We start from the raw sequence: 867,012 nt of genomic DNA, 5'->3' as shown, positions 1-867,012 counted from the left end.
TCTCTCAAATGATTTATCATAACACCAAGTCTATTACTTCATATCTGCTGTTTTTTTTTAACTGTCTATTCTGCAATCAAGTGTGAATTAAATAACTGAAATATTAAAATTACTTGACTTAAGGAACCAATTAACAACAGGTATCAAGGATACACTGTATAAATTCATTTATTCTGAGTGTTTTCTTTTGTTTGGAGCCTATCACCAGGGCCATATTTTCCACATTGGTTTACAATGGCTTTTACCAATATAAATTCTTATGCACAGCAAACAATCACAACTTATTATTTCAAAAGATTACGATTCACAACAATCATACTAAACTCAAATGGTAGTATAAAAAAACAATGCCGCGAAGAATCACTCAAAAGACAAAAGCCAGTGCATGACACTAAATATATATATACACAGTCGATTCCGGTTATTTGGGACACATCAGGACTAGTGCATTTTGGCCCGATTAAGCGGCTGCCCCAATTATTCAAAGTTTCACGTAAAAAGAGTTAAAAATACAATGGACCCCCGCTTTACAATTTGTTCACTGTACAATCAAATCACGTTACGATGGAGTCACCATAGTAAAGTACTGTTCACTATACGATGTGTAGTAAGCGCCGGTCACTGTGAGTACATTTATGAATTGAATTTTAATTCTATTAAACAGCAATTCTAATTAGCGAAAATAGGAGGAATATTATCCACAGGTTATAAAAGTAAAGATATAAATCTGCACAAAGGTATCCTTTATTACCTTATCAATTAAAAAATGAAATATGTGAAAATCTGAAGAATATACGTGATAATCAGAATAATTAATAGTACATACTAACTAGTTGACATTTCTGTTCACTGACATTTCTGGGTGAGGGTTAAAATTTAAAACAGTAAAAAGATAAGCAATCAATAACAAAGAACACGGCACACACAAATTACAAGTAACACAATACGCGCAAGTGAGAATGGAGTAACAAGTTACAAAGCTTTAAAAATAGGAATGAAGAGGAGATTCTGAAAATTAATTTTTTTTATATGATTGAAGTGTAAACACATTTCACCATAATAACCCACGGAATTCCAGCTATCGGTATTATTGCAAATTCAATAAGATCAAGTTTACTATCTGTATATAAGATTGCACTAACAGAAAAGCCCAATAAACAGGTGACTGCTAATTGTTTTTATTGTTTTATGGTTGCGACCTCCAGAAATCCGATTGAAACACGTGGTATGGTCGGAGACAATCGTAGGGTAATCTCCAGTGCTGCAGTCTCCTGCTACAAATAAACAGCACATTGTCCCAATTAAGCGAAGTAAACCCTGGATTATTTTCTTGATTGGGTTCTGCTTTTTAAGATTTGTCCCAAATAAACGGTTGCTCCAATTAACCGGAATCCCCTGTATTTGGAATTGCTGAAAATTTCTATTAATATGAAATAGACATGATTTCATTATTGCTGTTGTTATTTGGTTTTTAGGAGCATTAGCAACTAAGGCCATATTGCTCTGGGGATATGCAGTGGTCATTCCCTGACCTTTCTGCATCCTCTGTATTTGGTGGTCATGGACTCGAACCCCGGTCTAATCAAGAAGTGTGTGCTATGCACTGCTGCTCCTGTCCACCTGGCTATGGAGGCGCCTTTCATTATTGAAGTTGTTTATGTAATAATCTACTCTTTAAAATATATTAAGATTTTATTTCTTGAAAATATATATTTCTGTACAATTGCAAAACAATAATAATAACAATAACATTCCAAAATTATGTGCATTTTTAGAGATACATTTTGCTATATAACAGAAAGATTTTAACATGACTAAGTTCCCTGGCTGAGCCAATTTCATTAAAAAGATTTATAGTTATATAAAATTTCACCACACACACAAATTTATTAATAAAAATAAAACAAGTTAAATAATGAAAACATTATGTGAAACAAAAGTATCATATTTCATTTTTGTACAGTTTCAAAGAAATAAATATGCAAACATGTTGCATAAACACTGCATTAATACACACAGAGCAGCATGGTGTGGGTCTACTTATTTCTGATTTTTTACCCTGTGAAATGAAATCTCTCTCTAAAATTTAATTTTTTTCTCTAGAAAAAAAAAATTAACATAGAATAATTTAGATGGAAATAAATGTTAAAAGAATTATTTAATGTTTGTAACATTAAACAATTAATTAAATAATAATTAGTCATTACCACAAAGTACAAAATATTTACACTGCTTAATTCTGAAACATGATTGTTAATAACTTTACTTCTATAGTTGTTAATAACTCTTAACTGTACATTCAATTAGGCCCAACTAAACAATCTTTTTTGTAATCATAACGACACATTTTTCTCAATTAAGCTAGAATTTTTTTTTTTTTTTAAATGGTACAGTAACAATCACATGAATGCCTAGACACAGAACATACGTCTTAAGGCAAAACAACTTTTTTTTAACATGATAGTTAAAAATTTTACTCCTTATTTTCATACACCATACTACAGTATTAGTCTTGCATATAAATGTTTTCATAAATTAAATTAATCACAATCAGTGCTCTTGTTGAGGATGAGAATACCTCTCAGCACCAAAACACAGCACTTAAAATATGTAATCACATTAATATTCATTAATTAGACTTAAAAGACAAAAGGGATAAAGTAGTCGCACTGGATCCATTTGTGGATTAAAACATCCATAAATGGATGTTTAACAGTTGAACCTGGATTAAAACATTATTAGTCATCTAAATGTCCTCTCCTTATTTGAGAAGAGTCATTACCTTTTATTAAATATAATTTGGCAATACATATGCAAATAAGATGTTGGGCTAATCTATATAACATTTGAATTTGGTTCATTAATAAACTTCTCTTATCACTTGATCACGTGTCACTTCTGTGGTAAGTAGGCGATGTGGAGTCTTTATGCCTTTTAAAAATCCAATTAATAACAGTATTTTAACATTATCACTGGATTATTAACGATACAATAAGATAACAATCATATGAAAACTTTGAGAAAGAACATAAAACATCTTAAACAACCTATATATTTATACATTTTTCAGAAGGAATAACAGATCTGCATTAAACAATAATGAACTGCCATATTCATATTTAAAATCAGTAACATTCTTGTCAAGCGTCCACTTATTTAAGTAAAGCTCTCCAATTTTAACTCTGATATGACACACAATTATTAATATCTCTCTTTTTTTTTAATTTGAACTATATGATCATGCCTAAATATTGTAGAATTCAAACAGTGTGTGTGAATGTTTTGATGAAGCAAATGTACTTCTATTAGAGAAATAAATATTTTCTGAATATGCATTTTCTAATTAATAGTAAAAGTAAAGCGACCAAGAGGTATTTCATATTATATTACAAGAGTGGCAATGATTTAGTGAAAATTAGTAATGTGATTCATTATACAATTCTCTAGTATTACTTGATTACTTGTCACTTCTGTGACAAGTACATGGTTCCAGTGTGGCAATTCTTTTGCCTTTTTAAATCTAATTAATAATAGTATATTAATATTATTATTGGATTAATGATAAACTAAATATGTGCTATAGTGGATTTTAAGTACATACAAAGAAGAATGCTCTTGGTTACATTAGAGAAATGAAGTCGTATTTCATAAAAGGAGCATTTTTAATTTAACAGTTTAGTACTTATCATTATATGATGAGATAATGTCAAACAAAATTTAAATTTTTGCCCATTTCCTCAGAACAAGTAGTTTTATCCGGTTGCAAATAAAAACTCAGTTTTGATTTCAATATGTGACTTATGTCTTTACAAACCACTCCAGATTATGATTTTCACATTTTTTAAAGCTAAATTTTTGCAATAATTTTTTTAAATTGTTTGTTATGATTAGCAATTATACAATTTTGTTGACGAGCATAAACATTAGTATATTTTGCAAGTCAGTTGCACTTTTACATATTGTTGTTACCAGTCAAATTTGCTCTATTGGATTATGAGACCTTTTATGGGTTACTTTCGAAATATGGATAAGTTACCTAGCCTCTGGTAAGGTAAATTGTACTCTTAGTCTCTGGTCTAGTTTCCTCCATAAATTCAGTTTCTATCCCAAAAGTTCAGTTTTCCATCTGATTTTTTCAATTGTCCACAATCCATACAATTTTAAGGCAAAAGCACAAATTTACAAAATTTACAAGGGGTACAATAGGCCATCTACAGAGTGGCTAAGCTGTCATGTCTTCCCACTTACTTCAATCAAGCTTCCAAAGTATGATGCCCTTATAATTTGCACAGTAGTTGTGACTACAAATCCTCAGAATTGTGAGGAAGAGACCTGAGTTTGATCCAGGATGGAGGAAGCTACGGCTGTTTTTCATACTCTGATAGGATAAATTGGTCTTGGATGGTGGATACACAGTTTTTCCAACAGTAAATTAGAATTTTTTCTGCCTAAAACACAGACAAACTGATCATCCTGAAACCAGGTGTGCTAAAACTGAAAGGTAGTTGGAGTAAGGGGTCCCAAATTGCCAAGGCACACACACTTAAATGGCACTGTAATAGATTAGAATTGTAGGCAACTCTCCAGGTAGCTAATCCTCACTACTATTCCGGAACTGTCCACAGAAAGTAAGCAATTTACACCTTGTAGTTTTAGCTGCTTTGGCACACATTCTAAATGATCCAACCCAGAGAAAAACTGTGTACAAAGTAGTTCTGTATTACCTATATCCATTTGATTAGAGCTTATTTAAAAAAAAAAAATGTAAGATCAATAAAACTTAAAGATTTATGACTTATACACTGGGTATAAATCAGAGTTAACCAAAATTACATAGCTTAAATGAAGTCTATTTCATTACATTTATAAAAATTTTAAATAATAAAAATTTAAAAACTTAAGTGCATATTATCATTTTAATGGTTTCAACTGAATAAACATAAAAAAAAAAAAAAAAAAAAAACTTTTTTTCTTCAGGCAGAAAGTACCAGGTTCTCAGATGGATTATAAGAATATGGAATAAAAAAGAATAAAATTGTATTAAATATTTCAAAGATAAAGTGTGATTTCGGTATGTATTACAATCATGGTTATGTGGGATGGTATTACTGCTGGAAAGGCAAGTAAAAATGAACAAAATGGAAACAGAACTGTTAGAAAGCAACAAGAAACACTAAGTGAAAATTAAGCACAGGTATACCTTGTTATATGCGATCTCTCACTTTACACGTTTTTGCTATAACATGATAAAAAAAAAAAAAAAAAAAAAAAATTAAACTGGTCTCAATTACTGTGCGCAAACATTTACAAATCAATCATCACGTGTCATAAGCAAGCAGTGTTGTAATGACAGTATGCTGCTGCAACAGGATATAGAAAAGTTGGGTAGATGGGCTGAGAAGTGGCAACTGAAATTTAACATTCACAAATGCAAAGTACTGCATATGGGTGGCAGTAACCCAAGAGAAATGTACCAACTATGTGGTGTTACACTCAGGGTAGTGGAAAATGAAAGAGACCTGGGGGTAACTGTGCAATCAGATATGAAGTTTTCTGAGCAGTGCAGACAGGCTGCAAGAGTATGTCATGGGGTCTTGTCAATGATATACAGGAATTTTGCAAGCAGGGATAAGGAGGTGATTATCCCCTTGTATAAGGCAATGGTCAGGCCACACCTTGAGTACTGCATACAGGTCTGAAAGAGTCATTTTAGGAAGATTTAGATATAGCTACTATATTAATGTAGCTTTTAAAAAATTTCATAATCAGTTGTGTGATTTGAAGAATTGAATGTGCTTTACAATTAATGATAACAGAGAACCTATAATTCAACTGGAAACCTCTGAAATGCACAGGAAAGTAGTGCTAACCTAATTGCAAATAACATATTATACTCTGAAAGGCTATATATACTGTAGTGTCAAAGCAATAATATATTCAAAATTTTTTTTGTTTAACATCAGAGCATAATTCACTCGAGATGTTCAAACAGACTAGGCAACCAAAAGAGCTAGCACTGCAGCGTAGGAAATTTGCATGCTCATTTTGTATCTAGTAGCTATTACTAAGAAATACAAAACAACTAATCAGACAGTCACAACAGAATACATTTCCACAACCCTTTGTGTCAAGTTCTAAGTTTGCCATGGACAGTCTCCAGCAATTTGTATCACAGCATGGTAGTATAACACGTGCATTTTAAGTAATCTAATGTTTTAATTAGTTTTCCAGCACATAACAGGCCAAATTACCTGGGACTGGAGTGTCACAGAACATCTGGCTATATCATTTTAACTATTTTCAAAATTTACATAAAACTTTTCATAGCTGTAGAGTAGTGGTATGTCAAATTAAATAAATATAATAAAGCAAGGTATTATAGATGAGCATTAATACAAGAATACAATGATTGTAAATAAGATAAATAAGGGAACATAATTTAATCATTATTTTACATCACTTTGCTTAATTATTACAAATAAGTGCAACAAGTTACAGTGCGATGGGGTATGGAAAGGAATCTTACTGTCTATTTCAGGAAATCTGACAAGAAGTTTCTTGCTGTGAGCCCTGAATATGAGTATGGAAACGACACAAATCTCTAGTTCTGCAATTAAATAGGAATGTGGTTCTATTATTTCTGCTGCTGCTGCCAGAAGCAATCAAGAATTCGTCACATACTTTTTTTCAGTAAGGTAATATTTGTCTGCATTAGTTTTAAAATCTTGCGATATAAATCCTGAAGTGCTTTCAAAGGACCAGCTTCAAAGAGCATTACAAGCAGGGATTCTCTACCTCCACTTCACAGGACTGATTATATGACCAGAAGAAAAGTGCTGAAAGTGTTATGAACAGGAGTTTATTGTATTTCACTTCTTTTTTTTTTTTTTTTTACAGCTTGCCACACAACTCTAAATCAATACGATTATGGACACTCTATAAAAAACAAGTCTGAAGCTGCATCTTGGCAATCTGGTAATAAGATATCGAAATACTAAATGCTCACTAATGCCAAGGGTAAAGATGCCATGGCAGCTGGCCAAAAGTTATCCATAAACTGTTATGAACTTAGATTCTAAATTGTGATCACCAAAGAACAAAATTCAAATAAAAAAGACTGAAGGATTTTTCCAAGGCCCTTTTATATTTGAGGGCAGAGTGATCGGGTTTCTTTTTTTTCTTTTTTAAGTGGAGCAGTTAAAATTATCACTTTTAAAATTATTTCTAACCCTAAAAGTTGTTTCCTAAAACCAAAATAGTGATGGAAACATTTATTGATAGAAAATTTTATTTTTATGAAATAAATGGTATGACTGTAACATTCAAATGTAGGATAATAACTAAATTCTACTACTAAATGTCTCGCATAACCTATGATGTATTTCCCTCTAACTATAATGGAACTTTTGTTCAATAAATATTTGGAATCAGATAATAATTCAGATATTTAAAATGCAAAAAAATTGAGCCAGACCTAAGTAGCTCAGTTTATTGTCTTTAAATAAGTAATTTGATTAGTCTTTACAGTTACTTGAATGCTTGTACTGTTTCTACAATATATAACTCAAAAAATTAGGTTTTATATATACCTAAATTATATACCTAATATAATTCAGAAGTAATTCAGATATTTAAAATGCAAACAAATTGAGCCAGACCTAGGTAGCTCAGTTTATTGTCTTTAAATATATAACTCAATATATATTGTTATATATATAACTCAAAAAATTAGGTATTTACATATTCAGAATGCTGTATTTCTCACAAATGAAGTCTACACCGTATACTGAACCTTCATTTTAGAGCATCCCCCCCCCAAATAAAAATAAAACTTATAAACCATTATATTATAATACCCGTTTTAAAATAATAATTCAAATTTAAGTGAAATAAGCTGACATTCACAAATTAATTCTTAAATCATCAGTACATAGTCATCAGTTCCAATGAGTCTGGATTAGAATGTAGTGAAGAATATCAGTTTTTTTTTCCATTGAAGTTCTGTGCTCATGCTGCTTTCCAGAATTTTATCACAAAGATATTAGGACAATTAAAGCTACTATTATCTCACAGAGGATGGTGCAGTCAAGCAAACAGTATAAAGGCATCATTAAGAAAATAAAATATTGTAGAGAAAAGAGCTAGAAAGTCAAAAGAAATTCCAGGAAACCTTTCAATTTTTCCCCTTCAAATAGAAGGAGGGTGTCAAAAAAGAATAATAAATTATAAAATAATTGCTTTGTAACTGCTAAATGTATGCTGAAAATGGCAAATTTGTTCAATTTGGCATACAAATGAAATTAATGAAATATTCAGAAATTAATGATAATATGCATCCCAGATTCAATTAAACAGGATAAAGTAGACAAAATTTTGCAAAGTGATACACCTTAAACAATTAAATGCACTTTCTAAAAATCATTTTATAAAATTTTATCAAGGAAAGGGGATAAATAATGAAGAGCCCTTTGGGAAGGAATATAATGACTTTTAAGGATTATGAGGGTAGTAATAATACATTAAGAAAAGGCTCAAAAATTTTGACTATTGAGATCAAGTAACCAAAAAACTGAGAGGATGGAGTTCGGGAGATATAAGATGAACCTGCCTGTAGCAATCAAGTTCATTCTATAGAGGAAGTAGCTTTTTCAGAAATGTGTCATTGCTATAATTTTAAAAGATGAAAAGAGGCACTTAAAGATTTTAGCAAAATATCTGATAAATAAACTTTAGGATTTGAACTACCTAAAAACATATAATACCAACACTGAGAATACTTCAGTATATATTGCTATAATTTTAAAAGATGGTAGATAAAAGAGAGGCACTATTATTAAAGATTCTAGCAAAATATCTGATAAATAAACTTTAGGATTTGAAGTACCAAAAAATATATAATACCAATACAGTACTGAAAATATTTCTACCTAAGTGGAAGAACTGGGATGTATGAAAGACTAGTTTTTTTTTTTTTTATAACAAATATCTCAGATTGTATATAGTATGGCAAAAAATTTGAAACTGTATTGTTCAAAGCATAACATTTACAAATATATAACATTATTTGCTGTACAGTAAATGATGGCATATATGCATTATATCAATTGATTTTTAGATATGAGGAAAAAAAAACCCTCAGTAGGAAAATAAATATATTTCTTAGTCAAAAGACTGTATATATTGAAGAGGGTTTTTTTTAGGAGCATTAGCAACTAAGGCCATATTGCTCCGGGTATATGCGGTGGTCATTCCCTGACCTTTCCGAATCCTCTGTATTAGGTGGTCACGGGCTCGAACTCCGGTCTAATCAAGAAGCGTGTGCTACGCACTGCTGTGAAGAAGGGGCAAAAATTTTCACCATATAATAAAAATATATAAAAAAAAAAAAATTCTTTGCAACATGCTGCATCTAAGCTAATCAATAAATTAAAATGTTCTATAATTAAATGTTAACTGCTTAATTTAAGTACATCTTTTATCAAATTGTCCTTTTTTCATATAATCTGTTGACATTAAGTAAGAATTGTACAAATTTATTTTATCACAAAGTTGTTTTCTTTTAAAACTTGAGCAAATAGTTATCACATTTCAGAAGTATATGAAATAAAATTAAAAACACATACAATTTTGTTTTCATTGTAAGAGGTGAATGGGTACCTAGAGGTAATAATTACTGAGTTATAGTTTGTATAGTGTACAACATTCTATCATTACAATGAATCCATCTGTTATGGATATATTAAGATAATATAATACCAAACCATACAACATGATACTTAAGATGTATAATGTAATATTTTATTTTTAATTAATAAACTTATGGGTACTGCAGAACATGGTATGTATGTGTCTATTAAAGAAAAATAAACAAAGCAAATTAAAGAAAAATAACCTCATTTTTCTTAATAAAATTTAAGAAATACAAGAAAACTGCAACCTCTTCAAGTATGTTATTTTGAAATGATAAAAATGAATGAAATTAAAAGCAACAAAAAAAAAAGTAGTTTACAATATTTAATACAATAAAAATTAATAAATGTAGTACTCTGAAAATTTTACTAAAAAAAACACACCCTAGAAATTTCTCCAAAGTCCCACACTTCAATCAGTGCTGTTCATTTGATTACTGTTAACTATTTGGGAATCTACAGAAAAGTTTTCTTGGGGAACTTTTCCATACATTCTCAAAATAATATGTTTCACAATATGACTCAAACTTTAATGATTAAAATTGATGAAATGCTGTATTCTGGACCAATGGAAAATTATTAGAATTTGAAAAATTAAATAACCAGCAATACTTTATGGGACTTACTTCAGCCCCTGCTCAGTTGTTTTAGCGATCACAAACAATTAAACTGACACACTAAGGATTTAAAAAATGCTGTAAAATGGTTAAAGATGAATTGCCACATGTTACTTCCGACTGATGTGTGAAGCACAAAGGAACCACAAAGCCTTTCTAATTGTTTCACGAATAGTATGAAAAATTTAGCCTTAAACTTTGTTCAGCATTTTAGAACCCTCAGTACATTCATTTCATTGTTTTATCTATATACATATTGAAATCCCATAAGGTACAGCTGAGTATTTCATTTATCTTTTCCAAATTCTAAATAAACTTCTGCTATCCCAGAATGTATTGTTTCCATTACTCACAGCCAACTTCCTACAGTGTTAAATGCCCTTTGACATTTATATTTGAGCTGTGATGTGTTTATCATTGGTTGCTCCCAATTTCCTAATAGTTATCATTATTCAAACTGTATGTTACAAAGTTGGAAAGCAAGTCGAAACTCGCTTGTGAAACTCGAAATCATTGTTAATTTGTTATATGTTTATTTCTCAACCGAAAGCTTAGAAATTTAGTATATTGCTCACCTTAAGAAATAGCATGTTTCCTGAGGTGATCAATACTCTTATCCAAAAATACTTGTCAAGCATAATATTCTAAGACTTCAGTTAAAAGGAGTGGTGGTGGTGGGGGGTGGGGTTGTTGTTCACTTGAAAAGTTTATATGATATCTGGTAGCAGTAGCTATATCACCATTAGACAAGGAATGTGAGGCAAAGCACAGGGAAAATCTATTTATCAATAAACCAGTTGTTCAATCAATCAATCATATAAGCATGAAACTGATGCCATTGGAAACATGTTGATCCAGAAAACTATAAAGTTTGCCATAGTCGTATTTACACAATTTCCATTATTAAATGGAAGGAGGATATTTAAATAGGCTCAAATAGATCTTATGTTTAGGAAAGTTTTCCAAAGTAAGAAATAAGCTGTGACTGCTGTAGTTTATGACCTTTGAACTTTACTACCAGCACAGACACAGAGCATTAAGTTCAAAAAATTCAGCAAAAATTAATTCACAATTTTGCCAGATTTATGAGGTCCTACTATGCACATTTGTGCAAACACTCACAAAACTACACTAAAAAAGAACTCTAATGTACAAAAACTAATATCAAATGCATGAAAAAAATCTTGTCTTCAATAACTTGATTTCTATATAACAAGTTATTGTAACAACAACAACGTGTGTGTGTGTGTGTGTGTGTGTGTGTGTGTGTGTGTGTGTGTGTGTGTGTGTGTGTGTGTGTGTGTGTGTGTACGTGTGCGCACTTACATTTACTATTTGGGATAAAAAAGTAGTTACATAATGCATCAATCCATTCATGGGTGACTTTGCCAAATGTGGGTGGGTTCTTGTTCTGGAGGGCTCTAGAGAGACACTGCCTAGCAATCAGACAAATTATTGTCAAAGAACAAATCAGAGTTAAAAAAAATTATAAATAAAATCCATTGTTCCTTTTTTTTTTTAATGCAATAATATCCTCTACTTTATTTTTAAAGCATTGTTTTAATAGATATGATCAACTTCTGGATTTGAATTCCAAAGAAGTTCTTTGATTTTGGTATTTGTACTCTCAAACTGGATAACCAGCCAAGTACAATCTCCTCTTCCAATATTCAAAACTATTTTTCATGATGCCATCTCTTATAAGCTACAGCTACAATTAGTTGTAAACACAGTTAAGATATTGCAGCACATATTAGAAAAATTAAGACAATTCATACATTAATAGATACATTGCTTAAAGTTACCTTCAAAATGTAGCTTTACATACATATTCTACAGAAATCACACACACAAAAACAGAGCATGTTCCTATTAACGTAAGCATTTATATGCGTATCAAGTTATATTAGCAGCAACACAAATGGAAAGGGCTGGTATGTTGCAATTGAAATGTTTTGGATTGGCACTAAAATAGCTCAAAAATAACAAATTATAACATGGAAGAAGCAATCTATTCTCCTCAATAATTGAGGAGAGGGAGGAGAAGGAAAAGCAGGAATTAGATAGCAGAAAGTATGCTGAAGAAAATGAAAGCACTGCTTGGGTAAAGTGGGATTGTTAGTTTTGTCCCAACATCTAACCCTGGACAGAAGAAATCAGATAGTGTGCCATAGGGAAAACGTTATCAGCAGAGTTATTAATTTATTAATTATTAAACATTAATAATCTTTTATTTAAAAATATTATTAGCTACATTAAATATATACAGGTGGTCCCTGATTTATGTTGGGGATGTGTTTCTATGTGCAGTGATATACTTGTATATACAGTAGAACCACGTTAATCTGGACCCCAAGGATTTTCAGTCAGGGGAAAAATTTTAACTATTGAAAAAAAAAAAAAAATTTCTATTCAAAAGATTTCTCCTGCCCACCTAGCTACGGAGGCACCTGCGTACACCCTACCTCAGTCTTTAGTGTGTATGAATTTTCAGTTATTTAGTATGAATTTCATTTGTAAAAAATGCACCATGCAGGAAAGGGAAGCACTTTGGTTATAAGTAGTTTTCATTATGCTAGAAGTAGTGATTCTTGGTAATATCTGAAGCATAGTCTGGACAATGTACAAGGAAAGATATGTCTTCAGTGAAAATCTGGGCAGAAATTTTTTAAATGTAGAAAGCTCAAATAAATATAATTTAAAATGTATGGAAAGTATCCTTAATGAATTGTCAGGAAAGTAGAAATCATGGAATAATGAGAAAATGGCAGGAAAAGTTTGGTGATTTGAACATATTAGTATCAGCAAGCAAATGATGTAAGAAAACAAGCTTATAAAGCATCAGCAAAAAAAAAAAAAAAAACCCACTCACATCAATTATCCATCCCCTCCAATAGTTTATCTAGTTCTTTCTCGAATTTACTCAAACCATCCACTTTCACAACAACAGATGGAAATTTGTTCCAACAATCAACCACCCAATGGCTAGAGGCAAGTTTCCGCACATCTATTCTGCAACCATCCTTCAATTTGAATTTGTTCCCCTTCTTATATATAGTCTGGGCAGAAAGAAGAAAGCCATCAAGCATTGAGCTTTCTCAATCCATTCAAATCCTTAAACACCTCAACCAGAGCACCTTGCAGGTGCTAGTCTCCAGACACTGCAATTTGCAGAACTGAAGCTGCTAGAATGTTACAAAAGTGTGTTCGAAGAAAATGCTTGTCAGTGGGTCAAAACTGAAAGAGGCACTTGAAATTGCTTCACAAGTCAGCAAAGGAAGTTTACTTGCTAGCAACAGACAGCCCATGATGGCATTAACGAAGTGATTAGTGAAGACCAGAAAGGTTGCCTTCCTTCAATTATTCATAGGTTTTTACAACCCAGACATTTACAACACAGATGAGGCTGGATTTTTTTTTGCTCTCTGCATACAATCTCTCACTTAAGTCAGAGCAAGGTAAGGGAGAAAAAGTGAAAAGGTGGTAGACAATCTGTGATAACAGTGAAGGAGAAAAGTAGTCTTCATTGATCATCAGGAGGTCACTTCAATCAAGGAGTTTTATAAATGCTGGCTTGATTCAGCTTGGTAGTGTATCATGGTTTGAAATTTTTTTTAAGACAACTATTTTTACATATATGGTGATATTAACAATGCCTTAAAGATACAAATCAACTCTTTAATCAATAAATCTCATTAAAATGAAAAAGAAATTAAATTCTCATAAAACTATTTGCACTATAATATCTCATCTTTGCAAAAACAAATTTCACTTGTTTAGTATTTATAACAAATATAAAATTTATTTTATTTATATATCTATCTATGATAATAATAATATGAAAGAAATTTTAATGCCATAATATTAAAACTGTTAATTATACAGGATGCCAAACAGGAAGAACTAAGTAAAGTGGAAGTTTAAGAAAGAAAGATGCTAAAAGCTGAAAGAATATGAAAGATGCTAATGATTTCAATTATACGAAAAAATGAATAAGGTTACAAGTGCTGGCAAGGCACTTGTATAAAGTGCAATTTTCTAAGCATTTGCTATTCATTTTTTAGTCAGATTTATCACGGTATTATAAGGTTACTATAATTTCACTATTGATTTCAATTATATAATAATAATACATATTCAATGTGATAATGACTATAATATATAATACTAATTACTGGGAGGCACCTCTGTAGCAAGGTGGGCAGAAGCAGAAGTGCATAGCACACACTTCTTAATTAGACCGGGGTTCGAGCCCGTGAACACAAAATACGGAGGATGCGGAAAGGTCAGGGAATGACCACTGCATATCCACGGAGCAATATGGCCTTAGTTGCTAATGCTCCTAAAAACCAAACAACAACAACTAATTACTGGCATTGATGTTTAGATATCTATGTTGTCAATTTAGTGATTATGTGGGAAATAAGTAATTATTCTTATGAAAGGATTGGGAAGAACATCAATAAATTAAAATATCAATGATGGGAAGAAAGTTTCGGAACGTACAAATTTAGAATACGCATTGACAAAAATGGTGGTTCCAATACCATGAACTGCACATTAGTGGATATATATATCCATCTGTCGTATTTAGTATTACTGCTTCTATTCTTTGCCTCTTTTTTTTTTTACCATTTACTGGTGGTCATTTTCCCCCCTTTCCATACATTATACGTGTATACTGGTCCTTTGCACACCTCTTAAAAATTATACCTTTTAATTTTCTAAAAATTCCAAATTTACAATTTATTAAAAATTTCACCATAGTAATATTTTGGCCACACACTTTGCTACATCAAATGTAATTCATAATTAGTAATTTAATTAACAACATATATTTTAGTATTATACCTGTTAATTCATTAACACATGGTCCACACCACATCGGGACCAATATTTTTACCAATGCACACTCTAAATTCATAAGTTTTTTATATTCCTACTTTTCCATTTTGACCTGCTTGATTGATAGATGTAAAAACATTACAGCCTTAATGAATCATCATAGTTGTGGTCCGCTAATAAAGTTTGCTGTGATGTTCCACTATGCCTTACTTTCTTCCCAGCATTAATATTTTAATTCATTAATGTTCTCCTCAGGCCTTTCATAAGAGGAATTGTTTATTAATTGAATTTGAAAGTGTCTACAATTCTGCCCAGACACGATAGGAGGGAGTATATGATGAGAGTCTTTTCGATTGTGTAAGGCTCAAGGGGAAGAATTTTTCTCAGCCTATTCTGTGCTTGTTAACAGGAAAGACCACTTCTACAGGGATGGGATACACTTAATAGAAAGGGTGCAAGAATATTTGCTGATGCTATCGAGGCAGTGTAAGGTGGGTCTAAAAACTGTTAGCTTTGAGGGAGAATACACAGACTAATACCTCTGCCAGTAGCTGCTGGCATAGGTAAAAGCGATTCTTGCACTGCTTCTATTGGAATGAGCAGCAGCCTGTAAAATAAGATGCAGGGGGATTTCAAAGACTGTTGGGAATCACTGCATTACAAGTAAACATAAAGGCTGTGTTAGGGTAGCTAAGAATAGGGACAGGTGCATGAATACTTAGGTGTACACCAATGCTAACAGTTTGGTAAATAAATTTGATGAATTTGAAGTGTTGGCCAAAACATCAAAGGCAGATATTGTTGCAATATCGGAGATGGGGTGTCACCCAGATATAAGGAAGGCAGAACTGGAATTTGGGGAGTACAATGTGTACAGGAAGAATAGACAGGATAGGAAGAGAGGAGGGGGTTATGCTATTAGTTAAGAAACAAAATCCAAGGAAGTGCAGCCAGTCGACACTGTGGGACAGTGCAGTGTCAAGTCAGTTTGGTGTGACATAAACATTGGGAGATCAAAATTGAGAGTAGGAGTGTGTTATAGGCCTAATGACTGATGGGTATAATAAAAAAAAAAAAAAAAACCTGTACAGGGAAATAAAGAGTGGACCAGTAAATCAGAGAGTCTTATAATGGAGATTTTAATTTCCCAGATATTGATTGGAATTTGTGGGTTGGCTACTCACACAGTAGCAAAGCTTTTGTGGATTTATTGGATGACTGTTTTCTATATCAGCATGTTCGGGAGGCAACTAGAGGGAGCAATACTCTTGATCTGATTATCAGTAGTGATTCTTCGTGCATTAAGAATCTGCAGATAAAGGAACCACTAGCTGGCAGTGATCACACTGTGCTGAAGTGAGATTTACTCAAAGAGGTAACTACCATCAGGGGTAAAGGTAACGGTTTCTGTTTTCATAAAGGTGACTATGGTGGTCTGGGACAGTATTTAAATTCTATACTGTGGGACCAACTGATGATGTTACCAAAGCAAATTCAAAATTGGAAGCATTCAAAGGATTAACTTTTTTAAGCTACTAGCCTTTTCAGATTAACTAATGAGACGTGGCAGAGAAGAAAAAAGCGTGGGATAAATATAAATTAATGGGTGACACGGAAGCCTATGACAGATATAAGGTGGTCTGTAACCAAGTGACAAAGGAGGTTAGGCAGGTGAAGGCAGATTACGAGAAATCTTTGGCAAAGGATGCAAAGAATAACAGCAAAGAGTTCTTTACTTATGTAAACTGTAGAAGGAAGGAGATGAATGACATTGTTCCACTGGATATTGATGGTTCAACTATTGATGATCCTGATCAGGTAGCTAACAAACTAAATGAGTATTTTACATGTACATTTACACATGAGAAGTTATTCAGAGAGGGGAATGCAACTCTGGCAGTGAGCTAGATGATTTTATAATAACTGAGAGCAAAGTGGAGGAAAAATTGTTGAAGATAAACCTAAGAAAGGCACCTGGGGTGAATGGGATCTATCCAGTTATCTTAAAGGAGGCAGCAAAGGAAGTAAGCAAACCCTTAGCCATAATTATGAGTGCTTCCTTGGACTCAGGGGAGGTCATGGTCTGGAAATGTGCAAATGTGACCCGAAATCCACAAAGGAGGATCAAAGGGAGACACAGGTAATTACAGACCTGTTTGATTAATTTCTCTTCCAGGGAAATTAATGGGGGGCACTGGTTAAAGAGGCACTGCAGGATCATCTAGACAAGACTTCAGTTATAGCTCGGATACAGCATGGGTTTGTTAAGGGGAAGTCTTGTCTGAGCAATTTGATTGGTTACTATGATGTGGTCACAAAGGAACTGGATGCAGGTAATAACTTTGATATCATATATTTGGATCTTAGAAAGGCTTTTGATACTGTTGCACATGGAAGACTGCTGCACAAATTGGATAAAGGGTTGGTTGAATGGGAGAAGACAGAGTGGCAATCAATGGACACTGCTCTTCGTGCACTAATGTTATTACTGGAGTCCCTCAGGCTTCAGCGTTGGGTCCGTTGTTGTTTTCTTTATTTATTAATGATACTGATTATGGTATATCAGGCTTAATGTCCAAGTTTGCAGACGATACAAAGGTTGGCAGGGTTGTTAATGACAGCAAGTTGCTGCAATAGGATCTAGAAAAGTTGAGCAGATGGTTTGAGAGGTGGCAACTGAAGTTTAACATTGACAAACGTAAAGTTCTGCATATGGGAAGGAGTAACCCCAGAGTAACATATCAACCTGTGTGGTACTACACTGACAGTGGTAGAGAGTGAAAAGCACCTGGGGGTAATTGTGCAGGCAGATATGAAGTTTTCTGAGCAGTGCAGATGGTCTGCAAGAGTAGCTGATGGTGTCTTGCCAATGATATACAGGAATTTTTCTAGCAGGGATAAGGAGGTGATTATCCCTTTGTTTAAGGCAATGGTAAGGCACACCTTGAGTACTGGATACAGGTCTGGAGGCCTCATTTTAGAAAAGATGTAGAGCTGCTGGAGCAAGTGCAGAGAAGGGAAATAAGATTAGTGAATGGAACCAAGGGTTGTTCTTAAAAAGAAAGGCCTAAGTTTTCAAATTACAGTGTCTGGAAACTAGATACTTGCGAGGTGATCTGATTGAGATGTACAAAGCCTTGAATGGTCTGAGCATGCTCAATGCTTATGGGATTCTTCCTCTTGCTCAGAATAATGACCTGAGAGGGCATAAATTCAAATTAAGGAAAGACAGTTGTAGGATAGATGTGCGGAAGTTTGACTTTAGCTAGCGTGTGGTTGACTGCTGGAACGAACTTCCATCTGTCGTTGTAGAAGTTGATAGTTTAAACAGATTCAAGGCAGAACTAAAAAAACATTTAGAGCGAGTGGATGGGGTTAAATTAGATTTTTTTACTTTTTTTTTTTTTTTTTTTTGGCTGATGGTATATAAGCTTGCTTTCTTGCATCATGTGCCTTTACTAATGCTCATTATTTGCATATGATCAAAAACTTACACAAAATTTATAATTGATCAATCAACTTTAAGCATCAATGCTGGTCATTAGTATTATATATTGTGCTATATACATTGTCATTATCATATTGACTGTGCATATTGCAATTATTATATTAAATCGTTAGCGTTTTTCATATTCTTCAGCACCTTCCTTTCCTATAATTCTGCTTTCCTTTCCTTAGTTCTTCTAGGTTGGCGTCCAGCACAATGAACCCTTCAGCTTAATATTTATGAGATTAAAATAAGTTTTCACGAGTGACTTAGCACTTGAAGGTGTTGGTCCACATTCTACATTCACTTAATATACAATATATCCACCTTGACAGCAACCATTAATGTTAGCTATTTCTATCGATATTTACAAGTTGGTACAATACACATATATATATATATATATATATATATTTTTTTTTTTTTTTTTTTGAGCGATTTTTTTTTTTTTTTTTTTTTACAGTGCCTTAAAGACAAAAAGAAACTCTTTGGTGACTACCAACATTATCAGAGTTAAGACAAAGGACTAGAATTAACTTTCTGTAGAAAAAGATATACAAGTCCTTGCAAATTTAACAATTCTAGTTAAAGGTATTCCCTATCCCACGACAAAAATTTTGTATCTTTTTAGAAGAGCAAAGATCCTTTCCTATTTTGGATATGACTGTTGCAGTTTTCAAGTATTAGCAATTAATATTATTAAGCCTGTAGTACAATATATGAGGTGCAATCCAAAAGTAAATTCTGCCCACTTGCAAACAAATGAGAGAATGGTAGTTGATTAATATACCTTTTTCATTTTATCAGATTTGCAAGTTATGTTATCAACCATTAAATGCTGTTTGATAGTGGACGAGAAGGTTTATATTGTTGAGATTGATATAAAAAGGCTATTACTCATTGCACTTTTTTTTTTTTTTTTTTTGTTATTTGGTTTTTTAGGAGCATTAGCAGCTAAGGCCATATTGTTCCAGGATATGCGGTGATCATTCCCTGACCTTTCCGCATCCTCCGTATTTGGTGGTGACGGGCTCGAACCCGGTCTAATCAAGAAGTGTGTGCTATGCACTGCTGCTCCTTCCCACCTGGCTACGGAGGCGCTCACTCATTGCACTAGTTACCAAACTCCTGAACTGCTCTGAATTTCATTACTGAAGAACAGTAATGAAATTCAGAGTTCCATCATGAAATTTAAAGAATTTTTACACTACACTGTGCTGTTAGACTTTCGAATTTAGTAAGACTGACTGATATTTACATGACCAAATTTTTCAAATTGTTGCTCACTTCTTTTGTGGCAAAGGAAAATTATATAAATGAAAAATAATGACTAAAGTGTTGGCTGAACTGCGACTAAGTCTGTTTAAAGGTGCAAGTGTTTTGGTAGAGGAGAAGTCTGCTATAATACTGGACATCCCATTTACTCAAATCACTATCTTTCCTGAAAATATTTAATGGGGGGGGGGGGGACTGGAAGTTCTGTTGCAAGTTGAGCAAATTTGCTGTTTCTCATTGGAAGGAAAACTATATTGGTATGTTTCTGTTCAAACAGAAAACCAAACTTAAGGGATAATTCATATTTTCTCACTGGCCAAAAAATTAGAAACTTTTTCTAACTGGTGACAGCAGATAATAATAAGAATGGTGTGCAAATATAAGTTTCCAAATGGTATGGTCACAAGTACCTTGGCCGACCGGGCTAGCCGAGTGGGTAAAGTACCTGCCCGGCAACCCAAAGGTCGCGGGTTCGATTCCCGCCTCGGGCTTGGATCAAAGTACTGCAAAAACCTTGGGAGGTGCAATATGGCCACAGAAGCCGATGCGCCAACAACTACCAAATAAAAAAAAAAAAAAAAAAAAACAAGTACCTTGGTATCAGATAAATACTGTGTTTTTTCTTGAGCTTCTTAATTGATCCAGTCATGAGGAAAACAGATGATCTTCCCAATTTTCAGAAAGGTGTTATTGTTGGATCATGTTTAGAAAGAGCACAATTGAAAAAAACAAAGGAAATCACTGGTGTGTAAAAACAACCATTTCAAAAGTACACAATGAATGGAAGACAAAAGGAGAATGCAGCTCTAAAAGGAAGAACTGTGGGTAGAAAGTCTGTATTACAAGAATCAGACCACAGGAATTTAGAGCAAATCATACATCAAAATATTATTAGAAAATGATACAAACTTATACAGCATCAACACACACACACACACACACACACACACACACACACACACACACACCCCCCAACTGTGTGGTACTACACTTAAGGTGGTAGAAAATGAAAAAGACCTGGGAGTAATTGTGCAGGCAGATATGAAGTTTCCTGAGCAATGCAGACAGGCTGCCAGGGCAGGTCATGGGGTTTTGTCAATGATATATAGGAATTTTGCTAGCAGGGAGGAGGTGATTATCCCTCTGTATAAGGCAATGGTCAGGCCACGCCTTGAGTACTGCGTACAGGTCTGGAGGCCTCATTTTAGGAAGGATGTAGATTTACTTGAGCGTGTACAGAGAAGGGCAACAAGTTTGGTGAGGGGAATGAAGGGATCTTCTTATCAAGAGAGGCTTAAGTTCTGCAAATTGCAGTGGCTGGAGACTAGGCACCTGCACGGTGATCTGATTGAGGTGTATAAGGCCTTGAATGGGTTCAGCACGCTGAATTCTGATGGGATCCTTCCACTTGTTCAGATTACAAACCGAAGGGGGCATAAATTCAAATTAAGAAAGGACAGATGTAGAATAGATGTGTGGAAATTTGCCTTTAGCCAGTGGGTGGTTAATTTCTGGAACAAACTTCCATCTGTCGTTGTGGAAGTTGATAGGTTGAATAAATTTAAGGAGGAACTTGACAGGCATTTGGAGGGAATGGTGTGATTTTTTTTTTTTTTTTTTTTGGCTGATGCTGCATAAGCCAAACACGCCACTACTACTACTACACACACACCTCCTCTAATAATTTGTTTAACTCTTCCTTAAATTTATTCAATGTAGCCACTTCCATGAAAACAGATGGTTTGTTCCAATAATCAATTACTCTCTGGCTCAAAGAGAATTTGTACACATCTATTCTGCAACCATCTGTTTTCAAAAAAAAAAAAAAAAAAAATGTCCCCTGTGCATGCATTGACTGAGAAAAAGTAAAAATACTATAATCATTAAGATTACTAAATCCATTTAAAACCAATACTTCAATCAGGCTTCCTTGTAAATGCGCCATTTCCAAGTGCAATTTTAAGAGTTGGTCTTTTGTGGCAGAAGTACTCCTTTCTGTTTTTGATTAACATGGTCACTCCTCTGCACACATTCCAATAAATAATTTTTCTTAAAATGAGGCTTCCAGACCTGTAAGCAGCACTAAAGATGCAGCCCAACCATTGCCTAATCAATCAGATAGTCACCTCTTTGTCTTTGCTGGAAAAGTTCCTGTACAGTCGATTCCGGTTAATTGGGACACATCGGGACTAGTGCATTTTGGCCCGATTAAGTGGCTGCCCCAATTATCCGAAGTTTTATGTAAATAGTTAAAAATACAATGTACCCCCCCCCCCTTTACAATTGGTTCAGTGTACAATCAAATCACGTTACGATGGAGTCACCATAGTAAAGTACCGTTCCCTATACGATGTGCAGTAAGTGGCGGTCATTATGATCACGTTTGTGAATTGAATTTTAATTCTATTAAACAGCGATTCTAATTAGCGAAAATAGAAGGAGTATTATCCACAGGCTATAAAAGCAAAGATATATTAAGCACAAATTTACCCTTTGTTACCTTACCAATTAAATGATACCGTAAAATCGGAATAATTAATATGTACTGTAATATGTACATACCTAACTAGTTGACATTTCTGTTCACTGACATTTGTGGGTGGGGGTTAAAATTTAAAACAGTAACAAGATAAGCAATCAATAACAAGGGACACGGCACACACAAATTGCAAGTAACACGATACGCGCAAGTCAGAACGGAGTAATGAGTTACAAAGCTTTAAAAAGAAATGAAGAGAAGATCTGAAAATTAAATTTTTTATATGATTGAACATTACATGGAAGTGTAAACACATTTTACCATAATAACCCACAGAACTCCAGCTGTCGGTATTATCGCAAATTCACTAAGATTGAGTTTACTATCCGTTTATGATAGATTGCACTAACAGAAAAGCCCAATAAACAGGTGAACACTAATTGTTTTTATTGTTTTATGGTTGTGACCTCCAGACAATCGTAGCGTGATCTCCAGTGCTGTGGTCTCCTGCCTCGATTAAACGGCATTTTGTCCCAATTAAGCAAAGTAAACCCTGGCTATTTTCTCGATTGGGTTCTGTTTTTTAAGATTTGCCCCAAATAAATGGCTGCCCCGATTAACCGGTGGCCCAAATAACCAGAATCCACTGCATATCATTGACAGAAACCCCATAAGCAGTTCTAGCAGCCTGCAGACTCTGCTTAGAGAACTGCATGTTGGAATGTACAATTGCCCCTAGGATTCTTTTGTTCTCCACCACGATTAGTGTGGCACCACCTAATTGGTATGTTATTCTGGGATTACTTTTGCCCATATACTTGCATTTACCAATGTTAATCCTTAACTGTCACTTCTCAGCCCACCTGTCTAATTTATCTAGGTCTTGCTGCAGTAGATGCTTTGATTCCTGTCATTAACTAACCTTTGGTATCATCTACAAACTTAGACAATAATTTGATATGCCTTCATCAATATTGTTAATGAATATAGTAAAGAATACAGGACCTAGAAATGAACCTCAAGGGACTCCACTAATAACATTAGTCCAAGAAGAGCAGTTTATTTATAATGATCCTGTCTTCTGCCACTCAGCAATAACTTAATCGATAACAATAACTTGCCTCTAATGCCACACTGCTCCAACTTGTACAGAAGCTTTTCATGTGGAACAGTATCAAAAGCTTACTGAAATCTAAATATATACAAACCCATGCTGTGATTTCTGTATAATTCCATTCCTATTAAGATGATCCTGCAAACTTCTTTAACCACTGACTCCATTATTTTCCCTGGAACAGAAGTCAAGTTTACAAGTCTATAATTACTCAAGGCCCTTTTTGACCCCCCCCCCTTTGTATATAGGAGAAACATTTGCACACCACCAGTCTATAGGAAACTCCCGAGAATCCAAGGATGCTGTCATAATTAGGGTCAAGCATTTGCTTACCTCTTTTGATGCTTCCTTTAGTATAACTGGATAGAACCTTCAGCCCCTGGTGCCTTGTTTATTTTAGGCTTCAGCAAATTTCTCTTCCATTTTTTTCTCAGTTATAAAATCATTGGGAATCCCAATTATAACTTGGATTACCTCTGGTACTCCCATCCTTTTCACTTGGATTACCTCTGGTACTCTCATCCTTTTCACTGTGCAGCAAATGACTGAAAAATTCAATTTAGACAAAGAAAGACCCATTTCCAACTGAAAAGTTGTGGCATGAGCCTCATGAAGCCATACATTGAGGTCAACACATGTCCACCAATCAAGCTGCTGGAGGACAATATCATGGTATGGGGTAAGTTCTGTTAGTACAGACTGGGTCTACTAATACCATTAGAAAGTCATATTATCTCCAAATGAACATTTTTTTGTTGTGTGAGATGGCCTTCACTCTGAAATACTTTATTTTTACCATGAAAGCATCTGATTGATGCTTTCAAGAGGGCAATGCAACTATCTATCATGCAAAAATTGTATCTGAATTGTTTAAGGAACATTCCTAAGATTTACAACATCTATCCTGGCTGCCTGATTCTCCAGATCTGAATTCAAATGAGAATGTCTTTGATAGCTTGGAAAGAGCAGTTCGGTTTCACAATTCTCTTTCCAACCACAATACAGCAACTGTCAAATATTCTGATGGAAGAATGGTAAATTCTGGAGATATACTCTCAGACTCCTAGTGGAATCCATCCCACATGTATGGTTTGTAATTTGGAAAAAGGTTATCCCACTAGACACTGAATAAGGATTTCAGTAGTTTTTTGGCCAGTGAACATACAAGAGCAAGTTCACAGACTGCGTTTATCTAGCAAGTAAAGGATGTTGAGTTGGGGTCTCCCCAAATTTCAGGACTATTAAAAATTTCATTCAACCTTATTCTGCAGACTAAAATGTAGTTTAAAAATGTAAAGTAGGAGACATATCAGTGACTGATGTTCAGCCTACATAACTACTAACATACCACAATAATTTGAAGTCTTCACAAGACCAAGTTTATGATACTAACCAGAATTAAATAGGTTAATTTTTAATTACTAAATTATGGAATTTAATAATCACTTCTTCACTAAGTTGTGTATAATTACTAACATTCCTCATTATTAATCAGCAAAAATACACAACTTATTAGCAGAAATGATTATTAAATTACATAATTTTGTAATTAAAAATTAACCTATTTAATTCATTTAGTATCATAAACTTGATGTCTTGTGAAAACTTTTAAATTATATATGATACGTTGTTGTAGGTGCAAAATCATGGACAAATGTATATTTAAGAACAGATTTGATAATTTATAAGATATTCCTTTTGGTGAAAAATATAAAGACTGCTGGCATCTGCTGCAAATTGATATTTGTTTATTATTTTTTTAATATAATAAATTAAAATTATATTTTAATATAATATATGGAGCTAGATACTATTACCCGGAGATACACAAACTGCTAGAGCTGCTAGGAAATTCACCAATTCAAATATTGTAGCCAGCCAGTGAAAATGAAACAAAATGCCACTTCACTCATATCAGAAATGATAATGAATAATGAGGGAATATGCAGTGGGATGCCTATCTAGGGCTCATTGCACAATCAGTGACCAATCATGAATGACAAAATTGTTTGCAATGAGTGTTGCAGCTCTTGGTGTGTGTGTGTGGGGGGGGCTGGAATACCATTTTTTTCTCACTCACATAAGGCAGACAGTAGAATTTCTTGGATAAAATCATCAGCCAGCCTCATTAGCACTTTGATGAAACCTGGATTCCATTCTATAACTTACACACCAAAAAATAGAAACAAAGCTGATTCACAAATTACATAAAAAAACTGTAGTTATGTCTGCATAAAAAAAGAGAGTTCTGTGTACTTTTTTTTTTTTTTTTTGGGTGAAAAAGGTCTCAACACCCTAGTGCATTAATTTCTAAATAGCTGCTCCACATCATGGGGGCAGTACACAATTGTGACACAACTGCCTTACATCGGGATGATAAACCCTATCATCACAAATTGAGTGGTGATGGATTTTTTTTTTTTTTTTTAATTGTAAAGGGAACTGAGGTGTTTCCTCACCTACCATACTTACCCAGATACTCTGTTTTTAAATGTGAAAGATGGGCTTTGGAGGAACCAGCATCCATCAGAATCAGCTTTTGAAATAGTTTTCAAATGAGATAAAACATGCATACTCTACAATATCAGCATCAAGTCCACTGATGGAAATGTCTTGATACAGACAGAAATTATGCTGAAAATTCATTGACATTTGCACGCTCTGATTGATGTAAGTACCAACTGCTTTAAAATAAAATAGAACTTACTTTTGGACTGACCTTCTATATTGTTTCTATTTAAATTTGATACAAATTAAAAGTTTACCTAAGATGCACTTTATTAAAAAAAAAATGCACTTATTTAAAAAAAAAAAACTTTTAAGCTAAAATAAATACAAAAGCATATTCAAAAATAGTTAGACAAAAAAAAAATAAATAATAATAAAAAAAAAAATAATAACAAGGCCCAGGGAATGAATGTAACATTAATTATGTAGGTCAAAAAATCTTTATCCAAAATATGCATATTGTAGTTTTGTTCCTGTCTTCATTTTGGTTCACTGATTATTATTAGGGATTATGGTGCATAATAAACTACAGAACAATCCAATTATTATGCATTCAGAGAAGTGTTAATATTTTAAAAAGGAAAGATGTTATGTTTTAAATAAACAAAAATTCTCTAAGAGGAGCAAGTTTTCTGCTGATAGCAAGAAAGCAATAACTAACTTGCTATCTAAATAAAAAAAAAAAAAAAAAAAATCAAATCACAGGTGTTAATTAACAGAGTGGGATACTATGAAGCATTTAAAGAAATATTACTCTATCCATTACAATTATTTAAGAATAACTATAATAGTTTGTGCATCTTTTTTTCTCTTTTTTTTTTCTGTATTTACACATAATAAAAAGTTTATTTTATGAGTGTTAATCTGTCACATAAAATCCCATACCTCAATGGAATTTGTCCTGCATTTCCAAAGATAAAATTTATGTCCATATATAGCTAGGCATAAGAGATTCTTTAGTTCCTGTAGCAGGAGTAAGGTCTTCATCACTTAAAAATTGCAAAGGCATCAAAACAAGATTACCCTGTATTCTTTCCAGGTGACATTTAGCTTCTTTACGTCTAAGTTGTGCTAGACTCTTCTGACCAACATATTTCCTTAGCTCAGTAAATGTATGAACAATATCAGTGGGAACACAGTGGAACACCTAGATTAAAAGAGAATTCTTTTGCTAAAGATATTTTAAGATTAAATCTTTAAATTCATTACCTTAATAATTAGACATTTTAGTAATACAGTGAATTCTGTTAAGTTCACTATATTTTATTCAGAATCGTATATACAATCACACCCTGACTTACGTAAGTTGGAAAATCCCTAAATGCTTATGCAGCACTTGCAACTATGTGCACTGAATATGATTGAAGCAAGAAAGAAATGTTCGATGAACATGTAAATAGAATTATTTATTCAATTTTTTTTATCTCATGCGCAGGAAAAATTACAAAAAAGTGTACAAAATTACAAAAAGAGAGAAGAGACAGGCATAATGTCAGCAAGTTTTACCTTCTGAGTATTGCTGCCAGAATTAACTCTCCAGCTGATAAGCACGCCATTGCAGAAGTTCAGGGCTGTGGAGATTTAGAAGGGCTTTTTTTCCCAACACATCACAAAATTTCTCTGCAGCTGCAGAATCAGCACTGGAAACTTCACCGCATATTTTAATGTTTTGGAAACCAGCACGATGCTTGAACCTATAAAACCACTCGTTGCTTGCCACGAACTTGGCTTGGGATTCACCGTACTTATCTTTAATATCTTCATAAATACTTCTTGCTTTTGCTTGAATGGCCATTGGATTCAGAGGCACTTGCTTCTGAATCTGATTTTCTATCCATATTATTAATAGCTTTTCCATTTTCAATATAGCACCTGAATACTGTTTTGTGATCACTGTTGATCTTAAATGCATCGATCCTTTAACATGTTCTTTTCTACGTGCACCGTCCCTTAAAATAGTATTCACCGTTGAAGCAGTGAGACCTAATTCCATGCAATAGGTAACCAACTTTGTCCTGCTTCTTAATTAATTAATCTTCTTCATCTTCATACTTCTTAATTAATCATCTTTTGTTTTGTTTCTTAGCACTGCCAGCACTTGCACTTTCTGTTGGTCCCCTTTCCCTTCACCATTGTAATAAATAAATAGGAATGAAGAGAAGACTGAAAATTTATTTATTTTTTATATGATTGAAGATTTCAGTGAAGGGGAACTCATTTCACCATAATATCATAATGTAAAAATCCACACAATTCCAGTTATCAGTATTATCGCAAATGCAATAAGATAGAGTTTACTACTGTTTATAACTGATTGCTGTAAGAGAAAAGCTCAATAAACGGGAAAGTGCAAATTGTTTTTATTGTTTTATGGTAGACCTCCAGAAATGTGTTTTAGAAAAATATCACAAAAGCGTTCAAAAACTGATTCTTATAACGGAACATATGATAACTATGAAAGTGTAGTGTAATTTCCATTATAAAAATGACCTTTTAGAGAGATAAACAGCTTAGTTATATAGCAAAAATTTCAACTTCCACGTCTTGGAACGAATCCCCCCCCCCGTGTTATTGGGTTCACATTACGATATTTCCACGATACCTCCATTTATTCCTACAGGATGCAAAATATGTTTCCACGATTTTTTTAAGTTTTCACTGGCTGGCAAAACTTATGTAAAGTTCAATTTCTGTAAGTCGAGTATTATGTAAGCCGAGGAGTGCCTGTATTAGTTCATATATATATATATATGAATCATATATATCAGTTCTGTTAAACACTGATTTCCATAGACAAGTGCTCTCACTATTATCACAGTCATTCAAAGCTATTGTGTTTTGAGAGAGAGAGAGAGAGAGAGAGAGAGAGAGAGAGAGAGAGAGAGAGAGAGAGAGTGTAGTTCAAGCTCACGTGAATACTAAATATGGTAATGTTCTTTTATCTATTTTGACAAGTCCCCCTGACATTATATGGTCACCCTGGAGTATAAACAGAAAAATTACTTATATTGCCTTTCTCAATCATGCTAATCACATAACTGAAAGTTTCTTAAATGCAGCAGTGAGACATACGAATTAGCCTTGTTGTTGTTATTGGGTTTAACGACACAAGGGGTACTAAAGCCAAATTGTGTCTGTTCATTGTTTATTCACAAGAAGCATATCGTTAGAGATGTTAAATTATATGCTCCTGTACAAGCCAATATGTTTTAGATGCAATAAAAGCTCTTCAATATTTGCTTCATTTCCTAAGAAATGAGATAAATCAGGTGATATATTCAACATGGAGAGTGACTGAAAAGTGTTTTACAGGATGGTCGAATGTAAGGGACAATCAACCAGAAAATCACGGACCGTAAGTTGCAGCATACGGGATGTGCACTGAGGTGGGTTTTCTCCCAATAATAGGAAGAGATTTGTGCGTTCAATTCCGAGTCTTGCCATGCCAGTACCACTTCTTCTCGTCTGTTTTATCAGAAGGCAGAGAGCCACAGCTTTGGATCATCTTTTATCTGGTAAAGTTTATTGTTGGTGTTACTTTTGCAGATCTGTGACCATTTATCATAGCACGCTTTGCATACGAGACAGACTTATAGTAAGTGTAAGGAACTAGAGCATGTTGTGAGAGAGCGGGTTGAGGATGTTTAGCGGCAAAGTCAGCACTTTCATTTCCCAGAATGGCCAGGGATCCAGCAAAAACTGATTGGACACACTGCAGGAGAATAGCTGGGAATGAATTTGTTTCAATGTAGGATGAGAAGAGGAGAAATTCTTCCCTGTGGCAGAGACAGCACCGAGGGAGTCTGTGTAAATTATGGCAGGTGGAATTTAGCTATAAAGTTTACATCATACCAGATGGAGTGAGCCAATGAATAAATTGTCATCATTATTATAAACTGATAATTGCCAGCTCAACAGATTTCACTCTAATTTAAAAGATAAACCATATGTATTAATGAGGCTACAAAAGTTTTAAAAAATTTTGATTCAAAGTTAGGGCCAAACTAATTATCAAACAATGACAAGTTAAATTCCTAATTAGAGATCAATCCAGAGGCAGTACTTTTATTATTTCAATACAATTAGTGATTGACGAGGAATTGTTTGTTTTGTAGTATGATTTAATATGGTCTTTATTGTATGGTGCAAAAGTACATGCAGGTACCCAGACTTTACAATACCCTTCATGGCACTAAGCCAGGGGTTAAAATGCTCTTGTTTACACTCCGGCAAGGCCACCAGGTCAGTGGAGTTTATAATAAATCAATTAATACAAATGTTAATCATATTTAGCAGTCATGGGCTTGAACACTCCTGACCACTCGGCCATGTATCATAAGATGAAAATAGTTTATTTATATATTAATGCATTTTCTTTGGAAAAAAATAATATTTCCCCCACCCCCCCAAAAAAAATTCTGGGGATTTTATACATTCACACCATTTTCACCAAGTTCTAAGATGAATTTTGCTATAAAAAATGATTTAAGTGAAATAAAATGCCAAAACACTTTTTAAAATGTTAAGCTTTTTAAAATATATTTAAAAATAAAAATTTAGAAATTTTGGTGAATCATGCTTTTTATGTAAAGAGCTTTAAAAATGGCAGAACTATGGTTGGATATTAAATAACTTTTATATTTTTTATATTTGAAAATTCCATTAACAATTTCAGGTCCTGAAACCACTTTTCATTATAGTTTGTATGGCACTTGAATGATAATAGCATGCATACATGTAGAGTAGATATGCATATATGAGGCCTGTATTTTAAGTAACTACAGCCTGAAGAATTTTCTGAATTACTGCATCAATAAAAACTTAATACCGTAAAATCTCATTACAAAGTTTCACTGTTTTAATTAAAATTCCACTATAAGGAAAATATTCAAGTTTCAGAGAACTTGCCATTGTTATTAATGCTAAGTCTTGTTTAAACTATATTAATTCTGATTAAACATTCACTATAAATTATGAAGGAATAAATAATTAACAAGTAAACACTAGTTCAATTTTGGTACATTTTGGTAATGCCTGAAAATCATTACTTTGAACACTATGTTGGGTACACCCCATATTGTAAATATGACTAAAAAAGGAGTAAAGAAAAGTGATCAGATTTTCTTAAAGAAAAAAAAAATTATAAAGTTTTAAAAAATGTGGCAAAAGAATTCAGTATCATATCTAATATGTTTTACGCATTCCTGAATAATCAACACATAAATCCAGTGTTTGCTTTTTTATTTTATTATTTTTTCCTCCTCCAGTACATTATATTTTTTCATTTAAACAAACAAAAAAGCCTGAACTGAACAGAACATAAAACCAGATACAGGCCCATAATAGAACAGGCCTCAATTCTTTCAGTCTAGAAAAACTCCCATAAGTGGAAAAATACCCATTACTCATTAAAAAAACACACCCCTGACTTTAGTGCAATCTTGAACACATATTTTGTAATTTTATATATTTACTGTCAATTACTACTTCTGTGTGTTGGAAAAGTGCAAATGAACTTATTTGAACAAATAATGATTATTTCAAATAATTTTGAGCATTATTTATCAGAACAAAATTTTGGTACAACAAACTGATTCATATTCTCTCAAGAAGCTTGTTGTAATAGGATTTTATTGTATATTTAAATTCCCAAACAATATCATTAACCTGGATATCCTGGCTTGCTCCTATAATCACAAGGAAAAGGAATGATAGTCAGTAAAAATGAAAAAATCAAGGAATAACAAAAAATTAAAATGGAAGATGATAAATACAGAAACTGTGGTGCTTCAGAGATGCACATTTTGTGGATATTGGAAATTCTGTAGGAAGATTCTGGGGCATACACTTGGTAGGCATGGTCGCAGGTTTTGACCAATGGGACCAGCATTGCTTAGCATTATATTGAACTCAATGACAAATCACTGTCTAAAGCCTAACTGCCATTTAAAAGAATTACATAATCACATGTTCAGTGTGAGTTCTCTCCACATTCAAAGGTTGGTACACGACAATTTAGTGCAACCTATTGGTACATGACAGTGCTAGAAAAAAAATGCAAACTTGTGGTATGTGTTTTAAGCACTGTGAGTGGGTTAAGTAGTAGAAGTAGAAATAATGAAAAATAATACAAGAAAGCAAGCTTATATCAGCCCAAAAAAAAAAAAAAAAAAAAAACACCACTTTCTAGGTAAGAGCACCCTTTTGTTTCCTTCACCAATCTTGGTTATCCTTCTCTGAACTCAGCAGATCTACATACTTCCTAAAGTGAGGGCTGCAGACCTCAATACAGTACTCAAGGTGAGGCCTAACCATGGCTTTATACAATGAGATAGTCACCTACTTATTCCTGCTAGCAAAGTTTCTGTATATCATTGACAAAATCCCATGAGCTGTCCTGGCAGCACAATTACCTCCAGGTCTTTTTTATTCTCTACTACCCTGAGTGTAGTACCACATAGTTGATAAGTTACTCTGAGGTTACTGCTACCCATGTGCAGTATCTTGCATTTGTCAACATTAAACTTCAATTGCTAGTTCTCAGCCCATCTATCCAAATTTCTTAGACTTGTTGCAGTAGCTCACCCTGACGACTGTTGTCAACCGCCTTGCCAACCTTTGTAATCATCTGCAAGCTTAGATATTAAGCCTGATAAACCATCAATATCATTGATAAATATTGAAAACAATGGACCCGGCACTGAACTCTGGGGAACTCCACTAATAACATTAGTCCACGAAGAGCAGTGCCCACTGATAACCACTCTTTCTTCCACTTAACCATCCCTTTATTCATAGCAGCAACTTGTCCTTAATGCCACATTGCTCCAGTTTGTACAGCAGTCTTTTATGTGCAACAGTATCAAAAGCCTTCCTGAAATCCAAGTATATGATGTCAAAATTATTTTCTGCATCTATTTCCATGGTCACTGCATCATAATAACCTATCAGATTGGTTAGACAAAACCAGCCCTTGACAAATCCACGCTGTGATTGTAGTATAATTGCATGCCTGTACAAATGGTCCTGCATTACTTCTTTTATCTGCAATTCCATTATTTTCCCTAGACCAGACATTAAGCTAACAGGTTGGTAATTATTCATGTCGCTTTTTGATCCTCTTTATGAATAAAGGGAGATCAAAATTTGCACGTCTCCAGTCCATAGGGACTTTCCCTCAATCCAAGGATGCTCTCACAATTATGGCTAAGAGTTTGCTTACCTTCTTTGCTACCTTCCTTAATATAATCAAATAGATTCCATCTGCCCCATGTGCTTTTTTTTTTTTTTTTTTATATCCATTCTCAACAATTTCTACTTTCTTTTCAGTTATCACAAAGTCATTTAGCTCCTCGTTAGAGTTTGATAAACTTCTGGCATCCCCCTTCTCTAAAAAATTCCTCATGTGTGAATGTTAAAGCCTGGAAAATCAAAAGAAACTTGTTAACAATGGACTTGAATTTAAGTTGGTTGCATATTTTAGCATATTCATGATGAAAAAGCTTGTTCAAGACCACAGAAGTAGAGGGAATAATATAAGAATTGGATGTGCCGAATCCTACACGAGTCCATGCATTGTAATGCATTAAAAATATTTAAATGCCATACAATATAAGCTGGAAAGATAATCATGGTGAATTTTGATTAAGTTCAAAAGCCAACTGACTAACACAAGTTTTCTAATCAAGATGTTTTTCTGCAAGATTACTTTTTAACTTCCTCAGTGGGAATGTGGAAAAGGCTGAAATTAGAACAGTGAGTAGAAAAGAAAATATATGCAAGGTCTGTTTAGATTACAGATTACAGAAGGTCTGTTTAGTTGACAGAAGTGAGCATACTGTGAAAAAACATATTGTGTGCTTATGTCGTGATGGACAATGCCCTCTTCACTTGTCACAGCAGTGACAAGTGAAGAGGGCATTGTCCATCAATTTGTTATTGTCCACTGATAGCAAAGATGTGTTTTCACATAATCATATTTCAAAATCTTGGCATGCACTGAATGATGTGTAGGTGTTAAATTCTGATCATCTTAAAATAGAAGACTCTGCAATGGTCATAACCAAGTTTACTACTGGTACTGTTATTTCAAAGAAGGCAAGCAGTTTGTCGAAAGTGATCTGCAATCTGGACAGCCCTCAAAACTTGAACGCAGAAACCAATTATGACATCAATGTGGCTGTTTTGAACCATATTATTAGATTCCTATCAGTGTAGAGATAGATGAAACAGAAATACCGAAGGAACAGACCTTATGTTTGTTTTTTGGTCTTTCTGAATAATTACTCTCTGGGAACAAACCATTTCACCTCTAGGCAAAATGTATACTAAAATAAGTGGGTGTGTGTGTGTTGAGAATCAAATATAAAATTACTAAAAAACCAAAAAAAAAAAAAAAAAAAAAATTTATATACCAAACAAAACAAAACCAATCTTAGTTGACTTAAGTAAAGAAGGAAAAAAACAATAAATATGAAACTTCATCACAAAAGAAAAATAAACAATGAACCAAAAATCCGTGAAATTTTACGTTAGTAAAATTACATGGATTTTTGGATTACGTTAGCAGGTGTGCAGCAAAATGACAGACAAGTTGCTAGCATTTTTTTTGACTGTGAGGGCATTGTCCATCACGAATATGCTTCATTAAAGTTAATAAAGAGTTCTATATTAAAGTTCTGAAATGCCTTTTTCATGTGGAAAAAGATTCCAAAGGCTGGTTGCTTCACTTCCTCCCCAAACTACAATTGCTTATCACCAGCAATCTGGTGATAAGCAATTGATAATTCACCAAATATGGCTCCATTTGATTTATTTATTTATTTATTTTTTTGAAAGGATGTTGCAAAGAGTAACAAGATGGCTTCCATCGTGTTACACGGCCGCAAAGAGTAACAGATGTGCTTCCAGAGTGGGGGAAAATTGATGGACTAAGTGCACTGCCTCAAGAGGACAATATTTTGAAAGGGATAAAGCAGCCACGCCATAAGTATGCTTATTATCATTATAGTATAGAGCAATCCAGAAAGATACTTTCTGAACAGCCTTCATGAAAAATTGTAAATAAACATTGACTTCTTTCTACCTGCTGGGTTAATTTCCTGCTCTTTCATTCATACTGAGAAAATGTAATCTGGCAGAAGCATCTAGAGCAGATATTTTATATACTTCTACCTTTTCAAAAGAATACTTTGGAAGTGGCTGAGCACACAGCATGTTCATCATACAGCATCGGTTCAGTTTCATGAATCAACTTAAGTCAGTTCGATATACTTATCTACAGAGTGATCATGAAGTAACAATGTAAAAATATGTAAATATTTTTTATGCAACCATAAAAGTACATATACATAATGTACTTTAGGTGACTTTTTATTTTCAGTTTTAAATGAGAATGAAAACAGATTTATACAACAAATCTATATCCTTCCTAAAATGAGAACACCTTACCTGTATGCAGTATTCAAGATGCAACTTAACTCAGGGGTGTCCTGTCAGTTTGCTAACAGTGGGCTTGTTCAGGAAGAATTTCAGCAGACGGTCATCCCCAGATAAAACAGTCTGCAAAATTTTATCAGACAATTTTTTTTTTTAAAGAGGGGCTTGGATAATCCCCCAATGATTTAACAAGGGGTTTGTGTGCCCACCCCACAATACCCTCCAGCACACCCCTGGCCTAACCATTACCATATACATTGGTATAATCACCATTTCATCCCTGTCGGACAAGTTTCTGCATTTTGGAGAATAATGAACGTAAGTGTGGAAACTTCACTTTAAGAATGACACAGATCTTTTGGAAAGGGTGCAGAGAAGAGCAACAAGATTACTTGCACACAAAGATGTACTCTTATTAAGAAAGACTTGGGTTCTGTAAATTTTGGCATCTAGAAATTAGACATTTGCATGGGGATCTAATTGAAGTGCTTAAGGCTTTCAATGGGCTGATTAAACTAAAAGATGATAGCATCCTTACTCTTTCTATGATAGCATACACTGAGGGACATAAAATGTAAATCAGAATTTAATTGTGCCAGAATAGATGCGCAGAAATTTGCCTCAGCCAGATAACTGATTGTTACAATAAACTCCACTGCCGGTGTTGTGGAAGTAGGTAGTTTGAACAAATTTAAAGGAGTGTACCAATTATTAGAAGGAATAAGCAAACAAAGTGGGTAATTATTTATTTTTTTTTTGCTGTTAAGCTTGTTACCTTGTATTATTCTACTATTACTAATACTAAAATCATTTGCATATAATAATGATCCAATTTTTACAATCTTTTATTAAATGGTTAATAAAAATTATGAAAATAACTGGAATATGGAGAAGCCTTATCTCACAGCAAGTTTAATGTTAAATCATTTTTCAATTCTTGCTTCAATCTTCACAACAGATATGCCATTTTTACACAAAGTTTTTATTCACTTTCTCAAGATTAACAAACCCTACACACAATCTTGTTATTTTTCTACTCATGTAATACTGCACTGCATTAAGATTGAAAGAAATGATCCTTGAAATTATGTATGGAAGAATACAAAGCTTGCTGAGACATTGTCTCCTTTGTGGTGCATGTCAAGTCAGGTCATATTTAATAATTTTTTATGCAATTTGTACTTAAATGGACACATTATTCGAGATGATCTTGAGAAACATATACATACAGCATGTTCTCCTCAATGCACACATGGAAAACAATATATACTTTTGTACTCTCGAAAAGATTAATAACAGCAATCAGAGTATATTACACCAACAAGATCTGGATAAATTAGGCAGAAAGCTGAAAAAAATGGCAACTGAGGATTAACATTAATAAATGCAAAGTACTATAGTTGAGTAGCAGTAACATCAGAATAATACACTGAATTATGACCATCCTATGAAAACTGAATGTGACCTGTTAACCATGTGAGGTACGAGAGTGCAGAGTTAGTCGACCTACATAGCATAGATGAGGTGTCAGTGGTTCAGTAGGTAGTAAAATTCCGAGTGTGATGGTTAAAAGGAAGGATTCATTGGACTTTGATAAAGGACAAATAAAGTCATCAAGAACCCGCTTTGATAAAGTGGGTGCTCGATGAGCTGGTGCCTCGATTTCCCAAACGACTGAACTGGTGGGGTTTTTGAGAGCCACCTTTGTTAAAGTGTACCAGGACTGGCATCAAAATGGTCAAACAACGACCCAATGGCAAAACTGCAAAGGTCAGCAAAAGGTTGATGTTAGAGGTGAGTGCCAGGTCTGATGACTTGTACAGGCAAACAGGCACAGCACTGTTGAAGAGTTGACTACCCAATACAGCATGGGCCAACCCAGAACAATATCTGGCAATGACCATGTGTTGAACATATGGGCTATACCAGCAGACGACCTCTACAGCATCCTCTCCTAATCAAGGTTCACTGGCGTAAAAGACTTGCCTGAAGCAAAGAGCATGCAAGTTGGACATTAAAAGACTCGAAGAAGGTGTGCTGGTCGGATGACTCACGTTATTCACTCCATACTGTGGATGGTCACGTATGGATTTGGCGTCAACAATGTGAGGCTCTTGATCAATCATGCATGGTATCAAAAGTGCAGGCCAGTGGAAGCAGTTGTATGGTGGTGGGCATGTTTCACTGGCAGGAACTTGGACCCCTGGTGCATGTGGAACAACATATCAGTGGTTTCTGCTGTCAACTGCTTGCTGACTGTGTACGCCCTGCTATGTTACACTGTTTCCTGAATAGCGATGATGTCTTCCAAGATGACAATGCGCCGAGCCATCGGGCACTTGTTGTGCAGGAATGATTTGAGTAACAGTTTTGATTTCCAGCATATTGCCTCTGAACTCCACTGATATCAATTCTATAGAGCACTTGTGGGACATTATGGAAAGGCATATCAGGCATGTGTATACACCAATCACCTCCATGACCGCATTACACACAGCTTGCTTGGCCATACCTCCCAAATGCTTCAGACATCTTGTTGAATCAATGCCATGTCGGATAGCTGTTGTACTGAGGGCAAAAGGAGGATCTATGAAGTATTAGGTAGGTGGTCATAATTCAGTGATCACTCACTGTATATATACAATTTGGCTGGTACCAAACAAAAAGTAGTCAAGAACGAAAATAAAATGACATAGGAGCAATTGTTCAGCGTGATATGTTTTCTGTGCAAACAGGCTACAGCCTACTCTTAGTAACCTGTCAATATACACTGAAAGCAAAAAATTCGTGGGATACCTAGTTCCTGGGCAACATGACATTGTCACCCCTCTCTCTAGCTGACGAGCCCACAGCTTGGCAGGTACATATAATGCAGTGAATGCAATGATGCAGTGTACATATACACTATGTACCCTGCATCATTGCATTCATGTAGATGGTAATTCAATGTCAGTATGGATAAATGTCATGAGTTAAACAACTTTTGAAAGAGGGATGATACTGGGTGCCTGACACAAGGGTCAGGCACCCAGTATCTGTATTGCAGAGGTGGTACAAAAATTGCACTATCCCTGTTTGACAGTATCAAGAGTGTATCGGGAAAACACCATTTCTGGAATAACATCTCACTGTATACAGCACTGTGAGCAGAGAAAGGTGGTGGTGGTGGATGAATGTGGCCATTGTCTTGCACTGTTTCAGGCAACCAGAGAGCAGCAGTGGCACAAATCACCATAGACTTCAATGAGGGAGGTGCCATGAAACGTCTCCACCGAGACCATCAGGTGATCATTAGCCCCAATAGGTTATGGGAGCTGCCGACCCACCAGAGTCCCATTGCTAACACCACCACACAGTCTCTGCATCTTAACTAGGCAAAAGAACATTGGCACTGGACCTTGAATGATTGGAGAGGGGTCTCCTAGTCCAACAAGTTCCATTTCCAGTTACTTCGATGGACAGGAGGGTGCATATCTGGTGGAAACCGCACGAAGCTATGCACCCATCATGTCAACAAGGAACTGTTCAGGCAGGCGGACCATCGGTAACGGCCAGGGTCAGGTTCAACTGACACACATTGGGACCTCTGGTAAGTCTAGGTGTATCTCTGAATGGTCCAGGTTACGTGTCCATCCTTGCAGACCATCTGCATCCATTCATGGTCATCGTGCATCCACAAGGCAATGGCTTCCAGCAGGACAACACGCCTCCCCACAGAGCCGTGGTGATTAGAACATTCTGCAGATTTTATGACCATGGAATGGCCTCTTCGTTCACCGGACACAAACCCTGTGGATGCTATGGAAGGGTCCATTCGAGCTTTGGATCCTCCACTCAGGAATGCGATGGAATTATGGACAGCGGTGCAGCAAGCATGGATTGAAATACCTATGGAATGCTTTCGTGAACTAGTGGACTCAATGCCGCGACGTGTGATGCCCTTATCCTGGCGAAAGGTGGGCCTCCCCATTAATGGGTAGGTATCCCATGATTTCTGCCCACTCAGTGTATACAGAAATGTCACATCTTGAGTACTGTACTGTACTGTACTGTACTGTACTGTACAGTACAGTACAGTACAGTACAGTACAGTACACAGGTTTGGAAGCTAATTAGGACATAGATCTGTTGGGTCAGGTGCAGAGAAGAGCAGCAAGTTTAGATCGGGACAGAGAAGGCTTTTAGCATGAAATAATTCTCCAAACAGGCCTCTGCGGTTGGGTATATCCATACTGTTTTTTTGAGTCTTTTTCACCAACCTTGCGTAGAATTAAAAACACCAGGGAAACTAAACTTTTGATAACTGATTTATAATAAGTCAAAATACCCGCATCTACAACAAATTTAACTTTATAAAAACTCTACATATAAATTATTAAAATCTGCTACATTACAATCAATAAAATGCATAAAATATACTGATTAAAACGATAAAAACCGTAGCTTTCAAAGGCTCAGCCTTCTTCTTCAGCGGTAAACCTTGCTATGCAGTACAACTTTAAATATCAGCAGGCTAACGGTACTCCTCACGTGTTTCCATTCTCGTGTGCTTCGTTCTCTCGCGTTGTGGAACTGGTTGATTTTATTGATTGTAATGTAGCAGATTTTAATAATTTATATGTAGAGTTTTTATAAAGTTAAATTTGTTGTAGATGCGGGTATTTTGACTTATTATAAATCAGTTATCAAAAGTTTAGTTTCCCTGGTGTTTTTAATTCTACGCAAGGTTGGTGAAAAAGACTCAAAAAAACAGTATTTTAGCATGAAAGCCGAGTTTTGTAAATTGCAGCGTCTGGAAACTAGGTACTTTTTAAGAGACTTAATTGAAGCGTTTAAGGCTCAAAATGGGTTAAATAAATAAACTAAATGATGCCGCTTTCGAATGACATGCATACAAGGGGATAAATTTAAACCGAAAAGGCTGGTTACAGAAATTAGCTTTCAGTCAAACTACTTCTATCTGATGTTCTATGAGTGGGCAGTTTAAATAAATTTAAAGAATTGTACAAGTTATTAGAAGGAATGAGCAGGCAAATGAAGCGGGATTATTTTTTTAAAAATATTTTTGTGGTAAATGCTGGCTTCCTTGCATCATTTTTCTACCACTAATTAGCATCAAAGTTATCAGGATAAGAATCCAGATGCAAATGTAAAAAGTGTATTTGAAGAGATGTTTGATAACTCAAATTTTCATAATTATGTAACAGTTTTTCTTCTGTTTGGTTACCTAAAAACCTACTGGCATTAGTCATCCCTTGACAAGATTGTAAAGTTCTCTTAATTGACTATCCTACAAACAGAGGAAACTGTAATACTTGACAAATCCATTCAAGTGGTGACCTTAAATCATTACATAATTGCCAGTGATAGTCCTTATATTTAGCTGAATTCAATATTTGGGGCATACTCTCAAAAGTTTCTTCACTGTAACAAGATAGGCTACATATATTGAAGGCCATATTTTCATTATGGGATAAAGCTGCCTAAACTTCAGCAGAATCAATGAATACCTACCATCATGCAGCTTTGTGTTCAAATCCCACTACTTTCATTAATCTAATTAAAGATACATAAAGGACAATTTTTTTAAAGGAAATCTGCAAACTATAACATGTCAAAAACATTTTTTCCTCTTTCTAAATACAGATATTTTTGTACCATCAGCTAACAAAATTCATCCTCAGTTTTGATCCCAAAATTTCTGCCACACGCACACACACAAGGGTAGATATGTGGAAGGAAGATTTTTCCTCCCCTCCTGGTTGATGCTGTATAACAAAGTAAAACAAAGATAATAAAATACAAATTGACCCAAATGCACACAGATGGAAATTAACATGCATGAACCTATTATAACAGGTTCTCGTAATAAATTACTCATAACCCATCCTCCCGTTTCACAAGCATTCAGTAAATTATGCTCATTTTCTAATATTGTGTGAAAACCAGCTATTGCACCCTCTCCATTCTATACAATTCCTGCAACAAAATTAATTCAAATTCATGAATTAATTTTGAATTAATAAATTCAAAATTAATGCAAAATTAATTTAAAAACTTAGCTACCAAAACCAGTGTAATGAATTCTAATGTTACATGATTGTAATATAATATACCACTGCATTACACACTAAAGAGAAAATGAAGTTACCTTTTCAAATATACTTGTATTTAAGGCTGCAGTTCTGATCCATGTTTCTTTATAGAATAAATCAGAAACAGGATCTGTGACATCAATAGTTGGTCCATCTTTTATTAGTCCTAAATGTTCCCTGTAGTATTTAAAAAAAAAATTAACAACAAAAAATATATATGTGCATAAAATTTATAAATCAACTTTGCGCTAAAGGCATTGAAAATAAGAGTATGTTTGGTTAATTAGTTAATATTTTTGTATCATTAGGTGTATTATTAGGATTATCAGTATGTTATATTTATACAGGGTGTCTGAAAAATACACAGCATAACTTATGGAACGGTTCCTCATATGTAGACAATAAAAATATTTTATATAAACATAGTTCCGGAAATGCTTGGTTCCTGAGTTATTAACCAGAATGTCTTATCTCCCGCAGGTGATTTCCTTCATCACAAGGTACTGATAAAATCTGGTGGTTTTCCATCCGACCACGTACTCAAATGAGGGGCAAGTGGATATGCATTTTACGTACTTTGGCAGACAGCAATGCTCTGGAGGCTCGTCATTTGTACCATGAAAGGTTCCCAGAACGAAGATGTCCAGACAGGAAAACATTTGAAGGTATCCATCACCACCTTTGTGAACATGGGGCCTTTACACCTCGTGCTGCAGACAGAGGATGACCAAGATATATGACTCCTGAAGTAGAGGGGTGGACCAACTGCCTGGCCTCTATGCTCACCTGATTTAAACCCACTAGATTTCTTCTTCTGGGGCCATTTAAAGTCATTGGTGTATTTGACTCCGGTAGCTGATGTGGAAACAGTGGACTTCTTGAACAATTACTATAAGGTGACGTGAACAGTTAAGTGTCATAGACAGACCTTCAAAACTCGGAAACGAAGCATTTCTGGAACTACGTTGATATAAAATATTTTTATTGTCTACATATGAGGAACTCATTCCTGAAGTTATGCCATGTATTTTTGAGACACCCTGTATATTTTACAGAATATTTTGTTATTGTAACAAATGATTATGATGACTGTGTAACTAGCAGTTAAGAATTTACACATGTATATTCAAACAGAAGTTAAGAAAGTTACATGTTTACAAAAATATCATCATTTCTTGTCAAGACATTAATCAAATTATATAACCTATGAAACATTAAAAACACAATGAATGCGCATGTGAAAGCATGGGCATTCATTGTGTTTTTAACAGGTGCAGGTATACTTGCGTGTACACCAATGCTAGGAGTTTAGTAAATAAATTTGATGAATTTGAGGTATTGCTCAAAACATCAAAGGCAGATATTGTTGGGATAACAGAGACGTGGTGTCACACAGATATAAGGGATGCAGAACTGCAATTTGGGGAGTACGTCTACAGAAAGGATAGACAGGATAGGAAGGGGGGAGGGGTTATGCTATTAGTTAAGAAACACATAAAAACCAAGGAAGTGAAGCCAGTTGACATCGCTGGACAGTGCAGTGTTGAGTCAGTTTGGTGTGACATAAGCATTAGGAGATCAAAATTGAGAGGAGTGTGCTATAGGCCTAATGACTCTGATGAGTATAATAAGGAACTGTACAGGGAAATAGAGTGGGCCAGTAAATCAGAGAGTCTTATAATGGGAGATTTTAATTTCCCAGATATTGACTGGAATTTGGGGGCTGGTTACTCACACACTAGCAGGGCTTTTGTGGATTTATTGGATGATTGTTTTCTACATCAGCATGTTTGGGAGGCAACTAGAGGGAGTAATACTCTTGATTTGATTATCAGCAGTGATTCTTCATGCATTAAGAATCTGCAGATAAATGAACCACTAGGTGGCAGTGATCACAGTGTGCTGAAGTGGGAGTTACTGAAAGAGGTAACTACCATTAGGGGTAAAGGGAAGGGTTATTGCTTCCGTAAAGGCGACTACGATGGACTGAGACAGTATTTAAATTCTATACAGTGGGACCAACTGATGATGTTACCAACAGCAAATTCAAAATGGGAAGCATTCAAAGAACTTATCTTGGAAGCTACTAGGCTTTACATACCAACTAAGAAATATTGTTCAAGGTTTAGGCCAAAATGGATGTCAGATGAACTAATGAGGCATATGGCAGAGAAGAAAAATGCATGGGATACTTACAAATTAACACATGACACAGAAGCCTATGATAGATACAAGTTGATATGCAACCAAGTTACAAAGGAGGTTAGGCAGGCGAAGGCAGATTACGAGAAATCCTTGGCAAGGGATGCAAAGAAAAACAGCAAAGAGTTCTTTACTTATGTAAACTCTAGAAGGAAGGGGATGAATCAGATTGGTCCACTTGATATTGATGGGTCAACTGTTGATGATCCTGCTCAGGTAGCTAACAAACTAAATGAATATTTTGCATCGACATTCACACATGAGGAGTTATTCAGCAAGGGGAATGCCAGAGGTGTATTCAACTCTAGCAGTAAGCTACAGAATCTTGAAATAACTGGGAGTAAAGTGGAGGAGAAACTGTTGAAGATAAACACAAGAAAGGCACCCGGGGTGGATGGGATCTATCCAGTTATATTAAAGGAGGCAGCAAAGGAAGTAAGCAAACCCTTAGCCATAATTATGAGAGCTTCCTTGGACTCAGGGGAGGTACCCATAGAATGGAAATGTGCAAATGTGACCCCAATTCACAAAGGAGGATCAAAGGCTGACACAAGTAATTATAGACCTGTGAGCTTAAATTCTGTTCCAGGAAAATTAATGGAGGCACTGGTTAAAGAAGCACTGCAGGATCATTTAGACAAGACTTCAGCTATAGCTCAGACAGCATGGTTTTGTTAAGGGGAAGTCTTGCCTGACCAACTTGATTGGATACTATGATGAAGTCACAAAAGAACTGGATGCAGGGAATAACTTTGATATTATATACAAAGGGTACTAGGAAAGTTTTGCAATACAGCTTTGTTTATTTAATTTTTTCAAAGTAATTTCCTCTACATTCAATACACCTCTCCATCCTCCGAAACCAATCTTTAAACCAGTTCTGCCAAGTTTCACTAGGGAGTAAAGCACACTCGTTGTCCCAAGCCTGTAGAAGGTCCTCATCACTGGAAAACCGCCTCCCTTTTAGCTTCATTTTCACATGCGGGAACAGTGCAAAGTCGCAGGGAGCAAGGTCTGAACTGTAGGGAGGGTGCTCGAGAAGTTTCAGTCCTGTCGTGGTCAAATATTCGGTGCAGGCTTTGGCGCGGTCAGCTGGAGCATTATCGTGATGGAGGTACCAGGTGTCCATTCTTGACTTTGGTCGCAGGTTCTTCATAGATCCAATGACTTTAGGCAGGCATTTTTCAGTATACCACTTAGCTGTGACTGTCTTCTGCGTGTCCAAAACGACACGTTCCACAATTCCACTCGATTTGAAAAATACAGCTATCATTTTCTTCTTTACAGATCGGGATTTTCTGACAATTACTGGTGTATCGTCATCATCAAAGACCCAAACTTTGTTTTGAGCCTTGGTCGGCAGATCGTAATAGTACAGCCAAGTCTCGTCACCTGTCACGATGTTGTTCACATACCGAGATTGTCCCTTATCAAACTTTTTTAACATCTCCCGGCACCAAGTCACACGTCGTGTCATCTGCTCTTCAGTCAGTTGATGCAGCACCCAGAGAGAACAAAGTTTCTTCACGTGCAAATGATCTTGCAGAATCGAACGAATTGCTGGTGCATTTAGGCCCAAAGTATCCTCTATCTGTTGGTAGGTCACTAGCCTGTTTTCGTCAAGCATTTTCCTCACAGCAGTAACGTTTTCCTCCGTAACTGACGTTCGTGGCCTTCCCGGCCTCTCAGAATCCTCCAGAGTGAAATTTCCCCTTTGGAATTCTCTATACCACCTGAATATCGTGTACGATGTGGACAATCATCATCTAGTGCAAGAGTCATTTCTTCTAAGCACTGGTCTATGGTTAAACCACGCACGAAAGTATACCGCAAAACTGTCCTTATCTCATTTCGTGACCACGATGCCATCGCAAGCACTTTACACTCTCACTACTAATGAATAACTGAGCCCATCGACTTGGCGCGGCGGCTACTATGCACGTATGAACATGTCTCAACATGCAGCAACAAGCAGCTTCCTGTGATTCATTGTTGCGTCATATTGCAAAACTTTCCTAGTACCCTTTGTACTTGGATCTTAGAAAGGCTTTTGATACTGTTGCACATGGAAGACTGCTACACAAATTGGAGCAGTGTGACATTGGAGGCAAATTGCTGCTATGGATAAAGGGGTGGTTGAGGGGGAGAAGACAGAGTGGTAATCAATGGACACTGCTCATCGTGGACTAATGTTATTAGTGGAGTCCCTCAGGGCTCAGTGTTGGGTCCATTATTGTTTTCTGTATTTATAAATGATATTGATGATGGTATATCAAGCTTAATGTCCAAGTTTGCAGATGATACAAAGGTTGGCAGGGTTGTCAAGGACACTACTGACACTATGCTGCTGCAACAGGATCTGGAAAGGTTGAGCAGATGGGCTGAGAGGTGGCAAATGAAGTTTAACATTGACAAATGTAAAGTACTACACATGGGAAACAGCAACCCCAGAGCAACGTATCAACTCTGTGGTACTACACTGACAGTGGTAGAGAATGAAAGGGACTTGGGGGTGATTGTGCAGGCAGATATGAAGTTCTCTGAGCAGTGCAGACAGGCTGCAAGAGTAGCTCATGGAGTATTGTCAATGATATACAGGAATTTTTCCAGCAGGGATAAGGAGGTGATTATTCCATTGTATAAGGCAATGGTCAGGCCACACCTAGAGTACTGTATACAGGTCTGGAGGCCTCATTTCAAAAAGGATGTAGAGCTGCTGGAACGAGTACAGAGAAGGGCAACAAGATTAGTGAATGGAACAAAGGGGTGCTCTTACGAAGAAAGGCTTAAGTTTTGCAAATTACAGTGTCTGGAGACTAGGCACCAGCGAGGTGATCTGATAGAGGTGTATAAAGCCTTGAATGGGTTAAGCATGCTCAATGCTGATGGGATTCTTCCTCTAGCTCAGAAAAATCACCTGAGAGGGCATAAATTCAAATTGAGGAAAGATAGATGTAGGATAGACGCGCGGAAATTTGCCTTTGGCCAGCGGGTGGTTGGTTGGTGGAACAGACTGCCATCCCTTGTGGTGGAGGTTGATAGCCTAAATAAGTTTAAGGCTCAGCTGGACAGGTATTTTGAACGAACGGAGGGGTGAAGTGGAAGTGGGTTTTTTTTTTTTTTTTGGCTGATGCTGCATAAGCTTGCTTTCTTGCATCAAATGCCTCTACTAATGCTAATGCTAATGCATAATCATCAACTTATGAAAATTATACAAAATTCATGGCATGCTTAAGGATTATTAGAGCACTGACCCTCCATTAATCTTTATACTGAAAGCACAGTTCGAACTGTGTTTCCAGTCTAGTCTGCATTGCTTTCTACCCAGAGGTATCTCAGGGCAACACTAGGGTTTTGTGCAGTTACAATATCAACATTGTGCAAGGTATTGGTAAGAAACTACAAAATGTGTATCCCCTTTAAAAAATCCCTTATATCAGTTATGCAAGGAAGTATGTGGTTTACAGAATACCATGTACAGACCATAATGCAAGCTTATTGGTGAAGCCATCCATCATTTGGAGGACTGCTTGAAAGACCATGTTACGTTCACTGAGAATGCTGATTTTAACCAATCAGAAGTAGCCATGCACTACTGGCAGGAGGAACATGACCTCTGGCTAAATGATGTTCAGATTTCTGATAGTTCATGAGATAGATCAGTCGCTGGTCGGAATCCACCTGCATACACAGTATGCAGGTTGATACTGTGTATGAAAGTACTAGCCACACTTTGAACAGAAATAGTATGCAAATACATCCCATTTCTGAATCTGTAGTTTGAGTGGGTCATGAGTGACTAGAGATTATGAGACAGTCAGGAATTACTCTTTCCTTTTCTTCCAATCCCTCCCCCCCTACATACTTATTCTCACTGTTTCCTTGCAAATGTTACAGTTGATAAAGGCAACATACAATTGCTGAAAGTTCCTATGTTTCAGATTTTACTTCATTATATTTTTAAATATTTTAATTCAGTATATTTTAAACAATTTATAATAATATTGTATTGTACATTTTAATTGAAGTTATTTTATTTGTATTATTTATTTATTGTTAAAAAATTATCTGAAAGTTTGTTGGAGCAGTCAAAAATTACTGTTCAGATAGAAATGCGATTGCTTTTGACAAATGAACTGCTTTTTGATTTCCATTCATTCTTGCATGGCCTGGAATCTAGAAAACTATACATACCTACTTTCCATCTGTGAGGTGTATTACTACCTGACAGATTTGTTGAAGAACTGGATGGTTATAAGAGTTTGTGTCTAGTAGTGCTTGTAGCATGCTCAACAAATCAGAATATAACATTCCTTTCTGATGTTTTATGTTTGGGTACAGTCTGCTTCTAATTTACATCAGCATTTTGGCATACCTTTAGAGCTATAATCACAGAAACCATGATTGCATATATACTATTAAGAAAATACAGAAGGAATGCCAATATGTATAAATAATGAGCTGGCCAGGTTAATAGAACAGAAAACAGCGGGAAAGTTACAGATTGATAAAAAGTACTGAAGCACATAACATCTACGAGTTGATATGTAACAGCACAACAGAAAAGGTTACTCTGGTAAAAGAAGATTATGAGAAATTACTGGCTAAGACAGCAAAGAATCCAGACAAGGAATTTTTCACATATGTGAATACAAATGAGAAAAGAATAAATCAGATCAGAGCTTGTGTAATGGGCGGGAGAAAGTCTAAGGTAACCTAGTTGATGTTGCAGATGAATTTATGCTAATGCTAATTTAATAGGTATTTTGCTTTGATATTTACAGATGAAAAATTCTTCATGGTGAGGATAACTGTGAAAGTGAGGCTGGGAAGCACAAAATTAGCAATACTGAAATTTTGAAAGCTTACTTATTAGAAAAACTTCGGAGCCAAAAGTGAGCAGGATTCCTGGAGTTGACGGCACATACCAGTAATTTTAGGGAGGATGCAAGAGAATGCATTGAACCAGTAACATTAATTATGAGGGGATAAGAAGACTCAGGGGAGATGGCCTTGGACTGAAGAATGACAATGTATTTTCAATACATAAAGGCAGTTCTAAGATTGAAGTGGGTAACTACAAGCTGGTCTGACTAAAGTGGCAGGGAAATCAAGGAAGTGATCAAAGTGCACAGTAAAGGATTATTTAGAAATGGAATTCTGAAGGAAAGATGGTTTTATAAAAAGAAAATCATGTTTAAGTAACTTAGCTATTATTAGCATTAGTAGAGGCATTCAGCTTCCCATCAGCATTCAGTTTGCTCAACCCATTCAAGGCCTTATACACCTCAATCAAATCACCTCGCAGGTGCCTACTCTCCAGGCACTGCAATTTGCAGAACTTAGGCCTTTCATGGTAAGAGCACCCATTTGTTGCCACCACCAGTCTTGTTGCCCTTCTTTGTACACTCGTTCTAGCAACTCTACATCCTTCCAAAAATGACGCCTCCAGAACTATACACAGTACTCTAGGTGTGGCCTGACCATTGCCTTGTATAATGGGATAATTACCTCTCAGTCCCTGCTACCAAAATTCCTATATATCATTGATAAGACTCCATGACCTGCCCTGGCAGCCTGCCTGCACTCCTCAGCGAACTTCATATTTGACTAGACAATTACCCCCAGGTCTTTTTCGCTTTCCACTTCCCTGAGTGTAGTACCAAACAGTTGGTATGTTTTTCTTCGGTTATTGCTACCGATATGCAGTATTTTTCATTTGTCAATGTTAAACTTCAGTTGCCACTTCTCAGGCCATCTGCCCAACTTATCTAGACCCAGTTGGAGTAGCATACTGTTTTTACTGTCGTTAACAACCCTGCCAACCTTTGTATCATCTGCAAACTTGGACATTAAACCTGATATACCTTCATCAATATCACTAATAAATAGACAAATCAACAATGGGGCCAACATCGAACCCTGGGGAACTCCACTAATAACATTTGTCCACGAAGAGCAATGTTCTCGATTACCACTCTGTGTCGTCTCCCACACAACCATACCTATATTTACTGTAGCAACTTATCATTAATGGCATACCTCTCCAATTTGTATAGCAGTCTTCTATGTGCAACAGTATCAAAAGCTTTCCTGAAATCCAAGTATATGATATCAAAATAATTGTTGGCATTCAGTTCCTTTGTGACCACATCATAGTATCCAATAAAATTGGTTAGACAAGGGGCCCCCCTTTAACAAACCAATGCTGTGTCTTAACTATTACTGCAGTCCTGTCTAGATCCTGCAATGCTTCTTTAACCAGTAATTCCATTATTTTCCCTGGAATTTAAACTAACAGGTCTATAGTTAGTTGTGTCACCTTTTGAACCCACTTTGTGAATTGGTGACATTTGCACACCTCCAGTCCATGGGGACCTCCTCTGAGTCCAAAGAAGCTCTCATAATTATGGCTAAGGGTTTGCTTACTTCCTTTAATATAACTGGATAGATTGCATCCAACCCCGGGCACCTTTTTTATGTTTAATTTCAATAATTTCTCCTCCACTTTGCTCTTAGTTATTACAAAATTACTTAGCTCCCTGTTAGAGTTTGATAAATGTCTGGCACTACCCTCATTGAATAACTCCTCATGTGTGAATGTAGATGCAAAATACTCATTCAGTTTATCAGTTACCTTAGCACGATCATCAATAGTCAACCCATCTATGTTAAGTGGTCCAATCTGATTCATCCCTTTCCTTCTAGAGTTTACATAAGTAAAGAACTCTTTGCTGTTTTTTTTTTTTTTTTTTTTGCATCCTTTGCCAAAGATTTCTCGCAATCTGCCTTCTCCTGCCTAACCTCCTTTGTGATTTGATTAAGAATAGTTTATATCTGCCATAGGCTTCTGTGTCACCTGATACATTTCCCATACATTTTTCTTCTCTGCCACAAGCCTCATTATTTCATCTGACCTCCATTTAGGCCTAAACCTTGAACAATATTTCTTAGTTGGAATGAAAAGCCTAGTAGCCTCCAAAATTAAGTCCTTGAAGGCTTCCCATTTAGATTTCAACATTGGTAATATCGTCAGTTGATCCCACTGTACAGAATTTAAAAACTGTCTGAGACCCCTGTAGTCACCTTTACGAAAGCAAAAGCCCTTTCCTTTAGCCTTGATGGTAGTTATATCATTAAGTAATTCCAACATCAGCACATGTGATCACTGTCACCCAGTGATTCCTTTATCTTCAAATTCTTAATGCATGAATAATCACTGCTGATAAACAGATTAAGAGTATTACTCCCTCTGGTTGCTCTTGAACATGCTGCCGTAGAAAACAGTCATCCAATAAATCCAAAAAAGTCTTGCCAGTGTACGAGTGACCAACAAGTTCCAGTCAATATTTGGAAAGTTAAAATCTCCCATTAAAAGACATTCTGATTTACTGGCCCATTCTATTTCTGTGCACAATTGCTTATTATACTCATCAGATTCCTTAGGCCTATAACATACACTTACTCTCATTTTTCCTTTCCAATTTTTTTTTTTTTTTTTTTTTTTTTATGAAAACCCCAAACACGAAAGGTATCAAAACCTATAGTACTTAGTACCGTGCATGGGTTGAAGGAGAAGTATGGGGGGAGGGGGATGCCGGAAACTTTGCTCTAGAGACTAAACATGGGTTTCACCACTTCAAGCCTCCAATAAGCAAAGTGGTGGTATTTCACCGGTTGATGAAAGTCATCTACCACCTGAAAATTGCTTATGTCAACACCAAACAGACTCAACATTGCATTGTCCACCAACATCAATTGGATGCACTTCCTTAGGTTTTATGTATTTCTTAACCAACAGCATAACTCCTCCTCCGTTCCTGCCCATCCTTTCTGTTCACATTGTATTCTCCAAACTCCAATTCTGCACTGATTATGTCTGTGCGACACCACGTTTCTGATATACCAACAATATCTGCCTTTGAGATCTTGACTAGCACTTCAAGCTCATAAAATTTATCAACTATACTCCTTGCATTGGTGTACATACAAGTATACATGCACCTGTTTCTACTCTTAATTACCCTAACACAGCCCATTTATTTATTTGTTCCAGTATGACACACAACAGTCCTGGAAATCTCCACTGCCTTGCTTTACAGGCTGTTTCTCAATTGCATTTCAATAGAAGCAGTTGTTGTTATTTGGTTTTTAGGAGCATTAGCAACCAAGGCCATATTGCTCCAGGAATATGCGGTGGTCATTCTCTGACCTTTCTGCATCCTCCGTATTTGGTGGTGGGCTCGAACCCCGGTCTAATCAAGAAGCATGTGCTACGCACTGCTGCTCCTTCCCACCTGGCTACGGAGGTGCCCAATAGAAGCAGTGCAAGAATCGCTTTTGCCTCTGCCTGCGGCCACTGTTAACCTTTTAGTCTGTGTATCCCCCCCCCCCCCGCAAGCTAGCAATTTTTCGACCCACCTAACACTGCCTCGATTAGCATCAGCAAATATTCTTGCACCCTTTCTATTTAAGTGTACCCGATCCCTTTAGAAGCAGTCTCTCCTGTCAACAAGCACAGACAAGGCTGAAAAAAAAATTCTATCTCTTGAGCCTTGCACAATCTCTCCAGAGCCGAATTGATTGACAAGGCTCTCATCATATACTTCATCCTATCATGTCTGGGCAGAATTGCAGACACTTTCACATTCAATCCTAACTTGTGACTTTTTTTTTCAACATTGACCTGTACTTGTTAAGGAAATCTGCAGATCTCTTACTCTTAAGGTCATTAGTTCCAACGTGTACAACAATATCATCTTTTGTATCCTTAAAAGATGATATCTGCTCTATATCATTAACTTTTGTCCCTGGCAGACATATCCTGGTACTGTTCCACCTATCCTTCTTGCATAGTATATTCCCCATTTCCTTGACAATAGAGTCACAAACAATCACTAGTTCTTTGGTACCAGCACATTCTGCTTTGTAGATTGCTTGTGTTGCCTGATGCGCAGGAGTGAGCTCTACCATTGAGCTGGGCAGCTGAGAGCTTGATGGGCCCTCATTAATTTCTTTGAGGGGATTTACCCTATATCTCAAGCTCTCATATACGCCCATCAGAACACTGAGTTGGTGCCTAATTTCTTGACACTCTAGACACCTAGCACACAAAGGCATCCTCCTTGGCTAGATAGTTTTAGAAATGTCGGCAAACATTTCACATTTTTTGAAACTGTGATGCGTTGGAGAATTGCCCGCTTCGTTTCTCCCCCGAGTCACAGCACTCTCACTACTCTGTGACCTTTGCTTCACAGCTCTAGTCTGGGTCATGATTTCTGTTTAAATACAATTTAATTAACAATGAAATTTAATAAGATTAATAATATTCTTGATTAATTGATAATAAGCCAACAGATTTCTAATCTAGTGCTTCATGCTATGCTAATTTTACTTTATACCTTACACTATCAGTTTGAGATATATATATATATGTTATGCTATTTCTTATCGACTACAATATGGCGGCTAGTTCAACATTATTTGTGGCAATACTGGGAGTCGTAACTTCTAAAAATCGTTAGTTAAATTTCAAATAAGAAGCTAACGAACACTACTAAACCTATTTAATATCTCTGTAAAACACAATGTAGTATGTTAATTATCGAAGAATACGGTAAAAATTAAAAATACTTATCTCTTTACAGCAGCCAAAAATCCACCGACTGTTCACTTCTGCAATTACAGTGCCCTCGAGTGCAGAATTGGAGTTTGGGAGTACAATGTGTACAGAAAAGATAAACAGGACAGGAAGTGAGGAGGGGTTATGCTGTTGGTTAAGAAACACAAAATCTAAGAAAGTGCATCCAATTGATGTTGGTGGACAATGCAATGTTGAGTCTGTTTGGTGTGACATAAGCACTGGGAAAGGAAAATTGAGAGTAGGTGTGTGTTATAGGCCTAATGAATCTGATGAGTATAATGAGCAATTGTGTAGAGAAATAGAGTGGGCCAGTAATTTTAGGGAGGATGCAAGAGAGTGCACTAAACCATTAGCATTAATTATGAGGGGATAAGAAGACTCGGGGGAAGATAGTCTTGGACTGAAGAATCACAATGTATTTCCAATACATAAAGGCAGTTCTAAGATTGAAGTGGGTAACTACAAGCTGGTCAGTCTGACTAAAGTGGTAGGGAAATCAAGGAAGTGATCAAAGTGAGTAGAGAAAATCATGCTTAACTAACTTAGCTATTTTGACACAGTTACTCATTATATTGACAGTTTATTTTGATTTTAGTAAGGCATTTGACTTGGTCTCTCATTAGAAGTTATATAAGCTGAAATATGTTGGACCACAGTCAAGATTCTAAGATGGATTACAGGGTGGCTGCAGAACAGGAGGCAAGAGGGTTGTGATTAATGGATATTTTTCAGATTGGGCTAAGTTTTTTTTTTTTGTTAGTTGTTGGCACATCGGCTTCTGTGGTCATAATGCACCTCCCAAAGTTTTTGCATTTTACTCTGATCCAAGCCCGAGGTGGGATTCGAACCTGCAACCTTTGGGTTGCCAGGCAGGCACTTTACCCACCTGGCTAGCCCGGTCAGCTAAGTAAGTTGTAGGGTTCCCCTAGGATTGGTACTGGGGTCAATATTGTTTATGATTTCCTTAAATGACATCAATGAAGGGATATAGGGCACAATGTCAAAACTTTCAGATGATGTCAAGATTGATAGAGTAATCAATGATCAGAGCCAAGCAGTGCTTCTTCGGCATGATTAGGGAGGCATCTGTATTCACATAGCAAAATGAAAGGTCTTATTTGGAAAATAGCAACCCCAAAATAACTTAGTAAGTTGTCTCCATGGGTTGGTGCTAGGCCAACAGCTTGAAAAATTCAAAGGTTAGCGGATAGGTACCTATTTGAGGAGGGAGTCAAATTTATTTTATTTATTTATTATTATTATTATTTTTTTTTTTTGTTCACTGCACCAGACAAAGCTTCAGGCTTCCTTGCACCACATAATTTATACTAATTTGGCAAGACACAGTGTAAACACCGGTCTTTAACATTATCACCTCTGGAAATATAGCAGCTGCACCTATAGCAGTTTCTGATTTTAATCCATTTCTGTCTATTATTTGTGCATGACTTATTTCCAAGAAATAAGTGTAAACACCGGTCTTTAACATTATCACCTCTGGAAATATAGCAGCTGCACCTATAGCAGTTTCTGATTTTAATCCATTTCTGTCTATTATTTGTGCATGACTTATTTCTTGGAAATTAGCCTTGGGTAACATTATTTTACTCCATATTTGTAACAAAAGGTTATATATTCTGTGGTGGAAGTGTTTGTTGTGCTGGTGTACGTGCATTAGGGTTCTATCAGTTCTAGGAGTCTAATACCTAAAGGTTGTTTGATTCAACTGCAATTTTGCTTGACTGTTGCAAAGAAAGTTCCAAAGTAGTGTAACCAGATATCCAGTGCTCAAACAAGGAACTTGAAAAACATCTTAAAAACATAATTTAGTTCCATTCATTACCTGAAGTTTAGTGGCAGTTCATTGGTTTCATTATAAAGAATATTTCCAAGTGAGGAGCAAAACATGCCTGTTGCCATGCAAAGTACATTATGATGGACTGAATCTAATCATTTCATAGCCAATTTATAATTCACTAGACTGAATCTAGTGATTTATAAACTGGTGCTCCACAATACAATTTGGATTTAACTAGTGTAGTATACAGAATGTGTCTGATCCTCATGTTTTTGTTGTGAATAAATTACATGATGGTTTGCAATTTATTTAAAGTTGTCACTGTCATATGTTCTAGAAAACTCAGCTTTCTAGAACATAGAAACTTTCTATGTTCTTTCTAGTTCTTTGTTGAACTATGTTCTTTCTAGTATCTTTCTAGAAACTTCCAACTTGGTTTACAGGGAAAATTTAACTAGCCAATGTGAGCTAGGTGTTTTGAAGCAAATTTTGTTTTTGGCAGATATGCAAACATATTGTCTTTTGTACTGATATCATAAATCCATTTTTTCAGATCCATAAGTCTATGTTGCTTATTGCATAACTGGCTCCCTGTTGTTCTTATGTTCTGTAATACGCTGGATATACTGAAGTTGTCTATATAAACTGCAAGCAAATTGTATATAGGAGTTAGTATGTGATAGTAACAAAGTGTGGCACTCAGGCCTAAGCTCTGTCCTGATGTAATTGTAGTTTCATATGTATATATATATATATATATATATAATTATGAATAAAAAATTAAAATTAAGTAAAGAAAGAAAATGGATTTGAATTTGAATAGAGATAAAATGAAATATCAATAATATGAATTATGGATCAGGGACACTGCAAGAGCAAAGGTACCCTACATAAGTTAAATTATTAGCATAAGTTAAATTAAAGATTTGCACATAACATTAAAATAATTTTCTATATATATATATATATAAGTAAATGTCCTCATATATACTGCATTATGTTATATTTCCATGGAGTGCCATATGCTTTTCAGGTTTCGAAGTATACTGACACTAGATGTTCCGACTTGACAAAGGCATTTCTAACATTTACTTCAATTTAACTAGGTGGTTTAAGGTCAGTCTGCTATGTCTGAATCCATACTGATGGTTAAAGGGTGATGTGGACCTAGAAGTGAACTGCTGGTTCACCTCTAAGCAACTCCCCTTTGACTTTTAGCTTTTTGAACTGCAAACCAGGCAATTGTAACGAGAAAACGGTTTTTTTTTTTTTTTTTAACTTTGGAAAAAAAAAGCAGGGGGTTATCTCAAAATAGGAGGAAAACTTTTTTTTGGAATAAAATTGGAGATTTTGTGATGTCTACAAAATAATACAAACTACGCTGTACTACAAATTAAAGTTCACCTATAACATGTACAAAACACAGACACGGGATGGTTTAGCAGTACTGTATGCTTTTAAACTTTAGCTTACTTAGGATTTTCTGTCTATAAATTTCTGTTAGATGTCAATTGATTTGACTTCCTTAACAAAGATACTGTTACAGACATTTCCCTCTTCAGAAATGGGCAGCTAATGTTTTGCTTATAACAATGACCCTGCTTGTCTAGATGTGGCTGTCAGGAGCATATCCAAACATTTCCACAAGAGAAGATCTAAATTCAATTTTGTTTTTCTTACCTGGGTGAATATTCTTGCACACTCATATTGCTATGAGGACTTGCTTCATTTCTAGGATAATTTAATCATGGAATAATTCCTTATGTTTCAAGCTTCCTTGTGCACTTTTCTATTCCCAACCAAGGACCTGAAAATCAATTTTCTTTCATAATAACTTTGGCAGGTTCTTGTCAACCATGTAATCATATTTCCTTACTAAACAAAAGAACAGATCTCTTGTTTTAGACTCTTCACAACCCTGGCAGTAGAAATGTCTAAGTCAGAATCATCCTTCAGATTTAATCTGCTATGGTATTCATCAGCTTCCAAAATGGAAGTGAAAGATTTAAAAACCATTGATACAATAAATTTGCACATAGCATACAGCATTCTTTTACATATATAAGAGTAATGTATATGGATACAAGTTACACTGGACTGAAGAGCTATGTTTGAATTTATAAATGGCATAACATATAAAAGAAACAAGCAAACCACAAGAAAGGAACATGAACAGACTTTCCTCACGAGTGAGGAAAACATGCCTAGAATTATCAGCTATTTTAGAATTGCTTTCATCAGAAGTTTATGATTCAGAAGTTCTATTCCTTGGGGAGTTCATTAATGTCTTTTTATCAAAACTTTTTTGGATCATGAACTGGATTTAGATATGAGACAGTGGTACTCACTATTTATCGTTTGTTGTGATGTTAGCTTTTCAATTTGGTAACTCTGAAAAGTGCTTATATGGCTTTCCTCGCTGCTTCTAAATTCATCTTTAATTAGAGTTGTAAAAGCTTAGCACTGTTCTACCAATATAGTTACATATTTAACCAAAGACAGTCAACACATACTTGTGTACATGCTTCAAAATATATTTTTTTTTATTTCAGTGACAATGCAGTAGCTGAAATTGTTTAAAACCTATCAAACCTATCTTTCCTTTTAGCACCTCTCCACCAAATATTCTCCCCTTTCAGCATGTTCAGGTGGTAGATGACTTTCATCAACCGGTGAAATACCACCACTTTGCTTATTGGAGGCTTGAAGTGGTGAAACCCATGTTTAGTCTCTAGAGCAAAGTTTCCAGCATCCCCCCCCATACTTCTCCTTCAACCCATGCACGGTACTAAGTACTATAGGTTTTTATACCTTCGTGTTTGGGATTTTCATAAAAAAAAAAAAAAAAAATTAATAAGATGAGAAGGACAGTCTATAACCACCAAATTCTCAATATCCTATTTTAATACCTTTGCTACTCTAGAGTTTAGGTGTACTATAACAGGTGCATTATGAACACTAAGTTCTAGAAATTTTTTTGAACGAATCCCACAAGTTTTCAGGCTGTTTGGAAGAAGATAGCCAATCTTGTACCTTCTAGATTCACCATCCATTTTTTTTTTAAAATAAAACGTTACCACGCTTTCACTAACAATACTTATTTTCCTCTTCCCCAAGATTTCCCATAACCACATTGTTTTGCTATTTTTACTACTGGGATACATATTTCTAAATAAAGCACCTGCATTACCAGCAGAGGAAGATTATGTTCTATACAAAAGATGTAAATAAGTATATGGGTCATCATTATTATGAAATGCTGCATCTATTTTTGCATTATTTCAACACTGCACAATGTCCTTGTGCTCATTTGTTTGCAAATTTTGCTCTTATTTTTTTATTATTATTTTTTTTTTTTTTATCGCCAACTGAAGATGAAACTATTAAAAGTCCGTCGTTCTCGACTATTGGCCTTATTCCTGTTTTTAATTCTTAATTTTAATTTCAGATAATTTTATTTATACAGCTTTGCAATTCGACAACTAGAGGACGATATGGTGCACCTCTCCTCCTCTAGGATAAGTTTTTCAATTACTCTTAAATTATGCTTTCCTTATCGTGATCTTTAAACTCCGTTTTTAGTTTAACCAATGATTTCTCACACTACTGTTTCATGATTCATATAACCACAATGGATTATTGAGGTGAGTGCAGTCTCTTTATTAAGCTTTGACTAAATGCATATTTCTTGTCATGAACTTCGGCAAGTTAAGCTTTTGCTAACTCTTTTATAGTTATTATTATTAGCTACATGGTGCAAGGAAGCTTGAGGCTTATGCTACACCAGCCAAAAAAAAAAAAAAAAAAAAAACCATCACCAAGTTACCCTGAGAGAGAGAGAGAGAGAGAGAGAGAGAGAGAGAGAGAGAGAGAGAGTCAAAAGTAGAAGGGAATCACCAAGAAAGAGAAGAATGATGATATCCAGCTCAGGACCCTGGGTGTGCTAAGCCCATACTCACCAGATTTGAGTCCCTGGGGTTGTAAACTCTGTTATACTCTTAGGCATTTAGCCAAGAAATATCTTTTAGAGGTTAATAGTATGATGATAACTGGTATATGAAATCTATAAATGAGTATTATTACCTGAAAAGAGTTCTTCGTAAACTACCAGCAAACTTTCCTGCTTCATATGGTTGTTCATTCATTAGAGATCTATCGTATTCAGTGTCATGTACAATCATTGCCACTTCACTGTCCCGGCTGCCTAACATGCTTCTGTCATTAATATTAGCAGAACCAATAATCACAGTGCAATCATCCACAATTAATAATTTACTATGAACATAAATCAGTTCTGTCACCTGCAAAGGAAAGGGTATTTTGTATTGAGTAACACATGTTCAGATTTAAAGATGAACAATGTGATTCATAAATTCTATAATACAATATGAATAATATGATAGTAATAATGTGATAACAACAGATAAACATTAACAGAAATATCGCACGATTAAGAAAGGATGGGATTATTCAGCAGCACGGTGGCAGATAAGCAAATTAAGGTAGCCATATAATTTTCCCAAAAACCAGGATTAATCTGTAGTGTAATTAAAATAGAAATGCATCATTAATATTAACTTCTCCAACATACAGCAGTCCAAATTCATGCACCAATTAGTCAAGTGGTTTTTAAACAAATACAACAGCCTGAAAGCAGAAATGTTCTGGCTAGACCGGTGCACAAGATTACACTGATTATAAAGCTAAATGGTGTAACATACAAAATTTAACAGTTGCTAGTGTTTAATTGCTAGCTATATTTAGTAAAAATATTAGTACTTGAAGAATGCAGAAAACTACAGTTCCCACTTCAAATCCAGCTGCAAGAAATTAATTATTAAAACAGAAGGGCTCTGTAAATAAAAATCAACCCAAATGTTCCTTAGGATTTTAATATCAGTAGTGGTATATGATGCATCATATACCACTACTGATATGATGAAAGAAACCAAGCTTATAAATATCAACAGCAAAAAAAAAAAAAAACCGGTGGTTGACTGTTCCAAACAGTCAACCACTAGCTGGCTGAAGTCAAACCTCCAGGCGCCTCGATAGCCAGGTGGGCAGGAGCAGCAGTGCGCAGCACACGCTTCTTTGCAATTCGGGGTTCGAGCCCGTGACCACCAAATATGGAGGATGCGGAAAGGTCAGAGAATGACCACTGCATATCCCCGGAACAATATGGCCTTAGCTGCTAATGCTCCTAAAAAAGACCCAAATAACAATAACAGCAAATCTCCACACATATATCCTGCAACCATCCTTTCTCAAATTCAATTTACAGATCTTTGCCATGTGTGTGTGTGCCTAGTCTCAGCAAGAGGAAGAATGCCATCAGCATCGAGCTTGTTCAATCCATTCAAAGCTTTAAACAACTTGTTCAGATCACCTCACAGGTAGCTAGTCTGTAGATGGTGCAATATGCATAACTGCAGCCTTTCTTAGTAAGACCACCCTTTCATTTTGTTCACCAATCTCGTCTTTCTCTGCAGTTGTTCCAGAAACATCTACATACTTCCTACAATGAAGCCTCCAGAACTATATGCAATACTCAAGATGCAACTAACCATTGGCTTGTACAATTGAATAATCACCTCCTTATCAAACTTTCAAACGTTGCTAGCAAACTTTCTGTATAACTGACAAAATGCCACGAGCTGTGCAGGCAGCCTGTTTGCACTCCTCAAAGAACTTCGTAAATGACTTCACAATTACCCAAGTCTTTTGCCTTTTCCACTACACTGAGTTTAGTACCACACAGTTGACATATTAAATTTGGAATAACTACTACCCATATGTAGCACCTCACACTTAGTATCAGTAGTGGCAAATGATGCAAGAAAGTAAGCTTAGGAAACATCAGCCAAAAAAAAAAAAAACCTACACACTTCACACATCCTCCAAATCTGTATACAGTACTCAAGATGTGGCCAAACTATGGCCGTGTACAAAGGCCATGGTTTAAATATTAATTTCTCAACCCATCTTCCTAATTCTTATACATTTTGCTTGAGTAACTAAACCCTGATTACTGTTATTAACTACACTCCCAACCATTGAATCATCTGAAAACTTAGACATTAAGTTTGCATATAATACAAAGATATACCTTCATCAATAATCAATATCATTCATAAAGATAGAAAACAACAATGGACCCAACACTGAACCCTGGGGACTCCACTAATAACACTGGTCCATGAAGAGCAGTAGCCATATAAAAACCTCAGTCTTCTCTCATTTAACCACCCCTTTATCCACAGAAATAACTTGTCCACTCTGCTCCAATTTGTATGTCTAATGTGCAACAGCAACAAAAGATTTCCCGAATCCAAGTAGACGATATCAAAATTATTTTTTTGCATTCAGTATTTTTGTTACCGCATCATAGTATCCAATCACATTGGTCAAACAAGATCCTTCCCTCTAAACAAATCCATGCTGTGTATGCTTGCATTTCTGTCTAGATGGTCCTTCATTACCTCTTCAACAGTGACTCCATTATTTTCCCTGGATCAAAAGTTAAACTAACAGATATGTGATTTACTTGTGTCACCTTTTGATCCCCCTTGTTAATTGGGAATACAATTTGCACATGCAGTCCACAGGAATCACCCCTGAATCCAAGGATGCTCTCATAATAATGGCTTAGTGTTTGCTTACCTCCTTTGCTGCCTACCTTAATATAATTGGATAGAGTCCATCCATCCCAAGTGCCTTTTTTATGTTCAGCTTCAAGAATTTGTCTTCCACTTTCCTTTTAGTTATCACAAAATCATTTGTCTCCTTGTTAGATTTGAAAAACTTTTGGCATCCCTTTCCTTAAAGAATTCCTCATGCATGAATGTAGAAGCAAAATACCAATATATTATGTCAGCAACCCGAGCAGGATCATCAACAGTTAAGCCACCAACATCAAATGGATCAATGTGATCCAGTCCCTTCCTTCTACCTTTAATATAAGTAAATTTGGCATTCTCTGCCATAGACTTCTTGTAATCTGCCCTGGCTTGCCTAACCTCCATTGTGACTTGACTGCAGCCAAGTTTATATCTACTACAGGCTTCTGTATCATATGGTAATTTATACGCATCCTATGCATTTTTCTTCTCTGCCATGAGTCTCACATCAGTTCATCTGACATCAATTTAGGTCTAAGTCCTGAACAGTATTTCTTAGTTGGTATGAAAAGCCTAGTAGCCCCTACAATTACTTCCCTGAATGTTTCTCATTTAAATTTTGCTGTTGATAACGTCATCAATTGGTCCCACTGCATAGAATTTAATAACTGTCTGAGACCACCGTAGTCACCCTTAAAAAAAAAAAAAAAAACTGCAAAAGGCTCTTCCTTTACCCTTGAGAATAGTTGTCTTTAATTAAATTCTACATTGGTACAATGTGATCACTGCCACACAGTGGATCTTTTACTTGCAGATTTTTAATGCTTGAAGAGATCAAGAGTATTGCTTCCTCTTGTTGCCTCTTTAACATACTGCTGTGGCAAACAATCATCTAATAAATCAAAAGTCTTGCAAGTTTGTGTGGAGTGACCAACCAACAAGTTCCAGTCTATATCTGGAAAGTCAAAATTCCCCATTATAAGACATTCTGATTTATTGGTCCATTATTTCTCTGTATATATGTTTGGTATACTCATCAAGATCATTAGGCCTACAACACACTCTTACTCTCATTTTTGTTTTCTCAGTGCTTATGTTGCACCAAACTAACTCAACATTTCACTGTCCACTCATGTCAACTGGATGTACATAACTTGATCTTTTCTATCCTCTCACACTAAATAACCATGGCTTGAGAACTTATTTAATATGCCTTAGTTTGTTGTCTCTTTGGTCTGCTCAGCTAAGCTGCCACTGATGTCTGCAACTGTCAGATTATCTGTAAACAGTCTTCCTAAACAAAGGATTTTCTGTCTATTGTCAGGTTTAGCAGTGATTGATTTAACAAAATTCCCTGCCAATTAGTTGCCTGGAATTCCTATATGTTTTGGTATCTAACATATAGATATCCCAGGAACTTAAAATGCTGGCAAATTAAAGTCTTTGAATATTATACTTTTCAGGGTATTGGTGAACTCTGTGTGTTCTGTATCAATTTATACTCTTGAAAGTTCGGGGTGTGTGTGTGTGTGTGTGGGGTATTATATGACAAAATATTCCATTGTGTTCCGGTATATACAGAAAGTCAAGTGGGATAGCTGAAATTTATTTCAAAAATTTCACACTTGACTAGTACCTATTGAATGAATTCAGCAGTACACACATGCACGAGGTTTGGCAATAAAGTTCCTCCAAAATCTTCCTTGTTCATTTCACAAATATGTGGTCTCAGTTCAAATTTCCATGACGTTCACTTCCACTTAGTCTGCCAAGCCCCACTTACTTTTTCTGACAGAATCACAATTAATGGTTGATTCAACCACTGCTAATCTCAGTTGTCTGAATTATTCCCTGTATGCTTCTTTTAATTTCAAAGCTGGTACTTGCACATATATCCATTCTGATATTCCCTGACAGATATGACAGTAATCCGAATCTCCTATTTTCAATCTTCTTTGGCTTAAACTCTCTACCCTTTTTGTCAACTTCATCTGCCACCTCTGTTATTTTCCCAACTCCATTAATCACTTAGAACTCTTAATTCCTATCTTTGAAATTCTTTCTTTGGTCCAGTTTCCAGGTGAGGTAATTTCCTTTGGTGATTTTAACATTCACAACTCTAGTTCACTTTTGTTTTCTAGACACACAGAACTAGCTGTGTCAAGATGCATCCATATCTCTACTAGCCTAGCAAAAGTTCGATAAATAATCAACAGTACACCTTGCAACCTGTCTACAATTCTTGGAGAACTATAGGTCTGACTGTATCGTAACTCCCAAGTCCCTTACTTCCACTACCCCTTTAGTTCAACTCCACCAAGTGCATAAGTTATTTTGGGGTTGCTGTTCCCCAGGTGTATGGCCTTGAATCAAAGCATAGCTGTCACTTTTCTGACCATCCCTGAAGTCTATCTAGGTGATTCTAAAGAAGTTCTGCTCAGCGGTGATCATTACTACTCTACTGATGTTTACATCTGCAAATTTAGACATCACGCCCTCTATCCCTTCATTGATGTCATTTAAGAAAATCAAAAACAACAGTGGTCCCAATACTTATCCTTGGGGAACCCCCTTCTTACATTAACCCAATCTGAAGGATAACTGTCTATCACAACCCTCTGCCTCCTGCCCTGAAGCCATCCTGCTATCCATCTAAGGATTTTCCCTGTGATTCCAACCTTTTCCAGCTTATAAAGTAACCACTCACTCGGACTAAGTCAAATGCTTTGCTGAAATCTAAAACAATGTTGAAATTATTCCTTCAATTCAGCTCATGAGTGACCCTGTAAAAATAGCTAACCCAATTTGTTAAACATGATTTTCCCTTTACAAGCTGAATGTGAATGGCATTCTTCCTCTTGCTGAGACTACACACGAGGGGCATAGATTTAAGTTGAGGAAGGATGGTTGTAGGACAGATGTGCAGAAGTCTGACTTCAGCCAGTGGGTGATTGATTGTTGGAACAGGCTTCCATCTATTGCTGTGGAAGTGGACGGTTTGAATAAATTCAAGGAAGAACTAGACAAATTCTTGCAGGGTATGGATGGGTGACATATGTAGATTTTTTTTTTTTTGGCTGATGTTATGCAAAGCTTGCTTGCTTGTAACATTTGCTACTACTACTGTCCAAAATATATGTGCATCATACGAAGAGCATCATTGTGCAAAGACTTTATCCAGTCTTGTTAAGGCAATCCTAATTTCCTCAACTGCACTGTCACTGGAGATGTGTTGGGTGTGTCAGTATGACCCAGAGATGAAGAGTCAGAGCATGCAGTGGATTTCCAAATCATCATCGTAATCAAAGAAGCTTTGTTTACAGAAGTCTGAGGTCAAGACAACAATAATTTTTTTGACAAATGGTATGATTCACAAAAGGAATTTATAGTAATAGTAATTGTGGCATGTGATGTAAGAAAGCAAGCGTATGAGCTTATGCAACATCAGCCAAAAAAAAAAAAAAAAAAAATCACACCATTCCCTCCAAATGCCTGTCCAGTTCCTCCTTAAATTTATTTAACCTATCAACTTCCACAACAACAACAGATGGAAGTTTGTTCCAGCAATTAACCACCCGCTGGCTAAAGGCAAATTTCCGCACATGTATTCCACAGCTGTCTTTCCTCAATTTGAAGTTATGCCCCCTTAGGTTCGTACTCTGAACAAGTGGAAGAATCACATAAGAATTCAGCATGCTCAACCCATTCAAGGCCTTATACAGCTCAATCAGATCACCTCACAGGTGCCTAGTCTCCAGCTGCTGCAATTTGCAGAACTTAAGCATCTCTTGATAAGAGGTTTCCTTCATTCTCCTCACCAATCTTGTTGCCCTTCTCTACACGTTCAAGCAAATCTACATCCTTCCTAAAATGAGGCCTTCAGACCTGTATGCAGTACTCAAGATGTGGCCTGACCATTGCCTTATACAGAGGGACAATCACCTCCTTTTCCCTGCTAGCAAAATTCCTGTATATCATTGACAAAACCCCATGACCTGCCCTGGCAGCCTGTTTGCATTGCTTAGAAAACTTCATATCTAACATGCACAATTACTCCCAGGTCTTTTTCATTTTCTACCACCCTAAGTGTAGTAACACACAGTCGGTATGTTCCTCTGCAGTTACTTCTAGCCATATGCATTACTTTGCATTTGTCAATGTTAAACTTCAGTTGCCACTTCTCAGCCCATCTTCTCAAATTTTCTAGATCCTGTTGCAGTAGCACACTGCCATTACTAACCCTGCCAACCTTTGTATCATCTGCAAACTTTGACACTAAGCCTGATATACCTTCATCAATATCATTGATAAATATACAAAACAACAGAGGACCCAACACCAAACCCTGTGGGACTCCACTAATAACATTAGTCCAAGAAGAGCAGCGCCCATTGATTACCACCCTCTGTCTTCTTCCACTCAACCATCCTTTTATCCATTATAGCAATTTACCCTTAATATCATTCTGCTCTTCCATGTACGACAGTGTCAACTGTTGTAAGTGAAGGGGAGAGAGTCAATGCTACATTCTATGTACAGGTACTTTAAAGACTCAGAGTTATTTTCCAGGTGAGGCTACCATTTGCCATTTCAAGAAAAAGGAGGTTGGTTCTTGGTGCACAACAATGAAGACATTTTAGACGAAACATGCATTTTACAGATCAACAATCTCCCCCCTCCCCCATATAGGACCAACAGACTTTAAGATGTTGAGGACATGAAGAAAGTTTGGTTCAGTTCAGTTCAGTTTACCAACTGAACTGAACCAAACATCATCTCTTTCAATGCCTTCGCTGACTCTATTCAGAAACTTTTGGAACTGTGTAATAAATGCATTCAATCAGATGGTGATTACTTTGAATAAAAATAAACCCATTTTTGAGCTCTTTCACTTTGTTTTCCTTTACTGTACCAGTCCAGGAACTTTACTGCCATACTTTCTATATGTACATACAAAGTCCACTCTACCTGGATTTCCTAAAGAAACTGTATCACAGTTACCTATCCATCAAGTACCCAATTAGCTTGTAATTTAAGGAACTTTTAAACTTAACATTCTACAATAATTCAGTAATTGATGGGCTAACCTGATATTCAGAAAAACCGTAGCTATTCCCACCTGATTTTTTGTGTATACTGGAACTGGAACATTTAGCTTTAACATATAATAAATATATTAGATTCTTGTTTCACTTTTGAAGGTCATATTTTGGTGGATCAGAGATACAAGGTGGTGTAGAAAGCTTTAGAGTGGTTGCAGTGTTATCTAATGTGAAAATGTTCCTTGAACTGCATGCTAATTGGATAGTTGATGGATGACAATAACTGCTGTTATTGTGATAAGAGTACAAATTCCAAGGTTTATTTTATGCCACAGTAATGACAGCTGTACCACAGCTGCCATCACCTAATGAAGAGTGGTAACTTATGCAATTTGGCACATAAACTGTGAACTGGTGAAGATAAGCTCTTAATGTGATAGTGTATGGCCTAATTAGAGCTCAATATAACCAAAGCAAGGTGAGAGATAATCAGACCTCCCCCAGAGGTGCTGATTTTTATTTTTTGAGCAGTTCGTTCAACTGTTTTACATTCAAGGAAAGTCAGATCAAATATAAGCCCTAAGAGATGAAAGCTGGTTCAAATTGATATTGGCTGTCCATCTAATAGTAATTCTGGGTCACAATGAAGGTTACAGTACTTTTAAAAACATGTACTGACTGCTGATGGCCCACAAAACTGTCTCTATATGTCTGCATGTCCACTGTGTTATGCTAGTGCATTTATTGTAGCTATGAGTGGAGTGGTGATAAGTACTGATTCATAGGGACTCTCTCTTCCTGAGAAAGTACTTGGAGCACCACAGTTCTAATTCACTCTTAAAAATATGCAACATAACAGTAAGGTTTTGAATGAAAATAGGTGTGTTCATGGCAACCACAAACATGGTTCAATGCAGATGGCAACTTGGGTTCTGACCAGAGAAAACCAGTTCTATTTCTTTAACTTGACTATACTCAATGTTATACAGAAGATGTTATAATTTTTCAGATTCTATTCAAATCTGTGGTTGACCATTTCTTCAATAATTTACTGAGGCAGCCAGATATATCACCCTCTTACCTAATGTCATCCAAATTTACAAATTTGGATTATGTTCACATAAAAAAAAATTCTTTAACATGCATATGAAAACAACTGTTCATAATTTGAAAACTTTATTATAATCATTCTATTGTTTATGGATTAATTTCATACATAAAAATTGAAAAATAAATGTATAGTGGTACAAAAACAAATCAGTATTAAAAATAGCATAATGATGTAAGAAAGTTCACTTATTACATATTTGCCAATTAAAAAAAAAAAAAAAAAACACACCTCTACATTATTCCCATAAATTACCTATCCAGTTCTTCAATTCTGCAAAACTCTGTCACCATTGCAGACAATTTATTCTAACATTCCACAACATGCTATATTAAGGAAAACTTTCTAAAATCTAGTCTACTGTTTCTAAGATTTCATATTTGTGTCCTCTGGTTCTTGTCTCTCACACCAGCAAGAATATTATTCCTCCCTCTTTCTATTTACTAATCCTTTTCCCCTCAAGGCTTTCTACACTTGAACTGTTGCTAAGCTCTGCAGACTGCTTTGTGGGATACATATAAACACATCTGAATTAGAATCTAAATACACCGAAAGCAATTTATCTATCACATTCAATTGCTAAATAAAACATGAGAGAATTTAATTTAACCCGATTGGTAAAAGTGAGCAAGAATTAATTCACTCAAGTTTTGTGGTTAATTCCTACTCAAGACTTTTATTAAGTTAAGGCAACAGGATGAAGGTATATCAGGCTTAATGTACAAGTTCGCAGACAATACGAAGGTTGGCAGGATTGTTGACACTAATGACAGCATGTTATTGCAACAGGATCTATAAAAGTTGAGCAGATAGGCTGGCTGAGAGGTGGCAACTGAAATTTAACACTGACATATGTAAAGTACTGTATAGGGTAGCAGTAACCACGGAGTAACGTATCAATTGTGCAGCATTACACTCAGGATGGTAGAGAATGACTGCACAATTACCTGGGGGGGTAATTGTGCAGTCATTCTCTACCATCAGATATGAAATTTTCTAAGTCATTCTCTACCATCAGATATGAAATTTTCTGAGCAGTGCAGATACAAAAGTATTGCAGCAGATATGCTTCTATTTCATCAGACAGTAATTGCAAGGTATTGCATCAGCCGTTTCTATAAATAAGGCATTGGAAGGGTATACACGCTCATTAGTATCCTGTTTTGCAGAGGTGTAAACATGGCCCAGAGGGCTGAAATTAAAGCGTGAAACTGGGAAACTGGTGATGTGAAGAGAAGACCTGGATCAGGCCATAATAGAGTGACTATGTCTTCCTAAGATTGATATTTGAAACGGTTATGCCTTCATAATCGCCATGCTAGTGCTCCTGATCTAAAACTGGACTTTGAGATGGCCTCTGGTGTTGAAACAAGTGCATGAACTATCCAAAGATGGCTTTCAGAATGTGGTCTGAATGCCTATTGACCCAAGATATGAAATTTTCTGAGCAGTGCAAATGGTCTGCAAGAGTAGCTCATGGTGTCTTGTCAATGAAATACAGGAATTTTTCTAGCAGGGATAAGGAGGTGATTATTCCCTTGTATAAAGCAATGGTCTGGCCACACCTTGAGTACTGTATACAGGCCTGGAAGCCTCATTTTAGGAAAGATACAGAGCTGTTGGAACATGTACAGAGAAGGGCAATGAGATTGGTGAATGGAACAACAAAGGGTTGCTCTTACAATGCAAGGCTTAAGTTCTGCAAATTGCAGCATCTGGAGACTAGGCACCTGCGAGGTGATCTGATTGAGGTGTACAACGCATTTAATGGTTTGAGCAAGCTCAATGTTTATGGGATCCTTCCTCTTGCCCAGATTAGTTGCCCGAGGGAACATAAATACAAACTGAGGAAAGACAGTTGTAGAATAGATGTGCTGAAATTTGCCTTTAGTCAGAGGGTGGTTGATTGCAGGAACAAACTTCCATCTGTCCTTGTGGAAGTTGATGGCTTAAATAAATTCAAGAATTCAAGGCAAACATTTGGAGTGAATGGATGGGTGAAATTCGAAGGTGGAGTGTTTTTTTTTTTTTGCTGATGCTATGCTTGCTTTCTTGCATCATATGCCTCTACTAATGCTAAGTTTGTTTGGATGACTAAAGTATTAAGCAAAATGATTTACACAGCATTAATTGTTTTGCCGTTTGTTTGTGCTAACTAATATTTAGTCAATTTAAATGCCTGGCAGCCACTGAAGTGTGTGTGTGTATAGCAGTTAGTTTTAACATAAGGTTAAAAATGGAAATATCATTAGTAACAATGTGCTGAGTGTAGAGTACCTTTTTAATCACTTTGTACTGTATATATATATATATATATATATAATCATATAAATTGTACCCTCCTTTTTATTTTTATTATGTAATATTCCTTTTCTAACATTATTTAAATCTAATTATATATATATATATATATATATATATATATATATATATATATATAAAATAATATAATATATAAAAGATTGTATTAAAGAGTAAAAACAGATAAAACATCAGAGAGTTAAATAAACTGGGTATGGCAAATGCACCGAAGCGCGCAAAGCAGCAGCAACGGATGCAAATGTAAATATATGTATATTATAATTAATATGATAAATAAAAGTAAAGATGGCAGTTCAAAACATCCGGAAAGCTTAAAAAATTACAAAAGAAAGTTACGACAGCCCACATCAGATAAAGGCGGGAAAAATTTTGCTAAATACAGTATTCCGAAACGGGGAAAAAAGAAAATTAATAAATAATAGAATCTGATGTCAGCAAAATAAATATTGATGCTAAATCAGGTATTTCATCGGGGGACTACACCTGACATAGCATCAACGGACTGCGTTTCCATACTTGCCCATAGTTATGCAAGAGAAAATTTATAAAATTTATAAATGTAAAAAAAATGGAAAAGTATCTCTTACAAAGTATGGACAAGGTAGTCCCTACGCAGTATTATAATGAAAATATAATTAAGATAAAAAGGAGAAGATTAAAAATATTATACCTGAAAATGGCGACGCGAAACTACATGAGGTCAATACAATAGCTGTAAACAAAACAAAACAAATAAAACAGCTACTAACGTGACAAAAGCCACGTTAGTAGCTGTTTTATTTGTTTTGTTTACAGCTATTGTATTGTTTAGCACATACCAGGTAACAAAATGTGGTAATAGCATGTGTTGTTAATGCTCTTTTGTCTTATTTTGTGTGTAATTTTAAATTAAATTTATACTAGAATCATGTCTCAAAAAAAAAAAAAAAAAAAAAAAGTAGCAAATCAAAAAAAGCTCAATGGGATGCTTGAGGAATAGAGCTGATGCCCTTGAAGAAATTAAAAGGAGGAACCTTTCAGGCACTCATCTGGACACTGCACTCAGGCAACACGAGACCCTTCAACATCCGACAACAACTTCTTCCACAGAAAGAAGCTGTTGTCGGTCACTTTATTGACAGGGGATCAAAAAAATATGGAAAGAAAAAAGGATAGTTAAAAAGACCCGGGATATGTCTGCCTGGGGCAATCTTCTTTAAAAGGATCTGAGGATTTACTTAAAAAAAGAAAATCCTAAGATCAGTATATTTAATGCTGATGGAATACTTATTCTTGTTTAAGACCTACACATGAGGAAGGTATAAATTCAAATTCAGGAAGGATGGCTGCAAGATAGTGTGTGAAAGTTTGCCTTCATCCAGTGGGTAGGTTGTAGAAATAGAAAAACTCTTACAGGGGGATTGACAGGTGATATAGAAAGTTTTTTTTTTTTTTTTTTGGCCAATGCATCATAAGCATGCTTTCTTGCATCATTTGCCATTACTAAGGAGAGGATAAAATTTAGAAAAAACCACGTTATTATTAAAATTCCAGTGTCTCCAATTCTACTTGGAGAAAACAGGAGGAAGTACACGATGAGAGTCTTGTCAATCAATCTGGCCTTGGAGAGACTGTGTAAGGCTCATAAGGGAGAAGTATACTAATACATAATGATTAAGGTTAAGTAAGTAAAGTTATTGGAAATTAGAAACTAGAGTGGTTAGCCACTTAATCATAACATTTTATGGTTTGTGCTCTTTCTCTTTCACATTTATACTGCACTCTTTGGGCACCTCAACTTACTATTATTCTTCAGATGAGGTGCAGGCCCAGCTGCAACTATTTGCAGGCCTGGGGGAGAATGCAGTGGGTGTGTTTGTGTTGTTAGCATTAGAAATTTTTGTAATATTTTGTTAGTATATATAAACTGATGTGAGTTATCATTAAGTTTGTATTTATTCGGCCAATTAATGATATTTCCTCCTTCACTCATTCCCATTTACCATGACACTCATTCACTCTCTCTGTCACATCCTTTCATCAAAACTACCATTTATTCCCTTTTACATATTGCTCTCATACTCTTTCTATCACATCCATTCACCAAAACTACCATTTATTCCCTTTTATAATAATTCTTATTTCACTCAGTGCTCAGCCCATTCACTCTGTCTTTTATCCTCTTTCATTGTAATTGCATTCCCTTCTACTAGCTTATTAACATTTTTCAGCTAATCTGCTTTCCTGCCTGCCAGCACATCCCCCCCCTCTCCCAACAATGGTTATTATTTGGTGTCGAGCTGATGGTCCCTACACATACCAGGGTAGTTCTGGCGGTACTGTGGTCAATCTGGTTTAGTCTTATCAGGGTGCCAAATACAGCTATCCTGACAGTTTTTTAAAGTCTTCATCTGGGCATGGTAGGAGACATGGACATTCTTGGCTATTGATTACTGTTTTACATGGTATGTAAAAAGGATAGGTGGAACAGGACCAGGGTATGTCTGCCATGAGCAAAGTTTGATGATGTAGAGAAGATATCTTTTAAGGGCACAAAAGGTGATATTGTTGTACATGTTGGCACTAATGATATTAAAAGTAGGAGGCTGGCAGAATTACTTAACAAGTACAGATCACTGTTGAAAAAAAAGCAGTGAATTAGGGTTGAATTTGAAAGTGTCTGCAATTCTGCCCAGACACAACAGGAGTGAGTATATGATGAGAGCCTTGTCGATCATTTCGGCCCTGGAAAGGCTGTGCAAGGCTCAATGGGTAGAATTTTTTTCAGTCAGGTCTGTACTTGTTAACAGGAAAGACTGCTTCTACAGGGATGGGAAGCACTTAAATAGAAAGGGTGCAAGAATATTTGCTAATGCTATTGAGGCAGTGATAAGTGGGTCGGAAAACTGCTATACTGGAGGGGATACAAGGACTAATAGATTAACAGTAGCCACTGGCAGAGGTGAAAGTGATTCTTGCACTGCTTCAATTAGAATAAGCAGCAGCTTGGAAAACAAGATGCAGGGTATTTCAGACACTGCTGGGAGTCATTGCAGTACAATAAACACATGGCCATGTTAGGGTAGCTAGGAATAGGAACAGGTGCATATACAGCAATGCTAGGATTTCGGTAAATAAATTTGATGAATTTGAAGTGTTGGTAAAAACATAAAAGGCATATATTGTTGGGATATCAGAGACGTGGTGTTACACAGATATAAGGAAGGCAGAACTGGAATTTGGGGAGTATAATGTGTACAGGAAGAATAGACAGGATAGGAAGAGAGGAGGGGTTATGCTATTAGTTAAGAAACAAAATCCAAGGAAGTGCAGCCAGTCGACACTGTCGGACAGTGCAGTGTCAAGTCAGTTTGTTGTGACAAACATTGGGAGATCAAAATTGAGAGTAGGAGTGTGTTATAGGCCTAAAATGACTGATGGGTATAATAAAAAAAAAAAAAACTGTACAGGGAAACATAGTGGGCCAGTAAATCAGAGAGTCTTATAACGGGGATTTTAATTTCCCAGATATTGACTGGAATTTGTGGGTTGGTCACTCACACACTAGCAAGACTTTTGTGCATTTATTGGATGATTGTTTTCTACATCAGCATGTTCCGGAAGCAACTAGAGGGAGTAATACTCTTGATCTGATTATCAGTAGAGATTCTTCATGCATTAAGAATCTACAGTTAAGGCAACCACTAGGTGGCAGTGATCATATTGTGCTGAAGTGGGATTTACTGAAAGAGGCAACTACCATTAGGGGTAAAGGCAACGGTTTTTGCTTTCGTAAAGGCAACTATGGTGGATTGAGACAGTATTTAAATTCTATACGGTGGGACCAACCGATGATGTTACCAACAGCAAATTCAAAATGGGAAGCATTCAAACAATTAAACTTGGAAGCTACTAGGCTTTACATACCAACAAAGAAATATTGTTCAAGGTTTAGGCCTAAATGGATGTCAGATGAGCTAATAAGACATGTGGCAGAGAAGAAAAATGCATGGGATACATGTCACCCATTAAAAATTAATGGGTGATGGAAGCCTACAGATATAAGCTGGTCTGCATCCTAATATCACAAAGGAGATTAGACAGGCAAAGGCAGATTATGAGAAATCTTTGGCATAGGATGCAAAGAACAACAGCAAAGAGTTCTTTGCTAACACATTAGGAGTTATTTGTTATTTGGTTTTTAGGACCATTAGCAACTAAGGCCATATTTGCTCTGGGGTTATGCGGTGGTCATTCCCTGACTTTTCCACATCCTCCATATTTGTTGGGCACGGGCTCAAAACCCGGTCTAATCAAGAAGCTTGTTTGTTGTTATTTGGTTTTTAGGAGCATTAGCAACTAAGGCCATATTGCTCCGGGATATGCGGTGGTCATTCCCTGACCTTTCTGCATCCTCCATATTTGGTGGTGACGGGCTCGAACCCCAGTCTAATGAAGAAGCATGTGCTACGCACTGCTGCTCCTGCCCACCTGGCTACAGAGGTGCCGTGAGGAGTTATTCAGGGAGTCGAATGCCAGAGGTGAATTAAACTCTGGCAGTGAGCTAGATCATTTTGTAATAACTGAGAGGAAAATGGAGGAGAAATTGTTGAGGATAAACATAAAAAAAAGGCACCCGGGGTGAATGGGATCTATCCTGTTATGTTGAAGGAGGCAGCAAAGGAAGTAAGCAAACCTTTAACCCTAATTATGAGAGCTTCTTTGGACTCAGAGGAGGTACCCATGGACTGGAGATGTGCAAATCTGACCCCAATTCACAAAGGAGGAACAAAGGGCAAGAGAAGTAATTATAGACATGTTAGTTTAACTTCTGTTCCAGGAAAATTAATGGAGGCACTGATTAAAGAAGCACTACAGGATCATCAAGACAAGACTTCAGTTATAGCATGGACACAGCATGGGTTTGTTAAGGGAAAGTCTTGTCTGACCAGTTTGATTGGATACTATGAGGTGGTCACAAAGGAACTGGATGCAGGGAATAACTTTAATATCATATATTTAGATCTTAGAAAAGCTTTTGATACTATTGCTCAAATTGGAGCAACGTGGCATTAGAAGCAAATTGCTGCTATGGATTAAGAGATGGTTGAGTGGGAGAAGACAGAGTGGTAATCAATGGACACTGCTCTTCGTGTACTAATGTTATTACTGGATCCCCTCAGGGTTCAGTGTTGGGTCCATTGTTGTTTTCTGTATTTATAAATGATATTGATGATGGTATATCAGGCTTAATGTCTACGTTTGCAGATGATACACAGGTTTGCAGAGTTGTAAAGGACACTAATGACAGTATGCTGCTGCAACAGGATCTAGAAGAGTTCAGCAGATGGGCTGAGAGGTGGCAAATGAAGTTTAACATTGAGAAATATAAAGTACTACATATGGGAAGCAGTAACCCCGTATCAACTCTGTGGTACTACACTGACAGTGGTAGAGAATGAAAAGGACCTGGGAGTAATTGTGCAGATAGTCTGCAAGAGTAGCTCATGGTGTCTTGTCAATGATATACAGGAATTTTTCTAGCAGGGATAAGGAGGTGATTATCCCCTGGTATAAGGAAATGGTCAGACCACACTTTGAGTACTGTACTCAGGTCTGGAGGCCTCATTTTAAGATGGATGTAGAGCTGTTGGAACGAGTACAGAGAAGGGCAACAACATTAGTGAATGGAACAACGGGTTGCTCTTACAAAGAAAGGCTTAAGTTTTGCAGATTACAGTGTCTGGAGACCTAACTGAGGTGTATAAAGCCTTGAATGGTTTGAGCATGCTCAATGCTGATGAGATTCTTCCTCTTGCTCAGAATAGCATTAGTAGAGGCATATGATGCAAGAAAGCAAGCTTATGCAGCGTCAGCCAAAAAAACCCCTTCCACTTCACCCTTCCGTGATACCTGACCAGCTGAGCCTTAAATTTATTTAGGCTATCAACTTCCACAACAAGGGATAGAAGTCTGTTCTACCAACCAACTACCCGCTGGCTAAAGGCAAATTTCTGCACATCTATCTTTCCTCAATTTGAATTTATGTTCTCTCAGGTGATTATTTTGAGCAAGAGGCAGTATCCCATCAGCATTGAGCATGCTCAAACCATTCAAGGCTTTGTATACCTCTATCAAATCACCTCGCCGGTGCCTAGTCTCCAGACACTATAATTTTCAAAATTTAAGCCTTTCTTCGTAACAGCAACCCTTCATTCCGTTCAGTAACCTTGTTGCCCTTCTCTGTACTCATTCCAGCAGCTCTACATCCTTCTTGAAATGAGGCCTCCAGACCTGTATACAATACTCAAGGTTCGGGCCTGACCATTGCTCTGGCTGACGTTGGTCTGGGGTTGCTGTTTCCCATATGTAGTACTTTACATTTGTCAATGTTAAACTTCATTTGCCACCTCTCAGCCCATCTGCTCAACCTTTCCAGATCCTGTTGCAGTAGCATAGTGTCAATAGTGTCAAGTCAGTCATGTCTTAAATATAAGGTGATTGCATCCTGATTAATCATAATCAATATGCAAAGAAAAACAACAAAGACTTCTTTACTTATATAAACTCTAGAAGGAAGGGAATGAATCAGATTGGTCAACTTGATGTTGGTGGTATGACTGTTGGATGATCCTGCTCAGATAACTGACAAACTGAGTAAGTATTTTGCATCTACATTCACACTTGAGGAATTCTGTAAGGAAGGGGAGGACAGAAGTATACTAAACTCTAACAGGGAGCTAAATGATTTTGTAATAATGGAGAGCAAAATGGAAGAGAAACTGTTGAAGTTAAACATAAAAAATCATCTGGGGCAGATGGAATCTATCCAATTATATTGAAGGAGGCAGCAAGGGAGGTTAGCAAACCCTTAGCCATAATTATGAGAGCAGCCTTAGATTTAGGGGAGATCCCCATGGACTGGAGATGTGCAAATGTATCTCCAAATTCACAAGGGAGTTCAAAGAGTGACACAAATAATTACAGGTATTTTCTGACTTTATGAGTTAATTCGTTGCTAGCATGTGCTTGTAAAGCGGGAATTTATTTCCCATAGACAATGTTAAAAATAGGGGTTATGTTATCAACAATGAAATTAGTTAGCTAATTAGTTTATGTTTAAACAATGATTGATTTATCCAAAGAAATGAAAATGTAGCATGTAAAATCAAGAAAATTTACAACTTATAAATGTTAAAGAATGTTTATTCATTATCATCAACTACATGCACACTGCTTGGTTTGCTGCACAAGGAGTTCTCTTCTTCAGAAATGTTTCAAGAGGTGTTTGTTTCCAAGATAATGTCTTTTATTTATAAATTTTGCGATTGCATAAGCATTTTTTAACGGCATACACAAATTGCAACTGACACGATTCGCGCAGAGTAAAAAGTTTACGAAGCTTTAAAAAAAAAAAAAAAAAAAAATGAAGAGAAGAGAAGATTCTGAAAAACCACACAATTCCAGCTATCGGTATTTTCACAAATGCAATAACATTGAGTTTACTAGTCTTTATAACTGATTGCAACTCCGCTATGGACGGTCCCAAGCCCGGCTGCGAAAGGAGGAGGGTGGTCATCCTGACGAAGTGACCAGAACTGGGAAACTAGGCAAGAAACCGCATGAAATTCGGAACAAGCTCTTTCAACAATGTTACCGCATCCGGGGTAGCCTGGACCCGACCAAGAATGATTTTTACAACCAGCTCTAACATACACTGGATTCAATTCCACAGACAGAAGTGATCATCCTCGCAGGTGATTTTAACGCCCACATTGGCGTGGACAGATCTGGTTAGGAAACAACAATGGGCAAGTTTAGTGATGGGAAGATCAACGACAACGGACTATGTCTACTGTCCTTGCTGCATCTAACAACCTGATCATCGGAAACAGCCATTTCCAGCACACTCAAAAACGTCAACTTATATGGCAAAATCCATCTGGCAAGGACTTAGCAATCCTGGACTACATTTTGATCAACGCCCGATTTCGCTCATCACTCATGGACGTTCATGCCATGAGGGGATCTGATTGCGGATCTGATCACTACTTCATCCGGGCTAAGGTGCAGCTCAAACTACGACATGCAAAAAGGTCATCTCGGTCAGCCAAGCTGGACTGGAGGCAGCTAATGAATGCTGCCAACAAACAGGCATATTAGATCGCCCTATCCAACCGCTTTGAGACAATGGCTGCATCCGAGGATATAAATGAAGAAAAGCAGATCTTTGATGCCATCCTGGAATGTGCCAAGCCCCCATGCCTGACGCCAAACCCAACCATGGATATCAGACGAGTGCCTCGACCTCGTGGACAAACAGAAACAGGCAAAATCTGTCGACTTCGAACGGTACTGGCAGTTAAACTGAAAAGTCCAACAGAGGATGAAAGCGGAGAGAGAAGCATACTGGAACCAAGTGGTAGATGATCTTGAAGAGGCGGCATCCAAGCACGAGTACTGCACCCTCAGATGTCTGAGGGGAAAGACCAAATTGACTAGTGACAACATCAAGAACGCTGATGGGACCTTCGTGCGATCACCGTCTGAAAGGCTGCAACGGTGGAGTGAATTCTTTAAAGCATTGTATAATCACGACCCACCTCAGGGACCACCAGCAGCCGCACCACCAATCGATCCCCCTGAGGTCTCCATGGTCGAGGTCGAGCCTACAGTAGAAGTGAAAGCAGCCATACAATCCCTAAACCAGGAGTGGACCAAGTTACCACAGAAGCGATCAAAGCCTGGGAGATGTACTGCTTCGTCGACTACACTAACTCCTCAAAACCATCTGGTGCACTGAACAAATTCCGCTAACATGGAGGAAAGCCATTATCGTGCCAATCCACAAGAAAGGTGATAACCGGGATTGCAAGAACTATCGTGGCATCAGTCTCCTTTCCATCATCGGAAAGGTCCTTATGAAGATCATTCAAGTCAAGGTTGCAAAAACATCGCGAGCAAACCAGTCGCGAAGAACAAGCGGGATTTAGACCCGGGCGAGGATGCTGTGATCAAATCTTCGCCATCCGTCAGCTGATGGAAGAGAGGATCCGGTGTGGACAGCGAACGTCATTGTTTTTATTGACTTTAAATCTGCTTTCGACTGTGTCCACCAGCCCGCCTTATGGAAATTGCTAGAGGTCGAACATGTACCTCGAAAAGTCAGCACACTCCTCCAAACTGCATACGACGGTTTAACCAGCCAGATGAGCATCCAGAAATTTATCTGAGGAATTTACCATCCAAACTGGAGTCCGCCAAGGGGACATGGCCTCCCCGTTGCTTTTCAACATCGTGGTCGATGCCATTATGAGGCAACTATTCAGCAACAGACGGGGCATACAATATGGCAAGGATCACTGTGTGACTGACTTGATGTTTGCCGATGATAGTGCTATCTTTGCCAGAAATGACGCTGAAGCCACAGACATCCTCTATGATATTGCCCGGCCATACGGGTTGAAGATCAATGCTGATAAGACAAAAGCCCTGACAACAGATGGGTCGCAAGCCACCATCTATCTCGAAGGCGTCCAGATCGAGCAAATGCAGGACTTTAAATTCCTTGGGTCGCTGGTCCAGGAGAAGAAAGTTGCATCCACCGTGGAGATCCACGGCAGAATTGGACAGGCGGCCACTGCGTTTGCCTCGCTCAAATGATGTCTGTGGAAGAGGACCAACATTTCCTCAAGACTAAAATCAGACTCTTCCGGACTTTGATCCTGCCCATTCTCCTTTACGGATCAGAAACATGGATTTGTCTCAAAGCTAGATTTAAACAAACTTGAGGTATTCCAAATGCGATGACTGCGGCAGATCCTGGGCATCTCACTTCGCGACCGCATCACTAATGATACCATCCGCACCAGATGCCAAGAGCAACCAACCATCACCGACCAAATCCAGAAGCTAAGTGACCTACCCAATGGAGCATTCAACGGACCACGCCTAGGAAAACATGGGCCAAGCAAGTGGAAAATGACACGAAGAGCCGACGTCTCGACCTTAATCAGGCCAGGACTGACGCCATGGATCGTAAAGCATGGAAGAATATCACAGAGCAAGTCCGAAACCCTGCGGCACCTACAGCAGCGTACTGGTTGCGTGGCCAAATGCTTCCTGCAGCCGCCACTTAAGGACCGAAGAAGAAGAACTGATTGCACTAACAGAAAAGCCCAACAAACCAGAAAGTGCCAATTTTTTTTGTTTTATGGTCGTCACGACCATAAAACAATAAAAAAAATGTGTCTTAGAAAAATATCTCAAAGGTGTTTAAAATTGATTCTTATAACGGAACATATAATAACAATGAAAGTGTAGTGCATTTTAATGATTTGAATTGGTAACTAATACAATTTACAAACCACACTCGTGACCTTTTAGAGAGATAAATAGCTTAGTTATTCAGCAAAAATTTCAACTTCCGAGGTCTTGAAACGAATTACCAAAAAACAATGTGTTATTGGGTTCACATTACGATATTTTCACGATATTATGGTGTCTCTGGAACTGATTAATATCATTAAGTGGGGTACACTGTATTGTATAGCTACGCACATGGTTTGGAATGCAGTATTCACGAATGTTTAACGTTCATTTTTCGCAATTAACGTTCATATTTTTGATTTTGTTGATAGTTGATACTTGGAAAAAAAGAAACCTCGTAAACCTGGGAACTGCCTGTATAGATATGTTAGTTTAACTTCTCTTCCAGGGAAAATAATGAAGTCGCTGGTTAAAGAACTAATGCTAGAATGAGTACAGAGAAGGGCAACAAGATTGGTGAGAGGAACAAATGGGTGCTCTTACCAAGAGAGCCTTAAGTTCTGCAAGTTGCAGAACCTAGACATGACTGCAGTAATAGTTCAGACACAGGATGGGTTTGTTAAGGAGAAGCCTTGTCTGAACAATTTGATTGGATTCTACAATGTGGTCACAAAGGAACTGGATGAAAAAATAATTTTGATATCATACACTTGAATTTCAGGAAAGGTTTTGATACTGTGGCACACAGAAGACTACTGTACAAATTGGAGCAGTATGGTATTAAGGGCATGTTGCTACAATGGATAAAAAGATAGTTAGGTGGGAGAAGACAGACAGTAGTTATCAATTGATACTGCTCTTCATGGGCTAATGTTATTAGTGGAGTTCCCCAGGGTTCGATGCTGGGCCCATTGTTGTTTTGTGTATTTATCAATGATAACATTGAAGGTATATCACGCTTAATGTCCAAGTGTGCAGATGATACAAAGGTTGGCAGGGTTGTTAATGACAGCAAAGACAGTATGCTACTGCAACAGGATCTAGAAAAGTTAGGCAGATGGGCTGAGAAGTGGCAACTGAAGTTTAACACTGACAAATGTAAAGTACTGCATGTGGGTAGCAGTAACCAAAGATAAACGTACCAACTGTGTGGTAGAGTAGGTCATGGAGTTTTGTGAATGATATATAGTAATTCTGCTAGCAGAGACAAGGTGATTATCCCTTTGTATAAGGCAAAGTTCAGGCCATACCTCGAGTACTGCATACAGTACTCAAGGTGTGGCCTGAGTACTGCTTACAGGTCTGGAGGCCTCATTTTAGGAAGGATGTAGAGTTGCTAGAATGAGTACAGAGAAGGGCAACAAGATTAGTGAATGGAACAAAGGGTTGCTCTTACGAAGAAAGGCTTAAATTTTGCAAAATACAGTGTCTGGCGAGTTGATCTGCCAGTGCCTACTTCGATACTTATACATATAAGTATCGAATTTAACTAATGCTACTAATGAAAATACGGTGTACCCTGGGAGCGATATATGTGTTGAACAAAGGGTGGAAGAAAGGAAAAGAAAATAAGTGTAATGATATAAAATGAAAAGTACCAAAAAGCAAATTTTGAAAAAACAACGACCAAGGTAGTAACACATAATAGTTTTGCATAACTTGATTTTAATTATTTATTCAAAATTTATAAATATCAATAAACTTGTAAATCAGCATAATCATCTACTTCCAAATACCAGTCCTAGCTATATTAAAGTAAGATATAAGTATAATAAACCCTTTGGATTATTAGCTTGCAACTACAAATCTATAGCTACCAGTTTAACATCACATATTACAGACACCAATAACTGCATTTGTCAACAAAACAACAAGCAGCAATATATCGATCCAGACTATGGACACATCATTACAGGAAATCTAAACATAGTTACGGACCCAATGCTCAGACATGTACTATCACAAGGATTCAAATTCAGGCCGCCTACCAAAATAAACGTATCCAACTTCAATAAGCAGCTATATCAAGACCTGTTAAACTACTGCTTCCAACTAGCCTACAAAAATAACACGCCTATAGAAGCATACCATATGTGGATTAGCCATACATTCGCCCTATTCAAACATAAATATGCATTACATAGTTCAAATTTATATTATCAGGGCGCATACTACAACTTGACTACATTAAAACAAAAACTGCTAGAATTTCACAAAAACTTCGTAATCACACCGGTAGATAAAGCAGCTAATAATTTTGCATTCATTTGCAAATATTTCTATACATATACTTTAACTAATGAACTTAACTCAAGCAATACCTACAAACCGATTTCCAGTACATGTAATATCATTACAAAAAAACTAATGGCCTTCAACAAAAAACTAAAGCTCAACTTAAGCAATTACAGCTTACCTTATATCTACTTCATTCCTAAATTTCATAAAAAACCAATAGGCTTCAGATTCATAACCTCATGCAAAAATAGTTATGTACACAAATCTGGAAAAACACTTGAACTACTACTGCAACCACTGATGCAAAAGATACATAACAGCAAAATCATAGGCAACAACCAACCCGTATTAAAATTTTTGCAAAGTAATACAGTCAATAATATTCAAACCTTTGATTTCCATAGCCTATTTACCAGTATCAATCAAACCAACCTCAAATTGGTACTCAAAGATATCTATGATAAACATAAGAATTTTATTTCCTGCAACACCTATTACTGGAACAACATACTTAATTTATGTATTTCCAATAACTTCATATATGATGGTAATACAGTATATCAACAAACCAAAGGAACACCTATGGGCAGCCCAGCCTCATGCATTATAGCCAACCTATATCTATACTGGTCAGAAACCTCATTTCCTCAGGAACTATTACTATTCAGATATATAGATGACCTCATAGTAATTAACTGCCCGAATTTCATCCAGGATTATGGACATCTATACCCTAACGAACTTGTACTAGAAAGAACTAACAATTCTGATACAGCAGCCCATTTTTTGGATCTAGACATCAATATAAAAAATGGTATAGCCTCCATCAATTTGTACAACAAACGTGAAGCATTCAACTTTAGCATAGTAAACTTTACACAATGGAATTCCAATATTTCCAAACAGGTACATGCTAATGTTATCTTAGCACAATGCATCGGAATAGCAACAATATGTAGCGACAAAACAACAGTTATTGATAACATCAGAATATTATACAGTAAACTGACCAAAAATCTTTTTCCTATTAAATACCTGCGTCATCATATCAATAAAGCCCTTAACATATTAAGGCACAAGAACTTAATAGATATCAATATAAACAGCATTATTAGTTTATAACTAATAATTATTCCCATACGCATCAAGTTTGTATATAGTGTAAATACAATACACTAGGCCTCTTTGGTGTCTTACGGTCTGGAAAACTTGTACCCACCGATTGGCCAGACATAGTGTATTACATTGTAATTACCTTGTAATTAATTTTAATTATATCTTGATTTATTTATTTATTTAATTGTTAATTGTAACTTATATATATATGTTACACTTTTAACACAACTGACTTAAGTACATGATGCACCTACTCTCGGACATTCGTTCAGGGTCTTAACTATAGGAACGGGTTTGCAACCCCGAACTACCCTAGCCCAACTACATATCACTAATTTAATCATCTTTTTGCTTTACTAAATTCTACATTTTATGCTCTGTGAGCCATTAGTGTAACGAAAGCAATATCAGAGTACTATTTTTCTTACTATACCCAATCGATATTTTTTCGCCTTAACAAAGTTTAGCTAGCTTCTACTGCTACTTTGTAAGTTATTATTTCTTTGCTATCCCGGGGTTTGAGCATCATATACTTAACTTTAACCTAGTGTAGCTACACCGCTTACGTAAATTACATAATATACAGACACCAAAATTCGTCTAACGCTAGGAGCCGCTAGCGTTTCTTCGCATATATACACGGGTTAGCCTCCGGCGCTGTCTTTTCTGTCAACCTGTCCAGTAGCGGTAAGTTCTTGTCATTCGGACACTACCTTCCTTTGTCTTCACCTTTTTGGCATGCCACTTACTTCTGTAAGGTCATCCATGTTCTGCATGTTATACTTTTGGCATAATATTTTTGCTTAACTTGTATTTTATTCAAAATTTATATTCTAAATTATTTTAGTTTTTACCACGTGTCTTCGTACACGTGTTTTTTGACATACAGAACATGTCAGAAACAGAAGTAAGAGTATTGCTGTTCTTTTTCATAATTTGGGTGGATGACCTCTGAAGAAGACACAGAAATTATGAAAGATACTGCAATGCTATTTCCACCTTGGTCGTTCTTTTCAAAAATCTGCTATTTCTACCTTGGTCGTTCTTTTCAAAATTTACATTTTTTCAAAATTCGCACTTTGTTTATAACGTTACATTTTTTCTTTTCCGTTCTTCCCCCTTTAATCAACATATATCGCTCCCAGGGTACACGGTTTTTTCATTATTAGCATTAGTTATATTATAGATTTATACCTACTACATTCTACACATAACTTTAAAAATAATTTTATATATACATTATGGTTGTAGGGTACCTTTGCTCTTGCAGTGTCCCTGATCCATAATTCATATTATCGATAATTCATTTTATCGCTATTCAAATTCAAATCCATTTTCTCTACTTAATTTTAATTTTATTATTCATAATTATTATTATTTATATATATATATATATATATATATATAAACAATGTGAATTTTTTTACTGCTACATGATGATTAAAGCTAAATGATGCTGCTTCAGCCTCTCCCTTTAGAAAATCCTGGAATCATCCATGGAGAGACATATATACAGTCCATTCCGGTTATTTGAGGCACCTCGGTACTAGTGCATTTTGGCCCAATTAAGCGGCTGCCCCAATTATCCGAAGTTTCATGTAAATAGTTAAAAATACAATGTACCCTCCCCTTTACAATTGGTTCACTGTACAATCAAATCACGTTACGACGAACTCAATATAGTAAAGTACCGTTCACTATACGATGTGCAGTAAGCGCCGGTCATTGTGATCACGTTTGTGAATTGAATTTTAATTCTATTAGATAGCGATTCTAATTAGTGAAAATAGGAGGAATATTATCCACAGGCTATAAAAGGAAAGATATATTAAGCAGAAGTTTACCCTTTATTACCTTACCAATTAAAAAATTAAATGATACGTGAAAATTGGAAGAATATACATGATAATCGGAATAATTAATAAGCACTGTAATATGTGTATACGAACTAGTTGACATTTCTGTTCACTGACATTTGTGGGTGGTGGTGGGGGGGGGGGGTTAAAATTTAAAACGGTAAAAAGGTAAGCAATCAATAACAAAGAAAACGGCACACACCAATTGCAAGTAACATGGTACGCGCAAGTGAGAACGGAGAAACAAGTTACAAAGCTTTAAAAATAGGAATGAAGAGAAGATCTGAAAATTAATTTTTTATATGATTGAAGATTTCATGGAAGTATAAACACATTTCACCATAATAACCCACAGAATTCCAGGTGTCGGTATTATCGCAAATTCAATAAGATCAAGTTTACTGTCTGTTTATGATAGATTTCCCTAACAGAAAAGCCGAATAAACAGGTGACTGCTAATTGTTTTTATTGTTTTATGGTTGTGACTTCCAGAATTTCGACCGAACCACGTGGTACCATCAGAGACAATCGTAGGGTAATCTCCAGTGCTGCGGTCTCCTGCCCCAATTAAACAGCATGCTGTCCCAATTAAGCGAAGTAAACCCTGGCTATTTTCTCGATTGGTTTCTGTTTTTTAAGATTTGCCCCAAATTGAAAAGAGTTAATGCTCTACTGTAAAATGTCAGATTGGTTGGAATAGATACAGTATTTTCTTTCATAGAGCAACAACACTCAACAACCAAACAAAGTAAAATCACTAACTAGCCAGACGAGTTGGGATTCAAGAAAAAAAATCAGTTTACATAATCACTTCCACCACACATGCATAAACTGCAATAAAGCAAAAAAGTGACAACACAAACTGAAGCACTGATTACAATAAAACAACAGATGCGACTTGCTTTTTTTACATGAGTCTGATCGGGAGAATGACTTCATAAAAGTGATAACATTATGCAAACAATTACATTATCTGAGTTCGCAATAAGTTACACATTATTTCAAGTTTCCTCTTGCATTTTAATTCCCCAACCACAGTCCATTTTATATAATTTCTTGCTTATTTCATAATGGCTTCTGGTACATTCTTAGACTGAAACTGACAGAATTGATACTGCCAAATATCTATTCCTTTATGTTCAATGACAAAGAGAAATACTGGAAACTCCACAAAAAATTTCAAATTTGAAAATGACACACTGCCAGTTAAAATTTGCACTACACTGGCACTCAGAAAAACAATTTGCAGTGGGAAGTTGTGCACCATGTAGTCACATGCTATAATAAAGTACTTCTAATTGAATAAATTTACATAATCTTCTCATTGTGTTTTAGACTGTCCATGACATTGGCAGCAGAAGTACTTAAGTCAGAGTCATCCTAATTCTGTCCAGTTTGTTTAATTTTCTTCCCAAATGAAGTTGGAAGAAGGGGAGAAAAAAAAAAAAAGCAGCTGGCATAACAAATTCAATGCACCACATTCTACACACATGCTTCAAAATCTTTGTCAGTAACATGTATTAATTTAAAGTGTTTACATTATTTTTCCTTTTAGCACTTCTCTCTAGATAGTGGTAAATTTCCATCAAATATTCATCTATTACAGAAAAGCATACTGACCTCTTTTCAGCACAAAAATTAATAAGATGAAAAGGACAGCCTATTTCCACCAAGTGCTCAATCTCCTCTTTTAATACATTGCTTCTCCAGCCTTCTGTTATGTTTAAACCTAACATAATAGGTAGGCTGACCATAATTCCTTGAGGCCAAAACGGGATGGGAACGATGAAAATGGGACTATGAACGAGCTGACGCTTTGAATTCAAAGTTTTTTTCCCTCAGCACAGCACCCTTATTTTTCTGGCTACGTAGATGTTGGTTAATGTCACTCCTACCTCTATGACTCATGGATGACCATAATTCCTTGAGGCCAAAACGGAACAGGGAGAAGAAATGTTGTTCGGAAAGAGCAAAAAAAAATATTCAACAAAATGTTTTTAGGGCAACTGTACATCAAGTTCACACCAAGAATATTTTTCGGATGAATGTATTTCGTGTAACAAATTTTGATCTTTTAAGATCTTGTCATAAAAATTATCACACTCCATATTACAATTTTGCTTTATGGCTTTCAAGATTTCGCTTAACATGGCTTTCAAGATTTCAACACTTAATCAGAATTTCTCCTTCGACCACATGCTATTCATTATGGAAAATATTCTCTCCACAGAAGCTGTACTTCCAGGTAGGGAAAGAAAAAATTTCACATTACTAAAATCCTGGAAAGCTAGACATTTTTCATGCATTTCAGAAAATATTTGGATCCATCCATCAGATACAGAAATATTTTCTTCATTCCATGTGTCCAACTGCCTGACAACAATTGCTTTTATAAATGCCCACTGATCAAATATGTGAGTTTCGTCTGCTCTTGTTCATGTAACAAGCTCTTCAAAATTGTCCGGCATTTCTTTCCATTCAGGTACCTTTCTCAGTAATACCCATTGAAATTTTTCAGAATTTTCCAAGCTGAAATATCTTTTTCTAATATATGTTTGGAATGTTGAACCTTGATCTCTTGCAAATGCTTTTAGTTGAAATAATTTTTTCAACATAACAGGACATTTCTCTTGAGAAAGAAAATATGAATGAAGTCCATCAAACATGATTAACATTCTGTCAATTAATGAGCCTATGGACAAAAACCTTGTATTTCCAGTTCCAATATTTTTTCATAATTGTCTCCAGCAAATTCACAAAAGTTAAGTTCTTTGACTCTGACTTCGTATGTAAAAAAGTATTCGTATATTTTAACTGCAAAACAATGAATATCAATTTGTAGACAGTCGACAAAACACTGGAGACAACTGTGAAAAATGTGTACCACAACCAATAACCTCTCGCTCCAACTGATTTTCAATTTTTTTCCGTACATTATTTTTACCAACTGTTTTACAACCTCCAAAATCTGTGTTGGTATTATCAGCACACAGAGCAACGATTTTGTTTTGTAAGGAGAATTTATCTATTATTTTCTTCAACATAATACTTTGTAGTTTGGGTGTTTCACCAGGTAAAGAAGTAAAATCTATAATTTTAACTTTAACACCACAGTTCGGCAAAAATTACAGCACAACAATCGGAAACAATTTTTTTTTTTTAATCATTGTTTTATTCGGGTTTTTTTTTTGGCTGGTGCAGCATAAGCATAGGCTTTCTTGCACCATGTGGCCATTACTAATACTAAACAGCTGCCCCGATTAACCGGAATCCACTGTATATGTTTTGTTACTCACAGAGATGAATCAAAGGATGAAGTGAGCAACTGCAGACCCGTAAGTTTGATTTCTATTCCAGATAAAATAATGGAGTCAATGTTAAAACATGCAATGCATGATCATCTTAATAGAAATGCAGATATATTGCAATCATAGAACAGATCTGTTAAGGGAGAGAGATCTTGTCTGACCAATGAGAGCTATTATGATGGAGCAACGAAGAAACTGATTGTGAAAAAGTAATTTTGAAGTTATGCAATTTGATTTCAGTAAACCTTTTGATATTTCACATGACAGACTGCCGTACAAAATGTAGCAACCCACCATTAGGGGAAGTTAATGAAGTGCATAAAGGGACAGTTACGTGGCAGAAGCCAGAGGGTTATTAAAAATCATCGAAATCCCTTAAAATTCAGTGCTGGGCATCTTATTGTTTTCAATATTTATTAACAATTTTGATGAAACCATCAAGTATAATGCCGACATTTGTTGATGATACCAAGGCTGGTAGGGCGGTTAATGATAAGGAAACAGGGTATACTAGTGCAGTGAGATCTAGAGAAATTAGCCAGGTGGACTGAGAAATGGAAATTGAAGTTTAACATTGATACATTCAACATTAATGGCTATGGGTAGCAGTAATCCCAGAAGGCCATACCAACTGGATTGTACCATACTTGAGGTAGTGTGGAACTAAAGATCTAGGTGTAACAGTACAATTTAACATGAAGTTTTGTGAACAGTGAAAACTGGTTGTTTGGACAGGTTGTTTGTCAATGACACAGAGAAATTCTGCCAGCCAGGATGAGGAGGTGATTATTTGTATAAGGCAATGGTTAGATTGTACCTTGAGTACTGCATACAGGAATGAAAGCCTCACTTCAGGAAATGATATGAATCTGTTGTAATTGGTGCAGAGAGGAGCAACAAGGTAGCCAGGAACATTAAAGAGTACCCTGTTTGAGAAAGATGTCTGTTCTGCAAATTGCAGAAATTAAATTTTTCTTTTAGATACCTTTTTGTGCTCCCTGGCTAACCTGTGAGGAGACCTGATTTAAATGTTTAAGGCTTTAAGTGGATTGAGAAAAGCTGATGCTGATAACATTCTTACTCTTTCTCAGATGATGCACATCAAGGAACATAAATGCAAACTGAAAAAGAATAGTTGCAGGACAGATGTGTGAAAAATTGTTTTCAGCCATAGAGTAATTGATGGTTGGAATAAGCTTTCATCTGATGTTTTGGAAGTGAGTAGATCAATTTACTGAATAAATTTAAGGAAGGAATAGATGAATTATTAGAGGGGATAAAAGATGCATTTCGTTGTATTACACGCAACTAATACAGTATTTAAGTTAATATTTACCTGTTATCACAATGGGTGCAAATAATAATATTACAAAACCAAGATATTGCTACAAAACCAATTAATATATTAATAAAACACTTACAAGTTTATCATTTATTTCTCCATAAGTCCTCAAGCCACAGAAACAGATATAATTAGATGGATCGACTAATAGAAAAAAAAAAGGTAATAACTAATTACACTATATTATTATTATAAATTTAAGATTTATGGAATGTTATACAAGGTTAATGCTTAAGTATATTCCTTGAGGAAAGGTAAGTATAGTAACAAATCTGAACTGAAAGATTCTAATCCATTCACCAACTAAAGTAATGAGTCCTGTTATGAGATTTTAATCTTTTACAACCATAACCAAAAGCACAAAGCTACAATATAAATTAAAAGAAAAGGCTCAACTTCCTCCCTGCATAATGCCGATTACATAGGTCTGCTATGTGTCACTTCTGTTTCAAATAGTATTAATCAATCAATCCAAAATAATAATAATAAAAGGCAATTACTTCACTATATTCAGTATCACGATAGTTCAAAAAAAAAATAAATGAATAAAAATAAATAATAATCTCGTCACAAAATAAACAAGTTTATGCTCAGCTATACCTCAAAAATAATATAAGTAATACAAAAATAATACAAGAGTAAAATTCATATTATAATGAATAGATTTTATATATACAGGGTGTTTCTTAATATGTGGGCCATACTTTTAGGATCAATTCACAACCTGGAAACAATGAAAAAAAAAAGTTTACATAAATATATTCCCAAAATCACTTTATTTCAAACATATTTTGTTACAACATACAGTAGAACCCTGATAAGAAGTTTTTCAAGGGGCTGGAGGTTTAGAACTTCTTATGTGGGAAAACTTCTTAGAAGGGAAAATGACCTAAGGGTATGACATATTAACTACACAAATAAAAATGAAAAGATACACATACATAAGTTAAAGATCAATTTTAAGTACTATACCACCACCACCCCTGGGTGGTGGTGGTGGTGGTGGTGGTGGTGGTATGTGCCGAGAATAAGTAACATTAGTCTTCTCCATTGGCGAAGTGTTGCTTATTGGAGGTAGTGCAATATCGAGGCATTCACAATATGAGATATATCAAAAACGATGCCATTTCACCTATTTCAGTGGTTTACTAAGAACTAAAATGATGCTTGGCACTAACTTGTTCAATTACCAAATGTTTATATTGTTTAATATTAAAAATAAATAATTTCTATATTTAAAAATGTATTAAGTGGGAAAACATCATTATAATAATACAGTGTGTATTCTTTATCACAAACTTTTTATGCAGGAAAATAACACATTACAACACACAGAGTTGAAATTGGGGCTTAAGAAACCAAACCTAGTACAAGGGAAAACTTCTTATGCTGGAATTTCTTATCTGGGTTCTACTGCATATAAGTTATAGCATATTTTGTGGTTCAGAAATTTAATCACTTTACCTTTAAAGTAAGTGTTCAAAAGGAAGTGCCTTGCACTTGAAAATTTAAGATTGGACTGCAAGGTGTTGTGAATCCATTCACAAGATTCTATAACACATTGTAATAGATTCATTCAAAAATTCCAGTTGTTCTGATTTGCTGGCATCCCTTGTTCTACATGTTGCATAGCATTTCAATGTTGTCAATGGGTGCTGCACATAAATGGTGGATTTCAGATAGCTCCACATGGTACAAACCTGGGGAGTAAGCAGGTCATGGAAAGAGGGCTTCCTGGCCTATCCATCTGTCAGAAAATGCTCAACTAAATAGTCTGTGTCTACTCAACTAAAATAACACAGAGTTATTATTATTTGTTTTTTTTTTTTTTTTCAGAAGCATTAGCAACTAAGGTCATATTGCTCCGGGGATATGCGGTGGTCATTCCCTGACCTTTCCACATCCTCCATATTTGGTGGTCACGGGCTCGAATCCCGGTCTAATCAAGAAGCATGTGCTACGCACTGCTGCTCCTGCCCACCTGGCTACGGAGGTGGGCAGGAGCAGCAGTGCGTAGCACATTCCTTCAAAAAAACTGCAACTGGATTCTCTGAATGAAAAAAAAAAAAAAATCAACTACCTTGTATCACACTTGCGAATCACTATAATGTTTCTGGGAAATAAAGATTGGCAGTAATTCCTGCCCATACATTAATCAGATTGCTTGTTGTTTGTTATTTGGTTTTTAGGAGCATTAGCAACTAAAGCCATATTGCTCCGGGATATGCGGTGGTCATTCCCTGACCTTTCCGCATCCTCCGTATTTGGTGGTGATGGGCTCGAACCCCAGTCTAATCAAGAAGTGTGTGCTATGCACTGCTGCTCCTTCCCACCTGGCTACGGAGGCGCCTAATCAGATTGCCTTGCATAGGCTAGGCCAATGCAAGGCAATCTGACTGAGATGTTTAAAGGTTTGAATGGACCAAGCAAGTCAATGCTGATGGAATTCTTCATCAGAGGACTACACACATGGGGGGGATAAATTCAAATTGAGGAAGGATGGTTACAGAACAGGTATGTAGCAGTTTGCTTCTACCAATGGGTGGTTGATTGCTAGAACAAATTTCTGTCTGATGTTGTGGAAGTGGATAACTTGAATAAATTAAAGAAACTAGATAAACTGTTGGAAGGGATGGATAGATGAAATGGAAAGGTCCCCCCCCTACTTTTTTTCTTGCATCATTTGCCACTACTAAATTGTTGCTGGTGCCTTGACCAGATGTGGTATGCAGATTCTCTCCTTTGTCCAATCATGGGTGTTGTAAAAATTGATTATGTGATGTGATTTCTTGCGAAACCCCACTCATAAGAAAATAACACAGAGGGTAGAAAAAGAGGATTGAAGCACACTGCTGCCAGAACCAGCAGCCTTCCTGTGGTCAAAAAGCATCTTCAGTAAATTGACCATGCCAATTCTTGTGAAATGAGCCTCAAAAGAAAACAATACAGAGGGCAGAAAAAGAGGATCTGTCACTAAAAGCTACTCATGGTGAAAAATCAGGCTCAGTAAAGCATTTTAGTTTTGGAATGTGACATAGATAAAGCTGCTGTTTCCATAGCATTTCTCCATATAGTTGCATGTCCTATGCAACTCTGCTACTGCCATCTTTCAGGTGGTGGTTGGTTGGTTGTTGGGTTTTATTGGTGCATTAGCAACTAAGGCTATAATGCGCCATCTTTCAGGTACTCACCAGGATATTCCTCCAGTCAATTCAGGGTCTGTGTGTCAAACCTAACAGTTCTTTTGCTGATTAGTCTATTACGATCTGAAACTCACTTATTAAGAAATTCTGTATCTTCGTGACACTCATCTATTCTCTGAAAGGTTCTATCAGGCAGACAATGGTTCAGAAACTTTTCCACATGTACATGTTGCTATGGCTGTGTTACACTAAGCAAATTCATACAAGAGATGCATATCTGTAATTTTTTGGTTTCGATAAGCCATCATGGCCTCCGTAGCCGAGTGGTCAGGAGTGGGAGTGCAGTAGCACACGCTCCTTGAGTAGACCGGGGTTCAAGCCCCCTGACTGCTGAATACGGTCGATCTGCCAACCCGCACTGGACCAGCGTGGCAGATTATGGTCCATTTCCCTCAGCATGAATTGTTGAGGAGGCTTCCATCCTGCAGTGGGTTGATAATGGCTGCACGTTACCTTTTTTTTTTTTTTTTTTTTTTACCAAGCCTCCATTCTCACTTCAAACAGTATCACTTTATAGCATTACAACTTAAGTCACCACCCCCCTCACCTTCACTGAATTGCATTATTAGCTGATTTTACAATAAGAAGTTATGTTTGTTTGTTTGTTTTGGTTTTTAGGAGCATTAGCAACTAAGACCATATTGCTCCGGGAATATGCAGTAGCCATTCCCTGACCTTCCCGCATCCTCCGTATTTGGTGGTGACAGGCTCAAACCCCGGTCTAATCAAGAAGCGTGTGCTACGCACTGCTGCTCCTTCCCACCTGGCTATGGGGGCACCAAGAAGTTATGATTACGACAAGTAAAATACCATTTCAAAATAAATTCAGACTATGCACACCAGAATAGCAATTAACTTTTATACTTATTTACCTATGCTGTTGTAATGTTGTTTGTCTATCTAGAGACTAACAAACATTTTTAGTCGGTAATTTTTGGAACACGAATGGGCTGTAACTCAGAAATAAAGATAAACTTTTTTCATTGTTTACTAGTCCTAAATCGATTCTGAAAGTATAGCCCACATTATGAAATACCCTATATACTGGTAGAACTATACTTCAAACAGCTGTGATCACACTAGAAATGATTGCAAAAACCCAGTATTCATTAATGCTAGGTTCAACAAAAACAACAACAGCCTTAAGATGTCTTTCGCGGTTCAGGCAATTTACTTTCAGACACTGTATACTACAATACTTAAAACATGATTTAACTCTTATAAAAAATCATGAAAATCTTATGGAAACAAAATAAGATAAAACTTTAATTGAAAAATACCTTTTGCTGAGGTAATTATTACTTGGTTATTTAAAGACTTTTATGATAAAAAAAAAAGTATGGCAGAGAACCCAATTACTTGTAATTAATGGAAAAGTTACCCCTATCATTTACAACAAACAGCAACTGCTGTTTGTTGTAAATAATAGGGGTAACATAACAAACAGCAACTGCATACAAGGAATTTCAAAAAAAAGGCACTTTACCAAAAAAAAAATAAAAATAAATAAATGATACTAGCTTATCTAAATTTTCTGTGATAACTTCCTGATAATAAACTTATTTTGACAAAATGATGAGATTCCAAAAGAAGGACCTCCCAATGATTGAAGAAATGAAGAGGGTCTCAATTAATGAAGCCATGTCCAGGATTGGATAAAGTGTCTTTGCACATATTTCAGTAATCCAGAGCCTCCCCTCCCATACACTGCTTGGTTTCTAAATTGAATGGCCTGATGATTTCTTGAATTTCTGCAGGATCAGTGGTGTGTATTGATATATTGCAATATTGAATGAGCAACTGAATGGAAACTATGCATTTTATTGCTTACCATTTAATTTTTTCTTGCTTTTCAGGGTTAAGTTTCAGAGCAAGCAGCAATTTAGAAGAGTAAAATTAAATTTGTTTCTTTTTTTGTTTGGCATTCAATTAATAAAGAATAAGTATTTTTTCTAACAAATGCATTATCAAGTTAGGTGTACCTTTTAATAAAAAAAAAAGCTTACATCTGCAAAATTATAATTTATCTTTCAAAAATTTGCCCAATGCCTGAAGGGGGGGGGGATTTTTGATAGCCTGTTCTAATTGGCAGTGTGCAGTGAAAGCAACTTTATTTCCCCTTTTCCCAGGTATGTAATGATGGTATTTCTCCACTTGTTCTCAGAACCTGTGTTCCTGAACTAACTCCTGCTCTTTGCCGCCTTTTTTCACTTTCTTATTCCAATGGTGTTTTTCCTTCTGCTTGGAAATTTGCTCATATCCAGTTCCTAAAAAGAGTGACAAATCCCTCCCATCCAATTATTGTCCGATTGCAATTACTTCTACTCTTTCTAAAGTAATGGAGAAATCAATTAATCGCCAACTCTTAAACTACCTAGAAACCTTCTATCTGATCACGATCGCCAGTATGGATTCTGTTAGTATCGATCCACTGATGATATTCGGGCTTATGTTACCCATTTATGGACAAATTCAATGGAAACGTTTGGTGAAACACAAGTAGTTGCACTTGACATCTCAAAGGCTTTCGATCGTGTTTGGCATAAAGTTCACTGAGGGTGATGGTAGATGGCTCTCTGTCTTCTAACTTCTCCACTAATGCTGGTGTCCTACAAGGTTCAGTTATTTTCCCCCACTCTTTTCTTCTTGTATATTAATGACCTTCTTCCATTGACTGAAAATCCTATCCACAGTTTTGCCGATGATGGCACATTGCATTCCCCTTTCCATTTTGAGAAACCTTGCCCTGCTCAATCAGCTTCAACTTCTCGTATATCCGCTACAAATTCCTTAAATGCCAATCTCCAGATATTTCTCCAGTGAGGCAAAGACAACTTAGTTGATTTCAACCCTTCTAAAACTCAGTCTTGTCTTATATCTGGCGAAAAGGATTCTTCTGCTCCTATGCTTATCTTTGGTGACACTCCGATTTCTTGGAAAAATTATATCTCTTTTGGGGATTACCCTGGCTTCTAATCTCTCTTGGCACAGCACATTACAAATATTGCTTCCTCTGCATCTAAAAAACTTGGTTTTCTCTTTTGCTCTCGGCGTTACTTTTCTTCCAAACAGCTGTTCACTCTGTACAAATTGCAAAACCACCGTATCATGGAATATTGTTCCCACATCTGGGGCGGTGCCCACAAAACCTCTCAGGCTTCTAGATTCCATTCAGAAGGGGAAAGTTAGGTTAATTAATGACTTCTCTCTAACAGTGTCTGTCCACTCTCTGTCTCATAGATTTACTATTTCTGCTGTATGCCTTTTCTACAGGTACTTCCATGGGCACTTCTGAATTGGCTTCTACAATTCCCACTCTCACTTTCAAAACAGTCCGAACATGTGCCGCCTCCAGCCAACATCCATTTACTGTCCGTTTACAAACTCACAGAACCAGCTTTTCATCTTCCTTGTTTATGCATTCAACTGCAGTTTTCTGGAACAACCTTCCTTCATACGTATTTCCTGAAAATTACAGGAAATTACAGAAGTTCAAGTCCAATGTCAACAAATATCTTCTTTCATCTTCTCAACCTCCAACCCGTGCAAGGTTCTAATAACTCTTGTTTGGGGTGTTATCAAAAAAAAAAAAAAAAAAAAATATATCAGCCACCTTGCAGATGTCTAGCCCCCCCAGATGCTGAAATTTACAGAACTGAAGCCTTTCTTGGAATGAGCAACCCTTGATTCCTTCACCAATCTCATTGCCCTTCTCTGTAGTTGTTCCAGCAGTTCCACATCCTTCCTAAAATGAGGCAACCAGACCCGTATGCCGTACTCAAGATATGGCCTGACCATTGCCTCATACAACAGGATAATCACCCTCTTATCCCTACTAGCAAAATTAATGTATATCATTTACAAAACCCCATTAGCTGTCCTGGCAGCCTATCTGTATTGCTCAGAGAAATTCATAACTGACTGCACAACTACCCCCAGGTCTTTTTCATTTTCCACTATCCCAAGTGTACTAGCGCACAGTTGGTACATTTCTCTGGGGGTTACTGCTACCTATATGCAGTACTTTGCATTTATCAATGTTAAACATCAATTGCCATTTCTCAGCCCACCTCCCTAACCTTTCTAGATCCTGTTACAATAGCATACTCTTATTAATCACTCTGACAACCTTTGTATCATCTACAAACTTGGACATTAAGCCTAATATGCCTTCATCAATATCACTGATAAACATAGAAAACAACAATGTGCCACAACACTGTACCCTGGGGACTTCACTAATAACATTCATGCACGAAGAGCAATGTTTACTGATTTAACACTCTGTCTTCTCCCAATCAACCATCCCTTTATCCATAGCAGCAACTTTAGCATTAGCATTAGTAAAGGCATTACGCAGCATCAGCCCAAAAAACACCCCTTCCATTTCACCACTCCATTCGTTACAAATGTCTGTTCAAGCTCAGCCTTAAATTTATTTATGCTATCAATTTCCACCACAAAAGATGGAAGTCTGTTCCATCAATCAACCACCCGCTGGCTAAAGGCAAATTTCCAAACATCTATTCTACAACGTCTTTCCTCAATTTGAATCTATACCCCCCCCCTCAGGGTTCTTAATCGGAGCAAGAAGAAGATTCCGTCCTTGTGGTTGCATACTCTCCAGGCGCTGCAATTTGCAGAACTTTAGCCTTTCTTGGTAAGAGTACCCCTTTGTTCCCCTCACCAATCTTGTTGCCCTTCTTTGTACTCATTTTAGCACCTCTACATCCCTCCTAAAATGAGGCCTCCAGACCTGTACACAGTACTCTAGGTGTGGCCTGATCAATGGCGTGTACAACGGGATAGTCACCTCCCTGTCCCTGTTAGCAAAATTCCTATATATCATTGACTCCATGAACTGCCCTGACAGCCCTTCTGCACTGCTCAGCAAACTTCATATTTGACTGCACAATTACATCCAGGTCTTTTTCACTTTCCACTTCTATGAGTGTAGTAACACACAGTTTGTTCGTTTCTCTTGGGTTACTGCTATCCATAAGCAGCACTTTGTATTTGTCAATGTTAAACTTCTGCCACTTCTCAGCCCATTTGCTCAACTTACCTAGATACAGTTGAGTAGCATACTGTCTTTAATGTCATTAACAGTCGTGGCAATCTTTGTATCATCTGCAAACTTGGACATTAACCCTGATATACCTTCATCAATATCACTGATGAATACACAAAACAACAATAGGCCCAGCACCGAACCCTGGGGAACTCTACTAATAACATTTGTTCACGAAGAGCAGTGTCCATTGATTACCACTCTCTGTTGTCTCCCACTCAACCATCCCTTTATGCATTGTAGCAACTTACCCTTAATGGCATACCTCTCCAATTTGTACAGCAGTCTTCCATTTGCAACAGTATCAAAAGCTTTCCTGAAATCCAAGTACAGTGGCACCTTGGTATGCGAGCATAATTCGTTCCGGAAACGTGCTCGTAATCCAAAGCACTCGTATAACAAAGCGAATTTCCCCATAAGAAATAATGGAAACTCAGTTGATTTGTTCCAAAACTCAAAAATATTCACATACTGTAAAAATGATTAATACAAAATACATACATACCTTTTTATATTTTTAAAAGCAATCGAATTTATTAATTATTGGGTAGAACGACTTTCACTGTCACTAACGGAATCACTACTATCTGTTGACTTTTTCTTTTTGTGCGACTTTAACAAAGAACCTCTCCAATGACACTTGCTTTTGCCTCCTTTTGAGGATTTCGCGGAAATATGACATTGCATTGTCGTTAAACAGATTCATCGCTTGCACTGCCACAGCCTTATTCGGGTGGTGCTTTTCTACAAAATTTTGCACTGTTTCCCACATTTTACACACCTCCCTAATCTCATTTGAAGAGAGGGATGTCTCCATTTTTTTCTCCTCCTCCTCAGACGAGATCTCCTCCATCACCCCTTGCTGTTGCTCGCGATGCAGATCCATCAGTTCGTCGGTGGTAAACTCCTGGTCATATTCCTCCACCAGCTCTTGAATGTCGTCCTTATTCACCTCCAGTCCCATGGTCGTCCCCAAGTACACAATTTCATCGACAACTGGCAGCTCCTGTTCATGAGCAAACCCCTCAACGCAATCAGACCACAGTTTTTTCCAAGCAGAATTGAGGGTTCTCTTGGTGACCCCATCCCAGGCTTTATCGATGATTTTGAGGCAGTTTACGATGTGGAAATGATTTTTCCAAAACTCTCGGAGGGTAAGGTTAGTTCCTTCGGTCACCTCGAAGCATCACTGAAATAGTGCCTTGATGTAAAGCTTTTTAAAGTTCGAAATGACCTGCTGATCCATGGGCTGGTGTAATGGAGTGGTGTTGGGAGGAAGGAACTGTATCTTAATGAATTCGAATTCTTCCAGTAAGTCGTTCTCAAGGTCTGGAGGATGAGCAGGAGCATTATCCATAACCAGCAAGACTTTGAGTGGCAGTTTTTTTTCTAAAAGGTATTTCTTCACTGCAGGACCGAAGACCTCATTGATCCACTCAACGAACAAGATACGAGTGACCCAAGCCTTGCTGTTGGACCTCCACATAACATTTAACTGGCTCTTCTGCACCTTGCATTTCTTGAAGGCTCGTGGATTCTCATAATGATACACGAGCAGGGGCTTGACTTTGAAATCACCGCTTGCATTAGCGCACAGCAAGAGGGTGAGACGGTCTTTCATGGGCTTGTGACCGAGCATTACATTCTCTTCTGCTGTAATGTAGGTCCTCTTTGGCATCTTTTTCCAAAAAAGCCCCGTTTCATCGCAATTAAACACTTGCTGCGGCAGGTAACACTCGGAAACCATGAGCTTCTGGAACTCGGCAACGAATGCCTCAGCTGCCTTAGCGTCCGAACTCGCAGCCTCTCCGTGCCTCACAACACTATGGATGCCACTTCTCCTCTTAAAGTTATCAAACCATCCCCTGCTCGTCTTGAAGCCTTCTTCGTTTTCTGTAGACGTACCTGGCTGTTTACTGACGAGGTCGGCGTACAAGGCCTTTCCCTTCTCACAGATCAAGTTCTCAGTCACAGTACCACCTGCTAGTTGCTTCTCATTTATCCACACCAAAAGCAACTTTTCAACATCTTCCAGAATACGTGGCCGTTGCTTTGATATTCTCGTGACTCCTTTTGCTACGTCTAGTCCCCTTAGTTCTTCTTTCTTCTTTAATATTGTGCAAATTGTTGACGTAGACTTCTTATAAAATCTTGCGATGGCGGCCACTTTCATACCTTGTTCGTGCTTCTCGATGATTTCCTTCTTAATTTGTATCGTAATCATCTCCTTCTTACCGCCTTCCTTTTCAACCCTCTTCTTCATTGGGGCCATTTTCGTAGTGTACAGTTAATAAATAACAGTCACTAAATTTGAACACAAAAAAAAAAATTGCTTTACGCACATACACGTGGTCATAACGCTAGCACGAATGTTCACTACAATGTTGACTGTATACGAATGAGGTATGCCGACTGAGACCGAACATGCGAGACGATTAACCACAATCCCGAGCAGCACGTGATCACGTGACGCTCGGTAGGCAATTTTTAGGAAATAAAGCACAATTACAAAATGAGGAGGCACCCTTGATACACATAAACAAAGCTGCGCCCGTGTAGCAACTGAATAAACGACACCATAAAGGCAGAGATACACTATTAACACCTCACATTTTCCTAAAGCACTTTCAAGGGGTTACTACAATAAAACAATAAAAACAATTTCCAGTTGCGTTTCTGCTAGTGGAATCTGTTATAAACTGGTAGTAAACTCGGTCTAATTGCATTCGAGATTACTGTATACCGATAACTGGAATTGTGTTGGTTTTTACGTTATTATGGTGAAATGTGTTTCCCCTTCACTGATATAAAACACATAAATACATTTTCGGAATCTTCTCTTCATTCCCATCGTGTTGCGTTCATTTGGGGTGATTCTGCGTTCGACTGCCATTTCTTGTAAACACAAAGGCGAGTCGTGCATAAGCGAATTCGGTTCGTGTTATATAAGATATCGTTCCCCTATTTATAAATCGTGTATGATCGAATTCGTGTAATGCAAACACGTGTTATACGAGGACTGACTGTACTCGTATTGCAAGACCTCGCTCGTTTATCAAGTTAAAATTTATTAAAAATTTTTGCTCGTCTTGCAAAACACTCGCAGACCAAGTTACTCGTAATCCAAGGTACCACTGTATATGATATCAAAATATTTTTGACATTCAGTTCCTTTTTGACCACATCATAGTATCCAATCAAATTGGTCAGCCAAGACCCCCCCCCTCTTTAACAAACCCCTGCTGTGTCTTAACTATTACTGCAGTCTTCTCTAGATGATCCTGCAATGCTTCTTTAACCAGTGACTCCATTATTTTCACTGGAACACAAGTTAAACTAACTGGTCTATGGTTAGTTATGTCACCTTTTGAAACCCCCTTTGTGAATTGGTAATACATTTGCAAACCTCCAGTCCATGGGGACCTCCTCTGAGTCCAAGGAAGCTCTTATAATTATGGCTAAGGGTTTGCTTACTTTCTTTGCTGCCTCCTTTAATATAACTGGATAGATCCTGTTCACCCCAATTGCCTTCCTTATGTTTAACTTTCACATTCAACTTTAACTCCCGACTTTTTTTCAACACTGATGTGCTTGCTGAGTAAACTGCAGATCTCTTACTCTTAAGGTCATTAGTTCCAATGCGTACAACAATATCACCTTTCGTGTCCTTAAAAGATGATATCTGCTCTTCAATGTAGTAGTAGTAGTAGTAGTAGTGGCACATGATGCAAGAAAGCAAGTGTAGGAGCTTATGCAACATCAGCCAAAAAAAAAAAAAAAAAAATCACACCATTCCCTCCAAATGCCTGTCCAGTTCCTCCTTAAATTTATTTAACCTATCAACTTCCACAACGACAGATGGAAGTTTGTTCCAGCAATTAACCACCCGCTGGCTAAAGGCAAATTTCCGCACATCTATTCTACATCTGTCCTTTCTTAATTTGAACTTATGTCCCCGTAGGTTCGTAATCTGAACAAGTGGAAGGATCCCATCAGAATTCAGCGTGCTCAACCCATTCAAGGCCTTATAGACCTCAATCAGATCACCGCGCAGGTGCCTAGTGTCCAGCCACTGCAATTTACAGAACTTAAGCCTCTCTTGGTAAGAGGATCCCTTCATTCCCCTCACCAATCGTGTTGCTCTTCTCTGTACACGCTCAAGCAAATCTACATCCTTCCTAAAATGAGGCCTCCAGACCTATACGCAGTACTCAAGGCGTGGCCTGACCATTGCCTTATACAGAGGGACAATCACCTCCTTTTCCCTGCTAGCAAAATTCCTATATATCATTGACAAAACCCCATGACCTGCCCTAGCAGCCTGTCTGCATTGCTCAGAAAACTTCATATCTGACTGCACAATTACTCCCAGGTCTTTTTCATTTTCTACCACCTTAAGTGTAGTACCACACAGTTGGTACGTTTCTCTGGGGTTACTTCTACCCATATGCAGTACTTTGCATTTGTCAAGGTTAAACTTCAGTTGCCACTTCTTAGCCCATCTGCCCAAATTATCTAGATCCTGTTGCAGTAGCACACTGCCATTACTGTCATTAACAACCCTGCCAACCTTTGTGTCATCTGCAAACTTCGACATTAAGCCTGATATACCTTCATCAATATCATTGATAAATACACAAAACAACAGTGGACCCAACACCGAACCCTGTGGGACTCCACTAATAACATTAGTCCACGAAGAGCAGCACCCATTGATTACCACCCTCTGTCTTCTCCCACTTAACCATCTTTTTATCCATTGTAGCAACTTACCCTTAATACCATTCTGCTCCAATTTGTACAGTAGTCTTCCATGCGCAACAGTGTCAAAAGCTTTCCTGAAATCCAAATATATGATATCAAAATTATTTTTTGCATCCAGTTCCTTTGTGACCACATCATAATAACCAATCAAATTTGTCAGAGAAGACTTTCCCTTAACAAACCCATGCTGTGTCTGAATTATTGCTGCAGTCTTGTCTAGATGATCCTGCAATGCATCCTTAACCAGTCATCAACCTTTGCCCCCTGGCAGACACCATGGTCCTGCTCCACCTATCCTTCTTGCATAGTATATTCCCCATCTCCCTGACAATAGTCACAAACAATAACTATATAATAACCAATAATAGCTTGCCCTTAATGCCAGACTGCTCCCATTTATAGATTAGTCTTTTATATGCAACAGTATCAAAAGCTTTCATGAAATCCAATTATTTTTTGTATCCGGTTCCTTTGTGATCACATTGTAATATCCAATCAAAGTGGTGAAATATGATTTCCCCTTAACAAACCCATGCTGTGTCTGAAGTGTAACTGCAGCCTTGTTCTTACTTTAATTCTTTTACCAGTGACTCCATTATTTCCCCTGAAATAGAAGTTAAACTAACAGGTCTGTAATTACTCATGTTACCCTTTGTCCCCTTTGTGAATTTGGGATGCATTTGCACACTCCAGTCCGTTGGGACTGGAGATGCCTGATCCCTGAATCCAAGAATGCTCTCATAATTATGCCTAATGGGTTTTCTTAATCCCCATCACTGTCTCCCTTAATATAACTGTAGAGATCCCATCCACCCCAGGTGCCATTCTTATGTTTAACTTTCCTCTCAGTTACTCCCTGTTACTTGTTTTTTGTAAAGAATTCCTCACAGGAGAATGTAGATGCAAAATACTCATTCAGTTCATCTACAACCTGAGCAGGATCAACAATCAAACCATCAATACTGAGCAGGATCAACAATTAAACCATCAATACTGAGCAGGCCAATATGATTAATCCTTTTCCTTCTACTGTTTACACAAGCAAAGAAATATTTGCTGTTTTTCTTTCCATTCTTCACCACAGATTCCTTGTAATCTGCCTTCATTTGACTGTTCTCCTTTGTGAATCAATTACAGACTAGTTCATATCTACCATAGGCTTGTGCATTGACCAATAATTTATATGCATCCCATGCATTTTGCTTCTCTTCCACAAGTTTCATCAATTTATCTGACATCCATTTAGGACTTATATCTTGAAAAGTATTTCTTAGTTGGTATGAAAAGCCTAACAGCTTCTGTGTTTAATTCCTTGAATGATTCCCATTTAGAATTTCTGAGTTAATATCACAGTTGGTCCCACTGTATACAATTTAAAAACTGCTGTCTGCGACCACTGTCACCTTTATGAACGCAACCCCCCCCGTGCCTTACCCTTGATGGTAGCTACACCTTTAAGTAAATTCCGAATCATTACACTGATGATTTCATTTGTCAAGGTTAAACTTCAGTTGCCACTTCTTAGCCCATCTGCCCAAATTATCTAGATCCTGTTGCAGTAGCACACTGCCATTACTGTCATTAAGAAAATTCTTAATGCATGAATAATCACTTCTGATAATCAGATCAAGAATATTACTCTATCGTGAATCAGCGGTAGAAAACAGTAGATGAATCAGCGGTAGAAAACATGTCATCCAATAAATCCACAAAAGTATTTCTAATCTGTGAGTGACCAAACAACAAGTTCTAATCTATATCCAGAAAGTTAAAATCCTCCATTATAAGAGATCTCCATTATGTCGTTAGAAACGTAAGTGACATTTCTTGATTTATTTTATAAGATAAAGCAAGGAAACAGCAGTCTTTCAAAAAAAAAAAAAAAAAAAGGAGGGGGTACATATATATGGTAAATGCTGATTTGATTAACCAGCTGACAACTTAATGTAAGAAATAAATATAGCAGTTATTAAATTTTAATTTAATTTTAAGATGAATAATCAAGCAAAAAAAGTATAAAATTTCTCACCATATTTTAATAAACGTTGATATAAAGAATCATTTCCTCTGCATATAGAAGAATAATTCCAATGTGTGATAGCTTGGATAGCAGTACCAGAGCCTGTTCCAATTTCTCCCTCAAATGCTGGCAAAAGGGGCATCACAACATAAACTCTAAATACCTCATTTTGTCTGAAAAATATAAACATTTTTATGAAGTATGAAGAATTTTTTCATCATGGATGTAAAAATTATGTAGCATACAATATATAATCAAATCCAGACTTTCTGAAACTTTTGTGAATAGTGAAGATAAAGGAGCTGACTGTGTACTATACATATAAATAATATCTTTTTGTAGGAAAATTCTTCAACCCAACGCTCACATCCAAATTGATCCGGTTAATACATTATGTAAAAGGCCCAAGTTAAAAATGCAATATAATATAAACCATTAAAATACTATTAATTTAACATGATTTTCTAAAAAAACTAATCTTGTATTCAGATCCCATTATCCACTCACCGCAAAGAAGGAAGAGCAAAGAGCAGCTTATGCACACCAACCCACCCAAAACTAAACAGACTGGAAACCGAAGACAATTGTCAAATTCTACATTAAAATCTTTTTGACTAAACTTCTTTATAAGTGACCAGATTATCTGACTGCAATCGGCTGCAATCCATGCTCACAAGAGTAAAGTAACACACTTAACAAAATCCATTCTCTCTTAAAAAATTGAATTCAATTAAAATAAGGAACATATGAGGAGATTATTTTTGTTAACCAATGCAAATAGAGTTATTTACACATGCACATAAAGGTCTAAGAGTCCAAAACGGTGAATAGTCTATGTATGTTTATCAAATTTGAATTTAATTTCTAGCGTTTCGGCTATTAAGAGTTTTATGTATTCATTTTGTATATTAATTATACTCGCCTTGTTAAAAAGAAAAACATGGTTCTCCTGGAGGGCGTGACAGGAAAGTTTAGATGCACCTATCCTTTTTGCCCTCACAGATGCCTGGTGTTGCCGAAATTGCATAGAAAGATAACTCTGGGTAGAACTGATGTAAAAAGAGTTACATTCCCCCACACGCAATTTTATAGATCAGGGGTGGCCAAAAGGTTGATCGTGGCTTTAATTTTGGTCGATCACAATTAATTTTAAATATATATAAAAAATAGATTAGTCAAAATCTAAATGTTATTATTATTATGTGCCCCACTTCATACACTTAATACAAATCCCCCCCCCTTTTGGTTTTCTTGTTTGTTTGTTTTTTTTGTTTTCCTAATTTTTCGTTCAGTTTTTAGTTACTTTGATCATCACTTCAGTCAGATCTCCTTGCAAGTGCTCAGTTTCCAGACACACTTGCGATTTACAGAACAAGTCTTTCTGTAAGAGTGTTGATGTCTTGTTGCTCTTCTCCACAGCTACTCCAACAGTTCTACATCCTTCCAGACTTGTGTGAAGCACTCAAGGTGCAGCCTGACCGCTGCCCTATATAAAGGGATAATTAACCTCATTGTCCCTATTGGTTAAATTTATTTATCACTGACAAATCTCACGAGCTGTCCTAGCAGCCCCTACACCCAGAGATCTATTTTATTCTCCATAACCTTGAGTGTGGTACCATCCAACTAGTACCTTAATCTGAGATTACTAGCTACCCACATGCAGCCTCACATTTATCAATGTCAAACCTCAGGTGCCACTTCTCAGCCCATCTGCCTAATTTCTTTAGGTCTTGTTGCAGAAAATATCCCGATTCCTCTCATTAACCTAATATCCTTTGTACCATAAGCATTAAACCTGATAGCTTTTGTCAATATCACTAATAAATAATGAAAACAATAAAGGGCTTCAACACTGAATGCTGAGGGACACTGCTAATAAAATTAGTCTTAGAAGAGTGGTGCCCATTAATAATCACTCTGTCTTCTGCAACTCAACCATCCTTTAATCCACATCAGCAACTACCTGTTGCTGCAACTACCTAATGCCAGGTTGCTCCATGTACAGCAGCTTTTCAGGTGAAGAGTACAAAAATCTTTAAGGAGATCCAAGTATATGACATTAAAATTATTTTTTGCATCTAGTTCCTTTGTTACTGCCTCAAATTTGCTGGTCAAACAAGACCTCCCCTTTACAATATCATGTTGCGATTGCCACATAACTGTATTCCTGTCAAGATGATCCTGCATTACCTCCTCAACCACTGATTCCACATGGCCGACCAGGCTAGCCAGGTGGGCAAAATGCCTGCCTGGCAACCCAAAGGTTGTGGGTTCGAATCCCGCCTCGGGCTTGGATCAGAGTAGAAAATGCAAAAATCTTAGGGGGGGGGGGGTGAAATATGGCCACAGAAGCCGATGTGCCAACAACTAACAAAAAAAAAAAAAAAAAAAAAAAAAATTTCCACTGTTTTACTTGGGGCAGAAGTCAAGCTTGAAGGTATGTAATTACTCACTTGGCCCTTTGATCCCCTTTGTGAATGGGGGGGGGGGGGACATATTCACATTTTCAATAAGCCTTCCCTGAATCCAAGGGATGGCTCTCATAATGATGGCTAAAGGTTTGCTTACCACTTTTGCTGGTTCTTTTAATATAATTGGATAGCAGCTGAATTATTACAAAGTAAGAAATAAGGTTACATAAATCACACTATTCTTGTATTCTGGCTGAGATTTTTCTTAAATTGTAGTGATGGCTTTCTTCTTGGAGGTATGTTTCAGGTAGAACACAGTTACAGATTTCTAAGGTTGGAATAGCTGCACCTGGAGTTCTACTGTCATTGTTATGTCCTCTTTGCTTGGAAATAATCTTTTGTTTAAATGTCTAAGGTATTCTGGTCTTGTATGCACTCCTTTTGCAATTCTACAATGTCTTATAAAAAAGACTTCTTTGAAGATTCTTCTATCATAAGATGAATCTGCAGTATGGAAGTTGCAGTATCAAAATCCCATTCCAGCCCATATTCCAAAGCATGACTGTGTTCAGACTTTGATTCCTTTATGCTGTACTTTGTGTTCCCTTAGACCTTTATGGAGCTGTCTGTAAAATTCATCCACATAAACTTGTTGGTATCCACAAGTTGGAGCTTATCACCCAACCGATCAAAGTAGGGACGAGATGTAAGATACTATGTTTCCTAAGTCTCCAGGACACTGAGAATATAAGAGGAAAGTTTCAATAAGGAGGCAACATAACAATCATCATTGAAAATAAAAATGGCTATCCAGACAATATTTCAACAATTTAATGATGACAACCAGAGCCGTTACCAATAATTCTTTCAATCAGCCAGATCACAATGATAGTTAGAAATTTCAATTATCCCAAATACTATGAAGCAAGGTCATCCAACACAGCAGCCACAGGCACTATGGTACCCTAAATAAAGTCAAGTGACATCTGAGATTGTGTGTTTGTAGGAAATTCTAGGATGTAGGAATCAAAAAATTAATCATTTTTAAATAAAATTGATCTGTAATTTTAACCACAATTCCATTTTTAAGCATTTAAATCTCTTCTTTTCCTTGTCTGTATTACTAAAGTAATGTTCTATTATTGAAACTAATAAAATTCAAACTACTTAAAGTTGCCTAGGAATTTGCAAGAATAAATTTATTAAACAGGCAAGGGAAAGGAAGCTAAATTAAGTAAAGATTTTAAGACAGAAGTAGACAACTTTTGCTCACAAATATCCTAAATAGCTCAAGAGTTTTGGATAAATTTTCTAGATAAAATTAATATGTAGATAGGACATGTATGCCTTCATCATGCTCTATCTCTGCTGCACTGCACAAGATAGCTACTGAATCCAAACAACAAATTTAATTTAGCTGTACATATACATAATAAAAAGTAAGCACAAATTAATGTTATCATATTTGTAGATTGAATTTCGATTCTTACATAGCATTTCTAATAAGGAAGAATATTATCCTAGAATTCTAAAAAAGAAGAATATTACCTACAGGCTAGAAAAATAAGGATAAAAAGTACAAATTTACACTTCATTGCCTTAAAAATTGAAATTAAATGATACATGTAAATCAGAAGGATATCCACAGGTTAGCAAAATAAAAATAAATTTATGCTTATGTACATAGCTTAAATACAGTAATACTAAAAATACATAACACTTTGTAATATAATTATAATTTAAAATAGTCACTTATTTTAGATGGCTTTGAATTATCATTACAAAGTCTATCCATAAATTTTTAAAAATTGTATAATATTCTATATTCATCATCACTTGCACTAGTTTCATGCTCTAGTTTCACCTCTTCTCAGGATGGCATCATGAGTTTGCTGTTTTGCAACTGGAATTTGCAAAACAGTGGGCAATTTCTTCATCTGCTAAAGCTGCAGTAACTTGTAGATCACCATCAATGTCTACCCAACATTAAACTCCCATTCACTCATGTCTTCAGGCTTTTCAACATGATCCGTATCATGACTTGGTTGATTGTCATGAATAATAATCCAGATTCTTTGGAACAATTGCTAATGCAGGTTTCCAAAACTTCATTCCATTCATTGTCATATGAAGTGCATCTAAAACGGTTATCTGCTTTGTGATATTGGATGATGTTCCCAAACTATTTATAGATGGGATGATTCATATCCAATCAACATAAGGTTTTTCTTATTATTCCCTGGTTGACAGAATCAGTGATGTGGTATTTGAAAGTAGAAAAACTAATTCAATGTTTTTAAAAGTCAGCTTTGGATGAGCTGGGGAAAAAACCAGCGCAATTTTGTTGTACCCAATTGTGAATCTCATTTATTAAGATAATCTTCAAATAAAGGTCCTGTCATCCAAGCATTGGTATATTCAACAAGTAGCTGTTTACATCTTTAAAATACATAGGAAATTTACTCTTTCCTGTAAACAATGGCTTCATCTTGATTGTTCCTGTCATGTTGCATGTTAAAAGAACTGTAATCCCGCCTTTGATCTTCTTTCCTGCATATGCAGAAGAATTTTTAAAAATCATGCAGGGTTGTTTGTTTGTTTTTTTTTTTGGTTTTTAGGAGCATTAGCAACTAAGGCCATATTGCTCCGGGATATACGGTGGTCATTCCATGACCTTTCCGCATTCTCCATATTTGGTGGTGACGGGCTCGAACCCCGGTCTAATCAAGAAGCGTGTGCTACGCACTGCTGCTCCTTCCCTGCAGGGTTGTAACTACAGGGATAGCCCTGTAGTACAATCCTATTTTATCTGTGTTAAAAATGTCTTCAGGATTACAAGTGATTACACAGCTTGCCAAGAAATTAACTAGTTGTCAGCTGCAAAATCATTAAAATCCTGTTTTTCTCCATGATTTTTTTTTGTAAACAGTACCATGCCTCTCCTTCCGCTTTGTCAACAATCCATCTACTGCCCTAAACTCTTCACATAGTTTTTCAACAAAGCTTTTTAAAGAATGCTACGACCACTTGGTGCATCAAATGAACTGGCCTGTTTGAACTAAATGAACAGAGCATCTACTGTTTGGAATTTCCCTTTGTGCTTCCATTTTCTGGTTTTGCTTAATCAGATTAGTGTTTAATGTGTGATGTTACTTTATTAATTTTGATAGAAATGACTGAGGCAGTGTTAATTTTACTGCTGCTTTCCTTGAATTTATCATATGTTTTTATAAGTTGTAACTTATCTTTTACATTCAAATTCACTCTCCTTCTGTTCACTGACATATTTTTGGATTGTCAATTTTAAAACAGTAAAAAAGGTAAGCATCAATCAATAATAAAGAAGATGACACACACAAAATGCAACTAACACTACACACGCAAGTCAGACACTAAAAAGTAAAAAGTTCAAGATTAGATATAGGACTAGATATATGAAAATAAGATTCTGATAATTTCTTTGTGGCTTAGATACATGATTTGAGATTTCATAAAAGGGGGGGGGGGCATTTCACCATAATAACCTAAAATTCCACAGAATTCCAGGGTATTGGTATTATCGCAAATGCAATAAACTTAAGTTTACTACCAGATTATACCAACAAAAAAGCCGAAGAAACCAGAAAGTGAAAATTGTTTTTTTTATTACTGTTTCACAGATGTAGACTTTCTGTATCTGCAAAAAATAAATGAATAAATAAAAGCCAATCATTCATATTTACCTAACCTTTTTCCCAGACCACCATGGCAAGTAATTTATTTCAGTGAAATAAAACATGTTGCCTGAATGTAAACTTCATTACATCACCTTCTAAAGTTGTTCTTTATATGGACACTGAGCAGCATCTCTCACTAATCTGATTGGTTTCTCTTCTTAGATCTCACTTGAAGCCCTGTCTTTCTTCAGGTGTTCCCTCCATACCTGAACAAAATATTCTAAATGAAGTCTCAGCATTATCTCACACAGAGGGGCAATGACATCCTCCTCCTTACTTGCAAAGATCCTATAAATCACAGACATGACATGTGCTTTTCTGACAGCCTGTTTACACTTCATGGTAAAATTCATATTTGACTGTACTATAAAATGCCCAAGTCCTTTTCATCTCGAACCACTTTATCATTTCTTTTCCCTAAGTCATAAGGGACACTTGCATTTCTATTACCCATGTGCAAATACTTACATTTAGAAACATTAAATTTTAGTTTTTCAGATTACATCTACAATCTAAAGGTCCACTGTTGTTTTGTATATTTATCAATGATATTGATGAAGGTATATCAGGCTTAATGTCGAAGTTTGCAGATGATACAAAGGTTGGCAGGGTTGTTAATGACAATAATGGCAGTGTGCTACTGCAACAGGATCTAGATAATTTGGGCAGATGGACTAAGAAGTGGCAACTGAAGTTTAACTTTGACAAATGCAAAGTACTGCATATGGGTAGAAGTAACCACAGAAAAACGTACCAACTGTGTGGTACTACACTTAAGGTGGTAGAAAATGAAAAAGACCTGGGAGTAATTGTGCAGTCAGATATGAGGTTTTCTGAGCAATGCAGACTGGCTGCCAGGGCAGGTCATGGGGTTTTGTCAATGATATATAGGAATTTTGCTAGCAGGGAAAAGGAGGTGATTATCCCTCTGTATAAGGCAATGGTCAGGCCACGCCTTGAGTACTGCGTACAGGTCTGGAGGCCTCATTTTAGGAAGGATGTAGATTTACTTGAGCGTGTACAGAGAAGGGCAACAAGATTGGTGAGGGGAATGAAGGGATCCTCTTACCAAGAGAGGCTTAAGCTCTGCAAATTGCAGTGGCTGGAGACTAGGCACCTGCGCGGTAATCTGACTGGGGTATATAAGGCCTTGAATGGGTTGAGCACGCTGAATTCTGATGGGATCCTTCCACTTGTTCAGATTACGAACCTAAGGGGGCATAAATTCAAATTAAGAAAAGACAGATGTAGATTAGATGTGCGGAAATTTGCCTTTAGCCAGCGGGTGGTTAATTGCTGGAACAAACTTCCATCTGTCGTTGTGGAAGTTGATAGGGTGAATAAATTTAAGGAGGAACTGGACAGGCATTTGGAGGGAATGGTGTGATTTTTTTTTGGCTGATGCTGCATAAGCTCATACACTTGCTTTCTTGCATCAAATGCTGCTGCAACTACTACTACTACTACTAAGTCATTTTACGAGCAACATGGTCTGTGGTTTTTGTCATTAATTACTCTTCTATGTTTAAATCATCAGAAAACCGAAAAAATCCTCTGCAGTCGCTTGTCAGTGTCATTAAGAAATATTACAAACAGGAAGGGTTCCAGAACTGAAACCCAAGGGATTCCACTTGCAAAAGATAAGAACAGTCCATAAATGGGCATTCTGAGGAATGCCCATTTATGACTGTTCTTTTATTTAAGCTCTTTTATTTATGAATAAAAGAGGATAGGAGAGAAGCAAAGTGAAGAGGGAAGACAAATATTGTAATCAGATTGGTAAGTAATCATTAGAAAACATTTAGATCATTTTTAATTAGACATGGCTAATCTCTATTCAGTCAAATTTTAACTGACATAAAAAATATATTGTGTAAAGCTGTCAACGATCAGTTGCTAAACAATACAATGACAATTTACTTAATGATGCATATTTGTTTATGTCAGGATTAAAGTTTTATAACATCAACATAATAGTTAACTAGATTGGTCAAGGAAGATTTCCTCCTCATGAATCCAAGCTGTGGTACATTAAGGATACTATCCCCATCGAGATGGTGCTGTTTCATACTCTTAACTACAGACTCCATGAACTTACTTACCACTGAAGTCAAGCTTTATATAGTTACCCATCAACAAACTTATAAAAATTCTTCTGCAGTGCCTTGTCAGTGTAAAACTGTTTTCACAGCAAAGAAAACTCATATCTGTTGCACTTCCTATGTGGACTAGGGAGACATGTGTACTTCTCCAGTCCAGAGGGATCATCCCAGAATGTAATGCTGATCTCATTAACATCATCAGTGAGTTGACAGAATCATACGTGGCCTTTTTTTAGTATAACAGGCTTGTACCATCTAGTTGAAGTTACAATGGGGGAAGTTTTTTTTTTTATTGTTATAGGGGGTCACGGCAGTGTCGATGAAATTAGACCTGAAAAGGGAAGGGAAGATAGTGTCCCAGTGGCTACTTCATTATTCAGAGGTCAAGTTCCAGAGGATTGGATTAAGGCATTAATTTTACCAATATATAAAAAAGGAAAATAAATTGAATGTGGAAATTTGCAGATGATTTTTACTCCTTAGTGCATTAAGTAAAATCTATATGCATATCTTATAGAATATCAGAAGTATTGTTGAACATAATTATTAGTATTAGTAGTGGCAAATGATGCAAGAAAATAGCATCAGTCGAAAAAAAAAAAAAAATTCCCATTTTACCATCCATTCTCTATAATAGTTTTAGTTCTTTCTTGAATTTGTTCAACCTATCCACTTCCACAACAGCTGTAAACTTGTTCCAGCAATCAATCACTCATTGGCTGAAGGCAAACTTCTCATCTATTCTGCAACTATCCTTCCTCAATTTGAATTATATGCCTCCTTATATGCATAGTCTGAGAAATATAAGAATCCCATCAGTATTGGGTTTGCTCAAGCATTCAAAGCCTTAAACATCTCAATCAGATCACCTCACAGGTGCTTAGTCTCCAGAAGCTGAAATTTGCAAGGCCGAAGCCTTTCTTTATAAGAGCAACCCTTTGTTCCCTTTAATAAAACTCTTTGCCCTTCTCTGTAGCTGTTCCAGCAGCTCTATATCCTTCCTAAAACGAGGCCTCCAGACCTGAGAAGTCACGCTAGTCAACTGCATTCCATGTGTCTACAGCAATTGACAAAGATTAAGGCATATTCCCAACATGGACACTGGCTCTTGTCAACCTGTTTTTTACTGTTAGCACCCTATTAGAGAATTAAGAGAGTGATTTTCCTTTATCCCAGAAATTCATCTGTTGTTTTGCAGAAATAAGTCATCCACACTTTCACTAAATTTTACTTGTCTCTGGTAGGTAAGTGGTCCCTAAATCAGTTTTATTTTAGCTGCTGTGCAAGTAACCTTACAAAGTGTAAGGGAATATCCTTGAATGTAGTGGAAAAAGCGGAAGTGCTTAATAGTGTCGATCAGAGATTTAAAAAAAAACAAAATAAAATTGCTTTAAAATTTGGTATCCCTGCCAGTAGTGTGCCAACCATTCTGAAAAACCATAAATTTAAACATATACACCAACCGTTTATAACTGATTTAATAATAAAATAAAATAAAATGATACAAAAGACTGTAAAATATTTGCAAAAATTATGATTATTTACAAAAAACTAATTTACAACAAAAATAAAATAAAATAAAATAAGTAAATAAGTTAAAATGCATTAAAATATAAATTTAAAATTGATAAAAACACTATTAAAGCTTTCGGAGGTGTCTACTTCCTTCCTCAGCAATAATGAATATTTAAGCGACACATCCTTAAGTACCAGGTTCACGGCACACGTGGATGACCAGGCGCATACTCGGTATTCCTTTCACTTGTACTAGAACTGGAAGTGGTCTGGGGACGTGGAAAACTAAAACGTTTATCTCTGGCAAAAACCACCGCCTCAAAAAGGGGATGAAGCCTAACTCCCCTGTCTCTGTTCATGCTATTGTTGCCAGAGGATCCAATCCACAGACTTTCCAGCCACTTGCGGTCCCAGAATCTATGCGCCCGGTCATTCTGAAAAACCATGTTACTATTCTAAAACTGTTTGAGAACACGGACCCAGTCGGAAGTGTGCAAAATTATGTCTATATGAAGATGTAGACGAAGCAGTTTTTAAATGAGTGTAGTTGATTCGAGACTTAAGTATGCTGACATCAGGGCCTTTAATAAAAGAAAATGCTACAGAGACTCATCTTTTCTGGGGCATAAAACATTCTAAGTCAGTTCTAGTTGCCTGGACAAATTTAAAAAGCACCATGGCTTATTTGAAAAAGTTATTTCTGTAATCGAAGAAGACTGTACACATTGAGAAGAAACAGTTTTTAAAAAATTATGGAGGACTCAGAGCTCAAAGATATATTCAACATTGATGAAACGGATTTATTTTTTAAATGTTTGCCGAACAAGACACTGACTTTTAAAGGTGATAAATGTTTTGGTGGTAAAAATAGTAAGGAGAAAATTACAGTCTTGGTTGGTGCAAATATGGCTGGCAATGAGAACCTGAAGCATTTGGTAACAGGCAAAAGTAAACAACCCTGATGTTTTAAAGGAGTAAAGTCATTAGAGTTGGACTGCAACTACAACAAAAAAGCGTTGACAGCAAGTGAAATTTCTGAACAGTAGATTTTAAATTTCAATAGAAAGATGACAAAATAAAACAGAAAAATTGCATTGGTTGTTGATAACTGCCTTGGCCACCTTCAATTGGTAATTTTGAAACTTACAAAGAAAGTGTTTTCTTCACTTCAAATACCTCATCTAAATTGTAGCCAACACACCAAGGCATTACCAAGGATTTGAAAATGCAATACGGAAGGTGCATACTGGAAAAAATTATACTGAGAATATAAATCAACCAACCTGAAGATTCTGTTATAGATTTGCAGTTATGAATATCGGAGTTAGCGAAAGTGTGGAGTCAAGGTGTGACGGAAACAATGCTTAAGAATTGTTTCGCAAAAGCAGGTTTTGTTAAAATGCCAATTAACAGCAATTAGAGAGACGAACTACTACAAGATGTTGAGCAATCTTGGGAAGAACTTCAAGCGAGAGGTCTGGTCAGTGGAAAAACTGTTCTTGATAAATTTTTAGGAGTCGACAATGATATCACAGTAGCTGAATATCAGAGTGATTCCAACATTTTGGAGAGTATTCTAAGAACTGTTGGAGGCTTGAAGTGGTGGAACCCATATTTAGTCTCCAGAGCTAAGTTCCGGGCAACCCTTCCCCATCTCTTCCACATCATACAGTACGACTAATGACTTTTGAGGTTATGATGAACATCTTTAATCTTGACACTTCCTTTATTATCTCTGCCGTTTGTTTACCCCTGGCATGGTGCCGTGAAGGGTATTGTATGGTCGTGGTACCTGCGTGTACCAGTGAACTGTACAATAAAGATCTTATTTATCATGGAGAGATCCAATCTTCCTTACATTTCGAGGGTACAGCTCTAAAATTGTGTTCGCAGGCTGGCAGCTAGTTAGTACACCAGACCAAACCTATTGGTAACTCTTTAAGAGGCTTCCGGATCAGCTAGTGTATAATCTTGCTACCTCTATTCTGCCAGATAGTGATTGGAGGGAATCCGAGTAGTGTGTACGGGGGTGGAATTGATGAGGCAACGTTGTGTTACTGATCTGAGTATATTCTTACCATGTGTATGCCACATTCAAAAATTTCATTACTACATACAGCATGCTCCCCCACTTTTTCTTACTATTGAATACACCATGAATTGTCAAACTAATAGAGTAAGCTTATCTGCGAAAAGATATAAACCAACCAAACATTTCCCAGTTCATTTCACAAACATATGTGGTGTCAATTCTAATCTCAACAATGTCCATTTTCACTTGCAGTCTGCCAGACTCCATGTACTTTTTCTGACAGAATCTCAGTTATCGGTTGATTCAATTACTGCTCATCTCAGTTGCCCAAATTATTCGCTGTATGATACCTTTTGCCTCAAAGGTGATACTTGTGCATATGTCCGTTCTGATATTTCCTGTCAGAGACTTGTTAATTTGGAATCTTCTCTGGCTCAAAATCTCTCTATCTCATTGCGTCAAATTCATCTGTTGTCTCTACCGTTCTCCCAACCCCACTAATCACTTGGAGCTCTGACGTCCTCTCTTTGCAATTTGACTTTCACAGTCCAACTTTCCTTACAGTGAGATAATTTTCCTTAGTGATTTTAATGTTCACAACTTCAGCTGGCTTCCATTTTCTAGTTACACTGCCCCAGCTGGTCGAAATGCTGAGGTTTTTGCAATTACTAATGTTCTTGCTCAGAATGTTAATTTACCTACAAGAATACTGGGCAAACCTAACTATACATCCAACATGCCTGCTCTTTTTCTCACAAACAACCCTTCTAAGTACACGGTCAAAGTGAGTGGTCCTTTAGGCACCTCAGATCACAATTTGGTGATTGTCTCTTCTCCAATGGAGCCTTCATCTCATGGCTATTCCCAACCTTGTATTGTTTGGCATTACAAGAATGCAAAATGGGATGACCCGTGAGATTTCTTTTCTTTGGTTGGATTACTGTTTCAAAACTTCTGATGTCAACGTTTGCTCAGATCGTGTCAGTGAAATTCTTTTTGTAGGAATGGAATCCTTTATTCCACACTCCACTTTAAAATCTAGTCCTTTTATCTAAACCTCAGTTTTCCAATAAATGTGCTAAGGCTGTTCAAGAGAATAACATTGCATATCGTAATTGGCTTGTTTCCAATTCTTCAGTTTCATTTTCTGCATACACCAAAACTCACACCAATTGTCAATTGTAAAGCACTTATTAATCAGTCAAAACTAGATTTTGAACAGGCTAAGAGTAGAAAACTTGTTTCTGGTCCTAATGTAGCCAAGCATTCTGGTCTCTTGCCAAAGCTATTGGCCACAACTTTTGCCCATCTCTGCTCCCACCTCTGTCAAAACCAGGTGGTTCTGTTGTTACTTCAGCCAAGGATAAAGCTGACCTGCTAGCATCCCATTTTTCTTCCAACTCAGGTATTAATGATGTTGGTAAAACACCTCCCACTATTCCCAACACATATCCATTCAATGACTCCTGTGGCCTTCTGTCAAAAAGGATGTCAGAAGAATTTTGACGAATCTTGATGCTAAGGAAGCACCAGGTCCTGATGGTATTTCTCCACTTGTTCTCAGAACCTGTGTTCCTGAACTAACTCCTGCTCTTTGCCGCCTTTTTTTCACTTTCTTATTCCAATGGGGTTTTTCCTTCTGCTTGGACATTTGCTCATATCCAGCCAATTCCTAAAAAGGGTATTAAATCCCTCCCATTCAATTATTGTCCCATTGCAATTACTTCTACTCTTTCTAAAATAATGGAGAAATCAATTAACTGCCAACTTTTAAACTACCTAGAAACCTTCCATCTGATCAACAATCGCCAGTACCGATCAGTACCGATCCACTGGTGATATTCTGGCTTATGTTACCCATGACATCTCAAAGGCTTTCGATCGTGTTCAGCATAAAGGTCTTCTAAACAAGCTTCCATCTTATGGTTTGGCAACTGTTTTTTTGTAACTGGTTATTCAGTTCTCTCTCTCTCTCTCTCTCTCTCTCTCTCTCTCTCTCTCTCTCTGATCACTTACTGAGGGTGATGGTAGATGGCACATTGTCTTCTAACTTCTCCACTAATGCTGGACTGTGTGGTGTCCCCCACAGTCCAGTTCTTTCTCCCACTCTTTTCCTCTTGTATATTAATAACCTTCTTCCACTGACTGGAAATCCTATCCATAGTTTTGTCGATGATGGCACATTGCATTCCACTTTCCATTTTAAAACTTTGCCTTGCTCAATCAGCTTCAACTTCTCGAATATCCATTACCAATTCCTTAAATGCCGATCTCCAGGTAATTCTCAGTGGGGCAAAGACAACTTAGTTGATTTCAATCCTTCTTCTGCTCCTATGCTTATCTTTGGTGACACTCCGATTTCTTGGAAACATGATATTATCTCTTTTTTGGGATTACCCTGGCTTCTAATCTCTCTTGGCACAGCACATTACAAATATTGCTTCCTCTGCATCTAAAAAACTTGGTTTTCTCTTTTTCTCTCGGCGTTACTTTTCTTCCAAACAGCTGTTCACTCTGTACATATTGCAAATCCATCCTACCATGGGATATTGTTCCCACATCTGGGGCGGTGGCCCCAAAACCTCTCTCAGGCTTCTAGATTCCATTTAGAAGAGCGCAGTTAGGTTAATTAATGACTCATCTGTAACAGTCTCTCTACTGTCTCATAGACATACTGTTTCTTCTGAATGCCTTTTCTACAGGTACTTCCATGGGCACTATTCTTATGAATTGGCTTCTATAATTCCTGCTCTCTCTCTCTCTCTCTCTCAAAACAGTCTGAACACGTGCCACCACCAGCCAACATCCATTTACTGTTCAACTTCAAACTCACAGAATGAACTTTTCATCTTCCTCATTTATTCATTCAACTGCCATTTTCTGGAACAACCTTCCTTCATATGTATTTCCTGAAAATTACAATCTACAGAAGTTCAAGTATAATGTCAACAAATATCTTCTTTCGTCTTCTCAACCTCCAACCCAAGCACGGTACTAAGTACTATAGGTTCTAATACCTCTTGTGTTTGGGGTTTTCATAAAAAAAAAAAAAAAAAAAAAACTAGTGACAATATCAACTATGAGTTGGATGAAAATGAGGGCAGTATTAAACCTTCCAAACATGAAATGTTGGCAACATTTGAAACTTTGTGTTCAGGCCTTCAGTGTGACAAAAATATGACAGAAAATACATTTGAGTGTTTAAAAAATGCAAAAATTTCTAAATTGCAGAATACAACAAAAAACAAAAAGTATTTTATGAAATAATTCTTAAAAGTGTACTTTACATTAGCATTAGTTAAAGCAAGCTTATACAGCATTAGCAAAAAAAAAAAAAAAGAGTTCCCATTTCACCCACCCAGTCATTCCAAATGTTTTTCTAGTTCAGCCTTAAATTTATTTTAAGCTATCAACTTCCACAACAACAGATGCAAGTCTGCAACTGGCCAATCAACTACCTGCTGGGTAAAGGCAAACTTCCGCACATCTCTTCTACAACTGTCTTTCCTCAATTTGAATCTATGCCCCCTCAGGTTCTTGCTCTGAGCAAGTGGAAGTATCTCGTCACAACTGAGCCTGCTCAAACCATTTAAGGCCTTATACACCTCAATCAGATCACCTTGCATGTGCCTAGTCTCCAGATGCTGCAACTAGCAGAACATAAACCTTTCTTCATAAGCATACCCCTTTTCCCTCTCGGCAATCTTGTTGCCATTCTCTGTACTCATTCTAGAAACTCTACATCTTTCCTAAAATAAGGCTTCCAGACCTGTATATAGCACTCAAGGTGTGGCTTGACCATTGCCTTATACAAGAGGATAATCACCTCCTTTTTTTTGCTAGCAAAATTCCGATTTATCATTGACAAAACTCCATGACCTGCTCTGGCACACATCTGCACTGCTCAGAGAACTTCATATCTGACTGCACAATTATCCCCAGGTCTTTTTCATTCTCCACCTCCCTGAGTGTAGTACCACACAGTTGGTACATTTCTCTTGGATTACTGCTATCCATATGGAGTACTTTGCATTTGTCAATATTAAACTTCAGTTGCCACTTCTTAGCCCATCTGCCTAACTTTTCTACATCCTGTTGCAGTAGCATACTGTCTTTACTGTCGATAACAACGCTGCCAACCTTTGTATCATTTGCAAACTTGGACATTAAGCCTGATATACCTTCATCGATATTATTGATAAATACACAAAACAACACTGGGTCCAGCACTGAACTCTGGGGGACTCTGCTAATAACATTAGTCCACGAAGAGCAGTGTCCATTTATTACCACTCTCTGCTGTCTCCCATTCAACCATCCCTCTATCCATTGCAACTTGCCCTTAATGCCATACCGCTCCAATTTGTAATTTGTACTGCAGTATCAAAAGCTCTCCTGAAATCCAAGTATATGATATCAAATTTATTTTTTTGATATCAGTTCCAGTTCTGATACCATATCTGATTGCAGTTCCTTTGTGACCACATTGTAGTATCCAATCAAATTGGTCAGATAAGACTTTCCCTTAATCATGTACGCAGTCATTTCTTAATATGTATTTATTAATAAATTAATTGTTTTAAAATGTTAGAAAATTTTTATTCACTCTCGCTTATTACCGATTTATTTTCTATTTTTTTCTGTAATTCTGAATTACAGTATTTTTCATTGTTGAAAAGGTCATATTTCTTTATACCGAATTTTTTCAAGCACATGATCAATTTTATTACATAGAGGTTAGACTGTATATATATTTTTAATGATAAATCTGGAATAGAGGATTCTTAACACTTAACAGATTCTTCAGAGAAGGATCTGTTAAGTATCTGTTAACTTTGACTAGTGTATATTAATAGAGTCGGCATTTATACAGCATTTTAAGTTAGAATGCAATATTTTGACATATTTCTAAGCCATTAAATTATTGTAGATGGACCAAATCTCCAAAGTAGTTGCAGTAGAGTTTTAGGGGTATCAGTGACTAAGGCTATATTGCTCCATATATACTGTCTGTAAATTGTTAGTTCTGTGGTTGATTTTCTGTTTGCTGGACAAAAAACCCAAATATTTTTCAGTTAGAAAAACCATGCTATGCTTGCCTGATACTGCCTAACTCAGCAATGTTGTGATCAAGCCCATAAAAATTCCTCACATCATCAATGGGACTCCAACTCAGGTCTTTTCTACTGGGCGTGGGGAGGATGACGATTCTACTAACTGTGCTACCCATGAGGCCAGAATACCCAAAACTAACAGAACTAAATTACACTGGTTAATATCAAGATAAACATTTAACAAATTTATTATATTTATAAGAAATTTTGTAATTTCAGTAAATAATTTAATTATTAACTAATATCAATTACCTAGTCAGTAAAAGAAGAGAAATTTGAGCACATTTTCTTAAAAAAAAAAAATAAAAAAAATAAAAAAACCTTTTATTTTGCATTTTCTTTGACTAGTGTATTATTTGCATTGTTTTAGTGAGTTAAAAGAAAGAATGCCTCAATTGATATAACTATATAATCTTAAAAACCTACATATTATATATATATATATATATATATATACCTGTGTGCAGCAATTATGCGTCTGAAGAGGGCTTCTCCAATTTCATTAAAGACATTTTTGTTACCTTCGTTTAGAGTAATGAAGAACTGATTCTGAAGAGAGAGAGAGAGAGAGAGAGAGAAAGAAAGAAAAAAATGAAGCCAAGTTGCAAAATGTTTCAAATTTCACTTTAAGGGCAGTATAAGTTATTAGTTAAAAATTTATGCATCTTATAATTTACTAATTACAATCAAAAGAGCATTGATGCCCAATAAGTCGTATTATTATAATCTTAAATTATAAGAGGAAACCTCATACATTTTTAGTAGGACTGTAATTCTCTCAACACTCAATTGCAGATGAATGTATTATTATATGACCCCACCCCTACATATTGTCTTAAATAAATCAAATTAAAATAACTACTAATTAAAGTCATGATGCATTCAATTCTCATATCACACCAAGCGCATCGAGAACAGCCACGGAAAGTAGGCGGCCACCAACCTCCAAAAAACCCAACCAATATTGCATGCTACCATGAGAACTGAAAAACAATTGTCACAAAAAAATCTTAAAACCACGAAACAAATAAATATTCATCAATTCACAAACAATTTAAACTTTAAAACCGTTCACAACTTCTTTTAAGTGACCAACTTATTTGGATTGTTACAGTGTCACAAGAAGTACAAAAGCCATTCACAAATGATATCACTGCTATCCATATGGGGGGGATATCATAAATGTTTAATATAAAATTATCAAAACCCGACACAGGATTATTTATATAGACCAATGTATGAATTACTGTTCATACATGCGTGTTAGAGTCCACAAGTCTGAAATATTATAATGTCTGTGTATATTAATAGAGTTGGCATTTAATCTAATTTCTAATATTTCAGCAATTAATAATTTAAAATATTCCTTCTGTGTATTAAGGACTTTTAATTCATTAAAAAGGAACACATGCCCATCAGTGATCACATGAAACACAAGCTCAGAGACACCTGTCCTACCTGCCCTAACCGATGACGTATGCTGCTGTATCCTTATGGAAAGTAAATTTTGGGTCAAGCCAATATAAGCAGAATTGCACCCACCACAAGGAATATTGTAAACAATGTTATGAGCTTCCATGGTAGGAACTACACCAATCGCCCTATGTTTCAAGACTGCATGGAGTTTACTCATGGGTTATGCACCAATCTTAAATTCAGTGTTCTTTAAAATGTTAATGAATTGTCTATACCAGTGGTGTCCAACATGCAGGCTGGATCCAGCCCGCATGAAAAGAACTAAAACAGCATCGATCACCACTGCGTGTACAGGCATGGAAGCGTTCAGCACGACTGTATCGCACATGTGGTTCAGTGCAGTCATATGTATGCTAAATACAACTATGTATTTTGATATAGCTTGTTCATTGCATTGAATTATTAATTTGTATTGAATTAAAAAAAAAAATCATTCTTAAAAATGTTCCAAAAGGGGAAAATCAATTTGGAGTGTCATATTTTTGATCCAAGGTGGATTGAAGACTATTTCTTCATTGATTACCACGAAAAAGCATGTGTTTGGAGATTGTGTGAGTTTTTAAAGAACATAATTTAAAATGACACTGATTCCAATCATAAATCTTATAATCAACATAAAGGAGTGCTGCAAAAAGAAGTGTTCAAAGTTACAACACAAATTAAGAAAACAACAAAACATACTGAAAATGTATCAGTCAAGAAATTTATCTGCTGCAGTTATCAAGATTTTCTAGATCTTGTTGCACATTTGATCGCTTTTCAAAGTAAACCATTCAATGAGGGTGAATTTGTTAAGTGTTGTTTGTTAAAAGTTGTGGAAGAAATTTGTCTGGAGAAATGAACAATGATACAACACATTACGTTGTCTCAACAAACTATTATGCGAAGAGTAGATGATATTGGAAAGAATTTGTTCGAACTTTTGGAAACATAAAACAAACGAAATATTTTAGTTGTTTGTTTGTTTGTTATTTGGTTTTTTAAGGAGCATTAGCAACTAAGGCCATATTGCTCCGGGATATGCGGTGGTCATTCCCTGACCTTTCCACATCATCCGTATTTGGTGGTGACGGGCTCGAACCCCGGTCTAATCAAGAAGCGTGTGCTACGCACTGCTGCTCCTTCCCACCTGGCTACGGAGGCGCCTAAATATTTTAGTGTGGCACTGGATGACAATACTGATGTAAATGACATCAGTATTGTCATCCAGTAATCAGTAATATGTGGAATTAATGATAATTTTGTACCAGTTGAAGATTTAGCTGATCTACAGCATATGCACAGAACAACTACAGGTGAAAATTTTTGCCAATCTATCGAAAAGTTAGGATTAAATATTAAAAACCTGGTAGGAGTCACAACCGACAGTGCAAAAAACATGATTGGTAAAAACACTGGGCTTAGGGGTAGAATAACAAGAAAATGATAGATATCAGAGCTGAAACTCAGATTGGAATTCACTGCATTGTGCATCAAGAAGCTCTTTATGGGAAAGTATTGGATCTCCAACACGTTATGAATGTGGTTATTTCAACTGTAAATTTTACAAGATCAAATGGCCTTAATGTGGCTGTTAAAACATCACCGAATGTTTCAACACAGAAAAAGGGAAAAACAATAAAAACTATCAAATATGGAGTGGCTGTTTGATCTTGCAATTCATACATACATTTCTAGTCATTTAAATGCCCTTAATTTAAAACTACAAGGGAAAGAAAATTGGTCTGATTTGTTTGGTGACATCAAATCATTTCAGAATAAGTTATTATTTAAATCTCAGTTGAGCAAGACAATTCAGTTCACTTTTCACTTTGAATGTTGTACTGAGCTAAAGGAGACACACATTTCCAAAGAATCGTTGCCTTTCTTTATTACAATTACTTTTTGACAAGTTTGAAAGTAAATTTTCTGATATAAAATCCCATTAAAAAACATAAGCTTTTGTTTGAGAATCCATTTACTTCTATGGCCGAAAACTACAATCCCAGATTGCAACTCGAAATTATTGATCTTCAAGCCAAAATATGATTCAAAAATAAGTATATAGCCTGCAAAAATAAACTATTTGAATTCAACAAGGCTTTCTGATCTGAAGATTTTCTGCTAACAAAAGAAAATGCCATAAAAATGGCTACTTTGTTCGGATCAACGTATGTTTGCAAGCAGAATTTTTTCACTCGTAAAATCAAATAAATAATTAAAAAGAAACAGAATATCAGATGAGCATTTTTTTTTTTTTTAATGAAAACCCCAAACACGAGAGGACCTATAGTACTTAGTACCGTGCTTGGGTTGGAGGTTGAGAAGACGAAAGAAGATATTTGTTGACATTATACTTGAACTTCTGTAGATTGTAATTTTCAGGAAATGCATATGAAGGAAGGTTGTTCCAGAAAATGGCAGTTGAATGAATAAATGAGGAAGATGAAAAGTTGAACAGTAAATGGATTTTGGCTGGTGGTGGCATGTGTTCAGACTGTTTTGAGAGAGAGAGAGAGAGAGAGAGAGAGAGAGAGAGAGAGAGAGAGAGAGAGAGAGAGAGAGAGAGAGCAGGAATTATAGAAGCCAATTCATAAGAATAGTGCCCATGGAAGTACCTGTAGAAGTACCTGTTGATCTCCCTTTATGAAATGGAAATACATTTGCACATCTCCAATTCACAGGGACCTTCCCTGGAGCTAAGGGTGCTCACATAATCATGGCTAAAGGTTTATCTTTTTTGCTACCTCTTTTAAAATAATTATACAGATTCCAATCCAACCGGGTGTTTTTTTACATTTAGTTTCAGACATGGGGATTCAGGCTGACAAAGGCCAATTATCAGACAAACAAGGAGCTTTTCATCTATGTGAATAAAAAGAAAAAAAAAAAAAAAAATTAGAAGCAACCTAACTGTGACTTAAGCCTAGGCTTCAGCAGTTATGCATGCTAGTTTAAAACCTATGCAGTGAGTGATAGTTGGAAGAAAGATATAATAAAATTGGGTGTAACTTACAGAAAAGAAAATTGTGAGGATTATAATGACAGCTGCTGTGTGCAAATGGAATGGGCAGGTAAGTGTGAGTGTCTTATATTGGGTAAGCTTGGCAATCAAACACTCAATCAGGTTACCTTAGAGGTAACCTGATTGAGTGTTTTTTCCCTCTGAAAGGATTTAGTAAAATGAATAAAGGGGGAATTGTCACTGTTATTAGCATTAGTAGAGGCATATGATGCAAGAAAGCAAGCTTTCTTGCATCATATGCCGCATCACCCAAAATACATCATATACAGCATCACCCAAAAAAAAAAAAAAAAAAAAAACCCTTCCCATTTCACCCGTCCATTCACTCCAAATTGTTTGTCTAGTTCTGCCCTGAAATTATTTCCTGTCAACTTCCACAACAGATGGTTGTTCCAGCAATCAACCACTTGCTGGCTAAATGCAAATTTCTGCACATCTATTCTACAACTGTATTTCCTCAATTTTTATTTATGTCCCTTCAAGCAATTAATCTGGGCAAGAGGAAGAATCCCATCAGCATTGAGCTTGCTCAAACCTTTCCAAGGCCTTATACACCTCAATCAGATCACCTCACAGGTGCCTAGTCTCCAGATGCTGCAATTTGCAGAAATTAAGCCTCTCTTTGTAACAGCAATCCTTTGCTCCTCTCACCAATCCCACTGCCCTACTCTGTACTCATTCCAGCAGCTCTACATCCTTCCTAAAATGAGGCCTCCAGTCCTGTATACAGTACTCAAAGTGTGGCCTCACCATTGCTTTATATAAGGAGATAATCATCTCCTTATCCCTGCTAAAATAATTCCTGTATATCATTGACAAGACACCATGAGCTACTCTTGCAGACTGTCTGCACTGCTCAGAAAACTTCATATCCACTACACAATTATCCCCAGGTCTTTTTCATTCTCCACTATATTGAGTGTAGTACCACACAGTTGATATGTCACTCTAGGGTTATTGCTACCCACATGCCATGCTTTACATTTGTCAACATTAGACTTCAATTGCCACCTCTCAGCCTACATGCTTAATTTCTCTAGTTCCTGTTGCAGTAGCATACTGTCAACAGTGTCATTAACAATCCTGCCAACCTTCATATCATCTGCAAACTTGGACATTGAGCCTGATATACGTTCATCAATATCATTAATAAATGCAGAAAACAACAGTGGACCCAAAACTGAACTCTGGGGTACTTCACTAATAACATTAGTGCACACGATAGCAATGTCTATTTATTACCACTCTCTGTCTTCTCCCGCTCAACCAGCCCTTTATCCATAGCAGCAATTTGTCCTTAATGCTATACTGCTCCAATTTGTACAGCAGTCTTCCATGTGCAACAGTATATGATATCAAAATTATTTTTTGCATCCAGTTCCTTTGTGACCACATCATAGTATCCAATCAATTTGGTCAGACTAGACTTCACGTTAACAAACCCATGCTGTATCTTAACTATAACTGCAGTCTTGTCTATAGATGAACCTGCAGTGCTTCTTTAATCAGTGAGAATTACAGAATTCTGGGGTATAAATTCAAAGTTTCTCTTAGCCAGCGAGTCGTTGATTGCTGGAACAGGTTGCCTTCACAGGTATTTGAGGCCGACAGTTTGAATAATTCGAAGGTCAACTGGCCAGCAAGTTATAAATTACTGGAATAAGTTACCTACATGGATGATAGAAGCTGACAGTTTGGGGAAATTCGAAGGTCAGCTGGATAGTTGCCTACAGGAGAAGTGAAATGCATAAGTTGTTTATTTCCTTTTCTCTTATTATTATTGTTTTTTATTTTTATTTATTTATTTTATATTTTTGGCTGGTGCAGAATAAGCATTAGGCTTCCTTGCACCTTATGGCCATTACTAATAGTCTCTGGCTAAGGCAAATTTGTACCCATCTCCTGCAGTGATACTTTTTCAATTTAAGTTTGTCTCTTTGGTGTGTTGTCCAAGAATGAATAAAAATATCATAGTCTAAGTTTACAAAATCCATTTAAAGTCTGAATCATTTCAATGCCTAGCTTCCAAAAAATACATTTTGCAGAACCAAAGTTTTTTGTGGTAAGTGTACTCCTTTTGTGTTCTTCACTAATTGTTCCTAGAGTTCCATATTTTTCTTAAAATGAGGCTGCCAGAAGAGGAGAATTACATTCTATGATCTTCGGTCAAGGGCCTTGGCAAAAACTTTGCTCATACCCAATGCATCTCTAAACCTCTTGTTAAAATTATATGAATGAGCCAATGGTTATTCCTATCTCTTCTGCCAATTCTCTGATAGTTATTAAATGAATGATTTTCATGGTCAACTTCTTTTACTCACACAAAAGTTTAATTTTTGATATACCAATTGTTCATTTACAATTGGTATATCAAACAGCAACAAAACAAAAACATACAATTACAATAAACATTACACCATAATACTTGATGCATGCTACATGGAACAAACTCCTTACTTAACTTGTTTATCCTATAGGTTACCAGCCATCTCATATGCATCTAACTGCACATTAACGGTGGCATTTCACAAGGTCATTCTGGATACATTTTTAACAAGAAGTGTACATCACACTCAATTGATAAACAGGTAGACTCTGGTTATATTTTTGCTGGTGGTATTAAAATAAAAGGAGGGGAAACAAAGGATTTAATTTAGTCACTTAAAGAACTAATAAAAGATGAACAGTGAAATGTGAAAGAGACAGTACGTGCTCTCTCTTTTAAGGGTCACATGTTGGGAAAGTTAAAACAAAGAAAAACAGGGGAAAAAATAATGATAAAATAATATATTATTATTACTGACCTTTGCACCACTCAGAGGTATTCCACATGAATAGTGAACATGCGTGGGATGCTCTATAGATCAATTAATCTAGCCTTCAGGAAAACTAAAGTGTAGTAATCATTTATAGCACATGTGACCTATCAAAACTTAATTATGCAACCATCTATTTTATGCCATTTACGAAATGACAAGAAAAACAAAAACAAAAAATAAATTATTATTATAGCAGCGTATTTCTATATATTACCTCAATATACACATAATGTTTGGCACTCTGAATTGCATCTATATAGGCACTATGAATAGACTGTTCAATAATATTAATTCCACCAGACCACCTGCAGAGACTACGAAGCACCTACACAATGAAGAAAAAGTTGTCGATTTGATTGAATAATTCTAGAGAAATTATCATTCTCAAAATATATAAGCAAATAAAATATACAGATGATATAAAATAATAGAAATACTACCTAAAAGTCAATCAATACATTATTGGGTTATATGTTATTGTTATTTGGAGCATTAGCAACTAAGGCCATATTGCTCGGGGGATATGCGGTGGTTATTCCTTGACCTTTCTGTATTTAGTGGACACATTATTGGGTCGTCACCTTTGATCCTGTGAGGCTGACATCACCACTGAGACTGTGTGCAGCCAGGACAATATGACATTGAATTCACAAATCTCTAGAACCATCCTACAAGAATCTGGTACTGTTTGTCCACAAGGAAAGTCAATCTTTAAACCACTGCTCTGACTATACGGGATCTGTGAGGCAGTATAGCAAAGCAGCAGTAAGGCACTGGTCCAGGGACAGAAGTGCTGCAGTAATGGGAGATGGGGGGGGGGCAGACAACTGCACAGTCAGTGAGGCTGCTGTCTACTGGGATGAGGGAATCTGGGTCATACTAGGTGAATGTGCTCCATATCATTGTAGAGTCAATTGTCAGAACTGATGATTGTTGGACAAAAACTAGAAAAAGAACAGTAACTTTGGCTATCACTACTCACCTGTTTGCTGTGGAGTGAACCAGTCACACGTCTGTCACTGTTCATAGTCCATGATCCCAGCATCAATGCACGTGCAGACAGGTAACAACTGTTATGAGCAATTTGTGCACAGCAAACTAGCCAGAGTTTTCAGTTTTTTGCAACACCCTTCTGACTTTTTGAGGTTGACTGATTGATTTAAGAATTCTTGGCAAGAAAATGCAGCTAAAATGTGCCTGTAATATTTTATACGATGGTTTTGCTCTAATTCATATTTTGCTGCTAATAGTTTTCAAGAGTCACAGAGTGACTATAGCTTGCTTCAAAGATATTTGGTTTCATATTTGATTATAGTAATTCATTTTCTTGAGGAACTGAAAAACATCTGCTGTATTTTTTCTATCTTCCAGTATGGCTTTGAGAGTGAGGAAGTGAAGTTTAACTCTTTGAAGCAGTTACGGTGCTCATGTGCAAAAGCTGGACAAGTAATCAGTACATGTTCTACTGTTTGTTGTGTGTGACAGAGAGGACATGAGGGTGGGATCCTCTCCCTGCAAAAGATAAGAGTGGCTGAAATGCATGTGTCCTATTCTTAACCTTGCAAGTATCACTTTGTGTCTATTTTTCTGTATGCTGGATTTCCATAGTTGGAGTAATCTTTTAATCTGATGCAATTTGTTAGTGGTTAGTTCTTGCCATTGCTGTTGTTCATCACAGTGGGATACATCATCCCACTGTGATGAATAACTTGTTTGTGGTCTGAAAAAGGGATATATCCTGATGCAGAAATGCTGTTGGCTTCTTTAGCAGCTCTGTCTGCTTGCTCGCTACCATGTATTCCGACATGACTTGGGATCCAGCAAAATCTAATGTTACGATGTTGTTCAAGGAGTTTTGATATTCTGTACTGAATTTGCTGTTGTAGTGGATGTTTGTTAGAATTTGATATTTTGTATCGCCATCATGGAACTGCACGAGTCAGTGAAAATGATGCTGTTTGGGAAATTTGAATGGTCGATTTGGTTTAGTGCTAACATAATGGCTTGCAGTTCTGCAGTATAAATGCTGCAGTCTTTTGGGAGTTTTTGGGCCAATGTGATGTCAGAAAAGTAAACTGCTGCTCTCACATGAGAATTAGTTTTGGATCCATCTGTATATAGAAAGCAATGATCTGAAAATTGTGCCTTATAAGCAGCATGCAGCTGTTGATGGTTTATATGAGAAAGAGTTTTTGCTTCAAAGGTAGAAGACTTTTTGAGGAGCAATGTTGCTCACAACCAATATGGAATTCTGCATGCACATGACCTATCATTGCTTGTCTGTTGTGCTTCACAATCAGAATAATGATTGGCTATCTGTTGCTGAGTATGCACTGTTGGCTGTTATTACATTGTAATGCTGACCTTATCTGTGAGACAACTTCTCCTAACATGTTAATGAGTTCAACTATCACTGCCTGCTAAGCAGGCTCAAAAACTACTCATTAATGAGTGAATATGTTTGCATGCCCATGCAAATACATAATACAATACAGCCTCCTTTTGTATCTGTGCCCAGAAGACTTCAGGGAAGCAATTTAGGCCACAATATATCTTGGTCGTTAGTTGTATGGCTCTGTTACCCAAGTGTTTCCATTATTCTGTACACTGGCTCCAAAATATGGTTTGTAACCACAAGTTAAAGCAAAAAAATGGCAACCCTTCCATGAGGATCCCACAATTGCTGAAAATCTATGGGCCTTTGAGAGACTGACAATGATAACCAAATGTATATAAAAAAAAAAAAAAAAAAAATCAAATCACATTCTCATGAATATTCCCCAAATTAATGTGCACTGCTCAAAGGCTGATGTCACTGAATTCGGACACATGATCACAAACAAAAAAGACTTATGTTCTTGTGTTGCAAGGATGTATTAGAACATCCTTGCAACATAAGAATATGGTAGTCCAAATAAAGTACTATGTATGCCTTTCATATCAACTACTTTTGTATCCTGTTCTGTGAGTTGGTCAAATTTGCCTAATTTTTTGGATCTAACTTTTGTTATGTCTCTAACTAATATAAGGATAACTAACTTTTTATTCGTATAACAACTCTATTTTTAGAAATATGAAATTTGAATATGCCAGAGAATACATTGCTTAGATGTATGCTATGGCACATTCCTGTGATTCAATCTATCATTTAGTCCATATAGGTATAGTGACACTGTGTCATAAACATATCCTCCATAACTTCTCTTTAACACGTACCAGTTTCTACCACAAGACATAACAATACTTGTAAAAACGTCAGTCTCTTTTGAAAAGAGTTCAGTACTACAGTAGAGTTCCCGATTATCTGAGGTAATGTGTACTGAGGGAACCTTGGATAATACGGAAAGTTTGGTAAATTATTATTAAATAAACTGGATTTGAATACATTAACGTGATGATGTACACTATTTTTTCAGGTTAGACCTACTTAATGAACATAATGACTTTTGAATTATACAATAAAAAACAATTTTATTTACAAATGTCTGTTTTATAATAAAAATTTTTAAAAAATAGTACTTAGATAGTATGAATCAGAGTTGTACTACTCAATATGTTCTACGTTGATAATAATATTAGTAAAATAATAAGAGGAGATTACCTCAATATAGTGCGTAGAACACTTCTGTATGATACCCTCCAGAAATTTAAAACGGAAAAACCGAAAAAAATCGACAACTTACCGGTAACATTAGAGTAAAATATAAATAATTAAATAAACAATTTAACACAAATCAAATCAATTTAAAACAATTAAAAATCAAATTAACGCAATTAAAAGAATCTAACGAAAATATTCAAAACAATTTTCCTTCCTGAAGCTGACAATGCTTTTCGACCGTATGTCGTGATCACAGGAATGAAAATTACCGAATCGGGCTCAGTGATTTGTCCTGAATATTGTATCTTGTAACTTATACTATTGCATGTAATGGGGGAATTACAGTGTTTTAATTGTGGTAAATAGATAGCTTGAAAGTTCAAATCACGTAAGTTGACATTAATAGATAATTTTATTATCTATTATAATTAATTTATGCATTTATAAGGCATAAGGGTATAAGTGTAAACGATATGTAATACATATAACAAACTTGCTATCGTAATATATATACTATATATATATATATATATATATATATACACACACACACACACACACACACACACACACACACACACACACATATTACCAAGGTTTATTACCAATTTTTTGGTAATAAACCTTAATTATTAAAAATCGAAATATTCTTCCGATTTTATGTTCCAAACAAAATAAAAATAAATGTATCCACAGGTTAGCAAAATAAAAATATACTTACGTACATATCTTAATTAATATACATATTAATTAAACATAACACTTTGTAATATGATTATAATTTAAAATAGTCACTTATTTTAGATTGCTTTAAATTATCACTACAGAGTCTATTTATAGATTTTTCAATATTGTATAACAGTCTATATTCACGATCACTTGCACCAGTTTCTTCCAATGCTCTCCTAAGAACGGCTATAGCTTCATGAGTTTGCCATTTTGTAACTGGAATTCGTTCAGGTTCATCTTTATTTTCCTCTTCCTCAGCGAAATTATTAGTAACAGACTGGGAAATTTCTTCATGTTAAAACTGCAGTAACTTGTAGATCATCATCTATGTCCACCCAATCATTAAACTCCTGTTCACCCACATCTTTAGGCTTTTCAACATGATTAGTAGTGTGACTTATTTGCCAATCATGAATAATTAATCCACATTTCTTGAAATAGTTGCAAGTTTCGGAAACTTCATTCCAGGCATTCATTGTCATATGAAGTGCATCTGGTACAGTTATCTGCTTTGTGATATCGGATGATGTTCCCAAACCTTCATCTATAGACTGGATGATTCTTTGCCTCATATCTGATCTATAAAAGGTCTTAAAGGTTTTTATTATTCCCTGGTCGAGAGGTTGAATCAGTGATGTGGTATTTGAAGGTAGAAAAAATAATTCAATGTTTTTGAAAGTCAACTTTGGATGAGCTGGGCAGTTGTCCAAAACCAATGCAATTTTTTTTTTTTTTTTTGTTTTTCTTATCCAATTTCAAATTCCATTTACAAGATAATCTTCAAATAAAGAAGCTGTCATCCAAGCATTGGTATTATTGGCATATTCAACAGGCAGCTGTTTTAACTCCTTTAAAACATTTAGGTGATTTACTTTTGCCGATAACTAACAGCGTCATCTTGATTGTTCCAGTCATGTTGCATGTTAAAAGAACTGTAATCCTGTCCTTGATCTTCTTTCCTGCAGATGCAGAGGAATTTTTTAAAATCTTGCAGTGGTCTGGGGTAGCCCTGTAGTACAACTGTTTCATCTGTATTAAAAATGTCTTCAGGATTATAAGTGCTTAACACAGTTTGCCAAGAGGTTTTCAACCAGGTGTCAGCTGCAGAACTATCTGAATCCTGTTTTTCTCCATGAAGATTTTGTAACCAATATATCATGCCTCTCCTTCCATCTTGTCAGCCATCCGTCAGTCGCCTTAAACCCTTCATGTAGTTTTTCAGCAAAATCTTTAGCTTTTTGAAGAAGAAGAATGCTACGATTGATTGAATTGTATGAGCTGGCATTAAATGATCTGGCCTGTTTGAACCAAACAAACAGAGCTTCATCTACTGTTTGGCATTTTCCTTCCCGCTTCCTTTTTCTGGTTTCACTAATCACATTAGTGTTTAATGTGTGACATGATTTTTAACAATTTTGATAAAGATGACTGAGGCACTCTCAATTTTACTGCCGCTTCCTTTTGAGACATATTGCCTAAGTTTAATTTATCGTATGTTTCTATAATTTGTAACTTATATTTTAAACTCAAATTCACTCTCTTTCCGTTCACTGACATTTTTTTTTGGTAGTAAAATTCAAAACACAGTAAAAAAGATAAGCGTCAATCAATAAAAAGCACATGGCACACACAAATTGGAACTAACATGACGCACGCAAGTAAGACAAAGTTTAGATATAGAAATGAAGAGCAGATTTCAGCAAAGAGGAAACACATTTCACTATAATAATGTGAAAACACAGAATCCCAGCTATCGGTATTATCGCAAATGAATAAGATCGAACCGGAAACTGCAAATTGTTTTATGGTTGTGACCTCCAGAAATGTGCTTTAAAAAAATATCACAGAGGCATTCAAAATTGATTTTTATAACTGAAAATGTGGTTCTAGTAAACGATTAAAGTATAGTGCATTTTACTGATTTGTATCGGTTCTTTGAAATTTGATTCTATTGAGTGGCTGATTCTAATAACCAGTGATCACTATAACCGGCACTTACTATATTTAATAATATAAACTTGAAAGAATAAGTATTATCATTACTGCATGACCATAGTGTTATTATTGCATTTAAGTATATCACTTTAGTGTAGTATTCTCAACTAAATTGAATTTGAATGGATATTATGCCTCAGACCAGAGTAGCAAAGCAAAGGGTTCAAAAGTTGTGGGAGTGCCGTGGCTCATGAATGAACTGGTGGGGGAAGAGTTATACACCAAATCATTATATTATGAAATTTACTGCTTGTGTTTGATGTTTACAGATCACTCTGGAAATGGGACATGACAGCCAAGGTCTTTGTGCGCGCGCGCGTGTGTGTGCACGCATGCGACAAGTAAAGAGTGTGAGGATATTAGGTATCAATTCAGCATTCTGATGGGAATGCATGAGAGCTTGAAGAAAAGAACAAGGTAAGTGCTCTTGAAGGAATCAAAATTGGGGCTCCATCAAGCTCTCAGTTGCTCACTTCAATGATTTGATTTGATTTTTGGTTTTTATGGCACAAAAATGTTAAAGGTTACAATGCACCAAGAAGATGCTCACTTCAATGCCAGAGCTTGCAACTGTGCATCAGGCAAGTAACAACCCCCCAAGGCAGAATATATTGTTCCCACAGGAGGTAGTTATGGTCGATGACCATTGTCAGGGTAATGGGATATTGTGCAAAAAAAGCCAGGGGCAAAAGTTGATGTAGAGCAGATAACATCCATTAAGGGTACAAAAGGTGATATTGTTGTATATTTTGGCTAATTACATAGAATAGGAGATCCACGGACTTAACAAGTATAGGGCAATGCTGATAAAAAGTTGAGTTTGGATTAAATTTGAAAGTGCCTGCCATTCTGCCCAGACATGATAGGAGGGAGTACATGATGTGAGCCTTATCAATCAATTCAGCCTTGGAGAAATTGTGCACGACTCATGGAGATGGGATACACTTATATAGAAAGGGTGCAAAAATATTTGCTGATGCTATTGAGGCAGTGCTAGGTGGGTCAAAAAACTACTAGCTTGGTTGGGGGAAGGGAAGGACACCAACTAACAGATTAACAATAACTGCAGGCAGAAGTGAAACTGCTTGCACTGCTTTTTAGGCCTGCTGTGGGTAATCATGGAACAAGAATTTTAATATGAGGAGTGCAATGTGTATAGAAAGGACATTGTCACTGTGCACTTTGTTGCAGTTTCCAGTGTTATCCCACTTGAAGGTGGGTCTTCTGTACTGAAAATAAGTCATGTGCCAGCTATGTGAGTGTAGAGTATGGTGTATCAGCGTAATATATTGTTTTGTTGTGAGTGTTTAGCAACTAGGGGGTAACAAACATCAGGTTGGTCAACCCTGGCTCCTATCCAAAATCACAAGAAGGCATGCCATATTCTGCTGTCAGGGTATTGTAGTGGGTTTTCTGGACAAGTTCTAGAAGAACAAAGATTTGCAGAGGAAAGGAAGCGTAATAGCTGGGAACAGTGTATAGAAGGGCCAGGGATGAGTGGAAGGCATTCCAGAGGTAGGAAGCTATAAGATTTAAGAACTGCAAAGGTAGGAGAAGGGTGGACAGTGGAAAGCTGGAGACTGCACACATGCACGCACGCACACGTAAGAGTTTAAGCAGAAATGACAGGAGTGGAGGAGGGTTTATCCTCTTATTTCAGAAGAACATAAAATTAAGGCAGCGCATCCAGTTTTCATTAGTGGCCAGTGCAATATTGAGTCAGCCTAGTGTGACATAAGCACTGGGAAAATAAAAACAGTTGCATACTTATGCACATCAGCACATCAGCTTCAAAATATATTATAATTTGAAGTACTGATCAAATCATTAAATGTAGATATTGTAGGGATATCAGAGAAATAGTTACTCAGATAAAAGGAATGAATTTGATTATGGAGAGCACAATATTTACAGAAAGGACAGACAGGAAGTGGGGGGGGCATTATGCTCTTAGTTAAGAGGCACAAATTCTAAGGCATGCATCATGTGCATTAAGTACTGGGAAAACAAAAATAAGTGTAGGAATGTGTTATAGGCTTAATGACTGTGATGAGTATAGAAACAACTATATACAGGCATAGAGTGGGGTCAGTAAGACAATATCTTAGAATTTGGGAGTTTAACTTTCCAGATATTGAATGGACTTTGTGGTATGATCACTCACACAGTAGCATGTTAGAGAAGCAACAAGAGAGCGCAATACTCTTGATCTGATTATTAGCAGCGATTCTTCATGCATTCAGTATATGCACATAAAATAACCACTAGTTGGCAATGATCACAGTGAACTGATGTGGGATGTGATAAGGGCCTCCGTAGCCGAGTGGTCAGGAGCGGGAGTGCAGTAGCACACACTCCTTGAGCAGACCAGGCTTCAAGCCCCTGACTTCTAAATACGGTTGATCTGCCAACCCACACTGGACCAGCGTGGCAGATTATGGTCCATTTCCCTCAACATGAATTGTTAAGGAGGCTTCCATCCTGCAGTGGGTTGATAATGGCTGCAGTTTACTTTCTTTTCTTTTTTTTTCTCCTTAAAAATGTAACTACCATCAAGAGTAAAGGGAAAGATTTTGCTTTTGTAAAAGGGATAACAGTCATCTCGGATAGCTTTTAAATTCTATACAATGCGACCAACTAATATTGTTACCAACAAAAATTCTAAATGGAAAGCATTCAAGGAATTAATCATAGAAGCCACTAGCCTTTTCATCATCATCCATTTTCAATCCACTGCAGGATGAAGGCCTCTCCAGCAACTTTCCAGTTCCTTCAGTTTTGTGCAATGGCCATCCATTTACTACCCACAAACTCATGAATTTCATCTATCCATCTCTGCCGTTGTCTTCCAAGTTTTCTTCTAGCTCCTCTTGGGTACCATTCTGTTATTTTCTTAGTCCATCTGTCATCATATCTTCGAGCTATGTGTCCTGCCGAAGACCATTTTAGTTCTTTAGTTTTGATAAGAATTTCCTTTACTAGAGTTTGCTGCCTAATCCATGTGTTTATCTTCTTATCTAACAGCCTGATTCCCAATATAATTTGTTCCATTCTTTGCTGTGTAGTTCTCAGCTTCTCTTCTATTCTTTTGGTGAGTGCCCAAGTTTCACTTCCATAAGTCATGGTAAACATTGGTTCTTTATTTTATGTTTCAGACAAACTGGGATACTGGGATATTGCTCCTCAGTATGTGACTATATTTCCTGAATGCTATCCATCCAAAATAGCCTTTTCATATCAACTAAGAAATACTGTTCAAGGTTTAGGCCTAAATGGTTGTCAGATAAACAAATGAGACACATGGCAGAGAAGAAAAATGCACGTGGCACACAAATTATCAAGTGATAAAAAAGCCTATGGAAGATATAAACCAGTCTGAAATCACGCCACAGAGGAGGTTAGGTATGCCAAGGCAGATTATGCGAAATCATTGGCAAAGAAATATTTCTACAGTTTAATTATCAACTGACAAGTCCAATATGCATGCGCCACACAATTAGTAAAGTCATGCTAAAAAAAAAAAAAAAAAAAAAAAAATGGATGAAGCTGGTTGATATCAACTGTTTTAAAAAGATGGCAGCAATATATGAATTTAATACTAACAAGCAAGAAAAATAAGGTATTTTCATCACATCACGTGACTTGAGTTTACTGTTTAATGGCTGTTTCAAAAGATTCTTCTTCCCAACAAGCTGGTATCTCAGTTGGCAGTAGCAGATAAATCTTGAGAAGTTTGAAGTCTGACTACTGCCAAGGAAATTATTCAAATACTGCTATGGAAATGATTCAAAGAAAATGGAATGGGGAAATCTTATATTTAAAAATTATAATAAACAGTGTTGTTTAAATTATTAAAGGCATAACAATTATAAGAAAACTGTAATGATGTTACCTGACAGTCAGCTTTATGCAGGAAGGCTGAAGAAGGAGTTGGCAAAAGGGGAATCTCATCTATATCATAAGATTTAGGCAGCAGTAAAGGATAAAAATAATTAAATTTGGCTTTCTCAAGCTAGAATAAAAAAAGAGAAAAGATATTTAAAAATATGATAAACCAATTAAAAAATTCTGGATTATACTTTTGGACTGCCCCATCATTTTAAATGATTAATAACTTAATTATATATCTCAAAGGGCATCCTATGCAGGACTTCCAACTTCAAGAGTAACTGAGTGCTGAATAAATGAATTTTATTTGTTTAGAACAGACTACCTAAATTTACTTTAAATTAAATTCATATTAATTTCAAAATCATATATTATTGAGTCATTTATTCAGCACTATACCTGTAAGCAGTAATGGAAATCTTCTGGGAAACCCTTCAGTGCATCAGTTACTGCACTTTGGATGTTGTTGATTATCCCCAAATGATGTCCTTTCAGGCAATTCTTGCTGGAAAAAGAAAAAAGTCTTATGGCAAGAGATCCAGGGAATAAGGTGGCTACAGGGGCATTGTAATGTTTTTGGAGGACAAAAACTCCATAGCACACATTGCACAGTGTACTGTGATTACGCAAAATCCAGTTTTCATTCTTTACAGAACCCTTTTCCATAGCCATTCATGGGTTTCTCAGTAGAAAGTTTGGTAGATGGTTTCACCCTGAGGCACGAACATCTACACCACTCCATATTGATTAAAAAAAAAAAAAAAAAAAAAAAAAAACAACCAGATGAACATAGATTTCATTCTAGATTTGCTCATTCATGCTTTCTTCAGGATTGGCAAGGTTGCAATGTGCCATTCTTCACTTTGTCTTTCTGTTTTGTTACTGGATATTACTAAAAAAAATTGTTTTCACCTTCCTGAAGGAAGTCTGGCTCAGTTTCAACACAATCAAGAAGTTTGAGGCAGATGTTCTTATTTTATTCTGCTCTTCAGTGAGATTTTTTAGCATAAATTTTGTATAAATTTTGCACATGCCCAAATGCCCTGTTAAAACATCATGGACAGCTCAGTGACTCATGTTCGGCTCACCTGCTGCCAATCTCGCAGTCAACCATTAGTCAGACAGAGCCCTTACCCACTCCACATTCTCCCTCTGTTGCAGTGACAGGTCTCCTTGCACATGGTTCATCTACAGTGGCTTTACGTCCTTCCAAAAAGGCCTAGTGCCATTGGAAAACTGGGGCTTGATATAACTTGATCTCCCTAAGCTCTTGCTAACTTTTTGCATGTTTCCGCTACACTTTCATTAAGTTTGATACACAATTTGAATATATAATGCTGCTCGATATTCTTCTGCTCTATTTTTCATGGCACAGTTGATAAACATGATTGCCTACTTCACAATGACTCCACACACTGAACACAATGAGACGTGACTATTTCATCGTATGGGGAGGGGGGTTTCAACCTACATGCTTATATGCATGTAGGTTGAAAATGTGCAGTGCTGCCATCTTGCATTTTATAAAAATCAATCTCATTGATTTTGTGACATATCTCGCATGTCATATAATTAATGTAAATTAAATTTAGTTAAGTCTGTTAAACAGTAAAATTCAGCATGCAGAGTTATTAAAATAATTTCCAAGTCTATGATCAATAAATTTTATAAAATTAATTGCTAACAATTTTAATTAACACTAGAACCACTACCACACAATGGCCAATTTGACTGTTTGCCTACTATAAATTGTTAAAAGTTTTGCAGCCCTTTTAACTACAGAAATGCAAGTCCATGGTGTTTCCTAACTTTCCATTAAATTTGGCGAGTACAATGTGTACAGAAAGGATAGACAGGATAGAAAGGGAGGAGGTGTTATGCTCTTAATTAAAACAAGTAATATAAAAAAAATTTTTTTAAAGTCAATTCCTACTTAGGTCAACAAAGAAAAATTTTATTTTAGTTACTTTTTATTAAATAATTACAATTAATATAAATATGTATATACATATGACAGAATCACAATATTAAGTGGCAAAATAGAAAGCGAATTTCCTTGCAATTTTCCATTTTCCTTTCTATATATGGTGTTGGACGATTATTTTTATTCACATGTTTCATTTTCCATTTTGTTCCCTCCTTGACTCAGACCCAGAATGAAAAAAGAAATTTTTTTCCAGCAATCTACACGCTTCGCCACTGACAGTATTTATTCCTAAATTTATATCCTGCTAAATATCTTATATAAGAGAAATTTTTTTCTCCCATATAAAACTAAAATTAATTAATTAAATTTAATTAATGAATTAATATTTGAAAAAACTGTATTAACATCAAGTGTCATCCACTACAAGTTTAAAAAAGATGTATTTGAACTTGAGTGGATGAATAACAAAAATTTATCAAAAAATTACTGATTTTCGCAAGAATTGAACTCTCATTCTTCACCTTCACGTGAAAAATACTGAAATCCTTGCATTTTACTGATTGAGCTACTGCCTGTTGATTTCAATTTTATTCCTAAATTTATATCCTGCTAAATATCTTATATAAGAGAAACTTTTTCTCCCATATAAAACTAAAATTAATTAATTAAATTTAATTAATGAATTAATATTTGAAAAAAACTGTATTAACATCAAGTGTCATCCACCACAAGTTTAAAAAAATTTATTTGAACCTGAGTGGATGAATAAAGAGTATTTTATTAACGATTGAAAATTTGAACAAGATATATAAATATATATAGGGAGAGTGTGAACTAATAGTAGGAATTGAAAAAAACAAAATCAAAAGAAGTGCACCCAGATGATATAGATGAACAGTGCACTGTTGAGTCAGTTTGGTGTGACATAAGCACTGCGAAAACAAAAATAAGAGTAGGAGTGTCTTATAGGCCTAATGACTCGAATGAGTACAATGAACAATAGTACAGAGAAATAGAGTGGGCTAGTAAATCAGAATGTCTTATAATGGGGGATTTTAACTTCCCAGATATTGACTGGAACTTGTGGGTTGGTCACTCACACACTAGTCAGACTTTTGTGGATTTATTGGATGATTGTTTTCTGCAGCAGCATGTTTGAGAGGCAACCAGAGAGAGAGTAATACTCTTGATCTGGTTATCAGAAGTGATCATTCGTTTATTAAGAACTTGCAGATAAAGGAACCACTAAGTGGCAGTGATCACAGTGTACTGATGTGGGATTTACTTAAAGATTTAATTACCATCAGGGGTAAAGGAAAGGGTTTTTGCTTCCATAATGGTGAGTACAGTGGTCTCAGAAAGTTTTTAAATTCTGTACAGTGGGATCAACTGACAATGTTACCAACAGTAAATTCTAAGTGGGAAGCATTCAAGGAATTAATCGTGGATGCTACTAAAAGTTTAATACCTATTAAGAAATATTGTTCAAGGTTTAGGCCTAAATGGTTATCTAATGAACTAATGAGACTCATAACAGAGAAGAAAAATGCATGGAATGCATATAAATTATCAAGCGACTCAGAAGCCTATGGCAGATATAAGCTAGTCTGTAATCAGGTCACAAAGGAGGTTAGGTAGGCGAAGGCAGATTACGAGAAATCCTTGGCAAAAGATTCTAAGAAAAACAGCAAGGATTTCTTTACTTATATAAACGCTAAAAGGAAGATGAATCAGATTGGTCCACTTGATATCAATGGTTCGACCGTTGATGATCCTGCTCAGATAGCAAACAAACTGAATGAGTATTTTGCATCTACATTCACACATGAGGAATTATTAAGGTTTAAAAATGGCAGGTTATCAAATTGTAGCAGGATACTTCATGATTTTGTAATAACTGAGAGCAAAGTGGAGGAGAAATTGTTGAAGTTAAACATAAGAAAAGCACCTGGAGTGGATGGGATCTATCCAGTTATATTAAAGAAGGCGGCAAAGCAACTAAGCAAACCCTTAACCATAATTATGAGAGCATCCTTGGACTCGGGAGGTTCCCACGGACTGGAGATGGGCAAATGTATCCCCAATTCACAAAGGGGGATCGAAGGGTGACATGAGTAATTACAGACCAGTTAGTTTAACTTCTGTTCCGGGTAAAATAATGGAGTCACTGGTTAAAGATGCATTGCAGGATCATCTAGACAAGACTGCGGCAATAATTCAGACACAGCATGGGTTTGTTAAGGGAAAGTCTTGTCTGACAAATTTGATTGCTTATTATGATGTGGTTACAAAGGAACTGGATGCAAAAAATAATTTTGATATCATATATTTGGATTTCAGGAAAGCTTTTGACAGTGTTGCGCATGGAAGACTATTGTACAAATTGGAGCAGAATGGTATTAAGGGTAAGTTGCTACAATGGATAAAAGGATAGTTAAGTGGGAGAAGACAGAGGGTGGTAATCAATGGGTGCTGATCTTCGTGGGCTAATGTTATTAGTGGAGTCCCACAGGGTTCAGTGTTGGGTCCACTGCTGTTTTGTATATTTATCAATGATATTGATGAAGGTATATCAGGCTTAATGTTGAAGTTTGCAGATGATACAAAGGTTGGCAGGGTTGTTAATGACAGTAATGGCAGTGTGCTACTGCAACAGGATCTAGATAATTTGGGCAGATGGGCTAAGAAGTGGCAACTGAAGTTTACAAATGCAAAGTACTGCATATGGGTAGAAGTAACCCCAGAGAAACGAACCAACTGTGTGGTACTACACTTAAGGTGGTAGAAAATGACAAAGACCTGGGAGTAATTGTTCAGTCAGATATTAAGTTTTCTGAGCAATGCAGACAGGCTGCCAGGGTAGGTCATGGAGTTTTGTCAATGATATATAGGAATTTTGCTAGCAGGGAGAAGGAGGTGATTGTCCCTCTGTATAAGGCAATGGTCTGGCCACGCCTTGAGTACTGCATACAGGTCTGGAGGCCTCATTTTAGGAAGGCTGCAGATTTACTTGAGCGTGTACAGAGAAGGGAAACAAGATTGGTGAGGGGAATGAAAGGATCCTCTTACCAAGAGAGGCTTAAGTTCTGCAAATTGCAGTGGCTGGAGACTAGGCACCTATGCAGTGATCTGATTGAGGTGTATAAGGCGTTGAATGGGTTGGGCACGTTGAATTCTGATGGGATCCTTCCACTTGTTTAGATTATGAACCTAAGGGGGCACAAATTCAAATTAAGAAAGGATAGATGTCGAATAGATGTGCAGAAATTTGCCTTTAGCCAGGGGGTGGTTAATTGCTGGAACAAACTTCCATCTTTCGTTGTGGAGGTTGATAGGTTGAATAAATTTAAGAAGGAACTGGACAGGCATTTGGAGGGAATGGTGTGATTTTTTTTTTTTTTTTTGGCTGATGCTGCATAAGCTCATACACTTTCTTTCCAATATTTGCTATTTTCTTTCTCTTCCAATATTTACTATTTTATCAATAACAGTGTTGATATGTGTGAAACTACAGAAATCATTTACGCAATGTGGCAAAATATGCTTCCAAACTGCTCTCATATTGCTGGATGTTACTTGAGACCATGACTCATGAATACTGTCTATTGCTTTTCTGATGTTGCAATTTCTCCAAAATTCAACTAAAGATACTGCACCATCTCCAGTTGTTGCTTGAATTGCCTGCACAGATGTTCTGCATAAATAATAGGCCCTAAAAGTAGTGATTATGCCTTGATCCATAGGTTGTAAAAGACGTCGTATTTGGAGGTAAAAAAATAAACTTTCATGTTTTCACACAAATCAGAAAGTGCTGGTGGGTGGCCCGGGGCATTGTCTAAAATTAACAAAATTTTAAATGCAAGATTATTTTCTTCACAGTAGGCCTTAACTTTCGGACAAAAATAGCTAGTGAACCACTCTTCAAATAAAGCTTTCATGACCCAAGCTTTTCTAACAAACAACAATAGGTAGGCCTGCTTTATTAAAAGCTTCACTGAAAGATCTGAGAGTTTCATTTCTATAGACAACCATGAGTTTTCAAATCGCCTTCTGCATTGCCTCCCAATAAAAGTGTTATTCTATCTTTGGAAACTTTATAGCCTGGTTGAGGCTTTTCTTTTTTTGCTAGAAATGTTTTTTTTGGCATTCATTTCCAAAAAAGGCCTGTTTCATCAACATTAAATATTTGTTAATCTGCGTAGCTGCCATCATCAACAATTTTCTTTAAAATTTCGTAGCTGCATCTTTATCTGCACTTGCCACTTCTCCAGTCAATGCAACGTCATGCAGTCCTGTTCTTTTCTTAAAATGTTCAAACCAGCCTTTACTGGCAGTGAAATTTTCTTCCGTTTCCACTTCAATCACTTTTTCTTTTGAAGAACTTGCTTGAAAATTTTCTTTAGTTACCGCCCTACCCAAGTTTTCTATTGTTGACTTTGCCCTTAACATTGCAAAAATACTCAAGGCTTTTGTTTTTATGGTCATTGTGCAGATTGGAATTCATTTTGATTGCAGTCTTCTATTCAAATGGCTAAAAGATGTTCCCATCTCATCGTAACACTTCTATTTCTTGTGGTTTGTGTGTGTGCTGATGAAGAAGCAAGCTTACTTTTTTCCTTATATGCACTGGCTATACTTAAAATCGTCCGAACCATTGATTCGTACATTCCAAGATGTCGAGAAATTTGTATTTTACTATCACCATCTTCAAATCTTTTTATGACTTCAATTTTTTCATCTAATATTATCACTTTTCTTTTCTTTTTACCAGAGGCACTATCAGATACACTTTTCTTTTTATCCATAGTTAATAATTACATAATATATAAAAAATTTAATAGAATTAATGTAATGTATACACAGTAATTAATGGCAGGAGATACACAGGAGTCTGCACATTAACACGCAATGCAAGAACAACTGAAAGCAATTGATCTGCATGTATGTAATAAATGCGGTGCGGCTGGTGTTGTTCTTCAGAGTGCATAATGTTAGAAAATATTTCAATTGTTGTAATAATCCACGTTTAAAATAATCCATTTCCTTTTTATTTTCTTATGGTAGAAAAACAAACTAGCTTCCCATACTGTATCTTGCGTTCACTTTTGTTTATTTCTCAATAACGCTTCTCGATGAAGGAGGTATGACACGACACGAAATAAACAATAACTCCCGTTTGTGAACAGAGCTGCGCACTCACTAAGAAAACAAGTGATGTGTTTCTATAATGTTCTCTAATGTTATGCATACTTTAGCAGTGTATTTATATTCGTAGCTTAGTACCGACTTTCGTACCATCACCAGCTTCAGTTTCTTTAGGCCAAGCCAAAATACCGCGCTAATTTGAGTCTTGCACTAATCGAACCCGTGCTAATCGAGGAATTCCTGTATAGCGACTGTTAGGGTCCTTTGTAAGTTATGATTATTCAGCTCAAACTTATGCTATCTCAATTGAAATAAATAACATTGTGTGTGTGTGTGTGTGTGTAATAAAATAAAACAAATAAAAAATAATAATTGCTAGATTTCTATTTTGTCTGGTTTTAATGAAATCTGGGCTGGCTCGACAAATCTGTCTAAAAGACCCAAGTATACACAGATGGACAGATTGTGACAGCAATAGGGGCCTATGCATATGAGGCATGAAATTGAAATAAAATTCACTTAAAACAATTCTTGTTGTTTAATTAGTATTATTCATACTGCACATTAATACCAAAATTATTTTTTTGTGTAGTACTTAATCATCAGTAACTGTCTTGAAAATTATGATCAACATTTAGAGCATACAATTCACAATACTTAATTATTTTAGCATGTTCTTTATTTCCAATGATGGCAAATATTGCATTAAAAATTGTAAAAAGACCCATATAAAAGAAGAATATGAAAAATTGTTTCCTAAAATATATTTATCGATGAAAATTCCTTTTTCTATTTTAGTTAAACATTAACAGTATACTGGTACCTTAAAACAGAAACTGGTATTCTTAAAAATGGTCTACTATTCTCCAAGTTTTATTTATGAAATTAAAAAAAGTTTTTTATTTATAAACTGGTTACAAAAAAGCATCTTTAATGAGTTTTTTTTTTTTTTTAATATGAAACAGAGCTGCAGGACTCAATTTTTTCATTTCTCCCCCTTTCTGGAGTACTATGCTATTAAATTTTAAACTCCCCCCTCCACCCCACCTCGATTACGTGTTTTATTTATTATAATATAAATACTCACTTTAGTAAAATTCCACCTCTGAATGAAATGCCGGGCAACATCTCTAGCTGCAGTTCCCTGCACAAACATTGCAATATCATGCCATGGCATTCTAGGTGTTTTCTGGCGATCCACACTATCTTTATAAATGATAAAAATTGTTACATATATTTGTTAAAAAAAAAAAAAAAAAAAAAAATGTAGAGATTTAACTTATTTAAACTCGTTTCTCTAATCAATGATTAAATGATTTGAAAAAAAGAAAAAAAAAAATTTCCCACTATTAGCTACTATGCAATGGCCTATGAGAATAATAAAATCAAATAATAAATGAGAATATTTTCAAATGATTTAAAAGCAAAAATATCACTCCTAAGAAGTGAATACAGTAATACCCCGAAGTTACGCGATAGGTGGGTCCGACGAAAATCGCGTAAGTCGAATTCGCGTAAGTCGGGGTACAACTTTGCATATAAATACATATAAATTTTGCTTAATTGGGACCAAGGACTAACAAAAACACTAGTTTAGAAGAAAAATATTAATAAAATTGCAGTTCTTTATACATATTAATACAAAATATGTATTAAAAAACAAATGACTTACGTTAATCACAACATTTGTGCCTCATTTGGGTCAGAGTCCTCAACATTTTCTATGTTATCTTCTAATATCCTTAAGATCTTGCCCAGTTTTTTTTCAAGTCAATTTTTTATGGGAGGTAGGAGTGCTGTTAGAACCATTATTGGCTTGGTGTGATATTTGCACTTACAACACAATAAAATCATTGCAGCAAGGTCTCTGCATGTGACTCCAGCAACAACTAGTTTCAAGTTTTCAATCAAGTTTTCTTTGCATTAATAGAACTTCTTTAAGTTCTATCAATGGGAAGTTTGGAGTTTCTTCAAAACCTTCAATAACAGAAACAAACAGAGGAGAACAGGATTTTCTGCAAGCACCAGCCATAGTGAATTTCTTAGTTTCAGCTGAGCAGGAAGAAATTAAGAAACACATTGCAAGAATTGAAGCATTTCTTGGACCAGACTGCTAGTGGCAGCACTAACATCTAATCTAGAGTGTCACTAGACAGCATAATGAGGACACTGGTGTCCCATTCAAAAAAAAAGAGCACGCCCAGGATTAATAACATTCTAAAATCCATATTTTGTAATAATAATTTACCACTGAAGTAGTATTTAAATCATTTCAGTGGAAAAGATTGCTGCAAACTAGGTCCTAAGGTTTGGTTTCCATGTGAATATTAGCAAAGAACTCTTCGAAGTTCACTTAAAAGCCCTGGTATTTTTCACAATGGTACAGCAACAGAAGGTTGCCCTTTAAGCATACTTCTGCATTTCCACCTAGTAATAACAACAGATATCAGTCAACTGCAATATATGTACATACAGGCTTTTTTCCCAATACAAGGCAGCACTGAACACCTGCCAAATGCAGTAACCTCTACCTTCAATGATTGCCTAAAGGATTGCAAGAAACTCACTGCTGAATTAATATCTGCATTTTCCACTTTAGTGTCACTTTGATATTATGTAGCTTAGTGGATTTTAAATCTGTGAAACCACTTACAGTTGCATTATCTCATTTGGGCTAGAACTTCACTCGATACTATTTTTTAGATCTTCACGAAGTCACCTTTTTCCTGAATTAAGGAAAGACTCCGGTGATAGCGATATTGGATTTGGTTGCCCAGCCAAAGTTTCAAAAGTATTTACATTTTACCATAATATTGCAATGTGCACATGTCACAGCAATCTGCTGAATATTTATCCCACCTATAACATGGGTCAGAGTTGTCTTTGTTTTTCACTGAGTCTTTTCACAATTTCACGAAACCTCAATTTCATCCTACAACTTAAAAAAAAAATCAATTATTCTGCGACTGAAAGCTAATTTTCACATCTATCTTGCAGCCATATTTTTTCAATTTATGCCCCCTTGGGTGTGTGCTGTCTGAGAAAGCATTAGAATACCATCATCCTAAAATTTACTCAATCTATTTAAAGCTTAAACACTTCAATCAAGTCTTCACATGCTAAGTTTCCAAGCACTGAAATTTGCAGAACCAAAGTCTTTTGTAGCAGAGGTACCCTTTGTGTTCTTAACTAATCTGGTTGCTCTTCTCTGCACCCATTCCAAGAGATCTACATCTTTCTTAAGAAGAAACTTTCAGACCTGTATGCAGTACTCAAGATATACCCTAACCATTGCCTTACACAATGGGATAATCACATCCTTGTCCCTGCTGGCAAAATTCCTAAATATCACTGACAGAACCCTACGAACTGTTCCTAGCAGCCTGTCTACACTACTCAGCAAACTACATGTTGGTCTGTACAATTAGCCCTGTGTCTTTTTCATTCTCCACCAGCCTGAATGGGATACAAACTTAATTGGAATGTTATTCTGGGATTAACTGCTGCCCATGCAGTATCTTGCATTTACCAATGTTAAACCTCAACTGCCACTTCTCAGCCCATCTGCTTAATTTATCTAGGTCTTGATGCAGTAGCATGATTTCTGCCACTAACCAACCTGTCAAACTTTGTATTATCTGCAACATAGACAATAGTTTTTATTTCATCAATATCATTAATAAATGCTGCAAACAATTAGGGGTCCAGCACTAGAGGGACTCACACTAATCACATTAGTTCAAGAAGAGTAGCGCTCATTTATAATGAGCACTCTGTATTCTGCTATCAACCCATCCCTTTATTCATAACAGTACCTTTCCCCTAATGCCACACCATTCCAATTGTACAGCAGTCTTTCATATGGAACAGTGTCAAAAGCTTTACTGAAATCTAAATATATGATGCAAAAATTATCTACATCCAGTTCCTTTGTTAGTAGCTAATCAGATTGTCAGACAGGATCTCCTTAACAAATCAATGCAGTGGTTTCCATATAATTCCATTCTTGTTAAGATGATCTTGCAATGCTTCTTGCCGACCAGGCTAGCTACGTGGGTAAAGTGCCTGCCTGGCAACCCAAAGGTCGTGGGTTCGATTCCCACCTCGGGCTTGGATCAAAGTACTACAAAAACCTTGAGAGGTGCATTATGGCCACAGAAGCCTATGTGCCAACAACTACCAAAAAAAAAAAAAAAAAAAAAAAAGCAATGCTTCTTTAACCACTGATGAAAAATTCAAGCTATTCTCATAGACTTCTGTTCCAGGGAAAATTAATTTGCATGTTTCCTTTTTGTCCTTGATACATATACTGTATCCTGTTTAATGTTTGAATGTATTTAAATTATATAAACAGAGAGAGAGAGAGCTAAATAAGATGTAATATGTATCATAGATGGTAGTTACTATATTAATGTTGTTTACAGATGTGACAATCTAAAGCCATTTAGAGGGAAAGAATTTAGGAGCTAAGAAACTCTGAATTCTTCCTCTTGGGTAGCAACAGATAATTCCATATAATACTTTATAATAAACTACTGCCTCCATGCCATAAATAATTACACAATGCAATTATTTTTTGATTCTAAAAGAACTATATTATATGCTATTGCAGTCATTGGCCAATTCTTATCTGAACAAGAATGAAGCATGTATATATCAGCAGACAGCAAGTACAGATGTGCAGAATGATGAGTTAAATGTAGTGTAGATCAGCAAATGTTCGTTAAGCAGATTTGCATTAAGTAGAGATACTGCTTGTATTGTTCTCCTTACTTATCATTGTCAAACTTACTTTCAGCCATGCACTTCTTCGAATGCAAAAAGTTGGTGATCTAGCCACCAAGTCTGAGCTACATGATGACTAGTGATTGCCACCTCAGACTTGACAACTAGTGAATACCACCTGTTGCCAGTCTAAGCTACGTAGCAGGTGAGTGGTTAAAGATTTTCCAGAAAAATTACATTAACATTTCTTGCATGCCAGCCATAGAGAGGTTTTGCAATACAATGCAATATACAAATGCCCTTCAGAGATTAAACCACACTCTTATTCTGAATGGCTTACTGTAGTTTCCATAATGTTTTGCAGTATATATCCACATTCATGATTGTTCCTTGCAGCATAAATATAGCCAATAAAACATGTTTCCCCCCACAAAAAAAAAAAAAAAAAAAAAGTAGCTATAATTTTTTTGTTCAAGGTGAGAATGCATGATTCCATTGTAGTGATTGGTGTTTACTCTCTGGGAAGAGATGGTTTACTTAAATCTCTTCTAGTCACCGTCTAACAAAGAATCACCCTCCTCTCTATAATTCAGCAGAAATGTTAATATACTCACCATTCACTTCATTTATGAGCATCAGTTAACATTTTCAGTACCCATCTGGCACACAATTTTCAGTTTTATATGTGTGCCAGACTGAAGGTGCAGTTTCATAAATTTATAAAATAATAACTGGGATAGTGCAGGTTATGAATATCAGATACTGTTCATCTCCTGTTCTCTTGAATTCTATCATTAACTTTCTGAATCAGACTGTCATCGATATCCAATGGTTTTCTACTTTATTATTTTGTTTTAATGTTAACCTGAGTCCTCCCTTCAAGAAATGCACAGCACTGCATTCTGGAAATTTATATAATTTTCTGTAAAGGTCTCTACAAACAGCCACTGAATGTTAGCACGTCAAACATTCCTAGCATTTAAAAATCTGATAACAGAACAAATGGTATGAGTTTTTGATGGATGTACTTAACTGTTAACTTGTGCTGAGAAATTCAACAGATTCAAAGTAACTAAACTGGTATACACTGTTAGCTAACACTGCATGTAGTAGTACTGCTGTATGCACTGGAGCTTTGCTTTCTAGATTTATCAAGTATTTTATTTTTTGATGTTTTTAGCAATTTATATACATTTTTTATTTTTACATTTTTTCGGAATAAAGAAGGGCTTTACTTTTCTTATTAAATTGGTATCTCAGACAGTTTGACAGTTTATTCAGGTTATTAATTTACCTAATACTCAAATAAGTAGCATTTGGGTGTTAATTAATTTTAATGGTATTAGGACACAAATATGATGAGAAGAAACAGTCTATGAAAATATTCATATTTAAAACAAAAGAGAAAAACAATTCATACCAAATAGAACATAAGAGTTTTTAAACAATAAATTTCAATTGTGCTAAACATTAATAACTATAAATTTAATAAGATGATATGGTTCTTTCCCAGTCATATTGCCTTTTTAGAAGAAATCTGAAATGTTCTGGTGACTGAAGTCCTGTTGTACTGCCTTTTCATGACATCATTCATATTTCTTAATGCGTAGAAATTTGAATTGCTCATCAGAATCAGTAAATTTAATAAATTTTTTACTTGGTGTAATTTACTTTATTCTTCTTTTCTTTACCTCCCATTTTACCTACAGATTTTTTCTTTAACTGTCACTACTACTACATCTTCTAGCTATGTTCTTACATCACTTACATCACAAATTAATATCCTTTTTGTTACGATTGTGCAACATGTTTTGACATGCTTTATTCTTGATTCTGTCTAAGAACATTGCCATTTTTTAATAATGTTTCCATCCATTTACTGTTGTGCTCAACTATACTTCATTCCACCTTGGGGCCCAGCTGTAAATAGCAATTTTTATGTTGGTCAATGTCTGTTTCTCCTCACTGTCAGAACAGCAATAATAATAACAACAACATGGCCTACACAAACTACCACAAGGCCTTCAACTCTGTAACCAACAACCGGCTGACAGAGACACTGAAGATTAACAAAGTCAACCCAATACCGACATTTCCTAGAAGCAATCTGGCAAAGTGGAGGACCACCATCAAGGTCAAGAACATAACCAGACTGATCCCCTAGAAGATGAATCTTCTAGGGAGACGTCCTGAATCCACTATGGTTCTGTCTAGCACTCAACCCCACTGAACACCATGTTTAACAACAGTAAGTTCAGATATACCATTAACGAAGGGAGAAAGAACCTGTAGTACCTTCTCTCTCTCTCTCTCTCTCTCTCTCTCTCTCTCTCTCAATGTACACGAATGACAATCAAATTCTATGTGGTAACTGAGAATGAATTTCAAGAGCTACTCCGGTGCACGAAGTGTTCAGTACTCACATCAGGATGCAATATGGCTTAGACAAATGCAAGACCCATGGATTGCATTGTGGAAATCTAGTTGGCTGATACTATCAGCCAAAGACTGGTGAAGAGGTTGAAGCTATGACAGACAGCTTAGGAAGTATTTTGGGAGTGAGGCTTAACTAATCATCAAACACAAGGCACATTTGTACAACAAAGGGATAACCCACTGGCAACCTGCTATTGACAAAGTAATTAAAAGCACTTCTTGACTGACTGAATGAAGGAGGCTTTTAATAGTTAAGCCAGTATCTTATTTATTTTTACCTTTAATTTGTGTATATATAAAAAACTTAAAAGTAATAGATAATTGTATAAGTAATATTTTGTATAAAAACATACATAAAAACATAGTTACAATTTGTTTCTCTGTCCTCTAGTACAGCCAAGTATGGTTTGATTATGGGTTCTGGCAAGGTTCCCAAAATGTTATTCAATTGTATACTATATTTAGTCAATAGGCTGAATAAACCAACTTAAAAAAACTCATGTGGTATAATAGTGGTTATTTAGAGTGATAAATTTTAGCAAAGAGCAACACAAGGATCTTCACTATATTCATCACCGCTTCCTTTAAATTCATTATTTTGAGGAAACTGGTATCAGCAGGTCTTCATTATGTGGAACAGGCCTTAATGCAGATGACATGTTAAGATATTCAATGCTGTGTTTGTTTTTTCTGGAATTCTTGATATTTTTGTCATGAAGAAATAGCAGTCAATGTGAATTTTTGGTTCTCCTCACACTTATAAGAACAGCAAAAAAAAAAAATTAAAAAAAAAATACTTTTAATGTTACCAGTTAGCCACATTCCCAGATTTGTTGTGCAGGTAACATAGTAGACATGCAGAGCATAAGCTTTGTTCTAACAATCAATCTTGCAACCAAAGTACAAATAGCATCTACGTTTAGTAATATTGTAGATTTTCTTTCTGAGTTTTTGGTGTAAACATCCACACAGTTAGCAGAAATTTGGGGGTTTCAGACACTTTCTTTGCTTCTGCTTAAACATTTAACAATGCAATGCTAAACAAAACATGGAAGAAACAAACAATATCCAATAGATATGCAGATTTGTACCATACATTACAACTATCTTTCTGTTACTGAAAGACAGCCAATGCTGAACTAGTTAACCATTCTCAACATACAAACATCATTATTTCCAGGTAATAAAACAGATCCGTGTCATATCTACTTTCCTAAATTATACACTGGTGTGCAAAACTTAAGGACCAACACTATTTCTAAAGGTTACACAACCACAAAATCAAATGAAACAGCCTATGGCAATTAGCATAACTGTGGCTGTTCAGTAGAAAGCTGGTGCACATGCAAAAATCTGAATCGTGATGAGAGGGCTCACATAAACAGATAAAAGCAGCAGTTCAGCAGCTATGTGCAAATTACCAAATGTTGAGCATGATTGTTACAGATGTTCGATGTTCGGTTTCATACAGTGCTACAGACAACGAAAGTAGACAACATATGGATGACTTTACCCGGGGTTGAATAATTGGGAAGCACGAGGAAGGTTGAAGAGTGCAAGGAGTGTGGCTGCAGAGTTCGGTATCGCCCATAGCATCGTCTCACATGCATGGTCGGCCTTCAGAATAACAGGTATAACTATTCGAAGGACCAGTGGTGGTCATCCACGAAAAACAACGCCCAATGATGACCGCTATATAATCCTACAGGTGAAGAGGGACTGACACCAGACATCGGGATCCATTGCAAACCAGCTGCTCAGGACGCAATATATCGTGGTTTACTGTGGCCAGGCGACACCACAAAGGTGGACTGTTTGCCCGACGGCCAGTATGCTATGTTCCTTTAACAACTGCCCATCGGAGACAGTTTACAGTGTTGCATTGAGCACAAGGACTGGACAGCAGCGCAATGGGGTAAGATACTCTTTACTGATGAGATTAGATTCAGTCTCAGCAGCGATTCTGGACATCAGCTAATCTGGTGAAAGGTTGGCACACGGTATCACTCCGCAAACATCACTGAAAGGGATTGATATGGTGGTCAACGTGTTCTCATCTGGGAAGGCGTTATCTTGGATGGACATACACAACTCCAGATACTGGAAGGCAGTACTGTAATCAGTGCACGCTACTGTACTGAGGTAATCCTTCCCCATGTGCATCTGTTCTGAGGTGCCCCGAGTTCGTGTTTATGGATGATAACGCCACACCCCATTGCACTGCAGCTGTTGATATGCTTTTGGAAAGTGAGGAAATTGTTTGTATGGATTGGCCTGCCCATTCCACCGATCTAAATCCCACTGAACACATATGGGACACTCTGGGGAGACATCTAGCGGCACATCCACACCCACCAGAAAATATTCACCAGCTGAAGATGGTGCTGACAGAGGAATGGACGATGTTACCACAAGAACTTACCAACAACATTGTCTTAAGTATGGACAGGTGGTGCAAAGCCTGCATCGACATTAGGGATGGCCATATCTCCTACTGAAGACCACCTCTTCCCTTTGTTCCATCTTTGGCAGTGATGCATCTGTATCATGGCAGCCAGTGCTATGTTGCCATTTTTGAATGAAGTCCCTCTGTACCATTTTGTTTCTATTGTTTCCTTCATCATTTCTGTATCTCACGAGGTTCCTTTGGTATGCTTTTCCCATATCCAGGCCACTCCTATGAGAAGCTACAAGTGAAAATCTGACTAGTCCTTAAGTTTTGCACACCAGTGTAATAATATACAGTATTAGCTGTATGTTGCAAAGAAGCCTGGGCTTTTGCTGCACTGACAAAAAAAAAAGGGGGGAGGGGAGCTTTTAACTTTCTCTTCGTGTGTCTCCCCCAGCTGAGTTTTGAAGTTTCCTAAGCTGCCAAGCCTGAACCACCAATGAAAGCAGCAACCCATTTTAATAATTAAAAAAAAAAAAAACTCACTGGCTGAAAAAAAAAATTCTTGCAATCCAGTCTAAACTCGTCCCCCCAACTGCAGAATTTAATTATGGCTTCTAGCTCTGGAATCATAACAGTGAAAATTTCACCCTCATTCATTCATTTTACCTGCACCACTCAGAACCTTATAGATTTCAATTAAATCTCATCTAAGGTGTATCATGTAAGTTTCCAAGCTCTGCAGGTTATAGTTTCAAAGTCTTTCCTTATATGGGCATCCTTTTGCCAATCCTACCAGGAATGTTTCCCATCTTTGGACCCTTTCATATATGTGGTAAACACAAAACCTGCAAAGGTTGATGTTGTAGAGCAGATATCTTTTAAGGACACAAAAGGTGGTATTGCTGTACACAGTGGCACTAATGATATTAAGAGTAGACCAGTTGAATTACTTAACAAGAGGTCAATGTTAAAAAAAAGCAGCGACTTTATTTAAGGTTAAATTTGAAAGTGTCTGCAATTCTGCCCAGACATAATAGGAGAGAGAGTATATGATGAGAGCCTTGTCAATCAATTCGGCCCTGGAGTGACTGTGCAAGGCTCAAGGGACAGAATTTTTCTCAGCCTGCTCTGTGCTTGTTAACAAGGAAGACTGCTTCTACAGGAATGGGTACACTTAAATAGAAAGGATGCAAGAATATTTGCTGATGATATTGAGGTAGTGTTAGGTGGGTTGGAACTCTGCTAGCTTGGGGGGGGGGGAATACACAGAATAATAGATTAACAGTAGCCGCTGGCAGAGGTGAAGGTGATTCTTCTACTGGTTCTATTAGAATGAGCAGCAGGCTGGAAAGCAAGGTATGGGGATTTCAGAGACTGCTGGGAGTAATCGCAAAACAAGTAAATACGTGAGCTATGTTAGAGTAGCTAAGAATAACAACAGGTGTATGTATATTTGCGTGTACACCAATGCTAGGAGTTTGGTAAATAAATCTGATGAATTTGAGATGTTGGTCAGAACATAAAATGCAGATATTGTTGGAATATCACAGACGTGATATAAGAATTGCAGAATTGGAATTTGGAGAGTACAATGTGTACAGGAAGGATAGATAGGATAGGAAGGGAGAAGAGGTTGTACTATTAGTAAAGAAACAAAATCTGAGGAAGTGCAGCAATTGACATTCATGAACAGTGCAACGTTGAGTCAGTCTGATGTGACATAAGCACTGCGAAAGCAAAACTGAAAGTAGGAGTGTGTGTGTTACAGGCCAAATGACTCTGATGATAATGAACAACCAAACAGAGAAATAGAGTGGGTCAGTAAATCAGATTGTCTTATAATGGGGAATTTGATTTCCCATATATTGACTGGAACTTGTGGATTGGTCACTCACACACTAGCAAGGCTTTTGTGGATTAATTGGACAATTGTGTTTTCTACAATAGCATGTTCAGGAGGCAACTAGAGAGAGTAACACTCTTGATCTAATTATCAGTAGTGATTTTTCATGCATTAAGAATCTGCAGATAAAGGAACCACTAGGTGGCAGTGATCACAGTGTTCTGATGTGGGATTTACTCAAAAGGGAAAGGTTTTTGCTTTCGTAAAAGTGACTATGGTAGTCTGAGACAGTTCTTAAATTCTATACATTGGGATGAACTGATGATGTTACCAACAGCAAATTCTAAATGGGAAGCATTCAAAGAATTAATCTTGGAAATTACCTAGGCTTTTCATACCAACTAAGAAATATTGGTCAAGGTTTAGGCCTAAATTCATGTCAGATGAACTAATGAGACATGTGGCAGAGAAGAAAAATGCATGGGACACACAAATTAACAGGTGGTACAGAAGCCTATGGCAGATGGCTGGTCTGTAATCAAGTCACAAAGGAGGTTAGGCAGGCAAAAGTAGATGATGAGAAATCATTGGCAAAGGATGCAAAGAACAACAGCATGGAGTTCTTTACTTATGTAGCTAACAAACTGAATGAGTATTTTGCATCTACTTTTACACATGAGTTATTAAGGGAGTGGAATGCCAGAGGTGTAATAAACACTGGCAGTGAGCTGAATGATTTTGTAATAACTAAGAGCAAACTGGAGGAGAATTGTTGAAGATAAACATAAGAAAGGCACCTGGGGGTAGATGGGATCTATCCAGTTATATTAAAGAAGGCAACAAAAAAAGTAAGCAAACTCTTAGCCATAATTATGAGAGCTTCCTTGAACTTGGGGGGGGGGGATTACCAATGGATTGGATATGTGCAAATGTGACCTCAATTCATAAAGGAGGATCAAAGGGTAACAAGTAATTACAGACCTGTTAGATTAACTTCTGTTCCAGGGGAATTAATGGAGGCACTGGTGAAAGAAGCACTGCAGGATCATCTAGACAAGATTTCAGTTATAGTTCAGATACAGAATGGGTTTGTTAAAGGGAAGTTTTGTCTGACCAATTTGATTGGATACTATGATGTGGTCACAAAGGAACTGGATTCTATGGATAAAGGGGTGGTTGAGTGGGAGAGGACAGAGAATGGACACTGCTCTTGCATGGACTAAATGTTAGTGAAGTCCCCTAGGGTTCAGTGTCGGGCCCATTGTTTTTTCTATATTTTTTAATGATACTGATGATGGAATATCAGGCTTAATGTCTAAGTTTGCAGACGACACAAAGGTTGGCAGGGTTATTAATGCCACTAAGTTACTGCATCAGGACCTAGAAATGTTGAGCAGATGGGCTGAGAGGTGGCAACTGAAGTTTAATATTGACAAATGTATAGTGATTATGGGTAGCAGTAACTCCAGAGTAACATGGGCCTCTGTAGCCAGGTGGGCAGGAGCAGCAGTGCGTAGTACACACTTCTTGATTAGACTGGGGTTTGAGCCCGTGACCACCAAATACGGAGGATGCAGAAAGGTCAGGAATGAGCACCGCATATTCCGAGCAATATGGCCTTAGTTGCTAATGCTCCTAAAAACCAAAATAACAACAACAGAGTAACATATCCACTGTGGTATTTCATCTCTTACCACCCTTGGTAATAAACCAAGGGAGGTAAGAGATGAAAAGGACCTGGGGATAATTGTGCAGCCTGACATGAAATTTTCTGAGCAGTGCAGATAGTTTGGAAGAGTAGCTCATGGTGTCTTGTCAATGATATACAGGAATTTTTCTAGCAATGAAAAGGATGTGATTATCTCCTTGTATAAGGGGATGGTGAGTCCACACCTGGAGTACTGTATAAGATCTGGAGGCCACATTTTAGGAAGGATGTAGAGCTGCTGGAACAAGTACAGAGAAGGGTAACAAGATTAGTTAATGGAACAAAGGGTTGCTCTTATGAAGAAATTCTTAAGTTTTGCAAATTACAGTGTCTGGAGACTAGGCAACTGCGACGTGATCTGATTGAAGTGTATAAGGCCTTGAATTGTTCGAGCATGCTCAATGCTGATGGGATCCTTCCTCTCGCCCAGATTAATTGCCTGAGGGGACATAAATTCAAATTGAGGAAAGACAGTTGTAGAACAGATGTGCGGAAATTTGCCTTTAGCCAATGGGTGGTTGACTTCTGGAACAAACTTCCATCTGTCGTAGAAGTTGACAGCTTAAACAAATTCAAGGCAGAACTAGACAAACATTTGGTGCGAATGGATGGGTGAAATGGGAAGGTTTTTTTTTTTTTTTTTTCTTGGCTGATGCTGTATAAGCTTGCTTACTTGTATCATATGGCTCTGCTAATGTAAAAACTGTTATATGATTGGAAATTAAGAATTATTTTCCAAATTTATGCATAAAAATTGATTGCATTTTTATGCATAAATTACATTAATTACACTGGCCAACATATATTAATCATGCTGGCCACAGTGTAATTAATGAGAAAACAGCTATAGACCAAAGCGTGAATGCCAGCAGGTCTAACCCTTTAAAAATAGTTGCATACAGACTAATGGCATGGGGGAAACCAAAAATTATCACTTACAGTCCCTGAAGTCTTTTTCATCTCCAAAGGGATATTAATGTTTCATTGATGTATTTTTTATTGTATTTCTAAATGAGGGAGATAGGGAGAAACTGAATGTCTACAGTAATTACTTTTGTTTATATTAAATGGTTTAAATTGAGGAAATATACTGCAAAAATAAAACAGAGTAGCTAAGTGGTCTATACTTTGTAAATGAGTTGGCCATGTTTGTTTGATGCATCTGTCAAGCACACCCATTATAAACAGGAAATATTTGCACATAAATGCTCGTAACGTAATTAGAGATAGCCATGACCTCATTATGTTTGTGATCATTATAACCAAGTTCAACTGTATTTCCTAGGCATTTTTTTTTTTTTTTTTTTTTTTATGGTACGCAGAAATTTGTCTTCAACAGTGAGGTAGGTTAGTTATGGATTAAGGGATAGTAATGTGCTGAGGGTAGTTTGCATAGATGGGGTGGAAAGGGAAAGACGGCTGGGTCCACACTACAGTGGTGAAACTCCCTATGCCTGGTATGAGATATTTAAATTTGATAATCAAGCATTTTTTCAAAGTATGGAGCATGGTGAAAGGAACTGTTTTCTGTTATGAACTACAAACTGAGATGATATTAATTACTTAAGCACAAATTAAATAAACAAGACCCTTACCCATGAAAGGCTGATGTAAATCAACTATATCCTTAGCAATAAAGTTTGTATAATCTTTGCCATACCACAGTTTCCAAGATCCTGATAATCCCATTTCATTTAAAGCAATTTCACTTGCTGTATGCCTCATACCTTGCTGAATATCATGCCTGTAAAACAGGGAAGAGGATTTTTCTCATTTTCAAATGAGAAAAAAAAAAAAAAAATTACTACAACTAACAAGTAATTTTTATAAATTAAAGATATTTAGAAAACAAAACAAGTGATTTATTCATGTATAATCCATTTGCTACAATTATGCAAGAATACAAGATACAGTTAAAAATTACTCTAGCAGAAAACTCTGCATTAACTCTGTCTATATAAATGGTATTAGAGCAAAATTATAACCAGCATATGTCAAATATATTACAGAACAGCACAGTTCAAAAGAAAACCTTCGGTATCTGTAGAAAACATGCAGCAGAAACTAAATACCTGTGTCAGAGAGAATTAAAAAAAAAAAAAAAATAAAATAATAATTTAACCTTATAATTTTTACTGATCACCTAAACTATTTTTTTTTTAAATTGTAGTTAATAAAACAAAGTACATACTTACTTTTCTAATTCTTTTTGATTCAGAAAAGAAGAAACTTCTATGCTTCCTGAAGAAGTTCCTCGTGATTTTTTTTTCAGTGAATGTATAGTCTAGAAAAATCAATAAGAGACAGCAACTTTATATTTTTATTATATGAATTGTGAAGCAGTTGTATACCTATTAACTTTTATAAAGAATTAAAAAAGTTAATAGGTATACAACTGTACAACAAAAAATACTCTACTTCGAGTGAGAACAAAAGAAAATGGCTGTATTTGACTACAGACTTTTGTATTTGATAACCAACTTTCTGCAAAGTCTCATGAAAATCAGGTAATTTACCATAAAGTTGTCACACAAATTCTGATAATACTGCAGCAAATATGCAGCCTCCTAAGTCTTCACAAGACCCTAAAAGAAGTGTTATTATTCTTAAAGTAGCTGATGATATTTGTCTAAAAACCACTACTGCTGTTAAAAGTGGTTTCCAAGTCTTTGAAACAAAATGAAAACAGTGTTAAGTAAAGTAGATGACACTGATCTGCCATAATACGACCATTATTGTGGTTTTCTCTTGTGGCTCCACAGCAGAAACACCAAGAAAACCAGTTCCAAAAGTTATCATTTACGGGATAAAGTCTCACCCCCCCCCCCCCCCAAACAATTCTCTGAAGACCATTATTTCAAAAATTAAGATGAGTTTAGCATCACCTGAGAAGGCTCAAAAGGAAATTCAAATCAGGCAGCTCCCTAAACAAAAACAAAAATGAATACAGTCTCACCAAGAATGAAAAGGATGTCTTAAATATGGGCCTTTTCTGCCTTTTTCTGCAGAAAGGAAAAAAGTTCTGCCCATCTGCCTAACTTTTCTTGCTCTTCTTGTAATAGCAACAGGATCTAGAAAAGAGGTGGATGGGCTGAGAATTGGCAAATACAAAGTACTACATATGGGTAGCAGTAATCCCAGAGTAATGTACCAACTGTGGTACTATGCTCAGGATAGTTGAAAATGAAAAAGACATGGAGAAATTATCACATACAGGCTTTTGACAATGATATACAGGAATTTTGCTAGCAGGGATAAGGAGGCAATTAACCCATTGCATAAGGCAATGGTCAGGCCACATCTTGCATACAGGTCTGGAGTCCTCATTTTAGGAAGGATGTAGAGCTGCTGGAACAAGTGCAGAGAAGAGCAAAGAGATTGGTGAGGGGAACAGAGGGTTGCTCGTACTAAGAAAGGCTTCAGTTCTGCAAACTGCAGACTAGGCTGAGTTGTTGGCGACTTGACTGAGGTGTTTAAGGGTCTGAGAGGTAATAGCAAAATGAATGAGGATGAAATTTTCATGGTTATAAATGATTTTAGAACTAGGAGTCAGAAATTCAAGTTACGGGGAGAGAGAGAGATGTTTAGGCTGGATTGCAGGAAGTTTTATTTTAGACAGCGAGTTATAAATTACTGGAATAAGTTACCTACATGAGTGGTAGAGGCTGACAGTTTAGGGAATTTCAAAAGTCAGCTGGATAGTTACCTACAGGAGGAGGGAAATGCATAGGTTGTCTATTTCATTTTCTATTATTATTTTATTTTATTATTATTTATTGATTATTTTATTTAATTTTATTATTATTATTTTTTAAATTTATTTATTTATTTTTTTGGCTGGTGCAGCAATAAGTGTATTTTATGATAAAAGATAATCACGTGGTTAGTAACTCAGTTGCAAATTCAACAGCAGAAGAAAGCAGATCTCAGAGGAAAGTATGAATTTTTTTATATTCAGTCAACAATTGTGAATTTAGTATACAAAAACCTTCTGCTTTCTTACCTAAAGGGCTTCTCACATGTTAAGAAAATTAGTGAATTTTTTAAATACCAAAACTAAGATAATGGAAGGTGATCTCCATTAAAGGATATAGTATTGCCAAAAGGGTTAAATATCTGCAGAAAAGATCACAAAACACACTTATGGAAATAAAAAACAAATAATACTGAACTTAATTTCCACTCTGCATCCATCCATAATTTTAGTGAACAGAAGGTCTAAAGTTTGATTATCTTTAGTGGGAAAGCTAATAATTTGAGCCAGGTTAAGAGCCTTCAATTGATTATCAATTAATTTTCACAGTTCATTCATAAGAGACAAAAGATTAGCCTCCACAGACAACTGTAGAAAGTTTAAAATTACAGAAAGAAATAATCCACACTATAAACTCCTTATATACATCAAGACTTGTGGTGGGAAAGTATACAGTAATAAAATTGCAGCAAAACACCTCTCACTTTGCTTCAGTGCAAACTGCTTCAAAGCAATTAGAAGCAGTGCAGGCTTTATTACAAACTAAGCCAGCGAGGTTTAATCAAACAGCTACACCTCCAACACAAGATCTTCAATTGAAGACACTTGTAGCTATAAAAAGGAAGCACCAATAAGTCACATGTATCATCAAATAGCCAAGTTTCATTTAAACAGATTATGTCTAAGTGAGCACAGAAAGACAAATTGTCACAAGTGGAGAATTTTTTTTTAAACTTCATGTTTTTGCTGAAAAAGTTCAACTCATGAAAAGCATTATACTTAAAGTGCAAGTTCATTACTTGTCTCTTCAAGTTGATCACAATGTTGTTGGGCCAACTAACACATATCTGAAGAGAGATGACATCTGCTTAGAGATTTCAGATTGAGATATTAAACGATGAAAAAAATGGAACTTGCATTCAAGTTGGTGGAAAGGGTATGAAAAGGAAATTCATCAGTAATGCTTTCTTTTTTTCTTTAGTCTGGAAAGCATGCTTCAGTAACTATACAACACTGAATGACTATCTTGGGCAGCAATAAGCTTAACCACAATGGTGGTCAGTGGAGGACATCCTTGCTCTGTTGAAAGAGAGAGAAGCTGATCCTTATAATTAGAAATCATGTTGATGAGCAAGGAAAAAAAAGAAAAAAAAAGAAAGAAAAGTGCAACAGCAGAGAAGACACAGAATAACACACAAATATAACTATAACATCATGCTAATTAACTAAATAATGTAATTAAGCAAACAAAAATGGAGCTTCACATAACGCAGCCTATGTTATGACAAGAATGACCAGCACCAGTGATATGATACTGTTGCAATATTTCAAGTTTAATGTCTTAAAGCTTACTGATGATACAAAGGTAGTCACAAAGATAGTCAATATAAGGATATGCTACTTTAACAAGATTTATATAAACTAATTGGATGAGATGAAAAATGGAAAAATGAGGTATAATATTGATAAAATAAAGATTCATTTGGTTAGTAGTAATCTCAGAATAACACCATTTGGGTAGCACTGAACTCAAAGTAGTTGGTAATAAGAAAAACCAGGGAATAACTATATACAGGAACTTTGCCAGCAGGAACAAAAATGGTAATGGTCTTGTTGTAATAAAGAAATGGTTAGACCACATCTTGTATACTGCATTCACATTTAGAAACCTTGTTTTAGGAAGCTTGCAGATCTGTTGGTAAAGGCACAGAAAAGTGCAAGACTAATTTGGGGCAGATGAGTACAAACTACATGGAAACTACAAGGAGAGCCAACTGAGGTGTTAAATGGTTGAGGAAACCAAAAAACTTCCACACATTTGTTTTTCAGATGTGTAGACATTTTGCTTTCTGATTTTGGGACTTTGTACTTTACATATCATTTTAACAATTTTGATGTTCATAATATATAAGATGTAATGGTATCTTTATAACTGTGTTAAGAAAAATTATTAAATAATACGATAGGTTAAACTAACTTTAGGATACGATCTGGATACTTTTAAATATACACAGAGTGATCAACTGAATTATAACTACCTACCTAATATCACGTTTGGTCACCATTTGCATGGATAACGGCCGTTATTCACCTAGGCATTGACTCCACTAGATGTCTGAAGATGCCCGTGCAGATCTGTGGCCATGCTGCCTGTAAAGATTTCCACAGTGTTGGGATGGTTGATGGTTGTGTGTTCATATGTCTCACTTCCCATTCCAAAACATCCAACAGGTGTTCAATTGGATTGGGGTCAGTTGAATTTGGAAGCCAATCAAAGTGCGTAATATCTTCACTGTGTTCCTTGAACCACTTGTGCACAGTGTAGGCTCAATGACATTTGTCTGGAAAAAAATTAACATGGAAGGGTGCATATGGTCTCCTAAGAACTGTTAGTAGACCTCACCAGCAAAATGTGCCCCATCCTAAAGTAACCACTACCATTGTCTGGATAGTGGGCACCATGCATGATGGGTCCCACTGACTCTTGTTGCTCACGCCACACATGGTGTCCATTGGAGTATTGCACCAGGAATTTAGACTCATTCAAAAAGCATCCGTTTCCAATACTCCAGTGTCCGACCAGCATGTTGTTGACACCACAGCATTCAGCATCTACAATGATCAGTGGTGAAGAGAGGGTAGGGTGTCTCTTTGGTCATCTGCTGTGAAACCCCACGTCTGAGTGTGTGGCACATCGTCATTTGGGATACTGTTCTTGAATTACACAAGTTGTATTGCAATTTCAAGTGTCACACAGTGAACTGCCATTGAGCCCATATAATAACACTACACTCTCTGCTCACCACAAACATACACCTTGTGCAATTCTTTAAAATTCTGTCAGTGGGAGGTGGTCTGACCCATTAGACACCATTCTTTGTACACCTGAAGCACAGTGGGCTGTGAGCAACTGACAAGTAGTGCTGTTTCTGATATGGAAGCACCCAACCCAACCCATGGGCTCCCACAATCATACTCTTTTGAAACTGCATGGTATCTTTACTATGTCCCATAACTGCTACTTTATCACTCTGACGCATGATCAGACACAAATTACTACTGCTCTAGAACAGGAAGCTGTTCGACTTTTTACACTGAGTATGCAGCATAGTTAATTACAGATGGAGATGGTCATAATTCAGTGATCACTCAATGTATGCAGAATGATATGCTGCATATATTTTAAAAGGAACAAATCAGAAAAATCATTATGAGAATTACCAGATCACGGGAGTCTAGATTGAGGTACTTGACTGTAAAGAGGGCGCTCCAAAAGTATTTCATCTTTGTTTTATTCTATAACTTCAACACTGTTAACATGGATTTTCAAACAAATCATTTACAGAAAGGTTCCTCAAAGTAGAACCCCACCAGTGGTGTTGTGGTGGATGACTTCACCCCACAGCTAACCTATTTTTATCTTTATAATTTTAACTTATTCACATAATCAAAGGTTACTTATAACATATCATTCAATGTAACCTCTTGCTAATAAATGGCATTAATTTTATTAATTTTGTGTGTGTGTGTACACACACACATTTTAGGGCTTTTCTTTGTTTTAGGTCACAACATTCTTACCACTTCCCTATTGTTTAATTAACCAGTCTTTCTCTTTACTCCTACAGGTTTACTACTTGCTGGGCTCAAACAATTTCTATTTTATATAACTGTACACATTTACATTTCTCTCTTTATTCATTATTTTTAACTAGTTTGGTTCAATTATTGATTATATATATAAATAATGCAGTATAATATAAATATAGTATATCATGTTTTATGTCATGTTTGGGCTGATTTGTAAATACAAGAATTCTTAATTGCTTTTATTTCAATCTGGATATATAAAAAACATTGCCTGTACCAATGACCAATTAACACTTATGTTCATCTCTCTCTCTCTCTCAATACATGAATAAAGCGTCAAATGGATGCATAATTTCCAACAACATAACCCTCCTCTCTCTCTCTCTCTCTCTCTCTCTCTCTCTCTCTCTCTTCTCTCTCTCTCTCTTCCCCCCTATATGGTAATTACATGGACCAATTATTTAGGGTACAAATTATATTCCCCTAAATAACTGGCCCACATAATCCTCACTTGTATTGTAAATATGGTCTGAATTTCATTGTTAATGCCAAAGTTCTAATTGAATGCTTATAATTTGAGTGTTGGCATTTTGTTTCAATCTGGCAAATCAAGATAAAAATATCCACAAAGATAGTTTTGAACCACCCTCCCTCCATTTGTATCATAAATTCAGTTTGGATCAGCTTAATAATTTGAGTGTATTAATTGAGTTATGCTTAATAATTGAGCAAAACTGAATATTGTTTGCAGTAGTGTAGATATTATTTCTAGGGTGGCAGTGAGTTCAATAAACTTTATTTTCTCATATAATTAAAAAAGTGTTACTTTTTACTCTTTCTTATAAACTTAAAGCTGATGCATTCTTTGTTAATTCAAAGTTCAAGGAATAAAATTTTTACATTTTGATTTACCAGGATCCAAGAATCTGGACAAAATATGAACATTTAAGTTTATGAAATTATTAAGTTCCTGAAAATTTAGCATTACACATGCACACATTTCTGCTTGGAATATATCAAATATGTGCCCCATCCTAAAGATGCCAAAATAAATAAATAAATAAATAAATAAAAAAAACAAATGAGGCAAGAAACCAATTTATATATCAATTAAAAACATAAAACATCAGTATATAACTTTTTGTAGCTATAGAATCAATTATATAGTGAGAAACACTCATTCATACTGTAGAAAAATTCAATCAGTTACTCACATGCAAAAACAAATATTGCTAAGCTTTGTTTTAGCTACATTAATTAATCATGCATCATAATGCATGACAGAACTAGCATTGAAATAATTATGTTGTTAATTAACATACTTGCTAAAGAGAGGAGTATCCATATCTTGAGATTTTTTTATTTTATTATTATTAGCCATATGGTGCAAGGAAGCCTGAGGCTTATGCTGCAGCGGCCAAAAAAAAAAAAAAAAAAAAAAATCCCTAATACCCTGAGAGAGAGAAGTAGAAAGGATTTACCAAGAAAGAGAAGAATGATGATATCCAGCCCTGGGTGTGCCAAGCCCATACTCACCAGATGTGAGCCCCTGGGGGTTGTTTAATAATTGTAATCAATGAAAAAAATTACATTTCTCTCTTTAAGCAATACTGCTTATTTAATAAACTTTGTAACTTAGCATGAATCACATTTGCCTTTACAGTTACAAAAGTTGATTAAACAGCATTTGTAATGATCTGATGACCAATTAAATCACTTTTAGAAAAAAACTGAGAAAGAAAGAAAGAAAGAACACATATGAGGAAAAACCTAGTGTAAGTATGCTACTAGATTCACATTAAATAAAAAATGAATGGTTGATTGGGGAGTGGGAATAAAGTTTGCCTAGGCTGTTGAACTAAATTATTTTTTTTTTTTTTTGTGCATGGAAAAATCTATTTTTCCATGCTTAATAAGTCAGTATTCACAGAAGTAAATACTGACTTATTAAGCACTGAATCTGTTCGATAAGAGAATATTACAGGCAACTTCAAGGATAGTTTCGTTCCATATTGGCAGTCATATTTCTGAACAGGAGAATGTGTTTATTTAGTTGATACAAAAAAAAAAAAAAAAGGTAACTATATATTAATAAAAACAACTGCATGCTATATAATAAAGGAACCATGTTTATTTTTTAAATTTAAAACTTCTCCTCTAGTATGAAAGTATTTTTTTTTCTCTGAAGCACAATTGTCTTTCATTGAGTATGTACAGTGGTGTAAAGATGTGCAGTATCTGTGCTATGAAATCAAACATTTAATTTCCATTTGCTGAATACTTTTCGACAGCCTCAATTTTTCAGATGTAGAAAGCATTTACAGTTGAATCCTGTTACTCCCTAATTGTAAATTCATTATACTTCCTTTTCAATGCCACAGCAAATTATTACTAAATTATTACAAATTATTATTAGTATTACCATATTACTAAACACATTCACCAGAAATATACAACTCAGCTTATTTCAGAATACAGTACTGTATGCTGAATAAACAGCAGTGCAAGTTAGCAGTATATGAATTCTTTGTGATTTTGTCTCTATACGGTATACAATTTGATAGGTGGAACAGGACTAGGGTATGTCTGCCAGGGGCAAATGATGACATTGTAAGGCAGATATCATCTTTTAAGGGCACAAAAGGTGATATTGTTTTACACGTTGAAACTAATGACATTAAAGTAAGGGATCTGCATATTTATAAATTATAAATTTATAAAACTAAACACTACAGGTCAATGTTGAAAAAAAAGTCGCGAGTTAGGGTTGAATGTGAAAGTGTCTGCAATTCTGCCCAGACACGATCAGAGGGAGTATATGAACCTTGTCAATCAATTTGGTCCTGGTGAGATTGTGCAAGGCTCAAGGGGTAGAAGTTTTTTCAGCCTGGTCTGTGCTTGTTGACAGGATAGACTGCTTCTACAGAGATGGGGTATACTTAAATAAAAAGGGTGCAAGAATATTTGCTGATGCTATTGAGGCAGTGTTAGGTGGGTCGGAAAACTGATAGCTTGGTGGGATACACAGACTAAATGGATAACAGTGGCCACAAAAGAGGCAAAAGTGATTCTTGCACTGCTTCTATTAGAATGAGCAGCAGCCTGGAAAGTAAGGTAACGGAGATTTCCAGGACTTCTGAGATTCATAGAGGAACAAGTAAATACATGGGCTGTGTTAGAGTAACTAAGAATAGGAACAGGTACATGTATACTTGCATGTACACCAATGCTAGGAGTATAGTTAATAAATTTGATGAGCTTGAAGCGCTAGTCAAGACCTCAAAGGCAGATATCGTTGGGATATAAGAGATGTGGTGTCAACAGTGCAGATATAAACAGTGCAGAATTGGAATTTGGGTAGAAAGTCCTGTCTATCCTTTCTGTACACATTGTACAGAAAGGATAGACAGGACAAGAAGGGAGGAGGGGTTATGCTGTTAGTTAAGAAACAAATAAAAATCTAAGGAAGTGCATCCAATTGATATTGGTAGACAATGCAATGTTGAGTATGTTTGGTGTGACATAAGCACTGGGAAAGGAAAAATGAGTAGGTGTGTGTTTTAGGCCTAATGAATCTGATGAGTATAATGAGCAATTGTGCAGAGAAATAGTGTGCCAGTAAATCAGAATATCTTTATAATGGGGGATTTTAACTTTGCAATTACTGACTGAAAACTTTTGGATTGGTCACTCGCACACTGGCAAGACTTTTGTGGATTTATTGGATGACTGTTTTTTACAGAAACATATTCGAGAGGCAACCAGAGGGAGTAATACTCTTGATCTGATTATTAGTAATGATTCTTCATGCATTAAGAATCTGCAGATAAAGGAACCACTAGGTGGCAGTGATGACAGTGTGCTGAAGTGGGAGTTACTCAAAGAGGTAACTACCATTAGGGGTAAAGGGAAGGGGTATTGCTTTCGTAAAGGCGACTACAATGGATTGAGACAGTATTTAAATTCTATACAGTGGGATCAACTGATGATATTACCAACAGCAAATTCAAAATGGGAAGCATTCAAAGAACTTATCTTGGAAGCTACTAGGCTTTACATACCAACTAAGAAATATTGTTCAAGGTTTAGGCTTTGAACAATATTTGAACAATAAATTGATGTCAGATGAACTAATGAGACATATGGCAGAGAATAAAAATGCATGGGATACATATAAATTAACATGTGACACAGAACCCTATGATAGATATAAGCTGGTCTGTAACCAAGTTACAAAAGAGGTTAGGCAAGCGAAGGCAGATTACGAGAAATCTTTGGTAAAGGATGCAAAGAAAAACAGCAAGGAGTTCTTTACTTATGTAAACTCTAGAAGGAAGGGGATGAATCAGATTGATCCACTTGATATCGATGGTTCAACTGTTGATGATCCTGCTCAGGTAGCTAACAAACTAAATGAATATATTGCATCGACATTCACACATGAGTTATTCAGCGAGGGGAATGCCAGAGGTATTCAACTCTGGCAGTAAGCAAGATAATCTTGTAATAACTGAGAGTAAAGTGGAGGAGAAATTGTTGAAGATAAACACAAGAAAGACACCTGGGGTGGATGGGATCTATTCAGTTATATTAAAGGAGGCAGCAAAGGAAGTAAGCAAACCCTTAGCCATAATTATGAGAGCTTCTTTGGACTCAGGGGAGATACCCATAGACTGGAGACGTGCAAATGTGACCCCAATTCACAAAGGAGGATCAAAGGCTGACAAGTAATTATAGACCTGTGAGTTTAACTTCTGTTCCAGGAAAATTAATGGAGGCACTGATTAAAGAAGCACTGCAGGATCATCTAGACAAGACTTCAGTTATAGCTCAGACACAGCATGGTTTTGTTAAGGAAAAGTCTTGCCTGACCAATTTGATTGGATACTATGATGCAGTCACAAAAGAACTGGATGCAGGGAATAACTTTGATATTATATATTTGGATCTTAGAAAGGCTTTTGATACTGTTGCACATGGAAGACTGCTGCACAAATTGGAGCAGTGTGGCATTGGAGACAAATTGCTGCTATGGATAAAGGGATGGTGAGGAGGAGAAGACAGAGTGGTAATTAATGGACACTGCTCATCATGGACTAATGTTATTAGTGGAGTCCCCCAGGGTTCAGTGTTGGGTCCATTATTGTTTTCTGTATTTATAAATGATATTGATGGTGGTATATCCAGCTTAATGTCCAAGTTTGCAGATGATACAAAGGTTGGCAGGGTTGTTAGGGACACTACTGACGCTATGCTGCTGCAACAGGATCTGGAAAGGTTGAGTAGATGGGCTGAGAGTCGGCAAATGAAGTTTACCATTGACAAGTGTAAAGTACTTCATATGGGAAACAGCAACCCCAGAGCAACGTATCAAGTCTGTGGTACTACATTGACAGAAGTAGAGAATGAAAAGGACCTGGAGGTAAATGTGCAGGCAGATATGAAGTTCTCTGAGCAGTACAGACGGGCTGCAAGAGTAGCTCATGGTGTCTTGTCCATGATATACAGGAATTTTTCTAGCACGGATAAGCAGGTTTGTTTGTTTGTTTGTTATTTGGTTTTTAGGAGCATTAGCAACTAAGGCCATATTGCTCCTGGATATGCGGTGGTCATTGCAGGGATAAGGAGGTGATTATTCCCTTGTATAAAGCAATGGTCAGGCCACACCTTGAGTACTGTATACAGGTCTGGAGGGCTCATTTCAAGAAGGATGCAGAGCTGTTGGAACGAGTATAGAGAAGAGCAACAAGATTAGTGAATGGAACAAAGGATTGCTCTTACGAAGAAAGGCTTAAGTTTTGCAAATTAGTGTCGGAAGACTAGGCACGGGCGAGGTGATCTGATAGAGGTGTATAAAGCCTTGAATGGTTTGAGCATGCTCAATGGCGATGGGATTCTTCCTCTTGCTCAGAATAATCACCTGAGAGGGCATAAATTCAGATTGAGGAAAGACAGATGTGCAGAAATTTGCCTTTAGTCAGCGGGTAGTTGGTTAGTGGAACAGACTTCCATTCATTGTTGTGGAAGTTGATAGCCTAAATAAATTTAAGGCTCAGCTGGACAGGTATTTCGAATGAACGGAGGGGTGAAATGGAAGTGTTTTTTTTTTTTTTTTTTGGCTGATGCTGCACAAGCTTGCTTTCTTGCATCATGTGCCTCTAATGCTACTCCTAATGATTATCCCGTTATACAAGGCAATTTTCACACCACACCTAGAGTAATGTGTACAGGTATGGAGGCCTCATTTTAGGAAGGATGTAGAGTTGCTAGAACAAGTACAAAGAAGGGCAAGAAGATTGGTGAGGGGAACAAAGGGGTGCTCTTACCAAGAAAGGCTAAAGGTCTGTAAATTGCAGTGCCCTGGAGAGTAGGTACCTACGACCTGATCTGATTGAGGTGTATAAGGCCTTGAGTGGGTTGAGCAAAGTGAATGCTGATGGGATTCTTCCTCTTGCTCAGATTAAGAACCTGAGGAGGCACAGTTTCAAATCGAAAAAAAAAAAAAAAAAGACAGTTGTAGAATAGATGTGTGGAAATTTGCCTTTATCCAGCGGGTAGTCGATTGATGGAACAGACTTACATCTTTTGTTGTGGAAGTTGATAGCCTAAATAAATTTAAGACTGAGCTGGACAGGCATTTGGAATGAATTGAGGGGTGAAATGGGAGGGTTTTTTTTGCTGATGCTGCATAAGCTTGCTTTCTTGCATCGTATGCATCTGCTAATGCTAATTTTGATGAAGTGGACAATAATATATAATTTAAAGTGACATAAACCATATAATGTACTTTTTAATGATATTATATATGTATTCTGCATAAATTTTCATTATACTCCCTTCACTTTACAATGAAGGTAAAGTGATGTGTGACTTCAGTTGGTTTTGGCAATCCTTTTATCACAAACAAGGTATTTATAAGTTGGACCCAATTCATACATTTAAATAACCTGCACTAAAAGGTATATTACAACCCTGTATGTCATTAGTAAATGAAACACAAGTCTAAATATATCAGATTTCAAATAATCTAATATTGAATTAATGACGATTACTGTATAGGAATAACACTTAATTTTAGAATAATACTAAAGAACAAATAATCTGTATTAAAAAAGTATAGGAGGTATTAAAAATCTAATTGTGCAGATGAGGAATGACAAGGTTAAAATTATACAAAAATTTTTTTAATAATATTTGGAATATCATGGAAACTCACATAGGAGATGAAAAACACAGATAAAAGAAAAATACATGAAAAAACCAGCCTTTAAAAAAGTAACTTTAAAATAACAGGCAATGACTCTTTAATTAATTATTTCATTAGGAAGTTATACTAATGCAAGTTGCTTTATTCTGAATTTTCCTTACAGCCATACATAATTAAATTCCTAAAATAAATGGTTTATGCCACTTACCCTATTATACTTTAGAAAACTTGAAATGTAAGAAACAGTCATGTAATTTTTTTTTTTTTTTAAATTAAAGGTCAAGTTTACAATTAAAACTCCACGGCAGTACAAAACAAATATATGGAGGCTGCTGTTAAATTTCATACATAAAAGGCTCATAAGGGAGAAGAGAATGTAATGGAGTTTTAAGTCTATTAAATGAAATTTAATCATAACCCAAAAGATAAACTTCAAAGAATCTGCAAGCCACAGAACTTGAGAGTACGCATATGAATTTCATTTAATAAATTCATGCACACAATATAAATTTTCTTTTTAGATAATCATTTTAATGTTATGATTAAATTTCATTTTAACTACACTTAACATGCTCACTGATAAAAAGTAACATTTTGAAAATACAATGGAATAATCAGCTATAAAATGACAAGGAAAGTAGTGTTATCACAAAGATAAAAAAAATGTTGAATTTGTGTACTTTCATATAAAATTCTCATTAAGAGGTCTGTCTGAAAAGTAGCATAACAGATATTTTGGAGCAAAACTGCCTTTCTTAACTGTAAAACATCATATAAATAAAGATAGAATAATCGTTTGTAGGAATTTTTGGTATTTTTACAGAGCAAAACACAGTTTTTTATATTTCTGTAAGAATGGTAGAAACTGTGTACAAATTTTTCTTGGGAAATGGAAACTGTTATTAAAATCATACATATTTGTTGCTACTTGTGAGCTTTTTTTTTTTTTTTTTTTAAATTATATTTTTTTAAAAAATCATGTGGCTTATGAGCAAGTTTTTGGTCATATCTGTTATAGATCATATTTTAATATGGTTTAAGACTTCTTTATAGCAAGGCCTCAGTGGATATGCCTTTGTCTTAGACTGATGTGGACTCAGGGGGCTCTGAGCAGTAAATCTATTATGTTCTTATTCTACCAACAAGAGTTTGTGAGAGGAAGCACTGTCTGCTTGCAAAATGTAGGTATTGTGACAAAACTGCATTAGTGTTGGATAAAGGGCTTAACTAAAAAATGATCATCTTTTTGACACCAAACTAAAAAAAAAAAAAAAAAAACTGGCCCGAGCCATCAATCATGATTCACAATTAGGACAGAGTCCTTTCCAAAACATTCTCTTGATTGGAGCAATATCTACTGAAGTAAACAACATACATCAAGGTTGATTGCTCCAGATAATTCATTACCACTCCTCCAGAGGACAGTTCCTCCACATAATACCACTGCATGTATTGTTATGCATTAACTTTTGTTGTTAGCAGCTCATCTGAAAAATCCCTGTTGATCTAATGCTCTGCATATAGCATGTACATTGATAACTCAGTGCAGTGTTTCTGGATAACATGAACTGTTCAGAGATCTCATTGTCAAAATACAGTCTTCTTAGTTTATGTTTAGCTTCAGCATGGCCAACTGACTTTCCCTGTATATGATGTTAAGATGGAAGTCTTCAAAACAGTGAGATGCTGAAATCTGCTGAAAAACAGTCTTATCTTATAGCTTCCAAGTACCTTTACATTCAAATTTAGCTGAGCTGATTTCCACGTAACATGTCAATTGTAAACACATCTCTCATCTGAAGTTTTATTTATACTTGTGTCACTGCATTGTATTCTATAATATTTGCATAGCTAAAAATCTGCATAAAATGCACTTATTTGATAATAGTATATACGTACACAAACACAGGAGAAGGAAATTTTTTCAAACTCACAAGAGTTAGCTGGGAGTTAAAATTAATGCTGTTAACTAGTTCAAAGACTAGTTAAATCAATTATTTTAATCAGAGTACAAATTGAGTTCAACAACATTTTGATATTCAGAAGTGCTGATATTTTGAATTACTGTACATAAGAATGCACTTTCATGTGGAAGAATTTTAAGGTGTGTGACACTATGGTTCTACAGAATCTGGAAAGTCTGCATGAATTGAAGTAGTTAGGATTGCTTTTACATAAACTCGGGAAGATTTTTCTTTATTAAAGAAAGAGAATTAAAGATTCCTTCTGTGTTAAAGCTTTGTGAATATCACTGGGGTACAAAGTGATAAATGGTTATATGCATATGTTTAAAATCTTAAATGAGAATGAAAATATTCAAATTTTGTTATTAAATGTTTTCTTGAGTGGTTAAATGAAGGTTCTGGGCTGAAATTACTTTAATTCATAGTGATGGTTACAGGCATATTATACGGTTCAGTCTATAGGGTATTTAAGGACAAGAGCCTCAAGCTACATGTTAGAATGACTAATGTATAGGTTAGTGCAATTGCATCAGTTTAATTCGTAGCCATCTACCAAAGTAGTTAAATTGGTATCGTTTTAATTATATCTCATTTTGTGAATACCTTCACAACGAGTTGCCATGATATTGCACTACATCGGTTTCTAGTTTAATACTTTATAGTCTGGGACAATTGGAACAATCAAACTACATAAAATAAATTACCCATTACGGCCCATAATTTCATACAAGAAATCAGCTTTTGCCCACTTATCAACTTTTCTCGTAAAAATAATATCACCATTAATGAGATTCTCAGAATTTAGAATACACAATACTAATCAGGCATACAAGAAAATTAACTCCACTAATATATCAGACGGAGACATGCTAGCATCCTATGTTTTATCGCTTTATACTAACGTAAACGTCGATTACACACTACAAAAATTGTGGGAGTTATTGACCATAGACTACACTAAAAGATCGCATGTCCCTAAACATCAACAGTATCCTAGAATTAACCAGCCTTTTAGTTAGGGCAAAACATTTTCAGTTTGGGGGATGAAACATACGAACAAGTATACGGCCTTCCAATGGGTTTGGGAATCTTCCAGAAATTTGGGCCACTTTCAGAAATTTATCTTGACACCACTGAAAACCAAATACTTAAACCCTTTCCTTCTAAGATTAAATTATTCATGCAATATGCAGATGACATATTATATATAAGCAATAAAACCACCATCGATGAACTCCTACAAAAATTTAATTCCATCCACAACAGACTAAAATATACTTTGGAACTAGAAGATAATAGTATTAATTTTTTAAATCTGACCATATATAAATCCGATAAACTCAAAACGCGAACATACAGGAAAAAGACACATACAGGGAAATTCCTACATTTTCATTCCCATTACCCCTACAACACAAACAAATCAGTATTATACAACCAAATCTACAATGTGATATACAATCATTCACTGGAAGATTTGACTACAGAACTACTATACCTAAAAAAAACCTTTATAGCTAGAAAATACCCCAAACAATTAATTCTAGAAACCATATTAGCTGTAAAAGAAAAAATTAATAATCCTCGCATTAATAACATTAGTACTGATAACACAAAATACAATAGTCAAACTTTTGTATCATAGCCAACTTGCACCTCAGCTCTGGAATATTTTTAGAGGGACAAACATTACACTGATTTTTTCATAATATAATAAACTAAGTACTTTTTCAGCAAATACAGGGAAACATATAAATACAATATTCAAGGCAAACAATATAATATACCTTATAAAAAGCCAATCTGGATGTAATGCATGTTACATAGGTATCACCAAAACAAATTATGGAAGTTCCAGAACAGCCGACACGAGAGCACACTAATCATTATAATAGTTTCAAATCAGACCAACCAGGAACTTAATCATGATCCATTAATAGACAACGCAATTACATTAATTAAACTTAAATCAAATTATAAGCTATTCCAGTACGAAGCCCTAGTTATAAAATGGTTCTGCCAAAATAGATCATACAAAATTTTAAACACTAAATTATCCACGAATCTATCACCAATATGGCAGCTCACACGAATCAAATTTCCACATGTTTAACGTAATGCATCCTGGGTACTACGATACTATAAATCAACACTTACAACTCATGTCATTCACCAACTGATGAAGACGACATCGAAAGCTTTTCGTCCAGCTCTTGGTTTTTCAAACACACAAATCTTCATATAATTTTATAAATGACAACTAGGAAAAAGTGGTGCACTTCCTCTTCCTAGAGATGTTTTTAAGTTAATTAATCTATTAATATAATTGGAAACTTTTACTCTCTTTATTTTCCTTTAAGTAAATTTAACCCTAACCAATACGGATCTAGAGGTGAATACTAAGATAATAAATAAGCTTTACTAAGAATCTTAATACTTTATAGTCTGTACTATTGTACTCCATTAGGCATCTCTCACACAGAGAGAGAGAGAGAGAGAGAGAGAGAGAGAGAGAGAGAGAGAGAGAGAGAGAGAGAGAGAGTAAAAGAACATCTTTATTGCAACATTTGATTGTAACTGGTTACAAGGTTAAGTACTGCAACTTTCCCTTCACGGCCAAAAGGCCAGGGGTTTACAGATAAGGTGTTACAAAACAGTAAAAACTTTAAATAGTGTTGACATTCAAGAACAAAAATGATATAGGAATAAAACAAAAATGACAAATACATATACAATTTACAGTAGTGACTACTGTCCTCACAGTTCATGGGAGATTGCAACAAGAGCACTGTCAGGCTCATTTCCCGCTATGCTTGATAATTAATTCACAGGGGTCTCCAACCAGGGTAGTTTCACTGCCGTCTAGACGGTTGCAATGGATTGCAACACTTTGGTCACCATTCCCTGTATTAATTATGGGGTTTGGCGATTGTCAGATGCAGCTGAAAGTTGGCGGTCCATGTAGGGTGTTGGGCCGAGTATCCCATGTCTATATCGTCGGTTAACAGCAAATTTCTTAAGGTCGGCGTCAATGTCCTGGATTCGTCCAAGCATCTGGTATGGAATATTGTGTAGTTATACTTCATATTTACTCCCCGGGGACTCACATCTGGTGAATATGGGCTTGGCACACCCAGGATCCTGAGCTGGATATCATCATTCTTCTCTTTCTTGGTGATTCCCTTCTACTTCTCTCTCTCTCTCTCTCTCTCTCTCTCTCTCTCTCTCTCTCTCTCTCTCTCTCTCTCTCTCTCTCTCTCTCTCTCAGGGAATTATTTTTATTATTTTTTTTTTTGGCTGGTGCCGCATAAGCCTCAGGCATCCTTGCACCATATAGCTGCTAATAATAATAACAACTGAGTTTTCACTATTGCAACACCAGGGTACCTGCCCACCCACCAAAGAGAGACTAATAAGCCTCAAAACAGTGCTCTCTGGGTGGTGAGTGGTATCTGCTGAGAATAAGTGACATTAGTCTTTTCCACTGGTGAAGCATTACTTATTCAAGGTAGTGCAATATCATGGCAACTCATTGTGAAGGTATTCACAATATGAGATATAATTAATACAATTTAACTACTTTGGTAGACGGCTACAAATTAAACTGATGCAATTGCACCTATACGTTAGTATAAGGTTCAGTTTAATAAACTGAACTGATCATTTGAGTTTATATTTTATTTCTCAAGTTATATCAATAAGTCTGTCCAAGAGAAAACCTGTCAATGAATCTGTCAGTTATATTGTCCTGATTATAAAATTAGAATACTTGGGAGATTTGTGGAAGCATGAGAAAACCCATTAACCCTTTAAAGATTTAGACACTTGACTGTTGTAGTGGGATTTTAGTACATATGTAATATTAAGAGTTCTGCAATGAATTATCAGCTCTTACAAATACAATACAATATACTTACAATACAACAAAATACAAGAAATTATTAATTTTATCAAATTGCTACACATTGGTGTCTTAATTTTTATTTCTCAATTTAAAAAAGGATAAAAAAAAAAAAGAACAATAAAAACGTACCACAAGGGATTGCACAACTTTTTTGAGTTTAAATTTTTTTGCAATAGTACTTTGTGCACTTCCATCTACAGTAGTGAAACCCTTACTGGATCCTGGCCCTCGTAAATAATGCATTTTTGAACTTTTTTTCCCTTCAGAATCAAATTGTGCATTTTGAGATTCAGACTTAAAGTCTGTGCTTTCAACAAGTGATGGTAGATTTGACATTGATGAAGATGGAGTAGGCTGCTGAAGTGATATAACAATTCCATCTTGAATTCTGGATCCAGTTTGCTTCTCATTTAAATTCTGAAGAAAAAATAATCAAGGAACTTGACTATATACATAAACAAATAAAGAAGTTTAAAAATAGTATGTGCAAAGATATATTTATTTACAATCCAAGTAGCATGTTGAATCTTCCCCACACTGTTTTAATGTTAGAATAGCATTTCAGTGGCAAAGTAAAATCCCAATGATAAATATTGTTCCCATTGCATGCACACACTTGCAAATTCATCCTTGTCCTCTACATCTACAGATTCACATAAGTAAATTATGTTCTATAATGCTTAGCAAACTGCAAATTGAGGTCAAATATTTGCATTTTGATAAGTATTCTATTTTTTTTTTTTCTTTGTAGAGGATAGTGGAGGGGTTTTTGAAAAGTAATATTAGTCATATTACTTTTCAAATTAATCAATAAGACACATGCATTACACCACAGAATTGTAAAATATCAGTACTGATTCAATGTAACTTAAATGTGTATTTAAAAAATCCTTCAAGAGACATTTTAACCTTAATTGAGCTTTGGACTTTAAATGGAAATGTTTTCATCAGATGCTCTAATGAAAACACTAAACCAATATATTCATGTATAACCTTTTAGTATTTTAGATATTATAAATAAATATAGTTTGCCTATGAAATATTTTATTTAGCTGGAGTGTCACATTGTTCAAAACTGTTATAGTTTTATTGCCTCTAAGTGAAACATTGTATAAACTATCTTGCACACTTGATGCATATGTTTGTTATTACATTAAGTATGTTGTGAGTGACTAGAGAATGCTTAACAAAAAAAAAAAAAAAAAAAAGCTAGAAGTTCAAGTGTAACCAAACACTGGTTTTTGTGTGGTAATTCACGAATTCCAGATGTAGAATTTTAGCAGACCTGATTTTTTGTGAAAACATTCAATTCAATGCAACTAAATTAAAAGGAAAAGGTTTAAATGTAATATGCTGTTGGATAAAATGGAGCATTTTCATTCTGAAGTTTTTCCAGATGCAGAATAAAGTTAAATTTTTCTCTAGAAATAAAAAAAGGCATCTTAGCTATGAAGAAAAGCTAAGGTAGGACAAATGTTTTGTAGAAGTTTATCCTACTTTAGCTAAAAATAAAAACAAAATTATTTTCATTCTGAATAGAAAAACAAAATTATTTTCATTCTAAATAGAAAAACAAAAGCATTTGTCATATGTTGAATGAAACTCCCATGCTAAAAAACGAATGTAAGTTTTATGTGTTCAAAATCTGCTATTTAGTTAAGGCAATATTTGAAAAACATTATCTGTAATAAATTTTAAAAAAATGTCTGTTGAAGAATGTCTTGAACTTTACACTTATACAAATTGTACTAATATATGAATTGTTTGCTTGTTTGTTTGTTTGTTATTTGGTTTTTAGGAGCATTAGCAACTAAGGCCATATTGCTCCGGGATATGCGGTGGTCATTCCCTGACCTTTCCGCATCCTCCGTATTTGGTGGTGACGGGCTCGAACCCCGGTCTAATCAAGAAGCGTGTTCTACGCACTGCCGCTCCTTCCCACCTGGCTACGGAGGCGCCGAATTGTTTGCTAAAAGATATTCTACCATTTTACTTTTCTAAAAAGACTTGATTATTCACTTAAGACTATCACTGGAAAATTCAATTAAAGTTTAATTAGGTAATCTGAACCCATGTACATTAACACTAGAACTGCCAGCTAGGCAAAAATACCCGAAACTGCTGCTGCCAGTCATTTTTCCAGACTTTTAAGATGTGTTTTCAACATTTTATTATAAGCATTGATATAAAATAACTGGCAACAGTACACAATGTTGTGCTTATGGTAATATAATACACATAAAAGTAATATTTCTGATAGCAAAAAACTTTTTTTTGTTGAGGAAATAAACTGAAGTTTAAAAATTAATTTGCACAATTTAAACAAATGAGTTTTTTCAACAGTTCCTGTAAACTTTCTGCATACATACTTTTTATACACAATGCACATTTCTGTAGTTTTGTTTGCCGTGTATCACCTAATTTGGCAGCTACCTCTTGAGAGGTTTGACTCAACCGCAATTGTTACTGGCTGAAGCTGTTGCTTTCTGTGAATCTATACATTCCCCCCCCCCCCCCCCCCCCCGAGTTCTTCAGCTATATTCAGTATAAAATCTCTTCTCTTCATAACTTTCCCCATCAATTCTTTATAAATAATCCAAACATTGATTACTGCAAGATCTAATATATTATAAAAGATGTGATTCGGCCTTCTCTGTGAACCTGCTTTTGTTGAATATTTTTTAGCCACTTGATCTAAAACATCAACCCTGTACTTTCTTTCATTGTAATATAATACTGTGACATGCTTCTTCCTTGTACCATTACTTATTGCAACACATGTACACAGCGTATTCAATGATTTGCTTAGGCCTGATAATTCGTCAGAGTGCAATCATCAAGTTTGAAACTTGAAGCAGAATATAACTCAGCCTTTTTTTTTTTTTTATGAACATTGGAACTTGCTTACAAACATGATTCACAGTTCCTACTATAGTATTTTTTTGGACTAATTCCTTTGCCAATTCAAAACTGGTGAAGAAGATATCAGTGGTTACATTACTATCTTGATTCATCAAAGGTTCCACTAGTTTTAGGAAGACATATTCAGAAAGTGGTTGACTAACAAGGTGCACATCCTCTTTCCTCAAATAAGGAAAGAAATTCAGCAGATATTTTGAAGAAACTTTATACCAAATCTGCATGGTTTTTTTTTTTTTAGTAATTTACTGGGGGATTTGGCATCTAGCTTTAGTTGGAAATAGCTGGTCATCTACTGTAATGTTTGTTTCAGGTATATAGCAATCTTTGCAGTGGAAATAAATTTGCACCATATTTCTGAAGCTAAAGCAAATTTATCATTTCCTAGACAATCCTTCCTTGAAGAAGGTCAAATCTTACGAACCACTTAATTTAATGAAAGTTGTTACATGATGTATCATGAAAAAACTGAGGCCCCCATACAGTTGACCAAAAAATATTCAGTTCTAAATTTCTAGCACCCTATGCTCTGTAACCTAAACGTACAGTGATAAAGGCTCCAAGTTCTTGAATGGATGTAGACCAATAATTATCCTTCAATTGTCTTTGTGTTTCAATTTCAGTGTAGTTCTGTATGTGTTTTATCATTGAAGTGCGTGTCTACAAATAAACAAAACACACTTACCACAGAATCCATACACACTTTGTCTTGCATAAGAAGGTTGGCCCAGGGTTATCATGAATTATGTTCCTTTATAGTGCATGTCCAGCTGAAGGACCACCAGATTTTATAACTTCCCATATATGCCCAGATTTTGAAGTATGTTTGCTGCCCACTGATAGACAAGTAGTTTTTACAATTATGGTGCTGTGTGTTATCATCTACATGGACCAGAAGTATTATTTTCACTATTACTAGATTTCTTGTCCCTTTCATTAGGATTGATTAGTTTGTTTTTCTGGCGCAAAAGCAACTGAGGCTATAGTGCGCCATGGCCATTCTATAAAAGAGATAAAAAGGATTTTTGGAAACCTTTCAAAAAGGTTACCACGTAAAGATATATATACAAATGCAAAATAGAATAAATTATGGTATACTCAGACTGAAAATATATACATAAAATTATATAAATATTTGTAAAAATTTATTTGTAGATATTTAAAAACATCTAACACATGGTCATTTGATAAAATCTGACTGGGTGTATAAGGCCAAGTCAGATAAGCAAAAGCAGTAAAACATTGCGAGCACATAGGTAAAATTAATGAAATTGATTAAAATAGGTTTTATATATAAAATGGTGTTACAAGACTCGCACATAGGAGGGTCATCTGATGTCAGCAGGAATGAGTGTGTATGATGACTATGTCCTATGGGGAGTCGAGCAAGAAGAACTTCCTTGCTACAATTCCTGTGAAGCTAGATTGCCATGTTTCAGTTACAAGCTGTATCTGGTATAATTTATTTGTCTGTCTATGCCATAATTCTTGCCATTGGGAGTATATCTTGTTGTGTATTATTTGCCTGTAGTCTGTATAGGAGACTGACAGACAATGATTATTAGTGAGAGTTGATAATTTGACTGCAGTGTCAGCCCAAATAATTTTCCCTCAGTATAATGTGGCTAGCCATCCAGCAGAAGTGAATATCAAACTTGTGTTCATAAAGAGAATGAATCTTCTGTCAATACCAAGAGAAACTGGATGGGAATTGTCTCAAAAGATAATACAGCCTATAATATGCTTAAAGAATCTAAATATATTATAGACCTTTGGTATTGACAAGTTTTAATATGGTTCAAGGCTAACTCTATAGCGTGCAGCTCTGTCAGTGTACATGCTGGATTCAGGAAGAATCTGCTGAGATACAGTAGTGTCTGGAAAGACAGCAGCGCATGATTCCAACTTCATGCCATCTGTGTAAACTGGCAGGAAGTCTGAGTTTTCAGCTTGGTGTGCTGAATACAGCTGCAGGTAGAATGATGATAGAGTAAAGGCTTTACCCAGTTCTTAAGGGAAAAGTCGCATGATGGAATATAAGCATGCCAAAGTGGATGAGTTTGGGTAACCTTGTCTACCGTGATGTTAAACTAAGAGTACCTCTTGGATGTGAATACGGAAAGAGCGATTGGCAGTCTGACAGGCATTGTACGAATTTTTCCAACATGGCTCAAAAATGGATGTCCGCAGAGAATGGCCTGGCAAGGATTTCAGTTTTAAAGCGTACTTTGGAGACAACTACATACATTGAAGTGACAGAGGTTGTTCATAGGCTTCCATGTATAGGGTCCAGAAGGAGATGTTTCTAGCAATACAGAAGCCTTCGATGGCCCAGCCATCGAAGTACACCATCCCTAGCCGAAGTGTATACTTGGGGCCTATGATCTAGTTTGGATCGTACAAGTGCACAGTGGATGTGTAGCAAGGTATATTGGTCTGCACCCCAACATGGAGAGAGAGAGAGAAGAATATTTAGTCCTCTCGTGCACTTTGTACAGAGTTGATGGATATGTTTCAGATACAAGTCCCAAGAATTTTGTGTCTGCCACTACTGGCATAGTATTATGTTCCAGCCTTAATTCAGGTTTAGGATGAAGATTACACTCACAACAAAAGTGTATGCAAAAGGTCTTCTGTGGCAAGAACCTGAATCCACTAGCACGTACCCAGGAATTAAGGAGATCAATGACATTGCAGTTGTCTTTCAATAACCTTCATGTAGCATGACCAAGAAAATATACTAGTCATCAACGCAGAGGGCACTCCATACAGTTGAAGGAAGTTTTTCTGTAATGGAATTTACTTTGATGGCAAAAAATGTGACACAATACTGATCCATGTGATACTCCCTCGGTGCCTCCGTAGCCAGGAGCAGCAGTACGTAGCACACGCTTCTTGATTAGACCGGGGTTCGAGCTCGTGACCACCAAATACGGAGGATGCAGAAAGGTCAGGGAATGACCACCACATATCCCCGGAGCAATATGGCCTTAGTTGCTAATACTCCTAAAAACCAAATAAAAAACAAACAAACAATATTCCCTCCTCTTGGCAAAAGGGAGGGGAGGGCAAGGATCCCACATGAACTTGGAAAGACCACTTGGCTAAAAAGTTTTTAATAAAAACAGGGAGATGCCCTCTAAGAATCTCCAAGTTGTGTCATACCCTTTCTCCATATCAAAGAATGTGGACACAAGATGTTCCCATTTTAGGAAAGCATCCTGGATGGATGTTTCCAGTCTAATAAGATGGTCTAGAGTAAACTGGTTCCTTCAGAAGCCACATTCTAAATACAACATTAAATGAAAATGAACCACTCTCTCCAGGATTCTGCACAGAAAGGTAGTCACAGAGTGATAAGATATTAATTAGTATGGATTTTAGAATCCTTTCCTGGCTTTGCAAAGGCAAGAACAGTTGCCATGCACCAGACAACTGCTTTTCAATTTAGATGCTCTTATATAGAAGAATCAGATGATCCAGAGATGTTGGTGAAAGGTGTTTAATCATTTCACAATGGCTGCCATCTGGTCCAACAGCACTTGCCTTAGAAAGCAAGACAGCTCTTTTAGTTCCTGCATAGTGAATGACCTATTGTAGGGATAAAGGCCCTTTGATGTGTGAAATTGCCTGTATTTCACTTTTATGTTTGAGGAACAGAAATTCTAGGGAATGGGAAGATATCGCTGGGATGTTTGAAAATGTATCCCCAAGAAAATTGGCTATTGCAGTTGGCTCTGCAATAGTGCATCCATTACATTCTAGGAGCAATGAAGGGTGAGATGTACAATTTCCCTTCATTTTCCATGTTTTATCTCAGACCACCTTAGTGCTGGTGGACTCGGTAATAGATGACATAAAACTGCTCCATGATTCCCTTTGATTCTGATGGCGAATGTGCTGTGCTTTGGCTCATGCATGTTTAAAAGCTATTAGATTGGCCATGGTAGGATACTGTTGGAATAACCCCCAAGCTTTGTATTAAGCATTTTTTGCTGTGCATTCTGAATTCCACCATGATTTGGGAAAATGCAGAAACTGGGTAGATGTTTTTGGAATGGCATTCGCAGTTGCTTGGACAATATTTTCTGTACATGTACATAAAATATAATATATATGACTGCATCACTGATAGGCTTTTGACTGGCTGCAGTGATCCCAAACTCTGCCAGATAATGAAAGGCATTCCAGTCAACCTGATCAATCTTCCACTGCAGTAACCTAAATGAAAGACAGTCTCCCCGTTTATACGGGGCTGTCTTTCAAGGAAGGGATCACTTCCATAGTTCTCCATTTCCCAAGTGAGTGAAGGAAATAGAGAAGGGGAACAGATAGAAAAAAATAATGGCAAAAAACATACAGGTAGGCATATGGAAGAAGGTGTCAGTTCCCACATTTCAAAGGGAAAGATCATTGTCAGTGAGCAAATGCTCTACGACACATACCCTTCCATTAATATCAGCACTACCTCACAGGGTAGTATTTCTACTGAAATCCCCAAGAAGAGGGGCAGGGGATGGCAACTGCACTACGAGATCAAGGTCTGTCTGGGAGATGCTGGTCCCAGGTTAATAAAAACCCAACCAAACCCAACTTTAATAAAAATACCCAAATGGTCAGCCTCCTTGGCAGTTAATGCAGGTGGCTTTTGTGGATGAACATTATGAAGTTTCTTGGTCCAAGTTTCTTGTGCAGCACATGGAGCGCATGCAACAGATCCACAACAAGTGATTTGTGAGTGTCCATATTTCTGGCACTTAAAGCACCTTAATGGATAAAAGTGATATGAATGCACTGGACAATTTATATAGCTACTTTTGATCTCATTAGCAGTCTGGTCAGTAAATTAAAGGTCAAAATGATATTTCCAGTGGGAACAAGTTTCCCATCCCTACACTGAAGATTTGTTTTGCAGCTGTCACTCCTTGGGATTTTAATTCAGAACAGATTTCCCTTCTGATACTTCCATGAGATCCCATTTGGCGATGACACCATGGGATGAGTTAAGTGTCCTGTGGGGGAAGTAACTGTGATATGCATTCCCCCATATATATATATATATATATGGCTTGGAGGAGCTATACTGAATGTCTCAGAAGCCACATTCTAAATACCACATTAAATGAAAATGATTTAGAAGAGCTTGCTAACCATTCCAAACCCTTCTGGATAAAGAAGGGCAATATTTTTCCTATAGCTTTCTCATTTGTAGAGTGTATTATCATGCAATGGGGTGTTGGAGCTCGGCCCCCCTCAACCACCAGGATCCTCCTTTCTGAATTTCCATGGGTCACAGTGCACAGCAAATATGCTGGATTTCTATGGTGTTAGCCTGGAAAAGTAAGTTGTGGGCACTGGATCCCAGTGATGCTAATCTGGAAGACCAGCAGTATCACTGGGAAGTCACCACTTGCAGGTGCCCACTTCGAGGGGTCTTTTATTAGGAATCCATTTGTCTCTTCTTCTCTAAATTCATCTCCACTCTCCTTTCCAGGCTCATTTTCAGATAGCTTTTCTAATTCCACTAGACATTTTGAATCTGATCTTGGGTAAGATCACAAATTTAGTAATGCAATCGAACTATCACTGTAAAAACTGTTGAAATACCTTTCCACTTATAAAGTTTTACCCAGACTAAACCAAAATGGCGTAGTGCAGCAATACATAGTAGTGACTTCTACACACGCTCAGACCTGAAGTGGTATGTGCAATTACATGCATGGGCATGTAATTGCACATATCACAGGGTGAATCACAAATGTTTGTCACAAGGTAAATAAATGGTCCTTGAGGTTGTCATAGACATTCTCTCAGATATGCCAGACAAGATGTATTTGCTACCTGGGAGTCTAAAACGCTGATGGAACTGATATTTGGGTGACACTCAAGTCAAGTGGACCCAATTTCGGCAAAGTCCAGATGGTCTGTGACAGCCAAATCCAAAATCCTCTGCTTGCACCTTCACGAGGTAGGACTGTACTGTTAGTAATCCTGGGTATAACCTCCATGCACAAGTACATGGTGGGTGATCACCCAGGTATGAACCAACGTAAGCAGGGGTAGAGGTGTGGCGTCCACACCACATGGAGGAATGCCGCCCCTCTGTTACCAGGCAGTACTAGGTGGTAGATGACTCTCATCAACAGGTGCAATACCACCACTTTGCTTATTGGAGGCTTGAAGTGGGGGAACCCATGTTTAGTCTCTAGAGCTAAGTTCCGGTCAACACTTCCCTATTTCTTCCATCGTGCAGTATGATTGACGACTTTTGAGGTTATGATGAACATTGTGGCGAGATCCAATATTCCTTATATTTCGAGGGTATAGCTCTAAAACTGTGTTCGCAGGCCAGCCACTAGTTAGTACACCGGACCGGACTGAACCTATTGGTAACTCTCTAGGAGGCTTCCGGATCAGCTAGTGTATAATCTTGCTACCTCGACTTTGCCAGATAGTGACTGGAGGGAGTCCGAGTAGTGCGTATGCGGGGAGCATTGTCGAGGCCACGTTATGTCAAGGATCTGGGTATATTCTTACCATGTGTACGCCATATCCAAAAATTTCATTACTTCATACAGCATTCCCACCCACTTTTTCTCACTATTGAATACACCAGGAATTGTCAAACTAATAGAGCAAGCTTATCTGCATAAAGATCTAAACCTCCCAAGCACTTCCTAATTTATTTCACAAATATACATGGTCTCGATTCTAATCTTAACGATGTCCATTTTCACTTGCAGTCTGCCAAACCCCATGTACTTTTTCTGACAGAACCTCAGTTATCGGCTGATTCGACTACTGCTCATCTCAGATGACCAAATTATTCGCTGTATGATTCCTTTTGCCTCAAAGGTGGTATTTGTGCATATGTCCGTTCTGATATTCCCTGTCAGAGACTTGGCAATTTAGAATCTCCTCTCTTTGATCTTCTCTGGCTTAAAATCCCTCTACCCTCTATGTCAAATTCATCTGTTGTCTCTACCGTTCTCCCAACTCCACTAATCACTTGGAGCTCTTTGACTTCCCCTCTTTGCAACCTGACTTTCTCCAGTCAAACTTTCCTAACAGTGAGGTAATCTTCCTTGGTGATTTTAATGTTCATAACTCCAGCTGGCTTCCGTTTTCTAGTCACAATGACCCAGCTGGTCGAGATGCTGAGGCTTTTGCAATTACTAATGAACTTGCACAGATTGTTCATTTAAAAGAATACCGGACAATCCTAATTATACAACCAATACGCCTGATCTTTTTCTCACAAACAACCTTTCTAAGTATACAGTCAAAGTGAGAGGTCCTTTAGGCACTTCAGATCACAACTTGGTGATTGTCTCTTCTCCAATGGAATCTTTATCTCATGGCTATTCCCAACCTCGTGTTGTTTGGCATTACAAGAATGCAAAATGGGATGACCTGCGAGTCTTCTTTTCTTTGGTCGGATTACTGTTTCACAACTTCTGATGTCAACGTATGCTCAGATCGTGTCAGTGAAATTATTCTTGCAGGAATGGAATCCTTTATCCCACACTCCGCTTTAAAATCTCATTCTTTATCTAAACCTTGGTTTTCCAATAAATGTGCTAAGGCTGTTCAAGAGAATAACATTGCATATTGTAATTGGCTTGTTTCCAATTCTTCAGTTTCATTTTCTGCATACACCAAAACTCACACCAATTGTCAATTGTAAAGCACTTATTAATCAGCCAAAACTAGATTTTGAACAGGCTTTTCTGTTAGTGCAAGCAATTATAAATGGGCAGTAAACTCGATGTTACTGCATTTGCAAAAATACCGATAGCTAGAATTGTGTTTTTTTATGTTATTATGGTGAAATATGTTTCTCCTTTACTGAAATCTTCAATCATACAAAAACATAAATAAATTTTCAGAATCTTCTCTTCTCTTCTTTTTTCTTCTCTTCATTTCTTTTTTTTAAAGCTTCGTAAACTTGTTACTCTGTGTAAACCGTGTAAGTTGCAAGCTGACTTGCGTTTGTGTTAGTTAATTGCAATTTGTGCGTGCCATTAAAAAAAAATGCCTATGCATGCTATTGTGCAATTTATAAAGAAAAAATAATCTTGAAAATAAATGCCTCTTGAAACATTTCTTAAGTATACAACTCCTTGTGCAACAAACCAATGAGTGCCAAGCCAATAATGAGGGATCAACGAGTGTGCATTTAATCAATGATGATGAAGAATAAACATTCTTTAACATTTGTAAGTCATAAATAATTTCTTTATTATTATAATTTGCTTGATTTTACAGGGTACGTTTTCATTTCTTTGGATAAATCAATCATTGTTTAAACAAACTAATTGGCTAACTAATTTCATTGTTGAAAATGTAACTCCTGTTTTTAACATTATCTATGGGAAATAATTGTGTTTTCCTAGCACGACTGCTTTACGAGCATGTGCTAGGAACGAATTAACTCTTAAAGTCGGGAACTACCCGTATTGTGCAAAGTTCAAAATTCATTGCAAGAACAATTTATAAAAAAAATAATAAAAAGCCACAAACACACTTACATTTCTAATGAAACTAATTTTTCTTTAAGATATCTGCATATAGTATATCTGGAGGAGGAGGCACTTGTGGCCACAGGTGAAACACTAGTAAACACCCTGTGTGATTTCTGGACCTTTTTGATGCTTAAAGATGAGTTAACACAAAAATAAGCCACCTGTGTTACTCTATGCAAAAAATCTGAAAACTGCCTAATGCATGAGAATGAAAACTAAAAAAAAATGAGGAGGATAAAGAATTGTCAGCAGATTTACTCAATTCATTCCAAAAAGCCTTGCCTATAGGGTAAAATTTACTGATGTAGATGTCAATTATGCATAAACTTAGTTTATGCATAAACCAAGCTGACTACATACTTAGCATTTAGTAGTTATTTTCATTAGTATTACTAGTTTGATCCTTCTTGCAACTGACTGCATCTGATGACTACGAAGTGACTAATCTGCATTTTGTGTTATTTTGTTTTTGTGGTTGACCTTGACATGACCAGATGTTTCATAAACATTGGATAGCATCCTGAGGCTATCCCCAGTCCAGCCAAACTTAGCACATGTTCTCACCACAGGTACCAATTAATGGTACAGGTATACATTGGAGAAGAATGGTATTAAGGGTAAGTTGCTACAATGGATAAAAGGATGGTTAAGTGTGAGAAGACAGAGGATGGTAATCAATGGGTGCTGCTCTTCTTGGACTAATGTTATTAGTGGAGTCCCACAGGGTTCGGTGTTGGGTCCACTGTTGTTTTGTATATTTATCAATGATATTGATGAAGGTATATCGGGCTTAATGTCGAAGTTTGCAAATGATACAAAGGTTGGCAGGGTTGTTAATGACAATAATGGCAGTGTGCTACTGCAACAGGATCTAGATAATTTGGGCAGATGGACTAAGAAGTGGCAACTGAAGTTTAACTTTGACAAATGCCAAGTACTGCATATGGGTAGAAGTAACCACAGAAAAATGTACCAACTGTGTGGTACTACACTTAAGGTGGTAGAAAATGAAAAAGACCTGGGAGTAATTGTGCAGTCAGATATGAAGTTTTCTGAGCAATGCAGACTGGCTGCCAGGGCAGGTCATGGGGTTTTGTCAATGATATATAGGAATTTTTCTAGCAGGGAAAAGGAAGTGATTATCCCTCTGTATAAGGCAATGGTCAGACCACGCCTTCAGTACTGCGTACAGGTCTGGAGGCCTCATTTTAGGAAGGATGCAGATTTACTTGAGCGTGTACAGAGAAGGGCAACAAGATTGGTGAGGGGAATGAAGGGATCCTCCTACCAAGAGAGGCTTAAGTTCTGCAAATTGCAGTGGCTGGAGACTAGGCACCTGCGCGGTGATCTGATTGAGGTCTATAAGGCCTTGAATGGGTTGAGCACGCTGAATTCTGATGGGATCCTTCCACTTGTTCAGATTACGAACCTAAGGGGGCATAAATTCAAATTAAGAAAAGACAGTGTAGATTAGATGTGCGGAAATTTGCCTTTAGCCAGCGGGTGGTTAATTGCTGGAACAAACTTCCATCTGTCGTTGTGGAAGTTGATAGGTTGAATAAATTTAAGGAGGAACTGGACAGGCATTTGGAGGGAATGGTGTGATTTTTTTTTTTTTTTTGGCTGATGCTGCATAAGCTCATACATTTGCTTTCTTGCATCACATGCCACTACTACTACTACTACTACTACTACATGGTCCTCAGGATCAGGCTCCTGATACTATACTTTATATATAAGGTAGTTTGAATGATAATACAGGAAGTTCCCCCACCACATTTGGATTTTGTGGCAATTTTGGTGGTTGTGATTTCGAGTCACAACCCCTTAATGAAATCATTTATACTTCATCAACCCCCGACCATTTAATAAAAAAATAAAATAATATCTTAAGGACTGTTTCTGAGTTCATTCACAGTGAAGAGGATGTTTCTTAATTTATATTGAAAAATGTGGGAAACATTTAATAAAGCTCTAAATGGGGTCTGATTTGATGTATATATCATTTAAAATTAAAATACTTCAAATATTTTTTACTTATTTTAATTTAAAAATTTACTTGTGAAGTCTTTTTTTTTCTGAACTATTTTCGTTTTTTTGAAATTTTATTCCATTTTTTTCCTGAATTCTTCTGTAAAAATAAAACATTAAAAATAAATTAACATATTCTTTATTGAATTTTATATATCATATTAAATATTATATTTACTGAACATCATTAATGTGAAGGATGTAGTTGATGGGTTTTAATAAGCTCTTTAATATTGGGTTTGAGGTTTGTGAGTTTTAATGTTAATTCACCACACCCTTCCAAGTTTAGTCAGTTCCTCTCTTGTTAAAATGCCATTTATGTGACTAAAACCGACTTCTACTGTTTAAGTGCGCAGAAACACAAGGCTCAACAGCTGCAGAAAGTTTGGGATATTTTGTTGTAATGTTTGTATACTTCCAATAATCACTGATACTTTTATTATTAAATAAAGATTTAGCTTCTATGTTAAGTAAACTCCATTTTCGATATTTATATTAAATGGCGTAATGATCCAATCAGGTACATTCATTTTCTCCAGGTCCTTGAAATGTATTTTAAAATCTTCCTTTAATTTTTCAAGATGCTCTATGTATATCTCCAAATGATCATCTGAAAGTTTTTTTACCTCCTCCTTCCAATTGTTAAGTTTATATAGGCCTATAAACTAAGATCTATATAGGCCTATCTTGACTTGCAACCCTAATAGAATTGTGTGGGCTTGAATGATGGTAACATCTTTATCTTTATCAGTTCTGTACTTCATTAAATCGTGAATACAGGTCTGCCAGATAGAACAGATGGTTCTTAAACTTTTTCAACTCTTCACATAGTGATGGATCTATGTAAGGTACTCCACAGTTGAGTCATATAAATCGACAAGTCTTTGCAAACTAACACCTCTTGACAGCCATCTTACTTCGGTATGCAAAAGTTATTAGTTGAATGTTTCTTCATTTTTTTCACATAACATGGCAAACAGACGTGAATTAAGTGGATGCACTTTGATTTTATCAACTGATCTGATACACACTATTAGAGCATCATGCAGCTTATCACTCAATTTGTAACAAGATGGTGTGTCTGTGTAATGTACAATCATGCCGAAAGTATGCACGGTCATACTCCTGGAACCTTTTCTTTCAGAAGAGCAGCAAATCTGCCGTAACAGCCAACTATTGCTAAGGGAAACATTGTTTTCCTTAAGGTACTCTTCCAAATGTTGTAAAATTGTCTCATCTTTTCCATCAACTTTCACATACCTGGCAAATAAAAACTCGTTAACAATACATTTTTGGCTTTGGCCATAATATAGGCTATTAGAATATTTGAACTGCTGAAAGTTGACTCATCAAGTTGGATGGAGAATTTGCAATTCTGAAGCTCAGACACCAAGGTTTTCTCCACATCATCGGAAATCTCACCAATGTGTCATTGAATTGTATTTGCACTTTATGGCAGGCATTTTAAAACAGGATAGGAATCCTTCATAATCGTTTCAATCATCTCTTTAATTGCTAGTATTATTATCTCCTCACCAATAGTATACGCTTTTCCTTTCTTTGCTATAATAAGAAAGATACTGAATGATGCCTTCAGTCCTCCTTCATTATCAGCATGAGTAGATGGTTAAAAAAAATGTATTAGTAAAAAAATGTAAAAAAAAATAATAAAATAAAATTTAAAAAAAAAAATGTAAAAAAATCCAGATTTCTGAATTTTTTCTTCAGCACCTCAAAAAATTTAAGATCTTCATTTTTCTTATCAGGATGAACGTGTTCGATGTGTTCTTTCATCTTGAAGGTTTCATAGCATCATCACTAAAAGTCTTTTCATATAAGAGGTAGATAGGCATTGTTTCATGTTAATCAAGGGCACAAATCCAAATTTCACACATTCTTATGAATATTGTCGACATTTTTTCCTAGATACAGTGGCAGCTATTGTACTTATTTAGGTTGTAGCTCAATTTATATTTTAAAGTAAATGCAGATGTGAAATGTCCTGAAAAGGAAGTAATTGGGTTCAATTAAGATTATCTCAATTTAGTATTCATAGTATAAAAATATAATAGAAAACAAGGTAATGGTAAAGTTCTGGGGGAACTATATCAGATCAGTAAATAAATTTTAAAAATAATTTAAATATTAAAAAAAATAATAATTTTGGGTCGTTCAAAAATGACTAAAATTTCTCAACATAAGGGGTTTTTTTTTTTGGTAAACCACAAACACGAGAGGTATAAGAAACAATAGTACTTAGTACCATGCTTGGGTTGGAAGTTGAGAAGACGAAAGAAGATATTTGTTGACATTGGTCTTGAACTTTAATGTAATTTTCTGACTGTAATTTTCAGGAAATACGTATGAAAAGGAAGGTTGTTCAGAAAACGGCAGTTGAATGAATAAACGAGGAAGATGAAAAGTTGGTTCTGTGAGTTTGAAGTTGGACAGTAAATGGATGTTGGCTGGTGGTGGTGGCACGTGTTTGGACTGTTTTGAAAGACAGAGCGGGAATTACAGAAGCCAATTCAGAAGAACAGTGCCCATGGAAAGAGGCATGCAGCAGAAACAGTACGTCTATGAGACAGTGAGTGGAGAGACTCTGTTAGAGATGAATCATTAATTAATCTAACTGCCCTCTTCTGAATGGAATCAAGAAGCCCGAGAGAAGTTTTGGGGGCACCACCCCAGATGTGGGAACAATATTCCATGGCAGGGTGGATTTGCAATTTATACAGAGTGAGCAGCTGTTTGGAAGAAAAGTAACACTGAGGGCAAAAGAGAAAACCAAGTTTTTTAGATGCAGAGGAAGCAATATTTGTAATGTGCTTGTGCCAAGAGAGATTAGAAGTCAGGGTAATCCCCAAAACAGATATATATCCCTAGAAATCAGTGTCACAAAAGATAAGCATAGGAGCAGAAGAATCCTTTTTGCGAGATATAAGACAAGACTGAGTTTTAGAAGGATTGAAATCAACTAAGCTGTCTTTGCCCCACTAGAGAATTAGCTGGAGATCGGCATTTAAGGATTTGGTAGCAAATATTCGAGAAGTTGACACTGATTGAGCAGGGCAAGGTTTCTCAAAATGGAAAGTGGAATGCAATGTGTTATCATCGGCAAAACTATGGATAGGATTTCCAGTCAATGGAAGAAGGTCATTAATATACAAAAGGAAAAGAGTGGGGGAAAGAACTGAACCTTGGGGGACTCTAGCATTAGTGGAGAAGTTAGAAGACAGAGCCATCTACCATCACTTTCAGTGAGCAATCTGAGAGAAAACTGGATAACCAATTACAAAAAACAGTTGGCAAACCATAAGATTGAAGTTTGTTTAGAAGACCTTTATGCCAAAGACGATCGAAAGCCTTTGAGATGTCTAGAGCAACTGCTTGTGTTTCACCGAACTTTTCCATTGAATTAGTCCATAAATGGGTAACATAAGTTAGCATATCACCAGTGGATCGACACTGACGGAATCCATACTGGGGATCGTTAATCAGACGGAAGGTTTTTAGGTAGTTTAAGAGTTGGTGGTTAATTGATTTCTCCATTACTTTAGAAAGAGTAGAAGTAATTGCAATGGAACGGTAATGATTGGAGGGATTTGTCACCATTGGAAGGAAAAACACCTTTGGAATAAGAAAGTGAAAAAAGGCGGCAAAGAACAAAAAGAACAAAGAACAAAAAAGGCGGCTATAGATATTTCATACTTTGGTATTTTAGTAGTAAAATCTTGGCTTTCATCTATTTCTGGACTTCGCCTGAAATTTATTATTACGAGTAAAAATGCTTAATCCACCCCGTAGATTCTATTATCAACCCATGGGGGTAGATATTGACCACTTTGGGGACCCCTGATTTAGAGGGACACATTTTTATCTTAGCTTGGTTGTTCAAGAAACTGAGCAACCAAGATAAGAGAATGAAAAACAATGAAAAAACTGTTTATGGGTCTAAGCCACAAACTTTGTTTTTGGAAGGGAGGGCAGAATTGAGAATTTGAACAGAATCAGTTTCAAAATTGTATATGCACACTTATACTCTAGGCCTATTCTTTTGGAAGTATAGGGTAATTTATAAAATAACTGACCCAGTTTGAGACCCTTATATCTCTCAACATACTTGTCGGAAAGATTTAAAATTTTGAAATACAGTAAACCCCCGCTATTCACGGGGGTTACATTCCTGAGAAATGCCGCGAATACCGAAAATGCGAATACTGAGTTATGGCTCCCATAGTAATAAAGGGGTTCCGTTCCAAAGTATGAAATATATAAGAAAAACTAGTCTAAAATTTTGTCTATGTATTATATGTGCCTTCATAATATGACTACGTACACAGACAGTACAAAGTGAAATGCAAGCATATGGCATCGAAAAGAAAAGAAGAAACAATTTAATATTAAATATAATATTTATTAGAAATTTCAAACAAATCTTTCAAACCAGTGTATTTGCTAGCAAAAAAAACTTATCCCGCCAGTGCTATCACCAGTTTCGCTAAAGTATTGATAAAGGTGTTTTGCTTTTTCACGAATGATGAGTGAACTTAACGGAATTTTATTTTGAGTTCGGTCTTCTATCCACAGATTTAAAGCTTTTTCCATTTTTTCTAATTTAACATCACGAGTTACAGAGCAAATTTTTGAAACAATTAGTGTGTTTTCACGGACACTACGGCAAATTTTTTATTCTGATTTCTTGATTGATCGTACCGTTGACTCATTGATTTTATAATGTTTTGCCACCGAGAAGATGTCATCACCTTCTTTGATCTTTTCACATTTCCCTTGTTATTCATAGCCATATTTTTGTACGGGTTAGAAAGTACGGGTTATTGTCCACAATAAAGTCACTTTCTTCCATTAACACACTCGAAAAAGTCTGTTTTACACTGCAAAACGGTAGATTTATCAATTTTGTAAGCATATCAATTTATAAATTGATAAATTTATAAGCATATAAATTAAAAGCAAACAACAAAACCTTCACTGACAAGCGCATAACACAAACTGAACAAGGATTAGCGAGAAACATCCACGCTCGCGATTTTGCCACCCCTCTCCTCCCCACCCACTAAGCGCTGTTTTGACCTGGAAAGATAATTTTAGCCACGCCCATGTTTTTTATGGCGGAAAATGTTCACGGTGCTTTAAAATTCACATTTTTTAGGTTTCATTTTATATTAAATCAGCGACCGCGAATACAGATACTGCGAATAGTGGGGGTTTACTGTATTACTATATTAGGTATGCAACCAAAACATCCAGCGCTAGATTTGTATAACTGCACAGTTTGATTTGTATCACTATGTGCGGGATGGCTGTCTATTAAAACCTTCAAAGCAAAGCATTACTTTATTCATTATGACATTGCAGGAATACTGATCTCCTCTAAATGCATGGGTGCAACATATATTAAAAATACTGATGCGTACATAATCTTGTGTTGTAGTCTATTTTCCAGTAAAGTTGCAGGCAATTTTTAGAAGTAACTTTGAGGTCACGAGTTGCGCTTGCAACTCGTGGCCTCAAATCAATGCTTCCAAAACTGTGAAGTGAATATCACTCCAGTTTTGGAAGCAGTGATTCAAAAATATCGAATATCCAGATGGAAATTGACATCTCTACTGTAGTAGAGTAGAAAAGCAAAAATGCAGAGGGTGCCATTACTGCCTGTGTTATTTCTTGTCATATGGAAGTGTCTAAAATAAAGAAGTATAAAACGTTTCATAAGAATTTTTGCATGGCTCTGAATAAGGTCATCCAGGTTCAAGCTCATCAATGACTACAACATGCATCTTACTTTTCATTAAAACTTCTCGCCAAGTCAGATGAGAAGAAACAACCCAACAACATCCTGTAGATAGAAGAACCAAATTAACTTTGTTATGTGAAGAGAAGGCACTAGATGTGTAACGAAAAACAAATGCACTTATTAATAATATCAGAAAGAGACTAACTTACACATAAGTCATGTGTAAAACCACCTTACTTTAAATAAATCTCACATTAAGAAAGCTAAACGAAACCAAAGACAAATGTGAAAGTCAGTACAGACTTAAAAGTTCAAAAGTGACAGTTATCCCAAGTGAGTATGACCCTTAAAACCTTCCTATTATGCATATTAAAACGATAAATTTCAAAATTTAAATTCATGTTCATCACAAAAACAAAGTAACTCCATTTCAACATGCAAGTAAGCAGATGAGGAGCTGACCTAAAGTTAAACAACTATTTTCAGAAAATCTTTTTACAAAAATGGTATAGAAAAGTGCTAATATGTAATTTTATGTCCCAGGGGCAGTCCACTGGAGGGAAATGGAAACAGAAAGAGCATAGCACAGGATGACCAGATGTCTATTTTCCAATTTGTCCCATTGTCCCAAAGTATTTTATTCTCTCACACACACACTGCTGTTTTTATGAAATTTCAATACAATGGATGACATAGCAGTTTTTCATTTCTGTTTGCATAAATTTATTTTCCATCTATTTGGAGAATTTTGTTGTTCAGAAGATACAATATACAGTGACTTCTTAGTGTACGTGTGTTTAAATTATGCGAATTTAAAATAACGTGTGGTAACCATATTTACGGAAAGCACCACCAGAGGAGGGGGGGAGTACATATTCAAACAGATATTCAACCTCGATGAAACAGGTTTATATTTGGGGGGGGAAGGCCTGATTGCACTTATTTCCATTGTTGAAAAGACTGCACCTGACTTTAAGGCGGTGAAAGATCGGTTAGCACTTCTGTTTAGTGCTAATATGGAAAGTCATAAACTGAAACATGTTGCATTTGCCACTAACAAAACCCTTGTTCCACTGAAGGTTATGACAGATCGTACATGCCTTTGTACTGGTACTGAAACCCTAACGGGCAGATGACTGCTGTTATCTTGAAGTTTTCTTGGATCTCAGTTACCACCAGAATTGTAAGTCTATTGCAAGGCAGAAGGAATTCTGTTCAACATCTTACTTATTCTTGATAATGCCACAAGCCATCTTAACCCAGTATTGTTGATGTCTGTTCCAATATCAAGATTGGTTTTTTCCTGGAAACTACAACCTCCAATACTCCAGCCTACAGACAAACATGTGATTAAATATTTTAAGGCTCACTCACTATTTAAAGTGCATTTTGGCTGATATAATTGACAAGACTGACCATGAACAGATGAGTGTGAAGCAATATTGGTGAACCTTCAATATAAAAAGATGCTTTAAAATCTATTGATGCTGCATGCCATGAAGTACCACATAACTGTATTCAAAGGCATAAGTTATGTCCAGATCTCAGAAAATCTCCTTCAAAGGCTTTGATACTGATGAAGATTATGCGTGAAACTCACAAAAAAGATAGGGTTCTTCTCTGCTAATGCTAATCAGTTGGAGGCAACTGATTAGCATTAGCAGAGGCATACGATGCAAGAAAGCAAGCTTATGCAGCATCAGACAAAAAAAAAAAAAAAAAAAACACTCTGATTTCATCCCTCCATTCGTTCCAAATACCTGTTCAGCTCAGCCTTAAATTTATTTAGGCTATCAACTTTTACAACAAAAGATGGAAGTCTGTTTTTTTTTTTTTAAGTTAAAAGTTGGTTAAAAGTTTTTTTTAACCACCATTAAAAGAAACATACTTCCATGTTGGGTACAATGTGCTTGATACATTCAACTAAGGTTGTCCAGAGGTTTCAAAATATACAGATTTAAATAAATAAAAAAAAAAAAAAAAAAATTAATAATAACAAGCAAATACTAAACACTAAATATTCTGAAATGATATATTCCATGATGGAAAAGCAAGTGAACAAATAAAAATAACTGCTTGCAAAATTGTAACTGTTCACAAATATTCAGATTGAAGAAATGAAATAATTTACAAATAAATCTGATGTGTACAAAAGAACTTGTAAATACTTAGAAAAATGGGCTGAACTCTTCAATAAATTCAACTTTATTGGAATGGATGCTTTTAAGATGTATACCAATTTAGAGGAAGCATAATATAATACAATATTTTTACATAATATAGGTAAAAATATATGCAGTTTCAGATTGATAGACCTTTAGTCACTTTTCTTTGTTTAAAAATTTCATTTAAGAAGAGCTGAAAGGAAGGAAGGAAGGAATGACTAGTCAGCTGTTTATTATTATGATTTTTTTTTTTTTTAAGTTTGTATTCAAGAGAAGGCTTCCTAAATTGAAAATGTATAAAAAATATTTTCAGAATTAAATGTTGAATGGTCAGATGAATAAAACTTCAAGGATGTAAAAATAATTTCAGTGCTATATAATTTAACAGGTATATATTTTTTTCTTATAAAAAATGGTAAAAATATTACTCAGCATGAAGAAATTCAATACAATATTAAGCAAAGCCTTTAGCTCCTGATGAATTTTTCAGATTTATTTCTCTGCTATATTACTGTAACTATTTTATAATATATACATCAATTTTCTAAAGATTTTTTCATTTTTAAAGCATATATTACTGAAAAATATAAAATTCTCATTGTCTTAGTTTTTTAAATTTGTTCCAGTTTTTAGGCTTTAAAGCTCATTTCTGTCCTAGCTGTGGTCACAGCATCAGGATAGCAGAACTTTCCTCTGCTCTTGGTATCCTAATAGTGTGAGAGAAAAATAAAAATTGATGAAATTAAAGTTGTCACTCAGAAATCTGAGTGCATAACTACCTCACAGTCAAGATTCAAATTATTCGTGACTACAGTCTCAACTATGAGGCTGTGTAGTCATTCAATTTTTCTTTACTAAACTCTGAAGTGTTTTATCTACTCAAGCTGCTAGGAGCCTTACAGCAATAATGTTCTGCTATCCTTTTCCTACTTCAGCTCCTCCACTGTTCTCTTCCTACCTGTAGTGATATAATAGACTTCCAAGGGCAAAATTATTCATGGAGTGCTTCTTTGTAACCCTTTGAAGTTTTTCTGAAATTGCAAATGAACTCTTCATTGTTTTGTTTTACTTGCTTATTGTTGTTATGGGGTTTAACGGCACATAAGCCTTGAATGGTTTGAGCATGCTCAATGCTGATGGGATTCTTCCTCTTGCTCAGAATAATCGCCTGAGAGGGCATAAATTCAAATTGAGAAAAAACGATTGCTGGAACAAACTTCCATCTGTCATTGTAGAAGTTGATAGCTTAAACAGATTCAAGGTAGAACCTGACAAACATTTGGAGTGAGGGGATGGGTGAAATAAGGGTTTTTTTTTTTTTTTTTGGCTGATGCTATATAAGCTTGCTTTCTTGCATCACGTGCCCTTGCTAATGTTAATGCTAAGCTTGTTTTACTTGTTTATTGTTGTTATGGGGTTTTAATGGTGTATAAGCTTGTTTTACTGCTTATTGTTGTTATGGGGGTTTAATGGCGCATAAGCTTGTTTTACTTACTTCTTGTTGTTATGGGGGATTTAATGGCGCATAAGCTTGTTTTACTTGTTCTTGTTATTTGGTTTTTAGGAGCATTAGCAACTAAGGCCATATTGCTCCGGGGATATGTGGTGGTCATTCCCCGACCTTACCGCATCCTTCGTATTTGGTGGTCACAGGCTCAAACCCCGGTCTAATCAAGAAGCGTGTGCTATGCACTACCGCTCCTGCCCGCCTGGCTATGGAGGCGCCTGTTTTACTTGCCTTCCAAATAGTTTTCTACAGTTTTGTGATAAACACGAGGTTATATTTTGAAATTGATCATGTGTTCATTCCTATAGTTTTAATGCTAATAATTGTAAAGTTTTAAAGGTCCTATTTTCACACTTCGGATGGATACTACTTTTGAACTTTCAGGTACTTATTTAGTGTTCTCTTTAAATTTTTATTCAATAGAAATTATCCACAATTCAAATTTTTGTCATGTGATAAGAAAACAACAAAACTGTGCTCTTTGGTTTGAATAAAATGTTCATTCATTTCATCAAATTTCCCCAATTTAAGTGACATTCTGGTATGGATTCACTGCTCATTTCATCCTTCGTCTGTACTTTTTTTGAGGAATGATGCAACAGGAAAAAAAAAAGTGTACTAACCACGATGACATAGTACCACAAGCTGTCATCTTCATGTAAGATGTATTCCATCGTACGTGGAGCTGACAAGTCAAGGAGATCCACAAGTTATCTTCATGCAACAAGTACTCCACGACACAGTGTTAATCAGCCAAGAAGATTCTTAATGGACATTTTTTCCCTAGAAATAAAATTTCCTGTCACTTTCTGCATCCTATAACATTCGTCAGACTGTTGTATCCCATAACCTAATATAGATTCCCCTTTAGACATCCTATAAACAAAAATTTACAAGACCAATAGGATATCTAAACTCCTAAGTGTGTTTATAGTGGTTCTCACAACAGCACCAGACCTGAAAGCTATTTTAATTAAAGATGTTAAAAGTATGTCAAGTGAAATGCTTTTATCACAGCTTCATTGGCAATCAACTACATGAAGTATACTGTTGACATTAGTAGTTGTTACACTAAAGGAAAGTAGTGAAAGTTATAGCTATAATAAAGTTTCCTAATAATCATTTTTCTGCCATTTTTTGTTGTTGTTGTTATTATTTGATTTTTAGGAGCATTAGCAACTAAGGCCATACTGCTCAGGGGATATGCAGTGGTCATTCCCTGACCTTTCTGTATCTTCCGTATTTGGTGGTCATGGGCTTGAACCCTGGACTAATCATGAAGAGTGTGCTACACACTGCTGCTCCTGCCCACCTGGCTATGAAGGTGCCACCATTTTTTGTGTTAGTTTGTTTATTTGTACTAGTAATAATCATCTTGCACCTGGAAGCAGAAATCCAAAATATATATAAATATGACACATTTTGAGCACAAGTCTAATACAGGAATAGGTCTCAAAAAAAAAAAAAAAAACCCAAAAAGTATGGTATTTTATAATTATCTATACACCTTACTCTGAAATAGGAAGATGAATTGATTACTGTTAATTCTATATAATCTAGACTATCAGCTGAAAGAGGCCAGTATGTGCTTCAATGTAGGTTTTTTTTTTTTTTTTTTACTATGCTTGCTTATGCTTCTGTTCAGGACCATTCAAATTATTTATTAAATACAGGACCATGAGTTAGGACAAAGTATCTATGCTTACAACTGTGCCCAGGAAAAACAGGAGGATTAAATGCTAAAAGCCTTGTGGATTAATTTAAGACTTGAGGGGCTCTGCAAGGCTTTTGGAGGAAGAGATTTGTTCTATTTATTTTATCAGTTTGGTCCACCATTGTAGTAAAATGGTATCTATTTTGTAGAGATGGAATACACTTGAACAATGACAGTGAGTGCTGCAAGGATCTTCAGGGAAACTTAAGGCTAGCCAGGGATAAGACATGCATAACCCCTGATCACCAGTGAATCATATGGATAAAAATAATGTTGCACACATCAACTGTTCTTGTGAGACCTCAAAAGCCAAAGGGTTTTCACATAATGGGAACATGTGTGTGATGGGCAGTGATTTTTTTAAAATAAACTCAAATTTGGATATTGTTTATCTGGACTTCAGCAAATCACTTGACTTTGTCATGCACAGCACCCCTTCAGGTTGTTATTTTTGAAGTGTACACTTCAAAAATAACAACCTCAAAGTAACTTGTACTTTAAGAAGTTTACTTAAAGTCAGTAGAAGAACAAGATTCAAGGGTTGCAATCCAGGTACACATGAAATTCTCCACGCAGTTTAGATGGGTAGCTCAAGTGGTGTCCTACTGAGCATTACCCTGTTGTAGAGATAGAGGTCATAATCCCACTGCATAAGGCAATTGTGAGAACACAACTGCCTTGTGGAATACCATATCCAAGTAAGAATACTACACATAAAAAAGATAACTGTTGAAAGATGGTAATACACTCTTTGAAATTGGACAGAGAATGCCAAATGAAGAAAGATTAAATGCAGCTACAGAGCCTAGTAACTAGGTATTACAGGGGGTATACACTGAGTGTTCACTGAATTATGACCACCCCTATGAAAACTGAATGCGATCTGTTCACCACATGAGGTATGAGAGTGCAGAGTTGGTCGACCTAAGTAGCATAGACAAGGTGTCTATGCTTGTTTGTTTGTTATTTGGTTTTTAGGAACATTAGCAACTAAGGCCATATTGCTCCGGGATATGCGGTGGTCATTCCCTGACCTTTCTGCATCCTCCATATTTAGTGGTGACGGGCTCGAACCCCAGTCTAATCAAGAAGCGTGTGCTACGCACTCCTGCTCCTTCCCACCTGGCTACGGAGGTGCCTTCTATGCTACTTAGGTCGACCAATCTAAGTGGTTCAGTAGGTAGTAAAATTCTGAGCGTGATAGGTAAAGGGAAGGATTTATCGGATTTTGATAAAGGACAGATTGTGGGTGCTTGACGAGCTGGTGCCTTGATTTCCCAATGGCTGAACTGGTGGGGTGTTCGAGAGCCATCGTTGTTAAAGTGTACCAGGACTGGCATCAAAATGGTCAAACAATGACCTGACAGCAAAACTGCAAAGGTCAGCAAAAGGTTGATGTTAGAGGTGAGCGCCAGGTCCAATGACTCGTACAGGCGAACAGGCGCAGCACTGTTGAAGAGTTGACTACCCAATACAACATGGGTCAACCTGGAACAATATCTGGCATGACCAGGTGTCACATGCCCGCACATATGAGCTATACCAGCAGACCCCTACGTCATCCTCTCCCAACCAAGGTTCATTGGTGTAAAAGACTCGCCTGGTGCAAGGATCATGCAAGTTGGACGTTAGAAGACTGGAAGAAGGTGTGTTAGTCAGGTGAGTCACGTTGTTTACACCACACTGTGGATTGTCATGTACTGATTTTGCATCAACATGAGGATTTGGAATCAACAACATGGTATAAAAAGTGCAGGCTGGTGGAGGCGGTTGTATGGTGTGGAACATGTTTCACTGGCAGGAACTTGGACCCCTGGTGCATTTGGAACAACGCATCAGTGGTCTCTGCTATCATCAACTGCTGGCGGACTGTGTACACCATGCTATGTTACACTTCTTCCCAAATGGCGGTGGTGTCTTCCAAGATGACAATGCGCGAGCCATTGGGCACTTTTTGTGCAGAAATGGTTTGAGGAACACAGTTCTGCCTTCCAGCATATATCGATTGGCCTCTGAACTTGCCCGATACCAATCCCATAGAGCACTTGTGGGACACTATGGAAAGGCATTTCATGCATCTGGATATACCAATCACTTCCATACCTGCATTGCTGACCGCATTACACACAGCTTGGTTGGCCATACCTCCCAAACGCCTCCGACATCTTGTTGAATCAATGCCACATCGGATAGCTGCTGTACCAAGGACAAAAGGAGGACCTACGAAGTATTACGTAGGTGGTCATAATTCAGTGATCACTCATTGTACATAAAGACTCTGGAGGGGGAGATAGTAAAATGAATGGAGGTGAAATTTTCATAGCTATAAATAATACAAGAACATGGGCCATATATTCAATTATGGGAGGGAGAGATAAGAGGTATCAAGTGGATTGTAGGAAGTGAACAAACTGTTAATTACTGGAATAAGTTATCACCATGGGTAGAGGAGGCTGGCAGCTTGAGGAAATTCAAGTCAGCTGGCTTGGCACCTATGTGCAAGAAGTGAAACACAGAAGGGTTTTTTTTTTCTCCCCTGGAGATGTGCAATAAAGCCTAGGGAAGTAATAGCAAACTTTTTTTGCCCTGTGAGCCATAGAGAGATAGAAAAAAAAAAGATAGTAAGTAGTCTATTATTATAAAAAAGTAACAATACCTGAAATCTCTAAGGTGCTATGTATACTGTCACACAATTACATTTATCACTGCTAAATGTAACTAAAAGACCACAAAACAAATTTTTCTTAATATAAAAAATACCCTTTTTTAATAATATAAACTATTTATGATGGTTGCTTGTCTGTATATTTTCTTATAGGTGCCACTGATTCACCATCCCTGGTACCATGGCCAAGACTATTATCAAAACAAAAATTACAAAACACACTGTGTATTGTGCTTTTCAGCATCCAGATTGATAATTTTCTTTAAAGGTAAAGCACAGAACTGGTGCTTTTTGAGTAAGAGAATGTGTCTACGTACAATGAATATACAGAAAATGCAACTCACCTTAGATTTCTCATATAACTGTTGTAGTTCTAAGTCAATGTTCTCATTTTGTGGCAATTCCCCAACAGAATGAGATCTCCTGTGACTGGTAACAACTGGAGAGGAAGTGGTCTGTGATATATTTCTGCTATATAAAGGAGCATGAGACTTTGTACGGACCATGCCTCCTAAATCAGAGAGTCTAAAAAGAGGAAAAGGTTTTCCCTTCACAAGCAAATGAAAATGGGAAGGACAACAATTTCATAATACCACATCATTATTAAATCAGTATTTACAAATGTAGTTCAACCTTATATAGCAAGTCAACTAAGATAAGCAGCAAGATATTCTAGAAATAACATATTATAATAGGTAATAAACATAATACCTAAAAAACATAATACCTAAAAGTAATATACATAATAGGCAGGTTAATGGCAGGATACTTTTCTAACACTACATAGAAGTAGTGTTAGAAAAGTAGAGATGACACAATACAGTTCCATCACAGGATGTAACGTATACTGCTTTGATTAATCACTGTAGTTAATTGATGAATCCTTTCTAGAAAAGCACATTACTCTTACTGGAAGCATCAATATGCCACTAGGAAACAATAATAAAGATCATAATTTAGAGAAGCCTACAGGTCTTTCATTTGGTATGTTGTAGATGGATTTTGTTTGTCTGCAGTCTTCCCAGGAAGAGTTAAGTGGTTAAAACTTTGAATTTTTGAACCAAAATATTTCAAGTATGATTGCTATTATAATGATATGCATAGCATAGCTGCAAACCTTACTTTGAGAAAGCAAGATATTTTGTAATAAAAAAAAAAAGAAAAGAAGGAGAACATAATATTTTTTAAAATTCATATTTTAGACTTGAAACTAAGTTTCGCGAACAGCACAGATTTTATATTATGATACAACCTTAGGACAGTTTACCGATATGGTATGCTTTCAGAAATTACTGTAACCAGGACTTTTCTGTTAACCATTACTTTTCTTATGGGATTTCCTGAATTGACTGTGATACCACTTATAATTGTTTTAAGGAAGAGACTTTTGAAGACGTTGCCTCTTCACAAATGTTGAGTCTTTATAAGAATGCCCTATTATCTATACCTGGCTGTTGAGAGCATTTTCCAAGTTTCATCAGTAAGAGAAGATATGAACGGGTTTTTTTTTTTTTTTTCACCTAGCTGAACATCTCCCCACCACCCACCCACACACAGATATAATTGTGAAATTGTTAAAATGACAAGCATGACTTGGGATAATTTGTTATATTTAAAGTTTTCTTTCTCACTTGTTGGTTCCCCAATCAAGGACCACTATATATCCATTCTTTCTTCTTTCACATAACTCATGGTAGGTTCTTACGCTGAAAACTGACAGAACTGATATTGCAAAACATATTTTGCTTCATCTATCTCTTTACCTTCAATTACACTATGAAGTATTAGAAATTTGTCCACAAAAAAATATTTCAAATCTGAACATGTTGCATGACAACCAATAAATTTGTGCTACCTCCCGATACAACTAAAATCTGTGTTAACTCCTGATGACAACTCAAAATTTATGCTTCACTATTAATGCCCTTGCTACTCCAGTTTTTAGGCTTACCATAACAGGTGCATTACCAACACAAGTGCCAGCCAGTTTTCTAAAGGAATTCCACTTTCTTTCAGGTTGGTAAGAAGATGCTCAATATTGTAATGCTCTAGAGTCACCTTTGAACACCATCACCACAAGCAAGACTTGTCTGATTTGAAGATTATTTTTGATTACCATCTGTAACAACTGAAAATTCCAAGCTTTTCTGAGTCATCACAATCTCCTTCCTTCCTTCTCTGCCCAAATTTTACTAAAAAAAAAAAAAAAAACTGCTGTTTTGGTTCACTTTTTTTTTTTTATTTCACTACCAGAAAACATTTCTAATAATGAATCTGCATGATCAGCACAGCTCATTTTCATTTCTCTGTTTCATTTTCTCTTTTGATTTTAAGCCACAATCTTCCACAAAATATCCCACACAGTTAACAAGCCATAACCTGTCAACCCCAAAGGTATAATCTGGGATTTCTATATAATACAGCTCAGATGAAGTTATATTTTGCAATAAATGATGCAAATAAGCATTCAGCAAATTTCATAGTGAAGTTAACGCTCTTGTTCTCTTGTCCAGCATTACTAAATTTTTAACAGAAACAGAAGCAATATTATTTTTTTTATAAACTTTTCCACTCTCCATTTGTTGAACAGTAGGAAATTAGCAATACTGAAATTTATAGCAGATTGTTTATTAGAAAAACTTTTGAGCCTAAAGGCAAATAAGACTTCTGGAGATGGCATATAATTTTGATGGAGGTGACGAAAGTGCCCCGAACCATTAAGGTTAATTATGAGGCATCATTGGATATGGCAGATTTGGATTGGAAGAGTGTCACCAATACATAAAGAGCAAAGTGGGTAACCACAGAATAGTCACTCTGATTTCAGTAGTAGTGAATATCATGGAGGTAAAAATAAAGAGTATAATATAGAGACATTTACACAGAAAAGGAATCCTCAAGGATACACCACATGGACTTGTTAAGGGAAAATCATGTTTAACTAACCTGGTTAACTATAATGGCAGTTATGCATGAGCTGGATATAGGAATAAGTTTGACACTTTATTTGGATTTTAGCACTGCATTTGACTCAGTCCCCCAAGACAGACTGTTACTGTATATGCTAGAACATGTTGGGATCACAAGCAAGGTTCTAAGAAGGATTGCAGTGTGGCTGCAGGGCAGGAGACAGAGGGTTGCAATTAATGGTTATTCTTCAGACTGGTATAACATTAGAAGTAGGATCTAACAATTATCAATTCTGGGGCCACTGTTTTTATAATGTTCATAAATAACATGAAGGGATAGAAGATGTGATAGTTTGCAGATGTAAAGATTGGGAGAGCAGTTAATGCCAGGGCTAAGCAGCATGCCTTCAGGATGAATCAGGTTGGCTTTAAGGATGGTCAGATAGGTTTAACCCATCAGTGGTTGTACCCAGTTTGTAGCAAGCAAGGTTGTGCAGCACCTGGTAGGTAGTTTTTATTACTCGAAAAAGTTTTTTTTTTTTTTTTTAATTTGGCTTGAAGTACATGAATGTTTAAATCTTTTAATAATAATTTCAATACTTATTAAATGTGATTTTTTACTTAAAAACTTAAAATTTTAAAAATGTTTTACGTATTATTTTCAGTGGAACACAACTTTCATTATTTTTGCTGAAAATTAAAATAATCTTGGAGTCAGAAAATATAAACACAAAAGTAACTGTCACTTCCATTTTTCAATGCAGAAAACCATTAAGAGTGTAACAATCCAAACTTAACACATGCATTAATGCTTTGTCCAATAAAAAGAATAAACAGATCAAAATAAATTATAATAGAAACAAGAATCCATTTTGTATCGATAATAATTGACATACACATTTTGTACAACAATTAAACATAAAATAAAGAGTACCTAAATTCTATAGCAGATATGTCAGCTACCTAAGCAATCTTGCTAGTTTATTATCAGCAATGTCGGTCATCATGTTAGTTTCATAATCTGCAGTGTATTATTTACAAAATTGGAACATTGAAGCAGAAAGAAAAAAAAAAAAAAAAAAAAAAGTAGGCACTTGATGGAACTTGACAAGTGCTTTTCACATAAAATTCCAAGTAAACAAAAACTATCCATTTCCAAAATTGTGCAAATAGTAATCTGGTTATATAGAAAATTCTAATTTTCTATATTTAGGAATATAGAAAAAAAAATTCAGCCTTTTAATATTTAATAAATGGTTAATGCACAATACAATTACATTTATTGTAGTTAGGCAGTGCCAGATAATGTTTGACATCTCTGCCGGATGGGCAGTCAGGTTCAGCATGAAAAATGCTGGGTAAATTTGGCAAAATACAAGGTCTTAAACTCTGGGAGCAGCAATTAAATGCTTGGTAGGATTGATTTAAAAACAGTAGAAGAAAAGGGATTTGGGAGGTGTGACACAGGCACACATAGTTCTATAACTAGTGTAGAGAGGCAACAAGGAAGGTCTACAGTGTAGGACACTGTAGACCTTCCTTGTTGCCTGTCAACATTTTGCTAGCATGGGTGAAAGTAAGCATTTTTTGTTAACTTTTATGCAAGTGCTGATTACGAATATGACAGTAAAAAAAGTTTCTATCACATTACATTTTTTTAGAAAAATGCAAAAACAGTTTTTAAAAAACCTGTAAAATAGCTTCAAAATCAATGAAATCGTCCGACATCACACTATACCTTTGTAACAAAAGACACATATCTGTGTTGTTTATTGGTATACTAATACCTCTCTTTAGTTTTATGACCCTGAGGAGTGGCTGCTCTTGAGTTATATTGCTATAATCTATATTATGTGGTAGCACATTTGGACCCTACTATATTTCTGGCAGCCAAGCTTGTTATTTGGTTTTTAGGAGCATTAGCAACTAAGGCCATATTGCTCCGGGGATATGCGGTGGTCATTCCCTGACCATTCCGCATCCTTTGCATGTGGTGGTCAAGGGCTCGAACCCCGGTCTAATCAAGAAGCGTGTGCTACGCACTGCTGCTCCTGCCCACCTGGCTATGGAGGCGCCCGGCAGCCAAGCACCTTTGTGATAGACAACTTGTTTATCTTTAGCTGTCTTTAGCCCTTAAATGTACACGTTTGGGATTAGTTTTGATTTGTAAGATCTAGTGGTAGGTTGTGGGTGGAAATCCTTCAGAGCTGCTGTTTGTGGGTTTTTAGGGAATAAAAAAGTAGAAAACTCTAGAGAGTTGATAGAATTGTTGCATAATTATCTTGTGAAAACTTGTGGAATGGAGCAAAAACAGCATGCATGCGTTAATTCGCCAAACAGTTTTTGCTATGTTTGCACTGCAATTTACAGTGAAGTAGCAACGTCGATCAATCACAGACAAGGTGAAACAAACATTTTTATTTTGGTCATCGGGTGATCAGGATAAATAGAATATGTGCTGTATAATGTGCTATGTAAATCTGACTGAATGGATGAAGGAGAACAATTCTAAAATGCCTTTTGATGTTCCGATTATCTGGCGAGAACCAACAAGTCACCTCGAAGATTGTTATTCCTGTCTCACAAATACTAAGGGGTTTTCAAGGAAAAATAGAGTTAAAATAAAAAATACCCTAACCTTCCATCGGCAATAAGATTAGTGCCACACACTGGAACTCCCTATTCCTCAACCTAGCTGTAAAGAAATCACTATTCCAGAAGAAAAGCAAGAGTCAACAGAGCTCATACCTCCCCCTCAACATCTGCTGATCCTAGTTACAATCCTGAAAATGACAAGACCACACACTTAATTGAGCAAAGTGAACTTAATGATTTGGTTAGGGATTTAAATCTTTCAAAGCAACAGGCTGAGCTATTAGGATCTAGGTGGAATTTGCTGGCAAAAACCAGATTTCTGTGTTTAGAAACCGAAACAAAATGTGTGCAGGTTATTATCAAATGGAAGGTTCTCTTTGTGTCTGCAAAGATAAATGGATTGATGGATGAACTAGGGCTTGAACACAATCCTGAAGAATTGAGATTATTCACTGATTCTTCTAAACTCAGTTTAAAAGCAGTTTTGGTACACAATCCTATTATCAAACAGTCAGTCCTAGTGGCTCATTCAGTGGCTATGAAAGAAACCTATGACAGCATGTAATTGCTATTAAATGTCTTAAACTATAAGAAATATTGTTGGAAAATCTGTGGTGATTTAAAAGTAATCGCTTTGTTGCTTGGATTACAGGGTGGTTTTGCTATGTATTGTTGTTTCTGTGTTTATAGGATAGTTGAGCAGTAGAACATTATACTGTGAAGGAATCGGCCGTCAGAGAAGAACACGTTCCCGGGAAACTCAACATCAAATGCACGCCTTCAGTAAAACCTGAAATGGTACTTCTTTGGCCTTTACACATTAAGTTGGGTCTCATTTTGTAAAAGCTCTGGACAAAAATAGTGAAGGTTTCGATTAATTAAAAAGCTAGTTTCCAAAAATTAGTGATACAAAGTTGAAAGAGCGTATATATTCATAGGCCCACAAATTGGACAGCTTTTAAAGGATGAAATTTTTGAAACTAAACTTAACGCCACTGAATTAGCTGGGTAGAAATCCTTCAGAGCTGCTATTTGCGGGTTTTTAGGGAATAAAAAAATTAGAAAACTCTAAAGAGTTGATAGAAGAATTGTTGCATAACTATCAAAAGTTAGGATGCCGAATGTCCTACATTCACACCTGGACTTCTTCCCGGACAACTTGAGAACTGTCAGTGACGAGCTGGGGAACGATTCCAAGGTATCCACACTATAGAGCAGAGAGGTATCAAGGACAATGAGATCCAGCAATGATGGGTGACTATTGTTGGTTTCTGATAAGGGAGGACCATTCTGCTCATGAGGAAAAAATAACTAAGTAGTATGATTTCCTATTTTTGCCTCCACTTTTGTGGGTTAATTGCTTACTTAAATCCAAATAGGTGATTATAAAGTTTACATTTATATATGTTATTTTTTATCCATTTGGAATGTTTACTGATCATTTCTATTTCAATCAATTAGTTTACAAGAAAAGTAGTCAAATACATTTAGAACAGTAAAATTTCACAATTTTTGGAAAAAAAACAAGGAGCACGAAGCCATAACATGAAAATATGAGGTGATATGAACTTTCTCTGTCATTTTTGTTTTCAGTATATGCGATTTAGTCAAAATTAAATGATTTTGCTCATGTTATCGAAAAAAAGGTTTAAAATTGTTGGCTAGTGTTATTTATTGCTGGTAGAAGTAAGAATCCCCATACCACTGTATAGCGTAATTTTAAGATCACACTTGGAATACTGTGTCCAAAGGTGGGCAATCTTTGGACACAGTATTCCAAGCACCTTTTTCCAGATCTCACCTGCTTGGTGAGATCTGGAAAAGGGTGCTCATATGAGGAGACTAAATATGTGGATTTCAGAAATTAGCAACCAGGCACTTCAGAGGGGAGGGGGTCCTGATAGAGGTTTGGGTCTATAATGCCCTTAGAGGAAATAGTAAGATGAACGAAGGCAAAACTTTTACTGTTATAAATGATTCCAGAACTTCACAAATTCAAGCCATTTTTAAAATTTTACTAAAATATGTTATCTCTGTGGGCAGTGAGGCACACAGTTCGGGTAAATTTGGAGATCAACTAAACACCTACCTATGTGATGAGAGAAAACAAGGGTAATTTGTTTAAATTTTATTTATATATATTTTTTTTATTTTGATTTGTTTATGAGATCCCATACCATTAAAAAAAAAAAAATGAAAAGAATGGTTTAATCAAAGAATGAATCAGGAATTTGTACAGACAGAATAGTTTATATGGCCAATACATTTTTTTATTTACTAATATATATATATATATATATATATATATATCTCCATATATATATCTTATATGGACTTGTTAGATAAAGTTGTGGTGAGATCACCTAAGTTTATTCAACAATCTGTTTACCTATGCATGTAATCATCCCAACGTCCATAACAAAGGTCCAATCCTCCAACAAAGGCATAGGTCTGATCCACACATACAATCTTTTCATGATGTGCCCAAAGTAATATACCTGTTTGTACATGGTCCGGATGACGTAAAACCTGTATAATAATAGGGGGAAAGAAAAGACATTATATACACTGCAAATGACATTAGAACAAATTTCATTATAATGTTCTCAAGGAAAGATGTTGAATTTTATTAAATTTAAATGCCAGACTACTTATTCTTTCTTCCAGATTCATATTTCTTTGTATTAATGTTCCCCCCCCCCCAATCTTGGTCTTCTCTCTCCATTCATTTTCCTAACTAGTCTCCTCTTATATATATCCAAGCAACTTAAGTTTCCTTCTGTCCTGATGTTTCATTTATTATATTCTTGTCATCCAAATGTCTTTCTTTTTCTTGTTGTCAACAACATGAATTTTGTTGTATTGAAATTTCTTTACAATGAACATCACTTAAAATTATTCTTAAAGAGAGACTTTGCTCTCAAACTCTGCTGAAGATTTATAACTAATGTGCAAAAGTAGTAATTTCCACATTATTTTTCTTAATTATCAACTTTAAATGAATAATATAAAAGTAAAAATTATTACAAAAATTTATAAAAATTCATAAATCGTACGTACCTTTCTGTATTTCAGAAATGTATGTACCTTTCTGTATTTCAGAAAGGTACATACAATTTCTACTGATCATTCCCACAACACACATTGTTTCTGACTTCTTACATGCAACTATTCGCTCGTCGTACCCTCTAACTCAAGACAAAATTATACTATTGTCAAAGGGCTTGATTTATAATTTGCATTCACGCAACCTGCCTAAACAGTTAACTGTTGATGTTGAATACGGTCTTCAACATAAATTACAGAAGGATACTATTGTACAACAAATTAATCAAATCAAATTATTCTAAAATTCCACTTCTTCCATTACTGAGTAAATGTGAAAATTCTGTGATATATAGTCTCAAAAATAATCCCGACATTATATACAATGGGCAGACAAAGGTGATATGTGTGTACTTGATAGACAAGATATCAGTTAGTTAAACAATATAACTTTGGACCCTCCAATGTATAAAGAAATCACACCAGATTTATTTATAAACCTAGTGAATCCATACAATAAGTCCTTAACTTTATATAATGCAAGAATGATTATATTATTATTGCTCAACTGAAAGATTTGAAGGCCAAAACTTGCAACATTCCTACACTCTTCGGTCAAATCAAATTACACAAAGAGGGCCACCCTATCTATTCCATCATCTCCTATAAAAATTCAGCATTAGCTTCGTTAGTGTCATATCTATATAATATGATAAACCATTTAGACAATCAATTCTATTTGGTATAATAAAAAAATCATATATTTAATAATTTGAAAGATATGCAATTAAATAATAATGATATACTTTTTCATTTGATGTTTCTTTGTTATACACTAATGAACATGTTTAATAGACTTTAGATGTTGTACGGGACGTGTTAAACAATGACTGTAGATTAAAAATATTGAACTGGTTTCAGACAAAAACAATATTTGAATTAATTAACCTTTTAATTGAAGCCAATTATATTTCCTTTCAAAATAAAGTTTATAAGCAGATATTCAGTTTAGTTTGCCGATGGGATTAAACCTTAGTGGATTTATAGCTGAAATTTATCTGACAAAACCTGAACTACACTTAACACCATTTTTTTCCACGTATTAGATATTACGGGAGATATCTTGATGACGGTCATAGGTATTACGGATAATTTTTCCATACAAGATGTTACACATTTTAAACAACATTCATCTCAGATTAGAGTTCACCCTAGAAACAGAAGACGCCAATAAGAAATTGTTAAATTTTCAAAATTTAATGCTAACATGAATTGATCAGATAATTCATTTCAAAATATACAGTGGATCAGCACTGGGACATAAACTCTAAAAGGAAGGGGATGAATCTGATTGGTCCACTTGACATCGATGGTTTGACTGTTGATGATCCTGCTCAGATAGCAAACAAACTGAATGAGTATTTTGCATCTACATTCACACGAGGAATTATTAAGGTTTGAAAATGGCAGAATGTTATCAAATTGTAGCAGGATACTTAATGATTTTGTAATAACTGAAAGCAGAGTGGAGGAGAAATTGTTGAAGTTAAACATAAGAAAAGCACCTGGGGTGGATGGGATCTATCCAGTTATATTAAAGGAGGCGGCAAAGCAACTAAGCAAACCCTTAGCCATAATTATGAGAGCATCCTTGGACTCAGGGGAGGTTCCCACAGACTGGAGATCTGCAAATGTATCCCCAATTCACAAAGGGGGATCGAAGGGTGACACAAGTAATTACAGACCAGTTAGTTTAACTTCTGTTCTGGGTAAAATAATGGAGTCGCTGGTTAAAGATGCATTGCAGGATCATCTAGACAAGACTGCAGCAATAATTCAGACACAACATGGTTTGTTAAGGGAAAGTCTTGTCTGACAAATTTGATAGGATATTATGATGTTGTTACAAAGGAACTGGATGCAAAAAATAATTTTGATATCATATATTTGGATTTCAGGAAAGCTTTTGACACTGTTGCGCATGGAAGACTATTGTACAAATTGGAGCAGAATGGTATTAAGGGTAAGTTGCTACAATGGATAAAAGGATGGATAAGTGGGAGAAGACAGAGGGTGGTAATCAATGGGTGCTGCTCTTCGTGGACTAATGTTATTAGTGGAGTCCCACAGGGTTCGGTGTTAGGTCCACTGTTTTGCATATTTATCAATGATATTGATGAAGGTATATCAGGCTTAATGTCGAAGTTTGCAGATGATACAAAGGTTGGCAGGGTTGTTAATGACAGTAATGGCAGTGTGCTACTGCAACAGGATCTAGATAATTTGGGCAGATGGGCTAAGAAGTGGCAACTGAAGTTTACACAAATGCAATACCTTGACAAATGCAAAGTACTGCATATGGGTAGAAGTAACTCCAGAGAAACGTACTACACTTAAGGTGGTAGAAAATGAAAAAGACCTGGGAGTAATTGTGCAGTCAGATATAAAGTTTTCTGAGCAATGCAGACAGGCTGCCAGGGCAGGTCAAGGGGTTTTGTCAATGATATATAGGAATTTTGCTAGCAGGGAAAAGGAGGTGATTAACCCTCTGTATAAGGCAATGGTCAGGCCACGTCTTGAGTACTGCGTACAGGTCTGGAGGCCTCATTTTAGGAAGGATGTAGATTTACTTGAGCATGTACAGAGAAGGGCAACAAGATTGGTGAGGGGAATGAAGGGATCCTCTTACCAAGAGAGGCTTAAGTTCTGCAAATTGCAGTGGCTGGAGACTAGGCACCTGCGCGGTGATCTGATTGAGGTGTATAAGACCTTGAATGGGTTGAGCACGCTGAATTCTGATGGGATCCTTCCACTTGTTCAGATTACGAACCTAAGAGGGCATAAATTCAAATTAAGAAAAGACAGATGTAGATTAGATGTGCGGAAATTTTGCCTTTAGCCAGCGGGTGGTTAATTGCTGGAACAAACTTCCATCTGTTGTTGTGGAAGTTAATGTTGAATAAATTTAAGGAGGAACTGGACACGCCTTTGGAGGGAATGGTGTGATTTTTTTTTTTTTGGCTGGTGCTGCTTAAGCTCATACACTTGCTTTCTTGCATCAAATGCCACTGCTACTACATTCTTACACTATGATAGTTATGATCCCTTTACAGATAAAAGATCTGTGATTTTCAATCAGTTTCTCAATGCATAAAAATATTCTACTTCAATTAGATTTAAGTATTGAAATGCAAATATCAGTAAATAGGTTCTTAAACCGTGGCTGCCCTTTATTTATTAAAAATAAAATAAGGGACCAAAGCAACAGACAGTTTATGAAACAACACTTCTACAAATAATATTGTAAAAAACATTTTACAGTCGAATCACATTAGTACAAAGTAAAAGGGACCTAAATTTTAATGTTTCTTAATAACGAGATCCTCCGAAGTGTCAAACTTTTACCGCTTTTCTTTTTTTTTTTTGTACATACTGTATATTTAATAATAATAATAATAATAATACCAAAAATAAAATTAAATTAAAACAAAAGCTTTGTCTAACAATACAGAAATAGGAATAACATTTTTTAAAGATTTTATTTTATTTGTAAGACAAAATCAGAGTAAAGCAATATTAACAGAAGTGAAAATATTATACAGTATATATAGTATTTTGATATAAACAATATTTTAGTATCACAGTAAAAAGAATTACAATCTTAATATAAAAGGAGACATACAAACCATTAACTTTTTAATAAATTAATCTAATTTAAAGAAAAATTCCAATTTTGTTTGCACAGTTTTTGTCCTGTATGCATTTTTAACTACAGAACAGACATCATCAAATGCAACAGTTGTTTCTTTATCAAAGTTACTTCAGGCCAACACATTCTCTATTATGTTCAATGCATTTTGGGCATCTTCTTTAGATGGCAGTGTGCGCTTCTTTGCTTTCGCTGGTAACAAAAACATTATTTTGTTTGATGCTCAGTAGCTCTTCTGGTGTTGCAGTGGTAGTAATTTCATCATACATCTATATAAACTCTTCAAATTTGCCAACAAAATCCATATGCTCCTTCAAATTCCTCCATTCCTCAGTATTAGCTGCAGGCAGAGGTGAAAGCAATTCTTGCACGGCTTCTACTGTAATGAGCAGCAGCTTAGAGAGCAAGTTGCTGCTGCTGAGGATTTCAAGAGCTGCTGGGAGTCATCATGGAACAAGTTAACAAGAGTAAGAACAAGAGCATGTATACCTGCATGTACACCAATGCTAAAAGTATAGTAAATAAATTTGATGAATTTCAAGTGATGATCAAAGCCAGATATTGTTGGGATATCAGAGACATGGTGTCACACAGATATAAGAAGTGCAGAATTGGAATTTGGGGAGTACAATGAGTACAGAAAGGACAAGGGGGGGGGGGTTTATGCTGTTAGTTAAAAAACACAAAATCTAAGGAAGTGCATCAAGTTGACACGGGCGGATAGTGCAATTTTCAGTCTGTTTGGCATGATATGAAAACTCGGAAAAGGAAAATGGGAGTAGGGAGTATGTGGTAGGATATAATGGGAGTACTGTGGCTCAGGGGACAACTGAGGGGAAATGGGGGGGATTTATGCTGTTAGTTAAAAAACACAAAATCTAAGGAAGTGCATCAAGTTGACACGGGCGGATAGTGCAATTTTCAGTCTGTTTGGCGTGATATGAAAACTCGGAAAGGGAAAATGAGAGTAGGGAGTATGTGGTAGGATATAATGGGAGTACTATGGCTCAGGGGACAACTGAGGGGGAGATGGTTGTCCTCTGAATCACAGCCTTTTGAAATGCACTACTTGTTTGGTGTTTGTGGAGCAATCAGGAATGGGACATGATATTGTCAAGGAGAATGTCTGTCTGCATGATGTAAGGAAATCAGGCACTAACTTTGTTATGGGTGTGTATATGAGGACAGGGTGGATGTGCTCGAAGGATTTAAACTGAGGGGCCCATCAAGCCCTCAGCTGCCCACATCAATGCCAGAGCTTGCATTGAACATCACGCAACTCAGCGTGATGTTCAATGCACTGGTCCTAAAGGAACTAGTAGTTGTCAGTGACTATTGTCAGGGAAATGGGGAACATATTGTGCAAAAAGGATAGGTGGAACAGGACCAGAGTATGTCTGCCAGGGACAAAGGTTGATGATCATGTTGTTGAGCAGATATCTTTTAAGGGCACAAAGACTCATTGTTGTACACATTGGCACTAATGATATTAAGAGTAGGAGACCGGTGGAATTACTTAAGTACAGGTCAATGTTGAAAAAAAAGCCGTGAGTTAGGGTTGAATTTGAATGTGTCTGCAATTCTTCCCAGACACTACAGAATGGCGTATATGATGAGAGCCTTGTCAATCAATTCGGCCCCGGAAAGACTGAGCAAGACTCAAGGGATAGAATTTTTCTCAGCCTGGGCTGTGCTTGTTAACAGGAGACTGCTTCTACAGGGATGGGATACACTTAAATAGAAAGGGTGCAAGAATATTTGATGATGCTATTGAGGCAGAGTTAGTGGCTCAGAAAACTGCTAGCTTGGGGGGGGGGATACAGACTAATAGATTAACAGTAGCCATGGCAGAGGTGAAAGTGATTCTTGCACTGCTTCTACTGAAATGAGCAGCAGCCTGGAAAACAAGGTGCAGGGGATTCCAGTGACTTCTGGGATTCATTGCAGAACAAGTAAACACATGGGCTGTGTTAGGGTAGCTAAGAATAGAAACATGTGCACCTATACTTGGGTGTACACCAAAGTAAATCTGATGAATTTCAGGTGTTGATCAAAACTTCAAAGGCAAATATCATTACGAGACGCAGATTACGATAAATCTTTGGCAAAGGATGCAAAGAAAAACAGCAAAGAGTTCTTTACTTATGTAAATTCTAGAAGGAAGGGGATGAATCAGATTGGTCCACTTCAGGACTTTTTTGTGATGGTACGCAACGTTACGGCGTACCAGTACCTTTTTTACAGCGTGCCAGCACGGGTGACATGCCTGGCACGCAGTCTGTGTCAGCCGTGCCAGCTGCTTCCAACTATTAAGGATATCACGTGACAATGGGCGGAGTCAGCACCTGTCAATCATGGCCGTATCGGTAGCAGTCTGGAAGGGGTACCCGTTTCTGAATCTCGACCAAAACTTCATTATGAAATTATTTTTACTTATTTTTTTACTTGGTACTTACCGTATATTTTTACATTTTACTTATTATTTTTTATTTATTAAATAAGATTCACCTTTGACTTATTTTTAATATACTTGTATAATAAATTTATGCTTAATAAAATTTGTGTTAATAAAATTAATGGTCGAGATTCAGTATCGGATATAGGGTACCAACTGCTAGCGATACGGCCATGACTGACGGGTGCTGACCTGCATAATGTCACGTGATCCTTAACAGACGGAAGCAGCTGGCATGGCTGACACCCACTGCGTGCCAGCCGTGTCACTCGTGCCGGCACGGAATTTTTTTTGATAGCAAAGAATGAGTGCCGGCACCTATTTTTTTTACAAAAAATAAAAAAAAAAAAAAAAAAAATACTGGTCCACTTGATATCGACGATTCAACTGTAGAAGATTCTGCTCAGGTAGCTAACAAACTAAATGAATATTTTGCATCTACATTCACATGAGGAGTTATTAAGGGAGTGGAATGCCAGAGGTGTATTAAATTCTAGCAGTAAGCTAGATAATCTTGTAATAACTGAGAGTAAAGTGGAGGACAAATTGTTGAAGATAAACATAAGAAAGGCACCTGGGGTGGATGGAATCTATCCATTTATATTAAAGGAGGCAGCAAAGAAAGTAAGCAAACCCTTAGCCATAATTAAGAGAGCTTCCTTGGACTCATGGGAGGTACCCATGGACTGGAGATGTGCAAATATGACATCAATCCACAAAGGAGGACAAAGGGAGACACAGTTAATTACATACCTGTTAGTTTCGCTTCTTTTCCAGGGAAATTAATGGAGGCACTGGTTAAAGAAGCATTGCAGGATCATCTATACAAGTCTTTGTTACAGCTCGGACACAGCTTGAGTTTGTTAATGGGACGACTTGTCTGACCAATTTGATTGGATACTATTATGTGGTCACAAAGGAACTGGATGCAAAGAATAATTTTGATATCATATATTTCTATCTTAGAAGGGCTTTTGCACATGGAAGATTGTTGCACTAATTAGAACAGTGTGGCGCTGGAGGCAAATTGCTACTATGGATAAAGGGATGGTTGAGTGGGAAAAGACAGAGTGGTAATCAATGGACACTGCTCTTAGTGCACTAATGTTATTAGTGGAGTTCCCCCAGGGTTCAGTGTTGGGTCCATTGTTGTTTTCTATATTTATTAATGATATTGATGATGGTATGTCAGGCTTAATGTGCTATTAAGTTATGCTATTAGTTAAGAAACGCATAAAATCCAAGGAAGTGAAGCCAGTCGACATCGCTGGACAGTGCAGTGTGAGTCAGTTTGGTGTGACATAAGTATTGAGAGATCAAAATTGAGAGTAGGAGTGTGCTATAGGCCTAATGACCCTGATGAGTATAATAAGAAACTGCACAGGGAAATAGAGTGGGCCAGTACATCAGAGAGTCTTATAATGGGGGATTTTAATTTCCCAGATATTGAGGGGTGGTCACTCACAAACTAGCAAGGCTTTTGTGGATTTATTGGATGATTGTTTTCTACATCAGCATGTTCGGGAGGCAACTAGAGGGAGTAATACTCTTGATTTGATTATCAGTAGTGATTCTTCATGCATTAAGAATCTGCAGATAGAGGAGCCACTACGTGGCAGTGATCACAGTGTGCTGAAGTGGGATTTACTCAAAGAGGTAACTACCATTAGGGGTAAAGGGAAGGGTTTTTGCTTTCGTAAAGGCGACTATGATGGACTGAGACAGTATTTAAATTCTATACAGTGGGACCAACTGATGATGTTACCAACAGCAAATTCAAAATGGGAAGCGCATTCAAAGAACTTATCTTGGAAGCTACTAGGCTTTATATACCAACTAAGAAATATTGTTCAAGGTTTAGGCCTAAATGGATGTCAGATGAACTAATGAGATATATGGCAGAGAAGAAAAATGAATGGGATACATACAAATTAACACGTGACACAGAAGCCTATGATAGATACAAGTTGATCTGTAACCAAGTTACAAAAGGAGGTTAGGCAGGCGAAGGCCGATTACAAGAAATTTTTGGCAAGGGATGCAAAGAAAAACAGCAAAGAGTTCTTTACTTATGTAAACTCTAGAAGGAGGGTGATGAATCAGATTGGTCCACTTGACATCGATGGGTCAACTGTTGATGATCCTGCTCAGGTAGCTAACAAACTAAATGAATATTTTGCATCGACATTCACACATGAGGAGTTATTCAGCGAGGGGAATGCCAGAGGTGTATTCAACTCTGGCAGTAAGCTAGAGAATCTTGTAATAACTGAGAATAAAGTGGAGGAGAAATTGTTGAAGATAAACACAAGAAAGGCACCTGGGTGGATGGGATCTATCCAGTTATATTAAAGGAGGCAGCAAAGGACGCAAACAAACTCTTAGCCATAATTATGAGAACTTCTTTGGACTCAGGGGAGGTACCCATAGACTGGAGATGTGCAAATGTGATCCCAATTCACAAAGGAGGATCAAAGACTGACAAGTAATTATAGACCTGTGAGTTTAACTTCTGTTCCTGTAAAATTAATGGAGGCACTGGTTAAAGAAGCACTGCAGGATCATCTAGACAAGACTTCTGTTATAACTCTGACACAGCATGGTTTTGTTAAGGGGAAGTCTTGCCTGACCAATTTGATTGGATACTATGATGCAGTCACAAAAGAACTGGATAGAGAGTATCACTTTGATATTACATACTTGGATCTTAGAAAGGCTTTACATACTGTTGCACATGGAAGACTGCTGCACAAATTGGAGCAATGTGGAATTGGAGGCAAATTGCTGTTATGGATAAAGGGGTGGTCGAGGGAGAGACGACAGAGGGTGGTATTCAATGGACATTGCTTATTACGGACTAATGTTATTAGTGGAGTCCCTCAGGGTTCAATGTTGTGTCCATTATTGTTTTCTCTATTTATAAATGATATTGATGATGGTATAGCAAGCTTAATGTCGAACTTTGGAGACGATACGTAGATTGGCAGGGTTGTCAAGGACACTACTGACACTATGCTGCTGCAACAGGATCTGAAAGGTTGAGCAGATGGGCTGAGAGGTGGCAAATGAAGTTTAACATTGACAAATGTAAAGTACTACATATGGGAAACAGCAGCGTATCAACTTTGTGGTACTACACTGACAGTGGTAGAGAATGAAAGGGACCTGGGGTGCAGGCAGATATGAAGTTCTCTGGGCAGTGCAGACGGGCTGCAAGAGTAGCTCATGGTGTATTCTCAATGAAATACCGCGTGATTCAGTACCATTGCAAAAAACTTGCAGGAGGTGTAGGGGGCACAAAGACGAATTGGAATCACATAACATTGCAGGGTCCAAAATGCCTTCGTCATGCGGTAGAGGACGTTGAACGGGAGGTCACGTGAACAGCGATCCCGCTGGAAGTCAGCATTTGCTAACCGTTTCTGTTGAAGAAACCAAGTAGCAAAAGTCCTCCGGAGTGGATAATCTGCAGGCTCCAATGATTGGACGCATTGCAGATGGTATGAACTCATTTGGTTTGTTGACAGTATCCCCCATACAGTGGATTGGGAAATACCCAATCATTGGCCTATCGCTCGAGTACTCTTACTCGGATTGCCTTCTGCAAGACGTAGGACATCCTCCTCATTGTCTGGCATCCTCGTCGTTTGCTCTCGATTCATGGTACCACTCGTGAAACAACCAGTCTGACGTAACCTTCTGTGCACACGTGCGAAAATCGTATGATGAGGAGTACTACATATGTGAAACAGTAAGCCCAGAGTAACATATCAACTCTGTGGGATACACTGACGGTGGTAGAGAATGAAAAGGACCTGGGGGTAATTGTGCAGGCAGATATGAAGTTTTCTGACAGTGCAGACAGGCTGCAAGAGTAGCTCATGGTGTCTTGTCAATGATATACAGGAATTTTTCTAGCAGGGATAAGGAGGTGATTATCCCCTTGTATAAGGCAATGATCAGGCCACACCTTGAGAACTATACACTGGTCTGGAGAACTCATTTTAAGAAGGATGTAGAGCTGTTGGAATGAGAACAGCAACAAGATTAGTAAATGTAACAAAGTGGTGATCTTACGAAGAAAAGGATAAATTTTGCAAATTACAGTGTCTGGAGACTAGGCACCTACGAGGTTATCTGATTGAGGTGTATAAAGCCTTGAATGGGTTGAGCATGCTCAATGCTGATGGGATTCTTCCTCTTGCTCAGAATAATCGGCTGAGAGGGCATAAATTCAAATTGAGAAAAGAAAGTTGTAGGACAGAAGTGGGGAAGTTTGCCTTTAGCCAGCAGGTGGTTGATCGCCGGAAGAAACTTCCATCTGTTGTTTTAGAAGTTGACAGCTTAAATAGATTAAAGGCAGAACTGGATAAACATTTGGAGTGAGTGGATGGGCAAAATGAGAAGGGTGTGTGTGTTTTTTTTTTTTTGTGGTTGATTCTATATAAGCTTGCTTTCTTGCATCATGTGCCTTTGCTAATGCTAATAGGCCTAATGACTCTGATGAGTACAATGAACAGTTGTGCAGAGAAATAGAGTGGGCCAGTAATTCAGAATGTCCTGTAATGGTTGATTTTAACTTTCCAGATAGTGACTGAAACTTGTGGGTTGGTCAATCACACACAAGCAACACTTTTGGGGATTTATTGGTGGATTGTTTTGTACAGCAAAATGTTTGAGGGGCAACCACAAGCAGTAACACTCTTGATCTGATTATCAGCAGCGATTATTCATGCATTAAGAATTTGTAGATAAAGGAACCACTAGGTGACAGTGATCACAGCGTCCTGATGTGGGATTTATGTAAAGATGTAGCTGCCATCAAGGGTAAACTGAAGGGTTTTTTCTTTCATAAAGGACTACATTGGTCTCAGATAGTTTTTAAATTCTACTCACTGGGATCAAGTGATGAAGTTACCAACGGTGAATTCTAAATGGGATACCTTCAGGGACTTAATCTTGGAGACTACTAGGCTTTTCATACCAACTAAGAAATACTGTTCATGGTTCAGGCCTAAATGGATGTCGAATGAATTAATGAGGCTCGTAGCAGAAAAGAAAAATGCATGGGATGCATGTAAATTATCAGGCGACACAGAAGCCCACGGCAGATATAAGCTAGTCTGTAATAAAGTCACAAAGGAGGTTAGGTAGGCGAAGGCAGATTACAAGAAATCTTTGAGAAAGGATGAAAAGGAAAAACAGCAAAGAGTTCTTTACTTATGTAAACTCTAGAAGGAAGGGGATGAATAAGATTGGTCCACTTGATGTTGGTCTTTCGACTATTGATGATCCCGCTCAAGTAGCTGATAAACTGAATGAGTATTTTGCATCTACATTCACACATGAGGAGTCATTCAAGGAGGAGAAGGCGAGATGTTTATCAAACTCTAACAGGGAGTTAAATGATTTTGTAATAGCTGAGAGCAAAATTAAGGAGAAATTGTTGAAGTTAAACGTAAGAAAAGCACCTGGGATGGATGTGATATATCTAATTATATTAAAGGAGATGGCAAAGGAAGTAAGCAAACCCTTAGCCATAATTATGAGAGCATCCTTGGACTCATGGGAAGTCCCCATTGACTGAAGATGTGCAAATATATCTCCAAGTCACAGGGGGGGGGGTCAATGGGTGACAAGTAATTATGACTTATGTTCCAGGGAAAATAATGGAGTCACTGGTTAAAGAATCATTGAGGGATCATCTTGACAGCAGCAATAATTCAGACAGCATGGTTTGTTAAGGGGAAATATTGTCTGACCAATTTGGATAGTATGACATGGACACAAAGGAACCGTATGGAAAAAAAATAACTTTCATATCGCATACTTGGATTTCAGGAAAGGTTTTGATACTGTTGCTCATTAGAGCAACGTGGCATTAAGGGCAAGTTGCTGCAATGGATAAAGGGATGGTTGATTCGGAGATGGCAGAGAGTGGTAATAAATGCACACTACTCTACATGGACTAATGTTATTAGTAGAGTCCATTGTTGGGCCCATTGTTGTTTTGTATATTTATCAATGATATTGATAAATAATGGCTTAATGTCCAAGTTTGCAAATGATACAAAGTTTGGCAGGGTTGTTAATGACACTAAAGACAGTATGCTACTGCAAGAGGAACTAGAGAAATTGAGCAGATGAGCTGAGAGGTGGCAACTGAAGTCTAACATTGTGAAATGCAAAGTACTACATATGGGTAGCAGTAACCCAAGAGAAACGTACGAGCGGTTTCCGAAAAGTAAGGTAACACTTTTTTTCCCTTAATAGTGGTGAAAAGGAATTGAGATGGAAACACGGTGGACAGATAGACCTGTTAATAATGTTCAAAAAGACTGCCAGTGCAGTGTTGCGGTACTGTCGCCTCACAGCAGATTCCAGTTGCAAAATGGCAGCTACCATGCAAGTGTGGTCTAAAACAGGTGTTTGTGAAGTTATTCACTTTTTACAAGCAAAAGGGCCTTCACCAAGTGACATTCACCATGAACTGGTTGCATTGTATGGCAAAAAGGTGATGACAAAGAAGCAGGTGTGTTTTTGGTGCAATGAATTTAAAGCAGGCCGTGTTGGCATTGAAGATCGACATCGGGTGCGCAGGCCTTCATTGAGCAATACAGAAGACAAAATTTCGTGCATTAAGGGCATCTTTCTTGAAAACAGGCGAGTGAAACTGATTGAAATTGCACAAATAGTGAATGTGAGTAAGTAGACTGTTCACTGTGTCCTTGGCTTTCGAAATGTGTGCTGCTGCTGGGTGCCCCAACAATTGTCAGAGGAGGACAAAGCAAAATGCATGGGGATGTGTTTGGAGAAACTGTTGTGATACAGCAATGAAGGAGAGAATTTTCTTGCTCGCATAGTCACAGCAGACGAAACATGGGTTCATCACTTTACCCTGGAGAGCAAACAAGACTCCATGACCTGGAAACATCTACAATCTCCTGTGCATAAAAAATTCAAATCCGAAAAGTCATAGCCACAGTGTTCTGGGATTGCCAAGGCATTCTGCTGGTGGATTTCTTGCCGAAAGGAGGAACAATCAATGCATCAATGCAATGTTGGAAAAACTGAAAGTCAACACGACACAAACGACCAGGACTCCTGACAAGCGCTGTGATTTTGCTGCATGACAATGCAACTGCACACACTGCCCACACCACTCATGATGGTTGTGCAGTTAGCATTGAGAAACTCTGCAAAAAATCCTCTACAACCCAGACTTAGTGCCTTCAGACTTCCATTTGTTTGGCCTTCTGAAAAAACACTTTTCAGAAAAGAATTTCCTGAAAATTCTGATTGTTGATTACTGCGTGTTGGCACGGCCTTCTTCAGTACCAGTATTGATAAACTGATCCATCATTGGGATAAGTGCATCAATAAAACTGGAGACTGGAGAAGTGCATGTTCACTTATTTCTTGGTGTGTAATTTAAACTTCATATTATTAAACATAGAGAAAAAATTTGTTACCTTACTTTTCAGAAACCCCTAGTACCAACTGTGTGGTACTACACTCGGGAGGTGGAGAATGAAAGACCTGGGGGTAATTGTGGAGTCAGATATGAAGTCCTCTGAGCAGTGCAAATGGGCTGCCAGAGCAGGTCATGGAGTTTTGTCGATGATATATAGGAATTTTGCTAGTAGAGACAAGGTGATTATCCATCCCTTTGTATAAGGCAATGGTCAGACCACACCATGAGTACAGGCCTGGAAGCCTTATTTTAGGAAAGATTTAGAGTTGCTAGAACGAGTACAGAGAAGGGTAACGAGATTGGTGAGAGGAACACAGGGGTGTGCTTATGAAGAAAGGCTTAAGTTCTGCAAGTTGCAACATCTGGAGACCAGGCACCTGCGAGGTGATCTGATTGAGGTGTATAAGGCCTTGAATAGTTTGAGCAGGCTCAATGGTGATGGGATACTTGCTCACATTAAGAACCTGAGGGGGCAAAGATTCAAACTGAGGAAAGACAGTTGTATAATAGATGTGCAGAAGTTTGCCTTTAGCCAGCGGGTAGTTGATTGCTGGAAGAGACTTCCATCTGTTGTTGTGGAAGTTGATAGCATAAATAAATTTAAAGCTGAACTACACAAACATTTAAAGTAACTGGATGGGCAAAATGGGAAGTTTTTTTTTTTTCTTTCTTTTTTTTTGGATCATGCTGTATAAGCTTGCTTTCTTGCATCATATGCCTCAACTTAATTTTTTTTTTTAATCGCTGCTCCAGTGTCATGCACTTCATGACTTTTTCGGTCTTTCAGTATTATAGCTAAAATAGATAAAGGGACGCTGTATTCCTTTGCAATATCCGTTTTGCTTCTTTCCATTCTATCAGCCTCTTGTATAATTTTTAGTTTAATTTCCAGGCTTAATTCCGTCCGTTTACATTTTGTCCCATAACACTGCTAGTAAGATTTAATATAAACAAATTTTAAAATTAAATTAAAGACATAAGTTCCAAAAGAGACATCAGCTCAGATAAAGTGGCACAAAAATAGATTGCTGTATACAATAGCAAGGCTCTTTGAACTGGGGTAACAATTGCAACTGACCTTATTCCCATGGGGAGAGAGAGAGAGAGAGAGAGAGAGAGAGAGAGAGAGAGAGAGAGAGTGCAGGTAAAAACGTTTTACTCTTTTGTTAATTTAACAACTCATCCTTTAGAGCGCACTTGACATAGCTACCATAAACTGCTTTTGTTTAACAAAAGCAATTTCTAACAAGTCAGTGCCATCTTTCAGGAAGTAGGGAGCTAGAGGCAATAATAGGGGCAATAATTGACAGCTCTGCCAAGATTTGCATTAAACATACAAAATGACAATATTTCTCATGGAGTGAAAAAGAATTTTGTAATATATGTTAACTGATTTTTGTAATAAACAAATATATTTACATAGAAAAGCCTATCCTTTTGCAGGGAAATAGTATGTGCTTCATATAAACGAGTACTTTGTATAAAACAAGTTTGTATTAATGAGATTTTACTGTATTTCACTTCCATACCTAGAACAGTGGTATGTCCAGTTAAAGAAACTTTTTATAAACACAGAATACAGGATTGCCTTAAACCTTTTAAACACATGCAGTTTTAATCAAACGTTCTGGACATAATTCACTACAATTCTTCATATCAGGGCTCAACATACTATACTTTAGCGCAGAGGGTGAAGTAGCATTCTTCATTGGTTCGAGCTTTGCATGCTACCGCGTCCAAATTAGCAAATTGTGTGACCAGTGAAGGACATATCTTTCTTCTTAATAAAGCCAACATCCTCAGCATTCAACATAATTATACAAAATTACTGATGGCTGAAACTCTCGAAATGAAACTTCACAAAAAGTCAATTATTGTTTGCCGACCCTTTCTTGTTTGGGACTTCTGGTCATTTATACACATGCGCCAGAGAAGTAATTAATCTCTTCTCATTTTAAATACAGTGTACATTATGCTTTGTATTTCTATTTGTTCTGTATATTTTATTTTATGATGCTAATGTCTTTATTTTCACTCATTTGGAATGTTGCAGTTGGGGCCTTCAATTGTTGGTACCGGATGTTTTAGATCATCTGTTTCCTTTCGGGTGCTGACAAATTCATTAAAGTAATTTATATAATTTTAATTTAAGTAGTATAGTGAGAATCAAAATTGAAGGGTTTCATAAGAAAATATTGTATTTTATTACAAATAATTTGTACAGACATCTACCACCTTGTAAGTATATTTTAAGAAAATATATTTATGTCACTTAAATCAAGTAATCTTCATTTTAATCAGTGTCATGATAAAAATGGAAATGAAACCATTAGTAAACTTTAGGTACCCACTTTTATTCACCATGAGCCTATTTAATAGTACAGTAAATCCTCAACCTAAATAAGGCTGAGTTATGCAAATTCGGACTTAAGTAAATTTTTTTCACTCGTTTTTTTTTTTTTTTTTAGGATTGGAAAATTTAAAACAGTAAAAAAAAAGCAATCAATAATGAACATGGCATGCACAAATTACACAAGTGAGATACGGAGTAACAAGCTTAAAAAATAGGAATGAAGAGAACGTTCTCAAAATTTATTTATTTATGTTGTTTTATATAACTGAAGATTGCAGCGAAGGGCACACATTTCACCATAATAATGTAAAAACAAACAGAATTCTACCTATCAATATTATCAAATGCAAAAAGATAGAGTTTACTATCTGTTTATAATGAATTGCACTAACAGAAAAGCCCAATAAACCGGAAACTGCAACTTGTTTTTATGGTTTTATCATAGTGACCTCTAGAAATGTGCTTTAGTAAAATGTGAGCTTGCATGAGGTGATAATAATGTGTTTCTGCCTTAAACCTGTGAAGTTCTTTACAAAAAATTTCATTTTGACCATTATGGTGCCAACTAAGAGAATAAGTGACAGTGGTACATCTACCAAGAAAAGGAAAGCGATCAATTTGGATCAGAAAATTAAAATAATAAGGATGTATGAAAATGGTGAAACATAAAGGACAAAGACAGAATATGAAAAGCGATGAAGGGATCAGCACCAATGAAGTCAACTATAATAACTAAGGCTACAAAATACATATCAGTTTTTACAGTACAATAACATGCATTTTTTCTACCATTTATGTTTTCTTTTCTTATGCCACTGTGGCTACTTCACTACTCTCCCCAGATAAAGTTTTTAACTGAACTAATTAAAAATATATAACTAATATATATAAAAAATATAACTAATTAATTAAAAAATATATAACTATTTTTCTTCATTCTTCTGAGAAAATTATGTGGTTTCTGTAATTTTGGCATATCACGGATATAGCAGAGCAACATTTTATTAGTCATTCCAGAGTTACATAAATCTCGACTTATGTAAGGAGTCCTGGAACGTTTCTTACATATGTCGGGGACTTACTGTAATGGTATTTGCCCCAGTGAGATAAGGAAGCCACAGGCTTTTGTGCACTAGCAAAAAAGAAAAAAAAAAATTAAGAGAGAGAGAAGTATATAAGAAAATAAAAATTATGGTTTTTATTCAAATAAATTAAATAAAAAATAATTTAATGACAGCTTGAATTAAAAATAATTCAAGCTGTCAGCCTCAACTACCTGAAAGGCAACTTGTTCGAGCAATTGACACCTCATAGTTTAACAGAAAATTTCCTGCGATCTGATCTAAACCTCTCCACATGAAATTTGAATTTGTGGCCCCTACTTCTGGAATTATTTATAGCAGTCAAAATTCCACCTTCATTTTACTAATCCCTCTCAGAGCCATAATTGGAGTCTCCTCATGTGGTTTCCCTTTTGTCGATCTCATCATGCGAGTTGCTGTCATTGAACCTATTCCAGAAGCTCAATGTCTTTTTTCAGATGAGACTTAAATACCTGAACACAATATTGCAAATTGTCATTTTACAATTGCCTTACAGAGCAGGATTATGACCTCTACATCTCTACAGAATAATGTTCAATAAATCATCAATAGGACAAAATGGGCTTTCCTAGCTGCCTGTTTACATTGCTCAGAACACTTCGTATCTCCTGTATTGTAATTTGCAGATCCCTTTCTTCCTCTACTACTTTTAATTCAACCCCATCGAGTTTATAATTTATTCTGGGGTTGCTATTCCCCAAATGTAAGACCCTGCATTTTGCCACATTAAAACATAGCTGCCATTTTTCTGACCATTTCTGAAGTCTGTTCAAGTCATCCTGAAGGACACAATGCTTGGCACTGATCATTAATGATTCAACTAATCTTTATTTTGTCTGAAAATTTTGACATCATGCCTTCTATCCCTTTGTCAATGTCATTTATGAAAATCAGAACCAACAGTGGTCCAAGAATCAATCGTTGGGGGCCACCCCTGCTGCAGCCACCCAGCAATCCATCTTAGAATCTTTCCAGAAATCCCAATATGTTCCAGCATATACAGTAACTATTCATGAGGGATCGAGTCAAATGCTTTGCTAAAGACCAAATAAGCTATGTTTAATAATGTTCTCTATATTCAGCTCATGAATACTGTATCAAAATAGACTACTAAGTTAGTTAAACATGATTTTCCCTTAACAAAACCACCTTGTGTCCTTCAGAATGTCATATTTATTTAAATATCCCTGATTGCCTCTAAGGTTTTCCTTACCACTGAAGTCAGACTAGCTGGTCTGTAATTAATGGCTTAACTCTTAGAACCATCTTTATGCATTGGCAATAAGTTGGCACTTCTCTAGTCCAAGGAATCTCTCCCAAGTCCAAAGATCCCCTCACAAGTAACCTCAATGGTTCAATACAGTGAAGACAGATGCAAAGCACCTATTTAATTCATCTGCAACATCAACTGGGTTATCTAAAACTTTCCCACACCCAGTGCACAAGGGTCTGAGCTGATTAACATTCTTCTTTGCTGTATTCACATACATGAAACATTCCCTTTTCCACTTTTCTTTACTCTCTTAGCCGGTGTTTTCTCATACCCAACCTTGGCCTTCCTAACCTTATTTGTGATACTATTGCAGATCAACTTGTACCTGTTGTAGGCTTCAGTACCTTTTATTGCTCTGTACTACTCTATTTGACTGGCCAGCTCTACATTCATCCATTTTGGCATCTTAAACCTGCAGTAATTTCTTAATGGTATGCATGCAGTCATGGCTTCTGAATTTAATTTGTAAGTTATTTGCCCACCCTCGACAGTCCACCTAATTCATAAATACCATATAGTACCTTATACTGTCAAAGTCCCCTGTTCTGAATTTAAAACATGTGTGTTTGCCTTTAACTACTGTGAAATCTTTCTTCATCTTCCAACTGACTATTGAATAATCACTACATGACAATGGTTCCTGTTATTTTAAGCCCTGTGAAGTCATCTGATTTGTGAATAATGATTAGGTAGAGAATATTCTCACCCCTAGTATTTTCTTTAACATGCTGGTACAAATAATAATTTAGTACAAGGAATTAATTATAGAAGCTACTAGACTTCATACCAACTAAGAAATACTCATCAAGGTATAGATGGTCGTCAGATGAATTGATGAAACTCATAGCAGAAAAGAAAAATACATGGGATGCATATAAATTATCAGGCGACACAGAAGCCTATGTAGATATAAATTAGTCTGTATTCAAGTCACAAAGGAGTCAGGCAAGAGAAGGCAGATTATGAGAAATGTTTGGAAAAGGATACAAAGAAAAACAACAAAGACTTCTTTACTTGTGTAAAAACTAGAAGGAAGAGGATGAATCAAATTGGTCCACTTGATATTGATGGTTCGACTGTTGATGATTCTGCTCAGGTAGCTGACAAACAATGAGTATTTTGCATCTACATTCACACATGATAAATTCCTTGGAGAAGGAAATGCTAAAGTTTATCATACTCTAACACAGAGCTTTATGATTTTATAATAACTCAGAGGAAAGTGGAAGAGAAATTGAAGTTAACACAAGAAAGGCACCTGAGGTGGATGGGATCTATCCAATTATATTAAAGGAGGCAGTGAAGGAAGTAAGCAAACCTTTAGCTATAATTATGAGAGCATCCTTGGATTCAGGGGAGGTCCCCACAGACTGGAGATGTGTGAATGTATCCCCAATTCATAAAGGGGGGGGGATCAAAGGGTAACGTGTATTTACATACCTGTTAGTTTAACTTCTGTTCCAGGGAAAATGGAGTCGCTTTTAGGTAAAAGAAGTACTGCAGGATAATCAAGATAAGGCTGCAATTATACTTCTGGCACAGAATGAGTATGTTATGGGGAAATCTTGTCTGACCAATTTCAATGGATATTACCGATGTAGTCATGGAACAAAGAGTTAGGCAAATGGGTTCAAAAATGGCATTTGAAGTTTAACACTGATAAATGCAAAGTACTTCAAATGGGTAGCAGTAACCCCAGAGTAACAACCGTGTGTGGTGCTACAGTCAGGATAGTGGAAAATGAAAAAGACGGGGTAATAATTGTGCAGTCAGATATGAAGTTCTGTGAGCAATGCAGATAGACTGCCAGGACAGCTCATGGGGTTTTGTCATTGATATACAGGAATTTTGCTAGCAGGGATAAGGAGGGGATAATCCCATTGTATAAGGCAATGGTCAGACCACTGAGTGCTGCATATAGGTCTGGAGGCCCCATTTTAGGAAGGATGTAGAGCTTCTGGAACAATGAGATTGGCAAGGGAAACAAACAAATGGATGCATTTGTTTGTTTAGCAGCATCTGGAGACTAGGCACCTACGAGGAGGTCTGATTAAGGTGTTTAAGACTTTGAATGGATTGAGCAAGCTCAATGCTGATGGGATTCTTCTTCTTGCTCAGACCATACACAAAGGGGCACAAATTCAAATCGAGGAAGGACTGTTGCAGAATAGACGTACAGAGGTTTTCCTTTAGCCAGCAGGGTGGTTGATTGCTGGAACAAACTTTCATCAGTTGTAGAAGTTGATAGCTTAAATAAATTCAAGGAAGTACTAGACAAACTATTGGAGGAAATGTAATGGTGAAATGGGAGGCATCGTTTTTTTTTGGCTGATGTGATATAAGCTTAATTTTTTATGGCATTTGTCACTGCTAATGGTAATAATATTCCATAATTCAAATGTATTTGCTTTCACTCTGCAATCCACCCAATTAATAGATGCACTTAAACTGTTAAAGTCCCTTTTCTGAAATTAAAGCTTGTAGTGCAACATCTTCTAATTGACAATTGCATGTTCAGTACCTGACAATGGTACTGAACATGCAATATAATTCCTGTAGTTGTCCTGTGATGTCATCTGATTTGGGAGTAATGAAGAGGTTGAAAATAGTCTCACCCCTAGTATTTTCTCTAACGTGCTGGTACAAATAAATAATCATTAATTTATTTAAAAAAAAAAATTCCCAATGGAGAGTTTCCCCTCCCACTTATTTCAATCAATTTAGGGCAGATTGAAGTCACCCATAATAATAAGGCATTTGTGCTTGCTTGCCCAAACCATCTGCATGTAGAGACCCTCATCACACTCTATTCTATCGAGTACTCCCACTCTCATTATACCTTTGCTGCCAACTAACTCACACCACACAGATTCTATGCTGGCAAACATAACTTTAGACTCAGCAAGAGCTCTTTTTTGTGATAAGGCTGCTTTTGATAAGAAGCATGACCCATCACTCCCTTCCATCTTCCCTATCTTTACTAAATACAGAAGAACATCTTATCTGAAACCCCCTCCCCCCAAATTACAGTATCTACTTTTAGTGCACTGGTTTTTATGCTGAAAGGAATTAAGTGGCAGGAATATTACTCCTGCCACTTAATGCATTTGTTTCCAATTATTTATTCAAAGATCAGTATAGTATAGAATTAGTCTTATTTTTCATTACAGGAGTTAAAAATCAAATGTTGGCTTAGCTACTATGTGGACCCAGGACAGTCTCCAGTGACCTTGTTGCATCATTATCTGCTGTACCATTGTGAGTCTGATGGGAGGCAGTTAGCTTTCACTCAGTCTGCTGCGAGCCACTGCAGTGTGAGGTTATTGCAGGCATTTTGTTTCTAATTACTCAATGTTCAAGGCTATTTCAAAGTAAAATACTGTCATTTTGCTTTTAATTTTATTACTGCTGCCCTTTGTTAATAATGGCATCTACAGGCAAAAGAAACCACAATGTGTTTTCAATAGAAGACAAGGTAATTATTAACAGCATGGAAAAGGGCAAAACCGGTGTAACTCTTGCTAAGATTTTTAATGTTGGTAAAGAAACCATATCTGACACAAAAAAAACTATGAAAAAACTAATGATGACAAAAGAAAAGTCAAGGCAAACCTATTTCTGGACCTCTGTTATGCAAAAAAGCATTACAATTGAATCAAAAGTTTAAAAGCCCATCTGAATTTAAAGCCAATACAGGAGGATTGAAAATTTTCAAATTTTGCCACAGTATAAGGGAGCATGAAATTCAAAGAGAAGTTTAATCAAGTGATGTCCTGGGAGCAGAAGCTTTTAAAGAGTCTTTTCTGAAAATGACAGAGGAAGAAGGTTTTTTCCAAGTATGATGTTTCCAATGCAGATGAAACTGGTCTTAATTGGAAGTAACTCGTAAATCACTTACATTGTGATGTGAAATGGTTGCTCCTGGTTTCAAAGCTAACAAAAGCCAAACAGCATGTTACAGTTATGGTAGTGTTCAAATGTAAGTGGACAGCATGTTTTACCACTGTTGGTGATTAAAAATAAATGTAATATGCATTGTTTCTTCAAAATGTTTTGGTTATTATTTACAAACTATTTCCTACATCAATTATTTTTTTATAATACTTCATATTTCAAAATACCAGTGGTTATAAAATAAGTTTCCCTATTCACAAGACCCTAGTGTGAACATGGTTAGAGTTAGCACTGTAAAAATTGGTGGGTATGTCATTTAGGGTATGGGGAAGCAATCTTTAGAATAAAACAAAATAGTTCAAATTTTCACCACCAGGGGGAAATGGCGCTGCACATAATGTTTGTTTGTTATTTGGTTTTTAGGAGCATTAGCAACTAAGGCCATATTGCTCCGGTATATGCGGTGGTCATTCCCTGACCTTTCCGCATTCTCCGTATTTGGTGGTGACTGGCTCGAACCCCGGTCGAATCAAGAAGCGTGTGCTACGCACTGCTGCTCCTTCCCACCTGGCTACGGAGGCGCCCCGCTGCACATATGTAAAAGTTATCATTTACTTCGAGACATGCTGTCATTTGCATAAGGCATATGATGCAAAAAAGCAAGCTTATGCAGCATCAGAAAAAAAAAAAAAAAACTTCTCCCATTTCACCCCTCTGTTCGTTCCAAATACCTGTCAAACTCAGCCTTAAATTTACTTAGGCTATCAACTTCCACAACAAAGGATGGAAGTCTGTTCCACCAAACAACCACCCGCTGACTAAAGGCAAACTTCCACACATCTATCCTACATCTGTTTTTCCTCAATTTGAATTTATGCCCTCTCAGCTGATTATTCTGAGCAAGAGAAATAATTCTGTCAGCACTGAGCATGCTCAAACCATTCAAGGCTTTATACAATTCAATCAGATCACCTCGCAGGTGCCTAGTCTCCAGACAATGTAATTTGCAAAATTAAAGCCTTTCTTCGTAAGAGAAACCCTTCGTTCCATTCACTAATCTTGTTGGCCTTTCTGTACTCGCTCCAACAGCTCTACATCCTTCTTAAAATGAGGCTTCCAGACCTGTATACAGTATTCAAGGTGTGCCCTGACCATTGCCTTATACAAGGGGATAATCACCTCCTTATCCTTCTACTAGAAAAATTCCTGTATATCATTGACAAGACGACACTATGAGATACTCTTGCAGACCATCTGCACTGCTCAGAAAACTTCATATCTGCCTGCACAATTACTCCCAGGTCCTTTTCGTTCTGTACCACTGTCAGTGTAGTACCACAGAGTTGATATGTCACTCTGGGGTTGCTGCTTCCCATATATAGTACTTTACATTTGTCAATATTAAACTTCATTTGCCACCTCTCAGCCCATCTGCTCAACTTTTCCAGATCCTGTGCAAGCAGCATACTGTCATTAGTGTCCTTAACAACCCTGCCAACCTTTGTATCGTCTGCAAACTTGGACAATAAGCTTGATATACCATCACCAATATCATTTATAAATACAGAAAACAACAATGGACCCAATACAGAACCCTGAGGGACTCCACTAATAACATTAGTCCATGATGAGCAGTATCCATTGATTACCACTCTGTCTTCTCCCACTCAACCATCCCTTTATCCATAGCAGTAATTTGCCTCCAGTGCCACACTGCTCCAATTTGTGCAGTGGTCTTCCATGTGCAACAATATCAAAAGCCTTTCTAAGATCCACATCATAGTATCCAATAAAATTGGTCAGGCAAGACTATCCCTTAACAAAACTATGCTGTGTCTGAGCTATAACTGAGGTCTTGTCTAGATGATCATGCAGTGCTTCTTTAACCAGTGCCTCCAATAATTTTTCTGGAACAGAAGTTAAACTAACAGGTCTATAATTACTTGCATTGCCCTTTGATCCTCCTTTGTGAATTGGGGTCACATTTGCACATCTCCAGTCCATGGGTACCTCCTCCCCTGAGTCCAAGGAATCTCTCATAATTATAGCTAAGGGTTTGCTTACTTCCTTTGCTGCCTCCTTTAATATAACTGGATAGATCCCATCCACCCTAGGTGCCTTTATGTTTATCCTCAACAATTTCTCCTCCACTTTCCTCTCAGTTATTACAAAATCGTCTAGCTCACTGCCACCTCTGGCATTCCCCTCCCTGAATTCCCCTTGTAGGTGAATGTAGATGCAAAATACTCATTAGTTTGTTAGCCACCTGAGCAGGATCATCAACAGTTGATCCTTCAATATCCAGTGGACCAATCTGATTCATCCCTTTCCTTCTAGAGTTTACATAGATAAACGCTTTGTTCTTTTCTTTGCACCTTTGCCAAGGATTTCTCATAATCAGCCTTTGCCTGCCTAAGCTCCTTTGTGACTTGGTTACAGACCAGCTTATATCTATAATAGGCTTCCATGTCACCCATTAATTTATATGTATCCCATGCATTTTTGTTCTCAGCCAAATGCTCATTAGTTCATCTGACATCCATTTAGGTCTAAACCCTGAACAATATTTCTTATTTGGTATGTAAAGCCTAGTAGCTTCCAAGATAAATTCTTTGAATGCTTCCCATTTTGAATTTGCTGTTGGTAACATCATCAGTTGGTCCCACCATATAGAATTTAAATACTGTCTCAGACCTCTGTAGGTCACCTTTACGAAAGCAAAAACCTTTCTCTTTACCCCTGATGGTAGTTACCTCTGAGTAAATCCCACTTCAACACACTGTGATCACTACCACCTAGTGGTTCCTTTATCTGGAAGGGAAATGACATCCTTTTAGATAAAAGCAAAAAGGCCAAAACCACTGTCAATAATGTCTTACAAAAAAAGGAACGTGCTCTTTTAGTAAAACTGTTCTACCATAATAATAGTAATGCTAATGGAGCACCACACGAATATCGGAAACTTTAAGGTTTGCATAACCTTTGACGTCAGTGGGGCTTCGAAAACTAATAAATAAATTTGAAGGGACCGGGGAGTTATGTGTAATTCCAGGGAGGGGACGACCACATATCAGAACCGAGGTAGTGGATGAAGTGGCGGTTGCAATGGTGAGAATGCGAAACACTACCAGTCAGTAGTGCCTGCCAGAGGTGTGTAGAGAGACGTGAACCTTCCTTGATCTACTGTACATAAAATAGTATGGTGTGGATTCACAACAGAGTTTATAATTGGACCATTTTTCTTTGAGAGACTGCACTCTTCTAAGAGATCACGTTATTCCCACTCTGCAAGAAATGCAATGCTTGGAGACCATAGTGTTCATGCAGGATGGTTCCCCTTCCCATGTTGGTCGACAAGTGAAGGAACTGCTCCGTTCAGCATTCAGAAATGATCGCATCACATCTAGAGACTTTCCACAGTTCTGGCCAGCCAAATCACCAGATCTCAATCCCTGTGATTTCTGGCTATGGAGATACCTGAAAGACAGAGTTTACCGTGATGGCATGCAGGCACTTGTTGATTTGAAAGCAAGCATTAAACAGCATGTAGCCAACATCCCCAATGAAATGCTACGTGAAACTGTGTCACATGCAATCCTCCATTTTCAGAATGTCATCTCAAGTTAAGGAAAGCACATAGAATATCTATAGATTTCTTAGTTCTGATATTAAAATCTAATCCTAAGTTAAGTATTCCATTTCATGTTTACAGTGAGAATTTCTCCCCTGGTGGTGGAAATTTGAACTAATTTTTTCCCCCTTCTACAAATCAGTTCCCCATACTCTAAATGACATACCCACCAATTTTCACAGCACAATCTGTGTTTTGACACTAGGGTCTTCTGAATAGGGTTGGTTTTTTTTTTTTTTGGTTTTTTTTTAGGAGCATTAGCAACTAAGGCCATATTGCTCCGGGATATGCGGTGGTCATTCCCTGACCTTTCCGCATCCTCCGTATTTGGTGGTGACGGGCTCGAACCCCGGTCTAATCAAGAAGCGTGTGCTACGCACTGCTGCTCCTTCCCACCTGGCTACGGAGGCGCCTTCTGAATAGGGAAACTTATTTTATAACCACTAGGTATAGTAGTAATAATCTTGCGTACAATAATTTAATCGTAGGGCTAATTACACTTTGTTTCGTATAAACTGGATATTCTCATGTAATGTTGACTAACTGAACCCACCTTAGTCCCAAATTAGTTTGGATAATTGATGTTCTACTGTACATTATATACATACCATACTGGAACTCGTCCAAAATTTTCGAGTGGGTGGTACCACGTTTCTAGCCATATTATGTCAGCATTAATTGTCCTAACCAGGAGTTCAGATTCAACCATTTTATTGACAACATTCTTGACATTACCGTTAAGACTAAGTATTCTTCTATAGTTTACTACCTTGACACACCTCTTGAAGTTATTTAGGCTTGTTTCCCTAGCTTTATCTTCCCAACACTGGCTGTTCAACAACAAACAACTCTAGGTGAGTGCAAGCTTTATTTGGACCCATATCATCAGATAAATGTGGATCGATATTACTCTTCTCCTCTAACTAGCAGTTTCTCTGAACCTTTAAAATATCCTCAATGATATTGGCAAAACTCCTTGCACCACCTTTCTTCAAATGAATACCATCTCTCCAAAACAGATTCTTTCTACCTACGAAGTGCAAGCATTTTGATAAAACAGCCTTGAAGATTGCCTTCAAGTCTCGAGTTACTCTACAAGGCTTTCAGCATATAAGTTCTCCTATTGTGTCTGAGAACAATTGGAGAGACATACATTCTGACCAACTTGTGCCATTTTTTCAGCATGGTCCTGTTATTATCCAACAAATGTCACAATGTCCTTGGACTGAATACCTGTAAATGAACCTTGTAGAAATAATTTTTTTTTAGGTAAAATATGAACTTTAAAAGAGATTACAAAATTTAAATTCACAACATATTACAAAAGTTAACCTGTTGACAAAACTTAAGTCTTAAATGTTAACTTTACTTTTAAGTTAAGCTACGGAATGAAATTTAAAGTTCCTGCCAAAATATCAATAAGAAACTATCTAAATATTAAGCTATAGCTTTCCAAATACTTCAAAAAATTTAAACTTACAATTCACTACAGAATTTATATTAACAAAGCATTAAAGAAATTAAACTGCTGAAAAAGCTTTAACCACTAGTGAAATTAAATTTAAGCTAGAGAATGAAAGCCGTGAGGTACCCGCAAAATATCAATAACAAAGGCTATCTAAATATTAAGCTAGCTTTTCAAATACTTACCTAAATACAAAATAAACTAACCTATGTGACTAGGAATTCAAACTATATATTAACTACAGTTTAGTATATTAAATAAAAAAACTCTCAAAATTATTTTGAAAACTAAACTGTTATGAGGAGCTTCAGAAATATACAGCTACACAATATAGCCTCAATTCCAGATTGTGTCCACAAATAATATTTTCTTAAAAGATTTGCACATTGTTCCCAGAACATGTTACTATAGTTGCTTCAATAAATTATTTTTGTTTATTAACATAGAAAAACATGTATTTCTTGTTTTTCTATGATAATTACCATTTAATGACATTAGGAGGTGATTGTCCCCTTGTATAAGCAATGAGGTGATTATCCCTCTGTATAAAGCAATGGTCAGGCCACGCCTTGAGTACTGCATACAGGTCTGGAGGCCTCATTTTAGGAAGGATGTAGATTTACTTGAGCGTGTACAGAGAAGGGCAACAAGATTGGTGAGGGGAATGAAGGGATCCTCATATCAAGAGAGGCTTAAGTTCTGCAAATTGCAGTGGCTGGAGACTAGGCACCTGCGCGGTGATCTGATTGAGGTGTATAAGGCCTTGAATGGGTTCAGCACACTGAATTCTGATGGGATCCTTCCCCTTGCTCAGATTACGAACCTAAGGGGGCATAAATTCAAATTAAGAGAGGACAGATGTAGAATAGATGTGCGGAAATTTGCCTTTAGCCAGCGGGTGGTTAATTGCTGGAACAAACTTCCATCTGTCATTGTGGAAGTTGATAGGTTAAATAAATTTAAGGAGGAACTGGACAGGCATTTGGAGGCAATGGTGTGATTTTTTTTTTTTTTTTTTTTTGGCTGATGCTGCATGAACTCATACACTTGCTTTCTTGCATCACATGCCACTACTACTACATCTTGGGTACTGTACACAGGTCTGGAGGCCTCATTTTAAGGATGTAGAGCTGTTGGAACGAGTACTGAAAAGGGCAACAAGGTTAGTGAATGGAACTAAGGGTTGCTCTTACGAAGAAAGGCTTAAGTTTTGCAAATTACAGTGTCTGAAGACTAGGCACCTGCGAGGTGATCTGATTGAATTGTATAAAGCCTTGAATGGTTTGAGCATGCTCAATGCTGATGGGATTCTTCCTCTTGCTTAGAATGATCACCTGAGAGGGCATAAATTCAAACTGAGGAAAGACAGTTGTAGGATAGATGTGCGGAAGTTTGCCTTTAGCCAGCAGGTAGTTGGAAAAGACTTCCTTTGTTGTGGAAGTTGAGAGCCTAAGTAAATTTAAGGCTGAGTTTGACAGGTATTTGGAACGAACAGAGGGGTGAAATGGGAGAAGTTTTTTTTTTTTTTTTTTTTGGCTGATGCTGCATAAGCTTGGTTTCTTGCATTATATTCCTCTACTAATGCTAATGAATTTTTTTTTTTTATTCATTTTTAATGTTTTAAATGAGAACCCCAAACACAAGAGGTATTAAACCTATAGTACTTAGTACCGTGCTTGGGTTGGAGGTTGAGAAGACGAAAGAAGATATTTGTTGATATTGGACTTGAACTTCTGTAGATTGTAATTTTCAGGAAATACGTATGAAGGAAGGTTGTTTCAGAAAACGGCAGCTGAATGAATAAATGAGGAAGATGAAAAGTTGGTTCTGTGGGTTTGAAGTTGGACAGTAAATGGATGTTGGCTGGTGGCGGCACGTGTTCGGATTGTTTTGAAAGAGAGAGCGGGAATTATAGAAGCCAATTCAGAAGAACAGTGCCCATGGAAGTATCTGTAGAAGAGGCATGCAGCAGAAACAGTGCGTCTATGAGACAGCGAGTGGAGAGACTCTGTTAGAGATGAATCATTAATTAACCGAACTGCCCTCTTCTGAATGGAATCAAGAAGCCTGAGAGAGGTTTTGGGGGCACCACCCCAGATGTGGGAACAATATTCCATGGCAGGGCGGATTTGCGATTTATACAGAGTGAGCAGCTGTATGGGAGAAAAGTAACGCCGAGAGCGAAAGAGAAAACCAAGTTTTTTAGATGCAGAGGAAGCAATATTTGTAATGTGCTTGTGCCAAGAGAGATTAGAAGTCAGGGTAATCCCCAAAAGAGATATATCATTTTGCCAAGAAATCGGAGTGTCACTAAAGATAAGCATAGGAGCAGAAGAATCCTTTTTGCGAGATATAAGACAAGATTGAGTTTTAGAAGGGTTGAAATCAACTAAGTTGTCTTTGCCCCACTGGAGAATTACCTGAAGATCGGCATTTAAGGAATTGGCAGCAGATTTTCGAGAACTTAAAGCTGATTGAGCTGGACAAGGTTTCTCAAAATGGAAAGTTGAATGCAATGTGCTATCATCGGCAAAACTATGGATAGGATTTCCAGTCAATGGAAGAAGGTCATTGATATACAAGAGGAAAAGAGTGGGGGAAAGAACTGAACCTTGGGGGACACCGGCATTAGTGGAGAAGTTAGAAGACAGAGAGCCATCTACCATCACCCTCAGTGAGCGATCAGAGAGAAAACTGGATAACCAATTACTAAAAACAGTTGGCAAACCATAAGATGGAAGCTTGTTTAGAAGACCTTTATGCCAAACACGATCAAAAGCCTTTGAGATGTCAAGAGCAACTACTTGTGTTTCACCGAACCTTTCCATTGAATTAGTCCATAAATGGGTAACATAAGCCAGAACATCACCAGTGGATCGACACTGACGGAATCCATACTGGCGATCGTTGATCAGACGGAAAGTTTCTAGGTAGTTTAAGAGTTGGCGGTTAATTGATTTCTCCATTACTTTAGAAAGAGTAGAAGTAATTGCAATGGGACGATAATTGGATGGGAGGGATTTGTCACCCTTTTTAGGAACTGGCTGGATATGAGCAAATTTCCAAGCAGAAGGAAAAACACCTTTGGAATAAGAAAGTGAAAAAAGGCGGCAAAGAATAGGAGTAAGTTCAGGAGCACAGGTTTTGAAAACAAGTGGAGAAATACCATCAGGACCTGGAGCTTTCTTAGCATCAAGATTCATCAAAATCCTTCTGATATCCTTTTGACGGAAGACCACAGGAGGCATTGAATGGAGCGTGTTAGGAATGGTGGGAGGTGTTTTACCAAGATCATTAATACATGAGCTCAAAGAAAAATGGGATGCTAGCAGGTCAGCTTTATCCTTGGCTGAAGTGATAACAGAACCATCTGGTTGGGACAGAGGTGGGAGCAGAGATGGGCAAAAGTTGCGGCCAATAGCTTTGGCAAGAGACCAGAATGCTCGGCTACCATTAGGGCAAGAAGCAAGTTTTCTACTCTTAGCCTGTTCAAACTCTAGTTTGGACTGATTAATAACTGCTTTACAATTGTTGCGAGCTTTGGTGTAGGCAGAAAATGAAACTGAAGAATTAGAAACAAGCCAATTACGATATGCAACGTTCTTCTCTTGGACAGCCTTAGCACATTTATTGGAAAACCAAGGTTTAGATAAAGGACGAGATTTTATAGTGGAGTGTGGGATAAAGGATTCCATTCCTGCAAGAATAATTTCACTGACACGATCTGAGCAAACGTTGACATCAGAAGTTTTGAAACAGTAATCAGACCAAGGAAAAGAAGAAAAGAAGTCTCGCAGGTCATCCCATTTTGCATTCTTGTAATGCCAAACAATACGAGGTTGGGAATAGCCATGAGATAAAGGTTCCATTGGAGAAGAGGCAATCACCAAGTTGTGATCTGAAGTGCCTAAAGGACCTCTCACTTCAACCTTGTACTTAGAAGGGTTGTTTGTGAGAAAAAGATCAAGCGTATTGGCTGTATGATTAGGATTGTCCGGTATTCTTGTAGGTAAATGAACAATCTGTGCTAGGTCATTAGTAATTGCAAAAGCCTCAGCATCTCGACCTGCTGGGTCGGTGTGACTAGAAAACGGAAGCCAGCTGGAGTTGTGAACATTAAAATCACCAAGGAAAATGACCTCGCTGTTAGGAAAGTTGGACTGGAGAAAATCAAGATGCAAAGAGAGGAAGTCAAAGAGCTCCAAGTGATTAGTGGAGTTGGGAGAACGGTAGAGTCAACAGATGAATTTGACACAATGAGGTAGACAGATTTTAAGCCAGAGAAGATCAAAGAGAGGAGATTCCAAATTGCCAAGTCTCTGACAGGGAATATCAGAACGGACATATGCACAAGTACCACCTTTGAGGCGAAAGGAATCATACAGCAAATAATTTGGACATCTGAGATGAGCAGTAGTTGAATCAACTGATAACTGAGATTCAGTCAGAAAAAGTACATGGGGTTTGGAAGACTGCAAGTGGAAATGGACATCGTTGAGATTAGAATTGAGACCACGTATATTTGTGAAATGAATTAGGAAGTCCTTGGGAGGTTTAGATCTTTTCGCAGATAAGCTTGCTCTATTATTTTGACAATTCATGGTGTATTCAATAGTAAGAAAAAGTGGGTGGGACATGCTGTATGAAGTAATGAAATTTTTGGATATGGCGTACATGTGGTAAGAATATACCCAAATCCTTGACATAACGTGGCCTCGACAATGCTCCCCGCATACACACTACTCGGACTCCCTCCAGTCACTATCTGGCAGAGTAGAGGTAGCAAGATTATACACTAGCTGATCCGGAAGCTTCCTAGAGAGTTACCAATAGGTTCAGTCCGGTGTACTAACTAGCGGCCGGCCTGCGAACACCGTTTTAGAGCTGTACCCTCGAAATGTAAGGAATATTGGATCTCGCCACGACATTCATCATAACCTCAAAAATCATCAATCATACTGCATGATGGAAGAGATAGGGAAGGGTTGGCCGGAACTTAGCTCTAGAGACTAAACATGGGTTCCACCACTTCAAGCCTCCAATAAGCAAAGTGGTGGTATTTCACCAGTTGATGAGAGTCATCTACCACCTAGTACTGCCTGGTAACATAGAGGGGCGGCGTTCCTCCATGTGGTGTGGGCGCCACACCTCGACCTCTGCTTACGTTGGTTCACACCTGGGTGGTCACCCACCATGTACTTGTGCATGAAGGTTATACCCAGGATTACTAACAGTCCCACCATCGTGAAGGTGCAAGCAGAGGATTTGGCTATCATAGACCGTCCGGACTTCGCCGAAATCCACTTTGACTTGAGTGTCACCCGAATATCAGTTCCATCAGCGTTTTAGACTCACAGGTAGCAAGAACAGCTTGTCTGGCATATCTGAGAGAATGTCTGTGACAGCTTCAAGGACCAAATATGCCTTTGTCTGATTAAAATTGTTAATGATCAAGACAAGTCCAGAGAACTTGTCTTGTTTGTGTGTGAGTCTGCCACAGGGCAGACTCCCACACGGAGAATTTGCAATTTTTTTTTTCCATGAGAATCAATAAATGGATAATTATTTTATTTATTTAATATCAATAAAATTTTAAAATCACATTCTCAAAATTCTTAATTTTGATGCATTAATATGTTAACTTTTGATTTTAATGTTTAACATTGCATTTTTAACATTATAAAGCCAATTCAATTTTAGTGCAATCCACCATCTGATTTCAGATTGCACTAAAGTTGAATCTAATTACAATGATTTTTTTTTCCCAAATGAATGGAGTGAAAATACAAGGTTAGTTAGTTAGTTATTTGGTTTTTAGGGGCATTAGCAACTAAGGCCATATTGCCCCGGGAAATGCAGTGGTCATTCCCTGACCTTTCTGCATCCTCTGTATTTGGTGGTGACGGGTTCGAACCCGAAAATACAAGGACTTGTACTGTTATGATAAGGTCTCTCTCTCTCTCTCTCTCTCTCTCTCTCTCTCTCTCTCTCTCTCTCTCTCTCTCTCACACAGTGGTTTCATCAATGTTTTTCTTATGTTATCTTCAATATGACCACTAATTTTTTTTCTACAGAAAAAAATAAAAACTAGAATATATTTGATAGTAAAAAACTTGTCTCACAGAATGTATCATCACACCATTTCCCCCCCCCCCCATTTCTCCTCATCTTTCAAGGCTTTTGTGTTTTTTTTTTTTTTTTTCTCTCCCTAAGTTTGCCACAGATATTCTTTCAGTAAACTCTTAATATACAAATGTATATATCTTATGTTACTACCTAAGATCTACATAGCCAGCCTTGTATATTGTGTTGTATGGCTAGATACAACACAATAACCATAATTAGTAATAATATATAAATATATAATACAATAATGATTATGTAGCTAATTATCGATAAACGGATACATTGAAAGGTACTTTTTCAAGGGCTAACCCTTTCAATATATCCCACCAATAATTAACAGAGCTATCTGTTTCTGATTGCTATCTGCCTGTTTAACTAAGTCCAATTCTTAAACTTAAATGTATGATTAATTTGGTTATAAATTTAGCAGCAAACAGGCAAGATAACATTTAGCCAAACAGATAATTTTGACACGGATATATAGAAAATAGAAATTAGAAGGTCAACTATTCCTTACTAAAGGGTCGGGCAGTTACGCTCCCAGTATATATCCTAAGTACAATTATATACAGCTGTTTTCTTTACTTTTCACCTTTTACTATCTAACCTTAATTTTTCATACCTCAAGATCTATTAGAGCAATTCGAGGGAAATTGAGGTACTATAACTATACTTATCCCTACTTCCTTTCTCCTTATGTCAGCAGTAGCTTTCTTTTGCATAAATATAAATGAAATAAAATTACCACATGAGGAATTGAAAATTATAGTTGGCCTTCTAATTTTTCAATAAGTTTGTTGTTAGATAATTCCTTCTCTTCTTCTTCCTCTAACTTCTCCACATCTTTGGCATCAACCTCCAACTGAAGTAGCTCTGCAACCTTTACAATCTTATCTGTAACCTCTTCATACGAGGCGCCTCCGTAGCCAGGTGGGAAGGAGCAGCAGTGCATAGCACACGCTTCTTGATTAGACCGGGGTTCGAGCCCGTCACCACCAAATACGGAGAATGCGGAAAGGTCAGGGAATGACCACCGCATATCCCGGAGCAATATGGCCTTAGTTGCTAATGCTCCTAAAAAAAACCAAATAACAAATAACAATCTTCATACGATTTGTCTTTTTCAAATCCTTCGAAGCCTTTTATGTGCTGTGGGCATATTTTCTTCCATGTGCCATTTAACAACTTTTAGTAATTTCCGCGGAGGCCTTATTAATGTTTAAGATGTTGTAGTAAATAGTGTAAGATTTTTAAAAGTCTCTTAACGTAAAATTTTTCTCATCATCTACTGCAGACAATGCCTGAGCAAATGTTGTTTGTTTGTTATTTGGTTTTTAGGAGCATTAGCAACTAAGGCCATATTGCTCCGGGATATGCAGTGGTCATTCCCTGACCTTTCCGCATCCCGCGTATGTGGTGGTGATGGGCTCTAACCCCAGTCAAGAAGCGTGTGCTACGCACTGCTGCTCCTTCCCACCTGGCTACGGAGGCGCCCCGGGGATATGCAGTGGTCATTCCCTGACCTTTCCACATCCTCAGTATTTGGTGGATGCGGAAAGGCAGGCTCGAACCCCGGTCTAATCAAGAAGCACGTGCTATGCACTGCTGCTTCTGCCCACCTGGCTACGGAGGAGCTTAGTAAATGTTGTGCATAAATAGTATGCTTTTAAATTTGAAATAACACCCTGATCCATAGGTGGGATGAGTGAAGTCTTGTTTGGCGGTAGAAATATTACTCAAGTTTAAATTGAAATCATCTAGATGTGTAGGATGTCCAGGAGCATTATCTAATAGAAGCAAAATCTTGAAAGGAATGTTATTGTCTTTACAATATTTTTCAACCTCGGGAATGAAGCAGCATTTAAACCAATCCTCAAAGAGATATTGTTATCCATGCTCTCTGGTTCGATCGGAAATGCATGGGAAGGGTGGCTTTATTGATGCCCTTAAATGCACGAGGATTTCCAGAATGGTACACAAGCAGTGGTTTTAATCTGTAATCTCCAGCCGCATTAGCCCCAAGCAGGAGCATGGCCCAATCTTTTGATGCCTTGAAACCTGGCATTGTATTTTCCTCTTTGGCAATGTATGTTCGATCCGGCATTTTTTTCCAATACAGAGCAGTTTGTTTGTTTGTTATTTGATTTTTAGGAGCATTAGCAACTAAGGCCATATTGCTCCAGGGATATGTGGTGGTCATTCCCTGACCTTTCTGCATCCTCCATATTTGGTGGTCACAGGCTTGAACCCGGGTTCAATCAAGAAGCGTGTGCTATGCACTGCTGCTCCTGCCCACCCACACACAGAGCAGTCTCGTCAATGTTAAAAATTTGCTGCGGTTGAATATCCGCCTTCATCAATAATTTTTTCCAACACATCACAAAATTTCTCTGCAGATGCAGAATCGGCACTGGCAACTTCACCGCATACTTTAATGTTGTGGAAACCAGCACGATGCTTGAACCTATTAAACCATCCGTTGCTTGCCACAAACTTGGGTTGGGGTTTGCCGTACTTATCCTTAATATCTTTATAAATACTTGTTGCTTTTGCTTGAATGGTCATTAGATAGGGGCACTCACTTCTGAATTTGATTTTCCATCCATATTATTAACAGCTGTTCCATCTTCGAAATAGCACCTGAACGCTGTTTTATGATCACTGTTGATCTTAAGTGCATTGATCCTTTGACATGTTCTTTTATAAGTGCACTGTCCTTTAAAATAGTATTCACTGTTGAAGCACCGAGACCTAATTCCCTTGCAATAGATGACAAACTTTGTCCTACTTCATACTTCTTAATCATTTTCATCTTCATTTCTAAATCAATTTTGTTTTGTTTCCTGGCACTGCCAGCACTTTGCAGTTTTCGTTGGTTGCTTTCCCTTCATCATTGTAATAAGTAAATAGGAATGAAGAGAAATTTCTGAAAATGTTTTTTTATATGATTGAAGATTTCAGTGAAGGGGAACACATTTCACCATAATACTGTAACGTAAAAACCCACACAATTGCAGTTATCTATTGATATTATCACAAATGCAATAAGATAGAGTTTACTACCCATTTATAATTAGATGCATGAACAGAAAAGCCCAATAAACTGGAAATTGCAAATTGTTTTTTTGTGGTCGTGACCTCCAGAAATGTGCTTTAGAAAAATATCACAAAGGCATTCAAAATTGATTCTTATAATGGGAACATATGATAATGATGAAAGGGTAGTACAATTTCCATTATAAAAATTACCTTTTTAGAGAGATAAATAGCTTAGTAATACAGCAAAATTTTCAACTTCCAAGAACTTCCAATTCACAAAGGGAGATCGAAGGGTGACACAAGTAATTACAGACCAGTTAGTTTAATTTCTGTTCCAGGTAAAATAATGGTGTCACTGGTTAAAGATGCATTGCAGGATCACCTAGACAAGACTGCAGCAACAATTCAGACACAGCATAGGTTTGTTAAGAGAAAGTCTTGTCTGACAAATTTGATAGGATATTATGATGTGGTTAAGGAACTGGATGCAAAAAATAATTTTGATATCATATATTTGGATTTCAGGAAAGCTTTTGACACTGTTGCGCATGGAAGACTTTTGTACAAATTGGAGCAGAATGGTATTAAGGGTAAGTTCCTACAATGGATAAAAGGATGGTTGAGTGGGAGAAGACAGAGGGTGGTAATTAATGGGTGCTGCTCTTTGTGGACTAATGTTATTAGTGGAGTCCCACAGGGTCGGTGTTGGGTCCTCTGTTGTTTTGTATATTTATCAATGATATTGATGACGGTATATCAGGCTTAATGTCGAAGTTTGCAGATGATACAAAGGTTGGCAGGGTTGTTAATGACAGTAATGGCAGTGTGCTACTGCAACAGGACCTAGATCATTTGGGCAGATGGGCTAAGAAGTGGCAACTGAAGTTTAACCTTGACAAATGCAAAGTACTGCATATGGGTAGAAGTAACCAGAGAGAAAAGTGCCAACTGTGTGGTACTACACTAAAGGTAGTAGAAAATGAAAGACCTGGGAGTAATTGTACAGTCAGATATGAAGTTTTCTGAGCAATGCACACAGGCTGCCAGGGCAGGTCATGGATTTTGTCAATGATATATAGGAATTTTGCTAGCAGGGAAAAGAAGGTGATTGTCCCTCTGTATAAGGCAATGGTCGGGGCACGCCTTGAGTACTGCATGCAGGTCTGGAGACCTAATTTTAGGGAGGATGTAGATTTGCTTGAGCATGTACAGAGAAGGGCAACAAGATTGGTGAGGGGAATGAAGGGATCCTCTTATCAAGAGAGGCTTAAGTTATGCAAATTGCAGTGGCTGGAGACTAGGCACCTGCACGGTGATCTGATTGAGGTGTATAAGGCCTTGAATGGGTTGAGCACACTGAATTCTGATGGGATCCTTCCACTTGTTCAGATTACGAACTTAAGGGGGCATAAATTCAAATTTAGAAAAGACAGATGTAGAATAGGATGTGCGGAAATTTGCCTTAGCCAGCAGGTGGTTAATTGCTGGAACAAACTTCCATCTGTCGTTGTGGAAGTTGATAGGTTAAATAAATTTAAGGAGGAACTGGACAGGCATTTGGAGGGAATGGTGTAATTTTTTTTTTTTTTTTGGCTGATGCTGCATAAGCTCATAACACTTTCTTTCTTGCATCACATGCAATTGCTACTACTACTTGGAACGAATTAAAAAAACAAAAAAACAAAAAAGTGTTATTGGGATATTTTCATGAGGCCTCCGTAGCCGAGTGGGCAGGAGCGGGAGTGCAGTAGCACACGCTCTTTGAGTAGACCGGGGTTCAAGCCCCTGACTGCTGAATACGGTCGATCTGCCAACCCGCACTGGACCAGCGTGGCAGATTATGGTCCATTTCCCTCAGCATGAATTGTTGAGGAGGCTTCCATCCTGCAGTGGGTTGATAATGGCTGCACTTTACTTTTTTTTTTACCTCCATTTATTCTTAGAGGCCGGGGAAAACTTACATAAAGTTGAATTTCTGTAAGTCGAGTATTACGTAAGTCGGGGAGTTCCTGTATATCAATTTAGATATATCTAAATGTAATATCGGGTGTGGATTCACCGTGGAAAGAAAGAATAGTAAAAATGTATCCCAGGATAAAGAACCAGTTGCCAAATCCATTAGTAGTGTAGTAAAGAATCCAATTATAAAGAACCGGTTTATAAATCATTTGGAAGTGTAGTTAAGAATCCAATTATAAAAGAACAGGAAACAAGTTTATGGACGTGAAATAGTTAAGTGGTATAGACTGGAGTCGATATAATCAAAGTGTTGTTATATGATTTTAGTGTAAAAAACTAGAAATGGATATTCAGAGTAGTAGTACGTTAACATAAGCTTGAAAAATCCAAGATCCACAAGGTAAATTCTACATATGATATCAACCGTATCCTAAAACAAATCATTAGAAATCAGCCAAGACACAATATGGGCAGATAAATATAAGTATAAAATTGTTTTCCCCTATATCTGATGACAGCTATATCATTTTCATTTTATTTGCATTTTATTAATATTTTGTTGTACTAATTTTACTTTACAGTTCCCCTACTTTATATTGGTTTGGCTTCAGCTCATAATTTACTTAATTCATCATAACCTCTAGGATATTAACTTTCTTTCACCTTTCACTAATCTACTACTCTTCTTTTTCTACTTTCCTTGCCCTTATAGTTACTGGCACCTTGTGTAACTTTCACATCCATTATACTTACTTAATTTAATATTAATACAAATATATATATATATATATATATATATATAGAGAGAGAGAGAGAGAGATAAGTAGATTAGAGTATAAATGGAGGAATGCTGATCACATCAGATGTATTAACAATGGAAAAAATAAATCGGTACCTGTAAAATAAAAGGTAAATTAAAATAAAATTAAATAAAAATACATATAGTGCTTGACGTTATAGATCCAATAATTTTAACTATGTCCAGGGTCTTTCTAAAGGTATGGGTTTTGCAACCCCGGACTGCCTGAGCACCACTGTTTTCCCCTTCTTCCAATTCCTTTTTACTGTTCTTACACCCTTTATTTTTTTATTTTTTGTGAGCGATTAGGTTAACCAAAAGCAATATTTGAAATGCTATTTTTCTACTATCTCATTTTTTTGTCTACAAAAAAAAGTTTAGAGTTTTTTTTTTCCCCCTCTCTACTTTGTCAGTTTGATATTTCTCCCCTATACTGGGTTGTTTATGCTTCATTTGTTTAAATGCCTCCCTCCCTACTACATGGATAACTTTGACCTATTTACACCTCCTTTCTTTCCCACATTTCGGGGTTACTTCAACATGTTATAAATAGGCCAAGAACTAATTTGTTACTCTCTCTTCTTTGGTTCACTGATACAGACTGCTTGTCATTTGCTCCCCTCAGCTCATTTCACTGGCTCCTGCTTGACATGGCCTCAAGTTGCCCAACTTTGTTAATATCATATCGTCTGCATTTTATGTTACTTTTGTTTTAAATTTCTCTTGGTGGCTTGCTATTTAATTTTATTTCTTATTACTTAATCTTATCTTAATTTTTACTTTTATCTGAGTTTCACTCCTTTCCGGTCTTTGTGGGTTCAGCTATGAAATATACGTTAACCTAATTTTTTAAATCTTGCTATGTATATTTCAGAAGCAGAGGCCTTGCTTCATTTCCATTGGTTTTGGATGCTGACCTCTTGATGATGTAGTTAAAATCATTCAATCTATAGCATTAAGTATTGTGTATTTTTATTTTACAGGTACCTACTGTAAGACCCCTGTATCCACGGGGGGGGGGATGTTCCAAGACCTACCATGGATGGCAGAAACCATGAATATAAGCGAACACCTGCTGACCACATATACAGGGTGTCTCAAAAATATTGGTACACGTTTAGGGCAGGTAGGTAACATCTAAAGAAATGCGAATCGCATAGCAACTCATAACCAGAAATGTCACCGTAAGTCGGTAGACTGCGCTGTTCATCAGTTTGTGAGAGAGAAAATTTCTGGTTTACTCATTCAAGCAGTAGTCGCTGCACGAAGAGCATGCATCGATATACAAACTGTGAGCTGGCAGACATGCACCTAGTGTATGAATTAGCAGAGGACAATGGACTAGCCGCTCAACGAATTTATGGAGAACGCTTCCCAGACATGTACCAGACCATCGTTTGTTTACATGTGTGCATCAAAATTTGTGCGATTATGGGTCATTTAGAGGTAACAAAATTAGTGCAGACAGACCACGTTTGACGCGTACTCCAGCCATGAAATAAATTGTGTTGAATGCCGTCCAGAATCAGCACATGTGACGTTGCCTCTACCTTAGGAGTGTCTCGTTGCAGTGTACAGTGTGTCTAGCACGACGATTCCTTAAACCCCTTTCATCTCCAAAGGATTCAGTTACTGCTCCCCCAAGATCATCCTGCATGTGTGGCTTTTGCGCAGTGGTTTCTCTAAGAAAGTGTTCGACTTGAATTTTCCAGCCTATGTTTTGTTCATGGATGAGGCTTGTTTCACTCGGAAAGGCTTATTCAATCAGCACAATGCTCATGTGTGGGCAGGTATGGTCGGTGACTGTTCATGGATGAGGCTTGTTTCACTCGGAAAGGCTTATTCAATCAGCACAATGCTCATGTGTGGGCAGGTATGGTCGGTGACTGCTTATTCGGCCTATACCTGTTACAATCCCGCATGAACTCCGCTAAATATCGGATCTTTCTTGAACAAGTTCTACCAGGGTTACTTGATGATGTTCCAGCAAATGTGAGAGACAACATTTGGTTTCAACATGACGGGCCGCCTGTCCATTATAGAAGGTGTGTTCGTGACCATTTGAACAGGCATTTTGGGCATCGATGGATTGGCCATGGTGGACCCATTGCCTGGCCCCATGCTCACCTGATTTATCGAGCCTTGATTTCTTTCTGTGGGGGAAGGGGCCCTCAAATCTATTGTGTATGAATCGCCTGTGGAGATGGTAATGGATCTCGTGACAAGACTCGTCTGCGCTGCTGCTACTGTCAAAGAAACTCCAGGTGTGTTCGACCGTGTCCGCCAATCCATGCTGCGTCGGTGTCACGCATGCATCACGCATCTCATGGTGGAACCTTCGAGCATCTTTTGTAACATCGTGAAATGCATCCATCTCGTACTCCATTGTTAATATTATGTCAAATGTTTGCCACTAATTACTGTCTTGTGTCATTTCTGCTTCTTATGCCTCTGCTACTACTTTCCCGTAGCGTTTCTGGTTATGGGTTCCTATGCGATTCACGTTCCTTTAGATGTTACCTACCTCCCCTAAACGTTTGTACCAATATTTTTGAGACACCCTGTATAACGTGATTTTCTTCAACATACATACGTATAATAAAGTTTAATTGATAAATTGAACACACAGTAAAACATTACCAACATTAAATACAGTAATAATAAAGTATAGCAGACTCTGGATTTACCAGGATTGGATTAACTGGGACACTTCAAGAGTCCAAATTAAAAAAAAAAAAAAACACAACAACCAGAAATCATTAAATTCAAGTAATAACTAGAATAGGTATGAACAGATATTTTGCAAGTCGTAAATTATCCCCATGGGCTCACATCTGGTGAGCATGGGCTTGGCACACCCAGGGTCCTGAGCTGGATATCATCATTCTTCTCTTTCTTGGTGATTCCTTTCTACTTCTTTGTTCTCTCTCTCTCTCTCTCTCTCTCTCTCTCTCTCTCTCTCTCTCTCTCTCTTTTCAGGGTAACTCGGAAATTTTTTTTAGCTGGTGCCTCATAAGCCTCAGGCTTTCTTGCACTATATGGATAATAATAATAATAATAATAATAAGCAACAAGAACCAGTGTTATAAGTCGTAATTGGGAAATAAGTGTACCTATTATCTTGCAACCCCTACTGTTTTCACATCTAATGCTCAAAACAAAAAAAAAAAAAAAAAAAAGACCAAATGTTTAGCTTGATTTAGTGTGTTGATTGTCGTGCTCTGTTGCACTGCAAAACAACAAATTTTGTCTTGTTATTTATGTCAGGGATGACGGAATTTTTTTTTTTTTTTAAAACTATATATATATATATATATATTTTTTTTTTTTGTTTAGAAATCACAAAAATGATGGGCAAACGCAGGAGTTGTGCTTTCAAATTAACCAAAAACTTGAAATTATTCAAAAGTTTGAAAATGGTGCATCTGTTAAATCTCTAAAGAACCATTATAATGTTGGTGACGAAACCACACACGACATTGTAAAAAATAAAGGGAAGCATCGTATTGGACACGCAAGTAGCATGTGTTTAAGTTTTTTCGTTTTTTTTTTTAGTGGTTAACTGCGGGTAATGAATCAGCGGATACGGGGGCAGAACTATTTATTTTTTCCATTGTTAATACATCTGATGTGGTCAGCATTCCTCCATTTATACTCTAATCTACTTATCTATATTCCATTATGGTTGTTGGGTATTTCTGCTATTACTGGCAGTACCCCTTGTTCATAATCCATACCAGTTTTTAATTATCATTCTTTTCAAGCTGTTACTATTCACTACAACTACTTGTTATTAATACATATATATATCAAAAGTACACAAATTCATACACGTGGTGTGTCAATAAAATTCCCAAACTAGTTCAATAAATAGAACAAAGTGAAGGAGCTCAAAACTTGTTTTATTTTTATTCAAAGTAATCACCATCTGGCTGAATGCACTTATTACATTTTTCTAAAAGAGTCAAGAAGGTCTCCAAAGAGAATGTTCAGTTTGGCAGTTATGTTTTTTTTTATGCCCTCAACTACAGTGCTGCTTGTTGTATTTTCTCTTTCTTGTGAACAGAAAACTTACTTATTTTACTTATACTGTCTTTCCTCAAATGGGTGTCCTTTGGATTCTTGCAAGAGGCTCCATGTCTTTGTTTAGGTGCAATTTCCATTTAGACATTGTATTTCAAGTGTGACTTCACAATTGTCTTATAAGTGGGATTATGATCTCTATAAGCAAATGTTTGATAAATCATCAATAAGACCATGGCAAATGTTTGATAAATCATCAATAAGACCATGGGTCCTCACTGCACCCTGTTAAGTTTCACAGAAAAAACATGTCTGCTTGTATCAACTTCAAAATCCCTTTCTTTCTCTACCATTTTTAATTCAACCCCATTAAGCGTATATGTTATTTTAGGGTTGAAATTTCCCAAATGTCATACCGTGCATTTTGCTGTATTAAAACACAGAATTGCTTGGCAATGTTCATTAACACCATCTGCAAATTGACATCTTGCACTCATACTTTGTTGATGTCATTTAATAAGCTCAGAAACAACAGTAGTCACAGCACTAATCTTTAAGGGATCCCCTACTAATGTTAGCCAAATCTGAAGAGTAACCATCAATCAACTCTTTGCATTCTGCCTTACAATCCATCTAAGATTTTTCCTTGTGATTCAACATATTCCATCTTATACAATAATCTCTCATGCAAGGCTTAGTAATGTGCTTTGCTGAAATCTAATTAAACAATGTTTAAATTAATTTTTCACACCTAGCCACAAGGAACTGCCGATATAGCTAACCAGGTTGTTAAATATGATTTTCTCTTTACAAAATCGTGCCGTGCTTCCTTCACAATTCCATCTCTATTTAAATTTTCTTGTATTGAATTCTTGATAATTGTCTCCATGATTTTCACCAACACTGAAGTCAACTGACTGGTCTGCAGTTACCCACTTTATTATTGATCCAGGCAATATGTTGGCATTACTCCAATCCAAAGGAATCTCTCCTGAGCCCAATGAAGCTGTTATAATTAATTGTAATGGTTCAACATTCTCTCTCTCTCTCTCTCTCTCTCTCTCTCTCAGAATTAGTTGCAAATATGCAATCAACTCCAGGGGCCAATTTCCTTTATGTTTGAGAGTTTTCTAATAAACAATCTTCTGTATTTCTTCAATATTGCTAATTCCAAACTGTACAGCTGTACTCACACACAGTGTCTTCTCCCTGTAAAGGATCCTTTGTCCACAGAAATTGGTGAAAGTATCCATTCAATTTATCAGCAACATCAGCTAGGTTATCTAATGCTTTTCCACACCCAATACGCAAGGATCTGATCTAATTTTTTTTCTTATTTGCATTTAAATGTGAAAACTTCGCTGTTTATGCTTTTTGCTCTCTTAACCAGTATTTCTCACAATCTCCCTTTGTGTGATGGTATAACAGATAAACTTACAGCTGCTGTAGGTTTCAGCACTTTTCATTGATCTAAAACTTTCCCCGTGTTATTTTTTAAGCTATATTAAATTCATTATTATTTGTCCATATTCATTCATTCATCCATCCATCTTGGCATCCTTAATTGTATATATGAATTTGTGGCTTCTGTGGCTACTGCTTTAAAAAGGTATTCCACAATTTCCATAATTCTAATGTATTGTCCTCCTTGGCAGCTGATGATGAAGATCACATCATGGCATCAACTCTCATAGTATTCATTCCTGAAATTAAACTTGCTAAATGGTTCCTATAATGTCAGCCCTATATATAGTTCATGGGCAATGATCAGTCTAGAATATTCTTGCCTTTGGAAGTTTAACATTCTGACACAAATAACAATCATCTAACTCATAGGTTCCCAAAATGGGTGGTACCGCCCCCAGTGGGCGCTGAAGCCTTCTAGGGGGGGGGGGGGCGATAGTGGGGTCAGAAGCAATTGGGGGGCACTCAGGTGGTCTAGGGGTCGGTGGCTCCTTATCCGTATTTTTATCTCCTCAGGTCCAGTGGACCCAGTTCAAAAGTCAACTAATAAATTCTATAATTTTTACTCTATGGACACAGCTGAAATTTGCTATAGGTGAAGCCAGAACTGTTTTCTTCGATTTTCCCACTTCAATTTTCGAAACCTTCTATTGAATTTCACGCCAATGACAAAAATGTGACATCAAGTGTATTTTTTAGGCCTTTTTCTGTTATTTTTCTAAACCCACCCTAATTAGCCTAGGGCCTTTGAAACGGGACAACGCGAGCTACTGTGAGTTGACATAAGAAGCAATAAAGCGAAACAGTAGCAACAAACTGTTTTTGAAAGGAGAACAGATCGCATTTCCTTTCTTCAATGAGTATTGCTCCTACGAACATAAAATCAGGGAAATTCATCTTTTAGAAACGAGAAAAACTGATAACGCTGCAATGTGCATTTGATAAAAAAAAAAAAAAAAAAGAAAAAAAAGTTTGCTTTATTGTAATTGTTTTTAGTAAACAATATCGGAACAGCAGTTTCCTGGGTTTGATCTTCTAATGAAATTTCAAGAAAATATTTCCATTTGCAGCTGCATTATAAACTTTGAAAACTGGTGCATCAAAGGAAAGAAAAAAAAAAAAAAAAAAAAAATCATCCACTATGAATAACGGATTGTTTCTTGAAATGTGTATTCTTCACAAAACTACAATATTTTCTAACAGTACAAAGCTAACAGATTGCGACTAACAGCTGCTCAAAAAGTATTCTTAGAAGATATTTGTATTCTCTCTCTATTTCGGGATCTCTGACCGTGTGGTCATCCTGGAGTATAAACAGAAAATTTGTTAGTTGGAATGCTGCCCACCAATGGCACCAATTATCAACTCTTTTACTGTCCTAATTTTCAATATGTGCAGATAATCGTCTTGGGCAAGAGGGAGAATCTATATTTAATACCATGAATAGTTTTTTCAAGAGAAAGACATTCCTATTCGTAATATTTTGTCTGCTGCTACTGATAGTGCTCCAGCAATGACAGGGTGCCACAAGGGTTTCATAGCGCATTTGAAACAAGCAGTACCAAATGTACTCGCTATACATTGTGTTCTTCATCGTCAACATTTGGTTGCGAAGAAGTTAAGTGAACGCCTGCATACATCACTCCATTACATTATTAGAGCAGTCAACAAGATTAGAAGCAATTCATTGAGTGACAGATTGTTTAGCCAACTTTGAAGTGAAAATGATGAAGATTTCAGTCGTTTGCTGGTTCACACAGAAGTTCGTTGGCTTTCAAAAGGTATTTGTCTGAATCAATTTTTCAATTTGTTTGATTCAGTACTAGAGTTCCTAGAAAACAGAGATGACGGATTGTGGGCCAACCTGATTACATCTAAAAATGACATTGCTTATTTGACAGACTTCTATAAAATATTTAATGAGGTCAATCTACAATTACAAGGTGATGAATGGAATTTAATTAAAACAAAAAACGTTATTGCCGCTTTTGTGCTGAGGGGAATATAGCCACTTTTCAAATTTATCAGCAGTGTCTCTCAAAAAGGAAGATTTACTTACATACTGCCAACACTTGGAGGTTCTCCATGCTGATTTTAATGAGCAATTCAAGGATATTCTAAACGTGAATATATCAAATTGGGTTCTAGATCCTTTCTCACATGTAAACATAGCAGGATCATCAAATTTAGAAGAGGATCTCATAGAACTCACAACAAATGAAGAACTAAAAATAAAATTCAAAAGTGGATACCAAGAGTTCTGGCTTCAGAAATCAATACCAACACTGTACCCTGGATTATAGGAAATAGTGCAGAAATTTTTAATTGCATTTCTATCTTCTTATTTGGTTGAGCGTGGGTTTAGTGCATTTCTTAGACAGTAAATTCACTACTGTGAATTTACTGTCTAAGAAAAGGAACCGATTGCATATAACTGAGCGTAGCGATTTACGACTGTTTTTAACGAAAGTTGAACCCGATATTAACAAACTTTTAAAAATGCATCAGGCTCATCTTAATTTGTCATTTTTTCTTTGTATTTTCACTTTGTAACTTCGAAATAAACAATTTTCTAATACATTTGATGGTGTTTTTATTATTACAATAAGATTCTTACTAATGTAATACAATCTTCTAATATGTATTCTGAATTTTCATATTTAAACCATTGTATGAAACTGTGCATAATGTTATTATTCAAGCATACACTTTACATATGGGCTATGTTTCATCAAGATCTGAATAGCAATAACTGTATTCAAGATGAAGCACATATTGGCCACTACTTTTTCAATAATTTAACGGCATAAGCAGTAATGTATCATTAGTTGCTATTTATGTCGAAAATATCAAACGGCTTGAATGCGGAAAACTATTATAATGGGGGGCATTACAAAATTTATGTCTTGCAAAGTGGGTGGTGGCCTGAAAAAGTTTGGGAACCTATGATCTAACTGATTTAAAAATTTTGTTTTCCCCAAGGCAGAATTTCTCTTCCTTTTGCACCAATAAATATGGGACAAATTTAAAAATATATAAAATTTCTTTATGCCTGAGATGCAATCTTCATTGTTATTAACAATAATAAAGATTTCTATATGCTTTCTTCTTTTCTTAGCATTATATATATATGCTTTCTTTGTTCATCACAGCCTGTTGAGGTAACAACAAAAAAAGCAACCTTTAATGGTGTACGATTTGATTCAAAAGACACTTTCAAGTGTCTTTTGAATCAAATTTAAATATTTAAACTTGATTCCACGTTCAGTGCAAATTGTTGGGATGATTCCACGTTCAGTGCAAATCTTGAATAAGTATGCAAGAACTTCAAACAGCAAAGATTTAGCAATGTGCATTTATTATTAAAAAACAAGATTTGATAAATTGGCACAAGACCACTTTTCTCTACATTATGATAAACTGAAAAATTTGCAATTAAAGTAATAAGCAATGGTACAAAACTGTTTGCCCATGATAGGTCTCTGCTAAAGTATAAAGTTGTAATTTGACAAGGATAATAGCTGAAGTAGTATATGGATTTTATTTTATTCAAGCTTCTTATGTTCTGAAGGGGGAGGAGTATTAAACTCAGTTGCCTTGACATATGAATCTTGACCAAAATATTAAACTCTTTTATCCAAAGTGATTTTATAAACAAGGCATTTCCCACATTTTTTCTGAAGTAGTTGTAGATCTAATTTGTGATATACCACCAGGTATGTAAATGATGGACATCAACAGTGCAAATCTTGAATAAGTATGCATGATCAAAAACAACTAAATATTAAAACTATCACGAAAGTGAAACATAAACATAACTAGCAAGCACAGAATAGAGCAAGCAATCATCTCACATGGTGCAGAACTTAACAATGAAATCACAAAAAAAAAAAAAAAAAAAAAATCACCCATAAAGGCATTCACATTTGTTCATTCATTCCATCTGCACGTAGAGGCTCTTGTCATATTTTTCACAATCTTCTGGTCTGTATCATATCCCCACTCTCATTTTACTTTCGTTCCCAACTTTCTGACAGATTCTATGCTGGAAAGCATAAATTCTGAATACGGGAAAGTTTTTGTTGTGCTCAGGCTGCTTTTAATAAGAAGCATAACCTCGCAACACCTCCCACCTTGCCTATTCTATATATCAGGGGTGACTAACTTAATTTGTGATGTGATCTACTTTTTTTCTTCAAAATGTGCCACGATCTACCATCTCAAGAATTTCATTGCACATGGTTAAAAAAGTTAATCAACACATACTGAAAAACGTTTATAAATTTTAAAATTAAATACAATTCAGAATTCTTATTTTAAATTCACACATATTTAAATTTTTAATTTATGTGAAGTTAGTCTTCATATCATCTGCCAAGTTTTCAAAATTGGGGATATACTGTGATAAGAATCTTTTGTATGCAAGTCCATAAGGGTAGAGTGATTCTTCGTTTTTGTTTGTTTCAAATACGAAAAGGCCGATTCACATAGTTATGTGGAAACAAAACAGGAATTAAAAGTTCACTGCATTTTTTAATATTTGGGTACTTTTCTCGGCAAACATATTTCCAAAAGTCTTTTTCTGATGATCTGGCTTTTAAGAAGATATCGTTGCACAATGTAATAATTTCATTTTCAAGTAATATTTTCTGCATGTGAAAAATCTCAGATTTTTTTCTGCAATTTCTTTTGTATCTAAGTCGGCATTAAATGGATGAGAAATACAGTCAGTCCTCATATAGCACGATAGTTGTGTTCCTAGAAACCCTCGTGCAATATAAACAACAGGCCCTATGGGAAAAATAGGGTTAGGTGCCGACCACCCAAGATTGAACACAAATTTGTAACCAAAACATTACCAAACACAATAAATAATCGTAATACAATACTTACATATTTTATTATGACTATTACGTAATAAAATATTGCTAATGCTTTTGCTTCTATCGTAAGCAAGCTTGTTTTTCATTTGATTTTCTATCCAAACAGATGACAGCTGTTCCATCTCTTCCAATTCTTTGTGTCTTAATCTAATGGATATTAATTACACTTTGAGTTGTCCCTGCTATGAAAGTTGTTTTTATTTTCTCTGCATTCTTTGTAATTCTCGACGTTGCCTCATTTAGGTCTGAGCACGTGCAATATCACATGGTCTTTCATTTCGCTCAAAGCGTTTCACAATTTCATATTTTTTCTCTATCGACAGAGGCGGACTGGCCATAGTATGAGGCCACTATAAATTTTCCCAGGTAAGAATTTTTGACCCAGTCCGCCTCTGTTTATCGATATTGCTTTTCTTTTTCTCTCTGAATCTGCAGTGTCTTCACCAGGACGCTTCCTTTTCACACCTTTTAAGTATTTTACTCATTTTTAAGGAATAAAGCACAATTACAAAACGAGGAGGCACGCTTGATACACATAAACAAGCTGCACGCACGTAGCAACTGAATAAACAATACCGTAAAGGCAGAGATACACATAACACCTCACATTTTACTAAAGCACATTTCTAGGGGTTACTACCATAAAACAATTTCCAGTTGCGTTTCTGCTAGTGGAATTTGTTATAAACTGGTAGTAAACTTGATCTAATTGCATTTGCGATTATACCAATAGCTGGAATTGCGTGGGTTTTTATGTTATTATGGTGAAATGTGTTTCCCCTTCACTGATATAAAAAACATAAATACATTTTCAGAATCTTCTCTTCATTCCTATCATGTTGCATTCTGTTGGGATGATTCCACGTTCAACTGCCATTTTTTGTAAACACAAAGGCGAATCGTGCATAAGCGAATTCGGTTCGTGTTATATAAGATATCGTTCTCCTATTTATAAATCGTGTATGATCGAATTCATGTAGTGTAAACACGTGTTAAGTCTGGTTTCAAAATCATCCACAACTTTCTCAATTTCAGAAACACATTTCTCATTATTAAATTCAAAAACAGGATATTTTTGCAAATGATATTGCATATTTGCAAAAATCATCAAATTTTTTTTCTTTGAGATCCTTAGCCATTGCCAAAATTTGATATTTATATGCAGAAATACTACTAATCATGTCACCCACATTTTTATTTTTTCCTTGTAATTCCAAATTCAGATCACTTAATTTACTGGTGAAACCTGCCAGAAAAAACCAGATCACACAATCACTCCGTATCTTGCAGCTGCTGATAATAGTCTCCCCTTTGATCAACATTTTTTTAAAATTTCATTCAACAAATTTCGAAATCTCTGTGGAAACTTGCTCCGACTCAGCCACCTCGCATCTGTGTATAATTTCGGATCTGATTCATTTTCATCGAGTTGCATTTCGAAAAGTCTCCTTTGAAGAGATTGTGTCTTCTGATGGAATTCACGATATTTAAAGCTATGTCCATAACACTTTTAGTATTTAATATTTTGCTAGTTAACATTCAATGGTGGATGATACAGTGGTAATTCAAAATATCTGGGAACTCATTTGGCACACTGCAATGAATCCGTTAAGATGCCCCATCATTGCTTCAGCTCCATCTGTTGTTATAGATACGAGTTTAAATAGTGGCAATTTAAGTTGGTCAATAAAATTTTTGAATGCATTAAATATATCAAGACCACCAGTTCTTCTCTAGTGGCAGGATCATCAAACACCACATGAATAAAAATGAGCACTTGAGCTGTGTCACTGACGTTTGTAGATTCATCCAGTTGTAAAGAAAAGGACACACAATTAGCAATATGAGCATGTAACTGTTCCCTCACATTTTTACTAATTTTTTCGATGCGTCGCATAACAGTATTTCGAGATGATTGCAGATCTTGAAGGGCACTTTTAATTCCATTTTTGTTCTTGAAATTTTCAAATGAGAATCTGTTATTTCTAAAAATGCATCTTTGATGAATTGACCATCAGAAAATGGTTTGCTTTTTTTTTAAGATGGCTCACTTCAAATAATTCTGCAGTTACTGCTTTAGATTGTAAATGAAGAAATTGTTGTGCGAATAATCTGGATTTAAATTCTTTTAATTTATTTTTTTCTAAGGTCACTATTAGGTGGATAATCAGATTTGTATTTACCATGGAGTGCGTTGAAGTGCCTTTCTAAATTTCCTTTTTTGGGTATAGCCATGGAAGCATTACAAATCGAACAGCAAAATTACCAAAAAGTATTCTAGTTCCCACTCTTGATGAAAATGATAGGTTTTACTCTTTTTTTCGTAGTATTCATTTTAAATCAAAGCGTATTAAATTAACGTGCAAGTACTGTCCAGTTATTAATATTAAGTAAGCTAAATAAGAATCCAACACATACATGATGCTCTCCACAATGTAACTGCTTGAATTTCACTAGACAAGCCTAGCGGCTGTGTGGCGACAAGAGTAGTCATGTGGTTCAGTGGATTTGTAATAAGCTTATGCAGTGGGAAGCATAATAATAATATTTAGATTTTGACTAATCAATTTTTTATATATATATTTAAAATTCGTTGTGATTGACTGAAATTAAAGTCGCAATCGACTTGTTGGCCACCCCTACTATATATCATTACTGCAGCTACATTATTCAATATCTCAGCTGTCCTTTAAACTTCAACTATATAGCAAACTTCTAACTTAAATTCTCAAGCAATGCACTCATATGTACTGTTCACTTCACCTTGTTCAATAGCTATGAGTTGTGATTCAGTTTACCACTAAATTATGGAAGCAGCATTAAAGCATCTAATAGCATTGCAAAGATAATCTGATAGCAGAACGTTTACACAAAGAAAGAATCTATACAATATCGATGTAGATACACCATAAACAACTCTTAAAGATAAAACTACGATAGTGGTGTAAAGGGCATCATTTCATCTGTATCTCATATTGTGCTCATCCTTCACAACGAGTTACCACATATTGCACTACCTTGAATAAGTAATGCTTCACTAATAAAGAAGACTATTGTTACTTCTAGGTAGTGCAATACATGGTAACTCGTGAAGCATGAGCACAATATGAGATATGAAACAATGCCCTTTATACTACTATAGTAGTGTTTTCTTTAAGAGTTGTCTATGGTGTAGCTACACTGATATTATATAGATTATTTCTTTGTGTAAACATTCTGCTATCAGATTATCTTTGTCAGAAAGTTGGAAGCAAAAGTAAAATGAGAGTGGGGATATGACACAGACCAGAAGACTGAAAATATGACAAGAGCCTCTACATGCAGGTGGAATGAATGAACAAATGTGAATGTCTTATGGGTGATTTTTTTTTTTTTTTTTTTTTGTGATTTCACTGTTAGGTTCTGCACCATGTGAGATGGTTACTTGTCCACTACTCTGTGCTTGCTAGTTAGCTTCTTATGTTTCACTTGCATGATAGTTTTAGTTGTTTTTGATTATACATAGTTATTCTTATTGAGATACAGATGAAATGACTCCCTTTATACCACTATCATAGTTTTTTCTTTAATAGTTGTCTATGGTGCATCTACACCGATATTATATAGATATCTTAAACTCTTAAAATATTAAGCCTAGTAACATTTAGTTTCATTTTAATATTATCACAAAGAAATAATATATCAGACATCAAGAAGCTCAGTCAATTCCTCCTTGTATATTTGATATCAATAAACAAAGGTAAGTAATAACCTTTTTGCTATCTAAACAAAAAAATAATAATAAATTTAAAAAAATATAAAAAAACTTTCTGGCTAGGGTGCCTGTTCTATTTCAAAACCAAATATAATGAGCATAGTGATATTTCCAATATGTCTCTATGTTTAGAACCCAAATAAATTAAACTTTTAACTTTCTAACTAAACCAACTGTAAACAATTTCAAAAAATTTTCTATACTGGTGCACCATAATTAGGTTTGACATAGATGAAATAAAAAAAGTAACGCGATTAGTCTACCTCTCCTCCCCACGACAGAGAGGAGGAATCGGAGAGGAAGGGGGGAGGGGAAAAAAACCGGTGAAGTGGTTAATTCTTTCAACTGGAAAAAGATAGACCATGTGGTCTCACGTGGTCTAATTTTTTAAAACTTTTAAGCAATGCTAAAAACTTACATTAAATAAATAAATTTTCTGTTTATACTCAGGGATGACCACGTGGTCAGAGGAGTTCACATGAGAGGCAATACAAGAAACAGCACCATATTTAGCAGTGACGGACTTGAACCCCAGTCACTCAAGGCATGTGTACTACTGCACCGGCATGCCTGACCACTCGACTACAGTGGCCTTGTTTGTCAGATCCAAAGTGGTTTCATAAAATAAATGAATAGAAGTGATTTTGTTGCACTTATGTGAAACTTATAACCAACTACTAAAGCAGATACATCTGATAGCATTTCATTTTAATCTATGCATGTAAAGATAAACTGAAATAAACAATTCTTGAACAGCAGATCCAAACCCTCTGACCAGTGTAGAGAAAACAAATACGGCAGCTAAAACAAAAATTCCCCAAAAGTAAATTTTATGGAAGTTCCTTGACTTATACAATTCTCAAACTTTCCAAACATACATAATTCTAAGCAATCAAGTGTTTAAAGCTATCAGAAAATTGATCTTTTAATAATAGCGCACTGAAGTATAAGTGAATGAAATGTGTGAAGACGAGAAATGCATGAGCCAATATACACAATTAAGATACATAAATTAAGTTTATCTACCTACCTTTATATTTGGATGCTTCTGAAAAAGTTGCTGTTTACTATATAAACTATTGATGCCAAGAGCAAGTTCTACTTCTTTGTATAGAAGTACAAATATTTTCACTCCTTGTTGCTGCAAATAAAACATTATTATATACATATATATATATGGTAGAACTTTCATACTAGCTATGAGCTGGTATGAAAATGTTCATAGTACATAAATTAATGTAGAAACCCATATTTAGTACCAGACTTGTGTAATGCAGCAAAGACAGAGTATAAACAAAACAGAGTACAATGTATATATTTATATTATAGGAGGAAAGAGAGAATAACAGACACTTTATGTTTGTTGTGGAAATTTTTCTAGGCTATCACATTTGGAGATCTAAAATGTTCTTGGATCTGATATTCAGGTCTTGTGCCAAGTACAGTACAGATAATTTCAGCCAAATCCAAATTGTTCTGTTTGTTTGTGTTTGTTATTTGGTTTTTAGGAGCATTAGCAACTAAGGCCATATTGCTCCAGGGATATGCGGTGGTCATTCCCTGACCTTTCCACACCCTCCGTATTTGGTGGTCACGGGCTCGAACCCCAGTCTAATCAAGAAGCAAGTGCTACGCTTCTTCTGCCCACCTGGCTATGGAGGCACCTGGCAGCCAAGCACCTTTGTGATAGACAACTTGTTTACAAGTGGTCTTTAGCCCTTAAATGTACACGTTTGGGATTAGTTTTGATTTGTAAGATCTAGTGGTAGGTTGTGGGTAGAAAATCTACAGAGCCGCTGTTTGCAGGTTTTTAGGGAATAAAAAAGTAGAAAACTCTAAAGAGTTGAAAGAAGAATTGTTGCATAACTATCTTGCGAAAACTTGTGAAATGGAGTGAAAACGACATGCATGTGTTAATTCGTCAAACAGTTTTTGCTATGTTTGTGGACAATTTACAGTGAAGTAGCAATATCGATCAATCACAGAAAAGGTGAAACAAACTTATTTTTATTTTGGTCATTGGTTGATCAGGATAAAAGGCATATGTGCTGTATAATTGCTACGTAAATCTGACTGAATGGATGAAGGGGAACAATTCCAAAATGCCTTTTGACGTTCCGATGATCTGGCAAGAACCAACAAGTTACCACGAAGATTGTTATTCCTGTCTCACAAATACTAAGGGGTTTTCAAGATAAAATAGAGTTAAAATAAAATACCCTAACCTTCCATCTGCAATAAGACCAGTGCCACACACTGGAACTCCCTATTCCTCAAACTCAAATCTTCATCTGAGAGAATTTTTTTTTCCCCCCCTAATGATTAACACAACTATGTATTTTTTAAAACAAAAAAAAAAAAAAAAAAAAAAATCAGGTTCATAGTGCAGCAGTTTTTTCTCTTTAATAATATTGTAACATAAGTGATTTTTTCTTTCTAGTTAACAATTCTATGCTTACCTTAATCCAAAATTATCATATTCATTATCACAACAGACGCTGTATCTTCTGTGTTGTAGGCAAGGCAAAACCAATCACAGTGACACGTCTCTGTTGTTATGGACTGGCCTCTTAATCACTGGTGGCAGTAATCACCTGGACACCCCGCCCCAGTGCCTGTCGCTGCGAGGAGGCAGGTCATTTACACATACTGGGACACTCCAAGTGCCAATTTGTCACTAAGGGAATCCCGACAAATATAATTCATAAGGAATATAATTATAATTCATGACATAGCATGGAGTTGGCGTTGGGATAAAGGGGACAGACAGATGGGAATTATAGGAATGCTTCTCAAGAGAAAAGAAGAGAGTAGGTGTGAGATAAGTAGATAGTAGAAAAGCACGGTGTATTCCAGTGATCTCCAAAGGGGTGCGCAGATGATCCATGATTTGGTAAGCAGAGCGAGCGATGCAATCCTTCCATTTGGATCAATGTATCTATGTGAGGCGACTTTCTCTGCAATGACTATTATTAAAACCACATTTAGAAATAAAGTTAACTTGGAACCAGATCTTTGGGTAGCTGTGCCCCAAAACATGAATCCAAGATAATAATGAAATAATGAAAAATATTCAAACACACTGTTCCCACTAAAAAATGCAGTTGACTTTATATCACTTTGTACTTTAATTTCAATTTTGTTTCATATTAGATTGTGATCTTTTCAAATTATGGTTGTGCACCCGTATCTGCTGATTCGGAATCCACTGATCCAGTTACCTGCAGTTAACCAAGGGAAAAAAATGAAAAACTTAAAACATACTACTCGCATGTCCAGTACGATGCTTCCCTTTATTTTTTTACGATGTCTAATTTAAATCGAATAGCTTCCCTTTATTTTTTACAATGTCGCGTATGGTTTGGTCACCAACATTATAACGGTTCTATGGTTCAACAATATAATGGTTCTTTAGAGATTTAACAGATGCACCATTTTCAAAACTTTTGAATAATTTCAAGTTTTGTTTAATTTGAAAGGAAAACTCTTGCATTTGCCCATCATTTTTGCGATTTCTAAAAAAAAAAAAAAAATTCCGACATCCCTGACATAAATAACAACACAAAATTTGTCCTTTTGTGGTGAAACGGAACACAACAATTGATGCAACAAACTAAATGTAACTAAACATTGGGTCTCCCTCTCTCTCTTTTTTTTTTTTGAGCAGTAGCTGTGAAGACAGCGGGGGGGGGTTGCAAGATAATAGGTAACTAATCTCCCAGTGACAACTTATAACACCCGGTTCGTGTTGCTTATTTACGACTTGCAAAATATCTGTTTATACCTATTCTAGTTACTTGAATTTTATGATTTCTGGTTGATTTTTTTTTAATTTGCAGTCTTGAAGTGTCCCAGTAAATAGAGAGACTGCTGTACTTTATTATTACCATATTTAATGTTGGTAATGTCTTAACTATGTGTTTAATTTATCAATTAAACTTTATTATACATATGTATGTATGTACAAGAAAATCACGTTATATAGGGTGTCTCAAAAATATTGGTACAAACGTTTAGGGGAGGTAGGTAACATCTAAAAGGAATGTGAATCGCATAGGAACCCATAACCGAAAACGTCACCATAAGTCGGTACACGGCACTGTTCACCAGTTTGCGAGATGGAAAATTTCTGGTTTACTCATTCAAGTAGCCGCCGCACGAAGAGCATGCATCGATATACAAACTGTAAGCTAGCAGACATGCACCTAGTATATTGATTAGCAGAGGGCAGTGGATGAGCCGCTCAATAAATTTATGGAGAACACTTCCCAGACAGACATGTACTGGACCACCGTTTGTTTGTGTGTGCATCAAAATTTGTGTGATTATGGGCCATTTAGAGGTAACAGGAGTAGTGCGGGCAGACCACGTTCAATGCGAACTCCCGCCATGGAATAAAGTGTGTTGAATGCTGTCCAGAATAATCCTACTATCAGCACACTTTCCATTGCCTCAGGAGTGTCTCATTGCAGTGTACAGCGTGTCTAGCACAATGATTCCTTACACCCCTTTCATCTCCAAAGGGTTCAGTTACTGCTCCCCCAAGATAATCCTGCACGTGTGGCTTTTGTACAGTGGTCTCTCCAAGAAAGTGTTCAAGACTTGAATTTTCCAGCCTATGTTTTGGTCACAGATGAGGCTTATTTCACTTTGGGAAGGCTTATTCAATCAGCACAATGCTCATGTGTAGGCTCACGACAACCCACACGGTGTGCACCCCTATGCGGCACAACATCGCTTTGCAATAAATGTGTGGGCAGGTATGGTCGGTGACTGCTTAGTCAGCCCATGCCTGTTACCATCCCGCATGAACTCTGCTAAATATTGGGTCTTTCTTGAACAAGTTCTACCAGGGTTACTTGATGATGTTCCAGCAAATGTGGGACGCAAATTTTGGTTTCAACATGACGGGGCGCCTGCCCATTATGGAAGGTGTGTTCGTGACCATTTGAACAGGCATTTTGGGCATCGATGGATTGGCCATGGTGGACCCGTTGCCTGGCCCCCATGCTCACCTGATTTATCGAGCCTTGATTTCTTTCTGTGGGGGGCCCTCAAATCTATCATGTATGAATCGCCTGTGGAGACTAATGAGTCTTTCCACGAGATCCATTAGTCGCCTGTGGAGACTAATGGATCTCGTGGAAAGACTCATCTGCGCTGCTGCTACTGTCAAAGAAACTCTAGGTGTGTTCGACCATGTCCGCCAATCCATGCTGCGTCGGTGTCACGCATGCATTGTGATCTCATGGTGGAACCTTCGAGCATCTTTTGTAACATCATGAAATGGCATCCATCTCGTACTCCATTGTTAATATTATGTCAAATAAATGTTTGCCACTAATTGCTGTCTTGTGTCATTTCTGATTCTTATGCCTCTGCTACTACTTTCCTGTGACGTTTCCAGTTATGGGTTCCTATGCGATTCACATTCCTTTAGATGTTACTTACCTCCCCTAAACGTTTGTACCAATATTTTTGAGACATCATGTATATGGGGTCAACAGGTGTTTGCTTATATCCGCGGTTTCAGCCATCCATGGTAGGTCTTGGAACACATCCCCCGCAGATGTGGGGGTCTTACTGTATATGTGATTCTAGATATAATGCATACCATGCAAATTTTTTATAAATAAAACAAACAGTATTACATTACATTTACTACACTTGTTACATTAATGATTTCATATCATTTTGTGCTTGAACTTCAAATTTAATTTTACTTTGTAATCTTTTAAAATATGTGATTTTAGATATACCTCCCATTTATTATATTTATTTATAAATAAAAAATTTTATTTATAAAAAAAAAAATTAAACTTATGTATGCAATTTTTTATTTCAGGGTGCACACTAGTCCTTTAAATTAAGATAAGGGTGTGCAACCAAAAAAATTGAGACCACTGGTATATTCCACCCACCTGACAAGAGAGCCAGTTCAAGTCAGAAGTCATTCTACCCCAGGTCACTTGGGATTCAGGAGACATTATTGTGAACACACTGCCACTTGTGATGGGAGCTCTGGGGTAGGTCATTGGCAGAGGGGGATGTAGATCCCCTTGTTATTTCTTCCTGTGCTTGTATTACTGTGCCTTGGCACTAGTTTTCTTTCAGGGGTTCTGTTCACTTTTATGACCTTGGCAGTAGTGACTTCCTTCTCTCGAATGCCACCATTACAAAATCTATGAAGACCACATAATGGGATTTGTATTGATTAATCTTGTTTTCATTCCTTTTCTTAGTTCTCTTAATTCCAATCCCAGGTTGTTTCTGATGTTCATATAGATTTTGATTTGATTTCAGTTTTTAATGGCGCAGAGGCGACTAAGATGTCTGCAAGGCAGACAGACAGTTGTTGTTTATTTGGTTTTTAGGAGCATTAGCAACTAAGGCCATATTGCTCCGAGGATATGCGGCGATTATTTCCTGACCTTTCCCTTTCTGCATCCTCCGTATTTGGTAGTCATGGGCTCGAATCCCGGTCTAATCAAGAAGCATGTGCTACGCATTGCTGCTCCTGGCTACTGAGACGAGACAGAGATATTTAATTGTTGGAGGCCTGCAAATGGCTTTTGAGCAGGTTTTTGATACTACTCAAAATGTAGCATTTGGTATGATGTAGAGAATTTTAATGTGTGTTGTGCACTAGTCTGCTAGATTGTTCAGTATGGTGCTGGCTGCACCTATCAGGAGAAAAGTCAAATAATCTACATACGTGACTTATGTGACACTGGAATATTCCTTTCCAAGCCAAAAATCAACCCCCTCCCCCGGTGATCTTCCTAGTGAGTTGCTTTTGTTTTGACTTTCCTATTTAGGCTCCTTTCTTCAGTAGCTAGTAAGAAGTTGATACAGTGGGATGGATATGTTAGCCTTCCTGAACTTCTCAAGGGTGCACTGCCAATATAGGTATTTTGTATTTGTTTCTGATTAGGTTTTTATGACCTTTACAATTGTCTCTACTGTTTCTCTTCCTTTCACAAAGCCGTAATGAGATTGGGATGTCAATCCTCGTTCTTGATATTTTGCCATGATCGTTTTAGCCATTAGTTTTTCTAGCACTATCCAAAGTATTGGGAGTAATGCTATTGGCCTATACAATTCAGCTAGATTAGGTGGTTTTGAAGGACTTTTTACGAGCATTCTTAGCATGGCTATTTTCCACATGGCAATTTCCGCTCATTCAGATGTTTTGTACAGATTTATTAGGATCCCTGGGGTATATTTCTACATGAACAGAAAGGGTGGAGAGGGTATGAGTAGGGAGGCGTTATGCTCTTAGTTAAGAAGCATATTAAATCTAAGGCAATGCATCCAGTCGACACAGGTAGACAGTGCAATGTCAAGTCAGTTTGGTGCTCCATATACACTGCCTGAAAATTGTGTACATTCTGGCATTGATTTTCTGTTTTCTGGATGAAAATCCAGAGTTTCCAGGAGAAAAAATCTATGCTGCCCTAGCCTAAGATCGGCTAACTCGGGCACATTGTGACAAAGATAAAAATTCCTCACATCATCAACAGGATTCACACTCAGGTCTTTTCCAAATGGTGTGGAGAGAATGGCAATTCTATTTGGTGTTACAAAAGCACTGGAAAAACATTTTTCGTATAAGTTATCAGGTGATACAGAAGCCTATGCTATAACTAGGCAGATTACAAGATGCCTCTGGTAAATATGAAAAGAAAATCATCAAAGAATTCTTTAATTATATCAATAGTAGTAAGAAGGGGTTGAATCACATTGGTCCACTTGATTTTGATGGTTTAACTGTTGATAATCCTACTCAGGTTGCTGAAAACTGAGTAGGTATTTTGCATCTACATTCACGCATGCAGAGTTATTCAGGAGAGGAATGCATGCCAGAATTCATCAATATCTAATAGGGAGCTAAATAATTTTGTGATAACTGAGAAGAAAGTGGAAGAGAAATTGTCTTAAGCTTAACATAAAAAAACACCAGGGATGGATGGAATCTCCAGTTATATTAAGAGAGGCAGGAAAGGAGGCAAGCAAACACTTAACAACAATTATCACAGCAACTTGGAGTATATTGTGGTATACACAATTATCATCACCCCTTGGAGTGTATTTATCATAATTCACCAAAGGGGTATTGAAAGGTAACATGAATAATTACAGACCTTTCAAGCTTAACTTCTGTTCCAAGGAAAATAAGGAATTGGTAATCAATGGGCACTACTCTTCATGGACTAATATTATCAGCAGAGTTCAAGGAATCAGTGCTGGACCCATTGTTTTCAATATTTATTAATGATATTGATGAAGGTATATCAAGCTTAATGTCAGTTTGCAGATGATACAAAGGTTGGCAGGACAGTTAATGATAGTAATGACAGTATGCTACAGCAACAAGATTTAGAAAAATTAGATTGACAGGCTGAAAAATGGCAGTTGAAGTTTAACATTGACAAATGCAAAGTACTGTATACAGGTAGCAGTAACCTCAGCGTAACTTATCAACTATGTGGAACTACACTTAAGGTAGTAGAAAATGAAAAAGATCTGGGGGGAATTGTGCAGTCACACATGAAATCATCTGAGCAGTGCAGACTTGTTGCCAGGACAGCTCACAGGGTTTTATAAATTATATAAAGACACTCTGCTAGTAGGATAAGGTGGTGATTATCCCTTTGTACAAGCCATGGTTAGGATGCATCTGGAGTATTTTATACAGGTCTGGAGGCCTCTCTTTAGGAAGAATGTAGATCTGCCAAAATGGGTGCAGAGAAGGGCAACCAGATGGTGAAGAGAACAAAAGGCACTCTAACCTAGAAATGCTTTAGTTCTGCAAGTTGAAGCTTCTGGAGACTAGACCTGCAGAGTGATTTGATTGAGGTGTTTAAGACCTTGAATGAATTGAGTAAGCTGAATGTGAATGGCATTCTTCCTCTTGCTAAGACTACAACACATGAGGGGACAAAAAGTCAAACTGAGGAAGGATAGTTGCAGTATAGATGTGCAGAAGTTTGCTTTCAGCTAGCAGGTGATCAAGGGATGGACAAGTGAGTGGGAAGCTTTTTTTTTTTTGGCTGATTCTTTATAAGATTGCTTTCTTGTTGTATCATGTGACTAATTATTAATCAAATTAATCTTCTGCTAATTAATCTTCACAACTATAGCTGACTTCAGTTTACTACTTGTATGCACCCTGGTAGAAATTCTGAATCATTTGCTATTATTAGGATGTAGAGTTGCTTGAGTGAGTAAAGAGAAGGGCTACAAGATTAGTGAGGGGAACAGAGGGGGTCAGCTTACCAAGAAAGGCTTAAGTTCTGCAAATTGCAGTGCCTGGAGACTAGGCACCTGCAAGGTGATCTGATTGAGGTGTATAAGGCCTTGAACGGGTTGAGCAAACTCAATTCTGATGGGATTCTTCCCCCTTGCTCAGATTACGAACCTGAGGGGGCATAAATTCAAATTGAGGAAAGGCAGTTGTTGAACAGATGTTTGGAAATTTACCTTCAGCCAGTGGATAGCTGATTGCCGGAACAAACTTCCATTTGTCATTGTGGAAGTTGCTGGCTTCAACTAAATTCAAGGAGGAGCTGGGCAAACTTTTATAGGGAATGATTGTGTGAAATGTTTTTTTTTTTTTTTTTGGATATATCTACATAAGCTTGTTTTCTTATAGTAGTAGAGGCAGTTCATATAACTGCCTCTACTACTACTACTACTAATGATGAGTAAGGTATTCTACCAGTAATTTCACTTCTGCTCCTACCAGTACTCTTACACAATCAATCATTCATTTGGGCACTAGATAATACCTAAGCATAGTATGCTAGTATGCTTCATCTGTTTCTCACCACCAACCCCTGAAAGTATATGGTTAATGTACTTAACTGGGTTACTTGTATCGTAACTTGGTGATGGTCTCTTCTGTAATGAAGACACCATCCCATGGCTATCTTAGTCTTGTATCATTTTGGCATTATAATGGCCTCCGTAGCCGAGTGGGTAGGAGCGGGAGTGCAGTAGCACACGCTCTTTGAGTAGACCGGGGTTCAAGCCCCTGACTGCTGAATACGGTCAATCTGCCAACCCGCACTGGACCAGCGTGGCAGATTATGGTCCATTTCCCTCAGCATGAATTGTTGAGGAGGCTTCCACCCTGCAGTGGGTTGATAATGGCTGCACTTTACTTTTTTTACCCTAATATTTATTCAGGTCAGGTCACTAAATTATTCTTAAAGAATGAAATGCTTTATTTTTCTAATTCCATCCTAAACTATGGCTTTTCAAAGATATGCTAAGGCAATTCAGAATAAAAATAAAGCATATGGCTATTGGCGTGAATTAAAATATCCAGCTTCATTTTCTGTATACACCTGAGATTAAAAAAGTTGAATAAAAAAACTAAAAAGTCAAAAAATGGAACACATGTCCTGTCTCAGTATCAGCTTTTGACCTTTTGCCAAAGCAAATAGTTGTACGGACGTACATCCTGGTGGCTTCATTGCACTCTTATCTAAAGATAAAGCAGTGCCCATTAATAAGATGGGTGAGTGAGAGAAATCTGTTTTCTCTCACTCACCCATCCCTTTATCCATAGCAGTAACTTGTCCCTAGTGGCACACTAATTTGCACAAGTCTTTTATGTAGAAGTGTCAAAAAGCTTTTCTGAAATCTAAGTATATGATGTCAAAATTATTTTTGTATCTAGTTTATTTGTTACTATATACTAAATACATAGTACCCAATCAGATTGGTCAGACAAGAGTGGTAGATGACTTTCATTAACCGGTGAAACACCACCACTTTGCTTATTGGAGGCTTGAAGTGGTGAAACCCATGTTTAGTCTCTAGAGCAAAGTTTCCAGCATCCCCCATCCCCCATACTTCTCCTTCAACTCATGCACGGTACTAAGTACTATAGGTTTTGATACCTTTTGTGTTTGGGGTTTTCATTAAAAAAAAAAACAAATCCATGCTGCAACTGCCTATCAAGATATTAACAAAATATTTAGCTTCCTGTTGGAATTTGATATATTTCTGGCATCCCTATCACTAAAAAAATCCTCATATGCGAACATAGAAGCAAAATATCTATTGTTTATCAGTAGCCTGAAGAGGCTTAACCATTGATGATCTACGGATTTAATCTCAAGCTATTCACAGTGAACCATGATTAAATTTTTCTCAAATTAGACTGACTTTATGATTACGATAGAATAAATTATAATCAGTATCTAAATAAATATACAAAAGCAGCCACAAAGTGCATCACTACAAATTTTCTCCAGAAACATGCATTACATTTGAAATAATTAGTTTTTTCAAATGTAGTTTTTCCTCAAATTTGTTATACACTTGACATAAAAATGATTAGGCATTTTATTGATAAGAAAATAAATTAAAGAAAAAACTATTTCAACATATTTATTTACAAACATTCACAAAAATATACTGAAGGCCACATAAATAATTTTTCATTGTGACCAACGTTTGAAATAAACACCATGTAATAAGATGGAAAAAATATACCAGCAACAAAGTGTTTTATGACAGATATTAGTATTTTGTTGTTACACCACAAGCTTTAAAGCTTAATTACTGCCTTGCATCTGTTTGGCATAGAATGCATCAAATTTTTGATATAATCGCTGCTTGGTTTATGGTACCAGATATGAATAATTGTTCCTTGCTTGATGACTTTTTAGCAGGAATTTTCAGTCCCATAATACTTCAGCAGTTTTCAGTTTCAAAACATGGCAAAAAAAAAAAAAAAAAAAACTAAAAAAGTCAAAAAATGGAACATATGTCCTGTCTCAGTATCAGCTTTTGACCTTTTGCCAAAGCAAATAGTTGTACGGATGTACATCCTGGTAGTACATATTGGCACAAATTTCAAGCTGAGAAGGATGACAAGGAGTCAATATTGCTTATGAATTTGGGATTCTTCCTAATACACTCATCTTATCTAGTAAATATCTTATTAATTTTCATTGTTAGTTATATTGTATTGAAATGGAAACCATGACCCAGACTAGAGCAGCAAAGTGGAGAACCAAAGGGGGCAATTCTCCAAAGCATCAGTCTAAAAAATTTGAAATATGTACAAAATGTGAAATTTTTTGCAGATCTTTCTGGAACAGGACATGATCTAGCCAAGGAGCATGTCTTTGTGTGTGCTAGTTGCAAAGAGTGTCACAAAATTAAGCACCAACTCAGCGTTCTGAGAGTTGGAGGTGTAGGATAGATGCCTTCAAAGAAATTCAAATGGGGGGGGGGGGTCCATGAAGCTCTCAGCTGCCCAACTCAATGCTATAGCACACTCTTGTGCATCAGGCAACACAGCAGCAACCTTCCGGGCAGAATGTGCTGGTCCTACAGGAGCTAGATATTGTCAGTCACTCAACTGCCAGAGAAACAGGAAATATATTGTGCCAAAAGGATAGGTGGAATAGGACCAGGGTATGTCTGCCAGGGGCAAAAGTTGATGATGTTGTAGAAATTGATGATTTTGTGACCTTAAAAGATATCATCTTTTAAGGGCACAAAAGGTGATACTGTAGTACATGTCGGCATTAATGACATTAAGTGTAGGAGAGATGCGGGCTTACTTAACATGTATAGGTCAAGGTTGAAAATGAAGTCACAAATTAAGAGTTAAATTTGAAAGTGTCTGCAATTCAGCCCAGACATGATAGGAGAGGGTATATGATGAGAGCCTTGTCAATCAAATTGGCCCTGGAGAGATTGTGCAAAGCTCATCAGATAGAAATTTTCTCAGCATAGCCTGTGCTTGGTAACAGAAGAGACTGCCTCTACAGAAATATGATACACTTAAATAGAAAGGGTGCATGAATATTTGCTGATTCTATCTAGGTAATGTTAGGTGGATCGCAAAAATGCTAGCTATTTAGAGACTAATATATTAACAGTATCTGCAGGCAGAGGTTTTTTTTTTTTTTTTATGTAAACCCCAAACACGAGAGGTATTACAACCTATAGTACTTAGTACCGTGCTTGGGTTGGAGGTTGAGAAGACGAAAGAAGATATTTGTTGACATTGAACTTGAACTTCTGTAGACTGTAATTTTCAGGAAATATGTATGAAGGAAGGTTGTTCCAGAAAACGGCAGTTGAATGAATAAACGAGGAAGATGAAAATTTGGTTCTGCGAGTTTGAAGTTGGACAGTAAATGGATGTTGGCTGGTGGCGGCATGTGTTCAGACTGTTTTGAAAGAGAGAGTGGGAATTATAGAAGCCAATTCAGAAGAACAGTGCCCATGGAAGTACCTGTAGAAGAGGCATGTAGCAGAAACAGTACATCTATGAGACAGCGAGTGGAGACTCTGTTAGAGATGAATCATTAATTAACCTAACTGCCCTCTTCTGAATGGAATAAAGAAGCCTGAGGGAGGTTTTGGGGCACCACCCCAGATGTGGGAACAATATTACATGGCAGGGTGGATTTGCAATTTATACAGAGTGAGCAGCTGTTTGGAAGAAAAGTAACGCTGACAGTGAAAGAGAAAAACCAAGTTTTTTAGATGCAGAGGAAGCAATATTTGTAATGTGCTTGTGCCAAGAGAGATTAGAAGTCAGGGTAATCCCCAAAAGAGATATATCATTTTTCCAAGAAATTAGAGTGTCACTAAATATAAGCATAGGAGCAGAAGAATCCTTTTTGCAAGATATAAGACAAGACTGAGTTTTAGAAGGGTTGAAATCAACTAAGTTATCTTTGCCCCACTGGAGAATTACCTGAAGATCGGCATTTAAGGAATTGTTGCAGATTTTCAAGAAGTTGAAGCTGATTGAGCACGACAAGGTTTTTCAAAATGGAAAGTGGAATGCAATGTGCTATCATCGGCAAAACCATGGATAGGATTTCCAGTCAATGGAAGAAGGTCATTAATATACAAGAGGAAAAGAGTGGGGGAAAGAACTGAACCTTGGGGGACACCGGCATTAGCGGAGAAGTTAGAAGACAGAGAGCCATCTACCATCACCCTCAGTGAGCGATAAGAGAGAAAACTGGATAACCAATTACTAAAAACAGTTGCCAAACCATAAGATGGAAGCTTGTTTAGAAGACCTTTATGCCAAACACGATCGAAAGCCTTTGAGATGTCAAGAGCAACTACTTGTTTGTCGTTATTTGGTTTTTAGGAGCACTAGCAACTAAGGCCATAGTGCTCCAGGATATGGGGTGGTCATTCCCTGACCTTTCAGCACCCTCCATATTTGGTGGTGACGGGTTTGAACCACGGTCTAATCAAGAAGCGTGTGCTATGCACTGCTGCTCCTTCCCACCTGGCTACGGAGGCACCACACCTACTTGTGTTTCACCGAACCTTTCCATTGAATTAGTCCATAAATGGGTAACATAAGCCAGAATATCACCAGCGGATCAACACTGACGAAATCCATACTGGCGATCGTTGATCAGACAGAAGGTTTCTAGGTAGTTTAAGAGCTGGCAGTTAATTGATTTCTCTATTACTTTAGAAAGAGTAGAAGTAATTGCAATGGGACGATAATTGGATGGGAGGGATTTGTCACCCTTTATAGAAACTGGCTGGATATGAGCAAATTTCCAAGCAGAAGGCAAAACCCCTTTGGAATAAGAAAGTGAAAAAAAGCAGCAAAGAATAGGAGTAAGTTCAGGAGCACAGGTTTTGAGAACAAGTGGAGAAATACCATCGGGACCTGGAGTTTTCTTAGCATGAAGATTCGTCTAAAGCCTTCTGACGGTAGACCACAGAAGGCATTGAATGGAGCGTGTTGGGAATGGTGGGAGGTGTTTTACCAAGATCATTAATACACGAGTTGGAAGAAAAATGGAATGCTAGCAGGTCAGCTTTATCCTTTGCTGAATTGAGTGACAACAGACCCATCTGGCTTGGACAGAGGTGGGAGCAGAGATGGGCAAAAGTTGCAGCCAATAGCTTTGGCAAGAGACCAGAATGCTCGGCTACCATTAGGGCAACAAGCAAGTTTTGTACTCAGCCTTTTTAAAAACCTAGTTTGGACTGATTAATAACTGCTTTATAATTGTTGTGAGCTTTGGTGTAGGCAGAAAATGAAACTAAAGAATTAGAAACAAGCCAATTACGATATGCAACATTCTTCTCTTGAACAGCCTTAATACATTTATTGGAAAACCAAGGTTTAGATAAAGGACGAGATTTTAAAGTGGAGTGTGGGATAGAGATTTCCATTCCTGCAAGAATAATTTCACTGACACAATCTGAGCAAACATTGACATCAAAAGTTTTGAAACAGTAATCCGACCAAGGAAAAGAAGAAAAGAAATCTCGCAGGTCATCCCATTTTGCATTCTTGTAATGCTAAACAACACGAGGTTGGGAATAGCCATGAGATAAAGGCCCCATTGTACAATCACCAAGTTGTGATCTGAAGTGCCTAAAGGACCTCTCACTTTGACTGTGTACTTAGGGTTCTTTGTGAGAAAAAAAGATCAAGGGTGTTGGCTGTATGATTAGGATTGTACGGTATTCTTGTAGGTATTGAACAATCTGTGCAAGATCATTAGTAATTGCAAAAGCCTCAGCATCTCGACCAGCTGGGTCGGTGTGACTAGAAAACGGAAGCCAGCTGGAATTGTGAACATTAAAATCACCAAGGAAAATAATTTCACTGTTAGGAAAGTCAAGTTGCAAAGAGAGGAAGTCAAAGAACTCCAAGTGATTAGTGGAGTCAACAGATGAATTTGATACAATGAGGTAGAGAGATTTTAAGCCAGAGAAGATCAAAGAGAGGAGATTCCAAATTGCCAAGTCTCTGACAGGGAATATCAGAATGGACATATGCACAAGTACCACCTTTGAGACAAAAGAAATCATACAGCGAATAATTTGGGCATCTGAGATGAGCAGTATTTGAATCAACTGATAACTGAGATTCTGTCAAAAAAGTACATGGGGTTTGGCAGACTGCAAGTGGAAATGGACATCGTTGAGATTGGAATTGAGACCACGTACATTTGTGAAATGAATTAGGAAGTGTTTGGGAGGTTTAGATCTTTCCATAGATAAAGCTTACTCTATTAACTTGACAATTCATGGTGTATTCAATAGTAAGAAAAAGTGGGAGGGACATGCTGTATGAAGTAATGAAATATTTGGATATGGCGTACACGTGGTAAGAATATACCTAGATCCTTGACATAACGTGGCCTCGACAATCCCCCCCCCCTCTGCGTACACACTACTCGGATTTCCTCCAGTCACTAACTGGCAGAGTAGAGGTAGCAAGATTATACACTAGCTAATCCAGAAGCCTCCTAGAGAGTTACCAATAGGTTTGGTCCGGTGTACTAACTAGCAGCCAGCCTGTGAACACTGTTTTAGAGCTGTACCCTCGTAATGTAAGGAAGATTGGATCTCGCCATGATGTTCATCATAACCACAAAAGTCACTAATCATACTGCATGATGGAAGAGATGGGGAAGGGTTGACCCGAAATTAGCTCTGGAGACTAAACATGGGTTCCACCACTTCAAGCCTCCAATAAGCAAAGTGGTGGTATTGCACCAGTTGATGAGAGTCATCTACCACCTAGTACTGCCTGGTAACACAGAGGCGCGGCATTCCTCCATGCGGTGTGAGTGCCACAGCTCGACCCCTGCTTACGTTGGTTCACACCTGAAATCCCACTGTGTGCTTGTGCATAGAGGTTATACCCAGGATTACTAACAGTCCCACCATCGTGAAGTGCAAGCAGAGGATTTGGCTGTCACAGACTGTCTGGACTTCGCCAAAATTGTGTGCACTTGACTTGTCACCCGAACATCAATTCCATCAGCGTTTTAGACTCCCAGGTCTAAATTGTAGCTAACACTTCTTTTATGGGCAAAATGTGCTAGAAACAGATGCGTGATACAGGTCATAATAAAAATCACCACCTTGGGAATCTGTGGAGTACTAAATTTAAAAAAAAAAAGTAATCAAGACTGTCTGGGTAATTGGAGTACCTATGGAGTTATCCAAAGCCCAATGGTAGTGATCAATTTTTATAGAATAGTTTATGGAATTTGCTAGAAGGACCTTTTGATAAAAAAAATAAAGAGATCAATAAATTTGAGAAATAAAAATAATGAGGAAAGCTATCACTATGAGGTGTGTAAATTCATACCACAGACTACTTTAAGTAGGTGCAATTTAATTGCATAACAATTGGGTGTCTTTTCAAGAAAAGATCCAAAACTGTCATGTTTTTTAAATCTATTTCAAAACACTGGCCTTATGAGATTGTCTTTTGTGTGTGTGTGTGTGCGCGCGCACGCACGCACACACACACACACACACGCACACTTGCATGCCCCACCTTAACATTTCTGTTTACGGTCCAACTGAAAGTAAATACAGTAGAGTCCCGATTTTCTGAGGTTTCGTGTTATCCGAGCTAGCTCTTAGCTCAATTTTTACATAAAGGCAATGTGATGCCTTAAAGAGTTGTTTGTGTTTGTATGTATGAGTAAGACTGTAATGAGAACAGACTGTGCTGTGCTGTGTTGATTCATGGAATTTTGATGACTCATCAGTTTGATATCTTGTTTAGGCAAGTTTGTTTGTGACAAAAAAAAAAAAAAAAAAAAAAAATTAAATTTTCTGTTTATATTCCGGCATGACAACGAGGTCAGTAGAGTTTACACAATAAATCGTCAATACAAATATTTATCATATTTAGTATTCACGGGCTTGAACACCGGTCCACTCAAGGAATGCATGCTATGCACTCTCACTCGTGACCACTCTAGTGGTAGGCTACATCAGGCCTACCACTAGTTTATTGGTTCCGCGTGGCTTCTTTATTTTATGTACAATGAGTGTAAAACGGAAACGTGTCATGCTTTTATTAGAGACTAAATTTGATGCCATCAAACGAATAGACAAGGGCAAAACAATTAAAAAGCTGGCTAGAGAGCTAGGTGTAGGTGAAGTGACTGTAGGAGATTGGGTGAGAAATCGACAGAACATTGAAAAATGGTGTTCACAAAGATCGTCTGAGAAAAGTGATCAGCACATGAGAAGAAAAACAATGAAAAAGGGAGAGCTTGAACAAACATCTGAAGTGTCTGAGTTTTTTTGTGGTTCATGCAAATGAAACAGAAAGGAAGCCCGATTTCTGGACAGATTCTACAAGCAAAGGCTCTACAATTCCAGAAAAAAATTTTGTGACTGTGATGAAGAATTTATGGCTAGCATGGGATGGTCTGAAGGAAGAAGTCGAAAAAAGCCATCAGAGAACTAATGTGGAAGTCACCTGGAATTGGTGAAATCCCAGCAGAATTAATTAAAACTACAGGTGTGAAGGGCACCGAGTTTTTTAATAAAATTATTATAAAATTTTGGGAAATGGGATGGTGGCCATCAGATTGAAAGAAATCAATTTTCATCCACTTATCAAAAAGAGGAGATCTAAAACTTTTCTCAAATTAGAGAACTATTAGCCTAATTTCTCACGCTAGTAAGATTCTTCTTAAAATCATATTGAGCAGAATCTCAAGAAAACTTGAAGAAATGCCAAAAGATCAAGAGGAACCAGAGATCAGATCTTAAGCCTACGACATGATTATTGAAAAATACAAAGAATTAAACGTTCCATTAGTTTTGTGTTTTATAGATTATGCAAAAGCATTTTATTATGTTCAACGTGAGAAACTATGGGAAACAATAACTTATGCATTTCCCAATCCACATAATTCAGCTGATTAAGCTACTGCACTAGGAACAGGAAGGAACTGTGAGAACGAACATGGAAAACACTGACTTTTTCACAATAGGTAAAGGTGTCAGGCAGACAGGACTGTATTTTGTCACCTCACGTTTTTAATCTTTATGCCGAAGATATCATGCGTGAAGCTTTGGAAGATTTAGAGACTGGCATCAAAATTGGAGGACTGAAGAGAAACAACCTTCGTTATGCAGATGATACAGTGCTAATTTGTAATTCTAAGGATCATCTTAAAGAAACTCTGAGGAGAGTATGTGAAGCAAGTAAGAAAAAAAGGATTGTTTCTGAATGTGTGTGTAAAACTAAAATTATGGTGATAATCTCGATTCCAGTAAAGTGAAGGTTAATGGGCAAGATATCGAAGAAGTTGATGAATTTGATTACTTAGGATCAAGAATAAATAAAAATAGTGACTGCTCAAACGATGTAAAGAGACAACAGGCAATTGCTAAAATGTTGGTCGCTGATCTGATAAAATTATGGAGAGATCATGATCTGCCCAAAGGCGAAATCAATTCATTAATTTTTCCAGTTGCCACTTACAGATGTGAAGGATAGAATCTGAAAAGAGCTGACAGGAAGACAATTGAGGCATTTGAAATGTGGTATTAGTATTAGCATAGGCATTTGATGCAAGAAAGCAAGCTTATGCAGCATCAGCCAAAAAAAAAAAAAAAAAAATAATAATAATAAATAAAAAAAAATAACCACTTCCACTTCACCCGTCTGTTCATTCGAAATACCTGTCCAGCTGAGCCTTAAACTTATTTAGGCTATCAACTTCCGTGACAAGGGATGGAAGTCTATTCCACCAACCAACCACTCGCTCGCTCGCTAAAGGCAAATTTCCTCACGTCTATCCTACATCTGTCTTTTCTCAATTTGAATTTATGCTGTCTCAGGTGATTATTCTGAGCAAGAGGAAGAATCCCATCAGCACTGAGCATGCTCAAACCATTCAAGGTTTGAGCATGCTCAGTGCTTTATACACCTCTATCAGATCACCTCGCTGGTGCCTAGTCCCCAGACACTGTAATTTGCAAAACTTAAGCCTTTCTTCGTAAGAGCAACCCTTTGTTCCATTCGCCAATCTTGTTGCCCTTCTCTGTACTCGTTCCAGCATCTCTACATCACTCTTGAAATGAGGCCTCCAGACCTGTATACAGTACTCTAGGTGTGGCCTGACCATTGCCTTATACAATGGAATAATCACCTCCTTATCCCTGCTAGAAAAATTCCTATATATCATCGACAATACACCAAGAGCTACTCTTGCAGCCCGTCTGCACTGCTCAGAAAACTTCATATCTGCCTGCACAACCACCCCCAGGTCCCTTTCATTCTCTACCACTGTCACTGTAGTACCACAGAGTTGATACGTTGATCTGGGGTTACTGTTTCCCATATGTAGTACTTTACATTTGTCAATGTTAAACTTCATTTGCCACCTCTCAGCCCATCTGCTCAACCTTTCCAGATCCTGTTGCAGTAGCATAGTGTCAGTAGTGTCCTTGACAACCCTGCCAACCTTCGTATAGTCTGCAAATGTGGACATTAAGCTTGATATACCATCATCAATATCATTTATAAATACAGAAAACAATGGACCCAATACTGAACCCTCAGGGATTCCACTAATAACATTAGTCCACGATGAGCAGTGTCCATTGATTACCACTCTCTGTCTTCTCCCCCTCAGCCACCCCTTTATCCATAGCAGCAATTTGCCTCCAATGCCACACTGCTCCAATTTGTGCAGCAGTCTTCCATGTACAACAGTATCAAAAGCCTTTCTAAAATCCAAGTATATAATATCAAAGTTATTCCCAGCATACAGTTCTTTTGTGACTGCATCATAGTATCCAATCAAATTGGTCAGGCAAGACTTCCCCTTAACAAAACCATGCTGTGTCTGAGCTATAACTGAAGTCTTGTCTAGATGATCCTGCAGCGCTTCTTTAACCAGTGCCTCCATTAATTTTCCAGGAACAGAAGTTAAACTAACAGGTCTATAATTACTTGTGTCAGCCTTTGATCCTCCTTTGTGAATTGGGGTCACATTTGCACATCTCCAGTCCATGGGTACTTCCCCTGAGTCCAAGGAAGCTCTTATAATTATGGCTAAGGGTTTGCTTACTTCCTTTGCTGCCTCCTTTAATATAACTGGATAGATCCCATCCACCCCAGGTGCCTTTCTTGTATTTATCTTCAACAATTTCTCCTCCACTTTACTCTCAGTTATTACAAGATTCTCTAGCTTACTGCCAGAGTTGAATACACCTCTGGCATTCCCCTTGCTGAATAACTCCTCATGTGTGAATGTCGATGCAAAATATTCATTCAGTTTGTTAGCTACCTGAGCAGGATCATCAACAGTTGACCCATCGATATCAAGCGGACCAATCTGATTCATCCCCCTCCTCCTTCTAGAGTTTACATAAGTAAAGAACTCTTTGCTGTTTTTCTTTGCATCCCTTGCCAAAGATTTCTCGTAATCTGCCTTTGCCTGCCTAACCTCCTTTGTAACTTGGTTACAGATCAACTTGTATCTATCATAGGCTTCTGTGTCACGTTAATTTGTATGTATCCCATGCATTTTTCTTCTCTGCCATATGTCTCATTAGTTCATCTGACATCCATTTAGGCATAAACCTTAAACAATATTTCTTAGTTTGTATGTAAAGCCTAGTAGCTTCCAATATAAGTTCTTTGAATGCTTCCCATTTTGAATTTGCTGTTGGTAACATCATCAGTTGGTCCCACTGTATAGAATTTAAATACTGTCTCAGTCCATCGTACTTGTCTTTATGAAAGCAATAACCCTTCCCTTTACCACTAATGGTAGTTATCTCTTTGAGTAAATTCCACTTCAGCACACTGTGATCACTGCCACCTAGTGGTTCATTTACCTGCAGATTCTTAATGCATGAAGAATCACTACTGATAATCAAATCAAGTATATTACTCCCTCTAGTTGCCTCCCAAAGATGCTGATGAAGAAAAGAATCATCCAATAAATCCACAAAAGCCTTGCTAGTGTGTGAGTGACCAGCCCCCAAATTCCAGTCAATATCTGGGAAATTAAAATCCCCCATTATAAGACTCTCTGATTTACTGGCCCACTCTATTTTCCTGTACAGTTCCTTATTATACTCATCAGAGTCATTAAGGCCTATAGCACACTCCTACTCTCGATTTTGATCTCCCGACGCTTATGTCACACCAAACTGACTCGACAGCAATGTCGACTGGCTTCACTTCCTTGGATTTTATGTATTTCTTAACTAATAGCATAACCCCTCCTCCCTTCCTATCCTGTCTATCCTTTCTGTAGACATTGTACTCCCAAATTTCCATTTCTACATTCCTTATATCTGTGTGACACCACGTCTCTGAAATCCCCACAATATCTGCCTTTGATGTTTTGAGCAATACCTCAAATTCATCAAATTTATTTATTAAATTCCTAGCATTGGTGTACATGCAAGTATACATGCACCTGTTCTTTTTCTTAGCTACCCTAACACAACCTATGTGTTTATTTGTACCCCAATGATTCCCAGCAGTCTCTGAAATATCCTGCATCTTATTTTCCAGGCTGCGGCTCATTCCAATAGAAGCAGTGCAAGAATCACTTTCACCTCTGCCAGTGGCTACTGTTAATCTATTAGTCCTTGTATCCCCCCAATCTAGCAGTTTTCCAACCCACCTAACACTGCCTCGATAGCATCAGCAAACATTCTTGCACCCTTTCTATTTAAGTGTATCCCATCCCTGTAGAAGCAGTCTCTCCTGTTAACAAGTACAGACCAGGCTGAAAAAAATTCTACCCCCTTGGGCCTTGCACAATCTTTCCAGGGTCGAATTGATCGACAAGGCTCTCATCATATACTCCCTTCTATCGTGTCTGGGCAGAATTGTACACACTTTCAAATTCAACCCTAATTCACGGCTTTTTTTCAACAGTGACCTGTACTTGTTAAGTAATTCCGCCGGTCTCCTACTCTTAATATCATTTGTGTCAACGTGTACAACTATATCACCTTTTGTGCCCTTAAAAGATTATATCCGCTCTACAACGTCATCAACCTTTGCCCCTGGCAGACATACCCTGGTCCTGTTCCACCTATCCTTTTTACAAAGCAAGTTTCCCGTTTCCCTGACAACAGAGTCACCAACAACTACTAGTTCCTTTGGGACTAGCGCATTCTGCCTTGAGGGCTGCTGCTGTGTTGTGTGATGACCAAGTGCAAGCTCTGACATTGGTGTGGACAGCTGAGAGCTTGATGGGCCCCTCACTTTTAATCCTTCGAGGGCATCCACCCTGTCCTTCAAGCTCTCATATAGGCTCTCCTATGGTGTTATAGGAGAAAACCACGTATCTCTTACTTGGATTGAAGAACAAATGAGTGGGTACTGAATAAAATTGGCAGGCCTAAAATTCTTCTTCAAAGCATCAACAAAAGAAAACTGAAGTGTTTTGGTCATACAGTAAGAAGGGAAAACTTTATGTTGAAGAATATAATGGAAGAAAAAACCGAGGGGAAGAGGTGCAGGGAAAGACCTGCAACTAGGTGGAAGGATGGGATCAACTTTTGGGCATGATACTTTACAATGCTGCTCGTATAGCACACGATCGCTGCAGTTGGAGTAATTTGTTGGTTGCCACACAACAGCTCCACAGGGAGCTATGCAACTGGAAGAACAAGAATGGGATGGTTAGGTAGATGGAAAAAGAGGTATGGAGCAAGACAGCTGAACATAACTGGGGAAAAATTATCTGCTTGTCAGGATGAAGTGCAGTCTTTTACCAAAAAGTTTTTGACAGAAGTCATAGAGGAGGAAGGTTTAAGTTTTGATCAAATTTACAACTGTGACAGAACAGGTTTAAATTATTGAATGCTTCCAACCAAAACGCTCACGTCACAAGAAGAAAAAGCAGCGCCTGGGTATAAACACAGTAAGGAGAGACTGACAGTGTTGGCATGTTCAAATGCTTCGGGAAGTCACAGGCATAAGATGCTACTTATTGGAAAGGCTAAGAAACCAAGAGCCTTCAAACATGTACATGTGGAAAGTCTTCCTTGTAAGTATGCTAACCAAACAAATGCGTGGATGGATTCATATTTGTTAAAAAAAAAAAAAATGGTTCTATGAAGACTTCATTCCTGCAACAAAAATTTTTGGCAGAAAAGAAACTTCCAGAAAAAGCATTGTTGCTTCTGGACAATGCACCATCTCATCCAGATGAAACTAAACTAGTCTCTGGTGACATCAAAACTCTTTTTTGCCTCCTAATGTAATGTCTTTAATCCAACCACTAGATTAAAGTGTCCTGGAGACTTTGAAATGGAACTACAGACAGCGACTTTTAAAACAACTCTTGTAAGATCTCGAAAATGGTGGAACTGTTGCTGAAAGCCTTTAAAACATAAATGTGTTGTTGTTATTTGGTTTTTTAGGAGCATTAGCAACTAAGACCATATTGCTCCGGGGATATGCGGTAGTCTTTCCCTGACCTTTCCGCATCCTCCATATTTGGTGACCTTTCCACATCCTCCATATTTGGTGGGAAGCATGTGCTTTCCACTGCTGCTCCTGCCCACCTGGCTACGGAGGCACCTACATAAATGTGAAAGATGTCATTTACTGGCTGGCAGAATAATGGGAAGAAGTAAAAACATCAACTCTCGTGAAGTCCTGGAAAAAAAATTCTCAGTGAAATCGTGGAAGATGAAGATAATCTTCCGCTTATAGAGCTAGTAAAAAATTTTCCAAATTCAGAACTTATTATGGCAGAAGACATTCAAGATTGGATGAATGAGGATGAGCAACAGGAGATGACATGATTATAAATTTAGTGAGTGAGGGAAAACAAGAGTGAAGACGAAGATGTGTCCAGGAGAAGTCTCAAAAATTCGCATACGGAAGGCCTAAATGCAATTGAGACTGCACTGCGATACATCGACCAACAGAATGAGAGTATCCCAGCCAATCTACTGTCGTTGAGATGCCTGAGAAACAATGCAGCAAACAAGCGAGGAACTTCTTTAAAACAGTAGACTTTCTAAATCCTGATGCTGTAATCACGATGATGCAGGTACAGTACATGTACTCTATGTACAGTACAATACTATGTAAGTAAATAAACACAGGCTAAGGTAAAAAAAGGCCACACAAGAAGCATGGAAAATTTCGGCAAAGTTTCGCCGTGAAAGTACAGTATATTTTGCCACACCGCACTTGTAGTGTTGCTTGCTCGGTAAATAGATGGTGGATGTTATCGGTCTTTAGTAGAAGTCGAGAACGATATATTAATTGACAGGTAGGGGCGTGACAAATAATGTACTGATTGATGCATGAACAGAAAAGAATTGGTTTAGTCATTGGTTGGCATTATGACGTGTATTAATGAATAAAGAACGGTGCATAATTAGTTTCGGAATGAACGGCATATAGATAATATTAGCGATGAATCTTTTAAAGTTGGAAGAAATTTGTGGGGAAAAATGAAATGTTGCTTCAACTTCTTTGATTTTTTGATGAAATCTAAATTAATAAGACCGAAACTGTACTGTTTTAAGTGCAATAATTATTTTAAACTAATTGAATCATGAATGGAGTCAAGTGGAAAGTTCTGGCATTGTAAAATATGTTCTGCGTGCAAGTATCTTTAAAAAAAAAAAAAAAATTTTTTAAAAACAAAAATTACAAAATAAAAATACAGTAATAATAAACAAATTATCCTCTAGTCTTCTATGATTCAAAAGAAAAAGGTCAGGTTACCCCATCCACTTTGGGAGGGGTTCAAGCTCCCATGGTATTCAATTTCTACATCCACTACTATGAAATACGGTAGCCACTATCTGGTTTAAGCATCAGCAGAGTGAACTATAATGTTATAACTAATTTGTTTACATTCTACTACGAACCAAATTTACACTACTTCAAATAAGATGGCCACCCCTTGAAATGCAGGTACAATTGTTTGAAACTCTTCTGTTGACAGTCCAACTAAAACAATACCTGATTTACAACAGGAAAACTGTCTAGTTATATTAAAATTCTCTAGCATCATCTTCTGGGCTCGTGATATCTAATAAAATTGGAAATATCTGTTGATCCAGAACCTGGTTCAACTAAGAGAAATTTATTTTTCACTGCTTTAAATACGAAAATCAGAGTAATATAAGAGTTAGTATATCTACAATATATCTTTATCTGTTACGTAAACCCCTCCAGCTTGGCTATACTGGGGTTCTGCCCTTAATTTATTGGATAGCAATATGATTTTTATATATATATAGTAAACCCCCGCTATTTGCGGGGGTTATGTTCCTGAGAAATGCCGCGAATACCGAAAACGCGAATACTGAGTTATGGTTCCCATAGTAATAAAGGGGTTCCGTTCCAAAGTATGAAATATATAAGAAAAACTAGTCTAAAATTTTGTCTATGTATGTATTATATATACTTTCATAATATGACTATGTACATAGACAGTACATAGTGAAATGCAAGCATATGGCATCGAAATGAAAATAACAAACAATTTAATATTAAAATGTAATATTTATTAGAAATTTCAAACAAATCTTTCAAACCAGCGCCTTTGCTAGCTAAAAAAACTTATCCCGCCAGTGCTATCACCAGTTTCGCTAAAGTGTTGATAAAGGAGTTTTGCCTCTTCACGAATAATGAGTGAACTTAACAGAATTTTATTTTGAGTTCGGTCTTCTATCCACAGATTTAAAGCTTTTCCCATTTTTTCTAATTTAACATCACGAGTTACAGAGCAAATTTTTGAAGCAATTAGCGCATTTTCACGGATACTACGTCGGATTTTTTCTTCCGATTTCTTGATTGATCGTATCGTTGACTCATTGATTTTATAATGTTTTGTCACTGAGGAGACACTTTCGCCATTAGAAATTTTATCTAATAACTCAATTTTATTCGCTAATGTCATTACCTTCTTTGATCTTTTCACATTTCCCTTGTTATTCGTAGTCATATTTTTGTACGGATTAGAAAGAATTTGTCCACAAAGTCACTTTCTTCCATCAACACACTCGAAAAAGTCTGTTTTACATCGCAAAATGGTAGATTTATCACTTTTGTAGCATATAAATTGATAAATTTATTCAATTTATAAGCATATAAATTAAAAGCAAACAACGAAACCTTCCATGACAAGAGCATAACACATATTGAACAAAGATTAGCGAGAAACATCCACGCTCGCGATTTTGTGACCCCTCTCCCCCGAGCGCTGTTTTGACCGGTGAAGATAATTTTAGCCACGCCCATGTTTTTTTATGGCAGAAAATGTTCACAGTGACAGTGCTTTAAAATTCACATCTTTTTAGGTTTCATTTTATATAAAATCAGCGACCGCGAATAGCGGGGGTTTACTGTGTATGTATGTATATATATATATATATATATATATACACACACACAAATTGCTCAGAAGAGCTAAAACATGTTATTTCTTCATTATACATGGCAACAATAAAATAACAAAAGCAAACATTCCAATATTAGCTGGAATGTTTGCTTTTGCCAATTTAAGAAATCATTTAAATTTTTGTCAGTCAAAGAAATCATCTAAACAAAAACTTTTCACATGATAATGAAATCTTATTGTTATTGATGGATATTAACATAAACCCTTGCATTAGTGGTAAAACAGTTTCAAAGGTAGTGCATAGTCTTTTAATTAGAAAACCATCGTGTAGGTTGCAACAGCACTTACTGTTAAGTAGGAAAGCCATAAGTACATACTCTTTATTCAGTGCACAACTATCAATTACATAAGAATGACCATGTGTGGCCTGGTGGTATGTTTCAGGAACAAATTTAATTGATTTTTATCTGCATCACCTCTATAACTGTGCCTACCACACAAATGCATTCAGTAAATTAGTATTTCTCTGCAGATACAGTAGAGAAAGTGAACTTTAAAAAATATCATTCTATTAAAATAGTATTTACACTGCACTTACTGCTTTTCTAGCCAATAAATTATCCAACCTCCACATGTCACCATGAATAACTGGTCTTTTTAGGTATATTTCAGGGCTTAACCACCAATCTGTAATAAATATCTCCTCTTTAGCACTGTCAAGAGCATCAGCTACAGCTTCAAAATACGTAGCACCGTCTACAAACCTATTAAACAGATTATGTATTGAAAAATCAAATGATAAACAAGTATTAATTACAAAACAAATTGCAGCTAAAGATGTTGAGAACAAAATATAAAATGAAGCTAAATTATTATCAAATTATTTTTCCTGATGTTGTTTTTGATTTTTCATTGAGGCAATCCAAGGCCATGAGTCATCAGTATATTGTGTGCATTCTACAATTTGCCAATTTTTATGGGAGCAAAAAACATGCAATCCAATTCTCCTCACCCAAGACTAACTAACTCACTCGTGATGAGGAGAAAAAAAGTTGCTCTCAATGAGATGGGACTTGAACCTATCACAAGATTACTTTTTGGAATGGCAATCAGTTCACTTTTGTTAAGGATTTTTTTATACTTTTAACTTCACTTCCACATAACACCAATTGAAAGATGTTTCCACTTAGAAAGGATCAGTCAGAAGCCAACTAAGATCGACTGACTGATTAATTAATTCCACTTGAATCCCCCACCATGCATTTAATGCAACACGTCCAGAAAGGTAACATCTGTCAGATGCAGTTTATTATTATTTTTTTACAATAAAAGCATTATTGTAAAACAAATTCTTTTTACAATAATGCTTTACAATATTGTGATATTTTTTACAATAATACTTTTTTGTTGAACTGAAAATGGTGTTACATTATGATTTACATTTCTTGAAATTTCTTTTACTGTATTCATTTTTTTATTCTTTTATCTCATTCTCTCAATTTCCACTTTTTCATCCAGCAATTCTCCCTCCCCCCCCCCACCTTGGATTAAAAAAAAGGCAATTTTCAGAAAATTATATTGTGGGTACATAGAGAAAAATTATAATGTGTGTGAAGATTTATACCTATTTTTCAGGGAGGGATATGAATTATGGGTATATCTGCATCCATTATCACTGCTGGATAAATGTATTTGCATGCTCCAACTAATTCTAAAAGTTTGTTTTATTTAGATTTACTATAGTTAGAGTTTGTTTGGCATTGGTCGGAGTGGAGGGAATGAAAGTCCCATCTGTCACATAACAGGTAATGTTTTAAACTTTTCATTAGTGAACTGTCTGAATTTGCGTGTGTACACACATGCATGCTCCTTATAGACAGTTTCTACTAAAGACTTTCATTATGAACCACTCTGTGGAGTGGTTCATAATGAAAATTTAAGTTTTGTAAAAATGAAAACTTATATAAAACATAAATGAATTTAAATATTAATTTATTGTCATTTTGACTAGATTGTTAAAGCATTAGGTTAAAATTAGAAACGAAAATCTTAAAAAAATTGTTTAAATAATAAACTCATGAGTACTTATTTAAAGAAATAATAGCATTAGTGGCAAATGATGCAAGAAAGCAAGCTTATACAGAATGAGGGGGGGAAAAACCCCTCTCATTTCACCTATTTATTCCCTACATTAGTTTGTCTAGTTTTTCTTTGAATTCACTTAAGCTATCAAACTTCCAAAACAACAGATGGAAATTTGTTCCAGCAAACAACCACCCACTGGTTAAAGGCAAACTTGTGCATATCTATTCTGAAACCCTCCTTCCTCAATTTGAATTTGTGTCCCTTTGTGTGTAGTCTGAACAAAAAGGAAGAATCCCATCAGCATTGAGCTTCAAAGACCTCAATCAGATCACCTTGCAGTAACCTAATTTCCAGATGCTGCAATTTGCAGAACTGAGGCCTTTCTTCCCTTTGTTCCCTCACCAATCTCATTGCCCTACTCTGTACTTGTTCCAGTGGCTCTACATCCTTCCTAAAATGAGGTCTCCACACCTGTATGGAGTACTCAAAATGTGGCCTGACCACTACCTTATACAATGTAATAATAACCTCCTTATGCATTATGCAGAATATTTTTAAATATTCTGCATAATGCATAAAAATATTTTCTGGATTTAACGAGGCATAAAAGTCAGTTATTGTTTTTTCAGCAAATTGATTCTTTAATATTAAATTTGATTGTAAATTTATCAGTTCCAACTGGATTTAAGGTGGTGCATCATTGACATTAAAATTAAATGATAGATCTTTAGAAATTTTCTGAAAATCATCAAATGTTCTTGTAAATTCATTAAATAAGTCACTTATCATAGCCTCATATTTCTTAAAATCAGTAAATTAAGCTTTTTTCTCTTTTTTGTTAAATTGGAAAGTGAGTTAACTGTTTATTTTGGAATTGTTGCGAAAATAACTTGAGTTTTCTCGTAAACGATGTGACATTTGTATACATATCAAAAATAAAGTCCTTTCCCTTGTAATAATAAATTTAATTCGTTTTGATGCTAAAACATATCAACGGAGAAGAAAAAGTCATTCAGCCATTGTTCATCTTTTAATTCACAAAATTCATTCAGCTTGTCCTTAGCATTTAAGAAGTTTACAATTTAATCCAACAAATCATGAAATCGTTTTAACACTTTTGCAAGACTAAGCCATCTTATTTTTTATTATTATTTTTTTTTGGTAGTTGTGGCACATCGGCTTCTGTGGTCATAATGCACCTCCCAAGGTTTTTGCAGTACTCTGATCCAAGCCCGAGGCGGGATTCGAACCCGCGACCTTTGGGTCGCCAGGGAGGCACTTTACCCACCTGGCTAGCCCGGTCGGCTAAGCCATCTTATGTCCGTATGGTAAGGAATATCAGTAAAATCACATTCAATTTCTTTCAAAGATATTATGAATTGCCGGTGGTTTAAAGCTCTTCCACGAATAAAATTAACTACTTTCGTTACAACCGATATAACATGCTTCAGTTTTAGAACTCTTTTACAAAGGGTTTCTTGATGAATTATACAATGTAAGAAAATTATTTCTTTTCCTGGAATACGCTTTATTTTGTTGCTTATTCTTTTTAATAATCCAATGTTTTTTCCTGTCAAACTAGGACACCCATTGGTTGTGATATTGACAATTTTGTCCCACTTTATATTATGTTTTTGCAAAGCCTCTTGAAGAGCTATAAAAAAAAAAAAATCTTGGCCAGTCATTATGTCTTTGATAGGATATGCAGAAAGTAATTCCTCCGTAATTTCAAATCTACGATTTATACCTTGAATAAAGATTAAAAGTTGACTTGTATCGGCAATGTCACATGACTCATCTAAAGCCAGTGCATGGTAAGTACAATCTTCCAATTTTAATTGATCACATAAATTACTTGAAATATTATCAATTCGTCTCACAAGAGTTCTCCGTGACAGAGAAATTTTTTTAAACGTCAGTTTTTTTTTTTTTTTTTTTTTTATCAGGGCATATAATAATTCAGCAATGTCTATCAAACATTCCTTCACAAATTCCCCATCAGAAAATGATTTAAATTGTTTTGCAACTTTATGTGCAACAATGTAACTAGCTTTTGTCAGAGCTCTATCTGTATTGGACAAGGCGCCTCCGTAGCCAGGTGGGCAGGAGCAGCAGTTGAGTAGCACATGCTTCTTGATTAGACCGGGGTTTGAGCCCGTGAGCCACCAAATACGGAGGATGCGGAAAGGTCAAGGAATGACCACTGCATATCCCCGGAGCAATATGGCCTTAGTTGCTAATGCTCCTAAAAACCAAATAACAACAACAATTGAGTATTGGACAAAATTTTCAAAGTATTTTGTTGCTGATGCAAACCACATTTTAAATTTTCTGCTTCAATTTTCATTTGTTCCTGTGAAAATAGCTTATATTTTACAAAATATTTTGTTGAAAAATGCCTTTTTAGATTATATTCTTTAAAAACGGAAATAGTTTCATTACAAACCAAACAAACAACTTTATCGTCTATATTTGCAATTAAATATTTGAATGTCCAATTATCATTGAAAATGCGGCATTCGGCATCAATTTTTCTTTTTTTTTTAATTGGCTCATTTTATAGGCTATAAATTATATTAAATTAAAAATTGTAATAATTAGAAAAGGCATAAACTGACTTAAAAAATATCTTGCACCAATATTATTTTTTTCAATAAGTCAAACCCAAAAGGAACTTCGTTCGATCGATGCTACAATAATAATTAGGAAATAATACTCTTTGATGCTGCGTAGAATCACCTGGTTAACTGCGCACTGCTGTACGCTGAACTGGCTGCAATTCCTGATTGAACCGAATTAAGCCGAACGTTTACGGTGAGTGTAGTCAGGTATGGATTTTCTATATTTATGCATTTATGGAGGGGGGGCAGATTCAACATCGTCGTGGGCCAGCTGTTGCCTACCCCCTGCTTTAAATTATCACTACAAAATCTATTTATAGATTTTTCAATATTGTATAACAGTATGTTCACGATGTACCAGTTTCTTCCAATGCTCTCTTCAGGACGGCTATAGCTTCACAAGTCTACAGTTTTGTAATTGGATCGGTTCATCTTCATTTTCCTCCTCCTTGGTGAAATTATCAGTAACAAACTGGGCAATTTCTTTTTCTGTTAAAGCTTTAAAGCTGTAGTAACTACCTGTTTATAATGGATTGTACAAACAATCCATTATAAACAGGTAGTTACTACAGGTAGTTAAACAAACAAAAAAAAAAAAAAACCCAATAAACCGAAAACTGGAACTTGTTTATGTTTTTTGGTTGTGACCTTCAAGAAATGTGCTTTAGAAAAACATCACAGAGGCATTCAAAATGATTCTTATAACCGAACATGTGATTCTAATAAATGATAAAAGTGTAGCATATTTTACTGATTTGAATCTGTTCTTTGGAATTTGATTCTCTAAAAAGGCTGATTCTAATAACCAGTGATCACTATAATACCATATTTTCTTTTAATAAGAAAGTGGTAATGTAAAGCTTTCAACTGGATGCCATTTGTCCAGCAAACGTGTATTTTGTGCATTAATTTTTTGCAAGAATTATTAATAATGTAAATAGCAACTTAGTTAAGGGTTACCCGTATTTCATCTTACATTATGAATTTTGTAGTCTATAAAAAAAAGAGCTCACTTAGCTAAAAGTTCTGTTTTCAATTATAACAAAAGCTCATAATAACAGGTTGTCATGAGTTTATGCAAACACATTCCATGCTTGTCAGTGGTACTAGATTTCATCACTGTAATGTAAAATATGGTACTATTTAGAGTGCTAAAGATTAAAAAAATAAAAGATGGGAGAATCTGTGGAATATAAAATGGTAAGAAGAAATAAATATTTTTGTCAAGAGAGGATTTAGTATACAGAGTTTCTTTGGTTAACTGCCATACATTTTTGTTTTTACCATTGGATTGCAAGTGTTTTTGCTTGGATGTAAGCATGCAGGAGTAATAAAAGCAAATTATATCGTTGTCTGACTGATTCATGATTAGTCAGACGATACATAGCAATGAAAAGTTCTGAAGCCTAAAACATGTATAAGGTAATCTGTAATAGTACTACAAATAAGGTTAGGGAGGTGAGGACTGCATATGAAAAAGCATTGGCTAAGAGAATAAAGTATGGGGCCAGGCAATTTTTCATGTATATGAATATAATGAAGAAGAAAGCTAATCAATTGGATCCTTGTGCACCGGGAATGGGGAAGTCTTAGCTAATCCAGCTAAGACTATGAAGTGAACAGGTACTTTTATCTGTCTTTACTGACAAAAGACTCTTCATGCTGAGAAGAGGTTGTGCAAGTGTAGCCGAGCCATATAAAATTAATGATGTTGCAATTGCAGATGATTGTTTATTAGAAAAACTTCTGAGTATGAAGGCAAGTAAGGCTCCCACAGTTGATGGCATATACCCAGTAGTTTTGAGGGAGCATTGAACCAATGAGTTTAATTATGAAGGCATCTTTGGATTCTGGAAAGATTCCTTTGGATTGGAGAAGTGCCAACGTATTGCCAATACATAAATGCAGTTCTAAGAGTGAAGTTGGTAACTACAGACTGGTTAGTCTGACTTCAGTAGTAGGAAAAATCCTACTACTTAGAGACAATGATTAACAGTGCAATCCAGGGACATTTCAATAGATATGGCATTTTGAAGAACACACAACATGGTTTTGTTAAGGGAAAATCTGTGTCAAAATAGCCTACTAATTAACTTAGTAGGATATTTTGACACAGTTACTCATGAGCTGGATTTGGGGAACAACGCTGACAGTTTATTTGGATTTCAGCAAAGCATTTGAGGGTTACTGTATAAGCTTGAACAGGTTGGGATTACTGGAAAGATTCTAAGATGGACTGCTGGATGGCTGCAGAGCAGAAGGCAGAGGGGATGTGATTAATGGGTATTCTCAAGATTGGTGTAATGTCAGGAGTGGGATCCCTCAAGCGTCAGTTCTTGGACCACTGTTGTTTCTCATTTTCATAAATGAGAATGGACATTAGGTGTGATGCCAAAATTTTCAGATAGTTCTCTGAGCAGTGCAGACTGGCTGCAAGAGTAGCTCATGGTGTCTTGTCAATGATATACAGGAATTTTTCTAGCAGGGATAAGGAGGTGATTATTCCCTTGTATAAGGCAATGGTCAGGCCACACCTTGAGTACTGTATACAAGTCTGGAGGCCTCATTTCAAGAAGGATGTAGAGCTGCTGGAACGAGTACAGAGAAGGGCAACAAGATTAGTGAATGGAACAAAGGGTTGCTCTTACGAAAAAAGGCTTAAGTTTTGCAAATTACAGTGTCTGGAGACTAGGCACCGGTGAGGTGATCTGATAGAGGTGTATAAAGCCTTGAATGGTTTGAGCATGCTCAATGCTGATGGGATTCTTACTCTTGCTCAGAATAATCACCTGAGAGGGCATAAATTCAAATTGAGGAAAGACAGATGTAGGATAGATGAGTGGAAATTTGCCTTTAGCCAGCAGGTAGTTGATTGGTGGAACAGACTTCCATCCCTTGTTGTGGAAGTTGATAGCCTAAATAAGTTTAAGACTCAGCTGGACAGGTATTTTGAACGAACTGAGGGGTGAAGTGGAAGTGGGTTTTTTTTTTTTTTTTTGGCTGATGCTGCATAAGCTTGCTTTCTTGCATCATATGCCTCTACTAATGCTAATGCAAAGGTTGGTAGAGTTGTTAATAATCAGTTACAAGCAGCACTCCTTCAGGATGACTTGAACAGACTTCAAAGATGGTTAGAGAAGTGGCAGCTATGTTTTAATGCTGCTAAATGGATTGCTAAATAGCAACCCCCAAATAAATAAAACTTGGTAGTCTTAAATTAAAAACAGCAGAGGAGGAAAGAGATCTGGTAGTCACGATATAGGCAGATATGAAGTTTTCTGGACAGCTAAAACAGGCAGCCAGGAAAGCCCATGGTGTCCTATCAATGATTTATCGAAAATTATCCTTTTGAGATAGGGATATCACAACACCACCGTACAAGGCAATTGTAAGACACAATTTGGAATACAGCATTCAAGCACGGAGACCTCATCTGAAAAACACAGAAAAAAGACCGAGCTTTATGAAAGGGTTCGAAGACAGGCAGCTCAAATGGTGAGATAAAGGATGACAGTACAGTACAAAGAAAGATGTATTATGTGGGCTATAGAGATTGGTAACCAAGCACCTCAGAGGTGACCTGATTGAAGTTTATAAGCCTCTGTGAGGGATTTGTAAAACGAATGAAAGTGGAATTTTCACTTCTGTCTAGGAAATAAACTCATACGCCAACCATTAAATAAAATTTTACTGTAACTAAAGTTTTTTACAAATAATATAAAATCAAAAACAAAATTATTTACAATAAACTAATGGTTGTATATTACGGAATGCTAAAAACTGTAATAAAAGACAATTTACTATAAAATATGCTAAAATATAAAAATTAAAAACGCTAAAAACCTGAAGCTTTTGAGAGAATCAGCTACCTTCTTCAAGAGTAATACGACTTCCTGCAACATCTTTATATAGCAGGCTCATGGTACCTCCACACGTGGTATTTCTCCACGTGGTTCCATTGACACATGGGTAGAACCGGAAGCGGAAATAGCTCGGGTACGTGGCAAACAAAACAGAACTTAATACAATTGCTTCAAAAATAGGATGAATACACACATGCCTCTATCTCTATTCAGAGTATTCTTACTGGATGAGCCAATCTGTAAACCCTTGAGCCATTTACGCTCCCAGTATCCATGTGCACGATCCAAAATAATAGCATCCTCCGGGGAGATTTGATGCTGCTTCTCCCAAAAATGTTCGCCCACAGCAGACTTATTGTAATCAGAGGTTCTTATGGCTTTTAAAATGTTCCCCCAGACAATCCCTGAGCCGTCGTTTTGTTTCCCCCCACATAACACTCCCCACAATCCGGGCATTCTGTTCTATAAACAACTCCACCGCTGATATCTTTTGGTATACGGTCTTTGACCTGGGACACAGCTGTGCACAGCCTCCGCCCAGGAAGCTGTACACAGTGTGTCTTAAAACCCTGTAAAATTCTTGCCAGATGCTCAGTAAGGCCCGGATAGTAGGGGATGTATGCGGTGGCTACCAGGACGAATGGCTCCCTACGTTCGGCCACTCCTCTGCTATATCTATCCAGGATCCTCTGGGGGTATCCGCACTTTCTAAGTTCTGCCGTGTCACAATTGATTTCTTTTTCTTTATCCTCAGAAGTGGTACAGTGTGATCACACTGTACCACTTATTCCTAATCTTGAATTCCATCTGAAGATTAGTGAATAACAATGGGCTCTCGTGAGCCCACTATAGCTCACCACTATATATATATGCAGATTTTTTTAATTACATAGGTGCTGCCATCTATGAATTGTATTTACAAGTAATAATAGTCATTTTTATATTTATAATAGCTTTGAAAATCAAAAATACATAGGTGGTCACACCCTTTCAACAAAACTGAGACAATGCAGGCTTGCACAAATTTATACACAAGTTAATATGGAAAAAAATCTAAGGAATTCGGATCTAGAATTGATGGAACTAAATTAAACAATATATAATATAAACAGAGAATATTACTGCACAGAAATGTGCAAGTAATGACAAGTTTCTATTTTTTAGTTTTTTTTTTTGAATTTTTTTTTTTTAGACAAAAATCCCCACTAATGTCAGTTATAAAGTCAAAAATACGGAAAAAAAATTATTTAAAAAGGATTTATGTGCACGGTTTTTCAATTTTTACAAATTTCACGAAAAAATACATTTTCAGTGGTGTGCATACCATCTAGAAATTCACAAGGAGATTACGGTAACATGTGTGGGGGGGGGGATTATCATTAAGATTCATGAAATTATAAAAAAAGAATAAAAAATAAATATAAATTTCTTCATATAATTTTATGAAAGGAAAAACAAAAGCTAACCAGATACATTTCGTATTCTGCCTTACAGGAGCAAAGGAATCATTAGGATTTGGGTGAATGAAATCAATCCCAGTTGTTCCAGCAACTTCATTTAAATATGTTATCCATTCTTGTGTCTTCCTTTTAGTCCAACATTTAATCAACAGTTTTCTGTAATACATAGTTTAAGGTCAAATTAGCAAAAACTAACAATAACACATATGTAACAATAGCTAAACATAATTATATCAAATAAGTCAAACTTAATATAACTGACATAAAACGAGATCATAATTACACATAAAAATATAGTGATTAGCACCAATTTAAATCTTAGATGTAGTTAAGAACTGAACTAGTCTCTTCTTAATGTAAATTCCTTCCTAAAATTATTTAAATCAAAAGAATTGTATCCAAATTTAATCAACAGGGACAAGTAACAAACCTAAGTTTTTGAAATAAAAGCCAAAGTCATTTTGGTGACACTGATCTCTTAAGTTGTGAAGCTATTACAGTGAGTTGCCTCAATGTACATTACTAATAAACAGAACCTATCCTAAAACAAGTATAATGATGCTTGTTTTTAATGTGATATCGGTGCATCCCACAACAAACCAGGCTTTGGTTTGTTACTTTAATAATGTTAATAAAATATAGATAAAAAAATTTTGATAAGATGAAGAAAACACCAGATGTTGTTGAACTGGGTAGTTAGAATAAATTTAAGAAGGAACTTGACAAGTAATTAGAAGGTTGGTCAGGCAATATGGAAATCGTCTTTTTTTTTTTTTTTTTTTTTGGCTGATGCCTGTTTTGTTTTCTTGCAACATTTGCTACTACTAATACTTCCCCATATGATACAATTGAATTAGTTTATTGGTCAGTCACGATAAAAGAAATTTTTCTTACTCCTCTCTTAACTGCCAACTTAATTGAATGTTTATGAATTCTCATATGGAATTCAGTCAGAGCCAAAGATGAGGTTCTACATGAATATAAATAGCACAATCAAATTATATAATGTAGAAATCTCTACATTCAATTCATATTTGACTTATTTTAGAATGGGCTTAAAAATATGAGTTGTAAAGAGAGAGAGAGAAAAAAAAAAAAAAAGAAAGGACTGAAAATTGAAAGATGTTTGTGAATGTACTTGTCCACACAATAGTAGTCAGTTTGAAATCACAACAAATTAAAAATTAATTTATATAGTTATTACAGAAATAATTCAGTAATAATTATATAATTTTAGGTAATTCTGTCTATCCTGTAATAATATCTTTGAAACAATATAAATGAAACAGAAAAAGTAAGATTAATTTGCTTGTTCTTCTACATTTATGTATGTTTTAAAGAACAAAAGTAAGAATGGCTATCTTAATGGATTCTTGAGTTAGCAGCGACATAAAGCAGTCACTTCTATCTAGGCTCTGTCCTCAAGTGGATTAGAGACTAAAGAATTAGCAGTTTAGATTAATTTTTGCTTTTACTTTATTTAATATATTGTAAATACAGGTAGTTCTTGACTTCAGAGTTAATTCGTTCCTAGCATGCGCTCATAAAGCCAAAACTCATAAAGTGGGAATTATATCCCATAGATAATGTTAAAAATAGCGGTTATGTTATCAACAATGATTGATTTATCCAAAGAAATGAAAACGTAGCCTGTAAAATCAAGCAAATTATAATATAGAAATTATTTATGACTTACAAATGTTAAAGAATGTTTATTCTTCATCACCATCGACTAAATGCACACTCGCTGATCACTCATTATTGGCTCGGCACTTGTTGGTTTGTTGCACAAGGAGCCGTCTTCAGAAATGCTTCAAGATGCCTTTATTTTCAAGATAATCTTCTTTTCTTTAAATTTCAATAGCATACATAAGCATTTTTTATGGAACGCACAAATTGCAACTAACACGATTTGTGTGGAGTAACAAGTTTATGAAGCTTAAAAAAAAAAAGGGGGAGAATGAAGAGAAGATTCTGAAAATTTTTGTTTTTTATACAAATGAATATTTCAGTAAAGGAGAAGCAAATTTCACCATAATAACATAAAAATGCACACACAATTCCAGTTATTGGTATTTTCACAAATGCAATAACATCGAGTTTACTACCTGTTTATAATTGCTTGCAGTAACAGAAATATCACAAAGCCATTCAAAATTGGTTCTTATAATGGAACATATTAGCATAGGCATACAAGCTTATGCAGCATCAGTAAGAAAGAAAAAAATAAAAAACCGCTCCCATTTCACCCCTCCGTTCATTCCAAATACCTGTCCAGCTCAGCCTTAAATTTATTTAGGCTATCAACTTCCACAACAAAAGATGGAAGTCTGTTCCACCAATCAACTACTCGCTGGCTAAAGGCAAACTTCCGCAATCCATCCTACAACTGTCCTTCCTCAATTTGAATTTATGCCCTCTCAGGTGATCATTTTGAGCAAGAGGAAGAATCCCATCAGCACTGAGCATGCTCAAACCATTCAAGGCTTTATACACCTCAATCAGGTCACCTCGCAGGTGCCTAGTTCCAGACACTGTAATCTGTAAAACTTAAGCCTTTCTTCCATTTCAACCCTTTGTTCCATTAACCAATCTTGTTGCCCTTCTCTGTACTCGTTCCAACAGCTCTACATTCTTCTTAAAATGAGGCCTCCAGACCTGTATGCAGTCCTCAAGGTGTGGCCTGACCATTGTCTTATACAAGGGGATAATCACCGCTTTATCCCTGCTAGAAAAATTCCTGTATATCACTGACAAGACACCATGAGCTACTCTTGCAGACTGTCTGCACAATATGATAACGATGAAAGTGTAGTGAGTTTAAATTTGAATTGGTAACTAATAAATTTACACAATAAAAACAACCTTTTAGGGAGTTATATAGTGAAAATTTGAACTTCCGAGGTCGTGGAATGAATTACGAAAAAACATGTTATTGGGGTTCAACATTACAATACGATGGTAACGGATTAATATCGCAAAGTGGGGTACACTGTATTGTATAGCTACACGCGTGATTTGAAATGTGGTATTTATGAATGTTTAACATAAATTTCAATGTTTAACAGTCATATTTTGCAATTAATATTTTCAATTTTGTTGATACTTGGGGGGGGGGGACCCACAAACATTAACCCCAGGGGCTCACATTTGGTGGGTATGGGCTTGGCACACCCAGGATCCTGAGCTGGATATCATCAATCTTCTCTTTCCTGTCAAGAATTTTTTTTTTTTTTTGGCTGTTGCAGCACAAACCTCATATAGCTAATAATAATATCAACATCAAGTAATTCATCAGAAGCTATTATGACTCAGGCGGAAGTGGCTGCAAGCAATTTCCAAGCAAGCTTAGAAATTGCTTGTTCAGCCATTAGACTTCATTGCTTGCATCGCCCATAGTGTATATTGAAGGGTCACTATAATTGCTAATCATAGCTAACCTGATGATCCTTTTCTATTTATATTTAGCAAACAAATGTGATTCATCCGTTTCCTTCTAGTGTTTACATAAATGAAGAAGTCTTTGATGCTTTTCTTTGCTAGAGACTTCTTGTAATCTACTTCAGCTTGCCTAACCCCCTTTGTGACACACTCACTTCTCCAGATGTATTCCCACATCTCCTGAACCCAGAATGCTCTCATAATTGTGGCTCAAGGTAGGTTTTGCCTCTTTTGCTGCTTTATTTTATATTTTTTTTTATTATATTTTTTTTTAGCTTCAATTTTCTCCCAATTTCCTTTCAATTATCAAAAATTGTTTTGCTCCCTGTGAAAATTTGATAAGATCCTTTCCCATCCCTAAAAGGTTTCTCATATGTGAGTGTAGATCAAAATATCTATTACACTTGTCAGCAATCTGAGCATGATCATTGACAGTTATCTAGCAGACCTATGTGTTTCATAGCCTTCCTTCTAGTGTTTATATAAATAAATAAAGACGTCTTTGCTGCTTTTCTTTGCCAGAGACTTCTTGTAATCTTCTTCAGCTCACCTAATCTCATTTGTGACTTGACTGCAAATAGTTAATATCTACTGTAGGCTTCTGTGTCACTGGATAATTTATATGCATACCATGTATTTTTGTTCAGCCAAAATTTATCAGTTCAATTGTTATTCAATTAGGCAAACATCCTCGAACAGTATCTCTTAGTTGGTATAGAAAGCCTAGCAGAAGTCTACAATTACTTGCTTGAATGCATCCCATTCATAATTTGCTGTTAGTAATAATCAATTGGTCTCAATGTACAGAATTCAAAATGTCTGAGACCACTGTAGTCTCCTTTCAGAAAGCAAAAGCCCTTCCTTTGTCCTTAAAAGTAGTTATCTTTTTAAGTAAAACCCACATCAGTTACATTGATCAATGCCATCTAGTAGTTCTTTTATTTGCAGATTCTCAATATATGAAAAGTTTCTGCAGATTAAGAGTGCTTTCTCTTGTTGCCTCTCTAACATGGTGTAGGAAAAAGTAATCCAATAAATTCACAGTGGATTGGTCACTCATACAGTCCTACTCTGAGTGACCAACCCTGAAAATTTTCAGTCAACATCTAGAAAATTTATTTATTTAGAAGATTATATCTGGAATATATAGAACATATTTAGAAATTTAGATTGTTTTGAAGATTAGAGGTCAGCTATTTTGCTGCTTCTTTCAAAAAGAAAAAGTGTAATTAAATTGGTTGTGAAGGTAAAGAGAAGAAAAATGTTTAGAAAATGTATTTGCTTTTGAAACTCTTCTGTTCAACTCAAAAACTGTGAGTGTCATACAGGATGTCTCCATGTCATAAAGACATCCTATATGATAATTTCATTTTTGAAAACTTTGAGATTAACTTTATTATATCATCTTGATTACAGAATTCATTTCAAGATTTAAAACTATAGAAAGAGAAGACTTTTTGGAAACTTAGCAGTACAGGAATATCTCGCACAGTGCAAAATGTGTTTAAAAAAAAAAAAAAAAACTACTGCACTGAATGAATCAGCACTAAACAGGGAATAGTTTCAATGGGAAAAATAATGATATGTGAGTATCATAAGGATTTTTTTATATTAGAAATAATTATGCACGATTAGTTAGAAAAATAATAAATACAAATAGTAATGAGGTAGACTAAGAATGAAATTAATTGATAATCAATCACAGTTGCAGATTATAAACTGCTTCTATAGTGAATCCTGTACTGATTGAAGCTGCACTGTGCAAGGTATTGCTGTATGTAGAAATCAGTTAAATTTTATTATTTTTTTTTTTTTTTATGAAAACCCCAAACACGAAAAGGTATCAAAACCTATAGTACTTAGTGCCGTGCATGGGTTGAAGGAGAAGTATGGGGGGAGGGGGGGATGCCGGAAACTTTGCTCTAGAGACTAAACATTTCACCACTTCAAGCCTCCAATAAGCAAAGTGGTGGTATCTCACCGTTTGATGAAAGTCATCTACCACCTACAATTGCCATTACTCGCTATAAAAAATGATACATTTTAAATATTTATTTTAAGTATATATTAAAAATCATGTCACCATGTCTTTTTGACTACTACATTAGTATTAGAATGAATAAATGTCAGGAAGCTAGCTTTTTTTTTTTTTTACATATCCGCCAACTACAACTGCCATTCATTCCTCCCTCCAACTAGTGCATGGCAAGAAACAATATACAGTACACAGATAGCCCATATACTATGTACGAAAACCATAAATAAAAATTGCCAGATTTCTATTGGTCTGTTTTTGATGAAATATGGAAAGGCTCAAAAATGCTAACCCAGGAGTGCATGTGGGAGTAAAAATTACCTGATGGAGTCTTGAAATAAGTACAACTTAGAAACATGTGTACACAGCCAACCCCCTCCCCATCCAATACTATTCAAGAACATTTCCATCTATAACATAAAGTGCTGAAGTGGGATTTACTCAAAGAGGTAACTACCATTAGGGGTAAAGGGAATGTTTATTGCTTCCGTAAAGGTGACTACGATGGACTGAGACAGTATTTAAATTCTATACAGTGGGACCAACTGATGATGTTACCAACAGCAAATTCAAAATGGGAAGCATTCAAAGAACTTATCTTGGAAGCTACTAGGCTTTACATACCAACTAAGAAATACTGTTCAAGGTTTAGGCCAAAATGGATGTCAGATGAACTAATGAGGCATATGGCAGAGAAGAAAAATGCATGGGATACTTACAAATTAACACTTGACACAGAAGCCTATGATAGATACAAGTTGATATGCAACCAAGTTACAAAGGAGGTTAGGCAGGCGAAGGCAGATTACGAGAAATCCTTGGCAAGGGATGCAAAGAAAAACAGCAAAGAGTTCTTTACTTATGTAAACTCTAGAAGGAAGGGGATGAATCAGATTGGTCCACTTGATATTGATGGGTCAACTGTTGATGATCCTGCTCAGGTAGCTAACAAACTAAATGAATATTTTGAATCGACATTCACACATGAGGAGTTATTCAGCGAGGGGAATGCCAGAGGTGTATTCAACTCTAGCAGTAAGCTACAGAATCTTGAAATAACTGAGAGTAAAGTGGAGGAGAAACTGTTGAAGATAAACACAAGAAAGGCACCTGGGGTGGATGGGATCTATCCAGTTATATTAAAGGAGGCAGCAAAGGAAGTAAGCAAACCCTTAGCCATAATTATGAGAGCTTCCTTGGACTCAGGGGAGGTACCCATAGACTGGAAATGTGCAAATGTGACCCCCAATTCACAAAGGAGGATCAAAGGCTGACACAAGTAATTATAGACCTGTGAGCTTAACTTCTGTTCCAGGAAAATTAATGGAGGCACTGGTTAAAGAAGCACTGCAGGATCATTTAGACAAGACTTCAGTTATAGCTCAGACACAGCATGGTTTTGTTAAGGGGAAGTCTTGCCTGACCAACTTGATTGGATACTATGATGCAGTCACAAAAGAACTGGATGCAGGGAATAACTTTGATATTATATACTTGGATCTTAGAAAGGCTTTTGATACTGTTGCCCATGGAAGACTGCTACACAAATTGGAGCAGTGTGACATTGCAGGCAAATTGCTGCTATGGATAAAGGGGTAGTTGAGGGGGAGAAGACAGAGAGTGGTAATCAATGGACACTGCTCATCGTGGACTAATGTTATTAGTGGAGTCCCTCAGGGCTCAGTGTTGGGTCCATTATTGTTTTCTGTATTTATAAATGATATTGATGATGGTATATCAAGCTTAATGTCCAAGTTTGCAGATGATACAAAGGTTGGCAGGGTTGTCAAGGACACTACTGACACTATGCTGCTGCAACAGGATCTGGAAAGGTTGAGCAGATGGGCTGAGAGGTGGCAAATGAAGTTTAACATTGACAAATGTAAAGTACTACACATGGGAAACAGCAACCCCAGAGCAACGTATCAACTCTGTGGTACTACACTGACAGTGGTAGAGAATGAAAGGGACTTGGGGGTGGTTGTGCAGGCAGATATGAAGTTCTCTGAGCAGTGCAGATGGGCTGCAAGAGTAGCTCATGGAGTATTGTCAATGATATACAGGAATTTTTCCAGCAGGGATAGGGAGGTGATTGTTCCATTGTATAAGGCAATGGTCAGGCCACACCTAGAGTACTGTATACAGGTCTGGAGGCCTCATTTCAAGAAGGATGTAGAGCTGCTGGAACGAGTACAGAGAAGGGCAACAAGATTAGTGAATGGAACAAAGGGGTGCTCTTACGAAGAAAGGCTTAAGTTTTGCAAATTACAGTGTCTGGAGACTAGGCACCAGCGAGGTGATCTGATAGAGGTGTATAAAGCCTTGAATGGTTTAAGCATGCTCAATGCTGATGGGATTCTTCCTCTAGCTCAGAAAAATCACCTGCGAGGGCATAAATTCAAATTGAGGAAAGACAGATGTAGGATAGACGTGCGGAAATTTGCCTTTAGCCAGCGGGTGGTTGGTTGGTGGAACAGACTTCCATCCCTTGTGGTGGAGGTTGATAGCCTAAATAAGTTTAAGACTCAGCTGGACAGGTATTTTGAACGAACTGAGGGGTGAAGTGGAAGTGGGTTTTTTTTTTTTTTTTTGGCTGATGCTGCATAAGCTTGCTTTCTTGCATCAAATGCCTCTACTAATGCTAATGCACCACAGCACTAAACAAACATGTGTAGTGCCGGGATAAAAATCTACCTTACACGTGTATTAATATTTCTAGTATTTGTCATTTTACATAAAGTAGAGAAAACAGATTGTAATTGAGATAGTAATTGAATATTAATTGCAAAGAAAATTCTGTTGCTTTTTTGTGGAAACTGTTCATCCAAGTTTCATTGCTATAATTAAATTTTTAAATTGATTTTTTATTAACAGTAGCCACAGGCAGAGGTGAAAGTGATTCTTGCACTGCTTCTACCGGAATGAGCAACAGCCTGGAAAACAAGGTGCTGGAGATTTCAAGGACTGCTAGGAGTCATTGCAGAACAAGTAAACACATAGCTGTGTTAGAGTAGCTAAGAATAAGAACAGGTGCACGAATACTTGCATGAACACCAATGCTAGGAGTTTGTGCCGGTCAAAACATTAAATGCAATTACTGTTGGGATATCAGAAACGTGGGGTCATACATATATAAGGAAAACAAAATTGGAATTTGGGGAGTACAATGTGTACAGGAGGGATAGACAGAGATAGGAAGGGTCTAGGCTGGGGTATGCTGTTAGTTAAGAAACTAAATCTAGGGCAGTGCATCCAATTGACATGGAGAGTGCAATGCAATGAGGACAGTGCAAGGTTGAGTCAGTGTGGATGATATAGGCACTGAGAAAGAAAAATTGAGAGTAGGATTATGTTACAGGCCTAATGCCTCTGATAAGTATAACAAACAATTATACAGAGAAATAGAGTAAGCCAGTAAATCAGATAGTCTTTTAATGGGGGATTTACTGGATGACTGTTTTCTACAGCAGCATGTGCAAGAGGCAACTAGAGGGAGTAATTGTCTTCATGCATTAAGAATTGGCAGATAAAGGAACCACTAGGTGGCGGTTGATCACAGTGTGCTGATGAGGAATTTACTCAAAGATGTAACTATCATCAGGGGGAAAAGGTTTTTGCTTTTGTAAAGGTGACTACAGTGGTCTGAGAGAGTTTTTAAATTCTGTACAGTGGGATCAACTTATGTTACCAACAACAAATTCTAAATGGGAAGAATTCAAAGATTTAATTTTGGAAGCTGTTAGGCTTTTCATACCAACCAATAAATACTGTTAAAGTTTAGGCCTAAATGGATGTTAGAAGAACTAACGAGACTCGAGGCAGAGAAGAAAAATGCATGGGATGCATATAAATTATCAAGTGACACAGAAGCCCATGGTAGATATAAGCTGGTCAGTAATCAAGTCACAAAGAAGGTTACACAGGTGAAAGTAGATAATCAGAAATCTTTGGCAACAGATGCAAAGAAAAACAGCTTTTTACTTATATAAACTCTAGAAGGGAAGGGAATAAGATTGGTCCACTTTGATATTGACGGTTTTCTGCTGATGAGGACCCTGCTAAAATGGCTGACAAACTGAATGAGTATTTTGCATCTACATTCACACATGAATTATTCAGGAAAGGGAATGCCAGAGGTTTATCAAACTCTAACAGAGAGTTAAATGATTTTGTAATAAAGAGCGAAGTGCAGGATAAATTGTTGAAGTTAAACATATGAAAGGCACCCAGGGTGGATTAGATCTATTCAGTTATGTTAAAGGAGGCAGCAAAGGAAGTAAGCAAACCCATAACCATAATTATGAGAGCTTCCTTGCACTCAGGAGGTCCCCATGCACTGGAGATTTCCAAATGTGACCCCAATTCACAAAGGAGGATCAAAGAGTGACACAAGGAAAACAAAACTATTACAGACCTGTTAGTTTAACTTCTGTTCCAGTGACAGTCATCTACCAGCTAGGTGGTAGATGACTCTCATCAGCCGGTGAAATACCACCACTTTGCTTATTGGTGGCTTGAAGTGGTGGAACCCATGTTTAGTCTCTAGAGCTAAGTTCTGGTCAACCCTTCCCTATCTCTTCCATCATGCTGTATGATTGATGACTTTTGAGGTTATGATGAACGTCGTGGCGAGATCCAATATTCCTTACATTTCGAGGGTACAGCTCTAAAATGGTGTTCGCAGGCCGGCTGCTAGTTAGTACACCGGACCGAACCTATAGGTAACTCTATAGGAGGCTTCCGGATCAGCTAGTGTATAATCTTGCTACCTCTACTCTGCCAGATAGTGACTGGAGGAAGTCTGAGTAGTGTGTATGCGGGGAGCAATGTCATGGCCACATTATGTCAAGGATCTGGGTATATTCTTAACATGTGTATGCCATATCCAAAAATTTCATTACTTCATACAGCATGTCCCACCCACTTTTTCTTGCTATTGAATACACCATGAATTGTCAAACTAATAGAGCAAGCTTATCTGCGAAAAGATCTAAACCACCCTAGCACTTCCAAATTCATTTCACAAATATACATGGTCTCAATTCTAATCTCAAAGATGTCCATTTCCACTTGCAGTCTGCCAAACCCCATGTACTTTTTCTGACAGAAATTCAGTTATCGGTTGATTCAACTACTGCTCATCTCAGATGCCCAAATTATTCATTGTACGATTCCTTTCGCCTCAAAGGTGGTACATGTGCATATGTCCGTTCTGATATTCCCTGTCAGAGACTTGGCAATTTGGAATATCCTCTTTGATCTTCTCTGGCTTAAAATCTCTCTACCTCATTGTGTCAAATTCATCTGTTGACTCTACCGTTCTCCCAACTCCACTAATCACTTGGAGCTCTTTGACTTCCTCTCTTTGCAACTTGATTTTCTCCAGTCCAACTTTCCTAACAGCGAGGTCATTTTCCTTGGTGATTTTAATGTTCACAACTCCAGCTGGCTTCCGTTTTCTAGTCACACCGACCCAGCAGGTCGAGATGCTGAGGCTTTTGCAATTACTAATGACCTAGCACAGATTGTTCATTTACCTACAAGAATACTGGACAATTCTAATCATACAGCCAAAACGCTTGATCTTTTTTCTCACAAACAACCCTTCTAAGTACACGGTCGAAGTGAGAGGTCCTTCAGATCACAACTTGGTGATTGTCTCTTCTCCAATGGAACCTTTATCTCATGGCTATTCCCAACCTCGTGTTGTTTGGCATTACAAGAATGCAAAATGGGATGACCTGCGAGACTTCTTTTCTTCTTTTTAACGGTCGGATCACTTTTTCAAAACTTCTGATGTCAACGTTTGCTCAGATCGTGTCAGTGAAATTATTCTTGCAGCAATGGAATCCTTTATCCCACACTCCACTTTAAAATCTCGTCCTTTATCTAAACCTTGGTTTTCCAATAAATGTGCTAACACTGTTCAAGAGAAGAATGTTGCATATCGTAATTGGCTTGTTTCTAATTCTTCAATTTCATTTTCTACCTACACCAAAGCTCGCAACAGTTGTAAAGCAGTTATTAATCAGTACAAATTAGAGTTTGAACAGGCTAAGAGTAGAAAACTTGTTTCTTGCCCTAATGGTAGCCAAGCATTCTGGCCTCTTGCCAAAGCTATTGGCCACAACTTTTGCCCATCTCTGCTCCCACCTCTTTCCAAACCAGATGGTTCTGTTGCCACTTCAGCCAAGGATAAAGCTGACCTGCAAGCATCCCATTTTTCTTCCAACTCATGTATTAATGATCTTGGTAAAACACCTCCCATCATTCCCAACACGCTCCATTCAATGCCTCCTGTGGTCTTCCGTCAAAAGGATGTCAGAAGGATTTTGACGAATCTTAATGCTAAGAAAGTTCCACGTCCCTATGGAATTTCTCCACTTGTTCTCAAAATCTGTGCTCCTGAAATTACTCCTATTCTTTGCCACCTTTTTTCACTTTCTTATTCCAAAGGTGTTTTTCCTTCTGCTTGGAAATTTGCTCATATCCAGCCAGTTCCTAAAAAAGGGTGACAAATCCCTCCCATCCAATTATCGTCCCATTGCAAATACTTCTACTCTTTCTAAAGTAATGGGGAAATCAATTAACCGCCAACTCAAACTACCTAGAAACCTTCCGTCCGATCAACGATCGCCAGTATGGTGTCCGTCAGTGTCAATCCACTGGTGATATTCTGGCTTATGTTACCCATTTATGGACTAATTCAATGGAAAGGTTGGGTGAAACACAAGTAGATGCTCTTGACATCTCAAAGGCTTTTGATCGTGTTTGGCGTAAAGGTCTTCTAAACAAGCTTCCATCTTATGGTTTGCCAACTGTTTTTAGTAATTGGTTATCCAGTTTTCTCTCTGATCGCTCACGGAGGGTGATGGTAGATGGCTCTGTCTTCTTACTTCTCCACTAATGCCAGTGTCCCCCAAGGTTCAGTTCTTTCCCCCACTCTTTTCCTCTTGTATATTAATGACCTTCTTCCATTGACTGGAAATCCTATCCATAGATTTGCCGATGATAGCACATTGCATTCCACTTTCCATTTTGAGAAACCTTGTCCTGCTCAATCAGCTTCAACTTCTCAAAAATCTGCTACCAATTCCTTAAATGCTGACTTTCAGGTAATTCTCCAGTGGGGCAAAGACAACTTAGTTGATTTCAACCCTTCTAAAACTCAGTCTTGTCTTATATCTCGTAAAAAGGATTCTTCTGCTTCTATGCTTATCTTTAGTGACACTCCAATTTCTAGGCAAAATGATATATCTCTTTTGGGGATTACCCTGACTTCTAATCTCTCTTGGCACAAGCACATTACAAATATTGCTTCCTCTACATCTAAAAAACTTGGTTTTCTCTTTTGCCCTCGGTGATACTTTTCTTCCAAACAGCTGCTCACTCTGTATAAATCGCAAATCTGCCCTGCCATGGAATATTGTTCCCACATCTGGGGTGGTGCCCCCAAAACCTCTCTCAGGCTTCTTGATTCCATTAGGTTAATTAATGATTCATCTCTAACAGAGTCTCTCCACTCGCTTTCTCATTAGACGTACTGTTTCTGCTGCATGCCTCTTCTACAGATACTTCCATGGGCACCGTTCTTCTGAATTGGCTTCTATAATTCCCGCTCTCTCTTTCAAAACAGTCCGAACACGTGCCGCCATCAGCCAACATCCATTTACTGTCCAACTTCAAACCCACAGAACCAACTTTTTATCTTCCTCATTTATTCATTCAACTGCCGTTTTCTGGAACAACTTTCCTTCATACGTATTTCCTGAAAATTACAATCTACAGAAGTTCAAGTCCAATGTCAACAAATATCTTCTTTCGTCTTCTCATCCTCCAACCCAAGCACGGTACTATAGGTTCTAATACCTCTCATGTTTGGGGTTCACATAAAAAAAATAATAAAATAATAGAAAAAAAAAAGTAAAATTAATGGAACCTCTGATTAAAGAAGCATTGCAGGATCATCTAGACAAGACTGCAGTAATAATTCAGACACCGCATGGGTTTGTTAAGGGAAAGTTGTCTGACAAATTTGATTGGATACCATGATGGGATTACAAAGGAACTGGATGCAAAAAACAATTTTGATATATACTTGGATTTCAGGAAATCCTTTGACACTGTTGCACATGGAAGACTACTGTACCAATAACCTAAAAAATCTGAGACCACTGTAGTCACCATTACAAAAGAAAAAACCCTTTATGAAGTTACATCTTTAAGTAAATCCCACATCACTACACTGATCACTGCCACCTAGTGGTACCTTTATCTGTAAATTCTTAATGCATGAATAATCACTGCTGATAATCAGATCAAGACTGTTATTCCCTCTTGTTGCCTCTCTAACATGCTCCTGCTATAGAAAACAATCGTCCAATAAATTCACAAAAGCCTTTCGAGTGTGCGAGCGACCAACCCACAAGTTCCAGTCTACATCTGGAAAGTTAAAATAACCTATTATAAGACACTGATTTACTGGCCCACTATTTCTCTGTATAATTGTTCATTGTACTCAGAGTCATTAGGCCTATAACAAACCTAACCTCATTTTTGCTTTCTCAGTGCTTATGTCACACCAAACTCACTCAACATTGAACTGTCCATCTATGTCAACTGGATGCACTTACGTGGGTTTTATGTGTTTCTCAAATAACAGTAGAACCCCTCTTCCCTTTCTATCCTTTCTGTACACATTGTACTCACAAAATTCTAATTCTGGACATCTTATATGTGTGACACCATGTCTCTGATATCCCAGCAATATCTGGCTTTGATGTTTTCATAAGCACTTCAAATTCATCAAATTTATTTACTATACTCCTAGCATTGGTGTAAATGCAAGTATACATGCATCTGTTCTTACTCTTAGTTACTCTAGCACAGCCCATATATTTACTTATTTCATTAATCCCAGCAGTTCCTGAAATCCCCATCAACTGGCTATCTGGACTGCTGTTCATTCCAATAGAAGTAGTGGAAGAATCACTTCCACCTCGGCCTGCAGTTACTGTTAACCTGTTTGTCTGAATCTCCCCCAAGCTAGCAGTTTTCTGACCTACCTAACATTGTCTTGATAGCATCAGCAAATATTCTTGCACCCTTTCTATTTAAGTGTATCCCATCTCTGCAGAAGCATTCTCCTGCTACAAGCACAGACCATGCTGAGAAAAAGTCTACCCCATGAGCCCTGCACAATCTCTCCAGCGTTTCCTGGAGAGATTGTGCCCAAATTATTTGCTGTATGATTCTTTCGCCTCAAAGGTGGTACTTGTGCATATGTCTGTTCCGATATTCTCCATCAAAGACTTGGTAATTTGGAATCTCCTCTTTTCAATCTTCTCTTTCTTAAAATCTCTCTACCTCACTGTGTCAAATTAATCTGTTGTCTCTACCGTTCTCACAACTCCACTAATCACTTGGAGCTCTTTGGGTTCCTCTCTTTGCACCTTGACTTTCTCCAGTCCAACTTTCCTAACAGTGAGGTAATTTTCCTTGATAATTTTAATATTCACAACTCCAGCTGGCTTCCATTTTCTAGTCACAACAACCCAGCTGGTTGAGATGATCAGGCTTTTGTAATTATTAATGACCATGCACAGATTGTTCATTTACCTACAAGAATACTGGATAACCCTAATCATACAGCCAACATGCTTGATCTTTTTCTCACAAACAATCCTTCTAAGTACACAGTCGAAGTGAGTGATCCTATAGGCACCTCAGATCACAATTTGGTGATTGTCTCTTCTCCAATGGAGCCATTATCTGATGACTATTCCCAACCTCGTATTGTTTCGCATTACAAGAATGCAAAATGGGATGACCTGTGAGATTTCTTTTCTTTTCCTTGATCGAATTACTGTTTCAAAACTTCTGATGTCAATGTTTGCTCAGATCATGTCAGTGAAATTATTCTTGTAGGAATGGAACCTTTTATTAAAACACTCCACTTTAAAATCTCATCGTTTATCTAAACCTTGGTTTTCCAATAAATGTACTAAGGCTGTTCAAGAGAAGAACTCTGCATGTCATAATTGGCTTGTTTCCAATTCTTCAGTTTCATTTTCTGCCCACACCAAAACTCGACAATTGTAAAGCAATTATTAATCAGTCCAAACTAGATTTTGAACAGGCTAAAAGCAGAAAACTTGCTTGTTGCCCTAATGGCAGCCAAGCATTCTGGTCTCTTGCCAAAGCTATTGGCCGCAAGTTTTGCCCATCTCTGCTCCCACCTCTGTCAAAACCAGATGGTTCTGTTGTCACTTCAGCAAAGGATAAACCTGACCTGCTAGCATCCCATTTTTCTTCCAACTCTTGTATTAATGATCTTAGTAAACATCTCCCACCATTCCCAACATGCTCCATTCAATGCCTCCTGTGGTCTCCCATCAAAAGGATGTCAGAAGGATTTTGATGAATCTTGATGCTAAGAAAGCTCAAGGTCCTGATAGTATTTCTCCACTTTGTCTCAAAATCTATGCTCCTGAACTTGCTCTTGTTCACTGCCGCCTTTTTTCACTTTCTTATTCCAAAGGTGTTTTTCCTTCTGTTTGGAAATTAACTTATATCCAGCCAGTTCCTAAAAAGGGTGACAAATCTCTGCCATCCCATTATCGTCCCATTGCAAGTACTTCTACTCTTTCTAAAGTAATGGAGATGTCAATTAACTGCCAACTCTTAAACTACCTAGAAACTTTCCATCTGATCAACGATCGCCAGTATGGATTCTGTCAGTGTCGATCCTGGTGATATTCTGGCTTATGTTACCCATTTATGGACAAATTCAATGGAAAAGTTCGGTGAAACACGTGCAGTTGCTCTTGACATCTCAAAGGCTTTTGATTGTGTTTGGCATAAGTCTTCTAAACAAGCTTCCATCTTATGGTTTGTGAACTGTTTATTTTGTTATCCAGTTTTCCATATAATTGGGTAATAGTAGGGGGCTCCCTGTCTTTTAACTTCTCCACCAATGCTGGTGTCCTCCAAGGTCCAGTTCTTTCCCCGCTCTTTTCCTCTTCTATGTTGATGACCTTCTTCCATTGACCAGAAATCCTATCCATAGTTTTGCCAATAATAGCACATTCCATTCCACTTTCTATTTTGAGAAACCTTGCCCTGCTCAATCAGCTTCAACTTCTTGAATATCCACTACCAATTCCTTAAATACCGATTTCCAGGTAATTCTCCAGTGGGGCAAAGACAATTTAGTTGATTTCAATTCTTCTAAAACCCAGTAGTAGTGGCATGCGATGCAAGAAAGCAAGTGTATGAGCTTATGCAGCATCAGCCAAAAAAAAAAAAAAAAAAACACCATTCCCTTCAAATGCCTGTCCAGTTCCTCCTTAAATTTATTTAACCTATCAACTTCCACAATGACAGATGGAAGTTTGTTCCAGCAATTAACCACCTGCTGGCTAAAGGCAAATTTCCGCACATCTATTCTACATCTGTCTTTTCTTAATTTGAATTTATGTCCCCTTAAGTTCGTAATCTGAACAAGTGGAAGGATCCCATCAGAATTCAGCGTGCTCAATCCATTCAAGGCCTTATACACCTCAATCAGATCACCGCGCAGGTGCCTAGTCTCCAGCCACTGCAATTTGCAGAACTTAAGCCTCTCTTGGTAAGAGGATCTCTTCATTCACCAATCTTGTTGCCCTTCTCTGTACACGCTCAAGCAAATCTACATCCTTCCTAAAATGAGGCCTCCAGACCTGTACGCAGTACTCAGGCCACGCAGTACTCAAGGCGTGGCCTGACCATTGCCTTATACAGAGGGACAATCACCTCTTTTTCCCTGCTAGCAAAATTCCTATATATCATTGCCAAAACCCCATGACCTGCCCTGGCAGCCTGTCTGCATTGCTCAGAAAACTTCATATCTGACTGCACAATTACTCCCAGGTCTTTTCATTTTCTACCACCTTAAGTGTAGTACCACACAGTTGGTACGTTTCTCTGGGGTTACTTCTACCCATATAGCTCGAAACATCGCACCATCCTTAAAGGCTTCTGCTACAAGGCACCCGTCAACCATGCCCAAAGTGCACCAGTTTCAACTTTGGACTACAAACCTTGAGTATGAATTGGTTGCCTACATCTACAACTACAGAGCCATCGTCAACAAGTCACTGCAATCCAGAGGTTTGGTTTCTCCATTAACATTTTTAAACCTAATTCATACCCTTTGTTTCCAGGATATCTGAGTATTTGATACTTACCACTAACACCAGCAGCACAAGTTCATTGGACTACTCTGAGAGGTTCACCCTTTCAGAACCTGTACAAATCCCACAGCAGACAATGCTAATTTTGTCTTAATCCTCAGCAGCAAGCAATTATCCGCCAACCAGATCGGACTTCTCACTTTCTGTATGAAGTTTGCCAATCTACTGCCTAGACCTGTCATCACGCAAATCGCCAAGGGGTAGAGGCATCCTTGGTCCACCTCCCTGAAGTGACTGCTAATGACATCCACTTCAAGACAACCTCTATTCTTCAGCATGTGTGCATTGCTAACCCTAACCTCAACTGTCGCCAATATGCAGCCCTCAATTCTCTCAGAAACGACAATACCATCGTCGTTCTACTGGCCGATACAGTTGTGATGGATCGTCCCAAATATCTAAGTAAGGCTCTCTCCCTTCTACTCTATGCTAATGTCTATGAACCGCTGCAGGACCCTCCCATCAGAATCTTGGGACGATCAGAGCCAAAGGTGAATAAGTTGGTCAATGATTGGTCTGGGAAAATTTCTAATTCCACACATTTGCAATTGCATGCCATGGGCTGCCAGCTCCCACAGTTCTATGGCCTACCAAAAGTACCTAAGCCAGGCATCCCTCTTAGACCCATTGTCTCTTGTTTTCATGGCATCCTTTGACACTGTCTCTTAATTTACTACCATACCTGTTCAACAGGCAGTCATATGTGCCAGGCAACTTTTGGAGAATGACAACAGCTTACCGGACAGAACATCTCTATCTACAGAAGATAGAGGTACTGTCCTTGATTTGTGCTTGTCCAGTAACGTTGTCATGTTTGGTGACACTCTCTCTCTACAGACAAATACATGGAATGGCTATGGGTGCCTGTCAGCTCCATCATTGCTAACATCACAGTGGAGGAGTTTGAGGATTGCATATTCCTGAACACGCCAGTACCAGTTACCCTAGTCACCATCTGGGGCCAGTATGTTCGATGACATCTTCACCATCATCTCCGGAAATTCAGAAGCACAGCTACTACAACTACAAACTCCCTATCTCCCCTCATTTAGTTCACAATAGAATTAGAATCGAACAAGACCTTTCCTGGATGTCTTAGTGAGGTGCGTGGTCTCACATCTGGAAACTTCGGTATACCAAAAGCCCATGTACTGTGGTCAATTCACAAACTACAGGTCAGCATGATGTGGTTACAAAGGAACTGGATGCAAAAATAATTTTGATATCATATACTTGGATGTCAGGAAAACCTTTGACATTGTTGCACAAGGAAGACTACTATGCAAATTGGAGCAGTATGGTATTAAGGATAAGTTGCTACAATGGATAAAAGGATGGTTGAGTGGGAAAAGACAGAGTGGTAATCAATGGATGCTGCTCTTTGTGGACTAATGTTATTAGTGGAGTCCCCCAGGGTTCGGTGTTGGGTCCACTGTTGTTTTGCATATATATCAATGATATTGATGAAGGTACATCAGGCTTAATGTCAAAGTTTGCGATGATACAAAGGTTGGCAGAGTTGTTAATGGCAGTGTGCTACTGCACACCACACTTCCATTAGCTGAAATAAAATTTGGGCAGATGGGCTGAGAAGTGGCAACTGAAGTTTGACCTTGACAAATGCAAAGTACTGCATATGGGTACTACACTTAGGGTGGTAGAAATGAAAAGACATGGGAGTAATTGTGCAGCCAGATATAAAGTTTTCTGAGCAATGTAGACAAGATACTAGATCGGGTCATGGGGTATTGTCAATGATATACAGGAATTTTGCTAGTAAGGAAAAGGAGGTGATTATCCCTTTGTATAAGGCAATGGTCAGGCCATGCCTTGAGTACTGCATACAGGTCTGGAGGCCTCATTTCAGGAAGGATGTAGAGTTGATTCAGTGAGTACAGAGAAGGGCAACAAGATTGGTGAGGGGAACGAAAGGGTGGTATTTTTACCAAGAAAGGCTTAAGTTCTGCAAATTGCAGCATCTGGAGACTGGGTGATCTGATTGAGGTGTATGAGGCACTGAATGGGTTGAGCAAGCTCAATTTCTATGGGATTCTTCCTCTTGCTCAGATTACAAACCTGAGGGGGTATAAATTCAAATTGAGGAAAGACAATTGTAGAATAGATATGCAGAAATTTGCCTTTAGCCGGCGGGTAGTTGATTGCTGGAATAAACTTCCACCTGTAGTTGTGGAAGTTGATAGCTTAAATAAATTCAAGAAGGAACTGGACAAACATTTAGAGGGAATGGATGTGTAAATTTTTTTTTTTTTTCTTTTTCTTTGGCTGATGCTACATAAAGCTTGCTTTCTTGCATCACATGCTGCCTCTACTGCTACTACATCAGACAGCTTCAGCAAAGATGAATGGCATTCAAAAATTACCCAAATGTAGGGGAAGCAGTCATAAGGCATGGAGGAGACTCCACTGTAAAATATGTTATAAAATAAATTTATTTTAAATTAACTGCTTTTGAGCATTACTTTTGGGACAATCCTCATGGCAATTTTCTAATTAAATGTTAGAAATCAACTGAATTTCTCACTGGTAAATTTTTTTCGCATCTATTAAAAATTTTAAGCAAATCACTAAAATTTGTAGATTCATATTTTCTATGCATTTATATCCACAAAGTGAATAGGTAACTGTCTAAATTCATATGTGCTTTATTTACCTTGTGAGATTGGATATAATTACAACATGATGAATGCCAGTTTCACCAAATCCTTTCTTTACTTGAAAATCTTGATCCATAAGGAGAACAAATTTTATTTGTCCATCAGATGGTGTCATATATGCAAGAAAGCTGTCTTTTACAAGCATCCATCTAAAAAAAAAAAAAAAAATATATATATATATATATATATATATAACAAAATCAAAATACTGATTATGAGATTAACACCTCGAAGGACACTCAGATTAAAAGAATTAACCCATAACCAACTGCATACCCAAGATGTTGTTTTTTTTTTTAAGTGGCATGATTTTAAAACTATGCCATTTAAAAACAATAATGAAACTGCATACAAGGTTTGTTCAAAATAGCTCCAGGACCGACTCTGCTAAAAACATAGCTGAACAAAAAAAAAATATATATATATATATTTTGTAACTTAGAAATTATTTTTTTTTTTTTTTTACAGCAGGCACCAGTCTGGATGCACACACACAAAGATTATTTTTTTAGCAGTTGTTAACACAAATAATTTTGCATCACTGTTTTTTTTTTTTTTTTATAATGTTGAGTTTTATTGAAAAAAAAAAAAAAAAAAAAAAAAACAACTTCAAAGACTAGAAATGACTTCAAGCATACACTGAAAAAGCTATCAAAAGGCAGGATATCTGAATTGTACAATGGTTCACAATTACATACTATATCATCAAGGATGATGCAAACTGTGGCAGACCTTGCATGGCAAAAAATTATGAACCTGTGTCCTGCATTAGAATTATTTGTACAAATCATCAAATAAGATCTGAAAACAAAGCCTCTCGAGTTGGAATAGCGACTGATAGTCATCAAGCCACCATTGTCTGATATTTGAAGCATGAAAAGATTATGCAACTTCATTGCGCCCAAGTTTTTAATAACAGATCAGATGGATTTCAAAAGTTGAAATTTGTGATAGCGAACCAGGATTTGTAAAACCAATACATGGATCACAGGCAAAAATATCAACCCATTGAATGGGTCTGTCTCTGGTGAGGGAGGGGGAAATTATTAAATTGACAAGTCTAAAGGTAAAGTTATGGTAAAAGTCATGACAGCATTATTTATTTATTTTTTAATTATGAATATATATGAGGAAGTCATATGGTCAGATATCGTGCAATCGGAAAGAAGAGAAACCTTTTTTTCTGATTGCATGAACTGAAAATTACTTAATGACAATGCTCCTGATCATCTGTATAACCATTTCTAAACACCTGTCCTTTTCCAGTGAAACAGAATTATGATAAATGCAGTCAAGGAACTTAAGTTTTTTTTGTAAAAGAATTCAGAACTGAATTTTTATTTAAACAAATAAAATATTTACAGTGTATTATTCATTACCATTCTAAAAATAATGGACTAGGGTCTTCATATAATTTTTCCCATCAGTTATTTAATTGCAAAAAAGTTTCCTTAAAGTCTAAAAATTTATAAGTGATGTTTGTTACAGCTGCTATAATTGTCCAGAGATCAGGTCTTTTTTTCTGATTACATCTTTCAAGCATTTAATCATTTCTAGGTACACTAAGAGTCTTATTGTTATATGGCTTCTTGATATAAATTCACAATCAATTAAATTGGTCTGCATTTTACAAAGAGGTTGCTAATGTTTTATTGATGATTAAAAAATCTGACCTAAATTTTTAATGGAACTACATTTTTCATGCATTTCATAATCGCAAAACCTCCACACATGTATGGCACACTTCATGAGAGCCAAACTTATCTCTGGTCACATAATTTAATTTTAAAATATGTGGCATAAACATTTTTCCTAAACAATGTTATACCCTGCCTTTGTTTCAACATAATAAAAAAAAGGTAAAGTGCAGCCATTATCAACCCACTGCAGGATGGAAGCCTCCTCAACAATTCATGCTGAGGGAAATGGACCATAATCTACCACGCTGGTCCAGTGCGAGTTGGCAGATCGACCGTATTCACCAGTCAGGGGCTTGAACCCCAGTCTACTCAAAGAGCGTGTGCTACTGCACTCCCGCTCCTGACCACTCGGCTATGGAGGCCGCTTTCAACATAATATATCTGGATTATTAACACAACAAGGAATTGCAACTGTTAAAGAATATGTAAATTTTCATATTCTTTAACAGAATATGAAAATCACATTATAAGCAGATACTAGTTAGCATAACTGCACCAGAAAACAACTAAATATGGAAGAAACACTTCAAGTTTATACAGCTACCTGACTTGCAGGTCTTGACATGTCTTAACACATCTGGGCATGCCAATACCTGTCAGTCATAAAGATAGTATTATGCACATGTATACATGCAATATATACATGTGCATAATACTATCAATTTATATACAAGAAAAAACAATTGTGTTCAGAAAAAAAAAAAGCTGCATGTGATAGATAAAAATGGTTTGAATTTTTAGAATCAGCACTTAAAGTACACCCAGACACAACATGAATTTTAGACACATCAAAATTTATGCAAACCAATGTTATTAATTTATCAGAAAGGAATTTGTAAGAGATAAAGGAATTTATATCCTTTATAGCAAAAAATAAAAAAATAAAATAATAATAACAATAAATAAATACAACTGTTGTCAATCTGTTTTTTTTTTTTTTTTTTCCTTCCTGGGGGATTTTCATTCTGAGGACTTGTCACTGTTGTTTTTATTAAACTTGAATCAACATGAGCAAATATTAATGCTTGGGAATAAAAAATTTTGCATAAAATTTCCCATTTAAAATAAAGATATGTTGGCTTGGCAACTACCACAGGACATTAAATAAATCTTTATTGAGAAGTGCAGAGTTACAACACAATATCCTATTATGGCGACAAGCACTAGGGGTTCACATTTAGCAGCTTGAGAAAAACAGAATAAAATACAACATACAAATACATAAAAACAGAATACAGCTTAGCAATGATTCAGCAGGGCTCCAGTGATGACAGATTATTTCAACCTGGGGATGGGAGCATCATGATCCTCTTTTAGTAGATCAGGGATCAAGGGCTTTGATAAAGTTGTATTTGTCTTTTTTTGTTACTGATTAGGCTGTCAAAAAAAAAAAAAAAAAACACCCTTCCCATTTCACCTATCCATTCACTCCAAATGCTTGTCTAGTTCTGCCTTGAACTTATTTAAGTTTTCGACCTGAAGGAACTGTACAATTCCAAAATCAAGAATCAGTTTATAATCATTGGAGGGAACCTGAATGGAGTCAGTGTCTATAGCATTTCTTACTGCTTGACTGCATGTTCCTTTCCAGATATTCCAACATGCCCTAGAATCCATAAAAATATAATGGTCTTGTTTATTGTTACTAAGTTGAAATATTTGTGATCTGAATTGTCTTAACAGTAGCTGTGAATTTTGAACTACATTCCAGTGCACCACTACACTCAGACTGTATAAATGGTCTCTGGGCTAAAGAGGCTAGTTAGGGTTTGAACCATTCTAACAGCATACAGGTCTGTTGTAAAAACACTATTCATGGAGTAGTGAGACAGCAGATGCTGGAAAGACCATTGCAGCTCATACAACTGTGGTTTTAAGCCACCAGTATAAATATGCAGGGCTTGTGCATTGGCCTTTATATGGGCAGCATATAGCCATTGAAAAGTTTATTTTCCAGGGTGTACCTCCCAATGATGGAAGCAGCTATCACATAAGTGTATGCTTATTTTCCATGCAGGTTGCACTGTTTATGTGTATTGATATATACTGGTCAGTTGTATATTCCACAGCAGCATTAGTCCTTGTAGATGGATTCCTGCAGGTTTCTTTTCTTGAGGTTTATAATCCCTGGAGGATCATGATGGGGGTGAGAAGGGAGACTGTGGATTTTGACTACATAATTAAGAAATATGCATCTTTCTCCAAAGGTGAAAGTCATTGGCATCTATATATAGACTTTTAACCAGGCTTTAGTATTTTATGGTGCATTAGCATCTAAGGCTATAATGTGCCAAATCTAACCAGGCAAGTGATGAAAGTGCTGAGAGCACTGTGTTGTACTGAGCTAAGATATTCTAAAACTTATATCTGCCAAGCGACTCAGAAGCCTATGGCAGATATAAGTTAATCTGTAATCAGGTCACAAAGGAGGTTCGGCAGGCGAAGGCTGATTACGAGAAATCCTTGGCAAAAGTTTCTAAGAAAAACAGCAAGGATTTCTTTACTTATATAAACTCTAAAAGGAAAGGGATGAATCTGATTGGTCCACTTGACATCGATGGTTCGACTGTTGATGATCCTGCTCAGATAGCAAACAAACTGAATGAGTATTTTGCATCTACATTCACACATGAGGAATTATTAAGGTTTGAAAATGGCAGAAGGTTATCAAATTGTAGCAGGATACTTAATGATTTTGTAATAACTGAGAGCAAAGTGGAAGAGAAACTGTTGAAGTTAAACGTAAGAAAAGCACCTGGGGTGGATGGGATCTATCAAGTTATATTCAAGGAGGCGGCAAAGCAACTAAGCAAACCCTTAGCCATAATTATGAGAGCATCCTTGGACTCAGGGGAGGTTCCCACTGACTGGAGATGTGAAAATGTATCCCCAATTCACAAAGGGGGTTCGAAGGGTGATACGAGTAATTACAGACCAGTTAGTTTAACTTCTGTTCCGGGTAAAATAATGGAGTCGCTGGTTAAAGATGCATTGCAGGATCATCTAGACAAGACTGCAGCAATAATTCAGACACAGCATGGGTTTGTTAAGGGAAAGTCTTGTCTAACAAATTTGACAGGATATTATGATGTGGTTACAAAGGAACTGGATGCAAAAAATAATTTTGATATCATATATTTGGATTTCAGGAAAGCTTTTGACAGTGTTGTGCATGGAAGACTATTGTACAAATTGGAGCAGAATGGTATTAAGGGTAAGTTGCTACAATGGTTAAAGGATGGTTAAGTGGGAGAAGACAGAGGGTGCTAATCAATGGGTGCTGCTCTTTGTGGACTAATGTTATTAGTGGAGTCCCACAGGGTTCGGTGTTGGGTCCACTGTTGTTTTGTATATTTATCAATGATATTGATGAAGGTATATCAGGCTTAGTGTCGAAGTTTGCAGATGATACAAAGGTTGGCAGGGTTGTTAATGACAGTAATGGCAGTGTGCTACTGCAACAGGATCTAGATAATTTGGGCAGATGGGCTAAGAAGTGGCAACTGAAGTTTAACCTTGACAAATGCAAAGTACTGCATATGGGTAGAAGTCACCCCAGAGAAACGTACCAACTGTGTGGTACTACACTTAAGGTGGTAGAAAATGAAAAAGACCTGGGAGTAATTGTGCAGTCAGATATGAAGTTTTCTGAGCAATGCAGACAGGCTGCCAGGGCAGGTCATGGGGTTTTGTCAATGATATATAGGAATTTTGCTAGCAGGGAAAAGGAGGTGATTATCCCTCTGTATAAGGCAATGGTCAGGCCACGCCTTGAGTACTGCGTACAGGTCTGGAGGCCTCATTTTAGGAAGGATGTAGATTTACTTGAGCGTGTACAGAGAAGGGCAACAAGATTGGTGAGGGGAATGAAGGGATCCTCATATCAAGAGAGGCTTAAGTTCTGCAAATTGCAGTGGCTGGAGACTAGGCACCTGTGCGGTGATCTGATTGAGGTGTATAAGGCCTTGAATGGGTTCAGCACGCTGAATTCTGATGGGATCCTTCCACTTGCTCAGATTACGAACCTAAGGGGGCATAAATTCAAATTAAGAAAGGACGATGTAGAATAGATGTGCGGAAATTTGCCTTTAGCCAGCAGGTGGTTAATTGCTGGAACAAACTTCCATCTGTCGTTGTGGAAGTTGATAGGTTGAATAAATTTAAGGAGGAACTGGACAGGCATTTGGAGGGAATGGTGCGATTTTTTTTTTTTTTTTTTTGGCTGATGCTGCATAAGCTCATACATTTGCTTCCTTGCATCACATGCCACTACTACTACTAATACAGTCTTTTGTGCAGAGTCAGAATAGTCATGGGCTCCAGGACTTAAATAGTTAAATAGAAAGAGTGCAAGAATATTTGCTGATGCTATCGAGATAGTGTTAGGTGGGTCGGAAAACTACTAGCTTGGGGGGATACAAGGACTAATAAATTAACAGTAGCCACTGGCAGAGGTGAAAGTGATTCTTGCACTGCTTCTATTGGAATGAGCAGCAGCCTGGAAAACAAGATGCAGGATATTTCAGAGACTGCTGGGAGTTATGGCGGTACAAGTAAACACATGGGTTATGTTAGGGTAGCTAAGAATAGGAACAGGTGCATGTATACCTGGCCGACTGGGCTAGCCGTGTGGGTAAAGTGCCTGCCTGGCAACCCAAAGGTTGCGATTCGAATCCCGCCTTGGGCCAAAGTACTGCAAAAAACCTTGGGAGGTGCACTATGGCCACAGAAGCTGATGCGCCAACAACTACCAAAAAAATGTATACTTGTGTGTACACCAATGCTAGGAGTTTGGCAAATAAATTTGAGGTATTGCTCGAAACATCAAAGGCAGATATTGTTAGGATATCAGAGATGTGGCGTCACACAGATATAAGGAATGCAGAACTGGAATTTGGGGAAGTACAATGTGTACAGAAAGGACAGAGAGGATAGGAAGGGAGGAGGGATTATGCTATTAGTTAAGAAACAAAATCCAAGGAAGTGAAGCCAGTCGACATCGCTGGACAGTGCAGTGTCGAGCCAGTTTGGTGTGACATAAGCATTGGGAGATCAAAATGGAGAGTGGGAGTGTGTTATAGGCCTAATTACTATAAGTATAATAACAAAACTGTACAGGAAAATGGAGTAGGCCAGTAAATCAGTCTTATGATGGGGGATTTTAATTTTCCAGATACTGACTGGAATTTGTGGGTTGGTCACTCAAACACTAGCAAGGCTTTTGTGGATTTATTGGATGATTGTTTTCTACATCAGCATGTTTGGGAAGCAACTAGAGGGAGTAATACTCTTGATCTGATTATCAGTAGTGATTCTTCATGCATTAAGAATCTGCAGGTAAAGGAACCACTAGGTGGCAGTTATCACAGTGTGCTGAAGTGGGATTTACTCAGAGGTAACTACCATCATGGGTAAAGGGAAGGGTTTTTGCTTTCATAAAAGGCAAATATGACGGTCTAAGACAGTATTTAAATTCTATACAGTGGGGCCAACTGATGATGTTACCAACAGCAAATTAAAAATGGGAAGCATTCAAAGAACTTATCTTGGAAGGTACTAGGCTTTACATACCAACTGAGAAATATTGTTCAAGGTTTAGGCCTAAATGGATGTCAGATGAATTAATGAGACATATGACAGAGAAGAAAAATGAATGGGATACATATAAATTAACAAATTATTAGGAGAAGATCCCCAAAACACATTCATGATTTGTGCTATTTATAGGCCACCAGCAGATTCTATAAACAGCTTTCTAATAGAATTAGATAACATAATTCTGCAATGGGATGACATACAAGCAGATAAGACTATACTAGTAGGAGACTCCAATATCAATTTACTAACTGATGAAACAGAAAATGTAACACTCAGATACTCTGCAATCTTAAACAATTATGGATTTGAACATACCTTATTTGGAATAACTAGGCAACAAAGGATGGTGAGTGATACAACAGTAAGCTCATGCTTAGATCACATTATAACAAATATAAAGTTGAAGTATGCAAATTTCTACATACTATTAAATCAACTTTCAGATCACAGAAAAGTGCATACTAATAATAGATATGCACTCAAAACAACATCCATGTGAAGATATAAAATTAACCAATGTTGCAAAGAAAAATTATTTATCAACAGGTAAACTGAAACAGAACAGGGAAAACTTGTTAATACAAGAGCAAATATTCTACACAACAAATGTAAATGACTTTTCAAATAAGATAGTACAAATGATAAACAATTCAAGGTTAAATATGGAGAGAAAAGTAAATCACTCAGATTGCAACATAAATCCTAGGAGTAACAGGATTAAGCACAAGAAACCTTGGATGACAAAAGAAAAATTAATGGTACAAAGAGATAAATACTTAAGGCAGTATAGAAATTGTCCAAAGATAGAACATTATCATAATTATAAAAAAACACTAAGAAATAAATTGACAGGTATGATTAGAAAATAAAAAAAAAACACTTATTACAATCAACTTTTTATGGATAAGCAGATAACTCAAAAGGAAAAATGGAACATTATAAATAACCTACTAAGTACAAGGAAAAAAAAAAACAAGGGGAAATCAAATTAAAACATTATTAGAACAGATCTCTGGTACAAACAAACAATGAGGCTGCAAATAGATTTGCGAAAGCTGTATTAGATCTCAGTAGATACAACATACACTATTGCCAAGACTCCTTTGCTCAAAAAGATAGTCCTCCTCAGATAGTGAACTCTTAGCTCCACAGTACATGGAAATTCTTAAGATCATAGAACAGTTAAAGAACAAGAAAACTGGACTGTATTACAGTAACCAAAGTAAAGAGAAATAAACAGTTCACTGTTCTCTTGGTGGAGCTTATAGCACGAATCGGGAAATTATCCTACAAATCTACTTTCCTTTAAAATACTCCCTATATATAAAAAGGGACAACCTGATGACTTTTGTAATTATAGATCAATTACAATTCAGTCGGTTATAAATAAAATAATAGAAAATTATATATTTTCCCATATAAGCAAATATTTACATCAGTATGGACTGTTAACTCTCTATTCTCATATCAGAAGGGCAAGAGCACACAGACATTATTAGAAAGTTTAGTAGACTCTTTTAACTTTCATTTAAACAACTTCATGATTTTATTTATTGATTTGACCAAAGCATATGACTTAATTGATATCCCAATCTTGAAACAGAAATTACTGAAATATGGTATAAGCGGAAGAATCAATCAACTCTTAGCATCTTATTTAAGCAAAAGAAAAATAACAGCAGAAGTAGGGAATACAAAGGGAAAATCATATAATGTAAAGAGAGGAGCACCTCAGGGCACTCATGTTCAACATCTATATAAATGACATATTCGAAGAAATAAAGAACTCCTTTTTAAAAATTTATGCAGATGATATAATCTTATATACAATTGGAAAGAACCTGACAAAAATTGCAAAAGATTTACAGCAGGATGTAATAAATTTACAAAATTGGTTGCATAACAATAAATTAGCACTCAGCTTTAAAAAAAATTTCTGGTATTTAGACCTCCTCATCAAACCCTGGACATTCATCCCTCTATTAAATTACATGAACATAAATGCCTACATGTTCAGGATTTCCAGAATTGCAAATGTCTAACAGTGAGAGAAGTTTCAAATCACTGTTACCTTGGGTTATGGATTGACTATAGTCAAAGTTGGGCAATGCATATAACAAACTTGTACAAAAAAAATAGATTTTACGTTTACTTTTTTTATTACATTAAAAATAAGTTAAATCTAAGAACAAAAGTTACCTTATATTATGCATTAGTGGACTCCCAACTCAATTATTTAGTAAATGTATGGGCACGAGCAAATATAACTGAAATAAGGGTAATAAACAACTTACTTAACAGGATTCTGAAACTTTTAATGGGGACAAACTCTTGGAATGATCTGAATAAGAGAAGGCAATTTTTGTTGAAATATAAAATACTTTATCCAATTCAAAAACTGAAATTTATTTTTGAAGAATCTTAACACTATTTATGAAGAGTCGATTCTTCAAAGGAATGTATCACATAACTTTAGAATCCAAAAGCAATTGTTTTGCCTCACCCTAGGGTACTAAATAGATTTGGAGATAGGCACACAATGAAAGTAATAAATAACTTGTTGGCTAGTGTTGATTTCAGGCTCAGGAGAAGTTATTCTATCTCCAAATTAAAATTCCTAATAAGATTTTTGATACTCAATGATACAGTAGATTAGACCTGATATGCAGATCAATTACTTTCTGTTTGCAGTGTGGAATGTACTATGTGTAATGAGTTCATTGTATTTTCTGCAAAAACTGTTGTAAATGATGAATTACAACTTGTTGTCAAGAAATTCACTTTTCTTAACATGTTCTTTTATTGTAAACAAATTCTCTTGATAAAAAATTGTATTGTATTAATGGGGCACAGTGGTCCAGTGGTTATAACACTGGACTACCAGCCTGATAGACCCGGGTTAGAGTACCGCCTTGGCGGAAGCAGCTCCATCACGCTGGGAGACTGGTATAATAATAGTAATAAATTAGAATAACAATAATAAATTAATTAACAGTAATAAAAATTAATAAAATAAATAAACATCGTGAAAGTTTCTCCAAGGACCTACCTACCCCAAGGTCAGAGTGGCGGCTAAGGCAGATTATGGCACCATCTGGCATCACTCCCGAGAACTACCACTGGACATAAGCCGAAGCTAAACAGGTCCCCCTCCATAAATGGATGATGTCACAGAGAAATATTAACCATACTGCATCGAGTGTGGCACAGGATAAAGTCACTCGTGTTCAGGCCTTAGGCAGAGAGGTCAGTTCGAAAAATCAGAGACAGTCTCCAGAGGAAGATAGTGGAGTGAGTGGCGCTGTCCCCCATATGGCTACCATAAGAGCAGGGCAAGACCATCAGCCCCACCAACTGGAAGTACTTCCTGCGCAAGTGACCACCCAGGATGGAAGAAAATGCTAACGCATGAAGTGGAACATCGAAATGAATACGTACATCATGCAAGCATACTACGAAATAATGAAGTTGGAGACCGATATGACAACTTACAGGACAAGACTACATACCAAATGGCTGGAATGATTCCCGGATATTAAGGTCACCGAACAGCAAATAGCAGACCAGAGAAGGACCATCGTCACAAAGAACCTGATAGCTCCTGCAATCTTGGAAAAAATCAATCAGGAAGTGAGCAATCAACTACAAAGTATAAAGAATATGGAACCAGAAGAGGAAGAACATACCACTGCCAAACCAGAAGAGGAAGAGCAAGAAGAAATACAACCCACAGCAGCTGAGGAGGAAACAGACGAGGTCATGATATCCAGAATAGAGGACGAGTGGAAGAAGGCCCTAACAGAATTCGAAGGAATGGACCCACAAAGACTCACGTGATACAGAAGCAGAGGCCAAACAGAACCTTGTGGAGAGTCACAGACCACCTGAATGGACACATAATACTGCATTACCTCGACAGCAACAGTGCAATACTGAAGGCCATCCACACAGCCATGTATTGTGCTGCAGTAGCAGCCACGTGGATTAATGGGAGAGAAGCGAGAGACCAGCAGCAGAAGAACTGAAAACAGAAGGAACTACCAGCTGGGGAAAGAAGACTTCAGCAGAAGATAGAAGAATTAAGAGTCAAGATAGGCCAATTGACCCAGTACCAACGGGGCAATACAAGTAAGAAATTAATTGGAAAAGTGAAGAGCATCCAGAAGAGAGACAGCGTCCACAGTAAACATGAGACAAAAAATCAGAGAAGAATAAGAATAATAATTCCTTATCCACTTTGCTCTCAGTTATTACAAAATCATTAACTCCCTGTTAGAGTTTGATAAACATCTGGCCCTCTCCGACTTGAATAACTCCTCATGTGCGAAATTTGGATGCAAAATACTGATTTAGTTTGGAGCTAGCCGAGAATGATCATCTACAGTTGAATCATTGATATCAACTGGACCAATCTGATTCATCCACTTCCTTTTAGAGTTTATATAAGTAAAGAAGTCTTTGCTGTATTTCTGTCAATCAGATCACCTCGCAGGTGCCTAGTTCCAGACACTGTAATCTGCAAAACTTAAGCCTTTCTTCGTAAGAGCAACCCTTGGTTCCATTCGCTAATCTTGTTGCCCTTCTGTATACTCTTTCCAACAGCTCTACATCCTTTTTAAAACGAGGCCTCCAGACCTGTATACAGTACTCAAGGTGTGGCCTGACCATTGTCTTATACAAAGGGATAATACATCCCTCCCTGTAGTGGAGGGATGTTGTTGTTATTTGGTTTTCAGGAGCATTAGCAACTAAGGCCATATCGCTCTGGGAATATGCGGTGGTCATTCCCTGACCTTTTCGCATCCTCGTATTTGGTGATGACGGGCTCGAACCACAGTCTAATCAAGAAGCGTGTGCTACGCACTGCTGCTCCTTCCCATCTGGCTACGGAGGCACCGGGGAAGGATGTATTTTCCTTCACATAACACTACAAAAAGAAATCCAGATTTGTTCCATGAAATGCTAACACACGGAACACTTTGTCCAGCCCGGTCGCCATTTTGCCATTCTGGTGAATGTAGCACTGCTTAGTGGGTAGAATACAAAACTGGCAGTTGAGTGCCAATTTAAAAAAACTTATTGAATTGATCTTTCAGCTGGTATGTGTTTCATGAGTGTAGCTTGAAGTAATTCTGAATAAAAAAAAATATCAAATTTGGAAACACCATTTACAGATACCCTGTATATAAGCTAGTCTGTAATCAAATCAACAAGGTTAGGCAAGCGAAGGTAGATTAAGAGAAATATTTGGCAAAGGATGCAAAGGCTTCTTTCCTTATATAAATTCTAAAAGGAAGGGGATGAATCAGATTGGGTCACTTGATATCGATGGTTCGACGGTTGATGATCCAACTCAAGTAGGTGACAAATTGAATGAATATTTTGCATTTAAATTTACACAGGAGGAATTCTGTAGGGAAGTGGAGGCCATACGTTTATCAAACTCTAAAAGGGAGATAAATGATTTTGTAATAACTGAGAGAAAAGTGAAGGAAAAATTGAGGTTAAATACAAGAAAGGCACATGGTGTGGATGGGATCTATATGGTTATATTAAAGGAGGTAGCAAAGGAAGTTAGCAAACCCTTAGCCATAATTATGAGAGCATCTTTGGATTCAGAGAAGGTCCCCACAGACTGGAGATGTCCAAATGTATCCCTAATTCACAAAGGGCGATCAAAGGTTCAGACGAGTAATTAAAGACCTATATTTTAACTTCTCTTCTGGAGAAAATAATGGAGTCACTAGTTAAAGAAGCATTACAGGATCATCTACTCAAGACTGCAGTTATAGTTCAGACACTGCATAGGTTTGTTAAGGGGAAGTCTTTTCTGACCAATTTGATTAGATACTATGATGTGGTCACAAAGGAACTGGATGCAAAAAATAATTTTGATATCATATACTTGGATTTCAGGAAAGCTTTTTATACTGTTGCACATAAAAGACTGCTGTACAAACTGGAACAGTATGGCATTAAGGGCAAGTCAGCGGACACTGCTCTTCATGGAGTCCCCAGGGTTCAGGATTTGGGTCCATTGTTGTTTTCTATTTATCAATGATATTGATGAAGGTTGGGAATGTTGTTAATGACAGTACGCTACTGCAACAGGATCAAGAAAAGTTGAACAGATGGGCTGAGAGGTGGCAACTGAAGTTTAACATTGACAAATCCAAAGTACTGCATATAGGTAGCAGTAACCCTAGAGTAATGTACAAACTGTGTGGTACTACACTCAGAGTTGTGGATAATGAAAATCACCTGGGGTAATCGTGTTGTCAGATATGAAGCTTGTTTGTTTGTTGTTTGTTACTTGGTTTTTAGGAGCATTAGCAACTAAGGCCATATTACTCTGGGGATATGCAGTGGTATTCCCTGACTTTTCCGCATCCTCCGTATTTGGCAGTCACGGGCTCGAACCCCAGTCTAATCAAGAAGCGTGCGCTACGCACTGCTGCTCCTGCCCATCTGGCTACGGAGGTGCCAGATATGAAGCAGTGCAGACAGTGTGCTAGAGCATGTTATGGGGTTTGTCAAAGATAAACAGGAATTTTGCTAGCAGAGATAAGGAAGTGATTATCCCTTTGTATAAAGCAGTGGTCAGGACACACCTTGGTACTGCATACAGGCCTGGAGGGCACATTTTAAGAAGGATGCAGAGTTGCTGGAACGAATAAAAAGAAAGGCAATGAGATTGGCAAGGGAACAAAGGCTTGCCTTATAAATACACAGTTCGGCTACCATTCATAGGGATAACAGCCAATATTCACGTAGGCATTGGGTCCACTAGATGTCTATACATATCTGCAGCATTGCTGCCTGCAAGGCTTTCCCACACTGTTGGAATAGATGGATGCACGTCCATCTGCCTCACTTCCCATTTGAAAACATCCCAACAGGTGTTGTTGGACTGAGGTCAGATGAATTTGGAAGCCAAATTCACCTGACCTCAATGAAATTGGATTTCAAAGAAATAAAATCAAATTTCATTTTTACAAATTTTCAAAACTGAAAACTTTGTACACATCTGCTTCTCAGTATAAATTTGCTCTTGTTTTGATCTGTTTTTCCAACATTACATAGGTGTTATCTTCACCGTATCAAATTGTATGATATCTTCATTGCATTCATCGAACTGCTCATGCAAATTGTTGAACTGACGGCATGACACACTGTCTTGGAAGATCCCGTATTCGTGCAGGAAAAATGCAACACAGGAGGGTGCATGGTCTTCTAAGCGTTGCCAGTAGACTTCAGCAGTGAAATGTTGGTCCATACACACTGAGGATCCTAGTTTTTGCCAGTGAAACATGTCACAATTCAGTGATCACTGAGTGTAGGTAACACATTATATACAAAGGAGAAGAGATATACATACCAGACAGGGAGGGGGGGCTTCCCTCTAAGTATCTAGAAGGTCAGTATGATAATCATCACATCTGTGACAAAATAGTAATAGTATTCACCATTAGTGCAAGTAATGATAAAGGCTTTTGCTGCACTGAAAACCCCCCACTAAACAGATAAAAAAATACAAATTATATGCTTCCCCTCCTCACATAGGTAACTATTCTGTTCACCTTTGAATTTATTTAAACTGTCAGCCTCAATTACCTTGCAAGGGAAACTTGTTCCAGTAATTAACAACTTGCTGGCTATAAGAAAACTTCCTACAATCTAATCTAAACCTCAACCCCTGTAATTTGAATTCTTTATAACAGTGAAAATGCAATCTTCATTCATTATACTAATCCCTATCAGAGCCTTATAAACCTCAATCAAATCACTCTGAGGTGCCTGGTTGCCAGCTTTGTAGCCCGCATAAGTCTTTCCTCATATGGTCATCCTTTTGCCGATCTCACAATTCGAGTTGCCCATCCTTGGACCTATTCAAGAAGCTCACCATCTTTTTTTCAGATGAGGTCTTCGTACTTGAACACAGTATTCCAAATGTGGTCTTACAATTCCCTTATACAGAGTAGTATGATCCCCCTATCTCTACAGGATGACATTCAATAAATCGACAGGACACCATAGGATTTCTTGGCTGCCTGTTTACACTGTTCAGAAAACTTCATATCTCCTCATATCATAACTCCTAGATCCTTTTCCTCCTCCAATGCTTTCAATTCAGCCCCTAACAAGTGTATAATTTATTTGGGGGTTGCTATTCCTCAAGTGCATTTAGCAGCATTATAACATAGCTCCCACTTCTCTGACCATTTTTGAAGTCTGTTTTAGTCATCCTGATGGAGTGCTGCTTAGCACTGATTATTAACGAATCTACTAATCTTTGTGTAGTCTGCAAAATAGTAACAATTCACCTGACCTCAATGAATTTTGACATCATGAGTTCTATGCTTTCGTCAGTCATTTATGAAAATTAGAAACAACAGTGGTCCAAGAACTAATCCTTGGGGGACTCCACTCCTGACGTTACACCAATCTGAAGAATATCCATTAATCACAACCCTCTCTCTTCTTCCCTGCAGCCACCCAGCAATCTTAGAATTTTTCCAGTAATCCCAACATGTTCCAGCTTATACAATAAACTCTCATGAGCGACTGAGTCAAAGGCCAAGTTAAAATCCAAATCAACTACGTTGAAATTGTTTCCTACATCTAGCCCATAAGCAACTGTGTCAAAATTGCCTATTAAGTTAGTTACACATGGTTTTCCCTTTACAAAGCCATATTGTGTCCCCTTCAGAATGCCATATCTATCTTAATATTCCTGGATTGTATTCTTAATCTTTGTTTCTATGATTTTTCCTATTACTGAAGTCAGCTAACCAGTCCATGGCTATGAACTTCACTCTTGGAACCGGCATTATGTATTATGATATGTTGGCACTTCTCCAATCCAAAAGGAATCTTTCTCTCCCTCCCCAGTCCAAAGATGATCTTATAATTAACCTCAATACACTCCTTCATGCTCTTCGTCAAAACTGCCAGGTATATGTCATCAAATCCAGGAACCTTACTTGCCTGTATGCTCAAATGTTTTTCGAATAAACAATCATCTGTAATTATGAAATCATTAATTTCGTATGGCTCAGTCTCTTCCCAACATTCGTTAGCAAAGACCGATGCAGAGCACCTATTCAATTCGTCCACAACATCAGCTGGGTTATCTAATACTTTCTCAGCACCCAGGGTCTTATCTGATTGAAATGATTTAATGACAAGCTTGTGGAATATTTTCCACAGCACAGCCACGTCGACTTAGTACGAGGAGCATTCAAAAAATAAGTTATACCTGCGCCATCTATTGGTATAATTGTGCAACAAATGTGACGCCTACGCAGAATGGAGTTCATATTGTGCAGCCCCTGGTAGATGAGTTTCATTGACGTAGCAGTAATAGTTGTGTAGGAGCAAGCATTCATAATGGCACATCAGCTAGAATGTTACTCCAAGTAAGAGGTACGTGGAACAGTATGATTTTTGTGGGCGAAACATTGAATTGTTCTGAGATTCATCGTGAAATAATGGCAGTGTATGGGAAAAATGCGAACAGCCATGAAAAAAAAAAAATGGAAAGTTAAGCAAAGGTATTGTTCTCATTCGGGACAATGCCATGCCACACAATGCACACACAACACGACATTTGCTCCAAAGTTTTGGATGGGTGGTATGGCAACATCAACTGTACAGTATCAATCTTTCACATCTTTGGCAAGCTGAAAGAACATCTAGGGGGACATTGATTTGCAAATGATGAGCAGGTGTAAACAGCAGTTCGACAGTAGCTGAATGACCAAGGAGTGGATTTCTTTCATCAGGGAATTGAACGTTTAATCACACATTCCAAGAAGTGTTTACACCAGCTCAGTAACTATGTGGAAAAGTAGTGGAAGGTATGTGCTTTCTAAGTTTTCTGATAGTGGCTGGGTGAGTCAGTGGAGAGAGATCATAGAATAAACGCTTCAACAACCCATCTTCATAAAATTTTGAAAATTTGTAAAAAAATGAAAACTCTGTACATATCTGCTTTTCAAAACAAGAACTTGTAATTTTTTTTTGATGTTGTATTATCTTCTACTGGGATGTCTGCTGACGAGGCTAGTGGAAGCCAGACGTTTTCAAAGCCGCTAAGTGGATTTTCTTATTTATTGATATGAAATTGTTTTTCTAAAACTTTTGTTTTAAATTTAGTAGTATAGCATTATTTTGTGATTTTCTGATTAATCTGGTGTATTTATTCTTTACTCTGCCTTGTAATTGCATAAAAGTATCAGTAAGGGTATCAAATCCACGTGTTACAAGTTGCAGCTCTGCTGAACGAGAAGTTTTTTTCGCCATATTTAGCCGCTTTATTGACCAATTGTTACATCAAATTATTTTCTATAAGTAGCTTATAGACCTAGTCGGGATTGTTAGTTTATTCTGAATTGAGACAGCGAGATTTGGAAGTTAATTAATACTTAAGTGTCCATAGATTTACTGTTTGTAACTTGCCGCCTTTGTTATATGATACGTTATATCCCGAACTAGATAGCGTTAGTAAGTATAGTATAGTATATAATATAATATTGTCAATTAATCAGTAAAATCTATTAATTTTGTTAAACTTCATTGTTAATTAAATTGTACTATTTACTAAATACATATAATGAAATTGTACTAAATACATATAACGACTTGGATTATAAACGTAACATAATTAATTAATACATAACTTGATACGGAAGTTATATAAACGGAACCTGTACTTGATTTTTTCAGTATATACTTGATACTGAAAAATATATATAGCATTATAACTAACTGTGTTGGGATACAAGTTCAGGGTTATACTTTTGTACTGAAATTGAAATTTTATTAAAATTAAATCAAAATCATGACTCAGACCAGAGCAGCAAAGCAAAAGGCTCAAGCTAATGGGAGTGCTGTCACTCAGAGGAGAACTGAAGGGGGGCAGTTGCCCTCTGAATAACAGCCTTTTAAATACACTGCTTGCATGATGTTTGTGAGACAATCGGGTACAGAACATGATATTGCCATGGGGGGGGATGTCTTTGTGTGTGCACGATGCAAGGAGTGTACCGAAATCAGGCGACAACTCAGCATTGTTATGGGCCTATATGAGAGCTTGAAGGACAGGGTGGATGCCCTCGAAGGATCTAAATTGAGGGGCCCATCAAACTCTCAGCTGCCCACATCAACGCCAGAGCTTGCACTTGGTCATCACGCAACACAGTAGCAACCCCCAAGGCAGAATTGCGCTGGTCCCACAGGAACTAGTAGTTGTTGGTGACTATTGTCAGGGAAACGGGGAACATGCTTTGTAAAAAGGATAGGTGGAACAGGACCAGGGTATGTTCCAGGGTCAAAGGTTGATGATGTAGAGCAGATATCACCTTTTAAGGGCACAAAAGGTGATATAGTTCTACACGTTGGCACAAATGATATTAAGAGTAAGAGACCAGCAGAATTACTTAACAAGTACAGGTCACTGTTGAAAAAATGCTGTGAATTAGGATTGAATTGAAAGTATCTGCAATTCTGCCCAGACACGATAGAAGGGAGTATATGATGAGAGCCTTTTCGATCAATTCTGCCTTGGAAAGATTGTGCAAGGCTCAAGGGATAGAATTTTTTTCAGCCTGGTCTGTACTTGTTAACAGGAGAGACTGCTTCTACAGAGATGGGATACACTTAAATAGAAAAGGTGCAAGAATATTTGCTGATGCTATCAAGGCAGTGTTAGGCGAGTCGGAAAACTGCTAGCTTGGAGGGATACAAGGACTAATAAATTAACAGTAGCCACTAGCAGAGGTAAAAGTGATTCTTGCACTGCTTCTATTGGAATGAGCAGAAACCTGGAAAACAAGATGCAGGACTTAGAGACTGCTGGGAGTTATTGCGGTACAAGTAAACACATGGGTTGTGTTAGGGTAGCTAAGAATAGGAACAGGTGCATGTATACTTCTGTATACACCAATGCTAGGAGTTTGGAAAATAAATTTGATGAATTTGAGGTATTGCTCAAAGCATCAAAGGCAGATATTGTTGGGATATCAGAGACGTGGTGTCACACAAATACAAGGAATGAGAATTGGAATTTGGGGAGTACAACGTCTACAGAAAGGATAGACAGGATAGGAAGGGAGGAGGGGTCATGCTATTAGTTAAGAAACGCATAAAATCCAAGGAAGTGAAGCCAGTGTCGAGTCAGTTTGGTGTGACATAAGCATTGGGAGATCAAAATTGAGAGTAGGAGTGTGCTATAGGCCTAATGATTATGATGAGTATAATAAGAAAATGTACAGGGAAATAGAGTGGGCCAGTAAATCAGAGAGTCTTATAATGGGGGATTTTAATTTCCCAGATACTGACTGGAATTTGTGGGTTGGTCACTCACACACTAGCAAGGCTTTTGTGGATTTATTGGATGATTCTTTTCTACATCAGCATCTTCGGGAGGCTGTAATATATTTACTCTAGAGGGAGTAATATACTTGATTTTATTATCAGTGGTGATTCTTCATGCATTAAGAACCTGCATATAAAGGAACCACTAGGTGGCAGTGATCACAGTGTGCTGAAGTGGGATTTACTCAAAGAGGTAACCACCATCAGGGGTAAAGGGAAGGGTTTTTGCTTTCATAAAGGCAACTATGATGGTCTGAGACAGTATTTAAATTCTATACAGTGAGACCAACTGATGATGTTACCAACAGCAAATTGGAAATTGGAAGCATTCAAAGAACTTATCTTGGCAGCTGCTAGACTTTACATACCAACTAAGAAATATTGTTCAAGGTTTAGGCCAAAATGGATGTCAGATGAACTTATGAGACACATAGCACAGAAGAAAATGCATGGGATACATATAAATTAACACATGACACAGAAGCCTATGATAGATATAAGCTGGTCTGTAACCAAGTCACAAAGGAGGTTAGGCGGGTGAAGGCAGATTACGAGAAATCTTTGGCAAAGGATGCAAAGAGTTGTTTACTTATGTAAACTCTAAAAGGAAGGGGATGAATCAGATTGGTCCACTTGATATCGATGGTTCAACTGTTGATGATCCTGCTCAGGTAGCTAGCAAACTAAATGAATATTTTGCATTGACATTCACACATGAGGAGTTATTCAGCGAGGGGAATGCCAGAGGTGTACTGGCAGTAAGCTAGATAATCTTGTAATAACTGAGAGTAAAGTGGAGGATAAATTGTTGAAGATAAACACAAGAAAGGTGCCTGGGATTGATGGGATCTATCCAGTTATATTAATGGAGGCAGCAAAGGAAGTAAGCAAACCCTTAGCCATAATTATGAGAGCTTCCTTGGACTCTGTGGAGGTACCCATAGATTGGAAATGTGCAAATGTGACCCCAATTCACAAAGGAGGATCAAAGGCTGACACAAGTAATTATAGACCTGTGAGTTTAACTTCTGTTCAGGGAAAGTTAATGGAGGCACTGCAGGATCATCTAGACAAGACTTCAGTTATAGCTCAGACACAGCATGCTTTTGTTAAGGGGAAGTCTTGCCTGACCAATTTGATTGGATACTATGATGCAGTCACAAAAGAACTGGATGCAAGGAATAACTTTGATATTATATACTTGAATCTTAGAAAGGCCTTTGATACTGTTGCACAAATTGGAGCAGTGTGGCATTTGAGGCAAATTGCTGCTATCGATAAAGGGGTGGTTGAGGGGGAGAAGACAGAGAGTGGTAATCAATGGACACTGCCCATCTTGGACTAATGTTATTAGTAGAGTCCCTCAGGGTTCAGTGATGGGTCTATTATTGTTTTCAGTATTTATAAATGATATTGATGACGGTATATGCAGACGATACAAAGGTTGGCAGGGTTGTTAAGGACACTACTGACTTTACAACAGGATCTGGAAAGGTTGAGCAGATGGGCTGAGAGGTGGCAAATGAAGTTTAACATTGACAAATGTAAAGTACTACATATAGGAAACAGCAATCCCAGAGCAACGTATCAACTCTGTGGTACTACACTGACAGTGGTTGAGAATGAAAAGGACCTGGGTGTAATTGTGCAGGCTAACAAGTGTAATCTCTTCCTCCAATTCTCAAATTTATTTTCATTGTGCTGTCTATTTAAACCATGATAAGAAAGCGTCATTACTGGAAGATTTCATGAAAATTCATACATAAACTAGTGATGTGCATAATTGAATTATTTTCCATCCTCGTATAACACGTGTTTACACTACACGAATTCGATCATCCACGATTTATAAATAGGGGAACGATATCTTATATAACACAAACCGAATTCACGTATGCACGATTCGCCTTTGTCCTTTGTGTTTACAAGAAATGGCAGTCAAATGCGGAATCGCCCCAACCGAACGCAACACGATAGGAATGAAGAGAAGATTCTGAAAATGTATTTATGTTTTTTATATCAGTGAAGGGGAAACACATTTCAACATAATAACATAAAAACCCACGCAATTCCAGCTATCGGTATAATCGCAAATGCAATTAGATCGAGTTTACTACCAGTTTATAACAGATTCCACTAGCAGAAGCGCAACTGGAAATTGTTTTTATTGTTTTATGGTAGTAACCACTCAAGATGTGCTTTAGTAAAATGTGAGATGTTAATAGTGTATCACAGCCTTTATGGTGTTGTTTATTCAGTTGCTACACACATGCAGCTTTGTTTTTTGTGTATCAAGCGTGTCTCCTCGTTTTGTAACTGTGCTTTATTACCTAAAAATGAGTAAAATACTTAAAAAGGTGTGAAAAGGAGGCGTACTGCTGAAGATACTGCAGATTCAGAGAGAAAAAGAAAAGCAATATTGATAAACAGAGGCGGACTGGATCAAAAATTCTTACCTGGGAAAATTTATAGTGGCCTCATACTATGGTTTATGGCCAAAATCACATTGGCCTCTGGACCACCGGGGTTTCCCCAGTAAGGCTTATGGCTAGTCCGCCTCCGTCGATAGAGAAAAAATATGAAATTGTGAAACGCTTTGAGTGAAATGAAAGACCATGTGATATTGCACGGGCTACAGACCTAAATGAGGCAAAGCCGAGAATTAGAAAGAATGCAGAGAAAATAAAAAACTTTCATAGCATGAACAACTCAAAGTGTAATTAAAATCCACTAGATTAAGACACAAAGAATTGGAAGAGATGGAATGCCTGTCATCTCTTTGGATAGAAAATCAAACAAAAAACAAGTTTGCTTACGACAGAAGTAAAAGCATTAGCAATATTTTATTACGTAATAGTCGTAAAAAAATGCGTAAGTATTTTATTACGATTATTTATTGTGTTTGGTAATGTTTTGGTTACAAATGTGTGTTCAATCTTGGGTGGTCGGAACCTAATCCATTTTTCCCATAGGGCCTGTTGTTTATATTGCACGAGGGTTTCTAGGAACGCAACTATCGTGCTATACAAGGACAGACTGTAATCAATTATGGCTCCTTCATGTATGTCACTAGCATAAGCAGAACATGATAATCTTGTAACCTCCCATTATAGTACTTTCAAAGGGACTGGCCTCAAACAGCATTTAAGCTATGTCCCTTTCCACTTGCAGTCTTCCAAACCCCATGTACTTTTTCTGACAGAATCTCAGTTATCGGTTGATTCAACTACTGCTCATCTCAGATGTCCAAATTATTCGCTGTATGATTCCTTTCGCCTCAAAGGTGGTACTTGTGCATATGTCCATTCTGATATTCCCTGTCAGAGACTTGGCAATTTGGAATCTGCTCTCTTTGATCTTCTCTGGCTTAAAATCTCTCTACCTCATTGTGTCAAATTCATCTGTTGTCTCTACCGTTCTCCCAACTCCGCTAATCACTTGGAGCTCTTTGACTTCCTCTCTTTGCAACTAGACCTTCTCCAGTCCAACTTTCCTAACAGTCAGGTAATTTTCCTTGGTGATTTTAATGTTCACAACTCCAGCTGGCTTCCGTTTTCTAGTCACACCAACCGAGCAGGTCGAGATGCTGAGGCTTTTGCAATTACTAATGACCTAGCACAGATTGTTCATTTACCTACAAGAATACCAGACAATCCTAATCATACAGCCAATACGCTTGATCTTTTTCTCACAAAGAACCCCTCTAAGTACACGGTCGAAGTGAGAGGTCCTTCAGATCACAACTTGGTGATTGTCTCTTCTCCAATGGAACCTTTATCTCATGGCTATTCCCAACCTCGTGTTGTTTGGCATTACAAGAATGCAAAATGGGATGACCTGCGAGACTTCTTTTCCTTGGTCGGATTACTGTTTCAAAACTTCTGGTGTCAACGTTTGCTCAGATCGTGTCAGTGAAATTATTCTTGCAGGAATGGAATCCTTTATCCCACACTCCACTTTAAAATCTCGTCCTTTATCTAAACTTTGGTTTTCCAATAAATGTGCTAAGGCTGTCCAAGAGAAGAATGTTGTATATCATAATTGGCTTGTTTCTAATTCTTCAGTTTCATTTTCTGCCTACACCAAAGCTCGCAACAATTGTAAAGCAGTTATTAATCAGTCGAAACAAGAGTTTGAACAGGCTAAGAGTAGAAAACTTGCTTCTTGCCCTAATGTTAGCCGAGCATTCTGGCCTCTTGCCAAAGCTATTGGCTGCAACTTTTGCCCATCTCTGCTCCCAACTCTGTCCAAACCAGATGGTTCTGTTGTCACTTCAGCCAAGGATAAAGCTGACCTGTTAGCATCCCATTTTTCTTCGAGCTCATGTATTAATGATCTTGGTAAAACACCTCCCACCATTCCTAACACACACCATTCAATGCCTCCTGTGGTCTTCCGTCAAAAGGATATCAGAAGGATTTTGATGAATCTTGATGCTAAGAAAGCTCCAGGTCCTGATGGTATTTCTCCACTTGTTCTCAAAACCTGTGCTCCTGAACTTACTCCTATTTTTGCCGCCTTTTTTCACTTTCTTATTCCAAAGGTGTTTTTCCTTCTGCTTGGAAATTTGCTCATATCCAGCCAGTTCCTAAAAAGAGTGACAAATCCCTCCCATCCAATTATCGTCCCATTGCAATTACTTCTACTCTTTCTAAAGTAATGGAGAAATCAATTAACCGCCAACTCTTAAACTACCTAGAAACCTTCCGTCTGATCAATGATCGCCAGTATGGATTCCGTCAGTGTCGATCCACTGGTGATATTCTGGCTTATGTGACACATTTATGGACTAATTCAATGGAAAGGTTTGGTGAAACACAAGTAGTTGCTCTTGACATCTCAAAGGCTTTTGATCGTGTTTGGCATAAAGGTCTTCTAAACAAGCTTCCATCTTATGGTTTGCCAATTGTTTTTAGTAATTGGGTATCCAGTTTTCTCTCTGATCGCTCACCGAGGGTGATGGTAGATGGCTCTCTGTCTTCTAACTTCTCCACTAATGCCGGTGTCCCCCAAGTTTCAGTTCTTTCTCCCACTCTTTTCCTCTTGTATATCAATGACCTTCTTCCATTGACTGGAAATCCTATCCATAGTTTTGCCGATGATAGCACATTGCATTGAACTTTCCATTTTGAGAAACCTTGTCCTGCTCAATCAGCTTCAACTTCTCAAAAATCTGCTGACAATTCCTCAAATGCCGATCTTCGGGTAATTCTCCAGTGGGGCAAAGACAACTTAGTTGATTTCAACCCTTCTAAAACTCAGTCTTGTCTTATATCTTGCAAAAAGGATTCTTCTGACTTCTAATCTCTCTTGGCACAAGCACATTACAAATATTGCTTCCTCTGCATCTAAAAAATTTTGTTTTCTCTTTTGCTCTCGGCGTCACTTTTCTTCCAAAGCTGCTCACTCTGTATAAATCGCAAATTTGCCCTGCCATGGAATATTGTTCCCACATCTGGTGTGATGCCCCCAAAACCTCTCTCAGGCTTCTTGATTCCATTCAGAAGAGGGCAGTTAGGTTAATTAATGATTCATCTCTAACAGAGTCTCTCCACTCACTTTCTCATAGATGCACTGTTTCTGCTGCATGCCTCTTCTACAGATACTTCCATGGGCACTGTTCTTCTGAATTGGCTTCTATAATTCCTGCTCTCTCTTTCAAAACAGTCCGAACACGTGCTGCCACCAGCCAACATCCATTTACTGTCCAAATTCAAACCCACAGAACCAACTTTTCATCTTCCTCATTTATTCATTCAACTGCCGTTTTCTGGAACAATCTTCCTTCATATGCATTTCCTGAAAATTACAATCTACAGAAGTTCAAGTCCAATGTCAACAAATATCTTCTTTCGTCCTCTCAACCTCCAACCCAAGCACGGTACTAAGTACTATAGGTTCTAATACCTCTCATGTTTGGGGTTCACATTAAAAAAAAAAAAGCAGAAAAGTATCTCAAGTGGGATTCACCTTTGGAGGCCTTTTTTTTAAATCAATGTTTCAGTAGAGAACAGATTTTTTTTTTTGTGTTTTTTTGCAGTATTTATGAAGGAATAGTTTATATAAGTTGAAAACCTGCACACTAGTACTACAAGTGTAGTACTAGAGTGCAAATATTCTTGCACCCTTTCTATTTAAGTGTATCCCATCCCTGTAGAAGCAGTCTCTCCTGTTAACAAGTACAGACCATGCTGAAAAAAAAAAATTCTACCCCGTGAGCCTTGCACAATCTCAACCCTGGCCGAATTGGTTGACAAGGCTCTCATCAAATACTCACTCCTATCGTGTCTGAGCAGAATTGCAGACACTTTCAAATTTAACCCTAACTCAAGAATTTTCTTTTTCTAACAGTGATTTGTACTTGTTAAGTACTCCTACTCTTAAGTTCATTAGTGCCAACATGTACGATATCACCTTTTGTGCCCTTTAAAGATGATATCTGCCCTACAACATCAACTTTCCCCTCGGGTTCGTTCATACACTTGTCCTGTTCCAACTATCCTTTTTGCATAATATATTCCCCATCTCCCTGACAAAGTCACCAACCAGAACTAGTTCCTGTGGGAGCAGCGCATTCTGCCTTGGAGATTGCCACTGTGTTGCCTGATGCACAGGAGTGAGCTCTGGCATTGAATTGGGCAGCTGAGAGCTTGATGGGTCCCTCATTAATTTCTTCAAGAGCATCTACGCTGCACCTCAAACTCTCATAGACACCCATCAGAATGCTGAGTTGGCACCTAATTTCTTAACAGTCTCTGCAACTAGCACACACAGACATTCTCCTTGGCTAGATCATGTTCTGTTCTAGAAAGGTTTACAAACATTTCACATATTTTTTAGACTGTAATGCGTTGGAGAATTGCCCACTTCGGGTCTCCCCCAAACCACAGCATTACTTTTTGGCCATTGTTTTGTTGATCTAGCCTGGGTCATGATTCTGTTTAAGTATAATTTAATTAACAATGAAATATAATAAGATTAATAAATTTTACTGATTAATTGATGATACTATACTGATCTAACAGATTTCTAATACAGTGCTACATATTTCGCTATCTCAGTAAAATTATGTATGTCTTACGTTAATCCTTATACTATGAAGTTCAGAATTTATATTGCACTATTCTGTATCGTATAACAATGTATAACAATGGTGGCAAGTTACGATAGGTGAAATCTACGTAGAGTAAATATTTACTTTCAAAATCTCTATTTAAAGGCAAAATAAACCACAGAGCTTGACTAGAACTATAATGCTACTTAAAGAACATGTGTGCAAATTAGGCTATTATTCCTTGGTACTATTAGTCTTCAGGTTATGGCAGGCATAGAGCACAATATTTCTTTAGTATAGCAATTAAGTCAATAAAAGGACTAAATATAAATAAAAACTTAGCATTCACCAGAGCTGCAAAAATCTTGGCCAACACGTGGATACCCTCATACCCATAACATTCAATACAAGGTAACTGGGCTATAAAACCAGAGCAGAGCAAAAAACATCAGAGAATATACAATTTCAAAAAAAACATTATTCCAATAATAGTAAAATTCCCAACATTTTCTAACAAGTTTACCAGAATTCTGGTTAAAATAAAATAAAAAAAAAACAATGGAGGAGCTGCTATTAAAAATAACAGCATAATGTGTGCAAATTAGGCTATTATTCCTTGGTACTATTAGTCTTCAGGTTATGGCAGGCATATAGCACAATATTTCTTCCATTTCAAGAGAACAGCTTTTCAAGAATTTTTGGAGTCTGTAGACATGGCTAGTGGGAGCCACACCTGTTTAAAACTGCTAAGTGGATTTTCTTATTTACTAATTTGAAATTGTTTTTCTATAACTTTTGATTTAAATTTAACCGTATAATATCTTTTTGTGATTTTCTGATTAATTTGGTGTATTTATTCTTTACTCTATCTTGCAATTGCATGAAAAACCACAGTAGAAATCTGTCACTGTATTGATAGTAGCTTTTGAATTCTGCCACCACTGTTTCCTTATCAATACAGCAGATACTAGAATTTTCTACGTAACTTGTAGTAGTGTAATCAGTATCAGCAGAGGATTATAAACTAGAAATTTTAGCTAAATACTAAAGTGTTTTAATATTTAACTTGTCACGTAGACTATATCGTATGATAGTAATATTTGTAGAGCTTTTAGAATCGGTGACTTGGTGTAGGTATAATATTGAAAATAGCTGGCAATAGATAATAAATTTAACTATCTATTATAACTACTTAGATTTTACAAACGTAACTTTATGACTTAATACATATATTACTGCATTGAGATATAAGTTTAGTGTAATATTTTTAAACGTATTGAAACTGAATCGAAATCATGCCTCAAACCAGTGCAGCAAAGCAAAAGGGAGAACTGAGGGGGGGGGTTGTCCTCTAATCATAGCCTTTTGAAATGTATTGCTTGTTTGATGTTTGTGGAATTGACATGATATTGCCAAGGAGGATATCTTGTGTGTGCTCGACATAAGGAGTGTGAAGAAGTTACGCACCAACTCAGTGTTGTTATGGGCCTTTATAACAGTTTGAACAGGGTAGAGACCCCAAAAGGCCTTAAAATTGGGGGACACATCAAGCTCTCAGCTGCCGACATCAATGTCAGAGCTTGCATTTGATCATCAGGCAGCACGGCAGCAATCACCGAGGCAGAATGTGCTGATCCCACAGGAACTGGTTGATGTAGGTGAAAAAGGATAGGTGGAACCTGGGTAGGTTCCTGGCAGCCAATGTATGTCTTACATTGGCTGCCTTACGGTTGCCAATGAAAAAATTGAAAAAAAGCAGCCTTACAGTTGCTTTTTTTCGAAATTGTCCTTTTTCTTTCTTCTTTTTTTTCTCTCAAATTTAACCTAAGGTTACGGTTCAATTTGAAAATGTCTGCAATTCTTCCCAGGCATGATAGGAGAGTAAATGAGAGCCTTGTCAATCAATTCAGCCCTGGAGAGATTGTGCAAGGTTCGTGTGGTAGAATTTTTCTCAGCATGGTCCGTGTTTGTTAACAGGAGAGACTACTTCTACAGTGATGGGATACACTTAAAGAGAAAGGGTGCAAGAATATTTGCTGATGCTACCGAGGCAGTGTTAGGTGGGTCAGAAAACTGATAGCTTGGGGGGGGGGGTACACGGTTTGTTTTTTATTTGGTTTTTAGAAGCATTAACAACTAAGGCCATATTGCTCCAGGGATATGCGGTGGTCATTCCCTGACCCTTCTGCATCCTACGTATTTGGTGATCACGGGCTCTAACCCCCCAGTCTAATCAAGAAGCGTGTGCTACGCACTGCTGCTCCTGCCCACCGAGGCTGATACACATACTGATGTGTTAACAGTACCTGCTGGCAGAAGTAGTAGTGGCATGTGATGCAAGAAAGCAAGTGTATGAGCTTATGCAGCATCAGCCAAAAAAAAAAAAAAAAAAAAAAATCAAATGCCTGTCCCACGACAGATGGAAGTTTGTTCCAGCAATTAACCACCCGCTGGCTAAAGGCAAATTTCCGCACATCTATTCTCCATCTGTCTTTTCTTAATTTGAATTTATGCCCCTTAGGTTCGTAATCTGAACAAGTGGAAGGATCCCATCAGAATTCAGCGTGCTCAACCCATTCAAGGCCTTATACACCTCAATCAGATCACCGTGCAGGTGCCTAGTCTCCAGCCACTACAATTTGCAGAACTTAAGCCTCTCTTGGTAAGAGGATCCCTTCATTCCCCTCACCAATCTTGTTGCCCTTCTCTGTACACGCTCAAGCAAATCTACATCCTTCCTAAAATGAGGCCTCCAGACCTGTACACAATACACAAGGCGTGGCCTGACCATTGCCTTAAACAGAGGGATAATCACCTTTTCCCTGCTAGCAAAATCCCTATATATCATTGACAAAACCCCATGAGCTACCCTGGCAGCCTGTCTGCATTGCTGAGAAAACTTCATATCTGACTGCACAATTGCTCCAAGGTCTTTTTCATTTTCTACCACCTTAAGTGTAGTACCACACAGTCGGTACGTTTCTCTGGGGTTACTTCCAGTGTTGCCATTTTAGCGGTTTTCCCGCTAGATTTAGCAGAATTGCTTCAGGTTTAGCGGATAAAAATATGAAATAGCGGATAGCGGATTTTTTAGCAGGAAGAGTATAAATGTTTAGCATTTTATGTATTTTGGCAATGTAACATTTATATTAAGAAATATTCATTTAAGAAATATTAAATTAATTGTTCAATTAATTATATAATTAACAATAAAAATAATTCATAATTGAAATAGTAGGGATATCGTATTTCATAGTTTTTTTTTATAAAGCGAAGAATCGGTTTTATATTATTCTGGATTTCCCTGAGGAGAACCCCAACAATTTTACGTAGTTACGCTCACGGTCAAATGACCTGATCATTGGGTCATAGCTTTAAATTGTTGAATCAAATCTAAAAATGTGGAAAAAATTCTAATGACGCCTTTTTTTGAAACAGCGAAGGAATGGCATTGGATAATTGTTCTTCGTTGTATTTGTTTGGCTTCAAAGAAATGCGATCCGAATTACCGACATCTCTTTCAACGTTTATAATAACCACAGAGCAATAAGTAATAAGAGTAAGTAATAATTATTTCTAATAACCACAGTGTAATAATATCTTAGTATAGTCAGTCCTCGTGCAATGCAAAATCGTGCGTTTAGCAAATCCACCAGCTGACAAAATCAATTCAAATATTTATACAGTGCCATAAACGATGGTGCAGATCCGAAAAAGATAGTTCATTCATGTCAAACAAGGTGGTTATTCATTGAAGTTGCTATAACAAGAATTTTAGAATAGTATATTGAATTAAAAGCCCATTTTGAAATAACTCGTTTCACTGACAAATGTTATACTGCATTATTCAATGTTCAAAGATGAAAGTAATTTAGCATATCTTTTATTTTAAAACCTATCTTATCTGAAGTACAAAGAGTAAACAAATCTTTTGAATCAAATACTGCCGATCCTACATTATTACTACATGATTTAAACATGCTATTGTCGATGATTGCCAATAAAATGTTTTTACCAAATACACATATTGAAAGGATAGAAGAGGACATTAATAATTATTTAGACCCTAAGCCATATTTAGGTTACCAATTTGAAAGAAAAATAAATGAATTAATAATGAATAAACTTATCACAACAACAGATGAAATGGCAATAAGAGAGAGATGCCGTAATTTCTTGATTGATTTGTATCAACAATTAAAACAATGCCTTCCGGACAACATAAAAGAATTAGAAAAAATGTCATTAATCTCAGTTAACAATATATTAAAGCAACAAAAAGAACCACTGATAAATTTATTACAAAATTTAAAATTGTCTGAAGTAGAAATTGAAAAAAATTGAGCAACAGTATATAAACATTAGTCTCGTTAAATGGGAAAACATCAACAATACAATGAACTTTTGGTCAGAAGTTTTGAAATATCAAGATGCAAGCGGTAAAAATCCATTTAAAGAAATTAGCGAATTTGCATTGGGTATTTTAATTTTGCCATTATCCAATGCAGATGTGGAAAGAATATTCAGCAACTTAAATCTAGTAAAAAACAAAACACGCAACAGAATGAGTGTTGGCACGGTTAATGCAATCTTATCAGTACGATACGGGCTCAAGAGTTGAAAAGTGTTGTAAAAATTATGTTTTACCTGAAGAAGTGCTTCGCAAAATAGGTACACAAGAAGCATATGATGAGGAGGTATTGAATTTCGAAATTAATTTAGATTTTTAGATATTGATTTTATATTAATATAAAATAACTATTTATAATTATTTATTTATAAATAGTTAATAAATAATTATAATTTACTATAATAAATAATTTACTATAAATAGTAAAATATTTATTTATATTAATAGAAAAATAAATAACTATTTATATATACTATTTGTTTTTATTCACTACAAAGTACAAACAAATGAAAATTCAAAAAATTTGGCGGGTCAAGTGCTAAAAATAGCGGATTTTGAGTATGCGGCTAGCAGGAAATATTATTAAGAGTTGGCAACACTGGTTACTTCTACCCATACGCAGTACTTTGCATTTGTCAAGGTTAAACTTCAGTTGCCACTTCTTAGCCCATCTGCCCAAATTATCTAGATCCTGTTGCAGTAGCACACTGCCATTACTGTCATTAACAACCCTGCCAACCTTTGTATCATTTGCAAACTTCAACACTAAGCCTGATATACCTTCATCAATATCATTATCATTGATAAATATACAAAACAACAGAGGACCCAACACCGAACCCTGTGGGACTCCACTAATAACATTAGTCCACGAAGAGCAGCACCCATTAATTACCACCCTCTGTCTTCTCCCACTCAACCATCCTTTTATCCATTGTAGCAACTTACCTTTAATACCATTCTGCTCCAATCTGTACAATAGTCTTCCATGCACATGTCAAAAGCTTTCCTGAAATCCAAATATATGATATCAAAATTATTATTTTTTGCATCCAATTCCTTTGTAACCACATCATAATATCCTATCAAATTTGTCAGACAAGACATTCCCTTAACAAACCCATGCTGTGTCTGAATTATTGCTGCAGTCTTGTCTAGATGATCCTGCAATGCATCTTTAACTAGTGACTCCATTATTTTACCCTGAACAGAAGTGACAGTGATACTTGCACTTGCTTCTGTTGGAATGAGCAGCAGCCAGGAAAAGAAGTTGCTGGGGATTTCAGAAACTGCTGGGAGTCATCATAGAACAAATAAATATGTGGGCTGTGTTAGGATAGCTAGGAATAAGACAGGGGCACGTATTACTTGCGTGTACACCAATGCCTAGGAGTTTAGTAAATAAATTTGAAGAATTCAAGATGCTGGTCAAAACATCAAAAGGCAGATATTGTTGGGATATCAGAGATGTCGTATCACACAGATATAATGAATGCAGAATTGGAATTTGGGAAGTACAATGTGGACAGGAAGGATAGGAGGGGAGGGTGGGTTATTCTGTTAGTTAAGAAACACAAATCTAGGTACAGTCAGTCCTCGTATAACACGTGTTTACACTACACGAATTCGATCATACACGATTTATAAATAGAGGAACGATATCTTATATAACACAAACCGAATTCGCTTATGCACGATTCGCCTTTGTCCTTTGTGTTTACAAGAAATGGCAGTCAAATGCGGAATCGCCCCAACCGAACGCAACACGATAGGAATGAAGAGAAGATTCTGAAAATGTATTTATGTTTTTTATATCAGTGAAGGGGAAACACATTTCAACATAATAACGTAAAAACCAACACAATTCCAGCTATTGGTATAATCACAAATGCAATTAGATCGAGTTTACTACCAGTTTATAACAGATTCCACTAGCAGAAACGCAACTGAAAATTGTTTTTATTGTTTTATGGTAGTAACCCCTCGAAATGTGCTTTAGTAAAATGTGAGGTGTTAATAGTGTATCTCTTATACGTATTACAGTGTATCTCCTACACGTGCGCAGCTTGTTTATGTGTATCAAGTGTGCCTCCTCGCTTTGTAATTGTGCTTTATTCCCTAAAAATAAGTAAAATACTTAAAAAGGTGTGAAAAGGAAGTGTCCTTGAAAAGGAAGACACTGCAGATTCAGAGATAGAAATAAAAGCAATATCAATAAACAGAGGCGGAGTGGGTCAAAAATTCTCACCCGGGAAAATTTATAATGGCCTCATACTATGGTTTACGGCCAAAATCACAGCAGCCTCCGGCCCACCGGAGTTTCCCCAGTCCGCCTCTGTCGATAGAGAAAAAATATGAAATTTGTGAAACACTTTGAGCGAAATGAAAGGCCATGTGATATTGCACATGCTACAGACCTAAATGAGGCAACGCCGAGAATGACAAAGAATGCAGAGAAAATAAAAACAACTTTCTATTAGAAAATAAAAACAATCCATTAGATTAAGACACAAAGAATTGAAAGAGATGGAATGGCTGTCATCTGTTTGGATAGAAAATCAAACAAAAAAATAAGTTTGCTACTATAGAAGCAAAAGCATTATTTTATTATATAATAGTTGTAATAAAATACATAAGTATTTTTTTACGATAATTTATTGTGTTTGGTAATGTTTTGGTTACAAATGTGTGTTCAATCTTGGGTGGTCGGCACCTAACCCTATTTTTCCCATAGGGCCTGTTGTTTATATTGCACAAGGGTTTCTCGGAACACAACTATCGTGTTATACGAGGATTGACTGTAATGTTGTTGTTTGTTTGAGGATTTATTAGGCACATTGTCATCTATGGCCGTAGTGCACCAAAAATCTAAGTAAGTGCATCCAGTTAACATGGGTGGACATTACAATGTTCAGTCAATTTGGTGTGATTTCACTGGAAAAGTGAAATTGAGAGTAGGAGTGTATTATAGGACTGGTGACCCTGATGAGTATAATGAACAACTGTGCAGAGAAATAGAGTGGGCAAGTAAATCAGATTGGCTTATAATGGTCAATTTTAATTTCCCAGATATTGACTGGGACTTCTGGGTTGTCATTCGCAAACTAGCAAGGCTTTTTTGGATTTTTGGATGAATTATTTTCTACAGCAGCGTGTTTGAAGGGCAACAAGAGGGAGTAATACTCTTGATCTAAGTATCAGCAGTGAGTCTTCATGCATTAAGAATCTGCAGATAAAGGAACCACTAGGTGGCAGTGATCACAGTGTACTTGCTGTTGTTATTTGGGTTTTTTAGGAGCGCTAGCAACTAAGGCCATATTGCTCCGGGGATATGCGATGTCATTCCCTGACTTTTCCGCATCCTCTGTATTTGGTGGTCACGGGCACAAACCCGGTCTAATCAAGAAGCATGTGCCATGCACTGTTGCTCCTGCCCACCTGGCTACGGAGGCATCTCACAGTGTACTGATGTGGGATTTATTCAAACATGTAACTACTGTCAGGGGTAAAGGGAAGGGTTTTTGCTTTTGTAAAGGTGACCACGATGGTCTGAGACAGTTTTAAAGTCTATACAGTGGGACCAACTGATGATGTTACCAACAGCAAATTCTAAATGGGAAGCATTCGGGGAAGTAACTTTGGAAGCTACTAGGCTTTTTGTCCCGACTAAGAAACACTGTTCAAAGTTCAGGCCTAAATGGATAACAGATGAACTAATGAGACTCGTGGCAGAGAAGAAAAATACAATGGATACATATAAATCATCAGGTGACACAGAAGCCTATGGTAGATATAAGATGGTGTGTAATCAAGTCAAAAAGGAGGTTAAGCAGGCAAAGGCAGATTGGGAGAAATCTTTGGCAATAGATACAAAGAAAAACAGTAAAGAGTTCTTTACTTGTGAATTCTAGAAGGAACGGGATGAATCAGATTGGTCCACTTGATATAGATGGTTTGACTGTTGAGGGCTCTGCACGGGTAGCTGACAACTGAATGAGTATTTTATGTCTACATTCACATTTCACATATGAGGAGTTATTCAGGAGAGGAATGCCAGAGAGCTAAATGATTTTGTACTAACAGAGGAAAGTGGAGGAAAAATTGTTGAAAGTTAAACAAAAGGAAGGCACCTCAGGTAGATAGCATTTATCCAGTTATATTAAAGGAGGCAGCAAGAAAATAAGCCCTTAGCCATAATTATGAGAGCTTCCTTGGACTCAGGGGAGGTCCCCATGGACTAGAGATATGAAAATGTGACCCAAATTCACAAAGGGGATCAAAGGGTGACAAGTAATTATAGACCTGTCAGTTTAACTTCTGTTCTGGGGAAATTAATGGAAGCACTGGTTAAAGCACTACAGGATCATCTAGACAAGACTGCAGTTATAGTTCAGACACAGCATGGGTTTTTTAAGGGGAAGTCTTGTCTGACCAATTTGATTGGATACTACAATGAGGTCACAAAGGAACTGGATAGAAAAAATAATTTTGATATCATATACTTGGATTTCAGAAAAGTTTTGGATACTGTTGCACATGGAAAACTACTGTACAAGTTGGAGCAGCATGGCATTAAAGGAAAGTTGCTGCTATGGATAAAGGGATTGTTGAGTGGGAGAAGACAGAATAGTAATCTGTCTTCAATGGAGACTGCTCTTCAGGGATTAATGTTATTAGTGGTGTTCCCCAGGGGTCTATGCTGGGCCCCATTGTTATTTTCGGTATTTATCAATGATATTGATGAAAGTATATCATGCTAAATGTCCAAGTTTGCAGATGATATGAAGGTTGGCAGGGCTGTTAATGACACTGACAGTACACTACTGCATAGGATCCAGGAAAGTTGAGAAGATGGGCTGAGAGGTGGCAACTGAAGTTTAACATTGAAAAAGTAGTACTGCATACAGGTAGCAGTTATCCCAGAGTAACGCATCAACTGTGAAATACTACACTCAGCGTGGTAGAGAATGAAAAAGACCTGGGAGTAATTGAGCAGTCAGATATGAAGTTTTCTAATCACTGATAAACAAGAATTTTTCTAGCAGGGATAAGGAGGTGATTATCCCCTTGCATAAGGCAATGGTCAGGCCACACATTGAGTACAGTAAACAGGTCTGGAGGCCTCATTTTAGGATGTAGAGCTGCTCAAACAAGATAGAGAAGAGCAATGAGATTGGTGAATGGAACAAAGGGTTGCTCTTACAAAGAAAGATTTAAATTCTGCAAATTGCCATGTCTGGAGACTAGGCACCTGCAAGGTGATCTGATTGAGGCGTATAAGGTCTTGAATGGTTTAAGTAAGCTCAATGTTGATGGGATTCTTCCTCTTGCCCAGATTAGTCGCCTGAGGGGACATAAATTCAAATTGAGGAAAGACAACTGTAGAATAGATGTGCAGAAATTTGCCTTTAGCCAGTGGGTGGTTGATTTTTGGTTTGTTTAGGAGCATTAGCAACTAAGTCCATATTTCCCAGGGGATATGCGGTGGTCATTCCCTGACCTTTCCACGTCCTCTGTATTTGGTGGTCATGGGCTCGAACCCCAGTCTGATCAAGAAGTGTGTGCTGCTGCTCCTGCCCACGGAGTCGCCACGCGGGTGGTTGACTGCTGGAACAAACTTCTATCTGTTGTAGAAGTTGCCGCTTAAATAAATTCAAGCAACTAGACAAACATTGGGAGTTAATGGATGGTTTTTTTTTTTTTTTGGCTGATGATACATAAGCAAGCTTATGTAGCATCAGCCAAAAAATTAGTAGAGGCATATGATGCTTTCTTAAATCATATGCCTCTACTAATGCTAATTATTGTTTAAATATTTAAAAAAAAAAAAACAACACTGGATGGAGGAACTGCTATTAAAAAAAAAAAAACAGCATAATATGTGTGCAAATTAGGCTATTATTTCTTGGTACTATGAGTCTTGAGGTTATGGTAGGCATATTGCACAATATTTCTTCCATTTCAAGTGCAAAAGAATTTTTACATTCAGCATGCCAAAACCCCATAAGTCCACCAACCTGAACCTATTGGTAATACCCTAGGAAGTATATGGATCAACTAGTGTATAATCTTGTTGCTGCTCTGGCATCTGAGTGGAGAGTGTCCAAGCATCAAATATGTGGTGGGGAGGATTGTTGAAGTCATGTAATGCTAAGGAGTTAACTATTTTTGCTTTGTATATCATGTACAAAGTCAATATTGCACTTAAATTTTAAATCTGTATATTTTAATTTAGTATTTAATCTTGTGTCTTACTATCTCCATCAGGCTCTTCAGGAAATAAAATTAAATCAAACTATTAGAAGAAAAACTAATTATGTATTGGATAACTTCAGCATTTCATGGGAGTATGAATAGTTCAACTGTTCTCTCTATACATATTTTATATACACGTTGTTTTGTGGTTATAGGCACAGTTATATAGCAGTTTAGCTAACAGGAGGCAAAATTAGGAAAGTAATTAGAACAGAAATAGACAATCCTGCCTTTGTATTACACTAATAGCACAGAGTGTGGAAAATTTTATTGGTAGGAAAGTGAATATATGACTGAAGAAAATAAAATTTGTGCTTGGTTTTAAGGTAATATTAAAAAACGCTATTTTTTTTTTTTTTTGCGCCAGTTGTAAGATAGGCGAGTAGATTTATGTAAATACAAAAAAAAAAAAAAAAAAAAACACTTATACGGAGACCACACACACACACACTTTTTAATTCAGCACTCTTTCACTATAAGCATGTTTGAACCAGCACACAAAGCCAACACGTGGTGCTTTAATGCAACATGAGCTGTACAGGTGGCCATGTAAAGGAATTTGGATGAGATGGAACAATATGTTTGTATAAATTGAACAAGCACCTCTTTAAAAAGATTTACCTCTTTCTCCATCTTCCAAACAAATCAATGAGAATCATTTTAAAGCGTGTGCATCCTGTTGCAGCTTTATGACCTCCTGATCGCTTATGAATAATAGCTTCTTTTCCTTTGCATCCTAAACCATGGATAAAGGACAAAGGGCTGATTTCCAAAAAAGTCATCTGAAATAATAAGTTTTTTTTAGTAAGTATTAGTCATAAATGAAAGAACCATATATTATTTTTCTTTATTTCACAGGAGAATAATTTGCTTTAATTAAAACACCTAATAATTATAGTTATCTGCCTAGTAGTTCCTTTATTCTATAATAATTAGATTGAAACTTGTGGGACACTGTTGAAAGAAATAAGTATTTGAATTTTATAAGCTGTGATAGAAGCATATGCATTTGAACAAGCATTACTAAAATTAAATTAAAGGAGAAAATACCACTGTTAATTGTGAATGTTAAGTTTATTTGCCCAGTGAGGTTAAAGTCCTTAACACCTGGTATATAAAATCACTAAACATCAACATGCAATTGTGACATTTCCGGATTTGTTATAGAATCCTATCTTCAGAGCAATTTAAAAGGAGATTGAATAAATTGAAATCTCACTGGAGAGTAGTTGCTAAAATTTACACTGGCAGGAGAGGGGGAAGGGGGGGGTATCCAGAGTGCTTTGAACTTATCCCTCTTAGTTTACTTGAAGACTGAATTCTATACTGAATTAAGAAATCAGTGTTGCCCACATCCAACTCTCTTGCAATATCATAGTAGTTTAAATCAGGTTGGTGAAACAAGATATTTCCTTTAGAAATCTATATCATGACCCATTTATGATAATTCAGAATATACCTCTCAAGGTGATCTTGTAAAGCATCATTAGGCATGAACTCCATGACCCTCTCTGCCACTGAGGTTAAACTGCTCAGCCTATAGGGAACATCTGATCCTTAGTCCCCCACTCCTCTTTGGTACTGGAAAAGATATTAGCATCTCCAATCCAAAGGAATTACCATGAATATAATGACAACTTCATAATTAACCCTTAAGATTTGAAACATTCCTTAGCCGTTTCTATTAATTTGACTGGATAAATACTTTCTGTAACTGGGTCCTTACCCACTTTCAAGCTAATTAGTTTAGTTTAACTTTTTTTTTTTTTGTTAACTTCTGTGTTATATCAATATCTTATTGTACTTGTTATATCAGAACAATATCTTCTACGCTGAAAGGGATTTTAAGCTAAATTAAAGAACAAGCACCTCTTTATTGATACAAAGTTTCTATTTAGCTCATCAGTGATGCATGATGGATTATCTATGATTCTGTTAATCAAAGATCTCATTTGGTTTACTTTTTTTTTTAGCTGCACTAGCAGCTATGTGTAAAGAACCTATTATCTTCTAATGTCTGTCTGTCTGTCCATCCATCCACATGGAATAACTTTACTTCCAGTAATTGAATTTTCAAAAAAAAAAAAAAAAAAAAAAAAAAAATTTATATTTGGCTCCTTTTAGAAAGATTCGTTGAGCCATCCCAAATTTCATTAAAATAAAATTAACAGAAATCCAACAATTATTATTTATTTGTCCATCCAATCCATCAATCTATCTATCCACCCACCCACATGCAATAACTCAAACTCCCAGTGGATGAATTTATGAAATTTTATAATTCACTCTTTCAGAATAATTTGTTGAGCCTTCCCAAATTTAATTAAAATTGGACCAATAACCAATAGAAATCAAGAAATTATTATTATTGTTTTTCATACATATCAAGAGGCTATCCACATACTAAATATTGTAGCTGAAGCAGTATCTATATTATGTTTGTTGCCATGCACTGACTCAATAAATGTGAATATGATGGATGCACAAAAGTGAAATATTCTTAGCTGGCACACAAGTCATTGCTTACTTATTTTTCTGCTATTAGTTTATTAAATACATAAATCATGAAATATTAGTACAGGTGAACGTGCCGAGTGTGGGGATTATATTCCGACCAATGTCCACGCACAGCAATTCTGTGTTCGGTGGGGTGCAGTTGTTATGAAAAAAATGGGGGTTAGGTTCTGAAACTTTTTATGTAGGAAATTAAAACCATAATGTGTTACAAATGGTATAATTTATTTTTAAAAGAAATTAACAATTTCACTTTATAATTTAAAATGTATTCTAACTAAAAACATAATGGAAGTAATATTTTTCTATGCTAATTTTTGCTGGAATGAGGATTTCAAAAATGAATGGCGAGACTGACTTTCCTCCATAATTTCTTATCTTTTGTTCCAATTGAGTGATAGCGAGATCGTGCCCCTAACGTAAATGTAAAGGGCCCCCCCATGTTAAAAGCAAACACAATGAAAGAAAACTAAATCCAAAAAAAAAAAAAATCAAAACTAAATTATGAAACAAACTTAATTGGGTATATGCTTCCATTATGGAATTGAAATGAATTCCTAACTAAATTTAAAATAAAACTGCATGCTTAAAAAGTAATAAAATAATGAAATAAAAAACTTTTAATTGACCATGACTTACCACTGCATATGAAGATATGTTCAACTGATGAAACTTCTTGCAGAAGGTGAATGTGCTTTTGAAGTTAACTTACTTATAAAATGTGTAATTTTTTTCTGTCGTTTTGTCATGATCTTTCTTGTGTCAACATAAGAAACCATGATATAATCAATGCCCCTCTTAATTTTTGTACTCCTATAAAAGTTGGGATCTTCCTGCATAATCTTCTCCTTCAGGAACTCTGCTGCTTTTAGAATCTCTGATATACCCTTGTTTGTTAGTTCAGGTTTCTTCTGCTCTTCATTTTCTTCAAACATCTTTATTTGAGTCCAGAAGTTCTTCTAACTCCTCATATTTTAATTCCTCCTGATGGGAATGAATATGTTCTAAAATTTCTTCTTGCAACACAACCTCAACTGTAAAGTTGATGTTGTGTTCAGAGGAAGAAATATAAGTTTTACATTTGGATTGCAATCAAGAAGTGACACTGGGTGACTGAGCATTGTCTAAGATAAGGAGCACCTTGAATGATAAATTCTTATTTTTCAGATATCCTTCAACTTCAGGTACGAAACAATGCTCTAACCAGTTGCTAAACAGTGAATCAATCATCCATTCTTTTCTGTTTGATCGCCAGTACACGTGAAGAGGATTTATTTTTGCCTTTCAAAGCTCTTGGGTTTTCTGAACGATACACTCATAAAGGCTTGCATTTATAATCACCAGAAGCATTACTACAAAATGGGAGAGTAATTCTGTCCTTTGATACTTTGAATCCATGTGCAATTCCTTCTTTGGATAAATATGTCATGTCAGGTGTTTTTTTTCCAATATAGAGTCCAGTTTCAACACAGTTAAAAATCTGATCTGCCATGTATCCTCCCTCTTCTATTACATTTATCAATTCTGGTAAAAATTTTCCACTGCCTCCACGTTGGCAGAAGCAATCTCACCAGCAACTTTAATATTGTGCAGATTTGCTCTTTTCTTAAATCTATCGAACCATCCCTTGGATGCACTGAAACTTGATTCACCATTTGCACTAACAGCGTGAGACTATGTGATGATAAAAAAGCTGGGCCTTGCACCCGATCATATTATAAATGAGAGGCACATTTCTATTCCTTTGGTCTTTGATCCAAACATTCAATAACTGTTCCATCTTTTTCAATAAGCATATCACGTCAACTAACAAAAGTGGATTTTGCACTTGCAGAGTTTGTTGCCAACCTAGTGCTTGCTTTACTTTTGTCCTTGCACTTTTTAATTGTTCGTGTCGATCATTCATTGCATTCATATTCTTTAGCTAAATCAAATTGTTCATATCGATGATTCATTGCACTCATATTCTTTAGCTAAAGATGCATATGTTCTTCCTTGCTCTATTTTCCCAAAATAATCATTTACTCATGCAATGACAATATTTTTTTTGGATTTTTTCTTCCCAGAATCACTTTCAGATGTGGAAGCATGCTTTGAAGCCATTATGTTAGGTTACTATTGAATTAAAATATAAATTCACTCAATGACAAAACACACAAAATGAAGTCACTTTTCACTCAACTTAGAAACTCACACTGACACTAGCAAATACTTTTTTTTTTTTTTTTTTTTTTTTGATTTGGTAGTTGTTGGCGCATCGGCTTCTGTGGCCATATTGCACCTCCCAAGGTTTTTGCAGTACTTTGATCCAAGCCCGAGGCGGGAATCGAACCCGCGACCTTTGGGTTGCCGGGCAGGTATTTTACCCACTCGGCTAGCCCGGTCGGCCTAGCAAATACTCGAGCCAATTATGGGATCATTCAAGTATTATGTCACACTGTTTCTAAGAAGTGCTGAGTTGAAAGTTACATAACAAAAAATATATTGCAATAAAAAAGTAAGTACAATGTAGAGAAGCTAAATTTTGATTGATCATGAAACTCCAAAATGCCACAAAACAGCTGTCTCTGATAACAAAGTCGCTTAGAATGAAATCAATGACACTATGAATTTAATCGCACTAAAGAAACTATAAACTATGTAATAAGGTAGCACGGCTGAGTCAGATATACCAAACCTTGGGCCACGGCACGATCCATGGACTTCTACCACACAAGCGTGAATCCGTGCAGAGTGAAGCCACGGTTGACAGGGGGTCACCCGTATTTGCTTGTTATATTACTCACACAGAAACATTAACTGTTTTATTTCAACTATTAATTAAACATGAAGGCTGAAATACATAAAGTGCATTACTTTCGTAATGCAGCTTACCGTCAATGCTTTTGACATGACAGTATACCACGGTTGTTTAATTTATTAAATCATGGATCCTGAAATAAATGTTGTATTTCATGTACTGCTGATTACAAAGTATTACAAAATGTAGGTTGAATGTTACATAGTGAGATGTGTGCAGTGAAGTGAAAAGAATTACCTCATAGATTAGCAGTTTACTTTTCATTTCTATTAATGTACTGTATACAGGTCTGGAGACCTCATTTCAAGAGGGATGTAGAGATGCTGGAACGAGTACAGAGAAGGGCAACAAGATTAGTGAATGGAACAAAGGGGTGCTCTTACGAAGGAAGGCTTAAGTTTTGCAAATTACAGTGTCTGGGGACTAGGCAGGCACCAGCGAGGTGATCTGATAGAGGTGTATAAAGCTTTGAATGGTTTGAGCATGCTCAATACTGATGGGATTCTTCCTCTTGCTCAGAATAATCACCTGAGAGGGCATAAATTCAAATTGAGAAAAGACAGATGTAGGATAGACGTGAGGAAATTTGCCTTTAGCCAGCGGGTGGTTGGTTGGTGGAATAGACTTCCATCCCTTGTGGTGGAAGTTGATAGCCTAAATAAGTTTAAGGCTCAGCTGGCAGGTATTTCGAACGAACAGAAGGGTGAACTGGAAGTGGTTATTTTTTATTTATTATTATTTTTTATTTATTTATTTGCTGATGCTGCATAAGCTTGCATCAAATGCCTCTACTAATGCTAATCACAGAAACATAAAAATTTCAATTCAAGAAATAAAAATCTAATGCCTTAAATGTAATGCACTTTGTACATTAACTAACTTGTTCTCTTTGTGTTTACATGTGAATAAAACTCCTTGCTCTGCTTGGACAAGGCTTTTTATACTCAGATTTCATCTACCTAAACCTTCGCTGTGAATTGGTAACAAATCAACTTATCATTATAGAATTCTGAGTTGCCTGTGATTTGACGTTATCCCATGCTGCCTTCTATTTTATCAAGCTCACTAATTCCCTTTTCGCCCATCTTGGCTCTCTCTCTGTGTGTGTGTGTGTGTGTGTGTGTGTGTGTGTGTGTGATACCTACTTAATGGAATGAATGTACTAATGGCTTAGTTCTTGGACTCAATCAGCTGAGATTAAGCATATACATACTCTTATATACTTCAACCCAGCTGGTAAATCCAAAAACTTCCTGATTCCAATAAACCCCTTTATTGAAATTAAAAATATGTTACCCATCAGGGGAAACGGGTAATATACTGTGTAAAAAGGATAGGTGGAATAGGACCAGGGTATGTCTGCCACGGGCAAAAGTTGATGATGTTGTAGAACAGATATCATCTTTTAAGGGCACAAAGAGGGATACTGTTTTACACGTTGGCACTAATGACATTAAGAGGAGGAGATCTGTGGATTTACTTAACAAGTATAGGTCGATGCTGAAAAAAAGTCATGACTTAGGGTTAAATTTGAAAGCGTCTGCAATTCTGCCCCGACACGACAGGAGGGAGTATATGATGAGAGTTTTGTCAATCAATTTGGTCCTGACAAGATTGTGCAAGGCTCATAAGGTAGAAGAATTTTTCTCAGCATGGTGTGTGTGCTTGTTAACAGGAGAGAATTCTTCTACAGGGATGGGGTACACTTAAACAGTAGGGGTGCAAGAGTGTTTGCTGATGCTATTGGGGCAAGATTACGTAGGTCAGAAAACTGCTAACTTGTGGGGATTCACATACTAATAGGTTAAAAGTAGCTGCAGGCAAAGGTGAAAGTGATCCTTGCACTGCTTCTATTAGAATGAGCAGTGGCCTGGAGGCTGGGGTGCTGAGGCTTTCAGAGACTGGTGGGAGTTATCATGAAACAAATAAATACATGGGCCGTGTTAGGGTATCTAAGCATAATAACCATAGAGGTTTGTTTGAGGTCTACAATGCTCTGAGGGGGAGGGGGGGGAAGTAAAATGAAATTTTCATGGTTACAAATGATTCCACAACTAGGGGACAAAAATTCTGATTATAGGGGAATGAGGTTTAGGCTGGATAAGACAGTTTCATTTACCCAACAAGTTGTTAATTATTGGAATAAGTCACCTCCAAATTAAATATTAAATAAAGAACAAAACAGACATTATCAATGACAATAAATTAGAAGGAAGCATGTCTACACTCACTGTGCAAAATCAACCAACACAGAATTCTACTATAATGACACTACTGCAGCCTGAATTTCTGATCTATAATTAGAAGACTATGCAAGAATTGATTGGGGGTTCAGGTGCTGATGCTCCCCAGTGAAGTCATGCCTAGGGTTCCTTTTATCTATCCTTTATTTTCATATGATGTGCTTGTATTCATCTGAAAGTCATCATCATGTAGTTTTCCTGTTTAATTATAAACAACAGTAACACCATTATAGCAAAATACTGTTTACTGCTACCATGGCAAGTGTAGATACTATTTCTTTAATTTAAATTATATAATAAATTATTTCTATTTTATTCTTTATATTATTTATTAGTTTTTATTGCTTACGTACAAATAACAGAAGTTCCTTGCAAACATAAAACTTGCTGTAATTTTAGCAATAAATTCCATGTTAAAGTATCTAATTTTAATCGTCTTGTGATAGTGTATGTTCTTTAATTTTTTTTTTTTTTTGTTTGGCTGGTGTAACAAAAGCCTGGGCTTCCTTGCAATACATGATTAATGTTAAGTGCTAAACAGATTTAAATAAATGATAACCAAAGGAAACAAGATCAAGAAACTATCAGTGAGAACTTTCAAATTCAGAATTAATTTTTTTTTCTTGTGTAACTCTTGAAATGTGGGGTTTGACTTCCCCCCCCCAAGAGTATTCTCACACCTGATGAGTATGGGCTTGGCACACCTAGGGTCCTGAGCTGGACATCATCATTCTTCTCTTTCTTGGTGATTCCTTTCTCTCTTAGGGTAACTCAGGAATTTTTTTTTTTTGGCTGGTGCAGCATAAGCCTCAGGCTTCCTTGCACCATATGGCTAATAATAAATGCCATTTTGATTCAGCCATGAAAGCTGTTTTGCAACTAAGAGCTTGGCCTAAATAATCTAACTATTGATAACACTGCACATTAATGAAAATCATAAGAAAGGTTAGGTAAGGTGGTTTCTTGAGATCTAACTACTATCTTCAGTGGTGTATGTGAACATTCATCATCCCTGTTGCCAGTTGTTAATTCATTCTGGAAATTTTTTTTTTACAACTTTCCAAAAATATGAAAATTGCAAGGTGACAAAATGTACTTCCCAATAGTTTCTGGATGGCTGCTTCAGATGGAAAGAGACTCTGGGTAGAGTGAAAAAGGGATCTGGGGTGCAGTTGTCAGGCCACATCTTATTCAAGTTGTGACAACAATTGCTTTATACAGGATACTCCACAAGTAAGGAAACATGTTTGACTGTAAATAACAATACTATTTTAATTCATGCTGTTTTTTTAATTAATTAAAAAAACAACAATTTTTTTTTTTTTTTTTTTTTAATAAGATCTGTTTAATATGGCTGCCATTTTGATCTTTACAAACTGTAGTCTTTTGGGAACACATCAAGGCACAATTCCTCAGAAATTTCTTGCAAATTCTCTAACTATTGAAGCTCCAGCAAAGACCTGCACTTATTACTAAGTATGCTATCCTTTAAGAATCCCCACAAAAAGTAATCACACAGTATTAAAGAAGTGCAGTTGCCATTCAATGGAACCCTGTTGTCTAATATAGTGACGCAGAAACTTTTCATCTAATTAGGAATTCACCAACAATTTTTTCAGTGGGCTGGCACTCTGGCATTCTACATTTAAAAAAAAAAAAAAAAAAAAACCTGCTGAAAACTGATTTCAGATTACACCAGTGTAATGACTCTTTTAGTAGTCTCAGGTAGCTTTCTCTTGTCACAGTTCCCTCAAAGAAAAAAAAAAGGCCCAAGAATACCTGTCCAAATTCCAGCCTGGACCATCAAGCACTTAAATCCTTTAAAGAACGAAATGGGGTTGTTAAAAAAAGAGTTTAAATGCAGCATCATCAATTCACACAACATTATTAATGATATCTTTGTTTGTAACAATCATGGCCAAAAACCATTCAGCAAATTCCAATTTTTTTAAAATCTGGGTTGTCCTCATTCAAACTCTGTAGGAACATGGGATGCTAAATCTTATATTTAAGTTCCATTATGATTCTATTTAAGCTTATTTTAGTTATTTTCAGTTCTGAACTTCATTTTCTTGGAGTATTTTGGACTTTCAATATCCTCTCTTACACATTCCAAATTGGCAGATGTCTTTGATATTCAAGGTTATCCAGTTTTTGGTAAATTACACAATTTTCCCACTTCAAACTTCTACACAGTCTGTTTTATGATATTTGTTGTGGTGATATACGTCCAAAACATTCTTTAACTGGCAAGTAACTTCTGCAGCATTTTCACATTTCGTGTGCCACTTATAATAAAGAAAAGGACTGAAATTATAAAGTTCATGGTGCTTTTCCTATGTTCAAATTATTCTGAAACAATAATAAAAAAAATTAAACTTTTTTTAAATAATATAATACATGTTTACATTGCCAGTTATTCAAAATAGTTTCCTTAATTATGGAATACCCTGTATAATGGAATAACCATCTCTTTATCACTATGGGAAAAAGTTCCTGCATATCATTCACAGAATCCTGTGAGCTATCCTGCTGCCTGTTCACATTTTTAAAGAAACTTCATATCACACAGTTACTCTGAAGTTCTTTACATTATCGACTATTTTGAGGATTAGTGCTATCTAAGTGGGTTATACCAAACTCAAAATAGTTTATGGTGAAAAGGATTTAAAGTAAATAACTGATTCAAAATAGTTGATAATGAGTAGCAGCAATTCAAAATAGTTGATAATGAGTAGCAGGAATTACTGCTATCCAGATTCAAGAACTCTCATTTTCCACTGTTATGCCTCAGCTGCCATTTTCAGACCATTCAAATAATTTAAGGTTTTATGGTTCTAATTATGGGCATCAATATTCAGGTTAGTGTATTTGCATAATTTCTATGCATAACTGAAATGAAATGAAGTGAAGTGAAGTTCGTATAAAGAGCATCATTATACACATAATAGTTTGAAATGTTTGTAGTTTATGCTTCAATCCTATAATTCTACTGTTTCTCATTATAGATTAAAAAAATGTTAAGGTTTTATGGTTTATGTTTGCATATATTATTTTATATTCAGGATAATTTAATGTTGTTTAGTACAACTGCTCTAGCATTATGACCATTGCTAACATAAGAAACATGATCATTATGTCTAGGGAAGAAATTTCTAACATTAACTGCAAAGGTAAGAAAAGCTTAATGTGTAAAGCTAAAGAGGTATTAAAAAGAAGGCCTTACTGTTTCATGATGATTTCTGTACACAGGAATTTCCAGAAGATTTTTTAAATAATTTTCTAAATCATGCTAGAGAAAGAGAAATTATAAACATTAACATCACTTTATAGTAAATAATAAGAGGGTGAATCAAATGAAAAAGTTTTTTTTTTCCCTTTTTTTTTTAATATTTCAAAATAGCAGTTTATTTTAAAGAAGTCGTCACCACCACAGTCTAGGCACTTTTGCAAAAATGTAGTTCCCAATATAATTTCTGGATGCCCAACAGCATGTTTAGCCATGTGTAGTCATGCACTTTTTATGTAACAAAATGACACTCAGTCAAATCATTATGTATTTTTCTGTTAACAACCGACAAACTGATTTAAAATAACTTTATTATAAAATAAAATACAGTAAACCCCCGGTATTCGTGGGGGTTACATTCCTGAGAAATTCCGCAAATACCGAGTTAGGGCTCCCACAGTAATAAAGGGGTTCCGTTCCAAAGTATGAAATATATAAGAAAAACTAGTCTAAAATTTTGTCTATGTATGTATTATATGTACCTTCATAATATGACTATGTACATAGTGAAATGCAAGCATATGGCATCGAAATGAAAATAAGAAACAATTTAATATTAAATGTAATATTTATTAGAAATTTCAAACAAATCTTTCAAACCAGTGCCTTTGCTAGCTAAAAAACTTATCCCGCCAGTGCTATCACCAGTTTCGCTAAAGTGTTGATAGAGGAGTTTTGCCTTTTCATGAATGATGAGTGAACTTAACGGAATTTTATTATGAGTTTGGTCTTCTATCCACAGATTTAAAGCTTTTTCCATTTTTTCTAATTTAACATCAATAGTTACAGAGCAAATTTTTGAAGCAATTAGCGCGTTTTCACAGACACTACGGCAGATTTTTTCTTCCGATTTTTTGATTGATCATACCGTTGACTCATTGATTTTATAATGTTTTGCGACTGAGGAGACACTTTCACCATTAGAAATTTTGTCTAATAACTCAATTTTATTCGCTAATGGCTCATTGCCTTCTTTGATCTTTTCACATTTCCCTTGTTATTTGTAGCCATATTTTTGTACGGGTGAGAAAGAACTTGTCCACAATAAAGTCACTTTCTTCCGTTAACATGCTCGAAAAAAAGTCTGTTTTCACTGCAAAATGGTAGATTTATCACTTTTATCACATCGTTTGCTTTTAATTTATATGCTTATAAATTTATCGATTTGTAAGCATATAAATCGATTAATTTATAAGCATATAAATTAAAAGCAAACGACAAAACCTTCCATGACAAGCGCATAACACATACCGAACAAGGATTAGCGAGAAACATCCACGCTCGCGATTTTGTCACCCCTCTCCTCCCGGGAACCCACTGAGCGCTGTTTTGACCGGGAAAGATAATTTTAGCCACGCCCATGTTTTTTTTAATGGTGGAAAATGTTCACGGCGCTTTTAAATTCACATTTTTTTTAGGTTTCATTTTATATTAAATCAGCGACCGCGAATAGCAGGGGATTTACTGTATACATAAGATATAAAATATAAATTAAAACTGGTATGGGATAAAAACATTAAAATACCGGTAAAAATAAATTAATATAAAATATAAAATAATAAAAATATAATAATACTGTTTTCGGGGTGACACAGTGAATGGTCAGTTGCATATATACGTTTTTTTTAAAATAAAATAAAAGTTGACTGAGCATGATCATGGATCACATTTGGTGTCCTTAATGCAAAGTTACACACACACACACACACAACAAATGCCAGCACCCATCGCACTGCAGAATCATAGACTCCATAATGGGGTGCACGTGTACCCCATATTAAGGTTCATAGTGCTATTACAATTTACTATGTGCAGTACCTCAAGCCATGAGCACTGGCAGTAGTCACATGAATGGTCGATGATCTCAATGTCATGTCGGGGATCAAGGTTGTGCTACTCAACCCAATAATGTTCAGCAAAAGGAGTACTCAAAGTTAGAGGTTCGGAGAGCACCCCTCATGTTACGAAACATGATCTTTCAATCTCCTGGCATTTCAATTGCCTATATAACATTCCTCACATGTAATGCAATACACAGAACCACTTCATAATGAAGATGGGATGGGTGTTTTCACCTTGGAAATAACGGAACATAATTTCCTACCAGGAAGTTGCACACACTGTATATGGTAAGACGTTCCAATATGCCAGGATAATAGGGGATGTAGGAAGTTGAGATAAACTCATTACACTGTCGGGGACTTGGCCGTGTAACAAACTCACAGGCTTGTAGTTCACGTCCATCCAGAACATGAGGTGGATAACTGCAAATGGAAAGCTCTGCTCTTACTTTGGAAATCTCTAATTGTCTGTCACCTATGGAACTGGAATGTGTCCAAACACAGGTAAATGAATGCTCCGCTGTTGCTGAGCATTACTGGGTTGAGCAGTACAACCTTGATCCCCAGCGTAACATTGAGATCATCGACCATTCACGTGACTACCGTCAGCACTCGTGACTTGAGGAGCTGCACACAGTCAATTAGCATTAGCAGAGGCATATGATGCAAGAAAGCAAGCTTATAGGGCTTCAGCAAAAAAAAAAAAAAAACTCCTTCCCATTTCACCCATCCAGTCACTCCAAATGTTTGCCTAGTTCAGCCTTAAATTTATTTAAGCTATCAATTTCCACAACAACAGATGAGAGTCTGTCCCAGCAATCAACTACCCGCTGGCTAAAGGCAAACTTCCGCACATCATTTCTACAACTGTCTTTCCTCAATATGAATCTATGCCCCCTCAGGTTCTTAATCTCAGCAAATGGAAGTATCCCATCAGCTTGAGCCTACTCAAACCATTCAAGGCCTTGTACACCTCAATCAGATCATCTTGCAGGTGCCTAGTCTCCAGATACAGCAACTTACAGAGTTTAAGCCTCTCCTGGTAAGAGAACCTCTTAGCTCCTCTCACCAATCTTGTTGCCCTTCAGAGGTTGCTGGAATGAGTCTGTACTCATTCCAGCAACCTCTACATTCTTCCTAAAATGAGGCCTCCAGACCTGTACGGAGTACTCAAGTTGTGGCCTGACCATTGCCTTATACAAAAGGTATAATCACCACTTTGTCTCTGCTAGCAAAATTCCTATATATGATTGACAAAACTCCATAACCTGCACTGCTCAGAGAGCTTCATACCCGACTGCACAATTACTCCCAGTCTTTTTCATTCTCCACCTCCCTGAGTGTAGTACTACACTCAGGGAGGTGGAGAATGAAAAAGACTCTTGGGTTACATATGGGTAGCAGTACTCAGTATTTGTCAAAATTAAACTTCAGTTGCCACTTCTCAGCCCATCTACCTAACTTTTCCAGATTCTGTTGCAGTAGCATACTGTCTTTACTATCATTAACAACCCTGCCAACCTTTGTATCATCTGCAAACTTCAACATTAACTTGAACACGGTGTCTGGAGACTAGGCATCAGCAAGGTGATCTGATTGAGGTGTATAAGGCCTTGAATGGTTTGGGCATGCTGAATGCTGATGGGATTCTTACCCTTGCTTAGAATAATCGCCTGAGAGGGCATAAATTCAAATTGAGGAAAGACAGTTGTAGGATAGATGTGCAGAAGTTTGCCTTTAGCCAGCGGGTAGTTGAGCTGAAACAAACTTCCATCTGTCGTAGAAGTTGATAGCTCAAATAGATTCATGGCACATGTGGCAAGTGCCTCTCGTGTGCATCCCCTAGGGCCGGCCCTGACTGTCTGTAATGTAAAGGGTAACTTCCTGTTTGATTTTATCACAAGGGACTTTTCAGAATAAAACACCTATTTTTACTGTGTTCACGCCACTTTACATTTTCAAATATACTGAAAAGTACTTTCCATCCATTTGAAGGATTATTACTGTTCAGCGGCGTAGCCAGGGTAGGGTCAGCAGGTATACTGTACCCTCCTGATACCGAAATCTGGTATTGTGGCACATTTTTAGAAAAGTAATATTGCGATATACATTGAATAAATACTTAAGTTGCACAATGTTTTTAAAAATATTAAATTTTATATCCATAATTCATTGTTTATCTATTAGTTTTGCAGATATGAAACAAATAAAAAAAACCCATACTAAAATAATCATTTATCAAATAGTTTGATAAATTTGATTTCAGGCACCTCTTATTTAAAACCAAAAATAACAGGTAGATTAGCATTAGGCACCTTTTTTTTTTGTAAATGTCTGACAAGAAATCCTCATTACACCACTGCTATTGTTTGATTTTACAAAATGTTCATGTGAAGTTCCTTTGACACCAGTTTTTGAAGTTTATAACACAGCTATCAATAGAAATATTTTCTGGAAATTTCTTTATAAAATATATAAAAAAAATGTGCTGTACTGATACTGTTCCCTAAAAAAATTACAATAAAGCAAACTTTTCTTTTATTAAATGTGCACTGCAGTGTTATCAGTTTTACACCAGTTTTTTTTTCTGTTTCCAGTGTTCCAATAGATGAATTTCCTTTAATTTGTGTTAGTAGATGCAATACCTATTTAATTTGTGTTAGTAGATGCAATACCTATTTTTCAAAAACAATTCTTTCAGTTATGTTTCTTATGCCAAGAAACAGTTGTGTGCATTCCCCCCCCCATCACGCTTGTGAGTGACAGGATCTACCATGTCACTCACTGCTCCGTGTAACTTAATTCACATTATACACTAGAAATTCAGTGTCACATTCTATAATCAAGGTCAACACCTGATTGTTTTTCTCAGGAATAATTAGAAAATGCATATCTGAATGTATATTTTTGCTGTTTGCACGTTAATTAATAGATTTTTCTGAATTTTAAAGTTGGGACATCAAAGAAAACACTTCTGTTTATGTATATTGAGAGTTTCAATTTTGTAGATAGAATAGAAATTATAGAAATAATTAGTTCACTGTGGTAATTTTCACCCCAGCTGACTAACAAAGCTTGAAAATGAGATGGGACTGAAGCAGGGTGTTTGTTGGAAATAATATTCCTGTAAAATTGCTAGCTGAGATAATCCCTACACAGGCTGCTGCGCGGGGAAGGCAGAAAGGAAGAACAAAGGGTGCTGAAATAAGAACACTATGGCTGGATTTCCTGTGTCACCATATAAAGCTTATGACCCAAATGCTGCTAGCCATTGTGGATTGAAGTGCATGCCTCTCTACAGTTTATAACCATTGTCGGTTAAACAACCAGCTCTCAAAATTCTTGAAAATTTAAACAACCAGCTCGTGACAGCTGGCTCCAGCACACCACTGGATGTAGAGCTGTGGAATGAATACAGAGGAGGGCAATGACATTGGTGAGTGGAACAAATTCTCTTACCATTGCAACAAGAAAGGCTTAAAAGTTCTGAAAATTGCAGTGTTTGGAGACTAGACACCTGCAAGGTGATCTGATTGAGGTGTTATAAGACCTTCAGTGGTTTGAGTAAGCTCAATGCTGATAGAATCCTTTCTCTTGCTTGGACTATGCACATGAGGCTGCACAACATGAGGTGGAATAAACTTCAACCTGGTGATGTAGAAGTATAGTTTGAATAAATTCAAGGAGAAACTAGACAGACTGTTATATAGGATAGACATATGGGTTTATACAGCTGATTTATACAATTTACTATACAGCCTGCTTTCTTGCATTATTTGCTATTACTAATACTAACCTGTTTAACTCTAAACTCACTGAACTAACCTTTCCTCATTTATCTCTTGATTTCTGTTCTTCGAAACACCTTCCTTCACACATATTTTCTGAAAATTACAATTACAGAAATTTAAGTGCAATGTCAAAAATTATATTCCATTTTGTTGAACTTTAATCCAATCTATACATGATACCAAGTACTTTAGCTTCTAATAGTTAATTGGGGAATTTATTAGAAGAGGAGAAAAAAATTAATGAGGTGGTACTTCATAATTAACATGCTTATATGAGGAGGGTTTAAAAAAAAGATTTGTATTCACCCAGAAGCAGTGGTAATAGAAGGTTAAACAAACATGTATCTTTTTCAACATAGGCACCAGACAAAATGACACATTTTTGCCACATCTGAATACATTTCTGCAGGCCAGTTTTGTAGAAGCCCTCTGACTGTCCTACAAACCACAACTTGGCAGCTGAAGTCACCTCATCATCAGCAGCAGGAAAATTTTTCCATGAAGAAAATACTGTTCCATAAAACGCTGTTTCCTGGGCATCAAATGTTCTGCAGGTGTAAACCTTTAACTATCAATGTTAACTAACGTGCTTTGTGCATGGACTGAATTCAAAAGCTGATTTGGTTATATTCAATCTTAGTTAGCATTAGTAGAGGCATTTGATGCAAGAAAGCAAGCTTATGCAGCATCAGCCAAAAAAATAAAATAAATAAAATAAAATAAATAAAAAATAACCACTTCCACTTCACCCCTCTGTTCGTTTGAAATACCTGTCCAGCTGAGCCTTAAACTTATTTAGGCTATCAACTTCCACAAGGGATGGAAGTTTATTCCACCAACCAACCACCCACTGGCTAAATGTAAATTTCCTCACGTCTATCCTACATCTGTCTTTTCTCAATTAGAATTTATGGCCTCTCAGGTGATTATTCTGAGCAAGAGGAAGAATCCCATCAGCATTGAGCATGCTCAAACCATTCAAGGCTTTATACACCTCAATCAGATCACCTCGCCGGTGCCTAGTCTCCAGACACTAATTTCCAAAACTTAAGCCTTTCTTCATAAGAGCACCCCTTTGTTCCATTCATTAATCTTGTTGCCCTTCTCTGTACTCGTTCTACAGCTCTACATCCTTCTTGAAATGAGGCCTCCAGATCTGTATACAGTACTCTAGGTGTGGTCTGACCATTGCCTTATACAATGGAATAATCACCTCCTTATCCCTGCTAGAAAAATTCCTATATATCATCGACATTACACCATGAGCTACTCTTGCAGCCCGTCTGCACTGCTCAGAAAACTTCATATCTGCCTGCACAACCACCGCCAGGTCCCTTTCATTCTCTACCACTGTCAGTGTAGTACCACAGAGTTGATACGTTGCTCTGGGGTTGCTGTTTCCCATATGTAGTACTTTACATTTGTCAATGTTAAACTACATTTGCCACCTCGAAGCCCATCTGCTCAACCTTTCCAGATCCTGTTGCAGCAGCATAGTGTCAGTAGTGTCCTTGACAACCCTGCCAACCTTCGTATCGTCGGCAAACTTGGACATTAAGCTTGATATACCATCATCGATATCATTTATAAATACAGAAAACAATAATGGACCCAATACTGAACCCTGAGGGACTCCGCTAATAACATTAGTCTACAATCAGCAGTGTCCATTGATTACCACTCTGTCTTCTACCCCTCAACCACCCCTTTATCCACAGCAGCAATTTGCCTCCAATGCCACACTGCTCCAATTTGTGCAGCAGTCTTCCATGTGCAACAGTATCAAAAGCCTTTCTAAGATCCAAGTATATAATATCAAAGTTATTCCCTGCATCCAGTTCTTTTGTGACTGCATCATAGTATCCAATCAAATTGGTCAGGCAAGACTTCCCCTTAACAAAACCATGCTGTGTCTGAGCTATGACTGAAGTCATGTCTAGATGATCCTGCAGTGCTTCTTTAACCAGTGCCTCCATTAATTTTCCAGGAACAGAAGTTAAACTAACAGGTCTATAATTATTTGTGTCGCCCTTTGATCCTACTTTGTGAATTGGGGTTACATTTGCACATCTCCAGTCCATGGGTACTTCCCCTGAGTCCAAGGAAGCTCTCATAATTATGGCTAAGGGTTTGCTTACTTCCTTTGTGCTTCCTTTAATATAACTGGATAGATCCCATCCACCCCAGGTGCCTTTCTTGTATTTATCTTCAACAATTTCTCCTCCACTTTACTCTCAGTTATTACAAGATTCTCTAGCTTACTGCCAGAGTTGAATACACCTCAGGAATTCCCCTCGCTGAATAACTCCTCATGTGTGAATGTCGATGCAAAATATTCATTCAGTTTGTTAGCTACCTGAGCAGGATCATCAACAGTTGACCCATTGATATCAAGTGAACCAATCTGATTCATCCCCTTCCTTCTAGAGTTTACATAAGTAAAGGCAAATTATGACAAATCTTTGGCAAAGGATGCAAAGAAAAATAGCAAAGAGTTCTTTACTTATGTAAACTCTAGAAGGAAAGGGATGAATCAGATTGGTCCATTGGATATTGATGGTTCAACTGTTGATGATTCTGCTCAGGTGGCTAACAAAATAAATGAGTATTTTGCATCTACATTCACACATGAGGAGTTATTCAGGTAGGGGAAAGCCAGAGGTGAATTAAACTCTGGCAGTGAGCTAGATGATTTTGTAATAACTGAGAGGAAAGTGGAGGAGAAATTGTTGAAGATAAACCTAAAAAAGACACCCGGGGTGGATGGGATCTATCCAGTTATATTAAAGGAGGCAGCATAGGAAGTAAGCAACTTAGCAATAATTATGAGAGTTTCTTTGGACTCAGGGGAGGTACCAATGGACTGGAGATGTACAAATGTGACCCCAATTCACAAAGGAGGATCAAAGGGCAACACAAGTAATTAAAGACTTGTTGGTTTAACTTCTGTTTTAGGAAAAACAATGGAGGCACTAGTTAAAGAAGCACTGCAGGATCATCTAGACAAGACTTCAGTTATAGCTCAGACACAGCATGGTTTTGTTAGGGGAAAGTCTTGCCTGACCAATTTGATTGGATACTATGATGTGGTCACAAAGGAACTGGATGCAGTTAATTACTTTGATATCATATATTTGGATCTTAGAAAGGCTTTTGATACTGTTGCACATGGAAGACTGCTACACAAATTGGAGCAGTGTGGCATTGGAGGCAAATTTCTGCTATAGATAAGGGGATGGTTGAGTGAGAGAAGACAGAGTGGTAATCAATGGACACTGCTCATCGTGGACTAATGTTATTAGTGGAGTCTCTCAGGGTTCAGTGTTGGGTCCATTGTTGTTTTCTGTATTTATAAATGATATTGATGATGGTATATCAAGCTTAATGTCCAAGTTTGCAGACGATACGAAGGTTGGCAGATTTGTTAAGGACACTACTGACACTATGCTGCTGCAACAGGATCTGGAAAGGTTGAGCAGATGGGCTGAGAGGTGGCAAATGTAAAGTACTACATATGGAAAGCAGCAACCCCAGAAAAACGTATCAACGCTGTGGTACTACACTGACAGTGGTAGAGAATGAAAAGGACCTGGGGGTAATTGTGCAGGCAGATATGAAGTTCTCTGAGCAGTGCAGATGGGCTGCAAGAGTAGCTCATGGTGTCTTGTCAATGATATACAGGAATTTTTCTAGCAGGGATAAGGAGGTGATTATTCCCTTGTATAAGGAAATGGTCAGGCCACACCTTGAGTACTGTATACAGGTCTGGAGGCCTCATTTCAAGAAGGATGTAGAGCTGCTGGAACGAGTACAGAGAAGGGCAACAAGATTAGTGAATGGAACCAAGGGTTGCTCTTACAAAAAAAGGCTTAAGTTTTGCAAATTACAGTGTCTGGAGACTAGGCACCGGTGATGTGATCTGATAGAGGTGTATAAAGCCTTGAATGGTTTGGGTATGCTCAATGCTGATGGGATTCTTACTCTTGCTCAGAATAATCACCTGAGAGGGCATAAATTCAAATTGAGGAAAGACAGATGTGTGGAAGTTTGCCTTTAGCCAGCGGGTAGTTGGTTGGTGGAACAGACTTCCATTCTTTGTTGTGGAAGTTGTCCAGCTCAGCCCTAAATAAATTTAAGGCTGAGCTGGACAGGTATTTGGAACAAATGGAGAAGTGAAATGGGAGCTTTTTTTTTTTTTTTTTTTTGGCTGATGCTGCATAAGCTTGCTTTCTTGCATCTTATGCCTCTTCTAATATACTATATACGTAAGGCTAATAATACGTGTACCAATATGTCGGCATTCTTCATGTGGTCTTCATTTGGCACTGCTCGTATTCTAAGGACCAACACCCATCCTTCAGTTCAAGTGTATAGGAGCATTTGTATATGTACTGCATAGACTCAATATGTAACAGTCTAAGCTCAACGAATTACATTAATACAAATGAATTCACATGTGTCTAACACTAATTACTAAGATGTAAGAGTGATACTATATTAGTAAGTGTTCCTACAAGGAGGGATGTTTCTTATTAGACTATCAAGTTATGAACATCTGACACTTTCATTCATATTTAAGCTATTATGTCATAAAGTTAGGATGAGATTTACGAGAAAAATCTTTGCTTCCTTCAGGAAAAGTCTCTTCTCTAAGTCTTAGTCTTCAATGATTCTTCTAACAGTTTACGTCTGAAAGGCTTTGGAGCCTGTGATTGGTTAGAAGACCAAGTAAGAAGTCTTCAGAAGGCAGCAATAGGTCAGCAGCAAAAGTCTCTTTAGACGTCTCTGGAGAATAAGTCTGAAGTGAGAAGTTCCTAGAACAAGTCCTTGTTCTTTGTCTCTGATCTGAATATATATATATATATATATATATATATATATATATATATATATTCAGTTGGCTAAAATGCTAATTTTGTGGGGAAGTAAAATCCCAGGGACTGGTATTTTGAGGACAAAATAGATAAGGGGATTGTTATGATGAGAAAATGAACCTCACATCTGCATGGGGTGGAATTTCTAGACTTCTCAGTGGTAGTCACTGGATTGAAAGTCCGATTCCCAACTTAAGGAATCTCCAGACAACAATCGACTCAGCAGTTATGAGGTTCAGATTTCACCTTAAAGTCTGTTTTTTAATTGTCATTACTCTCTTTTCTCAGACGAAGATCATTTGATTTCTCTCTGTTTTATGAATATTATATCCACAATGTTCATCAATATCCAATCGAGTAATGACCTTTTGCTGTGCATTGACCAGACTAATGAAGGTAGGATAGTATTGCAATTGCTGTCATGGCACCAATGAATGTACACTCTAAAGAAGAGGAGCGTCGTTATGCACAGGGTGAGTTTCACACTACAAGTACAGTAGTGATAAAAAGTATAAGGTGACTTGGAAAAGCAATAGCCTTCAAAGGCAAATGTAAAATAAAAATTAAGACATTTTTAAAATACTTCAAGGGCAGGAAGGTGGAAGAAATTAGAGGGCGCAAGGCCGGGGGAGAATAAGCAGGATGTATCAATATTTCAAATCCACATTCATGGGCACACATACTGCAGCATGTGAGGAATACACAAGGGCATTATCATGATGCAGGCACACAGCTTTCCCATCTTTTTTTCTTTTATAGCAGCAAATAGCTTTATGAGGAGGATGAAATAATACTTTGCCATCACAGTACAGCCCTTCTAAAGGTAATCTGTTAGTATTACACCATGTCAATTCCAAAAAACCAACAGTGTCACTTTGCCAGCACCTGGTTGCACCTTTGCCTTTTTGGCGGCTGGTGATTCTGTACGTTCCGTTGTTTTGACATTGTTTAGTTTTGAAATAATGGTGATGGATCAGAGTTTCACTCATGGTGATTAGTCAAGAAAAAAAAGCTCCTCTTGCTTTTCCTGGCATATTGACAAAATTTCATAGGCACCTTGTGTCCTTTCCTTCTTCTGATAACAGGTTTGAAGACTGGGAACCCATCTAGCAGACACTTTACTCATATGCAACTGTTGGTGGATGATGTTCTCCACAGACCCTACTCTAATTTGGAGTTCTGCAGTTGGTTCTTTGATGCTAATACAGCAATCTTCCAGGAATAATGCCTCAATTTTTGCAACATTTCTGTTACAGTAGTTTCTGGGTGTCCTGCAATTTGTTTATCCTGCACTGAGGTTCTTACACATTTGAATGGTTTGAGGAATCAATGAACAACAACACTAACCTGGGCAGTCTTCTCCATAAACAGTGACCATTTCTTCATGGATTGTTTTGGGCATTTCCATTTGCAGAAGGAAAAAAAGGAACTGAATCAGTGATCTGTATTCCTCCACTTTGTCAACTGTGACACTTAAACTTCATTTGGCACTGAAAAAAAAAAAATTTGACTGATCAAAATCAATTTGTGTGGTTACTATAGAGATCAATGTATCAAACAAAAAAAAAATTCTTTATCACAATAACTACTTCTGGGTGAATATAAATCTTTTTGAAACCCCTCCGTACTTCAAAAAGTTAAGAATGGCTGCATCAAGAGGTATAATTGTGAACAGGTAGAATTTATTTTTAATCTTGTTACTTTTCTCTTCCCACTTCACTCATTTGTAGTTTTATTCATTTGCAAACAAACTTCAGACAGGATTTACTGGTGCAACAACTCTAGTTATCAAATAACATAATTTCTTATTCTTTCATAAACCATGATTAAGTATTTATATATCAGGATGAGAATACTAAAATTATTTCAGAACAAATGAAGGTGCAGAAAGAATGGGATGCTGCGACATCAAGCACCCTGGTACATTTTAATTAAAAATGTCAGAACAGAAAATTGCAGGCTTTTTGAAAAAATTGTGAGTAGTTCAGTGAAGTCTCATAACACTGATTGCTTTTATCACTTTCTGCCAATTGTTTTTTTGCTTATAGACCAAATTTTTCATTAAATAATAAATCCTTATATTGAAATGTACCGAAAATCACAATATGATTAGGCTATTTAGTTGTATGATTGTTTGTTATTTGGTTTTTAGGAGCATTAGCAACTAAGGCCATATTGATTCAGGGATATGCGGTGGTCATTCCCTGACCTTTCTGCATCCTCCGTATTTGGTGATCACTGGCTCGAACCCCGGTCTAATCAAGAAGCGTGTGCTATGCACTGCTGCTCCTGCCCACGGAGGCACCTTAGTTGTATGAGATATAACCCAAAGTACTCACTGGCTGGTAAATATTTCAGACTGAGTTCTTAAAACTAAGTGCAAATATCCATTTCACAGGTATCTATTTCCATCTGACAAACTCATTGATGAATACTCACCATTCTCTTTTTAAGATGTACTTCAGGAAGGAAAGCATCAGGTCGTTGTGGAAATCTGGGCAACCTACCAGTTTTCTGTCTGTAGCTTTTCCTCCTTTCTTTGTGTCTATATGAATTAATTTTAATTAGAGCCATACATTAATTTTATTTTTAAATTGATTCCTTACAACTGAATAACTAAATAATAATCACTTTATAGCTAAGAAATTACTTACAATGCTAATTTATTGTATTCAATTAATCATCATACATCATCAGAAACATTGCTAACAACAGCTGAGAAAGCAAAATATCATTTGGTTTGTGAGATAAGGGTACTGTGCTTATGCAATAATTTTTTTTTTTTTTTAAATGCACCAATAACACAAGACAGTTTTGTCAACTCAAAGAAATGGGCTCATTAAGAACACAATCAGAAAAATGGGCAATCATGTAACAGTGAAAACAAAAAAAGTAGCAGGAATGATGATTACAGAATAGAGTCTGCAAAAGTCACATTTGTCCCTGGAAATGAATGCTCCCAAGATACAACTGGCATAGTATTGATATCGGTTCCGATAAAAAGTATCACTCAAAAATTCGAAAGATGGAAGTGTTTTTTTTTTCAAAAAAAAAAAAACTTTATATCAAATCTAAATTGTGAATATAATAAATGGCCTTCTTATGGTTTATGTTTTAATTTGTGTGCATACCTGCACCCACACATAATGATAATTCAGTTGCTCAGCCCACCCTTATAGATGAAAATCGATAAGAAAAATTTAAATTATTTCTTGTTAGAAGGTTCCATCTGATCCAGAGTAAAACTTCTTATTCTGGAATTTATAAAGATCTTGAGAGAGAGAGAGAGAGAGAGAGAGAGAGAGAGAGAGAGAGAGAGAGAGAGAGAGAGAGAGAGAGAGAGAGAGAGATATAAATATGTAGATGTGTGGGAAAACACGCACACTGAAATACAAAGGGTACTAGGAAATTTTTGCAATATGACGCAACAATGAATCACAGGAAGCTGCTTGTTGCTGCATTTTGAGACATGTTCATACATGCATAGTAGCCGCCGCGCCAAGTCGATGGGCTCAGTTATTCATTAGTAATGAGAGTGTAAAGTGCTTGCGATGGCATCGTGGTCACGAAATGAGATAAGGACAGTTTTGCGGTATAATTTCGTGCGTGGTTTAACCATAGACCAGTGCTTAGAAGAAATGACTCTTGCAATAGATGATGATTGTCCACATCGTACAACGATATTCAGGTGGTATACAGAATTCCAAAGGGGAAATTTCACTCTGGAGGATTCTGAGAGGCCGGGAAGGCCACGAACGTCAGTTACGGAGGAAAACGTTACTGCTGTGAGGAAAATGCTTGACGAAAACAGGCAAGTGACCTACCAACAGATAGAGGATACTTTGGGCCTAAATGCACCAGCAATTCGTTCGATTCTGCAAGATCATTTGCACGTGAAGAAACTTTGTTCTCTCTGGGTGCCGCATCAACTGACTGAAGAGCAGATGACACGACGTGTGACTTGGTGCCGGGAGATGTTAAAAAAGTTTGATAAGGGACAATCTCGGTATGTCAACAACATCGTGACAGGTGACGAGACTTGGCTGTACTATTACGATCTGCCGACCAAGGCTCGAAACAAAGTTTGGGTCTTTGATGATGATGACACACCCGTAATTGTCAGAAAATCCCGATCTGTAAAGAAGAAAATGATAGCTGTATTTTTCAAATCGAGTGGAATTGTGGAACGTGTCGTTTTGGACACGCAGAAGACAGTCACAGCTAAGTGGTATACTGAACAATGCCTGCCTAAAGTCATTGGATCTATGAAGAACCTGCGGCCAAAGTCAAGAATGGACACCTGGTACCTCCATCACGAAAATGCTCCAGCTCACCGCGCCAAAGCCTGCACCGAATATTTGACCACGACAGGACTAAAACTTCTCGAGTACCCTCCCTACAGTCCAGACCTTGCTCCCTGCAACTTTGCACTTTTCCCGCATGTGAAAATGAAGCTAAAAGGGAGGCAGTTTTCCAGTGATGAGGACCTTCTACAGGCTTGGGACAACGAGTGTGCTTTACTCCCTAGTGAAACTTGGCAGAACTGGTTTAAAGATTGGTTTCGGAGGATGGAGAGGTGTATTGAATGTAGAGGAAATTACTTTGAAAAAATTAAATAAACAAAGCTGTATTGCAACTTTCCTAGTACCCTTTTGTATTGACCTATTGTATATTTACATTTCACGTTTTAGAAATTTCTACCTAGTACCTGTTTATGATATTTTTAGCATGCAGCACAGCGGATAGGTTGTGACACACACACATATATACATATATATAAATTAATTAATTTTGTTTATACTCCGGGATGACCAAACAGTCAGAGTTCACAAGATAGACAGAATACAAAAAACAGCACTGTATTTAGCAGTCGCAGGCTTGAACCCCAGTCACTCAAGGCACGTGTACTTATGCACCCACGTGCCTGACCACTCGCTAATGGGCTTGGCACACCTAGGGTCCTGAGCTGGATATCATCATCTGCTATGAGGCACAGAACAGTATGTCGCAGGTACACCTACGAATTGATATATATATATATATATATATATATATATATATATATATATATAGACAAAAAAAAGGTAAAAATCAGTATATTTGTGTATATGGTAGGGGAGTTGAGCTATCAGGTGTAATAACTATGGAAGAATTTGGAGAACCTGTAAGTAAAAAATCAGTATACATGAAATAAAAATAAAATGCAACTAAATAAGGGCATAATTATTGCAAGAACCTAAAGCTGTGGGTCCTAGGACTTTAACTACTTCTTCGAAAGGGTTGCCAGCGAAAATCATAGTAGCCACTACTATAGGCCAGGTCTCTGTATCTGTTATGATGTACATCACAGCTGACCTGACAGAGACCAGAAGGAAGAATAAAAGAATAAATAAAATAAAATAATAATGATAAATAAAATTCTGTGGAAAGAGAAGATTGAAATGTAAACTCAAAAAAATCTAAGAGATGGGAAAAAAACAAGTTTCAAGAAAACGTCTTCCGGTTCATACAGACAGTATGGACCGGAAGACGTTGAAAGTAAATGGTGATTGAAAGAGAGAGCTGAGTGTTTACGTGCGGTGTATTATACGTGTAAGTTGAAGTAGCTCCAACTACTTCAACTGACACATAGGGGATGAGGTGTGAAAACGTAAACCGGAACTGTACCCGTGTGACAGGGAAGTGAGCAATTAAACAGATGAGGCAAAAAGCCAGCAGAGGGAGAAACAAAAACTAACAAAGTAGTGTGGAAAAGACACTAAACTTTGTAACAGAAGAAACAAGTAGCAATAGCAGAGAAACAGCATCTCGATATTGCTTTCGGCCAGACTAATTGCTCACGAGAAATAAAATGTAGTAAAAAGAATAGCAGAAAGTAATTGAAATTAAGGTGAATGAAGTAGTGCTCGGGCAGTCCGGGGGTGCAAACCTATACCACAGATGGTCCCTGGATGGATGACTGGACAATTGCCTCATGTTTTTTAAGTCAATAGTGGCAATGTTAAGGAAATCAAAATAATATAAATAAGATAAAAAATTAGATAAAAAATAAAAATACAAAAATTATGACAAGACAAGAAACATAATACCCCCATCAACAGACAATCCATGGCATGAGCTTTCCACATCGAGACACAACAGAGTTGGGGGGCGGGGGTTATGAAACCATGCAATATGTACAGGCTAGAATGTAAAGGAGGTTAGTCTACTGACATGATGTTTAAAACTAGGTCATAGTTTGTAATATTTTTAAATTTAATAATGTTAAATGCTTTTGTGAAGTAGAGGAAAGCAGCCAGGAATTTATTATGCAGTAATTTATTGTAGAGTATTTTAATGTTGTCTGCAAATAGACTGATGCTACTGCATATTGTTTACTTTCAACGTCTTCCAGTCCATACAGACAGTAAGTTTTCTTGTTTTTGCCCCATCTCTTAGATTTTTTGAGTTTACATTTCAATCTTCTCTTTCCAAAGGATTTTATTTATCCTTATTATTTTTATTTTATTTATTCTTCTTTATGGTCTCTGTCGGGTAGGCTATGATGTATACAAATACCACGAAAGACTTGTGGAATTTGCAGAATCTAGAGGAATGTCAGTAATGAACACTTTTTCAAGAAAAGGGTGAACAAAGTGGACATGGAAGAGCCCAAATGGATTAACAACTAATGAAATCTACGTCATCCTCACTAACAGAAGATATATCGTGAATGATGTTACTGTCCTGAACAAGGTAAATGTTCAAGTGATCACAGAATGGTAAGATGCACACTTGATATAGATGCAAGAAAAGAAAGGAAAAAACTGACTCGAGTAAATAATACAAAGGTCTTTGAGATAACAGAAGAGGAGAAAAAGCAGTATGTACTGGAACTTAAGAACAAGTCTGAGCTTCCGCAGACTGTTCAGGACCAAGATATCGATAAGGAATGTTACAACTTTTTGAAAATGATAAAGCCCAAGAAACCTATAGGTAAAAAGAAATCCAAAGAATTTAAAAAAAAAAAAAAATATCAGTCAAGCACTTGTCATGATGAACCGAAGACAAAAAATGAAGAGCAAGAAAAACACTGACAGGGAGAAAATTGAGTATACTGAGTTATGCAAAACCATTAGAAAGAGACTCAGAGAGGACATAAGAAAATTTAACACAAGAAAAGTAGAACAAGCATTAAGGGAAAACAAAGGATTTAAATCAGCAGTCATGAGCAGTAATACAGAAAGACAAATGATACTGAAACTGAAGAATAGCAATGGTGTACTTATGAATAGCAGAGAAGGCATAATTCAAATAGCAGAAGACTACTATAAAGAGTTATACAAGGAGTGAGGGAATGATGCCAGCAGTGGGGAAGATGGATCGCAAATTAGTAACACATACGACATACCTGATATCCTTCCTGATGAGGTAGAACATGCATTGGAGAAAATGAAGAATCAGAAAGCTCTGGGGGGAGATGAAGTTACTGTAGAGTTGTTAAAATTAGGAAAAAGAGATATGACACAAAAACTGGCAAGACTCTTCACAAAATGCATTAGAAAATGTGTGGTGCCTAAGGAGTGGAATAATGCAATCAGCTTTGCTGCATAAGAAAGGAGATAAATCAGAAATTGGAAATTATAGACCAATTAGCTTGTTATCCCACATCTACAAGTTGTTCACAAGGGTCATTACTAAGAGATTAGAAAGAATACCTGATGAGAATCAATCGAAAGAGCAAGCTGGCTTTAGGACAGGATTCTCAACTATGGATCACCTTCACGTAATGTCACAGCTAATGGAGAAAGCAAATGAATATAAAACACCATTATGCCTGGCATTTGACTCCATACAGCATAAGGCAATGTTTCGGGCACTAGAAAGACAAGGCATAGATACCCCACATATTATGATTTTGAAGAAAATATATGAGAATGCTACTTCCTTTATTAGACTAGACAAAGACAGTAATAAATTTAAAATTGAGAAAGGAGTTCGACAAGGAGACACAATATCTCCAAAGTTGTTTACTGCTGCCCTTGAGGAAGCTTTCAAAAGATTAGAATGGTTGCAGAAAGGAGTCAATGTGAATGGAGAGTACCTAAACCATTTAGGATTTGCAGATGACATTGTGGTTATAAGCCACGATCCCAAAGAATTAGAGGAAAATCTTAATCAGTTATGCAGAGTTAGTAAGGATTTTGGACTAAAGATGAATATGGCTAAAACAAAAGTAATGATGAACAAGTATGCCACAGAAAGGAATATAATGATTGAAGGAGCAGTAATTGTAAAGATGGAGTCATATACTTATCTGGGACAAGTCATTAGCTGTAATAATGATAAATGGATGGAAGACAAGAGAAGAATAAATTTTGGATGGATGGCATTCAGGGAATAGTAATACTGAGGAGCAATATCCCAATTTATCTGAAACGTAAAATAATGAACCAATGTATACTCCCCACCATGACTTATGGAAGTGAAACTTGGGCACTCACCAAAAGAATGGAAGAGAAGCTGAGAACTATACAGTGAAGAATGAAACGAATTATATTGGGAATCAGACTGTTAGATAAGAAGAGAAACACATGGATTAGGCAGCAAACTCAAGTAAATGACATTCTTATCAAAACTAAAAGAACTAAAATGGTCTTGGGCAGGACACATAGCTTGAAGACATGACAGATGGACTAAGAAAATAACAGAATGGTACCCAAAAGGAGCTAAGAGGAAACCTGGAAGACAATGAAGATGGACAGATGAAATTCATGAGTTTGTGGGTAGTAAATGGATGGCCATTGCACAAAACAGAAGGAACTGGAAATTGCTGGAGAGGCCTTCATCCTGCAGTGGATTGAAAATGGCTGATGACTGTTTACATCATAACAGAGACCTGGCCTATTGTCGTGGCTTCTACGACTTTCGCTGCTGACCCTTTTGAAGAAGTAGTTAAAGTCCTAGGACCCACAGCTTTAGGTTCTTACAATAATTATGCCCTTATTAAGTGCATTTTAAATTTTTATTTCAGGTAAATTAATTTTTTACTTACAGGTTCTCCCAATTCTTCCATGGTTATTACACCTGATAGCTCAACTCCCCTACCATATACACAAATATACTGATTTTTACCTTTTTGTCTATTATTCATTATGGTTGCATGTCCTTTCTGTGTTTACCGCAGTACCCGGATCCATAACCCTGTCTTATATACATTAACTCTTATAGCTCATTCCTATTTGATAAGACTTTCATAATTTCATTGCATCTTTATCATATATATATATATATATATATAAAATAAAAGAATAATAGTATTAGGAAGCTAAGTAATCATAGAGGGTGGAGAGTAACAGTACGAAAAGGAAGATAACGTTGATTATGGATCAGGGACACTGCATTAGCAAAATGTACCCTGCAGCCATAATGTGTATATACAGGGTGTTTATGAATGGTGGGAACACTTTGAGTAATTTATTACACAAAGACTACGACAGATATTAGTGTCATATACATACCTTGTGAAAGAGAAAATGTCAATTTTTTTTTTTTTTTACATCACATCACTACAACGATTCAATGTGGGAACTATGTGTGACACTGCAATCGAACCCTTGCCATACCTTGTCCAGCATATCCTGTGTGACTGTAGTGGTAGCTTCTTCAATTCTCTGCTTTAGTTCCTGGATGTCATGTGGCAAAGGTGGTACATAAACACGATCCTTTATGTAGTCCCACAAGAAGAAATCATTCTTTCAACTTTGTTGAAACCATCTTTTAACATGGCTATGCATCTAGTAGAGGTACGACATGTAATGCCAACTGGCGGTGAATGATGGAACTACACACCTCGGCAGTAATATCTGGGAAACTTTCATGTTTTCTCTTTCACATGATATAAATAAGTAAATGGTATTTCTCTTACTCCATGTGCAATAAATTACTGAAAGTGTTCCCACTATTTATAGATGCCCTGTATATAGTATGTAGAAAGTGTGAAGAAGATTTTTGTTTAATCCTATTGAATCTACAGTATACACCAGGAGTGAATTCAACGAAATGGATAAGGAATATAGCGATATGGTAGGATGAGGTGACCAGGTAAGATATGAAAAAGTGAGACAGATAGTTGGCAAGAAATTAAAATAAGAAATGGAAAGGCAACCAAAATAAGACTAAATTGCAGTGTTTTTTCCCAATTTCAGCATCTTCATCAGAAGCCATCCACCAAAATTATGAGAAAGACTGCAATGTTCTTGCTTCTGTTTCCAACATGTTCTGTATGCTAAGGTGCATGTGTTCTGTAGACATGTGTTAAGAAAGAAATTTGAAATTTTGTGACAAGAATAAGGTCTAATAAATTGTGCCAATAAATGTAATTATGTAGGGATACAGATCATGGATGACCTTACAGAAGCAAGTAAAAAGAATTGAAAAACTGAAGTAATGATATCGGAATGTAGGAATAGGCAAGAAGTTACCTTGTAAGACTGAAAATGACCAAGGTAGCGGGCGGCATGCCAGTATTATTAATGTGTAGGTACACTAGTGGCTCCTGGTGTTAGAAAATGGTGCGGCGGGGAGGGGGGAGAGAATTTTGTATGGTATGGTGTCTGTAGGCTAGTTGGATGTATAAATTGAAATGCAATATGTGGTAATGAATGCTGTTAAATACATGATACTTAAACTGCCCAGGATAGTTGAGAGATATAATGGCTTACAAAGTAGGGGTGAAAAGCAGCTAAACTTTGTTAAGGCAAAAAAAGATTGGGTAAAATAAGAAGGTAGTATCCCGCATATTGCATTTGATAAACTAATGGCTCACAGGGCATAAGAAGTAGGCTGCTCAATACTGCTTTACTTGTCCCTACTTCTTATGTCCTGTGAGCCATTAGTTTATCGAACGCAATATGCAGGAAACTACCTTCTTACTTTACCCAATCTTTTTCCGCCTTAACAAAGTTTAGCTGCTTTTCCCTGCTACTTTGTAAGCCATTATATCTCTCAACTATCCTGGGCAGTTTGGGCACCATGTGTTTAACAGCATTCATCACCACATACTGCATTTCAATTTATGTATCCAACTAGCCTACACTTTTTTTTTTCCACACCATTTTCTAATGCTAGGAACCACTAGCATACCTATACATAAATATACTGGCATGCTGCCATCTTGGTCATTTTCAGTCTTACAAGACAACGGCAAGTTCTTTTCTTCTCGCCTATTCCTACATTCCAATATCATTACTTGAGTTTTTCAATTCTTTTTACTTGCTTCTGTAAGGTCATCCATGATCTTATGCCCTACATAACATAATTACATAGAATGAACCAGAGCTGTAATGCTCAATATGTCCTACATTGATATCAATATTTGTAAAATAATAAGAGAAGTTTACTTCAATATAGTACGTAGAATACTTTCACGTGATACTCTTTTTGTTTTTAATTTCTGGAGAGTATCATGTGGAAGTGTTCTACATACTATATTGAGGTAAACTTCTCTTATTATTTTACAAATAATATAATTACATTTATTGGCACAATTTATTAGACCTTATTCTTGCCACAAAATTTTCAAAATTTCAAATTTCGTTTTTAACATGTATCTACAGCACACGTGCGCCTTAGCATACAGAACATGTCAGAAACAGAAGCAAGAACATTGCCATCTTTCTCATAATTTCAGTGGACGGCTTCTAATGAAGACACTGAAATTGTGAAAAACACTGCAATTTAGTCTTATTTTGGTTGCCTTTTCATTTCTTATTTTAATTTTTTTGCCAACTATCTGTCTCTCTTTTTCATATCTTACCTGGTCAGCTCATCCTACCATATATCGCTACATTCTTATCCATTTCGCCGAATTCACTTCTGGTGTATACTGTAGATTCAATAGGATTAAACAAAAATCTTCTTCGCACTTTCTACATAATAAATATATATATATATAATAAAATAACACTATTATACCACATGAAAATTCTTAACAAGTAGATTTTATTACACTCACATATAATACAAACTCAATACTACATTAATTTGTTAGACTGACATTTCAAGATTCTTGATGAATAACATCTTCAGACCATAAATGCTATGGGGGGGACATAAGAACATCTTCACAACATGAAAATTACCATGAAATTAAGAAATTACAACTAAGATTAAGTTAAGGAACGTATACACTTGCATTAATATAATGTTGAGAATAAAAGATTTAGAACTCTATAGACAAGTTAAACCACAATATTAAATAGAAACAGGACAACTATACATACACTTTGGAAGAAACAGACTTCTTACTTCCTGTACTGTAACACAAACAACAAAAAAAACTTCCATCATACAGGGCTATATAATAAAGAGAATCAGATACGATATGAGGTTATAAAGGGCAGATGGACTAATGTTGAATATAGTTTAAGATGAAGGTCAAATATGGAGAGTTGGTTCCAGGCTAAAGATTTGAGCCAGGGATTCTGCTGGAGTTTTGGATACCTGGGTGGCATACCATCTTAAAGAGCCCTGGAATGTAACCGTTTCTTCATTTCCTTTTCTATTGTTGTTTTGAAAATACTGAAATATAGGCTATCAAAATTTGATCCCTATTTTTTGTTAACGGAAAGGTCATTGCAGAATTTAATAAAAAATAGGCTCCTTGAAGGTCCTTTTGTAGTTTTGATCTGTGGCAAGTACAGTTGCGTCCTCAAATTGTCAGAGATTGCCAACTGTTGGAAGATTGTATCCGATTAGTTGGATCTACGATACTGCACATCCTTCCTGTGTTCTTCAAGTGTTAACTGAAGACACCTGTAGGATTCTACAATGTACAGGTGTGGGACCATTTATCTGGCTACCCAGTAACCTGATGTTTACAGGATGGGGTGGGAGGTTTCCGGAATTCGGGTAGCCAGGCTTCAAATGCACAAAAAACAAGAAGAAATGCAAGAAAATAAAATATATTTATTGAGCTGAGTTGATGCCTATCAATTACATGGCATCATCAGAAGAAATATCTTGACAGTTTTGGGAAGATGTAGTTGATGGAATAGACACACCAGAAGCTGAAGGCTGGGATTCAGGCATAGATGCTATACAAGTGCCTGAAGAGTTTACCTTGGAAACCAGTTTCCAAAATATATCCTTTAAACTAAGTTGTTTTAGATATTTTCATCTTTCTTTTATAAGCAATTCTTGAATTTTATAAAGAGACATTATGTGAGGCTGTGTAGCAAAAACTCCTTCATTCCACGAATCAGTTCTGTAAGGCTTATCATTCTTACAATACTGATTTTTTTTCCAACAATATCATTGTCATCACTCTCGTTATCTTCATTTTCATTCATTACCATGTCACAGATTTCACTGTCTATTAGTCTGAGGGTAACTGGAGCATCATCATCAATATGGAGGCACTCTTCCACTGCATCATAATCCAACAGGTGGCCCTCGGGACATGACAAACCTTTAGCAAAATTCATCAAGTCATCGACAATTTTCTTCTCTCTTGACATCCAATGAAATCATGTTCTTGTTCATGATCACCATCAAAGACTGATTCTTTCCTCCATAAATTATGCCAACCATGTTTTAGTGTCTTCATCAACCCTGTCCCAGGCTTTTGCAGCAATCCAAATTGCATCCTTAATATTAAAATCTTTTTGAAATCTCTTTATTCCAAACACCCTTGTTGCATTCTGTGAGCATTCTATGCATGAATTCATTCTTATAAATTGCCTTGAATGACCTCTGTATCCCTTGATCCACTGGCTGGATCAAGGATGTACAGTTAGGTGGCAGATATACGGCAAACATTATCTTTGATAAGGAAACTGTGCATCAGGATGTGCTGAACAATATTAAGAATTAATTAACATTATTTTGCTTTCACTGGGAAGCCCTGAAGACGTGTGCTTTAGCCTCTGGTACAAAATGGTTTTCAAAATAATCAAGGAAGATTGGTTTGATAATCGATGCTCATTTGTTTGCCTTGTAAATAATTGGAAAGGCATTTACTCCTTTGAAAGTTCTTGGATTTTTGCTTTTACCAATAACAAGCAGTTTCATTTTATGTGACCCCACAGCATTTGCACAACATAAAACTGTTATCCTTTCTTTTAGAAATATACCACCAATATAAAGAAGTCTCATCAGCATTATACACCTTCTCTGTAAACTTATTATCAATTAATTTTGCAAACTCACCCAAATATGCCTCTGCAGCATCATAATAAGGTGATGCCTTTTAACCACACACTGCCAAAATATGAAGACCATTAAGTTTCTTAAATTTTGCATACCAGCCTGATGTATACTCGAAGAGTGTTGTTATGCCTAACTGCTCGTGGAAAGGAAAGAACGATTGAGAGAACATTTTTTACTTTGGCGCTGTTGGATCCATTCCATTAACACTGTCTTCCTGAGTTCCATTAACTCGGGTAAATCACCATCACCATAAAATTAAGTTTTTCTTTCTGTTTCATTAAATCATAGATGGTAGATGAAACAATGCCATACTCATCACACAAAAACTTGACTGATGCACCTTTTTACAGATGTTTTAGTAACTCCACCTTATCCTTAATGTTTAGAGACATGTGCTTCCTTTTGGTAGTCTTACCACCCAGAGGTTTCTCTGCAGGCCTTCTTGACATAATGATTACGGGTATCTATAAGTAAACAAAGTTAAAAGCTAAAGTAGTAAGAATTTTTAAAAAGTATTTTTTAAAAATAACTTTTATATTAATATTCTTAGGACTTTTATAGCAGTTTCTTTTTCTTTCAGTCATGTTCGATATTACCGGTGCATACACAGTCAGTCGGTTGTTTCCTAACAGCAGATGAATATTTTTAGTTCATATTATAGTTTGTATTAAATGGGAAGCAATTGCAAATTGCTTCTTTCAGTTATCTATAAAATAGCGTATAATAAAATTTCCATTTGGCACCCGCTTACAAGGTTGTGCTCCAGTTGCCCTGCCCTCAATTATGGCTCTGTATATACAGTATATGTATTTGTAAAAATAATAAGAGAAGTTTACCTCAATATAATACGTAAAACACTTCCGTATGATACTCTCCAGAAATTAAAAGGAAAAACTTACATTAGAGTAACAAATAATTTAAAACATAATTAAAAATCAATTTAACACAATTGAAAATAAGAAAATTAATTAAAAGAATTTAACGAAAAAAATTGCAAATACTGATATCTACGTAGAACGTATTGAGCATTACGGCTCTGATTCATACTAACAGTATATGTATACATGACTAAGTCAATGTTAAAGTTATTAAAAACACAGATTGTGAGCAATACCGATAATATAAGCTTTTTAAATATTTCACTTTATTGGTTTCTGGGCTTCCGGAAAATGGTCCCACACTGTATATGGCTCCACACCCACACCTTATGCAGTACACTGGCCTTTGGATTATCTTTCGGTAATTGAGCCTTTGTTTAAGGGATGATGAGCTGAAGGAGGTGTCTCCTTGTGTTCTGGCTGCTTTTGATATCTTGTCATCATTATCATTTTTTTTTTTATTTAAATCAAGAAAAATTACATGGATACATAAATGTTTGAAAATGTAAAAAAAAAAAAAAAATACAAATAAAAAAAATAAATAAATAAACCTACAGTTATGAATATTGAAAAACAGGTTTAATAGAGATCTAGCTTTAGCCAAAATGCACCAGAGCAAAGTTTAACCAGTGTTGAAGTGGTATTCCCAACCTTTCCAAATTAATAAATCAATGCATATCAACACAATGCAGAGGATAAATTGCATGTCAGAAGTGCATATATAAACTATTTTAAAGCTCTTTGTTTCATCTATTTTTGTTTCCCCTCCCCATTTGGTTCAATTACATACCATTGACTAATGCTAAATCTTGACATTAACTGACTATAAGAGAACTAATCCAAAATATGCAAACTGATTTTGCTTAATAAATTCAAAGTCATTAAATTTCTTCACAAACAAATTCTCATTCAACAACCAACTACAAATCAAGAACAAACCTGACAACCAATAACAATGTTGATGCATTCAACTTCAGATGAGTCATTAATGTTTTTTTTTTTCTTGTAAGTCATAACTTACAAGAAAAAAAAAAAAAGAAATGAAATTAAGATAAAAGTTAAATCTTCATTATAAAAATCAAATACAGGTGACCCCCCACTTAACACTGTGAATTTGTTCTGGAAAAACTGAGTGCCAAGTGAATCCACTCTAAGCGAGAGCCGCGTTCCCATAAGGTAACATATGTATTTGTGAGTTGTAGTCGGTGCCATAATAAACGGTAGCGAAAAGATGCACAAATGTCGGTTAAAATATTTAATATTCAAATATTTGTACATATAAAATATTCTGCATTACATACGTACATAATTATGTGGTAACTACTTACGCATCAAAATTAAACTTAAAATTCCAATTAAAATCATGAATTTAACTGATCTAAATTGATTTAATTTAATTAAATTTAATTTAATCATGAAAAATGTGTCGATTTTGAGTTGTACTTTGGCCCTCTTCCTAGTTAACTAAAAGGGGGTTTAATTTTAAATCTCCTGCAGTGTTACTACCCAACAATAAAGCTTTGAAACCTGGCATGTTTTTTTCTTCTTCTTTCAATATGAAACTTCTTTTAGGCATTTGTTTCCAAAAAAGTCCTGCTTCATCTATGTTAGAAACTTGTTGAGAAGTATAACACATAATATCCCTCTTCAATAATTTTAAGTTCTTTTTTGAAAGTTTCGGCTCTTTGATCTGCACTTGCGGCTTCTCCCTTGATTTTAAAATCTATTCAACCAGCCCTTACTAGTTTTAAATGGTTCAACATTTTTTTTTTTTGGTGAGTTTTCTGCAGATCATCATATAGGCTAATCTCTCTCTCTCTTTTTTAATATTTAACTTAACTGAATTCTGCATTGAATATTATCTTCAATAAAATTAGTTAAAGTCTCTCCATTTCAATCCTAATAGCCAGCCTAGCCCTAGTTGCTTGGAGTGGAACACTGTCTTTCCCTCTGCTAAAATTAATTCTTTATAATTGTTCTTACAGTTAAACTTGACAGTCCTAAATTATGGCACACATCCGCTTATCGTTGACCAGAATCGATTTGCTTCAAAACGTCTAATTTAATTTTCAAATTTGGTATTTTTCTTACATTTGTAGTCTTCGCACTGCTTTTTCATTCTTATCCACCATTAACAACTCTTTGAAAATGTAACTGCATTGGTTGCATTAATTATGATACAATGTTTGAGTAAACTGTCCATTGCGGACGATGTCTAACACTGTACTGAGTGATGACTAAACTTCAGATAAATGCATGTAATGCAAATATTACAAGCAATATACTTGATCATTTTTTAAAAATGTTGATCTCTGAACTATGTAACAAGTCACTATCCTGCAATTAAATTAGCGTGCGAGAAAATTTCCACGGAGCATGGAAAAAATTTCTGAAGTCAGCATGGGAAACGTTTTAATGCTGTTTTGCTATTCATTTTCAAGCTATCGACTCCATCAAATGAAATGATTTCATTAAATATGCCAAAAATGCAATCTGTAAAACAGCGTTATAGTCAGATTCAGATACTGACTATAACTTGTGACAGCGTTATAGTCAGATACAGGTTATAATATAAGAACAGCGTTATAGAGAATCAGATAAAGCGAACCGTGTTATAACGAGGGCCTGCTGTATATAAAAATACTTGCAAAATGTATGGCATACAAACTCTAGATATATATTTTTTTAATTTAATGCTGTAAAGTCACACTGGCATGTGGTCATAAGTAGAGTTGTGGAAGCCCCAGCCAGAGAATTAGAAATCCTCTGACTAAAATCTAAGTTGAAAGGTATGCAGTTATTAGAAAAAAAAAAAAAAAAAAAGAAAGAAAGAAAGAAAAAAGCAAATACTGAGGTTTGATCATTTAAAGCAGTAGTCCCTTTATCTGCCTACCAGATTTGAGAGAGTGGTAGGCACCAATCCCATTTTTGGACAAATACCTATTTTTTTAAAAAAAATAACAGGTAAAAATAAAATACAGTCGAACTGGTTATAACAAGCATCAAGGGACCGACAATTTCCTCGTTACAACCATACTCACTATATCAGTGATGAGTTAATCTAACTCCTATTTTCTTTTAATTCTCAATAACTTGATAAAAAGATTGATTCAAAAAAAATCAATCAATTAGAGAAAAAAATAATATTAGTATATACCTACATATTATTTGTATTAAAATGTTTGTATAAACTACAACACACTTAATACTAAACAATTTATTTCTCTGTAATTAAAAGCAATACTAATTAATAATAAACACAATTTCAACTTTTTCATGAATCGAGAGAGACTTTTTGTTAGTAGACATGTTTCCAAAGGAAGGGTTCATTTCTAACTGATTTTATTTTAAAATGACAGTAAAGTGATCTGCATACAAACAATTATGGTTTCCAAAATTCTTAGAAGTCTTGAAATAAATTTATGGTTTAGTGAATACAAGACAATCTGTAAATAGCGATCATATAAATTACAAGAATTCCAAAGCACTAATTGTATATCCCCCATCCCAGAAAGCACAATGTTAGATTATAAACTAGCACCTAATCTGATGTGGGTGGTCATAAAAGCTAAGTTGCTCCTTTCATTTTTGTCTATTCCAAGGATTGGGTTTTTCCGACTACCCAAGCAATTAAGAAAGTTTGCATAGTAACCAAAATTTGTACAGTATAGCTGTGTTAGTATGCTCGTTATAACAATGAGCAATTGTATGGGAATACACGTAAATTAAAATCATTATGGCTTTTTGCTCATTACAGCTGTAATCTTGTTATTGCTGTGCTCGTTATAACCAAGTTAGACTATAATTTCTACCAAAAAATAGACTCCAAAGGGTTCTGCCTATAATGCTTTCATGTTATATTCTTTTTACTCTCTCTCTCTCTCTCTCACTCTTTTACTGTGTGTGTGTGTGTGTGTGTGTGTGTGTGTGTGTGTGTGTGTGTGTGTGTGTGTGTGTGTCATATGGTATACTAAATTTAATATATTTTAATCATTAAAATTATTAAAAATATTTAACTGATTTTAAACTTTACAGTACTTGCTTTAAATTCCTTCATGAACCACCAATGGAGTATGCCATATTCATTGAGAATTGGTTCATGGAGAGTGAGTATACTTGTTATACAATTTTTCTAATTAGATGATGCATACTGACTCTCAACACTATACTGAATTAATACTAAAATTCATTGTAAGAAGACAGTTTCTTTTTAAATTTTGTTTAATTTTTTTTCTGAAATGCAACTGCATAACCTTTCCCATTGTATAAGGTAATCGAAACGTCTTGTTGCTTCTGGTTTATTTTTACTATATTATTAACTCTGTATTAGTCGTGGGAAAATGCAAAATTCCTCTGAGAAAAAATTTCAAAAAAAATTCAGAGTAGTTAATTTTTTTTGATGCCACCTATAATTTGTCTTTTCTGAACACAATTGTGAAAAACCTATGTTTATATTAAAATCATATTTTTAATTAATTTTTCAAAATTAAAAAAAAAAAAAAAAAACTCACTTTAGATCTGTTGGAGAGCATGTCACCAGCAGCAAATCCTGCTGCATGAAATGTGAAGCAAACAGTTTGATTCTAGATGGTGCATCAATGTCATGAAACATGAAAGCATTACCAATTGGTGAAAATTTGCATGGTAGTAAAGTAAAATTATTATCAGTACCTCTTCCATTGCACGTATCAACATGTATATACTATAATTAGACTTAACTTAATCATGATTTTTAATAACTGCAATAATTAACCAACATTTCTAGAATTTTCTGCAAAAATTTCAAAGAAATCATTTAAAACAACAGGTATTAGGAGTTTCAGCTGTGTTAATAGAGTAGATGAAGCACAAAATGCTGTTAGTCAGGCAGGGTTGAAGCGACCCCACATGATTTTCCAGGTTAATTAATAGTTTTTGTTTTAGACTTGGGCACCCTGCTAGTGTAGAAGAATAACTTGTAAAGAGTGTTTGGGGCACAAATGTCCAAAGACCAGGAAAACCATGAAAGATCAGTGAGACTTTACAGAAAATTTAACAAAGTTCTTCGCTTTAATGGACTTTGGAAATAATGAACAGTGCAACTAAACATGATTTTCCTCCAATATTGGAACCTAGTGATGTAATTACCTCAGTCTGATAGCACTTGCTATCAGTTAAAATATTTTCACAACAAAGAGTGACAGGTAACTACGATTTTCCTCACTATAACTTTCCATCAGCCTGCTAAGCACATGAGACAGGTCTGACATGCTTAGTAGGGTATCTGAGAGCTTTTTTCCAGGTTTTAAATTAGCTTTAGTCAGAGTTCCCACTGCCTAATACAGCACAGCACAGCAATATTTCTTTATTTCAGGCTCTTCTATACCAACAAAGAAAGTGTAAAAAAGTATAGCATTACAAAGTTTAATGTTTTTATTTCATAGTACAACACTTTTCATATTCATATTATTCTGGTAACTTCTGAGAATTATATGCATTTCTTTCAAGTTTTACAGACAATTTGATTTGGCACCAGATACCTCCCTTATTAGTAGTACTAATTAATACACATGATCTTCAAATGAATTCCTTCAAGCCTGCATTTTAAACTAAATTTAGTGATATGTGAAACAAAAAGTACTGCTTGGACAAAGTTACTTAAGGTATTTATGACTCTTCCCACAAAGTACTAAAGTTTTCTTCTCGGGTGAAGGGCAATTTACTGAAGCACTCATAATAGAAATGAGTATTTCTGGAATAAAACTAACCCACAGCTTTGTTTTTGTTTTGTTCCAGGGTGGCTCCTGGAACATAAGTTCAACTCTGCCGAAGTTCTCTTATGAAGGATGCAATCACCGTAAATGAGGCCAGGTGTGCATAGTGTTATTCACGTAGTAGGTGTAGGTTACATTGTTCATCTTAGCCACCAAGAAGCTGTGACCACCTGAAAAACTGCTTCCTAGCATCTGCCCTTAACCAAGTGTAGGTGGGCCTGATTTTGCTACACACCCTTAACAAAAGTAGAGCAAAAATCCTGTACCCACTGGAGGAAGTGCTACAGCAGTGGGTACAGGATTTTTACTCACCACACGTCATGATGTGGGCTCAAATATCCAGTGAAGTGCTAATTTCTTCAATTTTCAACATAGCCATGTTGAAGGAATGGTTTCAGCATTCCAAAGACTGAACATTCTAGCAGATTGCTGGTTTGAAGAGAATAGAGTCCATTCCCAATACTGATTTAATACTTACAATCGCTGCTGAAAGCCAAGCACAAATGGAAGTCAAAGCAAGCCAAGCACTTAAGATCCTTCAAGACTGGGTCACTATCCACTTCTTAAAAATATTATCTACAAAATCAAAACCGTTGAAAGGCAGACTGAACTTAAGAGGACCACCACAAATTAAAATCCATGGCTAGACAATCAAACTAGTCACTGAACTGAAGCATCTAAAGTAAAATTCTAGACACCAACCTGTTCTTCCACCCTCATCTCAAATACTTGAGGAAAAAAATATGAAGATATGCTGGATTAATAGCCAGAATAACAAGAAATGACTGGGGGCTCAAAAAAAAACACACAAACACTGTACTATAAAGCTTTCTTCACCCTGGTGATTATGTATGCTTTCTCTGTGTGGTTCCATAGGGCCACAACGGTGATTAACAAAAAGATCTTGGACACTATACAATGCTCAATTCTCCTGGTCATCACCCGTGCCTGTCGTACTGTTAGTACACATGCCCTCCAAGTCCTGGCGGGGGTCCTGCCCCTGGACCTAGAAGTTATACATGGCAGAATGATGCACTAACTGATCAAAGGATTACCTTACACTTTGGGGGAATACACCCCAGCAACCTGGCAGGGAATAGAAGAGAAGAAAGGCCCAGACTTGAGAAACTTGAGAATCATGTGCAGCAGGCATGGAAGGAAAGGTGGTCTACTTCAACAAAAGGGGAAATTACCAGGAAGTTCCTGCCTACAGTCGGACGAGCATATCCTAGTCTCCCTTCCAGGTTCCACACAGGTCTATTTAAACATTTCTCCTGAAGAAAGGACTGGGGGCAAAAAAAAAAACTCACACTAACACTGTACTATAAAGCTTTCTTCACTCCGGCAATTATGTACGATCCCTACGTGTGGTTCCATAGGGTCACAACAGATTTTTTTTTTTTTTTTTTTATGTAAACCCGAAACACGAGAGGTATTAGAACCCATAGTACTTAGTACTGTGCTTGGGTTGGAGAAGACGAAAGAAGATATTTGTTGACACTGGATTTTAACTTCTGTAGACTGTAATTTTCAGGAAATACGTATGAAGGAAGGTTGAATGAATAAACGAGGAAGATGAAAAGTTGGTTCTGTGAGTTTGAAGTTGGATAGTAAATGGATGTTGGCTGGTGGCGGCACGTGTTGGGACTATTTTGAATGAGAGAGCGGTAATTACAGAAGCCAATTCAGAAGAACAGTGTCCATGAAAGTATCTGTAGAAGAGGCATGCAGCAGAAACAGTACGTCTATGAGACAGCGAGTGGAGAGAGACTGTTAGAGATGAATCATTAATTAACCTAACTGCCCTCTTCTGAATGGAATCAAGAAGCCTGAGAGAGGTTTTGGAGGCGCCATCCCAGATGTGGGAACAATATTCCATGGTAGGGCGGATTTACGATTTATACAGAGTGAGCAGCTGTTTGGAAGAAAAGTAACAGCGAGAGCGAAAGAGAAAACCAAGTTTTTTTAGATGCAGAGGAAGCAATATATCTAAATGTGCTTGTGCCAGGAGAGATTAGAAGTCAGGGTAATCCCCCAAAAGAGATATATCATTTTGCCTAGAAATCGGAGTGCCACTAAAGGTAAGCATAGGAGCAGAAGAATCCTTTTTGCGAGATATAAGACAAGACCGAGTTTTAGAAGGATTGAAATCAACTAAGTTGTCTTTGCCACACTGGAGAATTACCTGATGATCGGCATTTAAGGAATTGGTAGCAGATTTTCGAGAAGTTGAAGCTGATTGAACAGGGCAAGGTTTCTCAAAGTGGAAAGCAATGTGCTATCATCGGCAAAACTATGGATAGGATTTCCAGTCAATGGAAGAAGGTCATTAATATACAGGAGGAAAAGAGTGGAGGAAAGAACTGAACCTTGGGGGACACTGGCATTAATGAAGATGTTAGAAGACAGAGGGCCATCTACCATCACCCTCAGTGAGTGATCAGAGAGAAAACTGGATAACCAATTACTAAAAACAGTTGGTAAACCATAAGATGGAAGCTTGTTTAGAAGACCTTTATGCCAAACATGATTGAAAGCCTTTAGGATGTCAAGAGCAACTACTTGGTTTTTGCCAAACCTTTCCATTGAATTATTCCATAAATGGGTAACATAAGCCAGAACATCACCAGTGAATCGACACTGACGGAAGGTTTCTAGGTAGTTTAAGAGTTGGTGGTTAATTGATTTCTCCATTACTTTAGAAAGAGTAGAAGTAATTGCAATGGGACGATAATTGGATGGGAGGGATTTGTCACCCTTTTTAGGAACTGGCTGGCTATAAGCAAATTTCCACGCAGAAGGAAAAACACCTTTGGAATAAGAAAGTGAAAAAAGGCGGCAAAGAATAGGAGCAAGTTCAAGAGCACAGGATTTGAGAAAAAGTGGAGAAATACCATCGAGACCTGGAGCTTTCTTAATATCAAGATTTGTCAAAATCCTTCTGACTTCCTTTTGACGGAATACTATAGGAGGCATTGAATGGAGTGTGTTGGGAATGGTGGGAGGTGTTTTACCAAGATCATTAATATATGAGTTGGAAGAAAAATGGGATGCTAGCAGGTCAGCTTTATCATTGGCTGAAGTGACAACAGAACCAGCTGGTTTGAACAGAGGTGGGAGCAGAGATGGGCAAAAGTTGCGGCCAATAGCTTTGGCAAGGGACCAGAATGCTCGGTTAGCATTAGGGCAAAAAGCAAGTTTTCTACTCTTAGCCTGTTCAAACTCTCATTTGGTTTCTACTCTTAGCCTGTTCAAACTCTCATTTGGACCGATTAATAACTGCTTTACAATTGTTGTGAGCTTTGGTGTAAGCAGAAAATGAAACTGAAGAATTAGAAACAAGCCAATTAGGATATGCAACATTCTTCTCTTAAACAGCCTTAGCACATTTATTAAAAAACCAAGGTTTAGAGGTTTCAAAGTGGAGTGTGGGATAAAGGATTCCATTCCTGCAAGAATAATTTCACTGACACGATCTGAGCATACGCTGACATCAGAAGTTTTGAAACAGTAATCCGACCAAGGAAAGGAAATCTCGCATTCTTGTAATGCCAAACAACACGAGGTTGGGAATAGCCATGAGATAAAGGTTCCATTGGAGAAGAGACAATCACCAAGTTGTGATCTGAAGTGCCTAAAGGACCTCTCACTTCGACTGTGTACTTAGAAGGGTTGTTTGTGAGAAAAAGATCAAGCATGTTGGCTGTATGATTAGGATTGTCTGGTATTCTTGTAAGTATTTGAACAATCTGTGCGAGGTCATTAGTAATTGCAAAAGCCTCAGCATCTCGACCAGCTGGTTCGGTATGACTAGAAAACGGAAGCCAGCTGGAGTTGTGAACATTAAAATCACTAAGGAAAATGACCTCACTGTTAGCAAAGTTGGACTGGAGAAAGTCAAGTTGCAAAGAGAGGAAGTCAAAGAGCTCCGAGTGATTAGTGGAGTTGGGAGAACGGTAGAGACAACAGACGAATTTTATACAATGAGGTAGAAAGATTTTAAGCCAGAGAAGATCAAAAAGTAGATTCCAAACTATCAAGTCTCTGACAGGGAATATCGGAACGGACATATGCACAAGTACCACCTTTGAGGCGAAAGGAATCATACAGCGAATAATTTGGGCATCTGAGATGAGCAGTAGTTGAAGCAACCGATAACTGAAATTCGGTCAGAAAAAGTATATGGGGTTTGGCAGACTGCAAGTGGAAATGGACATCATTGAGATTAGAATCGAGACTACGTATATATATGTGAAATGAATTAGGAAGTACTTGGGAGGTTTAGATCTTTTCGCAGATAAGTTTGCTCTATTAGTTTGACAATTCATGGTGTATTCAGTAGTAAGAAAAAGTGGGTCGGACATACTGTATGAAGTAATGAAATTTTTGGATATGGCGTACACATGGTAATAATATACCCAGATCCTTGACATAACATGGCCTCAGCAATGCTCCCCACATACACACTACTCTGACCCTCCCCCCCAGTCACTATCTGGCAGAGTAGAGGTTGCAAGATTATACACTAGCTGATCCGGAAGCCTCCTAGAGAGTTACAATAGGTTCGGTCTGGCATACTAACTAGCGGCCGGCCTGCGAACACCGTTTTAGAGCCGTACCCTCGAAATGTAAGGAATATTGGATCTCGCAACAATGTTCATCATAACCTCAAAAGTCATCAATCATACTGTATGATGGAAGAGATAAGGAAGGGTTGACCGGAACTTAGCTCTATAGACTAAACATGGGTTCCACCACTTCAAGCCTCCAATGAGAAAAGTATTGCACTGGTTGATGAGAGTTATCTACCACCTAGTACTGCCTGGTAACACAGAGGGGCGGCATTCCTTCATGTGGTGTGGGCACCTCACCTCGACCCCTGCTTACGTTGGTTCACACCTGGGTGGTCACCTACCATGTACTTGTGCATGGAGGTTTTAGTAATCCTGGGTATAACCTCCTTTTTATTAACCACCACCTTGCACCATCGTGAAGGTGCAAGGTGGTGGTTAATATAAAGATCTTGGACCCTATACAATGCTCAATTCTTCTGGTCATCACCCATGCCTGCAGTACTGATAGTACGCATGCCCTCCAAGTCCTGCCCCTGGACCTAGAAGTTATATACGACAGAATGACGCACAACCTGACCAAAGGATTACCCTACACTTTGGGGGAATATTCCAGCAACCTAGCAGGGAATAGAAGAGAAGGACCAGACTTGAGAATCATGTGCAGCAGGCATGGCAGGAAAGGTAGTCTGCTTCGACAAAAGTGGAAATTACTAGGAAGTTCCTGCCTACAATCGGACGAGTGTATTCTAGAGTCCCTTCCTGGTTCCACCCAGGTCTAGGTCTATTTAAAATGTTTCTCCTGACTGGCAATGGGTGTCTTCAATGCCAAGTTAACCTATTTTTGAATAACAGAAGACCAATCTGCACATGTGAGGAGACAGAAACATGATCCCACATTACGTACAGCTGTGACCATTATGGGGACCTCTGCTGTCGACTTATGACGGAACTATATTTACAAGCAGGACTGGAGTATCACCTTCTAGACTCAGGGGAGGAGTTCCTGGCCTTCAAGTTTCCACAAGGTGTTTTCTATGTGGAGGACACATTACTATTCATCACGACTAAGGCCAGTAACTGAATGAAACAACAACAACTTAACTGGACAGAAACATTCAAATGGAAAGACTGAGTTAACCACACAAAGGACCTCCTGCAACAGGACCAGGACCAGACATGGAATAGACACAGTCCACTGCTCACCTGTCTCAAGATCCCTCTGCAGCAGAAGACACTAGCGATCACCAAGTCAGACTTAACTCTACACATCTCCAGAACCTGACTCCAGTGGCTGTGACCTCTGAGACGAACACACCGGACTTGACTATTGCTGTCAAGGTTATTGGCCTCTCCATACCAGTGCACTCTTGCGTAGGACTTTCTTCTTACTTCCTGTGGGGGGGATTCTGCTGTCTCACCCCCACCCATTTTTCCCCCGCTGGTGTGGCATGGACATGCCTCACTCACCATCTGGGGTTGCCTTCTCTATTGACCCCACCTCTGTCTTACCTCCAGTCTTCAGTCTTGTCACCCTCTCTCTAACTTTGCAACTGTCTAATGAAACCAAAATTATACCAAACCCAGATTCAAAAACTTAAGTCAACTGTGCAACAACACTATTACCATTCGGACTACCCCCCCTTTCAGCATAAATTATAGTATCCTAACCACTAAAATCTCAGGAAATTAGGTGGAAGGACCTGTGAGAGTAAATATAATACTGGGTGCACCTGGTCTGCCTCCACAGGGCATAGTCTGGGCAATGGTGGGTCCCATTAGGAGCCCAACGGCTTAAAGACCAGATGAACAACGGTACAAAACATTGCACACCACAATATCCATAAACTTTTAAATCTCTGGCCTTTATAGTGTACTGTATCATATGACAATGTACACTATGCAGAGATGGGGGAACCCCGGTGCCGTTTGACTTGAAAAGACTACACTTTACGCCACAGTGTCAGGGAATTCTTATGACATGTTGAAGGAATGGGGGGGGGGAAATCAACATATTTGGAAGAGTACCAATTGATTGGTACTTCCAAACGTAAAAAGACACCAAACAATTTTTTGTTTAAAAAAAAAAAAAAAAAAAACAATTCTGTACATGCAAATACATAAGCCAATAAAGTATGGTTCTAAAGACTGACCCACCTAAAATTGGAATTGTAGTATTTAACTAGCACTTTTTTTGTAAAAGAAAATGTCCATGACAGCTAACCGGTACCATCTCAGAGGCAAAACAGACCACAGAATCCTCATATGCTGAAACAAAACTTACAAGATGTCATATCATAGCATCATTGCCAGTTGATATAACACCTAAAAATGTCTTTCCTGGTACTTAAATTACACTATCTTTTTCTTTTATAAGAAACCCAGTTGGTTTCACCATAACACACAAAATATCAATACTGTTTACTTAATTCAGTTTGAACAAGGTAACAATGCTTGCTATATTGAAAGCACTTTGACCAGATTTGGATACCGCTCAGCATCTGGAACTAGAGCATATTATTACCAACTAAACTGTAATAGTAATTCCTAAAAAGAACTCAAGTCAGCACACTTGAGCATGCCACTTCACATTCAAGGCAAGTAAATTAAGTATGTTTCTTAAACAAAACTAAACTATGATTATTGGTATATGAAGGTTTAGCCATTGAATGGTTCCAATAAAAATCTTCCTTAATTTTCATTTAATGATTTCCAAGTCACAAACTTTTCAAAAAACCACATGCAAACACTGCCACCTAATTTTCAAAAGGTTCTTTGTTGTACAGGAAGTTGGAAATCATTGACTCGATTCTAATTAGAACAGCAGATATTTGTGCTCACCCACAGATGATAGGCCAAGCCTTGAAACGGTGTTGTCTGGGTGGTGGTACCCACTGAGACTAAGTAACAGTAGTCTTCTCTACTGGAGAAGTGCTACTTATTCAAAGTAGTGCAATATCTGGTATCTTGTAGTGAAGGTAGCCACAATATGAGATATAATTAAAACAATTCCTTTACACTACGTACGTAGTTTAATTTTATGGGTTAACTATGGTGTATCTACCAATATGTAACCAGATACTCTTCTATAAATATCAACTTGCTTCTCATGCAGACTTTCAGATCAATTGAAGATAATATATACAAAAGCCACCCATCAATGCTCTTGGTTTAAATCTTAATTTCATCAACACTGATAAATTGATGAAAAACAGTGTCCTTTTCCTGAAGAGGATCTTTTTCTTTTAATTTATGTCATTTTAAATTAATCAAACCATCCAAATTTCTGAAGTGAGAATCTTGAATTATATCGAAGCATTTATTATCCTATTCAAGTAAAATAAAAAAATCAAAAGAAATTAAATGAAAAACACATAAATAATGAATACTTTTTCAGTTAACAGTGGCTCAGAAGTTGGAATATTCTTCCATAGGGTTTTAGTGTAAACTGCTTATACAAAATGATGTCCAAGCTTGATATTGCAGGTTTATGAAATATACCAATTTGATTGCCCCTTTCAAGCTCTTTGGAACCATGCAAAAAAAAAAAAAAAAAAAAACACATTTTGTATAATTTATTTATTCATTTTTATTCTCACCACTATGGATGGTGAGAATAAAAATGAACGCATTTCTTTTGTATGTAAAATGCAGAAGAAAATATGTTGGTTTTTGTATAAGTGTGAATCTTCAGTAAATCGTTAGTTCAAAATTTGAAAAATCTGATAATTGCATTGTGAAATGAATTCAATTTATAAAGAAATCATTTAATAGTTGGCATGCACATCATCTGCAAAATGAATAAAATGACAAAACAGGGGTGTTTGGTGTTAAGGTCTGTTATTCAACTGAGGCTAAGTCTCTAAATAAGACTCCATTAAGAGTTGTTAATGGTGAGCATGTACCATTTCTTATCATGGGTTGTTTTATGTTCATTGAGCATGACATTTAGATATATTTTATTGTACAATAAAAATGTATTCTATTTAGAGAGTGAAGAACTTTAATTATAAAAGGACTTGTTTATATAAATAAAATTTTGTAAAAGTTGTTTCATTAATTCTCATTTAACTCTGGAGAAACTGGCATAGTTAACAATATGTGAGGCGCCTCCGTAGCCAGGTGGAAAGGAGCAGCAGTGCGTAGCACACGCTTCTTGATTAGACAGGGGTTCAAGCCCGTCACTACCAAATACGGAGGATGCGGAAAGGTCAGGGAATGACCAGCGCATATCCCGGAGCAATATGGCCTTAGTTGCTAATGCTCCTAAAAACCAAATAACTAACAATATGAGAATGTTTCCATAAAATGGCACTGGAACACACATGCAAGCAAACTTAGGTACAGTACAGTGAAAAAGTAATGTCTTTAAATAATATGAAGTTTAGAAGAGAAAAATTCAGCAATAATTCTATAATATATGATGTATCAATTAGTTTTGAGACATGAGTATATCATATTATATACTATTATTAACAGTGTATCATGACATATGGGACCCACTTCAGGGATGGATTTAGCACCCAAACATAATAAAAAAAAAAAGTTCATGTAAAAATAGGTCTGATTTCGTCCTATTTCTGAGTTACAGCCATTGTGTTCCAGCAATTCTTTTCACAAACCGAATTAGCTAAGCTGGCTCCATTCAACTGTTTACAATGATCAATATCTCACAGGGGGCCTTATTATGTAAACAAGATCATGTAGCATTCTTTGAGTGATTCCATACTACTGGAGTAAATATATAGTCCAACCAGAAAATAGAATGAAGGTTTATTGAAACTAATAATTTCTTCAAATTATTAGTTTCAGTTTGTTAAAAGCTGTAATAACTTGTAGATCACCATCTATGTCCACCCAATCATTAAATTCCTGTTCACCCATGTCTTCAGGCTTTTCAATGTGATCAGTATCATGACTTAGTTGGCCATCATGAATAATTAATCCACATTTTTTGAAACAGGCACTCATTGTCATATGAAGTGCATCTAGAACATTTATCTTCTTTGCGATATCGGATGATGTTCCCAAACCTTCATCTGGATGATTCTTTGCCTCATATCTGATCTATAAAAAGGTCTTAAAAGGTTTTTATTATATCCTGGTCGAGAAGATGAATCAGTGATGTGGTATTTGAAGGCAGAAAAACTAATTTAAATGTTTTTGAAAGTCAACTTTGGATGAGCTAGGCAGCTGTCCAAAACCAATGCAATTTTTTTTTGTTTTTCTTATCCAATTTCAAATCTCATTTATGAAGATAATCTTCAAATAAAGAAGCTGTCATCCAAGCATTGGTATTATTGGCATATTCAACAGGCAGCTGTTTTACTTTTTTAAAACATCTAGGCGATTTACTCTTGCCAATAACTAGTGGCTTCATAATGATTGTTCCTGTCATGTTGCATGTTAAAAGAACTGTAATCCTGTCCTCAATCTTCTTTCCTGCAGACACAGAGGAATTTTTAAAAATCATGCAGTGGTCTGGGGTAGCCCTGTAGTGCAACCCCGTTTCATCCGTATTAAAAATGTCTTCAGGATTATAAGTGCTTAACAGTTTGCCAAGAGGCTTTCAACCAGGTGTCAGCTGCAGAACCATCGGAATCCTGTTTTTCTCTGTGAAGTTTTTTGTAAACAATATCATGCCTCTCCTTCCATCTTGTCAGCGATCCACCTGTCACCTTGAACTCCTCGTGCAATTTTTCAGCAAATTCATTAGCTTTTTGAAGAATGCTATGATTGATTGCCGCATTAAATGAGCTGGCCTGTTTGAACCAAATGAACAGAGCTTCATTTACTGTTTGGCATTTCCCTTCACGCTTCCTTTTTCTGGATTCACTAATCAGTGTTTAGTGTGTGACATGATTTTAACAATTTTGATAAAGATGACTGAGGCAATGCTGATTTTACTGCCACTTCCCTTCGAGACATATTGCCTAAGTTTAATTTATTGTACATTTTTCTATAATTCGTAACTTATCTTTTGCACTCAAATTCACTCTTTCTGTTCGCTGACATTTTTTTTTGGTAGTAAAATTTAAAACACAGTAAAAAAGATAAGCATAAATCAATAACAAAGCACACACAAATTGGAACTAACACGACACACGCAAGTGAGATAAGGTTTAGATAAAGAAATGAAGAGCAGATTTTAGCAAAGGGAAACATTTCGCCATAATAACGTGAAAACACAGAATACCAGCTATCGGTATTATCGCAAATGAATAAGATAGTTTTATTGCACTAACAGAAAAAGCCCAATAAACAAGAAACTGCAAATTGTTTTATGGTTGTGACCTCCAGAAATGTGCTTTAGAAAAATATCACAGAGGCATTCAAAATTGATTCTTATAACAAAAATGTGATTCTAGTAAATGATGAAAATGTAGTGCATTTTATTGATTTGGATAGGTTCTTTGAAATTTGATTCTATTGAGCAGCTGATTCTAATAACCAGCGATCACTATAACTGGCACTTACTGTATTTTGTTTCTACGATTTTATTCCAGCTATATAAACGAATTACCTGTGATATCTTCAATTTTTTTTTTTTTTCTTTTTAGTTATATGTATTTTAATTGTAGTTTATGTAGAAACAACCTCTGAAGATATAAACGAATATGTGTAAGTTTTCTTTTTCTTTGATATTTTTGTTTTGTTATATTTACTGTATTATTTAAATTATTTTATTAATAAATATATGAAAATCAGATATCGTTGCACTAGTAATTTTTATAAATTACTAAAGACTGACTAGTTGAATATAACGGGGGCATACTAATACAGTCGAACCTCTATGGTGTTTATATATCGATTTTTCATAAAATCAGCAAAAAAAACAAGTAAAAGCTTGAAATGTAATTCTACTAATACAATATAGTATAATCTTATTTATAATATGTACTACAGTATTGCACAGGAAAATTATGATTGCAAATTGTGTATTGATGATTGTAAAGTGCAGTAAGATTACAATTAAATTGGAAATTTCACTACATAGATTACAGACCTATCAAGAGAATCGTTTCATACTTTAAAATAATCCGTCAAAACATCCTATTTCAATGGTAGAGCATGTTTTAATAGAGAATTATGAAGGTGCGCAAGGCAGTTATTTCACTTTTGCAGCTAGGCTGAACTTATGGGGGGGGAAGAAAAGACTTATCCTTGATGGGGATCTTTCGCTGAAACTTCTTGTTCAACCACAGTAGGTTCCTCATCTTCATCACTACAAATCTCAGACGATTCCATTACATCTGTAATGAGTTCCTCTTCATTTATGTATATCCTGAAACATTCAATGTCTGCATCCACTTCTGCATAATCTTTGAAGCTTGTTTGTTTGAGGATTTTTTTTTGCACATGAGCATCTATGGCCATAGTGCACCAATCTTTGAAGCTTAAGTTTTCTTGTAAGTTTAGGTGATGATGTACACGCTCAAATATTTCTTCCCTATTATTGGACTGTCCTTTGCATTTAACAGAGACAGCAGCATGCGAAACTTCACACATTGCATCATTTAAGGTGGTAAAATCCACCTTGTCTTCAAACCTTTAAAGCATAGAGGCTTCTGGAATTTCCCAATAATAAAAAAAGAGGGAGCTTGTCTGTGCCAGACATGTTTGCTGCTAGGAGAACAGTAATCTGTTGTTTGGTCTTTTTCCACCACTACATTTCCACCTTTAAATGTGTTTTATCTGGTAGCAATCTAACAAAAAAAAAAAAAAAAAAAAAAATTCCCCGTTTCATCAGCATTGAAGATGTCATTATGGTCATATGTCAGCAAAACATTTTTTAAAACAATTTTCTTTCCATTCATTTGTAGCGTCAATGTCCACGGCTACACTTTCGCCACATTTTTTTTTGACAGGCCATGATAAGTCAAACTGCTGGAACCATCCATCTGAACTTTTAAATTCTTCAATATCCATTCAATGCACAAACAATTCATCTTTAACTTTTAAAAGATTACCATCTACAAAAATGTTTTTTTTGCACACATCATTAAGCCATTCCAAAAATACCTTTTCAAGGTCCTAATACTTCAACCTTTCATGCTCCAATCCTATCCAGTGTAGCAGATTTCTCTAAACTCACAATCTTTTTCTGATCTTTCAGAATAGTGAACAGAGTACTCTTAGGAATGCCGAACTGTTTGGCAACATCAGTCTCAGAATGCACATGATTATCTACAGCTGGGCAAAATCCTAATTTTATCTGCAATTGGCAAAGCCAATAAACATACATTCCTAATGAAATGAACTTCTAGCTAATGTTCATTTCCGCACAATGAGTAAAGAGCATGGGAAAGCTTAACAAATGATTTTTAAATGTGAATGTTGTAATGAAAAAGTAAAAATGAACCAACACTGGCCATACATTTTTCCCCACACATTTAATGTTGACCGTTTTACTTCTTTCAGCGATAAAGCTAAGATTCTGATAGTCCACAACTGAGAAATGTTGCCATGCCTCCTTACTTCAATAGATCGGAATCAGTTTTTTCCAAAATCCATTGTAACAAGTTTTAAAGGTGGATATAATGCTTTGATCTAATGGCTGAATGAAAGAAGTTGTATTAACTTAGTACAACTGTGGTGGAAGTAACATAACTTCAACATTTGGATGACTTAAATCTTTTGGATGGCCTGGTGTGCTATTCAATAGTAATAAAAAAAAAAAAAAAAAAACTTTGAAATCTAGATTTTTCTAGAAGTTCAACAAGCACAAGTTCAATAGTGCAAAACATAACATGGGGATTTCTCAACAAAATGAAATACAAGGATTTCTCAATAATTTTTTTTGACTAGCGAGTCAACAAGAGTAAAAATGTTTAAAAATTACATCCAACATAATAGCAGGGTTTCCTCTGCACAAGAGCTCAAAAATATTCTGTTATGCAAGGTTTACCAAAATTCTCTGTGTTATATAAGTACCATGTTGTGTGAGGATTGCTACAATTTATCAATCGTGTTAGAGCAAAACAATGATGTAGAAGTACCGTGTTATACAGGGGTTGCCTGTATGTACACAATATTTTAGTATCACAGTAAAAAGAATTACTATCTTAATATAAAATGGGACATACAAACCATTAACTATTTAATAAATTAATGTAATTTAAAGAAAGAATCCAAATGTTGTTTGCACAGTTTTTGTTCTTTATATGTATTTTTAACTACAGCACAGACATTATCAAATGTAATAGCTATTTCTTTACCAATGTTACTGCAGGCCAACACATTCTCTGTTATGCTCAGTACATTTTGGGCATCTTTTTTAGATGGCAGTGTGTATGCTTCTTCACTTTCACTGGTTAACAAAAACATCATTGTTTTGCTTGGTGTTCAAGCAGCTCTTCTGGTGTTGGCTTTGCTGTGGTAGCAACTTCATCATCCACCTTCACAAACCCTTGAAATTTTCCAACAAAAATCCATATGCTCCTTCAAATTCCTCAATGTTGCTATAACAGTCGTTTTCTGGACCATGTTTTTCAGTAATATTCTCTCAAAAGTGATATTCTCTCCCACTCTTTCTGAAGCAGCTGATTATTACACTTGATGCAATACTGTCCCAAGCAATAACAAGATTACAGATAGCATCCAAGACATTCCAATTTGGCTGCAAATTGTTCCCCCTTCTACGTTGCAGATTAAGCCTTATCAAACAAGCTCTATATGCTCTTGAGGTTATAGATAGTGCCTTGACCCAGTAGCTGCATAAAACTGGTTGCAATGGGAGGTTAAAACAACAGCCATATATTTGTTAACTTAAATGTCTCAGCAGAATGTGCTGTACAACAAAATAGAACCATCAAAATGTTCCATTTTTCTAAAGCCATTCCTCTGTCCACTTTTGATAACAAAGATTGAAAAGTTTGACTATAAGCCAAGCACTTCTAACTTCTTTAAAATATCTTGGCTTGGAACTAATAACAAGTGGGTGTAGTTTTGTACTGCCTCTCTTCCCCCCCCCCCCTTGTGCAGCATAAGCCTCAGGCTTCCTTGCACCATATAGCAAATAATAATTTCACAAAACCAAGTTATTCCAGTCTTTAAATTTTTGGAGCCAGCCACTGCTGCATTTGATGTTGCTAATTCCACATTGCTGAGCTAGATAATTTTTTTTCTGAAAAATCGGACCTGATATTGGCAAATTAGATGCACGCATTTTTTGGTACCACTCGAAAAATTTTGCTTCAAGCTCATTTTGCACCACAAATTCATTTCTTGGTTTTTTTTTCAATCTCTGCTCCAGTATCATGCACTTGAAGCTTTTTTGGTTTTTCAGTATTGTAAATAAAATAGGTAAAATGATACTGTATTCCTTTGCAATGTCAGTTTTGCTTCATTTCATCCTAATCAACCTCTTGTATAATTTTCAGTTTAATTTCCAGGCTTAATTCCGTCCATTTACATTTTGTCGCCATAACACTGCTAGATGCAATTTAATATAAACAAACCCTTTAAATTAATTTAAAGACAAGTTCCAAAAAAGACATCAGCTCAGATAAGATGACACAAAAAATAGATTATACTATAGCAAAAGCCTCTTTGAACTGGCATAACAATTGCAACTGACCTTAATCCCATGGAGTGAGGGAATGGAATGCATTTAAATAACTTAGAAAAACTGGTTTTATTCTTTTCTTAACTTAACAGCTTGTCCTTCACAAAAATGGTTTTCAGAGTGCACTTATGTTGCATCTACCATAAACTGGTTTTGTTTACACAAAAGTAAATTCTAACAAGTCAGTGCCATCCTTTGGGAAGCAGGGAACCGGATGGCCAGAGGCAATAATATGGGCAACGACTATGCCAAGATTTGTATTAAAAACATACAAAATAACAATATTTATTTCTCACAGGGTGAAAACGAACTTTGTAATACATCAACCAAATTTTGTAATAAACAAATGTATTTAAGTAGAAAAGCCTATCCTTTCGCAGGGGAACGGTATGTGCTTCATATGTGAGTACTTCGTATAAGCAGTTTGTATTAATGAGATTTTACTGCACTGATATTAGACTAATCATTTAATTTAATCACTAAGATGTGTTTTCACCAAAGCATGCAAAATTATAACAATAACCTTTAAGATTTGATGTCCTTTAGAAAGCATAAAAGAAAATTTCTAGAAATATCTCATTTTATAAATGATGTGGAATCAAGGATAATCTTTTAAAATAAAAAATTTACATAAAAATGGAAAATCTACAGCGAGAGCCAAGGGAGCAGTGGAAAATAATTTAAGGCGTAACTAGGAGTGTAACAGACTATGACTACACTTTATTGCCACTTCTTTTTATAATTTTAAGAACCATTTAATAAAAGAATGCAAGCTGCTGAACAAGTGTGGGAGATGTAAAAATTGAATGATTATTATATACATATCATATTTTGCCATTTAATAGCTTATGAAATCTTCAGAAATTAGATAAAGGTTGTAAAATTTGGCATGAAAATTGACTTCAATGCCTTGATATATGATTTACACTATTACAATGATCTGCACACCCTCTGGGTATTACGAAGTTTCAGTTAATGTTTTCTGCCTCCTCTGATAACATACAAAGTGTGTCTGAAAAGTTTTAGGACTGAACTTTTTTAAAATCATACTAGTGTCATATATTGGCCACTTCTGAAACTATTTACTATCAAGTCTGAGCTGGCTCTGTGCCAATTCAATGTTTTTCACTGGTACAGGCAGTTCCATGAAGAGCGGGAAGATGTCCAGGATGGTGTGCAGAGTGGTTACCATCTCAGTCTCGTACAGACTTGACCATTGAAAAAGTTCGGCAAATGATAACATAATAGCTTCATGTCAGTAAAGATACTGTGCGTGCGTCAGATTTGGAGGAAGGGGGAAAAAAAAAAAAAAAATGTGCTCTCACTTCATACCGCATGCGTTGATGAGAACAGAAAGAGAAACAAGTTGCTGCATGTCGAGATTTGATTGAAATGACAGACAGTGTGCCATCTTTTTTTTTTTTTTTTTTTTAAGCAAAATCAGGTGCATGGGTTGGAAAAAATTTGTAGAGGCCAAAGAAACTCCAGTTCCAAAAGTCTTGAACCAAAATGGTGATTTTTTTGATTGGCAAAGGGTTGTGCACAAAGAATATTTTTACTGGAAGGACAGAGTCAACTCTGAATTTTAGATAAGGGTGATGGCTAGATGGCTGAAAATAATTTGGCATATTAATCCAGACAGGGCAGAGTCAGGTGAGCAATTCTTGTTTCATGACAATGTACTTTCACACAACACAACCATGTCAAGCAGTTTTTGCAAGGAAAGGCATTATAGTGCTTCACCATCCCCTGTATTCACCAGATTTGGACCTACTAATTATTTTCTGTTCCCCCAAAGTGAAGTCCCACTTAAAGGGGCACCTTCTGAGATCCAAACCATTGTGACAAGGGAGATGTGATTCCACAAGATCAGTTCCACACAGATATCCAGAAGCTTGCAAGATGGCACAACGAGGTGTATTGAGTTACAAGGGATGTACTTTGAAGATTAAATGGCAATAAATTTTTTTTCCAGTGAGACTGATTTATTTCTTTTTTTTTTTAATGTAGTCCAAAAACTTTTCAGACACATCTTGTATATAGTAGATTGATCTAGAACTAAAATGAGCTAATATGATAACTAATAACAGGTCAAAATATAAATTGAGAACATTATATAATAAAAGTTTAAAAATCTATTTTCCATATATTAATTTTCTGGGAGGCCATTATTGGTTTCATTAGTTCCTAATATCAATATACCAGTTTGTTTCATTCTAGCTTTGATTTTCTGAGGTGCAGTCTATTTCATTTTGATGTAGCTGTTGGATGACATGATTTAAACAGTGTAAACTTGATAATAAAAAATTTTGTGGCAGTTTTTTTTTGGCTGTACTGTATAAGTGATAAATGATGCTTCTTGCATAATGTGTCACTACTAATACTAAATTATTATTATTATTTTTTTTTTGTTTCCATGTTTGCTTCTCAGTCTCAACTAGACTACTTCTTAATTAACCTCAAAACTTTTTCTGTAAATCAGATATTCATACAACTTCAGTGCAGCTCATTTTATCTAGAATTTCATTAAAAGATTAGTTAAAAAGGGAAAATTAATTTTCAACTTTTAAGTTGTCAATTATTAGCTGTGAATTGTTTTTCATCATAAATTTAAATAAATGTAATATTCCTATCATTTAAAATAACAGATCAATTTTCTTTAACTCATGATATAGATTTGTTTTGTTTGTGTGTAGGCTTTACGGCACAAGAGCAACATGGCCATAATGCACCTACAATGATATAGGTTAAAATATAAATGATCTCCTTTTTAATTTATTTTTAAAGAAATCTATCATGAAAGCAAATGCTGTCAAGGTGCTGATTGCACCCTTAAATAATAATAAATAGGCTATTCATTTCTAATCATTTTCAGATAGAACTTTTAAAACAGATCATTATAAATAAATATAAGTAATAAGAAATGGAGAAATTCATCAACCACCAACCTTTACATTATACTGAAACTACTCATTTGATTAACAGTCACTGGTATGAACTTCATTAGTACTGATCCACTGGTGATATCTTGGGTTATGCTACTTAGCTTTGAACAACTTCCATGGAAAATCTTGGAGAAACTTAGCAGTCACTCTTGAAATTTCATTTCTCAGGCTTTAAAATGTATTTGGTATGAAGATCTTCCAGGCAAGCTTCCATTTTATGGCCTACCTTCCAATTTTTGCACTTAGTCAGATGTCTGCTCTGTCTTCTAGAATCTCAAATAATGTGGGAGTTCCAAAAGTTCTAATCTTTCATCTGCCTTTTACCACACTTGTATATTAATGACCTTCCATTAACTATAATTCAACTGGAAAATGGAACATCACCGGAAAGGAGAAAAATCAAGATAGTAACCAACAGCATTAGAAGTTCAAATGACAAGAGCTTGAACAACAGGAGCCAGAGTTAAACAATAACTGTAAATTTATTATGGAAGATACAGACAACTTTTAGAACTAGTTTTGTAAGAAAATTTAATTTGGCTGGGAAGCATTATCCAGTACAGTCATGTGGGCAAAATTTAAGATGAAAAGTTCAGGGATAAAATTTGCCCATGCATAAAGCTCAGCTGGAGGGGAAAAAAAAAAAAAAAAAAATCCACAAGAGTTCAATATCTTGGAAAGAAATTGAAAACAACAACAAAGAAAGAATAGTACTATTTGGAGATTTAAATAGCAGGGTAGGAAGTAACAATTATCTTAAGAGATTTTAGAGAAAACTTGGAGAGAAATACAAACCTAACAATAATGATAAAAGACTACTAAGCTAATTCCCTACATGCTGATCAACAAATTCTCCAGAAGGGAGAAAGAAAACTTCAATCCTAAAAGCAAATCAGCCTTAATTTCTCACAAAATCACTGCTGCTACCATGCTAAACTTGAACAATACAAATTTTTACACAAGATCATATCTCTGCTGGAGATAACACTGACTTATAATGTTTCTCAGGATCAGCATATAAGCATACTGCTTCCTGTGCATAATAATAATAATAAAAAAAAAAGGGCCTTTTTCTTTTACTCTCAACATTACACAATTCACAACTTCACTCTAGTATGAAATAGTGATCTCACATCTGGGTTTGTGCCCCTTAAAATATCTCTCGTAATCCTAGATTCTATTCAAAAGATAGCAGTCGGGTTAATTAATGATCTCTTACATACAACCTTAATTCATTCTTTATCATATTCAGTTTCTACCACATTCCTTTTCTAAATATCTTTAGAAAAGGAATGTGGTAGAAACTTTATTTTTCAGGGCACCATTCAAAAAAAAAAAAAAAATTCCAGATCTAGTTTAGAAAATAAAATAAGTTCTTTTATTCAGTGCTCAGATATTTTTAAAAAATCTGAGTCCTGAAACTGAATCTACCTTGTATTTCTTTTCTTATGGAAAAATTCTGCTTCTTGTGTATTAAAAAAAAAAAAAAAAAAAAAATTTTTAATTTAATGCCAATGTCAACAATCTTCTGTCTTTTAAACCATAAAGACAGTACTAGAGTCTAATACCTTTTGTGCTTAGGGTCAACATACTTTTTAATGTTATCAAGAATATGTAAAATAAAACAACAATATCAAGTTTGCAGAGTTTGTTATTTGGTTTTTAGCAGGCATTAGCAACTAAGGCCATATTGCTCCGGGGATATGTGGTGGTCATTCCCTGACCTTTCCACATCCTCTGTATTTAGTAGTCACAGGCTCAAACCCTAGTCTAATCAAGAAGAGTGTGCTACGCACTGCTGCTCCTGCCCACCTGGCTATGGAGGCACCGAAGTTTGTAGAGAACTTGATCCCTAGTTTAACACACTGACTAATAGACTTCACTTTAAATCATCCAAATTACACTAATTCAAAATATGATTTTTAAAAATTAAACAAACCTTTGGGTTGGAATTGGAAGAGCTAAGGTGGCTCGAAATAAACGTAACTGGTGATGCAGATGTTGAAAGTGTTTGTATCGTTTTTTAATTGTCCATTCAAAGTCTCCATGTTTTATAATAATCACATATCTGAAAGAAAATTAAATCAATAAATGCAATATATTATCAAATTTAGTTAAAGTTTTTACGAGAGTACCATTCAGACAATGTTCAATGAAAATATGTCACACTGAACTACCAATTACAGATATCTTTAATATTTTACAATACCACTGCAGTGTTTTTTTTTTTTTTTAATTAAATCAGTATTGAACTTCTTGTTTATCTGGCAATACAAGGAGCATTAAGTCACATAGTTTGATAAAAAGACATTAGCATTATCCACATCTCATCACTTCCTCTAAAAATTGGGAAAAGCAAATTTTAATATAATGCGTCAATTCTTTTATAGGATTGGCGGAGGTAAACATGGGATGGTGCTCTACTTTTCGGCAAACGGTGTGACTTCTCCTAAATGAATAAAAACAAGTTAGGAATGTAGTAACCTTTAACAGAAACTACAGGTACAAAATTAAGGTAAACTACATTAATATAATAAATAACAAAGTAAAGTAGCTTTTGAGTCTGAGGGACTCTTCATCAGCTTGAATATAAACGTTAGTACGAAACAAAGAATGCCTGGGTGTAGTCACGTAAGGCGAACGAAGTGTGACGCGAGTGCAAGCAAGAATAGGAACAAGCACTGGTTAAAACTAGATGCTTGTAGTTGCAAATGTAGCATGTAAACGTGGGTCACGTGCCAGCGTTTATCACATTGCAGGATAACCGTCTCCGTGATTGGATGCATGCATACGTCCTTGTTGTGGTTAAAAGTACTATGACAACCGGATATATGGAGTGATTAGAGCGATACTCATAGGTGATAATTGTACAAGTGGACGAAGATTACGATATCACGGTGTAGGTCAAGATCATATTAAGAGGACCAATAGTGCTCTGAAACTGCAGAATGCTCCGAATCAGCAGATAGCATGAGCCTCTCATGTTCCAAGATCCAGTCTTGGAACCTCCTGGCTGATTCCCCGGTGTAGCAATGCAATATACCAAGCCACTGAGTAATAAGGAGGGGATGGATGTTTTTACCCTCGAGAGAAGGGATAGCAGATTTTTACCCGAAAGCTGTAAATATTTCATCCAGTGAGCATGTAGAATCTTAGAGAGGCGTTGTGAGACACCAGGGTAATAAGGGATAAAGGCAGTCGAGGTAAAGGTGTCATTTTTGTGGGTGGCTCTTGGGTGTGTGGCAAGCTCAAAGGCCTACAGATCACATTTGTTCAGGGCACTGGCAGGGTAGCCACAGTTAGATCTGTTTTTATTTTCAAAACTTCACTGCACCTGTTGTCTATTGAGCTGGAATGGGTCCAGGACCAGGTGAATAGGCCAGTACACATGGCTGAGGTTCTTAAATGTGAGCGCACACGTTCCACTAGAATATCCAGAACGGAGAGGACATTGTCTCTTTGTTCATAACAGTCCTTCTTCAACAAGCCATTGCATGTGCAAGACAACTTTTAGACAGTGACTCCACCCTGCCCAGTAGAACCTCACGTTCCGCAGAGGATATTTAAACTGCTGTCAACCTGTGTTTCACCGGCAGGGTAGCCATGTTTGGCGACTCACTCTTTATGAAGATGCACAGCATGGCCATCAGTGCCCCTGTCAGCTTGGCAACAGCAAATATTGCCATGGAAGAACTGGAAGGCTGCACATTCTTAAACTTACCATCACCTTCTGGTGACATTATGTGGATGAAGTCTTTGTCATCTTCATCCCCCCCCCCCGGCTCAAAAACCCAGCTTTTGTGGCATTTCAATTCCATATCACCCTTCACCCAGTTTACTATCAAGCTAGAGTCTGACAACTCCTCCTTTCTGGATGTTCTAGTACGACGCTTGTGCTCACATTTAAGAACCTCTCCATCGCAAGCCAACGTGTACTGGCCAATTCACCAACTAAAAATTGGCACACACACTCAACCAGCTTCTCAGTACCACGCATGTCCCCTATTCACCCATGCCTGGACCAATTCCAGCTCCATAGACGACAGGCGCATGGAGCTGGAATTGGTCCAGGCATGAACTCTACCACCTTTATCCCTTATTGTCTCACAATGCCTCTCTAAGATTCTACGTGCTCACTGGATAAAATATTTCCAGCTTCCCGGTAAAAATCTGCGATCCCTTCTCTATGGGTAAAAACATTATCCCCTCCTTATTACGTGGTGGCTTGGTATAACGCATTGTTTGCCAAGAACACAGTAGTTGCTACGTTGGGAATCCGCCAGGAGTCTCCAAGACCAGATCACGGACAATGAAAGGGCCATCTTGCTCTGTAGCACTGATTGTTATGTTTGTTGCCACGCGCTGGTTGTGGGAGCGAATAGGCAATGTGGCAGATGCACAGAAACAATTTTCCCTGTTTGTGCTCTAATGTTTTTTCTCTCTCGTTATGAATTATTCCTTTTTGCTAACGTGCTTGAAATGTAAAGCACTGCATACATTCTAATAATGTGCTTTTTAAACTAAATAGGCCTCTTGCTCCGGGATCCACAGTATAGGAATTATGAATATTGTTCTCCACCGGAAGAGTGGAAATAGTAAATAATGATATTGCAGGTACAAACAAGGTAGTAACCTTTATTAGAAACTACAAGTACAAAATTAAGGTAAACTAAATGAATAGAATAAATAAAACAAAATAAAATAAAGCAAAGTAGCTTTCGAGTCTGAGGGACTCTTCATCAGCTTGAACATAAACGTTAGTATGAAACAATGAATGCATGGGCATGGTCACATAAGGCAAACATAGCATAACAAGAGTGCAAGCAACAATAGAAACAATCACTGGTTAAAACTAGATGCTTGTTGCTGCAAATGTAGGGTATGCACATGGGGTCAGTGCAAACGTTTATCACACTGCAGGATAACCACCTCCATGACTGGATCCATGCATATGCTTTGTTGTGGTTAAAAGTACTATGACAACCGGATATATGGAGTGATTCGAGCTATACTCTATGGTAATTGTGCAAGTGGTCGAATATTTCAATATCATGGTGTGCATCAAGGTCATGTCTAGAGTACCAATAGTGCTCTGCGACCGTCGAATGCTCTGGATCAGCAGATTGGATGGAACTCAGATGTTCCCAGATCCGGTCTTGGAGCCTTCTGGTGGATTTCCCGACGTAGCAACTACCAGAGTCACAGCAGGCAATATAATATATCAAGCCACTGCACAATGAGGGGATGAGTGTTTTAACAACTCAAGAGTAGGGATGGCGGTTTTTTTACCGTAAAGCTGCAAACATTTTATTCGGTGAACACATCAAATCTTAGAGGCATTGTGAGATGCTCTGTGTTGTGCGGAAAGCTCAAGGGCCTGCAGATTGCATTTGTCCAGAACACAGGCAGGGGGGGTAGCCACAGTAGTTAGATCTGTTTTTACTTTCGAAACTTCACTGCACCTGTCATCTATGGAGCTGGAATAGGTCCAGGGATGGGTGAATAGGGCTCGCACAGTACTGAGAAGCTGGTTGTGGGATTGTGGATTTGTAGTTGGCGAATTGCCAGTACACGTTGACTACAATAGACTGAGGTTCTTAAATGCAAGCCCACGAGTTGCACTAGAACATCAAAGAAGAGGAAGTTGTCCAACTCAAGTTCAATAGTGAACTGGATGAAGGGCATTAGTTGAGATCCCACAAAAGCAGAGTTTCTGAGCCCTGGGGGGGGGGGATGATGACAAAGACATCATCCACATAATGACACCAGAAGGCGATGGGAACCGGTAAGTTTAAGAATGCTCAGCCCTCCAGTTCTTCCATGGCCATGACCGAGCTGACAGGAGCACCCCTGGCAGTGAAATGAATCTGCCCGGGGAAAAGAGAGGAAGACCAAGAAGGAAGTGGATAGAGGGTGTGAGAGCAACTATGAATAGAAGAGGGCTGGTGGATAGAGATTGGGAAGATAGAAGAAAATGGAAAAAAAGAAAACTTTTCGACATTAAGTTGAGGAAAACCATAATAATGGAATAAATCCTATTAAATTACAGTGTTAGTAATTCATTTATAAAGTAAATAATTATTTTCCATTATAAACTTAATTTTTCGACATTAAGTTGAGGAAAACCATAATAATGGAATAAATCCTATTAAATTACAGTGTTAGTAATTCATTTATAAAGTAAATAATTATTTTCCATTATAAACTTAATTGTATTTTTACTTTAAATATTCCTTGTAACAAAAGGTAAAGATTCATCATCAGCCATTTTCAATCCACTGCAGGATGAAGGCCTCTCCAGCAACTTTCCAGTTCCTTCTGTTTTGAGCACTGGCCATCCATTTACTACTCAAAAACTCATGAATTTCATCTATCCATCTCCGCCTTTGTCTTCCAGGTTTTCTTCTAGCTCCTCTTGGGTACCATTCTGTTATTTTCTTAGTCCATCTGTCATCATGTCTTCGAGCTATGTGTCCTGCCCAAGACCATTTTAGTTCTTTAGTTTTGATAAGAATGTCCTTTACTTGAGTTTGCTGCCTAATCCATGTGTTTCTCTTCTTATCTAACAGTCTGATTCCCAATATAATTCGTTCCATTCTTCGCTGTGTAGTTCTTAGCTTCTCTTCCATTCTTTTGGTGAGTGCCCAAGTTTCACTTCCATAAGTCATGGTGGGGAGTATACATTGATTCATTATTTTACGTTTCAGACAAACTGGGATATTGCTCTTCAGTATGTGACTATATTTCCTGAATGCTATCCATCCAAAATTTATTCTTCTCTTGACTTCCAGCCATTTATCATTATTACAGCTAATAACTTGTCCCAGATAAGTATATGACTACACCTTTTCAATTACTGCTCCTTCAATCATTATTTCCCTTTCCATGGCATACTTGTTCATCATTACTTTTGTTTTAGCCATATTCATCTTTAGTCCAAAATCCTTACTAACTGTGCATAACTGATTAAGATTTTCCTCTAATTCTTTGGGATCGTGGCTTATGACCACAATGTCATCTGCAAATCGTAAATGGTTTAGGTACTCTCCGTTCACATTGACTCCTTTCTGCGACCAGTCTAATCTTCTGAAAGCTTCCTCAAGGGCAGCGGTAAACAGCTTCGGAGATATTGTGTCTCCTTGTCGAACTCCTTTCTCGATTTTAAATTTGCTACTGTCTTTGTCTAGTCTAATAAAGGATGCAGCACTCTCATATATTTTCTTCAAAATCACAATATATGGAGTATCTATGCCTTGTCTTTCCAGTGCCCGAAACATTGCCTTATGCTGTATGGAGTCAAATGCCTTTTCATAATCCACAAATGCCAGGCATAATGGTGTTTTATATTCATTTGCTTTCTCCATTAGCTGTGATATTACGTGAAGGTGATCCATAGTTGAGAATCCTGTCCTAAAGCCAGCTTGCTCTTTCAGTTGATTCTCATCAAGTATTCTTTCTAATCTGTTAGTAATGACCCTTGTGAACAACTAGTAGATATGGGATAACAAGCTAATTGGTCTATAATTTCCAATTTCTGATTTATCTCCTTTCTTATGCAGCAAAACTATGATTGCATTATTCCTCTGCTTAGGCATCACACCTTTTCTAATGCACTTTGTGAAGAGCCTTGCCAGTTTGTGTTATGTCTCTTCCTCCCAATTTTAACAACTCTACAGTAACTTCATCTTCCCCCGGGGCTTTCCGATTCTTCATTTTCTTCAATGCATGTTCTACCTCATCAGGAAGAATATCAGGTATGTCGTATGTGTTGCTACCTTGCAATCCATCTTCCCCACTGCTGGTATCATTCCCTCGCTCCTTGTATAATTCTCTATAGTAGTCTTCTGCTATTTGAATTATGCCTTCTCTGCTGTTTATAAGTACACCATCGCTATTCTTCAGTTTCAGTATCATTTGTCTTTCTGTATTACTGCTCATGGCTGCTGATTTAAATCCTTTGTTTTCCCTTAATGCTTGTTCTACTTTTCTTGTGTTAAATCTTCTTATGTCCTCTGAGTCTCTTTCTAATGGCTTTGCATAACTCAGTATACTCAATTTTCTCCCTGTCAGTGTTTTTCTTGCTCTTCATTTGTCGTCTTTGGTTCATCATGACAAGTGTTTCTTGACTAATTTTTTCTTCTTTGGATTTCTGTTTCCCTATAGGTTTCTTGGGCTTTATCACTTTCAGAAAGTTGTAATATTCCTCGTCGATATCTTGGTCCTGAGCAGTCTGCAGAAGCTCAAACTTGTTCTTAAGTTCCAGTACATACTGCTTTTTCTCCTCCTCTGTTATTTCAAAGACCTTTGTATTATTTACTCGAGTCAGTTTTTTCCTTTCCTTTCCTACATCTATATCAAGTGTACATCTTACCATTCTGTGATCACTTCCAACATTTACCTTATTCAGGACGGTAACATCATTCACAATATATCTTCTGTTAGTGAGGATGAAGTCGATTTCATTAGTTGTTAATCCATTTGGACTCTTCCATGTCCACTTTCTGTTCACCCTTTTCTTGAAAAAAGTGTTCATTACTGACATTCCTTGAGATTCTGCAAATTCCACAAGTCTTTCACCTCTTATTTCTTTCACCAATTCCAAAATTTCCTATAGTTCCTCTTTCTGCGCTGTTTTGCCTTTTTCCAACCTTAGCATTGAAGTCCCCCATAATAATAGTGTAGTGGGTTTTCTGCTCATCTAGAAGACTCTCAATTTCAGTGTACATTTCTTCAACTTCTTCATCATCATGGCTCGATGTTGGTGCATAAATCATTATAATCTTTAGCTTGTACCTCTTAGAAATCTTGAGTATTAGTCTTGACACCCTTGGTTATGTACTTTTGAATTCCAAAATGTTGTTTTTAAAATCTTTATGGACCAGAAACCCAACTCCACCTTCACTCCTTTCACTGTTTCCATTGGTGTACAGCAGATTTCCACTTGATAAACTTATAAGTGATTCATTTATTCTTCTTGTTTCAGCCAAACCGATGATATTCCAATTCACATTTTCTAATTCCTTTTCCAGCTCTAATATCCTGTCTTCACCGATGAGTGATCGTACGTTATAACAGGCCAAGTTCAATTTCCGTGCATGGCAGCCTGGTCGTACCCAGAGATTCTTAGCACCCTCTGCTTCCACTCTGATCCTCTCGCTGCCGTAAGTGGGAGAGTGAAAGCTGCTGGGGACTGAGGGCCATTTGTATTGTTGTGCTTTTATTGCTGGAGGGTTTGGTCTTTTCCTCTTCATGCTGACCAGGCGTCTTGAAGAGAACCACTCTACACGTTCGTTGCCACCTAAGTGACTTAACAGGGCTTACCATCGAGAAGGTGTGCATGAGTGGATTTTAGGGAGGCAGGCCAACCGGACTTCTAAATCTTCTGTAATAGAGAGATATTGGATCCATCAGTGTTTTAGGCTGAGTGTCTGATAACACACAGGGTACCTGTTCCCCTCTAAGCCCCAGGTAAAGATTAAGGTACTTTAATTCTAAAATAACAGGAAAATTCAGTATAAAATATAAAATAGATATTTTCTCATATATATCAAAAATATACATTGAAAAAAAATGTAAGATATCAAGAAAAAGTCAGGAGGGCAATTATAAGACAACAAGGAGGCAATTATAAATGATCACGAGTGGCACATATAACCTTTCAATAAATACTATTTGCATTGATAATCTCAAGAGTACTATAACTAACTTTAATCTTATTCTTTAATTGGAGAACATTCAGAAATTTTAATTGCAACAATTAAGCCTTGTTATATGTTGTGACTATTACTGTGGATTAAAGCCATACGACATTTTTATAGCTTGTAGGATTGGTTTCACATAGGCATAACAACTGGTGGTGATGACTCTGAGGGAAACTATCATGTCAACTAGCTGGTGTGACAAATCAAACGCCCCAACAACTTTTAAAATACTGCCCCCCACATTTAACCCTAGGGGTCACATCTGGTGAGTAGTAGTGGCATGTGATGCAAGAAAGCAAGTGTATGAGCTTATGCCGCATCAGCCAAAAAAAAAATATATCACACCATTCCCTCCAAATGCCTGTCCAGTTCCTCAAATTTATTTAACTTATCAACTTCCACAACGACAGATGGAAGTTTGTTCCAGCAATTAACCACCCACTGGCTAAAGGCAAATTTCCGCACATCTATTCTACATCTGTCTTTTCTTAATTTGAATTTATGCCACCTTAGGTTTGTAATCTGAACAAGTGGAAGGATCCCATCAGAATTCAGCGTGCTCAACCAATTCAAGACCTTATACACCTCAATCAGATCACCGTGCAGGTGCCTAGTCTCCAGCCACTGCAATTTGCAGAACTGAAGCCTCTCTTGGTAAGAGGATCCCTTCATTCTCCTCACAAATTTTGTTGTCCTTCTCTGTACACACTCAAGCAAATCTACATCCTTCCTAAAATGAAGCCTCCAGACCTGTACGCAGTGCTCAAGGCGTGGCCTGACCATTGCCTTATACAGAGGGACAATCAACTCCTTTTCTCTGCTAGCAAAATTCCTATATATCATTGACAAAACCCCATGACCTGCCCTGGCAGCCTGTCTGCATTGCTCAGAAAACTTCATATCTGACTGCACAATTACTCCCAGGTCTTTTTCATTTTCTATCACCTTAAGTGTAGTACCACACAGTTGGTACGTTTCTCTGGGGTTACTTCTACCCATATGCAATACTTTGCATTTGTCAAATTTAAACTTCAGTTGCCACTTCTTAGCCCATCTGCCCAAATTATCTATTTCCTGTTGCAGTAGCACATTGCCATTACTGTCATTAACAACCCTGCCAACCTTTGTATCATTTGCAAACTTCGACACTAAGCCTGATATACCTTCATCAATATCATTTATAAATATACAGAACAACAGAGGACCCAACACCAAACCCTGTAGGACTCCACTAATAACATTTGTCCACAAAGAGCAGCACCCATTAATTACCACCCTCTGTCTTCTCCCACTCAACCATCCTTTTATCCATTGTAGCAACTTACCCTTAATACCATTCTGGTTGAATTTGTACAATAGTCTTCCATGCGCAACAGTGTCAAAAGCTTTCCTGAAATCCAAATATATGATATCAAAATTATTTTTTGCATCCAGTTCCTTTGTAACCACATCATAATATCCTATCAAATTTGTCAGACAAGACTTTCCCTTAACAAACCCATGCTGTGTCTGAATTATTGCTGCAGTCTTGTCTAGATGATCCTGCAATGCATCTTTAACCAGTGACTCCATTATTTTACCGGGAACAGAAGTTAAACGAACTGGTCTGTAATTACTTGTGTCACCCTTCGATCCCCCTTTGTGAATACGTTTGCACATCTCCAGTCCGTGGGGACCTCCCCTGAGTCCAAGGATGCTCTCATAATTATGGCTAAGGGTGTGTGTCTCTCTCTCTCTCTCATGGTTAATAATAATAATAGCTTTTCCATCTTCGATATAGCACCTGAACGCTGTTTTGTGATCACTGATGATCTTAAATGCATTAATCCTTTAACTTTTATTATATTATAAGCGCACTGTCCCTTATAATAGTATTCACTGTTGAAGCAGTGAGACCTAATTCCATGTGATAGGTAAACTGTCCTGTTTCATACTTTTTAATTAATCATCTTCATTTCTAAATCAAATTTGTTCCATTTCCAAGCATTGCCACTTTCCATTGATCCCTTTCTCTTCACCGTTGTAATAAGTAAATAGGAATGAGGAGAAAATTCTGAAAATGTATTTGTGTTTTTTATATGACTGAAGATTTCAGTGAACGGGAACTCATCTCACCATAATACTGTAACGTAAAAACCCACAGAATTTCAGTTATCAGTATTATAGCAAATGCAATAAGATCGAGTTTATTACCTCTTTATAATAGATTGCGCTAACAGAAAGGCCCAATAAAATGGAAAGTGCAAATTGTTTTGGTTTTATGGTAGCGATCTCCAGAAGTGTGCTTTAGAAAAATATCACAAAGCATTCAAAACTGCTTCTTATAATGGAACATATGATAATGATGAAAGTGTAGTGCAATTCCCATTATAAAAATGACATTTTAGAGAGATAAATAGCTTAGTTATATAGCAAAAATTTTTACCTCCAAGGTCTTGGAACGAATTACCAAAACAACCAATGTGTCATTGGGTTCACATTGCAACATATTCACGATACCTCCATTTATTCCTATGGGATGCAAAATAAGTTTCCATGATTTTTTTTTTTTTAAGTTTGCACCAGCCGGCAAAAACTTATGTAAAGTTGAATTTCTGAAAGTTGAGTATTATGTAAGCTGGGGAGTGGCTGTACAATGATTAAATACATTTGTCTATATTTCATTATGGTTGCTGGGTATTTCTGCTATAACTAGTAGTGCCCCTGATCCATAACCTAGTTTAATACTTTTTCTTGCTTGCTTAGATGCTCAGTAACATCATTCCTATTATTTTTATCAATATTATATATATATATAATATTGACCACCTACCTAGTATCCAGAATATGTGCAGCCAGCTGCTGTGGGAGGGACTTAAGTCAGCAGAAGGTTGCTATGGGTATCCATGACCATGCAGACTGCAGTGCACCCCGGAGTTCCCTTGGTGGAGGATCTATCCATCTGATGTATCGATCAAGGTGGTCCCATAGATTTTCAATTGGGTTAAGATCCGGAGAATTTGGTGACCAAGGGAGTAGCTTAAAGTCTTCGTTGTGCTCCTCAAACCACTCGAGGACAATTCTGGCAACGTGGGATGGCACATTGTCTTGCTGATAGATACCATCACCCTCCAGGGAACACTGTCAACATGTATGGGTGGACAGAGATTTATTTGATCGGTAGCGATCAATAGGTAAACATTTGCATTCAGGGTGCCCTCCAGAGGTATCAGTGGATCCAAGCCATGCCATGAAAACATTCTCCAGATCATAACGCCACCCCCAACAGCCTGCCTTCCACCAACCAACAATCATGTCTGGGTGTCTGTTCTCAGAGGTTTTATGCCTAATACGCCACCATCCATCCACTCGGTGGAGCAGAAATAGTGACTCATCGGAGAAGGCCACCCATTGTCACTCAGCCAGGGTCCAGTGTTGGTATTGCTGTGCAAACTGACTGAACTGTTTGCAATGAACGGCCATCGGCATGGGTGCTGTCACAAAGCATCTGCTCCGGAGCCCAATGCACAACAGGGGTTGCTGCACTGTCGTGTTGGAGACCTTTATGGTGGCCCCACTGACCAACCATTTCAGCTGACATTCACCTCTAGTGAATAATGGCACATGGGGCTCCACAATTGGCACATCGGGTTGTCAAAACTGTCCCATTCGTCCAATCTTGATACACTTTCACCACGTGAGCATTTCAAAGTCCACTGTTTTGGAAATTCTGGCACCCCTGGCCCAATAGTCAATGATCATGCCCCTTTCCAGGTCTGATAGGTTGCGTCCTTTGTCATGACAGAGGCTGTTACTGTGTTCATGGATGCCAAACATCAAGCCTTATATGCTTGCAGTGTGAACTTGATAGTGCTGTATGATTCGCTAGGCGTGGTGATGTCTGCATTTGAGGGGGGTGACTGGATTCTGTGTGTGTGTGTATATATATATATATATATTTTTTTTTATTTGTTCAAAAAAAATCAGCTTCAAAGTTATTAATAAACGGGGTATCTGACTAGCACAAGATTTTAGATAGATGGATACAATATCATTGAGGATGATAAATGCATGTCAACAAATAACTACCAGCTCCATAATTTAAAATAAGCTTGTAAACTGTATTATACCAATAATTTTTCCCTTATTCTGTTGTTTATTTCAACATCTAAATCTTCTGTCTTCATTAATACTGTTTTCTAAGTTGTTCCAATTTTTTTGGTTATTTAGTCTACACTAAACTTTTATACCAAATTCTACATTGCAAATTAATATTTAAATGTCACTATACCATAAAAAAAAAAAAAGTATAACATTTATAACACTTCCTTACTAATAGTGCTCTTTGGGATCAGTCCCTTCAAAAGTGCTATAATGGGAGTTTAATATAATAATAATGGTTCAGTTTTTACATTTTTCCCTTGCACTAAAGTTTTAGTTGCATACATTTTTAAATTTTATTAAATGGTCCTTAAATTATAAAAAGAGGCAATAAGGTGCAGCCCTGCCCCACTCCTTCACCATCCTTTAAAACGTTTATCCAATGTTTTCTTCAGTTCTCATCATAAATTGCCATTTTTATGCAAATTTTCTATTCGCCTTAAGATTATCCTTTATGCCATACATTTTCTGAAACATGCAAGAGCAGATTTCTGGGAATCTTTGTATGGCTGATTTTTAATTATTAAGAGATCTTAAATATTGTTTAAGATCTCTTAATTATTAAGTTAATTAAGTATCTCTTAATTATTGTTAAATATTAAGAGATCTTAAATATTGACAAATTTTGTAATTTGTCTTATTGTAAATATTTGATCCTGAACATTCCCTGTTTGTCCTGCAACCTGACTATTCTCCATTCAACAATAGTTCTAATCCTACTACCTAAAAAAATTTTCCTGATATACACTAGGAAATCAAATTCCCCTGTAACTTCCACATTCAGCATTACTTCACTTTTAATTTATTGATATAATTAATGTCTTGCCCAGCATTCTGGAACTTTTATTTTAACAAACAACCACTGGATAATGCCATGTAACCATCATGACATTACTTTCCCCCTCTATCTTTGAGATTTAATTTCAAATATATATTCTGCCTACCCATACTTAATATGCCTTTTCTAACTCAGTAATGTAGATGGTATCTAAAATTCCCCCCTTCAATTTTTTTTTATCTCTTCTTTAATGTGTCTTCTGCTTCATTTAGAAATTCAGTGATAAATAAATTTCCATTTATACTTTGGGCAGTTGATGCCAGAATAGTTTACAGCTTCACTGTAACTGTTTCACTGAAGTATAATAAAGCACAACAGGTAACTTACAGTGAATCTCACTCTTTTGTGGCAGTGTATGGACTCTCTCGTGGAACGTGAACTTGCATCCACATGTCACCCCAGCACCACTGCATATACTCTTTACCCCTATAAAATTCTGTTTTAATTTTGCCCTTATTTTTGGTTACCTTACAGTTCCCCACACACACAAGTCCCTGGGAAATTAACTAAATGCTAAAGCATTTTTCCAACCTCTTGATACTTGTTTTCCATATCTTTCTGAAGAATATTTTTTATTCTCTTTCACATATTCCAGTCCTCTTACAGCTGTGGCATTAGGGGAGAGAGAGAGAGAGAGAGAGAGAGAGAGAGAGAGAGAGAGAGAGAGAGAGGGCTGTTGTTGTGGTGTTTTCTGGCACAAGGGCAACTTAGGCCATATTGCACCTCCCAAATCAATTGAATTTACATATAAGAACTGCATGTACAGCAGTTAGAAATGGTCATACATTTGACTTTGTTTTAAATAGAAAAAGAATTCAGAGAGATTTGCTTCTTTACCTATGGTGCTATTCAGAGATAGAGGTTGTTGCAGATCTGAAATGAAACTAAAAATGAAACTTTGTTGGGCGTGAGAGAGAGAGAGAGAGAGAGAGAGAGAGAGAGAGAGAGAGAGAGCGAGCGAGCGAGCGAGCGAGAGCGAGCAACGGTTGCATGTGGCAGAAATGTGAATATTAAAATGGATGGAGTTACCAAAAGGGATAGAAATGAGAAATGAATATATTAGAAGAGAGACATTGCATGAATTGGGGATAAAAGAGGGAAAGATTGAAATGGTCAGGATATGTAAAGAGAAGAGGGATTGGGATGAACCAGTAAACAGAACCCTGGATTTGCAATGAAGGGTTATCGAGGACAGAGATGAACTGAGAGGAAATAGATGGATGGAGGCCACAGAGGTGTGTGTGAAACTAGAAGGGACTTGGACTAAGACAAAGAAATAGAATGACTGAAAAAGCTGACCTCACTCCAAGTAGATGGAATTAAGCTATCAAAAGGAAGACTGATTTTTCACATTGATAACTTGGGTATACCACCGAGTCCATTTGTAAACTAGCTATCACACACTGAAATCTCGTAATTAAATGTGCGAAATAATTTATATAAAATTTATTTTTCATTTTATGTATATTTATATTACAAATAAAAACATTTTCTTATCTACTAATGATTCTTCTGTAGTCACAATACTTACAAAAGGTCACATAAATGAAAACCACAAAACCAACAAAATGCATAAAGCAAAAACAGACAATTATTTTGTTTCAGGTTATTGATAAAAGTCTGCTGCCAATAGAGTTCCCACATAGCATAGTCTGCTGGTGTTACTTGGAAATAGTCTATTTTATCTTGCAGTCATGTAATAAGGTTGATGCAACCTGTAATCCAATTTCTAAACATAGAAAGAACAAAACATGCTGAAACGTACTGCAGAATGTTTGGGTTCAGTATGATAAAGTGTGCATGAATCAATGGCAAGTCTACAAATGGGTGAATAAGTTCAAGAATGGTACTAAAGTGTTGGGTATTAAAAGTGTCTCCTTGACCAAGAAGAATCCCCAATGTTGCATGTTGTGCTGCAATGCCAGAAAAAAAAAAAAAAAAACATATTTATACTCTGGCATGACCACCAGGTCAGTGCAGTTTACAATAAATCAATCAATACAAAATGTTAATTGTATTTAGCAGTCATGGGCTTGAACCCCAGTCCACTCAAAGAGCATGTGCTACTACACTCGTGCTCCTGACCACTTGGTTATGTAAGGCCTAAAAGAAGTAATAGTAGGGGAAGAACTCTCACAAGGAAACCATCACATTACTAATGATAAAATTGCACTATATGCAAGATTAGTGTTAGTTCATTTCACACCATCATTAGCAAGGAGCTGCACTTCCAAAAAGTGTGTAATTCATGGATTCTGCTTTTTGATGTTAAACACCAAACTGAAGGCAAGATGACTTAATGTCTGTTCTGTGCTTCTTGGATGGTATGAATAAAAAGTATACACCTTAGAACATAACAACCAGAGATGAATCCTGGATTCACTATTACACACTGAAGAGCAAATATGGAAGTTCAGAGTGACAACAGAGGCCAACAGAAACCAAGAAAATCCTAGTCCATGCATCAGCCAGAAAGTGTTACTCACTATATCCCAAAATCATAAAGGAGTGATTCGGGAATATTATAATTTAGAGAGAGAGAGAGAGAGAGAGAGAGAGAGAAGAAACATTGACAAGTTACAAATAATGTGATATGCTTCTGAACCATTTAAAGTCAGCAATTTGAAAGAAACTGTGGTTCACATATTTTATGGAACCCACAAACTATTAATTACAAAGAGTATTTTCAGCATAAAAATAGCCACAAGTATGGTGGATGCATAAAGGAGATAAAAGCATAATTAACTATACCATTACTTTCACTGCTAGCTTTACCTATGATGGTTTCAACCTGGGAGTGAAAAACCACAGAAATGAGTTAATCTGCATTGGAAACGTTTTTGGGCTTTCTTCTCACCATGACCGAATTAGATCTGCCTGACAAAAATCTGCATTTTCTTCTCTATCAAATTGGAAGAAAAAGGTTTAAGAGTAGGGTGGTTTTCCCTCCAAGTGGATTAAAATCTGAAGCTGCATGTGTTCAGGAAGCAGGGTTTGTGTTAAGATACAAGATATGCAGAGGATTTGAGATCGGAAGTAACCATCACATCCTGTGTGATGGTTACTTCACAAATCAACCATCACAAATTAGAAATAATTTTGAAACTTTCGAAATCAAAAGTTGAATGGCATTGCTGATTTAATATAATTTTAGATGAAGAATGGGCAAAAATTTAATGGTAGCTGAAAAAGAGGCACATAAGGAAGAAGATCTGCAAGAAGAAGAAATTCCAAATGCCAGAGCTGGGATATGTGAAAGAGAATAAAAAAAAAAAATATTGGGAATATGGAAAAATGCTTTGGCATTTAGTTAAAATTCCCAGGGACAGGTGTGGTGGGGGGGACCATAAGGTAACCAAAAATGATAAGGGTAAAATAAACAGAATATTTTAGGAGTAAAGAGCATATGCAGTGGTGCTGGGGAGACATGTGGATGCAAATTCACATGTCATAAGAGAGTCCATACACTGCCGCAAAAGAGTGCGATTCACAGTAAATTAACTGTTTCACTTTATTATACTTCAACGAAAGAGTTACAGTGAAGTTGTAAACTGTTATGGCATCAACTGTTCAAAATATAAATGGAAATTTATTTATCATTGATGAATTTCTAAATGAAACTGAAGACATATTAAAGACAAAAAAAAAAAAAAAAAAAAAAAAAATTGAAGGGGGAAATTTTAGATACCATCTACATTATTGAGTTAGAAAAGACATAAAATATTAAGTATGGGTAGACAGTATATGTAATTGAAATTAAACCTCAAAGATAGAGGATAGTAATGTCATAGTGATTACATGGCATTATCTAGTGGTTGATCGTTGTGGGAAAGACATTAACTATATTAATAAATCAAAAGTGAAGTAATGCTGAATGTGGAAGTTAGAGGAATTTTATTTCCTGGTGTAGATCAGAAAATTTTTTAGGGAGCAGGATTAGAAGTATTGTTGAATGGAGAATAGTCAGGTTGCAGGATAAACAGGGAATGTTCAGGATCAAATATTTACAATAAGACAACTTACAAAATTTATTTTTAAAAAGATTAACAGATCCTCTATTTAGGATCTCTTAATAATTAAAAATCAAGCATACAAAGTTCCCAGTGATCTGCTCTTACATGCTCTTAAGATGAATAGAAAATGCGTATAAAAATGGCAAAGGTATGATGAGAACTGAAGAAAACATTGGATAAATGTTTTAAAAGATGGTGAAGGAGTGGGGAGGGCTGACCCTTATTGCCTCTTCTTTTTATAATTTAAGGACCATTTAATAAAATAAAAAAATAAATTTTTAAATGTATGCCACTAACAAAGTTTAGTGTGGGGAAAAATGTAAAAACTGAATTATTAATATTACAGAAAAATCCCATTATAGCACTTTTGAAGCAACTAATCCAAAGAGCACTATTAGTGGGAAAGTGTTATAAACATTATCCATTTTTGGAGGATATATATATATAATCAATATTTTGAGAGAACATTGATTTTTTTTTATATATGGTATAGTGACATTAAATATTAATTTTCAATAGAGAATTTGGTATAAAAATTTAGTGCAAAGTGGAACAAGTTAGCAATTATGTTTATCTACGAACAGTATTAATGAAAACAGAAGATTAGACATTGAAATAAACAGAATAAGGAAAGTAAGAACACAGAAAGCCAGTTAAATTTCAAAAAAAAAAAAAAAAAATTGGTATAATAGTTTACAAGCTTATTTTAAATTATAGAGCTGGTAGTTAATTGTTGACATGCATTTTCTCCCACATACTACATCATCCTCAATGATATAGCATCCATCTGTCTAAAATCTTGTACTAGTCAGATATCCTGCTTATTAATAAACTTTTATACACATTTTTTGAACAAAAAACTGAATTTTAATCTTTGTTCAAAAAAGAAAGGACTCTTTCCTCATATGCAACAAAAATGCCATATACTGTAAACAATTCCATTCTACAAAATAGAATTAAATAAAACATTTGATGTTTGAGCATTTTTAACAAATTCAGTCTTAGAAAGTTTTGATCCTACTTTGTATTCCTGTAAAAGCTGAAAATATTCACATCTGAATGATATCTAATTTTTAGATGGTAACCTTGATATTTATTTAAAATCCTTATACCAATCTAAAAATTCTTTAGATTATTACATTCAAATATTGACCTTATACAATAGCATATTTTTTTTTTGGAACCCACATTTTTAGCCATGTATAACGAATTGTTAGGTTGATTCAGATGAAATTTTTAAATACAGACTAATGAGTTTTCAGTTTTTCACATTATACATGCAATTGTTTCCAATTTGCAATTCTGAAGGCACAACTGTGAAACAGGATTTTAATCCACCCGCCCAGAAACATTTTCATTCTCAAGATATATAGAAAGAGGATGTTCATGTACAGTTTGTACTTTTTTTTTTTTTTTTTCCTCACATCTACAGCTTCAGTAGGCCAAAATTTATGAAAGCTTGACTTTTCATATTTTAATTATTCCCAGTTACTCTAAAAGCCTAGAGCTCTTTTTTGATGTGTTTACGAAGTCCCTAAGTTTATGGTTCTACTAATCCATTCTTTTAATAAAGTTCCACATTAATTAATTTTTTAATAATTGGAGCAATGTAGCATTGGAAAGTTACTACTGTGGGATGATTAAGTGACAAAAAGTAGTTTTTTCCTAATTTGATATAAAATGCAATTTGCACCACAGACAAAAACTGCACCTCACGCTGTATTCCTACGAATACTACTGTTATCATTTCTGAGGTTAAGTTAGGCAAATTTTTGTCACCTCATATCTGCTCACTGGTATGTAAGTGGATATCAATTCAGTTATTAGTCGGTCTCTTTGAAATTAGAAATGTAGTAGTTACACCTCACGTCAATGTATGTTCAATTCATTACTTCAGAAAAAGGGCAGAGACAGTTACTTCATTGGTCATCTGTTGGTTTGTTTATAAGGATAAAGAAATTAAAGACAAAACACACTGGAAGTGTGAAAAATAATAAAAACACATTGTTAAAACATGAAAAGAACAAATCATTTTGGTGATGAAGCAGAGGTTGAAGCTGTAAAAAAAAAACTTTTGAATACTATCTGTACAGGTACTAAAAACTCCTAAATTGCCAAGAGTGGATAGCATTAAAAGAACAATATTAAACATAAGACACCAACATGTTTCTACCACAACTATTTCAATTCATCGTAATGACAGTTTCCAAAAAAGTATAGAAAAACATCCAACGGAGACCAGTTTTTATTCTATGTTGGACTAGTTTAGAACCAAATATTAATTTTTTCCACAAAACAACCTTTAGTTATTGGCACAAAGTGGGCGCTGGTATTTTTAAAAAAAAATACTGTCCCATTTCACCAATTATGCACTATACATAGTCTAAAAGAAAAACACATATCCTTGCCATTAGTGATGGTAGAAGTGCCATTAGGCACTTTTAGTGTTCTCAAACACATTAGGAACTTAGAGCCATCAGTCTTACCACTGTCAATTACAACAGACTGAGAGGATGATGATTAATGCATGCAAAAAGGAATTTCCATACCTAACACAGAGGTTGTTTTTTCCATTTTTCACAATGGATTTTTTGTGTAATTCAGAGTCAGAGTAAAAACACTATTGCTGCCAACATAGGTAGATTTAATGCTGGCAGCAATAGTGTTTTTACTAATCCATATAGTAGTGAATGTGTTGGAGCTATTATGTTGACAATACGATCCAGAAGATCAAGAAGTTAGCATACGATGCAAGAAAGCTAGCAGCATCAGCCAAAAAAAAAAAAAAAAAACCCTTCCATTTCACCCCTCCATTTGTTCGAAATACCTGTCCAGCTGACCCTTAAATTTATTTAGGCTATCAACTTCCACAACAAGGGATGGAAGTCTGTTTCACCAACCAACTACCCACGGGCTAAAGACAAATTTCTGCACACATCCTACATCTGTCTTTCCTCAATCTAAATATATGCCCTCTCAGGTGATTATTCTGAGCAAGAGGAAGAATCCCATTGGCATTGAGCATGCTCAAACCATTCAAGGCTTTAAACACCTCTATCAGATCACCTCGCTGGTGCCTAGTCACCAGACACTGTAATTTGCAAAACTTAGCATTAGTAGAGGCATTTGATGCAAGAAAGCAAGCTTATGCAGCATCAGCCAAAAAAATAAAATAAAATAACCACTTCCACTTAACCCCTCTGTTCGTTCGAAATACCTGTCCAGCTGAGCCTTAAACTTATTTAGGCTATCAACTTCCACGACAAGGGATGGAAGTCTGTTCCACCAACCAACCACCTGCGGCTAAAGGCAAATTTCCTCACATCTATGCTACATCTGTCTTTCCTCAATTTGAATTTATGCCCTCTCAGGTGATTATTCTGAGCAAGAGGAAGAATCCCTTCAGCATTGATGCATGCTCAAACCATTCAACGCTTTATACACCTCTATCAGATCACCTCGCTGGTGCCTGGTCTGCAAATTACAGACACTGTAATTTGCAAAACGACACTGTAAGCCTTAAGCCTCTTCATAAGAGCACCCCCTTTGTTCCATTCACTAATCTTATTGCCCTTCTCTGTACTCATTCCAGTAGCTCTACATCCTTCTTGAAATGAGGCCTCCAGGCCTGTACAAAGTACTCTAGGTGTGGCCTCACCATTGCCTTATACAAGGGAATAATCACCTCCTTATCCCTGCTAGAAAAATTCCTGTATATCATTGACAACACACCATGAGCTACTCTTGCAGCCCATCTGCACTGCTCAGAAAACTTCATATCTGCCTGCACAACCACCCCCAGGTCCCTTTCATTCTCTACCACTGTCAGTGTAGTACCACAGAGCTGATACGTTGCTGTTTCCCCATAGGTAGTACTTTACACTTGTCAATGTTAAACCTCATTTGCCACCTCTCAGCCCATCCTTTCCAGATCCTGTTGCAGCAGCAGCAGCATAATATCGGTAGTGTCCTTGACAACCCTGCCAACCTTCGTATTGTCTGCAAACTTGGACATTAAGCTTGATATACCATCATCAATATCATTTATAAATACAGAAAACAATAATAGACCCAATACTGAACCCTGAGGGACTCCACTAATAACATTAGTCCACGATGAGCAGTGTCCATTGATTACCACTTTGTCTTCTTCCACTCAACCATCCCTTTATCCATAGCAGCAATTTGCTTCCAATGCCACACTGCTCCAATTTGCAGTAGTCTTCCATGTGCAACAGTATCAAAAGCCTTTCTAAGATCCAAATATATAATATCAAAGTTATTCAATGCATCCAGTTCTTTTGTGACTGCATCACAGTATCCAATCAAATTGATCAGGCAAGACTTTTCCTTAACAAAACCATGCTGTGTCCGAGCTATAACTGAAGTCTTGTCTAGATGATCCTGCAGTGCTTCTTTAACCAGTGCCTCCATTAATTTTCCTGGAACAGAAGTTAAACTCACAGGTCTATAATTACTTGTGTCAGCCTTTGATCCTCCTTTGTGAATTGGGGTCACATTTGCATATCTCCAGTCTATGAGTAACTCCCCTGAGTCCAAGGAAGCTATCATAATTATGGCTAAGGGTTTGATTACTTCCTTTGCTGCCTCCTTTAATATAACTGGATAGATCCCATCCGCCCCAGGTGCCTTTCTTGTGTTTATCTTCAACAATTTCTCCTCCACTTTACTCTCAGTTTTTACAAGATTATCTAGCTTACTGCCAGAGTTGAATACACCTCTGGGCATTCCCCTCGCTGAATAACTCCTCATGTGTGAATGTCGATGCAAAATATTCATTTAGTTTGTTAGCTCCCTGAGCAGGATCATCAACAGTTGAACCATTGATATCAAGTTGTCAATTACTTTGACAAAGATGGGTTGGGCATCCCGACATAAAATATCAATGATTACCACCACAATTTTCAAATGAAGTGTGGAAATTGTGACAGTTTTGCAGTGCTAAATGAGTTAGAAAAACTGTGGAAAACTATGATCCGAACAATACTATTGATTATATTAGAGGAATAATTCATTAACATTTCCAATTAAAACATTGTTCATTTCTATTATTACTCTACTGTTAACAACAGATGTATCTCTGTTAATTTAATAAAAACATTAATTCCAATTAAATATTTCTTTGTAGTATTTTCAGAGAGGCAATGAATTTTCCAGCTGGTGAACTGTGGGCTATGAATTGTCCACATGATGAATTGTGGTGGTGGGTGGGCGATTAACTTTCCAGATATGGATTTAGATTAAATATATAGCTCAAGTTTAGCAACTAAGATATATTATAGTTAATATTACTTATGTAATCTGTCCAATTTGGTTTTAAGTAACATTAGTCTTCTCCACTATTGGAGAAGACTAATGTTACTTATTCTAGGCAGATACCACTACCCAGACGCCACCGTTTCAAGGTTTTTTGGATTCTCATCGGTGGGCAGATAGTTACCCTGGTTATGAAGCATAACTCCACAATAAGAAAGATGCCAACTGGTGTGCAATAACTAAAAAATGTTTTAGGGCTGAAAGCATCAGAACACAGAAAATTTGCTGATCAAACAAGTTTGTGCCTAGCACCACGTTAGTTTGTTGTAAATCTCTTCAGTGGGCAGTAGGTACCCACCCAGTGATGAGGGCCAGAAAGGCTTGAAAAAATGCCATCTGAGTGGCAGTATCTGCCAAAAATAAATATCATTAGTGTTCTCCATTGGTGAAACATTACTTATTCGAGGTAGCAAAATATCAGGATAACCCGTTGTGAAGGCATTTACAATAGGAGATATAACAAAACTATGCCATTTCACCTACTTTGTTGATTTACTATAAATTAACATTATGCTATGCTTCATTATGCTATTTCATGCTTATAAGTTAATCATTAAATTTTGAAAAAAAAATTTAATGATTAACTTATAAGCATGAAATAGTCTAATGAAGCCTTTAATACGAGGTACTTTAAACGAATAATGTGCAAATGAGCATTTGCTAGGCAGGGAGTTACAAGCTCTGGCTTTTTTAAAATAGCAAGCAGTAATAGCAGCCATTTGGTTATAAATCAGTATTAACACTATATTCTTTAATAAAAATTTCACAAATTTAATATTTGAATATTAGAACAGGTATTCAAACAACTGCAAAAATCTCCTGTGCTCCATTAATTTCAACTATAGGTCTTAAACTTTATCTAATACTACGTTTCACTATTACATACAGTAATAATGCTGCAAAAATCAAGATTACATCAGAGGAGCATAACGTTCATAATAAAGCAAAAAAGCAAAAAAAAAGCAAAAAATAAAAAAGGAGCTTACAAGTATGGATTTAGGAAATGAGTTGTATGATATCTTTCAACATCAACTATCTTTACACTTATTTCAACATTAGGTAACAGCAGTGACTGTTTTACATCTCTGAAGCTAAGTGAAGGTTTATGTATTTTGCAGAAAGGAAAAGAATGTGCTGAAAATATAAATAAATAAATAAATAAATAAATAGAGGGACAACTTGCATTAAAATTTTAGTAGAACAGATTTGTAAACAAATACAGAGCATGCCATTTGTTAAAAATTTTTTTATGAACAGTATCTTTTAGTTTACCCTCTCATAATGCAGGGTGGCCAAATTAAGCAATGATTATATAGATTTAATACAGAAGCTGTTTTCTTTTGACAATCAGTGTGGTCACGATAGGCTTAATGGATCATGCTGGAAGTGGTCTCAAATTGAAGACATTTCTTCCTAGGTGTGCACAAAGCTGTTAAAATTTAAAAATTCTGAATAGTTTTATTTTACGGAACGGGCCAGTTTTGTACTACAAATGAGAATAGTTCAACATTCACTCAGATGGAGCCACAAGAAAATGTTAACTGTTAAAAAAAAAAAACAGTTGTCTAATTTGATAAGGCATTTTTTTCCTGATTAAAAATTCGTACAATCTTGTCCTTTGTTCTGAAAAAAAATAAATAAAATAAATAAATAAAAAATAAATAAATAAATAAATAAATAAATAAATACTCTGCTACCAATTGCAAAATTCTCTACTAGTGCTATCTACCTTAAAATTAAGAAAGAACTAATTTTTTCACAGCTCATGATATGTCCCCATGTTGCGCAAGCATGCTCATACACTCATTATGTTTAATACGTTCAGAACTCATTTTATCGTTATCAATTTAGAGTTTATTAGTTTTTTGTTTTGAGGTTATATAAGGTAAGTAATTAAGGATTTAGAAGTATGTCACAATCAGAACGTGGCAGACATGTCCGCCGCCATGCTACTCTGACTGGTCATGTTGAACATACCTTGCAAAGAAGAAACAGTAAGAGGGGAAAAAAAAAAAAAAATCCCATTTTCTAATTATTATCATAATACTTCACAGCATAAAAATATCCCTGGATAATAGGCGTTTTCTTTCTGATTTTTTTGTGGCGTCGAGATGAGAAGGGTGCTTAGCTAAGGTAGAGTGTTTTCCCCCACATCCTGTTGTTTTAGAAACAGTATCAAACAGCGATTTAAAAAGTGTCAAATGGGGGATAAACACCCTAGGCATATCAACCTAGGACAGTGGGTGGGGAAATCAGTGAGTGGCACCTGTCAATCACTGCTTTGTTTCTGTCCATTAGTCGAAATATGGACTTTTACCTGAGATCTGGAGTTTTACGTACTTAAATAATCTTATAATAATAATACTAACAACAAAATGGGATATTTTTTCTGGGATTCAGAGGAAACCCTTTTTCGTGTTTCTGCAAATGTATTCAGGATCATTCTGAAAGGAAAGTCTGATACTGAATACAGTTACAGGTATATATATTGATATTACAGGGTACTACATTTCTTTAGGACAGCTAGAGAAAAAAAAAAAAAAAAAAGTCTGCTACCAATTGCAAAATTTTTGCAACAAGTACAGCTAGTAAAGATATAACTTTGTGAAATACCATATCACTACAAGTTTTTTTTTAATAATTGATATAAAAAAAAATATATATATATATATTCTTATACCTTATTTCTTAATATTAAACAAATTTCAGCAATGTTATATGAAATGGCCATTCCCGATCTTCCAGTACATCACACTATAGACAACTCATTTATTGTACAGTGATTCAAACTTCATGCAATCCAAATATCAGTAATTAAAACTTATTTTATTATAAGATTAAAGTCATTATAATAACTATTACTTATAAGAAATTATAATAATGTTGAAAATATTCACCTTCTTGAATGCATGCAAGGACTCTTTTCACTATATTTGATGACACCTTTTTAAGGTTTGAATGTCTAAGATTGCAATTTCATTCTGGATATTGGCTTTCAGTTCTTCCAATGTGTAGCATTACTTTTACAAATAATCATCAGGTTACATTAAATCTGAGGATTTGGGAACCATATACAGTTTAACATCTATATACTGTGTATGGTTATATCACAGTTTTGGATATAATGTGAATATGATCGTGTCCCTGAAGAGAGAGAAAATCTAGAAGACAAATACTAGAACTCACAGAAGGGAATCAGCTACTGAAATGGTTTCCATCCATTTCAATTCTATTTTGTTAACAAAAATGTTAACAAAACTAACTAAAATACACCATTCTAGATTTTTTGTATCTTCTACTCTTTAAAAAAAAAAAAAAAAACCAGTAATCTGTGTTTGTTTGCTTTTGCTTGATAAATCTTTGGGAATTTCATCGTATGGAACTAAGCATTTTTGAAGCTCCCTTTTGAACTTTGGGCTATTTTAATTCAAGAATCTGCATTCAAAAAATAAGATTCTAATTGCTTGGCTAACTTTATGCCTTCCCCTATGCCTTTTAGTGTAAAATTTGGAAGTTCAGAATTTATCTGCGATATCATCATCTGAAGTGATTTTACCTCCGATGCAATTTGCACAAAATCCACTATGCCAGCTTCTTTTTCTACCAGAAACTGTTGAACGACTTAAGTAATACAGTATCTTTATTTTTTTAGCAGCAGCAGCAACTAAGGCAATGTTGCTCTGTGTATATGTCTATAAATTGCATGTCCTGAGGTTGATTTTCTGTTTTGCTGGACAAAAACCCACGTTTCCAGGAAAAAAAAAAAAAAAAAAAAAACCATGCTGCCCTCGCCTGATTAACTCAGCCACGTTGTGAAAAAGATCCATAAAAATTCCTAACTTCATCAACGAGATTTGAACTCTGGTCTTTTCCAGCCAGTGTGTGTGTGTGTGGGAGGGGGGGGGGAATTCTATCAACGGTGCTATCCACGAGGGCTTCAGTAGTCATATCAAAACCTTCCCCCTCCTACCGATGTAGCAAGTTCTACTATTGCACTGACTCCATTTTCTGCCTGTTCAATCATATTTCCTGAATGAACGACTCTGGCCATACATTTTTCCACACGCATTTATGGTTTTATTTCTTTCAGCGATAAAATGCTAATTCTGATGCAGTCCACAATTGAGAAATGTTTCCATGCTTCCATTACTTCAATAGATTCGAATCAATTTTTTCCAAAATCCATTGCAGCAATTTTCTGATGGAATTAGTTTTAAAGGTGTATATAATGCCTTGATCTAACGACTGAAAGAAAAAAAAGTTGTATTAACCCAGTACAACTGTGGCAGTAGGAACATAACTTCAACATTTGGATGACTTAAATCTTTTGGATGGCCTGGTATGCTATCCAATAGCAAAAAAACTTTGAAATCTAGATTTTTCCACATCTGAACAAGAACACATTCAATAGAACAGAACGTAACATGGGAATTTCCCAACAAAATAAAATACACGGATTTCTCAATAATTGGGGGGTTTTTTTTGTTTTTTTTTTGACTAGCGAGTTAACATTGGGGATTCAAAAAGAGTGGAAACGTTGAAAAATTAGATCCAACATAATAGCAGAGTCTTCCCCCACACACAAGCTCAAAAATACCATGTTATGAGAGGTTTACCGAAATTCTCTAACAGCATTAGAGTGAAACCATGTGTTATATAAGAACCATGTTGTGTGAGGATTGCCGCAATTTATCAATCGTGTTAGAGAAAAACCGTGTTGTAGAAGTACCGTGCTACACAGGGGTTGCCTGTACTTGTTAAGTCATCAAAATGCAGACATTTGGGATATTGTAAACATGGTGTCCCTCAGGCCTAAGGGAAATGGAATTTGATTATATAGTATGTACAATAAGGATTTTTTTTTTTTTTTTTTTTTTAAATACAGATAAGAATCAGATTGGATCTGATCAGACCCCTTGTGTACTGGATGTGGAAAAGTCTCAGATAATTGATGAACACTGAGTAGGCACTTTCCCTCAGTCTTTACTGATGAAAGACCTAGGATCCGAGAAGAGGTTGTGCCATACAAAATCAGTGATTTTGAAATTACAGATGACCATTTATTAAAAAAAAAAAAAAAAAAAAAAAAAAACTTTTGAGTATAAAGGCAAGTAAGGCTCCCAGAACTGATGGCATATACCCAGTAACTTAGAGGGCGGCCACCAGAGAGCATATTGAACCACCAAGGTTAATTACGAGGGCTTTGGACTACGGAGAGATTCCTTTGGATGACATATCAACAATATGTAAAGGCAGTTCCAAGTGTTAAGCCAATAACTACAGACTGGTTAGTCTGACTTCAGTGCAGTGCCGGATTAAGGTATGGAATTGCAGGGCCCTTGCCCAGGGCACCAAAAGCAGAAGAACAATGAGGCAGAAATATATATGCTCAGTAGATGGCATCGAACACAGTAGAGAAAACCTTAGATGCAATGATTAAGAGTGCACCTCCAACAACATTTAGATACAAAATGGTATCCTGAAGAAAACAATATGGTTTTTGTTAAATGAAAATCATGTTTAACTAATCTAGTCGGTTCCTCATTAGAGGTTACTGTATAAGCTGGAACACACTAGAAAGATTCTGACATGAATTGCTGAGTGGCTGCAGAGCAGAAGGATGTGATTAATGGATATTCTTCAGATTGGTGTAATGTCAGAAGTGTGGGTCCCCAAAGATCGGTTCTTGGACCATTGTTATTTCCAATTTTTCATAAACAACATCGATGAAACAACAGGATCGAAGGCGTGATGTTAAAATTTGCAGAAGACAAAGATTGGTAGTTGTTAATGATTAGCACCAAGCAGCACTCCAATGACTGGAACAGGCATCAGAAATGACCAGAAAAAGCCGCAGCTAAGTTTTAATGAGGCAAAAGGCAAGGTAAAGGACAAAATGCAATGAATTTCGGGAATAGCAATCCAAAAATAAATAATACATTTAGCAGAGTTGAATTAAAACAGTAGAGAAAGAAGGATCTAGGAGTTATGATACAGGCAGATATGAAGTTTTCTGAACAGATTAAACAGGCAGCAAGGAAAACTCATGGTAACTTAGCAATGTTTTATCAAACAATATTTTAAAGAGATAAGGAAGTCATACCATGTATAAGGCAACTGCAATTACATTTGGTACATTCTGTCCAAGTACGGAGACTTAATCTGAAAAACAAAGGGATTTACTCAAAGATGTAACTACCATCAAGGGTAAAGGTAAGGGTTTTTGGTTTCGTAAAGGTGATATGGAGGTCTGAGACAGTATTTAAATGGTATACAGTGGGACCAACTGATGTGTTACCAACAGCAAATTCAAAATAGGAAGCATTCAAAGAATTAATCTTGGAAGCTACTAAGCTTTACATACCAACTAAGAAATATTGTTCAAGGTTTAGGCTTAAATGGATGTCAGATGAACTAATGAGACATGTGGCAGAGAAGAAAAATGCATGGGATACATATATCTTAATGGGTGACATAGAAGCCTAGGATAGATATATGCTGGTCTGTAACCAAGCCACAAAGGAGATTAGGCAGCTTATGAGAAATCTTTGGAAAAGGATACAAAGAAAAAAAGCAAAGAGTTCTTTACCTATGTAAACTCTAGAAAGAAAGGGATGAATCAGATTGGTCCATTGGATATTGATGGTTCAACTGTTGATGATCCTGCTCAGGTGGCTAACAAACTAAATGAGTATTTTGCACCTACATTTACACATGAGTTATTCAGGGAGGGGAATGCCAGAGGTGAATAAAACTCTGGCAGTGAGCTAGATGATTTTGTAATAACTGAGAGGAAAGTGGAGGAGAAATTGTTGAAGATAAACATAAAAAAAGCACCCAGGGTGGATGGGATCTATCCAGTTATATTAAAAGGAGGCAGCAAAGGAAGTAGGCAAACCCTTAGCCATAATTATGACATCTCCAGTCCATGGGTACTTTCTTTGGACTCAAGGGAAGTACCCATGGACTGGAGATGTACAAATGTGACCCCAATTCATAAAGGAGGATCAAAGGGCAACACAAGTAATTAAAGACCTGTTGGTTTAACTTCTGTTCTAGGAAAATTAATGGAGGCACTAGTTAAAGAAGCACTGCAGGATCATCTAGACAAGACTTCAGTTATAGCTCTGACACAGCATGGTTTTGTTAAGGGAACAAAACCATGTTCTTGCCTGACCAATTTGATTGGATACTATGATGTGTTCACAAAAGGAACTGGATGCAGGGAATAACTTTGATAACATATATTTGGATCTTAGAAAGGCTTTTAATACTGTTGCACATGGAAGACTGCTGAACAAATTGGAGCAGTGTGGCATTGAAGGCAATTGCTGCTATGATAAAGGGATGGTGGAGTGGTATTTTTAAATACTAGTCTGATTTAAAAATTAAACTATGGCTGCCAAGGTGGTTTAATTATAAGACTATTTGTTACCCTCAGGAGTTGATGGCCCTTCCACTTCAGAGCTGATTTCTTTATCTGATGATATATCATTCAAGACTCCTGGGCCATTTGAAGCACTTGCCATTTGTAATCCTAAAAATTCAAAAAAAAAAAAAAAAATGCTAAAACTAAAATAATTGGTTTACAATTTAAATAAAAATTTAGGTTTAAAATTTTCTTACATAAACAACCACATGGGCTTGTTCTTTTTTCTTATTGTTTGGCAGTAGTAATATGAAATACAGGTTTAGAGAATTTACAGAAGGATTTCAGAATTTACATAGGAACTATAGTTGAATAGTGAAAAACAGAAATAAAATATTTTTGCAAAAATATTGTAATAAAAAATTATGCAAATTATTTAAAATTCTTTGGTGTAAAGAAACACCTGAGCTACACTGGGAAGTTCAAGTGATGACATATGGACAAGCAATTTAACCCTCTGTCAGTCATATCCATAAATGGAACACAAAACACTTGTGTGGCATATATTGGAGTTTTATTTTTACAAAAAATAAACAGGTTTTTAGATGGGGGGGGGGAACTTAATAATTGTGGTTTACATGATTTACAACACTTCTCAGTTTTAAATTTCTCATGTTGCATGGATTTTAACTGTCCTATTATAATTGTAAGAGCATCCTTAAATTTAGGGAAGGTGCCGAAATTTAGGGAGGCCGACAGTTTGGGGAAATTCAAAAGGTCATCTGGATAGTACTTTCGGGTATGAGAAGCGCATAGGATGATAGGTTTAATTTCCTTTTTTATTAATTATTATTTTTTTTTTTTTCATTTTTATCATTGTTTTTTTTTTGGATTTTTTTTTTTTTTGGCTGGTGCAGCATAAGCCATAGGCTTTCTTGCACCATGCAGCCATTACTAATACTATAAAGATGGATGAGGGTATGACGATCAGCACCCCATGACATGGATGACACACACCGGAGGATGTTTAATTTTTTCAAGCAGATGGTTTGAAGATAGGCCACATGTGCAGCTGTTTCAAGGACTTTGAATTTAAATGAATCAACAATTCATACAATCAAACAAAAGGAGCAAAAAATCAGAGATAGTATTATTGATGGGTCAATGATAAGTGAAAAGTGCATTGCTTGTGTACGCGATATTTTAATGGAAAAAAAAAATAATAAAAATATGGAGAAATCTAATGGTTTGAATTGAAGATTGCACTCACAATAAAATGCCTTTGAGTGGAAACCTTATTAAACAAAAAAGCCCTCAAAATTTATCAATATTTAAAAAGAACTAACAAGATTTTTCAGAAGAAAGCTCTCAACATGAATTTTGTGCCAGTAAAGGCCGGTTCGAAAATTCATGCTGAATTTTATTTGCATAATCTTCAGCTATAAGGAAAATCAACATCAGCAGATGCTGCCCGAAAATTCCAAGAAGAACTTTTAAAAATCATTGAAGAAGGTGGATATAGTGCAGACCAGGTATTCAATGCAGACGAATTTGGGTTAAACTGGGGAAAAAAAAAAAAAAAAAAAAAAAGCCAAAATGCACTTATATACCGGAAAATGAAAAAAACAGTTTCTGGATTCAAAGTTTCTAAAGACAGAGTTACCCTACTGTTTTGTATTAATGCATCAGGTGATTACATGACAAATCCAAATGTTAATTAACCACCTGACTGGCAACCCAATGGTCGCAGGTTCAAATCCTGCCTTGGGCTTGGATCTGAGTAAAATGCAAAAACCTTTGGGAGGTGCATTATGGTCACAGAAGTCTATGCGCCAACAACTAACAAAAAAAAAAAAAAAAAAAAGACTAAATCCTAGTGCTATAAAAGTGATTGACAAGTCCACCCTCCCTGTTTATTGGAGAGCCAACAAAAAAGGCATGGCTTACAGCTAGCATATTTGAAAATTGGTTTTTTAACTGTTTTGTACCTGATATAGAAAGATACACAAAGAAAAAGAATACGGACTTTAAAATTTTACTAATTTTAGATAATGCACCAGGGCTCAAAAATTGTAACCCATCCGAATATTAAAATAATTCATTTGCCGCCTAATATAACATCACTTATTCAACCCCTTGATCAAAGGATAATTTCAACATTTAAAGCGTATTATATTCATCAAACATTCGAATTAATTTTGGAAAAAATAGAATTAATCCAAACATGACACTGCCTCAAGTGTGGAAAGAGTTTTCAATATTTAGTTGTGTAAAAATTATTTCTCTATGTGTAAAGGAGTTAAAACCCTCTACACTGAAAGGTTGCTGGAAAAAAATATGGCCTGGTGTCATCCTTAATCAAAATTTCGTACCTCCTGTGGATGCTGAACTAAGCTGTATAATAAACCTGGCACATATTTGTGGTGGCGAGCGATTTTCTGATATGGTTGAAAGTGAAGTTTGTGAATTAATTGATGAAGAAACAGATTTAAATGAGAAGGAATTGGTTCAATTAATAGAAGACTGCAAACCAAATACAAATGATGAGGAAAGTTCTACTGAAGCTTCTGATTGTGCTGAGTCCATCAAAGAGTTCAATCTAAAGAAATTAGCGGAAGGATTAAATTTGGCACAAAAGTTAGTAAGTTATTTTACGGATAATGATCCCTCAACAGAGCGCTCGGAAAAATTCAAAAGACAATTGGACAGTCGTTTAGCTCCATATTATGAACTTAATAAAAAATTGCAGCATAGTGGTAAGCAAGGTCTTATTACTGACTTTTTGATAAGAAAACCAGCTGAAGTACCCAGTTAGAATTATACAAATGATGTCAAAGAGATTAAGTGATAACGACATCTGGCCACTTGTAAATAAAGAATATCTACGAAATATTTTTTCTGAAGACAGTGATGGTGATTAAAATATCCATTTATTTAATTTTGAAATTTATGCATTATGTGCAATGAAATGTATGTACAATTCCTATTTTTTTTTATAATACTGTATGTATTTGTTAAATAGTTAGTTACATGAATTCTTGACTGAATGAAATGTTTTTTTTGAATGTCATTTTTTTTTTTTTTTTTTTTTAATTATAAAAACAACAAACTACGGAACATAACCCTACATTTTGTATGAAACTTGAACCTCATAACGCATGATATTTCTGGAACCTAACCTCTGCGTTATACAAGGGTTACCTGTGTGTGTGTGTGTGTGTGTGTGTGTGTGTGTGTGTATATATTTTTTATTATTCACCATTACATATTTCGCTATAGCTATACTCCAGATCATGGTGCACCTTCAGCCTGCCATGGTCTTGGGGTGTTTATTCCCCTCGTTTTAAAATAGGAAAACGAGTTCAGGATTATAAAACAGCGGCAAGGGTGGGATAAACACCCTAAATAACGCTAACCATAGCAGGTTAGGAACGTGATTTTCAAAGGGGCACCGTGTTCTGGAGTTTTACCACATATTTTTATTTTTTGGCTACAGCAACAAAGCCTGTGGCTCCTTTGCACTATACGGCTACTACTGAGAGAAATATTGTTCATAAAAAGCAATATGAACAAAAGCAATAATGTTCCCTTCACAGTGGCCCAGATCAGGGGGTTTATGCTATAGTTATCTGAAAGTATTCAGGAGTTAAAGTCATACACTGGACAACAGGTCACAGGCTGGAGCTTGACTAGTTTATGCTTAACACCGTCCTTGTAATTTTTTCTGAATATTGAAAATTACATCGGCTAAAGTGGCATAGTGGGAAATAACGAGGCAAACTGTCAAAAACTATTTCGTCACAGTTCGGAGGAAAATACCCTTTGAAATTTAAAAAAAACAAAAAAAAACCATATATATGTTTAGACTGGAAACACGTATACAGTAACCCCGTACACCTGCCTTCGAACAAATACAGTTTAAAACTATATTGACAATACTTACATCCATTTGATGAAATGACAATAATGCTTACGAAAACATTATACATACTGCTTTATCTAGACTGTAATCCAACAGTAAACTAAACATATTTTCAGAAGTCATAACCAGCCCTGCCACTCGGTGAGTAATAAGTGAATTAAACAGGAATGTGTAACATATTTCATAATAATTTTAAGCACTATACAACATCCGTAGAAATATAAATAAATAAATAAATTTTCTATTTATACTCCGGGACGACCAAACAGTCAGTAAGGTAATTGAAAAAACTCACAATGGCACAGACGGAAGATGTATTTCTTATAAAACCATCAGCTTAACTATCACAGTCCGGAAGAACAGTGTTAAGAGGTGAAGGAGGTATTAAGGGAAGCTGCTGAGTTTTTAGAACACTTAGCTGCAGGTTTTAAAATAGATACTTTATTTGAAATAAATATGAAATAAAGATGAAATTTTTCAAATAACTGACCAAATTGTGACCCTTATTTTTTTTATTATTTCAGTTAAAATTGAATTCGCGAGTTCTTAAAGTGGCTGAGATTGATCATTCAGAACCATAAAGATGTTATGAGCATATAGTATGTTTTTCTTTGACTCTTCTAATTGCCATGAGAAGAAGCATCGGGAACATTATGGTGGGCATGTTGTTATAGAAAACATTAGGCATTATATGTAGGGGGAAAGTTGCACAGTTAAGTTCATCATGTGGGTGAGTGAGGCCTAGCCCCTCCCCTCACACCTGTACCGAATTCACTTATCCATATAAAACAGTTATCCAAGAAGAGATTCAGTTACATGTCAGTCACTCTACCACTAGCAAAAGAATGCTAATTACTTGTTGTATTCTTAGTAATTGTAACAGTAATCTCATCAACAACACTCTCAGAAAAGCTCTCGTGGGTAGCATTGTTGGTAGAATCGCCGTTCTACCCACACCAGGTGAAAAAGACCTGGGTAAAGAGTCGCGTCGATGACATGAGGAGTTTTTACGGTCCCTTTTCACAACGTGGTTGAGTTAGTCTGTCTCAGGCGAGGGCAACATCGATTTTTCTCCCGGAAACTCGGGTTTTTCGTCCAGCAAAACAGAATATCGACCAGAACACTCACAATTCACAGAGAGTATGCACAGAGCAATTTGACCTTGGTCGCTGATGCTCCTAAAACTCAACTACTACTACAATGGAGGTTAGGCAAGCTAAAACAGATGAGAAATCTTTGGCAAAGAAAAAAAAGCTTCAAGTCTTTTCCACCCGGTGTGGGAACGACGGCGATTCCACTAATTGTGCTACTCACGAGGGCAGGTTGCTGAAAAATTGAATAAGTATTTTGCATCTATATTCACACACAAGGAATTCTTTAAGGATGGAGTAGGCGAGTAAATCTGAATGTCTTGTAATGAGGGATTAACTTCAGATATTTATTGAAACTTGGTTACTCACACACTAGCAATAATTTTGGCGATTTATTGGACAATTGTTTACTACAGCAGCATGTTCCAGAGGCAACAAGAATGAGCAATACTCTAGATCTGATTATCAGCAATCATTATTCGTGTATTAGTAATCTGCAAATAAAGGAACCTGTACATCAATACATAGATCATAGTGTATATCAGTACACTGTGATCACTAGATGGTAGTGATCACAGTGTACTGATGTGGGATTTTAAAGCTGTAACTACCATCAGGGGTAAAAGAAGGATTTTTCTTTCGTAAATGTGACTATAGAGGTCTCAGATGTTTTTAAATTCTATGCAGTGTGACCAACTGATGACGTTACAAACAGCAAATTTTAAATGGAAAGCATTAAAGAATTCAAGCATGTCGTTCATAGCTGGCACAAGTTCCCCTCGTGTGTAGTCGAGGCTGACAGTTTGAATAAATTCCGAAGCTTACTGGATACTTACCTGTGTAAGGAGGGAAGCATTTAACTTAATGTTTTCTTATTTAGTTTGAGTTTTTTCTCTTTTATTCTTTTCGTTTTTTGGTAGTGCAGCAAAAGCCAGTGGCTTCCTTGCACTATAGGCGAAAGGCGAATAATAGTACTAATTAATCTTGGAAGCTTCTAGGCTTCTCATTCTAACTAAGAAACCCTGTTCAACGTTTAGCCCTAAATGGATATCCGGTGAACTAATGAGACTAGCGGGAGAGAAGAAAAATGCATGTGATACATATCAATTATCAGGTGACACAAGCCTATGGTAGATATATGCTAGTTATGATGGCAGCAAACGAAGCTAGATTACGAGAAATCTTTGGCAAAGGAGGCAAAGAAAAACAGCAAAGAATTCTTTACTTATATAAACACTAGAAGGAACGGGATGAATCAGATTGGTCCACTTCCTATCGGTGGTTTGACTGTTGATCCTGCTCAGATAGACGATAAACAAACTATCATTTAGCTCCCAGCTAGTTTACCACACTCTAGCATTAGCATATGTGCAAGAAAGCAAGTTTATGCAGCATCAGCCAAAAAAAAAAAAAGCACCACTCCCATTTCACCCTTCCGTTCGTTCGAAATACCTGTTAAACTGAGCCTTAAATTTATGAAGGCTATCAACTTCCACAACCAGGGATGGAAGTCTGTTCCACCAACCAACTGCCCGCTGGCTAAAGGCAAATTTCCGCCCATCTATCCTACATCTGTCTTTCTTCAATTTGAATTTATGCCCTCTCAGGTGAATAATCTGAGAAAGAGAAAGAATCCTATCGGCATTGAGCATGCTCAAACCATTCAAGTCTTTATGCACCTCTATCAGATCACCTCGCCGGTGACTAGTCGCCAGACACTGTAATTTGCAAAACTTAAGCCTTTCTTCTAAGAACCCTTTGTTCCATTCACTAATCTTGTTGCCCTTCTCTCTACTCGTTCCAGCAGCTCCACATCCTTCTTGAAATGAGGCCTCCAGACCTGTATACAGTACTCAAGGTGTGGCCTGACCATTGCCTTATACAAGGGAACAATCACCTCCTTATCCTGCTAGAAAAATTCCTGTATATCATTAACAAGACACCATGAGCTACTCTTGCAGCCAGTCTGCACTGCTCAGAGAACTTCATATCTGCCTGCACAATTACCCCCACGTCCTTTTCATTCTCTACCGCTGTCAGTGTAGTAGCACAGAGTTGATAGGTTGCTCTGGGGTTACTGTTTCCCCATATGTAGTACTTTACATTTGTCAATGTTAAACTTGATTTGCCACCTCTCAGCCCATCTTTTCCAGATATTGTTACAGCAGCATAGCGTCAGTAATGTCCTTAATCATCAATAACATTTATAAATACAGAAAACAATAATGGACCCAACACTGAACCTTGAAGGACTCCACAAATAACATTAGTCCACGATGAGCAGTGTCCATTGATAACCACTATATCTTCTCCCTCTCAACCATCCCTTTATCAATAGCAGCAATTTGCCTTTGGAGGCAAATTGCTGCTATGGATAAAGTGCATATCCATAGCATTGCTGCTATGGATATGCACAAATTGGAGCAGTGTGGCATTGGTGCCACACTGCTCCAATTTGTGCAGTAGTCTTCTATGTGCAACAGTTTCAAAAGCCTTTCTAAGATCGAAATATATAATATTAAAGATACCAGTTCTTTTGTGACTGCATCATAGTATCCAATCAAATTGGTCAGGCAAGACTTTCCCTTAACGAAACCATGCTGTGTCCGAGCTATAACTGAAGTCTTATCTAGATGATCCTGCAGTGCTTCTTTAACCAGTTCCTCCATTAACTTTCCTGGAACACAAGTTAAACTCACAGGTCTATAATTACTTGTCACCCTTTGATCCTGCGTCGTGAATTTGGGTCACATTTGTACATCTCCACTCTATGGGTACCTCCCGAGTCCAAAGAAGCTCTCATAATTATGGCTAAGGGTTTGCTTGCTTCTTTTGCTGCCTCCTTTAATATAACTGGATAGATCCCTTCCACTCGGGTGCCTTTTTTATGTTTATCCTCAACAATTTCTGCTCCACTTTCTTCTCAGTTATTACAAAATCATCTAGCTCACTACCAGAGTTTACTTCACCTCTGCATTTCCCTTCCTGAATAACTCCTCATGTGTGAATGTAGATGCAAATACTCGTTTAGTTTGTTAGCCACCTGAGCAGGATCCTCAACTGTTGAACCTTCAATATCCAGTGGACCAATGTGAATCATCCCTTTCCTTCTTGAGTTTACATAGGTAAAAAAAAAACAACACCTTTTCTGTGTTTCTTTGCATCCTTTTCCAAGTATTTCTCACAATCTGCCTTTGCCTGCCTAATCTCCTTTGTGACTTGGTTGCAGACCAGCTTATATCTATCATAGACTTTCATGTCACCCATTAATTTATGTATCCCATGCATTCCTTCTCTACCATATGTCTCATTAGTTCATCTGACATCCATTTAGGCCTAAACCTTGAACAATATTTCTTAGTTGTTCGGTAAAGCCTAATAACTTCCAAGACAAGTTCTTTGAATGCATCCCATTTTGAATTTGCTGTTGGTAACATCATCAGTTACTCCCACTGTGTAGAATTTAAATACTGTTTCAGACCATCGTAGTCGCCTTCACGAAAGCAAAAACCCTTCCCTTTACCCCTGATGATAGTTACTTCTTTGAGTAAATCCCACTTCAGCACACTGTGATCACTGCCACCTAGTGGTTACTTTATCTGCATATTTTAATGCATGAAGAATTACCTGATAATCAGATCATGAGTATTATTCCTTCTAGTTGCCTCCCAAACATGCTGATGTAGAAAACAATCATCCAATAAATCCTCAAAAAACCTTGCAAGTGTGTGAGTGACCAACCCACAAATTCCAGTCAATATCTGGGAATTTAAAATCCCCCATTATAAGACTGTCTGATGTACTGGCTCACTTTATTTCCCTGTACAGTTTCTTATTATACTCATCAGAGTGATTAGGTGTGCAGCACACTCCCACTAGCCGACCGGGGTAGCCGAGTGGGTAAAGTACCTGCCCGGCAACCCAAAGGTCGCGGGTTCGATTCCCGCCTCGGGCTTGGATCAAAGTACTGCAAAAACCTTCGGAGAGGCAATATGGCCACAGAAGCCGATGCGCCAACAACTACCAAATCAAAAAAAAAAACACTCCTACTCTCAATTTTGAACTCCCAATGCTTACGTCACACTAAACTGACTCGACACTGCACTGTCCAGCGATGTCGACTGCTTAATTTCCTTGGATTTTGTGTTTCTTAACTAATTATTATTAATATCCATATGATGCAAAGAAGCCTGAGGCTTATGCTGCACCAGAAAAAAAAAAGTTCCCGAGTATCCCTGAGAGAGAGTCAAAAGTAGAAGGGAATCACCAAGAAGTAGAAGAATGATGATATCCAGCTCAGGACCCTGGGTGTGCCAAGCCCATACTCAGATGTGAGCCTCCCCCCCCGGGGTTAAAAGCATAATCCCTCCTCCCTTCCGATCCTGTTTATCCTTTCTGCGGACGTTGTACTCCCCAAATTCCAGTTCTGCATTCCTTGCATCTGTGTGACCATGTCTCTGATATCCCAACAATATCTGCCTTTGATATTTTGAGCAATACCACAAATTTATTTACCAAACTCCTAGCACTGGTGTACCGCAAGTATACATGCACCTGTTCCTATTCTTAACTACCATAACACAACCCATGTGTTTACTTGTCCGCAATGACCCCCACCAGTCTCTAAAACAAAAACATTCTGCACCTTGTTTTCCATGTTGCTGCTCATTCCAATAGAAGCAGTGCAAGAATCACTTTCACCTCTGCCAGTGGCTACTGTTAATCTATTAGTCCTTGGGTCTCCCAAAACTAGCAGTTTTTCGACCCATCTAACACGCTCGATAGCATCAGCAAAAAATTCTTGCACCCTTTCTATTTAAGGGTATCCCATCCCTGTAGAAATAGTCTCCCCTGTTAACAAGTACAGAGCAGGCTGGAAAAAAAATTCTACCCTTTAAGCCTTGCACAATCTTTCCAGGGCCGAATTGATCGACAAGGCTCTCATCATATACTCCCTCCTATCGTGTCTGGGCAGAATTGCAGACACTTTCAAATTCAACCCTAATTCACAGCTTTTTTCCATCAGTGATCTGTACTTGTTAAGTAATTCCGCTCGTCTCCTAGTCTTAATATCATTAGTGCCAACGTTTACAGTACAACTATATCACCTGTTGTTCCCTTAAAAGATAATATCGGCTCTACAACATCATCAACCTTTGCCCCTGGCAGACATACCCTGGTCCTCTAACAGGGAGCCACATGATTTTATAATAACTGAGAGAAAAGTGGAGGAAAAACTGTTGAAGTTAAACACAAGAAAGGTTTTCGATTTGATCTACTTCTTGGACTAAAAGTTATTACTTGACTCCCCCAGGCTTCAGTGCTGGTCCCATTGTTCTTTTCTATACTTATTAATGATATTGATGAAGGCACATGAGGCTTAATATCAAAGTGATTTGTCTTGCAATTTAATGAAGGGGGATGGGGTTACATCAAACGAGCATTTTAAAAGCATAATTTTTGCGTTTGTAGATGAGGACAGTTTCTTTCTAACAGACTAATCAATGTAAAAGATCACTCATAATATTTGCAGATTGTCCGTGAATCAGAACGGTCAAGTCATTGACATAAGCCAATTTTACAGAGTTTGGAAAGAATTTAACAAACGACTTGTCCAGGACCCGGTTCTGGATGAATGAACCTAGAACTTTATTACTCGTACTGTTCCTTGTGGGCAGCCACAAGAGACAGTGCGAGTGATAGAGTTTGAGCCGGACAGAATAACAGTGCAGTTGTCGAAATAACTTTCAGTAAGGTTATAGAAGGATAGCCCTTGTGAGTAGCACAGTTGGTAGAGTCGCCGTCCTTCCCACACTGGGTGAAAAAGAACCGAATCGGAGTCCCGTCAATGACGGGAGGAGTTTTTAATGTCAGGCGAGGGTAGCATGGTTTTTTCTCCCGGAAACTGGGGTTTTTCGTCCAGCACTCAAAAAATCGACCACAGAACACGCAATTTACACACAGACTTCTGTTTCCTACTGAAGTATCGCCTACCTTTTCATTTCTAGTTTTTGGGCTAGCCTTCTGCAGCGACAGCTATAGGAGGTGGCTCAGTAAGAGCTCCATAGGAGACGATCAGTTACCTCTAGCACGGACTTTGCAGAATCGTAAGTAATTGCTGCTCTCCAAGTTGATAAAAGGCGACTCAGAAAACATTCCCACATGGCATGACACCAAAAATACATACGATTGGCTTGAGCAGTTTGGCCAATGGTAAAGAAGCATCCGTAAGAGATACATGCATGTCCAGAGGTCCGTGTCCACCTATATAGAAAGGAAATGGATTGTGATTTATTATTATTTTTTTAATGATGCAGAAAAAGTCTGTCTTCCTCGCATAAACCAGATCTAATAATTTAATAAAAACATTGTACTCTTATTATTATTATTATTTACAAAATCGTTATTTGGTCATTAAACTTAGTTATTGCATTATAATTTGATAAAAATTAATATAAATCAATAGGGGATTTATTATTATAAAGTGGATTCCGGTTATTTGGGCCACCGGTTAATCGGGGCAGCCGTTTATTTGGGGCAAATCTTAAAAAACAGAACCCAATCGAGAAAATAGCCAGATTTTACTTCGCTTAATTGGGACAAAATGCCGTTTAATCGGGGCAGGAGACCGCACCACTGGAGATTACCCTAAGATTTTCTCTGACCGTACCACGTAGTTTGGTCGGATTTTTGGAGGTCACAACCATAAAACAATTAGCAGTCACCTGTTTATTGGGCTTTTCTGTTAGTGCAATCTATCGTAAACGGATAGTAAACTCGATCTTATTGAATTTGCGATAATACTGACAGCTGGAATTCTGTGGGTTATTATGGTAAAACGTGTTTACACTTCCATGGAATCTTCAATCATATAAAAAAAAAAATAATTTTCAGAATCTTCTCTTCATTCCTATTTTTAAAGCTTCCTAATTTGTTACTCCGTTCTCACTTGCGCGTGTTGTGTTACTTGCAGTTTGTGTGTGTGCCCTCTTCTTTGTTATTGATTGCTTATCTTTTTACTGTTTTAAATTTCAGCCCCCACCAACAAATGTCAGTGAACAGAAATGTCAACTAGTTTAGTTAGTATGTACATATTACAGTACATGTTAATTATTCCGATTATCACGTATATTCTTCCGAATTTCCCCGTATCATTTAATTCTTTAATTGGTAAAGTAATAAAGGGTAAATTTGTGCTTAATATATCTTTACTTTTATAGCCTGTGGATAATATTCCTCCTATTTTCGCTAATTAGAATCGCTGTTTAATAGAATTAAAATTCAATTCACAAACGTGATCACAATGACCGGCGCTTACTGCACATCGTATAGTGAACGGTACTTTACTATAGTGAGTTCGTCGTAACGTGATTTGATTGTACAGTGAATTAATTGTAAAGGGGGGGGGGGGTACATTGTATTTTTAACTACTGTATTTACGTGAAACTTCGGATAATTGGGGCAGCCGCTTAATTGGGCCAAAATGCACTAGTCCCGATGTGTCCCAAATAACCGGAATCGACTGTATTACTTAGCCATATAGTGCAAGGAAGCACTGAGGCTAATGCGGCAGCAGCTAAAAAAAAAAATTTCCGAGTTACACTGAGAAAGAGAGAAACAAGTAGAAGGGGAAATCACAAAGAAAGAGAAGAATGATGATATCCAGCTCAGAGACCTGAGTGTTCCAAGCCCATACTTCCCAGATGCGAGCCCCTAGGGAATTTGATCATCATCACAGTAGTAACTTGGAAAGAATTCCAAGTAGGTAGTAATTAGGATGTTAACTACCAAAAATGGTATTTGTCCAACCTTCCATTAATAATTTTAATAATTGCAAGTTTAATTGAAGGAAAAAAAAAAACCGTAATTGTGATGCGACTCCATTGCAACAAATAAATAATTGACAATATGGGGTGCAGGAGCAGACGGCATGGTTCCCCATTTTTTTTTTTTTTTTTTTTATGTACGTTATTTAGTTACTGTTGTGGTTCTTATTATTCCCCCCAGCCCTGTTTTTTTCCCCATTACTCCGTGTTCCCTTCATATGACAAGTCTCAGCTTTTATCGTTGCGAAGGTCTCGCCAGGTAGTTTATTATTCAGCTTTATTAAAATTTTAAAAAATGTGAATTGTTTGTACACTTTGTTCGGTGCTTTCAAAAATTTTATACTTTTTTATAGTTTTCAATAATTAATTTTTCCCTCCCGACTTCCTTTTATCGGCATGTACATTGTCCGAGAAATAAAAAAAAAAAAAGCATTTAATTAATATCCTTTCACGATTTTTAGTTTCATTTTTTTCCTTCTGAAATTCGGTGTGACGCTACTAGCGATTTGAGTACGACACAGAATGGATCGGAGCACGCTGGTATGCCGTTCAGGTTCGTCATACGCTTCGATCATGTCATAATATAGCTTTTGACTATTAAAAATTAACATCTTAATAACGTTCCGTTTCGTAGAATTTTCTACCTGGATTTGAACCTCTGGCCTATGTTTCATTTTGTATTTCACCAATCTCAGAATAAGGAAATTTAATAGTAGTAGTATTAGCATATTTATTAATCAATCCATTAAGGTTTTACAAAAATGGTCTTTTACTTATTGTGGTTTTGAAGGCACTAAGTTTTTTATCTTGGCTACCAAACTACTTATTGTGGTTTAGTAAAAATATGTAATAATTCCCTTTTTATCTGCTTCTTTTTTCTTTTCTCAGCAACTATTATTTGTGTACACAATTTTCCAATTTGAATATTAATTTTGTGCAGTAATTAAAGCTTTGGTTCCGATCATACGCCCTTTCGTTTTTCTTATATTTAAATTGTTCTATTTCGTCTAATCATGCACGCCAGTTTTCGATACTGAAGTTTCCTATTAAATATTTTAAGTAAGAAATCAATGTCTACAGTTACTTGGATTATATCGGCAGGATTTATTATCTACAGGTTGATACTATTGATGCTGGTTCCTCTTTGAGATCTCTGGCTTTGTTTTATCGCTGTTTCACCAATGTTTCATTTATCAGCGATTTCAAGCCATGGTGTAATGCTCATTTCTCTGCTATTTCGAACCGAGCAACGAACTTATCAAGCTTACATTTCCTCCCCTACCACGTCATAGTCTGCGACAGTTTTGATACAGCCAAATCTGAGCATTTGCTGAAATTTTATACCCGTAGAGCAGTGTTTCAACTTTTTTTTTTTCTAATCGCACCCCCATGAAATTTTAAACAAGAAAATACTTTCTCTTTTTATTAAATGGGATCCCTGAGCCTGATGCTTATTAGCTAAAAGTTCAATGTTCCGTATGATGTAAGTAAGTTTACCTATAAAGAAATATTGTTCAAGGTTTAGACATAAATGGTGAGCAAATGAACTAATGAGACTCGTGACAGAAGAAAGATGCATATAAATTATCAGGCGACACAGAGGCTTATGGCAGATATAAGTTAGTTTGTAATCAAGTCACAAAGGAGGTTAGGCAGGCGAAGGCAGATTACCAGAAATCTTTGGCACAGGATGCTAAGAAAAACAGCAAGGATTTCTTTACTTATATAAACTCTAAAAGGAAGGGGATGAATCTGATTGGTCCACTTGATATCGATGGTTCGACTGTTGATGATCCTGCTCAGATAGCAAACAAACTGAATGAGTATTTTGCATCTACATTCACACATGAGGAGTTATTAAGGCTTGAAAATGCCAGAAAGTTATCAAATTGTAGCAGGGTGCTTAATGATTTTGTAATAACTGAGAGCAAAGTGGAGGAGAAATTGTTGAAGTTAAACATAAGAAAGGCGCCTGTGGTGGATGGGATCAATCCAGTTATATTAAAGGAGGTGGCAAAGGAAGTAAGCAAGCCCTTAGCCATAATTATGAGAGCATCCTTGGACTCGGGGAAGGTCCCACGGACTGGAGACAAGTGTAAATTTTTTTTTTTTACGTATCCCCAATTCACAGAGGGGGATCGAAGGGTGACACGAGTAATTACAGACCAGTCAGTTTAACTTCTGTTCTGGGTAAAATAATGGAGTCACTGGTTAAAGATGCATTGCAGGATCATCTAGACAAGACTGCAGCAATAATTCGACACACAATGGGTTTGTTAAGGGAAAGTCTTGTCTGACAAATTTGATAGGATATTATGATGTGGTTACAAAGGAACTGGATGCAAAATAATTTTGATATCATATACAGTACTTGTATTTCAGGAAAGCTTTTGATACCGTTCCACATGTAAGCCTGCTGTACAAATTGGAGCAGAATGGTATTAAGGGTAAGTTGCTACAATGGATAAAAGGATGGTTGAGTGGGAGAAGACAGAGGGTGGTAACCAATGGGTGCTGCTCTTCGTGGACTAATGTTATTAGTGGACTCTCACAGGGTTCGGTGTTGGGTCCACTACTGTTTTGTATATTTATCAATGTATATGAGGCTTAGTGTCGAAGTTTACAGATGATACAAAGGTTGCAGGGCTGTTAATGACAGTGTGCTACTGCAACAGGATGTAGAAAATTTGGGCAGATGGGCTGAGAAGTGGTAACTGAAGTTTAACCTTGACAAATACAAAACACTGCATATGGGTAGAAGTAACCCCAGAGAAACGTACCAACTGTGTGGTACTACACTTACGGTGGTAGAAAATGAAAAAGACCTGGGAGTAATTGTGCAGTCAGATATGAAGTTTTCTGAACAATGCAGACACGCTGCCAGGGCAGGTCATGGGGTTTTGTCAATGATATATACGAATTTTGCCATCAGGGAAAAGGAGGTGATTGTTCCTCTGTATAAAGCAATGGTCAAGCCACGCCTTGAGTACTGCGTACAGGTCTAGAGGCCTCATTTTAAGAAGGATGTCGATTTTCTTGAGCGTGTACAGAGAAAGGCAACAAGATTGGTGAGTGGAATGAAGGGATCCTCTTACCAAGAGAATCTTAAGTTCTGCAAATTGGAATGGCTGGAGACTAGGCACCTGCGAAGTGATATGATTGAGGTGTATAAGGCGTTGAATGTGTTGAGCACGCTGAATTCTGAACGGATTCTTCCACTTGTTCAGATTACGAACCTAAGGGGGTATAAATTCAAATTAAGGAAAGAGATGTATAATAGATGTGCGGAAATTCCTTTAACCAGCGGGTGGTTAATTGCTGGAAAAAACTTCCATACGTCGTTGCGGAAGTTGATAGGTTAAATAAAATTTAAGGAGAAACTGGACAAACATTTAGAGGGAATGGTTGCGCGAATTTTTTTTTTTTTTTTTTTTTGGCTGATTCTGCATAAGCTCATACACTTGCTTTCTTGCATCACATGCCATTACTACATACAATTGGATGTAACATCCACCATGGCTTCACTTCAAAAGAAAATGGCGCCTCCGTAGCCAGTTGGGCAGGGGCAGCAGTGCGTAACACAAGCTTCTTGATTAGACTGGGGTTCGAACCCGTGACCACCAAATACGAAGGATGCGGAAAGGTGAGGCAATTACCTCCGCATATTCCCGGAGCAATATGACCTTAGTTGCTAATGCTCCTAAAAACCAAATAACAACAACATCAAAAGAAAATAGATCTGAAAATCTATTTTTCATATCACTTTTTTCATAACACAAATGATTAGAATAATCCTTAAGATCATTCTCGGCGAGAGATTCATTGATTTCAGCTAACACTAGCATACCGTGAAATTGTTTTTCATTAAACTGCTTTCACATATTTCCAGTGAAGGCTTTTAATACACGTGTGCAGTCTATCAGCATAATTAATTTCTCTTGAAGTGATACTTCAAGAAGTTTTCGAAAAATCCAAGCCATATAGTATAAGTTTTTTTGTGTTTGCTGATCTCCTTTGCTAAATCTGTACCTCCTTCGCTTTCTAAAAAAGTATCGTATCAAAAAAGGGTTAACAAATCTTGTTAGACAGCTATCTGACTTTTGTATGTAAAAGAAGCCTCACATACTGTTCCTCATTATTAAAACAAAATTTTCTGAAAATGCGACTTTATTTTATCGATGGTTTTAATAACTATCCTGAGAGATTGATAAAATAACTGGACTAATATTTTTTGCAACCAGATGATGTCGGTGCACAATGCAGTGCATTGCAAGAACTTCGGGACATATTTCCTTTAGGTCTTACAACCACGGAGGTAGTACCATCAATGGAACACGATGCCAAGTTTTCCAATGGTACTGTTTTTCATCAAACCATGGTTTTACAGCAGCAAAGATGGATGCTCCAGTACAGTCAGTTTCTATAGATTTTACAAACATCTCTTGCAGTTTACAATCATCAAAACAACGAACGTATGCCATCAGAAGCGCCTTATTGTCAGTAACTGTGGATCAATCTGAATAGAAAATTTTCTAGTTTGTCAGTTAGCTGCTCTTAAAATGTTAACTGACATCTCTTCGATTCGTCTTCGAATTAAATCGTTGCTCAATGGCAATGCTTTTAAAATACTGAAAGGATTTTGATATATCACTGTTGAAATTACAGTCTATAATGCGGGTCATATAACAGTCTCTGCAACTGTATGAGCACTACCAGTTTTTGCAATGATTTCTGAAAATTTTATAAGACGCGATCATTCTATCGTAATTTGTTTGTGTTCTTCTTAAATAAGGAAGTAAGAGTGTTATGTTGCTCGAAATTGTTTTAAAAATATTCGATATGTTTACCAACTTTATCAGGATGTTTCCTTTTTAAGTGATCTAAAAGTCTTGATGGTTTCATAACCTCATTTGAAAAAAAATATATTAATAAGACGCATAGGCTTGTCCTGAGTTGATTGGGTTTCAATAAAAACCATAAGCTAGATATTCATCTAGATACTGTCGACACTTTTTCAGCACTTGACATGATTGATGGATTCAATAACTACAAAGAATTAAATAATAAAATTAAACTATTTTTATTTAATTCTCATAGCCCATGCCACTCACAAAAGCATTGTGCATCAAAAATAAACAACTTCCACAAGGAAACGATAAATCGATACTAATTGTCGCTTAGAAAGCAGAAACAATAGACTGAAATATTTCCTCATCCCATCCATGCCTCATATATTGACCAATGAAACAAAAGAATAAATAAACAAACCACGCCCCCCATGCCACCGCCGGGTGTCGGAAAGCTGCAAACAAAAAAAAAAAAAAAAAATTCTACGCAAGGATTGCGGAGACATTACCTCTGAAAGCACTTAGGCATCTTAATGCCTATGAAAAGGAAAGTTAGTTGAATTAAATCACGTCCATATTCTTTCTTTTATCAAAATTTCTCACCAACTCCTAATATACTGTACCTATATGTTAGCATTAGCAGAGGCATAAGATGCAGGAAAGCAAGCTTACGTAGCATCAGCAAAAAAAAAAAAAAAAAAAACAAACACAACACGTTCCCATTTCTCCCCACCGTTCGTTCCGAATACCTGTCCAATACAGCCTTAAATTTATTTAGGCTATCAACTTCCACAACAAAAGATGGAAGTCTGTTCCACCAAACTATCCCCTGGCTAAAGGCAAACTTCCGCACATCTATCCTACAACTGTCTTTCTTCAATTTCAATTTATGCCATCTCGGGTGATTATTCTGAGCAAGAGAATAAATTCCATCAGTATTGAGCATGCTCAAACCATTCAAGGCTTTAAACACCTCCCTCAGATCACCTCGCAGGTGCTAGTCCCCAAACACAGTAATCTGCAAAACTTAAGCCTTTCTTCGTAAGAGCAACCCTTTGTTCCATTCACTAATCTTCTTGCCCTTCTCTGTACTCGTTCCAACAGCTCTACATCCTTCTTAGCGCCTCCGTAGCCAAGTGGGAAGGAGCAGCAGTACGTGTAGCACACGCTTCTTGATTAGACCGGGGTTAGAGCCAGTCACCACCAAATACGGAAAGGTCAGGGAATGACCAGCGCATATCCCGGAGCAACATGGCTTTAGTTGCTAATGCTCCTAAAAACCAAATAACAACATCATTCTTAAAATGAGACCTCCAGACCTGTATATAGTACTCAAGGTGTGACCGGACCATCGCCTTATACAAGGGGGTAATCACCTACTTATACCTGCTAGAAAAATTCCTGTATGTCATTGACAAGACACTATGAGCTACTCTTGCAGACCTTCTGCACTGCTCAGAAAACTTCATATATGCCTGCACAATTACCCCCAGGTCCTTTTCATTCTCTACCACTGTCAGTGTAGTACCACGGAGTTGATACATTGCTCTGGGGTTGCTGTTTCCCCATATGTAGTACTTTACATTTGTCAATGTTAAACTTAATTTGCCACCTCTCAGCCCATCTGCTCAACCTTTCCAGATCCTGTTGCAGCAGCATAGAGTCAGTAGTATCCTTAACAACCCTGCCAACCTTTGTATAGTCTGAAAACTTGGACATTAAGCTTGATATACCATCATCAATATTATTTATAAATACAGAAAACAATGGACCCAAAACTGAACCCTGAGGGGCTCCCACTAATAACATTAGTCCACGATGAGCAGTGTCCATTGATTACCACTTTGTCTTCTGCCACTCAACCATCCCTTTATCCATAGCAACAATTTGCCACCAGTGCCACACTGCTCCAATTTGTGCAGCAGTCTACCATGTGCAACAATATCAAAAGCCTTTCTAAGATCCAAATAGATGATATCAAAGTTATTCCCTGCATTCAGTTCCTTTGTGACCACATCATAGCATCCAATCAAATTGGTCAGACAAGACTTTCCCTTAACAAACCCATGATGTGTCCAAGCTATAATTTGACGCCTTGTCTAGATGATCCTGCAATGCTTCTTTAACCAGTGCCTCCATTAATTTCCCTGGAACAGAAGTTAAAACTAACAGGTCTATAAATGCTTATGTCGCCCTTTGATCTTCCTTTGTCATTGGGGTCACATTTGTACATCTCTAGTACATGGGTACCTCCCCCGAATCCAAAGAAGCTCTCATGATTATGGATAAGGATTTGCTTACTTCCTTTGCTGCCTCCTTTAATATAACTGGATAGATCCCATCCATCACAGGTGCCTTTCTTATGTTTATCTTCAAAAATTTCTCCTTCACTTTCCTCTCGGTTATTACAAAATAATTTAGCTCACTGCCAGAGTTTAGTTCACCTCTGGCATTCCTCCCTGAATAATTCGTCATGTGGGAATTTAGATCGAAAATACTTATTTAAATTTGTTAGCCACCTGAGCAGGATCATCTACATGTTGAACCATCGATATCCAGTGGACCAATCTGATTCATCCCCTTCCTTCTAGATTTACATACGTAAAGAACTCTTTGCTGGTTTTCTTTGCATCCTTTGCCAAAGTTTTCTCATAATCTACCTTTTCATGCATAGCCTCCTTTGTGACTTTGTTACAGACCAGCTTATCGTAGGCTTCCATGCCACCCATTAATTTATATATATCCCATGCATTTTTCATCTCTGCCACATGTCTCATTTGTTCATCTGACATCCATTTAGGCCTAAATGGGAGAAAACAGAGGCTAGGCAGGCAAAGTCAGATTATGAGAAATCTTTGGCAAAGGATGCAAAGAAAACCAGCAAAGAGTTCTTTACGTACGAAAACTCTAGAAGGAAGGGGATGAATCAGATTGGTCCACTTTACATAGTATGTATGTAAAGTCTAGTAGCTTCACAAGATTAATTCTTTGAATGCGTCCCATTTTGAATTTGCTGTTGGTAACATCATCAGTTGGTCCCACCGTATACAATTTAAATACTGTCTCAGACCTCCGTAGTCGCTTATACGAAAGCAAAAACCCTTCTCTTTACCCTTGATGGTAGTTACCTCTGAGTAAATCACACTTCAGCACACTGATCACTGCCATCTAATGGTTCCTTTATCTGCAGATTCTTAATGCATGAAGAATCACTACTGATAATCAGATCAAGAGTATTTCTCTCTTGTTGCCTCCCGAATTTGCTGATGTAGAAAACAATCATCCAATAAATCCACAAAAGCCTTGCTAGTTTGTGAGTGACCAACCCACAAATTCCAGTCAATATCCGGGAAATTAAAATTCCCCATTATAAGACTCTGATTTATGGCCCACTCTATTTCCCTGTAGAGTTTATTATTATATTCATCAGAGTCATTAGGCCTATAACACACTCCTACTCTCAATTTTTATTTCCCAGTGCTTATGTCACACGAAAGTGACTCGACACTGCACTGTCCAGCGATGTCGACTGGCTTCACTTCCTTGGACTTTGTTTCTTAACTAATAGCATAGCCTCTCCTCTCTTTCTATCCTTTCTGTAGACGTTGTACTCCCCAAATTGCAGTTCTGCATCCCTTATATCTGTGTGACACCACGTCTCTGATATCCCAACAATAATCTGCCTTTGATGTTTTGACCAACACCTCAAATTCATTTACCAAACTCCTAGCATTGGTGTTCACGCAAGTATATATGCACCCGTTCCTATTCTTAGCTACCAGGCTGCTGCTCATTCCAATAGAAGCAGTAGAAGAATCACTTTTACCTCGGTCAGCGACTACTGTTAATCTATTAGTCCATGTATTCCCCCCACAGCTACAGTTTTCCGACCCACCTAACACTGCCTCGATAGCATCAGCAAATATTCTTGCAGCCTTTCTATTTGTGTGTATCCCATCCCTGTAGAAGCAATCTCTCCTGTTAACAAGCACAGATCGTCCTGAAAAAAAAAAATTCTACCCCTTGAGCCTTGCACAATCTCTCCAGGGCCGAATTGGTCGACAAAGCTCTCATCATATATCTCCCTCCTATCGTGTGTGGACAGAATTGCAGACACTTTCAAATTCAACCCTAATTCACGGCTTTTTTTCAACAGTGACCTGTACTTGTTAAGTAATTCTGCTGGCCTCCTACTCTTAATATCATTAGTGCCAACGTGTACAACTATATCACCTTTTGTGCCCTTAACAGATGATATGTGCTGTACAACATCATCAACCTTTGCCCCTGGCAGATATATCCTGGTTCTGTTTCACCTATCTATATATATGTTTATAATGTTAATATAATATACTTATCTATATGTCTCAGATACAGTATATTATATTAATATATATTGTACCTAGTGGCGGATCCAGAAAAAAAATGACAGGAGGGGCATCATTTGTGACATGGGGCACTATTTTGTGCACTAGAATGGCGATCACATTAGCAGTGTTGTCAACTGTAGTCAGTTGAAAATAGCTGAGACAATGCAAAAATAGATAAAATCCTATGTTAACAATGGAAAAAAAAACAAAAAACACACACCTTTTTTATAGCTAAAGAGAATTTAAACGATTGGTGTATATTTTTTCGAAACACAACAGGGGGCACGGTCCCCAGTGCCCATACCGTGAATCCGCCACTGATTGTACCTGAGACATTGGGTTTTCGTTTTAGAAAACCCAATGAGAGAAATTAAATATTAAGGACTAAGATGTTGTCCGGTAGGGTTGAACTTGAGGGCCACAAAACCATTGTAATACCCATGATTTTTTCGCCCCCGTTGAGAATTCCTACCGTAGAGGAAACGTAGGTTTTCCGGAAATGCTTAGGGTCGGCCGTTGAATATTGAAGAATGGGCTCAACATGTTACTAGATTTAAAACACAAACGTCTGGATATGTCAATGTTACGTTTCCTGAAGCCTCTCCTCATTTTTCTCTTTTGAGTTTCACTATCCAGAAATGTGAACTGAGTAGCATAATTAACTGCTTTTGAATAACGCTAACAGTTTAGATCAGCGTTTTCCAAACTGGGATCCGTAGACCAGTTCCAGTTGGCGAAACTGTGGACGCGCGCACACAGAGAGAGAGAGAGAGAGAAAAAAAAAAAAAAAAAAAATAGCCCTAGAAAGGTGAAACTTCACAGGAACTTTAATCCTTTTCTATGTACTCTCCTTGGTGCACGATAGCCTTAGATGCTGATGCGCCATTAAACTTCCAATAACTAACTAACTAACTAACTATATACTCTCCATGTATAGTAACACATTTCTCTCATCTATGGATCAGTTGTTTAATGCCTTGATCCTAGAAGTCCGCACTTCTTGCCTGAAACCACGATTCCTCTTCATTGATGACTTCCTGAGACGAATCAAAGCTTTCTTCATTTCTCGAAACAAGAAGAATAGGCTGGGTGCTGCAGTAGTTCGAAGCTGCGCTGGGCAACAAAGTTGGTGGTAGCAACGGCTTCTGCTAAGGCGTCAGCAATCTTGGAACCCATCGTGTGAAGACCCTATACACGTGCAGATGGCCATGTAAAATGCTGTGGGCAGACCCATAACTAATTCCCACTGCATTTGCGATTAAATGAAATTGTCACACGTCTGTCACTCAGCACCAGCTGCTCAACCTTTGCAATGTCTGCAGTTGTTTATGGCCTTCCTTCTCTTGGCTTGTCAAAGACACTTGTACGACCGCACTGGAACTCCTTTTTCCACTTTTTTTACAGTGTCATAGAATGGAAAATTCTGCCCATACACAGCTTTCATTTATTCGTCAATTTCCTGAGCTTTCTTGCCCTGCAAATGCAAGAACCTGATCACTTCTCGATACTCCACTTTATCAACCATAGTGTCTTTCCTTCGATTCCGGGCTCCATCTTTGGTGTACGATCACCTACGGGAATGCAATTTCACATGTTAGTTATTGAATATGTAAACAACTTATATTAAAAACGGCATCTTCCTACTGATGTTTTATCTAGGTCACGGTACGAACTTTTTTCATACCCCCCTCATATATAGGGGTCCGCAAACTTTTTTTGATTTTTGAAGGGGTCTGTAGATCTCAGTAGTTTGGGAATCACTGGTTTAGATGAAGTACCCAACTGTGTAAAGAAGACTGCAAGCTCTCACATTACAGGTGGCTTTCTTTTCAATTCTGCAATTAGCCTATAACGTGCCTCCAAATGAGTCTTCCTCCATATTTGTTCTAGTTTCAATGACTGAAACTAGAACAAATATTCTACTGGTGTGAAGCACTGTCAGCTAATTTGGATTAGTTCTGCTTTCAGTCTTCTCGAAGACTTAGAGGCACTAATAGATATCAGAAAGCTTTTGATGAATCGTGATGCTAAGAAAACTCCAGGTCCTGATGGTATTTCTCCACTTGTTCTCAAAACCTGTGCTCCTGAACTTACTCCTGTTCTTTCCCGCCTTTTTTCACTTTCTTATTCCAAAAGGTGCTTTTCCTTCTGCTTGGAAATTTGCTCATATCCAGCCAGTTCCTAAAAAGGGTGACAAATCCCTCCCATCCAATTATTGTCCCATTGCAATTACTTCTACTTTTTCTAAAGTAATGGAGAAATCAATTAACCGCCAACTCTTAAACTACCTAGAAACCTTCCGTCTGATCAATGATCGCCAGTATGGATTCCGTCAGTGTTGATTCACTGGTGATATTCTGGCTTATGTTACCCATTTATGGACTAATTCAATGGAAAGGTTCGGTGAAACAAGTAGTTGCACTTGACATCTCAAAGGCTTTTGATCGTGTTTAGCATAAAGGTCTTCTAAACAAGCTTCCATCTTATGGTTTGCCAACTGATTTTAATAATTGGTTATCCAGTTTTCTCTCTGATCGCTCACTGAGGGTGATGGTAGATGGCTCTCTGTCTTCTAACTTCTCCACTAATGCCGGTGTCCCCCAAGGTTCAGTTCTTTCCCCCACTCTTTTCCTCTTGTATATTAATGACCTTCCATTGACTGGAAATCCTATCCATAGTTTTGCCGATGATAGCACATTGCATTCCACTTTCCAATTTGAGAAACCTTGTCCTGTTCAATCAGCTTCAACTTCTCGAAAATCTGCTACCAATTCCTTAAATGCCGATCTTCAGGTAATTCTCCAGTGGGGCAAAGACAACTTAGTTGATTTCAACCCTTCTAAAACTCAGGCTTGTCTTATGTCTTGTTTAGCTCTATTCATCTGTAAAATGGTGGTTCTTAGTATTCTTATTAGCCATATGGTGCAAGGAAGCCTGAGGCTTATGCAGCACCAGCCAAAAAAAAAAAAAAAAAAAAAAAAAAATTTCCCCGTGTTACCCTGGGAGAGAAAATTAGAATGGAATCACCAAGAAAGAGAAGAATGATGATATCCAGCTCAGGACCCTGGGTGTGCCATACTCACCAGATGCGAGCTCCTGGGGTTTCAAAGCAACTAAGGATAATTTTTTAATGGGGGATTCGAGTCGAGAGAATATAATAACAAAAAAGCTTTCCTAACGTTCCTCGAAAACCTACTAAAGTTTAAATCTCTTCATAAACTTTCGAAAGCATAGCTTTCTAAATTAAAGAGGAGTGGCAAACCACTATGGTTTGTGCACTATACACTGTTTGTTCTGAATGAAATATTGGAGTGAAACTTACCGGATGCGAGCTTTAAGAGGTTTGTGAATGAATAAAAGTTGTAGAAAAATCCGAATAGGTAGCTAGATGTAACAGAATTGTGTAACTGCAGAAAAATCAGTTCCTCTCTGGAAGAAAGGAAAAGAATAATAATACAGTATATTTAATAATAACAAATTAAAAAGAAAACTAATCTTTGCTTCAGCTGTTTCTGAATCTTATTTAGGGTGGCTCCTAAACGTTAGTACATCTCAGCTTCAGCTACTTTAAAACTGTTGTTCCACCGTAACTGCAGCGACTTCAATGGCATAGTCACACCGGATATCACTACAATGTTTTGAATTTCCCTCCAATTAACTAAAAAACGATTGATTTCTGGACGAAAAACTCTAGTTGGTCTAGATGTTATCAACGGTAGATCCAGGTGGGAATAATCTCCCACCCCTACCGAATCGAAGTAATTTGAAAGAAATTACCATGCGTTAAATGAAGTTGTATGCACGAGTTCGTTGTCAGTGGCAGTTTAGATGGTATGATATTTTTATCTACCATTCGTTTGGAGAAGTCACGGTTCGATTCCAATCGATGAGTGGAGGAATTTCAGAAGAACTCTTCAGTCGAAGCAGAAGTTACAGACAATTTCAGGCGAAGGAATAAGGTTCCCACCGTGAGTTTATATGTTTTGCGGGTGTTCAACCAGCACAACGTGCAAATCGGCCAGTGAATACACTTTTACAGATGAATCACAAAAACCGATGAGCGACAAGCTCATTTAAGTAATAATTTAATATATTATTATTTTGAGAACTACATGTGGGATTTACGGATATTACCATCCTACGATTTATCAACGTGGCTTAATTATTAGCCTTTCCAGTTTCCCCACTCTGCAAGCAAACTGAATTAATTACATTGAATCGATTAAATTTTCTTATTATTAGCTGTTTCAATATAATGGAAAAAACAACGTCTTGGTAAACGCTAATAAAGAATGTAACTAAAAACACGAACAATGAAATAATTATTGCCAAGGCTGAACAAACATATTTAAAAATTGTATAACTCATTTAAAAAAAAAAAATAAATAAAATAAATAAATAAATAAATAAATAAATGTGTGTGGATTTCAGAAGGTGCTCTTTGCCCAGGGCCGCTTTAACGCTACGGTCAAACCGACCATGGCCCGGGGCCTCATTTTCAGTGTAAAATATTTTCTAACATAGTGATAAAAATTTCTAATATTGTTAAGTGTTTAAATTTTATTCTTATATCTTTTTATTGTACAATAAATAAGTTAAGTTTCTATTAAAATTGTTTTTATTATTACTTTATTTTCAAGTAAAAAAACGTAAAAACATTTTGGCCTCTTATTTTACATTTTTATCAAGGAATATACATAGCCGGGGAAGGGGCCTAAAATTTATATATGGCTGGGGGAAGGGGCGTATTCAGGGGGTGGGCAGAGAGGGCATATGCCTCCCTTAACCAAAAATTTGAAATTAAAGAAACATAACGCAGTAGGCGTTCTAAAAAAAAAAGACAAGCCTGTTCGCCGTGCTCCCCCCTTACGATATTACCTGAACCTGGTTGCCATGCCCCTCTTAAGATAATACCTAGATACACCACTGGCTGGGGAACTATTTCATCCTTAATCCAGCCCTGTCTTTGCCTATAGCACGTGGGAGTGAGAAGTGTGGGATGGTAAAAGCATTGCGAGAGACCATAATATACAAATGTATTTCAGGTCACTGATGTGACATCAAACGAACGAAAACTTACTCGCTGAAAAAAAAGAAAAAAAAAAAAAGTAATACTTGACTCTCCAAGCTGACGTCATTTGCTAAAATATTTTTCTTCCTGATTTTTTGAATCGCTTACGAATTGGGCAAGCGATGACGAATCCACCTTGACATCATTCTAGTTCAGTCACACATCTGTGGTGCTAAGACGCCGCCACAAAATAATCTGGCCTACTTCAGTTACCGAATAGTTATTACGTGAGAATATCTTGTTCTTGAAATACCATAAAAGTATGAAGCAATTTCTACGCAGAATTTTTCTGCTCCAGGTTCCTTGTGAATGAGATATACAATAGTTTTTTCTTGAGAAGTTGTTTAACCACTGATTCCCTTACTGAAATATATATATATATATATATATATATATATATATATATAAAAATGGAATGAAAATAAAAGTAAGAGTGGTAAATGTGTTTCAGATCAGGTTATTGACATGAATTATAGAATAAACATTACTACATTAGTCTATAATTACTAGAGTGTAATATGTACCGTATGATAAAACTTTAGCATATAAGTAATAAAGCGGGCCATAGGACAAAAAGAATCCCTAAAGACAAAGATAGACTGTGCTGGGTTGCTTCGCTATACCCTAGAAATAAACATAATTAGCAATAAAATAAAGAATATGAAATAATGATTATGAGGCTAATAACAACGGCTTTTCCGTTTGCTGTTAACATAAAATTTAAATATAGATTGCCATAAGGTTTATAATTTGGACCTAGTTAAACAGGTAGATAACAAACAGAAACAGATAGCCTTGTTAATTATTGATTGGATATATCTTTGTCTTTAGGGGTTCTTTTTGCCTAATGGCCTGCTTATTATTTATATGCTAAAGTTTTATCATATGGTACATATTACACTCTTACAGTAGTAATTATATATATACATACACAGGGTGTCTCAAAAATATTGGTACAAACGTTTAGGGGAGGTAGGTAACATCTAAAGGAATGTGAATCGCATAGGAACCCATAACCAGAAACGTCACGAGAAAGTAGTAGCAGAGGCACAAGAAGCAGAAATGACACAAGACAGTAATTAGTGGCAAACATTTATTTGACATAATATTAACAATGGAGTACGCGATGGGTGCATTTCATGATGTAGTAGTAGTAGTGGCATGTGATGCAAGAAAGCAAGTGTATGAGCTTATGCGGCATCAGCCAAAAAAAAAACACACACACACCATTCTCCCTCCAAATGCCTGTCCAGTTCCTCCTTAAATTTATTCAACCTATCAACTTCCACAACGACAGATGGAAGTTTGTTCCAGCAATTAACCACCAGCTGGCTAAAGGCAAATTTCCGCACATCTATTCTACATCTGTCTTTTCTTAATTTGAATTTATGCCCCCTTAGGTTAGTAAGCTGAACAAGTGGAAGGATCCCATCAGAATTCAGCGTGCTCAACCCATTCAAGGCCTTATACACCTCGACAACAGATGCTCGAAGGTTCCATCATGAGACGCGATGCATGCGTGATACCGACGCAGCATGGATTGGCGGATACGGGCGAACACACCTGGAGTTTCTTTGACAGTAGCAGCAGCGCAGAAGAGTCTCGCCACGAGATCCATTTCCATCTCCACAGGCGATTGATACACGATAGGTTTGAGCCCTCCCCCAAACAGAAAGAAATCAAGGCTCGATAAATCAGGTGAACGTGGGGGCCAGGCAACGGGTCCACCACGGCCAATCCATCGACGCCCAAAACGCCTGTTCAAATGATCACGAACACACCTTCCATAATGGGCAAGCGCCCCGTCATGTTGAAACCAAATGTTACGTCCCACATTTGCTGGAACATCGTCAAGTAACCCTGGTAGAACTTTTTCAAGAAAGATCCGATATTTAGCGTAGTTCATGCAGAATGGTAAGAGGTATGGGCCGACTAAGCAATCACCGACCATATCTGCCCACACATTTATTGCGAAGCGATGTTGTGCTGCATGGGGGCGCACACCGTGTGGGTTGTCGTGAGCCCACACATGAGCATTGTGCTGATTGAGAATGGCATAATGTTGCAAGGAAGCAAACTTACTCTGCATCTCAGAGGGAGAAACAATAACGTCTCATCATTAGAAAGTCTCTTCAGTTCTTCCTTAAATTTTGCTAATTCTCTGCTTCGCTCACTTTCCAAGCAAGCTATTTCAACATTCCATAACACACTGCTCAAAGATAAAACTTCATGAGGTCTAATCTACTATTCTTCCCCAAGAGTTTATAGTTGGGCCTTCTGGTGATTGTCTCACTCACTGGTGAGAATATTACTCTAATCATTTTACAATCCCGCCTCAGGGTCTTATACAATTCAAATTCTCCCCCAAGTCTAGTTGCTATGCTCTGAAGACCACATCTTCGAGGCTGTTTCACATGCTCACCTTTGTTTTAAGAGATTTCAACATGCCCTCCCCAAAACACGAAGTTGCTATGAAGGACGTCGTACGCTCCTTCTCATCTCTAGGCCTTAGACTAACCCATACGCAACCTACAAGACGACATCGAAACCTCGACCTCTTATTCCATAACCTTGACCATCTCACTCTCACAACGCCAATTTTTAAGTTTACTAGATCACCTCCCAATTTCCTTTGATAGTGAAAGCCTATGCTCTCCCCGACAACTTGAACATGACCATAAAGAATCCCAACTCAAGATCTTCTCATTAAAATATATGCAATCTCAAATCATCCTACAAAGACTAAAAGCTACAGACTGGACAAAAATTGCTGCTAGCCACCCTGATAAAACACTTACCAATTTAGCTAACTTGTTAAAAGATATTGCCTGTGAAGGGGCCTCCAAATCTGTACGCCTGTCTCCCAGAACCAAGAACTGGTTTACCAGCGATGCAAAACTCGCCTTCATCAAACAGAAACTATACAGGAAGTGGCAAAGAACACGAGATCTAGCCGACTACCAACTCTATAAAAAACATCGGGCACGCTTCCTACGCATTCGGAGAAAGGCGCAGAACGACTGGATTGCACACAGAATGAAACTTGGGAAAAGAATCTTCGCCAACAAGAACCAACAGTCCCCCATGACCATTGACATCTTCCACGCATGGGCTAACTCGCTCGCAACTAAGCCCCTATCTGCTCCAAACCCCTTTATTCGAGTTAATCCACCAGCTAACCAGACATCACTGGATAAAATTGCCATCACAAAGGAACGCCTTACTGAGGTCATCAACAGTCTTCCCAACAAGTCTACCACTGGCCCGGATGGATTCCCTATTTTCATGATTAAAATATGTAGTGTATATATCATTGACCTCTTGCTTGATGCATTCAATTCCGTCCTCGTAACAGGAGTGTACCCTGCTATCTGGAACACATTATGTTTATCCCGTTCCAAAAAAGTCTAACCCAAAATCGCCTAATGACTACAGACCAGTTTCCGTAGGATGCACTTTCCTCAAAATCTTGGAAAAAGCCATACTTCCTGCTCTCACCCATCACATGTTCAGCCACAAACCTCCATAGTGTTCTACCTGGACGTTCCACGATCACCAACCTCTTGGACACACTGTTCAGAATTGAAAGTACCTTAAGCAACAAAGAGCAACTGGATATTGTGTTCCTCGACATTAAGGCGGCCTTTGACAATCTGTCCACCCATGCATTATGTACCATACTGTGCAACTACAAAATCTCTGGTAACATCCTAGTTCTCCTTAGGAAACTCCTTCAGTCCAGGACCCTATGGATCAGAAATCAAAACCATTATACCACATTCTCTGCTCCAGAGGGCTCCCACAAGGAGGCGTTCTCTCTGCCGCCCTCTTCGCCGCATCTTTAGAACCCTTCCTATCAAACCGTACTAATTTTACCACCTACGCAGATGATATTAAGTTCTTCATCACAACAAAATACACCAAGTCTCTCCAGTCTATTGCCGTGAGCTTCAACCGACAGCTACATGAACTGGAAAACTACCTTCATGCTTTTGGACTATCCATTAATAAAGAGAAAACTGCATAACTCTCTATCACCAAGAAGAAAAATACCAACGATGTGAACATCATTATAGCGAACTCTCCAGTTAAAAAAGTCACCCAACATAAAGATTTGGGTATCATCTGGGACAAAGACCTCACCTTATTGCCTCACTTTAATGCCACTCGAACAAAAACATATTCGGCTTTATGGGCAGTAAAACAAGAGATCTCCAACTTCCATAACCCGGACCTTATCAGCAAATACATTCTTCGTTGCATTTTCCCAATTCCATTATATGCCTCGACTATATGGTCCTCAGCACCCTCATCATACCAAGCCAGGTTCCTCTCCTTGGAATTCTGGATCTTGAAATGGCTAAATAGGGTTGCCGGGCTAACACCTACAATCTCAAAATCTGTTCTGGTCACCAATCTTAATACGCTTCCTTGGAGGTATCTCATCATCTCTAGGAACCTTCTTACCCTCTCTCAGCTTCTATCCGGAAAACTGAAGTCACCCGATATTTGGGATATCATCGCCAGACCGTCCGACAGGAGAAGATGCCAGTCCAACACCTCCCCATACAGATCAAAGCTGCGTAGCATGTTCTCCCTGGACAACATGTTTCCAACAACTCCTTCCAGATATTTAATAGACTAGCCATAGACGTTGAGAAACTTTGCAAGGACAGAACATACAGAGCTTCCATTCTTGCGGACATGTATTCCTTAGTCATGTTCTAGGTGGACTCTCTGTGATGCCGCACTATCCACGCTCCGATGTATCCGTATGCACTTTTATTTGTTGTAACTTTATGTTTTTGTATCTTCACCAGTGGCTGTTTAAGGCCGTATATTGTATCTGGCTCTGTATACAATGTATTTGTCTGTATTTTATGTTTTATCTCTGTATGTAACTCATTTCCTCTAGCTGCATAGCTGTAAAGGGACATTTCTTCGGAAAATAAATTGATATTAATAATAATAGTGATAATGCTTAGCACTTTTAACCTTCGCCCTTCCTTGCACCTTCTCCAGAAGGTCTATATTTTTCTTTAGATGCGGCCTCTAGACCTGGATACAATGTTCCAAGTGAGGTTGCAACTAAAGTCTTAGAGTTCTCTCTCAAAATTGATGGAACCTAGGCGTAATTCCTCTTCCCCTAATCTGTAAATTTCACTTGGATTTCTGTTCGCCAAGTGCAATTCTTTGCGTTTGTTAGCATTAAACTTTAGCTGTTATTTTTGGACTGCACTTGAAGTCGACCCAAATCCTTTGGAAGCAACATAGCCTAATTCTGATCGTTAATATCCTCCCAAACTTTATTTAGCATTAGTAGAGGCATTTGATGCAAGAAAGCAAGCTTATGCAGCATCAGCCAAAAAAAAAAAAAAAAACCACTTCCACTTCACCCCTCTGTTCGTTCAAAATACCTGTCCAGCTGAGCCTTAAACTTATTTAGGCTATCAGCCTCCACCACAAGGGATGGAAGTCTGTTCCACCAACCAACCACCCGCTGGCTAAAGGCAAATTTCCGCACGTCTGTCCTACATCTGTCTTTCCTCAATTTGAATTTATGCCCTCTCAGGTGATTTTTCTGAGCTAGAGGAAGAATCCCATCAGCATTGAGTATGCTTAAACCATTCAAGGCTTTATACACCTCTATCAGATCACCTCGCTGGTGCCTAGTCTCCAAACACTGTAATTTGCAAAACGTAATCCTTTCTTCGTAAGAGCACCCCTTTGTTCCATTCACTAATCTTGTTGCCCTTCTCTGTACTCGTTCCAGCAGCTCTACATCCTTCTTGAAATGAGGCCTCCAGACCTGTATACAGTACTCTAGGTGTGGCCTGACCATCGCCTTATACAATGGAATAATCACCTCCTTATCCCTGCTGGAAAAATTCCTGTATATCATTGACAACACTCCATGAGCTACTCTTGCCGCCCGTCTGCACTGCTCAGAGAACTTCATATCTGCCTGCACAACCACCCCCAAGTCCCTTTCATTCTCTACCACTGTCAGTGTAGTACCACAGAGTTTATACGTTGCTCTGGGGTTGCTGTTTCCCATATGTAGTACTTTACATTTGTCAATGTTAAACTTCATTTGCCATCTCTCAGCCCATCTGCTCAACCTTTCCAGATCCTGTTGCAGCAGCATAGTGTCAGTAGTGTCCTTGACAACCCTGCCAACCTTTGTATCGTCTGCAAACTTGGACATTAAGCCCGATATACCATCATCAATATCATTTATAAATACAGAAAACAATAATGGACCCAACACTGAGCCCTGAGGGACTCCACTAATAACATCAGTCCACGATGAGCAGTGGACATTGATTACCACTCTGTCTTCTCCCCCTCAACTACCCCTTTATCCATAGCAGCAATTTGCCTCCAATGTCACACTGCTCCAATTTGTGTAGCAGTCTTCCATGTGCAACAGTATCAAAAGCCTTTCTAAGATCCACGTATATAATATCAAAGTTATTCCCTGAATCCAGTTCTTTTGTGACTGCATCATAGTATCCAATCAAGTTGGTCAGGCAAGACTTCCCCTTAACAAAACCATGCTGTGTCTGAGCTATAACTGAAGTCTTGTCTAAATGATCCTGCAGTGCTTCTTTAACCAGTGCCTCCATTAATTTTCCTGGAACAGAAGTTAAGCTCACAGGTCTATAATTACTTGTGTCAGCCTTTGATCCTCCTTTGTGAATTGGGGTCACATTTGCACATTTCCAGTCTATGGGTACCTCCCCTGAGTCCAAGGAAGCTCTCATAATTATGGCTAAGGGTTTGTTTACTTCCTTTGCTGCCTCCTTTAATATAACTGGATAGATCCCATCCACCCCGGGTGCCTTTCTTGTGTTTATCTTCAACAGTTTCTCTTCCACTTTACTCCCAGTTATTTCAAGATTCTGTAGCTTACTGCTAGAGTTGAATACACCTCTGGCATTCCCCTCTCTGAATAACTCCTCATGTGTGAATGTCGATGCAAAATATTCATTTAGTTTGTTAGCTACCTGAGCAGGATCATCAACACTTGACCCATCGATATCAAGTGGACCAATCTGATTCATCCCCTTCCTTCTAGAGTTTACATAAGTAAAGAACTCTTTGCTGTTTTTCTTTGCATCCCTTGCCAAGGATTTCTCGTAATCTGCCTTCGCCTGCCTAACCTCCTTTGTAACTTGGTTGCATATCAACTTGTATCTATCATAGGCTTCTGTGTCATGTGTTAATTTGTAAGTATCCCATGCATTTTTCTTCTCTGCCATATGCCTCATTAGTTCATCTGACATCCATTTTGGCCTAAACCTTGAACAATATTTCTTAGTTGGTATGTAAAGCCTAGTAGCTTCCAAGATAAGTTCTTTGAATGCTTCCCATTTTGAATTTGCTGTTGGTAACATCATCAGTTGGTCCCACTGTATAGAATTTAAATACTGTCTCAGTCCATCGTAGTTGCCTTTACGGAAGCAATACCCCTTCCCTTTACCCCTAATGGTAGTTACCTCTTTGAGTAAATCCCACTTCAGCACACTGTGCTCACTGCCACTTAGTGGTTCATTTATCTGCAGATTCTTAATGCATGAAGAATCACTGCTGATAATCAAATCAAGAGTATTACTCCCTCTAGTTGCCTCCCGAACATGCTGATGTAGAAAACAATCATCCAATAAATCCACAAAAGCCCTGCTAGTGTGTGAGTAACCAGCCCCCAAATTCCAGTCAATATCTGGGAAATTAAAATCTCCCATTATAAGACACGCTGATTTACTGGCCCACTCTATTTCCCTGTACAGTTCCTTATTATACTCATCAGAGTCATTAGGCCTATAGCACACTCCTACTCTCAATTTTGATCTCCCAATGTTTATGTCACACCAAACTGACTCCACGCTGCACTGTCCAGCGATGTCGACTGGCTTCACTTCCTTGGTTTTTATGTGTTTCTTAACTAATAGCATAACCCCTCCCCCCTTCCTATCCTTTCTGTAGACGTTGTACTCCCCAAATTGCGGTTCTGCATCCCTTATATCTGTGTGACACCACGTCTCTGATATCCCAACAATATCTGCCTTCGATGTTTTGAGCAATACCTCAAATTCATTTACTAAACTCCTAGCATTGGAATTGGTGTACACGCAAGTATACCTGCCCCTGTTTCTATTCTTAGCTACCCTAACACAACCCATGTGTTTACTTGTACCGCAATTAGCATTAGTAGAGGCATATGATGCAAGAAAGCAAGCTTATTCAGCATCAGCCAAAAAAAAAAAAAAAACCCTCTCCCATTTCACCCCTCCGTTCGTTCGAAATACCTGTCCAGTTGAGCTTTAAATTTGTTTAGGCTATCAACTTCAACAACAAGTGATGGAAGTCGGTTCCACCAACCAACCACCCGCTGGCCAAAGGCAAATTTCCGCACATCTATCCGACATCCGTCCTTCCTCAATTTGAATTTATGCCCTCTGAGGTGATTATTCTGAGAAAGATGAAGAATCCCATTGGCATTGAGCATGCTCAAACCATTCAAAGCCTTATACACCTCTATCAGATCACCTCGCCGGTGCCTAGTCTCCAGACTCTGTAATTTGCAAAACTTAAGCCTTTCTTCGTAAGAGCAACCCTTTGTTCCATTTACTAATCTTGTTGCCCTTCTCTGTACCCGTTCCAGCAGCTCTACATCCTTCTTGAAATGAGGCCTCCAGACCTGTATACAGTACTCAAGATGTGGCCTAACCATTGCCTTATACAAGGGAATAATCACCTCCTTATCCCTGCTAGAAAAATTCCTGTATATCATTGACAAGACACCATGAACTACTCTTGCAGCTCGTCTGCACTGCTCAGAGAACTTCATATCTGCCTGCACAATTACCCCCAGGTCCTTTTCATTCTCCACCACTGTCAGTGTAGTACCGCAGAGTTGATACATTGCTCTGGGGTTACTGTTACCCATATGTAGTACTTTACATTTGTCAATGTTAAACTTCATTTGCCACCTCTCAGCCCATCTGTTCAACCTTTCCAGATCCTGTTGCAGCAGCATAGCGTCAGTAGTGTCCTTAACGACCCTGCCAACCTTTGTATCATCTGCAAACTTAGACATTAAACTTGATATCCCATCATCAATATCATTCATAAACACCGAAAACAACAATGGACCCAACACTGAACCTTGAGGAACTCCACTAATAACATTAGTCCACGTTGAGCAGTGTCCATTGATTACCACTCTCTGTCTTCTGCCACTCAACCATCCCCTTATCCATAGCAGCAATTTGCCTCCAATGCCACACTGCTCCAATTTGTGCAGCAGTCTTCCATGTGCAACAGTATCAAAAGCCTTTCTAAAATCCAAATATATAATATCAAAGTTATTCCCTGCATCCAGTTCTTTTGTGACTACATCATAGTATCCAATCAAATTGGTCAGGCAAGACCTGCTCTTAACAAAACCATGTTGCGTCTGAGCTATAACTGAATTCTTGTCTAGATGATCTTGCAGTGCTTCTTTAACCAGTGCCTCCATTAATTTACCTGGAACAGAAGTTAAACTGACAGGTCTATAATTACTTGTGTCAGTCTTTGATCCTCCTTTGTGAATTGGGGTTACATTTGCACATCTCCAGTCTATGGGTACCTCCCCTGAGTCCAAAGAAGCTCTCATAATTATGGCTAGGGGTTTGCATACTTCCTTTGCTGCCTCCTTTAATATAACTGGATAGATCCCATCCACCCCAGGTGCCTTTTTTATGTTTATCCTCAACAATCTCTCCTCCACTTTCCTCTCAGTTATTACAAAATCATCCAGCTCACTGCCAATGTTTACTTTACCTACATCATTCACCTTCCTGAATAACTCCTCATGCGTGAATGTAGATGCAAAATACTCGTTTAGATTGTTAGCCACCTGAGCAGGATCCTCAACTGTTGAACCATCAATATCCAATGGACCAATCTGATTCATCCCTTTCCTTCTCGAGTTCAAGTATGTAAAGAACTCCTTCCTGTTTTTCTTTGCATCCTTTGCCAAGGATTTTTCGTAGTCTGCCTTTGCCTGCTTAATCTCCTTTGTGACTTGGTTACAGACCAACTTATATCTATCATAGGCTACCATGTCACCCATTAATTTGTATGTATCCCATGCATTTTTCTTCTCTGCCACATGTCTCATTAGTCCATCTGACATCCATTTAGGCCTAAACCTTGAACAATATTTCTTAGTTGGTATGTAAAGCCTGGTAGCCACCAAGATTAGTTCCTTGAATGCTTCCCATTTTGAGTTTGCTGTTGGTAACATCATCCGTTGGTCCCACTGTATAGAATTTAAATACCGTCTCAGACCATCATAGTCGCCTTTACGAAAACAAAAACCCTTCCCTTTACCTCTGATGGTAGTTACCTCCTTGAGTAAATCCCACTTCAACACACTGTGATCACTGCCACCTAGTGGTTCATTTATCTGCAGGTTCTTAATGCATGAAGAATCACTACTGATAATCAGATCAAGGGTATTGCTCCCTCTTGTTGCCTCACGAACATGCTGATGTAGAAAACAATCATCCAATAAATCCACAAAAGCCTTGCTAATGTGCGAGTGACCAACCCACAAATTCCAGTCAATATCTGGGAAATTAAAATCCCCCATTATAAGACTCTCTGATTTACTGGCCCACTATTTCCCTGTACAATATATTATTATACTCATCAGAGTCATTAGGCCTATAGCACACTCCTACTCTCAATTTTGATTTCCCTATGCTTATGTCACACCAAACTGACTCGACACTGCCCTGTCCATCGATGTCAACTGGCTTCACTTCCTTTGACTTTGTGTTTCTTAATTAATAGCATAACCCCTCCTCCCCTCCTGTCCTGTCTATCCTTTCTATATACATTGTATTCCCCAAATTCCAGTTCCGCATTACTTATATCTGTGTGACACCACGTCTCTGATATCCCAACAATATCTGCCTTTGATGTTTTGAGCAATACCTCAAATTCATCAAATTTATTTACCAAACTCCTAGCATTGGTGTACACGCAGGTATACATGCACCTGTTTCTATTCTTAGCTACCCTAACACAACCCATGTGTTTACTTGTAACGCAATGACTACCAGCAGTCTCTGAAATATCCTGCATCTTGTTTTTCAGACTTCTGCTCATTTCAATAGAAGCAGTGCAAGAATCACTTCCACCTCTGCCAGTGGCTACTGTTAATCTATTAGTCCTTGTATCCCCCAACTAGCAGTTTTCCGACCCACCTAACACTGCCTCGACAGCATCAGCAAAAATTCTTGCACCCTTTCTATTTAAGTGTATCCCATCCCTGTAGAAGCAATCTCTCCTGTTAACAAGTACAGTCCAAGATGAAAAAAATTCTACCCCTTGAGCCTTGCACAATCCCTCCAGGGCCGAATTGATCGACAAGGCTCTCATCATATACTCCCTCCTATCGTGTCTGGGCAGAATTGCAGACACTTTCAAGTTCAACCCTAATTCACGGCTTTTTTTCAACAGTGACCTGTACTTGCTAAGTAATTCCGCCGGTCTCCTACTCTTAATATCATTAGTGCCAACGTGTACAACTATATCACCTTTTGTGCCCTTAATAGATGATATCCGCTCTACAACGTCATCAACCTTTGCCCCTGGCAGACATACCCTTGTCCTATTCCACCTATCCTTTTTACAAAGCATGTTCCCCGTTTCCCTGACAATAGAGTCACCAACAACTACTACTTCCTGTGGGACCAGCGCATTCTGCCTAGGGGGCTGCCCCTGTGTTGCCTGATGACCAAGTGCAAGCTCTGGCGTTGATGTGGGCAGCTGAGAGCTTGATGGGCCCCTCAATTTATTTCCTTCGAGGGCATCCACCCTGTCCTTCAAGGTCTCATAAAGGCCCATAATAACGCTGAGTTGTCGCCTGATTTCCTTACACCGTGCACACACAAAGACATCCCCCTTGGCGGTATCATGTCCCGTACCCGACTGCTCCGCAAACATCAAGCAAACAGTGCATTTTAATAGACTGTGATTCAGAGGGCAACTGCCCCCCTCAGTTCTCCCCTGAACCACAGCACTCCCATTAGCTTGAGCCTTTTGCTTTGCTGCTCTGGTCAGAGTCATGATTCCAATTTAATTCAATAAAATTTAAAACAAAAATTAAATCCTTAAGTTATATCCCAAAACAGTTATGTTATATATATACACATATATATTTTTTTTTTTTCGGTATCTAGTGTTCCCTTTATACAACTTCCGTATCACGTGTACCACTATAGTTATGTATTAATTATTTGTTACGATTAAGTCGTTATATATATTTATAGAGTTAAAAATATAATTTAATTGACAATAAAGTTTATCAAGATTAATAGATTTACTGATTAATTGACAATATTATATTATGCACTATACTACACTAAGCTTATGCTATCGTGTAAAAATGGCGGGAATTCACGAACGGTATTTCTACGGACTCGTAAGTATTGATTAGCTTCGAAATCTCGCTATCTCAATTTAGAATAAACTAAGGATCCTGACTAGGTCTATAATCTACTTATAGAAGATAATTTGATATAACGATTGGTTAATAAATCGACTAAATTTGGTTAAAAGACCTCTCGTTCAATTTGTGACACGTGGATTTGATACCGTTACCGATACTAAGTAATATCTACGAAATCTCTGTCTAAGTTAAACTTTAAACTAAGTATCGTAACTAGGAATATAAAGCTACTCTAGAAAATAAGTTAATATGACAATTTAAAGTAATAAAGCAGAAAATAAATCAGGAAAAACTTCTCTGTTTGAAGAGCTTTAAGGAGCAATGTCTGCACAGGCTAACCTCGCACCCAGACTCCCAGCAATGGCTCCCAGCAGTCTCTGAAATACCATGCATCTTGTTTTTCAGGCTTCTGCTCATTCTAATAGAAGCAGTGCAAGAATCTCTTTCACCTCTGCCAGTGGCTACTGTCAATCTATTGGTCTTTGTCTCCCCCCAAGCTAGCAGTTTTCCGACCCACCTAACACTGCCTCGATAGCATCAGCAAATATTCTTGCACCCTTTCTTTCATCAGAAAACGTTTACGGTTTCTCCTGTATACCCTCATTGTCAATTAGGGAGATAAGAAACAAGAGCAGTCCGAGCACTGATCTCCGAGGGATCCCACTAATAATCCAGTCCACTGTGACCACCCATTTATGAAGTCCTTGTCTCCTGTCCTTTAACCAACCTCCAGTCCACTGATGGATCTATCCTGATCGGTTTAATTTATACAATAACCTCTCATGCGGAACTATATCAAAAGTTACTAAAATCCAGATATTTAATGTCAGAGTTGTTTTTCGCATCTAGCTGTTTTAAAACCTAGTGATAGTAACTTTCCAGATTAGTAACGCAAGGTCTACCCTTCTTTATACCATGCTGATAGACATTTAGGATATCATTCTTGTCGAGATGGTCCTATATTATGCTTTTATAGACTGCATAATCTTACCAACCACAGAAATCTGACTCGCTGGTCTACAATTAATTATAATTAATTAATTGCACAAAGAAATATTTATCTCCGACGCTTGAGTTTTTGGGGCCAAAAATCACCGCTAGCAGCAGCTGTTAATTCAAACGAGTATATCTTCTGAAATAATCCCCTTGATTTCAGTAATAAACCCTGCTATGTGATTAGCCAGATAAAAACTAGAAGGTGAAATAAAATTTCGACCACAAATAATTACAAAAAAAAAAAAAAAAAAAAAAAAAAATCAACAAAAAAGCTCCTTTAGTTTTACAGGAGCTGTAAAGATGTACGACCGATTTCAGTCTCAAAAAAAAAAAAAAAAAAAAGCACTGAATTTTTGGAGGCATCGACTACACAAGTCAGTGCACCAAATACAGGCCTACGTTGAACACAAGGAGAAAGAGGAGTTAAGCAAATTAATAGCGCAGATTCATACGATGTAGTTAGTTAGGAGGGGGGAACCCTACTAAATAGAAGCCTCTGATGTAGAAATATTATCTCGTCCGAGTTCTTGCCAGTACTTGTAGTCCTCTAATTTATATAATTTTATCGTATATTATGTCTGTAGAAGTGCGAGTTCATTCAAGGGATATTTTATGTTGTGCAGGCTGAAAAACTCACGGAAGGATCCTATTCCTTCCGCCTAAGACTAATTACCCATTTAGGATTTATAATATTATTCTTAACTGTGAATAATATTATAAATAAGCGGCTAAAATGAGTACCTATTTGGTTTGCAATTCCAATTGGTTGTTCCTTTCTGGACTACAACCGACCCTTCATCAAGCATCCTCCCCCTACTTCCGTCTACAGCTGAGATCTCCTTTAAGTAGCTGATGGGACACATGCGTTATTCATTTTGATGACAGCAAGTAGTCTCTCAGAGAAGGGATTCTCCCTCTTTCAAGTCCGGTACTTTAAGCCATAGTTTTTAAAACTGTGAGAATACTGATTTAAAATTCTGAGAATACTCTAGAATTCCACGATGACTTTTTGGTGCTTCCGTAAGATTCTGAATCTGAGAGCAGTGATTTTACAGTTTTTGTTTTCTTAATGAAAGAGGAACAGATAACGTAGGAAGAAAGTCTGGGCTAAAGGTTTGAGACATAATGGCAATATTTTAATACGTATTAAGAGATATCCAAGAATCAGATCCTAAGCAATTGCGTAGTTTGCTTATCTCTTGGACCGGTTTCACTTGCTTTCTTTATAAAGATAAGGTATCCGAAATCCTTGAATTATCAGAATATTGTCAACTTTTTAATAAATAATCTCATGCTGAATGGTGGTTAACTTAAATACTTATTATACTTTTCATTTTGCGATCCTAATTCTGAATTTGAAGCTGTATATGAATTAACATTCGTTACCATTAACTTTTGTTTAGAAATTATCGGGGAATTGCTATTTAATCAGATCGATATAATATTCGAGCACCTCCTTTTTTAAAAAAAGAAGGAATATATTTAATGAGTTCAGGAAATCTAAAATAGTGCAAAAAAATTCCTCACCTTTCGTTATGTTTTTAGCCACTTTGACATCACAGGCGTTCTACAAACAGTAGGCCGTTTGTAGTCTTGCACACAAATAAAAACTATCACATATATTCCTTTTAAACTGGTAAAAATTAACACGCCCACACGAATGGATACACCTAAACCAATAACATTAAATGGACTTAATGTAATTAATACAGAAATAAAACTGTCATTTGAAATTGTGCAGAACATAAAAGGAAATTCGAAACAGAAAACCAACCATATGAGGAGTCATATAGGTCGCCTGCCCGCGATGCTCATACAGGCTTTTCGTTTCAGACGTTATCAAGCGAGTATTAGTAGTACGGTTTTTTTAGCAAGCAGGACGTTCCAAATATGCACAGGGGTCAGGTATTATGGTTTTGACTTTTTTTTTTAAATTAAAGAGCTCTTTTAATCTCATTTATAAATCGGACTGATTAGGGTCTATAAATGTTAACTGTTAATTTTTCTAACTGAATTCAAAATGCTTTAGTTGCAGGGTGTCGCAAAACTTCCAGGACACTCTAGTAATTCTCATATTACTTTTTTTGTTATTTTTGTGTGCATGTGTGTGTTTTAGAAATGTGAAAACACTGTAGAAATAGAAGAGAATGCAGTTGTAGCCGCTAAATGAAGAGAGCATATGAGGAAGACAGTAAAAGAGACACAAGCAACTTCTGAAAAAGGAATGGTAATTCGATCTGAATTGCTCCGTCCAAGGGCAAGCTTGTTTCTTTAGAGGGGGGGGGTGGAAGAAAGCATTTTATATAGCAGTGGGTTCTCGACCGGTCAGAAGAATATCCCAGGGATGGTGAAGTATTATAATAAAGAACACAAAGTTCTAATCTTGGTAGGACCAATAAGAGGTTCGTAAAGGTTTCGTTTTTCTCAAAAAGAGGTTGCGGGAAGTGGAAGATAAGATAAGAAACGCCGATCAAAATGGCATGCGAGAGTCAGTATCAAATTACTGTTTAAAAACCTCTTTATTTACACCCCGTCATTCGTTGTGCAAATAACATGCACTTATGTTACATCTTCGTAATTTTCTCTCACTCTCATTAAAGAAGTTGTTGGTCTTTCCTTTACGAGTGGGCGTCTCATATTTATCCAATTACATAATTACGTGTATAGTTATGTTTTTATCATCCTTTTCTCTGATTTATCCTTAATTATACTAACAATCATTCGCCAACCCTATACACTCGGTATCAACTTTATTAACCAATTCATATGTTTTGCATACACATGGTCGCATGCAAATACAATACATGGTACGTCATGATATTGTCACACGTGACTCGGATTATATCCTGACATCTGCGGAGATGACGTCGATACACGACACAATGCAGATGCAAGGAGCCACACGATCCAGCATTGGGTAATCCCCTGTATAGTACCATCATCCAGGCAAATTGCAAATCTGGAGTTACAAAGCCATATTTAGACCGTAGAGCAAAATTTCCACTTCCCAGTTAATTCTACTACATTTTACGGTCGGTTGCTAGATATTATGATAGAGTGACCTAGCTAATAACGGGTTTTGTAGGCTTCCGGGTCGGTTAGTGAATGATCTCGCCTTTTCCGCTCTGCTGCTACTTGATGCAAGAAGTTCCAGAAGTGTGCATGGGGTGGGAGAGGGATACTTGCTGCAAGAAGAACCATATTAGACAATTATCATTAAATAAGGATTCCTGCAGATTTATAAGAGGACAATGGAAGTTGTGTCGAAATCTAATTGTCCCTGATTTCGTTCAGAATTATGAAGTGCAACTGAAAAGTAAATGGAAGTATTTGAGGAATAGAAGAATTCCCATGCACTATAAAAATTTCATTCTTATAGTGCATGGGAATCGCATCACGTTTGCTTCATATATTTTTAAAAATAAATATTATACAGATTGTATAATATTTATACAGTCTGTATAAATATTATACAGACAAGTTTCAAAGCGTTAAGCCGAACACGGGAAATATTCTATTCCCTCCAACGATTCCTCTCTTTTTAAATCCAACAGGCGAACCGCTGTGTATCTGACACACCGCCAGTTGATATCCCTCCGCAAACCTATGCTATAAATATTATAAAACGCAGAAAGAAAGACAGGCAGATAAAAATGTATAAAAAATAACAGAAATATGCATATCGAAGAAGGCTCTCCCAGCCGGTGTATAAAGTGTCGTTGAGTTATGACACTGCTACAGTAACAGTGCCGACCGGGCTAGCCGAGTGGGTAAAGTACCTGCCCGGCAACCCAAAGGTCGCGGGTTCGATTCCCGCCTCGGGCTTGGATCAAAGTACTGCAAAAACCTTGGGAGGTGCAATATGGCCACAGAAGCCGATGCGCCAACAACTACCAAATCAAAAAAAAAAAAAAAAAAAAAAAACAGTAACAGTGAAATAAAAGTAAATACCCTTTTATATTTATTACTGATTTATATTTATTTTGTTAATTACTGATGTATTTATTTTGCATTTATAACCGATATTACAAGTGATTAAATGTTATATAATTTAGTAGTAGTCATAAGTCATCAATGCTTATACTCTCAAGTGTACCAGAAGCATGCGCTATAGCAGGGGTCAGCAACCTGCGGCTCTTTGAACATGTAACTGCGGCTCTTTGACTTTTAGCCCACATGAAGCACAATTTGAAATGGAGTTAAGAGGATTTAAAAATCAAGGACATATGGAGTGCAAGACTAAAATGCCTTAAAACTGAAATTGAGGGTTTGGAAAGGCAAAAGGCTGCCCTTCCAATTCTACATAAATGGACGGCGATAGATGAGTTGAAAAAGCAAGACCAAATTGTATTCGATGCGTGGAGTAGCTTATCCGACAAGTATATAAATTTGAAAATATTTGCGTTTGGACTTCTCTCAGTTTTTGGTTCGACGTATTTCTGCGGGCAAATATTTTTGAACATGAACTATATTAAAAATAAATCAAGAAACCGTCTAAACAATGCGAGATATCACCACCCAGACGGCACCGTTTCAGGGCTATTTTGTATTTGTGTGGGATAATAACTCGACGATCCAGTTGTCCCTATTAGACTTAGAAAAGCAAAAAGGTAGAGGGAAAGTAATAGTAGGAGTGGAAAAGAAACGGTATAGAAGAATGAAAGGGACAGTAACTCCTTCAACTCACACCACTCAAAAACTCAAACTCCTTGAATAGGCAACGCTTCCCCAGTGGAGAAGGCTGTTGTTACCTATTCTCGGAAACTCCGGACATCATCAGGCTCCCCCTGGCGGCACCGTTTCAGGGCTATTTGGCCCTTCTTCGGTGAGTGGGTAGGTACCCAAGTGACGCAATAATAGCAAAACAGTTGTGAAGTATAACTCCACAATACGAGAGATGCGTGATGGTATATGATGTATTAATACTATAATGCATTTAGGGCTTATGCCTCAGGCTGTGAGAAAGTCTAGACTATGTATAAGTTAAGTGCAAATGCATTATTTGCACTTAACTCATTTATTATTCTCAGTGGATACCACTGAGAATAATAAATGAGTTGTTATTACTTATTCTCAGTGGATGGTATCCACTGAGAATTAGTAACATTAGTCTTCTCCTTTAGGTGAAGCGTTACTTATTCGGAGTAGTGCAATATCATGGCAACTCGTTGTGGAGGTATTCACAATATGAGATATGAATTAAAACGATGCCGCTTTTGCAAATATTTTGTTAATTTAGAATTGGCTGTGTTTAATGATGCATTTATACATAGTCTAGACTTTCTCGCAGCCTGAGGCATAAGCCCTAAATGCATTATAGATATATGAAGCATGAATTTACCCTTTATTACCTTACCAATTAAATGATGCCTGATAATCGGAATAATTAACGTACTGTAATATGTACATACTAAATAGTTGACATTTCTGTTCACTGACATTTGTGGGTGGGGATTAAAACTCAAAACAGTAAAAAGATAAACAATTAATAACAAAGAACACGGCACACACAAAATGCAAGTAACACGATACGCGCAAGTGAGAATGGAGTAACAAGTTACAAAGCTTTAAAAACAGGAATGAAGAGCGGATTCTGAAAATTAATTTTTTTATATGATTGAAGAATCCATGGAAGTATAAACACATTTCACATAATAATCCACAGAATTCCAGCTGTCGGTATTATTTGCAAATTCAATAAGGTCGAGTTTACTATCCGTTTATGATAGATTGCACTAACAGAAAAGCCCAATAAACAGGTGACTACTAATTGATTTTATTGTTTTATGGTTGTGACTTCCAGAAATTCGACTAAACTACGTGGTGCGGTCGGAGACAATCTGCAGTGCTGCGGTCTCCCGCCCCGATTAAACGGCATGCCGTCCCAATTGGGCGCCTCCGTAGCCAGGTGGGAAGGAGCAGCAGTGCGTAGCACACGCTTCTTGATTAGACCGGGGTTCGAGCCCGTCACCACCAAATACGGAGGATGCGGAAAGGTCAAGGGAATGACCACCGCATATCCCGGAGCAATATGGCCTTAGTTGCTAATGCTCCTAAAAACCAAATAACAAGCCGTCCCAATTAAGCGAAGTAAACCCTGGCTATTTTCTTGATTCGGTTCTGTTTTTTAAGATTTTCCCCAAATAAACGGGATCCACTGTATTTATAAATAAAACACCTTCTCACTCTATTCCATTTCTTAACCCCCTTCCCCAAGCTTGAGTTGAGGTGCGGCTCTTCGGATTCTCTTTTTTTAAATTAGATCAAAAATGGCTCTTCACTTAAAAAAGGTTGCCGACCCCTGCGCTCTAGAATGAAGGTCGAGAGATCGCTCTGACCGCCTTAGATTTTTTTTTTTTTTTTTTAATTTGGTAGTAGTTGGCGCATCGGCTTCTGTGGCCATAATGCACCTCCCAATGTTTTTGCAGTACTTTGATTCAAGTCCGAAGCGGGAATCGAACCGGCGACCTTTGGGTTGCCAGGCAGGCACTTTACCCACCCAGCTAGCCCGGTCGGCTTTTTTTTTCTTGTATGAAAGCTGTTCCGAGCCAGACTATGGCAATCCCGTCATGTGTATGGAAGTTACTACACCCAGCAAAACCGATCAGTGAAGTGGCGAACGCGTCTGCGTAGTGTAGTTGTTGGGCTGTGTTGTGATCGGCCTCTTAGCCCAATGGGGCAAGAATATACACCCCCACTGGTTTTTGTTCCTGCGCCGTTAAAGCAGACCGTTTCCTATTATCATTCTAAACGTTTCAGTACTGATAGAAGAATTCCCCCTGTTTCCCATAGCGACAGGGTCAGCAAATAAAAAAAAAAAAAAAAATCACTTTTCTTTTTAACGGCCACGCCATACAGATAACGATACTCATCTTTAAATAGCAGTCAACCAGTCTGGTGCGACGTGATCTGGCATTATTTTTCTGATGAAACTCTCCCCTGCTGCATAGGTCTCACCATAGGTGTTCAGGATGGTCTGCACCTCTCTTCAGATATTCTTGCCCCGCAGATCGTACATTTACCCATAACCATGCATTCCCAAATGAACACGCATATCTTTCTCCCCCCCCCGGCCTTCCACGCTGCATGTCAAAAAAAAAGTTTTTTTTTTTTTTTTTTTTTACTCAAAGTTCAACTCAAATAAGGTTATATTTGTAAACTTACAGGAGCTATAAAGAGATGTATAAACAGAAAAATAATCATAAAATACGTAAATGTTTTGACTTAAACATATTAATCTTTATACAAGAAAACATAAGCAAGCTTCGATTATTACGTTTTCTTGTTATAAGGCCTCATTTTGCTTAAAGTGTCTCTATGAATCAATACATGATCAGATTCGAGCAGTAAAATCATGAACAGCGAAGGAGAGCTGATATCGGAACACATTCCTTATCTCTCTCTCTCTCTCTCTCTCTCTCGTTGTGCACCAGCACCGGATCTGTACCAGTAATCATCAGGGCTTAAATCTGAAATGTGAGGCACCTATTTTCTTTCAAAAGCTCTTCCGATTTTCTTTCACTAATAACGCGCCTAATAATTAAGTTGGAAACAGCTGTAGATTTAAAGGTGGTGGGGGGGGAAGAATTCCCTGAATGGTGTACTAAATAATTATATTTGCACAAACGTAAATGCTAAAGGTAAGAGACTCCAGTCGGTTATATTAATATTCCTTTCCTGTGGAGTTAAGCAAAATAGAACTGGATTATTATATCTTCTTGACTGACTTGTATTTATTTATTTACTTTTAATTTTATTTATTTAATACTTTATGTGCCAGAATAATGATTAGTAAGTTCACTCACGTTAAATTTATATAAATCTTAAAAATTAATGAACACGGGGACAGAAAAAAAAATAATCTCCTTGTCTGCATAATTGCACCATTTTGGTAGTTTTTGAGTTCTGCATCACTTGATGGAAACGTACTCGTTTATTCATTTTTCTGTTGAACGTTTTGTCAGTACTGCATTGCAGAAAACGTAAAAGATTCGAACTGTCTATATGAAAAGTGTGAGCATAAAACGCGGAAACAAGAGTAACATTATTTTTAGAATATAGGACGACGTCTTGGAATGCGCGCAAAACTACCGTTGCGTACTGTGATTCAACGTACTACATCCTCGTTGAAAATGGAGCATAACTGGGTGATTAGTATACAAATTCTAAACAGAAAAAAAGTTCAAATGCCATCTGTTAGATGTTTATATCTCTACGAATGTCATTCTGTGTGAAGTTATCCTTAAAATGGTGTGTTGACATAAAAAAAAGAAGCATTCTTTGGGTCGCTGCTATTGTTTTCTTTTTTAAGTCACTTTGCACGAAAATATCGTCCGGAGTCAGTCGCTGGCGTGCGAAAGAAGTGCTTGTTTCACAGCCAGATATTCTTAAGCCTACAATCTACTTATTTGAATTGAAAGTGCAGGTAGTTTAGGAGGAATTAGGCTTTGTCGATAGAATCATCGCAAAAATGATTTTATAAACAAGTGCAGTTTTTCTATGCTTTAAAAGCCTCACGTAGCCCATTGGCAAACAGGAGTAAGTAGTACACGCATTTGATATGACCGTACATTTATTCTGGCTATAGCTGAGGGTAAATTATGCAAATTAAACACTGAATTGACTGTGCATTGCATGTATTACGTGTCACGGTACATTTTGTGGATCGTGCCTTAAAACTGATGAACAAGCAACTGAGGCCCCATTTTTCATGTTTTTCATGCAAGGAAGAATTTAATCCTAATAATGAGCCTAACAACAAAGACGGACACAGCATCCCTTCTCAATATAGGATTCCTCAATATGTATTGAGGAATCCTACACATCAGCAGAAAGTGCCCCCCCCTCCCCCTCTGTACAGAAAGAAAAGTCTGCCCTACCGGATCTCAGCAGAAATATTACAATGGAAACCACTGATCAGCTGGCACATAACATTGATGATGATAACTGCCTTGAGTCCCTTGACTATCGTTTCGCATATAACAGTACAACATCACTTCCCTGCTGTCATACCTGGAAGTCTCGGGAAATCCTGAAGGAGTCAAATATGACATAGCCAACTCGACCACCAAATGTGTCCAGACAGTGGCAACTGTTTGGACACATTTGTCCAAAAAGTGTTAGCGCCTTCATTGTTCAAAACGTGTGTCGAAAAATGTAGTGCCTTCATTGTGGAGCCCCTTCTGGGTGTCTTTAATCAGATTTTAAAATCCGGGACAATCCGGGCCGTATGGAATCACTACAAGGTTCAATCCATACCTAAAAGAAGAAACCCTAAGCAGCCCAAGGACTTTAGACCTATCTCAATGGGATGCTATTTGTGGAAAGTTTTTGAGAAAACTATCCAGACAGCACTCGTTGATCACTGCTTCCTTCACAGACTTAAACATCTTCATATAGTGATCCCAAAAGATCTACATATACTAACCTACTTGACACCCTGTTTAAAATACAAACAGTTCTCAACAACAAATCTTAACTGGACATAATTTTTTCTTTGATATATCTTCTGCATATAATACTCTCTCAATCCGTGCTCTGATTTACATTCTGTAGAAATCATCAACCTAATTCTTACGCCCAGACAGCTGCTCATAAGCCATAAATCTTTCAGGCAAGTGTGCATAGTAACACGGGAAGTACCGTAGGGCGGAGTCTTATCCGGTTTACTGTTCTCTGCCGCTCTCGCACCTTTCCTCTCTAGATACAGTGATTTCTCATTCTACGCGGACGACCTCGAATTGTATATAACTTCGAATGGCTCTGCACAGACTCATATCGTAATTCATCGAGTTTCTACCCTATTTGCTAGCCTCTACAACAAATATGCCTGGAGCTCAATATATTCAAATCAGCTCAACTCACCTTTAGCGAAAAGAGGATGAAGAATGACATCAGAGCCTATTATAACGGTTCGCAAATACACAAGGTGCAGTCTCACACCGACCTTGGCTTAACATGAGATGAGGGTCTCGCTTTTCGCAGTCATTTCTCCACAATGAAAAAGAAAACGTACTCTGCAACGTGGGCAATCCGACAGGAGCTGACGGGCCTGCTCAACGTGGAAGTAATCGTGAGATACGTCCAGTAATGCTTGCAGCCAATTGCACTTTGCGCATCGCCAATCTGGTCTTCTGCCCCACCGTCTTATATTAGTAGATCTTCGCAATCGAGTACTGGATAATGAGCTGGATGAACAGGGTAATGGGAAACCCATTCACCATCACCAAAGCAGTATTATAGTATATACAAACCTAAATATCACTCCCTGGCTACTTCGCATAGCAACGAATAACATCCTCTTAATTTCTGAAATGCATATCGGAGTGATTGATGCTCCATGTCTTCAAGGCTTCATCTCTACCCCCCCCCCCGTTCCTGACGCAGTAATGGCAATCCCCACCTACCATTACGGTTTGTGAAAAACAACCTCTCCAGACTAAAGATTTTTTCCAAAGGAATGCAACAAACCTATTCGTTTCATTGAAAATATATCCAACGAAATACTGCCAGAGCAAGCAATACAGAGTGAAGAGTCTATCCGAAGCCCACAGCTTACTACAATTATAGAATGGGAGTATCCCGAAGGAAATTCAATATCTTTTTCAATTTTGCGTAACCTCAATTTCTAGCATTGGAAGACAGAAGAAGCAGTCAATACTGTGTAGTGTAGTGGGAATTATAACAACATATATAATAGCAGCCTATTCAAATCTTATCGAAATCAACTAACATTAATTTAAATGTCTAACCATAATTTTTGTAAAATATTGTAAATAATTCTGTAAGATTCACAGAATTATTGCCAAAAGGTTTGCTTTCACCCCTATTATACAGCCGTATCACCCCCTAATAATAATAACTAAGGGGGAGCTCTTCCCCCTGCTCGCTTCGCTCGCCAACCCCCAGCCAATATCAAATATACACAAAAAAATGTCTTACCCTGCTCGGCATTATTACTGAAGCCGCTTCGGAAAGAGTTTTCTTCACACATGATCGACCGATTTCTTAGACTTGCCGCTCGAACGGCTCCTTGAAAAGTCTCTTACATTACTCCGTTGACAGTTCTCATGTCTTCGAAACACCTTAGACGTTTCGATTTGCGTAACAATGATTTCAAATGAGACATCTTGTGGCGAGACGCTATTCAGCTGAGCAGCCACTTTACATATTTTTACGTCGAAGCCATTTATTTCCGGTTTTATCCCACGTAAAATGTAGAGGTATGACGGAGTTAGTCAAATCTTCTACACCCCTCTCGTAATTATATTAATATAATAACATTATAACGCACTGATCGAAAAAATCTAATCAGGAAATCACCTAAGTAATTATTTACCCGCGCATTTGCAGTGACTTAATTTCTTCGCCCACTTGTATCACGTCACCTGCATCCCTCTTCTCCCATTGGCTCGAATAAATATCACCAGGAGGAAAACTTTTTTAATGTATAGAGAGATAATAATGATGGAAACATGGTCACAGCCATAAACACTTATGCAGTCCCAGTATTAAGTACTCTTTCGGGATCATAAACTGGACCAACATCGAGCTGGAGGAGATTATGAGATCGACCAGGTTAATGATGACCAAGATACGTCAACACCACATGAAGTGTCGGCCATCGAAAGACTGACCATAGCACGTAAAGAAGGAGGGAGAGGATTGACTGATCTCATTGAAAAAGGCGATTAAAGACCTGCGGGATTATTTCCAGGAAAACAGAACACCAATCTACTAAGCCATAAGAAAGATAGACAACCGGCACACAACACTCAACCTCAACAATGGGACTAAACTCACACGGACAGAAGAAACAAAGACGGAAAGATGGGTGAAGAAGACATTCCATGGCAGACACTACAATGACCACCTGTACCACGTCACCCTCTTCTTGTTCGAATAAGACTATATTGGTTCGAATAAGACTACATACATAAGACTGTAAGATGTAAAATCTTACATGTTAATATTTTAGAAATGAGTGAGATTTATTTAAAATAAAGCTTAGGAAATAGCAAAATAGGACAGTAAACATTTCCAGTCACAAATATTATTCTAGGTCACTCATTTCTAGGATTAAAAATTAGACAAGGTTGAATTAGAGAAGGGAGCGGTAAGCTATTAGCAATTAGGGATACATTTCAGTTCCCACCATGGCAAGGACTAATGACGTGCAGGTGCGAATAAATATGGCTCTGAAAAACAAGGGCTGTAGACTGAACATTGTCGGACATCCCTTTGTCCGGTGACACCTAAAATATCGGCCAGGTATTTGCGTCTGACTGTCGGCGATGGCAAGGTCGTTAGAGCATGTAAAATAAATCTGCTAAGTTTAACGAGGTTTGGCGAAGGTGACGGCGAACTTCAAAGCAGCGGATTGCCTGGGAAAAATTGGAAATTTATTAAAATGAGCTCTGAATATACAGCTTGAGAAATTTTAAAGGACGAATAGGAAATGATGAAAGTTGACAAAAATGAGAAGATTGGGTAAACTGAGAAAAAAGGCAGACCCGACATAAGGAGGCGGTACGTAATTGAGATGACAAAAAGTGAGTGAACGGGGAGAAGAGACACACAGTTGAGAAGATTTCGTTGGTGTTTGTGGAAATGGGTTAGTAAAAACACAGCGTTGAGTTTTGACGGTGTTAGGGAAAGAATGAGTTAAAAGTTACTGAGTTGAGTTTTTGTTAGTGTTTTGTGAAAATGGGTTAAAAAAGAACACAGAGTTGGGCTTTTGTTGGCGGTTTGTGGAGATGAGTTAGGAAAGACAGACGTGAGTTTTTTGACAATGTTAGTGGGAAAATGAGTAATAAGTTGTGTAGGGTTAGATAAATCCTATCCTATCCTGTCCTGTCCTGTCCTGCCAGCCAGTTGAGAATGTGTGACAAAGTTAAGATGGAGTAGTAAGATAAGGTTAAGTACGGTCAGTGGGTTAAGAAGGGGTAGATGAGTTTCATAATAAAAGAGAACAGTCGAGTAGTTGGTCATGGAAGAAATATAGTAGAGAGAAATAGCCTAGTCCGTCATCGGAAGGAAGTGAAAGTGGCCAGAGTGAAAATAAGTGAAAGGAGGAACCTTGGTAAACCGAAAGAAACAGCCTTGTGAAGCTGAAAGTAGGAGCCTTGGTAAGGAGAAAATAAACCTAGTCCGTCATCGGAAGGTAGTGAAAGTGGCCAGCATGCAAATAAGTGTTGTGTACGGAGAGAAATAACCCTAGTCGACCATCTGAAAGCAGTGATAAAGGCAAGGCACAGATAAGTGAGCTGAGAAGATAAAGTTGTAATTCCTAGTCCGCCAGAATAGCTGAACCGAAGGTTAAGTAGCAGTATCGAAGACGAGCCCATGAATTCCTAAAAGACACAATGATGCCCTATCCAGGCGCAGACTACAGACCATGGGGAAACTTGAAGTCCTGAGATGAATGCAGTTGGTAAACGATGATGCCATTCCCAGACAAGGAGCTGAAGGCCCCAAAACGGAGAAATCCGATTCGTAAAATTAAGTAAGTGACTAATTATATAGTATTCTCCCTCACAAATAAAGGACTGTTGGAGCTCTAATATCAGATTAGTATAATGTTTAGAAAGATGTTAAAGGAAGGATATACAAAAATATAAATATAGAGATAAGTCAGATGATAGTTTTGAGTTTTGATTAGTGTATAATTAGACATATGTAGAAAGCAAAGGAGAGAAATTTGATATTGGTTACTGTCTAACATATAGGTATAATATATTTTGGAAGGTAAGGGTAGAGAATACAGAGAAAGAAATAGCCTTATGAATGTAGCTAACATTTGGGACCAGCTTTAGTCCAGAAATTGATGTCAAATGTACTATCTGTCTTGATTAGAGAAAGTTGTGAAATTATATTCCCCAAGACAAAATGGGGCACTAATTAAACCGGAAGTTAAGAGTAAAATTCCTAAATCAATTTATAAGGTAAGGATTTGATTTAAATAGGAGAAAGGGTGTACCTAATCCTCTTAAGCAATTATTGTTCATGTGTGAAGAAGAAGCTATAGCAGTTTTTGTAAAGATATTAAGTTTGTTGTGTATAAAGAAGTAACCTTTCTAGTGCAAAACCAATGTATTTAATTGCCATATATAACTGATAATACATAGGCAAATTTGAGTAATAATAATATGTGCTTGAGAATTGTTAATTTTTATATTGTGTATATGAGTATAAATAAAATGTTATGTTATATATTAATGTGTGTGTTGTTTGTCATTCTTGAACACTCAGCCTGTCCGAGGGGAATTATAAAAAATTAAGAAGTTCCCTTGAACCTGGAATTTTCCTGTAAAGTAAAGTCAGATGTGTAAGTGGGGAAATTAAATTAGGGTGGACAACAACTAATATAAGGGAACAATACTAAATAATAAATATAAAATAAATAATAATTCAAATATAAAATATATATAAAACCAATATAAATCATTCTTTTTTATTCCACCCCCCACAATTACTATACTTGTGTAAATTTTTTTTTCTATTCTCTTACACTTTCCAAATTTAACCACTGTACATCTATTTACAAATCCCTATTATATACAATAGCTTAAGCTAAGTTATTTCCTGGAACAAAATTGTCCCTTAACAGTCTTTCGTATTCGACTTCTATCCCTGCTATCTGTTTTTCTAAATATTCTAGTTTCTTATCCCTTTTACAGATCCCTATTTAAGTTTCTTAAATATTTACTTAGCTTTAAGGACCCATTTAAACTATATCCTATGCTGGAGTTTACCTTAAGGGATTCCTTCCTTATCTTTCTATTTTCACTAGTAGCCATCTGTAATCTTAATAGCATTGTTTATATTTTCTCTATTTAGATTATTCTAATAGCTAATACAAAATGATAATCAACCTCTATTAATCAATCTATAACTTATTAACTGACTTTCAATAAATACTTTCTCTGTTCATTAATTGTTTATACTTTCTCTATTTGAATTATTCAGATAGCTAATAACAAAATGATGATGATCATCATCATCAGCCATTTTCAATCCACTGCAGGATGAAGGCCTCTCCAGCAACTTTCCAGTTCCTACTGTTTTGAGCACTGGCCATCCATTTACTACTCAAAAACTCATGAATTTCATCTATCCATCTCCGCCTTTGTCTTCCAGGTTTTCTTCTAGCTCCTCTTGGGTACCATTCTGTTATTTTCTTAGTCCATCTGTCATCATGTCTTCGAGCTATGTGTCCTGCCCAAGACCATTTTAGTTCTTTAGTTTTGATAAGAATGTCCTTTACTTGAGTTTGCTGCCTAATCCATGTGTTTCTCTTCTTATCTAACAGTCTGATTCCCAATATAATTCGTTCCATTCTTCGCTGTATAGTTCTCAGCTTCTCTTCCATTCCTTTGGTGAGTGCCCAAGTTTCACTTCCATAAGTCATGGTGGGGAGTATACATCGATTCATTATTTTATGTTTCAGACAAACTGGGATATTGCTCTTCAGTATGTGACTATATTTCCTGAATGCTATCCATCCAAAATTTATTCTTCTCTTGACTTCCAGCCATTTATCATTATTACAGCTAATAACTTGTCCCAGATAAGTATATGACTCCACCTTTTCAATTACTGCTCCTTCAATCATTATTTCCCTTTCCGTGGCATACTTGTTCATCATTACTTTTGTTTTAGCCATATTCATCTTGAGTCCAAAATCCTTACTAACTGTGCATAACTGATTAAGATTTTCCTCTAATTCTTTGGGATCGTGGCTTATGACCACAATGTCATCTGCAAATCGTAAATGGTTTAGGTACTCTCCGTTCACATTGACTCCTTTCTGCGACCAGTCTAATCTACTGAAAGCTTCCTCAAGGGCAGCAGTAAACAGCTTCGGAGATATTGTGTCTCCTTGTCGAACTCCTTTCTCAATTTTAAATTTCCTACTGTCTTTGTCTAGTCTAATAAAGGATGTAGCACTCTCATATATTTTCTTCAAAATCATAATATATGGAGTATCTATGCCTTGTCTTTCCAGTGCCCGAAACATTGCCTTATGCTGTATGGAGTCAAATGCCTTTTCATAATCCACAAATGCCAGGCATAATGGTGTTTTATATTCATTTGCTTTCTCCATTAGCTGTGATATTACGTGAAGGTGATCCGTAGTTGAGAATCCTGTCCTAAAGCCAGCTTGCTCTTTCGGTTGATTCTCATCGAGTATTCTTTCTAATCTGTTAGTAATGACCCTTGTGAACAACTTGTAGATATGGGATAACAAGCTAATTGGTCTATAATTTCCAATTTCTGATTTATCTCCTTTCTTATGCAGCAAAACTATGATTGCATTATTCCACTGCTTAGGCATCACACCTTTTCTAATGCACTTTGTGAAGAGCCTTGCCAGTTTTTGTGTTATGTCTCTTCCTCCCAATTTTAACAACTCTACAGTAACTTCATCTTCCCCCGGGGGCTTTCCGATTCTTCATTTTCTTCAATGCATGTTCTACCTCATCAGGAAGAATATCGGGTATGTAGTATGTGTTGCTACTTTGCAATCCATGTTCCCCACTGCTGGAATCATTCCCTCGCTCCTTGTGTAATTCTCTATCTTCTGCTATTTGAATTATGCCTTCTCTGCTGTTTATATGTACACCATCGCTATTCTTCAGTTTCAGTATCATTTGTCTTTCTGTATTACTGCTCATGGCTGCTGATTTAAATTCTTTGTTTTCCCTTAATGCTTGTTCTACTTTTCTTGTGTTAAATCTTCTTATGTCCTCTCTGAGTCTCTTTCTAATGGCTTTGCATAACTCAGTATACTCAATTTTCTCCCTGTCAGTGTTTTTCTTGCTCTTCATTTGTCGTCTTTGGTTCATCATGACAAGTGTTTCTTGACTAATTTTTTCTTCTTTGGATTTCTGTTTCCCTATAGGTTTCTTGGGCTTTATCACTTTCAGAAAGTTGTAATATTCCTCGTCGATATCTTGGTCCTGAGCATTCTGCAGAAGCTCAAACTTGTTCTTAAGTTCCAGTACATACTGCTTTTTCTCCTCCTCTGTTATTTCAAAGACCTTTGTATTATTTACTCGAGTCAGTTTTTTCCTTTCCTTTCCTACATCTATATCAAGTGTACATCTTACCATTCTGTGATCACTTCCAACATTTACGTTATTCAGGACGGTAACATCAGTCACAATATATCTTCTGTTAGTGAGGATGAAGTCGATTTCATTAGTTGTTAATCCATTTGGACTCTTCCATGTCCACTTTCTGTTCACCCTTTTCTTGAAAAAAGGGTTCATTACTGACAGTCCTTGAGATTCTGCAAATTCCACAAGTCTTTCGCCTCTTTTATTTCTTTCACCAATTCCAAAATTTCCTATAGTTCCTCTTTCTGCGCTGTTTTGCCTTTTTCCAACCTTAGCATTGAAGTCCCCCATAATAATAGTGTAGTGGGTTTTCTGCTCATCTAGAAGATTCTCAATTTCAGTGTACATTTCTTCAACCTCTTCATCATCATGGCTCGATGTTAGTGCATAAATCATTATAATCTTTAGCTTGTACCTCTTAGAAATCTTGAGTATTAGTCTTGACACCCTTGGTGATGTACTTTTGAATTCCAAAATGTTGTTTTTAAAATCTTTATGGATCAGAAACCCAACTCCACCTTCACTCCTTTCACTGTTTCCATTGGTGTACAGCAGATTTCCACTTGATAAACTTATAAGTGATTCATTTATTCTTCTTGTTTCAGCCAAACCGATGATATTCCAATTCACATTTTCTAATTCCTTTTCCAGCTCTAATATCCTCTCTTCACCGATGAGTGATCGTACGTTATAACAGGCCAAGTTCAGTTTCCGTGCATGGCAGCCTGGTCGTACCCAGAGATTCTTAGCACCCTCTGCTCCCACTCCGATCCTCTCGCTGCCGTAAGAGGGAAAGTGAAAGCTGCTGGGGACTGAGGGCCATTTGTATTGTTGTGCTCTCATTGCTGGAGGGTTTGGTCTTTTCCTCTTCACGCTGACCAGGCGTCTTGAAGAGAACCATTCTACACGTTCGTTGCCACCTAAGTGACGTAACAGGGCTTACCATCGAGAAGGTGTGCATGAGTGGATTTTAGGGAGGCAGGCCAACCGGACTTCTCCTAAATCTTCTGTAATAGAGAGATATTGGATCCATCAATGTTTTAGGCTGAGTGTCTGATAACACACAGGATACCTGTTCCCCTCTAAGCCCCGACAAAATGATAATCAACTTCTATTAATCAATCTGTAACTTATTAATTGACTTTCAATTAACAATAATATGCTATCAATATTCAATTTACTGTACAATTAATCCATAATAACTTTGGAGTAATCCACATCTATATGGTGCTTACACTTTTATTTATTAATCCATACTGAACACATTTGCTCTTACCATTCCTTGCCCTATCTTCATCAATCTCCTGTTAATCTATCAATAGTCAACTTACCGTACAATCAATCCATAATCACTTTTGAATAATCCACATCTATATAAATTCACATCTATATATGCATTCAAATCCACATTTGAATAATCAACATCTATATGTTGTTTACTCTTTTATTTATTATTTATTATTTAACACATTTGCTCTTACCATTCCTTGCTCTATCTTTATCAATCTCCTGTTAATCTATCCATAGTCAATTTACCATACAATCAATCCATACTCACTTTTGAATAATCCACATCTATATGAATTCACATCTATATATGAATTCAAATCCACATTTGAATAATCAACATCTATATATGAATTCAAATCCACATTTGAATAATCAACATCTATATGTTGTTTACACTTTTATTTATTATTTAACACATTTCTACTACCATTCCTTGCTCTACATTCATTAACCTCCTGTTTATCTTTTACTACTGTTCTGGCTCGCCAGCTGAATTTTTTTTTCAGTTTCAGCAACTGTTCTAAAATTGCTTTGTCATCCTGAACACAGCCTTCCGATGTGGAATTAATCCTGGCTGGAATTTCGCCAATTGTGGGGGGTGGATTTTTTTAAAAGAGAGATATTTTATATATTTGGTTATATTTATTATTTTTATTATTTATTTTGTTCCCATATACAGTTGTTGTCCAACCTAATTTAATTTCCCCACTTACACATCTGACTTTACTTTACAGGAGAATTCCAGGTTCAAGGGAACTTCTCAATTATTTATAATTCCCCTCGGACAGGCTGAGTGTTCAAGAATGACAAACAACACACACATTAATATATAACATAACATTTTATTTATACTCATATACACAATATAAAAATTAACAATTCTCAAGCACATATTATTATTACTCAAATTTGCCTATGTATTATCAGTTATATATGGCAATTAAATACATTGGTTTTGCACTAGAAAGGTTACTTCTTTATACACAACAAACTTAATATCTTTACAAAAACTGCTATAGCTTCTTCTTCACACATGAACAATAATTGCTTAAGAGGATTAGGTACACCCTTTCTCCAGAAGCGGATTAAGGTCGGTTGAGGCCCCGGGCGCAGAAGAAAATATTGGGCCCCTTAAAAAAAAGAGAGAGACAGGGAAAATAAAAATAAATGTTAACCAATTTTTTAAATAAATAAAAAATATTATTTACTATTAATGTTTTATTTCCAATAAAATTTGAATATAATATATGTATAATGTAATTAATAATAGCATAATAATAATCACAAAGTTTTGAACTAATATATTCAACTAATTTGTTGGGGTTTTGCGTGGGCTCTTCAGAAGTCGGGGCCCAGGGCGCGCGCCCGGTGCGCCCGCCGTTAAATCCGCCTCTGCCTTTCTCCTATTTAAATCAAATCCTTACCTTATAAATTGATTTCGGAATTTTACTCTTAACTCCCGGTTTAATTAGTGCCCCATTTTGTCTTGGGGAATATAATTTCACAACTTTCTCTAATCAAGACAGATAGTACATTTGACATCAATTTCTGGACTAAAGCTGGTCCCAAATGTTAGCTACATTCATAAGGCTATTTCTTTCTCTGTATTCTCTACCCTTACCTTCCAAAATATATTATACCTATATGTTAGACAGTAACTAATATCAAATTTCTCTCCTTTGCTTTCTACATATGTCTAATTATACATTAATCAAAACTGAAAACTATCATCTGACTTATCTCTATATTTATGTATATATTTATATTTTTGTATATCCTTCCTTTAACATCTTTCTAAACATTATACTAATCTGATATTAGAGCTCCAACAGTCCTTTATTTGTGAGGGAGAATACTATATAATTAGTCACTTACTTAATTTTACGAATCTGATTTCTCCGTTTTGGGGCCTTCAGCTCCTTGTCTGGGAATGGCATCATCGTTTACCAACTGCATTCATCTCAGGACTTCAAGTTTCTCCATGGTCTGTAGTCTGCATCTGGATAGGGCATCATTGTGTCTTTTAGGAATTCATGGGCTCGTCTTCGATACTGCTACTTAACCTTCGGTTCAGCTATTCTGGCGGACTAGGAATTACAACTTTATCTTCTCAGCTCACTTATCTGTGCCTTGCCTTTATCACTGCCTTCAGATGGTCGACTAGGGTTATTTCTCTCAGTACACAACACTTATTTGCATGCTGGCCACTTTCACTACCTTCCGATTACGGACTAGGCTTATTTTCTCCTTACCAAGGCTCCTACTTTCAGCTTCACAAGGCTGTTTCTTTCGGTTTACCAAGGTTCCTCCTTTCACTTATTTTCACTCTGGCCACTTTCACTTCCTTCCGATGACGGACTTAGGCTATTTCTCTCTACTATATTTCTTCCATGACCAACTACTCGACTGTTCTCTTTTATTATGAAACTCATCTACCCCTTCTTAACCCACTGACTGTACTTAAACTTATCTTACTACTCCATCTTAACTTTGTCAGAACATTCTCAACTGGCTGGCTGGCAGGACAGGACAGGATAGGATAGGATTTATCTAACCCTACACAACTTATTACTCATTTTCCCACTAACATTGTCAAAAAACTCACGTCTATCTTTCCTAACTCATCTCCACAAACCGCCAACAAAAGCCCAACTCTGTGTTCTTTTTTAACCCATTTTCACAAAACACTAACAAAAACTCAACTCAGTAACTTTTAACTCATTCTTTCCCTAACACCGTCAAAACTCAACGCTGTGTTTTTACTAACCCATTTCCACAAACACCAACGAAATCTTCTCAACTGTGTGTCTCTTCTCCCCGTTCACTCACTTTTTGTCATCTCAATTACGTACCGCCTCCTTATGTCGGGTCTGCCTTTTTTCTCAGTTTACCCAATCTTCTCATTTTTGTCAACTTTCATCATTTCCTATTCGTCCTTTAAAATTTCTCAAGCTGTATATTCAGAGCTCATTTTAATAAATTTCCAATTTTTCCCAGGCAATCCGCTGCTTTGAAGTTCGCCGTCACCTTCGCCAAACCTCGTTAAACTTAGCAGATTTATTTTACATGCTCTAACGACCTTGCCATCGCCGACAGTCAGACGCAAATACCTGGCCGATATTTTAGGTGTCACCGGACAAAGGGATGTCCGACAATGTTCAGTCTACAGCCCTTGTTTTTCAGAGCCATATTTATTCGCACCTGCACGTCATTAGTCCTTGCCATGGTGGGAACTGAAATGTATCCCTAATTGCTAATAGCTTACCGCTCCCTTCTCTAATTCAACCTTGTCTAATTTTTAATCCTAGAAATGAGTGACCTAGAATAATATTTGTGACTGAAAATGTTTACTGTCCTATTTTGCTATTTCCTAAGCTTTATTTTAAATAAATCTCACTCATTTCTAAAATATTAACATGTAAGATTTTACATCTTACAAGACGGATTCTAATGCTTGGTTCACAAACGGAAAGCTCTTCCTGAGACCTACGAATTCATGCTCGCCATCCAAGGCCATGTAAGAAGTATGAAGTATTTTCAGGTCTAACGGCACCAGGGACGTCTTCCATCTCCACCTATGTTCATTGTATCGAAGACAGTAAGCTGTCAAAGCCAGAGATTTAAAAATGTGTGTATCATGTGTTGTGTAGTATGCTGTGCCCATTGTTCGTTTGCCGGGCTCGTATGAGACCCAACGTTTCCATACTTCGCCGCGGGGAGGCTAGCCAGGTGTACCAGTTGTCAATGTATTACTCTGGCAGGTCCTGCCACTTATTTTCCTGAGATTTCGGCGGCCAGGACCTAAATAAAATAAGGATAAAATGTTCACGGTTGGTTTTTTAGTAAGTACTGTAGTTATTAGAAACGCTAGACGGGGGTTGTACGCTAAAATGATAAATTCTAAACGCCTAAAAGGTCGGGCAGGAATTTTGATGTTATTTAAATTTGGACTCGTGGAGCAATACACTGTGTAAGGAGAAAGTGTTGGGAGGGGAGGCAGAAGACTGGGGGTTAGGAAAACAAAAGGAGGGAGATCGATAGAAGAAGACCCCCCATGAGGCAGTGGGACATGCACATGCCCCATTGGAGAACTGTACATTTGTAATTTGATAAAGGAGTGATCTGAGATATAAGATGGCAAATGTGTCCTGACAGGGGGGATGGTGTGTTTTGGGATGCAGTATATGTCCAGTCGGGCTTGGTAAGGTAGTCTTCCAGATGCTGTATTCGTTGAACTCCAGGTGTAGGACTTTTCTTCTGGGTACTTGTATCTAAATACGTCGACCAGTTCATTGTTGTTTATCAAGGCCTGCAGATTGTTGATTAACTTTGTGCGGTGCTCAGTGCATCGCGCTCTGTCCATTTATGGGTCAAGGGTCATCATTATGGGTCATCAGCAGATATCAGATATTAATTTATCACAAAGATATCTAGAACAGGTGTTTGCTACGTTAAATCTGACATATTTAATAATTGCAACTGATTCGAACTCAAAATCTTTCTTATGGTTCAGCAGTGTCTTGGATAACAGAGCTAAGATTTTCGAGGAATTTTTATTTTCTTACAATTTAAATCTGCACAACTTACCCAATCAACCGTATACCTTCTCAAACGTCCATGGAGAATCAAACATTGATTTAACCATTTTAACGCCTGCCATTTCCTCGAGGATTTCTGATTGGACCCTACATACTGACTACACAAACAGTAACCACCGAGCAATCACTTTTAAGGTATCTCTCATTCCAAATACTACAGGTCTTCCTCCTCCTCCAAAAGATCTTAGAAGATTTTCTATCAACACCATCAAATGGCTTTTATGTAAGTCTTCAATTCACCAGGATTTTAACGTTGAAACTTGCTGCTCTTTGAACCAGTTCAATGCCTCAGAATATGCATTGTATGTACAGGCTGCCTTGCTTCGTGCTACAGAACGCACCGCTAAGAAGAAAATTAGCAAGCCTACTAAGTTCCGTGGTGGGCAGCTGAACTTTCCACTCTGTGCAAAAAAGTACATAAAGCACGCAGAGACTTTCAAGGAAGAAGGTCCTGGCCTGAACCAGAAGTCACCAGACTAAAAATTATCTATAAAGGCCAGCGGAAAGAATATGTAAATACAATTGCAAAACAAAAACTTGCCTCTTGGCAATATTTAGTGTGAACTAAATATTGCCAAGAAATTCTGATCCCTCGGGTCTAATATATAAAATTAGCAAAAATAAGTTTCACTCTCATGGTGTACAACACTGTAGTGAACAACGATACAGAAACCACTAACTGGAATGACTCAATTAATGCCATCCTGGATCGCTTGCTTTTCTCAGACAAGCTCACCACAGAAACTCCAGAACAATTATCTATTAGGAATAGCAACTCAACCTACCACTCCTCATATGAAACGGATCTCTTCACTCTTCCCTAGCTAAAGCTGGCCCTAAGAAAAATAAATATCCATAAATGTCCAGGTTTAGACCTTGTGGAAAATGCTGTAATTCTCAAATTTGCTGAAATATTTCCAGAAAAACTTCTAAGTACAACAGATGTCTTACTGAGGGGATTTTTCCTAATCTCTGGAAGGTAGCTTTGATCAAAATTATTCACAAGCCTGACAAAAATAAATCTGATTCCAAAGCATACAGACCCATCTTTCTTTTGGCAAACCTTGGAAAACTATTTGAAAGATTGTTAGCACCCAGAGTAGCAGATTTAATTTAAGGCCAAAACTTAACGTCTCCATCCCAATTTGGCTTCAAGAAGGGAAAATCCTGTGAAGACGCCTTAGTCTCTTTAGTGAACTACATATCAGCTTCCAGGCTAAATATGAACTGATCATATTCATTGAATTCGAGGGAGCTTTCGATTCCTTCTGGTGGGAGAGCCAGGTGCTCTCAGAAACTATTCCAAGTTATTAAAAGCTACTTCCAAATTAGACTCATCCAAGTAATCTCGAAACAGCAGTCTCTCTCAAGGACCATCTCAAGAGGATGCCCCCAGGAATCAGTTCTGGGACCCCTCTTCTGGAACATACAATACTGTGCAAAACTTAAGGTCCAGTCAGGTTTTCACCTGTAGCTTCTCATAGGAGTGGCCTGGATATGAGAAAAGCATACCAAAGGAACCTCGCGAGGTACAGAAATGATGAAGAAAACAACACCGACACAACAACGGAAACAAAACGGCACAGAGGGACTTTATTCAAAAATGGCAACATAGCACTGGCTGCCATGATACAGAATCATCACTGCCAAAGATGAAACAAAGGGAAGAGGTGGTCCTCAGTAGGAAATATGGCCACCCCTAATGTCGATGCAGGCTTTGCACCGCCGGTCCATACTCAGAACAATGTTGTTGATAAGTTCTTGCGTTAACATCGTCCATTCCTCTGTCAGCGCCATCTTCAGCCGGTGAACATTTTCTGGTGGATGTGGACGTGCCGCTAGGCGTCTCCCCAGAGTGTCCCATGTGTTCGATGGGATTTAGATCGCGGAATGGGTAGACCAATCCATACGAACAATGTCCTCACTTTCCAAAAGCATATCAACAGCTGCAGTGCGATGGGGTGTGGCGTTATCATCCATAAACACGAACTCAGGAGGCGCCTCCGTAGCCAGGTGGGAAGGAGCAGCAGTGCATAGCACATGCCTCTTGATTAGACCGGGGTTCGAGCCCGTCACCACCACCAAATACGGAGGATGCGGAAAGGTCAGGGAATGACCACCGCATATCCCGGAGCAATATGGCCTTAGTTGCTAATACTCCTAAAAACCAAATAACAAATAACAAACACGAACTCGGGGCCAATGGCACCCACATCGGAACAGATGCACATGGGCAGGGAAGGAGGCCGCCGTAGCCTAGTGGTCAGGCGCGCGGGTGCATAAGTACACGTGCCTTGAATGACTGGGGTTCAAGCCCGTGACTGCTGAATACGGTGCTGTTTCTTGTATTCTGTCTATCTTATAAACTCCTCTGACCGTATGGTTGTCCTGGAGTATAAACAGAAAATTTACTTTATTTTATTTTATTTTATTACCTCAGTACAGTAGCGTGCACCGGTTACAGTACCGCCTTCCAGTATTTGGAGTTGTGTACGTCCATCCAAGATAACGCCCCCCAGACGAGAACGCCTCGACTGCCATATCGATCCCTTTCGGTGATGTTTGCGGGGTGATACCGTGTTCCAACCTCTCGCCAGATTAGCTGACGTCCAGAATCGCTGCTGAGACTGAATCTACTCTCTCTGGGAACCAGAGAGGGTAATACTCTTGATCTGGTTATCAGCAGTGATAATTCGTGTATTAAGAATTTGCAGATAAAGGAACCACTAGGTGACAGTGATCACAGTGTACTGACGTGGAATTTACTTAAAGGTTTAATTACCATCAGGGGTAAAGGAAAAGGTTTTTGCTTCCGTAAAGGTGAGTACAGTGGTCTCAGACAGTTTTTAAATTCTGTACAGTGGGATCAACTGACGATGTTACCAACAGTAAATTCTAAGTGAGAAGCATTCAAGGAATTAATCGTGGAAGCTACTAAAAGTTTCATACCTATTAAGAAATACTGTTCAAGGTTTAGGCCTAAATGGTTGTCAAATGAACTAATGAGACTCGTAACAGAGAAGAAAATGCATGGGATGCATATAAATTATCAAGCGACTCAGAAGCCTGTGGCAGATATAAGCTAGTCTGTAATCAGGTCACAAAGGAGGTTAGGCAGGCGAAGGCAGATTACGAAAAATCCTTGGCAAAAGATGCTAAGAAAAACAGCAAGGATTTCGTTACTTATATAAACTCTAAAAGGAAGGGTGATGATTGGTCCACTTGACATCGATGGTTCGACTGTTGATGATCCTGCTCAGATAGCAAACAAACTGAATGAGTATTTTGCATCTACATTCACACATGAGGAATTATTAAGGAAGGAAAATTCCACAAGGTTATCAAATTGTAACAGGCTGCTTAATGATTTTGTAATAACTGAGAACAAAGTGGGGGAGAAATTGTTGAAGTTAAACATAAGAAAAGCACCTGGGATGGACGGGATCTATCCAGTTATATTAAATGAGGCGGCAAAGCAACTAAGCAAACCCTTAGCCATAATTATGAGAGCATCCTTGGACTCAGGGGAGGTTCCCACGGACTGGAGATGTGCAAATGTATCCCTAATTCACAAAGGGGGATCGAAGGGTGACACGAGTAATTACAGACCAGTTAGTTTAACTTCTGTTCCGGGTAAAACAATGGAGTCACTGGTTAAAGATGTATTGTAGGATCATCTAGACAAGACTGCAGCAATAATTCAGACACAGCATGGGTTTGTTAAGGGAAAGTCTTGTCTGAAAAATTTGATTGCTTATTATGATGTGGTTACAAAGGAACTGGAAGCAAAAAATAATTTTGATATCATATATTTGGATTTCAGGAAAGCTTTTGACACTGTTGCGCATGGAAGACTATTGTACAAATTTGAGCAGAATGGTATTGAGGGTAAGTTGCTACAATGGATAAAAGGATGGTTCAGTGGGAGAAGACAGAGGGTGGTAATCAATGGGTGCTGCTCTTCGTGGACTAATGTGATTAGTGGAGTCCCACAGGGTTCGGTATTGGGTCCACTGTTGTTTTGTATATTTATCAATGATATTGATGAAGGTATATCAGGCTTAGTGTCGAAGTTTGCAGATGATACAAAGGTTGGCAGGGTTGTTAATGACAGTAATGGCAGTGTGCTACTGCAACAGGATCTAGAAAAATTGGGCAAATGGACTAAGAAGTGGCAACTGAAATTTAACCTTGACAAATGCAAAGTACTGCATATGGGTAGAAGTAACCCCAGAGAAACGTACCAACTGTGTGGTACTACACTTAAGATGGTAGAAAATGAAAAAGACCTGGGAGTAATTGTTCAGTCAGATATTAAGTTTTCTGAGCAATGCAGACAGGCTGCCAGGGCAGTTCATGGGGTTTTATCAATGATATATAGGAATTTTGCTAGCAGGGAAAAGGAGGTGATTGTCCCTCTGTATAAGGCAATGGTCAGGCCACGCCTTGAGTACTGCGTTCAGGTCTGGAGGCCTCATTTTAGGAAGGATGTAGATTTACTTGAGCGTGTACAGAGAAGGGCAACAAGATTGGTGAGGAGAATGAAGGGATCCTCTTACCAAGAGGGGCTTAAGTTCTGCAAATTGCAGTGGCTGGAGACTAGGCACCTGCACGGTGATCTGATTGAGGTGTATAAGGCCTTGAATGGGTTAAGCACGCTGAATTCTGATGGGATCCTGTAGAATAGATGTACGGAAATTTGCCTTTAGCCAGCGGGTGGTTAATTGCTGGAACAAACTTCCATCTGTCGTTGTGGAAGTTGATAGGTTGAATAAATTTAAGGAGGAACTGGACAGGCATTTGGAGGGAATGGTTTGATTTTTTTTTTTTTTTTGGCTGATGCTGCATAAGCTCATACACTTGCTTTCTTGCATCACATGCCACTGCTACTACTACTACTCTCATCAGTAAAGAGTACCTTACCCCACTGCGCTTGTGTTTATTGCATCACTGTAAACGGTGTCTCCGATGGGCAAGTGCTAAAGGGACACAGCGTACTGGCCGTCGGGCAAACAGACCACCTTTGTGGAGCCGCCTTTCCACAGTAAACCGCGATATCCTGTGCAGCTGGTTTGCAGTGGATCCCGCTGTTTGGTGTCGGTCTCTCTTGGTCTGTAGGAGTATATAGCGGTCATCATTGGGCGTTGTTTTTCGTGGACGACTACCACTGGTCTTTCGAACAGCTGTACCTGTCGTTCTGAAGGCCGACTACGCACGTGAGACGATGCTACGAACTCTGCAGCAACACTCCTCGCACTTCGACCTTCCTCGAGCTTCCCAATTATTCGACCCCGGGTAAAGTCATCCAGATGTTGTCTACTGGCCATTTCGTTGTCTGTAGCACTGTATGGAACCAAAAGAACGTCTGTAAGAATCATGCTCACCATTCGGTAATTTGCACATGCCTGCTGAACTGCTGCTTTTATCTGTTTATGTGAGCCCTCTCATCACGATTCAAATTTTTGCATGTGCACCAGCTTTCTACTGAACGGCCACAGTTATGCAAATCGCCACAGGCTGTTTTGTTTGATTTTCTGGTTGTAACCTTTAGAAATAGTGTTGGTAATTCAGTTTTGCACACTAGTATTTTTTTTTTTGGACACCAGTATAGTTTTGGACAGCTGGCTCATGTAAACACCTGACAATATCTCTGCCTTCGCCTAGGCCGGTGATTTGTTTCTTCTAATTCCAGGTCGATCGCGTCTTCAACTAGAACAATCAGCCAATATAACTCTTTCTGAGCTAATCATGTGGTCTAGTATAAATAAATTAAGAATATCTGCCATAAAAATAAAACTGATGGTTTTTAAGGGCAGGTTAGATTACAGAAGACCTCCAAATATAAAGATAGACGGAAAGCAAATCCCTTTTGTTCCTGAATTAAAACATCTTGGCGTAATTTTAGATGGCAGGTTAACCTCCTCTCATATTAATCACCTCGCCTCGAAGATTAAGAAGTTCACTGCAGCAATTACCCGCACTTCCAATTCGGATTGGGTACTAAATAAGAAGACTCTCTTACTATATTATACAGCAGTATTCATACCAATAACAACATATGCTTCGAGAGTCTGGTTTTATAGAGCCGTTAATGTTAAACTCCGTTCCAAGATCATCCCCATTCAACGAATTATGTTGCTTGCCATGCTCTGGGCCTGCTGGACAGTGTCCTCTGCTGCTGTGCAGGTCCTTGCTGGAGTTTTACCACTAAGTCTGTAGCAATGTAACATCACTAGATCTGCATGTCATCTTCAAAGGACTATGCTATCGTCTAAAGCACAGAGTTCCTGGCGAGATTGTCGGCATCTCATGAAACATAACTGTTAACATCTCATGAAATATAACTGCTAACATCAAAGACGAGAAACTGAGAATCTGGAAAGGACTTGTCAGTGTGTGACAATCACGATTGGATTCCAGTGCTACTGGTCAAGTCACCCGCTCTTCTATTCCTGCAGTTACCTTCCCTCTCAACAAGAACGTCCGCCAATGGTTTTTTCCCAGCTTAACAACATCGTATATACTTACTGGGCACGGCTCCATCGACTCCAAACTATTTAAATTTGGCTTGTCTGAACCTGGACGCACATTCTGTATCGCTGCAACCTGTACCACGATGACAGATCTACACTACAAACTGCTGTCAGCAATTTTTCTGAAAGAAATGAAGTAACACTGACTGAAAATTCTCAATCGTTCTCAGCTCTACAATTCTCCTCTGCTGTTTTCATCAAAAGGAAGCAACTCTTATCGAGTCTATCATAATCTAAACAACAAGGAACCAATCCAACACCTGCAATGTCCATCGATATCTCTAAGAACTGATATCACCTGCCATCTCCTCTTTTTTTTTTTTTCTTTTCTTTTCTTTTTTTTAAGCTGGTACCCCCAGTTTGGGCAGCTCTAGTTACGGGAATAGCTAGGACCCACTGGTATACATCCAGTGGGTGCGGTTTTTGTCCTTCCCAGTACAGAAAAGACTGCTGTCTTGTGTTTCCTTGAGCCACAATTTATACTACTGATTAGTTGTGCGATGTGTGGACATGTTACATGTTCATTTCACTTATGACATCGTAATTAACGTCACTCTGACTATGGAAAAAGGTAAACTGCACCATTATCAACCCACTGCAGGATGGAAGCCTCCTCAACAATTCATGCTGAGGGAAATGGACTGTAATCTGCCACGCTGGTCCAGTGCGGGTTGGCAGATCGACCGTATTTAGCAGTCAGGGGCTTGAACTCCGGTCTACTTAAAGAGCGTGTGCTACTGCACTCCCGCTCCTGACCACTCGGCTACGGAGGAATTTTGTATATATAGTATAATAGCGGCTTTGCCAGTTTCTGGCTAGGGGCCGCTTGTAATTAAATAGACTTTTGGGGGCAGCCTCGAATAATATGTCTAGATACAGACTGGTGTTTAGTTTGTATCAAGACAGAGCGATTACTAAAATAGTCCTTTATGAGAAGGTATAATAACTGAGGGCAATTGCAACTCTAAGACAACGAAGGACACTCCCCCACCATAGTGTATCGAAAGCACCTTCGAAGTCTATAAGTAAAATTAGAGTATATTTAAATGTAGATTCATCTATGAGCCTTTTCATTTGAAACAATGCATCTTCACTACCCCGGCCTAGTGTAAATCCATATTGAAGGGATGAATTTAAGTTGGCCTCCGAACGCAGTGAATTAATTCTGAGACTGATTAAACGTTCAAGTAGTTTTCCTAAGTGGGAAAGCAATATAATTGGCCTGTAAGATTTTGGGTCGTGCTGAGGTTTTCCTGGTTTTGGTAAAATTTTCAGTAAAGCTGACTTCCAGATTAATACGAAAGGTGCTAAATTCTACGCATTTATTAAAAAGGTAAAGCATATGATTTGGTCGTAGTTCATAGAAGCGTTTAAGAAAAATACATCCCAGTAGATGTAGTCCAGCACATTTGTCCTTTTTCATTGAATTAACTTCAAATTTTAATTCATCCAATGAGAAAGGCAACGTTGAAGTGGGGTGAAATACGATTCATTTAAATTTCTGATTTCAGCCTGCACAGGGGGAGTCAAGGCTTGGATCGTCATGCGGGAAGAGCCTCTCTAGTATTTTATTGACAGTATTGTTCCAATTTAAAGAGTCTCCAGTATTTGTTATAACTGTATTAAGGATATCTCCTGGATTTATTTTGTTTCTGCAGATTTTGTAAATCAAACCCCATGGATTTTCGTTACCAGCAGTTTTTACCAAATTTTGTTAGGATTCCAACTTATTATTATTTTTTTTTGATGGTTTGACGTATAAATTCTTAGTATTTTTAAATTCTTGGTGTAGTCTTGAGAGTTCTGATGGCACGATATTGTTGTTTCTTCAGGCATTTTGAAAGGTTTTTCTAGCTCGATGAAGATCTTAGTATCATGAGTTCCTGTGACCACCAAGGTGTGGTTTTGGTGGTCAAGAACTTCTTCCTTGTTGATCTGGAAATGGCTTTCTGAACCGTCTTTTGAATGAGATGTGCTAATTCTTAAAGATTATGGTGAGAAATAGCTTTAATATCATCTGAAGGAAAATCATGGATTATTGACTTTTCAAAGTTGCTGCAATGAATATTACAACGCGAATATCTCACAAGGTCCCTTGGAGGTTTTCTTGAAACAGCTGTTTTTTTCTGATAGGAAAGAGATGACCCTATGATCAGATGTAGTCAGATCAGTGTTTACCTCCCAGTTATGAATAAATGAGAGTAGGTTGTTAGTTACCAATGTAATGTCTATATTTGATTGTCCTAAAGAGTTGGAAAAGATATAAGGTTGGGCCCGGAACGTTAATGACATTCAGTTGATGAGACAAAATGAAATCCTCTAAAAGGCGTCTTCTTATATAAATCTGTGGATTTGCTGTGCCACAGAGAAGATTTAGAATTTGCATCCATTAAAACTAGCAGAGGCTCTGGGTTAATAGCGTGAAGCGCCGAATCTAAGTAATGAAGATGAGGAGCAATATCTATAGATGGCGGGTAATACAGGGAAATTATATAAAATGAAAGTATTGTTGTAGTAACATTAATGCACGTTGCAAATTGTGTACAAAGACAGGAAACTCTGACTATATCAAGGTTTTTATCGAAGATAATTATCTTCGATAAAAACCTGGGTTGAATTATTCTTGCGGTCATGGGCTAAATCATAACTTTACCACTAGAACGAAATGGCTCCTGTAGGCAAATCAGATCAAAAGGCGATTCATCTACTAAACGGCGAACCTCATCGGCAACCGATCTTGTCTGTTGCGCATTTAACTGTAGTATGAGTACTTTAGATACCAAAAGAAGTGGTGCTGGTAAATTTGTAATTCCTTACATTTCGAAGTGAATGGTTCGTGTGCGTACAGTTTCTAAAACTCATAAGTATTCTGGGAAAGACGTTTCGCGAATGGAACGCTTGTGATCCTTATTTTTTCGTTTGAAATTTGAACAGACGGGTGATTGTTCCTTGTGAGAACATTCATTAAATATATGTCCTTGACGAGCATAGTGCCTGCACGTAATCACATTATGTTTGTATGTGTTTGATGTGTGACCGAACATCAGACAGCAAAAACACTTTGTCACGACAGTGAAATTTTAAACCTTATGGGCTGACCATCCGATGTAGGTTCGATATAGTGAGGTTGTGGGGGGGGGGTATAGTATATTTTATGATTATTTTATTATTACCGCTTCTTTTTATTATATATATTATTTTATCTATTTATTAATTTATACACAATATATATATTCATCCCTCTCCTTGGAACCTTCATTAGGCCGATGCTTAAGAAATTTATTTGATTTTCTTTTCTTGAAGCAAGGGGGGGTCCTCAATTTCCTTCCAAGGCCCACATGCTACCTGCTGCATGATATATATTATCCATTAATTTTATCAGAAGATCCAAGTTGGAGGAAATACTAATTTTCTCTTATTTGTGTTATTAGCTCCCCGTGCTAGAATAGTTCCCGTGACTTACAATTAATGCTTGGTGTCAATATCACACATAAAGCTCATGATAAAACAACAAACTAGATTTATTTACCATTTGTACAATTATTTACACACACTTTATAATTCATAATATCGAAATTTTACAACAATCAACTATTACTATACATGTTATGATGTCTACACTCATCTTTGTTCTTCTAACCATAATTGTAACTTCCTCATCTACTATTCAGAATGCTAATAACTAACCAATACAATCATTTGAGGTTAACACAATCATTTGAGCCTTTTCAGGCTTAATAACTTTCCTTGTTCTCAGACACTTCTAATCACAGATGAGTAACACACACTTTCTTTCTCTCTTTCTCCCAAGTTATTGACTCTACTTCCTATCACTTACAATATATTCTGTTCCCCTGGTCTCAGTTCTTTACAAAATGTCCTGTCCATTACTTTGTCTTTCGTTTATTTATTTCTAACACCGTTTCCGTTAATAATTATTCTACATAAACTTACTTGCTTTCCTTTTCTACCCCCTGGATGAGTTTTTCGATCCTTTAGGCCTTCCTGCGATGTCTTCCCTGATCAGCTGGGCTTACGGCTCTTTTCTGTCTCCACGTTGACTTTCCCACACTCAGGACTTCCTCCAGGTCATTCTGCCTTTCGCTATTATCTGCACCCACTAAACTATCATGATCTAACTTTCCGTACGCGTTTCCCCGCACTCCAAAATATCTTTCCGCCACTCTTTCGCACCTCCGGGATTCTCCTCCGGATCTTCCCCTTCCAGGCTTCGGGACTCTGACTCTCGGGCTCTGCTCCGTCTTCTTTTTTTTTTTGCGTCCGAGTTTTGTGTCCCACTCTCCCTTATTTTCCATCCAATCATATTTTTCTCTCTCTCTTCATCTTGAATTTCATTCGCTTAATTTTCTTTTCTCCTCGCCTGGACCCGCGTCTGATAGGTACAACTCCTTTCTTTGTATTCACAACATCCGGGCTCTAACCAATCTCTAGAAATTATCCTGGGATGACCATTTCACTTACCTCTTCTGTCACGCTTCTTTACAAGACATCGCCTGTGAAATCATTGAGTGCTTCCCATGTCGGCCTGTTTGTACTTTGTTTACATCTCGAGTCTGTTTACTGATCTGGGTCTTCCTTTTGGATGGAGATGGAACCACTTTAGGGGTGTGGGCGTTCTTTTGTCCCCCGTTACCGTCAGCAGCCACAGCCCTATTTTTTCTGTAGGCACGAACTGCGTCAAACTGGCCTACCCATTGTATCATAATCTGGTCAGCGTCCCTCCTGCTGCTACAGTAATCTCTCACTTTCGAAGAGTAAACCAGCACAAACAATTCTGCCGAGGGCTTGACTGTTTTTAACTCACTCATTTATTAAAATTTGATAATTTATAAATTCTAAAAATATAAGTGTAAGAATAGTTCTTACAAGGTAACAATGGAATGAATCCGAAGAGAATTTTTTTTTTTGATCTAGCTTTTGTCTTAAAACGAAAGCTAATTTATTTTCCTATTTCTTGTCTCGTGATAGTAAAGTCTTTTAGATTTTTACGAAAGATGTCATTCAGAATTTCTTTACTTAAATCGTTGTCTATATCAAAAATTAGAATTGTAGGATTTAGTTCTTTTGGTAGCGAACTCTAAGCGATTTTAATGACGCAATGAAGTTTAAATCATCTTTTGAGCTCCTTTCAATGATAATTCCATTGTTTTTAATCATACGGAGCGCTTTTACTTTTACCTCCTTTAGGTCCTTTTTCAGTGTACTAATAACTTTTTCTTTCACTTCCCTGCTGGTTAAGCTTTGTGTGGCATCAGAAGCTCTAACTATAAGTAGTAGTAGTAGTAGTAGTAGTAGTAGTAGTAGTGGCACTTGATGCAAGAAAGCAGTGTAGGAGCTTATGCAGCATCAGTCAAAAAAAAAAAAAAAAAAAAATCACACCATACCCTCCAATTGCCTGTCCAGTTCCTCCTTAAATTTATTTAACCTATCAACTTCCACAACGACAGATGGAAGTTTGTTCCAGCAATTAACAACCCGCTGGCTAAAGGCAAATTTCCGCACATCTATTCTACATCTATCCTTTCTTAATTTGAACTTATGTCCCCGTAGGTTCGTATTCTGAACAAGTGGGAGGATCCCATCAGAATTCAGCGTGCTCAACCCATTCAAGGCCTTATAGACCTCAATCAGATCACCGCGCAGGTGCCTAGTCTCCAGCCACTGCAATTTGCAGAACTTAAGCCTCTCTTGGTAAGAGAATCCCTTCATTCCCCTCACCAATCGTGTTGCTCTTCTCTGTACACGCTCAAGCAAATCTACATCCTTCCTAAAATGAGGCCTCCAGACCTGTACGCAGTACTCAAGACGTGGCCTGACCATTGCCTTATACAGAGGGACAATCACCTCCTTTTCCCTGCTAGCAAAATTCCTATATATCATTGACAAAACCCCATGACCTGCCCTAGCAGCCTGTCTACATTGCTCAGAAAACTTCATATCTGACTGCACAATTACTCCCAGGTCTTTTTCATTTTCTACCACCTTAAGTGTAGTACCACACAGTTGGTACGTTTCTCTGGGGTTACTTCTACCCATATGCAGTACTTTGCATTTGTCAAGGTTAAACTTCAGTTGCCACTTCTTAGCCCATCTGCCCAAATTATCTAGATCCTGTTGCAGTAGCACACTGCCATTACTGTCATTAACAACCCTGCCAACCTTCGTGTCATCTGCAAACTTCGACATTAAGCCTGATATACCTTCATCAATATCATTGATAAATACACAAAACAACAGTGGACCCAACACCGAACCCTGTGGGACTCCACTAATAACATTAGTCCACGAAGAGCAGCACCCATTGATTACCACCCTCTGTCTTCTCCCACTTAACCATCCTTTTATCCATTGCAGCAACTTACCCTTAATACCATTCTGCTCCAATTTGTACAGTAGTCTTCCATGCGCAACAGTGTCAAAAGCTTTCCTGAAATCCAAGTATATGATATCAAAATTATTTTTTGCATCCAGTTCCTTTGTGACCACATCATAATAACCAATCAAATTTGTCAGACAAGACTTTCCCTTAACAAACCCATGCTGTGTCTGAATTATTGCTGCAGTCTTGTCTAGATGATCCTGCAATGCATCTTTAACCAGCGACTCCATTATTTTACCCGGAACAGAAGTTAAACTAACTGGTCTGTAATTATTCGTGTCACCCTTCGAACCTCCTTTGTGAATTGGGGATACATTTGCACATCTCCAGTCCGTGCAAAAGGAACAAAAGTAAATTTTGTTCCTTTTTCTGGATGGTTGTTTTGGTAGGAACATCACGCTGTTTGACAGGAGCAGTCTGTTCCGGCGAAGGAGAAACCATATCAGTACACATATGGTCCAGGTGAGCGGGCTTCTTAAGAACAGATGCAAAAGAGCGAGCAGCAAGCGAGTGCATGTTAGTTTCTTTTAATTCTTCAATACGAGCTTGTTACAAATCCACTTTAACCTTAAGCCTTTCATTTTCTGTTAATAGAGCATTTACCAATTTCTCTAATCCGCACCATGATCTCAGAATCATTTCTGTAGCTGATTTGGTAATATTATTATCTTCCTTGAAAATGTATCCTTCCAATTCTTTTCGAAGGAGGATGACAGCGTCCTGCGTGGGTAAGTCTGTAACGGAACTGTGAGCATCTTCTTGAATATATCTCGTACCAGTGGAAGTTAAACAACTAACTTCGTCAGTTGTGAGCTTTGTTAGCTCAATACTTGCTGCATGTCCTATGTCTGTTAATTGCGTGTGTTCTATGGTCGATTTGTCTGTTTTTCTGGACGAAAAACCCCCTGTTTCTTGGGGAAAAACTTTGCTGTCTACGCCTGAGACCGACTAACTCAGCCACGTAGTGAAAAAAAAGCCATTAAAGTTCCTCGCGTCATCGACGGGATTTGAACCCAGGCTTTTTCCACCCGGTGTGGGAAGGACGGTGACGATACCACTGTGCTACCGCGCAGACGTGTAGGAACTACAGGAAATACATCGCCAAGGACCCCGGAGTAACAAATGACACATGTCGACGATGCCACCTGGCATCGTCGACATGTGTCGATGGTCCCAGAAACGATCACCGCAGGATGCAAGGTGATCCCCAGTCGGAATACACTCACAAACACAAGAAGGTGGCCAGGATAATACATGGGAAGGTAGCACAAAAATACCAGCTGATCAAAGAAAGATTGCCGTATTGGAGACTTTTACTCACAGACTATACTGGGACTGTGCCATGACAACGGACCAGACATAACTCTCATTAACAAGAAGGGATGGCTACCTACTTAATCGACATAGCTGTGCCCAACACCAGCAATCTCCAGAAAGCATATAAGGGAAAAATCAGGAAATACGCAGACCTAAGACAGGAAGTCAAAGATATGTGGCATATGGCCTCGCAGAGAACACTTACATGGAATTCCAGAAAACCGCGATCCTAAACACCTGCAGGACATAACATGTTGGTCGAGGAACTCACCTGCAGGAGAGTTCCTCGACCAACAGTAATAATAGCAATAATAATAGTAACCGGACACAACTAGCCACGTGATGCAGTTGGTACCAGTACCCATCACAAGGCAGAAAAAATGCCATAAAGGGAGAAAAAGTTTTTTTCTTTTAATATAATACGACAATTAAAATCGATTGATGATAACATTCTTGTGAACTAACTAGTTGTAAGCTTCTCTGACCTATGTGATTGTGTCGCAGTGAGATTGAAACAAACCTAGGGTCGCGAGAAGGAGTCGCATCAATACGACAGTCGTACCAAAAGAAACGAGCGTTTAATTTAATAAACAAAATTACACGAAAAAAAAAAAAGGTATCGACAGTAAGGTATCTTCACACATTTGTTACTTCAGTTGAGCATCCAACATTCAGTCAGTTCGCCACCTTCTTGGCCAAAGTGTCACTCGTAACAACATTATCCAACACTACACAAAGGGACATTTCCTCTACGTTACTTCACTAATTACCCTAATTAGCCTTTCTCGGTACGATATCAACGTAGTATACACGGCGGAATTCCATACATTGGCTGTCCTCCAAATAAATAAAAAATAATAATAAATGTATCTCATTCCCCGTATCGTATCCTAAATCTGTATGTTATTGTAAATATATGGCAGGGTTGCCAAAGGTTAGCTAGGATCGCCTGGTACAATAAAAAAAGTAATGTTTTTCGAAATTAAAAAAAAAAAAGAAGTGTTCTTTGCAAAAAAAAAAAGTAACACGATACATTTTTTCATTTCTTTCTTTGTCATGGTCTGTAAATAATTTAAATAGTTTCAGTCTGCTCTTCTTCACTTCATACATAATAATAATTATTTTTCTTTATTGAAACAAAGTTTTGCTGCTAGACAAGCTGAAGGCAAAAGTGCATGGTACAAATTAAAGTGCATCCAGTTCTGCGAGATTTTCATGTAGATTCGTGTTAGAATTAGTTGTCTTTCGGAGCCCTTCCTGGACCTAATCAGCTGACTCATTCTGAAGCTGCACTAAGCTTTTCCCTTTTCACTTCATGACGAAATTCCACACCTTTACATCTCTCTCTCTCTCTCTCTCTCTCTCTCTCTCTCTCTCTCTCTTCCAGCCACAATATGTATATACAGTACTTAATTACCAGCTATCACCCTCACATTACTGCATCACACCGATTTCTGCAGCACACAGCCCTACCGCTGACAGCGTCTTTGAAACCTCTAAATTCCAATGCCCTACCCAAACCACCCAAAATGGAGACGTTCTAAAGTTTCGGTGTATGTTACACATTAAGATGGCCTGACATCCTTAAGTGCTTTTTAAAGTTGTCCATTTTTTCTACTCTTAGTCTTATTCTTTCCAGTTTTAAGATTTTAAAATTCTCCTCTCCATCTTTTGTTAGCTGTTGACTTTGAAAATTTAATCCTTAACACACACCTGTCCATATCGTGTTTTGCCTATTCATTAAGTACAACACAACCAATCTTTTCCTTATTTTTATAGATATACATATTTTCACTGCGAAAAATATTTGTAAGACTATATGTCTTACAGGTCTGCACCCTTCAGATCACTGAATAAACTGAAATCAGACCTATTTCACAATGTCAGAAGGGTGCAGGCCAGCGCACGCAAAGTAGTCGATCCAAAGTTTTTATTTAGAAAATTTCCTCGAGAATAGCCGCTTCAATTTCGGCTACCTTAGTTTTTTTCAACACCATGAACATCTTCTACGCATAGCCTTAGGATGGTGTTCGATAAATACACGAGTATTGTAATTCTACGGTATATACAGTGCTACCTATATAGTAAACCTTTTTCCCTCCTGCTTCGAAACACATAATCAGGATTGTAGCGGAGGTTACACAGTGGTTTATACTACGAGCGCATATTCTCTCTTTTCTTCTTCTTTTACAACGACGGCACTGCATATAATTCATTATTTAATAATTTATTTTATCAGTGATAAATAATAAATGATAACTTTTAAAAGCATAGTCAGTGCCCTCAAGATTTCATTGAATATCATCTTTCGCTGATGGAATAAATTTGCTTTTTATGCTCCAAGACAGTTAAGGAGCCAAAGGAATTTGCAACCACGGCAAATTATAGCTGCCAAGTATGGTGGACCACATATTTTGCGACGTCATGCAGATTCGAACACTATATAAGAAATATCAACCTGCACGCCACCCCAACCACTCGGTCGTGGTCGGCTATTTGTTTATATTATTATTAGCTATATGGTGCAAGGAAGCCTGAGGCTTATGCTGCACCAGCCAAAAAAGAAAAAAATAATAAAATTCTGAATTACCTGAGAGAGAGAGAGAGACTCAGAAGTAGAAGGGAATCACCAAAAAAGAGAAGAATGATGATATCCAGCTCAGGTGTGCCAAGCCCATACTCACCAGATGTGAGCCCCTGCGGTTCCATGTTTATTTATATTTTTATTATGCAACTGCTGTTTGTATTTTAAAAGTGGCATACACTTTTGGCAACGTTTACTTTGTGACAGTTTTATAATAACAATTCATTATCTTTTTAAGAATACAGTATACTGTATTTTTCAGCAGAATGTAGAATGTTTATTCTGTACAAACCACATATTATCCGGCTTGCAAATCGAAAATAGAATACTAAATGGCACTACGCGTCAACAAAGTGGATTAGAGCCCAAGGTCGCGATAAAAATAGGGGCCAATCAGGTGATCAGAAAATACAGGGAAAAATAGAGCGGATGTTGTGTGGTGCTCAACCTTACTTGAGAAACGCGAATTTCCTTACTCCAAAATAGCACTCAGTCATAATCACTTATGAAAAGACTTATAAAAAACAATCGTGGCTTTTTATAGGGAATTTGTCCTCAGACATTCCTGTAGCAATTATCGAATCTCCAAAACAAAACTAAAACGTAAGCTTTAAATTGCATATCCGGTTCCTGGTTAATCAAATGTTCGAATTTAATCAATTTTGAATGTTGTAAACTGTAACTATTCTAGGTGTTTATCCACAAACGTAATGAGGTCAATCAATACTCCATAATTAATGTAGTCGAGTTATCTACCTCTTTTCGTTCCGATACGCGTTGCTATTTTATAGATGTATGGGTTTTACTTTTTGAGAAAGCAAATATAGTAATAGAACTCCAATTATCCGAACTTTCGGTTATCCAAAAACAGTTTTAGCTTATTTTTCACTTTTATTATTATTATTTTTTTACTAATTTCACTAAAAGTGAGTGACACATTTAATATTTACTTTAAAGAAACTAAACCATCGTATGAATATAAATATAATCGAAATTCCACTTGAATGGGACAAAGAAGAGTAAATTTAATTCATTTCTGTATTATACTAACCACACTGATATGATTTCATCGTAAAAAAAAATCCTACAAATTCACAATTAATTACCGCATATTAAAATTTATGTAGTAGCCAATTTGTGGACATTGTATTTCTTTTGTTCATCATAATTTTCATACATCCATCACATTACTGTAGTGGTTAGTCCCACACAGAAGTTCTACCCAGCCTGCTTGGCTTTTTCCGAACTTCTCTGCGTATTACAGTCAGTTCGATGAACTCTGTAATTCTTTGGACATTTTAAACAGCAATCAAAAAAAAAAAACAAAAAAACACTAGAGACAAAGCAAGTAATGCGCGTTAATGGAAACAGTTTCTTAGCGATCTAGTTTTGATTTTTTCTCCCAACCGGGGTTCCTCTGTATACCAACTTTCTTCAAAATTATGTGGCTAATTATAAACTCGCCTTGCCAGTTTCTATGAGGCCAAAGCGTGTACTGTTGTACAAAGAAAATTTTCAATGAAGAAGTAAACAGATCAGGGACAGCCCGAATGCTAATAGCAAAATTGTGTGTGACAAAATAAATTGTAATGCAGCATAAGGCTTTTTTTTTGTTGTTATTTTTATCAACACAATATAAGCAATTTTATTTTTTTTTAATAATCGCCAGTGAAAATATAAACTTCATTTTAAACAAACTGTGTTATGGCGTTTTATAAAATGGAAATTAATACGCTTTTAAAACTGGGATTATGCTATAGGACAGTCATTTCCATCAAATAATATGTGATTAACATGGCTGCCAAAAGTATTATGCAATAAAGAAGCAACCACACAATCGTGATTGTGTGATTTGTGTTGTGTTGGGTGCCCTGAAGGCAACAAGGACACTAGGACAGTGAATCTTCGAAATAAAACATGTTTTCATAAAAACTGAAAAGAAAAAAGGCATTTAAATAGTCTCATTAAATCGCATCAACATATGCAGATTTATTTTTATAACTATCGTGTTCTGGACTGATTTTTGGGTCAGGATAAGACCCAAATCAATTCACCTGGAACTTCGAATGCATTGCGTACACGGCCATCATCAATCGAGATGAGTTTCATTCACCACAGTTCGTCTTTCTTGCGACACTTCTGATAACAGTCTCTGTGGTGTAGTAAGTGTCGCCAGTCAATATTCAAAAAGTTGGATAACAAGTAAGGGAGGTAAATGTAACTGGATTAAATTTCAGTAATGTCTGTACCGTTCTAGGGTGTAAGGATGGATGCGAATAAATATGAAAATCACAAAACTGCTGTGATCTAAAAGAGTCGATGCCTTGAAACCTGTAAATCTTTTTTTTTTCTTCTTTCTTTCTTTATTTTTTTTTTTTTTATTTTTAACTGCCTTGTAATACTACTACTACTCTCCTCCATCTGTAACTTTATGCACCTGTAGGAAAAGGTGTTGTAATCTTAGTCAACACCAATATTAACGTTTACGTTCTAAGGCACAGTCACCACATCTCGTGATGTCGCAAATTATTATTGCAACTCCTGCATGTTAACCATTGCGTGATGTGCTTGCAACCGATGACTCACACCTCAGTTGTCACATTTTCAAATGATTTAATCACTAATAATTTAATGACGTAACGAACCCGTCTAGTAAGTCACTACGTCCTCGTTCCTATTTAATGTAATCCGCCTTCTGACCTACTTGGACTATGGTTGAGGATATGCAGGGTTTTGTGGGCTTGTGATATGTAAATATATTCCATCTGACCAAAATATTAGAAACAAAAACCTCAGCACACTCCTCATGTCTGAATTTAGCTTGAATTCCATGTGACGTGGATTCAACTGGTCTAGAGGTTCCCAAGCGTGGGACGCGTGTAATTTTGTATGCAGCACTTTTTAACTAAATATGGATAAACATTTTTTTAAAAATCCTTTGTTTTGTTGACGGCTCCAGTCGACGGCTGGACGAATTTATAAAGTCCTCTTCAATCGAGGCTTAGTTAGCCAATTAATAGTTTGTTTAATTTAGTTACACACCATACTGGCGAATTTAAACTCGAAAAGCGTCAGTTGTTTTAGGAAATTTATGTCAAATCTGTTCGTTTACACTTGTTCTGTAAGGTGGGGGGGGGTTGCAAAATTTATGAATATTTTAAGGTGGTGCAAGGTATAAAAGTTGGGACCCTCTGAACCAACTGAAAGGTATTTGTTATTGTTTGTTATTTGGTTTTTAGGAGCATTAGCAACTAAGGCCATAGTTGCTCCGGGAATATGCGGTGGTCATTCCCTTGACCTTTCCGCATCCTCCGTATTTGGTGGTGACGGGCTCGAACCCCGGTCTAATCAAGAAAGGTATCTGTAATTTTATGTCATTGGTGTTAGCAATTTCTGTAATTCCTTCAATATGGAGGTAGCCGAATGTATGGCCTTATATCACATTCTAAAGCATTCTGCAGATTGTCAATGGAACTCAAATTGTTAGATTGGAAAGGAGGAGAGATGATTGAATTCAACGTGTTCCTCGGGACTACACACGAACAGATCCAGCTGGATACATTCTTTTATTTTGCGCTGACACAGCGCAAATGTAGTAGGGATTCTAATATTTTACCCGACAGTGTATAATACACATACATTTTTGATTTATATATTTATGCTTATTAATTGATGGTTTTTATTCTTATTATCCGGTTATTCAGCCATCAAGTTTTATCCCAACACAGCCTGAAGGCAAAAAAGTCATGATATATTGTATATTAAAATACATTCATCTTTGGGAGCTTTATATATACGTTTGGAATAAGATAGAACAAGTAATAATACAGATTAAATACAGGTGAAATCTATAATACAAATTAAATTCTTGAATATTTAAGATTATAGTTTAGCGATTATAAGAACGTCTATATACTGATTTATACTAGATGAACCAAAACATTATTTCCATCAGGATAACACTTATTACACTTTATGCACTGAGTAACCTTTATTGCGTACACCTGCCCAATAGCGAGTAAGTCCCTCTTTGTCCCCAGAACAGCCTGGATTCGAAGAATATAGCTGTTCTTTAATAAATATATTAAAATTTAAATAAGACAATAAAAACAATAGCTACTCTAACGTTTTTAACGACTTCGTCACTCTTTACTCACAATGAAAACTAATTTGGCTTATTTCTAAATTTACAAAAAATACATTTATCCACCCTCAACCATCCAATCAAATTTATCCCAGAATACGTTTATTCTGGTTAAATAGTCTCACTTCCAACCGTGTAAGTTTTAGCAAAATTTGCAAACGTGCAACCCCCAGTAAATTCACTTATACCAAGAAGCCACCATTAAGAAACATTAGCCATTCTCTCACGTTGTTGGATTTTAGGCACATCCGACTTAGACCATATCGTGCCATTGTGTGTTATGTCTCTACACATTATGTCCACGGGTCGACGCACATTGTGCGGACTGAACCCGGAATAACTGAAGGATAACTCCTACTCCTTCCACCTGAGATTGGCTAACTAAGCCTCGATTGAAGAGGACTTTATAAATTCGTCCAGCCGTCGACTGGAGCCGAACCCAGATCTCTCCAAACGAATGACAAGTGGTGAAACTGCTATACTGCCACAGAGAGCAGCAGAATAGAAAAGAAACATCTTTGGAGTATTCTATAATTATTTTGGGTCTACTTACCCTGCCTAATGACGAACTGCTATCTAATGACAGGAAAAAAATTGATGATAGAAGAGACGAATGAAGCGAAGCCTTCATTTTTCCTTCTGTTAGGTGAGTTTGCAGCTCAACCATGAATTTATAGTGACTGAATGTGCGTTTCATGCAGCACGTGTTTTTCAGTATATAGAAAAAAGAAGTAGAATTCCAAATCCTAATTCAAAAGGGTCAGTGAGCATTCGAGAAAAGGCATACCAAGGAACCAAACGTCTATGTGACAGAGATTACAGCGAAATGATGCAAGACGATAGGGAGGGGTGGGGTTACTTTTTAAGATGGTTTTCCATATTTTTGAATGTATGATGGATTTTTAGAAAGAGTGAAAAGCAATGCCAGATTTACTGAGGAGCATTGGCACAGTAATTTCAGGGCTCTTAGGTCGCGGGATCTTGGAACAACGCAATTACTGTTGAACCACAAACCCTGCAACCAGTTTTTTATGGTTTTTAAACTATGTCCGCCAAGGGCCCCCATACAGTAAAGTGGCCAGAAACAACTAAACAACAGAACGGTTGGTTGATTGGGGATTTATTTGGCCCATCAGCCTTGAAGGTGGTTGGTTATTTGGTTTTTAGGAGTATTAGCAACTAAGGCCATATTGCTCCAGGAATATGCGGTGGTCATTCCCTGACTTTTCTGCATCCTCCGTATTTGGTGGTGACGGGCTCGAACCCCGGTCTAATCAAGAAGCGTGTGCTACGCACTGCTGCTCCTTCCCACCTGGGTACGGAGGCGCGGCCCATCAGCATCTATGGCCATAGTGCACCATACATATGGAACAACACACACACACACACACACCTGACCATTTTACTGAGCTTTGCATCATCACGGAGTACCATGGCAGGAGAAGATGCGAAAACAGTTTTATATTGCAGAAGAATTAAATTTATATTGTAGGCGTAGGCGAGATTTCGAATTTTTTACTGGAGTGAAAGAAAACAGAATTTTAATAGTGTGGAAACTATAAATGCAATATAACTATGCAAGAAAAGTTGGGGCAGCATTTCTCAAGGAATATGTAACTCCGTTTGGTTAAGTGGATCGCGAATATTTTTCCTGTTCATGATATGTTTTCCCACGTTTTGACGATTAGGTAAGGTAACCTTGCATTACTTAGAATGATAGGAATGAGAATTGATTGTGTTGCGACAGGCTGAAATACTAGTTAGGTCTGTTATAGAAAAACATTGAGAAGCACAGGTTCAAAAGCGTCGCCTGAGTGTTTCTAGACAGAGGGTTAGATGTACATGTTAAGGGCAAAAGCAACTAAGGCTATGAGGTGTCAGTATATTGTGTGCATTCTTCAGTTGGTGTACTGGAAAATTAGAATTTCCAGGAAGTGAGGAAAAAAAAGAATATGAAAACAATATACAACCCCCTCCTGAAACCCACTAACTGAACGTGTGAAAAAGCCCATAAAAATTCCTCGCGTTATTAACCTTTTCCATTCGGTGTGGGAGGATGGAGATTATAACCACTCTGCTGTCCACAAAGGACTGGGTACAAAACTACGTTATAATAGCCATACTTTATTACGTAGTTGCATTAAAAATAAATAAATAAATGATAAATGAATAGATAAAATCTATATAATAACTTGCTTATGTTTCTCTGTCCGGTTCGCTCTTGATGATCCTTTTGCAATGATTTTATTTAGCAGTAAAATTGTGTGTGTGAGAGAGAGAGAGAGAGAGAAATTTGCAAAAAAAAATTCAACATAAAATTGTAAAAGGTCATTTTTTAACAGTTTTGTAACGGAACTGTTGCTCAATAGTTCCGTTCTGTTAAGCAAGAGTTTCATTACAGGTTTGGAGAAATATCGCCACGGGTACACTGAATAATCGTAATTTTGTCTGCGCAATAATTGTCATTTTTTTTTTAAAGGACAATACAGTCATACAAGTAAAAACATTTTTAAATTGCATTTTTAGCCATTTTTAAAAATATATTTTACTACCCGAGTCCATCCCACTGACATCTTAACTATCAACGATGGGAACTGACGAAGATGTTTTTGTAATTACTTCGATATTAATCTTACTTCTCTGCAACAGTTTTTGCGAAATAGCCACGGGTAAGGCGCCATTTCTTAGTGGCCTTACATTATCGGTATTACTTGACCCGATCTAGAAGGTCAAATAATGCTGATAATGTAAGGCCAAATTACTTTACTCGACCTTAATCTTTTCTTTTTCTTCCCAACAATTTTGGCGAAATATTCGCCACTGGTATTCTAGCGATATACAAAACAGATAATTTTATACCATACAATTCATTTAAGCAACAAATTGTTTAATTAATTTTTGAAATATTTTTATATTACATCTTTTTAATATATTTATTTTATATCGTCACTCCTTGTAAAATAATTTATAACGTATTTTGATTAAGTTCAAAAGTTTCTGCGTTTTAAATAAATAAATAATTTATATTTTTCGTTGATATAAGAGTTTCTGTAAATTTTTATATCCTGTACGTGTACTGTATTTTCGTTTCTAGAAAATCATTGGAGAAAGAATGCATCTCAGTTCTAACATTAACTCGAGGGAAAATATAAATGGGATTGTATCTACACGATTTCGTTATAAGTGATGATTTGCAGGCTTGGGCCTAACTCGCATGAGTGGCGCCATCTATGCTGAAAGTTTGCTATGACTAAATACTAGGCCAAGATAAATAAGATACAGGAATTGTTTATCGCACCAAAATTAGTGTTTTGGGAGTCATTATTGGAAAATTTTATCCGTTCATGTTTCTGTAGAGATGGAGGGAGTGGGGAAGGTGTCAGTGTAGGATACTTTATCTGCAGTCTGTCAATTTATAAATCTGATCCTGACTAAATACAAAGTAAAGTAAAATGACTATTTTGAATGTTTCAAAAGTGTGCTGAATGTGTAATCAGAGTACCCACTCTTGCCTTTCATAATAGGCATTGCCAAATATCTCTGAATACAGTCGACTATCAGATACATCTGAATACATCACGTATCAGATTCCATTTGGGATCTGATACGTGATGTTGCCCGATTTGGGAGGTTCGACTGTAAGCCTGTGCCTTGAGGGTGGCATAGATGTTCATTTGGAAAAAAAGTTTCCCCATAAATAGTCGCTTAATTTTTGGTTGTTTTTGTCGTTGTTGGTTGTGGAAATTTAAGTTTTATTTGTGCAAGGAGTACTATGGTCAAATTACATTATTAACATGTCTTGCAGAGAAATGGTCACTATGCGATGCAAAATAGATTCCATCATAAAGTTGATCTTTTTCAGACATATAAAAAAAAAAAAGAAAGTTCTGAAGGTTCTTATAGATTAGATAGGGGTCGAAAAGGTAGTTCTGATATCTTGATAATCCACAATCAATAAGGATATACGTATTTAACAGAGTGGACACGCGAAGGATGGCTCTTCTAGTAGGAGAGACCATAGCCTAAGTGGGGGACGGTCGGAATGCCGGTAGACAGTGATACACGTTGCTTGTTGAAATTCAGGTGATATCGGAAATTATAGAAAAATGTTATTGTTCTCTTTCTTAAGGGTGATGGCGATACAGTCAAGTATCAAGAACGTCATTTTGCAGCTGCTCTAAGTTTCAGATTGATTAGGAACTCATGGATATATGGTGATTACACTACTTGGACCAACGTGATCAATCGGTACACGTTTTGGTCATGTATAATTTGGCTGAATTAGCCCATCGGACGAATCAAATTAGACATCTTGATGTATCTCAGTTTGGAGACGTTACAGACCACTCTTTGACTGAATACGAATAGGGTTACTAGAGCCTATAGAATGTGACCTGGAAATTAAATAATTGTTGCGCAGACATCATACAAATATTAAAGGGGGTGACAAGGGAAGCAGATTGAGATGCGTTGAAGAAACTGAGGAAACAAATTCTTGTGATCTTTCATAGGATTGACGAAACAGTGGCAGTAGAGCGGGAAAGCGTGGTTGGCCTTATCTCAGACAAAAGTATAAGTTAGTTCGGAATTTTTTTTTTAAATCTCAGAAGAAATGAGCAGCTAAAAACTGGGGCACGAGTTTTTTTTTTTTTTTTTTCAGAACAACAGCGTTCTTGACAAGATAGGCTACTAACTGAAAAGAGGGTTTTTTTTAAAAATAGAGTAAAAAATTGCTCCTGGATCAAATCGATTTAGTATTGAATTTTATCGCCAGTTTTGGGAACGGGTGAGGGCCTATACTTCAATTTTTCAAAATTATTTCAGGGAGGAATAGGGCCTGGGGAATTAGTGTATGGGTATACAATAGTTACTCCGACATCAGGGAAGGATATTACGAAACTAGGAAGCTGGAAACCTATCACACTTACAGACAAATATATGACAAAAACTGCATAGACGATTAGAGGTCTTAGAAACTAATATTAAAAGCAAACTTGTGGGTTAAAGCGATGATACACGGACTTTAGCTTGCTGTTTCTTAGAAACTTGCATTCGTATGTGCAACAGAAACAGTATGTACTGGGTTTAATCCCGAGACTTCGAAAGGGTTTAGATAGCGTATCGCATTGGTGTTTATTTTTGATTTTTCAAGTGCCATTCAAGCAAGTCAGCTAGAACGCGGCAAAGAATTAATTTATTATTTGTTCAGAAATAGCCCATTGTAAGAGAGGAATTCGACTGAGTCTACATTACTATAGCACTAGAACCATTGCTACGTAAGATTGATATACGTGTGTGGAATATTAAACGGTTACCTTTACTAGCACCAGTGGGGGAACGTGAAAGTTTAGCTTATACTGACGATGTTTTGGTTTCTGATCATAATCCAATAATCCTTTTCTGCATTAACAAATTAATATCACTACAATTCATGGCTGGCTATAAATTATGACAAGATTATAATATGCCTGTCTCTGTCTAATGGAACACCTGGGGAACAAACTGAGCATCCTGTGAGGGTGATACCCACATCGGTGACTCATTCGAGTTATAGGTCTATCATTCATTGATGGAAAAAGACATAAATAAAAAGAACTATGAAAGCCGTTTCAGGAAACAGAAACTATTTCAAGAAGAGCTGGCCAAAGTCGCTCGAGGACTACACCAACCAGAACAGACAGCTAACTGGCTCTTAAAGCAAGTCGGAATCCTACAATGTCCTGTCATCAATTGTCTCTTGAGGGTTGCTGCGGCCACAGGTGAAAACATTTCCAACTGGGCTGTGTTAAGAAGGCTCAATTCAAGTGGTCTCTACTCAAGGAAGCCAGTGATTTGTATTCCATTAACCTCTATTTATTATTTTATTTCTTAGTATTATTTTCTTTTATTTAATTTCAATTTTATTTATTTATTATTATTATTTTTTTTTTTTTGCTGGTACTTTAGGATTGGACACTTTGAGTACAAGGTTTGCTGGCATCCACTGGTATGGCACGCCCACTGGTGGATGCGGGACTTTGTGCTATAGCATAGACTATTGGAACAGGCCCGGCTTCACATGCCGCCGAACGGGCACAAGGAATCGGCTATCCAGGAGACAGTTGCTCACTGGTGGCAAAGTGGCTTGACATAGATAACACATACTACAGTACACACAAAACATACATTAATACTATGTCAGGCTCATTTTACAGAGATTCTTCCTTCACAGAGACATTAGGCGGAGATAGGCACATGCCTAGGGGCCATCATAAACAGGGAAGATACATGCATACATCCCACTAACCCCAAACCACCACAGAGTTCGTCGAAACTGGTGCCATGAACGTGTGACTTGGAGCCCTGACAAATGGAGTACAGTTCTGTTCTCCGAGGAATCCCTCCCCTTTTAGACTAAAACAGGTTCTAGGTGTTATTTTATTTAAAGATAAAGGGGAGTGTAGAGTGTTTTTAGGGTCAAACGGCACCAGGGGTTTCCCCCATCTCCGCGTAGTATACATTGTAGGTGTGTAAGGTATACTGATGTCATGCAGCACCAGGGGTTTCCCCCATCTCCGCGTTTCTTTCATTGTGGGTGTACCAGTTTGCTGGGAATGCCAGAGATTTAAAAGTGTGTGGGTATTGTACATGTGTAATACCGTGTACCGTTGTTCATCTGGTCATTTAGCCGCTGGGCCCCTGCTAGAGCCCAACGTTGCCCCACCTTCGCCCCGTGGAGGCAGACCAGGAACCCAGTAGACTTAGCTACTCTGGCAGGTCTTGCCACTTAGTTTCCTGAAATTTCTGCGGCTAGGACCTAAAAAAAAAAAAAAATCATAATATGTATGTGTATATACTCATTTCACTTGTCTGCATACACCATACGTTGTATGCCTACACACACCGCTGGGGGGGGGGTTGATATTACGTAGATGGATAGGCCGAGACTGGGCGAAGATTATTTTGAGTGTTGTTAAATTTAGTGTGTGGAGCGTTCGCGTTGTATATAGATAGAGTAGGAGGGGAGACAGAAGACTGGGGGGTAAAGATAGAAATATGGGAGCGATAGAGGAGATGCCCCCAGTTGGTCAGTGAAGCATGCCCATGCCTCACCAGAGAGGAAGGGGGGGGGGGTTCGGCGAGGGGAGACAAGGAGTCTCCGCCCTTCCGTGGTAGGGTTGGAATGGAATCGAGTCAGGTGCTCGATTCTGGTCCCCAACGAGTCTTGATGGCAGCGAAACTGCATGGTTTAGGTCCGTGTGGCCCTTTTGCAGATTCAGGGTTCAGTCAGTCGCAGAGTTGTAGACTATGTCCTTTTATTCTCGTTGGAGGTATGGAATTTATTGTGGGAATAGTAGCTTGTCCCATTTAGTTTCCGGTTGTGTTGTTATTTGCTTGTTGGGCCAGTGTGGCTCGGCGTCTGTTAAACAGTTTCTGTGCAAATTCGGTGAATGCCATATATGGTCCTTTATCGTCCAGAATGAATTGCTCCTGGTCCTTGGGTGAATGTTGTAGTCTTGTCACCAGCTGGTAGCGGATGTCGTCGTATTGGTGGCAGTCATACATTAGGTGCGACCAAGTTTCTGGAGCGCCACAAGTGCAATTTGGATTTTCAATTATTCCCAGAGTTGTTAGTTTGGCGTTTAAGGCACCATGTCCTGTGAGTAGGTACGTCACAAACAGACCAGGTGCGTACCAGGTTGGTAATTTAGGTTGGAATCTATGTATATTTGGAAAGAATTTATTTGTTATCCGACCTTTGATGGAGACATCCCATCGTGTCTGCCACGTCTGCAGCAAGTGGGTCTGGAGTCTTCTTTTTTCCGCAATGCGGTTATTTCCTGGATCTCCGTTGAAGTTAAGGTGTGTACAAGCATTGCCTTTAGCGAGCTCATGGAGGATGCCTCTCCTCACCACCTCTAGGTCTAAGGGGAGGGTTCCTGCGATGACTTGCAGAGCGTGTGTGCTCACTGTGCTGCAGCAAACAATTCCATAAAGCGGAAAAAACCTACTCCGGGAGCTGTTCCCTGGTGGTCCCCAGAATTACAACAACTCAGACGTGTGGTAAACACCTGCCGAAAAAATTTTCAACGTGCCAGGCGTAGCTGGCCTGCAGTAGAGGTGGAAGCACTACGACAACAGTACCGAACGGCCAGGAATCAATATACAGCAAAGATCCGTGAACGAAAACAACGCTCCTGGGAGCACCTAGTATCCACAGTTGGAAACGACAACCCCTGGGGAGTGGTCTACAGAGTGACCACAAATAAACTCCCCAGAGGCGAAGTCATCCCCACAACCAAGAAGCCACAAGGGGAGTACACCAAAACGTGGCAGGAATCCATCAATAATATCCTAGATGCCATGTTCCAGAAACACCTGGATCCAACCACCCCAGAACAAACATCGCTCTGCCTAAGAAATAGTACCTACACAACAATCGAAGAGGAGGAGCCCTTTACTAGGATCGAACTGGACATTGCAGCCGCCAAACTAAGAAACAGGAAATCACCAGGTGCAGACTTATTAGAGCCAGAAATCGTAAAAAAGGCGGTTGAGACTATCCCAGAAAAAATACTAAATTTATTTAACCAGTGCCTAAAAGAAGGCTATTTCCCACACACCTGGAAAACGGCAACGCTTCGGCTCATCCTCAAAAATCCAACAAAGCAGCAGGATCTCCCAGGGTCCTACAGACCCATAGCCTTACTGTCTGTACTGAGCAAACTGATGGAACACCTTCTACGAAATCGGATAGAAACTCACTACTCAAACGCAGGCCTTCAATCCCGAAATCAGTTCGGGTTCAGAAAAGGATACTCCACCGTAGATGCATTGGAAAATATTGTTAACGCCGCAACCACAACCAACCGAAAGTACTTCCTCGTCATCGCAATAGATTTTGCTGGGGCGTTTGACACTCTCTGGTGGCCAAGTGTCCTCGGCAGGCTCCGGGAGGCTAACCTGCCAGCAAATCTATACAAATGCATCAGTACATACCTCTCAGACAGATCAGTCACAGTCACTACTCCGTATTGCTCCGTATCACGGCTGATACACAGAGGATGCCCACAGGGTTCCGTTCTGGGCCCTCTTCTTTGGAATGTCGTCCTAGACGGCTTCCTAAATCTCAACCTTGGAAACGTCACATCCCAGGCTTACGCAGACGATCTTATTCTGATGCTTGCTGAGGACTCCAGAGCACAATTAGAGAACTCCGCAAATAGAGCAGTCACTATCCTGCAAGACTGGGCTGACAACAACAAACTCACAATTTCTCCAACCAAGACATGTTCAGTCCTACTCAGGGGGAACCTAGATATTAGGAGGCCTCCCCAAATCAAAGTCCAGGGGAAAACCGTCAAACTCGCAACGGAATTAAAACATTTGGGAGTCATGCTCGATAGGAATCTATCCTTCACACCACATCTGACATACATCAGGAATAAAATCAGAAACTATTCTGCACTCTTTGCAAGAGTCACCCGTAAGGACTGGGGCTTGAGGAAAAGGACCCTCGCCCTCTTCTATACGACAGTATTCCTGCCAGCCATTTCATATGCCTCCGGAGTCTGGTACCACAAAGCGACCACCGCGGTCAACAGGAGAAAACTCGAGACGATACAAAGATATACCCTGCTAACGATCTCCAGAGCCTGCAGGACGGTGAGTACTCACGCGCTGCAGGTCCTTATGGGTGCCCTCCCCCTGGACCTGGAGATCGTTCGTCGCGGAATCCTACATCACCTCAGCAAAGGAAAAACGTCCACCTGCCTGAACTACACGATTGACTTAGCCAATGACCCTAAAATGGAAAAGAAGCGACTCACACTGCATCTCCAACAGACCTGGCAAACCCGCTGGGAAAATTCAATCAAAGGTGAAATCACTCGGAAATTCGTGCCGACAATTCAGACGGTATATCCAAAATATCCCCACTGGCTGTCTCCAGGACTCCTCGTCACATACCTACTTACCGGACACGGTGCATTCAGACACAAGTTATCAGGCTTCCGACTCAGTGACACTCCTCTCTGCCACTGTGGCCAAACAGAAACATGGGAACACCTCATGTATCACTGTCACCTGTATCAAGATCTACGCTGCCGGCTCATCACTGAAATTCGATTCACACTGCAAAACCAGGAACACCTCATCCTAGAAGAAGAAGACAGCTACAAAGCGCTAACAAAATTCGCTCAGGGCCTCCTTTAGCAGAAGACGGACCTTCCCCCAGCCGCAACCACTGCAATGAAGAGAATGCATGTACCCATCAAAGCTGCCCATAATCAGAAAAACAATTCGACACCACTATGGACCACCAGAACAAATAAAACCCCCAGGGATCCGACTTCATAACAGAAGAAACAAAATGAAATCGCAAATGCACATCCAAGCTGACTGGACTAAATAACCTCGGATGGGATCTTAACCAATGAATGGCTACAAAATAAACTGGACTTTGTAAACCTCGGATGGGACAATGTCCCAAAAATGACATTCCACCGACTGAAGAAACTGCAGAGCCTCTCTGCACACTAGCCTTATTGGCGATCTGACCTGGCGCCCTTGCCTGGTCCACTTTTCTTCCCTTTCCCTGGCCGGGGGGGAAGTGATGGTCCCTCTATCTCCTTCCCTCCTTGCCACCCACACTTTCCCTTCTGGTGGGGCATGGGCATGCCCCCCCAAATCTTGGAGTCACCCTCCCTATCGACTCCATTCTTCTGTCTGTCGCCCCCCCAGCCTTCAGTCTCCCTCCCACTATACCTGCACGCAAGCGAAAGCCCCACACATCCAAATTTAATTACAGCCAAATTTGATTCGCCCACAATTTTCGGCCTCACAATTCTAGCACAACCACCACGCGATAACCTCTCAAATTTTTTTTTTTTTTTATTTATTTATTTATTTATTTTATTATTTTATTTTTTTATTTTTATTTTATTTTTTATTTATTTTTTTTTATTATTTTATTTATTATTTATTTTATTTTATTTTATTTTATTTTTTTTTTTTTAGGTCCTAGCCACTGAAATCTCAGGAAACTAGGTGGCAGGACCTGCCAGAGTACTTATTTAAAATATTGGTGTACCTGGTCTGCCTCCACGGGGCAAAGTGTGGGCAACGTCTGGCCTCAGCAGAGGCCTGGCGGCTAAATGGCCAGAAGAACAACGGTACACAACACTACTCATCTACAATATCCATACACTTTTAAATCTCTGGCCTTTACAGTGTACTGTATCACACGACAATGTAAACTACGCGGAGATGGGGGAAACCCCTGGTGCCGTTTGACCCCAAACACACTTTACACTTTACACTTTGTGCTGCAAGCGCGAGTAGCAGTGAGTAGCATGATTCTATGTATGGAATCAAGTATTCTTAGGTTTGCAGCTGTGCTGGCCTTTTTGTACCAGGCACCAGCTACGTATGTTGTGATTGGTAAGAAGGCTGCTTTATAATAAAACATCATCATTCTCTGTTTCAATCCCCAGTCTTTTCGGGCAATTCTGTTTATTAAGGCAGTGCAGTTTCTTATTTTTCTTCTTACGTAGTTTAGGTGCGGTTTGAAGGATAAGCGGGTATCCAAGATGACGCCAAGGTATTTGAGCTCTGTGCTGAGCCTTATTGTTCTAGTGCCAATTTTAATTTGGGGTGGTCTGTGGATGTTCAGTGTTCCCTTTAAGAGTATGGAGTTGGTCTTCGTCGGTGAGATTTGTAGTAAATGGCGTGTGGCCCAGTCTTGGAGAATTTGCATAGCGCAGTTTGCCAGTATTTCCAGTTGTGCCCTGGAATTAGCTTCTATTGTTTAGATGAGGTCGTCCGCGAAGGCTTGTGAGCGGACCCCTTCTAGATCCTTCTTTAGAAACTGGTCCATCAGGAGGTTCCACATTGTTGGTCCAAGTACTGACCCCTGTGGGCACCCTGTATATATTTTTCTTTCTATTTCTTTGTAGGGAGCTTTTATCTTGATTGCTCTGTCGGTGAGATAGCTTTTAAGCACATTGAAGAGGTTGCTAGGAACCCCTGCCTCCCGGAGCTGGCCCAGGACGCTCGGCCACCATAGGGTGTCGAACGCCCCGGCAAAATCAATTGAGATAGCTAGCACGTATTTTTTCTCAGATTCTTGTACTTGGGCAATTAGGCTTTGGAGTGCTATACATTGTAGATGTGAAACAGAACACTGTCAATGCCAGAGGTTTAAAAGTGTATGGATCTTGTATATGTATAGTGTTGTTTCTCTGGTCATTTGGCCGCTGGGCCCCTAATGGGACCCAACGTTGCCCACACTCCGCCCGTGGAGGTTGACCAGGTACACGAGTATTATAGTTATTTACTCTGGCAGGTCCTACCACATAATTTCCTGAGATTTCAGTGGCTAGAACCTTGAAAAAAAAAACCGCTATAGATAGGGGTCAGTCAAAGATAAAGAGGAATGCGGTACCATCCCTCCAACGTCTCGTGTGGTGTGGAATAATGATCAACGCCGCATCCCTCTTCATGTTTTCGATAGGGGTAGTATAACTGCGAACAGATCCTCGAACCCTATGTGTGACTTTTTAGGGGTACGGTTGTCTCAGATTTTCTTTTCATGCACGACAATGCCACTGCACATAGAACTCAGGTGGTGGAGGAATATCTTGAAACTGAAGATATTCAACGACTATTGTGGCCAGCATGATCACCAGACTGAAATCTGATCGACTTCTCATTTGGTGATCTAAGGTCTGCGCTGGTGGAAGAATGGGATTTGTTGCCACAGAATATTATAGACACTCTTATATCCAGCATGGTTACCGCTGTCAGGCTTGTTTAGCCGTTGGAGGGGATCATACGCCGCACTGATGTCATTTGACCATATTTTCAAGCATCTTGTGTCGACTTTTGTAATGTGACCTTTTTGGTAATTTTTATACAACCCATAAATGTCCCTTATACCTGTCTGAAGTTTCTCGCCGTCTCCTCATTTCATCGTTATTCTATGGTACAACACCATACCAAATTTACCGCTTCTTCGCAAGCTGCACGAGTTACACCACGTTTTCTACATGTTCTGTTAATTTTGTCGAGCAGTGTAGTAACTAATCCCTTCCAATTATTACGGTAACGTCCCTGCATTATGTGTTAAGACGTCGTTCACTTAATAATTCGGTTGTATTGAATGGTTTTCTTGGAGGTACTTTGCGTTTATTACCTATATTATCTGGCTGTATTGTGATTATTTAATAAGTGAATACGGCACAAAATTATCTGTATAATTAGCTCCTCATTATGAGACTTCCAACTGGAAAGTTTCGGTACTCTCCATTAAACCTCTCTAAAATAATCCTGGAATCCAATTATATTAATAAATTTCGTACACGAAATTTTCTTTAAGTCTTCAAATGCTATCAGAACAAAATGAAGAAATTTCATTTAGAAGAAATAAAATTTGTTTCAGATTGATTTTACATATTAGAGAGATCCAAATATTGTAAATGAAATACAAAAGTCAAATGATAAAGTCAATTTCAGAAATGGCTTCCAAGAACGTTGAAAGGCGAAACAGGATCTGTTTCTCCAAAGACACACACACACACACACACACACACACGCAGAGCAAACAGGCAACGCAACTGAGGGTGGGAAGTATCTGTGTCATCAGTGAAAACTGAGTGTATCCAGTGGTCTGTTTGCTCGATGAAAAACCCAAGTTCTCCTGGACGTAAATCATGCAACCATGTCCTGAGAACGAACTAACTCAGTCACAATGCGAAAAATGTTCTGCCATCATTGACGAGATTCGATTTTAGCGTTTTCCACCCGGTGTGGGGAGAACGGTGATTCGCCACCGATTTGTATGTGAATATAATGGATAATATAGGATCAAATTTTGTGCCCAGGGATCCAGAATGGACAAATCCATTACCAGAAATTATCTGGACAGCCAGATGAAGAAAGAATGCAATAACTGCTCTGTAGTTAATGAAACGGCGTAAGCGAGCAAAAAAAAAAAAAGTGTATAAGTCCATTCTAGACGAAAAGTGTAGTGGTGCCATCTAGTTACAACAAAGTGAACTATATCAAGAATAAAGCGCTTGTATTATTATATAACCGTTCGAATTAAATCATTTATGTACAGAATACTCTATAACGATGATAATAAATATATAGCCCTAATTATTAGTGCTATATAGAATTGCTTTCATGGAAAGCTCTGCGTGAATTCTCATTACAAAGTATACAATTTAAACAGAGGCCCTTTATATGGCAGATATAAAGTTAATCTGTAATCAGGTCACAAAGGAGGTTCGGCAGGCGAAGGCAGATTACGAGAAATCTGTGGCAAAGGATGCTAAGAAAAACAGCAAGGATTTCTTTACTTATATAAACTCTAAAAGGAAGGGGATGAATCTCATTGGTCCACTTGACATCAATGGGGCGCCTCCGTAGCCAGGTGGGAAGGAGCAGCAGTGCGTACCACACGCTTCTTGATTAGACCGGGGTTCGAGCCCGTCACCACCAAATATGGAGGATGCGGAAAGGTCAAGGAATGACCACCGCATATTCCGGAGCAATATGGCCTTAGTTGCTAATGCTCCTAAAAACCAAAAACAACAACAACAACAACGACATCAATGGTTCGACTGTTGATGATCCTGCTCAGATAGCAAACAAACTGAATGAGTATTTTGCATCTACATTCACACATGAGGAGTTATTAAGGTTTGAAAATGCCAGAAGGTTATCAAATTGTAGCATGGTGCTTAATGATTTTGTAATAACTGAGAACAAAGTGGAGGAGAAATTCTTGAAGTTAAACATAAGAAAGGCACCTGGGGTGGATGGGATCTATCCAGTTATATTAAAGGAGGCAGCAAAGGAAGTAAGCAAACCCTTAGCCATAATTATGCGAGCATCCTTGGATTCAGGGGCAATCCCTATAGACTGGAGATGTGCAAATGTATCCCCAATTCACAAAGGGGGATCGAAGGGTGACAAGTAATTACAGACCAGTTAGTTTAACTTCTGTTCCGGGTAAAACAATGGAGTCACTGGTTAAAGATGTATTGCAGGATCATCTAGACAAGACTGCAGCAATAATTCAGACACAGCATGGGTTTGTTAAGGGAAAGTCTTGTCTGACAAATTTGATAGGATATTACGATGTGGTTACAAAGGAACTGGATGCAAAAAACAATTTTGATGTCATCTATTTGGATTTCAGGAAAGCTTTTGACACTGTTGCGCATGGAAGACTATTGTACAAATTGGAGCAGAATGGTATTAAGGGCAAGTTGCTACAATGGATAAAAGGATGGTTAAGTGGGAGAAGACAGAGGGTGGTAATTAATGGGTGCTGCTCTTCGTGGACTAATGTTATTAGTGGAGTCCCACAGGGTTCGGTGTTAGGTCCACTGTTGTTTTGTATATTTATCAATGATATTGATGAAGGTATATCAGGCTTAGTGTCGAAGTTTGCAGATGATACAAAGGTTGGCAGGGTTGTTAATGACAGTAATGGCAGTGTGCTACTGCAACAGGATCTGGATAATTTGGGCAGATGGGCTAAGAAGTGGCAACTGAAGTTTAACCTTGACAAATGCAAAGTACTGCATATGGGTAGAAGTAACCCCAGAGAAACGTACCAACTGTGTGGTACTACACTTAAGGTGGTAGAAAATGAAAAAGACCTGGGAGTAATTGTGCAGTCAGATATGAAGTTCTCTGAGCAATGTAGACAGGCTGCCAGGGCAGGTCATGGGGTTTTGTCAATGATATATAGGAATTTTGCTAGCAGGGAAAAGGAGGTGATTGTCCCTCTGTATAAGGCAATGGTCAGGCCACGCCTTGAGTACTGCGTACAGGTCTGGAGGCCTCATTTTAGGAAGGATGTAGATTTACTTGAGCGTGTACAGAGAAGGGCAACAAGATTGGTGAGGGGAATGAAGGGATCCTCTTACCAAGAGAGGCTTAAGTTCTGCAAATTGCAGTGGCTGGAGACTAGGCACCTGCGCGGTGATCTGATTGAGGTGTATAAGGCCTTGAATGGGTTGAGCACGCTGAATTCTGATGGGATCCTTCCACTTGTTCAGATTACGAACCTAAGGGGGCATAAATTCAAATTAAGAAAGGACAGATGTAGAATAGATGTGCGGAAATTTGCCTTTAGCCAGCGGGTGGTTAATTGCTGGAACAAACTTCCATCTGTCGTTGTGGAAGTTGATAGGTTGAATAAATTTAAGGAGGAACTGGACAGGCATTTGGAGGGAATGGTGTGATTTTTTTTTTTTTTTTTTTTGGCTGATGCTGCATAAGCTCATACACTTGCTTTCTTGCATCACATGCTACTACTACTACTACTACTACTATATCACCTTCTCCTTTGCTTCACCCTCTCTCAAGATGCGTGGTCTCCTTAAAATGCATGGTTCCTGCGGGGCCTTTCCACAGTGCTACTATTTAGAGTTACAGGCGGAGGGGAAGAGTAGTTCCAGCGAGTATTGTTTGTCAGAAACAGTGACTAAAAAATTCTTGCCATCTTGGGCTCTATAGGAGTATAAAAGGTTGGTTTTCCTTTAATTTTATTTATTTGTCAATTTTTTTAAGAGAGAATATTTTTAATAATTCTAGAAACCTATTTATTTCTAAAACTTTTTAAAATTGAAGAGTTTGGAGTTATGTGAATTTGTGTATTAGAGAACTATGCTGTAGTAGTGTAATATATAAATTCAAACCACAAGAGAAGAGTTCATGAACTTCATCTCGTTGGGAAATTCATCAGAATCTAATGAGACAGAATGAGTGCCATAGCAGAAAATCGAGGTTCCCGCAAAGCTAATATATTTCCTTCTTTCTTTCGGAAAAAAATGTTTAAAAACTCGATGATATTTGGGTGTTTAATTTTCTGTGATATTTGTGAAACTATTTTGGATCCCCAACCCCTTCACCAGTTGCGTTGTCTCTAGGGATCTACAATTCAATTCTAATTGAGCAATGCTTGTTACACAGATCTCAACTTTTACTCACGTTCAGTCCTACTCACGTGAATTCTGAAAGTGGTCAAATGCCAATGGGATCGTTGCTGTAAACTGAAGTTGATTTTGGCTTTCGGCCAAATGGTATAAGTTTGCAATTTAACTCTTCTTTTAATGCGATTATAGAACAAGCTCTTAGCAGCATTCTGTTAAATGTCAAGCGCTGAATGTCAAGGGAGAGAGTAAAATAAATAAATTAATATATAGGCGTTCGCATGACGTACACGATTATCGCCATAGTCGCACAATGCATCGGAACTCATTGGTCCATAACATTTTACATGGGGAGGGGGAATGTGCACCTGAGTTATGTTTGAATGCGCAGACATTTTTCATTTAAGTGAGCCAGTAAGCTAATTGCTCCCCACCCTTTCGCGCATATACAACCAGAGCTCATCAGCTTATCGTTTCAAAACCTTAAGTTCAGTGGTTTTATAAAAGGAACAATAAAGCAGAGACCCACGACGATGTCGAGTCAATATAAACAAAGTTAAAAAAATATATAATAAAAAAATAAAGGAGATTTGATAATGAGAGCAAACTTTGGCCTCGTGGAGAGGACGGTCCATCACACCCCCACCACGAGGTGGTAGGTTACTACCTTTCAGATAAGTAAACGTCAAATGTAATTCTCCATCTTAAGTACTAACAAATGGGACCTCACAAGGGGTCGGGAACCCAACTCCGCACTTTTAGATTACTCGAATATAACAAGATTTAACAATCTGACTAAGTGACACCATCTAGCCCTAGGCCTCTCTCAGGGTGAACCACTGGGTCATCTCACCTCCAGAACAAGCTAGTCATAGTTCGTCCTCCTCGAACTGCATCTAATGACACTCAAAGTCAGGATATATCTTGCTCCCAGCAGAGTGCTGCTCTGAGGGGAGCTTCCTCCTCCTCCTCCAGCAGTTCGCGCAACTGGGAGGATCATCTAATTTTGGACACTCTTTAGACAAGGGATATAGTGTTAGGGTCAGGCAGCACCTGTGGTTTCCCACATCTGCGCTCAACATAGTGTGCATAGTGTTAGGGTCGGGCGCCACCTGTGGTTTCCCACATCTGCGCCATATGTACACTGTGAAGAAATACAGAACACTGTAAATGCCAGAAAAAGTGTAGTGTGTTGAATGTGTAGTTTTGTGTTGGGTTCTGTTGTGTGTCCTGGCATTTGACCGCAGGGCCCCTGGTGGAACCCAACGTTGTCCGCACACACCACTATCTGCGCTCAACAAGGGATATGAAAAATAAAATCATCTTGGCCTTAGTTTTCACAGATGAATTACTATATTTTCATTTTTATTGTTAGAAGAAGAGTCGCCGTGTGCAGGTTGTGCTCCCACAAGTTTGATGTGCAGGGGTGGAAGAACCTTGTTTGATTGCACTAAAGAAATATATTTTACATTACATTGTCCTGGTATGAACTCGTCCTGCTTGTCCCAATGTTACACAACACAATGTTCTTATGTCCCACAAACATAAAAACAACAATATTTTGTGAACCCACCCTGCAAACCAACAACCTTAAGATCACTGCATATGTGCCAACCATAATCCTGGTATTTTATAGCATGTAGAACCTTAGACATGCTTTCATGACTTTCTATAAGTCCAACTGAATTAAACACAGGAACAGATGGAAATTCTTTGCCATAATTGAAGCAAAACTGCTTTTAAAATTTAATTTTGAGGCATCTATGAATAAACGCCATTCGTCTGACTTATGCACGACACCTAGTTCTTTCGGAAATCCAATAATGTCTTTGCAAAAACACATACTGTCCTTCGTAGAAAAATATTTCGAAAACTTTTCATGTCTTTTTCGAAACACTGAAATCTTTGTTCCTGCTGCGAGTATATTCCACTGCAGTAACCTAGAACCTAACAGTTCAGCTTGTTCTTTCGGCAAATTTAAGTCTCGAACCAAATCCTTCAGCTCATCTTGTTTGATTAAATGTACCTGAACTTACTGGCTGATAGTCGACATCTTGTGAGTGGAGGCTTCCGGGGAATCTTCAACCTGTTTAAGTTTGGAAGATAGATGTACGACTCTGTGAACATGTCACGTCAGTTAATACATGTACTTGGAAAACCTTGGCATAGCCTACAAAATTCTAAATTGTTGCATCGGAATTTGAACCTAAGAACCATAGGCAGAAGTCTAATTATGTTTATCACAAGAAAACCGAGGCCAGAATCGATTGCTAAAATTAAGAGAATTAGCTTATATTCGTTAAAATAAATCAGTATGTCATACATTGCTGGCTAGATTATGCAAAATTGGTATATTTTGGTAAAACGTTACTCTCTCTCGATATTTAATAAATGATGTGGAGCTATCACGTTGATTTTCGAAATCTACCCATAGAATTGGTTAAAAACAGCATTTAAATTCTTGGAGGTAAAAATCGTGTTGGCTAGTTAGTTAAATATTAGGAAAAAAATTATTGAGAACTCAAAAAAATATATATTTTTTCATTGCTGATACCGAGGTGTTTCATTTGCAATCAGAGATGCCTCAAATATGTTATTTTAAAACAAAGTATGTTTATTCAACCTTGATCGTTGCGTGGAAGACAATAGTCATACAGCATGTTTAAACCTGTTTCCTATGATTCGTACTTGCACCCGCATGGCTGGAGTTCTCAATACCTCCCTAACGTGTCCTAATTCATATTTTTCTTATTATGATGAGAGAGATCTGCTGTGGGTCAGTAGGCTAAGTAATTTGGGTCCAAACTGTTTTGGAGAACAATAGTCCTTCAGGAGACCACTCTCGTTTCGATTTCAGAGTGCTGCATTTTAATTCAGTGGTTGATCATTGAGTTATTTTATTCCGATCTCGTCATTATTTTTGTAACAGTTTCGATTCTAGGGTCCAACGTTCCTGTTCTCTTTAATCAAGCAATTTATTTATATCTAATAACCTAGATCAATTCTTTTATAATGACACATGTTTCCATGTCGCGTTGTAAAAGAATTAATGCAGGCCATTTTAGTGCTGAGAGCGAAACAACTGTTGGAGTTGACTGAATGTACAGATTATAAACTAAATAGTAGCATGGATGGAGGGAATGACAGGTGAGCAGCTGCGATGGTCCTGATCATTAAGCAAGGGATCCGGAGAGAAAAATCTAGAGTTACAGAAAAGAGGAATTGGAAAGAAAAGACTGGCTCGGTGAGGCTGTTTGTTCCAGGGCTCATGCTGGCATTTAATACAGCTGGAAATAATAATAAGACAACGATGTAGAACTTTACAGTATCGGATGTACTGACCATAATTCTGCTACAACTAGACAACACTGGAAAAGGTTTTGTGAATTTTCCCCAATTATGTTAATGATATATGTAAATCGTTTGAACAGTCACAACTGAACCACAATCATTATGTCCTCGATGATGGATAAAATTCAAATGAAAGATCCTATAAATCATTCAGTGGTTAAATGTTTTGTAAATGTTTACTGTCCTGAACATGGTCTGTAATAATAATAGTATTTAATGATGTAGCACTTGAACAATATTAATGTTTCCTAAGTTTCCTGTTTGACTTGGACTGTTTCTGCATTTTTACTGTAATGAAATGCAATTTTGGGGATGAGTAAAAGAACCTACGTAGAATGAAATCTTTTGTTAAGTTCTAGAATGAATACAATTAATTCTCAGACGTTTTGTGGTACCACTTCTTGTATGACTTCCATTGACAGAATTTCTGTCCTTATTACAGTGTGTGAAGTTGAAATGCAGCAATTCATTCACTGAATCACTGGTACAAGGAAGTACGAGCATGATTATCTGTACAACAAGAGATTACCACTTCAGTGGTCGCGGTGATTTCGCAACTATTGACGTGGAGGACTATTGTCCTAGAATTTAAAATTCATTTTGCGCTCGTAGATTGCTTTTTCTTTGTGATAGGTGTTTGTTCTTGGTAATCTAATCAGAGATATAATACGCAGCTTTTGTGTCTCTGGGAGAAAAAGCGCTGTCATAAATAAATGAGTCATAGGATGCTCGCCACTGATGGAAAATATATTAGTATTTCATTTACGTTGAACAGGAAATAAAGATGGTTATGCACCTTGAAGAAACGTTTCTCAAGAAAAGTAATAACCAAGTTGTTTTTTTTTTAGCGCCACATTAAATGGGCATGGAAATGGAAAACAGTGAAAGTCAGATTAAAGACGAATCTGAGTAGAAGGAGAGATCTGTCTTTATCCCGAATGGTTGATTTATTAGTACAATAATATAAGATAATGCGCTTATTTGCGGAGCAATATCCTGCTGAACAAAAAATAAAATTAGAATTTTGTTACAACAAAATTCTAATTTTTCTATTTCTTTAATTTTAAATTGTTACGAAATATAATGAAATAAGAGTACTATACTTAAATATATTTTGTCGGCTTTATTTTCTTATACTTATCTTAATTAGAGCAAAATCTAATGCAAGGCTACGATGAACATTCTGAAAAAAAGAAATTTTTTGTAGCAAAGCGTTATTACTGATGATAATAAAGTGGAAGAGTCGTGTGAAAATTAATTCGATAAGTGTGGTGCAGTGTATTCTATCGAAGAAAAAGTGAATCTTACAGAGAGAAACTCTGTAAGATTCACAATTTAAAATTACCCAAAACTCCCCTTCCTTTCCACTTCGCCCTCTCGTACCACTCTTCAATGAACTTGCCTCGGTATATGGATGGTCCCACGGCCCAATCACTGTCTGTTGAGCGTAACAGATGAGAGAAAATGTTATTAAAATGTCCCTATCACTACCAATTAGACTCCACTCGATGCACGAGTAGCTGTAAGTCCCAGTAAGTCGCGATTCGCTTTACAGATACTGAAGCAATCGCATTTGCAATAACAACATAACGTTTCTTTTTTGTCTGGGCTGCCTCGTCTCGGTGCAATGACCCCCGCTGTTTATATTGTTCCATCGGGTGACTGTTATCGTTTTTCTTGTTGTGCGCTCGCATGTGTACGTGTAATATTTATGCGTACGTGTGCATGCGCGTCCTGACAAGCGTCATTAAGCTTTGCGTCCGAGTGCAGTAATGTTGCGCGATCTTAAATCCAAATTTAACAACGGCAGCATTTAGGGGATGGGGGGAGTGCGCAGTACGAAGTGTGCTCGTGGGACTTTTTGCTGGGAGTGGTTATTACGCAATTACAGGTAGCATCTTTCCTTCGTGCGTTTCTTTCCAGGCAGCTACTGTAGGGCGCATTTCCAAGGCTAAATGAATTCTTAATAGGCGCTTGTAGCGTACAAGGAGTTTTCCTCGAACGGTGGGCTCTTTCGTCATATCTCGCGAGGAGGTGCTTTATATAATGAGGGGTAGTAGCGGAAGGTGCTTTCCTATCGCGCATCCCGTTGTTTGCTTTCCTTGTTTATTCAAACACGCCGTTTGAAATGCGTCTCACTGGCAGACAATGGCGAAGGGGATCGCGAAAACACGAAAAATGAACACTTTAATTATAATGCCACTTCGCACAAAGTGTCTTCGTGTCATCTCTGGAACAGGACTTCAGCGCCTTCGAATACAAACAGGCTTGTTGAGGATTCTATACGAAGCTTCTTATAATGAAACACAGAGCAGTGCAAATGGGGGGATGCATTGGATGCGCCGCAGCAGCCCCCCCAAATCTAGGAGGCCCGATCGAGGGAGTCAGCAAAGTCTCAACATAAACAAACGAAGCCCCTTAACCTCTTTGCATCCGGGCTCCCAAGTATCTTTGCATGGACCTGATAAAACATGTATTGTGAATGCACATTTTATTTCGAGTATTTAAAATACACACACACAAAAAAAAAGCAAACCAAATGCTCGCAATCCGCTAACTACAATAGTTGTCAAGGTCCTTCTTTAAGTCAGGGTCTCAGTACAGCGGAAAGTTGTTTATCCAGAATTGGTAGTGTTGTACTCTTTAGAATAATGCCGAGATAATAAGGCCACAGGGCATCAGCATATATCGTATCTGTAAGCTACAATGTGGTATCGTAGCCACTGATCTACGAAGCAGATAGTACAATCCGTATATCAACCCATTTAAATAAGTTTAAATGTTTTATAAGTGAAACAAATTTAATTCGCACCGATTGGGTAGGTTGTGTTTACCTCAAGTAACACAATGTCAAATGATTTTATTTCTTGCAAGACCATACGTAACAGTTTTTGTATGTAAACGAACTTAAGTACATACTAACTCTTAAAACCCTCGTGGTAGCGCAGTTGGTAGAATCGCTGTTCTCCCGCACCAGCTGTTCGAGTCCTGTCGATGACTGGAAGAATTTTTATGGGCCATTTTTCACAACGTGGCTGAGTTAGCCGGTTTCAGGAGAGGGTATCGTGGTTTTATCTCCCGGAAACTCTGGTTCTTCGTCCAGCAAACAGAAAATCGACCAATAATTTCCCATCATTTTATGGTGATTCCGAAAATCACCATAAAAATTCTCTATTGCGTCTACATCAAAAGATATACCAACGTTTAATGTCAAAATAAAGGGATTTATACGTATAATTCAAGTTTGTAATACAAGTGTAAAAAAGTATTATACGTTCTCTATAACTTATTTAAGTTCGAAAAAAATATCATAAATCATTGCAAAATAGTTATATTTCGATAATATAAAAAAGTAAAGTGCAGCCATTATTAACCCACTGCAGGATGGAAGCCTCCTCAACAATTCATGCTGAGGGAATATATAATCAGCATATCTATAATTGTTCTTAAAAATGTTTTCTACTAAGGGATTTGCTCAAAAAATGTTTGCTACTAAGGGATATTCCTGCTTACTCTTCCTCACAAGGAACCAGCAATAATTTCCCATCATTACAGGAACCCAGCGACCTTGGTACCGCTTTTCCAACGTGGAAATATCTTAATGAAACCGCTCCCCTTGTTCATCACTCAAATCTCCCAGAATTTCGGGGGAAAATTCGAGATGGGAATGAAGAAAATGAATTTTCAACGACATTCGACAGCCCATGTTTTTGTAGCACTCGAGTAAATTAGACCCCAACATTTCGTAGTTTTCTTCTTTCCTCTTACCAAAAAAACATGTCCTACCACCTTAAACGATCGCCAAGCTGCTAATTCAACCTCCTTTAACTGGGTTTCAAGCACATCGTCTTTCAGGAAATTCCTAATTTGAGATCCTACGAAAATTCCTTCCTTAAGGATCTGATGTTAAATGTTTGGCGTATGTTAAATTAGGAAACACTGCTCAAGTATGCAAATCCGTTACCTTATTTATCCAGTCCCTTCTCGAAATTTTTCATCAGTCCAAGTTTGATGTGCAGGGGTGGAAGAAGAACCTTGTTTGATTGCACTAAAGAAATATATTTTAACATTACATTGTCCTGGTACGAACTCGTTCCCCTTTTCCCAATGTTGCACAACATAATGGCCTTCTGTCGCACGGCTGTCCCACAAACACATATTTTATGATACCTCCCTCCCTGCAAACCAATAACCCTAAGATCACTGCATATGTTCCAACCATAATTCTGGTATTTTATAGCATGTAGAACCTTAGACGCGCTTTCATGACTTTCTTTTTAAGTCCAACACAGGAACTGATGGAAATTCGTTATCATTATGACGCAAAACTGCTTTTAAACTTAATTTTGGGGCATCTATGAATAAACGCCATTCATCTGACTTATGGACGACACCTAGTTCTTTCAGAAAGTCCAATTATGTCGTTGCAAAAACACATACTGTCCTCCGTAGCAAAATATTTCGAAAACTTTTCATGTATTTTTCGAAACACAAATATTTGTTCCTGCTGCGAGTATATTTGACTGCTGTAACCTAGAACCTAACTTGTTCTTTCGGCAAATTTAATTTTTGAACCAAATCATTCAACTCATCTTGTTTGACTAAATGTACCTCACTACCTGAACTTACTGACTGATAGTCGACATCTTGTGAAGTGGAGGCTTCCGGGGAAATCCTCAACCTGTTTATATTTGGAGGATAGATTTACAACCCCGAGAACATGTCACGATCAGTTAATACTTGGAAAACCTTGGCACAGCCTGCAAAAATCCTCACGAAAAATGCTAAGTGTGCTCTCTTCAAATTGTAAAATTGTTGCATCGGAATTTGAACCAAGAGAACCACAGGTCTGATTGTTTATCACAAGAAAACCGAGGCCAGAATCGATTGCTAAAATTGATAGAATTAACTTATAATCTCTGTTAAAATAAATCAGTATGCCATACATTACTGGCTAGATTATGCGAAACTGGCATAATTTGGTAAAACATAACTCTCTACATTTAATAACTGTGACGTGATGTGAAACTATCGCTGTGATTTTCGAAATCTACCCATTAAAAAAATTGGTTAAAAACAGCATTTAAGTTCCTGGAGGTAAAAATCGTGTTGGCTAGTGTTATTATTGAACGGTAACAGAAGTGAACAGTTTATTAAACTATTAATAATGGTAAATCATTTGGTTGTAATAACTATAAATAAGTTTTGTTAGGATACGTTACTTCACAAAACGTCTTGGTAGACAATATTTTCGGTAGGGTCATTTGAGTCAACAATTTCGGGGCTCCAGTCTATCTTGTGGTGTATTATTTCTAATCAAAACTTTGATACAAGTTCTTGAAATTGCTCTAGAAAATGAAAGATAAAGCTTTTCATCAGAAAACGCTGGTTTGAACAAACATATTCCAACGTTATGGAATAATTGATTTTGTGAGGTGCTGATTTTCATTACAAAACGAATTCAATGCCTTCGTAGTGAGCCAAGTGGAGAGCACAGCGGATCTCTTGGTCTTCGAGTGGAAATGGTCGCTAGATTCGATTCCCATCGCCGACTGAAGTAAAAGAAATACTTTCCGTCGGGAACAGGAGTAGCCCTCATGAGCTATTTTCATTACGGTTCGAGTTACCCCTACTCTATTTCGGGTGAGGGGGGGGAGGACATGGTTCCGACAGCTTATAAAGCAACCGCTCATGTGGGACTGAGTCAAAAGCTTTGCTGAAATCTAAATAAACAATGTCGAAATTATTCCCTAAATCCAGCTCGTGAGTGACCCTTTCGAAATAGCGAACCAGATTTGTTAAAAATGATTTTCCCTTTACAAAACCATGCTGAGTATCCTTGAGAATTTCAATTCGATCCAAATGATCCCGAATTCCACCCTTGATCATTGCCTCCATGATTTTCCCTACTACTGAAGTCAGACTGACAGGTCGATAATTTCCAACTTCACTTTTAGAGCCACCCTTATGTATGGGAGATACATTTGCACTTTTCCAATCCAAGGGAATCTCCCCAGAGTCTAGTGATGCTCGCATAATTAGCCTCAATGGTTCAATGCACTCGCTTGCCGCCTCCCTTAAGATTATAGGGTATATTCCATCAACTCCAGGAGCCTTACTGGTCTGTAGGCTTGACAGTTTTTTCATTAAATAATCTTGCGAAATTTCAATATCATTCATTACATATTTTTTAACTTCGCTCCCCCAATTTCCCATTGCCACAAAAGGCTTTTCATTTGTAAATATCGATGCAAAATAACTGTTGAGTTCATCTGCAACGGCAGCTGGTGTATTTAATACTATCCCCTTTCCCTTACGTAAAGGTCCGATCTGGTTTGTCCTGCTCTTCTTGGCATTTATATATGTGAAGAATTCTTTATCCCCCCCCCCCTCTTTGCTCTGTTTGCTAGTGATTTCTCATAAACTGCCTTTGCCTGTCGAACCTTTTCTGTGGCTCTATTACACATCACCTTGTAGCTGTTATAGGCTTCAGTACTTTTTATTGCTCTGTAACCTTTCCATGCCACCTTTTTCTGCTCAAGTAATGCGGCAACTTCACTATTCATCCAACTTGGAACCCTTCTCATGGAGTATTTTTTTAATGGTATATACGCATTCAAGGTATCTGTGATTAATGTTTTAAAAGCGTACCACAGTTCAATTGTATTCATTCTCAGCGCGATATCTACCCAGTTAATAGAGGCCATGTAGTACCTTAAGGCATCGTAATTTCCTTTTCTGAAATTAAAACCCATTCCTTTGCCTTTTACTGCTGCTACCTCTCTCGTCATCATCCACCGTATTACTCCGTGATCACTTCCTGCTACTGGTTCCTCTACTGTCAGCCCTGTTATGTCATCTGATTCATGTGTGATGATGAGGTCTAGGATATTCTTTTCTCTAGTACTTTCCCTGACATGTTGATACAAATAACAGTCATCTAGTTGATTTAAAAATTTTGTTCCCGTGTCGAGTTTCCTTCCCATTTTCTCCAATCAATTAGAGGCAAATTGAAATCACCCATAATAAGACATTGACGCTTACTTGCCCATTTCATTTACATGTAGAGGCTTTCGTCATAATCTTCACAATCACCCGGTCTGTAGATTACTCCTACTCGCATTATACCTTTGCTTCCAACTATCTCACACTATACAGATTCTATACTAGCATTTGAAACGTCTGAATCCGGGAAAGCTATCGCCGCACTCAGGCTGCTTCTGATAAGAAGCATTACCCCACCACCCCTTCTATCTAACCTATCCTTCCTAAATACATTATACAAGCCGTACTGAAACTCATCATCCCCAATTTCCGGGTGGCACCACGTCTCTGTAAGCCCTATTATGTCGGCGTTACTTGTTTTAACCAGCAGTTTGAATTCGCTCATTTTATTGTTCTGTAACCTCTGTAACACTTCTAACGTTACTGTATAAACAATTAAGATTTACTGTTCTTGTATATTTAACAACCCGAACACAACCCTTGAAGTTTTTTAGGCTCTCTTCCCTGATATTAGCTACCCGAAGATGGAAGAGAGTGACGAATTCTCACGAGCCAAAGAACGAAGACGGCATCCGTTGCAGCATTAAAGTCCGGAAGCGTGGAAAGAGATACGACGAGCATTTCATCGGAAACATTAAATTTACAATTGCTATGTATCATTTTCCCATGCATAATATTTTACAGAGATGGAATATACTTGAAGAAGGCGGTTTGGAAAACTGCTAGTTTAAGGGTTGGAGAACAGACATCCTAATGACAACCATAAAGAGAGTTGAAATTGATTCTTGCACTGCTTCTATTGGGAAATAGAAGAATTACAAGGCCTACTGGAGGTTCATACGGGACCAGCAATCATTCGGGCTGCGTTAGAGTTAATAAAAACACAAATAAGTACACAAGGAACTGCTTACAGTGATGCCAGGAGTAGAGCAAACATTTAATTTGATGAATTATTAGTTGAGTCATCAAATTCTTACGTTAAGAGACGGATAGGGATGCAGAATTTGAATATGGAGAGTACAATATGTGCAGAAGGAACAGATATGACATACCAGGAGAGAGAGCGGACGGAATTATGTTTTTGGTTAAGAAGAACAGAGATTCAAAACAAACGACTCTCGTCATATTCAATCCTGCATCCCCAATACGTTCTATGTCACATTTGTTCCAATAATGAACACCCATGCAGAAAAATAGTGGGCCAGCCAATCAGAATGTCATGTCGTGAGGAATTTTGATATTTTAGATATCGATTGGGACCCATGGATTGGCAGCTCACTCTGTAGCAGAATACATCTGGATTTGCCAGGTGTGTGCTTTCAATAAGTTTCGACATATCAGAGAAGATGCAAGAGAAAAATATTCTTAATCTGACTATTAGTGATTCATCTGCTATTAAGAACGTTCAAGTAGTTATATTAAGAAATTTCTAGTAAAGGAACTATTGGGTGGCAGTGATCGTAATATATTGATGCGAATTTATTCGAAGAAATAACTACGGTCAAGAGTAAAGGGCCCAACTGACGTTGTTTAAAAAATGCAAATACCAAAATGGGAAGTGTTCAGTGAGGTAATATTAAATGATTCTAAGCTTTTTATATCAACAAAGAGAAATTGTTTAAGGTTCATCTGGATGTCAAATGAGCTGATGATTTTAGTGGTAAAGAATAAAAACGCGTGGGATAATCGTAAACTGTTAGGGGATGGAGAAACCTATAGAAAGAAAAAATTTAGTCTAATCAAGTTACTCAGGAAGAGGTTAGGCATTCGATAGTAAAATTATGAGAAATATTTGGCTGAGTGTGCAAAGTAGCAAAGGAATTCTTTGTTAATGGTAACACAGGAGGAAAGAGAAGATGAATCATATTAATCCGCTTGATGTGAATGGCATAAATATTAATGATCCTGTAGACGTTTCTAACAAAGTGAATAAATATTGTACATCATTCACATTTTTTAGAGATTGTAACAGTAGGTGTCTGTTTAATTGTTGATGGGAGTTAAAAGATTTTAAGAGAACTGAAAGGAACCTGGAAGAGCAACTCTTGAAGCTAAAAGAGAACAAGGCATCTGGGGGGGGATTGGAATATATTCAGTTATTTTAAAAGAAACAACAAAAAAGGGTCAAAACACTTTAGCTGTAATACAGAGAGCACCATTAGTTTCAGGGAAATTCCCAACAGATCGGAAGTGGGAAATGTCTTTTCTATTCCCAAGGGTGTCTTCAGAGGCACCACGGGACTTCAGCCTGTGGTGACTCTGAAGTGAATCGTCACTCTGCATCACCTGTAAACTAAGGCATTCGGCTTGATATGCTTTCACCAGTATGGTTAATAAATATTGTAAACAATTACGGGCCTAGCATCGAACCAGAAAGAACTCCACTATAACATTAATCTAAGAAGAGCAGCAGCGTCCATTAATAACCACTCTGTCATCTTCGCTCAACCATCCTTTTATCCACAGCAGTAACTCGCCCCTAACGCCACACTACTCTCCTTTGTACAGCAGTCTTTCAAGCGGAACAATAATAAAAGTTTAAGTGAAATCCATGGATATGATGTCTAAATTATTTTTTTGCACGCAATTCTTCTTTTATTGGTCATAGCGTCCAGTCCACACAGGTAGTACAATAGCTATAATCACCTTTCTTCGTACACCAGGTGAAAAAAGCTCGGATACGAATCCCGTCAATTAGACGGAGAACTTTTATGAGGAGTTTTTTTTTTTTTTTAATCTTTGGCCGAGTTACTCGGTCTCAAGCAAAAATAGAAGTTTTTTTCTCTCGGAAACTCGAGTTTTTCGTCCAATAAAACAGGCAAAAATGAAACATTATGACCAGAGAACACACAAGATTTATGGACGTATTATACAGGGGCAGATGAGTTGGTTCTCGGGTGGCCCTAATATGATATATTTTTATTTTTTTTACTGCGTCATAGTAGCTAATTAGATTGGTCAGATAAGATCGCACCTTAACACATCCGTGCTGTGACTGTATAACTTCTTTACTGTCAAGGTGAACCTGCATTATTTCTTTAACCACTGACTTCATTATTTTCCCTAGGACGGAAGTCAAGCTTTGCAATTACTTACTCGCCCTTTGATCTTCCTTTGTGAATAGGAGAGACATTTGCACATTTCTGATTTGTTGGGACCACCCTTGAATCCGGGATGCTTATTTCACACTAAACTGATTCATTATTACACTGGCCACCCAGCACTGGCTTAAATTCTATGTGCCTCTTAACCAAGAACACAACTCCCCCTTCTCTCCTGTGCACATTGTACTCTCCATATTCAAATTCCGTATCCTTTATGCCTGAGCGGCTCCATGTTTTCCGTTCGTACAATGTAAGGATTTGAGGACCGAACCAATACTTCAAATTCATATTTATTTACTGTACTCTTAGCATTTGTGTACAAGCAAGTATATGCACTGGTTTTTGCTATTAGAAACTCTGACACAGCCCATGTACTTTCTTGTGTCCCGTGAGGACTTTCACCGTTGATTTCGGGTGTTGCAATTTTGCTGCATAGTGGCATAGTATTTAGGTTCAGGCGCCACCGGTGGTTTCCCACATCTGCACCATATGTACTCTGTGATGAAATGCAGAACTACTGCACAGCCAGAAAAAAAGTGTAATGTCTGGTTAATGTAGTATTGTGCTTTGTTCTGTTGTGCAATTTTGCTGCAGTGGCACGAAATTGATTGCTAATGTAGAATGAAACTGAACCCTCCCTCACCGGTAGCACAGTGCTTATAACACCATCCTCCCACGCCAGTAGAAAGCTTCAGTTCAAAACCCGTTAATGACGCGAGGAATTTTTATGGGCTTGGTATCACAACGTGGCCGAATTAATCGGTCTGAGCGAAGGTTACTTGTTTATTCCCCCCCCCCCCCCTCAGAAACTTGGATTTTTCGTCCAGCAAACTGACCGATGGATACTCATGATTACAGATATAATGTATTGATGTCTTAGTTGCTTTGGCGCTTAACATACATCATCAAATAAGAACATTCCATCTACTGTATTTCTCTGACCTTACTTCCAGCATGAACATAGTTGATTTTATGCCTGTTCCTGATGTGCTGCTGTCGGGTATGTTTCATTTTTCCCAAATTTTCAGCAGTGTTCGGATACTTTTGGCAATAGAGTACGTATTTCAACAGTTATTACAACTTGAAACCATTCAGTTGTTTATCTTCTCCCAAGAATTTCACGTTATCTGTATTACAGACCCTTTGGCTAAACCAACACTGCAGAAGCATCTATAACTTGTAGGAAATTCAACTAGAAACAATATTATCGGCTTGTATCTTACAATTAACCTTCGTTTCTTAATCGCCTTATAGCATTAAAAATTCCCAAGTTGTTATCTACTTCTTCTCTAATGAAGTCACAGAAGTGCTGTTGCGATTTTGTTAAACTCGAATGACTTCATACCTATCATCTCTATATCCATCAAAGCAAAGGACTTGAGGATGGACATATCGCTATTAGCTGCAGCCGATTCAGTATTATCTGTATAGCTCCCCCCCCCCCCGCCATCAGACTACCTTTACAACATGAGGCCACATGCTTAGTGAGCCAAATTTATAATAGTTGACTCCTTTTCATTTACTGACAACACAAGCAAAGAATTTATCACTTTATTAATCTATATTAGCATGCCTACCTTCCCACCCCAAGTAGCTTAGTAGCTTTCAGAATAACTTCCTTGAATATTTTCCGTTCAGGATTCTTGTGTGTTAAAATTGTTATTTGTTTCCACTGAAACACTTAGCTGACTGAAAACTTAATAATTCTCCTTTCCTTTGACTGTACAATAGTTATTTCTTTAAACAGTTTCCACGTTAATACACACCTTGATGACTGTTTGCTACTGGTTTCTTTATTTGAAGATTGGTAATTTCTGAAGAATCCATATTGGTAAGGAGATCGACAATATACGGAGTGTCCTTGAAGCGGACGTTGGTATTCATTGAAGGATGGTCATCAAATACAAGAAGAAAAGTTTACACTTAATTTGAAGTAGCAGCAACGGGTTTTGAGTTAGAGCGTTAAAAAGATTAGTGATCACGCGTTTTATAAAACGCGTTTGTGGTATGTATGAAGGAAATGCTAGAGCTACAGCCACCGAATACTAGCATCGTTTTCCAACAAAGCGACACCCTAATTTGAATATATTTGTCAACATCCACCGTAATTTAAGGGACTGGGATACAGTAAAAGGGCATCGCGACCGAGACCAGCCTCAACCATATTCTACACAAGCAGAAGAAGAGATGATGGATATTGTGACATTAGATTCCTCCATCAGCACACGAAGAGTTGATGCAAGAACGGGCCTTCCCTAAACATTCGCTTAGCGCACGCTGCACGAACACGGCCTATATGTACACGATAAGCAGAGTTCAGGCATTGCAAGCAGGAGATTCACTTGAGTGCGGGCAATTTTGTTTATGAATATTTAATCGTATCAACAACAACCATGATTTTCTTGGCAATATCCTGTGGACCGATGAGGCAGCATTTACACAAGATGAGACATTCAACATGCACAATCTCCATACATGGTCAGTGGAAAATCCTCACACCATTCGGAATTCCGTTTCCAAGTGGAGTATAGAGTCAATATGTGGACCGACATTGTAGGAGATAACTTTATTGATCACGAGTTCCCTGCTCGCCTAAACGCTGATTATCAATTAACAGTTTTTGCAGAGGACATTGCTAACATTTCTGGAAGATGTACGTGCCAATTTGGTTTCAGCACGACGGAGTGCCCCCACACTTTGGGCGACAATTAAGAATATTCTTAAATGATCGTTATCAGAATCACTGGATTGGCCCCATGTTTTTAACCGCCACGCTCTCCTGACCTTAACCAGTTGGATATTTATATGTGGGGTCGTTTAATATACCATTCCCTCAATAAACATCGACGTCGATTTCAAAGAAAATCTGTATATATTATTTCTATAATGAATAGCATGTCAGAAATACTTGTGGGATCTCCAACATGCTACAATAATATCGAAAGAATTGACAATAAACATGGACAGCACATCATTCTGTATAATGTTCGGCATTCATTGGTTAACGAGTTGCAATCTACCATCAGAACTAAGGCTGTGCAACTTCCTGCAGGATAGTGTAAGCGACTATCTCTGTTTATGAGAGAATCTCCGACTTGCTGTTTGCAGAGGTGACTGTTGAGATGACGGAACCATTCTCTTCAGGGATTTCCTGTCTCCAAAGTGTTTTTGACGGACCAAATCCTTGCTTGATTTTTATATCATTCTCGTTCTTTCACCTTTTTTAGAGCATTGTCTGCAGTTCGATTTGGAAACTTTAAACGGATTGCAGTAGAATGCAACGACAAATGACTGATAAGGTAAGCACCGATGAGACCCTTCAATACCCCAATAAACTCTGCACGCTGTTATTTATATTGAACACATCTGATATTTAATGCGCACTTACGTTTGTGAAAATTTTATAGTTGTATCCTCTTTGCACACCGCTCGGTAGGCCGTGTGCCAAGCGGTACTACAATGTACTATAAAACAACATTCTAGTCATCCAGCAGAGAATTAAGGATAGATAATAATATAGGAGTGAATAATAATATATTAATATTATAACAGTATTCTACCAGTGGAATGTCATTATAACGAATGATGTTCCACTGGTAGGGATGTCTGTGTTTATATATTTTACAATAATGGCAAATGTTGAAAGCTTTAACGAACAGTACATTTTTTTTTTCGAAACACATGGTGGTTCGAATCAGTACCGAACTGGCCATCTGGTAATTCTAGAAAATCTCAGAAGGGTTGGTGAGCCAACTCCAGTGGAAAACACACGATCATAACACCTTCTCTTTACAAAAATATTATAAAATATCAATTATCCGTGGGCGGATTATTCAGTTTGAGGGTTCATTCATGATTTCTCACTTTGTTTTTTCTTAATTTCCGTTACTTGTCGAAATAATTGAATACTTCTGACAAATTCTACAAACTTAAAGATTCGTTTTTCTGTGGCATTTTACCACTTATATATTTCCAAAAGTTTTTTTCTATTTTGATGGTTCACTTCAAGCAACGGGGAGTAAGAGATTGTCGGGACACCATTTCTCATTTCATTTACTTACAACCCTTGTTCTTTTTTTTTTTTTTTTTTTTTTTTTTGCCTCGGGAAATTGTAAAATAAGCGGTAAGTGTATATACGGGAAACAGAAGGTTACGAAACTAAAACCAACAGGCACGGGTGGATTGCATTTTCAAAAATAGTGTACATGCGATCTCTTTCTCTCTGTCCTTTTCCCACCTGTCCCATTCACAACAGTCTAGTTTCATGATTTATTCCAAGATTGGGGGAGAATTACGGATGCGATGAGATTCCTTCACCTTTGCTAAATCCGTAAGAATTTCTTTATTGGCTGCCAATAAAGAAATTCTAGAATCATGATTCCATTCGATTGAATGGAATCATGATTCTGGGATATAGAAACTCCCGAGGTAGTTCTTGATGAACTTCAGAATTGAAAAACTCACGAGCAACTTGCGTGAAAGAATGTGGACAAGAACTTATTGGGTAGGCTTAAAATTAACAACCCCAGGCACGCGGGGTCTGCGATACTTATTGTATTACTTATTTCTATGTTCATACAGCTGTCCAGTTCCTACTTGTCCTCTACAGGAGCCCAGTAATGGCAGATGCCGATATATTGCCATCTGCCATTCGTTAGGAGTGGTCTTTATTCGATCCCGTTGAGGGCTGGAGGGATTTCTAAAGACCTCTTAATCGAGGTTGTAGTTGACGACTTAGAGGGTGTCTCTCCGGGAGTTATTCAGCTTGCGCAGTATGCAATTCAGTCAGTAGACAAACTTCTGTGTTTATAGGGGCGTAAGCAACAAGCTCCAGGAAAATAAAATATTTGAATTATTCAATGCGAATACACGTGAAGATTTTTTACTGATGTAATGACGAAAAATGACAACCACAAAGAAGAATTTTGATATTGGGATCTTCGATTCTAAGTTGACAAACCTGCCACTGTTATTATCGAGGAGCGTGGATTACTGCCTTTATCATCATCAATACCCTGGTTCTCGACCTGAGTAGACAGGACTGCATATTCTTTGGAGAAAAAATCGTTCTCCATATTGCTTTGTATAATTCGATTAGTTAATAAGAGTTAATTAAATAGAAGAGCTAATTAAGATAGATACCGTATAATTCGACATATTTTTTCTTGAAATGATTGCTTAATCATATGTTGACCACATAAAGCTATCTTCTTCCCTCCCTTTTATAGTCACCTTTTGTATCCATTCTCAATACTTGCCTCGGCAGAATATTTGCTCCTACGGACAGAGGACAAACGGTATTGAGGACAACTTTGGTTACCACAGAGACCAAAGCGACTCTATATTTCGAGTTCGTGCAAAGTAGACTGTGAGCTTTTCAATTTCCACGATCTGCTTTCGTCTGATGAAGAACGTGAAACAATTCTTGGGTATTAAAAAGTAAGAAATAATGTATACACACTCGGTGATCACTGAATTACGACCACCCCCATCCATAATGAACAGAGCGTTGTGATTGTATGGGTTTAACAGCGGGTCACTATGCGATAGTTGGCATTGCAATACAATATGGGGAATGCAAGAACAATATGTCAAATCACGATGCGCCGCACACCCAGACATATGTACATGCATCTTATGTAGGACGGCTCCTGAACGAAAGTTTAACTCCGCCTTTGTACACTGTGATGACTACAAAAAGCACTGTAACAGGTCAGAAATGTGTGTAATTTTATGTTTGTGTAGTGCAGTGGCGTATCCAGGTATTATCGCAAAGGGGGACATGGCGACCGGGCTTTTGAGTTGTTTTTTTAAACGCCTCCTGCGTTCTTTTTCTGAATATGCCCCTCATTAACCAAAAATTTGAAATTTTTGGTTAATGAGGGGCATATTCCCTCTCTGCCTACCCCTGAATACGCCCCTGGTGCAGTGTGTGTATTGTTTAGTTGTTTCTGGCCGTTTTTTCACCAGGAAAGCCTGCCCAGTGTCCGTCTACACCACGGGGAGGTAGGCCACAACTGCGCAAGAACCATGGCCAACCTCAACAGTCGCGCACTGAATGTCCAAAGCGAGTTTGGAATCTTTCAAAAGAACCCCCCCCGTGCCGGCAACAGCACACACACACACACACACACACACTCCCAGGGTGTACAGTCAAACAGCAGTAGTAATGCCATCCAAAAACAAGATCAGCAAGGCAGGAACAAGTTCTAGATATAAATCTGTTAATCTGAAGTGGTATCAGAAGTCACTAGTTGATGGCGGTATCACTGAGCAGAGGAAGGATTTAGTTGTCGAGTGTCTTGATAAACGATGAGCCAGAAAAATGCAGCATCTGTTGAAACCTTCGCGTGTTCTTGAAAACCACAACAATTTTGTATATGACGTCATCAGGACGACAGACGAGGCAACAGGCTGAATTATGATTTATGATCTGTGTTCAGTTTGATTTCTTGAATTAACCTTCCTGTTGGTAAGGCTTTCCACCTGAAGGTGGAAAGCCTTACCAACAGGAAGGTTAATTCAAGCTATGCTGCTTTTAATCGCAGCAATGCGATTAAAAGCAGCATTGCAAGAAGGTTTGAAGGGCCTGGAAATTATTGATAGATATGAGTACAGTATCTCCTCACATCCAGGAGACAAGTTTGGAACTGTTGCCTTAAGAGCGAATCTTTGGTCCTCGTAAATGGAGCATTCAAAAAGGACGTGAGGAGAGTCTTCCGGTAGCCCACATCGACAGGAGACTGTATTAGAAAGTCTGAATTGGTAAAGTTTTTTTGCGTTAAGAGAACCATGTCCAGTTAGTATGTAGGAGGTAAACAGTGAGGGTGAAAACCATTTTCTGGTGGATGACGAAAGTAGTGTAGTTGGTAATGGCTCCTTTTTCGGTAGAATTCCATCTATTCTGCCAGGCGTTGACTAACAAATTCCAGCATCGGGTTGGTTCAGTTTTGGGATCAGCCTGAGGGTTAACAATGATTCCCTGAAATTCCGTAGAAATGTCTCTGCGGATATAAAAAAAGACTTCTAAACACAACATGCAGATCAAGTGGTATAGTGCCCTCAAGATTCTGTAGAGCTGGAGTTGCTACTGTTCGGCAAACGTGTTTGCGCGGGTGGCACAGTGATTTCGTCACCGTTGTCCCACACCGTGTGGAAATGGCCCAGGTTCGAATCCCGTCGATGACGTTTTTTTCACTCCGTGGCTAAGTTAGTCGGTCTCAAACGTAGATAGCAAGGTTTTCCCAAAGAAACTGGGGCTTTTTCATCCAGCAAACAGACAAATCGACCAGAGAACACACGCAATTTACAGACAAAATACATATATGGGTAGATGTAATCATTCACAGGGGACCCTAATATCATAATTTGTTCAGCAAACGTGAAATGGGCCAAGGAGAAAACGACGTTGAATAGTGGATAACTTAGTTTGTACAGTTTTGAGTGCAGTACGTCTAAACCAAAGGCTGGCAGGATAGGTTTTAATTGGGATTATAGCAGCATTATAAAATATATGTAGGGTTTTGGTGTTCAATCCCTAGTCTTGTCTGGTTATTCGAAGTAGCACTGCAGTAAAACTCTTAACTTTGACGGAGGTGTTGAATATGCTCAGTAAAGGAAAAGTGGTCATCGATGATGACTTCTACAAATTTGGTGCTTCTGACAATTGGAAGTGATTTCTTGTCAAGTTTTACAATTGGTGGTCGGCCCTAGTCTGATTTGTGTTTAAAAACCACAATCTTCGATTTGGTTGGGGATAATTTCAATTTGTTCTTAGACGACCAAGACGATAGTTCAAGGTGTATAATTTGGCATGGAGTTCTAAATCAGACCTTGAGTTTCCATTCACCAAAATGACAAGGTCATCTGCATATGAAGTTGTTTTACATTTTGAAATTCAGTCGTCCTAAGCAGCCAATCATCAAGAACTGGGTTCCAAATCAAGGGACCCAAAATTGATCCTTGGGGCAACCATGGGAGACAGATCTGTGAATCTTTGCGCTTTTAGTGATTACGGTGACAGCGCGATCAGCAAAGTAATTTCTAAAAAGTTTATAAAGCTGAAGAGAGCAATGATTGAAGCGAAGTCTACTGAGGGCGCTCTCCCACTATAAGGTATCAAACAGATACTCCAACAGTGGGCCAAGAAGAATTTCTTAACAATTTCACCGACAAAGACATTGTCGGCGCTGCTCAAAGGAACCCTGCAGCTGAGACGACCACCCCAGATTAAGATTGATGGGACAACTATCAAGTTTGCTAGTCAACTAAAACACCTGGGTGTCATACTAGACAATAACTTATCCTTCCAACCACATCTCAAATTCCTAAGACAAAAGATCAGAAACTACTCCGCCATGGTAGCTAGGGTCACAAGGCGAGACTGGGGTCTCAAAAAACGTACCCTAGCCTTATACTACAAGACAACCTTCCTCCCAATAATTACATACGCTTCAGCAATCTGGTATGACAAAACTGCCTTGGTCGTAAATAAGAGAACCCTGGATGCAATTCAACGCACCATCCTCCTCACTACTACCCGCGCCTGCAGAACGGTGAGTAACCCAGCGCTTCAGGTGATAGCAGCAGTACTTCCACTTGATCTTGAAATCGCAAGAACAGGACTCCTCTACTACTTATCTAAGGGAATAACCACCACTTTCTTGGAATTTACAATAGACCCAACAAACAACCATAAGGCAGAAAAGATCCGGCTTCAGTCTCACCTGCTGCAGGTGTGGCAGGACAGGTGGACAGAAACAACCAAAGGAGCAATCACCCACAAGTTCTTACCGCAACTTGAAAAAATCTATCCAAAATCGCCTACTTGGTTCTTTCCGGGGTTGCAAACAACATACTTGCTAACTGGACACGGCCTCTTTAACGCAAAGCTAATGTACTTCGCCCTTGTAGAGGACCCATGCTGTACATGTGGAGAGATCGAAACCTGGGAACACCTCATGTACGACTGTCCGCAATACGAGGATCTCAGGTGCATTCTAATCACGAGTGTAAGATACCTCCCCAGAGGGCAAGAGTTTCACCTATTGGATTCAGAGGAGGAATACAGAGCCCTGACCAACTTCGCTCAAGAACTCTTCTCAAGAAGGAGAACCCTATATACAATACACCAGGAGTGAAAGGCGACCAGCCAGATAAAAAAAAAAAAAAAAAAAAAAAAACATCCTTTAGGACACACCCCAGAATGAAAATTATGTGGAAGCTACTATCTGTCTACCAAGAAACCCTGCCTATGTACCAACAAATATGAGACCTAAATGAGACTGACAAATATACTGGATGAAGATAGAGAACCAAAATAAAGACATTCAACTTGGACGGGACACTATCCCACGAGTGACTCTACTACCGGACTTATGACTACACTACGACTGATGCAGCCCCACTGCCATGTAGCCAAATGGCGATCTCTACCAGCTCCCTTGCCTGGTACCTTTTTTTTCCCCCTATCCCTGGCAGGGGGGGAGGAGGAAATGGTCTTCCTGTTTCCTCCCTCTCCTGCCACTCCACATATTTCGCCTGGTGAGGCATGGGCATGCCTTACTGACCATCTGGGGTTGCCTTCCCTATCGACCCCATACTTCTGTCTTTCCCCCCAGTCTTCAGTCTCTTCCCCCTACTCTGACTAATACGGCAGCGTATACCCCACAAAACTAATCAAAATTAACGATTTCTAAACTGAAAACTGAACCACGTTAACCCCTTCTGGCTTTTTTAAACTTAAGTGCCCCCGTTTTTTTTTTTTTTTTTTTTTTTTTTAGGTCCTAGCCACCGAAATCTCAGGAAATTAGGTGGCAGGACCTGCCAGAGTGCATATAAGCTACTGGGTTCCTGGTCTGCCTCCACGGGGCGTAAGTGGGGCAACGTTGGGCCCCAATTGGGGTTTAGCGGCTAAACGACCAGAAGAACAACGGTACACGACACTAAACGATCCAAGACCCACACACTTTTAAATCTCTGGCATTTACAGCGTACTGTAACACACCACAATGTAAACTACGCGGAGATGGGGGAAACCCCTGGTGCCGCTTGACCCTAAACACACTTACACACTTACTTATAAGGTATCAAAAGCGCCATCAAAGTCGATGAAGATCGCCATAACGTACTGTACTTGGAAGTGAAGCTATCATTAAGGTGGTGAAGTTCTAATAAGGCGTTTCAAGCCCTTGCCTAAAACCGTATTGAAGAGAAATTGTGGAGCTTGTAGCTCCCTGGAGTGTGGTTATTTTATTAGCGATTAATGTCTATAACATTTTTCCATGGTGAGAGAGCAAGGCTGTGGGGCGGTAGGATCTGGCATTGTCCAGTAGTTTACCAAGTTTATGTAAAATCTTAAGAAGAATGGCTTGTTTCCATGGTTTGGGAAACGTTCCAGTATTTAAGCAGTTGTTGAATAAATTAAGTAGAGCTTTGGGCCTTATGTCATAAAAATGTTTGATAAATATATTATCAATCAGGTCATCGCCAGGACATTTGACTGAATTTTATTCAGGATTGAAGTCAGTTCCTCTGCAGTGAATGGACTTGTTTCTTCTAAAGGAAGGTATTTTTGGTTACAATCTCGAATAGATAGATGGTATGGAGTGTCAATAGTGAGATCATCATTAGGCAGCAGTTGGTCCAAGATGGCATTTATGGACTCTGGTGTAAGAGTTTCCATACTGTTGGAGGTAATGGAGTTAAAAAAAAGTCACCCAGCACCATTTTATTTTTAGTAATTTTATAAACGAAACCCCAAGGATTATTATTCCCAGATGTACGGACAAAATTGTGCCAGGATTGCAATTTGCTTTCATAAATCAATTTTACGTATTTTCTTTTGAGAGTTTTGTACTCATCATGTAATCTGTTGACTTCTTCTTGAGGCCAAGTACGCCGTTTGCGCTGAAAATTTCTTCTGGCTTTGTGTACAAGTTTCCGAGTAGAAGAAAGCTCGTTGTTCCACCAGGGTGTGCAGTTAGTTTTTAGCTTCTTTTTACGCGTAGATTTTTGAATTGCAGTAATGATAATGTTTTGAATCTGCAGTGATAGTTGTTCGGCGGTAAGAGAATTAAACTTTTCTAAGTTGTCTTCAGGCAAACCAGAGAGAACAAAACAATTAAAACGATCCCAATTTAAGTTTCTAAGAGAGTAACGTATGAGATTACGAAGAGGTTCTTGAAGAGGAAGAGTTGATACCAGCAGGAAGACGATAGAGCGATGGTCACTTGTTGTTAGGTCAGTTTCTACGTGCCAGTCAGTGATATAAGGAGCAATACGGGGTGTGTCGGATGAAGGACAATACATTGAGATAACACAAGTCGAGTGATGGACTCAAGACTTGAATGCAAATGGCATGCTGTGATATTAAATAGGACAAAAGTAAAACGTCAACATTTTTATTAAATATTACGATTTTGAAGTAGAAATCATCAAGTATTTCCTCCTTGGTTAAATCATTATCAATATCGAATACCAACAGGGTTGGATTCAATTTCTTAGGTATCTCAGGGGTAATTCCAACACCGGACAGGACTTTTGACTGCGAGATGGTATCCAAATCTTTACTGGAATTAGTTTCTAAAATTACACTTTGTTTTTAATGAGACGGAGAGCTTTAACTTTGACTTCTTTCAAATCTTGCTTTAAGGTTTTGACTACATGTTCTTTAACATCAGTGCTCGTAGTAAGTGTAAAACTCTCAGATGCCTTTAGGAGTAATAAATGTGGTTTACTGGTTGAAGTAGTTTTAACATTAGCGGATTGCAGACTGTCTGTTTGGTTAATAGAAATTTTTGTAAGGGATTGTGCAGTAGCCTGTGATAAGTTTTCGGGAGAAACTACGTTCAAAGAAGTATCAACTAATTCTGTAGAAGTTAAAGATTTTGTCACAGAAGCATGAGAGAGAGAGAGAGAGAGAGAGAGAGAGAGAGAGAGAGAGAGAGAGAGAGAGAGAGAGAGAACAGGTGTGGGCATAGTTTTTAAGTCATCACTTCTTATCTGCCGCATCTTAATTTTCATCTTAAGAGCTTCGTTTTATGCAATCAATAGACGTATGGGGTTCCAGAGCATACGACCCAAGAGATACACTCTCCTCGCCGCTCATCATCGTCGTCGACGAATACTAATATTTTATTTATTGTGTCTTCAGGGCAATAAGCCCATATGCACTAAAAAACAATTACAAAAATTACAAATATCGACGAATACTGCGTTAGTTAGTTGTCTGACGGCACCAGGGGTTTCCCTCCATCTCCACGAACGTCGACGAATACTGTGGTGTCAACAACACGCCGGTTGGATGCTGGAGGACTGGAAATGAGTGTGCTGGTCGGATGAATCGAAAATGCCTGGTGCAACACACCGACGGACGCATTCGTTTGTGGAGCAAGTAACACGAGTCCATTCCATGGACTCATCGTGCGTGGTGCTCACTGTCCAGGCAGGTGGAGGTGGTTTCTTAATATGGAGCATGTTTTGCTGGTAAGAACTGGGACCACAGGTGCGTAGCGACCAACGATTCACTGGCGAGGTCTACCGGCAGCTTTTAGGAGACTATGTGCAATCTGCCATTTTGCAGTTTTTTCCGGACAGAAACGGGATCTTCCAAGCCGATAATGCGGCGTGTCATTGGGCCCGCACTGTGCACGAATGGTTCAAGAAACACAGTGAAGATATCTTGATTGGTCTCCAAATTCTCCTGACCTCACTTCAATTGAACGCCTGTGGGATGTTGAGGGAACTGAGGTGTATGGACACGCAACTGTCATCTATTCCGACACTGCGGAAAACCTCGCAAGCAGCATGGCTGCCTTCAAGATTTAGTACGATGGAATATAAGGAAATGCATACTGAATAATAATGAAACTACTTTATTGTTAATAAGATATTTACATCGAGCATGGCATGTGGCACATATTAATCATATATAAACACACAATAATATATTTTGGAAAAATTGTACGTTCTTCTTTCCAGCAGCAGGCCAACAGACTTCTTGTGAGTTGTCCATCATCGTTTCACACATGCATCCTGGCCGAAGCAGTCTTCATCGAAGCCTTCGTTTGAACTTTGCGACGAGTAGCTTCTCTTGCTGCAATGTTTCACTTGCTCGGACTATCTTCATTAATCCGAAATCCACCAATAAGTAGGAACTTAAGAGGGGGGGCGAAGAAACAATTCCTGATTAGTCGACTGGATCCGTAGATGGGATTGCCTTGCGGAAGGACACGAGCACGAGCAGATGAGTACACCGTGTATACCTTCCCCTCCTAACGGACAAACGTCTGCCGCAACTTGCCCCACCACACCGCCGACCAGGCTAGCCAGGTGGGTAAAGTGCTTGCCTGGCAACCCAAAGGTCGCTGGTTCGAATCCCGCCTCGGGCTTGGATCACAGTATAATGCAAAACTTTGGGAGGTGCATTATGGCCACAGAAGTCAATGCGCCAACAACAACAACAACCCACCCCACCGTCGGGATCCAGTCGTGCTGTTTGAGATGAGCCCACCATCCAGCCCTGTTCTTACAACTAAAGTTTCTCGGTTTCTCCCCCAACCACCCTCCCGATGAGCCCCTTTGATGGATACGTTGTGAACCGCTACGCAGGACTCCGTGTAGGAGTAATGAGCATGCCCTCCATCCTCCTTATGGGCATCACTCGTACAGCAGCGTGTTGCTCAGTCGGAACCCAACCCGTCCATCGCCCACCATAGTCTCTTACAGGAAAAAAAAAAAAAAAAAAACTTAAAAAAATATACTTAAAGAATAATATCAGCAAATATACTTAAAGAATAATATCAGCAAATATACTTAAAGAATAATATCAGTACTACTAATCTTATTGTATTAGAAAAAAGATTCTGACAATCATAACTGATATACTTAATAATTTTAAATAATAATAAAAATAATTTGAATTACTGATTTTTAAATATTTTAATTGACTTTTGCATTCATTTTAGGTAAGTTAATTGTCAAAGGTAAGTTAAAAAATGAAGAAATAATTACAATACCACGAGTAATTCTAATTGATTTATTTAAATTATTTGCAATCATTTTCGATTAAAGGGACCTAATAAATTACCTTACCGTTGAGTAAATATCCCTGATGGATAGTGCCAAAAGTTTTATACCAACTTTAAAGTCTTTGCTGAATCACAACGATCCATCAGCAAAGAAGTGGCAACTTCCATCCAGGTATATTTGATCTGTCGAAAACCCTCATCGGACAGTGCAGTTCCTCTCCACAAAGAAGCGACACCTCACTGTTAACAAATCGTAGGAATCAATGGACTGAACCTGGAATTATGAAGACTTCTGGTCTACTTGAATGGGTGATCCAACCAGCCGAAAGAAGACACCGATTAGTGAGAAGCAAGAAGTGCTCTACTGGTCCTAACAAACCAACATCGTGTTTCCATTATGGTTTCAGCAGAAGTGGTTTCAATGGGTGAATTGTTGGAAGATTAATGTCGTTGTAAGAATGAAGGGAAACGTTTGAACAGTGAGGTTAAAGTCAACTATTTCAACATTGTGTCGCAATAAAGGAAGAATATTTCTATAATATTTCTAGAAAAAGGTTATGGAGTTTTGATTGATAATAAATAACAAAAATAATAAGTTAGAATAAGCGAATGCATACCTGTTAAAATGTTTATTCAGAATAAATTCATATTTGCGGGAAATATGTACAGCATTGTAAATAAGTGGCAGGAAAGCTTACTGGAACCAACTAGTAAAATAAATAGAAAAAAAAATATATCCTTTTATCGAGAGGGACAACTGTGGAGAGGAACGTGTGCTGTTTGGGATATCTCTTTGAGTGGATGCAGCTCCTGGTATACTTCGGGAAGTATAATGACTGTACATAGGTACAGAGGTGGTGATATCCAAAACTTTATGTGCGACGTGATGGGGTGCGATAGGGAAGGATTTCATCTCATGAGACGATAATGCCAGCTTACGTTTGTACTAGACTACTCGACCGCTGTCAGATCAACATTAGTATGGAACTTGGCAAGCGCGATGTCATGCTCTTACTCCTCTAAAGTATGTGCGCTTGGGAGACATATTTCTACCTTTGAAAACAATTCCGTAATCTCTCCCCGAAGGAGGGGTTCTATATTCTCGTGTGGATCAGTGGATATCGTTGTCACTCGGGCTTCTTAGTAACTTTAAGAACAGAACGCAGCTTAGGGGGGGGGGGACTTATACTCACGTTGTCTGGCATTTGATATTCCATCCATCATCCGCGCTCTTGATCAGCATGTTGGTCTCCATGATCTGGGCATGGAACTGATTGTCATTTTTGACTGTTGCTTAAGTTTTATGATCGAACATCGTTGTCCTATGTACGATAGGAAATATTTATTTATTTAGAGGATCCGCTTGTTTGGAACATGCACCAACTCTGCCATGATTCATCGATATACATTGTATCTATAAACTGTGTGTATTTTATAAACCGTTGTTTCTCGGAGGGAAAAACCGCTAAGCTCTCTCAAGACGGACCAAACGGGTCTGTGCGAAGAAAATGTTCCCGTGAAGACTTCATTTAATCCCAAAATTTCTCTAATCGTAGTATTCAGTAATTCTTCCACATCGTGCGGAAAAATTATTGAACACCGCGATAGCCCCTGTGTTAATCTCAGTCAAATATCACACTGCAGTCCGAGCACCACCGATACCACGGGAGTTAGCCACTTCATTCAGCGTTGTCGATATCCCCTCAACATCTCATCATTAGCAATGAGTTTTCACCCTCGGCTATTGACTACCAAGCTTGCTGTATCCTCAGATTTTGGCTATTATCTTTGTAAGGCCCTGTGACATCTTGAGAATTTGTCTCAATACCTTCCTCAATTTGTACTTCTTTAGTTCAGAAGCCTAAAAGCACATAAGAACTTCAAACCATACATATCAAACACAGAAGGGTTTAATTTACAGCATTACTTTTCCGTAACTCTCAAAACTGCCCCTGTGTGTTTACTTAGCCTTGTATATTGTAATATACCTATGTATATATACTCAAAGACAGCGTCCAATAAATATGTAGTTATAAGAGGGGAATGCAGCTAACGATATTTTCTCGTTATATTACAGTACTTTAAATCACGAGACCCACTGCACTAAAATATTAAAGTGCATGAAGTGGTAAAAAAATATGGCACTTTAATGTTTCTTAGCTATCATATTCCTGAATTTTTAGTTAAAAATTTGAATATGTTTGAATATTCACAGCTTTCTGCATTTCTGCTATTATCAGTAAGTTATCAGGACCTGCACTGAGTGTGCCTGGTTACTCACCGATGAGCGGATAGTAATACCTAAAACGGCCGTCTGAATAATGGCAGGCTTATGTGTTGATATAATTCTCCTTAAGGAACTGCGCAATTTATTTCACAATTTACTTTACAATGTAATACAGTACTTGATGCATTTTGTAAAAAACTTTTGCTTTTTTACTAAGTACCGAAATGAAGCTTTTGCTATTGTTGTTGTTGTAGGGTTTACACTACAACAACAACTTAAACCATATTGAGCTGTATATAATATGTCTGTAAATTGCGTGTGTTCTGTGGATGGGCGATTTACTGTTGCAACCGGGAGATAAACCATGCTGTCCTCCTCTGAGACCTACTAACTCGGCCACGTTGTGAAAAAGACTCATAAAAAGGACCCATAAAGATCCTCGAGTCATTGAAGCTATTCGAACTCCGGTGTCTTCGAATGTGGGGAGGACGATGGTTATGTCAACTGTGGTACCCACGAAAGCCAAGCTTTTGCTAGTTCATGTACTTTAATGTTTTATAACTGTCTTATATCTGAAGCAATAAATTTACTCCGTATCCACTAAATTTGTCTCGGGGATGAATAATAGATGTTTGAATAAATGGGACTTACCTCCAATGGTTGTATATCCAGACGACTGTTAGAAGTTTTTCTACTTCAACTGCTCGTCATAATCTTGCTTAGCTCTACAAAAGGGTACGGGAAGGTAGACTTCTGTTTCTGACAGTGAATTAATTTAATTAAAAGTTATCGTACAGTATGTTATAAAGAGTAATGTGATTTAATTCTTTCTTCTCGCATTATTGGTAGACTTTGTGGTTTAACGGAAGAGAATCAAACAAAAGTCTGATGAAATAAGGAAAAGAGATTTTTCACAATTTTTCCTAAAAGTTGTGAAACCACTCGCTCGATTAGACAGTCTCTTTTAAAAGAATATCAGGGCTTGCACGTGTGCGCACGCAGCACCTTTAAAATAAAGTGGTAGCTTATTTTAAGAAAGTGGTTGTTTCAGCTTGTGTTTTGATTTTTTAAGCCTTCTAGTTTCAAAAAATGTATTACCTATAATTGTTATCATAGGTATTGTTTTTAAATTTAAAACTAAACTATTTTGCGGTGAAAATTTCGCTGGCTGTCATATCATTTATAACTGTGAAATATTATACTAAAACTACAGGCCATAAATTCATATTAAGGAGAAAGAGATTTAGATTGGAATGTAAGAAGTTTTTTTTGCAGCCAGCGCGTTGTTAATTATTAGAATGAGTTACCTTCGTAGATAGTTGAGGCTGACAGCGTGGAGAAATTCCAAGGGATCTTACCTCAGATAGTGTATTGTCTTTTTTATATTTATATATTTTATTTTATTGTTTATTTATTTCTTTATTATTTTTTGGTCGGCATAACCGAAGAAATAAATTATATACCAACTTCATTTCATAAACAAATGATGGTAAAAAATGGGTGATTGCGCAAATCTACAACCTGGCTTTGACCGCCATGGTTAAAATGGACAGGATTGTGCATACGTAACTCAGGTAAGTGAGATCAATGGCTCATTAAGAGAGCCACTGGTCCTGGACAGGGTTTATACCATGTGTACTCGTGGAAGAAAACCCAATGTTGTGAAATCAATTAGACAGTGTGGCAAGGTTTGGAAAGTTACCTACTTTTGAAGAGATGTAGTGAATAATTATTCTTTAGCTGGTCTGAAATTCACTTAAAGCGGCATTATGGTGGATAGAAAGATAGATTGCTGACCATTAGATAGCATATCAGTTCTGTACACCAGAATTTTTAGCAGGACTACTAGACAATACTTGTATCTGTATTGTCTAGCAGCTGGTTTAGGGACTCAGTTTAAAATTCTACTTCGAAATGGGAAAGACAGATTATAAACAATGCCTATCATATTCTCCAAAGACACTACATAGCAGATGTGTGGAGTGGAAGGATAATGATGGAACTTTGCGTTCGAGGCATATTATAGTTTAGCCCAGTGGTTCTCAATTCTTCTTTGTTAACTTATGACTTTAGAAAAGTGGAAAGTTGTATTGCCCTACCACAAGACTAAATCCTGAAACTTGTAACCTGGAATGAACAAAAATCGTTATTTTTAACCTTATTTCTTTTAGAACATAAAATTCTAATACAGCAGCATCAATATCCAATTATTTGTCATTAGGAACATAATTATTGTTCCTTCTTATCTTCGTATCTTCACTGGTGAAGAGGGCGACATCAAAGTTAAACAAGGAAAAAAAAGTTAAGAAATACTGTATTATTTTCAATTTGCTAGACTCAATGTGTAATTTATTTATTTTTAATGGTCAGAATAGATGAGAATCCACATTCACATAAATAATGGACTAAATGGCAAAAAAAAAAAAAAAAAAAAAAAATGAAAGCCTTGTTTGAAAGAAGTTTCTATTCAGCTCTTCTTTTTAACTCAGAATTGATTGGTTATCAAAATAAATTGTTGGTATTTATGTCAATATCTTTATGTATTTGTAGTTTAGTTATTTTAAGTTGTTTTCTTGTTGGCTTACGCACCATCTGGTACAGTTAGATGTGCCGCTGTGGTACTCGTAGAACGGTTGAGTACCCATGGTAGACAATAAAATTCATCCATCACCTTGTTCCACTGAGGCTGTATTCTGACATAAGTACCCGCTTACTTTGGATCTCACCTGTGGAATACCCTCCTCCCACCTCCCGATAGATCGGCAGATCTATTTCAAAGACACTGACGTGACATCAGCTTTATCTGTCTTTCCAAGTGGAAAAGTTGAATTAGCACTGAAACACACTTATATGCTTAAATGACCCCAAGCTATTGCTGCACCGATATCTGTGCAACTCACTCCCTTCCCAAGGGCCATACATATTTATAAACTTATAAATATGTACAGGGGTGGACAAAATAATGGAAACACTTGTGATAAGAGGTGCGCTAATGTGGTGTTAGCCCACCCCTTGCTGTTAAACCAATTTGCATTCTACTTGGAATAGATTCAAATAAATCTTTAACTGTTTTAAGAGGAATATTGGGCCATCCTTCATAGAGGAACGCTTCAAGCTAACATTTCCTTCGCCTTCATCACTCAAGGAGTGATGAAGGTGAAGGGCTTTTCATTGGGGTTTTGTTTTCATAATAATTATACAAAAAAAAAAAAAAACTTTTAAGGAGTGACAACTCAGACGACTCATGTTTCCTTACACCAGTGTTTTGCGCCTTTCCGAACTATTTGTAATTTGTTCACCGGATTATCGAAGGGGAGGATTATATATTCCACCTCCATTAGCTCCTGAGGATAGCTGTAAAGCTACTGGAAATTTTGTTTGTTTGCATCCTACTCTGTTACAAGGCCTTCATTTTGGTTATTCTTCTCTTTTCACTTTCATTATCACAAATATTTTTTTATCTTAATATTTCATCTTTTCCTGATGCTCCTATCATTTGGCCAACTTTTCCCCGTTTTATTTCTTCTTCTTTTAGTCATATTTATCCCTGTCGCTTCGGTTAGTCACGGATTCATTTGTTTCACCTTTTATCCGCTTAAAGATTCTCATTTCTGGTCCGCCTGAACGCTCTTTGACTTATTTTCATTATCACCCATCGTTCACGCGAGCGCTCTCTACTTTGTCACAGCTTACTTTTATCTCCTCCCCAGACCCGAAGCAGGAGCTGTGTGACTGGTGCCCGGGCACACGAAGAAAGTGACAGAAGGCGCAAATGAAATAGTTAACTCACTCTTATCTATTCCCGCTGTGCTTATAAGCTAAGGGTAAAAGAGAGAGAGAGAGAGCAGAATATCCAAGGTTCACCCTTTACCATCGAAAGATCTTGACTAGGAATGGAGTTTATGATATTAATCACAATTAAATGAACTAATTCTTAATTATGAAATTCTGCAATTGAATGAGATATGAACGCTTCGGCCATTTTACGAGTTTCAGAAGTTAGCCGCTTGAGCATTATGGCGTGGCAGTAGGTCGCAATAAGTGTTTTTAGCGGCACAATGACACGTACTCATACTTGACACATGTAGTTTATGTTTGGTTGTTATAAGCAACTTGTTATAAGCAACCTATATTTCTCATCACTGATGGTTACAGTTGGTCACATCGTAAAAGCTGTTTTAATGTCAAATCCGGACCACGGATTGAGAAACACTGATCCTCCAGATCAGTGTTTCCCAATTAAAATAAAAAAATAAATTTTTATTATGGAGCATGGGCTTTAATGACATTGGTAATCCTATTGGGGGATACTTTGTATAAGTGTTTGGTGTGTAGCTTCTGAAATATTGCTCCACTTCCCTAAGGTTGCGGCTAGTTTTATGTTGAAACTGGGACATTTACCACTGTTTGTACTAATCGTAGTTTGTGAAACGAAACGTTGTTAGGTTGATATAAATACATCCCCTCCCTCCAAAGATTTGCCACAATGCATGTAAGACAAATTCTCGGAATGTCACAATAGATAGCTATCATTCATGGTCTCATCGATCGCAACCAACGAGCCAAGTCCAATGCACGTAAAACTGACCGAAACACTACATTTCCACTGTCCCAGCATCGCTGTTAGTCCATCTGATGTCTGGACTGTGCGACGTGATTCACTATTCACTCACTTTCTGCTACTGCAGTAATGTCTGATGCTTTCCATTCACTGCACATCTGCTGGAAAGATCGCTTCGGATGAATGACAGCTGCGTGACCATGGTAACTCATTTTGTGAAGTGGTCTTCTCATAGCTGTTGATCGTACACTTATTTCACTTCTATCAACTGAGATTTCCTCTCAATATCGGTTTCAACTGTCGACACGCTCATGGGCTCATTAATTTTCACTTAGATTGAGATGAATAATTGTATCACCTTTTGTTTGATTACTTAAGAGTTGTCCCACTCTTTTTAATACTTGGTGAATGGACATACGCTACTTAGCAATCTACTACTGCATCACTTCGGAAGGATAGGTCATGCCCCATTCTTTGCTGTCTACCTGTCACTTAGTGTGTCTTTTACATCCTATTTTAAAGTTGTACTGACGTATACCTGTCGTGTTACCTCTGAAAATAATCGTAACCTCCTAGGAGGTGGCGCAATAAATGTGGGAGGAATTGTACTGTCCTTGTTTAGTATATTTCTTTCAAGTACCATATGTGTCATTATTTTCATATACTAATTAGGAATCTTGAAGTTGGTAGCACTGGAACTGCATAACAAGAATCAGTCGAGAACATCTAGCTGTTGGCCGCATATTTCCATCAACAGGCGGAATTACTGATGCATTCATTTATTAGCTTTCTATTCCAGAACTGCATTCCCATTTCTTTCCTCCCTCCACCATCGCAGATAAAGATGCAGTTCTTCTGAAACAGTATCTGGATTTGCACAGTTGGAAAACTGTGCAAATCCTTAGTCCTGTAGGCGAGTAGGCCACTCGAAAAGTTATTCCAGTTCATTATGGAGTTCGTAAGAGGACGTTACTTTTGAGAAAAACAGACTATTTGTCATGAATGGTCAATTTTGATGTCATTAGTGTGTAATTCTGTGAGGAGGAGAAGAAAGGGTAGAGAACACACATTATTTAGTTACCAGGATGTCCCATGTATATGTTTACATGTTGTAAGCTTTGTTATCCTACCTGTTGAGAAATAAATATCGTTATCGAGCATTCAAATATCCATTATATATAGAATTATTCCTTTTTTATGGCATTTTAGATGACCTAACCTCTTTCTTTTTTGGCTGCCTTTATTTGCTTCTATTTTCCTTCTATTTTCCTATATATATTATAATATAGGAGAGTAGAATATATTTATTATAATGGGTAATATAATAATTAAAACGAACGACAATTAGTTGACAGTTAATTTTCATCCAGCTTTTTTGTTCTGTAATTTCACTCTGGAAAGATTTGTCCTTGCATTGTTTGCTCTCCTAAGTTATTATTACACTGGTGGTGGATTAAATGTGAGATGTTTTACAGTTCTCGGAATTTCTTGGAGGATTGCACCGCATTTTAAGACCCCCGTTCCTGCTGAATAAATACATTTCTCCTCTGTTCTTTAATGCAAACATCTACTAATAACAACTACAAAATATTGACTAGTTCCTGGAACAACTTTGCGTGCAATTCCTGCGCTATTTATTTGTGGGAAGATCGATGTGATTGATCCGATATGTTTCGCATCAGCTACCCCTTCATTTTATTACTTTTTAACTGATCTGTGCACTCGAAACACCATAGATTAAAACAGATTAAAATTCTGAAGTGCGTGTCTTTGCTGTTCCATTCTACTTGAATCACGAGGATTACGTGAGTTTATTCTGACATTGATAATCCATTAGACCAACTGTCAGAAGTAAGTTATTAATTATGATTTATTGTTTTCTTAATACTGAAGAACTGTTCCACTTAGTGTTTACGCTTCTTATTAAGTTCTAATCCCCCTCCCACGCACTCATTAACTCTCATGAAAAGTCCAATCACTCTATGATGTTATACGTTATTGCGAAGGATGGTGTTTAGAAAAATTATTCTACGACATCACTTCATACTTCATTTAACTTAAAAAATGTGTAAAAATATAGTCGGAGAAATATTGGAAAAGATGTATAAATTCCCCTATAAATGATGAAAATCTTTATTCGTACAATTGGGTTGAACTAGTATTCAGTGTCTACTTCCATATTGTGGTGACCTGGTTTGCCTTCGTTTCACGTAGTCTGGTTTTCTCTAGACGGATTTGTGTTTGAAGATGCTTTATTTTCAATTTATTTTAATCAGAAAGACTCCTCAAGCATGGATCAAACCGCTCTTCCAATACCGCGTTATATTAAACTAGATATTTCAATCGGGTTCTCAATTCCTAACATGAAAAAATAACGAACTTACAAAGTAACGTACGGGCTAAAAAGTTAATATAAAAAAACTCGTGGACAGTTACAAATTACGAAGAATTAAAATCGATTGAGCAAACCGGTTTAGTTTAGATCTGCAACCTTTTACTTTTTAAACACGCAGTAAAAATAATTTCACGATTACTGTCGATGCTTCGCTGCAACGAAAACATATTTTACCATCTTCACTGAGCTTGTAACATTCGCAGTCTTGGAAGAGCAAGAATGATCCATATTTTGTCCAATGCACGCACCACCCACTCACTCATGCATACAGTTAAAAAGGTAGCTGTAAAATGTCCGTGGTATTCACATGTCAGATCTCGCATAATCTCGTGAGCCTTTAGACTACACATACTAAACGATGGCAGACTTCGTCCTCCTCATTGCAGTATCAACGTTTCTTGACTCCCACCCCCCACCTTTTCCCAATGTGGTTCTTCAAGGATTCCGAAATTTTACCATTTGTTGTCCAGAACTCTTAAATAATGGTGACCTTGTGGATGAAGTAAAGGTACTACTATTTAATAGCAGACTATCTTTATCTCTCTCTCTCTCTGTCTCTCTTTCACACATACAGGGAAGCAACACCACAGCTGTTAGATTAACAAAATATTTTATTCCAACTGAGCTATTTACACGATGAGAATGGCTACGAACCCAGACTGGGCCATGGGTCCAATAGTTCCTGGGTAGTACAGTCGATCGAACAGAAAAACCTTGGCAACAAAGGTCAAAGAAATAAATTAGGGGATGGGGGGTGTTAATGACGAGATCTTGGGGTGATGCGACGAGCACAACTTCAAGTGCTGTAGCGGGACTACCCGTGCAGTCGGATGCTGTAATTTCCAGAGAAGGAGGCTACTAGAGAAAGTTACTTACGTGTGGGATCAACAGTTGAAACACGGTAGACTGTGACGTCATACGTCAGGGAATCACATGACGACTTTTCGGTCCACTTCGAAGTACTGTAAAACGATTTGATGGATGGGAGAGGCAGGGGAAGCTGTCCGGTGTTCGTGCGCACGGAAATGCAGGTGACAGGACGGTGTGCCTGTACTGTTTGGTCCTTCTTTCGCTGTAGACTTTACGTCTTACTTCCTCCCTTTTTTGCTCGATTTCTTTGCCGCTGGCTTTGCCTTTTTTGGTTTAGCCTTGGCTTTCGTCGTTTTTGCCTTCTTCGCTGGTTTCGCCGGCTTCGCCTTCTTAGGAGCTGGCTTTTTCGCTACCTTTTTCTTCGGAGCGGGCTTCTTTGGCTTCGCAACGGCTTTCTTAACCACTGGTTTCGGTTTCTTCACAATTTCTTTCTTCTTTGGGAGCTTAGGGGTGTTGTCTCCTGTTTTCTTGGCAGAAGCACTTATCCTGAACGATCCGGTTGCGCCTTTCCCTTTAGTTTGCACTAAGGTTCCGTTCGCCACTGCAGTTTTCAGGTACTTCTTGATGAATGGGGAGAGCCGCTCGACGTCCAACTTGTAGTGCGACCCGATGTACTTCTTGATAGCTTGCAGAGACGATCCACCCCGCTCCTTCAAATTGGTGATCGCGGCAGTAACCATTTGAGACACCTTCGGGTGAGATGCGATCGACTTTGATTTCTTCGCCTTTCCGCCAGCGCGAGATTTCTTAGGGCTAGCTGTCGGCGTGCTGTTCTGCGTGTCAGAGTCGGCCATGGCGCTTCTTACAAACTCGCTGAACGAACGCTACTAACACGATAGCAAATAGAGGTCACCGCCACCGCTGCAGCTCCGCTATTTATACGGCGCACGCGGACGTACGAGGAAGCTGCAAACTCTTCGCGAGCTTTCCAGCCTCCTCAAGCATGGATCTGTGCGACCTGAAGTCCGAAAAGTGTGTTTCTTCACCAAATTAAAAAAATCGCAGAATTTCGAGCGGTCACTCCCGTCACACGAAAATGAACTTAAAGTGTCAGGGTGATTCCAAAGAATTATTCGACATCATTCGATAACGGCTGCGTTTCGACACGGCCGAGAAAACAACTCGCAAACACAGTTCGCGGTGCGCGAGGATTTACGACATTCCACTTCTTTTCTGTTTAATTGCCGAAATTCGGCCACAGTGGGCGATTCCTGGGAAAAAGTTGAAAGTTGAGAATCGCAGCAACCAGACAAGGGTAGTGGAGCACCCCGTGAACGTACCCAAGTGGGAGTTTTTGACTTTAAACTGGGAGCAGTTAGCACACTTCTACCATCTGGTTGCTTGGAAGTGGAGAGATGAAGACGCCATTTGTGTGACGTATCCACCCTATTTTATAGCTATTTAATTTTGAATTTCGAACTTCTGGACTAAGATTTGGACACAGACATTCAAGATGAAGTCGGAGGAAGGAATACAAGGGATATAATCCGTGAGAGCACGTCTTTTCCCTCATTCTATGTATGTTAGGTGTACACCCTGGATGTGCCTCATCACTGGCACCTCGCACCTTCCCAGATGTTAGTTTACTTCATTTACAACGAATTAAAAATTGCAATTAACCTTTATTCGGACGTTTTTCACTCGCAGTCTTGACCCTTTATTGTTACTTTTCTTACAAGAAATCATAGAGTGCTATCGGTATACGGAGGTCATGTGACTGCTGTTACTTCGAGGCACATCTTAGTCTGGTGGGACCAGAACATTCATTTATTATCCATAATAACATGCGACGCTATTATAGTTCTTAGTACACGCTTCTGTTCCTTCATATTTGTCACTCTTGGCCCATTTATTGTAAATGTTTTTATTCTGCGCTTTGCACAGAGACGTGGTTACCTTTTCAGATACCTTTAGTGGTATACAACTACGTGGAAGAGGTGCACTCTAAAGAAGGAAAAGAAAATCGGAGAAATCCCTAACAGTGCGAGTGTACTTATCTCTTAAGTTAGACATATTTCAGAAATTAAAGGTAAAGAATTAATTTTATGGTGGATTGCTGTCCTAATTGGTGACGATTGCGTACTCTCTATTATTTTCTTCCAGGATAACCAACCACTATGGGGTATTTTGAAACCTCCGTTTCATAATCAAGTTTTCAGTAATTTTTCTGTTTAATTGAATAGAATTTTTTGAGATTCAATTGCTTATTGGTTGTTCATACTGGTTTCATTTTCAAAGATAAAAATTCGAAGTTAAAAAAAGAAACAGAACTAGACCCTTGTCGATTGTTCAAAGAGTTTAGCTGTGGTTTTATGTGGCCAGTGATTCTGAAGTGATAGAAGATTACCTTTTTTGGAATCAGGACATAAAGCTTGGAGTATATATGCCACTTGGCTTATAAAATATCTTTGGAGAGATGAGAAAATTATTCTGTTAATTTAATTCGAGCATATTGAAGAGATGTTTTACATCTTGAAATATATTTCCTATACCGATATCACGTGTATACGAAATTAGAATGTGCGATTTGTAATCGCATTACCATATCGCAATTAATAGTCCTATAGTTACCATCCCTTAATCCATCACTCACAACGCTTCGGATAATAAACGATGGAATCTTATATGAAATAATAAAGGGAGTGAAGAATTAATGTGAACTGAGAATATCCTTGATCAGAAACAGTGCTTTGCTTTTTCTGCTGACTGGCAAATGTACAGAAATATTTTAAAGGAAACTGCGTGCTTCTTTATGGTAACTTGCGCAACTGGAATTAAAATTTTCCTTTTGGTCATGAGTGTATCCCTTTTGTAGACAGAACTTTGTATTCTCTATTCTTTCTGTGTACATAATCACTCGCGTTACATCAAGTATTCTTAAAACATTTATGTTTTCAGAATTGAGCAGTGACCACAATCTCATAAAATGGATAGTGTCCGAAAGGATTCCTTTGGTCAGAGTAAAAGGGGGGCTTCAATTTAAGAGAGGCGACTATAGTGGATTGAAGTATTTCTCGGGCTCTACTAACTGGAGAGACAAATATACCTATTGGATACGAATTTATAATTCAAGGGATTTATCCTGGAACTAAAATTACATTTGTTCCAATGAAGTTCCGCAAAAGAAAAGAAGAAAGAAAGAAAGATGCTTAAGTGGATAATTAGAGAGATTAAGGGTTTAATAGAACAAAAGAATAAAATCATGGTAGAGTTACAAACTGTCGCAAGATATCAATTTATATGAATATTTTAAGTATAAATGTTATAAAAATACTGATGAGTACGACAGGCAATAACTGAATACGAAAACTTGCTACCAAAGAAAGCTAAAAATGAAGACAAAGAGTTATTTTGACGCGTGAGTACAAAAAGGAAGAGACTGAATCAGATAGGCCCTTACTTGATCGAAGTGTAAGTGTCAAAGAAAGCCCTGCAGAAGTAGAAAACTAGTTGAAAGAACGTTGCAAAGTTGCGATGATTTTTGCAGTTGAAAGACCATTCGAATCAGGAGGAAATAGTGACAAGGAGTCAGGCTGCTGTAAATTAAACAATGTAGCAATCTCAGAGAAGAGTTTAGGGGATAAAATACTGAAGTTGAGCGAAGGTAAGATTCCAGGAGCGGGCAGCATACATGTCTCTTAAATCCACAAGCTAATGTGTCTTAAATCCACAAGAGAGGTGAGAAAGAGATGGATAACTGTAGGCCAGTCAGTTTGACATCATCGATAGATTAGAATCATGAAGTCTGTGGTTAAGGATACGGCACAGGACCATCCCGATATTCTGTCGAGATGGTCCCTTATCGTATCCTTAACCACAGACTTCATCTAATCCACCACTGCAGTCAAATTGGAATAGTATCCTTAATGGATCGCAGTATTGGTTCCGACCAATGTAGTTAATTATTATGACGAAGTCATAAAAGAGTTGAATACAAGAAACAGTTTTGACATTATTTACCTTGACTTCAGTAAAGCATTCGACACGGTTCCCTATGATAGGCTCCTATATAAAGTGGAACGAATTGGGGTTGCTGGAAGTATCCTTCGTTAGATATCTATTAGTCATTAATAGATATTCCTCAGGGTGAACCAGTGTTGCAAGTGGAGTCCCTTAGGGTTCAGTATTGGGCACAAGTCTATTTATCTTTTTCTTAATGATAATGATAAAGGAGAGCAGAGGAAGTTGTCAAAGTTTCCTGGTGATTTAAAAGATGGAAGAATGGCCTGGTTCTGATTAACGACTAGAAGCAGGCCACTTGGGTTCAAAATGATTTAGATCGGTTGCCCAAATAAACTAAAAATGGCAACTGAAGTTTATCCATACAGGATGCAAAAACGCTTTCCACGTTTTCGGAAAGTATCCTGAAATGAGAAAAATGTACATAGATAACAAGAAAGTAGTTACTTTTTCATTAGCTTATAAAGAATAATAACCGATATATCCGCTTGAGCCCTTATTCACTATAATAATTATTGAAAATTCCACATATAGTGCGGGTGTGCCATTTTTCATTAGAAGTTCTATATAACAAAGTTCGTGGAAGCTGTTCTTGCAGTTATGTACAGCTCCATCATCGTCAAGCTGATGCTTGATGTTGCCCAAAATGCAGTATTGAAATAAAGTTTCATACAAAATGGATTTAATATTAATGCCATATCCAACTTCCTGCGTTCGCTTAATTCTTTAAAGAAGCCATGACTCTTGTCCTTGGATTTGGCTGCTTTTTGTGACAGTGATACCTTTTCTTTTTTTTTTTTTTACTGCACATTATCGACAAAAAGCAGTTCAAAAGTTTCATTGAAGCATATCATGAAGGATATTACATAAGAAAGCATACCATCGAAGCAGTTATAATTTCAAATCAAATTAAAAATAATAAAAATTTTCTGTTTCAAAACTGTGGGGGAAATTTTTGGGTATGTGAGGACATTTTAGAAGATTCCTGAAAGTTTTCGATGATTCTAGAATATTCTAGAAATTTGTTTTAGTATTATAGAAGATTGTAGATGATTGTAGTGTGTTTTTGCAATAATATAAATTGAGGTGTAAGAGCTGTAACTTATAAAATTGAATACTCTTCATTCAGAAAGGGTGTTTGGTATAAGTTTCTGTGTGTTTCTCAATAAATATGGCAAGAAATAAGGAATTGAGTGTCCAAAAAAGTACTATTATAACTCTATATAAAGAAAGTCATTCCATGAGAAGTACTGGCCAAAAACTAGGTGTTTCATTTAAAGGAGTACAAACTACCATTCGACGATTCAAGGAGATTAGTAAGAAAGGATAAACCACGATCAGGACAACCGCGCGTAACAATAGAAGCCAAAGATAAAACCACAGCACCGTTTTCTAAACTCAATCAACGAATTACTGCAATCCGAGCCGAGTTCAACAGGAACAGAGAAACTCCGTGTCTACATTACTGTAAAACTTTATCTTAAACAAGCAGGACTTTATTGATCGTGTAGCGATCTGAAAACCCTTATTAAAACCGGAGAATCGAAAGACACGGTTGGCTTGGGCGAAGAGCTATCAACATTGAATAATTGAAGAGTGGGTAAAAAATCTTGTGGACGGATCATTTAAAATTTGAAATTCTTGGATTCAAGTGGGTGACATCGTCAGAATTGAAAGAAATTTGAGAAAAGAAGGCTATAAAAACATTCATGAACGTAATGTAATATCCTCTGGATTCCGACTTTTGAAAAAAAATATATATGACAACAAGACAATGATCCGAAGCACAGTTCTAAACTGTACAGGATGTTTACCCCAATCGCCTGACTTAAAAAATGCAATAGAGCTTTTTTGGGGTCATCTAGATCTTCAAGTCCGTGACGTCTTTGAACCTTTGGTTAGGTCCCATCTTCAGAAAATTTATGGGGAACCTTGCACATTGCTTGAAATAATATTAGTCAAGATTGTTATTTTAGACTAATATAAAATTAATAGCCAGAACGCCACGTCTGTATAAGGCAGGGATAAAATTTCGTGGAGGATAATTTGATGAAAAATCAGTATAGTTATTAACATTAATCATTTCAATATATTTTTTTTCTGCAAATTTTTCAATGCTTAAATTACGTGAGCTCCTGGCACCTGTCCCGGCCCGATATTAGGTCTCTGAATTATCATTAGTGCAGAAAATACTTCCATACTACTCAAAATACTTTTATTTAAAAATATTTTCGGTACTATCGAGCATTTATTTTAAAAATCATTATTTTGGAATCGACTTCCATATTCGAGAATTTTTTCTCGCTATATCTGCTTACAGGAAGATGTATATTTTCGAAGTGCGGATCTTAAATAGAATAGGCTCTTGCCGTTTATCTTAATTGTCCTGTAAGACATCGTATCAGTGAGTATATTATCGGTCAAACGTCATTTTGTTGGAGTCGCTAACTCAGTAAATGTTTAAATCGTTTATTCCTTTGCGTAGCTTTGATAGTTTCCATAGTTCCCATTGTGAACTCTTGAACTCTTTTTTGAACCTTTGGTTAGGTCCGGACACGTAGCGGACGGTATAGAATGATAAGTGCCACTGCTTATTCGAAAAAGTTGCTTATTCAAAGTTATTATTATTATGTACTTGTTGTTATTATTATTTAGAAAATAGACACGATTAAGGTTATGAACACTTAAAGAAGGTCGAAAATTCGTGCGAAAAGTAAAATATAAATTTGATAAAAACTCTTGATAAATGCATAACTGAAATTAGTGTTTTAATTAATATTTATATTAATTAAAATACTAATTTCAGTTATGCGTGTTGATGCCTATTTTTGTTATTTTGTTTTCGTTTTTGTGTGACGAATCTGGAATGATTTCTCAATGGTGCCCACGTTGTGGCAAATATCGTAAACAGGAAGCTACTCCAGGAAACCTCATTTCTGACGAAAGTCTTAACCGAACTTGATCTGTTAAACCAATCACGTGTTAGTAATTTCGAAAATTTATAAGAAGGAACATTAAATTACTAATATTTCTGAAAACTGAATTAAAATTCAATAAAATTCGCTTAACCCTTACCACCTAAGTTTGTAAACGGTAAAATTTTAAAAGAAATTTTGGTCCTGTCTTATTATTAATAATATTTCTTCTACTTTGAAAGGTTTCCACATGCTAGACGTTTCCGTGTAAAATGTTAGAGATTGTCACTTTTCTAATGTTTAACACTCGCCGCTGTCCAATAAATGAGCACTCATTTATCGAAATGTTGAAATCGAGACCAACGGATTTTTGTTGAAGTATTGTAGAAAAGTAACCATCATCGAACTGCAAAGTTCGCTGATCGATGAGTTTGAATACTCATTTGCACAGTCTACACTTCGGACGCAAACTCTGCAAATGAAAAAAATCAGTATGTGTGGGTTGCTGTTTGCTTGTTGGCTTAGTCGGATATCAAGTTAAGTTTCACCTTCCAATATTAGTTTGTGTTTGGTCAGGTATTTTAAGAGTATCCTTTCTTAAGATTTTTTTGAAATTCTCTCCACAAGTCATAAGATCTTGGAAATATAAAGATAATCACTTCTAGCCATAAGATACGTACTGCATTTTTTGTAATACTTGTCTTGTACCTATTATTTACATTATGCCATTTATTTCTCCCGTTCATATGAGTCCTTTTGATGAACGAATTTGTCCTTTTGATCAACGTTAACTAATGATGATGTAGTTGGACTTACTGAGACATGGTGCCACTCAGAGATACGGGGGCGAAGAATTTCCTTTCGGTGAATATTGTATGTTCAGGAGAGATAGAAAGGGGGGGGGGTGAAGCATCTCATCAAAAAACTGCCTGAAGGTGGCAAGTATAATCCCTGAGTTAGATCAGGTAATGCTGATCAAAACTAAAGAACTAAAATGGTCTTGGACAGGACACATAGCTCGAAGACACGATGACAGATGGACTAAGAAAATAACAGAATGGTATCCAAGAGGAGCTAGAAGCAAACCTGGAAGACAAAGGCGGAGATGGATAGATGAAATTCATGAGTTTGTGGGTAGTAAATGGATGGCCATTGCACAAAACAGAAGGAACTGGAAAGTTGCTGGAGAGGCGTTCATCCTGCAGTGGATTGAAAATGGCTGATGATGAGTAAGTGTAGTACGAAGTAACACGCACTAAAGGAAAGTTGATAGCTGGCATATATTACAGGACAAATGACTCTGAGGAGCACGACAAAAATCTCTTTGGGCTGAATGAAAAGGCTATTAAGTATGATTGTTTCATTATGAGCACCTAGTTCATAACGATACAATACGTGTATCGGAAATATACTATACGGTAACAGGTTTTTGAACAAACTGGATGATTGCTGATGAGTCCAAGGCCCATACTCATCCCAGCATGCCCGAGAGAGTACAAGCGGCTCTGACATCTTAATTCTGGTTTTCACTAAGGAGGCTAACTGTAGAAAAAACTTGACAGTGACGGAACCATTAGCAGACAGTTACCACAATACCATAAAATGCTTTATATTTAAAGAAACCCACGTGATCAAGAGTAAAGCAAAAACTTTAATTTCAAAGCGTGGCTACAGGAATGCTATGTATTCAGTTATAATTGAAAAGGCTGCATGTTAGTGTATCAAATAGCTGGGAACGTTAACGAGAGTGTTATTTCACTCTGGTAAGATCCCTTTAGACTGGAGAAGTGCTGTCTCCCCCAGCCGTAAAAAAGTGCCGCTGAAGAGGAGTTGATTCACTACGGGCCACTGAATTTGACTTGTATTAGACAAGATCATGGAATCCGTGATTAAGGATACGATTCAGGACCACCTCGACAAGAATATTATCTTGAACAGACCCCAGAATGGGTTCGTTCAGAGGAGGTCGCCATGATTGACCAAATTGGTAAATTAATATGATGTAGTAATTAAACAGTTGGCGCAGGTAACAATTTTGTCACTATGTCAAGCTTTTGATACCTTCCCTCATAGAATGCTGCTATATAAATTGGGGGAGTTTGGAGTTGCTGGCAAAATCGTTGTTGTTGGGTTTTAGGGGCATCGGCAACTAAGGCCATGTTGCTCCGTGTATGTTGTTTGTAAATTGCGTGTTTACTGAGATCGATTTTCTGTTTTCTGAACGAAAAACCCAAGTTTCCGGGAGAAAAAACCATGCTACTCTTGTCTGAGACCGACTAACTCAGCCACGTTGTGAAAAAGACTCATAAAAATTCCTCCCGTCATCGACGGGATTCGAACTCAGGTCTTTTCACCCGATGTGGGGAGGACGGCGATTCTACCAACTGTGCTACACACTACGGCTGGCAAGATGGTACGCGGAGTCGCAGGCTGCCTTAAACAGGAGGCAGAAGGTTGTCAACTGTCTATTACCATTTATGGTCGGTTGAAAATTCAACACTGAGGCACCTCAGTGTTGTGTCTACTTCTATTTATAATTTCATAAATGATATTGAGGAAGCTGTCCACCGGAAGATGTTAAAGTTTGCTGATGATTTGAAAGTGGGAATGGTGGGTAATATTTGGAGCCAAGTCATGATGCTTCAATAAGAATTGGATAATTTTCATATATGGTTCAAAAATGACAGTTAGTCTTATGTTCTGAATGTAAGATCAAAATGAATAAGTGGCGCTAGACGGAAAGATCTCCAACGCATTCTAAAATTTTCTTGCCGCTTTGTTATTTGAAGAAAGCGTAGCGCGTTATTAGTACATGGAATGTACAACAGTCCTGATAACACGCGTAAGTTAAACCTTTAAAGTTGCATAATATATTACAAGTGTCAGTGTAGTGGTTTAGTCACTTGACAGTCATTGGGAAGGATTCAATTCCTATCATAAACCGGAGGAATTTCTGACTGCCTTTTTCACTTTGGGCTAAATGAGCGATCTCAAACGGAGATGCAAGGGAAGACTCCTAAGGGAGAAATTGCCCTAATTATCTACCTCTTTCTGGATCTGCCCTTGACACACTGACGCGAAAGCACTGGAAAATTGTCGCATTGGCCTGTAAAATTCTTCGCGAGTTTAAGGATCCGCTTTTGGACATAATGCTTTCTGTATCACTTACAGAAGAACAAAGTATTTTCAAAAATGAGATAAGAATTTCAGTTATGATATGCTGTTGCACATGTCCGTTCTCCCATGGTTTCCAAATCTTCTCGATCTCGGCCCAGTTGAACTTATGTGGAACGGGTCTTTCGGCCTGGTCCATTGCCACCCAATACCCGGCAACTGTGAGAAGTGTACACCCTCCAGTACGTTGTAGAGTCTATTCCTCTACGCATTCAGGCCGAGCTGCGCGCAACTAAGTATGTGTTTCTAATACAAAAGGTATCTCAGCTTATATTACTAATGCTGTTTTTCAATGATTGAATGAATAATATATTGACACTCACATGTTAAAAAATGTATTCGGACAATAAAAGAAAAGATTATGGTGTACAGATTTTAACACTTCCGAAGACTTCTTCCAGTAACACAACATGACCTTCGTAGAACGTCCTACTGAATAACGACGGAAGTATCTCTGCAGTCCTCCAGAATAACATCGTTTAATTGAATGATGCTAACCTTCATGGACGATTCTTCGCGCGTCTTTTACATTTCCTTTCAGTGGTTTTGTTGTGCTCTGACGGCACCAAGACCCATTCTGTCAGTTAAATCATTGGTAAGTTACTCTTTCAAGAATAAGTCGTCGTGTATCCAGCTTTGTGACAGCAAACATTATTCTGTCGAGAAGCGTAAATTCTTGTTCTATAAAACTGCATGTATGTAGGGAGATCGTTGTTATTGGGGATGCCACAATACTGCTCCTTCTTCGCAAAAAAACCAACGGTTCATGGTCATACCCCACGAAAAGCATGTCTAACTTACGACAATATCATCACCATTCCTTTGGTCGGCTTGTATATGAAATAAATTCGCCAGGTTGAGCTTTGTTATTGCAGTCACACTATAATAATAATAATAGTCCCCCATCAGGGAGAAATACAATACAATTTATTCATTAAAAAATAATAGTAATAATAATAATAGCGATAAATATGATGACAATAAAATTGATTGTTCTTAAATTAAACGTTAACCGTTTTACAAAGCCCGCAATGTTGTGTCCATTCGATGTGCCATTCTTATTCTGGGTGCAGATCTTTAATCTTTCATGTCGTTTGATTCTGTCACTGACTACTGCTGAATTTACGTTTCATTTTCTGCAACGTATGTGGAACTTAAAGATACCTGAAATAGATAGGCCGTTTCTTGGTGAATGGCACATCCGAATATCTAATTTTAGTTCGTCGCATGTTGCAGCCATCGGCAGAAGCTGGCAGAGGCACAGGCCGATACGTGGTTACGGAGATTACGTTACTGCGATCTTCTCCGTTAATCTCATATCAAACCGGGCGATAATCTACTAGAATTTAGACAATACATGCTATTAGGTGGTGGAGAAAACTGTCCGTCGAAAGCAATCAACCAGTGGACGGATTCTGCTAGTTTTTTCATTGAGTTATTAGTATATTAATAAGGTCAACTGATTCAAGAAAGCGGACTTTTTCTATATAAGCTAAAAAGGGAAAAATAATAATAAAATAAAACGGTTATGTTCTACCACGCTGGGAAGACAACACTTACTCTGGTATTCGACAATCGGCTACCCATAACTCAATTTCATGAGATCCAGGCTTCCGTTATTACATGAAATTTTATATTTGCGCCCCCTGGTTGTCGTCTCACCTAGGAGGGAGAACATAGCTTCTTCATTCATTTTACTCAACTTTTTCAACGCCTTATACACCTCAATCACATCACCCCCTCATATTTTCGTTTTCAGATTTTACAGTCCACAGCCTATAAGCTGTTCTTCATATGTGTATCGTTAGGGTCACTAATCGGGTGGTCATCTTTCATCCCTCACCAGAAGTTCTATGTCATTTTTTTGGATGAGGTCTCCAAGCTTGAATACAATATTAAAATGTGGCATAACGATCCTCTTGAACAGAGGGACAATGGCATCTTTCTTCCTACTAGCATAGGCCCTATAAATCTTGGACAGGGCATTCCCTGTCCAAGATTTATTAGACACATAATTGTATCTATACAATATACGTGCGGTTTACATTATTTTCATCATACACTAATTAAGCTGAGTACACAAAATTATTTGAACTCAACTATTCCTCAAAAGAAGGCACTGCAGACTGCCTTCTTTTGAAAACTCTCTCGACCTCTTTTGAATACCTTCGACCATTATGCTCAGATTAAACCCGAGGTCCCAATAATCCGGGCATTCGAACATAAACATGTGAGCATTTCAACCTGTCCACAACGGCATAAGTCACTTTCCACTAAATAAAAGTACTTCAACCTTTCCTTGAGTCGATGACCGTTTATTAAAGTAACATATTGGACTCCAATACACACCACGGCCTCTTCTTAAAATCGGCACTATGAAGGCCTAAGTATCGATCGTAAGGGTCTTTTCCCTGATCTGCTTTATCTCATCTATTCTTCCATAGTCTAAAGATACTTTGCGAAATTTTATTCCTCCTTATCCTGATGGATAGGGTATGCTCCAACTCTCCCACCTTTATTCCCATTAACGTTGTTAAGATTCGTTTCCTTACAGCATATTTAAGATTTCTTTTAGCCACTAACAAATCTGCTGGAACCTTTCTGGATAAAACATGTAGAGCATCATTCGACAAAGTTCTATTCGCTTTAGTGTCCAAAAACGCTCTTATTAACATTCTCAACGGTTTAATATATTCATATGCAGTCTTTTTAATTAAAAATGTATTAAAAAAGTATTATTCTTTAATCTCAATAGTTTTTCTAACAAAGGCTTGTTCTGAGATCATTGCATCCTTATTTTACAGCAGTCTGACTGCATTCTCCGGTTATTTGAGCTTGCTTTCGAATGTAAATATAGTTTGAAAGTATCTATACAACTCAACTGCCATTTCTGGACTCTTAGTGGACCTTCCTCTGCAACCAATTAAGGGACCTATTTGATCTCTCTCTCTCTCTCTCTCTCTCTCTCTCTGTATTTTTGCATTCACGTATGAGAAGAAAATATGGAATAAAGCATTGATGGAGTAATACGAAAGTATTACCCCATTAGTGTATTTGTTATTTATTCTCTTATAATGCTCATACAAATCGGTATCATGTGATTGTCTGTAAGTGCCCCACCTTGTTTCTTTTGTTCAATGAAACTCTTAATCACACCTTTCATTTGTTTAGCATCTTACGTTTATGAAATTTGACCACCGGTATGAATACATTTATGGCTTGCTTCGTGGATAAATCCCTTGAATACTTCGTATAGTATATTTGTATCCGACACTATGCAGTAGTCTCTCTGGTAATCGAGCTCAAGGGCTATCTTATTCCATTATATTCCCCTCGCTTGGAAATGATGTTCTTGCCCTTACTTTTGACCACGTAGGTTTCCTCAGATGCAAACCATTTTATGGTATTGTGACTGTGACCACTCGCTGCTATTGGTTCGCCCACTATCAAGTTTTGATACAGTTAGGCTCCTTACTGAGAAGCAGGCCTAAGAATTTAGAACCCTTTTTACTCTCTCGGACAATCTGAGATAAGTAGCAATCATCCAGTTTCTTCAAAAAAAAAAAAAAAAACTGTTGCTATGTAGTGTATTTCTGCCCCACGTATCATCACAGACTTTGAAATTATCAGAATAATATGGTTGTTAAGGCGAGAGAACATTTCTGTTGTTGCAGTAAAGAAAAGTGGAGAAATTCTGCAAGGAGGTTTCAGGAAAATGCAGGATGTGCTCTCTAGCTTATCGTTTTGAAGCAAGACTTGAATCAGTTTTTCAAAGTGTGGGCGTTCGTTACCATGAAATAGGATGATATTTGTTATTGAGGTGTTCGAATTAGTGCCTATAGTTCCTGTTGGCATCATATTCCTTAAAGTCCAACAGCAAAACACCAAAATGGTCAAAGAAAACAGTTATTGGAACTTTTTACTGGGATCGATATTTTCTCTTATCATTTCTCTTTTTCTCAACTTTATTGACATCTCTACTACGACAGTCTTTCAGTAGCAACCTTCACCAAACACAACTGACTTCCTGTTATTAATATCCTATTGATCTTTCTCTTCGGTTAAAACTTGAATCACTGCACGCTTATCCGTTTCGGACGCATCATCTATTAGAAATACCATATGAAAAAGTGTCCACACAACCGTAACAAAAAAAAAAAAAAAAACTACACGAAGCTGATCTTGTTTTGATTAAGCATGTCGACGTGTTAGTTAAACCCTCTCTTTTGAGCAGTGTCACACGTCGAACATTAATTGAACAACAATCGTAATAGTGATAGTCTAGAAACAACGAGTTGAACCTCAAGATGCAGCTGAGAATCTATAAAAGAAGTAACTGATATGTGGGACGTCTTTATTTCCTGTCTGTTTGGAGTAAGGGGTTTTGAGAATATTACAACAATAGTTGGGAAGAATATTATTTTCTTTCCTTATGAGATTTTTTTTCCACCCCTTGAAGGGTACTGGTATCAGATGCGTGGGGTGGTTGTTATGTCCGGTTACTATCATTGGTCGTGGAACTCTTTGATTGTCCTATAAGTGTTCAGGATTGTGGCTTTCTGGAGTTCCATGTAAGTGTTCTCTGGAAGACCTGTTGTTGTTAGGTTCTTATGAAGTCTCTTTGGCACCACGCCGGTAGTTGATACGGTGATTGGGATGGTCATTATTTGTTCCATATGCCACATCTCTTTGACCTCCTATCTTAGGTCTCTGTACATCCTGATATTTTCCTTAGGTTTTCTGGACGTTGGTGGTGTTGGACACTGCTGTGTCGATCAGGTAGGTCGCCATTTCCTTCTTGCCGAAGAGAGTTTTGTCTGGTCTGTCGTGTGGGATCATTTTGTCTGTTATTATGACACGATCCCAGTATAGTTTGTGAGTAGGGGTCTCTAGTACGGCCTGAGGTTCGTACTTGTAATAAGGTACACTTTCTTTGATCAACTGGTATTTTTTGCGCTAGCTTTGGACGTATTATCCTGGCGACCTGATCATGTCTATGAGTGTTCCGCCTGGGTGATAACCTGCATCCCGCGGGGATGTGTTGGATTATTTCTGGGGCCAAGTGGCATCGTCGACGTGTGTCATCTGTCACTCCGGGTTCGAAACTCGAGTTTTTCTTCCAGCAAACAGAAAATCAACCTCAGAACACACGCAATTTTACAGACAATATGCAAGGAGTAATATGGCCTTAGTCGCTGATGCTCTTAAAACCCTACTACAATAATAACACCTGTCACTCTGGGGGCGATGTATTTCTTGTCCTCCTCTTTGTGGAAGTAATTTGAGTTGCTTTCGGAGGTTCTACTTTAGCTCCTGACAAGCAAGATAATCTTGCAGTTCAACCGGGAGGTTTTAAGAAGAGCAGACAACTGCATTTTTTTCGGATTATCTGCGACGACCTTTAAATCGTCGGCGTTCGTAAGGAAGTTGGGATACTTTTCAAGGCAGGGGTCCAGGCTGTGGAAAAAATAATGTGAAAAGTACCTCCTCACCCGTGGGACGCCGACAGGTGTTGTTGTGGTCCTTTCCGTTTTATGGTTACGTGGTATAAAAATATGCATGCTGGTGAGTAGTTGATTGGGGATAGCCAGAAGATTTCTTTCGATTCTAAAATGATGTTACAAAATCTTTACTAGCTGTACTTTGCTAAGGGTGTCAAAAGTTGCTATGTCAAGGAATTGCTGATCTTGGAGATTATTACAACAGTCATTTTGTTCTGTACTAGCGTACGGAGCGAAATGATTGTACTATTCTCCGAGGTCAGTTGGAGAGATAAGAAAATGTCGTTATCGGTAATAGCCACTTAAGTTAAACTGATATAAAAGTTGTCTGAAGTGTCTTTAAAGAGCTCCAAACCACTTATTATTTTTTACTTTTCAAGGGAGAATTACTTCCACTTCTTTTGCAGATGTTTCCTCTTCTGTCATCTATTCTTTGTACGTTATTTTTATGATGAAACAGCTGAGGGACAACACTTGTAACTGCCAATTAACTTTCCATAAAAACTTTGCAATTCTCCTATGAGTTCCGTATAACTGTAGTAATTATTTATTTTTCAATCAGTTCTAAAAATATTATAGTTATAATTAATTACATAATTATGTATCGATTACAAAAATTACATTATTTCAAGATAAACTGTTGGTCGTGTCTTTTTCTCTTTATTTGCCACAAAAAGTATGAAAAACGTTTTCATTCCCTCAGAAATAAAGATATGAAAGAATGCGAAATTATTGTTGAATCAATGTAATATTATTATTAAATCAATTTCATTAGCATGAATTATTGCATACTGTATTTTAACAATAGACGAAGCCTAACTGCATGCTAAATAGATTTGTGTAGCTTTGAAAGACTAGGGATCAGCTTCCAGGCTTCAAAGGCAAATTTCCGCACATCTATTCTACAGTGAGTAGAATTCGAAAGTGAGGGCATTATTCGTATGGATTGGCCTGCCCGTTCAATGATTTAATCCTATCGAACATATATGGGGCGCTCTGGGGAGATGCCTAGCGGCACATCCACACCCACCAGAAAATGTTCACCGGCTGAAGATGGCGCTGACAGGAATGGACGATGTTATCGCAAGAACTTATCAACAACATTGTTCTAAGTATGAACAGGCGGTGAAAAGTCTGCATCGACATTAGGTGTGGCCATATTTCCTACTGAGCTGGAGACCACCTCTTCCCTTTGTTCCATTTTTGGCAGTGATGCATCTGTATCATGGCAGCCAGTGCTATGTTGCCATTTGTGAATAAAGTCACTCTGAACCGTTTTGTTTCGGTTGTTGTGTCGGTGTTGTTTCCTTCATCATTTCTGTACCTCACGAGGTTCCTTTGGTATGCTCTTTCCATATCCAGGCCACTCCTATGAAAACCTGACTGGTCCTTAAATTTTGCAGCCTAGTGTACAAGGGGATAAATCACCTCCTTATCCGTACTAGCAAAATTCCTGTATATCATTGACGAGAATCAATGACCTGTTCTGGCAGCCCGTCTGCACTGCTCAGAGAACTTCATATCTGACTGCACAATCACCCCCAGGTCTTTTTCAGTGGAGAAATATGTTAATTAGTGTTACTTAGTGCTAATAAATGTTACTTAGTGGGAAAATGTTACCAGTGGAGCCCCCCCAGGGTTCGGTGATGTGCCCACTGTTGTTTTCGATATTTAGAGTTAGTTTGATAAACTTCTGACATCCCGTTTCCTAAAGAATTTTTCATGTCTGAATGAATGTAGATGCGAAATACCTATTCAGTTCGTCAGCAACCTGAGCATGGTCATTAACACCTTGACCCATTGTGGTCCGAATGTGATTCAATGCCATCTTTCTACTGTTAATATAAGAATAGAAGTCTTTTTTGCTTTTCTTTACATTCTTTGCCAGAGACTTCTCATAATCTTCTGTATCACATGATAGTTTATATGCTTCCCATGCACTTTTCTTTTCTGCCACGTATCTCTCCATTTTGCTTCTGACATCCATTTAGGTCTAAGACTTGAAAAGTATAACTTCGTTGGCATGAAAAGCCTGGTAGCTTCTATGATTACTTCCCTGAATGCTTCACATTTAGCATTTACTGTTGGCAACATTATCCGTTGGTCCCACTGTATTCAATTTAAAAACTGTCTGAGATCATTGCAGTCGACCTTCCGAAAGCAAAAGCTGTGGGGAGGGTGACTACGGTGCCTTTCCCTTTACCCTCGATAGTATTTATATCTTTAATTAAATTCCACATTAGTAGACTGTGATCGCTGCCACTCAGTGGGTTTTTTACCTGCCAATGCTTAATGCATGAAAAAATACTGCTGTTAAGCAGATAACAAGAGAATTGCTTCCTATTTTTGCCTCTCTAACTTGCTGGTGTAGAAAACAGCCATCCAAGAAATCTACAAACGTCTTGCTAGTGTGTGAGTGACCAACCCACAAATTACAGTCAACATCTGGAAAATTAAAATCCTCCATTGTAAGACATTTTGGTTTACTGGCCCACTGTATTTCTCTCTATAACTGTTTGGTATACTGATCACAGTGATTTATCCTATAACACAATTTTGTTTTCCCAGTGCTTATATCTCACCGAACTGATTCCTCATTGCACTGGTAACCCATCACCCGTTGAACTGCCTTAGATTTAATATGCTTCTTAACTAAGAACATAACCCCTCCACCCCCCTGTCCTCAATCTGCTCCCCATATTCAAATTCGGCATCGCTTTTGTCTGAGTGACACGACGTCTTCACTACCCTTGTAATGTCTGCATTTGATGACTTAATCAGTACTTGGAATTCATCACATTTATTTACAATGCTCCTAACATTAGTGTTTACATACAAGAATGCATGCATCCGTTCGAACCCTTAGTTACTCTAACAAAGCTCGTGTGTTTACTTGTTCCATGATAAACCACAGCAGGCTGAAATTCCCAACAACTCGCTTTCCAGAATGTTGGATATTCCGACAGAAGCAGTGCAAGAATCGCTTTCACCTCTGCCTGCGGCTCTAGTTAATCTGATTAGTCTACGTATCCTCCCAAGCTAGCAGTTTTTCGACCCACCTATCACTGTCTCGATAGCTTCAGCAAATATTCTTGCACTCTTTCTATTTAAGTGTATCCCATCCCTTTAAAAAAATTGGTTGACAAGGCTCGCAACATTTACTCTCTCTTATCATGTCTGAGCAGAATTGCAGACACTTTCAAATTCAATCCTAACTCGCGACGTTTTCTCAACATTTCCCTGTACTTGTTAAGTAGAGAGAGAGAGAGAGAGAGAGAGAGAGAGAGAGAGAGAGAGAGAGAGAGAGAGAGAGAGAGAATCTTTATTACCCTTCACGGCCATAAAGCCAGGGGCTTACAGTTTCCCAAACTTCCGGGAAAATTGAACAATTATTTACAAAAAGGTAATTTTACAAAGAAAACATATTATAATACAAAGGAGAGAACTCCTTACGAGAGTTAAATCTGATTGAGCTGGCTTAACATCGAGATAAGAGCGCCAGCTCAATCAGACAGGAACAGATGCAAGGTATACATCAGTCATTGCTGATAAGTCCTACTCGTCATAATTTTTTTTGGTAAGTCCGGTCAGCAGCGAATTTGTTCAGGTCGGCGTCCAGTGCCTGGGTTTGCTTGAGCATCTGCTGAGAGAGGAACTTGTCCAAGAGATGGAGTCGTGCTGAATGCGAGTAGAGCTCGGGATTGGCCCTAAGGGCAGCAGGGGGGATCCTCCAGCCACAGGTATCCCAGAATGAAGGTGTTGCCATTATGCCTGTTATCATCTTGACTGTTGCTAGGAGACGTTGGTCGTCGACTAAGGTGGGAAGCCGTGGAATTCCGAGAGAGTTGGCAAGCTGTGTGGTACAAATCAGAACTGGAAGGTTGTGCTTCCTGTTGGCCCACTTTAGGAGCCAGAATTCTGTGGCAAAGAGTGGTTTCTTTATTGACGGTGCCGCTGACGCCCAAATTTCAGCAGCATAGAGTAAAGGTGGAAAGATAACTGTTCTTATGTACCTCACGGTTATCTTTTTATCTGTGATATGAAGAAGATGTTGTTTTGCTATCCACCGGAGTCTTGAAGCACGTGTGAGGAGCATATCCATGTGGGCGTTGAATCGAAGTTTTGGGTCGAATACAACGCCCAGAACACGATGGCTGGACACAATTGGGATGAAGGTGTTGCCGACCGAAGGCTGGAGAAAAGGAGTTTCTTCAATGAATACACCATGAATTCGGACTTAGCAGGATTGATCTTGAGCCCAAACTGGCAGAGGTAAGATGACTGTGGTGTGAGTGTTGTTAATTTCCACTTTTACCAGATCTAGGTCTTGACCGGGGATGATGGGAGTGAGTATCTTGATATCGTCCGCATAGCTCAGTAGACATCGAGAATGTGCAACCAGTGGGAAGATAATGGATGAAAACAGAAGGCCCGAAAGGACCCCTCCTTGTGGGACTCCTGTGGTGACGGATCTAGCAAGGGTGCGATCTCCTGTATGAAGCTTTATAATTCTGTTATTCAGAAGAGAGGAGAGAAAGCATAATATGTTCCCTGTGATCTGGAAGTGGCATTCCAGGAGAGTGAGAAGTTGGTTTACTTGGACGGCATCAAATGCAGCCTCAATGTCTAAGTAAGTCACAGCTAGTTCCTGCCTATTCTCCAATGCTGACAAGATAGTATTCGTGGTGGCTAGCAGATTGGTGATCGTTGATCTGTTTGGAAGGGAGTAGTGAATTTGGGCTGGATTACTGGGCAAGATCTGCTTAGTGAGGATGGGGAGTAAGGCCTTCTCCAGGAGCTTCAGCAGGCTGGAGGAGTTGGAGATGGGTCGGTAGTGTTTAGGTTTCGATGGCGACTGAACTTTGGCTAAAGGTTTGATGAGATAGTTTTTCCACTGCTGTGGGAAAATTTTGTTCGAGAGTAACTGGTTGAAGATAATTAAAAGTGGCTGAATAATGTACGGACTTAGGCATTTGAGCATGAATTGCGGAACTCCATCATCACCGGTGGTTGACGAGGCAGGTAGAGAATTGATGGCTACGATCAGCTGTTGTTTTGTAATTTGAATGTTGTTCAACACTTCTTGCTGGATGGGCTCTGTTAGTAGAGGTAGATCTGAGTTTGGCATAGGATTACGGTTAAATCTTGTGACGAAATCGAGCCACAATTCAGGATCAAGTTGCTAAGGAAAATGAAGGTTCACTTTCTTGTATGGAATTTTTCCTTTAGCCAGATCACGGTTAACGTATAATTTGATTGCCTCAGATTTCAGGCGATTAAATTGAGCCCGTGCCCTTGAATAAACGATGCGATCATTGATATTTTGCTACTGTTTCCATGTGCGATGGAGCTGTTGCTTCAGCTGGAAACTCATTTTGAGTTCAGAATTCCCCCAAAGTCTTGTATGTGGACTGATTGTGATCTTTTTAGAGGCAGCATATTTGGCAACCGTGTTGATCCAGTTTGTGAGAATGTTCAGTCTGGGACACAACTCTGGGTCACAAGTCTCTAAGGCCACCCAGGGAATGAGAGAGGCAGCTCTGATGCACTTATCTACGTCAAGTAAGTTGGGGCTAGTGATGTCAACCTTTGTTGTTGTCCTTCTGGCTTCTAATTTGGGGGCTGGCAGATATGCGGTCACATGTATCGGGACATGATCAGAGTCAAATGACGGTTCTGTAATGTAATCAAGGGTGCAAGGGAAAGAGGCTAGAACTAGATCTAAGAGGTTATTCCTCCTGGTCGGAGCTTCATTAATAAATTGTAGGTCAGCACATCTCAAGTGTGCCAGAAGATCCTTTTTCAGATTAGATAGCTGAGGAGGTAAATTGAAATCACCACAAACTAAGTGAGAAGCTGTGGGATGCAGCTGATTGATTAACCAGTTGGAAACTTCAAGGATGATTTGCTGGGGCGGCTTTGGGGGTATATACAGCACACAGACGTCAAACGTCACGAAGTTGTATCCTAACGTAACGAGGATTGCTTCATAGTTAGGAGAGTTACTGGATTTATTATCCAATAGCTTGAAAGCGGATTTCTTGTAGAATATTGCGACGCCTCCACCCTTGCGTGCATTCCGAGATGTGAATACGACCCCATAATCAGCTGGGGCAGCTGCCGCTAGGAATTCTTCATCATCATTCAGCCAGGTTTCGGTGATGGCGAGCTGGTCAAAATGTCCGGGGAGCAGAATTTGCTCCATAGTATCAAGCTTGTTTCTAAGACTACGCACATTCTGATAAAAGATGGTGCAGGCAGGTACTCTGGGTACTTTGATACGGACGGGTGATCTCTGACATGGCACTACTCGATTCAGCGGGATGTGTCTAGGATTGACGAGAACAGGGATCGGCATATTGGTGTTCTGTGTCTGTGATTCTGGTTGCGGTAACAAGATCTGGGATTGCTATGAATCAGGGTACCATTGGTGGGAGTCCTTTCCATTACTTCTATATCGCTGCCCGAGATATGGCATAACAAGAGCTCCAGCAGGCCAGATTTCAGGATTGAAGAGTGCTTCAAAATCTGCATCAGCTACATCGATCTTAAAGGGTCATCGATCTTATTTCTACATCGAAATATTTCGTGGACAGTTTAGTGACTCTACCATTCATTTTGAATGCAGCAAGAAGGTTTTTCACATCATCAGCTGAGGTAACAGGGGAGAGCCTACTAATGAAGACATTACGCATCCGCTTGTCCATCATTCTAGTGTTCGCAATTTGCATCTTGCTGAAGTTCAAATTGGTTCCAATAACTTTAAGATTGGGGCTCAGTTCCTTAAGAGTAAGTTCTCAGAAGTCCTACTCTCAAAATCATTAGTGCCAACTTGTACAACGATAGCAACTTTTGCACCCTTAAAAGATGATATCTGCTCTAAAGTGTCATCTACTTTTTCCCCTGGCCCTATCCTTCTTGCACAACTTATTTGCTGTTTCTCTGACAATAGAGTCACCTACAATAACTACTTCCTCTGTTACAGACGGCTGAAACTCTGGTGAATTTAGTGAGTAGACTGAAACTGAGTTACAGACGGTTTAAACTTTAAGAGCCACATAAAACGGGGCCGCGGGCCTCGCTATGTCCCCTAGCCACTCATCCTGATTTAGATGGGATTACATACAGCTAATTTCCACAGAGTTCGAAACCACATTAAAAAAATATTTTGGGGAAACAAGAAATCTTCGCATGCAGCAATAACTGGTTAAACGGGTTACTTATTTGCCTCGATAAAATTATATTTTAACGGGGTGTCATTCATGAATCTTGTTTACAACGTGGAACCCTGGAGTGTTAGGTTGCCACGCGGAAGTCGGGCACTGGAGGGAACTTTATTAAGAGTATTTGTAATGTTTTACTAATATTAGTTCGCTATTCTTTTCCAGGTACAAAGTTGAAGTGCTTCATCGTGTTCAGTTATCTTGGGTTCATCGTCTTCAAATGGCCATCACTCTGATCATGTAAAGTAGATTTATTTTTTTATTATGCGATACTTAACCAAACTTAATTTATGTATTAATTTTTATGGTGCTCGATATTTTTTGCCCCATTCGGTACCCTGTAAATATTGGGAACTTCGGGATGAAAACGAAGTCTTTGATGTAAGCCACTCGGGACATCATTTATTCTTATCTCGAACGGCTTCGGCACATTTATTGGAAAACTGAAGTTTAAATAAAGGACCCGAGTCTAAAGCGGAATGAAGTATAAAGAATTTCATTCCTGTGAGAGCAATTTCAGCGACGCAATCGGAGCAAACGTTGGCATCAGGAGATTTAAAGCGTAGTTCAACCAGAGAAAAAGAGGAACAGGAATTATGGCGATCGTCCCATTTGGCATCATTATAATGGCAACTGAGATAAAGCCGAGAATGGTTGTGGAAATGGAGAAAAGATTCACAGCGAGCTGCGATCTGAATTATTTCACTGAATTCACTCACCTTTGTTATACGTACGGTATACTTCAAAAGCTTATTGAGGGACTGATGAAAAGTGTTTAGTAGTCATTAGAAACACAAACTGTTCATCCTGTGAACAATTTCTGTTGTTTCGCTTTCTCAATCTAAAAATAGGAATTTATAGTGTTTTCTAAAATAGTTTATATTTTATCATCAGCTCATTGTAAATAAATATCTTCCAACTGATATCATACTTATATTGAAATAGAATAATCCTTGCTAGTCTGATGTCAATTATTATAAATTAATTACCCATTATTAATTTAAATATTCGCTGAATTAAGCTGACATTTCGATTCGGTTACATTGGTTCAAAGCGAAATCTTTATTATATAGTCCAGCAAAGAATCATCTAAATCGAAATAAATGGGTATTTAACATATATATATGTACACCTACACTCAGTGGCTACTTTACGCCTACCTAATAGCGAGTAGGTCCCTTTTAGCCCTCCGAACAGTCTAGATTCCTGACCATCATTTCTGTGGAACGCTTTAGTGCTGTTGTCAAAAACGTTCCATTGGGATTCTGGCCCATATTGACTGAACTGTTTCCAACAGTAGTTGAAAATTGGATATTGCGGATCTCTACTCCAACGTGCTCGTTCCACCTCATCCCACAGGCGCACAATTGGATTGAGATCTAATACTGAGGAGGCCACGAGACTGAATTGGCCATCATGTTTCTAGAACCATTTCTGACTTTGTGTTATGGCGGATTATCCTGTTAATTAGAGCACGTTTGATAGAACACCTCAGATGAATACAATTGTGGCCATGAAGGGTGGAATATGCATCACCAAAACACTCTACACATCACTACACCACCAGCCTGCATTGTTGACACCAGGCAGGATGGGTCCATGTACATATTCATATTCTGATCCTTTCATCCGAAAGAAACAACATGGGATTCTTCAGATGAGACAACGGTTGTTTCCAATCCTTAACTTTCCAGTTTTGATGTTCACTTACCTTCTTGTTCTTTTCCGAAGGCACTCCGAAGGTGGAATGCAAATTTGCGAGATCTGAGAAGAAGAGTCCACCTAGCCAGGAAGACATTTCAACGAGCCCAACTACACCTTCCCCCCAGAGAAGCAGCTGCAGCACGGGAGGCTTACCGTGTGATAAATGCATACTCCAAAGAAATACGCAGATGTAAGAAGGAGACATGGCAAACTCTAGTTTCGACAGTGGGAAATGGCGATCGATGGGGCATTGTATTTCGGATCATTACAAACAGGCTCCCCAGAGGTGAAGTTTTGGAAACCACACTCAGGTCGGATGGAACCTCCACATACTCTTGGTCTGATTCTCTCAACAACGTACTGGACAATATCTACCCAACTGATGACTTGGCACCGACACTAGAGCAACAGGAAATCATTGACAGAAACAGGGAATACATATCAGATACTAGTGAACCGCTCTTCACATCCCTGGAAATGAATTTGGCCCTGGCCAAAACGAAGGAGGGTAAAACCCCAGGCTTGGACTTGCTGGAAGTCGACGTAGTAAAAAAAATTCGCAGAACACTATCCTATAACTCTCTTAAGTTTATTTAATAGATGCCTCGCTGAAGAAACATTTCCTGACTTCTGGAAAATTTCAAAACTCCAAGTTAATCCTAAAACACCCGCAAAAAACACCTCAAGTCCCGACTTCTTACAGACCAATAGCGCTTCTTTCTGTTTTGGCCAAACTCCAAGACGTCATTTGCTTTCCCGCCCACCGACTACTACACAAAGCAACAATGACCATCTCCGCATCAATTTAGATTTAAAACAGGCTCCAGTACAGAAGATGCTATCCACAGATTAATCTCTCTAGCTACCCAGACAGAATCTAAATACTCTCTAGCCGTAGTGGACTTTGCTGGGCCTTCGATCGACTATGGTGGCCCAGCATACTTCAAAGACTTCGGCAGGCCAAGACGTCCAGCAGTCTATATAACAGTATAAAGTCCTACCTCAGCAATAGAACAGTGCAGGTCATCAACAAATACCAAACAGTCATCAGGAATATACTGCGAGGCTGTCCTCAGGGATCTGTCCTTGGGCCATTTCTTTGGTGCATTGTCTTGGACGAGTTCCTGGGGGTGGGTCTCGGCGAGGTCATGCCCCTGGCCTTTGCCGATGATCTGGTTCTGGTTGTTCATTCTGGTACAAGAGCCACATTGAAAGTACAAGCCAAATTTGCACTGAGAAAACTTCAAGACTGGGCTACCATGCACAAATTAACAATCTCCAGTGAAAAAACAAAGTCAATCCTTCTAAAAGAAAAGCTCCAAATCCGACGGCCACCAGTGATGAAAATTAACAACACCCCGATCCGTCTCTACACAGAAATCAAGTATCTGGGCCTGTGTCTAGACGCCAACTTATCCTTCCACCCCCACTTAAAATACCTGTCAGCTAAAATCCGAAAATACACTGCAATGATAAGGCGGATTGGGGCCTAAAGAATAAAGCTCTATTATTAATATATAAGGCAGTATATGTCCCGATCGTGCTATGGAGACTCCATCTGGGGTGAAAATGCAATCCTGGAGAGGAACAAGCGCAAGCTTGATTCCATTCAATGATTTATGTTACTATCGGTTACCAGGGCGTGCTGTACTGTCAGCACCCCTGCATTACAAGTCATTGCAGGATACTTACCTCTCTATCTGGAAGTTGTCAAAAGGGGTCTCTTTCAGCGCCTGAAGAAGGGAATCCCAATGCAATTGTTGAATCTGCAGTTGAACCATGCAAATGACCCTAAAAAGGAAAGAAGAAAAATTGCAGACCACCTACAAAACTTCTGGCAAGAAACATGGGACACAACGCCGAAAGGAGAAATCACCAAAAGGTTTATTCCCTCAATAAGTCGGACACTCTCCAAAGCCTCCGCCCTGGTACTCGCCTGGATTGCAAGTCACCTTCCTGCTTACAGGCCATGGACCGTTCCAGCAAAAATTAACAGCCATGGGAATAAAAAATAACCCATATTGCCACTGTGGTGAAGAGGAGTCCTGGGAACACGTTATGTACGAGTGTCTGACTTACGACAACGCCAGACTTCAATTCCTCACAGAGATTCAAGGAAACCCCCGCAATCAGTAGTCAACTTTACTTCAAGAAGAGGCCACATACCTAGCCTTAACGCGCTACGCCCAGGCTGTTTTCAATTCTAGAAGACTTGCTGAACTCAGGGCAGAACAGAATAACGTTCCACCCCTGCGATCCCCGACTGGGGAAGGATAATGCAAGCACCCTGGTTGCAGGATTTAAAAGGCAAGTATGCCCTGCCAACTCGATGAGGGTAAGATTCATGCTAGCGCTCCCCAGAGTGCAGGATATTCAGAGAGAGCAAAGCGCTCACACAGGAGCACCTGTTCCTGTGATTTTCAACTCCCTTCTCCACCTTAGAGTGGACTGCCTTCCCTTTTGGTCCATTCCAACTACTGTTCCACACATTCTGACTTCTTCTTCACTTACTTCCCCATATGCTCTCTTCAAAAAAAAAACCTTTTATTTTATTTTCTTTATTTGTTTTAAATATATTTTTTATAGCCTCAACTTTTTTTTTTCTCTTTTCATTTTTTTTTTTTTTTGGCCTCTGCAAGCAACCCTGGCAGAGGCGAGCCAGAGTATAATGGTCAGCCTGGCTCACCTCCCAGTGGTTGTGGCGGGCAACGTTGGGTCCCAATAGGGGCCCCGCGGCCAAGCAGCCAGACACAACAACAGAACAAAGCACAATACCACATTAACCAGACATTACACTTTTTTTTCTGGCTGCGCAGTAGTTCTGCATTTCATCACAGAGTACATATGGCGCAGATGTGGGAAACCACCGGTGGCGCCTGAACCCAAATACTATGCCACTAGATCCATGTACATATTAGGTTCATATAGAACCATTTCCCTGCTGCAGGTATTGGCAAAAATATATGGAAGGCTGTGTCACCCTTTTGGTGACATTATGTATGCATGAAAATAAACATATGTCCTCTGAGGTCCAATATGGATACAAAAAAGGAAAGTCCACAGAGGATGCTATATATCGAAATGTTCTAGGAGTGTTTGTGGACCTCAAGGAAGCATTTGACGGGCTGTTGGGGGGGGGGGCATTTTGACGAGGATTAGGCGTGTTCCATGTTCTGATAATTTATATTCTCTGTTTAAGAGTTATATTTCGGATAGGGAAATTAAAGTGGGGACCAAGTTTACACAGATAAGGAGCCAAATTTACGTGAATGTCCTCAGGGCTCGATGGTGGGCTCCTTTGCCTGGAACATGATCTTTGATGAGTTTTTAAATGAGCATTTATTTAACATTCAGTACTTGGCTTATGCCAGTGATCGAGCTATAATGACATTTGGCAATTCAAGTTCTCCAATTGAGGCTTTTGCCTCAGGTGTGTTGCGTAGACTCCTAATCTAGAGCAAATTATATAAGTGCAAATTTCACATGATAAGACTTGCAGATACTGCTCAATGTAGCCTCAGTTTAAATAGGGCACATGTTACAAGAGCAGATGGAGTCTCCCTTAGATGCGTAAGAATGGTGAGATACCTTGGTTTATAACCTGCAAGAGCGTTTATATTTTAAGGAACACATGAAATTTTTAAGGAAGAAAATTGCTCTCCAAGCTGAGAACAGTAATTAGGGCCGATCTTTGAATTCGTATAACCTGGGTATAACCAGGGTATAATTCTGGGTATAACCAGGGCGTGCCGTACAGTTTCAACTTGAAGTGATTGCTGGGAAGCTCCCTGCTGATTTGTTGGTACCGTTGAACGGTACTCTGTTTTATACGAAGAACAACATTTCAGTCAGTATCATGGGTATTGCAACTTGTCCTGTTGCACAACTGGTATATACTAAATTAGATGTAAAGGATGAGGCTATTAATTGAATTGTACTCAATATGAAAGGTAGGTGGAATCGGTGTAGTAAAGGAAGACAAACTTATGCCTTCCTGTCATCTCATGTTAGAATGTAATATTTGTTTAGATATGAGATTTCATTTAGAGAGAGATTAGTTGAAATGTATTTGAGGGATCAGCTCTGGGTCCCGTTTACTGATAGGCGATTATTTACATATTTTAATGATTTCGTGGTTAAAGTGTTTCGACGGAGAGCGCATTTGAATGCTACACAATAGAAACCCACTTCCCAGGAGATGTAGAGTAACCAGATTCACTGGGATAGGTGGGCTACGTTCCAAACTCTGGTTTCATCTAGCCTGGGCTAAGTGGTTGCTCTCCAATTTTTAATCGTGCAAGTCTATTTTAATGTTTAAAAACAACAGCTTCGGTTTGTTAGATGTTAAGAATATGCCACGTATGGACTTCTGTGGTTGCTCTGGTACTTCAGATGGAATGGAATGCCTACGTATCTATGTACTTGCTTTTTATTACATGGCTCGTGATACCGTTACTGAAGGAATGCTCCAATTCATGAAAATGGTAGATGTACCTAATAAATTGACCACTTAGTATATGTAGAGATTAGGAAGGAATTTAAAGAAAGATGAATTACATTTAAATAATCAAGTGAAACTCGTAGAGTACACACAATTTGCATAATAGCATGCATAATATACAATAATTAACTATGGCGCGTAATTTATACTGCCGTTTAGTACCTTCAATCCAATGAACTTTTTCAGAAGTCAACCACAATGAGCGTGAAAAGGCATATTCCGGGTTCTCTGTTTCTGTAATAATTGGTTTAAAAGCGATAATTCGAGATATTTAAAGAAAAATTATTGCTATTATCGTTTATTATTATTATTATTACGGTTATTTATTTATCACCGGGAATTTAGAAATAAATTGGTCGAATAATATACGTATTCACATGCATAATATAATTTATTTTATAAAATAATGAAGCTACTAGCTATGGTAGTAGCTTGGAAACAATATCCAGGTTCAATAATAACGTGTGACACATTACAAATTTACTTTTCACGGAGGTACGAATTTGCAGGATTGAAGAAGGAAGGAGAGGCTTATAATGGGATACGTCATTTCCTCTTTCAACACAAGCACTATCTGTACTGTCAAACAAGTTCTTTCTAGAAAGGTATCAATTGTTATTGGTAATTTTCCTATGACGTAACATTACGAAAACATATTAGCATTTTCTGGCTGAAGGCCAGTGCTCGTGCACTGGGCTTCGTTCCAACGTGGAGGTAGTTATGCATTAGAACCTGTACTTTTGATAGGCACCACATAGATGCACGACTCATGCCACATAATTTAGACCAGTGCGTTTTTATCAGTGGGAAGCGAACATTTCAGTTCAGGCGTAATATGGCAATACAGGTGTAAACAGGAGGTTAGGAAGGAACAGGGTTTGCTGTTCATGAGAGAGAGAGCGTCATTATCCTTTTATACAAGAAGATGGCTAGATCGCATTTGGAATATTGTATTTAGGTCTGGAGACAGAACTTGAAAAAAGACGTAGAACTTCTGGAGAGAGTTCAAAGGAGGGAGACCAGATTTAGTGATGAGGGCAAATCAATGCACATATGAAGAACGGCTTAGAAGGTGTGGACTGCAAAGTTTGACAATTAGACCTAAGGGTTTGAATAAAATGAATTGGGAAAGTCTGTTCTTTCTCGTATGCGAGGCAAGAATCAGAGGACACGAATATAAAATATCGGGGAATAATGGAACACTGGATCTCATGAGTTCGCCTATGGGCACCAATTGTCGAACACTGACCGGAATAAGTTGTTTCCTAACGTGGTAGAGACAGCGAATATGGCGAAATTAAAGATATATCACGTACAGTTCCTAAATGAGCATAGTAACGAATTATTAATTAATATTAATTGTTATTGGTCCTTTTGGCATGATCTCCACTCAAAGCAACATCGTCGGTTTCGTTTCCTAAAATTGTGGTCAAGACTTTGTCAGTTAAGGAAATATTCTTGAAGTTTGACAATAAATTGCTATTCGCAAGAATGTTTCGAAATTGGGGGAAACTAGAAGAAGGAGACATTAAAATTTCCATTAGTCCATTGTAGTAAATGGGAATTTATTTTTTTGAATATGGGATATGCATTTTGGCCGATCAGCGTTAATTGGTGAACTTTACTTCGGAGGGGGAACGCAAGTGCTTGAATTTTAGACTGACTTGGTTTCATGTATTTGCTTTCTTTCAGGCAAAAAAGTCTGAATATAATTTTGGATAAGTGCGACAAAACAATCACAGCTTTAAGCATAGAAAGTGGTAAAGATCTTCCTTTTTCTATTTCCAACTTTCAAGGGGGACAGAATAAAAGATTGAATAAAAGAGACATTCCTGTGCCAAATTATACAAGTCAACATAAGCTGGTTTGCAAGCTGAGCAAAACGTCACTGAGAATAAAACTCTTGGAAACCCTTCCTCTTGTCCCGAGTCCTGTTAATTTACTGAAAAGGCCATCAAAACTTCAGTAGAAAAATGATGCTATGAAGCCAGCTTAAGTAACACCAGCTAAAAAAAATTTAAAATTAATAAATCCAATTTAAATAAAATAAAGTAACCGGTATCATCTTCCATCACTTCATTACCTATCTATTTCTTCCAGTCCTTCATTAATTCAGATAAACTTGAAACTTTCACAAGAGTTGGTGAGAGTTTATTGCAACAGTCACTTTCTGACTAAAGGAAAATTTTCCTATATCCAGTCTACAATTATCCCTTCTGACCTGAAATGTCTGTCCTCCTTGTATATGGCAAGTGACTAATTGCAAAAATTCTCTCTCATTTATTTTACTTAAATCTTTCAAGGCCACTTTGACCACTTTGATCAAGTCAACCCACAGATTGCTAAAACGTGGTCTCTAAGCCGGTATTCAATATTCAAAATATGGCCTAACCATTGCGTATTGGAATAATTATCTCTTTATTTTTACTGCACAGCAGTACAGTACCTATACATCATTGGCAAAACCCCATGAGCTGTCCTGGCAGCCTGTCTAACACTGTTCAGAAAAATCCATACCACATTGTATAGTTACTCCAAAGTCCTTTTCAGTATCTATAATCTTGAATTTGTTGATAACTAAATTGTAAATTACTGTAGGATTGCTGGGTAGCTGTAATCCTACAGTATCTTAATTGCGTTTCCAGTATTAAACCTCAGCATTCATTTCTCAGAATTTCAAATAAATTACATCGGTCTTGGTGAAGCAGCATACACTGATTACTGTCAAGGAATGCAACTTCAATATTCCCCGAGATTTTATCACTGCCTTACACAGACGTGGAATTCTGGTGATTAATTTTATAACAGTGCCTTGACCACATTATTCCAAGAGACCTGCAAGGTTTCCCATAATGTGAAGATGGCCAGACTTCATGGACTTCATGGTCTAGACGATCCATCAAAGCTCTATTGGATTTAAGTCATGCTACTGAGGTGGCCACACCATAATTTGTAATATCCCCTCCTGTTTGTTGTTTAGTTGCTAAAAATTCTCTGCACAGCTAAGTATTATGCTTCAGGTCATTGTCTTGTTGTATATAAAATTTCTTCCACAAAGTCGAAGTCCAGAGGATATTGCATTATGTTCAAGAATGTTTTTATAGCTTACATTTCTTAAAGTTCCTTCAATTTTGAAGAAAATTGATGTCACCCACTTCAGAAAAACAGAAGCAACCACAGATCATGATGGAACTACCACCGTTTGACTGTAGCCTTTAAATAATGTGGCGCCATTTTTACTTCAGTTGATCGTTTTACATAAACTCTAGGCTTGGATCCAAAAATTTCAAATTTGGATTCATCCGTCCACAGTACGTTTTCCACTCTTCAGTTGTCCAGTATTGATGGCTCTTAGCCCAAGCCAACTGTTTCTTTCGATTTTCATAACAATTTTTGTTCCGCTATACGACCATGAATTCCTGTTTTTTTAAGACGAAGTTTTACAGTGGATGTAGATACGGGAGTTTCTTCTGTTCCTTTTGAACTCAGCTACGAGTTCAGGTGCAGTAATTCGTTGATTGCGTTTAGAAATCAATGTTATGATCTTATCTTGTGCTTCCTGATCGTGGTTTGTCCTTTAAACTGCCAGGTTCCTTGAATGAATCGTCAAATGGTAGTTTGTACTCCTTTAAATGAAATACCTAGTTTTTTTTTTTTCAATACTTCTCATGGAATAACTTTCTTTATACCGAGTTATAACTGCACTTCTTTCTTCGACGCACAGTTATTTATTTCTTGACAAATTTATCACGAAACACACAAATTTTATCAGACACTTCGTTGAATTAAGATGATTATTTTCTGCATACTGGTTGTTCTGTTTTTCCGTACAATCCTCCTTTCAGTACAGCGGTTTCGCTCTTGAAGAATTTTTCCCCCTGCCACGTTTACGCCTTTGAGATATGGAAGAACTGCTTGCTGTCCAGTCATTAAAAATCTCTCCTGCTAAACGTGCACCCATGATAAGACCCTTTTCAAAGTCTGATCATCACGCGTTTTCCCATTCCGACATCAGATGATTGCAGTCGAACAGTCTGTGCAGTCTTTATAATCAAGGATGTAACACATCATCACTCACGTCACAGTGTTCTTCGCATCTATTTGCATTTCTTCTGTTTGTCAATGTGTTAATACAAAACTTTGTAATTTGTTGGCCAGTGTGTGTATTTGGCACACAGAAGATTATCCTTCCTCTCTGAATCGTTATATGCTCGGACGAACCAATCGAAGTGGGTTTTTTAAGCAACTAGTGTTTAGCTAAGAATTTAATTTACACTGAAAGGACAGAATTCATGGAATACTTGGATCTTGTGCAACGCGATGCTATTATCCCTCTCACTAGTGAACAAACCCACCGCTTGGCAGGTATATAGGTCCATTGCATTCACATAGACCATAATTCGATGTCAGTATGGATAACTGTCGTGAGCTAACCAACTTTGAAAGAAGAATGATGTGGGTGCCCGACGCATGGGTCACTCTGTAGCGGAGGTGATACAGAAATTGCGCTATCCCCGTTCGACAGTATCAAGATGGTATCGGGAATACGGCATTTCCGCAATAACATCTCATCGTGGACAGCACTGTGAGCGGAGAAAGGTGGTGGATGAACGTGGCCGTCGATCTCGCTTCGTTTCAGCCAACTGGAGAGCGACAGTGGCACAAATCACCGCCGACTTCAACGAGTGAAGTGCCAGAAACGTCTCCATCAGGCGATCATTAGCCGCAATAGGTTATGGGAGCCACCGACCCACCACATTCCTATTGCTAACATCACGACACAGGACTCTACGCCTCAACTGGGCGAAAGAACATCGGCATTGGACCTTGGATGATTGGAGACGGGCCTCCTTGCCTGACGAGTGCCGTTTCCAGTTATTTCGGGAGGATGCGTATCTGGCTGAAACCGCACGAAGCTATGCACCCATCATGTCAACAAGGAACTCTTCAGGCAGGTGGACGGTAATGGTCTGGGGAGTGTTGAACTGCCACACGTTGGGACCTCTAGTATGTCTAGACGCATCTCTGAACGGTCCAGGTTATGTGTTCATCCATCGTTGCAGACAATTTGCATCCCTTCATGGTCATCGTGCACCCACAGGGCAATGGACTCTTCCAACAGGACAATGCACTTCCCCACAGAGCCGTGGTGACTAGAACATGGTTCGAAGAGCATTCCGCAGATTTACCACCATGGAATGGCCTCTGCGTTCACCGGGCATAAACTCCATCTTTGGAATGCTGTGGAAAGGTCCGTTCGAGCTTTGAATCTTCCACCCAAGAATGCGACGGAATTATGGACAGCGGTACAGCAAGCATGGATGGAAATACCTGTGGAACGCTTTTGTGAACTAGTGGACTCAATGCCTCGTGTGACTGCCCTTATCCGGCGAAATGTGGGTGTTCTCGTTACATAGGTAGGTATCCCATGATATTTGTCCACTCCCGTGTACAAAATAGTTCAGCAGTTAAATTTAAAAAAATATATGTTTATTACAGGTTTAAGTACAGTTGATACTGAAACTTAAGAATTTCAAATTATAAAATTTAAAAAGAAAATATCTCATAAGAATTGATTGTCTTCTGGCGTATAAGTCTACCTCTAGGTTTTGCCTCAAAAATTCGTGGTTAGCTTTAAATTTGCCATATAACTCCATCCCTTTTTTGGCAGTTGTCTTTTGCACCTCGCGAGGTGCTTTTTTAAGGTGCTTGTATACTTGAATACAAACGACAAAGAGCTTGAACATTTTTATTTATTTATTTATGTGGTTCTGACCAACATTTGGCAACCCTACCAAACTATAGTACGGTTTACAGTTTCGTACACAGACATTATGACACAATTTGGAATATCATTAAAAGTACAAAGAGAGATGAATAGACTGTTCCACGGCAAGCTTTCCCCTCCCCCAGTTATAGAACGAAGTTACCTCACATCCTACTCTTGCTCTGATATCTATCGTTCTATTTTATTTTCCGTTCAATTTATAGATTTCAATCGTGCTGTTGCTCATTTTCTAATAAACTCTTCTTTTAAAAATTTATTTTGCAAATTCCTTAAACGCAACGAACGAACTCCTTTGTTTTAATCATTTGGCAATCCAAACAGTCTCTATTAGAGACTGTTTGGATTGCCACGTGAAAAACTACAAGGGCCGGAACGACCATTGTTCACGAACGCGCTCTGTTGAACATGCTCAAAGGGATTAGTTCACGTTCGTTCAGAATTGTCAAGAAGCTGTTATGGAGGAAGATAACCCACTCGGCATAAAAATATTGGCGTACATGACCTCAGACTGCTGCCAGTGCCGCGCTAACATTTCGCGTTAGTCGAATCGAGGTATAAAAAGAAAATAATAAATACTCCTTTTTTTTCAGAGGAGGAGACTGGTACACAATACCCCTTCACGGCCGAAATGCCAGGTGTTCAGTTCGTGTTAGTCGAATAAGAGGTCTACTTTCGACAAGGAAACAGTATTTGGTATCTTAGGTGGCGGGCGCACCATGCTTTCTTATTCCGCATTATTTCTTCGTTGGTGAGGTTCATTTTCTGATATCTGTTTTAAGAAGATTAATGATTTCTTATTCGAGGCCCGAGTTGTTATTTTGCTGTATCAGAACTTATAGTTTTGGGCCGGATGATGTCCTTAAGAATTATGGAATTCAGAACCATCGGCGTAAGGTTAAACACAGAATGGGCAATGGCTCTTTTCCTCCATGATGTAGTCCCTCGTCATAAGGGTAAGTTGGTGTTATCAAAAAGTTGTTTTTCTTGGTTATTTGCGCGTTATAGTTGTTTCACATTATGGCTATATCGGGGTAGGGAGGGAGGAGGATATAAGCTTTCTTCTCTGTGGTCTAATTTTGGGTATTCGTTTTTTCTTGCGACTGAGTTTTTTTATTTTAAATGATTAACATTCAGACATTTATAATAAACTGATGCTTGATTGAAAATATGCAAATTTTAATGATTCCTTTGAGATTTTTCGACAGATGGAGTCGGTTGCGATTCCATACTGTATTTAGGACATGGTGGAATTCTATGTTGGCGAAGTTTTTAAAAAATAAGATTATTTTAGGCTGGATACTGGTGATATTCATTTGGAAGTTCTTTTGTCACGTTCCATAGAGCTTTTTTTTTAATTTAATGATCAATAAAGATTGGTTATTGATAACTTTGATTGGATAAACCACACTTTACGTTTTAGTATAAGCGATTATCAGAATTTTTTGTTCATTATGAAGGTTAGTCCCGTTGATCAGTTATGAATCAAATCTGTTGTAATGAAATCGGAGGGATCATACGAGGTTTGCCAAATGTTTCTGCTGTTAGTATACACCAGAGATGCTAAAAGAAGGGCCCTCGACAAGGTTTTACCCGGCTTGCGAAAGAATTTTGAAAATTAGCGCTAGTCAAATTAGATGTCCTAGAATCAATATATGGAACTGGAACTTCGGTTAACTCCAACGCTGATCAGGTATAAATAATCACTCCAACGTTTTGATATATACATGTGAAACAGCTTCAAGTGCTTGGAACTAATTTTAAAAATTCAAATAGTAGAAGTTCTTTTATTGATATTCGTAATTAAATATAATTTTTTAAAAATCGTGTTCTTATTTAGCTTAAATTCTGCGATTTAATTATTTTTGGAAGAAGACAATAAAATGTTCTCTTCATGATGCAGTAACTTTTGGGTAAGTGGGGCAGAATTTTGGGTATTAACTGCACCACGAAGATGAAATGAGTTTCACCAGGCCATAAAATGCCGTCTTTGTGGTCAGTTAATAAGAAGCGTTTATATTTTACCTTCTCTCTTTTTCACTCTGTACACCTTTCATCCACATTATTCATCGTACTGACTGCTGAAAGTGAGCGCTGTTTCCAGACCAGGCAGGCACTTCTTGACGAGAATGGGTGGCGTTGTAGCGTGAGTATGAAGCAGAAGACACTAGTCATCTTACCCAGTTTGCTAATATTTTTCTGTCCATAGCAATTATTGGGCATATTTAAGTTTGGTGATAAACTCTCCAAGGACCTTGTTAAAGATGTGTAATCCGGTTTTCAGTTAATCATGCTGTCTCTCCAGACCTGATAAGTCTGGGTCGGAGGGCAGTGTCTCTTGAACTGTTTGGCAGTCAACCTTTCATGAACACGTAACTCATCTACATAAAAGATATACACAATGAGACGGTGAGCAAAGCAGCACTTCGTCTCTGATTTGAAGACCACCAGCAGAATTATCCACCGTGCAATGAAATTTTGGTATCTGCAGTTTAAATTAACAAAAAGATTAGGCAGATTCAGTTTTCTTTTATTTTAAAGAAATTGAATATGAATTTATTTATGTATTCAGTTATAGGTTATACTCCAGTTTGCGTACACCTCCAGTTTGTGTACACCTTCTTTTGCTTGAATCTTAGTTAGGGTGTTTATCCCCACCTTGCCACCGTTTTAAAATCGGGAACTCGTTTTCCAATTTTAAAACTGGGTTAAGGTCAGCCAATATTAAAATCGTGGGTTAGTCTTTACAATCTGGTACCCTTTCCGTTTGATCATTAAGTGTACAAGTGATTGACATGTCTAGCCAGCTATGGTTAGACTTGGTGTTCATCCCTACCTTTCGCTGTTTTAAAATAAACACCCTAACTAAGATTCAAGCAAAAGAAGCCACTTCCTCCGGAGGTGTACTATAATCTGGAGTATTACCCGGTTATATTTAACGAGAAAATGGAATTGTTTTAAATGATTTTAATTGTTGTTATATTAAAATAGTGATTAGGATATTTACATTTTTGTTTTATGCCATTACATTATAACAAGAGACACGAAAACCGTATTGGTGGTCTGTCTGATTTGTAAATGTGATCAAAGTCATTAAATTAAAGGGCGAGGGTTTAGCAATGCAAGAAGCCTGTAATGATTTGGGTATGATTTTCACTTTGTTCTTACAAACTACAGAAGGGCTGTTTAAAAAGAGTGGGATAAAAAGGAAGTGGTTAAATAAAGAGGAAAATAGGTGGCAGCAAAGCAAAACATTTTTTTTTAAAGGTATAATGGGAATCCAGTCGAGTCTCTTAAGGACAATGTGGTCTTTAACGGGAAGAATGAATCTCTTCACGTTGAACGAATCTTTTCTTAGCAGAGTGTTACTGAACTGAACTGACTGTTTCAAAATTCGGTGTTGGAAGATCGGTACGGAAACTTATGCAGCTTTCATACATATAAAGTTTGAGCTAAACTCTTGGCTTTTGCAAAGGACGTGGTATCAAAGCCATTGACCATGGTCTTTGAAAGGTCTAACGTTCGACTAGTCTCCTATATTTTCAGTTTGTTTACAAAATAGCTTCACATCAGAATTTGAACAAAAGGGAATTATTTATATCAGGTGTAAGAAAGAAACTGTAGGTCAGCGGCTGTTGATATACTCGTAAATAAGAAAAGATCATAATGCTCCTTTGATTTCGTTTAATAAAAAATTATTAAACATAAGAAAACATTAATATTTCTGAGGTTTCTTTAATCATTAACTTGTTTCAGAACAAGTGGAGAAATACCATCAGGATCTGGAGCTTTCTTAGAATCAAGATTCGTCAAAATCTTTCTGACGGAAGACTACAGGAGGCATTGAATGGAGCGTGTTGGGAATGGTGAGAGGCGTTTTGCCAAGATCATTAATGAGTTGGAATAAAAATATGGGATGCTAGCAGGTCAGCTTTATCCTTGGCTGAAGTGACAATAGAACAATTTGTTTTTGACAGAGGTAGGAGCAGAGATGGGCAAAAGTTGCGGCCAATAGCTTTGGCAAGAGACCAGAATGCTCGGCTACCATTAGGGTAAGAAGCAAGTTTTCTACTCTTAGCTTGTTCAAACACAAGTTTGGATTGATTAATAACTGCTTTACAATTGTTGCGAACTTTGGTGTAATCAGAAAATGAAACTGAAGAATTAGAAACAAGCCAATTACGATATGCAACGTTCTTCTCTTGGACAGCCTTAGCACATTTATTGGAAAACCAAGGTTTAGATAAAGGACGAGATTTTAAAGTGGAGTGTGGGATAAGGGATTCCATTCCTGCAAGAATAATTTCCCTGACACGATCTGAGCAAATGTTGACATCAGAAGTTTTGAAACAGTAATCCGACCAAGGAAAAGAAGAAAAGAAGTCTCGCAGGTCATCCCATTTTGCATTCTTGTAATGCCAAGCAACACGTGGTTGGGAATATCCGTGAGATAAAGGCTCCATTGGAGAAGAGACAATCACTAAGTTGTGATCTGAGATGCCTAAAGGACCATGCACTTCGTGTACTTAGAAGGGTCGTTTGTGAGTAAAAGATCAAGCGTATTGGCTGTATGGTTAGGATTGTCCGGTATTCTTGTAGGTAAATGAACAATCGGTGCAAGGTCATTAGTTATTGCAAAAGCCTCATCATCTCGACCAGCTGGATCTGTTTGACTAGAAAACGGAAGCCAACTGGAGTTGTAAACATTAAAATCACCAAGGAAAATTACCTCACTGTTAGGAAAGTTTGACTGGAGAAAGTCATGTTGCAAAGAGAGGAAGTCAAAGAGTTCCAAGTGATTAGTGGAGTTGGGAGAATGGTAGAGACAATAGATGAATTTGACAGATTGAGGTAGAGAGATTTTAAGCCAGAGAAGATTAAAAAGAGGGGATTCCAAATTACCAAGTCTCTGACAGGGTATATCAGAAAGGGCATATGCACAAGCAGCACCTTTTGGAGCGAATAATTTGGGCAACTGAGATGAGCAGTGGTTGAATGAACGGATATCTGAGATTTTGTCAGAAAAAGTACATGGGGTTTGGTAGACTGCAAGTGGAAATGGACATCGTTGAGATTAGAATTGAGACCACGTATATTTGTGAAAGGAAATAGGAAGTGTTTGGGAGGATTAGATCTTTTCCAGATAAGTTTACTCTATTAGTTTGACAATTCATGGTGCATAAAATTGTAAGGAAAAAGTGGGGGGACATGCTGTATGAAGTAATGAAATTTTTGGATATGGCGTACACATGGTAAGGATATACTCAGATCCTCGACATAACGTGGCCTGGACAATGTTTCCCCCCCCCCCCCCGCATGCACACTACTCTGACTCTCTCCAGTCACTATCTGGCAGAGTAGAGGTAGCAAGATTATACACTAGCTGATCCGGAAGCCTCCTAGAGAGTTACCAATAGGTTCAGTCTGCTGTACTAACTAGCGGCCGGCCTGCGAACACCGTTTTAGAGCTGTACCCTCGAAATGTAAGGAAGTTTGGATCTCGCCATGGTATTCATCATAACTTCAAAAGACATCAATCATACTGCACGATGGAAGAGATGGAAAAGGGTGAGAGATAAACAAAACATCTGAGACAAACAAAAATTTGATATAAGATGATAATTTGTTGATATATTTTATGAATCAGTATCATTATAAGATTCAGTTTGAAAAGAAACAGCTCTATATCATGAATAAAAGTTAATGGCTGCCCAAAACTTTCAGGATCAGCCTTGAAAAATTCAAAGCTTTTCCAGGAAGTGCGATCAGCCTTTACAACAAAACGGCTATCAGTATTAATCGTAGGAGTACTGTCTAATGTACTTCAATTTTATTTACTTCTATCCATATTTTAAGAGCTTTCCTTTCTCTGGTTTACCAATGATCTACTTTGTTAAGACATTTAATTAAAATCTAACTAAAAATTCATGAATTTAGTTCTTAAAAAGAGATAAATATGCACAAGAAAATAAATACACGCATTCATTTTAATTTAATTTAGATTTGTTTTCTAGCAATTCTCCAAAAAGCCGCAAAATGATCATGGAACTCACGCGCTCTGAAACTTTAAATAGAAATTCGTATTCCGTCGAAGCAACTAAATAATTGCTCAACTAAAGGTGTTTACTGTTGCTTGTTCCTTTTTTTTTTTATTCCCATCACAACACAGTGGTTCTAATATTTAGGGGCTTAATCACCGTCCTTCCCACAACGGGTGAAAAATGACTGGGTTCGAATGACGCGTTCGAATGAATTCAGGTTCGCCCTGACTCCCGCTGTTAAAGTTATATCTAAATTTGTTCGCTGTTAAATCGGGTACTGAAATTTGTAAATATTTCGATTACACTCCACATTATGGGTACACCTCCGAAGGAAGTGGCTTCTTTTGCTTGAATCGGCCCAGAATTACTGGCCTAAACTAACCTAGCCAAAAATGAAAGTATATTAAAAAAACCCACACTTCTTTTGCTTGAGTCCGTCCCGAATTTGGCCATGCCCGCAACGCGGTGATAAAGTGCACCCATAATCTGGAGTTCAGCCAATATTTCTTATTTATGTAATTTGATCTTGTGAAATCCACTGATTTGTAAAAATTGATTTATATTTTTTCATATATAAAATATAAACTCGTTTATTTATATTATTGTAAATAATTAATTGTATTGATATAATATTTATGGACATGCACACGGGTGGATGAGGTTGCTTTAGGGTAATCCTAACATGACAGAATTTGTAGCACTTGATCTTATTCTAAACAAAAAGCGCATTAAGAAAGTGTTGTTCTTCTTTGGTTACTTGAAATTCTTTGTGGTATTCATTTATTTTTATTCAAATATGAATAATATTCCTTTAGCTCGAAAGTGGAGTTGGAATTCTTAGGCGTCTTGGACTTAACTCTCATTGAAGACGTTTTACAATAAGACATTGTTTTTTTCAAAAAATTGCAACTGTGTTAGTGCTCGATATGATTATTATTATCTTTATTGTTTCGGCTATGCCATTAAATGATTGATAATTCGTAGAGAATTGAGTGAAGAGTAAAATAGAGTGATCGAAAACTAGCCCACAACCTGCATGTTCCAGATTCGTTACTGACAAGTGGTTATGTAATTAACATTACGGAGATACACCGAGGTCAGATGCTGGAGAAACAATAACACAACCAACAGTTGTTGGGTGGATTTAATTACTTACGCAAATAGGTTCTTAATTAGAATTGGAAATGTTGAATGAGTAAAGTGGAATTATCTCTGCTGCAACAGTACCAAAAAGTATTTGAAAAAGTGCAATCCGTTGTTAATTATCAATTAGGCTTCCGGGTTCTTCATGCATGAGTACTTGATGCGGATAAATCGATCTTCCAAGAATTTGAGAGACTCGGAGTTAATCCCTCATACAATGCCTGTTTGTAGCTATTCGAAAAGTGGTTTTTAAATTTTCGGTTGTACCTGTTTGACGCAGGATACAGAGAAACTTCGGTTTGCTCATTAAAGTTTCGACTGGAGAAAGATAATGTTTTATTCCATTATCGTTACAGTGTTCCTCCATAATCTGTCTTTATTATTTCAATTAAAGTTTACTACATAAAATGCGCAGAGTAACAACGTTTAAATATATTTAGAAACGTTGGTAATGAAAGGAAAGGTCTGTTTCATTTGAAGTTAGCAAAATGGGTAAGTTGTAAAATATACACTAGTGTCCAAAAGTTAACTCATAACCATTTGTAAAAGCAGTTTCGTTTTTTTATTATTTAATAAATAGTAAGCCAAACTCGGTTCCACCCTTGAACGGCCAATCAGCTAGAGAGCGTACATTCCAATAGGCAATGATTTGCAGATAAATTATGCAGCGACAAATTATTCACACACTGACATTTAGAAATAACTTTGTTCTACGTAAAGCAAATTCGGCTGGATTTTACAATTCTGGACTTGTTCATACATGTCATGTACAGGAATTCACAGCCTAATGCCGTAGCTTTTTATTGCCTCTCTACAGCAGAGAGTGGCCTGGAACCAAGTGAAGAGTATGAACAGTATGGATTGGCCAGAACCGTTCCGCACACCACATCTATCAGACCAACTGTTGCCCTTATGAGTTAGAGAGGCAAGAAATTCTGAATTTGTAGATTACAATGCGAGGAAAGTCTCTGGGAGGATCCACCGCTACATAGCATTTCAGTGTCAAATCTAAGTGTGAAATACCTGAGTGGAGGTAGATGGAAACTTTGTAAAGGGACACAAGACGACGAAGGTTGCTTGCCACAAGGAAGGTTTGAAGGAGGCATAACCACCTGAATAAGTCGCAGTTGGCACACATTACATCCTGTTCCCCCGCACATTACTTATCGATTCCCTTCGTTCTTCGGTTAGTAGAATGTCGACATGGTGAGATTATTTGATAATTGAATGAAGAAACCTCTTAAAGAATTCAAATTAAGTTTGGCTAGGTCACGTAATAGTAGACACCAGTGTGAAAAACCGTGTTAAGGAAGGACCTTTTAAATGGAAATGCTGGGGTTGGTTATGCTGCTCATTGCACCTTCAGGAGATATTAAAAATATGGGGTGGAAGAGTTGCAGGAATGAGACTTTGCTTCCCCCCAGCACAGCTTTTGCTTCTTTTCACGCTAATATGGTCTCCTTCATAACCCTGCATACTGATATCAGTAAACAAGTCTTAAATTTTTCTCAATAATACTTATTTAGTAGTGCAGTTTGTTTGCAATGGAATCGATACCGAGGAATGTTCAAACACTGAAAGATGTGGACTGTTCTCCATTCCAGTAAAAGATTATTTCCGCAGATGATATGCTAGTGTTCCAAGGTTCCTGCCACTTCTGCAAACATCGTCGGAAGCCTTCAACTTTGAGCCGGTTGAATTCCACTGAGGCATTCTGTTGGATGGTTGAAATGTAATCAAATCTTCCTTTCAGTTTCATTTTGAATTTGAGGAAAAGTAAAAATTGCATGAGATAAGGTCCAGGTGAATATGGCGGGATAATATAAAATATTTTTGGGTCAAAATTCTTGGATGGAGAGTGTAGTGCGCGAAGGAGATATTGAAATTTAGGGTCATTTGAACCCTTTTTGTCAGTGAATCTTTTTGGTCATCATTCTACAATCTTTCAATAAATTTTGCCCGATGCTCGAAGATTTTCCAGTTCATCAGAAATTTCCCAGATGACTAATCACTGTTCAGAACGAATTTTTTCATTCACTTTAGCAGCTTCAAGCTGTTTTAAGTTAAATGCCAACCTGGACATTAGTCGTCTTCAATAGATTCTCCTCAGTTTTGGAATTGTTTCATCCGCTATCAACCGACAGCCTCACTCAAACAAGTCACTGAATGCAGTTAATTAATTTGGAGGATTTGCTTTCCGTTTTTCTCTTCCTTCGCACAGTCGTGACGTATACACTTCTGCTTTCGCATCCTGCGAGATTGCGTGAGAGACCTAGATATCTGAACTTCAAAGCGTGCTACTCATTTCTGGTTTGGTGGAGCGGGAAGCTACCCGAACCAGTATTGTTGTTGACTCCTCTCCTAATCTGATACATCATCTTGACCCCCCTCTACCACCATCACATCTTTTTCTAATAAATAAAACCTTAGAACTTGTTGATCAAACTTTGTATAGTATTAACGTTACCAAATTAAAAAGACAATTGAGAAGCGTATTGCTAAAGAAAGTTGTTAGATCGTGAGCGAGAAAGAAGATTCGGGAAGAAATTAGAGGCTGACGGAGACAGGAATTTATATTTCTTATTGCGCAATGTCCATGTACCATCGCGATAGAATATTTTTCACTTTCAGACGTCTTATTCCCGGAAGAAAGAAGGAATTCTTTAATTTTTCGCGCACCTTTTAAGCATTGTTCTTATTTTACATTCGACATATCAAATCTTCTAACACTCCGAAGTATTTGATGTTGCTTTTTGGTAGAGTGGAATCCTTTTTTTGGACTTCCTCTCAGAACTTCAGCTCATCGTGTTTTCGTTCCTGTGTTTATTTTCACACTGTCTAATGACAGCCACGTAGTGTCAGGGCAGGCACTTCGAGCTAATTTTCTCAGTCTTATCGCTCATCTAGGGAAGTGTGGTCTACCGTCAAGGCCACGCTGCCTCTAAACTCTGTATCGAATAACATTTTGCGCATGCGTAGTTTCTCGGTATATTCCAGTTTTATGCAGCTGCTATCACTCAGTCAGGTCAGGCACGAAGTTGCTGCATATCAACGTTTCTGAGACAGATGACATTAGACGCTCTGGTGATTATGGATGCTGCTAGATGTGCCGAATTAATTGTCTAAAAGTTGTCGAGTCTGCTCGATAATTACGGAATAAACGCGTGCTTTGACGTAGCGGTGGTTAAATTAATGTCGGAAATGTGTGGCAGAAGTAACTGATGATGACATATCTTTATGGAAGAGAAATTCGCTGTTTCTGGAATTGAGGCAGTGAAAGTTATTTGATGTGCTGTTCCCAGTGTTCGCTCATTCGCTTTTGACTACTACCAACTGCAGAAAGTCTTACAACGGCGCTCTATATTTCTATAACGTGCCTTGTTCATGAAGTAGTTCTCAACCGAGACGAGTTATTTGCAATGACAAAACTATGAGCAAAAATTGAAGGAGATGGTAATTTGGCTCAGCTAATAAAGTTTTACGTTATTAAAAATAAGGTATTTTGTTAAGGACCATTCCATTTGGTTATACATTCATTTTTTCCCTCGTGTTGGACTATTTTCCAGCACGAGACCATGATCTTATGCTGGTCATGAGGCATCAGAATATATCTCTGTAAATTGCGTGTATTATAGTAGGTTTGCTTTTTCTGCGAGGAGAAAAAGACGTTTCTGGGAGAAAAAAAAATGGCCGAATTATTCGGTCACTGTGTGATAAGAATACCATGGAAGATTCTACGAAAAGCATTTCGCAACTTCGGTTGTCTACAGAAATCATCAAACCGAAGTCTGTTCCATACATTGAGAGAACACAGAAGCTATCTACTCGTAAAGCCCTTGAGACAATGAAGGCAAAAAAGAAGACCTCGTATAAACTAAGAATTACAGAGATGATTTCCCTTTCAATAACCTAGAAAGGTATTACAAAGCACTAGAAATAACCAGAGAATTTCTTTAACTAATTAAGATTAGGTTGGATACATAATTTTAATCCATTTGTTTTAAGAATTACAATGCGATTTCTCATGGTCTGAATGACTGGACTGACAAATCATGGTCAGAATGACAAAATATCAATCAGATCTAGAATATTTCTTATCCAGATCCTTGATCTTCAATGAGACAAAACATATGGAACCAATACCCAATTTCTTTCTCTCCCACAAGTAAATCCTGATATAGTTATGTTTTTAATTTAAAACAAATACATTGCATGTAACAGGCATTAACTGGAATTCTTGAAAGACCATTCAATCGAGACTGTATTTAGCTGATCTGAAACGGAGGGGTAGGGTTTTTCAGCCCACACAACGTGCAAATTGTTTTGCGAACAGGCACTTGTACAGACGCTAATGCACTAGCGAAATATTACTTATCATTCAAGTCTTTCACGCAACCAACCGACATTTTATTACTTTTTTTTTTTTTGCTTCTTCAGTTGTAAACATCTTACTGCCTTTGTCGACTGAGTGATAATGTTTTAATTGCAACTGCTACTTTTAATTCGTCCTAACACCAGCTTTTATTTTCGGTTATTTGACAATGTTAGGGAGTTTATGTTCACGTAATTTACTTCTGAACACACGAATATTTATATCTTTGAGCATAAGAATGGATGCTCTGTTTATTTTCAAGGGTAACTCACACACAAAATCACTTTGAAAACACTAACGTAATGATCCTGAAAATGTCTTTTGAGACCCAATAACATTCCATTCGATCTGTGAGTTTTCTTGGCATAATTTTTGTATAGGTCACTGGGCGTGGCTTCGTTTCATCTGTTGTTCAGGTGTCAGCAACACGCTAGGCATACACTGCTAGGTGCATGGTTGTTCAGCTGGACATATTGCTGCTCCATAGGGCCACAATTCGGGTAGAATCACGTGGGAATGAATTAGCATTCTCACATATATTGGTTAAAAGACGGAAAGCTATTAGTAACAGATTACTGAATTATGAGGCTAAATATCATATCTGTATTTAAGAAAATAGACCACATTATGAACCTGGATTTTTCGAACGACGATAGCCTTCATTGGCAAATCGAGTTAAATAGAATGAGTTCCCACCGGAGTAACTGCAGCGGGATACGAGACGTGTTGCCGATGTGTGGACAACGCAGCAAGTTAAACCACGCCCAATGACCTGTACTGTACTGGTAACTTTTGTTGTTGTCGTTGTGCACAACAAGGGGAGTTATTGGTCTGGAAGATGCATTAGGCATTTTTTTTTTTTTAGTGTCCCACTCTTTTCTTGGTTCTGTTCAAGAGAACCAAATACCTCTCGGCTCTTCTCCCCCACTCGTTAAACCCTTTGTCCTGAAACGTCTTGTTCCCAAAATTGCAATTCAAGTTTTAAAAAAACAAATTGAAGATTCTTTGGGGAGTTAGAAAAAATTGCACGAGATAATTTGATGGTATTACGAAAATAAAATTTCGCACATGCAATAGAATCACTAAGCTGGGTGAATACTTTGAAAGGGAACTGGCGCAGAATTAGGTAAGGAAAACGAACTTTTGTTTCTGAATACGTTCTCATAATTTTTGGATAGCATCTAGTATTGTCTATAAATTGTGTATTCAATCGATGGTTTACTAGTTTTGTGGGATGAAAATTCAGTGTTTTCGTGATGGGCGAAAGTAATCCCAGACTGAACTTGCCTTCTGTGTGATGGGGAAGGGACGCTATAAACCCTCTTGTCTATTTGAAGGGTAAATCTTCGAATTACTGTTTATGAATAAAAATCATGGAATCTTTGCCCGAGACAAGCTAATCTGGCCAAGGTAGAAGCCATTAAAAGTTCTCGTTCTTATCGGGAAGTAGCCTCAATTTCAATGTATAACTGGAAATCGAAGAAGAATGGATGTGACTCTTAATCCTGATTCATTACAATCTATCTTATCCAAATTTTGGCGTTTCATTCTTCCACTACCCTCGTGGGTAGCTTAGTTGGTAGAATCGGCGTCCACCCGTCGATGACGTAAGGAATTTTTATGAACCTTTTTCACGACATGGCTGAGTTAGTCGGTCTCAGATAAGGGGAGATGGTTTTTCTTCCGGAAACTCTGGGTTTTCGTCCACCAAACAGAAATCGACCTCAGAACACCCGCAATTTCAATTTACAGACGGTATACACGTATCAATATGGCCTTAGTCGTTGGTGCTCCTAAAACTCGAAACCACAACAACATCCTTTCGCTTTGCAGGATAACACTTCATGAAGTCCCATTGTATAAATACAATCCTACAACCAATCCAACAAAATCGTGCTGTTGGAGAGTACTTCAGCCGTAGAGACCTTCAAAATCACCTGTTGTCAATCCGTAATGTGTTGCCTTCTACAGGACACGAGAGTAATTCAACTGTATGATCTAATGTTTCAATGCATAGTTTACAATAAAATGTTCTCCAGTATTGAAAATTTACGACTGAAATAAAAATTTGAGTAAATCAGGAATATGAGATTGTTATGCGACAAAAGCTCCCATATCTCACTCAGAAGAATTGATTCCGGCTTCTTCTGAAGAAAAACCAATGATTCCGTATGAAGTGCAAGTCATTCTGTTTGCAGACCACATGACTGGCCCTAATGGTATGGATGGGACCATTTGTAGCAGGCATTCATCAATTAGAACAGATTGTCTGATTTCCGATTTACACCGTTTTGACCAATATGACTCGCAATTATAGGACGAGAACATATGTAAAGAAAGTGGTTTAATGGTGTTGACGATATTATGGTTTATTCACCCTTCCACGAACTTCAAATGTCCCTCATCTGTGAGGAGCCACCTCTTCAACAAATGTCGCTAATATGCTTTCGCATGCATGCAAACGTGAAACGCGATTGGTGGTCCCCCCCTTCTACTAGGATTTTAACGCTATGCATATGATGATGTAAGAACAAATTTCTTACACTTATCCTAGCGAATGTTATGTTATAAATATTATAACAAAAAAAAAAAAAAAAAGATGTAAATAGTAAATAATATTATTTACATAGGATGATTTTCAACCAGATTTCGATCGCTCTGTACCATACAGTCAAGTAGGGGAGGATTAACGTAACAACGGGAGGTAGCAGGACGGTACACAAGACAATGGGAGCACTGGAACACTAGTACAAAGGGGGCACCGCAAGGCCAGTTCATGGTCGCATAAACAGAAAGTGAGCAGCTCTTTGGAAGAAAAGAACAAGGGAACCGACTCCCCCTTGTGGAGAGGAAGATTTTAAGAACTAGGAGGGTGAAGAAAACCCTGGATGCGATATACACTATGTAGAAATGGCTGCCGCTATTTGAAACAGACCGACTCCTTGAGCACTTACTAATTTCAAGGAGCGGTAGAGAAGAAACAGAGTGGACTAACGGCGGTAAGTGAATCGGGAATGATCACAAGGAAATATCTAGAAATTTCTAGACGCCCTGTAGTTCATCGAAGTTGATGAAAATTTCGTAAACAGGAAGTTACCCCAGGAGAGGGAGGGCCAAGAAAAAACGGAAGAAGTGGGAGAGAGCGAATGAGAATAATGAGATGATGGAGAACGAACGACGATTGGATCAAAATAGAATGAGCGGCTGAAACAAAAGGCAGATGCAAGAAAGGAGTGAGGAAGGTTTTTTGTGGGAGAGTTGTGAGTTTTGGCAGTGTGGAAGTTTAGAGAGTTCCCGTGGAGATGCCTGAGTGATGTGCGGCTGGAAAGAAATCCCGAGAAGTGCCGGGAGAATCGCCAGAAAGCAGGGGACAGAGTAATGAGTTGTGGGAGTTGCTGTTTAAGAGTTGTTGGAATAGGAAGGAGATAACCGTTGAAAGATGGAAACACCTATGCTGGAGCTGAGAAAAAAGGATCGAAAGGCCTCGGTATAGCAAGATAAGGATGAGCTACATAGCCAGGTTTCTCAATAAAGTAGTAAGAAGAGTCCTGATAATTCTATTATGCTTCCCAGTTTCGACGAACTGATCAGACGCCCAAAAGCAGGCCGGAGCAACTTATTTAATAGCCGTATGGAAAGAAGAGCGAGTTCCTGAACGTAGGAGAATCCCTGTAGATGAACAGCAGTACTTTGCCGATGAAAAATTCCAGTTGGAGCCTGATGATGCCCTATGCTGTCGATGATGAGTCGCCCCTGAACTGAGAAAAGGTAGTGTAAGGAGTGATTCCCTAAGTTAATATGTAAGTACGAGATAATAATTTTAAACTAGATTTGAAGAGAAGGACTTTAGAAAAATGTTTATTTAGTTGATAGTAGATTTGGTATTGATTAGTATAAAAGGAAGAAAAGGGTTCATAGATGTATGTACTTCATCTCAAGGATAAGTTAAAGCAAGGAAGATTTAGATAAATGTACTTGAGACTGGTATGTTCTAAGTTAAGAAGTAAAGGTGTTCTATGTACTTGAAACGTTACAAGATATTAAGATTGAATTATTTTGGAAGGGATAAATTAATGAAAGATTATAGCGGGGATTTATAAATCTAGGACAATATCCATAGAGGTGTTAAGCTCACTGAGGTAATTCCAGTTGGGAAGTTTAACTGTTAGAAAGTAAAAATAATGTTATGAGATGTAACCTAAACCAGAAGGAGAAAAAGCAGAAAGACACGAAGAGACATATTATATCATTTGCTATTAATTTTACATCTTAACACACATATAATGCCAGTTATTAACATTATACCAATTGATGTTGTATGATACAATTCTTTAATGTATATACTGTGAAATAAACAAATTTGTATATGTTTATCATGTGTAATATTGAGTCATTCTGAATACTCAGCCAGTCCAGAGGAGACATACACGAACTATTATTCCCCCAGAATCTGTGATCTTCTGTGCAGTATACAAGTCAGGTGTTAACGTGGAGGGGAGGTAAATTAAGGGGGAAATTTAATTAAGGAATACTAAGTTAAAAGAGGTGAGTCTGGAAGGATAACGTGAGATATGATTTAATATTATAAAAGAAATAAATAATAATAATAAAAAAAAAAAAGAAGAAAAAATATTATCCCCCCAGAACTATCCACTCAAATAACCACCCCCCACAATGATACTGGCACGTCGTTGTAAACCTGTAAATATTCGTCTTGCGTCATAAAAAGCCGAAACTTACAATTAAACTAAACCTTTTGAAATCACAACACACATTTCTGGTTGCTGCAAATTCGGAGCCATCTTTGATTTCCTGTGAATCATAGAACTCATGGGAAGTATCTCAAAAGAAAAATACCAAAAACACTACTAAGTTCTATGGACATGGATGTTGCGACTGGAAATACTGTTCATTGGTACGGGGTTAGGAAGACATGAAAATACAGAGAGTTTATATACTGGGTGTCTTTTAATTCATCTGCAAAAATATAAAATTTTGTTTAGAAACAGAAATTAACTCAACTACGTTAACATGGTCGGGGAAAGTCGTGCCACAACACGTTCAATGTGTCCTCAACGTTTATCACTAATGTGTCGCAGTCGTAGTGTGAAGTTGCAAAAAACGTGCCACAAATTTTCTATCGATGCAGGAAAAAAAAACATCTTCAATTGCTTTCTTCAGTGCAGGAATGGTTCGTTGGATTCTTCTTAAACATTCTATCTTTGAGATAATCCTAGAGACAAAAATCCCAAGGGTTAAAATCGGTTGACATTGGAGACCACGCCAGTCCTTCTCATACACATTAGGGTAGCGATTACAAACCATCCTGTTGTCAATCATCCAGGAACTCATCGATCTTTTATTCAGGATGATTCAATGTTGCCAAATAAATATCTAAACCCCTTCCTCTGTAGAGTATTGATGTTGATAGCGCGAAAATTTGAAATGTGATGAATAAAAACCATCATGTAGAATCTGTGTGAAAGTGGCTTGATATGGAACGTATATCGTTGGAAGGTAAAAATTGATTATGAGAACCAGTGACGCATTAAAAGGGACAAAAAAATGGCAAGATTTACTACAAACATTGATGAGCATTACGCAATTTTCGCATCATATTATTTATTTTAATATCAAGCATCCTTCTTCTACGTAGCTTTAAATTTAGAAAATGATATTTAGTGCATTCCCACAGTAATTACTACGTCAAGCTAAGAAACAAATTGTACTGAATTCGATTCCAGGTAAAGCACGAAAAGAGGGATTTGCTCGTGAGGGTTTTTGGAGAGCAGGTGGCTCTGCAGGACCAGTTTCGTGACTTGTTTATAAAAACGTGTTCATTGGTTGATATATCGCAGAACGTGCAACCAGTACAATCATCTTTGATGGCCATTGGCATGGATTAAACAGAGAAATCCTGTTAATTCCCACCAGCGGAACAACTCACAAAGAGGTTTGACGTCACGGAAGAGGATTAGTTCCCAAATGATGAACAATCGCAAATAAAATTCAAAGGGCTTGTAGTCAAGGTCAGTATAAGGTAACAAGAGGCCGATGACTGGGAGTCTTAAAGACAGTAAATTAACAGAAAGTTCTAGAGACAACACTGCACAAAAAGGTTAACGCGCGTGACTTAAAAGATTGACGCGTAAAATTCACATAAACTAAGATATTAATTCAGAAAGCCACCTGGAAATTGATAAAAGCTACTATTGGGAAGCAAAACGCGGGTAACGCGTTACAGGTGGGCAAAAAATTTGTAGATTATACAGTAACGAATCTTCAGGGCAAGGTGAGAATATTTACAGTATTTAAAATGCGGGCATGTGTTGTACCTTATGTAAAAGTAAAGTAAAGTGCAGCCATTATCAACCCACTGCAGGATGGAAGCCTCCTCAACAATTCATGCTGAAGGAAATAGACTATAATCTGCCACGCTGGTCCAGTGCGGGTTGGCAGATCGACCGTATTCAGCAGTCAGGGGCTTGAACCCCGGTCTACTCAAAGAGCGTGTGCTACTGCACTCCCGCTCCTGCCCACTCGGCTACGGAGGCCTGGTCCTTATGTAGGTGTCTCCTAAACGTTAAACTCCGCGTGGTGCAATGTGATGATACATAACTCTGTGAATTGGCCAGAGGTGTGTGTAGTGCTGTTTGTGTTGTGTGTGTGCTTAGTTGTTTTTAGCCATTCGGCTAACAGGAAGGAGATCACCTGGAAAGCCTCCCCATTATCCGTCCGAGGCCACGGATGTACGTACTGACTTACCAAGTGGATAGGACATTGCAGTATGACAGTGTTTTAGATGATAGTGTTCATTGTATAACGGCCCCAGGCGTGCCCCACCCATCTCCACGCTGTGTACTTTGTGTTACAGTACTCTGTGAAGGTTTCAAAAATTGTAAAATGTATGTTAGTGTCATGTTATGTTATTACTATGACCATTTAGCCGTTGGGCCCCTGGTGGGAAACCCCGTTGCCCACTCTCTGCCACATGGAGGTAGATCAGGCAGTAGAGAGAGATCGCAATGGTACTCTGGCAGGTCCTGCCAGAGTACCATTGCGTCTAATTTCCGAAGATTTAAGCGGCAAGGACCTATGTATTAATAAAACGCTCATTTTCAGATAGAGTAGGGTGTTGAAGGCTGAAGAAGGGAGGGGAAGGCAGAAGTATGAGAATGAAAGGGGAGGCATCCCCAGAATTCAATGGAGGTATCTCCTTCAGGCGAAAGTGAGGGAGGGAGAGGACAGAAAGAGTCCATGCTAGCGTATGGAAAGATCGCCATGCGTCCACTAAGGTGTGGTCAGGAAGCACCAGCAGGTGGTCTGCCGGGTGGTCCGAAAGCTCTTCTCATATGGCATCAGATTTGGGTTGAGTCCAGTCCGAGTTTGGAAACCAGGGTACAGCGGCTGCATTTTGATGGGTTCCATTCTACTCCTTGTCTTGTACTGCTTGAGGCAGTACAGTTAGGGTACGTTTCTTGGGGTTTGTATTTAGTGCAGAGTTCTATTCTAGCCTTTTCCGAAATAGGGGTGACTATCAGTTTCTTCACAGTCCATTTACAGCTGCAATTTGTGCTCTTCTTCTTGCAAAGAGGGCCCATGCGTATCTAGTAAGGGCCTTATACTCTTCGTCTGTATCCAGAAGGTGGTGTTCCTAGCCCCGGAGAATAAATCTAACTCTGGTGATTAACAAACCACGCAGATCGCCGTACAGCTGGCACTCATGCATAACCTGCCGCCAACTCGCGGGCTTCTCGCAAGCGCAGAAAGGATCGTCCAGAATACCAAGGGTTGCAAGGGGACGTGGCTCGTTAAGAGAAAGATAGTGTTCAGACCCCGTTTGAACTGACCCGGCGGGCAACATAAAAAACGAAAAAAATTAGGCTACAGACCCACCTCCTAGATCTTTGTCAGAGAAGATGGACAGAGACTACAAAAGGCGAAGTAACAAAAAGATTTCTACCAGACCTCCGGAAAATATACCCAAAGAAGCCACCGTGGTACTTCCCAGGATACCATATGACAACACTATTAACCAGACATGGACCTTACAAGGAGAAGCTGTTTGGCTTCGGACTCGTTGAGGGCCCCAACTGCATATGTGGGGAAAGCAAAAGCTGGAGCCACAGTCTATGATTGTCAACACTATGAAGACCTCAGAGGGCTACTAATAACAAGGTTGAGAGTCCTCCCAAAAGGACTGGAGCACCACTTCCAGGATACTGAGGAGGAATATAGGGCGCTCTCTCGGTATGCGCAAGACCTATTCACTAAGAGAAAAACACTAATAGCTATCTACAGCAACGTACATAGATTGACAAAAATCGCCACCAAATGTGACAGAAAACTAAAACCTGCAGAGGACCAGTACTTGGACAAGAAGAGTGCTAATCACGGAAATGAAAAGCAAGGACGGGGCTCGCCTCATGTGTAACAGAATAGACTAAACGCAGCACAGCTGCAAACAGCCTGATGGCGATCTGAAGAGGACACCCTAGCTCTCTTCACCTATTATTCCCACTTCCTTGTGGGTGGGGGGGAAGACGTTTTATGTTCCCTCTCCTCCACCCCGAAACTTCTACTCTGGTGGGGCATGGGCATGCCCCTCTGAAAACTGGGGCTATCTATTCTGTTGGCCCTATATTTCTGTCTTTTCCCCCAATCTTCGGTCTCCCTCCCCTCCCCTCTCTACCTTCATCATAGCGAAAGCCTCACACATAAAAACCTTAACATGACAAAATTACCTTACGCCCAAAACTCGGCCTAACAAACCAAAGCGATATTACCCTACGATAGCGCATATTTTTTATTTATTTTTTTTTCTTCGTTTGTTTGTTTATTTTTTAAAATTTTTCTTTTAATTAAGCGGCAGGACCTGCCAGAGTGAATCTACAGCTACTGGGTTCCTGGTCTTCCTCCACGGGGCGTAAGTGGGACAACATTGGGCTTCAATAGGGTCCAACGGCTAAATGACCAGATGAACAACGGTACAGAACACAACACATGAACAATTCCCACACTCTTTTAAATCTCTGGCATTTCCCAGCGAACTGGTTCACCACAATGAAAGCAACGCGGAGATGGGGGAAACCTCTGGTGCCGTATGACAACGACACACACTTACACCCTTACACCCCGTTGGAACCATGGTGGTGTCCTCACTTTCCAAAAGCATATCACAGCTGCAGTGCGATCGGGTGTGGCGTTAGCATCCATAAACACGAACTCGGGGCCAATGGCACCTCGGAACAGACGCACATGGGGAAGGATTACCTCAGTACAGTAGCGTGCACTGGTTACAATACCGCCTTCGGTATCTGGAGTTGTGTACGTCCATCCAAGATAACGCCTCCCCAGACGAGAACACCTCGACCGCCATATCGATCTCTTTCAGTGATGTTTGCCGGGTGATACCGTGTGCCAATCTCTTGCCAGATTAGCTGACGTCCAGAATCACTGCTGAGACTGAATCTACTCTCATCAGTAAAGAGTACCTGAAGTAAAGATTTTGTGGTTCTAACCTTTAAAATAGTGTTGGTCCTTAAGTTTTGCAGTGTATAATTTTTCACCAGTGTATAATTACTGAAGGAGAAGAGTGCAGCTTTTAGGGGCTTTTTCTCTCATCTAAGGAGAGAGAGTTACTTCCTTTTTTCCCCCCCTTTTTCACCAACAGACGACGCTGTAGAACTATAACAAGGGCCGTACTCAGGCAGAGGCATCGTCGTTGTCTGCTTCAACTCATAAATCTCTTCCCTTTAAGTTTTATCAGCTAGGGATACGGGAAGAAGTATTTTGATCGACGCTGTGGGCACAAAATCGGTTAATTACAGTTTTTCTGCCAATTTGGCGAATTAGCTTTTGCACTTACCCTGATACCACTTGGTGTTTTCTCTTCTTGCCTATCCGGCTTGCATTTATCCTGTTTCTTTTTCAGTTTTATTTTTGCTCTAGTACACGTCGTTTGTGATTTTAGTGATTCTTTTGAACTCGTCATTTCATCGTCTGTTCACTTTCACATCACACACACACACAAAGCACGAAAACTGGTTGAGTCCGTGAACGATAAATATTTGTCTTTCCAACGTGTACAGAATTAGATTTGCTCCTATCAGAAGAGGATAGAGAAGTGTGGATAGCCATTTGTTTATTTGCACCTGGTTATGACCCGCAATTTGTTTTTTAGTTAGAGACACCTCTATTAGATTTGGCGAATGCAAACCTGTTTAAGCTGCTTCCAGGAGAGCGCTGTTCCATAGAAACAGCGCAGCATGTACTGAATGTGAAAGGTTTGGTGTGGATTGTTTTTGTTAGCAAAGCAACTCATATTTTCTTAATAAAGCATGCAGACAGGGCTGAATTTATGCTTAGACAGCTATCTTGTGGCCTGCAACGTCTCCAGATGCAGGTTTAATTATATTCTGATAATTTGGAGCGTTTAAGTAGTTGCTTTAGAATACAGTACACACTGTACGGTACTGCCATAAATACTGTCACAAGAGTAAGACTCCCGATAAAATAAAAAATGATATTACAGAGTTGTGGGTTTTGCATTATGTGTAGCACTGATGTATCGGTTTCTTTAACCATATCATCAACTAGTAAAGGAAGCCAGTGAAAAATGGAATGGGAAGATAAAGAAAACAAGACTACTGCAAAGGTCTTCATAAGGCAGGACATGATGCGCCTATAATTTTCAAACTTCTGAAACCACTTGGAATAAGCAGAAGATTTCTCTACAGGGCAATTGATTGGTATAATGAACAACAGAGAATTGATGACAGGTCCCAGTCCGGCCACCCAAGAACTGAGAGTACCCCTGCAGCTATCAAGGCGGTGGAGAACAGCATTCGCAGAAATTCCCTACGAAAACAGAACATCATGTACAGAGAAATATGGGAACATCACCAAGATCGATGTCACGCATAATCAAAAGTGATCTGGGGATGAGTGCCTACCGCAGGAGAACAGGACAGTTCCTAACTCCAGCTCTGATGGAACTGAGACGCAAAAGATCAGAGGCACTGCAGCGTCGGTACGCGAATGGTAAGCATCGACAGATAATCTTCGCAGATAAACATTTTTTGCTATTTAGGAGAGTTACAACCGTCAAAATGACAAGGTGTATACACATAGCTCTGCAGAGGCATGTCAGGTCGTTAAAAGGGTTGAAAGGGGTCATCATCTAGCATCTGTGATAGCTTGGTAGGGAGTTTCCGACGAAGGTGTAACAAAGATGCATTTTTGTGTTCAGGGGGTTAAAACCAGTGCAAGGGTGTACCTGAATGATATTCTGGAGCCGCATGTGACACCTCTCGATCGGACTCTCTTCAATGGTCAGCACTGGATCTTCCAACAGGACTCAGCGCCTGCCCACAAGGAAAAGATCGCCCAAACATGGCTGACTGAGAATGTGGCAGAGTTCATCAATCATGACGAATGGCCTCCTGTCAGCCCAGATCTTGATCCACTTGATTACCGTTTGTGGGGTATTTTGGAAGGGATGGTCTGTGGTAAAAGGCATGCCACATTGGAGAGCCTGAAAAATCACTGGAGTATGCTGTGGCCAATTTCCCGCTAGATGTTGTGCGTACTTCTATTGATGAATGGGCAGAACGTTTGAAGTCTTGTGTAAAAAAAACAAGTTGGGAGGCATTTTGAATGAGTGTTGTGTTGCTTCATTTGTTGGGTGTTCAAGAATAAACCCACAGTTGAGTATCTGTGTCTTTTTATTTTGTGGCTACATGCAGTAACACATGCGACAGTATTTATGACAGTACTGCGTACAGTCATAATATAATTTTTATAAAAGGAAAAATAGCTAAAAATTAGCTTCGAGCATCGTTATTTTAAAATTTTCCATCGGGTTTCCTCCGAAGGCTTCCGGTTACAAATTTTTAAATGCTCAGATGAGAGTAGAATGTTTATTTCCCTCCCAGAAACTCGGATTTTTCGTCCAATAAACAAAAATCGACCAAGAACACACAATTGACATGCATAATATCTACAGCGCAACAAGGCCTTAAATCGCTGATGCTTCTAAAACTCTACCACAAACAAACAAACATGTTCATTCTGTTCTTCAAGTTTATCAATGTGTCGCAGTCTGAATGCGAAGTTGCGAAGAACATGCTCTTAAGTTTCCTCTGACGCAGAGAAGATTTAATCTTCAATTGCTTTCTTCAGGGCAAGAATAATTCGTGGATTTTTCTGAAACACTGTGTCTTTGAGATAACCCCAGAGATAAAAATCACGTGGGTTTAAAATCAAATGACGTTGGACGCCACTCTCTTGCTACACACCTCGGGGTAGCAGTTAGAATCCTTCCTGTTGTCAGAAATTTCATTCAGGAACTCCAGGCTAATTCTGGAGAGCATTCAGTGTTGCCAACAAAATCTCCGTACCTTTCTCTACAGAGTAATGATGTTGGTACAAGAAATTCGAAGATTTGCGAAACTGCAAAGAAAAGAAAAATATGATGGATAAAAATCACCCTGTAATTACTTAATCAGAAGTTTGCTTAACAGATAGAATGGTCATAATTTCGTTTTAGTCGATAAACTTATAAAAGATTATGGTAAACTGAAGGTTGCTGTTTTGAAGTGATAGTCTCTTAGATGGTGTTGTTGTGTTTGTAACTTAGACATGACAATTGAAAAAGACAGCTTATAGAAAGGCTTCCAAGAAGGGCAACCAGGGGTGTTGCTTCGTGTGAAAAACTGCTTAGAAGGTAAGAACTACAAAGCTGTACAACTAGACATCTTGGAGGAAGGGGGGCAGTAACCTGATGGAAGGTCATAAAGCCTCGAAGGGAACAGTAAAATGAACGAGGGAGATATATTTTCAATGGTAAGAGAAGCAAGAATTAGGGGTCACGAATATAAATTTTTGGGAGTAACAGAAAGCTGCATTTCATGAGCTCAACTTTCGGAAACTTGTTGCAGACCATTGGAATGAATTGCCTGTCAATGGGATCGAGGCAGAGAATCTGGTGAAGTTCGAGCCGAAATTAGGCAGCCAATTTTCGGGGAAGGGGAGAGTGACTCATTGACTGAGATGTTTTCTTATTTTATTATTATTATTTTTTTTTTGCGTCATTAAGTCTTTATAATGTTTATTGTGCTTAAATTTTCAAAAATTCGATTCACACACGTACAGTGTATATAGCCTTAACACCGAGGAGAGCTTTACTAGAATGAAAAGTACTTAACTGTCTGAGAGCGGATATTCTGAAATATCTCGTGTTTCTTAAATCATAAAACTTGACTGAATGGATATCCTTCGCCTCTTGCTAAGATCACTTTCCACTAAATGGCAGCTTAGAATTGGATGAACGGCATTCGACACCAATTCAGTCTCTATTTTGTGCCATTTTCTTTCCCTCATGATTGTCACAGAAGGTTAAGCATCAAATGTAGCGACATCGGGAACAGCAGTCGTCTTCCGAACGATGTACTTCACACTACTGTCCGTCTTATATTGTACATTTATGTCGTGTGTCTCGGTCAGCATGTCCTTGAGACATCGTGACTCGCATTCTATATAAGCATGTCGGATATGGAAACTGGTCCTTCGACTAGGACTAACCAATTTAACTTTTATCCGTTGATAAAAGTTAAGAAAATCCCGACTCCATAGCTACCTGTCACTTGAACATATGTAGTGAGGTTTTCGCAAACATTTCTTGCATGCAGTAAGAAGTTTTAAACCCTCGAGATAGGTTATCTGATAATCCACGGTGCCTGAAGTTTAACGCAATGCGAGAATTGCTTAACTTGTTGCCAATCGGTGCTATTTTCTAAGATTAAAAACTGAATATGAAAGCCAAAATTTGGAACGTTAAAAACAAAATTAGGAGTTGCCTTTAAAATTTTTCGCATCGATTTTTATCTTCTTATGCAGGTACTCCAAGACATACTCGTGGATGCGTGTAAGAACTATATTAATAGGAACAAATGATCGCTTCTTTTAAATACATCCATGGAGGATCTACGGTTATAAAAGAAAAATTCTTATTTCAGTTTTCTTCTTAATTGCATTCTGTGGTACGGAGCAGGATTTTCTGAAGAATAGAGGAATTTAGATTCATGATGTTAAAACCGTTCATGCATTTTTTAGCCAATAGAAACATCATATAAATCTTTTTTTGACTGCCTACCGAGGGGGAGACGCCATTTAATGAAACAAGTTGAGGTCAAGGACCGGTTGTAACAGAGAGAGAGAGAGAGAGAGAGAGAGAGAGAGAGAGAGAGAGAGAGAGACCCGGATGTAGGCCAGTGTTTATAGCTGGAATTCGTTGTGAACAATACATAAGGGTGTAGCGGCTTTCCATTTTCATTACTACTAATTTATACAGTTAAAGTGGCATATTCGGGGGTTTATACCCCCTCCCACGATCTAAATCTCTTTCTTAATTGAATTTTAAAATACATCGAAATGGATAGGTAACGTCACGATGTAGGAATGCTTAAATTTTCTTCCCCTTCATCGAAATAAGAATCGCATTTGCCAAAGTTAAAAATCAACAAAGCAAACAGAACTTTTGATTTGATGGCCATGCGACGCATTGAATTTTGATCTCCTGTACAGTACTCTTTATAAATTTCCATTAGTTAACGAACCATGGGTTTATCTCGTACTTCTGCGGGGTATTTCGAATCTAGTTAATCTTGAATAGTAAAGTAAACAGTTGGCATAAATAAGCAAAGTGCATTCAGTCTTTTTCGCTGTTTGCTCTCCCCAATCGATCAGGATCTCACAAAATAAGGACACGGAAAAAACTTGCTCTTCCGAATGGGTCAAGGTTTAGCAGTCACTGAATCCTGGATAAGATGGTGTGTGTATGTGCAATAATTTCATGTATTTATCAAAATTAATCAGAATGTATTTGTAGTTCGAATTTCATCCTTTTGACCGTAGAATTGATCACGCCTTTTCTATGGTTTCCTGCCATTTCTTTATGAAAGTGGAACCACAAAAACTATGGATGATTTAGGTTGGGTTCAACAAAAACGTGAGGTTCCATGTAAACAAAAAGCTGGTCTTCTAAAGGCTCTTAAAACAAACAGTGCAATAGAAAGATAAATTAGAGAGAACTGCCGAGAAGTGGCTCTAGACCATGAAGAACTGGAGCCTCCAGTCAAGCTTTGTGGAGGAGGATGAAATCCGGTTTGAGGTAAAATATTCTATCTGATAGCGAATCATTAGATGCTTATATTTTCCTGAAAACAAATGAGCCATTTTTAAAGGATAACGGAAAAATTCCAGGGAAAAGTACCTTCAATAAACTTGAGTTTTTTTCCGATAACTTTGCTTAACCTAAGATTTTATGAATTCAAATTCGTTATTATCTAGCGCTGTAATAAGAGCGGTGAAACCAGTGCCTGGATGCAATTGAGAAACGGGGGGAGGGGAGGGTACGTGAAGTTGTTTGTTCAACGTTACCTAGGAGTGAGGGTCGATAGCCTACCTTCACACTGGGCGCAGTGACAGAACAGTTAGCAGGGGTTAGCTCCCTCTCTGACTGGAGGCACAAATACACGTTGTAAATATAGAGAATTAATCATCCTTAATAGTAAAATTGATAATTTGCCCTGAGCCTTCAACTTTACAATAGATTTGAATATTTTAATAAAATAACAATATGTTCCGAATTATGACAAAGGCACAGTTTTAGGAGGTGGTGGACATTATACCTTTGGTGTATTCTAAATTCCTAAAAATCAATACGGTATGATCCTAATAGGTTTTACGTTAGAAAATGTACTTGAGTGCCTTTTTTAATCGTGTTCGTAATCCCTGGACAAAACTTATTGCACCTCTTTATCTACTGTTAAATAATCAGGCCATCTTCTAAGATTCTTGATGATTTTCTGTAGCTATTTGCAATAATAATTTTTTTTACTCCAAGGGTTTACTCCGACTTTTTCCAACATTGAATACCAATATCAAAATAAACAGAATGTTCTATAATATGTTTATTTATGGCTTTCTGCAAGTGTGCTTACTATTATTTTAAAAAAAAATTGTAATATGGCCAACAGCGTTGTTATTATTCTGCCTTTGTTTGAACAATAAATATTTATGGAAGTTACCAGAGCCGCGAATCTATTAAAATGGTAAACCAGCCGCATGAAACTGGATGTGGTGATTCTTGCAAGCGTAACGCATTTGTTCCACTGGTTCCTACATTTACGTTCGAAAAGCTTTTAAAGTTACGCATTATCTAAATCACTAGAGGCAGACAGAGGCCCTGGAATACAGGTAGCGACGATATAACATCCTGGATACTTTGATGCTGCAGTTTTCCGTGCCATCTGTATTTCGGTACAGGTGGCTAACTGAGCGTGGTAGTCGGTGCTGTATGGAAGATCAATAAACTGTCATCAGATCTCTCTTTCACGCACGCACTTTGCCTTGTCAATACTGAAAGTCCTCGGTTAAATTCGCGCAAAGCTGTTAATTTTTTATTCACTTTTCTTCTCTCAAAGGGTTACGTAGGGGGAGGGGGGTTGAGAAGTGTAAAACGACAGCGAAGGCAGGTATTTAGAGACGGCTTTGATTCCTGAGTAGCAGACTCCGGTCACTTTTTCTGCGTGCAGTAAGGGATTAATCAACAGAATTATGTTCGAGAAAAGAGTGGTATCCAGTACGAGGTGATGAGGTAAGAAAACATTGTAAAGTGCTCAGTTTTTGAGAGATAGCAGTCGAGTCCTTGGAGAAGACTGAAAATTTATAAGAGCTTAAACGGATTCGGTGTCATATGTAGCTGTAGTGGTCACTGCAGAGTATAGTTTCGTGTACAGCAGTATTTGTCATCTTGAAATGGACAAGAGATTTCCAATGATTAGACCAAATTTTACGTATAAGAAATTTAAATTATAGGTTATTTACAAAGGGGTTTCAGAACCCTCTCTAACCAGTTTATAATTTTTAATTGCATCTTATTTTGCATTGCAGAGTAATGATTTTTTTCTTTTGGAGACCTGGTCCATCCAATCGAAATTCTCAGGGAAAGTTCCATCTTAAGGTGGAAAAGAAAATGTTAATTCAGAAAGTGGAGAGAATTACAGGAAAGTGTATAAATAAATTCTACGTTACTCCATATGTCGGGAAACATTTTTTACGATTTACGAATGTGGCCACAACTTGCCGGATATCGCTTATGAACACTTCTTGAGTTATTTCTTTTAACTTTGTTTCGAAATGTTCATAGGAAGGTATTAATGAAGTTTTTAATTTGGATTTAAGGTGGACTCTACTGGTGATTAATATATGCTTGCGTATATATATTAAATCTCGTGAATGCGAACAGAATACAGTTTAAGATATGGATGTACACCTCTTCCGATTAGTAGGGGAACAAAGACTCGTAAGCTCTGGAGATCTCCTCTGAAGAGACGACGGTTGAAGTGTTAGGATTGCCTTGGTAACGGACGGATTCATTGTATCAGCAGGTAGTGGTAAGCTCTGAAGATGTGCTCGTCTTTGTCGAAACATTTGCAAGATTTTTGATTTAAATACTTTCTCTTGACATTGTTAATATTCCCATGATTTCGTAAGAATTGCTCATCGAAATTTTGTGATTTTTGTCGTGAAGTTTGCTTTGGAAGGAGTAAAGTTGCTTATGGAATACACAGGTGTATATTCCATATCACCGACTAGTAAATGGACCTGTTTGTTGCCAAGGCAGCGCTCATCACGTCGAAGGTTTTATTATTAGAGGAGTAGTGATCACCACCTTGGGGTACTTTGACACGCTATTACAAAAAAAAGAAACATCCATCTCGGTAGACTTATGCTTAATAACCTTGCTATTCACATTGAAGGGTAGATTTATAATGATGTATTGCTTTATATACCATTGTATATAAACTTCTGGTGGAGACCATTCCCAATCCCCGAGGTAAATGTAATGACCGTGTAGATGTATTAAGTGAGCATGCTGTCCTTGTCATTTGTAGTCATGAAGGACATTGCGAATGTCAAAAGTACAAGTTTGTAGCCGAGTGTTACAACAGACTCCAAACCTTGTTTCGATGATTCGTTAATTTTCCGTGCTTTCTGTTCAAGGCAGCTTTCAGAACATTACCGCCAGCAGAGCATTTCTCCACCTACTGTACTTCCGGCAAGGTTTCTGATGGTATCTAGCGATGATAACGATATTACGTGCAGCATTACGTCACTGCGGTTGGCCATCAGCATGCTGAAGACCAACGCGCTGTTAGGTTTGCGTGATAGAGAACCACCCACTTATAATTGTGTGAAGTACCAGATTTTGGGAGGGTTTGTGAAGTACCAGATTTTGGGAGGGTTGACATGTTTGGGGAGCGCTATTATTTTTGGATTATCGCCAAAGAAACTAGTGCATTGAAGCGTTAGTATACGGAGTGGGTAAATGACTCTTGTTTTAAGGAGGTATCGTCTGTTTGCACTTCGAAAAAAAAGCTAGAAAAATTTTACATCTCCTCGTGACGCTTTAACTTAGCCTCACTTGAAAAATCCTGAAGTTCTTCCAAAAGACTACTACTGTATCCTACAACAGAGGTGGGATGCAAAAGCAACAGCTTTCTCTCCTTTCCCTGCTCATTGGTTTTAATCAAACACCGGGGCCGTTTAAAAGTTTTTGAACTTCCTTCTGCAACTAAGGCTGCCATTCCACTCCAGTACAAGAAGAAGCCCCAGTAACTGTACACGTATTCATTTAGCCTCCGCCCCATTACGTGAAGAGGTCGTTTGATGAGAAGGGCCTCGTAGATTCATTTTTCTGCCCCTGATAGCTGGCGTCTGGATGCGGTCGCTTCCACTTGAACACAGCCTTGCCCAGCATTGACATAATTAGGTCATCTCAAAGATGGTGAAATTATAATTTATCCATATTTGAAAACTGACTGCTTCTAATTGGTACGCTGAATCATTGCAAGATTAAATTTCTAGAACGTCTTTTTTTCTAGAATATATTGCTTTGTTCTCTATGCACTTCACAGAACCTTGAGATCTGAAAAGAATTCTTTTTTTATTGGCCAGGAGTATCTCGTTAGAAAATGCACGGTACAGTGCACTATTGCGATCCTTCCTGAACAATGCAAAGTATTCAAATACGTTGTCTGGTTATGCTGCCTAATCTTCTTATTTCTCCATATTTCAACTGAAATTTTATATAAAAAGCAATAAACTCCAATTAGTCAACAATATAGTGATGTTCTTATTAGTTATCGTTTGAGCAATCAGACTTCGTTTTTTTAATAGTAATAAAACTAGTCAAGTTTACAGAGTAAAAACTAAAGTTACCTCTCACAACAATCCCGGGATCAATAAACAAAAACAGTCCTAACTTTTTCTAAAATTTAAAATTCCAAAACGATTGTAATTAAGTCAGGACGATTTTGTTTTAAGCACTCTAATTTTCAATTTTTTTTTAAAATTATGCACTTGAATCTCCACGTTATTTATGCAATTTAAAACGGTCTTGAAGGACGCTTCAAGACCGTTCATGCTCAAAGTTGAGCATGAAATTTCAACTTGAAGTTGAACGTTCATGCTCAACTTTGTCTTGATAATAGATTGCAAGTAATAGATAACAAGATTGCAATGTTATTTAGTAAATTGGGCATGCCTTTTGGTAAGGACTAGCTGTCCTTTGTTTTATTTTTGCTCCAGGAACTCAACCCATTTAAAATTGCATAAACGAGTTGGAGTTAAGTACGCAGTTTTAAAATTTTTTGATTACTTATCCTACGCAATTGCCTTTCATACAATATATATATATATATATACACTAATTTTATAAAGTAAACATATATTGCTTTGAAAACACGAAATTAGCGCTTAAAACATCAGAATGGTGCATAGAATAGGACCCGAGTTTTGAGAGAGAGGAGAGGAGACTTCACTGGAAAGGGAAGGCTCCAATAGCACCTATTTAATTCCATGTAACATGGTCTTGACTGATTCACTGCGTAGTGTAGATGGATGAATGTTTTGAAATGTTCATTCAGTGATGAATCTCCTCCAGATGACAGTCCAGTGAATCTAAAAACTGTATGATGGTCCGCCATCTTACTTGGGCAACCTGTTACACTGTATTTTATCACTTGTCACATAGCTAATTGTCACACGACTAACCAACACCTTGGTTTAATTCATTCTACATGGAAACTGATTTGTGCGCTCAGAATTTGTCATTATGTATTCCATATTACCGGAGTATATACGGGATTTATATTTACGTATTTCATTATCTTCGGACTTTATAGTTTCATATTCTCATGAATGAGTGGATAATTTGGTCGTTTGCGTAAATCAATCAATAAATAAAAAGTTTAAATAAACACTGTGGACCGGAAGCTGAAATTTATATCCCGAGTCCTGATTTGAACAGAAAATCCTAAATTTACATTCAACAAAAACCAACCAACTCGATCGATATTTCCAGAATAAGAACCTTCTTTCGCTTACTAGTCTGAATGTGGAATTAAGGTAAACATTGACATGTTCATTAACAGTAGCATTACTCTGACTACAAAATGTTCATTAAGAAACCAGAAAAGCACTTCTCCACCACCACTAGTATCATGATCTTAGATCATCTCTGTCCTTTGAACTACCGTAGTGATGGGCAAAAGGGGCTCGTTTGGCTGAATCGAGTCATTGTAGAAAAGTGGGTTGAATCAACAAGTTGCTCCGAAGTAAATCACTCAGCATAATAGTGGTGATCAGTGAGTGAGGAATTTAATTTCATCCGAGTTTTTGAAGGTCCAAGAGAACCTGATTGAAGGAAATGACAAGTAATTTTATGGACTGTTCTTAGAACCATTCCCAAGCGCGGATCCAGCTACAACATGCGAACTAAATTCAACTTTACTAATAAAAATTTCAATTTGATATTTATACATTTATCCATGCTGATATTTTAATGAAAAGGTGGGGTGAAGTCTTTGGATAGACGTGGGTTAGATTGCCGTCTGTGACTTGAATTCATTAGGATTCTTCAATTAGGGAAAGCTGTATTTATTCGATCTCAGGTGGAGGGAAGAAGGATTTTTCGGCTGCACAACATAAAAATCGGCCTGTCAACACACGAGCAAGAAGACGCGTGTCCCGTGTTTGATAAATTACCCGATGTGGGTCGAATTACATTACCAGGGGTGTGCTTCAAGGTGCTTTCACGCGATCCCCTTGTTAAATTTTTGGGGGTTATTCAATTCTCATTTTAAAAAATGATTTAATAACATTTAACAGATTTCTAACCACGTATGACCCTTAGCTGACATTCGTCTCGAGCAACCCCTTGATAACAAATTGACATCTGTTGAGATTACCACGAAAGGAAACGGAATTGCTAATCTACCGAACAGCTGCGGTTGTGTGGTGTCATGTTATTAATATAAAAAGGTATAATGGATAATTTTCAATTCATTTCTCACCACCTCTTCCATGGATCAGCCATTATATTCTATGCATTGATTGCACATTTTTGAATCAAGAAATGTGATCACTTTGTGAGCTTGCGAATTTGATCGTACATTTATTTCATTTTTTAAAAAATATATATTTAATTATTATTCGTACAATACGGAAAGATCCCAATGTTATTTATTGAGGCATCCAAATTAGCGAGGTATCACAGAAGTGCAATGTATAGACTGACCACAGCAATCGGGGACAAATGACCAGAGAGACTCCACTCTTCTATAGCCACAAAACTTCATTTTACGTGTATAATCTCACTTTGTATCCAAATAACTTTTCTCTGTCGTGTGCCCTGATTCAGATATTTCAAACCGTCTCTATCTTATCTAGATGGAAGATCATTTTCCTATATGGGGGGGATGGCTTACATATCTACAGTACATAATGTATTCCCTAACTTTACTCTCCTTGAAACCGCTTATTTTATGCAGTACAAAACCTGCTTTGGAACTACGCTTTGAGCGTTCTTTTACCCAACTCGCGAGAGAGAGAGAGAGGTTACGAATAAGAAATTAAGCTCCTTCCTTATTTCGGAGCCCCTAATTGATTTGCTCTCGCCAGTCCACGTTTGCGGCGCTACCCCACAGCCGCTTTGTGTGCCAAAGGCCTTCGGTGCGTAGCTGTAGAGCGTATTTTTACCGCTGTATACTTCCAGACGTCACCTGGCAATACGTAATGATTTTTTCAACACGTCACACTCCGTTGGATGCCTGGGTCAGCGTTCCGCAGAGCCTTGTCACACGAGCACGCCCTGTTCTTCCATCGCAGTCGGGCAACACGGCGGTGGTCTTCTCATTTGCTTTTCACCAACCCCTCCTCTTTAACGGGCACGTGGAATTAGAAAGGATCGCTCGCAGAATGTGTTTATTAACTTTCTGTTTCCTCTTTAGTGCGGAGGCCCGACGAGCGTGCTCCGGTGGGATGCTGACGCCACAGATGATGCCGAGTTCCCTCTAATTGTACGATGTGTCGAGATCGGCGATGTGTGAAGCAGCGTTGAAAGTGTTTTTACTTCAGTCCGATACGCATCTGACAGGAGCGTGTCGCGCATTGCCGAGGATAAAGTGGATGGTGATGTTGAAGCGCTGGTCGTTTCAATGTTGCAGTCAACGGTGAAATGTGCGAAAAATTTTTTGAGCGGTGCGTTTAAGTGTTTCTGCAACTTCCACTCGGTTTCTGAATGAACCAGAGAGCGAGTAATGCGAATGGGTGAACATAAACGAAGCCTTATTATTGGCTTTGCTAACTTAGAAAAAAGATCACGGATTTGTCTGCGATTTTTCTACAAGTTGCGCTTTAAAATTTTGGCCTTTTTAAGACTGTCCCTGGAGTTTTACATTTCTCAAGGTATCCTGTTGATGGAGCGGAGTTATCATTCAGAGATAGCATGCCGGTTTAATGGAATGCATTGATTTAGTGTACAATATGATTCGACGAGTGGTACACAGGAATACGCTAGACATGTTGGAACTTGTTCGTACCAGTTTGTGTCCCGATTAATGTTTGTGTCCTCGATTAAGGTCAAAAGATTTAATCCATTTTTTGCAGCCAAATGGACCATAGCGACTTGGCCTAATGAGTTTAATCCTCCCAAGTTTTTGGGAGTTTAGATCTTTTCGAAGAGAAGTTTGTTCTATTGGCTTGACTATTCATGATGCCTTCGGTAGATGAAGTAAATGTGGACTGGCGAGAGCAAATCAAGTAATTACCCGTCTCTTACAAAATCTCTCCATTCTGTCTCATTGGTATGGGTTCAAATGAGTCTGAGATTTTTTTCGTTTTCACCAATAAAACAAAACAAAATTGGTGTTTAATCTTTTCTTTCTTTGAAGGCGCTTTCTCGGCTTACTTTTCCTTCAGGGAAAACGTTAACAGTCAATACATTCAAGGTTTTATTTCTCGCTGGTATTTCAGATATTTTTTTGATGGATCTTTCTTGTCCTCTCCTGCAGCATATTTAAGGAAGAATTGATGAAAGCAAGATTTTATTAATGACAGTCTTAAAGGCTTTGATCGTTTCTCAGGACAGATGTGCTCTGTTTCAGCAGAATCGAAATAATGATATTTGGGGTTTCGATGTGGATCATGTTTGCTACAGATCTACGAAAAATGTAGTGGTAAAAATACACCCGAAAATGGCAGTGTGAATATTTTTCGAAATTAGTGTCAATTAAAGCGTAATTTGACTTCCAGGGTGAGTGAGGGCTATTATCCGACCTGGGAGCATCATTTCTCACCCTCGTTATCTTGACAATGGCTTGTTCTGGCAAATTGATATTTATAGTGAAAATAAAAACAATCTTTAATACAATTACATAATTCTGTCTGCACAAAGTTGTCTTTAACACTGAACTCAGAAAACTCTGAATCAAAGATTAAATTCATTTGCATGCTAAACGTGTCAGACGATATAATCTTTCCTCGTGATGAAACTTTGGCTATTTCCTGTTACAACATACCGGATCCAACTATCGAAGGAGAGGGGCGGGGTGCCTTCTGGAGCAGGAGGGGAAATAAATTTTCGTTTATACTTGGAAGGGCTTCTGGTCTGGTGGCACGTTTGCGCAACCACCGGTTATTATTTTCAAAAATTAATCAGTATAAAGTTGATAAATAATTACTTTTTATTTAATAATATTAGTTCTTAATGGGCTATGAAGTAATATCATCTACTCTTACACCACAAGGGCAACACGTCCAGAAAACCAGAACTTGGGAGATTTGGCGATAAAGTTCCCGGATTGGTTCTGTTTCGGTCATGTTCGATGACTTTGAAAATAAACGGAAGTTGTATTTTCAAACTTCTTCCAACGGATGGTGGTGCAGAGATTGTCCTGAGGATGTTCGCAATGATCCAAGAAGTGGGTGCCCGTCAACCTCGTCGTTTGACCTTCAAAATGATGGATGATGAGTTTGGATATGAATAATGAGACGATTCGTCAAATTCTGCATGAAGATTTAGAGAAGAGGAAGGTCTCTACAAAATTTGTGCGGACGAGCAGAAGCAATGTAGACTGTCATCAAGCGAAGACTTCGCCCAGACTTATCAAGACTAATTTCCCTTACTGTATCGTCATTGGAGGTGAGTGTTGGGTGTTTCAGTACGACCCAGAGATGAAGCGTCACAGCATGCAGTGGATTTCAAAATCATCACCAGAGCCCAAAAACGTTTCGTTTAGAGAAGTCAATGCTGATCATGTTTTTCGTCAAACAGATTGGGATTCGCAAGGAATTTGTACTTGATGGGGAGAGAGTCAATACTGCGTTCTACGTACAGGTATGCTGCAAAGATTATTGAAGCGCATTTTCGGGTGAGACTAATTTCGAGAGAAAGTCAGCTGGTTCTTGTTGTACAACAATGCCCCCACCCATTCCCAATTGTTGAGAAGGCATTTCTGACGAAACATGGCATTGTACAGGTCAAGCATCCAGCCTACTCTTCCAATCTAACAGCGGCTGACGTTTTCCTCTTTTCTAAGGTGAAAACTGCCCTAAAAGGAAAGATTTCAGGCTATGGAGGACTTAAAGACGTAACCGCCGAACCGAACATCTCTTTGGGTGCCATCGCTGACCCTTTTCAGAAACTTTTATAACGGGGTAATAAACTCTTTCAATAATGTGGTGATTACTTTGAATAAAACTAAAAACCATTTTGAGCTCCTTCACATTGTGTTCTTTTTGTTGCACCATTCCGGGAATTTTTTTGCCACACTACGTTTATTAGCTTGTTGCACAGTAGCGTGGAGGCCCATGTTCAGTGGTGTTTCCATGCGATTTGTACGAGAACTCATAAATTCGTGGTTTACTCCGAGGAGGTCAATACATTTTGATTACTTAGAATGGGTGTATTAAACTCCGAAGTGCCTGTGGGCCGCACAAGGGTTCACACAACGCACCGGTACGGCATTAGTGATTGCACAAAAATATGCAATCTTATGGCAGTAACATTTAAAAAAAAATTTAGACATAAAATAACATTTTAAATAAAATTCGTATTAATTTTATTTATGAAGAATATTTAAATTTCACATTAGTGTGTTTACTTTTAAGAATCGCCATTGACCATTATTTTCGTATACTTGTATTTTTAACACTGTGAATCTCTAAAAGGTGACAACACTTGGGGGCAGCAAGGGCCTGCCAGTTTTGCATGCCTAACTTAGAAGTCTAGGAGTCATTATTCAACGCCTAGAGCAGTTTGAGTGAACGTTAGTATCATCTTCAGCCCTCCACTACCCTGGCTACTCTACTCTACTGGTTTCGGTTCCATTCCAGTAGCTAAAATGGAGTGAATTATTCCCCTGGCAACTCGGGTTTTATCCAATAAAATAGTGGAACCATTCATAAGATACATTCAATTCAAGATACGATTCTGAATGAAATCGAAACCAACTGCCTTTCATTGCTGTAAAATGTATTAGTATCGTTTTTCCATCCCTTCTAATAATTAGTCAAGCCATCTTAGTGGATCCCTCACATCTAAGGAAATTTTTCTGCAGTGCCACAGAGTACAGTAGTTGATTATTGGAATAAGCAGTTCCTCTCTGGCAGTGCAGAAAAATTTCCCCACATTTATTCCGCAACCATCCACTTCCAAATTTGTGCACCCCCATGTCTGTTTTATTGCAGAAAGGATAAAGATTCTATCAGCATTTAGTTTATTCAGTCCGTTTAATCTTAAACACCCCAATTATCTCTAGTTTCCAAAAGCTGCCATTTATGGAATTCCAGTCTTTCCTGGCAAAAATATTCTTTTGTTTAATAGGAAGAATTTTTTTCGTTCTGCACTGCTCAGAACTTCACGTCAGAGTATAAAATTACCTTCAGGTCTTCTTTACTATTGAGTACCCTGAGTTTAGTTCTACCCAAGTGGTATTTTTTCCTGGTATAACACACTATTAGTTTACTAACATGCTATTTGGATAAAATGACATACGAGGTGTAATTGATAAATGCAAAGTACTTCTACAGAAATGCAATACCTTGCATTTCTCATGGATTGTTGTTTTTCAACCCATGCGAATGGTTGGTGTTGGTTTTGATGAAGTATCATACCTTGATTGCAGTCATTGTTTTTGCATCAGAACCAAACTCGGACATTAAACGTAGAATAAGGAGACCCATCATTCATGGGTCTCCCGAAGGGTACCCGTACTCAAGATGCAGAGGAGGTAACAAACCTCGAACTTAATTTTTCTTGCGCAGAAAACCTCTACGCATGCACTCCGAAAAATATGAGGTTATGTAAGGCCTTTGATGGTGGTAATCTCGTGAACTGTCCTGAATGTAGATTTGTGTCAGTAAAATGGCGATTTATATCCATCTCACGTTTCTCTGCATTGAACTGTTTAAACACTTTTGATTTCATTGATAAAAAGGTTGCTTTATGCGACCCCAGTGCACATAAGCTGCATTTACTGTTGTTACAGTTAACTGAAGGAGGATTAACCCACATATGCTATTGCTAAGATACATTTTGTCTGTTTGCGCAGAGATAAATAATTCGGGCAAGTTCTTTCAGTGGAAACTTGAAAGAATATTGAAAACAACGTTATAAAAATCGATGTCCTTTTAGCGAAGTGATGTAAATAGAAACTTCATCAACAGAGGATTGTAGGCAAAGTTTTCCAAAAGTCTATAATGGTTTATAAACGAGCAGTGAGTAACTTTAAGTTTAGGTGGATTTGGTCATTAAAAATGTTGAGAAATGCTGCTCCAAAGTAGCCACAACAGATCACTGTGAGTTGATATGATGGCGAATTGGACGTTAGCACGCACACGAGTTGTTTGACTGATCAAGAATTGGCAACTATCGCTCTCTCAGTACCTAACGACGTTTGATGTGCATTTGTGGTATATCAGGGAACGGCGTGTCATTTAGATAGAAAGATAATGACTCGGGCATCAAAGTACTTGGTACAAATCACCACTGCTAGTCTGCCATCTATCGGCACAATAAGAAACAACTTGTATCAGTGGTTAAGTTTAGTGCATTAAGAATAATCGCAAAGGAAGTTCCGTTGCAAAACACAGAGAGAAGAGAAGAACAAATCTAAAAGTACTTAATTTTTTCTCGTACTTCCTCTCTAATGTTATATTTATCCCAACTTGTTCAAAGCCTTGCATTTTTCTAAATAAGTCATCGTTTTGGTCCCCAAAAATCACACATGGCACAGCACTTAACACGTTGTCATTAGGGGGGATTGGCGACCTTTTCAAATAGGCTAAGTCTGGTGAATATTGGAGGGAGGTGGAGTTGATTTCAAAGCTAAGTCACAAATGGCGTTCAACCCAAGGCGAGACGTGTATGAACGGTGATGTTCCTAAAGGAACAGTATACATTTTAAGTATCATTCTTCCTCGTATTTATGCCCTATAATAGCCCTTTCCAAAAAATCTAATGAAAGTCATAGTGCGAAGAAGAACCTTTATAGCAGTTTGCTGATTCTTCAACATTTTCGGATTGCTGTTGAGGAGTGCTTCCATTGAAAATTTTGTTTTTCAGTTGTGGAATAAAACCCATGCTTCATTGAACAAAGTACGACATAGTATTATATCCTACCTTGTTTAATATGCTTCCATTGTCCTACCTGCGTAATGTTAACTTGAAAATAACACGGACCTTATATTTCCATATACTTTTTAATGATTTTCAGTTAAATTGGTTTTAATTTATTTTTATATAAACTCTAACCTTCTAATCTCTCTTTTTAAATTCCGAGGATAATGGCATTGACTCCTTACGGCTGTTATCCAAGGCCATGAAGTGTCAGTGCATCCTCTTTGTGTGTATTCTGTGGTCAGTTGGCTTTCCTAGGATGAAAACTCCTAGTTCCCAACTATTTATTCTAGTCTGAGGCTGAGTAATTTAGCTACTGCTTGATGAGTTCTTTAGACGCTCTTGCTGTCAAAAAAGAGAATAAATCTTTTTGGTGAGAGGATGGGAATGAAGTCTAAGTGCGAGTCAAGTGGTGTAGTCATTATTCTATTACGGAGGACCGTTCATCACTTAAACCAGAGACACCGACGGTCCAATACATGCAGATGCTTAATGGCTTTGAATACTTCCGCATAATAGTGTGGTACTTATCCCAAATAAATTTAGTGAGTTCACGCTAAGAAATTAATTTCGTAATACACACATAAAATTCGCTAATTTAAACGCATGTCAACATGCGTTTAAATGATCCAACACCTCTCCACGGGATGCAAGGTGATCACCCAGACTGAGTACACTCGTAGACACGACCAGGTAGACAGGATAATATATCAGAAGTTAAGGAGAGCCAAGAATCAAAAGTCTGTAAATGCTTATAAGAATATCGATAGTAATCAGAAAAGCGTCATGGGACGTGAGAGACCCCTATAACAAAGTTTATCGCGATGATTCATTAAATCTGTTTGCTAACCTGCGGGATGTACAACCCGTAGGGGTAGGAAAGCGTTTTGTGTATCAATAAATGCAGTTTTATTGTTTTTAAATTATTATTATTAAAATCATAAAATGCCCATTCTCTAGAATACCTCCTTAATATTTCCTTTGACTTCATTACATTGAATTATCGCTGTTTTTGTTTTACGCCGTATAATTGGCAGCATTAGGAACAGGAGTAAGTGTAAAGGGATGCCGAAACTTCGCGAGAACACGTTGAAAAGATTTTTAAACTTCGAGGGAAGTTTAAAAAGAGAGTGCTGCCATCTACTGACAACCGACCTGACCACAACCCTAACATATAGCGGATATACTACAGAAAAGCGCAGAAATTTCTCAGTGGTAGAGGTTGTAGAAGCAACTAAGAACCAGTGCTCCAGTTTGTCATACTTCCACTTGCACGGGAGTCCAGAGATTCCCTACGATAAGTATAATAAAACATAAAAATGAGAAACCAGAAACAATTCATTCTTTATTTTCATTTTTATCTGTAGGATTTATTTTTGTTTGGCTTCATTTTGAAGAGAAGAAAAAGCTGGAATGCTCATCACGAATTCGTAGTTGCAAATAAGTTTCCACTGGAAGCGAGCTTCATCACTTTCCGGCCCGATTTCTAAGGTACACGTACTTCATAGTACAGGTCTGAAAAATTGAAATTTTTAAACGATAACCCATTCACACACACTTCTAAATATTTAATACGTAATAAAGAACTTTAAAAATGTATCTTCTAATTAATTTTCTTGTTCTTACTACGCGTGAAAATAAACTATTACAGCAAGGTCATTACGAAATAGTATGTATCAAGGTTGAAGCAGTGTTTTGCAGGAAACGGTTTCATTATTTTCAGCTCGTTTACTTCCTTATATCTTCCTCTGATAAGGGCAAGTTCTGATGAACAGCTGTCAATTGTCCTGATAAAGATCACCACTGACTAGATTGCTTTGTTAAAACGGCTGTTACTCTACACTTTTCAATTCATTTGATATCAATGAGATTCGGCATCCAGTTTGGCTAAAACAGGATGGAAAGTTTGGTACTGTTTTGATAAAACGTGCAAGGATAAATAACAATATATTTTCACAGACATATCTTTTGCCATCGCGGTAGTACAGTGGTTATAATCACTGTCCTTCCACAGCAGGTAGAGAAGACCTCAGTTCGAATATCGTCAATGACGCTAAGAATTCCGGGCCCTTGTGAAAAAGGTCCACATGGACACGTGGCTGAATTACACGCTCTCAGGTGAGGATTGCATGGTTTTTTTCTCCAGGAAACTCGGATTTTCGCTCAAAAATGAGGCAAATCGACCAGAGAACACTCCAGTTTACAGACACAATATACTGACTCCTCATAACTTTAGTTTCTTTGACGCTTAACACACAAATTGTAATCGTTGCATTTTTTACAGTCTGAAAGACTCGGAAGAGCTCAATTTATTATTCAGGTTGGCTCCGGATGTTTTAGTTTTGGAGATTATACCAATACAATCAAAAGGACATGGAGAGAGGTGGTGATAGAAGATCGCGGTGAAAATGACATTTAGTAATCGAGAGACTTGAGGACGATTGTTATTAAAAATATCAGCTGTATTAGATAATATGAATTTTTAATATTCCAAATTTGCACTGAAAATAGTTTACCTGATGCACCTTTTCGAAGTCTCCTTTTAGCTCATCTGCTACACAAGCAAGTCGTTCGTGTTCTGTCTGTAAACAGAATGACATTAGTTCTGTTTAAAGGGAACATTGCTTTATTATTACTTATGACAGGTTAGTAGGATATTTTATTCAAGAAGTTAATAACGAAATTCTAATACATATTCTAATACAATCAGTATAGTCAATGCTTAAATCGTGAAAGAGATCCAGCGTGTAAGCGCCTAACTTATTCATAAAATACAGTCATACGAATAAAAGTTGCTACACAAAACGATCAAGGGGGACATTGATTTTACTTCATTTCAGAAATATGAGATAGGAAGCAGAAAATAAAACTATTTTAGACCATAAATATAAGAACAAAACATCCTAGGAAATATTAAAAACTCAAGAAACCCAAACAGTTGAAATAAAACATCTCGGATAGTAAAGAATCGATATTAATTACACATCGAAACGTAGGATGAAAGGTATCCTAGTTTGGGGGTGGGGGAAGAAGAGTAAAATTTTAAAATTCCGAGGTGTTAAAATTTTATCTCTGAAGATGACACGCAGTTCAAATGGCTTCGTTTAAGTTCGCTCGCTATGGCTTTCTTCTAAGTGTTTAGGTTTTTGGAGTTTACTTGAGATTAAAGATGGTTCGGTGCTTTCTCCTTCCTATTCCATGTTTTTAAATTCCTAATTTAAATGATAGCTCGATGTTTAGTTGTAATAGACTTTCATCCGTAAGGTAGTAGTAATAATCATTAAATATATTTGCGTGCTTTAAAGTAGTTTCTACCACGATATTTGTGTTGTCCAAATTATTCCTTCGATTGTAATAAGTTTATAATATTATACGTTAAGTCTATTGCCACAAATTTACGGCAGTCTGCTCGTCCCCAAGCACGGATGTCAGAAGCGAGTCGGTCAAAGTTTGAGGAAAATGTGACACTTGGTTGTGGTTTGTCTTTTTCCCTTCCTGTCACACTCATGTGTGAAGCTCGCTGCAAAGTACGAACTGCGTATGACAAGCTTTACTGGTTTCAGATATTAGCATTAGTAGAGGCACATGATGCAAGAAAGCAAGCTTATACAGCATCAGCAAAAAAAAAAAAAAAAACCCTTTCCATCTCACTGATCCAATCGTTTCAAATGTTTGTCTAGTTCTGCCCGCTGACTAAAGGCAAACTTCCACACATCTGTTACGCAAGGTGTGGCCTGACCATTGACTTATACAAGGGGATAATCACTTCCTTCTCCCTGCTCGCAAAATTCCTGCATATCATTGACAAGACCCCATGACCTACTCTGGCAGCCTGTCTGCATTGCTCAGAAAACTTCATATCTGCCTGCACAATTACCCCCAGATTCTTTTCATTCTCTGCCACTGTCAGTGTAGTACCACAGAGTTGATACGTTGCTCTGGGGTTGCTGTTTCCCATATGCAGTACTTTGCATTTGTCACTGTTAAACTTCAGTTGCCACTTCCCAGCCCGTCTACCCAACTTTTCCAGTTCCTGTTGCAGCAGCATACTGTCATTACTGTTATTAACAACCCTGCCAACCTTCATATCGTCTGCAAACTTGGACATTAAGCTTGATATACCATCATCAATATCCGCCTTGGATTTCTTCACCAGCACTTCAAATTCATCAAATTTATTTACTAAACTCGTAGCATTGGCATACATGTAAGTATACATGCACCTGTTCTTACTCTTAGTTACCCTAACAGAGCCCGTGTGTTTACTTGTTCCACGATGACTCCCAACAGCTCTTTAAGTTCCCAGCAACTTGCTCTGTACGCTGCTGCTCATTCCAATAGAGCAGTGGAAGAATTATTTCCACCTCTGTCTGTGGGTACTGTTAATCTATTAGTCTGTGAATCCCCCCCCCCCACAAACTAACATTGCCTCGATAGCATCAGCAAATATTCTTGCACCCTTTCTATTTAAGTGTATCCCATCCCTGTAAAAGCAGTCTCTCCTGTTAACAAGCACAGACCAGCCTGAGAAATATTCTACCCCATGAGCCTTGCACAATCTTTCCAGGGCCGAATTGATCGACAAAACTCTTATCACATACTCCCTCCTATCGTGTCTGGGCAGAAACTTTCAAATTCAACCCTGACTCGATATTAGTGAAGAAGAAGAAGAAATCTTAGAAGACAGGTGCAACTTTTAAGGGTATTTGAAATGTATAAAGGGGTGACTCACTTTGCTCGCCCTTCCGTTGATCCACATCCTGAGACAGATGAACTCCGCCAGGCGATAGACATCGGCTCCAGTGCACTTCCAGACAGCGTATATCAACTGCGAAATAAGGAGTCAGCTATAACTTGTATATGACAACCGTGGCTTTAAATTATAAGCGGCAATACTCCGATAGTTGCTTCTTTTTTACAGAACCATCACAGAATTATGGGCCTCTTTCTCTTTTCTTTCCTTTAAGAAGAAAGAAGCCAACGTGGCCTCTAGTATTCGCACGATTATAAGAGCAGTTGATGTGTGATGACTTTAAATTCTTTTCTGTTTTGCCGCTTACATTTTAAAGCACTTTACTAAAAGAGGTGTAAAATTATCAAAATCTTATTGAATTTATTTTATTTTATTTATTTATTTTATTTTCAACTGCCTTACGAAATATACTATCGATGCGCATCTTGCTTAACGCTTATTCTTTTAGAAACTTGTCTTTCGAAAAGCATTCTACCAAAACATTCATATTTTTGTAGCTTCTATTTGTCCTCACTAGATAGCGCCACTATACATCAAGTTATGACAGCGTACTCTTTTTAAACCTTTGTATCGGGTAATAACGCGAGCGAAAGAATTTTAAAGTCAGTGAATAAAGAGATAACAGTTAATCACTCATCCAGATCACAAAGCATTGATGCAGAATGAAAGCTGCCATATAAGGCTTTTGTGGATTTATTGGATGATTGTTTTCTACATCAGCATGTTCGGGAGGCAACTAGAGGGAGTAATACTCTTGATTTGATTATCAGTAGTGTGATTCTTCATGCATTAAGAATCTGCAGATAAATGAACCACTAGGTGGCAGTGAGCACAGTGTGCTGAAGTGGGATTTACTCAAAGAGGTAACTACCATTAGGGGTAAAGGGAAGGGGTATTGCTTTCGTAAAGGCGACTACAATGGACTGAGACAGTATTTAAATTCTATACATTGGGATCAACTGATGATATTGCCAACAGCAAATTCAAAATGGGAAGCATTCAAAGAACTTATCGTGGAAGCTACTAGGCTTTACATACCAACTAAGAAATATTGTTCAAGGTTTAGGCCTAAATGGTTGTCAGATGAACTAATGAGGCATATGGCAGAGAAGAAAAATGCATGGGATACATACAAACTAACACGTGACACGGACGCCTATGATAGATACAAGTTGATCTGTAACCAAGTTACAAAGGAGGTTAGGCAGGCGAAGGCAGATTACGAGAGATCCTTGGCAAGGGATGCGAAGAAAAACAGCAAAGAGTTCTTTACTTATGTAAACTCTAGAAGGAAGGGGATGAATCAGATTGGTCCACTTGAGATCGATGGGTCAACTGTTGATGACCCTGCTCGGGTAGCTAACAAACTAAATGAATATTTTGCATCGACATTCACACATGAGGAGTTATTCAGCGAGGGGAATGCCAGAGGTGTATTCAACTCTAGCAGTAAGCTAGAGAATCTTGTAATAACTGAGAGCAAAGTGGAGGAGAAATTGTTGAAGATAAACACAAGAAAGGCACCTGGGGTGGATGGGATCTATCCAGTTATATTAAAGGAGGCAGCAAAGGAGGTAAGCAAACCCTTAGCCATAATTATGAGAGCTTCCTTGGACTCAGGGGAGGTACCCATTGACTGGAGATGTGCAAATGTGACTCCAATTCACAAAGGAGGATCAAAGGCTGACACAAGTAATTATAGACCTGTGAGTTTAACTTCTGTTCCCGGAAAATTAATGGAGGCACTGGTGAAAGAAGCACTGCAGGATCATCTAGACAAGACTTCAGTTATAGCTAGGACACAGCATGGTTTTGTTAAGGGGAAGTCTTGCCTGACCAATTTGATTGGATACTATGATGCAGTCACAAAAGAACTGGATGCAGGGAATAACTTTGATATTATATACTTGGATCTTAGAAAGGCTTTTGATACTGTTGCACATGGAAGACTGCTGCACAAATTGGAGCAGTGTGGCATTGGAGGCAAGTTGCTGCTATGGATAAAGGGGTGGTTGAGGGGGAGAAGACAGAGAGTGGTAATCAATGGACACTGCTCATCGTGGACTAATGTTATTAGTGGAGTCCCTCAGGGTTCAGTATTGGGGCCTTTATTGTTTTCTGTATTTATAAATGATATTGATGATGGTATATCAGGCTTAATGTCCAAGTTTGCAGACGATACGAAGGTTGGCAGGGTTGTCAAGGACACTACTGACACTATGCTGCTGCAACAGGATTTGGAAAGGTTGAGCAGATGGGCTTCGAGGTGGCAAATGAAGTTTAACATTGACAAATGTAAAGTACTACATATGGGAAACAGCAACCCCAGAGCAACGTATCAACTCTGTGGTACTACAATGACAGTGGTAGAGAATGAAAGGGACCTGGGGGTGGTGGTGCAGGCAGATATGAAGTTCTCTGAGCAGTGCAGACGAGCTGCAAGAGTAGCTCATGGTGTATTGTCAATGATATATAGGAATTTTTCTAGCAGGGATAAGGAGGTGATTATTCCCTTGTATAAGGCAATGGTCAGGCCACACCTAGAGTACTGTATACAGGCCTGGAGGCCTCATTTCAGGAAGGATGTAGAGCTGCTGGAACGAGTACAGAGAAGGGCAACTAGATTGGTGAATGGGACAAAGGGGTTCTCTTACGAAGAAAGGCTTAAGTTTTGCAAATTACAGTGTCTGGAAACTAGGCACCAGCGGGGTGATCTGATAGAGGTGTACAAAGCCTTGAATGGTTTGAGCATGCTCAATGCTGATGGGATTCTTCCTCTAGCTCAGAAAAATCACCTGAGAGGGCATAAATTCAAATTGAGGAAAGACAGATGTAGGATAGATGTGCGGAAATTTGCCTTTAGCCAGCGGGTGGTTGGTGGGTGGAACAGACTTCCATCCCTTGTCGTGGAAGTTGATAGCCTAAATAAGTTTAAGGCTCAGCTGGACAGGTATTTCGAACGAACAGAGGGGTGAAGTGGAAGTGGTTATTTTTATTTATTTATGTTACTTTTTTTTTTTTTTTTTTTTTTTTTTTGGCTGATGCTGCATAAGCTTGCTTTCTTGCATCAAATGCCTCTACTAATGCTAATGCTAATAATAACGGCCAAATGTACATCCTTACGTTTAATTGTAACTCTCACTGCTTTTCTTGGCTTGGAATTTCCATGGTAACACATCGATCGTTTGCATATAATGTACGTCTGGATATTTTCAGAAGCAGCCAATATTCAAGCGCAAAAAATTGTTAACTGGGCTCGGTGCTGATGTCCAGATTATGGAGGCATGCAGTGGACTTGCAACGATTCAATTTAGAATTTAGGAAATGGTGAGGTTTGGTACCCAACCAGCTCTTCTTTAATTGCTCTCGTGATTCAATGAGTTTTAGCCTTTTCTGTGGTGTTTTCGAAAAGTAAAGTGTCCATCCCACATTGTAACAACGGGCTTTGCAAAGTACTCGTGAAGGCCTCCGTAGGGGAGTGGTCAGGATCGGGAGTGCAGTAGCACAGGCTCTTTGGGTAGACCCTGGTTCAGGCTACTGACTGCTAAACACGGTCGATTGGCCAACCCGCACTGGACCAGCGTGACAGATTACGATCCATTTCCCTCAATGTGAATTGTTGAGGAGGCTTCCACCCAGTGGGTTGATAATGGCTGCAGTTTACCATGGTGAGATAATATTAGTTTTATATGGCCGAACATCGTTTTGATGGTATTTAGTAGAGATCCACTGATTTTAAAAGAATTGTTGAAGATATGAATTAGAGCAGGTTATTGTAGATTATCATAGGCTGCTCTGATATCAAAAATAAAGATTCTATTCGATGGTTTCTCATTGATAGTGTGTTGAATTCTTATGAGTATCTCCAGAAGATGGTAGTGTGGATCTTCTGCAGAATACTGCGTAAAAATGAGGGCCGATATTCATCAATGATTGTCTGAGTTTCTCAACTTTTCAGAAATAGTAACTTGGTGCTATTGGCTTAACACCTCTAAGTTGCCATGGGAACTGCTGTTACTTATATCGGTTCAACCTCTCGAGATAATGTCACTTTGCAGTACTTCATTGTATAAGTAGAATAGTATGTCCAGATTGGACTAGTCATAGATATTTATGATAAATAAGGAAAACACCCCGGGCTAATCTTTGATTTGTTAGACAAGGTAATAATCATCTTAGTAAGATAAGCTCTCATTTCTCTATTGGTATAATGATTGAAAATACTTATTTGGAAGTCCTCCCCCCTCTGTCTGACTGTGACTGAATCAAAAGCGTTGTTAGTTCATCCTTTTGAAGGATTCTTCTCCCATACGTAGCTTGGGAGTTTGCTAACAATCCTCTCGATATTATTCAGCAGAGAATACCAAGTTGAGTTCATTAACTCAACGTGGTATTCTGTAATGAATTCCCTGCTGCCTGATTAAGTTAAATTGCTGTTAAACTTTCTTTACTTAATGAATAGAGACTTTTGTCGCTTAAAATTACTCAGACCTTCGCTTATAATAGATTTAGGGCACTTCCAATAGGCTTTTTGCTTACGTCTGTTTTAGTTCCTGATTGACCAATGGTTTGGTTCTATTAGTTATTGATACTCCTTTGGACGCTCCTCCTGAATTCCCAATTGGAATGATTTTGTCTAATTTGCAGAACGTCCCTTCATTAAATAAGCAATTTACAAGCTTTTACAATTATATGTTGTCAAGTGATTGAAAATAACATCGAAAATGATAAATTTGGACAAATGACTCATTTTGTCCGTGTCAATCTGTTGCTGGACTATCTGCATGTGGTTTGGTCATTTCTGGGCTGAATCCACAAAGAATTTTCTAGACTGCCGCTGAATGCATAAATAATTCAGCGGTGGTCGACTGGTGTACTCGTTTGTTGTGGTAATTAAGTTCCTGAAATTATGATATTAATGGTGAAAGTATTGGTCTTCCCTAGTTATTGTCGTGTACAGTTGCGTTATCTGGCCAGGATTGTATTTGACTCCCTCTGTAGCCTAGGATTAGTCAAGTTGGAGTCGCCTGTGATCAGTGTTTTAACATTGGTTACAAGATTGGTTCAAAGTTCACGCTGATTGCACTTCTTGATGCTTCAATCATTTTAAGTTTAATGTAATTAAATAAGAAAAATGCTGGTGTTTCCCCCTTTAGCTTGTCTCTTGGTGGTGCAGTTTGGATTAAAAATTCTACTTCAGGTAAAAACAGCAATGACGACAATATAAGCGAATAATAGACGTTAGTTAAAAATAGCTGTTATATTCAGTCGAAGGTGGGGGGGGGGGTCGGTAAGAAAACTGGACGATTGTACTTCAAAGTACACAACACTTGAACCTGCAGCACCACTTCCTTGTTTAAACATTATCCTTGCAGTGGAGATGCAAAGTACAAAGGGCTGTATATCGGGCTTCCTAACCTCTGAAGACGTCAAGGAATTTGAGCTGACCTTCTAAATCGTCATTGAAGAAAATTTAATCTCCGGAAAAAGTCTCTTAAGATTGGCACTTCGTGTGCTCTTAGATGAAACTTCGATTTCAGAAACTCTCCTGCGTTTCTTGTACTCTTTATTAACTGCTTATCCGATTAAGAAACATTCCTTTGCGTTGTTGGGTTGTCTCTTATTTTAATTCATACTACGCACAGCACTTTAAAGAAATGGTGATGAATGTGTTTTGTTAGTATATTCTCTGGCAGAATGAGAGAAAAAAAAACTTCAACAGCAAGATAAAGTGCAAGCTTTATCCATCTTGGTTTTGACATTGGATATCTTGGTTCATTCTTTTTTGCCAAAATGTTGTTTACAACAGCACTTACCGTTTATATTCTTATTGTTTATAAGACAAGGGTTGCTCTTAGTGTTCGCGTGCTGTCTAACTAGCTGTTTGTGGACAACTTTAGCGATGTTGTTAACGTTAGAACCAGCTTTTGGTAAACGAAAAGGGAGAATCACGAAACAAACCAAACATAAAGAAATGACAGAAATTGACATTGGATATGCTTGCAATAGAACATAAAGTACATAAATCCAAACATAAAGAAATGCTTGCAATAAAGAAACCAGAAATACTCCGAAGTTTATGGCTTCTCTCAACTGCAAACTGTTTTGAAATGATATAAACGCAAAAGATGGAGTCTCCATAGCAGACTCAGAACAGAGTAAAAGATCCAGAGAACTGCTCTCGTGGCTTCTTACCAACCTAAAACTGATTGTGAAACAATCATTGCAGGTGACTTTAACAAGCTGCTTCCCAAACCAAGAGATGCTACAAATGAGACAGAACGTCCTTAGAGCTATCAATCTAAAACAACAACTTCTGACCCTGGAAACTAGAGGAATATGGTGACTAGATCTACTAGATTCTAAGACAATATGTAGTAAACCAATGGATAATTCAATACATTAAGAATCGCTTTTGACCACAACTGAGAAGCTGTACAAAGATTTAGGGGATCATTCGCACCCGGTAACAATTTAAAGGGTGCAATTTTACCTAGTACAGGAACTGGTAAACTAAACATCCTAAAAGCATATCCAGCCATAGAGATCAATAAAAATCGGACAATGCTCCAAACACACTTAAAAAATGCCATTCAAGAAGCCTCTCCGTTAACTTCAGAATCCCAACAAAGTGAAACAAGGAAAATTTCAAAAATTGAATTAATTATCTAAGGCCACTGTAGGTCCCGATAACGAAGCTGTACGATTAATTCGGGAGACAGTAATACACACGTTTGTTGGCTGTGGTTAGAGCTCACGTGACCGCTAAATACTGTATTTTTTACCCTGTAAACTCTTCTGAGACCGTGTGGTTGTCCCAAAGTATAGACAAAAAATTTATTTTTTAAACTCCTCATGTTTACGGCCGAGGTTGCTAAAGTCTTGATGCACTCAATTATTTAAAGATTTTAGGAAATCCTCAAAACTGAAGTTGTACCGTGAATTTTAATATTCGCCAAAATGTTCAACCAGTCCATAAAAGTGGATAACTGAAAAAAGGCTTTAAAGCGTACAGACTGATCGCGATTATTCGTATATTGCTGAAGGAATTCCACAGGTCGACTCTCCTTTGTGAATTTGTATCCATTTCCGAATAAGCCTTCTCACTTACAACAGGACAATCAACAACTTCAAATCTATTCGATGCCCTTCTATGCAATACAGAAAGCATAAAATGTCGAAAGGAACTAGACATCCTTTTAGATATTGTAGCATCATCCATCTCGATCTTGGCTCTCTTGGGCATCCTGAACCACTGCTTCAATATGAGAACACTGAACTTGAAATCTATTGAAAATACTAGGCATATGTAAAAACAAAAGAAAATCATAGCACAGCCAAGATCTATAGGCTGAATTCTCCATCTCGAGGGGCGATCTCCAAGGTGGGAATCATGTCAGTTACCATTTTGGCTGCTGCACTTCGCAAGTATGGTTATTGGCATACGTGCAAAGAACAGAAATATTGGGAAGTACGCCATCAAATTGCCGTCTTCTTGGCTGTTTTTTGGCCTCGAATATTGGCTCCTGAAATGGCTGAATATAGTCTCTTACACTCTTTTAGGGTCTAGAGCAACTGTTATGCAGAGATCTAAGCGTGGTTGTATGTTCAGGGTCTAGAGCAACTGTTATGCAGAGATCTAAACATACAACTCATCTTTTCTAATTGTTCCTACAACTGCCAGACTAGTCTGAAGAACTTAACGTACCGAATGGGAAGTCTACATTACCGGAACACGATCGAAACTGGCCTTCCTTTAGGACCAGCGCTCAACAAACTGTACAGTTTTTCCAGCGAATATATTTAACATATTTTAACATATTCAACAATCTAAAAATTGATCCCTAAAAGTTTTGTGAAGATTTGCTCACAGAAAGAAAGTCTTCGGAAGCTCAAGCCTTTTCAACCAATTATGAAAATCTTTGTCCTCAGTCGGTCGCTTGTGACCTCCTGCTGGAAAAAGCTGGAGCCTTGTTAACATGGGAGCCTGGAAGCAACTGCATCCAGGCTCCCATATTAACATTAACCGTATTACTGGGACCTTTTCATGTAGCGGGAGACCAAAAATGAATACGGAACCTGTAATTCGGGGAGAAGTGTATAGCGCATTTATTTGGTTACACACAAGTCAAGACACGGCCCTGGGCGGAGCTTCACCGTTCATATATAGAGTAGTGCTGCTTTCGTGATTGCAATGAGATATTCCTACTGTTGACAAATTCAAAAGGGAATAAAAACAAAACAGAAGAAACTTACTCTTTTCTGGAGAGCGACTTCCATGCACATCGTCCTATAAGCGAATGAATTTCTTTCCACTGTAAATACAAACAAAACAAGAGCATGTTATAGCACTCGGTAAATGGTCATAATACTTGCACGAGTATATTAATGGCAAGTGGATGATTTGTGGAATGGAAACCTTATTGTGCTAAGATAAATGCTACTGAAGGCTGGCAATTTTGTCTTCTTGAGTTCGCGCACGTATACAGGTTGAGTAATTTGCTAACTGATAATCTTCGATGCCTTTTAAGCTTATCTCTTTGTTATTTTTCCACTGGTGTAGCCCGTAGGAGTTGATGTGCGCTATTTATTATACAGACATCAGCCAAAAAACGTTAGTCACCCGTGTAATTTTTAATTAATAATGTGTAACCCCTCTTTTAGCTTCAATCACTTAATGAATTCTTATTGGTAAGGATTCAACTAGCCCCCTAGAATAGTTCATATCAATATAGGCCATTCTGAAAATAATTGAATCCGTAATCGATTCAGGTTTCGTGGATGTTGTTGATGTAATTTCACTTTCCGTTCAAGATAGTCGCATACCTTCTTTATAGAATTGAAAACTTCGTTGGACCATTTAAATGCCCTACAATTCCGTCGTGTTCCTCGAAAGGTCCTGTGAATCGGACAGCTATCCTCCTGGAATATAGGAGTATCGAAATCATGAGTGTCCTTCAAATGTTCAGCAAAAGCACAAGCATAGCCAAACTAATTCATCCTAGTTGGTGTTTCAGGGGGACCAACTTCACAATAGTCAAAACATCTACAAAGAATCAGTTACTTAGAACAAGCTTTTACGAATAAATAGAACATTCTATTTATGATCTGGCACGGGAATTTTATTCCTTCAGACTATTTTTTATGAATACGTGCTCTTTCATGGCGACCCCAAATACCGAAAGTGTTAACCTACGCTGCTACACTGCCCATGAATAGGTTAAAGAACGGGAAGAGAGAAGGAATTTGTTGACGTTGGTTTCTGCATACTGGTATTTGCCTAGGTTATTGCAAAGAACAGAAGTAGAAGGATATATAGAGAAGAGGAAAAATTGTATGAGGTTGAAGTTGAGCATTCTATGGATGTATTATTTGAGGCTGGTTTTAAAGAGAGGTGGAATTTCAAATGGCAATTGAGAAGAACAATTTCTAGGGCAGCATCCGTAGAAGAGGCATGCAGCAAAACTGAACGGGCGTGTGACAGCCTGGAGAGAGAGTCTGTAAGAGATGGGTTATTAATTAACTTTACTGCTCGCTTTTGGGTAGAATCAAGAAGTTCTGAGGGATCACCCCAAATGTCGAAATAATATTTCGACATTTCGCGTGATTGATCCTGCTATTGGCCTACTGAAATTGACCTTGCTGTTTCCATATCAGGGCTAATTTCAGATTTGTACAGAGTGGCCCTCGTGGGTAGCACAATTAGTGTAATCGTCGTCCTCCCCACACCGGGTGGAAAAGATGAGTTCGAGTCTCGTGGATGACGTGAGGAATTTTTACGGGCCTTTTTCACAACGTGGCTGAGTTAGTCGGGCTCGGTCAAAGGTAGCATGGCTTTCCCTCCTGGAAACTTGGGTTTTTCGTCCAGAAAAAACATAAAATCGACCACCGAACACGTAATTTATGGACAGTATGCGGAGCCTTAGTCGCTAATGCTCCTAAAAATCCAATAACAACAACAAATTGTACAGTGAGTTGTGGTTTAGTAGAAAAGTAACGCCGAGAGTGACAAAGAGGGAACCTAGATTTTTCGACACAGAGAAAAACAATATTTGTGATATGTTTAAGCCAACAAAGGTTGAACGTCAGGGGTGTGTTGCCAACTTTTCAACGAGATTCTCGCACGAGAATTCCAGCTTAGGGTCATCCTTGGTTAAATAATCTATAATTATGGAAATAAGGTTTTAACAAGGAGCTCGGATAATCCCCCTCCCCCAAAAAAGGGAATCGCAAGAACCCTCAATCAATCCCCTGCAACACACTCCACGTTATCTCCAAACTAGATATGTGATCTTGTCCAGAAATCTGAGTGTTGTTGTAGGTGAGCATGGAAGCAACAGAATCTTTTTGAGAGAAATAAGACGGGACTGAAATTTTGAAAGATTGAGGTTAACTAAGTTTTTTTTTTTCTCGTCATTAGAGAATTATCTGAACTTCAAAAAAGCATTAAATGATTGGTGGTGGACATTTGAGTTTAATCTGAACAGCAAAGGAGGGTTTCTCAAATAGGAAGTGGAAAATATTCTTCCTATTTGAGCAAATAGGATAGTAAACTGCGTTCTTCTTAGAGCATTCGACAAAAGGAAAAGCGGATCTCTAGACTCGCTACTACCTTTTTTTTTAAACAAATGCATCTTTAGTTTCTCTTGCATATATTTAAAAATTTAAGAAATTCGATTTCATCAACATTTTATAAAGTAAAATTCAACCTTGAAGAACATAATCTTCTCCTGTAGCCCAGAAATTAAAATCATGATGCCCGTTTTCTGGTTTATCTAGGAGTAGATGAAGTCTATCTCATCCCCTCTTAATCTCTTAATTTTAGAAGATTGTCATCCAGAACGCCTACATAAAGTAGAAAAGGGGCATCATGATTTTAGTTTCTGGACTATAGAGAAGATTCTGTTGTTCAAGAATGACTAACTTCATAAAAGTGTTGTTGATGAAAGCGAATTTCTTAAATCTTAAAGTGGAAAAATTTATAAATTTTTCCGCTTCTTATATAGAGAAGAATGTTGTTAAGGAAATTACAAGATCTGTACAAACATGAACAAGAGCACTAAAGATTTAACTTGAAAAATCTTTGGCGTTTTTTTCCACAGAAACTAAGTTTCTGTTTATTTCCATTGACCTCTCCTACCGGGCTATGAAAAGAGTCATTCGTACCCTCTACAGTGCAACTGCCATCACGCGAAAGTTGCTCTTTCGGTAAGGATGACCGCATTCAGCCCAAATAGTCAAAACAGGTCTTGTCACAAAGAAGTGGAGTTAAAGCTACTACGTGCAAATGGGGACTCAGTTGTACTCAAAGTAAGCCGAAACAAAAAGCACAAGCAATTATAGCGAAGGTCCCCAAGGGCCAAAAGCTAAATATACCTTGAATGAGTTGCCGTCAAGAAGTTGTTTCGTTTTACACGCTTATTTAGCCGGTTAAGAAAGATACGAAAGAGCCTGGTAACTCGTGCGACCGATATTATAACAGATGAAACGTGGTAACTATTTGTATTTCTTAATTCGCGAAGCAATTCTTAATCCATACTTTGTTTAAACAGTTGGTTTTGACGTCATACTTAACCATTGTAGAGAAATTGCCGAATTACATAATCGTGTGTGGCATTGAAGCACGCCATCCCTCTTCGAAATGCGGAAGTAATCGAAATAATAATAAAACATTAAATGATTATGGTTACACCATATTTTTGGAACATTATTTCCAAAGAATGGCTCCTTGCCAGGAAGAAAAGGTGAGACTGACTGTCCCCCCCACCCCACGTTGTTAAATAATAACAGAAAATTCAACGCAGTAGTAAATATACTCATGTATATCCAAATGAAAACAGGTAATCCAAATGAAAAATAAACAAACTGATGCGCAACTTACTACAGAATTTGTAGATGAGATAATATCGATTAGAACCGACTGTTCCAAATGTCAGCAGAAGGAACGTTACAAAAACGATCATCTCAAACAGGTGTAGAGACAAGAAATGGAATATTGTTCGTTAGCGTCACGGGATTGCATTTTTCACTTAAAAAAGAAGGTACGTGAGCGTGTTGCAAGATGTCACTGGCATTCTTCAGTCCATGTGGTGTCGAATAACCCTGTAGGGGTAGCGAATTTCAAGAAGGAAGAGGGATAACATGGCCTAAACAAACATACTGACTAGTTAAACATGCATCACGCATTCGTGTGTCCATTGACGACAGGAAAGCGTAAAATGCGTAGAATCAGTTCAACTGGAACAGTAAGAAACCTAATTTTATGTTAAGTGTGTGTGCGAGTCCCCCCCCCCCAAACTTCCCTGTAGCGATTCCCGTGAAGGTCACTTTATCCTCTATATTATTAAATATTATTTGCTACGTTCCACCTCTAATGCGCAGCGAGAGGCGAATCGCATGTTTGACAACTGGTACTAACAGGTTAATGACACACATTAGTGTTTTGTACAACCGTTTGAGCAAATAAATGAGGGGGAAGTCGAACAGCGGCATTGTGTGGCCTGGTACTCTTCCAATAACCACTTTGTTCTCGCGCAAGTAAACATTCCTAAACCTAATCATTACTAACAATTTTCCAAGTTGTTCTTTCTGTCCCAATGACTGCAATTTCACTCATTGTGCACAGTCTCTAAAATTATTGTTTTTATTCTCTGTTTGCTTTGGAAATGAAAATCTGTTTTAGAAATTCTTGATCACATTTAGAACCTCTGGATTTATTTCAAAAAGCAAGTTCATGCGCAAAATTAGCCCCAATCGGATTTTGCTCAATGTATTTGCATTTTCATCCACATACGATGGAAGTTGAGGAACACAATAGTTGTAGAGGCGTACAATTTATAGCAGTTTTGAATAAAACCATCTGGATGTGTTAAATTATTCGTTTATGTCAGATGGGACGCATTTCTCGCTTCTTCCAGAATAATGCCTTCCTTTTTAGGGAGATAAAACTGGATGATTATGGTAGGAGGAAATAAGATTTCACAAGAAATCTTGTGAAATCTTATTATACCTGCTCTTATATCGTAACACTTTCAGGTTCTTAGCACGGATAGGGAGATTACGTTACAGACTTACTTCTTAAGAGGGTAGATATTTAAGAAATTCTGTAGGTGTTACAGTTAAATTAAGTGTGGTACTTTTGAATTTTTCTCTTAAAAACGAAGTCAGCGTTTTGATCTGCAGATAAAAATAGATGACAAATTACTAAAAAATGCGATGGCCATCGTTAGTTAAAAAGAGATTCACCAGATGGCGGGACGAAGTAAATGGAAGCATCGCACATAGCGACACTACTCTGTCATGAACTCCCATCGTCACTCCAATGAGTTTTTAGCTAACAGGTAGCGGATCCTGCCACGGCTTCAAGGTTAAATGCAGAGCTAAATCGATGAATTGCTAATGTGCTCGCGAGCATTTTTTGATCCTCCGTAATTGTCGGCGGAGTGCAAATGATGGGTTCCAATGGGCTAAATGCTGGGCTCTATAATTGGCTGCGAGATGTTTATCTTAGGCAAATTGTCTGGTTGGGTGTTTTACGAAGATGATTGCCTAATCACATCCACCGGTGCTCACAGCTGGGTGGGGAAGGAAATGAGAGGCGGCCAAAAGTGGGAGTAGAATGGATCCATTCTTGTTCAATGCAGGTTTGCATTCTGGCACCTTGCAACAGATGTTATTGTGTTTGTATTCAGCTATATTCGTAACGCGTGGATTATCCTGGATGGACAATCCCTGGTATGAGAAGAAAGGAACGTATGGAATCCGAATTTTTTTCCCCTTATACGCTATCGGGAGGTATAAAAGACGGTAAGATAAGTATACATATCCTGGACGTTCCTTTGTAATGCAGGTTTGCAAATCTACGCCTAATAGCTGTCAATGTAGGTCTGCGTAGAAACTCGTCTCTTCCGTATCGAATTTTTCTTTGGTCTGGTTTTATAATTCACATTGAACAATTTGAAGAATAGTATTATTATTTTAATTTTTCAGTATTCGGTCTTTAGCAGTAAGGAATTAAGCCTCTGGAAGTTTTTGAGTATTTTTCTCTTTCCCTTTTTTGCTTCCTGAAAGAGAAGCGTACTTTTATGTGATCACCATGCTTGTGATCTGTCCCCTACCTCCTTGACTTTAGTGTTCACAATCCGCTCCAGCCTGCAAATCTTCTTGATGATGATGGTCGATGGTATTTTTCCTTCGACCTTGAAACAAATGACAGCCACTCAAATCATATGCATTCTTCCTTTAAAGCTCGTGTTTAAATCCTATACAGTAATTTGCAGGAATTTGAAGTATCTGGAAGGAAATCCAGGATCATTCGACAATTCAAGGCTAAAAAGCGAACTGTAAATTTCTTTTATTCCCTCTATTTGTCCACAATTTCCATTTCTGATTTTATTTTTTATTAATAATGTAATAATAATCTTTAATAATTCCAAGTTGAGTAACCAATCAACTAGGAGATGCCACAACAAAGATCCAGCAGGGCTTTTGCACACGAGGAAAGATAATAAAGCGTAGTTAAAGTGATTATATCGATCATTATATCGGCGATTAAATAAATAAACGATCATTTATTGCTAAAAATACAGGCAAGCCCATCACGGCCTTATGGCCAAGGGCAAGAATTAAGTTTATAGAACGTACACATTCACGGTTTTACTGAACATATTTTTGTTTTAATGACTCTTGTCTTTATTCTTTGTTTTCTGACCAAAACTTTTCATCAAGATCAAGTAAGGAATATAGAAATAGAAAATTGCAGAAACTTTTCCAGATTTGAAGTTACTTTAGGCGAATTATTGAGATTGGATGGTATGACTTTAACACCAACCAGATGAAATCACAGAGGTTAGTACAATCTAATTTCCCTGTTAATTTTTTTTTTCAACATGCAGTTGATCTGACAGGCGCTCAAGACTTATAAAGAAATGACGTGCACGAATTCCAAACGGCTTCTTTTTCAGCCTCCATGGTCAGGGAAATACAAGATGGTTAAATAAGATAACCTTGAAACGAAATACATTGTCTAACCTGCTAACAACCTGTATTTCTGGAGACAGAATTAAATAATGATATTTATTATTATTAAATAAATGAAATTGTGAAGTTAATAATTAAACACATTCTATTATAATAGTAATTAATTAGATTACAAAAATAATTATTAAATTATACTTGGTAAATAATTCTGTCCTTTATTTGCAGCCTTCAGGATTGAAGCAGCGTAGTTAATGCAGTGGCAGCATAAAAACCTTTGTATTCACAACGAGTTTAACTGGAAAATGACATGACCAAAAGGTTAATCTGCCAATTATTTAAATGATGACACACCAGTGATGTCCAGTTCATGACAGAAACATTTCACCATTACTGATGGTATTTCATGATGCTTTCCCATGGGATTAATCACTCGAGTTAAACATCCTGCTCCAGACGCTTAACAAGTTTGCATCGGACACGAGGGTCTGGCGTGTAGCAAATGCTTATATCAACGTCCTCTGCACACTTTGAGGGGAAACGCCTGTGTTCGAATCCCGGCAATGACGAGAAGAATTCTTTATGGACCTTTGTTCACAACGTTGCTGAGTTAGTCGGTCTCAGGTAAGTGTGAATTTATAGTCGTTTAAGTATGGCGATTTAAAAGAATTGCATATCCTCCGATATTTTAGGTTCTCTGTAGGACCGCAATCAGGTTCTGGGCTAGCCAGCCCAGCCCAGCCCAACGTTCTGACGCTCATGTCCTCAAACCAGTCGCTCACAACGAGAGCAGTATGACATGGAGCGTGGGGGAAGGTCTATACAGGATATGGATCTTCCCCAATGAGCTGCCATATCGCATTATTGTCCACGACATCTAGAATGCTAGAATGCTAGACAAAACCATGAATGCTAGAGTGTCCAAACCAACCAGTGGTCCTAGACCAAACCATAAAACACAGTCCCAGACCATCACGCTGCCTCCGCCAAACTTCATTGTCCGACTGTACAGTCGGGCAGGTAGCTTTTTCCTAGCTTCCACTACATCCAGGCACGACTGTCAGACTAGTAGTCCATACCATGACTCGTCACTTTAAAGCACACCTGTCCATTGGTCTACGGTCCAAGAATTAAGGTCCTTGTACCGAGCTAGAAGGAGCTGGCATTGATAGCGGTGATAAGCAATTGGTGGACGGCTGCACATGTTAATCCACATCAGACAGCATTCTGCGTACTATATTGGTGCTGAGACGTGTCCCAATCGTCTCAGTGAGGGCCTGCGTGTGCTGCGACAACGTCAACTTGAGTTTTGAGTAGACGATTCTTTTCAGGGGCTCTCCTTTGACGTTCTGTCAGCTTCAACAGTTTTCCGAGTAGTTTCGTAACAGTTTCAGCACAAGTGCGCTTCCATTTGCAGATAACATCACCAGCTGTCGACCAGGGATCATACGTTGAAATGTCGCATACGAACTATTTGCTTTATATGGTACCCTGTTATCATTCCGCGGAGCAAGTCTGACTCCGTCGATTGCAGCGTTTTGCATTCACAATCGAAATACCACGAGTGAAGGCCCACGAGCATGTTTATCGTTATGTCTGACAACGGAAAGGTGTTAATGACCTTGCTCAGGTTCGTGTCCCGTCGATGACATGAAGAATTTTTATCAGCCATTTTCACAGCGTGGCTGAGTTAGTCGGTCTAAGGCCAGGGTAGCATGGTTTTTTGTCCCCAAAACTTCTGTTTCGTCCAGCAAACAGAAAATCGACCACAGAACACACTCAGTTCACAGAGAGTAATACGCAGCAATAGTCGCTGATGCTCCTAAAGTCCTACAACAACAATTTGCCATTTATGACTGCTATCTAATTTGTGCTGTAATTATTATTATTACGTCATAATAATTTAAAAACTACGAATATATACATGTAGTACTTTATTGCATTTTTAAATAAATGAAACAAATTCATTAACATGGCACTTAAAATGTTGTATTTCTTAATATTAGTATTTGATCTGAACTGGCCGCAGGTGATCCTCACACTCCACTATCTATATGTAACACCCCTAGCCACTGACTGTGGAGACTGCTGTTACAATACTGTCATATACATTTGCGCATGATTAGCAAAATAGGTATACCCATCGTAAATTAAACAGAATTCAATTTAATATGTATAAACGTGGCATTTTACAGTAATTATGAAAATTATTTTGCGAATATCGCGAGGGGAATATCTTAGTGAGACACTTAACAGATTGAAAATAGTTCTTTAAAATAAATCACTCGCGAGGGGATTTAATAATTCGGGGATTTCCACAGCACTTGATCTAAGGGGGAAGAATCAAAAATTATTTTAAGAATCCACAGATGGAAAAGGTGATTACGTTGGGTTGGGGGAAGGTTCTTGCATCCCATAAACACATCACTCGACAGGTTAACACCGTGGTCTACCTTGCTGACGGATTAATGGCTTGGGATGACTCAATATTATCGAATGAAGCTTTTCTCTTTGAATTAACTCTTTTTTTTTTCCCCATTCATAATTGTTTCTGCTTAATAAATCGCATTAGGAATGATTCATTAATCCTCTGACATCCAAAGGACAGGTTTTCTTTCGGCACTTTCTAAATTCGCCATCTTATGAGAAGAACGCGTACGTTATCATCCCCGTACAGGTTAAAGCTGTCACCTCGAAGCTGCACTACCTCGAATGATGCAATTTGCTGCGCATATTTTTACTGCACAGTGCACCACCTCTGTAACTCCAAGATAGCGATTCAAATGAGCTCGCTTTCCACCGCGGGCACAGACATTGATTTAGAGGTAGAAGCGCCGAGTCCTGGGTGGATACTCCATTCTGTGGCGGACATATACGAGTTGCTAATCAAATCTACTTATGGATCAGTATTAAGGTAGAGTGGATTAAGAGCTGCAGAGATGGAAGCAGCGCTCTCTCGCGAGGCAAACCCCTTTTCCCCCACCAGGATATGGGCACATTGTACCTCCTATCTCATCTCGACAATCTGCAAGATTCTGCCAACAAACTTGGCCTATTATGCAATAAATCAATCAGATCTTATCTCGCTTCACCACCACGAAGCCGTGCTCTGCCTCGTAAAGTAGGCTGCGAAGTGCGACGGAGTGACATCTTGCGGTGAACTTCTTAATGTTCTCCGACGTTGAAGTCAGTTGGGCAGTTATGATTTTAAATGGTGTAATTTTAACGCATGCGACTGTACGCTTTATTCGCCATTTGTCCCTCGCAGTGGGCTGTTATCTGGCTCGTGATGATAATGTCGAAGAAACGCTCTTTATTCTGGCCATCCTCGCAGCGTTTATTAATGCGTGGTGTCGTATCAAACACGCCTCGTCCTTTATAGAATTCCGAACGTTTGATTATCGTAATGAAAGGGTTAGCGAAGGGTGTAATGGTCACCGGAACGGCAACTATGAACTGTCTCGTCCGCTATTGGATCCCAAGGCCATCTGATCGTGGCATCGAGGAAGCCGTGGAACGATGTGGACGTTTGGAAATGATTCACGACGACTTTGAATGTGTAATTAATACCCGCTAATTTATCCGCGTATATCTTGTCTGGATCACGTGTTAAAGGACAGCCGGCTGTTTTTCCATTGATTATGAACAATCGTACACATATATATGCAACCTCATGGCCGGTACAGCGATCGAGATAAGAGAAAATTAAATAGTTGTTCACTGCTGCGTGTTTTCTTTCTGCTCCAAACAACGTACTCATATTTTATGTTAGACTTCCTTTAGGAGATCACCCCCCCCCACATGTCAAAAGTAATGTGGAAGCCATCCCTCGCATGATACGCAGTCCTGTCTCCGGTAACAGTCCATTCAAGTAGTGCTTCTCGTGCAACATAACATGACTTTAAAACCTAGCAGCGCGGTGATTGATTGCCAACAAAATTAGTAAGTTACCTCGCAGATTGCTAAAGATATAATAAATGGATATATATATATAAGCACGCTTTACTGTCTAATAATTCTACTTTATTCTGCTACTTCAGACTATTGTTGAACTGGATCCATCCTTTTTTTTGTTTATAAGTTTATAACTTTTTTGGATGTACGACAATTAATTGTGAATCCATATTTATTTATGTTGGGCACCATTGATCAATAAATACGAACCCGGACTTGCGAAACTTTCAAAAAGAAACTTTTGTGCAGAAACTGCTGCAAACTTGTCGACGTTATCCGTAGGGTCGGCTCTGGCGGTGCTACACGAAGAGAATTTCGTCACGTGCATGGTTATTTGGCGTAGTTAGTTTTTATTTTTCTCATCTCGAGGTCAAAAAAGAGTCAGCTGTTTTCTGCAGCCATCGATGATTGCTGCATGCCCCTACCAAAGCGTGCTCGAACTTTCAAAAACCCTCGAATTAGCCTCACTCCATGTAACAAGCGGAGAGCCTCCCTAACAACTTTAAAGCCTGCAGATTGCTTCTAAGTACATAACAAGCAAGATAATGGCGCTGGCTCCAAATTGTCAAGGAAAAATTGAATTAGGTGATCAATCCACCTCGTAACAGTGCCGCTTTGTTTAATCCACAACGCTGACCTGTTATTACCCTGTCCTCAAGCAGCCAGACAACCCTCGTTACGTAGCTTCGTTCTTCTTATTTTGAGGAATTTGATGCGGTCCTCTGGTTTTGCATGGTTCCTTCGGAGAACACTGAGCAAATGCGGGTTCGCAGCAGTGGGTTATGGCTGGGGTAGGTCAGATTCGCCTCAATCAAAATCTGCCATTCAATTTATGTAAAAATTTATAGGAAACGATCATGAAAAAGGGCAGACATTCCACTAAGGAGTCTGATACGACATGGAATAAGGTTGACTGACAATGTTAAGAATAGTATTAAATTTATCACCGGAATTTGTGTCGAAAAATGAAGCTGTTTGGGAAACCTAAATAAACAGCAATATTTCTTTATTAATTGTAAATACACCTTACAGTATTGGTTCTCGTAATAGATGCTAAAAACTTAACACATTAATACAAACTTTAAGCAAAGTTTAGGTAACTAAAGTGATCACTGGTAAATGTTGCGCAATCTAAAATCTCCCTGAGAGAAAACGCTTATATTATTTATTTATTTATTGGCGCCTCCGTAGCCAGGTGGGCAGGAGCAGCAGTGCGTAACGCACGCTTCTTGATTAGACCGGGGTTCGAGCCCGTGACCACCAAATACGGAGGATGCGGAAAGGTCAGGGAATGACCACCGCATATCCCCGGAGCAATATGGCCTTAGTTGCTAATGCTCCTAAAAAACCAAATAACAACAACAAATTTAATTTGTGAGTAATTTTACCAAAAAGATTCTTTGAAGTCCCGGTGGAGGCTGAGACTATATGAGATTTTTCTCGATATTGGTCCATTCGGACCAGGAAGATGTCATGAAACACACGGATTTAGACAGACCCTGTGCATTTACTAAAATCGAAAACTCTGGAAGTTACTTACATGAATTTACTGGACTGTTTTAGCTCCAGCCTATCACTCTTTGAGTGACAGCTGGAATCGAAAATGGATCAAAATAATTTCTCAGTATTCACAAGCTCAGTTTGACGCCACTTGTTTTTGCAGTGATTTGATGATAATGTTGAAGAGAAATGACACGTATTTTGATTTCTGAATTCGATGATAGATCAAAGATTCATCTGTGTTCTCTTTGAGATAGTCATTGGGGCAGTCGAATTAGATTTAAATATTGTACTGCTGGAACTAAGTATTGTACATACCACTTCAACGGCATAACCTAAGAAATCAGGAAATTTTTTTAGGAACTAGACTAAGATTGCAGAGAGAGGAAAGGGATACCTCTCCTTATGTCAGCTCAACACCAACTGGATCTCCTTTGCCATCGCTTTCTGAGCGTGATTTGGTTAGTTTGCTTATATTTTGCCATGTAGTCCGATTTACTTTTCTATGTATTGCAGAATAAGCGAGCTATGGATAGAGATACGAAATCATCAAGCTTCTTGAGGACTAGCACTTCTCTGAACCATAACCAGCTTGGTAGTACAGAACCCGACCTAAGTGGTCTCTTTATTAGGAGAGCATGGTGTTTTCCTGTAAAATACAAGAATATTTTCAAGCTTTTCAAGTTAAAAATTGCATCTCATTATTATAGAGTCAACACTCAATGTACGTTTATTGGTTAGTGGGTTTTACGAGTTATACAAATTAGAAAAAGATCTGCTGGAACGGTAGAAGAGAAGGGGAACAAAAGGGTGCTCTTATCACGAAAGGCTTCAGTTTTGCAAATTGTCTTGGGGGCTTGGGCACCTGCGACGTGACCTGATTGAGGTGTTTAGGGCTTTGAATGGATTTAGTAAGTTCAATATTAATGGAATCCTTCCTCTTGCTCAGACTACAAATATGAGGAGGCATAAATACAAATTAGAGAAGAATGATTGCAGGATCGATGTGCGGAAGTTTGTCTTCCGCTATCGGGTGGTTGGCCGTTGGAACAAATTTCTATCTGTTGCTGTGAATGTCGGTAGTTTAAATAAATTAAAGGAAGATTAGACAAACTATTGGATGGGATAGACAGTTGATGTGGAGGTTTTCTTTTTTGGCTGATGCTTATATTTGCTTTCTTGCATCATTTGCCACCACTAATACTGGTACTAAACACGGAGAAAAATTACCAGTTTACTTTTTACTCGTAATTAAATAGATAAAGTGATTTAAGTTGTCTACAGAGGCAGTTGGAGTCGTTACACCCCAGTAACTGAGTAGTACAACTCTGTACAATGTTTTAAATTCACTTTGGAGTTCGTTTTCGAGTCTGGTGTCGATTCGATTCTAATCCCACTGCCTTGTAGCTCCACAGATCAAGACCGTTGTTGGTCGGATCCAAGGAAAAAAAGATTTAAAATCAGATTTACCTCAAATTTGGTTTAAAACTTTGTCAAATTGGGAATTCTTGGTTAATAATTTGAGCTATTTAACCTGTTTACTCAGAACCAGTAAACCGATAATTTTGTTCAGTGCTCAGGCAAGTAGTATTATCATGATCGTATCTAATGAAACTTCCGTCTTTGCTTTCGTTTTTCTACTTTTAATATCGGAAGTCTGATTTCCTTACTCCATATTCAATCGCTGTACTAGTACCATAACACATTTCTTCGGTATTTCCGTGATTTCAGTTTGTCATTGATGGATAGCATTTCTACGCCTGTACGTTTCGCCAGCATTTTTATGTAACATAATGGAACGTGAAGCGATACAGTTCACCCGGTAGCAGCATAAGCAGCACCCCAGTTCAGGAGGGCTTGGCTTAATATCGAATCACTTAAATTGTTGTAAACCAGCGAGTCACGTAAACAAATTCCTTATTTACAAGATGATTTGTTCACTTCGGACCCTGGAAGGACCCTGTGTGCCAGTGGCATTCATTGAAAATTCTGAAGATCAGTAAATCACAGTAAGCAAAACAAAAATCGCAAATACTTATTTTTTCTGTAGAGTATTTCAAAAACAGTTGGACCATTGGTCTTAAAAAAGAATAAATGAAATACCTTTCGATGTCGCCAACTGATATTAATAAAACAAAAACAACCCTAGGTCTTTTTCTTTAACTAGCCTTATTGTTGTTAAAATACGTGTTATATCAGAAGGAAAATAAGTTGGATATATGCATTGGGCATGTGAATGGGTTTATCTGCTAGTTTCTACGCTCTCGTGGGTAGTATAGTTGGTATAATCGCAGTAATCCCCATACCTGGTGAAAAAGACCTGGGTTCGAATCTCGTCAATGACATGAGGAATTCTTATGGCCTTTTTTCGCAACGTGGCTGAAATAGGCCGTCTCAAGCGAGGGTAGCATGGTTTTTTATCCCGGAAAATCGGGTTTTTCGTACAAAAAACAGGAAAATCGACCACAGGACACACAATTTTACACACCTATTGTAATAGGGCGTAAATAAGACGCCTAAAAACTTACAACAGCTAGTTCTTACATTGGTTCTAATAATTAATGTTTCCAATAAGTCACGTTCGAATTATCGACCCATTGTACATCGATCATATTTATTTTTACACCTTAACACTATTTAGGATATATAAATATCGATTTTTTTGATGGATCTTTCCTGAAACAGATGGTTTGATACTGCTTAAATAAAACTCTGAAAAATATTAGTGATATTAGACTGTGGTAGCGATATATTGTTTTTAGAAAGGTAATGTATTAAATAGAGATATTTAACTTTCTAATTTCGCTTGCAAACTAAGTTCAAACTCAGCTTAGATGCTGAACATGTTAACGTGTAAAATATTAAAGAAAATATTCGTTACAAGATGATTTGTTTACTTGGGATCCTTCCAGGATCCCAAGTAAACAAATAACCTTGTAAACGAATAACCTTCTTAGTATTTATACCTGACTTTGCAACCTATAGGGCCGTTCCTTTTTATTGGAACGTTAAATCTTTTCTGATTTAACCTTTGAAGAATAGACCGATATATTACAAACTCGAAACTATCTCAGCGACTGATATCCGATGATTTGACATTTGTAAATCTTCATTGCGGTTATCTAAGTAACGTTAAAATAACTAGTAACGGAAATGACTGCGAAGAAAGATAGTGGTTTGACTAATAGTGGTAGTGCACCAAGAACGCCATCATTAGCTTCTCTCGGCTCTGTTATTAGCACCTTTTTGATTCCGAACAGATGGATATTCCCTGCACGCAGCAGTCGCTTTTTACCTTTCGATCTTTGCGAGGTCTTCCTCGATGCCCCGCAATCCGAAATGTAATATGAGGAAACCGCGGGAGATAATTATCCGTACCCGTTGGCACTTGGCATTCGGCAGCCTCTCTTGTAGTCCAAAAAGAAACAATTAAAAAAGTTTTTCTCGCTAGAAGGAAACAGAAAAACTACAGAAAGAGGATAGTCCAAGACATCCATTAGTCTTCACTAATTGCCGTTCTCAGGTTCACGTAATACATTCTGATGACAATTACCATTTCGGACATCTGGTGCCTTTTCTCGTTAATGGTTTCTGTTTTTCACGCCGATTATGCACACGACTTCTCACCAGCTGTTCTCTCTTTAGGTTTTCTTTTTGTTTCTTCCTTTGCGAACTGCTTTAAGAACTTGGCAATACAACGCTTACAGTTCTTCTGGGTAGAAATCCGTTGCGATATCATTCCATCATGACCACAACGAGGTAAAATGAATGGCAGTGGTGATTTTGCCAGTGAACAGTATTTCCAGTACATTAAGTTCATTCTTACTGCATCTATTTCATCTTAAAATTGCTTAATGCTGCTACCATTGACCTTTCTTTTGTTGGCTAATAATTAATTCATGTGGGATTATTTTCCTACTGAATTTGGGTTTGGATACAGTCACATTACTTCCGATTATTCCTTTCTTTTTTTACATCGTGGGTAAGCATAGCTGATAGAATTACCGTCCTCTCCATACCAGGTGGGAAACACCTGAGTTCGAGACCTGTCGATGACGTGAGGAATTTTTATGGGACTTTTCACAACGTGGCTGAGTTAGTTGGCTTCAGGCGAGGGTAGCATGGTTTTTTCTCCTGGAAACTCGGACTTTTCGTCCAGAAAACAGACATTCGACCTCAGAACACACAATTTACAGACAGTATACACGGAGCAATGTGGCCTTAGTCGCTGATGCCCCTAAAACCCAGCAACTTTCATTCTTTACTGTTGTTTTGTTTTATGGACATCAAATACTCTGGCTGCTGGCTCTGTTCTGCCCTCAAACTTGTTTTTAGGCTGCCCAGTAGTCATCAGCTTTCACGAGTTCACTCTAGTGTACCTGTATTTAAAAATGGTGGTAGTATATTTAAATGAGACCACTTAAAATATACAAAAACTAAATCCATTGCTATCAGTTCGGTATATATTGGAGGTTGCATAATCCTTCTTTCAGAGTTCAATGAAGTGGTAAATCTGTAGTTGTAAATAGTTTATTGTACAGTATACTGTAGTTTATATTAATTTTGTACTAACTTTTTTTGTTTGTTTTTTGTTAAAGAGTTCGGTGGCCAACGTGAGAGGAAAACTTTATCATCACTAAAAGTTGAAAATAAAATGATTTGTAAAATTAAAATATTGTTATACCATGTTCAACGGATAGTTGCAAACTGCAACTAATAATGTGAAGAGGTCACAACTGCCATTGCATATACGAGCAAAAATTAAAAATGAGAAAAATACAGAAAGAAATAAGCAAAAAAAACTAAAAAAGAAAGTTTAGGGGAACCACGTTGCCTACTCTTTCGAGAAGTATCGGCCTCTGGAAATCCCAAACAGTCGCATTTCTCTCATGGCTTGCAAAAGAACCATGGATGTCCCAGTTAATATAATCACCACCCTCCCCACTCTGGGAGGAAAAGAATTGAGTTTGAATTCCACCAATGATGCGAGGAATTTTAATGGGCTTTTTCTACAATGTGACTGAGTTAGTTGGTCTCAGGTGAGGGTAGAATTGTTTTTCGACCAGCAAACAAGTAAATCGGCCAAAGAACACGAATGCCCCAATGCAAGAAATCATGAGACTCGAGAAGAGAAAACACGTCTTAAATATGGCTACCCCAATAAGTAGAAAAAAAAATTGAAAGACATATAACTTAAATTAGATGTTGATCGTCCAATCGACAAGCCAAACCAAAATGCAAATATGCGCCACAACAGCCACTAAGTGAAATTAAACAGCAATATTGCAAATTAACTACAAAAATTAGATTAATTTGATAACTGAAATAAAATAAAATAAATGAATACAAGAAATTAGAATATGGTTATCTCCATTATATCAAGATTAGAAACTGTTCTTAGTTTTTTTTGGCGGTAAAACAACAAAAAAATCCAGCTCCTCCCTTATGCACTGGGGAAACTCTTGTCCAGTCCAAGGGGAGGCGCTCCAGAATCTAATGATGATCTCAGTGACATTCGTAATAGTTTGTATACTCACACGATTCCCTCTTCAGTACAACTGGGTATACACCGTTCGTCCCCGCGGCCTTTCCCTCCCTCCCTCAGCTCCACTAGTTTTTCTGGCAGACACGACATCATTATAACACTTATTTTAGGGCAATCAGACCTCATCATAATTGACTTCTCCTGGTTCGAACGCGCTTTCATTTGCTTTGTTAATATAGTTGAAAAGTATCTGTCTATTCTACTCATCTTCCACTCCGGCTGAATGATCTATGATGCCACTGTTTAATCTTCTAAGGTGTCCAATCATTACTCTGCCCTTTTTTTGTATTTATGTATAAGTAGGACTCCTCGTAAATCCTCCCGCTGTGGAGATCCCTGCACAGATTTTCCAATGTTTTGAGTCGAAAATGGTTAAGCTGTGAGGTTAATTTTATAAATTAATACATTTAAAAATGGTTCAAGTTGCACCTACCCTTTTCATGAAATGGAACGTAACGGCATCAGGTGTTCGTAACATGCTATATAAAGCAGGTGGGCAGATAAGTAGGGATGTTTCTCCTTTTAGGGTTGTGTGCAGTTCCAGTGCGAAACGGGCACGGATTACACACGAAACAGCATCCTATTGGTCAAAAGATGTAATTGCTTTTAAAGAGGAATTTCAGAACCTAATTCGAAGAATGGTGTCACGGAGGATATCGCAGCCGATGGGCTAACCGGTTAGCCCATGTCAGAAAAAAAAAAACAAAAACAAAAAAAACGTGAGAGTGAATTCAGCCTACTCCCGGTTAGCAGATCTCAATCCAATTGAGCACATGTGGAATGAGGTAGAACGAGGGTTCTTTGGAACAGAAATCTACAACCATCTATTTTGCAAGGATTTCGGAAAGAAATTGAGTCAACATAGCCTAGCATCTCTGTGGCGTACTTTCTTCATTTCGTTGAGTGCATGCCAGGACGAATCCAAACTGTTCTGAGGGCTGAAGAAGGACCTACTCGCTATTAGGTATGTGTACATAATAAAGTGGCCACATTGTGTGTATCATGTTCTGCATACCTTTTAAGGGGAATACAAAGCATATAATAATATCTATATTGGCAACATGCCGGGTGGATTTAACAAATAAAGAAAAAATAAAGATTTCTCTCTAACAGATCGTAGCTCCCATGGAGAATCTGATATTCTGTGGAGTCTTCTGTTGTTCAGAGAAAGGCCTGCCAGCTATATAACAACCTATCATAAAAATTTCTCGCATCACTGATGGAATTCGTACTCGGGCTATTTCCATCGTATGGAACCATGGCTATTACATTCACTGTTTGGAAAAGGCCTTAGTTCGAATCCCATCAGTGACGTGAGAAAGATTTATATGGCTGAGTTGGTCTCAATAGAGGGCTGCATGCCTTTTCCTTGTGTTTTTTGTCCGCTAAAACAGGCATACTCTCAGGAGAACACAAAAGATTTATGGACGTGATACATAGAGATGGATGAGGTTGTCCTTGGGTAACTCACACGGCTTTTTTTCAGTTCAGTATCTACCGAAATCATGTGACCTCAAGAATTAATTCCCAGGAGTGAGGTTTCCTAATATGTGTTAGGGAATGGTTTATCTTTGGTTGTAGTCATCCCTATCGGAGTTAAATGCTGCTTCATTTTCTATCTTAATGAAGATTTAAGTTTGAAGATTTCGATTTGTTCAGATGCGGTGATAGCACCCCAAGTTTGAATCAGTTGAAATCCCTAAATCAGTTTGTTTTTTCCTGAAGGAGAGCCAGAATATCCAAAAGGACTAAACCATTTAGCAAAGCTGTGTATGACAACGTTTCAAAGAATAGATCATTTCGGTATATTTTCTAGGGTTTATGTTGAGATATTCTGCTATCCGAGATATTCTACTAGTTGGTGGAGTGATGATACGCTTCCAAGGGTGCACTAAAATCAACATAAATGCACCATGTTGCCGACATACGTTAATAACATTTCACTACTGGATTCTAAAGCTGTGAAAGAATTCAGTGCTGTCACGAGAAGATTAATCACTGTGGATCTGTTTTGCAAAGAGTAGTGGATTTCAGCCGTGATTGTGAAAACATATATTTAACCAGTACTGGTGTATTGACTTGTCCATCACTTTTAGAAGGCTGTTTTAGTGGGTTTGAAGTGCTTCATGACGTTGGGGGTGGGACTTTTTTGGCGGTGGCTTGAAGAGATATATCTACTGAGGTGGAAAGAAAACGAAGTTAAGAATATGAAGTAGAGGATCCACTATATAAGGACTGAGATATTTCATAATGTATTTCAGAAATCATGAACCCCTATGAGGCTCTAATCAGCTCTTGTTCGTTAATACGCCATATTGACAGTGATGTCTGGGACTAGCCCATTTTAGGAAACAAGCAAAAAGCAGTCATTAGGTGACTGCTGTCGTTTGGAGAATCCATTCCATCTACCATTCATGTCATGGAAGCTGCAGTGATCCTTCAGTTTTAGGAAACGAGCAAAAACCAGTCATTAGGTAATGGCTGTCGTCTGGTGAGAACCCAACCCATCATCTACCATTCATGACATGGAAGATGCACTGATACTACAAAACGTGACCACCGTAAAAATACAATAACAGCCAATAATTAGAATTGTAGGTTCCAAATGAGGACTACGGAATAATTCATGCAACATCGAATGTCCTGCTGGTCTCGAAGTGGTTTGGGTCTATGGCGGTCATATTTTTAGTGTATCTGGGCGATTAGAGCTGTACCCGGTAGGCAATAGAATTGTATTGTGGACTATACTGGATTTAGGTGAAAGTTCTGGGTTGTTTATTCCGAGGAGAAGACAAAGACAATGTCTATATTATGCCAGCGAGTGATGGGCATGGCATTAACTAAGTAAATCTCAAATGTGGCTAATCTTGTGTATATGTAAGGAACTGTTTAAGTCGGGTGAGAGGAGGTAGAAGTTTTAGAATTCCGCATACCACATATGTACTTTATTTAAAATCCAGTTTGATGCTTCATCTGTTATTTTGCGGTCACAAGATGGGGGATATAAGTGGCTGTTGTGGTTTAAATTAATTCGAATGACTTCAGATCTGGAGTGTGACCCCGTGATGTTAATAACTGAAGCAATGGTGAAATTCTTACGCAAAACTAATGTTCTGCAGTCCCTCGGCGTGAAAACTGTTCAAAAGTGGATTTTGAAAATAGTTGACAATTTTTGTACGCTTTGTTTAACATCTTGTTTCTGGACAGACAAAATGAAAGTAATATTACGTTAAAGATTAATTTCTTTTACTTTTTGTTAGGCAGTCTGATTTTAGTTTTCATCTGCTTTTTGTTGAAATACTGGTTATCGCCGAGTGATGATCTGGCAGTCTTCTAATTTATAATGCTATTGGATTAGATAGATATGAGTTTATCTATCATCCTTTAGCTCATGAAACTGCGGTAAAATTTAGAGAAATGTTCCATTCCCTGACACGTGACTGTGTTTATTATATATCGCCCCTTATCAATCTAATCTTGAAGGCGCATAGAAACAGCGAGATCAAGCATATAAGAATTAATTTCATCGAATAGATAAAGATTATTCTTCCATTAATCACTCAAAATAACCTTTCAAATTAATCGCCATCAATCCTTATTTTATGGAATTAAAACTTCGTAATTTTTCTTCCTTCTTTCATATCGGTCATTATCGTGATAATTTCTAACTTGGTTTGAAGCAACATGTGTGGTTTCCTCGAAAATAAGCGCAGAACCAAACAAACTCATCTACAGACTGAGATGGTCTTGTTGAATTGTGTCAAGATGAGAGAAAGGCGAAGGTTTGATTCCAACAGAAGCTACATCGAGGTAACACACTAGCCTTGAAATGTTAGCTGCCTTACGTCATCCCACGTTTGTCCCTCGTGAGACTTTGCTTAACCCTAAAGTTTCGTGACATGGGCGGAGATGACTTCCATTTCAGAATGCCTTGCCCGTCACGAGGTAGTTTGGTATGATAAATTTGCCTATATAGAGAGATAGAATCGCCAATCATCGACAGACGTGTATCAGAGTGGAACAGTTCTCCGAACGCTTCTTGCACGAAATTGCCTGAACACCACGCCAAAAACAGCACAAAAATAACGGCTGACGCCAAAACGTGCTTGATTGCCGGTGGGTTGCTGTTGCCTTCCACCCGCAGCAGCATGGCGGTCTTGACAAATGAATTCCAATGGGTTTTTATTAAATGGTTGCAGTCCGTAATGACTGCCTACCACCGCACTCACCTGTCTAATTAAATATAATTTCCTTCTTCACTTGGGGCCCTGAAAGCTCGTAATCTCCGTCACTTTATCATAGTTGGCCTTCTCGGATATGGTCTCTTTGAGTGTTCTCCGTGTTTTCCTGCTGTAGTAATCACAACCTGTCGTCCTCCGTTGTGTCAACGTGTTTGGCCATGGGTCAGCGGGCCATGGCTGCTGGGAGTTTGTTTGGCTGACCCGCACCCCTACTGAGAAAGATCCACCTCTTATGTGCAGGGGGTATACTTGTTTGTTGGAAACGTCACTAAGAACGTCAGTGGTGGAGGAAGGAGCAAGGGGAAATGATTTTAGTTTCCTTATTAATTGCACCCAATACGAGTCGGATTCAATTAATTTTCAACTACCAGGGTTGCAAGTTAACTTTAAACTGTTCGTATTTTCATTACTAAAGAATAAAGGCAGTTTTAAATCTTTGGATTGCTTACCAAAATTTTTGCCATTTAACGTTTTCCGCAGTTCTTTCTTTCTTTGATGTACGCAATTTGTATCTTTGATGTACGCAATTTGTATCTTTGATGTACATATTAGCGTCCAGATACTTGAATTATGAATTCCTGTAATTTACCCACTGTTCAGCAATAACCGTGCTACTTTAAATGCTCGTGGCTTTGTAATGTTTGAGAATATGAGACTCTTGAAGTTTGATTTGATAAAGACTTTGAAGAGTCCTTTACTTCATGGGTATTATCCAAAAAGATTGATATGAATTACACGTTTTCGGAGCCTTGAGAGATTTTAGGGATTAAATAAACTTTACCGAACATCATGATTATTTGCGGTGGTCTAGTAACCAACTTCCTTCCCCGCCACAGTCCCAGAAATTTGGTAATTTTCATGATATATATGTTACTGTTAGATAATCGTATAGAATCAGAAAATAATTACAGAAAATGCACGTTTTCAGACAGTGTATGCCCCACTTGTAACCTTAGTTGCTTCGAACTAAAAACGAAATTGGATATAGACCAAGCAAAACTCAAAACGTGTTTAAATGGCAAACCGACAAAGGCATTTTGGCCTCTGTCGGTTTACACATTCGAATGACAGCTCATGTTAAGTAGCTGGGACATCCGTTACCCTTAAAAAGACAGGGATTAGTCCTCCTATCTTCACAATTTTCTCTTCTTGAGTTTCTTCATAGCATTGTGCCTTTCACATTGTGATTCTGAGTTTATAATTTTCGTGAGTTTCTACTTAGCATTGTTCTTTCACATGGGCTCTTTCCTTCTTCTTCATTCACATTTTGAACTGTTATTGGTTTTTACTGTCTCTTTAGAATGTCTACTTTAGCAGCTGTTCGGGACTGTCTAATTCAGGACTTGACTAATTAATAACGTATTCCTCCTAAGAGGTTTCCCATTAAACCTTATTTCAGAAAATTTGAAAAGGTTGTGGCCTGCATGAGTGATCAGTGGTTAGCTTGCATTCATTTCAAATGTACACGCCGAACGATCAGCAGACCCAATGAACTAACAGAGTTTCGGAGGGACATGGTGGATCAAATGAGAAAAAAATGTGCGCACGCCAATGCTCAGGGATTAAACTTTCCAAATTTGAAAATTGGCAATGTGATGAACAAATACAAGTACAGATGTGATAGTGAGAATAACAAACGACAAGGTATGCTTAAAGTAATGACTTAAGAGCTGACTTGCCTTCAGATGGTTTCTCAACTTGCCCTGGTGCAATCTGGTCTAAGTCGCTGATGTTCCCATCAGACACTAGTGAAGTTAGAGCAACGAGTCGCCACAGTCAAACCGTATGCCATGAATTTTGATTGATAATTGCAACGCCCACTGATCCTGGATCAATGGAAATCGGGCTTGTAGAGTCACGATACATTGTTTGTATATGAAAGTTGCTTGGGGAAGGCTTACTACCCTAGTTTTGCCTCAGCTGTGCAGTTGGAAGAAGGTGTCATGATGTGGGGGTGTTTCGTGTGGTGTAGAATAGGGCTACTGGTCGCAATGCACGGAACCATAAATGCTGTGGCCTGTTCTGAATAGTTCTAGGAGTCTGTACTCATTGGAAATTTTACACTTGTACCTTCGAACACGACAACGCTCCATGTCACAAAACAAGAATTGCAACGCGCTGTTTGGAGCGAATAACATCGGAACATTGAAGTGGTTAACACCGAACAGCGACCTCAACCCAGTTAAACTTTGGAAAAATCCCGGATTCGTATCCCGTCAATGATTCAAGGAACTTTTATGGGCTTGTTTCACTCTGTCTTTTTTATTATTAGTAGATTTCTCGAATGCTTTGAAGTAGGATAGGGGCATAATTCCGACTTTCTACTAGAAATTAGTAGAGTCTTCAAAACCGCAACCATTGCGGCCAATAAGCTTTGAATTTATTTAAATAAATTAATTTTTTGTCCATAAATACAAGTGTACCATGATTTTTGACAGGACAGTTTATAATTTACATTTTTGTAACCGAGTACTGTATTTTGGTTGCTCTTGCATTATCATACTGCCTCCTTCAATTCATCAACCACCTGCAATCATCTTTCTACTAGACACTCCTCAATTCCCATAAACGTGGAAGTTGTAATCGATAAATCCCTGATCTACGCATCATGATTCAACAATTCACAATAGAATCACTTCAGTGTTACCATATTCTCCTCTGTCTTGTGGTACTGCACAACACTGTTTCAGTAAATAAATGTTACATTGATTCAAATATTCGGACAGGAGGCAGAACAGTGCAATGGCATCCTAGAATCGAGATGGATAACTAGTTTGGGAATCCATACAATTTGTTGTAACTGTGTTATAATCATTGAAGAAACATTTTGGACACCTTTGTCAATCAATTAATTTCTTTAAATCTTAAGGTATCATTAACCTGTTCTATCAGATTTATTTGTTGTTACGGTGAGCTTCCTTTCCATGGGCTTTTGCATATAATTATGCATATACAGTAGAGCCTCTGTTGTCTTTAACATTTCCTTCCACCATGTAATAACTGGAATCTCCGTAGATGGATTTTCATAATTTTATATTTTACTCTTTTAGAATAATTCGTCGTGCCATCTCCAATTTTATTAAAATTGGAGCAATAGAAATCGGGAAATGAATATTTTTTTTCATAAATATCACCTAATCCATTCATATACCATATATTGTAGCTGAAGCACTGCATATTGTGTTTCTTCTCGTGTGCTGATTGGAGAAATGAATGAGAAATATGGAGGATGCTCAGAAATGTTAGTTCCCTTATGTGTTTTTTCGTTATCAGTTTATTAAATGCTTATTTTATTTATTGTATAGGTGGTCCCTGCAAATTTGTGGAAAGCCCTCTGCGTGCACACAATCACTCAAATAAAAGCCAGTATAATCCTCTTCCAGAGAAATCTTTGCTAATTCCAAGCAAAACTGAACCAATTGAAATACCTAGTTCCTTATCTTGACCTAAGGAAGTGTACGATTGCATTACCTCAGAGAACAAAGAATAGGACCAAGATTTGTCAGTGTCCTAATCACCGAGTGAGACCCCCAATTTCCTCAAGAACAAATTAGTCCCCAGCATCTGTTGCAAAGCTCTGGCACGCAAACCCTCCTTAGCTTGGACCTTTAATCCATACACAATGAATCTTACAATCTTCAACACATGCGATTTCTTGCTAAAATCCAACTCTCTAATTTCGCTAAATAATTGAAAAATATTTCATGATGTGGATTATCCCTAGCACACACCTCTGTTTTCGTTTAATACATTTATTAGGAGTAAGTAGCCCATCGTATAATCAGAACGATACCACACATCCATTCTTGCTCAAACTGGCAAATATTATATCGCCCTGAATTTCTATTGTCATTCTGCGTCAGCCGGATATTATCTCTGTATCAACTAGAAATTGATTCATAACACAGCAACGTCCTGCGTCCTTTAAATATCGATCTGGCAAAGTCTTGGAAGATAAACTTCTTTCGAGATTCAACCAATACCTGCTCATCGCTTTCTCAGGTGATTTAGTTTTGGATCTCAACTCCAACCTGAGGTCCTCACACTCTTCATATTGGTACCTACCTGTCCCCAACTCTTCTCTAAGCCAGAGAAGCAGTTAATTCATTCAAACAAACCAAATCGGTGCAAATTAACAAATTCCTTAAATATGCTGGATTCTTTACACATCGGAAAGATTTATGGGTAATCTGTCTTGATCGAATGAGTCCAACGCTCCTGCTATCCCATCATTAAACGTTCTCATATCCCCCCCTTTTTTTCCTATTTAAGATTATTTGCAACATCTTTGAAGATTGCTAAAATTAAAATTCATAGATCTTCGCAGAAGATCTATTAACTTTAATGTCCTTTTTTTATATCAGATGTAAGTCAAATGGCAGTTTCCCACTAATTACTTTGAGACAGCTGTCCTTAACAGTGCAGTTATTTGAATAGAGAACAATTTCCACGCCACTGAACTGTTTTCCACACGGTGATACCAAACAGTAGTCCCGAGGGCCCTTAGGCAGAGGTGAGTTGGGCTTGCGTTATGCAACGAAAAAATATTTAAATACAAACAAAAAACTGTGAGCAAAATACATAAATACTCTTCTGTTTTTTTGGACAAATTAAAAATAACTTAAAATGAAAAATTGAATGTACATGTTGTGGCGAGTTCCAAAAATGCGTGGCAATTTTGTAGTTCCCAATAATGACAACTTAATTGCTGAAAATGAAAACGTAGAAAGGTGTTGATGATGAATATGAAAACATTCATAACTGTTATGGAATTTGGGGACGTCATATCTGGAAATGCAACTCGAAGCAGCCTTTTGGATATGATCCTGGTAAATGGCCTCAAGTCTATCCTATGGAATGAGAATTGTGGACATTGATGCAATGTCCACCATTGCTTTTTGTGGAATATTGCTTTTTCTGCAATATTCTAGTACTGAGAGTAATGTCCACATATCGATGACAACCTCAAAAGACATTTCAAAGAAGCCCTCTTGCAAGATGACAATACAGACATTAAGGGAATTGACTGTATCACGAAATAAGACTTTTCCCAGATAGTGCGCAGGGCTTTCAGCGCTTACAGTTACCGCACAAAATTCGAGATGCATTTCCCAATTTATACGTTGTAATTCGAATTATGTTAGCAATCGCAGTCACTATTGTAACTGTAGAAAGAGGAGCTTTCCAAAATTAAACATCGTAAAATACTATTTGTGGACAATCATGGTTCAGAAGAGACTTTCAAATTTGACATTGTTGTCCACACAAGGTGATCAGTGTGACAATTTGGACTGTAATGGCTCTTAGTTATTTTGCCGAGTTAAAAGCGAGGAAAGTTAATTTTGTTTAAGAATTTTGCATTAGTTATAGTTGTCAATAAATTAATTTAATATATAAATTTAGTTGCTGTAAGTCCACGTGTCTGAAAATTGTAATTATTTTCCCTTTATAAATATAACGGGGGGGGGATAAACAAATTAATAGAAACTCAAGTGATAAGAGTTACGGGTGTGCGCTAATAATATGGTGTTGGGCCACTTTTTGCCTTTAAAACAGCTTCCATTCTACATGAAACAGATTCAGATAAATTTTGAACTGCCTTAACAGGAACATTGGACCATTCTTCATAGAGGAACGTTTCAAGCTTTTTGACTGATGAAGGTGAAGCAAATCTGCTTCTCACTCTCCTCTCCAGATATGCTCACAGTGGCTGAACAACGTTTAAGTGTGGTAATTGTTCAGGCCATGGAAGATGTTTAGCCTCGGTTCATGCTCCTCAAACCGAGATTGGACATATCTGGCTGTGTGTATATTAGAGCATTATCATCTTGAAACATGACATCGTTTGTGGGAAACTATGTTTGCAACACAGAATGAACCTGATCACGCAGAATATCAAAGTAATCAATGGCAGTAATTCGTCTATTCAGGGTGTTGATAGTACTTAAAGCCCTCGTGGGTAGCGCGGTTGGTATAATCAACGTCATACCCCACCCTTTTGTTGGAGGCGATAGGAATGTGCAATTCTTCAATGGAAAGTATCGGTAATTTGGATCTCTGTATTACGGTAAACATAAATAGGGAGCCCTGAAAACAGTATTTAATGCTTGCCCAGGACCTCGCTAATGCTCGCGATAAAAAATGCAATTATATAACAAACGCGAGCCTTTTCCCTTTATACGCCTTATTTTTGAAATTATTGCTACAAACTTCGGTGGAACAGATAAAATATCCAAAAGTTCAGCTGGTTGAATGGTTGACCTTTTTGAAACCAGCTGAACTTTTGGATATTTTATCCTTTGGAACGTTTCCCTAAAGCACGAGTCCCCATTTGTGTTGGGAAATGTTCTATTAGCATTCTTGACTCTGAATTTGATTCTCCTTTCATTAATAAAGGAAAACATCCTTTTGATTGGCAAAGCGTTTCAATGGTAGTGATTCCAGGATTGTGATAGTTTGGCATTGGCATTCTTCAGTAAGCATTATTCTCCGGAGTAAATTCTTTTATGTTAGAGTAAGCTACTGAAGCCCAAATCTCAGAACCATGCAGGACTGCTGGATACATGGAAGTTACTAGGGGCAATATGGGGATAGAGGGACCCGAACATGAAGTAATTGCTACTTGGCGGCCCGATTTAGTCGAGAGAGCCTGGTAGTTAATTACCATGTGAAAGTGGCTACTGAATATCATTTTGGCATACAAGACCATGCCGAGGTCAGTATTTCTGGAAGACCTGCCAACAATATTTAACCTCCGTTGGTAAATTTCCAAAATGACACAAAATTAGTTATAAGGAATTGTTTAGGCGAAAATGATGTTAATGAGCAGAAATATTTATTGAAGCAATAAACTAGTGTATGCAAAATTAATGAAATTGTTAAGTTGGTGTTGCGAATATTATAAAGCTGTATCAAATAACCATGTTTCCAAATGTTCCTTCATGAAAGGAATTATACCTTAAACAGAAATGGGAAAGAGCAAACAGTTTTATCTCTCCGATTCTTCTCCCCAACCATATATCTTCTTCTCCCTTGGCCAGTGGTGTCTTATCAACGTCACCTCGCTAACGGATTTTCATCTTTGTCTTTTTAAAATTTGATCATCCCCTCAGGCTTACAGTAGCCAACGCCCGCTATATCTTTGGCACGTCCTTCATGACGTAATAATTACAGATTTAATTGCCCCCTGTCAAAATAACAAATTGTCTGTGGTCCCCGAGTAAAGAATATTCGCCACAACAGATGAAGTCGTTCATGAAGGCCAAATGGTTGTTGAGTGACAGCGAACTGGAGGTCATGTAGTGGTGGTTCATCTAATGCTCGTGACAACCTGTTCAATTGCCGGGAACCTGTATAACAACACCCTATTTGGTATGGCATTCGGAATTGTTCGTAAAATAATTTAACTTCGAGGTACATTTAATGTACCAAACGCATTAACTTTGTTCGAATCGTTGTTGGATGACCTGAAGTAAAATAACCGTGCGGTAAGAGCCCTTATCTAATTTCGGTCTGAATCGTGATAATTTCCTACCCATCCCATTCTAGGCATCTCAGATAGACTCGGGGTGGAAATAGTAAAGGTGGAAAGGAAGCGATGCTGAATTATGAAGGCTGATGACAATCTTCTCTCACTGAGATGTTTCTTTGTACTCTACAATTACTGTATATAAATTCAAGTCTGGTAAAATTATTACTCACGGAAAGGCTTTTCTATTTTTGCTAAGTTTCTGTTTCATTTAATAAAATTAAACTTTTAGTAAGGTCGAAGTTCATGGATTTCCAAAAACCATAATTTGATATTAAGAAATTTCTTGCTTTTGACTTGAACACCACAGGCTGGAAGTTAACATAGTTGACCCTACTTTCCATTCCACCTGTGACTTGTACAAACTCCCAAGGGTGTTATGAGCAGGCGTCGAATTAGAAAATTAAGGAACTCTCTTTAATTAACCACTGGTATTCTTTCTGGAATATGCGAGAGGCGATCAATAAGTATTTACTCTCACCTAGAAATATTTGAGTTAGCGATTTGATATTATTTACATACAGCGTATATATACGCACACTACTAAGTCTCATAAATTAATCATGTAGGCTACCAAAATCACGGGAAATGCAAATCAAATAACAGTCATCACAAACCACTGTGATGACTGTTACTTTTGCTTAGTTGATGCAGAGGAATACAATGCAAGGAGTAAGAAGGGCATTGTGTATCCTAATATTCCATTTGCCATTACACCAATCCGTCATGGATATAACTTGCCGATTCCTTTCCCCCGCTTGTATTGGAGAATAGTAGCAGAGGGTGCTGAAAATTAACCTTCTGAAGATGCTGAAATCTAATCTACACGCCTGGAGCCAGTGAGTCCAGCCCTCAACTGTTTTCGCAGCATGAACTCAATGATCTGGTAAGAGATTTAAGTTTACCAAAGAAATCTGCAGAACTCCTTCGTTCTAGACTTAAGTCAAAAAATCATCTAGCTAATGGATTTTCTCATGATAGGGACACAAAGAACGAGACCCAGTCCCCTACTTGTCTGAGGACGATGTTATGTTTTTTTTTTTTTTTGCAGTAATATGAACGACATAAGGAACTGTTTAGGAATTAATTGCGATCCTACACTGTGGAGACTTTTTTTATTGATTAATCAAAGAGGAGTCTCAAAGGTGTGCTTGTTGCTCTACAATGGAAATAAATGTGTCAATTTGAAAGAAATATATGAGAATTCGAAGAAGTTGTTTACAAGTATTAAGCATGATGAACATGGTTGGTTGGTTTATGCTGACTTTAAAGTGATAGTCATGTTACTTGGAAATCAAGTAACTTGCTGAAAATGTGCGCGAAGTTGCTTCATCTCTGTGGTACAATTATTTCTACGGTTGGTAGTGAAGTTCAAGATGGTCTGAGAAGTTTCCTTGGAAAGGTGGTACAGTAGTCCTCTTCGGACTACCTCCAGGTCGAAGGGTAGGGCTCCCGCTAAAATCTAAAGAGTGTGTGTACTAATAGTGCAACAGGCACGGGTGGTTGTAAGGAGGATAGATCTTTGTGTAGAATCCATGATTTTTCTTCCAGTAACTGTTATGGCTTTAGGATACCATACCCCTGAGGCATATGTAACAATTGGCTGCATCTGGAAAGACCCCAATCACGTCTTGAGACCCTGGCAACAAGAGTACTGTAGTTCCGAATTTTGTTCTTAAGATGTTTTAGATGTAGCTGGAAGTTGAACCTGTTGTCTAGGATGATTCCCAGATACTTGAGCTCCGATGAGAACTTTATAGGTTTTGTCGTCAATCTTGATTTGTGGTGGTTTGGCCATGTCGAGTGTTCTTTTGAGAAGGATTGAATTGGTCTTACTGTGGAACATTAAGTAATGATGGTTCGCCCAACGTTGTAGTTTCCTGGGGGGGCATTGTTCTTTGTGTTTACAATGTCAAACATGTTTAAGTGATCAATGCCAAAGCATTTTTCATTAGACTTCTGAATACTCTGTGTCACAAATGCTCATCTCGTGACCTCTGCTTGTTCTGTCCATTTCTTCAGATCAACTCAACTAACTCGAGTAGTAATTTCTGTGTCAGAAATTTCAAAGGTAGGTGAATAACTGGACATTGGGGAAACTGAGAAAAGAGAGGATCTATGAAGTGGTGTCTTATTTTTTTACCCCCAAGCATATACCTTGCAAGGCCGGGTTTTTTTGGCTACTATTGTATTGAATTTCGGTTTCTTTGTCCCAGAATAAAAAAAAGCAGATAAATGAAAAGCTAAACCCATTTATTTTCGTTTAATGTTTTCCTTTCAGAATTTATGTTCAAAAGACGAAGTAATAAATTACAAGTAGCCACGTGTTACTCTGAATTAAATAATAAGCGCAGAAGTGCAGTAACTGCATCATGTGACGATGCTTGAAATGCGAGTGAATGGATCTTGGTGTTCTTTCGGTCCTTAATTGTTAGCTGTGGTTACCCTATTGTTATTACCAGATCCATCACCCTTGCCTGCAGGCATCCTTCGCTAGTTTAAGAGAATGCGAGTGCGTTAATAAAAAAAGAGAGAGAAAAACTAACTCGTATCAGCGAGCACATTTGGCTAGTGTCAGGATGGCCCAAATTATAGGGTTCTACTGACTTGTACTACGGCAAAACGTTGTCTGGTGTTCCAGAAGATTGGCAACCGTTTAACCTTGCTCCGGTACACACTGTGTTTCGTCGAGGAACAGACACTCCCGAGGTAACCACTACGTTCGTGTGAGAGAGGAAAATGTAACTCTCTCATTACAGAGTGCCGAGAATGGGACCCAGACGAGCTTCCACCGTTATTTTGTTATGTCCACTCTATTATACGCAGGGAGGCCATTCAAGGTGGCTTTTCAAGTTGTAATTTAGAAACTGTTAAGGCAAGCGGGAAGTGAAATCGTAAAAACACTCAAATGGTTACTTTTTTTCCGGGAAGTATTTCGACCAAAGTGAATCTACCAATCATACTTTTATATAGCGGCAACAAGAGATTAAGTTACAGTGTACAGGATACCTTTATAATTATGCCATTATTGAGCAACTCTATTTTCGGAGAAACTTTAAAAAAATCGTTAAAACGAAAAGGACCTTTTTTTGGGTTGTTTAGAACTTTAAGATCATGGAATGGAATCTAAAAGCGCATCTTATCTGGTACTGAAGTGCACGTATAAAGTATCCCTACGAATCTGTGCAGCTGTTTTATATTGCTTGATAATAATTTAGAGCTCCATGTCATGAAACGAGAGGTGTACCTAATAAACTGCCACTTAGTATATGCATCTATATTGGATTAAATCTTTACACATCAAACAACAGACAGGTGTAATGTGACTGAAGTAGTGAATTGAATTTTACATCTTTATTTAGCACCCAGAACATAGCTATGTGGCATCGGAGTGATCGAGACTCCTGTTTTCTTTCATATCAGTCATAGGGGCATTGTGTTTAGGGTAAAGCGCCACCTGTGGTCTCCCACAACTGCACCATCTGTGCTCTTGAGAGTACAGATGGCACAGTTGTGGGCATTTGTAATCTTCTTCACTCAAAGATGTTGCCCTCTGTCTACGTCAACAAGCACGTCTGATAACAATATTTGACTCTTGAAATTCTCTTCAGTCTGTGGACAATGGCCGATCAACATTGAGCCATCTGGTCACATGTTTCAAACTGGCTAGCCTCATGAGTCCGAGTAGCTCTCTAGTACACTGGGTGGACAGAAATCATGGGATACTCACCTAGTAACAGGTTGGCCCACCTTTCGCCCGGATAGGATAGTCACACGGCGAGGCATTGAGTTCACGAAAGTGTTCAATAGGTATTTCCATCTATGCTTGCTGCACCGCTGTCCATAATTCCGTCGCATTCCTGGGTGGAAGATCCAAAGCTCGAACGGAACTTTCCAGAGCATCCCAAAGATGCTTCACAGGGTTCATGTCCGCTGAACGGGGAAGCCATTTCATGGTGGTAAAATATGCGGAATGCTCTTCGAACCATGTTCTAGTCACCACGTCTCTGGTGAGGCGCATTGTCCTACTGGAAGAATCCATTGCCCTGTGGGTGCACGATGACCATGAAGGGATGCAGATGGTCTGCAAGGATGGACACGTAATCTGGACCATTCAGAGATGCGTCTAGACGTATCCGAGATCCCAACGTGTGCCAGTTGAACGCGCCCAAGGCCATCACCGACTGTCCACCTGCCTAAACAGTTCCTTGTTGACATGATGGGTGCACAGTTTCGTGCGGTTTCCACCAGATACGCACCATCCCGTCCGCTCGAAATAACTAAAAATGTTACTCATCGGACCAGAAAACCCGTCTCTAATCATCCAAGGTCCAGTGCCGATGTTCTTTCGCTCAGTTGTGGCGTAAAGTCTTGTGTCGTGGTGTTAGCAATGGGACTGTGGTGGTTGGCGGTTCCCATAATCTGTTGCAGCTAATGATCGCCTGATGGTCTTGGTGGAGATGTTTCTGGCCCGTCCCTCGTTGAAGTCGGCGGTGATTTGTGCCACTGTCGCTCTCCAGTTGGCTGAAATAATGCGAGACAGACTCGACGGCCACGTTCATCCACCACCTTTTTCCGCTCACAGCGCTGTCCACGATGAGATGTTATTGCGGAAATGGCGTATTCCCGATACCCTCTTGATACTGTCGAATGGGGATAGTGCAATTTCTGTACCACCTCCGCGACAGAGTGAACCATGCGTCGAGCACCCACTATCATCCTTCTTTCAAAGTCGGTTAACTCACGACGTTTATCCATAGTGACATCGAATTACCGTTTACATTAATGTAGTGAAGCAGTATACCTATATAACTGCCAAGCGGTGGGTTCCTCCACTAGCGAGAGGGGTGAATCTTGCAATGCGGTGCGTGCGCCAGCAGGAATGTTAGAAAATGCTACCCCAGATCGAGCTTTGCATGGAGATGATCCCATGTTCGAAGAGAAGGCAGGGACATCCAGTGGGACAGCAAGAGCCAGAGGGCGTTTCCTTCTCTTGAAAAGCGCAGTACAGAAGTGTATGAAACCAGTGAAGATTTCTCTATTTTCGATCAACGACTGTACAGGCTCGAGAGCTGGCAAGTTGGTTACACACACTATATATACTTTCATTAAATAAGTAATGAAGGAAATCAGTACATCGATAGTTGAAAAGAATTGCCCATCGCAAGTCGAGAAACCTGTGATGGGCAATGTTTCAGTAGTATGATGTTGTTGCCTTAAGTGCTCTGATCTGTTATCATATAAATTTTAAGGGCCTCCATTATTCAAATCTATTGCATTGGCGAGTTGATTAGTGTCTATACCAGGTTGGCGTTGCATTGATTTATTTAATGTTTAAAATGCACCGACTCCCAGGCTGTTGTTGACCTTGTAGCCTTCCAACGAGATGGGGCCCAATGGTCGGTCTGCTTTATGTATTTTTTGTTCCACACTATTGGTCACATTATTGAGGTTAATTTTCGCCTCGTCTATAGCGATATTTCATGCAGTTTGGACCCGTTTCATCGAGGGCAGGGATCGCCTCCGCTGAATTTCAATTAATTGGTATTCTTACTAATTTGCGTTCTTCCGAAATTATTTTAGGAGCGCATTCCTCCCGCTGCACCCTTTATAAATTGTTTCTTTAAGCAGTTGGACCCCTTTTTGTTCGGTAAGCCGATTTCTCCAACCGGCTCTGGGAGAGACGTCTATTTGGCTTGCTTTTAGTTTCGAAAGGTTTTCTTTTTTTTTTTCGCCTAAATTCACAGTAGAATTTGCAATTTACCCATAAAACTGCACTTGAGATAGCGTACTGTTGCCTGTCACTCTGTTCAACCATGTGAAAATTAAGTACTCCTTAAATGCAGTTTCTTTTGCTAAATTAGCAGACGCTGAGGACATGATGATCAGTCCTGGCGTGAGCCCTCGATGGGTTTTTGTATACTATTCAGTATCAAAAGTTACCTTCATTTCACAAACAACTACTATTCCTAACACACACACACACACACAAAGTGCAGCCTTGGTAGAATGGAACTGTTTAAACAGTTGGCAGTTCCTTTTTATTAAATTCACTCAGTTAAGTGATTTTTGCTGTACAGTTCATCTAAAATTAATTGGGAATGTAACAGATTCTTGAATTATTGCAATATATATATATATATATATATTTATAAACACATTTCTAACATATTAAAATAAAATTTTAATGGTTAATTTTTTTATCTCAAACCATTGTTTATTTCATTTAAAAATTTAAAACCACACACACACACACACACACACTCTGAGTGATCACTGAATTATGGCCACCTACCTAATACTTCGTAGGTCCTCCTTTTGCCCTCAGTACAGCAGCTATCTGATGTGGCATTGATTCAACAAGATGTCGGATGCGTTCGGGAGGTATGGCCATCCAAGCTGTGTGTGTGTAATGCGGCCAGGCCAGCATTGCTGGTATGGGATTCAAGCCCGTGACTGCTAAATACGGTGCTGTTTCTTGTATTCTGTCTGTCTTGTGAACTCCTCCGACCGTTTGGTCGTCCCGGAGTATAAACAGAAAATTTATTTATTTATAGAACCGCCTCCACCGGCCTGCACTTTTGATACCATGCATGATGGATGAAGAGCCTCATGTTGCTGACGCCAAATCTGTACACGACCATCCACGGTGTGGAGTAAATAACGTAACTCATCCGACCAGCACACCTTCTTCCAGTCTTCTAACGTTCATCTTGCATGCTTTTTGTGCCAGGCGAGTCTTTCACGTCGATGAACCTCGGTTAGGGGAGGATGCCGTAGGGGTCGTCTGCTGGTATAGCCCATACGTGCGACGCACGGTCATGCCAGATATTGTTCCGGGTTGGCCCATGTTGTATTAGGTAGTCAACTGTTCAACAGTGCTGCGCCCTGTACGAGTCGTCGGATCCGGCACTCACCTCTAACATCAACCTTTCGCTGATCTTTGCAGTTTTGCCGTCGGGTCATTTTTTGACCATTTTGACGCCAGTCCTGGTACACTTTAACTACGGCGGCTCTCGAACATACCCCACCAGTTCAGCCTTTTGGAAAATTGAGGCACCAGCTCCCACAATCCTTCCTTTTACCCATCACGCTCGGAATTTTACCGCCTACTGAACCACTGACCCCTTATCTATGCTACGTAGGTCGACTAACTCCGCACTCTCGTACCTCACGTGATCGACGGGTCGTATTCAGGTTTCATGGGGGTGATCATAATTCGTGATCACGCAGTGTCTATCTCATTAATACGTTGTGAGGAAGGTATGGTAATCGTATTGCGATATATACTTAGAAGAATCTATGGAAAACGCATGGTGTATATACATAAAAGGAAAATATACAAAACGTATCATTGTATACCCATAATTCGGGTGACTTCGTCTGGGGTCAACCATCCAAATTGAATGTAAAACAGCGATAAGGGGCTTCTCTGTTTCTGTGATGATTAATATGCAGTATGGGAAAATCAAATTTCAAGTTGCCAATAATATAACATATAATAGAATTTAGAGGTTTATAATTTTGAATTATATAAACCAAATTATATTTTAAGAAATTTATTTTAAAATACTATATAGTGCACATTGATCAACCTTGACCCGACATAGAACGTCCGATGTTAGTTTAGTAATTAGAGTAAGAATAAGATATATTAACGGTATCCAAGTGGAAGAACCACGGGTAGCCCATACTGTGTTCAAAAATGAAATGATATTGTGCGTAAAGTATGGCCCTCTAGTGACAATTAGAAGGTGGCGACCTCTGTGTGTTTGGATTTGGTAAATATACGTTAAAACGCCAATAAATAGCTAAAAAAAGGCGATAGAGATGTGAAATAAATGGTTAATGCAGTAGGAGTAACAGTACCTCAACTCCACGAAGGCGAAATTATAGTATATTTAGAAGTAGTTTCTCCTACATCCTCTGATTGCTCTAATAATTTGGGAGAAATAGAACGAATGGTATAGGATAGCTAATTATTAGTTGTTTAGCCTAATTCCAAAATACCCTTACCCATCTTCATTCCTTTATAGTTATAAACATTTTAAATCTCAAAACCGTATTATAAAATAATCTTTATTGTACACATTCTTTTTACAAAATACCTTTCATGGCAGGGATTAATACAAAAATGAATGATCAAAAATGTGTTTAAAAATCCCTGCAGTTATAATTGGTGTGTTAAACGCGAGTTTAAGTACCATGCAATTTCCACATTGTCTGCAAATAGCGTGTTGCTTAACCACGCAGAGAGATTTGAACCCAGGCTACGTTCCACATTGTACAGAAATAGTCTGGAATCAAGTGTCTTATTGTGGAAAGAACTTTAGAGTTTTAAAAATCGGTTTCTGGTGAGGGATGCGTGAATTTGCATCTAGTAAAAGAAGCAAATCGACCATACTATTCAACCTAATTCACAGACTTGCTTCTCGTGACCTCAACAAAAATATAAATAAATAAATAATCATAATGTTGACGTGAGTATTAAAAGAATTCTGAAGAAAGGAATCTTTAAGTTAAAGATTTAATTGAACTGTGTAAATTTATTTCAATCTTAACCTTAGAGTAGACGCTCTCAATAAATAAATACTCTTTTGATGTTGTAAAAGCGCATCGAATAATTTAAATAACCTCAATCCGAACTCAGAACAGATCTATAGAAATAGTCAAATATAAAAGTCAAAAAATAAATAACCAAAAATACATTTTGCTGTATTTTAAATCATCATTGTATAATTTTACAGTATTAGAATAAAAATAATAAATTTTTTTGAATTTGAGTATCCTTGTAGTCTGCGCAGTGAGTTTCTTTTGTTGCCGGTAGATGGCATAAGGAGCTCGAGGGCAGCCTTTCTCGTGTTTTGGTTACTATCAGTTGGTAGGCACATCAATTTATGCACGCGGATGTTTAGATTATGACAATTTTGAAAGCTTTGTAGCAGTGCAGCGTACGAATTAACATTCAGACATTTGTTTTTAATATTTATACTAAAAAAAAATTAATTTCTCACTCAATTTAAACCTTTTTATGAGCGACATTATTCTTAACCAGTTGCAGTCGCTGATAATTTCAACTATTAGAGTCAAAATAAAAACAAAAATCTGTTAGAACATTGCTTTTCCACAATATTTAAATCAAGAAGGTCTGCTTAATTGTTTAATATCAAGTTTATCTTGATAGCGACAAATGGTTCTTATATTTTTATTTTAATAAAGTTTCTTATTCGCTGGGAACTAACAAAATCGTGCAGGACTAGAAATCGAGCCACTTTTGATTCGCACTTTCCTTTTTAAAGAGCTTTTTGAAATGTCTACTCCATTAGAACCAGTTTAACATAGACAATAGAAAAGTACGTTAATCCTCTTCGTCCTGCTGAACACTGCCAGTTGCGACACAAACATCTGAAAGAAAGGCAGAAGAATGAAAGTTAATGCTTATGAGATAGAAGACTGCCTGTAATTCCATATGTATATGGTTGCGTCATTCTAGGGAAACACCCCTTTTACCTTGTAGATGAATGTCTCGGGAATCCTTAATGAAAAGGAAACAGACCTTAAGTCTCCAGTCCGTTGCTGTTAGGCAGATTTAAATTTAAGATCAATATCGGAAAATATTTAGAAAACCATTTTAAAATAGTGATCTGTTACTAAAACGGGTAGGAACAGACAAATATACATCCTTATTGTGTTTACTGTGCATCAAGATGCCTTTTTTGTGGCACCAGCGAGCTACGTGTGGGGTAGCTTAATAATCCTCGTACATCTATCCAAACTTGTAATGACAGCCATGCGTTACATTCTTTCTGAAAAACAACTGCATGTGTTGCGAGAAATTATATAGCGTTTGATTAAAGAGCCAGACTGGTTTGTGATATGTTTGAGGTTAAGTCTGCGTGTTACGTATTCTGCAGTAGTCATGTGGGTACTTGTGCCACCAACGGAGACCGCCCGTAATGTTTCCGTTATGGGCGGTACTCTCTGGCTTCCCCGAAGATCTGTTTAAGTTTATATTGGTTTTTCTCTCAAAGGTGGTAATTAGGTTTGGCACCCTGTCTCTTTTGGTGACAGTCAGTGTACCAGCATCGAGCTCGCAGGCACGCTTCTAGTAAAATACTAAGTGAAAAAAAGCGCAGAAAATTGTATTGAGTTATTAACGTGACAAATAGCGTTCAAATTTTAAATGTTTTCATCGCTTTTTTTAAAAAGGGGAAGTTGGTAATGCTAAAAGGCGAGACAAAAATACATAACGTAATAGGGATATATAAATTAAACTAGAATGTGTTCTTTGGTTGGTTGTGTTTCTGGGAGGGAAAATCATGCTACCCTCGCCTAAGTCAGCCACGTTGTGAAAAAGACCCATAAAAAGTCCTCGCATCATTGATAAGATTCGACTTAAGGTCTTTCTTCACCGGGTGTGGGGGGGAACGGTGATTATAGTCTCTGGAGACAGGAACCATTACAAGAAGATCTGACCAAGGTCGCCTGAGGGCTACATCAACCAGAACAGATCACTATCCGTTTCCAACAGCAAGACGGAATCCCATGATATCTTCTCATCAATAGTCTCTTGAGGTTGCTGCGACCACAGGTGAAAACATTTCTAACTGGACTGTGTTAAGAAGGCTCAATTCAAGTGGACACTACACAAGGAAGCACGCTTCTTGATTAGACCGGGGTTCGAGCCCGTGACCACCAAATATGGAGGATGCGGAAAGGTCAGGGACTGACCACCACATATCCCCGGAGCAATATGGCCTTAGTTGCTAATGCTCCTGAAAACCAAATAACAACAACTACACAAGGAAGCCAGTGGTTTGTATCTCATTAACCCGCGGTTATAGGGCGAACCCTGGAGAGCGCAATACAAACACAAATACCTTGAATACAAATCTCATTAACCCAAAACCACCGCAGAGCTTGTCGAAATTGGTGCTATGAGCATGTGACTTGGAGCTCTGACAAATGGGGTACAGTTCTGTTCTCTGACGAGTCCCATTTTAGCTTGCAAACAGTTTCTAGACGTTATTTCATCTGTAGACAACGAGGAATGCGGTACTATCCCTCCAATATCAGAGAATGGAATACTTACATTGGATGTGGTGTTCTCGTGTGGGGCGGAATCATCTCTCGGAATCAACGGACGCATCTCTCTTCGTGTTTTTGACAGGGTTACCATAACTGCGCAGAGGTACCGCTTTTTTAGGTGTGCGGTTGGTCCAGATTTTCATGCACGAGAACGCCACTGCACCTAGAACTCAAGTGATGGAGAAATACATGTATCTTGAAGCTGAAGATATTCAACAGCTGCCGTGGGCAGCAGGATCAGCAGACTTAAATTCAATCGAACATGACTTGGGTGGGACGCCCTTGGGCGTCACATGTCGTTGTCAACGCCTTGCTGTAACTTGGTGAGCTAAGGTCTGCGCTGGTGGATCATACAATACATCTTACTGATGTCATGTGACCATATTTTCGAGCATCTTTTATCAACTTCTGTAATGTGACCGTTTTGGTAATTCTTATACAACTCTTATAAATGTTCCTTATACCTGTCCGTAGCTTCTCGCTGTCTCCTCATTTCATAGTTATTCTATGGTACACCATCATACCAAATTTTGTCCCACTTCATCGCAAGCTGCACGACTTTCACCACGTTTTCTACACGTTCTGTTAATTTTGACGAGCAGCGTACTTGTACATATTCCATATAGACTTCTGACTCATATATTTTAATAACTTCAGATTTGTAATTTCAGAAAAGGGATCTAAAACAGCATAGTTCTTGTCCCACGCCAACCTTATACGTCTCTCACCAATCGCTGGAGTAGCCGTACCTTATGCTTTGCGTATCTCACTGCTAGCTGAAGACGTGAATGAGTTTTTTTTTTTTTTTTCTTCTTCTTTGAGAAAGGGACTGCTACACAATATACTGAAACATTTGGACAACGTCAGCGTTTTGGAAAGAGGGCAAAAACAAAACATAAAAAACGACCATAGCAATAGTTGCAGCATTAACTACAGTTATACTCATTGGGAGCCTGCTGATCTCCTAAGTAAGTTGCTTCCTATCATTGTGCTAGTGTTTCTACGTTCTTGAAAAAAAAAAACCTGCTTCTGAGGCTAATGGTTAAGGAACTCGGTTTAAAGGGACAATTATATCCCGAGTGCTTCCTAATGCTATCCAGTAGCTGCCTCTAAAGATCCGTGTAATAACAAAAATAGTGAAATTATAGGTGGTGTTGGGACACAAATGCTGATAATGGTTAAAGAAAAAATGTACTCTGCGTCATAATAAGACCTGAATAACGAGTCGCACCATCTGCTGTCATTCGTTCATGACTACCGCGGGGCCCAACTTTTATAGTTTTTATGCGAGCATAAAGGAGTGGCTGGCTGGCTGAGTGACTGACTGTGAGCTTCTTAGTGTGCGAGAGAACAAAACTAAAGAATCTAATGAGCCCAGGTCAGTATTCCGTTAGAGATGATGCGGAACAGTAGCTCGCGGTATCCAAAATCTTAATGTGAATTGTTTTGTTATTGTCGTGGAATACGCCACGGAACACGAATACTTCGGCTACAGGGGGACTAGCCGGTTCTGATGAAGGTAAGCCACCTTTATGCCCAAAGACATTTAATACGCCATTCTAGAACGTTAATGGTGATTGTTTATCCCTTTCTCAATCTAAACTTTCGTTGTTATAATTTAACCGGTTGTGAGGGAATTCTTTTACCACAGTGGATAATCTTGGATATTCTTGTAAAGAACTCCGTCTGCTATTATTAAGATAGTGTAGTCTCTATTAAATATCAAATATGTAAGCAGAAGTAAGTGTTATTTAAGTAGTTTGGGTGTCCGACTGCAATTATTTCATTTACTGGATATTTTTTAAAAAATATTCACTGTTAACTTTCTGTTATAATTCCCAAGTGATGGACTCTTAATGGTCTAGATGTGAGATGTAATGAGCTAGTAGAGTGAGATGTTAATGAGGGAATTTATTAACTATTGTCTTCTCTGAAGATATAAATATTCAGGGACTACATATCAAGAAAGACTATTTCAAGGAAGAGAATGACGCGTTTCAAGGGAGTTTGAAGCTGAAACTTTTTTCTTATCACGAATCCTTTGGGCACTCTTTTTAATAGGTAATATATTTTAAATAAAATAAAGTTTTAAAAGAATATAATTTATTGAATCCGAACTGATATTTTCATCAGTTTGCTGCCAGGTGCTTAAGTAACATTAAGATATAATTCTTGAGAAACATGAAACGTACAAACAAAACCATTCAGCTAAAACCAATGAAACTATCAACTTGTTTTGATTAATAGGTAATTTAAAGTATTTCTCCCTCTCTTCTGAAGAGCCGAACAGTCAACAGAGGCCATATTGCGCCGTATATAATATGCCTGTACATTGTGTGTGTTCTGTGGTCTATTTGCTGGATGAAAAACCCGAGTTTCCAGGAGAAAAGCCGAGTTACCCACTCCTGAGACCAACTAACTCAGCCACGTTGTGGAAGAGGCCCATAAAAATTCTTCGTGTCACTGACGGAATTCGAACTCGGGTCTTTTTCACCCAGTGCGGGGAGGACCTTCAATTCTACCAACTATGCTACCCACGAGGACGGCGAGACACTCTTCTTAAATCTCACTACGTATTTTTATTTTTAGGAGTATTTTTAATCTGCTTTCTCGTACATATACTAGGAATCAGAAATATAATTGCTATTTAAAACGCAAATAGTATTTTTGTTTCAATATGAACAAAGAAAGCTTATTTAAAAACTGTCTCGAACTGAGTTTTCAACACGTAACCAGCTGAAATAATTAACATTTTTTGATTAAATATTTTAATAAATTAAAAGGGAATGATGGTAACTACAGTATTACCAAATTATTCTCGCGAAACTGCTCAAAATTTTATTTCAAACGCATGGGGTACGTGAACCACTGGTTGGTGAAGTTTGTTTTACAGGAACTATCGAAATGTGGAAACACTCTAACGTGGGCCTAGGATTTATAGTTTTTTATTATAAAAGAGTAACGCCGGTATTGAAAAAGAAAGCCTAACTTTTTCAGAAGCTATAGATGTGATATGCCAACATTTGCCCGTCTTCTTCGATAATATTTTTATCCTATTCTTTTAGCATTCGCACTCCCTAAGAACTTCAGCAGAATGAAAACTCCAATTCACTTGGTATCCACATAACAGCGATGCTGTAAAGAATGAATGCTTTTAATAAGTATAACTCTGTTAAAACATTCTTTTATTGCATGAATTAATTTCTTTGCGAAATCCCAGCGAAACAGATACTGCTCAATATCCAAAACTTAGTTTTTTTTTTGCAATATTTGTTGGTATAGATTCTGGGAGATTAAGTAACCACAGAGAATAAAAAGCGTGAATGTTATGTTTTTTATAAACGTTTCCGTCACCAGTTGGAAGCGTCAAAAGAGTACCCTGAACTGTTTCGCAGTATCGATACACGCATATGTTCGTGTGTGCAGTAAGTGATCAAGATTTGTCCTACCTCATCGGGAACAGCTCCATCGCCCTTGGGTAAAACTGTAAATGATTTTTTTATGATTTTAAAAAAGTCTAGTTGCTTAACTGGAAAAGCGGGGTCCGGTTAGCAGAAGGATTGCGAAGTGTGCTGCAAAGGAACGATTGAACGTATCTAAACCTACTTCATAATAGTGTCTGGTTTAGCTGTTGGTCAAACTTAAATTCTTTTTTTTTTATTTCAGTTCGAAATGGAAAATAACCGGAAATTTGTGCGAGGTAACTGAGTTATATCTCAATGTACAGAAAATCCTGGAATAAGCATTGTTATAATTTCAGTAAACGAAAGAATATTCTCCTACATTTGGTGCACCATCTTGAGTTCTGCATGCGCACTCCACTGAAATATCTTCAAAATTCGAATACACGTATTTATAGGTGTTGTCGAAAAAAAGAGCAGATTTCAGTTGATGATTCAGAATTCATTAATTAATGACAATTGGTGTGATAATAAGAATAATGTTACCACAAAATAAATCTTTTAACTGGATTTATTTTCAGGTCAAAATTTTTCCTTTTGCGGTAATATAACACCAAGGAAGAATACTGCTAGCTTGGCTAGCATTATTCCAAATTGGTTCCAAATTCTGATCAGATAACTGCCTGGAAGAGAAGGGAATCGAAAGTAATTACCCTTGACAGTTATACAATAATCAAATAAAAATAAAAGTATTACTGCAGTAACTTTTTCCTCGTGGTGGCACAGTAGTTAAATCCAGGCCTATTGAGCACAATATGGTACATGCTTGGATTAGAGTCCCGTACAGATGAGAGAATGTTTTTTGGCTTTTTTTCATATTGTGAATAAGTTATTCGGTTAAGAGCGAATACTGCATGGTCCCTCCCGAAGGAAACGAAGTTTTTCATCCATCAGAGCAACAAACTGACAATAAAATGCACACAGTTTAGACCCAATAGGCAGACTTCTCATGGTCTTAGTTCCCTGGGCGAAAAATCCAAAATATGCAACAGTGTAGTAAATTTCAGAATTCATTGTAACAGGTTGAGGCAAAGAATTGAATTGATTATTCACAAAATAGAATTTGACATCATTATTAAAAGAAATTCAAAATTCGCCATGCCAATTTTGCATTGACTGAAACAAAATAAAGTCACTATTACAGACAGTAAATCCTTTGAATTGATTTAGGGATGATTTGGAGTTCCGAAGCTATTTAATGTCTGAAAATTTACCTAGAAGCAGTTAATAAACAATGTAGGTTTGTTTCCGGATATATCGCAGCAGTAAAACTCGAGGAATGAAAAAGGTTTCATCTGAATTGTCTGAGTGGGGGATAACTCATATATATTTATAGTTTGATTTGAATAATCAATAAAGCATTGCAGCATTAATGGATAATTTGTTTATTTCTTCCATAGCGGATATTGAAGTTGCAAATTATCATTGTTCAATTATTGGCCGTAATAGTTATGGGTTAAAAAGAGTCGGGTTAATATTCAACTCCTTCAAGTGAGGTTTTCTTCAGTACTTTAGTGATTGCCTTAGTGATTAATAGCCCAGAAGAAAGATAATTCAGTATTTATACTCTCCTTCTTCGTCAATTTTGAACAAGTATAACTAAATTACTGAAAAATATTTACTATTGGCAAAGTGATACAAAGAATCAATGTTATACAGCATCAACCAAAAAAGGGAGAAAATCACCCCCTTCATTTTCCTATTTCTTCTAATAATTTGTCCAATCTTTTTTGAAATGTATTCAAAACCACCACTTTGGCAACAACCGGTAGAGGTGTAAATAATTTAACAATCAGTTAAATCAATCACAGTCTGATTGAATGTGAATTTCCGCACATCTATCCTGCACCATCCTTTTTAAATTTAAATGTATGTATCGCCTCCGAAAGAGTAAACATGCCATCGGCATTAATTAACCCTCAAATCCTATACACATCAGTTAGGCCACCACGTACATGCCTAGTTTCTAGAGACTGCAATTCACAGAATCCCAGTCTTTCTTGGTAAGAATGTCCTTTTCTGCCTCCCTAAACAACTAACCTTGTTGTTCTTCTCTGTGCAGATTCCAACAGATCTACGTCCTTCATAAAATGTAAGAATATGAGCCATTTGTAAGCTTTTATCCTTAACCGCAGTTTCCATAGGTAAAACCATGCTAGGAAATTAAATTCCTGCTAGGAATTTATTTGTTCAGCAGTTTTAGAAAGGTTTAGAGAATAATTGGCATTCTTAAAGTAAATCTAGGAGTTTTGGTAATAATAATGTTGCCTCTAAGTTATTTTAATTGTACTTACATTATCCCTCACGATTATTGCTGGTGTGAGATTCTGTTCTTGTTTAAGCTTCGAAATTTGAAAGCCGTACTCAATGCGAGAAATGATATTGCTTATCGTTAGGGAGAGTATGGTGTTCTTTATTTTTATATTTAGTATGGCGGCACATGTCATCAAAAGAATTCGACTTCAGTTCTTTCGTACAAAGTATTCGTGAGATTTTTAAGTCCAAAAATGTCTTTCATTAATTTCTGTGTTCCAGCTTTTAATATCAAGAAGAGGAGGAGATAACTTTAAACAAATTAGAACTGTTCAGTTCATTTCAAACATTTATATTTTTTAAGATCTTTATATCCTAATTTTTTTTTACATATGCGAATATTAATTTTAATGTTTTGTATTTCTTGAAAGCGTAAATTTCGACTGAAATTTGTTTTATTTTGTCTTCCTAAAGGATAAGTTAAGTTCCAGAAACACTTCTATTTTGAATAGGTATCTGAACGCCTCTTGGACATCAATTTCTTTTCCTCCTCGGTTTAGAAATCTGAAACAACGTTAACATATACCTGTTTGTTAATACGACTTTATTACTGTACAATAAGAAAGATATACAATTACTTATGCTAGCTTGTTAATATATATAGTTAATGAGATTACCAAACCATGGAAACGAGAAACCCGTCGTTGAAAAGACAGAATTTGTGAGAATAAATGGTAAAAGAAATGAAACAGGCTAAAAAAGTATAATCTGATAAACCTTGAGAGGTTTTCGAAGATGCCCATCTTTCAAATCGCAAAGATTAAAATTAAACATCAAAGTTTTGGGTGTTTTTAATTGATCTGATATTTTGAAGATAAATAAAATTTGGGTTTTCTGGAGTTTTATTTAAAAATCATGTACTAATTATAATGGCATTACTGCTATGAAAACTGTATCAATAACTGTCGAAAGCGTTTTTTCACGAAATTCATGATTCTTTGGTGAAATTGGTACCAAAACGTTATTTAAAGTTGGCTTGCATTATTTTCAATTGAGTGGCTTGGAGTACTCTGTTCATGGACTATTGATTGGTCAAGCTGTTCCTTGATTTATTATACGTTTCTGATTATACCACGTTGCCATTCCAATTGCTTTTCTTTTAACTGTATTTTTTAAATTCTAGTCTACATCACCGTGTGTTCATATCAAGCCCTTAAATCTGTACAGTATCGCGTAAGTTTACAATTGTTCTACGTTTTATAATGATCAGATAAAGGACATTTATATTACACATTTTAATTAATTATTCTGAACGCGCATTTTCATATTTTCTAATAAAGTACATTTTGTTCCAGTCACGAAGGACCTTATACAAAGATTAAGTATCATTATTCGTTGGGTAACACAGCCTGTAGTATGCCCTAATAACCACCACTTTGTTGCCAACCCCTTGTTTGTTTTTCATTCTCTTTGCTTTTAATCACAACTTAATTACCTAAAACATAGTATTTTTGGAAAATGTTTATTACACCGGAAATTCATATAAATTATCATTAAAACAGCGTCTTAATGACCTCCGTGAGGGTTGAAACATTGCCGTGAAGATGTATTAACGACGTTATAAATTTCTTTGTAAATAGCACGGCTGCGTCTCCTGTCAACTCATTTCGGGGCAAAATGACAGCCCTTGTTCGAGAAATAACATTGTTCGTACGCTGACGTGTGGTCACGTAGCTCGTGCCAGCTACTAAGTATCGTGGGCTCGGAAAAGAAATCGTGTTTGGAGTATACGAAAATAGCGACTACTGTGTTTGTAGCTAGGCCTTAAGTAAATCTTTCGAATGACTGCAACAATTTGCGCAACATTGCTTGATCGGCCATCTTTTAGGGCCAGTCAGCCTGTTGAGTTATTGGTGATATGAAAATGAATCACTTGAATGTACCCGATAGTTTTATCTGTTTATTTAAATTAATTTTATTTATACGCTTTGATTCGTTGTAACTATCTAGTTAAGATTATTAGAATAACTTTATTTAGAGATTTTTTCTATTTAGAACCCGAATTAAATTTCCACCATCATGGAATGTGCATCTTAGTTGAATTCTGAATTTACTAATGCCATTTGGCACTATTTGCTAGTCTTGCTGTGTGTTAATGAAACCCTCTGTGTTCTTAAATAAGTCCATGTTGACCCATTAAGCTTTTCGGATTAAGTTTTACCTTCTCGGGCAGTTTAAGTGTACTTTTCGAAAGGTGTACTTGCACTTGTGTGCCTGCAGGGAATAAATCCTTCCATTTTACACTGATCCTCAGGCAAAATATTTCAGTTTCCGAGTATTATGGCAGACAATAATCGATAACGCGCGCACATTGCATAACTTCTACTAATGAAAATGGCTGTAAGGTGTACACACATTGCAGCAATTCCTATATGAATATTTACTGCAAGGTATGCTACAGTTCGCAGTAAATAATGTACTTAAATAAAAAGGAACCAAGAAAACCATATTGAGGTATACTTCCTCCTCGAAAGGGGAAGCTCTTTGAGAGGGAGAGAAAACATCTTTATTTAATATTATGGAAATATGATACATAAACCTCATGTTGCAATAACTCATCACGGCACATTGGTCAGCGGTTAATAATAAAATATCGGAATATCCTTTAATTAAAAAGGAATAAATTACAATAATAAATGAAAGTTATCGGTTACAATAAACTGTCAAACCTGACAGGTCCAGATATTTATCTGACCTTGAGAAACTGTAAATTCAACCCCCAATCCGAGGACCAGTATTATGCCGATTCTTCGACCACTGCATGTAGAAACGATTGATGCATGGACCTTCCTAATAAGACTGCTGCTAGTATACATCATTGGGACACGGGGGCTCATTGTGGTGATCTCGTCTGAAGTTCACAGAGTATTATTAATCTGTATACGCGATCCTCATCGAAGTTCACAGAGTATTATTAATCTGTATACGCGATCCTCATCAAACTTCATGTCGGCATCCACATAAAAAACCACAACTTGAAAACGTCGAAAAAAGCTCCTAGCGCTTTTGAAGAGACTCGAACTCAGGCTTTTCTCTCCTCATAGCATGGAAGGACGAATGTTTTATAATTTGGTGAGACGAGAAACATAATCACGGTGCTGAAGAAAACATACAACGTTAGTAATGGAAACACTGAAGTATATTTATTTTCGAATACTACTTTACATTTGTCGATATTCATATTTAGGGCTCAAGGGGAGAGAGAGAGAGAGAGAGAGAGAGAGAGAGAGAGAGAGAGAGAGAGAGAGAGAGAGAGAGAGAGAGAGAGAGAGAGAGAGAGAGAGAGAGATGATTGAAGTTTCATGTTATTACGTGAATTAGATGATTTAATGGGTTTAACATTATCTGCGTATACGTAAATTTTACATTGTCACTTCTTGGGATGTATATTGGATGATTTGCATACATCTTGAAAAGAAGAGGGCCCATGGAAATCCTCGAGGAACACCTGTAGAAAAAGACACTTGACATAAGGTATCTTCCCCACATAACCATTACAAATTATCTAATATTTGTAATCTCTGATATTTCCACTTCAAAAGCAACCGGACTGGATTGGTAAGGTATTCCTCTCCCAAGCCGAAAGCTATCTTCATCTTGAACAAAAATAAGGCATATTTTTGTATGTGGAAAATGTACGTCGACTACTGTGTCTCCAGAAGTAATGCTATGCTGTAGTTTTGTGGATTAGGTTGATAAGAATTAGCTTACAAAATTGAAACACGTTTGTATATAGATATTGAGTTTGTTTTTTAAAAAGAATTGGTATAAATATCTTTTATGAATGTATTAAAAGTACGCAGTGAAGAATTAATAATTGGTTAAAACAACTTTAAAAAATTGTGGCGTGTTTTCTGGTCTTCTACATAATCATTTTTAAGTTTGTTTTGTAATGGCGTGCAGGTCCGAAAGATCTGTAATTATATTTGTCATTATGTTCAACTAAATGTTCATATCTAAATGAACTTTAGAGAAGGTGACTGTAGGACTAGTTTAAACTTGATTATAATACGGTGAAGTTATTTTGTGTGATCTTTTTGGATGATAGACGAGGTTCCAGAAAGGACGAACATCGATTTCCTTTTGGTATACTTTATGCCATTGAATTAATGTATTTTTATCGTTGTAAACAGATCATTTGCTTAATTTTGTTGCTTAACGGTTGTCGAACAAAAATGTTTTGTTATGGTTTCTTCTACTTTCAACTTGCAATTCAAATCATTATTGAACTATACAGGAAATGTTTTGTTTTTCGATATTGTACGAACGGTTATACGTATTTATAATCTCCTGTATTATTTGCATAAAACATTAATTGAATCATTTATGGATTGTTCATATAATACAGTATCCGAATTAATTAAAAATCCCAAAGTTCTCAGACCGGTTAGACTATACGAGCTGCCACTGCCAACATGTTTATTAGTGTGCTGTGAAGATGCACTAGAAATGCTTTTTTTGTTGCAGAATGGATTGTTAACGCCACTATAAATCCAGGCAAAATCAATTTTTACAGTCCATATCTCTGGTGACTTGTTTTAGAGGATGGCTGCAAATCAACGAAACTTTTTGTACTCCTCTGAATAAGTATTATCCCCAAGAGTATATTTAAATTTTATAGAATTAAATTATCAATAATTTTCTTATAGTAACTGCAGTTTTTTTTTTTTTTTTTTTTTTGCTATGTTCAATAAGATTACAACAGTAGTTTTCACCGAGCTAAACTATAAAAAAATCACTTTACCCTTTTGCATATTAATTCAATCATTTCAACGTACTTTGTAGTAACATTGCAACAAGTTCTACGAAGGGGATGGCATCAGTGTGCAGGACCAATCTTGCTGGAACATCCGCACAGGATGATAATATCGCTGGTTGTTTATTTATAATTAATGCTGGTAGTCAAGACAGTGAGGTGGCAATATTTGTATAACCTCTGTGAATGGCATGTATTCTTAATCGTATTCTTTTATTGTATGAAAACCATGGAACCCTTGCTAGAGACATGCTAACTTGGCCATAGTGTATATTTAAGCCCATATCTCGACGATATTTGAAATCAGGTTTTTTCTACATGGTGCGGGAGGATAGAGATCGTAACCAGTCGTTACTTAACCCCCAGTGTTACCGGCGAGGGCGGTTGATAACAAGGAGTATAACACATTCTGATAATCAAATCTAATATGTCTGTGATATTTAAATCATAAAAGTTACTCCGTATAAACAGTTATGTAGATAAATGGCAAAGAGACCAGAGAGTCTTTACCATCGGTGAAGAAGTTTAGGAAGAGGGAATCTTTGTGGTTTGCGCCTGGATTGTATGGCACGATTTTACTTACTGGCCACGGGAGTATCAACAACAAATTATTCAAATTAGGATTGTCTCCGACCTTGCTTTGTCTCTGTGGAAGAGAGTATTGACCACGTTATTTTCGATTGTCAATATTATGAAGACTACAGCCGTGAACTCCAGCTTGTTTCAGATACCTTCACAATGGGAAAGAAACCTGAGCTTATCCGATCTCAAACAGCATTTATAGCAGTGACCACGTTTGCGTCATGTGCTTTTAAAAGAAGAGAGGAGCTGAGACTTGTAATTTGGAATAATTTTATCAGGAGTTGATGATGATTGGATACTCATTGTAACCAAATATACTCTGCTGGACATTGAACGTGTTCTTGTCTATAATGCAGATTCTTGGTCTTCTTCTGAAGACGTGGAACCTGTTTATAGTGTGACTGGAGTGAAAAAAAAAAATTCTTGTTTCTTCGAGGAAATGCCTGGAGCAATATCTACAAGAGTTTAGACAATTATATCTTAAGAAATCTTGCCGATCCTAGCTTCTAGGATGGGATCCTCCATGGGGTTAATGGGATTATTCCCCATAGCATGAGAAGTCAGTCCACTTCTCCACTTCTATTTCCTTTAGTCTTTCTTTATTTCTTCTGCCTTCTAACTATTGGAGGGTTCCTCTGTTTGATCCTCCTCTCATCCTTATTTGGGCTCTCTCGGGTCTTTTGCCCTGGGTTAGTCCAATAGGTGATAGGAGATCTTTCCTACCTCTCCAGCTCCAAAACTTCTTCTATAGCCTTTTAATTTCATCGTTATTTGGGCTCTCTCGGGTCTTTTGCCCTAGGTTAGCCCAACAGGTGAATTCTGGTCGCCTCCACGTGGCGGGGATGGGGGTGAGACGTGGTGACTAGGTGTTGCTACTTCCCACCTGCTAAGAGCCAGGTACTGGCCGAAAACATAACATAACATAACACTACACTTACACATCCAACACACTACATAAAAATGGTACATCTTATATAGAAGCCTACGCCAAAAGGCGTAGGCTTCTATATAAGATGTACAACGGCGGCTAATGGGGGAACACTGGGATCCGCCTCAACAACGCATGACTATCCCCTGAGTATAAACAGTTGTATTGTATGTAACGCGTATATTATAAGGTTGTTGAATGCTCTTTAAATGAAAACCCAACACCAGTTCTGCTACTGTGGTTTATAAAAGTATGTAAGGATTAGAAAACTGATAGAAATCACTCAAAATCACAAGTGGGGCGCTTAAAAGCGAAATTTCTCCGTGTCTTAGTTTACTATCTACGAGAGAATAACGATTTGACTTATTGGAATTTTTAGTGCAAATTTTTAGTGAGACAAACTCTTCACAGGTTTGGGTTTCAAAGTGGATTCCAACAACGTACCCATATTTACTGAACATCAAGGAACATATAGAGACTCGCAAGACGATTCTCCATTCCTTCGATTAAGAAATAAGCAAGAGTGATATCAGAAGAATGAGAAAAACCAGTTTAAGGTTTGGCTTTCCTGACTAGAAAATTAATCTAAAACTAATCAATTTTTTTTAGAAGTCGAAATTGTCCAGGATAAGAATCTCTCACAATCCACATATGCAGCATGGCATATTCTGGAAGCAGTAGAGACCACAATGGGAAATAGAGTTCATCAGCTGAAATATCCGTGCCATTTGAGAAATAAAACCGTTATTCCATTCAGAGAGACAGAACACTTTAATAAAAAGAGTTCAGTGATAGTGGATTGTGTCTGTGGACAACTACTATTAAAATATGCCTTCCCAATCAAATAGCGTGTTAGGCGCCGCACCTGGGGCAGATATTTACTTGATCACACCGTGGCCTGGATGTCATGAGATTAGGAAGATACGGACTGAAGGTATTGCCTGAAGAGTGTCAACGGATGCAGAGACTCCATAAAAACGGTTCGCCTAGACTGTGTAACATCACCGCAACCAGTCTGCACTCTATTAAACCATTTATGTTAAATCTATTGACTCATATTATATAAAAGGAAACGTGATTCTTCAGACCTGCACACTTCTTTCCAGTCGTTGGCTGTCCAAGAACGTTGTCTCTGGTACCAAGCAAATAGCAGTTGTCGTGATGTGGGGATTAACAGTGAGTAATGATTTTTGACGTCTGCTGTTATACCTTAACCAGTGGAGGAAACGGGGCGTTGCTATTTTGAAAAGGTTTCGGCGCTTGCTAGTGATGTATCCTTGGTGTCTCTCTTGTCGCTACTCTAAAAACATGACTCACTCCGCACACCCTATTTGTTTTCTGTCACTTTCTGTGATGGCTGACTGCCAGGTCCTCATCGATGGTTTGTGATTACCTTCCTATGAACATGTTGTTTTATAAAAAGAAAGAGAACAAACGTTTTTCAAACTATGGCAAATCACTACGCTTTCCAGTATGGCAGAATTACCAATTTGCAAATACTGCCCATCTCAGCATGTAGTGAATACTGTAAGCGATTGCTGAGCTCTTCTTTTATAACGCTTTAGCACTTCGGTGACCACCATTTAGGGCGGAGTCTGTATTTAAATAGTCACGTTATACCACTTTAGCCGTTCGTACGAGTCCAACAGTTATTCATAATTGTGTTAAGCTGGCGAAGAAATCATTATTACTCTTTACTTTCCCATTTCATCTTGCTCTTATTTTCTTTATAATTTCCTACTTATCTTTAAACGATCATTATACGCGGCAGGAGGGAGGGAAAGAAGGAAGCTGCACATTTTGCTGAAGAGGTAGCAAACACCTGCTTCTACTCATTCGGGAGTTCCTTAATAGTTTCGTAACTGTCGAAAGAGCTTTAAGTGACTCGGATACAGTGGTAATCACTGAATCGAAGAACGGTGGGAAGAGTCATTGGTATCCTTATTCTTTCTCGGACAACACACACACACATAAGGGGGCATTAAAAAGCATTAGATAAATTATTAGAGGGAGATTGACCAGGTAAAGGGGGTAGTTTTTTTTTTTTTTTTTTTTTTTGTGACGTTGTATAAGCTCCTGCATCATTTGCCCCACCTAATACTAAAAATACAGAGTAATGTAACCACACATTTGTAATTACGTGATACCACAAAGTACAGCAATATTCTTTGTACTTTCCATCTTGTAAACATTTCTAACGCCGAGTGGTCGCCCCTCCCGGCCATCCCAGAATTTTCTAAGGTGGCTAAATTAAATCTGTCAAACACCACCTTAACCTGGAGCTTATCTAGGTCGATCAGCTGTCCTTCTTCCAGCACTTTTTTCACACAAAAGCAAAGGCATACGCAGCATTATGGAACATTAGAGAGGAGTTGGCGGGATGACGAGAGCCAAAGGTAATCTTGCACTTTGTACTACACTCAAATTTGTCTCATGCCCATTTCGCTCTACTCCTCTTTGTCCATTTGGTCTTTTGCGCTTGAAACTTACCTGAAGAAATATTGTAGCACCGAATACTTAGTCTATCGATGGTTTAATAGAGTGGTAAGAAGGCCCTTCACCATCTCATGTGCTGTTCTCCATAAAACAGCCACTACCCCGTGGAAACAACAAGCCCTTACCAGGAACCTGCCTATCTTCTCCAAACTTCTCAGATGTGGTCACCACTGCCCGTCGTCTGGGAAGAAGCATCGGAAGTGATCTTCTTCCAGTGAAAAGCCTAACGTGCATCAACCGGATGTTCCCCAACATCATTCTCAAGATCTTCCATGCTCTAAAATTTGATGCCGGGAGACTCTGCGCAGACAAGGCCTACTGAATTATAATCTTGAAGGACGCACTTTACACCACTAACCGTTTGCCGAGTGCAGCACTCTGAATATCTGTATTTTCTTTTACAAGAATACTGTGCATTTCATACTGTGACAAAGAATTTATGTAACATTTTATATAACTATGTTTATTAATAAAAAAAATTCTCCTGAATTTCTTCTTTCAGCTTTCTTTGACTTCCTGTCGTTGATGCATGCTTTTTGAAATGGTTATGGATCGGAATTGATCCATAACAATTTCAAAACTGTGTGTATTGGCTACTCAAGTTCCAGTTTCTCACTACTGCTTTTTATGATTCTGTTTCCTATTATTTCTCTCTTTATGCGTATTATCTACTAGTAATTTCTTTCTGACACTTATGCACGCCCCTTTTTGTCTTCTTCACTCAGCCCGAGTTTCCGACGTTTCCCTCCCATTATTTTTCTTTGGTCTCTAGTGATGTTTTCGCTTTCTGATACCTTTGTGGGAGTAGCACTCCCACTGCATGGTACGTCACACACCAGTCTTTTTGTGTATGCTTCTCTAAAACAGTTAGCCGCTATTTCAACTTTTTTTATTAATGGTCAATTTAGGATCTGGTCTTTCATTTAACAGTTACTTTCAAAGAGGCAGAATATATTTTTAAAAATCTTATTTCATTTTTTGCAATTCTTGGATTTAGTAAGTTCCATTTACTTATTGAAAAGACTTCTACTTAATTCTATTGATTAGTTAAAAAAAATTATATTGGAACATTTCAGATGGCGTTATTTTGTACCCGTACAAAACAGATATAATATCTGTAGTCCACTATTACAGCGTAAATGTCCTCCTTTCATTAAAAGGAAATTCCTGGAACCAGCCCTTGATTTTAATACATTGAACTCGCCCTTCATTTTTCTCAACGTAATCATAGTAATAACTTTCCCAGTATCAACTGAAGCCACTTCTAATACTAAAGATGTCCGTGGTTTTTATTTTTCTGTCTAGTGGAAACTGCGTTTGTCTTCTGTCCAGCAGGATGGGTGGAGCTGCTTACAGAAGAGAAAAGTTTCCTTGGGACGGACAAGAGCAGGAATGCTTTTTTCTTTCCTGTTGACACTTTAATAATGATCTAAGATATGGTAATCATTGATATAAATTCTTTTGGAAGTGCCTGACTGGGGAATTCAAGGAGATATTCTTTGGAAGAAGCAAATTTCTATGTTCTGTGGAGATTTTACTTTGAACAAATACAGCTTAGGGGAAAATGTTAGATTAACACTATCCATAGATTTTTTGGAAACTACAGGGACCTGGTCAAGCGACCAGAATTGGTTCGCCTGAAACTTACTTAAGCCTAAGACTAGTGGCCCCGAGTTCCAGGCGATTGTTACCAAGCGATTTTGCTAGTGTGATTATGTAGTGTTTTTCTAGGGCAAGTATTATCTTTTTCATAAACCCTCCTCCGCTAATAACTTATTGCTCTCCTCTTCGGATCGTTTGGTCACTGGTTGACACCGCTTCTGCCTCCACATGGTGGGGCCGGTAACCTGGGAGAAGAAAGCCACTCCTCTAGGGCTAAAAGGAGCAACCCTGGATTGCGATACGTATCTACCACTAGAGCCAACAGGCTCTTAACATACTGAAACCCGTATAATGGAGCACGACTCCTCCCAATAGAATGAGAATGGATTTGAACAAATCAGAAGCACTATCAGCTTTTCTGATAATGCATTCCTTATAAACTCAGCCAGTAATTAAGCTTTATCCTTTCGTCATTCAGAGATGTCTCGAAAATGCGATAGGTACACCAAAAATGGAAAAACGACTCCAGTTAGATTTCTTGACTGAAACAACGTAAGCGAGACTTTCTGAACTGTTATAATTGGGATTCCTCTATAAGCGGAATTCCAATTACAATCACGCCACATAACACATAATCCCTCAAAATGAATGATAAGTGAGTGGGATTGATTAAACTCCACCGAAGAGTAAATAGTCATGGAACTGCAGGAAAAAAAAAGTAACACAAGCAAGACGAATAATGATCGGGAAGGACGATAAACTTATTTCAAAAGGAAACATCATATTGACCTTTAGTACACCTAATCTGCCAACGTCAGTTAAGGCAGGCTATCTACACTGCCAAGTTCGTCCATATATTCCGATTCCGCTAAGATGTTTCAAGTACCAAAAATTTGTTCACTCTCAAACAGCAGAGGCGAAACTACATGTCCAAATTGTAGGTCAAAAAGCCATTCACGAACTGAGTGTACTGAAGCCTCCAGAATGCCCGAATTGTAAGAGTGGCCATCCAGCATATTCGAAATCATGTGACCTGTGCAAAATGGAAAGCAAAACACAAAAGTATAAAATTGAAAATAAAGTCACATATCAAGGAGCAAGAAAGCAAATGAAATCGGATATGCCAAAATGCACCTTTGCTCCCGTTACCAAAAACTGTCAAGTTATCGCAACTCAAAAGAGGTATCAATCCCGCCTAACCCATTCTTTGCAGAATGGGTACGATCTGTGCTCTCGACAAATCAACCTGGTTTACCTGAAGAAATAAACGAATCACAGTTCCACCTAAAATTACAAGTGATAAATACCAAACAAATCACAAAGGCAACACGCCATTGTATTGCCACAATCAGATTCAAACAGCATGGATAGTGAAGATGTAACTGCAGAAAACAAAACAGTACTAGAAGATGGCGACGCATTTTTTTCCTAAAAAAGATAAAAGCAAACCGCTCATAAGAAATAGACAGACTCACCTTCCCTCTTCAAAACCAAATAATGCAGTGCATTATACACAAAAATACCGATGTTATCTATGACTTAATCTTTAGATATAACCCCATAGCCTTTTGCTTGCAGGAGACTAACCTAACTCCAAAAGTATTTACATCAATTAAAAGTTCCACAAAGATCTGTAATTTACGAATTACAGAAAAGATAAATCCTTCTATTTCTGCACGTGGAGACGTTGCGATTTCAGTTTACTGTAAAATACCTTCTAGAAACATTCCGCTTCAAACCCACTTAGAATCTGTTGCAGTACGTGTAGCAGTGGGACAAATGCTAACTCTAGTGTCACTGTGCATTCCGGCTAACAATATCTACACTTTGCAAGAACTAGATGATCTTATAAAACAAATACCACCACCCTTCTGTTTCCTTGATGATTTTAATGCACATCATCCACTATGGGGTTCTGTCCCTATGGACAATGGAGGACACCTGGTACTAGACTAGCTGAACCTAATTTTGCTAAACACGGGTGATAATACTTATTACTCGCCTGCCTATGGGATCTATGTCAGCAATTGATTTATCGATCTGTTCCTCTGCATTGTTTTCCAGTATGGAGTAAACTGTTTTAAACGAACCTCACAAAAGTGATCATTTCCGATTATATGTTGCATTCGAACGCTACAAATCCCCCTGCCCTAAACACAGAATAAAATGCAAATTCTCCTAAGCAGATTGGGGAAAGCATTCAGCCTCCATTTCCTTTGATAGCCAATCGATGAGACCAGGGTCCATTGACGGTGTCACCGAGCAAATACTGGCCGCAGTTTCTGAGGCTGTACCACAGTCTTCTGCATTCAAACACAAAGATCTTAAATACTGGTGGAATGACGCTTGCACCAAAGCGAAAAAGGAAAATAATAATAATAATAAAGCCTGGAACCTGTTCGGTAAGATTCCACCAGAATCCTAATTCAATATAAGGCAAAAGCACAACAAATTAGGATGAAAGCCAAAATCGACTAAGGATACAGTTTGACTCTACTGTCACAAAGTATACTAGCAATCAAATAATCTTGAAAAAAATCAACAACTAAATGGTAAATATCTACCGATTTTTGCACCAATCTTAACCAAGAATGGAGAGGAAATATCTTCTCAAGAAATAACTCTTTGCAGAGACTTTCTCTCAAATATATGCCACCTCAGCTTATTACACTTCTTTTCTACAAATGAAAGCCTTAGCAGAAAGATAGAAGATAAACTTCCAAACTATCCAGTCTTTTGCCTACAATCAATCATTTAATAAATTTGAATCCCAAACAGCATTAATTAAATCACCCAACAGCGCTGCTGGATCCGATGCTGTCTTTTATGTAATGCTGGATCATCTGAACAAATACAGCTTTGCATTTACTGTTAACATTCTTTAACCAGATATTTATTGAAGGTACATACCACTCTTCCTGGCATCGTTCCGTTATTTTAGATCATCTCAAACTAGGAAAGGATCAATCATTCCCACAAAATTACGGACTAATCTTCCTCACCAGCTGTCTAAGTGAAACTCTAGAAAGAATGATACACAGCAGTTTACTTGGGTTCTTGAAAGTAAAACATAAATGAACAAAATTCAGTTTGGATTCCGACAAAATAGATCCATTCTGGATCTTATGGTGAAAGCAGAAACTAACATTCTAATGCTTACTTGAAAAATGAACGCCTTGTAATGGTAAGTAGTAATAAGGTTTTAGGAGCAACAACAACTAAGGCCATATTGTTCTGCATGCATTGCGTGTGTTCCGTGGTCGATTTTCTGTTTGCTGAAAAAAAATCCAAATTTCGAGAGAAAAATCATGGCATCCTCGCCTAAGACCCACTAACTCGGCCACGTTGTGAAAAAGACCTACAAAAATTCTTCACTTCATCGACGGGACCCGAACTCAGGTCTTTTCCACCCAAAGTGGGGAGGAAGGCGATTTTACTAATTGTGCTACATACGATGGCGTAAAGCCTTAGAGAATATTAACACTTTCCACAATGCTAGCAGTGCACATCGATTTCATGAGCGTAGTGTCTGCACTGGACACATTTTCAATATCGCATCCCATCATAAAACAAATCCTTTCCTGTTTCCATTTAAGAATTAAAAATCAAAATCATTCTGCCAAGTTTCGCTGAATCACAGGTAATGAGAGAGCAGATCAGGGAGCCAAACAACCGAACTGTACAACACCAGCAAATTGCCAACTACCATATACAGCCCCCCCCCGTGGGTAGCACAGTTCGTAGAGTCGCCGTCCTCCCTACACCAGGTGGAAAGATCTGAGTTCGAGTCCCGTCGATGGCGAGAGGAATTTTTATGGGCCTTTTTCACAACGGGGCTGAGTTAGTCGGTCCCAGGCGAGCGTGGCTTTTTCTCCCGGAAATTCGGATTTTTCGTCAAGCAAAACAGAAAATCGACCACAAAACACACAATTTACAAACCGTACATAAGCAATATGGTCTTAGTCGCTGATGCTCCTAAAACAACAACCATATTTAGATTATTTGAAGCATATAACAAAACGTCTGTACATTTCAGTGGTCCGAAATTTGAACGTCACAAATGAACAGAGGATCCAGAATTATGGAAGTCTAGCTTTCAGGCAAAATAGACAGGAAGAGGTCTTACTAGTACGATTACGAAGGGCATACACACCCAACTCATATGCTGCTTTTTCTCGTGGGAATGACCCGCCTCTATGCATGCACTGTTCATCACCACTTACTGTCAAACGTATACTCCTGCATTGTACGTACTATTCTCATATCAGAAAAGGTATTTTCCACTCACTGTCACGATTGCAAGAACCGTTATCGCTAACTCACATTATTAGAATAATGCAAATATAAATGAACTCTGTCATCGGCTGTAATCTCCAGATTACATATCATCATTGCCATCTGCATAGCAGGCGCGGATGACATCCCCCAGTTTACCTTCCCAACTTAGTGACAGTGCGTTTTTGTTTTTCTTAAGTAATTCTCCGATGACTGCCATATATGTAAATCTCAACCGCGTTAACTATGAATATAACTTTACCAGCAATTAAAATGTTACCTATTCCAATCAAATAAAATTCATTTGTTATCCTACTGAACGTTTTTGACTATCCCACAGGTACTGTGCATAACGTTTTTAAGAAAAATGCCAAAGAGCACTTCTATTATAAGATCAATAACAGAAATATTATTAAAGAAACTCAAATGAAGGCAAAATTCCACCATCGCGCAATACCTGGAGAAGATTGGTTGAACCAACAGTATAGGGCCCTAACATAGAAGTTATACGTACAGCAGAAATTAAATACTGTTAATCTGTGCTTGTAATTAGAACTTTTGAATGAATATTGACGTGCATCACATATCAGAAATTCAGTCGAATTTGCTTCTCCTGAGGAAGGGAGAATGTATCCACAGAACTTTAACACTCGTTTTGGATCGAAGATTGTCAGCTCTATTCAAAATCTCGCCAATACTGTGTATACGCAGTTTATTTCCTCTACTTATTTCAGTTTTTGATCAACTTTGGTAATCTATCATCTCTCATTCTGTGTCCATACTGGAATCCATTATTGTCTGTATTTATAAATCGTCTTTAATATCGGTTTTTCTTTTAATTCGGCCCCGGTATATCAAGCGATCTTTGACTAAACGTTTTCCCTGAGCAATTTTTCCACAGCTTACTAGCTCTTTTTGATTCCGATGTTCATTAAAACTCCTTATTTTATAGCAGCTCTTCTCTCAAAAAGTTTTTGAAGACAGCGAGAAAGGAAAGCTACCTTTCTTTATACTAACCCTTGCTAATTTTCGCTTGATCGAACCAGCACTGTTTCTGCCTCGTCGTGGCTGGTCCAGAAACATGGGTGTAAAAAGACTTCCTCGAAGGCTAAAAGGAGCAAACTATGGAATTCGACAACTACCCTCCACTTGAACATAGATGGTCATCCTTCTCTAACTTAACTGAAATCGACTATGACACATCACAGTCGAAATGACTGTGTACAGACATGCATCAATAGGACTTCCCGATATTCCTTATCATTTATTCTTTGACAAACAAACGTACGAGTATTCTGTCTCCGTTTTTCATAAAAAAAAATATCTAGAAAACATAGCAGGTTCTCCAGAAATGACGAAAATATTAAATCCGGTGATTCACTAATTGAAATCAGGAGCCGTAAACAACTGGAGAGCCTGCTTAAACTCTCGAACTTTGGTGGTATACCTATGAGTTATCCACATGCAAATCTAAATACCTTAAAAGAAATAATTGTACAATGGGACCTGATTAATGTCACGGAGGATGAACTAGTCCAGGAGCTGCAAGAACAAAAAAGTCACGCAAGCTAAGCGCATCATGATCTAAAAGATGGTGAGCAAGCTCCCACACGAAATATACTTACCTTTGGTACTCAAAACTTGCCTTCCAACATAAAAGCTAGTTACATCAACTGCCAAGTAAGACCTTATATCTCAAATCCTAAAATTTGGTCACTCAAAAATGATTTGTTCAGGCGATTCAATCAGTTCTAATTGCGGGTCCAAATCCCATACTCAAGCGAAGTGTGATGCTGAAATATCGAACTGTCCAAAATGTAAAGGACAACATCTAGTGTACTCCAGAGCCTGCAACTGTGACAAAAAAAAATTAAAAAATATAGAATAAACTGAAAAGTCACCTATCAGGAAATCAGAACACCAAAACACAACTATGCAGCAATACTAGAGAAGTAACAGTCAATAGCGCACAAACCTAATTCTCAGTTCCATCAACCATATCTATTGCAGATTGGACTCGGACAATACCATGACATTCATAGCAGGAACAGTGCGTGATAGACTGCACTAACAGTTTTCCAATCACACAACGGAACCTCTAATAATTAAACACCAGATTCAACCAAGGAGACTCAGCCAGGCTTAATGAACATGGATATAGATGACAACATCAAGCAGGATGAATCCATCTTGGATCTATACGCAGAATTTTAAATGGACACTGGACGTCCTAGTTTCCTGAAAAAAGAGAAAAATGAAACTGCATCGACATAAAGAGACTGGATCTGAAAAGCTGACTCACATTTAACCACTAAAAACAAATAAAGCATCGCATCGTGAAGTAGCATTGTAGAGGCCTACGTAGCAATAATGACGCCATCCACGATCTAATCAAGCAGTACGGTCCAGCAAGCATGTCTCCAAGAAATCAACCAACCTTGCACCTCAGTTATTTCCCACTTATAATTATTCCCAGTCAATACCACTTGCCAATAATATCCGATTCGTACTTGTAATGATTGATACTGAACTTGCGATCCAGAAACATTTTGCAAACATGTATTCTCTCTATGAAAAAGCTGAACATACCTAAAATTATCTCGTCTGTAACATGGGAGAGCGGGTCGCTATATCCTTCTCCACCCTATCAACTTGTGATCAGATCTCGATTAGATTGTGGAGTTCCCGTTTATGACTCCAAACGAAAGGCTGTATAATAATGTCTTAACTCAGTAGAGCAACAATGTTCTTGAGAAATTCAGGACCTTGTCGGTTAAAAGTCTATATATGGATACCAACGAACTCCACTTCACCTTCGAGAAAGATGTTACTTCTTAATTATGTAGTTAAAATCCGTAGTCTCACTTCTCATCCCACCAAAACCAAAAAAAAAAAAAAAAAAAAACTATTAATTTTTAGGCCACCCAAATAATTAAATTCATTTGCCGTGCTGTGTGTGTCATATGTCTGTTAATTGCGTGTGTTCTATGGTCGATTTGTCTGTTTTTCTGGACGAAAAACTTTGCTATCTATGCCTGAGACCCCTGAGACCGACTAACTCAGCCACAGAGTGAAAAAAGCCCATTAAAGTTCCTCGCGTCATCGACGCGATTCGAACCCAGACCTTTTCCACCCGGTGTGGGGAGGACGGCAATGTTTTTACAGCAGAACTTTATGGTATTAAAATGGCGTTAACAACTTATCAAATTCTTTCATTTGAAGGATGTCATTCCAAGGGACGTTAGACCACTGGAAACGAATATACAGATGAAGCACCAACTATATCTATAGAAACTCTATAGACATTGACGCCATTCCGATTCCTTCTACTAATGATAAACCGATCATAAAACAACTGTGTATTGAGCAATGGACTCAACTGTGGAGCAACCAAATTTGTAATAGTAAATTACTACATATAAAGCAGAAACCACCATTATGGAATTCGACAGAATATGCATGAAGAAACTTTACTGGCGAGAACAGGAATTGTCCATACCCAGCCACCACCTCTTCTTATTGCTCGGGGGATGATCCACTACACCGTTTACATTGTCATTCTGCACTTACTGTAAAACATAACCTTCTGGAATGTGCTTATTATTTTACTATTATAATCTCTTCCGATTCCTTGCTAACCTAACAGAACCACTAAGCCATATTGCTGGTAAAAAAAAAAAAAAAGATAAGCTGTAGCCATTATCAACCCACTGCAGGATGGAAGCCTCCTCAACAATTCATGCTGATGGAAATGGACCATAATCTGCCACGCTGGTCCAGTGCGGGTTGGCAGATCGAATTAGCAGTTAGGTGCTTGAATCCTGGTCTACTCAAGGAGCGTGTGCTACTGCACTCCCGCTCCTGACCACTCGGCTACGGAGGCCAACTGGAGTTTAACACAAATTTAAGTGAGCTGTTCACTTATCTAAAAGCAATCATGTATAACTACTTCTGAATTCATTTCTTTACCATGCTGATCATCATTCCAAAATTAGAGGCGCAATTTGGCAATAATAGCCCTTGCACCATAAAATCTCCACCCAAATGCAAAAATTTTTAATTCCTTTAGTATTTTTACTTCTTTTTTTAATTTCTAATTTCACAACCTGATGTTTTCTAAAATACTTAATTTCAGCACTCTGAATTCTGTTCTCGTGTCTTTTTGATTGTCCGTGTTTCAATTCCGTATAATAACGCTGGTTTCAGAAGAATGTTTTTATTCTGAACTTTTGATCACGTGTTTGCTGCCATCGTGACGTTGGAATCTTCTGAAGTTGCTACCAAAAACAGTGTGTAAACTGTGTCAGGTGAACAAAAAAGTGAGCGAATTACTCACTGAGTTAAGCCAACGTTACAGCACAAACTTTGAAAGAGTTCAGGTCATTGAGTTGTCAGAAGCTGGATGCCTAACAGGTAAATCGCCGTTTGTGTTGTCGCGATGCCCGAACTGTCGAACGCTGTTAGTAATAATAGGTACACACGTACACGTTTCCAGAGCTCTAGTAGCGTCAGAACGGGAAGATCTATAGATCCCACAACTAGACTGCCACAATCCTTTAAATTTACAACATTGTAACACCATCCTGTCTGCGCCTGTATGGAGAGCATGTTAAGCAGACGACTGCGAGGTGGGAGCGGCATTCTCGCCGTTCGTTTCATCTGCTTCTGATGCCATTCCTTCGTCGTCAGTGTCTTCATTGGTGCAGGTAGAGCTGCTTGGGGACAAGGTGGGTATCGCTTCGTCTTTAGAGACGAATCACGTTTCTGCCTGGAATTACAGCGTCTGGAGACATGCTTGGGTGGGGCAGACGGCACATTTAACTTTACCATGGCCTTGTTCCCTTGCCCTTGTGAGTAGCATAGTTGGTAGCGCTGTCCTCCCCATACCGGGTGGAAATACTAGAGTTGGAATCCTGTCAATGACGCGAGGAATTATCTTTTTCACAACTTGGCTGAGTTATTCGATGCGCCTAAAATCCTACGAACCAACTTATCTTGTTCCCATTGCGCTATAGAACCCATAAACAAGCAGTGCCAGTGACAGAGGCCATCCTGTCTATATTAGGGAGTGGCATACCCGACCAACATCTGTAATCAACGTCTGAGGTGAACGATTATTTGTAACATCAATTACAAACAGTTGTGCACCTCTGGTCGTTATTGATTTCACGTCACCAACAAGATTATGTTCAAAGAGAGTAGTTTCAACATAATCTTTGAATTTTGATGAATGTCATCTTGGTGAACTGAGCCGTGCAAGAATCAGGAATTAGTCTTCATCAAGATATTTGGCACCTTTGCGACTCCCAATCGATGTTTCTGCTGCCCCCTCTGTGCTCCATTCCAAATACTATTTATCAGCAGGACAATGTCCAACACGTACGACGCTCGTACCCTGAGATACCTGCGAGATGCTGAGATGCTTTCTGGGCGTGCAGGTCCGATAGACCTGTGGTCCGTTGAACGCTCCTGAATAATTAAAATCCTTCAGTTACTGAAGGATTTTCAAATCCGTGATTGCCGAGACATATGACAGAAACCGAACAGTCTTCACCCTATACCATTAACTAGCAAAGAAGTTACTCCCTGCTAGTTGTTTTTCCTATCCTTCTGTTGGTCTCCAACAGTGTGGTGGAGATAAATGAACAGAACGATACGATTTTCAACCCTTCATTTGTAACATATTTATATTATCCTCCAGTCGCGTTAACGTGATTCACAGCTAAAAAAAGCTGGAAGAAAGAAAGAATGTAGAATAATCATCTCTTTACCATGTTAATTAATTATTTAACAAATGATGAACCTCGTTTTCACAACAAGTTAATGTATTTATGCAAATTCCGATGCGTCCTAGCGAAAGCTTTTAGTAATGATTGTTAATTAAATCTTCCACCGCTTTACGTTTCTAAGATTTCTTTACAACCATTTTGTTAGCACTGAGGTACTTGTACCGCCGTTCAATATAGCTGGAGTACAATTTAAGAAAGGGAAAACCCAAATTGGTAATCCGATGTAAGCCAAAATCCATTTCGTTGGATCTTTCAAAACCTAGTTTTGAAAGAACTGATGAAATCAAAACTTTGCCATTTCATTCTATTTATGTAAAAGAAAATGTGTATTATTACTGGCACTACACTAGCGATTTCTTTTAAGAATGGGTGATTTTTCTTTCTTTTCTTTTTCTATCCTTCAGACTTGAGTTCGTGAGATTACAACTTCAGTTTGACTCCTTCAAAATCTTCACGATTATTTGTAAATACATCGAGGTTATTACAATCTGTCGATATTATCATTCACATTCTTTTCGAGTTCTCAATAAATTAAAAGGTAAAGAACTTATCGGTCTGCTTCTGATAGTTTAGTATCTTAAGGGGGATCCGGATATAATCTCCCATTTTTCGGCCAGTGAATGATCACTAAATGGAATCGTGTTTGAAAATACAATGGCATAATGAGCGCAGACTTCTCCGATATCGATAAAAACTGCTTGGGAAAAAGGATTTATCAAATACACCAAGTACTTAAAGGGGAAACTCGGCGCAGAGGACAAGTGGACACGTGCAGGCGGGAGTGACATAATGGCCAATAATAGGAAGTTTACGAATTTAGTGGAAAATACAACTCGAAAAACTACACACTAATGTGTATTTCCACCGATGGATAAAAGGGTTGATTCTGTCAGTTTTGTTGGACTACAATTCGCAGACGAATTCCTTACAAGACACTTCTTTAAAGTTAAATTGACCCATTCCTCGCAGTAATCGTTTTTTCTTTGTTGGCCGTCCTTTGCAGCGCCATATTTTATTCTATTCACGAATTCCACTTCGTGTCATTTAGTGCGTCGTTGTGAGGAAACGCCAGGTAGTTGGCTTGGGATATCGCTCGGGGAGGGTACACATCGAGGGGACTGACGTACAAAGATAACATTCGCAACAAACGGGCCTTCGAGCTAACACCGATAGTGGGTGGAGCTTAAGTCGTTCGGGTGTTCGTAGGAACAGTCTGTTTGGTGGTTACATGTCAGCACGAGAGCTTTCCTCTCTCCCATGGACATACGCCGTGCACCGTTGATAGAAAAGAAAAAATAAAAAGTGAATGGCCGTGTCTCTTGGCTGAGAGACAATGTACCTGCGTTTCCAAAATTGTCACGTAATGTCTCAGCTGAATCAATTACCAAAATCGTACGTCTCTCTGAATCTCGTGCTGTCAGGGTGCTTTGGGTGGGTCGAAAGTGTGGGGGTTGGTTGATGACGTGCCCGTCATCACGTACCTCTATAGGCTTACGATACAACCTACGCATATGGTTGCGGTTCCTACAACACCGTTCTGACGCCAGCGTTTCAGGAGCGTCTAGCGTGACTGGTCGCGTTGACAATATGTCCAACGTAGAACATCAAACTTTGAATGACAGAGTCATTTTGTCTGTCGCTTTTCTTACTGCTTGTTCAGCAGCAGCGCACAAAGATCCCTTTATAATGATGCTGCGGGCAACATCTGTCTAAATTGTTTTCGCCGTGTCCGGGAGTGATGTGTATATTAATACAGACGGCTCTCTTACCAACCCTAATTTCACTTCACTAATGTCTCCATTGCTTTTTATTCTCCGTTTCCTATTTCATTTGACATCGGTAAATTCCTAAAAGAATTCAGGAAATAAAATTTAATTGAGACGCGAGTGATATCTTTTGTTTTGTTGTTGTTTTGCCCACCATTAACTTTATGATGTTTAAATAAATAAATAAAATATTCTGTTTATGTTCCACATGGTGTCAGAGGAGTTAGAAGCAGAATTTCAGAGTACTGATATAGTTTTAATAATGTTGATCCACTTTTTGAGTATGGACTTATTCATTTGCTCGTTCAATATTCTTGCTCACAATTGCCAGGAAATCGGCTTGAGTATTGGCAACTAGCAATCCATTCATAATTTGCCGCGGACAAAGTCAAGATCGATGCTGACTTCCATCTTATCCACCCATTTTTAAGTTAAATCGTTTGAAGTTTACAACTTCTCCCTGTAAGGCTCACTTATCGAAATACGCGTCTCTGCCATCAAGGACGCGTCATCAATGAATGTCTTCTCAGGATCAAAGATAAAAGAAGAGTTATTAATAATTTAAGGCTTAAACTGCCGTCTGGTTGCTCATCTTTTATCTATATTATTTTAATTTAGTTAAGGAATGCTTGTGGGTGATTAAGACAAGTGGGAATCTCATTTCTGCAGTGGTGGTTGCAGATCAACATTAGAGGGTCGGTTTAGTGGTAGTCTTAAGTGTACCGTTTTAAGAAAAACTGATGGATAAAAAGCTGTAATGTATTCCAGCATACCAACATTTTGTTATTTGTAATTATTCTTCAAACTGCTTGATTTTCTGTTTTTTTATTAACAATTATCATAATTAAATATTGAGCCATCTTTGAAAGAGTTTTTATTGTTATTATAAAACATACAAAGGCTATTGTTATTATTTCCAGATCATTCCTGGACGCTCTATTTGGCAAGCAGCGTGCAGGTTGTTACATCAAGTTACAATCTTTAATGGTATAAAAAATATACCACACACAATAGGGATGCACAAATTCAATTCAGTCGCACACGCACTTTACTAAGGGATCGCATGTTAAAAACAAAATCAATGATCATACGTGGCCATTAATGAACATTATAGAAAACAGTTACCTTCTAGTTTTTCAAGGTGCCCGTGTACAGAAATAGTCTTCCGGTAGTCATTGCACGGGATGGAGTTTGTTGGAACTTTGAGTAGGGTTCAGTTTGAAAAATCCTAGAGTCGTCGAAAGAATAGGGGAGCCGAAAAAGTTTGTTAAAATTCTATCCTTGTGAAAATACCTGCAAGGACTTTGTATTTTGTTTTTGTTCATGCAGTCTTTGTTGAGTTGCCCAGTTGAAACCAGGTTATGCGAAATATATACAGGGCAAATGATAATATAATAATAATAAACAATCGTGACATCTTGGCACCTTTATGAAAAAAAAAATAAGATTTTTTGGAAGGAATAGATGAAAGGAAGTTGAGATCGATGTATGGGTGAACAAACGCTTGAGATGCAGGAAGGGAATTTTTCACTTTCGTTGTGGAGTTGTATGTCATCAACGACTTAGGCCATATTGCGCCGTATATAATAATATGTAAGCTGCATGCGTTCTGTAGTGGATTTGATGTTTGCTGTCCGTAAAACCCAAGTTTCCGGGAGGAAAAATAAAACCATGCTATCCTCTCCTTAGACCGCCTAATTCACCATGTTGTGAAAAAGGCCCATAAAATAAGAATTCCTCGCTTCATCGATGGGATTGGGACTCAGGTGTTTTCCACCCGGTGTGGGGAGGACGGGAATTCCATTAACTCTTCTACCCAAAGTGAAGACAAACACATCCTCCCTATTTACTTTCGTTTGATTCTCCTGATTGGCACTTCGCGACAGCAAACCTCTTTATACTTAACGGCACTGCTCATAAATGACGTCTCTTAATGACTAACGGTAGCATGGTCTGTGTGGCAGCTGCAGAAGTATAAATCTGTTGACGCGAATTTTTAATATGGTCGTATTTGATGATGTCCTTAAAATTACGATATCTTGGTATAGTCGAGTTAGCGGCCGTTGCTGAACCATCTGAAAACGTCACCCCACGCTACCACTACTTAACAACCCAGATTGCTGTACTTGCCGCCACAACCTACTCAGATATTCTTAGCACGTGCTTGCGTCATTTGAGAATGAGATAGTCACGGCAATCGGAAATGTAAGGACTGAACATTTCTGTGACTTTCACTTGAGATGCAGTATCCGTTCGTTCAATAAGTACTTCCGTTGATGACTGCTAATTACTATTGAGAGTGGGATTATTATCTTTTCAACTTAACTCCTTTGCAGATGTTGGAAATAGGAGAATAACATTTAGTTAGAATATTACTGTGTGTATCCAAAAGAACATAATGAATAAATAAATAATAGAAACAAGAGAAAGTTAGTTCTGCTATCGTTGCTATTATTACTAAGATTTGTTTGTAATAAAAATTGGTATTTATGCTCGAAGGAAACTGAAAACTCTGTTCTACAGACCCTCACCAGATGAGTGGCGCATTGATGGATGCCATATAAAATTTATGGAGACGAAGATGTACTTTCTTCTTAGCTGTAGAAAGTTGATGTGGATATGTGAGTATAATTCGATGTATGATTCTGTAGTTCATTTTTATTTAAGATCGATTAGCTTGATAACATACGAATTTAAAGACGTGAATTAGAGGAATTAGAGGTACAGTATCTTATTTTGAACATCGGTTTGTATGGCTGTGTTCATAGAATTTGTTGACGTTGGTAGAGAGAAGGTAGTCCTGGGCCATTCAGAACTGTCGAATTGATCCTTTAGATTAACGCAATTAGGTCTGCTGAAGTCAACCAATTACACTACTCAACATGATTTTTCCCTCCAACAAATCAATGGTTGTTTCTGGTCAAGTTTTATGTATAGAATTTTTAAAATCAATCAAAAATTTCCTATCACATCTCAGCTTTAAGATATAGATAGATAACTGTATTTTGTAGAAAGATATCATTACTGTTTGAAATACAATTTTTAAACGTATTAACTTTCGGTTGGTTTTATTTATTGGGCTAAAAGTTAAGCAAATACATCATTACTGTTCTTACAATGTAGTATATTTTGATTTTGATGCACTTTTCCAGACAAGTCAGTATTTTTATTAATTTTATTACACCATTCAACTGTTCAATATATAAGTGTATGATAAACTACGCTACAAGAATTCACCTTCTGTTCAAATTTACCAATTGCTTTTACTGTTTTTAGGTTAATGCATTGTTAATATGGAGAAGACAAAGCACAGAATTTGTTTAAATTTCCCAGACAACTTCTGCTATGTTGTGGACACTTAACCTCCAAAACTCAGAGGAAGAAAATATACAAGGTCACAAAAGTTGCATATTCATTGTACTTCGGCTGCAAGATCGGTGACCAAGAAAAAATTTGGCTCCATATATTTGTTGTATTATTTGTACAACGAACTTAAGGCTGTGGTTATATGGCAAGCTGAGAGCATTACCTTTTGCCGTCCCTACGGTGTGGCGCGAGCCCAAGAATCATTTCGACGACTGCTATTTATGCATAATAAAAATAAAAGGTATTTCCAAAAAGAGCAAGCACTGCATCAAATATCCAAATATACCATCAGCAATTAGGCCAGTGCCACACGGTAAAGAACTGCCAGTACCTGTGCCACCAAAATCTTAGGGTATTGGAAGTAGTGATGAAGGTACGTACGGAAGAAATCGTTTTACTAGATGTCGCGGAACCATGTATTTCACATGATCTGGACTACGAGCCAGAAAAAGAAAAGACCCCACACTACAAGTGAACAGGGGATATTCATGTGTTGTTGAGGCGGATCGCAGGGTTCCCCCCCCATCAACCGCCATCGTACATCTTGTGTAGAAGCCTACGCCCAAACCGGCCATTTTTATGTAGTGTTGGAGGTGTAAGTGTAGTGATATGGTGTGTTGTTATGTTTACGGCCGGTAGCTGGCTCTTAGCAGATGGGAAGTAGCAACACCTGGTCACCACGTCCCAACCCCCATCCCCGCCATGTGGAGGCGGCCAGGATCTACTATCACCTGCTGGACTAACTCAGGGCAAAAGACCCGAGAGAGCCCAAATTAGGATGAAATGAAAAGGCTATGGAAGGAGAAGTTTGGGAGCTGGAGAGGTAGGAAAGAATAGAAGAGAGGAGGATCAAATAGAGGAACCCTCCAATAGTTAGAAGCTAGAAGAAACAAAGCAAGACTAAAGAAGATAGAGGTGGGGAAGTGGACTGACTTCTCATGCTATGAGAAATAATTCCATGGAGGATCCCATCCTAGAAGCTAGGATCAGCAAGATTTTTTGAAATATAATTATGTCTAATTTCTTGTAGACATTGCTCCAAGTACTTATAATTTTTTTTTCTCAATCACGCTATAAACAGGTTCCTCGTCTTCAGAAGAACACCAAGAATTTACACACACTAGATACAGGAACAGGTTCAATGTCCAGCAGGGTATATTTGATTACAATGAGTATCCAATCATCATCAACTTCTGATAAAATTATCCCAAATTAGCGAGTCTAAGCTCCTCTCTTCTTTTAAAAGCACGTGACGCAAAGGTGTTCAGTGCTATAAATGCCGCTTGAGATCGGATAAGCGCAGGTTTATTTCGCATTGTGAAGGTATCTGAAACAAGCTGCAATTCACCTGTAGTCTTGGTAATATTGACAATCGAAAATAATGTGGTCAACATTCTCTTCCTGTCCAGAGAGACAAAGCGGGGTAGGAGACAATCCTAATTTGAATAATTTGCTGTTAATACTCCCGTGGTCGGAGAGTAAAAATGTACCATGCAAGCCAGGTGCAAACCACGAAGTTATCCCAAATTAGCGAGTCTAAGCTCCTCTCTTAAGGCACTCTCTTCCTGAACTCCTTCACCGATGGTAAAAACTCTGGTCACGGCGCCAAGTTCCGAAGCTGACCAGTCTCTTTGCCATTTATCTGCATAAATAGAACGAAGCATTCTTTTCTCAGATGATAAAGAAGCATCTAGGTCCAGTTGCACATCATCCAAAGTGACAGGTATTGATTTCTTCAGGTGATAAATCATATATTTGTATTGTATTTCATAGCGTAGGGGTAATTTTCCCAATAACACCTGCAAAGCCATAGTAGAAGTGGTTCTACACGCCCGTGACATTATCAGGAGGGAAGCACGCTGGGCCTGCAGTAGCTGTTTCATAATTGCGGACTTGTTGGCCCTATGGCCCCACGCTCCAGCCGCATAAGCAATGATAGGTAAAAAAACACAATTATAGTATAACCTGAGTTAATGACCTCTCAGGTCCCATTCTTGCCTGGTTACCTGTCTCAATCGGGATAAGAAAGACTTGCACTTCTCTTTCACATATCTCGCATGGTGTAGAAAACTTAAGGCATCATCATGTTGAATACTAAATATTTTGTAATGGCAGTATATTTAATTGTTTGTACTCTATACTTTACAAGTGGCGGTCGTTCTCTATCTAATTTTCCTTTTAAAAGCATCTGCGATGTTTTAGTTGTTGAAACTTGTAGTTTGTGAATTGCAGACCAAGTTGAAAGTTCTTGTAAGACGGAGTTAGCTATGTCTTCCAGGTTCTTCCTTGAATTTCTGCGGACAAGAATGGTAAGATCGTCTGCATAGGCAATCATCTTTGTTCCTTCAAATTTCTTGGTGAGCCATGAATCAAACACAACATTCCAACACAAGGGGCAAAGAATTGATCCCTGTGGGCAACCCCTTGTAACATGTCTAGAGACCTGTTTAGTACCACTCTTAACTATGATAGAGCGCTCGCTGGTAAAAATAGCTAGTAATTTGAAAATTGGTCTAGAAACCCCAGCCTCCCGGAACCTCCCCAGAGCACTCTGCCACCAAAGGGTATCAAACTACAATGAACAAGAAGAATTAAAAACAACAACAAAAACAAACTACAATGAACAAGAAGAATTAAGCGACTTCATCAGAGACTTACCCAAAGAGAAGGCTGAATTACTCGGATCCAGACTACAACAGTGGAACTCATTCGCCAAAGGTACAAACTTTACAATATACCGTAAGTGAAATGAAGAGTTTTAAAGATATTTTGCAATGGAAAAGAAGTGTCTGCAAAGACGTCGTTGGTCTTCTGCACGAACTGGACATTGATCACAGTACTTCTGAATGGCGTGTTCATTGATGCGTCAAAGCTAAGTTTGAAAGCAGTATTGCTTCATAATGGAAATACTTTACCATCAGTTCCTCTTGTTCATGCTGTTGGCCTGAAAGAAACTTCCGATAGTATGTCCCAGATTCTTGCTGCTATACGTTACAATGACTATGGTTGGAATATTTGTGGTTATTTCAAAGTGGTTGGACTGCTTGTTGGGTTGCAAGGTGGTTGCACTAAATACTGTTGTTTTCTGTGTTTGTGGGATAGTCGTGCAACAGCCAAACACTACGTCGTACAACACTGGGATAAGAGAGATGAATATATTCCCGGCAAAAGCAATGTAAAGTATGTTCAGTTGGTTGATCCACAAAAGGTTTTCTTCCCCCTGTACATATCAAGCTTGGACTCATTAAGAATTTCACTAAGGCACTGGATAATGAAAGCAGAGGATTCGCATATTCATTGAAAATGTTTCCAAATTTATCTCATGCAAAGCTGAAGGAAGGAATTTTCATAGGTCCTCAAATAAGAACGCTCCTAAAAGATGAAGAATTTCAAAGAAACCTGAATGATGTTGAACTGGCTGCATGGAGATCTTTCAAGGCTGTGGTACACGGTTTCCTCTCCTCGGAAAGAGAAAAGAACTATGAGAAACTGGTGACAAACTTGCTGAAATGTTACAAGAACACGGGGTGCCGAATGTCATTGAAAATGCATTTCCTTCATTCCCATCTGGATTTATTTCCTGAAAACTTAGCAGCAAGTATCACATACCTTTCCCTGTTCCCCCACAAATAAAACCTTGCAGGTTATTTTATATTCGGTTATTAAAATTTATTTAGCGGTACATTCACCCGCACTGTATTAACACTTAAAGTCCACGCTCTAGAGATTTATGCGAGACCAGAAAGGCACAAAAGCGCGTCTATACAAAGGAACAAAATTGAAAAATAAAGTTAAGAAGAACACCTTACAAGGGATAAAAGTTAATTAGGAATGTCGAAGTAACTATCCAACAAGTGTTAAAACTATGGTGGTCTGAAATTAAAGGATGGTGTCTAAGTTGGGTTGTTGAAGAGATTCGAAGAACTGTAGTAAAGATTTATTATTGGCGGGGCAGATGAAATCTGCTTGATATGATAAAGTAGTGAGCGACTTATTATTGATATGAAGAATCGCAAAGTGTAAGAGTGAAAGTAAGTCAAAGAATCAACGGAAGAGTTAATTCTATAGATGAGCAGGACTTCGTGGTACAATTTTCTCGTTTGCAACTGGAACAGGCGAAAAGTGAAGCCTAATCGAGTCCATGAAAATCGGTATTATTATGATAATATAAAAATCGGACCAAAGCATGTCTGAATGGATTCAAGCAGACCTGAAGGTATTCGAATGGGGTTTTCAAACAACGTGTGTTTGGAAATGTGTTTGCAAACCTTTTGATTTAGGGTTGAATGCAGGTTGATTTAATAGTGGGAAAAAAAAATAGTGAAAACAAAAAAAATGTTTTAACTACCTATGGATTACCAAAAGGTAGGCAGTTGGATACAAATTATACATTAAAGAAAGAAAGAAAAACTGAAAAAATAGTTTTTATTTAAGGATGCGAAAAAAAAGAAAGAAAACTTCGTCAATATGTCAGTGTGCTCGTAGAGTGACCATTTAGGTGCGATCCTGAGTAACTCGTTGAGAATGATTTATAGATATATTTATAAATTTCACCAGCAGGAGAAGGGCAATTCGTGATCTGTCTCATAACATTTAGCAGTTCCTTGTTTGGTCTATTCCGATCACGAAGTTTCGCCGGCTTCCGTTACAAGGCCGCGTAACTACAGGGACGTCACAATCGATAAGATTATCGTTATTGTTCTAAATTATTATACCCTCTGGGGATCTTTTATAAAAGCCACAACGAGTCCGGATGTTAAGAGTAAACACACATGCTTGGATCGTTGGCTTAAACCACAATGCAGATGAAGCCCAGAAGAGAAATATAATTAAATAGCGGTAATATTCGTCTTACGTTTGTTACAACCCAATTCTAAATGGAGTTTTGTATACAGTTAATAGTGCATTTATCTTTTGAAAGAAGCGTTGTGATAAGTAACAGTATTCTTCTATCAAGGGTGCGCGAGATCTTTTTTATATGCCATAATAGAGGGGCACAGTAGCTCTCACGAGATCACTACTAAATTTTCTCTAGCGCTACAAGAGCTATATTGCGCAGCCGTAATTCTTGTCTAAAGGCCATGACAACATCTTGTCACTAGCCAAGGATAATGGTGGGGGAGTTAATATTGGGGCTTGATGGAATTGAAATATCGATATTGATAATCGTATACGAAGTTAAGAGGGGGGACAATCCATACTACTTTTTGGTAGTAAACGAGACCCAACGGACACATCCTAAACCCTAACATCAGTATTATCTAGCCTCTCTGTTTTTAGAGGATTATGGTCCACACCAAGTTTATTTGGTCCTCAGCTCCAAAATCTCATTTCAAAATGATTATGCCGAAATATTGGCTGCTAAGATGGCTGAAAATAGTATTTAACTGTCTGTGGTCTCTAAGTGCCCATAAACTTAACATTTTTTTTGCTATAGCTGCACATTATTCAGAAAGCTAACCTAGCCATGCCTATTAATAAGAAAGCATCTCCGGACATGGCTGACTTGGTTTCCTTATTTTCTTGAAATGTAACAGATATATTTAGAGGAAAGAGATGCAGGCACACAGTCCTTAACTGCTGTTCAGAAATTTTTAACCCCGAAATATTTTCGGTTTAAAATTTCGTAGTAACTAAAGCGTGGTGTCCAGTGTAACTGAGACTTGCCGGGTCAGAAGTTTAACTTCTTATAAGTAAGAGTTGTCCAAGAAGCAAGTAGTAGCAGGTGGTTGGAGGTATTGAGTGGCTTTTCAGTTGCCTGATTGATGGCTGCTATTGGTTTTAGGCACATTACCGATTAGACTATGCTGCGCTATTGTGTGTTATGTCCATACAAGCGTGTGATCACAGGGCAATTTACATGTTTTGATTTATGGTAACTGGATGCGACAAAGTTGAAGGAAGAGGACTTCGTTGCCGAATAACTCTCTCCATCATATGCCACACAATCTCAAGGAGATTGAGACCAGGTGATTGTAGGTACCAGGGAAGATGGTGAAATTCCGTGCCATGTTCTCCGAACCATTCTTACATGACTCTGGTACGATGCGCTATTGCATTGTCATTCAAAGGTGGCCATCATCACCTTCGGGATAAAAGTGTAACTATTGCAGGGTGTGGTAGATCTGGTACAAATTTCAGGTATTCCCTGGATGACATTCGACCTTCCACCGGTATCAACGGGCCCAGTCGGTGTCAACAAAACATTACCTATACCACCTCCAGATACTTGAGTTGTCTTAACAAGGAAAGCAGGATCCATCGCATCATGAGGTTCTCGCCATACTCTCTGCCTGTCATCAGTGCAAAACAAAGTATATCCTAATTCGTCTGACCACATGACTCCTTCCATTGTTCCACTGTCCAATCACGAGGTTCTCGGCTCCATTCCAGACGGAATTTTCTGTTTCTCTCTGAAACAAGTGTCTTCCGAATAGGCAGGCGATTGCCACTACCAAATTTCTTCAATTTCCTGCTCTTGGTGTGGGTTGAAATAGGGCTTGGTTGAATTCAGATGTTATTTGCTACACTGGATTTCCTATTTGTCCAACCTTCTTACAGCCCTCCTTAGTGTCTGACGGCTTCGCTCTTTAAGTATTGTTTTACCCACAATAAAACGTTTTTTTTTCCCCAAAGCCTGATAAATCACGCGTTTTCCTCATTCTGGCTTCAGATTACTGCGGTGCTATAAAGACTGTCTGTGCAGTCTTTATAGTCAACGAGGCAGCATGACTCCATGTTACAGTTTTGTTTGCATATTTTCTGTCTGTGATATCTTAATACAGAGGTTCGTATTTTTATGGTGACGATAGTAAAGAATACTGGCAGGTCCAAACTCTTTTTGGAGGGAGGAAGGAATTTAACAACGATGATATTTTACGTGATTGGCAGTAAGCGAATATTAAGCTTAAATTTTTGATTTGAAGCCTGCATTCAAATACCATTAAGATGGAGGCAATTTTTATAATTTTTATCCCATGGATCATTCAAACTTTTTTTTTTTATCGGGAAAATAGACAAATCGATCTAGAATAGAGCTGAGGATTTTACTCTTGCTTTTTCCATGCTCAGACAACCTAACCTGGCCTTATAACACTTATTTAAAAATATTATTGCTTCATGGCTTGAATTGCCTTGTTGTTAACCGAAAACAACCCAACTCCAACTCCAAGCATGATGGCTTGGAGTTGGAATTTAGAACCACGGAAAACAGATGTGTGTGTGTGATCAAATTTGCACGAGCTTCACCAGCCGCCCGGGAAGAAATATTTCACGGTTTTCTGTATCTAAAAAAAGGATAATTTAGAGTATCGTCCATTTATCGATTCGGTTATTGGTAACACTTCCAGAGTTACCTAGGTATTGCACTATGAGGACCAATTACTCAAATATCAAATCAATTAGTGGATGCGGGTAGGGAGATTGCAGCATTAGAAAGACAGGCCAAAATATAATTAACCCTTTTGAAGGAATCTGTCTTTTCGTAAAAAAATAACTTTATTGTAGGATGAGAAAACATGCGCAGAGCAGGTTCGCTCATCCTTGGTTTCAATACTCATTTCCTTATAGTTTCTCCAATTCGATCAAGAACAGCTGCATCAACCGCGAAGACTTCGTAAAACGATCGTCTAACCTTCGCCTTATCACGGGGATAAAGTAAAACGCACATCGATGCGGCTACACGGGTACGGACTTTATTGAATGTATATTAAAAGTTTAAAGACCTTAGCGATTTATTGAATTAAGATTTCGAATAATATCAGCGACTTGGAAACCAACGGAGAGGAAGTTTTTTTTTTTTTTTTTTAATGTAATGTGCACTTAAAAGGTTCTTTACTGTCCCTTGATCTATGCATGTATTGAACAGTGGTAAAAAGAGATGACACATTCGAATTTCAATATCGGTAGTTTTTTATCAGATAAAGTTTGGTACTCTGCAATGGATTTAGAAGGGACGAATTAAGAAAAAAGTTAGGATATGAAACGTGAATTGCGCTTGAGTTGGCTGAAAATGTCCACAGAAATCTGTTATTAAAACTTGAATCAAAAATTGAACAACTTTATCAAAACCAACGAAGCGAGTTTGTGATAATGAAATAATTGATTGATATTCTCTTTTGTACAGAATCGATTATATTTTCCACAGAATTAACAGAGTAAGCAGTCTTCGAAAGTAGGATAGACCTGAGATTTGGTGTCGAATCCCGAATAGATGGTTAATGTTCATAAAACTGCCAAATCCCAACCCTAATATGAGGGATGAGAGAAAATAAAATAACTTAGAGGGATCCCTACTTCCTTCACCGGAGATGGACTACCTACAACCGAATCGAAGAGGCTGATTTCAAGGACTCCTCTAATCTTTCGCTGGATCGAACCCAGAACTCTTCCCACTAGTGACAAGTGAAGAAAACTTTCTTGCCACAGATGATAATTAGAAATTTGGTTAACTTTATTTTACCACTCTTTTGCGCAGGAAAAACTTCATTTTTAACCTAACCTGCTCTACCATTAATATTCGGACACTTCCGCTGATAGTTGGTCACGTCCTATCCAAGCACGACGTGTAAGAAAGAACTATAAACTTCAAGCACGGAATGATAATAGAGTTCCACATAAGCAGTGGGTCTGTATGTGACATTTCAACGGCACTGAAAGTCCGTAGTTAGACGATTGGTGATATGATCTGCAAATGGAAGGGACTTTTGCTGAAACCATCAGGAAAAGACCCAGGAAACTCCGATGCTGACTGAACGCCACAGGGGAGTCCTTCAAATAATTGACCGCTCCGAACGGATATCGGCGTTCTCGCAGCACACACAGGCCTTCAGTAAGACGATTATGACACTTTTAAACCAGTGCAGTGCGCAGGATATTGGTGATGGATTACCACGTCCTTGCAGCCATCCACAAGCCACAGAGGTCGTCTGTTTTTTTAATTATAAATTGGTTTGTGGACAGCTTCTGAAGATTGACGGAAAGCCCGTTAACATTTACTGTTTTGTTGGCTGAAAGAATTCATTCGTAGAATGAATTCTTTCTAGTCTAGATATTTGGAACAAGTTAATCGTTTTTCTCATTTTCTCAACAAACATTATTGATGATGTCAGAAGTACGCGTCTAGATTCAGTCGTTTATGTTAGAATGGTGGCAATTTCTTAGTTATTTTCTTAAATATCAAACTTCTAATGGAAATTATTTTAGAAGGAAGAGAACACTGAAATCGAAAGGCGATTTAACACCCGAGACTTAATTAGTTTTGGAAATATAAATGTCTTTTTATGTCTTCTTCTTACCGAACTACTTTTAACTCATCTCTCACTGATTTATAAGAAACACCGAAATTTCTGGAAGCGCTTAGAGTTAGTATTTCGGAATGTTTGCGATGAATGGGTTCCCTAATAGACAATCACTTAACATGGAATATGAAGTTGAAAGAAGGAAAACGTGCCCCGATGTGCTGAGGAAGGTTTTCCAAACCTGACTCCTGCATTGGGTTGAATAATTACCAGATCAGGATGATGGAGGCAGTTTTGAAGAACAGAATATAAACAAGTGACAGTTACATTTTAGAAATTATAGAAGTTAGGTATTTTCGGTAAAGCCCTCGTATAGTATACGCATGTCAGCTAACAGATTAAAAACCCTTTGTCATCCTTGCCTTGCAATTTTATGAAAATTTGGGGGATGTACGTCACGGGGTGCAGCTTTACCTATTTCAAATATCGCTTGACAAATGGTGATTCAAGACTGCAGGAGCACGCAGTGCCAAGGTGCGCAGGAAAGATGACATGAATAAATTCTCAAGAGAAAGAGAGTGTTAATCGAGGATTGGTTGGTTGATTGATCGAGCGTGAAAGGCGCTTTATTTCTCCGTTTAAGGTTAAATGCTAGGTTATACACTCGGGCCATTTGACTTGTTGTTTCTAATTTGGAACCATTAATCAGAAGGAGGGTAGCGCGACTCAATTTATTCTTTGTAGATCTAAGAACAGGGCTGGTTTGTCACTCTTCAAAAGTGACAAGTTCGTGATAAGTGTGGGCCCCCAAAACTCCTTTTCTATACATCGTTCAGAAGCCACGGTCAACTTTCTGCTATTTATTGAAACACTGAGGTAAAAATGACCAAAACAGCTATTTGGGGGGAGTGGGAGAATTAATACTAATTTACAAATAAGAAACATTTTATTTCTCTTTTTGGAAGGGTTACATATTTTCTGTATGGCATGAAAGTAGGTTATTATGGTAGCCTCATATTTAGTGGATCCCGTTATTCACCTCATAAATAATGCCACTTTCCTCCCTCCTTTAAAAACTGAATTAAATTTGAATCAAGTTTATATTTTTCTTCTTTCTCCATTGCTCTTTTACCTTCTTGTAATACCCTTATAAAATCCATTTGGCCTTTAAGAAAAAGAAATGTGAACTGGTCTCTTTTGAAAATGTCCAAACTCTGAAGTCTTTTCCATCGAAATGACGTAAATTTCTCAATAGGTATGGTAATCCGATTGTGCGAAGCCTGAATGTGGAATTTTTCTGGTAGATGGAATACTGAGTAGTTGCTATAAACGGACTCAACCCTTTCTTCAGGTGGAAAAGAATGCTAATATAAATACTCATCAGTACTGCCAGAATTAGTAGTAAAATATATGTTTTACTATTAGTAAACACTTATTTGTGTGTTAAATAAAACGTAGTTTGCTAAACTTTGTTCCAACTGAACGCAAATTTCAAAGAGAATTTATAGCGTTTTTAAATTGAAGCTACAATTTATTGCCTCCATCTTATTTTAATACGATTTATTATTATAAAAGAAGATCCTTTCTATTTAAGATTTATAGGAGAGAGATGACTTTGGCAAAATATTTAAATATACGGTACGTGCTAAGTTTAACTGAAACCGTTCTAAGTGATCAAGGTCCTTTGTCTTTTTAACTGTCATTAACATTGCTATTAGAGACGCGACTGGCATCGTTACTATAAGAAATGTGACACAAAAAGAAACAAAAAATGACAGGTTAATAGTACAAGTTACAGTGGCAGCTGTTTGCAGTAGAAGGCTGTTATTAAAGGAGTCATTGAACGGAAGTTACAGTTTGAAAACGCTTGGGTAATAAAAGACGATCAGGGGGCTAACAGATAACTGAACTCTTTTTTTTTTTTTTTTTCTCTCCAAAGAGAAATATTTGTTTAACGCAAATTCAACCATGCTTCAAATGGTTTAAAACGTTATTTGCATTTCACAAAGAATTAGGTGAGAACTCTGAGTATGATCGTTCCAATATTTTTCTACATTTATTTAATACATTTATGGAAGGAATCAGAAGACGGGATAACGTGGAAGATTATATTCTATGCAACAAAAAATATAGGCTTATAATTAATATCCGTTGAATGTATTAATCAATTGTAGTATAAATTGTAAGGGGAAGGTCTGCAATCATTCAATTGTCAGATGATTATCATTTAAATCAGAGGTTTTCAACGTGAGGACCACTGCGTGTAAGGTTACACTCTGGCTTTTTAGCTGAAGTCTAATAACGAATGCCTCGAGTTTAAACGGATGTACTAAATAGGTTCCTAATAAGTTCCAACGTTCTAGCCAAAAAAAAAAACTTTGTAACTACACAGGAACTGCTCTCTGGGACGAAGTATGTAAAATCCAAAATAAGGCATTCTTAAATTGTTTCTGATAAACATCTGGCGTGGTTTACAATGGAAGCACGCTGAATCCATTTAGTGGATTTGTATGCAGACGTGCCGTTGGATGCCATACTGCTGCATAGTTTACAGAAAAATCCGGAACTTCTCAACATTCTGAATATCTGTGACTAATAGTTGGAGCCTGCTTTTTGTTATATGGTTCGATCAATGGTTCTGTAGATGGCATCTTCCAGAAGGAGCTGTAAAGAGATATCTTCGATACTCCACCCTTTCAACACAGATGCAATTTTATGGTGCAGGACAACAGTTGGTCTTTGTACGTGTTCTATTATGTTTGGTAATACCTGGCATATTTCCTCCTCTTCCGGTTAGGCAAAAATCCTAATACTTTCAATTTGTTTTTTCTCCAGACAGTTTTTTTCTCACTGATTAATTCTAGTTTGAGAACCAACCTCATCTTTTTCAAAGAGTTGCCCAAGCATAAAAAAAAAAAAGGGGGGACGTTTTCTCCCAGTTAGAGAACAGTGGTAAAAAGACTAATCCTTCTCTTCTATACACGTATTTATAGTATTCATCTTCACTTCTGCTCATTATCTTTAATGAGATATTTTCCATAGGGTGGATATTGCTCCACCCTATGGAAACTACACAGCCTTACCAAAAGTACTTTTCTTGGCTGTAAGCAATAAAAAATAAACGTGTGGTTGGTTGGTTGATTGGAGTGGAGTAGCCGCCGTAGACAATCGAAAGAGCAAGCTGGCTTTAGGGCAGAATTCTCAACCATGGAATACCTTCACGTAATATCACAGATAATGGAGAAAGCAAATGAATACAAAACACCATTATGCCTGGCATTTGTGGATTACGAAAAGGCATTTGATTCCATACAGCCTAAGGCAACATTTCGGGCACAAATTAAGAAAGGAGTTCGACAAGGAGACACTATCTTCGAAGTTGTTTACAGCTGCCTTTGAGGAAGCTTTCAGAAGATTGGACTGATCGCAGAAAGGAGTCGTTGTGAATGGAGAGTACCTAAACCATTTACGATTTGCAGATGTCATTGTGATTATAAGACACGATCCCGAAGAATTAGAGGAAAATCTTAATCAGTTATGCAGAGTTTAAAAAAAAAAATAAGGGGGAAAAAAGACAAATTTGGCTAAAACAAAAGTAATGACGAACAAGTATTGCACAGAAAGGGATATAATCGTTGAAGGAGAAGAAATTGAAAAGGTAGTTCATATACTTATCTGGGACAAGTTATTAGCTGCAATAATGATAAATGGCTGGAAGTCAAGAGAAGAATAAATTCCGGATGGACAGCATTCAGGAAATAGTCACAGAAAGAATGGAAAGAATATCTCAAAACCACACAGAAAGAATGGAATGAATTATATTAGGAATCCGATTGTTGGATAAGAAGAGAAACACATGGATTAGGCAGCAAACACAAATAAAGGACATTGTTATGAAAACTAAAGAACTGACATGGACTTGGGCAGGACACGTAGCTCGAAGACATGATGATCGATGGACTAAGAAAATAACGGAATGGTACCCAAGAGGAGCTAGAAGGAAACCTGGAAGACAACAACGGAAATGGACAGATCAAATCCAAGAGTTCGTGGGCAGTAAATGGATGGTCATTGCACATAACAGAAGGAACTGGAAAGTTGCTGGAGAGGCCTTCATCCTGCAGTGGATTGAAAATGGCTGATATGATATGAGCCTCCTTAGCTGAGTGGTCAGGAGTGGGAGTGCAGTAGCACACGTCTTTGAGTAGACCCGAGTTCAAGCCCCTGACTGCTAAATACGGTCGATCTGCTAACCCGCACTGGACCGGCGTGGCAGATTATGGTTTATTTCCCTCAACATGAACCGTTGAGGAAGCTTCCATCCTGCAGTGGATTGATAATGGCTGCAGTTTACTTTTTTTCCTTTTTTTAGATTTGTTGGTTCTTGTTTAGTGTTTAGGCCATATTGCGCCGGAAATAATATATCTGTAAATTGCGCGTGTTCTGTGGTCGATTTTCTGTTTGCTGGACGAAAAACCAGCGTTTCCGGGAAAAAGAACCATCCTACCCTCTCCTGAGACCGACTTACTCAAGCACGTTGTTAAAAAGGCTCATAAAAATTCCTCCCCTCGTTGACGGGATTCGAATTCGGGTCATTTCCACTCGGTGTGTGGAAGATGGCGATTCATCCAATTGCGATACCCATGAGGGCCCTGTGGTATAAATAATTTGTTCTTTCCCGCACAACAAAATATAAATGATGAGGATGGTGAATATTTTACACGAATTAATGTCGGAATTAAAAGGGGAGTTTCTCCAAAAAATGCCATCAGAAATTCCGCCTGTCATTATATAGGGTCAAGACGTGTAGCACTTTTTGTTACATTTTTTAAACATTCATTTTTCGTTAATTTATAATGTGTTTAAAACATTTAACAAATATATATATTTTTTTTAATAAAACATTTAAATTTTCTTATTTTCTATCTAATAGCCTGCCGTTTTGTTTAACCCACCTTGACCTTAAATAAAGGAACTGAAAATAGTTGTTTTCTTCTATCAATTTTCTTAGAATTCCTTTTATTTTTTTTATGCATCTGTTTTAATGCTTTTCGGCTACATTAGTGTAACAAAAGTACCTCGCGTGTATTAACAAATACAATTTGAAAAGAAGAATAAATGATAAAAGAAACCGCTCGAAGAGCCCCCCTTTGAGAATATTAACAAGAGCAAGTTGAAGCTACATGCCGCTAAGTTTAGAACGGGGTTCACGATAGATTTTTAGGTCATCGGCAAGCGTTATAGAATATTATCAAACTCGTTTAGCTTATCTAACTGATATTTTAACAAAGTGTATAGAAGAGGCCTCAAAAGGAATCCTTGAGAATGGATAGTAAAAACTAGAAGGGGGCGGCGCCATCAACTATGACCAAAGCAGACTTACTATTGAGAAATGCTCCAGTAAGGAAACAGGGATGAATAATGCCGTAGTAACTTAGAATACTTAACGCTGTCAAACGCCTGAGTGAAGTCGAAGATGAGAGTATCACATTGTACGCCCGAGTCCAAATTGAATAGCTCACAGAAGCCACAGGCTTTTTACTGCACCGTACAAAAAAAAAAAAGAAAACCCATAAAATATGTTAATAAATAAAATATATGAAAAACAAAGTACCTATGTATTTCCCTCCTCATTTAGGTAATTATCTTAGTGACCTTTTGAGTTAACTGAAGCTGTCACCTAAAGTACCCAGGAAAGTAATTTATTCCAGTAATTAACAAGTCGCTGGCTAAAAGAAAACATCTTGCAATCCAGCCTAAAACTCTTTCCCCGTAATTTGAATTTATGGGACGTGTTCTGGAATCATTTATAACTTTGAAAATTTCGCCTTTATTCGTTTTATTATACTCTCTTACAGCCTTTTAAACCTCGGTGAAGTCTACTCTAAGGTGTCTGATTGCCAAGCTCTGTGGGCAACATATTCGAAGTCCTTCCTCATACGGATACCCTTTTGTAGATCTCACAAAGTGAGTTGTCAGTTACTGAACTCCTTCAAGAAGCCCGATAACTTTTTTATGGATGCGATTCTCAATACTTGGATTCATATTCCAAGTGCGGTCTTACAATTGGCTCATACAGGAGATCAGTCCGCGCGTGTAGTACACTGGTTATAATCACTGTCCTCCGAAAACCTGGGTAGATAAGGCCCAGGTTCAAATTCCGTCAGTGAGGAGGGGCACTTTTATGAGCACTTTGCACTCCTTGGTTGAGTCAGTAGGTTTTAGGTGCGAGTTGTAAGATTCTACATCCGCCCCCCCCCCCCGAAAGTCGGGTGCTTTCGTCCACCAAAAAAAGACAAATCGACCAGAGAACGCAGCCAATTTATGGCCATATTGCACATGGACAGATGGGTTGCTTCTTTAGTGGCCCTAATATCAGAGTGCATAAATCTACAGTGGAATTATGACATCTCTAGCAAATGTTCGATAAATCATTGTTAGGGTACCAATTCCTTGCCGCCTTTGTACACTGTTTGGAGAACTTTGTTTGAATGTTTTGTATCTCCAAATCCCTTTCCTTCTCCATTGTTTTTAATTCAGCCCTACCAAGCGTATAAGTTATTTTGGAATTGCTCATCCTTACGTGTAAAATCTTGAATTCTGCTGTATTAAAACATAGCTTTCCGAACCATCCCTGAAGTGTTTCCAAACCATCTAAAGAGCGCTGCATGGAGCTGATCATTAACCACTCTCCCAATGTTCACATCACCTGCAAATTTTGACATATCATGGCTTCTATCCATTTGCCATTTTCATTTATGAAAATCACAAAAACAGTGGTCGCAGCACAAATCTTTGGTAATTCCACACTTCTAATCCCTGATCACAACATCTTCTGAAACATCCCTTCACGAAGAATAGTCAATTGATGAAATCCAAATAAACAATATCTAAATGATTTCCTACATCTCTCTCAAAAGTAACTGTAAAAATAGCTAACAAGGTTAGTTAAACATTAACTGAAAATCTGATTAGTGTATATTCTTCAGAATTCCATTTCTGTATAAATGTCCTTGTATTGTACTCTTCATTATTGTCGTCATGATTTTCCTCACTAATTAAAACAGATTGACCGGTCTGTAGTTACTCGTATCACTCTTAGAACCGCCATTATGTATTAATCATACTGTAACACTTCTCCAATCCAAAGGATTCTCTTCTGAATCCAGTGATGCCCTCATAACCTTTAATGGTTCAGTGCACTTCTCTCCCTCTCGCCGCTTTCCCTCGATTAACTGGTTATATGCAAGTAAGGCTCAAGTTCATGAGCCTTATTTGCCTTTAGGCTTGAAAGTTTTCGAATAATCAGTTTTTCATTCTACTTAGCCTCACTCGCACAGCCGTTCCTCACCATGAAGGGTATTTTGTTTGAAAAGATCGACGCGTAATACCTGTTCCAATTCATCATTAACATCAGATGAATCTTCGAAGGCTGTTCCACAGTCATTACGCAAGGGTCCGATCTGATTTGCTTTCTGCTTCTTTGTATGCACATAAAAAGAAATATGAGAGTAGAAAACCTTACCTAATGTATGCTAAAAAAAAGCAATTGACGTAGATTCCAGGTATATGAGGGATCGAATGAACAGCAAATAATATTGGGGTGTATAGCCTGATAATGGATCGGAAGACTAATTTCTTTCCAAATTAGTAAAACAAATCTAAAATGAAGTGATCTGTGACAATACAGCTTTAATATTACTGTATGAGATTACACATTCCATGTGTGTGTAATCTCGTACAGTAATATGCCAATCAGAATATATTAAGGAATTATTATTTAACTTTTTCACAAGAAAATCTGAAATTGCTTGAAAGGCAAGCATGAAAAATTGTAAATATTTGTGTAATTGTAATCTCAGTATACGAAAAGGTACTTCCAGTAAAAATATTAAATGTATTTCATTATCTTATAGGACTCCCATGTGCCTAACTTGTAGCTTGAATATAACGTAAAATGGATTCAACTAGTGGCCGAAAGGTATCTAATATAATATAATATTTAAGCCATTTCTGTAGCAATAGTTTCTGTAATTCCTTCAGTGATGGGTCGCTGATATCAAAGCTAGAATGTTGAATTCTGTAAAAACAGGATATTGAATTTCTGGGCAGAAATCCTCAGCTATCCATTTCTACAAAAATGCGCTACTGTCTCAATCCTAACTGTGGATAGGGGATAAATAGATCCTGGTTACAAATATCATCAGCTTTTTGACCTTCTTACACAGTGGAGTAAGAATTCATTGCCATCTTAGTTTCCAACAACCACGCTGCTTATACTTAGATTAAAATGGATTAGATTAAAATAGGATGGATCATCTTTCCATCTTCTTCTTGGTCGTCGTTTGCCGATGGGTCACCAGTTCTTTACTATTTGTGTACATCTGTCATTAGCCATCCCATTTAGGTTTGTATTTTACTTTGATTTCTGATTTCCTCACTATTAACTTTATCTCTTAATGCTTTTTAAGTTATTTACCTTAATATTTTCATTTCTAAGTTTTATATATTTGTTTTTGCAGCTCTTGTCTCAACTGAATACGTTGTATTAGGTCTTATATATTTTAACTTGAGCATCCTGATTAATGTTTGAATTGTTCCAACTCACATTATTTAACTTTCCCCGGTATTTCCTCGCTTTTAAAGGCAAAGGTTAAACATAACTCACAGTTAAACATATTAATTGGCAGTCCTCTTTACTTCAAATATCAGGTCTAACACTATCCGAAATCTTTTGGACTTACAAGGCCCTCTCTCAGTGGGACTTCTTTCTAAGAAGTAAGAACTTTAATGAACGTTTTTTCTTCTTCGACAAGTAAATCAATCTTTATGCCTACCTGTTCTTGTCATGCTGGTGATCAGCATGTTCAGATGACTCAGAAAAAGATATTTTGCTCTTCATGTGCCATTAAACTACTACGTCACCACCACCAGAATTGGTGCCAGAAGCAAAAGACTTCTAGTCATTTTTACAGAACCCAAGAGCTTTATAAACGAGTGATAGGTGGGACAGATGAAAAACGTAGTTGAATGACCTAGCGAAATCATATATTCGGTCAATTAGCAATAAACCCTTCCCACCAAGTATCTAGACTACTGTTTCTTAGAATCTTTCCTGAAAAACAAGTGACTTACACTGGTATCTGAGGAAGCATATGAGCCACACAAGTTATTTGTTCTCGTCATGGCATGCAGAGCCATGATGACTGTTTTTGAGAGGGGGCGTTATTGTTGTACGTCGAATTACTGGCTTGTCGAATCGTGCAATTGCTGATAGGCTACATCGCCCACAATCGATCTTCGGTAATTTTATTATGAAATGGAAACGTGACGGTACCGGCCCTGTCCAGCAAAGCACAGGAAGACCAGAGAAGTTCACTCCACTTGACTAAAGGGTACTCGAAAGGGTAGTAAGAAAATCTTGTGAGACGTCGCTGCAAAACATTAATCTGGAACTTAAGGCATCAACGGGAGGGGGCTTTGGTCTGTACGAGCACATTGCCCGCAGAATTCGTAGGAACGTTTGTGGTTTTCTGGGAGATAAATTAACATCACCAACCGCAATCAGCAACCTTAGCTTGCATGGTACAACGAACGCTTGGTCCATAGAGAAGGGGAATTCGGTTCTACTGAGTGACGAATCTCGCTACACTTTATTCCGATCAGACCGGTGTGGAATTTGTACAAGGAATTATGAACACGGACTGCTCCCATAACATTTTAAATAATTTCGTGTTCCCTACGACTTGGCAGTTTTTGACAAGACCCACGTTTGTTTCAACAGGACCCTACCCCCATACTATACAGGCGGTGGTGTTCGAGAATGGTTCATGCACAAAAGTTGGAATGGCCGGCGCAGAGTACCGATTTTAACCCTATAGGACGGCCCTTCCAACCTTTGGCTCTCACCTGACTTTCTAGTTTGTTCCATAGGAGCTAGCCAGACCATACCTCCTGCAGAACAGAGACCACTGAAGGGTACCCCCTTCAGTGGAAAGCCTACCCAGGAGGGTAGATTTCCTTCAAAATAAAAGTCAGTAAACCACATCTAACCAATCCTGATTGAAAAATCCTCTAGGTATCTGACTAAGATAATTCTTATCTTCATTTTGCTCCTTGAAAAAATGCATAAAAAACTTTCCATACTCTGAAATACATACCTTGGAGCAGGCAGTATTCCACATAAGAGGAACGGATCTATTCTGGAAAATCTCCTGGAATATCTGTGTTTTCTACCTTGAGGAACCAAATATACTTGATAAGGTAAATTGGAAGATTGCTGGGTTGGGCTGGCAGAAATTATGACTTCAGTTTAATATTATTCTGGAACTATATTATCCAATATTAATCACATCGATGGTAAGTCCCTATCTTGTCTTGGATGGATAATGCTGTAAAAAATAATTATTGGGGTTTCCCCGCAACTAATCGCCATTGTGGAAAAAAATCTAATCCAGTTTTCACTGGATACTATTTTTATAAGTTTAGGAATAACTTCATGTAGTATATGCCACAATCATTTTTAAAATCAGATTGGAATAATTTGATTCCACCGAATGTATTTCTAGTTAACTGGGACCAATCTCAACTGCGACATAAGCACAAAATTCAATTGTCCATGATATTAATACTCCAGCTTCCAGTACGTCCTTTGCTCTCTAAATTAAATCTTCCTTCTAACCTAACAACCTTCTAACCCAAAGATTCGATATCGACTGTAAAGAAACCACAACATATTTTGACACATAAGTAACCAGGATGAACCAATCCTAGAGATTCATGCAGAGGAAGACACAGATATTAAATGTTCCCCCCCCCTCTCGTGGGCAGCACAGTTGGTATAATCACCGTCCTCCCACAATTGGTGGAAAAGACTTGAGTTGGAATCCCACCAACGACGCAAGGAATTTTTATGTATCTTTTTCACAATGTGTGGCTGAGTTGGTAGACGAAGGTCCCCAAGAGAGCAGTCCTCACTGATATAACAGCGATCATCTTCCACTTGCATATAGACTTCAAATAATATATCATTACCAGCAGCAATTTAATAACGTGGAAATTTCCACGCCATTCGGGGTAATTATTCCATTTCTTTTTCGACGAATAAATTATCCGATTTCATTCAGTTCACAATGCCACAGAACATGTCACTAGTCAGATAATAGTTGCAGTCCCCTGATGTATTTTAATCTTCTCACGGTGTCTTTAGACACACTAATACACTAACCATTGGTTGAACGACGCTTGCTGTACAACTAAACGGGGAATAAAAGAAGCACTAAACTGTTTCGTAGATATCCTACAACTATCAACCTCATAAATTACAAGAAATGTAAAGAATAGAGCTCGATAAATGAAACGCTGGGCAAGAAAAGATTCTTAGATCAAATTTGCATCCACCATCACTAAATAGAAGAACACCAGATAGTCCTGGAAGAAAATTCAGCAACTTAATAGAAAAAATACTCTTGAACTCCCTTTCCAGTTTTAAGTTGAATGGGATAAGATCTTTGCAATCCGTGAGACAGCAACTGGCGTAGCTGAAACTTTCTACAAAGTGTCTCCAACAATTTCATATGATCCAATCTTCCAACAAATCAAAGCAACAGTGGAGAAGTATAAAATAAGCTTTAGCATCAGCCTCTATGATCTTCATACTCAACCTTTACAATATCCGAGTTGAAAGAATCCGTAAATAAAACATTTAACAACGCTGAGCGCTTTATTTGTAGATTCCTGTTCACATGAGATATATTACGTTATGAAAACTAAATTCAACAACCTCTGTCCTCTTTACTAACTTTACAATATTCGGCGAGAATTCTTATCCATCTTCCAGGCGACATTCAATTATTGTAGCCATATGTAAACCAAGGAACGATCAGTCATCTCCGCTTAGCTATCTCCATTTCTCTAGCCAGTTGTTTAAGTACGATACTGGAAAAACTGGTACATAAGAGCGGCTCACGCGAATCCTCAAATCGAAAACACGTAAAATTATAATGGTTTTCGAAGAAACTGGTGCCTATTTGATCTTATGATTAAAGCCGAAACTAATATTCATAAAGCTTTCGTTAGGAATAAACACCTGGTCATGGTAAGTTTTGAAATAGCAAAAGCCTTTGATACGACATGGTGAATATGGTGTTCTTCGTGATATTTGCACTCTTAAGTCTGAGAGGTCTTCTGCCACGCCCATTCAAAAATTTCGTCCGACACTTGCAAAACTATCCTACTTTAACTCCTTGGATGGTGAGATGTGTTACTGTGGTACCGTTGAGGGCTTTGTTCAAGGGGGAAGGAAGGAAGACTTTTTTGCAGTTGTTAACACAATTGCTTGTTGGTTCCTGGATGTCAAGAGGCAAACCAATTTATGGACATCATACACGTGGGTGGTTGAAGTTGTTCTCGCGTGAGTCTAACTTGACAATTTTTTAAACACGGCGATTGGCAGCACAGAATTACAAGGCAATGGACTTGCATCCTGGAGAACCCTACGTTAAAGATTTACAGAAATGACATAAAAATCCGTTATCGAAATATCTTTTCTCGGACTTACACTGAAGAAGGTGTTCGGCAAGGCACAACACTGAGTGTAGCATTCAGATATCTGATTACAACTCTGTCCACTCTGTTAAGTATCTGATTATACACTCAGTATAATCGTAATAAACACCGTGGTGTTTATATATTCCAAATACTGTATATCGTCAGCATAGCAGAGGAACATCCTGCTTCTTATTTTCTGTGTTATTAATCAGCTCTCGATTAGATAATTGTGTATATGGATATCCCAGGAGCGCCTGGGGCTGTCCCGAGGGTACTATACATCATGGTTCCCTCGGGACAACCCAGGGCGCTTACAGAATGTCTCCAGTCCAAAGCCTATATATATACAGGCAAATCAGTGGCCACTCCTCAGGAGAGCAATGTTGCTACTCAATTATGCTGCAAATATTCAGAGCCTTTCACTGCGCCCTGTCTACTCTTATCTGTTTAATAATCGGTTGAGCAACTATTATGCAAGCAAAGGAAATAAATGAAAACAGGCATACTGGACATCGATTACAGGAGTCAATGACCAGTTGGAGTATAAATTAGATAATCTAGATAGGAATATGCACATCTGTCTCTTGCAAGGAGACAGATGTGCATATTCCACTATGGTCCAGAGGTACGCTTCTTTGTGATGACTATTTTCAGAAATTACGAAAGCATTCCTTATAAAATCGAGTCTAGGAACATTTAGCCCATTTATTTGGCACTCTGCAATGTTATCAAATATATACAGATGGTTCGAAGAAGAAATGAAACTAACGACCATAACTCCTGACTTTTTTTACCTCTGTGTGTCTTTGCTGATTCCAGAGTGCAGTAACTGCATTACGAAACAAATACCAGTCTTCTCATCCCATTATTAATAAAATGAGATTTCATTTGATGGATTGGATAAAACTAACCGTTCAGTTAAATTCTGTCAGATACAGGGACTTGTTGACAATTCAAGCAACGAGAGAGCAGATCAGCCTGAAAAGCATCTTGTAAACACCGATTCAACTCCTTTCCGTGCACCATATACTGATTATAAAGTCTTCGCACAAAATGCTTGCAAAAATCACAGAAGCCATCAACGCATACATACTTTTAAGAAAATATTTCAGGAGGAGGATGCTGAAATGAATGCACTGCCTAAGAGAGCAAAGAATGGGGACAAGGAATTTTTCATGATTGTGAATACAACGAAGAAGAAAGCTAATCAAATCGGACCCTTATGCACTGGGTGAATAACCCAGATGATGTTTCTGATGAACGGAACAATACTTTGCAACCGCCTCTATTGATGAAAGACCCTTCATGCTGAGAAGAGGCTGAACCATACGAAATTAGTGATGTAGTAATTACAGATGACTGTTTATTTTGAGCATGAAGGCGAGTAAGGTTCCCGGGATTGGTGGCATATATCCTGCAGTATTGAAGGAGAGCACAAGGGAGTGTTTTGAATCATCGAGGTTAATTATGAGGGCATCTTTGGACTCGGTGAAGATTCATTTGGACTGCAGAAGTGCTAATGTATTGGTCAATACATAAAAGCGGTGCCCAGGGTGAAGTTGGTAAATAAAGACCTGTTAGTCTGATTCCACTGATAGGAAAAAGCTTAGAGACAGTGATTAAGAGAACAATCCAGGAACATTTAGATAGGTATGGTATTCCGATGGACACACAACAGGTTTTTAAGGGATAATCATGTTTAATTAACTTAGTAGGCTATTTTGACACAGTTACTTATGAGCTGGATGTAGGGAACAATTTCGTATAGTTTATTTGGATTTTATAAAAGCATTTGACTGTCCCTCATGAGAGGTTACTGTATAAGCTTGAACATGTTGGGGTTACTGGTAAGATTGTAAGATGGATTGTTGGGTGGCAGAGGGTTGTGATTAATGAATATCCTTCAGATTGGTGTAATGTCAGAGTTGTGGTCCCCCAAGAATCTGCTCTTGGACCACTGTTGTTTCTGATTTTCATAAACGACATCGACAGTGGGATAGAGTACGTAAGGATTGAACAATCGTTAATGATTAGTGGCAAGCAGCGCTCATTCAGAATGACTTGAACAGACTTCAGAGAAGTGTCAGCTATGTTTTAATGCTGCTAAATTCAAGGTGGGAATATCAACGCCCCCCACCTAATAAATTATACACTTGATGGGGTTGAATTAAAACCAGTGCAGGATTTGGGAGTTACGATACGGACAGATATGAAGTTTTCTGAACAGTGTAAACAGGCAGCCAGGAAAGCCCAGGGTGACCTATCGATGATTTATTGAACATTATTCTGTACAGATAGGGAGGCCATAATCCCACAGTATAAGGCAATTGTAAGACCCCATTTAAAATATTGTGTTCAAGTATGGAGACCTCATCTGAAAAAAAAAAAAAAAGAAAGAGATATTGAACTTCTTGAAAGGATCCAAAGACAGACAACTCGGATGGTGAGATCGTCAAGACGACGATCGTACGAGGAAAGACTCCTATTATGTGGGCTACAGAGTTTGGCAATCAGACACTTCAGAGGTGACTTGATTGGGGTTTATAACTTTCTGGGAACGATTAGTAGAATGAATAAAAGTGCACTTTTCACTGTTATAAAGAATTCCAGAATGAGGAGCCTTAAATTCAAATTAGAGGGATTAAGGTTTAGATTAGATTTTAGAAAGTTTTCTTTCGGCCAGCGAGTCGTTGATTGTTGGAACAGATTACGTTCGCATGTAGTTGAGGCTGCCAGTGTGAATAAATTTAAAGGTCAACTGGATAGGTACCTGTGTGAGGAGTGAAGCATATAATTTGTGTTTTCTTATCTATTTGGTGGTTTTTTTGGTTTTTTTTGGCAGTGAAGTAAAACACTGAGACTTTCTTGCACTATATGGCGAATACTATTGCTATTACCATGTGACCAATAAGAGTTTTATGCATACACACTACCAGTAAGTGATGTCCATTATCGAACCTGTAACTTAAGCATCGGTAAAAGTTTTCCGAATTCCACCCCAACTGGCGAATGAGACGGTTGAAAGGGAAGAAAATAAAACATGAAAGCTCCTTCTGTTCTGGATGGCGATGAAACCTTCTACATGATGTGAGAGACCAACTACTCTGTCGTGTGCACTACCTCAAAAGCATTCCGTCGGAAAAAAAATATATTTGAAGCTGTAAAGTAGACAGCGTCAAGAATTTGAAGCTGTTGTAAGGTGTGCATTATGTCCCTAACCCACAAAGTACATCCCATTTATGTGGGTACTTGCACATGGTGAGGTGACATCCCAATGATACTGCTAGTCCTCCAAATTAGCATTACTGGGATTCAACGCCCACAGACTTGGTTCCAGGCTAGCATTAGAGAAATCGGCCGTGTTTTCTGTACACTGCTACCCGTAGAAATTCGGAAAGGCGATCCTGTTTGTTCATGGAACCAGTTTTAAAACGCTGTTTTGGTCCCTGCTCTGACAAGATGGGAGATCCTAGGACGGATTGCCCGGAATCAGTCAGCCAGCGGGTTCTCCTGCGAGAGTCAACTGTGCAGAAGCCAATCGGTCCGACGAATAGGATGGTCCCTTCATGGTCCGAGGGACAGGATTCGAGCTGGTTGCTGTGTGGACATGGTGTTTAGATAACTCTGACATCCCATTCCAGGCACTAAATCAACTAAAAATTCTCGTGAATTCAGATAATCAAAATCCTTTTTCTTGGATCCCAACGAAGTCCCTACCAAAAAAAAATTATATCTATGACTCAGATAATGTCACCTCTGCTAAGAGACCCAGAACCAAGGACATATTCGGTCCATCTCCTCGATACTTGAAAGTACTTTCCTAGAGTGAAAAGCCCAGAGAGAAAACGCTGCCCTTCTTTATCCAGAAAGGTTTAGAACTGCTGATAGGCATGCCTAAATCATTTTAATAATTCTTTCTGGCGATATCCTTATAGTGAATAAAATTGAAAAACATCCAAAACAACTCTTCCGAGACACATCTATTGAGGAAATTCCACTTGCAGTAACGCCCCACAAGACAAACATTTCTTTTCGAAATGTCTGAGGAGAAAATCTGTTCTAAACTGAAAACTCAGTTACAGCTACAGCTGCAAAACGAATATTCGTGCAGAGCGATGGGAATTTAATACCAACTAGAAATTTATTCCTTACTTTCAATGTACCAATGCCTCCTAATTCAATCACAGCTGGATACTTTGCAGTGAAAGCGAGGCCACGTATACCTCATCCACTAAAGTGCTTTAAGTGCTAGAAATGTGGGTACTCGTAAAAGGCCTCATAGTGCCCTTGCATGCGTTCAGCTTGATGGAAAGGATCACGAAATTACAGAAGCCCACATGCCAAAGTCCACATATGTTACTTGCCAAGGATAGCAATCTGCATATTCTCAAGCATTTCAGAGGCGGATGAAAGAAAGAGAAATGGAGAAACTTATGCCTCAGCTGAACATATCATACCAGGAGACGAGAGAAGTCGTGAACCAGTAAATGGTAATAAGCCAACATATACTGAAAAGGTTGCCAAAAATGTTCCATAAGGACACAAGTAGAAATTGCTGTTCCGAATATTTACCCCACTGACCGCTATTTACCGAGTTCCAAAAATCTTCACAGAACACTCAGTCAGTTGTCACTGCAATATCAGTACTTCCTAATGCTCCACCTCTACCAAAATCGAGTGGTAAAGATAATCTACAGGAAACCTAAGCACCAACGGTAGCACAAGAAAAATTGGATGTTGGGCTAGGAAGATACCCGACGAATCAATCTTGAAACTCTCAGCAGAGTTTCAAGATTGAGAACCCCTCAGCAGGGGAGAAAATGGACACAGCATAGCGTTCTTCCTTTCCAAAAAAGAAAAATCCAAAACTAATTAAAATAATACTTTGGGAGCCGTCCAACAGTGGACGGCTTCCAAAGAATTCCAACAATGGTATTGTCATGGATTCCAGAGAAATTTTTACAACATGAAGTTCTCCTGAAAAATTATGGAGTTTCTATCCTTTTGCTGCAAATCCGTTTAAAACTTTGCGATTTACAACAAACATAGAAGCATTAGTACTTAGAATTGAAATTGTGTTTTTACTAACAGCGTGCTTAGTCTGTTTGCCACCTGGAGTCATCACCCGACAGACCTTGATGATCTTATTATAATTTGATAGTCTGATTATAATTAATTGCATTTCTTCTTGGAGAATACAACGGATAAAAACATCTTGTAGGACGGTGTTGGCATTAATGATAGGGATCATATCGTAGAGTGTATGCTAACACCTTTACACAATTTTCTACATGCCTACGTTTTCTACTATTGGTCTGTCTATCTGCTCGCTTCTTTCCCTCTTCATTTATTTTGGAATTAGAAGGAAACCGTTTGGAAGTGACCACTTCCCTGTGACAACTACCGTACTTAGTGGGAGGCCGTGTCTTCCTTTTAGGTTATCCCGGTAGAGCCCAAAGTAATTATGGATACCTTTTACGTCTCCTATTACCCAGTCGATCACCCCAAAGTTTGTCTGGGATAAACTTGGGAAAATGAAGGAAAAACACACACCACAACTTTTATCGATCCCGAAATATTATGGATGCTATACTGGAGATTCAACTGCAATATCAATACACCTAGAAACTTTTTCTAGCACCTCTGCAACTTCATCTTACTGCTCAGAGTTTTTCGTCCTTAAACACACACAAAAAGCAGGCACTTAACTTAAAATCTAAGGGCTTTCATCCCTGCCTTATTGGCCATTTTCCTTATGAGAGTTAACTGAACCTACCTTAGTTACAGTTGGGGTGTTTTTAACGCTCAGCTGTTATTTCAACACCGTCCACTAAAATTTGTGGATCATCTCTTTCTATAGGCCTAATTTTTGGACTCCTCTCATAAGGCAATGGCCCTTTCCTAAGCAAAGAAAGGATCCAAAAAAGTTCCAACTAGTTATCGTCCTATCACTGTGAAAAGCTGTTTGTGCAAAATCCTGGTGTGAATGTGCAAATGAATTCCTCTCCAGAGTAGCGCGACTTCGAAGGATTAGGACCACCTTAGACCATTTAGTTAGACTGGAACGTTTATTTGTTTAGGACATTTGTTCGACATACTTTCCTGAAACGAGAGTTACTGGTGTCCGTATTTTTTAATATGGAAAAAACATATGACATAAAGATTGCAGATTTATTATTTAAAAATAAAAGTTACGGCCTCGATCCTAGGCGTTCTCTCTGTTTTTATTAAACACTTTTTATCCCGTTGGTCATCCCAAGTTGGTGTAGGATCCACGCTCGCTCGCTCTTGTCAATTTTACAAGAGGAGGAATTACTTCAAGAATCAAAGAACCTTGAGGTGCTTTCTCCTTTTTGGACGTACACGTATTAATAAATTGGTTCGTCATATATCTTGCACATTCTTTCCTGCCGGTGGCTCATTACCCTTCAGTCTTCCTGCTGACCCTCCTATGTGTGAACAGTGTGAACTATTGTTTTTCTGTTCCAGGAAAATTAATGGAGGCACTGGTTAAAGAAGCACTGCAGGATCATCTAGACAAGAATTCAGTTATAGCTCAGACGCAGCATGGTTTTGTTAAGGGCAGGTCTTGCCTGACCAATTTGATTGGATACTATGATGTAGTCACAAAAGAACTGGATGCAGGGAATAACTTTGATATTATATATTTGGATCTTAGAAAGGCTTTTGATACTGTTGCACATGGAAGACTGCTGCACAAATTGGAGCAATGTGGCACTGGAGGCAAATTGCTGCTATGGATAAGGGGATGGTTGAGTGGCAGAAGACAGAGAGTGGTAATCAATGGACACTGCTCAACGTGGACTAATGTTATTAGTGGAGTTCCTCAGGGTTCAGTGTTGGGTCCGTTGTTGTTTTCGGTGTTTATGAATGATATTGATGATGGTATATCAAGTTTAATGTCCAAGTTTGCAGATGATACAAAGGTAGGCAGGGTTGTTAAGGACACTACTGACACTATGCTGCTGCAACATGATCTGGAAAGGTTGAGCAGATGGGCTGAGAGGTGGCAAATGAAGTTTAACACTGACAAATGTAAAGTACTACATATGGGAAACAGTAACTCCAGAGCAACGTATCAACTCTGCGGTACTACACTGACAGTGGTGGAGAATGAAAAGGACCTGGGGTTAATTGTGCAGGCAGATATGAAGTTCTCTGAGCAGTGCAGACGAGCTGCAAGAGTAGCTCATGGTGTCTTGTCAATGATATACAGGAATTTTTCTAGCAGGGATAAGGAGGTGATTATTCCCTTGTATAAGGCAATGGTTAGGCCACATCTTGAGTACTGTATACAGGTCTGGAAGCCTCATTTCAAGAAGGATGTAGAGCTGCTGGAACGGGTACAGAGAAGGGCAACAAGATTAGTGAATGGAACAAAGGGTTGCTCTTACGAAGAAAGGCTTAAGTTTTGCAAATTACAGAGTCTGGAGACTAGGCACCGGCGAGGTGATCTGATAGAGGTGTATAAGGCTTTGAATGGTTTGAGCATGCTCAATGCCAATGGGATTCTTCATCTTGCTCAGAATAATCACCTCAGAGGGCATAAATTCAAATTGAGGAAGGACGGATGTCGGATAGATGTGCGGAAATTTGCCTTTGGCCAGCGGGTGGTTGGTTGGTGGAACCGACTTCCATCATTTGTTGTTGAAGTTGATAGCCTAAACAAATTTAAGTCTCAACTGGACAGGTATTTCGAACGAACGGAGGGGTGAAATGGGAGTGGTGTGTTTTTTTTTTTTTTTGGCTGATGCTGAATAAGCTTGCTTTCTTGCATCATATGCCTCTACTAATGCTAATGCTATTGTACTATAATCATCGTGCTTCCCACACCAGGTAGATAAGGCATGGGTTCGAATCCCGTTATACTGCAGATTCTATGACGCGAGGAACTTTTATGGGCCTTTTCACACCATGACTGAGTTTGTAGATTTTATATTAAGGTAAGTTACCTTAATATAAAATATTCAATATTATTTTTAAAACATCAGTACAGAATTTTGGAATTTGTGTACGAATAGTTAAGTGTTTTCGAGTTTACTAGACTCCCATTTGCACATATAAAAAAAAATGGAAATGTCAAAGATTCTCTAGATCAGCTGGACGCCTCTTTGACTAGCTTTCCTGAGAGAATAACTGCAGTCATAACAGAAAAAGAGAAAATTAATTAAAGCAGAATATAACGTGGTAAACACCATTATTTGAGAAATTTTTACAAATCGTCATTTTGCATTGTAAATGAGCTGTAAAGTTATCAATACAAAGAAGAGCAGAGTACGAAATCGGCGAATATGCTCGATGCAGTTCGACGGATTGGCAGTGCGTGTGAGAGGACATAAAAGACAATCGCGAAGTTTTCAGCCTGCTGGTTTTTATCATGCCCCGAAAACGAACGAGAGAAAGAAAGTACCGACTACAAATAGAACAATTGCTGGATAATTTCAGATTGCTACAATGTAATCCATGAATAAAACATAAATTTGATATCGTGATAGTGCTAATGATGATGCTGATGGCAGTGTTTGCTAGAAATGTGTCTCGTTATCCGCCCAGCCTGATGGATTGTCAACTGAATCTGTACGTAGCAAATGAAGACGCCTATCAAAATTGCCGGTTATTTTATGCCTTTGACAACGGCCGACTAACAACTCCATCGGGGATAACAAAACACGAATACTTCAATATCGCCACTCGCAGTAAAAATAATTTCACGCATTGCGCAGTTAATCGTAGTACAACAAAAGGGAGGTTTTTTTCAGCTTGGAATTCAAAGGCAAAACAGCGCGTTATGAATATAAAGCGCCAAGAAAGTGTTACTCGATGTTTCTCGTTAGGAAATACAGGAAATATGTTTCCTGTGTGTACGTGAAATCTGTTATGTAATGTAAATCAGTTTCGTTGGGGCGAATTTTGTTTCTTCTTGTAAGTACACCATTTTAAGGTAGCCACAAGCGATCAGCTTAGATGGTTCGGTGTATTTGAATTTAATTTGTTAATCTGCTCGCTGTTTGACAGTCCAAGCAGTATCGGTGATGGCGTTAAACGTTCGATTAATGGCGAGCGATCGTGTTAAGGCTTAGCTGTGGAAAGTGCACTCGCTAAATGATGTCAACTCGGAATTTTCATATAGTCACGATTTTCGGAATTAAGGCTAAGTTTACGAGTAAAATGAATTTATTAGCATTAATTACTTACGTTAAAATTATGAAAAGAACTTGTGCAATTCGCAGACCATATTCTCGTAGCCACATTGGCTTTTTTTTTTTTTTTTTGTATAATTTTTTTCACATACCTAGGGACCGCATGGAGGCCAGAAAAAAGCGGGTGAAACCAGGAGTGGGGTGGTGGTAAATCAGCTTCCCCTTCTCCTCGTTCAATGGACAATTCGGAATAAATTATCCGCAATAATTTCCAAAATTTAGAATTCTTTAATTTATACCAGAAATATTAAGAGAGATTCTGTCCTTTCACGAATGAAAAAGGAGAGAATTTCCCCGAATGTTTCTGACATTAACTATAACAGTGACTTCATATTTTTTTTCTTAAGATTATTGGAAGAATTCACACACAAACACGTGTGCGCATGGACACGTTTATGTTCCTTCTCTCTCTCCATTCGAATGATCATGGTTTCCTTCACTCTTCCAAATTAATCTCGTACAGACGGGAAAGATTTATCCCCACTGATTGTAGCCATTAACAAAGTTAGGTGCATGAATTAAATGGACTTCATCAAAATACAGTATTTTCTGTAAATCTTCTTTTGTCTTTTCTTGCTCTACTTTCTGAACTCAATGATTATCTACTAATCGACATGGCAAGTTCCAGTACAGTATGACAATGAAATGTATCTGCCTCACAACTACAGTAAGGGAAAAATAGGCGGCTCAAGATCATCCACTGGACCTATTAATTCCATATTCTCACTGTGGAGTAAATGAGAAGAGGGAAGGCTAGCAGTGATCTTGAGCTTCCTATTGCTTTCTCCTTACTGTAGCAACACACACGTGCTTGTGCGTATAATTTCGAGGCAGGTATTTCTTCATACCCCCTCCCTCTCGAACTGAAAAGTTCCGCTGTGTGACTAAAATCTTAGTATTCGGTATATAAAGTAATAAAATTTCCTTGTAAAGTTCTCATTATCTATCAGAGAAACCAGCAAACATGATATGTATGTATACATATAATCGTTGGAATCCAAAGCTGTTTTGGATACCAAAACAGCTCTGAAAGAAAAATCCAAGATACAGATAAGCAAAGTGGACGAATTGTGTCAGGGCAGCAAAGAGTGTCTCGTGAACGAATTTCGAAGAAGTTGCGTGATTATCCACTCCTGCGAATCCTCAGAGTAAAGTGATAACCGCAGTCTCAGAGTGGACCAGCAAAAGACCCTTACAAAGGAATGAAACCTGTAGTCCGCCTCAAAATAAAGTTCAGGTCATTAACATCATAAGGGCCATATATACAACGTCATTAATGTTTGTATGGAGGCTCGAAAGACATCCCATTAACAAAAATCTACTGTTTCTCTACAGAGAGCACTTGGAATCAAAGTAGACTTGAAACAACTGAAGACCAGACGAATAGCGTATGGGTCCTTTATTATAAGTTGTCCGAATACTGAAAAATAACAATTGCGAAACGCAGGAGAGGAGGTGGTTAAGACCCACCTCTTATTACAGAACTTAAAAACCATCGGAAACAAATGCGTTCTTGTCCAAACTCTTCTGTACCTAAAGGAATTCGACCATATTTCTGTCATTGAAACATGGTTGGACGTGGACAAACATCCAACATGATACCCAATAGGAAATTACTGAAAAATCGAGAGTAAATAAATGAAGGGGGAGGGGTGCAGTACTTACCGTGCTGCAGTCAGATGTGGAAGGTAAAAAATGCACGGATGAGCCAAACTGAAATGTTTGACGCAATATGTTCCATACTGAAATGTTTGACGCAATATGTTCCATAGAAGGTGACAGAATCCAGATGTTTCCACGGATAACACCTAACATTGCCATTCTGAGATGTAGCTAAATTGTGACTTGACACATACCAAGATGGACTGTTCGGACTGCAGTTTCAGCTTTCTACGGATGAGTGGAAAAATCCTTGCGCGACTGTTGCAATCTTTAAGTCTGACTTCATACCGACGATAGCATGCGAATACTTCAACAAGCCAGTTCCAGACATGCTGAAGCACTTGTAGAATTCCACAACACTCTGAACTCGATTGCTCTCAAAGGACTTGAAACACCATCAACCAAAGACAGTCAAGCCTTGGATTGATTTTCCATAATTTTGACCTACTGATCATGCCTAACTTTAAGTCCGACTTCAAACCAATATCTGTTGATTTCGCTCTGCCTGTTGAGGAAGATTCCTGTCTCTAAGTAATCCAATCCTTCCTAAGGAAGTGATATTACTAAGGAAGTGATATCTTCTACGAATTATATCAGAACGCTAAAGTTCAGAATTGCGACGATTTAAAAGGTACATCCAGAGGACTCCGCCTGATGGTAGATTTACCATTAAAACCAATTCCGAAGAAAAAGAACTCATCATCATCAAAAGATTACAAACTAAAAGCAGTTGGCTGTTCTGATAGGTGTTTGAAAAAATTAATCCACACCGAAATAATAATCAATGCTTTTCACACAGACCACATTGCCTTTTATTTAAGGTCATAGTATCCTTCAACAAAGATTGAGATTATAAATCTCCTGGATATGCTGTTTAGGATACAATTGGCGTTGTGCAGGCGAGCATAATTGGATGTTAATACCCTATATAAAATCTACCTTTGATAGTGTCGCGATAAATTCCCTGATGACAATTCTTAAGAAAGAGTATAAGATGCTCCCTTCTCACAATCTATAATATCCTCAGAATCTAAATATATTGAATTCTGAAGTGTTTTCTGTGTTGTTAAAAGGAGCGTGCCACAAGGGGAAGAGGGTTCTATAGTCTACACTTTTCGAAATTATCTTGAAGTCGTTTTTGGTATTTCATATAGGATTCGCGTATTACTCGGATTCTCAAATTCTTCAGAGAATCTAATGATCCAGAGCAGACTTAAGTTAAACAAAAATATTGCAATACAAAGCAATGACCTAGTACTGTACGTATCGGCTCAGGTCTAAACATAGAGGAAAAACAGCACAGCTAACAATAACGAAGAAAATAAACAATAATATAAAAAATATCATAAATAATCAGGATATAGAAAAGTGTAACATCCCACACTGATATCGGGTTAACGTGGGATTATAATTTATCATTCCCTCACCAATTCGCACAAATAAAGAGAAAAAAAGCATGCAGCACTGTGGAAGATACTTAAAGAGATTATGGGCATTGCGGATAAAAAGTTAATCTGGAAATCGAGAGATGCCTTCAACGTATTCTCCTTTATGGGTCGAAGATATGGTGAGATAAAGCAAAGGTGTATCAGAAGGCTTCTTATCTGCCTGTTTACTCTGAGGTGAAGCAAGAACGTAGCTAAGCCAGTTGTGTGTAATGTAGAACAGTATTATGGTGTGTCATTAGAGGGGCCACTTTGCAACTAGGAAGGAGCAATGCAAACTAGGTCCTTCTTGGTTCCCGTAATTGCCACGAGGAGGCGAGTCTTCGTCTCCATTTCACGTGAGCAGGAAAAGTAGAGCAAAGGTGAAAGAATGTAAAGAGAAAAAGTATTGAAAAAAAAAAAAAAAAAAAAGACTAGAAGAGGAGAGCAATAAACAAGACAGGAAGAATGAAAAGAGAAGTTTGTTAAACAGGCCTCCATCCCACCTGCAGATAGCCAGAGATCAGCAAAGAAAGTGGAAATGAGAGAAAGAATACTCATTGGAATACTGGACTTGAATGGTTGAAATGGATCTGTGGTCTCCTTGTCTTCTCAAGGTCACTCTTCTTGAAAACTTCGATCTGCAGCCTTTGAAGAATACGGTAGTAGTAAGAAATCTCCTTGAGCTCTGAAAACTTATCATAGGAAAGTTGGATGCTTCCTCAACTAGGCGCCCGAAACATTGCGGGATGGAATTGAAGGAGGTTTTAATGGATGGAATCAACACTAAAACCTCCTTCAAACTTTTGTTCTTCAGCAAAAGAGATACAAAGCTTTGTGTCAGTGAAACATCCAGTGAATCCGAAGCACGTAATTTATATCCTTAAGGTTCTAAAATGAACATTGAGAAAGATTGACTCTCAGACTCCAAATCAGTGGAATCTCCCGATTCTAGGAAAGAGGAAACGCTGCCTTCGTATCAAATGAAACTTGCGTTTACCATCATCACATGCCTATGATAGGACAGGTTTATCCAATAGAAATGTTTGCAATAAAAACATGTATATGAAGATTATCGCACAGAAGAGTACATAAGTGATGGATATTAGCAAAATGAGAGTGTGCTGCTGAACAAAGAAAGAGATAGGAGAAAGCTCAAGTGGTAGAAGTCTTATATGTAGATTCTCGATGGGATGAAACTTGAGTAATTAATAAACAAAAGAAAATGAATAGCATAAATACTGTAAAGGAGGAGAATATAGTCCTGATTCATTATCTTAAATCTAATTATCTAGACATTTCACACTTCTGAAGGAAGAAAATCACAGTAGTAAGATCGGCATAATGAATTATTTGCACAGAACGAAATAACTTCTGAACCACAGATTGTGATTGGGATAATTTTTAAAATACGCGAGCAAATAAAGAAATAATTTCACTCATTTAACAAACTGTTGAGGAATATCAGTATGGACTGTGTGCCAGCCACATGGAAACGAACAACTACTTCATAACCTCACGTAGACTCAGGATGGATTCCTTGATCCTATTTGGAAATCCTTTACTTCCTGTAAAATTTCGAAAGTACTTGATTTTGCTCTGCTGGAAGATGAATTGCCCAAATTAGACTTTAAATGCTAAATTCTGATCAGAAATAGCTACTAGATATACGTTCATGTGTTAGGTTTCTGCTAAGCACCAAAGATATAAAAACCTATGAGGCGTCAGTACCTGAGTTTGTTCTTTGGTCGGTTTGCCGGACGAAAAACCCGAGATAAAAGACTAACTGATACGCATTATGAAAAGCCCATGAAATTCCTTGCGTAACCGATGGAATTCGAACTCTGGCCTTTTCAACCTTTTCCCTCAGCGATTAGCCCAATGATTATGATCAGTGGGATACCCGTTGGGGCTACATATGTGCAAAGTTTTGGCCTGCGGTAACTGCCCGCAAAGATCGGCAAATGTGAATCCCAAACTATTGCATAAGGAGTGGTTCATTGCTTCCACCAGGATATTGAAATATTATGCTGGATACAGTGAATCTTCGGAAACTTAAGATAATTGTCAAGTTCATTTTGATGTCTACACTACAATGCTCGACGCGTATATCACACTATCAGTTTATCTCGTTATCCAGCATCAATCCGGTCATCAAAAGGAATGGATTTTTCGAACATCCAGAAAATATTTGGTAACAGTGACCTCCGATGCGCGTTATCACTTGAGGAAAATCCGATTGTCACTTATATTGAAGGCAAAGAAGAAGAATGAATTTGGCCGAAATTTTGTTGTAGTACGGTTTTAGGAGCATCAGGGAATTAAGGTCATATTTCTCCGTATATATTGTCTGTAAATTGCATGTTTTTTATGGTCGATTTTCTGTTTTACTGGACGAAAAACCGAGTTTCTGGGAGAAAAACCATGCTATCCTCGCCTGAGACCCAGACTAACTCAGCCACGTTGTGAAGAAGGCCCATGAAAATTCTTCAAAGTCATCGACAGGATTCGATCTCTGGTATTTTCCACCCGATGTAGGGAGGACTGCGATTCTATTGACCAGGGCCCTTGGCTGAAATACAACAGTTCAAAGTGCTGTTACTGAACTTTGACAGATTGGTAGAAATGCCTACTGATGCTACTGCAAGTAACTCGTATATATCAAGAGTAATAAGATATTGTTCACTTGGGAGGGTAGTGGTGGTGGGGATGTGCATAGAAGCAACTCGACACCCAGCCACCTCCACGTAGTGAGTACGTTCTGATAGGTAGTTTTGGTTTTGATAGGCTTTAAGCAAAGAGCAGCATACAACGCAAGCTATTTTCAAGAATCGCAAATGCAATAAAAGAAACTCCAATCTGAAACTGAAGATCTCTCCTGGAATAAGTGAAATTTCGCAAACATGCTAAAGAACCTACACGGCAATTTTTACACATTGGAAATTCAGTTACACGCTCAATAAATAAAAATGCTTCTTTAGACGGATGCGACAGAAATAAAGGTCACAGCGGCAACTGGATATCGCCCGCGAATAAACCACATTCCATTTATTCTTTGGGATACGCAAGACAACTTTTCCGTACTATTGGAAAGTCGAATTGAAAATTAAAATATATATTTTTTGTCTCTTTTCGAAGCAGTCCATTACTCATATCATTGGAGACAATGCCAATGTATCTGAATTATGCTCAGTCCGATTTATAAAGGCAATACGCCTAAGCCTTCCAAAATTTAGAAGTGTCTGGAGTCTTCTACTCCAATAGAAATCAAAAAAAATACGTAAATTTTCTAGCTGGGTCACGATAAGGATATTTAACTGAAGTTTTATATATGTTGTTCCAAAATCACTGCAAACTAAAAGTGAAACTCCTCTTTGATTGTCAGTAAAACTAACTTTAACAATATGTTATTCCATCCATCTTCTTTTTGTTTCTCTAACAAATTGTTCTTTCGAAAACAAATTACGAAAACGAATGAAAAATATGCTTAAACACTAATGTCCAGCACTGCAACAACATTCTGGAATCCACTGCAAGCTGTCGTGTGATACGAATAGAATCTAAAGGTCCCAAAAAAGATCCAGATGTTTGAGTCGCAAAACTTACCACATAAAAACAGTCCTTTCTATATTTGTGTGACAGTTTGAATTGCGTGCGCATACACTGTAAACATAATAAATATGAATGAAATAAATTGGTCTGTTCTGTACTTTTACAAGTCTGTAAAGTAGAGCGACATTTAATGTTCCAGGCACGTGCCTTTTCATAATCTGTCATTTTACATGGTGTTCTCCTCCCTTGGTTTTGTCTGCAAAAAAGTATAAAAAAAAGTATTTTCTGTGTTAAATTTTCAACGTGACACTGCTTTCTTTTATATTTGAACGCTCTGCCAAGCCTTTTTTTGTTCCATGGTTTCACGCACCTGCAACCAGACTGTGAATGTCATCACAATGAACTTCGACGAGACTGTAATTCAATAGTTCTTGTGTTAGTTTGCGTGTGCATCCTTTACAAGTCCTTAATATGGAAAGTTATTATTAATGTTATGATTTCCTTAAGTTTAATTTGCATATTGTTTCTTTAACTCTTCGCTCTCTTGAGTTAGCTGGTTAGTTTTCACTAGATATGTCGCTAATCATATCTCTCTTAATCCTAGTTTTCGTTTCAGTCTGCTCATTGTGTTTTTTTCTTTTATATATTGTACAGGTTCTTCTAAGATTGCGTAGCCATCTATTAACAATTTGCTGAAATTTTCATCTTTTGGAACCGTGAACTGGAGAAGTCTTTCAAAAACATCGATTCCATTTCAATTGTTTTCAGATTTTATAATACAAGTCGATTGCAAAAGAACGCTAACAGTTTCAAAAGAGTGGAGTTGAAAGGCATTGATTATTGCTGGACATACACAAATGCATTCAGAATAGTTGAAGTTTCCTATAAGCGCTTTCCAGCCTTTAAATATGAACTCCACGAATAATAGGGCAAACTATTTATATGCATGGGATGCGTGTAAATTATCAGGCGACATCCTATGTAGACATAAGCTAATCTCTAATCAAGTCACAAAGGAGGTCAGGCAAGCGAAAGCAGATTACAAGAAATCATTGGCAAAGGATACAAAGAAAAACAGCAAAGACTTCTTTATTTATTTAAACTCTAGAAGGAAGGGGATGAATCAGGTTGGTCCGCTTGATATCGATGGTTCGACTGTTGATGATCCTGCTCAGATAGCTGACAAACTGAATGAGTATTTTGCATCTTCATTAACACATGAGGAATTCTGTAGGAAAGTGGAGGACAGAAGCTCTTACAGGGAGTTGAATAATTTTGTAATAACTGAGAGCAAAGAGGAGGAGAAATTGAAGTTAATCTAAGAAAAGCACTTGAGGTGGATGAGATCTATTCAGTTATATTAAAGGAGGCGACAAAGGAAGTCATTGGACTCAGGGGAGGTCCCCACAGACTGAAGATGTACAAATGCATCCCCAATTCACAAAAGGGGATCAAAGGGTGACGCAAGTACAGACCTGTTAGGTTTAACTTCTGTTTCTGGGAAATTAATATAAGCACTGTAGGATTAACCAGACAAGACTGCAGCAATAATTCAGACACAGCATGGGTTTGTTAAGGGGAAGTCTTGTTTGACCAATTTGATTGGATACTACAATCTGGTCACAAAGGAACTGGATGCAAAAAATAATTTTGATATCACATACTTGCATTTCAGGAAAGATTTTGATACTGTTGCACATGGAAGGAGCAGTTTGGTATTAAGGGCAATTTGCTTTAAGGGAGAAGACAGAGAGTGGTAATCAATGGACATTTCTCTTCATGGACTAATGTTATTACTGGAGTTCTCCAGGGTTCGATGTTGGGTCCACTGTTGTTTTGTATATCGATGAAGATATATCAGGCTAAATGACCAAGTTTTCAGATGATACGAAGGCTGACAGAGTTGTTAACAGTAATGATAGTATGCTACTGCAACAGGATCTAGAATAGTTGGACAGATGAGCTGAGAAGTGGCAACTGAAGTTTTAACATTGACAAATGCAAAGTACTGGATATAGGGTAGAGAAACATACCAACTGTGTGGTACTACATTCAGGGTGGTAGAGAATAAAAAAGACCTAGGGGCAATTGTGCAGTCCGATATGAATTTTTCTGAGCAGTACAGACAGGCTGCCAGGGCAGGTCATGAGGAGTTGTGAATGCTATACAGGAATTTTGCTAGTAGGGATAAAGAGGTGATTATCCCCTTATATAAGGCAATACTCAGGCTACGCCTTGAGTACTGCGTTACAGGTCTGGAGCCCTCATTTTAGGAAGGATGTAGAGTTTCAAGAACAAGAACAGAGAAGGGCAACAAGATTGGTGAGGGGGAACGAAGGGATTCTCTTACCAAGAAAGACTTAAATTCTGCAAATTGTAGCATCTAGAGACTAGGCACCTGCGAGGTGATCTGACTGAGGTTGAATGGTTTGAACAGGTTCAGTGCTGATGTAATTCTTCTTCTTGAACAGATTAAAAACCTGAGGGGCATAAATTCAAATTGAGAAAAGACACTTGTAGAATAGATGGTGGGAAATTTGCCTTTATCCAGTGGGTGGGTGGTTGATTGCTGGAACAAACTTCCATCTGCCGTTATAGAAGTTGATAGCCTAAATAGATTCAAGGAAGTACAGGACAATCTTTTACAGCGAATGGTTGTGTGAAATGGGATTTATTTTCTTTTTATTGATTCGATAGACCAGTGAATTTGCCCCGTAAGAAACTGATGGCAATGTCTGAGCGTTGGTGCACTTCAGTTCATGAATACCTTTTGGAAATAGTGACAGACACAGCATTGTTTAAAAGTCCCACAAAATAAAGTCACTAGATGTTATGTCGCAACCAGAAGCACTACATATCGCTTTAAACACCTCTTTGAGGTGAGGTAATGCATTATTTTAAATCCACAGTTGAGGTAGTGTGTTATTTAAAGTATTCTCCCACCTCCAGAAAGTGAAACAATCTATGGAATGTTTTTGGAACAAGATTTGAGAACAAGAACAAATTCTGCGGTTTAAGAACTAATCGAGGTGCATAAGGCCTTGAATGGTTTATAGGAATGGAGCAAGATTTTAGTATCAACGTACCAAAAGCTAGAATGTATCACAAGAAAGCTGTCGATGTCATTAAAGTACATGAGGAAAAACACTAGTGAGATATTAGTGCTAATTAGACAACAAAAACGAGGTAACTCGAAAGTCCAAATTTTAGAACAAAGTGGAGAAATTGCGTCAAAGACCTAGAGACTTCTCTTGATATTAAGATTGTTCAAGATTCTTGTAATCGCTTTCTGCCGGAAATCTAAGGGAGGAATTGTGTGGAATATGTTCCAGGCGATAGAAGGAAATTTCTCAAGAACATCTTCGAAAGATAAAGCTGAATTATTAACATCTTACTGTCCGTCCAACTTTTGTACTGATGTGCCAATAATATAATTCAACTCAGTGACAGGTAACTCGCTGTCGGCGTTAACAAAAGCTGCGCATGGATTGGATTTGTAGCCAGTGGATTTGGAAAGAAAAGAGGCAAGCGTTCTACTCTCGCAGAATCCAAGTCCAGACTCCATTTTGGACTTTTCAAAATGGAGTTTGGATTTATTAGTAATTGTTATTTTAATAAATTATCTTATTCGTTGGGAATAAACACTGACTAAAGGACAGGAGACCAGAACGTGGGGCCAGTCTTGCCCCGACACATTCATTCGACCTTCGAATGAATGTTGAGATTAGTTTCCAAAGCTTTGCTATGCACATGCTTGGATTATTTGCTATATACAACTATGAGAGTCAATTTTGGATTGCACATCACTTATATCTGCTCACCGATGAATAAGAGTGCTTTATATAACATTTAATAGCATGGGATGTTATAAAAAAATAAATATCAAGTAGCAATAAATACAAAATGGTGCTGTATTCATTTTGATATGCTGATCTGCAGTTTATGATGTGTTTGGAAGTTGACTGGTTGCTCACAATCGCAGCGCACGTTAAGTACACACCAGTTAAGTTTCATCGAGGGATTTCGCATGCGGTGGTGGTAAAATGTCGGTGACTGAGTTAGCGTAGAATTCAGCATCACATTTTGTGCGCTGTTAAAAAGGCTCCATCTTGAACACGTACATTGTTACAGGAAACATATGGAAGGATTCGATGAAACAACCAATTGAACATCACTGATAGTCCTCGTGGAAGGCCTGTTCCATGCGAATGGCAGAGGCATTTGACGATTAATTTTCTTAACCAGAAGTAGTTATGATAAACGTACCAGAATGTTCAATGTAATATATGTGCATTTGATTTTGGTTGGGAATAGAATTTTATAACAGTTCGAGGGCTATTTCTTCTTCTTCTTAACTCGCTTAATGAATGAAAGCGTCCAGGTGATAAAAGATGATTCAGAACATCACACGCTATGGCTATAGTGTACTGTGATGATCTGCCCCAGGTAACAGCGGAAACTAAAAAAAAAAAGGTGAGGAAGTGTAAAACACTTAACGGAACGTTCTAGATGATTAGGTTTGGTTACGAAAATCCAACCGTATCCATCTCCGGAAAAGAGCTAGCGTGCCACGTTCAATTTCCATCGCGAATAACTTAACGATCTCAGAGTGATCCCCTTTAGATATCCCCCTCCCCATTTTCCATCTTAAAAAAAAAAAAAAAAGAAAGAAAGAAGACTTTTTTGCCTTAAGGAACTTTTCACTTCACCCCTTTTCTTTCGGACAACGCACGTAATCATTATTGACACGAAGGTCCGTTTCCAGCCTGTGAGCACATGATTGAGTCACACTTTACTTTTCACTTCGGAGCTACATCATTCTCCGAAAGACAGATCAACTTCCGTTTCCGGCGATTAGCGGTCAGGAAGCTGAGAAGAAGGAAAAAAAATTCGCGAGTGAATGAATTCCCACACAGGAATCCTTAAAGACACGGGCCAAAAAAGGCGGGGGACTGATCTAAGGGGAAAATCGCAGGGCTGCCATAGTGGGTTATTATATCAAGCAGATAACTTCCTTGACAGTCATTATTTGCTCCCCAATCATTTACGGGGAAAGGAAGAAAACGTGGAGGACGTATGATGAACATCTAAATGTTGTGGTTTCCATTTATTTAGGGTACTATTTCTTTGGCAGAGTTACAGAAGCAGTACTGACTCTTTAATACGCTTATGATCGACAAAATGGTAAAACATGCCGATTTACATTTTATTACGTACGAATTCATTATCCAAATATACATTTTGCACGCATTGCTCACATTTTGAAACTCAGAATTTGTTTTTTCAACAGACAAAAACATTTCATGGAATTTGTTCGAAGTTTTATTTTTGGTTTGTTCTACGTCAAACCAATTACTAGGTCTGTGGCTTTTTGTACGATGATGGCTTTTAAATAAATAAAATACATTAAAACATTAATTTTATAAATATTTGTTTTATTTAGCGGCGCCCGTTTTTTAACTGGCTTTATTATACTTTCCATTTGAATGCAATAATCGACAGTTTGTTCCCAACATGTTGAACTACCAGGGCTCCCTTAAATAAATGTAGTTTTGTTCATATAAAATAAGAATTTAAAAGTATTTGCATATAATAAGCATTTGCCTATATTTAAATCGTAATACAGAATAGTGGAAACACAAAAGGATTAACTGTTCTTTACTCACGTTTGAGAAAATTTGGATAATTCATAAGTCTGTTGTAAGGGGATTGGTCTTTTTTTTTTACTCCATAATAGTCCTGAAATTGGATAACTTAAGAATTACAACCCGCGAGAAATGGCTTTCGAATACCTTATGACAAAATATTGACAGCTGAGAACAAAGTTTTCTGTGAGTCAGTCTTACAACATGCAGATTCTGGAGTTTTCTATAAAGGCGTATATACACGATTATATATTGATTAAACGTCTGAAAGGAACATTAAGAGGAAAGTTCTTCAATTTTACACAAGAAGGCGACTAGAAGTCGGAAAACACTTCCAAGTAAACGAATAAATGAAACGTTGCAGGCATAAGTTCTGGAAAACCAATTTGGAGCATGTAAAAAGTAGAAACGAGCAGAAAAGTTGAAGAATATTGAAATTTAAAGAAAAAATATGCTACGCGAAACATGTAGGAAATAAAAGTCGTTGTCGTAGTGTTTTTAGGAGCATCATCAACTAAGGGCATATTGCTTCGTGCACTATTTGTAAATTGCTTGCGTTCTGAGGTCGATTTTCTGTTTGCTGGATGAAAATCCCGAATTTCCGGGAGGTGAACCATACTACACTCGCCGGAGACCGAATAACTCAGCCACGTTGTGAAAAAGGTCCATAAAAATTCCTCGCCTCATCGACGGGACTCGAACTCAGGTTTCTTCCACCCGGTGTGGGGAGGACGGCGTAAAATGTAATCTAAGTAGCCATCCTACTGATTTTATGAATGTAATATGCAGAACGCACGTTTAATCTCGAGAAATGATAACAGAATTGTAAAAGAAAAGTGAAAGAGATAGAAAAATATTATTACAAGTAGTCACCGTAAACAAAGACATCTAAATGGATGACGTGTAAAGTAATGAGTTTAATTGAACATTAGAAACAAACGTGGAACTGATTCAATCACCTGATTATTGAATGGGCATTATTATATGAGCATTTTAACGAAACTGCTGATGGGGTAGAAGGGCGAAAGAGCTAGCGAAGAGAGCTAAGAACAAGGAGTTCTAATATGTGAGTACAAACAAGAAGAGGATAAATCAAATAGGTCCTTAATTGGCTGTAGTGGAAGGTCCGTATAAAACTCAATAAAAATGGCTAATGAATTGAACAGATATTTCTTCACGAAGGCTACTATATATACTGGAAGAAGATGGAATTCCTGGTAAGATTCTATGCTGGATATGTGATAAATGATCATTCTTCAGGGTGGTCGATTTGGCGCTTTATAGCCTAAGATGTCGACGAGCCATAAAAAATCAACTGATTTTCAAAGTGGAGCAACCTAACGAGTGAATCCTCTCGGCTCGGTGTTCGTCCCCCCCTTTTTTAATTTTCATTAATGATATTAATAAGGATATTCAAGAGAAGCTGTCAAAGCTTGCGGATGATTTGAAGGAATGGTACTTAATAATCCGAGCAAACCAATTGCTTCAAAAAGACTTGGATCAGTTGCATAATATAGTCCGAAAAATGGCAACTAAAAGTTTAATTCTTCTCAACTTAAGGTATACAACTGGGGAAAAACAAATCCGGGAGGCATGTATAAGCTAGGGAGAGGAGCTGAAAGTGGTTCGAGAAGGAAAATATTTACTAAAAATGCAGATATCTGCAAATTATGCAAAAAGGAAATCAATAAATTAAACAAAGGTGTATATATTAAATGTTCGAAATGCAAATTCCAAATCTGCCAGAGCTGTTCAGGCCTTTCCCAATTAAGCCTGAAAAAGCTATCAAGCGCAGCCCGCGCGAAATTCGTCGCATACTGCTGCCGGAAAAAAGCCGGCGAATGGTCAAGGGAGCCCTTCCCACTCAGCCTTGGGCTCTCCCCCTAAAGTGCTACTCGACTCCCACTTAACCCCGCCTTGCCTACTGCAGCAGAATAGAAGGCGGCACGTCAGTGACAGTCAGGTGTATTCCACCCACTTTGATGAACACGTATATTTCAGCCAGCTTGGTAAAGAAAGCCATGCTGACATGCAGGCGCAACGGGCACACCAACTGATAACACAGAAGAAGGAAACAAACAGCAGGAGTCAACCTCCACTCTAGATCCCACTCTTCCTGAAGGAAACATCCTAGAACAAATTCGTACGTTGTATGCAGCTGGAGAATCTGATGGCCAAAGAAAATAACAAGATCACCATAGGCCTCCGTGGTGAGATTGTCAATATATGGACAAAGATGGAGACTGTATTAATGAACACACACGTGGAACGCGAAAAGGCCAACGCTAGACTGGAAGCTTTTCTCATGGATAGGGCAAACCAAATGCCACAGCGTGCTCCAACCTACGCAGACACGCTGAGGAAACCTGCCGATAAATCGGCAACCACCAGTAAACAAATGACAACGAGGAAAGAAACCTTTTTATTCCAGCAACCAAATCTTGTCATACTAAAGCCTGCTACAGATGACGCCCCAAGACACGTGAGGAAATTAAAACAACTGTGATCACCAAGTGAAACGATGATCTGAAAACTACAAAGATTAAATCAATCCGCAAGACTATAAATACCGGAGTAGTTATAGAAACTGAGGCACAGGAAGGGGTAGCCAAAATCCTCAAGAAACCCAAAAATTCAGTCGCTGGGACTAGTGGCTGAAACTCCAAGAAAAAGAGGCCTGGCAATAATAATTTTTGATGTCAAAAAAGACCTGACCCCGGATGAACTTAAAGAGGAGTTATATTATAGAAACTTACAGGAGGACTTTCCGGACACGGAAATGGATCAATTAATAACCCCGAAATATATAACAAGATCTAGGGATGGAAATGCCACCAACTTGGGTGGTCGAGCTTGCCCCATCAGTCTGTCAAAAAATCAGTAACCAAAACAGAGTTTACATTCAATGGGGAAGCCACCGTTTTAAGGAGCATGTGGCTGTCCCCAAGTGTTTTAAGTGCTGGCACTTCGGCCACTCCCCCCCCACACACACACATGCACCCAGACTGAGCCAACCTACGGGCATTGTGCCGAAAAAGGGCACAAATACAACACATGCCCCAATAAATCCGTCTGTGCGAACTGCAGGGCACAGAGAATGCAACATCACCACTCAATCATGGATAATAAATGCCCTGTCTACCTAAAATACAGGAGCATACACCAGGCTCGAACTGATTATGGGTACGCTGCATAAATGCTATAACAACAAGGAGATTAAATTTTTACAAATTAACGCGCAGCGTGCTCGAGCGGTACTAGACCAAATAAGGAAAAAAGCTGACGAAGAGAACATCGACGTTATCCTAATACAAGAGCCCTACACGCATAATAAGGAAGTCAGGGGGTACCCCCTAACTTACAAGATCGCATAAGTGGATGGAGATACCCCATGGGCCGCTGTAGCGGTCCGAAATCCTAATATTACGGTCACGAAAATTGTACACTTTTGCTCGGCCTGGGCTGCATGTGTGCACCTTATTACACCTCTAGGAGAATTATATATCTTCTCGCTGTGTTGTAGGCCATGGGAAGATATCCTACCTGCAATCAGATATATGCAGACAGTCCTTGCAGAACTTCCCAACGCAAAAATCGTCATCGGCGCTGATGTTAATTGCCGCTCCCAGGTGTGGCACAGTGAGACTGAAGACCGACGTGGGAACGGCCAGCGACTGGAGGAATTCTTTGCAAATTCCACTCTCACCGTAATAAATCAACCAAACAAGCAAGCAACCTTTTCCAGTACTCATTGGGAGGCCACAATCGATGGGACCCTTGCAACCAGATCACTGGCACGATATCTCTCGAACTGGACGGTACATGACTCATGGACAACATCCGACCATCGGGCCATTACGTTCCAGCTGAACCTCCATTGCTTGCTCACCAATAATCAGACAGATAATGCATAGATACGCCCTCGCCAAGGCAGACTGGAACCTCTTCAAGCAGGTGCTGGCCGACTCCTCTCACAGGCTTCAAGTAAGTGATTTCCAAGCACTAAATCCAGAGCAACACCAACGTGCTGTCACAGACATGATCACATTGGCCTGCAAAATCTCCATTAAAAGGAAGAACCCCAAACCGGGTACAGTCCCTTGGTGGGGCCCTGAGCTAGAAGCCCTAAGACGCGAAGTAAATCACAGACGAAAAACTTTCCAGTGCGCTTGCAGATCATGGCCAGAGGCTGAGGTAGAAGCCCTCAGGCAGCAGTACAGGGAAGTCCGGAATAGCTACACCGCATTAATTAGGAAGCTCAAACGAAGGAAGACCCTGTTTTTGCTTTTGGCAACTCGGATCCCTGGGAGGTAGTCTTCAAGGTAACCACCAACCAGCTCCCCAGAGGTGAAGTGATTCCATCCACAAAGACCCCTCTTGGAACTATAACCACGAGTTGGCACGCATCGATAAATAACATTCTTGATGTAATATTCAAACAGTCAGCTGCCCCATCCACTCCGCAACAAATACAACTGTGTGAAGACAACAAAAGTTACACCACGCAACAGCAGGAGCATCCATTTACAGCCGAAGAACTCACTATCGCAGCATCAAAACTGAGAGACAGAAAATCACCGGGACTAGACTTGCTAGAACCGGAAATTGTGAAAAAAGTGGCGGAGTACAATCCAGAGCTTTTCCTTAATCTCTTTGACCATTGTCTCCAGCGTGGATGGTTCCCAACAGATTGGAAATGGCAAACATCAGGCTAATTTTGAAAAATTCCAGCGAACCCAACGATTCCTATAGACCTATCGCTCTCCTGTCAGTAATAAGCAAATTGTTTGAGCATCTTCTAAGACAAAGAATAGAAACATTTTACAACAATACCAACTTACCATCCCCAAATCAATATGGATTCAGAAATTGTCGTTCAATTGTTGATGCACTGGAGAACATGACTGAAGGCTCAAAGAGCACGGACAGAAAATATTTCTTAGCCATCTCAGTGGACTTTGCCGGGGCGTTTGACGCACTCTGGTGGCCAGACTCCGTACAGCAAATCTCCCTAGCAACCTGTACCAATGCATAAAAAATTATCTATCACAGCGAAGCATAACCGTCAGGACACCGTATAGCAAAGTTACGCGCCAAATCTACAGAGGATGTCCCCAGGGCTCTGTCCTGGGCCCCCTACTATGGAACATCGTACTTGATGAGTTCCTGAACATAGACCTGCAGAATGTCCAATCTCAAGCATATGCAGACGACTTAGTCATAGAGAGAGATAAAAATATTTATTGCAACTAAATGAATACAATGTACATATATAGATGCAAGTAAAGTTACAATTGTCCCGTCACGGCCAATGGCCAGGGGCTCATGTCAGAATAGATAATTAGTTAATAGATAATAGGTAATGCTCACATCAGAATTGATAAACCCTTGCCGCTGGTACTAGATCCCAACTGGAAGCCGCAGCAAATAGAGCACTCGGCACTTTACAGGACTTGGCTTGGCACAACCACCTGGAAATCTCACCAGTAAAGACAAATTCCATCCTGCTTAAAGGCTCTCTGAACGTAGCGAGGCCACCAAATCAAAATCCAAGGGAGAACTATCCGGTTAACAACTGAAATGATTAGGTTTATTGCAGTGATATCTTGGAGTGATCTTGGATAGGAACCTATCTTTCACATCACAACTGAAATATCTACATACCAAGATTCGAAAATATACTGCACTGGTGGCAAGAATCGCACGTCGGGACTGGGGATTGAAGCGACGCGTGCTCATCCTCTTCTAAACTATGTTCACCCCCATAATCACTTATGCATCCGGTATCTGGTTTTCAAAAGCCACCATAACAGTTAACAAGAGGAAGCTTGACTCGATTCAGCGCGTCATCCTGCTCACCATCACCCGGGCCTGCTGCACGATCAAAACACATGCCTTGCAAATGCTGGCCGCCGTGCTACCTCTAGATCTAGAAAGATCTAGAGGTAGCACGGCGCCTCACTGCATACTTGCAGCAGGTCTGGCAGTCTACATGGACACAGTCTACAAAAGGAGAAGTCACCAGAAAATTCATTCCTACAATAGCAACAGTATACCCAAAATCTCCCACATGGTTCTCCCCTTGCCTATACGTCACTTTATTGTTAACTGGCCATGGATCTATCAGAGGAAAGCTCACTGCACTCGGGATCACCGAAAACCCATAATGCCTCTGTGGTTCCCTCGAAAGTTAGGACCACCTGATGATGTACGTGTGGACAACTACCTATATTTTGGGAATCAATGCAGAGGCCTACCAGCAAATGAGACTACACCACCACCAAATCTGAGAAGATCCAGTATAGGACAACCACAGCTGCATTCCTATTTATATCCTTACTGACTTAGACACAGATCATTGGATAGGACTTTAACTACCAAACTGCACCTCACCACTGAAATTGACATCAAGACTGGACCTGAATGTAAGGTGTAAGGTATATTGTTGTCATGCGGCACCAGGGGTTTCCCCCATCTCCGCGTTGCTTTCTTTGTGGGTGTACCAGTTTCCTCGGAATGCCAGAGGTTTAAAAGTGTGTGGGTATTGTACCTGTGTAATATCGTGTACCGTTGTTCATCTGGTCATTTAGCCGCTGGATCCCTGCTGGAGCCCAGCGTTGCCCCACCTTCGCCCAGTGGAGGCAGACTAGGAAACACCAGTAGACTAAAATTTACTCTGGCAGGTCCTGCCGCTTAATTTCCTGAGATTTCGGCGGCTAGGACCTAAAAAAAAAAAAAAACCTTATGTACACGTATACATACAAGCACATACACATATATGCACATATACACAACAGTGGTATATAATATATACGCATCCATGCAATCGTAATTACTTTGGATGTTTGCATACAGCACGTGTGCATGCATTCATATGGCAGGAGTAGGGCAGTGCGTAGGATAATTAGGCCGAGACTGGGCGAAGATTATTTTTGGGCTAGATTAAATTTAGTGTGTAGGGCGCTCGGGTCGTGTATAGAAAGAGTGGGGGATGGGAGGAAGAAGGTTAGGGAAAAGGTAGAAGTATGGGGGACACAGAAGAGATTCCCCAGGTGGTCAGTGAAGCATGCCCATGCCTCACCAGAAGGAAAGGTGGGGTAGCAGGGGAACGAGGCGACTGGTCATCTCGTCCTCCTGCCAGGAAGGGGTATTAAAGGAGAGCCAGGCTAGTGCTTGGCTCAGGCCGCTAGAACAGCTGCTATTCGTCCTTCATTCAGATTTTTTGTCTATCTTCATGGTTGCTTGGTAGGTCATCTTTGGTGTTATGCACATTTTGGCTTCTAGCCATTATGTGGCTAGTGTGCATTTAGGTCCCGTCTTCTTCTGTACAAGGCTTCAGCGAACTTTGAGAAGGCAATATATTCCTGCCTCCCGTCCAGGAGGTGTTGTTCTCTATCTCTGGGCAAAAAGGTGATCCGGCTGATGAGCTGGCAGCGGAGGTCATCATAAAGCTGGCATTCATGCATAAGGTGGTGCCAGCTCTCCAGCTCTCCACAGCAGGAAGTAGGGTCATCTGTATGAGAAGAGCAAGATTGTGACAAATGGCGAACACGCTTATGCTCTCTTGCACGGAAACGTTTCTCCCACTCCTATCCCCTACTTTTGCCTGATGGATGTATTCCGTTGTACCTAGAGGATTCATCTTCTTCATCCCCCATATTTCTACTTGTCCCTCCTTTCTTGACGCTAAAGCCTACCCGCTCTAACTCTCTGTCTTTTTTTTTTTTTTTCACGGTCTGTTACTTCTGTATGATGTCTCCTTTTAGAAAAGGGATGGCAATGAAGGAAAAGTGGACAGGTACCCAAATATACCATCTGCATTTCGTCCCATTCCTCACGGTGAACCACCCGACCGTTTTCCTGTACATTTTGATGAAGATTAAGACACTGAATATCAACTTGATATACACGAAGAAGTACAGCAGCTGTCTACGTCAAGGGATCCATCATTTTGTTCAAACCTTTATCCTTCCGAACCACATAAGATCACAGAAAGTGAGTTTAATGACCTCGTCACGGATTTCGAACTGTCGAAGAATGAGGCAGAGCTTTTGGCCACGTTCCTGAAGAACAGAGACTATTTATAGAAAGGTTAGCCTTAAGGTTGTTTTATTACGCGATGGAAATATGCCTTCAATACCTCCTGCGTACGCTGTCCACAAAAAAGGAACACACGGAAACATCCTCTTATGTGTATATCAGAAGTATGAGTGGCAGATATGTCGTGGTTTAAAGGTAATCGCCATTTTATTAGGACTACAAAAGGGTTACACTAAGTATCGTTGATTTCTCTGCGAGTGGGACAGTCGTGCCAGGGATATGTACTACGAGAAGAGGAGTTGGCCTCAATGAAAATCATTAATACCTGGAATGAAGAACGTAGCGTTTGAACCTCTGGTAGATCCAAATAAAGTGTTGCTTTCACCACCCCACATAAAACTGGGGCTGATGAAAAATTTCGTGATGGCTTTTGAGGAGCCGTCCTGCATTCACATACTTGCAAGAGAAATTCCCACGACTTAGTACATGACATGTATATCATCTTTTGTAGGACGGCACCTGAACTCAGTTCACCTCCTCGTTTTTACTCTGTGATGGATACAGAATTCTGTAAAAGGCCAGAAATTTGTGTGTAGTGTTATGTTTGTGCAGTGTGTGTGTGTTTTGTTTATCACCTGGAAAGCCTGCCCAATATCAGTTTACACCACGTGGTGGGCCACAACTGCGCATGTGCTGTGGTGGACCTCGACTAGCTCGTGGATCTACTGTTCCCTGTGTGTGCAGTATTGCGAAAATACAGCACAGAGACTTAGTACAAAGAAGATTAAGGCAGGTGTTTTCATTGGTCCACAAATAAGACAACTTTTCAAAGATTAACGGTTCGAATGTGTCTTTAGTGATAGCGAGAATTCAGCGTGGAAAGCCTTTCGAAATGTTTCGACTGGTTTTCTAGGAAATGTTAAAGCCGGCAACTACAGGCAGCTTGTGGAAGATCTCATTACTTCTTACGAAAAACTGGGGTGCAACATATCATTGAGGATGCAATTCCTGCACTCACACCTGGATTTCCTCCCTCCAAATTGTGGTGCCGTCAGCGCCGAACATGATGAGCGCTTCCATCAAGACATTGCTGCGATGGAACAAAGATACAAAAGCAAATGGAGTGCCGCCATGTTAGCCGATTACTGTTGGATGGTGAAAAGGGACGCTCCCGAAGCTGAATACAAGCGAGGGGCGTAAAGGTCCCGTGTTTGATACAGGTATGTCCGTAGCTGCATCTTACTGCCATATAACCAAAAAATACCGTGTATAAATATAAAAAAATACTTCCTTTTTCGAAAACAAGAGCCAATCTGCCATTTTAAGCATATTTCGGTCTTTAGCACCCCAAAATCTGTAAATTAAACTTACTTTCATGCCCGTAAGAGTAATGATCCAAAATTTGTTGTTCAATGTAATTAAATATATTATCTGCAAATATAAAAGACTGATGCAGAAACAGTCGCGAAACAACCCAAAAAACCTCCGAAGCTGAAGAAACGTGATACTAGAGCCCTGCAAAGAGCCTTCTTGGATAGCACAGTTAGTAGGATCGCCGACCTTCCCATACTGGCGGAAAAGACACGAGTTCGATTCCCGTCGATCACGGGAGGAATTTTTATGGGCCTTTTTCACAAGGTGGCTCAGTTAGTCAGTCTCAGGCAAGGAAAGCATGGTTTTTCCTCCCGGAAACTGGGGTTTTTCGTCCAGCAAACAGAAAATTGACCTCAGAACACGCAATTTACAGACAATATACACGGAGTAATATGGCCTTAATTGCTAATGCTCCTAAAATCCCACAACAGCAACAACAACAACCCTGTAAAGAATCGTCAGCGCTGAACTTAGATCGACCTTATCGTCATACACAAGTCCTCAGTGAGATGATTGAGACACATGTCAGCACCAGTATAGTAAGAAGGACATTGCATGGTATGAATTACTACTGGACGTGCAGCCGTGCATACGCCACCAATCACCCTGACTAATGGCAAAGGCCGTCTTTCTTGCTGTAAGAGAGCCTTTCTTGTGCCATGTGACTAATCTGAAGCTGTGCTTTGGAGTGACAAGTCACTGTACATGGTCTATCAGTCTGACGGTGGTGTCTGGGTGTGGGGGATGACTGGGAAAAGATGACTGGCGTCGTGGGGCTGTTTTCCGTTGTTTGTCTTTGGGGCATTGATTATTTTGAAAAGATCTAGACAAGATCTAGATCTAGAAAAGATGGGCTTATCTAGACGTCCTGGACAATGACGCGATACCTAAGTTATGGTAACACGTCGGGGAAGGTCCTGTATCAGCATGATAACGCTACATACCATACTGCTTGCGTTGTGACGGACTGGTTTGAGAACATGAGCCTCAAGTTGGTCTGTCCAGCCCTGAGCTCAATCCTATAGAAAACCAATGGGATGAATTGGATGTCAGGTGCATGTGAGACTCACAAGTACTTGAACTGGCTTTGAAGATCTAATGGTGGAAAATATCGGAGGACATTTACAAAAACCTGGTGGAGGCGATCACAGAGACTGGAGGTTTCACAGAGACTGCAGACAATCATAAAGTTTCAGCACACGTTATTAGTTTTACTGTAAATAAGGGTTATTTTTAGAAATACAAGTTTTTTTGTGTCTGGTTTCAGGCGTATCAGCGACTTGGACCATATTGCGTAATTATGTCAATGTCATTTATGTCTATAAATTGTGTCTCGTCGATTTGCATGTTATTGAAAAAACACTTAGCCCTTTATGCATGGTTAAATGTGAATTCTTAAGCATTCAATCGTAAGATCGAGAGCACTTTTCACATTTTAATTTTAATAATGACGCAGTATTTATGGGCCCGCTTTCTACATATTATTTATTCACATTTTGGGCCACTCGGAGTAATAATAGCCCTTATATACGACACAATAATTAATCGATTCATCACTTTCACCGGATGAATCATCGAATGTAACCACATTGTCGTTTCAATCCCTTGTATCGCTTCCATCATTACTTCGCTTTATTTCCTTCTAGCCAACCTCTTCGGCCTTTACTTTTTCACGTAGTTTGTTTGCACATTTGGGTGGTGTTTTACAAATAACGAAACCAATCATATCCTGCCAAGCGTGGTATTATTATTGAAAGGATGACTAATGCCTGTTTTCAGCAAAGGAAGAGGCTGAGCATCGCAATGACATATTACCTAACGGAAAGCCAATTTTCTTAACCTGCCGAATATATTGAGCTAATATTTCTTCATTTAAAATTCCTACTCGAACCTGGTACGCGTTTGATAAAATTTCTTTGTTTAAGACTCCTTTAAAAGTTGTATGCCATGTCATATTTTTTATGCATCACTTAATTTTTTATATAGACCACAAAGTATTATATAGACTCTCCGAAGGCCAACCTCCTCAATTGGTGGTTTTGACATAAGTTCGAAGAATAATCTAAGATATAGAAAATCGTTTTAGAAAAACATAAATAGGTTCTAATATATTTTAAAATAAATATTATGGCGAAGAGGCAGCTTGTGGCACCATAGCCCCAATATTAATCTCGCCAGATATTGGAGTAAGATGCTGGTAATATTTATTACAGGATGATCCCTTGTTTGATGGTAAAAAGTTCTGGCTCCTGGGTACACACCTATGGGCTACAAGATGAATGAATAGCTCTGGTCCTGCTTTGGTTAGCGTATAACATGAGTAGCACTTCATTCGAACAAGTGAGTGGACGCTGTCCTGTGGCAATTTAGATAGAAGATCGGAAGTCGTTTGCGACTGGGGAACATCTCGAACACTGATGAACCTCTATGAAATTGATCTCGATGACGAAATAGGGGGCAGAACGCAGGGACCAGACTTGAGGTTGAATTCTTGATCCATCAACCTTGTCGTCTCTGGGTGGCCGGGTTCGTGTTGGAGAAACGGGGAGCTTCTGTAGGTGATTAGACCACCACGGCGAGCCTGCCGCTTGTGATGGCGGCAGTTGAATATCGAACTGTTTCTTTGCTTCTTGAAGATGTTGGTTCGGATTGATCTGTTACTGAGCTGCGTATTCCTTAGTAGGTAATGAAAGTATGCATCTCCTGTTCGTTAAATGAGTGCATGGACTTGTATATGGATTGTGCTCTATTACCTGAGCAGTGCTATTCTTGATTACGATTTCAAAAATGCCTTGTGATGGGTACAACATCTGCATATGTTGTTGTGTTTACAAAGTCCTTGACTTATCCTGACTATGATTTTATGGAGTGAATGCACAATCGACTTTTCGTGGTGAAGTGAAACAATTAAACATTTTCTCGTGAGAAAGACATCTTTTAATCGAGACCAGCAGACTTTTGATCAGCTTTAGTGCAAGATAGCTGTTTCATTGATATGTGAATTAATGAACTGACATACCTTCTAAACTGGGGGGTATTATACTGATGCTATGTATGGTTCTATCAGTACGCTGGCAGAAGATTGATGCTGTATTTGATGTATTCGTATGCTGACAGGCAATCCCTGGCCGTCTCCATGTGCCAGGAATGATAACCATCTAGTGGTAGCAAGAAATTACGTGTACGGTATTGAAATAGATGGTGGAATTGCCGGGAAAGCTGGCTGGGACCGCCTTCTTTAATAAATAAAAAAAATTTTACTGATCGAGCCTCAAAGTTCAAAACCATTTGCATCTGCGCAATATTTGAATTTGAACTGTCAGTTGGTAAATAAATTATATTTACTAAGGCCTGACAATTGTACTGACTCAAAAAAAATTGTCATATTGCTGAATATGAACTGTAAAAAAGTGGCATTGATTCAGCAAGTCTATCGTCTTTGAACCCCCAGGATATTTAAACTTGCCTTCAAGTCGGAACATTCTAGAACTAAAGGACTGATTGACGAAACGGCAAATCGAGAACATTTTTTATGGAAAGAAAAATAGAAAAATCCATTTTCGCACAACTTTAATGTCAACAGAATGTTCACAAAATGGAATTATAAGAGACTCGGTTGAATTTATTCCTCTTTTAACAATTATCAGTTTTATTTTGTGGTTTTTGGCATAACCAAGTATTCAGTTGATTCCAGAAACTTTACGTTGTATACACCGACGCATTTATAAATTTCCATCGTGAATTCAGAGAAGCTTCAAAGGATTTATTGTTCTTGTTCAACAAAAGAAATATTACAATATATCATCCACGATAGTGATATTTTAAACGTCAGTAGCATTTAACGCTCTCCATAATAAAGAATTTAAGGAGCTGTATTAATTTATCCCCGAAAGGTCACTGGATGCCACATATTAATAAACGCCTCGGGGGAAGTGTTAATTGGCTATCTAACCATCTAGTCACGGGTGCTCAACATCGAAATGACACATCGACTCGCTAATTTGATCGAAACCACCTTAAACGAGATCGGTTTAAGGACGGTCTTGACTTCCCTCCCATAAATATTGTCAATAAATGCTACGAAGGGTCTGAAATAAAAATTACATACTCAATTTGACGTAGTTCTTGTTGGAAGCTTTTGATTAGTGGACACCAAAAACGCGTACTGAATCGAAGATTTTTCCCTGCACCACTAGACAGATGTTTGGTGAAGAAACAACATAGTATTTCATCGTCGATTCTTATCGATAATATTTAAAATGCGAGCAAACTAAACTATAAAGCTCGATTTGAATATTCAACAAAGCCACACCACTTCGAAAAATCTCAATAATTATAACGTTAAGGTTTCTGATTAACTGAACTGCGCACATTCAAAAAAACAATGTTTGTCTCTGGAGGTTTGCTTTAATAGCCAAGCTCAGATGTCTGACATTCCGGCTTTTTATTAGAAAGACAAGAATTGCTGTACACGTAAATAATGAAAAACTGACACCGCGTTCAATTAATGCGTTAATTAAAATTCATGAAAGTAAATTTGTATCGTCAACTTCAAGCGTAACGGTTCATTTATTCTAGGATAATCTGGCGTCCCTCTAGTGGTGCATTTATTAACTTCACTTATAAAAGTCAGGCAGAAAATGAAACGGATAGACAGGAGAAGTACTTCCATGAATATTAGAATACCTGGTTTCTCGTGCCAGACAAATGCGTAATTAGTAGATTTATTTTTATTCATCGAAGTACACATCGAAAAACCTAATTTATTCTTTTTAGGATCTAAAAAATTGTATCTGTGTGTATGTAAAATTCATGGCTTGCTAATAACCGAGTGTTTCTAAATATTCAGTAGTCCTGACAAAAGAAAGGGGGACTTATTATGATAATAAGTTTCCAATTGATGTGTTCGTTTCACTTATTACAAAAAGGGGTGTTAGAGAATTATTTTTCTAAGATGAGCAGTGAATCACGATGGAAGCCTTCAAACACCGCTCCTTTTCAGAACCCGCATTATCAATTTTTCTCTCAGATAACACTTTTACTCTTAGATGTGTGATTTTTTTAAAAAAAAAGGTACGCAATTATGTAAAAGATTCATTACATCAAATGACATCACAAGGATATGTTTTGCTTTTAAGTTTTAAAAGCAGATCACTTGCAAATTAGATGCTCTCTCTGTCTTCCTTCACACGCACACGCGTCGAAGCCTGCCAAGATAAAGTAAAAGAAAGACCTCGAATATCTTTTGATTTATTATTATAATTAGATTAAACCTTTTAATATTGTTGAATATGAAAAACTTGTCTTAATGAAAAATAACTCCTTGACAAAGGTCAATTGGAACTAAATGTACAGTTGTGACTGCTCCAAAGTTACTCTCTCTCAAAATAGGAGTGTGTATGATTAAAGGAGTGTGTAGTGCGTTTTTATAACTATTAAATTCAATTGCTCACTCTCTGCTTCCACCTTTACACTAAACACCTTTGAATGGAGGTCAATGACCAGATCAAGAGATGTGCTAATAATTTTCTTAATATTTTTCTACACTCCGTGAGAGAATAGTGGTTTCCAGAGCTCCTGGTGCGATTCCCCTCTGTGACTGGAGCTATTTCTAAAGGCTTCTTCAAATGGAAGCTTTAGCTGATCTCAGATGGAGGACGTAGGTTTTCGCACTGAGCTATTCCGGGTTTTTCAGCCCGCACAAAACACTTAGACATTATTGTGCCGTATATAGTATATTATGTCTGTAAATTGCGTTTTCTGGACGAAAAACCTGAGTTTCCAGGAGAAAAATCATGCTTCCCTCGCTTCAGACCGACTAACTCGGCCACGTTGCGAAAAAGACCATAAAAATTCCTTGCGTCATTGATGGTATTCGTTTGATGATTAATCTAGTAAAACAAATTTAGTAGAACAATCTAGTAAAACATTTTAAAATTCTACTAGATGATTAATCTAGTGGAATTTTAAAATGAGTGATTTGATCGAGCAACGAATTGGCATTGAATTTTGTTAACGTTAAGATAAATCTCAAGAGAAAACAGAAAATGTTAAAAGCAGCCTTCAGAAAAGGTGCTAAACGTCGTTTGAGACTTAGGTTTTCCTCTCAAAGAGGGCTGCTTGTCCGTCGATGATAATCTTCGCTTTGGCCGCCCTTCAAACTCAAAACCAACGATTCAATCGCTCATGCTGGAAAATCTGACCGATCACTGATCGAAGTTGTTAGGGAAACTGATACTACTTATGGGACATCTCAATCAATTTTAACAAAAGATTCGGGAATGCCACTCGTTTCAGACAAGCTTGGAATCCTCACTGATATCACAGAGAGTGGGATTTTACTCATGTCCGGTTCTTTGTCAACGTGATGCTGCTGTTGACCCGCGCTTTGTTTCTTCCATCATTACTGATAAAGAATTGTTGGTGTATGTCTATGACCCGGACACAAAAGGCCCAATTCTCTGAATGGAAGACTCTCGTTTATCTCTAAAGCCCAAAAAGGTAAATAAAATCTTAATAAAACGTGAAGTTCACTGTTTATTGTAATTTTTGACTCGAGGACATTGTTCATTATGAATTTTTTCGCATGGTAAAACAGTGAACTAGAAACACTGCAGACCAGCTCAACGAAAATTGTAGGATGCTGTTAGGAGAAAATCAGCCAGAAAAGTAACTTAAGAGAATTTGTTCTTTCCATTAAAGAATTTCTTGAGGACCGTTTCATCGCTGTCGTTCCTGGTCCACCATTCTCACCTGATTTAGCTCCTTGCGTATAAACGACTCCTTGAAAGGTAACATATTTCCAACTAATGAAGAAATTATTCAGCACACGACACATGAACTATGAGCAATTTTAAAAGACGCCTACCAAGCTTTCAGAAGTTGTAGAAACGGAGGATTTGGAGTATACAGTATCAGGCAGGCAGCTTATAAGGATATCCATCTGGAGAGCCAGTAAGCTTCATCATTTCCCAAATTCAGTCCCCGAACTTCTTTTATCAATCTCACCTCATATGTTATCTTTCTAAAGGTACAGTACTGTAGTCTCACTGGATATCTGCGGGATGACTAGTGCTGCCATTATATGAGTTAGATTCAATTTCATCAAATTGTAAATGATAAAAATACAATTTGGGTTGTATGAATTTTGAATTACAATCGTAACATTTAGGCGCCAGTACGACTATAGCGAATCTGTTTCATACATGACACATACCTGACTACACCTGGCATTCATACGAATTGGAGTAAATTACCTACCACTTATATTTCTTGTGTCATTTTACGTATGTATTTTTGATAACTTGTGTAATGTTTCCATTCGCATTAAATGAACTTCGAATTTTTCGCCAGTACAATCTTCTTTATTTATTTTTTATTGCAAATCACCCCGGTAATGCCGTAAAGGTTAGGAGGGTGGATCAAAAATACTCACCATTTATTGTTTTTATTTATTTTTTTAGTTTATTCACACGGTTCTTTCCTTAGCCAAAGTAATAATTATATCTTTTAGACCTTTGAAAGTTCTTCAAACTTAATATCCACATTTTGTTAAACAACTCGCAAATAATGGATGATGTATTTTCCGGGAACTTTCTCACAAGAACAACCATTTATTTAAATTCCATTCCAGTTTCCTTATTTCTTCTATTTTGTTCATCTGATTCTTTGTTAGTTGCCATACGCCACTAAGGTTTGGTGCAACAATTTGACCGTCGCAAAGTTTTTCAAGGGTACTTAGCTTTATTTCTTGTAATCTACGTTCCCAGGACTTAAGGTAAACTTTAATGTGCAACATCGATCACTACCTTGTATTCGGTTTATGCGTCACTTTGTTCAGCTATTACTCTGCTGCCAAAACTTCTGAATTTGTTTAGGTGTGGCCGATTACCCTAACTGCGTCATGCATAGAAATTGGGTGAAGACACCTCTCCATGTATGTAATTATCAACTGGGACTTCGTCAAACGTGTTCGATACCCCACTAAACTTTATATAAATATCTCTTTAATTCCTCTGCATTCTTGTTGAAAGAAATTTGCTCTCCCAATTATTTAGGCCTTATAGCCGAAATCCTTATTGTGGAGAACCCTCTTAACAAGCTCTCCATTGATTGCTACTTGGAAAATAGTTGGCTTCTTAACTTGTATAAACGTTATTAGTGCCGACTTCTATATGTTGATTTTTAGATTTAATTCTCTTAAGTAGTTTCCACGCTTTTCCATTTGAATCTTGGTCTGTCTTCTCCTGAAGTGCCATCTTTGAGATCGCCTGCATATGCGACAATGTTATCGTATTCATTTAACAGAGGCACTAATGCAGCGGCAAAATGGAGACCGGAGAAAAGGCCTCCTTGTGGAATGCCAGATTATAGCTCACCTTTCAGTAGCATTTCAAGCAGAGTCCCATCAATATGAAAATATTCTATAAGAATTTGTCTTTCTGCTGCATGAACATTGAAATTTCAGAAGGTGTAATGGTATCGTAATTATTCCTTTTGAATGTAAAAGATAAAAACAAATTCTAAAAATGTTTCTTTCGTATTGAAAACAGAAATTGTGATAATATTATCATAGTTCAGAGAGAAAAAGCATTGCATTTTCAGTGCTAATGATAATTATTTATCCTGATTCATTTGCGAGTTTTCGATAATTATATTTGCATTAAAATAAATTTTGATATCTTGGCGTTCAAGTATCGTACTATTAACTCTATTTTGCTCATCGCTTATCGCAAACTTGCCTAGTATTCAGTCTATTAATCTGAAACTTATGCAGATCAACGGGCACCATTCTAGAGTTGTTTCAGACGAAATTAGATTAACAGCAGAACAAAACTCAATCGACGTCATCACTATCCAAGAGCCATATTTTGCTAAAGGGCGAATGGGAGATCGTTCAAAGATCACGGGTTATTCTCTTTCCACCCCATTAATCCATCCTGTTCACCAAGAACCGAAGACTTGTATTGTTGTATTAAACGACAGAATTAATGTAACTGTCATTAATGGTCTCAGTCACCAAAAACTGCATCTTGTATCCTTGTCACATATTCTACCATGTCTTTTTATATCATTTCAATATACTGCCCTCCATCTGAAGACTTAAATAATTCGTTGAATCCACATTGAATTTTCTGGGTCCTCATAATGTCCTTATTTCAGCGGATGTAAACGCGAAGTCTAAGTTTTGGTTTATTGCCCGTTCTGATGCTCGAGGACATATACTGGAAGAATTTATTATTAATAATAACATGAATATTTTTAACAGACCTCAACAGTTCACTACGTTCTCCACCTTCTCCGGCGAATCGAACATCGATATCACTTTCAAATTCCTTCTGTAATCTAGCTATCAACGATTGGACTGTTCAGCCTAACTGGACAAACAGTGACCATCGGGCAATTTCTTTCTCGGTCTCCATACCTTCTCGTCCCTCAGTTTCGAGTATCTGTGTGCCTGATTTCGTTCGCTTCTCAATTAATAATATTAATTAGGACATATTTGAATACTCTGTAAATGCTGATTTCTCCAAACTGACTAACTCTCATTTTGACGCTGTCTGTGACTGAAGCTGCGACACAGATTCAAAAAATTCTGATGAATGCATCAAATAAATCATCAAGGAAAAAACGTGTCAATTTCAGAACTTGTTCCTGGTGGTGGTCAGAATTATCTTCGCTTCGGAAACAGGTCCACCACGCTCGAACCGAATATCAGCGTAATCGTCATCTGTCTCAGGCTGATGTTCGCACCTTTTATAATTGTTACATTGGTCTCAAGAAACGGTACGCTAAGGCGATTGCTACCAGAAAGAAGGAAGCATGGACAGAATTTGTGTACAACTCTGCTAATGCAGACCCGTGGGGGGTCTGCTTTATAAAATTGTAAGAAATAAATTATTTACCCAAGAAGTGTATGGATTGATCATATACAATGGTTTGGAGGCCACTAACTGGACGGATTCTGTAAACATTGTTCTAGATAATCTTTTTTTACAGGACAATGTGTGCTTATTCTGATTTTCACACCAATATTCGTTCTGCCAATATTCTGTATGTTTCTTCAATTAAGACTGAGTTTTTTAGTGCCATTGAGTTGGAAACAGCGGTCAAGCAAGTGAAAGTTAAGAAATGTCCAGGAATGGACATGCTGGAGAGTACATTTATTGTGGATCTCGCCAAAATTAAACCCAGTATACTTTTACAACTATTCAATAAATGTTTAGATGCTGGAACTTTCCCGGATATGTGTGAAGACTGTCCTTATCTTACTGATTAGGAAACCAGACAAGCCCCCTCAGGAACCGACGTCTTATTGTCCTATAGCCTTATTGGCCAACCTTGGTAAGCTATTAGAACGTTTAATTGCACTGCGATTAAACAACTTATTAGAACAGGGACTAATTGCGCCTAATCAATACGGATTCACTCCTGGAAGATCCTGCGATGACGCCCTTGTTGACTTCATTTCTTCTGTTGAACACTCCAGTTTCAAGTATACTCTTGCTATTTTTATTGACTTCGAGGGTGCTTTTGATTCCCTCGAATAAAAAGCATCCTCGAACGTTTACGTCATGCCGAATGTTCCCAGCAACTTTATCTTCTAATTAAGAGCTATTTTTCTAACAGATTTATCACCGTCAGATCTAAGTACAGACAAATTTTACGTCGGGTCTTTCGATTGTGTCCTCAAAGCTCCATTTTGGGACCACTTTTCTGGAACTTTGTTTTGCAAGGTTGGATTACCCGAACCTTTGACGTGAAGATCATCGCATATGCGGATGATTTTACAGTCCTTGTTAGTGGCAATTCAAGATCTTCAATTGAAATATCTGATCTTCAACAATGGACAGTTGAAATTAAGTTAAAAATTAGTTCTACCAAGACAAAAATTATTATCTTTGGCTCTAAATTGGATGTTCGTCGACCACCAAGAGTTAAAATAAACAATACACAAATACCTCTAGTAACTGAAATTAAACTTTTGGGAATAACTATTGACAGCAAATTAAATTTTCTCCCTCATTTATCCAATCTGCGAATTAAGATCTAGAACTGAGTGGGGTTTTTCTAGAAGATCTTTAAGAATTTACTATAACTCTGTATTTCTCCCTATGGTTGCCTATGCTGCTGGCTCTTGGTTCCATAGGGTGCGGACTGTACAATTTCAATCAAAATTGATGTCAATACAGCGTACAATGTTACTTTGTATTGTGAATATTTGTCGAACAGTTTCAATATCTGCTTTGCAGGTTTTAGCTGGGACGTTACCACTCGATCTCTACGTAATTTTCAGAAGCTTCTGTTATCGCTTGAAACGTCAGATTCCCACTCAGGTCCTTGGAATTTCTGTTAACATTCAAGTCGATGTTAAAGCTGAACGACAAAGAGTTGATCAATTCGTGGCAGAGTAGGTGGGATAGCACACCACTGAGCAGTGTAACACGAAAGTTTTTTCCTGAAGTTGGACACACTTTTGGATAAAAAATCTACAGTCTGGTTTAGTCTAGACTTGTTTACCTCTTATTTGCTATCAGGACATGGATCATTAAATAAGAAACTATTTAAATTTCACTTGTCTCTGTCATTGCGGCGGTGTTGAAGATTGGCAGCACTTGTACTCTTGTTCCTCATACAACGAATTTCGAGTAACTCTGCAGAATGCAATTCCCAACTTTTCATCAAGATTGGAACCTAATTTTGTATCAAATACCACCAGTTACCGCGCCCTTCAGGAATTTTCTAAGCCAGTCTTCAATAAAAGGCTTGCAATTCTTTCTGCAGTGACTGCACCTGCGAATTTTTCAAATTCAGCTCGAGACTCTTCACCTTCACTACAATGACGTCCATTTTCTTAACAAGTTATACAGTTTTGGACTTGTGCTGTGATTTTATTTATTTTTTTTGCAACTCTTCAAGTTTCCTACAAATACAACTCAATTTAACGATGAAAATTCCTGCGCTCCTGAAATTTCTCGGCTGGCTGTTAACTGACTGTGACTTTGTTATTGGTGATTGATTGACTGCAGGACTTACTGGATGTCACATTTAACCTAAGCTGTTTAAGGTTTGTTCCCCCTTCTGGGCTAAAATGCTTGTGTATAGTTTTGTCGGTTGGATGGTACTGGCTTAGGGTTTTTCTTTCTTTCTTTTTTGTTGGGGATTATTATCCTTAATCTTTGATCTTGTATATAACCTGTAATTTCTGATATGTTAATTTTTAAAATTTAACGAGATTACTTGCTCTGTTTACCTTGAAACCTCAAAGTATCATTTGTTTACCTCAATATGTTGAGGCTAATCTTGTGTACAGTATTTAATTTTTGTATAGTTGTTAAGATACTTTTTTTAAACCATTTTTGGCTGGAACTTTGTTGGGCTCTTGGCGTCCCTTTCTTCTGCTGCTGCTGGCTAGTAACCCCTGGGCTACCTTCCCGTGATGGTGATGACGTGTTTCCAACCTGCTGATTCCGGGTAGCCCAACAGACAATTCATTTCTGGCCATTTCCACAGAGTCCTGTATCTTAAAAGTGAAACGAAGCAGAGTTTTAATTTAAAATAATATTTAATGTTTTTTTAATTCTTATTACCATTCAAAATAATCTCATTTAAGTTCATTTTTATACTTTACCTTCTTCAGTATGTTGCAGTTGTTTCTTTATAGTAAATCTCAGGTATTCTGTGAATTTTGTCGTTGATTTTTTTTCGTTTAAGATCGGCGACAGCTCATCTTTCTTAAGTATTAAATTCTTTTCTTTGTCCAAATAAAAAAGGGCCACTTTATGTAAACTTTCCATTTAATTTTTATCAAAAGAAAAGTATATTACTATAAATTTTGTTTAATGAAATCTTTCTTAAAGTCTTAAATTTCAATTTAAAAAAATTCTAACAGTTATTTATTATTTCTTTAATATTTTTCAGTGACAGAAGCATCCCAGGACACCTATTTACACGGCTTTTCCATCTCCCGGATCTAGAAATAGATGTTCTACTTGACTTTGCTCACGTAATGCGCTTCACTAATCACACATTTCCGGATTAGAACTCTCTGCTTCATTAAATATATTTTCTACGGAGAAAGGCCCATAATAATCAAATGATTGATGAGAAGAACGTGCTGAACTTAAAAGAAAAAAAGAAGTTGAGAAACGATAAGAAATATGTGGTTTATTTCGTGAATGAACACCTCAACATCGCTTCAAATGCAATGCTGAGGTGTTCATACTGCTTGTTTTGATACTGCTGCAGTATCTACTAAATTACACGATATATATAAATCTACAATTGCCATCATGGCAGCGGTTTGATATCCTGAAGTTCGGTTATTGTTGCAGATCAAAGAATTCTTTATAATAACTCTTTCTTCCTTGAAGACTTCATTTAGTAGATCCAAAGAAGAACTGGTGTCTTTTTCCTTTAAATCCGAGTCCCCCTCCCAGTTAATCGACAGTACACAGATATACTGACACTTCATGGCCTTATTTGCCTCGACACTTGAACCAGCCAATGTATTCAGTGACCGCTTTTAGCTTAATTTATTTTTTTAGGCCTGTTTTTATATTTTAATGTCTGATAGTCATTTCTGAATATGAATTGATTAATGAACATTTTATTCCTTCTTTGGTTGCACATTAAAATCATTTATGCGCAACTTTATAAAGTTCAAATGTCTATTAACAATATGAAGAATAACATTGTTCTTGTTTAGATTTCGTAATTTAAAAATGAGCACGCTGTGTTTTGTGTTAAAACACTGTACATTTAAAATGATGTTTTAAATGTTTATGTTGTTAATTCGTGTAATTAGATATTAAAGTACAGTGCAATTGAAGAAACATTTAGGCGTAGAAATCAAAACCAATTAATAAGCTAATACGAATATTGAACCCATTCGAGTGATTTAATAATACAGGCATGAAAGAGTCTGTTAATGAGCACGAATTCACACAATACACATATATTATAAATTCCTGCTCAGTATTGGTTAATGAAACGTTGCAAAACAACATGGCATGAATATAATTCATTTGTTACACGTGATATATTAGCATATGCTAATATAAGAAAAACGAAATATATGATGTATTAGTAATTAAAGCAGCAGTTATAACAACAAACATTGGTTTAAATGGGTTCAATATGAAATGCTGCTTTATTTGCTGTATGCCAGTGGTAAAATTCAAGTTCATTTGAGAGATGTTGGGTTGGGCTGTTTCAGAATAGGTGCCAAAGCAGGTGAGGGCCACGGGGCATCAGTGTTTCGTGTCTGTAAAATGTATGTATTTTATAAAAGTCCAGGAGGGAAAAATCATGCAACCCCGACCAATCGGTCATAAAAAGACCATAACAACAACAGCAGCCCCCACGGGAATCGAATTCCATATGTTTTCCACACGGATTCGTAACTCATGTTCTAAAGCAAGAGAGGTGAGAGGTCAGGGATCACAAGAGGGAAGCTGAGAAGCGGACAGTAGTTAACAGCCACCGACATTCTTATTACGATGACTCAAAACACAATAGAAGTGTAATCAATCGTAGGCCTATTGGAAGGCAGATGATAGGTTAGGGGACGTTTGGCTCAAGCTGCACTCCGTTCTTTACCAACATAAATTGCACTAAGGTAATGGCTGCGTCGATTTCCGCTTACTTTATGTTGATCATCATGATTTTTGGATTGTGCCCAAGACTATTTAATAGTATCTGTTCTCTATTATGATCCCTAACCTCTAACTAGCACTAACGGCTATGTAGTAAATCCGAGAAGCACGAAGCAATCTCAATAAAATTCTGAACACACTTTTATTTATATCATTTACTCTGGAATATAAATACGGTCTATGCCATTTTCTACAATGGCTTCCATTTGCTTTTATTTGCCACAGTGGAGACTCTACCACTGTGATTTTCACAGTGGGGAGCGTCGTTTCTCTTTTGCCATATGATAAAATCTTAACTGCGGTTCCAGTCCCTGCTGAAAAAAAAAAAAGGTGTCGTCCTGTTATGTCTAGAAAAAAACAAAGTTATCGGCATAGTTACATTTTAATGAATGGAATAATATTGCCGATTATTGGAGACCCTGCTATAATAAGAATAAGTATTTTAGCAATTCTCACTCCTGTTTTTTTTTTATTCACTATTTTAGGATGTAATTTTATTGTTCTTTATTTTGCATATGAAATTATTGTGCAGTATTCATATATTTATCTCGATCAAAGTTTCTTATTCTTCAGAAAGCTTTAATTTGAATTTTGTTTTCATTTTTTCATTTGACATTGTCATAAATTAAAAAGCTATACACTTCAATGTTTTAAGTAAAGCCAGAAGCTAGGAATGGTCTATGATGTTACCGAATGCTACTTAGGGGTTATTATGTTTCAGACGTTGTGGGTCACCGTGGTAAAAACAAATAAATGGATTCTTCTGGGAGTGGAAGAAGTTATCTGGAAAATTGACTCGTCTCCAAATAAAAACTAGACGAACAGTTAATGTCCTTTTTATATTTCAGCAAGCCATAGCACAGTAGCCATTAGAAACAAGCAAATTGCAACTTTAGCCTGACTTGGACGTAAAATACATCAAGATCCAAATGAACTTGGATCCAGATTAATCCAAATCAACTTGGTTCATCTGGATTAATCCATATGAACTGAAAATTAATCAAGATCCATATCACTGAACTTCCTTGACCAAACTAAATAGTGTATTGAGCACCTTAATTACAAAACCCGTTAATCAACAGAGAAACACGATTAAACTAGGCTATGACTGACCATTGAGTACAAAAGCCACTCTCCAGCCACCTGTTTCGGCGATTCTTGCTACCTCATAATCGAAGAGCTAGGCCAAAACAGGGTCATAATGTGCAGACAATCATGAAGAATGTCTTTTTATCCATCTTGGACATAACTTGACTGAAGGTAAACTAGAAACTCTACTGTACGTGCAATATAGTATTTTAATTGATCCTGATGTGGCAAAGTTATGTTCAATGAAGCAAGCTCATTCCTCGCATTAAAGTTTCGATTATATTTCAAGTAACGTAATTGTAAACAACGTTTTCGACAAAAATTCCTCTTTAAACTCAAACCTGCTTGAGGAAACTCTAACGCTAAGGAAACAAAATATATCGATTCTTCTGGGAATGGAAAAGGTTAACTGGGAAATTGATTCGTCTCCAAATAAAAACTGCACGAAGAGTTAACGTCGCATTTTACCAGTATTTCAAAATCCATTATTATAAAGATTTTCGAATTGATGCTAAAAAAAATATAAATTAAGATTCCTGGAAGGTTTTTTGATAAAAACAAAAGTTCTTTTGTAGAAATATTCTAATCGCAATTTGCCATTTTGTTCTACGAAGGTGGTTCGCCATAATGCTTGGATACGACATCTACATTTGAGTAAAATGGTCTGTGCTCTGCGAGTGTGTTTGCCTTGCCATTGGTCATTTTACCTTCTGTTGTTTCCTTATTGATTTTATATTTATTCCAACAGGTAGCTCTCCAGAGTTTTCGTTCCTTCTGCCGTTCTTTAAATCGTGCCAGTTCCAAGAGGGCCATTTAAATTGAACGAAGTTAATGGAAGTCTATAATTTAATATGCTAATTTAATATGTTAATGGAAGTCTGTAATTTAATATGTTCCCTTTGTATTCGACAAAAAGGTACCAAATTTCCTCCACGCTGGTGAGCATGCATGCTACTGCTCAGTTCCGCGGCACTGGAGATTAATTTATTACATTTCTGAATGACATACTTCTACTTTATGCTTTTTTTAATTCATTTTTTTCGCATTTACGTCATTCAAGTTTTGCCATTAGCTGAAATATTGTCTGCGCAGTTATCGATTGGACTTAAACCATTAATTACGAATACGGTAATGGAGATTGTCACCAATACACGAATTTCCATGTCCGACAAGTAATAATGTTTATTGGGGCTACTGTGGAGACACGTGGTATGTTTTTCTTCGATCGTTATAACACCATTACAATAATTATATCCAGTAATGAAGTAAGTGCGAGCACCACGTGTATTATTAGCTACATTAATCTGTTCTTTCGGTCTTTATAGCTAGTTTCATAGTCTGGGATTTAAATTCTTTATTTTTTACCACAGATTTTTTTCTATTTATATTTATGGACTTCTCGCTTTCTAGCTTCACATTTCCCATAGGGCATTCTATCTCATAAAACAATCCTGAAGTCCTGAAACAAGTGACTCATATTTTTTCTAATATCGTCACATTTTGCATCACGTCGATTGAAATTATGAGGAAATGACCTCGAATTCCCCTTCGAACTATTTTCCATGTCGGAATAAGTTGTTAATCTCCCCAGCTGTCGATATTCAGTAGGAAGAGCTACACAGTTGAAAATATATTGATACATTTTATTAAGAAGACCCTTTTTCGAGGCATTCAAGTGTTTTTCATAGTTTGCAACACATCAGGATCGAGATCTTCATGTGACTAGATGGAGAGTGATTCTCTTTGTGTACAAGTATATTTATCTTAATTCTTTTATAGTGTGCTCAAGTAAAATTCCTAAATATTTAAATGAAAAATTATTATAAGGTAAATTAGCACCAATTGATAGTCAGATATATATCTTAGGTCGTCTTTACCCAATTTAACTCCAGCATGCATCTTCAGTCATATGATTGCGCTTTACTAGAGTTATGTACTGAGGAAATAGCAGCTTAAGTTTTTAAAAAAAATAGGTTATTAAAGATTAAATAATTAAGATAATAATTTATTATCAGAAATAATTACAAGCACGCATTCTATAGAAAAATCACAGAGAGGATTTTAATTTATTTTGAAGAAACAGTCGATGTGATTTTAAAAGTTCTTCAGCGGTTTAAAAATAATGTATTGTGGGGGGTATCAGTGTCCTCCACAATACTTAGTAGACGTCAATGAACAACACTTTAAGTATTGTGGAGAACATCGGCACCAAGCCATCATTAAGCCTAACCTGAAAGGAGCTTCCTAACCACGTGTTCAGAACCACACCGAAGTTATGGGTCGTGTTTAATCCAAAAAGTCCTTTAATTGTCACACAGACATGATGTTCACAAGAGCTGCCCAATTTAGGTGGTTGTGTAAACGGCACCTTGCAGTATGCAATGAGGTCTGTGATGGTCAGGTATATTGAAACCATTGTCTATCCTCCCCCACTACTGTACCCAGCAGAAATATGGGCATCGGCAGCACCCTCCGTCACAAACCAATATTCATCTATGAGTATGGGCTCTTCAAATGGGCATTCCTTAGGCTCTAGTTACTACTCCAGTTCTCCGGGTATCAGATTATGGGAGCCCCAGAATGTTGATGATCAACGACGTGAATATTTCAAGGCACCCATAGCTTACAGAAGAGAAGCAACTTCTATCAACTGTTCTGACCATCCTCATCTCCTCTTCCTCCTTCTGGGATAGTTTTGCTTAGAGGATCTTATCCGGTCAATTTCTCAGCTGTTTTTTCTTCACACATACCTTCACCTGCCCAATAGTTTTGTCACACAGCAGATACTATCGCGCATCCAAGATCTGGATGTCAGTCGAAGTTGTTTGGTCAGGATCGCGTATGCAGGCAAAGAAAGTTCCGTGAGCGTCGACCCAAACCACCACCACAATCATCCTCGCGTGGATGATTGTGTTGGTGGTTAACATTTATATCCCAAGCCAATTAGAAAAGGTTTTGCACTAACCACTTCTTCAAAAAGTCACGTGGAGAATTTTGCATAATACTGGTCATCAGATTTGAGGCGAAGTGGACAGTTTTTCTAACCCTGAAAAACTTATTGCTCTCCTGTAAAATATCCGGACCCGTGTGCTTGACAGTTGTTTTTTAATCTCCATCTTTCATGTATATTTTTATTGTATTTCAATACTAATATTAATTTATGCAATTTTCTTAGCATCCACATTTTTTTTTTTTACTTAAAGGATATTCTATATTTTATTCTTAACCCGTGCTGCGATAAGCCAATGTAACATGTGACTTTATGTATTATATTTTTCCTTACAAATTACAATAATGATTCTCTCTCACATTGCACTCGCATTTTACTGGAGCGGTCAATGATTAAAAATGAAATCGGAATCGATTCAACCCATTTCCGTTATACATTTATACGATTACTTTTATATAAATTAAAATTATTCTCAAAATCAAAGTACCCAATCATCCCTGTACTTCTAAAACACCTAGTGATGATCTTGAGTTCATTCTGGTGGCAGTATGACTATATATTTTCTTTGTCCCATTAGAGAATTACCTGAAGATCGGCGTTTAAGAAATTGGTGAGATATTCGAGAAGCTGACGTTTGAGCAAGACAAAGTTTCTCAAATTGTAAGGTGGGATGTAGAGGGCTGTCATCAGCAAAACCATGGATGGGATTTTCAGCCAGTAGAAGATGGTCATTCATATACAAAACAGAGCGTAAGAAAGAACTGAACCTTGGGGAACACCAGCATTAGCAGATAAGTTAGATGAAAGAGAACAGTCTACCACCAGCCACAGTGGGAGGTCAGAAAAAACTGGATACGCGAGTACAAAAATCGACAATAGGGAACTTGTTTAGAAGACCTTTACGCCAAGTACAATCAAAAACCATTGAAATGTAAGAGCTATTTCTTGAGTTCCACCAACTTTTCCATCAAATTTATAAAAATAAGGAACATAAGTCACGATTTACACTGACAGAATCCATTCTGGCGAACATGATTAAATGGAAGGTTTCGAGACAGTTCAAGAGTGGCTTTCGCCATTACTTTGAAAAGAGTAAGAGGTAAGTGAAATGGGGCAATAATTGGAAGGGAGTAATTTGTGATGCTTTTTATGAATTGGCTAGATATGAGCATATTTCCAAGCAAAGAAAAGAATTAGTGAAATAAAACAAAGTGTGAAAAGGAGAACAGGTTTTGAGAACAAGTGGAGAAATGCCATAAGGACCTACCAAAAGCTTTCTTGGCATTGAGGTTGTTCAGAATTCGTCTAACATCATTTTGTCAGAAAACCATGGGAAGTATTGAGTGGGATAAAACGGGAGGTGCTTTAATAAAATCGTCCATATAAGGGTTAGTAGTAGAAAGTAGGTTGCTAGTAGGTCGGCTTTATCCTTGACTGAAGATTCAATAGAACCATCAGGTTTTAAAGGATGTGGGAGTATTTGATGGTCAATAGTTGCAGCCAATATTTTTAGTAAAAGGCTAGAATGCTCGACTACCATTGAGCAAGGTTCTTTTTCTCTTGATATGAACCACCAGGAGCGCAGGTTCGAGTAAACTGAGGTCAATGTTGTGTGTGCATAATGACCATCGATAGCAACACTGGATCCAGCGCACACATGGTGAATCAAGCAATCAGTGGCAACTAATGAAATGATCAACAATTAGAGATGGAGGGATTGAATATATATGCAAAAATAAAATCTAAGATATGCCATTTACATATGTTTCTCAGCTACTAACATGGTCGAAGGATAGCGTATATTTTAAACAAGAGAAAAGGTAAACAAATTGCAGTATAATTCAATTAATTCAACTTAAGGTGCCAAATCCATGATGTAAATTGTCCTTTTCTTTGCTCATTTTTTCAGTTCAATTTTTGTAGTTAGTTACGTGCGAAGAAGCGGTCTGTGGTGATTTAGTTTAGAGCAGGAAAGATCATGAACTTTGTTATGATGATCCTCGCAAAGGGCACGTAAAACGAAGGTCTCAGTATTAAATTCACTGGAGGTATAGTTATCCTATTGTAAAAATTCCTGTCACGTTGAATTTCCGGTAGGGAGAGAAGAGCAAGTGTCCTCCCTTCTTGGCAGACAGAACTTGAAGAATTATTCTTCACAGTAAGAATGATAGATTAAAAAAAAATTCCAATAATAGTTCCATTAACCATCTTACTGAGCGGAACTGGGCAGTTGGTCGAAATGACAAATGATCCTCAAGACAGTTGGTCGTGACCAATTGATGTAATTCAGCTATCACAGAAAACAGTGATTACTAGCTAAATAAATTTTATTTATTTCAAATATAAAATTAAAAAAAAAAACAATAGAGAAATAAATTAATATATTATTTGAAGCAGTTGAAATTATGGTACAATATGAACAAGTTCGAATTGCTGTGATGGTAATTTTAGAATCACATAATAAATGATGAATGGACTGTAGCATATTGTTATCCGACTATAATGTCACTTGACATGTGCTTAAAAAGAAGAAAAATAAAGGTCAGCTACAAGCCTTCAACTATCGGCACGTGAATATCGATAACTATGTTCTCTTGTACGAGTATGCAACATTTCTGTAATAGTTATTATAGCATCTAACTATTAATGATTTTCTGTATATACAATGCTATAATAACTGTTGCTTTGCTATTATTAGATTTGTGTTCCCAACATTGTACATCCGTCTAACCAGTAAGCTGTTCAAGGATGAATCAAAATGGTTAATAACACTAATTTATTATTAATAATAATAACTCTAAAACCTCTTAACTTTATGTACATTCTTAGGGCAGTAAATTCTGCGTTGAACTTAAGCTTTCATTCTACAAAAGTGAAACTGTAAGTGGTTGGGAGACATTCTAGGACATCCATTAACTCTTGACTAATCGAGTGACTGCGTCCTCGTTAGATCTGTCTACATTTGTTCAACACCTTTTAATAGACAAGCTTTTAAATAAATAAAATACACCGAAGTGTAGAGTAATTTTGAACTAAGGAAGACTTTTCAAATTTCTAAGTGTTTGCAAAGTGCAAGCATTTATTTATGTTGACAGAACTTCGTATCAGGGACCATATCAGGTCCCTTGCGAAGTTCTGTTAAAGTTATCGCCTGGATTGGTTGGTTGTTGTAAGGTTTTAGGCGCATCAGCAACTTAGAGCATATTGCACCGAATATAATTCTGTAAATTGCGTGTGTTCTGTATTCGATTTGCCTATTTGCTGGATGAAAAATCCCAGTTGTTCGGAGTTAAAAACGTTCTACCCTGGCCTGAGACCGTCTGACTCAGCCACGTTTTGAAAAAGATCTATAAGAATTCCTCACGTCGTTTATGGATTCAAAGTCAGGTCTATTCCACCCGGTGAGGTGAGGATGGTGATTACACCAACTGTGCTACCCACGAGTGCTTATCGCGTGGAATATGTTCTGTACAGAAAAAGAATCCCGCTTTTGCTATTAAAAGACTGAAGGTTACGAGCAAAAAGCAGAAAAAAGATCATTTTCAAAGTGTGAGAGAAGAACTGTCCCCTTCTAAATTATTAACTCCTAATAGACTGGAAATATGACGAATAATAGTGTCGATTAAATGCCTTATAGAATAACACTCGCAGACCTTCCTGAGATTCAAGATATTACTTTAAAATCGTCTGTGAATTAAAAAAAGTATGCCAAAGTTCTGACATAATTTTTGTCTGGATAGACCACCCAATAATAAGGAAATGAGGTGGCAGTTCATTGGAAACGAATTAGGGACCTTTCCCTTATATAAATCTCAAATAAATATGCTTACAACGCCCAATCGACAAATGAATGTAGTTATTTTTAACGATATCAATTTCTGAATCCACTTTAAGTTACATGACATTATAGGATAGGTATGCAAGGTCACGAACAAAAGTCTTAACAGGATGAAGAGCTGATCCAAGAAGGACCGATAATGCCAATAATGCGTTTCTGTGGGAGAAAGTTTAAGCTTTTTCACTCCGAGGAAGATTTGCATGGTATCGATTGAGATTGCACCGTTTTTCATCCTACGATCCAGAATTTCATTCTAACCTCCATGACCTTACAGTAGTTTCGCTGCATGTCTTTTGTATGAAATGTTTCGTAGAGGAATGTCTTCAAGTACCTTTTCATTCCAAGATACGGTTAGGTGGAATCAGGCAAAGTTGTAGTTTACTGGAAGTATCTAGTTTAGCCTAGAATAAAAATTAAGTCCACGTTTCTCAACCGTAACTCATATCCGCATAAGTGTACGATGTCTTACAAGTGTGTGTCGATCTTCATGTTGTACGGGATGAAAATTCGGAAAAACTCACTGGAAAAACCTTATTTTTTCCTCTTGAGATCAGCTCCAGACCTTTCCAAACTGGAAAGGTGTGGATTCAAAAGGAGGATGCATTTAATAACAATTAAATAGAACAGCCAACACGAGCCATAAAGTGTTTTCTCTGTGTCTCTTGTGGGTTCTGAAGTATGTTTGTAAAATAAAAAGGGATAGAAAACGCGGAAAAAAACTTGGAAAAAGAAATCGCGCGCTTTCACTTAAGACCCGAAATGAGATGCTTTTATTCCTCTCCATTTAAAACGCATGTTTTATTAATAAGTTAAGTTACAGTTGTAAAAACGTTGATGTTGGACAAATGTACCGTTCGTAACACGTATGCGCAGGGCAAATGTGCTGTTGAGAAAGAGAATTGTGATAGAAATGGACTGTCCTTGATGATGTATACCTTTTCTCTAGAGAAAAGTAAACGGTGAATCATATTGAAGCGGTGCTTTGTGTTGATCAAACAAAGAATTGGCATGGCGCCAGTGAACACTTCAAATACACCTGAAATATCTTTAAGCCCTCGAACAAGGAGTTGTAAAAACAAAAATCGAAAAACAGATCTGAGGCATTTCAACAATAGCAGATGTGATTAATTGAACTACAATCTGAGGGGGGAAAAACCTGCAATCAGACACACCAAGCCTGTAATTAACAGCGACTCTTTACGAGTATCTCAAACTCCATCTATTCACCTGCAAAAGCAGGAATGGAAAATGTTCAGGAAGTTTCTAATTTGCCATGTGTTTTCTGTTACTTGTGGATATTTATCTCCTGATTTGCCAATGATAGTTGCTTTAAAAAGTTAAATTTTTTCAGTTCGTAATGCTGATAAACAAAACTTCTTTTGTTTTGGTGTACTTCTTTTATAGGCCAAACAACTTGAATTCAAAATATTTCTTGCTATAAATTGGTACACTGCATTGACGCTATGCATAAGAAACTGTCAACGAAGTTGTTAGATGGTGAAGCAGGCTTCAATTTATATTTTAGATCTAATGCAATTAGTTAGTCTGACTTCAGTGGTAGGGAAATTTTTAGAGGCAATGGTTAAGAGTGCAATCCGAGGATATTTAGATAGCTGTGGCGTTCTGTATAATACACAATATGGTTTCATTAAAGAAAAATCATGTTTAAGTAATTTAGTAGGCTATTTCGACACAGTTACTCATGAGTTGGATGTAGAGAACAATTTCAACATTGTTTATTTGGATAATAGCAAGGCATTTGACTCAGTCCCTCATGAGAGGTTACTGTATAAGCTGGAACAGGTCGGGATTACTGGAAAAAATTCTAAGACGGATTGCTCGGTGGCTGCGGGACCGAAGACACAGGGTTATGATTAATGGATATTCTTAAGATTGGTGCAAAGTCAGAAGTGGAGTTCCCTAAGGATCGGTTGTTGGACCACTGTTGTTTCTGATTTTCATAAACGACATCGACGATGGGATAGAAGGCATGATGTCAACATTTGCAGATGACATAAAGATTGGTAGAATAGTTAACGATTAGTCCCAAGCAGCGCTCCTTCAGGATGACTTGAAGAGGTTGCAAAGATGGTCAGAAGAGTGGCAGCTCTGCATTAAAACTTGGAGAATAGCATGCAAAGTCTCACATTGGGGAATAACAATACTAAAATAAATTATACACTTGGTGGGGTTGAATTAAAAACAGTAGAGGAAGAAAAGGATCTGGGAGTTATAATTCGAGCAGATATGAAATTTTCTAAAAAGTGTAAACAGGCAATGAGGAAAGCCCATGATGTCCTATCGATGATTTATCGAACATTACCCTGCAGAGATATAACAGTCATTGTCTCACTGTATAAGGAAGTTGCAAGACCACATTTGGAATAATATGTTCAAGAATGGAGACCTTATCTGAAAAAAAAAGACATTAAGCTTCGTGAAAGGGTCCAAAGATGGGCAGTTCTCATGATGAGGTCGACAAAAGGGCGACCATATGAGGAAAGGCTCCGAATACGTGGGCTACAGAGCTTGAAAACCAAGCACCTCAGATGTAACCTTATTGAGGTTTATAAGGCACTGAGAGGGGTTAGCGAAATGAATGACGGCTGAATTTTCACTGTTATAAAGAATTCCTGAACTAGGGACCATAAATTCAAATTATCGGGGAGGGGGGGGTTTAGACTAGATTGCAGAAAGTTTTCTTTTAGCCAGCGAGTCGTTGGTTGTGGGAACAGTTTTCCTTCGCAGGTGGTTAAGACTGACAGTTTGAATAAATTCAAAAGTAAACTGGATAATCACCCATGTGAGGAGGGAAGGAAATAATCTGTATTCGCCTAGCTACTCGTTTTTTTATTTATTATTATTATTATTTATTTATTTATTTTTGGCCAGTGCAGAAAAGCCCGGGGCTTCCTAGCACTATATGGCTCTTACTATTACTGCCATTTAAATGTGCTCTGCGAATGCTAAGAGAATATATCCGTTTAATATCACATTTCAATATGATACGGAAGCTCCTTTGGTCTGTGACACTGGTAATGCAGTCTTGAAACATTTTATTCTATATATGACACACGTCGAAAAATATTTCTCCATTAGTCCACCAAAGTCTTTAATTATGCAATTGATATTGGTTTCGATGGACAACATCAGACTGATCATCCCATAGTGCTTCGTTTGTACGGAGGTCAGGGTTCTAAATGGTCCTTTCCATTAGTGACGCATGATAAAGGCAACGAACTGCGCTATAAAATTGCACTGGTGTTAAAAGAACTGTGTTGCACGTGATGTCATGATATCGTTCGTTCTGCAGGATTGATTCACTGCAGAAGGAAGAAATATGAAATCCTGCAGAAATTTCCGATCCAAAACCAAACCACGAAGAGCGGGTTCAAACCATTAGACTGACATGATCGGGCTTAGTTGGTGGACAGTGTAGTTCTTTTCAAAATGTGTTGCGAATTCGCCACTCCCATCATTTAACAAAACAGCGCGCGGCGAAATCCTTGCTCAAAAAACCCTTTTACGCTCTTTTAGAGGCAAATTCTTAGAGCAGATACTTCTGCATTAACTCCCGTGATGAAAGCAACTCGTCTTTGGAATCCCTGTTGATGGAGTATGGAGTGTGTGCACTAACTGCTCTTGCATGTTCCCGGATCTCACTGATTCGCTGATAACTGTAGAACTGTTTTTCATGACTACATGATCGACAGTTAGAAGTCTAGGTCTCATGATCACTTTTGAATACTGACCAGGGGACTGTATTTGCTTATAGAGGTTGGTTGAAAGAGATTGTCAAATTTTGGGGACGTGTCCCACTGAGCACAAGAATGAAAAAAGTTCATATGGACATAAGTCCGGAAACGCTTTCCTTCCGAGTTTAGTGTGGTAACAGATGATGGAAGTTTCCGTGTCAGCAAAGTGCTGCGAGATGTAGGTTTATTTCGTGCTTCCTTTTTTCATTGAAATTATATTTTGCTTAACTTTTTTGTACATCTATAATCATTGTGATATTGGTATCTGTTGTCTTTAATTAAAGTGTCTGACAAATAAAGAAATCATTTTTAAAAGTTTTATTACTTTGAAAAATTAATAAACAAAGCAACCAGACAAAGAAAATCCTCAGTCCCCCAAAACAATGACTTTCTTCAAATATCTTTAATATGTTCAGGAATGATGAATTACTAGCAATACTGAAATTGTCCATAAGGAAGTCTCTGGCACCAGAAACATTGCAGTACGTTAACGATTCTGAGTCTAATCACAACCATTCCTATTCTACACAAGTTGATGCAGACTTTTTGTATTCAAAAAATAAAAATGAACACTCTCCTTCGGGGGGGGGGGGGGTATTCTGTAGACCATATAATCTACAACCAGCAAACAAAATTTGAACTTTAATTCCCTCTCTGAGAGCACGACATTGACATATCGAAGCCTCAGAATACAAATTAAATGCAAGCCTAAGTTTTAAGTGAAAGGACATCACGAGACAATAAATAAAACAGTACACAATTACCAAATGACTGTCCGAATACAAGCCTGCCAAATACACAAAGAGAAACTGATGAAATATTGATTCGTCCAAAGAAGGTTTTGCATTCGGGGTAATTTCTATCTGCCTCTGCTTTTCGATATAGAAAAGCGATGAAATATTCAGCAGAAAGTTTCGTATAGTTTTGCTATTGTGGAATGTGTTTACTCGCTGACCACAATACATCTCCATTAGTCAAATTTATTCAGCGACGTTCTTTTAAAAGAACGAGGTCTCATTCTGGGAAGTACTTCGCTTTTCCCAAACACTAAATGCACGTTGAACAAATTATTATTTTGGAAAGTTTCCAGTACAGTTCCGTTGGTGCCACTTTGGAGGAGAACTCTTCGCTAAGTGTACGAAGCTGAAGATAATGTTCCCGGCAACCAATCCATTATTTGCCAGTGTCATTAGCTTTCTTTCTCTCTCTCGTCTTGATCGTGTGTGTGTTCCACTCTGCTCTTCTGCCTTTTGTGTGGAGAATTTCTTTCTCTTATGCCAGCGCACGTGAGTAGTGATTAGGATTTAGATTTGTATGGAATAGACCACCGCCACGCTCTACCTATTATTATTCGTTGATTTTTCTGCCATTATATTCGGACTTCATTTATTTCTTGGCCGGATGCAAATGATTGACCATAGAATGGGAAGCTACCTTAATTGCCCCACCGAGTCGCTTCAAAGTTCTATTTAATTCAAGGTTCCCCCATTTACATGCATCTGCCGCTATTTTGATGCTAATTTCATTTGCTATATCGCTTCTTTTTGTGCAAACGTTACAATGGACAGGAGTCTCTCTCTCTCCCGTTTTGTCGTGAAGACCCACCCCCTTCAACATAACCTATAGATAGCTACAAGTTATTTACAAATGGCTCTCTCACCCACTTCCCCCTTAGTGGTGGCCGATGCCGCAGCGAATGTACCGTAACCACCCATCGTCGTGCTGATCGGATACTACTAGTTACGGTACGGTTGGCTCGTGCAGCAGACCTATCACACCCACTTCTAGCACCGTATACGTTCCGCCTCCTGATCATTTTTATGTTACATCGAGTATGGGGGCCGTCCAAGTCGTCTCGTTGACGAGAAACATACATTGGTCTCAACCCCCTTTCTCCTCTTTCCCCCTTCCCCCCACCTTTTTCCCCGTCCGCACACATCCGGCGACGATCACGGATGTTCGCGCCTGGAACGCACTGACACATGAATCCGCAGATGGAAAGCCAATTGTCTGAAGAATGAATGATAAAAAAAAAAGAATCTGTTTGCCGAAGAGCATTCACATTAATGTTGACAAGGAAAACGAAAGGAAACAACTTAAATATTGAACTTGCATCAAGCAGTTACAAACAGCTACTGTCCGCTTGTAATGAAACGATATAATGAATATATTCATTCACTTAAAACACCCTGACTCACAGAAGCAAGAGGACATCATGCATTAACTGTACTCTATAAACAATGGCATTAGGAGCCATTCCAGTTAGCGTGCTGTTGGGTCGGGCGACTGAATGTGTTTACATCAAGTTATGGAAATTCTGAATTTAGATTGGTCGTTGGAGGTGACAGGAAACGTGTTGACTGGGAGAAAAGGAAAATTAACAACGCACACCACTAACGAAGTTCCCTGTACTCGAAGTTGATTATCTGTTAGATCATCATCTGTTAGATCATCATTATCTTACCACATCTGTCCGTTATTGCAGCTTGGAGAAAATAAATATTATCGAGGGACAAGCCCTGCCAGTCGAACACACAAATAGTATGAATGCTTGGATGAAGGCGCCAATATTTTTGAAGAGAAAGCAGCCAGGACAATTACACAACTCATCCGAAGTTAAATTTACAAGATATGTCTAATTGTATAGTTTAAAAAATTATCTTCAATAAACAAGTACCGAATTTAATTTTTAACTCCAAACCCTACATCAAATATTCAACACCTCAACCAGGAAATTACTTGTAAAAAATACTCCAAGGCATTTTATCTGATACGAAGCGAAGAATTATCTATAACAACTGATATTTTTGAAATCCATCACTACTGTCCAAACATCAATTCAAGAAAGTTATACACGGGCTGCGTGGATCAAAAGAGAAATAACTAGAACGAATTCCATATACCAGTTAAAGAAGAACAAGATATTAGTAGGTATATTCTTTTATTTACTGAATGTATCTTTGCGTATTTTGAATGTTTTTCATGCGAATGTTTTTCCAGGGCTTTACCACATGTTCCAGCAAATGGTAAGACTGAAATACATACGAGTAAATGAAGGATATCCCCTCCAGATTTTTAATGTAAAATAATTTCGACGTATCATGGCCTTATCTTGCTGATGCCCTTGTTTAGATGAAGTAGACAATCAACTGGCATTTCGCTGTGGATATTTGAATTCATCTACTTTGAGATATACGATTTGCATTCGTTGCTTAACTTTGAGACGAGTGTCCACTTCGTACGTTGACAACTACTTCTTCACAATATCAGTCGCTCTCAGCAAGTTGTATTAACAACTAGTCGAGTGTTGGATGCCAATTAGTTCCGAAATAATTGAAGTTTGTTTTAAACTTGAACAATGTCCTTTACAGCAAACAACCAGGGATAAAGAAAAAAGCTTCAAGATCGATATTGAATATCGAATTCGCATAACTTTCCCAAATACAACTGCCCACATGTTAAACTTCAAAATGAAAATAGGGTTATTGAAATCGTGGGATCACGGGAACTTTTTAGGAAGAAGTCAACTGATCAGTCGATATGTTGGTCTTAGATACTCCAAGATAACGATGTCACCATCACCACCAGTCAATTTTTTAGTACTTTCAAGCAAAATATTATCCTGATAATATATTTTTTAACAATTTTGATACGTTGAAATTATAAATAAATAAATTCTGTCTGCTAAACAATAAAATCTGAGATGCGAAACAAAATATGAATAAATTAAAAAATAATAAAAATAATGGATAGACTTCTATCAAATCTTTTGTAGCAGTATTATTATATTGTAAGGGTTAATTATACATAGTCTGAAAAGAAATGTATCCCTGGTTTTCATGAATCATAATTGTAACATTGTGGCTGCTCAAAATTGAGGGGAGAGTTTTGTATCATTCAGATCGCCTCGCGTTTAATGGAGAGTACCATCACCTCTGAGCATTTATGCTGATGATAAGGAACCTCCATTTGACTCCCCAAAAAAAAAAAAAAAAAAACTCGGAAGTGAAGGCTTTTAGTTGCCCAATTAGATTCAATAATGGATCTGGATAGAGTGGGCAACCAGGAGAGCAATTCGGCCATTCCGAAATATCCTAATTTTGAAGGGTAGTTTCATAAACCAGTTCAGCCCAATGTAGAAGAGAATTATTATCCGTGAAACCTCTAACGTAAGGCTAGACCTTCTCGTCTGTAACTAGGATGATCATATTTTAAAAAATAAAAACGGGATACACCTGAATTTAGGAAAACGGGCCGAACCGACAATGCGTTGTTGTTGTAGCGTTTTAGGAAGATCAGCAACTCAGACCATATTGCACTTTATGTGTCTATAAATTACGTATGTTCTGTGGTCGATTTTCTGTTTGCTGGATGAAAAACCGGAGTTTCTGGGAGGGAAAAAAAAAGAACATATAAACTGCCTCAAATCATTGACGGGATTCGAACTGAGGCCTTTTCCCACCGTCTGGAGAGGATGGTGATTATACCATCCTCTCCAGACGTATGTCCAAATGTAAGTCCAGACCATCGGAGCCACAACAGCAATCCTTTACTCTGACGTTAAATGATGGTATCTCGATTGCTGCATGTTGTCTCTAGATGAGAAAACCTCAAAAATTAATTTCAAGATCGAATTTCGAAGCATGGGATAAAGAAAACAGCCCAAAGGTCTCTTCTTCAGAGACGACATTGTCTTCATCAAGCGAGACAGGCTTCTCTCTGCAAGGCCGTGAAGGAAACACAAACCAGGGGGCCAGCTTCCACAGTCTCTTTTCCTAAAGCCATTTAATGGATAATTCAATATTTCATTAATATTCCATCGAGTTGTCAATTTATCATTGACAATATGACAGAATTTCATTATAACTGCACGGCAGCAGCACTGGTGATCCATAGATGTTTAGTAGTTGTTGTTTTGTTATGTTTGCTTCCAGTCGGTAACACCATAATTATCTCAGGCGCAGCACATGTTCATAAATAAATATCCACAATCCCCGTAACCTTTAGACTGCTTAAAAGTAGTTAAAAGTCAATATCAAATCAGGAACGTCAACGATAACTGTTGAAACATCGTCAGATCTCATCAAAAATGGAAAGGTTTGTGCTTACAATTGAGAAGGAGGATGCTTTCAACATTTAGTACAATATCTATTATGATTCTGTACAATATCTATTAATAATAGAAATAAATCTTATTTTTATGAATTCAGTTATAATTATAATAATAAATAAGACTGAAAATATAGTGACTATGACTTGCTGTGTCTCTTGAATCACCTGGTATATTACAGTTTGCGAACACTGTACTACATCATGATAAAAACCTTGTTAGCATTCTGCAAGGTTTTTGGTTCTGTCGATTGCGTTGTTCAAAGTGTTTTCATTGTGTCAAGTGATGTCAAAGACAGAACGTTAATTTTTCATAAAGATGGGGGAGAAATAAAGGTTTCTGAAAATACTTACCCTTGTTTCTTGTACCACTCATATGGCTTAGCTTTCTCAGAGACAAGAAGGTCTTATTCTCTCCCACAGAACCAGTTTCACTTACTAAATGCTTAGGCAAAGTCTTGAAAAACAGTGGTTATTATTATCACCGTGTTGGTTCCGGGATGGAAAAGGCCACAGTTCGAATCTCATCAATGGCACGAGGAATTCTTATAGGCTTTTTCACACTATGGCTCAGTTAGTTGGTCTCAGACGACGACGAAGAATTCATGCAGTTACTAACAGAAATGTTATTGATGCCTCAAAGTCTTAGTTGAAGCTTAACACACACCTAACCAGTCCTGTTTAAACTATGACTTTGCGAGGAAAGAGTCCTTACTGCGATTAAATACCATCAACAAGGTATTTTCGAATATCTCTGGGAGCTTTTGGAACATCCCTACTCTCAGTCGGATTATCCCTGAATTGAAGGCTGTGCCCTCATCTGTCCAATATTAAACGTCAATTCTGCACAAGACTCTCTCTTCCATTTGCATCTTTAAATTAATGATAAACATCACAACTAGTTGGAGTGATTGTTAATATAACGCACCGATAGAAATTCTATAATTTCCAATAAAATTAGCCTACTTTGGGGTGTTGAGTGACTTTCGAGAAATGAATAATTATATAAATAAATAAATATGTAAATATAAATAAATAAATATAAATAAATAAATAAAAAAATATGTGAGAACAGGAAGAGAAGCGGAGAAAGTTTCGAATGATGGATCGATGGTATATTGCTTGCTACTCTTCGCAGCAAGATATAATCACAGTATAGGACATAATGTCATGTTTTATTAAATTTGTAACGACCTTTCCCGTTCATAAAATTGCAGATCGATACCAATTTACATCCACTTTATGGACTTCGTAATCAACTAACGCTTGTTGTCGATGTCGCTGATTTCTCTTGTAATACAACCCTTCTTTTCAAACCAGATGGGTGTAAAAGGCGCACTGACACTACTTGGGAAGCAACAACCAGATGTAGTCTGAATGATGCATTTTTCGTGGCAATGTATTTTCCATTGACAATGTAATTAGAGTCATTTCTTTTTTGTGGTTATTGTGTGTATGTAGATGATCACAGTAGTACCAACCTGTAATTCATTTTCAATGGACTGTTCTTTGTGGCTTACGTAGGTACCTAGTTGTGTGCGATAGAGATTCTATTCACAAACACCATACTTCTTGAAGTGACAGAGGGTGCAGGCTGTGATTATCTTAAATTGTTATTCAAATTACACCGTCATTATCAGTTGCCAAGAAATACATCTACGTCATCGGCTTTATTCGTAGTAGAAAAGAAATGCTAATGCAGGCAGTGAGATGGAGCTCTGGGGGCCCTGTGCTGTCAGGATGATCGCACGATAACATATATTTTACAATACACATTAGCATTTAGATATATCTTTCGCACTGATTTTTCTCTTGAGAATGGATTCCTGATGGAAACTTTTCTTTTAAAATTTATCGTGCGGTGGTCAACAGAATAAAGACTTTCGTGGGGTAGAAAGTGCGAACAATAAATGTGTCTTAGAAGATGGGAGAGGGAAAAGAGAGTGTTAGATGTGTGTTAAACGTCACAGAAACTAAGGCCATGAGGCGTCAGTATATTACGTCTGTAACCATTAAAATTCCTCGCGCTATTGACCGGATTCGAACTCTGGTACCTATTCCATTGTGAGGCGTACAGTGATTATATCCACTGTGCTACCTTCGAGGAAAGGAAATGAGGGTTCCTTCTCCTCTTCAGCTATGAGTTAGATAATTTCCTTTTCTCCAGTGGAAGAGGCATGTCATCTCTGATGATCAGGTTCGCTATTACACTGTCTATGAGACAGAGAGTGGAGAGACTCTATTAGAGATGAGTCATTAATTAACCTAACTGCGCTTTTGAATGGAATCCAGAAGCCTGAGAGAGGTTTTGGGGACACCGCCCCAAATGTGGGAACAATATTCCATGGTAGGGCGGATTTACGATTGTACAGATTGAACAGCTGTTTGGAAGAAAGTAACACCGAGAGCGAAAAAGAAAACCCAGTTTTTTTTTTATATGCAGAGGAAGAAACATTTGTGATGTGCTTGTGCCAAGAGATATCAGAAGCCAGGGTAATCCCTAATAGTGATATGTGATCTCATCTAGAAATCTGATTGCCATCGAAGATAAGCATAGGATCAGAAGAAACCTTTTTATCCAGTGAATTTTAGAAAGATTGAAATAAAAGTTATCTTTGCACTATTGGCGAATTATCTGGAGATCAGTATTTAGGGAATTGGTAATGGATATTCTAGAAGTTAAAGCTGATTTTGCAGGGCAAGGTTTCTCAAATTGGAAGGTGGAACTCAATATACTATCATCAGCAAAACTATGGATAAGATTTGCTATCAATGGAAGAAGATCATTGATATAAGGAAAAGAGTGGGAGAAAGAATTGTACCTTTGGGAATACCTGCATTAGTTGAGAAGATGGAAGACAGAGAGCTGTTTATCATCACCCACTTTGAGCGGCCAGGGAGAAATTGTATACCCAATTACAAAAAACAGTTAAAAAACCATAAGTTAGAAGCATATTTAGGAGACCTTTATCCCAAAGACCATCAAAAGCCTTTGAAATGTCAAGAGAAACTGCTTGAGTTTCACCAAACTTTTCCATTAAATTTGTCAATAGATGGGTAACATAAGCCTATATATCACGAGTGGATCAACGCTGATGGAATGTTGTAAGAAAGTAAGTGGTGGGTTCTTAAAACCAGGGTGGGTTTTAAGAACCCACCCAGGTCACTCACAGTGGTTGGTAAAATTTTTTAAATGCAAGGAATGGAGAGATATTGTTTCAGAGGATGTCATGCAGTGAAACAATTTTCATCAATCCGTTCTTTCAATAATTGCTCGATATCACGTTCGTCTCTCTCTTCATTCTGCTTTTATTCCATTCTTTATGACCAATGGATTCAACTTCTCCAGTCGGATCATCAGAAGTCCCACAGAACGAAAGTAATCATGAATTGCATTCATTGAAGGATACGATACTGACCAGCTTTGCGCTGCGTCTTTCTCTGGCATGTTTCCGATCAGTCGTACGATCACGGATGACCGGATTCGCATTTGCTGCACACCTTGCACACAAGCAACTGAGTTAAAAGTTTCTTTTTTCACAAGCAGCATCCCTTTCTTAAAATCTACGACTACGTGTTTTATTTTTTATTTTGGAATCTGTTTCATGTCTCATAGATACGCAATAGTTCTACGAACATAATTTGGATAATTCATTGAGTGAAAATAAGGTAATATTTTTCTCACTGAGTGAAGACAAAAAATATCCAATCTATTGGCCTTGACAGCGTTCAGAAGTGTCTCAACTATATGATAATACTTGTTGAAATATCTAATTTTTGCTGTATTCTGAAACCAAATCTTAAAAACGAAGCAAACGCTCCCAGACTATTGGTCCTCCAGTTTACCTATAAAGATTGCACCTGATGTTGAATTGATTGTACACTGATAACTAGAACTATTTATTTAACACTAAAATAGTAAAATTAACAAGACACAGCCTTTTTATTTCCACCAAAACAAGGAACACTTTTGTAAATCAATCAATGTATATAATATGGAAATTGTGAGGTAGAAGGAGAGTCTGGACTATAACTAGGGGTTACACCAACGTTTTTCTTAGAGCTGTTAGTGTCCTAAACACTATTCTGAAGTCAAAGTTTGCTGTTTGCTCTTTCCTATCCAGTAGGCCTTTGAATTTCGACAAGCCATCTCCCCCAGTCACTCATGAAAGCAACTTGTTTCAACAATTACCAACTCTCTGGCCAAAGAAAAACTTCCTGCAAACGAAAAACGTGAAAAATTTGATCTTCATTTAAACACCTTTGAAGGCATCAATCCTAGCAATTATATGTGGAATTTTAGAATGAAAAGTCCTTCTTGTAGTGGCAATCACGCACCAGGTCCTGGGTTCAACATCCTGGTGGAAGTAGCGAAATTTTTCCCCTTTTATTTGAACTTTTTGTCAAATTTATGTTTTTTTCCACCTGTATTTGTTCTCTCTTTTTTTAAAATAAAATAGCAATATGGAAGTGATCAAAAACCCCGCGTTCTTTTAAATGATTGGAAACCTGAAATTTAAAAAAGTAGCCCTGAACTTCACCTTTATTACTTTTAGCCAAAACGTTTTAGAGGTTCATTAATGGAATTAATTTTAAATTTCGATTTGTACTGTTGAATGGCCACAAAGAGTCCAATGAGCTTTCAACATAGAATTATACAAAAATACTGCTATATTTTGTTGCATCACGTAGATTTGAAGAAGTAGAGAGTAATGAGTAAATCCGTATTTGTTATCGTGTTGTAGGTAATTTGGGGGCCCTGATTTCCAAGATTGTAAATGGATCATGACTTTCAAATCTGTCACATGAGTCAGCCCTTATTGCGGTACTTGTTAAGTTATAAGACTAACTCTTGTAAATAGCCTCCTCTACATGGACATGGAGATGGTCGCGCTGCCATCGATTCTCGCTGCATGCTGCAGCAACAACTTAACCGAGGTCTTTCCAAAACATGTCCCAAAGGACATCGCCAAAATCTTGCATTATATCAGCATTGTTTTCACTTTGATTTCGTTCCACTGCATATAGAGATATAATGGATTGATTAAAATATAATGATTGAGTAATACACTAAAATTTTACAACGTTTATTTCTTCATGCTTCGTACTCTGCGATCGATGAGGTTTGGACACATCCTTTCCCTCTGAAAGTTAACAGCTGACGCAGTAGATTTCAGCCGCCTTTGGCTTGTACATGGATGATTCTGCACACCTTCCCTCTCTTTTACTCTTGTTTACATATTTTGGCCCGAAACAAAGGAGGTTTGGTACCACCACCACAGAGACCGTCAACTCTTGCAAGGACTGAGAACTATTGCACAACGGTTTTAACAACCACAGGAGTTCCTCACTATTAGAAGGTATCGAACTATAAATACAATAACAAATCTTTCAAATTTAATCAAATCAACCAGTTGTGAAGGTGGGACGCGGTTAATGATTATGGACCTTCAGCTCTTCTTGAGCTCTTAAGCTGTTTGGAGCGTGTCATCCCATAGAAGTAATATCACAAATAGTTGTTATATCACCAAAGGTGTAAACCGGAGCCTATTTTACCCATGATGCATCTAAAATAGTATAAAGTACCTCATAGTGCGACTACACTATATAAATTTAAATTTAAAAATAGCTGGAAGAAATCCAGTATAGTTTTCAGCATAGAGATTTGAACTGCGAGCCAAAAGGTCTTGCAGCCCTGCAAGGGGAAATTTCTTAGGTCCCATAACCTAAGAAAATTTTACTAAAATCCATAATTATTAGGTCATCGGGGGTTTTCTCTAAAATCCATCATTAACGAATATTTCTCAGCACAATTCTTACACGAAACAGGCTTACACTGCTATATCTGTTTCTAATTTGTTTTCAGACTTCATTATCGCATTCTTTTGACTTCTTTGCTGAAATTTCAAATAAAATTATTTTAACTCGGGCTAACGTCTATTTCTATAATTTGTAGACCTGTAAACTGTCTGAAATATTTTTTAAAGAATTCTAAAACCCGTATCAGCTGTCTCGGGTATTTTTAAAGAATTCGGGGACCTGCACAGCAGTCAGAAACATTTTAAGGAATTTTCAGACCTTCGCAATCCAGCTGAAAAAAAAAAAATAAATAATAATAAATAAAGAATCTCTTTTTTATAACTGCACACATTCTGTGTACAGTTTAAAAAAAAACCGAAATCTCGCTTCAAATTACAAAAGTTTATACATAAATGAATTAAAGAAAGGTAATCACGAGCACGTGACACTTTATTGACATTCATCCGAATTTTTTCTATCCGATAGTTTCTCACGTGAAATTACGGTACGACGGTCTTATAATTGAATAGAGGGAAGGTTATACATGCACGTGCACAAAACGAGACAGAAATCAAGTTGAGATTGGCGATCTGTAGATGTAGCGGGAATAAGACATTGCCACTAGCGAGTTTCCGTGGTGTAGTGGTTATCACGTGCGCCTCACACGCGCAAGGTCCCCGGTTCGATCCCGGGCGGAAACAGTAGTTTTTTTTTTTTTTTTTTTAATTTCGCTCAATGTGTATTTTTCTCAAAAGGTAGAAACCAGTACAGTTTCATATTTTCTTTTAACCTTACCTTATATGAAGTCTTAACCATCCTATCATTTCCATTTAGAGCAGTGATGTCAAACTGAAACGTACTAATGAAAGGAAGGTGCAAACCATTTTATGGGCCTCATTAGTACGAACTTGGTACCTACCCCCTCCCCTCTCTTCCACCCCTCGTTCCAACCTTCGCAAAGTTCACGATCTCATGACCATAAAAATTGATAAAGGTCAGTCCAAAGAATTTTATGAGAAGAATGACGTCCTTTTTTTTTTTTTTTTGTTTTTCTCTCAGAAGAACAATTCTATGATTCTATTATGAATCAATGCTATTTTATTATTATTCTTTTAAATAATATTTAAAAGAATAATATTTTTTATAGAATAATATTTTAAATAATATTTAAACTTTAAAAAAATAATAATAAATATTTTATTATTCTTTTATTATATTCTATTATATTCTATTATTATGATTATATTATTCTATTATGTTTCTATTATGAATCAATTCTATTATTATGATTCTATGATTCTGTCATTCTATTATGAATCTATAATTCTATCATTCTATTACGAATCAATTCTATTATTATTCTATTATTATATTATTATGATTCTATTATTATTCTATTAAGAATCAATTCTATTATTCTATTATGTTTCTATTATGAATCTATGATTCTATTATTATGATTCTATCATTCTATCATTCTATTATGAATCTATGATTCTATTACAAATCAATTATATTATTATTCTATGATTCTATTACAAATCAATTCTATTATTATTCTATGATTCTATTACAAATCAATTCTATTATTATTCTATTATTCTTTTATGTTTCTATTATGAATCAATTCTATTATTATGATTCTATCATTCTATTATGAATCAATTCTATTATTATTCTATTGTTCTATGATTCTATTACAAATCAATTATATTATTATTCTATGATTCTATTACAAATCAATTCTATTATTCTATTATTATTATTCTATGATTCTATTATTATGATTCTATTATTATTCTATTAAGAATCAATTCTATTATTCTTTTATGTTTCTATTATGAATCAATTCTATTATTATGATTCTATTATTCTATCATTCTATTATGAATCTATGATTCTATTATTCTTTTATGTTTCTATTATGAATCAATTCTATTATTATGATTCTATTATTCTATCATTCTATTATGAATCTATGATTCTATTACGAATCAATTCTATTATTATTCTATTGTTCTATGATTCTTTACAAATCAATTCTATTATTATTCTATTGTTCTATGATTCTATTATTATATTATTATAATTCTATTATTATTCTATTATTCTATTATTATGATTCTATTATGAATCTATGATTCTATTACGAATCGATTCTATTATTATGGTTCTATTATTATGATTCTATGATTCTATTATGAATAATTCAGAAGAACATTTCTATGATTGTGTACAAAATTCTGAGTGAAATAAATTCGCTCGTGGACTTCGTACGAATGTGTGCGCAGCCACTCACTATTTTATTGTATCGCAAGTTGTTGTTGTTGTAGTGCGCTGTACAGTAGTGGATTACATTATGGAAAGTTGTTGGTAACAATTACCAGCGGGTAGTTGGTATCATTACGCTTGTTAACATCCCACCCGACAACTGGCAGCGGGCAAACAGAAAACGTATGCAAGGCGCTTGACTGGCGTGAGACGAATACGAAATGTGGGGCTGCAGAAAGACACATTCCCAATGCCACAGGTGAGTCAGTGGATGTTTTTTGTAGGCGTAGTGAATTCTGTCGAGAGAGAGAGAGGACAATTCGAGGTACCAAGCACACATCATTAGGACCTCATCTATCGACACAATCCTGTTGACTGATACTTGTACCGCGCCTATAAATTACCCAAACGATGGCGTTTTGTGAAACTCATTAAATGCACGAAGTGTACGACACGATGGCAGCGCTATTTACAGGGTACGGAGACGCAGGCACATAATTCTTTTAAGGGACGACAGTGTCACACGACCAACGCTATAAACTGTTAGCATGCGGAGAAATGTTTGCCGTCAGGTTTTTCCCTTTTTTTAGAGATCATTAGCGGTATACTTGTAGTAGATTACCGCTATGTTATCCGACCTTACTATTGACACAGCTCCGATTATCCGAATTTTTTCATATCGAATTATAACGTTCTGGGCCCCCTTCTCCTATGACGGTGTAGGCTCAGACTTTAAGAAGACTTTATAGTTTTTGCACGCACGTTGTTTCATCAAGGGAAAACGTTCGCTTTATGAAGGGTGAACCACAGTCTCTAAAAGACTGTCAGTTAGCACTAATTGTGCATGCTTCTAAACATCCTCTTCCTCTGTTTCCACGGAGAAAGGTCCGATAATGAAAGATTTTTTTTTTTTTTTTTTGCTTTTTGAAAGCATTAGCAACTAAGGCCATATTGCTCGGGGAATATGCGGTGGTCATTCCCTGACTTTTTCCGCATCCTCCGTATTTGGTGGTGACGGGTTGGAACTCCGGTCTAATCAAGAAGCATGTGCTACGCACTGCTGCTCCTTCCCACCTGGCTACGGAGGCGCCGATAATGAAAGATGATTGAAACCACACCATACTATTATCTATCTTAACTGGGTGAAATGGTCCTTCAGTGCTCGCGCGAGAATTTTCTCTAGCTCATATGTTTATTCCTGCTTATTACAGAACCATTTGGGTGAAAGAAGCTTCATTCGTCCACACTGTGCAACATGCATCAGATACTACTGACACAATATTACTATTGTAATGGCGGTGCCAGTAAAACAACGAGTCCAAAGAACAGGCCCCGCGGTAAAACGTGGCTGAATTAGTTGGTTTCAGACGAGGATAGCATGGATTTTGCTCCGGGAAACTCAGATTCTCCTCCAGCAAACAGTCAAATTGACCACAGAACACATGCAATTTGCAGACAATATGTACGGCGCAATATAGTCTAAGTTGAATTAAAGATTGATTATTGACCATCTTTATGATCGATAACCAATCTTGATCTTCAGCAAACTTGTCAATCGTCCATCGTCCTTGGCAACGACTTTGATAATTTTGCGGTTCCAATAGATGTGTAATCTGCTATGGAATTTATGCAAACTTGCCCATACGGTTTACGAACGGAACACCAGGGTGTTCTAGTATCCTGAGAGGTGTCTCATGGCGCACACTGGATATTGCCACCATACTGGTTTTCCTATTTTTTACCGCTTCAATTTTCTGACCCACACGCTGGACGTCCTTTTTGAAGTCCATTGGGCGTTCCCGAATAAACAAGCTACTCAGACTTTTATGTAATGAAGGCTCTACACAAGTTAATAGTTTTCATCAGGGCACGCAGAACCGAGATGAAAACAACTAATTTCGAATGGATTTCGAATGTTGGATTTCGCCTTGCTGACTTGTCGATTCGTGAAATTACCGACAGCCTGAGCACTATCCAAAGTCGACCGTTTTATGGTTATCATGAAATAGGAGGGTGACGGCGTGACCACTGTCTAGAAACACACAAAAGGGTATTGGAAGGGTAGTGCGAAAATTTTAAAGGGTACTCGGAATAGTAGTGCGAAAATCTCGTTAGATATCCAGGAAAAACATCAATCAGGAGTTTAAAGACCCGCCCCCCAACAACAGACGTTGGGGTATGTACGAACACATTGCTCAACGGAGCACTAGAGAACTTTATGATTTCTTGCGAGATAAACTAAACATCACCAGTCGCTATTAGCGACTTAGCCTTGTATGACGCAACGAACGCCATTATTAGTTCGCTAAGCAGTGGAAATTGGTTCTATGGAGTGACGAATTTCGCTACACCCTATTCCGATCAGATGGATAGTTGTGAGTGGGGAGGATCCCTGGAGAACGTCTGCTGCTGGAATGCATGTGCCAACAAAGAATTTCAGAGGATATGGAGGTTACGATGTGGCGCTTCTTCTCATGGGATGGTCAAGAACCTTTGGTAGTTGTTATTATTTATTATTATTATTATTATTAGCCACATGGTACAAGGAAGCCTGAGGCTTATGCTGCACCAGCCAAAAAAAAATTTCCCGAGTTACCCTGAGAGAGAGTGCAAGGAAACACGAATGCCGATATCTCCCTTAACATTTTGGACAATTCCGTACTCTATACGATGTGTTAGTTCTTTGCACAAATCCATGTTTGTTTGAACATGATAATTCCCCTGCTACCAGTGCTGTTCGAAAATGGTTCCCGTACAAAAGTTGGAACAGCCGGCATAGAGTTCTGAACCGTATGAAGCACCAATGGGATGAATTGCAACGTCAGTAAGGGCTACACCAACACGTCTGATATCAGTAGTTCAGTTGATATCGGACAGCTGGTCAGCAGGAGAATCGTATTTGGAAAGTCTTTCCAGGTGCGTGGAATGTGTCGTAGCGGCCGAAGGGGGACGAAGAGACTATTATAGTGGGTGGCAGTGACGTCAGCGTGGAACCCTCGCGTGTCTAGATACTTTTGATAGGTAGTGTAAATGGTAATCTCAAAACTCGTTAATTTATTATAAGTGGACAGATACAGCAAATGGAAACAGGTGATAGGAAGAGAACGGACACTGAAGAACGGTTGCCAGCAACCCTGCTTAGACTGAATTGTTAAATCCGGTGGGAATAAATTACCGTTACTGCCAATTAGAAGATGATATTCAAAGTTTTCAAGAGGCGTACTATGCCTCTTGAAAAATCTGAACATCATCCATGTACAAATGGTGTATGTCTATACAATGGTGTGTATGTTTATGGCGGCACGTTTGAAGAAGGGCTCTTTGATTACTTTGACTATCTGTCCAAAAGTATTTAAGGCCAACAGGCCTTCTTGGCAAGGTCTCCATGCCATTCAGCAGAGCAAGATTATTTATCCCCTGTTATTATACAGTGTCGGGCAAAAAACAACTACCCATTTTAAAAATGAAATGAAAAAGGCATTGATTGTTATTACAGTTTAATAACATACATCATTACACTCCTCAGTGTTTGAAAATGATGTCCTTTAATGGCTCTCACCATTGCGAACAAAATCCTCCACTAGTATTATCTAATAGAGTGGCTACTAACAGTCCTTGAGGATTGTATTGCAACCCTGATCTGATGCTTTCAATATTTACTGGAGTCCGTGCCCCATGCATCCGATTGGAGGAGGTTTGACATCTATTACAGACGCGCTGTTTTTCTAAATTTATAAATCCAATTTGTTGTGATCTTTCGACTTGGAACCCTACCATTTCTTCCGATGCCGCAGTGCTGTCTAAATTCGCGTTGAGTACTCGCAGTGATTTAAAAAAATGCTTCGACAGCAAGCGCACGATGTTTATCTGACGACTATTCCATTTTTTACGAATTTTTGAATGTACTGTAATCTGGACACAAACTGTAGTGTCCCCCACTGCAACCGTTAGGGAATGGCTACACTTTTAAATTAAGTAATCGTTTATGCCCGACCCCTATCATCGATCCAACCACTGGATCTGAATGCGAATGAAATTCGAAATTCTTTTATAGAAAGTAATTCAAACCTTTATAAGAGCATTAGAACGCGCGTGGAGTTATCAGCGTACTAAAAAGTCAATTTAAGGAATGTGCCTTTTACTTTAACCACTTTCTTCGACTGAGATCAGATAAGCAAATCTATAATTGTCAAATTAAGGAAGAAACTTTAGGCGGAAATACAGAGAATTAGTGATGAGGTAAATTTTAAAGAAAACTATAAAATAAGTTTTCCTTTTACTGAAACCTCAAGGCGAAGCTATAGACGACCATAATTGAGTGACTGTAAGAACTTTAAATAGCCAACAAAGCTGAGTATCTATAATCCTCAAATCGTTTCTCCAGGTTTTCTTCACCAAGAAGAAAACCTTGAGAAAATCTCCATTAAAGCTAAAACAACAACAACAAAATTAATGATATTGAACTGTAGCAGTCGAAGAGAAAAATCCTATAGAAACATTTACATCTAACAGAATCCTGAATATATGAAAAAGATCGATGCACCATTTAAATCAGACAAGGATCCATAAACAGAAAACATCTGGTTAATTCCTTTAAATGGCCTAATATTAGTAATCGAATAAAGCAAAGATAATCACGCGAGTAACTCACTCTGTGTAAATAATAAATCGGTGAGGTTCTTCTAATTAAATACGAGGTAATTTAAGGTGAGAGTGTTAATTATAAGAGTAGTGTAAGTGAATAGCAAGGCGTAGGTAATCGATGACAGCGTGTGTTAATTGAGAAGCAAGATGGCAGCATTCTCTTAATCAGAGTTTATTACCCCTCCTTTTTATGTTCACGAAGAGCCAGAAATTTCGATTGTAACACGTCAAAGGGAAAATGGCGACAAGATCACAGTCCAGAGTCCAGGAAGAAGTAATAAACGCAAAACAACCGATAAAAAACATTCTGAAGGTCATTAAATAATCACGATCTTTTTCCAACGTACTTTTGTTATATACATTAATGATTATTAAGATTTTAAAACTTATTTTTAAAATTCTATTCCAGAACGACAATATCTTGGTTGAAAAGGAATTATAAATGTTTTTTTAGTGCATTTGAAAGAAACTTAGTTTGTATACAATTCTGGGTTTAATATTTATTATCCTCGTTATAATTTAGAATTTTTATAGCGTATATTGAACCATTGTTAATCTATACTGGAAAAGTATTTGGAAATAGTTAAAGTAATTGCCTCCAGAGGGCAACACCGTTCTCAAAATGCATTTCTAGCAGCCTGTGCGTGTCTAACATATGTATTTATGCCAGCGAAGCATAGTGCTGTTTCTGGTTTACAGATACTTTATCAGAACGCACACCTGAGTTGGATAATAAAATTCTCCATCGCATTACAGCTTAGTAGCTGTAGCAGAAACGACTTTTGATTGTGTATTTGTCTAAAGAAAGATGAGTTTTCTAAAGAAGAGACTTAATTCTCACATGGTATGAAATGAAAGTCTCTGGAAAAAAAGGCCCCGAGTATTATGCAAGGCCCAAAGGCACTGGGCTTTCATCGCTAATTTAAATCTTATACAGTATAATACTATTATACTAACAGATGCAATTCGGACTTCATAAAACTTAATATAAATATATATATATATATACAAAAAGCGATTTATTTATTAAGCTTAAAAATTATATATAAATTAATTAAAAAATTTCTTATGCTCTAAAAGTATTACTCGTATTAAATATAATTTGTTAAACAAGTTATTATTTATATTTTGAACGGTGGATGCTATATAAACTTGACTTCGTTGCATCGTTCTGCCCTTTCAATACTAACACATGAAAATATGTAGACAGAACTGAGACATTCCTCTAATATGGCAGCCCTTTCTTCGTCTGATGAAACTATTTCATTTATTTCTCTACACGCGCTGGGTCGATCATCAATTGCGTTCAGTTTGTACAGCCACCAGTATATCGTGACTGTTGGAAATTAGGTGGTTTAGTTCCTGCTTGTAAAAGAGGGTGCAGGGTCTGTTCCCCAACAGCATTGGATAATATATTTATCTGCCTTTGATCGTTGATTAAAGGTCATGAAAATCGTTGTGTATGATCACCATTAGTTATGTGAGCCATTAACCCCATTTCAGTAAATTGGGTTCGACTTTCATCCGGTCCACAGCACTCTTTGTTTGCGCTTTAAAATAAATAACTTAACTAATAGCCACCTAATTATTGACACTTTAAAATCTTCAGAAAACTTTCTGTATTCGTTTTAAAGATTAAAATGAAAACCCAATTCTCAAATCTCTTTGCGAAATTCTCTCTCATAAGAACTCGACAAAGTACTCCAACTAATAAATAAGGCAAGGGACGGACGCATTTTGTCAGGTAAATTTCTAGATGATGCCTCTGAAATTAAAATTTTTTTAATGATACTTTGATTTTATACTTTAATATTTTAACAATTATAATTTCAGTCGTTTTAAATGTTTAATTACATATATAACTTTAGAAACTAATTAAAAATCTGCAGGATTTAAAATAAAACTGCTGAAAAGATCCCCAGAAATTGCTTAATATTATCTCACATCATTTAAAAAGAAAAGCTTGTGTCACTTGTGTAAAATTAATCTTTCCGAAAGTAGGATCATCTGAATCGATTGTAGCTTGGACAAGCTCTTTCTCTACTACCTTAAAAAATTGAGCTCAAGTTCATTTTAGTTCAATTTTGAGAATTTTATAGTTTTATGGTTTTCAGCTTTAAAAAAACAAAACAAAAACACCTCTTAAAAAACAGTCAGAGAAAGCTCATTTATCTAAACACAAATAATGTATAACGTCATACCATAGAATGGAAATTTAGATGCTTCAGAAGAAATCCATATGACACCACCAATTCACTAATCGCTATAATCCAGTAGGTATCTGACTACAGGAAAATTATCTGACCGCTCGCTAATCGCCACAAAAATCGGTAAATTGTCTGTTTCCAGAAGAGACCGAAATACCTGCAACAAACGAAATAATTCTAATGTAGTTCATGGCCGGGATGAAATACTGGTTGAAAAACAGCGATAGAAACATTTGCAGTAAGGTTAATTAGAAGATTTTACGAGCGGATGGTAAAATCTTCTAATAAAATCCAAGGAAGTGAAGCCAGTTGACATCGCTGGACAGTGCAGTGTTGAGTCAGTTTGGTGTGACATAAGCATAGGTAAATCAAAATTGAGAGTAGGAGTGTGCTATAGGCCTAATGACTCTGATGAGTATAATAAGATACTGTACAGGGAAATAGAGTGGGCCAGTAAATCAGAGAGTCTTATAATGGGGGATTTTAATTTCCCAGATATTGACTGGAATTTGTGGGTTGGTCACTCACACACTAGCAAGGCTTTTGTGGATTTATTGGATGATTGTTTTCTATGTCAGCATGTTCGGGAGGCAACTAGAGGGAGCAATTCTCTTGATTTGATTACCAGTAGTGATTCTTCATGCATTAGGAATCTGCAGATAAATGAACCACTGGGTGGCAGTGATCACAGTGTGCTGAAGTGGGATTTACTCAAGGAGGTAACTACCATCAGAGGTAAAGGGAAGGGTTTTTGCTTTCGTAAAGGAGACTATGCTGGTCTGAGACAGTATTTAAATTCTATACAGTGGGACCAACTGATGATGTTACCAACAGCAAATTCAAAATGGGAAGCATTCAAGGAACTAATCTTGGAAGCTACCAGGCTTTACATACCAACCAAGAAATATTGTTCAAGGTTCAGGCCTAAATGGTTGTCAGATGAACTAATGAGACATATGGCAGAGAAGAAAAATGCATGGGATACATACAAATTAATGGGTGACGTGGAAGCCTATGATAGATATAAGTTGGTCTGTAACCAAGTCACAAAGGAGATTAGGCAGGCAAAGGCAGATTATGAGAAATCCTTGGCAAAGGATGCAAAGAAAAACAGAAAAGAGTTCTTTACCTATTTAAACTCAAGAAGGAAAGAGATGAATCAGATTGGTCCACTGGATGTTGATGGTTCAACAGTTGAGGATCCAGCTCAGGTGGCTAACAATCTAAACGAGTATTTTGCATCTACATTCACACATGAGGAGTTATTCAGGAAGGGGAATGTCGTAGGTGAAGTAAACATTGGCAGTGAGCTAGATGATTTTCTAATAACTGAGAGGAAAGTGGAGGAGAAATTGTTGAGGATAAACATAAAAAAGGCACCCGGGGTGGATGGGATCTATCCAGTTATATTAAAGGAGGCAGCAAAGGAAGTAAGCAAACCCCTAGCCATAATTATGAGAGCTTCTTTGGACTCAGGGGAGGTACCCATGGACTGGAGATGTGCAAATGTAACCCCAATTCACAAAGGAGGATCAAAGGCTGACACAAGTAATTATAGACCTGTTAGTTTAACTTCGGTTCCAGGAAAATTAATGGAGGCACTGGTTAAAGAAGCACTGCAGGATCATCTGGACAAGAATTCAGTTATAGCTCAGACACAGCATGGGTTTGTTAAGGGCAGGTCTTGTCTGACCAATTTGATTGGATACTATGATGTAGTCACAAAAGAACTGGATGCAGGGAATAACTTTGATATTATATATTTGGATCTTAGAAAGGCTTTTGATACTGTTGCGCATGGAAGACTGCTGCACAAATTGGAGAAGTGTGGCATTCGAGGCAAATTGCTGCTATGGATAAAGGGATGGTTGAGTGGCAGAAGACAGAGAGTGGTAATCAATGGACACTGCTCAACGTGGACTAATGTTATTAGTGGAGTTCCTCAGGGTTCAGTGTTGGGTCCATTGTTGTTTTCTGTATTTATAAATGATATTGATGATGGTGTATCAGGCTTAATGTCCAAGTTTGCAGACGATACAAAGGTTGGCAGGGTTGTTAAGGACACTACTGATACTGTGCTGCTGCAACAGGATCTGGAAAGGTTGAGCAGATGGGCTGAGAGGTGGCAAATGAAGTTTAACATTGACAAATGTAAAGTACTACATATTGGAAACAGTAACCCCAGATCAACGTATCAACTCTGTGGTACTACGCTGACAGTGGTAGAGAATGAAAAGGACCTGGGGGTAATTGTGCAGGCAGATATGAAGTTCTCTGAGCAGTGCAGACGAGCTGCAAGAGTAGCTCATGGTGTCTTGTCAATGATATACAGGAATTTTTCTAGCAGGGACAGGGATGTGATTATTCCCTTGTATAAGGCATTGGTCAGGCCACATCTTGAGTACTGTATACAGGTCTGGAGGCCTCATTTCAAGAAGGATGTAGAGCTGCTGGAACGAGTACAGAGAAGGGCAACAAGATTAGTGAATGGAACAAAGGGTTGCTCTTACGAAGAAAGGCTTAAGTTTTGCAAATTACAGAGCCTGGAGACTAGGCATCGCCGAGGTGATCTGATAGAGGTGTACAAGGCTTTGAATGGCTTGAGCATGCTCAATGCCGATGGAATTCTTCCTCTTGCTCAGAATAATCACCTGAGAGGGCATAAATTCAAATTGAGGAAGGACGGATGTCGGATAGATGTGCGGAAATTCGCCTTTAGCCAGCGGGCAGTTGGTTTGTGGAATAGACTTCCATCGCTTGTTGTTGAAGTTGATAGCCTAAACAAATTTAAGGCTCAGCTGGACAGGTATTTCGAACGAATTGAGGGGTGAAATGGGAGTTGTGGTTGTTTTTTTTTTTTTTTCTTTTATTTTGGCTGATGCTGAATAAGCTTGCTTTCTTGCATCATATGCCTCTACTAATGCTAATGCTAATGCTAATAAAAGTTACTTGCAGGACAAAATCATTTGTTTGTTTAGGAACAGGAAGCTTTCTTTGAAGGACTTCATCAATACATTGGTCTATAAATCGATGGTGGTACGTGGTTTTTGAATTCTGGTTATGATGCCCGACTTTCGATCTTTGTATATCGTTCTTTATTTCTCTGTTTCTCTCCCGGCAATCATTCGGAATGCCTCCTGGGAAGAGATGATCGTTACAAACCAAGATGTTGAAGTAAATCTGCTAACTACTAACCATAATCGATTCCTTCATTCTGTTACGCCCATCACTACTAACATTGATAATGACACTCGCAAATACACCGTCCGTCAACGTATAATCGGACTAAATAAAAACAAAACAAAACATCCAGTCTGAAATAAAAACCTAATCTGGACCCTTAGCAAGAAGTGGCAGGTTTTGCCACATTATTCTTCAAAAAGTACTGATGCTTTATGAGACGATAGTTTTTGTCGGATTTTAGACACATCAGCAACTTAGGCCAGCTGCGCCGTATATGGTATGTCTGTATGCGTGTGTTCTGTGGTTAATTTTCCGTTTTTTTGAATGAATAATCTGAGTTTTCTGAAGGAAAAACAATGTTACCTTCCCTCAAGCTCGACCAATTCTGCCACATTGTGAAAAAGGCACATAAAAATTCCTCGCGTCATTCAGGATATTCGAACACAGGTCTTTTCCACGTGGTATGGGGAGAACGGTGATTACACCAACTATGCAACTCACGAGGCCTTATGAGATGGAACTTTTTCATGCTGATACAAATACGGCCCCTTGTCCAAAACGTTATCGCAATGCAGGTGATAAGATTCTTCAGAATATCACAATGGAAACTGTAGTCATGGTTTCATCGATCGAAACCAGTGTATGAAGTGCAAATCATATAAAACAAGTCCATGCTATCACACCTATACTTCATTATTCGTGTAGCATTATTCGTACATCCAGGTGAGTCCATCTGATGTCTGGACCGTGTAGTGTGGTTTATCATTCCGCATCACAATCTGCACCACTACTGTAATGTTCATGCTTCCATTTTCCGTACCAGGACAGGAGTGCCGTGCATTGGAAGCCAACTTCAACTTACGCGCAACTGCGTGACCATTGCAACCCATCATTTGAAGTGTTTTTTGACGGTTATTAGTCCTACACTTATCTCAGTTGAGGACCATCAACTGGAGTCAGTTCATTAAGAGAGCCTTTGCAACTTCCTCTCGCTACGCCTTGCAATTGTCGACATGCTCTGGGGATCATTAATGGTGCTTTTCCTGACATTGGAATCAATGGTCGAGTTACCTTCATTAGCCATTGGCATTCGATGTTTCTGATAGTTGATTTTGGGTGTCCCACTCCGCTATCTGGCGAATGCACGTTCCCGCTATGTGACAACTTACTATCACACTTCTTGTGAGTTATCCGGGTCCGTTCTCTTCCCATTTTGTTGTTTAGTTGAGCGTAGATTCCATTTATATCCTCTTTTCAACTGGTACTGAAATTAACCTTTTCTTCCATGGGGGTGTGGTGTGCCAACGCATGTTGGAGGGTAGCGTACATATACCGATTATGCACGTCGAAATCTCTGGTAGTTTTTTCTTTCTCGTACGCCACATTTCCTTCGCGTATTCTTCTCCCTTGACGCTGTTTTCACGATACCTGCAACATGCAATACAAAAACTATTTTTGTTCTTCTTCTTCTGTAAAAGAAAAAAAATGCTATTGCTAGGATCAAGTTCATTAAAATTCTCTGAGCAGGTAAACCATTTATGCATGTGATAAAAAAAAATCACAGACGTGTGTTTGTGTAAAAAAAAAACAGCCAACTTGAGAGAAGAGTCAGTGATGAAAATGTGAAGGTTTTCATTATGACATTATGACGTTTTCTTACGGTAACAACATAGGATAAGAAAGTCAGCTGGGAGTAAAATGCAACGACAGAAAGCGTGAATAAATATCTTATCTTTTGTAAGTGTTTGTCAATGAGAAGCTACAAATTGCAAAAGTGAAAGCAGTCAGACTGATGGATAAAAAAGAGAAGCACTTTCCACCGCGATTAGGACATTGGCTTCAAAGAAATGAAAGTCTTCCAACGGAACTTCTTGAACCGGTAATGGACGTAGTTCAAACCTCGATAAATTTAAAGAAGACGCTCCAAGATTGTGGTATTCCAGCAAAGCGAAGGTGATTTGAGAAAAGCTAATCCGTTAGATTTCTTATTATATCGGGAAACACTTTACAGATATTGCCCTCGCGAGTAGCACAATGGTTATAATCAGTGTCCTGTCATACCGGATGTAAAAGGCATAGTTATCAAGGAAGGGTTCGAGTTCCCCCAATGACTCCAGGAATTTTCATGGACCTTTTTTTTTTTCAAAGTTGGCTAAGTTAGTCGGCCGTAAGCGAGAGTTGCATGGGTTTCTCTCTCTGAAGCCCGGATTTTCCATCCAGCAAATCGAGCGATGAATACACACAGTTAGAGACATAGCTTATTGACGCCTCACGGCCTGTTAGACGCATAATTCACACCTGGTCTAACATTATATGCCACATCCATTAGATGTTCATAAACTTTGTCGACTGACGTTTCCTGGGCTATCACCTGCGAACTGGCAACTACATTTTCTGAGAATGTTCATTTGGAGAAAATTCTAGAACATAATCTTTAAAACATTTCAGTTTCTCTTGCTTCAATTACTAAAATACCGCAAGACATTTTAAGCTTTTGACTTTTTTTCCTCTGAAAATATACATGGATTTCAATGAGCCGGATTCAAATTTGAATTCAGATATTGCCTAGTATCCATAGATCGAGAGAGGAATTTTTAATGAAATTTTAACAAAATTATTATTGGAAAATGCGCAAAATATAATCCATTATTGTTGCTTTATTTTTCCTTTGCTTTTTCTTCTGTAATTATCAGGAGTCACTCTGATCAATGTCCAGAAATACTCTGCCAGAATATTGACCTCCACCTTCCTTGATAACGTTTCTCCATGGTAACAATATGTGGATGCCAACGTTTACTGTGTTCATCAGTAACTTGGCTAAAGTTATCCGGAAAAAAGTCTAAATGGAAATGGAGGAAACCTAATTTTAGATATACTCGTATATTGCAACCAAGATTTTGTTAGGTTTGTAATGAAGTCTCAATAAAAAAAAGTTCACTAATATAGTCCAGTTTTTCAATTCCAAAAAGGATTTACTACTCTTTCAAAACATTAAACTTTCATTGACTCTTTGATCTGCGGGCTGACAACGTTGAACAGCATTGTGCTATCCAACCTTCTTTTGGCTATCCACCCTTTTCTGGAATATCTAACAGATGTTTGCATGATAAGGGCCTAAACACATAAAAGGAAATCTGTTTTGTTATGGAAAAAGTGGATACATTTTATATCGACTTTGTACAGTAAGTTCGAAAAATAAAGAGCTTAAATTTTCCATATCTGTCTAATTCTCAGCTCAATATACGCTATCCTCCAAAAAGTATTCAGGCACACCAGTTTTCAGAGTGCATTAGATTTCCCGGATAAAGAAGTGAACAAGACCAGTTATATAAACAAAGCAAATAAGCCATACAACTTCTCCTCGTAACTTATAATTGCTGGAGTCACAGTTCTGAGTTTTCTATTCCTAAAAATTAACGTTCTCGTCCTGCATGACACAACCAACGCCGCAATTGGTCCGCAGACCAAAGGAAATCTGTTCTAAGAGGTGAAGAATCTCGCCATACTCTATTCCCATCAGATGAGAGGAGGTGATGTGGAGGATGTCTGGATAACGTCTGCTATTGGAGTCGATTGTATCGACAGTGAAGTTCAAAGGAGGTGAGGTTATGGAGTGCTGCTGTTTCTCGTGGTATGGCACCTTTGGTGGTTGTGCAAGGTTACGTAGCTCAAAATTCATCAACATCCAATGGATAAACTTGTATTTACAAATGTACCCGTGGAATTCTCTCGTTAATTTCCTTCTCCAGGTTGCCAAGGGTTTGATTTTACAATGAAACAGTTCCACCCATCAAGTAAAAGACGGCAAATCCTAAACTTCAGGAATCTGCACTGTGCTCTTTAGCCTTTAGCCTCAGGTACAACCTCCAAAATTTATTTAATTTTAAATTCCTCTGTCTTGTGCATTTTCATCAGAATGATAATGTTAGCTGGCAAACACGCAAAGTGCAAGTTTAAAACTTTTCCGTGCATTTCGATGTCTTAATTGATCTGTTTGTTCATCTGCAGCGTTCATTAAAATGTATCTGAATCGTAATTTAGAAAACCGAGAATCGCATTCAGAGGAATTCAAAATGCTTCAATCGGAACTCATTATCATGGCTTTAGGAAATCTTCTCACTTATAAATAATGCATTTATGGGCTTAATAAATAATTTTCTGCCACGCTGTTAATCACAGAAAAATGAAATAGGTGTTTTCGGTGACGTGATTAAGGTTTATCTTCCTTCTCTTGGCGAATTTTAATTAATAAATTAAGTTGATGCGTACAGGAAAAACGCCTTGAAATATAGGAGGAAATTGCTTTAGCAGCAGAAAAAAGGTACTTTATTAATGACACTCACCTTGACAAGATCCTATCCCAGGGCTATCCGCTGGGGTCGGTCCATCCACGATAAAAGTATTCGGGTGATAAATAAGGATGGAACGTCCATTAGGAACAATGACATATTTTAATATTTAAACTCCACTGTGACCATCACTCAATCATCTGCTCTGATTGAATGCATTCATCAGTTGTAATTGCATTGCACTATTTAAACTCGTGAACCCTGTTGATAGTTCAACAGGGTTCAAGAGTTGAACCGCGTTGAGCGGTCCTCGTGGCTTTCGTGTAACTCAGAAAATAATTCACGGGGGGGGGGGGATTCTCCAATTCAACCTGACTAATGAAAGAAATTGTTCCGTGGATTATTTTTTGTTTTTGAAACGTGCTACACGGATATACATTTTTTTTTTTAAATGCTACGGGACCCTTACAAATCATGCGCATGCGCATGCATTGATTGACGTCATCGATTCCGTTATGAATTCAGCTTATCACAGCAAAGTTCATTTGCTAATGAAGCGTACGCAATATTTTTAAATTAAATTTCTCTTTATACTCCTGGACGGCTGTATAGGACCACAGGAGTTTACAACAACAACATCATCATGTTTAGCAATCATGTGAGTTCGAAATGGGATTAACGCTTAAACGTGAACTGCTGAACCCTCGTGTTTGACCACTCGGCAGCCGTATTTTTTTAAACAGAAGAAATATTTCTGTTTCTGTAACATTTGCTTTGATATCCCACGAATGCACAAAAGTTGTAAGTCGGGTGTCGTAACTCGGGGAGCCACTTGACAATTTAAGATCTCTTACGATTTTTCGATTCGTGTTTGTTTCCATAATCTGGCAATAGTCAATATATCATTTATATGTATTTTTTAAAATATATAGATTAAAGTTAATCCCTTAAATAGATAAAAAATAAAATTAAGTTGGTGTTTATGCTCCGAGATGGCCCGATTTTACAAGGTAAAGAAAGAGAGAGAGAAGATAAGAACATCACCGGATTAAACTGTCAAGAAGGCTGGAACTATGTTCAAATCAAATAAGTACAATTGTGCTTGAGTACTACGCCAGAGTACTTAATATATAATGACGGTATTCTAAAACAAATAAGAAAGACCAAATAAGATGTTTTGAAAAGAAACGCTCTCATTGCATAATTAACAATTAACTGGTAGTTAATTAATGTAAATAAATAACTTATGAATTACAATAAATGACAGATGCGGAAGTTATCTCGTCCACCTGCGTTTGGTCTTTCGGATCGTAAAATTAAGTTCGAATACGAACTGGTAGCAGATGTCTCCGAACTATTGTCTTTAGTGGACCTGCAAAAGCAATCAAAATGAAATTGGAAAACCGGTTAATATTATCAAGGACTGACATTTTAAACACATGATAGATCTAAATGTATTTGCAAAAGTGATCAGTGAAGGACTGCAGGCCATCTTTCGACTATTAGCCACGCGTGCAAGGAAGTTCTAGGCTTCTGCTGCACCGACCACGAAAGATAAATAATAAAATAAACTACCCATTTTGACTCCTTTCTCACATAGGTGTCTGTCCGGCTGATCTTTGAATTTTTTCAAGCTGTTAGCCTCATTCTAGAATTATTTATAACAGTGAAAATTTTGCCTTCATTTATTTTACAAACCCGTCTCAGAGCCTTATAAACCTTAATCAGTTCCTCTCCAAGATGGCTGGTTGCTCTGTAGCCCGTATATTCCAAGTCTTTGATCATACAATTGCCCTTTTGCATGGCATCCTGGCATGCAAATTACGAATATCCAATAGAAATCGATCTACCACCTTACAGAGCCTCACATTATGCAAATAATTCGTGCAAAAATACGAGTTGCGACCACATCACTTCATTCCCGTTTTTTGACTTGCTCACTGGATTAACCACATCTCCAGTACTCGGGATGGCAGGTCATCGTCGTTTAGATGATTCTTTGAGATGGCCGGCCGTTGGACGACTTGAAGTCGAGCAGTTACAGGCGGAAGTGGTACGTTGACTTAATGTGTCGTCTCGTCAGTATGGAAGCGGTTTCAAGAGACAGAAACCATTACAAGAAGAGCTGGCCAAAGTCAACCAGAAGACACCGCTCTCTGGCTCTAACAGCAATGCACACCCCTACGATATCCCGTCATTAATAGGAGTCTCTTGAGATTGTTGCAGCCACAGGTAAAAACATTTCCATCCGGATTGTGTTAAGAAGGCTCAATTTAAGTGGACTCTAGGCAAGGAAGCTGGTTGTTGTAGTAAGGTTTTAGGAGCATCAGCGACTAAGGCCATATTGTTCCGTGTATACCTCTATAAATTGCATATGTTCTGTGGTCGATTTTCTGTTTACTGGACGAAAAACCCAAGATTCCGGGAGAAAAAAACAAGCTACCTTCGCCTGAGACTGACTAACTCAGCCATGTTGTGAAAAAGGTAATAAAAATTCCTGACGTCATCAACGAGACTCAAACTCAGGTCTTTTCCAACAGGTGTGGGGAAGGGCGACTCTACCAACTATGCTATCCACGAGGGCAGGAAGTCAGTGGTTTGTGTACGATTAACCCCAAACAGCCGCGGAGCTCGTCGAAACTGATGCTATAATCATGTGACTCGGAGCCCTGAAAAATGGGGTACAGTTCTGTTCTCTGATGAATCCCATTTTAGGTTACAAACAGATTCTAGACATTGTTTAATCTGAAGATAATGAGGAATGCGGTACCATCCCTCCAACATCACAGAAAGGAAAACTTACGGTGGAGGCGGTAATCAACGGCCGCATCCCTCTTCATGTTTTTGATATGGGTACTGTAAATGCACACAAGTACTGAAAATAGAATCTCGAATCCTATTTGCGACCGAATTTTTAAGGATGCGGTTAGCCCAGATTTTATTTTCATACACGACATCGCCACTGCACATAGAGCTGAAGTGGAGGACGAATATTTTGAAACTGAAGTATCCGACGAATGCCGTGGCCTGCACAGTCACAGACTTAAATCCGATCGAACATATGTGGGACGTTGCAGACAGCCAACTCCTCGGTCACTTGATGAGCTAAGGTGTGGTGGGAGAATGGGATGTGTTGCCACAGAATCTTATAGGGCACCCTTATATCAAGCATGGTTTACCGCTGTCAGGCTTGCTTAGCTGTTGGAAGGGATCATACGCTGTATGATGTCATGTGACCATATTGTTGAGCATCTTGTGTGGCCTTCTGTAATGGTAATCACAGAGGTCTTAATTAATTACTTTTTGGTAATTCTTATACAACCCCTATAAATGTCCCTTATACTTATCCGAAGTGTCTCGCTGTCTCCTCATTTCATCATTATTCTATGATACACCACCATACGAAATTTTGTCCCGCTTCATTGCAAGCTGCACGAGTTACACCACTTTTTCTACGTGTTCTGTTAATTTTCTCAAGCAGTGTATAATGATATTATGAGTTCCTTATTTCTACAAGCAAAGTACCATAAATCATCGATAGGACACCGTGGGCCTGTCTCGCTCCCTATACATACTACTCGGAGAACTTCCTGTCTGCCTGAACGCACTCCTAAATCCTTTTCTTCCCCTAGCGTTCTTATTTGAACCACGTCAAGTGTATAATTAATTTGGGGTTGCTGTTCTCCAAACGTTGCAAGCGTGCTGGAAACCTCTCCATCAGCCTTTTTCTGTCCATTGCAAAGCCGTAGGCCGCCTATGTAGGGCGGTTAAAATCGGTTTATTGGTTTTATCCTTGTAGGTTTTGAGGGGCATCATCGACTTAGGCCATATTGCCGCATTTATATATTACGTCTGTAACTTGGTGTGTTCTGTGATGGATTTTTCTGTTTGCTGGACGAAAAACCCGAGTTTTAGGGAGGAAAACCAGGCAGCCCTCGTCTGAGACCGACTAACTCAGCCACATTGTGAAAAAAAACCCATAAAATTTCCTTCCCCATTGACCGGATTCGAACCTAGCCGCTTTCCACCCAGTGTTGGGAGGACGGGGATTATGACCACTCTGCTATCCACCACTATGAGGGGTGTTGGTCATAAGTCACAAGCCTCCACGCTGGCCAGGCGACTTCGGAAATGATCTACCACTAAGATACTGTGACATAATTATTTTTGTGGTGATTTGCCACTATAGAGAAAGGGTCCGATTGTTTGTTTATTTATTTATTTACAAAGTTTGTTTATTGTATTAATCGAGATTGGTATATGTACATTTACCCAACTGTTCGATTAGGGTGGTTTACGGTATTAAATCCAGGTAAGATTTTTTGGGGCAAACATGGAAAATGAAACTTGCAAATTCTAAACACTTGGCGAAAATAAATGAATAGGACATTATGTTGAAATCTGAATAATTTTACACATCCAGGTAATTAACTTATGGTTAACTTCGAACTGACGAAAGGGTTGAACCACTTAGTGTTTTCCATTTACTGTCTTGTTGTATGCTTTTCTTTGGGACGCTCTTTCTCTTGAAGGCGGTTCTCCTAAACAGTTCTGTACCTGATTCTCTCCACAGGAATCCTTTATGTTCATAAGCCAATCCATCGTTGGGTTTCCATCTCGTTGTTGATAGTTACAATTGGTTGGAGCATACGATCTGAACTGGAGAACGTTTAGGTTTGTGTATGTTGCTGCTCTTTGCATGGCTCTGTAATTTTCTATTGAAATACTTATCGAGATGAAGTGGTTCTAGGTAGTTCTTAAGATTATCAACATCAACATTTCAGGTGCGTAGCTGCTTGGGCCCTTACGTTTTGCTAATTCTTGCACTATGGCAGCTATGCTTCTCTGTCTGGGCTGTTGAATAAATTCCATTATCTCGGATGATCGAGTCTTCTGTGATGAGTCTACCATTAAGATGTCACTAACTATCTGCTGTTTTCATGGAGTTAATCCTAGTTTGAACACATTACCTTACAGTCCTTGATGGGATATTGGTTTAGATATTTCAGGAGTCAATATTTCACGCACAGAACTAGTTGGTGTATATTTTTGGCGCTAAGGGGTAGTTGGTTCAAGACCTCTCCGTGTCCGACCTAACTTCGTGTGTGATGTAACTTCTTCAATAGTTGAACCGGTAATGTATACCTAAATACTGTTTATTTTTATCTTTTTGGTGAAGGACATTGTTGATGATGATGTCCACTCCCCTGCTCTTCCCAGATTTATGTTGAGAGTAGGCTTCGGCACGACTATGTCGGTTTATAAAATTTGCAAATCATTTAGGCTGAATACAGTCATTAACTGTATTGAACACTCGCGCGGGGTTGCAGCACGTCAACTCAAACGAGTGGACTGCTGCACTCCACGCTAACCATTCATCTAAGAGGACACAGTAATATTCCACCTGCATGGGCCTAGGATACTTTACAAACAAGGATGGACCCCATTCCATTTTGCTCTTTCATGATTCTGTTCCAGCACACGATATTTTCCAGTTACTGAAGCCCAGGAATATACTCCATGCATCCCTGCTGGATACTCTTTTCCATATTTTACTTTGTACACAAAAAACAAAGTCTACCCGTTATTCAATACACTCTTTGCATCCTTAATATACTATTTAGAGATCTGTTTCCTCAATTACG

General features: G+C 37.7%; 2 protein-coding genes and 1 non-coding gene across 8 annotated transcripts; 1 reads left to right on the top strand and 2 right to left on the bottom strand.

The window, feature by feature from the left end:
• Nucleotides 1-2,374: 2,374 nt before the first annotated feature.
• Nucleotides 2,375-498,801, bottom strand: LOC150076347 (phospholipase D1-like). Of its 6 annotated transcripts, none has more exons than XM_090387707.1 (26): nt 460,455-460,546; nt 456,578-456,679; nt 450,129-450,276; nt 427,053-427,181; nt 388,649-388,754; nt 375,641-375,706; nt 365,479-365,639; nt 327,458-327,610; nt 307,084-307,233; nt 297,647-297,812; nt 270,936-271,046; nt 215,846-215,985; nt 208,297-208,477; nt 180,798-181,085; nt 162,225-162,313; nt 161,625-161,773; nt 148,013-148,131; nt 139,858-139,977; nt 129,855-129,965; nt 122,799-122,890; nt 105,458-105,621; nt 90,470-90,534; nt 59,274-59,491; nt 41,604-41,724; nt 26,900-27,161; nt 2,375-2,931 (listed from the first exon to the last, which is right to left on the bottom strand). In XM_090387707.1, the coding sequence occupies exons 2-25, from the start codon at nt 456,669-456,671 to the stop codon at nt 26,937-26,939; spliced, it is 3,366 nt and encodes a 1,121-aa protein (XP_090243833.1). In that variant the 5' UTR covers nt 456,672-456,679; nt 460,455-460,546; the 3' UTR covers nt 2,375-2,931; nt 26,900-26,936. The 6 variants fall into 6 exon arrangements, with proteins under 6 accessions (XP_090243833.1, XP_090243835.1, XP_090243836.1 ...); XM_090387709.1 differs by lacking the exons at nt 2,375-2,931; nt 460,455-460,546 and adding exons at nt 3,570-4,744; nt 498,673-498,801; XM_090387710.1 differs by lacking the exons at nt 2,375-2,931; nt 460,455-460,546 and adding exons at nt 3,570-4,744; nt 460,729-460,804.
• A 96,527-nt stretch (nt 498,802-595,328) lies between these two features.
• Nucleotides 595,329-596,440, bottom strand: LOC150076346 (histone H1-III-like). Its single transcript, XM_090387010.1, has one exon. The coding sequence runs from the start codon at nt 596,397-596,399 to the stop codon at nt 595,824-595,826; it is 576 nt and encodes a 191-aa protein (XP_090243136.1). The 5' UTR covers nt 596,400-596,440; the 3' UTR covers nt 595,329-595,823.
• A 248,961-nt stretch (nt 596,441-845,401) lies between these two features.
• TRNAV-CAC (transfer RNA valine (anticodon CAC)) lies at nt 845,402-845,474 on the top strand. Its single transcript has one exon. It is a non-coding gene; the product is annotated as a tRNA-Val (tRNA).
• The last annotated feature ends 21,538 nt before the right edge of the window (nt 845,475-867,012 follow it).

Source organism: Mastigoproctus giganteus, chromosome 13 (assembly GCF_048544385.1).
Source record: "Mastigoproctus giganteus isolate SK-2022 chromosome 13, ASM4854438v1, whole genome shotgun sequence".
NCBI lineage: Eukaryota > Metazoa > Arthropoda > Arachnida > Uropygi > Thelyphonidae > Mastigoproctus > Mastigoproctus giganteus.
The sequence above is the reverse complement of the archived record's forward strand: the minus strand, read 5'-3'. Positions and strand labels throughout refer to the sequence as shown.

Excerpts from the sequence above, each read along its gene's own strand:
- LOC150076347 (XM_090387709.1), bottom strand. The coding sequence starts at position 456,671 with ATGGCAAGTGCTTCAAATGGCCCAGGAGTCTTGAATGATATATCATCA. Across the intron at positions 388,755-427,052 it reads CTTCCAATTCCAACCCAAAG|ACACAAAGAAAGGAGGAAAA; the intron begins GTTTGTTTAATT and ends TAATTCATATAG. Across the intron at positions 122,891-129,854 it reads AACATTATGTGTATATTGAG|AATCAGTTCTTCATTACTCT; the intron begins GTAATATATAGA and ends CTCTCTCTTCAG.
- LOC150076346 (XM_090387010.1), bottom strand. The coding sequence starts at position 596,399 with ATGGCCGACTCTGACACGCAGAACAGCACGCCGACAGCTAGCCCTAAG.